Below are 1,122,309 nucleotides of genomic sequence, written 5' to 3' on the forward strand. Positions count from 1 at the left end.
CAGCTTATATATATGTGTGTGTGTGTGTATATATATATATATATATATATATTCAATAAATAAGAATATCTATATTGAATATACATATGTTCAATAGATTAGAAAATATATATTGAATATATATATGTTCAATAGATTAGAACCACTAGGTTGTGCTGCTCAAATTTTAACTATTGAATTTTAACCATTGAATTCTAGTGTGAAACCTCAGTATGCCAGGTTGTTCTGAAAACTAGTCCTAAATGGTATATGCAGTAATTAGAACATAGTGTTTTCTGGTTTCAATTAAATTTCATTTGTAATAAAAAAGCATACATTTTTGGAAATGCATGCAATGTTTCTTGCAAAATGCTCCATTTACCACTCACTTTTGGAAAGTCAGGATTTGGGCCAAATCCAAACCCATTGTTTACCTGGTGGAACCTCACCCTCACTGAAGTAATATTCCATGGAAAAGATAGCCAAGTTTATGCATACCGGCTTTGGTACCGGGTGCTGCATTTGCCTGACGTCAAACAGCAGGTGAGAGTTTGAACCCGGGGGTTTCTCATATCAAATCTAAGACTCTGTCCCCTAGGCCATGCTTTCAAAGTACAGTCAGATGAATCATCTATTGGTTTTTCTTGACTGGTGCTACTATTACTACTAGCTGCCCTTATTTTGGGAAGCTTTCCATATGCCAGGCATTGTGCCGAAAATCCTTACATCTGATCTTTCCAACAACCCAGCGAGTGTTCCATAATTATCCTCGTTTGACTACTGAAGAAACTGAACTGAGGTTAAATAACTTGTTCACCAAGGTCACACAGTGGTAAATGTCAGAGCTAGAACTTAACCCAGATCTGACTCCAAATCCCCTATTCAGAACCACCAAGCGAAACTATTATTTTAAAGATGACCGGGTACTGATGGGAATGCAAGCTGGTGCAGCCACTCTGGAAAACAGTATGGAGGTTCCTCAAAAAACTAAAAATAGAACTACCCTACACCCAGCAATTGTACTACTAGGCATTTATCCAAGGGACACAGGTGTGCTGTTTCAAAGGGACACATGCACCCCCATGTTTATAGCAGCACTATCAACAATAGCCAAAGTATGGAAAGAGCCCAAATGTCCATCGATGGATGAATGGATAAAGAAGATGTGGCATATCTATACAATGGAGTATTACTCGACAATCAAAAAGAATGAAATCTTGCCATTTGCAACTACGTGGATGGAACTGGAGGGTATTATGCTAAGTGAAATTAGTCAGAGAAAGACAAAAATCGTATGACTTCACTCATATGAGGACTTTAAGAGACAAACCAGATGAACATAAGGGAAGGGAACAAAAATAATATAAAAACAGGGAGGGGGACAAAACAGAAGAGACTCACAAATATGGAGAACAAACTGAGGGTTACAGGAAGGGTTGTGGAAGGGGGGATGGGCTAAATGGGTAAGGGGCAGTAAGGAATCTACTCCTGAAATCATTGTTGCACTATATGCTAACTAATTTGGATGTAAATTTAAAAAAATAAAAAATAAAACAAGTTAAAAAAAAAAAAAAAAAAAAAAAAAGACTACCGGGTACTGAAAATTGACCTCGGCCTGAGTCCTCCCAGGTGACCAGCAAGCGGTTTCCCCAGCGCAGGCGCAGACCCCGCCCACCGCCCCTGCCTTTCGTCCCCGCCTCCTCAAAGTGCGCAGGCGCTCTCCTCGGAGGTTGTATGGTGAAGTCAACGCCGAGGCGGTGCGGGCATCGCGGCGGGGCGGTGGGCAGGCTTCGGCCCGCTGATGCGCTTGCGCGGGGCTAGATTCTCTGCCTTTTGGGGAGCGTGGAGATGGCGGCGGTTGGGGGACCTTCGCCGGAGCCGGCGGCTTCAGAACAGCCGGCGGAGCTCCCTGCATCGGTGCGGGCGAGCATAGAGCGGAAGCGGCAGCGGGCGCTGATGCTGCGCCAGGCCCGGCTGGCGGCCCGGCCCTACCCGGCGACGGCGGCTGCGGCTACCGGAGGTTTGGGCCCTGGCGGCGCTGCCCCTTCCCTCTGGCGGGCCGGGTACCAAGTCCTGGGCGTGGCGTCGGCTGCCCCCTTGTCTGTGCTCCTGTCCTCCCGCAGTCCCGGGAGTCTGCTTGGCGGGCCGTGTCAAAGCGGGCTGTGCGAGACCGCCGGCGGGTCCGCGCTGGACCCCGGGCTTTCCTCACTGCACCTGGGCGGCCCAGCTGCCGTCTTTAGCTTGGGGATGCGGCCGCTCTCGCCGTCGGGAGGTACCAGCCAGTGTCGGTGGGCGCCTCAGCTTTCCCTTTCTGCTCTCTTCCTGCTGTGCCTCCAGCAGTCCCAGCGGTAGTCCTCGTATAAAGCTTTTAGACTTGTAACCCATTGCAGGAATAATTCTGCACCGTTCCCGAATTCATCAACTCAACAAAGGGCGATTGAGTGCATATTCTGGACCCGGCACCGTGCTTGCTACGTGCTGGGGCACCAAGAGAGGTGGTGAGCTCCTGCCTTCGTGGGGCTCTCAAGAGTAGCGCTTGTTGTGCTTCACACCTTTCAAGTTAGCTAATTTGATTCTGTTAACTTGGAAAATAATTAGGGCAGGGTTTGATACTGGTATTTTACTGAGGTGGTAACTGAGGGCCAGGAAAGGAAAGGGATCTGCTGGGGTTCATAGGATCAACTCCAACAGGTTAATCGGGACTAGAATTGAGGTTATATGATACCGGGTTCAGGGCCTTTCCTTGCCACCGACTGCCTCTTCTATGCAGCCATCTCTCAATTTTAAGAAGAAAGGCTGTTATTATGTCTAAATGTTATCTTCCCCCCTTTCTTAGGGCAGCCCTTAACTGCGTGTCTGTCATCTATGTATGTACGTTGCTGTGGTGTAATTTTCCACTGGAGCCAAGTAATAATCTTCCCTAGGGATTGAAAATATAGTTTGGTTGACATGCACTTCTTTAGGACCACCTCTGTAACACGAAATACACATGTTCCTAAAGCCACGTCCCATACTGTATGAGTAGTTGAGCACATGTAGAGCCCTTTTCACCAGCCAGAAGTAAGGAAGAACACCAAGAGTCTGGGGCTGGCAGCATGTCTTTATATTTATACTGACCCTGAATCTGTAAATTCCAGCCACTTTTAATGGTTCTGGTCTCATCCTTTCTGTTTTCTAGTACTTTTTTTTATTAGTTTCTCAACTTGAGACGTTCTGGAGTCGGGACAAAAAGTTGTTCATTTGCACTAATATTTGTGATTTTGTAAAGGTTTGTAGATCTGTACTAAATGGCTGTGGAACCCGGGTGTGTAATAGAACAATAAGCTGGCATAAAACCTTTGGTCATGGAAAGCAAGGTAGAATGAATATTCTGTAAGGTTTCCCAGGCACTGACCCAAGAACTGAACTGTGCTGTAATGTGGTATACAACCTGTTGTGCTTCAAGAGTTAGGTTTGGTGCTGAGATTTTTTATCTTTGCAGTACTTTTATTTCAGTGTGCCGTACAATTTTCATTTTCCGACTGAGCTGTGACATAGGCCATGAAAAAGACTACTCCAGCTGGAGTAGTCAGGACCATCACTTGAGCAGGTGCTCAGTCATGCCAAGACAAAGCCCAGTTTCTCCGCTGCCCCACCTTGCTGTTTCCCTAGACCTTTAGCACCACATTCTAAGCAAGTTCTTCTCCGTCTTTTTCATGGCATATGTCATAGATCAGTCTTTATCCACAGATGATGTGATTATGTATGTAGAATATACAGACTGTTTTACTCCTTTCCAACCTTTATGCCTGTTTTATTTTCTTATCATCTTCTGCTAGCTGGGCCCTTCAGTATAACATTGAGTAGGAGTGTTAATAGTGGACATCCTTGTCTCGTTTGATATCTATTAAATTTAAAGAAAGTTCCTGTTTATGCACAAGGGAACTTAAGGGCTTACCTAGTTAAGTCATTGACCACTTTTACTTACTTTTTATAGGCGTGGCTAATGTAAAAGCAGCCCCAAAGATTACCGACACAGGAGGAGGCTTCATTCTAGAAGAGGAAGAAGAGGAACAATGTACAATTGGAAAAGTTGTCCATCAACCAGGTAAAGTGTGTTTCCATAAAGTTGGTATCTAGATTGGTCATTTTGAGTTACATGCATAATTCTTTGCAAACTGATGTTAAATAATACCTTCTTATAATCAGTGAGCAGGTTAGCTTTATAAGAGTGACAAAGTTTGGCAGTTTTGCTGGTAGATTAAAAATTAAACAGATTTAGGGGCGCCTGGGTGGCTCAGTCGGTTAAGCGTCCGACTTCGGCTCAGGCCATGATCTCGTGGTTTGTGAGTTCAAGCCCCGCATCGGGCTCTGTGCTGACAGCTCAGAGCCTGGAGCCCGTTTCGGATTCTGTGTCTCCCTCTCTCTCTCTGACCCTCCCCCATTCATGCTCTGTCTCTTTCTGTCTCAAAAATAAATAAACGTTAAAAAAAAAAAAAAATTAAAAAAAAAAAAAAAAAAAAAAGAAAAAAAAATTAAACAGATTTAGCAATGATTAATTTCACTTGGAGTTTGTATACTTAGGTTTGTTTTATGATAGGCCAGGATAGCCAATATATTCAGTGGTTGAATACTCAGTTATCTAGATAGGCTGAAATAAGGGGCTAGAACCCAAGAGATACAATTTAGAACATTATTTCTTTTGTTTGTTTGAAGGAAAAAAAATGGGATATGTATCTGTATATATTTATCTTGGTGAGGCTTAAAAAACCCATTCTAGGGGCACCTGGGTGGCTCAGTTGGTTAAGTGTCCAACTTTGGCTCAGGTCATGATTTTATGATTCGTGAGTTTGAGCCTTGCATCAGGCTCTCTGCTGTCAGGGCAGAACCTGCTTTGGATCCTCCGTCTCCCTCTCTCTGCCCCTCCCCCACTGGTTCTCTCTTTCTCTCTACCAAAATAAATGAATAGACTTAAAAAAAATGCATTCTAGTTTTAGCTGTGGGAACAGAAATGTTATGTATTCACCAAGATGGGTAATAGTCTTGTCCTTCTCTGTGTGCCTAAACTCGTTTCAGAAGCTGAGACTTGAAGGATTAAAATATTTGTTCAGTTTGGGTGCCATATTTAAGAGGGATGTTGACACGTGTATAGTGTCCAAAACGGGGGGGTCAAAACGGAAGCCTTCAAATTGACATGTGAGGAACAGTTGTCAAACTGGTTAGGTTTAGCTTAGGAACACTTCTAACTGCCTGCAAATGCAAGAAGTGCCCCGTTGTGGAAGAGAGCTCACACTGTGATTTGCTTTGGAGGGCAGAACTTGGAACAGTGGGTGACGATTACAGTATGGTGAGAGAGTATAATGAAGGAGTGCCTTACATATACTTAGCACTTTGCACTTACAGAATGTTGGCACATAGAGCATGTGAGCCTTATGGTGACTCTGAAATGGAAAAACTTTCTAACTATGTAAATTGCTGCCTCTAAATAGCAAAGCGTTGGAGGGGTTCAGAGATTAAAAGACCACCTGACCAGGATGTTTTAGAAAAGCCCTGTATGAGGAGGGAAGGCATTGAATGAAAGATCTTGAAAGTCTCTATGCTTTTATGGATATGAAGACTCATTGTAACTTTTTTCTGTAGATTTTGGAATCAACTGTGGGCTGTAAAGCCTATGCTTTTATTTAACAGATCACACAACAAATATTTATTGATAACCTATTGTAGTGCCTTCCTGCTTAACTAAGGTATGCATGTGGCATTGCTTGGTATGCTGCTGCTTGTAATAAGAACTTTGGTAAGGAATCGTGGAAGTTAGGGAAAGTGTGTGTTGGTTTGCAAACTGGTCTGGTGCACAGACGGCAAGAGAGACCAAAGAAAGAGACCACTCCAGATTGGTAAGTGGCAGTGTTAATTAATTAGCAAGGGAACTTATAAGGCTTGTCTTGGGTGGCTGCAAGACAAGCAGATCTCTGCAGCCACCTGCCAAATCTTAACAGTTTATATAGAGGCCTTAACTGGGTTCAGTCACATATTCAGGTCAGGTGGCCTCAATGACACTTACTCTCCCAAGGCTTTGTCCTTGGAACAGCTCCCACTGTGGGATTGATGGGCAGAATGTGCATTCCAAGAACAGGGTAGGGAGTGAGGAGTCTCTAATTGCCCAGGTCTGGCTCATGGGTCAGCTGGCCATCATGTCTTCTCCGTTACTTCCTTCAATAGTGTCTCCTTTGGGAGGCCAATTAGAAAAGGCCCTCATTCTCTGGGCTTAGTTTGGGCTAAGGCTCATGGCTTAAAAAGTGGTCATGGGCTGCATTTTGGCTCCTGTTTGCCCCCTTGGCCAGATGCCTTTGCACGAGGGGGCTGGCACAACTTGATGTGGCTGACCTGTGTGGGTAGAAGAAAACAGGGAGAATGATTAATATTTTCTATCACGTTTTCTTTGTTAATTTTAAAGACCTTCAGCATAGCTGAGAAAATCAAAATTATTTGAGTCATTTGCCTATAAAGCAAAGCCTGTCAAATGCTTTTATAATCTAGAACAGAGGTTCGTCAGAATAACCAAGAAGATGATAGGGGAAAGTGGAGGGTGAAGAGGATCTAAAGGTACAGACTTTTAGTTACAGAATAAGTCATGAAGATGTAATGTACAGCATGGCAACTAGTTAATAGCACTGTACTGCACATTTAAAAGTTGCTAGGAGACTAGATCTTAAAAGTTCTCATAAGAAAAATTTTTGTGGGGCGCCTGGGTGGCTCAGTCGGTTGAGCGTCCGACTTCAGCTCAGGTCACGATCTCGCGGTCCGTGAGTTCGAGCCCCGCGTTGGGCTCTGTGTTGACAGCTCAGAGCCTGGAGCCTGCTTCCGATTCTGTGTCTCCCCCTCTCTCTGACCCTCCCCCGTTCATGCTCTGTCTCTGTCTCAAAAGTAAACATTAAAAAAAAAAAAAAATTAAAAAAAATTTTTGTAACTATAGCAACAGATGTTAACTAGACTTACTGTGATAATTTCACAATATATGTATAAATATTGAATCATGTTGGACATGTGAAACTCATACAATATAGCACTTATACCTCAAAAAGATATGCGTGTGTTGGGGGGGGGTGTATACACACATACGCATGTGTTAGCTCTGTCCACAGAAAGGGCCTTGAAGTGAAGATAGCCCAGTAGCAATGAGCATACCTGGTGTCCAGATCTTAGATTCTGATACTGTTCCCCCACTAAAAGGAACCAGGGCCCTTCAGAGAAATAGCTGATTCTAGGGTTGGGGCAGGATGGCTACCAGGTGAGTTTGGGGCATTTTGTAATGCCAGTAATATATAAGTATTCAAAAAGTAATAGAGGTATGTTACAGGGACATAAGAGCCAGCTTGAAGGGGCTCCTGCTGGCCACATCTGAGATAAATTGAGCACCAAAGTAATTAAGGACACTAATAAATTCGATACCATTGGAAAATACAGGAATCCATGAGTCTATGTCAATAATAAATACATGAATAAATGAATGGCCAGGAGGGAAGGATCTTGCATACAGTTGACTGCCAGTTTCCACATGGCAGATTTAAAGGGATTGATGGAATTGAAAAATCATTATGTAATTTAAAACTTTTCATTATAAAGAGTTCTTAAAATTAGGAAAATATCTGCACCTTTTATGGCTTTTGATTAGTAATGCTATGCAGTAGCCTCCTAATTGGTATTTCTGACTGCAGTTTATCTCCATTCTTAACACATTCTGTAATCAGTTTTTTGAAGATATCATTTTGACTATATTTTAGCTTTTCCTTTTGTCTATAGCTATGTCCCTCTAATGTTTTACAAGGAAGAGTGATATTTTTGTTGGAGTTTGGAGATTAGTGGAATTGAGGGATGGTAGAATATTAACTGACCTTGTGGTGTTGGGAGTAGGTAAGGGAAGGCAGTGGTAGGAATATATTGAACAAATTGTGAACAAATGACAACAAATGATAACTCTTCCTATTGGGAGTTGTGGCGGTTCTTAGAGCTGGGGCTTGGCAGTAGCAGTCATCCTGAAGAGAACCAATTGTATAGGATAAAGATCCCTAGCTAGGTGTTTGAAGTCCTTAAAAAAACTGAGCTTTACCTAGTGTAGTTTCTGTGCTGGGAATTGAGGGTGGATAGCCAAATATAATCTTTACCCTCAAGTTTACAGTCTTGTGATTGAGATCAATGTATTTGCCCTGTTCATGGTGGTGTTGGGGGCCAGGTGGAATGGAGGGAGAGAAAAAGTTTCCCATTTGGTAGTGAATCCTGTGTTGTCTCTTCTAGTGTTAACTTGCTCTTTGCTGCTTTCCCCATGTTATGTGTTAGTGCCCATCTTCCTGTCTAAGCAGCTCCCTCCCCTCCCTTCGACTCTGGGACTCACCTTTCTCTCAGAAGTATGGTGGTAGGCCAGATATGGTCCCCACAGATGTCCACCGTCTAATCACCCTGGAACCCATGATATATAACCTTCTGCATCAAAAAGGAATTTGCAGATGTTATTAAGGTTAAAGACCTTGAGATGTGGGAGATTATTCTCTATTATCCAGGTGGGCCCGGTATACTCACAGAGATACTTAAAAGTAAAAGACAGGAGAGAGTCACAGGGAGATGTGATTATGGAAGAAGCCAGAGTGGTGTGAGAAACTGCTACTTCCAGCTTTGAAGACGGAGGAAGGAAGTCATGGGTCAAGGAAGGCAGGCAGCTTCTAGAAGCTGGAAATGGCAGGTAATAGATTGTCCCCTAAAACTTCCGGAAAGGAATGCAGCCCTGCATACACCTTGGCTTTAGCCCACTGAGACCTGTGTCAGACCCACAAACTTCAGATCTGTAACATCATAAACTTGTGTTGTTTCAGTCAGTAAATTTGTGGTAATTTGTTACAAGCAGCAATATGAAACTAATACAAGTACCTCACACATAGGTTTTGTGTTCAAAAATACTTGATGAATTGATAGTTTTTTCCTTAAAATTTTAAGGTAAGTATAAGATTACCTAATCATGTTTTGTCTTTTAGGTAAATGTATTTGCATCAGTTATAAAGTACATACTGATAAATTTAAGATAGGGGAAAATCTATTGTTCTGTTATAAAAAAGGACACTTAAAGAATTAACCTTCCTTTCTTTAGGACCTGTTATGGAATTTGATTATGCGATATGTGAAGAATGTGGTAAAGAATTTATGGATTCTTACCTTATGAACCACTTTGATTTGGCAACTTGTGACAACTGCAGGTACTTACTTCAGACAGTGTTCTCAGTTGCTAACATTTAATGTTTGCATGCAGCTTTAGGGCAAATCAATAATTAGAGCCATTTGGATTTAATATTGTCTTAGTAATTATGATTTTTGTTTTGGGTGTTTCCTAAAATTTTTGTGACTTCCATATTGCTAAAGAAATACGGAAGCCCGTGCTTGTGAAAGGTACGATGTGTCGCAGAAACAGGAAGGATGGCCCTGATTCAGCCATAGATATGTCCTCTCCTTTCTGTGGGCCTGGTGGGTCTTTACCATCTCTCAGTAGCAGGTTCCTAACCTCTCTCTTCCCCCAGCTGCTAAGGGTCCTCTGTGCTTACCCCAGTGTGTGTAGACATACTGGTCAGAGGACTGGGGCCTTCAGTGAGAGGAAGGGAGTGAAGCGTCTCCAGCCACTCCCCTGGCACTCTCAGAGCACCCCCTTCCATGCACGCTTTACTCTCCTGAATGGGCAGGGGGAGAAGAGATGAGGAAAACTCACATTCTTCTCTCATCCTTTTTCTTCTTTTCCTAGCTGCTGTCCTCTTCTTCTGTCACCCCAGGATAATCCTTCTCATTCCACATGGTTTTGTCCTTGCTGTTTACCCTGGCCACATCCTGTGTTGGTGTCTTTCATGCCTTAAGACCCTACCTTGGAGTCTTACTTAGCCCTCTTATCTGTTCCCTGGTCCCACTTCTTGGACCTGCTGCCCTAGACCTTTTGCTCACCTGCCTGGAGGACTTGCCCTTTCTGAGTCCCTGCTGCAGCCATCGGGAGACATCCCCATTGACTTGTTGCTGTGTAGGATCTTGAGAAGATAGAATCCTGAGAAGATAGAGATGTTTCTGGTCTTGTGATTGGATCTGTGACTGGAAATGTTTGGAATTACAAATTCCAACATTCCAAAAACGTTGGAATTACAAACAATATAAAGTCTCTTCCCACTGACACACAGTGGTTAAGGTCCACAGTATTGTCACTCTTTAAAGTACGGATAGCTTTTCGGGGCGCCTGGGTGGCTCAGTCGGTTAAGCGTCCGACTTCAGCTCAGGTCACGATCTCACGGTCCGTGAGTTCAAGCCCCGCGTCGGGCTCTGGGCTGATGATGCCCAGAGCCTGGAGCCTGCTTCCGATTCTGTGTCTCCCTCTCTTTCTGACCCTCCCCCGTTCATGCTCTGCCTCTCTCTGTCTCAAAAATAAATAAACGTTAAAAAAAATATTAAAAAAAAAAAAAAAGTACGGATAGCTTTTGGGAACAAAATTACCACGTATAATCTTATTTCCATGAGAAATTGATGTATCACTTTAAAGAAAGTTGTGGAAAGTAGTCTGGAAAAAAGATATTTTTAAACTTCAAAGTAATTAGGAACACAGCCTTCCATTCTGTTTCCTTTCAAAATTTTTGAAGATTTTAATTTTAGTACAGTGTTGTTTACCTGTCACCTCCTTTAGCTTAAACTTCCAAATTATTTAGCTTTCATAAAGTTATTTCTAATGTTGAGTCTCCCCTACCTGATCTATACCTCATTTCAGTGAAGGCCAGTTTTATTTACTGTATCTCTGCTTATCCAGTGTTTATTCCAAATCCATTTGCCTCTGTTGTTCATTCCATATCCTCACTCAGTTTATCCCCTTACCCCCTCACCCACTTCTACCTCAGCTGAGGCCACCATCAGCCCTTGCCTGGAGCACCGCACTGGTGGTCTTCTAACTGGCCTGTGTCCCCCACTTTGCACCATTGGCCTCTTCTATGTAGATGTTTTAGTTAGAACTTGTCAACGGTTCTTAATCCATCTGGAATAGAATGGTCTCACCACTGCTTACAGGGCCCCTGCCTGTCTTTAACTTGATCTCCCATCGTTCCTCACCTTCGTCCCTCCCTTTAAGCCTTCTGGTCACACCGGCTCATTGCAAAGCACATTCCTGCCTTAGAGCTTCTGTTCTCTCTGGTTAGGATGTTCTTTCTCCAGCTCTTCAAATAGGATGTTCTCTTTTTATTTTTTTTAATGTTTATTTATTTTTTGGGAGAGAGACACACACACAGAATCTGAAGCAGGCTCCAAGCTTTGAGCTGTCAGCACAGAGCCCGACACGGGGCTTGAACTCAGGAGCCATGAGATTATGACCTGAGCCGAAGTCGGACACTTTAACTGAGCCACCCAGGCACCCCTTGATGTTCTCTAACTTTTTAAGGGCCCTCTTCAAATGCCCTCTCATCAGTGGCCTTCTTTGATTACCCAGTCTACTAGAAAATTTCTTTTCCCTTGCCATGCTTTATGTTCCTTTATAGCACTTTTATCTGTCATGATGTTTGCTTATTGATTGTCTTCTCCTAACCAGAATGGGAGCTTCATGAAAACAAGGCTTTGTTTTCTTCTTTGCTGTATTCCTAGTACCTGTACCTAGTACCTTCCATGTATCTGGCATGTATGTGGAGAAAAAATAAATGAGAAGAACTATGTAATTGACTATGTCCCCGTTTTTACCTTGGCTTTGAAAAAGCTCAAAGCCAACTAGAAAGTGAACTGTGTTGGGACAGTTGGACCTTGCATATTTATATTCCTTTTGGCTCACTCATCCTGACTTTGTGCTTTGATTTATATTTTCTCACTCATTGGGTCTTATTTCTCCTTTATATTTACTGTACTCATATTAAGAGATTTCAAATCCATTGTGGAAAAGAGGGACTTTAAGTAGAAAAGAAATTCTTAGAGTGTTAAATGACCTGGATCTTTGGCTAATATAATCTAGCTTTTCCAAATAAGTATTTTTCTGTTAGAATTTTTACGCTGCTAACTTGACTGTGAGAGTCCAAGGAAAAACTTTTATGTTTAGGCACGCATGCCCCTAGGTTGTTGGACTATTTGAAAACTTAGTTTATTTAAAATAGCTAACTTAGTACTGGACTTCATTTGTTTTCAGAGATGCTGATGATAAACACAAGCTCATAACTAAAACAGAAGCCAAACAAGACTACCTTCTGAAAGACTGTGATTTAGAAAAAAGAGAACCAGCTCTTAAATTCATTGTGAAGAAGAATCCTCATCATTCACAATGGGGTGATATGAAACTCTACTTAAAATTGCAGGTCTTTGATAAGTTATACTCATGTTAAACCCTCGATCAGGTGAAGTTTTAACAATAAACTAGTGATAATTAGTTTAGTTTTTGCTTACAGTTAAAAAGATCCTTTTCCTTTTGTTGTTTTGCTTACAAGTTGCGGTCATATGTGATGACATTTAATAACATTTTACTTTTTGGAGTGGTACTTTGGGCAAATATATTACTATGGAGTAATGTTACTAGTGCAATTAGGGAACTAAAAAACTTGGGAGTTAAGGGTTAGGCTCCATTTCCCTACCCACCCACCCTCCAATGAAATTCTTAAAAAGTTTCAGGAATTTCACAAATGCCTAAGATCTAACTCCACTTGGGAAATAATCATCTGGATCCCTGTCAAGTGTCCAAGTAACTCTACTGTGTCTCACAGTGGATCTTCTCAATTCCTCATGTGGTGGTGATGGTGCTATAGGTGTGCAGAGATAGTTACCCACACCCATAAGGAGTCACTAGCAGCCTCCTGTATCCATCCCACAATGGTACAAAGGTTATATTTTTGTGCCAGTATATAAAAAAATACTGGGAGGCATTGCTTTAGAGCAGTTTGATTGGAAAATACTAGAAAATCCTACTATCTCCAAATAAAATTAAGAAGCTGCATTGTAGGGGTGCCTGGCTGACTCAGTCAGTAGTACATGCAACTCTTGATCTCAGGGCGTGAGTTGCTTCATGTTGGTGTGGAGCCTACTTAAAGATTACAATATATATATATATACATGTATATATATATATATATATATGTATATACGTATATACATATATACGTATATATATGTATATACGTATATACATATATATACGTATATATATATATATATAGTAAAACCAACCATTTATTGAATTTTATTAAACCTAAGACACTGTTGATTAGAAGATTCACTATTATTTTATGTACCATTAACAATTAAAAAATGCCAACCCAATGCTTTCTCATTACTTGAGGCTTTTATTTTACACTTACTGAAATAGTGCCATCAGACTTAGTATAGTTTATTTTATTTTATTTTTTTTTGCTATACGTCATGCTTGTGCATACATAAATAGGAGAACGCAAGTATGGATAAGATATTCCTAAACTTTGCATTCAGAGTCCAGTTCTTCTGAATTGCCTTTTGACTCAGTTGTTAAAGTACCAGAAAGTAGATTGCTGCTGCAGCATCTTCAGGGGTATTAAATTGTGGAAAATGTGATGCTTTAGAATTTAGGAAATGCCAGTATATCCCTTTATTATGTTAAGAGGAAATTTGAGCTTGGCTACCTTGATTGATATTTTGGTCCCCTTAACATTATTGTGAGAGAGAGCCTAAGCATAATTCTTAGTATGTATGTGAGTCTCCTAAATGTAAATAAATATTATAAAGAGTAAAGATATTATAATGCAAAGTTTTTAAACAAGAATAAAGGCTTTTAGGTCATTCAGGTACCAAAGTTTAAAAAGAAGTTGATTCTCTAAAGAAGACATCCGGATGACCAACAGGCACATGAAAAGATGCTCAACGTCGCTCCTCATCAGGGAAATACAAATCAAAACCACACTCAGATATCACCTCACGCCAGTCAGAGTGGCCAAAATGAACAAATCAGGAGACTATAGATGCTGGAGAGGATGTGGAGAAACGGGAACCCTCTTGCACTGTTGGTGGGAATGCAAACTGGTGCAGCCACTCCGGAAAACAGTGTGGAGGTTCCTCAGAAAATTAAAAATAGACCTACCCTATGACCCAGCAATAGCACTGCTAGGAATTTACCCAAGGGATACAGGAGTACTGATGCATAGGGGCACTTGTACCCCAATGTTTATGGCAGCACTCTCAACAATAGCCAAATTGTGGAAAGAGCCTAAATGTCCATCAGCTGATGAATGGATAAAGAAATTGTGGTTTATATCCACATTGGAGTACTACAGGGCAATGAGAAAGAACGAAATATGGCCCTTTGTAGCAACATGGATGGAACTGGAGAGTGTGATGCTAAGTGAAATAAGCCATATAGAGAAAGACAGATACCATATGTTTTCACTCTCATGTGGATCCTGAGAAACTTAACAGAAACCCATGGGGGAGGGGAAGGAAAAAAAAAAAAAAAAGAGGTTAGAGTGGGAGAGAGCCAAAGCATAAGAGACTCTTAAAAACTGAGAACAAACTGAGTGTTGATGGGGGATGGGAGGGAGGGGGGGGTGGGTGATGGGTATTGAGGAGGGCACCTTTTGGGATGAGCACTGGGTGTTGTATGGAAACCAATTTGACAATAAACTTCATATATTGAAAAAAATAAATAGGGGCGCCTGGGTGGCGCAGTCGGTTAAGCGTCCGACTTCAGCCAGGTCACGATCTCGCGGTCCGTGAGTTTGAGCCCCGCGTCAGGCTCTGGGCTGATGGCTCGGAGCCTGGAGCCTGTTTCCGATTCTGTGTCTCCCTCTCTCTCTGCCACCTCCCCCGTTCATGCTCTGTCTCTCTCTGTCCCAAAAATAAATAAAAAACGTTGAAGAAAAAATTAAAAAAAAAAAAAAATAAATAAAAAATGAAGTTGATACTCTAAAGATCAGAAATTAGTCAAGTGGATGGAAACCGTAATGAACTGAAGAGGAGGAAAGGAGTAGTTATGGGTTCTCTGTGGTAGGAGGGTTTTTGGAGGTGACCTCATATTGAGATGTCTGTGGCTAAGTTTTTTGGTGAGTGTGACAAAACTTATCAGATGCACCAACTACTTGTACTTCTGTGAATTTATGTGAAAACAATGTATCCGAGAAATAATTATAGTCAGAGGACAGCTTTTCTATTTATAGTCTAATTAAGCATACATTTATTGAGGGTTTTATAGGCTTAAACAGAAGTATTATTGAGTTTCTAAGCACTAATTTTTAAAAAATTATTTATTTTTTAATTTACATCCAAGTTAGCATATGGTGCAACAATGATTGCAGGAGTAGATTCCTTAATGACCCTTACCCATTTAGCCCTTCCCCCCTCCCACAACCCCTCCAACAACCTTCTGTTTGTTCTCTATATTTAAGAGTCTCTTATGTTTTGTCTCCCTCCCTGTTTTTATATTATTTTTGCTTCTTTTCCCTTATGTTCATCTGTTTTGTCTCTTAAAGTCCTCATATGAGTGAAGTCATATAATATTTGTCTTTCTCTCTAATTTCGCTTAGCATAATACCCTCCAGTTCCATCCACGTAGTTGCAAATGGCAAGATTTCATTCTTTTTGATTGCCGAGTAATACTCCATTGTATATATATATATATATACATTGTATATATAAATATATATATATATATATATATATATATATACACCACGTGGTATATATATATATATATATATATATATATATATATATATACCACATCTTCTTTATCCATTCATCCATCGATGGATATTTGGGCTCTTTCCCTACTTTAGCTATCATTGATAGCGCTGCTATAAACATTGGGGTGCATGTGCCCCTTTGAAACATCATACCTATATCCCTTGGGTAAATACCTAGTAGTACAATTGCTGGGTTGTAGGGTAGTTCTATTTTTAATTTTTTGAGGAACCTCCATACTGTTTTCCAGGGTGACTGCACCAGTTTGCATTCCCACCAGCAATCTAAGTGCTATTTTTTTAAAGTTTATTTATTTTGAGAGAGTGCACTCAAGGAGGGGAAGGGCAGAGAGAGAGGGAGAGAGAATCCCAAGTAGGCTCCACACTGTCAGTGCAGAGCCCAACATGGGGCTCAATGTCATGAACAGTGACATCATGACCTAAGCTGAAATCAAGAATGGGACACTTAACCGACTGAGCCACTCAGGCACCCGTCTAAGCACTATTTAATCTCTTAAAAAAATTTCAAATACTTACAAAATTGCCTTTGAGTGAGATCATGTTTTGGTGCTCACGGATTTAATCATTAAAACTTTATAATACTTAACAACTCTGAATGACAGCTTATTTAAATATGGATTCTGTGTTGTAGATTGTGAAGCGGTCTCTTGAAGTTTGGGGCAGTCAGGAAGCATTAGAAGAAGCAAAGGAAGTTCGACAAGAAAACCGAGAAAAAATGAGACAGAAAAAGTTTGATAAGAAAGTAAAAGGTAAGTGGCTACATTTATCTCAGGAAGGACCGTGTTTTACTGACTTGCAAAAAGACTTTAGCTAAGTTCTTCTTGTTCAAAAATCTGTCACCAGTAGATTGGTATGTTTTTTCATAGATTAAAGAAAAAAAGACTTAAAGTTTGCCCCCAGTAGGTGTTTGAGGCTCTCGGTGCAAACCTCACAGTACTGCAGTTCTAAAAAGCATGTAAGTCCTCCTCTTAAAGTGAATTATGTTTTTATGTAGGAATAGTGGGAGGATCAGGGATATCTCCCTGGTCAAGGATATGGTATCAGTTCAGTCTTAATTAAATATGACTAACAGGGTTATAAACATCAAGGATATCCACCAGCAAACTTCTCTAATTGCTTAAAATGAAAAAATTCTGCCTCATTGTTAGTCATCTAATTTAGTAGCTAGAAAGAGCCTTCTCGCGTCAGTGGGTCTAATCCTTTTTTGTTTATATGTGAGTAAAAGACCTAGAAAGGTAGAGTGACTTGTTAACTAGATCATTATTAGCGAGGTGGGACTGGAACCAGGCTTTCCTAACTGAAAGTCTGCATTGGTACATTCATTCCTCTGTCCAGACATCTGTCTATCCATTCCTTTGTCCATCTATCTCCGTATTTGTTTGTCCATCCATCCAGTTACGCATATGTGTGTAAGTCTGTCGTATCCATCTGTCCATCAGTGCATCCAGTAATTAGTGTCAACTATGTTCCAGGTACTGTGCTGACATAAATGCTGGAGTCAGAGTTGGCCAGAAGAGAAAGGCCAGTAAACTTAATATCATATGGGAGCATGATAAGTACTGTGATAGTGGTGAGCACAGGGTGCTCCCGGAGCACTAGGAGCATTGTTTGCTGTACCGCAGAATCCCTAGAAAGAGTCTTACACAGTAGGCATAAATGTTCCTTATGCAGTAATTGTCGAGTCCCAGTGTGGTGTCAGGTGTATATAGATAGCGCATATCCTATGTATTTACAGGGCTCTGCATATACTGAATTGATCCATTTAAAATGAGGGTCTTAGCCATAATAAATACTTTTGTATGTATTTAGGATTTAGAAGAGGTTTTGGAAGATAGTTCAGATGTCTTAAAAAAGAACAAAAAATTTTTGAATATAAGCCTGCCTTGTTTCTTCGTGAGGATATGTTTTCCTCTCTTTTCATCATAAGATTAATTCATGTGCTGTGCAGAAAAGTTAGGAAACTGCAAAGAACTTGTATTCTAATTCCCAGAGACCATCAGTAGTGATGTTTTAATGTCTGGTTTTTTAGTTCTTTTCAATGCATAGACGCTTTAAAATTATTTCTTATAAAAATGGAATTTTATGAAGCTAATTAAAACAACCTCTTAACATCCCTATTTATATTTTTATATATAGTTACTTAAAATGCCAGCTCCTGAATCAGAGGGTAAGCACACTTTTATGACTTTGTTAGAAGTTTCCTCTTGCAAACTGCGCCATATAAAAGCATTTCATTGAAGAATCTTCCCCAAATTAGCCACTGCTGTACCAAGCCATTGAAAATACCTGCAAGAATCAACTGAGAGGTTTTGGAAAGACTTTTAAATTTGGTCCTTTTCATCTTTTATTAGGTTATGCTCTACCTCACGCTTTACTCTAGCCCTTCCTTCTTCCTGCGTCAAGGAGAGCCCTGAAGGGTACAGTAACAGAGGGCTTCTTACTGGGTTTGAAAGAGGACGGCAGAGTTACAGACTAGTTACACATCAGCCTGGGGTTTTTACTACAGCTACCCTGAATCAGTCACCTCAACTCTTCCTTCTCTACTGCCTCTTTAAGCAACTTTCCTGGTGGTGTTTTGGTACAGACAGTAACATATGGATAAAGGAGTTAGAAACTCAGACCTGCAGAGTGATCAAATACTTTAAAAAGGAGGGCTATCTGTAGTTTTTATTGAGATACTATTTCTGTAGTTTGGTCAAGATGTCTTCTTCTAAAGGTGGCTAAATTTCTCTAATTTGACCAACAATAAAAGATGATGGCATCTGTTTTATGCTTTTTGCTATAAAAATTAAGATAATCCTGTAGATCAACTATTAGTTTGAATAGAACAGTTCTTTTGAGATTTATACAATTTTCATAGGTATTAAGTATAATTGGCTGTTTCTCTCACTGTATCAAATTGCTGCCATTAATCACCAGATAAAACTGGATTTTCCTCTTCCTTGAAGAGTTCGAATTTTCCCTGAATTTTTTCTTGGACCTCTTAAGACTGGTTTCTTTAATTCAGTTCATTTCCTGTCTGGATGAAGCATGCCTTTTTGAGGAAATTTTTTCTGAGTGGTTACAGAAGTGGTAGAGTTTCCAAGTCCCTATAAATCTTAGAATGTTTTTCTGTTTCCTTTGCATTTGAAAACCTGAGTTCTCTCTCAACTATATAAGCATTACTCCATGTCTTCTGGTGTTTAATGTGCAGAGGTCAGCGTGATACCCTCTTTAATTATGGCTTCTTCTTGTTGGTTTACTTTAGAGGTTGGTGAATATGTTCCAGTCCTCCTGACTAGGCCACAAAGGGCTGAGAGTGGAGTAGACACTGTAGAGATTAGAAACAAGGACCTTACCATGCAGTTTGCTCAGAACAGAGAGGAATAAAAGCAAGTCTAAAAGTCTTTTAGTTGAAAAGAAATTGGAACCTGGTTCCTCTTGGTCTTCTGGTTTTGATCCACAAAGAAGCTGACACAAAGCTTACTTAATGTAAAGGTAAGAGATTACATTTACCTGCTTTTAGAATATGATCTACTTTAGCAGTTTGAGAAAGAATTGATCTTACTACAGAAGAAATTTAAGTATAAATAGCATAAAGTATTTACAAATACAGACAAAGTGAGAGACAAGAATTGTCAGCAAATTCACATTGTTATAGATCTCTCCAATCCAAGAAGGCATAAGTAGAAATGATGGCGTCACCGCTGCTCAGTTTAACTGGATTTCAGAAAATGCCCTGCGTGCTGGCTTTGCTATCAGATGAGAACTTTCAGTTGGTGCAGATACACAGAACGTTTTGGGCTTGCATGCCTCTCCACAAATAAAGTGGAGAGGAGTATAGCTTTAAAGAAAAGCCTTAAGTTTTCTCTTACCTAGTACTGGCAGAGGTTGGCCTTCTAAAAAATGGAAAGTGATTCTTCATTGTTTGTTACTATGCACTTTCCCCCCAAAAGAGGTGGGTAAGAAAAGCCCATTTGGGGGCTCTTTCTAAGTGAATGGAGATTTTACATCCCGGACCTGTGGTTATATGTATGACCATTTTCAGACTTCTGTCAGCAGTTTGAAGGACACAACTCTGTGTTACTCTGCTTCAGTTTATGGAGGACAAGATCAGATCAAAGCTTCATGTTATTTTGACATTTCCTTGCGATTTTTTTCCCTGTAGTTAACAAGGAGCACCCTGTGTCAGAAGTTCTGTGTCAGAACTTCCTGCCGTCCCATCAAGTGTTCAGAAACTTTGGTCTCCTTCATCTAGTTCTGTTGTGCGTTTACCTCAAAAGCAGCATTGGGCCTCTTCGAATACATGCTGCCTCTTGTACAAAATTAAGATATTAAGCCAAATAAAATTAGTTTTAGAGTGGCATAAACTAAATTTTTCAATGAAACAAGGATTTAAGGGAAAACTTCTTTGGGTAAAAAGTATAAGCAATCTCTGAAGATATCCATAGTAAGACACTTGTAAATGTCCAAGAGAGGTAGCCATAGCTTTCTGTGCTGTGAGCTTCTAGGCCGGTGGGACTAGGAGGTTGCAACACGGATACCCGCTGTGTTGTTCTGCAGCTCAGCTGGGCTTTCTGGGCTGTGTGGCACATTTCCTCCTCCCCACCCGCAAGGTTTCCTTAGATCTCCCCAGGGCTAGTGAATCTTTCCCACTCTTGGAGGCTCTGACCTTTCTGCCTCCCTCTTCTCACTCAGCAGTAGGTGGTGACCTCTGCTTTCCAAAGTTTTAAGTTGCTTAAATGAAGTAACATAAACTTATTAATCTTTAATTAAAAACATTTTAATTTCACCAGATGTTGACATTTTGCCACATAGGTTTACACACACATACACACACACACACTGCTGAACCATTTAAGAGTTTTCTTGCAGACATTGTGGTTTTTAATATTTCAGCATGTCATCTCCTGTAAACAATGACGTTCTATGTAACTGAAAACAGTGTCACAGTAAGTTTAATATTCATAAAATGCTATTGTCTAGTATGTAATCTTTTCCCAGTTGTTCTAATGTCTTTCACAGTGTTTTAGTTGTTGGAACAAAGGGGGCCGGTCAAGGGTGATGCCTGTGTGTACTCTTTTAGGTCCTCACCTGTTTTATCTTTCATGACATTGACATTTTTAAAGAGTCCGCCACCTTTTTTTTGCAGAATGTCCTTCTATTTAGATTTATTAGGAATAATTAGGAAGGAATGCTTCCTAGGTGATGTGTCCGAGTGTGTCACATCCGGAAGACACGCTAGACCAGTTCTCTAAGAGAGTGATACTCCGTTTGATTGCGCGGTTAAGGCGGCATCTGCTAGATTTCCCCACTGTCAAGGTACCCTTCCCCTTTGTAATTCGTAGGAAATCTTTGGGTTGGACTCTCCCATACTGCGGGAACACCCCATTCCTTAAGTCTCACTCAGGTTTTGGTACAACGGGGATGATTCTTGCCTGCGTTTGTTGTTACTAGGGTGGATATAAATGGTGATTTTCTATTTCTGTTATTCTTTCTGTAATTCTTATTTGGCTTCCTTTGGGAAGAAGACCTTTTTTAGTATCAGTTGGCTTCATGGATTCTTACTTTCAAATCAGTGTTACAGTCCATAACTGATGCATTTTGAAGCTCAAATGGTCTCAAATTTGGTCTCTTCCAGCTAGCTCCTGACTTTTTAAGTTTCATTTTGGAATGGAGTTCAGACTTCCATAAAATTGCAAAGATAAGTATAGTTAAGGACACCCACGTATCCTTTACCCAGATTGATAATATTGTTGGGGCGCCTGGGTGGCTCAGTCGATTAAGCGTCTGACTTTAGCTCAGGTCATGATCTCACGGTTCATGAGTTCGAGCCCTGCATCGGGCTCTGTGTTGACAACTCAGAGCCTGGAGCCTGCTTCAGATTCTGTGTCTCCCTCTCTCTCTGCCCCTCCCCTGTTCACACTTTTGTCTCTCTCAAAAATAAATAAACATTAACAGATCTATTGTTAATGTGCCATTTGTACTCTGCACACAACACACACTCTTTTTGGAACCATTTAAGAGTGGGTTGTACATCTTTACCCTTTACCCTAGTACTGCAGCGTGTGTTTCCTAAAAATAGCAGTGTTCTCTTACAAAACCAAAGTACAGTAGTGATATTTTGATCTAATCTGTCATCCATATTCTAGCTTTGTTTGTTTACCCAGTAATGTCCTGTGTAGTTTTTCATTATAGTACAGGATCCAGTCTAGAATCAGGCATTGACTTGAGGTACCAAGTCTTTCTAAATTTCTTTATTATGGAATATTTCCACAGCCTCTCAGACATTTTTGAAGAAGTCTGTTCCCTTCCCCACCTTGCCTTTTTAGAAATGTTTTTCATTTGGGGCTTTTCTGATGTTTCCCAATGGTTAGATTCAGGTTATGCGTTTCAGGCTGGAGATAGTACATAGGTAGCAGCACATCTAGGGACAGATGTCCATCTGCCCTTGATAAGCAAAAAAAAAAAAAAAAAAAAAAAAGTTAAGAGCAAACAGATACCCTTCTCCTTAATACCTCCTTGGAGATTTAGCAGCCATTCATGGATGGTTCTTGCCTGAAGCAGTCTTCAGTATACTCTTTGCAAAAATTTTCTAATTTCACTGCTCTCTTCACAGTTAACCAGTCAGAAGTCCACATTCCACAGCATCCCTTCTGCCATTTATTATTATATGGATTCATGAATTCCTGTCCTTATTTGTCTCCGGTTTGGGCCAGTAGGAGTCTCTTTAAGCTAGCTCCTGTGTCCTTTTGCCATGTCTAATCATTTGTTGAAGGTTTCTTTCTAGCACAAAACACGTGAATATATTTTTATGTCTGCCCATATATATTATAAATTAACACTGAGTTCACACTGCTATAGCCAGTTCTAATCCAGAATGCTAGGGTTCATTCTAGTTTTCTTCTTTGTAACTCCCTTCTCTGACAGTGAGAACCTGATTCCCATTATCCTTAATGTGGTTATCTGACCGACACCCGTTTGTGTGCTGCCTCCACTGTAGGGAGATCCTCCTTCCCTTTCTTGGGCTCCCTCTGCCCTACCACAGATGCCTGCCTGCCTGCCTGCCTTGCTTCACTGAATGGTTGTTCAGGAAGTGAAAGAAGGCAAAAAAATGATAAACGTATCAGTATTTTAGTACTTATTTTCTAGTCCATTTTTCCAGGAATGTCTAGTAAATACTAAAGATTTACCTTCGTTTCTTGTCATTGTTCTTGATCGACTAGCTGAAGGATGGGAAGAAAAAGCCGTAAAGTCAGTAAAAACCTGTGTTCAATTATGACCAATTATGGTCAGTAAACTAGATTTTGTTGTAAGTATTCTTTTAGCATTAAGCAAATATTTTTCTTATTTATCTTCTGGAGTTCATGTAATGCTCAAAGCAGGTAGAGGTTAGCTTAGTAGTGACTGAGACTGGGTCAGATTTAGAGTGTGTTTTCTCAGTGGAGTAGTAGAGGAAAAGTGGCTAGGTAGGATACCTTTTATCAGAACAAAGTTGAAAAGTAGTTATTAGAATTCAAACAGGAGACCTCTTCCTGTCATTATCTGAAGCCAGGAGGCATCTGTGCTGGTCAGCACATGATTTCACTTTGTATTTAGAAAATGTCCTAAGGTAAAATAATAAAAGGATAGGGCATTCCAGATACATCTAGAAAAATTTGCATTCTTCAGAGAGAGAGAGAATATAGGAAGAAAGATTGTTTGGATGAACACAATTTTCCCCATAGTTTGGAAAGTGTCTAGAGGTGTATACACGGAAGCTTGACAATAATGGTGTGAGATAAAGTGCTTCTCATACTGGAGGTGTGAAAGGCAGCACAGCTTTAGTGGTTAATAACACAAAGACACCTTTGCCATTGACTAGTGGTTTGACCTTAGGCACAACATATGTAACTTCTTTGGGCCTCAGTTTTCTCAGCTGTTGAAACTGGGATGATAGTTTACTTATCTCAGAGGGTTGTGAGGATTCACTGTGTTTATAGATTCAGTGCTTAGAACAGTGCCTGATATATAGTCCTATGTTTGCTTATCCTTCTGACGCAGTGAAGGGCAAATTACAAAGATGCAAGTATTTAGATACTGCTTATCATAAATCTGAAAGGGATTAAAGAAAATGTGTGATTACTTGGTGTCCAGTGATTTTCTATGGTTGAGATTGTGTAACCTACTCTTTCTTAGGTAGTGCCCCTGTCAACAACAGTGCTGGGCTTGATTGATCACTGGTCAGAACAGAATAATGTAAACCGTGTTGCTTATTATTCATTAATTTGGAAACTGAGAAGTTACTAGCTTAATTTTCAGTTAATAGTAAGCATTTGGTGTCTTCAGGTAATGCAGTGTGAACTTTTAAAATGTAATTTGGCTTAGTTGCTTTCAAAGCATCCAGCAGTTTTTTTTAAATGATGTTTTCACACGATGCAGTGGGAAACATTCTAAACACTGGAATAAAGGACTTGGATTCATATGCTATCTTTGTTCTCTTTCCCTACCTGCAAAAAAATAAAGTGAAATAAAATAAAAACTATGGTTCTTTCCAGCTCTTAATTGTCTCTGATTCTTACATTTAGGTAATACAAGAATGCAATAATTGGCAGTCCCTCTTCTAAAATATCGCTCTCATTTTATAGGATAAAGAACTGAATGACCTTCAGGTCAGGTGCAAAAGCAGTTTTTCTGAGATGAGACACCAGCATAGCAACAGAGTTCTTGGCTTTCTAGTTATCAGACATAACTTGACCTGCCTCTTACAGAAGTAGCTCCTAACATATGGAACTTTGAAGTTCTCCTTGTCCTGAGTCATCCCAGCTGACACCCCTTACCTGCTGTGGCATCATTTTCCTTAGCTGCTTGAATAAACCCCATTCTTTTATGATCTTGTTTCTATTCATCTTCTGAAGTTTTGTGTTTTGCTGTCCCTCTAACCCATTTACCCCATTTCTCTATCAACCACTTCACATGGCTCCCAACAGTGAGGAGTAATTTCACAGGCCAAGCTTGCCATGGTTCTAGAATCAATTTTGTTATAAAAGTAATGTAAACCGTTATTTGGTTTATACATACACCCCTGGTGGATTTGGGGATTCAGCTGAACAGCATCATTGAAAAACTGGCTTTTATTTTCTTAGAATTACGGCGAGCGGTGAGAAGCAGCGTGTGGAAAAGGGAAACAGTTGCTCATCAGCATGAGTATGGACCAGAAGAAAGCCTAGAGGAGGATACGTACCGGAAGACTTGTACCATGTGTGGCCACGAGCTGACCTATGAGAAAATGTGACTCGTAAACTGTAACGTTGCCACAGATGAACGGGACACTCCTATAAATCATGCTTCAGGAAGAAATTTGTATGTTGTGGCTTAAAAGCAAGTTTCAGTAAGGGTCCAGCAGGTCTGGTTGTAGGCAAAATACTGGGTCTGGGATTGCTTTTTTCTACAACAGGGATGGGAGCCAAGGGGCGGAGTAGGTTCAGAAGTTAGGTTAAAGCCAAAATCGAGAAATAAGAAACCAAGCCAAACCCTATATTGGAACAGGAGGAAGAGCTTTTAATAACAGCAGAAGCTGGCTGAACAGGATCCTTCTCCCAGAAATAACGGACGGTGGTAGATCCTGAACCCAAGGCTGGCCGGGTCTTCTAGACCCTGTCTCCGCATAAGGGAACTGGGGAGCTGTTGTTGGATAAGCCCTGATTCCCAGCAGGAAGTGAGTTGTGGGAGTCTGATCATGTTTCCTGTATCCTTGGGGTTTACCACCATAGGCCTTAATGTCCATGTCTAGGTAGCCCTTTTCAAATCCAGATTCAAATGGAAAAACAGCCATATTGTTTTACTGATCAAAGAAGGTACTGTTAGTAAGTTTATCATAACTTGCTAACATTTTACTGAGCATTTACCATGGGCCGGGCAGGGATGATGCCAAGTGGCTTACGGGTATTCTCCTATAATCCTGGGATGGAAGAGAACTTCTCTGTTTAATTAGCACTTCTAAAGGAAGTGATCACCTACAACCCACCATCACCCCAGACATATGGATCAAGTTTATCCATTTAGTTCTGCCTCTGTCTTATCAAAAGGCTTACAAGGTAGTTATACTAATAAGAGGATTTGATCCAAATGTGCCTGATTACAGGGTTTGTGCTTGTTTCTTACAAAAACATTCAGGTTAAGATAAACCGCATGTTTTCAAATTGTTCTTTGACCTGGCTTTTTTAGTCCTGTTGCTACAATCAGAGAAATAGGATGGTCATATGTTTTCATTTTCCTTTCTAGATCAGATCTTGCAGATTATACTTGAAGAAAGGCAAGTCTGAACAAGTCCAACCCAAATAGGCTTAAGACTGTAATTACTAATTGTTCTCTATACAAGTATCCAATATAGAAATGTTTTATATAAATATTAAAAAGTTTAATGTATTAGTCAAGTTTTTTTTTTTTTTTTAAATGTGCCAATTATTCATTCAGTAAAAACTGGACAGTGGGCAGCAAGACCTTCCTGGGACCGTGAGAAAGCTTCCAGCTTGAGGACAAGAGTACTGAGGGATCCAGGCAGCTGACAACAGCATTACTGCATGGGAGATATAGAGCCCTTGAGCCACATGGACCTAGGTTCCAATTCCATTTTTTAGCTGTGGGCCTTGGGTAAGTTACTCTGTGGGCCTGTTTCTATCTGTCGGATGGGCATGATCCTCTCAGGACTGTTTGAGGATTACATATGGCAGATCTGTAGCACGTGGCATCTAACAGCCACTTGTTAATGAGCACATTAATATATATATAGTATATAGTTCCCAATTTGTCTAGTTTCTTATATCTTTGAAATACAGTCTGCAGTTTTCCCTAAACTTAGCTGCCAGACTGTGAGCGGGGTCACATCAGTGCATTCTTGACATGAGAGGATCCAAGAAATTCCTCTAGAATTCGGATCAAGCAAGTATAATTAGTCAAACTCTGCAATACATTGTGAAAGATTTATAAGTCAGTTTAGGGTCAAAGTTCCCAAAGCCTTAAAGGGTCATCCTTTTGGCTTCTTGAGGACAAGAGCCATGTCTAACTGAATACTGTTTGTGGGAAGGAGGAACAGTATAACCCAAAGAATATTTAGCCGAGAGCCTGGGTTTTAGACTCCTTTTGGTAGTAACCTGCCATGCACCCTTAATTCTGTGAACAATTCTTGTTTTACATGGTATGGTTATTTAAAAATCCTAGGAGTTCCCATCTCTTGACTATATTCTGTAGTCACCAAATGAAGGATAATCCAAAGAGACCACGTAACAATATGAAAAATACTAATACAGCATAAATTTATGACATAAATAAGTGAAAGACACCTATGTTGTACAAACAGAGAAATACTACTTATCAGTTGTGGGGTTGTTGATAAATTTTTCCTCAGGTTTAATGAAGGCTTATTAAAATGCTAGAAATTTGCAATGTCAGATAATTCCCTATTTTGCATATTTTACATGTGTACTCATTTATTATCTTAGTTAAGCTTTAATACCATGTAAGAAACTGGCTCAAGAATTAGTAACTCCTTGGACTTAAATTCTATAGAAACAAAGTCCATACCTACAGTACAGTTTTAGCCAATCCAAACTAGCTACTTCTATTTCCACTTTAGCATGTACTTCATAATTGGACATTGGACAAATCTGTCTCAGAGAACAGAGGAAATGACCGGACAGCTCTAAGGTAATGGTTCCCAAACTTGTCCACACACTGGCAATCACCCGGGATCACCTGGGGAGCCTTAAGAACTACGGCTGTGTCCCCCGCCCCCCTGTGGTTTAATGTAGAAAATAACTTTAAAGACTCTCAGGTGACTTATATTCAAACAGATTTGGGTAGTGCTAAATAAATAACACTTAATATGTGTAACATTTTAAAACACTAAGATCTGAAGAGAGAATTGTGAATGAGGGAAGAATTGTGAATGAGGAAATCACCAATCTTAAAGTAGATTGAGATGATAAATCATGAAATACCAAAGTTTAAAAAACATTTTTAGTTTTATTTCAGCCATGTTAGGTTATCCATGAGCTGTGAAAAGCTATGCTACTTGATAGTAAACCCACCAGTTCTATATACTACTTTGTAAGCTGGACCTCTAGTGTTCACATACCTCAAATCGCTTATCTTTTGTGCCTTAAGGAGAAAAAAATACCAGAACAGTTGTATCTGTCACAGATATAATACATCCTATGGTCATCGTCACATTGTCAGTAGGGAGTATTTGCCTTGTAGGGCCAATTAAAGGTAATCAATTCTCTATTCTTCACTGTCCTCCTCCCCCCCCTTTAGTAAGTGAAAGGGTGCTACAAGAAAGCAAGCATTCAAACCATCAAAAATAAGACAAATTATTTTGAGATATTAAAAAAAAAAAATCTTGACAGGGGAGTAAAACGACCCTTAGGCCTGTAGGGCACAGAACTGCTGGAACACAGCCAGGATATGAGGGTCTAATTCAGCGGTGAAGAGCAGGTTCTCCAGGGTCACCATGTACTGCTGGATTATTTGGTGATGCTGTGGACGTAAAAAAGGGGGTGTTTAGATCAGGAGAAAGACTGCATAAGCAATCTCGCAGGATGTTTCCCTCAGCAGCCTGCCCACGTTGTGGAATGATGGGAAGGGTTTGGGGAAAAAAGTGGTTATGCTTGATAGGAAGAATGGGCTCCTGAAAAGCCCCAACATTAAGAACATGTAGAGGGAAATGGAGAAAAAGGGATGTTTGATAACTTAGAAACTGGTGAGAACTGAGTCCTTTACGTAAATGTAATTCATGCTTCAAGGCTTGGCAAGAGTGCCTGGTGCTACAGACTAGGTTCAGCTGGGTCTCTCCTAATTAGGACCAAAGACAGGGCTTTGTAAACGGAGCCCAGACAGGGACTGACCCGGCAAGATTAACAACCCAGGAAGGAGGATTAGAATGAAGATTGCTGAAACAAATATTTTGCAATAAAAGTTTTTTTGCTCTTATTGGTTAGAACATTTAAGATTGTAAAAGAATAGAGAATTAGCCAATGACCTGTTAATTTTTTTTAACTATTCCACAAAATAAACCCCAACCTCAGAATAGGTCTTAAATAGCTCATCTGTCTCACTGAAAATCAGTGGCTTGAGGCTATGTGGGAGGAAAGTGTCATGAAATAATCTCTTCTATGTGTGCCTGTCTGACTTACATACACGGAGATCCCTACCGGACTAAAGAATGGCAGGAGTCTGAACTGCATATAGAACCAATTTCACTCTGAATATTCTGATGAGCAACAGGAGCAAACAGACATTAAAAGGGTCTTACAGACTATTACGAAACTTCCCAACAAATCTGACCATTTTTTAACATGGAAAGCCCTTGTGGCTGAGAATAGTGATGTTCATTATCTAATCAGGGTTTCCCACAAACCTGTAAGAAGATCTGCTGGAGCCTCTCTATACAGTTCTTATACCATGGTGTTAATACGCTGGTCCCATCGGTTTCACATCGTACTAAGTGCTCGGTCAAGATCATGATAAAACGCTGGAGAGGGGGTATAAAGTTAAAGCAGTGTTAGAGGGAGAATTCTTATACCTCAAACAATCACATTTTTGACCAAAAGACCTCAAAAGGCATTGCTTGTTCCACTAGGTTTTTGTGGCATCGCTAACTTTTGTTAAGTCAATAAATTCTAGAAATAGGCAGATAAGTGATCATGTTAGTATATCCTTTTTTCAGTATGTGAACACTTTTAAATCTAGATTATTTATGCTAGTAACTTTTCTCCACACCCATTTCTAAGGACATAAATAATGTTCATCAGGAAGGAAAATAATCTAAATGATGAACAACTGGGAATAAATAGGAGTGAGGTACTCCACAAAAGGATCCTCAAAAAATGTTTTTAAAGCCTGGAGCAATGGTCATGTAAGAATGCTGTAAACGAAACAGACTGTGGAGGTACACATGGTTATTTCCTTTGCAAATTTTTGTGATTTAAATTTTTATAAATAAACGTGTACTATGATTAAAGATAACATTTTTCAAACCTAAAAAATAATACTGCATTTTTACCTATCAGTGTCCCAAGCCAAGATACCTGAAATATAACGAGGAAGAGATTCTTCTGTTCACTCTGAGCAGATTCCACTTTTTCCTGCAGTCTTTCTATTTGCTCCTCTAGAGCCCCATCTTTCCTGTCACTGCTTCTGTCGTCATCGTCACTTCGCTACAGGATGCACAGGAACAAAAGGAAAATGCCTCTTAGAATTCTAGTATGTTAGATCCCATTAAATAAGAGAAAGGATGTTACTGTGTCTGGTCCAGTGCCACTTGAAGACTTGTATTCTCTAATGAAAGTACTCCACCACCCAGATGCACATGCATACACCCAAAAGTCCTGTGGGCACTTACCTAGGCCAGGGACACTTGGTGGCACCTGTCTTGATAACAGCAGTAAGAGTATTTGCTATAAAGCAGAAGTGAGTTATACCTTTTACAAGACAGACCATTCAGGGAGGAAGTGTTGGTTACATTTTTCCTCCATTCAAAAAGAAAACAGCTTTGAGCTCCATGGAAAATGTACAGTAGATTCTTGTTATTTACCATAGTTATGTGGATACATTTGTTGTGAATCCTGAATTAGTACTGAACCACTGCTCAGGGAAATACAGGGTTAGGTTCTTAGGGAGTCTTTGGTTTATTTTCGTCAACTGATCAACATGTAACCTTATGTGTGTTTCTGTCTAAAGACAGCTTATTTAATATATGTGTTTTACAAATAATTATATACAGTAGTTCTTTATATTCAAACACTGCCTGAGAAAGATTTAACATCTTCCTGACCCTGAGTAACATGACTAAATTTCTTTGGCTTTCAGCCCCGCAAGAATGCTGTCTACTACATTTTTTAAATCTATCCTTGTCTTATGAATCCACAAATTGAGCTGCTTTTCCACAGCACTTACAGAGGTTACTTCGGTCCTTGATGGAGCAGCCTCACGTACATACTGGTGAATTTCCTGTTCCTTTATCTGGATTATGATATTGTTGATTTATGAACACTGAATTCACGGCCAAGAGCATGGTCGTTCATGCCCAAAAGAAGCTCAACTGACTTATGTGTTTTTACCGTCAGACATGTCACAGCCTTCTTGCACTTAGGAACACTAGACAGCATTTCAGCCTTATGCTTTAGGGCCACTTTAAACCGTAAAAGTCACCAACAAAAGCCCAAACGTGGCAGTAAATACATTATGAAAAGGATGCTTTTTTACAGTATAAGAAATGAAACAAGAAGGGAGAGTATTGCCTTGTTTGACTTTATCTGGGAACAAGCCCACTGGGCAACTCAAATTTTTCACTGCTCTGCCTGTCTGAATGATGGGGGGAAAGCACCAGGAGTATTGACTTTGAGCTTACAAATAAATCTTAAGTGAGCTTGCAAAAATAGAACCTGCAAATAATGAGGATAGATAATATATTCTTAGAACTCTGCTACTGCTCATTTAAGTAGCAAAGTAGATGACCAGGGAAAGACCCGACAGTACTTTCCAGTCACTAATACAAGGCTCTATGACACTTCAGCAGTGACAACGGAGAGGCAGCTTTCCTCTAACGGCCCTACAGAAAAGCTGGTCAGGCCTGCACGCAGCTCAAGAACCTGCTCACCCTGGCAATAATTCAAAAACAGCTCTGACTACATGTAATAATTCAAAGCAGACTGTTCAAGATTCTGCTGGCAATGATGGGCTCAACATACCTCTGTTAAGCTTTAACAACTCCCTCCCAGCTCAGCCAGAATCGAGCATTCACTGAGGTGTCCCTCTGCACCGCCCCCCCCACCCCAACTTCGTGGTTAGACGACTTTCCCAGTGTCACGTAGCTAGTAAGTGGTTAAGCCAGAAAGTGACTCCAGGTATATTACACACCAATGTCCTCGTGGTCCTTTTAGCAAGAAGGTAGGCATCACCAGATCTAGAAAGCCCATTTCCTTCTAGATACCCCCCTGTCGGTAAGGCCTCATCTGTGACAGCCTCTTCCACCCTTAAAGCGAAATTACCAGAACCCCGTTTTTATAGACTTCTGCTTTTCTCTGTAACAGCATCTATTAAGGGGTCTGCCTTATGTTCTAGGCAACTGGGCACAAGTTAGTTTTCTCCTAATACCACACTAAGGCTAGGTTCTAGAGTACTGTTTATTGCCTGGTAGACCTTTCTATGATGAGGGAGATGTTAAATCTCTGCTGCCCATCACAGTAGCCACTAGCCACAATGAGCACTTGAAATGGCGTTGGTGTGACTAAAGAACTGAATTTTAAACGTATTTAGTTTTAATTAACAGTTACATGTGGCTAGCAGTTACTTTATTGAACACCACACATCTAGGGATCAGTATGGCATAAGGGAAAGTCCTTGGAGTTTGACAGGCTCTGTCACTTACTAACCATGTCACCTTGAACAAGTTAAGTTCTCTGAGCCTCAATTTAGACATGTATGAAATGGGGATGACACCATTTACCTTGCAGTATTTTAAGTTTGTGAGTATATATACCAAACAGACACATATATATGCAGATCTACATGGAGACTAGCATTTGAACCTGCTACAGGTTCATAATGTCATTAAATTTATTCCCACCCACTCTGGTAAATACACAACAACATTGGAGAATACGGTCACAAAGAATACTAGTACTACTATGCAAAATCACGGAATGCAGCCACTTATTAATATGAGAAGTATCCTGTGAACCTGGGAAGGAATGCCCCATCCCTCCCCACAGGACTGGGGAAGTGAGACACAGACCGGCTTCTCCCTCTCCCCTCTTGCACCAGAAAGTCTTAGGGAAACACAAGCGCCCTCTTTCCTTCTCTGCCTTCCTTTCGGGAAGGGCAATCATGAAGCAGATCCAGATGGCTAACTACAGAAAAGCAAGGTTTGTGCTTCCTTCCAGGCTCACCAACAGGAGAAGAGCGGAGAGCAACACCTCCCCCAGATCCTTCCTCTCCCTCCACTTCCACATCAGTTCTGCATAATTTGGCCTCAGAAAAAATAAGTTCCCATCAAGGTAATGAACTGAAGATTTTCAAGAGATTCTGGTATACTTTCTTGGACCACTATGAATTGACATAAGACTTACCCGTTTGTGTTGCCTTGCGAGTTTTTCTTTTGCTTCTTCCAGCTCTTTCTGGATTTTCAGAACATGTTTGTTCATCTTACGAATTGTGGAGTGCAAGATTTCCCAAACAAACAATCTTAAAAGTAACAGAGTTTGGTTACTGTATGTTAAAGCATGCTTCTAGAAAGACCTCTCAGCTTTTATAACCTACTCATTTTGAAGGTGATTCCACTCTTTAGGCAGAATTAGTCCTATTTCTCCAGTAACACATACTTTTTTTTTTAAGAGATTGAGTGAGCCTGTGAGTGGGGGAGGGGGAGAGAGGGAGAATCCCAAGCAGGCTCCATGCCCAGCTCAGAGCCTGGCAGAGCCTGACACAGGGCTCAATCTCACAACCATGAGATCACAACCTGAACCAAAATCAGGAGTAGGATGCTAAGACTCCCAGGTACCCCAATTTTTTTGTATTATAAATTGTGCAAACACCTATCTCTACCCATTAGACTCAGGTGAGCTTCCTGAGGCAGTAGTGGGTCCTATCACTTTTATTTCCATCCTCTACTAGACTCGCTAGAAGGTATGTGTACATACACTGAAATGAAATGGCACACCAGGAAAAAATGTATACATTAGGAACAAAAATCTATTTTCTCTCTTCTAAATTTAAACATCAGGTACTGGAATTTTCTCAAAACAGAAGGCCAATCTAAGGCTCATTTCACATGCCTTATACTACTTAACTAGCAGACATTCGGCCAATTCTTTGGAATATTTAAGAAACTTACTAGTTCATACTAGCTATCAACTGCTGGGCCTTTTTAAGAATGAAATAAATATAGGTCAGCTGCTTTCTCAGTCAATTACTCAACTAGGATCACCTTGTAAGCGCTTTGAAATGTTTATTGCATAAAAGGTTTATTTTTTGAAGTAGCTTCTTAACTACATCTGTCTATAAATTAGTTCTTCCTAATGCCAAGATACAGCCTCTATAAATCTTGCCTTGGATGATGACAGTTTCAGTGGAAGATAATAAAACAGCTGATTCATAAAACTCCAAAGTCTTATGTTAGCAGACAAGGTACAAGAGCAAAGTACTTCAACTCTGGAAGGGGTGGTCCGGAAGGCTTTGCAGAGTTACAAATACTTGAGCTTGGAGTCCAAGAACAGAGGGTGCTTTTGAGCCCTTTATCGGTTCAAGAATGCCTGTGTCTGAATTCTGACTCTGCACTTAGCTGAGTGACTGTGGACAAGATACTTAAGCACTCTGCAACATTTTCCTACTTTGTACATAAGAATGATAACGTAACCCCCTCCGTAGTGGGGGGTGAGGATTAAATGAGTTGCAGTGTAAATCGCTCAGGATAATGGTTAACAAATATTTGGGTGGTCAATTTTCTGAAGAGTTTACAGATCTGAGGATGTCTCTTGCCTTAATTTGCGAGTGCCAGTCTGGCTGATATGGTAACTTTAGATCATACCCTTCCACTCTACGGATTCAGTTCATTTTAGACCTGTGTCCTCTGCAATAACAGATACGATGAACAGGGTAAGTGCTGTGATGGATTTTTAGATCCTTGTAAGATTCCTTTGTTTCCTGTGGTGTCAACTCCTGCTATTCCTGATCATTTAGGAAGCCTGTGGACTCAACTTCACGAGTAAGAACAAAACTTAATGAGAAGTCTCTTTCCTGTATAGGAAATGGGTCTAGAATAAATCTTGTGCATTAAATCTAGGTTTTTTTCTGACTGAAGTGAGATGCCGCCCTTCCCCACAGGCACTCAGGTGCCCACCAGACTCTCCTCAACCCCTCACTGCCATGTACTTCATCTACTGTGACTGGTTTCTTCCAGTTGCTGGTGTGCGTTCCAGGTCCCCAGCCGAGCTGGAACTCTTCCCCACATCCCACCGTCCGGCTCAGATCCTGGCACATGGCCTGATCTTCTCTCCCGATAGTCTGTATCCTTTATCAGCGTCCTTCAGAGACACTGCAAACTGCCTGGCTGTGTGGATTTACATTGTCCAGGAATCTCTGCCATGTCCCAGTTCTATCTAATCTGGTAGCATCAGTATACTAACAATGTTTCAATCGGAACTTGGAGCTCATGTAGGAGACTGAATATAAACTGATTCTTATAGAATACAAACTGTATAAAATAATCCACATTTACCTAGTAAAGTCTCGAGAGAGTTCTGAAGAGAAGATCCAATTTGCCACTGCGGCACAGTCAACAATTTGTGTACGGATCATCTTATCTACTAGCACAGCAATCATCTACAATGAGAAAAGAATCATCAGGGTAAATCACACTTGTATGTAAGCCACAACAATCCCGCTGCTACAAAAGTAAAATAGGAGGTCTGTGAAATTCATTTTCAGTGGTTGTGGAACTGATCCATTTGACCATCGGGAGGTCTTAATTAAGATTCATTCTGCACTCTGTTTGGCTCTGGTACTTACTGTAAGAAAACTAGAACACCAATAAAGATTGAGCAAAAAGACAAACTGAGTGGCAACACTTAAAACTTTGTCTCATTAAATAGTTTTTACCTGTGGATGGTTCCTCCAGACCTCAAACATAACTCGTAGGACATGTAGCTTTCCTTCATCACTCTCAGCTAGGGTTTTGAAGACTTCATGAAACCTTTTCGCGGTGGGGAAAAAATACCACAGATAAACTTACTCATTAAGCATTTTAAGTTTTTCAAAGCCTTTCAATGTTACTGAATTTACAGTGCAACACATAAATGCAAAACAACCCAATGTTGATCATTAAGGATACAAAAGGTATGATTAGGAATTCGTGGTTTGTATTAAATTTGTCACACAACCTTGAGAGATTTACAAATATGCCATTCACTGTCAGCTGAGGACTACAATTTTCGGGGCATCTAAGAATAGGTGAGGGCTAAGGAATGGTCTCCACAAACAGGTGAAGTACCCTGACTGCACTTCCTGTGGGGGTCCTGCAAATCCTAGATACTTGGAAGCCAAGGTGGGGAGAGGAGCCCAGTTTGCTCTGCTGGAGGAGTATCTACATATGCTCTTACTTCTTTTGGATGGTCTGATGAATTAGAAAGCTCTGTCTTTAGATGCTAACCTTTGGGTGGCTCCCCAAAATGTAGTCGGCCCTCATTTCTACTTCCCTTCCTTTAGGAAGATGCTTAGATACGGTGGGAGCTTCTTGACTGTATATATGACTGTCCTATGGACCCAGGTTTTTCACTAGGTTCTCCGAGGGGCCATATGATAAAATGTACACATAGACTGACAGGAGCCAAATAGGGTTGTAGCCACTACAGATCAGAGCTCTATTAAATTATATGCCAATGCTATTAAGATCTTCATGTCCAACAACTTTAGCTACAAATTTCTATACCCCTCGTATTCACCGAAGTTCCAAACCCTTAAAACAGAGCGTGTCTTCTTGTTGCACTTACTTTGCAAGAGCACTGAAGGAGTGGCTGAATGATTTGGCTGCCAAGTGTAGCAGAGTCTGTACAAAGACCTCTATTTTCAGTGGGTTAAAGCTGAATCCTTCATCTGAAAAATATTCCACGGTAAGACAGCTAGAAAAATGCCGAGCATAGCAATTCTTTGTTCCCTCACCTGGAATGCTAAATGGGCGGCATACTCACATCCAAACATTAAGCCAGACATTCGTGTCATGTCTCTGAGGACAAATAGACAGTAAAAGACCACTGCTGATTTCAAATACTCAAAATATAAAACTAAGCATGATCTTAATTCTTACTTTCTGGGGATTATTTCCCTAATTCTTCTATATGATCCATTTCTTTTACACATAACACGTGGACTTCCTTGTTCATATCGCTCTGTGTGGTGGCAAGATAACATATTAATAAAAAGATTCAGCAAACCCTTAACTAGTAAGTCTAAGTCTTAAGATATCTGACAGCGTCTAAATTTAGGACCATCATTTTGACATATGCTATCTAAACACAATTTCTATCATAATACAAATTTCTCAGAAAAATCCAAACAAAATCCTAGTAATAAATAACCCAAGGACCATTCATGTTTTTATTTTGATTACTATGCACATGTCCTTATGTACAGATCTAACAAAAAAATTTTCCCCCAAAACATTACCCTGTTGTCTGTCCCGGTAGACTTTTCATGTTTTCCTGATTCGTCTCTTTTGGTGCCAATATCATTGTTTCAGTTACTGTATGTTTCAGATATCTTTTAATATGTTCTAAGTCCCTCTCATCTTTTTTTTTTACCTTGTTCATTTACTGATTCAGGTGAACTTATAAATTACTTGCCTATTTTCCCACTGTTGCTCAGAAAAAACCCTAGGGCTTTTGGTTGGAGTTACATAGTACATACTCAGTGGGTGTTACACATCATTATTACAATAGCTTAAATAGGTGAAAAATCCAATTACAATTCACCAAATCTTCCACTCAGGAACCTCTCTAAAGTTAAAACAGGGAATGTTTAAAAATGAATGATAACAGCATATTTAACTTTGTGTTTAGTTTTTATACTGAATGTAAGCTATGTCACAGGCAGATGAGGATCTCTCTTATAGAAGGAAGAAAGTTGCCGGCACACTGAACTGACACACTGAACAGGCTACTGCTTAGAAGCATCCGTTGAGACTTAGGAGGAACTCAAACTGCCAGTAATGCTTTATATTTATGCTTTAACCTGGCCTATAGATAGTTCCATTGAAGAAGTGGTCCCTTACCGTCATCGTCATCCTGGTTAGGATTTGGTACATCTTTCAGAATGCTGAAGATTTCATCATTGGTTGCTTTACTTTTAAAGGCAACAGCTAAACAGAGGGCAACTGAATGTCCAGGAAGAGAATCTAAGCACAGAATGGGGAAAACGGTAGGATCAAGTTTTAAGACTGTTCTTATAAATAAATAGCTGAGAAATTTACCTGTCTTTTGTCCTCAAATCCCTCGGCTTTTGTAAGCTGAAAAGCCGAGATTCAATGTATTTATTTCATTTTGGTCAATGTCCCTTCCTCCTCATTTTCTCTGAGACAGTAACGACTAAGTTTGTGTTTGAACAGGTGAAGGTTGCCAACTTGTGATAGGTTTTTTTTGCTTTTCTCTTCTGCTGAGGCCATACACTTGAGTCTACAGAAGCCAGATGCTCATATGTTGTGACTCTATGTGTTTACTATTGGTTATTATCTGTCGAGTCCTTATTTGTGCTAATATATACTGTATGGCATCACTATAGCAACTGGAAATCTTTTAACGTAAGGTGGACAAAGAGGTAATAAATCAAAAGACAATCCTGACATAGGAGTTACTAAGCACTTGGAATGAATGAAGTCAATCACAACAGGTCACAGGTGCTGTTTGCTTTTCCCTAAAAGTGGGAGACAAAAAAAAAAAAAAATCTCGTGTCACTGAAGGGTCTACATTGTAGCATGGGAACCAAGATAGTCACACAGGAAGTCGCCAGAGCAACACAAAACTGGCTTGCTAAAGGGCAGTATTTATAGGAGAGGAGCCTTGCTGGACCCTAGAGAGAGTATAGGAATTAAAGACAGAAAGGGCTTTCCAGATAGAAAGGCAAAACCAAAAACCAAGAGCACAGGAAAGATAAAAAAGAAGTGGCCTGGTTGGAGCAGGGGTCCATCTGAGAAGTGACAGATAAAAAAGCAGGAACAACTGTTAGGAGCGCCTTAACTGTTAGGTTCAGTTGTTTCTATAGGAAAAAAGCAAAGTCCATATTCAACAAAAGTCTGAGCTCTTGAGATCAAAGACTGTGCCTTCTGCTTCTCTGAGCCAGACTGAGGCAGAGCTCAAAACTCAGCACCCAGAGGAGTGCCACACCGCCTCACACTTCGCTCTTTCAGGGAAGCACAGTGGTAAGAGCAAGGCTGCTCGGTAAGCCTGGATGTGAGTCTGGGCTCTGCCCCTCGGATGCAACCTCACTCTGGCCTCACTTCTCTGAAGAGATTTCCTCGCCGTAAAACTGGTCTACTAAACACACTTGATTCTCAGAGATGTCTCGAGGACAAAGGGACATAATAACGTAGGAAATGTACTTAGCATTGGGACCAACGGAGTTTACTTCAAGGAAAACAGGCGTAGCGTGAGGTGTAGTGGAGAACCAGGGCATGCACAGAAGGCGAGGGAGGGGAGGGAGTTCCAAGACGCAAAGAACTGCTTCCCAACGTGAGGTGGCAGGTGCGTGGAGGAGCCGCGTGCAGCGCCGTCTGGAAAGACTCCCGTGGAGCAACTACACACCTAACTCTCTGCAGGGACCACCAAGGTACGACGCCTTACCTTTGTTACATGTTAAGCACAACACAGCACAGCAAATTCTAGGCCCTCTGATTCATAGCATAATCTCAGACACGAGGTGACCAAAAAGTAAGAAAACCGTATTTAAGAATTTCCTTCTACAGGCCTCTTGCTGGTCGGAATGTATCCCGTGTGCACCTATGTTCCCACACCTGAACTGGTACCACAGGACAACCAAGTCAAATAATCTCCACCGCCAGGACATTTATTAAGTTTGGGCTTTAAATTCAACTTGCTGTACTTAGCAGCATATTTAAAATAAGGTCATGGATATAACATTATAAGCAATATTAAGAAAAAAGATCACAAGTAATAACTAAGTAGGTCATGAATCTTCCAAAGGATGACAGGGCAAACAAAATAGTGACTACTGTAGATCACCTTTCAAACAGACAAAAAAAAAAAAAAAAACCCAAGAAAAGAAAAAGTTTACTTTCTCCACCTTAAATAATGGATTTCAGAAATACTGGCATTAGTACTTTTCAAAGACAACGGGATTTACTTTATTACTTACTGCTACTTTCATCTCCATACTTGTAAATGCAGGTTGGGTTTGCAGGGCACAGAGCTGAGAAGGTAGGAGGAACAATATCTAATATACGCTGGTGGTAAGACAACCTACAATGCAAATGAGAGCCTCAGAAAATGCTGTTCGTTAGTTCCATTATTTATGGTAACATCCAACTTACCGGGAAAGTCCCATCTCCAACACCCTGGACTCAGCTGACAACCAAGAAGCCAAAGGGGAAAACAAGTCCTTAAAGCTTTTGTCACGACAGCATAACAAACCTCCGGCTTTCTTCAAAATTTACTGGTTTGCAATGAGGGGTGGGCCAGTGGGTCCACAAGCCTGGTGGCCAAGGATGTGGAGTGGTGCTGGGGTAAAGTGGGGCAGAGGACCTAGTCTCCATAATGAGGAGAGTGGTTACACTGTAGCAAATAAATATATATCAAGGCTAATGGGAGCCAAGTTTCCTACTGCCTGAAAAGGTATTTAGAATCACGGCAGGGGCGCCTGTGTGGCTCAGTCGGTTAAGTGTCTGACTCTTAATTTCGGCTCAGGTCATGATCTCACGGTTCATGGATTAGAGCCCCACAACAGGCTCGGTGCTGACAGGGCAGACCGTGCTTGGGATTCTCTCTCTCTGCCCCACTCCCACTCTCCCTAAAATAAATACACTTGAAAAAAAAAAATCCTGGCAAAAGGGAAGGCTAGAGAAAAGTGAGGAGCTGAGTTGGAATTGGAGAGATACACACACCTAAGTGGATATAAAAAGGTATGTATGTATGTGTGTGTGCATAAATGCATGTACTACCTTTGTCCATCCAGAATCAATGATATCCCAATAGCAACTAGCACATCAAGAGTCCAAATCTTGGTTCCTAAATACCATACTCCATTATTAAAAACTTGGGCTCTGTGAATAAATAGATGATTCCAGGGGAGGGGCAAGGAAACACAAGATGAGCTTGGAACATCTTATGAAAAAAATAAGGAAATGCTTAATGAATGGAGGGAGATACTATGAGAGGAAAAAAAAGGACACCGGGGCCACAAGGGGCTCCCCCAATAAACAAATCAGGGACAATTTGGGCATCAAAATAATGACAGTAATAGACTGGAACTCACTGAATGAAACAGAAATCTATTAGTCTCTACTAATATATAACACAGGAATAAATAAATGGGCAAAAAAGGACAAGCTCTTTCTTACAGGAGAATGCCAACTAACAAATGTGGGCAAAAATCTGGAAAAAGAATCATTACTGGGCAATCATCATAGTGGTGGCAGACAAAAGTAACAGTTGTCAGGAGAGGTTTGATGAAGAAGAGGATATGAGTATAATCTCAGATTATCACCCACAGATTATTAATTAGTTACAAAGAGAAAAACGGTGAATTTCAGGTGGAGAAGCCTGGGAGACACTGACATGACCAGGTGGTCAAGGTTAACATGTCAGCGGAGAGATTCATGTGCCTCCTGATGGGACGCGTGACGAAAAGCACCGACAGCACAGGTCCTGAGTGTGGGCAGGAGACACAGGAGGTGGGGGGGGGGGGGGGGGGGAGACAGGGCAGGGAACTCAAGAAAGAAAGGCCTAACTTCTTTACAACTGACAAGGGCATGGAAAACAAGAACGAACAACTGGTCAAGGGGAGAATGTGAAGAGAATGACAACTAAACGCTACCTGTGTGGTCCTGGATAGGACTGTGGACCAGAAAGAGAACAGACATATCAGGATGGCTGGCAAAATCTCAGCAGCATCTTGGGGCTGGATGTCAGATTAGATTCCTGCACTAGAGCCAGTTTCCTGACTTGGAGGGTTGTGTGCCGGCCACCTGGGGGCGCATCTTTGTTTTGGGGGAAGATACAACGGACTGTTAAAGAACGATGCGACATCACATCTGCCGCTTGTTTTCAGAGAGTCCAGTGTAGTGGGTGTGTGTATACAGCAGGGAAAAGGAAGTGAACATTAGAACAAATGTGGTAAAGTGTTAACAACCAGGGAGTCTAGGGTACAGAGTTCTTTGCACTACTTTGGCAACTTTCCTGAAATGTGAAATTATTTCAAAGTACATTTGACAAAAAAAACAAAAAACAAAAGATTTATTGGCCTAATTCACGTGGAATCCAGATGACAAGTCTCCTTAAATTTTTTTAGCCTAAATCTTGACTAAAACTGAAAGGGAAGAGAGGAAGTACTTGGATTTAAAAAATGATATTCTGGACATACATCACACATGCATAGAAGAGAAAAAACCCCCAAAGAACTTAGAACTAAGCTAAGCAGAAAACACAAAGAACTTACCTCATACATTTTTCTAGAACTTCTCTTACAAACTTTGGTTTGGGACTTTCAGGATCTTGAGTAAGACAATCTGACCTAAAGAGAAAAAAGCTAGTTTTATAACTTCTTACACATAATCTGCACTTATACCTAATGTGTACTTAGCTACAAGTTTCCTTGTACATAAGTTATTTATATATATGTAAATACCAAAAATGAACTAGATATTTCAGACTTTGAAGAAGACTGCTTTTGTGTTACAGCTTTAGATACTAAGTTTTATTATGGAAGACTGCAGAGAAAGGAAAGATAAAACATGCCACCACTTACCAATCTTCCCAGCTCCAACGGAACTGGAAGTTACTCAGATGATGGGAAAACCAATTAATAAACCTATAGAGAGGAGTGGGCAGCAGTGGGGAGACAGAAAGGATGAATGGTTGCAATCTGTAACAGAAACTTATGTAATGATTCAGACTAAAACCCTGTTTTATCGAGTTAGAAGCACATACTCAACCAAAGCTGTCAATTCTCCTGCCACTTACCTTTTTCTCTGTAAATCCTACCATTTGTCTTCTCCAAAAAATAAGTCCCGTATCTCAGTCTTTCTAAAAGTACTATCCTTTTTTAGTAACAGATACAATCTGAATGCCTGTTTTGTGTACACACACACACAGCTGAGTTCTAACTCTCAAGTAATGCATTATTTTCCCCATTTCATTAACAATGAAACAGAGCACCCCCCCAAAAAAAAGATCAAAGGAATTGCAGATAAAACATTTTATAAATGGCAGAACCAAAGTATAGTCTCTCATCACCACACTATGCCCTTTTCACCACAAAATATACCATCTCTTTCCCCCTAAAAATACAAGTGATCTAACCAAACAGAAATCACTTTAGTATAATGCTGTGAAATTTGTTAAGTGCCCAACATATATTTGCTGAATAAATGACAAAACACAATTCCTAGCTTTATTAGACTGGGAGAAAAATCAGAAGACACTTTCTTAAAGCATGTCCTTCATGGATCTGTAATCCATGAAATTACAGATGAAATCTGTAACTTCAATCACTGAAATACTCAAGATAATAGGTCTGACACAGAATAGTCCTTACTAATAATTTTCAGAAATGGAATCTGAACAATGACATGAGAGATCATGGAGGGGCTCTTGGATGGCACAGCTGGTTAAGCATCTGACTTCAGCTCAGGTCACGATCGCATGGTCCTTGAGTCTGAGCCGTGCATCAGGTGAGCTCAAGCCCTGCTTTGGGCTCCACACTCTCTCTCCCTCTCTCTCTGCCCCTTGCTCACTTGCGCTCTCAAAAAGTATTTAAAAAAAATCACTCCTTTGAAAAAGAAAAATAAAAAAGAAAGATTGTGGAAATTGGAGAAATGTTCAGTACCTGTCCCCATCTCATTTGGGGGACCAAAAGAGGTAAGAAAGAGTACCAGCTGATAAAGGTAGCACACAAGCCTCCCCAAAAAGGAGACAGTGGGCACGTAATTACCACACCTCTAAAAATCCAATATGATCTTTTGTATAAACTGAGTCTTCAAGCTGTAGTTATCTAGAAGCTAATTATTTTAAAAGCAGACAGTATTAACAAACAAAAAATACATATATAACATATATTGATGCATGATACACCGTATTAGATTCTGCTCCTGCATAGGAATTAGTTAGCATAAAGCTGATTTTAAAAGTTACATACCCAGTTACAGAAGAAAAAGTAGAGCTATACCAAAGCACCAAACAAATGAACAATGAATGAAATTAAAGAAAACCTCAGCATGGTCATTATTTCATATTGAAAGTTGGACTAGAAAATGTAATGTTACAACTATGAGTTTTATTATTATACAAAGGATTATCTTGAGGAGGCGAGAAAGAAAAATCAACTTAGAAACTCTTAAGAAGGCAAATGTTTTGCTGATCAAATTCTTGTATAAAGTACAGGGAGCAGAGCTGCTAACAATCAGTATAGAACTAAGGCAATTACTATACCTGTCTACACACGTAGTATTCATCGTGTCCAAACGCATGTATAACATTTCAGTAGCCTGTGCAAGCTGTGAATTCGAGGATAAGGAAAACTATTCCTCATCCTCCTTCAAAATAAGTTGTGATAAAAAAATAACATTTCTTAGAAGTCTGTATAATGACTGATAATATTGAGTATCTTTTTAATGTAATTGATTTTTTAAAAACTGCTCTAGAGTTATCAATGACGTACAATAAATCTGACCTATATACACCCAGGAAATAAAGACAGAGAATATTGACATCACCTCCAAAATTTCCCCACACTCCCCTATAGCCTCTTCTTCCCCTCTTCCCCCATGTTGCAAGCAAATATTGGTCAGCTATCACTGGATTACTTTTCTAGTAATTTTGTGTAAATGGAATCATATAATATAAATTTTTGTTTGGTATCTCTTATTCAGCATAAATATTTTCTAATTTATTCAAATTGTTGCCTGCACCAAAAATTTGTTCCTTTTTATTACTGAGTTGTATTCCATTGTATAGATATGACATATTTGTATATACATTCATGTGCTGATATTTGAATTGTCTCATTTTAGGTTATTGCAAATAAAGTTTCAATGAATATTAACGCCCAAGTCTTTGTAGAGAAACGTGCTTCCATTTCCCTTAGGTAAATACCTAAGAGTGGAATGGCTGGATTGAGTGATACATGTATGCTTAATTTTTGAAGAAATGCCAAATTTTTCATGAAGTGATTTAAACCCACAGTAAGAAATATTTAATCATCTTTTAAAGCCAGGCCAAAGAGAGTAAGTTTACAAACCACAGAAAGGATACAACTTGGGGTAGCGAACCAGGCTGAAGCTTGCACAGCTCGATGAGCAGTGTGGTATACATCACATCAATGTGAGGGGGTGCCGGGAGCTGAAACAGCTCTGCAAAGATCACCTATAAAAGAATCATGAGTCAGAATTCAATTCCACAGGTATCTACGCACTTCAATCAGAAAGACCTCAACATTCTAAATGTAAACTCTAACTCCATGGCCTTTCTAATGAAAGAATTACTTTTTAATATTTAAAATAATGTTCTTTAAAACATGAAGAACTGTAATTGAATACTGTAATAAAAACTGTATCTCAATTAAATAAGAATATCCATGCAATTGACTCCAACTCTGGAAGTATTGGAGTTGATTTGTGCAGCACTCACAGATCCACCAGGGTCTCATTCTTGTAAGTAGTAAAAACCCTTATTAGACTCTGAGGATAGGAACAGAAGACAGTCAAGTCATTCCAGGCTGCTACACTGTAAAACTGGTGCTCAGGGGCGCCTGGGTGGCTCAGCTGGTTAAGTGTCTGACTTCGGCTCAGGTCATGATCTTGCAGTTTTTAAGTTCGAGCCCTGCGTCGGGCTCTGTGCTGACAGCTCGGAGCCTGGAGCCTGCTTCAGATTCTGTGTCTCCCTCTCTCTCTGCCCCTCCCCCACTCACACTGTTTCTCTCTCTCTCAAAAATAAACATTAAAATGAATAAAATAAGATAAAATAAAATAAAATCGGTGCCCAGAAATCTCTCTGGTAGCCCAAGATTTCTTTGCCATGACTGTTGCTCAGAAACTTGTTTCTGCCCTCCCTGTATAATTTGTGGACCACCTACCTAGAATTCTACAGCCTGGTCTGTGTTCTTTCTTCTCACCCCCAACTCCCATACTTCTATACTTCATTCTGATTATTTTTCACACATTTTTGAGATTTGAAATTTCAATTGACAGGTCAATGAGTCAAGTTCATAGCCTAACTTATTTATGTTTTGCATTTCAATTGGCACATCAACGAGTCAAGTTCATAGCCTAAACATACTCTCAGGTTTTATAAAGATAGGACAGACGCAGTATTTTCAAGAAAGCACATAAGTACAGTATGAATAAAAAGTGTATCTTAAATAATACATCACATGAGTATTTTACATAAAGGAATAATGCAACGGACAGTCTGACTCATGTGTCAAGTGAAAACACTCTTTTTCAGAACATGAGTCTCTATGAGGTGTTCAACTTTACTACTATCGCCCTTCTGTATGACTTAATATGGGGTCAAAAGCATTATTTATTCTTCCTACTTCCAAAAACAATTGGCTCTTTTGTTTTCTAGGAATACACAAAATAACATACTTGTTAGAGGTCTGCTAGTAATAAGAGGCCAGATAGACATCAGTTAAGGATAGGTCATCTGCGTAAAGTAATACAATATTTTAAATTATTCAAGCCAATTATACATCTGGTAAGTGGACAATGTACTGACAGGACTGGAGGTAACAACATTATCTATGATAACTATCCATGAATAAAGACATACTATATAAATAATTTATGGGCAACTCAAAATTCCATTTGGCTACTGGTCTCAACCTCCTCTTTTCTCTTTACTAACATGGCTAACAGAACACCAAAACCAAAAGCATTTTCCTCACTCCTGTGTTAATTTTCAGGGTCTGACAAGTTGCAAGAAAAAAAAAAAAAGCCAAGACTCAATTACACTCTAAAATCAGCAGAAAGATTCAGAAACTTAGACACATGCTCCACGTGGAATGCATACCTCAACTATGTGGTAGTTCAAGGGGATCTTGTTCTTCCCTGGATAGCTCACCAGCTGTGCAGCACTATAAACAATGTAACTGAAGTTTAGTAAGTACACAAAGATACATAAAAAATCAAATAAGCAGTTGCAAAAGCAGTGTTCGGATACAAGGGAAAGAAATCTTTTTGAAATGCTCCAGATTTCAGGTACTTCACTTAAATATAGCACAAATTGTTTAACTCCTTCAAAGAAAAAAGAAGTATAACCAATAATACTAAGAAATCATATTAGGATCTACTACAAAATTTCTGAGCAGATCACTCCCAAAACACTATCTTCCTTTCCATCTTACAATCTAAACCAAAACTTTCCAAGGCTTAAGGAAATACTAAAACAAAACTTCCAAAGCCTGATATCTAAGTGCTAGAAAACTATTAATATTCATTTATTCCCATGACATTCACACCAAAACCAGTTGGTCATTCATGTTAATTTGTCCATAGCCTTTGGCAAACACCCACACAAAAAAGCCAACATCATGTGCACATCACTATAAAGCACTATAGAACCTTAAAGCATCTGGACAATGACTATTTGAGTGTGAAGGGCCTTGAGAAAGCAAAGAAGTCTTCTCAGAGATTGGTTTTATTTTTTTAAAAGGACAGAGCATCAGAAAGAGGAAGATTTTCTTACACTCTTTATATACATTTTGCTCTTACCAAATCAAACTTGCTACTTTTTCTCCACTCTAAAAGTTACCATGAAAACAATCTTACCAAGTCTTCCTTTCCTTCCAGTGGGACTTAATGATGCAGTGAAGATTCTCTTCTATTACAAATCTTTCAACTGAATGGCTCCCTGGCATTACAGGACCCTGAGAAGAAAAGCAAATGTATATATACTGCAAGCTAGAAAAAGATACTTACTTTCATTTATCCAACAAATATTCCAGAGGTTATTATGTTCCACACACTATACTGGGTGCTGAGGATTTTAAAAGTTCAGAAGTGTGAAAACTATTTCAGCAAATCTCACTGTCATGTTCACTACAAGACAATGAGTGTCAGCTGCAGTGTTTCTTCTAGCACCTGACACCAGGCTACCATCACCCATCTCAAGCCAAAGAATCTGTATTATTAGCTCCATACAGTTTGACTTTTTAAAAAAATGTTTCAATGTTTATTTTTGAGAGAGAGAGAGAGAGAGAGAAGTGGGAGAGGGGCAGAGAGAGAGGGAGACACAGAATCCAAAGCAGGCTCCAGGCTCAGAACTGTCAGCACAGAGCCCGATGTGGGGCTCGAACCCATGACCTAAACTGAAGTCAGACACTTAACCAACTGAGCCACCCAGGTGCCTCTATAGTTTGACTTTTTAAACCATGAGTGGATTAACTTCCATAATAAATATGGAGAGGAAATATTCTATTTCAAACTGTATAGACATAAAAGGTATACATGCATATAAAAACATACTACATTGTTCAAAAAAATGGTTAGAAAACTACCTGCATGATATTTGTTTAAAGTATATGCATAGCAAACAGGTTCAAAGAATTTATTTACTTACTATTTACTATTGTAGACTCTTAATGACCTTTACTTTAATCTCTATTAATTTTTAATTTTTCAAAATAAACATTTTTTTTTCAAAGGCCAGGACAAAACAAAATCCTCATCTTGAGGGGAAAAAATATTTTATAGGTATATGCTCTTCTGGCAAAGGAAAATGGGCATATAAGGGAGGCAATACCAATTAAGTATAAATGTTAAGGAAGTGTACTTATAAATTAAGTATAAATACAGAGGCACAATCAATTAAAAAAAAACAAATTTTGGGGCACCTGGGTGGCTCAGTCAGTTGAGCTCTTGACTCTTGATTTTGGCTCAGGTCATGATCCCAGGGTCATGGGATTGAGCCCTGCATCAGGCTCCATCCCCACTGAGCATGGAGCCTGCTGAAGATTCTCCCTCCCCTCCCCTCCCCTCCCCTCCCCTCCCCTCCCCTCCCTTCTTCTTCTTCTTCTTCTTCTTCTTCTTCTTCTTCTTCTTCTTCTTCTTCTTCTTCTTCTTCTTTCTCTCCCTCTCTCTCTCTCTCTCTCTCTCTCTCTCTCTCTCCCACTGCCCCTCTGCCCCCACTGGCACACACACTCTCTCTTAAACGAAAATTACAAAAACAAGGAAAAAAGAAAAACAAATTTTGAGGTCCTGTTGTAGTTCTCCTTGCATGAACAAATGCCTAATCGCAAACATTCCAGCCATCTTAAAGGTAAATTAGATTTCAATCACATAATGTTGACTAAAAGCATTTCGCTATATATGAAATATACCAAAGTGGGTAGCAAGCTGATAATTTTGTATATGAAACTGATTATCTGATGATCTTCTACTCGGAGATAGATTACACGTATACTAAATTTTCATTGGTCAGAAACAATTTATCAGACAGAAAAGAGAGGACGGGAGAAAGAAAGCTGAAGTTTGACCTCAGGTGGTAATACTGGTTTTTATGCCTGTGGCTCTCAAATGGGGGCAATTTTGCCTTCAGGGGTCACCTGGCAATCTCTGGAGATTGTTGTGGTTGTCACACCTGACATTTGCCCTCTAGATGCTGCTGGTGGAGGTCAGGGGTGCTGCTAATCATCCTCCAGATCATAGGACAGCCCCGCACCAGAAAAAATTCTCCAGTCCCAAATGTCAATTGTGCCAAGGCTGAGAAATCCTGCTCTCTGTTGACTAGAATGTACTAAGCAACGGTATGGTACTTTAGCCAAAACCAACCCAGTGATCACCGTGCTTGCTGTTTAGCTATTAAAGCAGTCACCCAAATATATAAAATAAAGGATAGTTAAAATGTAAATTTTGATACCAAAGGTCCATATCAAAATTATACATTTTCTTTAACTGTTAAAGTGTAATGGCTGCTAATTTGACTTCATAATAAAAAATATGTATATTTAAAAACTATAGTCAGCTTATACTAAACTTTAGGGTTTTCAAATTAAAAATATTTTATAATATTTTTGAAAAAACAATTACATAATATGAATAGTAAGACAAGCTGTGAGGGTTAGAGTGAGATGGATAATCTCAAAAACTGGGGATTTTTCTTGAAAAACAGCCTTATTAAGAATAATAGCTAATATTACTGAGCACTCATGTGTCACAATCTGTCCTATGCATTTTACTTGTTAGTAATTTACTCCTCATTAAAACTTTATTAGAGCATACCATTATTATTCCATTAGGAAACTAAGAGAGGAAACTGACTCACCCACAACCACACAGCTGGGATCTGACTACAACAGGACTAAAACTCAAGCGAGTCTGGTGGGTGAACCCACACTCACATGCGCACTGCACTCTCACACTATTTACACGTGCTAAGGAGAAGTGCTTGCACACGCAGAGAAACCATTCACTAAGTTAAGCCATTAACTTCACTCCTGTTGGTCCTCTCAGATAACGAACCACTTGAGATTAACATGTATCACAGGCATGATTCAAACAGGATTAAACCACAAGTACAATGCAACACGGGCCCTTTGACAGGAACTCTCGGGTGGTAACGCACCTCGGGGTCATCCGTGTAATCAAACATTCTGAAGATGACCCTTGGCATCGGGTACACCGAATCTTCCGTGTGAGGCGGTGGTGTAAAAGGAGGCAGGTTGTGCTGCAGGGCTTCACACAGGATGCTGTCAAAGGCAAGATAAGGTCTTAGGATGTGCCGCTCCTGCCAACGATCCTTTTTCAATTTCTGAATCTGGGCCCACAGGCAATCTAAATACTAAAGACAGATTAATTTTTAATAATTAATATATATATTTGGAGGTCATAGGAAAAAACATTTTGACTAGAATAAACCTAAAGTCAGTACCTTCTAAAATACAGGATACAAAAGTAAGCTAGCTTGCAGTTAAATATAGTACAAAGAACAGTACTTTTTGTCTTTAATTACTTTATAAAGCCTACCTGCCTGAGGTTGTTACCACTTACACTTTCAATAAAAACATCATTTAAATAAAAAGGATCTCAACTCTATGATATCTGGAATCCCACAGAAGAGGAAATGCTTCGATTATATTCTAACACTTTTTAAAAATCCACTATATGCCTAGGGCTATGAGGAGCTGGACCTGGATAGGAAGTGTGGAAAAGTAGCTAAGGTATGTAAGTGGAATGATCCGGAATATGTCACTCCAGAGCTGACAGTGCTTGCGTCATGAGAGAGCGCAAATCAATTTACCTCTTCTTGCGGATGCGGTTTCTCAGCAGTCCAGACTTGTAACATGGGCACATGAGTCTTCTGGCGTCTTCTAAAGACAAAAATGAAAATGTACACTTAGGTTTTTAGCAACACGAAAAGATTTCACCTGTTTTGTAATTAATAAAATGCAAATTAAAGCAGTAAAATAACACTTTTACCTATCAGATTAGCAGATATGAAAAATTCTGATAATGTAATTAAATTGTCAAAATGTGGGCAGATTGAACTTTCAGACCTTGCTGGCAGAGGGACTAACTGATACAATCTTTTTAGAGGAGATACAAAAGAGTATAATCTCTTTGGAAGGCAATTTGACTAAATCTACCAAAATTAAAATTGTTAAGGCACTGTAACCCAGCAAAGCCAGTTCTAAGAATTCACCCCCTCCCACAAATATTCGTACATGTACACACAGACATATATAAGGATATTCACTGAAACATTTATAATAGCAAAAGACTGGAAATAACCTAAATGTCTACCAATAAGGGACCAGAAAAATTATGGTACATTAAAAGAGTGGAATATTATACAGCTGTTAAAAAGAAGGACATAGAGCTATACACTTTTATGCAACAAATCCAAGTTATATCAGGTGGAATAAAAAAAAAAGCAAGTTGAAAGCAGTGTGTGTAGACTGGACTACTATTTGTATAAAAAAGGGGAAGGACATGCACTCAAACGCTAGGATATTCATATTCTTTCATTTTTATTCTTTTGCAAACACCTATATTTTATTTATTTTAAAAATTTTATTGTTTTGAAAAGTAATCTCTATACCCAATGTGGAGCTTGAACTTACAACCTCAAGATCAAGAGTTGCAGGCTCTACTGACTGAGCCAGCCAGGTGCCCCAGCAAACATCTACATTAAAAAGAAAGCCACTACAACTTTCAAAAATATAAAAATATTTAAAAAATTTATCACTTAAAAGTAGGTTAATATAGGGGCGCCTGGGTGGCTCAATCGGTTGAGCGACCGACTTCGGCTTAGGTCATGATCTCACGGTTTGTGAGTTCGAGTCCTGCATTGGGCTCTGTGCTGACAGCTCAGAGCCTGGAGCCTGCTTCTGATTCTGTGTCTCCCTCTCTCTCTGTCCCTCCCCTGCTCATGCTCTGTCTCTGTCTCAGAAATTAAAAAAAAAAAAAAAAAAAAAAAAAAAAAAAGGTTAATATAATGGCAAAGCATATTTTTATCTTTACGTTTATTTTAGTTTTTTTGTAACTGTCAATTACCTATTAATAGAAAATGAAACTTAAAATTATTCTGGGGCGCCTGGGTAGCTCAGTTGGTTGGGTGTCCGACTCGGCTCAGGTCATGATCTCATGGTGAGTTCGAGAACCGTGTGGCACTCTGTGCTGACAGCTCAGAGCCCGGAGCTTGCTTCGGATTCTGTGTCTCCCTCTCTCTGCCCCTCTCCTGCTCACGCCTCTGTCTCTTCCTCTCTCTCAAAAGTAAATGAATGTGACAAAAAATTAAAAAACCAAAAGCCAAAATTATTCTGAAAAAACTTAAGGGGACACAAAACCGTTATCACGCTGCTGGGTAATTAAGCCTAAATTTATGAACAACGCCTATTGTTAGTATTATACCTAATAAGACAAATCAAGTTTTTACATCCACTTGGAAGAAGTGGGTAATAGGAGGATATGAGGCCTTTTTTTTTTTTTTTTTAAGTTTATTTTGAGAAAGGGAGTAGGGGAGGGGCGGGGGGGGGGGCGCGGAGAGGGGGAGAGAGAAAGAGAATGAATCCCAAGTTGGCTCCATGCTGTCAAGAGTGCAGCCCAATGAAGGGCTTAAACTCATGAACTGTGAGTTGGATGCCTAACTGACTGAACCACCCAGGGGCCCAAGAATGAGACTTTTAACTGAAATGTATCCTATTTCTCAAGAAATGTGGGCTGGGTGAAAGTTAAGAGCCACTGTTTTAAGGATTTGGTATAGGATTAACTCACATGAAATAAATACATTGTATGTGCTAATAAACCTCTCAGATATTGTGATTCAGCAGGTCTGAACGTTAGGTTGGAGCACATTTAAGTATCATGGGTGATTCTAACACACACTAAGTTTTGAGAACCACTAATGTTAAGATATTTTATGCCTTTGCCAACATACACAAAAGCAGCTTAAAAGGAGCTATGTTACCAAACCCCTTGCACCAGCAAAGTAAGCAAACGTATTTGTTTATTCTGAGATCTCAGTAAATTACAACAGTAAGGGAATGAGATTACTTAGAGAAAGCCATAGGGAACTCTACAGGTTATCTTTTGAGAAATGGAACTGACATGGTTATTACTAACAGATAAAATACAACACATCACATCAGTAAGAACTATAAGAGGTGCTCTTACTTAAGATAGCTTTCAGTGTTGGCAAAGATGCGGTCCATCTCTGCGTCTTTCTTTTCATACAACTCCTTTCCAACCCAGGGCAAAGAGGACAGAAATGCATACACATACCAATCCCGCCGCACCTGAAGAATTTTTAAAAAGGCAAACTTAAAATATGTGCTGGTTAATATTCATTCTTATTGTACTCATTTTGAATGAAATCCTATAGAGGCTATTTAATAGGGCTTAGGTAACACACCTGGCTCAATCAGAGCATTTCTGTGTTAGTTTTACTAGACACAGTCATTTAAATTAACATACAGATGTCATGAGAAACAATCACTATGGCAGTTGACTTAACTTCTAGATATTAAGAATGTGTGATAACCTACCGGTATCTTTTAGTTTTTATTACTAAGGGGTTACCAGTGAAAAATTCCTAGTACTATACAGACAAGATTCAGGTTTTCTTACCTGAGGTACATCTTCTTCCTGAGTTACACTTACAAAATTTTCAAACATAGCAACCATGGATGGGGCAGCAATGACGTGACAATTCACAAGATCAGATAAAAAACGGACCTGTTAGGGAAAACAATTTCTATTAAATGTAAATGTAATATAATCACAAAATAAGCAATCTTGTGATGATTGAAACCACATGTCTGAAAAGCTAAACCTCAAGGTCAAATATAGCCTGCTGTCCTTTTTTCGTGTGCACAGCCTGGAACTAAGAATAGTTTTTCATTATTTAAATGCTTGAAAAAAAATCTAAAAGAATATTTTATGATTCATGCAACTTCTATGAAATTAAATTTCAGTGTCCACAAATAAACTTGAATGGAACACAGTACTCTCATATATGAGGTCTATGGCTGCTTTTGTGGCAAAAACATTATGGACAGGAATGTGCATTTATAGGTTTCCACTCCATGCTACACTAAGAACCTAGACTGTAATATAGCTACCTCAACTTATAATCTTTTCTGTTCTCTGTGAAAAAATTTTCACTGGACTATAGAAATGAAAATTTCTAAACAGATATTTGTTGGGTGTCCTTTGTGTGCCACTGCTAAGCGCTCTTAAAGTCCCTGTCGTGTGGGAGCTCACAGTCTAGTGGGACGAGCATAATGTCAATCCGAAGGCACAACTCCTATACTAAAAGGTAAATAAAAAGTGCTCTAGGAACAGTGATGGGGGGGGGGAGGGGAAAGCATCATAGAAGGGGTAACATTTAGGCTTGGCCGTAATGGATGATTGAAGTATACCTCAAGTGGAGAGCAACAAGAGTATTCTAGGCAGAAGGGTTCAAAAAGATGTATTCAGTGATCTGCAAGTAATTGTGATATAGCTGGAGGGTGTATGGGAGGCAAGGATAGAGAAACAGATTGGGGTAACCAGAAAAGGTCAGGCTATGGAGTCTGGACTTAATCTCACAGCCTGATTGGTGTCTACCTTTTTTGGTAGTGTACACTCAGTTAAAGAACTTGATCACATGCTTCCAACATAACTATATGTAATATAAATATTACACATGACATATATAATATATACTGGCCCACTGTCAATCTATGTATTACATATTATTAAAGCTTATTAATTCCATTTCCATTTAAGATAAATATTTACTTTTCCTAACCCAATGAACCATATTGTGCACAGGTGTTTAAGACCTTCCACTGTGGAGAATGGGAAGGAACTGAGGTTTGTAATCCATAACCAGCATAAGCAGGGAGAGTTACAGAAAGACCACTCTGGTGACCCTGAAGATACAGTGAAAAAGGTAGAGAATCTAACTTCAAAAGGATCAGTTAAGAGGCTGTTTTAAGACATGAAGAGGAAGAGGGTGCCTGGCTGGCTCAGTTGGTAAGGCATGAGACTTTGGATCTTAGAATCATGAGCTCAAGCCCTGCGCTGGGCATAGAGCTGACTTAAAAAAAAAAAAAGAAAAAAAAATGGTATGAGAAGGAAGGCGTGAACTATGCCAGATGCCCTACAGATAAAGGAAAAGGGACAGATGAGACAAAAATTTAGGAGGCAGAAATGATGGGACTTGGGGGCTGCTTACAGGATGAGGGGGCAAAGGGAAGACCAAGATTAATGCTCATCCCTAGATGCATTATATGCAGTAGACAGCAGACACTGTGCGTGGGCTGAAGACAGAATGATGCATTAATTTAGGCACTTCCAGGCAAGATACCTCAGGGCTATCCAGGTAGTATTTGGAACATGAAGCCAGAGCTCAAAAGAAAGGCTGAAGCAGGACATACAGATCACCAACTTGTCAGGAAGAGGGTGGTGTCACCAAAATAAACATGGTTTACAAAGCTATAAAAGAGAATGAGAATGCTTCAAGAGGTGTGTTTAAAGAAAAGTGAAGGGGTGCCTGGGTGGCTCAGTCGGTTAAGCATCCAACTTCGGCTCAGGTCATGATCTTACGGTCCGTGAGTTCGAGCCCCGCATCAGGCTCTGTGCTGACAGCTCAGAGCCTGGAGCCTGTTTCAGATTCTGTGTCTCCCTCTCTCTCTGACCCTCCCCTGTTCATACTCTGTCTCTGTCTCAAAAATAAATAAACGTTAAAGAAAAAAAAAAAAAGTGAAATGAGGACAGAATCCCGAGAAACACAAAATGTAAAACATAAAGGAAGATGACCCAGTAGAAGGAGACAGAGGTATAGACAGTAGGTAGCGGCAGGAGGTGGTGCAGAAACCCAGACAAGAAAGGAGCGTAAAGCAGCACAAGCTTACAGGAATGTTAACCAGGATTCAGAGTGAAAAGAAGTCACCCGACTTGGTAACGAGCTCTATGGTACCTTTAGTGAGAATGGTTTCACAAGAGCAGCTACTGTGGTGAGCAGGAACTGTATTTCAGGAGAAAGGATAAATTCCTTGCTTGTAGCTCACCTCCTCCCTCCATCCCAACACTAAGTCGTAATATACTAAAAAAGTAACTTACCAGATATACAGCTTCATTGTAATTGTTTGCTTTCAATGATTCTTTAAGTTGACGAATCATAGCTTCTACAAACTCTCCACCGAAGTTGTAATTCCTGGCATTCAGCAGTCCAACTAATGTTGTATAAATTGTCAGCTTCTCAGGTAACAGACGTGCACTGATTTGAGAACCCAGTAGAACAAGAAAACCCCAAAACGACAGCATTATGTTACGGTGCTCAATTCCACATTATGCAAATTTTTTATCATTTTATTAACTTTGAGCTGTGTTTTTAAAACTACTTCAGAAAAGGCATAAATATTGAGAGGAGTTGCAGACATGATGCCTGCAATTTTTCATTTCAACTCTGGTTTGTTAATCCAAGATGTAAGAAAGTAAAACATTTTAATTATAAACTTACCAAACTAATATAAATGTAACTAATGCTAGACCAGTTTATCTTCCAATGTATTTAGTGGACTCTAAAAGCAATCCTACAGAAAATGTTTCCATGGTAAAACATCTGGTGAATGCTGGGTGAAGCAAGTTTCTTTAACGCAGAAGCATTAAGGGGGAGATGAAACACTCACTATTTCTAAACTTAGCTAACCAAATGTCACAGGACCAAAATTCTACTTCCAGAAACACTATTCTAGTTGCTTAGAAAATATTCAGAACTAACACCACTTTCAGCTATGTTCCTGTCAGTTAAATTGCTGAATGTTAACATGGTACTTGGACACAGTAAAATTTCTTTACAACCCAGATTGCTTACTCCAAGTGTGCTAATTTTCATTACAGTTATTTGAAAAGCAAGGAAGAGGATTACAGTAAAAAACCTTTGGAGAAAGCAAATGTTGCTTCCTAATTTAGGTAGCCTTTAAAATTATCTCAAAAAAGAAAAACAGGAAGGAGCTCATGATCAAATTCTCATACACAGTTTGTGTTTTCCCAACGCACCTAGCAGAGTGTAAGGGACAATTTAGATTAAAACAAAAAACAAAAAACAAAAAACACTTGCACTGATAGTAACCTTCCTCGCCACCCCCAAAACCATGGTTTCCATCACAGTTTAAACATAAATCTACTCCATTCTAAAAAATGCTTCCAAAACAGAAGGCACTTTAATTTGTCTTAGTCATTTCTTAGTCTAAGGACAGGTCTTCCTGAATATAAACTGGATTTCTTTTAAAAACTATAACCCAAATTATTTGTACTTTGTGAGGTTAAAATGAAATCCACTGGTAACTTTGATTTGCGTGTACATTTTTAAATTTCAAAAATGAGCTGTAGCATTATTTAATTAGAATATTTGAAATAGTAACTTACAAGTCACCTTCATATGTGAAATTTAAAAATACCTCATGATTTATAACTTCATGTACAGTACAAAGACCCCTTTTATCCAAAAGTCATAACTACTTCTTTGCAGAGCATATAATTCATAGTGATCAAGGTCCATCTGAGAGATGAGAAAGTCTGGATTAATTCCATCACTGGGAGAGACTGTTTCATGATTCTATATAACACTTTTCCCATTTTAATTTACTCACAGATTAAATAATATTTGTTCTAGCAAACCTAAGTCGAAGAAAGAGTATGTCCATTAATAGCTTCAAAACTTCTCCAGTCTTCTGAAAAGGACTATCACTCAAGTGACCAGTTCCCAAATTTGTTTAGTACTACCACTTTAATATATAAATCAAACTCTATATATTGTATATATTTAAGTGTACATGCTTAAAAGAAAATCTCTGAATGTGAAAACAGTCAACTCAAATGATAATAAGGTTCCAAGAAACAAAATGTTAAGGAAAATGCTCAATTTTGTCCTTTTTATCGCTAAGGTTCACCAAAGGTCATTCCATTTGTATAAGTTTCCCATTAGAAGGAAAGCTAATGAAATACATGGAATATAAACACATCTTCTGAACACTCCCAAAGCATTTAAGAGTAGATAATACATTATCACCTGGACTCACAAATCTTTTGCATACATACACTGTACAAAGAAGCCTTAAGATCTTGCTCTTGTAGTTAGGAAGATCAGCTTCTAAAACACCTGCCAAGCCTTCTAGGTTGCTCTCCAGAGAGCAGGCACTCTGTAGAGGACAGCATATTAAATATCTGTTAAATACTCGGCAATTAGTTAAAATTTTCTGAGTGATCATAATAAAAGTTAAAGTCTTATCTGTAAAAGGCACTATGACAGGTTTACTATAAATCAATTGGGGTAGTTACTGTTCTTAGAAATCCATAAAAAGAGAATGAATGAAAATTTAAAAGCAAGCAGTCTAAGGTAGCAGAATTAGAAATGTGAGGACATTATCGGTTCTCTTTTATCTCTGTAACTGATTCACTTAACATATGCCTCTCAGCAAATTACCTCAAGTAACCAGGACTTGTTTGGTTCTTCATTTATAAATTGAAAGGATTTTTCCTTAAGGTCTCTTCCAAGATTCATATTCTATGAAAATTACATTGAACTATCAATTATCTGTACCCCAAGGGTTTTAATATATTTACTTTGGGATATAGATTGCCTAAAACTAAGATCACCAAGTTTCAGCTGCAGAAATCAGTCGAACAAAGTCAACTACAACCATAAGCCCCTCACAGTCTGTGCCTATGTTGCACATACCTTTTCTCCTACTTTGCATATTAAAGATTCCAAATGATCTTCAGTTTCATTTGCATCAGAGGTCTTTCTCCTTTTGTGAGGCTGTCCCCCTGTTTCAACAATGTAAAAAAATTAACATGACGTGATGAGTCCGGTATCACAAATTTAATTTAACTTTTTTAATGCTCTAATCTCTCTCCTGCCAGAAACCCTACTTTTTACACACAGGACAAGATCTTAACTGACCCACCACCAAAGACCTCCATACCCAGGGACACTATAATAACTGCAAGAGGCATTAGTTATGTTCACTTTTGTGTGAACAGTGCCCCATGGAGCTGTGCAATGCAGCAGCCCTGTGCACTTCTGTGATAGGCAGGAGCAGTGCCTACAACATCCTAACCACCAGTAGTTAGAATACTCTCTGGACCACTCAGGTACTGCTACTCCCATTCTTTAAACTGAACTGTTCACTGATTTTCAGTTGCTTGGTCCTAAAGCCTCTTAGTGCCAGTAGTACTCATTATTCTAATAATGAAAACCAGGTTAAAAAAGGAAAATGTCAAAACATAGGAAAGGGAGCATAAGACATTAGGATTCCTCACTAGTTTTACAAGTGTTTGAGCTTTCAACTCTGTAATTAATAATAGCTTTGGTTCTGTAGAACATGTAGCATTAGGGTATAGTCCCAAATAATGGGAATTACAATCAGCAGACACATACTCAAAGAAAAGTCCTGAGCACTGTATCAAATAACTGGTGGGGGAAAGTATATGTTTTATGATTTCCTACTTTTAACTACTGTTCTATTATGTTCAAAAACTGGTTATCATTCACAGAATCTTTAAAAAAAAAAAAAAAGAGGGGCGCCTGGGTGGCGCAGTCGGTTAAGCGTCCGACTTCAGCCAGGTCACGATCTCACGGTACGTGAGTTCGAGCCCCGCGTCAGGCTCTGGGCTGATGGCTCAGAGCCTGGAGCCTGTTTCAGATTCTGTGTCTCCCTCTCTCTCTGTCCCTCCCCCATTCATGCTCTGTCTCTCTCTGTCCCAAAAATAAATAAACGTTGAAAAAAAAAAAATTAAAAAAAAAAAAAAAAAAAAAAAAAGATCTACCACATTGAAATCGTTACCAATCATCTAGGTGTCCTTTTGGTTGCTGAAGAATTCAGGCTGAACAAACTACAAATCAATCTTAGGCATTGGACTATTTTTCAGACTGTTACTGTTAAACATCTCTTACCATTTTGCTTAAAACCTTAATATGCATACCTTGTATCCTTTTGTGGAATAATCTACGGCTTAAAAGTTTGAAGTGAATAGTGTTAAATACAGAACATGTTGTTGTTGGTAAGCACAACGTTGGCCAGTCTCCCAACGTAATTCAATTTTGACTTCCACCAATTAGATTATCAGGGCAGCATGTGGACAAGGAAGCAATGGTCTGTAACAGTGCTGGGGATCTGCATTAATAATGGAAATCTGGATATAGGGTTACCAGGAGTAAGTTAAATATAACTTCAATCTTCTCCAGACTTGTAGAGCCAAAACTGAGCCATTTTTACAGAACTCATAATCACTTACTTGCCATTGTAACATCTGGCTTGAAATATATAGTGATTGTCATAAAACACAGTACCTGACTACTCTAAGCTTGGTGTTAAAAGTCTCTCCAATGACTGAAATGATCTTCAGGCGCCACCTGAACTCAAGGTGCACAAAACCAATCTATTACTATCCAGATAGGACCTGATGGAAATATTATAAAAGGCCACAGGGTATAAAGCACTATGTGCTTTGACCCCCCGACTTCTTAGTTATCATTATGATCTGGCTTAAATAACAAATGAACATAGTTTTGAGAGGATAATGCCATAAAAAAAAAGTAACACGCATGCAATGTGACAGCTGAGATATCCAGAGATATCTGCTCATGTAAAGTGGACATGTGTGATACAGTGGAATCAGTGACCTCGATTCTCAAGTATGCATAGGATCTATAAAGCTTCCACCACCAACTTTCACAAAAAGGTCTTCTGTTTCCAGGATTTATTCACTGAAAAAACTGCATTTTCAATGCAATGTTTATATAAGCTGTCAGCCAGGATGCTAAAATAGCCTTCTTCTAGAGCAGTGGTTCTTAATTGGGTGAGATTTTGTCCCCGCTAGGGGCCACGTGGAAATCTCTGGAGACATTTTTAGTTGTCACAACTGGGGGAGTGCTACTGGCATCCAGTGGGTAGAAGCCAGGGATTCTGCTAAACATATTACATTGCACAGGACAACTCCCAACAACAAAGAATAATCCAGCCTGAAACGTCAATAGTGCTGATGTTGAGCAACTCTGTTCTAGAAAGTAGAATATACTAATGGCCGTTCTTCAGAACCAGATTTCTGGTAAGGTTGGGAAAATGCAGATGCTAAAAAACTAGCCAAATAAGAGCAGTTTTTTTGGTTTTTATGATTGTTTTTTAAAACTTTTAACTACCGTTCGCTTCCTTCTAGCCCATCTACTCTGCCAACCCTTTATCTCACATCCCACCTTCCACATCCTCCCTAAATTAACTACCCAGCTAGCTCGTTCCCAAATTAATTTGGAATCATACCCCCGTCTTTAAAGCAACATTCCCAGACCCTCTGGTAATGTAGAAAAGGAGAAAATAATGCTGTAGGGAGAGAAGGCAGGATTTCTGAAGACAAACTAGAAAATACAAGTACAGGGGCGCCTGGGTGGCTCAGTCGGTTAAGCGGCCGACTTCAGCTCAGGTCACGATCTCGCGGTCCGTGAGTTCGAGCCCCGCGTCGGGCTCTGGGCTGATGGCTCGGAGCCTGGAGCCTGCTTCCGATTCTGTGTCTCCCCCTCTCTCTGCCCCTCCCCCGTTCATGCTCTGTCTCTCTCTGTCTCAAAAATAAATAAACGTTAAAAAAAATTAAAAAAAAGAAAATACAAGTACACAGTCCTCCCTGAACTGCAACTCCTATTTTCTCTCTTCCCATTTGACTATATCAAAGGACAAGTTTTGTTTAGAGAATGGGAAGAGGCAGAACATATTAAGAAGATATGCCCCACTCTCACCTGAGATATGTGAGGATATGAAGGTGGGGGGTGGTAAAACTATAGACACATCTGAACTCATGGACAGTACCAGGATATTGAACTCAGAGGATAACTTGGGTACACAGAATAAAGCACCCTCATTAAGGATAAAATTTGAGGAATTAACTGAATGTTCTCATATACCCCCAAGAAAACATATCCATGGTAGCTCCCAAAGCAAGAATAGAGTTTATATTAAGTGTAACTATGTAGAAGTTTTACAATATAGATTCAAGTTACATATTGCCACTTCACTCTGACAGTCTTGGCTAGTATAGAAGAAAGACGCAGATCTTTATTAAAACCCATTTGAGGGGCGCCTGGGTGGTGGCTCAGTCAGTAAAGCATCCGACTTCAGCTCAGGTTATGATCTCAGGGATCCTGAGTTTGAGCCCTGCATTGGGCTCTGTGCTGACAGCTCAGAGCCTACAGCCCATTTCAGATTCTGCGTCTCCCTTTCTCTCTGCCCCTCCCAGGCTCACACTCTGTCTCTCTCCTTCAGAAAAAATAAACACACATTAAAAAAAATAAAATTAAAAAAAAAACAAAACCCATTTGACAGGATCTTCATACACCGGTAATTTTTTTCCCTGTAAGGTGATCCTAACTTTATAAGGATACACTGTACTATATCTTGTATCTTTACTTACTATAAAAACCACAAGCAGGAAAACAAAGACCTACCTGTAAAAGAGAAAGTAAAGTAGCAAAACCAACAAGGTAAAAGGGAAAAAAGTAGAGTACCTTGATCTTGCAGCTTTAAAGCAGAGGTGATCACCAGCCTGTATACAAACTACACTCTTCCTTGGAGTAACAAATCCCTTCACTTTTAATTATATTTTTTTTCTGTAGTGAAGTTAAAAAAGCAGTCACGGTCTAAAAGACAAGGACCTAATTCTAAGTAGCTGAAAAGGGAGTTAATATGGGTTTTTGGCAAAGATTATGGATAATATAAATACTTTCTTAGAATAACAAAATAAACAACGTACTCAACAGCTATTGTATGCATATCCTGTAATAACTGCAAAGCTCCAGAGACATTCTTGGAGATTCTAAGAAATGGGTTAGATTTAGCAGTGGACCAGTATCCACACACACTAATTTCCCATTTAGGACTTCCCTTTCCTTCTTTATAAACTGAACTCCAGCTGAACTTCACTGGTATAGTCTCCTAACTTGTTTCCCTGGATCCTGGACACTCCAGCCTCAACAAAGAGATACAATTTTAAAACTGCCCTTTATGAGCTGATCCTCTGCTACCTCTTATCTTAGCTCCTACAACTCCCCCTCAGCCCCTCCTCACTCCTCCAACTCTGCTCCAGCACCACTGGCCTCCTTGCTTTCTGTGAACATGACAGGAATGGTCCAGCCTTAAGTCCTCTGCACTCATGGTTCCCCATACAGCCATCTGGTTTGCTCCCTTACTTCCTGCAAGTCTTCAGATCAGATGCCATTCTCAGTGAGGCCTTACCTGATCAACCTACATAAACAGCAACTCCACCTCAACAACAGTCTCTACCCCCTTTTCCTGCTTTTACTTTTCTCTGTAGCACTTCACACCATTTGACACATTCTATTTTATTTGACTGTGTTCTGTCTGGAAAATGAGGCTTCATCTTCATGTTGTCCACTACTGCATGCCAGTAGTTAGGACAGTGCTTGGCACTGGTAATTTTTGTTGAATAAACGATCGTATCTCGTCAAGCACATGGAAAGTCATGGCAGCCAGTGACTGATAAGAGCTGACAACAATCCAGAAATGCTGATATATCTACTTAATCAGGACTATTATAATTCAGCCTATTTTATTATTTTTTTTTTTAAATTTTTTTTTTTTCAACTTTTTTTTTTTTTTAATTTATTTTTGGGACAGAGAGAGACAGAGCATGAACGGGGGAGGAGCAGAGAGAGAGGGAGACACAGAATCGGAAACAGGCTCCAGGCTCCGAGCCATCAGCCCAGAGCCCGACGCGGGGCTCGAACTCACGGACCGCGAGATCGTGACCTGGCTGAAGTCGGACGCTTAACCGACTGCGCCACCCAGGCGCCCCTAATTCAGCCTATTTTAAAATAGTCTCAAACATTTAGGCATCTACTATTTCAGATCTTTAAAAAAATCAGTAGAAGCTTAACTAAAAAATTCAGATCACTGTTTAGGGTAAACCCTAGTTGATCATTACCCAAGTTGTGGCAATTCATAAAAGTTTCAGATTCGGTATAGTATCCAAGAGGAACTATGAACTGCCCCTACTACTAAATTATTCACCAGAATAAAGTTTAATTAACTCATGTTACTTCTTTCTATTATTTATTCTAAGGTTCCTGCTTCAAGACCCGAACGGACCATGATTTACTGGCCATCTGGTATTAAAAGAAACTAACTCCCAAGAAAAGTTTGCTACCATCACAATAACAAAAGCAAAAGTTGTTTTTGTACATATTCACATTCAATTCTCCAGGTTGCCCTCTGGAAACATTTTCTCTCCCTTTAAGGTGCCCTAGAAGCGAGAAGAGTGGAGAAAAGAAAGTATGAGAAAAGCAAAGAAAGAGGGAAGAACTTTAAAAGACTTGAAAGTTCCCTGAATCCCAAGCGATCATTTCAAGCATTAGTTTTTGATTAATCGAATTCCAAGCATAGGGAAGCTGTATTTTCTGTGCCCAGTATGTATGTTATGCAAAAAGCCTCATGTATTAAACAACGACAAAAAAATCTAGGCACGCAGCGGAGTAATACCTGTGTCCTGATGACAGCCCCGGACTTGCTTTCACTGGCGTCAAGCCACTGCAGGCTGTGTCTCCGTGTTTATTATACTAAAGCTCTGGACCCTTAGGTGTCAGATAAGGCCGGATTAGAATATCCTCTCAAGCTATTCTCTAGCAGAAATCTGATGTTTCGTTGTTAAAACTCAAAACATGAGGCGCGTCTGGATGGCTCAAATAATCGTCTGACTTCGCTCAGGTCATGATCTCAAGGCTCCTAAGTTTGAGCCCCAAGTCAGGCTCTGTACTGATGGCTCGGAGCCTGGAGCCTGCTTCTGATTCTGTGTCTCATTCTCTCTCTGCCCCTCCCCCGCTCGTGCTCTGTCCCTCTCTTTCAAAAAAAAAAAAAAAAAAAAACCACATTAAAAAACTATTTTTCAAATGAAACTAAACACATGTGATTCTGCTCATATTCCTAAAAGTCCCAAGATTCAAGGTGAGGAAAATGTTAGTGAAGAAAATTAATTAAAATTTTTCTTCCATATTTTTTCTTACATCATTGACACCTGCGAAAGGTTATCACCTCTTAAGCATTAACCGATGATAAGTAAATATCATCATGAGATATGTCACATGTATTACCTCATTTAACCCTCACAAACTGAGAAGAGGTATGTAATATACTTCTATATTACAGACTAAGGTTTACAGAAGCGATAAAACCTGGGCAAGATCATGAAGTAATGGCAGGGTCTAGCTTTGAACTTAAATCCTCTGATTTGGCCTCTTAACCAATACACCACACACTTTTTAAATAGCGCTACACTGTAATATAACAGAATTACTTAGTTTCTTTCCTGGTGGATGTGTGTTCTCCGCTGATTTCTGTAAGGTAAGCACCTTTTTCCTGTTTTTAACTAGCAAAATTATCCTTGGCTTTTATGGTGGCAATATCATGATCCCTAGGAGCGCAACGATCCAAATGGAATAGAGAACCCCTGATCTACACCTCTAAGAGCTCTCCAGTGTGTTTTCCAGTACTCCTCTTTCACGAGGGAAATGCGCTGCGCTTGCAGTCAGTTCAAAATCTAACGTAACAACGTGCATCTGTTTATTAGTGACCTCGTGAGTATGGATAAGACACAGATTTCTTTTCCTGCAGTTTGAAAGAAGGCAGACCAACGCATGACCGGTACAGCAGAGCTCAGACTGCAATTCGTCAGATCTTCCACTCACCGCTTTGTTCTTTCCCTTCTGAGGGCCCTTTACAGGTGCAGTTTGAGGGTCAAAACGAGCCACTGAGACTAGTGGTCCCTGTCACTGTGCGTAAGAGACGGCCGCACAGACCCAGGTATACTTCTCTACTGGACGGTTCTAAGAACCAAATCCTGAAGAGTCCTTAGAGACTAGAGAGATCCACCAGGCCGACGACTAAAGGATTTGGGGTGGGGGGAAGCGAGGGCTTTCCAGAAGTCGCCTGGCCACACTCCCGGTGTGCCACCCTCCTTCACTCCGTGGCTCCCCGAACGCTCCCGGGATGGGGTGGGGGAGGGCTTCCCATCCCTTCCCTCGAGCCCCCGGGACCTCGGCTCCCGCCTGGGCGCGGCCTCGGCGGCAGGGCCGATGGCACTCACCGTCGTTCTCGTCGCTGTGCCGCCGCCGGGACATGCCGCACGCCGGAGCGCTGCCTAACCGAGAAGCCGGGAGGGAAGAGCGGCAGGAACTGTCCGACCGCCGGCCGGTGCGAGGACAGCAAGGAGGCGCGCGCAGTGTCCGGCGCGCAGGCGCACTCGCTCGAGACGGGTCCCGGAAGCGCAGGCAGGAGAGGTGCGGCGTGGGCCTGACGGGCTCAGGTGCGAGAGAGCCGGTGCCTGGGAGCTCACTAGGCCGAGGGCGTCCGGTCTACACGCAACCGCCCCCTCGGGCTTCCTCCGCCTCTCGGCGGCTTCCTTCTCCCGCCTTTCGCTTTAAGTCCTTCCGGGGCCACGCGGAAAGCACCGCCTCTTTAGCCAGCCTGAGGCCGCCGGCCGCAAGCCAAGCCGGTCCACAAAACACCCTGGAATCCCCGCCTTAACTTCAGACCCTCCCTGGGGCCTCGCAGAGTCTTCCCGGCGGCCCTTTCGCTAACAGCCTCGAAGACTTCCGGGGCGAGGGCAGGTCTCCAGTGTGCCTTCCTTCGTAAACTCCAGGAGGGGGCTGGTGGAGGTTCTTGGACGGTGCTCAGTGACGATTCCTAGGCGGAGCAGATTCGATGAAGAAAGATGTAAGAAAGAACCAGGACTGGCGGGTGAGTGCTCTTTTTACCCCCACTTCCGGGCCTTTGCCTCGACGGGGAAAGCTGGGCGGAGCGATCTCCCTGGCCCGGCGCGCGGGGTGGGGCCGGGCTGGGGGCGGAGGGCGGCGCCGCGCTTGCGGTCCGTGGGACTGGAAGACCCGCCAGAGCCGGAACCTACGGCCGCCGGGTTACCCTCGGGCGGTCATCTTACCCCTCGCCCTTCTCGGTTGTTGTTCAGGAAGGAACGGGTGATTGCTCTAGTAATTTTTTCATTGGTTATTGGGTACCCATATACGTGTATGTGAGCGTCCCCTGCCCTGACGTCTCCGATGAGCACCGCACCTACTCATCTGATTGCCTTGTTTGACTCTTCTGTCCTAACCCATTCCTCTGTCAGTCTTAACCATTTCAGTGAATGGCACCATCTACTTAATTCAAAAATGTAGGTAAGAGTCATTCTTGGGTCCTTCTTTTCCTTCATTTCCTGCATAACAATCTATCTGTAAACCTTGCCACCTCTACTTTGAAGACAAATCCTGAATCAGTCCACGTTACTCCTTTGTTTACAATTCTCCAGTTACTTTGCATTGCAAACTCTATACTCTGACCCAAAGGGTTGTGCTCTCTCATCACTATACTCCATCCATTCTTTCTTCCTGTTTCTCTAATAAGGTAAGCTTGTTTCCACTTTAGGAATTTATACTATTTCCTTTGCCTGAAGACTCTGCTCCTAAATCTGCATGGATGATCCTTGTGATTTATGTCTTAGCTCAAACGTCAAGTCCTGAGTGAAGCCTTCCCTGGCTACCCAATCACTGTTTTATTTCGTTCAACAAATAAATTGTGTTTGTTGACATTTAGCATCTCCTATATGCCAGGCAGTGTTCTACATGCCAATGATGCAGAGGTGAACAAAGGAAAACCCTTGTTTTCTTGGTGCTGGGGATCCATTTCGTAATGAACAAACATAGTGCAATCAGAGGAGTGATCAAAGGGATTGTAGTAGATGAGATGAGAGGCGGTGAGAGGGGCTTTGGATGGATTTTGGACTTTATTAGAGTATGTTGAGAAGCCTTTGGACTGCTGTTTAGTTACCTTACTGAGGAGGTGGGCAGTTAAGCTACTGCAATAATTCGGTCAAGAAATCACGGTGGCTTGGGGCGCCTGGGTGGCTCAGTAGATTAAGCGTTGGACTTCAGCTCAAGTCATGATCTCACAGTTCGTGAGTTCAAGCCCTGTGTGGGGCTCTATGCTGACAGCTCAGAGCCTGGAGCCTGCTTCAGATTCTGTGTCTCCCTCACTGCTTGTGCTCTCTCTCTCTCTCTCTCTCTCTCAAAAAGTAAACTTTAAAAAAATTTAAAAAGAAAGGAAGAAATTATGGTGGCTTGACTGGTAGTTGGTAGTATGTCCATTTTGACAAGATTTGGCCACAGGAGTGATTTTTATATTTTATATTTCTTCTGTTTATTAAAATGGGGCTTTCTTGGTTGTTATTTCTTCTAAGGAATAGAATTTGGACAGCTCTAAAATTAAAGGATATAAAAGGACAAAATGTTTGGAATTGAAGTCTAGTACACAGTTTGGTTGATTTTGGTTGTAGCTGGTGCTTTTCGGGTATAATGTACCTTAAATGTTTGCGGGGCTTGCCCCCTAATTTAGGTTTCTGCTCAAATGCCACTGCCTCAGAAAGACTTTACCTAGTCTTTGTTTTAAAGAGCCCCTCCATCACTCCTAACTCCTTACCCTGGCTTTTGTTTTCGTGACTGTTTTCCTATCTGTTTTTTTAAGGGGGTAGTGGGGAGAGGCAGAAGAAGAGGGAGAGAGAGACTCTCAGGCTCCATGCTCAGCACAGAGCCGGACGTGAGGCTCCATCTCATAACCCTGAGATCATGACTTGAGCCAGAATCAAGAGTCAGATGCTTAACTGACTGAGCCACCTAGAGGCCCCTCCTATCTGACTTTTTAAATTTAATCGTTTGTTTACTTTCTGTCTCTCCCTACTGGAATGTAAACTCCAAGAAAGCAGAGACTTTTTCCATTTCTTTCACTGCTCTATTCCTATTGTCTAGAACAGTGCCTGGCATAGAGTAGGTGCTAAATAAATATTTATTGAATAAGTGAGTGAATGGATGGATGGCTTGGGTTGCTGGGCCCATGCTCATTTGCCTGATTGATTGAGTAGCTTCAAGTTTACTTCAAGTAGTAACCAACGACCGAAATTGTCATTTTTCCCTTGCTTCCTAGGAGATAGTTAACTGAAAGGAATCTGTCCCACTACTGCAACCAAACCAGATGCCTTCTTTTACTTCACCCAACCAAGGAGAGGACCTGGAGGCCTGTGTTTTAAGATTTTCAGACTTAGATTTAAAAGACACAAGGCTTATCAATCCCAGTAGCAGTCTTAAAGCCGAGTTGGATGTCAGTACGAAAAAGAAATACTCATTTGCCAAGAAAAAGGTAAGACTGCAGCATTGCCGTGTATGCTTCAGGATCACATATGTATAGTTAGTTCAGATGCATCTATTAGTAGCTCATCAGGGCTGTCCTCCAGGGAACAGAGGGCTAGTGAGACACAAGGCTGCTGCCATGCTCAAGGCAAGGTATAGTTAGGGTCATTAATTAGTGATCTTAAGTCAGTGCCAGGAGAAGAAGAATCATAGGTAAGGTGTGGTTGTGGAACACTTATGGTTGAGTACTTGAGGGCAGATTCTAGAAAGATGGGCTGAATTCCTTTTTCCACCTAGAGTTAGGGGAAGGATCCCAGGATCCCAGGAGACCTTGTCATACGGAGAACAGACAGGCAGATGGCAGCTGCCATCTAAGACTCCTGATCTGATCTAGCTGGCTGAGTTCTTTTGGTTAGGAGAAGGGACACAACAGCCCAGGATGGATGCAAGCTTACTAAGGACAGTTGGGATTGGATTATAATGAGAGGTGATACTGATATGCTGCTCTTCTATGCCATTTATCCTTTTTTCAGAGATCGTTGACTCAAACTCCTGCTGAAGGTCAGAGGAAGGAAAACGACCAGAGGACATGCAACTGAGACTTAGTTTTCTTACCTCCAGTCTGCTGTCCTTCTTCCTTCCACAGTTAGCTTTCGTTGGCTTCATGTCAATGAAGGATAGATGTCCCTACTTATAACTTCTCATCCGTCACCCCTCCGTTCTCATCTCACACGGATGTCCTTGAAAATGAAACCCAAAGGGTACAGAAAGGTTTTTTCAAATACTATCTTACAAAAATTTCAGACTTAGAGGAAAGAATTGTACAGAGGACCCTCATATCCCCTTTGCACACAAGCTCCATTCATGTTTCATCAGTTGTCCCAAATGGCTTTATAGATCCATTCCAGGGTGTTGCATTGAGCTGTCACATCTTATATATTCTTCATTCTGGAACACTTTCTCATTTTTCCCCTGAAATCGTGACCATGACATTTTTAAAGATTACATGAGTTATTTTGTAGAATATCTCTTTATTTGATCTTCACTCATGTTTCCTTATGATTAGATTCAGGTTAGAGCTTTTATTAACAAAACTATCCCACAAGAAATGCTGTGTTTATCTGGTGACAGTCTATCAGGTGGTTCACAATGGCAATTTGTCCCATTACTGGTGGTGTTAACTTTGGTTACTTGATTAAGGGAGTGACTGTCAGATTTCTCTGTTATAAACTTATTCTTTTTTCCCTTTTAAGAAGTCAGTATTTGAGGGGGGAGGGGGAATACTTTGAGACTGTGTACCTATCCTATTCCTTATCCAACTGTCATGTACTAATTTTAGATTCATTGGTGTTTCTTTGCTTAATCAATTGTTACTGTGATGGGTGCTAAAGGGTGATTTTCTAATTGCTTCATTCCTTCTAGATTTACTACTTGGCATTTTGCTGTAAGGAAGAGCCTTCTTTTCTCCCAATTTGTTTGTATCCATGTGGACTGTAGGTTTACATTTTATTTGTTGGGTGATAGTCCACTGTGTCATGATTTATTGCGATGCTCAGATCATCTCAGATTTGGCTGGGGGCCCTTTTAAGCTAGTATCTATGTCCTTTTGACTTGCTCCCATCATTCTTTGAGCATTTCTTTACTTTCTGACTCAACAAGATGTTCCAGACTCATCTTGTATTTTCACTGCCCCATTCCTGGAACCAGACATTTCTTCAAGGAGCTCTGGTTGCTTCTAATGAAAAATCACAACCTGGAGGCTCAGCAAACTCATTGCTACTAAATGTTACTTCTCCCAGGACCTCTGGTGTGTGAAGCTAGGAAAATATGCAGATGAATGCATAAATGTCTACATGTACCATACCTATACTTCTATATTTACTGCCATCCCAATATTACACCATGAGCTCATACCAGCACTTCACTTTCATTCAAGCATCACAAGAGTTTTTCTTAACTCTCCCTTTCCCATATTTATAACTTCCCTATTTGAGGAGGTTTGGTGAGAAACTTGGCTCTTATTAGTCCCAGTGTATTTCCTTAGTTGCATATTCTTCTGTATGGAATCAGTATACCCACCCTGCCAAGCTGGGCCTCCCAGGGCCTGCCTTCCTGTAGGCTTCACCCACCTCTGAGCTGCCATCCTGGCTCTGGCCTGATTCTCCCTCTTGAACAGATCCCACAGGGGCTCTAACTGCAGATGGGTCCTCAATGCCTTGTTCACAAGGCCTTAAAAGACCAGATAGGATTTGAAAATCAAAGTTTAATACAAAGAAGCACATATGTTGACATACGTGCTATCTCTTTTGTTTTTTTTGTTTGCCTATCTGGAAGGATTCACTGCAAAAGAGGCTAAAAATGCCCTGCGGTGTAATTTCAGGCTACCCTTCCTGGTACTTTGGTCTGAGACAGTCCAGATACAGTTGTGTACAGCTAGAGGATGGCCCCACAGTGGCGCTTTGTGTCTGTTATCGATGTTCAGATTGCTTGTTTTTGGATGCTTTACAGTAGTCTCCAAATGCATTGCACACACACACACACACACACACACACACACACACACACGTATCTCCCTTCCCATTAGACTAGGAGGGAACAGTTGTTGAGAGGCTGATAATCATAGATCCCATTTAGCCTCTATTTGTACATCGAAAATACCACAGAACTAAAGAACAAATGACAAGCTAGGAAACAGATTTGTGATAACTATGATCAATAAAAGGTCACTAAAACTGCTTACAAAACAGAAAATCCATGCCACAGTAGAAAAATAGGCAATAGATGTAAATACGTGGGGTGCCTGGGTGGCTTAGTCGGTTAAGCATCCAACTTCGGCTCAGGTCATGATCTCACCGTCCATGGATTTGAGCCTTGTGTCGGGCTCTGTTTTATTTTAGATATTTATTTAAATTAGATGTTTAAAGAGGTGTAAAAATGTATGCATGGAATGCTTACTCAGCATTGCTTATTTGCATCACCCACTTGCCCTAATTGCAAAGTTTGGAAACAAATGTCCATTAGTTAGGAATTGGTTAAGAGAATTATGGCATACCCATAGCTTTCTGTTTAATAGTCTTAATAAATATAAATAATTTTTTATAAAAACAACAAAATTATTTTCCAAAAAATCAAAACATTTTGGAACATTTCTTTCCAATCTTTTTCAGTGTAATTTTTAAATGTTGAGGTTACATTGTATAAGCAAATTTTTTCCATTGTTTTTCATTTAACATTATATCATAAATATTTTCTCATATAACTTAAAACTACCTGCTCGATATTCTATAGTAAATACATTCCATAATTGCCTTGACCGTTTTCTTTTTAGATATGACTGATAATGTTGTTTGTAATGTTGTACTAATATTCATCTGAAATTCAGGTTCTTCCTTTAAGAACAGTCCCTAGCAAATTTTAGATAGAGACATAAATTTAAAGTAAAACTAACTCTCTTAAGAAGTTCTTCTAAAAAAAACTGGGACATACACCTAGAAACCCATGTGGACGGATGATGTCAGCGATTCACTGAGACTTCTGCCAGCCTTACACCTAAGGTTAATCGTGGAATATTTGCAATGTAATTGCAGGCATTTGCCCTTTTTGTCAAAACCAAAGAAGTTCCTGCACATCCTTTTGAATGTAAAGAAAAATGGTGGAAATGTTGTCAACAGCTGTTCAAAGACCGGATCGGCATCCATAGACATGTGGCAACACAACATGCTGATGAGATCTGCCGCCAGACTGCTTCCGTGTTAAAGCAGCTAGCTGTGACACTGAACACCTCAAAGAGCCTTAAGCCTGCAGATGATAGGAACCCTCTAAAAGGGTACTTGACCTGTAACAGGGAAGTGTCCGCTTGGCTCCCTGATGTAAGCTGCTTTAGCCCTGATGAGCTGATAAGGTAAGAATTCCATTCTGTACTTTTGGTTTAATTTCACCAGTTTTTCCAGCCACAATGAGATACCACTGCCTATCTACTAAAATGGCAAGATCCTTAAGGCACAGGATTTCTCTATGGGTCTAAGCCAGGCTGATAGCCACATACTCTGTATTATGGGAGCAGTGATATATACCCATGTAGCTGGCAGCGTTCACTAGGTTTCATGGAAGGATACATCTTACCTTTTCTGAGGAGAGGTGATGAACAGAAAATTGTGTTAGTATTTTCAGAGATAAGTTGGAAGGCTCAGAAATGTTAATGATTCCTCTACCTTGAGTGTCAGAGCTTACAAAGCATATTTTGTTACCAAATATGGTTTTCTCAGTTGATCATGTTTTAGAAAGGATGTTAACTTAAAAAAAAATTTTTTTTTAATGTTTATTTATTTTTGAGAGAGAGAAAGAGGCAGAGTGCGAGTGGGGTGGGGCAGAGAGAGAGGGAGACACAGAATGCGAAGCAGGCTCCAGGTTTGAGCTGTTAGCACAGAGCCCGACACGGGGCTTGAACTCACAGACTGTGAGATCATGACCTGAACCGAAGTCAGATGCTCAACCAACTGAGCTCCCCAGGCGCGCCCCAGAAAGAATGTTAACTTTTAGAACTGGGGCACAGGATTAGAAGTTTAGATCCTACCTTTGCAAAACTCACAAAATTATATTACAGAATTCCGGAGGACAAATTTCTGATTTTAAGCAATTCCTGAACTATTTGGTGAATAGAAAATGTCCAAATTTAATATACTTTTGTCATTACTATTCAGTGCCAAATACCTCTTGTTTATCAAGAGAAGGAGAAAGAGAATTGAACTTGGGCTCAGAGTTGAGCTAGTCACTAAAATTCTTTATATGTCGTCACCTCTAAAATAGTAATATCGGTGCCTGCCCTGTTTACCTCACAGTGTTGCTATATGAATTATACAAAATGATGGTAATAGCTGAACTATAAAGTGGCATACAAGCATACAAATACGGCCTCTTTGCTTCTGTATGGCCCTGTGCCTCAAGGAATTTGCTCTCTAGGGGGAGAAACAAAAAACAAGGATACATGAAACATTTAGCAGAGGATATGAGACAGGCTACTTAACTATCAGTTAAATTATGTGGTGCAGATAATTTGTTACAGTAGTTTAGAGGAAGGAAAACAGGCTCTAAAATAGACAAGGTTTCAGAAGAGAGTAGGCCCTGCAGTATGATGAGGGTATTGATGAGGGTGTCAGATTCCAGAGCTGGATGGGACCTCAATTGTCATCTACCATAGCATTCTCTGGAATCTGTTCTATGCAACACCAGCTCTGAAGGATGATAACAGGTGTTGAAAAGAGGTGCTAAAGACAGATAGGTTTGGGAAGCACTAGGTTAAAATGTTTTTTATTGCAGGACCTTTCAGAGCCTTCAGTAGGTAAGGGGCTTTCCTGAGATTCTCAGAGAGATGTTGTCTGCAAGGTTTCTCCAAAATGGGATTTCATAGAACAGCTTCAGAGCACACTTTGGGAAATGCAGTTTATTTCACTTCTCCAGTTTTAGAGATGAGGAAATCAGTCTCAGAGATGATAGGAGACCCACCCAGCTCCCATGCCTAGTTAGTAGGAGACAGCACAATGCAGTAGAAAGAGTATGGATTCTAGTGTCAGAAGACTGTTCAAGTCTTGACTGTCACTCTGTCACTTTCTCACCTGGAAGGAATCGGCCTTGGTTTACTCACCTGTAAAGTGGGGATAATAATAGTCCTTCTCATGGTTAAGAAGATTACATGAAAAAATGGAAGTGAAACCTTTTTGTACGATGAGAGATTCAAAAACAGATATGACCCTGTCTTAGAGGATAAGCCAGACATTTCTGTAAAATGGGTTATTGATTCCTGTCTCATGAGTATGATGACTAAATGAGGAAATCAAAGTAAACTTACTTTTTGTAAAGTAAGTTGGGTGCAGATAACGTTTTCTTCAGAGCAAATACTGACCGGAGTTGCTGCTTCTCTCAGGCCAACAACAGTAGGAGAAAGTTCGGCACAAGTTGGTCCATCGCGGCCTGCCCTCTGATACTGCCTGGGTCTACTTTGTGAATTGTGGCTGCCTTATGCCAGTGACTCAAATCTTCTCCCTGTGGTTTTCTTCTTCTAGGGGCCAGGGCAGTGATGAAGGAGAGGTTCTACTTTATTACTGCTACTGTGACCTGGGGGATCCCCCCTGGGTCTGTGCCTGGCAGACGGCTCTGTGCCAGCACCTGCGCCTCACAGGCAAGGTAACACCGCACCCTTCACGGGACTCTTCTTGTCTCCAGTTTGCACTACAGAGGTTATGCTCACGACAAAAAGGATTCCCTGTTAGGTTCTGCGAAATCCTGCTAGGCTTTTAAGTAGACCGCTAAACAGTTATTAACATGGCATTTTATGACTGTTTAATGGTATAGACTAAGAATCAGCAGACTTTTCCTTACAAAGCAAAATAGTAAGTATTTTAGGCTTTGCCCAAAACCTACTCACTCTTGCTTCTATTAAACCCTAAAACTGTGTGTGGAATTGTGATGAAATTATAACAGGATACAGTTGGATTAATTATGCAATATTTCTTTTCAGTTGTCTAGCCATTGTATATTGTTTAAGAACTAAAGTTTAAATCTTTATGATCTTTCCTGCTAGATAGGCCATTCCTTGCCAGAAAATTCCTATAGTCTGTACTCAAGAAGTGCCTAAAATTGAATTTGTTGATCTTTAAGCCTATATGTGTTTTCTAAACAAACAAACCAATGAACAAACAACACCTACTCAAGCGTGCTACTGTAACATGAAAACAACCTTAAACAATAGGTACAAGATGTGAAATGGCTGTGTTCCGATAAAACCGTATGCAGAAGCAGATACAATTTGCTGACCCCTGGCATTAGGAAATGTTCTTGATATGTTAGCTGGAAAAAAATTTCATAGAACTATAAATATAGGTATGATTCCAAGTTGCTTCTTGATTTTTCTAGAACATGCCAGGGTCTTTTACCATTTTGTGGTATTGACATTTGCTGCTCCCTTCCCTCTAGGATGCTTTCCCGCTAGATCGTCACTTGGCTCATTCCCCACTGCAGATCTCTGCACACATCTTAACCTCCTCAGAACTCTGATCCAAAGTAGTCCTCTCTCTAAACCTTGTCACTTTCTGTCACCTTCTGCTCAGAGAATTTCAAAGAATTTGTTATGTCTGAAAGTATAAGCCTTGTTTAATTTGTTACAATCTGTCTCCCTAATAAAAGCTTCATGAGGATAGGAACTTTGTCTTAATTGATGTATTCTTAGTGCTAGAACAGGGCTTGGTGCATAGCATTACAGTAAATATTTGGGGAGCGTTGAATAAAGAAATGAATATATGTTTGTAATAGAACCACAAGTGTTTGTATATAAAGATGGAAGGTAATAGATACCCAGATGTTAATCATGATTATGTCTGCGTGATAAGATTGTGGATGGTTTTTGTTATTTTCTGAAACGTTCTTTATGATTACATGTATACACACATATATAGACGTAGACTTATATATGCATATACATATACGTGCACACACATACACATGTATATAGATAAAACTAGAGACAGAGACAGATAATATATTATTTTACATATTTTTTGAAGATGTATTTATTTTTGAGAGGGAAAGTGCAAGCAGGGAAGGAGCAGAGAGAGAGGGGGACAGAAGATCTGAAGCAGGCTCTATGCCAACAGGAATGAGCCCAATGTGGGGCTTGAACTCACGAATCGTGAGGTCATGACCTGAGCTGAGTCAGAGGCTCAACTGACTGAGCCACCCAGGTTCCCCAACAGATAATGTGTTTTTAAAACTCAAAAGGAACTAAAATTCCCTCTGAGATCCCCTCAGGTTATGACATTGTACAATCATAAGCCTAATCTTTCCCACACATGTTTTAAGTCCCCAGGCAGTTGTTTGATCATTGATATTTTCCACACTGATGTTTTCTAACAGATGGTGCCAAAAGCTTCCTTTACCTCATTCAGTTCATTGTCACATCCTGCCATTTCTACCTCTAAAATATCCCTTGTGTCCATTCATTTCTGTCCTCCCTTCGACCACCTTAGACCATGCCCCACCCTCTCTTATCCATTTCAGGAGCTTTTTTTAATTTTAATTTAAAAAAAAATGTTTATTTAATTTATTTTGAGCGGGGGGGGTGGGGCGGGGAGAGAGAGAGAGAAAGAGAAAGAAAGCATCAGCAAGGGAGGGGCAGAGAGACAGGGAGAGAGAGAATCTCAAGCAGGCTCTGCATTGTCAACACAGAGCCCGCCTTGGGGCTTCATCTCACAAACCATGAGATTATGACCTGAGCCTAAATCAAGAGTCTGACCCTTAACCGGCTGAGCCACCCAAGCACCCCGAGGTAGCCTTTAATCTACTCTTGTTCTTCTGTCCTTGCCTGCCATTTAATCCATTCTCCACACTGCAGCCTGCATCGTCTTAAAAAGTAAATAAAACACAGCTGTGCTCTCCTCAAAATCTCTCAGTGGCCGTCTAGTGCTTTTCGAGTAAAACCCAAATCCTTGATATACCCTTAGGTTCCTGCATGATTTAGCCCCTTCCTAACTTTTCTGCCTATCTGATGTCATTCTTCACTCCTTATACTCCAGTGACATGGTCTTTCAGGTTTTTCTGGAGCCCACAAAGGTTTTTTGCTTCTTTGGGCCTTTTTCCAGGCAAACTGTCTTCAAGGGACTCTCCCACACCCAGTTTCTCTTGCAAAATTTTTACTCAATCTTCAGTTCTCAGTTTCAATGATAGTTCCTCAAAGAGACTTTTCTCGACCTTCAATCTAAATTCATTTTTCCCAGTACACCCTCACATAGCATCTTGTAGTTATTTTTCATAGCATTTGTCAGTTTGTAATTTTTATCTTAATATCTGTGATTGCCCTTAGTCTGTAAACTCAAAGAGGGCAGGAACTCTTTTTTAACTGCTAGATCCCTAATTCCTAGCACAGTTCCTGGCATGTAGTAAAATCTTTAGTAAATATTTGTGGAATGAATACATTTATTATCACCTCTGTTTGAGAACACCTTGGAAGATGGATGTTCTCACAGTGAACCTGAATGTACAAAATGTGAAGTCAATCTCTTTCCTTGTTTGGGGGGCAGATTTTTACTCTTGGCCCAGCCTGAAGTGAACTAGCAGTGAGGGTCCCTATCCACAAGGTGGCAGCACCTGCCTGGCTCTGAGTCTAAAATCTTTAGGCTTCAATGATACGTGCCCAGTTTACTGAGGTAGTTTTCTGCTTTTGGGGGATGTGGTAGAGTATTACCATTTAGGTAGGGAAAGAAGACAAGTTGAAAATTCGAGAAAGAAGCTTCTGATTCCTATTGCTATAAACTCCTTACTGCCTCAAGAAATTTGAAGGGACACAATGGAGGCTTTGGAAGGGAAAAATTACATGATTTGGAATATCTGGTTTGAATCTCAAATCTACCACCTGCTGACTCTGTGTCTTTGGGCAAGTTACTTGATTTCTCTGAGCCGCTGTCTCCTTTTCTGTCAGATGGGGATTATGGTATGTACCTTTCAGGCTTATAAAGCTCCTATATCATAGTAGGTGCCCAATAAATACTAACTGTTGCTCTCCATTCCTGAGATATAAGGCTCTCCTCACCAAGGAGCTACTTCACAGGTTTTTCTGGAGCCTTAGGGATTGGAAGTCTAGTGCGTGAGTTTGGATTGCTCAACAGATTGCTCTGCCCCAGCTTTACAGGGATTAGGTGTCCTTGTCTTTTATTTGGGTTTTGAGATTAAAAGAACATAGGAAAGAATCTACTAGTCTACCCTAAAGACAGTTACGTAGATGTATGTACTTTATCTGCCATGGTCAGAAATAGTTTTAGAGTAAATTTTGTGACACTTCCACTGGTTCAGCTCTATTTTCTATGTAGACCCTTGAAAAAGTATAAGTTGATTGTGGGGATAGTGGTCTATACAGCAGAGATGGCATATTCTTTCTGCTTTCCTCTCCCATGCCCAGAGCAGGTTTTAGCGGATTGTAATTCTCTTTGTCAAGGATCCAGAATGCTCATCATGGAACTCTGGCTAGCCACTACTAGTGAGTTGGCATTGGCTTATGAAATGAATCCCATTTATATACATGCCCTAAAGAACTGGATCGAGGGAGGTGACAGTATTTCCTCTGGGGCCTGAAAAAGGGCAGCCTTGTAAATTTTTCAAATTCTCATGCATTGGTAGGTATCATTGTTCTCTAAATGGTAGTAACAGTCTAGGACCTCGAATTAAATGACCTCTCTCTCCGTAGAGTGCCATGATACTAGAGTGGTCTATGTTCTCTCTAGCGCTTTTCTCCAGAGAGCTCAGCTCCTTCTAAAGATGATGCATCCTTAAACTCATCCGAAGGGTTCTGTAGTTCCAAGACAATTAACTTGGCAGCATCCGCAGAGCATTGCCTCTTAAGGCAGGGGCCTGAATCCAGGTTCGAATGTCCCCTAACCAGCGAAGCATTTTAAAGAGAATACAGTGTTTGAGAAGCCAAAAAGCCTCAGATATGGATACACATCCATTTGTTCAACAAATGTGAATTGAGTACCTACTTGGCAGGCACTGTTCTAAGCACCGGCGATGCAGCATGGACAAAACAGACACGCACCCCTTGTGGACCTTGTGTTCCAGTGGGTGGGTTTGCAGCAGTGTGCAGGGGTGTACTCACATGCCCTCCTAGCTCTCAGCCGTGCTCTGTGTTTTTGGACTTGGGAAATATCTCCTCAGCAGTTCTCTTCCATTGTTGCTTCTCTCTTACCTCCTTTTTATGAAGATGAAGAAATTGAGGTCCAGAGAAGTAAGTTAATTTTCTCAGGGCCACAAAGCAAGTAAGTGGCAAAGATGAGTCTTGATCTCAGATCTTCTGACCTGGATTTAGGTTAAGCTCAAAATTTATTTCTTTGGGCATTGGACAACTGGAGCTTTGTAGCAAATGGGGCTTTCCAGAAGTTTCACTCATTGCATTCTCTTCTTCAGCGCACATCTATTGAGTACCTCATCTAAACTGTGGGCAGTGCCATTTTAGAAAACTACAAGTATCTTTGTGTGGTAACACTTTTGTTGTGTCTCTGCTTTTCCCCTTAAACTCACTGACACACACAAGCCTATTCTGCCCCGGGAAGATTTAAACTAAGCTAAGAACAGGCTGCATTCCCTTTCTCTCACCGTCTTGTGTCCCAGGTTCGAATTGCTACAGAAGGAATCAATGGGACAGTTGGTGGAAGCAAACTGGCCACCAGACTCTATGTGGAAGCCATGCTTTCCTGCCCATTGTTTAAGGATTATATGTGTAAGGATGATTTTAAGGTAAGAGAAATTGAAAATAAAATGGATTTTGAGCCATTTGCTTCTGCCTCAGTGCCTCTTCCCTCTCTAGGCTCTGAAGCGGAGATCAGTGTGGAGAAGTAAGCAGCCTTTTTCCCCATTAGGTTGCGAGGCAGTGCAGTCAAAGGAGCATGCTCATCCCACTTCTTTGTGTAGTCGCCATGTGATCTGGGGCAAGTGAATGCCCTTAATCTCCTTTCTTATCGAATAAGGACATTACAGTTTGCACAGTCTAACTCTAAAACTTAGATGTGTTTGCTCGCTTGAGGGACCACCTGGCTGTTTCAGGGCATCACTACTTTTTAGTCAACCTGGAATTACAAGATCAGTACTTCATACCACATGGGGGACAAAGCTGTTGCTCTCATGGCTGAGCTCCTTTGTTTGAGCGACCTGAGCTCCTTTGAGTGACCTTATGCTTTGTCACAGTAGGTGATAAAGGTGGTGGGGACTACCTTACTAGTGTTAGTGCTGGTGATGGTAGGAGAGAGGTGTCGCTCCTCCAGAGCAAAAGCTAGGATGTAATCTTACATGCTGAAATTATTTTGGTTTTATAGTTAAATGCTTATAGCCATAGAAACACCTTTGCAATTTAACATTTCAGTTCATGGAAGGTATGCAATAAATATTTATTAGAGGTGAATTATCTGAAACATTTTAGGCCCTAAACTCCCTTCCCATTAAAACATTAATTCTTACTTTGAAGTTTCTTAAGACTTCAGCTATTATTACAAAACAGATATAATTCTTGTATTTGGCACTTGGCTTATTTCTGGAGATGGGAGAGTAAGACTGTATTCTGTTTTGTTTCTTATTGGCTAGACCAGCAAAGGAGGGGCTTGCTGTTTTCCAGAATTGCGTGTTGGTGTATTTGAAGAAATTGTGCCCATGGGGATCAGTCCCAATAAGATCTCCTACAAGAAGCCTGGTATGCTTGCTTTTAGAAGAAAATTTTTGTTCTTCTTCACAGGGACAAAACTTAATATAGAAACACATGTGGAAATTAGACACTCTGATCAGCAATCCACTCTTTAAAATGGCTTTGGGGGTATAGAATGTAAGAAACAAAACGAAGAAAAAAGAGACAAAAAACAGAGTCTTAGATAGCAAATTGGTGCTTGCCAGAGGGAAGGTGGGCAGGAGATGGATGAAATAGATAAAGGGGATTAAGAGTACACTTATCTTGATGAGCACTGAGAAATGTATCGAATTGTTGAATCACTATATTGTACACCTGAAGCTAATATGACACTGTATATTAATTATGCTTAAAAAAAAAAAAAAAAAAAAAAACAGCTGTAGGGTAGCTAGCGTGTGGGTCATCCAGCGCTTAAATTGGTCTTCTCTTTGGTACTATGGTAATTGAAGACTCAGCCATTAGAATGCCCCGTCTTATTCTTCTTGATGACGGTTTGGCAAGAACTTATTTTTTCTTTCCAAAGATAGCAATCTGGGAAGAGTGTAATTATTATTTGCAAATAGTTCATCAACTGAATAACAGGCTTTCTGCTTCAGGAAGCAAGTGGCTTTCAAATCCAAAGCAGTTGGTTTGCAGGTGCTCTAGAATGTTCTCTTCCCCTTCCTCCCTATTGTTACCATAGATGGTTGAAAGACATTTATTTGGTGGGTTTTTGTTTTTGTTTTGCTTTTTACTATGAAAATGATCGAACATTAAAAAAAGTAGAGAAAATAGTATAGTGAACTCCCATGTACCTGTCATACAGCTTCAGCAATTACTGACTCATTGCCACCTTTCTTCTATACCCTGCCCCCTTGCCCCATCCTGGATTATTTTGAAGGGAATCCCAATGTCATTTCATTTATAAATATTTCAGTAGAGACCTCTAAAAGATAAAATTTTTTTAAATAAATAACTGTAAAACCATTATTACATCTAAATAAAACCTTTTTTATAGTAATTCCTTAATATTATCAAATATCTGGCTAGTTCTTAAAATTGGCTAGACCAGCAAAGAAAAGGGGCTTGCTGTTTTCCAGAATTGCATGTTGGTGTATTTGAAGAAATTGTACCTGTGGTGATCGCATAATTTTTCAAGTTCGTTTCTGTTAAGATTCAAGTAAGGTCCACTCATTGTGGTGGATCCCTATGTCCCTTTAAGTCTCTTTTAGCTTGCACATTTGCCTCCATCTTTGTTTTTTTTCCCCATGCAGTTTGTTTTTTTGAAGGAACCGGGTCATTTTGTCTGTAGTTTCCCACCATCTGGCTAAAGCTGACTGTATCTCCTCTGTCCTCTATTTTCCTATAGATTGATAGAACAGTGCTGTCTAATAGAACTAATGTGAAGCACATAGGTAATTTTATGGTGTTTTTTTTAGTCACCACATTTTAAAAGTAAAAGGAAACAAGTGAAATTCATTTTAATAAATAGGCTTTAATGCAGTGTAGCCAAAATACTTCAATGTGTAATGAATGTAAAAAATTACTAATGAGATAGATCTTTTACCTTTTTTTGCTTACTAAGTACTTGAAATCCTAGATCTATGTCACTCTTATTATAGCACATCTCAGGCTACCTTTCAAAGCCCCGATATCCCCATGTGGCTAGTGGGGATCTAGCCACATGCCTCTGTTACATGCCTCAGATCTAGAGACTTGGTCAGATTCAGATTTGATTTCCTTTTTTCTTTCTTTCCTTTTTTTCCCCCAAGACTGCCTGATAGGTAGCATTGTCCTGTTTCATCAGGAAGCACAAAGGTCTGGTTGTCTGCATTCGCTTTCTAATATGGAGGTATTTAAAAGAATGCTAAGGGTTAAGTCAGAGGGAAATAGGAGTAGGATACAGCATGAGGGAAAGAGACTCATGCATGAAGAGAGAAGGGCCCAAAAGGGCCATGTGTGCACCATGTCCCTACCTTAGTGGGATGAGTAAGGAGCTCTTTCTTGGTGCTACAGGACGTTGTTGGGAGGTCAGGGGAGAGTGGGCTCCGGCTCCAGGCAGTGCTGTGCTTTCATTTGGGCCATGCTGTTTGAAGGCATCTCTTTTAAACATGTCCATCGGAGTCCCTGGCCAGTCAGGCCTTCGCACGGCCAGTAGAGCAGCAGCAGGGAGGAAGTCGAAGTCGTAGAAGTCGTAGCAGATTTCCGTGCTTCTCATCACAGTTGTGAAGCTCCCTTTCACCCCCGTTTTGGTGACCTGTAATCACTTGATAATAAAAAATCAATTCTGGCTTCATTACATTCTCATAGCCTTAGGTTCGGCAGGTAGGAATCCAGATTCCTTGGCCATGCCTGGGGGCCTCTAGCCCCACCTGAGTACTTAGCAGTTTCGGGTGGTTGTTGGGGTTCACCCTTAAACAGACTGAGGCTCCCATGGTGCCATCAGGATCCACCAGGTGTGGTGACTGCCATTCCCAGAGTCCCTGTCTGTAAGGTGTGGTTAGTCTGTGCTGCCAAATTCCCCCAAAGTCCTCACAATCAGGGGATGTCTGGACCCCCTAAGATACAGGAATATTTCTGTTCTGGAGAGTCAAGAAGGCAGAGGGCCCCACCAGACCGAGGTTCTCTCTTTTTAGTCTCCTTGGATTTTACTTATTTTCTTCATCTCCTTTCTCTCCTGCATGCTTTAGCTCTTCCCTCCTTTTCTGTCTCCTGCCCTGCTTTCTTATGTGTCACTGCTGCTGTCAGCCCTTCCCACCCTCTCTTTTCCTCATGCACACAGACTTACACACATTCTTCTTACCCTTTTGTATTTTTGAAGAGTAGCCCACTTTATTCCACAAATGTATACTCGTAGCTGCCTGTCAAGATTCTTAGCCTTGAACTTGGGCTCACCTTTGTTATAGTCAGAAGCCTATAGTCAAGCACATACATGCCCAGGCTCCTCCACATACAGTGAAAATAGAACATTGGCCGTATAATGGACCAGCAAACCCACTTAGCAATTTAGATCCCCACTGTCTGGCTTTTATCACTGGGTTAGACCAAGAGAATGGAAAATTCTTTGACTAATCATTTCTAAACCTCCAGGTCTCCATACCACTTATCTTTGGAGGAAGGAAAAGGAGGATATCTGGAGTTACTAAACTATTTCACTATGTTCATCAAGTAGTGTTATTTTGAGATATAATTGCAATTATGAATAAAGGTTTGGGTGGAAGGAAACGGAATAACATGTGAGTTATCAGGGTGGGCCAATTGTGTTGGGTTTTGAGTTTTGTTTTTGTCTTGTTTTAAGTAGATTTTTGGTTTGGTTTTAGGAGTCCATTTATCTCCAGGTGAATTTCATAAAGAAGTAGAAAAGTTTTTGTCTCAGACAAATGAAGAACAAAGTGATACTATCCTCCTGGACTGCAGAAACTTCTATGAAAGCAAAATAGTAAGTAGAACCAGAATTGAGTTCAGTGAAATGGTAGGCCTTCCCCTACCCACATCATGGCATGTTTCCCGAGGTGCTGCTGTTTATGCCTGCCTGTGCCCAAGTCACATAGATCTCCCCTGACTGCTAGCAGCTTCAGAGAAAACCCTAGCCTTTGAACTCAGGATCTGGTGAGAAAGTCTAAGAAAGTAGGAATTAAAAGACATCTTGGCACATAATGTACTTTTTGGCTCCCATGTGCCTCCCCTTGATATAGGTCAAGGATCCTACAGTTTGCTTTGGGCAGCCTTTCCAGTTTTCTGAGGACTCTGGTAAGGTGACCAATAGCCCACCAGGCTTATTTCTGAGTTCCAGATCTTGAAGTTGAAAGGTCAGAGTGTAGGTGAGAAACAGTAGCTAGTAAGTGGTGCCTTCCAAAGGGGGGCTCTGAGTGGGGCTGACACAGAAAGAACCTTTGTTCTTACCAGGTATGTTTTTCTGATAATTTTCCTTCTGCTTCTCCTATGTTGTAGGGGCGATTCCAGGGCTGTTTAGCCCCAGACATCAGGAAATTCAGTTACTTCCCTAGCTACATTGACAAAAATCTAGAACTTTTCAGAGAGAAGAAGGTGCTGATGTATTGCACTGGGGGTATCCGTTGTGAGCGGGGTTCAGCCTACCTCAAAGCCAAGGTGAGTTAACACCCTTGGAGTCACTGTAGGTGTGGAGATGAAGAAGGTTCTACCAACAGCATGTAGTGAGCCTTCCACTCCCCACCTTCATTCCCTCTGTCACCCTCAACCAGCCAGGGATTTATTTTTCCCTTGTATGGTTCCAGAATAGAGTTTGTAAGGACAAGATCTGAAGTTCTTAAATCTCAAGATGTGGAAAGCACTTAACAGTCTTAGACACTCATCAGGTACAAAAGGGAAAGATCAGTGAACATCTCCCTTTTCCTAATCCTTATGCTTGATCCTGAGAAGAGCAAATTCACATTACATGTCCCGACAGGTGTCCTTCTATATTTAGGGGACAGCAAAAATAGCCGGGCTTCCCAGGATCTAGTGGAAGGCCCTGACTGCTGTCATCACCTGCCAGTCTCCTGTGGAGCTTCTTACTCGTCTCTGTCTCCTCAAATTTCTTCTTGTTTTTCCTCACATAGGGAGTATGCAAGGAAGTGTTCCAGCTCAAGGGTGGCATCCACAAGTACCTGGAGGAGTTTCCTGATGGTTTCTACAAAGGGAAGTTGTTTGTTTTTGATGAGCGTTATGCCTTATCCTACAACAGTGATATAGTGTCAGGTAGGTTGGCACAGGCTGGAACCTAAATTGATGGTCAGGCATACTCTGTATGAAGCATTCTGGAAGGCAGGCCAGTACTGGTTACGTGAAGAAGAAAATAGGGAGAAGAAGTAATGTAGTATGACCATTTCCCATTAGAGTTGGAGATGCAGTAGTGGAGCAGACAGAACCCTGGACCAGGAATCAGGAGGCCTGTACTGCCATCTTGACTTCCTGTTTACTGGTTAGGCAAGTCCTTTACATTAGGGGTGGTGCCACTTGCTTTGCCTGCATGCTGGGGGTTGAACTAAATAGGCTGAATCAAGGGTCTTCACCAGGAGATGAGATATAAAATTCAGGGGTTCTGTGAATTTGGATGGGAAAATAATTATATCTTTATTTTTGCAACCCCACACTACACGTAGCACTTTCCTTGACTGTAATGTAAGCAACAAATCAGTAATATTAGATACACCAGTGACTCTGTCATCAACAGAAACCACAGTATTTTCATATATTATAGTGGCTGCAGACCTCCCCAAATAGCATTTATGTTCGTCATTGTCTCAAAATGGAAGTATTAGGCCCCCACTGTCTTATTTCATGTGTTAATATCTTACTATACAGATTTTTGAAGATGTTTTGGTATTTTATATTTCTGTATAATTCGTTTCCTTGTAATACTATGTATTTTATTTAAAGAACCTCCATTTTAGATGGTCTATAGACACATGTGGTAGGTGAGGTACTTTTGAGTGGTGGGTGGGGCATTCCGAGGTAGGAGCTGAACCCACAGCCAAGGCAGGGGTGGCCACAGGAAGGTGTGAGCTCAGGAAGCCTGTGGTTTGACTGTAGTTTTGAGTCCTCACCGATGTGTGGTACCCAATGAGGACAGTCAGTAAAAGGAGGATGGAAATAATCCTTAAGATTAACACCGGGGGGCTCGTGCCCCCGGATGCCATTATCTTGAACCGGAAAGGTCATGGGCAGACAACCCTAGTGACTGTCGTAATTTGCTAGAACTCCTGTGATCGGGGACTGAATTAGCACTCAGATAATGAATAAGATTTGAGTGTGGTTGTCCTCTCCCCTTTCTTCTTGATCTTTTTATTAATTTTAACAGTCTTTTATATTTGTGTGTCTTATTGAAAGCTACTTGAGATCTGTTTTGGAGCTAGATGGAGTATAAATTATAAGTAAGTAGAAATAGTGGATTTGAGGAATGTTACTGAGGAAACGTTGGCAGGATATGATGGGTACTTGCATGTGAGTGTGAAGGCAAGAGAGAAGGCCCGAAGGTGGCTTAGATAAACTAGTTAAGGACACTTGAAGAATGGTGATGTTGTTCATGGTAACAGGAAGTCAGCAGGGAAAAACAGGCTGAGAAAATAGATAATGGGGGTTTTAGGAATCAAGTGGTCAGGTGTCCACTGGCAACAGCAGCAGAACCTCAGGCCTGGGGAGCAGGGCCATGGATAGAGAGGTGGGAAGAAGCTGAATATAGATGTGGGATCATCTGTACTCATGTGTGTTGTTTCCCACGATAAAGGGAATGACCTAAAAAGGGAAAAAGACCATTGAACCAAGGGGTAGTTGGCCAGCTTTGGAATAAAGAGAGAAACAATATTACCTGTTTTCTAAGTGGGAAAAAGAAGAAAGTGAGTCACCGAATGTTGGAATCGGGAAGACAATTTCCAGGTGAACCTACCCCTTCCCCCCCCCCCAAAAAAAAGTGGGGGTGAAGAAGCATTTTTTGGTAGAAGACGGGAAATTTCTAAAACCTTCCCAGGCCCAACAGGATATATTAGCTGATGTGCTAAGAGTTATATTTAGGAATTGGAGAAGCGCCTGTCTACGTGTATACACGCGTATATGTGTGTGTTTATAACTAGGGCTTTTCTCTCTTCCCCAGAATGTTCATATTGTGGAGCCCCATGGGACCAATATAAACTCTGCTCGACTCCCCAGTGCCGCCAGCTCATCTTGACCTGCCCCGCTTGCCAGCGACAAGGATTCACAGCCTGTTGTGTCACGTGTCAGGACAAAGGGAGCAGGCTGGCTTCAAGTCCCACCCAGAGCAGCTTTAAAGAGGAATGTGAGTGTACAGCCCGACGGCCACGCGTACCCAGTGAGCTGCCACAGCAGGTGTGACTGACTCCCCACCAGCTCAGAGCCAAGGCCTGGCGCTGGTGAGGATGGGCCGTGCTTACGCGAGTGGCACCATCAGCATTTCCCTAGGCCTTCACAGAGCTGGGTTCACAGTGACCACACGCTGGAGAACATCAAAGCGGCGGCAACAGAGAAACAGGGAACGCCAGCATCATAAACTGGGTACCATGTTGGCCACCTAAACCTCAGTGTGGGGAGGAAAGAGGGAGTTGGGTTCTGCCCACTTACCTGAAACATTTGACTCAGGAGATGACAGAGGGGCGCCTGGGTGGCTCAGTTGAGCGTCCGACTTCGGCTTAGGCCGTGATCTTGCAGTTTTTGGGTTTGAGCCGTGTTGGGCTCTGTGCTGACAGCTCAGAGCCTGGAGCCTACTTTGGATTCTGTGTCTCCCTCTCTCTGCCCCTCCCCAGCTCATGCTCTGTCTCTCAAAAATAAATACATATTTAAAAAAAAAAAGAAGAAGATGCCAGAGCACAGAAAAAAGAGCTGTTGTGGGATCCCAAAGCTGCTGGGGGAGAGAGCCTTGAGCCTGGTGACCAGGTCATGCCCTCTCTGTGCCATGCAGCAGGCTGGTAGTAGTCATTGGGCTTGTCAGCAGACTTGTCCACCCTGGTGGCAGAAGCGTGAAAGCTATAGCCCTGGAGGTGGACTCCTTGGAAGCAGGCCACTCAGGTCACCTACCATCCACCACCTCTGACCTCATCGCCTCTCTGGCAGCCTGAGAGGCTAAGTCAGGATCTGCAGACTATGGCATTTGACTTGCTTCCTGCTTTTTTGTAAATAAAGTTTTATTGCAATAGCCACACCCATTCATTTACACATGATCTATGGCAGAATTAAGTTACAACAGAGACCTTGTGGTGTGCAAGACTGACAATATTTGCCATCTGGCCCTTTATAGAAAAAAAATTGCCATTCCCTAGTCTAAACTAATAGCTCATCTGATGGAGCAGATGGTCTTAAAGATGTGGCCCACCTTCATTTTTTTACTGATTTGGTTTTTGTGAGAGTGCTCCCCCCTAATATAGTCTCTGCTTCCCCCAATACCCACACGCTTAGCTTCAAGTATTCTTTTTGGAAGATTCAAATTAGCTCGAGGACGCTGACATTTGGGCAGTTTTTAGATGAACACCTTGGGACAGAAGACACATTTTGAGGGAGGTCGTTCTGCGTTGCCATGGTAGTTTCCCAGCCTTCTGGCCAACACGTCAGGCACGTGTCCCTGTCACCCTAGTCGCAAGAAATACATACGCAACCGTCCAGAGACCAACAGATTTAATCTTATATCGCAGTTTCCAGTGACGCAGAATACAGCTGCAGTTGTGTTTCAAGGAGAAGCCTAGTGGGAAGGGCCATCCCTGCAGCATGGTGCCACTCCTGGGCCCACCTGCAGCCTCAGCAGACACTCTCCCTTAGCGGTGAGGCCCTGGCTCCACCTCTCGTTACCCTGTACCGTCCACATCATCGCAGTTCAGTGTGCAAGACTTTGCCTTTTTCGTCAATAGCCTCCGCTCGGTGCTCTGCAGCTTAGTCTGTGCTCGTCAGCTATTTGGGCTGTCCTTTGTCATAAGATTTGCTGAATCACTCATGAAAATAACTCCTGAGCAACAGAAATGCTAGTTTAACTGGCACTGTGGTATATTAAAAGGCACAAGGGCATTGTGGCTTAACCTTTTTGCTGGGTCCCAAGAGATGCACATGATGTGAAAAAGGGATCTGGCAGAAACACCAATATTACATTTACAGAATAATCGTCTTGGGATGGTTTGGCCAGGGTTTCCTAATTCTTTAATATCTGGATTTTCTTCACCATTGGCCTTCAGAGGCTTAATTGACAGACGAGATCAGTGGTGATGTGACACATGGTTGAAGTCTTTAACTATGGCCGTAATGGACTAGAAATTTCCCTATTGTTTTACCTCCCAGAAGCCATTGGCCCACTGTGCAATACAGAAAGGTGTTTTCAAGTATTTGGCCATAGGTTTTCACATCGTTGAGGTTGACACTGAGTAAGGAAAACATTATTTCTGATTCCAATATTAAATGGGAAATAAATCCCAGATGTTCCTAAAGAACACTCAGGGAAATGTTTGCTGCCTGGGATTGGTGAAGAAAGGATGGCTTTTGCAACTTGCAATTTCACTGGCTTTTCAATCATTTCCTCATATCCAGCAAAAGGAACCTCACGTTCTTTGAATCATGGCAGAGCTCTGTGGCCTTCAATCGCTCTTTCATGGGGGGCAACATTGTGCTTCCTGACCCACTGATCAGTTGGGCAACTTTAATCTTGAGGTTCTTAAAATTTAAAGGAGGATTAATAACGATCTGTTCACTAAATGCCTAAGATCAAATTCATAATAAAGTATTTTATAATGCTTTTCAGCCATGCGGAAGAGCGTGCTGTTTGTGCGTTACACATTCTAAACACACCTGAAACACCACGCAGTGAGGCCCCTGAAATTGGGCTCCCAGGCTTAAGTCCCATGCTAGAACGTCTTCAGTAAGATCTGTTGGTTTGGGGTCTTCTTAGTTTTTAAATAATAACCAGACTGAACTTCTGTGACTAAAGGAAAACTTCACATTAACCGTAGTTTATAAAATTTTCAACTACAACCACTAGTTAACCTAAAAACCTTAGTGCATAAAGAACTGAACCACGAAAGGGTTTTGTGCCGGCACTTTGCCTTCTGGTTTCCACTGCAGAGCACAGATTATCAGTAGAACGTGTGCAGTTCAAAGGCATGGTCGTCCCCTTCACACATTAGACACCACTTCGGACCTTGGGGATGATGGGCCCAGTCAAGTCTGCGAGCCTCCTCTTCCTCACTGGAAAGGAATGGAGAGGAGATATAAGCCAGTTGACTGTGTGCTTCGGGAACCATTTCTGTGGCTCTGAGAAAGCCCTGTGAAGCTTCTTGCTAACTTTTTGGTTAGCAAAGTGTGAAGTCTTTCTAAAGGACTGTTACGTGTGAGTTGTGTAAGGGCTCTCCCACTGGTCAGCGTTCACCGATGAGGGTCTGTGTTAGCGCTGACTCATTCATAAATTACTTCTAAGCCGCTGACCACACAGGCATAAAACCCACTTTCTCCACCGCCACGGTTTTTGCTTTGTACACAAGAGGCCCTGCAGTTGAAGCTCTTTCCTCCAGCTCAGATAAGAGCTAAAGTTCAGTTGATCTTAATGAGAGTAGGGTCTTAACGTGCTGGAATCAATTCCCACAGCTCTTTCTCAGAGCTCCTGGCCTGCCTCCTGCCTTGTAAAAAAAGTTTCCACCCTGAAGATTACCTTGCAGCGTCTGTGTCCCCTCAGTGTTAACCTTGACATTTTCCCAGGAGCAAGACAATTGAAGCTCAAATACTGTTCACATACAAAGTAGTCAAATGCCATAAAGAGGAAAGCACTAGCCGGGAGGTTGCAGGCTCCAGTCATAACTTATAGGATGACTGGGGAGGGGGAAGGAGGCCCTTTGTTGTAACAAGGGGGAGTGTTTTGAAATGAATTACAGTGTAGGCAGATGAACATCAGGCAGCAGCAAGCTAGATCAGCCACAAGAGAAAGGTCAAAGAGGTCTGTAGAACTGGTGGGTGGCAGTCAAGGGGGCTGCTGGTGTGGCAGAGACAGGTAGCTATTGCAGAAGAGGAAAAAAGGCTGTCTATACTTAGATGTCTTCCAGTTCCCGAGCTGAGCCGGTAGACCTGCGGCCACCAGATCGACGCATACGAGCTGCAACAAGAACCGAATCAGCTTGTGCGTGACACAGAGCATATAAAGCAGAGTCGCCCAGGAAGGCGTGGTTACTCAGGTTGTGGCTGGGAGCAGGGGCACACAGGTCACCCAGTCCAGGGGCCTGGAGTTCACCCTGTGCCTGAGCTCCTCCTACCCACCCCTCCACCCCTGTGAGAAGAGTAATGAATGGATGTCGGTGGGCAGTCTCCCACAGAGAAGACACTGCATCCGGCTCAGGTCCTAGAGACTACCAGAATGTCTGACAGCTTGGAAATGTCAGGGAACAAAACCCAAAGAGTGGAAACATTTTGTCCAAAGTGACCAGAGGGTTTACATGAACTAGACTTTTAAGTATCACGTTAGCAAGCATGCTAACACTCACTACCTCACTGGAGCTCCACCACCAATTCTGGAATGTGGGCGTTGTTACCGTTCCCACTTACAGATAAGGAAAGTATGGCAGAAAGGCTATGTTTCTTGCTCGAAGTAATAAAGCTGGTACCAGACAGAAACAAGGTGTGTGGCTCATCTGGAGGCTCAGTCCAGCACCTCCCTCAGTACAACCTGGGTCTGTCTACATAGATTTTACACATCTGATCCTCACCAGGACATTAGCTCCTTTTCCCTGGAGAAGCAAGAAGAAAAGGTTTCAGGGTCCCTAAGAGCGAGTGGCAGAATCAGGACAGGAACTTGAGTCTCCAGCCCATGGCTCGGGGTACAGATAGGGATCCCAGATTTCTTTTTCCCCCCACGTGCCCTCGCCGTGTACCCTGGGCTGGGTCTGTGCAGTTTCCCTAGCTGGCACTCACTCTTACAAGGACTGGATGGGGAGAAGGGCAAAGCGGCCACTTACTCAAGTATTATTTTTCTCCATTTTGAGGATGAAGGAAATTGAGGCCAAGAGAGGGAAGTAACTTGGCCCAAGTCACGGTGAGTATGTGACGGAACTGGAAGCAGGAGCCAAGTCTCCCCGTATCTTCCCTCAATTCAGTCTGCTTTTTACTTCCATTAAAGCAAAACCCTTATCATTGCAACTGCCAGACTCATTTACTGTCCAAGCCAGAAGGAATCTCAAGTCTTCTGGGCCAGCCTCTATCTGCTGCTCGAACTCCTTGCACCACTTCCTGCCAAACTTGAACATCTCCATCATGTCTTTGAGAAGAATTTTAGATTCATTTATATATTCAATAGCATGTACTGGGTGCTATTATATGCCAAGCACAAGGATCAGAAATAAAGATCTAGCTTAACAGGGCACCAAGCTATACCAACAGTAAGTTTGATGAAATATTACAAGTACTCAGGTAGCTCTCTATCAACTATGAGGCAGAATGAATGGTGGGGTCAGAAGGATGGCAGGGAACGGGTCCACTGAACCTTGAAGGGTAAAAGGATAGACTGTGGGAAGGGAAAGGTTAGGAGGAATGGCCCTCTACAGGGATACTTTGGCCTGGGTCACTGGGAGGCTCACTCAAGCTACCTGGCCTGGTTGGTGCTAATACAGAGCAAGAGGATGGCCTGTCAGGGGTGTCGAGAGAGAAGTCCAGCAGGGCCTCTCACCAAGAGGGGAGGTGGGGGGCACAGGCTCCGAGATCAGGCTGCGGCCCAAACCCTTCTTGCATCCAATGACTGCAGGTATTCTTATCTCTTGCCTCACTGTAGACTGGGGATGATAGTAGGATCTAATTCACCTGGTTGTTGGGAGCCTCACATGCGTAAGATAGGAAGTGTTCACAGCAGTGCCTGGCACACAGGAAGCGCTGTGTAAGCATCAGCTATGATCGTTAAGGGTCATGTGGGCCGTGCCCAGGACTCTCCTGACAGCAGTGGGAGCCCAGCAAGTGTACTAAGCAGAGCGACAGAACAAACCTTGGGATGGGCACCCCGTGAGAGATCCTCGCCCTAGAGAAGCTGGAGAGCCCACAGAAGTCGCAGGATGTGAGGCGAATGCGCTGAGGGCTTGACATGAGGCAGGCAAGGGAGGTGGCCAGGAGGTGACTGACCGGCTGGGGAGGGGGCAGCATACAGGGAGAGGCCCAGATTTCTGGCTTGAATGGCTGTGAGGGAAGTTAACACCTTTTCCTGAGATGGTTTTGGGGGAAGATGATGGAATTGATCTGGGGTACTTGTTAGGAAAGTCTTCCTTGAGAATACAGAAGAGAGACTTTCCCATGAAGGAGTGTTTGCTGCCTTTAAACATGTTAATCCTCCTCCCCTCCCCACCTCCACACGTACAGCGGTCTTCACTTGGAGTTGGCAATTCAGATTTCATTAAGTGGAGAGAGCTTTGGGGGCAGATTTACAGGACCTGAGAGCCATGCTTAGCCTCTGAGCTATAAATAGTGTAGAGGGAGGAGTCATCTGAGGTATCGCTGTGGGAAAACATAGATGGGGATCCGCGGCTCCTCCCTGACACCGCCGTATGCCTGGTGCCCTACTCTCTCCACAGGACACTCTGTTAGCAGCTCGGTGCACAGGATGGGAAGGACCCAAGACACGCCAGCCAGAATGGGTCCCGGAAAGCTACAGAGGCACTGGCTGACCTCTGGCCTCGGGGATCAATATCCCCCAAGGAAGAGCCCACCCACCCTACAGGCAGGCAAAACCCACTGGAGACTACCAAGTAGGGGGCCAGGAGCCAGCAGAGGCAGGCTTGAGTCAGAAAACTGGAGAGGCTGGGCCCGGTCCGCTCTCCTTGACAGCAAACACTGCTGACCACCACAGTGGCTGGGCAGGGCCTGCAGGAGGCTCTCGGGGATAAAGAAACATTCAGCTGGAAAGCATGGAAGCTTGCTTCATCGGAGCACTGACAGCGGGATGAGAACATGCTGCAAAGAAAGGACTTCTCTTTTGCAGGAGGAGACTGGTATGCTATCAGAAGCAGATGCGTTTCTGTTATAAAAATTAGCAGATGGGCACAAACTGGCCTTCAAAGCTAGAAATACTACTTCATCAAACAACACTCAATGTTGCATGTAATCACTTAAATGACTCTGCTCTAATTCCTTTGGCGGGAAACCCCGAAGGAAGAGCTGCACAGTTCCTTGGGGTGACCCGGAGGCCCATTATTTTTATCACCTGTCAGTCCTGTCCAGGAAACTGCCACAGTCTCACTTCCCACTGGCTTTCATCACCAAACTCCTGGTCCTACCTCTGCCCATTCTGTTCCTTCTGCTTGGAATGCCCTTCCTTCCCTTCTCTGTGAGTTCCTGCTTTTCCTTCTAGGTCTAACTCCCTCTAACAGTCCCTCCAAACCTTTTGGATCTTTGTCTCTCCTATCTAAAATACTAGGTCCCCCCACCAAGAATGCCTCCTGACCTCCCCCACCATCTAGCACTTCCTTGCAAGGCTGGCTAAAGGCCCACTTCCAATGGGGATGTTTTGCTTAACTGGACTCTGTCTTCGCAAGTCACTTCCTCACGTTGTCTGGGTACAGGGTGTAGGCATTCTTGAATTTTTAGGCACTCCCTTGAGTCTTTTCTCTCCCGTAAGGTTGTTTTAAAGGCTCTGGAGTCAAGGAACTAGCCTTTCTGCTCCCTTTATGTCCCCTGGCACAGTCCTGGGACACAAAAGTTGCTCGAAAAGTGCCTGCTGTAATCTCTGGTGTGATTTGGCTGAGCCACTGCCTAGAAGGACAGTCCCTCCCAGGCTTCTGTTTTCCTGTAAGGGAACTGGGGGTGAAGGCCTTCCAGCTCCAGCACCCTAGGGTCCGGCCAGAACCTCAGAAGCTGCTGGAGATAGGAGTCAGGCCTGGGATTTGGAGTCACAGACTCTCAGGACTGGGCGTGTCCCCAAGGGCCAGGTTATCCAACCCACAGCTGATCCTGGTGCCCCTCCCCCACCGCAGCACCCCTGACCTCCAGTCATCTGGAACTTCCGTCCCTAGAAAAGGCCTCCAGACCATTTTGCCACTAGAAGACAAAAGCTGGGTTAGCCCTGGGATAGGCAGCCCTGGGCACAAAAGCAGCTTAATCTAAACTGGGAGGGGAAAATGTCAGGCTACGGCATGTTGGAACAGAACTCAAGGCCTTTAGTGCTGGTTTTGAAGCCAGATCACAGCTGGCCACAAGCATCTAGATTGCTGGCCTTCCTCAACAGTTCAGGGTAGCTATCACCTCTGTTATACAATAATGACTGATAATTATTTGTGTTTATTTTAAATAAGGGCACTTCAGATAAACCAGGATACTAGGTGCATTTTTGTCTCTTTGTTGTATGGACTTTTCTAGATCCGCAGCTCTAGAAAAAAGTGGCATCTATGTGGCGAGCAATGAATGAATAACTTCTTATAGGTACTGTGGTAGCGCTCTATCAACTGAGGCATAAGAACGATGTGGTCAGAAGGATGGCAGGGAACATGTCCCTCTAGAGCAGGAACCTATAACTTCAACACCCAGCGCCCTACAGGACTTTGACCAACGTTTGTTGAATTGAGTAACTCAATCTAAAGTGTACGTGGTTCTCTGTGCATCGGGTCTGTGCACACACACCTACACACCCCCCTCTATTTTTCCGGGTGTTAACCTAGCCTCAGATTTGAGATGTGCTTTAGTATTAGGCTATTTGCATTTTGCTGAGTGCTCGAAGCAAAAACCAAAACCCCCATGTGTAGAACAGGCTTGAATCTGATCAAAAACTCACTGAAGACCTTTTCCTTTAGAACATATAGTTATTTCATAATCCAATCCCAGAAAGAAGCTCTCATCCTTTTTCTTTCTTTCTGAACTTGTTACACTTCCTTCTCTTTGGTAATAAGAATAATGTAACTTGGTTTGTCTTCTTCCCTTGGTTCTAGAAAACTCACAGCTAAATGTAATGATCAATTATGTTAACATATTAGGCCTCCTCCTTTTCTTGCTGTTTTTCCTTCTTATTTTCCTACAGCCTTAGCAGACATAGTCCATTTTGGACACAGTATCAAGTCCTTTTAGCATCCAGCAGGAATACCCATCATAAATAACTATGCACAGAGGTTGAGAACAACAGACGCCTGTAAGTCAGTCAATGACTGATCTCACTTTTCATTAACTGACTTGTATACCTATTGGGCAGATGCTCATAAAAATGTGACATTTTCTTTTGTTTCCTTTTTGGAAAAAAAATAATAACTATGCCTTTAACTGAGAAGAAATGAATGTAACCTGCTTAACTTATATTTTCAACTTTTACCTTAAAAGTGCTATGAGGTTTCCCAGGCATGGGGTTTGGGTAGTGCTGCTAGTTGGTGGCTTTGGGGGCAGGGACTAGAGCCAGACCCGATGGTCCTGAGAGGACTCTGAGCTCAGAGGAGGGTATTCAAAGAGGAAAAGACTCACGGTGAGCCTGTGGCCCGCCACATGTCCTCTCACTCAGCCAAACAAAGCGCCCAGGGTGCGCTCGGGCTCCAGCCCTGCGCTGTGCTGAGTCCCCCCCCCCCCCCCCCCGGGGAGGGGAGGAGTGCTCAGTGCAGATGAAGCACCCACAGTCTAGGGGAGGCAGCAGGCCGGGCGCCAATACAGAAAACTAGGAAATGTAACCAACGTGGTGAGGCTCAAGAAGAGGGCTCCCTTGGAGAAGGTATCAGTGGAACATTCCCTGCCATATCCGCACACCACCCCCACAACCTCCAGGACAGGTGGGAAAGCCACGGGCAGGTTTTTGGGTAGCGCATTTCCACTTACCAAGGTCGTTGTTGTTCATCATTGCGTTGGACGCCCGCAGCCGGGGCCCCTGCTGGGTAAAGTGGTAGCCGAATTTGAGAAGCGTTGCGTTTTTTTCCAACATGTTTACTATTTCCATTTCCACTTTGTTGCCCAGAGGTTGGCTCTTTGGTCAAGAAAAGAACAGGAGTCACTACTCATCCCTTTTGTGCAGGAATCTTTTCTACTAGCAGAAACCCTGCGTGGTGGGCGGGGATTTTAACCACTCCCCGACTCCACCCCCAAGAACGGGGAATTGGAAGTTTGGAGAAGGTGAAGGGTCACACACCAGGAGCGAATGAGCTGGGATTCAAACCCAGGCCTGCTGGATGCCAAGAACAGATCTTTTCGTTGCCCCACAGCATCCTTTCTACAAAACTCGAGCAGGAAGGATCTTCAACGAATCTCAAGGAGATTAAAAATTCCACTGCCCTGGCTATACCCCCATATTAATTAAATCCAACTCTCCAGGAATGAGACTCAGGTGTCTGTGGCTTTTAAAACTCCCAGGTGATGTCAATATACAGCCAGGTTTGGTAACCAGTTACCTAGACGAATCCTTTCAATTTCCAAATGAAGGAAATGGAGAGACCCAGAGAGGGGAAAGGATTTGCCTAAGGTCCCACAGTAAGTTGGGAATGCCCAGAGTTCATTTTTCTGAAGCCTCCTTCTGATCATGTTAGTTCCCTACCCCAAGATCTCTAGTGACAAAGATTGAAAGAAAACAAAAGAAAAGGAAAAACCTTACAATATACAATCTTGAGAAGGATATAATGAGGATGTTCAGTCTTGCTTATAATAGTGGGGGGAAAGGGAAGCAACTTAGACATTCATGGAGAGTTGTTCAAATAATATCAAATGATAATTGAGTTTTACAAGAGAACATGACAGATATCAGATGATAATGCAAATCTTTGGTCACAGGCCTGGGAAGATGACCATGAAACAATATGGAGAAAAAAAGCCCAGTTGCAAAACAGGTCATATTTAAGTAAAGTTACATGGATTTTCCATACACATATATATGCCTAGAAAGAGCCAGCCAGTGTGCTGGTGGTGGTGGGATTTGGGAGAGATTTTATTTTCTTCTTTGTATCTTATTGTTTGAGTTTTCTGTTACTATGTATAATAACACATACAAAATAAACATAATCTTGGGGCACCTGAATGGCTCAGTCGGTTGAGCATCTGACTTCAGCTCAGGTCACGATCTCACAATTTGTGGGTTCAAGCCCTTGCACTGACAGTGAGGAGCCTGCTTCAAAGTCTCTGTGTCCCTCTCTCTCTTTGAGCCTTCCCTGCTCGTGCACACTCTGTGTCTCAAAAATAAACATTAAAAAACATTCAAAATAAACACAATCTTTTAAAAAGTTTTTATTTATTTCTGAGAGAAAGAGAGGTAGTGGGGAGAGAGGGGGAGAGAGAGAGAGAGAGAGAGAGAGCGCTGGTGTCCAAGTGGGGGAGGGGCGGAGAGAGCAAATCCCAAGCAGGCTCTGCACTGTCAGTGTAGAGCTCGATCCCACGATCTGACTGAGGTCACATCATGACCTGGGTCAACATCAAGAGTCAGACGCTTAACCGACTGAACCACCCAAGCACCCCTCAAAATAAACATAATCTTAAAGAGATCCGAAAAGACATGGAGAGCAAACTAAACATTACATCAAGGTTTAAAGACCTTCCCCCTCAGGGCAGGAACAAGACAAGAATGTTCACTTTCACTAATACTGTCCTGGGGGTCCTAGCCGGGACAATGAGGCCCCCTTCACCCATCTCACCCCCCACCTCACCCCTCACCTCTGGCAACACCAATTTGTTCTCTATCTATGACCTTGGTTGTCTTCTGGTTTTGTTTTTGCTTAGATTCCACATATAAGTGAGATCCTAGGTATCTGTCCTCCTCAGTCTGACTTACTTCACTCAGCATGATGCCCTCAAGCTTCATCCATGCCTTGCACATGGCAAGATTTCCTTCTTTTTTAGGGCCGAGTAATATTCCATTGCATATATATACACCACATCTTCCATTCACCCGCTGGTGGGCACTTAAGTTGTTTCCATATCTTGGCTACTGTAAATAATGCTGCAGTGGACATGAGGGTGCATATATCTTTCTGAATTAGTGTTTCTGTTTTATTCAGATAAACACCCAGGAGTGGGATTGCTGGATCTTATGGCAGATAGACAGATTGGTTTAATTAACATTTTGAGGAACCTCCATACTGTTTTCCACAGTGGCTGCACTGAGTCACATTCCCACCAGTAGAGCACAAGGGTTTCCTTTTCTCCATATCCTTACCAACACTTGTTATTTCTTGTCCTTTTTATTTTAGGTATTCTAACAGGTGTGAGGTGATAGCTTATTGTGGTTTTGATTTGCATTTCCCTGATGATCAGTGGTGTTGAGCATCTTTTCATGTACCTGTTGGCCATCTGTATGATTTCTTTGGAAAAATGTCTATTCAGATCTTCTATTTTTTGATCGAATTTTGAAATCTGAATAATTAAATAAAATTTAAAATTCAGTTCCTTAGTTGCACTGGCAATTAGGTCAGTGCAGATACAGAACATTTCCATCATCACAGAAGATTCTTTTCAATGATGCTCCCCTAGACTGTGAGCCCTTGGATAGCACATAATACCCAGCATCTCCAGGTCAAGGTCAAGGAATTGAACTGAGTGGAGGAAATAGGAACACGGTTGATGCACAACAACACAGGAGGGTTGAGAGGACACATTAGCCCACCATCCAAAGGGACAAACATGTACCACAGTTGAGACTCTTGCTGGAGGACTCCTCCCAGGTACTCTGACTTCACGAGAGCCTGTCTGAGTTCACACGGGGCCGGCAATGCCAAGCTGGGCAGGTAGAGTGACATTGGCGAAGTTCCATCACCCATCTGTCATGGCTCCTGAAAGGGCTGAGAAGAGCTCAGGCCTGTCCTCAGAGGACTCAGCACAGCCCTGGGCTCTGGTCCGCTTGGCCTGGCTGGTAGTACAGGGACCATATAAGGGCCCAAGAAGGAACTGGAAGGTCCTCTGCCCACCCCACTTAGCAGGAAGCCTGGCCTCTCCTTGAGGTCACTTTCCGGGAAAGCTCTATTAGGACTTAGGATGGTGTGGTCTCAGGAAGCACTGATCTCCCCTGAGTGGAGGGGCTTCCAGCATCTTCAAGGGCTGCTTCCGCAGAGCTGACACTCCATGCCGCTCAGTCCAAAGCACCAAGCACCCAGTGCAAACTGCCCCCTTTCAACTTCCCTAACCACTGGGGAGGCAGGGCAGGCAGGGACTGGCCCTTCTGTCTTAGAGATGAGTCAACTGAACCCATGTGTTCATGGCAGCTGGACTGTGCTCCCTCTGTTTAATGCCAGAGCCAGGGCTTGACCTTGACCTGACCCTGGAAGGACTTCAGAGGATCCTCTAGGCCCACATTCTCAAACTAGGGTCCAATATCCCTGGGATACATGCAGAGGTTTCTGGGTATATTCAAGAAAATACAAGATTCTACTAGATAATCATGGCCAGCCTTCCCAGAGTGTCAATCTTTGACCAAAACTATTATTTTTACATTAAAGAGTAAAATAGAAAATGTGCACACATCTTAAGAAGCGTCACACTTGCTTTATCTCAGGCTGTCCCTCTTCAGCGACTCTGAGACTAGAAGGCCTCAATCATTTCAGATGAGAGAAGAGCCCATGGGGACACTGCCAGGACTAAAACTCTGATCTCTTACTTATTTTTCAAATATTTGTTACTGAGTGATCGTTGTGTGTGAGGCAATGCCATAAGCACTTTTGATAAGTTAACTCATTTTCTCCTCCCCATACATCTATGGAGCATGTACAATTAATTTCATCCTGTAGGTGAGGTACATGAAGAACAGAGTATTAATAAATTTCCCCCAAATCACAGAGCCAGTTGGTTACAGAACCTGGATTTGAACACAGGAGTTTCATTCCAGGGTTTGCTGGCTCCTACCTCACTTGGGTATAGGGCTGATGACGGGGGCTACAGGCAGATGGGGTTTGGCTCAGAGTGCAGGATTGTGATCTAACCAGTAACAGTGTCTGCACATGGAAGGAACTGTCTGGTAAGGCCATAGACTGCCCGTCCCTGGAGGTGTATGGACAGAGGGCAGGGTGGTGCCTTGGGAGAGTCTCCTAGACATCATTAGGAGTGGGGAAGGCCTAGGTTCTATGACCTTTAAGGCCCCTGGGACCTGCATTCTGTGCATCCATGAATGGCTTGCTTGGAGGGCATTAAAAAATTAGGCCACCTGGACAGTGGGTGAGGGGCAGTTAGGAGCCCCTGGACAGCAGAACCCAAGGGCAGGTCATGCCAGGACTGGCCACAGCAGACTCTGGCAGCACAGCCAGGGAGAGAAGGGTGGGGAAGAACTCTTGCCACCCCCACCTTCAGATGTGCTTAAGAATTAATCACTTAGGAATAAATATAATCTCATTTTTAAACATTCAGATGATACTAAGACAGATTGAGTAAAGTCAGAGAGTTTCCCTCATCTCCCTTATCCGAATCCTACCCCCTTTCTACAGAGTAAGCACCATGGCCAATGGAGTGTGTTGCCTTGGATTGTGTCTATGAAGTATATAATAAAAGTACACGGAGTTTTAAATGTTTTTCTTAAATGGAGTCGTATCATCTGCATTGTTCTGCAATGTGCGTTCTTCATGTAACATTTTCTGGAGATATTTCCAAGTCAGTACATTCAGAGCTTCTTCATCCCTTTGAACGGCTTCAGGGGATGCCCGGATACCGACGGATATTTAGTTCGCTTTCGTTTTCCTCGTTACACGCCAGGCGGCAGTGGCTTTGCAGGGGCGGGAGCCAGTCTTTCGGCTGGACGTGGGGCTGTGGAATGGCTAATGGCTGGGTTCAAAGACAGGCGTATTTGGGGTTAAAACTGTGACTGCTCTGCCAAGAGGGTACAAATGCTGACGGGCCCTTCGGCAGTGACAACGGCTCCCATTTCCTCACACCTTTCCTGTGGCTGAGTATTATCGGTCTGATGAGAAGATGACCAGATTCGCTGGCTTAAGAACCACCAACCAATGCCTGAGGTGGAATTCAGCTGTGGCCTAGAGTGGCTGGCTCTGAGACCCCCATTGTGGCCAGAGGCACCACGGGCATCAAGAAGTTCACTCTGGGGGCGCCTGGGTGGCGCAGTCGGTTAAGCGTCCGACTTCAGCCAGGTCACGATCTCGCGGTCCGTGAGTTCGAGCCCCGCGTCAGGCTCTGGGCTGATGGCTCGGAGCCTGGAGCCTGTTTCGGATTCTGTGTCTCCCTCTCTCTCTGCCCCTCCCCCGTTCATGCTCTGTCTCTCTCTGTCCCAAAAATAAATAAAAAAACGTTGAAAAAAAAAATTTAATAAAAAAAAGAAGTTCACTCTGTACATCTGATGGGGCCAATCATGGCCTTTTCTTTGTGATACAGAAGATGTGGGCAACTGGGAATACCTGAGAAAACAATAGAAAGGAGCCCTGGGAATTATCTAGTCCGAGTTGAGTCACAAATGCCAGCTGATGTTAAAATTCCTTCAAAATCGCAGCTGCCAAGTTCGGTTCTCCCTACACGCTCCTGGGGATGGGAGCACATCACCTGTGAGGCACCCTGCTCCATCCCTGGGTACCTCTGCTGGTTAGAAAGGTCTTTCTGGCCAAACTGCAGCAAAGGAAAAGAGCCCAGCGGATTCTCACTTTGGTGATTTTAAAGTATATCTGCCAATTCTTTGATCCTCCTCCCTTCCAAAGGCGGAGCCTAATTCCCCACCCCTTGAGGGTGGTTGTGCTTAGTAACTCACTTCTCACAGATAGACCATGGCAGAAGTGACTGTGTAACTTCCAAGGTTGGCTCATAAAAGGCATTTGTGGCTTTCTTCTTTCTCCGCGTTGGATCGTTCGCTCTGGGAGAAGTTGGCTGCCATCTAGTGAGGACACTCAAGCAGACACTCAAGCCTGGTGAAGAGGTCCACAAGGCAAGGAACTAATCCTGCCAACACCCATGGAGGAAGCCATCTTGGAAGCAATTTCTCCAGCCCTGGTCAGGCCTTCAGACTGCACTCTACTGCAATCTTGTCAGAGATCTTGGGCTAGACCATGCGACGAAACTGCCCCTGGATTCCTGGCTCTCAGAAACTGTGAGCTCATACATGTTCATTGTTATTTTAAGCTGCTAAGTTTTGAAGGGTAATCTGTTACACAGCTATAGATAACTGATACACTCACAGGCAATGCTGAGCAATAAAAGCCAGACACAAAACAGCACATACATGGGATTCCATTTACGTGACATTTAAGAGCAGGCAAAACTTATCTATGGTGATAGAAATTATGACATGATTGCATTTGGAGAGTATTAATTGAGGGGGGAGCATATGAGGTGCTGGAAATGTTCTGTGCCTTGATCTTGGTGCTGATTACCCAGGTCTGTGTATTATACAATATATTATTATGTAATAATATAACAATTATACAGGTATATAAATCCATATATAAATATAAATATAAATATAAATATAAATATAAATATAAATATAAATATAAATCCATTGAGCTGTCCACTTAGGGTATATTTGTTACTATATGTAAGTTACACTTTCATAAAAAGTAAACATAAGTAGAAAAGAAAATAAGGGAGGAGAGGAAGGAGATAAAAAGTTGTTTCCTGCAGGAGCACCTGGGTGGCTCAGTCGGTTAAGCGTCCGACTTCAGCTCAGGTCATGATCTCATGGTTTGTGGGTTCAAGCCCTGCATCGGGCTCTGTGCTGACAGCTCATAAGCCTGGAGCCTGCTTCGGATTTTGTGTCTCTCTCTCTTCTGTGTCTCCCTTTTTCTCTGCCCCTCCCCAGCTTATGCTCGCTCTCTCTCTCACTCTCTCTCTCTCAAAAATCAACAAAATTTTTGTAAAAAGTTGTGTCCTGCACAGGATACAGCTAGAATCTCTCAGAGGTCAATGCCCCCCAGCCTACTCTTCCACCACCAACTGATCTAATTAACAATAGAAATATCACCTCTCCTTTATTGAGAGAAGACACATTCCAGGTCCATTTTAGAGGTGAGGAAACTGAGGCATTGGTACATTAAGTGACTCCTCCCCACGATTACACAGCAAGAATGTGACAGAGCTGAGGCTTAGCTTGGATTTGATCCTTGTTTGACTTCAAGTGTCAGAGACTTGAAGACAGATAACCCCTGGGTCAGTCTGTCTCCTGTCTGGAAAGCTCTTGGCTTTTCAGAACAGAGTGTAGCCTCCACTGGGGGCTGGACATCGTGCAATATGGTTATGGTCACAAATCTTTATTCTGACTCATGCTGATCTGCGTAGGAAAGTGATTTTTTCAACATCATATTGTTTTTCCCTCATTTCCACTGACTCTATCTCATTTCTCCCTGAGGAGCAAGGTCAGTAAAAGGCCATAATTGGCATTTCGAGGAAGTGATGGTGACACATGCCTGTTCTCCCACAGAGGCTGGGTATTTCCAGGCTGAATTACTTTAGTACACACAGACACAAAAATCGTGCACAAGCCAGGAGCTGCTGCCTAGAAGCTGAATGTATAAGGAACAAAAGAGAGAACATGACTGGTCAAGAGGTCTTGCTCACGTGGTTTCAGGAGTGTGTTTTCCTTTTTTTTTTTTGCAGACAAAAGTCATATTCATCCTATCCTCATTTATTTTTTTTTTAAATTTTAATGTGTATTTATTTTTTGAGAGAGAGAGAGAGAGAGATAGAGCACAAGCAGGGAAGGGGTAAGAGAGAGAGGGAGACACAGAATCCGAAGCAGGCTCCAGGCCCTGAGCTGTCAGCACAGAGCCCGACGTGGGGCTCGAACCCACAGACCGTGAGATCATGACCTGAGCCAAAGTCTGGCGCTTAACTGACTGAGCCACCCAGGCGCCCCCTATTCATCCTCATTTAAAAGAAAAATTTAGCCAGCTGCCATGAGTGTGTAATCTAAAGGGGGTGTCACCATATGTGAAAACCTTCAGGATCTTAGTCCAGTGTGGCTTTTGTTTTCTTCCTTCCTTCCTTCCTTCCTTCCTTCCTTCCTTCCTTCCTTCCTTCCTTCCTTCCTTCCCTTCCCTTTCCTTTCCTTTCCTTTCCTTTCCTTTCCTTTTTTTTTTTTTAATTTATTTTTGAGAGCGAGACAGAGCATGAGCAGGGGAGGGACACAGAGAGACAGAAACACAGAATCTGAAGCAGGCTCCAGGCTCTGAGCTGTCAGCACAGGGCCCAACGCAGGGCTCGAACTCGTGAACAGTGAGACCATGACCTGAGCATGACACTTAACCGACTGAGCCACCCAGGTGCCCCTTGTTTTCTTTTCTAAATTTATTTGAGCTAGGAAGCTAATCCAATCTGGGTAAACAAGAAAATGCAATCTATTCCTTTAGCCTCATTTCAAAATATGAAGCATATCCTCACTGTCAAATATTGGAATGAAATGTGAGAAATCCAGCCAATACCCCCCAGACATTGCACATACCTTTATTTGGTGAGGGGTCATGTTTCAAGGGGAGACCTTGTCTGTTCTGAGGGGCAGGGAGAACCCTGTGCCCTGGGGTCCTAGGGAAGGGCCTACTGGGGGTGGCTTTGATGGGAGTAAGGAGGGCAAAACAAGAGGGACAGAGAATCACCATTTGGATTTGGCCAACTTGGGATGGAGACGGCTGGCAGGCACCCCATATGTGGCCCCTGCTCCTGGGGGCTGAGGGTCTCTCCCGTCCACCCGTAAATGCAGCCTGTCTGGAAGGTGGGATACCTCAGTTCTGGCCCAGGTCTGACACTAACTTGATCCGTGACCTCAGCACATCCCATCCCTTCTTTGATCCTCAATTTCTCCACCTGCAAAAGGAGGGCTGGGCTAGATGTTTCCTCAATGCCCTCATCTCTGGGTCAGGACCTCTCTGCCCCCTCCCACCCTCACTGCCGGCTCAGGGCCACTTCAGATGGCAGCACAACATTGCTCGGAGATAAAGAGAGATGGCTAGGTAAACAAACAGCCCCAGGATCCCAGTTCCCAGATTTGGGTCCTGAGCCAGCCAGCAAGGCTTTTGTCACCAGGGTAGAACTCCACAAGTCCCTTTCTCCTTTCTTTGGCCGTATAAGGAAGAAGGAGGACAGAGGCTCACTAACACAGGTTACAGGCACAAGAACTGAAGGGAAAGCTGTGGCCTCTGAGGACCGCGGTGACTAACCAAGAATGAGGAATAAATCAAATGCCACTCATCACCTCCTCTTTGGCACATGCCTCAGGGCCCAGAGCTGGGGCACCGTGGAGAGTTGCACTGTGAGAGGCAGGGTGGCCTTCCCTAGACTGCAGGCCTGCGGGAAGACCACCCCACGGACTCCCCTCATCTGGGTAGTCATAGCACCCCTGCCCCCCCCCTCCCAGTCTCCCAGGTGCTGATGCCTGCCCTCAATTCTCTCCTACCCAGGTAGGAACCATCTTCCGGGAACATGGCACGGACTGGTGCAGATCACAGCCCACAGCCCACTTTCACTCAACCTCCCCAATCAGAGCCCTTTGGATGTCCAACTCCCTCTCTGGCTTCCTCCGGGGCACCATTAGTCTTGTTTGGATGGGCTCCATGGCTTTTCCCCTCTCGTTCTTTTTGTTCATGAGGTTCGCTGCACCTGAGATGTCATGGCCTCCGCCTCACACTCTGAGATGCTATCCCCCCTATGAGTTTGCCTCAAACTCCATCTCCCCCGGCAAGCCCTCCGTGATGCCCGCTCCTGACTGAGACTGCTTCCCCAAAGGCCTGCCGTCTGTGGCTGGCTGAAGCACCTGGTTTGATGATCATTTCTGTACTTGTCTGTCTTCCTGTCCAGCGTGGACTCACCGGAGGGCACAGCCGGAGCCTCGTTCACACACAGAGCCCACGGTGCAGCCCTGGGGTTCAGCCAGCAGTCATCAAACACTGAGATGAACCAGAAAAGAGGCTCCCATGATGGCGGGGGGAGGTGGTGACCAGCGCTCTAGCCTCACACCAAGGGAAAGGGACTGCTGAGGAAAGCCAAGTAAGGCCCACACAAACCAAGGAGGAGTCGGGAGCCCCAGAGGCACACTTCTCGGACTGTGGAGTCACATCAACCTGGGCTTAATCTTGCCTCTGTCACTTCCCGTGTGCCTGTGGGCAGGTTACAGAACCTGCCTGGGCCTTTAGTTTCCTCACCTACAAGACAGGGGTGGTCATAATACCCACTCACAAAAAGTCTTTGGGAGCATTAAATGAGATAATGGATGCATGGTACCTACTCAGTAAATCAACTCTTAGAATTGTGTGTGAATTCTCTAGGTCACCTTCAGAGTAATTATGAAAGTCAACAACTTCATAGATGATATCTGCCATCTCCTTAGAAGTAGAGATTCTTATTATCCCCATTTTACATGTGAGGAAACTGAGGCTCAGGGAAGTGAATGTTCTCACCCCGGAGTGTTCAGGGAAGGGGAGGGTGATAGTCCTGGCTCTGTCTCTGTGCTCAGCAGTGGTGGACAACAGTGAGAGGGAAGGTAGGCAGTTCACTCTCTGTCAGCTGTCAGCACAATGACCTGAGGCCAGTGCTCTGGGTCACTTTTGGCCAACATTCTGCCCTAGGAGTCAGGTTTCAGCTGACACTGGGTAGACCCTGACTCCCTGCCCAGCCAGGCCTGGAGTCACATGAGCAGCCAATCCCAAGCCTTGGCCCAGGGCTGCTGCTAAGCCTGCTGCATGCCTTCGTTCCAGTTGATCTGCCCCTCCTGCCTGCAATAAAGCAGGATCAGCAATGGCAGGAAGAGTGGGAGTGGGGAGGGGCTGGGAACGGGCGACGCAGCAGCAGGCCCCTGGCACGCGAGAGATGCAGGAGTCCGACGCAGCAAATTCACATGACAGGGCTGCTGAAGGCTTGTGTGGCTTCTTTATAGGAATTTTAAAAAAGGGCCTTCTCTGGGCGAACAAGTCCCATACCAAGGCTTCGAGAGCAGGGTATAGGTTAGATTTTTCCCCCTGCCCCCTGTGCAGTGAACAACATACACAACCACCCAGGGCAGGCCTGCTTACCAAGTGTCACTGAGGAGCCAAGTTCTGAGCTGAGTACTGGAATAAAGATGGCTCAGATACAGCACCAGCTTCTGGGAAGCTCATGGGAAGCCGAGGTGCTGGGAGAACACAGGGAGGGGACACCTAACTCTCTCTGAGGAGAGGGTTAGAGGCCCTATGGCAGGCTAATGGAAGAAAGTAGTGATATGCAGGCTCTCAAAAAAAAAAAAAAGTTGGATTTGTGGTGTTTGCCAATTTCCATAGTATAAATGCTTCCACCAGAGGTGACTTCAGGGTACCAGCGTGCCGTCACTGAAGTGGAATTGAGGACAGAAGCCTACAACCAGCTCTGGCATGCTGGCTCTAGAACACCACTGGGAAGAGAGGCTTCCACCGCATCCAGAAGGAAGAGGAGGGATTGTCCAGGCAGAGAAGGGGTAGGGGCAAGGGAGGATGTTCCAGAAGGAGAGACGACGACAGCAAAGACATGGAGGTGCACAAGTAAGTAGTGAGCAAAGGTGAATCAAGGGGCTATGGTTGGGAAGGGCTGTCAAGGCCTTCTGGAACCTCGTAACGCTTTAGTTCTTGACTCACAGAGTGGTCACATGCCTGCCATGATTCATTAAGCTGCACATTGAAGTTCTGTGCGCTTTACCACGTGTGTGTGATATTTCACTATAAGGATGAAAAGCACAGATAGTCTCATTCAGGAATAACTGCTGTTTACAATTCTATTTCCTTCCCATCTTTGTCCTGTGCACGTATTTATACGACCATTCAGCAAACGTTTTCAGGTAGGAAGACAAAATTTCCCTATTCATAGACCACAAAGAAGAAAGCATTTCAACAATGAAAGCCACATGGTGTCATGGAAAGAGTGTGGGCTTTGGAGTCAGAGAGACCTGAATTCGAATCCTGATTCCCAAAGGGCTAAGTGGGTGGTACTGAGAAAGTCGCTTGTCTTAGCCTGTCCGAGCTGCTTCTCTTCTGCAGGCTGAGTCAGGCAACACCCACGTCCTTCAGGGTTGTTGGGAAGGTCAGAGATGATTTGCGTTAGAGGCACCGCACAGAGCCCAGCCCACAACAGACCCTCAACACATGCAATATACAAGATATTGTAATTGGCATCATCTTAGAAAGTCAGAATTGAAAGGATTGCCAGATAATAAATGACTGACCCACAGAAGTTTCAGAGAAATGGTAACCCTATAAGGATAAAGTCAAATTAGCGTTTGCCCAGAGAATAAACTCAGTGGTAGGGAGACTCAAGAGCCCATTGAGTGGGGCAGGGGGGTGTTTGAAGAAAATAGGGATATTTAGCCTGATGAGGAAGACTCCAATGGTTTATCAGATCTGTGCCCCAGATGTGTCCCATGTGCAGCAGAGAACAGAATTAAAGTGCAATATACAGGACTTATAGGAAGCTGATTTCTATTGGGTATGAGGTGGGATATTCTCACCAAGAGCTGAAGGGGTGATGTTGGGGAGGAGTGAGCTCCCATAACTAGGGGGTATACAAGTAGAAGCCAACAGAGCACTTGATGGGCATGATGAAGAAGGAAGATGAGCACGGTGGAGGGTGTGGACCATGACCTTTGAAGTGCCGTAATGCTGGGCTCTGGATCTGCTCTGTCCAGCAGCATCTACCATCCAGCAAGTGAGGAACAATAAGCATCCTGTAGTGAAGGACACAAAGAGACGCTTGTCTGTCTTACCTGGTTATCGATTTTCAGTTCCACTAGAGAAGTGTTGTATGGGAGAGCTTCCACCAGGCGCAGGATCCCGGCTCCGGAAATGAAGTTGGATTCCACGTTCAGCGTCTTCAACACCTTGTTCACCTTGAGCATCTCAGCAAGGGCCTTGAAGTGCAGAAGAAAAGCGAGGGTACCTGTGAGTCACCCTGAGCAAGGCTGGAGCCCCTCTTGGATAGAACCTAAAATACTGAGAGTCCTTGCTGGGAGCGAGAGTTCCTTGCAAACTCATGCTGTTCGAGCCAGCGACCAGGCAAGATGATCTGTACAGCCTCCTTCACGAAGTACAAATCTGTGGCCCTCCTCCCCTCCAATGCACCATGGCTCCCGAACCCTAACTGGAGAATTCCACACTCTCTATTACCTACATCCAGCCTCTATTACCTGATTCTTCTCCCTTGCTCGGCTTCAAGGATCACTGATCCCTTACAGAGGGGCTGCTCTCAGCTCCCCATGCATGCCTGGTGCTCTCCCACGATTTGCTTTTGCCACCTGGGATGCCCCTTCCTTTCTGCTTCACTCGTCCAAACCCTGCCCGTCCTTCAAGGCCATTCTCAATTCCTCTTTCTCCAGGAGCCTTTATACTGATGGCCGCAGTTAGCTGTGGCCTGCGCTCTTGAACTTTGTAGCATTTACTCATAACCTCCCTCATGAAACTTGTATTCTTCTGTTCAGAGTTGTTTTTAGTTCTTGACTCACAGAGGGGTCACATGCCTGCCATGATTCATTAAACTGCTTGTTGAAGTTCTGTGCACTTTTCCATGTACGTGTGATATTTTACAATAAGGATGAAAAGTACAGATAGTCTCATTCAGGAATAACCACTGTTTACAATTCTGTTATATTTCCTTCCCATCTTTGTCCTGTGCACATATTTGTATGACCATTCAGCAAACATTTTCAGGTAGGAAGACAAAAGTTTCCTATTCATAGACCATAAAGAAGAAAGCATTTTGACAATGAAAGCCACATGGTGTCATGGAAAGAGTGTGGGCTTTGGAGTCAGAGAGACCTGAATTCGAATCCTGCTTCCCAAAGGGCTAAGTGGGTGGCCCTGAGAAAGTCGCTTGTCTTAGCCTGTCCGAGCTGCCATTAGACTATATACTCTTGGGGGGATGAAAATGTACTTTATTTATCCCATGGTGCCCACATTCTCAGCACACAGTAGCTTCTTAGTCACTGTTCACTGAGTGACTGACTGGTGGAGTCCCAACCTCCCTATATACCCTCTACTTGTTGCTTATATTTCCCTGTTGGGATTCCATGGAGTCATTGTCCTCTTCATCTGAGCAGCAGAGAGCAGAGAAGGAAGCCTGGGAAACCACCCCACTGGGCAAGTGACCAGAGCAAATGGGAGGGGAGAGCTCAGGTGGCCCCCAGCACGTTTCAGAGGAATTCAGCCAGAGGGTGTAGATGACAATCAGAGCCTCTGAAGGAAATGAGGTAATTAGCAGTTGGTGGAAACGATGTGTCATGGAGGAAAGGAGACACCAGCAGCTGATAGCCCAGGGTGTATGACCAGTGGGCCCCGGTTGTCTGAAATGACTCTCTGAGCCAGGAATGCCCTTCCCACCATCCATGCTTGCTGAAACCCTATACAAGCTCAGCTCCCAGAAAGCCTTCCTTGTTCATATCGTCCTTCCCTCCTCCCCCCGCTTCCATGTGCCTCCCGGATGACCTGTCAGCTTTCCTTATGACCCCGAGGAGGTTGGACCCTCCCAAGGAGAGGGTCTCAGGCTGTGTTCTCTCCACAGCATCCCTCCCACTCTCCAGAAAAGGCCTGTCCAGGCCTAATAATCAAAATATTTAACAACTGGTAGGCAAGTGCACCAGGCCAGTCCAAGTGGACATGCCAGTGGCTAAGCAGGTCCTGGAGGCCCTGTCATGCCAGGTGTCAACTCTTCTGTATCACGGCAGACGAATGAAGGTGCAGGGAAAAGAGCTGGGGCAGGGAGTGGGGGCACTTACAGAGCTTTTCACTCATGTGTGGAATTTAAGAAACAAAGAAAAAAAGAGACAAACAAAAAATAGACTCTTAAATATAGAGAACCTCCAGAGAGGAGGTGGGTGGGGGAGATGCATGAAATAGATGAAGAATTAAGAGTACATTTATCCCTTCTTTTTTTCTTTTTAAAGTTTGTTTATTTATTTTGAGAGAGAGAGAGGGAGAGAGAGAATCCCAAGCAGGCTCTGTGCTGTCAGTGCAGAGCCGGCTGTGGGACTTGATCTCACAAACTGTGAGATCATGACCTGAGCCAAAATCAAGATTTGGAGGTTTAACTGACTGAGCCACCAGGCACCCCAAGAGTACACTTATCTTAATGAGCACTGAGAAATGTACAGAATTGTTGAATCATTATATCAAACACCTGAAACGATTATAACATTAATTATATTTCAATTAAAAATTAATTGATTTAAAAAAATAATTGATTGCTACTAAATAGACATCAAAGCAAGGAAAGTTATTAGGGTTAAAGAAGGGCATTACAGAACGATAAAGGGGTCAATTCTCCAAGAAGACATAACAATCCTTACTGTATATGTGCTAACAACAGAGTGTCAAGCTACAGGAGGCAAAAGCTGATAGAACTGCAAGGAGAAAACAGATGAATCACTGGTAGAGTTGGAGATTTCAATAGCCTTCTGTCAGAAATGGAAAGATCCAGAAGGCCAAAAATCAGTCAGGGCATAATCGAACTCAACAACACCATCAATCGACTGGATAGAAGTGACATCTATAGACTACTTCATCCCACAAGAGCAGAATGCACTTTCTTCTCAAGTTTGCATGGAACATTCACCAAGACAGACACATTCTGGGCCATGAAACATACCTTAACAAATTTAAAGGAACAGAAATCATACAATGTCTACTCTCAGAGCTCAAGGGAATTGAACTAGAAATCAGCAACAGAAAGATAACTTTGAAAGTCCCCAAATACGTGGCAATTAAACAACACATTTTTAAATAACACATGGGGCAAAATTTAAGAAACACTAAAAAGTTTTTGAGCTAAATTAAAGTGAAAACATAACTTATCAAAATTTGTGGAATGTAGTGAAAGCATGTGCCTGTTAAAAAAAATCTAAATTCGGGGCGCCTGGGTGGCGTAGTCGGTTAAGCGTCCGACTTCAGCCAGGTCACGATCTCGCGGTCCGTGAGTTCGAGCCCCGCGTCAGGCTCTGGGCTGACGGCTCGGAGCCTGGAGCCTGTTTCCGATTCTGTGTCTCCCTCTCTCTCTGCCCCTCCCCCGTTCATGCTCTGTCTCTCTCTGTCCCAAAAATAAATAAAAAACGTTGAAAAAAAAAAAATTTAAAAAAAAAAAAAAAATCTAAATTCAATAATCTAAATTTCCATTTTAGAAAATTAAAAAAAAGAAGGGCAAATTAAATACTAAGTAAGCAGAAAAAAATAAGTAAGAATTAGAGCAGAAATCAATGATACTGAAAACAGAAAATTAATAGAGAAAAATCAATGAAGTAAAATGCTAATTCTGAAAAAGATCAATTAAACTGATAAACCTCGAGCCAGCCTAAGAAAAAAAGAGAGAGAGAGAAAGAACACAAATTACTAATATCAGAAATCAAAGAGGCCCATTCCTACAGATCTCGTGGAAATTAAAAGGATAATAAAGGGATACTATGAACACCTCTTATGTTCACAAATTTGATAACCTGGATAAAATGGACCAATTCCCTGAAAGAAACAATTTGCCAAAGCTCACATAAGAAGAAATAGACAATTTGAATAGGCCATTACCTATTAAAGAAATAGAATCAATAATGAATAAGTAACCTTTCAAAACAGAAAGCACCAGGCCCACATGGGTTCATTGGTGAATTTAAGGAAGAAATGATACCAATTTTCCACAATCTCTTTCAGAGAATGGAAGCGGGGGGAATACTTCTAACTCATACTCTGGGGCCAACATTATCCTAATACCAAACCCAGACAAAGACGTTACAAGAAAACGATATCTCTCACGAACATAGATCCAAACATCCTCAAAAATATAGCAAATTGAATCCAACAATGTATAAAAAGATTATACACCATGGCAAGTGGGATTTGTCTCAGGTATGCAACAGGCTGGTTCAACATTTGAAAATCAATTAATGTAGCTCATCACATCAACCAGCTAATAAAGAAAAATCACATGGTCATACCAACAGATGCAGATAAAGCATTTGACAAAACCCAGTACCCATTCATAATAAAAATTCTAAGTAAATTAGAAATAGATAGGAACTTCCTCAACTTGGTAAAAAAATATCTATACAAAATCTACAGTTAATATCATGCTTAATGGTGAGAAACTGGTAATGTTATTACTAAGATTAGGTACAAGGCAAGGATGAACCCTCTCACCACTCCTTTTCAAATCAGAATAGACATTCTAGCTAATGTAGTAAGGCAGGAAAAGGAAATAAATGTATATATATTGGGAAGGAAGAAATAAAATTGTCTTTGTTTGCCACAGATATGATTGTCTATGTAGAAAATCCGAAAGAACTGACAAAAAACCCCTCCTGGAACTAATAAGTGATTACAGCAAGGCTGCAGTATGCAAGGTTGCTATTCAAAAATCAACCACTTTCCTATATTCCAGGAAGGAACAAGTGGAATAGGAAATTAAAAACACAATTCCATTGATATTAGTACCCTCAAAAGCGAAACACTTAGGTATAAAGCTAACAAAATATGTAGGAGATCTATATGAGGAAAACTATGAAACTCTGATGTATGAAGTCAAAGAACTAAATAAATAGATATTCCATGTTCATGAATAAGAAGGCTCAATATTGTCAAGAAATCAGTTTTTTCTCACTTGATCTACAAATTCAATGCAACCTTAATCAAAATTCTCACAAGTTATTTTGTGGATATTAACAAACTGACTGCTACTAAATGATTAATTACCACCCAGGGTAAGCTAATTCTTGCACTTTTAACCTGCTATGAGTGTTGTAATAATCACACTGCCCTGTCATCCTTTCATTGTCTGCATGGCCAAATGGACCATTATGTTCCTGGAAGTGGGAGTATGACTGTCTCAGTCACAGTTGTATTTTCAGAACCTAATTCAGTGCTGGACACAGACAGACTCTCAATAAATAGGTTTGAATATTTAAACAAAAAGGAATCGATGGCTACTTTATAATAAGTACAACTTAATTTGATCATTAGGTAAAAAACAAATAGAATTGATCATCAGGACCCACAGATTAAGAAAATGATTTTGGGGGTGCCTGGGTGGTTCAGAAGGTTGAGCGTCTGACTTCGGCTCAGGTCATGATCTCGCTGTTCGTGGGTTCGAGCCCCGCGTCAGGGTCTGTGCTGACAGCTGGGAGCCTGAAGCCTGCTTCGGATTCGGTGTCTCCCTCTCTCTGCCCATCCCCACTCGCACTCTGTCTCTCTCTCTCTCTCAAAAATGAATAAACATTTAAAGTGATTTTAGATATAGAGAAACTGAAGCCCAGAGAAGGGCAGGCCCCTGTCCAAATGTGATGTGCTGAGTGGAGACAGACCTGCTGTAGAGTCAACATTACTGGCATTTAAATCTCAGCTCCACCTCTCACTTGCTGCTAACTTTGGACAAAGCAAAATGCCTGGACTCCCTGCACCGCAGGTTCTTCATCTGCAAAGTGGGGACACCTGCACCCCCGGGATCAGGGGTGGTTGTAGATATCAACTAGGATGATGTACAGATGTTGTCGGGTTAACGGCCGTTGTGTCCACATCCTCTCCCGTCTCTTAGCCCAGTGCCTTTCCTCACACTACGCTGGGTCCTTCCTCAGTGGGGTTGGGCCAGCCCTGAGGCCACAAGCATCAACCTTCTGTTTCTGTGGCCCACCCACTCTCAATGCAGCAGAACAGAAAGGTACATACATACGCCACAGGGTCATTGCTCCGTGTCCCCACAATGCTGAACTTCTTCACATAGGAGTTCTCTTTCAGGGCTTCTGCATAAGCCTTGAGAGTGGGTATAGGGATATTCTGCAGAGAGAAAGGCAGACAGTAACGAGCAGCCCCCACCGGGGTCAGGTCGGGCAGACAGATGGGGCAGTAACCCTCTCACACACGCAGCCTGATTGTTAGCAAGTCTCTGACCAAACAGCTGAATGGCCAAAGGGTTCTGGCTTTGCCCCAAATGGTTGAGATCTGGGGAGAACTTTCTGGTCAACAGATTGAGAAAATCCTCCCTGAAGTTTTCACAACCATCTGTGCAGGCAGAGACCAGAGAAGGGAAAATCAAGGCAGAGGATGCAGAGGAGCGTTGTGCCAAGAGTTCAGGTCTAGGGTGTGGGAGTGGACAGGGCCTCAGCCTCTGTCAGGGTGACTGGCAATGTTTCTGACTCACTCTGTGACTCTGAGGGAAGTCTCTTCCCCACTCTGGGCCTGTTTCTGGAAAACAAAGTGGCGGGGTGGTGGCGGGGGTTGGGCATTGCCCTAGATGATCTGTAAGAGACATCTGTCCCGGAGGGTCTCAGTCCCAACACACACCAGAGGCTCCCAAGGAACTTTAATAAGATGCTGTTGCTTGGGTCTGAAGCAGACCAATAAGATCAGAATCTCAGTGGGGGTGGGAGTTGGTACATATTTTTTAATCTCCTCAGGTGAAAACCACTCAGCTAGTCCAACTTTCTCACATGCAGAGGGGAAAATGAGGGTGGGGAGGGACGAGCCTGAGCCGCCAGGGTGAAGGCACAGAGCCACGGCCACTACACTGCTCCAAGCCAGTGTTCCCTGCCAGGGTATATGGTTCTGAATTGTACCAGTGTCTCCCACTGGGCACATGGCAGACAATGGCGGCCCCGGAGAGAAAACCTGGCTGTGCTTTCACGGATCTCTCGTTTCAGAGTGTCATGTTAGCTCCCCGTGGGAGCAGAGCCTAGGGAGGCCAGGTGGAGGAGAACACTGTGGGTGCAGGTTTCCAATCAGATTGTGCCTTTGGAGCTGGCAGCCACTTAAAAGAAAGTGGAGAAGAAAGGAAAGAGGAGCCGGGGAGTGGGGGGGGCCCACTCCTTGCCTTACCCCACACCGTCCCAGAACTAATTCCGCTGGCCCCCGGGCTGAGCAGGTGGGCAGGCAGCTGGGCCTGCTTCTGAAATGCCTCCTGCAGCCTGTCCAGGATAGGAGTGCTTGTCCATCTGACCCTCCTCTGCCCTTGGTGGTCACACAGGAAACATCGGACACATATGGGCCGACATCTCCCTGCCTGGGCTACAGAATGAGGCTGACTGTGTGTATGATATAGCAGTGACGGTTCAGGGGTAGGCCCCTCCCAGGGCTGTGTTACCCCACGAGCCTGCTGGGCACGGGCCTTTTCCAGCCTTGAGATCCCCTGCAGTCGGATGTGTCTGAATTAATATTTTAGCTCGGAGAAGCTCTCAGTGTTTTGCATAACATGGCAGGTTTCCAGAATCGAAGCTGTGTTGACCCGTGGTGAACACCTGGGCCTGATGTCGGTCCTCAGAAGAAACCAGGACTATATGACGCGCTTGTTTACACTGCCCGGGCCTTTTAAGGGTTTTGTCCCTTTCTTGATCCAGAAGCACCCAGAACCCAAACAGGACCCTGTTGTCCTCACACAGCCAAGCACGGGCCACATGCATTGCAGTGACACGGACATAGCTCCTCCCACCCACCCCAGGAGAAGTGAAATAAAAAGGACTCTACCCGGATGTTGTTGAGGTTGACCTCCTCAAGCTTGGGGTCGTTGTTCTTTATCCGCTCCAGAGTCTCCTCTACATCTGTTGAATTTGGCTCTTCATCGGGCACAGGCTTGTATTGTGTAGGTTTGATCACACCTAGAGTGACGGACACAAGAGACAGGTGGCTCACAGAAGCACGGGGACCCTTTCCCTCCACACTAGGGCACTTCAGAAGGAAGCAGCGGCCAAGTTCAGAGACAAGAGAAGGCTGTGCGTTCCCAGGGGTTGCCAGGAGGGGCGGTGCACTGGGGAGAAGCCATGCAGGGGCCGGGTGGTCTTGGCCCTACTTGGGCTCTGCCTCTGCCATCCTGCAAGAACTGGGTGAATTACTCAAATCCTCAGAGCCTCCGTGTCCTCCACCGTGAGTGTGGACAGTCACTACCTCAGTGGGCTCTTGTGAGGATAGAATGAAGCCTGAGTGTGAAAGAAATACGTGAGCTTTCCAGAGGGAGGGTCGTTATTCTCTTGACACCCTCATTTGTTTTGGGAGCCCAAATGCCAGCTTGGAACGGTGCAGTGGGGCAAGTAAGACAATGCAATATTGGCACAGGAAAGGCCAAGGGGACTCAGGGGACAAAAGAGGCACCCGGAGACAGACCGGTGTGGGTATGTAGACATTCACCATCATGACGGAGTCCCAAGCTGGTGATGAAGGGATGAGCTTGGCAAAGAACAGTGTGGGTACAGCCGGACAGCCGTTAAAAAGTGACAGTTTGAGCGCATCTTCACGCCACACACGTACACGAAGCGCAGGGGGCGTAAGAAGTTGGAAACGAGAAGCAAACCTCTAAAACTCCCAGGAGAAAATACAGGAGGATGTTTTTTATAATACTGGGATGGAGGAGTCCTACATAAATGAGACATAAATCCCAGCAAGGGAAAAGGTGGACAGATTGGGCTTACATCAAAACTTAAAACTTCTGCAATGAGCCAGAGAGCAGGAGGGGGCCGTGGAAGCAAGAAGCATGGGGGCACCTTCGTGTCCAAGGTGTCCTTGCTGGGAGCAGGGCAGGGGTGCCAAAGCCGGCGGTCAGGGCCGTGTACTCACTGTTGAGTCCCTCCTTGTTCACGATGGAGCTGCTGCCGAGGGCCTGGTAGTACTGCTGGTTGCTCATGAGCGTGTGCATGCCCAGGATGGCTGCGGGGACAGGGGGAGGCCCGTGACTCGCCTCTCTCGGACAGAAGGGCCTCCTGAGCACAGACACTCCACACCCCAGCAAGACGTGCTCACGGAAGTGGCAAGGAACACGCGCATGACTTTACGTTTTATTGGATTTTTGTTCTCATCTCTGTTTACGTGACTCTCACATCTCTACACTCGGCTGAGACTCCTCTAACCCAGGCCTCGGGTTCCTCGGTGTCCCCTGATGGCCCACTGGCACAGCCAGTCCAACCTGGCCGAGACAGAACTCATCTTTCCCGGAAGCAGACCCTTCCTTTGGATCACCTTCCATCTTGTCATCCCGCCTGTCCCCTCAGGGTAGAACCTCAGTGACATGGCACGCCACCCCCCCCCCCAAGTCCCTTCCCTCTTAAGAACTGTCTCTCATCTGTCCCACCTCTCACTCCATCACCTCTGTTCTGATTGAGGCCCCACCATTTTGTGGCTATATTATCACAACTGTGTAATCACTGCTGTCCTGGCCCCAGTCTCTTCCTACCCTCCCCCCACCAGCATTCAGCACAGAGCAGCCAGAAAGATCTTTCTGGAAATGCAGATCTGAAAACATCACTCCTGTGCTCAGTCAGGCTTTCATCCATTTGTTTGTTCAACATTTATCAAGTAGCTGCTTCCCGGGCCGGCTGTGGGTGGGGTGGTGGTAGAGGGAGTAGGGGAGTGGGGGAGATGGGGGAAGAGCGGGGCGGGGGGACACAGCAGGGAACACAGAGTCTGCCAGGGGAGAGAGATGCTGGGCAGGTACCCACACGATTGAAAACATAAGCACAGACTATACGTGTTGTAAAGGAAAAGTTCAGGGTGTTCTGGGGAGAAAAGAGCAGAGGGATTTGGAATAGGAGGGATGCGTAGTGTTGGCCAAGTTAAGAGAAGGGAGGCAGAATATTCTGGGCAGGCAGAGGGGATGGTGGGAAAGCCCTCAAGCTCACGGACTGGAAGGCTAGGGAGGGAAGGGGAAGCAGAAGATGGACAGAGCTGAGTCGGACACGTGTTGAACCACAGCACACCCCCACTCATTAAGCACTTGCTCTGGGTCAGAGAATACATCGTACCCCAGTGACTCTCACTTTCGTTGCACATTGGAATCACTGGGGAATCTTTGGAAACTCCTGATGCCCCGGCTTACCCCAGACCAATTAAACCACAGTCCCTAGGCGTGAGGCCAGGCATCTGCCTTTTTCAAGGCTCCCTAGGTGGTTTCAGTGGGCAGCCCAAGCTTGAAAACTGCCTGAAACCATCCCCCTGAATCCTCACAACAACCCTATGGAGGAGATTTAATTCAAACAGGCAAAGGTCGGATCCTGTGGCATCTTCTAGGATGAGGTAAGGAGTTTGGAGGTCTTTCCCTAGGTGTGGCCTGGAAGCCACTTGGGGGGAGGTCTTGGCAGGCACTGAGACAGCCCGACTCGGGTTCTGGAGTGTTACTCTGGCTGCGTGTGGAGGATGGACTACAGAGGGAGGGAAGGACACGGGGACCATGAGGCTTTGCAGCCACCGGGTGGGAGGATGGTGGCCTGTGACACCAGAGCCTGGCTTCACTGGCTCTCCCTGGGCTGGCAACTTCAATGGCCTTGTCCCTCGCCCACACTCTTTCTGCTTTGGTGACACAAATGGTCACAGCTCAGAAGATTCTCCTGCTTCTGCCAATGCCGTCCCCTCTACTGGCAATTCTCTCTCCATGTGCCATGTGCGCAGCTGAAATGTCCCCAGTAGAGTTGCTAGATTTAGCAAATAAAAATACAGGACACCCAGTTGAATTGGAATCTCAGATAAGCAATAAATAATATTTTAGTACAAGTATGTCCCATTCAGTATTTGGAATCTACTTCTATTTAAAACTGATTTCATTGTGTATCTGAAATTCAAATCCAGCAAAGCATCCTGTATTTGACCTCCCAACTCTACCTTCTCCTCCTTTAAGACTTGGAATAACACTTCTTCCCTCAGGAAGGCTTCCTGGATTCCTCGCTTGCCCTCTCTAGTTCTCCCGCAGCACCCAGTGTCCTTATCACAGTGTAGTCTACACAGCTTTAGAGATGGCCGGGTGTGTGCACGCTTCCTCTACTAGACTTTGGGTTTCTAGAAGTCAGGGAAGAATATTATCTCCCTTCTGCTCCTCCAGAATACAGTATTTGATAAATATTTGATGTTTTTTTTTTAAATTCCCCCAGCTACTTCATTAGACATACCTTCTTTCTAGTGAGAGAGACAGCATGAGAGCCCTTGGTGAAGGGTCAGGAGACCCAAGTTCCGGTCCTGACTACGCCCCTGATTCTGTGTGACTTTGGGCAAGGTCCCAAGCCCTCTCTGGGCTTCAGCCTCCTCTGTACAATGAGGGGTGAGGTAGGACCACTGGTTCTCTATCCTGGCTGCACTTACAAATCGCCTGGGAGCTTCAAGACAATATTGGTGCTCCTCCTGGACCAGCTGATCTGAATCTCTGTAGATATATTTTTAATCTCCTTGCATAATTTGATGCTCAGTGGGGGCTGAGAACCACAGGATGAGAGGATCTCAAAGCCCTTCTGTTTCTCACATTCTAAGAGTCTTCTCTGCTAAAATTAGATTCTCCTGCTCGTCACTGAGGAGAACGGGTAGGAAGAGAGGCATCTGCATTTTTTAGAGCTTTCTGGGCTTTAATTTAGGCTGCTTCTACGAGAGCAGTGGGGGCCAAGGCCTGAGTCAGCGGCAGGGGGTCGGATCACCTGAAGCCACCTTCTGGAGCTGCTTTTCCAACTCCCATGGGATGTGGGGGAAGCTCATGATGGTTCTGGGCTGCTGCTGGGACCCCGGTTTGGGAAAACAGTTTGGAAAGTTTGCTAAGAATCACAGGACAGATGTAACCTCACATGGCTGGCTGGTCTTGCTGAGAGGTATAGAGTGGTGGGAAACGGAAAATGAACTTTGCACTCCATGCCAGCTTCCTGTAATGGTCCAGAAAGGGGGCAGGAAGGTTACAAGGAAGTGCCAGGGGACAGAGGCAAGAGACCCGGGCTCCAGGCTGGGCCTTTGGCACTCATTTGCTGGGTAATCTTGTCCAGGACACTTCTACTTTTTGGGCCTCAGTTTTCTCACCTGTAAAGGGGACTATGTTTGAATGCTAATCTCTTACCTTCACATAGGACTTAACAGCCACACAACATCTCATCTTTCTATCCTATTTGATTTTTACAGCAAGCACCCAGGGTGGGTGGCCCCACGCTTTTCCAGCAGGCTCAAGAGGGAAACAGTTTGTCAAAGCCTATTTGGTAAGGACCCTCCCGGCTTCTGACTGAGTAGTCCCACCCACTCCTCCACCAACTAGGTCATCAGCAGTTCCAAAGTTCTAAAATTTCCCCTCCATGTCAGAATTCTAAGGACAGATAACATGTATTCTAGGAGGTGATATATATGTCAATAGCAGTCCTCAGAAGAAATAAAACCATTTTGCAGTTCAGAGGAAATTAGGTTTCCAAGAAGGAAGGAAGGGAAGGAGGGAAGGAAGGAAGGAAGAAGGGAGGGAGGAAAGAAGGAGGGAGGGAGGGAGGGAGGAAGGGATGGGGGAGGGACAGAGGAAGGAGCAGGGAGGGGTGAAGCAAAACCTCCATTGCTGAGCAGAAGGCTTGGTGGCTCTGATCCCTTCGGCCTGCCCTAGGCACCAAATGGTGATTTTCCCCCTGCTTGATTTTGCACACTCATGTCACAAGAAGTGAATGATGGAGGAAAATAGCACATCAACATTGCCTGCTGCTTCATTCTTTGTAGATATTGGCAAGGCTGAATTTAGCACTGGGGAACTTGATTTTTTTTTTTTTTAAAAGACCAGATCTTCCTCAAAACTCAAAAAGGACTATTTTTGAACTCTGAAAAAGAACATCGAGTTCTCTTTCCTCTTCTGCCTTGGCAGGGCTCACTCAGTTGTAATTCCATTTAGGATGAGAGAGATCGCAGCACACATCCTGGGCCTCTCCAGCTGCCAACCGCTTGTCTGGCTCTGGGCTGACAGCAGGAAGGTGTTTTCCTGCATCTTAGAAACAGATGGAAGAAGCCTGGCCCAGGACTTGGGTGTGGTTAAACTGCTCCTGGATAAGCCACACCCTGACCCTCACAGAATGTGAGGAAACCTGGTGCCTAAGGACACGAGAGTACCCCAGAAGGCGGGGTGGAGGGGGGTGGGGGAGGTGGGGGGCCGGCGAAGACTATCTCTGAGCTGGGGGTGCCAACTGCCCGTGGAGGGGGGGTGGCTTGGGACTGGCCCTTCTGAAGGGTGGGTCTCTTACCCCAATTCCTTTTTGGGTCCTGCCCCACCTGAAGGATCCCTAAAGGTGAGCCAGGATCACATCCCTGACTGGGGAGGGGAGGCACTGATAATGCCAAGTGCTTGCAGCTGACTCCCAGTGGCCTCTGAGCTACAACCCAACGCCACACGCCAAGAACTTAGCACTGTCAGCTGCTCAGCACCCTGTGGTAACACCTCTCTTGTTGAAATTTACGTTTCTGGTCTGTGCTCATCACATCCTGGGCCCCCCAAGGGCAGAGCCTCATTCTGATTCATCCTAGCAAACGGCAGCTTGATCATGCACGTCGACTCAGTGTGTGAATGAACGAATGCATGAATGGTTCACAGGCAAGAAAACAAACGGACACGTGCGAGTTCACAGGCTCTGCCTTACTCGCGCCACACCTGGGTCAGCATGGCACGTGTGCTGGGTGTCCTGTGACATCATCCAGACGCTGCCGAGCATCCAGCCTGCTGCATGTGCACCGGGCAAGCCGCTCAGACGGGCCTGCTGCTTCCCCAGCTCAGAGGGGTGGTAGCTTCTCTCTCTCCTGCTGTGTCCCAGCCTGGGACACACCTAACCAAGCCGCCTCCTTGCACTCTGTCCTTTTTCTGAACGACACTCACTCTCACCTGTCACTTCTTTGGGGCCTAAGTATTTGTTTAACATCAGCTCCGTGAGGGCAAGAACCAGCTGTTTGCTTACGCTTCTCACCAGGGTTCGTCCAGAGCCTGGCACACCGTGGGAAAACCCTGGATAAATGACTGCTGGGTACGTGAATGAGTGAGTAAAAACTAAGTTAATGGAAAGCTCTGCCTGGGGGTGGAATCTCCAAGACTAGAGATGCCCCGCAGACCCCATGCCCTCATCTCCTTACTTGTCTTTCTCTGCTGAGTCATCTGCACCCATGGCTCCAGCAACCCCATCTTTGAGAAAGGAGCTGAACCCCCAGCATCAGTCCGAAGTGGGTTTGCCGCACTGGACACTCAACAAGGTCCTGCCTCCACCTTCCGTGGCGTTTTTGACTAGACCCCTGGCAAAGCGGTCTCCCCGAAACCCCTCAGCTTTCTGGTGCCTCAGGCCTGAATGCCTGTTGTCCTCTGGACATCTTGATTTCTTGGCCTCTGATCCAGCACTTGAAACAGCAGTACCACAGACACAGCTCCCGGCTCCACCTTAGCCCTTGGACCTACCTGGAGCCTCCCTCCTATATCCCCTGTCCTCTGAACACCACCACCTCTCTGCCTAAACCCCTGCTTTCATCTGGCTTCTCCCAATACTTCCCTCAGCCCCATTGACCCTGAGGGGTCCATGCCTTCAAGTGTCATATAGAGGCTTTTCTAATGTGCCCCCCCCCACAAGCCGGCTTCATGGGACTTGGCCGTGTAGCCCCTCTTGCCCCTCCTCTGTGTCCACCTCCCCTACAGAGGAGGGTTTCATCCAGGTCGTGCTGGATGGTGCTGCTAACAGGATGAAGCTGCCTGATTTCAAGCCCCACGGGCAAGGCATTTCATGTCACTGTGTCTCCTTTCTCCATCCACCAAACAGGGACAACAGTAAAACTTACTTCTTAGGATTGTTGTGGTCAATAAACGCAGCGAGGTATTAGACGCAATCCCCACAGCACCTGGGGTATAGGGGTGGGGTGGGGGGGGGTCAACAAATATTCAGTCCTTCCTTCCCCAGAGACACTGCCGCCTTTCATAGGGCTGATGTACAGGGACAGGCGCCCAAGGTTAGCCAGTTGACACTGGTGTTGACTTACAGCTCCCCATCTCCTCTCCGGACAACGGAAGGGTATGGTATCATGAGCAGATAATAATAATTAGCCACGCCAACAAAAATAAAAGAGAAATCGTTTCAAGAAATCAACACAGAAACTTAGAGCAATATTGCAGTTCTATTTTGGCACAGGAACTGGCGGTTCTGACAGCGGAGTCATTTGATAATCCCTCTGAGCTGCCTAATGAGGCCAGTGACATCACGGAGGGTGATCGGAGGGGAAAGACTGGGATAAAAACAGCTCCAGGGTGAGTCAGTGGGGGAGATGCCGGACCTCCCTGCTGCACAGGTTAACTGGAAGTCAGGGGGACCCCCGATCGGGGAAATAGATGGAATAGATGGAAAAACTTGGAAATAGATGAGCATAATGAGGAATCGAATCCGATTTTGGGGGCTTTTGACAAAACAAATCTTGAACTGGAAAGCAAACCAGTTAAGTTCCCCAAGTTAAGTGTTCCGTTTCCATCTGGGTGAAATACTCACTGCCTCAGTACTCGATTGCGTACTTTCTCTCTCAGCCCTGACGCCCTTCAAGCCACTGTCCTGTGTCCTTTCCTCAATGTTCTGCCTCCTGAGGAAATGGTTGTTTGGACTCAGAATCTACACGTTGACTCTCCCCATCATTCATTCCTTGGGTCACTGCAACCCGGCTTTGGCCACCAGACCCACCGGGGTCACCCCTCATGCATACAGAGACTTCTCACTGCCCATCCCCTCATGGTTCTGCTACAGATGAGAGGCACGCCTTTGCTGTTCCCCAGCACAAATGCCACCAGGACTCCTGCACAACACCCATGAGGAGCCGGAGGGTGTGAGGAGGCAGAAGACAGCTGCAGCCTGCGGAGTCCCCTAACACTGCGGCCTCACTTGACCTCTGGCCTTACACAGCCCTGGGTCTCCCAGCCAGCCCGAACCCTCATTCTGTCTCCCTAGTTCTTGCATTAGGTTCTGCCTGTCTTGACTTGGCCTTTGATTCCCAGGTCATTTGTGGCTCGCCAACCCCCATTGTGACTAGCTTTGCCCCATTTCCACGCATCTGTCAAAGGCTTCTAAGGTAGCCAGGGCTACTTGCCTCCAGAGCCCCAGGCCCCCACTCAGTCATGCTTTCTGCCTGGAGCTGGGCAATGCTAATGAGGTCCACATCCGCATGCTAATGACACCACAAAGATTGCAACGGGACCTCCTCGTGGCATTACGGAAGGCTTTCAAGTCTACCTGTCCCCACCTAGGTGACCTCAAACTCCAAAGGTCCCAAATAGAGCATAGTATGAGCTGGGGTCACCTGCAAGCCAAGGTGAGAGGGCTCAGAAGAAACCAAATCTGCCAACACCTTGGACTGCTAACCTTCAGAACTGTGAGAAAATAAATTGTTGTTTAAGCCACCCAACCTGTGGTATTTTGCATCACAGCCCGAGCAGACTAATACACCCACCTTTATTAATGGCACCAGCATCCACTTTAGTCCCTGAAGCCAGAAATCTGGAACCTTCCTTGACTCCTCCCCCAACCTCACTGTCACAGCCAGATTGTCACAGTTGACTCTCCATCTTTCTTTCCCATTTCCACTTGCCTCGAGTCTCTTCTCACCCCATCTACCCTTCTGTCATTATCTGGGAGGCAGTTAGCAGCTCCCAAGTCTCCCCTGTTACCCCCCAGGCCAGGGAGCACAACTGCGGTGGGCCCGCAGGGTGTTTGCCGAGCCCGATCCCCTGTGGGGCTGGGACTCAGGGCACACAGGGCAGGGACTAGACTGTAATAAGGAGACAAGCGTGGTGAAGGGTTCTGAATATCAAATCACCTTCTGGAGCTTTAGGGGTTGTTTGTGAAGATCATATGGAAACACACGTGGAGATGGACGGTGCTGTACAAATATGTGATGCGGGGGCGGGCTTCCCAAAGTCTGGTCCTCTGAGCCATGCAAAGTTGTAAAGTTAAATGAGTTTGCTCCAGGCCTTTGTGAGCCTCCCAAACTTGAGAGGTCTGCACCCTCTGTCTGTCCCCCTCTGTTTTCTCTTCCTGGCGGGGGGGGGGGGGGAGGAGGTGGGGGGTGAGCAGGATTTGATGCAGGGGCTGGTAAAGGACCTATGCTGGCCTTCCCTGGGATGCTTCCATATCTCTCTGGGATGGGTTCTCATGGATCTGCGGAGTGATGGGTTTGGGTGGTTTTATTTCTATTTTCCTCATTTTGGTTTTGATAATGGGTTCCTGTCTTAATACTCGTGGTCTCCTCTAGTCCTTTTTAGAAACAGAGAGTGTGTTCATGTGAAATAAACTGTCCAAGGCTCTCTGCAGATGCAGGTCAAACCCTTCTAGAAGACATGGGGAAGGTTCCAGAAAGGCTGTTACCTGCAATGTCACAGAGTTCTGCATCTGAGGCATTTGCCAACGCTTCCTCCAGCTCTGGCTCCAGCGTCACACTTTCCAGCACGGGATCCATTGGCTTCTGCTTGGGGACCCAGACCTTTCCTGCAAACACAAGGGTGTCCATTACAGGGCGTGCGGCTGCGCTGGGGCATCCTCTGGTGATGGTGCCGGGTGGACTGTCCCACAACCCTGTGGACCCCTCTGTGCTGAGACTCGCTTGAGGTTTCCCCTTTGGGAACCCAGTGCCAAACTTCCCCAGAGAACAGGAATCAAAGATCTCCAACCAGAGCACCTCTCACATTTGAAATGAATAACTTTAAAATTTGGTTAGACTAGACTGCTTGCTATTGAAAACATTGGTCATTAGTGAAAACAACCTGTAAGTCGGAAAGAGATACAAAAGAAAAATTTTATAGACTGTCAGGGTCTAGGGTATCCTACCCAAGGGGTCTGATGTGAGAACAATTTAGAAGCATATCTAAACAAAATGCATTCAGATTATTAAAAGAATAGGGAGCAAAAAGGTATCCTTGCCTCATGCGACATTATATTTTTTAAGGTGTCAGATGCATGACTGGACGAGGAAGCAAAAAGGCACACACCAGGATGTGTGTCACTTTACTGACCACTAACAGGGATTGCTGAAGAAAGCTGGGGCGTCCATATGATGGAGTTCTTGCAGTTAGTATAAAGGATGGTGGAGATGTTCACTCACTAAGAAGGATATGCCTAAGACATAATGTGTGAAACAGCAAGTCTGTGACAGAGCATGAGCAATTTAATTCCATGTATGAAAATTGCGTTTATCTATTCATCCATCCATTCATTCATGCATGCACTAGATATTTATTGGATGCTTCCTGAGTGCCAGGAACCTTTCTAGGGGTCAGGGGCGGGGCAGCACTGAACAATTTATAATTTAGTGAAAGGAGACAGGTGAGAAATAAACATGCAAAGATATCACACGGTATTAGGCATTGTGGAAGAAAATAAAGCAGAGTAAAAGACTAGGCAACTCCAGGCTGGGGTGCAGGTGAGGAGGACGCTGCTCTTTTGGGTAGGTGGTCAGGCCTCACTGAGATGATGGCCTAGGAGCTGGACCTGATAGAGGGAGGAAAGGAGCCCTGAAAATCAGTTGCAAGACAAGGGTGCCTGCCTTTACTGCTGTTCAACATTGCACTGAAGGTTCTAGTCAGAGCAAATGGACAAGAAAAAACATGGCATCCAGACTGGAAAGGAAGAAGTAACGTTCTCTCTGTTTGTAGATGACATGATCTAATATGTAGAAAACCCTAAAGATTAAACAAAACACTGTTGAGGACTAATAAACACTGTTAGGGCTACCTTACAGGGTACAAGATCAATGCACACAAATGAGCGGTGTTTCTGCTCAGCGGTGATGAGCAATCTGAAAGGGCATTTAGCAAAACAATTTCACCTACAATAGCATCCAGATGAATAAAATGCTTAGAAATAAATTTGACCAAGGATCTAAAGGATTTGTGCATGGAATGCCAGAAAACATTGCTGAAATAAAGGAAAGAAAACCTAAATAAATAGAAAAATATCCCGAGTTCGTGGATTGGGAGACAATATTAAGATGGCAATATTGCCCAAAGCAATCTCCAGATTCAATGAAACCCTTATCAAAATTCCAAAAGCCTTTTTTTATTTTTACAAAAATAGAAAAGCCAATCCTCAAATTCATATGGAATCACAAAAGGTCCCAAACATACAAAACAATCTTGAAGGAAACACAGCTGGAGGGCTCAGACTCTCTTATCTCAAAACTTACTATGAATTTAAACCATGTGGCACTGACAAGGGTAGACATGCAAACAATGGGATAGGATTGAGAGTCCAAAAATGAACCCATATACCCATGGCAAATTGACTTCTGACACGGATGACAAGCCCGTTCAATGGGGGAAAGAGCAGTTTCTTCCAGAAGTGGTGATGGGGCCGGACATCAGCATGCAAAGGATGAAGCTGTATCCCTATCTCACACCATATACAAAAATGAACTGAAAATGGATCAATGACTCAAACATAATACTTAAAACTATAAAACTCTTAGAGGAAAACATAGGCATAAATCCTCATGACCTTAGACCTTGGTAACATATTCTTAGATGTGACAACAAAAGAAAAAAATAGATCAACTGGACTTGATCCAAATTTACCACTTTTGTCCATCAAAGGACATTATCAGGGAAGTGAAAAAAATCCTATATTTGATAGCGTCTAGTATCTAGAAGATATTTAAAAAATTTACAATTAACACCAAAAACAACCCAATTTAACCCAGAGGACTTAAAGACATTTCTACAAAGAGGACGTGCATATGGCCAAAAAGTACCTGTAAAGATACTTAACATAAATGGTCCTTAGGGAAATGCAGATCAAGTAACGATGAGATACCACTTCACACCCATAAGAACGGCTACAATAAAACCAGAATCAAAAACCAAAATGGAAAATGACAAGTGTTGGCAAGGATCTGTATGTTGCTGGTGGCCATGTAAAACGGTGCAAACACAGAATTACCATGTGATCCAGGAATCCACTCCTAGACATCAACCCAAAAGAACTGAAAACAGGTACTCAAACAATTTTCTGTACAGGAATGTTCATAGTAACACTAATCACAACAGCCCCAAAGTGGAAACAACCGAAATGTTCATCAGTGGATGAATGGATAAACAAATTGTGTAATATTATTCGGTCAGAAAAGGGAATGAGTGAGTCTCAAAAACAATATGGTGTGTGAAAGAAGCCAGACACACAAAATCACATATTAATATGATTTGATTCATAGGAAGTATCCAGGATAGGTAAATCCATGGAAATAGGTGGTTGCCAGGGGCTGGGGGGAGCAGAGAATGGGGAGTAACTGCTTATTGGGCACAGGGTTTTATTTTGGAGTGATGAAAATGTCTTGGGTCTACATAGAGATGGTTCCACAGCATTGTGGGTGTAATAAATGCCACTGAATTGTTCACTTTAAAATGGTTGATTTAGTGGGGGGCGCCTGCGTGGCTCAATTGGTTAAGTGTCCAACTTTGGCTCAGGTCATGCTTTCACAGTTCGTGGATTCGAGCCCCATGTTGGGCTTTGCACTGACAGTGTGGAGCCTGCTTGGGATTCTCTCTCTCTCTCTCTCTCTCTCTCTCTCTCTCTCTCTCTCTCTCTCTCTCTTCTTCCCTTCCCCTACTCTCTCTGTGTCTCCAAATAAATAAATAAACTTGAAATAAAACCTCAACAGCTTTAAAAAAAAAAAAGGTTAATTTTGGGGGCACCTGGGTAACTCGGTCAGTTCAGTATCTGACTCTTGATTCCAGCTCAGGTCATGATCTCGTGGTTCATGGGATCAAGCCTGTGTCAACACAGAACCTGCTTGGGATTTTTTCTCTTTTCTCTCTCTACCCCTCCCCTGCTTGTTCGTTCTCTCTCTCACTCTCTCAAAATAAATAAACAAACAAACTTAAAAATATATACAATGCTTAATTTTATGTTATGTGAATTTTACCTCAATTTAAAAAAAAAACCTGCTCAGTTTGGCTATTGATTGAGAGTCTCCAGTAGGGGGACAAGCAAGAATGGGAGCCAGGGGCTGGTGAGGAGGCTCCTGCAATAGGGCCAGAGATGATGGGGACTTGGACCAGGGTTGTAATGGTAGCAGTGGGGAGGAGTGGGCAGCACAGAGAGAAAAGTCCAGAAGAATATTCACTAAAATGGGATCAGTGCCTATTCGCTCAGTAGAGAGAATCACTTTGAGTTACTTTATTGTTTAAATTGTTTATAGCAAAAATCAATTACATATTTGAGCAGAACATATAACAAGGTCATCTGGGGGGGAAATGCATCATAACCTCCACCAGAGGTGGATCTGGAAAAGGGCAAAATATGCAAAGAAAACAAAATGGTTAAAAAGAAAATCTACTGTAAAAATGACAGATGGAATGAGTAGGATGGTCATCCAATAAATGTGTAAGACCTGTGGTTTCTCACACCCTGGCAGCAGGTGCCTCCAGAAAGGGCAGTGGCTCTAAGACACAAGAGGGACTTGGACTTCTTCCCTTCCTTCATCTTACTAGTTGGAATGCAGATGTGATGACTGGAACTTCAGCAGCCAGATGGACCATGAGCACAAGGACATATTGCAGGGAAGGCAGAATGAAAAACTGGAAAAGGGTCTTGATTGCTAATGCCAGGGAAGATGCTTTGCTAGCCCAGAATGCCTAACTCTGCAGCTAAGCGAAAGAAAAACTTTTATCTAAGTCTGTCTCATTTTATTTTACTTTTTTCCTCAGCAGTCAAATCTAATTCTGCATGGACAACTCAATATAATTCTGCATTAAAGATATCGTGTATGAAGCTCTATTCTGATCCTCACCACTTGAGTAAGAGTGAATGAGAGTCCAGGTTCCTCAGGACTTTGCACCATTTTATGGCTCCTACCACATTCTGTTGGGTCTTGTGGAGACTGGGGTGCTGTTTCCCCTCAACCTTGACTGGTTTTAGGCTCGGCGTTGGGTAAATAAATGCTCAGTGAGGGCTGGACACCATGGCCCTAAGTCTTCCTGTTACAGCCAGAAAGTCTCCTTCCCCACACTCTCTACTGAGACCTGTACTTACTCAGCCTACAAAGACTCCAACAATCATCATGTAAATACTTTATGATGATGATGCTGGTTGTGGTGGTGATGATGATAAATCTCTTAGGCATGTCATTCTACGGAAATAGAATAGATTCTAGGCACCTTCCTTGGGCCAGTGTACTTTTTCCTGAAGGCAATCAGGCTCTGGGAGTCTGGAGAGCTGTTCCTGGCTCCATGCCATTCCAGCATTCCATGGAGGGGCAGCAGGATTGGTTTGCCCAGATTCCCTTTCCCACCCTCCACCCCCACCTCCAATCTCCAGCTCCTTCCCTCAGAGGGAGGTGGGCACGGGGACAATGACTCACCAGCAGTCCACCCAGCTGTGCTGCAGACTCTCACAGCCTCAGTTTCCTTTCTTTTTAAGTTTATTTATTTATTTGTTGAGATAAAGAGAGAGGGAGAAAGAGAGAGAGAGAATGCATGCATGTGAGAACAAGTAAGGGAGGGGCAGAGACCGAGGGGGAGAGAGAGAAGCCCAAGCAGGCTCTGCGCTCTGTGGAGCCCCACATGGGGACCGAACTCATGAACCATGAGATCATGACCTGAGCTGAAATCAAGAGTCAGACGCTTAACTGACTGAGCCACCCAGGTGCCCAGGTTCTCCATTTTTCAAATGTACAGGTGGGAAAATGGGAGTTTTAAGCCTCCCGCAAATCCTGATATTCTATTATCTTTATTTGCTGCATAGAAATCACTCCTCACAGCACAAGCACCTTGCTTAAAAACCTCTCATGCCCTCACTCTCAGGAGGGTATATTCGGCCCTTAGGGTCAAGACCTCCTTCCTCTGCCACCCCCCCAGGGTGCCTCAGACCACACAATCCTCTCCACGTCCGTAATCCAGATGCCCCTTGGGCTTCCCTGACCTTCCAAGTTTTCCATAAAATCTGGACCGAGCTCCAAGTCCACGTTTGTGATGACAAAGTCCTCCCCATGATGCTACTTCTGTTGGCTTTTTCATTTGATTATTTATCACACAACAGGGATACAGAGATAAAAGCCACAGACGTGGACCCTTGGCTCATCATGTTTACAACCTTGGGGGTGGGGGGAATGGAAGAGACTGAAAATGAACCATTACACAATTAATTAATTAGAATTAATGCTTTTATTCAACAGATGCTTATTAGGTGCCTACCACACGCTAGCGTTTATTAGGTGTAGACGTAATGATGAACAAAACAGATGCGGCCCTCATACTTGTGCGGCTTATATTCAAAGGAAGTAGCCCACAAGATTCATTGTAATTTATTTGATTTTAACTCACTCATTCAGCAACTCTCTGCTGAGCCCTACTGGATACCAGGCCCTGTCCTGGGTGCTGGGGGTACTGGGTGAGCAAAACCAGTCTGAGCCTGAGTGCCTGCCCTCATGGGGCTTATAGCCAGTGGGAGAGACAAGTGACACATGAAGGGAAAATTATAAAATGGAAATTGCTATGAAGGACACACCCACAGGCTCCTGAGATCGAGAGTAACAGGATGGACAGGAAAGGCTTCCCTGAAAGAGGAGACAGTATAGTTGAGACCAAAAGGGTAATAATAGCTGGTACTTACACAGCATTTGCTATGGGCCAGGTGCTAAGTGCTTTATATATATCTTAACTCATAACAACTTTGTCAGCTTGGTAATACTATTTTCCGCATTCCCATTTCACAGAGGAGGAAACGGAGGCATGGCAGATTCAAAAATGTACTCGAGCTCACACAGCTAGTAAGTGGTAGTGTCAGAATTGCAACCAGACTACATGTAGCTCCGGGCTATTTCTAAGCATTAAGCCTCTTATAAGGGAGGAAGAGCCACCTATGAAGACAGCATGGAACCAGACAGCAGGAGCAGCAGTCCAGGCAAAAGGAATACATGCAAAGGTCCTGAGGTGGAAAAGATCTTGGAATGCATGAGGAATAGAAGGAGGCCTGTGGGGCAGCAGTGGGGCAAGCGAGGGCAGACACAATATGAGGACAGCAGAACGGTTTGGAGAGCAAAGGGAAGTCCTAAAAGGGTTGGACAGTCAGGGAGTGCCTCTCTGTTCCCCAGTCTTCTAAATGACTTGCCTTAGGATGGGGCAGAGACTCTTAAAGGGACAGATAAAGGAGGGGATGCAGGTGCCAGAGAAAGGAACACAGCAGAAAGAGCACGGATAGTTAGGGTACAGCTAGGTTATCTCATTCCCAATTTGCATAGGACGAGCCTTGTGTAGGCCTTATGCCCGGATATCATGATTAATAGTTTCTTCTTTCATTTTCAAAGGTGCCCAGGTTTGTATGAGAAATGTTCAGACACCCTGATTAAAGGGGGTTTAGGGGAAAGCTTTGCTGGGCTGGTAGAGATCACTCTTTCCTCAGTTTACCCAAAACTTCACTACATCCACACCATGCATTGCTGCTTTTGGTGTTGGTTTTGTGAATTTGGTCCAGGCAGGCATGTGGGCAAGAAGGCCCAGTCACATGTGGCTCAGCAGAGGGCCTGGCACGTAATTGGCACTCAATGATGCACGGGGAGCGATATATTCATAAGAACAACATTATTCAGTACCTCGCTTTTCCCCTGTGTAGGGGACCAGATCTTCTCGGTCTTTAAACTCCTTTGCTTGCTTTTCCAAGTGATCCAAGAGCTCCTCCCTTTTAAAGGGGCCCGTGGGCGCCTTGGTGGTCTGATCCTTCTGCCTCAGGCCTGCGGGCAGCAGTGCATTCTACAGTGGAGGTTGTGGGGCCGGGGGACATACACAGAGAGAGAGAACGAAAGAGAAAGAGAGTGGTCAGCTGCTGAAGACTTGCATTTCTCCCAAAATTCGTCATTGAACAGTGGGATCTTAGAGCCCAGCAAATCGATCCAGGTCGCTCATTTACATGTGAGGAATCTGACACCCAGGAGGGGCAGGGACTTGCTCAAGGTCACCCTGCAGACGAGGGGCATAGCTAGGCTGGGACTCAGGTCTCTTAATGGTCCAGAGTCTCTAAACCTGCAATGTTTCCGAAGGCAAGGGGATGAGGAGGCAGCCGACATGGGGCTGAGCAGAGAGGGGCTCTCCAAGAGCATCTGTGAGTCTGAGTCTGATTAAGTTGGCATTTGGATGCAGGAGGATCGTTCCAGCTATTGTGTATACAGTGGCTGGGGAAAGAAGCCCGAGGGGCTTGAGTTAGGGCCCTGGATGCAGTATGAGGCGAGAAGCGACAGACTCAATAACCAAGCGGCGGGGGGTGGGGGGGTGGGGGGGTGGGGGGGGAAGGCTCAGCAGGGGTGGGTGAGGCGTGCTTTGGGGCTGTATCCCTGGACGGCCCTCCCCGGCTGCTTTCCACCCTCCTGACAGGCTGTGTTCCTGCCTCTCTGTTAAATATTTTGAATGTCGCCCTTGGAGATGGGTCTCTCAGGAAAGATAGCATCAACCAATCAACGTGTTCCTTCTTCAAACATGGTTAGGCTTCTAGGTGTGGGCTAGAATTAGGGTAGATTTGAGTCACACAGGCTTCGCTCACCTCAGCCCCCAGGACCTTGGAGATTCAAAGAAGTTCAGGGTTGCAAGGATGCTTAGAGGTTGTCGAGGGTACACACCTTCCCTTCAAGGGGAAACTGAGGCCCGGAGCAAGGAAAGATTTGCCCAAGGAGTTCCAGGGGCAGATCTAGAACAAAAACCAGGGCCCTTCTCTAGATATGGGGGGAGGAGGGCAGTCTTCATTTCCAAATCATTGCTCTCTCCCTACCCGCTTTCATTTGGGAACGTGGTGGAGGATACCTGCAAGGCAGAGGTGAGGGGAGCCTCACCTCACTTCTTGCCGCACCCCCGCACTGGCTAATCTGGAGAGCCATCCCACCTCCAATCTCTGTACCATCAAAATGCATAGCTTCAGCCACCTCCACACACGCCAGATCCTTTTGCAAGCCCCCCTCTGAGAGGGGATGATACCAGGTTTACGAAGACGGCTGTGTGCCTGGCACACCGAGAGCTAAAGCTTGGGAGGGCAATACTGCCGCTTAACTGCAGTGTGGTTTTTCACAAGATGTTTTCCCACTGTTGACAGCGTGCTCCAGTCAGACACTGGCTGCAAATGGACTCGGGCTGTGAGTCAGCAACAACATCTGTGAGTCGGAGCATGTGATGAGAGGATGGCCAGTAGGTAGGAAATCAAGCCGTGACTGATTTGGGGGTGAACATCAGGAACACAAGAGATGCCACGGACACCCCAGTCTCCCTCAAGCGGTAGTCCTCGGGTACCGTCCACCATGACACGTGGGACGGATGAGGCCCACAGGGGAGGCAGGCTTCTGAGGACACATCCTGGGTGAGCTGTGTGTCCACTCCCTCTCCCCCGCGTTGGGCCACTCATGGCGACTCAAGTGAGAGAGAGAACAGCCCAACTGTCCTGCAAGCCTCCATCTGTGATTATCCACGGTGAGCAAGGCAAAGTCTCTGTGACGCGCCTGCACCTCACAGGTGACCCCCATCAGGCTTACGCCCAGGCCTGAGGCAGTGCTGGCTCCAGTTCTTTAGTCCTGGGCAGGTCACCTGATCTCACCGGGCCTCCATTTCTAGGGCTGTAAGATGTGAGTAATGAGAGCTGCTCTCTTGGAACTGTTGAGGAAGTTAAATGAGATAATGCATGAGGAGTGCTTAGCTCACTGCCAAGCACTCCCAAAGTACTACTTATAATCAGGTGAAATACATTTTCCCAGGAGACTGGTTGCCCAAATATGTATGTTGAAATGGAGATGTATTATCCAAACATACCTCAAAATTCAGAAAATGAAGATGTACAAATATAAAATGAAGTAAGCACTGAAAGCAAGTGTTTTCCCAATGATCCCCAATCAAGATGACCTGATAGATTTCTGTCACTGTAAAGGGTTTTGACGGCAGTAAGGTGCTGGGGCACATGCTGTCCCCTAAGGGCTCAGTGCTAGGAGAAACCCACCAGGCTGTAACTGAGGGGGAAAGAGTTTGCCAACTCACATCATTTTGGAATATATCTGATAGAGGCCACTGACTTACTTAAAGTAGGGTCTCTTAACCTTGGCGTAATTCACATTTCGGGCTGGGTGATTCCTTGTCGTGGGAGCTGTCCTATGCACTGCCAACTGTTCACCAGCATCTGTGTCCTCTACCTCATGGATGCCAGTAGCACCTCACTTCCATGATGTGACAGCCACAAATATCTCCAAACATTGCCAGATGTCCCCTGGGTAGCAAAATCACCCCTAATTGAGAACCACTGTTTTCCTTTTTTTTTTTTTTTTTTAAGTTTATTTATTTATTTTTGAGGGAAAGAAAGAGAGCACAAGCCGAGGAGGGACAGAGAAAGAGCGAGAGAGAGAATTCCAAGCAGGCTCCACACTGTTAGCACAGAGCCCGATGTGGGGCTCAATCCCACCAACTGTGAGACTATGACCTGAGCTGAAATAAGAGTTGGACACTTAACCGACTGAGCCACCCAGGTGCCCTGAGAACCACTGTTAAACTGAAGCCCATATCATTGCAATAGGGAAATAAAGATGTTTTCAATGTCCTTTAAAAATACTAATTATATAGCATGTTAAAGTATGGCTTCATTTATTTACATCTTTACTGAAAGCAGTTGGTTTTTTTAAGAAATAAAAACATCAGGGGTGACAGGGTGGTTCAGTTGGTTAAGCATCCAACTCTTGATTTCAGCTTAGGACATGATCTCACTGTTCATGAGGTAGAGCCTCTTATTGGGCTCTGTGCTGACAGCATGGAGCCTGCCTGGGATTCTCTCTCTTCCTCTCTCTCTGCCCCTACCCTGCTTGTGCATGTATGTATACACACACACACACACACTCCCTCTCTCTCTCTCAAAATAAAATAAATAAAAGAAAAGAAAAGAAACAAAAACAGCAAAGGCCTTTTCTCACAATTCTTAGCTTACTGGATTTTAAAAGTAAATATTGAGAATATCATCCTCTTTAGGAGTTAAAGTTCCCCCCCCCATTAAATTGTACATTTAATAAAACTTAACATGGTATTCAATTAAAAACAAACAGAAGTGAAATAAGTCATACAGAGAAAGACAGATACCATATGTTTTCACTCTTATGTGGATCCTGAGAAACTTAACAGAAGACCATGGGGGAGGGGAAGAGGAAAAAAAAGAGAGGGAAGGAGGCAAACCATGAGAGACTCTTAAAAACTGAGAATAAACTGAGGGTTGATAGGGGGTAGGAGGGAGGGGAAAGTGTGTGATGGGCATTGAGGAGGACACCTGTTGGGATGAGAGCTGGGTATTGTATGGAAACCAATTTGACAATAAATTTCATATTTAAAAAAATAAAGCTAAATGGAAAAAAAACAAAAAAACAAACATAGTTGCATATTTTAAAACTCCTGGTTATTTCTCATTTTAACTTGTTTTCAAAAATTGGCATGTGACCTCACATGATATACTAAACTTAAGTCCAAATGGATCAAAGATCTAAACGTAAGAGCTAAGACCATAAATTTTTTAGAAGAAAACAGGCATAAATCTCTGTGACTCTGGATTAGGCAATGGTTTCTTGGATATGTTACTAAAACAATAAACAACAAAAGAAAAAAGTCGATAAATTGGCTTCATCAAAATAAAAAATGTTCATGTTTCAAAGGAGACTATCAAGGATATGAAAAGACAACCCACTGGGAGAAAAGTTTTACAAGTCATCTATCTGATGAGGGTCTAGTATCCAGAATACGTAAAGATCTCTTACAACTCAAAATATAAGACAAATAAACCAATTTTAAAATGGGCAAATGATCTGAATAGACATTTCTCTAAGAGAGACACAAAAATGGCCAATACACATAAAAAAGATGCTCAACCCTTTTAGCCATCAGGGAAATGCAAATGAAGCCCAGAACGAGACACTACTTCAGACCCACGAGAATGATTATAATAAAAAAGACAGGGGCACCTGGGTGGCTCAGTCGGTTAAGCTAAGTTTCTGACTTTGGCTCAGGTCATGATCTCGCGGTTCACGAGTTTGAGTCCCGCGTCAGCCTCTGTGCTGACAGGTCAGAGCCTGGAGCCTGCTTCGGATTCTGTGTCTCCCCCTCTCTGCCCCTCCCCTATTCATGCTCTCTCTCTGTCTCTTGATAATAAATGTTAAAAAAATAAAATAAAAGACAGATAATCACAAGTGTTGGTGAGGATGTGGTGAGAGTGACACCCTCATGCACTGCTAGTGGGAATGCAAAATGGTGTGGCCACTTTGGAAAACAGTCTGGCAGTTTCTCAAAAGCTTACACATAGTTATCATATAGTGCAAAAATCCCACTCTAGGTAAATACCCAAGAGAAATGAAAGCAGATGTCCATACAAAAACTTATAAATGAACTTCATATATTATTCAGAATAGCCAAGAAGTTGAAACAACTCAAATGTCCATCAAGTGATGAATGGATAAGCAGAATGCAGTACATCCACACGACAATACTATTTGGTGATAAAACAAAACAAAACAAAACAAAACAAAACAAAACAAAAAGTAGTACTGACATATGCCACCACATAGACAAAACCTTGAAAACATGATGCTAAGTGGAAGAAGCCAGTCACAATGGACCACAGTACCTGAATCCATTTATATGAAGTGTCCAGAATAGTCAAATCTATAGACACAGGAAGTAGATTAGTGGTTGCCTCAAGCTGGGGAGGCTGGAGAGAAATAAATAGGGGGTGAGAGCTAATGGGCATGGGTTTGTTAGGTGATAAAATTGTTCTAAAATTGATTGTGGTGATGTTTGTATAACTCTGTGAATACACTAAAAAACACTGATTTGTACATTTCAAATGGGAGAATTTTATAGCATGTGAATTATATCTCAAATAAAGCTGTTATTTATAAATGGCATACGTTATCTAGGGAAAAATTAGAAAAGTGGCTAATGCAGTAGCTAACTAAATGGTCAGGGACCACCAAGGGCAGAAGGCTCTTTGTGTGCCAGTGGTCAGCAGTGATGCTGAGACTGGCCAGGCTGGAGCTGGCCAAATTTAAAATGGTGTCCTGTTTGATGATGTGATAAGCCTCACCAGGTAAATTAGTCATTGAGAAGTTAAATGGGTAAGAAAATACTGCCTTGGATGTCTCAGGACTCTTAAAACCTAAAACTGAGTCTCAGACCCAAGCTATCCAACAGGGAAGGTAAATACTACAACCATTTTCTTGGTGGCTCTGACTAGGAGAGTTATTTTGTGAACAGGTATATGTAGAGATGTATCTTTCATTCTTGTATTGCTTGTTCATTCAATAAATATCTGTGGGTATTATGTATCCAGGTTGCTAACAGGGAGGGACAGGACCCCGCAAAGAGATATCTAGTTTGGAGCAACTGGGGAGGGGGCAGGTAGATGGGGGAGGTGAATTGAGAGGAAAGTCTCAACTCCTGCATGTATGGAAAACTCTGCATTGCTTTGGTTTTCAAGTTAATCAAGATCCTAAAAGGAGGTCTATTTCACTGAATAGCAGAGAACGTCTATCACTCGCCTCCACATTGCCTGTTAAGGTTGTGTACTTCCACACTGCCCGCGGTAACTGGAACCTCTAACCTTGAAAGAATTTGTCTCGTTCTCTTCACCTTAAAGTGTGTACAGGGTTAATCTGCTGGGCAGGTCCTTCTTTGTAGTAACTTCAAAGGGAAGCATCAGTGTGGCTTCTCCAGGGCAGTGATCAATTAATTCTGAATTAGGGGAATAGGTATTTACATGCACACACCACACATGTATCTCCACTCCAAAGACAGGTTGGTTAGGGATGAGATTTTCTTTGGGAGACAACCTTGTTAGGTAGGACTCAAATCATGTCTTCATGTCCTTACAGTTGGAAATGTACTCCTATGAGGAGGGCGGCTCTCTGATCCTAGGCTAAAATTACATCTGGTAGTTTCTTGTGGGGCAATGGGGTCTGTGGCACACTACAGTGCCTCTACACTACTCAACTCCAGAGAATTATTGCCATGTAAGAATATGGGTGACACCATTATATCTGCTCATCTTTATGTGGAAGCTCTTGGTTTTTAAATATTGGCACAAAATCCAAATATTTTAAAAACAATGTTCAGGTCAAATAAAACACATCTGCAGTCCAGACCAAGTCCGTGGGCTACCGCATTTTGCCATGTCTGACCTAAGGTTCCCATCAGACTAGAATTCAGTGTAGAGAAGGTCAAGATATTCATTCATTTATTTGATAAATATTTACTTGAGTGTCTTGCCCATGTCAGGCTCTGGGCTAGAGGAAGAAAGAAGTGTGTGTGTGTGTGTGTGTGTGTGTGTGTGTGTGTGTGTGTGTGTGTGAGTTTTAAATTTAGTGGTTTAAAATTTTTTAAAAACACATGAAAAGTTTAATATGTTTCTGGAAAAATCACAAGGGAAAAAAATTAGGCAATCTCTTTCGGTGTTTCCCTACTCTTGGGTTTTTAAATGGTGACTTCCTTCTAAATGTTGGAAAATTAAAACTCGGATGTGCAGCTTGACAGGTTAACATCTTAATTTAACTTTCACACCCACACTCTGGGGTCCAGTTGTCCACAGGACAATGGAAACTTTGCTGTATCCTTAAATGTGCTGTTAGGAGCTCTAACACCCTGCCAACAGGTGCCCGTAAGGCCACATATCAAATATCTGCACAACTATCATTGCTATAGATAGTTAGAGCTATGTCAGAAGCCATTCCAGCCAGGACCGACCACTGTGGGCTTGTTGAGATGCGCACACATGCACAATGTGCAGGCAACACAGGCACACAACACACACACACACACACACCACACACACACAGACACACACACACACACACACACACACACACACAATGTATTGAAAGGATCGTGGATTTCTGGCAGCTCAGTGCTGCAAAGCTCTAAGAGAGACTCTGGGCCAATTCTTTCATTTCCACTGAGGACACTGAGGCACAGAAAAAGCCAGGAAGCCTGAGTTCATATACGGATGACACTGTATTAGCATACCCAAGAATCAGTATGACTATTTCCAGACTGGTGACTAATCATACATAAATTGTCCCCTAATCTGATTCTTCACGGCAACAAAAAAACAAGCAGTTTTATCACTTTTCTTAAATAAATCAGCTTGTATCTAAAGATAAGGGAATGTTAAAGGTGCCCCCACCTTTAACTCCAGCTCCAGGAGACCTGGATTCCTGTTCTGTGATTGAACCACAACACGACTCCTCAGAAGAGGACAGGTCATGTGGTACAATCTCTACTGCATACTGGGAGCAGCCGGCTGAGGGGCAGGGAGGGGAAGGGCCTAGTTTGAGGTCATATGCTGGACTGACAGCCTAAGACTCTTGACTTCCAAGCCACAGAAAATGTTCCATCCCACCTGACAGGCTTCCTCTAGGAACAAATCCCAGAAACCAGATGTGGTGCCATATGAGAACCAGTTTTCCTCTCCAAGTGTTAGAAAGCCAGAGCTCACCTCCTTATCAAACTAGTCTCGGTTTGCAGATGGAGAAACTGAGGCCCAGAAGCATGGAGTTACAGTCCTGGGGGAAGAGTGAAACCCGGGAGGCTGAACTTTGCAAAATGCCTACTGACTTCTCTCCTCCACACCATTTTAAATGACCTAACCCTGTCCTAGATGGCCCCCCTCCCTCCCCTTCCACCACATCTGCAAGACCAACATTTTATAGGCCAATCACCCAATTACAAGGTATCTGGCCACAGAATATCTTTTTAACTGGACTTGAGGACTTTTATTTTCCAGTTATCTCCTAGGTATGTTTCCCCTTGTATAAAATGAGGCCCTCTAGCTCCTCAGGGCCTGGATGATATAGAGCACTCTGCCTCTGCATTCCTGACCAGTGACTTCTAGATCCCACTAGAAATCATTCAGTGGGGCTTCAACAGAGCTCTCTTGTCTGGTGGGGGGGGGGCGGGGAGGAGGACTTAACCTGAGAGTGTAGAAGGGTGCCACAACACTCATATCCCAGGCACAGAGGGGACAAGCAGGATCCAAACCTTTAAGTGCCCCCTCCTCTTCGAACATATTCCCACCCCAACACACTCTGGGCATCTTCCCCTCTTCTCTTGCTCTCCAGAAAGATCCAGGCCTTTGGCTCCGCTGCCTTGACCTTGCTACGGGACCAGTGAAACCCAATAGTTGCTACTTCCCCCGGTTAACTTTTTAGGGCATTAGTGCTGACATTCAAAGGCACGTTTGTGGCCAAGTCCATTTGTGGTGGGGCTTATTGGTCCTAACAGCACATTTATCTCGCTCTGGTGTTCATGGCACAAGGTGGGCCAAACCTTCCCTTCCCCCATGTTCTGATCCTCCTTTTCTGCCTCACATTCAAGAAAAATCTTCCACGTTCCCTGCTGTGCTGGGCCCTGGGCATCCTGAGACAATGAATGCATGATTCTGCTCCACCGGGGCTCACAGCTAGAGGGGAGACACATGTCCATGTGTGAGCAATTGTACTCAGCTTCTTGGAGGAGGTGGTTCCTGAGCTCAGTGAGTCCCAGTGGACCAGGCAGGAAAAAGCCAGGTGAGGAGGACAGAGGAGAGGGTCTTACAGGGGACAGAAAGCACATTACAGATGAGGGTGTGGTGGGACGAGGGGGCGTGGCCTGCTAGGGGAAGGAGTCTGGGTGAGTCTGAAGCTGCAGCATTCTGAAGTGTCTGCATCCTGTGCAGACCATCCTCCATCAACTGTCATGCCTCCAAGTGGGACCATCAGAGCTGCCTCCTGGCTGGCTTCCCTGCCTCACGCCTCTCCCTCTCCTTTCCCCTCCCGCCAGCCAGCCAGACCCCCCAACATCAACGTCTGTGTCATTCCTCAGTACTCTCACAAATGCTCAGTGTCTCCACTAACCTCCAGAATCACCAACAAATTCATCAGCCAGGTACAGAGAACTTCTCATGATTTGACCCCAACACACTCCTGTCCTCAAGTGTTCCCTGTTCCAGCCTCTCTGGGCTGCTCCACATTCCACGGCCGCGCCCTGCTCTCACATCACCATGCCTGTGCTCAGGCTGTGCCCTCTGCCTGGCATTCCCCTCCACCTACGCCCCTGAATTTGTCTTTTAAAGCCCTTCCCTCGGGCACCCTGCTCGGCCTTTGCAGTCCTCCCCACATCGGTCCGGTAATTCTCTGCCCAAACTCTCCTAGGCTTCCTGCCAGTGCTTATGCAATGCTCATCGTATTCTGTCTTGGAGCCCATCTATGCTGGATCTCTCCCTGGGGAGACAGAGTGCCCCTCAGGGGCCAGCTGCGATGTATATCTGTCTTCTCTGCATCCCCAACACCAAGCACTGTGCGCTAAGAAAATGTACTCTGAATAGTCCAGAGTCATACAACACTCTGCTCCAGCTCGGGAACGATGGTATCGCCCACACACCCTTCGGGTCAACATCACACCTGCTGCCCCAAGCAGGGTTGGGGGTAGGGGGATACATGAGAGGTGCCAGGGTGGGGGTGTCCAGGATGGGGTTCACCCACTGATGGGGATTTTGGGAAATGCCAAACTGCCATTTTTGTGATGTTTTCTTTAAGGGCCTGGATTTGGTTAATTTCCTGCCAACTTTTTTTTTTAATGTTTATTTATTTTTGAGAGAGACAGAGACAGAATGTGAGTGGGTTGGGACAGAGAGAGAGGGAGACACAGAATCTGAAACAGGCTCCAGGCTCTGAGCTGTCACACAGAGCCCGACGCGGGGCTCAGACTCACAAGCTGCGAGATCATGACCTGAGCTGAAGTTGGATGCTCAACCGACTGAGCCACCCAGGCGCCCCAATTTCCTGCCAACTTTTCTCACTCTGCCTCAGAGTCTTAGGCAGAGCAGGACATTAGGCCATCAAACTGGCAAACTCACAGTGACAGACTCCAAACAGTACCCGATATCATGTCTCCCCTTCTTTGGTAATAAAAGCACTCTACTCTTAGAGCTGAGCAGAAAGCCACTCGGATTAAAGACTACTTTTCCCAGGCCCCCTTGCAGGTAGGTTGATCCACAGAACTCAGCCCTGGTCCATGAGAAGGGTCTAACGGTGATTTCCAGTAACCTTCCTTAAAAGGCACTTACATAATGGCTTTTCTCCTTTCCTTTTTCTCCCCCTTCCCTCTATTCCAATGCCTTGTGTGCAGCTATCACGGCCGCCACCCCGGACCGTGAGGATGAAGACTACACCCCAGGGATGGCCAGAGACAAGCTGGATGGAATCTGGGACACTGGGAAGTTTGGGGAGCTGAGCTCCATACCAGCCCTAAACTGCCCACTTCTGGACTTGTACTTGAGGGGTAAATAAACCACTGCTCAAGTAGTGTTATTTTGAGTCTCTTATACTCGTAGCCAAACTGCCTCCTACCTGACAACCTAGGTTCTCATCCCAGGGCTGTGAGGCCACAAGAAGTGTGCTGGTGCTCTCTGGCTTTGGATCCTCCTTCTCTAAAATGAAGTTCAAAAGCCCTATTAGCATCATACTGCAGAATAAAGGTGTGAACTCCATACAGATACAGCTTATTGCCAGGGGGTTTTATCATCATAGGGCATAATTGTTCATTTCCATTCAACCAAACAGATACCGCATTATGGGGACACTCAGGATATCTGCATTTGATTGTGCAAGTTGTGCACTGCACAACTCCAAGGACATTACCTGCTTTCTGGTTTATGTGAACAACGTCTCCTGCAATGCACAACTTACACATCTGTACCTGGCTGCCCTACATCTGGTGGTACAATGTGGCTTCAAATTTAGGAAACCTAGATTCTAGTGGGCAAATCATATATTCAGTTTGGACAAACATTTGTCAAGCAGGTACTATGTGCCAGGTACTGGGTTAGGTGCTTTTCATATATCTAACCATATTTATATATATTTGTACGTGTGTGTGTGTGTGTGTGTGTGTGTGTGTGTGTGTATAAAGAAACAAAAGCCTGTCATATGAAACAGAGCCTGAGTTGCAAACTAGGAAGCCTATAGTCCAAACAAATGCCAAAACTTGGGCTGGTTTGGTCTGTGCATTTAAATGTGGTATCAACATTTTAACTTGCACTTGAGGGAACTTGCACGTAAAAATTCAGATTTCCACCATTTCTTGAAAAATTAAATGATCTGGCCATATTGGGCTTTCCCTTCCACATTGGCAACAACTGGTGGAGCTCAATGGCAAGTGCCCTTTAGTCAAACACAAGATGTCCTGTTTGCTTCTGTCCCCACTACCCCCTACTGTCACTGACACAGGTCAAGAATCAGTTACCATTCATCACTGACTGTGCTGTTACTTACCTTCCTGGAAGGTTAAGTGGCAAGTGAAAACTTTCTTCTGTCCACATCTCTTTCAAGAGTGGAAAAGTGGGGGCGCCTAGGTGGCTCAGTCAGTTAAGTGTGCGACTCTTGATTTCGGCTTAGATCATGGTCGTGCAGCTCTTGAAATTGAGTCCCACATTGGGTTCTGTGCTGATAGCACAGAGCCGGCTTGGGATTCTCTCTCTCTCTCTCTCTCTCTCTCTCTCTCTCTCTCTCTCTCTGCCCTTAGCCTGCTTGCTCTTTCTCTCTCAAAAATAAATAAACATTAAAAATAAGAGTGGAAAAGTAAAAGATGAACCAGGATGAAAAAGGTAAAGATGAACCATGTGCCTCAAGAAATTGGTGTATCTCCCTCCCTTCATGTATATTACCTATCTGATGTCGTGGGTGCTTGGTTTGCTGCCTCTTAAGCAGACAGTGTTCACAGAGTGGGAGAGATGGGGAAGAGACTAGAAGGCAGGGTTTAAACTTTATCTACTGTGATTTTTTTCTTTTTAAGGGTGATCTGAATAAAATAAGGTAAAATTTTTACTTTTGTTAAATGCAGATGATGGGAGCATAGGTATTGTCTGTACCTTCCTATGGGTTTTGAATGTTTCCCATTAAAAATGTCAAAAGAAAACTGCTCAGTGTCCTTAGTGTGGGGCAGGTGCAGTGCTGGGGGCTTGGTGGGAGGGCAGGGGGGGTTGGGAGAAATGGGAGGGTTTTGAACTGAGGAGTGAAGGGCTTCAGGACCACCAGGTCTCCTAGCAAAGAAGCAGGAGAAGAGGGACCAAGGAGAGAGGAGGGCTCTTCGCAGAGGCTAGAGCGGGGTGTGGGGAGCTAGTCATGGGGCCAGAAGACAGAGCTTAGGGTGGGGACACACTGACACCTGGCCTCACTCATCCTCCCCCTGCCAGGCCCATCCTTGGTTCTGTGCATGGCCGGCAGTGTTTCTAAGGATGTGTGCCTATTTTTAGAGCAGAGATTTATTTCTTTCCATTTCAACTGTTTACTTCTGTCCTGGGTTTGCAATTCTGCTGGTTTGTGTTACAAGGGAGAACCATAGCCCTGTGGACCAAACTTGGCTGCTTCCTGCATGGCCAAGAGTGTCCTCTGGCTTACTGGGTGCCATTTGGGGCATGAGTAGGGAGGATTTTATGATTTTGTGGAGTCTGATGGGAAGTAGAGTGATGTGACAGGAAGTCCCAAGTTCTCATCCTAGGTCTGTGGCTGACTTGCTATGTGACCTTAAATAAGACCTTTGTCCTCTTTGGGCTTCGGGGGGGTTTCGTTGTTGTTTTTTCATCATTAAAATGTCAATATTACCACTTACCTCATAGGGTTGGTATGAGGAGTCAATGAAATGCATAAAGCACCAAGTGAATGAATGACATGTGTCCGGGAGGGACGCCATAAATGTGGGTTTCTTTCCCTGCATCATGTACCTTTATGCAAGGGGCGGGGGAGGGAGGGTTAGAGGGTTTCTAAGGGTCCTTCCAGCTCTGAGATTCCGCAGTTCGAAGTTTTCTCTTTCATCATTTCTTCCTGCAGTTCATGGCCCCTTGTTCTCAGAGCTCTTGATGCATATTGTGGACTAAGAGAAAGAGGTCTGCCTGAACTTGGCCTGTAGCCTACCAGTTGTGTGATTCTGGGCATCTATTTCTCTTCGTAGGATGGTTTCTTTTTTTTTCTTTTTTTTAAAAATTTTTTTTTAACGTTTATTTATTTTTTGAGACAGAGAGAGACAGAGCATGAACGGGGGAGGAGCAGAGAGAGAGGGGAGACACAGAATCTGAAGCAGGCTCCAGGCTCTGAGCTGTCAGTACAGAGCCCGACGCGGGGCTCGAACTCACGGACCGCGAGATCATGACCTGAGCCGAAGTCGGCCGTTTAACTGACTGAGCCACCCAGGCGCCCCATGTAGGATGGTTTCAACCCCAACCTTGAAGGGCCAATCTCACAGGATCCTTGTAGCAATTTTATGAGATGATGCCCATAAAACACTTAGCACAGTGCCTGGCATGTAAAGAAGATCTCGCCTCAACAGAGAAAATAGCTATCATTACCATTATCATTACTATTATTATTTCGGGCCCTGCAGGGGGACTGTAGTTTTCCACTGTTGTTTCTGTGGCTATAACGTGCCATGGAGTCCCGATGGCTGACTTCAAAACCAACTCATAGAACTCGATTTCTTTATAAGGTTGGGATTAGCTCTACCAACTTCCCTCTTGCTAATATTTTAATCCTTTTACTGAGACACTTAAGAAAAAGTCTTCCTTTTCCCCAAAGCTTCATTATCAAGCAATATTTACAAATAAACTCTTTACCTTGATGGTATTTTTCTTTCTTTTTTTAAAGATTAGTATTGATGGAGAAACTAACACAACTTCAAAGGAAATCGTATTGGAAAAAACAACCTGCTGGTAACTCCCCCCTCTACCCCCTGGGCGGCCCCATCCCACATGTGCTCCTAGGAGGCTGTGGTTAACAGCACAGGCTAATGGCTCAGGACTGTGGGCTGGAATCCCAGCATTATCTGTGTTGCATCCTGGGCAGATTATTTCATCTCCCTGGGCCTCAGTTTCCCCATCTTTAAAATGATGCCCATGACGGATCCTCTCAGAGGAATGAAGGAGATCAGCTCTGCAAAGCTCTGCCCATGGCACAACCAGGAAATGTTAGCCATCTATTGATCCCATAAGAGCTTGCACACTGGTCCTGGCACAAGTCACAGCGTGACCTGTCATTCTTGAATGTTTCTGTGTGTTGCCCATTTTCCCCATTGCCTGGTGCAAAGGCGATCTGAACCAAGGAGTTGGCTCGGCCTCAGAGCAGCATCCACTTAACTCCAGAGAGAGAGAGAAAGGGCAGATCCTCTTGGGGAATCAGTCAACAGTGGATACTTTTAGCACAAGGAGCATTCCTCTCCCGCGGGAGTCCGAGTGCAGCAATCTCATGATAAGCTCGAGTTTTTCCAGGCCGCAGAGTGAGAGATAGAAAGTTTCAGGGACTTTTTTTTTTCTTCTTTTTTTCATGCGCACAAGCTTGGAACCCTCTGCTGCAAACAAAGCTGCCTTCCAACTCCGAGTACTCTACCCTGTCACGTGACACCGGGGCTTAACAATTGCATCACTGAAAACCTAACCCTCTGAAGCGTCAGCTGAATTCAGGTAACAAGATTGCCAGCAATAGCTCATAAAATCATAGCTGGTTAGAGCCGGAAGGGATGTCTGAAGGCTGACTGCATCCCTTTCACAGATAGGGAAACTGAGCCCTGGAGAGGGAAAGCGCCTGCCTAGGTTGGGAGCAGAGCCAGGACTGAACCTGGACCGCACTGCAGGTTGCATCCAGGAAGAAAGGAGGAAGGTCTGCCATACAGCACTCTCCCCAGTTACAAAACCAGAGCACATCTGTGGCTCAAACTATCTTCCTGAGACACCCATGAAGCTTCACAGGGGCTCTCAGAACCACGTCATGGCTCATCCACTGCCTAGATGTGGGACCTTAGGCGATTTACTTCACCTCTCAGTTTTCTCATCTGGAAAATGCCTGCATCACAGGATTATGATGATGGTTGGATGAATTAATATTTTCAAAGTGCCCAGAATGCTGCCTGTGCACAGAAATTGCCAGACAAGCATGTGTTAAACAGAAATGAAAACGCAAGCCATAGAGCGTGCAACAGACAGGGCAGTGGACCCGGGGCCTGGTCTGGTTCTGTTGGACATGTGACCTAGAGCAACCTCCTTCCCCTTTCTTGGTCAGCTCCTGCTCTGAAAGCTGGGGACATGGACTCTCCTGGTCCCTGTGCCCCTCCCAGGTGCCTGGCTCTGAGGCCTCTCCTGGTCTGCATACCTTTGGCCTCTCCCACGCTGACCTCAGAACTCGGGCCAAGGGTGGGTGAAACCGAGCTGGAATGTTTGCACTCTCAGAAAGTAGGGAGGCCCACTAGATCTCTTCAAAAGTCACACACTGACTTGCAAATCAGGTAACAGAGACATCTCCATGAAGGGGCCAATTGTGTGGCTGGGACAAAAAAACCCACTGGCCTCTGTTACCTCCTATCCTCTTTCTGACTTCTCTTTCCTTGTCCTTGAACTTAGAGAGAAAGGGGTCTTTGAAAATGTCCATTTTGAAACCACAATGGTATGAGAATCACAGGTCTCTGATTGCTCAACCCTCCTCCAAATCCAAATGCGCATTTACTTTCCTCCTGCCAGAGTGGAAATTGTGTGAGCACCTGAAGCCTGCCTGGAATCTGAGTCTCCACGCCCTGGTCCCATGACCTAGGTAAGTTAGCTTTCTGGGTCCCGGGCTCTCCATCGTTCCAGGGGGCACCTACCTTCTTGTTGACCTTCTGGGCGGAGGGCTGGGGGAAGCTGGCTGTGTGAGAAGCACAGGGGCTCTGGGAATTTGCTGCTGAGGCCAAAGACTTTGAATTTGGGTGGGGTGACTGGCAGAACTCTTTGCCAGGTTAGAGATGAAACAGAGCTCCCAGCTGGGGCTCAAGCAGACCTTAGGGCCCACGCCCCCAGTTCTGAAAGGGCTCTTCTACCCACCCCCTCCCCTGCTCGGGTCTGATGCTTGGCTCTGACCCTTGGCATCACCTACCTGACTTGCAGACACAGCCTCATCTAACCCCATCTCCACCTGGGGGCTCAGAGCAACTCCAACAGCCAGAGAAGGCCGGAGGCAGCAGGCCTTGCAGGGCCTCTGGGAGCCTGCACTTCTCTGCCCCAGGAACAGAAACATTCTACAACACGGTGGGAAGTTGCAGAGAAGGGCAGAGCCCTTCCTTATCTTCAGAAAGGAACTCTCCCACCACCTGCTGGGCCTTCCACCTTTCCCCCATCTCACTGGCATCTGCTCTGGTCATTGGTTCTCAGAGCTCCTGGAACCAGCAAGCTCACCAAGTCACTGCCCCTCAAAGATTCCTCAGGCCTACGGAGAAAAGTCTAAACTCTTTGGCTGGCCCTGCAATCCCCCTCCCTCCACCATTATCCAGCCTAAACCTCCTTCCAAGTTCATCTAACCCCCTACACAAACTGCACTGAGATTCTAGTTACCATCCCCAATTACCTTCTGCACACGAGACTTTGCTCATGGCTTCCAATTGGCCTAAAATTCTTTGTTCTTATTCTTGACTCAGAAAAACCCCAGCGCCCAGTGCATCAATCATCTGCTCTGTGGAGCCTTCCGCCAGTAAGAACCAGTCCTTTCCCTGAGCTCCCTGTCTGGGTCCATTTAGGACAGTGTATCATGCCTGCACTCCCAGCCTGAGTGGGCTGAGCACTGAAGGGCAGAGTCCCTGCCAGGCTCCCGTGGTGGTGGCCAGCACAGGGCCTGGCAACTGACAGGTAACTAAGCCATGTTTACTGAGTTGACGAAAGTAGCTACACCCTCCTTTTGTTCTCACTTTTTAAAGCTGTTCATTCATATAATCCTATGTGACAGTGGTCTCGGATCAAATTACAACAGAATAATCTCACAGCAATAGAGCTGGAAGCTTGCTTATTCCTTGCCTAGAGCACTCGTTTCTCCCAAACCCCAGGCTTCTGGGGAGCGGGGGTGCAGGGGAGGGAAGAGGAGACCTAAGCCTCTCACACCAACACTTCCTCCCAGTCCCCTAGAGCAGTCTCATCAGAGGAACCACCCGTGGCTGCACAAGGGGAAGTCATGAATAGCAAGAGAGCTCTGTCATTCTATGGGGCCTGGGACCCAGGGACCCCAGAGTAGGAATCTGGGTTTTCTAGAAATACGACATTTAATTGAATCTGGAGATAAGACGAGGTTATAAGCTCAGGGCAGCTTAGCCCTGAAGGGAACAACCAACTCCATCATTTCATGGCTGGGGGACACTGAGGCCTAGGGAAGGACAGCAACTAGCCCAAGGTCACACGGAGAGAAAGAGCCAGGGCCAGGGCTGGAACTGTGACATCTAACCTCTTGTGTTTCTCCTGCTAACCTACACTCCCCCTACACTAGCTGTGATTACTTGAGGGCTAGTGAAATGGTACAGTAGTGTTCTTTTCTTTATGGATCACTGTTAAACCACAGTTGGACAATGACAGGTTTAAAAAAAAAAGGTGTGAAACATTCCACTATTTTTTTTTTTTTTTAATACAGAATGTTTTACAAATATGTGTGTCATCCTTACTCAGGGGCCATGCTAATCTTCTCTGGGTTCTTCCAGTGTTAGTATATATATGTGCTGCTGAAGCAATCACTGAAATGTTCCATTTTTTCTTGATGTTTATTTACTGAGAGAGAGAGAGAGAGAGAGAGAGAACACAAGCAAGGGACAGGCACAGAGAGAGGGAGAGAGAATCCCAAGCAGAGTCTGGGCTGTCAGTACAGAGTCCGATGTGGGGCTCAATCTCACAAACCATGAGATCATGACGTGAGCCGAGACCAAGAGTCAGAGGTTTAACCGGCTGAGCCACCCAGGCACCCCTGAAATTTTTAGTTAAAAATATATATAAATATATGAAATGGAAAATTCAGTTAATTCAATACTATTCATCATCTACTTTCTCTGGGCTGAGCATTGACCTGGGTACTTGGGTATAAATAGAGGACGAAGGCCCCTGTCTAGTAGGCCACCTGGGAATCCCTTTCTCTGCCCTGCTCGTGGCTTCGAGGTGGCTGGCCAAACCACAAGCTTGATCAGGGAGCCTCCTGCCGCTTGCTACTGTCATCCTGACTGCAGAGGCAAATTCTGAGCATTAAACACACTCCTTAAATGTGCCAAGCATGAAATGCAATGATAAAAACATATTCCACAAGTGAAAGGGGCTCTTCTAGTACTTGATTTCTCTGTTAACTCATTCCATGACACATGTTTCCTACTACCCTAACACAACCAGCTGGATAGAATGGTGGAATTGGCTTTTGCAGACTTCATTACAGGGCCATCCAGGTAGCAGTACCTTGTAGAGCTGGGGCAAGGTTCTCCAGAAGATTGTATCTGGTCTGAAACAGCGTCCAATTATATGGTGCTGTTTCTCCCCTAGCCAGGATTCATGGGTCCAGGAATCAAGGGTAGAAATGGCAGTGGCACCCCTTACTATTACCGCTGGTGACCCACTGGCAAAATTTTTTCTTCCTGTTCCTGTGACCCTGTGCTCTTCTGGCCTAGAGGCCTTAGTTCCAAAGGGAGGAATGCTTCCACCAGGAGACACAATAATGATGCCGTTGGACTGGAAGTTAAGTCTGCCCCCCGGCCACTCTGGGCTCCTCATGCCACTGAATCAATAAGTGGAGAAGGAGTTTCTGTACTGGCTGGGGTGACTGATGTTTATTAGCAGGGGGGAACTGGACTACTGCTCCACAGCGGAGGTAAGGAAGCGTTTGCCTGCAATACAGAGATTACTTAGGGCCTTCTTACTGTTACCACGTCCTGTGATTGAAGTCAATGGAAAACTACAACAACCCAATCCAAGCAAGGCCGCTAACGGTCCAGACCCTTCAGGAATGAAGGTTTGAGTCATCCAACCAGGCAGAGAATCATGCCCAACTAGGTGCTTGCTAAAGGCAGAGGGAATACAGAAGGGGGAGTGGAAGAAGGTAGTTATAAATACCAGCTACAACCATGTGACCAGTTAGAGAAACAAGAACTAAAATTGTCACGAGTGTTTCCTCCTTATTTTGCTTTGAACGTGCATGTGTTAAGCAAATACCTTTGGTTTTTTTCCCTCTCTTATTCTCTTACAGTGTAACATAAGAGGTATTGATTTTATACTGTCGTATTTTAAGTATTGTTATTTTTATACCATAGTACTTAACTTTGGGGATGTCAAGGATGGAATCACTCAAAGACTTTAGCTCCTCTTCTAGGAGGTTGTACATGGAATAATTAGTTGTATCATGTTAGGCAGAATTATGACCTTGCTACTATCTTTATAAGGAGAGAAGTACTATTTAAGGAGAGGTGTATGGAGTTGCAAAGAGTAGACTGTGATAGTTAATTTTATGTGTCAACTTGACAGGGCAACGGGGTGCCCACATATTTGGTTAAACATTTTCCTGGGTATGCATGTAAGGATGTTTCTATATGACAGTAACATTTGAATTAGTAAACTTGAGTAAAACAGATTGCCTTCCCTAATTTGGGTGGGCCCCATCCAATCAGTTGAAGTTCTAAATGGAACAAAAAAAACCCTGACCCTCCCAAGAACAGGAGGGAATTTCCTGTGTCGAGCTGGGTAATTGATTTTTCTCCTGCCTGCAGACTCAAACTCAAACGTGGGCTCTTCCTGATGGGTCTTGAGCCTGCCGGCCTTCAGACTGAAACTATACCATCAGCTCTGCTGGTTCTCCAGGCCTTTGGACCCAGGCTGGAACCACATTGCCAGCCCTCCTGGACTTCCAGCTTGGTGCCTGCAGATCTTGGGACTTGTCAGCCTCCGTAATTGTGTGAGCCGATTCCTCATAATAAATCTCTTCCTATATGAATATACATCCTATTGATGCTGTCGTTCTAGAAAACCCTAAGCAACACACACACACACACACACACACACACACACACCTGCAAGGGCAGTGTTATTCCAGTGTCATTGTCATCAAAGGAAACAGGAAGTGGTAGCTATAAGAAGTCTGCACCTGTCCCTCCCCACCAGGTGGTAAAGTTTGCTGCCCCTGTACCTGTGATGACTGTCCCCTTTAGTGCCTACTCACATCAGGGTCCAGCTCATCCAGCTCATTTTCCAGGGTCCTGAGTTCTTCCTCTGTTAGGGCTCTGAGGATTTCATCTTCATCCAGGTCACGGTATTTCTCTAGTTCTCTTCTGTATGACATTGTAAGAGAATGTGTGCTTGTCTTCTGAGTTTCTGAGATCTATGACCTGCCAGAAAGAGAAAAATCTTAGGAAGATCATTCTTGGATTTTCTCTCACAGACCAAACCAATGCTTGTCATTTATACGGTGGCTGGGCATGTTCTATGAATCATCAGGATGATAACTAGTAGAGTGGAATGCTGCACTAAGTTGGATTAATTCTCCAATAAAACTGTGCAAGGTAAAAACCCTGATGGCATGTGAATGAATATATTGTAACTGGTTGCATTGGCCCAGCCATTAATTCCGAATAAATAGGTGATTGGAAATGGCTTATGAGTGCCTGAAAACTCAACTCTTCTTCAAGCAGTTCAAATACTTTCTGTACAACCCTCCACCCTTCACCTCACGCCCTGATGGAAAACATGAATTCTGGAAGCTCTGCCAAAGCCGATTGTGTAAGGGAAGGGGTATCAACTCAACACCTGCTGCATGCGGGTCCTTCACCTGTAACATCTCAATTGATCCTCACAAAAAGCAGCCAGCAATAACAGTTAACTTTTACTGCCATATCCAAGCCCTACATTAAGCACTTTGCAAGGATTTTTTTTTCTTTTAAAAAATTTTTTATTTTAGAGAGAGAGCGAGTGGGGGAGAAGGGCAGTGGAGGGGAGAGAGAGGTGGAGAGAGGAGGGGAGAGAGAGAGAATCTGAAGCATTGAGCCTGACATGGGGCTCGATCCCCAGACCCTGAGATCATGATCTGAGCTGAAATCAGGAGTCGGAGGCTCAACCAACTGAGCCACCCAGGTGCCCCAAGAATTTTCTAATTTAACCTCTGAGGTAGATATCTGCTGTTCTCCCCATTTTACAGATGAGGACATACAGCTCAGAGAGGTTGAGTGACTCGCACAAATCACACTACCAGGAAGTGCCAGAACCACCATTTGTATCCTGATATGCCTCAAGCCCTCTGTCCTCCCTCTTGGCTAAAACTGATAACAGGACAAGCCTAGCTCCCATATCACCTCCTCTGTGAAGCCTCAGTGTCCCCTCACTGAGCAAAGCTCATCATGGCCCTAGCGCTGGGTCTGTACCTCTCCACTCAGCTCACATCCATCTTCCGTGGCTTCCCCAGGGGCAGGGTCTCAGTTTGCTGCATCCCCCGCTCTCCCCAAGGCCCAAGTCAGGGCCACACAAACAACAGAATGTTTTGTTTTGTTTTATTGAAATGAACCCGATTCCAGTTCTACCTGCCTTTATTTACCCCATCAGACAGCCCTAAGGAGACCCTAGGCTCTTCTCCTCTTGGAAAATGTCAGCTTGCTGCAGAAGGTGCTAGCATCTCTATGTTCAAGCTTGTTCTTACCTGTCCTACATAAGCTGAGCTGTTAACCCTCTTTTCTGAAGCTGATGGGCTAAAAAGTGAGGCAGGAGCTCGGGGCTTCCTTAGACTCTGCAGAATGGAATATACTACTGTGTCCAGGATTGGTGTTATGGGTTGAATCGTGTGCTCCCCAGTTCATATGTTGAAGTTCTAGCCCCCAGTACGTCCATACGCCAGCACCACACTGCAAGGAAGAATGTGATGTGACTTGGAAATAGAGTCCTTGCAGATATAATTAGTTAAGTTCACATGAGGTCATACTAGAGAAGCGTGAGCTCCCGATGCATCATGACTGGTGTCCTCATGAAAAGTGGAAATTTGGATGGACACACACGCAGGAAGAACACCATGTGAGAGTGAAGATAGAGATCAGGGTGATGCTTCCAATGAACCAAGGAACGCCAAAGGCTGCCAGAGAACCACCAGAAGAGGAGAGAGAGGTCTGCAATGGACCCTCACAGCCTTGGAAGGAACCAACCATGCTGACACCTGGATCTTGGATTTTTAGCCTCCAGAAATTTGAGACAACAAATTTGTGTTGTTTAGGCCACTCAGTTTGTGGGATTTTGTTACAGTAGCCCCAGCAAACAAATACAACCAGTATCTCCTTTGTCACAGCAGTTTTTGTTTTTAGACCCCTACGCAAACACACACACACACACACACACACACACACGCACGCACACACACGCACACACAGCATGGCTCATCCATGAAATGACTGATGGGATTTTCCAGGGTAGAGAGAAATGAAAGCCAGGAAAAGACAACCAATGAACCAATCAAAAGATGGAATAGTTGTTAACTAAGAACAATTCGTGTACTTAAATGAAAATCAAAGTTCGCTAAGCTGACAGATAAAGCCTCCATTTCAGAAAGGAGAGATATGTGTTATTAATGTAAGTTTGTACACATGTGAGCATATTTATAGGAGAAATATGACAGCTGGCCTGATAAGAAAAGACTTGATTTCCAAATACAGAAAACCCCAATGCCATCCTTTCCTCTAAGAATGGATTGGATTAGCCTGATGTCTTCCTTTGCCCAGACCCCAATGCAATGTTCAGACCATAAATGGGTCCCCCTTGATTCATTTCTATTTACTTCCAAAGAAAGCACAAGCAGCTGACAATGCTCTGGTATAGATGGAAAAAAAAAAAACCTTCGTGAATGTTCTCAGAGAATAACCTAATTTGGCTTTTCTTGAGTGGAGCCAGGAGAGGATCTATGGCTGAAAGGGACCCTAGTGAAGGGTTCAGAGGCTTCCAGAACTAACTCACAGAGACACCTTTGAACTAGCTGCAAAACACGTTTTTTTTGGCTCTCAAACAGATTTTGTGTCATACAAAGTTCCACAGGATTTGAGACCACAGGATTTCTCAGAAATTTTGGTATGCTTCCACACATTGGGTGTCTCCAGGAGAAACAGGTTATAAGCAGAATTTTCCTGGTCTTTGACCATGAAACCATGTGTCTGAGGAACTGCTCCTGGGATTGGGATCCCATGAAACAAAGTTTGGGTAACAGCCCTAGCCTCACCTCTGGGCCACTCAGACTCACACAAGAAGGGACTTGGGAACAGGATGAGCTGGGACAAGTTTGGGACCCTGGGAGCTTCCCAGTTTGCCAGCTGACCCATTTCCTAGATGATATGCACTATAATCCTTAGAAAAAAGTCATGGACGGAGCCTGGAGAAGGGATGAGTCAGGACAAGGGAGAGTAGGAAAAGGAGCCATGAAGGAGCAAGAAGAGAGAAGTAGGTGGCGACCATGGGGCCCACTGAAGAGGGATGGGTTGGGTGGCAGGCCACCTCCAGAGATGCCACCCTGCGGGGTGCAATCATTAACTTTCCTGAAGGAGCCTCCCTCTTAGTGCACACAGGGAAGGGAAGTTAATGTTCCACTTGCACACTCCAAGGTGCTGTTGAATTCAACATCCTTTTTCAGAGGACTTAAAGGCCCTTTCTCATGTCAAGTGTCCTGTGAATATTACGGGGTGATGAGGCATTGCATGAAATAAGCTGAGAGGAACAGAGGACTCCTAAGGTAAACCATGAAGCTGTCAGCTTCAAGCCACACTCACCCACTTGGCTCCCAGAAATGGCTTCTCCAAAGCAAGATTCTCCTCCTAATGTCAGTGATGTGGGGAGCTGGAGGTGGGGAAGGGGAGGTTAAGAGGGAGGGGAAAACCACGTTCACAGAGCCCACTGTAAGCTCCGCTTTAAAATACGGCTGGAAGAGATGGTATTTCTAGCTGTTAATAAAAGGCCTCCATTTCCTAATAAAAGAGATATTACTGATGGACAAAGGGCTGAGATTCATAAGACTCTGGTTGCAGTGCTAGTTGTGGCGCCAGCTCCCCAGGTGACCCTTGCTGAGTTCCTTCCTCCCTTCCTCTGGGTCTCTGTTTGCTCATCTGTAAAATGAGCATAAGCGGACTGCGGACTGGGAAATTCTGCTGGTAACCTATCCCTCTTGGAGACATCCAAACATTGGATCCGGTGGGCGGTCTTTAAACTGTGTTCAGGGAGAGCTCAGGCTCCTCCAGGGCCCCTGCCGGGGGTTAAGTAGGAAAGGCTAAGTGAGGGGGCTCACCCTGGTTTTGCCTGATTTATTTGGGGCTCCATATCAGACTTCCCTTAAACAAGGGATTCAGCTACTAAAATAAAAAGTTGACCATCACTCTGTACAGTGAGAGGGTTACCGTACTCGTTCACTCCACAGGGTGTGAGGATTAAGCGGACACAAGCAGAGAAGGTGCAAAGTCTGGGACTGCTGTGTGGTCAATGCAGGCTCAGCATACTAGTCATTATTATGAGGCTGCTGCTGTCCCTGCCGCTCCTGCTGGGGTCACCTTCCCATCCTCCTCCTGCTCCCCCATGCACTGTCATCAGACTGTAACTCCCCTAAGATAATGACATAGGTCTTATTTGTCTTAATGTCCCGATTGCCTAGCCCTGTGCCCGGTAAGTGTGCTAGTAGACAATGAGCCCATCTGGGTTTGGTCTAGTGCCCTTGGGCCTTTGGGCAAGTCCCTTCTCTTCTTGGATCCTTTGTTTTCCCATCTTTAAAACGGAAAGATGGGACCAGGTCTCAGAGGACTGGGAACCCAAGAGGGGAGGAGCCGGCAGGAAGGGGGGTGATGAAGTCCCCAGAATGGCCCACCTGAAGCACCTCTGTTACCTGCTTTATAAATTGAATCCTCAGTAAGAGTCAGTGAGAAAAATAAAAGGGCAGCTCAATAAACTTAAAACACATTGAAAAACTTAATTCTTCCAAATCTAGTGTATATATTACTCTGGCAGCACATCTGGCCACCCTGCTTCTCAACGGCAGAAGCCTTAAACCACTGCTCCACATGAAAAAAATAGACTTTACAAGCTGTGCCAGGAAATACAACTAAGCAGGTTGGATAGTAGAAAAATAGTGGGTCAAGGGTGGAGGCCATCCATCAGGAAGCATCAGAAATGAAAGCTCTGAGGCGGGGAAGTTCCTGGAGTACCAAATGCACTTTTAAATCTTTCATGGGAAGTGGGTCCAGTCACTTCTGCTAATGGCTTTTCCAGCATCCGTCCCCGTGGGAAAACTCTGGAAAGAGGCGCTGGAGCAGGATCTTGATTTATGGACAGCACTTCCCTGAGGTCAGGAGGGTGGGGCCTCAAGTTCAGAGGAATATTTTCCAGTTATACTGTCTTCTTGTTCCAGCCACAGTGAACATCTCGATGATAGGTGAAGAAAGGGTGATTTACAAAGTTGAGTCTTCACACCCCATCTTTTCATGTCCTTCTCTTTTGGAAGACACTTTGATCAAAGAGATTTTAAGCCACTATCCCTCATCACTGAAGCCTGCACCTCTCTCTCCCCTTGGCCTCAGGGACACAAGCACCTGAGAGGTCCCCTGTTCCTCTTGAGAGAGCTGATTCCACTGCTCTCCTTCATGAGGCACACTGGGGCAGCCATGCTTTATATCATGTGACACCTCCCCTCAGCTGATTGGACAAAGTGGGTGCCTGTCTCAAGGGCAACAAACTGATTGGCTAGTCAATGACCCATGAGGTGGGTTGGAACAAAAAAGAAGAAGATGAGCTGGGCGAATGAGCTTTTATTTCCTGGCATTTGTATTAATTCCTGGGATTGTCTTAACAAAGTACCACAAACTGACTGGCTTCAATAACAGAAATGTTTATCTCCCTGTTCTGAAGGCTAAAAATTCAAAATCTAGGTGTTGGCAGGGATGGCTCCTTCTGAAGGCTCTGTGGGAGTATCCATTCCATGTCTCTCCCCTAGCTCTGGGAGCCTCAGGCATTCCTAGCCTTGAGGATGGTCTCCCTGTTCTGTACATGTCTGTGTCCACACGTTCCCTTGATATAAGAACACCAATCATATTGGATTCGGACCTGCCCTCATGTCCTTATGTCAACTTGATCATCAGCAAAGACCCTATTTCCAAATAATGTCCTATTCACAGGTGTGAGTTTTGGGAGGATACAATCCAAGCCACAACAGCACTCAACTGGGACATAAGGAGAAAGTGAGGCAGGTGGCAGGGGAAGCTGCGGGTGAGGAGAGGACACCACCATGAGCACATGGAAGCTGAGGCCATGAGGGAAGAGACATTTGGGGGAGTAAGAGTCCTCAGAGGAGGGTGAATTCACAGGACTGAGGGAGAGGTAGAGAAAGCCGTGTCCCCGAAAGTGCCCGGCTCCCTCAGGCCTGGATTGCTGTAGTTCATGCTGGATTCCCATGAGACCCACCCCCCCACTCCGATCCTCCCACAGTCCTTTGGAGGACCACTCTCTCTCCCACACACTCCCCTCACTGCACTCAGGCGTCTTGAATGAACCCTTCTTCTTGTAGTTCCACAAGAGCAAGAGCTCAGACTCTACTCTCAGTTTCCCTCCTTCCTTTCTGCCCCTGCTTCTCAGTCTCCCTGATGAGGCCTTCTCCTTGGCCCACCCATCCCGGGGGTTCTGCCTTCTTCTCACGTCTCACGCTTCCCCTGGGGCTTCTCATCTTCTCCTGTGTGGGGTCGGTTACCAGCGATAAGCTGATGACTCTCAGCCAGTCTCTGCAGCCCAGGCTCCTGCCAGGCACTTCTGGAGTCCCCCTGCCTCACCACCACCACCTTCTTCTCCCCTGGGGGACCGCACCTGCACCTGTGCAGCCTGTCAGCAGGGGGCCAGCCTGCACACTCCCTTCCCACTCCCCTCACTCTGGGAAGTCCCCATGCCTGCCGGCCTCTCCCTTTTCCTCTCTTATTTTTTACACATTACATTTTTTTTTGAAATTGTGATAAAATGCACATAACATAAAACGTGTTAACCGTAAATAGGTTACCATTTTAACCTATTTTAAGTAAACAGTTAAGCACAGCCACACTGTGCACCATCACCACCGTCCAGCTCCAGAACACGCGCATCTTCCCAAACTGAAACTGTCCCCATTAAGCACAAACTCCTCATTCTGCCCTCCGGTCCACCCCAGGCCCTGGCAGCCGCCACCCTATTTCTGTCCTGAGGAATGTGACTACTCCAGGTACTTCACCCAATTGGAGTCATACTCTAGTTGTCCTTTGTGACTAGAAGCCTACCTCTCTCACATCCTGTCTGTCCCCTCTCTCCCTTCCTACAGGGCTTGCCTTTTTAAAATCTATGCTATCACCATGGCCCCCCAAGCCTGTCTCCCTGCCTCAGTTCCCCTACTTTCCTGTCCACACCCAACTCAGCCTCTAAATGATCTTTATGAAAAGCAGATGTGATGCTGCTCCCGAGCTGAAAGCCACCTTCAGTAGCCCCCATTATGATGACAGATAGCAAACTCTGGCCTGGAGTTCGAGGGCATGGGAGAGCTGGTGGCCTGTGGGCCTCCTCCGCTTTTGATCCAGCCCAGGCCTTCCCTTTCTGGCTCTGCCAGACCACTCACCCCAGGCACCCCTGACATTTCAGGCCTCCGGGATGTCCTCTCAGCCTTGAGTAGCCTCTCCCGGCCTCTACGCTCTTGGAAGCCCTGCTAAGTCCTGGAGGCACAGCCTCTCCAGAGAGCAAAGCATCCCCCCCTCATTACTAGAGTAGCTGGCCTCTCCCTGCATTGAGGAAGCAGTGCTGCCCTGCCTAGCGGGGAACTCTGTGCTCCCACACACCTCAACTCCCCCCCCCCCCGCCCCCTGCTGGCCGGGACGGGGGCGGGGGCGGGGGGTTCGGAGGAGCACCCTCTGACCAGCTCTGCATCTCAGCATGCAGCTGTGACCTGGCTCAGGGTGAGGGTGCCATCAGTGCAGGTCAGTCAGGGATACAGGCCTGGGGACAAGCGAATTCCATCCCAGGCCAGTGACCCACAAGGGGAGAAAGCCAACCAACCCTCAATCGGTGCGGGGTGGGGACTGCCAGGTAGGGTGTGGTGGGGTCAACCAGCAGGTAATGGAAGCTGTGGGGGGTTTAATTTCTTCAATGGTTAGGTTTAAAAGAGGGTCGTAGAATGGGATGCAATAATCACGCCAATAACCACGCAATATGCAGAGACCTTTGCAGCTCATAAAACCTCAGCCACTTCATGCCTGCAGTTCTGTGTCCCCTGCAGGGCAAGAAGTGAGTGCTTTGGGGCATGCTGTCACCTGTGATGAGATCCAGTCAGAGAGCAGCCTGAGGCTCACATCCCCTGCCATCTTGCTTCCCCAGGGAGCGCCTGCATGACGCTTAACCCCTCACCCTGCCCTGCCTCGAGATACTCCCAGGCAGGACTGGCTCCCAAATTTGCTGGGTCTGGGTCTGGTGTAAAATAAGACTGTAGGGTCCTCTGTTCAAAATCAGGGAAAAAGTGCCATTAAAGGTACCAAGATACAAAGCTTTGCTTTTTTCTCATAGCTTCGCTTTTGATCTGTCATAGTGTTTTCTTACTTATTATTTAATGTCTTGATCACACAGGTGCCGTGTGCTGTGACACAAAAAGCGGGCACACCAAGTCCACTAGCTGCCAATTCCCTCCCCTGCCCGAAGCAGGACACACACACCCTGCCCTGATGAGGGGCCAGACAGTTGAGCCAGGCATCTCCCTTTCCCACAGTTGGGCCACTGCCCCAACACACAGAAATGGGCTATCTGAGGGCATCCGACCTCTGTGTTAGGACACTAGGTGCCTGGACCCGGGGTGGACAAGAGCCTTGTCCTGCAGAATTGCCAGCTGAAGTCACTAGAGATCCTCAGTGGTAGCTGGGCAGGGGGAGTAGGGGGAGACTGGCGGGATCTGGGGGCACCAGGAGGTGAGGCAGCTGGAGTCTAAGAACCTGTCCCCAGGAAGCAGAGAGTCAGCAGGAGGTGGGACCTTGTGTGGGCCAAGGCTCCAAGCCCTGGTGTATGCTCTGTTGGCCATGGGACTTCACGTAAAAATCCAAATCCAAAGATAAATTTAAGAATTTCAAGAGAGTAACTGCATAGCCTACAACCTGTTCCCAGCCCGCTTCCCAGGACACACACCCTGAAGACCCCAGGGCCAGACTCGGCCTTGTCTTTCCTGGGCCGGGCCTTTCCTTCCTCCTTAGTAGCTTCCAACCCATGAGAATCTCCAGTCCCTGAGGTCCACAGGAAGCTGGGGCCACTGTACAATGGCAGAAGGAGCATCTGGATGGGAGTCAGGGGATCTGGTTACAAGTCCTATTGGTTGAGGACTTGCAGTGTGACCTTGGGCAAGCTGCTATACCTCTCTGGAGCTGAGTTTCTACAGCCCAATTCACTTATTTACTGAGAACCTAGTATGGGCAGGACATGGTGCCCCTTTGTGGCACAGACAGAAATTGTTATTTCCTGGCCCTCAAGAAAATTATCATTAAGTTGGGACGATAACACTCACACAAATTCCTAGGGTGGTGTCACACACATGGTCTCTTCCTCCACCACCAGGGGCTACAAGCTAGGCCATGAGCCCTGCTTTACAGATGAGGCCTCCTCTCTGGTCAGTCTGGTGAAAGGCAAAGCTTGGACTATGGGTCATGCAGACTAAAACCCCTGCCTTGCTCTGAGATTCACGGATTTGTTTTTAAAGTGAAGGCACAATATTCACCTCACAAGGGGTGCTATACAGAGGAAATGAGATAAAGGATGATGCAGTTCAGATTCCTGGTTTCCTTCCCCTCTTCCCAGCCCCACAATGCCTGGGGCCCAGCAACCAACCCCATAAGCACTAGGTCGGTGGACATAGCTGAGCAGCCACGAGAAAGACTTAGTGGTTCTCAAATGACTGCTGACCCAGGGTAAGTCAACAGTGTGGGGCCTCCCAAATCATGGTGGGATCTCAGTTGCATTAATCAAAGGACAGTGACCAAAGCAAGGCAATGGTGGTTTTGCTTGGCCTCCTGTGGGAACTCAGCTCTGGGCCCCCACTCTTTCACTTGGGGGGGGTACTTTTTTCTTTTTTTCTTAAGGCATTGGTTTTATATACAGTCAAGTGTATAAGTCTTGAGAGTATAGCTCCCTGAATTTTCCACGTCTACACCTGTGTAAACACCACTCAGATGAAGACACAGGAGATTTCCAGCGCACGAGAATGCTCTTATACTTCCTCCCATCCATCTCCCTCAAAGGTAACTACTACTGTGACTTTTACAACCACAGATTAGCTTTAACTGCTTTTGAACATCATGTAAATGAAAACACACAGTGAGTCTGTTCTTGTGTCTGTCTTCTTCTTCTTCCTTTTTTTTTTTTTTTTTTTTGGTCTATTTATTTTTTGAGAGACAGAGAGCAGGGGAGGGGCAGAGAGAGAGGGAGAGAGAGAATCCCTAGCAGGCTCCACACTGTCAGCACAGAGCCCAATGCAGGGCTCGATCTCACAAACCGTGAGATCAAGACCTGAGCCGAAACCAAGAGCCTGACGCTTAACGGACTGAGCCACCCCGGGCGCCAGTGTCTGGCTTCTTTCACTCAACATTTCATCTGTGAGATTCATCTGTGTTGTGTTTTAGCAGCAGTTCATTCTTTTTCACTGATGGAGATAGTATTCCATTAAATAAACTATATAATTTATTTATCTACTCTACTGCTAATGAACATTTAAATTATTTCAAGTATTTGGTAACTATAAATAGGGCTACACATGTCTTCGGTAGAAACAATCTCTTATTTCTCTTGGGTACATCCTTGGAGTAGAATTGCCAGCTCACGGAGTAAGAGTACATTTAGTTTCAGTAGACATTGTCAAACAGTTTCTCCCAAAGTGATTGCACAATTTTACATTTCCACAAGTGATGTATGAGAGTTCCAGTTTCTCTGCAAACTCGTCATCACTTGCTATGGTCAGTACTTTTCATTTTAGCCCCGGTGGTGGGTGGTAGTCATACCTCATTGTGCACTTCCCTGATCGCTAATGATGCTGAGTACATTTCATGCGTTTATTGACCATGTGAGTGACCTCTTTTGTGAACTGGACCTTCTCTCACGAGTGGCGCTAAGTCCAGAGAAGGGGAGCAGGGGGACCATGTGAAGAACAGTTGAAGGACCCTGGGAGACATGGTCATACTCTTCAAACCTGCAGGGTACTGACAGGGAAGGAGCAACAGATGTGGTCTGTGGGTCCCCAGCAGGCAGAAGACATAGATTACCGAGATGACCAGGACGTGGATTTACAGTCTGCGTAAGGAACTTTCTAACAGTAAAAAAATGCACAAAGATACTCTGGGCTGATTCTGGAGCTGGTGGGGAGGGTTACAACAGGCACGTGAGCAGGGATGACACAGTCCCAGATGAGGCCTTCCAGAGACGGCTGAGATCCCGATTGATGGTGGTGGTTGGGGGAGTTGAAAGATGAGATTTAAGGCTTGATTCTATTATGAAAGATGCTTGGGGCCATTGGGTGGGGAGGATGGGGACTCAGAGACCAGCTATCTTTAAAAGACTTGTTTTTTTGGCTCGTTTGCTTTTATTTTCCCCAGCTGATCTCATCCTCTTAGTCATACAGGAAAGCACCTGCTGAAAAAGCAGGGAAACTAAACACAGTGTTTGACTTTGCCTCTTTCTGCAGTTGCTACGAGCCCCGTCCCAGGACACAGTGGGCTTCAAAGGTCTACATGTGAGTCAAAATTGGCCAATGGTTTGAATTAGAAAGGCCACGTGCATGTGTGTGCATGCACCAGGGTGTATTTCATTTTGCGTCTCTTGAGGTCATCAGTGTCTGAGTCACCGCACAAATCACTGTAAGCAACAGGGTTCCAGGAAAGGGCTCTGACACCATCTCCTGACCATAGTTGGCCTACAGACCATATCATAGTCCGCTCGGTGGCTCCTTCTCCCCACCTCGCTGCAACGCCCCTGGTTTGAGCCACCGTGAGTTCTCACCGGGCCCAGCCTCTTCCAGGTCATCTTTCCCCCGGTTGGAAAGGGTCAGGCAAGACAAATACCTTCATACAAATGGGAGAGGCCATAGGGAACATCGTCTTACTGCACCCTCTGCCCCCAAGACTGGAAGCTACTTGAGGGCAAGCCTCTCTCTCCCCCACCGTCCAACAGGAAGCCTGCACCTCTCAGGTGCTGACGGCAGGTCTGTTAAGTAAATGAGTGAATGCCTAGCATTATTACTGGCTTTGACAAAGCAAAAGCACTGGTAGAATAAAAATTAGAAGCCTGTGGACTTCACTCCTCTCCTCATTCTCCATTTTACAAACACAGCTTGTCACCTTGCCTTACAGCAGGTGTTAACGTAAGCTTATGAAGCTCGTCTTTGTATTTACTGAAAAACCAATATGAAAATTAGAATCAACAATGCCAAAAGCCAAATGGGGGAATTATTTGCTGCACATTGAACAAAGGGATAATTTATTTAGCAGAGTCTTACCAAAACACTAAACCAAACCAGAAACAAACACAAAACCAGTCCAGTGAAAATGTAGAATGAGGAAAGGAACAGGCAATTCACATAAAAATACGAATGGCTAAAAAGCTCACTCATAATCATGTAAAGGTAAATTGAGAAGTGAGCCATCAGTTCTCATCTATCACACCGACAAAGATGCAAAGGCCTGAGAATTCCCAGTGTTCACAAGACGTGGGGGAGACGGGCACTGTCGCATACAACAGAAGCACACATTGGTTTACCCTCCTTCAAGGCAAGTTAAGCCCTATCTACCCAACTGCACACGCCCTTTGACTCAGCAAGTCCACTTCTAGGAACTCATCCCACTCGTTGACTCCCTGAATTGTACAAAGATACATGTACAAACCATCTGATTATTATCTGTATTAGCAAAACAGTGGGAACCACATGAAAGTTCATCCATGGGGCACCGGCTACACAAGTTCTAATGCAGACAAACAGTGGAATGCTGTTAACCCACCCTCGGGGCTATTACTGCCCGCTACGTCACTGTACCTTATAATAGCAAGTGCTATTCTGTACATACTGCATAACGGGCGCGGTGATAAGCTCTTTATATAGATCATGTCGTGCAATCTTAATAACTGTGAAGCAGGTACTTTTTAATCCCCGTTTTACAGATGAAGAAACGAAACTGCAGTAATCTGGCTGTATTAATTTCCCAGGGCTGCCATACAAATGACCACAAACTGGATGGCTTAAAACAGCATAAATTTACTCTGTTGCAACTCAGGATGTCAAAAATTGGGAATCAAGTGTCAGCAGGGCTGGTTCCTTTTGGAGGCTCGGAAGGAGAATCTGTTGTCCCATGCCTCTCTCCTAGCTTCTGGTGATGCCAATATCCCTTGGCATTCCTAGGCATGTACCTACATCACTGACTCTGCCGTCACAGACCCTCCTTCCCTGTGTATGTCCACTCCTCATCTTATGAAGACACCAGTCATTGGATTTAGCGCCCACCCTAACCCAGTAAGGCCTCATCTTAACTAAATACATCTGCAAGGACCCTATTTCCATATAAGGTCACATTCTGAGGTTCCAGGTGGATGTGATTTTGGGGGGACACTATGTAACTTAATACAGTGGCCAAGGACACAGAGCTAGTAAGTAGTAGAGCCTGGATTTGAATCCAGACAAGATTCAATCTGACTATATTCATCATCACTACTCCATGCTGCTTTCCAATAATAGCTCACACTTGTGTAATGCCAACAATATCCCAGGTACTGTCTTAAATGTTCACATATAATAATTAATTTAGTCCCCACAACAACTCCCTTTACAAAAAGAGAAACTGAGGTACAGAGCATTTAAAATTACCTGAATTTACATAGCCAGTAACAGGCAGAACTTTGATTTGAACCTAGGGAGGTGGTCTCCAGAGTCTATGTGTTTTTTTTTTTAAGTTTATGTATTTACTTTGAGAAGCAGAGAGAGAGCGAGGCAGAGAGAGGAAGGAAAAGCATCCTAAGCAGGCTCTGCATTGTCAACACAGAGCCTGATGTGGGGCTTGAACTCATGAACTGTGAGATCATGACCTGAGCTGAAATCAAGAGTTGGATGCTTAACAGACTCAGCTACCCAGGTGCCCCCAGACTCCATGTTCATAAGCACTATGCTAAACTGCCTTCCACTGAGTATTCCAATGTGACATACACTCTGAGAAGACATACACTCTCAGAAGACCCCATTCTCTCTCCTGAAAGGCTGGCGTTCTTTTCATTAGACACCAACCGTCCCCCAGTTCATCTCGTCTCCCTTCCCCCTTGGCTGTCGTGATTCATCCCAGAGCTGACTTGGGTGTTCAAAACAGTTGCCATCTCAGCCAAGATGCTGGCTGAATTTCCTCTCCTTATTCTGTGTTGGGCATTCTTAACCTGGGCTTCCAAGTGGCCTTCAAGGGAACCCAGTGGCTCGCTGAGGTGACAGGCAAACTACGGGGCACGAGTGCATTCGTTCTGCTGGAACAAGGCCCTCGGGTCCCATCAGATTCTCAGCGTTTCACGATCCTGATTTTCAAGCCTGCCCTGTCTTTTTAAAACTTCTGTTCTTACCAGTTATGTTGCCTGTGCAGGTTTATTTTAAGCCATCTCAACCCTTTTAATGGTGTAAATGGAATGCAGTAGAAAACCATAAACAAATGCATACGATGTTGTCATCCAATCTGACTTTTTAAATCTTCCTGGGTTTGCAAGGAAGGAGTCCCTCTTCAGGGCTCCCCTCACCCTTATCTTCTGAGTAGTTTTTTTTTTTTTTAATTTTTTAATGTTTATTTCTTTTTGAGAAAGAGAGACAGAGTGCGAATGAGGGAGGGGCAGAGAGAGAGGGAGACACAGAATCCGAAGCAGGCTCCAGGCTCTGAGCTCTCAGCACAGAGCCTGACTTGGGGCTCAAACTCACAAACTGAGACATCATGACCTGCACCAAAGTTGGACACTTAACCAACTGAGCCACCCAGGCACCCTTCTTCTGAGTGGTTTTCAGGGCGGCATCTGGGTCCTCATTGCAGCACCTGGAGCACTCACCCTGTGCTCACAGATACCACACCTGTAAGCAGTGCGCCCTGAAAAGGCAAGAGGACACAGGAGTCTGAGAAGAGGTTCCAGGCTGGCCGAGAGATGGGCAGTAGGGACTCAAAAGCCCTGCCTGGGCCTAAATTTCTCTAGAATGCAAAGGAGAAGGAGGGAAGGTAGCAGAAGATGGAAATAACCCACCGCTGCTCAGCTTGACCCTTCCAGCAGCAGGCCAAGGCTGGGAGCCTATCTCACCAGCAACACTGCGGCCACATGCCCCAGCACCAGAGTCCCTGCCACCTGCCTGTCCTGTTCCCCCCTCCCACCACGTGCTCCACCATATCCTGTGCCCCTACCAACTGTCCCATCAGGCTCCATCTGTGTGTCCTGCGCGGGCTCCATTAAAAAACAAACAAAAACAAAAACCCAGAAAGAGCCCTGTATTTTGAATCAGGGCCTAAATGAATTCATTTGTAGATCTTAATAAAAACAATGCCTTAATGCAATGGCCAAGGTAACTAGCCCTCACCTTGGTGCTCAAAGTGTGGTGGTCTGTGTGTACAGGACAAGCTTCACACTATTAGGTGTTCATTAGAGCTTATTAGGAATTAAGCCTATTGCTTAATAAAATGATTAGAGCTAATTAGAAACAAGGAGCTAATAAGAAATTCCGTATCTCAGAATCCCTCCCAGGCCTACTGAGCCAGAGTCTGCATTTTAATAAGATCCCAAATGATTCAAATGCTAGAGAGGCCTTAGGATAGAGTGCAAGGACTTGCACTTCTCAAGCTTCCCAAACCCTGGAAAGCACTTGGGTTTTTCTGGAATACACACCCCAATCGGATGACCTGGAACAATTGCTATTTGGGTTCACTGTCCTATCAACAAAAGGGGGTTAATAATACCTGCCCTTCCTCCCTTACAGGATTCCTGAGTTTCAAACAAGATCATGGATTCATTCTATTTATTGCGATGGGGCTGACAGGGGCTGCGGAGTGAGAGGGGGAGCAGAACAGGTGTGGTTTCTGCCACCACGGAGCTGATGGTTCTGTGGCAAAACATGTTGTAGATGCTGGTTGATGGTTTGTGATTGTCATGGCCATCACTGGGCTTTCATTGGCATACCTGTTTCCTCATTCATCCATTCAATGGTCAGTCATTTGTCATCACACGAAATACCTACACTATGCCAAGTTCTGAGCTCTGAGCTCTGGAACACTGGTAAAGGAGAAACAAAGGAGCCATAAACCATCTTCAAGAAGCTGTCAGTCCAGTCAGAGATGAGAATGTGAGCAGGTGATTACATTTAGGACACACTACGGCTGGTGCTCTGAGGTCCATTTAGGGGCTGAGGGAACACAGATAAGGCAATGAAGAGCTTTGCTTTAAAGGATGATTACAAGTTTGCCAACTTAGGAAGGGAGAGAACAGCGTTCCAGGCAGAATGAACAGCAGGGCCAAAGACAGGCAGTCACGAAGGCACGATGCTTGCACCATGACCAGAAGGTAAGGAGAATTTGCAAGAGAGCCAAGAGATGGTTTTGGAGAAGTAGCTTGGGGCTAGACCTTTGATGGTCCTGGGTTCATTGCTAAGGAATCTGGTAGGAAATGAGGAGTCCCTGAAGGGAGAGGGATAACACAGTCAGAGCTACATTTCCTAAAGATCTACTAACAGCAGTATAGAAGAAAAGGCTTGATGTGGAAAGGCTTTTACAAGGCTCTGACAATAGCTCAGGGGAGAGATGGCAAATACTCGATTGGGGTCATGATTGGAGTACTTGTTAACCCCATTCATGGAGACAGAAATGAATGGAAGGAATATTTAGGAAGACAGGATTGACAGGACTTGACAAAACAAATGGGGTGGTAAAGAGAAAGGAGATCTCTGGCTCGGTGTCTGGGTGGATGGTGTTACTGTTAACCAAGATTGGGGACACCGGAGGAGGACAGGGTGATGAGCCCGCATCAGGCCTGTTGGGTGTGACGTGCCTTTGGGACGCCCTATTGGCTTTGTCCGATTGGCAGGAGTGACAGATGCCTGGAACTGAGGACAGCAGTCCCAGCGTGACACATGAATGTGGGAATTGTGAGTCTGTAGGGGGTAGCTGGACCATGGGAATAAATGGGATTATAGGAGGGTGTGGGGTGGAAAGAGAGTAGGGTTGAGAGTGGCACCGCCATTTAAGGGATGGGAAAATATGAGTTCATTAAGGAGGCTGAGTGATGCCAAGAGGCATTTGCTGCTTCCCTCAGTTCCGGGGGCATGGAAGGCGAACACCCCTGTCGCTGCAACTCATCACCCACCAGAATCACCTCCAGGAATGGCCCTGGAGTCACCGCCCTAGAAGCCCCAGGGTGAGTGGTGGCTCAGGCTGGGGACCCTGAGAAGATGGCTTGAGGTGGGAACACATGGGTGCATGGGCTGGGCTGGCCTCACCCCTTTTCCTCCCCACGCACGGTAACTTCAGCCTTTCACAGATCAGTTTTCCTCTGAGAGAAAAACAAAAGGATGCAAGAAAAGAGACACAGAAGAAATGCTTGAGTTTGTTTAGTTTTTCAGATCAGGCAAGGACGCAGCACCTCCTAACATTGAAGAAAACCTCCCAGACGTGTCCTAGGTTGACTCCGATGAGCTCATTCTCTCGCTATCATTAAGAGCAAAGAGTCTGGTCCTTCCACAATTAACCAAAGGAGGATTTTATAAAACAAAACAAGAGAGAGGAAATGGCCCCAGAATTATGCTCTCTGATTCATGTTTCCCCACAGAAACAGGACTGTGGCTTTAAACTGATAATGGCTCGGAGTAGCCAAATAATTGATCTATTTGGTGTTCTGGCTTTATGTAAAAAGTGAACTGGCCTCTTTAGAAATGTTGGCAGTCTGGCTGGTCTATTAGTAAGACTAAAAAATCAAAACATTGACTGGAAAAGGCCATTATGACTCCTGGACTCAGCAGGAGTCATCGATAGATGATGTCATTTCAGAAATAAGCAAGCCAAGGTCACAAGGCTCCTGGGCAGAGTCAAACTACCCTTCGTGGCCCATCAACACCCTCCTTCGCAGATGAAGTCTGCCAAGGGGACACAGGGGTCTGAGCCAGGACTGGCTTCATTTTATTAACTTCACTTCTTTGCTCAGCCTGATTCTAGAGGAATGCGATTCTAGAGCCCTTGACACTCAGCAGGTGATTAAGGCAGGACCTGGTCCTCCCATAAGCACACCCCTCAGATTCTCTTTTCACCCTCTTCCCTTCTTTTGGGTCCTTCTCCACCTCTTCTTACCAACCTCATTCCAGAAGCACCCGCCTGCTGCCCATGCCTGTCTCCAGCTCCCACTACCTTCCCTCTCCCCTCCTTTCTCAGCCAAGTTCTCAGGAATGGCAGGCCCGGTCCCCACGTTTTGAGCTCCCATTAGCCTCTGCCTCTTCCACTTACTAACCTAGAAATATCATTGCAGGTACCAAGCACTGGTGAGGTCTTTCCCAGCATCCTCTCCACTTAATCCCCACAGCAACCCATATGAAATAGGTGCTATTATCATCCCCATTGGGCAGAGGAGGAAACTGAGGCTCAGACAGACAGGCTGGGTCACTGGCCCCGGTAAAGTAGTGGCAGATTCCCATTTTTGAACTGTCTGCAATGCCCTGGCCAAAGTCACCTGGGACCACCTGCCAATCCTGGTAGCCCCTTCCCAGTCCCCAGCCCCCTCTGTCTCTCTGCAGCAACTGACATCTCTCCTGGGAAACCACTTTCTCCTGCACCTTCCCTCCTCTTCATGGGGTGGGTTCTCCTCAGTTTCATCCCGGGCACTCCACTTTTCTCATGCTAGCAAGGCTTCCAAGGGAACCTCTGAGGTCTCTTGACTCCAGGTCTACTGGGGACCATCTCACCCACCCGCTCATAGCCCAAGGTCACTCTAAATGGGTCGCAGAGCTGGGGTTGGAGCCAGGGGTCCTAACCTCCAGGTCAGTCCACCTCCTGTTACTCAGAGCTGACACCACCTACTCCCCATTTTTGCATTTTTGCTGAGCGGCAGGAGCCGGAGGCAACTGTACCCTGGATGAGGGAGAAGGTGTGAGGCTCTGATAAGGTGGGGTGGAGGCTATTTTTAGAGGACACTGCCTTTCCACTTAGGCTGGGAGCAACTCAGGGGCCAAGATGGTCGAAAATGTGTTTGCAAGTTTGGCTCATTAAAGGGAGTAAATACACCAAACGACAACATTGCTCGCTTTCACTCTGCTTGTTTTATGGCTCAAGTTGATGAGACTCTATTTGTCTTCATTTCCCCTTACTTCTTTATCAGTGAGACTCTGAGGGGAGTTTAGAGAAAATATATCATAGAAAGTAGAAATAAAAATGAAATTTCAGAATGAGGGCGCTATCATCTGAGCAAGGGAAAGTCCTGGACAGCAGTAGATCAAAGAACAGGGGGGCATTGGCGGGGTGCTCAGAGATCCCCAAGACTGGCCTGAGCAGCAAGAAGGGGCAGGAAAGAGAGGAGAAAGGTTAGTGGAGACTGCAGGCCTCCTGGTGTGTCCAGCAGCATGTGACCTTGAGCAGGGGGTTCTGCGGCCCTTGTTAAAATAAATGCCATCACAGGGAGAAAGATGAAGATTTGGGGGATGCTCCCTCTGAGAGCCCAGAACCTGAGTTAGGGTCTGGTTCTGTGATCTGGATAGAGAAAAGCTTGGGCTAGGTCATCTCTAAGAGTCTGAGAGGGTTAAGGCGGAGACCAAGGGCAGGGTCCGTAAGGTACCCAGGAAGCGGCTGGGGGTCTGGGAGGGTGTGATGCTTGGCATGGTTCCAAGTTCGTCTCATAGGCACTGTATAGGTGGGGAAACTGAGACCAGGGAGCAGCTGGACTGGAGCCTCTGATCCTGCCCAGTTCTTTGGGTCTAAAGCTGTTTGAGTCACGTGATGCTTTGCGAGGGTGATGGCTGCTCCCCAGCAGAGGTGCCCGTAAGTACCATGGGACACTCTTCCTGGAGGTATAGGGCCCAGGCTATTCCAAGGACCCTAATAGGTCCCAGTATAGGCCTGAGTCAGAGGGACTGCCACAGTGTCCGGTTTCTTTCCACAATGCCTCCGGATGTGCAAGGCTCTGGCCCCAGCGTCCCAGGCCGGAGCCGATGAACAGGTGTGGGGGAGCGCCTGCGGTCAAGAGCGCGCCCTGCTGCTCTCACCGCCAAGACTCCTAGCTTCATCTCCCGAACCAAACCCCGCCCCTACAAATGGGGAAACTGAGGCCCAGGGAAGGGCAGGGGCTCGCCAAGGCCACCGTGTGACTTGGCGACAGCGAGGGGGCTTCTGCCTCCAGGCGCTTGCCCGCTCTACCTTGGCCCGAAATGCGTGTACGTATCATGGTGCTTTAAACCGCGTCCTCTCGCGCAGTTTGCGAAACTTTTCCTGCCTCAAACAGGCGCAGCCCGAACCCCGGTTCCCCGTCCACCAACCACATACGTCCCACTCCCACCCCCAAACTTTCGGCGGCCGGAGGAGGGCCACGCCTCGGTGCCGGGCTCAGGCGGGCACCTGTCCCCAGCAGAGTATCCGCGGGCGCAGAGCCCCGCCGCCGCGCGGGAGTCGAGCGGCTGGTGGGTGGCGGGGGCGGCCGCTCCTTCAGGACCCCGGCCCCCGCGCCTCTCTGCGAGCGCGCAAGGGTCCTTCTGTCGTTTACAGACACGGCGCCGAGGGCCTGAGAGGAGGGCGCTCTGGCTGGGGCCGGGGGAGCCTAGCGGCGCGGACGTGAGCGCGGGGCTCCGGACCCCGAGACCCCCGGCTCCCCAGCCCCGGAGGCAACCCGAGGCGGCGGCTATTTATAGAGGGAGCCACGCTCAGTCCCTCTTGGCGGCGGCGGCGACAGCTGAATATTTTGCCCAGATATGGCTGGGGCCCCGGCGCGGGGGCAGGGAGCCCCGCGGGCGCGAGGGGTACCCCGGGCCGGGTGGGGGGCTTACCGGGCCGTGGAGCCGCCGGGGCGGGCGCGGGCGCGGGCGACGACGGGGCGAGCGCAGGCGGCAGGCGGACGGGCGCGGGCGGCGGACGGCGGGCAGGCGAGCGGAGCGCGGGGCTGGACGAGCTCCCGGGCGGCCGCGGGCGGGCGGGCGCTGTGGGCTCCGGGGGTGGGAGTCAGGGGCGGGCCCGGCTCAGCGCTGTCACCGCGCCCCGCCCCGCCCGCCGCCCTCTCCCTCCGCTCGGGGGCGCCGGGCCTCCGCGCGCCTTCCCCGGCCAGGGAGCGACGCCCGCTGGGGGCAGCGCGGGGCAAAGGGGCCGGGCCGCCGGGAAGCTGGGATCCTTCGTTGGACAGGGGGTTGTGGATAATCGTGAGTCTGAGTCTCTATTTCCCCAGCTGTACCATAAGGAGTTTAAGCAGCAGTGGAGTTATCTGGAAATAAGTGGGTGGATTTTCATTCCTGTGGCGTCTGAGATGTAAGAACCGGCAGGTCTTTGGATGGAGCAAAGCCTGCCAGCCAGCTGTTGGACCTTACCTCTTTTGACTACAGCAACCACCTGTGCCATCTCACCGGCAGCCCAGCCAGGTCTGGCAGGAGCCTCCGCTTTAATAACGATCATTTTGTGAACAAATAGTTCTAAAAGAGTCGAATGCATTCTCTCTGTACTTGGAATGGAGTGTCCAAAATACCGATTTAAAATACAAAAAAAAAAGTCCCATTTTCTTAAAAGGCTAGTACGTTTTTCAGAACAAACCACTTAAACCCAAATAGAAACTTTGTTTTAATTTTTAAAATGGTTCATAAAAAAGAATTTGTGTGGACAGAAGGTACCGTGTGCAATTGTTATGGGAAAGTTTCTGGTGGGGTAGACCCTAATATAACTCTTTTTACTCCTGGTGTATAGATTACTAATGAGAAACATTCGTTTTTGTTTTTGTGAATCTTGTTTTCCGTGAAAATATATTTCTACATTACAAAACTCTCACAGCTGTAAGAGAATGCTCTTTTCAAGGAATATGTGCCATGCATTTTTAAATGAAGCAATGATTTAATATTTCAGATTATTTTTATTTTAAACCCTTTTGTTGCGGAATCAAACATTTAAGAAAAGTACATACATCCTAAGTGTGCAGGTTCAAAAATTTTTATCACATTGAACACTTGTTGCAAGAAACAACATTGCCAGCAGCAGCCCAGAAGCCAACCCTCTGGGTCCTGGGTTCCAGCTTCCTCCTAAAATGATCGCTTAAGGAAGTTTAAGATTACTCTTAGGGTAATCACTTCCTTGCCTGCTTTCCTCCACACTTTGTCTTCATTTGCTCAATTCCACCCTGTGAGATTAACCTGCGTGGTTTCATGTGGCTGTAGTTTGTTTACTTTTATTACCTTAGAGGTTTCCATTGCATGAATACAGCACAGTTTTTTTTTTTTTAAATCCATTTTACTATTAATGGACATCTGTCTCTAGGTTTTAACTATTGCCAATAGTGCTGCTGTGAACATTCTTTACTGGCATCCTCCAGCACAAGTGCAAACATCTTCAATAATTGAAATTAACAAAAGTTGAAACATTTTCCCAGTTTTGGTAGGAGTATTAGGATCTCACTGAAATATGATTTCCATGGGTTGAGGGCCTTTTCATGTTGATTGGCCAGTTGGATTTCCTCTTTGTAAAATGTTCAAATTTATTGCCATTTTGTTTCTGGATAGTCTTCTGTTTATTGAATATATTCCAAATACAAATATTCCTCCGTTGTGTGCTTTGCCTTTACACCATCATAATAATGCCTTTTGACAAACCGGTGTTCTTCATTTTAACATAGTCTAGTATATCAATATTTGCCTTTATTGTTAGCACTTTGTCCTGTTTAGGACATCTTTCCTGCTCCTGGATTATCAGGGTACTTTCCTGTGTTATCTTCCCTCATTAGGCTCTCACGTTTAGGCTTTGAATCCACCTGGAATTGACTTTGAATATGGTATGAGGCAGGGGCCAAGCTTCATTGTTTGTCAAATTGCCCTAGCACCAGATTAATTTTTCACTTACATCAACAACACAATTGCTCTATTTTAAAAAATGATGGAAGCCTTTCTAAAGTCATTGAAACAGAACCCACCTCTTCTTAATCTGTAGGCAATTTGAGGATTTTTGTTGTTTTTGTTGGTAAAAGAAACCATTATAAAATACATTCATACTACTTTGTTTCACTTAAATGTTTGTGTCAGGATATTCTGATTTTATCATAAATGTTTAAATCAGTGGTGTAAGCATTCCTCAATTTTGAATCACTTTTTTATTAAATACGAATTTTAAAAAGCTAGAAAGATAATTTCAACATGTTTTACATGAAAAACTTCAAATATCTGGTCTTTACCTTCTTTTTGCTCTCACTTTTCCTATATTTTCTCAAATAAAAATAAGCAAATGAGTTTAAGAATGTTTATCTCCAGCCTGGCCTTCTCCCCTGTGAAGACTCCACATTTCTAATAGGTTATGCATATCCTCACACAGTGATCTAGTCCCTTAACTCAGTATGTTTAATTTTTTTTTAATGTTTATTATTTATTTTTGAGAGAGACAGAGAGGGAGAGAGACACACGGAGGGCGAGCAGGGGAGGGGCAGAGAGAAGGAGACACAGGATCTGAAGCAGGCTCCAGGCTCTGAGCTGTCAGCACAGAGCCTGATGCAGGGATCGAACTCACGAACGGCGAGACCATGACCTGAACTGAAGTTGGGCGCTCAACCGACTGAGTCACCCAGTGGCCTCTAAACTCAGTATGTTTAAAACAAAAAATTTCAGTTTCCCAAATGGAATAAGCGTCATCATCCTAGCCTCTCAGACCTTAAGACTTGGCTTCACTTTTTGACACTTTCTTTTTCCTGTCTTTTGGATCTAAAATGTCAGTTCTAATAATTCTAATTAAAACCTTCAAAAGGCCTTTAATTTTTTTCTTGATTCTCATTGCTCCCCTCTTAGTCCAGGGCCTTCCCCCATCATCTTTGGACCACTGATAAGGCCTCCACCTATCCCTCTGTCAAGCCGTCCTGCCCATCAATTAGCAAGGACATAATGGGTGCCTGATGTGTTCAAGAGATCATTCTGTCTGTTGTGGAGTACGCAGACAGTGGTATGTTCTGAAGTCCATTGTACGGGCTCACAGGAGCTGCTGGGGTATCTTTTCCCAGCTCCACATTCAGTGATGTCACATTGTTAGCTGGAACTCAACAACAGTGGAAGTATTTACAACACGGGAATCATCAGATACTGTGAATCAAGGCTCATTCCCGGCCCACACCCATCAGAACCAATTGTCAAACATTTACCAGTATGTCATCAAAGAGATGAGTAAGACCCCTTCCTCCTTCAGGGAGCTCACAATCTAGCTGGGGAGACAGGTGCGCAGACAACTTGTTATATACTACAAAGCTCAGTGAGGTCTTGATACAAAGAGAGGCGTACTCCAAATGCAACAGGGTAGGAGGGGTACCAGGGAAGGCTTCATGGTCAGCCCGGGATGTCACGGAGGATACTGGCAAACAAAAATGGTGGGGGGTGAAGGATAGGCAGGCTCAGGGAACAGAATAAGCATGGTTAGGAGGGGAGCAAGGCTTGCTGAAGAATATCAATAGTCCTGGGTGTACAGGGAGCCAGACAGGTGCAGTGTGGCTGGTTGAGGAGCCATGGACAATGAGTCTGGGTAGGGAGACTGTGGAAGGTGTAGACACTCTGGGTAGTGATATGCCACTCAAGACTTGGGGTGAGGAATACGCTTTGAGGTTCATCTGGGTTGCTTCTCTACAGCACCACTAGCAATGCTAATGTGCTAAAGACTCAAGATCATCCTCACACAATTGGCTTTGGGATAGACCACTGCGCCAGGGTTAAGTCATAAATTCTCACAATCTAACTATAAAGGAACCCGTACCATAAAGAAGACATGAATAGAAAGGGAAATCCTTCATCTTACGATCATAAAGCCTAGAAATTATAAGGTAGTCAGTTTTTATATTGATAAACATTTTATTCTAATATAGTAATAATTCAAGTGCAATTTTCTTTGAAAAGTCAACTCTGTTAAAACAAAACTTGTTAAATATCTTTCATCAAACAGAAGCATATTCTTTTCAATCCCCACAGCAGTCAGAGCCCTGTAGCAGAGATAAGATTTCTTTTTTTAAAGCCTACTACATTTTGTTATTGCTAAAAAAAATCTGAATTAGTTGTCAAGGTCTCAGAAGCAGTGATTAATTAACTTTTGAAAGCTCTACCAGATACTCTGACATAAAATCATGAATCCAGATATCTGTGTCTGGCAATGATGTGTCCACTAAATAGACCACTACTTTCCGGTCCCAAGGGTTGGCGTTTTCTATAACTGTCTGAACCAGTGCCACCAGAGGTTTCTTCTCCACATGATTTCGAAATACCATCGAAGCCTCCTCAGACCACTGGTTGCACTTGACCCCTACGAGAAAGACAAGGAGTACAAGGATCAGTGAACGTCGGATGCACCTTTCTTTGATCCATAATAATGGAATACGGTTAGTTCCAAAGTAGCTGAAACGTACCAGGTTAGACTTGCCTAATTAAAAAACCAAACCAAAGAGTTACCCACCAATCTTAAAACAGTCCAGCTTATCATAGTTCTCCTATTGTGAATGGGGTTATTTCTGTAAACCTTCACCTACAGACACAAGTTTCATGGAGATTTACTGCTGTGTTATAAAATGAAGTTATAGGGGCACCTGGCTGGCTTAGTCAGAAGAGTGTGTGACTTCAGGGTCATGAGTTTGAGCCCCCCTTGGGGTGTAGACATTACTTAAATAAAATTTTTTTTAATCTAAAAAAGAAGTGAAGGGGGCGCCTGGGTGGCTCAGTCGGTTAAGCGGCCGACTTCATCTCAGGTCATGATCTCGCGGTGCGTGAGTTCGAGCCCCGCGTCGGGCTCTGTGCTGATAGCTCAGAGCCTGGAGCCTGTTTCAGATTCTGTGTCTCCCTCTCTCTCTGCCCCTCCCCTGTTCACGCTCTGTCTCTCTCTGTCTCAAAAATAAATAAACGTTAAAAAAAAAATTTTTAAAAAAGAAGTGAAGTTATAATAACTACTGCCCGTTTCCCTATATAAAGTATAGGCAGATTTAAATGGATAATGGGGATACCCAAGGGGACTAAAATATCAACAGTGTCTGTAACATTGTGTGTCAACTGCACTCAAATAAAATAAAATATCAATGATATCAGTGATACATCTCTTATTTACAGATTTTTTTTTCCTGATGAACCAGATGTAGTGAAGGATGAGGAGAAGGAGAAAGAGAATTAATATACTTAGACTATACTGATTTTTTAAAAATTATATATAATACCATGGCAAAAGCACTGGATTGAAAGTCTAGAGACCTAATTACCATTCCCAGCTCTTCCTCTGTCAAGTGGTATGGGATTTGGGCAAATCAACTGGTCTCTCAGGTCTCAGTCTATCAGAAAATAAACTGGTTGGACCAGATGAATTGTAAATCCCATGTATTTCTAAAGTCCCTATGACTTTTGAGGGCTCAAGTTAGAGAATTCGAAATTAGATTTTAAAATGAAATTGAGAGAGTATGTGTTTTTCAGAAAATACTAGTAAACTAACATGAATTAAGTGCACATATACTAGATTCGAGAAACTATACACAGTGCCCCGTAGTGATGGGAGATCTGGGAGTTTCACACATCATTTAACAGACCTGCTATCCATATAGTGAGGTGGGCTAAGTTCTCTGAGAACAAGAGAAGCCTAGAGTAGTCCCCAACCTGCTGTTTCCCGACCTTTAACAGTGATAGTTAACAGTACCTAACCCTCCTAGTGTGTGGGAGAAGTCAGTGAAATGGAGTGGCTGGTGGAGACCTTTGCCCATAGTAAGCCCCAGTGACTGTCAGCCAAGGTGCTGGCGATGGGGATGATGGTGCCATGCACTTGTTCCTCACAGAGACTCCCTCTCTGGACAGTTTGACTGTCATGCTGATGTTAGCAAGCATGTTAGCAAGATCTGAACATCCAAAAGTGAAAATTAAAAAAAAATGCAATCATTAAATCTGAAGAAACTATTTAGAGGTCTGAGTTCAAAGCAGATCAGTGGTAGACATGCTCGTCTGCAAAATGCTGTTTTTGGTTCATATCTAACTATCATGGGAGTTTCCTGTGAAATCTAGCAGGAGACACAAAGAAAGAAACTGAAAAATACTTCAAAATAACGGTATATATAGATATAGATATCTCCAACAAAAGCTGGTCAAAAATTAAAAGAAAAATATATATACACACTTCCTTTCGTTTCTGAGATCACTTCTGCTACTGTGCTGAATGGGTGGCACCATGTGGTCACGACCCCCCATATCCCAGCAGAGCAGGACACAGACAGTCCTAGATGGCTGGAGGTCTGCATCCCCCAGCCTTTTTCGCCCCCACGCCCTCTGCTAATGCTGCTGGACCTTTGCGCAAAGCTTCGCCTCAGTACGCATGCTACGTACTGGGGGGATGCACAGAGGAGCCACCAGCATTTGCACTGCTGTCACAAAACTCTAACTGGACAGTATTTTAAAGAAGTGTGCCTTTACACCTGCTAATTTACATCCTCAGATTTTAATAATAATAGTCAATAGGGTGTATGAATGTAGTAAAATCACATACTTGCATGCTGTTAATTACAATGCAACTGGAAACTCACCTGGCCATAAAAATTGTCATATTCTATGACCTAGGATGTTTTATAATTGTGGAAACCCATTATGCATTTGTATTATAATATATACAATAAGTTGTCAAATATTAGCTGAGCAATGTGCTCCTCCTATTGGTCGTTTATGTTGTTTCATTGTTTTTGTTTGTTTTGGCTAGTATACACAGCTGCAGGTTTTTTCCTAATACTACAATAAAAGTATAAATAACCTAAATGCTTAACAAAAGGGAAATAATGATTAAATCAAATCTTTTGCAGCTATTAAAAATCATTACAGGGGTGCCTGGGTAGCTCAGTTGGTTGAACATCCAACTTTGGTTCAGGTCATGGTCTTGAGGTTCGTGAGTCTGAGCCCTGCATTGGACTCTATGCTGACAGCTCAGAGCCTGGAGCCTGCTTTGGATTCTGTGTCTCCCTCTCTTCCTGCCTCTCCCCCACTCATGCTCTGTCCCTCTCTCTCAAAAATAAATAAACATTTAAAAAAATCATTATGAAGACCATCAAACAAACACCCAAAAAGTAATTAGGAAAAAAATGCTAAAAATGAAGAAAGCAGCATGCAAGACCATACCTGTCCTGACTACAGCTTTAGAAATATACCCATATGTGAGACCACAGACAGAAATACGGAAAAATAGAAACAGCAGATATAGTGGAAAGGCATGGCTGTGACAGATCATTACAAATTATTTCTATTATGGTCAGGAAGTTGTTTGGAAAAAAAAAGTTAACTTAATAGGCCAGTGACTCTGTACTCCCTAAGTGCCCATGACAAAAGGACAATATAAACCATGTTGTGACTTGAGTTCAAGTTCCACAGAAATTACCTGCAAGTTGAGCTGTGACTGCTTGGAATGGCAGCTTTCTGAACATGTCCACTAACGGCTGTACTTTTCTTATGTTGACTAGCTCGTGCTTGCCGTAGTCCAGCTCATACACAGACACCAATCCATTGGTCAGGATTCCTTTTAAAAGCACCCTGTGCCACCTAGATGTGCATTGGATTAAAAAGGAAGAAAAAAAACACACAAAGTTGACATATGCTTTAAGGGTAACAATTTATGATTAAAAAATTAATGCGAAAGATGTTTATCAAAATATAAAACTGTACTGTCATTGAGGTTTTAAAGAGATTGCTTCTTCTTACACCAAAGGTTACTATTCTCTGCTTTGCTACCAGCTTACTTGGTGGTATTTCTTCGCTCAACACCCATACACAGGCCTCATGGAGCTGCTACAGGAGACCGACACATAAACTAGCAGCCACCACTAAGCAGAATCAAACAGATGGAGGCTGATCAGGACAAGGCAAGGAGATCCCTCCACTCTGACAGGGAGACAAAGGTCATGTCTGGGACACGGTATGTATGTAGAAGATGGAAAGAGAGAGTAACTGGAACCAGGCCAGGCTGAAGACATGCATGAGAAGAAAAAGCACAGAAGATTCTACAGGGCATGACAGCTGGGAGCAGAGCAAACACCACAGTAGAGCTAGAAGGCAGAATGTGTGAAGGAATGGAAAAGAAAACCAGATAGGGAAGAGAGTGTGGGAAGAGATTACAAAACATTTTGAATGCAAAGGTGGCAATTTTAGCTATGCCGAGTGAGGACATTAAAAAACAAAATAAAACAAAACACAAAGTCCAACCCACTGCCTAGAATAAAGAGCCTGGAAAAGATAGGAGAGTAGGGGGGAAGAAGAACATGGTTTCCGATCTGGAGTTCAAGGTGCCAGTCAGAAATTCACATGAATATACTTTTCTCCTCTGGGCCTACATTCATCATCATTACAATTAGAAAAGCTTAGACTTCAAAGTTAAGATATGAAGGACCATATTAAAGTCCTACAGTCTTCGGGTGCCTGGGTGGCTCAGTCAGTTAAGCGTCCAACTCTTGATTTCAATTCAGGTCATGATCTCACGGGTTCATGGGATCCAGCCCTAAGTTGGGCTCTGGCTCTGAGCTGACAGCACAGAGCTTGCTTTGGATTCTCTCTCTCTAAATAAATGAGTAAATAAACTTTAAAAAAAAAAGTTCTTTAGTGTTAACTATGTGATTGAAGAGTATCATCACACTAAGGAAAGGAAGTTGTTTGTAACATCTAAAAGGTAAGTGTCTATGGAGAGCGCCTCTGCCCCTGCAAGGTATGAGTCAGGCTCTGCCATGGATGGTGGACTCAGCCATCCTCTGAAACAGATTTATTAGCTATAAGCCGCAAGCCCAGTGCAACAGCAAGCCTTTCACTGCAATACACTGCTGGGCTGGGAGCTGGCTAGGCTGGATGGATTCTCCAGCACACCAGTGGAGAATGGGTACAAGAAACCCACACTGCTGCTATGGGGTAAACTATAGTAAGAAAGCTATGAAGAGGCCAACTTTGGACACTAGTGATTGGGGGTTTGGGGAGGAAACTCCAGAAACCTGTTTCTGAAGGCAGAAACAAGCCCAAAGTGCAGCAAGCGATAATCCATGAGTCACAACAGGGAGGCGCAAAAAGATATCACAGTAAGTATGTGAGTTTTGGGAACCAGCAGACTTAGGCTGGCATCCCCCCACCCCAACCCCAGGACATGTTCCAGCTATGTCACCTTGGGCTCCTATTAAACCTCTCTGAGCCTCAATTATCTCATGTGTAGTATTTAATTTTAACTCACTTGCAGAAATAATATATATAAAGTGCCTAGTACATTACTTGGCACACAATAGGTGCTTGGCAAATGGTAGCCGCCATTGTTATTATATAATAATTTTGATAATTATTAAAATGAAGATAAGCTGTGTAAATATAAGCATGTCAGAGAAATTTTCATATGTGGAAATGCCAGTTTGGTGCAGGTTGTTAAATCTGTGTAGGTGCAAAAGGAGATAAAAATCATTTGGTTTCCACCTATAGCACTGTCTTTAAATTGTACAGGGCAAATGCTGGTGGTCTGTGTATAAATGCTGATGGTTTTAGTGTATAAATACAAGGTACAGAGCAGCGAGGGAAGAGCTACCAGAAGACTTACATGTCACATGTCATGCCCTTCGGTAGCTTTTAATTTTCAACACTAATAGCTTAACTAAAGGTTTCTGTTTGGACCAGTTAACCGGTTTCAGTGCAGGGCTGCTTGTGAATCATCTGGAGAGTTTGTGAAAAACACAGATTCTGAAGTTCCACTCCCAGAGACTCTGATTCAGGATGTCTGGGGTGAGGAAGGAGAATCTGCATTTTTAGTAAGTTTCCAGGTTATTCTTAGCCAACGTGGATTTGGAAACGGCTGCAATCAACAGTGTATCTGAAAATTCCTAAGTCTTAATTCACCAGAGTTGGGACCAGGGTTTTTAGTAAATAGTCCTGTGATACAGGCAAGATGGAAACTCTAAACACTTTACACTGATTCAGTTCATGAAGTTTAAGAAAATATTGGACAATCTGTTCTTATATATATGAGACATCCTTGATTATCTAGAAAAAAAATTAGCTGGTGAAAGTCCCAGCCCCAGAACAGGACTGTTGGACCCATGTTGGGGGAGGGCCGAGTCTGAAACACCACACTGAAGGTCTCCGGTTTGGGTTCTCCTGCCCCACAAAACTCTTACCCTCAAGTAGGATCTCCCCACAGTTAATCACCATCAATCTGCCCCTCAGTTTAATAGTTAACACTGGTTTTGTTTTAACTGTGATTAAATTATTCTGTGAAGAGTTCTCATGTAGGCAAATGATGTTCCTGTGTGGAATTAAACCCATGCATGCTTACAGTTGTAAATAACATGACATAGTAAAAATGGTTTTTTGAAAGGGAAAAGCTTGTGACATACAAGCTGAATCCTTTTTAAAATGAGAGCTATGATACTTTTCACTCTTAAGAATTAAAAATTGTTTTTTTTCTCTTACGGGAATAATAAAGTTTTCACAAATGTCTATGCTTGATATCTTGAGAACGAACCAAAGCATTTTATTTAAAAAATAATAAAATAAGCAGTTTGACCTTTTAAACTGAGTTCTGGGGTGTGTGTGTGTGTGTGTGTGCGTGGTGTGTGTGTTGTTGTGGGAGAACAGTTCTTTGTGTTTGTCATCATCAAATAAGCTTGGTCAGTTCCCCTAAGAAAGCTGGCAAAGGAGACGGGACGGGGCTAAGTTGTTCCTTTTTCCAGGGCTTTTGTGACCTTGTACTGTGTGGGGTGGAGTACTTGGGATTCACTGGGTTGGAACCAGAACATATTGGAGGGCTTCAGGGAAGGAGGATGTGATCCAAATGGGAAATGTGAAAAAACAGACCAAAGTGCTACACCAGTGAGTCCCGGCTGGAGAAGTGCACCGTGCATTGCTGCACCATACAGAAGGTGGCACGGCTCTCCAGGAGCAAGTGACAACCTACCTCAAGAACCTTCTAATCCTTAAACAAGTAATTTTTCTTCTGGGAATCTATCTCAGAAATAATCAGAGATGTGAACAGAGATTTATGTTCAATATTATCTAGAATAGTGAAAAATCTGGGAGAAAAAACTACATAACAAGAGAGAATGATAAGTAAATTATGATTTCTCTATATGATGGACTATTATTCAGCCTTAAAAATGTTTATGAAGAAGTTTTATCACATGGAAAAATGTTCACAGGATTATGTGAGGTGAAAAAAGTAGGTGTGGAATTGTATTTAATAATAATACTACACCAACTGTATGAGTATATGTAGAAACGAATGAGAAGAAATACATGAATAGTTTAACAAGGGTTCTGTCCGGTTGGAGGATTTTCTTATATATTTTTGTATTTTTCTAAATCTTCTACAATAAGTATTTGTTTTTAAAATTGAAAAGTTGGGGCGCCTGGGTGGCTCAGTTGGTTGAGCATCCGACTTCAGCTCAGGTCACGATCCCGCGGTCCGTGAGTTCGAGCCCCGTGTCAGGCTCTGGGCTGATGGCTCAGAGCCTGGAGCCTGCTTCCGATTCTGTGTCTCCCTCTCTCTCTGTCCCTCCCCCATTCATGCTCTGTCTCTCTCTGTCTCAAAAATAAATAAACGTTAAAAAAAAAATTAAAAATAAATAAATAAATTAATAAATTAAATAAATAAATAAAATTTAAAAGTTTTTCAACCAAAAAGCCATTATTTCCTAAAGAAACAACAACGTTTTGTCTAATAGAAAAACAAAAACATTTAAACCTTCGTTTTAGATATTTAACAGAAATTTAATATATGGTGACTAGATATTTAGATAAATGACATCATGTCAAATATTAAAAGACTGCACAATTCATTAGTCTCGCTTCACATTCAAAATTTCCCTAAGTGCAGTTCAAAGTCCCCCTGCAGAGATTAAGGACTCTTGGTATCACTCCACACATTTTTCGTAGTCAGACCACACTCTCTGTCCAAGGACCTACTTGTTTTCCACTTTGGCAGCATACACTTGGTCTTTTTCCACAGCTACGTGGCGCTCCTCAGACACACTGTAATACAGAATCATCTCTTCCATCAGAACTTCCAGCTTATGTATCTCTTGCCATGGCTGGATGACGAAGTAGCCCGGGTGACAGGCCACAGGCACGTACACATCCATGTGCTCCCCCGGCTTCGACAAGTGGACGGGAGGGGGGAGTTCCTCTGTGGAGAAAGAGCCGGTGTGGTCCACCACGGACTTCTTGATGACGTCTGTCAGGCTCTTTCTCAGATTCTCTCCAGCGGTGCCTGGAATGGGGGTGCCACCGCCTTTGCTGTGGGGAGAGCTAGCTCCACTGGATATGGCACTCAAAAACACATCCTTCTGATGCTTCCACAAGTCTGCATTTGTAATCTGGCGATTAATACTGTGGTGAGGATCAGGGAAGTTCTTAGGGGTGAATAAATAAATGTGTGAGATCCCTCTGGTTTCGTCCACTTTTGTAACCTATGGAAAACACACAAGGCATTTCAAGGAATCCCAGTTCACCATAATACTAACCTTAAATATTAAAACACAGTATTTTACAAGGAACCCAACTTGCTAAAATTCATTTTATTGAAGGTAAGATAAATGATCTATCACAGCCACAGCAGTGAATAGGCTCTTAAGTCCAAGATGCCAGCAGCTGGCTTATGGAAACGAAAACTTTATTAACCTCTAAAAACCGAGGATAACTTAAAACTCACTAGAGGTCATTATCACTGAGATGGAGTCCGCATACCATTGGTAAAAACTCTTTTTATTGATGACATTTAAGAACACTCAAAGTAAAAGGAACAGTATGATGCACCCTCAAGGGCTCATCTCCCAGCTTCAACAATAAAAAATAATCACAAAAATGGCAAAAGTGTTCCATATGCATTCTACCTATGCTGGTGCACCCACACACTGGGAAGTGAAGGAGAAATCTTTGACAATTCACCATACCCTTGGGGACCTTGGCCTAAATGCCTTGTTTGGTCATAGTATCTACCCTCACCCTTTACCCCTTCCCCAGTTACATGGGAGGAACCTGGGGAGAAAAAGGAAAAAAGCTCCACTGAACAGGTCAAAACCACAGCTTTGCCCCTTCTGTCCAGGAGACCTTTGGCTACCTTTCTACCTCTTTCTGCCAGAGGGATGAGTGTTATATGGGAATGCCAGACACTGACACCTGGGACTGGACAGCTGTGTGTCCCAAAGGACTGGCTGCCTGGTAATTCTTACCAGCTCCTCCGGTTTACCCTGGGAAGGACAAAAATGAGACACTTCCAGCCACACTGATCTCTTATCATAAAGGGCCGCAAAAGAAAGGCAGGAACAGAGGTCTCAGACAGGGAGACAAGGCAATCCGTCTACAGTAATTTGCTTAAAAATATTTTTCCTAGCAAGATGGATCTATTTAAATTAATTAACATTTCAAAGTGCTAATGAATGAATGACTGCTAATTTATTTTGCTATTTATGATACAGAAGTACCATTTCAAAGATCAACCATTAAAAAATATTTTTATTGAGTACCCAATACTCTGGCTTTAAGAGCTTAAAACATAGTTGATAAAACAATATTCATTTATCATACGGCAATTGAAGAATATAAAATGGTAATTAAGTGTGTAATTGTATAAACATAGGAAAATCCCTGTGAACCAGAATAATTTGGAGATTTTCATGAAGATATTTCTCAAGGACATTTCATTGTTTAATGCTTATAGAAAATAGCATTGTTCATTAGTTAAACAAAAATATCTTATGTTTTTATACTTGGAAATAAATATAATGTTTTTGATACAAAGATGCAAAAGTACAAAAAAATAGGAGCTAGTGAAATAAAACAGTTTAAACTTTTAACAGACAGAAAACAAGATTATGATCAAATTATTTGCTTGTAATCTATTATACTTTTGAAAAAAAAAGAAACAGAAGACTTATTTGAATGACCTTTACAAACATTTATCAAGAGGTATATGGTCCCTCTGTTGGGAATTTAATTCCTTATCATGGAGCAAAATAGGAGCAGAGAACTATCTCTGCTACCTTATTAATACTGGAAAAATTATATAAAGGGCTTAAAAATAATACTGGAGATACAGGATAAATTCTTAAATAAAAATCAAACCATGAAATATCTTATCACACATGTAACCAACCTCTTAACTACCAAAATGTGTCACACATGAAAGCATCAATTTATGGTAAGACAAAATCCTTTCACAAAAAAACAAATGAGCCCTTCTGGCTGACAGCTCCCTTTCCAAATGTATCAAGATAACTAACCTTAATGCTACAGTCCGAGCAATTCAAAACAGAATCTCTTAACCAAAGCACAGCATCTGGTGTCCACATGCCAATAGACTGTGGAAGATCTGCTAAGCAGCACTTTATAGCCTGGAAAGAAAACATGATGGAAAAGCAAACACACCATCTTAAGATAGGTACTTATAAGTAATGTCAATGTTATTTTCCTGTAAGTCGGACACGTTGCCAAGACAGAAAGCAAGCAACAGCAATAGCTAACAATGACAATCGGAGCTCTGGAGCTGGAGCGTGCGCTATGTTGCTGGCTCTATTTATATCGCCTCCATTGTCTTTACTCCTATTTGAGCAGGGCTTATACCAGGCAGTTCACATACTTATCCTACGATACCTCTGCAAGATGGGCCAGTGTTGTGACCTCATTGTACAGACAGTGAAATGGAATCAGAGAGACTTAACGTGCATCAAGTCACAACGTTGTGAAAAACAGTGAACAACCACATTTGGACCATTTCCAATTGTGTTACAAACTTGGACTTCTTTTGCTCATTATCAAGATCAAAACTGAGAGGGCATCTCACAACATGATTACAAATACATCCAAATCTCTTCCAGAAAATCTCTCAGGCTTGTAACATATAGTACCTGAGGTGGTATCACAATTATTTCTTGTAGAAACCGAGGGGGAATTTCCCTGAGTTCAGACACTTTTACGGATGTCACAGTACCAGAATCCAGGAATTGAACATCAAGAGCTCGACTGCTATGAACGTTTGTGATCTGCAATGAGACAAGTGTTGGCTAATTTATTAGCACATTCAAAAGGCCAAAACACTTCTGTGCGATTATATTTTGTATAACTCTAAAATGCATATGAAAATCAACAAAGACTATCAGTGTTAATGAAGTTTTCTTAAAAATGTACCTATTTACAATAGGTACTCTTTTAGAGCAGAACTGATGTCAACATCTAGTTGTTAAATCATTTAATCAATAGTAATCAACAAACTAATAATCATCAATAAAATCAAATAGGTAATGTTTACTATGCTTTCAACTCTAGGACACTACTGATTTATAAAACAATTTGAAACATCATTATATACTGTTGATTAAAGATGCCGTCTGTTCTCCAAGATATTAAAATGTGAGGGAAAAAACCCATTGTGTCTCAGCAATGAAGAAATAAAGAATACAAAGAATTCAGACACAGAAAATTTCTTGTAGTAGGTAAATACTATGTCTTTTTAAATCATAACCTATTGTGGCATTTTATAGTTTTGTCAGAAAGCCCAATGATAATTTTTATCATTTGTCCTAACTAAAACATTGAAACTCAAAAAGTCAGAAAGGTAAAATAAGCCAAATTAATAATTCAAAAATGGGAAAATTACATACAGGGTCAAAGTAATAATTACCTGTGATCAAATGGCAACATCACAATATTAAGATTCTGGGTGCACCTTTAAATGCCGTAAGTTCCCTTAATAAGCCATTGTGATATCTGCCGTCACTGAATATAGTTAACCTTAGCCAAAGATAGCCCCGTCACGATGGTTATCTGGGCAGGGACTTCGTGCCTACAACTGCTCTCACTGCCACCTTGTGAAGGGCGGTGCTTTCAGTATGGTGACTGTTAAGAACTGAACTTCTCTTGGCATGGAAGTCAGATATACCAAAAGTAAAGCCTTTTTCTGTGGCCCCAGTAAATGCTTTATTAATATAACAGCATAATTCTTTAATCTCTTAAGATTATGATAGACACAAACAGTATTACAACAATATCCTAAAATGTATTTTATTCAAAATATGTTGGCATGGTTGGTATATACTGAATGCTTATTATGGCCAGGCATAACTGGGTAGAGACATATACTCCCCCATCTCAAAGAGCTCCTAGTCTCACAAGAGATGATGACACAAATAAATAATTAGGATATAAGGTAGTAGGGCAATAATAGAGTTATGCATGAGGTACTATGAGAACATAGAGAATGGGTACCTGACCCAGCCAGGAAGCAGATGTTAGGGCAAGCTTTCAGGAGGAGGGAATACCTAAAATTGATACTTTCCTTTAAAATGTACTTTTTTCTTCTTATGCTAGTAAAATGCCTTTATCATAGAAAATTTAGATACTTCAAAGAATGATATAAAAATCACTTATAATCTATAATCAATTGTAATTATCCTTGTAGTCTTTAATCCATACATTTATAAAGAATTAGATTTACAAAAACTAGAACATTATTTGTATATACTATTTCCTAATTGGCTACTTTTCACTAAGTGTCTCAAAAATATTTCATGTCATTAGTCTTCTATAACATTTTAATATTACATAATTGTATCATGCAGATACGTTATGACTTATCTAATAACCCCTTTGGCTTTACAATTTAAATTGTATAAATTTTTGCTCTTTTAAGAAATAATCATACTTACTGGGCATTTGTATTTCCTTTTTCATAAATTAAAATTTCACAAATGTCACAATTTCAGCTGGGCCTTACATGATGAATGGGAATAAACCAGGTTGGTAGGAGTCTAGTTAGGGGCTAATCCAAACATTTCAAACAGAGGGGGAAAAGGATGGGCAAGACATTTATATTTCTTATGTGTGGAAGCTACAAGCATTTTGGTTATGCTGGGATGTAAAGAGAGAGGCAGGGCAAGGCAGGAGATGATGCTGAGAGAAAGGTGAAGGCAAGGTAAGGTCTTGGAGAGCCAGACATTATGTCTTAAAGAACCGGATTTACCCTGCAGATGAGAAGAAGCCAATGTCAAGTCTTGAGGAGAAGAATGAGATGGTTGGCTTTGTAAGAGGCCATGTATTTTTGGTGGTAAGACTGGGTGAGGGCTTTGAAATCAGACAGATTTGGTTTTAATCTCACCTCTCACTTTCTAGCTGAATGACTTTCCTCATCAATAAGAATGGGATCATAGGGTTTTGTGAAGATTAAGTCAGATCAGTCATGTTTATAAAAAAAAAAAACAAAAAACATTTTAGGACACCTGGGTGGCTCAGTTGGTTAAACGTCTGACTCTTGATTTTGGCTCGGGTCATGTTCTCACCATTCAAGGGATCAAGCCCCACATCACATTGGGGTCTGTGCTGACAGCACACAAAGCCTGCCTAGAACTCTCTCTCTCTCTCCTCTTTCTCTGCCCCTCCCCATGCTCATGTGTGTGCTTTCCCTCTCTCTCCCTCTCTCTCTCTCTCAAAATAAATAAACTTAAAAAATAAAAAAAAAAAACATTTCGTGTCTGGAAAATAGTAAGCCTCATTAAACATTGGAAGTATTATTGCTTGCTATTATTTACATTTTGGGTCACTCACTCTAGTGGCATGGAGCTTGACTGGAGGAAGACAAGAGTAAAGACAGAGGAACCATAGTATTGCAGTGATCTAGGCAAGAAATGACAAAGATGCAAAATGTCACCGGGGCTGAGGAAGATTCAGGAATCCAAGATAACTCTTAAGAAGCAGCCTCAGTGGCTGCATGAAGAGAGATACCACCAAAATACAGATATAGGAGGAAGATAAGGATGCGAAAAGATAATTTTGGTTTCAGACATGCAAAGTTTGAGGACTATGCGAGATGGACAATTAGGCTGGCTTTTGCATAAATCTGAAGCTCATCGAGGGCTGGAAAACAAACTGGGGAGTCATGAGGACAGAGTTGGTCACTGAATCGATGAGACGGCATTGCCTAGAAGGATGCAGAGGCCTAGAAGAACAGTGAGCTGGGACAGGACTTGGGGGGCACTGACAGTGACACTGTGGAGTGTGGTGGGTGGGGGAGGTTGGGGTAAAAAACAGAAGCAATCATTAGAACATCATGACGAAAATTAGGAGGATTTGATACCATGGTAGCCTCTCTACAGCGAGAGGGGTACTTCAGGTTTCGACACTGTTAGATGCAGCCAAGAGGCCTGGTAACATAAGACCTGGAAGACTCTAGCTGGATTGTGCAGCTGAGGTCCTGGTGCTCTGTTGGGAATACAGGCAGCAAACAGCCGTGGCTGAGAACTGGCTGGAAGGTGCCATAGAAAGCGAAGGCAGACCACTTGGGATGTGTTTGAAGGAAACAGGAAGAGTGAGGACCACTGAGTAGAGTTGGCTGGATGTATGGAGTAAGTTCAGAAGGTATAGGGACTAAATTAAGCTTAGACGAGTTACAATGTCAGGAACAAACACATCATTTAAACACAGGATCTGCTTCTCATTAATCATTCTTTCTTCCTTAACTTTCTATGTATCACTAAGAGAATGAATACTTTTGCTACCTCCAAAGCAGACAACTCACAGTTTGATAGTAAAACAAAAATAATACTAGACATTTATCTCAAGTATTTGAGCATATGATGAAAAGGTATTTTGCCAAAAATGCATAACCTGATTCTACACATGAAGAAACTCAAGCAGTGACATAGTCTGCAAAATGCTGCTACTATTCAAAAGGTGAATAACAAAGAAAGCCAGAGCAATTGCCAGATTGGAGGAAACTAAGAAGGCATGACAATTAATTACAACTTGGGATCCTGGACCAGAAAGAAGATATTTGCAGGACAATCTGGGATGTCAACAGAGTCTGCAGATTAGTTAATAATATTGTATGAGTGTTGATTTGCTGGTTCTGATAATGGCTATGCCAAGACGTTAACAACTGGAGGCAGTGGGTAAAAGGCATATGGGAACTCTTGGGACTATTTTTACAACTTTCTAAAAGTCTGAAATTATTTCAGATATGTGTGCATTTATACATAATACACTAAACAGCACAGAACTTTACAATTTTTAATTTTTAAAAATCTTTATTTATTTTTGAGAGAGAGACAGCGTGTGAGCAGGGGAGGAGCAGAGAGAGAGGGAGACACGGAATCTGAAGCAGGCTCCAGGCTCTGATCTGTCAGCACAGAGCCCGATGTGGGGCTCGAGCCCACAAACTGTGAGATCATGACCTGAGCTGAAGTCGGACACTCAACCGACTGAGCCACCCAGGTGCTCCTAAAATTTTTTTTAAATGTTTATTTATATTATTTTTGAGAGAAAGATAGACAAAACGTGAGTGGGGGAGGGACAGGCAGAGAGGGAGACACAGAATCTGAAGCAGGCTCCAGGCTCTGAGCTGTCAGCACACAGCCCAACGCAGGGCTCGAACCCACAAACCATGAGATCATGACCTGAGCTGAAGTCTGAAGCTTAACCAACTGAGCCACCCAGGTGTCCAATAAACAGCACAGAATTTTAAAATTCAAATGCCATGTTCTTTTGAATGAGTTATGTTTTTGAAGTTTATAACTAAACATACAACTCTTAGTCACATAACCCCCGCCCCACTGCTTAAAGTAGAGGTTCTTGCATCTAGATTAAGAACCTCTGAAACAAAGACAAAAAAGGAAAAAACAATCAAACCCAAGTTTGACACTTTAGCAATTGGGAAAACTAGATATCAAAAATAGAAGAAAGAAAGAAAGAAGGAAAGAAACAGCAACAACGAAAATCCAAAACCCACCTTTGAAAAACATATGAAAATATATGATAAAATATAACAAATCTCTTTTCGAATTTGTAACTGTGCTTGCAAGAAAATAAGATAATTATTAGAGACTGGAATTAGAGGAGCATGTAAACACTGAAGCCAAAGCTGTCCTCGGCAGGAAGGAAGATCTGAGACATCCCCCCAAACCCCTGCCAAGAAGTCAGAACTCTCAAAGGGCTACACCCTCAGCAGAATGGTGACTCTAGAGAACAATGAAGCAATATCCAGTGAAACTGAAGACAGGCATTCTCTCTATCCAGAAACTCCATTCCTTCCTACGTACCCTGGGAGATGTGCACAGGAAGGTTCATAAAAGGAGGTTCCATTTATAACAAAAAATTAGAAAAAATCTAAATACCGACGATCAGGGTGCTGGAGTGATAATGTTGGCACATTCGTACACCGTTAAATCAAACAGCAGTGAAAACATATGAATGAGAGAGCTGCACACATCAACATGGATGAATCTCCCGCAGAATGAATAAAAAAACATATTTCAGAAGCATCAATACATTTTACCATTTACATATATTTTTTAAGCATTTGTGTGTTAGATTTTATTAAGTTTTACTATAAATATTCTATATACATTTTCATTTCTGTATTCCCACTACCTCTATATTAAAATATATAGATAGCAAAAGCTCGTACGTATAAATGCAAATACAGTGAAAGTATAAAAAGGCATAGGAATTAGAAACAGTACACTCAGTGGGCAGTTCCCCTCCTCCAGAGTGGGAGTAGAAGAAATGGAGGCAGGCATAGAGCCTCAACCATGTTGGTCATGTTTTATTTCTCCCGTGGTGATGAATATGTGGGTACTTCTTCCATTTTTTAAAAAACTTGTTTGTGTATCTGAAATATTTCACAATAAGCTTTAAAAAAGAAGTGACTGATTTTTACCTCTACTCGTAACCATTTTCCTTTGCAGTGGAAGAGGCAGACTTTCCCACAGAAGGGTAATGAAACGAAGTACTCGGAGGTCATGTGCTACAAAACAGAAATGCGTGACACTTTTATTACTCTTAGCAAGGAGCGTATTGCTACACCACCAGAAAAACATCACTGTGGCTCAGGCTCACTGGGGCACCCGTACTTCGCCAGGCTTCCCATGAGGAGTCTGCTGTGGTGCGTGTACGAGGGTGATGGGATTTCTACCTTATTTCTCAGACATTACTGATGGCATCTTCTACTCTCCCTCCTCACACATGGCCCATAATTCAGACCTGTTAAAATGTCTACAAACATAAGTGTGCAGGTCAGTATGATGCATCCAGGCACGAGTGCCATCAGTTAAACATGAAGAGGGAGGATGAATCTGCCAAAAAGGAGAAGAGCCTGGATGAAAGTGAGGTTGGGCTAGCTGTCCAGAAGGCCTCTTCCTGCCAACTTTTAACATTTAGATTCAAAGACGAGATTTTTACTTCCAAAACAAATGTTATCAACACAAATATGGGTGTCAGTGCCAGTGAAATGGCAACAAATCACGACCATAGGCCTCTTCATCCTCCCCTTTGCTGTAGCTTGAAGCTGAGGACCTGTCACGGTCTCCTCCATTCAGGGTGAATGTTTGTACTCTCCCCAAAGGCAGTGTCTCCATTTGGGTTACCAGCGCACTGGGGACTATCGAGAGGACTTTTCACCACCATGAATAATAAGCACATGCATGCAAATGAGTCACTGGAGTCAGCTTCTCTAGATGTCTTAGATTTCTCCAAGATAGATTAGCAAACCAAACTTAAGCAATGACCCTGAGATACAGCTAAGACATCTGTAATACAGAAAGAGACAAAGCTACAGATCTGATGCCTCAGTTCTAGGCTGTAGTCTGAATACAAGTCTAACCCGATTCAGCACAAATATTTTAGAATACCTATTCTATGTAGGATACTTGATTAGATACTGTAGTACCTAAATGAATTAGGTCCTTACCAGTACCTGCCAAGGCTCTGTCTCTGCCCTCAAGAAGCCTACACTGCATAAGGCAAACGAATACCCAAACAGCAAAACTACAATGTTGCAAATGAAGCCAGGAGGCACTTTGGTGTGCTTGGGAGGTTGGAGGGAAGGGTTCACTTCTAAGGGCAAGAGGGTCAGGACCCACATGGCATTAGGATTTAATCACTCAAAACCAAGCATATTCTGGATTACAATTGTAACGCCCTACGAGAGGTAAGAACATCACCTTAGAACTTTAAAACAAAACCTCCTCAGATCCTGGTTTAGAAAATACTACTAGAATCAAAGGGTAAGGAGCTTATTAATAAATTTAAACACAGAACCACATTTACCAAGGCATTAGGTTCTCATGGACCATAAAGAGTTTGGGGAGTGATGCTTTAGAAGTTTTCTTCTCCTCCTAGATTCCATGGTTTTGTCTTTGCCTGAGGCAGGGGAGTCAGCTGGCTCTAGCACACAAAGTCACAGCGGCCGCACCGTAGCATCATCAACTGTGCCTTGTAAATAACAAACCTGCCAGTCGCTGGGCCCTTACTCTGTGCCAGGCGCTGTGCTAAGCAGTTTGGCCGCTACTCCTCACAACAATCCTATGGATATATACACTGTTATTATCTTCATTCTGTAATGCAGAAACCAGTAGTTTTTTGTTTTTTAAGTTCTGCAGTCCAGGACTCTTACCTACCATTCTACAGCTTCTACCTCAGATTGTTCAAAAACTACACTTATACCATTTGGTGACCATTCTTGTTTGGAACTGAGAATTTTCGAGGTGGATGTCGCTCTGCCGTACCTTACAATGGAAGTAGTCCTCTATCTTATGCAGAAGGTCGTTGAGCTTGTTCAGACCTTTACAAGGCACCTGGCAGTAGAGTGTGCCATCAGAGCAAATATTAGTCACTCTGACATTCGTGTACATAGCATCAATCTGGAACAAAGGACACACCAAGGAAGCTTGAGACTAGAGCACAGCTCTTACCTACTTTAGGGGTATCTACCTAAATAATCGCATTAAAAGTCTTTGCATTTTAACATCTTTTAAGCAAGCAGGAGAATAGATAGGATGATAGAATGAAATTTGGAACTTAAATGTGAAAACCTCATTTGGAGACCTCTCTTTCCAAAAGGAATATCTGATATCATTGTTTCAGGGACAAAGTACACATTTTGCAAACATTAATTACCACATTTCATTGCCTGAAAGGCTAAGTGTCTTTCATTTTGGTTTATTTTCTACTTATTAATTTAGAAAAATAATTATTACATAAAAAATACTTTTTGCAACATTAACATAAATGAAAATAAAAAATTCTCACAAAATCAGTCCCACTATCAGCCTACTTTCCTACCTGTGTTTATCAGCTGCATGAATGTTAGTAATTTTTAAAAATTATAATCATAGCAAAGGCTTAATTTTGGCCAACTTTTAGTCAAATCATAATATAAAGAGAATTCACTGTTGTTCTACTTATTAAACAAATGTTTTCCCAATGTTGCCATGGGAAACCATTTAAAATGGGTGATGGGCAGGGGTGCCTGGGTGGCTCAGTCAGTTAAGCGTTCGACTTTGGCTCAGGTCATGATCTCACAGTTCATGGGTTCAAGCCCCTCATGGGGCTCTGTGCTGACAGTTCAGCGCCTGGAGCCTGCTTTGGATTCTGTGTCTCCCTCTCTCTCTGCCCCTCCCCGACTCACGCTCTGTCTCTCAAAAATGGATAAAGTTAAAATAATTAAATAAAATAAAATGGGCGATGGGCATTGAGGGGGCACTCGTTGGGATGAGTACTGGGTATTGTATGTAAGCGATGAATCACGGAAATCTACTCCCAAAACCAAGAGCACACTGTATATATACACTGTATGTTAGCTAACTTGACAATAAATTATATATATATAATATATAATATATTATATATATAATATATATTTACAAATACTTAAATATATATTTAATAATAAATAAATGTAAATAAAATAAAAATAAATATAAAAATATATATATTTAAAAATAAATATATAATAAAAAAATAAAATGACCATTTTTAACATCTCATCTTATTCTTTAGAGTAGCTGTTCTATAATTTATTTAAAGATTTCCTTCTTTGTGGAAAATTTATGTTTTTTACCTTTTAAAACTGTAAAAGCTAACAATTTAATAAACATCTTCACTTATCTAACTTTCTGTTCTTTTGTATTATCCGCTTCTATTATCTTTGCAAAATAATTTCTTATAAAATACAATTTTACTCTAGAAACTGGGAAATAAAACAAAAACCCAATTCCTAATAATTCCTATTTATGTTTTGGCCTTCTTTTCCCCTCTTCCAGTGACCCCCCTCCCCCTCCTTTTCTCCCGTGACACACAGGCAACCTGTCCCTATCAGTTGTTAGCCTACAATTTATACCATTCTTTTCCACTACCTTTCTTCCCTACAGTGTGTGTGACAGACAACTAGAGTGGTCACAGTGCTACCTGAAGGTGAACCTCTAGAGACTTGTCGCAGATGGCCTTTAAGCAGGTGGCATTAATATTGACGTCATCTTCTCCCGAGGTGTCGTACAGAACAACAAGCGGAATATCTGCTTTGTCAAGTATTTCCACAGCAAAGATCTTTCCACAAGTTAAAGATTCAACCACCTTCACTAAATCAGGATCATCACTTAAAACCTCCAACCCTGAAAAATATTGACTATTTTAATTTCTACTTAATTAGCAGAATCATTTTAAGATAAATAGACTGCATGGGACTGTTTGGGCTGCTTACTGTAACAGTGAATCTACTACCAAATCCTTATAAATTTTCTAGGGAAGCTTTGTTTTACAGTCTTGTTCACGTTACCCGTTCTTAGGTTTTAAAATATATATATTGTAGTGAGAATACCTTTTTGAATGATTACACAAAGGCAGGCAATCTTACAACAAAAAGGAAAAGTTGATGGTCTATCAGAATTTCTACCTTAGCAGAAATGGACTTCACTTTATATACCAACATATATTTAAAACAAAAAGACTAATACACACAAGAAACTATCAGTCAGTCATATCTGCCAGTTATGTATTTGTAATGTTTTTCCTAAAAATTTACCCTTGACCTTTAAAATTTTCTAATTGAATATACAATTGTTTCATATAAAATGAACATGCATTTATTGGAAATTTATACAATTATTTTCTTTCTTTATTTCTTCTTAAGTACACCATGATGGTTCTGAGTATACCAAAGAACGTTGTGATTTATCAAAGAAAGATTAAATTGTATTTAACATAATATAGGTATCAGGTGAATTTCACTGTGGTCTACTTAACTCTTTAAATTCTTTGAAAATTGTAATTCTATGTAACATATACATGACAACTCTAAGTTATTCTTTTAAACTAATTAAAACTAGCTCATCATTTCCCCAATGGTGTCATGAGGTCCATTTCTGTATTTTCCCCTTGAAATCCATAAGCACGAGTTCAGAGTCCCTGTGAGCTACCTCTCTCTTCTTGTTCTCTCTTCCGGACACATAACGTCACAGCTTTCACTAAATCTCTCATCTCAGCATCCTGAATCTTGTCCTACGCTCCTGATACGTTCTTTTCAAAACTAACTCCCACAGGCTTGTAAGAGGCTTCTAAAACTACTTGGGATTTACCTCACAGACAGAGCCATACCCAGCCCCACTGGCATAGAAACCCTTTCTGGGTGAGAAGGAGGTATTTCTCACAGGGCTAATTTTCATTGAAGAATTGTGATCACTTTCTGAATTTAGCTCAGGCTCTCTTGGCATGATGCTTACACACTCCTGTGTCTTTCCTCATATTAACACGGCCACTGTGTCCTCCATGCTTGTAGGTTACTCCTACAGCATCCCTCTCACACACAAGAGGAGGAAAGAAAAGAACAATGGTATGTGGACTGTGCCAGAGAAGGATGAACTTGGGCTTGGGTCCATGAAGGTGCATTAGGTGGTAACAAGCAGTAGCCAGAGGCCACCTCAGTGGGGAAGAAGCGGAGAGTCACCTCCCACCAGGTCAAATAACAGGATTCAAACTGATCAAATCCCATGATACAGGGCCTCTGGCTGGCATTGCTAGGGCAGTTTGAACAACAACAACAAAACCTTTAAGATGGCTAATAGACATTCGCATAATAAAGTATAATAAAAACATTATAACATATTGATAATGGTCACATCTTGTAAAGACATTAAACATGAATTTATTTATACCTTTCAAGAAATAACTCATTATAAGACCTTGAGATACTTAGGTCATTTTAGGATTTAACTGCCCAAAGGTACAATGGTAATAATGTGTCAAAATGGAGAGAGCTTTAAAAAAGTTCCTCTTACCTGCTAGCTTACACTTTGTAGCTTGGAATGAGAGTGAACAGAACTTTGGGTTCAATTTGTATGCTTTGCTCTTTTCAATATTTTCACTAAAACCATAGTCAACATAGCATACCTAATGATAAGAAAAACATCATTTAGGCTCAAATAAAATTCTTCACCCTCACTTCTTAAAAAACATCTGACACATTTGATTGGCTCCATTTATTCCCTAAAAACATGTTCAGTGGCACTAGACTTCCTGGAAAATGGCAGGGGTGGTGCCCCTGACTTAGTCCAGAAAGGAAAGGCTAGGGCTGGGACCAGGGAAGCCAGGGCCCCAGACTCCAGGCCTCACTCCTCTTCGCCAACAGGAAGAACGAGGTAAGACTGAACTCAGTCAGATGCCTTGTAGCTGCCAGCTTCTCAGCAGCACAACTGTCCAGATCCACAGCCCTGACTGCCCCTGCCCCTTCCTGTCTTGATTTCCTTACTTCCACTAATGATGCGCATCCTTAGGGAGCAGGATTGGTTTCTAGAGAGGGTGTTACCTACAGAGGAGTATTTATCAGATTTGAAATCCCCAAAACAGCACTTGTGACTACTTACTCCCAGCTATGTGCTTTGAGAGATCCAGATGCTTTCTGTCGATGACAACAATGGCGTTATGGCTAGATAACAGGGAATTCTACACTGCAAAAATAGGTACTTCCCAGTGGAGCAAAGCTGGGTTAGGCCTTTGGCCAGCTCAACAAAAGTCCCCAAATCTGCTGGACAGTGCTCTGTGTTTGCAGAAACCTGCACGACTCTTCCTCACCATTAGCACAGATCACTGAGAGCTTGGATGTTATCTCTGGAATATTAATAACATCTTCTATTGGAAATAAATGTATTTAAAAAAAGCTTCTTCTTTTTTTTTTTTTTTAGAAAAATAAAATCTAGGAGTGCCTGGGTGGCTCAGTCAGTTAAGTGTCCGACCTCAGGTCATGATCTCAGCGTTTGTGGGTTCGAGCCCCATGTCAGGCTCTGTGCTGACAGCTTGGAGCCTAGAGCCTGCTTCGGATTCTGTGTCTCCCTCTTTATCTGCCCCTTCCCAACTCATGTGAGTGCTCTTTCCCTCTCTCTCTCTCTCTCAAAAATAAAAGCATTTTAAAAATTTAAAACCATAAAATAAAACTAGAAATAATGAGCTGTGGTTTAGAATGATAACTATAGAACGATAACTAATAATCTGAGGGAAAGCATTAAAAACCTAGTATGCTTCTCTAATTAAAACAGATGACAGCTATTCAAACAAAACAAAAACCAGAGCGAAGGCACCACTAAGAAATACCATGTAGCAGAGAGCCAGGTGCTTTCACTTTCTGTAGAAAAATTAAGTCCAAAGGCCAGCTTCTTAGTACCTAGATTCTGGTACCAAATACACAAAACAGAAATTCTCCCCAGCAGGGAATCAAATGAAAAAAAGAAGAGATGCAGAGACTGCAAATACCTTTCCAGACCACCTGATAAGTGGGTCTGTGGGGCCTGTATGTCATGATGGAGATAATCATCTCCCAGAGTCCCTATCTTGATTCAGGGCTCCTGTAGGCCGAGATCTGTGGCGCAGCCATTTAGGCGTCCGGGCCCTTTACTCCAGTCCCAAAGCAGCACCTGTTCTTCTTTCCCATAAGCCTCAGGAGTCAGGCAACACTTGTTTCCTTTAATAGCTATCACTACCTACAACTTGGACTCTGCTCTTCCCAGACCTAGAATGCAGAGAACACAGTCTACCAATAGGACATAATATCAGTAGGACATAATCATCATTCCAGGGAAATTCAGACTGTATTCCTAGCATCAAAAGACTAAAGAATAACTGCTCCAAAATCTTCAAAGGATTTCCGTAACGTTTGGAGCTTGTTCTCTTTCCTTTCTTTCTTTCTGAATCAAACACTGTGCATTTGTATGGCAGCAGCGGTGTATAAAACACTTGCTCGTGGGTTGTGAGTTTGACTCACACCGTACTCTGCCCTGCGCTGCTGAGTGGAGTTTCTCTCCCTAATGCCTTGGGATCAGCACAAGCAGCCCAGGCCTGGAGCGGAGCCCCAGTCAGTTCCTGGTTCTCTGGCACCATCAAGTGGCCGTAGATCTCACCGCGCCACCTGAGTGATAATCAGACATCCTTGGGATGCCGGTCTGGGTTGGGCCCAATCCAGCACCCACTTCAGGGCATGACTTCATACTCCTGTTTCCCACACTCACCAAAGATTGACAAGTGGAAAGCAAGGAGGGAATTGTATTCGTTTCCAGGCACAGCACAGCTCAAGAGAAACAGACTTGATAAGTAGCGGGGGTTTCTCCAGAGAAAAGGAGAACTGCATGTCTGTCTGCTTCACGGGGTTGAGGGGAACAAGCTCAGAACAGAATTGTTCCATGGATTGCAGTCTAAGAGCTTATGAGACCGTATAACATACTGAGATGTCCCCTTCACCCCCAACACCAGCCACGGCTCTTAGCAATCCGATGCCACAGCTGGTGATCTCTCCCCGATGGGATACTTTCTTCTTCTGGCTTTCATGACACTGCCCTTTTGGTTTTTACTTCTTCTTTAGCCAATCTTAAGATTGTGTGAAAGGTTTTCTTTCCCAGAGGAGGTTCCAGTTGAAGACAGCGTCACAAGATCAGAGTGTTTTTATGCAGGGAAGGGCATCTGAGATACAGATAAGGGGATGGAGGGACTTGACCAGGGGCACATGACTATTCCCAGGCAGAGGCAGGACTAAGACCCAAGCCGCTAATCACACTGTGCTTCCCACTGGCCCAGTTCTCTGCTTGGTCCTTAACGTGTTCCAGATTTTTTTTTCCCCCAAACTTTATCCACATATAATTTACATTGAATGAAAAATGCCCATTTAAAGTATACAGTTTGATGAGCTGTGATAAATGTATATATCCATACACTGACCATTATAATCAAGATAAAGACCACATCCACCACTTCAAAAATTCCCCCTTAGCCCCTTCCAATTAAGCCCCCTCCACCTCCTGTCACAGGCAACCATTGATCTGATTTCTATCACTATAGATGAATTTTTAGCTGTTCTTAGCCATCACTTATCTGGAATCAGGATAGCTCTTTTGTATCTGACTGCTCTTACAGTTCATGAGTTTTAAACATGTGACTCTTTTCAGTAGTTCATTCCTTTTTTTTGTTGTTGACTAGTATTCCATTCTATGAATATACTACAATTTGCTTATACATTTACCTATTGGTAAGCATTTGGGTTGTTTCCCATTTGGAACTAGTAATAATAAAGCTGCTCCAAACTTGTGTCCAAGCCTTTTGGTGGACCTATATTTTCACTTCTCTTGTGTAAAGACTTAGGGGTCAGATGGTAAGTGTAATAACTTTCTAAGGAACTGCCAAACCATTCCAATTTTCAGATTTTTATAGTCAGGCCAAATTGCTTAAAAACTGCATCTTTGTAGATTTAGTTAAAGAATTTCCTAAATTTCTCTGTGAGTGGCTAAGGGTGGCTCAGTGGTTAGGGTGAGCTTGCTTCCATAGAAGGCCAGGGCCTCTTGTATTGAACCATCTGGGTAAGAAAGAGCAAGTACCCTTTCTGACCCTCCTGACCCTGTGCCTGGGGCCAGGGGTTTCAGGGCAGAGTATCTGATGGACCTAAGCCCAGGTTCAGTGAGCAGTATCTGCACTCAGTGACACACAAAGGTTATTTGCCAGGGACTGACAACACCATAATTAAATAGGTTTCAAATTACGGAACAGAGGCTGCAGAAATAGAAGTATATTTCCCTGCTTGCAAAACCCAGACAAAACCGTGCCTTGAGAGTAAGAGAGTTCTCATTCTCCATCTCTGCACTGAAGGAAAGAAGAGGCCATGGGGCAGAGGTTGACAGCCAAGAACATGGCCAAGTCTGGAAGTCTTAGAGCCTGCTGACGCAAGAGACAGGCCAAAGAGTCCTCTGACTTCTCCAAGAGGACGGAGAGTGCAACACTCAGACAGCTCTCGGGGCACAACCTGAGTCCTGTTTGGGGTCCTCAGCTGGCTGCATAAGAGGGGAGAGCGGGGATGTCACGTCCTCTAGTCTGTATTGCTTCCCTTACTCCAAAGAGCTGATCTTCATAGGAATCCCACAGAGCTTTGATCAGTAATTATTATGTCTCTCCTGAGAATGGAAATAAAGACCCTTTCCTGATTATATCATGGGTTATGAATACTGCCATGGAGAAGACTTTTTTTTTTCTTTTTTTTTTAAACTCAAACTCTGAGATCATATGACTACCACGGACTTAAAAGCTGATAGGGATAATCTTTTACAGATATTATGTTGTCAACTTCTGGAAAAAACTAAATGGAGTTAGGAAGGACACAATATTAGAAGGAACACCTACGTTTGAAAAATAATGTGTGCCTCTTCATAAAGCTATGACAAAGTAAACAGTGCTTGCCTTTATTTTGTTTTCATCCATCGAGATGATCTGTGCCCGTAACCAAGCATCCTCCTCAGCATTTACAGCCAGTAACTGCCCAACATGCACAGTCTGGACTGGTGTGATCTTGGGGTTCTTACTGTAATACTCCTTCATCTCATCTTCCATTAATTCCTGAGCAGCAGAATAGTCTTTGCCCACATACCTGAATTAGTTAAAGGAAGAGACCACAAATGAAGCAACCCAGAAGGAGGAAAATGACAGGAATTCACTAGGAATTCACTAATGACACTCTCATTTTTTTTCTACTGCCATCTTTCCAGTCTCAGACATGGATTATGTCAATGGGTAGGAGAACACGTATTTAGTAAACATTTCTGTCTTGATAAAGGAAAGTATAATATTATGGGGCTCATGTAAAACAACACCAGGGCCGAACACACCAAATCAAATGCTTGACAACAATCCAGACAGCTGGAGGATGTAACAGTAAGCAGTCAGGGAAACTTCGGTGAGGGTGAGGCTAAGAAAAGATTCAAGGGAAGGGAAGAGAGGAAAATATGGTAGAAAATGGAGACACCAGTGCAGGCCAGATTAGCAAGAGTCTATTTAAGATTTTTTTACTAAGGCTGCTGGAAATCTTTGTGGATTACTGAGAAGAGAATCCAGTTGGTGGTTTTGCCTTAAGGCTGGGTTTGAACAAGACTCAAGCCCTGAAAACCAACGAAATTTTAAGAGAGAAAAACAAAGCCTTAAATGCACTAAACACAACCATGTGACAACCCATCTCCCCAGCTTACTGGACAAGTTTAAACAAATTACAACAAAACATTGAGCTCTGATACCCTTAAAGAGATGATATCTTCTAGCTAAATCTCTCTTAAATTGTATGCTTTCTGAGAAGGCTTTTTCAGGATATGGCCTATCTCCTTCTACAATTTTCTGCTGTTAAAACTGCAGTCACCTCGTCCCAGTTGATTATTAAAACACACTATTTCCAGAAAGAGCCTAAATGTCCATCAACTGATGAATGGATAAAGAAATTGTGGTTTATATACACAATGGAGTACTACAGGGCAATGAGAAAGAACGAAATATGGCCCTTTGTAGCAACGTGGATGGAACTGGAGAGTGTGATGCTAAGTGAAATAAGCCATACAGAGAAAGACAGATACCATATGTTTTCACTCTCATGTGGATCCTGAGAAACTTAACAGAAACCCATGGGGGAGGGGATGGAAAAAAAAAAAAGAGGTTAGAGTGGGAGAGAGCCAAAGCATAAGAGACTCTTAAAAATTGAGAACAAAGTGAGGGTTGATGGGGGGTGGGAGGGAGGGGAGGGTGGGTGATGGGTATTGAGGAGGGCACCTTTTGGGATGAGCACTGGGTGTTGTATGGAAACCAATTTGACAATAAATTTCATATATTGAAACAAAACAAAACAGGGGCGCTTGGGTGGCTCAGTGGGTTAAGCCTCCGACTTCAGCTCAGGTCATGATCCCGCGGTCCGTGAGTTCGAGCCCCGCGTAGGGCTCTGTGCTGACTGCTCAGAGCCTGGAGCCTGTTTCAGATTCTGTGTCTCCCTCTCTCTCTGACCCTCCCCCGTTCATGCTCTGTCTCTCTCTGTCTCAAAAATAAATAAACGTTAAAAAATTTTTTTTGAAAAAAAAAGAAACAAAACAAAATACTATTTCCCTTTGTGCCACAAATAAGCTCTTGTGTTCTTGCCTTTTAGTACTTAGGGACAATTCCATCAAAGGTCTCATTCTAGGATGTGAAACCCAGCAAATCAAGTTCAGCTCCTATAACAGGAGCTGTCTCAACCACAGGATGAAGCTTTTTAGCTGGAAGCTATGCCGTAACGGCACCAGAATCACTGACTAGGGAGATGGGGGGTATGCCAACAAGCACATTGCCCTTTGCACTGTTCCGCTTTTACCCAGGGCCCAAGTTCTCCTATACAGCTTTAAGAGACTACTCCTTTGAAAATGTTTTCATGCATTCTTGGTAACTATTGGCAGGACAGAAGACACCCTATTCAATCTATTTGTTACTAGAGTTAAAAAAGCTTTAAAAGGTCCTACACAAAATGAAAAGAATGCCTCTTTTGAGCAATGGCTATTTTAAAACCAAATATTGCATGCATCTTATTTACTCCAGAAACAGCTGAAGAAGCTTTGTCACACTCTGCTGATTAAGTTTACTGAGCTTTACAAATGGTAAGGTGCTGCCTGGGGTGCAGCTGCCTCTCAGCTCTGACGTCCCCCAGGAGGTCTGTAGCTCTGCCGAGTGCCCATTTCCCAGACCTGGAGTCTCACAGGTCCTCCTTTTAACGTTTTTTTTTTTTTTTTTTTTTTTTTGAGACAGAGAGAGACAGAGCATGAATGGGGAAGGGGCAGAGAGAGAGGGAGACACAGAATCGGAAGCAGGCCCCAGGCTCTGAGCCATCAGCCCAGAGCCCGACACGGGGCTCGAACTCACGGAGTGCGAGATGGTGACCTGAGCTTAAGTCGGATGCTCAACCGACTGAGCCACCCAGGCGCCCCACACAGGTCCTCCTTTTAGTGCTGCCACGGCCCTGGGAGCCTAACCGGCCCGGAGGCCTGGGCAGCAGCCTGTGACTTGGTTGTGTGCTCAGCACAGGCACCCGCTAGGGAGGAGGAAGGTGGAGAGAAGCAGCATGAAATCCGCTCTCAATGACAACTGGCAGAGAAGAATGGCTACTTGGCTTGGGTGGAGGTGATATTATGGTTGGTGTGATGGTGGGTAGTGGGAAGAATGAAGTCCTGCACTGTCTCCCAATTACCTGAACAAGTGGGCAAAGAATGATATGTAGGCTAATTCAGGTATTCCGTAAGTACAGTTTCACAAAGTTAATTTTTGACACTGAAGACAAGGGATTCCCACACTTGGTATGAGGTCTGCGCCACAACCCCTCCTCAGACCCTTCATGAGTCACAGGCCTAGTTTCCAGAGCCTACTGTCTACCTGGGTGAAGACATGAATATAGAATAGGGCTCAGCCTGGTTGGAATCTACTGAGTCTCTGGGTTGGTGGGTGGGGGATGCCAATGACCTTGGGTCGATCTAACAGCACACATTACCCATCATGCTTGCTGGCTGCCAGCAACTGTGCTGAACAGGTAGAATGCTAACTCCAGGATTCAAATTTATATTGGAAAAGGGGATCTAAACAATCTGAAGACCTGGACCTAATCATCCTGACATAGATTAGAACCCTTCTACTGAAGTCCTGGACCTGATCCAGATTCCTGCCAACCCTTGGTTAGAACATCAGAAATCATATGATCTGTCGATGTCGAGCCCAGTGCTGGGTGCTTGGTCTCTGACAACAGATCCGACAGCTAATAGTAACAGACACCAAAGGATCCTGCCAGGGAGGCAGACTTAGACTTCTTCTAAACGGTAGGAGTTAGCAACGTGCTTCTCAACATCCTTCCTTTACTTCAATTTATTAGTGAACCACAGTGGAATCCCCAACCCTCAACAATCCATTTACATCTTCAGGCAATACAGCATCTTAGAATAAAAGCTTTATTCATTTACTACCTCTGTACAGAATAAGACCTCTCTAAAGGTTCTGTACAATCTAGTTTGAGCATACCAAGACACTTGATTCCACTTCATTATCCAGTCAGACTTTTACCTAAGATTCTCTGGAGGAGTAACAGCCCAAATTTCAAAATTTTGGTTGAAGAAGACTGGACACTGCTCTGATTCAGCCTTTTCCTTTTCTGTCCACAGCCATATTCTAGGCTGGTGCCTCCAGAGATCCAGCTACACTGGTTCCATTCTTTATCCCAAGTTAGAAACTACAAATTATAGTCTTTTAATATCTTCTGTGTATTCTATATTTTCTTCAAAAGTCCATGTCAGGTGCCTGGGGCTGAACCATCTTTTGTAATTCCAGCTATCATCAGCCACTTTGGCAATGGTTCTTCTGCCCAGGCAACGATGATATCAAAAGGACCAAGTAACCAGAGAGTACCTTTGGCTCCAAGGGCTAATCTTATGTATTGTACTAGGTAGGCAGTGCTTGGCTATTTTGACTTGTGTAAAATGCTACACAGTCCCAGATTAAATAGTATTACCTACCTAGTGGGTGACTTACTTATTCTATGGATTAGACATTCATTGCTTTTGATATACACAGTTATCATTATGCTTTTGACATAGATTCTTCTTGCATTCAGACCATATTATCATTCCAATTTTAATACTGTTATCTTTTCTGAGAACAGTTGCACATTTAACAAATCTACCAAATATTCAGAATATATGCAGAGATTAATTTTTTAAAGTGCTTTGATTTCAACATGCTCACTGTCTACTGGGAGAGATGAATGTACATATATAACCATTAATGTAGAAGAAATGAGAATTAATCTCCTAAAAGATACAAACACAGTTCTGGCAGTTGAGAGAAATGTACAAGATGTAAAAACAAGAATTACGGTTATACTTCATTATAACTCTACAGAACTAAAAATATACTATTCTTCCTCAACTTCCAGCATCCACGGGAAGAATAGCCAAGTGACAACAGTACAGCAGTATCCTAAAGAATTAGAAAATAAAACTCGCCTGATAACCACTTCATTTGTGTTGCTCAGTTCAACCACCAATACAGATGGGGATGCCTCAGTCGGAATGATTAACGGAGGAACTGTTGTATTCTCCACAAAGGTATCAGCACTTTTGGCAATGTTTTCTTCTATCTGCAAATATTCTTGTTCGACCATAGACTTGATATCATAATCGCCATGTGATTGCCCTGCATCCTTTGGGATTTTGTCAGTGGGCAATGGAAGTTTAGCATAGAGAATGGCCTTCTGGGGATTTCCAGAAATGTAGTCTATGGTGCATACATCAGAAAGCGAGGCAAGATTTTTTAAGGCATCCTCAGGGAATTTCATTTTGTACATGTCCTCAAATGCTTTGGGGAGTGCGCTGGCCCAAAGACCACTTGAATATTTCACCAGAAGCTCCGCAACTTTCTCTTTAAAGTCTCCTGGCATAACTGCTGGACACCCTTTTAATGGTGGTATTTGTTTTGGAGCAGGTAGTGGGGATGGAGGCACTTTTTCACCATCCAGTTCACTTCTCAAAAGCTGCTTTCTCTTAGCTGGATAAAGAAGTAAATCTTGACCACCACTGCAAGGTTTTTCCACCTGAAATTTTTAAATAAAGCAAATGACAGATATTTCAATGGCTGTAAACAACCTGAAAACACATCAATGCATTTTAAATGAGAATGACACTGTTTTCAAGTTAATCGAGAGAAACAAAAGTGTACATTTTACTCTTCTCAACCACTAAGACTTAATCCCTTGCCTTCATCCACAAATGACATCATGAGCCACGTTTTAGAAATAAACAGGGAAATAAAATAGCACGAATTTCCCTTATGAGGCATCTGGCCTCCAACAACCCTATGAAATCATGAGAGTTTCTGCCTCATAAGCCAGGTATCTCATTTAGTTCTGTCAAATCCAAAGCAACAGCTTACAAACTGACTAAATACAAGGTGGGATGAAGCCGTGAAAAGGTATCAGAACTGTCAGGAATAAACCACTGGGAAGAAAGAAAGTTAGGACATCTTTAGATCTTTAGAAAAAAGAGCTAGCTTTTTTCTTCTTCTTGTAGTATCCTGAGAAAACCCTTAGCTTTACGTTATTTAGAAAAAGACTCTCCAGAGACAAGGCACAGTTTTTACAACCACTAAAGTAGAAAGTTAGCTAAAAGTTGCCCCTCCAAAGAACAAGAGATAAAATGCCTGGCATTTGTACATCATCCAATCTCTAATTTTATCTGTGTAACATTTCTGAGAGTTATGGCTCGATGGCATCTCTTTGTATAAGAGAAGAAAGAGAAGAGAAACTGATGCATGGTGCCACTTTTTCCAAGTTGTAAGCCTTTCTATTACTAGACCAGGGTACAAGCTGATCTTACCACCTGTTTTTGCCTTGCCTATGAGCTAATATGATTTGTGTATTTTTAAATGGTTGAAAAAAATCAAAAGAATTACTTTGTGATGTGAAAATTAGATAAAATTCAGTGTACATAAGGTTTTATTGGAACACAGCCATGCCCATTTGCTTATGCATCGTGGAGGCCTGCTTCTGCAGTTCAGTAGCAGAGTTGAGTGGTTGTGCCAGACTATGGGTAACAATGACACAGCTGTTGGCCCACAAAACCTAAAATATTTACTACCTCGTCCTTTATAAAAAAAGGTTTCTCAACCTTTGATTAGACTGAAGTTAGCATTGACAGCCCTCTAAGATGTTCCTATTTTGTCAGATCCTATTCAGTTATTCCTTAGTTGCAATTTGAGTCCTTGGAAAAACATTCCAGACCACTAAGGTAATAATACAAGCTTATAAGAAGTCCTCCCTCTCCCAAGAAGAATAGAATATTAAAGTACACTGAGTAGCTTGTTAGTAAAGAACATTGACCTCTCTAACTCATTTTCTACATAATGCTTAGGAAGAACATAAATATGTACACACAAAGAAGGTATTGTCTTGTTACCCAAGAAGAGCATTAAAAAGTCGAGAGGTGTAGTCAATTGAATATTAAGATAGATACCTTTTAGTCCTGACTATATACTCTAGGTGATACATGAGAAGGATGAATATTAGCACAAGTATAAAACATTAGGTTTTCCTCCTCACATTCTTCTGCCAATGTGTGTTGAAGTTTTGAGGACTGGGGGGGAAAGTCCATGCCCAAAACCCCAAGCATCAATAAAAGCAGAGGCAACTTAGTCTGCATTTAGCACCTGCTGGCATTCCCTATCATCGTTGGTGGACTCCTGCTGTTGACACCTTTTGACACTCTGGTTGGTGCATTATAGGACAGTTACAATTTATGTCCCTAATTTTAAGACTTAGGGATATAAATATTTGGACCATTTCTCATTTTGCTCTCAATGGTCTTGAGATTCATGTTTTTATTTTTTTAATTTTTTTATTTAGTTAAAAAATTTTTTTGGTAACGTTTATTTATTTTTGAGAGACAGAGAGAAACAGCATGAGCGGGGGAGGGTCAGAGAGAGGAGATACAGAATCCAAAGCAGGCTCCAGGCTCTGAGTTGTCAGCACAGAGCCCAATGTGGGGCTCGAATCCATGAACTGTGAGATCATGACCTGAGCTAAAGTCAACACTCAACGGGGTGCCTGGGTGGCTCAGTTGGTTAAGCGTCCGACTTCGGCTCAGGTGATGATCTCACGGTCCGTGTGTTTGAGCCCCGCGTCGGGCTCTGTGCTGACCGCTCAGAGCCTGGAGTCTGTTTTGGATTCTGTGTCTCCTTCTCTCTCTGACCCTCCCCCGCTCATGCTCTGTCTCCCTCTGTCTCAAAAATAAATAAATGTTAAAAAAAAATTTAAAGTCAGCACTCAACCAACTGAGCCACCCAGGTGCCCTGAGATTCATGTTTGTAAATCTGAAATCTTAAAATGGCAATCCTCACCGTGCTTTAAGACACTTAATAAGATACAAGAATACAGTATCCAGAGAAGGGTTTGAGAAAGATACTTTTGGAGCAAATGGAGATATAAAATAGAGTTCTATGTGAATTATCCACTTGTCATATAGAATCCCAATTAATGTAATCTTAGATTTAGACATGACAGTCCTCCATATCGAAAGCCAGCTGAGGCTTCGGGGCCCATCTTCGTTCTTTGCCTACAGACCTCTTTTCAACTTTTTGCAATACCTTCTCCAAGGTGGATGGTAGAAACTAATTTCAGTGGAATATCTTATTTATCTATAATAACTCTCACAAGCCCCATGCCCCAACTGTCCACATGGCTTCTTCTAACTCAAGAGAGGATAGGAAGGGTTCTTCAGCTTTATGACCCTTTTCTTTCCAGTGAGTGAACTGGAACATGAGATACTTCAGTGTTTGTTCAACAGTCCCCTAGGGGTGTCAGGGTGGCTCAGTTGGTTGAGCATCCGATTTTGACTCAGGTCATGATCTCACGGTTCCTGAGCTCGAATCCATAATCAGCCTCCATGCTGACAGTGCAGAGCCTGCTTAGGATTCTCTCTCTCTCTCCCTCTCTTTCTGCCCCTCTCCCTCTGTCTCTCAAAATAAATAAATAAACCTTAAACAAAACAAAACAAAACAAAACAGCCTCCTCCACTTCCAGTCCCTAAGCTTCCATTCCCACCTGTGCTTTAGATGTGATCAGGACCAATTACCTAACAATGCCCTTTATCAAATCCCTAGACATGATCTCTGAACATGGCCAGCACACTGAGTTCTTCTCACCAGGAATTACTACCTTAACAGAAGTTTATGAACATTACAGCCACTTAAGGGGCACAAAATCCCCTTTCTTTTCTGACCTTTGTATCACAATAATGCTAAAAGATCATCTGGAATTAGTAAGCTTCCAGGGCTGTGTCTACAACATTTAAGTCAAGCTTCTCCAGTCAGCCTTTAAAGTAGATTTTTAACCAACAAGCCTAAGTTTATCCAAATTTCTAACAACAGCCAAATAACTACCTGAACTAGAAGACAGATTTCTTTCCTAAGCAGTTTCATCTTACTGTTATTGTTTAAAGAAGATAACCACCCCCTATCTCCAAATGACTAGTTCCTTGAATTGTAGGCATTGAAATATGGGTTTTATTATATTCTTAGTTTGATATATCAGCAGCTCATCATTTCAGTTATCTCTTACAAGGGTGCTCTACACCTTTAGTTTACCTGATCCAGCTACGTATCTGAGGAGGGAGTCATAAGCCTTCTGTAGAAGAAGATTCAAGATCATAATCCTACTCTTTTCCTCCATGTTTTGTTTTGTGGCTCTACATTTTTTGGTGGGGGGGGAGGGGACTTTGGATATCCACTTAAAAAGCTACCATTTCAATGACTGGGAGGTGGCATGACCTAGAACTTCATATCTTTACTCACCCCCACTGCACCTCCAGACCCCACAGGAAAGACAGGTAGGTAACATAAAAGATTAACTCCCTACACCACAGAGTTCAAGCCATCTCCTTTGGTACTCATCAGAAGATTCTGGTACCTGATATGCCTTAGACTTTATCCCCACAAGTTCATTATATTTAGTTTGATTGCTGCCTCATTTGGAATTGCAGTGAGATACTTCTCTCACACACCTCTGGGATTTTGTAAATTGAGGACAGACATAGTAGGTTTGGTATAGGTAAGGCCCAAGACTTTCAAACATCAATTTCTTCAGGAGCCCCATTTGTTCACACACATAAAAGTCTTTACCCTATGAGTCTAGAAACTTTCTTCTTCTTAATTCTAAGAGGTCTTTACTTCTTCCTATCTGATTTTACCTGTGCTGTAAACTTAAATTCCTGAAGCCAAAATCCTTCAAGTCTATGGAAGTCTCATCTGCTAACTAAACAGCATAAGCTGCTGAGGTAACCTTACTGTGTTTCATAGAATTAGAATTTTCTTTATGATTCTATGACAGAATTGGTATTGTCCAATTAAATAAAAGTTTTCCAAAATAGTTGTATAGGCCTTATCCAGCCACAGTTGTATTTCCACCAGTACAATAAAATCATATTTACCTGGAGATCTGATTCCCAGTTCTCCAAGCATTGGCAAGGTTTTGAACTTCAAAAAGAAACCAGTTTAAAAACTCAACTTCAGCAGTGAATAAAGACCCCTGAGTACCTTGCAACAGTGAAAACATTGAAGAGTTACTGACCAAGAAGCTAGTGCCCTATGAATAGCCAGTTCACAGAAAGAAAGATTGAGTGGTTAATGACCTCCTTAAGAGCTCAGTCTTTTTTTTTTTGCTAAAGCTGAGAAGTACTGGAAAAGTCAGACAACGAGAAAGAGATGAGAAAATGGTCCCCAATGGCATCATTGGGCCACAATGAAGACAACCTAGGTTGGGAGGTGAAGCCTGTAAGGGCAGTGGGTGGGGCATAAATTACACAGAGAAGTACAGAGATGAGCTAACCCCCACATCTCAAGGTTCCACACCACCTACATCTGCCACCCTCTCTGTAGTGCTTTACCAATGCTAGTGATGCCAAACCCGAGATATTCAGAAACAGTTACAAGTTTTTAGTTGCTTCTGTTCAAGAAAGTACAAGTGTTTGTAGAATATTCCACAGATATTTAATCAAAGGTAAAAGTAAAAAGTTTCTTGTAGAGGGTAACCCCTGACTGTTTACAAACCATCTGCTCAGAGAAACTAAACTCTTTCCACCACCTTGGATGAGTAGTTTTACAGACTGTATACATTTCAAGGCTCACACTCTCTCTCACCTCTCACCCCTTTTCCTACTACAGACTTCTAACTGATGCTGACTGCAACTATATTAGAATAGACTTCAAGTCTTTTTCATTCAGCATGGCTCAAGGTCAGGCTCTTGCTCAGTTTCTCTCAGGAAGACAAGGGCATCTTCTCCTGGCTAAATGTGTGCACAGCTTTTTGGGATGATCTTGGCCGGCAGTGGTGGCTTTCACTGTGCCTTCTAGGCTAAGTAGGTATTCTAGGTATGTTCTCATTACCTTTGGGGATGGAGGTTGTGCCCCCAAGATAACAGAAACTCACCTCATCTCGGAGTTTCGATCCCTTTCACTTCAGTCATCTATTTCTCTTTATCTTCTCTCAATTTAAACTTTTGTTCTTCCTTCTTTAATTTTTCCTCTATCTTCACTGAGATAAGTTCCTTTGTAGAGCTTGCTGGGCATGTCTCTGGTTTACCAGTGGGTTATATATAACCTGCTTTAGTTTAAGCTGGGCTGCCCCTCAAAAAATAATAGCCTTGAATCCCCTGGGTGGCTCAGTTGTTTGAGCATCTGACTCTTGATTTTAGCTTAGGTCATGATCCCAGGGTAGTGGGATGGAGTCCCGCATTAGACTCTGTGCTGAGCACAGATCCTGCTTAAGATTCTCTCTCTCCCTCTTTCCCTGCCGGTCTTCCTGCTCTCTCTCTCTCTCTCTCTCTCTCTCTCTCTCTCTCTCTCTCCTGCTCTCTCTCTCTCTCTCTCTCTCTAAAACAAAACAAAACAAAAACAGCCTTTTCCTAAATACCTGCTATGTGTCTGATATCATACTGGCAGCTGCTTTTTATAGTTTCTCTCACTTTACTCCAACAACCCTATGCGATGGATACAAATAGTCACACTTTTTTTTTTTTTTTTTTTTTTAAGGTTTATTCATTTTTCAGAAACAGGGCGTGAGTGGGGGAGGGGCAGAGAGAGAGGGAGACACAGAATCCAAAGCAGGCTCTGGGCTCTGAGCTGTCAACACAGAGCAGACGTGGGGCTTAAACCCATGAACCATGAAGTCATGACCTGAGCCAAAGTCAGACATCCAACTGAGCCACACAGGTGCTATGAAACAGTCACATTTTAGAGAAGAGTCGGGACTTGAGAGGATGATTTGTGTGCTGAAAGTAATGCAGCCAAGAAATGGCAAGGCAAACATGGAATTCCAAAGCCCAAACTCTTTTTTTTTAATGTTTATTTATTTTGAGAGAGAGTGATGAAGGGGGAGAGAGAGGGAGAGAGAGAGATTCCCACGCAGGCTCTATGCTGTCAGTGCAGAGCCCAACGTGGGGCTTGATCTCACAAACTCTGAGATCGTGACCCAAGCCAAAACCAAGTGTCAGATGCTTAATGGACACAGCCATCCAGGTGCCCCAGCCCACACTCCTTCTATCATACTCTAGGGTCTGACGGGCAGTTGCTCTATTCAAGTCCAGCACAGCAACATCATACACACCAATGTCTCTTCTGATTTTGCCACAGAGCTATTCTTTCTCCTATTCAGATGCTCACTGAAATTAAATTTAAAAACTGTTCCAGTGTGTTCACTACATATTTTTTTACTGGTGAAAAGTGAGAAAAGAAATTGGATTCCAATGAGATATTATGGCTATACTTTCAAGGTCTCAGTTTACCTTCTCACTGTGGCTTTTGCTGGCGTTGCTATATAGATTGTATCGATACCATTAAGTCTGAGCATGCATCACTGCTGTTCGATTTACACGCACTTCCTTAGAAATCCAAGTTGTTCATTCTTAGCCCAGAAATATCCAGGCTTTAAAAAAAGGGCAGTTCACTTTGCATGGGCTGACAGGTGCCTTATTATCTTATGTAATTAATTACCACAGAAACATTCCTGAACATCCAAAACTATAAAAACGTATCTTTGTAAGTGGCGAGACAGCCATCACCACTGTGACACATTTAAAAAAATTTTTTTTCAACGTTTTTTATTTATTTTTGGGACAGAGAGAGACAGAGCATGAACGGGGGAGGGGCAGAGAGAGAGGGAGACACAGAATCGGAAACAGGCTCCAGGCTCCGAGACATCAGCCCAGAGCCTGACGCGGGGCTCGAACTCACGGACCGCGAGATCGTGACCTGGCTGAAGTCGGACACTTAACCGACTGCGCCACCCAGGCGCCCCAACTGTGACACATTTTTTAAAGTCTGAGGTATTACAGTACTAAACAACTTGAAGCGTAGTGCTTTCCAGTGGGTAGGAAGATGACACTTAACAAAAATGCAGATTAACAGTAAAAACTTTTTATCAAAGCATGAATAATTAGTACAATTGGGCATTTTTTTTTTAATCACTCACATTTTATGTTCTAGGATGTCATGCTCTCATTCACGAAATGCCACATTTGTAACGAAGGCCGCTGTGCCTCCAGGACAACTCAGAGTGTTGCCCAATGCTCATCCTCTAGGTCACTGAGGCGGGGTACAAATTCTCAGCTGAGTGCCTGTGGTCCTGTCTGCTCAAAGAATGAGCCCCCCAGCTCTCTCTGCAGCTTTAGGTAAGACATTAAATACAGACAGATGTTCTGGCTCATGTGGGAATGGAGAGGTTTCTCTCTCTACCCATATTGCAGTAGAGAATGTTGACAAAATCTCCGAGGCTCAACAGTCATTGTTATAAGATCTGGAATTTTACCAGAAAACCAAGTCTGCTGAGGCTCTGGATCCTGGGTGACCTCATGGTGGGGGGAATCTGCTAAGTTCCCACCAAATGATGACTCTTTCACGAGGTGACCTAGCCTCTGCTTGCCTCTTGAGTTTCTTCTTGAGCCACTCTCTCCTTACTTTCTTTCAGTTGAAAAAGCCCTGTTTTTCTTTCCATCTCAGGGCTTCGGTATGAGCTGCTTCCTTTGCCTAACTTACTTCAGTTCACCTGTCAGGTTTTAGTGTAGCAGCCACCTCCTCTGGGAAGTTCTTGACTCATCATGCTAAGTTGGGCCCTCCTGTTTACACATTTCCTCAGCACCCTGCCCTTCTCCTTCAATACAATCACAGGTTTATCATTATTTGTTCCATGTTTATTTTCTCTGTTAGACAGGAAGTTCCATAAGGACAAGGATCATGTTTGTCTTGTTTACTATTATTCCAACACCCAGGTCAGTGTCTGGTTCACAGCAGCATTCCATAAATACTAGCCAAACACAGCAGTTAAGAAGAACATTATTAATAAGACCAACAACACCCAAGAGGTGTTGTCCTCCTCCAAGGACTGAATGGAAATGCTTGGACTCCAATACCCTTGGTCTAAGGCCTGCCATCTTGGGCTCTTTGCCTTTCCAGGACAGCTCCTGCAGTTTCCATTTCCCTCACAAGTTGCCTAGAACACTATGCAACTGGTTCATCATGGTGAGTATGACTTTATATTCTCTTTAGCTTTCAAAACTCAATCCACACTTTGTTGTTGGAATGATTCCCAAGATGAAGAACAAAAGAGTCAAAGCATCCTTCTGCCTGCATCCAAATGTAATCCAACATCCCTGCGAAATGGAATACTGCATACAGCTGATCAAAACCTCCATGAAAGTAAAATTTCAGAGCTGCTATTTGGCCCCAGAAGCTCATGTTGCCCATTCTGATATTCAAATGGAAATACCTGCAAGTGGTTACCTCTGAGTCTTGCAAGTATATATGGTACCCACTGTACATATGTATAAATGGGTGATTTTACTTTCATAGTTTTACTTTTTGTATAAATGTTTATTTATGAGAGAGAGAGAGCATATGCGTGCAACTGAGGGAGGGACAGAGAGAGAAGGAGACAGATGATCTGAAGCAGGCTCTGTGCTGAGAGGGCTTGAACCCATGAACCATGAGATCATGACCTGAGTCGAAGTCAGATGCTTAACCGACTGAGCCACCCAAGTGCCCCTCATAGCTTTATTTTTAATTTTTTATATAGAATGTTTTATATGATCGGGGGAGAAAGTCCTTTTTTTAAAGCTTTTTTAATGTTTATTTATTTTTGAGAGACGGAGAGAGACAGAGCACAAGTGGGGGGAGGGGCAGAGAGAGAGGGAGACACAGAATCTGAAGCAGAATCCAGGCTTTGAACTGTCAGCACAGAGCCTGAAGTGGGGCTCGAACTTACAAACTGCAAGATCATGACCTGAGCCGAAGTCAGACACTTAACCGACTGAGCCACCCAGGTGCCCTGAGAAAGTCCTTTAAAAAACAATATGGAAATACACTGCACTTGGGTTTCTTCTTCGGTTACACGATAAGCCATATAGAGAGATACATACCGAATACAAGACCGAATCTTCCTTACCCTAACTTTTCTGTGCTGCATTTGAGGATGTCTGTCCTTGCCTGTAATAGTATCAGCTCTGGTCATGCTCTCAGTGTTTCTGCTTTTCACCAAAGTGGAAAGCAAGAAGTCAGAAGAAAAGAAAAACAAGCATGGTACTATAACTATTTAAAACGGTCTATAAATAACCATGGTGTAACTGTTTAAAACTGTTTACCAGTAGGCTATTAAAGAATATTTAGATGTTATAAAAAGAGTTTTGAAAAATATTAATAGACATCAATAAGACTGGCAGTTTTTGGTATCTTAGATGTAATGCTTTTACACTAAGCAATTTTCATCCCTAATAATTTATAGTGATTGCACCTAAGAAGTCCTACTCAAAGTTGAGAGACACAGCATATAGATAAGGAAGGTATATCCTATTTCTGCTTCGGGTTCTACCCTTACCTCCTGAACAGAAAATAATCACGCAAGAAAGATGAATTTGAGCAACGAAAAAATAAAAAAGTCAGTTGTTTCAGCTCCTGAAATTTAGTAGGAAACCCTTCATTTTAAGTAAGGTTTTAACATCAAAGAGATACTCTCTCACCTATAATCCTAGCAAGAGAGATTTTGGGGCTTTGCAGACACGTAGATAACACAGATGAAGATTTCCCCCAAAAGCTATAAATTAAGCTACACAAACAAAAGTAATTATCATGGAGTATAAAATAAAGTAACCAGAAACAACAATACATTAAGAAGATTCTGTGGAGTTAATTTTTAAAACTTTACTCCAAAGACAACTTTTTTTTTTTTAAATCAAAGCTTTATAGTGAGTTATAGGTGTATCCTGACAAAAAAAAAAAAAGGCTCTAAGTTCACTGAGATGTGCTATAAGTTCATGACTGTCTATGGATTTAAAAAATAAAAGAACCCTATCCACCCCTGAGAAGGGTCTCCATGCCCTGAACCTCTAAACTGAGTAGCGCGGTGAAATATCAAAAATGCCCTCAAGATGAGGGAAATCTGAGTGGGCACATCAATGCTGCTGAACCTGCAACCAGTGAGAAAACTCTCCTTAGAAAGGAGTAAAAATGGAATGAACTGAACAGCAACTAATAGGAATTCCCATTATAAGGATAAACCCTACATTCCACATAAACCAGGGTAACATTCTTACAGTCTGTAAACATTCTTGACTTCGTAAGGAAGAAAACAGCCTATTGCCAGAGTTTGCTATTTCTTCTTGTTTTCCCACTTCCTACTGAATATTCTGACACGTGACATGCCTCTAAGGTGTTCTTAGCATCTAAGTCAGTGACTGGTACCAGCAGGTGCACAGTAAATCGTGTATGAATAAATAGGTTGGATGCATGAAAGAATGACTTGCCTGGAAAGTTACTGGAACTCGAATGCATGTCAGTGACCTGGAGGAAAAAGTGGTTACAAAAATACATGTCTTCAGGCCAGGGGCTTAGAAAAAGAGAGTTGTCTGTGCATTACCCAACAAGGTCAGGGGCCAAAATACATATTCAATTAAATAAATGAAAGCCTTCTATAAAACAAAATTGTATGTATATTTAATTCCAGAAGCACCAAGTAGCGACTAATGCTACCATTTAGAATAGTTACATGATTGAATACATTCTATGTAAATGAAAACATTAAGAAACCTGAAAGTTAGTTACTTTGGTTTAGGAATTTAGTTGTCTCTATCGCTGGCTGAACTAAGATTTCTAATAAACTATTCTGATCCATCATTGTATTATAACAGACACTCAAGTAGAAACAGGTATAGAAATTGATGTCAGTTAACTTGTCAATTTTTTCCTCCAAAGAATTTTGCAAAAATTTTAAATTATAACCCTACGTTCATTTTTAAATTAAAATAAGATACTGTATAAATAAGTAGTCAAAATAACTAAAATCAGTTCAGCTGAATGTCTCTAAAAAATGCTCAGGAACCAGCATGTAAAATTTTGAGGCAAATGCAGTTTTATTACCAGTAAGTTCAAGTTATTAAAATGGCAAAGTTATCAGTATCCATTGGTAACAGTTCGATACAAAATGGTATACATATTACCACATATAAAATGCACTTAAAAATAATTTAAAACAAAATATGTAAAAACAGCAATCACAACACACACAGTCCTCGACCTTGACCTATCTCCGTAAGTAAGAACCAACATATGTTAATCTTAGAGATAAATATTAATGAAGCAATATTATGTCAAGTGCGTCATGCTCCCTGTATAAAAGGTGATGTGATTAATAACTCAAAATCTGAAAGAAGGGCAGGGAGCAGGCATCAGAAGGGAGGAGTAAGGAGAAACGTACCGTGCAAATATGAGGCCAGTGTTCAAATTGTTGTAAAATTCCTTGATTAAGTTCTTCTTTATATAACTCTTTGTAAAAATGTGGAAGCTTAGATATCCAAATGCCATTGTTATGCTTGTTTAGTATTTCCTTTATGCGGTTTTGAACCTCATCCATTTTATAAGTGTAAGAGGCAGGAGGCGTGACATTTGGTTTTTCAACAGTCTGATTTAAATTATCTTTAAATTAAAAAAATGATAGAATTAACCAAAAGGCTTAACATTTTAGATTATCCCCATTACCTAGTATCTGTGTTATTAGGCTTTGTTACCCTTCAGGCTTATGGGGGTCAAGGGACTTAGAAGTGGACAGGATAAGGCCAAGAAGGACACTGACAAGGGTGCTTCCTAATTTAAACATCAGGGTGACCTTGTTTCATAGAGAATAATAAAATTTAGTATTTAACCAATCATTCTCTAACTGCAACTAAGAAAGGTTAAACTTTAGACAATACTAGTTTATATGCAATGCTTTATTTAAACCTGTATTCCACAAAGCATTAGGATAGTGCTTTAATAGTAAGATCAAAGAACATTTTATAGAAAATTTTGAAAATGTCCAGGTTTTAAAATATGTTTTTCTGCTTTATTAATGAGAAAAACAATTTAGCAATACACAGAAGTTCTATTTTAAACTGGCAGGTAGAGAGATACACAGACTGGTCTGGGACCTCTAGCCTCTGAGGATGCCAGGAAGCCAAAGGGTGAGCAGCTCCTTGAGGAGGGCTGGATGCTAACTCTGCTCTCACCCAGAACAGGGCACTAGACTGAGTTTGGCTTGGCAAACAAAAGGGCACACAATGTCCATATAAGGACATCACTAATTTATTTAGGTTCTTCCCAAATAATGATATAAAAGGATCGGGAATAAGGAAAAGATGAGCTTCTGAGAACTGGTCAGACCCCCCTTAAAGAGAGAGTGCCAGTAACTAATGCACAGTTGGAGTCTGCAAATGCATCTGTTTTGTGGGGTCACTGGGAGTCCCCTAAGCTTGTGTGGTTTCTGTTAAATCAACGAAGGAGTCTGTTTTATAACAGGTAGGAGAGGCTGTGTGTAAGTGTGTACATATCAGCTGTCCCGTGAACTGCAATCCTCCTGAAACAAGTCCTCAGCGTTCTGCAGAAAAAAAGCTTACTCTATTTTAAAAGAATTTACAACCTCTAAGGGAGTAGCCATGTTTCAGAAAATACATGTGTAGGGGCGCCTGGGTGGCTCAGGTTAAGCGGCTGACTTCGGCTCAGGTCATGATCTCTCGGTCCGTGAGTTCGAGCCCCGCGTCGGGCTCTGTGCTGACAGCTCAGAGCCTGGAGCCTGTTTCAGATTCTGTGTCTCCCTCTCTCTGACCCTCCCCTGTTCATGCTCTGTCTCTCCCTGTCTCAAAAATAAATAAAACGTTAAAAGAAATTTAAAAAAAGAAAATACATGTGTAAAAGTTATTGACAGAAACAAAAATCATATGATTCAAGTAATTTCCATAAGAAATACTGGAGATGTGTTCATATGGAAAAAATGATCTTGACTCAGTCAGAATCACACTTGAAACAGCAGATCATTTAAAATCACACTTAAATTTCATGCAATGTAAATACTGATCCTGAAACACTGTTCCCTCAGATGCATCTATGAGCAGGGAATTTATACTTTGGTTGGAGGAGACCAGATGCCGAGTGTGTGCATTTTACTTTTTTTAATGTTTTATTTTTTTTTTCATTTTTGAGAGAGCGTGAATGGAGGAGGGGCAGTAAGAGAGAGGGAGACAGAGGATCTGAAATGGGCTCTGCGCTGACAGCAGTGAGCCCGATGCAGGGCTTGAACCCACGAACCAAACCATGAGATCATGACCTGAGCCCAAGTCAGATGTTCAACTGACTGAGTCACCCAGGCACCTCGACAAGTGTGTGCAATTTTAATCTTCAGATTCTTTGACTTTATTACATTTCTTACTGTTTTCTTAACAGCTCTTTTGGATCTTCTAACCCAAGGAATCATTTGTATCATACTAAGATGCTTAGTGGTCACTGTGTATAGTTTAGGGTCCCAGCTTTTAAAAATGGTGGAGTATCTGAAACTATTTTCTGAGTTGAAACCTCATATTTATGTGCTTTAAATCTTATCCTCTGAAGAGTAAGAGGGTGACAAGGCACATAAGTATCTCTCGGTGACACATGGAGCGAAACAGAACTCGTCTAATATGCAGAAGGCCTTATGTCAGAATAATGATATCCCTGGAGGTGCTATTTTCTCTTTAGATCACTTCAATTCATAATTTAAAGAAATGAGGAAAGAGGGGAAGAAAGATAATAAATAGGATAGGGTGAGAGCAAATGCGAACAGCCACCACCAGATATTTTTCTTAGGGTTCTAAGGCTCTAGAAGCTGAAATGTTTCATGAAGATAATGTTTAGAAAACATACCATTTATTTCCTTAGCACAGGTTCTTGAGAGATGCATCTGAAAAGGTGGTGGGAGGGACGCCTTTGGGCTAAACCTAAGGTGTTAAAAAAAAAAGTAAGTTAAAAATCAAACATCAAAGTCTATGCCAGGTTTTAAGCACTGTGCTTTTCATTTAAAGTTTCTGTGGCACTGAATAGCAAAAGAATTCATTAGAATATTTCAAAATGAGCAAAAATGAAATGATACTGGTATCAACTTTCATGTTTCATATTAGAGAAAATGTGTTAAAAGCTAAATTTAAACTAGGACTTTAAGAGAACATGGAAGTTAGATTTCCAATTAATCACCTTTAAGGGACCGGCAATACAAAATAAATAAAACCATGCAAAGAATAAGTAGTTGATCATAAAGAATATTTTGGAATACAACCAAAAAATGAAGGACTTATACCACCAGATACTGAAGTGAGTTATAAAGTTACAACATTTATAATATTTAAACAGATAAGTAAAATGATACAGAGCTTAGAAACACTCAATTGACGCTGTATCTTAGCACGTGAGAAAGGTGGCATTCCAAACCACAGAGGGACTGCTCAAGTAGCAAGTTAGAAAAGAAAAAGCATTGTCTCCCCACACTTCATACACTCACCAAAATAATTTTTATATGAATTATATTGGATATACATAGGAAGATTTTTCCAAATATGAGGACAATGAAACCAGACACACACACACACACACACACACACTCACTCACACTCATATATGTTCATGTCAGTCTCCCTCACTAGGCTCCAAGTGTCTTAATAACCTGTTCCCAGAGCCTAGGGCAGTGCTTGACACTTGCAAAGGGCAGTGAATGTTGTAGGAATGAATAGGATGATTGAATCAACCTATGAGTAAACCTTGCCCAGCAGTGGGTATGGGACTAGAACAGGTGACAATGACACAATATACATATTTTCCAACTTTTAAATTTTTTTTTCAACGTTTTTTATTTATTTTTGGGACAGAGACAGACAGACAGAGCATGAACGGGGGAGGGGCAGAGAGAGGGAGACACAGAATCGGAAACAGGCTCCAGGCTCTGGGCCATCAGCCCAGAGCCCGACGCGGGGCTCGAACTCACGGACCGCGAGATCGTGACCTGGCTGAAGTCGGACGCTTTAACCGACTGTGCCACCCAGGCGCCCCCCAACTTTTAGATAGTATGGAATACTCTAAAAATTAGATGAATTCTTTGGAATAAAGAACATCTCCTCATAATACTTTAATTCTACAAGAAATTATTAAATGGTAGGCTACCAATACAACTTATTTAATATATGATGCTATGCAACTATAAGAACATCATGTTTACATATTAATACATCTAGGTAATAATGGAAGATGCCAAAAACATATCCAACTTCTATTTTTAGAGAACTGTCAGGGAGACAGCCCTCTTTTCCCTTGCACCAGAGCCCTAAAGTTGTAAACTGGAACCCTCCTCTGCTTGGAGTCAGCTGTGAGGGCTCTATTAGCAGGCAGAGGCTTATGAGCAAAGAGGGAGCACAGAGAGATTATGGCAGGGACTGATATGGCTCAGGCATAGGTAGGTCTGATGGATGGGACAGAAAACAGTTGACACAGCAAAGGAAAGATTTCAAGGGAAACTGCAGGGACACGTGAAAAACAAACATAGTAAGATGAAAGTGGTCCAACCAGTCTTATAAAAGTAAGTATAAAAATTTTATTATTTTGTATTTTAAAAGACAAATTATTAAGTATTTTAAAAGACAAATACTTAGACTGGTCCAAAAACCACCCTATCAAATCTAAACATATGCCATTTATTAGAGACACATTCTTACCCTACAAACACTTATTTCAGGACCTACTATGAGCTGGGCATGGGCAGACAGGAATTATATACAATTAAATAAGAGAAACACACCCCTATCTCATGGACTATACATATAGTTGAGAAAACCGACTGTAGTAAGCTGCTGTGACATGGCCCCCAGTCATTCTTGCCTCCTGGTGGCCAAGCCACAGCCTTATAGAACCTCATTCCCTTGAGTAACTTGCTTCTAACCAACAGAATATTTCAAGGTTGAGGGGATTACAAATGATGAGATTACAAATCTCCCCTCCCCGCCCCCCCCCCCCCCAGCATAATCTCTCCCTTGCTGGCTTTGATGAAGCCAATGGCCATATTGGGAAGGCCTGTGTGGTAAGAAATTGAAGGTGGTCTTTGGCCAACAGCCAGGAAGTCAAGCACTGAGGAAAAAAATGAAGGTGATTTGGCCAACAAGCATGTGTGTCAGCCCAGAGGCAGATTCTTGCTCAGTTCACCCCATCCATGGCCAACACCCACAGCAGCCTCATAAGAGACTGAAGCAGAGGACCTAGCTAAGCAGTACCAGAAACATGACCCACAGGAATTAGGAAATAATAATTAGGTGTTGTGAGCTGCTAGATTTGTATAACCTCTTACACAAAAATAGGTAATAATGCACTGACAAAATCTATAAGAACAAAACCTACTAAGTGCTATGATAGTGGCAATAAGTGTAATAAAAGCACATGTTAGAAGCAAGAAACCAAATCAGCAGTAGAAAGAGAAGGAAGTAGAGAGTAAAGGTTATTAACACCTTATAAAGTTATAATAATCTGAATAGTTTGGCACAGCAAAAGAATTAGACAGGTAATTAATGATTCCAAATGAAAAGGCCAGAAACCAAGTCATATATTTATAACAATTTACAATTGGTAAAGACAGCATTTTAAACCAGCATGGAAAGAAAAAAATTATGTAATAACTGGTATTAGGACATCTGGCTAACAAGACTGCTAACTCTCATGACGTACAACCACATAAATTCTGGATTAAAGATTTAATGAAACCATAAAAATTCTAAAGGAAAACAGAAGACCTATTATACAGTACTGGGGTAAAAATGATTTTCTAAGCATAATACCTAAAGACAGAAGCCACCAAGGAACAGATTGGTAGATTTAGTTAGATTAAAAAAATATAAAATTTTAAAGTTTTTGTATAGTGGAAATACAAAAATTAAATAAACTGAGGAAATATTGCCAACATATTACAAAGGGTCAACATCCTTAATTTATAAATTATTTTTACAAATGAGAAAGAAAAAAGAAAAAACCAACAGAAAGTTTGTACAAAGGGCAAAGACACGTAATTCATAAAAGATCTATAAATGGTCAAGTAAACATATGACAAAATTATAACCCCCTTAAGAATGAAAGTCAAAGAAATAGAAATTAAAATATAGGTGTATTTTTTCACCTTTTGGCATCAACTGAAAAAGTGGTGCCCAGTACTGGCAGGGGTACAAGTAAATAATCACTTCCATATGCTTCTAGAATATAATTGGTATAATCTGTGTAGAGCACAAATTAGTAATAGCTTTAGAATGTATACCCTCTTACCCTTTTCCTACCAATTTATTGTAAGGAACTAGTCGTGAATATATGCAAGGACTGTTCTACAAATATGTTTCATTGTAGAATTGCTTACAATAGTGGAAATAATTTATATTCAGCAATAGGAGGCTGGACAATGGATCTCCCTGACATTAAAAATGATAGTGTACTAGTATACTTAATCATGTGGGTTAACAATATATTATTACTTTTTAAAAAAAACTTTTTTAATGTTTATTTACTTTTGAGAGAGGGAGAGAGAGTGTGAGTCGGGGAGGGACAGAAGGAGACACAGAATCAGAAGCAGGCTCTAGGCTCCGAGCTGTCAGCACAGAGCCCGATGTGGGCTCGAACTCACAGACTGTGAGATCATGACCCGAGACAAAGTCGGACGCTTAACCGACGGAGTCACCCAGGTACCCCAATATATTACCTTTTAAAACAGGTTATAAAATAGTAAGATATAGCAAGAGCCCATTTGTATTTTTAAAAATTTATATATCCACAACTTTTAAATATTTACATTTATGTTTAAACGTTTTATATATCCACAGCTTTTAAATGTTTACATTTATGTTTGGATTAGAGGCAATTTTTTTAAGTTTATTTATTTATTTTGAGACAGAGAGAGAACATGAGCAAGGGAGGGGCACAGAGAGAGGGAGAGAGAGAATTCCAAGCTCAATCCCACAAACTGTGAGATCATGACCCGAACCGAGATCAAGAGTCCAATGCTTAACCAACTGAGCCACCCAGGTGCTCCGGATTAGAGGCAATTTTAAAAATTCCTTTTACTTCTTTACACTTTGCAAATTTTCTATGCCATACACATAGTATTTTTACAATCAGAGCCAAGCAATAAATGCATTTTAGAAAATACTTCCTACAAATATTTAGCACATACTAAACATACAACAGTTTTAAACATATGCAAAGAAGCAGAAACCAACAACAAATTCACATTTATTTAGCTTAATACTTGAAAGATGCCTTTTTAATCATAGTGCCTGTTGGTTAGTGCCAAACAGCCATTTGTTCCTATCCAAAGTCCATGATCTTACTCATTACAATATACACACAGTAATTTCTTCTCTCTTTCTAGGCCTAATGGAAATCTTGAACTTCAGTACCATATTTATCTGTGTTTTATGGATAAATACATTAAATACCTCATTTAGTAATCTTATCACTTTAATAAAAATACCATGGTTATATATTATATTATTTTATATATACACATTTCCTTCCCTCATATAAACCAGAGAAATCACAAATCAATCATATATCCTTACTCCTGACCCCTCTTTGTATTTTACTGGACACATGATAAACTTAGATTGATGCCTACAATATCAGAAAATATCAGCTATGTTATTTTTCTAGAACCCTTTCAGTTTGTTAACTGGCAGGCATGAATTCTTAACCAAAGATCCTGAGAAGGGGCTTCTGAGGTCCATGAATCTCTTGAATATACAAAGATGTATGTATATGTGTACACATATATTTTTCTGGGAAAATCATTTATACCTTTTATCAGCTTCCCAAAAGATTTGGTGACCCTCCAAATGTTAAGTTAATAATAGTTTTTATTACTTACTATTACTGCTCATGTATTTTATAAGTAGATAAAACAGCTTTTGCTCTTGTTCTATTTTTGGTAAGAGTAATTTTTTTGATTTTATAATTAAAAGGGATGCACATAATAGCTGCCACCAGGTGGTATTTAGATTCCTCTTAAAAGGATTCTTTCAATTTGTATTATGCTCTTTAAAAAAAGGTTTGATTAAGATGTTTTATGACATCTTTAACAGTTTATAGTTAAAGTAGTCTGTAACATAACCTATGTAAAGCAAGACAGCTGAAGACAGCTAGGTGTATAATTTTAGAAATTATTGTACAAGATATTCTACCATACGAAATTTGAAATTTTTACAGTGAAAGGCAGAAGATAAAAGGATATATTAATTCTCAAAACTAAAACCATAAAAATAAGGCTTTTGCTTTCCCTTTTTTAACTTTTTACACTTTTTAAACATTTTTTAAAGTTTTTATTTATTTATTTTTGAGAGACAGAGAGAGCGAGCAGGGGAGGGGCAGAAAGAGAGGGACAGAGAGGGAATCCCAAGCAAGCTACACACTGCCAACGCAGAGCCCGATGCGGGGCTCAAATTCATGAACCGTGAGATCATGACCTGAGCCAAAACCAAGAGCTGGATGCTTACCCGACTGAGCCACCCAGGTGCCCCTACACTTGATTCTTAAACAACATGAGTTTGAACTACACAGGTCCACCAGATGCATATTTTTTTGACAAACACAGTACAGTACTGTAAATGTATTTTCTCTTATGATTTCCTTAAAAATATTTTTTTTGCTCATTTTATTGTAAAAATACAATGCATAATACATATAATACACAAAATATGTGTTAACCTACTGTTTATATTATCAGTAAAGCTTTTGGTCAACAGTAGGCTATTAGCAGTCAAACTTGGGGGGGGGGCCTCAAAAGTTGTATGTGTATTTCTGACTGTGTGTGGGGTTAGCTCACCTAACTCCATGTTGATGGTGTTCAGGGTCAACTGTATTCTGAAATACTTTTAAGTTCATGGGGAGTTGCAAAAAATATACATAGAGGTCACATGCACCCTTCACCCAGTTTCCCCCAGTGGTAACATCTTTGTATAGTACATCGGCAGAACCAGGCAACTGACATTGGTATAATCCAGAACTTATTCAAACTTCACCAGTTTTACATGTATGCGCATGTGCATGTGTGTGTGTCTGTGTGCATGTGGTTCTGTGAAATTTTACCACATATATAGATCCTTGTAACCACCACTGTAATCAATAACTTATTGGTTATAATCATCAGACTATAATCATTATAATCACAACTGTCCCATCACAAGGCCCCTTCTTGCTATACCTTTATAGCCACACCCTTCCGACTTCCTAAAACCCTAACATTTGGCAAACACTTATCTGTTCTCCATCTCTACAATTTTGTCATTTCAAGAATGTTATATAAATAGAATCACACAGCATGTAACATTTTTGATACTGGCTTCTTTCACAGAGCAGAATTCCCTTGAAATCCACCAAAGTTGCTGTGTTATTAATAGTTTGTTCCTTTTTATTGCTAAGTATTCTGTGGTCTGAATGTACTACAGTCTGTTGAACCATTCACCTACTAAAGGACACTGGGGTTGTTTTCAGTTTGGGACTATTATGAATAAAGTTTCTATGAACATTTGTGTACAGGTTTTTATATGAATATAAGTTTTCATTTCTCTGGGATAAATGCCCAGGAGTGCAACTGCCGGGTCATGTGATAGCTGCATGTTTAGTTGCTTTTGTTTTTTAATGAAATTTCCCAAACTGTTTTCTAGAGTAGCTATTAATTTTACATTTTCAACAGCAATGTACGATTGATCCAGTTTCTCTGCATCCTTGCCAGCATTCAGTATTATCACTATTTTTTACTTTAGTCATTCTGATAGGTGTGTCATGATGATATCTCATTTTAATATGCGTTTTAATATGCGTTCCCATGATGGGTAATGAAGTTGAACATCTTTTCATGCATTTTTACATTTAAAGTAATTAAACTTACATTGAAAGTAATTAGTCAAACCCAACACCCCAAAAATCAAATAATCCAGTTAAGAATTGGCAGAAGACATGAATAGACATTTTTCCAAAGAAGACATCCAGATGGCTAACAGACACATGAAAAGATGCTCATCATCACTCATCATCAGGGAAATGCACATCAAAATCACAATGAGATACTGTCTCATACCCATCAGAATGGCGAAAATTAACAACACAGGAAACAACAGATGTCGATGAGAATGCTGTTAGTGGGAATGCAAACTGGCAGTTACTCTGGAAAATAGTATGGAGGTTCCTCAAAAAGTTAAAAATAGAACTACCCTACAACCCGCAATCTCACTACTAGGTATTTATCCAAAGGACACAAAAATACAGATTCGAAGTGGTACATGCACCCTGATGTTTACAGCAGCATTATCAACAATAGCCAAACTATGGAAAGAGCCCAAATGTCCATCAACTGAGGAATAGTTAAAGAAAAAGTGGTATAGGGGCGCCTGGGTGGCTCAGTTGGTTAAGCGTCTGACTTTGGCTCAGGTCATAATCTCACAGTTCGTGGGTTCAAGCTCTGCATCAGGCTCTGTGCTGACAGCTCAGAGCCTGGAACCTGCTTCAGATTCTGTGTCTCCCTCTCTCTCTGCCCCTCCCCTGTTTGATCACTCTGTATATCACTTTGTATAGCTTTCCTACTAGTTGGTTTAAGCATTCCAATATATATATACAACATCACATTCCATTGGTATCAACGTTTTACCACTTTAAGTGTACAAACCTTACTTCCTTTTAGGTCTCCTCTCCTCCCCCCAGTTTTGCAAATTTAATGAAGTTCTTTCTCTATATATGTTGAGCACTTATCAGATAGTGTTATAATTTTTGTTTCAACCTAGCATGATTTAAGAAACTCATAAGAAGGATAATCTTACATTTATACCTGTTTTTACCAGTTCTGCTCTTTCCTTTCTGAAATTCCAAGCCCATCTTATAGTATTTATTTTCTCTTGAGAGAACTTCCTTTAGCCACTCTTTAAGAGTAGGTCAACTAGTGACAAATTCTCTTAGTTTTCTTTCATCTGAGAATGTCTTTATTTCCCTTTCATTCCTGTTGTATATTTTTCCTGGATATAGAATTTATGGCTGACAGTTTTTTCTTTCAGCACAAGAAAAATGTGCTGCTTCCTTCCTTCAGGGTTCCTCCATGGTCATAGATGAGAAATCCACTGTCATTAAAACTGGTAATCCCCTATAAGTGATGTGTCATTTCCTGCTGTTTTTAAGATTTTTTGTCTTTAGTTTTCAGAAGTTTAATATGATGTGTCTTCATGTGGGTTTCTTGGATCTATCTTTTTTAGGATTCTCTGAACTCTTGAATCTGTAGGTTTATATTCTTAGCCAAATTTGAGAAGTTTTCAGCCATTTTGTGTTCAAATACTCTTTCAGCCCCACTCTTTCTCTTCTCCCAAGACATTGATAATACAAACGTTAGATCTTTTCTTATTTCCCCCCACAGATTCCTAAGGCTCTGCTAGGTGTTTTATTTCCAAAGGCCCCTCAGGCTTTGGTAGGTGTTCTTTTGTTTGTTTTGTTTTTGAAGGAAGTCTATTTACTCTGTTGGTCAGATTGTGTAATTTCTATTGCTCTAATCTTTGAGTTCATGGATTCTTCCCTCTGTCGTATTCATTCTGTTGTTGAGCTTACCCAGTGAGTTTTTTAGTTTGGTGTTCCATTTTTTTAATACTACAGTTTCCATTTCATTCTTTTTTATATGTTCTACTTCTTTGGTGAATTTTATTTTTTTTCCATTTTGCCCCCCAAATTCTTTTCATTTGCTCATTGAAGCATTTTAGGAGAGCTGCTGTAAAATTCTTGCCAGATAATTCCAACATCTGACTGATCTCGCTCTTGGCATTTGTCAACTGTCTTTTCTCATTCAAGTTGTCATTATCCTGGTTCTTAGTATAACAAGTGACTTTTTATTGTATCCTGGACATTTGGACATACGTTAGGAAACTATTAATCCAATTTAAAAGTCCTATTTTAGCAGGCAATCACCTGCTTAGGTTTAGCACACAGCTCCTGGCCCACATTTGTAGCTGTAGTTCCAATGATAACTGATTTTTCAGAGCCCTTATGGGCTAACTTAAATTTACTTGTTGCTGTTGGGGCTCCTTCTTGATCAGGTGCTGCCCACAGGAACAGAATGCACTCCCCTGGACCTAATGCTGCAGGTGAAAGAGGGTGAGAACACACTAGGCTGTAGGTCAGAAAGCACGATCTTGGGCCTGCTCTTTGGGCATCTTGGTGCTTGCACAGCCCCCTCTCAATCACTGCTGGTCCTACCCGGAGGAATGGAAGGCACTTACCTGGGTTGCCCATTGCCAGTAAGAGATGGGTAGGAGACACCAGACAATGTGGTAGAGAATGTTCTCCTGGGCCCACAATGCAGTATGTCTTGGTTTTGTTGTCATTTTATAGATTCAATTCAAAATGGGAACTTGAAATGGAGGCATGGAAGCAGAGGACACAGTGGTACCTCAGTCACATGCTGGCCCTAACTAGTGCTTTGGGTCAAGATCCAAGTTCTAACTATGTATTTTCTAGACCTTATCAAAATTATAACAACTAACCATAAATAGCACTAAATATATACCATTATAAAAAATTTTAAGTTAAAAAAAATACTTCTAAATATTCTAGTATAGTAGGGGGAGTGCTGGGGTGGGGGAGGTGTAGCTTTTACACAAAATGGAATATTTGAACACCGATTTAAAGGGATATAACATGGGGCGCCTGGTTGGCTCAGTCAGTTAAGTGTCTGACTTTTGATTTTGGCTCAGATCATGATCTCACGGTTTTGTGAATCCAAGCCCCACGTCGGGTTCTGTGCTGACAGTGCAGAGCCTGCTTGGGATTCTCTCTACCCCCACCCCCACCCCTTCCCCTGCTCATGTTTTCTCTCTCTCTCTCAAATAAACTTAAAAAAAATAATACAACAAAATTTGTTTTATAAAGGCACAAAAAGAATGAAAGAATGGGATACTCATTCATCTATATCAGGAGTTGGTAAATGTTTCCTGTAAAAGTGTCCACTAGTGTATCTTTTAGGTTTGGCAGGCCATAATGTCTCTGCACAACTACTTAACTGCAGTTGCGCAAAGGAAATCACAGACAATGATATAAACAAAGGGATGTGGCTTTGTTTCAATAAAACTTTATTTACACAAAACAGGCAATGGGCCAGATTTAGCCCGTGGGTCATAGTTTGCTGACCTGAATTACCTTACAAAAAGTATAAGATTTAAAGCCGAAAAGGAACTTTGAGGTCACCTAGTTTAACATTTTCATTCAACAAACCACAACAACAAACCACAGCCCTAAAAGATGAAATCATTTCACTTGTTCACCTGGCTAATAAATGGCAGCACTCAAACTAGAACCTGAAGGTTGTGTTAATATTGCCAGTCGGATATGCTGATGCATGGATGTGTGATTATAGATATAATCATATAATATATATATGTAATCTATATAATTATAGATATGATTATTGGAGCACAGTGGAATGTGCAAATCAAGAATGTTACTTAGAAGTTATAAAACTAATTATAAGAAAGGTTTTCAGAAAAAGTTGTAAGTTATCCTGAAATAGCATCTTAGAATAGCCTTCAAGAGCCTTTTCTTTTCCTGTGAGAGCTTTCAAAATGAATTTTACAAGGAGATATTACCAACAATGCAGAGAAAATATAAAATGAAGATACTCAGACAATGACATTCAGGTAGCCAGGAAGAGTGGATTTACTAGTAATGATGCATTTCTCTGCTACATGTGAACTTACATTAGGTAAAACAGAAAGTATTTCCTTCTTTTCCGGAATGCTTTTAACATTTATTATCATAGATTCACCAAACTTCTCCTTTTAGCCAGACAAAGCCCAAATACCTGTTGCTGGTAGACATGGTCACATGTCTCTGCACTGGAACGTCTTTGAATACTTCACTTCCAGCAGTTGTGTGTAACGTGTAAGGCGGCGTTTCAGCATCTGACTTAACTCCAAGAGAGTTTCCTCTGTCTCTTAGCAGTGTTGGATTAGGTTTTTTGCTGATAGAAAAATCTGAAGAAAATCCTGGTTGTCTGAGGGTTGCTTTTGGTTTTCCTGTGAAGTTAGGCATACATAATGGAATCAATTAGCTTCCCAAAAGCTTCATGTCACTATGCCACTCCCCCGTCCAGATGTTTTCTGGGAGTCTCTATTCTCAGAATAGTTTGTAAGAGCACGAGGAAGTTGCCACTATAGGGTTTGTCAGTAGGGGAAGTAGACATTGGTATTTAGCAGATGAGATTTCTTCAAAACGTAGCTTCATCTGCTAAATTAGCCAGTTACCTTCCCTCTCTACTCACCAACTAACACTTCAGTGGCAGCCACCCCACGTTGCTACAAATGTAGCACACTCAGCCATATCTCAGGCCTCCCATTTCTTCTCCATCAATTGAAATTCTTCCCCTCATTCAAGATCTGGGTTCAATCCCCCTTTGCCATGAAGCCCTAAATGGCCATTCTCCCATGACTGTTCTCTTGTCTAAAATGCTCATGGTGGCATTTGGGGGTCTACTCCTTCATATTATCATTGAACTATATCTTGAGAATTTAGTTTTAGAACTGATTAAAAGCTCTCTGAGGGGCGCCTGGGTGGCGCAGTCGGTTAAGCATCCGACTTCAGCCAGGTCACGATCTCGCGGTCCGTGAGTTCGAGCCCCGCGTCAGGCTCTGGGCTGATGGCTCGGAGCCTGGAGCCTGTTTCCGATTCTGTGTCTCCCTCTCTCTCTGCCCCTCCCCCGTTCATGCTCTGTCTCTCTCTGTCCCAAAAATAAATAAAAAAAGTGGAAAAAAAAAAAAAAAAAAAAAAAATTAAAAAAAAAAAAAAAAAAAAAAAGCTCTCTGAGATAATTGTTCAGTAAACACTGGCTAAGTTGCCTCTAACACCTTTGTGTACAATTCATGTTTTTCCAAAAATAGAGGATCTTAACATAAAAGACATGACTTGCTAAATAAGACATTAAATCATAGGTTCTTAGTTCATCCAACATTCTGGATGAGGCTTCCCCCGCTCAAAAACCTAAAAGAATAAAACAACACTTTGCCATAATAAGCTTAATTAAAACTGAATTATCTCACATTGTGTAATAACTTAGTGAGTCATGCTCATCATCTTCACTTAATTTCAAATGGAAATACAGTACTAGCTTTAAGATTTCCCTCTTGACATATGAATGCTAACAAATATAGGTGTTTATCATGAATACAAGCAATATTTCCATAATTCCATATGACAGTGTATTCATAGATAGGTTTAAAAATTTTAGCATGTGAAAAGACCTTACCTTCTAGAAAAAATGGCATAGTTTTCTTCACTCTCATCTGACAATTAACTTGCCGCCCAGTTTTCCTTTTAGAACTCCTCTGACGAGCCACAAGCTGAGCAATTCTTGCAGTTTCTGTGCAGGCCATGGCATAGCAGGTAATCTATTCACGAGAGGCAAGGTGAGAGGAGAAACATTTCTCAGATTCACTGCTGCCTAGAGGCCGATTTTTAAAAGTGGATCTTAGTGAGTTTACATGTTCCAACTCAAGCTGTATACAAATATTCACATCCCTCTCTCTTTTTGATACTGTTAGAGCAAAATTACATTCTATGAGACATCAAGAATAGTCTAGCACATTGAATGATCTCTCCTCAAATTGAAAATTTCATTTATTCCTTAAACAAGTATTCACTAAACATCTATAATGTGCTAGGTACTATGGGATTAACCAATGAACCAAAAGAAACCTGTGATCTGCACATATTATCTCATATAATCTGTGAGATATATTTTATTTCGAGTTTATACATGGGAGAACAGAGGCTCAGGGAAGTTAAGCAACCTTCCCGAGTGACACAGCTAGGTTATCTCTCTGAATCCAAAGTAGGTACTTGTAATCACTATTTTTCTTACCTCTCAAAGACAACCCAATCTTAATCTTGCCACTGAAACAGATTAGCTGGATGACTTGGGACAAAGCAGCTTAGCTCCCACATTGTAGTACACTCTCTCAGCTATAAAACAGGGCTTAGATCTAGGGTTTTCAAACTGTTCATTGGTGCCACCAGATTCCACGAAGGTAACTCTGGAGCCTCACAGTGGCAGTGCAGTGAGGGCACGGCAGGGCAAGCAGAGGCCCTGGACCCTGCAGCACCTGCTTAAAACACAGCAGCTCAGCTTTTCATCTTTTAAAAAAACTGGTGTGATATATGGGAGATTTTTTTTCCAGTGTGTAGAATACTGGGACTAGATAGTCTCTAAAGCCACCTCTAGTGTTAAAGGCTCTGGTTCTAAGTAGAAATCAAGAACAGGAAAGCAATGAGGCTTTACAAAAGCCAAGACATACTCCTATTCTTTGGCCCGGTATTTCTATTCCTGAAAATATATTACAAGAATATAACTGAAAAAAAAACTTTACATACCCAAATATGTGCAAGAGGGGTTATTTTAATTTTCAAAACCTGGTAACAGTCAAAATGTCCATAATAGGAGAACAGGGTTGAGTAAATTACAGCACAGTAACCATATGAGGCATTATTAATTCATGAGACATTTGATCATTCATATAGTCAAACACATATTTATTAAGAATTATCTGGTGCGCCTGGGTGGCGCAGTCGGTTAAGCGTCCGACTTCAGCCAGGTCACGATCTCGCGGTCCGTGAGTTCGAGCCCTGCGTCGGGCTCTGGGCTGATGGCTTGGAGCCTGGAGCCTGTTTCCGATTCTGTGTCTCCCTCTCTCTCTGCCCCTCCCCCGTTCATGCTCTGTCTCTCTCTGTCCCAAAAATAAATAAAAAACGTTGAAAAAAAAAAAAGAATTATCTGGAGTTAAAAAACAATCATCCATCCTCAAGAAACTTACGAAGAAAAAGAGAGACACAAAGAGACTAAATAGAAAGCATTATGTTAAATGCTATATTGGATGTATTACAAAGTGTCAAGTAGACAGAAAGGGGGGCTTAAATCTGTCTAGAAGAATCAGGGATATTGAAGCAAGTTTTATTATTAATATAGTATTTAATTAATTTAGACATGATCCTTATAAAAATTATTACACACAGGTGAACCTTCCCTTTGATCACTCTCCTGATCCTGCTCCCCTTTTCCCTCCTCCACCCACTGCCTTCCCCATGCCCCCAAACAGAACAACTATTACAAGTTTGGGTAAGAAATACCCCAGATCTGTTATATCTATTTACCTATGTAGAAATGAACCCAGAAGAATATGCTGTTTGGTAAGGTGGGTGCTTTTTGTCTTTTGGACAATGGTTTGTCCATATCTTTTATACCATATATTGGGGAGATACCAGGGGGTGAAAGTGCTGGGTCACAGGGTATGTGCAATAAAACATTTCATTGCTACCACCAAATTGCCATGCTCTATATAAAATATTCTTCCAGAGAAACTAAAAGATTTAAATAGTCTTATCATATTGGTGTGAAGGGTAGAACAGCCTAGAGGAAGAAGGGATTAAGGAGGACAAGGAGAATGGTAGGGAAGGCCCTGTAATAATCAAAGTGTTGGGGCGCTCAGTGGCTCAGTCAGTTAAGCATCTGATTCTTGATATCAGCTCAGGTCATGCTCTCACAGTTCGTGAGTTCGAGCCCCACATCAGGCTCTGCACTGACAGTGTGGAGTCTGCTTGGGATTCCCTCTCTCCCTCTTTCTCTTCCCCTCCCCTGCTCATACTCTCTCTCTCATAATAAATAAATAGATAATAAACTTAAAAAATATTTAAAAAAAATCAAAGTGCTGAATGATCCACTAGAGACTCAACTAGGGTCCAGATAGTAGGAACAGATAGGAATGAGGTCAAACAATGAGAATTTAAGAGTATCTATTAGCTCTGATAATCAGGAGGTCATTAGTGACCTGAGCAAAAACAGTTGTAGCAGGTGTATAATGCATGGGTGCTGACACCTGGCATTTAGGTCTCCAGTACACTTATTTTGCTTGAATGCTAATGACTGGGTAAACTTTAAATTTTTTCATCTATAGTGACTAGAGTCTAAGTTTTACATCAAAAAGAGTCTGAGGGATATAACAAAAGACATCAGAATTTAGGCTGTGTCTTGGATGCTTTCTATCACTAACAATCTCAAACCACTTAGCTAGTACTTTTCACTTTGACTTCTGTCCTAGTTAGGAGATTAGAAGTGCCAGGCAGGCAATTAAGAATTGGCCTGACTCTTGGGGCGCCTGAGTGGCTCAGTTGGTTGAGCGTCCTACTTCGATCTCGCAGTTGACGAGTTCGAGCCCCATGTCGGGCTCTGTGCTGACAGCTCAGAACCTGGAGCCTACTTCGGATTCTATGTCTCCCTTTCCCTCTGCCCCACCCCCACTCATGGTCTGTCTCTGTCTCAAAAATAAACATTAGAAAAAAAAAAAAGAATTGGTTTGACTCTTGACATGCACAATTACCTTCTTACCTCTCCAGATCTACTAGTCTCTATCCTCACAACTGCTGGCACACTTCTCAAATAGGCTTCTAGTGTTGGGTAACCTAACTGCTTAAAGGGAATCCAGTCTCCAGTCAAGGATCTGTACTCTCCTTGGAGGCGGGGTAATACTATTCCGTTCTTATGAGACTGCAGAACAGCTCGTAGCATTTTTGAAACCAGATCTGCTTCCAGCATCTTCACCTGTAAGAACACAATAGAAGGTTTCTATAATATGATTTATTAGTCTATGAACTCATTCGAAGTTGTTAGGTTATCCCATCAATTGTTACTGAATACTTTCAATGCTGTTACAATATAGGGAGATTACTATGGTGGAGAAAAGCACAGAATACTATGAGAACACAGGGCAAGTCCAAGATGCACAAAGACTAATCTGGGGAGGGAAGATATCAGGGAAACATTCCCAGAGGGAATAAAGTTAAGGAGGTCTGAATGGAATCCTGAAGGACAGGAAGGAATCAGCCAGGCAAGGAGGAAAAGGGTGTGTGGTGGGGTGAGGATGGGGAGAGGTATCAGCCTCAAGTAAAGGGAAGAGAAAGTTCAAAGGGCACAGAGGTCAGAGGGAAATAGATGGTTGATTCTGAGGAGTTCCAGGCAGTTAAGTGGCTGGACATGATTGAATGAAGACTCTAAGATTGTAAGTTGAGGACTGAAAGACGAGGATAAAAGAGGTGGGAAGAGGTGGGAAGAGGCAGACTCAGAAGAGACCCCTATATTATGTTTACATGGGTGCATTTTTTGCCACACATAATGTGGGGACTTAGAAGAATTTTAAATAGGGGAATAAAGTGATCAGCTTTGCATTTTAGAAAGATAACTCTTCAGTAGTGGAGAAGACAAACGGGAAGGAGAAAGACTAATGAGTTTGTAAGAACCCTTGAAAATATGGAGGACTTAAAAACAGGAAGTTGGGAATAAACAAAAAATCAATTTGAGAAGTAATTAGGAGGTAGAATCAACAGAAATTGATTAACTGGTTTGGATTATGAGGGAGTTTCCAAGTTTCTGGCTCAGAAACACAGCAGACAGTAATGACCCACATTGAGATGGGGTAGAGCCAAGTTTGCAAGAGAAGAAAAGAGTGAATTCATCTGGGACATATGGAGGCTGGGATGCATACAGGGCAGCCACACAGATATATTCATGAGGAACTCAGGTTAGAGGTCTGAACTGGGGATTTGTTGACCTTTAGCATATATATGGTATTTGGTGCCCAGGGAGTCAAAAATAAAGTTAAGGATGGACCTCTGTGGAAGGCTGTCATTAAGGGATAGGCAAGACAAAGAAGAACCTATGAAAGAGTAACCAGAGATAGAAGTAGAAAAGGCAGAACTGGTGTCATATAAACAAAAAGAGGAAAGAACCAAGAAGAATAGTATATTCAAAAGCGTCATACCCAGCAGTCAAGTGAGAGAAAAATGAATTTTGGTGCCTTGGAAACCTGTGGGGGCCCTGGCTAAGGATCTTCAATAGTCAGTAATTGGCCTTTTTAAGGATTAACCACTCATATTTTCTCTGGACTGATAGTAAATAGAATGGTGATACATTCAGAGAATGGCATTCAAGAAACCAGGAAAAGCAGACTTAGAAAGGTAAGCCATGGACAACTAGTTAATTCCTCCTTCAACAGTGTTATCCAACAGAATTTTGTGCTGATGGAAATGTTTTACACCTGCACTGTTCAATACACGTGGTGACTGAGCACTTGAAATGTGGCCAGTATGACTGAGGACCTGAATTTTAAACTTAATTGGAATTAAATGTGGCTAGTGGACACTAAATTGGACAGCACAGAATTCTAGACAGTCTCATTCTTTCTCTGGTTTAGAAAACAAAAAGGAGAAGGGCACCTGGGTGGCTCAGTCAGTTAAGTGTCTGACTCTTGATTATGGCTCAGGTCACGATCTCATGGTCTGTCAGATCGAGCCCCACACTGGTCTCTGTGCCGACAGTGAGGAGCCTGCTTGGGACTCTCTTTCTCCCTCTTTCTCTGCCCCTCCCCTGTGCATATGCTCACTCGCTCTTGCTCTCTCTCTCTCTCTCAAAATAAATAGATAAATTAAAAAAAAACAAACCAAAAAGGAGGCATAGCATACAACTCTAGCAATTTCCTCATCTGTCCATTTTAAAAAGGAGGGAAGATATCAGCTCATTTGTGAGTGCTCTTAATAATAAATATGATACTCAAATGACAGTGAGGTTAAATGGCAAATATCCTAAGTACTCATTATGTACTTCCCTCCATTAAACATCAACTCTTTTAGAACTGTCACCACCAGCACCAAGATTGAATTAATACTATGTATATATACACAATGTGTAGTATAATATTATTTGAAAGGGGAATGTGATAAAGACATGTATCATAAACCTTATGGCAACCACCACAAATGCTTTAAAGAGATATAATTAATAAGCCATTAGTAAATATAAAACAGGATAAAAAATTCAATCAAAAAGCAATTAGATGTACAACTGAAACTAACACTGCATGTTAACTACACTGGAATTAAAAAAAAAAAAGCAATTAGGAGTAAAAAAAAAATTGGGCAAAAAAAGGGTGGGGGGGACAGAAAAGAGATAACATCTAGCAAAATGGTAGATTTAAAGTCAACCACAGCAATAATTACATTAAATGTAAATGATGAAAATATCTCAATAAAAATTTAGGATCAGTAGAGTGGATATAAAAGACTTACCTATATACTATGTACAAGAAATTTATTTTAAATACAAACACATAGATTCAAAGTAAAAAGAAAAAGATATGACATCCAAATACATGATTAATTAATACTAGAACAAGGAATATCACCTGGGATTAAGAGGGACATTACATAATTAAGGAGTTAATTCATCGGGGAGATATAACAATCCTAAATGTGACTGCACCAAATATCAGTGCTTCAAAACACATGAAGCAGAAACCAATAGAGCTGAAAGAATAAATATATCCATGATTATTTGGAAAATTCAAAACTCCTTTCTCACTAATTGGTAGAACCAGTAAGCAAAAAAAAAAATCAGTAAGGATATAGAAGAGGTTAATAACAATATCAACCACACTGACCTAAGTGATATCCATAAAATATTCTACCCCAACAGTAGTAGTGGAATATACATTCTTTTCAAGAGCACGTGGGACATTCACCAAAACAGAATATATTCTTGGACTTAATACAATCCTTGACCAATTTAGAATATTAGAATAATTGAAATTATACAAAGAGTATCCTGTGACTAGAAAAAATTAAATTAGGTATCAGTAACAGAAAGATACGTGGACAATCCCCATGTATTTGCAAATTTAATGACATACCTCTAAAACAAAGGTCAGAAAGGAAGCCTCCTTCAGAACAAAACATCAGAAAATATTTTTAAATAAATGAAAATACATTGTACAAAAGTTTACTAGGTGCAGTTAAAACAATATCTAGAGGGAAATTTGCAGCATTATATGCTTATGTTGGAAAAGAAGGTCCCAATTCAGTGATCTAACCTACTACCTTGAGAAAAGAGAGCACATTATACCAAAAGTAGAAGAAAGGAAGGAATAAAAAATGAGACCAAAATCAATATTGAAATGATGAAAGATTAGTAATGAAATAGAAAAGGTAAAGAAAAAAAATTATGAAACCAAAACTAGTGTTTTTTTTTAATTTTTTTAACATTTTTATTTATTTTTGAGACAGAGAGAGACAGAGCATGAACGGGGGAGGGTCAGAGAGAGAGGGAGACACAGAATCTGAAACAGGCTCCAGGCTCTGAGCGGTCAGCACAGAGCCTGATGCGGGGCTCGAACTCACAGACTGCGAGATCATGACCTGAGCCGAAGTCAGACACTTAACCGACTGAGCCACCCAGGCGCCCCTTGAAAACATCAATAAAATTGACAAACTTCCAGGTAGATTAATCAAGGAAAAAAAAAAGAGAACACAGGAATTATTAATAATGAGATTAAAGAAGGGGCCATCAATATAGATCCTATAGACATTAAAAAGAGAATATTATGAATTTATGCCAATAAATTTGGTCAATTGGAAGAAATGGAGTAAATTCACTGAAAGACACAAATTCCAAAGCTCACTCAAGAAAAAACAGATAACCTTAATATCTTTGTATCTACTAGAGAAGTTGAATTTGTAGTTAAAAACCTTCACACAAGGAAAACTCAACCCCATATGGCGTTATTGCCAATTCTACCAAAAACTTTAAGAAAAAATAATAACACTTCTACACAAACTCTTCCAAAAAACATAGGAAGGGAATACTTCTAAATCTATTTTTCAAGGCCAGCACTATGCTGACATCAAAACGAGACAGAGACATTACAAGAAAAGCACAGACCAATATCCCTCATTAACATAAATGCAAAAATTTCCAGCAAAATATTAACAAATCAAATCCAACAATATGTAAGAAGGATAACACACCATGATCAACTATAGTTTACTCTAGGAATACAAGACTGATTCAACATTCAAAGATCAACCAATGTAATGGACTACAATCAAGAGACTACAGGAGAAAATCCCCATGGTATCAATAGGTAAAGAAAAGACATTTGACAAAGTTCAAAATCATTTATGATAAAAACTCTCAGAAAATAAGAATAGAAGGAGACCTCCTTAACCTGATAAAGAATATCTGTGCAAAACCCACAGCTAACATCATATGTAATGGAAAAAATGAATGCTTTCTCCCTAAGATTGGAACAGGGCAAGAATGTTCACTCTCTTCATCCCTATTCATTTATCACACTGGAGAGCCTAGCCAGTGCAAAAAGACTGATTTTAAGACTATAAAAGTATATTAATCAAAGTAATGTGGGTATTGTCAAAAAAGCAGTCACATTAAAAGAACACAATACATAATCCGGAAAAAGACCCACACGCACATAGTCAATTGATTTTCGACAAAGTTAACAAAAGAATTCAATGAACAAAGTTCAACAAATAGTGCTGGACCACCACTCATCCATATGCAAAACATGAACCTCATACCATATTCAAAAACTAACTCAAAACCAATCATTTAGGTCCTACTTGAAAAAGCTAATACTGTAAAATGTCTAGAAAAGAACAAAGGAGTAAATCTTTGTGACCATGAGTTGGGCAAAGATTTTTTAGAACCACAGCAGAAAAAACTGACAGATTGGATCTCATCAAAATTTTAAATTTCTTCTCCTTTAAAGGCTGTTGAGAAAATGAAAAGACAAGCCACAGACTGAAAGAAGATATTTTCACAACACAGCTGGTAAAGGACTGATAACCAGTATATATAAGCAACACTCAAAACTCAATAAGAAAACAAAGAGGGGCACCTGGGTGACATAGTCAGTTAAACATCTGACTCTTTAAAAAAAAATTTTTTTTTAACGTTTATTTATTTTTGAGACAGAGAGAGACAGAGCATGAACGGGGGAGGGTCAGAGAGAGGGAGACACAGAATCTGAAACAGGCTCCAGGCTCCGAGCTGTCAGCACAGAGCCCGACACGGGGCTTGAACTCATGGACCGTGAGATCATGACCTGAGCCGAAGTCGGCCACTTAACCGACTGAGCCACCCAGGCACCCCTAAACATCTGACTCTTAATATGAGCTTATGTTGTGATCTCCTGGCCATGGGCTCGAGCCCCACATTGGGCTCAGCACTGAGCATGGGGCCTGTTTGGGATTCTCTCTCTCCCTCTGCTCCTCTGCCACTTATGCAGATGCGTGCACGTGTTCTCTCTCTCTCTCTCTCTCTCTCTCTCTCTCTCTTTCATTAGGATTATTGTAGTCAAAAACCTTCACACAAGGAAAACTCAAACCCATATGGCGTTATTGCCAATTCTACCAAAAACTTTAAGAAAAAATAACACTTCTACACAAACTCTTCCAAAAAACATAGGGAAGGGAATACTTCTAAATCTATTTTTCGAGGCCAGCACTATGCTGACATCAAAATGAGACAAAGACATTGAAAGTCTCATTAGGATTATCTCATTTAGTCATTAATAAATGACTAACTTAAAAAAAATAAGAAAACAAAGAGCCCGATTAAAAATGTGCAAAAGATTTGGATACATACTAAAGTAGAGATGTAGATGGCCAAAAAACACATGAAAAGATGCTCAATGGCATTATTCATCAGGGAAATGCAAAATTAAATCCACAATGAGGCATCATGACATATCTGTAAGAATAGCTTAAATTTTTAAAAAACCACTAATATGAAGTGCTAATGAGAATACAGAGCAACTGGAATTCTCATACATGGCTGGTGGCCTTGCAAAACAGTACTTTGAAAAACATCTTGGCAGTTTCTTATGAGGTCAAAAGCATATGCTTAATATTCAACCCAAAAAACTTACCCATAGGTAATTACCCAAGAGAAATCATGACTATGTCCACACAAAAACCTGTACTTTAAATGTTTATGGTAGCTTTATTCATAAGTACCTCCAAATTGGAAACAATCCAAATGTCTATCAACAGGTGAATGGATAAACAATGTGGCACATTCATGCAGTGAAGTAGTACTCAGCAATGAAAAGGAACAAACTATTGATACCTAAAACTGTATGGATGACTCTTTCGTCATGCCAAGTGGAAGAAGCCAGACACAAAAGGCTATATACTGTATGATTCTATTTATGTAACATTCTGGAAAAGGCAAAACTATAGGCACAGAAATTAAATCAGTGGTTGCCAAGGACTGGGAGTATAGGAAGGGGATTGACTATAAGAGGGCACAAGGCAATTTTGGGGTGATGGGAATATTCTATGTCTTGATTGACAAACTATGTTAGTCAAAATTTAGAGTACTGTAAACAAAAAAGGGTGACAGTTACTACATGTAAAGTGTATCTCAATAATTCTGAGAAAAAAAAAGCTCTTTCAAGTTGTGCCACTTTGCAGTCAACTCTCACCCTCTCATACACACTGTCCTGTCTCCTGGCAACCACTGATCTGCTTTCTGTCACTATAGATCACTTTTGCCTCGTATTCTTGGGCTTCACCCGTGTTACCCCATTTCTCAGCAAATACTACTTATGCTATGATAAGTACTAATTTCACTGTGCGGATGTGCCACAATCCATTTATCCATTCAAATGTTGACAGACACTTGGGTTGCTTCCAATTTGGGGATATAAATAAGGCTGCTTTGAACAGAAGTCTTTGGGTAGACATACATATTTTTTTTCTCTTATACAAATTCTGAGATTTGGATTTTCTAAAAATTTAATATACATACTAATTCTGGGAAGAAAGTAATCTCATCCTGTAGATGAGAAAACCAAAGCCTAGGGGAAATAACCAAGATACTGTAACATATATGGAAGCCACTCACAGGGATGCTACAGATTCTAAGTCAGTGAGACAGACAGGCACTCTAAAGAGTAAGCAGAGGGAGTGCAATATGACACTATATGACACTATATGACAGCTATAGGGTCTGAGCACCTCCATCGCCCCTGATGTCCAAACACACTTTGAGTATGCTGGGGAGCAGGTAAGAGAGGATGGCTTTGGGACCTCTATCTCAAGGCTGCCGGAAGTTGAATCTAAAGTATGAATTCAGGCTCTTAAATAGTAAACTCCTGATTACAAGAGAAATACTTTGATTTGTAATGGTTCCTGACTCAACAAAGATCAATGAACTTTAACTACACGGTTATTTCCTTATGTCGGAAAAACCAACTGGCCAAGTTTTCATTTGCAAGAGGAAAACCTGAAGGATCACCTACTCATGTCCCAGAGCCAAGCCTCCCCAACATTTTTACCTCCACCTTGCCCACCTTCTTTCCTTCAAAACTCTGTCCCTCCCACCTCTTCATTTAGAGCTCTTCTGAGTAAAGCTAGACTTTGCATCTATGTATACCAGCATTTCCAGGCGGGCCTTGACGATGAATTATACACATATAATGTGTAGATAAAATGCCAGGTGGTCGGCACACAAGTAGGAACACACCTGCTTGGGTGTTAGCAGTGTACCTGGATCGGCTTAGACTAGACTGTTTAGTACACCAGGCTCCTCCCCAGTCAGAACCACTATAAATTCCCCTGCCCAGGGTTTCAGTAGGAAGGACTTGCCCTTCACCTTGAGGAGTTTCTACTGCCTCCTCCTTTCCCTTCTTTCTGGAAAGAGCATCTATTCCATTACTACCTCCCCAGTGTGGTCTACTTTTCCCCAGCTACATTAGGGAGTGAGCAGCAATCACACCAATTTATGGGGTAAAAAAATTTCTGACATTCTACTCACTAATGGACATCCTATGACTAAAACATAAGAGAAGCCCAATAGGATGGTTTGAAAGGCCAAATCTAATCCCATCTTAGAAGCTAATCAGAGACTGGTTCTACAGGCTGCCCTATATGAAAGCCTTCTACTCCTTCCACCCTTGGGAGAACCACTTCAGACTACTTCCCCTCAGATGTCCCCTCTACCTTCCTAAGATCTACTCTGAAAGAGCTGCCTGCAAAGACCTCCTAGACATTAACAGTTTGGGGGCGCTGATAATTAGTAGTTGATATACTGATTTTGATTTGATTTGTGGGGACAGGCAAGGGATTGTGGAAGGCTGTGCCCATGCCTCCCCTTGCTGGCGTCTCCACGTTCACTATCACCACACAGAAAGCGTTTATTTTCCTGGGACAAATCCTTTCTCCCAGGCCCCAGTCTCCTTAGCTGTAAAACAAAAGAGTTCAGTATTAGTGGCTCTCAACTCTTATCACCATCACCACATGGTGTCACACAGGCTGACATCCATAATTCCCCCACTCCTCACCAACTCCATGGTGACCCTCCTTAGCCCATACCAACGACATCTCTTGCCTGGATTGGGGCAATTGCCTCCTAGCTGGTCTCTGCTTCCACTTAACCTCCTAGAATCGATTCTTCACATAGGGACCACCAGGGCCCTCCCTATACAATCTGCACTCACCCCACTTCTCTGACCTCAGTTCCTCCTTCGCTTATGTTTCACTCCCTCCACTCCACCCAGCCTGTCCTCCTTGCTGTCCCTCAAACATGCCTGGGACAGCCTCACATCAGGACTTTGGCACTTGCCATTCCCTCTGTCTGGGAAGTCCTGTCCCAGGGGGCTACACAGCTCACTGCCTCAGCTCCTTCAGGTATTTGCTCAAAGGTCACCTTCTCAGCAAGGTCTTCCCTGGACACCCTAGTCCAAATCAGAACTGTTATGCCAGCTGCCCAATATTCCCTACACCCCTTCCCTACTGTATTTCACTCCTTAGCACTTATCACCACCCAAGATTCTTTACTTAATCTTACCACCTGCTTCCCCAACATGACTATAAACTCCATGAAAGCCAGGATGTGTAAGGTTTTGTTCACTACTGAATCTCTAGTGCCTCGCCCACAAGAACTCAATAAATACTGAGTGAACGAATGCCACGTGCTCCATCCACCTAATACTCCTTTTCTCTCCTACTTACTAAAATATAGCATAATGCATGTGAAGCTATTAAAGGACTCATCTTTAATTTACTTTATTAAAAAATGACTTGCAAATTTTCATGATTGTTATGAACTGGCTGAGAGAGCCAACTGCATCACCAGGCTGTGGTTGAGAACCGTCAGGTAGATTACCCCGGGGCCTTTCCACTCTGAGCCAGCACTCTCAGTGAGCAAGCCCAGGTCAGGGACACAGTGTTATGGTAAGAAGTCCACACATCCCTATGAGCAGGAGGCACTGCTTGAATACTGGCAAGTGTCTCATGCTTACGTGTATTCCTGTTTCCCAAACAGTGTGCATATACTGTTGGGATTCACAAACACAAATCGATACTGAATTCACAGCAGCACTTAGTAGTTACATGCTTTATCAGCCAATGGTAGAAGCCTAACTACTAGTAGGCAAAGTTCCACAAAGTTTTTTAAACCATTAAAAAAAAAAAAAAAAAAGACCTTATACTTGGCAGGACTGGGAAGCAAGGCTTGACCACATGGCTGCAATCCAAATTAAGTATCTTTATCCTTCCCTTCCACTCCCCACCCCGCCTTTTTTTTCCTTTACATATGCTATTTTCATGGAACACTATGATTCTCTATTTGCAAAAAAAAACTTCTTTGAGGGAGAAGTAGTCCCTGGGCTGAGACTGAACATCTCAAAGCTGGTGAGAGGCATTTAAGCACAGTAAAGCCTGGGAGGGAAAATGTGACTATTCATCTTGTTCAGATGTAGGTCATATTCTCATGCTTGTCAATTTCTTCCAGTTGGATTTGCAACTCCTACATTAGCAATGCTACTTTAGGCAATGAACAAAAAGAAAGTTACAACTAAAGCTTTAAAGGGATGCCTGGGTGGCTCAGTCACTTGAGCTTCTGACTCCTGATTTTGGCTCAGGTCATGATCCCAAGGTCATGGGATGGAGCCCAGAGATGAGCCCCCTGTCCGGCTCCAGGCTGAGCGTGGAGCCTCCTTGAGAGTCTTTGTCTCTCCCTCTTCCCCTCTCCCCTGCTTGCATGCTCTCTCTAAAAAAATCTTTAAAGAAATCATTATTTTCTAATCTGTATTGCCTTAGCAAGACCGTGTGAGTGGGGGAGAGGCAGAGAGAGAGACAGAGGATTCCAAGCAGGCTCCATGCTGCCAGCACAGAGCCCAGTGTGGGCCTCGAACTCACAAAACCATGAGATCACGACCTGAGCTGAAAGTGAGAATTGGATGCTTAACTGACTGAACCACCGAGGTGCCCCTAAAATGCTCTAAAATTTAATTCCATGATTATCATGGAATTTTTCAAGATTTTCTATAGATGGCAAATTACACTTAAGAATTTTTTGTAAAAAGCACACAAGAATACTTTCCTCTATAAAAATTAAGTTTATTATCTTGGATGTCATCCATTAGAAGCACAAAAGGAAGTTGATGGGAATTTCAACTGTGCCTCAATGACAGGATTTTTTAGGTATCCTCCCCCCAAAAGATTAAGTTTGCAAGTTTCCTAAAGTGGCTCCCTAAATTTTTAAAGCTGCCATTTTGATCTTCCAACTCTCTTTCCCCTTTTATTTCTACTCTCTGAAAGCGTTGTGAGAAATATAATTTCTAGTTTAAAAAAACTCAAATTACTTTTATTTTGAGAATGTTATGCAAGCCCTGGTGACTAAGTTAGGCTAGGTTGTGAGAAATAAGGTTGGTTATCTCTGTTTTAGACCACAGCTTCTCAAGTTAAAATTCTTAAGGGTTTCCTTAGACAATACAGGGTCTGCTTGAGCTGAATAAGAATCATAAACACCAGAGTAAAGTGGAGTTATGTCTGGGGAATTATTTAATCAGAGTATGTTTAATTTCAAAAACTGACCAAGATCAGCTAGCAAAGACCTCAGGGGGAAGAAAATGGCCACAATGTGGGGTGTCTGGGTGGCTCAGTTGGTTAAGCGTCCGACTTTGGCTCAGGCCATGATCTCGTGGTTTGTGGGCCCGAGCCCTGTGTCAGGCTCTGTGCTGAGAGCTGAGAGCCCGGAGCCTGCTTCGGATTCTGTGTCTCCCTCTGCCCCTCCCCCACTCATGCTCTGTCTCTCTCTGTCTCAAAAATAAACATTAAAAAAAAAAATTTTTTTTAAGAAAATGGCCACAATGTGTCACAACAAATTGCACTTTCCTCGCTTCTCTTCCAAATGACAAGCATCAAAAGTGGTCACCTGTACTTACCATGGTACTTGGCATTCAAAAGTTACCTGCATTTCCTGGAAGCATGGTGCGGATGGAAGACTACCTATGAATATATGCATTAAATGGCCAAAAGTAAAATGAGCATTGGCATATTGGAGAAATTTTTAGAACCACATTAAATTTGAAACATCGGAATTTTCCAAAGATTTTCTTATTTGCCTCATTAACATACTTATGAACTGGAAAGCTTGCAAAGAAAGCCACTGGATCTCCTCCAAGATTCCTCACTTAACTAGTAGGCAAAAAGTTACTTACTACTTTGGCAAAGGCTCACAGAGCAGAGATTCCCTGCTAGACTACAATCCCACAATGTCCCCGCATCCCGCCTGGCTTAGGAAAGCAGCATAGGATGGAGGCCCGACTTCACAGTGGGGAGCCGAGAGAAGCATGGAATGCTGGTGAGCACCTTCAGACCATCTCCTCTAAACCCTTTAAACCGTTTAAAAATGAGGAAACTGAGGCCCAGGGTAATTATTCCAGGTTTCATATACCTTTATGGCCAGAACCACAACAAGAACCCAGGGCTTCTGGTTCCCACAACTAGGGCTTCCTTTTAGACAGCTACTCCAAATGTAGAGTTGGCTTCTGCAAGTAAATTGGACTTATGGAATACTGACTTCGTGATCAGCCCTTAACTGATCATCTGGCATGAAACAGGGATCTGCCACGTTCTGATTTAAGGGTGTGCACCCAAATCTGAAAGCATCTCTCACTGCTGCAAATATTCAGTGGCGGCGATTGACATCTCATTTTATCCTTTCATTCTGTCCTTTTTCTTTTCCCTACACAATAAATCACAGTATCCCAAAGTGTTAACAATGTATAAGAAATGGGGCAAGGAACAGGGGAAAGTAATGACCAACTTTAACAAAGAGATATTTAGAGGCACCTGGTCATGATCTCTCAGTTTATGGGATTGAGCCCCACATAGGGCTCTGTGCTGACAGCATGGAGCCTGCTTGGGATTCTCCCTCTCTCTGCCTCTCACCTAATCTCTCTCGCTCTCTCTCAAAATAAATAAACGTTTAAAAAAAATTATCTTCCTTTCAAAAGAAAAAAAGAGAGAGATTTAAGTAATTGAAATAGCCTGAAATAATTCTCACACTCAAAACTGTATTTTGGAAACTCACAGCTTTTCTCTTTAATACACCTGGTAATCATCCTGAGAAAGTCTTACTCAGAAGAAGGTGGCTTCTGTGTCCTCTAGATACAGCCTTTACCACCAACCCTCTGTGACTCAATCATTTGCATGTTATCGCTTTCCCATTGCCTGACTTTCCTCACTCCCTACACCCAAAGACCTTTAGCCCAGCTGCTCTGGCTCTCACCTGTGCTTTCTCGTCTTTAAGTTTCTCTTTTCTTAACTATTTTCAACTGTACTGTTTGGCTCATCTTCCTCAATGCATTTTTCATGTCATAAATTTGAGCTGCAAAGTGGCACTAAACCCCAAAATATATCTGAAGAATTATTAGGGTAAACTGAAATCACCAAGTAATCTCTCTTACCTTCTTGGGCAGCCACTCAATTTTTAGTATCTCCTCAGGGCATATACTTCTGGTAACTGGCTGTCCTTTTACTTTAAGACAATATTAAAAAAAAAAAAAAGTTCATTTGTTTGTTTTTGAGAGAGAGAGAGAGAGAGAGAGAGAGACAGAAAGGGAGAATCCCAAGCAGGCTCCATGCTGTCAGTGCAGAGTCCAACGCAGGGCTCAATGTTATGAACCGTGAGATCATGACCTGAGCCAAAATCAAGAGTCAGATGCTCAACCGACTCAACCACCCAGGTGGCCCTTGAAGACACTATTTTAACATGCCAAGGCCTAAAAGTTCAGAACGTCTGTGCTGAAAAAATTTTAGACATCATCTAGTTTATCCCAAACCCCTCATCTTATAATAAATTGAGGCTAAGAGAGGGAAGGTTTTGGTCTAAGACCCTTCCCGGATGATTTCTCATCTTGCAACATGTTAACATGTTCTCTTTTCTTTCCAATTACAGTATAGTCTACTTGTTACCACCTGAATTAGTTACTCCTTTACCAACTCTTTCAAAAGGAAAGATAGTAATTAATGCCTTCAGGTGGTGATCTACCCCCACAGGGTATCTTTAGGGAACAGGGTTTTTACTATTATTATTATTATTTCAAGCTCTAAAGTGTACATGCATTACTAACTACATATTATGAATAATAAGTAAGGGCCTTCCATAAATCTACATATTAGTGAAAAAAACTCTGGAGATAATAAAGTGACCTAGTTAGGATTTGGGGTCTTAAGCCCAGTCTGCTACTAATTAGCTATGATCCTTTGAGTGAGTCACTTCAGGTCTCTTTTTTTCATATGGATGGGTGATAAGGAAGATGGACAAGATCTGTGATTCTCAACTTTCCCTGGAGTCCTTCCAGTTCTGAGATGAGATCCAAAGATCTAAAGGAAATCACAGGTTTGCTTCCTCCTGACACAGCTGCACAGCTAAAATATTGAGTATGTTTGCAAGTCACTAGGTATTTCATGCCGACCAGAAGCTCTCATTGGCATGTATACACATCTCAGCTAAAAATGACAAAATCAATTACTTTTGGTTTAAGAAAAAAGGTAAAAACACACACACACACATTTGGCCCACTGAAGAAATAATAAAAAGAATGAAGCTTTCAAAAGCACAAATATGGGAGTAGAGGGCAGAGAAAAAAGTTTTGCACAAAGAAAAAGCGATTCACATAAATATGAAATTAGATTTCACTCAAGTACCAAGGAATTTCTGTCCTTCCTGTATTCATCCGCTGATCCTGAAAATGCCCAGATGCAAAGCACTCTGTCAAATCTCAGTTCTTGAAAAGAGCGCTTGATCAAACACAGAATAGGCACTTAAGAGTTGGATTATAAAGTATTTTCCTTTACATTCATACCAAGTCTCCAACAAGATTCTATTGCACAGAGAATTTAAAGAGAAGTCCTTCAAGGAGTTTAAATGTCTTGGTACAAAACACAGTAGTTCATTCAGCCGTGTTCAACCAATACACTTAAAAGGGCATTAGCAGGGATTATGTTCCATCTCCAATCTACAGGGACTGAAATCTGAAGGCACTGCCAACTGCTGCCTCACCGTCTCACTGTGCTTAACTAGCAAAGAGGAAATCTGTGTGCCACCAAAGGGCCCTGGGCCGAGGCACAGGAGATGTGAATTCTAATCCAGCTGGCCCCAAGAGCAATTCCCTGCACAGAGCACAGTGCTTTGCCTGTAACTGATGCTCCGAAATGTCAACTAAGTGGAAATGCAAAAATCCCCACCAAGTGCCCATGAATATTACACAGAGAATTTAAAGATGCCTCCAAGAAACTGAAATCCAGTTAGGTAAAATCTAGGAACTTTGGTGTAAGGAAAAGAACTAACGTGTCTCGACCATTATAATAAATCAAAGGATTTACAGTAGTTACCTCACAAAAGCTTTGTGGAGTAAGTTAAACATTTCCATTTGATAATACAGAAAACCAGGCTCAAAGAAAGTAGTTTATTCACCATCCACAATTAGTAAGAGGAGAAGCCCAGATTTCCAACCCAGGTCTGCGAAGCCCACAGTTTGCAGTATGCAACGCCTACACATCAAGGCAGCCCAGGATGAGTTAGAAATTTGGGTCTAAGTTTCACTTCTTGTCTCTAAATTGTTTTATACCACTAGACAGAACACTTGTTCTGCAATTTTCCCACCGCACCATGGGACGTAGGGGGGCGGGGCGGTGACCTAGATCAGTAGTTTGTTCTGTTTTGTTTTGTAAGGCGGTCATCAGAATCCTTTGGGGCCAGGACTTTTTTCTAATATAGGCATACGCCTTTCTTGCTCTTTGAAACTATGTGGGACTGGTACGCTTCAGTTGTAACTGGAAATGCATTACACCCCGCAAACGGAACGGAGCAGAAAAGTTGTGCGGGCCCCAATCCCCCTCCCGTTAACTTGAGGCTGAGCACCTGACCCTGCAGGATTCGTGTTTCCTTTTAGCTTAGAGCTGTGTGCCGGCCCCGGGGCTCCCGGTCTGAGAGCAATGTATAGTATGTGCGTCCTGCATTACCTGAGCGGCCTGCAGGGGCTGGTCTGTAGAGAGAGGCCCGTGCCTTTGAGGGGCTTAACGCTCACCGTGTAACACACCGAGCTCAAACAGCCGGCGGCTCTGATATGCCCTGCTCCGGAGGGGCGGCAGTGGAACCACTTCCTGGTCAGCGTCTCCCGCCCTTCGTCCACACCCCTACTGCTGCATTTCCCCCGCTGCACTGACTTGCCCGGCGGCAGGAGGGTCTGTCAGGCTCCCGGGCGGGCGCCCAGCCCGTCACCAAGCGGCCGGGGGGAGGGGTCCGATCAGAGATTTAAAACAACGCTCTGGAACTCCGACTCCCCGCCCCCCCTGCGGGGCATCTCCTGCGGCTGCCTGGAAGAGGCCCCGGGCCCGTTCCAGTCCCGTCCGGGCCACTGTCCCTCCAGTGACCCAGGTGCGCCGCGCCCGCCCGAAACCCCGTCTGACGCCGCCCGGCACCTGTCGCGCCCGCAGCGGCAAACCCTGCGCTCACCTCGTCCCGGGGGCCCACGGCCCGTCCCCGCGCCTCTGGGCCCAGCTCCCGCCGCCGTCTCCGCCAGGCCCACAGCCGCGGCCGCCGCCCACTTTCGGTTTCCCCGCACCGCCAGAGCCGCAGCCACGGCTCGGGATTCACCTCAAGCCCCCGCCCCGCCCCGCCCCGCTCTGCCCCGCCCCGCTCCGCCCCGCCCCGAAGGCAGCCCGGCCTCGGCTCTGCGCACGCGCGGGCTCTCCGGCCGCGCCGGCCCACGCCGGCGTCCGCGCGTGGGGAGGGAAACCGACGCCGCCTAGCGGTTTCTGCGCGTGCCCACGCACGGGCCGACGGCGGAAGACCACTGCGGGGCGGGTTCAGGCGCGCCTCCCCGTGGACAACGCAAGTACCCGCGGGCTAGCCCGGCCCGGACCCGGCACTTCACACCCAGCAGGACCTCACCAGCAGTTAACACGCTCTTCTTGTATGCTTGCTTCACGCCCAAGTCAGACGTTTCAGTCAACTCTTGCTCATTCTTTTGGTTAACAGGAACAGTTACTTTTAACCCTCCCAGACGTCCACCTGGTCCGCTCATTTCCTTTAGGTTTTTCCGAAGCGTCACCTTTTCGAAGAAGGTGCTACTTTAAAAAATGTCAATCTGCTTCCCGGAGTTTCTCACTTCTCAGCTTTCTCTCTCTTGAGTGCACTGTATGTATTTTACTTATCATGTCCTCGAATTAAGCTCTGTGAGCACAGGAATCTTTGTCATGCTCCCTAACCTATTCCTGGAGCCTAGGATTGTGCCTGGCACATAAGGGTTAAATAAATATTTGTCGAATTCATTCCTTCATTCATTATAAAATTATTGAACATCTAATATTCATTCACTTATTTCTTGTGCACATTAATTCTACCAACATATATTGGGCGTGTTGGTTTGTATTCCTTAAACCAACATTGAACACTTCTCTGAACTTATTCTATAAGCATTTACTGAGGTCTGCTGTTTTTTCGAGGAGTATATATTTTTACAGCTCTATTGAGGCATACTGTAAAACGGCACATTTAGAATGTACAATTTGATGTTTTCACATATGTATACAGCTGTGAAACCATCACTGCCATAAGCATAACAGCACACCATCACCTCCAAAAAGTTTTCCCTGGGTCACTTTTATAATCCTCATCTCTTGTGCCTCTCTGTCCCTTGCCCCTTCAACTGCTGATCTGCTCTCTGTCACTATGGATTAGTTTGCTTTTTCTAGAGTTTTATATAAATGGAATCATACAGTATGTGCTGTCTTTTTTGGTAGGGGTCAGGAGGGAGGTCCAGTTTTTTTTCACTCAATGTAAACACGTTGAGATTCATCCATGTTGTTTTGTGTACCAGTAGTTCGTATCTTTTTATTGCTGAGTAGTATCCCATTGTATGGGGGCACTAAACCTACCATACGACCCAGCAATTCCATTTACCCAAAGTTTGCCCAAGAGAAATGAGAGCATATGTCTACACAAAGACCTAGACAAGAATATTCATAGCAGCCTTGTTTACAATAGCCAAAAATAGAAAAAAACCAATGCCCACTGGTAGTTGAATGGACAATCAACTAGTACATATTGAACACCTGCTGTTACATAACAAACTTTCATGGAATGCCTACTCTGCTAAGGCACAAGCCTATGCTTGAGGGGCATTTTAAAAATTATTTCTTATTTATTTATTTCCTTACTTATTTTAATAAACTGTGCATCCAACATGGAGCTCAAACTTATGACCCTGAGATCAAGAGTCACGTGCTCTACCAACTGAGCCAGCCAGGCAAGCACCCTTGAGGGTCTTTTGATTCAGTGAAAAGAGATAGCAAGCAATGAAAAGGTTGGCTGGAAGTAGATCACAAGGCCCTAGAGCCCATGCACAGAAGTTTGGGCTTTTCCCCAAAGGCAATGGGGAACTGTTCAAAATCTCCTTTGAATGCTGTTCTCTTTTATACTCCCACATCTAGTCCCTAACTAAATCTGCCCAAATGTCTCTCCCCGGCACTTCTCTTCATCCCTGCTACTGTATTTCAGTCTATTTAGGATCTCTCTCCCTTGCAATCTGCTCCAAACACTGCAGTGGGTTTAATAGACCTAAAATATAGCCAGACCCAGTTTGGACTCTGCAGTGCTCATGACATCTTCTGACTCCACATTTATGATAGGAAAGATGTAAAAAGCAGCTCCCAGTGGAAAGAGTGCCAGTGGAGAAGAAAATTAGGAAAAACTCCAGAGTCCAACATGCAAAGTAAATCATAAAAGCAATGTATGTTGACCTCAAGTCTGAGATTCTTCATCCTTTCAAAGGGATTCTATGGACTGTACTGTATAGAAAGACAAATGACGTTCTGCAGCTAGTTTTTTAAAAAACTGATTTTGGGGGGCACCTGGGTGGCTCAGTCAGTTAAGCATCTGACTTAGGCTCAGGTCATGATCTCACGGTTCATGGATTCCAGCCCCCTGTCAGGCTCTGTGCTGACAGCTCAGAGCCTGGAGCCTGCTTCAGATTCTGTGTCTCCCTCTCTCTCTGCCCTTCCCCCATTCATGCTCTGTCTCTGTCTCTCTCTTTCTCTGTCTAAAAAATAAACATTAAAAAATTTTTTTAAATCAGATTTTTGATGAATAGTTTACATATAATAATAATACATATTTTAAATGTATGGTTTGGTAAATTTTGACAAATGTATTCAATCGTGTGTCCACCACCACAATCAAGATCTAGAACTAATTCATCATTTCAGAAATTTCCCCTGTGCCTCTTTAGAGTTAATTTCTTCCCCCTACCACCAGCCCCTGGCAGGCATTGATCTGTTTTCTGTTACTAGAGCTTTGCCTTCTCTAGAATGTCATATAAATGGAATCATACAGTATGGAGTCTTTGTGACTGCCTTCCTTCACTTAGCAGAATGCTTTTGAGAGTCACCCACGTTGCCACATCTATCAGTAGTTTGTTTCCTTTAATTGCAGAGTAGATACCATCACCGGTATGGATATGTCACAATTTGTTTATTCACATTTGATACATGTTTGTGTTATTTCCAGTTTGGGGCTATTGTGAATAAAACAGCTGTAAACAATCACATACAGGTCTTTGTGTGGTCATATAGTTGTCTTGCATAAAGACTTAGGAGTAGAGTTGTTGGTTGCAGAATATGTGTATGACTAACTATAAGACACTATCAAATTGTTTTCTAAAATGGCTGCATCATTTTGTTCTACCTCCTCCCACCTGCCAGCAGTGTATGACAGGTCCAGTTGCTCTAAATCTTCTCCAGTCCTTGCAATTGTCAGTCATTTTAAGTTTAGTCATTTTAGCAGATGTATACAGATATCACATTGAGGTTTTTTAATTTGCATTTCCCCATGACTAATGATATTGAGCATATTTTCATGTGTTCACTGGCCCTTCATATATGTTCTTGGGTAAAGTGCCCATTCTGCAGGTAGATTTTTGGCTAAGACATACCAGGAGGTTCTCAGAAGTCCATGGAAAGCTGACATAGCAAGGACAGGTTAGGAAGTTTGTTAACTTTCTTTGGAAATGGCCCCAAACCCAGGGAATTCAAGAATTAACTCCCATGCCCTGGATATATAATTGCATTTCAGGGAAATCGGAGATGATATCAAAGGATGACAAAAACTGGTTATTCTTCTGACACAATGGCTCTTGCCTCTTGTGGGATAGGAGGTTAGAATATGGGAGAGTAACACATGGATACGAAATTTGGCATATGATGTCAGAGAAGATTTTGGGGGCACCTTAAGTCCCACTAGGAACCTGTATTAAAAACTGCCTTAGATGAGGGCATATATCCTGACGCCAAAGAACGGAGTTTTCAGAATGAACAAGACTGAGGTGGAAGGTATTCTCTCTCAGCAAAAGCCCAAGCTCATCTTTGGATGACCGGAGTCAGGGCCAGGAGCATCTGTGTCTCTCTTTCAGGAGAGGCAGGAACACTTCCCATCCTCAAGGGCTGTTGAGAGGTTGTGATCTGCTTGGATGGCTTTTGAGTGTAGGCAAGACAGATAGTAGGGGGACCAAGACCAGCTGGCCAGTGGACAACAGCCTGGCAAGTAATCTGTGCCCATCCAAATACTTCCGAGAGGTTGTCATGGGAAAGGAGTGCTAATCAAGGCCCAGGCATAAGAAAGGAAGATGGCTTTATTGCCACCTTATCCTGGGCTGAGAAAGGTGGGAATATGTCCAGTGTGAAATGTCCATCTAAAGCCCTTCATGCATTTTTGTCTACACCTGGGGAGCCTGTTTGGAGAGAGCCACACTGGACACAAACACCAAAACACCCGTACAAGGCAGATAAGACCAAAGCCACTGGTTGAGGTGCATCTCTGTCCTTCCCTCCTTCCCTTCTCTCAGTCCAGCAAGCACCACTTAGGAAGAAGGGGAGACAGCAACCACATTCCAAGAGCACGACTGTAGCTCATTTTGTTTTTATCTCACCTGATGGGGTTTCTGGCATTTGCAATGCGGTCTAAGAAAGAGATACTCCCAACCCTCCCTCACAGGGTCTCTCTGACGTTTCTGCTGTGGTGGGCAGTTCTTCCACTCTTCAAACTTTGGAGTGGCAATTTTAGACACCCCAGTTGTCCGCATGTCACTTCCCATCTGACCGCATCTGCCTCTTCTCTAGATCGTCTCCTATGAGGAAACCCAATCCCAAACTCTCATTTCTATCTCTTTGCCTACCACCAGATGAGCTGCAGGGACTTGGCTGTGGCATTATTTGGGGTCTTCATTAATTCCTCTCCTGGGAAATCTTCCTTGAAGCCCCACCCGAAAGTGACCTGCTCCCTTAGTGGAGCTCCTGTAGCACCTTGTCTGTCCCTCAAAAATGTTTACAGTAGGGGAGGATGTAGGAGATGGTCCCAGGTCTCATCTTCCTTGTGAACAACTTGAAAGGACTTATATTGTATTCATTTTTTTTCCTCTGAGTTATTTAATTGCAAATAATTTTAGCAATGATAATTCTAAGTCCTTCTTAAAGCTGAACAACACGTTCAAAGTTACATACGTGGACTAAGTCCAGCCTCACCTCACCTTTTTGCTTACATAAGGCCAGGAAAAATAGATGCATAACAAATGGAATCTTTGGACAGATCTACTTTTAATCGTTAACATCATGATCACACCCTCTCCTGTCAGCTATTGCCTCACCAACAAATGCAGAGGAATTTCTAGACAATTGCATTTGTTTTAACTGAGTAAGGAGAAACAAAACAAAACAAAACAAAACACTGAAGGGAGAGATTGCTGGGGCGCTGCTAAAATCCAGGCCCTGGTAAAGCTGAGGATGTGCTGATCAAGCAAAACTCCCTAATCTGCCCACAAAGGCCTCCAAGGTGAGTCAGCTGAAAGGGGTTAATCCCCAGAAGGGACTGATCCCTAAAGCTGTAGAGGCCACCCAGCCACTGAACACTGGAAAACAGGGGATAACAAAAGCTTAAAGCCACATTGTGTAGAGCAAGGTCATAGGACCAACGGGGGAGGGTCTTGGCTCTCTAAGAGATGGCCTCTGCCCCTCTAGAGCTGTGGCTCATTTGCACAGCCCAGCCCTGGGCAAGGCCCAGAGAGAAGGACAACTCCCAGGATGCAGATATTAAGTTGGCAGCAGGTTAAGGACCCAGATGTGGGGTAGGGCATGGAGGTGGGGTAACTAATACTTTAAGCAAGGCAAGCAACTATAGCATTACTGATTCTGTAACAATCAATAAACAGACTGGTACAAAAATTATACTGCAGTAGATGCTAGGGGTGAGGAAGGAAGGAGGCAAAGAGAAGGAACCACGTAAGTCTACGGCTTAGTATAGCTTAGCTGATCCTGAAATCAAAAATGCAGACAGTATTCAAGAAAATGTGGTTTCAGAGCCCCCTGACTGGTACAGTTGTTAGAGCATGTGACTCTTGATCTTAGTGTCATGAGTTTGAGCCCCATATTGGGGGCAGAGATTACATAGAAAAATAATATCTCTTTTAAAAATGTGTGTTCAGATTCAAAGCGTAATACTCTGGGAGGATCATTGCCACTTAGTTGTTTGACCTTGAATAAATCAAAATCTTTTGTTAGATTCCCTTTAAGGGGCAAAATTAACCCAGTAAGTAGCAAAAGAGACTTCACTAGAGGCTTTTTGGACAATTCCCATTCTTTAGTGGGTCTCCATGAGAGCAACATCATCCCCCCACCTCCCCAGGGCACGTTGGACATTTGTGAGGTTAATTTAGGTTTTCACAGTGATGGGGGGCACCTCCTCAGATTTAGTGGGCTTGGCTGGTCGCTTTTTGTCCTGCTGCCAGCAGAACAGCTCCCCGATATCCAAGGAGTTCCCTTTGTCCCAACCAACATGTGACTGTCCTGCCAGCCATTCATGTAGCTGAAAAGCCTCTGATGTATAAACACAAATAACTTTTTCGTAGTTTTATACATAACACGTTTTCCAAGTTATTTGATCTGTGAATTTCAATTCAGGAAAGTAAAGGGAGGGGTTACAAAATATTCATTATAAAAGAGGGTGCTGGGGGCACCTGGGTGGCTCAGTCAGTTAAGCATCAAACTCTTGATTTTGGCTCAGGTCATGATCTCATGGTTTCATGAGTTTGAGCCCCACATTGGGCTCTGTGCTGAAAGCATGGAGCCTGCTTGGGAGTCTCCCTCTCTACCTCTCTCTCTGCCCCTGCCCCGCTTGTGCTCTCTCTGTCTCTCTCAAAACAAATAAATAAACCTAAAAGAAAAAAGAGGGTGCTAGGTCAGATAGGGGTTGAGTGCTGCTTCTAGAAATCCCCCAACAGCCATTCTTACCCAAAGAGAAGCTGAACAAGACATTCTTGTTTACTCCAACAGACAGGGATGAATGCATGTCTTTATTAGAATTCTGCATCATCCCACTCCCAAATTACCTGATTTTCCCTAGCACTTACAACATGCTGAGGAGATTAAACACTGTTTTGAGAGTTCTTCCTGAAGTTCACTTAGCCCATAAGTAGAAGAGATGGTCTTCTTTCCAATTCTCTCTTCATCCTCTTGCACTTAGCCTTTTCCATTTAAAACTGGAGCCCCTGCTCTCAGTAGCAACTTCCTTCAAACAGGGTGTTTTATATTTGCAATTAGAAAATTATAGCACCTTGGGGCACCTGGGTGGTTCAGTCTGTTGGGTGTCCGACTTCAGCTCAGGTCATGATCTCGCGGTTCATGAGTTCAAGTCCTGCGTTGGGCTCTGTGTTGACAGCTCAGAGCCTGGATCCTGCTTCCGATTCTGTGTCTCCCTCTCTCTCTGCCCCTCCCCTGCTCACATACTCTGTCTCTCAAAAATAAATAAACATTTAAAAAAAAGAAAAAAAAATTATAGTACCTGGAGGCTAGCTGTTGCCTAAGAAAGGAGCTAACAAGGTATTGGCCAGAGCAAGCCACCAGAGGAGATTTCCTCCAGATAAGTGGTTCTTAATATGAAAGTAACACAGTCTGCAAGCACTAACACAGCATTTCCCTCTCTTCGTGCAGTACATATTCCAAAAAAATGGATTTGAAGGTTGATATGTATATATATATCATATATGAATATATATATGATATATATATGTGGTTGTGTATATATCATATATGAATATATATATGATATATATATGTGGTCCCTAATCAGAACGACTGCAGTGTTCTAGCGCTGGGAAATGCATAGAAAGTATAAAGACAAAGTAAACATCCCCCCCCCCCGCCGCCCCCATGAAAATCTCTAAGGCAAGCCATAGACCTGCATAATAGAGGTTAACAAATGGCTTGCACCAAATCCAGGTACCAATTTACTGGCTGACAATTGTTCAGAAAGAGACTTGATCTTTACTTTGCCATTCTATATCCATGGAATTTTTCTTTTCACATCTCCAAATGTTTCCAGTCAATTCTTCCAATTTTCTTCTCTACACCTTTTCCATCCTGGGAAGGCACTGTGTTCACCTCCAAGGCTGGTGGACCCTGGGTGGTAAGGTGGAGAACAGGCTGGAGGAGTGTGACCTGATACTTCTCCAGATGCTTGCTGACAACAACAGGCCAGACAATTAGACAGACAGCCCTTACAGACTATTTGCAAAATATTGTTCCTCTGCACGGACCACCTCTGTATCAGTGGGGAACTTCCCCTTGTGTATGAGCCCTGCCCTTATTGGGAAGGCAGCTATGAATGTCAAACTGCCATTTTGATCTAAAAACTCTCTCTCTAGAGTGTCTACCTGTGAACTTTAGTGTTACCTGTTGGTTAAAGAGAAAGAATGGAAACTTCCCTAAAGCGGGGGTTGTTTGATATTTGGAGAATGCTGTCACAACCTTCTTAAAATCTTCTCTTGGTCAATTGCCACACTTACCTCCTCTAAGCAAGCTTTAATTAATTGAATTTCTTGAAAGTGGCACTCAGAAAAAAGTTCTAATTTCCAGCTGGCTATTTCTTTGCAAATAAACAAGACCCATTTAGAAGGTATTTGTAACTCAGATAATGGCCAGTTGTTCTAAATAGCAGAATTGGTAACTTGTCAGAATCTTTCCTTGGGTGTTTTGGAGCCTATACTGCTAAAGTTGAAAAAAGCATTGCTCTGGGTGATTCCAAGTCTCAATCCTGATCTTGTAATGTGTCTGGGAAGATCAAGTGGCCTCTATTTGAAACTACAAGATTTGTGGGTGGGTGTTATGACATGTTGCATAAACCCCATTGCTGGAAAGCTGATTTTATAACTTGTGTGCAATGTTTACAACATCACCAGCAACCTGTTTAGGGCTGTGGTGCTAACAAGATAGAAGTGAAATGGAAATCTAGGTCAATGTTGTGTAAACCGGTGTTCTTGGACTTATTCTTAAAGGTCTGAGGTTCTCAATAAGAATGTAAAATATTTACATTTTCATTTAGATGATTATTTAAATAAATACAGCCACATTTTGCATCTTCTGATGACTACTTTATAACAAAGAAGTGCCATGCTAACAGTTATATATAAGATCTTTATGAGGAAAACTACAACTCTTGCAAAAGGAACCAAAAAACCATTAAGTGGAGAGATATTCTATGTTCATGGATAGGAAGACCCAATATTGTCAAGATGTCAGTTCTTCCCAACTTGATCTATAGATACAGTGTGATCCCAATCAAAATCCCAGCATGTCATTTTATGGACATTGGCAAACTGATTCTACAGTTTATATGGAAAAGTTAAAAAAAAAAAAAAAACAGAATAACTAACACAGTATTGAAAGAGAAGAAAAAATTGGAGGACTGGCATTATCAGACTTCAAGACTTTTTATAAATAAAGCTACAATAATTGATATAGTGTGTTATGGATGAAAATAGATCAATGGAACAGAATAAAGAACCCAGAAATATACCCACAAAAATATAGTCAACTGGTCTTTAACAAAGGATCAAAGGTAATTCAATGGAGAAACAATAGACTTTTCAACCAATGGTTTTGAAACAACTGGACATCCACATGCAAAAAAAAAAAAAATTAACCTTGATACAGAACTTTCACAAAAATTAACCAAAAATGTTGTGATGTAGAATGTAAAACTATAAAACTCCTAGAAGATAACACAGGAGAAAATCTAGGTGAACTTGAGTTTATCAGTAACTTTATTTTTTTTAAGCTTTTACTTATTTTTGAGAGAGAGACACACACACAGAGAGAGAAAGCACATTTGCACACATGCACATAAGTGGGGGAGGGACAGAGAGAGGGGGGTAGAGAATCTTAAGCAGACTCCATGCTCAGTGTGGAGCCCAATGTGGGGCGCAATCCCACAAACCATGAGATCATGACCTGAGCTGAAATCAAGAGTCAGATGCTTAACTGACTGAGCCATCCAGGTACCCCTGTCAGTAACTTTTTAGATAAAACACCAAAGGATTGATCCATGAAAGAAAAAGTTGATAAGCTGAACATTGAAATTAAAAGCTTCTACTCTGCAAAAGACATTGTTGAGAGAATGAGAAGATAAGCCACAGACTGGGAGAAAGTATTTGTAAAACATATTATATGATAAAGGACTAATACCAGAAATACACAAAGAACTTTTCAAGCTCAACAGGAAGAAAACAAAAATTAATTATTGAGGGATGCCTGGGTGGCTCTGTCTGTTAAGCATCCAACTTCAGCTCAGGTCACAATCTCATACTTTGTGAATTCGAGCCCTATGTTGGGCTCTGTGCTGACAGCTTGAAGCCTGGAGCCTGCTTCTGATTCTGTGTCTCCCTCTCTGTCTGCCCCTTCTCTGCTTGTGCTCTCTCTCTCAAAAATAAATAAATAAACTTAAAAATTAATTACTGAATTTAAAAATGGACAAAAGATCTGAACAGACACCTTAGCAAAGAAAATATGAAGATGGCAAATAAGCATGCCCAAAATACACAAAGAATCCTAACACTCAACAATATCTCAACAAATAAAATTTCAAAAACAAAATAAACTCACTACCTCCAGAAAAAGTATCTCAAACAAACCATTTTAAAAATGGGCAATAAGGGGCGCCTGGGTGGCGCAGTCGGTTAAGCGTCCGACTTCAGCCAGGTCACGATCTCGCGGTCCGTGAGTTCGAGCCCCGCGTCAGGCTCTGGGCTGATGGCTCGGAGCCTGGAGCCTGTTTCCGATTCTGTGTCTCCCTCTCTCTCTGCCCCTCCCCCGTTCATGCTCTGTCTCTCTCTGTCCCAAAAATAAATTAAAAACGTTGAAAAAAAATTAAAAAAAAATAAAAATAAAAATGGGCAATAAAAAAAAGGGGCAACAGATCTGAACAAATATGTCATCAAAGAAGACAAGAAGATGGTAATAAACATATGAGAAGATGTTCAATATCATATGTCATTAGGAAACTGTAAATTAAAGCCACAATGAGATACCACCAAACACCTATTAGAAAGGCTGAATGCAAAAAAATCCCTGGGGGCACCTGGGTGGCTCAGTTGGTTAAGTGTCTGACGTTGGCTCAGGTCATGATCTCATGGTTAGTGGGCATGAGCCCCACATCAGGCTCTGTGCTGACAGCTCAGTCTGGAGCCTGCTTCCAATTCTGTGTATCTCTCTCTGCCCCACCCCCGCTCGTGCTTCCTCTCTTTCTCTCAAAAAATAAACATTAAAAAAAAAAAAAGAAAATTAAAAAAAAAAAAAAAAGTCCTGATCATGTCAAATGCTGACAATAGTGTTGAACAACATTCCTGGTTGGAATGCAAAATAGTACAACCACTTTGGAAGACAATTTGTCAGTTTCTTAAAAAGCTAAACATAGTCCTACCATATGATCCAGCAATCGTGCTCCTAGGTATTTACCGAACAAGTGTTGGAAACATGTCTACACAAAAACCGGCACACAAATATTTAACAGCAATTGTGAATAATAACCCCAAACTGGAAGCAACCAAGAGGTTCTTTAATAGGTGAATGGATAAACAAGCTACGGTACATCCAGATGATGGGTATGATTCATCAATATAAAGAAATGAGCTATCCAGCCACAAAAAGACATGGAGGAACTTTATTATTTTTTTTATTTTTTTTTCAGTATATGAAATTTATTGTCAAATTGGTTTCCATACAACACCCAGTGCTCATCCCAAAAGGTGCCCTCCTCAATACCCATCACCCACCCTCCCCTTCCTCCCACCCCACATCAACCCTCAGTTTGTTCTCAGTTTTTAAGAGTCTCTTATGCTTTGGCTCTCTCCCACTCTAACCTCTTTTTTTTTTTCCTTCCCCTCCCCCATGAGTTTCTGTTAAGTTTCTCAGGATCCACGTAAGAGTGAAACCATATGGTATCTGTCTTTCTCTGTATGGCTTATTTCACTTAGCATAACACTCTCCAGTTCCATCCACGTTGCTACAAAAGGGCCATGTTTCATTCTTTCTCATTGCCATGTAGTACTCCATTGTGTATATAAACCACAATTTCTTTATCCATTCATCAGCTGATGGACATTTAGGCTCTTTCCACAATTTGGCTATTGTTGAAAGTGCTGCTATAAACATTGGGGTACAAGTGCCCCTATGCATCAGTACTCCTGTATCCCTTGGGTAAATTCCTAGCAGTGCTATTGCTGGGTCATAGGGTACATGGAGGAACTTTAAATACATATTGCTAAATGAAAGAAGCCAGTCTGAAAGGCTACATACTGTATGATTCCAACCATTTGACATTCTGGAAAGGGCAAAACTATAGACAGGGTAAAAAGATCAATAGTTGTCAGTGATTGGGAGAGGAAGAGAGGAAAGAATGGGTGGAACATGGGGCCTGAGGGTTGGTTGTACAACTGTTCTGCATGATACTATAATGGTGGATACATGGCACTAAAGCATCTGTCAAAATTCATAAACCATGTAACACAAAGACTGAAACCTAATGTAAACTATGGACTTTAGTTGGTCCGTAAATTTTAACAAATGAATCACACTATTATAGGATGTTACAAATAAACTGTGGGGGCAGGGGATGGGATATATGGGAAATTGGTGTTCCTTGCTCAGCTTTTCTATAAACCTAAAACTGCTCTAAAATACGAAGTCTGCTAAGTATTAAAAAGTTTAAATGAGATAATATTTGAGAAATATACATAGCACAGAAAGTCAACTGTAGTTTATCTACTTTTATTATTAATTCATTGCAATTATTTATGTCAGGATCAATTACTTTTTATGTAAGTTGATTTGGGGTTCATATCATAATTTACTGATTATAGATTCTGCTATTGTAAATTTTAGGGATTATTATTTTAAAAAAAATTTTTTTTTTTTAAATTTTTTTTTTTCAACGTTTTTTTTTTTTTTTTTTTTTTTTTGGGACAGAGAGAGAGAGCATGAACGGGGGAGGGGCAGAGAGAGAGGGAGACACAGAATCGGAAACAGGCTCCAGGCTCCGAGCCATCAGCCCAGAGCCTGACGCGGGGCTCGAACTCACGGACCGCGAGATCGTGACCTGGCTGAAGTCGGACGCTTAACCGACTGCGCCACCCAGGCGCCCTTTAAAAAAATTTTTAATGTTTATTTATTTTTGAGAGAGAGAGACAGAGAGACAGAGTGTGAGCAGGGGAGGGGCAGAGAAAGAAGAAAACACAAAATCCAAAGCAGGCTTCAGGTTCCACACTGTCAGCACACAGCTCTACGTGGGGCTCAAACACAGGAACCTTGAGATCATGACCTGAGCCAAAGTCAGACGCTTAACTGACTGAGCCACCCAGTCATCTCTAGGGATTATTATTTTTAATAATAATTAAAGTTATGCATATCAAAATGTTTTCCAAATGTATTTTTTCTTCCATTAATCTTTAGTCCATGATAAACTTTGCCACGAGAAGTTTTAACTACTATTAGTTTTATTTTGTGCGTATTATTTTTCCTAGTATTTACCACGAGGGTCAAACATGGTGGGGTCAACAGATTCTATTCTTTGATTTACAGACATATGATTTTGACTCAGCTTTTTAGGAACATGTTGCTTGCCTACAAGACTTCACAACCCCACCTCTCTCCACCCCATTTATGAAATAGAAGAGGGTTTTCTGAGGTCTTCTTATAAGGGACAAGCAGATAAAAATCAACACAATCCCACTCACACACTGGTTTAGAACAGACTTTTTGTTCTCTCTGTGAATGAGTGAACACCAAGGAAAGAGAGGCTGTGGATGCCCCACGCACCTGGAAATAACCCCCTCTCCTCTTCATCTTGAAGTTCTGTGTAGGAAAGAGCACTGGTAGTTTCCACATTTTCATTCCCACTTTGCTTAAAAACCAGTTTTGATTTGGGAAGCAATTCAACAAATGAAAAGACTAAAGTTCTTAACCTCTCTGACAGCTAAGAGTGACCGACGTTTAGGTCAATGACATGTGAACAGAGTATGATGGGGGACTTTGGGGAGGCTGGTCAGATGGGACAGATACAGCTGGGAGGGCCTCTTTTCCCTCCTTCTTTTCTCCTGCCTGCAGTCTCAAGTGTAGACCTGGACCATGGGCAGCCTTGATGATAGAAACCACATGCTAAGATGCTGGGGAAGGACAGATGACCCGTGGTCTTCCATGATGAGCAGTCCAGGACCAATAAGGACGGCCTGCCTCTAGAGCTTTTTTGGGTTTGGGGGATTTGCTTTTGTCTTTGGTTTGTTTTATTAGCAAATGTCCTCCACCATAGGGGTTGTAGGAAAGTTTTGTGAATACAGAAAAGGGCAGGTTAAGAGGACGGCCCCTCTCCTGGAACATAAGTGATTTTCTCTGGTTATTGTCAGTAAGTCACAAATAAGTCAGTGCTATCGTCCAGTTGCCTGGGGTGGGGGTCACTGGAGTTGTCCCACAACAGAAAAAAGAGCTCTTTTATGTGAAAGAGATAGAAATCTCTTTGTGCCACATTATTTTTCTACTGGATTTTCTACTATACATAGGCAAATGTAGGAGCTTTGCCATTGAATCACTATGTGACCTTGTACAAGATAGGCCCTTTCCCTGGGACACAGCCCTTTGTGCATAGTGGCAGAGACAGGTATGCAGGCAGCTTGCATGATTCTGAGACTTGGTGTTTCTGCCTGGCTGACATTCATGCCCTCTTCTGTTGGGAACAGGACATTAGTGTTTCTTCAGGGAACTGCCCCTTCCCCACCCTTCATCCTAGTGGCTAAGTGAGGCTGACAGCCCTTGCTGGGTCCAGTGGTGAACATATGACCCAGGCCTCAGCAGCTGTGGGGTGCACAGAGCTGGCTGAAGGAGACCCACCTCATGTGTGGAACTACTAGTACAATGTACACGCGTACACGTCAACTTGCGGGCTCGTGTATGCACTCTTCTTGGGTCTTCCCCAGGACCCCTTGTGTGTGCCTGGCCATGGACACAAAGCCTGGCTACCATACACTGTGTTCCTTTCTGTACCCATATCACTCCATCTCAACACCCCAACCTGTTTCGATGGAGCTGGACCTCACTGAGCATCCCCTTATGTGGTTCTGTATCAGGCTTTTGTTGCACAATTGGGAAACTGAGACCAAGAGTGAGTCAAGGACCAGTCTGGGGCCCAGGAGGTGGGCAGAGTCCGGAGGATAAGGAAGGGCTTTGGCCTTGTAGGCCAGGGCTCAACACATCCTGAAAGAGTTTACTTGGTGATGAGAAACTCTAGGATCCCAGGGGGCCCCTGCCCACCTCCTCTCCATTGTGGAGGTCATTTTCCTCTCCACATCCTCACATGTGCTCAAGCACATTCACTCACACTGACTTCTTGGGTGGGGAACATGGAGGCATGGTCAAGAAAGAGCAGACATGGGAGAACTTACAAGAGGGAGAATGGAAAGAGGTTGGAGGCAGCTCTATCATGGGGCAGTGGCATCCATTTCCCTAACTACCTGCTCGATGGGGAAGTCCCTAAGGTTCCAAGGGTAGCTTTGAGAGAAGGACTGGGGTCTTGCAGTCCACCTCTGTGAGCACCTGGAACTACAATGAGCCCACAGTCCCTAGTGTGGACAGTGGCTACAGGAAAACAGGTCAGGAGGTAGGTCAGTGACAGGCCAGGGGACAGGCAATGCAGGGTGGGGGACAGGTGAGGAGGACAGATGTGTCTGGTGTGTGTGGAGGAGGGTTAGAAGGGGTCTGGAGCAAGGCCAAGGCTTCTTCCAGGCTCCCCTTCCCCATGACCTCATTCATGCTTCTTGGGATCATCTCCAAAACAATGGCTTGCCCCCAAGTCTTTGTCCACTTTTGGGGAACCAGAAAGTATGCTGAGGCACTATACTGGCTGTATACCTTTGAGGAGGTTGTCTTGACCTCCTGAACTTGAATTTCCACATCTGTAAATGGGAGCAAAAGCCTACCTCATCAAGTCATTAAAACAGGTAAAGCATAGGAAAATCCAAACTGATGCAAAGTCAAAATGCAAACCAGGTAAAAGGAACAGGAGTTGATGAAATCAAGGAAGGGATATAAGCAGTCCATCCAAGTGCCACAAAAAGCTATTAACAAATGAGATGTGGCGTGGTTAGGCCATTTAATCAAGGAAGAGAAAATCAACAAGGAAGATGCAAGATGGAGGCTTCCAGAGGGAAGGATCTGAGTCTCACAAGATTTAAGGGGCCCCTAGGAAAATTAAGGAGTCCTGGAAGATTTTCCTCAAAATACTATAATTTGGTCAGGCAAGTTGCCAGGCAGATACCCAATCAAGACTGGATGAATTCTTTGTGGGTTGCATGGTTGCAATTATCTTACACTTTGTTAAATGTAAATATACCCATGCCCAGATAGTTTTATTATTTCATTTTCCAAGATGAAGTGCCAAGCATGCCTATTGGAATTATGTCCTCTGAATTACTGGTCTCTATTTTAAGTGGCCCACTCCTGTGACCCACCAACCCTGATAACCACATGGAACCCATTTCACCTCTGTCCTCCTTACCCATCCACGTGGGCAGGGACCACACCATGTCCTGGTCACTGATGAAGCTACAGTGCTGGGTATAGAGCAGGGATGGATGAACGGATGGATGGATGGATGGATGGATGGATGGACGGACAGATGGATAGAGAAGGAGTCCATAAAAAATGAACCTTTATGTGGGGTGCGTTGAGGGTGTCACAAGTATAGGCCCTGGATGGTATCCACGGAGCGCTTCCAGCTGTCCTTCCAGCGCTGAGCCTCCTTCACCTGCAATGTGTTGTCGTCCTGGATCTTCTTCAACTCCTTTTCAAATAATGCTAAATATTTCTGGGAGCAAACCAGCAGGAGGAGGCCAGATGAGGAGGGACTTTTGGACTCTGGGACCTACAGGAATGCAATACCCCACTGGCGGGTGGTTTTAAACCTACTCCAGACACTGACAAGGGTTCCACAAATCATTTCTCATGTAATCTGTCCAGCAACCCATTCGGCAGGTCCAGTCGTTTTATAGATGGGGAAACTGAGGCTCAGAATCTTGCCTGGGGTCACCCAACTAGAAAGAGGCTGAGCAGGGACAAGGACCCATGCCCCTGATTCTGGACTCTGCACCATTCCTAACTGCCATACCGCACTGTGGCTTCCTTGGAGCTCAGGGGACTTGGTTTCCATGTAAGGCTGATCCCTCCACACCTTGAACCCTTACTGAACTCGACAGAGGTGTCCCCTCTGCCCAAGCTTGGCATAGTGGCCAGGGAAGGGCGTGGGCTCTCCCCCAGTGGGGTCAGCCTATCTTGTACCCTGGGCAGGACAAGATTTCTCTCTCGGGACCAGGACCAACACTGCCACAGGCAGCATCTGGGTGCAGCCTCCTCTTTAGACAGGCCCCAGGGGTGACTAATAGGCACTGGGCTCAAATCCTGCCTTTGTTACTTCATAGCAGCACGAGGGGGACACATTTCTTTAAGCTTCAATGTCCTCATCAGTACTAGGTGGACAATTCTTTTCCTCATGGGGCCATTATGAGGAGTCAGTGAGATGCCTCATGTTGAGAGAAGCGTGGCAGGTGCCCAGTAACTGCCAGCTGCTCTACCCACTGCCTCCCACTGCTCCCATGGCCTCTGTGCCTCTTACTACTCTGTCCCCTCACTCTGACTCAACTGTTCTTCCAGAGGTCTTCCTTCACCCCTCAGTCTGGGTGGTGTCCCTCAGCTGGGCTCCCCCTGGCACTGGGGCTCATGCCATCAGACCCACACTATCACTGGGATTGGACATGACCCACGAACATGGGTCTGCGAACATTAACTGTCTTGAGTGTTGACACTGTGCTCTGGGGCCCCCTGCATGGGTCACCTTCCCCATGGGCCAAACATGAGGGCACCTTGGGATGGGAAGCTCCCTTCTTCCCAAGGCAGCCAAACTGAGCTGCCCTGTGCTCCCTAGGACATGCCCATCTGCACCCTGTCTCTCGACTCACCAGGTAGACGGCATCTCGGGCTTCCACGGCCGCCAGGTGGCCCAGGGTCGTTTTGGTGGTGATGATGGATGATGTTTTCCGGAGGAGAATCTTGTTTTGGATGGTGACGTCAGTGGGTTTGATTCCTGGCCACTTCCTACAAACAAACATGCATGTAAAAGTCTGACATGCTTGTCATCGTCCTTCACAGCGCACCCTCCAATCCCGGTGGAAACGTTTGGCATACCTTTGCCTTTTTTTATTTTTTAAAAGATCATGTTGTAAATGTCTTCCTTAAAAGAAAAACCTCACTGAGCATTTAACATTAAGTTTCTTCAAGTTCTTTTTCCTACTTTCACACTGAATCCATGTGTGTAGCCGGTCTTGGCTTCTGCACAGGAGAGAGGAATGCTGCACTTCTAGTTGTCTCCCTTTTGCAGGCCTCAGTTTCCTCAGCAGTGGGCCAGCCAGGTGGCAGTCACTGATTCCTGGCCCATTTTTCCCACTGTGTTGGGCAAATCCCTGCCTTACTTCCTCTTCCAGAGTCACATTCTTGGGGCACAGAGAACAAGGACTTTGACAGCTCTTATCACACATTCAGCGCTCCACAGTGCGACCAGTGACTCAAGAATGTGCCCCATACTGGGATGGGCCTCCCTTTCTTTGGGCGCCCCTTTGTGGGTCCTTATCAAAGGAACTAATAGCTGCTGAGCTCTTAACTGTGTGCCAGGGGCACTCTAAGTACAATCTCATGAAACTTTCTCTTTGTAATACCACAGAAGGTGGGCTTCCATGCCCATTTCACAGGCAAGGAAACTGAGGCTTAGAACATAATGCCTTTCCAAGGCTTCCAGTTGCCCCTGACTATGCCGCTGCCTCGTGCTCCAGCAAACTCAGCCATTGGTGGTATTCTTCAATGCTCTTGGCTCTTACCTGCTCCCCCGCTCAATCAGGGGCTTCTCACTTTCTTCCTTCAGGGAAAGCCTAGCGAGTTTCCTCCGTATGAGGATTGATGTTTTCTGTTTGGTAGGCTCCATCCCTGGCAGGCAAAAGACAGGTTATGACCATAGCCTCACACACGGGCTGAGATCAAGGGGATTTCCCCCGACCCTACGTTTAGAGGGATGAGGGCTTGCTCCCTTCCTCCCGACTTGGAGTGTCCAGTGGGAGGCAGAGCCCAGTCCCACAGAGAAGCTGAAAGCACCAGATCTGAAGGCCCAGTGGGGGTGGGGGGGCTGGTGATGGGAGGTGTGATTTAGGCGGTCTTCCCAGCTCCAAAGCCCAGAGCCCGACGCTCTGACCTTCACACAGCTTCCACAAGCCTCCAAATAAGCTTTATAGACCCCTCTTTGGCTTATACCAGCTCAAATGGGTTCTGAACTATCCCTGGGGCAAACACATTCAATGTTGTCCCTCTGGCTCACTGACCTGTCCTTTCAAGTGCCTTCCTGACGGGGCTGCAGCAGCTGAGTGACAGCCAGCAGGCAGGAGCTGCCCCGATCTGCCAGGGAGGGCAGGGCCAGGCTGCTTGGCCCAGAAGCCGGAGTTACAGCAGGAGAGGCCTCCCTGGGGCTGGTACGGGGCTCTTCCAGCTCCACGGTTCCTTCCAAGTTACCAAGAGTGGCTTCCCGGCTGCCTGCTCTGCCCAGCCTCCTTCAGGCCTCATCTCTAGTGCCTCTGCAGGCCCTGCTTTCCCAAACAGGGCCTGCACTGGACACAGAGACTTCCAATATGGGAAAATAACCACTACCTCAAAATGCATATACATTGTGACCCAAAAAGTCCACTTCCAGGAACCTATTGCCCTGGAATAGAGATATAAGGATGAAGATGTTCCCTTCAGCACAATTATAGGAGTGAAAAATTGGAAATGGCCCCACGTTCAACAGCAGGGGACTAATGAATAAAGCACAATGCACAACAAGTGAAAATGCTCAAGAAGATGATTGACTGGCTTGGCCAATGTCCACCCGAGGGCGAATTAGGACATGGAAGAGCACACACCCTGTAACACACACACACACACACACACACACACACACACACACACACACACACTCAGGTCTGTGCCCAAAAGGAAAGGACTGGAAAGATGGGACAGCAAACATTAAGGGCACTTAGTTCTGAGTAGAAGGACTGTGTTTTTCCCTTTCTTTGTAATTAAGATTGAGTTTTTAATTAAAAATAATTTTTTAATGTTTTTATTTATTTTAAGAGAGAGAGTGATCAAGCAAGGGAGGGGCCGAGAGAGAGGGAGACACAGAATCAGAAGCAGTCTCCAGGCTCAGAGCTGCCAGCACAGAGCGTGATGCAGGGCTTGAACCCACGAATTGTGAGACCATGACTTGAGCCAAAGTCAGACGCTTAACCAACTGAGCCACCTAGGCACCCTAAGTTTTTAATTTTTACCATAACAATGTATTGTCTTTGTAATAAAAACTTTTGAGAGTGCACGTGTGAGTAAGTCGGGGAGGGGTAGAGGGAAAGGGAGAGACAGTTGAGCTGGCTCCATGCTCAGAATGGAGCCTGATATGGGACTTGATTGATCAAACCATGAGATTACGACCTGAGCCAAAATCGAGAGTCAGACACTCAATCAGCTGAGCCATCCAGGGATCCCAAAAGCTCTTAAAAATACAAGTAATCTATTTTAATTACTCAGTAGGTAAGTAAATGGATAACATTTACTATATGATTTAAACCTCGGGGTGCCTGGAAGGCTCAATCGGTTAAGCGTCAGACTTCAGCTCAGGTCATGATCTCGCAGTTCAAAAGTTCGAGTCTGGGGGCGCCTGAGTGGCTCAGTCGGTTAAGCGGCCGGCTTCGGCTCAGGTCATGATCTCGTGGTCCGTGAGTTCAAGCCCCGCGTCGGGCTCTGTGCTGACCGCTCAGAGCCTGGAGCTTGTTTCAGATTCTGTGTCTCCCTCTCTCTGACCCTCCCCTATTCATGCTCTGTTTCTCTCTGTCTCAAAAAAATAAATAAACGTTAAAAAAAAAAAACAACAAAAGTTCGAGTCTGGCATCGGGCTCTGTGCTGACAGCTCAGAGTCTCAGCCTGCTTCAGATTCTGTGTCGCTCTCCTTCTCTGACCCCTCCCCTGCTCATGCTCTGTCTCTGTCTCTCTTTCTCTTTCAAAAATAAACAAAATAAAAAAATATTAGTCTTTATATAGTTATAAAAGCAAAACACACGTTAGAAAAAGTTTAAACATCACCTAACGGGGGAAAAGAAAAAAATTTAGGAGTCTGTCACCATTCCACCCACCAGAGGTGATCATTGTCAACAGTGTGGGACCTGTCCCTCAGGCTCTGTCTTTCTCATTCTGTGTCTGTCCCTCACACAGATTCACATACATATATGTGAATATATGTTTATATCACATATGCACTTTTTAAAAAAAAATGGTATCATAGATAAGTACTAATTGTGAACTTGCTTTTTCCCATAACAGTATTCCTTCCTGACTCTGCACACTGGCATGCGTAGACACGCTGACCCCCTTTAATGGCTGCCCAGTATGCACTTGTACATCAGGACCATAATTTACTGATCCAATCACCTACACGTGGATGTTAGTGTTGTTTCCAGTTCTTTGCAACATCAAATGGTGCTGTGATGAATATGCTTGGAAAGATATCTTTGGAAAAATTGTGTATTTCTGTCAGATATATTCCTAGTGTTAGAACTGCCGGGTGAAAGGTATACAACGTCTGAATTTCGACAGGTGCTGACAGAGGGCTCTCCAAGACAGGGATATTGATGTACACCTCTCCAGGGGTCTCTGTGGTACCTGGGCTTTCTGACATTCTCACCAGGGCTGGGTGTCACTCAATTTGCAAACCTTGCCAGGCTGTTGGTGAAAGTGATATCTTAATAGTGTTTACATTCTCATTATTCATCCTCAGTGAGGTCAAGCATCTTTTACACTCACTGTACATATGAACTGCTTCTCTTTTGCATTGCATGTGTTTGTCCTTTGCCTCTTTTTAGAAATGTAACCTCTACCATGGGGGAGGTTACGTCTTTTTCTGGCCTATAGCCTGTTAGGAACATTTGTCCAGTTGTGGTTTTTCTTTCAAGTTTTTGACATTTTTCTTCGTTTTTATTTTGGCCATGGAGGAGTGCCAGCCATTGCCTTCACAGCTTCTGGCCCTCATCTCCTACTTAGGGAAGCTGTCCCTACTCCAAGATTATGAAAATATTTACTATTAGGGTTATTTTTTTACATATAATTTTTGACCCATTTGGGATTTACTTTTTTAATTAAAAAAACAACAACACCTTACTGTTAACGAAAACCAAAAACCATCAGTCCTCTCGGTAGAGAATCTGGTTTCATTCCAGTGAGCTGGGGAAAAGCAGATGCCCTGGGCCCGTCTGCCTCCATCTCACCCCCACCCCTGGGGCTCAGGCACAAGGTCCATGGCACCACTTACTTGCAACCCGGACATCGTCGATGGTGACCACTTCATCCAACTGCAGCAGGAACTTCTCGGTGAAGGTGGCCAGGCTGGCTATGAAAAACCGGCCGTACTTCCTGGTGAATTCCTGCAGGGAACATGGGGAGTCTGCTGCTGCAGGGAGAGGGGTCTGCCCCCAAGGCCAGCTGAGGGAGGACTTGGGGAGCTGGCAGGTGAGACGAGACCAAAGCCATGAGTCAACTATGTCCGAGTTAAGTGGCATCTGGTACTCAGCCAAGAGGCCTCTCCCAAGAGCTGACTGGGCTCCAAGATAGGAAATGGTTTAGAACTGGTCAAGCTGGGCGCCTGCGTGGCTCAGTAAGTTAAACATCTGACTTTGGCTCTGGTCATGATCTCACAGTTTGTGAGTTCAAGCCCCGCATCGGGCTCTGGGCTGACAGCACAGAGGCTAGAGCCTGCTTCGGATTCTGTGTCTCCCTCTTTCTCTGCCCCTCCCCCACTTGCTTTCTGTCTCTCCTCTCTCTCTCTCTCTCTCTCTCTCTCTCTCTCTCAAAAATAAATAAACATTAAAAAAAAAGAGGTGGCCAAGGAACACCCAGAGGTTATTCACTAAACACAAAATACATAGATGAGGGTCTTGAAAAAAGTTCTCATTAGTAATTTTGTAATTAATTCATTTAGAAATCAAAAGATGCAAGTTAAGCCAGTCAGTAATGACCAGCCAGCTCTATGAAACCTGCTGGCTTTCATGCCCCCTTTGGCCAGGGTACCATCTAGGGGCCATGCTCAGTGCTGTTGCTGGACTGTCAGTTGGGGGAGTCTATCTGGGGGCAGTACAGCCCTCAGCACCCAGGCCCAGCAGCCAATGGCACCACTGACCTCAAGCTTCTCCCTGGTTGCCATAATCACAGTGTCTAAATCATTCTGCCTTTTCTCTTCCACTTGACACAGAGACTCCATTTCTTGGATATGTGCGGGATGTCCGAGATTTTGATGGAGCTTCTGGGCATTTTCATCCTTTAATCAAACAATCCAGAAATCAGTGGGGATTTTGACCTGGTCTCTAGGTCAGGGCCAGAATGTCACGGGCCCATGCCCTCTGCTAAATGGCCATAGTCAGACTTGTGTGCTCTGACCCGGGTGTGGGAAAGGCCATGGATGGACAGAGGAAGGCAGAGAAGGCAAGATGGGGGCATGACTGGAGCTGACTCTGAAGGCTGGGGAGTGGGAGAGCTGAGCAGCAGCCCCGGTATAACCAGAGCCTTAAGTCCAATAAAATCAATGGCATCCATGTCTCTGCTCCAAGAACCAGGTAGACCTTTGCTGCTCATGTCAATGACCACACTCCCACAGAATCAGCAGACCCACTCATTAAATCCAAAAAAGGAGTTTATTGAACACCTTCTATGAAGAAGAAGGCATTTCTCCAATGCCCTGTGTCCCTTAGTCCCCATGCAACGATGCCAGCCTGGCCAGTTCTGCCTATGCCTTGCCCCCATTTCTGAGCTCCCAGGGGCCCTTGGTCCCAGAGAAGGAGGACTAGTCCTGGGGCTCCCACCTTCCTTATCTCCAGCTTCTCCTGATAATCCCAGAACTGTCCCCGGATCTCTTTGGCAGATGCACAGAATCTTTTCCAGTGGTGTTCTTTGAAGTTCTCCATCACCAGCCAGCAGACCTGGGGCAGCAGCTCCTCAAATCTCCTCATCTGGGCCCGTAATTCTACAGGAGTTGGGAGGTGGGGGACCAGGCGAGGGAACAGAGCAGAGCCAAGCTGCTGAAGTGATCTCTCCCACAAAGCCCCAAAGCAATTTCCCAAAGAGAAGGACTTGGTCTACAATGTGGTCATAGCTATCTCATTAGGAGGGATCCTGTGGTCAGAGCAGTACAGAAAATACTGGATTAAGCAAATTCAAAGGACTTCTCTTCAATACTCTACAGGACTTCCCAGCTTATGAAAAGTGCATGGAGCCTTGAGGAGTCTGTTTTATCCATTATCTCCTCAAAGACTGCCTCGACCCTGGTCCCCTTCTGTCCCTGGGGACCCCTAAGTAGCTCTACGTTACACCTACCTTCTCATCCATATCCCTTTACCTCTCCCAGACTATCATCTCTTTGTTTCTCTGCATTGTGTTTTGGAAATTTTCTCTGATAGTAGAAGCCATTCACAATTTCAAAATTTCAACTATTTATTTTTCCAATATAGAAGTTCTATGTGGTTCTCTTTCCTATCTATTTGGTCATTTTCATAGTCTCTCACTCCTTCTTCATGTTTCCAGTATCCTTTTTAATTTAACTGTAATAAATACATTATTTTATATTCTGTGTCTAATAGGTTCAGTATCTGAAGTCTTTACTGATCTCCTTCTGCTGCCTCATGCTTTAGGGGCCTTTTCCCTGTGTGTGTGTGTGTGTGTGTGTGTGTGTGTGTGTGTGTTGTTTGTTTGTTTACTGTGAGCTCTTATTCTGGGAATTTGACTTGTGAGAATCCTTAGAGGCATGAATTGAAGGTGGGTTTCTTTTCTAGAAAGGATTTATGGTGTCTACCAGATAAGCATCTGGGCACCACTAATTCAAGACCATTTTAAGTTAAATTGTCGGTTGGAGGTCTTTTGGATGATCTACAAAAACAAAGTTAACTTCAGGCACCAAGGCCATTTTATAGTTACAGATTCTTATTAGAGTTTCCCTTCTGCTTTACCCAGTACCAAGGTTTTTTAATAAGACAGTTTCCTTCTAGTTGCTGCTGCTGGTGGTGCTGAAGGACAGGGGAGGGAGACTTGGTTTCTGTCTCATTCACCCCACTTTGCAGCTAGAGCCCTGAGGGGGTGGTCCCAGTTTTCTGTGGCTTGTGTCCTTCCAGACTTTGCACCATGGGTGGTTTGGGGCTTTGTCTTCTGCTCCCAAAGCCCTGGAGGCCATGAAAACAAAGGCTCAAGCTCACCTGGGAGTCAGCAATATCCTTACGGCAATGTGTTACTGTTCGATTTCTTTCTTGGAGTTCCTATTTTCACCCAATGTGGGACCCTTGTGTATTTCTTACTTTACAGGTAGCTCATCAATTAAAAGAGCTCATCCCAAAAATGGTATATCCAATACTTGTAAATGTTTTCAGTGGGAAAGGTGGTCAGGATACTGGACTCCCAAATATCAGGAAATGGAAGTCTCCATTTAATGGGAACTGTGACTCTTCCAGAGAGGGACATAATCTTCGGCATTTCCCAAACCTATACGTTTGACCACAGAACCTTTCTTTTGAGGAAGGTCACATAGGATAGGATCCCAGACTTCACATGGGGACATTCTGAGCTAGAGAAACAAAATGCTCCAGTAGTTTCAATGCCAGTCATTCTATAGCCACAGTAGTGAGAGCCACCACTGGTTATTTCCTCTGTATATGGCAAGTCTGTGTAGTGGGCTTAATCCTCAAAACACTTGCACAGTGAGTGTTGTCTTTATCTGCAGTTTACAGACAAGGAAACTGAGGCTCACAGAGGTGAGGTGACTTGGTCAAGGTCATAAGGCAGAGAGAAGGCAGTGCTGGGCCTTGAAACTAGGTCTAGCTCTCCTCCAATCATCTCCCCCTTCTACCCAACACAGCAGGAATAATTAGGACTTACAACCGCATAAAACACGCGTGGCTATGGACAAAGATGCAGAGGAACGTGGAGAAATGGGCAAAGGTGGGCGCTGGGCGTGTTTTCACAGCCTCTTTAATGTCATTACAATAAATGTAAATGGCAAGATGTATTCTACCTGCCTGTTTTCACGTCCCTATTCTCCAGGAGGCTGTGTCTATCGGGGTCATCAGAGCCCAGCATGGGCCAGGCATACAGCTGATACTTAACAAATACCCGTTGGAAGTTTTCTTCAAATGTTCAAATTTGTGGTAACAGAGTTACCACATGACCCAGCAATTCCACTCCTAGCTATACATCCAAGAGAAAGGAAAACTTATGTCCACACAAAACGTGTATGTGAATGTTTATAACAGCAGTATTCACAGTAGCCAAAGGTGGAAACAGACAAATGTCTACTGATGCAGGGTAAACAAAACGTGGCATATGCACACAATGGAATAAGAGTGAGTCATGAAAAGGAATGAAATACTGACACATGCTACAACACGGATGAACCTTGAAAATGTTATGCAGAATGAAAGAAACCACTCACAAAGGAGCACACAGTGATTCCGTGCATATGCAAGCTCAGAATAGGAAATCTGCAGAGGCAGAAAGTAGTTGAGTGGCTGCTTAGGGCTGGGGCAGTGATGGAGGGACAGGGAAGTAGTGATCGTTGCCCAACTCTGAGAATATACTAAAATCCACTGAATTGGAGATTTTACACGGGCAAATTGTGTGGTATGTGACTATCTCAATAAAGCTGTCAAAATTACCTGTGCAATGAACAAAACATTTTTAGTGATACAAATCACCAGATTTCTCAAGAAAAGTGATTTTTTTTTCAGCGTTGTTGTGCCTCCCAGTTAAATCTGATCAATGTTTTTACCTAATTCCAAGATGGCAGCTTTTCACAGGGAGGCTCCTGTGCCTCCCTCAGTGACCTCCGGGTCAGGAGGGCACCCTCCGGGCTGTGAGGCCCAGGCTCTGCTCAATTGGTGGCATGTGCCACACCCTCGACCTGCCTGCCCGCCTGCCGCCCAGACCCACCTATGAGGCAGGAGTTATGGTACTCGTCTGTCTGGACATGGTATTCCAGGATCCTCTTGCAGATATTCTCTGCACACTGGTCAAAGTTTTCGTACATGCAGTCAGGCCTGGTGACTGAGTGCTTCTCTTTGCGGTAAAACTCCTGCAAAAGAGGTCGATGCTGTCTGGGCAAGGATGCTCACCATGGGGCTCTGGCCCATGCTCCTGCATCCTCCACCCCACTCTCCACACCTCCTAGCCCATTCTCCTGATGTCACTCTTCCTACCCAACTGCCCTTTTTTCCACTGCCAATATCCCAGTACTCAAGGCATAAGTGACTGAATGGCAAAACTCTTTTTTTGTCCTTCAAGACCCAAATGGAATCTCATTCCAACGACCAGGTTGAGAGCGTTCTATGAAGTGCCAAACTAGGTACTAGGCCAAAGGCCACAAATATGGATGACTCACAGACCCTATTCTGAAGGATTTGCAGCCTAGTGGGAGGCCGACAGGAACGCACACAGACACCCCTGTGTGGGGTGTGCTGGAACTGTGCACTCGGTAGCTCCAGCAGCCCCATCCATCTCCCTGTGGTGCCGCCATGTCTGTTGCCCTATGCGGGGTGCTGGCCTCCCAGGGACAGAGACTGGGCTTGTTCCTCTTAGCCCACCCAGTATCTGACATGTAGTAAGTGTCCGAGAAATGTTTGGTGGCTCAGTAAATGGATAAATGAATGAATGAGGTTTAATTTTTAGCATGAAGAAAACACCACATGAAGTGACAGAAGCTAGGTAGCTGTGATTGTGGGTCCCTTTCTCTCAATTTCACCCACAAAGCCATTATCAGCAAAATCTAAGAGGCAGAGGTGGCTGGGGACATATGGCCAGCAGCCAGTCCAGGGGCACGCAGAGGCCTCTGGGCAGCAGCCCTCACCTCCACAACATTCAGCAGATGCTCATTGCTCTCCCAGAGGAGGGTCAGGATGATCCCTTTAAAATCCCTGAAAGACACAAAAGACAGATCCCTGAGGGGTCTTGTCTAATCACACCAAATGGTGTGGACAAAACCAAATGGACAGAACATTCTGAGTGCTCAGCAGCCCAGCCAGGATTGGACAGTTCATGTGATTTCCAGGTGTGTTCTCACCTAATATTTCTATTTGTCTAGTTTAATGGTTCTTGTATGTGATAAGCTGGGTTTGGCCCCTTCCAAGAGTCTATTCTCTTTTGGCCTCATCACTCATTGTAGCTACTTGCTCCTGCCCTGGGACCTTTGCACACACTGATTCCTCCCCAGAGAACATGGTTAACTTTCTTCTTGGTCACATTTGCTCCTGCTCTTCCTCAGATCCTAACCTGGTGGCAATTCCTGACCATCCTGGTCCAATGCTCTCAGAGTGGTCCTCAGCCCTACAACACTCCCCACAGAGGGATTTGGGATTGATTTTTGTGACTGGCTTCTCTTCTAGAAGATGGTAAAGTCCATCTAGACAGACCGCATGTGTCTGTTTTGCTCACCATGGGACCCCCCAGTCCCGCTACAGGGTCTGAACTTATTTGTACCTCAGTATTGGTTGAAAGAAGAAAGAACAATTTCTTATTAATCAAATAAGCAGGACTTCCTGTAGGACCAAACATCCGCCTTCCGGTACCTCTGCCATTTAGGCTGACTCTGCACACACTGGGGCTTTATTAAACAAAGTTGCACAATACCAGTGGATATTCCTGGCCAGTTAAGTCAATTATCTCAATAGTAAAAGTGAAATAAGGGAAAGGATAGATGTATTAGAACTTAATTTAACTTAGAACCTTAAGATGTAGGACACTTAATTTTTCACAATTTTTGTTAAGTGATGCAGCCAATTTCTAAAACATATGTATATAGGCCACTCACTGTTTCATTTTAAAATTCACTCATCATAACTAAAGAAAATTAGAAATATACTGAAAAGCAAAGGAGAAAATGAATGCCAACATTTTATTGTATTTCCTTCTGGCTGCTTTTAAAGTCAGTTTGGAATTAGGTTCATGTGTATTTTACATTCTGTTCACTTGTTAAGTGTTCCCCCACATTAAGATATCTTTTTAAATGGCTGTGTAACACCATCTAGTATGTAAGCACCATGGTTTGCAATCCTCTATTTTTGGACTGTTAGGTTTTCTGATTTTTTTAAATCTTTCTTTTTTTAAAATGTATTTATTTAAATTCAAGTTAGTTAACATACAGTGTAGTATTGGTTTCAGGAGTAGAACCCAGTGATTCATCACTTACATGTAACACCCAGTGCTCACCCCAAGTGCCCTCCTTAATGCCCATCCCCCATTTAGCCCATCCCCTACCATCTGTATTGAAGAGTCTCTTACGGTTTGCTTCCCTGTTTTTATCTTATTTTTCCTTCCCTTCCCCTATGTCCATCTGTTTTTTAAATTCCACATATAAGTGAAATCATATATTTTGACTGACTTATTTAGCTTAACATAATACATTCTAGTTCCATCCAGGTCATTGCAAATGGCAAATTTTCATTCTTTTTGATTGCCGAGTAATATTCCTGTGGGGTGTGTGTGTGTGTGTGTGTGTGTGTGTGTGTGTGTACCACCTCTTTATGCATTCATCAGTCGATGCACATTTGGGCTTCTTCCATAATCTGGCTACTGTTGATAGTGCTGCTATAAATATTGGGGCGCATGTGCCCCTTGAAATCAGCATTTTTTAAAGTTTATTTATTTTGAAAGAGAGAAAGCACAAGTGGGGTAGGGGTGGAGATGAGAGAGAGTTCCAAGCAGGCTGTCAGTGTAGAGCCTGACGTAGGGCTCAAACTCACAAGCCATGAGATCATGACCTGAGCCAAGATCAAGAGACAGATGCCCAACCAGCTGAGCCACCCACACACACCCCAAAATCAGCATTTTGTATCCTTTGGATAAATACCTAACAGTGCAATTGCTGGTAAGATACTTCTGTTTGTTTGGGGCTTTTTTGGAGGAACCTCCATACTGTTCTCCAGAGTAGCTGCACCAGTTTGCATTCCCACCGACAGTGTAAAAGAGTTCCCCTTTCTCTGCACCCCTTCCAGTATCTGTTGTTTCATGAGTTGTTAATTTTAGCCATTCTGACAGGTGTGCGGTGGTATCTCATTGTGATTTTGATTTGTATTTCTCCAATGATGAGTGATGTTGAACATCTTTTCATGTGACTGTTAGCCAACTGGATGTCTTCTTTGGAGGTGTCTATTCATGTCTTCTGCCCTTTTCTTCACTGGATTATTTGTTTTATTGGGTGTTGAGTTTGATAAGTTCTTTATAGATTTTTGATACTAACCCTTTATCTGATATGTCATTTGCAAAAATCTTCTCCTATTCTGTCGGTTGCCATTTAGTTTTGTTGATTGCTTCTTTCGCTGTGCAGAAGCTTTTTATCTTATTTTTTAATGTTTACTTTTGAGAATGAGAGACAGACAGAGTATGAGCAGGGGAGGGGCAGAGAGAGAGGGAGACACAGAATCTGAGGCAGGCTCCGGGCTCTGAGCAGTCAGCACAGAACACGACACGGAGCTCGAACTCATGAACCATGAGATCATGACCTGAGCCAAAGTCAGTAGGTTAACCACCTGAGACACCCAGGTGCCCCCAGAAGCTCTTTATCTTGATGATGTCCCAATAGTTAATTTTTGCTTTTATTTCCCTTGTCTACTATTTGACTAGGCCTCATCCTTGGACACCGCCTTTGGCTTGCCATGTCCTATGTTAGTAAGAATACTACTAAGTCAGGGGCACCTGGGTGGCTCAGTTGGTTAAACATTGGACTATTGATTTCGGCTCAGGTCATGATCTCACTGTTCATGAGATCGAGCCCCATGTTGGGCTGTGCACTGACAGCATGGAGCCTGCCTGAGATTCTCAATCTCTCTCTCTCTCAAAATAAATAAATAAAGATTTTTAAAAATAAATAAATAATTAAAAATACTGTTAAGTCAGTTCAGATACTACCCACCCACCCCCACCCAATATCTGAGCACCTCTGATTTCCAATAGCCATGGCCTGCCTGCAGCAAGAATCCTGCTAAGTAGGCAAGAATCCACTACCGTTGAATTTTCAATCTACTGACCTCCTCGCTCTGCATTTTGGCTATAAATCTTCTCTTGTCCTTATTGTATTCTGAGTTGAGCCCCATCCCTCTTCCCTGTTGCAACAGTCTTGGCACCTATTGCAATGGTCCCACATAAAGTATTCCTTACTGTTTTAACAAGTATCAGAATAATTTTTTCCTTAACACCTCCCACTGGCAGTGCCTGGGAGGGACCATCTGCACCCTCCCTTGATAAACTGGGAACTTCCTCTAAAATCTATTTACATATTGGTTAATGTTGGGCAAAATATGGAATGGATTTGTTCCCTTTTCATTTGTTTGCATTCTAGTGAGAATTAGTGTTTTGTCCACATGTTTGTTCCTAATTTTATTTCTTCCTCGCGTGCGGTCTCTTCCTATTCTCCCTTTACCCTATTGTGTGCTGGAAATTTCTTTAGCAATTTTCTGGGGGAAGGGGATGGGGAGAGGAGCCAATTTTTCCTTTGTTGTCTTTATTTACCACTATTGTGTCTTGACTGGTTGTTATCTAACTTTTAATTGCATTTTATCTCAAAGGAGTTTAAAAATTTATTTGCCAAAATTTTCCATCTTTTTCCTTGTGATTTCATCTAGTGCTTCTTGGAGTGATGATCCTGCATTACTCAAGGGCGGCCTGTAGACAACTTGCTGGCTTGTCTTCACAATTCCAAGAAGAGGACTCTCTTCTACCCATGTGCACAGGGAAGGTGAAGGCTTGGGGAGAAGTCACTTAGCCAGAGTCCCAAGGTAGGGGTAAAAACATCATCAGTCTGATTCCATTTTCTGAGCAAGTCACCACTGTGTTATGCTAGGTAAGTCTCTCCCTTTCAGAGATTTCATAAGTGCTTGATTTTTTTTTTCTGTTTAGCCTGTGATTTTTTTTTCACCACTAAAATACTGTGGTGCATCTATACTGTGGCTAACTATTTAGCAATACAAAGGGATGAACTACTGATACATGCGACCACTTAGGTGGATCTCAAGGGCAACATATTGAGTACAAAAAGCCACTCTGCAAATGTCATACACTGTATGAGACTGTTTATATGAACTTCTTGAAATGACAAAATAATAGGGATGGAAAATGATCAGTGGTTGCTCAGGGTTAGGGATGGAGAGGGAGAGGGCATGGGTACGGCTATAAAGGGGTGACAGGAGTGACATACAGTTGGTGGTGATGGAACAGTTCTGTTTCTTGATTGTGGTGATAGTTACATGAATATACACATGTGATAAAATGACAGAACTATAAAAAGTTGAAAGTCAAGATTTTGATGACGAGGAATGCCTTTTTTGAATGGGACAAGGGAGCATCTAGCTGCTGACTTGGACCCAACTTCTAGGTCCTGAAGTCACTCTTCTTTTCTTTATTTTTTAATGTTTATTTATTTCTTAGAGAGAGAGCTGGGAGAATGACAGAGAGAGAGGGAGACAGAGGATCCAAAGCAGGCTCTCCGATGTCAGTTCAAAACTTGACATGGGGCTTGAACCCACGAGCCATGAGATCATGACCTGAGTCAAAGTCAGACACTTAACCAACTAAGCCGCCCAGGTGCCCTGAAAACCACCCTTCTTTGTAAACTTCACAAACCCCAGAGATAAGACCAGTGGGGCAAAAAGGCTGATGGTGAGTTCCCTGATTAAGGGGGAGAGGGTATCTCTGAGTCTCTTTGATTGCTTTCAATTTTCTGAAGTTGCTTATTTGCTTGAAATGCAGCCATTAAGTGGAACAGAGTTTGTTTTAATAAATGAAATTAAAATAAAGGGAAAGAGGAAAGAGGGAGGTGAGGCATTAAAAAATTGAAGAAAGAAACCCACAAACAAATCCCAGACTTGAAAGAGGTGTGCTTCCCACTACCCCAGAAAGCTTAACTTAGAAAATGTGAAATTTTGGTGAAAATGTCTCTCAACAAATTTAGGTGAAATGGGATGAGACAAACTGACCTTGACCCTCATCTTTCCCCTTGCAAATCTCTCCTGCTCTGCCCCCCACTTCTTATTTTCCCCTCAGCTGTGTCAGATTTAGCCACCCCCTTCACAGAGACAACAAGTTAAAATGGACTTAAAGGAAAAGGTGCCACTTACTCAGCTGGTGGCGGTGGCTTCTCCCCGAGCACCTGGTACTTTCTGTCCATTCGGTTGGGCTTGGAGTACCGTGTGATGCTGTGGGACAAAGGTGGATCAGTGTTCTGGAGGCTGGGGTAGACAGGCAGGTCTGTGGGAGCCCCACCTAACTTGCTGGAGGCCCTGCATCTGCCTGTGGGACACCGTGACCCCCATGTCTGGGCCTGAATCCTTCAAGATACTTCCCTACTCCTCAAAGCTTTGGAGATGCTTATCGTGGGGGTCAAGTCCTCATTGCTAAAACTGACCCAAGGCCCCTGGGAAGGGGCAAGGGGCCAGAAATTCATATCCTTGCTTTCCTGTGGGGAGGACCCAAAGAAAAACAGGTTGAGGTGCTTTTCAAACAAAAATACAATGTGCCCAGTTAAACTTGAATTCCATATAAGAAGCGAATAATTTTTAGTGTAAGCATGTCCCATGCAACATCAGACAGCCCCAGCAACATGGACTTCATTTTGTAACCACTGAGAGACTGAATATACAGATGGGCAATAGCTGGACTGTACAAAAATACAGAACTCTGACCCAGAACCTGCAGCAACGTGCCCAGGAAACCAATTCCTTGTCTATAATAAACAACTCGGGAAGCCAGCCTGATAGAAGTCAGATCTGGAGGAAGCCATATTGTCATCTCTAGTGGCAATCCAGAATGCCAAACAATAACTCCTGTAACAATCATCTCCAAATGGCCAGGACTTGATGACTAACTGACAGCTTCCCTGAATTTTGTCCCTGCTTCCAACTTAGAACCAATCAGGGAAAGTCAAGTACACAGCCCTAAATAATCACATAGAATGCCCTGCTGCTAGCTGGCCTGCCTCCAGCTTCCCCACATCAACAGCCTCCAATAAAGGCACATTTAAAGCCTTCCTTTTCTCCACTATACAGTTTTTCACTCTTGTCTGCCTTTGAGTCTCTGCTAAAACATAAGTAATGATGGCTGACTCCCTTGCTGTACCAAGCTCCGAGTAAATAGCCTTTGCTTTTCTCATTTGGTTTGTCTTAGGTTTATTTCCACGTTGCAGATGGCATTCATGTTCATGGACCTTTTGGAGGTATGCAAAGCAGGAACTGCCTCACTGCTACTTCCTCAAAACCAGGAATCAAACCATATAAATGAGGGCTCACAGAGGACCCAAAAGTCAGTTCAGCCACTGGCTCTGTTACTTGCCTTCTGTTGAATCAGTGTCACTGTGGGCCCACATTCACTGAGTAATGAGTCTAATGACCCCTACAGGGGCATAATGGGCAGAGTGCCTGGCCAGGATGCAGAGGCTCAGGATTTCTCCTGGAGAGAAAGCCATCTCCAATGTCCCTCTTTTTGACTGGGAAGAATGGGTATGGGAGGAGGGCTGGGATCTACCAGTTGTGACCATGGAAAACCACTGAATGCCCAGATGGGCTCTCAAGGTGGGAGGCTGTGTGAGCTGCATCACTCAGCAGGAATGAGCACAGAGCTGACTAACACCAGCTTCAGAGCAAACTTCTCACTGGGTCCAATGGGGTCTCAGAGCTGTGAGTACAGGTGGTACTTTCCGAGGACAGTCTGATAAATGGACAGGGTGGTCTCTGGCCTATGTCTAGGGGGATAGGGAAGGCATCTGGGAAGGGGAGATCCTCAGCAGCCCAGCAGACCTACCTCGTTGTTGAAGTGGCACTGGCACTGGACAGGGCCTTTCTCACGACATGTTCTCCCCGGTTCCGGTGTCGCTTCAAGCCTTTGGGTGATGAGCACCCAGGACAAGAACAGAGGACCCAAGGTGAGGATGGACCAGGTGGCAACACTGGCTTTCCCACCACCAGTGCCCCAAGACCCACAGGCCTGTTTGTCTCTACCTGTCTGGAACCGATCTTTGTCGCACTGCTGGGTTGAGCATTTTGAGTTGGGAAGTCTGAAACCAAAGGAAAGGATATGAGCTTTTCCCCAGTGACCATGAGGACAGCTCAGGGCAGGCATTGGGTACCAACCCAGTTAGCACATAATACCATGTGAATGTGTCCTATTATGAGGCCCATTTTAGAAGAGGAAACTGAGGCCATGTACACCCCATGGCCACTCACTGCAGGATCTTCTTGACCACTTCCACAGCTGGGTCTTCAATCATGGACTTCCCCATGCGGCTCGGCTGGGCAAAGGACTCAGGGGTGACCAAGTCTACCTTGGCTTCCTCTTCAAGGACTTCTGAAGACACCAGGATGTCACTCTCCACCTCCATATCGATCATGATGTCATCCTGCAGGCCCAAGAGAAGAGCCTGAGTGTGTGGGCCCAGTCTACATATTAGGGATGAAGGCAGCTGGGTTCATGTTCCAATACCACCTTGCCCAGGGGCTACAGTGGGAGGCTAGCTGCCTGATTCTCTGAGTCTGTATTTTCCTTCTAAAAAATGGTAATGGTCATATCTCCTTTAGAGAGTCATTCATTCATTCATTTATACGTGCATGTGGCTTTCAAAAATATTTCCCAAGTACCTGCTTTCTGCAAGGCTCTGGCTGGGTCCTGGGACACAGGGTGGAGAGGTAACATGTGATCTTTGTTTTTATAGGGCTTACAGTCTAGTCAGAGAGACAAACATTTAACATGCACTTCTACAAATAAACGTCTAGTCAAAATTGTGACCAATGCTATGAAGGAAAAGTTCCAAAGTCTTCCATGAGGCTGAGGGTCGTGGATTTACAAGGCCAGCCCATAGATGTGTCCAGGCAGTGTTCTTAAAATGGGTGAATGAATGAATGAATGAATGTGTGGACAAGTGAGTGGCCAACAGGCCCTACAAGTCGGACCTTAGAGAAAGGGTAGGAGTAGTGGCCCGCAATGAGGGCTTAGTTAGGCTATTCCCTATTTTATTTGAGTCTTGTCTCAGCAGTGGACTATAAGAGGGAAGGACCCTAGCTGGACTCCAGAGTTCTTTCTTGAAGGGCGCAGGTGGTATGATGCTGGTAGTATGATGGAGGGTTAGTATTGGTGGCATGGTGGGAAGCGCCTCCCCATAGAAGGAAGGACTGGTTCAAAACATGGCAGTGAGAGCAGAACTTGAGGGATGTCCACTTATTCCCACATTGGTCTATGTCACACACTCTTGGAAGTTGGTTGAGTGTCTCTGGTGTTCAAAACCTGATGTGAGGGGCTGAGTGCAGGGTGGGGGTGACAGAAGCTCTGCCCTCTTGGGGTACACAGTCTGGAGAGACAGCCCCTAAAAATGGAGACATCACTGTGGTCTGTGAGAGAAGGCCCAGTGGGAAGTGATGTCTTTTGGGTGGGAGTGGGGGTGAAAAATGAAGAGACCATGGACGGCAGACCAAAGAGGCTGCTGTGAAGGCTCAGTTGAAGGATGTGGATTTCACCCTGAGTGATCAGGAGAGTGGCACAGTCAGAATGACCTTCTCCAACATTATGTCTGGCTGTAGTTCAGGGAGTGGATCATGAGGGAACGTGAGAGGAAAAGGGCAGCCATGTGGGTAGGAAGAGGTTGGTGGAGGTGGGGTGGGGAGAAGCCAGTGGTTGCTTATGCGCGTGGGTGGGAAGGAAAAGGCTGAAAGGCGAGGGCAGCCTGAGAGCTGGCAGCTGGTAGGTCTTGGTGAAGGTGAGGAGATGGTGCCAGGAGTGAGGAATCTCCTAAGATGGCAGGGAAGTGGACTATTTGGGATTTGAATCCCAGATCTGACTGCACAGCCTATGGTCTTTCCAAGGCAACCTGGTAGGCCTGGTGTTCAGCAGGACCCTGGGAGCCATCTCTTCCCTTAGGCTCTACTGAGCTCTGCAGGTCTCCTGAGAGCCCAGCCGTGACAGCTCACCCACCCTTCCCCACTTCCCATTCCCTTCCTCTACTGTCTGTTCCTTACAGTAAAGACAACTTGAGTCGTGTATACGATGTCCAGCCTGCAATTCAGGTACTGAATCCTCTGGCCCAGTTTTTCTTTCCAAGTCCGGACCAAGCCAAGGAGGTCATCCGTTGCCACCACCTAGGAGAAGAGAGCTGCAGGAAGCAAGCTGCAGGAGGGCCGCCTGCCTCCATCTGAACCACAGGCCTCTGGATTCGATGAAGGCCCCTCACTTGCAGGGAGGGCCCTAGGAGAGTGGGCGGTGCTGGCTGGCTCTCTTGGGCAACTGCAGTGGGGCAGCAAATCCTTCACTGACGGGGCATCAGGAGTTCTAGTCCTGGTTTTATGGGTTCATTCTGGGCAAATGATTTGAGTTAGCTCAACTTGGTCTCCCCATCTGTGTGGTGGGACACAGAATGTTCCTTGGAATCTCTTCTAGCTTTGACGCTCTTAGAAGGAAATGTTTGGCCCCAAATGGCCACGTTGGGCGTGAGTGAAATGACCACAGCCTTTCTGGAAAGTGATCTAACCATTTCCACAACAAGGTCAGATACACACCCCCTCAAGCAGCAACCCCACACACCCTGCCCCCAGGTGTGCAGGAAAGAACGTGTAAGGACGTTCACCTTTACGTGTACCCACACATCACTTGTCAGTCCTCACACTTGGTCCCCTGCATTGTTCACTGACCTATGTACATGACCCAGGCCAGGAGGTGCCTTGGTCTCTTCTGCTTCCTTCATGTCTAGTGCATTCTGAGTCCTAACCATTCCCCCGCTACTCAACTCTGGAATTGGAAGGTGTCCCTGGTGGTACCTTGTCCAGGCCACAACTCTCTGTGCTTCAGTTATGACACGCTGCCTCACTCCTCCCTCCCTCCCTCCCTCCCTGCCTTTCTGCACACAGCAACCTGAAGCCCCTCCATGTATGTGGCACTGAGCATTTGACCCTGGCCACACCTGTCCATGGTCCCCACTGCCTTCACCATGCAACTGATGCATCGTTTCCCATCTCCTGATCACTGTTTTGCAGAAGTGTCCAACCAGTCTCCTCCATCAACACAGGATTGCCTGCCCACCCAAGTTCAAGTTCCCCTGACCTGGCCAGAAGGCTGTGAAAACCTTCCCCTGTCCAACACTCTGATACCACAAGAAGAGGGCAGTGAGGGGGTTGGAGAGGTGAGGAAATGCAGGAGAGCAAATGTTTCTGCTCTGGAGAGGCAGAGCTGTCCTTAAAGGGACTGATAAAGAAGTCATGGCAGATTAAGCTGGTTTCCCCCTGTTCCCCAGGGGTCATGCAGAAATAACTGCATGAAAACACAGAGGTCACAGGGGCTCTGCAAAAGAATGAGAATAATATGAGGGATGTGTATTCACTTAGTGCTTTGTGGATGTTTGAACTTTTCTCAAGAAGCATGTGTTACTATGCAAGAAAAAGCATAGAGACTAAATGTCCTCTCAGTGCTAACAAACATGAAACCTCAACTCAGTCACTGAAACGGAAGAGAAAAGACAAAGCTTGGTGAGGAAGGAACATCCCATTCAAGAAACCTCCAGTTGAGACATCTGGTTCTCGAGTGCCTGGTCGAGCTGTTGGGAAGAGATTGCCTGGGGAGGCCGGGACAGATGTGGAACAGGGGACAGAGATGTGTGCTGGTGGCAGAAAAACAAGCATGTAAACAACGTAAACATCCAGAGACCTGATGTGCTGATCCACACTGCTCTAATTTGGACATTTTAACCAGTAGTAACCGTAGAAAACAGTAGTAACCAGTTCATGTGCAATGATCAAAATGAGCAAATGAAAAATCAAACAAAAAGTGGTTGTTCAGAAGGCAGAGTCCTGCCTGCTTCTGTTTTTCCTCTAGGGCTGAGTTCCAATTACAGGGAGGGAAGCCTGGTGACATCAGCAGGGGAGTGAGGTCAGACTGAAGCCCCACGTTCACTGGACTCTACATGCTTGCCAGGGAGGGGCTGGGGGCGAGAGAAGGTGGCTGTTTTCTCTTCTCTTCCTTAATTCCAATGGGTCCAACAGGGGTTAAGTAGGAAGGCTCAGAGGCCCCTCTGGAGCTGGAGAAATCTTGATGACAGATGTAAATTTACTTTCAGTTTGATTCTTGTATAATGGCATCTTTACTATTCATAGCTTAGCAAATACTGAATACTTACTTTTTTATCTCCCTTTGAGTTTCGACACATTTCTATTTTCCTTTGAAGCTGTTCCAGAGATGAATTCAATCCATCTGTTTGCAGATTGGATTTTGCAACCTAGAAAAACCAGAACTTCCAAGGTTTGTTTCTAGAATACTTATTTTTTTATTTATTATTTTTTAAATATGAAATTTATTGTCAAATTGGTTTCCATACAACACCCAGTGCTCATCCCCCAGGTGCCCTCCTCAATACCCATCACCCACCTTCCCCTCCCTCCCACCCCCCATCAACTCTCAGTTTGTTCTCAGTTTTTAAGAGTCTCTTATGTTTTGGCTCCCTCCCTCTCTAACCTCTTTTTTTTTTTCTTCCCCTACCCCATGGTCTTCTGTTAAGTTTCTCAGGATCCACATAAGAGTGAAAACATATGGTATCTTTCTTTGTATGGTTTATTTCACTTAGCATCACACTCTCCAGTTCCATCCACGTTGCTACAAAAGGCCGTATTTCATTCTTTCTCATTGCCACGTAGTATGCCATTGTGTATATAAATCACAATTTCTTTATCCATTCATCAGTTGATGGACATTTAGGCTCTTTCCATAATTTGGCTATTGTAGGAAGTGCTTCTATAAACATTGGGGTACAAGTGCCCCTAGGCATCAGCACTTCTGTATCCCTTGGGTAAATTCCTAGCAGTGCTATTGCTAGGTCATAGGGTAGATCTATTTTTAATTTTTTGAGGAACCTCCACACTGTTTTCCAGAGCAGCTGCACCAGTTTGCATTCCCAACAACAGTGCAAGAGGGTTCCTGTTCTAGAATACTTGTTTTGATCAGCAACATATTCAGCAAAACATTATCTAAAAGATGAATTAAATATTGGAAAAACGAAATTGGTGGGGGGAGATGCACAATGTTATCAGACACTAGATCAATGCAAATGTAAAAGTTTTTGTTTTAGGGGTGCCTGGGTGGCTCAGTCGGTTAAGCGTCCGACTTCAGCTCAGGTCATGATCTCACAGCTTGTGAGTTCGAGCCCCGCGTCAGGCTCTGTGCTGACAGCTCAGAGCCTGGAGCCTGCTTCAGATTCTGTGCCTCCCTCTCTCTCTGCCCCAATCCACTGGCATTTTGTCTCTGTCTCTCTCAAAATTAAATAAACATTAAAAAAAAATTTTAAGTTTTTGTTTTGTTTTGTTTTTTTACTGTCAAACAGATAAGGTTTAAAAATAAAATCGACAACCCACAGTAGTGGTTGAGGGTATGAGGAAGAACACACTCATGACCAGCTGGTGATGAGTTGTCTGTAAAAGCCACCTGGAAACATGTGAAGCCTTAAAACATTCATGCTCTACCCCAGTAATTCTAGCTCTGGGAGATACCTTACAGACATAATCAGAGTTCCCTGTGCAAGGGTATTTATCATATCACTGGGATAATAAGTGAAATCCAACAACTATTTCTCCAAAAAGGATTGGCTAAGTAAAAATGGCAACACATTCAGGAGAGGGAAGCCAGAACAATAGTGTTTTCAAATAATCTTTAAAGATTATATAGCTTACAAAATTGTATAAAATAGAAAGAGGCTGGATTTTGTGTGTGTGTATGTATATGTGTGTGTATATCTTTTATATATTATATAATATAATGTATATATAAAATCTTTATATGCATAGAAAAAAGCCTAAAAATAATTCAAAGTCTTTCCTGGCTTTATTGAGATATAATTGACATGTAACATTATGTAAGTTTATGGTATACAACGTATACCTTATTATAAAGGTATAATTTGTATAATTTGACATGTGTATATATTGCAAAATAATAGGAGATTGGATTAGTAATCAAAACCCTCCTGACAAAGAAAAGCTCAGGACCTGATGGTTTCATGGGTGAATTCTACCAAACATTTAAAGAAAACTTCACACCAATTCTTCTCAAGCTCTTCCAAAAAATAGAATAGGAGGGAATGTTCCCAAACTCATATTACAAAGCCATCACTACCCTGCCGCCAAAGTCAGGTAAGAACACTACAAAGAGGGTGCCTGGGTGGCTCAGTTGGTTAAGCATCTGACTTGGGCTCAGATCATGATCTCATAGCTCATGAGCTCAAGCCCCACATCGGGTGAGCTCGTGCCCTGCTTCAGGTAGCACAAGCCCTACTTCCAGTGAGCATAAGCCCCGCTTTGGGTGAACACGAGTTCCATTTTTGGGTGAGCCCTGTTTCTCTCTCTCCCACCCTCCCTCTCTCTGTTTCTCTCTTTCTCTCCCTTCCCCTCCCCCCTCTCTCTGCCCCTCCAGGGATTTTCTCTCTCTCTCTCCCTCTCCATTGCTCACTTGCGCCCTCTCTCTCTCTCTTAAAAAAAAAAAAATAGAACACTACAAGGAAACTACAGACCAATATCCCTTATGAATATAGATGCAAAAATCCTCAACAAAATATTAGCACATGAAATTCAACAGCACATTAAAAGCATTGTATACCATGATCAAGTGGCATTTACTTCTGCGATGCAAGGAGGATGGTTCTACAAATGCAAATCAATCAATGTGACACCACATTAACAGAATAAAAAATAAAAATCATTTGATCAGTACAATAGACACAGAAAAAGTAATTGACCAATTGGTCTATTCAGATTTCCTATTTGTTCATGATTCAATCTTGGTAGATATATTTCTACAAACTTATCCATTTCTTCCAGGTTATCTAATGTGTTGGCAAATATAATTGGTAATAGTCTCATGATTCTGGTATTTCTGTGGTATTAGTTGCAATGTCTTTCATTTCTGACTTTATTTGAGTCTTATCTCTTTTTTTTCTTAGTCTGGCTAAAGGTTTGTCCATTTTGTTTATCTTTGAAAAACCAGCTCTAGCTTCATTGATCCTTTCTATAGTTTTTCTGGTCTCTATTCCATTGATTTCTGATCTGATCTTTGTTATTTCCTTCATTCTGCTAACTTTGTTTTTTTATTCCTAGTTCCTTGAGGTTTACAGTTAGGTTGTTTATTTGAGATCATTGACCTGGGTTCACATTTTGAAATTTAAAAACAATTTTTTTAATGTTTATTTTTGAGACGGAGAGACACAGAGCACAAGCAGGGGAGGGGCAGAGAGAGAGGGAGACACAGAATCTGAAATGGGCTCCAGGCTCTGAGCACAGAGCCTCACATGGGGCTTGAACCCACAAACCCCAAGATCATGACCTGGGCCAAAGTCAGATGCTTAACCAACTGAGCCACCCAGGCACCCCTGAGCTAGGTTCACATTTTGGCTCTACCATTTAAGAGCTCTGTGTTCTTATCTAAGTCACTTAATTATTCTCGGCCTCAGTTTCTTTATCTCTAAAGTAGGAATAAAACAGTACTTGCCTCCTACAGTTCTTGTGAGGACTAACATTGCTAATCAAAATAAGTCAGTTATCAGGATGCATGGTGCGTAATAACTCAATGAATCCTAGAGGCTACTGTGATTTAATCTCTGTCTTCCTGGCTGGAATTTAAGTTTCAGGGGGGAGAGCCCACAGTGGTATCCCCAGCACTTGGGACAGTGCCTGGCATGCAGGTGTGTGTGTGTGTGTGTGTGTGTGTGTGTGTGTGTGTGTGTGAGAGAGAGAGAGAGAGAGAGAGAGAGAGAGAGAGAGAGAGATAAACATCTACCAGGTAAAAAGTGAATCTGTCCTACCTCGCTCTTGATGTTCACTTGTAGATTTGTCAGCAACCGCTGGATTTTCTCTATGAAAATAAGGTCCACAGACAGGTTATGAAATTTGCTTTCAAACTTATTGATGACATCATTGGCCTGTAGAGAAATATAAAAAGTAAAGGAGGGGGCCGCCTGGGTGGCTCAGTCAGTTAAGCATCAAACTTCGGCTCAGGTCATGATCTCACAGTTTGTGAGTTCGAGCCTGCGTCTGTGCTGGCAGCTCAGAGCCTGGAGCCTGCTTTGGACTCTGTGTCTCCCTTGCTCTCTGCCCCTCCCCGACTCACACTCTGTCTCTGTCTCTCTCAAAAATAAATAAACATTAAAACAAAATTAGAAACTGATCCTTTTTTTAAAAAAAGTAAAGGAGGGAGGTTTACTTGGAACGTATGAACTTTGGAAGCAGAGGGGGACAGGCTCAATTTTTTGGAAAGGGGGCTTGGCAGGGCTCATCAGGCAAAGTACAAGGGCGCCCTGGATGCCTGGCTGGAGGTCAGGGGCAGGGCTCCCCAACCTGGTCCAGGTATTCATTCTCCATCTTCTCCATGTTGATCATGATTAAACTTTCAACAAACTCTATTCGAGAAGTTTCCTTCTCCAGTCGATGACACAGTGAGTCAATTTCTTCAGCAGAAAAGTTGCCTCCATCAGAAAACAATCTGAAAATAGTTTGGGAGAAAGAAAAGCCACTGATCAGACATGAAACTTCCCACCCATTCCAAATCCTGTGGTCGACAAGTCTTTAGATTAAAAGTTTAAGATCATAGAAAAATGAATGCAGGTGGTTCAAAGATAGAAGCAGTGAAATAACCCAAAAGTCCTTCAAGGGATGAACAGAGAAACAATATGTGGTATGTACACAAAATGGAACAGTATTCGGAAGGAATGAAATTCTGACACGTCACATGGGTGAGTGTTGAAGACATTATGTTAACTGAAATAGGCCAGACACACAAAAGGACAAATATTGTGTGATTTCACTTATACGAGGTACCTAGAGAAGTGAAATTCATGGAGACAGAAAATGGAATTGTGGCTGTTGGGGGCCAGGAGGAGGAGAATAGGAGTTAGTGTTTAATGCGTTCAGAGTTTCAGTGTATAAAGACGAAAAATTTTGGAGATGGATCGTGGTGATGGTTGCACAACAATGTGATTGTACTTAATGCCACTGAACTGTACACCCGAAAATGGTTAAAATGGACAGTTGTACATCCTATATATTTTGTCACAATAAAAAATGGAGGGGAAACAAGACCACTTCTCAATAGAGAAAGCCCAGTGTCCACAGAGGCCCCGACGCTGGCTCCCACCTGCAGTGCTTGATGAACTCAATGTTGGCGTAGTGAAGCTTGCCCAGGTTCTCCTCCAAGTACTGGCGGAAGCTGCGCAGGGACACCTGCACGACGTCGATGTAGCTGAGCAGCTCCTGGTGCAGTGTGCTGCTGAGAGTAACCAGCCTGGGAGACACAGGAGGGCAGGATGATGACGTGGGCATGGCAGGGCAGCCTGGGGGCACTGCTTGAGCTCCACTGCGGTGCCCATCTGTGGGGCTCCCAGAACCACTGCCATGTTCTTCTGGGTAGAAAAAGAGGCTTCGAAGGAAGCTCAGAATGCCAGTGTGTGCAGGGCACAGTGCGGAGCTCTCAGTGTGCTGGGTCAGAGGACATCCCTCTCCTCTCTCTGGCCCTTGCCATCAAATTACTAAAGGAATTCCTAGGTCCAACTGATCTGGCTCCTCCCTGCAGCACAAACTTTCTCTCTCACTCCTGCGCCTGGTGTTCTCCTGAGGGAACACCCTGCAAGTTCCCTCTTCACCTTTAAGTCCACCCTAACCAGCGATCTCTTGTGTATCTGACCGCTGTCCAGACACCTGTGAGGGCTCCTCACCTGTTACCTGAGGTCTCCCTAAGCACGCAAGGGCCTCCATCTAAAATCCCTGAATGGCTTCCTTGGAGCCCTTTGCTCTGCCGTGAGCATATCCCCACCTCGAGCTGGGCCAGTGCTCCTTGCTGAGGGGAAAAATTCTGTCTCCTCTTCACCTTCCTCCATCTCAGACCAGGAGGCCTCCTGCAGGAAGTTCGTCCCGATTTCCCTTGATGGAAGTGGTCTCTCCCAGCACAGACGTTTCAGGGCAGGTTAGTAGCATCCCTACATCCTGAACATGTGTGCCCTTTTCTCTCTAGCTGCTCACCCAGCCCCCAGCCCCCTGCCCCCGGACAGACAGTTCATACAGTTAGACTCACTTGTGTGAAGAGGAGAGCTGAAGAGCTGAAAAGAGAAGGTTGCTGTGGGGCCTGGCAAATGGACTCTTTTATCCACCAGGGAGGAACCACTCCTTTGAAAGCAGCCACCTACCTGGCTGAGATTCTAGGGCTATGGGGCCAGAGCGGAGACTCCCAGGGCCATACCTCTGGCTCTTTGTGGCATTCAAGAAGATATGCTCCATGTCGTAAATCTTGCGGCGGAAGTTTTTGCTCTTTATGTTTTGCTCTTCTTGGAACCGGTGGAACATCAGCCTCTCCTTCCTCAGCGTCTCGATCACCCCAGCACAGTGGCTGTCCAGCTGCTCTTGATGAAGCAAGAGCTCAGCTGGAAAAGAATGAAGGAGAGCTGAGGCCCTCTGGGATCCCAAGTCACCTCAGGACGTTCCCCTCCTAGACAGTGACAGCTGTCCTTGCCAGGGGTTAGCTTGGGAATGGGTGCAGATCTCAGAGAGGCCAATCTGACACTGCCCCTGGGTGTCTAACTAGAGAAGAGTCTGTCCAGGCTGTGTGAAGGGAGGTCTCTGCTGGTGGAGACACCTGGGAACAGGTGGGATGGGTGGACATGTTGGGAAGGGCAGGGATTGTGGTGAGAGGCTCTGGAGAAAACAACCAGCACAACACTGGGCAGTCAGAGTTTATTGCTTTAAATCAGTGACTACTCCTTCCAGGAGCTTGAATTCCAACAGACTTCTATGGTGGAGTAAACTGAACCAAGATTTGGCTTCAAAGGCTCCATCATAGGCCTTTAAAACTGACAGATAGCCCCAGGTCAGTCCACCCTACCTCCCTACTACCCACAGTGGTGAAAATTCTGTCCTCCCAGCCATGCCAAGAATGAGTGCAGTGACTCTGGGGCATTGTTTCTCTGACCTTGATCTCCCAATCACGTATTGGGTCAGGTAGCCAGGGAAGAGCAAGAAATAGAGCATCTCAGTTTATATTTAGTTTTAATGCACATATTTTCTAAATGAAGACAATGAGGTTCCAAAGCCAAGCAGGTCTCCCAAGGCCACAAGCTTTGGGACTCCAGGCCAGGCTGTCTGTTCCCACAACTCTGTCACTGTTCCAGGCAGGAAGAGTTTGGGTCGGACCATGTGTGGTCTCTCTGGGAGCTGGAAGGGTCTATGAAGAAGCTTGAATTGTGACATAAGTGAAAACCAAACAGGGTCATTGAGGATCCAACTAAAAGTATGCCACCCCCTAACGGGGACCTCTGCCTAAGAGAGAAATGGCACCTCTTTTTAAGTTATAAACTATAAGCTGAAATTAATGCCTACCACTTGCTCAAGATTCCTCACTGTACCATTCCAGGGAGAGTTGATTACCACCAACAATATCCCCTTCTGCAAGCAAGGGAGGGATCAGAGAGGTCAGGTAACCTGTTCAGAGTCACATAGCTAGAGAGGTTGAGCCTGATAGCTCTGATTCCTGAGCTACAGGAAGCATCTGCTATGCAGGTATATATCTGACAGATGTGTGAGCAGATCTGAGATTCACACTGCTAAAGCATGACAATACTCTTCATTTTAGCATCTAAAAGTCCTGTTTTTAAGAGAAAAATTTTTAAAAATCTCAAATTTTAAAAATTTGAGTACCTTCTCTGCCAGCCTTGGAGATGGAACCCTCACACAGGGGCACCTAATGAACGCAGAACTGTGGTGGCACAGACACCAGCTGTCTGGGGCAGGGTGGCCTTTCCCAGGCTGGGTCTGTACCTGCTCTGACATTGTGGATGTCCTTTTCAATGCACTCAGCTCTTGGCTTGTGTAGGTGCAGATGCAGCTCTAGTTCTGAGTCTAGTTCATCAATCTTGGTGGCCACAGTGACCTGGGTTTTGAGGACACGTTGGTCAAACCACTTCTCTAGGTGCTCGAAAAAACCAGCTCGAAGTCTGAGGGAGAAACCAGTGAGGGTCAGCTCTGCCAGTAGCAGTGGCCACAGAGAGAGCTTCCATATTGTTATATAAAGCATTTCCCTCTTTCACTTCTTATTTTATTTCCTAACTACATGATATTCTTTTGTCTGGATGGACCATCATTCATTTAACCAGATCCCCTTCTGGCAGACAATTTATGGTTTCCAACCATTTGTTTTTCAAAAAAGGCTGCAGTGAATAGCCTTGTATATAAGTCAAGCGTAGAAGCATTCCTGTAGGATAAATTCCCTGAACTGGAATTGTTGACTCAAAGGCTAAAATACATATGTGGTTCTTGAAGATATGGCTTGACTGCTTTCTTGGCAAGGCAGTCTGTTCCTATTTCTCCGTCGCCTTGCAGTGTATTGCCGAACTTTTGAATTTGACAATTTTGTCATGTTATGACCAAAACTGGGCATATTGTCATATGTTTAAGACTATATAATTCCTTTATACTATGCATTAATATATTTTGCCCATTTCTCTGTTGTGAAGATGCTCTTTTTCTTTTCAATCTCTTTATATGGGAGCTCCTTATATATTAGGAACGTGAGGTCATTTGACTGCAATGTGAGTTGCAAATACTTTCCCCAATTTATCACTTTTTCCTTTTCAAAATTTATGTATTGTTAAGAAGGCTATGTGTTGTTAAGGTGTTGGTTGTCCCCAGATTTATCTATAGATTCAATGCAATAACAATAAAAATCTCAGCAGACATCTTCTTATAGACCAGTGAGCTGATCTCAAGTTTATGTAGAAATGCAAATGGCCAAAGATAGTTGAGGAGAAGACCAAAATTGGAGAACATACTCTACCAGATATTAAGACTTGATATAAAACTGTAGTAATCAGGCAGGGTGAGGCAGTAATGCGAGAATAGATACACAGAGAAACAGAAAGGAGGTGTGGCAGAGCCATGGGGAGAGGGGAGTCTTCTGGGGTCAAGTGATTATCCATATGGTAGGAAATGAATCTGACTCCTATCTCACAAATTAATCCCAGGTGGATTTTACATATAAATGTGGAAATGTAAAACAATAACATTTGTAGTAAATACCATAGGAGGATATTTTCATGACCTTGGGGCAAGCAAAAATTTCTTAGATAAGAAAGAAAGTACACTAACCCTAATGAAAAAGGTGGATGAAAAGGACCTTATTACAAATAAGAATTTCTTTCTATCAAAAGATACCTTAAGAGAGTAAAAAAAGGCAAGGAAAGAGAGGGATAAACATTTGCCAGGTATTTACCTAACAAAAGCCTCATATCTAGGATAGGTAACTTTCTCACATAAATTGATAAGAGAAAAGATTGACAACCCACCAGGAAAAAAAAAATGGGCAGAAGATTTGACTAGACATTTCAAGAAAGACAACCAAATGTTCAACACTACTACACATACACCAGAATGGCTAAAACAAAAACTGCTGACAATATCAAGTGTCGATGAGGATGTGGAGCAACTGGAACCCTCACACACTGTTGTAAACTGTTAAAACAAAATCGCTTTTGAAAACTCTTTGGTGGTATCTTTTGGTTGTATCTCCTCAAGAGGGACACACATATTACCCTATCTCTCAACAATTCCACTCTCAGTTATATATCTAACAGAAATGTAGCCATATGTTCACCAAAAGACTTATACAAGAATGTTCAGAGTGGCATTGTTCCATTCCCCAGTGAAAAACAAGCCAAATGTGCATCAGTAGTAGAATGGATAAATAAAATGGGTTATGTATTTTTATAATGGAATACTATACAGGAATAAAAATGAGCTAACCCCACATTCAAAACTACATATGATGTCACTCATATGTGGAATTTAAGAAACAGAACAGATGAACATATGGGAAGGGAAGGAAAAATAAGATTAAAAACAGAAAGGGAGGCAAACCATAAGAGACTCTTAAATGCAGAGAACAAACTGAGGGTTACTGGAGAGGAGGTGGTTGGGGGGTGGGCTAAATGGGTGATGGACATTAAGGAGGACACTTTTTGGGATGAGCACCGGGTGTTATATATAAATAATGATTCACTGGGTTCTACTCCTGAAACCAATACTACACTGTATGTTAACTAACTTGAATTTAAATAAATAAATTTTAAAAAATACATATGAATTTTACAAACATAAGGAAAGAATCCTGACATAAAAAATGCATTTTGTATGATTCCATTTAAATAAAGTTCTAAAATAAGCAAAACTAATTCATAAGTTAGAATATTTGCTATCCTTGGGGAAGAGAGGGCAATGACTTGAGATGGGTACATAAGGTGGCTCCTGGAGAGTTGGTAATGTTCTATTTCTTGGGGGTACTGGTTACCAGGTGTGTTCCCTTTGGATAATTCATTGAGCTGTACATTCATGATTTCCATACTTGTCAGTATTGTATCCTTCAACATGCAAATACAATCAGTTTGATCCAATTTTTTTTTTTTCTGGTTAGTAGCAAGGCCAGATGGCATAGTGTTTCTTTCAAAACTCTGGAATCACATGGTCTAGATTCATATCCTAGATCTAACCACTTCCTATCCCAGAGATCTTATCCAAGCTACTAACTAAGCTTCAGTTTCTTCATCTGTAAAATAGGCTAATTATGGTACCCCTGTCATAGTTATTGAGAGTATTAAGTCCTCTCAATGCATATTAGCTCTGGTGGTGATCCTTGCTTTTCTTCTTTAAGGGGAGAACAGAAAATGGACTGTGGCAGAGGAATGAGAAAGGATGAGTTTCAAGTTAAGAGATGTTTTCAAGGTGAGATGATGCTGAGGTGAAAGAGAAGACTCCAAAAGCCTGACTTAACTCCTTCTACTCCATGCCCATGTATACACATAGGAGATAGACTAATCAGGTGATCTCTGTCTGGTAAGTCCTGCGATGATATCGTAGAGTCAGGAGTGCAGTGGAAATGCTATCCTAAAGCCAATTGTAAATTTCCACATTTGGTCCAAATTCACTCCCAAAAACTTGGGAGTTAGGGGAGGTAAATTCTCAGTGGTAGAATTATGGGTCATTTTTATATTTTTCCTTGTACTTTTTCAATTTTCTAGTTGTCTGCAATTAATGTGTCATATATTCAGAGCCAAATACCATACTGATATACCTAGCATCTATAGTTATATAATTACCCCCCCCCCAAAAAAAAAGAAAGGAAGGAAGGAAGGAAGGAAGAAAGGGAGGGAGGGAGGGAAACCCTAAGGTCACACATATGCCAGGTTAGAATCCCAGAAATATCTTGCAGAGAAAGCACTATTTCTTATGTACAAGGCCCAAGCCAGCAAGGCGTCATTGGACAGGTGAAGGGGGTCACTCTCACAGAAGATATCTGTAACTACAAATAATTACTGGAAATTTGTTATTTTTGTTTGTTTGTTTCTCATCTCTACCTTCAGTTACCTACACATTTTCTTTTTCCAGCTGAAACTAGTCCAATCTTTTGTTATAATACCTCACCTTGTTAATAAAACACAGGACAAGAGAATGAGAATAAAGGGTTTCTACTCACTGCTTCTTAATTCCTAAAACTAGTCTGGATGGAATTATCACTTGGTCTAGGAGGTTGGCACTGGAAGTGTCATTGATGAGAATGGTAGAAAGGTTGGAATTGGGCCTTTTGAAACTCTCTTCTTCTTGTTCCAGGGGTAGAAAGACAAAATAAGTGTGTCCGCTGGAGGTTGTGAAGGACTCCATGTCTTCACAGGAGATCTCCCCCAGACGCTCTTCCTGGGCTTCGGCCTATGCAGAAAACAAGACTTTAGACTTGACATCATCACACATACCTGGGGACCCAACCCAGGATATATCCTTGATATCCAACCCAGACTATATCCTTGATATCAGGGTTATGGATCTGTGGGTGAAATCCCGCCTATAATTATTTTTTGCCCATATAGTGCTTTCAAAATGGGAAATTCTACAAATAGTCTAGATTTCTGATTTCTCTTAAAAATCAGAAAATCTGGCAATTCTGAGTCTCTCCATTCCCACGTGGCATTTTTGTCTGGAGCTGAGTAATGACTGCCTAGTTTCCATAGACTGAATATTGGATGCTCTCCAAAATTCATATCCCCAATGTGTTGGTATTTGGAGGTGAGCTTTTAGGAGGTGATTAGGTCAGGAGGGCAGAGGCCTCATGAATGGGATTAGTGCCCTTATAAAAGAGACCCTGGAATGCTCCCTTGCTCCTTCCACAGAAACACAGTGAGAAGATGGCTGGCTCTCTATGAACCAGGAAGTGGGCCCTCACTGCACACCAAATCTGCCAGAACCCTAATCTTGACTTCCTAGCCTCTAGAATTGTGAGAAATAAATTTTTGTTGTATATAAGCTGCCCAGTCTATGGTATTCTGTTATAGAAGCTCCAAGGGACTAAGTACAATAATAGTTCTCATCACTTGTCACTACTTTACACTTGGGTCTCCAGACCTCTTCCTATTACATGCCTGTGGGCATTTGAATTTGGGATCCCTGTTGCAAAACAAGTATACCAATTCTCCACAGCAATATAGGAAAATGGTCTTTTTCAATTTTGCAATTATGGCATTCAAGTTACATTCAAGATTTATTAATATGAGGGTCACTTCCCTGCACTCCAAGGAGAGCTCTATCTGCCGACTTGGATGTGGATCTTTTGTGCTACACAACAAGAGAATGGGAAAAGAGGAGGAATGGAGAGACTAGGTTGGTCTGTACTGTAAAGAGGAGCTGGGAAAGAGATGACCAAAAATGGACAAGGGAAGTCATACAGTTCACGGGTGAGTTCAGAGTAAGTTGCAGGGTAAGATGTTAGGAGAAGAAGGTAAATTTTTCAAAGCATTGTTATCAGATAAGAATTGGATCCCTGTTGGTGGAAGTAAAAGATGTGCACACATGTGTAAATCCCCACGGAGACTGCACCACTGGGGACTCCAGCTTGTACTAGGGATATGGACAGAGAGCCTAGCACACTTTCTCCATACACAGGAATGAATCCATTGTTGGCCTACCTCACCCATAGATAAACTCTCATGTTCTTCCTTTTCCTCCTCCTCCTCCTCCTGCTTTTCTTCCACTTCATGTTCCTCCTCTTCCTCCTCCTCCTCTTCCTCTTCCTTCTTCTTTTTCTTCCTCCTCTTCTCCTTCTCCTTCTTTTTCTCCTCTTCCTCCTCTGTCTCCTCTTCTTGAACCATCACATTTTCCTGGTTCTGGGATGGTTTTAAGGAGCTGTCTCTTTTAACGTGCATTTCTTCTAAGCCCTGAATAGACTCCTCACTGGACTCATCCATCTCGTCGCTCAGTGCAGATTGTTCCTGCTGGCTCGCTGCCATCTCTTCATCTAAGGGAGACTCGATGTCTTGATCTTCTCCTTCCATCTCTTCCGCTAGCCTGGATGAACTTGGTCCTGCGCTTTCACTGTCCTCACTTCTGCTCGTTTCCACTTTAGCTCTCTGTTTACTCCTCCGTTTTCTCATACTCTCCTGGAAGAGCTTTTCCTGTGCTTCTGTTGACGACCAACCCCAAAGCACAAGGAAAAAAATGTTACCAAGGTCACCTGGATTGGGCCAGCTGGCCAACAAATGTACAGAGTGAAGTCAGAGAGGATCAGACTTGAATTATAATAGTGTTACCTGGTTCCCTGAGTTTGAAAATGACTTCCCCATCCAAGGTCTACAAAGAAAAAACACAGGACACTGAGTGAGCAGCACTGCCTTTCCCAGAACGCCACTTCTAAGGGCATCTCTTTTAAGTAAAAGGACCCATCCCTCCCCTTCATCTGATACAGGCCTTGATTACTTAGTTCACTGGGATAATCAGAGTATTCCCAAACCGGGGAATCAGTTTTCTTTAATCCCAAGCAGGCTAGCAAATCTTTTTATCACACAATAGGTGTTAATAAATAAACTCTCATTCTGACATTTTGGTAGTGATCTGGGGCAAAGAGCAAGAAAGTATAAATTGAGAGATGCAAACAGGCGGAAAGGAATCTGCTGCTCCCAGTGCTGGATGTGAACATACAGAATGAACATAATTTACATGACCTGGGAACCCCTTCATTAACCCTATAAATTCTGAATGAAGTCACAAATGCACTGTGTTGTGGATAATGTCGATAACATGACACAGTGTGGGCTGTAGAGTTTGCAGTCTGGATTTGAATCCCAGCTCTTTTCAAGCTGAGTTACCCTGGCCAAGTTCCTTAAGCCCCACGGGACTCAGTGTCCTCCCTTGTGACACGGAGATCCTAATGGCACCTAAACTTTAACCCAGGCAACCAGACTGATCTCAAAGCGCAGATGGTAAGCCCACCCTTGTATAACTTGAGCTCCACCTTAACCTAGGTACCATATGAAGCATTTACTAACAAGTGGAACAGAGCTCCATCCAGAGAGGAAGGATTCTCTGAGGATCTGGGGACCCTGTATATATGAGAAAGCCTCATCTAGTTTCAGTGTTAACCACAAGTATTTTCAGGTCTGGCCATACAAGACTCCAGCTGGGTGTGTGGGAAAAAGACAAACTCTAGGAGTGTTGGACCAGGACATTCCAGGTATTCATACATTTACCCAGGGAGCATTCATTGTGTCTGAGTCATGTGCAAGACACTGTGCTAAAGGCAACTGAAGCTGAATCAAAATTAGTGAGGTGTACCTGCCCTTCAGGAAATACCCACTCTGGATGCTCTGTAACTGCTGTATTTGACTGCGATAGATATACAAACACATCCAGACAGAGAATGCCTGAATTCAGAGCCCTTCAACCTCTTTTAATCTAAGCAAGAGATGGTCTCTTTTAGAAATGCCTCTAGCTTCTTCCTCCTTGATTTCCTGATAGATTCTCACTGGGCAGGAGTTAAGGAAGGTGTTCAAAGTTAAGGCAGATCAGAGCTAGAAGATATCCTCTCCCCTTTGCTCTTTGGTGAGGGGCTGGGTTTTTGCAGCCCTGTCCATACCTGTTCAAAGATCTCACGAACATAGAAATGTTGGCTAAGGGTGGAGCTGTAGGAGTTGAGTTCTCTCAGTGTGAGCACTGGGTACTCCATCACTTCCTTTGTCAGGGTCTTGTGGAAACACTCATACCTGGGAGGGAGGGAGGCAAGAACTAAGTACTGCAATTATTTGACAGCGCAATTTCATATCTGTGAATGGTCCTTACAGAATTAGATGTACAAAGGCATGAAGACTTAAGGTAATTCACAGAGAACTGTTTTTAATATTGAGAAATTGGAACCGATCTTAAAAAGCTAATCAATTGGGAGATGGTTAAACCATTATGAAGCATCCATATTAAAGAATTCTACATGGATATTAGAAAATAGAAAGATATCTGCAGTTATAGATCTATTTGCATTGGATGATCTAGACTTTATTTTAAAACACTCTGTATGTGTATATATCCACATAAAAAAATGTACATGTCCACAAAAAGAAGATGTGGGCAGAAATGAGGGGAAATTTTCTACATGTTTGTATTGGTTAACTTTTTTTTTCTTTTACAAAGAACACATGTTTTAAATTTTCAAAAGGTAGTAGGAGGGCCCATCCCCTGACTTTTAAAAAAAAATTTTTTTTAACATTTATTTTGAGACAGAGAGACAGAGCATGAACGGGGGAGGGTCAGAGAGAGAGGGAGACACAGAATCTGAAACAGGCTCCAGGCTCTGAGCTGTCAGCACAGAGCCTGACGCGGGGTTCAAACTCACAGACTGCGAGATCATGACCTGAGTTGAAGTCGGACGCTTAACCGACTGAGCCACCCAGTCGTCCCCCAGCCCCTGACTTTTAAACTACATGGCCCTGGGGTGCCTGGGTGGCTCAGTCGGTTAAGCGTCTGACTTTGGCTCAGGTCATGATCTCACAGTTTGTGAATTCCAGACTAGCATCAGGCTCTGTGCTGACAGCTCAGAGCCTGGAGCCTGCTTCGGATTCTATGTCTCCCTCTCTCTCTGTCCCTTCCCTGCTCACACTCTGTCTTTGTCTCTCTCTCAAAAATAAATAAACCTTAAAAATTTTTTGAAAAAATAATTAAACCACATGGCCTTGAAATAGCCCTCCATAAACATTTCGGATCAAAGTTCTCCCTGGAAGCTTCTGTGTTGGCTGAAAGCAGACCTGCTAAGGACCAGTAGGAGATTCTCCAAAGCTAGAGGCAACATTTTCATCTTGAGCTTGCTAAGCACACCCTGGACTCGAAAGCAGGTAGCCTCTGACCTTGATTATGAATTTCAGGCCATCCCCTTCTGTCTTTTGGGGTCTGGCCTTCCTACCTGTGTTTCATATTCTTCAGAAAATCTTTGGCCTTTTCCAGGTGAAGCTTCAGTGTTTCCTCAAGGCTTTGCTGCCTCAGTTGGTCCAAGAGCTTATCAAGGTGGGCTTCCTGGGCCTGGAAGTCATCCCCAAAATAGGAAGAAGTAGATGCGAGTTACCAAAGCTCAGACAGGGCATGTGAGTGGCATACAGAGACCCTGCCACTGCAGATGCAGGCACCCCAGGGCAAATGCAGGACTTTTTCCTATAAAAAGGGGCACCAAATGTGCCACCACATTTACCTTCAATATTTCAGGCTCTTCTCTCTGCCTAAATTCTTCTCTGTCTACATCCCTGGAAATCCAGCTCAGATGGGACTCCTCAGGGACCACCTGTCCCTTACACCCACCGGGCCCCGGCAGGCCCCCACTACACCTTCCCATGGTGCCTGCTCCTTGCTCTCCTTGTCACCAATTGTATTTGAAATCAGATGCTGGGTGTGCCCCTCCATTCCCTAGACCTTGTGAAGGCAGGTGGGGTGGGGGCCCAGATCATCTCCTGGGGGCACAGGGTGACTGCCGTAGGTAAATGCCCCACACCCCTGGTCTGTCTGTCTCTTATGCACACTCTCTTACAAACACATTTGGATCCAAGGACCCATCACTAGCCCAGACCTGACTCAGGTATAGATTTCTTCTATGACCATCCAGGCCCATGACCAAGGTGAGCCTTGGTTTCTCCATCTGTGCAGGTTTTTTAGCTTGAGGCTTTTACATTTGAGTCTAAGATAAGTTTGGGGTTAATTTTTATTTACGATGTGAAGTAAATATGGTGGGATTTTTTTTTTCATTTTTTTTTTCATTTTCTTTTTCTGGCTTTGCCTCTGAATGCTGGCTAAGGTTACAGGCCACCAAACAGAGTCATCTGGGCATTGACAACCTGGGTGTGGCCCTTTCCTCATTCCCTGCAGGGGCTCCCCTGGGTGCCAGGAGCCGCACCTGTTCCTCCAGGATGTGCTTCTGCCGCTGCTGTTCTATCCTCTTCTCCAGCTCCAGCTCCTGCTCGGACAGCGTGCTCTGATGTGCCTCCCACAGCCTCACGGCCTCTTGGAAGTAGTTGAGGAGATCCGAGCTCTGACATTCTGTCTGCTTGGCCAGGTCCTCGAAGGATTTCTGCAGGGGCAGAACCCAGAGAAGGGGCCCAGGGTGGGGAGAAGGCCCTCCCTCATGGGGCTCCCTCACCAGCCAGTGGAGGTCCCACGTCGCCAAGGGCTGGCTGTCACTGCCTGGCACCATCCTTCAGGGTCATCTTCCTGGATCCCACATTGGCTCACGGCCCTCCCTCCTCTGGGACAGCTTCTGGTCTGCCCAAAGCCAAGCCTTCAGTTTGGCTGACCCCGAAGTCCCATCTCTAGACCTGTCCCATGCCCACCGAAGTCCCTCATGGGAACAAGGAGAAATTTCAGACCTAGAAGAAAGAAGAAGCCATCCTAGACACCAGCTTGGGCCCTTGGGTGGGCCACACCCATCTCAGCCTGGGAATCTTTCCTTCTTCGGAGTTCCTTGACTCTCAGCATCTGAGCCAACCACCACACTTTGCTGTTAAATCCTCACCTCTCCCCATTTTATAAATGTATTTTATGCATTCATTGGGGCCAGGGGTCAGCAAACTTAGCCTGTGAACTGAATTTGGCCTTTGGTCTATTTTTGTTTGGCCCTGAGAGGTATGCATAGATTTTACATTTTTTTAGCTGCAAAAAAAAAAAAAAAAATCAAAAGAAGATATTTACTAATGTGAAAATTATATGAAATGCAAATTTCAATGTCCACAAATAAATAAAACTTTACTGAAACACAGCCACACCCATTCGTTTCCGCACGGCCCCTGGCTGCTTTTGGGTGACAGCAGCAGAGCGAGAATTTGTTACAGAGACCTGACTGGCTCACAGAGAACTGAAATATTTACGATGTGGTCCTTGCAGAAAACGTTTGCTCACCCAGCTCCAGACTCTAAGCCTCTTGGGGGCGGGGGCTTATTACTGCTCCTGGCCCTTCAGTGCCCAGACTCAGCAGGGGCTCCAAGGAGCACTCGCTACCTGAGTCCTGTGCCGCACGCGTGTCAGAGGGCAGCTGGGGTGTCGAGGATGAGCCTGGAGTGCCAAAGGGGCTGGCTGTGAAAAGGGGGATGGACTCACTAGTGACAGGTGAAGGACTCCTGGTCTTCTCACGGCCTGGCACTCTGGGTAACGCCCCCTCCCCGCTCCCCAGCCATGCGGGTCCCCAGCTACGCACGTCCAAGAGCTCTAGCTCCTCTTCCACCTTGCTCTGGAGCACTCCCACCATCTGGAAGAAGTATGGGCTCACCAGGCTCTCTGCCTCCTCCTCAGTGAAGGCTTTCCAGTCCAGCAGCTGCTTCTGGAGGGGAGCAAGGCCAAGCCTGGCTTAGGACCAGTGGGGGCTTGACCTCGGTGCCTGGCCCTGCTCCCCGAGGGCTGCCTCTCACCCACCCTCAGGGGAGACCCTCACAGCGGGGGAGATGGTCCATCTTTATGGTCCGCCCACCGGGGCCAGGTGCTGTGTGCTGTCCCTGTTGTCTCACAGAGTCCCCTGAAGGTGTTCCAATTAGCCCCGTTTCACAGATGAGGAAACCGAGGCTCAGAGAAGTGAAGGAACTTGCTGGAGGCCACACCTCTGGCAAGGGGTGGGGCCTGGATCTGAACTCAGAACCGACCTACCATAGACTCTACAGGTATAATCAGGCCTCAGTGTTGCTGCACGTCAGACCCGGCTCCTATTTCCTAAAACTGAATTATGTCAACTGGCAAGCAGGCTCTTCATATTAATAAAGCCTTGTTATTTGCACAAAATCTACTATAAACCAATCTCCCCCAAAATGAAAACTTGTCCATAGTTGTATACTTCCGATGCTGCTGAATGGGAGTAACCAAGTGCCCTTCCTCTGTCAAGTCTAATACGCTCCTGGGGTGTGTGCTGACTTCAGCTTATCCCCTGCTGTGCCCGACAAAGGAAGGGAGGATGGGCACAAGGGTCAGCACCCAGGACTAAGGGCCACTGGGCTCCTGGGAGGTCCCAGGCAGCAGGGGGATGGGAGGAGGCTGTCAGGGTCATGGTCCTGGGAAGGTTCTCCTAGGGCAATGGTTTCCCTCCCTTCTCTCCCTCCAGGCTTTACTTCTGAGGTTTGGCGCCCTGATAAAGCTGAGAGGCATGTGGCTGCCCCGAAGGCCACAGAGTAAATGGGCAGCCCTTGGGCCCTTTGCAAACTTGGTCTTCTCATCGCCAGATAGGGCCGGGGACACCCACCCTGCAGGAGCTTGTAGGATTCAACGCGAGTGTCAGCCCACAGGGATGCAGCACCGGCCCCACACGGCACTGTAAAGCACTCTGCCCCCTGTGAATTCTGCTCACCTCCGAGTCTTGGTGGCAGAACAAAAGCTCTACAGACTCATGAGGGGTGAAATAGCAGGAACTTGTTGGAGCCAGGATGCAGGGAGGGGGCATATCGACAAAACATCTCCCTGCACCCCAGAAAACCAGGCATTGTAATCGAAGCAGTTTGTGAGTGAACTCACCGTCTCACTCGGTAACAGAGGCAGGCGGGGTGGACCGAAGGGCTGGGTGTGACAGCAGTGGTGGCACTACTTATAAAAAGTGAAGCCCTGGAAATAACCTCCCCCCCATACGACCTCCACTGAATAAATAATGTCAAGTGCTGTAAGTGGTACAGATGGTCAAGGTTGAAGTCTGACATGATCAGAGAGTGTACAACTTCATCCGTGGGGTCAGGGAAGTCTTCCTGCAGGAGGTCATGCCGGGCTATACCTTGAGCGATGGGTGGGAATAACTGGGGGTGGGGGGTCCGGGAAGGGGAATGCCCAGAGGCCATTGAGGGCCTGGGGCACGCGAGGAGGAAAAGCAGGGGATCCAGGCTGGAGAGGGGCAGGGGCGGGCCAGGAAGGGCACCCACCTTGCACTCCTGCACGTGGGCCAGGCACTCCTGCCAGGTCTTCTCGTACTGCAGGCGGATCTGCATCACGCAGCCCATGTGGTAGGCATCTCCATGGGCAGAAACAAAACATGTCAGCTGCTCTTCCAGAGGGAAGAGGGGAGATTAGAGTTTCCCCTTTGCAAGGGAGGCAGTGTCTCCCTTTAGCGAAGATAACTGAGGTGAGATCATTGGCCCAGAGGCTGGAATCTCCTTCCTTACAAAGTCCCAGACAGCCCAAGATAAGGACCTCAAATGAGTTGTCTTTATCTGCTTTGAATCCATTCTAACCCTCATTCTTGACTCCATTTCAAGGCTAATAAAACCCTTTTCAGATGGCTGTACCAAATCATAAAACAAGGGTGCAAACTAATCAGAGTTTACAGATCGTGTCTGTGGTTAATTCCTTAAGTGAACAGACTAGCAGAACACTCAGATGCTGACTGATTGATTTTCTCTCCTATGCTTCTACTGCTTCCCACTTTACAATCAACTCAGCACAACTCTTGGTATAGAAGATAAGCAGCTGATGTTTAACGTTCCTGGCAGTTCTAGAAACTGAAAGACAGCACAAAGATGCTGCGGTGGTTGGTCTTTGACAAGGGCTGAGGAAGAGGATGGGGCAGAGGGAAGCTGGGGATAGATTTAGGACCCCAGGGAGGGCAGACAGGCGGTGGAACTGTGAGGAGAGGCTCTGAAGCTGGTTCCTCCATCCCCAGGGCAGCTTCCTAGGCCGGCACATCCTCACCCTGATCTGTGCTTCCACACTTCTGTACCGCGCTGACCTCTTCCCGCTCTGACCTCATCGTCTCCAGCTCAGAACTCTGCCCTGGGTTCCCACTCCCTCAGGACGAAGCCCAGCCTCCCCCACAAGGTCACGTGGCCAGCACAATCTGGCCTCTTGGCATGTTCCCGCCTCACCTGCCATGTTCTCCTTTCCCCCAAAGCCCCAGCTCTGGCTTGCCCCTGAGCCTTCTCATGTGTGCTATTCTTCCTTCCTGGAAAGCTCTCCCCAGCCCTGGGCTTCGCTGACTCTAACTTGCCTTGCAGTTCTTGACCGGATGATCACTTCCTTGGCAAGATCTCATATGACCCTTAACCAAGCTGTGACCCCAGAAATACGCTGGTCACCTGTCTGCTCTGCTGTAACAGCCTGCGTGGTCTGATTCTGCTCTGGACTGGAAACACCCAAGGGATGATCCACCCTGTTGGTTACCAGGGCCCAGCGCCATGTCCATCCGTAGGAGGTGCCTGATAAATGGCAGCCATTGCTATCATCTAGGGTCTTGGGACACTTACCCTCGGCATTGTAAGTATATCTTTGCAATTCTTTTTTTTTTTTTAATGTTTTTATTTATTTTTGAGACAGAGAGAGACAGAGCGTGAGCAGGGGAGGGGCAGAGAGAAAGGGAGACACAGAATCCAAAGCAGGCTCCAGGCTCTGAGCTGTCAGCACAGAGCCTGACGTGGGGCTCAAACCCACAGACTGTGAGATCATGACCTGAGCCGAAGTCGGACGCTCAACCGACTGAGCCACCCAGGCGCCCCTACCTTTGCAATTCTAAACCTGAGAGCCCTGGGAGCAATGGTGGGTACTATTAACCAAAGTACCCAGGTCAAGTGCAGGTGTGACACTTCATCAGCTGTGGGACTGTGGGCGGGATACTTCACCTCTCTGAGTCCTTGTCTATCACAGGGGGACAATGACACCACTGACCTTACCAGTTGCTGTCAGCCCCAAAGGAGATGGAAATATCATATATCTTCTAAAGCAAGGCTTGACAAACTTTTTCCATAAAGAGCTAGATAGTAGATATTGCCGGCTTTGCCAGCCATAACGTTTGTGTTGCAACTACTTGTTTCTGCTATTGTAGAGCAGAAGTGGCCAGACACAATATATAAGCAAAGGAGATCAGCTGTGCTCCAGTGAAACTTATTTGCAGACAAGCAGGGACCCATGGGTAGGAGTTTGAGGGCCTTTGATATAGAACATTTTAAAATATTACCATTTATTATTGAACACTCTCCATGTAAGCCAGGCATTGAACTACAACTGGACTGTAGGCTGTAATTCTCATATCAACTCCACAAGGTAGGTACCTTTATTATTCCTCTTGAGATCCCTATATTATACAGGAGCAGTTTAAAGCCAAGAGACACCATGACTCCCCCAGGGTCACAGAGCTGGGACAACACAGAGCTGGGGGTAAAACCCACATCTCTCTGACTGCAAGAACACATGTTTGGCATCTCACATGCTTAGGATCTGACCCCCAAGCTGTCCTCACAGGAGGTCACTGGAGCCATTGCTCTGACTCCGTGCTGGGGTCAAGGTTCAGGGGTCAGAGTGTGTGGCTGGTGTGGCTGCCAGCTGCGCAGTGACCAGGAAGCTGTGGGAGGGAGGAAGAGGGCTCCACCAAGCAAGGTTTCAGAGATCCTACATGAACTCCCAGAGTTCACTCTTCCATCCACATTCCCTCCTTCCTCCAGGGGGACTTGCCCTCACCCCTGAATTCATGATAGACTCTCACAGAAATGATTGGCTACTACTTGAACAGAGTTGTGAAGAGACCTGAGTGGAATCCCACAAACTTCACTCACCAAGGTGCTTATTTAGGGAGTTGAGAGAAGAATGCCATTCAGTCAGCTGAGCTTTGCTGTAATTGGGGGGCAGAAGGTCACTGGGGAAGGAAGATATGACAAGTAAGCCACGCTTGGGTAAAATGTTCACTTACCAGAATTGGTAGCATCTTCAAGGAATGTAGCCCCAGAGTAGTATCTATATAAATACTGAAGAAACAAATGATGTGCTGGGGATTCCTGATGCCAAAAAATATCATTCATAAAAGGTCTTTTTTAATATCAACAAGTCTGTTATTTAGAAAATCAAATTGAATTTTCCTAATGGGAAAAGAACCAAACAATTCACATCACTTGACAAAGAAAGGAAGTCTACGTCTAGGAATAGAATCCAAGATAACGATATGAAATGCATACAAAGTTTATGCATTAAGAGAGTTGCTTAACAGTACTGTTTATAAGCACTCAAAAAAATCATAAATAAATTTCATATCCAACAATAGGGATCTAAGTAAAGTACAGTGAATTCTCTTCTGAAGTCATTAAAAATAGTGTTGCAGGGGGGCTCCTGGGTGGCTCAGTCAGTTGAGTGGCCAACTTCAGCTCAGGTCATGATCTCAGGGTTTATGAGTCTGAGCCCCACATCAGGCTCTGTGCTGTCAACCTGTCTGCCAGAGCAGAGGCTGCTTGGGATCCTCTGTCCCCCTCTCTCTGCCCCTCCCCCACTTGTGCTCTCCCCAGAATAAGTAAATATATTTTAAAAAATACTGTGGTAGGGGCACCTGGGAGGCTCACTCAGTTAAGCTTCCAACTCTTGATTTCTGCTCAGGTCATGATCTCAGGAAGGGTGAGATCTAGCCCTGCACTGGAGCTCTGCACTGATGGTGCAGAGCCTGTTTGAGATTCTCTCTCTCTTCCTCTCTGCCCTACCCCCCAAAACCCCCTGTCTGCCCCTCCCCTCTGGCTTGCTTGCCTTCGCTCTCGCAAAGAAAAAAAAATAGTGTGGCAGATTGAAAGATGGACAATATCATTAGCTCCTCCCATCAGTCTATTTCTCCACCCCTGGGGCTGGGCTTGGCCCCGTGATTTGCTTTGGCCAATGAGACATTAGCAAACAAGTGGAGGCAGAGTTGGAAAGGCTTGGGTATTTGCCTTGCCCTCTCCTGTTACAGGCAGACTCTGCCACCACCACCAGGCCTACCAGCTGGGATTAGCCTCCTGGAGACGGAGAGAGCAAGTGGAAAGAACCTCAGCTGCCCCAGCCTAGGCTCCAGATGCAGGAGTGAGGCCACTCTAGACCATCCAGGCCCAGCCAAGCCAGCGCAGACCAGGGGGAACACCCTGTGGGAAACAGCCCGCAGAACAGCGAGAAACAAGAAATTCTGGTTGTTTTAAGCCACTAAATTTTGGGTGGTGTTTAACGGTGTGGAAAGATGATCAAGGCTTTGCAACTTTAAGTTGTACGTTCCAGCCTGTGTTTGTAGTATACACCTCCAGACACAAATTGTGTCGTGTCTTCACCCCTTTCTGTACTCCCTGTGAAGGAGCTGCTGGGTCGCGTATCTGCACACCCTTGCCTCTGATTTCATAGAGTAGCCTCCAACTTCCTCAGGTCAGGTTGAGTCACACACCAGCTCCATGCTCTGCCTGCAGATGCTGCCATTTTATAGTGTTTCCCAGTGGTGTCCAGAAGCACCAGGGAATACATTTTTCTCTGTGTCTTTGGCCCTGTCTCTCCCTTCCATTCAGGCAGGTAGCCAGCCAGTGCCATGTTCACAGTCTGTCAGAGATATGGTGGTGCAGAAAAGACAGCAGCCTAGAAATCTTTCTGGACTTTGTTCTCAAAGACTAAGTTCTAGGGAGAGCCTAGAGCACTGATGATGGAAGCCTGAGCTGGAGTGGGCCGAGAGCCCTGCAGGGGGAGATGGGCTGACAGCTGAGAGCCGAGGACCAGGGTTCTCTCCTCACCCAACAGAAGGGGGCTGGAGGCAGGGGTGGACAGAGAGGATGGCAGGTGCCTGGCAGTGGCAGCCTGGGTCCTGCTTCCTGGTGGAAGACTGTGGGGGCAGCTGCCAAGACCCAGGTCCCCGGAGGGAAACACTGCCTGGGCATGAGGACATTCGGGCTCAGGGTAGCCTCCTCAAGATTCTCACATCCAGCTGTCTGGAAAGGGCAGCAGTTGCCCTCAGGCATGTGGGTGGATCAAATATAGAGGAACAGACTCTATCACCAGGCTTGCATTGGATGGGGTTTCACAGTTCCCCTCCATGGACAGGACCCCAAGAAAAACTGAGTTTTGCCCAGTTCAGGGACTCAGAGTCAGAAATAAATATAGAGTGGGGCACCTGGTGGCTCAGTAGGTTAAGCGTCTGACTTGGTTTAGGCTCAGGTCATGATCTCACGGTTCGTGAGTTCGAGCCCTGCATCGGTCTTTGCAATGATGGTGCTCAGCCTGCTTGGGATTCTTTCTCTCTCCCTCTGCCCGCCCCCACCCCCTGCTCGTCCTCTCTGTCTCTCTCTCTCTAATAAACAAATAAACTTAAAAAAATTTAAAATATAGAGTTACAGGAAACAAGAAAAGCTATTTACTTTATGTTGATGTTTTTATTCACCTTGTTAATTTTACACCTGCACGAAAATGTGTCTGCCCTGGAGGAGACTGTGTGAGGTTCTAATTGTCACTGATACTTAGGAGAACTTAGGTTCTGTGGTGGGGAGACAAGAGGGTAACCCAGGGTTACCAGGGTTAGGCGTAGGAGGGCCCAAGGTTCATAGGAAAAGGAGGAGCATTTCCCAGCATGTGAAGTGTCTCCACTTGCAGAACCACACAGGCTCCATCCCTTTACTGAGGGTGGATGCTATAGGACCCCCACATAGTGGGCTTCCAAGGTCTAGAACATTCACTGTGCCCCTCACCAAACAGCTTATTAAGGATCAGAACTGAGTGGGCCTCTACACATCCACAGCCTCTAACAGGTTCCCTGTCTGATGGCAACAGCCTCCTCACTGACCTCCAGGTTTCAGCCTCAGACCCTCCAACTCACCCCCGAAACCGCAGGGCTGTTGGAGACACTCTGCTCCCCACCAGATCTTAGAAAAAAATCCAACCCCTTAACCTGGCCCCTCCTCCCCCACTAACACCCCACCCCCTTTGCCATTGCCTCCTTCCACGTTTCTTGGCACAGTCACACTAAACTTCTTTCCCCAGCAAATGTGTCATGTTCTTTGTCACCACTGGGGCTGGAATGCCCCAGAACAAAGGCCCAGCCAGCCAGCGCAGGACCAGAGAACAAGGAGATGGCCAGGCCTGGAGGATGCCCCAAGAGAAGGCTCAAGGCTGAGGACTGTGACTGCCTCCCCCATGAACCCCCAAAGGCACCCATCCCCAAGGACCCCTCTCAGTGTACCAGATGGTGCAGAGATGCTCCAGCCGCTTTTGCTGCAGGGCTTTCTGGTTCTTCAGCATGCTCTCTATCTCCTTCTTCACGTCTGGAGGAGCCCGGATCCTCTCACTGGCCATGAACTCACTGGGTGTCCAGACACGTTGGCACCATGGAGAGGAGGAGCAGGGTGGGGGGGTGGGAAAGAGGGGATGAGGCCCATGGTAAGAACATTCACAATCTAAGCACCCTTACACCACTTCAGCCCCTCCCTCCCCATTGTAGGCCTCTGGGGCAATGATGAGAGGGGGGATCGAAGAGCCAGGGGGCCACCAGCGAGACTCTGGAGTTAAGAGCATGTGACCACTGGGCACAGATCCAGGTGTGGGTCCCGACTGTGGCCTGCCAGCTCTGTGACCTTGGGCAAGTCAGTCCCTTCCTCTGAATCTGTTTCCTCTTCTGTAACAGAGCTAATGAGAATACCTTCCACAGCAGGACCCAGTGAGATATTGCAAGCAAAGCCCCTGGCACCATGCCTGACTCACGGGAACTGCCCAGTAAATGCCAGCTCCTGCCATCACTGTGGATGATTACTGACATTTGTAACTTCCAGGCCCAGACCCAGACCAGTCACTTTCCATAGAGCACCTTGCTGATCATCACTGAAACCCTGTCACTGGCGCATCATCACGCCTGTCTGCATAAGGAGAGAAAGGCTCCGAAATGTTCAAGTGCTTGATCAAGGTCACAGGGAAAGTACAGGTGGAGCCAGGTCTCAGTCAGACTCTGGTGTTTCTCCATCTGGAAATCCAGGTGTACAGATGGTCTCCCATCCCCAGACCCACAGCCCAGACAGACAGACATTCTTTGGCATCCTCAAATGTCTTGACCTGACAAGCAAAAGAAAGCCTTGTTTGTTGGCCAAAAGCTGCAGGATCCTTGTGTCGGTATTAACAGAAGTGCCACCCGGCAGAGGAAGCAGGGAGATGAGCCCTCTCTTCACCCCTGCTCCCATGGGGACCAAAGCCTGAGGGACCACCATTTGTCTTGGCCCAGTAACACAGGGTTCTGAGTAACAGTCGAATGGAAATTGGGCAGATAATCAGACGGGTGTTTTCAAACAATTTGTACTGTGATAATTCAGAAAATGCTTATGCGATAACATTTATGAAGAAAATAAGACAGAAAGTGACATATACAGTATGGGTCTAAAGAAGCCTGGGAAGAAATACACCAAAATATCAGCTGTGCTTCTCACTGTGGTGAGAAATTAGTAATGATTTTTAATTTCTTTTTTATACTTTTATCTACTTTAACTTTTAAAAAGGAAAAGAGCACATATTTTTACCCCCAGAAGAACAGGAGTGTTTTGGAGCGAGGACAGAAAGGAGGGTGAGGACCACTGGCTTGCTGGGCCGGCCTTCCAGGTGGGCTGGGGGGAGGCTGTGGGAAGTGTGGGTGGACACGGACCTGAAACTCTGCACCAGGGCCTGCTTCTTGAGAGCCTTCCAGGTGTCCACCAGGCCCTGCCAGCGGTGATGGGCCTCGAGCTCCTGCTGCAGCGTGGCCTCCATCAGGTTGACAAACAGCTGGGCGATGGCCCTCCGGTTGCCCAGGAGGGCCTGGTTTATGACCTGTGGTACAGGTGGGCAGGCTCTACATGAGGTGGGGGCTCTCCAAGGTCAGAACAAGGTTCAGTTGGAGATGGACAGGGGGAGGCTGCAGAGGGGCCAGGTGAGGTGCCGGCAGAGGGCCTGGGGCCCAGCGGGGCTGAGTAGGGCAGTGGCAGCATCTGAGGGGCACTGAGGGGTCACTGGGCACTCACGGAAGTTGCCTGGGGCTGAACAGCCGTGGACTGTGACAGGGGTCTTTCCTGAAGACTCACCTATGAACCTTGACTTAAGCATGTGCCTTCAACCCAGCCCCAAGACCGTATCAGATTGTTAAAGAGGCTGATTTTAGCTCACTGGAGATACGTACTCCAGTGGGTTCTTAGTGTTTAGCTGTTTTCTTTCCTTTTCTTTAAATGAATTTGTTCCAAAAGCAGAGTGCTCATGCCATCAGGGACCAGTCAGTCACCTATGGTTGTGATGAGAACGAAGACCCAATTACCAAATGAGACCGGGGCTGGAACATTCTTCTGCAGTCCTCCCAGTGATCCTCACCGGGCATCCTCGGCATGGCAGTGGGGACAATTCTTCATGGTGTGGTACTGTTCTGCTTTTAGTAGCCTGCCCCCCTCAATGAGAGCAGTCTCTCCCATGCCCCCAGGGAGTGGAACAGCCAAATGTCTCCAGAATTCCCCAAAGCTCTCGGGGCACCGCCCTGGAGCAAGGGTGGGAACCTGCCAAGCTCAGCGGGTAGACATTCCAGTAACAATTTTCACTGGAACCTGAGGTTTATTGCTGGCTCTACTTCCTAGCTGGTGGTGGGGGGAGAGGGGGACTGGCAGGTATTTCCTAAACCTCCAATTCTTCAGCCATAAGGCGAAGATAATGTTATTGGCAGCACAGGGATTCTGTGAAATTAAATGAGATAAATGCACATAGAGTAAGTAGCAAGTGCCTGTTGTTGTAATGAGTAAAATACGCATATGGACGTCAGACATTGAAACATCCCCGGGATACTGCTCTGACCCCACCTAAGGGATCAAATGGATAAAAGTTAGGAACTCTTGTTTCTTTCAAATGACAGTGGCTACTGCTGAGACCTCTTTTGTCACCCCCTCCCCCCAACAGGTACTGGTTTAAGTATCGTTACCCCTGTTTTATGGGCAGGGAGTTCCAAGTGCAGGAGCGGAGTTAGTTTGGGAGCTTGTGTGTCTGGGCAGTGGAGAGGGAGGTCTGTGCTCACTCCCTGTCTGTGCTTCATCCAGGACTCCAAGATGTGGACCCGAACAGGAGCCCATCTGTGATTCTGAGTGCTGGGTTCCTTTCACCCCGTGTATTGCCGGGAGGCCTCCGCAAACCCGGCTTTCTGCACAGGCCCTAGAAGCCCATGCAAGCAAAATGTGCTTCTGAGTAGCCAAAGGAAGCAACAACATGGATGGGCCTAGAGGGTATAACGCGAAGTGAAATAAGTCAGACAAAGAAAGACAAATATTGTATGATTTCACTCATCTGTTGAATTTAAGAGACAAACAAAGAAAAAAAAGAGACAAACAAAAAACCAGACTCTTAACTGCAGACAACTGATGGTTGCCAGAGGGGAGGGGGGGTGGGGGGGGATGGGTGAAACAGGTGAAAGGGATTAAGGGTACACTTGTCATGATGAGCACCGAGTAATGCACAGAATTGTTGAATCGCTGTTCTGTGCACCTGAAACTAATATAACACTGCATGTTAATTATATTTGAAGAAAATACATACACACACAAACATCCGTACATAGTGTCTTTTCACATGGCAGAGGAGTCAGGCTTAACTCTGACTTTGGAAATATTATGAACAACCTTGAATTTCTTGTTTTCTACACCCAAAGAAAGCAGCTGGGCGAGGGTGGGGTATGGACAGGGAAGCAGTGGGGACAGAGACCGGAGACAGGCCTGGTTCAGCACTAGACGCTGATGGCCAACAAGAAGGCAGACAAGCACCACTAGGAAAACAAACGGAGCAGGCTGGGGTCACCTGTGAGGGCACAAACCACTATGAGACCAGGACAGCTCCACCATCCAGCACCTATTGCATTGCACATGGTGGCTGAGACACGGCCCAGTAGGTGCTCGTAAAACCGTCAGTGATGAAACCAGTGCTGCTGTGTTAGGTAATCGGGATTAAGACAGCAGGGATGTAGGACACGCACTTTAGAGAGACTTCTACTGAAAATACTTAATAAAAACTCTGGTTCTGAACCCAAGCGACTAACCCGAGTTAGTTGGAAATGTGACACATGAGAAGCCCATCGGTCCTGAGACACCAGGTTCTGGGGCATCCTCAGGTCCCGCCCCTTCTGTGGGTTGATCCCCTGCACATGAAAACCACTCACCATGGCTTCCTTATTTATCAGCGTGTACACATCGGGCTGCATGAGATAGGAAGTTTTCTCTATGATTTCCACATATTTCTTCAACACGCTTCTGAGCTAGAAACAACAAGGTGTCATTGTTAATGACTTTCTTTTCCTGGAGACCTGCAAGCAAAGAGACGATGCCTCACAAACCCCACAGGTGAAAATCACCAAGAGCCCATTCGCAGGCCAACTCACTTTATCTGCCCGAGAGAACTCGGTCGAGGTCAGTGTCTCATCCAGCTCCTTAATCCCCTGCTTCTGGAACTGGAACTTCTCAGCCACCTGATCCCACAGCTCCATCAGGGTCTATACCAAGAAGCTGGGGTCAGGCCAGGAGGACAGATGGCAGGGAGGGAAGGAGTGGGACCCCGGTGGGGCAAGCCCAGCCACAGGGAAGCCCTACTTGGATGGTGTAGTCTTCGAGGTTGATGTCACTTTCCACCTTTTTGAAGAGTTGGTCGATTTCCTCATCAGACGCCGCCAGCTTTTTTAAAAGAAGTGCTCCTGGCTCTAAGATGAGAGGTTCCATTTCCTACAACAGGCCAGTAGGGCAATGCCTGTGGTCTCAACACCACCAGGGCAGGGGGGAGCCCGTCCCTTCCCCCAATTCTCTGCCCTGTGGTGGGAAAGTGCTAGCTGTGGTCCTGCCTCAAAACTAATAATCATTACCTAGACCTAAGGAGCTAGGATTTACTATTCACAGCCAGAGCACAAGGGCAGGCACCATTTATCTGGGCATGTGCCATGTGCTGGACACTCTGCTCTAGGCTAAGCCCTTGTCCTCAGACTCACTTGGTCCTCACCACAGCCTGTGAAGTAGGTACTGGCATCAGGCGTGGCCCATGGTTGGGGCTCAACAAACATCCATTAAAGAAGTGGCCAGTGAAAGGATTCCAAGTTTACTTCAGATAAGGAAATTGAGGCTCAGTTATGTTGTATGACCAAAGCCACAGAGTCATGGACAAAAGTAGGGCTCATATACATTTGGGACAGATGAGTAAAGCAATGACTGGCTGGGGGAGCTTCTTGGTGCTTTGGGTACAGAGCCAGCTGCATGAATCCAAGGGAATGAGAGAAGTCAGTGAAGACATGGGGAGAGAATGGTGACTGCAGTCCAGGGCTCAGAGAAGAAGGGCAAAGAAGGGCCTCATTTAGGGAATATTCTGGGGACCAGGGTGGTTAGAGACGGAATGTCTCTGGAGAGGAACAGAGAGCCAAGTGAGGGTGGTACCAAAAGGCCAGATAGCATGAGGGGTGGGAAGCCAGAGGGCCAGGCCCTTTGGGCCCTCATTAGTAGGACTGCGTAGGGAGATCATGGGCTGGGCTTTGGCATCAGCCCTGGAGTCCAGTTCCCAGCTGGCCCCTTATGTGCCAAATCAGGCAAGACTTTGTGAGCCTAAACTGTAAAGTGGGAGTAACAGTGGTACCCGACTTAGAGAGCTGTGCTCATAACGAGCACTCATCATGAGCCACTCAAGCTGGCTACTCTGATTTCATCTACACCACTGGTGAGCCACTCAGGGCCTCTGAGCTGGGCGGGAAGGGAGGGTGGGTGCAGTGACAAGCCTGCCTTGAGAATGGCCCCAGAACAGAAGGGGAGAGAGGGAGGAGTCTTACCATCCCAATCTGAGCAATCTCCTCCTTAAAACTCCCCAGAGCACTCTCGTAGCCCTGCCTCTTGGAGTCTCTGTCCAGGGTGGTTGTGCTGATCCTCTCTGGAACTGGGGGAGAACAACAGAGGTGAGGAGGCTGCCCTCAGAGCTCCAAAGCAAGGGGAGGGCTCCCAGGAAAAGGCAGCAAGGCAGAAAGTGCCTTGGTTCAGGAGATGGACCCCCAAACCAGGTCACAGTGTCAGAGGCTTAAGGAAAAAGAGAAAAAACAAAGGTGATCTGTAAGTGCTATAAGGAATGAAGTCTCACATACACAGTTAAATGCCAGAAAAAGTTTCCAAATGGTAGGTACAGAATGGGACCATTTATGTTTTTTTTTTAAAGTTAATAGAAGCAAATACATATACGAAGAAGAATAACCAACACTTATATAGCACTTATTATGCACCAGGCATCGTTCTAACTCAATTACCACTCCTGAAGAGGCCAAGAGGCAGGTTCTATTTTTTCAGCCCCATTTTACAAGTGAGGACACTCAGGCATGGGGGTTAAAGAACAAACACAGCAGTGGCTGAGCAGGGGTTTGGACATGAGCCATCTGCTCTAGAGTCTGCATTCCCGTCTTGTGCTCTGCGGTCCCCTGAATCTGGACACCATGTGATTTCATGGTGGGGAACATTCTTGGGAAGAGAAGCAGTGCTATCATGAAGGGAGAGTTTTTCCTTTCTGTTTATCTCCTTCCTTTGCTTTTCCACAGTGAGCCTGACTGGCTCAGTGGTAGATAGCACATGTGACTCCCAATCTCAGGGTTGTAAGTTCAAACCCCATGTTGGGTGCAGAGATTACTTATGGTGAGTATGTATCATTTTTTTTTTAATCGTAAAGGAAAAGAACCTTCCTCTATAGTATGAAGGAAGACAATGCAGATTGAAATGCTCTTGTGAAATTGCAATAAAGCAAGGAATATCCTTTACCAACTGACTTTCATCGGTAAATTCTGACTGCGCAGAGCCCCCTGCTCCCTCCCCAGCTCCCTGCACTGAGGAGAAGGTCCAGAGGAGCAGGCTCAAGGGAGGAGCCAAGGGGAGAAAGCCAGCCCTGCCCTCATAGCTGAACAGAGACTCACCTATGGTGTCCATGAGGCCCCGGACCTCTCTGGCTTCAATGATGCTCTCACTTTCTTCAGCTTTTTTCTTCTTGATTATTTCCTTTTCCCTGAGGCACAAGTAGAGGAAACAATAACTCCCAGCCCCCTCCCCTACCCCAGGGCAGCTCTGGCACAGAAGGGAGTCTTCAGAGAGACCTCACACATTGGTGATAAGGTCCACCCCATTCCAGAGAGCCCCGAGGCTATGCCAGACTCCCAACAGACGCTGCCTGGGTATCTGCCACCAGTAGGCACCATGGTCCCTAGACAAGAAATCAGGGTCTGCTTCTGTTCTGGCTGCAAACCAAGCGTGGGTAGTAGGCAAGAACCATTTCCACATGGGGAAACTGAGAACAGTAGGGCATGATCAGCCTGGGAAAGGCAGGCCAGTGCTGAGTATTCAGGATTTGCTCCTTCAGCAACTCATCATCCTATGAGGCAGTCACAATAACCCCCTTGACAGGGATGAGGGGAGGGCGCTTAGAGAAGTGATTATACAAAGCACAGCTGAGACTCCCTGACCCACATGTGTCATGCCAAGGTCCATGGTCCTTGGGGTTTAGGTGTGGGAGGAGAAAGCTGAGACCCCAGAACAAGCTATCTCAGCAGGGAGGACCAGGGTGAGTGAGAATGACCTTAGCTTTGGAATAAAAATCTCTGAACGCACTGTCCATAGGACAAGCACCACAGAAATGCAACAGGTCTCAATGACACCTGCCATTCCTCCAGGCCTCCACATGTGCAGCGCTTTCTAGTCATTTCTCATCCAATCCTCACTGCACACCTACCAGCAAGGAAGACTGCAGGGCCTAGACTGACCCTCCAGAGGTGGGTCTTTCAGTCTTGTCAATCAGGTGCCCGTGGACTAAGGTGGCTCTTTGGGAACCTGGGTGCTCTGACTACTGAGCTAATGGCTCTGGCTCCTCGGGCACTTGACCCGAGGACTTGGGTCTACACTAGTGCTGATCTATCCCTACCTTGGGCTCCTCTTCTGCTCACCCAGAGGCCCTGCCCTGGGTGAATGAACACACAGGTTCACTGGCTTTGGCTGGCTGAACTTTCAAGAAGAGAACAAGGGACTTCAGAGAGACGCCAATGCTGAGTTAGTGACCCCAGTCATTTTGAGGGTGGCAGAGCCTGGCAGGTTACAAACACATCTTTCTCCCTGTCACAGGCCACAGGAAGTTGTTGTCTAGATCTACGTCCAGGGCAGAGCTGACTTTGTCTCGGGAAGCTAGCACAGCACAATGCCAGCACCCTCTATGGAAAGTGTCTTTCCTAAAACGCTGTCCTGTGGATGCTAAGAGCTCCTGATGGATGCTATATCTGGTTATTGGGATAATGGGTGACCTTAGGCTAAACTCTGGGGAAGGGGGGACCCTTAGGAGTGATAGGTAACTCGCAAGTCAGCTGAGAGGGGACTTAGACCCTTGTAGGAGCCAAAGTCACAGCCAGGGGCAGCATCAACAGGCCCCGGATGTCTGTGCTTCAATCCCCACACTGGGCATCAGGCACATGGGCTAGAGAACACCGACCTCCAGTCTGGGCTTGGTGGCCAGTGGGTTTGCCCATCAGTAGGTAGTTAAGGGTGCTGAGGGTCAGAAGCCTCAGGGGAGATTTCTCTGGGAAGAGTCAAAGGTCAGGTCATCTCTGCCCCAAAGCAGGTGAAAGAGAAAACAAAGACAGGTAGAGAAAGACCGACTTCCCCTGCCAAGTCCCAGAGGGGACTGCGGCTTGCTCAGAGCTTGAAGAGCAAAGGGAAGATCAGCTCCAGGCGCCCCAAGCTCCCCGGTGAGGAAGATATTGCCCTCCTTTTCCTTTTCTTTCCTTTCTCCCTGCTGGAGGAGTCTGAGCTCAGGGAGTTGAAATGGCATACTCAGGAATCTCAAATTTCACTCCTGATCTCTCTGCTCCTAGACCATATGCGCCCATCTCAGGGAATGGCGCCTGCTCTGTCCACCCAAGCACTCGTGGTACAGACCTCGGGCTCTTGGGACCCCTCTCCTCCCTCCAATCCACCACCTAGTCTGAGGGGTTCTGCCTCTAAAATACACCTGAAATACCCTACTCTCCCTCTTGTAGCCCCACCAGGCTTAGAGGGACAGCAGCAGCCTCCTCCCTGGCCTCCCGGTCTCTTCTTGCCACTCCCTACATTCTGCACACAACAGCCAAAAGGCCTTAAAAGGGCAAATCAGCTGCTCACTTCAGTAGTCCAAAATCCCGACTGTGGTCTGCAAGCCTATCCCAGCCTCATCTACCACCCCTCCCCTCCAGGCCCACTAACTTCTTCAGCCTTCCAGAGTGGACCAAACCCTCCCTGCCTCCGCGCCTTGCCCCATGCATCTATTCCCTCATCCTCTGGTCTCCGCTGAGGCCCCTCCTCAGGGGCTTTCCTGACCCCTGTGCTACCACTGTCCTCTGGGTCAGAGCCTTCCCACCTTTAGGGGGACTTGCCTATTTATTTATTATCAAGGCCTCAAGTTCCAGGAGAGTGGGATCCCCAGACCCAGTACCTGGTCCTAGGCACTCAATCAATAATTAACTGAGAGGGGAGGAAGAGGAAGAGAGGGAGAAGCAAACAGTGGAGCAACGTAGGTGCTATTACCTCTCTCTCTCAGAGGAGATACTAGGACTTCATTCCTAAATGGCACTCATCTTGTGTGAGGGCTTTCTGAGTTTCTAAAGACTCTGGCACACACCCCCGGGTGGGGAGGTACAGTGTGGACCACAGGACCCACCTGTAGAGAACAGGATTTTCCGTGACCCAGTCATTGGGTAGGCTGTGCGCCCACTTCCGCTGCCGAGGACACATCATCTCCCCTTCAGGAATATCCATCTTCTTCATCAAGGGCTTCCTGCCATTCTTTGGGGTCATGGAACTCTCCACAGCGCGCTTCCTGGTGGCTGCCAGAGAGCGGACCAGCTGCACCTGAATGCACAAAAGATCCGGTGGGGGGGTCGGAACTGCAGACTCCTCAGCACCCAGGGCTCACTCTGCAGTCTTAGAAGGACACGTGAGAACTTGCCAGCAGGAAGGCACTTTGCAGGGAGGCCTTCAACCCTCGGGTACATTCCATGCAAGTACCCCCCAGAAGACATTCAGCCATCTAGAAGGGTATCTCTTAAGAAATTTAGTGAGGACCAAGATGCTTATCCTAGCATCTTTTATAATCACAAGGAATTAGAAAAATGGGGCTGTCCAATAGCAGGGGACTGGTCGAGTAAACTTCTTATGTCCCTCCAGTGTAATACTAGGCATTTATTAAGAATGAGACTTACAAAGGACTATTTATGACAAAGGGAAATGTTTATGATATGATATACCATAAAACATCTTAATTAAAAGCACAACTTAAAAAAATTATAACCCAAACTATACAGTGTGATCTCAAAATTTTAAACTCATAGAAAAATGACCAGGAGAAAGTGTGCCAAATGTTAAGAATGGTGTGCTGCCTCCAGGCGGCAGGATCATGTGAGTAATTTGTTTCTTTGGCCTCCTTATACTTTTATAATTTCCAAGCCTCCTACATAGAGCATTATTTAGGGCTCAGAGTAGGAATGAAAATTCCTTTTAAATAAGCAGTACAGAACATCAAAGGAAAGGTTCGAGTTTGTGTGTTTCTTTTAAGATACTGTTCTTGTCTGTGCAGTTTTTTATAGACAAGTTTTTTATAGGCAAGGCAATTCCAGCAACCTATTTGGCTGTCAAGAGAGTGTTACTTTAATACACTATGGGAAGTCCTGGATTAACAACTGGGTAGCCTCTAAACATCTTGAAGTTGCATTAATGCCCCTTGACATGCAAAAGGTCTGTGCAATACTGTTAACAGGGAAGAAGCAGGTTTCAAAACACTGTTATAGAATCAAACCCAGGTTTTAAAAAGAAAAATTAGAAACGCTTTGGTGCATAGGAAAAGGTCCCAAGACACCCACTGGTTAATTTTGGCGATTTCTGAATAATTTAACTTTTAATTTAACTAAAACTTTAATGAACATTTTTTAATTTTCAAGAACAGACATTCTAATATTGTATTCCTACACTTTAAGAACCAATAAGAATTATTTTTTAAATCAAAACAATTTCAAAGCCCTTATTTCATTGGGTTCCCGGACAAAGAAGCCTTCAGAGGGAGGGAGGTTTGGGGTGCAGAGGGAAGAGGGCACAGAGGGACACAAGGCACACACCTACCTCAGCCTCGAAGATCTGCTGGTAGACCTTCCCGCTGGGAACCTGGGTCACCTTCCCCACTGAGGACATCTTGGCCGCCGGCTGAACGGGGCGCCCCTGTTAGGAATTCATTGTCTGGGAATCATGTCAGAGGTTTGGAAACCGAAGCCCCAACCTCCAGGACAAGTCCTCCGCCTAGGACCTGCGCCCCTCCCCCCCCCCGGCCGCGGGCAACCAGGCTGGGGCAGGACCCACCCCACTGCTCTGAGAAAAAGCAAGCCCCGCCCCCCTCCCTCAAGCCTCAGGGGTTTCATTTTAAGCAAAAGTAAGGAGTGGCAAAGAAGCAAAAAGGAGACAAACCTCCAGCAAGAACCGAACTCCCGGAGAAGGCTGGCTTTTCCAGCCACGCAGTGTGCAAATCCAGAGGACTTTGGTGGGGAAGAATAATAAATCGTTATTGTTTTGTGCTTCACTCTCCCAAGCTCTCCTGGGAAAAGTGCTCAAGATGTCATCTTGGATTTCAACCTGGCCTTGACCCCCCAGACTGGAGCTGAACAAAGCTGAAGGATCCCTGACTCCCTCCTTCCCTCACTCCCCGCCAAGAGTGGACAAAGAGAGGCGGAAGTGGAGGGAAGGAGCAGCCTGACTCTGGCCGTGCTAATTAGGCACCTAATGTATGCTGAGAAGACCCAGCAGGCTCCTCTCACGCCACCACCCCGCCAGCCTACCGAGGAGCGCGGTGCAGTCCCCGGCCATCCCCTCTAAACCCGGCCAATGGAGGGAGGCCCTGCGCCCGGGGCTGGCGCCCCACCTGCAGAAGGCACCACTAGCCAGGGCCAGTCCAGCCTCAACTGCAGCTGGACGCACTCGGTCTCCAAGGCAACGCAGAGGGGCGGGAGCCCCGCTGGCCCCGCCCTCACTTCCTTTCCGAGGAGGGAGGGCATGATGGCCCGCAGCCGCCCGAGCGCCCCACTGGGAGTGGGGAAACTGTTAGCAAGTATTCCCTCCAAGCCCGTTTCTCCTCACAGCAAGGGGGCGCCCCGGCGCTGTCAGGAGCGTCCAGAGCAGTACACTGAATGTTCTGAAAACTGTAGGAGACCTGAGATGTAACTCGGAGCCACGGCAGTCAAGAAAATCCACCCTGTCTTCTTTACTTGATTAAAACCAACCTCTGCTGGCAAGCAGCACAGTGCTTGGCTGTAAGATGCAGAAAGCCTCTCTAAATAAGGCCAGCTCTTTCTCAGATTACGAGATTGAAGGGCTCAGAATTCAGGCATCAGGCTTGTATGGCATTACAATGAAAAGATTAATTTCTAGGACTCTTGAGTTCCATTCATCCTCGCACCACTGCCACATAACCCTGCTAAAATATGGCTCTGACCTACCCTCTCTCCTGCTCAAAAGTCCCTCATCAACTCTGCAGCCCCTGCAAAATCCAACTCAGTCTTAGATGACCACAGAGCACCCCCCCCCCAATCTGGTTCCCACCCTGACTCTCCCTGCTTTAGCAAACTCTCCACTCCTCCTGCATGTGCCCCTGCCTCCCTGCCCTTCCTCATCCTGCTCTTCTGCTGGGATCCTTCTCTTTCCGCAATCCCAGACCCAGCCAGCCTTCCACTATCAGTAACAATTATCCCAACCACTCATTTGCCTCAGCCCCTATAACCTCTCCTCTCTCTGGATGTTGATTGCAGTCAAATACAGGAGTTCAGGACCTCTAGAGTAGGCGTTTCCTGAAGGGCAGGTACACCTTATTAATTTTGACTTAGCGGCAGTTGCTCTTAGCACAGTGTCTTGCACATGATTCAGACACAATGAATGCTCCCTGGGTAAACGCATGAATACCTAGAATGTTCCTCATCTGACACTCCTAGAGTTTGTCTCTTTCCCACACACCAGCCATAGTCCTATGTGGCCAGACCTGAAAATACTTGTGGTTGACAGTGAACCTGGCTTGAGGGTTTCCTATGTTTTGTGAGGTACTCAACTCCCCCAGAAAAATCCCTCTCCTCGGCAGGGATCTCTGTTCCAATTGCTAGTAAATGCTCCCTATGACAACTTTCTAGAACAAGTGATCATTCCATCCAGACTAGCTTCAGAAATTAATTAACAGTGAATAGAGAACACTTTTATTCCCCTTCTTTGGTCATGGATTTTATTACCAAAGTGAAATACTGTAAAAAAGATTGGACTAATTTTAACTGGAAAAAGAGAAAGTGTAGGTAACCAAGGGAAGGGGTAAAAAAAAAAAAAAGAAATGTGCAGGAATTATTTGCAGTCATTCATACCTCTGTTTATGCCATGCTGGCTTGAACCTTATACACCAGAAACAGTGCTTTCCCCATCCAGATGTTTTCTGGGTTCTAGTGTCTAGCACATCTATAATCAGGGTTCTTTTTTTTCTAGATATTTGGATACAAATATGTAGGTATGGATATATCATGTGTCGTGTTTTGTTCTAAGTAAGCAACACACTTATTGTATAAAGTAGGAAAAAAACCCATGGAGAACATAAAAATAACCCATGGTCTTACCACTGAGAATTTGCCTCCCTTAGCTCCTGAGTCTGGGCCTTTGTGTTTGAGTTTGGATCAAACATGGGAATTTGTGTTTGGCTTTTGGATGGCATTTGCATTGCCCTCCCAACTCTGCAATGTGATAACCAGCTAGAGATCATCTGGTTAGTCCCTCTCACGTTAGAGGTGGGCTGGAGGTGAGAGACAGGGAATGGTCTTTAGTGGAGTCCTTAGTGGAGCCAAGACTTTAGACTCTTTTTCTGCACCTCACCATCATATCTTCCCCCTCAGTCTTCATCTAGAAAATGTCTCTTGACTAGAGTCTCATCCTTTTCCTTCCTCTTCCACTGGTCATTGTCTATCTTCTCCACAGTCCATAGAACGGAGACCAGTAAGGACCGACAAGAGCTAATATTTATTGAGAGGATTTAATCCCCTCATAACTATGCTCAGGGTAGCATAATAAGCCTATTTTCCACATGAAGGGACTGAAGCTCAGAGTTAGTAACTTGGCCAAGATCTCCAAGATAGGAAGGGGTTAGATCCAGGATATGAATCGAGTTCATGTAATTCTAAAATCTTGAACCAAACGCTATGCCATCTGGCCTTGCTACCAAATGGGAAAAAAATTCTGGATCAAACTGATTGGATCTGTGTGTTGAAGCATAGCATACATACCAAAGAGTATGGAAATCATAAGTGTATACAGCTTAATAAATTACCCAAAGGGAACACACTTGGTAACCAGTACCCCCGAGAAATAGAACATTACCAACTCTCCAGGAGCCTCCCTCATGTACTTACCCCAAGTCACTGCCCTCTTTTCCCCAGGGATAACACATATTTTAACTTTGAATTAGTTTTGCTTGTTTTTGAACTTTATCTAAATGGAATCATACAGAATATACTCCTTTATGTCAGACTTCTTTCATTATGTTTGTAAAGTTCCAAACATTTTTTAATGTGGCTGTGAGTTCATTTTGATTTCTGTATAGCATCCCATTATTTTAAAATGCCCCATTTTATTTATCCTTTCTATTATAGATGCAGTTGTTGGGTTGTTTCCAGTTAGAAAATTACCAAATAATGCTGCTCTGACCATTCTTTTGCATGGTGAACATATGTAGGTATTTCTACTGGGTATTTACCTAAGAGTGGAAATTTGGGGTCATATAGAGTATGCATAAGTCCATCTTTTTTTATTAAGTTGATTTATTTTGAGAGAGAAAGAGAGAGAAAGCACAAGTGGGGGAGAGGCAGAGAGAGACAAGACAGTGAGAATCCCAAGCAGGTTCTGCACCAGCCCAATGCAGAGCCCAATGCAGGGCTTGAGCCCACGAACTGTGAGATCATGACCTGAGCCGAAGGCAGGCACTTAACCAACTGAGCCACCCAGGCGTCCTTGTGTAAGTCCATCTTTAGCAGATACTACAAAAGAATTTTTGAAAGTGGTTGTATGCGTTTACACCATGGCAATGTATGAGAGTTCCAGTTGTTCACGTCCTCATCAACATTTGGCGTTGTTAGCCTACCTGGGGGGCTCAGTCAGTCAAGCGTCCGACTTCAGCTCAGGTCATGTTCTCATGGTTCGTGGGTTTGAGCCCCACATGGGGCTCTGTGCTGACAGCTCGGAGTCTGGAGCCTGCTTTGGATTCTGTGTCTCCCTCTTTCTCTACCCCTCCCCCCCCCCCCCCCAGAAATAAATACACATTAAAGAAAACATTGGCATTGTTAACATTTTTTATTGTAGCCATTTTGGTGTGTGTAGTGGTGTTTCATTTTGGTTTTAATTTGCATTTTCCTGATGAGTAATGAGGTTGTGTAATCTTTTATATACTTTTTGGCCATTCGGTTATCTTTCTGTGAAATATCTGGTCAAATCTTTTGCCCATTTTTTTCTGTGGATTGTCTCTCTTATTAATTGATGTGAGTTAGTTACATATCTTATCTGATGCTTTTTTCCATATAAACATATGACAAGTGTTTATTCCCATTCTGTTCTTGCCTTCTTACTCTCTTTTGACAAAGAGAAGTTCTTAATATTAATAAGGTCCAATTTATTAATTTTTGCCTTTATACTTAGTGTAATTTATGTCCTAAGAAACCTGTGCTTGCCCCAAGGTCATGAAAATATTCCCCTATATTATCTACTACAAATGTTGCTGTTTTAAACTTACACATTTAGCGGTGCCTGGTTGGCTCAGTCAGTTAAGCGTCAGACTTTGGCTCAGGTCATGATCTTGTGGTTCATGAGTTCGGGCCCCACATCTGGCTCTCTGCTGACAGCTCAGAGCCTGGAGCCTGTTTTGGATTCTGTGTCTCCCTCGCTCCCTGCCCCTCCCCCACTTGTGCTGTGTCTCTCTCAAAAATAAATAAAACATTTAAATTAAAAAAAAAATAAACTTACACATTTAGATTTAAAACCCACCTGGAATTGATTTTGTTTATGATGGAAGGTAGGAATCAAGATTCATTGTGTTCCCATATAGGTAACCGGTGACCCTGGGCCATTTACTGAGAAGACTATCTTCCGCCCATTGTTCTGCGTGCCTCTTTTGTTATATACAAAGTGTTCATATGTATGGGTCTCAGTTGGACTCTGTCTATTGCTCCTTCTGTCTGTCCTCGCAACTATTATAGCTCACTGCCCTGATTACTGTTGCTTTATCCTAAGGCTTACCATCTGGTAGCGTAAGCCCTCCAAGTTTATTCTTCTTTACGATTGTCTTGACTATTCTTGGCCATTTTTATTTCTATGGAAATTTTGAAATCATGTAGTTAATGTCCACCAGATATCTGCTGACATACTTTATTGTGATTGTATGAATCTATAGATCAGTTTGGGGAGTAGCGACATCTTAACAATGCATAGAAAAACAAGCAAACAAACACACCAGGCCAAAAACACCACCAAACTAACCAAAAAAAAAAAAAAAAAAAAATCCCAACAAAAGAAGAGAGAAATGATAAACTGGGAATAACTATCTGCAATTCGTATTACAAAGGGGCTCACACCCCTAATACCTAAAGAGTTCCTAGAAATTGATAAGAGAAATAACAGACACACAGTGGAAAATGTGGCAAAAGACATGAAGCCACAGTTTATAGAAAAAGAAACATAAATAGCCTTCACTATATGAAAATGTGCTCAGGCTCAGTCATAATGTGACAAAATTGTGAAAAATTTGACAAATACATTCTAAAGCTGAAGGGGAAAAATAGAAAAGGAATTCTTGCCTCTCCAGGCTCTTCAGGCCCACCAGGTCCGACACCCTGTGGACCGACCTGACTGTACTGGGAGCACCCACAGGGCTCCAGAGGACTCACGGTGCTCAGAGGTGGCAGGCAGGTGTACAAAGAACTCACCTGAGCAGAGCCGTGGGTCCAGTGAGCATGGTGTGCAGGGAGGTGGGAATGCCAGATCCTCAGGAGCTTCTGCTCACTGTATGCCATTTGCCCGCTGAAGAAGACGTGGGGAAAAGTTTCCAGGTGGGTAGTCCTCTCTCCATAGGAGCAGGGTGGGTGAGGAATCTCGCAGAGGACTGGCATTGCCCCCTCTTTCAGCTGGGACCTTTTGGGAGGCAGCAAACCTCAGGGACAGGGATTGAGCTGGGGGTGGGGCCTCTGAGCCTCCCTAGAAACTTAGGCCACCAGTTCTGCTTTGGGTCTCTTCAGTGTCAGAGATTGGGTTGAGCCAAATTGGAGATTTTTGAGTGCTTACTTTGTAGCAACAAATTGTATGTCCAGTTGGAACCCAAACTGGTCAAAATAATGCTGCTTAGAAGAACTGAGAATGGAGACCCCAGGTGACCACCATGAAGGCTCCCCTCCCCAGGCCCATGGAGCCCTTTGAGCTCAGAGGAGCCCAGTGGAAATGCTCATGCAGACAGTTTTGATCTTCTGGGTTCTCAAATAAAAAGTATTTATGCTCACACCCTTCCCATCAATCCCTCAAATTTTCCTTCCTTCTTTTCCTTCTCCTCCCCTCAGGAAGAGCTCCTGAAATTTTCAAAAACTTTGTAGCAAGACAACTCATGGAGCAGGAAGGCTACTTATCAAGGTAGAGTGGAGGCTGGAAGTCTGGAAAGAAGGAAGGGGTGAGTGGAGGGAGGGCTACTGGACAGGGTGTGGTTTTATTTCTCACTTAAAATCTTTGAAAAATTCCAGTCTTGTTTACATTAACAGAAAGAAGGATCTGTTTGGTCCACGAGCAGGTGAGGAACACTTTGCAGGGCAGATGGCCCTGGTCATAGGATACAGTGGTGGCAGTTGGGCTGTTCCACGAGGGGGTGCTGAGCTGGCAGAATTAGCAGGTGTCTGGCTTCCATGGGGTCCATCCTGCTGGCACTTAGCTTCCTCCAGGCTGTTGGGGATCAGTGGGGGTTTCTTTCTTCCCTAAATAAGCCTGGCCTGTCCTCAGGAAGCCAGGGCCCTACTGCTCCTCCAGTACTCACTCCATCTCCAAGAGGAGGGCACCCTGCCTGCACCAGGGTGGGCGCTGCAGGGGAATCCCATGGGCCAGGTGGACAAACAGACACCTAGCCTTGGGTGCAAACGGCTGGGCCAGGGAGAGATATGTGTGCCTTCTGTGACTTCCTACTTTGCCCCTCAGGCATCAGTATTAATCAGTCACAGTCAGGAGACTCATCTGGGTGTCTAGTTGGCCATGACATATGTCCCAAATACCTTATAAGAGTTTGGGGGAACTAATGGATTCTTAGAGGATCCTTCTTGAATGGAAGTCAGAAGCTTCAAAAAGAGGAAAAAAGGTGCTACCACCCCGTGCCCCGATTGCTCTCTACTCTGTCAGTCAGAGATGGCACCTCAGCAGTCCCCTTCTGAGTAGATGAAGAACACTGCTGTGGAGAGGAATGTCCTGAGGGGTACCTTGGGGAGGTGAAGCCTTTGGCCTGGCCTTGGGCCCAGCCTGGGTGGTAGAGACTCCAGTGGGCTGGAGCAGGCAGGGGCTACTCAGCCAAGTCCCCAAGACCCCTGTCCCTCTTCATCCATGGCTTGGCTGGGCTGGGGGCCTGGACACACATTGAGAGCCCAGAGGACAGGACTTGGTCAGCGGTGGGGCTGAGTTGGGGTAAAGGCAGCTCTAGGGCAGGACCTCTGGCTGGAAATGGCAGCTGCCTCTCTTTGGCCTCTGAGAAAATCACTGCCCCTCTTGGGGCCTCTGTCTCCTCATCTGGAAAATGGAGGGTGATGATCCCGTGGTGCAGGCCTCACAGGGTGGTGATAAGGTTAAAGGGAGGAAAGGAATGTGTTGGAGGTATGAGAGGAAAATAATGATGATAGTAACACGATATTGAGTCCTCTGGAGACCCTGTGAGGTAGGTGGAGTTCACGCATTCTTCAGATGAGGAAACAGACTCAGGGAGGCCAGGCCACAGGCCCGAGGCCACGTATCGGGCGAGTACTGGAGCTAGGATTGTTCTAGAATCAGAACACACTAGAGGACAGAGTAGCACTGGTAGCCACTGACTTAAGTCAGTTGTCCAGGGTGTGAGGTTAGGGGATCTTGGAAGAAATGGGGTGAGGAGACAATGGCCTCACTGACCTTGTCCTTGACCCTGGCAGGAGGCATCTCCAAGTTTGCCACCCTGGAGATGATCCCCCAGAGAGTCAAGAAGAGACAGCAGCAGAAGGCAAGTATGCCTGTGGAGAAGGGGCTCTAAGGTCAGAGGAGAGGGGGCTCTTCCCTCCCAAACAGAGCTCTCCACACCCAGAGGAGGGGCCTTCCCCCTCCAGCTTTGCCTCCTGTGGTCAATGCCAAAAATCCTCCATTAGAAGTGACCAGGACCCAGGACCACACACCCTGTGATTGCAAAAAGCAGGCCCTGAGAGGTGATTAATAGGAGTCTGGTGTTCTTGGAGGGCGGGGGGAGGAGAACTGAGGAACCCTGGGGTGGAAGCTTGAAGGTGAGGAGTTTTCAGAGTAGGGTTCCAGGGGACCCTGAGAGCCAGTGCTCATTCCCACTCCCACCCTGATGGCACAGGGTGTGTTCCCCTTCCTTGGCACGTTTCTCGCTGACCTGGGGATGCTGACACTGCATGCAGGATTATCTGGAGGTGAGAGAACCTGGGGCGGGGCAGCAGGGCCAGGAGGCCAGGATCCGGGTGGGGGTGGGACGTGGGTGGGTGTTGGGAGGAGAGAGCCCCCTGCTGAGTCCAGAGGTCACAGCACCTGGCAAACCTCTCTGGCACTGGAGCATCCTGCTCCTCTTAGGGATGACCAGGCCGAAGAAGTTGCCTGTCCCGGTCACCCAGGCTGGGGGAGCAGCAGAGCTTCCCCACTGCAAAGCTGCGGGAGGTTTCGTGGGAGTGGGACCTCTCCTTCAGGAGGTGCCCACAGAGGGGAGGGAGATGTAGGGTTCCTCCAAGTCACTTCCTGCCTGAGGCCTTAGTCTCCCTGTCTGTCGTCAGAGTGGGTTGGGTTAGAGGGTCCCTGAGCTTCAGCTCTCTCGCGCCGTTCTCCCAGTCCAGAGCCTGGCCTAGGTCCCACGCCTGTTTTCTGTGCATGCCCTGCCCTCTGGAGGACCTCGGCGGTAGTGCAGCGTGAGATGGGGCGGGGAAGGGAGGCTAGTTGTGGGCTTGAGGGTCCCCTTTTTTAAATTAAATTTATTTTTTTATTTATATTTATATTTATATTATTTATTTTTATTTGTCTTTATTATTTTGTTTATTTTTAAAATTAAATTTAAATTAAATTTATTGTCAAATTGGTTTCCATACAACGCCCAGTGCTCATCCCATTGAGGGCTCTTTCTGATGGCTCCTGGCTGTCTGCCTCTCAGAGGAATCTGATCAACTTCCATAAAAACAATGAGGTGAGCAGCTGTGGGAAGGGGGGAGGGAGGGGCATCAGAGCTCTCTCCCCCCACAGGAGGGAGAGTTTGATAACAGACCAGTGGGAGACCCATCAAATTGGTGGGTGGGGTAAGTCCAACTTTGTGAGGAGGGGCTACTTATGCCCATCTCAGAGGATAGATAGGACCTGGATGGAATTGGAGGGTTTCCCTGTGTACAAAGACCCGGGAACCAGCCTCCTGCCTCTCTCCTTGACCACACATTGTCCAGGAAGCACCACCCTGCCCTGGCTCTGTCTGCATCTGTCCTTCCCTCTGGCTCCAGGAATGCAAAGTAATGCAGCTGCTCCCTGTGGCTGCAAATCATTACAGCCTTAAGCCTGAGGGGCAGTTTGAGGTGAGACCAGGCAGGAGTGAGCAAGAGCAGGTACAGACTCTCCCTGGTCTCTCTCGTGGCTGGCTCCAGAGATCCTTTGGCCGTGACTCCCTTGCTGACCACAGGCCCTGTTGCCTGGGGACTAATGGGGCGCCTGGACTACACCTGCCGGGTGGGCACTGGAAGGGACATCTGACCGTGGCTCCTGGTAGGCTCATGGGTGAGCCTGTCCTGTAGCTACAACTTGTCCTGCTGGGGGAGCTCCTGTCCTATTTGGCCAGCAGAAAATTCAAGGCCAAAAAGAACTGGTCATCAATAAGCTCAAGGATGAGTGAGCACCCAGGCTTGGCAGTAGCTGAATCCTGGGGGCTTAAGGTCAAACTTCAGACTAAGTGTGGTCTTGGGGAGTGAAATTCCAGCTCCACTATAGACCAGCCCTGTGCCTGGGACAACTCACCTTAGGTTTCCGAGACTTAGTTTCCTCATCTGTGAAATGGGTGATGCTGATTGATCACTTGCGTGGCAGGGACAAATAGGGTACCGTTGACTAAGCATTTAGCGCAGTGCCCAGAGCACAGTGCAGTGAGGGCAGGGTGGGGAGGGTGGGCCATGACCATGGGGGACGTCCCTCTCTTCCAGCCAGCCACCAAGCCCCCAACAGAGCCCAGTACCAGCAGCAGATCACACCCCAGAGGCCAGCTCAAGTGAGACTTCTTCCTCAACACCTGGGACCCTCGGAGTGCATTAGGTCAGCTATCCCATCTGAGGTGCAGAACATTGTGAGCCCTTTCTGGGGCTCCCCGGAGGACCAGAATAAGAGGAGGTGACCCTGCTTCATCTCCCTCTTTGTTCTTCCCCAAGGCCTATTTCCCTGTTATGGAGGGGTGTATCTATTTGTAGCAAATTGTAAATGCTGGATTTGAATATTATCTTAAAATCCTCTTTTTTTTACAGCCTGAGAATTAAGGTTTGGGTCTTTCATTTCCCATGCTAATATAAATGAGATACTGACTTTCACATTCCTCCATGAACTAAGTAATCCTGCAGGGTCACCATCTTATTGTATGCGGGAGAAGGGAGATGGGCCAGGCCCCTTCCCTCACTACTGAAGGAGGCCCCAAATCCCACTTCTGCAGAGGACATGTCATTTCAGTATCCCTAACCTGGGCCAGGAGCAGAGACAGCCCCTCAGAACTCTTGGGAGTCCAGCGGTTGAAGGTACCTCCATAGGCATTAGCTACAACCACGGAAGCTGGGTGTCTAGAAATAACACTTACCAGGCCCCTTTCTGCCCCAGGACAGTGGCTGGCTTCCTACAGCTTTGAAGGAAGAGGAAACATTCTCTGCTTTTCCTGTTGACGTTTCTTTTGGCCACATATTAGGAACTGTCGTTTTCTAGTTCCGTCTCTGGAATTAGTACATCAGTACTATGTAGAGGAATCATGTAAAGAAATCAAACGTGTGTGGAAAGGACAAGACCAGAGAAAGAGAATTTGCCAGTGGATGAGGTCCCAGGACTTTCTATCCTCCGTCTCCCTCTAGGGGCTCCGTGTTTCCTCTTTACCTACATGAGTATCCTCCTGGGATCCTTGTCCGTGACCTCCACACTCTCCCTGCTTGCTTCGTGTCCAGGGGCAAGATTTGTGAGGCACCTTTCAAGGCTACAAATGGGCCTCATTCCATCAACATTTATGCTACCTATAAAGTAGGATTTCCAGCGTTCCTGTACCTCTTTATACAATTCTTTTAAAGACAGACATTCCCTAGAGGCCCCAGCCTGTCAGGTACATTGTGGCCATTCCTCCCTGGTGGGGACCTGATGGGTCATGGATGACTTCTGACTTTCCAGGCGTAGGGTCCATATATGTGGCCACGGGACGATCCCCACACTCTCCCTTGCTAGCCAAGATGCCTTCTGAGGCCAAGTCTACTAGTAGGTCTAGAAGCAAATAGGGCCGATGAGTGTAGATCCTGGGGAAAATCAGCACTAATTTGCAAGGCAACTACCTCAGGGGAGACCATCACAGGCTCCTTTCTTCATGCAGCTGAGAGCCTAGTGAGGTGAACAGACATTAATCACATCATCACGAAGTGAAACAATGAAAATGACAATAGCTGATATTTATTCAGGTTAGGATGTATCAGGCACTAACTTAGGAGTGTTTGCATGTATTAACTCATTTTTTTTTTTTTTGGTTGGTACTGGTGCTGAATGATTTTTATTTATTTATTTATTTTTTATTATTTATTTATTTTTTATTTTTTAATATATGAAATTTACTGTCAAATTGGTTTCCATACAACACACAGTGCTCATCCCTGTATTAACTTATTTTATCCTCAAAATAATTTTGGGTGTTGCAGGTATTGGGGTTTTTTTTTGTTTTTTTTTTTTTGTTTTTTTTTGAGAGAGAGAGAGAGAGAGAGCAGGGGAGAGGGGCAAAGGGAGAGGGAGAGAGAATCCCAAGCAGGCTCCATGCTCAGTGCAGAGTCTGATGCAGGGCTCCATCCCACGACCCTGGGACCATGACCTGAGCCAACGCTCAGGTTGGACGCACAACCAACTGACCCACCCAGGTGCCCAGGTATTGCCCTTTTTATTCATAAGGAAAAAGCAGCACAGAAAGGCAAAGGAGTTTAGCTGGTGTTACACAGCTGGAAGTGGTCATGTGGGGATCCCGACACGCCAGTCACAGTTTCTGAAAGCGGAGTGACAAAGTCTAGTCGCAAAGGTTAAATTAAAAGAGATGAGTCTGGCAGACACGTCTAGCGATAGGACTAGGTTTACAGTAGATGCTTAATGTGATTACCGAACTTCAATGGCTCTGGGGCTCATGAGGTGGATGGGGACTTCCCTCACCCTGTTGGTATGTCCTCCTGGCACTTGCACAAGCTGCATGACTTTGGTCACTTTGTACAAGCCCTGAACCATCAGAGACCTTACACGAGGGTATGAAGACTCAGGGTGAGGACTGGGCCCTCTGCACACAGAGAAATGTCCAGGCCTCCCAGCCTGGCGTCTGAGCCTCCCTAGGTGGTCTAACCCACCCCTGATTCCCTGCACTGCAAATACCAGAGGCCTCTCCTCCTCCAACATGCCTGGGGCTCTCCTGCTCCCACTCCTTTGCTCTGTTGTCCTCCAAGGAGAATGCCTGCACACCCCCATCTCTGCCTCCGCAGATAGGCAGCTTTCCTGGGGGATCCCCTCCTCGTCAGATGTGTATATCTTCTTTGTGCCCAAGACCCAGGTCAGTTCTGATCTGTTCCTCATCCCAGTGGCCATGGCAGGAAGAGCCCAATGTGTGCCTGCTCACACTACCAGATTAGAGGCTGGGGTCTCTCCCACCACCAGGAGGCCTGGAAAGTGGGGGAGCAATGAGGATCCTATTGGATTAAGGCCATATTGTCTCCCAGAGAACAACTGTGTCCAATAGTCAAACTCTCCTGGTATAGATAGCCATTTTACCACATTCTTCACTGACACAAAGTTCTGCCCTGTGGTCAAACTGTTTGTCCATATGGAACTCCCCAAGGCTGCCTCCTAACCATCGATAGTGGAAATCATTGAGAAAAGATTGTTCAACAGAAATTCTCTTTAGTTCTTGATCTTTTTACCAGAGGAGTGAATTATTAGGGCTGAGACTTCATGGTTCAGCCCAGGTGCCATCCACGAGTGTCTGGTGCTGTATGCAGTGGACAGGGACTGTGCATCCTGTCACAATGCAGGGGACAGCTGCTGGGTAGCCTGGGTCCTCTCTGGAGCAGTCATCCTGGAATGGCCTTATAGCAAGGTCGGAGGTCACTGTCAGCTCTCTGAGCCCATCAAAAGAATCTGGGTAAACTCCCGGGAGCTATGACCTGGTCTTGATTTTCTGAGCATGACTAGTTTGGGATTGTTGACCAGGGTCTGCAACAGAAGCCACCGCGTCCTGGACCTGGCTGAGACTCGGGGACCTGGGAGAGAATCAGAGCAGACAGACCTGGAGGACAGGGCTTGTCTCTGTCCTTCTCAGAGGCTATTGGAGAAGCTGACTGGTAGGTGTGAGATGTGGGAGAAGGAGCTGCACCAGGACCCCTGGGGACATGAGGGTGACAGAAGGGACATGAGTTTGTCCCAGAGCCGGATATATGTTGGATATAGCTGGATATAGTTGGGAACAGTGATGAACTTAATCCAGACTGGTGCCCACAAAACATGACTAATTGGTGGGCTTCCCAGCAGAAGGCAGAGCAGAGTAGTAGGGGTGGAGGGCTGGAGTAGACGGTTATAGAGCCTTGAGGAGGCAGGTGTTGGGGGCCAGAAGCACTGGTGGTAAGCAAAACTGAGCCCCATCTTGGAGAGCACCTGTTCTGAACCCTGGGATATGGGTGGGGTCTCAAACAAATGGAATAGTGAACTCAGACAGTGGAACTAGAGCTCATTTCTGGGAACAAGGGAGGGGCCCACTTAGAAGGACAAGGACACCAGACCTCAGGGGTCCCATGGCCAGGCTGGCTGAAGACTAAGCCTCCTGCTTTCTCAGGTCAAAGGTCTCCCAGGGCAGGGAGTATGGAGGAAGGGGGACAGGGAAAGGGGAAGCTGGAACATCTCAGGGATCCCAGAGAAGCCTTAGGGTACTCGTTCCCTATTGTCCACCCCCAGCATGGGTTCAGACAGAGCCTTACCTGCTGACTGATTTAGGCACCAGTATTTGATGGTCTGCTGCAGCCTCCGCTCCCTGTGCCCTGTGATCAGGATGTTACAAAAGCTGACGAGCACAGGGTTGGTATGATAATGATCCACATAGAGCATGCCAATCCAGGCGCTGAACCCTGAAACCCAGAAGGCAAGTCAGGCCATGCAGTATGCCCTGTGTCCCAGGATGCCCGAGCTTGTGCTCTTGATGATGTGGCTGCAATGCCACTTTGTTCCTATATGGTGCCCATGTTCTCACTGAGCCTAGAAAACTAGGTCGGAAGAGCAGGAAGGGTTCTTAAGATAGCATTCTAATCCAACCATGTTATGGAGAATGTGAAGCTCAAAGCAGAAGGAGAGCTGTGGCTGATACGGAGAGGCTGTCAGTCCTACAATGAATGGACGAGTGAATGACTGGACACAGGTCAGAAATAAGACAAAAGCTACTTTCGCTCTACAGAAATGGCTTGATTTCAGACTATTTCAACTGAACAGACCGTTTTCTTAACTAAGTTAGGTTTCCAACTAATGACACACCAGTCATTCCGAGATGTGTTCTTTCTCAAAATTTTCAGGGCTGTGCATTCATATTTACATTCTGACTGTTCAGATGGAATTTCTAGTACCTCTTACTGCTCTCCATGATATCTTGAAGGTCTGTCAAATATGCAGCAATTTACTTGCCTGAATTCTCTTCTGACCATCAGGCTGAATGTGTTTTTCTTTTTCTTTTTTTTTTAAGTTTATTTATTTATTTTGAGAGAGAGAGAGAGAGAGAGAGAGAGAGCAAGCTAGGGAGAGGGGTAGAAAGAGAATCCCAAGCAGGCCCCGCACTGTCAGCGTGGAGCCCGATGCAGGGCTCGATCTTATGAACCATGAGATCATGACCTGAGCCAAAATCAAGAGTTGGACGCTTAACCAACTGAGCCACCCCGGAACCCCCTGAATGTTTTTTGCTACTCAGCTTTATAGCCTCCATGAGAAGCTGAGCTCTGAGGCAAAGAGTGTGAAGTCCAGGCCTCTGGTACCCAGCCTGCAGGCACCACAAAGGTACAAGACTAGTCCCCTCCGCCTGACTCAATGCGTGGCCTCAGGGACCGGCCACTTACCCATGTCTGCACCCTCATAGCCATTCTGCATGATGGTCCTGTCGATGCGGGCAATCAGCCACGTGCCCAGGATGCAGCTGATGAGCAGCCTGGAGAGGCAGGCGCCCAGGCCCAGGAGCACATTGTAGAAGAACAGAAAGTAGTTGAAGTTGTGGAAGGCTTTCCTGCAAACAGAAGCAGGCAGACAGGCAGCACCCTTTCAGTATGAGGAAGTGGCTAGCAGGCTGGTTCAGCACCCCATGCCTGTGATCAAATCCTGCTGCTCCCATCTCCCAGCCCTGTGACCTTGTGCTGTAACTGGGAGCTGACTGTCCCCACCACACAGCACTGCTGTGGGGACTGGCTCAGACACCACACAGAAGGCGCTGAGCCCAGTGCAGGACAGGTGGAGACTGTGATGTTTCATGGGATCCTTGGGTTTTGAGGTTTCCTGTATGGGAAGGAATCTCATGTGGCTACAGCTGGCTTTGTGGTTACAGCAGAGTTTGTGGCTTTCCCACTGTCTGTTGTAACAGTGACCTGCCCCCAGCTGGAAATGTTCCAAGTCCTCCAAAGGAAACTTTTCCAGTGACCACTTGACCATGTAGTTTCCTGTTGCCTATGGGATAAAGCCCAAACTCTGCATGCTGGATTTCTGGGCCATCTCTGAGAAGGGCCTTTCTGGGATCATCACTTTGTGCCTCCTCCCTGCCCCTCACCACCTATGGTGACCACTGCATGGTCACCATATTGGATTCTCACGGTTCTCTCAACACATCTTGCCCTTTTATGGCTTCCTACCTTCATCCGTGCAGTGAGGGCTGCTGGCCATGCCCTCTCCTCAGCTCTCCCCATAGGAATCCCACCACCCTACTGACCTCAGCTCAAACTCCCCACCTTCAGCTGAATGAACCACCCCCGTCTCTCTTTCTCCATTCCCTGTGCTGCTCTTATGAGCCTTTCACACCGTCTGGAGTGTACTGGGGCCACGTGACTGTGCCTGCTGGCTCCTGTGGACCGTGAGCTTCTGCAGGCAGGTCACGTAGGAATATCTCTTTATCTCCAGTGGCCCTGTTGTTTCCTCCCCGAGTGAATGGCTTCAAATGAATGAGTTCCAAAGGATCACCATGGGCCAGGTACTGTTGTTCTAAGTTCATATTTTAACACATCTCATTCTCAGAATACCTCTGTGAGGAGTGTGCAATTATTTGTAAAATGAGGAAACTGAGGTTCGTAGGTGTTCAGTAAGGTCACATAAGGTCACACAGTTCATAAGGGGTGGAGCCAGGATTTGGACCCAGGCGGTTTGGTTCCAGAGCCCACTCCTGAGCCACGGCCCCTCACCCTCTCAGAGAGGGCACTGTCCCCCCAGGAACCTGCCATGGGTGAAGAGGAAGGAAGGAGAGACTGCTGAAGCCAAGGCCCCCGAGCCCCATTTCCTTCTTTGCCCTCACCTGTTGTTGAGAGCCAAGGGCTTCTGCTTGTCAGCCGTGCTCATCTTTGGCTGCAGGAAGAAGCTGGTGGCGATCCATACCTGCAGGGTCATGAGACCCAGGACGATGGATATGGTGAGGCTGAAACACAGGGCGAGACTGTTGCGGCACCTGCTCTGTGCTTGATGCACACCCACTGTCCGTTGAGAAAACGGAGGCTCACAAAGGGGAGGTGACTTTCTCAAAGTCACACAGTCAGGTCGTTTGGCTCCATACTAGAACTCCAGGATTTAATTATATCCCTTTGTCCACGAGTGGCAGCTGGGATACGTGTTTAACAGCATGGGAATCAAAGAAAAGCATGAAGTTTTTAAAGCGCTCATGAAGGACCTGAAAGTGGACGGGCAGGCTCTGCCCAGCCTCCCACATAGCTTTGGGGGAGTGCGGAACCAAGGAGCTCAGAGCAGGGAGGTCCCCGGAGAGTGCCACACCCTGTGTTTGCATCGCCTGAGCAGCAGTGTGGGTGGCAGTTAAATGGGGCCTCGGCTTCAGATCGCTAGCTCCCAACCCTGCCTCTTCCCCTCCTTGGACAAATCGCTTAGCCTTCTGTGCCTCTGTTTCCTTGTCTGACAAATGGATGTTAATATGAGGCCCGGCCTTTAAAGGGTTCTTAAGAGAAAAGATGCACAGTGAATTATCAGTTACGTCAGCCTTCACTCTTATCTTCCATATGGGATAAACTGAGGCTCAGAGAAGTAATTTACCCAAGGTCACACAGCTGATCTAAAACCTGAACTCAGATTCCCTCTATAGTGTCCGAACTCCCTTGTCACCTCCCTGCACTTTAACCTTCCCAGCTATACAATGGATATGTGTGTGTCCCCCCCAGACACAACTGTGAGCACCCCACTGAACAGTGAGAATGGAAATGTCTTATGAACTGTAAGGCTCCCATTGTGATGAGTTGCTATTTTGGCCCATCCTTGGGTCTGAGCTGAGAGTGTCGGTCCAGGAATGGGTGAGAGCCCAACAGCAGTTTCGAGGCTACACCAGTGCCTAGGCCCTGGGCAATGACAGAGAGCCCACCCTGCACTTACGTCCCGATGCCCAGTCCTTGGAGCATCTCCAGGCCCTGGTTGTGGACGACAGGCAACACCAGGCTGTACATGATCATCAGGCCACACAGGCTCTGTACCACGTGGATGATGAGGTAGCCTGTGGACCAAGGGAACCCACGGTCACTCAAGGCCCTTCGCGACCCAGTCATGACTTCCTGCAGAGCCCCTCTATCTTCCTCCCACCAAAGGTCCTGGCATTTTTGCTTATGCAGCTTCTTCTGCCTGGCACGACCTCCCTTTTCCTCCCGCTCACCTGCGGCTCGCCCTGCAGTTCAAATGTCAACTCCATTAGAAAGCATTTGTGTCCTGCCTGGGAGAGTCACTTGCTCCTCTAAGTCACCACCACCTGTATCATTTCTGCCCCATGGGCTTCGGGCAGGTAGTAATGATAGCTTTGTGAGTGTGGGATTCTCCCTCCTTCCTGAAGGAAGGTAGGTGATTCCCTTTACCCATACCTACCCCCCACCTCCTTCTTCCTCACCTCTCTTCTCTCTCCCCACAGCCAGGACCCCATAGGTGCCCAGGGAATGGGTCACATGATGACACTTACCCCACAGAATATAGGCTATTTGCCAGCCAGAGTACCTTGCAATGGCCACCTGAGATTTAAAAAGGAAAAGGGGTCTCATAGGGGTGAAAACACTGATTACTTCCAATATACGGGGCCAGAATCTCTGCCTCATTTGAGGTTCACCCACCAACATACCAGGGCAGATGCCATGACTGTCATTGTTTTACAGATGAAGAAACCAAGGGCCAGATGGGGATAGTGACTATCCTGGGTCACCCAGCAGAAGAGTATACTAGAGGACTCTGGATGCCCAGTGCAGGGCTGTCCCTCCCCCCGGATGCTGCCCCTGCCTAAGAGGCAGGAGAGCAGGACTTGGCCACTTAGTCTCAGAGCAGAGACAGGCCTCTGTAGACTTACCACACTCTTCGATGAGGAAGGATGATGGAACTTCAAAGGGAGAAAGTGTTTATTTCCTGCCCACAGCCTCTTCATGTGCTTTCTAGAGAAAAAGTGGGGAATCAGTGATGCTCATAACCACAGCTCCTTATGTACTTAGAGCTCAACAGATGCCAACAGAAAAGCCTGCAGAGGGAGATAGAAGCCAGCTCAGCTTCCTTGTATTGACCGCGGCTCGTGGGACAGTTCTCACTAGCCTTAAAAATATTTTTAAAATACGTTTTGGGCACCTGGGTGGCTCAGTTGGTTGAGAGTCCGACTCTTGAGTTTGGCTCAGGTCATGATCCCACGGTTCTGGGATCGAGCCCTATGTCAGGCTCTGCACTGAACGTGGAGCCTGTTCAAGATTCTTTCCCTCCCTCTGCTCCTCCCCAGTTTGTGTGCGTGTGTGCGCTCTCTCTCTTAAATTATACAAAAATAAAATAAAATAAAATAAAATAAAATAAAATAAAATACATCTTGGGGCGCCTGGGTGGCGCAGTCGGTTAAGCGTCCGACTTCAGCCAGGTCACGATCTCGCGGTCCGTGAGTTCGAGCCCCGCGTCAGGCTCTGGGCTGATGGCTCGGATCCTGGAGCCTGTTTCCGATTCTGTGTCTCCCTCTCTCTCTGCCCCTCCCCCGTTCATGCTCTGTCTCTCTCTGTCCCAAAAATAAATAAAAAACGTTGAAAAAAAAAAAAAAAGGTACTATCCATTCCAACAGGTGTGAAGTGATACCTCACCATGGTCTTGACATGATTTCCCTGACGATTTAAAAATCTTAATATTATATAGTTCCCAAATCTCAATGGTGACTGAATGTGATAGTTGAGTGTCTGTGTGGCTTTTATTTTCTTCAATTTGCTCTATTACTTTTTCTGTGATGTGTATGTATTACTCATATAATAATATTTCAAAATAGGTAAAAATGGAAAACTGTTTTTAATGATAGACCCACCTTATAGCAACATCAAGGAAATGGAGAAGCCCAGCCCCCCAGCAAACCTCTGCATGCTTTCCCCACGTGCTGGTCCCGGCCTGGCCCTCGGCACGAAGATTAGGTTGGCAGTGGTTATGTTCACAACCCCCATTTACATCTGTGTCCCACTTTTCCCCTAACATTCTATATCCAGCGTTTTCCAGGAGGTTTTGCAACATTATAATCACTAAATTGGCAAGACTTAGTATGAAATGAAGAATGTAAATATCTCATTAATAGTTTGTATATTTATTACACAATGAAATGATGGTTGGGGGCTATGTTGGGTTAAATAAAATATGTTATTAAATTATTTTCATCTCCTTTTTTACTTTTTACTCATGTCTATTAGAAAATTCGAAATTGCATCTGTGGTTTTTATTATGTTTCGGCTCAGCAACACTGGAGTAGAGTATGCCATCAGGAATACAAACACACAGATATATTTGCATGGGGCATAGGAAATTTCTGGGGGGATACAGAAAATGAATAACGTTTGGCTCTGGGGCAACAAACTTGAGTCTGAATGACTTCAGACTTCCTTTACACTAAATATTTTTTATAACATTTTTTAAAAGAGGCTGTATATAGGTTGTAATAATTCTAAGAAAAATAAAAATACTGGCACAGTGCTAGTGTTGTCCACTTGAAGGACTTTCTTATCCACTATTTCCTTTGCCCCATGGTCCTGTAAAGCAGACAGGGCAGGGATCATCATTCCTCTGTGACAGGTGTGGGAAGAAGGGGCCAGCCTGGACACCAGAGAAGCCTCCCCACCACAGAAGCCATTTCTTCCCTGGGCCCTCTACCATGTCAGTGCAGCCAGCTCTAAAAGGTGTCTGTGACTGGCTGTGGTCCAATGTCTCACTAATCATCTCCTAGGCACTCGCAGGTCAATGAAGGGAGGAGCAGACATATCCTTGCATCAGGCAGGGAAGGGGAGAGCAGCAGTGTCCAGCCCACCCATGGGGTCTGGGGAGAAGAAAGCAGAGAGAGGGAGCAAGCTAGGGCTGTGATGGAGAGCTGGGGCCTCTTTGTGCCAGGATGCGATCTGCCAGAGACCCACCTTTTGTGCAGCCAGATGGGGAGGAGGTAAAGGCAGGATGCTTTGGAGGGGTAGGAGTTGGCCCTGGGCCTCCTGTGACTGCATATGAGTTACAGCCTGAGGTAGAGGGAAGAAGGAACTGAGAGACAGAGAGGAGGGATGGCAGATACTGCTGTCTGCAGTGGAGTGCTCACTACATACTGAAGGCCATCCCCTCCTCCTGCTCTGCTCTTCTAGAGACTGATGCACCTAGTGCCCTTGACCCGATCTCCTTTGATGTATCCTTGAGCCAGATGCACCTGCTGGGAACCCAGTGTGTTTAGTCCTGGAGAGCGGGGCAGGCCTGACACCCAACAGGGATGCTGAGTGTAGCAGAAGTGACAAGACCTCTCAGGACATGGCCAGCTGCTAATGGCTTGGGTGAGTTATTTTGTTGAGTCTCGGCCTTCTCAGCTGTAAAAACAGAGCTGAAACTACCTCTCACGGTTGTAGTAAAAATCAAAAGATTCTAAGCACAATATCAAGCTTATGGTAGAAGCTCAAATCAATAGTGTTTTCGTTTTGGGTTTTGTTTTATTACCAGGCTGTTCCTGGACTATGTACACCTTTCTGGTTCCAATTTGGGTACTGCTGTCACTGCTCCGGAATTTTTAGAAAAGTACTGGCTGAAGACACACAAATGACTCCCAGAGCCCTCTTACCTGTAACAGGCCAGTATGTGGAACAGATAGCTCACACACGTGAGGGAGGCAGGCAAGATGGTCACCAGCCAGACTCCTGAAGTAGAAAAAGAGACAAGAGAGGCCTGAGAAGATGAACCAGAAACAGTATTTTCAAAATGCGGAAGCTCACACAGAAAGGGTTGTGTAAATAAAGTTTGTTTATATTTCTGGTTCATTTCAGACACACACACCCTTGATATCCTTTACTTCCCGCACAAGCCTCTCCCTGGGTATTAATATTTTCCATCTACAGTGAGTACGGGGAAGAGAAAATTAGGGAGTATACACATCGTAGTTCCCTTCCATTCTTGTAAAACCATTGATAGTTGATTTCGATTGGCCACCTCTAGTAAAGAGCAACCATGTACAAGGATAACTGGAATCAAGAGGTCTTGAATGTTCTTTCATCCCATCCATCCTGTGGAGAATCTCCACGGACATTACTCACAGTTTTTAATTGGTTGTATCTAATGTGCTTTCATTGTGATCCTGTGTGCTTATGAGAAAGGGATGGAGAAACAGGAAAGAGAGATGATTTGAAGGTATAAAAGCTTCTGGACAAGCTGTTTCTTAGTCAGTCCAATCAAAGCATTTTAAAAAATCCAACACCCCTTTTATCCTTAACCTGATAAAAAGCATCTGCAAAAAAAACCCACAGCTAACATCATACTTAACAGCGAAAGACTGACTGCTTTCCCCCTAAGTTCAGGAATAAGAAAATCAACGTCCACTTTTGCCAATTCTATCTACATTATACTAGAGGGTCTAGCCGAGGCAATTCGGCAAGAAAATGCAGCCAGACTGCAAAGGAAGAAATAAAACTATCTCTATTCACCAGTGACTTTTTCTTATATTTAAGGATCCTAAGCAGTAAACAAACAACCAAAAATATTCAAGCCCATTAATAAATGAGTTCAGTAAGGCTTCAGGACGCAAGACAAATATATAAAAATCAATTGTATTTCTGTATCCTAACAATGCACAATGTGAAAATGAAGAAAACAACTGCATTTGCACTAGTAGCAGAGGATAAAATACTTAAGAATAAGTTTAGCAGAAGTATATAACTCTTACACTGAAAACTACAAAAGACTGTTGAAAGAAATTAAAGAAGACTTAGATTAACGGAAAGACACACACCACTTTCATGTACTGGATCTTTGGTAACATGGCAATGCTCCCTAAACTGATCTAAAGATTCAACCCAACCCCTGTTAAAATTCCAATGAAATTTTTGCAAAAATTGATAAGCTAATCCTATAATTCATATAAAAAGGAAGGGACCCAGAATAGGCAATACCATCTTGAAAAAGAAGAAGGAAATTTCGAGACTCACACTTCTTGATTTCAAACTCACTACAAAGCTACAGTAATGAAGTGTGGTATTGCCATACAGATAGACAAACAGATCAATGTAATAAACTGATAATCCCGAAGTAAACCTTCATTGTCAATGCATTTTCAAGAAGGATGAAGAGGCAATTCAGTGGGGGAAAAGAATATGCTTTTCAACAAATGGCACAGGGGCAACTGATATTCACATGCAAAACAATGAAGCTAGAATCTTACCTCACAGCATAGACAAAAATTAACTCAAAATAGATCACAGGCTTAAACGTAAAAGCTAAAATTATACAAGTCTCAGAAGAAAATATGAGAATAAATCTTTGTAGACTTCAAGTTAGGTAATGTTGTCTTAGATACATAAAAGTGATAAAAGAAAAATGAATATGTTGGACTCCATCAAAGTTAAAAAACATTTGTGTTTCAAAAGACACCATCAAGAAAGTGAAAAAGCAACTCACAGAATGGGAAAAAATATTTTCAAATTGTATCTCTCTTATGGGATTTATGTATAATATAAAGAACCCTTACAGATCAATAATCAATAAATAATTCAATTTAAAAGTAGGCAATGGGGGTGCCTGGGTGGCTCAGTCGACTGAGTGTTCAACTTCGGCTCAGGTCATGATCTCATGGTTTGTGAGTTCGAGCCCCACGTCAGGTTCTGTGCTGACAGCTCAGAGCCTGCAGCCTACTTCCAATTCTGTGCCTTCTCTCTCTCTGCCCTTCCCATGCTCATGCTTTATCTCTCTCTGTCTTTCTCTGTTTCTGTCTCTCTCAAAAATAAACATTAAAAAAATTAAAAGTAGGCAACAAATCTCCATGGACATTACTCACAGAAGATGTACAAATGGCCAATAAATACATGAAAGGATTCTCAATATCATCAGCTATCAAGGAAATGAAAACCCAAACCACAAAAAGATGCCATTTCAGACTTATTAGATGGCTGTAATAAAAAAGACATATAGCTTAGCGCCTGGATGGCTCAATCGGTTAAGCACCCAACTCTTGATTTTGACTCAGGTCATGATTTCACTGTTTGTGAGATTGAGCCCTGCATAGGACTCTGTGCTGACAGTGAGGAGCCTGCTTGGGATTCTCTCTCTCTCTCTCTCTCTTGCTCTCTGCCCCGCCCCTGCTTGTGCTCTCTCTCTCTCTCTCTCTCTCTCTCTCTCAAAATAAATAAAAACTTAAAAAGAAAGACACATACCAACAAGCGTTGGTGAAGATATGGAGGGAATTGGACCCCTGATGGTGGTGGGAATACACAGTGATGCAGCTGCTTTTGAAAACAGTCTGGCAATTCCTTGATAGGTTAAACATAGTTACCATATAACCCAGAATTCCACTCTTAGGTACACACCCAAGATACATGAAAATACATGAAAAACTTGGAGATGAATGTTCATAGCAATATTACTCATGATAGCCAGAAAGTTGAAACAACCCAAATTTCCATCAACTAATGAATGAATAAGCACAATGTGGTATATTCATACAACAGAATAAAATTCAGCAATAAATAATAGGGGCACCTAGGTGGCTCAGTCAGTTGAGCATCCGACTCTTGATTTCGGCTCAGGTTATGATCTTGCCATTCTTGAGTTAGAGCCCTACATCAGGCTCTGGGCTGACAGCACAGAGCCTGCTTAGGATTCTCTTTCCCTCTCTCTCTCTGCCTCTCTCTCTCTCTCTCTCTCTCTTTCTCAAAATAAATAAATAAACTTAAATATTATTTTTAAAGTCCAGCAAGAAAGAATAATGAAATTGGGACACATGCTATGACATAGATAAACTTTATAAACATTGGCTATGTGAGAGAAATCAATGAAGAAAGACCACATATTATATGATTCCATTTATATAAGAAGTCCAGAATAGCCAAATCCACACAGCCAGAAAACAGTGGTAATCTAGGGCTGGGAGAGTTAAAGGGAAATGGGGAGTGATTACAAATGGTCATGATTTCTTTTTAGGGTGATGGAAATATTCTAAATTTGATGTAGTGATGGTTGTGCAATGGTGATGGTTGAGAAAATACTAAACCCACTGAATTGTACTTTCTTTTCTTTTTGTTTTTTTAATGCTTATTTTGTTTTTGAGAAACAGAGAGAAAGAGAGACAGAGCGTGAGTAGGGGAGGGTCAGAGAAAGAAGAGACACAGAATGAGAAGCAGGCTCCAGACCCTGAACTGTCAGCACAGAGTCCCGAATTCACAGACTGCAAGGTCATGACCTGAGCCAAAGTCAGATGCTTAACTGACTGAGCCATCCAGGTGCCTTAAAAAAATTTTTTTAATGTTTATTTTATTTTTGAGAGAGAGACAGACAGACAGACAGACAGAGCATGAGCAGAGGAGGGGCAGAGAGAGAGGGAGACACAGAATCTGAAGCAGGCTCCAGGCTCTGAGCTATCAGCACAGAGCCTGACACAGTGCTCGAACTCGAGAACTGTGAGACCATGACCTGAGCTGAAGTCGGACACTTAACCGACAGTCACCTAGATTTCCCTGAATTGTATTTTAAATGGATGAATTGTATGGTGTGTTAACTGAATCTTCAAAAAGTTCTCTTAAAAAGAAGGAAAAGAAACTGATTTTCATTCCTTTCAAGTTTTAAATATGCCTCCGTCCCAGAAATCACTAGGATTAGGCAACAGCTATATCCCAAACCTCAAGCAATACAAAGGAAGCTGGTAAACCACCAAGTGTCACCCCTGGGGGGTACAGGGATCCTTGAAGGAAAGGATTAGAGGAGTCTGGCCACAAGCAGAGCGAGTGCAGACTCCCTCCAGCCAGCAGCAAGAACACGACTGCACACCTTTAATTTAATGCCTTTATCTTCCCAAAGATGAAGCATGTTCAGCTTGAAGTCTCTCTTGGCCAGAGGGCAGCTGTTTTAAAGCTGGAAAAAATCAAGACAGAGTGATTTTTATATTTCGATTCTCAAAGTATCTAAACATGTGAGCAAATCCATGAAAGAGTGGGTAAACCATGAATGAATGAGATGATACAGTTACTACAGTTCACCCAGAGCAAGTAACTGAAGTTGGCATTAGAAACTTGCTCAGGGGTGCCTGGATGGCTCAGTCAATGGAGCGTGAGACTCCTCATCTTGGGGTCGTGAGTTCAAGCTTCCCACTGGGTGTAGAGATGACTTAAAAATAAAATCTTTTTTTTTTTAAAAAACTTGCCCAGAAGAGGGGTGGAAATGTAAACCTAAAAAAGTAAGACTTAAAATTAGTATTGCTGAATTTAAAGATTAGAGTATGCTTGCTGAGTGCTGTACTCAGGGACTCATAAGGCGGAGCATAAATCAACATTAAAGGTGAATACAGATGTTTAAGGGCAACAATAAAATGTGGTGATAGGGAAGAAGCAGTATCTGCCCCAGTGTTCACATAAAAGGTAACTTTCCAGCTACCCTATGACACAGCAATTACACTACTCGGTATATATCCAAAGGATACAAAAATGCAGATTTGAAGGGGCATATGCACCCCAATGTTTATAGTGGTACTACCAATAATAGCCAAATTATGGAAAGAGCCCAAGTGTCCATAGACTGATGAATGGATTAAGAAGATGTGGTGTGTGTGTGTATATATATATATACGTATATATATATACATATACATATATACATATATATGATTTATATATATATGATATATATACGTATATATATATATGTATATGTATATATATATGTGTGTGTGTGTATACACACATGCACACACACACACATATATACACACATATATACATATATATATACACACACACACATGCATATACATACAATGGAATACTACTCAGCAATAAAAAAGAATGAAATCTTGCCATTTGCAACAATGTGCATGGAACTAAAGGGTATTATGCTAAGCGAAATAAGTCAGAGAAAAACAGATACGATTTCACTCATATGTGGTATTTAAGAAACACAACAGATGAACATAGGGGAAGGGAAGGAAAAATAAGATAAAAACAGAGAGGAAGGCAAACCATGAGACTCTTAAATAGAACAAACTGAGAGTTGCTGGAGAGTTGGTAGGTGGGGGGATGGATTAAATAGGTAATGGGCATTAAGAAGGGTACTTTTTGGGATGAGCATTGAGTGTCATATGTAAGAGATGAATCACCGGGTTCTACTGCTGAAGCCAAGACTAGACTGTATGTTAACTAACTTGAATTTTAAAAAAAAGGTAACTTCCCATGTCACACGTATGAAAGAGAATTTTCTTCAAATAATCCACACTAGATCTATTTCTACTAGTTTACGAGTCTTAAGTAAACATATCATTGGCAACACCTATTTCATGGCTTAAGGAGCATTTTGTATTTTATGGCCACTAAAAATCAGTGCCACAAAGGCTTCTGGAAACCTTAGCACCCCTATCCAAGCCCCATTTAAATTTTTTTTTTAACATTTATTCATTTTTTTTGAAAGTGAGAGAGACAGAGCATAAGTGGGGGAGGGGCAGAGAGAGTGGGAGACACAGAATCTGAAGCAGGCTTCAGGATCCGAGCTGTCAGCACAGGGCCCGACACGGGGCTCGAACTCACAGACTGTGAGATCATGACCTGAGCCGAAGTTGGACGCTCAACCAACTGAGCCACCCAGGCGCCCCTCCAAGCCCCATTTTAAAGATGAGGAAACCAAGGTGCAAGAGAGAGGACCCAACTTGTCTGATGACACAGAGTTTACCTGACATCTTATCCAGGGCCTTTCTCAGCAGGCAAGAGGGAATAACTCTCCTCCCTCTGTGGGCAATGGGCGCAGAATTAGAATGTTTTCAAAGAAAGCTGCTTTTTTAAGGTAAAGTGGCTGCTATGGGCAGATTCACATGTTGAAGCCCTAACCCTCAGTATGATGGTGTTTAGAGATGTGGCCTTTGGGATTGGTGCCCTTATAAGAGACAGGAGAGGGTCTGCTTCCTCTCCCTGCTCTCCAGCATCTGAGGATGCAAAGAGACGGCCATCTGGAAATCAGGAAGCAAGCCTTCATGAGACACCAGATCTTCTGGCACCTTGAACTTCCCAGACCCCTGAATGGGGGAACAAGTGTGTGTTGTTTCTGCTACCCAGTCTACAGTAATTTGGTATAGCAGCCTGAACTAAGCAGAAATTAAATCTGAACAACATAAATACACTTTTCATATAATCCTAAAGAAAAGCCAAGGCTTGCTGTTTTTTTTCCAAAGTGAAAAATATATGATGATTTTAGTTGTTCCCACTGGCACCAGAACAAAATAGGCTATTTAAAATGAGAAAATTCTCAGGGATGTTCAACTTAGCCCCAAAGAGTTTTTAACAAAGTGGCCTGGGTCCTCACCCCACTGGCCTTCTAGTCATCCAAGGAGGCATGGATCCGTTGTAACCCACTTTTCCTCCCAAACCAGTCACCTCATGCAGGTAGTAGCAATACTACAGCGATCATTATTCCAGGTGTGCACCTGCCACCGGTTGTAAGTCTTTTTCTCTGTTTCCCACACTTTCCCAACAAAGGGAGCGGGATGGTTTTACCTTTGCTGACGTTCATCAGCTCTTTCACCTGCAGGATGACAGGGGTCAGGGTCCCCGTCTGGTTCATGGAGGCGATGTAGTTCTCCAGCTCCCCTTCAAACACATCCAGCTCGTCTCTCACATACATGAACATGCAGAACTCAATGACAATGAACTGGTGCAAAGAGCAAACATTTCAAAGTCTCACCTGAGTCCAGCCTACTATGTAAATAACATATGGACTTCTCTTTGGTTTTGAGGTCAAACTCTTTGAAGTTCAAAATGCATATGAAATAGATTCTGACCACTGGCTATACCAAGATGAGTGGGATTGTGACTTCTCTGAAGACACCTTTGGAGACACCCCAAACTCTTTTCTGCACCCCATAGCATATAAGACTAAGTCCTACAACGGCTCAAGTCACTCCTCAAACATTAATTACCTCAAAGTGAAATGAATGTCTAACTTTGAATAAGAAGTGACCTTGGGGACAATTCCAGCCATATCTCTCCCCACTCTTCTTCTTGCATCTTGGTGGTAACCACATTGGAGAAAGTACTGTTTGCTGTATACACGCCACACTTTCTCACTCCCATAATCCTGTCATCATGCCTTTATACCATCTACCACCATGCCAAAGCTTCTAAAGTTCCTACTGCCATTTTACTTCATCAACCAAATTTTGTTTGTCTTTGCGCAGCTCAAATGCCACCATCTTCAGGCAGCTTCTCAATCTCGAATAATGCACTAAACTTTCAGATCACTTTCACCTTATCTTTGTCTCTCTTTACATGGCACGTACTTCATGCCACATCACATCCCCTTCTCTTAGACCATGGGTCTCTCCCAGGCCAAGACTCTGCTGAATCAGCTCTCTTCTCTCTTCCAGGTCTTAGCATGGTGCTTGCCATACAGTAGATAACCACTAAAGACTAAAGGAACACAATGATTCCAAGTCAATTACTCACATTGCAGAGAACTCCACTTGTCAGTTAAAATCCATTCTCCCCTTCTTTGGGCACAAAGCTGGACTACATTTCCCAGCCTCCCTTGAGGGATGTGGCCATGTGACGAGGTTCTTGCCCATGGAAGATGAGTGGAAGGAATGTGTGCTATTCTACAAGGGCACTTTGAAAACCTCCCACATGCATTTCTCCATGCACCTTCCCCTTCTGTTGACTGGATGCAGAGGGTGAAGGTTCTCGGGATAATGAAGCACATGATGGAAGAATCTCAGTTACAGAATAACACATGGACGACTGTTGTCCCCCAAACCTGAACACCTACTCAACATTGTTACATAGGCAAACGTATTTATAGTGTTAAGTTACTAAAATTTAGGGGTTTATGTGGTACTCCAGCATTACCTAACTCATACATTCATTTAAAACTTAATCACAGGAGGGGCACCTGGGTGGCTCAGTCAGTTAAGTGTCTGACTTCGGCTCAGGTCATGATCTCAAGGTTTGTGGGTTCAAGCTCCACATCAGGCCCTGTGCTCACAGCTCAGAACCTGGAGCCTGCTTCGGATTCTGTGTCTCCTTCTCTCTCTGCCCCTCCCCTGTTCATGCTCTGTCTCTCTCTCTCTCAAAAATAAACAAACATTAAAAACTTTTTTTTAACTTAATCACAGGATTAATTTATATAGGTATCATCCAGAAGACAATATGGTCTTCCACTTCTATCTCTCCATTTTGACTCTCCTTTTGACTCAGACGTTTTACCTCAGATAACTTTGACCACGTGAAATGTTTGGCTCTGTGCTTAATAAAATATGAAAGTCAGAATGATGGCAACATTAAAAAATTTTTTGTTGAGAAAGCAAACTTAAATAACGCACCTATACAAAAAAACATGATGATCACCCAAAGTCCATAGTTTACGTTAGGGTTCGCTCTTGGTGTTGCACATTCTGTGGGTTTGGACAAATGTCTAATGACATGTATCTACCATATAGTATCATACAAAGTCTTTTCACTGTTCTAAAATCCTCTGTGTTCTGCCTATTCATCCCTCCCTCTCCCCAATCCTTGGCAACCACTGATCTTTTATTGTCTACATAATTTTGCCTTTCAAAATGTCACACAGTTGGAATCATATAACATGTGATCCTTTCAAATAGGAATCTTTCACTTATTAATATGTATCTAAGTTTCTTCCAGGTCTTTTCATGGCTTGGTAGTTCATTTCATTTTAGTGCTGAATTGTAGCCCATTGTCTGGATGTACTAAAGATTATTTATCCATTCACCTACTGAAGGGCTCTTGGTCACTTCTATATTTTGGCAATTATGTATAAAGCTGCTGTAAACATCCATGCGCACGTTTTTGTGTGCACATAAGTTTTCAGTGCATGTGGGTAAATACCAAGCAGGGTGACTGCTGGATCATATGGTAAGAGTACCATTTGTATTCCCACCAGCAATGAATGAGAGTTCCTGCCAGTTCACACCCTTGTCGGCATTTGGTATTGTCAGCATTCTGAATTTTGGCCATTCTAATATTTTAACGTACAGTAATTGTTTTGATCGTTATTTTAATGTGCATTTTCCTGATGACATATACTATAGAGCATGTTTTCATTTGCTTATTTGCCATTTGTATATCTTCTCTGTGAGATGCCTATTAAGGTCTTTGGTTCATTTTTAAATCGGATTATTTGTTTTCTCATTGTTGAATTTTAAGAGTTCTTTGTATACTTTGAATAACAGTCTGTTTCAGATGTGTCTTTTGCAAATATTTTCTCCTAGTATGTGGCTTGTCTTTTCACTCTCTTGACAGAGTCTTTTGCAGATTAAAACGTTTTAATTTTAATGAAGTCCAGGTTATCAATCTTTCCTTCATGGTTCGTGTCTTTGGTGTCATATCTAAAAAAAATCTTCACCACTGAACTATAGAAAACCAACTAGTGGTTATCAGAGGGGAAGTGGGTAGAGGGATGGGTGAAACAGATGAAGGAGATTAAGAGTACACTTTTCATGGTGAGCACTGAGTAATGTATAGAATTGTTCAATCACTATACTGTATGCTTGAAATAATATAACACTATGTTGCCCACACTGAAATTAAAATAAATATATATACATACCTACATACAAACATACATTCATGCATAAATTCACTACCACTCTCAAATAATTGGTAATGCCAAATAATAACAATAACTAATTTAATTAAAAAAATAAAAAGTCATCACCAAACCCAAGTTAATCTAAATTTTCTCTGATTTCATCTTCTAGGAATTTCATAGTTTTGCATTTGACATTTAGGTCTGTGATTCATTTTAAGTTAATATTTAGGAAGGTCTGTGTCTAGACTCATTTTTTTTTTTGCATGTGGATGTCCAGTTGTTCTAGCACCATTTGTTAAAAAGAAAATATTTGCTCCACTGTATTGCCTTTACCCCTCTGTCAAAGATAAGCTGACTCTATTTATGTTGGTCTATTTCTTAGCTCTCTATCCTGTCCATTGATTCACTTGTCTATATTGGCAACATCACACCATCATGATTAGGGTAGCTTTGTAGTAAGTTGAAATCGAGTAGTGTCAGTCCTCCAACTTTCTTCTTTTCCTTTAATATATTGTTGGCTATTATGAGTCTTTTGCTCTCCCTATAAACTGTAGAATCAGTTTGTCAGTATCCACAAAATAACCCCCTAGTTTTGATTGAGATTGCACTGAATTCCAATATAGATCAATCCCAATATATGTAGATCAAGTTGGGAAGTACTGATATCTTGACAATACTGAATCTTTCCATCCACACATATGGAATATCTCTCCACGTATTTAGTTCTTCTTTGATGTCTTTTAACACAGGTTTGTAGTTTTCCTCATATAGATCTTTGTGCATATTTTATTAGATTTACATTTAAGTATTCCTTTTGGGGGGTTGCTATTGTAAATGATAGTTTCTTTAATTTCAAATTCCTCTTGTTCAATGCTGATACACAGAAAAGCAATTGACTTTTGTAGGTTAACCTTGTACCTTGCAACCTTGCTATAACTGCTTATTAGTTCCAGGAGTTGGGTTATTTTCAAGATTTTATTTTTAAGTAATCTCTGCACCCAACATGGGGCTCGAACTTAAAACTTTGAGATTAAGAGTCACACGCACTATCAACTGAACCAGCCAGATGCCCCTTCAGGAGTTTTCTGCTGATTCTTTTGGATTTTCTACATACCCAATCATGTCATCTGTGAACAAAGACATTTTTACTTCTTCTTTCCATATCAGTATACCTTTTATTTGCTTTTCTTGTCTTATTACCTAGCTAGGATTTCCTAAGTAAATGCTGAGTGATGAGGGGAAACAGTCTTGCCTTTTTCCTGAGTTTAGTAGGAAAGTTTCTAATTTCTCACCATAAAGTATGATGCTAGCTGTAGATTTTTTTGTTCATATTTTTTATCAGATTGAGAAAGTTCCCCTGTATGCCTAGGTTACTGAAAAAAATTATCATGAACTGGTGTTGAATTTTGTTAAATGTTTTTCCTGCATCTCTTGATACGATCATGGGATTTTTCTTCTTTCGGTTGTTGATGTGACTGATTACGTTAATTGCTTTTTTAATATTGTACCAGGTTTGCATACCTGAGATAAATCCAACTCAGTTGTGGTGTATAATTCTTTTTATACATGCTGGATTTGATTTGCTCCATTCCATTGTAATTCTTTAGATCCACCTGTCTCCAATTTCAGGGACAATGGTTTGTGCCATGACTTCTCTTATGGATCTAAGAACTGTTGAGTTTCAGTTCAGATTTTTACTTGTTAGGATGGACTGGCATCTTGCAAGCTCTTTACATGGAGCTGACAACCGGAAGTCTCCATAAATAATTCAATTATATTTATTAGTCATTCACCATGTGGGTAAAAGTGTCCTTGGAGTAAAAATGGTGGTCAAAAAAATGTACTTCTTTTATTTACAGACTCAATTTTGACCCAGCTTTTAAAGAATAAGCCCTGCCCTAACCCCATCCCACTTATAAAATAGGAAAGGGTTTGCTTGGCTCTACTTACAAGGTACAGGCATATGAAAGCCAACACAGTGGTTCCAATCATTCTGCTTGGGAACTGAAAGCAGGGGTCCCACTCATACACCCTGGTTTGGAACCAGGACTTTTTAGTCTCCCTGTGAATGAATAAATAACAGAAAAGAGAGGCTGTGGTTGGTAAACAAATGCCCGATTCTTCTGAAAATAACCTCTGCTTCATCTTAGAATTTAGTGAAGAAAAAGAACATCCTGGTAGATTCCAGTTTTCATTCTCCCCTTATTCTTAAGAACAGAGACTCAGTTTTATTCAGTACAGCAATTCACCAAACTAAAGGGCTATGGTTCCTGATCTCTCTTACAGCTAGAGTGACTAAGATTAAGCACAGGCCAATCAGATGTCACCAGATGTGGCAGTTTGGGGGAGGGTGCTGAGGTATAATTCACACAGCTGGGAGGGACCCCATTGCCCGCTTTCTTTTCTCCTGCCTGCTGTCTGAAATGCAGACATGGTGGCTGATCCAAGCTGGAGCCCACCCCAGCATCCGTCTTGGACCACGGACAGCCTTCATAATGACAGTTACTAAGAGCTGGAGCAGAAAGACAGATGACCAGTAAGTTCCCGTGGTGGGCAGTTCAGGGTCAGTATGAACTACCTGCCTCCAGAATTCTTTTATATGAGAAAGAAATAAATCTCCCTCTTGTGTGTCCCACTGTTATTTTGCATTTTCTGCTACATGTAACTCAACGTACTTCTAACCAAAGTACTAGCTTTGCCACTGTATGACCCTGGATTAGACACATCCCTTTTGTGGGGCTTATCCCCTTGTACACAGTGGCAGTGGCAGGGATAGGGTTGGTCACTGCTTTTGCTTGGCCATGAGCTATGTCCCCTGGTATTGGTAACAGCCCCTGCACTGTTTCTCTGGGAACCTGCTCCCTCCCCTCAGTCCTACCGCTTAAGTGAGGCTGAACAACTTCCTAGTTCCAAAGATGAACATATGACAGGCTTAATGATCCATTTACTCTAATCACCTAGCCACAGTAATTGGTTCTGGGAATGCATGTGGTCTGATGCGACTCCATGAAACCCACTCATAGGAGTTTGGTTTGAATTACTAGAAAGGAAAGTTTCTCTTTCCTGTGATCTTAAACCAGGAGGGTACAAGCTTAGAGATTCTGAGGGCCACCATGGGGAGGAAGCCCACCTAACTACGACGCTAACACAGATCAAAGCAGAGCTAAGAGAAAATGAGGAAACCAGCCCTGGTTCTGATATCAGTGAAGCCACTGGATCCGTCTGCATCGGAACCGACCACTTCTAGAGTTTTTAATTATGAAAGGCCACACGTTTGCTTTTTCTCTTTAATCTAGTTTGAGCTGAGTTTCTGTCATCAGCAAACAAGAGTCCTGACTAATGTGCCCATCTGGTCATCTCAGGGTCTCCTGCACTGTCAGGGCTCATCAACACTGGCACAAATACCTGGGTGGGTGGGGGGGGGGAGGGAGGAAGGAGGGAGGGGGCCAGGGAGGGGGGAATGAACCACAGCGGGGCTTACTGCAGGGGGGCCTTCCTCAGGAGCCGCTTGACATGCTCCGCCTGGTGAACTTCCAGGAAAGGCTTTTCTTCCTGTGAGAAAACAGAGAGGTGTATGCTGGGGCTCACAGATCCTTGTTAGGGTTTCGGTCCCTTTGACGGGTTATCATCACAGAGGGCAGGAATCTGGGTAAAGCTTCTCTTTTAGATTGAGCACAGTGGTTAAGAGAGAGCCTCGACAACAAAACTCTCTGGCTCCAGGTCTGGCTCCGCTCCAGACTGGCGACATGACCTCAGGCGACACAACTCACCTTTCTCGGTCCACGTCTCTTCATGCAGAATGGGAGAAGTAAAAATAGCGCCTGCCTCACACGGCTGCTATGAAGACTAGACCTGCCAGTGCACATACGGTGCTCATACTCAGTACTCACCATCTGCAGCTCCCAGCCCAGGTGGACTCTCAGCGACTTGACAAACATGTGAAGGAAGCGGCCCAGCAGGAAGGCCAGGCACAGCAGTGACGGCCAGTAGAACATGACGGTCTCGTACTTCCCCAAAAACTGCAACAGAAGCAGAGCATGGAGCCCGGGCTCCAGGCGGGGCAGGGCCAGGCTGCCCGGGAAGCTGTGGACAGGAATCTGTCTGCCGGGCCCACTCTCACCAAGCCCACCTTCCCAGGGCTTGGCGGTCAATGATCGATGTTCTGCTCCCCCAGCCCCACACCCCCGCCTGAGCAGTGGGCCTAGAGTCCAGCAGCCCTGGATGTGAATCCCAGTGCCTCCATTTTTTAAAAATTTATTTATTGTTTAATTTACATCCAAGTTAGCATATGGTGCAAGAATGATTTCAGGAGTAGACTCCTTAATGCCCCTTACCCATTTAGACGATCACCCTGCCCACAACCCCTCTAGCAACCCATTTTGTTTTACAAGAAGGGCTTTCACAGCTTTTTCTGATTAGTTATTAAATGATGCTTTTGGAAAATATATACGACAGAGAGAAGGAGAGAAAGAGGGGTGAGGAGGGGAGACAGAGCAGAGGGTTGGAGATGAGAGAGAGGGAGAGACATGTGGAGAGAAGGAGAAACAGAGAGGAAGGAAAGAAGGAAGGAAGGAAGGAAGGAAGGAAGGAAGGAAGGAAGGAAGGAAAGAAGGGAGGAAGGGAGGGAGGAAAGAAGGGAGGAAGGAAGGAAGGGAGGGAGGAAAGATGGGAGGAAGAAAGGGAGGGAGGGAGGGAGGAAGGAAGGGAGGGAGGGAGGAAAGAAGGGAGGAAGGGAGGGAGGGAGGAAGGGAGGGAGGGAGGGAGGAAGGAAGGAAGGAAGGAAGGAAGGAAGGAAGGAAGGAAGGAAAGAGGGGAGGAAGGAAGGGAGGGAGGAAGGGAGGGAGGAAAGAAGGGAGGAAGGAAGGAAGGAAGGAAGGAAGGAAGGAAGGAAGGAAGGAAGGGAGGAAAGGAGGAAGGAAGGAAGGGAGGTAGGAAGGAAGGGAGGGAGGGAGAGAGGAAAGAAGGAAGGGAGGAAGGAAGGAAGGAAGGAAGGAAGGAAGGAAGGAAAGAAGGAAAGAAGGGAGGAAGGAAGGGAGGGAGGAAGGGAGGGAGGAAGGGAGGGAGGAAGGGAAGAAGGAAGGGAGGGAGGGAGGAAGGGAGGAAAGAAGGGAGGAAGGAAGGGAGGGAGGAAGGAAGGGAGGGAGGGAGGGAGGGAGGGAGGGAGGAAAGAAGAGAGAAAGGAAGGGAGGGAGGGAGGAAAGAAGGGAGGAAGGGAGGGAGGGAGGAAGGAAGGAAGGAGGAAGGAAGGAAGGAAGGAAGGAAGGAAGGAAGGAAGGGAGGAAAGAAGGGAGGAAGGAAGGAAGGGAGGGAGGGAGGAAAGAAGGGAGGAAGGAAGGGAGGGAGGGAGGGAGGAAGGGAGGGAGGAAAGAAGGGAGGGAGGAAAGAAGGGAGGAAGGAAGGAAGAGAGGGAGGGAGGGAGGAAAGAAGGGAGGAAGGAAGGGAGGAAGGAAGGGAGGGAGGAAGGGAGGGAGGAAGGGAGGGAGGAAGGGAGGGAGGAAGGGAGGAAAGAAGGGGGAAGGGGGTCCCATAACTGCCATCATGTTGGCAGCAACACAAGTTCCTGGGAATACGGGTCTCTCAAAATGGTGCTCATAGTTTTTCTATGATTTTAGTTCCATTTTAATGAAAAAAAAAGCGGGTTTTTTCACTGTTTTAAGACAATATTGTAACTTATTTTTCACAATTTACTAGTTGGTTTCATGTTTTTTATGTTTCCAGAGTACTTGCCCCCATGGGGAGTAGGGTTTTGATGTTGTGATGTTTGGGTGTGGGACACAGACATGCTGAGATGTGGGGGCTCATATCTCCCCTTCATCTTCCTCTCCAATATATGTTCACCACTTAAACATCAGATATCGCCACTGCCAATTATCCAGTGTCTTTCCTCTGTATCTACCCTTAATCTCTATCTGTTATAAATTGATATTATACCAAATACATAGGTCTGTCTAGATCATAATCATCTCCCCATGTGGTTATGAATTATTCACAAACATCACTTTTAATGCTGCATAACAGTACACTATTTAGATGAATCAACTTTAGAGTCTCTCCTAATATTAGGACATTTTAGCCTGTTCAACATCTCATTTTTATATCTAATGTTCCCATGAACATTCTTCATTTGAGAACATGAAGTGAAATCTTTATTATTACCTTAGTCTGGGTTCCAGTTCCATGATTTTTAACTAGTAAGTCCCGTTAGCCCCTGAGTCTCACTTTCTTACCAGTGAACTGTGGAGGTACTAACACCCTTCAAAGTGCCTTTAAGCACCTTGAACTATGCAGTAGTTAATTTGGGGGACTGAGCCTAGAACACCCAGCACACTGTGGTTCTTAACATTAGTGATTCTGAGCACAGAAGTGAGGCCCTGCCCTCTCTTTCAATTAACCATGAATGTTCTGAAGTTCAAAAGAACCCCAGGAAGACTGGAAGCTCTCCAAGACACCAAAGAAAATGCCTGTGATCTGGAATTTCAGGCACTGTGAGCAGAGTGAAGGAGGGCATCTTTTTGGGTAGAGGTATGCCAGAATGTTCTTAATCCCAGCCCAGAGATGCAGAGAGAAGTCCCAGCCCCCAAGTTCATTTTCCAGTCCAGCTCCCCCACTCTCCATCACGCCCTGTAATCCTCCAAGGTTACTCAAGTCTGGGAGAGGTTTTGGCAAGGCTCCTGGCCCAGGTGACCTCCTGATGCTCCCCCTACCTGCCCAGTAACCCTTATAGATGCAGTGTGACTCAGTCTTTCATCTTTTTCCTTTTTCTGGTGTACAAGGTTAAACGGATGAAATAGTTTCCCCCAATTCTGAGGACAATGCATGATAAAGCTGGAATGTTCATCCAGTCTGAGACTTCCATTTTATAGACAGAGAAACTTAAGCTACATGAAGGAGTGGAAAGAAATGAGCTTTGGAGGGTGTCTGGGTGCCTCAGTTGGTTAAGCGTCCAACTTCAGTTAGGTCACGATCTCATGGTTTGTGAGTTCGAGCCCTGTGTCGGGCTCTGTGCTGACAGCTGGCAGCCTGCAACCTGCTTCAGATTCTGTGTCTCCCTCTCTCTATGCCCCTCATTAAACATTAAAGAAAACATTAAAGAAAATTAGGGGTGCCTGCATGGCTCAGTCAGCTAGACATGTGACTCTTGATTTCGGCTCAGGTCATGATCTCGCAGTTTGTGAGTTCAAGCCCGACATAGCACTCTGCACTGACAGTGTGGAGCCTGCTTGGGATTCTCTCTCTGCCCCTCCCTCCCTCTCTCTCTCTCTCAAAATAAATGAACAAACTTAAAAAAATTAAAAAAAAAAAAAGAAATGAACTTTGTAGTCAACCAGACCTGGTGTCAACTCTCAAATCTGTTATTTCTTAAGAGTTACTTAATAAACTTGGGCCTCAGTTTCCTCACCTGTAGAATAGATCTGCTGAGAGGTTCCCTACCTCAAGGGGCTGCTGTGAACATCAACTGAGAGAACATCTGTCTGTGAATGAGCATCCTGATGAACATAAGATGCTATACAAATGGAAGCATCATGAATGGCTCCAGCTCTCCTTTCGGTCATATGAAGGAGCTGAGGCCCAGAGAGTGGCAGAGGCTTGTCCAATGTCACGCAGCAAACTGGTCGTGGTGATAGGACTGAATGCTCTAAACATAGTTCAGCAGGGACTCACCTGCCCATGGGGACACTGTATGATGTAAAGGATGGTGACAGCAAACCTGTAGGACAAAAACAAGGCTTGGAGCACTGTAGTCCCTCCCAGTCCCTGGGAAGAAGCCCAGATCCCATCAGCCTGCAGCTACTTCCTCTTTCCTTACTCCTTGGGAGGACTGGTTGCCAGGCCTCTGTGTACACCCCACCCAGACTGAGCACCCTATTTGTGCCAAAGTGCATGCACCAAATACACTTAACATGTCCTTGTATAGGACATAATGCTGGAATCCATGCAGCAGAGCACAAAGACCCTGAGTGATCTCCTCCTCCCTGCCCTCACCAGACCCCAGAGAGGGAAAGGAATTTGTCCAGAGTCACACCCAGAGCGAGGACCAAGGCTCAGGTCTCCTGACTGGTGTTGACGCTCCTTCTGGTGGGACTGGCCTTGTCTGGAAACAATGCCCTGAGGAATGAGCCTCAAGGCTTTAGTCCCGTGAGACACACACTCCTGGCCATAGTCAAGCTTGATTCATCTCCCAAGATGCACAAGCTGCTGAGTGATTCCCACCACCCATTCCTCCCCAGGTCAAAGGTTTGTCAGAGGCCGAAAGATGGTATTACCCCAGGTCTAACCCCGGATACCCTCTCTTTTAATTTTATAAAGCAAGTTGTTTACAAACTTAGGAATGGTAGCCATGGTGTGTCAGGTGCTGGTGAGCCCCCCTCCAGTGGCCCACACACTGGGCCTGAGGACCCCTGCCTCACACAAAGTACTGCAGCAGGAGAGCCAGCTCAGTAAGGGGGACAGGGGCTAGAAAGCAGAGTGCTCGTGGGAGGGCTCAGTCAGCAAGGATTCCTGGGACCGGTTCCATGCTGGATCTGGGGTCAGTGCTGAGAGCACAGAAATCAACAGGAGGGTCAAGAAGTTCTCCATCTTGGGGTTGGTGATCCATGAAGGATGAGCATGGATCTATCAATGGACCAAGTCAGGGAAGATAACCCCCAGGGGAGAATAACAACATATAGACAAAGAGGCCAGAATGCATGATCCACAAGAGTCCATCTTGTTCTCCAGTGTACTCCCTGGCCCATAGCAGGGATATAACAGCATGTTTGCTGAGCGAATAAGCAGGTGGATGAAGGAACGCAGGAGTCTGGTGTGACTGGAGGTGTGTGCTAGAGACTGTTAGGGATGGACAGACAGGGGAGGCCAGACTGCAGTGGCCCCAAATGCCAAGTTAAGGCACATGGATTTTCTCCTGGGCTCCCAGGGGAGACATGACAGCACAGAGAAGAAGCGTCCAAATGGGTCTCCTACATTCCCCAGTGGGACCATTGGCAGTTGACAGAAAAGAAGTTTTCTACATCCCCGACTCCTGGAATATTCTAACCGCGAGCGGCCTGTGAAGCAGAAAGAATGCCTGACCTCCTGCAGCCTTACATGCAGTCCCAGGGAGAGGCCACTGTGGGATCTGGGACCAGTCACTCCACCTGCCCATCCTGGGCCTCAGTTCTAGGCAAAGTTGCCCTCCAAGGGGAGCTCTCGGGTCACCTCCAGCCCTTTGTCCAGAGTGCAGCCACGGCAAAGGAGTCACAGGAGGGCAGACACGCAGCGTCCGTCTTACCAGATCAGAGAGTAGCTGAAGCCAAGGATGGAGCTGACCAGCCGGAACTCCGATGAGAGGCAGGCAAAGAAGGGGAAGTGAGACAGGCCGACTTCCATGCCTCCAATCAGAAGCACAAAGGCTGGGGGAGACAGGGCCAGAGATCCTGTGAGCTCTCTTCTCACAGGCTCAGGGGTGTTGCAACAAAGATACAGGGCTTTACGCCCACTTCCTGTCACAGGTCTCAGGTCCCAAGGAGGTGAGTGGACAAGCCCCAGCTCGGTAAAGAGGAATGGACGAATGTCTTTTATTCTTGCAACAGACCCTTCCTGGGACCTGTTCCACACCAGGCCCTGGCTAACTATTGAGATGAAGAAGATTTGGTCCCTGCCCTTGGCTAGCTCACACTGTGATGTGCAGAGACAGGCCCCATAAGTGGACAAACAGCAATCACTGAGACTAAGGCCACCATAGCAACATGAAGAGTGGTGATGTGTGTGTGGGTGTGTGTGTGTGTGTGTGTACAAAACTTATAACTATCACATACTCTGTAAACAAGGCAGTGATAAGGTTCATTCTGCCACTGACTAGCTCTCAGAGGATCTAATAAGATCCAGGAAAACCTACTCATGCAAGAGGATCTTTACAAAGTGCCTGCTTTGAGCTGGGTCTGGGGCCAGGCACTAAGGCTGCAGTTGGAATGAAGAAGTCTCTTGCTTTCTGAGGTGTTTACAGTCCAGTAGAGAAGACAGGGAGGAAGGTGAGCAATACGTTAACAGAGGCATATTCAATCTGCTGTGGGGATAAGGAGAGGAAGCCACTGACTTCACCTGGGGTCTGGGTCGGGGAAGGGAAGTGGTGACATACAACAAGGCCAGGAAGTATAAGCAGGAGTTTGTAAGATGGAGAAAAGAAGGGAAGGGAGGGCGTTCCTCACTCAGAGGATGGGAAATGGCTGGTTGGGGCTGGTGAGTATTTATGTGACCGTGAGGGGTGGGAGGCTGGCAGGGAAGGACGACATAGAAGGAATACTTTCTGTGAGGATGGAAGCCATGAGGCTTCCTGTGAGGTTGGAAGTATCATTTTGTAATCTGCCAGAAGCGCCTCTGCCCTAGAAGCAGACAGAGCAACTAGAATGGCACAACCCACACCTGCAGACAGCATCTACAACAAAGTCAGGTCTCGAGACCATTTGGTATCAACACCTGAAGTAGGAGGAAGCGGAGGAAGGCCCAAGAACAGAAGAACCCCAAACTGCCAGGAGATACAAGAGACCAAAGCTGCAATACCCGGATCGAGCCCCCCGTGGACGCAGACAGGAAGACTCCAAGATGACAAGGACAGGAACACTAGGAGCTGGGAAACAGGGGGTCCAGACAAAAAGCAGAGGCAAGGGGCAGACTCGGAAAGTATGAGGATGTTAGGAGGATACATCTATATAATCACTTCGTGGAAACAAAAGAGAGGAATCTAGAGCCACGAACCAAGAAGTGATATTCTGACCCAGCCAGATGCTCAATAGCATTAGTCTTTAGGGAAATGCAAATCAAGACAGTAATTAGATACTACTTCACCTGTACTAAGATGGCTATAACTGTTTTCAAAATAGAAAATAGTGTGTGAGGATGTGCAGAAATTAGAACCCTCACACACTGCAGATCAGGGTCCAGAACAGAGTCCAGAAACAGACCTGTACTTATGGAGCCAATCGACGCTGACAAGGGTCCAAAGGCAATTTTGTGGGCAAAGGACAAGTTTCTGAAATAAGCAGTGCTGGAAAAAATGGAAAACCAAAGGCAAAAACAAAAACAAAAACAAAAACAAAAAACTTCAATCTATACCTCACACTATATGCAAAAAATTAACTCAAAATGTATTACAGACCTAAAAGCAAAATATCGTAAGACTATAAAATTTCTAGAAAAAACATAGGAGAAAATCTAAGTGATCTTGTATTAGGCAAAGATTTCTTCTATGACACCATAAGCATGAGCCATAAAATAAAATGAATAAATTAGGTTTCATCAAAATTTTAAGGCAACTTTTCAAAAGAAATTGTTGGTAGAATGAAAAAACAAGCTACACACTAGGAGCAAATGCAATTCTCACGTCCGATAAAGGACTCGTGTACAGATTAAAGAACTATCAAAACTCAGAAGAAAATAAAAAACCTAATTTTTATAAATAAGGAAAGTGATTTGGACATGTCACCAAAGAGCTATAGGGATAGCAAAAAGCACATCAAAATATGATCAGCATTACCAGTCATGAAAATGCAAATTAAAACCACGATAAATCACTACATACCTCTTAAAATGGCTAAGATTAAAAAGACTTTGTCTACTCATTTGGTATTTAGATTCTACATATGGGTGAAATGATATGGTGTTTGTTTTCCTCTGACCTATTTCACTTAGAATAAATACCCTCTAGATCCATCCATGTTGTTGCAAATGGCAAGATTTCATTCTTTTTATGGCTGAGTAATATTCCATTGTGTGTGTGTGTGTGTGTGTGTGTGTGTGTGTGTGTATAACATCTTCTTTATCCATTCCTCTATCAATGGACACTTAGGTTGCTTATATTTTTGGCTACTGTAAATAATATTGCAATAAACATAGAGTGCTTACATTTTTTCAAATTAGTGTTTAGATTTTTTGTTTTATTTTAGAGAGAGAAAGTGTGAGCAGGGAAGAGGGTCTGAGGGGGGGTGAGAGAGAATCTCAAGCAGGCTCCATGCTCCGTGCAGAGCCTGATGGCAGGGCTTGATATCACAACTCTGGGATCACAACCTGAGCCAAAATCAAGAGTCAGATGCTCAACTCACCAATCCAGGTGCCCCAATATTTTCATTTTCTTTGGGTAAATACCTAGTAATGGGATTACTGGGTCATATGGTAGTTCTATTTTTAATTTTTTAGGAACCTCTATACCGTTTTCCACAGTAGCTATACCAGTTTGCATTCCTATCAACAGTGAATGAGAGTCCTTTTTTCTCTACATCCTCACCAACATGTATTATTTCTTCAACAAACAGCATCAGACCTATATTTACAGAGAACAAACTGATGGCTGCCAGAGGGGGGTGGGGTGGAGGGATGGACAAAATGGGTAAAAGGGACTTCCAGGCTGTCAGTATGGGAATGAATAAGTCATAGGAACAAAAAGGCACAGCATAGGGAATATAGTCAGTGATATTATAATAGTGTTGTACAGTGACAAATTACACCTCCACATTTGCGGTGAGCAGAGCATAACAGAGAGATGTTGAATCACTGTCTTGAACACCTCAAGCTAATTTAACATTGCATGTTAACTCTACTCAAATTAAAAAAAATGTTAGAGAGACTGACAACAACAAAAATGTAAGTAAAAAATAAAAAGACTGACCACGTGTTCCTAAGGAGAGAGAAAAACGGGAAGTCTCACATAAGTGATGGTGTTAATCTAAAATGGAACCATTACTTTGGAAAACAGTTTGACAATTTCTTTAAAAAGTATGATCTAGGGGGCGCCTGGGTGGCTTAGTCGGTTAAGCGTCCAACTTCCACTCAGGTCGTGATCTCACAGTTCTGAGTTTGAGCCCCGCATTGGGCTCTGTGCTGACAGCTCAGAGCCTGGAGCCTGCTTTGGGTTCTGTGTCTCCCTCTCCCTGCTCGTGGTCTGCCCTTCCCCTGCTCGTGGTCTGTCTCTGTCTCTCTCTCAAAATATAAATAAACATTAAAAAAATTTTTTTTAAGTATGATCTACTACTTGATGTGTACGATCCAGCCATTCCACTCATAGGCACTTACCCAGGAAAAATGGAAGCACAGCTACACACAAAGATTTGTACACAAATGTTCATAGCAGCTTTATTTGCAGTAGCCAAAATCTGCAAATAAATCAAATGTCCATCAAGAGATGAATGCTACACAAATTCTGATTTCTCCATATAGTGGAGTGCCACGCAGAAGCAAAAAAGAATGAATTTCTGGCACACGTTAAATATGTATGAATCTCAAAATAACTACGCTGTGTGAAAGAAGGTCATACCCGTACACACACACACACACACACACACACACACACGTACATTCTGTATGATCCCATTTATATAAAATTCTGGAAAAAGATCAGTGATGAGGGTAGTGGGAAGGAGAGATTACAAAAGGGGACAAGGAGACTTAAGGGGCTCCTTATCTTGATTGCGGTAATGATTTCATGGATATAAACATTTGTCAAAATTTATCAAATTGTATACATTAAAGAGGTATGTGGTGGTATATCATTTCAGTTTTAATTTGCATTTCCCTAAAGACTAATGAGGCATTGGTAGGTATTTGATCATATAGCTCTGGAGGCCCTGAGAGAGAGCCGGGCTGGACAGAGAGGTTTGGAGTCATTGTATTAGGATGGCTGAATCTGTAAATTAGAGTTGATCCTTCAGGGAGAACATGAGTCATGGGGAATGATGAGACCTCAGGCCAAGGGACAAAGAAGTAAGCATTGTTCTGCGAGGAGGAATCCTAGGGCTTGTTGATATCAAGAAGGCAGCAATGACTAAGACTTAGGAGAGATTTTTGGGGTAGGTGATGGTGAACCTACTTTCTGAGCCTTTGTTCTAAGTCTAAAGGAGCTCTGAATCTCACTGGGGGAAAGCCCCATAAATAAGCTTTGAGACCTGGTGGGTTAGGCATTTTCCTGGGGCAAGTAACAGGTGGGGAACACTGACTGCTCACAAAGTTTATTTCCTGATCCCAGGGAACCCCGGCCAGGCAGTCTCTGAGAGCAAGACTTGCCATGACAAAATTCCCAGCAGGTATGAGGCAGCCCTTACCTTGTGCCCACTGAGGGATATGTAAGGGCTGGTACCCTTCTGAGAACAAGAACATGACTTTATTGGCAGTGGCCCCAAAGGCGATTCCATAAGACCATCGGTTACTAAAGGTGCCCACAAAGTCCAGAGGTCTGTGAACAAGAGAAACAGCTTGTGAGGCCAGACAGTGGCTCATTCCCACCAATAGCCTCCAAAATAGCAACCCCACCCTGAGGCGGGATTATCGGGTAGCAAATTGTTCACTTCAGCTGACATTGTCTGAGGCCCTCGGTGCCAATTCTAGGGGTAGGCATGGATTCAGAGTACTGAGGTGAGGAAGACAAAAAATCTTTGCCCTTGAGGAGCCTTAGGGGAAAGGGTGTGGGGAGGGGGACACAAGCAAGGACACCAATAGCCATGACAACAAAAAAAATGGGATGGGTTTCATTTACGCGAGACACAAGCAGTATGTCTCCAGAGATCAAAATGAGGAGTATGTCCTAGACAGGCTTGGGGAGCCTGCCCCATACCCGGCCCCTGTGAGAGTTCCAATATCCCTGGGAAGGTCTGGGACTCATTGGCTGTGCTGGTTCCACCCAAGCGTCCCTTCCTGGCCACAGCTGATTGGACCAGGGGTGACCACCTGACTTTGGATGGGCCAATCAGACGCCCGGTCTCCTATAAGGGTTTCACACCCTGAGGACATGAGCCAGTTAGCTGTTAAAATTCTGTTCTGGAAAATCATGGCAAGTTGGAATCAGAGTCAGAGCTAGAGGCAAGTGGAGATTTTAGGGAAGCAGAAATCCTAAGTCATATTATAAAGTCAGACAGCAGAGAGGACAATAGTAAAGTGGTGCTGAGGGGCTCCTGTGACACAAGGAGGCACAAATAAAATCAGTCTCCCAGAGATGCCCAGCTCAAAGTTCCAGTTACCATGAGGCCGGCCTTGCCAGTTTCTGTGAAATCTCTGTAACTTTACAAAAATCCTTTCTTTTCCTTTTACATAAACAAACTTTACAGGATAGCTGTTTCTTCTTCTGACCAAAATACTTTGTCTACATCAAAGTAAGCAATCACATTTGGAAAGAAGAGAATACTTTCCCATTGAAATGCCATCTGATGTGGCTTTGATGAAAACTCAGGATGGCACTGGGGAACTACACGTGGAGGTAGGGATCTGGAGGCAGGATCTGGATCTCACCTCATACCCCCTTAGTCTTGCTCATCTTCACTGTCAAGGCTCAGCTCAAGGAGCACCTCTTCCAGGAAGTCCCCGCCCCTGCCATTACTCTGACCACTTCCAGCAGGCCCACCTAGCTTCTGCCTTGCTGTGTCCCCCAAGCACTAAGTGGGCATGTCCGTGTTTTAGCATGCCCCTCTGCATTGTTGCTTGTCTCAGAAACTACAAGCTTCAAGGGGTGGGGACCTAGCACAGAGCCTTGAAAAGAGTAGGTGCTCACTGCATGTTCGTGGACACCCATTTTGTTGAAGTGACCTGCATTCAATCAGTCCTCCCTGTAGTGCCTCAGAAATAAGTGAGACTGTTTACGTATCTTTAAACAGATGGCAAGCCCTGCTCTGCTCATGTCACAGAGACACCATGGGCGGCAAATGAAGGGCTGCTTGACAAACGGTGGTATGCCACACACATGTGAGGGATTTTAATGAGTGAGGGGGGTGGGCTGGAACTACTCAGAAAAGCAGGGTTTTGATGGGAAGGTGGCCAGGGAGCAAGCGAGTGGTGCCATTGTCAACTGAATTCAAAGCAGTTTGTCATGACCCATACAGAACTCCCACTTCTTAAGAAGCCCTGCACTAGGCCCTGCAAGTCAAATGCCCAGGGCAGAGTCTGCCTCTGTGTCCCAACCAGTGTGGCTCAGACCTGGCAGTTTGGGAGAGGCTGACCCCTCCAACAGGTGATATCCAGGATAAGTCTGCTACTCAGAACTGGTACAGGGGGTCCCTGGACATTGCAGGTGGATTTGTCACCCTGAAGCCCTAGGTCACCGCTAGCCTTGGTCCTGACACTGTGGTTTCCTCTCCCTCCTCCAGAGCCCAAGGCTGAGACTTGAACAGGTTTACACACATGAGCCTGCTTAGGCTATTGTGCAGGGGAAATGAGAGTAAATAGGAACCAGACCTCAGTTAAAGCTCTTGTCACCTATTAGCTGTGTGGACTTGGGCACGTCACTCAACCTCTCTGGGCCTGAGTTTGTTCATCCATTACATGAGGATAACAACCTCCAGCATGCTACGCTGGCAAGAGTGTTCATCCAAGTAATGCAGGCAAAGCAAATGGTCCAGTGCCTGGGTCACAGTCACCATGTGATAACTGCTATGTGCGTTATGATCATGATTATCATCAATCATTGAAAGTGAGGGGGCATAGATACGAGCAATTAGAGCTTAAGAAAAAATGTGAGAAGGGGTGCAGAGACTCAGAATGGCAGAGCCCGAAACCGGCCCTGAAGGCACCTGGTCCAGCGGGACCTCCTGGTGCCATGCCAGCACGAACGTTTGCTGCTGCCTGTGGCCAACCGAGAACTCTCTTCCTCCTGCTTCCTGAGGCAGCCATAGTGCTGACTTTGGGAAGGCCTTTTCCATAGTGAGCTGAACCTCCTTGAGACGTTTTAATCATATTTGGGCAGCCGTGGGTGCTGAGGCTGCAATGGCTTGGATGTCAATTCTGAACCCCCAGAGCTTGGTTGGGGTGAGGCAGGGAGGGGAAGGAGCGGTGGAGATGAGGCAAGGCTGGGGAGGTAATGGGGTGTTATCCTGGCCTTATAATGGGTGTTGGCCCCAAATACAGGGTGCCCCAAGCTGTAGAGATCAGCCTTAGCTCAACTCACATGATGATTCCAAAGCGGTTCCCCAGGAGGTGAGAAGTATCATCTCTCTGCTTACGGTGCTCTCGTCTTTGGAGAAAGGACAAGACCAAAATGATGAAAAGCTACAGGAAGAGAAGATGAGAACGTCAGTGGGCCCTCCCTGAAGGAGGATGTGTGGGTGAGCAGAGGGCTCAGAGTGTCTGTGGCTCCTCAGAGCCCAGAGTCAGGGAGCTATCTGCATATGCCCTTGAGCTTCCAGAATGCTTTGTACTGAGCTTTCCTCTGTGTTGCCCTGAACAGGTTCAAATTTAGTCTCTCTCACATATTGACTAGAAGAGAGACCCAGCTTCTCCAAGCCTCAGTTTCCTCACCTGTGAAAAGGAGATAACTGTCACACTGTGAATCCTTCTTTCCTTTTTGCTTTTTGAGAATTCAATCATATTCTCAGGCACTTGATGCCCTTTTTCTCTTCCTTTTACTAGAAACTTCCTGAGAACTGTCTACACTTGCTGCCTCTATTTCCTCACCTCTCATTGCTCTTCAACCCCCTAACCTGGCTTCTCCTTCCCATCCATGGAAAGAGCTATGGCCAAAGTCGAAAACTACCATGAATCCATTGGAAACTTCAAGCCCAAATCTGGCTTGATCTCTCAGCCGCATTCCAGTGTTGACCACTTCCTCCTCTGAGAAACACCCTGTTCCCTAGGCTTCCATCAACAGTGCTTTTCTGGGTTTTCTCCATTACCTCTCAGTCTCCTCTGCTGGATTATTCTTTATTCCACCACTAAAGTCGGGATTTCCTCATCATTCAGTCCAAGGATCACTCCTCTTATTAGCAGATCCTCTCACCCATGTCCATGCTTTCAATGGCCATCAATGCCCACAAGACTCAGCTTGACTCTTCAGCCCAGACCTTGTCCATGAGCTCCCCAACTATTCATCTAACTACAGAGTTGCCACTTCTTAAATTCAGTATGTCTTAAATGGAACTCACGATTTGCCTCCCTCCCCTGTCTTCATCCACCCCAAACCCAGATCTCTTCTGGTTCTCCTTAACTAGTGAATGACAGACACCGTCTTCCTTCTGGCCATGCAAGTTAGAAACCCACGTTGTCCTCAACCCCTCCTCTCCCTAACTACTCTATCCAATGCATTAGCTAGTCCTACTTACTCCCAAACATCTTGAGCTGACCACCACCCATCCAGGATGAGCTAAAATCTGAACCATCTCCTCTCTGGCCCACCTCCACCTTGATCCCCACAATGCAACAAGAGTGATCATTTCAAAACAGAATACTGATCACATAAGCTCCATGCTGGAAAACTCCAGTTACTTCCCACTGCACTTAGAATGCAGACACCACTCCTTCACACAGAGCCCCAGAGGGCTCCACCTGGCCCAGGCCCACTCACCTCCCAGAAAACTCTACCTCAGCTCTCCACTCCAGCCACGCCAGCCCTCTCGGCTCCTCACACTCTCCGTTCCCCTCCTCCACAGGGCCTTTGCACATGCTCTCCTCTCTGCTTGAAAGGCTCTTGACTACATCTTCCAACAGACCTCAGCCGTTATTGCTTCCTTAGAAGAGCCTTTTTTGAATCCCTAAAAAACCAGTGTCCTTGACTCTTCAGCCGTTAAAAGCCTTCCTCTGCCTGTTTTTTGGTGCATAATATAAGAAAGCAAGTCAAGAAATTCAATTGATGTCTCTCTGCTGACCTATTCAGGCCCTCTGGGGAGTCTGTGTATGGGAGGGACCCAATTCCCCTCCTCTCTGCTCCTTGCTCTCCTCTGCCTTTACTTACTGATGGGATGAGGGAGTAATGGAGGAAGAGCTCCATGTCCACTGAGCTTACACAGGTGCCATTTAGCTGCCTGGTTCTGAAAAACAGCCAAAAAAAACACATTCACATCATCAGTCACTGCTGCAGGCACTGACCCATCAGCACTGAGCATCACTGTCAGGAGTTCAGCTTATTCACCACTAAGATCATCTTATCTTGTTTTTTGAAAGAGAGAGAGAGACAGAGAGAGAGAGGTGGAGGGAGAAGGGGGAGGGCCAGACAGAGAGGAGAGAGAGAATCCCGACATAGGGCTCAATCTCACAACCCTGGGATCACAACCTGAGCTGAAATCAAGAGTCAGATGCTTGACTCACCCAGGCACCCCAATCATCTGATCTTTGTATTTGTTATTTTATTTTTAATTTTTATTTATTGTTGAGAGAGAGAGAGAGAGAGAGGAGACAACAAGTGGGAGAGGGGCAGAGAGAGAGAGAGACATAGAATCCGAAGCAGGCTTCAAAGTTGGACACTCAACTGACTGAGCCACCCAGGTGCCAGAAACAAAAAGACTTCTATTTTATTCAGAAGTACTTTGATCAATCACATGATCATGTACTATGCAACCAGTATCAATTTGAGAAGAACATTGACTCAGTGCCTAGTAAACTCTGTTCTTGCTGCTCGAACTCCAATACACCCTGTCTCCGTGCTCACCGGGACCCGCAGACCTGTGCTGACTCTGTCTCCCACCCCTGCAGCACGTCGGCCATCTCCCAGGCCCCATTCCCCTGGCAGCTCCTGCCTTTCCCTCAGAAGTCTCAGGGAAGACCACTCCTCTGGGGAACCCATGAGCAGGGCACACCCCCACGCCGGAGTTCTTTTAAAACCCCAGTATTCCCCAGTTATGTCTAACCATAGGTCTGAAAGACCCTAGAAGCGGTGGAGAAGGTGCAGGAACTCAGGCCATCAGAAATGTGATAAAGCTGTAAAGCTCACACTTCTGCTTTTAGGAAGGTACACTGAGAACATGCATCAGTCTTCCCATCCTATATGAAACCCTCAAAATGATAAAGATGTTATTTTTTATTTTTTTTAAGTTTATTTATTTTGAAAGAGAGAGAGAAAACACATGAGTGGGGAGAGGCAGAGAGAGAGGGAGAGAGAGAATCCCAAGCAGACTCCATACTGCCAGCACAGAGCCTGATGCGGGGCTCGAACCCATGAACCGTGAGATCATGATCTCAGCTGAAATCGATAGTCAGAAGCCCAAATGACTGGGCCACCCAGGTGCCCCAAGATGTTATTTTTTTTAAAAAAAAAAAGAAAGAAAACAGAGATTTTGAAAGCAAGAAGGGTATCTATTGGGGGCACAGAAACTATGGGAAGACCCCGAATGATGGAGAGCAACTGGGACTAAAACAAAGAGAAAGAGTGAGTCAATGAGGCCACAGACTGTGGGGCCACACAACGAAAGGTTCTACACTCACAGTGTAACAGGACAGGGTTGTCAGCAGCCCACGGAATGATGAACTGGGGTCTCACAGAGACCCAACTGTCTTCCCACCCCTGCTGACCAGTCAGAGGCAATGGGTGTTGTCCCCAAGAGTAGTGTATATGGGTCAGAGGTGGGGGGGCAGTGCTCTGGATCACAGATGGTCCTGCAAGGGACCAGAAGCTTCAGCTTCCAGACAGCCCCCGAGGCACCCCACCTAGCGGTACCACCTCCATCCCACTGCCCTGACAGCAGCCTTAGGACTAGCCACCCTCCACAAAGTGGGTACCCCAGTGGCCAGCTCAGTCACAAAGATGAGCACACAATCAAGAGCCATCAAACATTTGAGGAAAGATAACACCACAAAAGGGAGTCAAAAATTCAAGAAAGAGGAACTTATTCCTGAGGAGATGAAGTTAATATGGAACCTCTCTGAGGTCATTGCTACAGGAAATCCTGTAGAAGCATAAATCTAGGAGCGCCTGGGTGGCTCAGTTGGTTAAGATGGGACCCTTGATTTTGGCTCAGGTCATGATTCCAATATCATGGGATCGAGCCCTGTATTGGGCTCTGCATTGAGTGTGGAGCCTGCTTGAGATTCTCTCTCTCTCTCTCTCTCTCTCTCTCTCACTCTCTCTCCCCCCCTTTGCCCCTCTCTCCCACTTGTGCTCTCTCTCTCTCTCTCAAAATTAATTAAAATTAAAAAAAAATTTTAAAAAGAAGCATAAATCTAGGAGGAAATAGAGGGGTGCAAAAAGCAATAGCAGGCAAAAAAAAAAAAAAATCCCTGAGCACAGGATTCTAAGTAAATGTACATTTAAATAGATATATATCTTTACACATAGTTAACATTCTTAGACACACAAGGACTCAAAAGACCTTCTCTGGAAAAAAAACAATGGAGGAAATTCTCAAGAAATAAGAAAGAGGACTCTACAACCGAAGCTGGAGGCATCGCAATCCCAGACTTCAAGATGTATTACAAAGCTGTAATCATCAAAACAGTATGGTACTGGCACAAAAAGAGACGCTCAGATCAATGGAACAGAATAGAGATCCCAGAATGGACCCACAAACGTATGGCCAACTTGTCTTTAACAAAGCAGGAAAGAATATCCAATGGAACAAAGACAGTCTCTTCAGCAAATGGTGCTGGAAAAACTGGACAGCGACATGCATAAGAATGAATCTGAACCACTTTCTTACACCATACACAAAAATAAACTCAAAATGGATGAAAGACCTCAATGTAAGACAGGAAGCCATCAAAATCCTCAAAGAGAAAGCAGGCTAAAAACCTCTTTGACCTCAGCCAAAGCAACTTCTTACTCAACACGTCTCTGGAGGCAAGGGAAAAAAAGCAAAAATGAACTACTGGGACCTCATCAAAATAAAAAGCTTCTGCACAGCAAAGAAAACAATCAGCAAAACTAAAAGGCAACTGACAGAATGGGAGAAGATATTTGCAAATGACATATAAGATAAAGGGCTAGTATCCAAAATCTATAAAGAACTTACCAAACTCAACACCCAAAAAAAAATAATCCAGTGAAGAAATGGGCAAAAGACATGAGTAGACACTTTTGCAAAGAAGACATCCAGATGGCCAACCGACACATGAAAAAATGCTCAACATCACTCATCATCAGGGAAATACAGATCAAAACCACAATGAGATACCACCTCACACCTGTCAGAATGGCTAACATTAACAACTCAGGCAACAACAGATGTTGGTGAGGATGAGGAGAAAGAGGATCTCTTTTGCATTGCTGGTGGGAATGCAAACTGGCACAGCCACTCTGGAAAACAGTATGGCAGTTCCTCAAAAAACTAAAAATAGAACTACCCTATGACCCAGCAATTGCACTATGAGGTATTTATCCACCCCAATGTTTATAGCAGCACTATCAACAATAGCCAAATTATGGAAAGAGCCCAAATGTCCATCGACAGAAGAATGAATAAAAAAGATGTGGTACATATATACAATGGGGTATTACTCAGCAATCAAAAAGAATGAAATCTTACCGTTTGCAACTATGTGGATGGAACTGGAGGGTATTATGCTAAATAAAATTAGTCAGTCAGAAAAAGACAAATGTCATATGACCTGACTCATATGAGGAATTTAAGATACAAAACAGATGAACATAAGGGAAGGGAAGCAAATATAATATAAAAACGGGGGGGGGGGGAGGACAAAACATAAGAGACTCTTAAATATAGAGAACAAACAGAGGGTTGCTAGAGGGGCTGTGGGAGAGGGGGATGGACTAAATGGGTAAGGGGCTTAAGGAATCTACTCCTGAAATCATTGTTGCACCATATGCTAACTTGGATGTAAGTTTAAAAAATTAATAAATTAATTAATCTTTAAAAAAGAAAGAAAGAAAGAGGAGTCTAGGAAGAAGAAGGATTTAAAGGCAACAGCCAACACAGAAATGAATAAAATATCTTGTTAAATATCTAGGTAAGTAGTTATTGTGAAACAAAATGTGTGAAATGCCAATTTGGAGGTAAAATCCCATGGGGGAAGGGGCGAGCTGAGGCCAGGTGTAGATGCAGAGAGAACAGCAGGATCACATTCTCCTGTTTAGCAGGATGATGGAGAAACCTGTTTTCTCTTTCTGGGCTTTATAAGAAAAATGCAGTTCTAGGTAAGTATATTAAAAGTACACAGGGAATTGCCGGAAGAATACAAATACAGTGTAAAACGTGCATTAAAGAATATCTATGAAAAAAAGAAAATTCAATCCCTCCAACAAACTACAGGAAGAGAAAAAAATAAAATTGAGACTAGAAGAGAAACACCACAAGAACAAAAATGTCCAAAGAATAGTAAGCCACTAACAAAGAAGAGATACAAATGCATGATAAGTTCTTAAAATTGCAACTAGTAATAACAGTAGAAATTAAGATAAAGTGTTGTCTTATCTATTAAATTGAGAATTATTGAAAATACTACCTAGCATTACTGAAGATTAAAACAAGTTAGTATCCATTTCCTGGTAGTAAGAGTATAAACTGGTATAAACATTCTGAGGATTAATTTTGCAACATATACATGAAGAACTTTCAAAATACGGCAATTCCACATTAAGGAATCCTACTTCTGAAAAATATAAGCTAGGGAAATACTCAGAGAGGTGCCTAAAGATATGTACTAGAATGCCCAGATTCTTGCTCTCGTTCTCTCTCTCTATCCCTCACTCTGTCAATCTCTCTCTTGTGTGTGTATAATGTTTGAAATGTAATATATGCTCATTGTAAAACACTCAAAATGTCTACCAATGTATAAAGTAGTAAATAAAAGTCCCTTCTCCTTCCATAACTATGCGTGTTTATAACCTCCATAATTTTAAGCAAAAATGGGATCTGACTAAACTTGATTTCTTCATTTAATCAAGGAAAAAAAATGCGTTTACTAAAGAAAGGAAATTTCTGTGTGGGTATAACAGGTCCATCAGACTCCTCTGGATGGGTGATTGCCTGTGCAGACTAAACTTGATTTCTTCATTTAATCAAGGAAAAAAAATGCGTTTACTAAAGAAAGGAAATTTCTGTATGGGTATAACAGGTCCATCAGACTCCTCTGGATGGGTGATTGCCTGTGCAGACTAAACTTGATTTCTTCATTTAATCAAGGAAAAAAAATGCGTTTACTAAAGAAAGGAAATTTCTGTGTGGGTATAACAGGTCCATCAGACTCCTCTGGATGGGTGATTGCCTGTGCAGACTCACCACCTGGTCTGCGTCCTGCTGGCAGGGGTGGAGAGTGGGCAGCAGCTGGGAACAGGTGAGCTCCAGGAGGGTGGACAGTGCTGTCCTCTAAGGGGCCCCAGCTGCATAGTCTGGAAACCCTGGGCTGCACTTCCTCTCCAGCAGCCACTGCAGTGAGCATATGAAACATACTGCAGTCAACCCAAGTTCAAAAGCCACTGAGGCCCCTTCCCTGGTCTTTACTACTCATGCTGCTTCCTGGTGGGTCCAGGGCTGGTGGGGCAGGAATGCTGAAGGGTGGACAACACCTACAGGGCAGCCCCGAGACAAAACCCCCAAACGCAGAAGATCTGCTTTCCACGGATGATGCCTTGGAAATGTGTTTATGATATACCATAAAGTGAAAGAAAATTCTTTCTTGATCCCAAGTTGGGAAGAGTGGTCATCTCTGGGTAGTGGCATTTGAGGTCATTCGACTGACTTTTTATGATTTTTTCTGAATTGCAGTACACAGAGATATGCGGCTTGACAGCTGTGTCCGTCTATTGGAGAGCTTAGAACAGCGCCTGGCACAAAGTAGAGGCAATAAACACATGCTGAATGAATGAACAGGTCGCTCTGTAATCAGGGAAAGACTAAAGGTAGTTCCTAAGCCATAAAACACCATTCTGAGGTAAAGAAGGGTGTGAAATCAGCATAAAGTGAAAACGTGTATGGTTTGGGGTGGTACAAATTACACATCTTTCATTAGTTAAAACATTCCTTTTTGAAAAATGTTTATTTTTGAGAGAGAGAGAGAGAGAGAGAGAGTGTGCACGAGCTAGTGGGGGAGGGGCAGAGAGAGAAGAAGACAGAGAATCCGAAGCAGGCTCTGTCTGCGCTGATAGCAGACAGCCTGACGTGAGGCTCCAACTCACGAGCTGCGAGATTATGACCTGAGCCAAAGTCAGACACTTAACCAACTGAGACACCCAGGTGCCCTTCATTAATTAAAAAATTACTTAATAACATGCTATGATGGCCAATCTGAGGTGTGCTATACAGCTGGTGCATCTAGATGACGGGTCGTCTGAATTCCCAGCTCCTGTCTCCCACACCCCCCTACTGATCCCCTGCCTGTGGTGGGGGGGGGCGTCTCTGCCCCACAAACCTTTTGCTTCCTTTGGCCCCAACATTATCCTTCCATAGTAGTAAGTTAAACATATGATAACAGCTTTCTTTGATGGATGTTACTTTGATATGTGTCACTATGGCCTAGAAATTCTGCCATTTTAGATTATCTAATCCTTGCACGAATCTCGTGAGGCAGGTTGTGTTATCTCCTTTGTAAAACAAGGAACTGAAGCCAGGAGAGGTTTCACACCCCACAGACTCATCTCTGATTCCTAAGGTCAGCCCAGCGCCTGGCACGGAGAGGCTCAGGAATGTCTGCTGAGAGGCAGGCAAACCCTAAGAGACTCTTAAATACAGGGAACAAACTGAGGGTTGATGGAGGGAGGTGGGTGGGGGATGGGCTAACTGGGTGACGGGCATTAAGGAAGACACTTATTGGGATGAGCACTGGGTGTTATATGTAAGTGTTGAATCACTAAATTCTACTTCTGAAGCCAATACTACACTATAAGTTAACTAACTTGAACTTAAATTAAAAAAAAAAAAAACAACACATTCAGGGGCACCTGGGTGGCTCAGTCAGTTGAGTGCCCGACTTCAGCTCAGGTCATGATCTCACTATTCGTGAGTTTGAGCCCCACATTGGGCTCTGTGCTGACAGCTCAGAGCCTGGAGCCTGCTTCAGATTCTGTGTCTCCCTCTCTCTCGGCCCCTCCCCTGCTCATGCTCTGTCTCTCTCTGTCTCTCAATAATAAATAAACATTTAAAAATTAAAAAAAAAACATTCCAAGGGAACTTCCCTGAGGAAACTGAAGCCCAGAGAGGGCCAGTGAGCAGAAAAAGTCAGAGGATGCCCAGGACTATTTCAGGTGAAACTCAGTGAGTTCAGGCACCTTGTGGGCAGGCAGCTGCAGGACCTTGGTGCTCAGCACAGAGAAGGATTAGGGAAGGAGGAAGAGGTGTGTGTGCATGTATGTTGTATGTGTTGATGTGTGTGTGGGTGCCTGCCTGTCCTTGTGACACCTCCAGCAATGCAGTAGTCTGTGTGTTGGGCTGCCCGCTTCTGGGCCACCCTGACCCACCTCTGGGAATCCCATCAATCCCCTGGTGCACAGCCTCCTTGCCATCCTGCCTGAGAGTTCCAGGCAGATGTAATAGTGTGCTCAGGCTGGCTTGAATCACCTTATCAGGAATTTCGCAGGCCCATTGTGAAACACCAGCATTGTTAAAAACTAAATTATATAAACTTATAATTAAATAAGTTATGCTAAAAAGAAAGGTAGCAAAGATTCAAAACCCATCACTTTCTTTTTTTTTATTTTGGTGATGTCTTTTTTTTTTTTCAATATATGAAATTTATTGTCAAATTGGTTTCCATACAACACCCAGTGCTCATCCCAAAATGTTCCCTCCTCAATACCCATCACCCACCCTCCGCTCCCTCCCCCCCCCATCAACCCTGTTTGTTCTCAGTTTTTAAGAGTGTCTTATGCTTTGGCTCTCTCCCACTCTAACCTCTTTTTTTTTTTTCCCCCTTCCCCTCCCCCATGGGTTTCTGTTAAGTTTCTCAGGATCCACATAAGAGTGAAACCATATGGTATCTGTCTTTCTCTGTATGGCTTATTTCACTTAGCATCACACTCTCCAGTTCCATCCACGTTGCTACAAAGGGCCATATTTCGTTCTTTCTCATTGCCCTGTAGTACTCCAATGTGGATATAAACCACAATTTCTTTATCCATTCATCAGTTGATGGACATTTAGGCTCTTTCCATAATTTGGCTATTGTTGAGAGTGCTGCTATAAACATTGGGGTACAAGTGCCCCTATGCATCAGTACTCCTGTATCCCTTGAAAACCCATCATTTTCTAATGATTATACTATTATCTATGCTCCTGAAGTTATTTACATCTCTTGCACGTGTGTGATGGAAACTATGTTATGGCGTGCTACTGAGTTATCTCTTTCCACACGCATATTCAGCGACTTCATGTATGCACCTTGAAACTGGCCACAGCGGGAATATTTACACCATGCAAATAGGCCAGACACTACAAATCAGGGCTTGCTTTATTGTTTTGTAGATTGTCTATAAAGTGACAGAGAAGGGGCACCTGGGTGGCTCAGTCGGTTAAGCGTCTGACTCTTGGTTTCCACACAGGTCGTGATCTCACAGTTCGTGAATTCGAGCCCCGCATCAGGCTCCGCGCTGACGGTGCAGAGCTTGCTTGGGATTCTCTCTCTCCCTCTCTGTCTCTGCCCCCCACCCTGCGTGCACTCTCCCTCTCTCTCAAAAATAAATAAACATTTTAAAAAAGTGACAGAGAAAATGTTAATAATGCAGATTACATTTAAACCTATGTTTGTAGCTATTACACTGTGAATAACAGGAAAAAAAATTGAAGAAGTATTCTCCCAGAATTCAAAAACTCTTATCCTATCTAGGAAATAGTTTCTGTCGATTGATGAATGAGGGAAGTTTTGACCTAACTCTTGCCTTCATTGTTTCACATTTGTCTTACTCATTAGTGTAAATAAAAATATCTAATAACATTCATGTTGAAACTATGCTCATTCATCAACTACAGGTTGGCTGTAGATAAAAGAGTTCAGTAAAAATCAATAAAAGCATTCTGCAAGAATTAATTGATTCTATGGAACCTGTAATAAAGAGCATTGTATATTTCATTACCTGTGAGTTGTGTGATACATCCATTATATCAGTATAATTTATATTAAATATATGTACATATTTTTCTCAGACAGCCAGTTGTTACACATTCCCTGGCACACCGCTGGGCAGATGTGGCCCTAGCTCTGGGCACAGACAAAAATACGGAGGCTGTTCAAGTTTGTAAACTGGTCTGAATATAAACTAAGCTTTGGGAGAAAGGTAAGTTTAGAGGAAAAAACACAGGACAGAACCAGTGCTCCAACCAACCCTCTTCTCCCATGCTCTGCAAAATGAGGAGTTTGGCCCCGTTCAGTGTTTTTAAGTTTTCTGACTACAAGTCATAGCTGTGGTCAAGTACACGCTATAGCCATGACCCAGTTCATGTGTGTGCGTGTACACACAGCCGTGCACAAACATGCAGAACAAATTTTCGTAACACAATACCCTTCATATCCTCTACTATTTTTAATCTGATTCAATTCTATTCATTTTGTTCTGGTCCATTCCATTTTGTAAAGTGCTGGTCATAACTGTTAAATTAATTTTACAGCCCACTAATGGTTGTCCATCAGCCGTTTGAAACCCTGACCATGAGGTGATTGCCGGGGCCGGGGTGCACCATCCCCGAAGGCCTCTGACTCACTGCACCTTCTGCAAGTATTTGTCCTTGTACGGAGGGGTTCCCAAACACCAGGCCTTGCTCTGACGTGTAACAGCAGGTGAGGTCATCTGGAAACTCTTTAGCCCTTATCACCTGCCCTTCGGGGTGTTGCACCAGCCTCCTGCCCTGGCTCGTCTCCCTGGTGCCAGAGTCCGTCCCTCCAGCCTCTTAGGGAAGGACCCCCCACCCCCACTCCTTAGCCTCATCGCTCTCTGGCACTCATCACTTCCTGCTGCAGGGGCCTTCTTCAGGCCTCGGCTTTCACTTTTCGCCTGGGCTGTTCCAAAGCAAGGAGCATTTCACTCAGCTTTAAACTCCAACCATCTTCCACTCCAGCCCTACCCCCAGCTTCTGACTTGGGACAGGTACATACATAACAAATCCAAGTAGGTGCCGAATGAATGAATGAATGAATGAATGAATGAAAAGAAGGAAGGAAGGAAGGAAGGAAGGAAGGAAGGAAGGAAGGAAGGAAGGAAGGAAGGAAGGAAGGAAGGAAGGGGGAGGAGGGGACGGAGACTGAGAAACCGGCAGTGCTGGGTGCGGTGGACACGCGTTATGGCACAGCTGCCTCCTGTCCACCCCTGAGATAGAACATTCATCCACTCATTCAAGATCACAGACACCCACCTGGTCACCTAGAAGCTCTGGAATCCAGCCCCTTCAGATGCTTGAATGCCTTTTAGGACGTTCCCCAGCCCCACACCCACACTCGGGCAGCACTTCCAGGGGTAGGAATCCTCTCCAACCCTTCCATCTCACGGGGCCTAGAGGAAAAGCACAGGGAGCCAGGCAGACCTGAGAGCGAGCCCAGCCCCCTCCCCCGCCCCCCCCCAGCAGCCGTGTGATGGTGGGTGAGCCATGCCTTCTCTGGGCCTTACTCTCCTCCTCCTGAAAGTGGATCTAATGCCTCCTTTCCAGGCTGCCTGATGATCAGACACAGTGAGAGTCAAGTGCTCGCCTCATGCTCAATGAGAACTGATCTTCTTTTCCATCCCCTTCCCGCTTCTGCACAGCTCTGACCAAAGATAAGGGATTTGCCTTATGTTGGGCTGAAAAGGAACTCTCCCAGGCTCCATTTCTACCTCCTCAGACCCCAGACCCTGTCTGCTCCTCTGTCCCTGGAGAGTCTGCTGCCAGCCCTTCCCAATCCAGTGCATGGCACGGGCAGCCAGCCTGGCCCCCCGTGAGGCACCGGGGTGTCAGGGACTCTGCTGCCCTTGGCCCCTGACCCTGCAGTGAGCTGAATCGAAGTCCTTCACCTGGTTAACCAGTAGCCATGGCAGCTGCCCACGCCTGACTCCATGACCCGTCTCCCATTTCCATGCTGCTGGCAGGGTGACCCAAAGCACAGCACCTTTGCCCAGAATAGCCCTGCCGCCCTCCAGACCCACCCGCTTCTGAGACCCTCATGTAAGAGGACTGGCCAGGAACAACTGCCTCTGGGCCACCTGGCTCTGCTGCTGAGCGCCTTGGCTCCTTAGGCTCAGAGGACCTGCGGGTCTCAGTCTGGTCACTTGTGAATGGAGAAGGCTGAACTGCTTGGGACACAGCCCACTGTCATAGCAGCCAGGCCACTGCTTAGAAGTGTCTTTTCCTGGGTCTGTGTCCCCACTGGATGGGGAGCTCCCTGGGGACGGAGACCCTTCTCATGCATCTCCGCATGCCCAGCTCCTGGCCCAGCATGTGGCACCAGTAAGTGCTCACTAACGTTCCCTAAGTGGGTAGAGGGACAGATAACATTTCTCAAGGGCCCACTGTGCCCCAAGCTATGCTTTAGGGGCTACACATTTATTAACTAACTTCATCCTCCTGACAGTCCTGTGACAGAGGTACTATTATCAGCCCATTTCACAGATAAGAAAACTGAGGCACTGAATGATCAGGAAGCTCATCCAAGCCTACCCAGTTAATACGTGGAGGAGCCAGCAGGATTTGAACCCTAGCAATGTGGACCCTCACATAGGTACTTTCTGACTCACATTCTAGGACCTTTCAATGTAATTTTCCACTCCTGTGGCCAGGGTAATGTGGGTTCTGTCAGATGAAGACGAGAGGCCCATGGGGGCTTGTGAAGAGTTGACTTTGTGTGCGGGTCATTTGTGCACAGCTTCTAGAATTCCATGGGGGAAAGCAAGCTTCCTTTCAAAACTGAAATCCATGATGAGATGCTGGGCTGTCTGGAAGAGGGGGTGCCCCTGAAACAATGCTGGCCATGGAATTTGGCAATGGGAATACGTCCATGGGTTTATATACTAGTCCCTCTTCTTTTGTATAAATATACATACTTCCAATTTTAAAACTTTAAATTGTTTAAATAAAATAAAATTAAGCCCATGACTATCATAAAACCCACACAGGCAGCCACCTTGCTGACAGATCTCTCGTTTTCTTCCCAGCCCCACAACCCCACTTCAGGCCTGCCTCTGACAGCCTTTCCAGAAAGTCCTATGTGTCTTCTGTGTGATTCCCTCTTACTCCTTGATGCTTTGCCTCTGTCACTTTCTCTGGCTCTCTGGGAATCAGGAGAAATATATACACATCCTGTTTTTATTCCATTTTTTTTCCCCAGAGCTATCTCTTCTGTGTGTCCAAATCCATTTCCTTCTCTTCGGCCTTGACTGTGCCCGTTCATTTTGACCTTGTTGTACCACTAGAAATGGTCAGCCCTAGGTCAGTAACCTCCTTTTGAGGGCATGTATGGGGTGTTTTCATGCTCAAGTGAGACCTCAGATCTGTCTGGAGGGAAGAGCCTGGGATTTGGAATCAAAGAACTTGCAACCTGGGGTGAATCATTTGTCCTTCTGAAGCCTCAGTTGCTTGTCTGTGGAATGGGTGGAATTCCATCACTTCCCTGTATTATTTAAATAATGGGTATGGGGGTGCCTGGGTGGCTCAGTCAGTTAAGCGTCTGACTCTTGATTTCGGCTCAGGTCATGATCTCATGGTTCATGGGATCGAGCCCTGCCAAAGGGCTCTCACTGACAGTGCAGAGCCTGCTTGGGATTTTCTCTCCCTTTATCTCTTTCTGTCCCTCTCCCACTCATGTGCACACACAAGCACTCCTTCTCTCTCTCTCAAGATAAATAAACTTTAAAGAAAAATTTTTTAAAAGAATGGGTATGAAAGGTGCCTTGTTAACTGAGGCCTGCATCCCCCTTCCCTGCAGCTGCTTCTCCCAGATGCTGTTCTGCAAGCTAGAGGTAGATTTCAAGCAGCAGCCTGGCCCGCAGGGGAGCCCGGGGGCACTCTCCTAGGGTAGCACCAGCATTATTGAGAGACACAGAAGCCATTGTACAAAAAAGCTGGACACCCTGGCTGGGTGCCCCGGGTCCACCAGTGTCTCAGAGAGACAGAATCAGCTTGGCCAGGTTGGGAACAGAGCTCTCTACTGGGGCATGAGCCATGGGATGGTCCCCTGTGCCAAGCTACAGGCACCATGGGAAAGATTGGGGCTTTACGGTCCACACAGCGTTCTCATCCCCGAGGTCTTGCTGGATCTTAGAGAGCGAAGTTCAGAAACAGGCTGTCACTTGTCCATAGGGGGACTCAAACACAGATACTAACGTGAAGCTGTGAGGATAAGAGATGAGGTATTAATTGGTCTTTTGTGTCTTTATTCCATTTTCTCCCATGACCCCCTGTTTGTCCCTCTGTGTCCAGGTCTCTGCTTCCTCTCCTCTGCTTTCACCTCGCCCGTTCATTTTGAGCTTACTGCAAAGCTAGGGATGGTCAACCTGGCTGGGCACCCTGCTTCAGACGGTGAGTATGGGGGGTTGTTGCACCCACGTCTGAGAAGTTCAGAGAGAGTTGCCACAAAAAAATGTATGACTGAGGAAGATAAAAGCCCCTTTTTGTACTCCCTACTCTATTAAACGTCCAATAAAGCAACGTTCATTTTCATTTCTTCTCCCTTAATAAAATAATATTAGGTACCGTTTATTGAAGGTCAATCCCGTGCTAGGCATGGGGCTACGGCTTTATAGTTATTATCTCACTTAATCCTTTCACAGCCTGTGCAGCAAGGACTATTATTCCCACTTCATGGATGGGAAAACTGAGGCTTTGGAGAGGTGAAGTAAATACCCATAGTCACTCAGCTTGCAAGTGGCAGAGCTGGAATTTGAAAACTTCGTATATTTTCTAAACAGGAAACAGACTCACACATTAAAATTACATGAAGACATTGATAAAGGTTCTGTGTCTGGGGTCCTCAGAGAAGACAGTGACCCCCTACTCTTCACTGGGCAGACAAATCTGGACGATGTGCTCAGGCCTGAGCCCTGCCCTGTAAGAAGAGCCGGACAAGCCAGCCTGGGATCCGGGGAGATGACCATGATAAAGAGGCGGTCCTGGGAGGAGTGCACGGAGGCCGTGGAGGGCATGGGGCTGATTTTGAAAGAATGTCCGGGGCCCAGAGGGTACAATGACCCCATGGAGTGGGCCACATTCTCGGGGTCCAGCTCAGACTTTTATTCTGAGTCCAGACGATATAGCCAATTGCCTGCCTCCTGGTCATCTCGTTTGGGATGTCCTGTGGCACTCCAGTCTAACATGTCCCAACTGAACAGTCCTGCCAATCTGTTCCTCCTTGGGGAACCTCATGTCAGGAATGGCACCACTGTCCACCCATTAGGCCAAGCCAGAGACGTAGAGGCACGCTCTCCAACATACCCCCAGATCAAGCCCTGTCAGGTAGACCCTCCAGTCCCTGCTGAATCCAGACATGTCTCTGTCCCCAAAGCCACCACCACAGTCTAGGCTCCCCTCACCCTCACCTGGACTTCAGGGTCAAATCCCTGCCACGTCCCGTACCTCCTACACTGCCCCCTCATCCCTCCTCCACCCCGTGACCAGAGGGACCTTCCTGAAGTCCACATCCAGCCACACACCCCTGCTCCCTCTTAGCCCTTCCCTCCCAGCCCAAGGAGCCCAGCTGGAATGAGGGGAGAAAGAGACCAGTGCCCTCAGGCTTCCTAATTGTGTCCCCCAGCACCTAGCTGACTCTCCTTTCCGTCCACCTGTCCTTCAGGACACCCTCTGGTCTATTTCCTGTCCCATGTCCTTCTCCACCCACTGCCCTCACGCTTCGTCCCTCCTTCCCTGTGCCCAGAACTCCAGGTACAGGTATGTCCCACTTTTCAAAAGTTTACATTATGCCACTTTGCTTTTATAAACGACCTACACTACTACTTGTTTTCACTAACCGAAAGAAATCCAAAGAGGATTTTCCCCTTTATGAGAAAAGGCCAAAAGCAAAAATAGTGTTCGGCGTTTGTTTTGCAGCGAGCCATTATAGAAGCAGCAGGCACCCCAGTAGGGAGATGGGTCCCACCAAGCTCCTTCCCCAGGGAGCACACTCAGCATCTCCATCAAGCCGCCAAAGCTTTGAACTGTCTGTGAGCATTGGTACTTCATCTCCATCTATTTTTGTGCACCTGTTGGCAAGATGTGTCCGAAGGCAACAGAAAAGCCTAAGAGAGGTTATTTTTGGGGTCTGGGAATGCTCAAAAATGTTTCCACGTAATGGCTTGATAGCATTCTGGCTCATGAAAGGTTTCATAGGAAGGAAGCTCTACCCGCAGACAGTGGGGAAACCCTCATCTGCTTTCCCAAGGGACTCCCATTAGACAGTCTAGACTCCGTCTGTCTTTCCATGATGCCTCTTCTGTCTCTCACCCTCCATGGCATCCCTAGACGATCTAACCAGACACACGACGACACCAGAAAGTGACAGTTCTATTTTCTGTCATATTTTGGGCTAGTCTTTTCAGGTCTTTTAAGATTTAAGTAAGATTAAAAAAAATTTTTTTAATTAAATATTTAAGTTTCAATGTTTGGCTGGAGACAAGTTTCAATGTGAGAATTCTTAATTCCTGGCATCTGTACAGGACTTCACAGACCTCAAATCCTTTCACATTCTTTTTTCACATGATCTTCACAAAGCTGGGGTTATTACACTTGATTTATAGGTGAGGAAACTGAGGTTTTCAGATTTCCCAGAAACTACAGAGCCAGGATTCCAACTCAGGTCCTTCAACACCATATCTGGGCTCTTCCCATTCTACTCTGGCTCCAAACTGAAGATAAACAGAAACCTGTTCATTGACCCAGGAACCCATCCATGGTTTCTTCCCAAATATATAAACCTAACTAAACCTATAAACCAACTATAACCACATATATATAACCTACATACATAAACCTAACTAAACCTATAAACCAACTAAATCTATGCCTTTCTCCCAGCTTCCATGAATCGCCGACATCAAAGAAGACAGTTGCCATGAACATGTGGTTGTCCTGTGTGACTTGTGTGTCCTGTGTGTCCCGTGTGACCTGATAACTCACCTGGAGTTTGCAGAAATCATCTTGGTGGGAAAGCACTGCCTGTGGTCCCAGTGAGCGATCTCCTTCTCTGGATTGTTCTTTGAGCTTCTCTGGCCTCGTGGTTATTGACTGCTTCTGATATTCTGGTGTTCTGCCCAGTTCTCTTCACAGCATCCAAAAACCTCAGAGAAAAGGCAAACATCCAGTCAAATATTTACCAGAGAAATGGAAACAGGCAGGAGGCCTTCTTCCTTGTTTCAGAACATAACTGGTTATTTTTCTGCCCTTCCTCCTCTTCTCCTGCAAAGCAGGAACATCTCTCCTATTTCCTCTCTCCTGGACACTTGCTATCTCTTTTAGCCCCCTCGTGTGGGCAGTGGGCCCCCTGAGCTATCAGAACTTTGCCCAGCAGCAAAGGCCTCTTTGGCTGGCTATAAAAATTATGACAGGTAATAAAGTAGGACTCTGCCTCAAGGCAATAAAGTGGGAAACTAGGACCATGGGCTTCAAGATTCTCCTTGGAAACAAGGTCACCCATTGCTGGGAGAAGAGGCTGGAGACAAGTTCAAAACTGAACCCCACCCATGCAACAGAACCAGCTAGCTGTCCACCAGGATTCCTGTTCCCTTTTCATAAAGTGAGGCTGCTGCTTGGAAGCATCTGTCCAGCCAGGGCCACACTCCCCAGGCCCCGGCATCTAGGAACAGACATGGGACTAAGGCTCACCAATGGAATGTGAGCAGAGATGATAGGAGTTACTTCTGGGCCAAAGCAAGTGTGTCTTTACTACCTTCTTCTCCATCTGCTGGTTTTGGACTCAAACACCCTAAAGAAATGGGATGGAAGGAGCCTGGGTTCCTGAGTCACTATGTAGAGGAATCTGTCCTCTGCACCAACTGTCCTCTCACACACTGGTCCGTGAGCAAGAAATGAAGTTCTACTGCAATAAGCCAGCAAGCGTGGGCTTATTCATTATAGCAAATGTTGCCCTAGCTGATGCGGCACAGAATATGGAGGGCTTGTAAGCATCATGGGGTCCAAGTCCTTTATTTGAAGGGCAAGCAAACTAAGGCTTAGGAGGGGAAGTGTACTCACAGGATTGGCCAAGCCTCAGAAAGCCTGCCATGCCCACAGAGCTGTGCCAAGGGCATGAGCAGATGCCCTGGTGCCACAGGACTCTGCCCCAGGGCACTGCCCACCAGACCAGGTGCCGGGCCCAAGAGCAGCCTGTCATAAACTATGTCAACCTATTATCTGTGATGGACACTCTGCCCAGCAGACCATCTGTCTTGGGAGGCTGACCTTGAGACACAGAGCAAGAGTTAAGCACTTGTCAGCGGGACCAAGAACCAAATAACACACACAGAGATGCAGGAATATAAGGCGTGGCTGCATCCTGATCGGGGCAGAGCATGCCTCTTGCTGCTGAGGATGAATTAAGATTTCCCAGTTACCACAATGGCCATGGATTCTCAATGGCCACACTGTTCCCAAATGGTCTTCCAGGCCAAACAGGAACTAGACCCCAGATGTCCCCGTCTGTCAGTTCACCACATCCATCAGCTCCTAGGCCAGGTAATGGCCCCACCACGCTCTCATCCCCCATAAGTTTTCTGTGGCTCCTCCCCTGGTCTCGCTCCATTCATTCTGCCTGCCAGTGGTTCTCACCCATCCCTTCACCTCTGTGTGGGAGGGCTGGCTTCCTCCTTTCCCTTCCGCCTGCTCGGAGGAGGTGGTGTTCGGAATGGTGCAACCACAATGAAGAAGGAGCCTGGGGCCCTGCATCAACATTAGGAGACAAGGACCTTCCTCACCCTTGCCAAGCGCCCTCCCATGGCCTGCACTCCTGCCCCTGGCATTCCAAATCTTCCAAGGAGTTGCTTCAACCTGCTTTTCCAGCCTGATCTCCACTAGTTTCCTGCACACATTACACTTTTTGTGAGCTGCCAATCTGTCACTAAACACAGCCTTTCACACTTCTCTGGATCTTTCAGAAGGAACAGAGTCCACTCAAGTTGCCTTTAGCCAGCTGGGTTTCCTAATACTCCCCCACAGGGGTTTGGGACCCAACCTGGGAATGAGCTAGAAACTGAAGCCACTCTTGGGAATGGTCCCTCCACGCCCATGGCTGAGGGGTCTTTCTCGTCTCTCTCTCTCTCTCTCTCTCTCTCTCTCTCTTCCTTTTGGCATTTTTGCTTCAATCTCTTTTATGGTTCAGCACAGTTGCTTTTTTATGGTTTCTGCCCTCTTGTGGCTTCAACTCACCACTGCTGACTACCCCCCTCCTTTGCAGGGTCCCCCAGTTCTAACCGATAACAGAAAAGCTCTGCCCCAGTTTCTCTTTATCCCCAAGTAGGTCACAGGCCAGTCTATGTTCTTCTGTCTTTGGTTCAGTCTTACAGCCCTTTCTTACTTTGCTAAGGGCTGCCATAAAAAATACCACCACACAGTGGGGCTTACCCAACAGAAATTTATTCTTTCACAGTTCTGGAAGCTAGGTGTCCAAGATGAAGGTATCAGCAAGTTTGGTTTCTATTGAGGCCTCTCAGTTTGGCTCGCAGAGTGCTGCCTTCTCACTGTCCTCATGTGGCCTCTCCCCTGTACCTGTGTGTCCCTGGTGTCTTAATCTCCTCTTCTTAGGAGGACACAAATCAGATTGGATTTGGCCCATCCTAATGGCCTCATTTTAATTTTAACTACTTCTTTAGAAGTTCCAATCTTCAAACACACCCTAAAATACTGGGGTTAGGGCTTCAACATGTGAATTGGAGGGGGGGACATAATTCAGTCCATAACACCCCTGGTCTGATCACCTATGGTAGAGTGGGAGAGGATCATGCAGGGAGCAAACAGGCACCACAACTGACAAGTTCAGGCCATATGTGTTTGATCTCTTCACTCCTACGTGGACCACCTTCTCCCCCTCCTGCTTATCACCAGCGTTTTTGTTCAGTAAGTCCTAGTTCAAGCATAATATCTGTCACCAAGTGTCTCCTGGTCACTATGGTGTAATCTTCCTTTTCTTGATATGGTCTACATCTCTTTTATGGCACATATGGAGGCCTTCTTTATTTGCTATGTAACACATATTTATGGAGAAGCACTCAGCTGCAGGGATTTTGAGTGTGAACTTTGGGGCCAGCTCCATTGTGTCCTAGCTGGATAATTCTGACCAAGTTACTGTTAACCTCTCTGATTTTCAGTTTAATCTGAGTTAAGGTATTCATGCTGCATGGTCATATGAAGTTGAAATGGGTTAATTCACATAAAGCGTTTAGGAGGGTGCGTGACACATATTAAGCACTCAATGAACCTCAGCCACCTGAGGACACCTACTCTCTGCTGGGTACTGACTGGGACACAGAATATACAGTCACATCACAGGTCACTGTGTCTGAGTCTCAGCTCCCCTCATAGATCATAGTGACTTTAAAGCCATGACTAGATCTGGTTCAATGCATCTGGGATACAGGGGAGGCCTTGTAAATGCTTATTCTCAAAATTTGAAAAAAATGAAAGGAAAATGAAAAAGTCAGAGACATATGAGGATCGGGTCCAACATAACTCTGTTATTGGATGTCCAGAAACAAAGAAACACTGGAAATGTGTTTCCTCAAAAACAAGGCCCTCTCCTTCCCTGGAAGAAGCAGTTCTTGGTGCATTCATGCCACATGGTTCAGAGAAAAGAATTGCAAAGTGAGCTCCTTCCAGACACAAGGAGATGCTATCTCTTCCGGGAGAGCCCATCTTCCAGGTGCTTCCTGGCTCCAGTGACTGGGCTTCAAATGACTATTTTAAATTCTTGGATTATAATAGTGGTTTCCCTCAACTCTACAATCCTCTCTTTACACTATTAAGGAAGGGTCATTACTGAATTGCCACCAACTGCCCTGGGGAGGCTGGGAAGGCAGCCACTTTAAAGTGGGAGAAAGGCTAAAACAGTTGTTTTAAAATGCTCAAGTTCAGCAAAATTTCATCCATAGTAATAGGGACCTGTTTCTAAGGAATTACGATGCTCCAGACATGACCCCTTTGAACCTGGACACAACCCTGTATGATAGATTTAACTTACCCTCCCTCACGTTTTTTCATTTTAGTGTTGAATCTAAATAAAGAACTTGACGTCTATTTGTAGAACATTTCAACATCTGATTTCCCTCTACCGTTCTAACTTATGGAACCTTTCTGAATATTGCTTCTTCTATCCAATGCACATCAACACACATCTATCCCTTTTGAAGTTTGACGGCATTTTGATACTTCTGCTGAGTTCATCCAGGTTATCGATAAAAACCCTGAACAGAATAGAGCCCTATAGCACTCCATTAGAGACCTCTTCCCGGGAGCTACATAATGGTGCTGCAGTTGGCAGAGAGCGAGGAAAGAACCCAGGTTAGGCAGACTTACTATCTTGCAACCATGTATTTAGCAGGGGTCAGAGTTCTGGTGACATGACAGAAGGGAATCCAGCAGCACCTCACAAAGGCCATGCTTATTTCCTGAGCATTGGGAGCTTATCACAGAACAGCCTCTATTTATTCCAAAGACATATGGCCAGCTTAATTATTAAATTTAGAAACAGAGGAACCCAGATATCCAGATAATCTAGTGCAATTTCTTCATTAAGTAACAATGATGACTTTTGGGAGCAGGTATGACCCCCGACTAGGGACAATTTTTCTCACTTTGAAAAAGAATAAAATGAAATTTATAGTCTGATCCTGTCTCTTCTCTGTCACAAATAAGCCTGGCTCCCCCTGCTGGTAGAATAAAGACAAACTCCTTAACTGGGCATTCAGTGACCTTTGTGACTTTGGCCTGTTATCTTCCTGGACTAGACTCAACTCTCGATAAGTCCACAGGATATCTGGACTGACCTCACAGGTACCATCCGCCAACCCTGCCCTCACCCATTCATTCATGTCACAATATTTACGAAGTACCTGTGTGCCAAGAAGTATGCCAGTCTCTGAGGATAGGTGCTCTAGGGACATACCTTGGGCCCTCTTCCCATGTTGGCCAAGATCTTGGCTCAAGAACAGTGTCCTCCCTGAGGAAGGTTTTGGTGCTTTGCAACTGATCACAGATGGAATGCAGACAATGAAATTATTGCGCAAGAAGGCAGACTGGGTCAAGGTGTTGGGCTGGGGCTGCACAGGGACAGCCCAGAGCAGCAGACCGACCCTGCAAAGGCTATTTCCATAGCACCAGGAGAGGGACCCATTTAAACTGAAGGCAGACCACGTACTGGAAAAAGAGCTCTGGGCCAGGACACCCAGAGACCTGGGTCCTTGCCCCAGCTCTGCTCTTGTTCTGCAGGGTTCTGTAACTTTGAGTAAGTTTCTTCCCATCCTGTGCTTCAGTAACACCCCTCTGTAAAGTGAGGATGTCAGAGGTGGTCTCTAAAGACCCTTTCTCCCTACTTGACCCAGCTCAGATATCACCTCTGTGAAGCCTTCCCTGATCTCCCTCAAGAGCCCCATTGCTTCAGGGAGGGAGACTCGTACCTCTGAGCACACAGTGATTATCTGTATCCATTTCTGTTCTCTCCTCCTAACCGAGAGTGCTTTATCTCAGCACGTTGGTTCATTTGAATTATTAGGAAGTATAGAGGGGGAACTAATGATGAGGAATGTTATTGCTAGGTCTGTAATCCCTGCATTGTCCACCAGGTGGCAATGTGCACAGGTGGCCACAACACAAACCTTGCGTTTGGTAGAAGCTCTGGAAAAAGATGCTGAAGAGAACAGAGAACCAGGAAGGACTCTCCTCAAAGACTTATCCTCTGATTGTTCAGTGCGTATTTCCTATCCCTTTTCACCCCACACCTTTAAAGTGTCCGTCTGTCAGACAGCCACACAGGCCTGAGCTACTGGCCTGGATTCCATGTTTCCAAGCTTCTCAGCTGGCTGAGCCAGGACAGTGATCTGGCCCTCACTGACCTTCCTGGCCTCTGCACTCTCCACAGCACCGCAGCTGGGCTGAGACTTCTCCTCATTCCCGGCTGTGCCATGTTCTCTCTGGTCTTCATGCTTTCAGCCACACAGCTTTCCCTCTCTCTAGACAACGTTTACTGGCTCCTCAAGGATCAGTTTAGGGAACATGTTTTCCAGAAGGTGGACTCTTTTCCCCAAGCACTTTCCTGAACTAGCGTTTATTTATTGCCTCCAATCTGCCTTCCTGAGGCCACCTTCTTGAGCACACAGCACCTGGCTTACTCATCTACCCCGCCCCCCACCCCGGTACCCCGCACAGGCCTGGCAAGCAGTAGCAGGCCCTCTGAGAGATTGTTGAATGAAAATGAATCAGTGAATCTACAAATTAGGGATGTGATGCAGCAGGATGAACAGAGAACCATCTCCCCTGCAACTGGGAGACATCTGAGAAGAGAATAAGAAAAAAATAACTACAGTTGACCCTTGAACAGCATGGAGGGGTTAGGGGCACTGACCATCTGCAGAGTTGAAAACCTGCATAGTTTGGGAGTTTGACTCCCTGAAACTTAACTACTAATAGCCTACTGTTGATCAGAAGCCTTACCAATAACATGGTCAACTAACACATATTCTATATGCCATGAATTGACATATAAAATTATATGTCATTGAATACTGTATTCTTACAATAAAGTAAGCTAGAGAAAAGAAAATGTTATTAAGAAAACCACAAGGAAAACACATTTACAGCACTATACTATAAAAAATCTGCATACAAATGGATCTGCACGGTTCAAATCCATATTGCTCAAGGGTCAACTGTGCATTTCTATATTGACACTGGCTCCAGAAGAGACCAAATGCTCCTTAGCACAATAATGACATACTATTACTTTGAAAGGAGCAGAGCTAAGGGCATGTTAAAAGGAGACAAATGCTTTCCTCAAGTGAGACTAGACTGTGCTGTCTTCTAAGAAAATGAATCCTCCCCGTGGCAAGGTGACTCCTCCTTCAATTATTTATGAGGAAGCTGATGGCAGCTGCTAACTCTCCAGGTGAAAAGGTAAAGTTCAAGGGACTTTCACCCGGCCCTGCCTCTTATAATAGCCCTGACTCCATGTGTCACAGAACTCATGTGGAGATTCTGCCAGTTGCCAATGTGTCTCTTCTATGCAGGACCTGGGAAGTAACCACAGGGGGGTTCACTGTGATTTGAATGTGGGCCCTGAGTGAGGCAATGCCCCTTCCTTTCACTATGGGCTACAGGGAGCCACTCTAGTAAATGGACAGATATCCTTCTAGTTAGGCCTTAGGGAGGATTTATAGAATTTGAATAGCATCCTTCTGCAAGGGGACCTGACCTCTTCTACATTAGGTCTGAAACCTGGATAAGACACCCTGGTGATTCAAATCAGCTTTTGGACACCAGTTTTCCTATTGTGTGCAGCAAGTAATATTTTAGGAGCATGTTCACTCTTTCTTTCCTAGGGACACTGTGACAACCAGACACTGCCAAAGATCCCTGTGAGTCAAAACCAGGATGTCACCTCATCCTACTGGCCATCATGATAGCTGCACCCTGCTATGTCTTTGGCAGTTAAGTGCTGCCACTTGGCTTCTGCCCTCTGCAATCCCACCATCCCTAGAGGACATCTCAAGGGTGGCATCTCTCAGTCATATATGCCAACAGAGGAGAGCACACACCGAGCTTTTCAAGGATTCCAGAACTCCCCTTGTTAATGAATTTCCCAATGTCATAGGGGAGATGTCTTCTGGAGCCCCTTGGGGAATGTAGTGGGTGGTTGTGTGGGGTGTCCGTAATTCATTTATTTCAAGATCTTCCCTAAGCCTTTTTTATTTCTTCCTTTACAACACACTAGGGAAGTACTGGTATCTCAACTTAACTAAATACAGATCATCATTAAGCCTCAGTTTCATTTAAGTAGCTAAGTAAACTATACAGTCACCCCCAGCTACACCAACCAAAACACTGAACCCAGAACACCTGCATCAACTCAATCAAGAGTTATATTCTGTCCTCTTTGGTCTTTCACCCTTAGAATCTATTCCTGCACATACTCCCCAAGTTGCTGCAATGTAATTTAGCTAAATCCTGACATTTTTGTGGTATAAAAGCTCTCTTTTCAGATTAGACTTTGTATTTGCCCTGCTCAAGCATGTGGAACTCCGATGCCAGTTGAGAGTCTAGTGGCCACAAGAGGCAGGTGGGGTAAGTCTTTTTTTTTTTTTTTTTTTTTTTTTTTAGTGTTCATTTTTGAGACAGAGAGAGAGAGAGAAAGAGAGCGCATGAGTGGGGAAGGGACAGAGAGAGAAGACACAGAACTAGAAGCAGGTTCCAGGCTCCGCACTGTCAGCACAGAGCCCAATGCAGGGCTAGAACTCACAAACTGTGAGATCCTGACCTGAGCTAAAGTCGACGCTTAACCAACTGAGCCACCCGAGCACCCCAGGTGGGGTAGGCCTTGAAGAGAAAGGGTATGCCTTGCAAGGTAACAGCCCTGGGTAACTTCATCACAGGGTCCTTAACCAAGAGAAAGTGAATCTTCTCAGACACAATTGGCAAACTGCTTCCACTGGCAGAAAAAAAAAGGGGGGGGATGCTTAGAATAACTCAAAGGCTCAAGATTCTCAACTTCATCTGCTTCATTTGAATCCACCCAGCCATCCCTATTCAAGGCCAGTACCTGCAAACAGTTGTTGTATTAATTTTTCTAGGTGTTATAGTTATGTACAGCAGGAGGGCAAATCCTCTATCATAGCTTGGCTGATCAGCATGTAAATTTCCATCTTTAAAGAGCTCCACATCTGGCTATGCTCCCTCTTACACAGTATCAAATTGAAATCTGTCCCTCTATAACCCCCTCTCCCATGCATGAAAACCCACCCCTCTCTCTGCTCTGGAATGGCCCACCAGGGGCTTGGAGGCAGGGATTTTGTTTTCTCTCAGCCTGGAAGAGGGCCTTCTATGAATGGCTTGACTGTTACACTTGAGATTCAAGTCTATGGCCCATTTATGGAGAAATCTCTGCTGACCCTAACTCCTCTCCTTAGCTCCTCAGACTGGGACATTCACACCCACTTCAGCAGCTTCTGAGGATGCATGCATCCCCGCTAAGTGCAGTATGAGCTAGCCTCTCCTGTGTGCCAGCTGTGAGCAGAGAAGGTAGAAATTCACACCACAGGAACTCACTACCTGCCAGACAACAGAGGGGCCTCAACCCCCTTCCCTGCCAGGAGAACTCATCTCTTCTTTTTCCCATAATCTCATGGGGCCCACAGATGTTGCCCACAGTGTTAGTTGGCACTCTGGGACCCAGAGTTCACTGGGCTATGGGCTTGCAGACAGTTTTATAGGAAAATGGACAACAATCCAAAAGGCCCCTCCATCTCTAAGAGTTCAGAAAAAGGAAAAACTGCACAGGGCAAATGAGGATTAAGGTGTAAAGGCAGGAAGAGCCATCCATACAGCTTGGTCAGCAAGTCCCTCCCTCCATCCAATGTCTTCACTTGGCCACACATCAAACTCCAGCAATCAGGACTCCCTAGGGTGTCCTGTTTGGGTCCCCTGCCAGAACTGGGCCAGGGATAGAATACACAGAGCCTGGCTTCAAGCAGAGACCACATGAATAAATATCTGACTACAAAAACCTGGGTTACCATATCTTTCCAAAATGCACTGCCCACGAACCACAGATATGCTGACGCTTGTGAGCCAGGACATTCATCACAGCATCATTTGTAGTAACAAAAGGATTGAAAACTGGCTAAATAACTGCAGGTTTTGTGCAGTTAAACGCTGTGCAAAGTTTGAAAGTCCGAGGTCAACCCAAAATAGATGACCATATCTCATCACAACCAAAGTTGTTTTTAACTGTGAAGTATACCGTGACTTTAGTAGCATGCGGGGGGTGGGGGTGGGGGGGACAATTAAACAATGCTCCATTGTTTGTACAAGCCTGATCCTCTTAGGAGGATTAAGGGACTTGATAGTTGGAGCTAGCTTTGGATCTGGAGACCGTACATCCAATCCGGGCGCTACCACAGCGTGCTCGGGCAAGTTCCCGCCTGGAGTGGTCTGTTTCCCCCAAGAACCCACCAGGTCTGGGAGAGTAGGTCTCAGGACATCACTCCAGCTCGGAATTGGGGCGGCCGGGAGCCCACCCCTCCGCTCCGGTCCCAGGCTGGGCAGCCGGCTGAGGCGCCCCGCGGTGGAGCCCCGGCCAATCAGCGGCCGCGGGGCGGGCCGGGTGGCGGCGCGGCGCGCACGAAGCCCAGCGCAGCGCGAAGAAGAGGCGCCAGTGCCGTCCCGAAGCAGACCATGCCGCGCTCCACCTCGCTCTTCCCGCTGCTGCTTCTGCTGCTGCCGCCGCTGGCCTCGGGCCTCGGACTCCGCGCCGCCGGCGGCCGGCTCCCCGAGTGCGGTCCGTGCCGGCCCGAGCACTGTCCGGCGCCCGCGCGCTGCCCCGCGCCCGCGATTGCGGCGCGCGACGAGTGCGGCTGCTGCGCGCGCTGCCTGGGCGCGGAGGGCGCGAGCTGCGGGGGGCGGGCCGGCGCGCGCTGTGCCCCGGGCCTGGTGTGCGCCAGCCGCGCCGCGGGGGCGGCGCCCGAGGGCACCGGGGTCTGCGTGTGCGCGCAGCGCGGCGCCGTCTGCGGCTCCGACGGCCGCTCCTACCCCAGCGTATGCGCACTGCGCCTGCGCGCCCGGTACATGCCCCGCGCGCACCTGGGCCACCTGCACAAGGCGCGCGATGGCCCCTGCGAATTTGGTGAGTATGGCTTTTGCCCCGCGGTGCTGGGGTATGAAGAGAAAGAGGGACCCCTCCCCCCAACCCTCAGGAGTGTGGGGCTAAGGATTCCTCAAAGCACAGTGATTGACAGCCTAAGGTTTCCCTTCGGAAGCAGTTTTTATTACCTGGCCAGGTACTCAAGAAGACAGGGACAGGAATCCACATCCTGCACCCTTGCTTACCAAGCTCATGGAGATACAAGTCCCCGAGCTGGTCAGAATTTTGGTGAGCCTGTTGTCCCTTTTGGTATAGTACCAAAAAGGCCTGCAGTTATGGGCAGGCCTGACATGTTTACCTCCACCAGCCTGGGAGTTGGGGGAGGAGGTGTCTTACTGGGTGCAAGTCCCCCTGGGTCTGGCACCGAGCCAGGCCAGGGTGGGGTTTTTGAAGGGAGAGGCAGAGAAAGTGAAAATCCTGGATGAGGAGGAGCTGAAGACAGGGGACTCAGGAATCACTGGGCCAGAACACCAGGGTTGGGGCTCTGCTGGGAGGACCTGAGGGCTCTCCCACCCAGGACAGGTAAGACCTTTGGAGACCTAAGCTCTGAAAAGATGGTGCCATCAGGGAGAGAGCTGGGTTTTGTGGGTGTAAGGCTTATCTGATTCGGAGGGTGAAGAAATAGAAATTTATTCCATTGCTGAGTACCTAGAAACTTAAAGTTCATTAACTTCACAGTAAAGCCATCTAAAGTTGCCCACCTCTATATGTAATTTTTAAAACCCAAACAAAAATAAATGAAAAACATCAGTACAGGTATGCCCAGTGAAGCACCCTCCTGCCCCATTAGGTTTTGGAGAACTGCCCCTGTCTACACTGCCTGGAGGGGGCAGTGAAGAGTTGAGGTGAGTGAGCTTGTGGCCAGGATGTTCCAAGGAGCCTGGCTTGGAGCTCTGGCCTGGGCCTGGAGACCCAAGTCTAGACCTAAATGCCCAAGCTGCGGTGATGACTTTAGCTCCAACAGGGAAACCTTGGCAGTGGGGGATGACCTTTTCCAGACCTTGGGAAATTTCTAGTATTATTTCCCCCCAAGCATTCCTGATAGATGCACTCAAGTGCAGGAGACCCAGGGGGTTGTTCGGGATGAGACAGGAGGGCTCCTGTCCTGGAAAACAAAAACAATGTGCTGCCCTTTGAGGGGTCTGAGGCAGTCCTGGAGCACAATGAAGTCACGGGTAGCTGTTCCTGGCTGGGGCACCCAGTGGAGGAAAGAGCTGTCTGGTGCTTCTGTGATGCTGCTGGTTCCCTGAGTGACCTTGGGCTGTTACCTACCCCTCTCTGGGCCGAGTCAGCCCTGTGGAACCACTATTGAGGCCCCCTTCCACTTTGAACCTTTGTTTCTGCTGTGTGGCATTAAACAGTCCTGTCTCCTCCCTTCTAGTTCCTATTCCTCCTGTTTACAATCTGCTTTCCGTAGCAGTTAATTCACAGGCAGTTCTCTTTGTCTCCAGATAAGTAACTCCACATGCAGCAGACACAAGAAATGCTGACCAGGTCCCCAGAATCCAACCGGCGCTGATAGTCTCAGATAATTTCTCCTTGGAGTGATAGTCTGTTCCTAAGAGAGAGCCACCTTGAAGACACATAAACCAATTCTGCTATTATGCAGAGGAGACTGAGACCCAGGGGGTCAGGGGACACATCCAGAGTGACCAGTAAAGCTTGACCAGCATCCAGGACCCCGACACCTTGTGCAGTTGCTCTTTCAGGACAGGAGTTGATAGTGTTAAGTCAGGCAGGTGGTGGTTGCCATGGTTACCAGAGTGTGGCCAGATGGCAGATGGAAACCCCATACCCCTAATTCATTGAAAATTACCAAATGACAAGTAAATGTGACAGCCCCTCCAGTCTGATCTAGGGGGCTCTGAGGCCCACCCCAGGCACAAGCCCCAGGAGTAAAGATGTTCAAGGGGCCAAAAGGAAGGGAATTCAGAAGCTGCTTTTAATGATCCCATTAGTGACAGGCATCAGGCCTCCCCGGAATTTAGCTCTCCTTCCCCACCAGCAGTTGTATCATTTGCCACAGACCTGGGCACCGTTCCCTATCTCTTTTTGTCCTGAAGTGTTTGTGACACTGAAGTGTTTGTGACCCCTGTCCATGTGAAGCATGAAGGTGTAGACAGGGGGATCTTTCCTGGCCAGTGAAGGTGGCACCTCGTGCTGTGCTGCCCTAAAACCATCCTTTATTCAGAGGACATAGCAGGGGCACTTTTTAACAATGCCCCTAGGGACCCTGGTGGAAGGGAACCAGGCTGAGTCACAGCAGCAGCTGTTCTCCTTCAATACTGTTAATAAAATCACCCTCCTTGGCCCTCACCTATCCTTCAATAAACGAGCACCTGACTTTCACTGAATGAGACCAACGTAAATATTTATTAGGTTCCGCACAGTGTGGGAAGTGTTCTTACACATAACTCTGAGGGGCATTTGGAAACCATGTACAGGCTTAAACTCTGACCTTTCCTCCCATGCTCTGAAACTCCCCCAAAAGCCTAAGAGCGAGAGCAATCCTTTAACACATTTAATGAAGATTCCTCCTATTCCCACATATGAATAGTTCTTTACTGTTGGAAATTGTTCTTTCATTCCATCTTCTTACTCAATTCTCACAACTACCCTGGCCAGATCTCACTCCTATTTAATAGAAAGGAAAACTGAGGCTCACGGAAGGGAGCTCCCTGGCTAGCTCCTAGCTGATGTAGGGCTCCAGCCTGGGGTTTCCTGGCTTTTTTTCTTCTTTAATGTTTATTTACTTAAGCGGGGGGGCGGGGGGGGGCAGAGAGAGAGGGAGACATAGACTCGGAAGCAGGTTCCAGGCTCTGAGCTGTCAACACAGAACCCTACACGGGGCTCGAACTCACAAACTGTGAGATCATGACCTGAGCTAAAGTCGGATGCTCAACAGACCGAGCCACCCAGGCACCCCTCCTGGCTCTTTTCAGACGGAGCCATGCACCTCTAACCTGCTGGCCACCTGATTAGAAAGCGGCTACAAAGCATCTACACTTGAATCTTGAGGGTTTCTCAGTCTGGAGCCACCGTCCTGTTTTCCCCCCAAGGCTTGCTGCTGGTTCCTCTATTGAGCACTGGGTGATGGCTCCAGAGAGGAACAGGGGTAGCTTTATAGAAGTGAAAATACCTGAGAGGAACCCTGAAGGACTGGCAGAAAATTCTTGGGCAGAGAAAAGGGGATAGGAAGGCTCAGCATGAACTAGGCATGGAGGTAAGAGCAGGTAGGAGGAGGTAGGGGGCCCATGATGGGTGTGAACAGTGACCTGCTGACAGGTACCCAGGGGGATAATTGGGGAAGGGGGTGAGACCCAGAGAGGTTGGGAGGGAGGTCATTGCCAGCCTTGAGTGCCGGACTGAGGGATGAAGCTTTGTTCTGTACGAAGTTACTGTTTTCGCTTCTCTGTTGTAAGGTGGTGTGGCGTTGTTTTTGTTGTTAAAAGGCTGTGTTGTTCCATGTGTGCTTCCTGACCATTTGCTAACATTGGGAGGGGGTGGGGATCCTGCAGACAGCAGGTTGATAGCATGTTTTGAATGCTAAATTAGATAGGAACAGGGCCCCGTGCCAATACCCAACAGGGCACCGAGCCCCTGAGCTTCAGTGAGCTCTTGAGATCCTGAATCTTAGAAAATTCACCTCAGCTGAAATTCCAGTCCACTTAGAAATCTCAGTCTGTGCGAGGTGCGTGTTACCAGGTAACCAGGAGAGGCTGCGAATGCCACTTTGTGAGAGGGACAAAGAAGGGGGGCCTCGTGCTCAAAAGCCTTTCATGCCGAGGGAGGGGGTCTGAGGCACAGGCTGCAGGGAGCCGGATTAAGCTGTTTCTCCTTCCACATCCTAACATGACTATTAGCATAAATTATCAGGGCTGTTCAGTGCGTTGATGATTAAACTCTTTGGCTGTGCACTTCTTTGTACAAGCAGATGGGGTCCTGGGGGATGACTCTTGATATTCCTTCTTTCCTTGGCACTGTTAACTTTAAATAAACCTGGGAGGCATTTGAGAAGATTGTCCATTCTAGCCATCCAGGACATATTTAGTTGACCAGGTGGGGGGACAGATCAGCACACACTATAATAATAATATCGATCCTTTTCATTTGTACGCATCCACATGGTTAATAATTCAGTCACATCCATTCTGTCCCTTCACCCCAGAGGATGTGGGGTAGCAGTCATTGTCTTTGTTTGCAGACAAGGAGGAAATGGTTAGCAACTTGCCCAAGCTCCATTGGTTGGCACCTGGACCCCCAGGCATTTGAGTTTCCCTTGGTGCTATTTTGCTCACCCCCAGTGGGTGTACAGGTGGGTGACTATTCTGTTACCTGATGGACGGATCTGTGTGTGCCATCCCAGCATTTCTAGGGCTGTTGCTGGCACAGACAGAAAGAAACAAGTATTGAGCAAGAAAGATCTAGAGAAATGAAGCTGGCACATTCAGACTGGACCCACGAGGCACCATCCTCCCTCTTGAAATCCACATTACTCTTGTCAAATTCAGGTAGAAAGCCCTGGCTCTTCCAGGAGTGTGGCAACTCTGGCAACAGTGAGGTGAGAGGCTGTGCTCCAGGTTTGCCAGGATGAGGGCTATGGGCATGGCCTCTGGATCAAGGTAGATAGAGCCCACCCATAGGTTTGCTACCCCAGAGGCCAGCAGGGGCTTTGGAGCAGGCAAGGCACTTCGAGATTACCCTTGGGGTAGCACAGTCTGCCAAATCCTTGGGTCTCTCTGTGGAAGCCTTTTAGTTTGCAAGGGGTCTTGTAACTGTTCCTCCCAATAGCTGAGGGGGAGGGGTTGGGGTGGGGAACAGACTCCTGTGCCCATTTAAAAATTTTTTTTTCAACGTTTTTTATTTATTTTTGGGACAGAGAGAGACAGAGCATGAACGGGGGAGGGGCAGAGAGAGGGAGACACAGAATCGGAAACAGGCTCCAGGCTCTGAGCCATCAGCCCAGAGCCTGACGCGGGGCTCGAACTCACGGACCGCGAGATCGTGACCTGGCTGAAGTCGGACGCTTAACCGACTGCGCCACCCAGGCGCCCCTCCTGTGCCCATTTTAAAGAAGACACTGAGACCAAGTCACAGCATTGGGGTGTAGCAGAGACAGGATTTGAACCTGGGTTCATCCTGCCTGTGGTCATGATGTTGAGCACCCCAGCACGGCACTCGAATGAGCCCTTGGGGACAGTAGGATTGGGAATGACCTGCTAGTGTAAAGAACGTACCAGCCATTTAATAGTATCTCTACATCAATCCCAGGGGTGATGTTTGGAGGGTTTTATTCCCGTGCAGAAGAGAGTAAACGGAGCAGCCCAGAGACTGTATCCTTAGAAAGACCTGCTGGTGAGATTGACCCTTGGCTAGTGTCTGGGAACTTGGATTTCAGGAGGGTTCCTGCCATTTTCGGAACTGCTGAGGGTGGCTTACTGTGCCTAAACTATACCAACACTGTGGTTCATGGTGCACACCTGCTTTCCTTCTGGGACCCTTGAATTTTGGTACATAGTAAGCAGAGGGTGCCCAGGTGACCTACCACCAATAAAAATCCTAGGCAAGGGGTGAGCCTCCCTGGGAGATGGCATTTCACACATGTTCTCACCATTCATTGCTGGGGGATTAAGCGTGTCCTGTGTGATCCACTGGGAGAGGTTCTTGAAAACTTGTGCCTGGTTTCCTGTGTCTTCACCCCGTGAACCTCTTTTCCCTTTGCTGTTTTGCTTTGTCTCCTTTCACTGTAATAAATCATAGCTGTGTATAAAACTGTGCTGGGTCCTGGGGGCACCTCGGTGGCTCAGTCGGTTAAGCATCCTACTTGAGCTCAGGTCATGATCTCATGGTTGGTGGGTTTGAACCCTGCATCAGGCTCTCTCCTGTCAGTGTGGAGCCTGCTTTGGATCCTCTGTCCCGTCTCTGCCCATCCTCCACTTGCATGTGTGTGCACTTTCTCTCTCTCTCAAAAATAAATAAACATTTAAAAAACAACAACAAAAAAAAACACCTGTGCTGAGTTTTGTGTGTCCTCCCAGCAAACACTGAACCTGGGGATTGTCTTGAGGATCCTCAACACAATCCCTAAGGAACCCTTTCTTATTCTGGAATGGAAATAGGCAACAAATGTTTCACTTTAAAAATGAGTGTGGTGGGGCGGCTGGGTGGCTCAGTCAGGTAAGCATGCGACTTCAGCTCAGGTCATGATTTCATGGTTTGTGGGTTCCAGCCCTGCACCAGGCTCTGTGCTAATAACTCAATAACTCAGAGCTTTTAGCCTGCTTCCGATTCTGTGTCTCTCTCTCTCTCTCTCTCTGCCCCTCCTTACTCATGCTTTCTCTCTCCAAAATAAAATAAACATTACAAAATTTAAAAAGTAAAAATCAGCATGGAGTTGATGAAATCAGGTGAGTTTGAGTCTCCACTCCTCCAGGCACTTCATCTTTCTGAGGTTTAGTTTTCTGATCTGTAAAATGGGGATAAAAGCACGTGCTTAGCAGGGTAGGTATAAGGATGAAAGGAGTAGTGTATGTGGAAGTGTCATCCAAGTAGAAGGCAAGACAGTGTGGGACAGAGCTCAGAGCCCAAGCCCTGGGCTCAAAGCCTTGCCTATCATTTAAGCCTGGGTAACTCTGGCTAGCTCTATAGCTGGTGAAATTGCTGGAAAGATCGAACGGGTTAATCCTCTGTAAACAGAATAGAGTGCCTAGCACACTGCAAGCTATCAGAGTCAGATGGTGGCATTATTACCATTGTTACTATTATGACGTCGATAGCTGATTAGAAAGAGCTATTATGGATAAAAAGGTTTTAAATTTACAATCAGATATGTTAATATTAAAATGAGATTACTATGACAAAAGGCAGCATGAGGAAATTTTTTGAGATAACTGGACTCCTCTATATCTTGGTTATGGTGGTGGTTATGTGACCGTAGGCATTTGTCAAAACTTAGAGCTGCACTCTGCAAGGAATAACATGCTGTATGTAAATTTAAAAATAAATAAAAATTTGAATGTCACTTTATCAATGAAAGCTGGGACTCTTTTGTAAAAGAGGTGGTATTTTCTGCCACAAGATCAGTAGCAAAGACAGTATTTCCAAGACAGTCTTTCTTAATTGCAGTTACTCAAAAGAGGGAGAGGGAAATTCGAGGAGAGAGAACGTTGAAATGTGATTTACCAGTTTATTCATTTAGGACTGAAAGGGATTGATGAAACCTCATTTAAAATTGATGACTTTACATGAATGAAAGTAAAACATGTTGATTGAGTGTCCCTCTGGAATCCATTGAGGGCTCTGGAATAAGATGCGGTTGTGATTGTTCCCCCAGCGAGCCATTTGAGGACGGCTGGGCTCCGGGGAGGTGGTGTTGGCAGGAGGGGGTGGATAAATTAGACTCTCTTTGTCATGTTGCAGATGGGGCCCCTGCTGGAGAGGCGGGGGTGGGGGTGTCCTTTGTAGCAGTTTGCAGGTGGCTGGGATGCATAGGGCAATGTTAGAAGCCTAAGACCTTGGTTCACTGGGGGGCCTTTGGTTATACTCAGTGTTGTGGCTAGAGGTGTGGTGCTTGGGGGCAATCATACAGGCACAACTGAAGGAGTGGGCTGATCAGGCTGAGAGGGAAGAAAGCAGCCTGGGCCTAGGGAGGAGGACAGTGTGGCAGTTCAGCTAGGAACTTCTCAGATGCCTGCATGGGCTCCACCCCAGCCAGCCTACCCACACCCTTCCTCCCCTTTCCGGGGTGGAGAAGGTAGTGTCTGTATTCATTGGAGGCCATTGGGGCACTCTCTGATGGCTGTAGGACTCCAGGAGGCATCAATGTGTGGGAGTTATAGGGAGGTGGGTTTTAGCTCCAAGTGAAAACAAGCTTTCTTAGGAACAGAGCCCTCCAAAGATGGAGAGGCCTGGCTCCATAGGTAGTGAGCTCTCTATCACTGGAGGCATGTAAGTAGATGCTAGATGAGCATATCACAAGACGATCAGGCACAGGATCTTGGGGAGTTGGGCCCCTCTGGTCTGAGACTCTGGTTCTAAGACAACTTTCCAGAGACTTTTTTTTTCTTTGGTACCAGCTTGACAAAGTCTGTCTGGAGAGGCCAGAGCAGTCTCATTTCTGTGCCCTTTCACTCCTGAACTTCCCTGCTCTTCCTGTGGCCTTCCGTCTCCTTCCTTTGCTCTCCTTTTTATTGCAGCCTCACCCAGGCAGGCGAGGGCCCTTTCCTTCATGCTTCAGCAGAGCCCTAGGAGCATAGACCCTGCAGTTTGATGGCCACACAATGAATGTGTTTGCTCTTTATTTGCCATTTGCTTCTTCATCCAGTCATCTGCTTACCAAACCTGCTCCTGACCTCCACTTATGTGTCCTGTTAACTTAAACCATTACTCTAGCACTCATCACCTAGTAAGATGAGCTCAACAGCCCTGTGAGCAGGGGGTATTATCCCCATCTTAAAGATGAGCAGACCCAAGCGGAGAGCATTTTCCTCCCTATGCCTCCCCATTGCATCTTGCCCAAGAAACCGAGGGCCAGATGCAGGGATGGGCCCAGCTGCCGTCTAGTTCAAGTGAGGCGGGATGGAAGCACCTGGACGCCAGCAGGCTGTGCTCCAGCAGGTCAGAGAGGTACAGACACCTGGTCCTGCACTAGGACACATACCTTCTAGGCCCTGTGGAGTTGAGAGCTATATTCCATGCAGAGTGGGGGAGGCAGTGTGGGCAGGTCCATTGAGGGGCTGGGTGGAAGGCCAGAGCCGAGGTGGCTGCACTTGATTCTTTTAGCACCAGTGTGAGCAGAGGAGGCAGTGGGCCCAGGAAGGAGGACAGTGTGGCATGTCAGCTAGGAACTTCTCAGATGCCTGCATGGTCTCTATCCCAGCCAGCCTGCCCACACCCTCCCTCCCCTTTCGGTAATGTTCTGGCAGCCTTGAGCTGCACTGCCTGGGTACCGTGATCCCGGCAGCTCCCTCTCTCCGGGCGTCCTCTGTCCCAGTGCCGGCTTCTGTGCCTGCAGCTCTGCCCACCAGGAGGGGGCTGTCGGGGCAGGGAGGCCTCCTGTGGAGTCTGAGAGTCTGAGATATGCAAACGAGCGTCTGGACCGGCCCCGCAGGGGGTCTCAGCTTGGTGTGTGCAGCTGTTCCGCAAGGCCTGTTCTTTGAACCGCCCTCCACGTGGAAGGAGAAAAGCCCATCTGTTAGAAGACTTGGCATTGGTGAGGTGACACCAGCCCCTCCCCACGCACGCTCAGTGTCTCACGGAGTTGAGCTGTAAGCAGATGGCAGCCGGAGTCCTGGAAGGGGCCCTGGGTGGGAGTGTGATGAGACCAAGCCCTGCCACAGACGAGGCGGGCGATTTGGGAAGTCGCCTCTCCTCCCCAGATCCCTGTTTTCCTGTTGATAGAACAAAGGCAAGGATGAGGAAACATGTAGGCATGCCTCCAGGTCTGAGGGAAACACAAGTGCGTTCTTTATGTGTGTAGAGCTTTCTTCTGCTGCTGCCCCCTCACGTCGGACTATCCCAGCTGGCTCTCTGCAGGTAGGGAGTTCTAGTGGTGGGGTGCTGGGAACCTGGCAGGGTAAAGCTTGTGATCCCTTGTCTTCTTCCTCCAGCCCCCATGGTTGTCATTCCACCCCGGAGTGTCCACAACGTCACTGGTGCACAGGTGTACCTGTCCTGTGAGGTGAGGGCTGTGCCCACCCCTGTCATCACGTGGAGGAAGGTACTTATGTCCAAGAATTCGTGTGTGTGTGTGTGTGTGTGTGTGTGTGTGTGTGAGAGAGAGAGAGAGAGAGAGAGAGAGAGAGAGAGAGAGAATGAGAGAAAGAGAGGTGTTTCTCATGTGTATGTCTACTATTTAAAAAAGATATCTTACATGTTCACTCCTCTGCCTCCAGGTTTATGCCTCAAAACTTTCACCCCAAAGCTGCCCCCAGAGAAGGAGAGTGCCATCCTTCCTTGTGCCATTTGCTTCTTTGGCCACTTAGTGGTTGGAAAGTTCATCTACTTATCTAGCCTAGTTCCACTGGAATGAAGTTAGAGCCTGCTTCACTGGATCTGGGTTTTAGAAAGACTATCCAAGTCTTATTCAAAAACTATATCTTCCTGCAGATCAATTTTTGAGAGACTGGTGTGGATCACAGCATTTCTTGTCCCCCTATCTCGACGGACAGCCCAGAGAAGGGCCATGAAATTCTGAGCTGCTTCTGTGAGATAGTGATGGCGTCCGCATCGTTGCTGTCCAGCAGGGGGTGCTGTCTGCACATACATTTAGGTTTAAAAAGCCACTGACCTTTGAATAGGAGTAAGAGGTGCTAGGGTTTGGCCTTTGAGTCAGTAGAAAGATGTAGAAAGCAAGGATGTCTGTGGTGCAGTTCTTAGCCAGAAATGCTCTTTCTAAATCACTCCTGGCTTTCCTGTCCTCTGTAGGTCACACAGTCTCCTGAGGGCACTCAGGTGCTAGAGGACCTTCCTGGGGACCACGTCAATATAGCTGTCCAGGTGCGAGGGGGCCCTTCTGACCACGAGGCCACAGCCTGGATTTTGGTGGGTATCTCATTTGTTTAGGATTACTTGGCTATTGTTCACTGGCCCTCATAAAGCACGCTTTATATTTCTATAGCACATTACACATTTCAAAGCTGTTCTTATCCCTTTCTTGTTGGACCCTACCATAACTGTGAGGAAAGCTTAACCCCGGAGAGCGTAAGTGGTCTTCACTGGTGTCAGAATTGTGGCCCCAAAAAGATGTCCATGTCCTAATCCCTGGAATCCGTGGGTATGTTATATGCATGAGGGGATTAAGGTTGCAGGTGGAATAAAGTCAGCTAATCAGCTGACTTTGAAGATGGAGGAAGAGAGCCACAAGCCAAGGAACACAGGCAGCCTATCTAGAATGGGTTTTCCCCTAGGATTCCTAGGAAGAAGGCAGCTCTGCTAATACCTTCTTCTTAGCCCCCTTTCTCATTCAAGAACTAAATAAATACAGGCACGCCTGGCTGGCTCTGTCGGGAGAGCGTGCAACTCTTGATCTCAGAGTTGTGAGTTTGAGCCCCACGTTGGACACAGAGGTTGCTTAAAAATAAAATCTTTTTTTATATAATTTTAATTTTTTTATCTTTTAAATAAAGTCTAGAGAGAGAGAGAGAGAGAGAAACCCAAGCAGGCTCTGCACTGTCAGCACAGCCCAACATGGAGCTCAGACTCATGAACCATGAGATGAAGACCTGAGCCAGAGTCAGACACTTAACTGACTGAGCCACCCAAGCACCCCAAAAATAAAGTCTTTAATGAAAAATTTTAAAAACCTAAATATAATAAATTTGTGTTGTTTTAAGCCATTAAGTGTGTGGAAATTAGTTCCAGCAGCCACAGGAAACTAATACACTTGCCCAAGACCATGTGGCCAGTGGAGGGAAGACCGCACATTGGCGCCCCCTCCAGGGCTCCTCTAGGCCACTTGCAGTAGTTTAAGTTGCTAGAACAGTGTGGTCTGAAAGAGTGAGGGAGTGACGGAATGGGGGTCCGTGTTGGGCTAGTCAGTCTACCTCTTGAGCTTCAGTGTCCACAACTGTAAGAGGAGGGCCCTGTGACCCAACAGTCTGTGACTTACCTGCCAGCCTCCTATAATGTCAGGATAACAATGCTCCCCCTTTCCCTCACCATCAGCATGAGTTTAAAATGAGGTGGTATACGTAACTCCCCCGCCAGTCTGCCGAGTGACTCACGATTGACAGAGACAGCAAGAGAGGAGAGAGCCAGTGTGGGTCTGCTCTGCAGGGGCGTGAGAACGGGCTGCTCTCTGAGGGTGTCTGTTTCCTTTCACTCCCATCTCTGAAAGGTTTGGTGACTTCTCCATCCAGCTCAGGGACTCAGAATGCAGCTGGGTCCATGGCTTTTTCAAATCAAGCACATCCCCCTCTTTATTACAAGAAAGGGTAGGGGGAGATGTTCTCTCTTGTGTTACTTTGTAAAGGCTGCCTCCATTGGGAGCACTTGTGCATCATTCCCCAGTCAGTAAATTTTCGTTCTTTTAATTTGCAGTATTTTCTTGTGATGTATACTTATCACCTTCAATAAGAGGACCAGGTAAGCTCACAGTAAAAGGCAGGAATGCAGAGGAAGCCTTAAAATGAGAGCTGCAATAGAGAGGGTACAGAGTATAAAATTTAACTCTTTCTTGGCAGCTAAGGCAAGAAGAGAAATAATGTGCTCTATCTTATTTTGAAAAAGAATAAGTGCTCAGACATATCATTAGGGACTAAATAAGGAAGTGATTTTGCTGTGCCATATATGACCATATAAACTTGCCTGTTTTATTTCTAGATCAACCCTCTGAGAAAGGAAGATGAGGGAGTGTACCTGTGCCATTCAGCAAATGCGGTTGGGGAGGCCGAGTCCCACGGCACGGTGACAGTTATGGATATGAGTAAATACAAAGTCCCCCGCTTCCCAGCTCCAGACGACCACATGTGATGGAGTAATGTACATGTTCTAAGTCATTTTCAGTATTTATACACCTGTGTCACAAAAGACTGAGATGCCTTATAAGATGTGTGATAAGAAAGAAGAAAAATACATAAATCGAGGAAAGCAGAGGAATACCCAACAGTGGGAACATATTACAGCTAGCAGGTAGAATCTCTAGGATGGTCAACACCCATACCGCTCTGTGCTTCCCACCTAGCATGCAAAGTCGGGAACTGTGAACGTTGTGGGTGTCAGTAGGCGGGAAAGACCAGTTTCTTGTGTTCTGTTTCTGAAGTGGAACAGAATATTTCCTTCAAGTCCTGGAGAGGGCACAGAGAGAGCAGACATTGTCATTGTGACAGCACCCGTGGGAAAACGTGCCCGCAGAGGAGGCTGTCTGTCTGTCCCCGGGTTCTTCCTGGGGAAGAACAGCAGGTCGTGCTTAGCAGCGTGTCTCCAGGAGAATCTGCGTCTCCTCTGGCCCCGTGGCTTTGTCCTCATAGTCAGCCAGGTGAGAGCTGGGGTTGCTTTAGTCCCTAGGAAACAAGCCCCCTAATTAGCCAGCTTTTGATGCTAAACAGCCCCAGGGCCTGCTGGTGCACAGCCATCAACGTTTATGTCTTGCTCACATTCCTTGTCGTGGCTGCCGGTTGGTTGGCTGTGGCTCTGCTCTGAACGTCATATGGGGACCCAGCTGGAGGAGCAGCCCCAGCATGGACTGGGTCCATTCTTTGTGGCAGAGGGGATGAACGAGAGATTGAGCCAGGTACACAGTCCCTTTTAAAGCTTCTGTTCAGATGTGGCAGATGTCACATCTGCTGAAGTTCAGCCATGCCCGGCATCAGTGGGGTAGGGGACGTCTGCTGCCATCACAGGAGGCCAGGGGCCGGGATGCAGGATTTTGCTGTGGCTGTAATCCATAGTCTTTCCTATTGAGCCACTACTGTCGTGTAGCTTCTGTGTACAAGGCCTTACGTCAGGTCTGTACGGATGCACAGAAAACCAAAACAGAGAACGTCATTAAGCGAGAATGGGGTACAGTGTTAAGGAAGTGAGGGGCGTGCATGAGTTTGAGGAGAGGGAAGCTGCTTAGAACTGGGGAAAAACGAAGATGTTGCTGAGAAAGTGGCATTGGGGATGAAGGATGGTGGATGAAGTAGTTCGAGCTCTTGGAAACAGGGAGGAAGACAGAAGGTAGGAAATGGTCAGATAGGAATTCAGGTAGGAGATGGCTCTTAAAGTTGCCCTCCTGATACTCTGGTTTTTCTGTGTATGTATTGTTCTATGCTGTCATATACATATCACGTATCAGGACTTTTTCCCTGCACATGTGTACACATATACATGCATATACATATGTATGTGTGTGTGTATATATATATGTTTCATGTTTCAAATGCGTACACAATTTTTAAGTATATACGTATTTAAAAAATACAATGAACTCAGGCTATGAACACAGTCTATTATAGATGAGTTTTCAAAAGAGAGCCACAGAGAACCATGGAATTTTAAGAACATGCCACCACCCAGTTCTTCAGTCCCCCCTACAACAAGCAGTACTGTCCAGCTCTTGTTTGCATACCTTTAGTGGTGTGGAGCTCACTACCATCAGACATCTATCTTTGGATTTCCCAGTATTTGAAAGTTCTTCCTTGTATTAAGCTGCATTCTGCCTCCCTGAAATGTCCACCCAGTGGTCCCACTTGTACTTCTTGGACACCCACAAGGCCCCTTTGCTCTCCACCAGCACCACTCCTTGCTAGGAAGATTTAAGATTAAGGATCGTTTCCCCCATCTTCCATTTACCACATAGTTGATTGTGACAGAGTAGACTTCTTTTCTCTTATCCTTTTCTCTTTTTCCTTTTAGGGTCTTAGAAACCTGATGACAAGATGTTGGAAAAGTCAAGTCATGGATCATTTTTTTTTCGTGAAGAGTTGGAGAAACTGTTTGTAGATGACCCCTTTTGTATGTTTTTACAGATTAGATGCAAACTAGATTCGTATGCAGATGTAGTTTTTAGCAGGGCAAGCATTGGGAAACCAGACCGCATGTGGCTTTTTTATACTTTTGAAATGAACTGCTCCATAAGAATTCTTTTTTAACTACTCCCTCCCAGGGAAGGTCACCTGGTGGTATATTTGTAATTCTAAAGGGCTGGAACAAGGCCTGTTTCAGCCTTGTGTCTTTACCTCATCTGTCTGTGACTGATTAGGAAAGCTCTGTGACTTAGTGTGTGTTGTAGAAGGAGGGAGAGAGTCCCGCCTTCATCCTCTGCCTGCTCTCTGACACGCTGTGTGACCTGGATAGGCCCCTCCCCATTCTGGACCTTTGTCTCTAGCTGTTTGGACTAGCTGTTACCCAGGTCCCTTGGAGCCCTGCCATCCCAGAGTAAGATGGCCCTGTGGAAAAAATACAGGAAGTGTAGTCTTAGCATTCGTTTTCAAAACTGCTCAAAACAGCTGCCACCGCTTCATACCAGAGTGGGCGTGGAGCTGGCCACAGCTCTTCTGTTCCTGCCATTTTCCCACCTTAAAGAGATGGAGTTCTAGATGGGACACTTTACCAGACTCCGGAGCCCCTTGGCTGGGTGCTTGGGGACCAAGGTGTCCCTTTGTGAACAAGCCCAGCATCCTCTAACCAGGTAAGCAGTAGACACCTGGCTTCTGGACATCAAACTGAAGCAATGGGGTCAGATGCTTCTTCCTCTGAGCTGTGGGATTAGAGTATTAGTAGAATACATTTTACTTAGAGACGTTTTGACCTCACCCAGAAATTAGGCTTGCTTTCTTTCTGTTCTTTCTTTTCTTTCTTTCTTGTTTCTTTCCTTTTCTTCTTTTCTTTTCTCTCTTTTTTAAAAATATTTTTAATGTTTACTTACTTTGAGAGAGAGAGAGAGCAAGCGCATGTGCGCAAGTTGGGGAGGGGCAGAGAGAGAGGGGGAGACGCAGAATCCAAAGCTGTCAGCACACAGCCCGACACCAGGCTCGAATAAATTCATGAACCGTGAGATCATGACCTGAGCTGAAGTCAGAAGCTCAACCGACTGAGCCACCTAGGTGCCCCTCTTTTCTTTTCTTTCTTTCAGTGAGACGAGTATTTGTTATCTGACTGAAAAAATAGATTCCCCTGGGTGATTAAAAATTTTTTTAAGTCAGAATTGGGATCTCACTTGCGTCTTGTCCTTAAAGTTCATGAAGTGCTTTTCTGTCTGTGGCCTCTTCACAACTCCAGCACAGCAGGCAGGGTGAACACGGATGTCCCAACCTCCTTTGCAGATGAAGAAACCAGGCTCCGAGAGGGAGACGCTTGCCCAAGGTCTGAGGGCCTCCGAGAAGGACCAGAACTTGGGGCACCCTTTCCATGCCATGGTGCTGCTTCTCGGGATAATCTCATGGCTATGGAAAGGAAGGGGCTTCAGGGACTCTCCTCCTGGTCCCTCTCAGCTTTTACAGCATACTCCCATGCCCCTCCCCCCTAGGTATCACATTCTGGTATCCTTTTTGGAATTGCATTTTCTCCCTTTGAGCCTGGCCGTTCCGTATCTGAAATATTGGGGTGGCATCACCCTGATGTACTACATGGCAGGAGCAGAGCCTGAAAATCCAGAAACATGAGGTCCACTTGGGGATTCATCCCTGGCTTGCTGCCTGACTCCGAGCAAGTCCCCTCACCTTCTGGACCTCCGTTTCCTCATTTGAGTAAGAAGGCAACGAAACTAGATGGGCAGTTTGCAAACTTTAAAACATTGGAACCCCTTTCTTTGAATAAAATCAGAGTTGAAACTGATTAACTGGAAGCTGTGCCTGTGTGTTGGAAGTTAGGGCTGCGGAGGGTCTGCTCACATCCCTCCCTACTCAGCGCCCCTACCCCCCTCCCCGTACTGCAGGGTTTTTGTACCCAAGGTCTGCGGCTGAATCTCCGTGTGATTTGCATAGTTGGGAAAAGACTTGGTAAGGCACTTACAGTGCCTTCACTTACAGTGAAACTGTCAGAAGTAGGGATGCTGTGGCCCTGGAGAAGGTACTAGAACAACATCATGCATGTGCTGATAAGCACATCCAGCAAAATCCATTGACTCACCTTACATTTGCCCAAAACAGTTGGAGAGCTGGGTCTAGATGCAGAGAGCAGGGCAGATGGAGCGCTTGGGTGACAGAGCTGAACATCAAAACCACAGGGGGCTGGGTTAGCATCGTAATGATGTGCAAAATAATAATAATAATAATAATAATAATAATGCACTCTCTGAAATTTTCACCAAAACCAAAAAGGCAGATTAAGAGGATTGTTCCAACCTAACGACTTTTTTGCACTAGGAGAGCCCCCAGACCCCTCCCAGGGCTGAAAGAAAGGGTGCTGTTGCCGTTCAGAAACATGGTGCCCCCAGGAACTGGGTTTTCTGCCCTATTTTCATAGATGTGCTGATATCACATGACCCATGCACCTGAAAATAAATGTTTTTAAGGACAGTCTTTGTGGTCTGTTTGTCCTGGGAACACTGCTGTGGGTGGGCGCAGGTCCCACTGATAGGTCTCCACTACCTCTGACCATCTTGTCCTTTCCTCATCCACATCAGCTACTTTAGTACTAATCCTCCTTCCTCTCACACCTGAGTTCTCGTCACAGCCCCACCTGGACAGCTTGCGCACAATTTTTAACCAGTCCTAATCACCTACCAGCCTGATCCTTCTAACTCTCCTGGAACTCATGTCTCCTGCTGGATACGCATCCCAGTATTTCATTCATTCAGCTTAGCTGTGCCCTCTGTCATCTCCCGCATGCACACGGAGTGGCGTTTTCCAGAGGCCAGAAGGGTGCAGACACCGGCAGGATGAAGATGGGTAGGAACTGGGCCGTCAGGCGAGACTCCAGTGGGGAAGATGAGGTTGCTGTCCTGCCAGGCAGCACAACGTGTCTGCTTGGTGATCAAAGCAGGGGGAGATCAGAGAAGACTTCCCGGAAGAGGAGGCATCTATGCTGCGGACTGGAGTGGGTATGGGGGATTCTGGGCCAGGGAAACAGCATGCGAAAGGAGCAGGGACGCAGAAGTGCAGGGTAGCTTATGAAGGAGAGTAGTGGAGTAGTGCGCTGTGACTGGTTGCCTGGATCTGTGGTGGCAGGTGGGCGGAGCAGTCTTAGGCCACACCCCTAAATGCCACCTGGCATTTGGGAGGAGGAGGTTGGACCTGATGCCCCAAGCGGTGGGCAGCCTGACTCACAGTCTCCTGTTTATAACTGGGCTTAAGGGAGACCGTTCAAAAGCCAATGTTCAATCCCAAAACCTAACCACTTCCCACCATACACGAAAAAGTCCAATTTTTAGTCAAAATGGACTTTTTCTTCAGATTTTATGGTAAAAATTAATCCTATGTCTTTTAAAAAACATTGCCCTCCCCACTCCCCCAGGATGGATGACACAAGAAAAATTAATAAGAACAAGCAAATCAATCGACAGTGAACAGTCCCCTCTAATGAATTTCCTCATTCCCAGCCTTTGCCAGGGCCTCCTGAACGTTAAATCAGAGAATGATTATTATATGATATTTTAATTAATTAAAGGAAGCGAAAGTGGCCTGGCGTCTGTAGCTGAATAATGAATTCAGAACGTGGGAGCCTGTCACCCAGGACAGAGCAGATAGCAGTGATTGCCCATGCTTGGCTTGGTGGGACTGACTTTGTCTCCTGGAGTGTGGACTTTACAGTCAGGGCTCCCTCTGAGTCCAGGTGCAAGTACATCAGGGGCAGCCAGGAGGCAGAGCAATCTGTCTCCTTTCACTATGGCTGTCTTCCTCATGCCTAAATCTCCCTCAGGGCAGTGGCTGGTTGTCGAGGGAAGAGGAAAAATCATTGGGGGGGGGGGGGGATGGTGTGCAGAAGCTTCTCTTCCCTCCACTCATAAACCCACCCGCCACACACATTTGCAGACCACCAACCTTGCTTGGTGCTGAGGGGCTGCTGCCACTCACAGTACCCCCCGAGTCGCTGGTGGCACCAAGCCACCAGCTGCTGTAGGTGCCATAGTTGTCCCTCAGGTAGAATGGGCATTAGCTTTGGAGTTGAAGACTCAGAAGCAAGGTCAAGCTGCACCACAGTCTGTAGGTCTGGGTCACTTCCTCCGCTTTCAGAGCCTGTAATTCCTGGTCGGTCCTGCTGCCCCGAGCCTGCGTGAGCGAGTGGACATGCTCGGTCCACACTGGAGGGGATGCTGAGGGCTGGGTGCCAGGTGGCAGGGGCTCAGGGAGACAGGTCAGACATGCTGGGGGGGGCTTGTGGAAGACACCATCCAGTGGGACAAAAAGTGAGACCCATTTCATTATATGCTGACAAAAAAGAGCTGGCACAGAACAAAACTAAATGAAGGGTGGGCCTTATGAGCTCAAAGGGGCCAGAGATGGCTGATTAAGATGGTCAGAGAAAGCATCCTGGAGGAGATGGGCCCTCAGTAGGGGTCTGAGAAAATGGGCTGGGTTTGGATAGGAAAAAAGAAAGGAGGAAGGAATAACATAAGCAAAGCTGGAAGGTGGGGCGCAAATGGCCCATGAGAGGGTTAACTCTAAAAATATCTCTGTGAGGAACATCACACACACCTGCATGGAGGTGTCATGTGTGTTAGAGCTGGGATGAGCTATCTGCTGAAAACTGGGGACCTCTGCCCAGTGTCAAAATGTCCTTGTAACTACATTTCCCAGCCTCCTCCGGCACCTTGGTTGGGTCAGGTCATTTGGGCCAGTGGACTGAATGGAAGCGATGTGTTCCATGCCGAGTCCAGGGCTTTAAAGAAGTAGGTGGGGGGCGCCTGGGTGGCGCAGTCGGTTAAGCGTCCAACTTCAGCCAGGTCACGATCTCGCGGTCCGTGAGTTCGAGCCCCGCGTCAGGCTCTGGGCTGATGGCTCGGAGCCTGGAGCCTGTTTCCGATTCTGTGTCTCCCTCTCTCTCTGCCCCTCCCCCGCTCATGCTCTGTCTCTCTCTGTCCCAAAAATAAATTAAAAAACGTTGAAAAAAATTAAAAAAAAAAAAAAAGAAGTAGGTGGGCCCTCTCCACACTTTTGTCCCCATCTACCAGCTGACACGGAGGTCTCTGAGGCCCCATGCGGGGGTTTTCACTTGGGTCTGTGGACCCCTAGGGATTCTGTAGATGGATTCATGGGTCTGTGAGCCCCGTGAAAGTGTGCAGAAGTTTAAAAACAATTTTTTTAATGTTTATTTATTTTTGAGAGAGAGGGAGGGACAGAGAGAGAGAGAGAGAGAGTGAGTATGGGAGGGGCAGAGAGAGAGGGAGACAGAGAATCCAAAGCAAGCTTGGCGTGTCAGCACAAAGCTTGACGTGGGGCTCAAACTCATGAATCGGGAGATTGTGACCTGAGTCGAAGTTAGGCGCTCAACTGACTGAGCCACCCAGGCGCCCCAAAAGTGTTCAGAATTTTATGTGGATGGGCATGGGCTCAGTTTTTTCTAGTAGCTTTCATTGGCTTTTCAGAAGAATACATAACATAAATGGTTAAGAACCATTGCTGACAGTGGAGCCACAAGATGGAAGGAATCTGTGCCTCTGAATCTCCATGTGGGAGATAAGTGCCAATTAACTAGACACCTGCATTAGATTATTACAAAAAATTAACCATCGTTATTCATTAACCACTCGTTAACCACTGGTTAATTGCTTAACCAAGATTAAGTAAGAAATAAATGGTTGTTGCGTTGACCCCCTCAAACTTGGGCGTTTATTGTGGTACTAAAGTTAGGCTGGGACACGTGGGAAGAGTATGTGGCTGGGGGCCAGGAATCTGTACTTCAGGCTACGCTCTGGCACCACGGAGCCCCATGGCCTTGGATGGGTTACTTGGTCCACCCCTCTACCTAAGTGAGTGGGGAGTCCGGGGCCTCTCCAAGGCCCTCATAATGTGCCTCCTTGCTTTCCTCCCAAGGTCCTCCAATTCTAGGATTAATGTATAGATCCCAGGGGTTTGAGGGGATTAAGTGGTGCTCCCAATCTACAGTAGTCTGGCTTCGACCCCTACCCTTCTGCACAAACTGCTCTTACCAAGTCTCGAGGGAACCCTGAGGCTTCAGCCAGGGCACACTTCTCTGTCCTCTTACCTGACCTCTTGGAAGCACTTGACTCTGCCGAGGGCTCCCTCCCTTTGCAAACTCGCTCCTTCCTGGGCTTCTTGACTCCTGCCTCTCAGGTCTTTTCCTCATGGTTCTCAGCTGCTTCTCCTTAGTGCCCTTTATGGAATTCTCATTCTTCACTCACCGATGTTGGCATTATCAGGATCAAGCTATCCTTCTTCTCCCAGCAATCTGTTGTCAACATGGCAGCTCCCGTGATCCTTTTAAAACATGTCAGATCATGTCCCTGCTCTGTTCAAAAACCTCTGATGGCTCCTTCATCATGCAGAGTAAAGGCCCCAATTGGCACAGTGACCTTCAAGGCTCTAATTGCCCTTACCCCAAGACCCTCTACTTCTCTATCTCCATCTCTAGCCTTTGCTTGCTCCACTCTGGCTCCTTGCTTCCAGCCTTTGTGTTCTCTGAGCCCCCAAGATGTGCTCCATCCAGCCTCAGGGCCTTTGCACCTGCCATTTCCATAACTCTTGTAGTCCTTTGTCATCTCTTCAGTGAAACCATCTCTGAGCACCTTATTGAAAACTATAATTCCAACCCCACCGTACCCACGTTCCCTATTCTCCTTCCCAGCTAGACTTTTCTCTTATCCATCTGACAGACTGTTTCACTTATTTTACTTGTGGTCAGCCTCCCCCATCAGGGAGAAGGTCCAGGACTGGTATTTAGCTCCCTACTGTGTCTCCAGCACCTGGAATAATAGTTCCTAGCACATGGTCAGCACTGAATACAATGTGTTGAATAAACGAGCAAACAAATGAACTCAGCACCTTGTCCCCAAATCTGCCCCTCCAGCTAGGTTCCCTTTCATAATGCTACCACTACTGCCACTTGGTCCCCAGCCAGGAGAATGGGTCACCGTAACTTCACTCTCCTTTTGCAGCAATCTGTCACCACACCTGGAAGCCCACCTGTGGGCTGCCAGGATCTGCCACCCGTCCTCACACCTGGCTCAGGTCAGCATCACTTTGGCAGTGGCATCAGCTCAAGGCCGACCCTCCAACCCATCCTCCCACCGAAGCATAACCAGCTTTAGAAACTACAATATGATCCTATCACTTTCCTTGGGAAGCCCTCATGGCTTCCCACTGCTGGACAGCATGTGAACTTCCTTGTCGGGCCTACAGCCCTTCGTAATCCAGCCCCTGCCTCCTCTCAGGCCTTTCTTCCCAGGCTTGTCCTTTCCACACACCATTCCTCACACCCTCCATACTGTCTCACAAACCCCAGGCCCTTCTCCCAGAAACATGCTTCCTGTGTCTGCCTGGTTACCTCCTTTTCATCCAACAGATCCCCTGCCCCTCCCTTGGGCCTCTCCCTTGGGCCGAGTGGGGTGCAGTAGAGTCAGGACACCTGAGTTTGAATCCTGGCTCCACTTAATAGCTGAACACCTCTGGGCCTCCACATTTATTTAGCAAGTGGAATGCTAATAATAAGTACCTTGTGGGTGGTTAGAAGCATTCCATGAGTCCATATATGTTACTATAGGTGCCTTATAAATATTGTGTCGGCCTAATGTTCTTTCTTTCTTTCCGTGACCTCATGGCCTCTGTGCTTCTACTTACCACAGAACTTTCATCTCATTTGGGAATAGTCTCCCTGCCACACTGTGAGCTCCTGCAGGGTCAGGACTGCCTCATTCAACTCTCTTTCCCCACAACCTGCCTAGAACTGGCACCTGAGCCTGTTTTTCCCCCCCAATGAATGAATGATCCAAGCAAATGAACTAACAAGGTGACCACCAGAGGTCAGCCTCACACCCAGAATAGAGTCAACCCAAACTATACTTCTTTAAAAGGCCTGGGATCTGGGATCCGGGATCTGATCAAGGGTAGCCTTGGTGGATCCAGCAGAGAAGCAGGGTGTTTGATCTTGTTCAACAGCAGTGCTATGGGCTCTTGAGGTTTCAAGGTATGGTTAGACACTGGGCCCCTTTCTGGCCCCTAGTGTATGCCTGAGAAAATGAGTCCAAATGAGCTGCAGGCTAAACCTCTCAGTTCCCACTTCCTCATCTAAAAGGGGTCAGCCCACTGCCTACTTTACGAGATTGTGAGGCTTTACTGGCATGTGAAGACGACTGGCAGAGATCATGCTCCACAGAGGAGGTGCTTGGTGCAAATTTGTTGAATGAGTGGTGGCCCAGAATTGCAACATCTAGGACCAAGTGAAATCCTGCCCTTAACACTGTCCAGGTCAGGCTCCTGCTCACACCTCCCACAACCAGAGCAATGACAGAGGACAGAGGGGCCTTGGTGGCTCGGCTGACTAGGAATCTGACCTGACTCCTCAGTCTCAGAATTTCAGGGATCGGATGTGAGACCTATTAGATTGTCTTTTCGCAGTCCCACCCACACTGGGACACCTTCTGACAGTCCCTCTTGGTTTAGAAGTAGAGAACAAATGAGGAACCAGGCTGAAAACATTAGGATGCTACTTGTTAGTCATTAGAGACCCCCACCCACCCAGCCACCCGCTCCCTTCCACCTCCCCCCACCAATGGCCTCCACGAGAAATAGGTAAAAGGTGTGCATTGCAAGGGCAGTCAGGGTCACCCCAGCCTTAGACAAATGGTGCAGAAAGTAGGCCCTAGGAAGGGAAGAAGAGGGGTCTGTTTGGGCCTCAGGAAGCAGTTTCTGGCCCACTCCCGAAGACACGTGACAAAATCACCTCGATGCCTCGGTGAGATAACAGGACATTAGAGATGACAACCAACACTGTGCATTTCCAAGACTGAGTGGACCGGGAAGTATGGGGACTCGTGAGGTCTAGAAAGATGGAAGACGAGAGAGAGAGGATCAGCATTGTTTCTGTACCGTGGTCTGGCTGACTTGGAATTTCTCCCTTCAGATGAGGAATGAGGTCAGAAGACTAACAATAAATACATTGAACTCTGAGGTGTGAAAGTCTGGAAACCCCTAGTATGTCAGAATGGCCCTGATGCTGGGCTTTGCTGGAGGGGCAGTGTGTTTGGGTAGAGGCTGGGTGACAATGTGGAAGCCCTGAAATGGGAACCTAAATGAACTTGTTCTAGGCAGGAGGCAGGGCTTTTCTCTATGGGCCTTCAAGTTGCACTTTGTCACTCAGCCAAGAGAAAACAAAAATGCAACTAGAAATATTGGGGAGGGGACTTTTGTACCTGGCTGGGGGTTGACTGGATGCCCACCTGGGTCCCTTCCATCCCCACGACTCTAAAATTTTCAGTTGTAACAGAATATTGACCCAAAGTTCATTTGCAAATGGAATTATGAGTATTTTTAATTTAATTTTTAATTGAAATTAATTCACATATCATAAAATTCACCCTTTTATGTGAATCGCTGTGCAACTCAGCACTTTTTAGTATGTTCACAAAGCTGTACAACTCTACTATCCAACTTCAGAACCCTTCAAAACTTCCCCAAAAGAAATCCTATACCCACTGGCAGTTACTCCCCCTTCTCTCCTCCCCCAATACCCGGCAACCACGGATGTACTTTGGGTCTCTGGATTTGCCTATTCTGGACATCTCCTATAAATGGAATCATACAATATGTGGCTTTGTATGTCTGGCTTCTTCCACTCAGCCTAATGTTTTCAAGGTCCATCCATGTAGAATGTGTCAGTACTTCATTCCTTTTATGGCTGAGTAGTGCAAGGAATATTCCATGGAAACATTTCACTTCTCCACTCACTCACTAACTGATGGACACTTGGGTTGTTTACTTTAAAGGAATGGTTATATAAATGCATTCTTTGCCCACTCCTTCCCTCAAATGAAGGAAAATCAGTAACAAAATGTAGGGTAAGCAAGCGAAACAGCCTGATAACTGGTAATTTAAAAAGGGAAAGCATCCTTAATTTTTAGGTTAAGTCACTGAAAAATGGGGCCAAGATTTGGCATCCACCTACTTCGAAACTCCTAACGCCTTCCCATCCTATGTCTAAGCCATCAGGTTAATCCACTGGGAAGTTCTTGGATCAGAAGGAAGAACTGAAAGCCACTGTCCAGGTGGTTTTCAATGTATTTTCTAGACTCCCAAGATTTCATGGAAGTAACTCAGGGCCACCAAGGGGGCTGGGACCAAAGGGCAGGTGGGTAGAACTTTGAGCCCAGTCCCCAACCCTGCTTGAACTAGAGCAGCTCTCATTTCAATTGCTTTATTTGGTAAGCTTCCCTCAAAGAGTTCATTTGGGACAAATACAGCGGGGGCTGGGGCTAAAAAATGATTTGGCAACCGCTGGTCTAGGTGATCATGGAATTCCTGGACTGGAGGAGGGTCTCTGTGGTGGCCATTCTTATGAGTTCTTCTGAGGAATCTTGATGGTAACTGTCTTCACCTCGGTGTAGGCCTTTAGCCCATCCTCCCCCAGCTCCCTCCCATTGCCAGATTCCTTAAACCCTCCAAATGGCGTGTGGCAGGTGACAATGTTGTAGGTGTTTACCCACACTGTGCCAGCCTGGAGTGCCTGTGTGAAGTACATGGCTTTGTCCAGGTCCCGAGTGAACACGGCGGCAGCCAAGCCATATCTGGTATTGTTGGCCCTCTCGATCACCTCCTCCATCTTCTTGAATTTAAACAGGGGCTGCACAGGCCCAAAGATCTCCTCTCTGGCGATCCTCATGTCATCCTGCACACCACCAAAGACCGTGGGCTTGATGAAGAAACCACGCTCCCCCAAACGCTCCCCACCGCAGAGAAGTTTTGCCCCCTCCTTCTGGCCAAGCCGGATATAGCTCAGGATTCGTTCGAATTGCTCCTTGTCCACCTGGGGCCCCTGCTGAGTGTCCAGCTCAAAGGGGTTCCCGACTCTTCTCTGCTTAGCCTTCTCCACGGTTCTCTCGAGAAACTCATCGTAGATGGATTCTTCGACGAAGGTCCGGGAGCCTGCACAGCAGCACTGGCCCATGTTGAAGAATAGGGCTTCGTGGCACTGCTCCACAGCATGGCCCAGGTCAGCATCGGCCAACACGATGCTGGGGCTCTTCCCGCCCAGCTCCAGGGTGACTCTCTTCAGGTTGGAATCGCCAGCCGCCTTCTGGATCAGGTGGCCCACCTCAGTGGAGCCGGTGAAGGCAACTTTGTCAATATCCATGTGCTGGGCGATGGCCGCTCCTGCCGTCGGGCCATAGCCAGTGATGATGTTCACCACCCCAGGGGGAAAGCCCGCCTCTTTAATGAGGGAGGCCAAGTACAGGGCAGAAAGGGGGGTCTGCTCTGCCACCTTCATGACCACAGTGTTGCCTGTGGCAAGCGCTGGGGCGAGCTTCCAGCCCTGCATGACCAAGGGGAAGTTCCATGGGATTATCTGGCCACAGACACCAACAGGCTCATGCCGGGTGAAGCAGAAATGCTCGCCATCCATAGGGATGGTCTTGCCGTGCCACTTGTCGGCCCAGCCGGCAAAGTACCGGTATACTTTGATGACCTCATCCAGGTCCAAGACATAAGACTCCTGGAAAGGCTTCCCGTTGTCCAAGGTCTCCAGTGAGGCCAGGTAGACACGATCCCGCTCCACAAGGTCAGCCAGGCGGTTCAGCAGCCGGCCCCGCTCTGAAGCATCCATCCGGCGCCACGGAGACCCCAGGCGGAAGGCCTCACGGGCTGCTTTCACAGCCCGATCCACATCAGCCCGGTCCCCTTCAGCCACGTGGCCAATGACCTCTCCTGTGGTGGGGTTCACTGTTGGGAAGGTCTTCTTGCTGGCTGCATCTTGCCACTCATTGTTGATGAACAGCTGGTTGTAGCGGATGTCTGGATTCAGGATGGGGCTGGGGAGGGCAGCTGCCGAAGAGTACGGGGCAGTCCTGCCATAGAGGCAGAGCAGTCGGGGCACAGGCACCAGGAAGCGCAGCATGCTCACGACTCTGGAGGGGGACAGGAGGAACCAGAGTGAACGGGTGACAGGGGACAAAGTGGTCCCCCAAAGGCCCACCAGCTAAGATGCTCCAAGATGCTAGCATAAAGGGGTGTCACTTCTAAAAACATGTATTGTAAGGGGTACAAAGGCCCTAAAGAACTCTGGCCCATCTCCTTCATGTCCCATCTTTCCCCCAGCTCACTCCCTCACCTCTTCTGGGTCTTGGGTCAAATGTCACATGCTCAGCAAGGCCTCCCCTGACTGCCCTTTGTAAAATTCACAAAAGTGCAACTTTTCTCACCTCCAGCACTCTGTCCCCTACCCCGTGCCTTATTTCTCCCCATCTGACACACCAAATAGTATATTTACACACTCACATGTTTATTGTCTGCCTCTCCCGAATAAAACATCAGCTCCGAGAGGGCCGACATTTTTTTCCCCTGCTTTGCTGTGTCCCTGATACCTCGAAGAATGCCTGCTACAGAGCAGCTGCCCAACAGCTAGTTATTCAGTGATATATATCAAAATTTCCACAAAGACTGTTCACGATTTGACCTAATAATGGGTAGAAACCAAGGGACTGACAGAGTTACCTCTGAAACAGGGGCTTGTTTCACTTTACCTCTGTGCCTCAGTTTCCTCTTATGTGAAAAGCCTCACGGGGCTACATTGAACAGAGCTGTGCACATAAAAAGCATGGTAAGCCTCCGCCCCAGCATATCAGAGCTGGCCTCAGACACTGGCCCAGCCGGACCCAGGGCAAAGGTCTCAATTTCCCAGGAGTGCAGCAAGTCTGATAGCAGCTGGGAAGAAGGGCCTGTTTATTCTTGCCTACAACTCTGAAAACAGGGCAGACTTTATTAAAACAACTAAAGGGGCACTTGGGTGGCTCGGTCGGTTAAGCATTGACTCTTGATTTCGGTTCAGGCCATGATCTCACAGTTCGTGAGTTCGAGCCCCTCATGGGGCTCTGCACTGACAGCACTGAGCCTGCTTGGGATTCCCTCTCTGCCCCTCCCCTCTTCCTGCTTGCTCTCACTCTCTCTCTCTCTTTCTCAAAATAAATAAATAAATGTAAAAAAAAACACTTTTTAAACCAACTATAAAATTAAGACAGTATATAAAATTTATTCAATGAAATTTAAATGGGGTATAAAACCTACAGATTCATTGAAACAGTTACTCTTTAGCCAGGACATCAATCCCTTCACCTTCTCTGTTTCACTTGAGTCTTGACCCACCCAGCAGCCAAAAGGAATTGCACCTGCCTTCTCCACCCACTCCCCATCCCTGTATGGCTCACCCTCTGCCACTGGGAATCCTGGAAAGCAAAGCCCCAGCCAGGTCCCCCAGCTTCATATAAATCAGGGCCCTCCCTTGGAGGGTGGTTGAGCCAGCAGACCTATAAGGGATACACTCAGGTTCCAACCTGTTCAGAGCTCTGTGCTGTGTTGAGACACAAGAAACTTTGGGTCCAACAGACCTGGGTCTGAGGAGGGAGGGATCCCAGGGGAGGGGTAACAACCCAGGGGTGGGGGAGTGGAGGGGCTAACCAGGTGAGAGAGATAGTCATAGGCCAAGGCTGGCAAGTCTTTCATGCTAAGCCAAGGCTGTTCCTCCTCTAGGGGCTTAAATAAATAGGGTCTGTGCTTAGAGCTTCCACTTGCATATAGTAAGATCACTGCTCACAGCACAGCACACTTTACAGTTTGCAGGTCATTTTCTTAGCAGTAAGTCACTGAGACTCCCAGCAATCCCCGGGGTGATCTGGGCAGATGATGACCCCCGTTCTGGAAGACGGCTGGGGATCAGAGAGGCTAAGGGACTCACCAAGGGCACACAGCAAGTAAGAGCAGGAGTCTCAGCCAGGATTCCCATAGTCTCAGCTTTGTGTTTCCTCCGACTGTGGGCAATTTCTTACAGTTCCTGGTATTAGTGCCCACTGTACCAAGGGCCGGCCGCCCTTCTGGATCACCCAGCACGTGGCACCAACTTCACCTTCTGCGGGCAGGGGGGCGCGTGTCACAGCCTCTTGGCTCCGGTCAGGGGCTCTAGGCTGGAGTGCGCTGGATGGGCGTGAGCTATGATTTCTAGCTAAGGCGGGCAAGGTTTGCTGGAATCTAAGTCCTCCGGGCCCCAACAGGAATCACTCCGTGCCCCGGGTGCAGGCACAAGCTTGGAAGCTGCAGCCCGCCCTCGGGATCGAGGGAGAAGGGCGCTAATTACCTGCGGCAGGCCCGGGTCCAGGTGCAGCTTCAAGCTCTTCCAGGTCTAGCCCAGCCTCCCGCCGCTAGCCCAACGCCGGTCCCGATTCTGCGCAGCGGCTCAGCCTCTACCCCAAGCCGCGAGTCTCCGCCTGCGTCCCAGGGAGCGCCTATCTGCGGCCCGGGGCCAAGGCCGCTCCTCCCTCTAGGCGGGGGCGGGTCGGGGCTGGAAAGGCCGGGGATAGGGGAGGGCAGCGCTCCCCACTTCCCGGGTAACCTAGTCACCGCCTTCCCCACCCCGGAGTCTCGCGGCAAGCAAGAACGCCCTCGTCGCTTAGCGGCTCAGTACTGCGGTCCTAAAGGCTCCTTTAGAAGCGGAAACAAAGACCCAGAATGGGGCAGGCCTTTCCCAAATCACAGTGATCACTCCGGTTACATTTTGCATATTCTCCCGCAAGGTGCACCTAGTTAGGTCCTCATCCTGGAGCCTCTGCTTAACCTCTTCTGTGCCTCCCTTGTCTTCCACCTTCGCCGCTCTTCTTCCCTGTACCTTTAAGATTTTATTTGGGTGCATTTTAAAAATGCATCTTTTTTTGTTTGTTTGTTTTTTGCCCTAGGACAAAAAGAATATAGGCACAATGTAGAAAAGCTTGGAAAACACAGAAAAGGATGAAAGAATTTTTAAAAATAGCTTCAATGCAGTTTTTCTATCAATTTCTGAGAAAAATGTTAAAATCTGTGACGATTGTGGATCTATTTCTTCTTTTAATTCCATCAGTCTCTACTTCATATATTAGGTACATATATATTTATGATTATTTTGACTTATGTATTGAGCTTACATCATTATGAAGTTCTAGTTTTGATCTCTAGGAAAAAAAATAACTTCAATCCTTTCAACCAAAAGTTGCCATTTATCTTGTCCATATTTTTTCCTCTGTATTTTTCAAAAATCCACTTAATAAAAAGGAAATCTTATGGTGACCTCTATTTTGCTGCCTGCTTTTTTCTTTTTCTTTCTTTCTTTTCTTTTCTTTTTTTTTTTTCACTTAGTGATTTATTATGAACCTTTTCCATGTCACATTAATTAAAAAGCAACATCACCCTGTCCAAAGTGGGCACCTAATTCCATGGTAGGGTAGACTGCTGATGGACACTTAGATTGTGTCCATTTTGTTGTTGTCTTAAAGCGTGCTAAGCACACATCTCTGAGTCGCTCCACCTCCACTGTGCCTTCCTTCTGGTTGGAGAGAGTGGGAAGCTACAAGCTCTTGTAGCCTTGTTTGCAGCTAGAGTTCTGGAGTGAACTGGCTGCTTCCAAATAGCAGTACCCCTGCCAGCTGTGGAAGGTGGAGGTTATTTTCCTGCCCCTTTGGAGGCAGGAGACTGTGAAGGCAAGTTGTGAAGATTCTGCATTGGTGTTCCTCCTGGGTATGGGGTGGGGGCTGTGGCTGTGGCTTCTAGACTCCTACTACCTGCTCTTTGAATCACGGCTGTAGGGGTGTGTCTGGACCTAATAGCACCCGAGGTGGCCTCAGACAGTAAAGAGACTGGTGAGCCATGTCTTTCTTTGTTCTGGGAATCTGTCCTGAAGGACTAGTTCTCCCTGCTTCTCCCTCCAGCCCTTCCAACAATTCTATCAGCACCTGATTCTCCATATTAAATCCCTACCTCTGCACATATTTAGCGCTCACATTTTCCTGTTCGACCCTGACTGATTCATATAATTTTTTCTTAAGCTACATCTCTATGGAATCTTCTGTTACCATGTCATCCTTAGGATGTTTATAGCCCTTGCTGCAAAATGTAGTTCTTCACTAAAGCAGTGAATCTTGTGTCTTGCCACAGCTCTGTTCATGTCCTGCTTTGGTTCTCCCCGGAAGTGTGGAGCCCCTGCCTAAGCCCCTTCTGCTCTCCCACAGCACATGGCCAACCTAGCACGTCTTGGGTGCTTGGCACTCCATGATGGGCTGATTCAATGATTATTTGGTCAGTTAACAGCCTCATTGGTAGAGGTAGTGAGTCCATAACAAAGGGAGTATCAGTTTTCATGACAGTTTGGAAAGCTGTGGCCAGAGGCCAGCTGGCAGATAGGAAGTGGCCCCACAGAGACAGGTTGAAGTCTGTGTCCTGTGAGGAACAGCTAAAAAACTGGGGTATCCACCCCTTGGAACTCACAGGACAAGTTTTTGCCCTCCAAATTTCCAAAGGACACAAGCAGACATCTGCAGGGTCCTAGAAGGCAGAGCCAGATCAGTGAGGGGAAGTTATAGGGGGCACAGGAAGTACTTCCTCACAAATCAGTGCTGGCTAAGGAGGGATAGGAGGGTCTGCTTTGAAAGCCAGTGAGCACCCCCCGCCCCATCACTGGAGAAGTACAAGGAGGGATAGACAACCATTTGGCAAAATCCTGTGGAGAAGAGTACCAAATAAGGACTAAATAAGACAAGTGGCTTCCAAACTTAGCCGTGCATCAGAATTGCCTGAAAAGTGTCAAAAACAAAACAAAACACCACAATCTCCTGGATCTTACCTTCAGAGATTCTAAATTATTAGATGTTGACTGAGACCTAGGAATTTTTTTTTTTTTTTAAGTTCTCCATATGCTCCTGATATGCAACTCTATCTGGGAAGCACTGATCTAAGTGGTCTTTGGGGATTCTACGACTCCACCATGGATGGTTTTCAGAAAGGGACTAATCCAGTGAATGCTTTGTTTGTATCTAGATTCCATTCAGCTCACCCCTCCCTTGACATTTCATAAGCTGTGGCTTTCACCAGAACTCACAAAAGTAGTCCTGTTGCAAGTTATTTGTAAATGCAGCCAAAAAATTAAAAAATAAAAACCTTCCACAATGTCTGACATTTACAGTTTGGAGAAAAGAATAAATGTGTCATGGCCCAGGGTAAAGTGCATAAATTATTTTTGCAGAGAGTTGACTATTGTTCAAGAATGTTTTGGATTCAGCTTTTTAATTGGCAAAAAAGATCTAGGCCTCTATAACGGATGTTGGGCCTGGAGCCACTGTGAGTGTTTGTACTAAAAGGATTGAAGGAGAAATAGTGAGATAACACAAGCCACAGCCAGGTCATTGTCAGCAAGGAATGTCACTCAGGGATGTGTTTACACTGGCCTGGTGGGGGAAGAGAAGCTATTTCTATCCTTTGGTGTTTTGGAGCCTTATATGTCTAGGAAGTTACTAGAGAAGATTCCTGGCTCTGAGACAGTGAACAGATCAGATAGATTCCAAACAAAAGGACATGCGAGCTGCACTGGGCATTTATTCTGCACCGAGCATAACAGGTGCCTCCATTCTCTTCATTTGAACCGGAGATGGAAGACTGGGTCAAGACAGTGAGGGAGTTGCAGGGAATGAAACTTAAAAATAAAAATGCATGTAAAAGCAAACCAAAATAGGGGCGCCTGGGTGGCTCAGTCGGTTAAGCGGCTGACTTCGGCTCAGGTCGTGATCTCGCGGTCCGTGAGTTCGAGTCCCGCGTCGGGCTCTGTGCTGACAGCTCAGAGCCTGGAGCCTGTTTCGGATTCTGTGTCTCCCTCTCTCTGACCCTCCCCCATTCATGCTCTGTCTCTCTCTGTCTCAAAAATAAACAAAAACGTTAAAAAATTAAAAAAAAAAGGCAAACCAAAATATACCCTTCCCCCCCACCTTTTCCCCTGAGTAAATCTCTACACTGAAGTGAAGTTTACTCTGTGTGAACATGACCGAAGTCTCAATGTTGTCAAACCAAACATGCCCTGAGTATTGACCATAAACTCTGTTTCCCTTCCACCTGCCTGACTTCTTCTTTTCCTCCCTCTGCACCTCAGTTTATAGTTGAGCAAACTGAGACCCAGAAAGGGAAAGGGACTTGCCCAAGGACACACAGGAGATGCGTGGCCTGAGTTCGCGCTAAATCCCGGCTCTCACACAAGCACACAAATAACACTGATAGGGAAGCGAAGCATGGGGCAGCTCATGGCACCTGCAGTTAAGGGTCTTGAGGGAGAGAGATTATCCTGGATGAGATGGGTGGGTGCAATGTCATCACAAGGGTCCTTATCAGTGGGGTATGGGAATGTCAGCAACACCACAGGAGATGTGATGACAGAGGCAGAGGAAGGAGTCAGGCAGCCATAAGCCAAAGAACGCAAGTAGCTGGAAAAGGCAAGGGAACAATTTTCCCCCAGTGTCTCCAGAAGGAACACAGCTCTGCCGACACCTCAATTTTAGCCCAGTGACACCCATTTCTGACTTCTGAGCTCCCAGAACTGTAAGATAGTAAGTTTCTGTTGTTTTAAGACACGAGGTTTGTGAGGGAAACGAGTATGTTGACTCACTCATTTATAGCCCTTGTAGGCATTTGAGTTCATGGCCTCTGACCCGAGCACGAGCAGGCCTGGTGGTCAACATCTTCCACTATGCAGATGCCATAATTACGAGCAAGGGACATTGTTTCTTTCGTTCACCCAGCATTCCTTTGTTCCAAAAAGGGACCCTCTCCTGCCTCCACCCCAATCATGTTTTGGAGTCAGAACCGCCCATCAATGCATTCTCCATATTCTGGGGACCTTGCTAATCCTGTTAACTATAAATGCCTTATATTTTGCATTTCTAACAAGTTGCCTGGTGATACCAATGCTGCTAGTGCCAAGACCGGGCTTCAAATAGAGGGTGGAAGGTGAGATCTGAAGGACAAGCAGGGGCAGACTAAATGAAGAGGCAGGTGAAAGGGACAGGCTTATGCACAGGCCTTGAGATGGGAGGGGTCAAGTGCACTTAAGGAACTGGGAGAAGACAAGCGGGAGGAGGGAAGGAGTAAATAGCTCTGGAAGAGGCTGGAGGTGTGGGCAGGGGCCAGACCCCACAGGGTTCTGGAGGCCCAGGTAAGAACTCTAACCCCTGGGCCAGGCACTGTGGATAAATCTAACGTGGTCCCACCCTGGAGGAGCTCAGAGGACAGTGGGAGGAGCCTGACCCAACAACACTAATGCAATACACTACCACCTGCCTCCAGCAGAGAGTAGCACCTAGCTCTGTGAAAGCAGAAGAGGGAGCCCTGAGATCCCCCTGCCTGGGACTTCTCAGGAGATGACTTCTGAGCTGAGCCCCATGTCAGTTAGAACTAGTTCAGACACGTATCATTAAACAAGTAGTTCTCAACCTGTGGCTGCGTGGTAGCATCACGGACAGCTTTTTACAACACCGATGCCTGAGCAACACTTCTGATTCCCAGTCAGAATCCCTTGGTGTGGTACCGGGTTGTCTGATTTACATTGTTGCTTTGGTCTGTTTTGTTTTTAAGCTCCTCTACTGATTCCAATATGAAGTTACATTTGTGAACTCCTGATGTAAGAGAAAACCCAAAATAAAAGTGGCTTTGGGGCACCTGCGTGGCTCAGTCGGTTAAGTGTCTGACTCTTGATTTCAACTCAGATCATGATTTCATGGTTCATAGGTTTGAGACCTGCATCAGGCTCTGAGCTGACAGCGTGGAGCCTGCTTGGGATTCTCTCTCTCTCTCTCTCTCTCTCTCTCTCTCTCTCTCTCTCTCTGCCCCTCCCCTGCTCTCCCTTTCTCTCTCTCAAAATAAATAAATAAACTTAAAATAAAGTGCAGAGATAGGGTGTCCATGGTGGAGTGGAGCTTGGCTTTGTCTTCATTTCTAGGGCAGAGAATTCTATTAGAGTTTGGAGGAAGAAGGAGGCGAGTAGACACGATCCAGTTTGCAGTTTGAGAAGATGATTCTGGTTGTAGTGTGTGCCTCCTCCAGTTTCCTAGGGGGAGAGATAATTCCAAGTTATGTTACCCCAAACAGCAGGTGTTGATAACTCCTTAAGCTAGCTGCTAGTGGACATAGGGGGGTCATTATAGTCTATTTCTGTGTAGACTTAAACTGGTTCATAATAAAAAGTAAAAAAAAGTACCAAAAGATTATGTTACCAAGTCAACAGAAGGTGTTCTCTTGGTTCAAAGGCTCTGTAATATATCTGTCCCTTTGTGACCCTCATAATTGGGCTCAGTGGGTCCATATCTTTATCTCAATGCACAATTATGGGACAGCAATCACAGGATGGGGCATGAGTGGCACAAAGGGCATGGGTCTGGGTGTCAGAGCTTGGGCCCCAGTCTCTGCTCCAGCCTCTGTGTGACCTTGAGCAACTTCTTTCTCTTGGCCTCAGTTTTCCCTGTTGTTGAAGGAGGAACCATGAGATACATGAAATGGCCAGGCCCCCAGAAAGTTATGATAAGGCTGTTAAATAACGTTCATTGTTAGCAGAGTCCTTGGACCACAAACTTTGGCCCCGCACACGTTATTTGTGCAACTGTTAGTTGCCTTTCCTGTTCTGTTATCGTTACTGGTTATGGGCAGTGATGAGGCAATGACTGAAGTACAAAGTCTTGGCAGAAGCCGAGTGTATCTTTACACATGTGCTGACTGAGAAAGCCTGAGATACTGCCCCACCGTTTGACACTTGGTGCGGATTTGCCGATGAATGCACAAGGGCCGCTTAGATCCAGGAATATCTGACTACAGCAGGGGAGCAGGGATGAGCCTCTGCTCAGGATGACCTTGCCTTTCACTTCTGTCTCCAGTCATCAGTTCTTCCTGCTTCTAAGACTATTTCCACACTAATAAGCATCTGCCTTCCATCTTTCCTCCCTTCACCCAGCTCCTATTATGGATGACCCTGTTGCAGAGGCCCTGGCGTGCACAGATGAACCAGGCACTATCCCTGTCTTGAGGCCTCAGAGTGGGGAGGCAGACAGACATGGACACCGGTGTGTTTCTCTCACACAGTATGAGGAAGTTCCATGGTGCCAACACAGCAAAAAGAAATGAAATGGAACACTATAAATCCTGTGAAGGACCTGGGAGTCTTCCTGGAGGAAATAATACCTGATCTGAATACTGAAAGCTGAAAAGGGCCAGGGGAGAGATGGCATTTCTGGAGAACAGAGTTGCATGTGCAAAAGACCAGAAATGAGAGGTGCCTGGGTGGCATGGGGAGCTACGAGTAGCTTCTGCTGGCTGGTGCCTGGGCTGTGATGGGTAAAGTGGGGTACAGTGAGAGAGCCAAGGCTGGAGTGGTAAGGGGGACATATCATGAAGTGCCTTAAGTGCCATGCTAAGGAGTTTCAATGTCATCCTGAGCAGCCACAGAAGGGCCTTAAAGCAGGAGGGTGACTTGGTTAGATGAGAACCATTCAATTTCATCAGATCCCATGGCAGTGAGTAAGGATTAGGTTTAACTCTGAGAAACAGAGACTCTAATACCAGTGGCTTACACAAAATGGGAGTTGATTTCTCTAAATAAGTAAAATAAGCCTGGAGGTGAGCAGTGCAGGGAGGTGACAAATGATCCTCAAGGACACACATCCCTTCCAATTCACCATTTGGTCATCCTTAGCAGCAAGCATTCTTTGTGGTTCAAAATAGCAGCTTCCACATCCATATTTCAGGCGGCATGATGGAGGGAGGGATGTGGACAAAAAGGCAAATCATGTGTGTCCGCTGCTTTTGAAGCAGGGTCCCCAAAGCTACCCCAAACCGTTCCTCTTGCGTCCCATTGGCCAGAACGTAGTCACATGGTACAACCAGGTAGGCTGGGAAATGTAGTCTTTATATTGGGTGGTCATTTGGGGGAGATTCCATTTCTGTGATTCTGTGGGAAGACAGACACTGGAGAATAACTGAGGCTCTGCCACAGACCCTCCTAACTCTGTGAAGACAAGCGTTATCAGCTTCGGTTGACAGATAAGGACCCTGAATCGGTGCACCTGAATTGCAAAGCTTGACTTTGAATGCTGCCCTCTTAAGCACTAGGCAAGCTACCGGAGGTGACTGACCTGGGTTGAACCTCCCCTCTCTGGTTCCAAAGATCCTGCCATGACTGCCTCGGTGGGTCATCTGGGAGGAGAATCTCCCCACCTGAGAGGATTCCCATGATGGCTGATCCGGCCCCTGGCTTTACAGAATCAGGGACAGAGCAGGGAGCAAGGGGTGCTCTTAGAGCTTCTGCCCTAATGTTGCCATTGCACAGATGGGGAGACTGAAGCCCAGAGAGGCAAAAGGACTTCTCCAGATCCTTCAGGGAGTCCATGGAGGTTGGAGAGGAGAGGGGCTTGGACTACCATCCGTAACAAGAACCCACACATGTCACAGTCTTATTTATTATTCACCTGGTATCTAGCGTGGTTTTTAAACAACCTTTTCAGATAGGCTGCATCCTGGTTAAGGTGGCAGCTTCAGGTTGATGAAATTGTCCCAGGGTTTGAAAAAGAAGGGTGTTTCCCATAGCACATCCATTCATAAGGACTATGGACCATGGGACATTCCTTCCCCAGGACAGAATAATGTGTCTGCAGTGATGGGCAGGATGGAATCACAGAGGAGAGAGGACATGAGATTTAGTGGCTGGGGGCCAGAGGCCTGGATCCCAGGCTGCCTGCCTCATTGTGTGCTCTCTGGGCCTCGTTGTCCATATAGTGAGGGGACTGGGCTAGATCACACACCCAAATGAAATCTCACACAGAAGGCCAATGTCAATCCATGTGAAAAGGAGCTGTTTGCTGGACACCCCCACCCTCCAGGACCCCCAAGGCAGCTCTAGGGGTCTCTGTGGCTCAGTCGTCTTTCCCAGCTTTGCCTCTGGGCTGAGGTGTCTAGGAATGCGCACGAGAAGGGGCATGAAGTGACTCAGGGACAGGAACCAGGGAGTGTAGCCCCCACCTGGTCTGGTGAGAGTCCTTCACAGGGTCTGGAGGACAGCTGGCCAGGTCTGTCCTCCCAGGGCCAACTTTTTGGACCAAATGACCTCCTAGAAAGGAGGGTGGATGGACAGATCAGGGGTCCCTCGCTGGGCAATGGCTTCCCAAGCAGTCTGAGTTTGTCCACAAGCTGGACCCCACTCTGGTGTGTAAAGGCGGGTAGAGGCTCCTCAGAGAGACAGTATCAAGACTGAAGAGTGCTGAGCCAATGGAGGAGCCTAGGCGTGCTATTCAAGGCCCTGAATGCCAGAAAGTCGCACTGACGAGTGAACATAGAGCCTGCTGTAATTCTTCTATGCCTGGTCCTTGTGTCCCCCTCGCTGGGCCAGGCATGTCTCCTTTGGATGCTGAGTCACGAGAAGGTTTTGGGGGTCCTTGGGCAACAGCTAGGAGGCCAGAGTAGACACAGGTGGGCACCTGAGGGCTCAGACATTGGCTGCTTACAAACTGGTAGGTGATCATTTCATATTCAAGCACCTATATGGCAGTACTAACGCTTTTCAACTGAAAATGAGTCCTGCACTGTCATTTAGGACTTGAGCCAAAGGGGTTTATCACCGTGATGAGACGAATATGAACTAAGAGCATCGTTACCCTGATTGTACAGGACAGGAGACTGAATTCTGAGCAGGGACAGCAACTCGCCCTAGGCCAGGCAGAGAGACCCTGGCAGGGCGGGGCATGGTGAAATAGACCTGAAGTCTCTGCCTCACACCCTGAAGCCACTACATTGGTGGCCTTGGAGGTACAATTACTGCCTGCTGCGGACAGATCCATGCCTTTAGTAGGCGTGTTTATTTAAAGGGCTTCCCAACTCTCAACACCCAGAAGGAAAGAAGAGAAGATTCAATCTTGTTTTCAAACAAAAAGAAAACCAAAGAGGAAGGGTAATGAGGGGGCAGAATCATCCTCCAGTTCATGAGGCCTGAATCTCAGATTGTATTCCACCAAAGCCATCTCTTTTGCTGGGGACAAAGGAGCGGCTGTACTGAGTGGGGTTGTTTGTTCACCGAGCCACGTTTGCAAATTTGTTTAATCATTCTCTTCTAGTGTGTGTCACCATTTCTCTGCTTCACAGAGCAGCAAGGTGTGGCTAAGAGCGCCCTCCTGCCCTAGATGTATGGACTTCAGGTCCCACCCAACCTGGGTGTGCCCCTGCTCGTGGCCTTGATTCCAGCTCCCAGGGCTTGTTGCCTTGAGTTCCATTCCAAAGCTCTCTTGGGCTAGGAAACTGTTTCTGCCTCCATCTGAAGAGCACTGAGGAGCACAGAAGAGGAAAAACAATTATTTTTGAAAACTCAAGGTCACCCCTTCAGGGAGCCCTCGAGTCCATAGTGAACCAAACTCCTGGTCTTAAAACTTGAAGGATTTAAAAATCCTGGTCTGTTGGTCAGGCTCTTCCCTTCCTGAATATGTGTAAATGGGTAATTTCTTGCAACCTTAAGGTATGCTGGAGCAAGACACTCATCTAGGTGACACTGAACCAGGTGCTTACCCTCTGCTTTGAGAGGCACAGGAATCCCATGAAGCTGGAGAGATGTCTGATTAGACCCTGTCTTGTGTCTCCCTGGAGTTTTAAATGCTTGATTTAAGTGTACCTGAAAATGTCACCATGTTAGTGATCTACTGAAGCTTCCTATTTACCCTGAACATTTTAAAAGTGGATAGAGTAGGGGGCACTGAAAGATGACTTGTCTGCCTGGATTGCAGTATAATACTAATTAATAGTCCTTGAGGGCTTACTCTGTGCTGAGCACTTTACATGGATTACCTCGCTCAAGCTTTATCCCACCCATGTGATAGATAGGTGACCAAACTCTGATTTCTATCTCCAAGGAGGAACAGATTTAGAGACGTGCTGATCAGCCTGGCTGCACATCAGAATCACCAGGGAGCTTAATGAAAACACTGATGCCCAAGCCCCCTCCCCCAGACCACCTGAATCACCAGAGTCTTCAGGGATGGGACCTGGCCATGGATATGATTTGAAGCATTCCGGGTGATTCTAATGTGTAGTCAGGGCCGAGAAGTTGGAGTTGTATAACCTGCTCAAGGTCATCCAGCTAATGAATGGTGGATTCAACCCAGCATGTCTAATTCACCAGGCCTCACTTGAACATGCTGGAAATCAGTGTCTTTTGTTACCCTCCCAAAGGAACTAGGTAGGGCTTAGGTGTGAAGTTCCTTCTCCCCTTAACAAAGGCATGTGTGAGCCGGAAACCTCTAGCACTTGCAGCTCTGGAACCAGAGGTGTTTATTTCCTGCTCTGCATTTTCCTGATTGTACCACATGGACGTGACACAGTGTATTTGTTTGCTATTGCCCCAGTACAAATGACTACAAACATATGGTTTGAACTCATGCATGCTTATTCTCTTACCGATCTGGAAGTCAGAAGTCCAAAGTCAGTTTCAGTGTGTCAGGGCCGGCACAACTCCCTCTGTTCTCCCTCTAAGGGAGAATCTACTTCCTTGCCATTTTCAGTTTCTGAAACTGTGTTTCTTGCATTCCTTATCTCATGGCCCCTTCCTCAATCTCCAAAGCCAAAGCCAGTAGCATGGTATCTGCGTCTCTTCAATAAGGACCCTTGTGATTGCATTTGGGGTGTAACTGGATAATCCAAAAAGTCTCCCCATTTTAGGATCTTTAACTTCATCACATCTGCAAAGACCCTTGTCAATCTTTCAGTCAGCCCCAGGGGCATGGTGTGGGACTTTAGTATCTGTCCTCCCCCCATGGTTAATCAGCCCATTGCTTGAGAAAGAATGAAATCTGGCCATCTGCAGCAACATGGATGGAACCGGAGGGTATTATGCTAAGTGAAATAAGTCAGTCAAAGAAAGGCAGAAGCCATATGTTTTCACTCATATGTGGATCTTGAGAAACTTAACAGAAGACCATGGGGAGGGAAAGGGGGAAAAAGTTACAAACAGAGAGGGAGAGAGGCAAACCGTAAGAGACTCTTAAATACAGAGAACAAACTGAGGGTTTATGGGGGGTGAGGGAAAGGGGAAAGTGGGTGATGGGCATTGAGGAGGGCACTTGTTGGGATGAGCACTGGGTGTTGTATGGAAGCCAATTTGACAATAAATTATATTTTAAAAAATCAGCCCATTGCTACAGTAGCCACTCTAGTGGCTTTACTTAAGTGAAATGGAAAGAATCTATTATAAGGGAAAGAGGTGGGTTGAAAAGCAGGAAAAAACAAAGCATCCTGCTGACAATAAAAAGGCAGAAAGGGGCCCCATCAAAGTCTCTCATAAACAACTGTGGCAAGATCTCATATTATCTGGGACCTTGAGAGAAAACATACACAAGCTCCAGAGTTGGGTCTTGCTAAGCCTAATGAAGGTGCTGCCTCAGGGAAAGCAGTTTACTCCTGTGAAGGAAGGCTCAGAAAAGCCCGGTGTGTTGGCAAGTGCCCTTCTGCTAACAGAAGAACTTCAGGGGTGGATTGCCCCCCATCCCTAGAGACCAGGGGTTAGGCTAACGTTGCCCTCTAGAGTGTATAATAGGGGTGACCAGAGGCCCTATGTTGAACGAATCATTTTTGGTCTCTCACTAACAGACTATATGAGCTCTAACAGACACTGGAGATGAATGCACACTTATCTATAGAAACCTCTTGAGATTTTGGAGAGAAATAAAGGCTATTAATGGCAAATTTCAGGCAAAGACCCTTTTCCATCTAAGGTAATCCTTATCGGTTTCAGGGGTTAGAACCTGAATCTCTCTGGGAACCGTTACTCAGTTTACTACAAACAGGAAACAGGGAGATACCCTCATTCGTACTTCCATTCAGGTTCAAGGGAGCCATCGGTGATCTGGCTGAAGGCAACTGGAGTGGAATCATGTTGGTGGATATTAGTGTGGTCCAAGTGAAAATTCGGTTAAGAAAAAAAAAATGCTAAAGCTAGCATCCAAGATAGCCTCCAAGGACCCCTGACTTCTGGCACTCACACCCTGCCTGCATTGTGCAGACTCCTCCCACACTGCCCTTGGAGGGTTGGTCTACGTGACCAATAGTGTATGATAGAAGTTGACGGTGGTATGTTACATCCAAGATTAGATCATGAAAGACTGAGGCCTCCATCTTGGGCTTTTTCTTTCTGATCTCTCACTCTGAGGAAGCAAGCTGCCATGTGAGTTTGGAGACACCCACCTCAGAGGAACTGTGGCCTCCTTTCAGGCGGCCAACAACCCATAAGTGCACTTGGAAGTGGACCCACCAGGTAGGTCATCAGGGAGCTGCCCATGGCTTACTCACAGCCCCATGAAAGACCTGGAGTCAGAACCAGCCAGCTAAACCATTCTTGCATTCCTGCCCCTCAGAAAGCTGCCCCTCAGTGCTAAGGTTGGGGACAATCTGTTTTGCAGCAATAGATAACAACTACAGCGACTGTTCTGTCTCTGTTCCAGTACTGGTAACTTTTAGTTTCTCCAATGGGGCATTTTGCAAACTTTAAGGTAACCTGAAGCACTTTTGTCCATTTTCCAGGAGTGTGCAGTAATTGAATTTTCTATTTTGGAAATGTTCAGCCATTGATCTCTGTGTTCTCATGTTTTAATATGAAAAAAGGCAAAGAGAAGATGATTTAGAATGATCTAATATCCAAAAATGGAGATTGGCTGGGACAAGGCACACAGTTCATCACTGGAGCTTCCCTGACATAGGCTGTGGGAAGTGGCTGGGACCTCCTTTATCAGGACAGACCATTATATCCCAGAGGGCCCATGGCCCCTTTCAAAACCACCTTCTCTTTCTTAAAACCTCCATCTTCCCCTCTACCCGCTCCCTCCTCCCTAACCTCCCCTTCCCCTTTCCCTTCACCAGGGAACTTTGGTGAGAAAAACTTCCTGCAGTGTTGGGAATCACCTTTTCCATTCCTGAACTGGGTCTCGCTTTATCTGCTTTCCTAATCTGGCTTCTGGGAATTTCTCTTCCCTACTCTTGACCTTGTTTTTCTCAACCTGCACACTTACTATAGTGAAATGACGCTGACTCTCTTTCCTTAACAACATTTCCACCTGCTCCATGCAAGGGAGCCTCAGCTGAAGGTCAGAATCAGAAGGAAAGCATGGGGTGCCTGGGTGGCCTCTGACTTCGGCTCAGGTCATGATCTCACGGTTCGTGAGTTTGAGCCCCACGTTGGGCTCTCTGCTGACAGCTCAGAGCCTGGAGGCTGCTTCAGACTCTGTGTCTCCCTCTCTGTCTCTCTCCCCTTCTCTCTCTCAAAAATAAATAAACACTAAAAAAAAAACTGAGAAAAAAAAAGAATCAGAAGGAAAGCAAAGGGATTGGAATAATTTACACCAGGGGATGAATGGCTGATAGCTCCAAAACTATATCCACGCCTATTACTTATATCAGCCTTAAAAACAAAAACAAACAAACAAATGAGTAAGAGTGAATTATCCTGGTGGTGTTTCAGGGGGACTGAAGAAGAACAGGGAACCACTCTGGTAGGTGAGAAAGATACAGAGAATGGAAACTTCCACAGCCTGAGGCCAGGCTTCAGGCTCTGGGATCACAGAGCTGAGGCTGAATCAGCTCTGCCACTGAGGGCTTTGTGGCCTTGGCAAGTTAGCAACCTCTCTGAGCCTCAGTTTCCACATCTGTAAAAGGCTGTCATGACCTCTGCCTCTGACTTGTGAATAAGCTACAAGCAAGTTAAGCACAGGTGAGGTGCCCAGCACCTAGCAGAGAGCCAAGAGGGTGCCCCGGTGCGGGATTTCCTTTCTCCTTTCTCTCTTTCCACAGCTGAATGTGAACCTCCTGCCCGTAGCCCCAGGATCTGGTTGTGTTGGCCTTGAGCAGGGTAGACTGGGGGAAGGGAGACAGGTCTGCCCTGGCCATCAAGGATGGGAGGATGGTGGGTGACCTCCCTTCCAGAAGCCCCTAGTCCCACATTCACTGACTGGGTGCAGATGGTGGAAGCTGAGGGTTGGCTGTAGGACAGGCCTGGAAGCAGGCTCCCAGGTGCCAGGTGGGGTGGAGCCGGAAACAGCTTTCCTTCAAGGCAAGTTGGCTCAGCCCATTGCTTTGTTTAGCTTCAAACATTCAGCTTCTCGCTTCTGTTTGAAAACCTGCATCTGATGTGATGGCCTGGCAGCTGGTGAGAAATGTGCGGAGCTGCATCTGTGTGTATCTGACAGCCCAGGCTTCTCTGTGTCTGGGATCTTGTTCATTCATTCATTCATTCATTTATTCATTCATTCATCAAATATCCAGTAGGTGCTTACAATCTGTGCTAAATACTGGGATCCAACTGTGAGCAAGACAGACATGGTCCTTGCCGTCAGAGTGTAGGTTCATGTAGGGGACGGGCTGTCAAACAAGGCACACAGGTTGGTGTAAAGTTAAGGCCCATAAGTGTTCTCAAGGGCCGGAATATGCTACCATCAAGGTGGGTAATGGGCCTTAACCAAGTAGAAGGGGCTGGTGAATTTAAGTGTTTCTGCTAATCCATTCATCCAACAATTATTTACATCTACTCTGCCCTGGGCATGTATTAATCGTCCCTCAATGGAACTGTCAGAACTGTCAACTGTCGCCTTGCCTACCAGGAGCTTCTTGAGGGACATGCAGATATGTGATCATTCTCCTCTGGGCCCTCCATGCTAGACCCAGGCTTGATTATGCAATAGAGACTCAGATTCTGACACTGGAATGGAAAACCATGCAGAAAAGCAGAGAATCTTTCCTGGCTGAACAGGGATTTGAGGAAGCAGGGTGTGTGTGTGTGGGGGGGGGGGTGTGGGTGTGGGTGTGGGTGTGGGTGTGGGTGGGTGTCCCAGATTATCACTAGCATTACTGTGAACACTGGGGACCAGACAGACTCAGGTTCTGGCCCCGGTTCTCTTACTCAAGAACTGTGTGACTTCAGGCAAGCCCTCTCCCTCTCTGGTCTTCAGTTTCTCCTACTGTAGAAGAAAGGGATTGGAACAGAGCAATGCCAGGGTCCAAGCCCCAGAACAACATCTGGAACAGAGCAGGAACAACTGTGTCATTTGTCAGAGGAACCAGATGCAGTCAGGGTTGGAGACATGAGTTGTGGTGATGACAAGCAGTACTAAGTAGTGCCATAATACTCTCCTTCTCTCTGTTCATAAGCAGGGTTGTTTTGTAAGCTGAGGAACGCAGCATAGTATGTTTATAGTAATTCTCAGATCATTGGGTCTGACAGGTAAATTTCCTTTTAAAGCTGGATGTTAAATGTATTTTCAAATGATCATAGTTCATCAACTTTTTTTAAAGAACAATTATAATACGGTGATAGATTCTGGGATCCATAAAATAGGATTCTAGATCCTAGCTTTGCTTCCAAAGAAGAGAACATGGAAAGGAAAAAATAGTAACTTTCCAGCAGAGACACCTGGCAGACAGCACCTCAACTGAGTGATGAAGGACAACCTCACGAGTGATGTCAGGTGTCACCGAGTATGACGTGACGAGAAGAACATTTCACCTCTGTGGTATCCTTTCCATAAATCTATAACCTCAGTCTAAACATGAGAGTAACACGAGCCAAGCCCAGAGTAGAGGACATTATCTAGGATATTGAACCAGAACTTCCTGAGACTGTCAGACTCATGAAAAACAAAGAAAGGCAGAGGAACTGTCATAGCCCAGTGGGGACCATAGGAGGCATGACAGCTAAGTGTAACATGGTGCCCCGTGTTGGGTCATGTTGCAGAAAGAGGACATTCATGGGAAAACTGGTGAAATCCAAATAAAGTCTGGAGTTTACTTCCTAGTACTGTACCAATGCCAAATTTCCTTGTTTTGACACATGTACCTTGGTAACCTGAGATGTTCGCAATGGGGAAAACTAGACGAGGGATATTTATGAACTCTCTGTACCGTTTACACAATTTATTTTTTCTGTGGAACTAAATTTATTCCTAAATAAAAAGTTTATTTTAAAAAAAGGAAGTAGAAACATTTTAAGACTAAAATAAAAGCATTTGGCAAAAAAAAAAAAAAAGGGAGGAAAGGATGATTAAGAGACAAAATAGTTTCCTTCTTAGAAAATGGCATAGAATAATTTGTTTTGTCCTGGTTGATGGGGTTAAGATTTTTGATAGTTAACGAAATTCCTAAGGAAACTAAACCAAACTATGAGGATTTAGGTAAGGTGCTGCCTTATAACCTCATGCTTCAGCTTGGTGCTAACCTCGAGGGTCTGCACAAGATATACTAAAAGCACAGGAGGAATCACTAACTCTGGAAGGGTTGCAGAAGACTTCCTGGAGGAGGGGGCATTTTGAAGAGGAGCTGAAAGGGTGTATAGGAGTTACGGAGCTAATGAGAAAGAGTAAGGATAGGAATCTCTATAACTATATTTAATAAACATTTATTGTTTACTTATTAAGTGGCAGCCACTAGGCTAGGCTCTGGGGATGTAGCTGTAAAGAAACCAAGAAATGTTCTCTGTTCTCATGGTGTTTTGTTTCCTGTTACCTTCCAGAACCTATGTAACTACATAGCTATAGTTATGGAGTGGCTGTGGATATTCAGGTGTGTGTATTCTAGAAATATCAACTACAGGTCTGCCCTGTCAGCACCCCGACTGCTCAGGGACACCCTCCATGCTAGGCTTCTGCTGTCCAGGCCACCATGTGTTTACCAGACTGGTTTGACAGATAGGTGGTCTGCACAATTATACAGGACTCTTGGTTTTTTGCGTTTTTTTTTTTTTTAATGTTTATTTTTGAGAGACAGAGACAGAGACAGAGTGTAAGCAGGGGAGGGGCACAGAGAGAGGGAGACAGAATCTGAAGCAGGCTCCAGGCTCTGAACTGTCAGCACAGAAACCAACGTGGGGCTCGAATTCACAAATCGTGATGTCATGACCTGAGCTGAAGTCAGATGGTCAACCAACCGCCTGAGCCACCCAGGCGCCCCAGGACTCTTAGGTTTTATTTTCTGCTTTCATCATCTTGAAATGCTGAATAACTTTACCTTTGAACTTGAGTTTGGTAAGTGAAGTCTGATGAGACAGTGGAGCACGAAGTGAGCAGAGGAGATATGCTGGTGGCAGGGCTCGGCCCCACGGGGACTGTGGGTGGTGCACAGCAGACAGCCTGGACACTGGGTGTGCATACACAATACACCTGGGGGCAGTTTTGGGTGCTGTGGGACCCCAAAGGGGCAGCCAGGGCTGGGACGTGAGCTCAGATCGATGGCAGTGATGGCAGCAACAGCCAAAGCAGCAGCGCTGGCGACAGCCAAGGCCTCAGGAGAGAGGTGCCTTCAAATCTGAGATATTGGTCCTTTACTTGATTGGTCCTTGCAGTTATGAAGGGGTTACTAAGTGTCAGGTCCTGTGTTTGATAGGAACTCTAGTTATGCCCCACGAGAGGTGGGAGGAAATGCCAGGTTTTTTCCTTAAGTTTTTTGTCCCCCTAAAAAAATATTACATAGCAAATTTGGAAGAAATAAAAAAGAATGGAAAAAAACTCCGGAGACTCAAAACCTTGACAAATAACTATTACCATTTTGGTCCGATGTTTTCTAGACTTTGCTATGAACATTTTTACAGTGTTTAAATGATATATATAATATATATTTTATCAAGTGAATACACCACATTAATTTTCTTTGACACTTACGTGGTTTCCAATTTTTTGATAAGACTTTGCTTTACATCTTTGTACGTAATTGTACTTTTCAGTAAACTCACTCGGTTAAAAAAAGCATGAAGTTCTTCATGAATTTCAGATTATTTCCTAGCCCAGAATTTCTGTTCTTTGTTGGCTATGGGCTTTTTAGGTGAGTCATTCACTTGTGTGTTTGGTTATTTCAGCACTGACTTATCCCTAGCTTTATAACAATACATTTCATAACTCAAAATGAAATGGACAAATCCCTTGGAAGACACAACTACCAAAGCTTCACTCAGGAAGAAATAGGGAACAAGAATGGCACTGTATCTGTTAAACAAATTGAATTCATAATTGAAAACCTTCCAACAAAGGAAACTCCAGACTCAGATGGCTTCGCTGGTGAACTCAAATACCAACTTATTTAAGGAAGGAAGAATACCAATTCTACACAAATTCTTACAGAAACTAGAAGAGGAGGAAACACTTCCCAATAATTTTATAAGGCCAACATCTCCCTGTTACCAAAAGCAGACAAAAGATATCCCCCTCCCCTGCTGCAAAAAAAAAAAAAAAGAAAGAAGAAAAAGAAAAAAACCATAGTCCGATACCTTATGAATATAAATGCAAACAGCTTCAACAAAATGTTATCAAAGCAAATTCAGCAGAACATACAAAGAATAATTCATAATCACCACATTGGGAAATAACCTAAATGTCTTTCAACTGGTGAATGGGTAAACACACTGTGTTTATCGTACATTCATATGATAGAATTCTGCTTGGCAATTAAAGAAATGAACTATGGATACACACAACATGGATAAATCTCAAATGCATTACAGTTAGTGAGAGAAGATGCACTCAGAAGCCATATACAGTAAGATTCTATTTATATGACTTTCTGGAAAAGACAAAATTATAGGAACAGAAAACAGATCATTAATTGCCAGGATGGGGAGAAAGGGTGACCACAGAAGGATAGCACAGGGGAATTTTGGGGGTGAGAGAATAACTCTGTGTCTTGATTGTGGTGGTGGTTACAGAACCATGTGGGTTTTGTCAAAACTCATGGAATTCTATGCCAAAAAGCATACGTTTTACTCCATGGAAATAATACCTCATTTATAGAAGAAGAAAAAAAAAGCCCCTCTATGCTTCCATTTATCACATTCTGGAAAAGGTAAACTACAGGGACATGAAATAGATCAGTGGTTGCAAGGCTGGGATGGAAGGAGGGATTTGAGTACACAGGGGCATATGTGTACGTTAAAATATCTCTATGCCCTGGTGCCCGTGATTGCTTGGTTCATATGGTAGCAGTCCTTAAAAGGACATGTGTATATATTTTCCTTTTAAAAAATGTCTCTAAAAATGTTTGTTTATTTTTGAGAGAGAGACAGACAGACAGACAGACAGACAGACCGCGAGTGGGGGAGGGACAGAGAGAGAGGGAGAGACAGAATCCAAAGCAGGCTCCAGGCTGTGAGCTGTCAGCCCAGAGCCCGATGCGGGGCTTGAACCCATGAACTGTGAGATCATGACCTTAGCCAAAGTTGGATGCTTAACCAACTGAGCCACCCAGGCACCCCTATATATTTTTCTTAAGGCATTGATTTAAGTCAAATTATCAAATACCCTGCTTCCAGATTTCAGCTGTCTCATCTGTAACATGGCATTTCGACCCTTGTCATGTCTTAGAATGGTAAAGAATGTGGTTTTGAAGTTGAATAATTCTGGGAACAAAATCTGTCTCCACTTCCCAGCTGTGTGACTTTGGGCAAGTTGTTTTAGCCTTGCTAGGCCTCAGTTATAGTTACAATAACAGCACTTGCCTCATAGGAATGTTGGAAGGATCAAATGAGATGGTCCATCAAGAGCATATATAGTACAATGTCAGACACAGGGCAAACATTCCACAAATGGTACCTGTACGCTCCAGTCCTACCTGTCCTGACCTGTGCAGAAATGTAGAGGGAGATGAAGGGTTTTGGGGTGGGTATCTGCAGCAGGCCGAATAATGGGCCCCCAAAGATGTCCACATCCTAATACCCAGAACCTGTGTTTGTTACCTTCTATGGCCAAATGGACCTTGCATATGTGATGGGATCTTGACATGGAAAGATTATCCTGGAATATCTGGGTGGGCCCAAAGTATTCACTAGAGTCCAGAAAAGAGGGAGGCAGGAAAGTCAGAGTGAGAGACAGAGATGTGACAACAGATGTAGACGTTGGAGAGACGTGGGGCTGCGAGCCAAGGAATGCAGGCAGCCTCAAGAAGCTAGAAAATGTTGGGGCGCCTGGGTGGCGCAGTCGGTTAAGCGTCCGACTTCAGCCAGGTCACGATCTCGCGGTCCGTGAGTTCGAGCCCCGCGTCAGGCTCTGGGCTGATGGCTCGGAGCCTGGAGCCTGTTTCCGATTCTGTGTCTCCCTCTCTCTCTGCCCCTCCCCCGTTCATGCTCTGTCTCTCTCTGTCCCAAAAATAAATAAAAAACGTTGAAAAAAAAAAAAATTTAAAAAAAAAAAAAAAAAAAAAAAAAAAAAGAAGCTAGAAAATGCAAGGACACAGATTCTCCCCTAGAGCCTCCAGAAGGAAGGTAGTCCTGCCCTCCCATTTAGATGTCTGACTTCCTGAGCTCTAAGAATAAATTTTTGTTTTTTTAAGCCACCAAGTTTGAAGTAATTTGGTACAACAGCAAGAGGAAACTCGTATAGCGTCTCAGGGAAAGGGGCCCTCTTTCCCAGACTATTGGGATTTAGCATAGTACATGAAGGGCATGTTGCTGAACATGTTCTTATAATTGGGCCTGGCAGGGCAACAGAGAATGCAGAACCCCAGCAAATGTGGAAGCTTGGAGAAAGGTCTCTCCCCACCATAATCTGATTATGCACAGCCTGCCTCCGTCCTGGCCCATGAAGCCACCAAGTAGAAGCTCAGTGACCTTGCCTCCATAGCAGAGGATGAGTCCTTTCACCCGACACTATGAAGTTGCTGCCTGTGGGCTGGACCCTGCACAGAGTGCCCTGCTAAGTGGGTGCCTGACCTCTCCCGCCCCCTCAAAGACCAGCCTGGAAACTTTGCTGTGTGTGTCACCATGGGACCAGTCTGGAATTGGAGGTGATCCAGATCCTGCTTTCTCTGAGGGAGTCTTAGGGTGCTTTCTTTTGATGTCCACCAGAGGGCACTGTGTACATGTGTATAGGAGGCTCTGAACACAAATTTGGGCGTTCTTCCCTGCAAACATTCAAGTAGAGAAACTCGGACAAAGACATCCCCACACATGTGCCTACAATCAGACACATGGACACATACAAATCCACAAATCATCACACCCACAGCACCCACTCACTCACACTGATAGATATGTATATACACACCAGCATATGTGCATGAAAATCTATCCTCACGAACAGAGCCACGTGGCCATTCAACACAGAGACACACAACGTACACATCCACATACATTCAGATTCATACAGATTCATCGATATACACACACACACCATCAACCTAGACATCCACGTAGCCAAGTATACACTTGGAGACAACGCACAGTCAACACACAGTACATGGTGTCATAAACACATATTCAGACACACAGACATAAGCACAAAAACACAGGCATGCACACACATCTCAACACCGACACATGTGTACCTATGTGCACACCTGGTCTGGGGCTTTGTTATCCTACTTTTGTGGAAAATTAAGTCCCTTGAGGGATGATTAATGTTGTGGTGTTTTCTAAGGAAAACAGTGAAAATGTCAACTTCGTAGTCCCCCCGGAACTGTTTTATTCGTTAAATGTTAATGAAAGGCAGTTCAGACAATACACTCAGTTTTTAAACTGAGACATCCTAAAACAGATACTGGTTTTTAAAAATGCCAAAGAAATTCCAGTAGACAAATCAAGATAAACCAAAATATCATGTTAAGATAAATAATAATAAGTCGAAGCAAGTCCTTCCTTCCCAGAAAGGGTACTAAAGAGGCATGGAGCCTTTGCAAATGATTATCAGATGGCCAGGCCTGGAAATTTGCCTTCAATAAAACAAAGGCATTAAAATAAAGGAAAACATAAAAGAAGGAGAAAGGGAAAAAAGCCTATAAAAATAGCTGATTCGATAACAACATTGTTTAGTTGAAAGAAGTCAGCTGTCAGAAATGCAGGCGGCTTTGGCCGCCAAGCCTTGGCATGAAACAGGTGAATGTTCTCCGGGCAATGGGCAGAGGATCAAGCAGAGGCATGAACGGCTTTGCACAGACATACACTGTCCATTGCTGTGTCTTTTTTCACAGAAGCCTTGGAGGCAGGGGAGAGAGGCTCAGCTTCTAGGCCGGGACACCTAGGGCCAAGTCCTGTTCTGCCCCCTCCCTCCCTGTTGTATGACACTGGCAGGTCCGGCCTATGCCTCGGCCTTGGTCTCCCCAGGTATACAGGGAAGTTCCTGGTCTCCCCAGGTATACAGGGAAGTTCCTAATCTCTGAAGTTCCTTCCTTCTCCGATGCCTTATCATTACAAGTCCCCAACGCTATCTTTCTGAGACCCCACTGCAGCCCATGGCAAGAACCTTTGCGAGTAGCTCGATTTGTGCATTTAACAAAGTGCCCGTTCCAGCCCATCAATGCGATCCCAGTGAACAATAGCTCAGGAATAGATAAAAGGCATTCATCAGGCAGCCAGGCCCAATTATCATGTCACATTGAATGAATGTATTTTAAAATCTTTTCTGACAAGAAAATGTTCCAAGTAGATACCTTCAAATTAGCTGGAAAATCCAGAAAATTTGCTATTAGGCCTTCTTTGAAGAATCTTTATTCCCCCCTACTGTTCCAGAGGAATTCCTTGGATATTATTAATTCCCTCTAAGAGTATGACCTTGTGCCCCCTGCTGGGACTGAAACACTTTGTCTGTCTGCCCGACTCCCCCGGAGCCATGGCAGAGATGATACACGCCATAGTCCTAACAGGGGATCACCTGTCCATCAATCTCAAGTGTCAGGTGGTCTCTAGTACAAATTCAGTTCCATTCAATTCAATTCCACCAACATTTACCGAGCATCTTTTCTGTGTCTGCGAACACCGTGATAAGAGCTGAGTCCACCCAGCTCTTGTCCTTGAAGGGACACTCCACTAACAGAGACATGCTTATAAACAGACCGGTGTCAGGAGGAGGGAGGTCCTGTAGCACAGGGGAAAGCCAGACAGACTACATTTTGAAGCTTGATTTGGCTACTGGCTGTGACCTTGGGCACAAGGTGTGACCTCACCTCTCTGAGCCTTGCTTTCCTCACCTCTAAAAATGGTGGAAATGGTATCTCCGGTGAGGAGGGTCAGTTTCATGGGACATAGACTGTCCCTCCCTCTGACCTAACTGTGGTCAAGACCCGGTGTTCCAATGTCATCTCTGCCTCCCAGGGTTGAGGGGTCCCCTGACCTCTCCTCCACCCACAACAACACAGCAATCTTCCTGCTGCTTTATTTTCCACTTCATATTGTAGATGGCTCCGCTTGGCTGAGGGCTGGGAGAAGAGAGTTCTCTAGTCTAATGAGAAATTGCATCAAATGCAGCAATGCCTGGAACTTATGGCTCTGATGTGGAGCTCTGGAAACGCAACAGCAGCATTTAGAGGAGAAGAGACTGATTCGGGGAATTCATTTCCAAACAAATATAGAACAATATGCTTTAGCTTCTTCATATCACGGGTTTGTGCAGGAGCAGATTGTTAACGAGGAGAGATTTCTTATTGACCTTCACAATTTTAGGACTAGAGGGAGACTAAAGACCACCTAGTTCTTATTTTACAAGTGAAGAAACTGAGGCCGAGAGAGGGGAAGGGACTTGCCCAAAAGCACACAGTAAGCCTAGATCCCAGATGCCCTATGTCTTGGCTGCTGTCCTTCCTTCATCTCACTGTGTCAGATTGCTACCCAGAGAACTGGGAATGGGCCCCTCTCTCCAGCTTCCCTTCCTTGCTTCCTTGCTTCTGTCCCCCCAGGGATGCCCCCCAGGCCCTGTCCCCCACCCCCTGCCTTGCCTCGAGCCTACAGACCTGGGGGGCGTCCCAGTATCCTGAGTGCATTAGATCCTGCCTCCAGCAGACCTGTGGACCTCAAGGCTGAGGGAGGAGTTCAACTGCCCTCTCTTCGGTAGGATTATGCCTAATGACTACAAGTAAGGCCTAGTGGGGTGAGAAGTCTCACTGTGGAAGCCTATTCAGGTGATAATTTTTGTCTAGGGGAATAGAACTCAGATGCCACCAGATACCCGGGAACTTCTACTCGGCTTAATTAACTTCACAGTCTACAAAGCACTTCCACATCCATGAACAGGGTGGGTTCATCCATCCCATTTTATAGATGAGGCTTCTAGAGTGCAAGGGTGTCCCCCTAAGGCCACACAATGACAGAACAATGGAGTTAAGATTTGACTCCAAGTAAGCCCTCTAGGGAAGAGAGCAGCTTAGCGTCAACAAGAGAGAGGTTGTTTGTATTGACTTCTATATTCTCCCTAGTCTGAGGCTTGATGTAGCTGTTGTGCCTCAGGAAAACAAGACACCTACCTACATTCTTGCTAGTTACTTACTGGACAGCATGTTGCCTGATACTTTCCCCGAATACCTCTGGTTCATTTTACTTTGACCAGGGATGTGCAGAAGAAACTTTCAAACATGCTGCCTACAGGACTGCCTCAACTTGACCCAGAAAAGTGGAGAATGCTCTAAGAGGTGATGTCCATCCATTCCTCTGGCAGGGAGGAGGAGGAATCTTCAAAGACAGGCAGCAAAAGTGTGGGAAAGGGAATGCCAGCCAGAGAGGACACACAGGCAAAGGCCTGGAGGAAAGAAGGCACATGTTTGGGAACAAGAACTTTGATCTGGGTTCAGTGTGGAATGTGTGAGGGTCTGGGGAGGAGAGACGAGGTCAGCACAGGGGACTGTAGTGAGGGGTCTTGATCATGAGCATAAGGAACTTAAGATCTAGGAGACGGGGAGCAGCAGGATTAAGAAATGTTCTGATCTCTACGTGAGTGGACGGATGGATGGACAAGGGCAGAGATGAGATGAAATCCACCCATCAAATGACCACTCAGTGGGCAGCAAGTCCAGACCTGGTCCCGTGCTAGGGTCTGCCAAAGCACGCAAGGCCTTATGGAAGAAACCCACACCATAGCTCCAGGCCAGGCTCAGGTTGCCCACCCCTGGATGCATCCACCTCAGACTATATCTTTTGAGGCAACACCTTCATAAGGCAGCCTCAGAGGCCCACAGCTGCCAGATTCCTCCTTATCTCTCTTGTAAACACAGATGTTTTACTACCTTGTCAAAGGACTGCTCTTACAGCCTGCCTTGGGGAAAACAGAAATTTCAACCCCTTCAGCCTCCTGGAAAAAAAAAAAAAGCCATTGTGAGGTCTCTGGCTCACATGCAAAATTGTGCAAATCTCTTCTTTCAAAGCAGTGGAGGGCCTCCCCCTCTCCAGGTCTCAGCTCCTTCATGTGGTAAAGGAGTTGGCAGAGAAAGTCTCCTCCTTATATTTACTGGTCTATCTCCCCCCAGCTTGAAGCCCCTGAGGGGGAGGGCATGGCTCACCCAAGTGGGAATGCCTGGCACCTGCCTGCTGTGGCGTAGCTGCTCAAGGAATGTTTGTGGAGTGAATGAATGAATGAACAAGCAGATAACAGAGGGTGCCTTCTTGATGTGTTGTCCTTGGATATCCAGGAGGTCTGTGGAACACAACTTGCCCCGCAGCACCCCGCAGCCAGTCTGCTTTGGGCAAGCTCTCAACTCCACTAGAGCTAGAATCTGCTGGCTGCTCCAGGGTTTAAGGCTCATCTCTTTGCCACCAGGCTCAGAGTTGGACACGGATTTCCCATTAGTCACCTCAGATCATGGGACTGAAAGGCTGGGAGTCACTCCCAGAGGACTCTCATTTCTCAAGGACAATTGAGTCACTCAATTCACATGACAGCCATTGCCTGGTTAAATGCCCACTTCCCATCACATTCCAGATAATGATCCAAAAGACCCTGTTCCCGGGACCCCACGATGAATGACTGTCAAGGTCAGAGGGTAACTTCCACTTTGCCTCTTTACAGCCGCTTCGGAAAGGCAGTGGGGGTGTGGGAGACAGAGAACTGGACATCGTGCCAGATGCGTTTGGGTCTCTCAAGCCCCACCACTCTGTAGCTTTGTGATACAGGCAAGTTCCTTGATCCCCTGTGCCTCAGCTTCCTCTTTTGTACAAAAGGAGAAATAATATCTGGGATCTTGGGAACTGTGGGCCCAGATGGCAAGACATGCTCAGGTAAGTTGGTTCCTGTCCTGGGTTCCAGCTTTGCCTCCAGCTTCTGAGTTCCTTCAGTTGAGCCTCCCACACTCGTCACCTGTAGAACAGGCATTATAGCCACCTCAGGAGGCCGGCGAGGGTTAAATGAGATAATTTACAGGAAAAGATTTCTAAACAGAGAAGGGGTGGGCACTGCAACGGAGCTAGGATTCTATTGTTTCAAACTGCTTAAACCAGATGCTCTGCCAAACGTGAAGCATGTGGGCCTCAGTGCTGGGGTTTGAGCCCAGCCATGGCTTGGGTCACCTTCTCTGAACAGGTCAATGGCCACACATTGAGGGTGTGTGACAGTGGTAGAAATCTCGCGTGGTGACCATTATGGGTGTGGTGATAGGAGCTGATGCTAGAAAAACGATGCATGAAAATGACTGATTTGAGGCTTTACCCAGTAGGCAATGGGAAGCACAGAAGGTCTTTAAGCAGGAATAAGGCAGGATCATATCTGTAAATGAGAAAGAACATTCTGACAGCCTGTGTGGCTTGGGGAGGCTGAACTTGGAGCAGGGAAACTAGCTAGGCCTCAGCTAGCAATGCACAGTTGTCCTGAGACCCAGGTGAGGGATGGCAAGGCCAGACAAGGGCTATGTGACTCCAAGGTCGAGGTCCACCGCCATAGCACTTTGGTGCCTTGCTCATTAATTAGAAATATGAGGGAGGACCTTTTGCTAAGAGCACGGCTGAAGATAAGAGCATTAACCTTTCATAGGAGGGGTTAAACATCACAAGCAGGAGGCAAGAACTGGTTCAGCACAGCCTCACCCCCAGCCTCCCAAATGGCCCATCTTTGGCTTGGTAACGATTTCTTTGAAGTCCTTGAACAGACGGGGGAAAAAAAAGTCCCATGAACAAATGTGTACTTTGCTATACTTTTGTGAGTGGAGGCTTATGGAGGCTTTTATTTTTAAGGCTACTTTCTTCCATTTAAGGGAAACAACTATCCAGGTAACCGAGTGGCACTTGCCCACACGAAAATCCTGCAGCCCCCTGGTGTATGGCCGGGTCTCCCCCTGGGATGGTTTGGGTAAAGCAGCAGCAAGATGACGCCCATGGAGGCCAAGATTGACCCCAGTCTCACTTCCGTCAATATATTCCCCCTGGCGTCCTCAGGCTTGGTGCTACGACTGGAGTCGATATCTGCTATAATGTGTTTTGGTCTCATTAACATGGACTGGATTAAGCAGCCGCAAGGGCTTTTCAATTAGGAAGACAAGTTTCTGACAGTGTTTACAAAGGGATTAGATCCCTGCTTAGCAGGTGGCAATCCTTGCCTCTCCTTCCCCCTTTCCTTCCTTCCTTCCTTCCTTCCTTCCTTCCTTCCTTCCTTCCTTCCTTCCTTCCTTCCTTCCTTCCTTCCTTCCCTTCCTTCCTTTCTTCCTTCTCTCCTTCCTCCCTTCCCCTCCTCTTTCCTTCCTTCCTTCCTTCCTTCCCTCCCTTCCTTCCTTTCCTTCCTTTCCTTCCTTCCTTCCTTCCTTCCTTCCTTCCTTCCTTCCTTCCTTCCTTCCTTCCTTCCTTCCTTCCTTCCTTCCTTCCTTCCTTCTCTCCCTTGCTCCTTCCCTCCCAACCTCCTCTTCTTGCTTTCTCTCCCTGTTTCCTTCCCTGTGTTCCTTGAACAAATGGGTTTGCCCTGTTTCTGTTTTGGGGATATTTAGCCAGATGTGCATGTAAGAGTGGGCATATGATTAGTATCATTTAACCATCCTAGATGACATCTAATCCAGCTGCCCACCCACACTTGGCTCTATTCCCACCTTGGCTTACATACCTCCCACCCCTGGGAGCTCACTACCTCAGGAGCCAGCCCAAGTCACTGTTAGAAGGCTCTGACCATAGGAGTCTTCCCAGAGCTGAGCTGTCACCAGCCCCCAGAAACAGTTTCCCCTCACACTCCAGGCCTGCTTTTCAGGTCCACGAAATCCCTGCAGTTCCTGCTGCTAATCCAGAGTGACCTTTTGTGACTGAGATTCAGAAATCTCATGTAGCAGGGTAGTGTCCCTCTGTGCAAACACCCCACTTCTCTCAATGGCTCCTCCTTTGCATGAAGGCAGTCCCTGCTTCACACAGGCACACGTGCATATAGTTTCAATCATACTGTAAATAGCCTTTTGTTCTCTTTTTTAAAATTAAAAATATACCATAAACATCATTCCACATGGTAGGCTCACTCTTCAAAACGTAACTACCCTTTTAGGCATTTCAGAGTATTTCATGTGGAAGCGTTATGGCTTGATTCACCATCTACCATTAATGGATGTGTGCTCTCTGTTTTAACATTTTTTCACAGCATCTTTGTTCATTTAGCTTTTTCCTTCTGCTGAATGATTTCCTCAGGAGAAATATTAGTGAGATTCTGGATCATTTGTCTTGATTTGATTTTTGGTACATGTGGTTAGATTGCCTTATAAAACATCCATGCCAGTGCAGGTTGCCACCCCAGCAGCTGGTGAGGTTTTGTTTTGCTTTTGCTAGAAACTTCACCTGGATCAGGTATCCTCTTTTTAATATTTTTCCTATTTTATGGAAATAAAGCCATCTTGGGGTTGTTTTAACTTGTCTTTTACTACCGATTAAAGAAGAAAAGAGAGGAAAAGACCTTTTTTCCTTGGGTTTGATTGCTATTTGTCTGTCTCTGGAGACACCGGTCTATTTGTACCCTTTGCTCATTTACATATTGGGGTATTGATATTTTTCTTAGAAATTCTAATGAGCGCTTAGATTGTAAGGATATTAACCCTTAGTCTGTCCTCCTTAGACTTCCCCACAGCATGTTCACGTTCATTTTAATAACGCTAGTCTTGTTTTCTGCCTGGAGGAGCTCACTGCTGGGGACTGGGCACTGACTGCCCAATCCCCACAAACAGCACCTTTGAGACCAAAAAGATAATATTAACCAAAGCACCATACTAGGTGTTCTGAATGTGTCTTCTCTGATCCTCAAAGTGATGCTGGCAGACATTATGCCTCTTTTACAGGTGAGGCAACTGAGGCTCAGAGAGGTAAAGTGCCCCACTCCAGGTCACACAGCATGGACACACGTCAGAGCTAGTGAAGGTAAGCATTGTCTCCGGGTCTGCCTGCCCTTTTCTATAAGACCAGCAGCCTGCAAGAGAAGTAAGAAAACATCTGCTGCCAACATCTCCAGGTTTGTGACTTCAAACTCCCCTGGCAGAGGAGAGAATTACCATATTTGGGGGCAATTTACATCAAATTACCATGCACCAGCCAACAGCTGCCGCCTGGAGCAGGAGGCTGGCTGCACGGATACGATCACATTTGTACACACGATAATGAAAACCCACGCTTGGGCCTCCACATTCTCCCATAAATATGGTCATTATGATCTTGTTGGCATTGCTTGTTGAATTCCATCTTGCAAATTGTTTCCTGGTTGCCTGGGGGAGCTGACTCGGGCTCTTCTCATTCTCCTTTTCTCTAAGATGTGACAGTGCTTGGGCTCACCCGCTCTCCTCAAACTGTCCTCTGCCACAAGCCTGACAATTCTCAGGATGGCTTCTACCCAGTCCTATGAACGTTCATCAAGTGCCTGCTGTGTGCATGGTATGTGTGTGCGCGGGTGACAGTGCTTTGGGGGCTGGCCGTCTCTTTCACTGCACTTGCAGATAAGGGCTGCCCAGAGAGGGTGAGAGGCAGGAGTGGGGTTAAATCCAAGATAAAAAGGATGCTTTGTGTTCTCTGCACTGGATCTCCCCATAGCACCTGAATAGGGACAGGTGGGCTATGGGGCTGCATGCTGGTGCGCCCTATTTTCAATAGTTAGGGCTTCCTAACTGCAAATAATAGAAATCTTCTGAGCTGAAGGATAAGAAGGATAAGAGGAATCCTCTAGCTGAAGGATAGGGGGTAGGAGGGAGAAGATTCTGTACAAGGACACAGGAATCTCATAAAATCCAAGGGCTAAATCAGGTCATGCCCCAGGGGGACTAGAAACAGGAAATGGAGAGCTAATAGGAACCCAGGCTGCCCTTTTTCCTCAGCTCTTGTCTGCTTTTCTCTGCAGAGGATCTGATCTTCTCAGCCTGCAAATGCTCACCCTCTGCTCCTCCATCCATGGGGTGGAACGTGACACCCAAAGTGCACTGTTGAAATGTTACAAGTCCAGCCATCCGACGGGTAACTCTCTCTGGTGTCTCAGTTCTAAACTGCCCCAAAGAACTGAGGAGTGCCTGTGATTTTCTCAGTGTGGATCAGATGCCCACTCCTGGCTCAGTTACATGCAGCCAGGAGGGTGAGCTCACTTCATAATACATGACTCCTGAGAGCCCACTGTGTGGGCAGAGCTGGGAGTTTCTGGGGAAGAGGCACTGAGAAGAAAACCACACTGGCTCTGCCCTACCCTCAGTCTAGCACTTTGTAGTTAACTAAAATTTGTATTTGGGGTGCCTGTGTGGCTTAGTCGGTTAAGCATCCAACTTCAGCTCGGGTCATGATCTCGCGGTTCGTGGGTTCGAGCTCCATGTTGGGCTCTGTGCTGACAGCTTGGATCCTGCAGCCTGCTTCAGATTCTGTGTCTCCCTCTCTCTCTGCCCCTCCCCCACTCGCACTCTGTCTCTTAAAAATAAATGTTAAAAAAATTTTTTTAAAAAAGAAAGAATTGTAGATTCACATGCAGTTGTAAGAAATAATGCAGAAGGAGCTCTTGTGCACTTTACCCTGTTTGAAAACTATAGTATATTAGCACTACCAGAATATTGACATTGATTCAACCTACCAATCTTACTCAGACTTCACCAGTTTATGCTTCTACTCAATTGTGTTTGCATGTGTTAGGTTCTATACAACTTTATCCCACGTAGGTCCACATATCCAACAGCACCAGGATCCCTTGTGTTGCCCTTTGAGGTAGGCTAACTAATGTCATCACCACCTCTCTCCTGCAAAGACACCTACACCTAATTCCTGGAAACTGTGAATGTCACCTTCTATGGCAAAAGGGACTTTGCAGGCATGATTAAGATCTCAAGATGGGGCATTATCTTGGATTATCCAGGTGGGCCCTAAATGTGATCACAAGAGTTCTTGTAAGACACAGGCAAGAAGGTCAAAGGAAGAAGCAGAAAACATGATGATGGATATGAGAATTTGGAGTGATGCTTGGGAGGGGTCACATGTCAAAGCATGACCTCCTGAAGCCTAAGGGAAGGGAAGGAATGCAGTGTTCTCTCAAGCCTCCAGAAGGAATAATAGCCCTGTCACCACCATGACTTTAGCTCAGTGAGGCTGATTTTGGACTTCTGGTCTCTAGAACTGTGGGACAATAAACTTGTGTTGTTTTAAGCCACTACATTTCGGGCAATGTATTACAGCAGCAATAGGAAACTAATATACTCTTTCACAACTACACCCACCTCTGTGCCAGCCCCTGGTGTCCACCAGCAGCCACTCATCTGTCCTCCACTTCTAAACTTCTGTCATTTCAATAACATTATATAAATTGAATCATACAGTATTTTGGAATCTGTTCCCCTATCCCCATCCCCTCTGCTCAGCGGAATTCCTTGGAGATGCATCCAAGTTGTTGAACGTGTCAATAAAAAAGTTCACTCTTTTTTATTGCTGAGTAGTATTCCACGGTATGGATGTTAAGTCTAGCCCTCTTTAATGCCTGTATATCTTATCTTTATCAGAAGGTCTAATTAGGGATATGTAACAATTCTTTTTCAATGTTTATTTATTTTTGAGACACAGAGACAAGCCTGAGCACGAGTGGGGGAGGGGTAGAGAGAGAGAGGGAGACACAGAATCTGAAGCAGGCTGCAGGCTCCGAGTTGTCAGCACAGAGCCCAACGTGGGGCTTGAACCCACGAACCATGAGATCATGACCTGAGCTGAAGTTGGATGCTTAACTGACTAAGCCACCCAGGGGCCCCAGTCTAACTAGGGATATTTTTAGAATAGTCTCTTGAAGCAGGATGTAGGAAGGAAAGTTAAAAATCATTCCATCTTTGGGCACCTGGGTGGCTCAGTTGGTCAAACATCTGAATTTGGCTTAGGTCATGATCTGGCGGTTTGTGAGTTCGAGCCCGTATCAGGCTCTGTGTTGTCGGCTCAGAGCCTGCTTCAGATCCTCCGTACCCCCTTCTCTCTGCCCCTCTCCAGCTCACACTCATGTGCACTCTCTGAAAAATAAATGTTAAAAAAAAAAAATCATTCCACCCTCCCTATTATCATATCAGGCACCCAAGTCCCCTCTAGAGCCTGCCTAGTGCCACCAGCTTCTGCTTGCATACCTTCTCTGACCTGGATGAAGTGACCTTCTCACTACTTGGATGACAATACCTATTACACAGTTGTACAGCTGTACCAGAAGTTCTGGTCTTGAGTTCAGCCAAGTACCTCTCTTAAGAGGGGGATGGGGTCAGACCCAGAGAACCTCTTCGAAGGAGAGCAACTTCAGCTGGAAAGGGAGCTGAAAGGGAGTCATCTGGGCACTGACGTGGGCCCTATTCACAAATCCTGGACACCTCCACATCCCGTTCCAGCTCTTCCCTAGGAGCCTCGTGCCTAGTGGCCCACAGCCAGGATCCCTACTCCATGAATCCTCCTCCTCCCCATTTGGCTGCATATTCCTCCGTCTTCTTTCCCCTCCTCCATGAGGAAAGAAACACCATCCTGCCAGCTACTTGAAGAAAAGGAGCCAGCCCACGTGGGAAAGTCCAAAGACTCAGGACAGAAAGACCGGGCAGATCTGGAGGAGCAGGAATCAGAACCTGCCCTGCGCCCCAGGCGGTGCACTTCAACAAAAGGGCTCTTTCTAGGCTCCTCCCTTCTCTCCCCTGGAAGAAGGGAAGCTGGCTCCTCCCAGGCCCATGCTTCCACCCTGAACTCTCCCCACCCCCACCCCCTTGCCTGGAGAGAAGCACCCTGGGGATTCTGAACAAAGACATCAGGGAACTAGAACTAGAGCAGGTCGTAAACCACCCTTTGCGCTGCCAAGCCCCCCCTCCCATCCACACACCCCTGGGCTCCCGCAAACACTCTCTGGCTCAGGCCCAGCTCTGGGCCTTCTGGCGAGAACCCCTCCCTGGGAGTGCCGCCTTCTGGGCAGCTTTTCTCCGGGACTGAGCTGTCAGGAGCCTCCGAGAGATTTCAAGACAGCTCCCCTCCCCCAAGGGATGCCTTTGTCTTTGTCTCCACAGAGGAGGCAGCAGCAGGGGTTTGGAAGAAAGGGGAATATGAGGCTGGTCTTTCTTTGACCCTAAGGTGCTCAGGATTGGGTGTGAGGGGTGGCAAGGCAAGGATGCCTTTTATCCTTTAAATTTTGGGGAGCTCAGAGGACTGAGAGTTCACTGCCTTCTGAAAGGTGGTCAGGGAAGGCTTCATGGAGGAGGCAGACTTTGAGCTGTCCTGGAAGGACAGTGGGGTTCGATGGGCAGAGATGAAGAGGAAGAGTGTTCCAAGAAGAGCTGTGAAAGCACCAGGAATACTGGGGAACAGGAAGTGGTCCGGGGTGCAGGCCCTCAAGGGGGAGTGTGCTGGCACATGAGGCTGGAGAAGCCCCTTGGGCAGCCAGATTGTGGAGTGCCTGGATGCTGGAGAGGTGAGGGCTATTGCTCAGGCAATAGGGAGCCACTGAAGTTTTTTGAGTAAGGGAGCGACTTGACAGGAATGATGGCTTTGGTCACCTGAGTGAAAGATAGGTGAGGTGGAGGCAGGGAGAGCTTCCTTGGTGGCCTGGGCAGGGCAGAGGCAGTTGAGGTGAAGAGAAAGGTGCACATGTGATGAACATTTTGATTTTTTTTTTTTCAACGTTTTTTATTTATTTTTTTTTTGGGACAGAGAGAGACAGAGCATGAACGGGGGAGGGTCAGAGAGAGAGGGAGACACAGAATCGGAAACAGGCTCCAGGCTCTGAGCCATCAGCCCGGAGCCTGACGCGGGGCTCGAACTCACGGACCGTGAGATCGTGACCTGGCCGAAGTCGGATGCTTAACCGACTGCGCCACCCAGGCGCCCCGTGATGAACATTTTGAACAGAAGGTAGAACTTATGGAACATGGGACTGATTGAACGAAGGCTGAGGAAGAAGAAGCAGTCAGGGCTGACTCCCTTGTAGAAGCAACAGGTTGAGTCAAGAATGGGAGGGGGTGGGGTGGCATCCTCTGAGCACAAATGTCTGTGCCCCTCAGGATGTCTGTGGCCCCACTTTTGTGTGTTTGCCCTGGGCAAGACTTTGTTGCCTTGGGCTCCCAGCTGTGGAAGCTAGAATAGGTCCTTGGAGCATATGGCAAGAGGCAGGGCTGGTGTGCTGTACTCAGGCAGGCCTGAGTACCCAGCAGAGGCTTGGGGAAAAGGGAAGGAGCAGGTGGCTGGCCAGCCATTAGATCACACATGGAATGTGTGAGCGAGAACACTACTTTTCTCTCCACTTAAAGTTGATGCCGACTTCAACTTTTCCATCATTCTAACATTGACTGAGCACCTCTGTGTGCTAGATAGTGGTAGGGCCATGGTGGGTTCCAGTCAAGGAAGTCTCAGTCAAAGCAGGGAGGCTGGTGTGGACATAACAGACTCCATTACTAAGGCCTACAGTGCTCAGTGCCATTAGCAAGAGACAGAGAGTGACAGGTCAGGGAAGGATTCCTTAAGGGGGCTTTATCGCAGGGGCGTGGGGCAAAGGGCAATTCCAGGAGAGGACATAGCTTGAACAAAGACATGGAGATAGGAGTCTGCCAGCATGTACTGGAACCCAGAAGGATTTGAGTGGGAGACCAGAGACAGGAGGACAGTGGAAGCCATTCTGGAAAGGCATGTTGAGGCAGATGCAGAGGACCTGGGTGCCGGCTGGGGGTGGGAGGCTGCAGTGCAGGCAGTGGAAAGGGGCAGTGGGAGTAGGCAACGGGAAGGATGATGGAAGAGTTTCATAAAGGCGGAGGCCGTGATGGTTGCCGGGCCTGAGAGGCCACTGAGCCCTGGCCACCCCCGCCTGCCTCTCCAGGACCTCTCAGTTTACATTACTGTCTGGGTCCTGACTCCTTTATGTTACATTTTTGGATCACCCACTCATAAATCCTCATCTTGCCTGGGGCTGGGAGCCCTTGAACAGAGAGCAGCTTTGATTTAGAGACAGAAATAGCAGTAAAGGGGGAGCAAAACTATCTAGAGAAGAGCACAGGCTTCCCCTGGGGGCAACAATGTAATTAAAATGGGGCCAGCTCTCTTTTTGGGGTGGGGAAGTCTGGCCCAAGCTCTGTGTGGCCCTGAGAACCTCCCTAGAGCGCTGATAAGGGAAGATCTCCATGTGCCACCCCTGTCCATTGTGCCAGTAGACTTCCAGATCCAGGAAGAAGGGCCAAACTCAGAGCAGCCCAGCTCCCTGCTGTGGTAAGCAGACTTACAGCCCTCTATACTCGCCCCCTGCTAGTAGTCATGTTTTTGTGTATTTCCCTCCCCTAGGGCGGGAGTCTGGAGTGACCTAATGACTTTTTCTGATGGATGGAATGCAGCAAAGGTGTGGGTTGTCACTTCTATGATCAGGGTACAAGACCATGACTGTATTGCCTTCTTGCACACTTCAGTAAAGCGAGCTGCCACATTGAAGAGGCTCTCATGACAAAGAACTGAAGGTTGTCCTCTATCCATAGCTAGTGAGAAAATTAAGCCCTCCGTCCAAAAGCACACAAAGAATTGAAGCCTGCCAACAACTATGTAAATGAGATTGAAAGAAGATCCTTCTTCCCCAGTTTAGGGGCTCCTGGGTGGCTCAGTCGGTTAAGCCTCCGACTCTTGATTTCAGCTCAGGTCATGATCTCATGGTTTGTGAGATCAAGTCCCGCATTGGGCTCTGTACTAACAGTGCTGAGCTTGCTTGGGATTCTCTCTTTTCCTCTCTCTCTGCTCCTCTCTCTCTCTCAAAAATAAATAAATAAATAAACTTTAAAAAAGAAAAAGATCCTTCTTCCCCAGTTGAGCCTCAGATGAGACCACAGATTCTGGGATGACATCTTGATTATAGCCTCTTGAGGGACCATGAATCAAAAGATACAGCTAAGTTGTGCCTGGATACCTGACCCACAGAAACTATGAGATAATACTGTGTACTCTTTCAAGCTGACAAATTCATTCATAGCAGTAGGTAAATTATATACCCACTGATTTAAGCCAGTCAATTCCTTACTCTAAATCTCAATGTTCTATCTGAATAAATGGATTGATGATACTCAAGCCAATGTGTTGTTGTAGAGATCAGAGACAATGGCAGATGGGAAACAGGTCTGTAGACTGTGGAATGCTGTGTACATGGAATGCATTTTTGTGAACTTGATTATCTCAGTGAAGGGTTAGGGAGAGCATGTTCTTGTCTCAGCTTCTCAACTTACATGCCAGGTGACCTTGTATAAGCCAGCTAACCTCTCTGTCCTCAGTGTCCTCATCTGTAAAATGGACTTGCTGGGAGGACGTTGCTGTCCCAAGGATGCAGGATGCTAATGGGAGATAAAGGGCGGGGGGGGGGAGTCCTCGGGACAACATGCATCTTGGTTAATCTTTTCTTATCTCTATTGGGTATTGGATTCTCACTGGCTGGTCCTTGCCCTTCTCATGACCCACAGGTAAGGGGTTCTCTATACCCTCCTGGGTCATAGTCAGCTGGGCAAAGCCATTGGCCCAGAGAGACAGTGACTTACTTGCTCAGGACCACGAAGCCAGTTGATGGAGGAGTAGGGAGCAGGAAATGTGTCTTCTTGACCTCAAAGCCCATGAAAAAAATTAGCTTGCCGAAGTTGAGGTTCTAAGTTTAGACTCATTACTGTTCCTTGCAAAGAGAGGATAAAATTTCAGAGTCTAGATTAAAATCTAGATTTTAGTCCAAAGGATGACCTTCCTGCAATGTCAGAGCCTGAGTATATTCTGTCCTATATGATCACAGAGATGATGACATAGTTGCTAAAGAAAAGAGTTAGCTTCTGAGAGAGACAATGATATGGGAGGCCTCATTGGGATAGGTGAGAGGTATAAAGAGAAGACTTTTCTGAAAGCAGCTGAGATCTAAAGGAGAGTAGGAATCACCCAGGGAAGAGTGAAAAAAGAGAGTCACAGGAGGAGGAAATAGCATGTGCAAAGGCCCTGAGGCAGGAAGGCACATAGTGTGTTCAGGTGATGGAAAGGACACCAGTCTTCTTGGAGCTTAGTGAACAATGGGATCGTAACTTGAGGCCAAAGTGTATAGTATCTTAGAAGCCTTGATAAGAAGTTTGGACTTTATTCTGAGTGATCCAATTGTCATTATAAACAGACAAGACCTCTGGGCATGAGGTGGTGGGGTGGTGAGGCGTGGTAGGTGGCAGGAGTTTGGTTGGAGGTGGTGCTGTGTCCTGAGATTAGATGAGCAGTAGGTCTGGAAGGCAGATGAAGAAATGAGTAAGATGAGGAAGCACCAAATCCCTTTGAACAAATAGCCTTGGATTTCCTGGGCAGCCTGACGCAGGGAGCTTGCTCCGGGTTGTCAGGCTGAACTATCAGAAGCCATGGCCCCATCCATGAGCTCTCCAAGGTCCTGTGGGACTGTGTCCCAAGACAGAGACTGCTGAAGCCTTGGCACATCTGGTCCAGGCCTGACACACCTACTGCCAAGTGACTGGCTGATGGTTTCTGGGGGCAGGAATCTTCTTTTTGTCCCTGTGACAGGCAAAATAACGTCCCCCTAAGAGGTCTGTGTCCTAATCTCTGGAGCCTATGAATATGTTAGCTTACATGGCAAAGGGGAATTAAGATTGCCGATGGAATTCAGGTTGATAATCAGCTGCTCTTAAAAGATGGTGAGGATTCTGGACTACTAAACTGGGCCAACGAAGTCACAAGGGTCCTTAAGAATGGAAGGGGAGTGGGCAGGAGACAGGTCAGAGAGAAGAGATGTGAGAAGAACTTGACTGGCCTTCTTTGCTGGTGTTAAAGATGCAGGAAGAACTCACGAGCCAAGGAACTCAGGTGGCCTTTAGAAGCTGGAAAAGGCAAAGAATGGATTGTGCCCTAGAGCCTCTAGACAGGAGCATAGCCCTGCTGATAGCTTGCTTTAGCCTGGTGAGACCCGTGTCACAACTTTATCCTACAGGACTGTGTGGTAATTTTACATTTGTGTTGTTTGAACCACTAAGTGTGTAGTAATTTGTTATGCCAGCAATAGGAAACTAATACAGTCTCCTTTCTCCCCAAGGGCAACACTGAGGCATGCGGGCACCACCTCTGTGCCGATGGCCAGCTTATTCTCAAACAAATAAACACTATCCCCAAAATGGGGCACAATGGGAAAAGCACTAGGTCTGGAGTCTGGGAGCTTGGGCTGTCACTGTGGCTTTGCCAAATAGGTGTGAGAACATAGGCCGGTCCCTTTCCTTCTCTGGCCTCAGTCTGGACTGGGGCTAAACCCTGGCTGGCCCCTTCTGTCACCTTACAGAGGGGACAGCACTCTGTGAACTATAAGGTGGTGCACTTGTGTAAAGGATGCAGGAGGTGAGAGCTGAGGAGAGGGAATTCATAGTCCTAGAAGAGCAGACATTTCAGCGAGGAGAGAAAAGACATGGGCACAAGTCAAGATAAAGTAGGAAAGCCGCAGGGACCTGTGACTGGAAGGCACCAAAGCCAGCACTGGAGGCCAGGCAGCCCTGAGTGTGTTCAGGGAATGGTGAGTTGCCTGACTGCACTTGCACTCAAGTCTGGGGCATGTAGGGGAGGGATGGACACAAGGCTAGAGCCTGGCCTTACAGAGCCTTGAATGCCAAGAAGAGCAGCCCAGACTTCAACTTAAAGACTGACCGTGGAGACCCCTTGGGGGGACCCAGTAACTTATTGGAAGGCCACACAGGGGCTGGAGCACAAGACCACCTAGGAGACTGATACCAGAATCCTGGCTTTGGGTGCCCCTAGATGTGTAGATGCCCTAGTTTGCTTTTTCTCACTCATGACTCTGCTCTCACCAGCTGGGAGACCTTGACAAATCTTTGCCCTCTATAATCTCAGTCTTCCCTCTTGTAAAATGGGGCTGACAATGCTAACCCCGTTAAAGCATTGTGAGGATCACACAAGAAAACATGTAAAATACTGGCTGTGAACTCCCTAAATGCTACCCAAACCACCAGGATCCCTTCTCACAATACAGCGACTTCCACCTTGCTCAGGTGGACATTTTACACCTTTTCCTTCCCCCAACAAAAGCAACTTTTCTTTTCTGTTATCTGTATACTCTTTCCCAGCAAGAATTGTGGATATCTGCACGGAGCATCCCCACATTCTTCAAAAGACGTGTTTGGAAACAAGAAATTGCTAGAGAGATGATTCAGTCTTTGGCCTCAGATTGTGTGTGGACATAAGCAGGCCCATCTGCAGAGCCTACACTGCCAAATTCTGTCACTCTTGCTCCATATGGTCTGTGCCCCCCCACCCCCCCGTCTTGCCTCCCAGAAGCTGCAGCCTGTGCCTGTCTCTCACTCCACTTTGGTTGCTACACAGAAAATTCAGTGAAGGGTGTCTTGACTCCAGTGGGTGGGGCATTTCTGCTCCTCTGCCGTTATGCCTACGGCTGTTAAGGGACCAAAAGCCAGTCGACAGTGGGGGTGGGTATTGCTGGACTTCTTTGGGCCCCCTCACTTTTTGTCCATGTAGGGCCACAGTGTGGAGTCCGAGAGCTGAGAGGGACCAAAGGAGGCTGTCGGTTCCTGCTTCAGAGGCAGAGATCTCTCCTGTAATGAAGTAAGCTCCTAAAATGTTGTTCACCAGTCCAATCGCCTTGTCCCAAAGCAGAGTGATGTTCCACGGCCTCTTTCAACCACATCCTTGCCTCACAGGCAGCTTGACATGGCATTGGAAGACCCCAGTTCAAGTCAAGCTGTGTGATCTTTGTCATTGGCTAGCCTTTTTGAGTCCTCCTTTCCTCATTTGAGACCTGTGAGTAGTGATTCCTGCCCTGTTCATATGGTAGGTTGGTTGTGGGGGTCTAATAAGATAACAGTTGGGAAAGAGCTTTGTAAATCGTAGAGCAGCGGACTCAAAGTGTAGCCCCAGGGCCATCAGCCGCAACATACAAATTCTTGGCCCCTCGGCCAAGCTACTGACCCAGAAGCTCTGGAGGTGAGCCCAGCAGTGTGGGCTTCCACAGGCTCTCCCAGTGACAAGCTTGGGGATCACCACTGTGGGAAGATGGGCACAGGGATGAGATTGTCTCCACCCCATTGTCAATTTAGCTCAGGGAGTCGCCTCAAGTGTACCAGAGCCTGTCCCACGTTGGGCTGTATAGATCTTTCATCACAAATGGTTTAAGGTTTCAAGATCTGCATGAGAAATCATGCAGGCAAATCCATTTCAAAATAAATTCATGATGTTCACGGTCAGATTGAAAAGCAACTTCCCAGGGAGATTTAAACCTTGGATGGAAAACTCAAAGCCTTCAGGAGCTAAGCAGGGGATGTGAATGAGGCAGAAGCTGGGTGGGATAGGAAGGGGGAGAACCGAGCTGTGATGCAGAGTTGAGACCCTACCTAAAGCCATTAAAAAAGTAAACCCATATACTGGGCCAAACAAAACACATATGTTAGACAGATCTGGTTCAATGCCTGCCAGTTTGTATGTAACTGGTGAAAATGTTGAAAAAAAGAAAAAAAAAAAAAAGATTTGTTCTTCACCAAGCTATGCATTGGCCACAGGCTTGATTGCCCCGGAAAAGAGTGTTTGGCACACAGTTATAATTTCCAGGTTCAGCCTGGACTAAACATGGTATGATTTCATTAATTCACTCATGTATTCATTATCAAAACACTATCTTCTAGGTCCTGTGCTGAGGTTTGTCAACCCAAAGCTGAATCAGACACTGTCTCTATCCTCCAGGGAAGCAGGGCATGGCTGTGAATGGCACCATGGCATTGTTTTCCAGCATTCTGTGGTATGCTGCTCAGTGAGATAATGAGTGTTCCATGAGAAAAGTGGTGCAGGGTTAAACATGGAAAGCACCAAGTTAAACAAAATTGAACCTATTACTTCATTACAGGACTTCTCAGAGCCTTTACTATGCCCATGTGCTTCACCTATTACATGACCACCAGGTATCTGGGCCTGTTTGGGGGGGTCCATGATGGGCCTAGATGTCCTGACCTCTATTGGGGGCTGGAGAGTGAGCAGATGTGGGGCTCCCTTCCCCAAGAGGTGGCTGAGTCAGGGACCTGGTTGCACTTAAGCCTGGGCCTCCTGATGAGTGGGCTGAGGCCCTCCCTTCAGGGTTCTGCAGTGCAATGCTGAGGGGCAGTCCTCAGGGGTAGATTTCACTTTCTGTGGCAGCAGGAAAACCTCAAAGGGTTGAATCCCAGGGCCCCTGGTCCCGCTGCATTTGAGAAATATGACTGCCCTATGCTGGGGAGGAGGCATCCACACCAGGGAATGGAGAGCAGTCAGTGTCCCATGCAACAGGAATGTTGAAGCCTGCTCCCATAGCAGTTTCTGGGTTTTATTACCAAGAAAGGGGGAGAAAGCAATTCCGTGTGCACAAACAGGGTTTGATCTCCCTTCCATAGCATAGGCTGCTGCTCTGCCCAGGAGAATAAGGAATCCTCTGACAGAGGCTACAGTTACATTAACTGCTGCTTTTCCACCAAGGGTGGCTCTGACTGCTATGAATAAAATTGCGAGGTTCAGGACGGATCTGAAAACCAATCTGCCCCTTTCTCTTCTTAACCCTCCCCACTCATTGTCTGTGGCGCTCACTCTCGCTCTCTCTCACTCTCTCTCTCTCTCTCCCTCTCTCTGCAATATATGAAGTCATTCCAGTTTGGGACTCAATACCACTTTTGTTCTGAAAATCCCCACAGCGAAGGCAGAATGAATTGCGACTTGGTCAGGAATAATCTTTCACAGAATTGGGATGGAAACACATTCATGGAAAAACACAAAACACAACAACAAAAAACCCAGACTCCCTTGAAAACATAATTCATGGAGATCTCCAAGACGTAACTTCTCAAACCAAGAGAGACTGATTCTAAAAGTGTCTGTTGTGACTCCCTTTATGTTCAGTTTCAGGTACCCAAAGTACTTGTGCCTAAAGTAGAAAGGGTGGGAAAATCCCACTTTCTTGGTAAGTCCTATTTAAGGATCAGGGTAGGAAAGTTTACTCTGGCAGAATCAGAAAAAGCTGGAAGCCAGGAAGAGGAGACATTTAAATCAATCAATTAATTAATTTAGTTACTTAATTATCTGTTTATTTATTTAGTTATATCGCCCAGGGTGTGCTCAACGCTCTTCTGAGACATTTCTATGTATTTCTCCCATTCACACTATCTTCCAAATGCCCCATGTTCTTTGTGCTCAAGAGAGTTGAAGGGACTTCCCGAGGCCAGATGAGCAACAAAGGGCAGCTTTCAGAGTTCAGTCTATTGGTTTTAAGGCCTGTCTGTTCTGTGTCTGGGATGGACCTCAAAAGATCTAGATATTTGGTGGGGGGGTGGGGGGGGGTGGCAAGAGAGAGGTTTCCACTTGAAGGAACAGCAGGAAGTGCCTGAAGCTGCTTGTCTTTGTGACAGAAGGGAGAGGGATTCTCCCCACAGACGAGCCTGGGGATTTCTTTCCCTCACTTTGTCCTCAGTCCCTCTTGTTGGCAGCCTCTGGTCTGTCAGTTTGTGGGGCATACACCAGCCAGCAATCCAGAGTTCTGCTCCCAGACCAAGAAAAATTGAACTAGAACCTTCCTCCCAAACAGTGTGCAGGACACACAGCCCAGACTTCATGGGAATCTGCTTATGTGCAGCTCCTCATCAGCAGGGAAAGACTGCTCAGCGGCATGATTTAAGAGCAGGGCTCACATTTCTCACACAGTTGGAGGAGGTTATAACCCACGGAGGGCTCTGGCTTCGATCTGGCCAAGACTACAGAGAACATCTCTTTCCCAGCTAACGTGGACGTTTCTTGCTTTAATTCTTGTCCTGTCATTGGTCTGTGTGCTGAAAGCAGGTCTGAACTTGTGGGAGCATCCAACAGGCAGACAAAGGAAATGAATTATTTCTGTAGACACCAGAACATTGGGTCTAGAAGGAGGGAGGTCACAGTCCCACCTTGGCCGCAGCTAGGACAAGTACAAACAGCACCAAGCAAGTCCTCATGGCTGGTGGGTGACTGTTTGTATAAATAGGAGTGATGCTGCCAAGATACCTGTCCACCTGAGCAGTTTCCAAGGTCACAGCTTCTATTTTTGCCATTGTTAAGCTAATCAAACACTTCCCAAAGCATCTTTCCTTATGGCATGTTAACAGGTGCTATATGGGGGTGGTCAAATAAGTTTGGAGGGAAAGCCGAAGTCAAGAAGATTAATTCAATTTATTTAACTGAAAGACTTCTCAGAGGCGTTAGCACGCTAACGTGCTTTATGAATCTCTGAGAGGGAAGTAGTTGGTAGCATTCCCCAAATTTATTGATCATAGATTCATTTTTCCCTCCAGAGCACCTCAGGGGATGAATGTTCCATGGAGCATATTGCTGGAAAGGTGGATTTCATGTTACACTTTTCTTACTTTTGTAAGGATTGACATTAACCAAGGCATGGAAAAGGAGGATGTCACAGAAGGAGATGAAAGAGAGCATGGAGTGTGGCTACCCCCAGCTGTTGAGAGGTTCCTAATGGCCAAGGCAAAAAGAGAGACACTCGGCTACTCTAACAACTATTGTTTCATGTTCCCTGGGATGTTTTCTTCCCAGCCCCTTCTGTCCATTAATGTTTTCCCTCCAACCTGAGTTATGCGTCATTTAAGATTAGATTTGGTTACAAATAATAAAGACTCCACAATAGTGGCTTAAGCAAGACAGAAGTACACCTTTCTCTCACATAAAAACAAAGAGAGGAGGCAATTCAAGGCTGGTAGGGCAGAAGACATGGCATCAGGGATCCAAGCTCCCTTCTGTCTTGCTCCTCTGTCACATGTAGCTTCCATTCCATTCCTCATGATGCACAATGGCTGCTGGAGCTCTAGCCATTGCACCCACATTCCAGGCAATAGAAAGGAGAAAAGGGAGAAGAAAAGGACAGCCTTTCCCTTTTAAGAACTTCCAGAAATACCTCAGAGCACTTCTGCTTATATCTCACTGATCAGAAGTTGGACACATGGCCATACCTAATAGCAAGGGAGACTGGGAAATGCCTTAACTGGACAGCAATATGCCCAGCTCAGAAACGGAGGTTCCAGCACAAGGGGAGAATGGATATTGGGAGAAAGCACTCTACCACACATCAAATATCATTCCCCTGACTAGAAAATTTTGGTCAAGCTGACCAGTGTTGAGTTTTGCCCCTTTAGTTTGAAGCTAAAGGGGAAGAGTCTTTTTCTTCTATGGCTACTGAGCTGAAGAGAGTCTGAAGGTTTGAAGCGCTTCTCCCCAGTGGAGAAAGCAGGTTTAGATGGAGAGGACAAAGCCAACATGCAGAGAGACTGGGGAGGAGACTGGAAGAGGTGTGAGCTGACTGATGGATCCCCAGGTCCAGCCATCCCAGAGGCCAGCCGCTCCCCCGGCCCCCTCCTAGTTACATGATCCAATAAATCCCCCTTTTGACTTAAAGTGTTTCAATTTGGGTTTCCATCATTTGCAATAAAAGAGCGCTGGCTGCTCCTTTCATTGCTGAGAGCGGGTACCACATGGATCACTCTTTTGACAGGGAAAGCTTTTTCCTGGAACTAAATCACAGAAGGACTTTATTGCCTGATTTCGTATTGAAGGACACTGGGTAATATAATCACACTCTCACCCATCTGTGCAGCTCTTCACAGTTTACGAATTTCTTTTACATCCGTCGGCTCACCCGGGTTTCACAGTCTCTCTGAGATGCAGGTTTTATTTCCCCCTATACGCAAGATGAGGACCCTGAAGCTCAGTGAGATAACCTAGTTCATCTACATGGCTGGTCAGCAGTGGCACCGCTTGCCGTTCAAGTAGTGCTTTGTGGGCGGCCTCTGTAAACATCAGGATGGTATGACTCTGTCACAACATGGGGAGGAACACAGTATGCAGGGTGGACGAGCTGAGGAAACCCGGCCCGTATATCTTAGTTCAGGGCCAGACCTCAGAGCGAACGACTGGAGAGAGGGCATGGCCACGGGACTGTCTCAAGTACTGGTTGAGATAAAATCGTTCCCAGATGAATACTGAGGTTTGCCACCCACAGACCCTTTCTGAGAGAATTATGCTAGGATATACTTTAGGAACAAGAAATTCAAACTCAGACAGGACAAGTAGAATGTAAGAAGGTATGTGGAGGAAAGATATAGTTAACATGGGGTTAAATCTAAATGTGCACTGAATGTATAAAATACTAATAATCTGGAAGATATGAAGATAAAGTGTGAGTAAAATACTGTACAACAATAAGACATAAGGGGTATGGTGAAATTCAGGGTGTGCTAAGGTCCTTGTATTGTCTGGGAAGAAGGATAGACAGTGATTAACATGCATGTACTATGCATATTAAAAAATCAAGGGCAGGGGCGCCTGGGTGGCTCATTCGGTTAGGCGTCCGACTTCGGCTCAGGTCACGATCTTGCGGTCCGTGAGTTCGAGCCCCGCGTCGGGCTCTGTGCTGACAGCTCAGAGCCTGGAGCCTGTTTCAGATTCTGTGTCTCTCTCTCTCTCTCTGACCCTCCCCCGTTCATGCTCTGTCTCTCTCTGTCTCAAAAATAAATAAACATTAAAAAAAAATTTTTTTTAAAAAATCAAGGGCAACCAATAAAAGAAGAAATCATATATATCATCTCTTAAAGATTGAAGGGGAAGCATGTGATAAAAGATTCAATCATACTGACAGAAGGCAAATAAAAAAAGCATGGTAAATCTAAAACATTAAATAAGATGGTAGAAATAAATTTAAGAAAATTGATAGTAACCACGTATGTAAATAGACCAAAGTCTCTGATGAAAGAATAGAAATTCTCAGATCAAAATTCTTTTAAAAAAATTTTGTTAGGGGCGCCTGGGTGGCGTAGTCGGTTAAGCGTCCGACTTCAGCCAAGTCACGATCTCGCGGTCCGTGAGTTCGAGCCCCGCGTCGGGCTCTGGGCTGATGGCTCGGAGCCTGGAGCCTGTTTCCGATTCTGTGTCTCCCTCTCTCTCTGCCCCTCCCCCGTTCATGCTCTGTCTCTCTCTGTCCCAAAAATAAATAAAAAACGTTGAAAAAAAAATTTGTTAATGTTTATTTATTTTTGAGAGAGAGAGAGAAAGAGAGACAGAGTGCGATTGGGGAAGGGGCAGAGAGAGAGGGAGACACAGAATCGGAAGCAGGCTCCAGGCTCTGAGCTGTCAGCACCGAGCCCGACGTGGGGCTCGAACTGTGAGATCATGACCTGAGCCAAAGTCGGTTGCTTAACTGACTGAGCTACCCAGGTGCCCCCCAATCAAAATTCTTATAAAAAGCCATATGCTATGTATTCTAGGCAAATATTGACCAAAGTAAAGGTGGCATAGATATTTGGATAAAATAGACATTAGCGTCAAGAGTATTATTAGGGATAAAGATGGTTATTACAAAATATTAAAAGGAACAATTGATAAGAAACATATAAATTTTCAAATCACATAAAAATTCTAAGGTAGGGACAAGTTTGGTGAATTGAAGGGACAGAAAGATGACCAAGGTGGCTCTAAACTGTCCCCATCTTCTCTCACTCTATATCCTTTCTCAGTGTCATCTATCCAGTTTGACCTCTGTAATCACCTATAAAGAAGTAGTTCCCAGAGCTCTTCCCCAGAATTTCTGACTGTCTGCTGACCATTTCCATCAGTGTCCCCAGGCAGCTCACACCCAACATGCCCAAAGCCACACTCCTCACCCACACGTCTTCCACAAATATACTTTTCTTCCCCTAGTCCCCCATCTTTGTGAGGCTTTCATAACCAACTCATCACCCAAGCTAGAAAACCAGGAGTCTTCAAGTGGCCCGTAGTCCAATGTCCACAGGCCTTTGCGTGGTAAATCAACATGGCAAGACAAGTGGAATTTGGGAAAAGGTTTGGAGGACAGGAACCAGCAGAAGACTTAGATCATATTCCTTTCCATTTTTGTTAACTGTTTCTAGTAACAAGTAATCCAAACAAAAAGAAGTAGATATTAAAAGTCATTCAACATTACAGTTCCTCAGTCATTCTAATATGTACATCCTGTCAGATCTTTTAAATCCATATATATTTATAGGTGTATGTATATTTTAGATTGTTGCACAATTGTGAATATATTAACAGTCCAGTTTCTTGCTTCTTTCATTTAATATACTTTGATGTCTTTTTATATCAATTCTTTTTATTTATTTATTTATTTATTTATTTATTTATTTATTTTGAGAGAGAGAGAGAGAGAGAGAGAGAGAGAGCATGAGCAGGGGAGGAGGAGCAGAGAGAGAGGGGGAGAGGGGATCCCAAGCAGGCTTCCTGCTGTCAGTGCAGAGCCAGGTGCCCCTCAAATCTTTTAAAAATTTTTTTAATGTTTATTTTATTTATTTTGAGAGAAAGAGAGGTGGGGGAAGGGCAGAGAGAGAATCCCAAGCAGGTTCTGTGCTGTCAGCACAGAGCCTGACACGGGCGATCTCACGAACCATGAGGTCATGACCTGAGCCAAATTCAAGAGTTGGATACTTAATGGACTGAGCCCCCCAGGCACCTCTCATATCACTTCTTTTTTTTTAACATGTGCATAATAATGCATTATATGACTATGTCCTAATTCACTTAACAAATCTCCTAATGGACATAAAAATGTTTCAAACTTGCCACTTGTACAAGCAGATGCAGCGAACCACCTTGGGTGTGTATATGTGCATTTGAGTGAGGAAATGTGCAGAATAAATTTGTAGAAATGGAATGTCTGGGTCAATAGATATCCACATTTTAATCTTTGATGGATTCTGCCAAATTGCCTTTAAGACGTTCTTTCAATTTACCCCCTTCCCAACTGGGAACATATTTCCCTACCATCTCACTAATGTCAAGCATTATCCATCTTTAAAAGTGTTTTGCCAATCTGATAGGTGAAAATATATTTTTGTTGTTTTAGTCCATATTTCTTTGTTAGTTTAAGCACTGTGTATTTCTATTTCTTTTCAAGAGACTTTCTAATTCAAATCTTCTGCATATTTATTACTCAGGTGTTTTTCTTTTTTTTTTTTTTTACTGAGTTGTAGAAAGTTCTTTATATATTAACACTATTAACCTTTAGTGTGTAATAAATGTTGAACATGTTTTTCCTCAATTTGCAATCTGTACTTTTGTTTCCTTTATGGCATCAGTTGCCTTACAGAAATTTTAAATATTTATGTAGTTAAATGTTTTCTGTCATGATTTCTGGCCTTATTTTCATTTTACCTCCTTGTTTTCAATGATCTGTTAATGATTTTACTCTCTAGTTAATCATGAGTTCTTCGAAGGCAGAGGCTACCTCTTACTCATGTTGGTAGATCCTACTATAGAAATCATTCACCCCTCAGCCTTGGCTCTGATATATGCTCAATAAATAAACACATTTTAAATTTTTATTGAATTGACAGAGTTCTGTGTGCTATAAAATAAGCAAGCATGGAAAATTTAATTCCAAGATTGAAGTTGAGGAAAAAGCCAAAATGCACGGTGAGGTAGAAAGTGTAATTTCTATCAATATGTGGAATAAGATCTGGGTTAAATTCAGCTGGTAACAGAAAATTATTAAAAGGATCACAAGAAGTGTGTTCTATGTTTCATTCTAAAAGCTTGTTTTTGTCACTGAATTATCTGCTTTTAGAATCAGAATTTAATAGGAGCCATAGTTTAATATAAAAATAGTCACAGCTTAATACAAAAAGCCAAAATTTAACATAAAAATCATAAAGCGGGGAGTTCAAATGCTAATCTGGATCTCAAGCAAATCTTGTGCTTGATGCACCACTTTAACCATGCAAACGACCCTGTGTCTACCCCCAGCTGGTGGCAGCGTGCACTAACCCCAGGGTATGTAGGGAAGAGAGCAAGAGGCAGAGTTTTAAGTGCAAGGACTGCAAATCTCAAGCTATAAAATGCTGTGACTTACATTCTTAATGCTGCTTCATCAAAACTTGGGAAAGCCATACAACTTTGGGGAAATCCCTTGGCCTCAGTTTGGCTATTTTAAAAACAAAGAGGTCACTGGGTGATCTTGGCAGCTCTTTCCAAAGCTGAGGTCCCAGGAGCCTATGAACATCTTTCTGTAAAATGGTTTCCAGGGCCCTGCCTTCGTGGGATTCCCTTGCGATTTAATCAGAGGTGTGAAGGCAAACCCATCGCAGCTGTTACCAGCTGTTCTGTGAGGCTGCTCCCGGAGCCCCCGAGAGTGTCAACACTGATGTCTGTACGAGTTAAATTAAATTCCAGGGTCTGGTGTGAAGCTGGAACAGGCCTTGATGTTTTTATCTATCTGCTGCTGGGTCCCTGCAGGGCCCATTGCTTCAGCTGAGATAGCATGAGGGAAGGGGAATGGAGTGGAATGGGCAGTCTTCTCTCTTTTTCATTTATGTATGGTTCATAAGCATTTTATTATATAAATTGTACCCCGGTCACTTCCTAAAAAGACTCAAGATGATTCATTAATTCACTTGAATAGCAGGTAGTCTATGCCTGCTCTATGCCAGGTGCAATGCTAGGGGCTGGAGGAGACAGAAACATATGAAAAAAACTAATACTGTCTCCTCCATGGTATTACAGAGGCACTGGATAGACAAAGGCTGTGAGGACACAGGAAGTAGTAAACAATTTTGATAGTCCAGGAGTGAACATGGTGAGGAACAGAGAGGGGAAAGGGGATGACAATTTCTTGAGTACCTTCTAGGAGGCAATATGGCATAATAATCAAGAGCCTGAGCTCTGGAGTCAGGGTTCAACCTCTCTAACCTCAGTTTCCTTATCTGCAAAAGAAAATAGAACTTCCTTTACGGAGTTGTTGGGAGATTAAATGAAAAATGCACGTAAAGCACTTAGCGCTGCATCCCACACATGGCAAGCATGAGATACATAATTGCTATTCTATTATTATTCTGTGATTAGTCACCAAGATAGGCTTTATCATTAAATATTGCATCGTAGGGGTGCCTGGGTGGCTCAGTCGGTTAAGTGGCCGACTTTGGCTCAGGTCATGATCTCGCGGTCCGTGAGTTCGAGCCCCGCACCGGGCTCTGTGCTGACAGCTCAGAGCCTGGAGCCTGTTTTGGATTCTGTGTCTCCCTCTCTCTGTCCCTCCCCTGTTCATGCTCTGTCTCTCCCTGTCTCAAAAATAAATAAAACGTTAAAAAAAATAAACATTGCATTGTAGTCATTTTACAGGCGAGACAGGGGTTCAGAGAGCTTATGTAATTTTCCCAAGCCCACGCAGCTTGGAAGCAAAATTCTAACTAATTTCCAGGCCCATTTTCTTTGCACTGCTGTGATGCCTCGAGGTTTCCCAGAAGACTTGATATTTGAGTTGAATGTTAAAGAACAAAAAGAAGTCCTTTTGTGGAGGTTAGGAAGGAGGAAGCACAGGCAAAGTAAACAGTGTGTGCCACTAGAGCCCAGAGGCAAAGATGGAATGGGCTGTCTGGGAGTGGGGTGGCGGGGAGGAGCTGGTGGAGCTCTGGGTTTCTGAAGTTTCCTCCAGTAGAGGAGGATGGGGTGCAGGACACGGAGACAGACCAGATGGAACACTCAGTGATTCTGTCTCGTTCTCTGCCTGCCTTGAAGTTGAACCTTCCCAGCAAGTGGGAATCAGAACCACTCCTGTCCCATCTTCTGACCCTCAGGGTACATGTCTGATGGCCCTTGTGAGTCCCTGGTTCCCATTTAACCAACACTATGGTCATTGCTGGAGTCTCTAGGCATCCCGTTCTCCACTGTACTCTACCCCAGGCCCAAGAAGTGTTTGTATGTTAGTGGGTATTCTGTTTTTAAACCAGCAAACGGGAGAATCAAGATAGGGAGGAAAACCTCTTATACTCTGACACCAAATCACTCACTAGGACTTACTTTATGGGCAGCAGATTAGGTAAGACCTAAGTAGGACTAGGTTCTGGTTTTGGAGGAGTTCCTGGTCTGGTTGGGGAGACAGATAGCCAAATTCAACATTAGTGACGCGCTGGCCTCAAAGTGGGTCAGGGCTTAGGTCAGTGGCAATACCAAACAATGGTCTGTAGAGGAGAGTTTTGGCATCCTCATAATCTCTAAGCAGCCCCTTCCCATTCTTTGATGGTCTCTCAGTTTTCGTAAGTTGTGTTAAAGCATTTTTTTTGTTAGGTAAAATCATCTGTGACAGCCAGAATTCCAAGATGACCCTCGGTCACCCTCACTCTTGTATAATCCCCTCCCCTTTGAGTGTGGGTGGAAACTTTACATATGATATCACTCCTGTGATCACGTAATGTTATGTGGCAAAAGGGAGCTCATTCTGGGTGGTCCTGACTTCCATCAGGAGATCTCTTTAAAAGCAGAGCATTTTCTCTGGGTGGTCATAGAGAAACAACCCAGAGAGACATGCTCCTGCCGGCCTGGAAGAAAGCACACTGCTATGTTGTGAATTGCCAGTAAGAGACGTGGTCTCCAGTTGCTGACAGCAGTCCCCAGGTGATGGCTAGAGAGAAAACAGGGGTCTCAGTCTTACCACCTCAAAGAGCTGAAGTTGGCCCAACCTGAATGAGCTCGGAAGTGATTCGTTTCCCAGAGCCTCCAGAAAGGAATGCAGCCTGTCTGATACCTTGATTCCAGGAGACCCAGAGCAGAGAGTCTAGCCTTTCTCTGTACAGAAGTCCGACCTACAGAACTGTGAGCCCAATAGCTGTGGGAATTTGTTACACAGCAACAGGAAACTAATACAATGATTCTCATACAGATATAAAAGGAACATGTGTCAAATACTGTATTTCACTCACTCATATGTATTTCATGAGGTACTCTGTACGCTGTTACAACCCGTTCAAAGGAGGAGTCACGGAATTGCACATGTGGAATGTTAAAATAGCTACAAAAGTAGTCAATATCCACAGAGCAATAATCATTGTAACTTCAATGGACAAAATTCATTTGCATTTCTATGGGCAGGAATCACCACATTGCTATCCATTTCCTACAATTTATAAAGTCGCAAAACAGCTTGAAAACAATGACAGGAACAGATTAACCGAAAGAAAAGGTCATCTAGAAGGACTAGATAAGAATTATCTAGAAGTTTCTACAAGGACATCCAGTATTCTTTATTGCCCAGTTTAAAAGACTTTCGGGCGCCTGGGTGGCTCAGTCGGTTAAGCGTCCGACTTCAGCTCAGGTCACGATCTCGCGGTCCGCGAGTTCGAGCCCCGCGTCGGGCTCTGGGCTGATGGCTCAGAGCCTGGAGCCTGCTTCCGATTCTGTCTCCCTCTCTCTCTGCCCCTCCCCCTTTCATGCTGTGTCTCTCTCTGTCTCAAAAATAAATAAACGTTAAAAAAAAATTAAAAAAAAAAAAGACTTTCACGATGCTTCCTTATAAGTGGTATGCAAATGCAGCTTCGAGATAGGCTACCACTGCCACACACACCCCTCCCCAAGTATTGCCACCATGAAATCCTGTCACAGAGATTGTGGCCTGGCCTTGGACTGGATTCAGTGAGGCCAAGGGCTGGATGAGTCTTTTCAAATCCATTATCTGGCTCATGATTCTGTCTTCTCATAAGATTTCAGTGGGTAAGGTAGAACTGGTAACAGTTACCCCATCACATTTCTTTGGAGAGTGGGGCCTAGAGAGGAGGGGTCACTCAGGGAGTCAGTGGCAGGTGTGACCCTTGATCCTCTCCCTTCCCATTCAGGGCTTGTCTTCTCCATGCACCACCCTCCTTGTCCTCAGGTGGGTGAGCTTTCCGTCTCCCATCCCCTCCCCTCCTTTGTGCTGGGCCAGCCTCCCCTCCACACTACAGGGCTTGGCACCTGACTTGGGGATTGGCTAAGGCCTCGGACGCTCTGTGTCCAGTCTGCAGGCAGCAATCCCAGGCCTCTGCAGAGCCTGTCTGATCCAACACCCCCAGACCCCCAACTACCCTTTGCACACTGAGCACATCCATGCCTGTGTTCCCCTCTTTTGCTCTAGCAGCCTGACAGTCCCCAGTCAGGCATGACTTGCCCAAACCTGCTGTGCCAGGGCCACCTGCTCTGCCTTTTGGGCTGCCCACCCCAGCCACCCGCCTCTGTTGGCTTCCCACTGGGACTCGGGCTGGGAAGTCATCTGGGAGGCCAGGCATGCCAGTCTGCCGGAGCCTCTTCCCAAACCCTCCTGACCGGTGCCAAGCACTAGTGCGGGACAAGCCACTCACTGATGCCAGGTCGGGCAGCTGGCTGGCAAACCGGCCACCTGCTCAGCCCACAGAGCATAAAGTTTTTGTTTTGCTTGCCTTTTGAATCCTGGAGCCGAGACTTAGAGCTGAGAGGGTTTGGAGAGAGGCTAGTCCAGCCCTACACCATTCAGACATGATCACGGCAGCCCAGAGAGGAGATGGGCTCTGTGAAGGCTGTTCTCACCAGCTGGGAGCTGGGGGGGGGGGGGGGGGGCGGTGGTTAGTACTGCTGCCCTAACTTTCTGCTCCTTGGGGACCCCTGTGGGTGCAGATCACAGGGGAGTGGGATGTAGCTTGATCAGGACTTTTGGATTTTTAAAGAGGCAGAAAAGCTGGAGAGTCTGAGTTCTGGACTCCAGTATCGGCTCAGTTGTGCGACAATAGTGTCTCAGTTTCCTTGCTCCTCGTTCCTCGTCCCCTTCCCTGCCTCTCTCTCTCTCTGCCTCATGCTCCAGTCCCGTGAAGGAACCACATGCTGTTTCCCAGACATAAGGCATTCTTCAACACCACTAGGCCTTCCATCGTGCTCCTGCTGCCCAAGCTGCCCTTTCCTGACTCCTGTCTGTTTCAAGATTCAGGCCAAGCTCCATGTGGATCTCTGCCCCTTTCTTCCTGCTGCACTCCTGCTCCCTGCCAGAGGAATTCACCTGCCTCTGTTTGCTCCCCTGTGCCCTCTTTGCAGCACCTGCCATACCTGGTTCCTCCTTTTTTTTTTCACCTGTCTGTACCCCCTTTAGCTAGTGAGCCTCTCAGAGGTGTCATCCAAGCTTTATTTGCCTCCATAAATGTACACACAGTCTTTGCCAGATGTTTGCTGGATATACGCTACACTTAGAAAACAAAAAGGGGCAAATATCTTCAGAGATATTTACTAAGGCTTTTGAAAGCATCAAGTGTATTTAATTATGGAGAATCATATGGAAATGATTACAACTAAACTTAGAAATTTACCTTGGCTAAAAATATCATAATATAGAAATGATCTTAAAGACGACTTAATGAATTACTGATCTTAAAATGGAATCTCATTTTAAATATTTTAAATACATCCCATTTATTGAAATGGTAATAACTTTTTAAAAGGCCCAGATGTCTTGGGCAATTCTTAAGAATGAATATTTTTGAAATGTGTTTTTAAACTTTTTTTTTTAAATGAGAGAGAAAGAAGGAAAGAAACAGAACAAAGAAGGAGGGGAAGAAGAAAGAAAAAGTTGTCAGAAAGAGCCCTTTGGTTTCCTTTATGAGGGTCATCATATTCATGACACTGTCGGGACAAATGATGCTACCTTCCTGGGTTTTACCTCCTTTATCAAAAGCCAGAGCTGGGTACTGTAATGAGAGAGGTGCTGGCTGTTGGTAGAGGGTCACTGCATTGTCTTTCAGTGACCCTGGACCTGGCAGTGTGAGAGAGAGTTTTCTCTTTTAGGGAGGAGCACAAAGTTACTACCAAGGAGAGAAATGTAGGACAAGGAGCATGTTCTAGGAGGGCTTTGGTGTCAAGCTGGTCTGAAGTTGGGAAGCCTTTGGATACTGACACTCGAAGCCAAGTTTCTCTCTTCTCTGCACCTCAGTTTCTAAAATGAGTAAGTTGGACCCAATGACTCTAAGCTCATTTCCCATTCCCACAGTCTGTGAACCTGCCTCTGGCAGGCTGATTATGAAAAAGCAAAATGATCCTGTCAGGGCTGGAGAAAGTTCCAATGCCCAGGCTTTATAGGAGACACCTCCCTTTGTCTTACAATGTCCCCCAAACTACAGAGCCAGATGATATGGCCAGCTTCTGGGGGCCTCTGATCACCCCCTCCACATTTTGCATCCTTTTCATCCTCTGTGCCTGAAAACCATTCAGCTTAGCTTTGACCTGCTGGAATGTTCCTCATACGTAAAAGCAGCTGTTGGAAAGTAAAATGGTTGCATCAAAGCAACGGGGAAAGAGTTGTTTGTTTTAAGGCTGGAGACCCACGAAATGCACATGGCTCCTTTTGTGGGTTACATTACAGTGCATCTATAGGTCTTTGTTATTTCTAATTATAAAGTAATTTCATAGCTTAATAGTGTCTCTTGAGCTAATAAGGTAGGTAGAGATGGCCAGAAGTCCTGAATTCACATTGTAGCATGGCTGGAAAAGGCAGAATGGTTCTGCATGAGCATGTAAATGTCCACACTGATGGCCAGGGGAGCCAGGATTTAGAGACCCGAGCTTTGAGGATGTCATGAGTGGCACCACTCTCACTGAACCCACACCCATAGTCAAGTCACATACCTCAGTCTTTTCACATGGGTTTCTGCTCAACTACACCTCCTTGTCCTGGGAATTAGGTTTTCATGAGGCAGTTTGGACCAAGCATGCTAAGTGGGACTGTGACAAATGGAGGGATAGTGAAGCAAAGGCCATGCTAACAGGAGCTGTCACAAGACCGATATTTTGGTAACTTTGGTGTGTAAATATAAGCAGGACTCCTGAGGACCCAGGTGAGTTTTCTCTATTTGTGTCCAGGAGGCAAGGGGGCCAAATACCCCATAGGCTGGTATTTGAGACCTATAACCTTTCCAGTGGCAGACGGGAAACTGAGGCATGAGCTGTGACTTGCCTCAGGTCCCACATCTGGTCAGAGGCAAAGTGAGAGTAGCAGCTTTGGGTCTGGCCTGACCTGCTCCTCTCCTTGCCCCACCATGTGGCCTCTTGGGGCTTCCTCTTCAAGCCTCAAGGCAGAGCAGGACTGTCAGGAGCACAGAGCTCAGGAAGCAGAGGGAATGTACTATTACCACAGAGGCCTCGAATCCGGGCCATTTAGGAGGAGCTAAGGAATAAGGAGACTCCATGGGCCAAGAAACAGACCAAGAAGATGCTTGTCCATGGGTGGGTGGGGAATATCTTGGATCAGCACACATTTGATGTGATGTCTGCTGTCTACCATTTGGTAAATGATGCTGACATTGGCAAGGCACCCACGGCCAGGCAGAGCAATGAGCTCTGGCCTGGGCATGGGGGACCTGGGTGCCTGGTGTGGTTCTCTCTGCCTCACAGCCTTTTCCCACTTAGTGTTGAAATGCCTACTACATGCCAAGTAGTTGCTATATGCGTTGTCTCATTACATCTGGTGCTGTGTGCTTCTGTGGGTCCAGGGTGTGGACATGTACAATGGAGTCCTCCTTTTTTTTTTTAATGTTTATTTATTTTTGAGAGAGAGAAAGAGAGCACGAGTGGGGTAGGGACAGAGAGAGAGGGGGACAGAGGATCCAAAGCAGGCCCCATGCTGACAGCAGAGAGCCAGACGAGGGGCTCGATCTCACAAACTGAAATCATGACCTGAGCCGAAGTGGGACGCTTAACTGACCAAGCCACCTGGGCGCCCCACAATGGAGTCCTCCTTAAAGCCCCTCCCATTATATCCACAAAACTGCCCTGTCATGTGGGAGTTGGCTACCTACTTTGAGATCAGGCAGCTGAGGCCCAGGCAGAAGAGTGTAACCACACGATTCCAAGTGCTGCAGCCAGGATTCAAACCCAGGTCTGCTGGACTCTCGACCTGTGCCCTTTCACCCCAGCACTCTGCCTCTCAAGGAGAAAGTACCAGAAGGCCAGGCATCTTCTTACCATCCATTCTGTCTCTGAGAGCACTCAACATTTATGGCTTTGATGGTCAGAGGCTGAGTGAAGTCAGACATCAGATAGGAGTTGGTCCCTGTGGACTATAAGACAGATGGTGGGGGCGGGGGGTGGTGTCAGTAGCAGGAGGACACCTAGAGAAACCCCCCGAGGTGCTGGGGTTAACAGTGGGGTCCTTCCTACTTTGAGGGTGCCTGTGTCGAGGACACTGCACGAAGTGCAGCAGGTGTGGGCAAGGTCAGACTCCACTGCGCACATCCACCGGCAGTGTCGGCTACTGAACCCCAACTGTAAGTCAACATACTACCATGACACCTGTCAGGACTGGAATGCTGAGATGCAAGAAGAGAGTGCATGCAGGACGTCAGAGAGTGGAGTGGAGTGCACAGAGCAGCGCTCTGCCTGCTCGCCACTCTGCTGGCACCACCTGCTGGCACTCTGGCCCTCCGCCCCGCAGGACCTCCCCTGGAGTTGCTTCCTACAGACAAGTCAACTACCTGATTACTCCCTCGCTCCCATCCGGGGCGTGAGCCACCCACACTCCTGCCCAGCCCTGCAAAGAAGGAAGAAACTTGGGCAGATGGGAGCCAGAGGGGGCCTGCCAGGGGGCTATCCTGAGGGTGGTGGAGCAGAGGCTGCTGGTCAGGCTGCCCAGAGTGGGGGCTGCTGGAGCCCCCCAAAAAGCTCAGGCTGTATGTAGGAGCAAGGGGCTCTCACAGGACACTGGCGGGGGGAGGGAGGCAGGGAGGTGTTAGAGGACTTTAAACGACTCCAGAATGAGCAGTGGGAGCCCAGGTGGCATGTGTTGGAAGGCTTCGGGGGATAGGATTCCCCATCTTGAAGTCAGTCTCTGGCATTCAAGGTTCCGGAGCCTGGAGAGCAACAAGGTCCTGGGTCAAGTTCCCCTGAAAGGCCCCAGGGTCCACTGAATACACCCAGTATTCTGCTGCAGGAGCAGGGATGGCAGAAGCACAGAGGACAGCTGTGACTCATTAGGAGCCCTCAGCTCAAAGAAACCCCATGCAACCAGGACTCGTGTCTCTGGACAGCATGAGCCACGGTGTGGATGCTGCCAGCCAGGGAAAGCAGGGCCCAAAGTGGGCAACAGTGCTCATGGGGAAGCTGGTGGAGTAGGGGGAGAGGAAAAGGAAAAGAAAGAGAGCAGGAAGGGAGAGTAGCAGACTCGAGGGTTTGTGGTTGTGGGTAGGAAGGTTTCTCGGCAGACCTTGGTGGTGGAGAAGCTGTGATAAGACGGGAGACAGAGGTAGAAATGAGCAGTTCTGGGGCAGGAAAACTCAGCCAGCTCTGGCATTCCCTCCTCCCCAAGCTCAGAGACGTAGAGGGAGAGAGGAGAGAGGCCAGGAAGGCTCCAGAGGGTGGGTCAGTGCTGCCCATGCTTTGTACCCACCCAGTGTGCTCTGGACAGGCTTTAGGAGGACTTCTCTGTGCATATCCATGCCCTGGACCCCAGACAGGACTGGGGGTGGGGCAGGCGGAAGGGTGGGCCAATAGCAGCAGCAGAGGTCACCCTCTCTCACTGGGCTAGACCCAGGAAGGACTTAGATCACAGATGAACCAGAGGCAGCGAGGAGCACAGGCAAGGACCCCATTCTTCTTGTTGGGTCACAAAAGCCCCAGCACAGGGCTACTCTTCAGCCACAGAGGACCTGATGGAGATGCCCAGATTATCTGGGCTGAGCTCAGCCTGACACAGGATCCCTCTCCCGATGAGCCAGACAAGGTGGAGGGGACCCAAACATGTGCCCCCATGTCGCTGATACCTTATAAGTCCCCTGGTGTGTCAAGGAGTCTGTGCTAGGTAGCTAGGTATCACTTGGTGTGTATATTTATAACCAGATGGAGCAGGATCCAATATCAGAACTATATATTGTGCTTTTGCTTCCTCCTAACCACACTTTAAGAAAGAGATTGTGAACAAAAACTTTCTAGAGATTTTGGAAAGAAAACAGAAAAAAAAAAAAGGACAAATATGAGAATAAATCCCAGTGTTGGCTTTGGCCAAAATGAGCAGAGACAGTCTAAAACATTGCTTTCTGCTTCTTGAGGCTGTAGGTAGTGGAGGGAAGCATAGGTATTCTGAGCTTGGGCATGCCTGAGATGGTGGAATTATGAAAGAAACTGGTAATTACAGAGATTATGTCCATTTTTGTATTCCTAAATTGTTACTAGGTGTCCTACTAAGTAGATTCCTCTTGCCTAGGGGACATGGTACTAAGTTTTTGGCTTATGAAAAGTAAAGCCCAGAGCATTATCCAAAATGAAAAAGTTGAGACTAAGGGAACAAAATTTCTCTATATTAGAAAGCAATAGGAATTTCTAATTTATTGAGGGTGTGGAGAGGAGGGAAGGACTAAGTTGGGAGAAGTGGGTCTCATCAATAAGACAGTGGGTACAAGTCAAGGAGAGAGATGGCTTGGAAGGGCCTCTCTGTGGCAAGGATGGTCAACGAACTTGAGCATCAGTAACATCTGGCAGGTAATTTTAAGTTGTTTCTTGTTCTGTGATAGCATTTCAATTTTTATGTTAGTGGTACTTTGGGGAATGAAAGAGATGGGGTACAGGAGACTGGAGTTGTCCAAAGAGTGCTGGAAAATTATGGAGACATGGTGTGATGGTTGACTTTATGTGTCAACTTGGGTGAGCCACAGTATTTAGATCAAACATGTTGCCGTGAAGTATTTTGTAGATGAGGCTAACATTTAAATCACTAGACTTTGAGTGGAACAGATTACCCTCCATCATAGAGTGGGCCTCATCCAATCAGTTGAAGATCTTAAGAAGAAAACTGACTTCCCCTGAGAGAAGAGGGAATTCTTCCAGCAGACTACCTCCAGATTCAAATCAAAACTCATCCCTGGATCTTCAGCCTGCCAGTTTATGTTACAGATTTTGAAATCTCTCTCTCTCTCTCTTCCTCTCTCTCTCTCTCCACACACACACACACACACACACACACACACTCCTCCTGATGGTTCTAACATAGTGAAGAAGTAACCAGAGGTGGGCAAGTGAAAGCTATTATCTAAGTTTGGAACCAGAGATGGCAGGCAAAAGCACGGACACGTGAATTCCCCATCCCTCACATAAAAATCTTGAGAAATATTCAGGAGGCAACCAAGTTTCCTATCAAAACCAGGCTATAGGTATGTGAAGCAGGTTCAGTGCAGGAGACACGACCACTCCAGGCACTCCTGAAGGGAAGGGATTTGCCCCAGAGCACAGGGTGCTTACCCCGTCATTGGCATGACTGCAGGAGTAGGCTCCAAGCTGGTCTCCAGGAAGAACCCTCAGGACAACACAGAAGACAACACAGAACTGAATCCCAGGGGTTATAAATGCCTCTGAGAACACCAGTGGGGCTCTGCTTGCATAAAAAAGCTAAAACTACCACTGTTGCTGCAAAGGCTCTAGAGACCAGACAACAGGAGAATAATAGACAGGGAACATGGCTGCAGGGAGACTGTGTGTTTCCAGCAAGCAGCAGGTAGCAAAATGGATCTTCCTCCCTCTGGCTTCCAAAACTCACATGAGTGCACCGAAAGGATGGCACCTACTTCACATCCACAAGTCTCACCATGACAGGTGTAGGAAATGCGGCCTTGAGCTGTCCAAGCTCTCCAGGTCGGAGGGTGGAATAGAGGTTGAGCGATCCCCTCCACAGAATGTTCCCGGTAAATGTTCTGGGGCACGTGGGAGGCTCTGGAAGCACACGCATGGAGGAGTAAGGCCCACACTGACAAGTGTCTTATCGACGAGCACATGGCAATCAGAGACAGGGTGATAAGCCGTGACTCAACTATGCCTGCCTTCCTAGGTACAGGGCATGAAAAAGCACAGCTGTTGGCAGCTAGAAAATATTTTTTGCTCTCGTGCGGAAGATGGAGAGCATTAGTGGGAGATGGGGCATTGCACTCCAAATGCAGTTGAGATCATATCTTGGCTTTGTTCCCTGAATCCGCACAGTTATTTGTATTTCAGCATAAAATTCCAACTCCCAGGACCTGGTTAACAAAGGCAACGCGCGACGCACGCCCCCAGAGGCCAGCCAGATGGAAAGCCCAACGGAATTTCACTTTGAAGTGTTCTGTGTTATCGGACTCATTTGCAAAAGAAATGAGCTTTATGGGGTGTTCAAATGTTTCCAGACATAACCAGTTGCCCCCAAGCGAGAATAAAGTTATAATCTCTCCTTCACCTTGTGCACATGCAGGCGGACGTGGGCACGAATGTACACAGGCTGTTAGAATCGAATTTTGTCTCCTCCCCAGGCTCTGCAGGGGGTGAGCAGGAGGGGGAATCAAAATAAAAACACCTCACATCAAGAAATGATGGATTTGTTTTCCCCCCACTTTGACAGTAGAATCAGAATGACTGTATGGCTGGTCTAATGAATTACATACTCATTTGTCATCAGGATAATGCAAAATAGGTGACTAAACATGCTCAGTCATACGGCCTCAAAGGCTCTGTGGTTTTGGGTTTAAATCTCAGCCCTGCTGATTTCCAGCTGTCTGACCCTAGAGAAGTAGCTTCTGCCCTTTCAGCCTCAGTTTCCTTTCCTGTAAAATAAGCATAAAATGTTGATCTCACAGTATGGTTAAGAGGAGGGTGTGAAAAGGCTTCAGAAACCTCAAAGTACTGCTCACACATTAAGATCTCTCCCTCTACATACCTAGTGATCCTATTACCCCAAACCATCTTTCCTTGCCTGAATATAAGGAGTAATTTCCCCCACTATGTCTTTGTTCCTGCTCTTCCCTCTGCTTAAAAAGCCTTCTCCTGCCTATTTCTCCACATCCTTGCCAACATCCACTGTTATCTGTTGTTTTTTTTTTGGGGGGGGGTGCTGCCCATTGCTGATCTGGTAGGTGGGAAATGGTGTGAGGCATGGTTCTCCTCACTTCTCAGTGACTTGGCATCCCAGAGCCCCCAGAATGTTAGAATCAAAGAGCCTCACGGATCATCCAGTCCAACTCCTCATTGATGACATAGGGAAATAGAGGCCCTGAGAGGCCAAGATGGATACTCCTCCTGTGCCAGGCACCTCAAGGAGCCCTGTAGCATCTAGGTCACTTGGCAGTGCCTGCATTGGCAAGGTCTTGGGTCTCTTCTATTCTCCTCTTTGTAGTAGTTAGGGTTCCCCCAGAGAAACAGAACCAGTAGGATGGATATGATGGAGACTGCCAAGTCTAAAATCTGCAGAGCTGATGTCCCGGTTTGAATTCCAAGGCCAGCTCACTGCTCTAGAACCAGGATGAGCTGATGTTCCAGTTCAAAGGCCCTATGGCAGGAGAATTCTCTCTTGTGCAGGGGAAGGTCAACTTTTTATTCTATCCAGGCCTTCAACTGATTGGATGAGGCCCACCACCAATAGGGAGAGCAATTTGCTTTACTCAGTCCAGTGATTTATTTATTTTTCTGCATCTTTATTTATTTACTTTTCAGCAAGTTTAAATCCTTGAGAAGTACAGCATCATATGGATTCTGTGGCCAATGGATTTAGCAGGAAAGTTGCTTTGGAATTTGGCATGAAGCATGATACTGTTTCCATGAGCAGGAGTTATTTTTCCCCAGCTTACTCTGGTTTTGTTCAGTCTGCCACCAGGAGTCACTGTGTTGTTTTTTGCTTTGTACCCATAAGCACATCTCTTGCCTAGACAGAGTTCAGTGTCATCTCGAGTATAAACACCTTCAATTTTAGGAAAAGTTATGTGCTCCTTCTGGTTCCAGAGACCCTGCTTATAGCCAGAAAAAATGGTCTCGGACTACAGCCTTCCAGACATATTTGTTGTTTCAAGAGTCCTGTTCCCAGGAGGCCTCCACAGGCTCCAAGATGGCAGAAGGAAAAAGGCCAGTATAGTGATTTAAATGTTAATTTCATCCAAAAACACCATCTCAGAAACACCCAGAATAACATTTGACCAAATACCTGGGCACCTCATGGCCCAGTCATGTTGATACATAAAATTAATGATCATACTCGTGAAAGTCAAAAACCTCTCAGGAGTTAAGCAAGCAGGGGTGGGTCTATGAGGTGGATACTTGAAACACAAAGGAATTTGGAGAGAGGTGATTTGAACTTTTTAAAAAATTTAAATATTTCTGGGGTGCCTGGGTGGTACAGTCGGTTGAGCTTCTGACTCTTGATTTTAGTGTAGGTCATGATCCCAGGGTCATGGGATCAAGCCCCTCATTGGCTCTGCACTGAGCAGGGAGCTTGCTTGGATTCTCTTTCTCCCTCTCTCTGCCCCTCCCCTACTGCATGCATGCGTGCTCTCTCTCTTTTTCAAAATAAATAAATAAACTTAAGAAAATAATAAAAATAAATATTTCTAAGTGAGATTTTCCATTTAAAATGGAACCTGGTTAGTACTTCCCTTTCCCACCCACCTCCATATTGTTGATAATACAATGATGAAAACAAACACACAAAGACTAAGGTAGACAGAAACTTATTCTCCAAATCTGAGAGGGCACTCAATGAATGATAAGACAAGTAAAGTAAAAAAAACCTTCTCAGGTTCATCTCAGGAAACACAGAGTTACTGAAAACAGACAAGAAGTTCCTTCAAACTTCCCCCATCATCCGATCCTTGAAAAACCTATAGTCACATGAGAATAGTGAGGGTTGCTTTTGGGGGTGGCCACAATTTCAGCATCAACCCTACAGGATACCATCTTCCTACTTAATTCATGCCTGGAGTCTCAAAGAAAACAGCCTTGTAAATCTCAAGGGAGAGTAAAGCAAAGTGAGATATGATTTACACCCACCAGATTATGGGAAAAAGCTCGACAGTACTAGTTACTGGGGGAGGATATGACCTCACCAATAACTTTCACACCTTGAAGGTTAATAGTGAATTCTCTGTCATCTTCCAGACTTACCAATAGCTCTTGAATGTTTCCTCCTCTTGGAAAGACTTTCTTCATCTGACTTCTAGGAAACCACACATCCAGGTTTCCCCTGATGGAGGCTGCTTCTCAGTCTTCTTTTCTGACTCATCTCCCCTGACTTATTACCACTGACATGCCCCAGGGTCCACTCCTTGGACCTTTTTCCCTCACTCTCCACACTGAGTTGATCTCTTTGGTCTCAATTTAGAGTTAACACCGTCTAGCTGCTAATAGCTCCCAAGTTTATATCCACACCCAAACTTATCCCTAGACCCTCCAGCTTGGATTTCCAATGGCCAACTCAGCATCTCTACCTGGATATCTAAGAGTAGTCTCCAACTTCTAAAGTCCAAAACGGACATGCTAATCATTGCCCAGACTGTGCTACCCTCCCTTTCTCAGTAAATGGCAACTCCATCTTCTGGTGACTTGGGCCAGAGACCTCAGACTCAATTTGGACTTCTTATAACAGATCATGTTGGCTCTCCTTCCCACAATATTCCAGATCTGATTTCTTCTCTCCACCTTCATTGAGACCACCCAAGTCCAAGCTGCCATCTTCTCTTGCTTGGAACATAGCCACAACCTGTGATTTAGCCTCCTTCCTTCTACCCTGGTCTCCCTACAACTTGTCAGCCACACACTCCTTGAGTGGTCCTCCTAAAATGGAAGTCAGATCATGGCACTGTTTTGCTCAAAGCCCACCATGCGTGTCATTTTTCACTCAAAGCAAAAGTCAAGGTCTTTATAATCACTTACAAGGTCACTGCAACTGGCTCTCTTACCTCTTTAACCTTACCTCCTACTTCTCCCCCTTACTCACTCACTTATCACATGGGTGCCTCTGCTGTACTTTGAAGCCTCCAGGTACTCCTATCCTAGGATCTTTACTCTTGCAGGCCCCCAGATACCCATGTGGCACACTATCTCACCTCCTTCAAGTCTTTGCTCAGTATCACCTTCTCAATGGGGCCCTGACCACCCTACCTCACCTCCTCACTCCCCCTACTCTGCCTTGTTTCTCTTTACAGCATTTCTCACTTTCAAATGTAATATGTAATGTCTTTATTTATCATGTTGATTATCTCTCTCCCCCACTCACATTGTCAGGAAGAATTTCAGTCAGGACTGGAACACAGGCACGGAAAAGGAAGACAAAGCAGAAGCCAGGATTTCAGCTGTAAGACCAGCCCTGTGAAGTCCCCACAGCTACCACCACTGAGTCCCAAATGTGCCATTTGTGCAGTTGGCAATAGGCCTTGGCCACTGCTGCTGGCCCTACTCAGCCTGGAAACTCAGTATGGTCACCATCAATGGCCAGAAGTAGATTTTTTAAGGTTCTTCCTTCTTTTTTTTTTTAAATTTTTTTTTTAATGTTTATTTATTTTTGAGACAGAGAGAGACAGAGCATGAATGGGGGAGGGGCAGAGAGAGAGGGAGACACAGAATCGGAAGCAGGCTCCAGGCTCTGAGCCATCAGCCCAGAGCCTGACGCGGGGCTCGAACTCACGAACCGTGAGATCGTGACCTGAGCTGAAGTCGGATGCTCAACCGACTGAGCCACCCAGGCGCCCCAGGTTCTTCCTTCTTTACCTCAATAGACCCTATCCAAGGCAGCTCTGTTGACTTGGCTGAATCTAGGCCCTAGCAGCAAGGGAGGTCAGGAAAGCAAGCATTAGCACACTCAATGCCAAACATGGAAAGGGGGTTCAGACACTGAGCAGCCAAGAAAAATGTCTACCACATGGGGGTATACCAGGCCATGAAGGAAGCCCAAAGGTTTCCAGAAAGTTGGAATTGTACAATCTTCTCTTATCATAATCTAATAAACCATAGCTGTCTGGTTGAACAGACCAAATTCAAGAGTATGGAATTGTTTTCTGAAAAGAAGTTGATTCTTTCTCCCTGCTGTCCCTTCAAATTGGTTCTGTATAGATTATTTCTTCTCCAATCCTTGGATGAAATCTCTGGTGTTCCCACAACGTTTCCAGTCATCCTTGGATAAAACAAACAAGCCAAGAAAAGCCTCACCTTTAGTCACAAAGACTGTCTTATCTTTTTCAGTAAGGAAAATGTGCCCTATCTTCAGTTAAAGCTTCTCCCCTTCCTTGCTCTGGCCAGTCAGGGCTGCGACACCTCTGGTAGGGGAGGTGGCATAGAGCACCTCTGTCATATTTCCCCTCCTCCAGCCTCCCCCACCCCCAGCCTCTCGGCCCAGGGCTACTGACCCCTTCAGGTGGGTCCCGGAGGCAGCCAGTGTCAGGGGCAATTGCACAATCTGATGTGGCTGGTGCTGGGTCAGTGTTGGTGTTCCCTGGCACTTTTGTGGGTTTCACAGAAATCTCCCCACCTGGGACCCTGCAGTTATAATCTCCAGGACAGATAAAACTTGTCTCTGTCTGGTAACTTAGATCTCCAACTAATTCCAACTGACCCCAACCCCGATCCCTGGGCTGTCTAGAGGTCCCTTTCCCTCACATTATCTTTGTTGGGTTCATCAACCCTCCAAGTGGACTTCTGGGGCAAAGTCCTTATCAAGATGGCCCAGGTCCAGCCTCCCCGTGTGACCCACTGTAGGTCCATGAGAAAATGTATTCATCTTTGATCCCTTGGCAGAAGTGTGACTCATTCTCTTTGCAGTCTTCTGTCTTTCTGCCCCCTCAAGTGGATGGCCTTGGCCTCAGGCCTTTGAATTTTCCAGTAGTCAGTCATTCCTAGACCAATGTTCCCAGACTCTACGAGACACATATGGAGATGAGAGGGAAGCATTACCAGCCTCTCCCAGGTGAGGGAAGGGTAAAGGCCTCCAACAACTTTCTCAGAGAAATGTTCTCCGACAGACTCTTCACTGTCAACCCTTTTATAAACTTGAGGTGGATATGGGGTTAAGATGGTAAAACTCGGTTTCCAGATTCTTCCTTAGCAAGACCTATAGAGATGGTCTGGCTTTTCACTTCAGAATGTGGGGTTTAATTCCCAGGTTTGGGGGCTTCAGCCAAATTGATAGGGAGTCCCTATTACTATTTATTTATTTATTTATTTATTTATTTATTTATTTATTTATGAAAGAAGAAGAGAGAAAGAGAATCTTAAGCAGGCTCCATGCCCAGTGTGGAGCCCAGTGCAGGGCTCGATCCCAAGACCATGAGATCATGACCTGAGCCGAAATCAAGAGTCTGACATTCAACTAACTGAGCCACCCAGGCACCCCACAAAGGATTTAATAATTTCAAATTAAAAATTTTGAATAGAAAAAAAATTAGAAATAAGGTATATTCCTTATAAGGAAAGAAGAAAAATGAAAATATATATTAAAAATTACAGTTAATTATGTTGTCCTCAGAGAAAATTTAATTATATATTTTAAAAAGAAACAATAAAAATTAGCTATCTAAGCATTTAACTCAAGAAGTCAGGGGAAAAAAGCAGCAAAATAAACGTGAAAAATAAGAAGAAGAAAGCAATAAAGATTAAAATAAAACTGAACACATTCAGGAACAAGAACCCAATAGAGGGATTAATAAAACCAAGAGCGGTTTCTTCCAAAAGTCCAGTAAATTATACATACTTCAGGAAAAAGTAATCAAGATAAAAAAGGGAAAACAGAAAATGTGGCATTAAAGTTTGGAAGGGTGACAGAACCAGATACTTACGAGATTTTGCAGTTGTAAGAGGACATTATGCTATGCTATGTATGTGTGATATGTATTTATCTATGCTAAATATCTTTAAAACTGGGAGAAATTGATAATTTTTGTAAGAAAATATAAGTTCACAAAGTTAACAGAAGAAAGAAAATAAAAAACTATGGAAAGAGACAAGACAATTATTAAGGAACCATTACCAAATAAGGTCAAGAGCTCACACTGTTTTATGAGCAAATTTCTTTAAACCTTTGAGAAACAAATAATTCCCATGCTATTTAAACAGTTCCAGACCAAAGATAAATATGGAAATCTTCCCAACCCTTTGTACAAACCCAGCATATCCCTGAGTCCCAAGCCTAATGGAAGTGTCACAATACAGCATGCTTGCCCACAGATTTTTAAAAATCCTAAATAAGGCAATGGCAAATAAAATTCAGAAGTATATTAAAATGATAATGGGGCACCTGGGTGGCTCAGTCGGTTAGGCGTCCTACTTCGGCTCAGGTCATGATCTCGTGGTTTGTGAGTTTGAGCCCCTCGTTGGGCTCTGTGCTGACAGCTCAGAGCCTGGAGCCTCCTTCAGATTCTGTGTCTCCCTCTCTCTCTGCCCCTCCCCTGCTCACACTCTGTCTCTCTCTCCTTCAAAAATAAATGAACATTAAAAAAAATGATAATACACCTTATCAAATAAGGTTTATTTCAAGAAGTTAAGAATGGTTCGATATAAATCTACTTATATAATTCCTCACATTAATAGGCCAAATGAGACATATCGTATGATTATCTTAAAATGAAACAACAACAACAACAACAACAACAACAACAACAACAACAACAAAAACACAATCCAACCTTAATTCCAAATTCTGAATAAACTTGGAATAAAAAGACATTGCCTTAACTGAGTATCTCCTAACAAAAGCCAGTAACACACCCAAAGTGAAAGACACATCCCCGTTGTGGGCAGGAACAAGACATGAATGCCTGTGATTACCACTCTCATTTGACAGAGAGTAGCTGAGTGATTCTTAAACCAAGGGTATGAATAGCACAAAAAAAGAATCAAAGATAATATTTGCACGTGATATAATTTTCTAGCTTGAAAATCCAAAGGCATCAACTAGAATATTCAGTAAGGTGATCAGTTACAAAATAAAAAAACAAGAATCAGTCACTCAATACATTAGCAATAAAATGGGAGAAAACCCAGAGGATAAAAAGAGTCTATTCACAATAGTAGCGAAAATATAAATGACCCAGAAATTAATGTAACAAGAAATTTATGTGACAAAGACGACAATGCTTTACTGAGACATGTGAAGACAACCTGAATAAATGGAAGGGTAAATCTACAGCCCTTTGGGGCGCCTGGGTGTCTCAGTCGGTAAAAGCGGCCGACTTCAGCTCAGGTCATGATCTCGCAGTCCGTGAGTTCGAGCCCCGCGTCGGGCTCTGTGCTGACAGCTCAGAGCCTGGAGCCTGTTTCAGATTCTGTGTCTCCCTCTCTCTGACCCTCCCCCGTTCATGCTCTGTCTCTCTCTGTGTCAAAAATAAATAAACGTTAAAAAAAAAATTAAAAAAAAAATCTACAGCCCTTTGTCTATGGCCACACAGGCTGAACATTCACAACTCCAATGTTAATGGTGCCCTGTGGGGTTATGTAGTTTGGTGGCCTTGGACATCTCATGTTCCTGAGTGGAAAGATTCAGTAATGTGAAGTTATCAGTTTTCCCCAAATGGATTTGTTAATTTAATAAGTTAAAATCCAGCAGGACATTTGAAAACTTGGCAAAATGATTTTGAAGTTCATAAAAGTGCAAGGATAGTTACGAATGTTTTGAAAAGAAATAGTAAATGAGGAGACTTTTACTACCAGGCATTAAAACATATTCCAAAGTCACAATAAAGAAAACAGGGAGGCACTGGTAAAGAAATTTGATACATTCACCTCAATGGAACGCAGTAGAGAGTGTACAAACATGCCAATCTTAGGTGACAATTTAGTATATGATAAAGGTAACCATTTAAACACATATGTTGGGAGTTGGAGAAAATGGATCACACTAAAGTGGTGTGAGGACTACCAGCTAACCATTTAGAAAAATAGAAACTTTTTTTGTAATAACAGAGACCAAAATAAATTTCATCGGTAGACTAAATCTAAATGGAAAACATGAAATGACAAGAAAATATAGGTGGGCATTTACATTTTCCTAGCAGTAGTTTAGGACTCTTATTTAAGACAATATCTTTATTAGTTTAGCAATGAATAAATCATCAATTATTTTTGTGGTGTGTTAGGAAAAAACATACAGAACTCCTAAATATTCCTAATTTATAGTTTTCTATACAAATAGAGCAAAAGTGCTGTTGAAGCTCTCATGAAAGAGCAGGTTATAAAGAGAAATGTAATTTTATTTTATTTATTTATAAATGTTTATTTATTTATTTTCAGGAAGAAAGTGAGGGAGAGAGGGTCAGAGAGAGAGGGAGAGAGAATCTTAAGCAGGCTCCACGCTGTAAGCACAGAGCCCAACATGGGGCTCAGTCCCATGAACCATGAGATCATGACCTGAGCCAAAATCAAGAGTCAGACACTTAACAGATTGAGCCACCCAGGTCCCCAGTGTAACTTTATTTTAGAGAACCATACAGAACTTTTAAAATATCAGCTTCACTGAGGAATAATTTACACATGATCAAATTTAGCAATTTTATTTGTATGAGTTTTTAATTGAAATTTTTATTGAGATAATTGTACATTCACATGTAGTTGTAACAAACATTACAGAGAGATCCCATGTAAACTTTACCCAGCTCCCCCCAATGATAACACTGCATACAGTATCACAACCTAGATATATACATTGATAACATCCACTGATCTTACTCATATCTCCTGTTTTAGTTGTACTCATTTGTAGGTGTGTATTTAGTTCTATATAATGTTATCCCATGAGTAGGGTGGTGTATCCACCACCACAGTCAAGACACCGAACAGTTGCATCACCACAAAGACCCCCCCCCATGGTGCTGTTATATAACTACACCCTATCTCCCCCCACACATACAATTTAATAAGTTTTGACAAACACATGCAGTTGTGCGGTCATCTCCACAATTAGAACAGAAAACATTTCCATCACCCCAAAATGTTCTCCCTTGACTTTTTTCAGTCAATTCCTTCCCCTCATACCTCACCCTAGTCAAACATTGATCTGTTTTCTATTCCTGTAGTTTTACCTTTTCTAGAATTTCATAGAAATTCAATCAGCATAAGGTTTTTGAGAGCTATCCATGTTGTTGAAAATATCAGTAGTTCATTCCTTTTATTGCTGCATAGTATCCCATCGTATGGATAGTCACATTTTGTTTATCCCTTCATCCGTCTATAGACATTTGGATTGTTTCCAGTTCTTTATTATTATGAACAAAGCTGTGAATATTCAAGTCTTCATCTGAGTGTTTTCATTTCTCCTGGGTGAATACCTAAGAGTGGGATTGCCAGATCATATGGCAAGCATATGTTTTATTTTGGATAGTTGCTAAAGTTTTAGTTTCTCTTCTTCAAAGTTCAATCTGCTATTAATACCATCACATGTGTTTTTTTCATTTCAGATACTATATTTCACATTTCCAGAAATTCCACTTGCGTCTAAAATTTTTTAAACTTCCATTTCTTTCCTCATCATGGTCACATTTTCCTCTACCTTCTGAACCTTGTGGATTGTGATAGCTATTTAATGTTCTTTGCTAAATATACCATTCTCTATCATTTCTCGGTTTGTTTCTAGTGATTAGTTTTCCATCTGGTGATGAGTCACATTTTCCTACTTCTTTGCCTATTTGGTAATTTTTTATTGGATGTTGGACATTATAAATTTTACATTGTTGATTGCTGGATTTTGTTGTATTCCTTTAAATACCATTGGATTTTGTTCTGGAGCACACATCGGTTAGATCCTTTTGAGATTTACAGAGCACCCCCTGATCTAGGGTTAATTTTGCTTCACTGTTAAATCATTACCTTTCTGAAGACCCTATTCAATGCCTCATGTTTTAAGGATGTCTATCCACTCTGGCTGGTGGGAACATGAAGAACGCCCAGCCCCATGTGAGCTCCAGGAAGTATTCTGGAACCATTCCCTTGCCTGGAAACAGCCATCTTTGCTTAGGACTTTAAAGCATAACATGAAAGGCAAAAACTGTTAAGGAAAAGAGTTATAGATCTGATAACATAAAAATTTGAAGCCTCTCTCTTTGGTTTCCTCTTGAATTCACTTCAATTCAGCTGTGTTTCTCATTAATTTGAATGCCAGTTGGTAGAGGGAGAATATCGATGGGCTCTGGGTCTGGAGCCAGCCCTGCCACTCACCATGCAACCAGAGGGGAAATTCTCCTTCCTGGGCTTCAGTCTTCTGATCTGGAGAAAGGAGGGGTGCTCCCTGAGGCACTTTCAGCCTCAATACAATGCCCTCTAGGCAGGCAGTACCAGTTTTCTTGCTCACCTCTCTGCCTCCAGCTCAGGGACTCCAGCTCCACCTCAAAGCAGCCTTCTTATTCCTATTTCCCTTTTTAAATATAATTTAGTTTTTATTTGATTTATGGACTTGGTCCCAGTCACTGAACTTCATTTGGCTTAGACGGCTTATTGATTTTCAATAACGGTGGAGCAGAAGAATAAAGAGATGACAGCAGCACTTGGCTGCAGACCCAGGGCTGGCCGAGAGAGGCAGGAATTAATCATCTCCAGGGTGATCACTCAGGCTGTCCCTGGCAGGACAGCGACCTAGGAAGCTTGGCCAGCCTAGGACAGCCCAGCAAGCCACACAGTGATTGTCTGCCTCTGATAACATGAGCTCACCAGACTTCTCTGCCTGAGTTCTAATTCTAGCACCACCTGATGTAAATCAGTTACACATCCAGCGTCCTCATCTCCACTGAGCGGACGCTGAAAGAGTTCCTGAGGCTAGCTGGAGAAAGGCTGTACCATTTGGATCAACAGGGAGGAGAAGATGATTATGTACAAACGTGCCAACATGAAACAAATGGATGGAAAGATAAATAGATGATGAAAGGTGAGGGGATGCAGATGTGCTGGGTATGCTTGTTGATTTTGGCGTGGCTTCTCTTGGCTGCCTGCAGCAGCTGAAAACAGCAAGTCTGATCTATTTCTACCTCCCTAAAGAAATGAAAAAAAAAAAAAGCTTTCTTTTGTCTCTGTCTCTGGTCCTTTGCATAGGCTGTTTTCTGCACCATGTTCCAGCCCTCTCTTTGTGTGGCCAACTCCTGCTTCTTCTCCCTAACGTCTCAGCTTAGTTGCTACCTCCTCCAGGAAGTCTTTCCTGATTCCCCCCACCCCTAGTTACCCCCACCCCTATGCTACCCAGCTTCTGTGTTGACCCTGCTAGGACATTCACCACACTGTACTACAACATTTATTTGGACAATGTCAGAGTTCATTGTTATAGCAATAGCAATGGCCTGTTTTCTTGATCTCCTACTTAATTCCCAGCTCCATGAGGGCAGTTACTGTGCCTATTTATTCATCCAATGTCCTGGTATATAAGGGATAATAAATATTCGCTGAATGGATGAAAGCTAAAAAGAATGATTTTCAAAGTTACACAGTGATTCACAGAATACTTATTAACAATTAATTACGTATTAACATTGTGGGTAGGTGTTGAAGTCTATTAATTCTTTTATTTAATCCTCTCTACAACTCTTTATTTTTGTAATGTTTATTTATGTGTTTTGAGAGAGAGAGAAGGGGACAGTGGCAGAGAAAGAAGGAGAGAGAGAATCCCAAGCAGGCTCCATGCTGTCAGCACAGAACCTGATGAGGGGCTCAATCTAACGAATTGTGAGATCATGACCTGAGTGGAAATCAAGAGATGCCCAACCAACTGAGCCATCCAGGTGCCCCTCTACAACTCTTTAACTGTATGCATAATAAAACACTCAGATGGCTAAAATTAACAACTCAGGATACTACAGAGGCTGGCAAGGATGTGGAGAAACGGGAACCCTCTTGCACTGTTGGTGGGAATGCAAACTGGTGCAGCCGCTCTGGAAAACAGTATGGAGGTTCCTCAAAAAATTAAAAATAGCTCTACCCCCTGGGGCGCCTGGGTGGCGCAGTCGCAGTCGGTTAAGCGTCCGACTTCAGCCAGGTCACGATCTCGCGGTCCGTGAGTTCGAGCCCCGCGTCAGGCTCTGGGCCGATGGCTCGGAGCCTGGAGCCTGTTTCCGATTCTGTGTCTCCCTCTCTCTCTGCCCCTCCCCCGTTCATGCTCTGTCTCTCTCTGTCCCAAAAATAAATAAAAAATGTTGAAAAAAAAATTAAAAAAAAAAAAAAGATCTACCCTATTACCCAGCAACAGCACTGCTAGGAATTTACCCAAGGGATACAGGAGTGCTGATGCATAGGGGCACTTGTACGCCAATGTTTATAGCAGCACTTTCAACAATCGCCAATTATGGAAAGAGCCTAAATGTCCATCAACTGATGAATGGATAAAGATGTGGTTTATATATACAATGGAATACTACTTGGCAAAGAGAAAGAATGAAATCATGCCATTTGCAGCAACGTGGATGGAACTGGAAGGTATTATGCTGAGTGAAATAAGTCAGTCAGAGAAAGACAGGTATCATATGTTTTCAATCACATATGGATTTTGAGAAACTTAACAGAAGACCATGGGGGAAGATAAGGGGAAAAAAATAGTTACAAACAGAGAGGGAGGGAGGCAAAGCATAAGACTCCTAAATACAGAGAACAAACTGAGGGTTGATGGGGGAGAGGGGAAAATGGGTGATGGGCATTGAGGAGGGCACTTGTTGGGATGAGCACTGGCTGTTGTATGTAAGCGATGAACCGTGGGAATCTACCCTCAAAACCAAGAGCACACTTTATACACTGTATGTTAGCCAATTTGACAATAAATTATATGAAAAAAATAAAAATAAAAAAAATAATAAAACACTCAGAGAGGTAAGGTGACCAGCCCAAGGTCACACAGCCAGAATCTGGCTAGGCCAGTTTAGAACCTGGGTCTCTTGATTCCTAATTCCAGTTCTGCCCCTTTCCTACTAAGGGAACTCAACTGGTCCCTTCTCTTCCAAGGACCCCATAGTATGCTCCTCTGTGTGATGAGTGGATTGAACCGGACCAGTAGTTCTTAACCTTTGAGAACTGATGAAAGCTATGAATTGTAACCCCAGGGAAGGCACATATGCCCTGAAAAAATTACACGCAATTTCATGGGTTCATAGACCCCCATAAAACCTAGCTTCATCTTCAGATTAAGAACCCGGAGCTCACCGATCACGAAGACCTTGCCAGCCCTCTCAGCCTGCACAGCCTATGGTTCACCCACTGACATTGGTTTTATGAAGTGGCAAATTCTTTCATTCGTTTTTCAATGAAAAACCCCACCTCTCCTCCCAAGTCGGCTGGCAGCAGTTCCTCCCTGCCGTGAGACCCCATTAGCCCCCAAACCCCAGGGCCCTGCCAGACTGCAGCTGTCACACTGAGTTCTGGTCCTGATTTATTCTCCATGGTGTCTCTCTGGATGAGAAGTTGTGCATAACAGTAGGACTCAGCCCCCGGTAGAAGAAATGGCCAAGTTCAACCCTTAACAAATAAAACCACTGCCGTTCAGTAATTCCCATGGTTCATGAAAAATGTGATTTCCTTGCTGCAGCAAATGTAGAGGGCGGGAGATGTAAAGACGCTCCCACTTCGGTCTAAGGAAGGAACCAGAACCGTAACAGTATAAATCAGTGAGATAGATAACCTTCTCCTCTATTCATTATCTGGGCAGGCCAGAGCTAATGTGTTTGTTTTTTAAATCCCCTGTTATCAGCCCTTCCCCCTCAAGGATGGCTGTACTATCTTTGTCTGAAATCCACCAGGAACACTACAGCAGAGAAACAACTTTCAGTTTCTGAAGATTATACCAATTCTCCAGGATCTCACATGCCAAGCCAAGAATTTTGCCTACAGGCCAGTGAGTCTGTAGGGGCATCCAGGGTGGGGCAGACCCCTGCTGAAGGCGCTGGTGAGGGTAATGGCACCAGTCTTTCGTGTTAGAAATGTCATTTTGGGTGTGCATGGGGATCCTTTGGAGGGGCTGGTACAGATGAGGGGTTGTGGGGAGAAGCCTGGTGCAGTCAGGAGAGAGGTCTCCTGTTATTCCTTTTCCTCCTCTTCTTCCCACAATGGGGATGACACAATGTCCATTAAAACTATATGCAGATAGGATGGTCTGCCACCCTGAAGAGGGAGTGTCCAGGAGATGTAAGTGGAAGCTGTTGGGTGGGGCTTATTGGAAGACTCTTCTTGGGGCCCTTTGGCCCTTCTTCACATCTTTCTTTCTATCTAGAATGCAGATGGGATGGCTGGCACTACAGCTGCCTTCATGCAAGCATGAGGGAAAGGCCAAGAGAAGCACAGAGACATCAGCTCTGACATGCTGGAGCTGCTGAGTCAATGTCAGATGCTGCCTGCTTCTGGACTCATCCCTGCAGGGCATCAAATGGAGAAGTTAAATAGGTAGATGGATAAGTCTGGAGCTGAAGTGTGCATTAAATGGGAGTGGGTGAGATAGTTCAGGGAATAGATAGATAAATGCTTGCTTGCTTGATTGATTGACTGATAAGAAAGATGGTCCCGGAGAACACCAACCTTCAAGGAAGAGGCTGGAAAAAAGGAACAGCCAGAGAGAGAAGGCACTTGGAACATGTAGAGTCTTGGGAACCAAGGGAGGTCAGAGACGTTGGAAGTGATGAGTGGTCAACAGTACATGTGACAGAGAGGGCCAGTGGCCGACAGCAGAGAAGGGGACTTGGTGGCCATCGTGACAAGAGCTGAAGAGACAACATTGATTACTCCATCCTGAAAATTCCATCTGGCATCCAGAATGCCCATCTGCCCAAGGGGTCCTACAGACCCTCGCTGTAGGACTGTTGGCACCTCGCAGGCTTGCAGCTCCCAGGAGTCCACACAGACAACAAGACAATGGACAGAGAATACTTCCTTCCCTGACACGGTGACCAGGAGATACTTTGGACATGATTACTGTACATGCGCTTTCTCCCTGTTCCCAGCCTGTGCTCAGATGCGCTTGATCTTGTTAGATTTGATTCTTCTTTGCTCAAAGGACATGTAGATAGGTGTTCAATACCAGCTCTGCCTTGTGCACTGTAGGCCCCAGGCAATTCACTCGACAAGTTGAAGGCAGAACAGAGCCTAGAGCTCAGGTCTTCCGATTACAAATCCATCAGGCCTCTAAACCCACGCGTGGAACATTTCCTAGGTGTGGCTTTTAACAAATGTATTGGAGGGATGGCATGCTGCCAATGTTTTGCTGGCTAGGGGTAGGTACTGGGATATTTTTTGCAAATTGGGTACTCCGTCATGTAGAAAAACATCTTTTTAGGGGGTAAAACATCTGGAGTTATATTGCATGAAAAGAAACTGAAGGCCAGGTTACACACTTAGTACACAGCTCTCTGGGTTTTAATGATGCTCAAAGATTCAGAATGTTCAGCAAATCTGTTTGTTGTTGCTCTGACTTTCAATGTTTCCCTGGGGAGGTGCTGCTAGTTTTTTCTGTCTTGTTTAACCCAGTAGGATTCTTAGGGAAGGATGTGTCTCCCCGAGCTTGAACAATATCCCCATGAAAGTTCCAGATCTCAGAAATTCTAAGTCACAAAAATAAGCTTCTAAAAATAGAGATTGCCTGGCAAGAACACAGGTCTTGTCATACTTAACCCAGCCCCACAGGCAGATACCAGGCTTGAAGGTGTTAGTATATGGGGCTTCTGCTCAAGGGCATAACTGTAATCAGAAAATCTAGCATGAGTAGAAGACTGGACACAGAATAAGGATGTGATAAAAGGTGGAGCTTTGTAAGGCTATGAAAGATTGGGCAGAGTGCCCAGAGACTTACAAAGTGCTGGTCTTGGAGTTGGAAACCCAAATTCTAGTTCTGACTTGCCACTGATTGTCTGTATGCGTTTAGTGAGCCCTTTCCCCTCTCTGGGCTTTACTTTTTGCATCTATAAAATAAGGATGGTAAATTCCAAAGCCTAACTACTTCAGAGTTGCTGTTGAAAACCGTATAGATGTGAAGCATCAGCCCATATAAAAGGACTGTCCTCTGGTGATGGGGCTCTGCTTAAGCACGTCCAGACACCTGGCGTGCTCTATGAGCAGCTGTGGAAGATTCTTCCAAGCAGAAGCATGTGTTTTCCTCTGAAAAGGGCTCTTATTGAGGCCATTTATGTGAGTGCTTACAAGGATTGTATGGGTCACTCACTAGCACCTGAAGTTAAGCTGGGAACCAGCCCCTTCCCTTGTCTCATCGACATAAGACTGAATTCTCAGAAACCCAAGTGTGCAAGACAGATACTTTAGCTGCAAGTGCTATAACTGATGGCCTCTGTTTGGTGGGATTAAATCTACCAAAGCAAGACAACAGATCTGGTGGTGGGCTTATGTCCAGAGAAATTGACCTCATCTTCACTATCACCCAGTCAGGTGATTGCAGATGCTTCTGTGAGCAGGGGGACAAGCCAGTCTCCTGTGTTTAGAAAACATCTTGCCCCTTGGGAACTTCTGAATCTTGTGTGTGCATGTATGTGTATGTGCATGTGCATGAGTGTGCATCTGTGGGGTGTGCATTTTGTGTCTATGTGCATGTTCATGAAGGCATGTGTGTGTGCTTATATGGGTGTGTATGTGTAAATGTTTGCATCCATGTGTATTTATGTCCATGCACATACATGAACTTGTGTTTGCGTGTATATGCATGTGAGTGTGTGTTTGGCCAAGTGTATGTACTTACTGTCAAAAGGAGGGAGGTTTGTTCAATTGCACCAGGACCAGGGGGATGATTTAATAAGCCCTGGGTCTCCTTGTCCAACATGCTGAGCTATGGAAATGGCAAAGCCTTTCCAAACCTGAAAGACAGATTAGTTCATTTTCAGGTTTTGCCGTGAATTGGTGGTTCCTGGGATGGCTAATGGCTCAGAGCAGCAGCATTTGCATCCAGCAATGTCAGAGTGGCTGTGGGATTAGTGGCTAGGGGGTGATTTAGGATAGCTATTTGGAAACATCTACCATTTTCCAATAATGCTTGAGAAATTGCCTCTCCTGAGAAATTTCACGAGGGCCTCGAACAGTGATGAAGGAGGCCAGGGAAAATGCAGATTCCTCTTGTCTGAGCAGCACAGCTGCAGGCATCGAAAAAGCCTGATATCCCAGATACCTCTAGGCAGATCGGCTGCATCGATTGCACTGTTGCCCGTCTGGGCCTGCACACGTGCTTGTCTCCCTGCACCTCCCCGGGGTCACCCCCCGACATCTATCTGATGAAATTAGTATTTGAAATACAATAAAGTGATTAGTTCACTTGACTGTGACAAACATATTTAATCTTCACCGATCGATAGTGTCAGAAAACCGGCACCATTAGTTAAATTATCCCCTGGACTCAGAGAAGCAAACACCCAAGGCCTCCTTTTAGCCCAGGCACTTCCCACCTTGCGAGTATGGAGGGCTCTGATTTGAACCATAGCCATAACCTGATTTCTCTTCAGTATCACTGTCTGGACCCATCTGGGCCTCAGTTTCCCCATCTGTCAGCATAGTGCAGAGATGGGGAAAGGAGAGACTCTGGAGCAATGATCTGTTCAGATCAGCACCACTAACTAGCTGACCATGGACAAGTGCCTTAACTTCTCTGTGCCTCAGTTTCTTCACTGTAAAATGGGGATGTTGATACTAGCATCTGGGTTTTGGGGAGGGGCAGGTGAAAGAGGCCTGGCCTGTGTTCTACCCTTGGTGCTACACTGCCACAGTTTGACCACGTTGGCTCCTTCCCTCTCTCAGCCTCAGTCTCTCCATCTGTAAATGATAGGAAGTGAGATTGCAGAGGTTCCTGTAGTCCTAATATTCCATAAACCTTGGAGCCTAACTTTCTTGTCGATGTACATTGGAGTTACTACAAGTTAGCCAGGGCTGGAAGGCTAAGTGATCTCATAGCCAAGGGAGGATGCCTTTGAGGCAACATAATTGTTTTTGGATGTGGCAGGATAGAGGTTAGGGTTAGTAACACAAGGAACTATGCTTTCTGGGTGTGAAATGCAATCAATTCCATTTCATTTCAGCCCAAGAAGTCTCAAAGGCCTGGTGTCCACAGTGGGTCTGCTGGTGCCAGGGGTAGGAAATGTTTTACTTACTCACTCACTCATCCAGTATTTGTGAAGCATCATCTTTATGGAAGACCTTGTATTGGGAGCTAGAGACATAGGGGAGGACCAGTCCCAGCCTTTGTCCTTTGTCTCCAGGGACTCAGACACATGAATAACCACCTCCAATATGATGTTGTATTAATTTCCAATGGCTGCTATAACAAATGACCACAAACTTAGTGACTTAGAGCAATACAAATGTATTATGTTGCGGTTCTGGAGGTCAAAAGTCTAACACCAGTCTCATTGGGCTAAAATCATGGTCTTAGGAGGACTATGTTCCTTTCTGGAGGTTGTAGGGGAAAATTCAATTATTTGCCTTTTCCAGATTCTAGAGGCTGCCTGCATTCCTAGCCCCATCATCACTTGACCTCTGCATCCACTGTCACATACCTTTCCTGTACCTCACACTCCTGTCCCCTTCTTATATGGATTAATTGGACCCACCTGGATAATCGAGGCTATTCTCCCCATCTCAATATCCTTAATCACATCTGCAAAGTCCCTTTTGCCATGTAAGGTAATATATTCAAAGGTTTCAGGTTTATTCTACCTACCACAGACATAAAAGTTCCAAAGCTGGAATAAGAAGACTAGGGGTCATTCTTCCCCAGAAGGCTTAAAGGTACCATCAAAAGTGGTCCTTGAAACATAAGTAGGATCTGGGTTTCTGGAGCAGGAGGAAGAATGTTCTAGGCAATAGGAACAATAGCAGCAAATGCTTGGAGGTGGGAAATGGTGTAGTATGTTTACAGAAAACCGTGGCTGGAAATGAGCAGTGAGGCAGGAGAGAGAGGCAGAGGCCAGCATTTGGAAGGCCTTGCATGCCATGCTTTGATGATGCAGAACCACAGAAAGGTTTTAGACAAGGGAGCAGTCAGATCAGACTTGAATTTCATGAAGATTATTCTGGCTAGAAAGGGAGTATTGATAGGAGGGGGGAAACTGAGGTCAGAAACACCAGCAAGAAGGCTGCTATGGAGATCTGAAATGATTAAGATATTGATGGGGACAAGAATTCTCAGAGGCCGCAGGTGGGGTGCTGGTACCTGGCACTGATTGGGAAGAGGATGTGAAGGAAAGAAGGCTTAGATGACCCCAGGACTCTGGCTTTGGTGATGGTGGAGAGCAGAGCCAGAGCCCCTAAGAGAAGCCTCTTGTGTCTAAGTCCTTCCTTCAGGATGGCCACAGCCTCAGGCCACTGTGAGCTGCGCATACACAGGCATGTTTGTATACCCACCTATTGCAGGCCCTGGGGTGACTGAAGCAGGGCCCGCTGCCCCACTCTAGACCTGGCTGGTGCTCCCCCTGAAGAACGGAACACCAACGCTCAGCTGCTGCTGGAACACTGCCTGGGCATTTTCACATGCTGCAGACCCAGGCCGCCGCGCCCTCTGACGGGTATATAATCTATTTTCTCTAGCACTGATTGTTGGAGAGAAATCCTCCTGTTTCCAATTACTCTGTGGGTCAGGCTGATAAAATGTTGGACTGAAGGTAATTTTCAATGAATAAAATGTGTTGGGTGTGGAGTATCATTAAGAGAGAACAATGCCCTGAACAAACACTTCCTGCAAGAAAGCCCACTGTGAAAGAGACTCAGCCCCCAGTCCTGCTCCAGTTCCCCAGGCTGGCAGATTTGTAGACCTCAACTGGAAAGGACTGTGAGAGTCACCTGAGCTACATCCCTCCCTTCGATCCACTCAGCAAGAAACAGGACAGCAGGGTGGTCAAGCCACAAGCTGTGGAGTCTCACAGCCCTGGCTTCTCTCTTCCTCTCACCAGCTCTCCCTCTCACCAGCTAGAGACCTCAGCAAGTTCTTCAGGAATGCCTGTCAGACTTATTCGCTTTATGGTGTCCTGGGGAGCACTAAACCTTTGCCCTTGGCATCCCTGGGGCCTCTCCTGGACATCACTTTGACTTAAGGCTCCCTCCTTAGTAGGGATGCACCTGAGGAAGGGGAAGAGCAATTAACACCTTTCCAATCCCTGGGGGATGGGCCCTGCCCCCTGCCAATTACTGCATCTGGACCCACCTGCTCTTGAAAGGGGTGACCAATTATCAGAAATAAGTGTGAAGGCGAGGCTGCTTCCCAGAGTCTCATTACCTGCCTCTTCAACAGCCTGTAGAAGAGGGAGAGCCCTATCTCTGCTCCCCCTAGAACAGGAGGATCAAGGAAAGATGAGGATTTTCTGAGTATTAACCCACCTGCAAGAAGGAAGAAAGCTCTCTCTGCACTGTCAATGGAATTGAGTCAGAGGCTTCTGGGTGTTTATATATATATATATATATATATATATATATATATATATATATATATATATATAAATTATATGTGCATGTTTCTGGAAGATAATGCATTTAGATATTTGCCTGTGTTTCTTCTGTCTTTTCCCTCCTGGTTCCAAGAAGGAATCTGGCCTTTGCTCTCCATTGACTCTGGAGGAGCTGCTTACAGGCATCAGTTCCCACTTGGCCTTTGTTTTCTAAAACCCTGAGCTACTGGAGGGATTCACCAAGGGAGGCAGGGAGAGAGGAGCTGGCTGTGAGAGGGGAGATGCTCCAGCAGGGTTGTGAGGGGCTGAGCCCCAGACCCACTTTCCTGAAGTGCCATAGGAGGTGGCAGTCCTCAGAGGGAAATGGCTGAGTGCCCTCAAGGAGGCTGGACTCTGCCTGCACAGTGCCCAGGCTCAGAGACCACAGGGCAGCTGGCAGTGACCACATGCAGGCCAGGAAGGGAGCCATTATCCCCTTCTCCCTGCAGGGAGGGTGAGGTGATCACTCAATTTCCTAAGTGCCTGAGTCCGAATGTCCCCTGCATCCTGGCAGGGGTAGGGAAGAGGTGGAGGCTGGGAGTGTGAGCTAGAAAAAGTGAAGCAACATGATTTTTCATACTGATTCAGGAGTTTGAAAGAAGATACAGGTTATGAGGGATAGTAAAAGGATAAGCCATACCAGGCTCCAGCTTGTGGGATTGGGTGCCTGTATGTAAATAACTAGAAGGAAATTCACTAAATGGTCACAGTTTTCCCTGGGTGAAAGAGATAAGAGGGATTGGTATTCTGTTCTTTTGGTAGCGGATCTCTCAAAAATGCTCTCTAGTAGGATGTTTTACTTCAATAGTAAGAAAAATAACTAGAATTGATGTACCACGCCTTTAGTGGCCTCTCATTACCTGCAAGCTAAAAGTGAAAAACTGTGTGGCATAGTTTTCAAGTGTTTCCTGCTTCCCAAATCTCCCCTCCTTCTACACCATTGTGTTTTCCTGTGCTCTGCCTCCCCTGGCCATTCATCCTTCAAGATTCAAACTCAGAAATGCCCACTGAGGGAGAGCCAGCTCCTCCTCACCTACTTCTGCTATGGCCCTCATGATCCTGCACTGCAGTGCTCATGTCCATGTTCTCTCTCCCCAGCCAGCCTAAGATTGCCACAATCCAGGGACCAGGTCTAATTAATTCCTACCCCCAGCCTCTGGCTCAGGCCTGGGCACATAGTCGGTGCTGATTAAATGCTTGCTGAATGAGCTGTGGAGAACTGGGGTCATTTCCTCTTTGTACACAGGGCTCCTTCTCCCTCTGAGGGGGATGAGGTAGGCAGTGCTCCTCCCCCAACACATGCCTACAGATGGTAAGACCGGAGTGGGGACACATGACAGGCCTGCTTATCTCTGGGGTATTATCATCCCTGTTGCTCCCTGTGCTGATGGGCAGATCACAATGGGGACTTTCATGAATCAGGCTGCAATGGCCTTCAAGCAGATTCTTCAGGTTCCTCCGAGATGGCCGCTGCCATGCACCAACCCCTTAGCAGGCAATTTGGTTCCAAAGCACTCTGCTTCTGGATGTGAGGGCGATCTGGCTGCGACATCTGTCACCCCATTGATCGCCAGGGTTGATTCGGCTGATCTGGCTGGCTAGGCGGGTGTCCCCTTCCTCCCTCACCGCTCCATGTGCGTCCCTCCCGAAGCTGCGCGCTCGGTCGAAGAGGACGACCTTCCCCGATAGAGGAGGACCGTTCTTCGGTCAAGGGTATACGAGTAGCTGCGCTCCCCTGCTAGAACCTCCAAACAAGCTCTCAAGGTCCAAAGCACTCTGCTTCTCATCCCAGCTTTCCTTCCTTCTCATCGCACCTAGCAATCCAGAAGGTGTGTTTACCCAAGGAGGGTGAGGTGGGAAGTGAGGAGGCCTGCAATGAATGCCATACAGGCTCACTCAAAACAACATGGAAAGAACTAGAAATGCAAGAGCCACTGCTACCCGGTGTACACCTCTTCTCCACAACTGCCCACTCCCGTAGATCTCTTCTGTACATGGCCTTACTGGAGACAATTTTCCACAGATCTCATGTTTCTGCATGTCTTACAAACAGAAACACTGTCAGCTTTCACTCCAATCTCTCTTTTCATGGATATTTGTATAGGGAACAGCCTTGGAAAATAGAGATCATTTCTCCCTCTTGGGCAGAGGACAGGTATATTTGCTGTCCTCTTTATTGTAAATAAAGGTCATGTCTCTCTCTGGGGTGAAGATAGATTTGTGTATGAGCTATTGTAAAATATTTGGGCTATCTACACTTGGGCATCCTCGGATTTGGCACACATCCGTTATGCATGTAATAACTACTGAGGCTGCTCTGATCCCCCTGTAGGACTTGGGGAGGAAGGGAACTGGTGTGAGCAAGAAATGCATGCTGGTTGCTATCCAAGAGGTAATAAAGTCGTTCGTCTCTGACCCAGGAGTCTCATGTCTTCTGCCACCTTCCATGTAACTGTGGCAGGCTTGTTTGCTAGCTTTCAGGGAGGATAAAATTTCAGACCTTCACAGTCCTTGAGAGGTGGACTCTCAATTTCAAAGGAAATATTGAATTTTATAAAATCAGCTTCCAGTTTTCCTGTAGTTTTATAAAACCAGGAGTGGGTCTGGAATTTGTTGAACTGGGTGCTAGTCCTTTATATACATCATCTCACTGAAGTGTGTATGATAAACCCCATCTTACAGATGAAGAAACTGAGGCTCAGGCAGGTGAGGGGACTCACCTAGAATGGACTGAATTAGAGGACCAATCTATTCTCAGTCAGCCCTGGTGCATCTATCTCAGATCCCAGCAGTGCAGAGAGCTCAGAGCAGACTTAAAGCCCACTTTGTGGCAAGAATCTAGGAAACAATAGGTGTTTCTATAGCAACCAGCTTCCCAAGGTCCACATCAATGCAGCAAGCCTCAACACTGAACCTGACCTGAGGGTCCCTAGGCTGCATTCTTAGGGGTTATTCCCAGGGAAATATTCTTTTGACCTCTCCTTGGTAGAATCAATTCAGAGAGAGGGGAGACCTCAACCCTTAACCACTGGAGTTGAGAAGTGCTGGAATGTGTATATGCTCCTGAAGTGGCTAGACATTGCCATGATGGGAGTCAAGCAGTAAATACAAACTGAAGACCTAGCATGTGCCAGACATTGTTCTAGGTAGTAGGCATAGAGCAGTAAAGGGGACAGAAAACCTCTCTGCTTTCATTTTAAAAGATAAATATATGATTAAGTAGGGGGTAGTCATAAAAGTGTTACCAGCAATAACAAACAAAAACAAAAATAACAATAAAAACAAAACAGGATGAGGGCATAGATGGCAAATGAAGAAGGGCTGATGGTGGAGGTCAAGAAAAGTTTCTCTGACCAGAAGAGGTTTGAATTGACATCTGATGGAAAGAAGAAGTGAGCCAGATAAATACACAGGGGGAGAGCACCTCAGATAGTGAGGACAGCAAGTGCAAAGGCCCTGGGGAGCAGTGAGCTGGCTAAGTGGCTGAAAAGGAGTGATCAAAGGTGAGCCCAGTAAGAGATGGGGTCGGACCTGAGGAAATAAGGATGGCCACCCACTGAGGCCAGGCAGAGTGGTGTTTATATCCTGAGGGCTTTCATTTTCCATTTTTGAGCTTGAATTTCCTTACCTGCTCCATGAAGCCAGTGACATCTTCCCTGATGAGATAATGTATCTAAAGCATGATGTCCTGGCTACTGTAATTATCATGGGTTTATTATTGCTTAACTTCAGTGTCTTCTCCTCACTGTGCTCCTATTCTTGCACCACTAGAATTGGATGCTGTCACTGCAGTGACTTTGGGCCTGTGAGCTGGGGCACCAGTGGGGTGGAGGGTTGAGCCTTTACCAGTAATTACTGCTCCTGGGAAGCCCTCTTGGCTCAGCTCCACACTCAGCATGGCGAGGAAGACAGCCACTTGTCAGAAGCCTCCCAGAGAGACCACCTGGAAATGAGAGCAGCCCTGACCGGGGGAGCCTAGCTGAGGTGGGGGGAAGGGCGTGCGGGCCCCTTTGTCATTAGGCAGCCAGAGCTGGAGGGATCGCTCCGGTTTAAATTAAGGATTTAATGAGATGAGGCCAAATTAGATGCAATTAAAAAGACACTTTAGAGCTGGCAGACGACCAAGAGAGGCAGTAATGACTTTCCTAGAAGGGAATCCCACAGGCTGGGGGTGGGGAGGACCAGGAGGGCTTGGTTTTCTACTCCTGGAAACATTGGAGGTTGGGGGATGGGGGGATAAAATAGTGCTTAGTGAGGCCCTGCGCCTCAGAGTGTTCACAGTGCTGGACGGCGCTCAGATGTTGGCCCAGGAAGGGCCTTTGAGAGACTGCCAAGGCTTATGGTTTCCAAACTGGGATTTTTAATGCCTGCAAAGATCCAAAGAAGACCTTTACTAACTTTACCAAGCACTGTCTAAATATATATCTTAAACTATTTTAAATCTTGAAACAAAAATGCCGTGCATGCTTTCAAATTTTAGTCCATGGGGGCTAGCCAACATGCACAGTGGGATTCTCTGTTACCCTCAGGATAAAGCTTCCATGGTAAGCCTGGGCTTCCGGTGGATTCTAAGCAGATGGCACCATGGCTTGGGAAGGTTGCTCACCTCCCTCACTGTACTGCACCCCTTGGGTAATTCAGGCCTGGACCTAAGTTCACATGGCACATTGTCATGTGAGTCCACTCCCAGGTGATTAATGTCCAACACAGTTAGAGGTCTGCTCTGGGCACCACAGATGGGCTGAGGAGTCCCAGGGGAGTGGGTAAAAGTGCCAGAAGTCTTGATACTATCATACTGGACTATTGCTGGGTGTCAGTTTGGGCACTTCTTGTTTAATCTGTTAACTCCAATGAGCTCAGTATGGTCCCATGGTTCCTCTGCTTACTATTCTAGATAATGTGTTTTAGATAAAACTGAATCCTAAAGCATGGATTTAACATGCAAAACAAAATCAATTTGACTGTCAGGAAAGTTTGGGTGAAGAGCTGTCAGAGATGGGCACTGAGGCATGAGATTTTCTTAAATGACAACCCTGAACATCCTTCAAACTGCATTTGAAAAGTATTTTTCTACCAAACAATGAATATTTAAACTAAGAAACCTATTCATCATCTCTCTCCAAATTTAACACTTACTGTTTAAGGAATGAGAGCAGGGCTTAGGTATTATTAATAATTCAACCCTGAAACAAAATAATTGCCTATTATTCCTCTTGAAGTTCCTGGATCAATTTAATTGGAGAATATTCTGGGATTGGAAGGTAGAGTGTTTTGAAAATCTGTTGCCATTTGCAACTACTTTTCTGGGTGGAACAGGATTTTAATAATACAGTGAAACCAAATCTAAATACTGAAATAAATTGGATATCGATACGGATACTGGATTGCAACTATTATTTATAATGCCTGATTTCAAATTATTTGGGTTATTATTGAAATAGCCTTATTATTCTCATTGGCTGACTTTATAATAAGTAGTGCTTATACATTTGAAATGAAACATAAATTTATAATAATGTCACTCTTGTCAGTTTATGTAATGGACTTCCACTGACAAATGTGTTTGACTATCACTGCTGAAATGGTTGGAAACTGTTGACTTAGTCCAACCCCGTGGTGGCACAATCAAGAAACAGACCCCAGAGAGAAGCAGAGGCTTGTTCTTTCAGGACCACAGAGTCGGCAGCAGGGCTAGGCTTAGAAGGGAGATCCCCTGACTTCCAGCTATAAAGAGACCCAGCTCTGCCTCCTGCCTCGACCCTCTCCCTTCTTCTCCCATCCATCCCTTTCCACGAAGTGCTAAGCTGTGACTAAGTTCCCTCTTTCCAACTCTGGGGTGGATTAGAACAGCAGTTTCAAACCCTTCTCCCTGGAGCCGCCATGTCATATGGGGGAATCTGGTGGCCCACTATCCGAGAAAGGGGAGACTGAGCAAACAAAGTGCTAGCCTCCAACCCCACTGCAAACAAAGACGGTGAGTGGGACATAGCACAGTGCTTGAGCACAGAGATGCCTGGTTCAAAGCCCACCTGCCCCCTTTTACCAAAGTAAACCAGGTACGGGTAAATACTGTCTGCCGAGTAGGGATGTTATGAGAACTTAGGGAATCAATCCACGTAAGTCACATATAAACTAGTTGATAACTCTTAGCCATTATTACGATTTTTTTAATGTTTATTTATTTCAAGAGAGAGAATGAGCAGGAGAAGAGCAGAGAGAGAGGAAGAGAGAGAAAATTCCAAGCGTGGGAACTCGGGGCTCCATCTCACGAGCATAAAATCATGATGAACCGAAATCAAGAGTCAGACACTTAACCGACTGAACCACCCAGGTGCCCTCATTATCTGTTTTATAATAAGGGATTGAAATAAGATGTTCTGTTTTCTAAAGGATTTGGCTGCTAAGGAATTTAGGGCAAAAAACTGGCTTAGAATATAAATCTAAAATATTTCACCCTGGCATCTGAAGTCTTCAGCCTTTTCCATCCCTCTACACCTGCCTTCCTATGTCTTCTCACTGCCCACAAGCTGTACCCCGCCCACCGAGGCCTCCATGCCTTTGCACATGCCACTCCTTTTGCTCATGCCTCATCTTACAAGGCCTCCCTTTTACACCACCTCTTCCCAGAAGCCATCTGTGGTAGTGCACCTCGATAGTGGCAACTCCAGAATTTCTATAGGAAAGGTCAACGGCAGCACTGTATTCAGGCATGGGGACTGATTTCTATGCCACAGAGAGGAGCTTGGACCTGATCCTACAGGGTGCTCTGGAATGTAAGTCACGCCACTGGGTTGTCCTGTCCCAAGACCAAGGAGCTGGGCAACTGCCAGTCATTAGCTAAGGGAAAGCTAAATTCCCAGACACTTCAGTCTGTCTGAACTTTTGGGAAGGGTTTCCAGTAGCCTGGGGCAGGCTACTGAAGGGGAGTCACAGGTGTAGACACTGGAAGCAAAAGCACATGGAGGGCAGGGGAGGATAGCAGTGCACAGACGGGTAAAAGGCCTCTGAGGGGCACTGGGTGGAGTCCCTCCAGCCTCCACCTCAGAGACTACAACATTCCTGTGTTCAAGGAGCTCACAGAGGGAAATATATATATGCCAACAGGTGATCTGCGGTGATTAATTGTCTCCACTTTTCCACAGATCACCTGCAAAGTGGGGAGTTACAAGCTGGGAACTGAAGTGTGCTTTGTACTGGGAGGGAGTGAGCTTGCCTTATCAAGCCTGATTTGCATCTCTCACTCCCCACCCCCGAGTTGGGGCTGCTGTCTGTGCTATTGCTCCAGGATGGTTAAGACAAGGCAGGAATCACAGGGCTCTGGCTCCCCACAGACTAATTGCAAGCCCAGGATATCAAAATGGACTGATTTCCCCATGGACAAGGACATGTTTTCATGATTCTAAAATCCTCCTTTCATCCTACATCTCTGACAGAGCCAGGATGTTAGTCAAGTCATTTCCTGTGCAAATCCACACCCCCACCTTTGGTTTTCAGGGCAATGGAGATGGGCAAAGGGGAGGAACGGGGCTAGGAATGTGAGAGGGCTGTCTCTAAGTGATAAAACTGAGGATCTCTGAAGACGGGGCTCTGTCTTCCCACTTAATCCTCGAACCCAATGCTAATCCTATTAAAAACTCATGGACTTCCAGAGCTGAAGGGCCCCTGGTCTCCAAGCCATGGCTTCCAAACAGTGCTCCTCCAACCCAACATTGCAAGAAGGGACCACCAAGGTCCCCAGGAGGGAAAGGGCAAGCAACTCTGCCCCAGTCATGAGTATGGGGTTGGCCACATTACAGGCCACCTGCAAAGGCATCTGCAACTGGAAAGGAGTCCCAGATGCCCTGGCCCAGCAAAGCCACTCCTCTTAGGCTGCAAAGCCCAGTGGGGAAGGGGGACAGAGGGCAGGGGAGGGTCCAGCAAGCTGGGGAAGAGCCTGGCCTGGACCCAGAGCTCCTGGTTCCTGGTTTAACTTCCTCTCCTTCACTGCCCCCACTCTCCCCACCTCCAACTACTTCTGACCAAATCTGAAATTCAGAGCATGAGGCCTTAGAAGGGACCCCGTAGGTGATTCACTGCATAGCTTCTCCTGCCATCAGATGCCTCAGTGCTCTCAGAGCAAATGCTCAGCCAACCTTAGCTTGGACCTTCGCAGCCACAGAGGAGCCATTGCCTTTTGTGCTGGTCCTTCCTGTCTTTGCATAGCTCTGTTACCAAAGTCTTCCTCCTGTTGTTCTCCAAACTGCCTGCCACTCAACTTCCTCAGTCTACCTCTGGGGCCCCATGAGGCACAACTGTTCCCCTCTCCTGGAAAAGAGCCCTTTAGATGGCAATAATAGCAACACAACCTTACTCCTCAAGAAAGATTTCTACTAGCCCTCCCCACTCAACTGCCACCTTATGGGCCCTTCGTAGTAAGAGCCAAAATTCTTCACTGCTTTCCTATTCACATGATATTTTCACCTTCATTATGGCTCTTGTTTCTCATGAGAACACAGTCCAGTATGCACGGTAAGGAGCCTATAAGTCCATTGAATGGCAGCAGCCAACACAAGGGCCGGGATTTGCTTGAGATCCCATTGCACAGCTGGACTCCAAAGTTTCCCATTTTCCTTAGAACACTTGGGTGCTGGGTCTCTGTGACTGTGGGGCTTTCATTCTCTCATCTAGCAGGCGTCCCTAGTGCTTCCCTTAAGGGCCCATCCAACCTTGCAAGCCCCCTAATTGGGGTGACATTGAAAAGTGTGTCTGGTTCCTGTGGCTGTGATATTTAAATCATCAGAGCCCTATGTGGGAGGGTAGGGAGATGGCTACATGGCTCTGATCGCCTGGGAACAAGAGTCTGTGAGTATCCATTCCCTTCCTTAATCATGTGGGCCCCAGTGGTTAAATTCCACGTGGAAAGCTGGGCCTCTGATGTCTGACCTTCAAATATAGGGCAGTTCTGGCTGGCGGGAGGCAGCTGGAGCCGCTTACTCATAATGCCAGCTGACTCACTTTTTTTGGTGGGTGAATTAATTAAGTGATGCAGCCAGAATGAACAGCTACAGGCTTCACTCTGCTACCCTTAGCATCCTCTTGTTTCAAACTTCTTTAGATGGATGCGAGGAATGGGGGAGTACTGGGTTGGGACTTAGGAAGAACTGAGTTTGAATCCCAGTCCTGCTATGACAGCTTGGTTGTATTGCTCTGGATAAGTTCCTTCCCTGACACAAGCTTCAATTTGCTGGTCTTTAAGTGAAAGGACTGGATTCAGGAAGTATAAGGGGGCACTTTTCAGGATGTTGCTTTTCACAGCCTTGTGCATGAATGAGCTAGATAAATGATAAACACAGATGCATCGGTTGCAAGCTGATGGCCTGAGAGGTGCATCTGCCTCATGGATGGCTTTTATTTAACAAGCATACTACTATGTAGGGATATATTTATGCTTTGAATGTGCTGAAACGGAAGTACATGTTTCAGTTTGGCCCAGTCCCCATCATTCCCTATTTTCTTATACCTAGTCTCTTTTAGGACCAGTCTGGCCTCTGAAGACAACTGAGTGTGCAGCTCATTTTCTACAGACAGGATAGTGACAGTGAAGACAGTAATAGCCACACTTGTGGGGCATCTGGGTGGCTCAGTCAGTTAAGCATCTGACCCTTGATTTTGGCTCAGGTCATGGTCTCACAGTTTGTGGGATCAAGCCCTGCTTTGGGGTCTGTGCTGACAGTGTGGACCCTGCTTGGGATTCTATCCCTCCCTGTCTTTCTACCCCTCCCCGTCTCATGTGCATGCACTCTCTCTCTCTCAAAAATAAACATTTAAAAAAATAATAGTCACACTTGTTTTATGCTCCTGTTTTTTTCCATTCATTGAAGTGTTTAGCGTGATGCTAGAGTTCCTAAGCAATTTTACAAAGTCTCAAGTTCCTTATTCTCCATCCACATAGAACTGTGATGAGGTTCAAGTTGGCCGTGTGTGGTAGGGATTAAATATATTATTCTAAAAGCTGCTTGCCAAAATGATTGCATTTTAGGGATGAAAGCTAAATTCACCTTAGTGGATGATTGCTTTGTTTGGGGAAACACACTATTGGATCTTTGTTATCAAAAGCAAGGCCCAGGGCTTAGTTTTGGGGAGTGGGGGATGGTGGTAAATGTTGTGATGGATGAATGGAAACAAAGCTGCTCCATGTAATAAAGTAAAATTAGGTCATACTTTGGTAGAGAGTTTATAAAGTTAACTGGTTCCAGGTTTCTTGAAAGCTCAAAAACAAGATTGGAGGGGGGGGGGACGAATTTCAGACATGGGAGAGAAGACATAAGAAAAGATTTTTGTCTCCAAAGAAGAACAAACCTGAGCAGCATGGGCCAAGGGAGATATAGTCAGCTGGAGACTCTTAAAGATGTCAAGTGGACAAATGTTAACACACTAGATCAGGAGTCATCAAATTATGGGCTGTGGGTCACTGCTCATTTTTGTACTGGCTGCAAGGTTTTTATGTTTTTAAGTGCTTGGAAAAAAATCAGAATAATAATTTGTGGCATGTGAAAATGATATACAATTTGATTTTCAGTGTCCATAAAGTTTTCTTGGAACCCAGTCACACTTATTTGTTTGCGTATTGTTTATGGCTGATTTTGCACTACAATCACAGACTCAAGTAACATCGACAGAGACTGTGCGGTACTGCCCCAGGGTACAGTCACCTCGGTAAATGTGCTTAGACCCCTTGGAAGAGGAATGGGGACTCATCACCCTATAAACTTGCTGTGGTGGTTTGGGATCATTCCTCCTAAGGATTAGCCTCCTCTTCCATCAATGGGTTCAAGGTATGAGAACTGGCTCAGGTCTATGAACTGAGAAATATGAATGCCTTTTTATTGGGGCAGCCATCCACCCTCAGCCTTGTCTTCCCTTTAGACTTGTCTTCCGATTGTAGATGTCAAGAGTGCCCTGGTTGGCTGACTCTATTTTGCCCCTAGGAATGCCAACTTAGCTTGGGCTGCTATAACAAGATGCTGTAGACTGGGAAGCTTAAACAATAGACATTTATTTCTCACAGTTCTGGGGTGTAAAGTCCAAAATCAAGGTGCCAGCTGCTTGGTTCCTGATGAGAACCCCCTTCCTGTCTCACAGATAGCTGTATTCTTATTATATTGTCACACAGTTGGGGGCCAGGGGTGGGGGAGGAAGTCTGTTCTACTCTCTTCCTCTTCTCATGAGGATACAGATCCCACCATGGGGGCTTCACCCTCTTGACCTTATCTAAACCTCATTACCTCCCAAAGGTCCCACCTCCTAGTACCGTCCCATTGGGAGTTCAGATTTCAACATTTGAATTTGGGGAGCAAACATACAGCCCATAAGAGATGCACTGCTCTATTTACATCTCCAGAGGGTCAATCCCACTTAGCTGCTGCTTCAACTTGACCAATTGTTACCATATTGGATCCCTTTCTCCTGCAGGGGAATAGTGCTGCTACCTGGCCTCTATTACTTCAGGGCCCATGCTCCCCATGGCTGTTTACAAACCCAGCCCTGTGACCATCTTTTGTACTGCCAGCTCTGGCTGGCAGAGGAGAGCCACCACCTAGGGATGCAGGGGCCCTGCTTACCAGCACAAACCTCATGGTTGGTGAATGGCAAGTCTTCAGGGCCTCCCATGGAATGCAATCCTCTAGTGGGTCTTCCGGTCTCACATGAGATATCCATTCCAGCATCCCCACCTCCCTGACCCCTTCTATCCCTCTTCTACTATCTCCCAGGGAGGTATAGGCATGTCCACCCTGCTCAGAGTGGCCATCACTATTGCCAGGCTTTTAAGAGCTGTCCCAAACTCTGGAGTCCTTGCCAGAGTGTGAAATGTTAATGTCCTGAAAAAGTGCCCCCAAGTCAATAAATTCCCTCTTATTCAGTCTCCTTTTCCAGCCTCCTTGTCAAGCATGCTCAAAATCCAATCCCAGGGCTACTCCCATGGCTTCCCCTGGAATGTGCTGGCTAATTTTTCACCTCATCCTTGGGACTCACCATGGTTATGCTGGGATTTAACTCCAGTTATCAACCTGGTGGCCCGCTGAGGAAGAGGGGGCAGCTCCTGAGGACAGGGTTCCTGTTTCTTTAGGGGTCGGGGGTAGAGAGTGAAAGGTTTCCTGAAAGGAAGAAGTGCTAGCTTCTACTACCAGAGGAGTCAGCCACCTCTGTAAGCTCTGGCAGTTCAGGTATGTCAACAGTCAGAATTCTCAGGGACAGCACCCAGAAGTCTCCACCCATGTTTCAAAGTCTGAGGTTTTCCTAGCCAGGATCTTTAGCACAACAGATCAAGCTTAAATAAGCATGTAAACATCTATGGCCCTCCACAACTCTAGTAAGTCCTGACTCTGCTTTCATTGCAATGATACCAATTTCTTTGTAATTTACCAAGGAGAACTCTGGCTTTCACACTTAACCTTTTTTTTTCTTTTTAAATATTTATTTATTTTTGAGAGAGAGAGAGAGACAGAGCGTGAGTGGGGCAGGGGCAGAGAGAGACACACACACACAGAATCCAAAGTAGGCTCCAGGCTCCGAGCTGTCAGCACAGAGCCCGATGCAGGGCTCGAACTCACAGACAGTGAGATCATGACCTGAGCCAAAATCGGACGCCTAACTGACTAAGCCACTCAGGCACCCTAATCTCACACTTAACCTTTAACTGTTTGATAACTGCCCTCTGTTTCTTATTATCCCTATGCAGGCCCCCACATCACCTCTTGTGAAATCTTTAGAGGTTGGGTTACCACCATGTGGGACTATCGGTGTCCCACATGCCATTTGGGATGGGTCTTCCTTGACATAGCCAGCCAGTGAGTGAGCCAGGCCCCCATATCCCACCGTCGTACTACCTGTTTTCTCATATCATACCTCTGTTAGTTTGAGTCCTCTGAGAAATAGACACCAATAAAGGGTTCAATGTGCAAGGGAATTATTAGGAGAAATACCTGAGAAGGGCAAAAGGGGATGGAGTAGAGAATAGGCAATGGTGTAGGTCTGCCATCTGTGGAAGGAGAGAGAGAGAGGGAGGATTGTCAGGAAGGAAATTGTCAGCCTCCAATGCAGTACTAAAATGGTTTTGGCCAGCACCATGGGGAGTTCCCAAGCAAAGGTTTGAGGTGTTGCATGATTGGGAAAAAAGGGGCCAATACCAGTATCCCAGCTGTGTTTGATCTGTGGCTAGAAGGAGCCCTGGGGCAGTGTGGCTTCAGAATGATTGCCATGATGGATTCAAAGGTGGGCAATGGAGACTGACAGCCAACTGTGCCCTCCTGAAAAGTTCTCTTAAAGGAACCTCCATTGCCACCATTACATCTCCATTGGTTTGTCCCACCTTCAATATAATGCTCCCCAAATTAATTTAGTTTACTAACCATAGAGTCAGGCAAAGGCATGAAGTCACACAGAATCCAGTTGGACGTTATTTTAAATTTTAATATAAATGGTATCACTGTCAGAAAGGAAAAATAGGAGAAAAAATAGGGAATTCAATTAGGTATTGAACAAAGTAATTCACTGGATGCAAGTAGATGCAATAGGGTTGGGGTGGGGTAGGGTGGGTGTTGCAGACTCAAATCAGATAAATCATTTAGGTAATGGTATAACTTGCACCTAGGGGAGCTGGGTTGTAAGTATAACTCAATTTGGACACTATGGACTTGGAATCCTTTGGTGTCACATTAAAAAGTACATGAGAGGTATCACCCAGGATGATTATGGTTCTAAGTCTCCAGGGACAGCCACAACCTCTGGACAACAAGCAATGGCTTCCCTTTTAGGTAATAACCAGAGCATGGCCATGAATGAGTGGCCCGAGACCTCAGCTCAACTGAAATAATTGTTCCTGGAGAGGAGACTTCCAATTCTCTTGGGACAAGAAAGCAGTCCCCTTTGCGAAGAGGAATCTTTTTAACTTTTGGAAGGTATAAATTAAATACAGAAATAATGAAGTCCATTAAACAAAAGTGTGAATACTTTTGTATTTAAATTTAGGAATGATCTGCACATGTTTGGTGTTTGCAGAGTTTGTGATTTCTTAAGAGAATTTGGCATATCTGAGATTACTCTGTAATATGTAACTGAGTAATTGATTTTAGACTTGTGATTTTAAATTAAAAGTTGTAAGAGAATTTGATTAGTTTTGTAAACAGTATTGAATGTTTATGAGAAGTTGAGATTTGCCATATTTATGATTTTGATTTATTAAATTCATAAGAGTAATTTAGGTGCTTGGAAATGTTTTGCTTGTTAGATCAAGCACACAAAGTGCTCTGAGCCAAAATAGGATGCATCAAATTTATAAACACACTTTAAATTTTTTTTAATGTTTATTTACTTTTGAGACAGAGACAGAGTGTGAGCAGGGGAGGGGCAGAGAGAAAGGGAGACACAGAATCTGAAACAGGCTCCAGGCTCTGAGCTGTCAGCACAGAACCCCATGCGGGGCTTGAACCCACAAACTGTGAGATCATGACCTGAGCCGAAGTCAGACGCTTAATCAACTGAGCCACCCAAGTGCCCCTAAACACACTTTAAAAAGCTTAAGGGAATCAAATAAAATAAATTATAAATAAGACTGTTTAAGGGAATTTGGATTTACAATGAGGATAACAAAATTTGAAATTAAAGATTTAGGTTTTAAAATTTGTTATTTTTCTGCATCAAAAAAAATTATCCTAATCATCAGGAACTCCCTCTAACACTGTCTAAAAAGGACTCCTTTGTTGTTCTCCACCCCAAACTGGTTCTTGAGTGGTGAACAGCACTCAGATGCCCAGATGAGGGTCCTGGGGGCACTTTGTCCTCCCTTCCTTCCTCTGCACATCTAAATAGCTCCCTGTTACTTAGATCCCCTTCATGGCATGAGATCTGCCCTCCTCCTGTCTACCCCTACCCCCCCAGGACTCACTCCCCCAGGTTACTCATCCACCTCATGGGGGCCTCCTTGCCTCAGGTCTCTGCTCCTCTTTCTTTTCAGTTATTATAAGAATTACAAAGACATTGCTAAGAGCGGTGGGGAGCCCCAGCCTGCCTGGCCCTGGCTGCCTTTACAACTGCTGCCCCCCCTGGCAGCCCCAGAAGTCTGTGGAGAGTCTCTGAGCACCTTGCCTCTGGATAGCAGATGGCCCTTCCAGGTCTGAGTCATAGCTTCCTATCTAAAATGGCAATATATTTCCATGAGCCCAGTTATTGAAGACTTACTGTTGGTGGTTACTGGCAAGAATGTGTATGTTAGGAGACGTGCAGCCTCCTCTCTGCTCTTCTGCTTCTGCTGCACCTCTGAGTTGGGGTAGAAGCCCTGGAGAGGTTGAGGGTGACAGCAGCTACCTTCTCTGTGGGTCTTCCCCCTGCTGATCACTTTCCTCTAAGGACCCTATCACTGACCTAACTCTGAACTCTTGGAAGACAGACCCCTATTCCTATCTCCCTTAAGGCAGAGATGGGCATCGACTGGAGGCCAAAGAAGCAAGGAGAGGACTCTACCTTTTGTAGCAAAAACATGGGAGCAGGAGCCCAGATCCAGCTCCACTGTGGGCTTCCTGTGTGAACCTGAATAAACCATCTCCCTCTCCAGACCCAGTTTCCCCTGCCCCCCTCTATAAACTGTAGGAGAGCCTTTTACCCAGCAAAGCCACTTTTTGGTGCTTGTCTGAGAAAACACTCTCACATGTGCACAAAGAGATCCAAATAATGGCAACCTTGCTAGCAACAGTGAACAATGTCCATCTCAATGTCAATCAACAGAAGCATCCTTGAATAAATCATAGTACCTGAGTAGACTGTGCCTGTCAGGGTACAGTCAAAAAAGAGAATTTGCACCAGTTATTTCCCCCCCACAACATTCTGCTGTGAACATTTTCAAACATACAGGAAAATTGAAAAAAAAAATGTAAAATGAATACCCATAAACCGACTAAAGTGAACATTTGGCCTTCTTTGCTTTCTCATGCATCTATCCCTCTATCCATCTGTCTATCTATCTTATTTTTTGATGTATTTCAAAATAAGGTGCAGACAGCAATATGCTTCACCCAGACACGTTTCAACATGTATATCATTAACTAGAGTTCCATATTTGTTTACAGACTTTTTTTGAAAGGTAAATTTTCATGTAATCAAATACACAAACCTTAAGTCTACTATTCAACGACTTTTGCCAAATTCGTCCACCTGTGTAATCCAAACCACCATCAAGATATAGAACGTTAACATAATGGATAAACTTTGCTCCACAAACTTCCTTTTCCAGTCAGTCTACACTGCCTTCACCTCCCCCTGGAAAACATTGTACTGATTTTTTTCCAGTAGAACATAGTTTTTCTGTTCTAAAACATTATATAAATTGAGTCCTGCTGTGCAGGTCTCTTTCAGTCTGATGTTTTCAAGACCCACCCATATTATGCATTGTGGTTTGTTTCTTCTTTTTGCTGAGTAGCATTCTATTCATGATATGGATATTCCACCGTTTGCTTGTCCATTCTCCTGTTGATGGATATTTGGGATATTTCTAGTTTTTGTCCATTTGTGAATAAAGCTGCTATGAATTTTTTTAAACAAGTCTTTTTGAAGTCATGTTTTCATTTGTCTTGGGTAAATACCTAAGACTGGACTTGCTAGTTTATAGGGTAGGTTAATGGTCAGATTTATAAGAAAGACCCAGCAGTGCTCATTCCCAGACCCTACCATGATCAGGCCTGTGTCCCCTCCCATCCTTTGTCCCAGTGCAGATGCCAGCCTGCTGATGTCATCACCCTCCCTTCATGGTGAATTTTCTCTTGGGAGACCTCCTCCCCATTCATCCTTACCATGTGGCCTTGGTCTGGACCCCTCCAAGTATGCTTCAGTGATTGTAAGTAACACTCAAGGGGAAGGGCTAGTCTCTATCCCTTTTGTTCCAGGAGCCCCTGCCTCCTTATAAATGTCCCTATCACTCTTCCAGGGACCTCCAGGCTCCTCATGCAAACCGACAGGACCAAAATCAAGCACTAACATTGGTCTCTAAGCTGTAGGCCCTGAATGAACCCAAATGTTCTACCAGCAGGGCTGACCACCCATGGCCACCAGACTGCATTCTTCTCAGACCCACTCAGCTTAGCAGGGGCAGGGGTAAAAAACTGAACTCCCTGGGGCCTGGCCCAGAACCAACCCCCTGGCCCATCCAGGCTTTACACCCCCGTCTCCCCATGATGACTGTGAGGCATCACCAAGAGATCACCAGCGCTCTCCGGCTTGATGAGGGTCAGCCTTCACCTGAGCATATTATCGCATAGGAGTTTAGAATGTAGACATCAAACATGGACACCCAGACTCCAGTCCTGACTCTGTCCTCTAGGCATTTCTTATTGCATCTATAATTATTCTACTATTGAGAAATTTCAAGCATATTGTAAAACAGAGAGAGGAGTCTCTGCTGAGCTCTTTCTCTTCCAGACAACCTGAGCTTGGTGCCCTGGATGAGATACTTAACATCTGAGCATTAGGTTTCTTATCTGCAAAGAGCTGCAGGCAAGCTACTGGGAGTGGGGGAGCCCAGGTGAAAAGAAGCCCCTCCTGTCACCTAGGGCCACCCCCTCACCCTTGAATTTGTACTAAATTCAGTCATCATCTATAATCCTCCCTTTGGCTTTGGGAGGAGGGTGGCTACTTAGGAATTATTAACCTTTACAGAGGAGGAAATTGAGACTGAAAGCAGGGGATCTATCTGTCACATCCCTAGGCAGGGACTCTTTATGTGCTTGTCCAGCTGTTGAACATAGTAATTCATGTTGAACTCTCACCTGTGGAGGGGGGTGAGGCCTGATGGCTAAAAGATTGGGTTCAGGAGCCAGACTGCCCGGGTTCCCATCCTGATTCCATACCTAATATTAGGCAAGTTACCTAACCTCTTTGTGCTTTGGTTTCTTCATCTATAAATGAATATTCTGAGAGGTCTTATATTGTTAATAATGAAGCATTAGTACTATAAGGCACTGTGAGAATTAAAGGTACACGGGTAAACACAGGTAAAACACAATACCTGCTGACATATGTTCCATAAACATTGGCTATCATGAGGTCTCCCTCTTAGTCTAGGGCACAGGGCCTGTGTCCCTGTGTCCAGCTTCTGTCTGTACTTCCCCCTTTCCCCTCCCCACCCCTCACACACAGCTGGTCCAAGGATGCAAGGTGCCCAGGGACTGTTTGCTGAATGACTGAATGCATTCAGATCACTGGAAGCCTTGCCTTCTATGGATGCAAAACTTGAGAAGAGGGGAGGCTGGCTGGTCTAGGTGAAGCATTCTGGAGTTACCCTGCCTGCGGCCACATAAACATGTATTTCCCAAACCCCTTCCCGGTTGCCCTGACCCTGGCAGGGTGAGCTGCAGGCATCTGTGGAGCTGTTCCTCCATAGCTCACGGCACCTCTCTTGCTGCCAGCCACAGGAATCCCTCTCTTTGTTAAGACTCTGTTTCCCAAGTCAGACCTTCTCGGCCAGGACACTTTTCAGGTAATGATGTCCATGGAGACAGTGGAGGCTGTAATGCACAGCCTCGCCCCAGGAGTTGTTCCGGGGAGAGCAGTTTGCCAGGGGCACTGCATCATGGAGTGGAGCAAGGTTGGCAAGCACATCCCAAATCCTGAGTCAGGGCTGGAGGAGCCTTTGCAAATGTCTCCCTCATCAACCTCCTTATCTGGAGAGGGGGACACTGGCCCAGAGGCCCCGGTCATGGGTCATGGGGAGTAAGGACTCAGCCAGTCCCAGAATCTGTTGACACCCGCTCCCCCAACACACACACAGTGGGTCTCACACTTGAGGGGGCATTACAGTTACCTGGAGGGCTCATTTAATCAGCAATTGACAGACCCCACTCCAAGTCTGGAGTAAGGCCTGAGCATTTACATTTGAACAAGTTCCCAGACATACTAATGATGCTCCTTAGGGACCACACTTTGAAAACCATTGTTTTAGGAAACAGCCTTGTGCTTAGGAAGGGGGAGTGGAGCCTAAGAATATGGTGTTGAGGAGACAGAGAGCAACTGCCTTCTGGAAGGAAACAGAACAGAATGTAAATAACTTGAAGGTTCTATGATGGCAAGCCTCAGGGGAGGGCAGCATGGGGGAGGGGAAGGAAGACAGGGTCCTGGGCAGGTTCAGAGTGGAGCAAGGCAAGACTAGGGAGCAAAACTTAAAGAGACACTCTCTCTCAGGTTCGTGCAGGTGCAGGATCGGCAGTTTGAGAGGGAGTCTCTTTAAAGGCACCCTAGGGGGGCGCCTGGGTGGCTCAGTCGGTTGAGTGGCCGACTTCAGCTCAGGTCATGATCTCGCGGTCCGTGAGTTCGAGCCCTGCGTCGGGCTCTGTGCTGACCGCTCAGAGCCTAGAGCCTGTTTTGGATTCTGTGTCTCCCTCATTCTCTGACCCTCCCCCATTCATGCTCTGTCTCTCTCTGTCTCAAAAATAAATAAACATTAAAAAAAATTTTTTTTTAATTAAAAAAAATAAATAAATGCACCCTAGGGCCTGGCTCACTTCTCCCCAGTCCCAGCCATGCTCCTGTGGTCCTAACAACAGCCCAACAGTGCCATTGCTAGCTAGCCTTCTCAGAAGCAGGGCATTTAAAACCCTAGGCCAGGAAGCTGTGTGTGTGTGTGTGTGTGTGTGTGTGTGTGTGTGTGTTTTAGAGAGACAAATAAGACAGAAAGGTGGCAGAGAAAGGGCTCTGCAGGAATATACAGTGCTGCACAGACCCCTTGCTAATTAAAGGATGCCTTCTGGACCAGCAGCATTACCTTTAAAATTTTCTGAAGTTCAGTCCACAGTCTAGAAACTGCATTTTAACAAGATCCCCAAATGACACAGCATAGGAACACTGGGCTCAGTTGGGTTTTTTTTTTTTTTTTTAAATACTGATGGTGGGTCCTGCTACCAGAGACTTGGATATAATTCTCCTGGGTTCTGTATGGGCAATGGATTCTTGAAACCGACCCAGGTGGTTCTAATAGGCTGCAAAGTCTGAGGGCTGCTGGTGGAGACAGCTTCAGAGGTCTTTAGGACGTGTGTTGAAGGCAACGTACGTAGTAGAACTCACATGGCATTTTAGTATCTGGGGCATGAATTCTAATCCTGCCTCCACCACTAACTAGCTATAGGGCCTTGGTCCAGTCACTTGTTCTTTCAATTCCCTCAAAGTAAATGGGAATATGAACAACCTCTTGAGACCAAAATACTTGTGATTATTAGAGTTCAAAGGATCTTGGTTAATATTTAGGTCACGTAACATCAATTTTACCATTGAGAATGCTTAAGACCTCTTCGGGCCTCAGTTTCTCTGCTTATTACATTGGAGATTGGTAGGGGCGCCTGGATGGCTCAGTTGGGTAAGCATCCCACTTCAGCTTAGGTCATGATCTCACAGTTCATGAGAGCGAGCCCTGCATCAGGTTCTGTGTTGACAGCTCAGAACCTGGAGCCTGCTTCTGATTCTGTGTCTCCCTCTATCTCTGCCTCTCCCCCGCTCATGCTTTCTCTCTTTCTCAATCTCTCTCTCTCTCTGTCCCTCCCTCTCAAAAATAAATAAATATTTAAAAAATTTAATGGGAGATTGGTCACATTCTCCAATTCACATTGGAGATTGTATTGTCTAATACACATACATGTTTTTACCCGTGCACAATAGTTCCTTTGGGCAGCAATACCTGCTCTTCCTTTCTCAGTTCAGGACTTCCAGCTCCTCCTCCAAGCTTGGCTCATGGTGGTCTCTCCCCCTGCACCCTCCACTCTCACCTACTCAAAGTTTAAGCTTCAACTCAGAGTTTACTTCCTATAGGGAGCCTTCCCCGACCACCCCCTCCCAAGCCCAGGTTAAGAGCCTGACAGTACCTGACTGTCCCCACTGTCTCCTGCCCTTCATCATGGGATATTCTAATTGTCTAAATAATTGTCTGATTCCCAACTAGACTGTGATGGTCCTATAGGCACCCTCCATATCCACCTTGTATCCCCAGTAGGTGTCCACCAAATATGTGCAGAATATTGAATGAGTGACAGCAGGAGATTGTGCTCAACAGACCTATAGCTAATTCTTGTTCCAAACTTGTGGCCTTTACCAATTTAATTCAACTCAAAGTTTAGAAGGGAACTGAAGCATGAGGAAGAACCTCATTAATTTAGGTCTCTTCCCTCCTGACATTATCCTCAATTATCTAACTGCTGGAGGAACATAGTTTTCTGGATGGCTAGAGACCAACTGAGTTACGGGCCCAGGCAGAGCTCAACCACAGCCTCTCACAGGTGCCCCACAGTTTACAAAGCTTTCCCATCTGCCGTCTCCTCACTGAGAGGATGGTGGGGCAGGAATTATGGCCATCACATTTGAACCTGAACTGACTAAGGGCAGGCATCCCATGTATTTTATTTACTGAGGTTTCCTCAGCACATGGTAGTTGCTCAATAAGTATTTGTTCCATGAAGGAATCTCTTGTCTCACAGAGAAAGGAAAGGGAGACTCAGGAAGGCCACAGAGTTTCTCTCATGTTTACAAAGCTGGGGCTTCAGAACTGAGGGATCCCCTCAGCATGCAATGTCTGACCTTGTGCAGAATTTATGCCCCAAAATATGCCAACCACTTTTATGCTCCTCTGCTTACTTACTACATCTTGTCAAGGGCTGGGGTGATGGTGTCCAACATTCAAGGCTTGCATAAGTCCTGGGGGCACATTTCCGGCCACCCAGCATCTTCTCTGTCTTTGGCTCCTGTGGGTTTGCTGGTTTACAGGCCTGAGTGTGTCTGGTGCCAGTTTACTCTCCTTTACCTCTGAACAGAGTCCTCACTGCCCATCCCACTATAGTCACAAGGCAAAAGGATCTCCCCTCACTCTATCCCTCAGCTCAGGACCTGACAGGGTTACTTAGGACTCAAAGAAAAGAGCAAAAAGAGGCTAAACCAGACATTTCACACCTGCTTCTAAGTTGGGCAGGGAAGATGATGGCTGCAATGTGGCAATGGCTGGGGGGGAAGCTCAGTCAGAGTGAGAACCATGCCTCTCTTATCCCCCAGCAGCAAATGAACCACAACATCTGCACAGAGAAGTCAATGATGATCTCCTGACTGCAATTTCTAGTTTCTTTCAACACATTGTAACAGGGCAGTGAAAGGCCTATAAATACAGAAGGATTAGATTTCAGTCTTAGCTCCACCACTGACTCAGAATGTGACCTTAACTGAATCAGTCCACACCACCCAGAACATTTAGAAAGAACTGCCTTAAAGGAATGGACATGAGTGACAGCAGAATTATCATTCATTTAGTACTTCACAGTTTCCAAAGACCTTCCACACACATCATCTTGCTTAGTCTTCAGAGCAGGTCTGTGTGCCTATTTTATAGATGGATAAGTAGACAAATGGGTTTAAGACTTGTCCACGGTTGGTCACACTGGCATTATGAGGCAGGGCAGAGACATGAATCCTTATTTTCCGACTAAAGCCCTCATTTTTTCTCTTCCTTTCCTGTCAGTTGATTCCAACAAGCATTTTTCTGACCCTATAATACACACAGGGCTCAATGGACAGGCCAACAAATGAATATGCCATGCTGTCCACCCTCTAGAAGCCCAGAATCCAGTGGCAGAGTCAGACACATACTTTATAAACAACCCCTTTAGAAGAAGAGGTGGGAGGACTTTGTGAAGGAGTTAGCATTGTCTCACCCTAGAAGGATGAGTAGGAGCTTAGTGGGAAAGGGAAATGGGAGAAGAGGCAGACATATGTCACCACCAAACACCCAGAAAGTGCAGAGGGGACAGAGGTTCCCAAGTGCCCTGACAGAGATGAAGAGAAAATGAGGCTGGAGAGTTGTGACCCAGGGCAGAAAGGGCCAGGCCAGCAGACTGAGAGCCAATGCCTCTTCCCATATGTGGCTGGGAAACTTTGTCTTTAAATACCATCGACTAGCTCAGACCTACTTTAAAAATAAATTCAGAAAATAATTATCTTCATATATATTTTTTTTTCTTTGTAAAAAATGGAGACAAGCAAAGGAAAGAAAATTAACCATTTAAATTTAATCACCTTTAATCACATTACCCAGAAGTAACTAAGGTTTCTATGAATATATATGTTTTTCTAAAATGTCTTTATATAATTATTCCTTTGTACCTTTTTCCCTACTCATTCTTTTGTTTATAATTTCCATGTCATTCAATATTCTTCCTCAACTGTGGCTCTAATTTTTGGAGGGACCATGGACCCCCTCAGAGATCCAATGGAAACACAGACCCTGTCCCCAGAAAATGCACATTCCCGAATACACACCAGTCATACTACCAGGCAGGACAGGCCTAAGGTTGCCAGTTCTTTGGATGTTTCTAGCAAGTTGGAAACCCATTCTCATGTGAAAGTTGCTGGTTTACAAAGTTGGTCACATATACGAAATATTAAAAATAAAAACAGAACAAAAATACAAACAAGCTCATCAGAGGCCTCGGTCTGTTCTGAGGCAGCTTGTTTATAACCTCTGGGCAAGGCCAAGGTCACAGATACTTGGGGCTTATGGTCAGACCCAATTCGTGTTTCCAGCCTTGGCTTGCCTTCTTACACAGCCAAATCCCTCTCTTCAATTCCCACTTCCACACCTCACCTTGTGCTACTTTGTACATGAAAACACCTGCCCTAAGCGCCACCCCTGCCACGGGCATTGTCCACATGCCACTGGAGTCTACATAGGGCTTTAAGGGTCTGTACCTCAACACCTGCCATACCCCCTCTGCTCCTAGCTACTCGTGGTGCCATCTCCAGTCCTCTGCTGTGCTGGGAACTACTAGGGATGGCATTGTTTGAGTCCTCTCTGTGCCCCACAATGCAGGGCCCCCAAAAAGACAGGCCAGAGCACATGCTCAAGAAACACTAGCATGGGTGAGGGCTCAGGCAGCATTCATCCCTGTGCAAGTAAATTCCTCCTTTGGAGCAGAAGGATGGATAATTACAGCCTGGCTTTAGCAATCTGCTATGCATTCATCCCTCAGGGTGTGTGAATTGCTGTGAAATTCTTATCAAGGGGAAAGTGGAAAGTGACTCTTAAAGGGAAAGTTAAAGGAAGGACCAGAAAGGAAGAAAAGCCCTCATAACTCTGGAGCCAGACCTTTGTTGACCTTTCAGTCATAGAAAAAAGGAGACAGAGCCAGGCTGGTCCAGGATTGCCCTGATGTGACGTGGGGTAGGTGCCTTTTCCCTCTCTGAACAGTAAGGGGCAGAACCAGATCACTTCCTAGGGCCCTTCCTTCTGCATTAGCTCAGATAATAAGATCTGTGTGGCAGTCAAGGGGATTTATAGTGTTAATGAAATCTGCAGGTTTCAGGGACTGACTTTTCTGGTGGTCTCTCTCTGATGGGGCTCCAGCAGGGAAAGGATAAGGCCAGGAGCTGTTGCCCAGAGCCCACTAACACAGCTGCCCCCACTTTCCCTGGAGGTGATCTCTTGGTGAAGTTCTCTAAGCCTCAAATTTTGTCTGGGACAATAGAAATCAGGCAATGTGCAGACCCTGAGACTCTTCTTGGGGCCATGAGAAGCAGGGCTGAAATAGTACCTGCAGGGCCTTTAACTTTCCACCAAAACTCCTTGAGCCTCAGTTTCTTCATGAGCAAGATGTGAATAATAAATCTAATTCTGGGTAGCTGAAATGATGACATTTAAAAATCCAGCACAAACCCTGACACATGGCAGGTCCCTAATAACTGAGGTCTTTGTCTCATGAGCCTCACTTTGATATAAATAGGTCAACCTTTGTACACAGGCCCAGGCAGTTCTGCAGACTCCAGGAACCTGGTTTGATCTTCAACAGAAAGACCTCAGCCCCACTCTGATACAGCCTTAGGGGAAATCATCCTAGCAGGACAAGTGGGCATAGGATGGTGAATGCAGGAGGGAGAATTTAAGAGAAGTTGGGTCAGGTGCTGGAGAACCTGAAATCCCTCACTGAATGTGAGATTGTGAGTCCCAGTGGGCTCTCTTCCAAGGAACTGTCTCAATTATCTGGAACCGTCCCTAAGTGGGCAGGTCCTAGGTTACAGGGGTCAAAGATGAATGGGCAGAGCCCCAGACTGAGCAGGGTCAAGCTGGCACTTCCCAATGGCAAGGACTAGTGACCCCATGAGGAGGGGCACTGGGTAGAGTGAAACTACAAATGGAGAAACTGAGGGCCACAGCCAGTGGGAGGAAAGCACTCAGGGGCAGGGCCAGAACCAGAGCTTCCTGAGTCCTACCACCACCTTCCAAGGGAGGAAACCAAGAGGAAGGATGGAATAACAGCTCCAGGCACACAGACCCAAGAGCTGAGAAGGAATAAACGATTGCAAGTATGGGGTCAAACATCACCTCACCAGGCACTCTGCTCACCTGTGGCAGGTGCTCCTTGCCTTCCAAACAAGCCCTTAGTGTAGCAGCACTGGCTTCAGTCTTAAAAATTAATTACTTAATTCCCGCCTACTTTCTGGGTTTGTATGTTCAACATGCTTGTTTCCTTTTAGCCTCTCCTCATTCTCCCTCTGCACTGCTTGCTCAGCAGCTGCACCCTCAGGTTGTAACGTGGTGCCTGGATCGTAGTAAAGTTTCAATAAATGCTTGTTAACAAGAGGATAGGTCCCTTTGTTTATGAGTATGTTTTGTGGCCAGGCCCTGTGTCGGGGGTACAGAGACACATCTGAGGGGCTCCCTCACCCTGGATCACTACCTCCATTGCCCAGCACCCTCAGCCTCCATGCCTGGCTCCCTTGAGGGCAGACCCCCTGTATTACTCCACTCCCCATGGCACAGGGTCCAGCTCAGAGTAGGATCTCAGAGACCATGGGATTAGGTGAGCAGAGAAGATGTTTTGACCCCGATGAAAAGTCAAAAGCAGACAGCCAATAGCTAGAAGTGCTGTAACCTTTTGGTGTCTGTCTCCATTTCTCTGTGTCTCCCTCTCTGGGTCTATCACTCTCCTTTCTCCACTTCTTCTCTTCTCCCCTCTCCCCCAATGTCTGCCTGTAGGTCACAAACATGCTCACGTTTTCCCCCCTATTGGTTAGCTTAAAATAAAGATAAGCCCTCAGTCATTCATCTAATGTATGACTAAGATGATTTGTAACAATAATCAGCATGAAATACATTTGACAAGGGCTAAAACCCCACATAGTGGAAATTCTCATTGACTAAAAATTGACTGAAAAATCAAATCTTCTTGACATTGATTTGCTAAATATGGCCCAGGAAACTCATGCTTGGTCTAAATAGTGGCCAATATAAGAAAAACCACAATGGCAGATGTTATCATGAGTCAAGTTTAAAAAAAAAACAACAACACAAAACCTGATTGATACACAAGTCTTGGTGAACAACAGCCTTGATTGAAATAATGTCAGTAAGAGTGAGAAGAGATCAACTATATTGAAGAGAAAAATCACCAAAGGAATCAATGAACTTTATGGTATTTGTCTTGAAAAATATTCTTTTCTATAAAAATGAATCAGTGTTGATATAATTCTTATGAAAATATTGGTAACAGCAGAGTCACACGTACAGGCCTGGGGTGCAGTGGGGATATGGGTGAGTGGGCTTGGTTCACCTGTCTGCTTTCTCTTACCACTCACTCTGTACCCCCCCGCTGCCTGCCCTGAGCTGACCCTCTTCTTCCTGATTTGTAATCAACATGGTCTTACCAGTGGTTTTTGTACTTCCAAAGGAGTTGAGTTTTTACACTAATCGCTGCCTCCTTAATCAATTAATGAGACTTAAAAGGCCATTTATCATTGGAAATTGCAACTGGAATCACCGGAACACTACATTGGTCCACAGATGCTAAGGAATTGCACCGTACATTGATAATTGTACTCTGGTTTTAATGAGATTCTTATTAACATATACATTATTAATTAGACCATTAACGTAGATGTCATTTTGAGTCACACCAGGATTCCCGATGGCTCACATGGTTATTAAACCTCACTAATTTGCAGGAGGAATTAATATTATATTAAAGGTTCTCTCCACTGTGTATTTTAAATTAAACGCTTGCTTTTGAATCTTACCCACAGCATCCACCTCCTACTTGTTAAAGAGAGGAATAAGAGGGAAGCATTTAATTCTAAGACCTGAGAGCTTCCTATTTTGCAAATAACTTTGGTGTCTCTAAGTATATAGGGAAGGAAAGGCAGAGAGAATGAGAAGGAGAGAGGAAGGCCCTCCCTCACCTTGGGAGGAGCGTACTGTTCTCTAATTTCCATTATTTAATTTGTAAATAATTCAGGAAATACACAAAACAAAAAGGAGAATATTCTCAGCATCCATTCTCTCTGCACTCGGTAATTACCACTCTGAACATTCTCATATGCTATTTTAGTCTATTTTCTCTATGCTTAGACATCTTCTACACAGAGAATAATGCTCTGTATATTGTTTTAAAACCTTCCTTTTCAACTTAATATTTTGTGAACACTCTTCCGTATCAATAAATGTTCTTCTACAGCATCATTGTCACATTATACATATCAATCTATTTCGTTCTTTTGTTTTAAGTTTATTTAGTTAGAGAGAGAGAGAGAGAGAGAGAGAGAGAGAGAATCCCAAGCAGGCTCCACACTGTCAGAGTGGAGCCTGATGTGGGGCTTGAACTCAGAAGTGTGAGATCATGACTTGGGCCAAAATCTAACATCAGGCACTTAACCAACTGAGCCACCCAGGCTCCCCAGCTACTTCATTCTTTTAAACACCATGGGATGGTCAGCTTGATGCATCAGCGTGATTAGGCTATGACCCCCAGTTATTCAGGCAAACTTCCATCTAAATATTGCCGTGAAGGTATTCTGTAGATACAATTAAAGTCCATAATCAGTTGACTGTAAGGGAGATCATCCTAGATAATCTACATGGGCCTGATTCAGCCAATTGGAAACCTGAAGGGCAGAGTTGAAGCTTCCCTGGAGAAGAAACTCCCTGTGGACATGCCCGAGTTCCAGCCTGCCTTTCCGGACAGCCTGACCTATGAATTTCACTTACCTAACCAGCCCCCATGGTTATGTAAACCAATTCCTTGCAATTAATCTCCTAATACGTGTATCTCTTACTGGTGCTATTTCTCTGGCAGAACCCTGATACAGGCTACATAGGATTTTTTTATATGGCTACACCATAATTTATGTAACCAATTGTCTACTCTTGGACACTGTGCTGGATTGTCTTGCTGTCAACTTGGCACTATCCCTCCTGTTTCAAGCTGGAGCTATACTTCCCAGTATACAGTTTCTGGAATGGTTCCAGAATAGTGGAGACTGCTGATGAGTGGGACCCATGCAAATTTTGAAAAGAAGAAGCTAAAGGGAAGCCATTGTTCCTGGGAATGCATGGCTGTCAGCCATGGTGATGGCGTCACCAGGCAGTTTGGACACATGTAGTGGCTTTGCAGATCTTCCCATGGGCTCCTACTCCACGGCCTCACTTTGCTAGCCAGATGCATGCAGCTTCTCGGACTTTCCCACAAGCTCATCTTTCCCACCTGTGCCACCTGCACCACCTGTACCACCTGTGTTTCAGGTGGAATGGTTAGCAACTGCTTCTTGAACCCTTCAACTTCTCCCTCTAGAACCTGGCTCCCACTGCTACCCCCAGATATGCATAAGCCCTAACTCCTATATTAAACCCTTCATTCCTGTAATACTTGTAAACACTCTGTGTTCCTGACTAAAGCCACTAGTAGTTCATGGGAACATATCCTTAAATGGGAATGTGAAATTCTTTCACTAATATTAGAATTAAGAATGTTAAGGACTGGGGCACCTGGGTGGCTCAGTCGGTTGAGCGTCCGACTTCGGCTCAGGTCATGATCTCGCGGTTTGTGAGTTCGGGCCCCGCGACGGGCTCTGTGCTGACAGCTCGGAGCCTGCAGCCTGCTTCGAATTCTGTGTCTCCCTCTCTCTCTGCCCCTCCCTTGCTCATACTCTGCCTCTCTCTCTCAAAAATAAATAAATGTTAAAAAAAAAATTTTTAAAGAATGTTAATTATACCACTGCTGAATCATGATAGTCCATGGCAAAACATCTAAATTATGTTAAATTATCATTACTTGTAGTAATCTGAAGTTAGGTATCTGTAAAAAGAAAGGTCATCAAATAGCTGCAATAGAACATTATATTGGAAGTAAAGATCATAAGGACAGTGGGAGTTAGGAAGTAAAGATCATAAGGACTACTTCTAATTGTGCTAAAGAATCTGAAAAAAGAAAGAAAGAAAATGGTGAGGCCAGGTTTTAAGCTCCCAATTCATGGTCTGAGTAAGAAAAGGTAAAGCTTTGGTGACTGCCCTGGAAATTCTCCAAGCTCACAGAATTTGCTGATCTGACCATGTTCCCATCAGTCTGAAATAGTGGACCTGACAGAACAGTGGAGTGGCCTTTTGAATACTAATTTTTGGCACCAGCTGGATAACAAACCTTTGCAGGACTGGGGTAATGTCCTACAGAATGGGGTATTGGGATATATTCTCTAACTCAGTAACCAATGTGTGGTACTGTTTCTCCCACGGCTAGGATTCCAGGGTCCAAGAATCAAAGGGAGGAAATAGAAGTGGCTCATATCACTATTACCCTTAATGCTGTACTAGCAACATTTTTGTTTCCGTCCCTGTGGCTTCAGGCTCTCTGACATAGAAGTCTTTGTTCCTGAGGGAAAACTACTTCCATCAATGGACACACAGTGCTCCATTCAGTACTCACCGGAGTGATTACTATACAGTGGGGGCTGCTATAGATTAAGTGTTTGTGTCCCCCCCTTCTCTGAAGTCATATGTTGAAAGTAATCATCCAAAGTGATGGTATTAGGAGATGGGACTGTTGGGAGGTGATTAGGTCCTAAGGGCAGAGCCCTCATGAATGGGATTAGTGCCCTTATAAAAGAGACTCCACAGAGTTCCCTGGGCTTTTCCACTATCAATGTGTAAGCAAGCTCTCACCAGACACCAATCTGCTGGTGGTGTGATCTTGAACTTCCCAGCCTTTAGAATTGTGAGATGTACATGTTGTTTATAAGCCACCCACCCAGTTTCTGAAATTTTGTTACAATAGCCTCAACAGACTAAGACAGGGGCAAAAAGGAGTCTTTCTAGGACCCAGGAGACTTTCCGGATGTTTCCTAATGCTCCCATGTCCCATGGTAAAAGTTCATGAAAAATATCAGCACAATCTAATGACATAGACTCTTTAAGAATGAAGTTGTGAGTTATTCCACCAGACAGGGAAACATAACTAGCCAAGTGCATGCTAAAAGCAAAGAAGATTAAGGAATGGGTAGTAGAAGAAAGAAGTCAAAATTCCAGCTACAACCACACCACCAGTTGCCAAAATGAGAGCCATCTGTTTTCTTGTTCCTTGCTTTTTCAACATGTGTTAACTTTTCTGTTCCCCCCACTCCCATTCTTTTGCTGGTTAATATGAAGTACGTATATTAATAGTGGTTAATCCTACATATCTGTATTTAAGATACAGGGTGCAAAAAGGGAAAGTGACCCAGCCAGATGAGTTAATATCCAGAGACAGATAAAGTGACCTATGAGATGTCATGTTTCCTCTTTTGGGGGGGCAGGGGGGAGTGGGGAATTAACACATTTTTAGATGTACTAAGAAGAGTTGAGTCATTTTAGGTGAGAGTGTGTCATTATTATTATTTTCATTCAGAATTCAGTCTTCGTGGAAGGGGTTTGCATGAATGCCAAGTTAACAAAGGGGTGGACTCTTCTGGGATCTTGGCACCACTGCTCCTGTATAAGGCTGAGAACTGCATTTCCCAGAATCCCCTTCCCTATTTGGTTTGTAGGATTAGAGTTTGTCAGAGGAGAAGTCACATAAGATCTGGAAGGCAGAAGTGAAGCAGAAGCCATTTTTCTCAGGACATCATGGAAGTGGCTATGGTGGCAGTTAGATGTAGTAGCTTCACAGAGGGTCCCCACGAATGCTGACATCATGGCTGCCCTTTGATGTCGACACACTGGGCACCACAGACCTCCCCTTTACCATCTTCAGGGTGAAGTTGTCAGTCACTAAATCTCCTGACTCCCCTCCCAGACCTCCACTCACCAGCTCTCAGACACTGGCATGGCTGCCTTGTCACGCAGGCTCCTGAGTTGTGCTTTTCACTGAATCCTCCCTACCGGGGAAGTATTATACCATCTGATTTTTTTTTTTTTTAAAGAAAAGTATTGGAAACGTGCAAAGATTATGGAAAGAAATATTGGAGAGAAGTAGTTAGTTGTGCAAATGGATCCTTCACCCTCTAAAGTAGTGGTTTTCAAATGGGGGCTATTTTGCCCCCTAGGAACATCTGGCAATGTTTGGAGACATTTTTGGTCGTTATATAGGGTGGGGGTTGGGGTGAGCCAGTTGCTACTGGCATTTAGTGGGCAGAGGCAAGTAAAGCTGCTAAACTTTTTGCAGTGCACAGGACAGCTCTCCTAACCACCCCCCAACAAAGGATTATTTGGCCTCAAATTTCAATCATATCTAGGTTGAGAAGCCCTGTTTTTCCATGCTTTGGTGTTAGTCTAGATTATGCAATTCCAAATGTTCTCTAGTGGGAACACCTTCAAGGTGGTCAAGGAGGAAGGAAGGAATTTGTTCCCAAAACTAAGCATGCAGCCTTTCCTGCTCTAAAGGGGTCTCCTTCATTGTTGCTTTTTAAATTTTTTAATGTTTATTTATTTATTTTTGAGAGAGAGGGAGAGCACACACAGGGGAAGGGCAGAGAGAGAAAGGGACACACAGAATCCGAAGCAGGCTCCAGGCTCTGAGCTGTCAGTCCAGAGCCTGACACGGGGCTCGAACCCCCAATCCATGAGATCATGACCGGAGAAAAGTCGGAAGCCTCACTGAGCCACCCAGGCGCCCCTAAAGAGGTCCCCTTCTTATTGTAAGGACCTTTAAAATGGCACATTCTCCTAGGTAAGGTTTGAAAACAATATTCAGGTTACATAAAGTCAGTTTAGCTACAACTTTTCCAAGCCTCACCCAACTAGGTAAAGTAGTGCCCGACTCTGTCCTGCAAGGACACACCGCACTATTGTTCCGAGGCCCAAGTGCTAGTCCACAGGGCATCTTAATACAAATTAGAACAAACCTCCCCCTACCAAATAAAGGTTTAAAGTTCTTAATAATAATAATTACAATGAAGTCATTTTGTATAAAATAAATCAATTGTAGAATATAAAAGAACACTTGAAATGAGCTGTACAAGTAAGATGTGTGTACCATACGTTCATTAAACCAAAATAAAATGTTTGAAATAAAATAGAAATTTTGAGCTTTTACTCAACTAGAATTAGCACTGGAATATAATTATTTGTTTTTAAATCATTGTATGTTGTATCAGATACCTCTTGTGTCCCCCTCATATTCTCTTGGCCACCGTTTTACTCCAGCTGTTTCTAAAGCAACCAGCTGTGGCGCAAGGGTAACCTGAGAACATCTCACCTCAGCTGCCTCCCGTATCTCCTGCTCTCTGCCCTGGGGCTTTTCTACTGTGGTCCCATAGCACATTCTGACAAATGTGCAAACTTGGAAGCAAGGGGGTTAATTCCTCAGAGAACAGCAACCCCTGAACCATGGGGGATGGGCTCCAGTGGAGAAATGCTCCATTCTTCTGCCCCATAGGGTGCATTCCACATGGCTCCTCAGTGTCCCAGCCAGATGGAGCCCAGGTGCTCACAGCACAGCCAGCTGCACAACAGGGACATGGATTGACTTTCCTCTCTGTTGCATTTTTCCCAGTTCCTTGGCGCAAGTTTCCCAAAATGAACCACCTTCACAAAAACCCTTGTCTCAGCCTTTACCTTTTAGGGGAACCTAGACTAAGACATGCCTCTTGCTTTCATGGAAACAAAATGTTGATGATCATTTTAACGCTTACTTGCTCCGATATCTTGTTTTCTCTAGAAAAGATCGCTAGATTTGACAGGTTATAAATCTTAAGCAATTTTAAATACATTTTAATTTCAAGAAGCTATGTTCTCCATTGGCAACCAATGTTGTCAAAGTTAAATATATTCTGAGAGCTACAGAAATATTCAGAAAGGCGTCCAGTAAATTATTGAGGCAAGTGTATTGCTAAATGTCAAGAGGAGAGTTTAGAAAACAGTTTAAGGTTTTATTTGCTCACAGATCAATGCCTTGTCAATAGCACAGAGGTCAATTTCAGTTGTAAATTTTCACATAGTTACAGTTGTTCAAGTTCATCCCAATTCTTCAAATTATGTATGTCAGTTAGAAGAGTGAAAGACCAGGACAGTTTTCAGCACTACAAACCTTTCTTATAAAAATGTTGGGGCGCCTGGGTGGTGCAGTCGGTTAAGCGTCCGACTTCAGCCAGGTCACGATCTCGTGGTCCGTGAGTTCGAGCCCCGCGTCAGGCTCTGGGCTGATGGCTCGGAGCCTGGAGCCTGTTTCCGATTCTGTGTCTCCCTCTCTCTCTGCCCCTCCCCCGTTCATGCTCTGTCTCTCTCTGTCCCAAAAATAAATTTAAAAAAAACGTTGAAAAAAAAATTTTTTAAATGTATTGTTGTATCCAATATTTTTAAGTAGAAATTGATTTTGAAATTTTATGTACGTCACAAATGGGCTAATCACAGAGTCACAGAAGTAAAATGACTTTTCTTCTGAATTTTTGTCTTACATTTCCTTCTTAAGAGAAGCTGGCATCAGGGCGGTTGGGTGGCTCAGTTGGTTAAGTGTCTGATTTTGGCTCGGGCCATAATCTCATGGTTTGCCAGTTTGAGCCCTAAATCGGGCTCTGCACTGACAGCCTGAAGCCTGTTTGGGATTCTCTCTGTCCCTGCCCCTCCCCCAGAACATGTGTTTGCAAGCACTCTTTCTGTCTCTCTCAAAAATAAAGAAATAAATAAAACTTAAAAAGAGAGAAAGAGAAGCTAGTATCAATGATTTCCAATTTGTTTAGCATTAAGAATAATTATTCGTAAACACTAGCATTTAATTTCTCTTTAGAGAACGTTTTAATTCCTTTGATGCTTTCAAAGCATTTTGTATACTGGTTTTGTTTCCTGCTTATACTTACATTACTAATTCTGCATAAAACATCATATCAAATTGGTACTAAGGAAATTAATTTAAAAGTGAATTATTCTTGAGAGTATGTCTCAGCTTGCATTCTAGAGTCTACTTTTTCACTAGGTCTTTCAGTTATAAAACATATTCCTTCTTCAAAAGTAGAAATAGGATAATAGTTACCACTCTGATGATATATATTACTTCCATCCACCAGAAAATTGTCATGATAAATGTGTATGTTACCCATCTTTAGAGTGAAAACATTTACAATAAAAATATTTTCTGATTTTCTTTTTTAAAAAACCACATTGACTTACTTTTTAAAATTTGTTTGTTTGTTTATTTTGAGAGAGAGCACAAGTGAGGGAGAGGGGCAGAGGGAGAGAGAATCCAAGCTGGTTCCATGCTCAATGCAGAGCCCAACATGGGGCTTGATACCACAACCCCGGGATCTTGACCTGAGCCAAAATCAAGATTTGGACATTCAACCGACTGAGCCACCCAGGCAGCCCCCCCCCTTTTTTTTTTTAAATTCATTTATTTATTTTGAGAGACAGGGAGAGAGGGAGAGGCAGAGAGAGAGAGGAAGAGAGAGAATTCCAAGCAGGCTCCACGTTGTCGGTGCAGACACCAACACGGGCAGGGCTCAATCTCACAAACTGTGAGATCATGACCTCAACCAAAATAAAGAGTCAGACGCTTAACCAACTGAGCTACCCAGGCACCCAATATTTTCTAATTTTCAAAACAATGAGGTTGCTTGCAAAACAAATGATATTCTGAGACATGAAAACTTTGGGCAGTGCACAACATGAACAGCCACACATGGGAGGCCTGTGAGCAACGTTATCTTCTTAGCATTTTAGATCCCTCCTCCTGTAACCTGGCCGCAACCTACCTTAGTAGCCTCCCACTTCACATGCCTCTGCTTTAGCCAATAACCACTCCCTATACCATGTCTTTGCTTTTGTTCTCTCTGCTTTGGATGCCATCCTTGCCCTGCCCCTGCCTAGTGACATCCTACCCAGTGGGGCACTCCCTCCCACAAACCTCCAGAGCACTGTTTGGAAGTCATTTGGGCCTGACTCCTGACCACACCATATACTCTCCAGGATACAGAATAGATCTGTTCCATCTCAGCTTCCCAGGAGTTAAGCCCAGCCCACAATGGGCTCAGAAAAGCAGAACGAATTGAGATAGGCCTAAGATCCAGGAAACTCTCTGAGGACCATGGCATTTCTTGGTGGTGGCACTGACTGCTCTTTAACTTAGCAGTGTTGGAATGATAAGGGGCTCATTCTCTGAGGACCTTCATGGACAGAGAGGGCCCCCGTGCTGGGAAGCAGGGAGGCAAATAACCATGAGGCATAAACTTTCTACATAAGCCTTCCCCTCCACTTGGGCTCTCCTGTGGACATTGTGGCTCTTGTGAACTGCCTCAGCAATTTAGCCTTTATTGAGCACCAACTGTGTGCTAGGCCCTGAGATACACCAGACACAGACTCTGCCCCTAAGAAAACCACAGTCTGGTAAGGAGGACACATGTGGATGAGTGAAAATAGCTAGTGTATTTATAGGAAGCGCTTACTAGAGGGAAGGGCCAGATCTGATGCAGGCACAAATCAGGCAGCAACTAGAGGAAGTAATACTGAGGCTGAGATGAAGGCTGAGGAGGAGCTTCTGAGGTGGGAAGTCTAGGGACGGAATTCCAGGCAGAGGAAACTGTATATAGGAAAGTATGGAGGTGTGAAACAGTGTGGCCTTTCTAGGGAAATACGGGTCAGCTGGTGTGACTGGGCATTCAGTTATGAATAGTGCAGTAGACTCTAGAGACTGGTACAAGCCAGATTATGAGGCCTGAGAAGTTAGACTTTGTCCTGAAGGCAACAGGGGTCCTTTGAAAGGAGTAAGCAGCACAGTGACATGGCCAGATTGGAGTTTTAGGAAGGTCATCCCGGCATGATCCAAGGGTCTTGGAGGCTGAGCCAAGCAACTTGAGTAAGGGTTCATAAAAGGCAAATAAAGGACACATGGGTCCAAAGCTCTTTTTAAAACACAGCTTCAGATTCAGTAGGTCTGGAATGGGGTCTGTGACTGTGCACATCCCCAAAAGCTCCCACTTAATGCTGACACTGCAGGTCCATGGACCATACCTTGAGTAGCAAGGGAATGAAGCTGATTTTCTAGCCCAGTCACTAATGGGTGCTATGAATTCATAGAACACCTTCTTTATTCTCAGGTTTTCACTTACAAAGGATTAAAACCATTTGCCCTGGGCCCCACTGATCATACCACAGCCTCACGTACACAGATGAATCAAAAGGTGCCTATGTCTTTAAGTGGAAGCAAGGGGTCACTGGTAGATGGACAGTGGGTCACAAGGTCATGTGTCTCAGGTTGATATACATGCAGCTCCTGGTCCTGCAATAAGCATTCAAAGGACACATTCATCACAGGATATGTCCAGCCCACACTTCTGGAGTGCTGCGCTCAGCTCTGTGAGAGGGCAATGGTCAGCCACAGTATGTCAGGAGTAAGAGGAACAGATGCAGAGAGGACCCAGTGGCTGAGGGATCTGGGGGCACTCAACCTGGAGAAGACAGGCTCAATGGGACATGGTCACCTCCAAGTCTCTAAGGGGCTGTCACAGGACAAAGGGAGCAGACATGATCTGTGGTACCCAGGAACTGAGCTACAACTAATCAATGGATTGGAACCATAGCAGGAGAGATCTCCTTTCACTATAAACAGACACATTTCCAACGATCAGAGCTGTCTGAATAAGGGAAGAGCTATCTTGGATGGCAGTGAACTCCTCATCACTGGAGATGTGCAAGACTGTTTTAAATAGTACAAGATCCAGTGGGATGACCCCTAAATCCTGAGATTCTCTTCACCCACTTAGCCAGCTCAAGAGACAGTAATCACTGCAGTGAGCCCAGAAACTGTGCTGCTGCCTTCAACAGGATTCAACTTAGTTGTCCATACACTGTGCAAATAATAAAATACTGGGGCGCCTGCGGGGCTCAGTTGGTTAAGCATCTGACTCTTGATCTTGCCTCAGGTCATGATCTCACAGTTCAGGGAATTGAGCCCCACATCAGACTCTGTGCTGACAACACGGAGTCTGTTTAGGACTCTCTCTCTCCCTCTCTCTCTGCTCCTCCCCAACTCATGCACTCCCTCTATCCCCCTCTAAATAAATAAATTTTTAAAAATAAATTAAATGCTAATCACATTTTCACACTGTCCTTTCATACCCTACCACCTTTTCCTGACTATACCATGCCTCAAAGAAATCCCTTGTTCTGCTGGAAGTCAGGAATTGTGGTTTGGGCCCCTCTGACCATCTTGCTCTATGGCCTTGGGAATGTCTTCCCCTCTCTGTGGAATTCAGTCCTGACCTTAAACATCACACCCTGACTCACTGCCAAATATGACAACTGGGAAGTCCACTCCAAATGAGGACCATCTGAGGGTTTACTGGTGGGACCCAGGCCCTAAACATAGTAGGTCTTCAAAAAATAGTTGATTAATTGAATTGTGCTCAGTACAGTGACTGGGACAGTTGAATGGAACTGAATTGAGTTGAGATTAATTGAATTGAATTCACAAATGTTTATCGCAGAGCAACAGAATGTTGTGCTAGACTTATAAACAGTTTAGCTCCAGCCCCTCTCATCACTCACTCTTCCTTCCATACCCTACCCCCATTTTCTACTGAAGGACAAAGGGGTTGATGTGGTCTGTTACTCCTCACAGAAAACACTATCCCTGAACTACCTTATTTGTGCTAAAATGTTCTAATTTTTTTGCTTGCAAACTAGACCTTTCCTCTAAGCTCCAGATCTGTTTGGCCTTTGCTCACCAATATTCCTATGATGATTCCACATGCACCACAAATCAATATGTCCTACTTCTCCCAAACCTGCCCCTCTGCTGAGTTCCCATCTCATCCCCACAGTCCCTTAGTCAAGAAACCCAGGGTCATCCTGGACTTCTCTGATTTTTTTTTTTTAAACTCAGCTGACTCCTGAGGGAGGAAAATAATGAATGATTCCTGAGTTTATTATTTTTACATCAGTAATAAACTCAATTTTGCAAGCTTAGAATAATAATTTGAAAAAGACGCAGTGCAGAATTGATCTGAAAGTGCACCTTTCAGCAAAGCACGCAAATATTTGCTGAAATAGCCGGATTATAAATTCCATACTCATCACGGTTTTTTTCCAGAAGCAACATCCCCTCCCCATCAGGTTGGCCTTGTTGGCAGTCAACCTGGATCATGCTTTCTTTCCTAGAAGGAGAGCATCTACCTGAAGTGCTACCAAGGGGCTATTAAGTGCCTGAGGGTCAGGAAACCTAGGGTCTTCTTTCCCCATCTGTGTAATGGGGCCAGGGAGTCAGGCAGAGCATCAAAATGCAGCCCCTTGGACCTCACTGATTTAGTAGGTGGGTCCCTGGAGCATGCACTTTCAACAAACTTCCAATCCTGAGGCAGTTGGTTTGCCAGCACCATTTTGAAAAGTACCCAACAAGAACATCTCAAGACGTCCTTCTGGGAGAGACACCTATGAAATGACAGACACCCGCTCCTCTCCAATGCTCAGATTGGAGCTGGTTCTTCTCTGTGACTGGGACCACAACTATGCGGTGCCCTGAAATGCCTTCCTCCTGAGGATGGGGTCAGCTGTGCTTGGAACCAGCTTAAGGGACAGACCAGCAGGACTGCTCTCTGGAGTGGTGATTTATAAGGAGAACTAAAATATTCCAGGAGATAAAACAAAACGCATTTCCCAGAACACTCCTCAGAGATGGAACCACGCATACCCGGAAAACATCCCTTAACATCCTGCTTTGTCCAGGACCAAGATGCTAACTTGCCTTCTCAGGAGGGAGGGTGTGGTATTAGCTTCAGGGCTCCTGCTGGGAAGCAACAGAAAAAGGCTCTAGCTGATAATAAGCAGAAAGTCAATTTAGCGAAAGCACAGGGAGCAACTCCCAGAACGGCTGAGACAGATACAGAACTAGTAGTAGAAAATGGGCCAGGGCCAGGACCGCAGCCACTGCACAAGCAGAGTATCAAGGAACCCATGCCCGGCCCCAGATCCCACGGGCAACGACTCACATGGCAGTACTGCTGGTACTGGGCACTAGGTGCCACCACCTGCCCCACTGCTGCTGTGGCCCCTACAGGCTGGGTATACCGCTGCATCCGGATGGAGTCCCCACTGTCTCTCTGTGTCACTGGAGCAGGTGGGTCTGAGTAACTGCAGCCTACTATTGCAAGCCTACTAGAAAGGGAGATTCCAGCTTTTTCTGCTTCTCCGAGAGTCCGGACCCAACGTAGGAAGGATGTTCAGATGCTAAGATACTTCCCAACAGACAAATGGCCACTCCAGGAAGACCTGGCTGCCTCCCTGGCTCTGGTCTTTAGAATGGAATAGAATGGAAAAGAACAGAATAACCATGTTTGGGGCCAGAAGTAAATATCTCAGGAGAATAGAAACAGGATTTGGGTTGCCGTTGCTACTTCCTCTCTCTAAATAAACGTCAAGGATTTCATTTTGAAGCTGAATTAAAGTACCCACCTGCCTGGGGCTTCTCCATGACTCAGTTAGAGCCTGGTCATTCCCTGATCATGAGTTCTGTTGTGGTAGGCCAGGAAGGAGCAACTTAGACTCTCATGTGTGGGGAGGTCTAAGTTCAAATCCTCCGAATGAGTCGTAGAGGTCTCTCTCAAATTGTGTGGCCCCAGCATGGGAGGAGGCGGGCCTGCACCCACCCCACCCCAGTCACGGCTGTGTGATCTGGAAGAAGATAGGAAAGCCATGTGGCTGACAGCGGGAACAGGGTGTGACAACTGTGCCACACACCTGCCTACCTTCTCATGGTGCCCCACCTGGGTCCTAGGGCTGAGGATGCCATGGTTGTATGGTCCCCACCCTCCTCCTCCTTACTGACTTTCATGTGTCCACAACCCAATCATTCTTCAGACAAAATTACTAAGGCCCAGAGGGGGTCATAGAAGGCACCTTGTCTGGCAAAACCCAGAAATTGCAGGGGTCCAGGAAGGAAGGAGAAGTTGCATCCCTTTTCCGAGATTCAGGTGGGAACCAGCTTGGAGTCGAAGGGGCCTGAATCAGCCAGCGTTTGCTAACAGCCCTAAAACGTCAATGACTCAAAATGAACACTTATTCCTGGCTCACACCCATATCCACCGTGGGTCAGCTTTGGCTCTGTTCCACTTCATCTTCATTTCAAGACCCAGACTAGATGAGAACACTGTATTTCAGTCCCTTGGAAGAAGGGAAAGAGCAATCATGGAAGTGTGGGCTGGCTCTTAATGCCTCTGTTCAGAATAGGCTCATGGCACTTTCTTGCACTTTCATGGGCTGAAACAGGTTATGTGGCTAAATCTGACATCAGTAAGGTGGGGCAATTATAATCTTCTCACAAGGAGGGCAGAAAACAAGGGAAACTAACACAATGCAGCATGGAGCCATCCCACAGGGAAGCCACAGAGGCAGCTCCCTTCTGGGTCTCCTGCTCTTGTGACCTATACACCTCCAGGCTCACCCGCCATCTGGTTCATCCCATTCCTTCTGCTCCTTCCACAATGTCCCTAGGGTTTCCACAGTTCTAGTCCCATTTTAGAGATGCAGAGACTGAGGCTCACCGAGGAGACCCAGGTCGCAAACTCCTTCCTGACGGCCTTCCCTGGACAAGGGGCTCCCTGCCCACCCCATCTTCTTCCTTCTCTACTCTGACTGCCTCAGAAATAACTGTTGTCTACATTGCCCCTGCTGCACATCTGTTATCAGTCTATATGTTCCTCACATAGTCGCTCAACCACTCTGTGAGGTCAGTAACACTGCTTATGCATATCCTTTCACAGATGAGGAAACCAAAGCTTACAGGGTCAATGACTTGTCCAAGGTCACACACAGAGAAGGCAGCAAACCAGCTCTGCCCAACTCCCAAGCTGCCACTGCTGCTCATGCTGGCTCAAATCCCTTCCTCCTCAGCCCCGGCCCACATTCACTACCACCTGTGCTAATGTCCAGTGTCAGGATGCCACAGCTATGGGACTGTTCACCCTCTCACCAGCACTAACTAATCTTTAATTCAGACCCACGAAGCCAACCCTTCAGCTCCTGTTGCCAGCCACAGAAATGAGGATAAATGCGGCTGTCAGCGGCTTCCTGCCTCTTTGTTTTTTAATTTACTTAGAGTGGGGCAGCAGAGATGGCAGGAGAGGAAGCAGATGGCTCAGCGTGACAGATGGGCTCCTATCCAGTGACACAAGGACAAGGTGAGAGAAAGCGTGATCAGGAGAAAATGCAGGCTCTGTGTGAGAGCGTGTGCACATAGGCTCCTGTGTTAGGGTCTCTGGGCTCCAGCCAGCTAGCCAGGCCCCTGGGCGCTGGGCTGGAAACTCTCAGGGCCAGGGCTCTAGTTTGCCCAGCCCCACACTTTCACCTGACAGTGAGGACACCAAGGCTCAGACTGGGGCTGCAGCCTGCCCAGGGTCACCCGGTCAGCCACTCAAAGGATGCCTGACTCCACAAGGTCCCAGCTACACTCTGTTGTCAGTGTGGGGTGTGATGTCTGTGGATGGGCTCCCTGGGGAATGTCCCACCCTCACGATCCCCACCATACGTTTTTACAGAATTCTACCTTTAGCCTCAACATACCTGTGCTAAAAACTCAAGGCAGGCTTTCAGGCCTGTTCCAGGCCTAGAACATCCCAAGGTCTCTAGCACATAAGTGGCAGCATCAGGGCTCTGACCCAACTCTGGAGGCTTGGAGAGGGCAGCTCCCATTCCACCTCTGAGTCCATGAGAAGGAACATGGGCGGAGGAAAGAAATAGGACACTGGAGGCAGAGCTCTGGGACTTCCTATGGCGCCCACCCTGGCTGTGTCATGGAGAGAAAATAGTTCTGTTTACATGGGCGTGGGCGGCTGCCTTCAAAGGGGCGAGGAGTGGGCGAGGAAAGGCCCTTTCATCTCCAGGCACACTTGAGGGATTCAGGCCGGCACAGGTGTCCTGCAGCAGAACTGGGGAGCAGGGTGGGACCAGGCTGCAGCGCTCAGCACAGCAGAGCAAGAGAATCTGGAGTTGGGAGGGCAATCGGCAGAAGGGAGTGAGAGAGGGGATGGAATGGGGAGAGGAAGCCTAGAGCCTGCAGTGGCAAAGTGTTCAGTTTTGTTCTAATCTGGGGAGGTTTGTTTTGTTTTCATAAAAATTGTAAAATGGGCTGCATTTATATGCCTTTTTAATTTAGGAAAGAAACAACATTAGTGAGATAAAAAGATGATTCAGAACTAGAATGAACTGGGAGGCAAAGGTGACCATGGGAAAAGACCTCCCCTCGGAAGTTACAGAAATCTTGGGGAGCACTGCATTTTTCTCAGACGGGGATTGGGGGTTTAAGTCTATTGTAACATAAGAGACTGCATTTGGGATACCGTATTATGAAGGTGATTTCATAGGAGAGAGAGAGAAAGGTGAGGATGGGGGACCTGCCATCTCCACAAGCACTCCACTCCCCTCAGGAGTGGGGAGCATCAGAGGATGAGCACAGGGGCGGCCATATCCAGCTCTTCCCCCCCAAACCACAGGCACTCCTCAGAGACCATCATCATTCCTGTGTTAGATGTAGGAACAGGGACTCAGAGATTAAGTGACTTGCCCATGGCCCCTTGCCTGGAGCACTTGGGTGGCTCAGTCAGTTAAGTGTTCCACTTCAGCTCAGGTCATGATCTCACAGTTTGTGAGTTCGAGCCCCACATCAGGCTCTGTGCTGACAGCTCAGAGCCTGGAGCCTACTTCAGATTCTGTTTCTCCCTCTCTCTCTCTCTCTGCCCCTCCTCCACTCATTCATTCTCTCTCTCTCTCAAAAATGAATAAACATTAAAAAAAATAAAAGTGCCACTTGCACATGCTGTTTTTTTTTTAATTTTAAATATGAAATTTATTGTCAAATTGGTTTCCATACAACACCCAGTGCTCATCCCAACAGGTTGCACATGCTAAGTTTGAAGGGAAGGGAAGGGAAGGTCTTTCTCCTCCCTGACCATAGCTTTCTTCACCTGCCCCCACGTGAGCCACGCAGTATACTTGTCATTTCTAGAAACTCTAGGGCTGGGCTCCTGGCAGGGAAATACAGAGGCACAGCATCCTCAGACCAGCAACCAAGACCATGGATGTGTGAGCATTTCATATCCTGAGGGGCCCAGGCTCCCTGTGACAGAGAAGCCCAGGAAGAGAGCCATCCTAACAGGCTGAGAGATGAGTGAGAAGGGGGAATGGGGAGGATTCCCTCAAACTGTGTGGATTCCTGGAGGATGAGACTTCTGTACCTGTTTACTGAGGGTCCTAAAGCCAGGCTTTGCAATCAGATCAGGGGTGTCCAGAGGTGAACAAGGCAGGAACCTGATTCCAGCCTCAAATCTCTCTGTCAGCATCTTGGCAGGAAATGCAAACCCACTCAATGAAGGGACCACTTGCAGAGATGTGAGCAGGATGACGAGGCACCCAGAAACTAGTCACAGTGGGACTCATTCCACTTGCAGGCCTGAGAGGGCAAGGGGAAGACATCACGTTCTAAGAGCTTCATGAGGGCTGAAGCTGTGGCGTGAGCTGCCTCGCTCACTGTGGTCACGGACGATGCAGGCCCTGCCAGAAACACGATGCCAGAGTGGAAGGGGAGCCTGGAAGAAGTACCGTGGCCTCTCCCTCCTACCGCCTTCCAGTCTCCAGTGGTGCCTCCCCGGGGCTGAACTTAACCAGATGTCCAAGGGCAAAGGAGGCAGTGCAATCCCTGAGGTGCAGGGCAGCGCAGCGAAAGTCAAAGACTGGAATGGAAGTGAATCACGATGGAGAAGAACCAGCCAGCTCTGGAATGTGACCATCCAATTTCTCCAATAAACTCCTCCTGACCAGGGCTTAACACATCCAGTTATTTTTAGGTCACATGTTGGAAATGAGAATTCTACTGTTAGGGACAGGTAGATTTTCTTCATTGTTTCCACCCTTTTATGAAATTACTGACTTTCACCTTGACCCTGATCAGACCCAGGCCACTGTCTGAGACCATCAATATTTGAAGATTGCAGTTCAAGCTGGAGGTGAGGTCATGTTCCAGCTCAGGGAGGGTAGCTGAGAGGACTCTTCCCACAGAGAGCCAGACAGTCTGCTGTGACACTAGACCTTCCCTTCAGACTGGAACCTTCCTAAAAGTGTTTCTGGGGACTCAAAGCAGAGTCAGCATGAAGAGCCATCTTCATAGATTTTCACTGCACACTGAAAATTACACGAGTCTCCAGTTAAACACAGACCTTGACCTTCCCCACTGAATTTTCTCCTCTCCCCTGAGTCCTGCTCCAATCTGGGACTGGCCACTAGGGCCACTAGTCTCTCTTGGGAGAGAAACTAACTCAGAACCTCTAAGTTGCTGGAAGAAGCACATACGGTCCTCAAAGCAATGCTCTTAGTGACTTTGAGAGAAAAGAGATGTGCATGAAGGAGAGACCTGTTACCCTCCATGAGATAATGCTGCAAAGATTTGTTGGACTTTAACAGATTAGCAAAACCACATTGTTAACATCAGCCAGAGCTGCCATTTTGATATCTTACAATTTGCATGTTCTATTCTCCTGGTCAATATATTCCTGACACACTTGCTTTCCCCCAAATTCCCAAAACACTTTACATCCTTCAAGGTCTATCTCATCATTCATTTATTTATTCAACAGATATTTTTGAAACATGCTTTTTGCAGAGTATATTGCTGGGCACTGGAGCTACAACAGTGATGAAGACAGACTTGACCCCTGTCCCTGGAGGCTTTCTTCATTATGCAGTCTCTTCCGTCTTTGACCTCGCCCTGAGCACCCTCTCTGATGATCTGATCACATTTGACCTTCAGTAACAATCTTTCCTGTGTCTAGTCCTGCACACCAGAACACGAGCTCTTAAAAGCCTATGCCTTCCTCTACATTAGCCAGGGTACCGCCAAACACATGAAATCAGAATCCAACAACAATCTTTCAAACAGATGAGGCTGATCACTTAACCTCAGCATCTTTATCTGTGTAATGGGAGACATTATCTCAGGGTTTCCTGAGTCCAGTTTTCTGACTTGATGCTTGTGAACACACTTTGCAAACTGCACACCTCTAAGCATCAGTGGGGAATGTGCCTTTATTTACCACGATGACCACCCAAAGCAGTTTACCAAAAAGGAACTCCATCCAGCTCTTCTGCAGATCAGGGGTTACTGTGTGCTCCTGGGTGAACCTCAGCCAAATGGGAGAGACAATGCAAGTACTGATCAATCTGCCACCAACCACTCCCCGCCCCCCACCTCCCCTTGCATCTGTCCCTACAGTTAAAAGGCGGATCAATTACCATAGGCTCATTTATAATCATTACAGTTGTTGTCTCGAGTTTTCTCTGCTTATTGCCTGGGTTAAGAAGCCCCTAACCCATGGAAGGGGTACAGGGGCTTGAGAACACCTTTTGTCTCTGAGCCCCAGCCAGTCCTGCTCAAAGCTGGAGGGAAGGGTATCAGGAATGAGGTGTCAGTGTCTTCTGCCTTCCATATCCAAAGGCTTTATGGAGCCTCAGAGGCTTTTCTGGGCTGACCTCTGATGGAGGCGCTCAGGAGGTAATCCCATTATGGAAAGGCACCCCTGGAAAGTTTCATTACACTGATGCATACTGTCCATATTTCATCGTCATCAAGGCAGGTTTTCTCACTCTTCTGACACGAAAACAGACAGGTGGAGGCATTTTGATTTGGGCTGCCTAGTTTCTTCCTCAGGGAAGCTGCTTCCTCTGGCTTGCATGATAATTGAATTTCACGGATGGAATCTTCCACATACTTCTCAATTAGGGCTGTGTACAGGCAGCGAGATTTTTCAGGTGTTGATGTATGATTGTCACTCTTTTTTTAGCTTTAAATTAATCTTCTTAATTTCTGCCAGCTCCAAATCCGGCTTTGCTAAATAGCATTATTCTGACTTAAATGGTCTAATCTGTTTGTCGTAAACTGGGTACAGCTGAAAATCGTGTATGCAGGAGCCTTCCTCATTAATCACAGCTGACAAGAAGTCAGAAATCAAGAAGCAAAATTGTCTCTGAAGGCAAAGTGGGGAAGGATTGAAAAAAGCAGCCAACTAGGTGTGATGGTAGAGCTGGGAGTAAGTCCCTGCCCTCTCTGGGCTTGTTCCTGTGTGCATGTGCGTGTGTGTTTGTGTGTGTGTCTGGGTGCTCGGTCGGTTAAGCATCCGACTTCTGCTCAGGTCATGATCTCATGGTTCGTGAGTTCAAGCCCTGCATCAGGCTCTCAGGGCAGAGCCTGCTTGGGATTCTCTCTCTCTCCCTCTCTCTCTCTGGCCCTACCCCACTTGCTTGCACACACACTCTCTCTCTGTCTCTCAAAATAAATTAATAAACTTAAAAAAAGTGAAGGAAGCAGGAAGGATGGGGGATTAGATCAGAAGTCCTCAGGGACCTTTTCAGCTGTAAGGTTCCCTGAGCCTATATATGACATCTCAGAAAAACGCCACAAAAATGACATATTGGTATTTAAATGCACGCTGTTATTGACTCTTGAGAACACTGAGAGCCTACAGTCTTAATACTTTACTGCAGCATTTCCAAAATGAGGAAGGCAAAGTGATTTTAGGTAGTAAAGGAACACAGAATTAGTGACACAGGAAAGCTGTGTCCGCTTTCCAGTCTCCATCCCCCTGAGCAGCTGCACAAGGACTGTTTGGCGGCACACATTTGAAGTGCCTCTCTAACTCTGGCCCCTCTCCCAGGTTAACAAAGAAGGAGCAGCCTCAGTCTCGGCTCCTTTGTCAGGCAGCATACCCAGTTAAAATCCAGTATCTGGTGCGGGTGTGTGTGGTTTCTTTGTTTTTCTCCATATAGGGTAGAGACTGTTTCCTTTTAAGCCATATTTATTAAGGAGCTGATTTGAAAGAACATTAAGTTAATGCAGAAGCTGTATGGCTATGGCAAAAATTAAAAGTGGCATGTAAATGTCCAGTTACTCGGGCTCCGGAGAAATATTTAGTGCCTCAGTAGACGGCCATGCATTATTCAGGCACTGGGGAGATAGGTGTGTAACACCTTGAGGTCCTTACCCACCCCTCAACTCCTTTACTCCCATATCCTGAGTGTCCAGGCCACCCTCATGCCCTTTGCATGCTGCCCCCATCTTGTCACCGCTCATGGGAACCAGCATTCTCATAGCCCTTGGATCCCCATGTTGTTACTACTGTTGGGTGGGTAACTGACAGTCCTGAGGGAATAGGTGGACATGGGACTTTCGGCCTTAAAATCAGGACAGTCCAAGGCAAACAGAGACAAATTAGTTCTAATGGCGAGCTAGCCCAATCCTGAAGCAATGCTACCCTTCACTTACTTGCACGACCTCTGTGGCTGCAGGTACAGGTGAATCAACCCCCACCCCGGCAGACTGGCACACTTCCAAATTCTAATCTCTTTTAGCACAGTCTGCAGTCTTTTATAGCTTCCCCCCACTCCCTGGCAAGAGCTATTTCACACTTCTCCACCCTCCCTAACACTCCTCTTCCACACATCACCCTCTCTTCCCAAAGAAGGGCTTGCCCCACTGAGAGCCTAGAGGGCAGTGATGATGAAGCTGCTCCCTCCCTGGTGGACCACTCCCCACTGTACCTGCCTGCATGCATCCCTCTCCCTCCCTCTGGACTTCCATCCTCCTGGCTCTCTCCCTTATCTGCAGTCACTCCCACCCTACAGGCACCTTCCTGTAACACAGGTCTCTCAGAACCCCTGAACACCTCCACTTGGAGCAGTCACCCTGTTCTCACCCAAATAGCTCTGAGGCGCTGTCTCCACTTCCCTTTCTCAACTTTCCTGGACACTCACTCCTCTATCCCTGCACTCTGGCATCTGCCTCCTCTAAAGCAGTTCTCGCTACATCTCTGATAGCCCGCTAATTGCCAAATCCAGTGGATCGTCAGTGTCCTTTGTTTTGACTGTTTCACAGATATCAGCTCATTTGAACAAAACTATTTATGTGTTGTTAAAGTAAAATATCAGCCTACTAAGATAGGTATTCTATTATCCCCATTTTAAGCTTGAGGAAACCGAGGAACAGAGAGGTTAAGTAAATTGCCCAAGGTCACACAGCTGTATATGATAGAGCAGATGGCTCAGAAGTCTGTGCTCTTCACACTCCCCTCTGGTACCTCTCTGATGCTCTCATCTCTGATATCCATTCCCTTCCTCTTAATCTTTCTGTCCCCAGCCCCTGGGATAGGAGCTGATACCCAAAGGATACTCAACAACTGTTTGTGGCTGAACTAACTGAATTTTTGTGGCATGCTCAGGAAAACCAATCTAGGGGAAGATCAAACAGTAGCCACCAGTGTGTTAGATGGTATGCCAGAGCTCACAGGGCTCTGAAGACAGTGATGAGAAATAATAACAACAGCCACAACAATGGCCACCATTTGTTGAATTCTAATATGCACCAAGAACTGTACTACATTATCTTGTTATCTCACTGAGTCTTCAAAACATTCTTCTGAGGTATCATTCTTAACTTCATTTTACAGGTCAGGAAACCAAAGTCCAGGGAGCTTTTGTTCCAGGGAACAAAAGCATATGCAGGGGAGCCTCAGAGAGCAGGGAACCTGGAAGGCTTCCCAGAGGAGGTGCCACCTAAGCAGGGTTTTGAAGAACCAGTATATTTAGTCAACTGAAGGAGAGCACAAAGGTGTTCCAGGGAAAAGGCACAATGCCTACAAAGGCTCAGGGTCAAAAGAGCATGTACCATTAGGGACCTTCAGATGGCCTGGGCTGGCTAGAGGTCAGAGGATGAAATGGGGAGTGGGTAAGGAGAATTTCTTTTTTTTTTTTTTTTTAATTTTTTTTTCCAACGTTTTTTTAACTTATTTTTGGGACAGAGAGAGACAGAGCATGAACGGGGGAGGGGCAGAGAGAGAGGGAGACACAGAATCGGAAACAGGCTCCAGGCTCCGAGCCATCAGCCCAGAGCCTGACGCGGGGCTCGAACTCACGGACCGCGAGATCGTGACCTGGCTGAAGTCGGACGCTTAACCGACTGCGCCACCCAGGCGCCCCAGGAGAACTTCAAGAGAAGTGAGAACAGGAGTCTCACAGGCCATAGGAAGGAATTTCAACATCACTGGGGCCATGGGACCATGGCTCTCAAGCTGAGTGCATAAGAATTACAAAACTGATCCTAGACTTCCTTACATAATCTGAATCAGTAGATTTATGATAGGGCTCAGGAATGGTGTGTGTGTGTGTGTGTGTACCTTATTAAAGCTCAAATACACTCAAACAGATTTATGAAATATAATTGATATACAATAAATTATACATATTTAAAGTATACAACTTTATAAGATTTGGTTATATATATATAGTCACAAAACCATCACCACAATCAGGAGAGTGAGCGTATCCATCACCCCACAAAAGGTTTCCTCTGTTCTTCGTAATCTCTCCCTCCCACCCCCATCCCCACTGATCTGCTACTATTATAAATCAGCTTACGTTTTCTAGAATTTTATAAATAGAATCATACTATATATACTCTTTTTTTGTTTGGCTTCTTTCACTTATTTTAAGATTCATTTTGAGATAGACATGTAGTTTGTATTAGCAATCTGTTGCTTTTTATTATAGAATAGTATTCCATTGTCTGGATATACAGTATTTTGTTTATTCACCTGTTGATGGACAAATAATGCTGCTGTGAACATTTGTGTGCCAGTCTTATAATGGGCATATGCCTTCATTTGTCTTGGGTAAGTACCTAGGAGTAGGGTGGCTGGATCATATGATACACCTTTTAAAGAAATGCCAAATTATTTTCCAAAATACCATTTTATATTCAAACCAGCAGGTATTATATTCAATAGCAACTAGTGGTATATCTTACTGTGGTTTTTAATTTGCATTCCTCTGATAACTAATGATGATGAACATCTTTTTATGTTCATATTTTTCATTCTTATTCCTTCTTGGATGAAGTATCTGTTCAACTCATCAATTTTTCAATTGGATTCTTTATTTTCCTATTGTTGAATTTTGAGAGTTCTCTATATATTCTGGACACAAGTCCTCTACCAAATGTATGAATTGCAAATATTTTTCCCTAGTCTGTTACTTATCTTTCTGTTCTCTTAATAATGTCTTTTGAAGAAAAGTTTTTAACTTGATTAAGTCCAATTTATCAAATTTGCTTTTGTGAATTGTGCTTTTGGTGACATATCTAAGAAACCTTTGCATAATCCAAGGTCACAAAGATTTTCTCTTATGCTTCCTTGTAAAAAAGTTACAGTTTTAGGTTTTACATTTATGTCTATGACCCAATTGAGTTAATTTTTATACATAGTGCAAGGCATGGGTCCAAGTTTTTGGTGCTTTCAGTTTTTTGGCTTTTCTTTTTCTTCTTTTTCATTTCTTTCTCTTCTTCCTTTCTTTCTTTTTTCTTTCTTTCTTTCTTTCTTTCTTTCTTTCTTTCTTTCTTTCTTTCTTTCTTTCTTTCTTTCTTTTTTTTTTTTTGCATTTCTATTGTTCCATCCCTTCCTAAAAAGTTATCTTTTCTCCAGTGCATTGCCTTTGCACTTTTGTAAAACATCAGTTGTTCGTATATGTGTGGGTATATTTCTGGACTCTATTCTGTTTATTTGTCTTTATGCCAATATTACATTTTTTATTACTACATCTCTTATTACTATATTTTGTTACTTTATGTCTTGCAATCAGGCAGTGTAAGTCCTTTAATTTTGTTCTGCCTTTTCAAAATTGTTTTGGCTTGTCTAGACTCTGTACATTTTAGTATGAATATCAGAATCAACATATCAATTTCTACCAAAAAGCCCTATTGGGAATTTGATTGGGATTGGGTTGCACCTACAGATCAATCTGGCAAGAAGTGACCTCTTACAATGTTGATTCTTGCAACTTCATTTTTTTAGGGTTTTCTCTAATTTCCCTCAGCAGTACTTTACAGTTATAGGGTACTGGTCTCTCACAACTTTCCTCAGATTTATCCCCAAGTATCTTATATCTTTTGATACTATAATAAGTGGTAATTTTTAAATTTCTGTTTCTGTTTGTTGCCAGTATGCGAAATATATTGAGTTTTTATAAATGGATCTTGTATCCTGCAACTTGGTAAAACTTATTTATTCTGGTAGCTTTTTTGTAGATTCTATTAGATTCTCTATGCAGATGATCATGTTGAATGTGAACAAAAACAGTTTGACTTTTTACTTACCAATATGCGTGTCTCATTTATTCTTCTTCCCTGATTGCACTGGCTAAGACCTCCAGTACAGTATTGAATAGAAATGGCAAGAATGGATATCTCTGTCTCATTCTTGATCTTAGTAGGAAAGCATTTAGTCTTTCATAATTAAATATGATGCTAGCTATCAAGATTTTGTAGATGTCCTTAATCAGGATGAGTAATTTCCTTTCATTACTGGTTTGCTGACAGTTTTTATCAGGAATGATTGTTGAATTTTGTCAAATGTTTTCTATTTAATTGAGATGATCATGTTTGTTTCTTTTTTAGTTTGCTAATATGGTGAATCACATTAATTGATTTTTGAATGTTAAACCAACCCTGCATTTCTGGAGAAAGTCTACCAGTCATGATGTATTATCATTGTAGTCCATTGTTGAACTCAATCTGTTCTCTTAAAGACTTATTGAACTGTAGTTCTCTTTTTTTGTAATGACTTTGTCTGCTTTGAGTATCAAGTTAATGCTGACCTCCTAGAATGAAAGGAAATATTCCCTCCCCTGTCCCCTACTCCTTAAAACTTTTTGGAGGAATTTGTGTTGAACTGGTATTATGTCTTACCTAAATGTTTTGTAGAATTCATCAGTATGGGAAGGTTTACATATTATATACATATATATCTTACAAATTCAATTTATTTAACAGATAAAGGGCTATTCAGGTTATTCAGCTTAACTCTTTCTCCTTGAGTAAGCTTTGGTAATTCGTGTCCTTCAAAAGACTTGTCTAATTCATCTAAGTTGTTGGATTTATGGGCATAAAGTTGTTCATAATGTTCTCTTATTATCCACTTATTATCTGGAGAATCTATAATGATACTACTTCTGTTATTCCTGATATCAAAACTGTGTCTTCAGAGGTGCCTGGGTGGCTCAGTCGGTTAAGCATCCGACTTTGGCTCAGGTCATGATCTCACACTCCATGAGTTCGAGCCCCGCGTTGGGCTCTGTGCTGACAGCTTGGAGCCTGGAGCCTGCTTCAGATTCTGTGTCTCCCTCTCTCTGACCCTCCCCCATTCACACTGTCTTTCTCTGTCTCGAAAACAAATAAACATTAAAAATTTTTTTTTAAAAACTGTGTCTTCTCTTTTCTATCCCTGGTCAGTCTAACTAAAGTCTTATCATTCTTATTGATCTTCTTTAAAAAAAAAACAGCTTTTGATTTCATTGATTATCTCTACTGTTTTCTATATTCTATTTCATTGATCTTCATCTTGATCTTTACTATCTCCTTTCTTCAATTTACTTGGGCTTCTAAGTAAGCAAGTAAGTAAGCTTTGCTAAGTAAGCAAAGCTACTTACTTTGCTCTCCCCTTTCTACATTCTTAAGGTAAGAGTTGAGGTCATTGATTTGAGACTTTTCTTTTTCTCTAATATAGCCATTTAGTACTATAAATTTCCCCATAAGTACTGCTTTAGTAGCACCCCACAAAATCTGATGTTGCATTTTCATTTCATTCTATTCTAAATATTTTCTAATTTCATTTTTCAATTTTTCTTTAATCCATGGGTTCCTTAGAAGTGCTATTTAGTTCCCAATCATTTGAGGATTTTACAGAGAACTTTCTGTCATTGATTCAGAATTTAAGTCCAATGTGAGATAAGAAAAAACTTTCTATGAAGTGAATTGTTTGAAATTTTGGAGACTCATTTGTAGCCCCAAATATAATCTATCTTGGTAAATGTGCCATATCCACTTGTTAAGAATGCATATTTTGCTTAGGCGTCTGACTCTTGATTTTGGCTCAGGTCATGATCTCACGGTTCGTGAGTTCAAGCCCCACGTTGGACTCTGTGCTGACAGCATGAAGCCTGCTTGGAATTCTCTGTCTCCCTCTCTCTCTGCCCCTCCCCTGCTCACACACAGACACACATACACACTCTCTCTCAAAAATAAATAAACATTAATTTAAAAAGAATGCGTATCTCGCCAGTGTTAGGAAGAGTATTCAATAAATGCCAATTGGGACAAGTCGCTTGATAGTATTGTTCAAGTCTCCTATATTTTTCACCAGTTTTCTGTCTACTTATTCTATCATTTTTTGAGAGATGGTTACTAAAGTCCCTAATGATAATTGTGTATTTTTCTATTTCTCCTTTTAGTTCTATGATTTCTGCTTCATGTATTTTCAACCTTTATTATTAGGCACATAACATTTAGGATTATGTTATCTTGACTACTCAACCCTGCCCCCTTATCACATCATGAAATGACCTTCTTTATCCCTGGTATTCTTTTCTTTAATGTTTATTTATTTGTGAGAGACAGAGACAGAACACAAGATGGGGAGGAGCAGAGAGAGATGGAGACAGAATCCTAAGCAGGCTCCAGGCTCTGAGCTGTCAGCACAGAGCTCAACACAGGGCTCAAACTCATGAACTGCAAGATCATAACCTCTGCCAAAGTTGGACACCTAACCAACTGAGCCATCCAGGTGCCCCTCTGGTAATATTCTTCACTATGAAATATACTTTGATATTAATATAGCATTCCACCTTTTGACTAGTGTTTGAATGGTATATTTCTTCCCATCCATCCACTATAACCTATCTGTGTCTTTATATTTAAAATGTGTTTTTTTTATAGGCAGCATATAGTTGGGACTTGCTTTTTTATGCAGTCTGGCAATCTCTGCCTTGTAATTTGGGCATTTAGACTCTGTACACTTATTGTGCTTGTAGATGTGATTAGGTTTAAATCTATCATCTAGATACCTGTTTTCTATACTTTGTTCCCCTTTTCCTTTGTCCTTTGCTTCTTTATTATTATTATTATTTTAAATAAACCCTGTGTCCAACATGGGGCTCAAACTTATGATCCTGAGATCAAGAGTCGCATACTCTACTGACTGAACCAGCCAGGCACCCCTCCCTTACTTCTTTTGATTATGATTCTATTTCTTACCTTTGTTGATTTATTAGTTATCACTGCTTTCCCTCTGTTTTGTTATTTCAGTAGTTAGAGCTTATAGAATACATATTAATTTATCATAGTCTACCTTCAAGTGATATTGTGCCATTACATGGGGCGCCTGGGTGGCTCAGTCAATTAGGTGTTCGACTGCAGCTCAGGTCATGGTCTCACACTTCATAAGTTTGAGCCCCGCATTGGGCTCTGTGCTGACCAGCTCAGAGCCTGGAGCCTGCTTTGGATTCTTCATCTTCTTCTCTGCCCCCTACCCTGCTCATGCTTTCTTTCTCTCTCAAAAATAAATAAACATTAAAAAAAAAAGAACTTTACAATAGTACATACCCATTTTTCCACTATCAACATTTGTGATTGTTGTTACACATTTTTATTGAGCCCTGTGTTGGGCTCCATCTTGTATGTGGAGCCCGCTTGGGATTCTCTCTCTCCCTCTCTCTGTGTCTCTTCCCAGGTCATGCGTTCTCTCTCAAAATAAACAAACATTAAAAATATATGTATATATATTTACCATTTCTAATACTTTTCATTATTTCCTGTGGAATTAAAATTTCATTTGGTGACATTTTCCTTTTGTCTGATCAACTTCCTTTAGCATTTCTTTTTGTATGGATGTGTTAACAATGAATTCCTTCTGTCTTTATATCTAAAAAAGTCTCTTTTGTCTTTGGTCTTAAACAATATTTTTGCTGAATATACAATTCTAGGTTGACAGATTTTTTTTTATTTTGCAGTACATCAAAGGTATGGCTTCACAATCTTCTTGCTTGCATTTTTCTTTTTTTGTTTATTTATTTTGGGAGAGAGAGAGAGAGAGAGCGAGTGCGCACATGCACAAATGCAAACAGGGCAGGGGCAGAGAGAGAATGAGAGAATCCCAAGCAGGCTCCACACTCAGTGCAGAGCCTGATGCAGGGCTCAATCTCCTGACTGTGAGATCATGACCTGACCTGAAATCAAGAGTCAGACGTTAAACCAACTGAGCCACCCAGGTGCCCCTTGCTTGCACTGTTTCTGATGAGAAATCTGCTGTTATCTTCATCCTTCTTCTTCTATATGTGTGTGAGTGTGTGTGTGTGTGTGTGTGTGTGTGTGCTTGCTTCTTGCAGCTTTTTGAAGTTTCTCTTTATCAATGCTTTCGGGCAATTACATTACCATATGTAATTGGTATCCTTGATATCCTTTCCTTCATGTTTCTTGTTCTTGGGACTCATTGAACTTAAATCTATAGCTTTATATTCATCATTAATTGTCATCAAAGGACACACTCTGCATGTTTTCAACTTTTAAACTTCATTAACATTTGTTTTGTTTTCTACCCAGCATATAGTCTATCCTGGTGAACATTCCATGGGCACTTGAAAAACCTAAGTATTCTGTAGTTACTCAGTGTCAAAGTGCACGATAATGTTGTTGAGCTCTTTAATGTCCTTACTATTTTTGTGAGAATAATTTTACCAACTACCAAGAGAGTAAAGATATGGTTATAGATTTATCTATGTCCTCATTTAGTGCTGTCAGTTTTCACTTCATGTATTTTGAAACTCTGCTTTTGTACACATTCCCATTTATAACTGTTTTGTCCTCTTGAAGAATGGACCCAGTTTTCATTATGGAGCTTACTTCTTTGCCTCTGATAATACTTCTTGTCTTAAAGTATGATATCTGATATTAATATAGCCAGCCACTTTAGCTTTCTTATAATTAGTGCTTCTGCATATTGTATACAGCAGTGTCTACAGAAAATAGACAGTTGTAGACAGAAGGTAATTAGCTCTTGCTGTTTTAACCAGCCCAAAAGTTTCTGTCTTTAACTGAAATGTTTAGTTCATTTACATTTGATATTATTCTTGATATGGCTGCCTTTAGGATGGCCATTTGGTTATTTGTTTTCTATTCATCCTGTTTTCCTTTTCTCTTTCTTCTTTTGTCTTCTTTGGAGTTAACAAAAATTTTTTAGTATTCCATTTTAATTACTCTATTGGGTTTTTTCCTCTTTTCAACATTTTTATTATGAAACATTTCAAACATACCAAATTTTTCAAAATGTTTTTCAGTGAACACCCATATACCCACTATCAACAGTTTCTGTAGAAAAGGAAAGACTTCATTTGTTCTAACCACCTTCCACATTGGATATGTGCCAAGTCTCTTAATTTAGAGTAGCGGTAAGTGCATTGAAAGAATTGTATTAATACAAACGTAACTCCCAAAACGTGGGGAACGAGAGTCCCATCTTCACATATATAGCAGGCCTTTACTGTGAGAGGGAACTAGACAATCTGGACTATTCCACAGAGGGTGACCAGGATCAGGCAGTGACTGGATGCTAGGTCATTATGAGGAAGGATCTGGATGTGCTGTACCCAGGAAAATATAGAGGCAGTTAAGAAGAGACATTTATAGGTCATAACCTTCCAGCCTCTGGGGAGGAGGGGAAGTTGTCTTTGGGAGAGACCAGTAGTCAGGACTAGATGAACACTCCATGGAAACAAATGTAGCATCAACAGAAGGAACAGCTAACAGGAAAAGGTGCTAAAAATGAGCAAGACTTCCTCAGGAGATAGTGAGCTTCCCATCACTGAAGGTATGCAAGCATTCACTCATTCAACAAATATTTATCAAGCCTTTATATACCAGACACTGAGCTAGGCACTGTGGATAGTACAGTGATTAAAACAGATTTCTTATCCTCATATGGTGGTCAATATTAAATAATCCCACAAATAAATCTATAACTATCAGTAATGATTCATACAGGACATCTGCTCTGGCAGGAATTGGAGAAGAGGATTACATGTTTTCTAACTTTAAGACCAAACAGCATAGAATCACAGGAAGCCCTATATAAGTGATGACTTCTGTAATTATATTATTAACATTATTATTATTACTACTTGTTCTATTACTCCTTTGTTTCACATTTCCTGGGTGCTCACTTTGAGCTCTGCAAGAAGGCCAAGCTGCATGAGATGGGTCCTTGTCCTCCAAGTAGAAGGGCGGCCCAGTTAACAGACCATCCAATGCAGTGTGGGAAGTGCTGTAATTAGAAACCAGGATCCCAGGGAGGCACTAGCTTTCCAGGAAGCAGTTAGAGAGATCCTGGGATGGGAGTGGGGCTGAGGGAAGCTTTAGAATAAGAGGAGATGAGCTGGATCTTGAAGGGCACATGGGAGGACACTTGAAGGGGTAAAGTAGGCAAAACTGCTATGTTGATCTCTTGCCCTCTGCAGACCTACAGGAAACTGACCACGGGAAGTGCCCCCTCCTCTCTAAACACCTTCCCCATCTCCCAGCCCCATCCCCACCCCCTACCCACTTGGAGATGGCGGGTAAGCTCAGCTGGGCCCCTTAGCCAATTAACACTCTTTGCATCTGAAAAGCTCAAATCAGCTCCTCAGAGGTGTTAGAGATCAGAGTAATTAAGGTCTCTTTCTCATGCAAATCTAAACCAAAAATTGAGTGTTTGTCTCCTTGGAAAATTAGGGCCCTAAGTTCTAGGAGGTGGTATTGAAATTCAGCATGGGGAGTTGATGGCTTCAAGAACTAGAAGGCAGTTTGTTGGGACGCTCTCCAGAAATATTTGATTCAATTAAATAAAAATGGCGGCGGAAGTGATATTCTTTAAGCGCCGATCAGATCCCATCTCTCCCCTGGTCTCCAATGCACTCACAATAAGATCCAAAGCACTTACAACAGCCTCAAGGCCCCTGCCTTCCTCCCAATTTCATCTCAGGTCCCTTCATAACGTGCTTGTCACATTTTGTAATTATTTATTTACTGGTTGGCCTCCCCCATATCATTAATTAAATACATTTCTGTTACTGCTCACCCTGGAGCACGATATATAAAGTTGTCCAACTGAAAAATAGCTCAATTGCAAATCAGTGCTTGCGATTTGGGATGTGCCCTAGAGCTACTGGGAATAGGGCTCATTTAAAATGCCCCTGCCTACCCACAGTGTACCCCTGGCTGGTGTCAGGTGTAGGGTCTGCTGTCACTAACTTCTAGTTGTGTCTCAGCATTCACTCTTCTGGAGAACAACTAACTGCTCTCTTTGAGATCCCCTACCTTCCTGAACACCCTTCACAAATGGCTAATTTTTAATCTGGACACTCATAAACATAACTTCCAGTGCAAAGAGAATTCCTCCAGCCGTGGGAAGAAACAGGAATGACATTTTCCTTAACGGAGTTGTTTACTGTCTTTCCTGTCTCCCCAGCTGGAGTGCATGCTTTGGGAGGGCAGGGACCCATGTCTATCTGGTCACCACCTATTCGCAGCACCTAGAACAGTGCCTGGCACTTGATGGATGTTCCAGAAATATAAATATTTTGAATTTTATGGATTTTCTGAGACTGCTCATGTACAGGCTTGGTGCCAGCCCCAGGGGCATAGAGGTGAAGAAACCCAGATTCAGCCTTGGAGGGGCTCATAGCCCAGCGGGGGCACGCATAGGACCCAGGACTCATTTTTTCACAAAGCTCTGAGTGTCCCCTACAGTGGAATCAGACCGTAAGTGCAAGGATACAAAGTAAGCAAATCTACTACATGAGCTTGGGAGGAAGAAAGGGAGCAAGAAATGACCATCTTCCCATTGTGGACAATTTCCCCAGCAAGAAAGGATCCCAACATTCCACTTAGTCATCAAACATTGTTGGAACCAGGCACTAAGAATACATTGATGAATTAAAGCTGTCCTTGTCCTCAAGCAAAGATGGTAAAAAAACAAAATAAAAAGAACGCACGCCATAATACCATGTCACATGGTAACAATAGATATATACATGAATCCAGAGATTTCACAGAAGTGAGAATGATTTACCACAAGGGAGAGGAGAATACAGTGAATTTTCTTGAAAGAGACAATGCCTGAGCTGGGTTTAGACAGATGAATAAGAGTTTTCTGGACAAAGGAGAAGAGAATGGCATTCTAGGCAGAGGGCACAACCAGTGCAGAGGCATAGAAATGTGAGCCAGGACGATGCATTTGAGGAACTGCAAGTCATTTGGGGTCATTGCCGAAGTGTAAAGTGAAAAGGGAAATCTGGAGGCACCAAGACAGGAAAAGTAGCTGGGCCCAAATGCTGGAAGGTTTTGTCTGGATGTTATACCTCCAGGCACAGGAGACCAGCACTGGGATTACACACAAGCATGATGAATCAGCTTTTGCCACATAATAAACCACTCCAAATCTCAATGGTTTAAAACAACAGTGTTGGGGTGCTTGGCTGGCTCAGTCAGTGGAGCAAGTAGCTCTTGATTATTAAGTCCGAGTCCCACATTGGGTGTAGAGATTACCTAAAAATAAAATCTTTATTTTTTATTTTTTTAATGTTTATTTATTTTTGAGAGAGAGAGAGAGAGAGCAAGCACACAAGTTGGGGGGAGGGGCGCAGAGAGAGAAACACACACACACGCACAGAATCCGAAGCAGGCTACAGGCTCTGAGCTGTCTACACAGAGCCTGACATGGGGACTGAACTCATCAACCATGAGATCATGACCTGAGCTGAAGCAGACACTTAACTGACTGAGCGACCCAGGCACCCCTAAAAATAAAATCTTTAAAAAGTAATAAAAAATAAAATAATAGTGTTCATAACTTACCCATCTGAGTTCAGCTGGGGGATGGTTTTGGTGGACCTTTGCTGAGGCAATCTGGCTCTTCATGAGTCTCTTTTCTTCCTCTTGGGACCACCGGGCCAACATGGGTGGTGTCTTGATCATGGCAATGGCAGAAGCACGGAGTACAAAAGGAGACATGCAAGGTGTCAGGAAGCCTGAGCTTGGAAATGGCACATGGTTGCTTCCACCTCATTCTGTTGGTAAAGGGAAGTCACATGGCCTGGTCCAGATTCAAAGGCATGCACCTGCAAAGTCATACGACACAGATCATGGGTAAAAAGAGGACTGGAGAACTGGGTCCATCAATGCACTCTAACCCAAGTAATGTGATCAGATCTTTGCATTAGGTCCCTTGGCCTCAATGCAGAGGGTGGATTCAAGGGGTAAGGCAGTTTCCGAGATTCAGGCATGAACTAAACGAATGCCCCTAGGACCCCACAATTTGTTCTTTCTTCTATTCCACGTGCTGGGCTTTAGCCAGATGGGGCAAAGGGGGGCTTATCTTTAGTCTTTTGTTCGATTCTAAGAGCTCAGCCTGAGCACTTTGGTGCTTTCAGCAGTGAATAAGGAGACTTTGAAATAAGCAGATAAAGGCTAATATTCAATAAACTAGTGAACAAGGGTTTTCTTTAACTCTCTTGGAAAAGACATCTCTGAGACAAAAACAGAACTGAGCTGCAATATTGGATAAGCCCCACTGATCACAAGAAAACCTAACATAGGTAATTGACTATTGGCAAACGCAACAGAACCAAATAAAGCAAGTAATTAACAATTATTGTGCTCGGAGGTAATGGAACTACAAATCTAGGCCGCCTAGGTGTTTGTCCCAGGCATTGATAAGAACAGAATGTTTGTTAGTGGGTGAGTAACCCAGGTGTGAAATTCATTTTATTAGACTACATCTAAAAATAGACTTGAACCAGACAGTGGAAAAGAACAGAATTCATCCCCACTTGCTCACTGGGGCACATAGGTAATAAACTCAAGGCTCTGCTTTTTGTTTAAAACAAGGTAATTGTGGTAGATTGTTTGCAAAAATAGCCCCAATTATTTCCCTTCCTGTATCTATGCTGTTTTGCATATGTGATTTTGCAGCTCTTCCTAAGATGGGGGTCTATTTTCCCACCTCTGGAGACTGTGACTAATTCTGACCAATAGACTATAGTAAAGGTGATATTATGTTACTTCTGAGCGTAAGCCTCAAGAGGCCTTGTACCCTGCCACATGCTCTCTTGGGACCCTTGTCCCCACCATGTGGACAAGCGCAGGCAAGGCTATTGGAGGGTGAAGTAATGAGTCAGCCCAGTTGTCCCAGCAAAGGCCCCAAGCATGTGACAGCTTAGCCAAAATCAGCAAAGAGGAATGATTGAGGAGACCTAGAATGGCTGGCGTGACCTTCAGTCTTGGCATCTAGAGCCATCAGGGCCCCTCAAGACCACCTAGAGCAGGATGACAAATATACAATACGTAAGCCCCCTCCTCCCGTCTGGTGCCCAGGGCAGGCATTGCTAATCTATTACCATACACTCTTCAACTTAGCCCAGAAGCAACTTCTGAATCCTTCTGGACATAGCACTGTAGGAAGCTCTACCCATCAGCTGTTCATTCCTGATGACTTCCATTACTCCCATTTCACAGAAGATAACACAGAGGCACAGGAAGAATAAGGGACTTGTCCATGGAGAGCTTTCCCTATGCCACATGGCCTCCACATGGTTATAGAGAACAAACACTTTTATGCCTCAACTATAATTCAGGGAATGATTCCAGCAGGTGGGAGCGGGTTTTATAAGCAACATCTTTTTTTTTTTTTTCTGCTTCTAGCTCAAGTTGTTATTTGGCCATGTTTTAAAAAGTAGATTTGGGATGCCTGCGTGGCTCAGTTGGTTAGGCATACAACTCTTGATTTCAGCTTAGGTCATGATCTCACAGTTTGTGGGATTGAGCCCTGTATCAGGTTCTGCACTGACAGTATGGAGCCTGCTTGGGATTCTCTCTCTCACCCTGTCTCTCTGCCCCTCCCCTGCTCATGCTTCTCTCTCTCTCTCTTTCTCAAAAATAAATAAATAAACTTCTTTTAAAAGTAGGTTTTTTAGGGGCGCCTGGGTGGCGCAGTCGGTTAAGCGGCCGACTTCAGCCAGGTCACGATCTCGCGGTCCGTGAGTTCGAGCCCCGCGTCGGGCTCTGTGCTGACAGCTCGGAGCCTGGAGCCTGTTTCCGATTCTGTGTCTCCCTCTCTCTCTGCCCCTCCCCCGTTCATGCTCTGTCTCTCTCTGTCCCAAAAATAAATAAAAAACGTTGAAAAAAAAAATTAAAAAAAAAAATAAATAAAAAATAAAAGTAGGTTTTTTTATCATAATAAAAGAATACAAACAATAGATTGTGCCCACTGCACTTAATAAAACCCTAAGGAATTCATTCATTCATACATGGGCCAGGCAAGATGCTAGGTATTGAGTTTATGGGGACACAATGGACATCCCAGGTGCCCAGGAAGCTAAAATGCCCAACTCTGACATTCCATTTAGTTGGGGGATGGTGAGACGGGCTCACAAGCAGGTTCAGTTCAACTCCTCCATCCCAGGGCCAGGAGGGACCCAGAGATTCCACACTATCACCCCTCACTCCATCTTTTGTGCAGTTCTCTCTAGGGCCCTCTGACAGGCCCCCTTCACACACCTCCAGCGATAGAGAGATCATTACATCCCAAGGTGGCCACAATTGCATCTTCAGATGGTTCTGCCTGCTACAAATTCTTCCTTTTGCCAAAAGTAAATGAGATTCTCCAGAACTCCTTGCCCTTGTACTGTGGGGAACTAATTTGGGGGAACCTAGGAAAAAACATTGAGGGGGAGATGTGTTCAGGGAAAGAGAGACAAGAAAAGGAGAGGAAAGACACTAAAACTGTCCTTCCATATTTACAGTGTGGTGAGACCATTACATATCCTTGCTCATAATTCTTACTCCTATTAGTTGAACATCATCTTGCCCATTGTGCCCTGGTATACTCTGAGATCCTTACAAACCCAGCGCCTTCAGAAGACCCCCAAATGCATTTTCTGTGGTATTCTGTGCAAGAGAGCTGGTTGCTATGGTAACAATTGGATATAAATTTCCCAGAACCCCCAACTAAACTATTAATCAGAAAGATAAGGAAAGGGCCAGGGAAGTAAATAAATCAGTTAAGAAATTGGCTCCTACCAGGAAGGGCAAGACCACCCCAACCCTGCTGAGGCAATAACTCATCCCTCCCTTTGATATTTTGATGGGGAAGGAGGGGCAGTTGTAGCCTGAGGGGGGCACTACTCACTCCGGTTTCCAGCTGTTTTATCCCTCATTCTTGCAGAGTCATAGAGGCTTGATAGTAGAAGCCAGGCATCTCATCTATGGAGAGTAAGGAGAAGGGCCCTGTCAGCAGGAATATCAAGGGTAAAATGCTGGACCCTGAAAACAGTGTTTTGGCCAGCTTGAAAGAAGCGTTCTACTGAAGTGTGGTGATAAGAGCAGGAGTAGAGTCAGCACAGATGGATACTAGATGGATTAGAGTGATGGGAGCAACATTTTAACTAGAAGTTTATAGGATTTGTTTGGTTCGGTTTTTTCCAAAGATTTTATCATACTTTGTTTAATGTTTGCATTTGGGTTTTAATTTAATAAGGAGTGGCATGGGAAGGCTTGCTAGGCCTCCTTGAAGTAAAGTAGAACCACCTGGAAACTGGTGGGTCCCACCACAATGCCTCCTGATGCTGGGGGGTGGGAGTGGGTGTTTGCTTTGATTATAGGAAACAAGGGAGGAAAGTTTCTTTCCTGGAAGGGAAGAAACAGAGGATGCTTTCCTGGTACATACAGAAGCCCGCAAAAAGAACATCCACGTGACCAAAAAGGGATCTGAGGCCTCAGCCTGGGAATGTGGGCACCACTTCAGACCAGAATGTGTCCCCTGCTGACCAGGCCTGGTGGCGGCCCCACCCCTGGCTTAGGCTGGCAGGGCTAAGGCAAGTGAGCCAAGGGGAGGAGTGACTGAAGAAGACCAGCCCTGGCTTTGCTGCAAACTCATATTGGGATCTTTGGCAAAGCTCTTGCCATGTCTGGACCTCAGTTTTACAAACTGTACAAGGAAGAGCCTGGGCCAACTAAGGCCAAAGTCACCATGTAACTAGCAGTAACGGGACTTGATGCAAAGTCTAACACAGGACCCTTCCCTTTAACCCTTGTTTCTCCTTAAGGGGAAAAGTGGAATACATCAAGGATGTAGAAATAGGGGCAAGGGAGAGGAATCCCACCTCAAAAGCCACCCTGTAAGAGATCTTACCAGAGAATACAGAGGGATGCCTCCAAGACTCCAACAGAGGGGTCCCCAATGCCTCTTTGGTGCTCTCTGACTCTAAATTTAAGACTCCAAAATGAGAAAAAAGGTTGAGAGAATGGAAGGGGGCTTTCTAACCTGAAGGCAGAGGTTGCATTAAAACCTCAAAGAGAAAATTGAATGGCACCCCACCTCTCTCCCCCACGGAGCAAGTCCTTCCTCCAGGGAAAGCACTGGCTACACAAGCCTCTTTGCCCACTGCCTCCTGTAAGCATCCTCAAAAAGCTAATTTAGGCTTGTCAGGGTGGAAAGGCCTTGAAGGGAGCACTGAGACCCAGAGTGGGGAATGACAGACCTGAGGCCTCACAGTGAGAGGTGGGAGAAGCAGGGATTGTAGACAGGTCCCCTGCCCTCAGACCTATGCAGTTTCCACTGCCCTGGCTGAGTATCCTTACATTGTCTTCCTTGGACTCTTGCTATAATGCATGCACATTCTGCAGTGAAAATGGCAGGGAGAGATCCTGCAGGGATTGGTAATTTTTCACCATGGGTGGCACTGAGGCTTCCCTGTTCCCTGGAGGAGGGAAATGAAGGGTTGATTAAGTACTCGAAACATCCCTGCTTGTGGACTGTTTAATAAGTGCCTCGTCCATCTCTCAGGCATTAAAACCGACATTTGGTTTGCTAATCCAATTTGGCAATCCTCTCCAAGGCTGCGATCGCTGGGCGCCATTTTGTTTGATGTGTTAGGAATCAATGCAAGCTCCCTGTACTTGCTCTCACTACTGCTTGATTAATTACAAATGAGACCTTTCCCTTTGCATTAATGTTCCAATAGAGAGAGAGCAACCCCCAATGGTCCAAGCAGCTTGGAGAATCCGATGGTGACCCAGCCATTCACCTGATTCTCTCAGCCTAAATTCCTGGATCTAAATAAATCAGCAGAAAGCAGGTATAGGGTCTGTAAAACCCCCCTGATCTTTGGCTTATGCTACGCTGTCCACTTAGCAAGAGGAAATGTATAAGGGGAGCCACAGAAGAACATTCAGCATCTTACATAAAAATCAACAAGGTATGGGTGCGCCTGGGTGGTTCAGTCATTTAAACACCCGACTTCAGCTCAGGTCATGATCTCATGGTTTGTGAGTTTGAGCCCTGCATTGGGCTCTCTGCTGTCAGCACAAAGCCTGCTTCGGATACTCTGTCTCCCTCTCTCTCTCTGCCCCTCCCCTGCTTGCTCTCTCTCAAAAATAAATAAACATTAAATAAATTAACAAGGTATGCTGTGATTTCGTTATGTAACGTCCCTTATTTGGGTGCAGCATTAGTGCTCAGTGCATCTATTTCTCTCAGCCAACAAGATCTCTGTGAGTTATTGGGGTTTCTTTTGCTTTGCCACCAGGAAGCTCAAAGCTAAATACAGTTCTGTGGTTCTAGATGCAGGTGTTTTCCTGCACACTCAGAGTGGTTTCTCGCCTCCTTTTATATAAATATTTTTAACTATTATATCACGTCTGTTCCTTATTTAAAAAAATAACTATGAAACTATCATTTTGCCCTGCAAACTTGCTTATGCTGCTGGAAATTTTCCTTCTTTCTTTCTTATAGGAGCACTCTCTTGGGAAAGGAAGATGGAGTGGACATTTATTTTTGCTTCCACAATATTCTTTCTTCATAAGGTACAACCCATGAGCCCCCACTCTTAGTCCAGGTTGTCTGGGTAGACCTCTACCCTCTGGCCAGTGATGGGCATCACATTCCTTGGGCCACAGTGATTGGGTTGGAGTGCTGTTAACCTAACGCGGTCCAATTAGAATGAACATCATAACTTCTGCTAGGGATGCTGAGCAAAGATTCTTGTCCCTTTCTGCTTTGCTTGTGAGAGGTTATAGGCCCAAGCATTGCAAAAAGTCATCTTGAGAACCAAAGGGCAAAGCCTGTTTGAAAACGAGTCAATCTTGGGGCGCCTGGGTGGCTCAGTCGGTTAAGCGTCCAACTTCAGCTCAGGTCACAATCTCGCGGTCCATGAGTTCGAGCCCCGCGTCAGGCTCTGGGCTGATGGCTCAGAGCCTGGAGCCTCCTTCCGATTCTGTGTCTCCCTCTCTCTCTGCCCCTCCCCCATTCATGTTCTGTCTCTCTCTGTCCCAAAAATAAATAAACGTTAAAAAAATTAAAAAAAAAAAAAAGAAAACGAGTCAATCTTGAAGAGGAAGAAATGAGAGAGAGAGAGAAGAAAGAAAGAAAGAAAGAAAGAAAGAAAGAAAGAAAGAAAGGGAAGGAGGGAAGATACGCATCCTGATAACATTATTTGAGCCCTATATCCAGCTACAGGAGCCAATACATTCACTTTGGGTGGGTTTCCAGTGGCTTGTAGCCAAAAGAGCCCTGATGGTTTCTGGGGCAGGGGGAGGCTATTAACTGCACCTGTGCCTCCAAGTCACCCTCTCTCAAGCCCCCTCAAGAGATCACAAGTGCCCCTCTGTGACCAGTCTGGTATCCTCCCCAGGGAGGTGAGGGTTGTCTTTGTGGCACTAGAGGCCTCTTTAGTGCCCTAATACAAGAGAGGTCAGGTTTTGCTGGTGACCTCCCAGGCCCTCATTTCTGAGTACCTGTCTGTGCAGACTAAAGGACAGTCTTCTCCCTTGCTCTCTCAGGGTCTTCCTCACCCTCTCTCCTTTCATGTTATCATCCCTCCTTTGGTCATCTACCTGCTGATGGCTTCCAAATCTATCCCCCAACTGGGCCACTCTGGGGCTCCTCACCTGGGTGCCTCCCCACCTCTATTCTGGGCACCTCAGCCTCAACATCTCCTACCTTTGTGAGGGCACCTTCCTTGGTCACGGCGGCTTAAAGGTTTAGGGCATCTCTTGCTCACTCACACTGTGCCTCCATCCAATTGCTCACCAAGTCCTGGCAGACATCTGCCTGATATCCCTGGAATCCACTTCTACATCCAGTTCCACTGTTTCTGCTTCAAATCAGGTCAAACACAGGTCTCCACGCTGATATTCTCCCCTCCTCCAACTTACTCCCCATACTTCCATCTGAAGTTCCTCCTAAAATACTGCTCTTACTTGCAGCTTCCCTTCTCATTACCTTCGAGGACTTCCTGTCACCAAAGTCTCACCTGAATGATCTGGCACTACACTGAAGATACTCCAGCATAAAGTACAACTTTCCCCACAAATGCCTCATACTTATCTTCCTCTACATCTTTGCTCATATGTCCTATCCCCCTCAGTCTCTACCTGCTGAACTCCTACTCATCCATCAAAGCCCAGCTCCAATTCTACTTTCCTCTAAGAAACCTTTTACCTATGCCCACCTTAAGAGTGGAATCATACTTTTGGCTTTTGGCTTGGAGGAGGCAAAGGTGCAACTGTCTTCAGTCATACCAAATCTGGGTTCATCTCACACCAGTTGCCTCCACCATTCTGCCTAAGTTTAACACCAAGGAGATCAAAGTCATGTATCTGAGGTGCACTGGTGGGGAAGTCGGTGCCATGTCTGCCTTGCCCCTGAAGATTGGCCCCCTGGGTCTGTCTCCAAAAACAGTTGGTGATGACACTGACGAGGCAACCAGTGATTATAAGGGTCTGAGGAGTACAGTGAAACTGACAATTCAGAACAGACAGGCCCAATTGAAGTGGTATTTTCTGCATCTGCCCTGATTATCAAAGCCCTCAAGGAACTGCCAGGAGACAGAAAGAAGCAGAAAAACATTAATAACAGTGGAAATATCACTTTTTTAAAAAATGTTTATTTATTTATTTATTTATTTATTTTGAAAGAGAGAGAGAGTGTGTGTGTGCATGAGTTGGGGAGGGGCAGAGAGAGAGGAAGACAAAACTCCAAGCAGGCACCACGTTGTCAGCACAGAGCCCCACACAGGGCTTAATTCCAAACTGTGAGATCATGACCTGAGTCCAAATCAAAAGTCAGATGCTTAGCTGACTGAGCCACCCAGGAGCTCCAGAAATATCACTTTTGATGAGATTGTCAACATTGCCCGACGGATGCAGCACCTATCTTTAGCCAGAGAACTCTCTGGAACCATTAAGGAAATCCTTGGGTCTGCCCAATCTACAGTGTTGATGGCCACCACCCTTATGACATCATAGATGATGACATCAACAGTGGTGCAATGGAATTCCCAACTAGTTAAAAATTACAGAGAAAGGATGCCTGAATGGCTCAGTTGGTTGAGTGTCCAAACTCTTGGTTTGGCTCAGGTCATGATCTCATGGTGATGGGATCAAGCCCCGTGTTGGGCTCTGTGTTGGGCATGGAGCCTCCTTGGGATTCTCTCTCACCCTCTCTCTCTGCCCTTCCCCCATTCATAATAACTAACTAAATAAATAAATAGATGTTTTTTTAAAATCTACAAAGGAAAATATTTCAATAAAGGATCATTTAATAACAACAAAAAAAGGAGGGGGGATGGAATCATAGACTGCCATAGATATCTACCTAACCTATAATTAGAAACATTATTTCATAAAAATCACACAAGCCTATCTCTGACAACTGAAGGACCCAGAACAAGTAAAAGGGGAGTTTTGTAGCTCACAGCACCTGCTCCCTTTCCTTCCACCTCTCCTGCCCTGACTCCATCCTGCACCGTGAGGGTCTTGTGCACTCAAGTATAGACCTTCAAGCCCCCATGCCCAAGGTCTACTTCACCCCAGTAGCTCCTTGGCAACTCTTACAGTCACTCTTTGAGCACCCCTTTTGGCCAGAGGTGCAACAGCCTTGCAGAAGAGGCCAATACAGGTTCTGGAAGTAGGCTTGGTCCATTTAGGCAGGAAATCTCCAAATGGCAAATGCCAGAGGGAAATCCAGAAGTAGTCAGACTCTAGGTGGGTCCTCAGCCCTGTGGGGAGGAACTATGGGCTCTGCAGTAGAACTTCTCACACTTGAGTGTGCACATGAATCAGCAGACTCTACACTTATAATGAGCTCCCAGGGGATGCCGAGGCTACCAGGCCACAGACCACAGTAGGGGTAGCAAGGGACTAAAGCACAAGGCTCAGGTCTGGGTACATGGAAGCTACAGTAGCCATTGGGAGTCTTCTTTGCCACTTGAGTAAAATACAATGGACGTTCGATTTTCCCAGCAGCCCAGAGAGGCAGTGACTAGGCAGGTTGGTAGATTTGGAACTCCTGACATTAAGTTCAGGCCTTTTGTCTGCCTACTGCTGTGAGGAACCCACCAGCCCACTGGGAGTAGGTATTAGAAGGAAATCAGGTTGTTTCCTGGGTACATATGACTGCCAGTGAAAACCAACCTTGCCATCAAAATTTCACAGCTAGAACAATCCCAGGTGGCATCTCAGGGATGTTGGAAGTGGGAAGACACTTCCCCCCGGGGGTCTTCCCTTCCCCTGCACTCTCTCATGCTCTAATTTCACATCCTAGCTAACTACTTGACTCTCTTCTCCCCTCAGCATTGCTGACAAAGTTGGGCCTCCCTCCAGCCTGTTTGGCCCCAGGCAAAATGTAGACATAAAGGCAGGAAGTAGGGGCAAGGGGTGGGGGGAGAGTGGTGCCTCCTGCCTTCTTGGTTGTTCCTGAAGTCTTAGTAAACCACTGAGGTTAAACTCTGGTTTGCCAGCATAATTTGTTCCCGAAACATGCTTGTAATCCAAAGCACTCGTATATCAAAGCAAATTTCAAGAACCATTGGCTCAGTTGTGATCATGTGACATTCAGTGTCACCTATTACTTGTATTGCAAGACATCGCTCGTTTATCAAGTTAAAATTTATTAGAAATGTTTGCTCATCTTGCGGAACACTCACAGAACAAGTTACTCACAGTCCAGGGTTTTACTTTGTGTGTGTGTGTGTATACATATATATGTACATATATGTATATATATGTATACACACACACACACACACACACACACACTTGCCTGGAGTTATGGAACATGGGGACTGAAAATACTATCCTACAATTCTTTCATGTAACTATGTGGAAACTGAGGCCCAGAGAGGTGTGGTGACTTGCCTGAAGTCTTACAACAAGTTTGTATGGAGCCATGGCTAAACACAGGTCTCCCCATACCCAGTGCAATTCTGTCCCCTGCTCCACACCAGCTCTTTGCTAAATCCCTCTCTCACCCATCTTGAACATATAAAGGGCCTCTCCCACTTAACATCTGAATGAGTTCCAGCAAACCATTTCATCCATCTGAGCCCCGGTTTCCTTACTGCTTAGAGCAGAGGAGCATGTCCTACCTCCGGAGTCATGGTAAGGACTAGGGGAGCACAGGCCTGGAAGCCTGAGGTAACATGAGTGAGTCCTTGCATCAGGAATCAGGAAGGACTGAATGGCAGAAGAGCTCAGGTGATATAAAAAGCAAGTTACCTTGTTAATTCCTTCCCAGCACATAGAATGAATGTTAGATTCTTACACAACAAAATATCATTTCCCTGTTGAGCCAAGCATCCATTTTCTTGCTTCTCTCCCAGCTCCAGTCCCCTTCCTGGAAGTACTCACTATTAGCAGGGCATTCACAATGGTTGTACATGGTAGCTGAAGAACATGTTGCCATCCTCAACACTTCACATTACTCTCAAATCTGCATATATGCAAGTCTAGACAGAATGTGCACAAAGCATGATATAAAGCATGTGCCTTGGCAATCATGTGGATGTTGAATGATAGCATGCCAAGTTTTACTTTCAGAGAAACATTTAATAAGATTTAATTAAATTTTCCAAAATAAATGTATTTAAATGGTGTTACTTTTCATGAGTTATAATTTGTACTTTATCTTTCAATTTGTTAGATAATTATGGCTTCTTTAGAAGACAAATAACTTTTCTAGAAAATGTATATGAAAAATGGCTTTAATTCTTTGGTTTTCACGTTCACTTTAACTTATGCTAATTTTTAACTTACACTTAGAGATGGAAATATGCTCAAATCCTGTATACTTTCACTATAATTACATTTCATGTTTTAATCCCTTAGATCAGTGTTGGCAAACTTTTACTTAAAGAGACAGAGAGTAAATATTTTAGGCTTGTGGGCCATTCAGTTTCTGTCACAACTACTCAGCCCTGGTGCTCTAACATGAAAACAGCCATGGACAATATGTAAAAGAATGTGCATAGCTGTGTGCCAATAAAACTTTATTTACAAGAACAGGCAGTGGGCCTGCAGTTTGCCAAACTCTGCTTCAGACCTTTATTGTCAATAGAATCCAAATTTGTGAAAATCTTGATAATATAATTATTGAATTTTGTTGAGATGAAAGAAAAATAAATTTTATGAAATAAATATATAATAACTTATGAATTATGTGTACCTTGATTTTATTATTCATTCAGACTTGTTCAGCTCATCAGCAGTATACCCAGATATGTTCAGTCATAATTAAATGCAATTGTCTTTGGTGATTTGTTGAGTTTCAGCCATATAAAAATTATAGCTTGACATATATTCTTGATTTTTGTCATTTTGAATGTGTATTTGTCAAGGCAGGAAGACGAATATATGTTATTTAATAGTACGTTGGGTTGAATTACAGCTTTTAAATAGATAAACACATGGCAGCTGAGTCTCCTTTTGTACTCTTGTCCTGGGGCCCTGCAATTATTGGGAGCAGCCTGAGCCCTTTAGGAGGGCACAAGCTTGGCTGGCTTTCCCTTTCGCCATTTTGACCTTCCTGCTTCCCTGAAGCATGGATATGATAGTTCGAGTTTGGCTACCATCTTGTGACCAAGAGAAAGAGGCTAAGTAATGGTAGAAACTTAGGTCTGACACCACTGAACCCCCAAACCCAGTTCAGAAACCACCTACCCCCAGACCTTCACCACATGAAGAAAACCAATCACTATGTGGTTACTTAGGTTTTCTGTGTACACAACAAATTCCTAAGACATAAATCCGAACTGGGAGGCAGCTCTCCCTCCATAGCTCTTCTGATCCATGTATCACAGCTCCCACCACAAGCTGGTTTACATCACAGCACATTCATTCATTCATTCACTCATACAATAAATATTCACAAGCACCAATTCTGTGTCAGGGTCCAGGGTAGTGCTGGGGTTACCGTGAGGAACTGGAGGGAAACACAGGGAGAGATCATCAGAAGGAACTCACAGCCTGGTGATGGAGCTGAGCATGGAAAGAGTTACAATGAATCCTTGACTTACCTACAGTATTAGTTAAGACACAGATCTACATACATGTGTTAGAAGTTCAGACTAACAATGGCTTCAACAAAAGAAAAGTTTATTTCTCTTGTGTATAAAAGTCCAGGCTGGGGATGCCTGAGTGGCTCAGTTGGTTAAGTGTCCGACTCATGATCTAAGTTCAGGTCACGATCTCATGAGGTAGTGATCTCACAGTTTGTGAGTTCAAGCCCCATATCAGGCGCTGTGCTGATGGTGTGGTGCCTACTTGGGATTCTGTCTCTCCATCTCTCTGCACCTCCATCCCCCCACCCTGGCTCACATTCTCTCTCTCTCTCTCTCTCTCTCTCTCTCTCTCTCTCTCTCAAAATAAATGAACTTAAGAAACAAAAAGTCTGGGCTGGTATGGCAGCTCTGGCTGTCACATTATCAGAGGCACAGTCTTCTTTCTTATTGCTCTGCCATCGTGGGGCTCCCTTGTACGCCTGGCCCAAGATGCCTAACCATATGCACATATCCTAGCCCAGGTGGAAGGGGCAGGGGAGAACATGCCCCTTCCCTTTTAGGGTACAACCTCCAAGTTGCACACATCGCTTATACCCCATTGGGAAGAACTTTATTACACAGCCATAACTAGTTGCAAGGAACTCTGGGAAATAAAGTCTTTCTTCTGGGCAGCCATGTGCTCAGAAAAAACTCAGGGAAGAAGAAAGGGAAATCAGCTATTTTTGCCATACTTTCCCAAACATTGCTGAACCACCAAAATAATGAACTCAAACAGGTAGGCTTGTGACTTCTGGAATCACATTCCCAACAGGACACTAGTATTTCCTCTGCTCACTCCCACCACTACTATTTAACTGTCTTTTGAAGATTTCCTTAAAGTTTTGTTAATCTCTATTTATTGCACCAAGAGTGCACACACATACACCCACAACAAACAAAACATAAAAACAGTTTTAATCACTTAGGCAGAGTCATTCCCTAAGTGATGAATTGAGAACCCCCAACCTCAGTGAGAGCTGGATGCCAGGCAGACTGCTAGGTTCACTCACTAGCTCAGGATCTTGGTTCAGCATGTTGGCCTCACAACTCAGGATTCTAATCCATGGCTTTTAGGGTCTTCAGAAGAAGCCAACACAGGCAGAATTATGCCTGTGAGTGCTACAAATCCTGTGAACTGAAGTGAATGTTGTGATAAATGTATGGGTAAAGCAGTCCGTTTTGGTGCTGCTATTTTCATTCAAAGGACCTTTTTTTTTTTTAATTTTTTTTTAACGTTTTTTATTTTATTTTTGAGACAGAGAGAGACAGAGCATGAACGGGGGAGGGGCAGAGACAGAGGGAGACACAGAATTGGAAGCAGGCTCCAGGCTCTGAGTCATCAGCCCAGAGCCCGACGTAGGGCTCGAACTCACAGACCGTGAGATCGTGACCTGAGCTGGTCGGATGCTTAACCGACTGAGCCACCCAGGTGCCCCTCAAAGGACCTTTTAATGTGGTATTTTCACAGCTCATTCTGAGCTGTATCAAAATATAAGAGCTATTTGTTTTCTGTGCAAGCCCACCTTTAATCTCACCCTGTTTCTCAGGCTCCAGCCACTTCTTGCTTCACTCCTTCCTCACTCATCATTCAACCACAAAATTTATGACCATAGCAAATGGCCCGTAATAAATGGGCCGTAGTAAAATATCTGTAAATCCACCATTCCTCTCCCAAGAGAGATTTAATAAAAAGGAACTCAGATAAAAATACTCATTAAGAATTGAAACAGACTGATAGACAGTGCTTAATTTATAATTAATACATGAGAAAATTATGGTCTTTCTCAGGGGTATTTGAAAATATTTTAGTCTCATAATTTTTGGCCAGTATCAAAATTGTTTCATTAGTTCTCATATTTTAATAATGCCTGTGGTAGGTTTTTTCTTTATACACAGAGATCATATTCTAGGTTTCTTTGGGGTTGGGCCTTGCACTGACAAATTTTCAGATGGCTTTGACTGGGTTGACATTTTTAGTCATTACTTTTCATTTTCCTTTCATGACCTGAACTAAGATGGGTAGAAATAATGAGGTTTAGCGGAGTGTATTTTTGACAACTTTGGTGGCTTTAAATAAGTGTCTTTGACCCATTTTAAAATGGTTGCAGATTTTAAGGTGCATTATCTACTAAAGCATCAGATGGAACCTCTGGGTCATTAGTTGCCACAAACAGAATTAAAAAAAAAAAATCCAAACCACTTTTGTTGACTGCCTTTAACTCTTCCTTGGCTAATGTCTTTTACAGGTTTTTATTTTTTATTTTTTATATTTTGCAGTAACTGTAAAAGATTTTAAGTATTCAAGAAGGTGGATCTGAATAGGTCGGTCTAATGTGTCCTGCTCCAAAACTATTACCACAAATACTGTTTCCTCATCTGTAAAAGGGAATAATTAATGGTACCTAATGCATAGCATTTGAAAATTATGTTAAGTGGGAGGGAGGGCAGGGTGGGTGATGGGTATTGAGGAGGGCACCTTTTGGGATGAGCACTGGGTGTTGTATGGAAACCAATTTGACAGTAAATTTCATATATTAAAAAATAAAATTAAAAAAAAAAGAAAGAAAATTATGTTAAGATATGTAAAATGCTTAGCATGCGCCTGGCATGTAAATGCTCATTAGCTATTATTATATTGTTGTTATTCTTTAAGGCAAAGGGCCTGAATCTGGACACAAGTAGAATCAGACCATCCCAGACTAAGGAACCCACCCCAGAATGAAAGGCCTGTCCCCTCTAAAACTGTCAGAGAATCACATGAATAGGAAAGACGGGGGTGTTGGGGGGGGGGTGGGAACTGCTCTAGATTGAAGGAGACTAAAGAACCATGTTGGCCTGGATTGGTCCTGGACCAGAGACAGAACAGAGACTTTGCTGGGGCAGTTGACAATAATGGGAGCTCTTTGTACAACTGGTCTTGTAACTTTTCACTGAATCTGAAATTATTTCAAAGTGAATTACTATCATTAAAAGGTGTTCATATATTTCTTCATGCCTTGAGAAAGCAATGGGTTACTGTACATCTCCCTCAAGGGAGTGGCCACCAGCCTCCATGTACCTGAAGCATTTTCTTCTGGGGACTCCAGGTAACATGAGATCATCAGGCAAATAGCAAACATGAGTGAGAACACTTCCATTTCTGTTCATAAGGATTAACTGCCATAGAGGTTCCTGGGTGGCTCAGTTGGCTGAGTATCTGACTCTTGATTTCAGCTTGGGTCATGATCCGAGGGTCATGGGAGCAAGCCCTGAGTTGGGCTCCACGCTGAACATGGAGCCTGCCTAAGATTCTCTCTCTCCCTCTCCCTCTGCCCCTCCACCTCTCTCTCTCTCTCTCTCTCTCTCTCTCTCTCTCTCTCTCTCTCTCTCTCTCTTCTTTCTCTCTCAAAAAAAGGATTAACTGCTACAGAAACTGCCCTCCTAGCCTAAGCAACTAAAAACCACCAAAATGAGTAAAGCATCATTTACAGATATTGAACTCAGGAAAATCAGAACTGTGATTACAGGAAAAACCAGAGGTGATCTATGGCTGTCCTATCTGACTGCCTAGAGTCAGGCCACATCACAGGGAGAAGGGCCCACACTGAGCGCAGCAGACCTATTGAGTTGAGGGACAGATTAGAGTTCAAGGAGGCAAAGCCAACTAGAATCTGTAGTATTAGAAAGCCAATGATGAGGGAGCCACACAGAGGGAGCTCCAGAGACCCACAGTAAACACATCTAGAAGACAAATCAGCAGCTGCCTATGACAGAGTGCGTGTAAAGGGAACTGGCTGCAAAGAAACACAAGGAAACTTCTAGGCAACGGAAAAGTTCTATTATCTTGATTGTGGTGGTGGTGGTTGCACAGCTGAAGACATTTGTCAAAACCCATTAAATTGTATGCTTCAAATTGGTGATATTATATATAAATTCTATCTCAATAGGACTGTTTAAAAAAAATACATGACTGAGAGCCATCTTGAAGAATCAAACAGCAAAATCACTTGTGGTCCTGAGATGTTTAGAAGCTGAGCCCAATGTTTGCCCTGATGCCCTAAGAATGTCTGGTCTTATTTTCATTGAACTACATTTTTTTGCTGCTACAATTTTTAGCGATTTCCCTTTCCAGGTGTTAGCAGCACCTTGATAGACCCCATTGAGAATTACAGATGGAGCCTGAAGAGTTTCTTAAATGGAAGTCTTGTCACCTTGAACTTCAGTACCCTCTGACACACTCAAGAAATTTTTCCCTCAGGGCTGAACTTCCTCTGCTGTTACAGAATGAAGCAATGTGGCTTTTTAGTTCCGTGAAGCACACTTGTCACCATCCCAAAACCAAATGTCTTCTTTGAGCATAGTTCTCTCAAAGTAGCATCAATAGCCATCCCAAACAGACATTGCCCTTGTCCTATTGACTTCTGTTTGGCACCTGGGTTAGGGGAGTAAAAATGCCTTGTGTGAACGGGTACCTGAACTCCTGCCAAAATCTTTATTTTGATCTGTTGCTGTGATATATTATATTAATGAATTTACTAATCTGAGCCATTTTTACATTCCTGAAATAAAACCAACTTGGTCATAATGTATTGCTCTTTTAACATACTACTGGATTGAACACTATTTTATGTGGGAATTTGCCTCTATGTTCTTCCCTTTTTTTTTTTTTTTGATGTTCATTTATTTTTGAGAGATAGAGAACGTGTACACACATGAACACAAGTGGGGGAGGGGCAGGGAGAGAGGGGAACAAAGGATCCAAAGCAGGCTCCACACTGACAGCAGACAGTCCGATGCAGGACTCAGACTCACAGCCTGTGAGATCATGACCTGAGCCAAAGTCAAGTGCTTAACCAACTGAGCCACCCAGGTGCCCTGCCTCTACGTTCTTAAGTGTGTAACCAGTTTACTGAACAGTCTAATGTCAGCAGGGTATAAACATAAAATGGTTTTATGTTTTGGTCCAGTTGCTTACCTTCAAATAAATTCTATTAAATTTTTCCTTCCCACCCCATAATGACATTGGAACACACTACAAAGCTTCCTGGTCACTTTCAGTTACTAAAAAGTCCAGGCCAATCTATCACTGGTTTAAAACTCCAGTTACAGCATGGACACATGTGCAGGTTTAAGCATGTCTTAGGTAAGGAACATTTCCTTACCTAAGATTGCTAAAGAAAAATGTAGAACTCAGATAGAACCTCACAGAAAAGCTTCAGAAATGTGCAGACACTACAAATAGCTTTAGATCCTCTCCACAGGCAGCATGAATGACAGCAGGCTAAGGGCATCCAGAAAGCCTGGAAACAGCCAATGTCCCATGTCAAGAACAAAGTGGTAACTGTGGCCTTGAGCAGGTGCTTATCTACATAATACAAAGACAATCCACAACAGGCCAGCAAGAATTTACCAGAAGTTACAGGTCTCTAGTCCACCCACCACTTAAAGAGGAAACAAGTGAAATGCTCTGGAATAAGCCATGCCCTAGCTGGAAACAAAGCAACAACATTCACCAGGAGCCTGAACTTGGAGGTCTCCACTCCATGGAGCCACATGTGGTCTGCTCACCGAGCTCCAGAGAAGTAACAAAGAAAGGAAGTACTGCTACATGCTTGCAACAAGGACAGTCCTTGAAAACATTTATACTAAGTGAAAGAAACCAGTCACAAAAGACCACATACTATATAATTCCATTCATATGAAAGTCCAGAATAGGGAAATCTATAGCACCAATTGTAGGTTAGTGGTAGCTTAGGGGTAGAGGACAGACCGATGGGGGAAAAAGGAATGATAGCTAAAGGATACAGAGTTTCTTCTTTTGAGGTGATAAAAATATTCTAATATTGCCTATCGTGATGGTTACACATAAAACCATTGGATTGTATACACTTTAAGTGGATAACTTGGATGATATGTGGATTATATGTCAATAAACCTATTGAGAGAAAGAGGGAAAGAGAGAGAGAGAGAGAGAGAGAGAGAGAGAGAGAGAGAGAGAGACTGCCAACTACAGAATATGCAAGAAAGGCAATGCATTAAGGTGCAATAGGTCCCTATCTGCAGTTCCTTAGGTGAGATGTCTGAATTCAAAACGGCCATCGGATCCATGCAGGAGGCACAGATGGGAAAGTTTGAATCAATGGTGTATCAGGTCCTCAGAAGTATGGGAGAAGGAGGTAACTACCAGGGTACTCAGGCATGAAGACAGACCTCTCCCCCAGGTCACAGCCTTCCTCTTCCTGTCCTCCTCTCTCTGGGAAGAACTTACTTTGTTCTGGTCTGGGGACAAGGAAGGGAGACAAAGGACAGACTGTTTCTTAAAAAAAACAATAACAGGGGCGCCTGGGTGGCGCAGTCGGTTAAGCGGCCGACTTCAGCCAGGTCACGATCTTGCGGTCCGTGAGTTCGAGCCCCGCGTCGGGCTCTGTGCTGACAGCTCGGAGCCTGGAGCCTGTTTCCAATTCTGTGTCTCCCTCTCTCTCTGCCCCTCCCCTGTTCATGCTCTGTCTCTCTCTGTCCCAAAAATGAATAAAAAAACGTTGAAAAAAAAATTTTTTAAAAAACAATAACATTGTCTGCAGGTAAATCCCTATGGTAGCAAAAGGGCCCTTTCTTAGAAAAGTTATGCTTCTTTTGGAATTTTCAATACAGAGCTTCTTCCAGGTCCTGGTTGTGCTGTAGGCCCCCAGATCCCAACAGCTTCCCTGAAATGGGAATGAGCACCAGAAACCTCAGAGCTGGAATTTCTTTCTTTTCTTTGTTCCTGGTTGGAATGGAGACTTGCTGAGGAACATGAGCTCCCTGATGGGAGCACCCTTGCCTTTGCCCCACTTCCCTATGCCCACTGGGAGGAGGCCTGCCATCCTTTAGTCCTATGAATGGCAACTACAAGAGAAAAGAGTTTATCTAACACAAGATATTCGGCCACTGCTGGATGAGTAAATAAGGTGAGTAGAATAGTCAAATGGCATTTTTAATAGCCAGTGGTGACCTAGGAGGTTTTTGTCTTCTCCTTAGTGGTAACTCAAATGGAGGTTTCTGCCTAAATTGTTCCATTCATAGGGTAAAGAGGGATTGAGAAAAAAGCTCCTTCAGTGCATGTTCTTCCATTTCTATCACATTCAGCCCCATTGCAGACCCTACTGTTGAGAGGCCAGGCTAATTCCCTAATTCCTGAAAAGGCCTGGGAACAGCAATACCCCAATAGCAATGAGGACACCTAATGCCCAGATCTTGGCTTCTAAATACCATTCTCCACTGAAAGAAATAAGAGTCCTTAAAGAAATAGCTGACTACAGTTTTAGAAAGGGAAAGTACGGGACCGCCTGGGTGGCTCAGTTGGTTGAGCATCCAACTCTTGATTTTGCCTCAGGTCTTGATCCCAGGGTTGTAGGATTGAGCCCTGCATTGGGCTTTATGCCGAGTATGGAGCCTGCTTAAGGTTCTCTCTCTCTCTCTCTCTCTCTCTCTCTCTCTCTCTCTCTCTCCTCCTCTCCCCTGCTCATGATCTCTCTCTCTAAAATAAAATTAAAAAGAGAATGTGCAAGATGAGCCTGGAACACGTTGTCATGCTAGAAAGCAAGGAAGTACCCAAAGAATTATGGAGACATGTCAAAAAGGACACAGGAACCAGCGTAAAAGGGCTACTGAACACCAAATCTGAGACAATTTAGGCACCAAAATAAACAGTAGTAAACTATAACTTATTGAATAAAACAGGAAAGCATGAGTCTGACATAAATTAAGAAATGAATAAATTGAAAGTTTAATGAGGAATGAGATATTTACACACTCTCAAAATATTTCCCCACAAAATACTTATTAATCACAAATTACAATGAAAAACCTTGGCAAACACCACCTTAATCACGTGATCAACATGAACCTCATGAACAATGGGTCAAATCAGAATCCCAAGCCACCTGAAAGATAGCAATGAGAAGATCATCACAGCATTGTTCCTGTGAATCGCTACCTAAAAGGCATAACCTGAATCTAAATATGAGGAAATATCAGACGGCCCCCAAGATATTCTACAAAATAACTGACCCATAATCATCAAAAATGTCAGTTATGAAAGTCAAGGAAAGACTAAGAAACTGTTCCAAAATGAAGGAGACTAAAAGACAAGAAACTCATCACTAAAAGTAACACATGATGCTGAACTGATTCTTTTTGCTAAAAGGGACATTCTGTGAAATGTGAGTAGGATCTGATGATTAGATGGTAATAATGTACTGATGCTAATATCCTGATTTTGGTAAATGTGGAGGGATGGCAGTAAGGGTTTGCTCCTCACATACCCCATTCTTCTATTCTGTTTTCTCTCTTGGGTTGGGGCAAAGACAGGGGAGATGGGAAAAGGCAGCTGTTTCTTAATTAGGAAAGCCTATTATCTTTTCCCTGGTTAATAATAACTAATGTGTGTGTGTGTGTGTGTGTGTGTGTGTGTGTGTGTGCGCACATTTGCTTTATATATTTTGATGCTGTGTTTTTTATTACACAAAGATTTATGATAGCTATATATTCAAGGAAACTGTACCCTTTATCAAAGTTAAACCTCTTCGTCACATTTAACCTGTTTGGCCTGGAATCCTGTTTAGCCTGAAATTAGTATTTGGGATCCTACTTTCTTTATATTTGTGTGTGCTTGATATGATCTTGCCCATCCATTTGCTTTCTTGTATTTTTTTATTGTAAAATATGCCACTTTCACCATTAAAAAAAACTTTTAATGCTTATTTTTGAAAGAAAGAGAGAGACAGAGCATGAGTGGGGGAGGGGCAGAGAGAGAGAGGAAGACATAGAATCTGAAGCAGGCTCCAAGGTCTGAGCTGTCAGCACAGAGCCCAACATGGGGCTCAAACTCATGAACTGTGAGATCATGACCTGAGCCGAAGTCGTATGCTTAAACGACTGAGCCAACCAGGTGCCCCAATTTTCACCATTTTTAAGCATATAATTCAATGGCATTAATTACATTCATAGGGTTGTGCAACCATTATCATTATTTCCAAAATGTTTAAAAAAATTTTTTTTAACGTTTATTCATTCTTGAGAGACAGAGCACAAGTCGGGGAGGGGCAGAGAGGGAGGGAGACACAGAATCTGAAGCAGGCTCCAGGCTCTGAACTGTCAACACAGAGCCTGATGTGAGGCTCGAACCCATGAATTGTGAGATGATGACCTGAGCTGAAGTCAAACGCTTAACCAACTGAGTCACCCAGTTTCCAAAGCGTTTTAATTATCCCAAACAGAAACTGTTTACCTCCAGCCCCTGATAACCTCTAACTGACTTTGTATTTCTATGAATTTTCTTATTCTAGGTACCTCATATAAGTGGAATCATAGAATATTTATTCTTTTGTGTCTGGCTTCTTTCACTTAGCATAAGGTCTTCAAGGTTCATCCATGTTGTAGCATGTGCTAGAACTTCATTTCTTTTTATGACTAAATAATATTCCATCATATGTATATCCTACATTTTGTTTATTCATTCATGTGTTGATGGACACTGGTATTTTTTTCCACCTTCTGACTTTTATGAATAATACAGCTATGAACATTGGTGTATAAATATCTGCGTTAGTCCCTGCTTTCAATTCCTTTAGGTAAAAACTAGAAATGGAATTGCTGGATCTTATTTTACATTCCCTTTTTACTTTGTTTTGAAAGTTTCTCTTGTAGACAGCACACAATCTAAGAATTTTTGTCTTAAAGAAATGTAATCCATTTGCAGGGCACCTGGGTGGCTCAGTCGGTTAAGCATCCTACTTTGGCCCCAGTCATGATCTCACAGTTTGTGAGTCTGAGCCCCATGTTGGGCTCTGTGCTGACAGCTCAGACCTTGGAGCCTACTTTAGATTCTGTGTCTCCCTCTCTCTCTGACCCTCCCTAGCTCACACTCGCACTCTCTCTCTAAAATAAATAAACTTAAAAAAAAAAAAAGAAATGTAACCCATTTACGATAATTGTTACAATATATATTTAGCATTCTATCACCTACAGATAATTTTAATTCCTTCTTGCTCTTTTTAGGGTTTGCTGTATGATGTGTTGACCATGTTTTCTTTGCTTTTTATCTTATCTAGAGAGAGAATATATGTTTGTGTATATATACATACATATTACGTTACATACAATGTAACTATGTATTATATATTATAATGTACTTGTATTACATATATTAGTATATATGTTCTGCCTATAATTCAACAAATAGCTATATTTCATTTTTTTAAAGTATGTTTTAACTCACATTTTTTCCTATTAGTCAAGAGTAGATCAGTACTTCCTGAGTTCTCTTTGCCTCTTCTTTGAGAATATTTTTAAACTTTTCATTGTTTTGGACCAGTTCTACAACTTCTAAGATTCTTCTCCGTTTAGCAGGCACGTGCCCCCTGTCCTTTAGTACCAGGGCTTCCTCACTCAGTTCCTAAATTTGCTTCATCTTGTGATGATCTTGAATACTTCTCCAAGTTCCTTATTTAGAAAGGTACATGGTGGTATGTTTTTAAACTCTTGCATATTTGAAGGGATCTTTCTTGAGACTTCAAACATTAAATGTACCTTTGTGGGGCATCGAGTTATTGGCTCACAATCTTTTTCTTTATTCTTCTGAAAACTCTGTAGACATTCTCCGTTGAAATCAAGGGCAACAGGAGTTTGAAGCCGGTCTGATTTCTCTTCCTTTGTAGATTTCCTGTGTAGTCTGCATGCATACTTGCAAAATTTTAAGACTCCCAATTCTTCAAACATTTTTGTGAGGTGTCAGGTATAGGTCTGATTTTTGCCTGGCACATAATGATCTCTTCCAAGTGGCACTCCCTAGACTGTGTGGTGTTCTCTCATCTATTGGACGATGGCTGTATCTGGTATCACCCTCAGACTCAAGGAGTGTCTGCACAACGTTGCTTTACTCTCTGGTACTTACATACTTTCCTCTTGTCATTTTAATTTCCCCTTCTCCCTGAATTTTTGATGAGATGTTTTGACCTCGACCTCTACAGCACTGATTTAATATTTTACAGCACTGATTCTATTCTTTAATCTCACCAAGGGATTAATGGTGAGTTTTAATTCTGTGATTACATTTTTAGTTTCTCTTACCGTGTTTCCTGTTCTCATTAATTCTTTTTTCATTTAATCTTTTTTTTTTTTTTTAAGTCTCATTCTGTGGCTTTTTAAACAATGTCTGTCCCTCTACTCCTTATGGCTTTCTGCCTTTATTTCATAGGGGCCGTATATTCTGACATATGTAACACAATGTTGAGTAGGATTTCCCCTGTTGATCCAGAGTTCATGTGAAGACCCATATTAGGACAAAGGGCTCGGTGTCCACCTTCTAGCTCAAGGGATGCAGCCCACATAGACCCAACGACTTGATCCTGTGAATTCAACAATTTGGGGGCTGCAGGCCACCCTTAGGATTCCTGAGCAGACATGAGAATGCTTCCACAGAGGAATGACAAAGCCCCAACTCCCAGCTTCCCCCCTCTTCTCTTGAAGCTGGCAAAGGCAGATCTTCCAGAGCCCAGAAGGCTCTGTTTTACAGGAAAAAGCTCCAGGGCTTCACCTAGTCAACATTGTCCCTGGAGGAGAACTCAGCCTGTTCCCCAGCTTTAAACTCCTCCCGTTTCCTCTTCCTCCCTAGCAGGTCCTCCTAGCCTCAGCCTAGGAACAAAGACATTTGAACAAATCCACAGGAACATGCTAATTGACAGATAGGCCGGGATCCTGTTGCCCTGAGGGGGTCATAAGCTTGTTGAGCACTGCCAGGGGAAGAGGAGAAATGAACAACTTAGCAATAGCACCCGCTCCTGTATTTTAATGTATTCAAATATGTTCCCTCAAGGAGTTTGCAGGCCCTCCGGGGTACAGGGAGTCTGAGCTGAAACAGTTTCTCCTAATTGCTGAAGCAGACACCCAAACAGAATCCTGGATTTGAGACTCCCATATGGAGATTGGCTCACTCTGGTTACAGGGTTGACGAAGACCCCATTGTAAATCAGGGGCTGCCAAAGTGGGTTTCTCAGAACACTATTTCTGCAGAATGTTAATAGGTATTTCTGAAAATAGGGTTCCAGTGAAAATAAATTTGAGATATGAATAGTAAACAGTAGCAGTTTCCTTTCTGCAGGACTTCTTGGCATCTTGCATACTAAATGATTATTATTCAGTCACTCAGCCTGCATACACTGAGCATCTATTGTGTACAAAGTGTTTTGGAAACAGGTGAGATTTCCACATGGTCCATGCCTACAAGAAGCTCACAGCTGAGCATTTTAACACCTTAGTACTCAAATCACCGTTTAGGCCAGTCGCTACAATACCAACTGAAAACTGTTAGACAATGCAGACTCTCCAGCCCCATTGCCAGACCAACAGAATCAGACTCTGCATTTTTACAAGCTCCCCAGTGATGTGTATGTAAATTAAAGTATGAGAAGCCCTGGAATAATTCATTGTTAGAAGAGAAAAAAAAAAAAAAAAAAACAAGGAGAAAGAAAGCTGGAGACCTTTTGCTGTGGATCCCAAGCAAAATAGTGGCAGCAGAATTAGAGAGGAGTACATTGTCCTCACTTCAGAATAGACACAGCAAGGCTCTGGACAGGAAAACTGAGTAGGACACAATTCAATTTTGGCATCACTATTGGTTGAGGTAGGGTTCACTTTGAGGAAAAGAAAAATCCTAAGTAATAGGGATTTAAATAAGATAAAAATTTATTCTCTTACTTTAGAGAAATCCAACAATAGGAAATACTGGGCTGGTATGGCATACCACAAAATCACAGACCCATGTTCCCTCTATCTTACTACTCTACCATCCATTCCAACAGTCAACTTATGGCCCAACATGGCTGCAAGGCCTCCAGCCATTACAGCTGCTTTCCAGCAAGCAGGATGTGAGGAAAAGGAGCATTTTTTCCTACTTACAAAGTCACTTCCTTAAGGTTTATACACCATCTCTATTTACATCCCATTGTGTGAACACATGTGGGACACTCTCGAGGAACAACCTGGAGAGAATATGAAAGGGGGCTGAAGACCTAGCAGAATTTAAGTTATTATTGTTAATATATCCTCCTTTGCACCAGCAATGAGTGAGAACCAGGAAATTTGGGTTACACTTGTTTCTAGAATCAGAGAGAATGAGACAGTTGGAGAATTCTCCAACCCTAGTGCTTGCAACTGCTTTTCTACTTTTTCAAAATAAGTGAATAAATGGCAAATGGTGAAATGAATATTAATAAGAAAGAGAATAAAATTGCAAGTTCAACAACTTTTCCACAAGCATATGGTTTTTACTATATTTTGCACACAGAAAAGAGCCCTGTTTCCCTCAGGTAAATTATTTCTGGTTCTCATTTGCATGATGAACTTGAATGTATTGAGATTTCCCAGAGAACTACAAAAGGTACAATGACGTCCATACACTCCATCCCTGAATGAAGCTAAAGTCCAGTGCTCCAGGAGAAGGCAAAGATAATCTGTGAAACCTGAAAGGCCAAATCAAATGACCCCACTGTCATCTGTGGCTCAAATCAGACCCTTGAATTCATATCAGAGTTGCCTTTGGTTCCTACTCCAGACATGCTGAATCAGAATCTGCATTTTAGCAAGGTTCCCACATGGTTCTTATGGACACTAAAATTTGAGAAGCACCATCCAAGGAAAGGGGTTTAAGAAAGGGAATGTTTCTTAAAGCTGACTCCTTGAAGCTCTTGTGTGTGTGTGTGTGTGTGTGTTAGTGCACTTATGTGTGCCTGCACACAGGCATGTGAATATAGACAAAGAAACAAGGTCTTGGTTTGCCTGAAATAGCCAAGCTAAACAAAATGCTTTGTCTTCAATACACATGTGTATACTTTCTCATTCATTCATCCACCCATTCACATATCCCATACACTCTCACATGCACGCAGTGACATGCATTCATATGCAGTCACACATTCACAGGCACACCTGCCCACTCACCTGCATGTACATCTTCACATGTATTCATGCACACATGCAGGCCTGGGGTGACAATGACGGTGCCCTCTTAGCACACAAAGGTCCATTTCCCTGGGGTGGTGATGTGCCATGTGTTGCTATCCTGGCCAGTATGTGGCAACCTCCAGATCCTTCTGTCCAGATTGCTGGAATTATGCTGAACTCTGCCCCTATCTGTGACAACCCATTTCCAGAACAGCTGCAGAATGAGTGAATCACCACAGTGTTTGTAATTTTGCCATGGGATGGTTTCTGTCTCTACCCCATCTCCCTACATGTGAGTCACAGGACCTCCTTTTTCAGTTGAAAAGTGTTTTAAAGATCATCCCTTCTGACTTCCTCAATGTACAGGAGACTGAGGCCCAGAGAGGAACAGGGATTTGCTCAAGACCATCCAACAAATCAGAGGCAGAGATGAACTTGAACCAGAATCTAGGGCCAGGGCCCCTTCTACCCTATGTCCCTCCAAAAGAAGCCTCCCTCTCCCCAAGCCCTGATCCTACTGCTAGGCCTTCCTGGCAAAGCAAGGGTGGGAACGGCACAAGATAGTGGCAACAAGTGGCCAGGAGTACCCAGTGACACATTGGCCACATAGTTAAGCAGGGCAAGATGTGCTGCTGTCCAGCCTGTGATATATGACCCCACCCCACCGCCCCCACTCCTTCATGAAGGCCCTTCGAATGACTCAACATTCCTAGACCTCCTGGAGCTCAGGGAAACAGAACCAAGAGAAGCAAGGGAACAGGGAGAGGGGCAGGCAGGGGAGGCAGTCAGAGTCCCAGCACCTCCTTTTTCCAGAAAACAAAATATGGCTCCATCATTCCATAAAAGTCTTCTTCTCTACCCATGCTTGCTCTGCTTCCTGCCAGTCCTGCTCATTTTCTTTGCCCGGTGTTCAGATCCATGACAGGTACAGGGGTACCAAGAGGAATCAGAGCTAAGGTGACCATGTCCCTCCTCAAATCCACCATTGCAACCCAGCGTGGGAAAAGCAGAGGGAACTCATTGGAGGGGCACTTTCTGGAGTAGTGGATACTCAAGCAAGGGTGGCAGACTTAGCCGCATGAAGTGGGGAGGAGGGGCATCTTAGAAAGAGGGAGAGTAGGCATGAAGGCTTGGAGGGGAGAGTGCTTTGATTGATCATTTAGCGTAAATGGGGAAGAAATGCAGAGAGGAGTCAGAAGAAAAGACCAGAGGGACCTTCCAGGCAGGACGAGGGCAGCACAGGTCCCAGGAACACTCTGAAGGTATTCAGGCTGCCAGAAACAAAACACACTAAGGAACATGTATGACCAGTCCTCTCTTAGTGCCAAAGGGAAAACTGAGGCCCAAAGAGAGGTGGAACACCCAAGATCACATCGTAGGCAGAAGCAGTATGAACGCCAGAAACTCAGCCCCATAACTATCTGATTATCAAGTCAAATCATTCCTTGTTCCTTGCAAGTCCTACCCATGCCAAGCTTGAGTATCAAAACATTCCTGGAGAGAGTAGTAAAAACACAAGGTTAGAGGGGAGCTTTTCTTGCTGGAAACAGCCTGACAAAAGCAGAGATGGGGGACCCAGAGGTCCCCACAGCTGAGCAGATGTTGCGTAATCAAGTGGGGGCTGGATGCCTTGAATGCCCAGGCATCTACAAGGAGCCCTGTGGCCGTGGGGTAACATGTCACCAGGGGCAGCTTCAGTAGGACAATCTCTGGCCTGCCTCCCTTTGCACAGTAAGAGGAGGACAGGGGATACCCCCACAGCCCCTTCAGCTCTGAGGCTGGGTGAAACCCTGAGCTACAGGAAGCCTCTGGAGACAGAACAAGCAGCTTCAGGTCCTGCTGAGTGTGTACTTGTCAGGAGAGTTATCTCGAGAGAGAGAAGAAGCAATTATATTTAGTATTTTCTGCCCCATACATGACTCAGTTGAATAAAGAATGTCACCTTTGCTGTAAAAATGAATTCTAATAAGGAAAACACTTCTACACTCAACAAAATCCTGGGGATGCACAAGCATTAATTAATAATGTCACTGCTCCATCTTTTCTATCACCACTAATCCCTATTCAACAGGACATAGGTTTAAAGAATTCCCAAGGTAGGAGAAACAGGAAATACCCCTTAGAGAGGGAGCCTTGTGATCTGGTTTCAGACCCAGCAGTAGCACAAGCAGGAGGAAGACAGCAGATTATCCTAGAACACAGGCAGAAGGGACCATGTGTCAAGGTCCAGGCAAAGCCCTCAGCTGCCCAGCTCAGCACAGGTGTCAGGAAGGGGATCCAACACACAGCTCTGCCCTTTGGGACTCAGTTCCTCCATCTGTATAATAATGAGGGAGATGGTCCTTCCAGCTAACATGTTCTGTGACTCCAGGGTTGACAAACTACAGTCTATACACCGAATCAGGCCCACAGCTGTTTCTGCATAGCCCGTGAGCTGAGAATTGGTTTTACATTATTAAAAGGCTGCAGGAAGAATAGAAAATTGCAAGGAAGCTCTGTGACAAACTGCATATGGCCCACAAGGCCTAAAATACTTATTATCTAGCCTATTCTAGAAAGTATGCCAATTCCTGATCTAGATAATTTTGGATCTATGCTTCTGCCCCATTAGAGTTCATAGAGATGTCTGGAACTCTTTGGGATAAACGGGATTTCTCACTGGCTATGCAATCATTGTTTGTTTCTCTTTCCTCCACTGTCCTGTTGCTTCAGGAAAGCTTGTTCTGGGGTACTCCTAGACCCTAGCATGTAACAGATCTTCAGTCGGAATGAAGTTTGTGCTTCTCACATCCCTGATGCCTGTACCCAGCACTATTTGGGCTGCACAATTACTTCTGCATAATGTAGACTGTAACCATATGCTTATTTTATCCAATTAACCATCACTGAGGGCTTTATTAGGACAAGGTTCCATGCTAGGCTGGTAACCAGGCCTGGCTCCTTCCACCTGGGAGCTTACAATATAATAAGAAAAATCAGAGGTGGACTCAAATAACTTTAATACAGCTAGACCATGATTCATGCCCCAAAAGAAACTCAAAGAAAGTGAAATGCACACACAAAAGGGAAAGGCAATTATAGCTGAACAGGAATTAGCACTCCACTAGATAAATTGGCAAAACCAGGAAAAGACAATTCACAAAAGGGAATAAATTCTAATAAAACAAATATATGGGAAAATCTTAGCTTTACTAGTAACCAGAAAAATACTAATAAAAAGTACAATGAGATATCTTTTTATGATTATTAAAATAGTAAAATATCTATTTCAAGTCATAATACCCAGTGCTCTCAATGGTACAATGAAATGACTCTCATACACTGATATTAGGTGAGAGGGTAAAATTGAATAACTCTTTGAAATCAATTTGGTAATAATATCAAATATAAAAATGTATAAACTTTATGATCCAGACATCCCACTTCTAACAATTGGACCAAAGAAAATAATCCAAATAAGGAAAAGTTTATATGCTAATATACAAGACTACTACCTTAGCAGTTATTTGGAAGCAATATAAAATCTCACTGTGGAATTTTCTTCTCTGGATCCCTTTTCTACACCAGCTACCTGACTATTTAAGGATGACTCACATTAGTAGAATAGAACCCTGTCCCTAGAAACACAAGAGGAGTTTCCTCCTGAGAAAGAGTCTCTGTTGGGTGGCTGGATTGTCACATGTAAAGTTTGGGCATGGTCAGTGGGTGTTTTCTGCCACATGGACAGGAAAAGCAGAGGAAGTTGCTCACCTGAGGGAGGAAGGAAAGAATGAAGTTTACACAGACATAAGATACACCTCATGGCATTTGCATCCCTGTTCCAGGGGTCCCCAAAGCCCTGCCACATGCCTATACTTGGCTACTATGAGATGCCCTGATATCCTCTGTACAAAGATCCTTTTTCTGCTTCAGCTAATTTAAGTTTCTGTGTGTAACTATTAAAAATTGCGATGAAGGGGCGCCTGGGTGGCGCAGTCGGTTGGGCGTCCGACTTCAGCCAGGTCACGATCTCGCGGTCCGTGAGTTCGAGCCCCGCGTCAGGCTCTGGGCTGATGGCTCGGAGCCTGGAGCCTGTTTCCGATTCTGTGTCTCCCTCTCTCTCTGCCCCTGCCCCGTTCATGCTCTGTCTCTCTCTGTCCCAAAAATAAATAAATGTTAAAAAAAAAAAAAAAAAAAAAAAAAAAAAAAGAAAGGTTTAAATAAAAAAAAAAAAAAAAAAAAAAAAAAAAAAAAATTGCGATGAAGACTATAGATGCAACATGGGGAAAAGGCCTTTTGACCCAATAAGGGTTGAAAAATAAACCATTTACAACATTACAAATGTACTACAAATTCAAAATTTGTGGACAGAAAAGGTAGAAAAGAATACATTAACATGTTAAAAGTTTGCCAGCAGTGGGATAGAAGTAATTATTTTCTCTATTCTCATACTGCTATGTTGCTTTTCCTGAACTTAAAAAAAATTCTGAGTGAGGAGATGAATCATAGACCAACACAACTGTGATGTGGAGTGAACAGTGACTGTTGCCTGAACAGAGGGCAGATATGGGGCCATGGAACCCAAGGGAAGGATATTTTTATTACCTCCACCTGAGAGATCAGAGTAAACACCACGAGGGAAGCAGAATCTGAAATGGGCTTTTAGATAAGGAGGGATATTGAGATGGAGAGAAAGGAGAAATGAAAACTTGGAGGTGGAAGATAATCTAGTTTGGGCCATTCACCGTGGTAAGAGCAAATCAAAGGAAGATCAGTAGGAAATCAAGCTACACTGTAGACGTTTTAAACGGTTGACGGGTGGCTCAGTCGGTTGAGCCTCCAACTTGGATTCAGGTCAAGGTCTAACAGTTCTCGAGTTCAAGACCCCATTGTTCTCACTGTTGTCAGCACAGAGCCCACTTCGGATCCTCTGCCCCCTCTCTTTCTGCCCCTCCCCCACTCTCTCTCTCTCAAAAATGAATAAACATTTAAAAATAAATAAACAGATGACCTTCAGCCCACACTAGCCCAGTTGCTTTTTATTTGGTCAACACAGTGATCACATATTTCTAAATTAGTTGATAGGCCTCTCATCTCTAACCCTACTCCTCTAAATTCTGCTTTGTGATTCGGGACCTGGGACTCTAATTCTGTTTGGCCACTTGATGCCTTCTTAGCCTGTGCCGATAGGGGGCGCTAGAGGGAGACCACAAGATCCAGGAGTAAGGGAAGCACCACAGGTGGAGCAGTCACTGACTTGGCTTTAACTTACAAGGTTGACTGTTCACACACCATGTGATCCACCACTCCCACTCCGAGGTATGTCTGAGAAACCCTGTGCACTGGGAGACATGCCTGAGAATGTTGGTAGCAGCATTATTCATGATAGCAAAATGTCCTTCCCACAGTAGAGGACAGGGAAGGGGGAACAGGACAGACAATGTGACCTGGGGTTGAACACTCCCTTCTTCAACCCCCAGAGCACAAAGCCTCATGCCCTCCCCTCTGGCCACCCAGGATAACCATCTCCGCTTAAAGTGGGCCTCAGTTTACCAGCCAGATGATGCCGGAAAATCTGCTTACTTTCCTTAATGAAAAATTAAACAAAACAAAAGACCCAAACCTTTAGAAACACAGGCAGGTTCCTCCCTGGGTAGGGAGCTATGGTGAAGCCTGGGGAGAAAGTATTTTTGTTCCTTCTGGAAAGCCCACAGGAGCCAACAAAACAAGATACCAGTTAATGTTTCAATAATATAGTCTGTTAGCTAATCAGTGTTGGCCAAAATCCAATCTAGCCTGCTTTAAAAGAATAAGTCTTATCTCCCCATTGCTTAAATGCAAACTAAAAGGATAGAAATCTGTACGCAGTGGGTAAGTAATGATCTTCAGGGTGGTAGGAAGAAGTCTGTCTCATCAGGAAGAGGAGAGCTGTTGAAATGCATCGTGGGGTTTTGTTTAGTTTTGAGCCCTATGGTTGGCTCAGGAATGGCCCCAATGATATCCAGGTCCTAAGCCCTGGAACCTGAGACATAACTGATACCTGTGACATACCTGGGACATACCTGTGACATACCTGATAGGGCAAAAGGGGCTTTACAGATATGATGAAGTTAAGGGCATGGAGATGAGGAGGCTATCCTGGATTATCTGCATGGGCCCTCAAAGTGATCACAAGTGTCCTTATAAGAGGGAGGCAGAGGGAGCCATTATGCAGAAGAGGGGAAGGCAGTGTGACTGGGGAGGAAGAGGTTGCAGAGATGGAGCCGCAAGCCAAGAGATGCCCACAGCCACCACAAGTTAAAAGAGGCAGGGACCTGGGGCCTCCCCCAGACCATTCCGGGGAATGTGACTTAGCCCTCTAAGACTCAGCTTGAATTTCTGACCTCCAGAGCTGTCAGAGAGTAAATTTGTTGTCTTAAGCTGCTAAGTTTGAGGCGATTTGTTAGAGCAGCCATAGGAAACTAATACAAGCCCTGACCACCAGGACCCTGTGACTTCAATGGCACCGACCTTCTTTTCCTAAGAGACTTGAATAATTGGGTTGCCCCTGATTTTTCTGTAGGGTACAATTTGCACCTTGGAAGAAGGAAGGAAGTGAAACTGCATAGGTAAACTGAGGTCAGATCATGAAAGACCTTTTTTTTTTTTTTAAGATTTTTATTTTTAAGTAATCTCTATACCCAACTTAGGGTTCAGACTCACAACCCTGAGATCAAGAGTCACATGCTCTACTTACTGAGCCATCCAGGTGCCCCTGAAAGATCTTAAATGACAAGCTAAGGACCTTGACTCTTACCCCTAAATTCTGGGAAGTCAGAGACGGTCTGGAGTAGGGAAAAGGAGTGAGCAGATTTTTTTTTTTTAATACACCTTAGCTCTGTAAAGAAAGAAATGGGAAGAAGCAAAATTATAAGCTGAGACACAGAGAAGAGGTTGTTTCTATCATGCAGGAAAGAGATGAGGACAGGTCAGGTGAAGGGACACTCATGAAGGCCTTGGATCCTGGCAGAGAAGGGAAGAGTGGCTTTTTAAGAAGGGAAGTGGAGGAGATGAGGTAATTTTCAAAAAGGACAACCCAGGTTCTGTCTTGTTTGGATACATATACAAGAAAAGGAAGGCATTTGTTCAAACCTCCCTGCATATATTTCTAAATGGGAAAAAAACAGACAAATTATTCATTTAAAAAGAAATAGCCTTTTAAATTCTAAAAAGACCAGTGCAACTCTCATTGGTGCCATGATCAGTGAAAGCCGGCTTGCACACTCCCTTTGAGCCAAATTTTGTAAAGCATTTCACATGGGGCCTTTGAGTGATCAATGCAAGAGGGATGCAGAAGTGGGGCTTTTACAAGGCAGTTGGCCTGGTAAGGACAAAGATGCTTCAGGCTGGGAGGCAGGAGCTCTTGGGTTCAGTCCTGGCTTTTCCACTTGCTGTGTGGCCTCAGATAAGTTCTTGCCCCTCCCTCTCTCTGAGTGTGTCTCCCCCCTAGATCAGCAGTGTTCAAACTGGGTGGCAGAGCTCTGGAATTCTGAAGAGGTGCCCAGGGGCCACAAAGACCTGAGAGTGAGTAGGGGGTTCCTCTCCTGCCTCCTGGAGGGGCTGGTAAAGCATGAAAATTGTTCATTTTCTTCCTTCAGCTGACATTTTCGGACTCCTCACTATCTGCCAGACACTGTTCTAAGTTCCTACCTGCATTACTTATTTTACAGACGAGGGAACTGAGTCACAAAGAGATAAAATGGCTTGTTTGAGGTTGCAGAGCTCATAGAGGACAGAGCTGGGATTTGAACATGACACAATGTGGCTCCAGGGCCTGTGGTTTCAGAAGCTTGCTTCATGTCCCTGGGTGTTCTCTCCCTCTTCTGTGCTCCCACAGCCCCCCCAGTTTCTCCTCCATCGCCTCTGTAGTCCACTGTCCACTCTAGCTCTAGGCTGACCTGTCAGACTCTTCCAGGTTGCACTGGGAGCAAGCCGAGGTTGAGGACTGAGTCAGGTTTATCTCTGTCCCCGGATAGCACACCCTGGCCCCATAGACGTGGCTCTAGGTGACCATTACTGAGGGGCTGTCCAAATGAAGGTTTAAATGGGGGAGGAGGGAGCCCAGCAATGAGGTGACTCTTCTCTCCATTCACTGGGCACAGACACTGTGCCAGACCCTACACTGGCACTGTGAACACAGAGAGGAATCTAACTAGGCCCCTGACTTCCGGAAGCCTAGCCTGGCCAAGCAGACAGATCCAGAAGCTGATAACAGAAGCCCTGTATACTATTGTCTACATCATCCAGACAAACCCTGCATTACACTGGCGAAAATAATAACGAGATCACAGGAAACCTGCCTGTGCCCCTGACAGCCAGCCTTCTCCCCAGACTTGGAGACTGGCTAGTTGTGGGGGAGGAGGGCAGGCAGATGGAGATACTGGCTAGCCAACCCCCACCCAGAAGGCCCTTCATTCCTTCATTCAGCTGAGCAGTGCCAGGGCTGGCCCTGGAGGGTGCAGATGAGATAGATCAGACACGGTCCCTGACCTTGAGGGTTTCATGGGCCAGTGGGCATGGTGAGCTGCAGACACAAAACCATCCCACTAACACACAGGACTCAGACATGAGCAAAGCATCTCCAGGTGCCAGGTGGGGGGGCACGGATTCACAGATCACAACTGTTAAGCATGCACTGAACCAAACTTTGATTTTACAGATAGAAACTGAAGGCCAAAACTGGGCTAGGGGCTTGCCCACAGTCACACAGTGGTCAGTAACAGAAGCAGGACAGGAGCCCATGCATTCTCTCTCTTCACACCCCACCCTTTCCCCAAGTTTGGAAGGTAGAATTCTCCATGACTTAATACCAGCTTTCCCCAGCAGTTGCTGACATTTGGGGAACAATAGACAAAAGAATTCAATGCTCCCGTTCCCCATGCCCAACCCCTCGGCCTACAGGGACAGTGGACACACTTCTGGTGTATTGCTGCTCTCATACCCAGCTTAGACCAGGGTCTGCCTAGAGATCAGGTCTGCCTGATCTTCACACCTGCTTCCAAAGCCCCAAGGCCTTGCCATCTGCTTGGGTGCTGGCTGGCCTCAACAAGCACTGCTCACCCAAGCCTCTGAGCTGCAGTTCAAATCTCTGAGGTGGACCCAGAGAGGCTGGAATTGTGAGGCACTTTTGTCCAGAGCAGGAGGGGAGAGGGGAGGAGGATGGAGAGGGGAGAAGAGGGGAGGAAGAAGAGAAGGGGACTCCTACTTGCTGAGTACCTACAGGGTACCAGAGGTAGCACTAACACCTTCCCATTCATCCTCACAACCCCTGTCTGGGAGGGTAGGATGACTTATCTTTCTGACAAGGAAATTTAGGTCAAAAAGGGCTGCAAGAGTCACTGCTGGACAATCACCAAGCTCTGGAAGCCAGAAGGGCATTTGGTGTCACCAGTAGGGCCTGAAGGACTCACAGTCCATTTGTGAATACCATTTCCTGTAGCTTTGTTCCATAAATCACAGCCAGGCTTCCTTCTCCAAGTAAATGACAGCTGCTGGTAGTAGTAATAGCAGCATGAGCATGTAAACCGTGGAATGGACAGAGGCTTCAGGTTTCAGACTGAATCTGAAAGCCCTGGGGCTCTGAGGAGCTACCTCAGGGCTCAGGAACTACTAAACATGATAAATCAGGCAGGGAGGAAGCAAAGCCTAAAGCAATTCAACTAATGCAGGGACCACCCTATCAAGTGTATACTTAGAGGTGTCATAAAAAGGTGGGCCCTTGATTGTGTCAATATCAATTCAGTCAGCAGTCCCCCATGGTATCCCATGCAAGGGGCCCAAAGGGTCTGCATGTAGGGAAGTGCCAAATATGTCTGCTTATACTCTATACCCAGTACCTAGCACAGAGCCAGACACATAATAGGCCATCAATAATTTTGTTGGATGGAAAAAGTTCAATCAGGCAGGGCTCAAACCCCCAAGGGAGCTCCTCTCTTTTTCTGTTCTACATAACTGACTTTTCCTTTGAACAAAAGTTTTTTTAAAGACAGAATTGAAATCCAGTGACCTAGTTCATGCTCCTTCCTTTACAGAAGGGGAAATTGAGGCACAGAAAGGGAGAGGGCCTTGCCCAAAGGCAGAGAGCTCAGCAGCACAGTCAGTGAGTTTCCACAGACTTGGGCTTTTTACTCCACCCTGTTAGATCATCTTCCAGGACGCCGAGACCGTAGAGCCAAGAGGGGGGCTGGGCTGGGCACTGCTGGAGCTGCAGCTTCCAGGCGCCTGGTGCCAGAAATGCAGGGAGGGTGAGGCTTCTCCTATCGCTCCCACTGCTGGGAACAGACCTCAGACACAGTCAGAGGGGTCGCCCAAGATTTATGCACCAAGATGTTTATCATTGTGTTATTTATAATATTGAAAAATTGGAAATGACCTAGAAACGGGTTAATAAATTATGCCACAGCCTTTTAATGAAATATAATGCAGCTAAATTCATCTCTTGAAGTCTGTTAAGTGGCAAGTTAGAATCCAGGCAAGTACAATCCTCTAAATAGAACCGACACCAATTTTTAAAAATATTTAAATTTAGGGGGGAAAAAAGGGCTTGTCAGTATATATCCTGATATTAAGAATGGTTATTTCTAGGGAGGTTGAAGGGGTACTTGAAGGGTGATTTTTTTTTCCTTCTACATATTTTCTGTACTTTCCAAATTTTCTACAATAAACACATATTACCCTTAAAATCTGAAAGGGAAAAAAAAATAATTAAGATTCCCTGACCAGGGACACGTCCCTCTGATAGGGCCAGACTCATTCATCCTTTGTTCAGCAAACATTCATTCAACATTTTGTTCCAGACCCTTGTGTTTCCAGACACTGGAAATGTCTCAGCTTAAAAGCACACAGATACTATTTTTAATCCATTTCATGAGGCAGTCACCATGTATTAATAGGATCCCTCTTAATTGATGAACGAATCATTAGAGATTCTGAAAATGTTGTAATACATATCATGTATTTAGAAAAGCAATTTAACATTCAAGCTTTAAAACCCCAAAAGATACCGTGGCACCTGGGTAGCTTAGCCGACTAAGCGTCTGACTCTTGATCTTGATGAAGGTCATGATCTCATGGTTCATGAGTTTGAGCCCCACGTTGGGCTCTGTGCTGACAACATGGGGCCTGTTTGGGATGCTCTGTCTCCTCTCTCTGTTTCTCCCCTGCTCTCTCTTTCTCTCTCAAAAGTGAATAAAAACAAAACAAAACATTTTTTTAAAGCCCAAAAGATACTATTCATGTCTGTTGCACCCTGTAAATTGCCCATTGCCTTCTAAGAAGAAATCATGCCAGTTCTGATGCTTGCATAGACTTAATGGTTCTTTTTTTCTCCCAGCTGACCTTATCATTGGTGCTAGTGGTCCCTGGTATACTGTGTGACTTTGAACAAGTCACTTGACCTCTCTGGGCTTCAGCTTCTCCCTCTGTGAGAGCTTTTCCAGCTTGAGAGTCTTAGCTTCTTTCAGTTCCTTGGCAGTAGTTAGGGGACTGTCTCAAGATAAAGAGTTCTTCAGCCTCCAGACGGACTCCTTGGCCAGGTCCTTACATGGTATCTCTCAAATGAAGAGTCATTGATTTCTGTATCCAGACTTCCAAGCATTTCAGAGAAGCGGCATCCTTCAGGGGCGGTGCTAAGATAGATTAGGCATCCTAAATGGGCAAATCATTCTGATCTAAATCTTTATGGGCTCCCAGTGCCTCATTAAACGTCCAAGCCCTGGAGGCTCTGAACCACAGCTCCTCCTTCCTCAAAGCCCTTCAGGAGGAGTTCTGATTACCCCATAAATTACATGGTGTTGGAGGGTATCTGCAGGCCCTTCATCTTGCAATCTAGCCGCTGTTTTTATGGGATATGGATCCTGCCAGGCTTGGGCTCTCCATCCCCATGGTTACGAGGGAGGGCCCAATGGAACGTCTTCCTTCGAGCACTAGCTCAATCTCCACTGATGTTTCTTCCCTCCCAGGAACACATTAAATTCTCCTGAATGGAGAGTTCTTTCTACCAGAAGCCTTTGTTGTCAGTTCTGCTGCCAAAACGAAGTCTAGGTGGCTTGCGGATTCTGTTGCCTCAATGAAACTGAACAAGCCACTTTCCAGATACATGAAGAACCGCACTTTTGATCCTCTCAGGATCTCAAAGGGGCTTGCCCAATGGTCAGAATCACTATTAGGACCCCAGTTTCAGAGCCAGACCCCAACCAGCCAAGCACCATACTAGTGGAGCCATAAACATATAAAGTAGAAAGAAGGCCAAAATCTTCTCAGCCCATGGCCCGATCAGGCTCAGAAATCTTTGCCTTTCAGCTCAGCAGGGCCTGCTGTTGATCTCCATGCCTGGAATGCCTCCATCTCACACTTCTGGACATTTAGGTCCATTCCCTGCTGTCTTATTTGGGTTTTTCCAGATGTTGACAATGAGGCAAGGATTCAAGCATAAATATACATTTGGGAGGTAACCCCAGGAAACACCTGTTGATGAGCAGGAGGTGAGGCAGGGAAGGAAGGCAGCCAATAAGCATATGTGGTCAGGGGTGCCTGGGTAGCTCAGTCAGTTAAGAGTCTGACTTCGGCTCCGGTCATGATCTCGTGGTTTGTGAGTTCGAGTCCCATGCCTGGAGCCTGCTTCGAATTCTCTGTCTCCCGCTCTCTCTCCCTGCCTCTCCCTTGCTAGAACTCTGTTTCTCTCTCTCTCTCTCTCTCTCTCTCTCTCTCTCTCTCTCTCTCAAAAATAAACATTTAATAAATAAATATTTTAAAAGTTTTTTTTTAAAAAGGGTGTGTGGTCAAGCTTCAACCCACTGGGGAATTTTAGCGATAACAGTTGTCCATCCTCCTCCCAGGGCAAGGTTGCTGAGGTATGCACACACTACTGGTCATGGGTTGGAGGCTGCTGGGGAAGACACTTTTAGTTCTGTGGCAGCTCTGACCTGCATGGGCACTGGCCAGCAGGATAAACCTTTGGGCAAAGAGATGCAGGTGCTGACACTTGGAAACCAGGTGTTCATCACAATGGGAAGGGTGAAGAGACCATCTGCTATAGCTACCCGGACACTTGGCAGGCAGCTCACCTCCTCTAGGAAGCTGTTCTGAACACCACATCCTATGCAGAGTTAGGCCAGCTGTGTCCCCTTTTGTAATATTGCCTTCCTGTGAAGAGGCAGGGAGAGTGTGGACATTGGGCCCCAGGGAGGGAAGGCTGTAGACACAGGACATGCCTGCTGATGACACCAGGTCTGGTGGCCTTTCTCCACCCGGATGCCCCTTCATTCCCAATGCTGATGTGATACATTTGCTCCCTCAACAAGATTTGGGGGAACCCAGGAGTGCATGCTTGTTGATGCCTTCCCTTCCCTGTCTCACTTTCTCACTCTGCTATATATGTTTCCTGGGGTCACCTTCCAAATAAACTACTTGCAATCAAACCCTTGCCTCAGGTCTATCTCTGGAGACCCCAAACTAAGCAGGCAATGGGCAGAAATAGTCGGAGAGGTGAAGGGGGCATTTTTCTGGAAAAGTCTAGATCGCAAGACTGAATAGTATAAAAATGCCAGTTCTTCCCAAATTAAATGCTCTGCTTAATACAATCCAATAAAAAACACAGTGGGACAACATTTAGAACTCAGTTTTAAAAAGGAATTTTTAAGTCAGTATATCAGTTTCCTATTGATGCTATAACAAATTACCACAAACTTAGTGGCTTAAAACAGCACAAATGAATTCTCCTCCAGTTCTAGAAGGTCAGAAACTGGAGATGAGTCTTAAGGAGCTAAAATCAAGGTATTGACAGGGCCTGTCCCTTCTGAAAGCTCTAGGAGATAATTTTCTCTTTGCCTCTTCCAGCTTCTAGACATTGCCTATATTCCTTGACTTGTGGCCCCATGAGACCAACCTCTGCCCCCCAACATCTTCTCTGTTACTCCTGCATCCCTCTAATAGGGATCTTTGTAATTACATTGGGCCCATCTGGATAATCCAGGATAATCTGCCCATCTCAAAATCCTTCACCTAATCACATCTGCAAAATTGTTTTGCCAGGCAAGGTAACATTCCAGGGACTACGACATGGACTTCGCGGGAGGTGGGGCTGGGGGGCATTATTCAGCCTACTACTGTTATATTAGACAAACAGATGAATCAGAATTGCTAAGAAACTTTTGAAGAAATAACAAGTAATGAAGGTTATTTGCTTACTTGATAAACTCTAAAACTCTAATAATCAAAACGATATACTATTAGTAGAAAAATCAATAGTAACACAGTCATATAGAAATAGATCCAAATATGTTTATGATTGGTTTCAGATAAATGTGGTAAATCAAATAAATGTAAAAAGAAAGAAGTGATCATTAACTATATAGTTCAACTGGTTAATTTCATGAGGACAAATGGTTTCCTTACAACTTTAAACAAAATAAACTGTGGGTAGATTAAAGATATAATGTTTAAGAGTTCAACCAATAAAGTAGTAGAAGGAAATATAAATAAAAGATATTTACTAGCTTTTGGTATTAAGAAGGATTTCTCGGGGCACCTGGGTGGCTCAGTCGGTTAAGCATCTGACTCTTGATTTCGGCTCAGGTCATGATCTCATTGTAAGATTGAGCCTTGTGCTGTGTGTGGAGTCTGCTTAAGAGTTTCTCTCTCCCTCTCCCTTTGCCCTTCCCTGCAAGAGCTCTCGCTCTCTCTCTCTCAAAAATAAAAAATAAAAAAGCAATAAAATTCCTAAAAGAAAAAATTTATGAATTTGACTACATAAAATTTATTTTATTTATTTATTTTGAGACAGAGAGAAAGCATCAGTGAGGAAGGGGCAGAGAGAGAGAGAGAGTGCGGGAGAGAGAGAATCTCAAGCAGGCTCTACACTGTCAGAGCAGAGCCTGATGCAGGGCTTGAACCCATGAACCTTGGGATCATGACCTGAGCTGAAGTCAAATGCTTAACCGACTGAGCCACCCAGGCGCCCCTGACTACATAAAATTTAAAGTCTCTAAGTCAAATATACTATTCTATGAATAGCCAATAAACACATGAAAAAGTGTTGGATATCCTAAGTCATCAAGGAAATGAAAATCATTATTATAATGATATACCACTGCAAGCCCCTAGAATGACTAACATTTGTAAAATTTACAACAGCACATGTTGGCAAGGATATGGGGAAACTGGAACCTCATATACTGCTGGTGGGAATGTAAAATTATATAATCCCTTTCAAAAATTGTTTGACAGTTTCTAAAATAATTAAACATATACTTATTATATAATGTAGCAATTCCATTCTTAGATATTTATCCAAGAAAAATAAAAACATATCTACAAAAAGACTCATACAAGAATATTCATCAGAGCATTATTCACAATAGCTAAATACTAGATAGATACAACCCCAATCTCAATGGACAGGAGAATAAATCAACAAACTGTGCTATATTCATACAAAAGAATACTACTAGATAATAAAAAGGAACAAAGTGTATCGAAAGTAACAACATGGCTAAATCTCAAACACAATAGGTTGAGTGAAAGAAGCCAGACACAGAAAAGTGTGTAGATCGTAATTCCATTTGCATAACACGCTAGAACAAGCAAGACTGATCTGTGATGAGAGAAATCAGAGCGGTGGTTGCCTGTGGCAGAGCAGGTGGGGGCTGAGGATTGACTAAGGACACAAGAAAACCTTATCAGGTAATAGAAATATTCTATATTTTGATAGAAATGTGGGTCACACAGGAATATGCATTTGTCAAAATTCATCAAACTTAACACACTTGGTGCATCTCAGTAACAAAAAGTGAAAAGATAAGCAACAAATTAGAAATAATATTTGCGGGGGGGGGGGCACCTGGCTGGCTCAATCAGTTGATCTTGCAACTCTTGAACTCAGGGTTGTGAGCTTAAGCCCCACATTGGTTGTAGAGACTACTTAAAAAATAAAATCTTAAAAGCAAAAAAATAATACTTGTGAAAAATATGTATGACAAAGTCTTATAACTTTAACATATAAAGATTATTTGTTAATAAATGAAAATTAACATCCCAAAGGAAAAAAAGTGAACACAACAGTCAATTCCTTCCAAAAGAGGAAACACACACACACAGATATGATAAGTAGTCATAAAATGGTATAGGTATATACCATACACGTATACATATGTATATAAATACATCCCTATACATAAAATATAATAGTAGAACTCTCTCTATATGAAAAATAGTAATAAAGGAAGTACTAATTAAAACAATAATTCTAGATAACCACTTGATTAATAAAAATTGTTCATTACAATGTTGAAACTAAGTGACTATTTGGATAAAGAAGGGGGAGAGTGCTCAATAACTGATAACAATGAAAATAATCCTCCCTCATCCCAACCTTTTTTCTACTCTGCAGCACTGGCCTTGGAAGAGGGCCTCCGCAAGGAGCAGTGTCTACACCCGGGTTGGAATTCTGAAATGCAGCCATGATTGCACAGGTCACCCAGAGTTCCTTTGGAAGCTCAGAGACGGAGAACTCTGAGCCCAGCATGTCTTCTGTGCTACCATGAATTTTTATCCTGACACAATTTCCTTTTCACCTCTCTCATCTCTGCCACCAATCATCATTACCCAGAGTCCTATTCATTCAGTTCTCCCATCTCCACTACTCTCTCACTGCCACCCCCACGTTCTCATGTAAGAGACTCACTTGATAATCTGGTACCAGTCAGTAACCTCCCTGATGTTCCCAGTGCCTTAGAAAATAGGGTTTTTTCTGATAAAGCACATCTTATTTTCTTTGTATAAGAATGTGCTGTCAAATGAGCAGAGGAGAGGAACAGGCAGTTCAGAAAGGCAGAAATGCAGTTAATTAACAAACACATATTAAAACACTCAACCTCACTGCTACTAACATATATGAATAAGTTAAGGCCCTATTTTTTTAACCTATAAAATTAGCAAAAATTAATTTTTATTAACAATACCCAGTGTAGATCAGAGTAGAATGAAATTGAGGATACTATATATTGTACTGTCATTTGAGAAAGCAATTTGACAGTATGTATTGAGTCATAAAAATGTCCACACTATTGACCTAGCAATTCATCTTCTGAAATGGTACATTAAAAAAAAAAGTCTAAAAGAAGAAGAGAAAAAGCCTTACATACAAAGATGTTCACAGTCACTTAGAAACAGCATGAATAATCCACAAGAATAAAGTTAAGTAAATTAAGGCACATACATAAAATGAAATATCCTGTAGGCTTTAAAGAAATGTGACTCAGGGGCGCCTGGGTGGCTTGGTCGGTTAAGCGTCCGACTTCGGCTCAGGTCATGATCTCACGGTCCGTGAGTTCGAGCCCCGCGTCGGGCTCTGTGCTGACAGCTCAGAGCCTGGAGCCTGTTTCAGATTCTGTGTCTCCCTCTCTCTCTGCCCCTCCCCTGTTCATGCTCTGTCTCTCTCTGTCTCAAAAATAAATAAACGTTAAAAAAAATTTAAAACAAAATGTGACTCAATCAAAATGAAAAAGCAATTTACCAAAAAAAAAAAAAAATCAGCTACCCTCATGATTAAATAAATGCAATTAAAGCAATAGAGATACACAGTTTTTACCATCCGGACTGACAAAGATTTAAAATTGGGTTAATGTCCTGTTGGCATGGGGCATGCTATTTACTGTTCATGGGAGTATAAACATTGTCACTTCTTGTGCATGTGTGTTAAATATCCAAGCATACAGAAAAATATGGGCAAAAAATGGTCCTATCCAAGTTTTGAAATATTAACATTTATGGGACTTCTTTGAAGAGCAACTTGTCTTTATCACATTTTAAAATGCATATACTCTTATATTCTGCAACAATTTGATTTAATACTATGTATCCTCTTTAAATGTATATGCTATGATATACTCCAAGAATTCCACTGCTAGGAATTGAATGTACAAAAATAGTTCCACCTATGCACAAAGATGAATGTGCTAAAAGGCACAATGAAGTATTGTTTCTATTGACAATAAATTGGAAGTAAGTAGTAAGTCCATGCCACAGGAAACTGGTTGAACAAGTCCCACTCCAGCTCCCCTACAGAACACCATCCCACTGTTGAAACAGAATGAGCAATCTCTATATATTAATAAAAAAGTATCTCCACGATACAGCATCAAGTGAAAAAAGCAAGGTACAAAACAATATGCATTGTACCATCCCACTTGCCTATCTAAAAATATATGCATATACACAATTATATATGCATTAAAAGTTTTTGGAAGAATTCCCAAGAAAACTGTAAAAAGCAGTTACCTTGAAGAAGGCAGCCTGGGGGAAAATGGAGACTCACTTTTCATCTTTTATTCCTTTTGAATTGTTTGCATTTTGTTTTAACATATATATGTGTCACTTTTATAATTTAAAATCTAATTTTTTTAATTTATTTTTTGAGAGACGGAGAAAGATGGATTGTGAGTGGGGGAGAAGCAGAGAAAGGAGACACAGAATCTGAAGCAAGCTCCAGGCTCTGAGCTGTCAGCACAGAGCTCAACATGGGGCTCAAACTCATGAACCGCGAGATTATGACATGAATTGAAGTCTGATGCTTAACCAACTGAGCCACCCAGGTACCCCTAAAAACTACTTTTAAAAGACAAATATAAATATTATAGCAAATGAGAAATGTATATAATATGAAGTGACCAAAACAAAAAACCAGGATACAATGTGCCCTCTGAGACTCCAGAACCTTGTTCTTATGGCTTGCCACCTGCTACTTGCCTCATGTACTAGATGTTCACACACAGTTCCCTCTAAGCTTTTGTGCATTCTGTTCTCTCTAGCTGATCATTAAACAAGTCACATCCCAGAGCACCATCTGTCTCTTTTAGGCCTAGAACTCTTCTGCCTTGTGCTTTGTTCTCCTGTTCAACCGTGATTGCCCCAAGTCCCAGGCTGCTCACAGCTCAGCCCCGACAGGACAGGGCATGCAGGAGACATCAATGAGCATTCTAAAAAATTCCCTGGCTCACTGTTTTCTGGAGATAGTTCCTGACCCTGTAATCTGGGCTATGGGTGGGCACCTGACCCAACTCAGGTTGGGTGGAATCCTTTTAGGGATTTCTCCAACTGAACCTGGAGAAAAGGGAACCATCCATCTCTTGGGGCAAAGCTCTGAACTGTGGGACACTGGGCAGTGGTCAGCACTGTGTCCCCTAAGATGAAAGAAGCCGTTAGAAAGTGGGGCTGACACACAGATGAGCAGAGAATGAAAGATGGGAGAAGGGTCTTGGCTGCATGCAAATTCCCATGTCCCTGAAGTCAGTAGGTACATGATTTGTTAATGTGAGAAAAGCTTCTCCACAATTCAGTGACAGGGAAGGCCCAGTGTCTTTCCAATAACCTCCTTTCTCTCTTGGCCTTGTGGGAAGTAAGGGAGATATTCATTTTCAGAAATACCAAATAAAAGCTGTGTTGTCTAACATTAGGTTTACAACCTGTTAGAAATATGTACAACACCCCCCCCACACACACACACAAACACACACAATAGCATCTCAAACCCTTAGACACTTCACTTCCTGGTTCTTCTTCTCCTCTCCATTTCGAGGGCTTATTTTCTTGGGCTTTGCAATGAGCATGAGCCAAAGAACAAACTGAGGATGGACTGAAAGTCTCTGCATCACCTCAGGGAATGTATATTTGTTCCAATCTGACTACTTTTGCCTTACATGGGCATAAGCAACTTCCAGGTAAGGCTATAACCTCTGGATTCAGCCAATGAGGAACCAGGGGGGAGGGACTTGCATGCTAGGAGATAAATTGTCTGCTGTAACTGCTTCAAGTGTGCTTGTCCGTCAGATATCCACTCTTCCAAGAACATTGATTAAAGCCTCGCCTCACTGTGCTCCTAGTGTCTGCGTCCCTCCTTTGATGGGGTCAATGGGCGTATTACTAACTGCCTAAGCTTGTTTGAGTTCAGTTTCTATGACAAACAAAAGCATTCTTATTGAATGAACCAAATGCAATCTGAGAATTGCCTCTGCTGTAAGGAATCCAAGCTTGGAAGACTCCCTGGAGGATGAGGCCCCATTATACTCCCTCATCCACCTGGGGCAACAAGAGGCCTCAGCCATTGCCCTTGTTCCAATCTCCCTCCACCTTCCCTTCTAGAGAATTCCATGAAATCCCAAAGGACCCATCCTGTCCATCTTCTTTGGTTCCAGGAACACAAGCTCAGAGGAGCACAGCTCAGCTGTGCCCACTATTACTCACTCCTTCCCTGCCCAGACTTTGTCTGAGGACCCCACACAGGCAGCCTGACCAGCAGAGGGGCACCTGGGAGGGAGGCAGGCCTGGGGTGGTTTCCACACCTGGGCTTGGGAGAGGGTCATGGAAATAGGGAAGGGTCTATTTCAGAAGATATACTGTACAAGTCAAGAACTTCTCTAAAGTTGATTTGAAGATCCCATCTCAGGACTGCCTCTTCAGTCCCTTATTCTTAATGAGATGAGACAAGATAAGACAAGATAAGATAATGGCCAGGAGATAACCTGAAGCCCTGGAAAACCCCTGGCTATTTCAGAAGCCTCAGCCTCTAGTCCCAGTTCTGCACTGACTGGCTGACTGGCTGTGTGGCCAGGCTCCTTCCCTTCCCTGGGCCTCTCTCTCCAGGCTGTAAAATGAGGGGGTTGGGCAATTTCTAAGGACACTTCCAACTCTGATGTTGGTGGACCCCCCTGTTAGATGGAAAGGGAGAGTGTACAGAGAATCCCCAGGGATGGGAGAAGAGAGTGCAATACGTACATCAGGCGTGTGTAGACTAATGGCACACAGAGACCCCCATCCTAGGCACAGCCTGAGACCAACATCTGCCACCCTGCCCAAGCCCCTTAGCTCAGACCGCAGAGTGACATGGGATGAGATCACACCAGAGATGAGGACCTCATGGACAAGTTGTCTAGCTCCAGCCCCAAAATGCAGGTCCCTGCAGCCTAAAAAGGCATCTCTTCACATCCCACCATCTGACCTCCTTCCACTTCACCCTGGCACTTTTGATGGTAGAGAAAAGGGCAGGAGGACCGGGAACAAGTCCAAAGAACCAGCACTTTCAAGGGAGGTTTGGGAATGGGGGGTTCCAGGGGCTCAAGGGGGTTCAAGGCCAAGTTCTGCTACTGTTTTCTGTGCCCCAGGCAGTCCCTTCATCTCCAAGCCCAGGTCTGTCCTCTGCACAACGAGTGGTGAGACCATGTGACTGCTGAAAATCCTTAGTAACTGACATGTTGTCTTTCTGGGAGATACTACCCTAGTAATGACCCTGGGTCCTCATCCTCCCAAGGATGGTGTGCCTCAAAAACCTAATAATCTCATTTACTGAGAGCATTCGATGACCAGCCTGAGGAGAGACAGAAACAGTCCTTTTTGCTCAACTTACAATCTTCAGCCATCCATGGGCAGCCAAGAAGCCTTACAGATGAAACCCTGGCCTCTTCCCAATGCCAGCCCTGCCACCATTTCCATCCTTAGGAGACAGGCCACATCTTTTATGTGGCCTAGAAAAGTGGGGTCAGAGGCCTTTGGGCAGAAATACCTACCTCCCTGCCCCAGGGAAGTTGTGGGCCAAAAGAATAGGCACCTGTGCTGTGGAAAGATGCTGGGAACTAGAGTCAGCCAGGTGGCCCCCAAGGATAAAGGAATGCATGGGGTCAGGAACGGGGAGGCAGTAGGAAGGGGAGTCTGGCCTTGTGGTCTCATAGTTTCTTTGTACCCAGAGCATCAGAGCTTCTGGTAGACCCCATGTAAATTATGAGTAAACACCCCCCACATTGAAACATAGGCCCCAAAGCAGACCAAATACAGAAGAAAATGGTTTGTGGGTTGCCTCCATTGCACCTCCACTCTATATAAATAGATGAAGAAGTGGTTTTACCTCCACTAGGCCCTGTCCTCTAAGGCTGGGGCCCTGCCTGGGAACCTACCATATTCAACCACCAAGATCACAGGACTATTTTCACTACAAGTTGTCTACCCTAGTACACTAGCACAAGTAGATCCACCTTTCTTTAACTTTGGGGTGCCTGAGGTCCTCCCTGGTATTTGGAGGTCCTATTCCTCTAGGGAGTCCTCTGTCTACTCTGGCCATTCATGTCTGCACCCAGCACAATCCTCCCTCACTGCCAGCATTTCATCACCATCCTCCAGGCCCAGCATTCTCCCTTGCCCCCACCTTGCCCCCTTGACTCTTCACCTTGCCCCCACCACAGAACCATTAACCAGAGCCACATATGTTCACTGAAAATCTGAGGGTCACAGCAAGGAATTACCTTACAGAATAAGAAAACTACTTATTTATTTATTTATTTATTTATTTATTTATTTATTTATTTATGACAGCAAGTGCAAGCGGGGGAGGGACAGAGAGAAAAGGGTGAAGGGGAAGAGAGAGAGACTCTTAAGCAGGCTCTATGCCCAATGCAGAAGATCCTGATGATCTCACAACACTGGGATCATGACCTGAGCCGAAATCAAGAGTCGGACACTCAAACGACTGAGTGATCCAGGTGCCCTAAGAAAACCATTTAAAATGAGATATCAGGTTTCACTCCAGTTAAAGTTCATCAGCCAAAATTAATCATGGGGAGAGCCTTATTGCTTTGGTGTTTGGTAAGACTCCAGCCTCCCTATGTTTATTTATTCATTCAACAGTTACTGATTGTGCACCTGCCATGCCCCAGGCACCCCTTCTAAGTGCTGGGGAGATGCAGAAAACAACACTAAGTCCCTGCCATTACAAAGCTGCCTTTCTAGTAGGGACAAAAGACAACAAGCAACACAAGTAAACATATAATATGACTTTAGAATTAAGGAAAATTATTCCAAACATGAAAGTAAGTCCTGAACTACAGTATTTTTTTTTTTTTTTGAGAGAGAGAGAGTTGGAGAGGAAGCAGGAAAGAGGGAGCGAGAGGGGGAGACAGAATCCCAAGCAGGCTCTGCATTGTCAGCACAAAGCCTGATGTGGGACTCGAGCTCACAAACCGTGAGATCATGACCTGAGCTGAAATCAAGAGTGGATGCTCAGCCAAATGAACCACTCAGGTACCCCAGCTACAGCATTTTCTAATGAGCTACCTAATATCATCTGACTTCCTAGGGCTTTGTTGTCCAAAAGGGTAGCTGCTAAAATTTATATTAAAATTCATATTAACTTTATATGAATTAATAAAATATATTTAATACAAGAAATTATGTTTACAAATAATTTATATTTATATTATATTACTTAATTTATATTCTATGCCTATATTACATTCCATATTATATTAACATATACATAAATATAATATGTTGTAATATTTCAATTACATTTATTGAACTTTAAATAAATATTAACATTTTGTTTCCCCGTTACACCAATCACAAGAGATGACTAGTCACATGAGGCTAGGGGTATCATCCTGGATAGCCCAGCTATAGAACATTTCTTTCATTGTAGAAAGTTCTTTCGGACAGTGCTGTTCTAGAAGAGTAACTTTTGTTTGGCTATTTGCTATTAGGGTCCAGACTCTAAGAAGTGAAATGTTGATTTAAAGAAGATGGATAAGCTGCAAATGATTTTTGTCCAGCAGAGATGCAAATGATTTCTGTCTGGAAGAAAAGATAACCCCAAAGACTGTAGTTTTATTTTGCTATGGGACATTAACCAATTTGGCATCTAACTCTGCAATCTTATTCCAGCACTCTTTTTCAATCGATTATATGTATCAGGTTCTCATACCCCCTTTGAACCAGCTTTGGCATCCTGCTGATGCCCTCACTAATGAGTTAAATAAATCACCGACACGTCCCACTGGATGCTTGCTTGTGTGAGAGCCAGATTTTTTTGACTCTTTGTAAATTATGCTTTGTTTGATACCAGGTAATGATCGGGGCTTGAAGAAAATTCAAGCAGAGTGAGGAGATAGAGAGTGACAGGGTGCAATTTTAGCCAGGCAGGTCAGGGGAAGCCTTCTGGAGAGATGACATTTGACCAAAGACTGAATGAAATGAAGGAGCAGACTGCTTGGAGATCTAGAGGTGTGTGTTACAGCAGGGAGAATATAGGTGCAAAGGCAGGTATTGAGGCCGGACTGTACCTGGTGTTTGAGGTGAACTGGGAAGCTAGTATGTGTGTAGAAGTGTGATCCTCATGGGTGAAGAGCTATAGGAAAGTCCAAGTTAAGGACTCTGGATTGCATTTTACAGGTGGGTGAGGATTTTAAGATAGGAGTATAACTACTCCCTCTCATACTCCATGGGGAATATTGAACAAAGTCCTTCATGATTCGCCCTACTGTGGCCCTTCCTGGGTGGGAGGGAATGGAAACCCTTCACAACATGGTAAGTAAACCACAGAAGGCTCACTAGAACCAATGTGGGGAGTAACTCCCTTGACCACTCCTGCTCTTCTGCTTTAGCCCCGCCCACCTCTGTGTCTCACCTAAAGGCTCTAGAAGGAGCTTCTCTAAACAAAGGAGCAACTTTCTCTAGAAGACTTTGACAGACTTCCAGAAGGTTCCAAAGCAGCCAGCTTTCAAAAGAGCCATTTTTCTTTTCATTCCAGATAGGTGAAGCTGGGTTTTCACCAGACATGGTTGCAGGTCTAGGGTTTCAGAGAGCTGGTGAGTTTGTTAGTACTAGCTCAAGGATTTGGGATGATAAGGAAGTAAAGACAGGAGGGTCTAAGGGACTGAGTGCAAATAGGAAGTTACAAAAAAGGCCTAGAAGTCTCTGTAAGATGGAAGAGCAGGGGTAGAGAGAAGCTGTGGCTGGGGAGTGAGATGTCACAGCCGAGATGTCATGGGTGAGGAAAGCACTGGTGAGTGCAGGTCCTGACACATAGGTGCCTGCATCAAATCCTAGCTCTGCAATTAGGACCTGCCTCACCTTGGGCAAATAATCTACCCTCTCTATGCTAGTTTCCCCAAATGTAAATGGTAGAATAATAGTGTTCCCTCTGAAGGGCTGTTGGAGCATAAAATGAGATAACATGTGTGGAGACCTTAGAACAGTGCCTGGCATGAAGCAAGGTGCCATAAACACTAGTCACTCCTACTGTTATAAAAGATGATCCCAGGGGAGTCTGGCTGGCTCAATCAGAAGAGCATGCGACCCTTGATCTCAGGGTTGTGAGTTAGAGCCCCATGATGGGTATAGAGATTACTTAAATTAATTAATTAATTAAAGAAAATAAATAAAGAAAATAAAATTAATTAAAGAAATAAAAGGGATTGTCAGGCTGAGGAGGAGTGTAAATCCAGGGACACTGAGGTCACCTAGGATGGTGGTGGGACTTGGGTAGAGAGGAAGAGTATGTTGAATTGAGTGCTGCCTGGCAGAGGCAGGAGTTGGCTAGGATTGTCACCAGCCAAACTCCAAGACCTGACCTTTGCTGCTCACCTGCTTGTACCCATTGACATTGGTCCCACAGTTTTCCTTAAAGCTCTTTCCTCTTAAAAGAAGGGCATAACATGCTGTGATGAAAACAGAAACCATCCCTCAAGCAATAACTGCCTGAAGGAAGAGCTCTGATGGCCCAGACCACCCAGTCCAGTTTGAGCTAAACCCCCAACTCATACCTGCATAGATGGACCATGGAGTGACCTCTGGAATGACCAGCAATTACCTTTATCTCACTATAATACTAAAATTTCTGCCCAAGAAGGAACACAAACCTCATTTACATAACATACAATGTATATATAGCCATGCTTCCTTAAGGTGAGTGAGCGACCTTATGCCCACCTCTACATAGAATGACAAGGCTTCCATATCTAAATATTCATCCTAATCCTAAATAAAAGGAACCAATCACTCTTGCTCAGGGGTCATAGGCTTGGAAGTTATTCCCCATGACCTCCTTATTTGCTGCAAATAAAGTTTACTTTGTGCAACAACTCTACCTGGTGTAGTTTCTCTCTGTGACTCACCAAGGAGTGAACTCATGTTCGGTTACAGGACAAAGTGTCAGAATGACAACCTGCCTGCCTGGATACCCTCCAGGGTCATCTTCCAAGCGCCATCTCCAGCTCTCCTCATCCCCAGCAGAGCCCAGAGAGAACCCCAAGCCTGTTGGAAGTCCTCAGCGCCTCCCAGCATTATGAAATCCTGAGAGCTTTACATGCATCACCACATTTGGTCCTAACAGTCCTGAAAGGCAAGTATGATAATCCCCATTTAACTTCAATCCCAGGCATAAGGGTAAGTTGACCAAGGGCTCAACTGGCAGAATCTTCTTTCTTTGCTTCAATTAGGGCAGCCTCTTTTTTGTTGGTGTCCATATTGGGCTTTCAGTGAAGATGCTGCTTGACAAAAGGATGCCCAGCTTAAAAAGTAAACAAAGAAGGATGCACTGAAAACACTTGGGCTTGATTATCTTAAAGGGACTCTTAACATTCAAACATTGTTGGCCCCTAAATTCTGCTGAAATATTCTAAGTAACCCTTAGTTTCAGTTGGACCCAAAGAGGTCTTTTCCCCCAATGTCACTGCTAACTATGCTCCTTCTGCCTCACATAAATCTACAAATAGGCAGAAATGTTGGGTTTTTGGGAGAAGGGGAGGGGTAAGGCCAGAGGGGGAAGAGAAAAGGAACCTGATCTTCCTCTCCAGATCTCTCTTGCTCATTAAGATTCCACAGCAGGCTGCCTGATACGCTTCAATACGCTCTGTGCTCAGGAGTGACACACAGAACACAAAGATCCAGCAAAGCTTATCTGCTCACCCAGGCGGGTCACAGGACAAAGGGCAGGCAGAGGCAGAGGCCATTCTGCTCCACCCCACTCCACCCCACCCCTGTCCCATTCTGCAAGCAGTATGTCCGTTTTCACTGCCCCAGGTGACACTTCCCTTCCTCCCAGGGAGGGCAGGGCCCTCATCTCTGCTGATGGAACATCTCCAACCTAAAGGCACCTTCACTCCATCCTCACACAGCTTCCTTCATCTGGAAGGGAATGTCCTGAGTTGGGATCCTCTCAACTTCCATTTCTTTCTTTCTTTTTTTTTTTTAATGTTTATTTTTTGAGAGAGAGACACACACACAGGGTGTGAGCAGGTGAGAGGCAAACAGAGAAGGAGACACAGAATTTGAAGCAGGCTCCAGGCTCCAAGGGGTCAGCACAGAGCCCATCACGGGGCTCCAACTCATGAACCGTGAGAGCATGACCTGAACCGAAGTTGGATGCTTAACCGACTGAGCCACCCAATCTCTATTTCTGATATAAAGATAAACTTCCTCTCCAATGTTTATGTCTAGGAAGTAAGATTTGGTGTACTTTAAATTTTTTTCTTTTTTGTACTTTTCTATACTTCTTGGTTCTGTTTAATTAGCAGTTATTACAAATATAAAAGCACTAAAACTATTAATTTTATGTAGATTTCATTTCTTATCACTATCTACCCTTCAGGGTCCAGAAAGGACTTGCTAATCCCCAACCAAGGAGAAGTTCTATCTCTTCCTCAGATCTCTTTACTTTCCTTCTTCCACATCCCTGAGCATGCCCATCTGTAGTTTTAGTGTTGATTCCAGGTCATACCTCCTTCCCAACCAGACAATCACTAGGTGACTTGTCTCCAATGCCCAGCTCTCCACCTCCAACATCTCCATCAACACCACACCATTCCCCCTCTGAACAATACAACTGTCACCACCCACCAACATTATCACCACTACCTCCACCACCATCACTACACTCACAATCACTAACAAAGCCACCACCACCAATCACCAATCATCACCACCACAACCATCAACATTGCCATCACCACCACCATCAATACTACCACCACCACAACTACACCATCACCATCACCACCATTACTCTATCAACATCACAATCACCACTGCCTAACAATACCACCCAACAAAAACAAAAACCCCATCTACCACCACCACCACCCATCATCACCAAATTTCCAACCTATCACCACCACCACCCATGACCACCATTACAGCATCAACACTACCATAATCACCAGCACTCATCATTACCTCCCACCATGAACAAAAGTATCCCCAACCACTACCACCACCACCACCAATGCCACCCACCTCCACTAACATGACCACTCTTGAGCACGTGCACCATGAATGATTGGTTGGTTGGTTACATGAGTGAATCAACAAGTGTGTGTATAAATGATTAAGTAAAGGGATAAAGAAAAAGACAACCTCAGAATGTTCACGAAAGGAAATCAGCTCCACCACTGGTGATTTGTGGTATGTAATGTAGGTAGATCTATATGTCTAAGCTTTATCTAGTTAATGGCCCTTTCATCTCCCTGATTTGCCCCTATCTGCTGCCTTCTTCAGCCACTGTCCTGTACCTTCTAAAGCCTAGTCATGGAGCAACCTCTTCTAAGATCATTCTCAGGTGTCTGTCAAGGCTTTGAGACAAAGGAGCTTAATGTCTGAGTTCCTGGTGAATGAAGGTGAAGTGTGCAATGAGGTGGGGCTGTCCACAGAGCTCTGGATAACAGCCTAATTCAAAGTGGGGGAGAAGAAGAGAGAAGCAGTACCACTCAACCACTCAACCTCAATTTTGGGGGATGTTTCTGGGGCATTAGTTATTCTCACTGGCTAAGAAACCCCTGTCCTTTTTTTTTTTTTTTTTTTGCATTTTAAAATAATTTTTTAATGTTATTTTTGAGAGACAGAGTGTGAGTGGGGAAGGGGCAGAGGGAGAGGAAGACACAGAATCCAAAGCAGGCTCCAGGCTCTGAGCTGTCAGCACAGAGCCCAACACAGGGCTCAAACCCACAAACCATGAGATCATGACCTGAGCCAAAGTTGGATGCTTAACCAACTGAGCCACCCAGGAACCCCAGAAAGCCCTAGTCCTGTCTTCCCAACTTCCCTTCATGCCACTTGGCATGTAGTCTGATGCCCTGGGACATTGCCAGGAGCCAGCAGATTCAAGTTCTAGCCTCTAGCTCCTGTTCTAATAATGACTTTCTGAGTCTCCGTCTTCCCATCTGAGCAATGAGAAACTTAAGAAAATGTGTCTGGTGTCCCTCCTGCTCTGATAGTCTGTGATTTAACATTTCCTCCAAGAAGATTTCTTTGCTGGACAAATCAATAGGTGAAGTTAGTCTCCTTGAATGGATTTCAGTTCACATCCTTGACAGTAGACATGATCCCAAAGTAACAACTGGGGGTGAGAATCCAAGAAGAAGGGATGAAACCCTTTGTCTTTAGGTCCAATGGCTCCGTCAGTCATGAAATTCAAAGCTAGAAGGGCCTCAGGGATCAGTTGATCCAAACCCTAGTGTGAAAACCGTCTCAAGCCCCCCAGCCAGGCAGTGCCAGACCAAACCCCCAAACCAGGGCCAGAGTTCCCAATGAGCCTTCCCTCCTGAGCTCTTTCTGCAGCCACAGAAAACCTGGAAGAAGCTACCAGATAAACCTCAGCACTTTCTCAAAATCCCTCCTCATAAACACAAAGCTGCTGTAGCCCATGCACCACCTGAAAAGCTGAAGCCCCAGCTGCCAGAAAGAAGTCTTGGGACAAAGGCCTCTAGGGCCACGTCATCCTAAAAGCCCCAGAGAACTCAAAGGGAGCAACAGCTGTCCATCCTTACCTTTGAAGTATTTCCCAGGGTAGGGTAGACGAAGGAGATGGGCAGTATAGAGACAGGGCTCTGTTATTGTAGTCTTTCTCTACCTCTGCCTCCTGTCTCTCTCACACTGTTTATCTCTCTGACTCTTTCTTGGTTTGTCTATTGGACTTGGTCATTTTGCTTCTCTTTTTCTGTCCCTCTGTCTCCTTCTCTGTTCCTATCTCATTCTTTTTTTCTCCATCTCCATCTTTTCTCATCTCTCTCTCTCTTTCTCACTTTTGCTCTATCCTATCAGTGAATTTTCTCTTAGATTTAAAAGGTAGATGCCAATTTCAAGGTCTTATTAATCCAGCCCTACGAAAATCCCTGTTTATGAACTAAGATATCCAAGAATTACAAAAATTCTTATAAAACTCCACAGCCTGGTAGAGAGGGAAGGGCTCAGGGCCCTCTTGGGGCTTCAGCTTCTGTATCTGTAGAATGAAGGGGTTGGGACACATTGATCTTGAGCATCAGCTCCATCCCTGACAACCCAGACTTGGAAGGATCCAGAAGCTCAGATTCCCTAGTTCCACCAGTATGAATCCTAGCTGTGGGTATCACTGACCACTTGCTTTTGTGGACATTGGCTGGGGATTCCACCAGAGCTCCTTGTGCCAGTAGTTGGGTTTGGCAGCAGATGAACCCAGCCACCCTTCAGAAAGATCTCTGATATATGAATTGGAGGGATCTCTCAAGTAGCCTGGTAGAGGAGAGAGTCTAAAGCCAGAGACCAAGAGAAAAATGATTCCCCATTTCAATAAATGTGTTTTTTTAATGTTTATCTTTAAGAGAGAGAGAGAGAGAGAGAGAGAGAGAGAGAACACAAGCAGGGGAAGGGCAGAGAGAGAGGAAGACACAGAATCTGAAGCAGGCTCCAGACTCTGAGCTGTCAGCACAGAGCCCCATGTGGGGCTCAAACCCATGAGCTATGAGATCATGACCTCAGCTGAAATTGGATGCTTAACTGACTGAGCCCCTCAATACATGTTTCTGAGGGCTGCCTATGTGCTAAGCATCTGACCTAAATCAGACACTGTCTTTGCTTTTATTAGAATATGAAAAAGAAAGAAAATGATTCTTCTCTGTTGAATGAATAACATTCTGTGGGAATTTGGAAGCAACAGGGTTTTACTTTGAATAAGGAGATCAAGAAAGGCTTCCCAAGAAGGTGACAGTTGATCTGAGGCTTCATGGGTGAGTAGGATTTTAACGAACAGAGAAGTATGGGGGGAAAGTGCATCCCAAACAGAGAGAATAAGCAAGAGAATAGAGGGACCATCCCTTCAGAAACAGCTGAGTAGGGAAAATGAGTTGAGATTCAACGATTGAGGGTATGGGAGGCTAAGGAAGTAACCTTTAACCTGGGGATCTAGAGAGCCACTGAAGGTTTTTCAGCAGGGGAGTGACAAGCTCTGATTTGTGCTTTAGAAAGATCCCACTGGTCTTCAGTGTAGGGGCTGGAATGGAACAGAAGAGACAGAAGGCAGAGTCTCTCTGAATAGATCAAAAGAACACAGAAGTAGAAGTTGTGCCAATAATCAGAATAAATGTGTACATCAGCACAAACATCCTAGGTTGCAGAGCAGGGGACAAAGCCAAGTGGAGTGAGTCAGGGACACGAAATGAAGTCTGCGGAGGACCTGGAAAAGGAGAACTTTCCTTAAAAGACAAGTCTGTCAAGGTAGGGTGAGAGGGAAGGAAGAACAACAACATTTCAGAAGCCCCATGAATGAGCCTTGTATTTGAAAAAACCACAGTGATAAATCATCATATGTCAGAGCTGGCAGGGGCCTTCAAGATTATTAAATTCTTCATCCCCACTGCATGGATGGGGAAACCAAAGTCCAAAAAACACAAAGGGCTTGCTTGGGTTCTCTGGCAAGCCATGGCAGAGCCTAGTCTAGAATCAAGAACTTCTGCCTTCATATCCCACAGTTTACCCCTCTCCCACATTTGCCTGACTGGTGTGGGGCTCCACCTTGCTAGAAAAAATAACAAAGAGAACAGAGACAGCACAGGAAGGTGCCTGGAATCCTAGCTCCAGTGAGGTAGGCAGGCAGCTCTTACATCAGAGGCTGTTACTGCACTCAGAATTCACTGAGGGCAGAGCTAGAATAGAGTCAGTGAGGGTCAAAAGAAAAAGTGGGGAAAAGGATATTTTGAAAGAAAAGTTAGCAGGATCAAGCAAAGGATGCTCCACAATGGAAGAAAACAGGAACCTGGGCATGAAAAAGCTCTGGTGATGTTGGATCCATGTTGGATGTTATCATCATTAGTGAACACCACCAGGTCAGAGGTGACCCCCAAAGTGAGGAGGCTGGAGGGCTGGAGAAGGCAGAAGATAGAAAGGCCTTGTTTGGAGTGTAATTATGAGCTTGATTTGGATAGGTTGGATTTAAAGTGATGGTGGAACCCCAATAGCTAATATTTTTGAGCATTTACTCTACCACGAGAACAGAACATTGGTGCTATCTCATTTAAGCCTCATGAGAACTCCTTGAAATGGCACTATCATTATCCTTCTTGGACAGATGAGAAACTGAAGAATGGAGTTGTGAATCAATTTGCCCCAGGCTCCTCAGCTTGTAAATGAATAAGTCAGATGGCAAACCCAGGCCACCAAACTCTGAAGCCCACTCCTATTATTACAGTGCTCCAGTTCCATCACCAAGGAGCTACAGAGGAGACATCTCTACAGTTGGAGAAGTAAGAGTAGATAAACACTTGAAAGTAGAGAGAAGAGAGAGAGGGAGAAGGGAGAGTACGGCAAACCCTGAGCCCAGTAAGGAGTCAGAGAGGAGAAGACAGAGCCCAAGGGAGAACAGAGTCTTTGTCACAGAAGTCAAAGTTGGAAAAAGTTTCAAGTCCAATGTCAAGATGAGCCTTGAAGTCAATCCAGAATGTCTTGTGTGGTGAAGATGTGCTGATCTCAGTAAACATGGGAAAAGCCTTGGGTAACAGTAACCCCAGTGTTTGCAGTGCCTGAGCTGCCTGGAGGACTTAGAAGGGAGAATCAGAGTGCAGATGAGAGCTTTAGGTGGGGCAGGGCTAGGACAGCCAAACCTGTGAGGGCATATCAGGTAACATGCGCTGACATGGAACGACAACAACAAATTCTGGGGTTGGGGAGAAACTCTGATTTCCAAGCTGCATATTATATTACTAAATATATCCAATTTTCAAAAACAACAGAAACAAAATAGAAGACATGCAAAGAAAAAAGAAAGTATGTATCATACGCAGGAAAGAAAGCAATCAATAGAAACGGTACCTAAGGAAACCTAGGCACTTAATATCAGCTATAAAAAGCTATCTTAAATATGTCCAAAGAATTCAAGGAAACTGTTGAAAAAAATAACAAGGAGTATGAAAGGGGTGCCTGGCTGGCTCAGTCAGTACAACATGCAACTCCCGATCTTGGGGTTGTGAGTTCGAGCAGCACAGTGGATGTAGAGATTGTTTAAAAATAAAATCTTTAAAAACGAAGTGTGAGAATGATATCTCAGCAAATAGAGAAAAACAACAAAGAGATAGAAATTATAAAGACAAACCAAGTAGAAATTATGGATTTGAAAACTACTATAACTGAAATGGGAAATTCACTAGAGAGGTTCAACATCAGAGCTGAGCAATCAGAAGAAAGAATCAGCAAACTTGTGGGTAGGTCAACTGAGATTATCCAACTGAGGAACAGAAATTTTAAAAGAATGAAGAAAGGGGCGCCTGGGTGGATCAGTCAATTAAGCATCCAACTCTTGATTTCAGCTCAGGTCACAATCTCATGGATGTGATATTGAGACCCACATGGGACTCCATGCTGAGTGTGGAGCCTGCTTGGGATTCTCTCTCTCTCTCTCTCTCTCTCTCTCTCTCTCTCTCTCTGCCCCTCCCCTGCTAGCACATACATGCATGCTCTCTCTCTGTCTCAAAAAAAACAAAAAAACAAAAAACAGAGAGAGAGAGAAAGAATGAAGAGAAACAAAAAGAGCCTCAGTCATTAGGGAAATGCTCTTTACATGTACTGGGACAGCTATAACAAAAAAGACAGTAACAAGTGTTATTGAGGATGTAGAGAAAGTAGAACCCTCATAAACTGCTGGTGGGAATGTAAAATGGTGCAGCTGCCTTGGAAAATAGTTTGGCAGTTCCTCAAAAGTTAAGCACAGAGTTACCATATGACCCATATATTCTATTCCTGGGTATATAACCCAAGAGAAGGGAAGACATATGTTCAAATGAAAACTTTTACATGAATATTCATGGCAGCATTATTCATAATAGCTAAAAAGTAAAAACAACCCAAATGTTCATCAGTTGATGAATGGATAGAGTGGTATATCCATACAATGTGATATTATTCAGCCATAAAAAGGAATGAAGTACTGACATACGCTACAACATGACAAACCTTGAAAACATTGTGCTAAGTAAAAGACGACAGACACAAAAGGCACATGTTAGGGGTCCCTGGGTGGCACAGTTGGTTAAGCATCCAATTCTTGATTTCGACTCAGGTCATAATCTCATGGTTCATGAGATTGAGCCCCACGTTGGGCTCTGTGCTGACAGCGTGAAGTCTGCTTGGGATTCTCTTCCTCTCCCTCTTTCTCTCTCTGCCCTTCTCCTGCTCACTCTATCTCAAAATGAATAAACTTTTTTTTTTTAAGGCACATGTTATATGATTCCATGTATGTGAAATGTCCAAAACAGGCAACTTCATAGAGACAGAAAGTGGATTAGTAGGAGAGGAAAAGAAGGGGAAAGAAGAATGGAGAGTATCTGCCTAATGGCTATGGAATTTCTTTGGGGGTAATGAAAATGCCCTGGAATTAGACATTGGTGGTAGTTGCACAATCTGTGAATATACTAAAAACTACAGAACTGTACACCTTAAAAGTATTTTAGAAGGGTAAATTTTAGGGGCGCCTGGGTGGCGCAGTCGGTTAAGCGTCCGACTTCAGCCAGGTCACGATCTCGCGGTCCGTGAGTTCGAGCCCCGCGTCAGGCTCTGGGCTGATGGCTCGGAGCCTGGAGCCTGTTTCCGATTCTGTGTCTCCCTCTCTCTCTGCCCCTCCCCCGTTCATGCTCTGTCTCTCTCTGTCCCAAAAATAAATAAAAAATGTTGGAAAAAAAAAAAGAAAAAAAAAGAAGGGTAAATTTTATGGTATGTAAATTATATCTCAATAAGAGAAAGAGAGAGCAGATATAACTTTCTAAAGTAAATACTGAATGATTGTTTAATCCTTAAGAGAACATCCAGAATTCATTCAGATTATATAGAAAAAAAGCAGATTTTATTCAGCTGTTTAATTCTTTTGGACTTATTATTTTGAAGGCTAGCTTACGCTGCATTTAATACTACCTTCTGATAAAGTTATATGTTAATTATAGCTGGGTTTATAGTGAAATGTCTCCAAGGTTGTTACCTGAAATGGTAACAGCGGTTGCCTCTTGGGGATGGTGTCTTGTGTTGTTTTAAATTTATTCTTATGCTTTTATGTATCATTTACATTTTCTATATGCATATTTATCAACTTTATAATCAGTAAAATTCACAAAGCTCTTTTTGTTTTGGCAAAAAATAAAATAAAACAAAAAAAAACTGGCCATGCTGAGAAAATGTTGATAAATAATTTCTCAAATTCCTTCTGCTTACATGAAACCAATATCATTTTGCCAGTTGCTCCCAAGAGGCGAAGAATGTCCAATTAGCCCAAGTGTTCACGATTCAACAATTATTTTTTGAACATTGAACATGGCCCTGTGCTAAGCCATGCTGTGTGAGAGAGAAGGACGTTTAGGGCACAGCTCCTGCATTCAAGGGTCTTTTGATGTAGTAAGGGACCTCAGATGTGTAAATAAATAACTGAAAGCAAGGTAGAACAGAAGCCTAGCATAGAGTGCCTGCAAGACGCTGCACAATCCCTGAGGAAGCTATGATTTGCCACTGAGGGATTCAAAAAGACAGGGCAGCTTTGGAGTTTGGTCTTGAAGCTGAGTTGGATTTCACTGTGTGGAAGACAGGAGGGAGGGACAAGTGAGAAGGCAAAGAATGAGGCACTTCTGAGCGCTGGCCGCCTTTTCTGCCCCTCTCCACCTCACATTCGATGCCCTAGCCTTCCTGGGCTGCTACTTCTAGGCACAGGCCTGCAGTTTCACACCTTCATGCTGTTGTTCACCTGCAATGCCCCCTCCCCCTCACTCCTGCTATTCTGAGACTCCCAGTCCTGTCACTCTTCCAAGAATTCTCCTAGACTGAGCAGGTTGAGTTCAAGGCCTCCTGCCTGTGCTTGGACAGCATTCTGAGTCTGTCTCTATTGTCACACTCTGTACCCTGCATTGTAATGATCTGTTGGTTATTTGTTTCCTCCACCAGACTGTCAGTTCAGGTGAAGGAGGGGCCAGGAGCCTGGCACACAGCACTGGTGCTCAGTAAGCGCTTAACTGAATGGAACACACGCTGGGGCTAGTCTGGGGAGCAGGGATGATAGCCATGGCTCTGTGTACTCCCCTACGCCCTTCTTCTAGGAGCCTACCCTGCCCTCTTGGCTGGGGCAGCAATGCCAGCTGGGCTGTTTAGCGTTCACCAGGCACTAGATTCCAAGGATGCAGGTGGCCCAAGCCAGGTCAATCAGAGCCCCTCCCCCAATGTAGGTGGGAGGAGGTATGCTTTCCCGATTAAGGAGTTAAGCTGACAGTGCCCATATTCCTTGCCATGGAGGGAAAACCCGTCTGCAGGAGAGAATGAAGCCTCACACCACACAAGCAGGAATGGGTGGAAAACAGAAATGGTGTGATGAAAATTACTGATGGTTTTGGAGACCCTGGTTCCAGTCCTTGAGATCCTCATAGCCGGGCTGGTCCAGGCAGATCTTTCTTCATTATGTGTCCTATCCTGGGACCTTTCAATAAATACCTTTGTGGGTATAAGCAAAATTAGGTTGGGTTTCTGTCACAAGAGTATCTCTGTTCAGTGCTGAGGTCCTCAGTAATACGTACAGCTAGAAAGATCAGCTGAGGCCAGATTAAGGAAGATTCAAGTATTACACGAGGGGGTTTAGAGTTTATACTGTAGGTGCAGTAATGGGTAGTAAAAGACTCATGAGAAAACACCAGCAACATGTAAGTTTTGAATTAGAGGGAGAGGCAAGACAGGAAGCCAGTTGGAAATGCAAAACAAAACCACCCCCATATATCACAGAGGTCAAAGAGAGAGGAGACTGAATAGAACCCTGGTTTTGTTATGTAGGGAAGAGCAGCAAGGCTTGTGATAAATGGGGAAGTAAAGGAGAAAGGTGGTCATGTCGAATAAATAGTCATTTCTAAAACACTGCAAATAGCCTCATGTGCAAACATTAGTCACTGATACAAATGGGATCTCAGGGGTTTTATAAACAAGTAAGCCATTGCCAACACTCACATCTGGCAGATGATACATCCATCATGTGTAAATACTTCACGTAGCATCGATTACCCTGATCAATTTTAGGCATCTATCATTTTCCAGGCCTGCAACCCAGCACAGAGAAATTACAAAGAAATAGAATGTTCTGATCATTCTACGGCTACAGCTGGCTCCTAGGAAAATAGTGAATAAATCCGTAGCAATACTCAGGTGGTTTTAAGGCATAAAGAAAAAAACTGCTATTTTGTTTTTCCAGAGAATTATTTCTTAAACTAGATCAAGAAACCATCATTTTCAAGATTCACTAGGAAAATCATCCTCATCTTGGGAGGGAGAAAGATCAATAATAATATACAAGAAATATAGACAACAAATGCTTAAAACTGGGAGCCGTAGTCATCAAATCTGATACTCCAGCCTTCTTAAAGAAAGTGAGCGGTGCCTGGGTGGCTTGGTCGGCTGAGCGTCTGACTTCAGCTCAGGTCATGATCTCATGGTCTGTGAGTTCGAGCCTCACCTCTGGCTCTGTGCACTGACAGTGAGGAGCCTGTTTGGGATTCTCTCTCTTTATCCCTCTCTGCCCCTCCCGCATTTGTGCGTGTATCCACGCATGTGCTCTTCTCTCTCTCTCTCTCTCTCAAAATAAATAAATAAAAACTTAAAAAAAGAGAGAGAGAAAGTAAGACGGGAAAGGCGGAAGGTGATAAGGAGTTTAGGTTTGATCTTGTAGGCAAAGAGTAGTCATAAAAGGTTTTTGAGGCAGGAAAATGACATGGTCAATATGGTTCCAAAAAAGCCTTTTGTAGGTGGGCATGGAAGGCAGTAAGGTCCCCGCAAGCAGAAGAAGTCTGCGAACTCATGATAGTCAAGAGAGATGATGGGGGTTGCAGTGGGATGTGAGTGAGGATCCATCAAGACAGAGGTGGAGGCTGAGGTCCTACAAGGGGGCAGGAAAGAGTGACTGGCATGTACTAAGGAGTTAGGAAGGAGCCCGTGATCACTGAGTCCTTACTGGGTGCCAGGTAATACTCTGGGCACTTTCTGCACATTCTTTCATTTAGTTCTTCAAACAATCCTGCAGCGTAGCTGTTGTTATTTCCAAATTTCCAAATGACAGAAAGAGACTCAGAGAGGCCATACAGGTCTTTCCGACACAAAAGCCTGTGTTATTTTCAACTGGAGATACCACCTCCTGGTGGACAGAATTTATTTCTTTCAAACTCATCAGGTAGGAGCCGACTTTGAGATTTGAAAATCTAGTAACACTCCCAGCTGGTGAGTGCCCAGTTTTGGAAATGAACCCAAGCCTGACCTGTTCCCATTCTCCCTCACCTCCTTGCCCAGCTGATCTGTTAAATGAGTCTTTGTTCTGTCACTTTGTGTAGCTCTTATCCTGTTCAGTGTTAAACCACAAAGTCTTATTGGTTGTGTTTTATTTTTATTTTTAATTAAAAATTTTATTTATTTATTTATTCTGAGAGAGACAAAGAAAGCTCAAGCGGGGGAGGGGCAGAGAGAGAGGAAGAGAAGGAGAATCCCAAGCATGCTCCTCAGTCAGTGCGCAGAACCAGATGTGAGGCTCAGACTTATGAAACTGTGAGATCGTGACCTGAGCTGAAATCAAGAGTCGAATGCTTAACCAACTGAGTCACCCAGGCATCCCATTTGTTGTGCTTTAAAAAGAATCCCATGGGGTACCTGGGTGGCTCAAGCCTCTGACTTTGGCTCAGGTCATGATCTTGTAATTTGTGAGTTCCAGCCCCACACTGGGCTCTGTGCTGACAGCTCAGAGCCTGGAGCCTGCTTCAGATTCTGTGTCTCCCTCTCTCACTGCTCCTACCCCGCTCTCTCTCTGACTCTCTCTCTCTCAAAAATAAATTAACATTTTTTTATTATAAATAAATAAATAGGAACCTAGGAAGGGCTGGGGGTGGAAATGGTGGGGAAGGGATGGCTCTTCCTCCTGCCAGGAGGAGCCTCAGCGCCTTTGAAAACAATTCCCCCAAAGTCTCCTAAAACCCCAAGTCTCTACCTATCGGCCCCAGCCTGCCAAGGTAATTTCCAAAGCCCCAGCCTCACAAATCCTCTGTTCATGCTCAGACATATAAATTGCATTAGTGGAGAGGCAAACTATGCGTCTGGTGGTGTGATCTCCAACGAAGAGAAGGCTCTGGAGTTCAAGTGCGCACACGTGAGCACACTTGGGGCCTGGCCCATCTCCAACTGAGCCCAACAGGAAGGCTGGGCCTCTCCAACCCTCTCCACGCTGAGATAAAAAAGGAGCCCATTTCCCTCTAGAGCGTCCTAGGTGTGGGGGAGAAGGATTTCCCATACTAGCAGGCACACGCACACACACTCCAGGTCATTGTCACTGGAATTAACAAGTTTGCTCAAGAGGCCTGGCTCAGAGGGTCTGCTGGAGCATATGGGGCAAATATCTTTTCCTGCAGACAGCCCAAAAACTCCTGCTTTTTTTCCTCAGCACTTCTAGCTAGTAGCTTATTAGAATTCCAAAGAACAAAACATTTTTCAATCCATTCACATTTATCTTGAACTCCTGATCTGTTTTAGGTTCTGTGTTGGGTTCTAAAGATCCAGAGATGGATTGAAAATGGTCCCTATCTCAGGTTCTCAGTCTAGAGGGGAAAGCAGACACTGAAAGAAGTCAAGCACTTAACAAAAGGGCTCTGGGAAGGTTTGGAGGCAGACAGAGCTGGGTTCACATCTCAGTCTTCAAGCTTGCCAGTTGCGTGGGCTTTGGCAAGTCATTTGATGAATGAGCCTCTGTTTTTTCATCTGTGAGTTAAAATCTATCTATCAGAGGGGAACCTGGGTGGCTCGGTCAGCTAACCATCCAACTTCAGCTCAGGTCATGATCTTGCAGTTCATGAGTTCAAGCCCCACATCAGGCTCTGTGCTGACAGCTCAGAGCCTAGAATCTGCTTTCACATCTGTGTCTCCCTCTCTCTCTGTTCCTCCCCCACTTGCTCTCTGTCTCTCTCTCTCTCAAAAATAAATAAACAATTTCCGATTCTGTGTCTCCCTCTCTCTCTGCCCCTCCCCCGTTCATGCTCTGTCTCTCTCTGTCCCAAAAATAAATAAAAAACGTTGAAAAAAATTTAAAAAAAAAAAATAAATAAACATTTAAAAAATTAAAAGAAAATCTATCCAGCCGAATTGGTGTATGGAAGAGGAGATTGACATAGTACCCAGGGCAGAATAGATGTGCCATATATGCTACTGATTATTTAGAGAAGAGAGCAAATATTTTCAACTACAGGAATCAGTGAGAGTTTCATGGAGGAGGTAGCATCTACATAAGGCCCTAAAGGATGGGTAGATTTTGACATAAAATGCCAGAAAAAGTGGTTGTGAGGGGTTAAAGGGAGGGATAAACAGGTGGAATGCAGGCTTTTTAGGGCACTGAAATTCTTCTGTACGATACACTAATAGTGGATACATGTCATTACGCATTTGTCAAAATCCACAGAATGTACAACACAAAAGAATAAACCCTCAGGTAAACTATGCACCTAATAATAATATATCAATATTGGTTCATCACTTGTTTTTTGATAAAGTTTATTCATTTGTTATTTCTGAGAGAGAGGCAGAGACAGAGAGACAGAGAGACAGAGTGTGAGTCAGGGAAGGGCAGAGAGAGAGGGAGACACAGAATCTGAAGCAGGCTCCAGGCTCTGAGCTGTCAGCAGAGTCTGACGCAGGGCTCGAACTCATGAACCATGAGATCATCACCTGAGCCAAAGTCAGATGCTTAACCAACGGAGCCACCCAGGCACCCCATCAGTTGTTGCTGTTTTTTTTTTAATTTTTATTTATTTATTTGGAGAGAGAAGGAGAGAGAGAGAATGAATCTCAAGCAGGCTCCATGCTCAGCATAGAGCCCAATGTGAGACTCAATCCCACAACCCAGGGATCATGACCTGAGCCAAAATCAAGAGCCAAACACCTAACCGACTAAGCCACCCAGGCACCCCTGGTTCATCGGTTGTAACAAACATAACACACTAATACAAGATACAAGCACTGGGGGAGACAGGGGAGAGAGGGAATATATGTAGGAACTCTGTACTTTCTGATTCATTTTTCTGTAAACCTGAAAACCTGTAAACTTAGAAAAAAACCCAAAAAACAAAAAGACAAGCCAGGAAAGACAGCATTAAACAAAGGACCAAGATAAACAAAGGCCAGGGGGCAGTGACGTGTGGCTGGAACATGGAGAACCTGGTAGAAAAGGTGGTTGAATATCATGTTAAGGTGTCTATGCTTTATCCTGAGACTATGGAGAGATGGCAACTATTCCAAACAAGGTGCTAACATGATCAGTCTGCATTTAAGGACGGTCAGTTAAGATTGCCACTGGACAGACATGAAGCTGTAACAAAGGCCAGGACAAGAAATGATGAAGATTGGAATTAAGCCAGCAGCAGTGGGTGGACTAATTGATTGATTGATTGACTTGACAGGAGAAGGGGAGGAGACTAGCAGAATGCCTGGGTTCTGATTTATGCTAGATTGGGGCAGGGCTTTCCCTGCAGAAGTTAGAATGAAGGAGGGGTACATTTGAACACATGATGACCTGGCCAACATATTGTTGAGGAACATCATTTTGGATGTTGTGCAAAACACTTTGGAATTCTCTCTACCTAACCCCTTACGACTGACCAGGGAATCACTACCTACAGACATGGGCTCAGGCTTGCTGATGTGGACACTCAGTCTATTATAAAGGTCTTGCCAATGCTGAGCTGAAGCCTACCTCCCTGTAGCTTCCCCCACTGGGCCCAGCTCTGCCCTTGAAGGACTCACAGACCTGATCTCTCTGCCTCCAGATAGCCCAGTACAGATCTTCAGACAAGGCACATGTCCCTTGAATCTGGCCTTCTTCAGCTGAACAGCCCCCAAATCTTTCACTTGTTCAAACCAAGTTTCCAGGCTGCCCTTCCACCCCAGACATACTCCAGGACACAAAACCCCAAGAGTGTCCAGTGGGGTCCAGGATGCACGGAACACTCACCTCCCTCCATCTAGACATTGCTCCACCATTAGTGCAGGCTGAGATCCCCTTAGTCCCTGAAGATGGCCACCTCATGCTTCTCACCCATAACCATCAATTCAATCCCCTGAGCCCTCCTCTCATTTAGCTCTGTTGAGCCAGGGTTCTGTACTTGGGTTTTTAGCTCTAAGAACAGGATTTGAAATTGAACCTGGATAAACCCTACACTGCTGTGGGGCCATCTATAGGACAAACCAGTTGGAAACTGGAATGCAAAGAGCTCCAGTCAAATCCTTTTGAGAACTCAGAGGCAGGTAAAGGGGAGGTAAGATGGTTCTGGCCCTGCTCTGGCCTCAGCTCCTCAATCTTCCATACGGGCATGAGTAATGCCTGCTGCTCACCAACCCAGAAGAAGGTATCATACCTCATTTCCCAAAAGCAACAGACTCAGAGGTCAACTCATACATCCCTCTCTTGTTGGACAACAGTGTCTCCAATCTATCTGAACAGAAAATTCTGCAGAAGCCATGATGTGGAAGCAAGTGTCTCTAACGGCTCCATGGCCTTCTCATGGCAGAGCACCATGGTGGCTGCTGGGGAACCCTGGCCATGATAAATTATAAACCTGGGTATTCAAGGCCAGGAAGAAGAGCCAGTCAGGTACACAAGCTGGCCACCTCCCAGCAGCCAAGGGCTCTTAATACCTCAAAGTCATCCCTCATCTCAGCAGCTTGCTCTGTGGGAACCCTGCCATCTTTCCAAGAAATACAACTGTGCTGTTCTCAGCCCTGAAGCCCTATCCAGAGGCTGATTCAAGGTCTAACTTGCAAAGCTGGACCTTTATTTTATTCAACAAATAATTTAAAAAACAAAGGCAGGTGATGTCGCTGACCATAGCAGTGATCTAGAAGACAAACCTCAGGGTTACTTACTTTTAAAATTCAATTCATTTTGGTTCATCAAATACTAATACAGGGTTTAAAATAAAGTGTTCCAGGGTGGCTGGGTGGTTCAGTTGGTTAACCATCAGACTTCAGCTCAGGTCATGATCTCATGATCTCATGGTTTGTGGGTTCAAGCCCCACATCAGGCTCTGCACTGACAGCTCAGAACCTGGAGCCTGCTTTAGATTCTGTGTCTCCCTCTCTCTCTGCCCCTGACCCACTTGTGTGCTCTCTCTCTCTCAAAAATAAATAAACATTTAACTAATTAATTAATTAATTAAAATAAAAGTGATCCAGAGTGACATCAGCAAAATGGTACAGTAAGGATCTCCAAAAACCCTCTCCATACAAGCAATGAAAATACTGGCAAAAGTTGTCAGAATCAATTTTTTTCTGTACTCTGAAAATTAGCCAAAGGCTTGCTGCAATTCAGGGAGCATTTATTCACGAAAGCATATATCCATTCAAAGACCTGTACCTGAGTGCCCATAGTATTCTTCATAATACCACAAATGTGGAAACAAACCAAATGTCTATCAGCTGAGGAAAGGATGAATAAAATGTTCTAAATTCATACAACAGAATATTATTTTGCCTTAAAGAGAAATGATACATGCCACAAATGGATGAAGTTGAAAACATGTTAAGTGGAAGAAGCCAGTCACAAAGGCCACATGGAATATGATTCCATTTCTATGAAATATCCAGAATAGGCAAGTTCATAGGCACAAAAAGTGGATTTGTGGTTGCTACGGGCTGAGGAGTGTGGGAAATGGGGGGTGATACAAATGGGTATGGAGTTTCTTTTCAGGGTGATAAAGATGTGCTAAAAATAGATCACAGTGATAGTTTCACAACCTTTTGAATTTAATAAAAACCACTGACTTGTATAAAGGGTGAATTTTATGGTATATCAATAATATCTCCATCTTTAAAAATACCCTATAAACTAGAAATACAAACAAGAAAAAAAAATCAACAATAGTAGAAAACATAAACTATATACGTTACTCTCCTGTTTAAAATTCTTCAGTAGGGACACCTGGCTGGCTAAGTTGGTAGAGTGTGCAACTCCTGAACTTGAGATCATGAGTTTGAGCCCCAAGTTGGGCCTACAGATGACTCAAAACTTCAATAATTCCCAACTGCTCTCACATTGAACCAGACCTTGATGACCCTCAGCCTACATCAGTCTCCCTGTTATGCTCTGAAGCCACCTCTGTTCTGTTCTAGTACTTGTGCCCTCTACCAGAGCACCCTTCCTTAGGGATGCTCATTTCTTAGTCATCAGGACTCAGCTCACAATCCCCTCGGCCTAGAGACCTTCCCTCCCTCATCACTGTCTCTCCAGCCTGTTTACTTACTCCAGAGCATTCGGCTCAATCCATACCCACTGCTTATACCTTGCTTCCTTGTTTGTGATCTTTCTACCCACCCTAGAAGAATTCCTCCATGAGGACAGGAACTTTGCCTGCCTCATTCACTGTACCACAGGGTGGACATTCACTACATGCTTTTTATAATACATAAGTGACATAGCCTCTCAAAGCTCATTGTCATTTGGAAATAAATATTTTCTAATATTTTCTTTTATTCTTTGCCATAGGTTTCTTCATGAAAGAGAAACTTAGTCTGACTGGTCCCCTGATTAGGATTTTTTTTTCTTTGAAGTATAATTAACATACAGTGTTAATTTCAGGTATACAATATAATGATTCAACAATTCTGTACATTACTCACGGTGTTCATCAAGATAAGTGTACCCTTGATCCCCTTTATCTATTTTTTTGAAGCACATGAAAGATATATGATGATGTTGGGGGTTGGGGTTTGGTACCCATCTAATAATGGGATATTCCAATTCTCTATTGGAATGGCTCAGGCCCAGACGAAATACTGCTGTCCTACTGGCCATAATATTAGTAGCTTGAGAGCCACCAGAAGGGACTGCTGCCTGACAGGGCCCTTACCTTTCTGGAGGAATGACTTATTTTTCATAAGTGTGGCACAAATTGAAGTACGTGGGCCTAGTACCCTTCCCACATTGTCGGACCACCCGAGTTAGGCACAAGCCGTGCTTTGCCTTGCAAGCTGTTGATGCCGAACATGGACTGGGAAGAAGAGCTCCTCCTGGGTGTTGGTCAGGGGAATTCTCTCAGATATTCTCCAGTTTTTTCTAGCTGGTATCGGCCCCTTCCTCAACCTAGAATGCCATGAAATTTCTCACGCAAATGTCTCTATTTCTCAAGCAGGTAGAAGATACCCACTTAGATTGTTTTCATATTTTTTCCACTAATACCAAAAATACTTCTTTCTATATACATCCTGAGGCACACATTTTTGCATTCTTGTTTGTTTACTCAGATACAGTTTTTAAAATATTGAGAGAGTATTCATACTTTACAATTTAATATTATGCGGTTGCCCTCCCAGAAGGTTGAACCAATTCATGCTCCTTCTAGTAGTATATAAAGTCTTGTTTTTGAAGGCATTTCTCAAGAATTATTTCCAATTCCTACCTCCCCATATCTCACTTTTCACAGAGATTGAAAGTAAACTCCCTCTCTCATTAGGGAAATTTAATGGAGAAGGATCTGTCCTGGAGAGTAGCACAGTGGGTGAGGCTAAGGGTTCTTCCCTCCCAGGCACATCCTGGGGTATACAGAACTGTATCTCAGAGGTCCTCCCCAGGGGTAGGAGTATCCTGAGTCACGGCTACTCCAAGTGCCCACGAGAGCTGGGAGGAGTTATCAATATCATGAGGTAACCTTTGTGCGATCCCCTTAAACATTCCAGACATCTCCATAGAGCCACCTGGGGAGGAATCATGCCAGGTCTTTCCTCCAACCGTTCTCTCTGTGTCCTTCCCCACCTCCCCCTGCCCCCAGCTCTGCTGGTTAAAATTGGGCTCTTCCTTAATCAAAGAAAGGTGGACTCAAGCAACAAGAGAGCATGGCTCTACCCCATCAAAATGGCCAAGATTTAAAAAAGAAAACCGTGTTGGCAAAAGTATGGTGAGATAGGAGAGCGGCTCTGGTGCTGGCGGGAGTGTGAGGGGTCAATAGGTGTCCAAAGTCACAGCAATGTTCACACTCTTTCCCCAGAAATTATACTCAGAATCTGCCCTCAGGGAAGACGCAGATGCCATTTTAGGTAAACAGGCTCACCCTAGCAGGATTCATAGTAGCAAGAAATTTGCAAACTACCAAGACAACCAATGATAGTGAAGTGGTTACACAAATCTGAAGAACAGAATACTGAACAGCCATTCAATATTATGCTTTTGAAGAATATTTAATGATATGGGAAAGAACTCTTAACATATGAAATGAAAAAAAGAGAGTGCTGCCAAATGTATCTACACAACGATTTCAATGTTGTTAAACTTAGGTAAGAAGCCGGGAAGGTTACTCACTAAAATGTCCACAGTGGTTTCTCTGGGTTAAGTGTGACTGTAATTATCTTCCTTACCTTTTTATGTATTTATGAAATTTTCTTTTAGGAGCATATATTATTTTTAAATTGGAAAAAAATATTAAAAATAAAAAGTCGTATCGTGGTCTAAGGCTCAGCTTAAATTATACTTCTTTTCTGGAAACACTCCCAATGGATGTGACAAGTGTTTCAAAGATGTGGCCATTAACATGACAAGTTCCTGTAACTGTCAGATATGGTCACTGAACCTTGGCCCTTGAGTTTCTTTTGCAGACTCATCTCAGTCTGTCTTGCTTTAGTTACTTAATAAAGTGCTCACCTGCTGCCCTCTCCCCAGTTGTCTTCCAGATGGGGAACAGAGGGACAGGGACAGTCTCTTTTTCGGTCCTGTTTTTCTAGGGCCGGGTACAGCGAATGTTTATTGTATTTGCTGAATGTGATCAATCAGATTACCCATAAAGTAAGAAATTCTAATTGAATTCAGAAGATCAAAGCCAATGAAGTTCATATTTAAGACAAACAGATGCCAAGATTAGGATAAAGACCTCTGCTTCTCACCATGGCCTACAACAGAGGGCTCGGTCAGCCTCTGGGCATCTGCACCAGCAGCGAGCCAGCCCTTGCTCACCACTCCTTGCACACTCTTGCTGTCTTCCTCAGTCTCCAGGCTGTGCCCTCCCCCTTCCAACTTCAGGGCCTTCAGACCTATTCCCTTTACATGAAAGTTTTGTCCCCTTCTAGCTGGCCACCTCCTTGTTATCTGACAAGTTTCTAGTCTATAATAGGCTGGTTTGGCCCCTCCCAATAGCACTTTCTTCTTTTCCTCCTTGTCCTTTTCCACAATTGTCATTCCTTATTTGTGTGAGCATTTGCTTCATGTTTATCTTCCTGCTACCCTGGCATTTCCAGAAAGCCAGGACTGTCTTGATTATGACTGGTTCCAGTATCTGGCACAGAGCTTGGCACAATCATGGCCTGAAATAGATGACATGGGATGGGCCTGGCACTTAGTAGGCATATTTCCTATTTCCCTCCTTTTTCAGATTCCAGAACTTATCCAGTTCCGTGCATTTAAGCTCCTGATGTAGCATCAGCATCAGAGCCAGCAACAGTGCAGAGAGGCAAGAGGCACAAAGGGCACACAGTTTGTTGGTGGGACGGTGGGCTCCAGAGCCCAGGCTCCTGATTCCTGGCACAGAGCTCCAAAGAGCTAACACATGGGGTTGCAAGCAACTCCAGGCTGGGATCTATTTTCCCATCACCCAAATCCCTTCCAAGAACGTGTCTTGATATGGTAGAAGGAAGCGAATAAAGTCATTCACACCACCATGTATCATCAAAGCAGGGAAACCAGAGCTGCTGTCTGTTTGGATCTAGCTCAGTGCAACAACAGTAATCCCTTGTATCTTTACCCTACATTATCATTTCCAAAGCACATTCACGTTCACTTTTGTTCTCTTTTTTTAGCCTCACAGAAATCCTGTGAAGATAGGAAAGCAGCTGATCAATCCATTTAATACATGAGAAACAAGAGGCCCAGAGAGGTGTGTCAGTTTGCCTAAGGCCACACAGCTGGTCAGTGGAAGAGCCAAACCTGGAAGCCAGGCCTCCAGATTCCTAGTCCAGAGCTCTTTCAGCATTTCTAATATTCAACCACGACACTTAAATCTTTGTTTGCTTCGTATAGCACTTTTTAAATCAATGGCATTTCAGCATTGTTGGGGATTTGTTAAATGACTGAGGAAGGAGCTGATGGGGTGATGGGTGTGGCCCCCACAACTGGCTGTTACCAGACCCCAGTTGCCATCACCCCAATCATGTGGTCTGGATCTCTGGTTCAACATTCCTTTCCTAGTCCCTCTGCTCTGATTAAGAGCAAAACAAATCCTGTATTCTGCCTCCATGCACAGCCCCAGCAAAGAAGACAGGGATGGGAAAGTCCAAGGAGGTTTTTTTTTTTTTTTTTTTTAAGTTTATTTATTTATTTTTGAGAGAGGCGGGGAGAAAGAGAGTGCACGTGTGTGCACGAGTCAGGAAGGGCAAAGAGAGCATCCCAAGCAGTCTCTGGCGGGGTCAGCGCAGAGCCCTACAACACAGGGCTTGGTCTCAGGAACCATGAGATTGTGACCAGAGCTGAAATCAAGAGTTGGATGCTTAACCCACTGAGCCACCCAGGCGCCCCACAGGGAGTATTTTTTATGGAATCAGCACCAAGGATTATGCATATCAGAGAGGAAAGCACAAACCCTTTGTAGTTGAGAAGAATTTGGGCTGTGAAACAGAGAGAGAAAGGGGGTGGGGGTGGGGATTCAGAACTCTAAGAGCCCGATACAGACAGAGTTCATTAAGAACAAAGAATGATATATTGAGAAAAGCCCAGTGTGGACATTAAGTTCTGACTCTAGTTAGGTTTTCATGCTGTAACCTTTGAGAAGTCATTAGACTTCTCTGGGCTTTAATTTTTCTCATTTGTAATATTGCATGGGGAGTGGGGACGGTCAAGATGTCGAGCTTCCAGTCTTTCCAATTTGTCCTGACTGTCCCCCAAACTCTCACCATGACAGTTCTCACAAATACCTTACATGAATGAATGATCACTTAGCAAAACACCCACAGAAAGTAAGTTCTCATCATCTGGAACGCCTTAGAACACAGTGCTTAAGAGCACAGGCTCAGAAGCCAGACAGACTCCCTGGGTTCAAACCTAAGTTTCCCCTTATTAGCTGTGTGACCTTGGATAAGTTACTATACTCCTCTGTGTTTCAGTTTTCCCATATTTAAAGCAAAAATATTTGTACCATTGTATAAGGTTGTTATGTGGAACAAAGGAGTTACTACAAGTAAAGCACTTAGACTAGGGCCTAAAACACAGAAAACATTCATTAAGTGTGATTCTTACCATTAGCCAGCAAAACCTGGTAATTCCACTTAAGTAAGATGTACTGATAACTGAAGCTTTCTCTGGGCCAAAATGTTAAAAACTATAATTATTTTGGATATAAATTAAGAACTACAATAATTTTGAATGTAAATCTTTCTAACATATACTATAAAATATCTTGCTTTCTTGAACAGTATCTGTTAACTATGTTTCATCTCTTCTCTTGACTCAGGCTCAACAAGAATAGATCATCTGTGGACTAGATCGCTTCTAGAAACCTTTCCAGTCTAAGTTTGAAGATCTCCCATGTAAGATACCTGAAGACAGCTCACCTCCATCCTGGGATAACTTGTGACATGCCCTGTCCCAGCCCAGGCCCCTAAGATTAGATGGTGCTCTGCAGTCCCCCTGGAGGACCACATGCCCAGGAACCCAGTGCTCATGCCTGTCCCCTTCTAGTTGTGGCGCTGCCAGACTCTCTAGGGTCTTCTTTGGCCCAGCCCCAGGGCTGATAGCAAAGTTATGATCCCAGACTCCTGTGCTTTCTCAACGTGTTGAAACCCAAGCCCGTTTTGCAAGAAATTTGGCCCCAGTGGTGCCAAGGATGGCAGCCTGCCCACTGCCCCACTGTGTGCCAGGCTTGGCTTGCAGGTTGGAGCTTGCTTCCTTTCTACCTAGTGCTTGTGTCAGACCAGGCAGGGACCAGGAGGCCTCCCGGCTTCCATTGTGGCCTTGGAGAAAGTTTCTGGCAAGCCCATGCCAGCACCCTGCCAGTGATAGTGTGGTTCCTATCACTGGCAAAAAACCCTTTAACACCCCAAAAAGGAGAGTCTCTGATTTTTCTCAAATTGGGGAAACTTTGCCTCTTGAAACCTTACCAGAAGCAAGGTTAGTCTTGAACTCTTGAATTGATGAAGGAAATCTCTCTACAGGTCCACAGAAAATGAAAGGGATGTCCCTGTTCAGGCTTTTGGGTCAGTCAGACAAACATGGTCAAGTTATCTAACCTCTCTTGCATGATTCATTTTGTTTTGCTTTTTAAATGCTCAGCATGGTATCTGGTATATAGCAGGGGCTTAATAAATATTAGTTGATTTTTCCTGCTTCCTGAGCTTTTCCCACCCTATATGCCCAACACACACACACACACACACACACACACACACACACACACACATACACACAAACACACGCACGTACTCATGCAAGCATGCATGCTCGTGTCTTTCCCGACCAAGGTTCTGAAGCCTAGATTAGGGAGGATTTAGAAGTAGATAAAGGGATCAATCCGCTCCCCATCATTGCCTCCATTCCAAGTGGGACTCCCAACCTCTACCTCACTACCAAGATGATCTAGCAGCCAGCTCCCTCCTCCACCCCATATAATAGCAATTACTCCAAACAATTATTAAGCACTTCCTCTGTACCAGGTGCTGTGCTAAACACCTTTCATGCATTGTTCTACCAGCACAGAAGCCAGGTCACACCATCCTCAGGGGTCCAGGTCAGGCAGACCAAACTGTGTCTCCACAGCCCCCAAACCCAATTCCTTTAGACAAGACCAGCCCCAAAGATCCCCAGGCCTCTCTTCCTGAGGCTGGAAATTCCTGAGAGGATGCCTTTACATTCACGACTCTCCCACACTCTACCTTTCTTTAATCTTCAGATTATCATTTAGATTTTTTTCCTGAGCTGATATAACAGTGATTTTTTTTAAATTACATGACATTTACCAAAGTCATTCTTTTGTTGCCTTTTTGCTGGTTTATCAACTTTGCTTTGCAGTTGAGTTTTACTGATTTTGACAAATTGGAACTACAATAATAGCTTTCTAGTCCCTTCATAAATAAGAGACCCTCAACTAGGAAACTTGAAAGGAAAGGAAATTATCCATTTAAATAGACCAGTTGTTTCGCCCATCAGCTCCCTTTCCCCTTCCTTTTTGTCTCTCTATACATATTAACATAATTTCATAAGACGTCTCCAAGCAGCGTTTCCATTGTAATTAACAGCTTTTCACTCAAAGTGACACATCTGAGAAGTGAACTAACACAAAGAAGGATATATTTAAGAAATTGAGAGCTCAGTTAACTTTGCTACTGATTGCTGTGGAAATGAATAGCTCTTCTTCAGAAAAAGAGGGACTCTCAAAGATTAAAGTCTACCTCACTTATGGGGAAAACTACAAGAAACAGAACAAAATGTTACCAGTGGTTGCCTCTGGGTGATGGAATGAGGGATAAATACATCCTTGTTTCTTCTTTTTCTTTTTTTAAAATGTTTACATATTTATTTGAGAGAGAGAGAGAGAGAGAGAGAGAGAGAGAACAACACACAGCAGGGGAGGGGTAGAGAGTAGAGAGGCAGGGAGAGAAAGAATCCCAAGCAGACGCTGCACCTTCAGGGCAGAGTCCAATGTGGAGCTGCACCTTCAGGACAAAGTCCAATGTGGAGCTCGATCTCATGGTTCACGAGATCATGACCTGAGTTGAAATCAAGAATTGAACGCTTAAGCAACTGAGCCACCCAGGTGCCCCCATACTTCCTTGCTTCTAATGTTTTTCTGAGCTTTCTAATTTTTTTTAAAGCATGATTCATTTCAGTAACAAAAAGAAAAAACACACTCAGGGCGAGGGCTGTTGAGGTGCAGGCATATCTAACAAGTCATTCCCTGGCTCTCCTTTGCTATCTTTTCCTTGAGGAAATGTCAGGGTGGAGCAGGGAGAGAAGAGAAGAAGGCCTTGTCCCTAGTGAGCAGATGGAAATTCAGAGGTTGTACAACTTGGCCACAGTCACAAAGTCATTGACAAAATTAGAAGAGCTCTCTGTCTCTAGGCTATCAGGGCAGAAGGAAAGAGGAGTTGTTCAGTATGCATAGAGTTTCAATTTTACTGTGTTTGTTTGTTTGTTTGTTTTGAGAGAGAGAGAGCTCACAAGCAGGGGAGGGACAGAGAGAGAGAGGGAGACACAGAATCTGAAGCTGACTCCAGGCTCTGTCAGCACAGAGCCCAACGTGGAGCTCGAGCTCATGAATCATGAGATCATAACCTGAGCCAAAGCTGAAGGCTTAAGCGACTGAGCCACCCAGGTACCCCCAGAGTTCCAGTTTTACAAGATGAAAAAGTTCTGGAGATCTGTTTTGCAACAATGTGAATATACTCAACACTATTGAACTGTACACTTAAAAGTGATTTTGATGGTAAATTTTATGTTCTGTGTTTTCTACCACAATTAAAAAAGAAAAGACTAGGTTGATGGTATGAGTAGGCTACTGTCTGCTATTTCCACAGACTTGAAGAGGAAGTATTATGTTACTATAATAACCTTGGCAGTGCTCCGACTTGGGTCCATAATCACCCTCCCATGGATCACATTGGTTCCTTTGTGTAACACACGTGTCACACCCATGGCAAGGGCCAGGCAGAAGTGCACCAGACACAGAGGGACGGGAGCCCAGGAGCAAAGAGGGTGTTGGCACCAAGCCCGTTGACTCTTAGCTGAGAGCTCTGGGGAAAGACTGGATGGGCCTTAGAATCCCACTGGTCTGAGTCTCTTAAGAGAGCAGAGGTAGGTTCTGCCCCTGGAGGAAGAAGGTTGGGGCAGGAAGCTGGGAAGAGAGTTACAGTGAGGCCCCTGCAGAGTTGCAGAGGGTTTGCAAACCCTCTACAAGGATTGGTTTCCAAAGCAGAAACCTGGAAAGATCAGCCCCTTCCACTGCTGAGCTGCCTTTTAACTCACTGATGTGCCTAGGTACATCCCTCAGCTTGCCTTCTTAATAGTCTCCCTGACTCCTCCAGCTTCTGCTCTAACACCTACCTTGGGTTCCCCTTCTTGTGTCCTCCTATCATAATACCTGCTTCCTGTCTCTGCTTGTGCATTCTTCCATTTGTTCTTCCATGTATTCTTCTGTTCACCTATTGTTTCAATGTATTACAGAGGTGAAGAGCCATACTGCCTGGGTTCAAATCCCAGCTTTGCCCCTTATTTGCTGTGTGATTATGGGTATTTACTTAGCTTCTCTGTGCCTCCATTTCTGCATTGTTAAGATGGACATAAAAATGGTGCCTCCCTCAGAGGGTTATTCAAACATTAAATCCATGACAAGTGCTGAGAACCATGCCTGGCATATAGTCAGTCAGCACTCAATGTATGTTAGCCATGATCATTCATTCACTCATTCATTCAGCATTCAGAGTATGGACTACACATGAGGTGCAAACGAAGCTATATTGTGGGCCATGGGAAAAAGAATCTATATATTGCCCATGCCTCTGAGTTGCTCCCAGTCTGGAGGGGGAAATAGGCTTATAAGCAACTAAATATAAACCAAAATCGTAAATAAAATGCTATGGGGCCAGAGGACAGAAAGGAAGGAGGAAATGATTTAGGGGGAAAATCTTCCAAAAATGTGGCATTTGAATTGGACCTGTAAGACAGTGTAGGATTCAAAAGCTGGGACTGGAGGGAGTCTCTTTCTGGTGGAGCTTGAACCTAGAAAAGTGTTTAGTACTTAGAAAATGATGAGAAGTACTGGTGTCTCTGGGGTAGGGCTGTCAGAGAAAATACAGGAAGCCTAGTTAAATTTGAATTTCAAATAAACAATATATCTGAATTTTTAGTACATGTCCCAAATATACTAAAAATTTATTTGTTACCTGAAATTCAAATATAACTGGGGATCCTACGTTTTTATTTGCTCAACCTGGCAACCCTACCCTGAGGTAGGAATAAACCTTTTATGGAGCCTATGCCCTGGGCCTGAGCTCTGTGTCACCATCCTGTCCCCCACCCTGTCACTCCTGTGCGGTCTGCCACCTTCATGACTCATTTGGCATTGTTGATTCCGGGCTTTAGAGGGACCCTGATGAACTGTCAGCAAGTCATTCGGTGCCACTTTGTTATTAACAATCACCCTCCCCATCCCCCAGACAGAGATGAACGGAAAAATCCCACATTTGTTCATTTTGTTGAAGGTCACTGTGTCTGCTGTTTTTATGTTATCTTCTTTATTTTTCTGAGATCCCATCTCCTTTGTTTTTTTTTCCTTTGAGATTCATTAACACCATGATGGAAAGGAATTCATTCCCTTCATAGTTGTATAAAGGGAGAGAAGGAGAGAGAGAAATTAAAAAAAAAAAAAATGCCAGCATAATAAAGTATCTGAAGACTGTAGTACTGGCTGTGAAATGCACCTGGGGGGCCTACGTCTTCATAGCAGACCCAGAGTGTTACAGACTGGTGGTATTTTGTGCCAACTCTTTGATAGTCTCTGTAGCTTCTGCCCAAGGTGGGGCTTTAAAGATTCAGGTGAGGGGCACCTGGGTGGCTCAGTCAATTAAGCGTCCAACTCTTGATTTCAGCTCAGGTCATGATCCCATGGTTGTGGGATCACGACCATGATTGGGCTCTGTGCTGAGCACGGACCTTGCTTGAGATTCTCTCTCTCTCCCTCTGCCCCTCCCCACTGTTTGCACTCTCTTTCTCTCTATAGTTAAAAATTAAAAAAAAAAAAAAAAAAAAAACTTCAGTTGAGCAGTAGCGAGTGAAGTGGATGGTCACTTGCAGAACAGGAACCTGATCAGCAGCCAGGTCAGAGGCTGGGGAAATCAAAGGCGGCCCTCGGGCCCCTCCTCTCATCCATAAAACATGCCTCACAAAGTCATTTCACGCCCCAGCATCTGCCTGCTGTTCCAGAAAGGTACACCTATTCATCTGTCTCAAAAATGTTTATGGAGAGAAATTATCAGCAAGAGAAAACAAATTCTCTGGTGAGATATCGCCCTTTGTGAGATAATGATTTCTGAGGAAACACTGACAATGGGGATGGTGTCCAGCTTGAATGTGGTATGCCTGAGAGGGCTGGGAGGAACCCAGCCTTACAAAACCTCTGGAGCAGGGAAATTCTGCCACCTTCGTGCCTGCCTGTGTGACTTGGCTGTAAGATATGGCTACGATGAAGTTTCAGAGATTAAAGGGAAGTAGGAGGAGGCATCCTTTTCTTGTTGATGCACTCACAGCTCACTCAGGCTTCCAGACCAGGGGACATGAAATAAAATGTAACAACTGAAAGAAATGATCCTCCCCCACCACCAACTCTGTCTCAGCTGCCTCAGGTAGGGGGGTTTTATTCATCAGGTGTCATATACACAGGACTGAAGATATACAAGCTTTTCAAGAGCCTAGAAAAATATTTGCACACCACATACATTCTTGTTGACTCCAAGATGCAAAATGAAAATCCAAAATCAAAAATTAACTAAATGTCTGGGCACCTGGGTGGCTCAGTTGGTTAAGTGTCAACTCTTGATTTTGGCTCAGGTCATGATCTCAGATTTGTGAGGTTGAGCCCCACATAGGGCTCTGTGCTGACAACACAGAGCCTACTTGGGATTCTCTCTCTCTCTCTCTCTCTCTCTCTGCCCCTCCCTCAATCATGCTCACGCATGTGCACACACGCTCTCTCTCTCTCTCTCTCAAAAGAAACTTAAAAAATAAACCCTAAATGTCCACAAAATACATGTCAACTCCCTAACTTGCTCAATTTGGTAGGCATAAAAAGCTTATTATATCTAAAAACAATTAGTGGGTTCTTTCACTTCAAGGAATTCCTAACTATGCACCATGATTTCAAGAAATCATAGCCATTGGAAATTAAATTAGCAAAATAATCTTGAAAGCAAAATTATAAAAGCACCTTCAAGATTATTTTAAAGCAGAAATAACTGAATTTACTATGGGATGTGGGGACACTTTGATGTGTGCTGTGACATGGGATGGTGCATCTAAAAGTTAGACTGCTTAACTTCTCTAAAGGTCTTTGAATAGCCCTGATTCCATGGGTCAGGGCCCATCAACAGTTTTAAAGAGAGCAGGTGTACACACACAGGGGTAACGAAGATATGTCTTTATGTCCAACTGAACTGCTTTATTCACATAACCCCAGAGACCAGTCAAGCAAGAAGGATTCCTGGCCACCATGGGGGCCCAGGGCAAAGATAGGACTGGTCTCTGAGTCTCCAGACACCAATCCTCTTTGTATAAGATCAGACACCTGAGGCTCAGGGAGGAGAAAGTCATTGCTTAAGTCATACGGCAAAAACATTCATGAGGGCTGAGGACCTATAAGCTTAGAGATGAAACTCTAAGTCTCCTGCTTTCCAGTCTTTGCCCTTACCACTATACCACGTTTGGACTTCCTGCTTCCTTTGCCAAGGCATTGAGGCACCCCTTTGTCCTTAAGAAAATATCTAGATCTCTTAAAGTTCACTCACTTTGATTTTGGAGGGTTCTGATCATCCTTAGATGCCTATTGATGTCCACCATCCATCTGTTCATCCTTTGGCTTTCCTAACCTTGGTCCAGGTACCCTGCTTTCCAGGCTTTCTGCTAGGAGGCCCACCTCATCCTGTGGAAGTTTCTTAGACCAAGATCTTTCCAATGCGGCTCAGCTAGCTGACTGGTTGGCTCATCCAGCTGCCGTATCTATACCTTACACCTGGGCCATACCCTCTGCCGCCCCCCTGTGGCCACTAGGATAGGGATTGCTTGGGACTCCATGTCCACCTCTTTTTGCCAAGCATATTTGGAAAGGCTTCCTTATTCCTGGAGGGCTAGTACCTGGACAGCATTCCTCTCCTCCACTCCTACCCCTCCAGTTAATTGCCCATGGCAACTTCAGCCTCTCCACTGAGTTTATCAATCCGCCAACTCCCAAGTATCAACTAGGCACCATCAATGGTGATAAACCTGGGGATGGGTGATGCAGAGAGGAAGTAAGATGTAGTCCATAGCCTTGAGGAGTTAGTTTACATTTAATAAGAGAAGTCAAAACACACAAAAATTAAAAATAATTTTATGTTCAACTGTTCTGTGCCAAGAACTTCAAGAATTTAGAATTGGGGTGAACTGGGTAGGGAGGCCCCCGGAGAGAGCAGATTTGAACTGGTATTTGGAAGACAGGAAGTATCTTAAAAATAGAAGAGTATAGAAAAACATTTCTATATGTTTCCTTTACTCTCACAATGCTACCACACTACTTCTGATACCAGGTGTGTGGGTTTTTCACATATCAAGCAATTGTACAACATCAGCTGAGTATCCCCCAATTTAACTCAATTCTCACACTATCTACCTGGAGATAGCGTCAGATCTCATAGGTTAAGTGTTCCATCCCACAAGACTGCCCACCCCTGCCCCATTTTGGATGCCAATTGCAATTGCAAGTCCAAGTTACCTGTGTTTCCGACCAGCCAGTTGTAACTGGGAGGTTCCCACAACCCCCTCCTAGGGTTTGATTAATTTGCTAAAGCATCTCACAGAACTCAGGAAAAGTTAACTCACTAGATCACAGGTTCATTACAAAAGGCTACAACTCAGGAACAGCTAAATAAAAGATGGTGGTTAGGGCAAGTTATGTGAGAAGGGGTGAGAAGCTTTCATGCCTCTCTCCCCACATCTCTGTGTTGTCCAACCTGGAAGCTCTCTGAACTCCATCTTTTTGGGCTTTTACCGAGGCTTCATTACTTAGGCATGATTGATCAAATCATTGGTTATTGGTGATTAATTCAGCTCCTTCCTGGAGAGGAGGGTGGATCCTGACAGTTTCAAGGCTCTAATCACTAGGTTGGTTCCCCTGGCAACCAGCCCCCATTTTTAGGGGCTTTCCAAAAGTCACTTCATTAACATAAACAGGTGTGGTTGAAAAGGGCTTGCTATGAATAACAAAAGACAACACTTCACTTTTATGCTGTTAACACATAATAAATTCCAAGGGTCTTGGGAACTCTGTGCTAGGAACAGGATACAGACCAAATATATATTTATTATAAATCACAATACCACAAGAAGAAAAGGAAGAGGAGTATTCTGAAAGGAAGCAAAGGCCATGAGAAGTAACAACTAATATAAAAGCTACAGCTAAAATAACATTTCCCAGATAAAATGGAGATGAGCTCCCTTCTTACATGGTCTCTGGGTGCTCATACCACTTTGTTACTCCTCTTTGTATAGCACATACCACACTCTGTGTAATGTTTACATGTATCCCTCCCACTATTCATTAGGACCCTTTTGGTCATAACAGAAATCCAACTTAAATTAGCTTAGGCAAAAAAAGAAATTTATGGATTGCAATAACTGAGAATGACATGGATAGTACTGGCAAAGGTCATATGACCAAATCCAGGGCTGACACAATCTTATCAGCTTGCTCTCTCTCTCTCTCTCTGTCTCCTTCTTGATCTCCAGCTCTGTTTTTCACTCTGTCATCTTTTGAGGGCCCCATTCTCTCCTGCCACATCTGAGCTCCCTCCAAAAGACAGGAAAGATGGCTTCCACAGAAAGCAGTTTCATATGCTTTCAGCTATAATCACAGAAAACAGAGAAAGTTTTTCTCACTAGCTCCATCAGCAGAGTCTCAGGGAAAGACATTTATTGACCCAGCATTCCTTCTATGCTCTTCCCTATACCACGGTGTCTAGATGCTTGGGAAGGACATGTCCCAGAGTCCCTATCTACATACCCTAGAGTAGAACATATGAGTGAGAAACACTTGCCAAGATGTGGAAGGCAGAATAAGGCAGAAGCCAGATTTTTGTTCTTCTGGCAACGTCAAACTTGAGGCTTAAGGAGACATGACATTTTGCAGTGGCCTTTAAGTATATTCCTGAAAAACTTGGGCCTCAAGATTGAAGGCAGCTGTGATCATCTCTCTTGGTTTCCCAAGTTTCTTCCAATTCCTATCTAGGAGAGCTAGTGACAAAACTGGTGGCCTTCCTTGACCTTTGTGCAGACTTTTCAATGATTTTGTAAGTACTTAATTCCCTTTATTAAATATCTTCCTACTTTATTTTTTTAATGTTTATTTTTGAGAGAGAGCAAAAGACAGAGTGTAAGAGATGGAAGGGCAGAGAGGGAGAGAGGGAGACACAGAATCTGAAGCAGGCTCCAGGCTCTGAGCTGTCAGCACAGACAAAGTCTGATGTGGGACTCGAACTCATGAGCTGTGAGATCATGACCTGAGCCAAAGTCAGGTGCTCAATCGACTGAGCCACCCAGGAGCCCCAATACTGTCCTACTTTAAATTCCAGCAGCTCCTGTTTGTGACCATACTCTAACCAATACATGTATATATACCCAACAGTGGAAGGGAAGGGTCATCACTCTAATGAGGGAAGAGAAAAGATGTGCTAGCAGCCAAATCAAGAGCAATCACATTTCCCCATGGGAAACACAGGGAGGTAAGGTCAGGTAGGGTGGGATGAGGTCCAACAATGGAAGGTGTTGACTACCAGACATTCAGACTTGATGTACTGAGGAAGAAGGAAGTCAGGTGAATATGATAGCAAAGGACACATTTTAGGGCAACTAATGGTAGTACATGTGGGACAGATTGGGGCATGGGCGACAGAAAGGAGGCCATAAGGACAGAAGTGCCCTAGAATGGGAAAAAATGTGGAAGCATAGAAAAAGGTGCAGCTGGGAGATGTGTTAGAAGAAACAGGATATTTTGAGTTGTACTTAAGGTATTTTGGTAGGTTGTGTCTAAGGTCAATCAGCTAGAGATCAGAGCCAGGACTTGAACTTGCTTCTGTTGCTCTTCAAAACCTGCCTTGATTCCTCAAACCTATGCTGCTTTTCTTCCTACCACTAGTCTTTTTAACTGTATCCTCACCTGGCAAGAGACTGTGGAGGACAAACCAAAAGGGCATATCTTTTGTCCCTCTGACATGAAGCCTGAGAAGAATACGTCATGAGGAAACAATCCAACAAATCCAAATTGAGGGATATTCTGTAAAACAACAGGCCTGGTCTCTTAAAAAATGTCAGGGTTACAAAAGATAAAAAACAAAAACTGGAATACCATTCTAGATGAAAAGGCACTAAGGAGATGTGACAAGTAAATGCAGTGAGTGATCCTAGATTGAATGCTGAATCAAAAAAAAAAAAAAAAGCTATAATGGACATTTACAAACAATTGGTAAAGTAATTACCAGTTATTAAATAGTAATATATGTCTCTCTCAATGGGATGGAGACCCCTAAAATGTGGGGTGACGATCAGGTAGAAGCTGGAGGAAGGTTGGGGTCAGTGCCAGGGCAGAGGTGCCTGGCTGGCTCGGTTGGTAGAGCATGAGACTCTTAAACTCAGGGTCAAGAATTCAAGCCCCACATTGGGTGCAAAGCATGCTTTTAAAAAAATGGGGAAGGAAGGAAGTATGGGGACATACAGAATTTTCCTTTTTTTGATAACTGTACCTGGTTGTAAATAGCCCATTGGTTAGTTAGGTTCTATGGATATTTTGAGGTGGGTGGCCTGATGAACCTGTCTGTATTCAGCCAGGGCATTGCTGTGGGACCTTTTGCCTTGATCAAGTTTTCATTGCTCAAACCTGTTGTCTAAAAGCAGCCTCTACAATGTACTAATGTTAAACTTCCCAAGTATGATCATTTCATTGTGGTTTTGTGGAGGAATGCCCTTTTTCTTCTGAGATGGGCTGAACTATTTAGGAGTAATTCAACACAATGCTTCAAAATTCTCAAATGGATTAGCACAATTAGATAAGAGTGCAGATGTGGCAAAATGCTAACAATTAAAGAGTCTGGGGTTGATTGTATTATTCTTGCAATTTTTCGGTAGTGTGAAATTTTTCAAAATAAAAAGGGAAAAATTATAAATGCATCCATTCCTCCCCAACCCCCAAGAAAAAGACCAGAAAAGAGGAAGTCCTTTAAGTTGAACATATCTGAGTCTACCACAACTAGCTGTGTGATCTCAGAGCCCTCGTCTCCTCAGCTGGAAAATGGCAGTGTTAAGGCCCAACGTGAGTGTTTCTACAGGACGTTGGCAGATACCATTGGTGTGAAGCCTGGAGCACAGTGGCCAGTACACTGTTCTCTGTGTTCTCAGTGTTCACATCTGTTCTCTCCTCTTCCTCCAGCCTAATCTACACTTCTCAGAATCCAATTAACTGGCCACTGAGGGAGATTTGCTCAGGATAAATAGGAATGCACAACTGGAGGCTACATGGTGCCCTGCAGAGACACTTACCAGAGGCAGGCTGCCTGCCTGCCTGAGTGAGATGCAGGCAGGCTGACCCTCTGAAGATCAGACCACAAGAACAAAAAGTCAAAAATGCCTTCACACACAACTTGTTGGCTCATGTCATGGATTGGAGCTCAGAGATGAGCTGGAGCTTCTCAAAGTGGGGTCCCTGTCCCATCTGAGGAGAACCAGCTGTGGTTCATGTAAAAATGCAAATTCCTGGGCCCCACCCACTAGGATCTGAGTCAGCTTCTCTGCAGTGGTTTTGCGAGTATACATTCTGACTGTTTTCTAGGTGATTCTCAAGCCTGAGCTCCCGGACCCACACCGTGGCCATGGTGGATATGCCACTTTATAGCTAAAGTGGTAATTGGAGAAGTGAATTCCTATGGTGAAAGCCTAACAATAACATAAAAAGGTTATCCACCACAAAGATGTCCACAAATCGGAGCAAATGGAAATATGAATAGAGCTATAAAAATAAAAGCTGGAAATTCATGAAGAAAGCAATACTTTTCTCTGGGTTTGCTAGCTCCAGATCCAAAGTATATGAATGAAATGTTGCTCCAGTCTTGGGGGTGAAGTGAGCCCACAGTCTAGAGCCCCCAAGTTCATCACTCTCTGAACATTAGGACCAAATGAATCAGAGTGGGCACTGAGAACTGGGCAGAAGGATCCTTTTCACTCACCATGACTCTGGGAAGCTGAAAACCAACAGCTCCCTCCTCTGAACATGTGCAATAAGCAGTGATTCTACAGCACCTTGTAAACTCCAAGAGCTCCAGAAATTCCAATGACCTAGAGGCTCACTGAGATTCTGCCCCCATCTGTCAGTGCCTCTCCAAGCCGTACCCATTGGCCTTAAGGGACTCCATCTGAGTATGATCGTTCTCTTGGATGCCAGCTTGGTGAAAGAAGCCGATACCTGGTTTCCCGGTGACTTGGTAAGGACTGGTTAGTGGTTGTTCGGTGTAAAGTGGCTGAGCTCTTCTCTCTTTAAGCCCAGATCAGATCTTTTGGCCTTGAAAGTTCCCTCTGATCTAGAGAATCCCCTATTCCCAGCAGGCATTTACCCCTAGGGTCTGAGTTATTTTGGGAGACTCAATATCCTGCACTCAGCCCTAGGGAAGGAAAGAGAAGGACACACAATTGGGCAGTCTCCACCACCCCACCCCCAAACTGAGATAGAAGACAGACTGCCATTTGCAACTTTAACTCTTTCCTGGCTTTGGCTAAGACCAATGTATCCCACTTAGGAAAGCCTCAGATGGCAGCATGGTAACCATTTTAATTCAAGGAAAAACATAAAGTGTAGTGGGAGAAAACTAGGCATGGAAAGTGACTTTTAAAAACTGTCTTTAGGGGCACCTGGGTGGCTCAGTTGGTTGAGCATCCTACTTTGGCTCAGGTCATGATCTCGTGTCTTGAGTTCAAGCCCCACAGCGGGCTTGCCGCTGTCACCCTGTCAGAGTACAGCCCACTTGGGATCCTCTTTCCTCCCCCGCTCTGCCCCTTTTCCGCTCACCTTCTCTCAAAAAATAAATAAAACATAAAAAACTTGTCTTTAAATGTTACAGCCAAAGTGAGAGGATGGAAACTGCATCAAAAGAACATTTTTTGTGCAGGATATAAATCACTTTCCCAACTGTAGGGCTTGAAGTAATAAATTTCACCTTTTCAGGAACTCCGAAGTTTACTTTGGAGATGAGGAGAAGCAGATTAAACTCCTCAGATTTACAGTTGTACACACTAGCACAAAGCGATTCACATCAGAACCCATGTAAGTGTGATCATGGAGGTTTCAATGTTTGCTGCCTCTTGCCTTCTTTTTTCAGTTGTTCCCTACAAAGCGAAAAGCCCTCATGGCAAAGCTGGTCAGTAACATCTGGCCTTGCACAGGAGTGGTGCTCAGTGGAAGGAAGGGAGAAAGGAAGGCAGCAAGGAGGAAAGTCTGCAATGACTCTCCAAGGGTGACAAGTGCCCTTTTGCATGTGGAATGTCTGGGCTCTCTCAGTGGTGTGGTTTATTAGGGCCTGAGGTGATAACTCATACATAAGAACGATGATTTGTTGGATCTCTATTGGATTCGATTCCACACACAGTCACTCAGGGCCTAGCTTTTGGCAGGCACTGAGCAAAGCCTGGGGGTGGACAGAAATGAATAATGCACAGTCCCTGCTACCTGCCCTCCAGATGTCTCTCAAGGACAAGAGAGTCACATATTCTGGGCACCTGGCATCCCAGAAGCAAAGAAACCTAAATGTGAGACCCCCAGAGAAAACCTGGTATGCTAGTGGGCTTGCATTTAAGCCCTCCTCCACTGCAGCAAAAATGCTGCTCTGTTCTTGAACACCACTTGCCTCTTAACACAGAACAAAGCAAAGCAAAGCAAGGATAGCCTCCCTTCTCCACCTCTGCTACCCACCTGCTCTAGTCTGCATCAACTTTGGCCTGCCCTGGTGCTGGTTCCTCACAGAAGCAGTGTGACTTGGCCTAACCAGCCCTGGAGACACCCCTGATATTCACTGCCCCAGTCTCCTTGGGACCTGGGCTGACCTAATGTACCCCCCACCTGTGGTTTCTTTCTGCCACACTTTCCACTTCTTCCTTGCCCACGGGCTCCACAGCCCCTTTCTGCTGGGCCTTCAGGTTGCCTGACCCAGAACTTTATGCCCTCAGACACTTGTAGTCCATTTCTGGCTCTTCCCAGACTACCTTGTCCTATTGGCAATAAGCTTCAGGTGCCAATGGTAGCCTTCAAGACTGCTATCAGACTGATGGTTGGGACTGAAAAAGCTATTGTACCCAGTGGGTTTGCAACCTCTATAATTTATGCTGTAATTGCCAGATGTTTGACCATTAGGATGCATCACTGAAAAGCAATTCAACTAATTTGCTTTCCTAGCACCCACATATATATCAGGCCCCAAAAGACAGGTCATTGTTGTTATCTAAGGAACTTTAAAACTGGTTCTCAGACTTTAGCTACAGCAGAATTACCTGGAAGGCTTGCTGGGCTATAACCCCTAGCTTCTAATTCTGAAAGTCTGGAAGTCAGAATGACAATTTATATTTCCTTTTATTTTTTCCTTCCTTCCTTTCTTCTTCCCTCCCTCCCTTCCTCTTCCTTCTTCTCTTTTTTTCCTTCTTTCTTTCTTCTCCCCTTCCCTGCCAATATTTGTATTACTAACAAGTTCTCAGATGAAGCTGATGCTCTGGCCCAGGGACCTCACTTTGAGAGCCCCTGCTCTAGTCCAGTGGTTTTCAAACTTGGCTGCACATTGGACTCACTGAAGGGGTTTTTTAATTAAAAAAAAAAAAAAATACAATGCCTGAATCCACCACCAGAAATTCTGACTTAACTGGTCTGGAATACAGACTGGTCACTGGTACTATATAAGCTGTGTAGGTGATTATAATGTTCAGCCAGGGTTAAGAACATCTGCTCTTGTCCATTTCATTAGCAGAGGCTAGGCTAGGGGTTGGGAGCCTTTTTTATCTCCCACATGGACAGACAAATATAGGACACCCAGTTAAATTTGAATTTCAGATAAACAATGAATAGTGTTTCACTGTAAATATGTCCCAAATATTGCATGGATGTCTTTTTTTGCTATTATTGTTTTGTTTTTTCTAAATTTGGCAACCCTACTCTTAGACACTTCCATAACACAGAATGAGAAACAATGATCTGCCAGCTCCTATTTTATAAATAGTAAGAGCAAGGCCTCACAGGTCACATAGGAAGTCAGAAGACAGCCAGGATAAGAACTCAGGAGTCTTGACCTCAGTCCAGAGCTCTTTTCCTTCCATCACACTTAACTGTGCTAAAGACACTTGTACCTTTTCTAGTTAGGAGGTCATTGTCAGTTGCCTGGAGGTGACTTCAAAGGAATCAGTATGATTTATGTTCTCTCTGCTCCCATGCCAATCCTCACCTCCACCCCCTTTCTGCTGCTGCAGGTATCACAGAGGCTGTCCTAGGATGTGGCCATTCCCAGAGCCATATCTTTAATGGCCACCTCAGGGAGGAAGTGGACTGGAAGTGGTACCAGCAGAGACAGTTGTGAGCAAGAGTGCATAATTGGGTAACACAAGGACAAGTGGGATTTGGCACAGGCAAACTTCAGGCAAAGCATGTTGGGAGAGGCCCACTTAATTCGCAGAGACACTCAGAATTAGTTGTAAATTCTCTGGGAAGAGATCAAGGCAGCGGCATAAACAGTTCAATTAAACTGTCGGCTCAATGCTCAATGTGTGGTAATGGTCAAAACACAGCCTTTAATCTAGATATAGAGGATTATCTTTCGACCCATAATGAGATTCCTAAGATTAGTTGTACTCGAGGTGGAGAGAATAGAGCTGGCTCAGTGACACAAGGACAGGCTTGCATTCCAGCATGACTGGGACTCTTGTGGAAGGGGGCTACCTGGATGCCACAACCTTCTTGGAACCCCCTTCGGATGCTGGGAAGTCAGGCATAAATTTCATTCTGCTTCCTCTGCTTTAGAGACATAGCATGGGAACAGAACACCAGAACACGCTTGCTTCAAAAACTTTCAAAAAAAAGTCTGATATGCTCCCACCTCCAGATCAAAGTTAATAGCCACTAGCACCGGGTCCACGGCAGAGATGTCAAGCTTTAGCTCTCTGCCTTTCTACCCTTCGTGATCGCCCACTCACATTTACTTGTTCACCTGAACAAATATTCATCATGTGCCTACTAGGTGTCAGGCAGTGTCCTAGACACTGGAGATATGCAGTGAACAAAAGCAAAGATCCCTTTCCCATTGTGGGGCAAGACAAGGAATAACAGACAAACAAAAAATAAGTAAAATATGCTCTGCATGAGATGGAGTTGAGTGATACTCAGGAAAACAAACCAGGGAAGGATAGGAAGTGTTGAGTGGGGAAACAATTCTAGAAATGGTACCCAGGGGAGGCCTCACTGAGTGTGTGATGTTTAAATACAGACCTGAAGGGAAGGAAGGATGACCCATGGGGACAGCTGGGAGAAAGCATTCTAGGCAGAGGAGATGTAGTAGGAAGGTTCCAAGGTGAGAATGTTCAACAAACACCAGGAAGAGGCAGCCTGATTGGAGCAGGAGAGAGGACAGTACAAAAAGAAGTCAGGAATTTGAGGGGACTAGGTCATGTAAGGCCTTATGGGCTACTATAAGAATTTTGGCATTTACTTTTAGGGACATGGGGATTTAATGAGAGATTTGAGCAGAGGAGGGACATAATCAGATTCAGTTTTAATAGGATCACTGGCTGCTGTGTTGAGACAGAAGCAGGGAAATGGGTAACAGATGCCTCTGATGATCCAGGCAAGAGATGGAGTGTTGGACTGGGGTGGAAGCAGTGGAGTTGGTGAGAAGTGGTAGGATTCTGAATACTCCTTCCTGAAGGGTTGGATGGAGCAGGAATGAAAGAAGGAATGAAAGAAGGTGTCTAGGAGGACTGAAGGTTTTGCCTCAGGTCTTCTCAGAGCACTATTGGCTCCCAAATTCATGCTTCCAGGCCAGACTCCTGCCCTGGGGCCTGGCTCACAGCAGGAGACTGACATTAACATTTGTTGGCCCAAACTGAAAGAAGTAGATGAGTCTGTTGGGTTGGTGGCATCATTTTTTCCAGGCCTCTATCAATAACATAGCTACCTCCAAATACTGAAAGAAGGATGAAAAGAGCTGCCATGTCCCCAGCTTGGCCTGAAGTGAGAAATAGAGACAGGGCAGAAACAGACACAGGATCATACTCAACCATTCCGTTAAGAAAATCAGAGATGAGTGTTGGTGGGGAGGGGAGAGCTAAGAGTAAAAAATGCCAGAATGGGCATAGTGTTGGGTTTGTGATATCAAGAGACTGGGTACAAACCCCAGGTGTGTCTCTGTATTCTATCTCCTCCCTTCAGTCATTTGTTTTCCCTCTGTGAAATGGGGTGGCTGTTTCTCTGAAAGGAAAGTCTGTTTAGCTCTAACCCCCTATAGTGCTCTGAGTCCTTTCCCTGTGAGTTCCTGTCTCCTTAACCATTTGACATACTACTTCTCCAACATAGTCTTTAGGAAACTTTTCTGTTTCCTTTCAGAATGATTATTTCTGACTCTGCCCTTTAAGTTGTGTCTACACTAGTTCCCAAAGGAAAACACCCATGTGTTTTTGACTACTTGAGGTAAATACTACCTTCGTCCAGTTACCCCATCTGTAAACTGGGAATAACACCAACTCGCAGGGCTGATGAGTAGGGTTAATTATATACAGAATGTGTTGGGGTTGAGCAGATACACAAGTGCTCTGGAAGTTTTTGGCATAATACTATAGCATTACAATAATTTTCGGCTTGCAAATTATACCCCAGCAGAGGCATCACATGGAAAAGTGGGTCTAACCCCATGGTCCGCTGAAAGTGAAATGGAAAAAATAAGTTGTGAAATATAACTTTTCTTCCTAAACCTAAACCTAAAGGCAGAGATAATTTTTCCATGTGCAACCCACATGCAGGCAACAAGTTTCCAGATCCTGAAGAAGACTTTCTTGTCCTGAGTGGCCTGGCCTGTTGCCAGGATATGGCCGCTCCTCTTTTCTGAGCCTACAAACCATTTAAATGAGAGGGGAGGGAGCCAGAGAGGATTTGTGGTTGGTTGAAAGGAGGGGCTTACAATGAAGATGTCCTTGCCTTTTGGGTTTTCTATTTGGGCCTCTCTTGCTTACAGAATAATTAAGTGTTTACACAGCAGATACAGCAGAGGAGTGATTTAAAGGATAATTTGAGATACTTCAGTTTAGGGTTACCCGAAATAAACACTTTGGCCCAAGTCAATTTCTGGGTCTTCCAATATCCCCTAGACACATTTCTCTCCCTCTCTCCCTCTCTCCCCACCCCCCCCCCCCTCACACACACACACACACACACACACACACGCACACACACAGATTATTTCCTGAGAAATGTTAAGTAGGTACATCTCAGGCAAAGAAGGGGCTGCGTAGATGGGCTTTGTGACTGTGGGAGTTATAATGGTGGGTTTAAAAAAATTAACTGGCTCATAGAGGATGACAGTCCTGTCTGACCAAAGAGGGAAAGAGCAAATGGCTTGATCCTGAAGGGACAATCTGCAGTCAATTCCATTACATCACTGTGTGCAGCTGAGTGGCCAGAGCACAGCCTTCAGAGTAAGATCCAAGTTGGAGTCCTGGTTCTGCCACTTCCCCACTGTGGCCTCAGGCAGCAAAGAGGCGACAGCTCTCAGACTGTGAATGGGACCTCCACATCTAGCATGGCCAGGGAGCCAGGGCTGTGTCCTGACCAAAAGAGCCTCTGGCCTTCCACCTGCCCTAACAGGTCCCACTTTTCCTACAGGATACGAAAAAAGAATAGACTCCCCCCAAAGCCCATCTAGTCGAACATAGGTAGCAAGTGGAGTCGATTAATGATTAGGGCCACTGTCCTAATAAGTCAGCCTTCTGAGGGAATTCCTCTGACTTGGGGGTCTCAGTCCTCACACCTCAGGGTTAATAATACCCTGGGGTTTGGCGGTCAAACTCAAAGGAGCACCGGCTCTCGTGGCAGTTACCTCGTTTCCAGGCAGCTCCTCTGGCGCCTCTCAGGAGAAACTTCACTGGGCAAGCGGGCCCCCTCCCTCGGCCTCAGTTTCCTCAGTTTTGGTCAATAATCAAAGGACGATCTTAAGTTGCTAAGTAGAGACTAGTGGAGATGACATCATTTCGGCGCCACCAGACCGGGAAGTGGCAGCCAGGCCCACCTGGGTGGCCCTCCTTTGGTCCTCGGGTTGGCAGTGCACGGGGTTAAAGCCCCGACTTCCTCGGGGTGAAAAGGGAAGCCAACGTCCGGCCTCCCCTCGGCCTGGCGCCGCGAAGGGTGCCGGGCCCCGGCTGCATCAGTCATCCCGACTGCTAACACGCTCGTTAGCATAGAGACTCCTCCGAAGATCTGGCACGCGGAGGCTGACCGGAGTCTCTGTCCCTTCAAGAAGGGGATTAGGCACCCTGTCCCCGAGGGGTCCCAGGCCGCACTTCCCTCGAGCGGATCATGCTGTACACTAGAAATGTCCGGGGATAATTAACCCCCCGTGTCCCCCCTCCAACAGTGGGGGTCCCTGAGGTGCACGGCGCGCGGGCACCCGGAGATGCGCACAAGTCTGGCCTCTGAGCGCGGTGGGCTCCTACTGGCAACCTCACGCCGCAGGCGGCGGCGGGCCCCGAGCGAGGCGGAGCCGGCAGCGCCGCGGGACCCCAGTGCCCTCAGGCGCCACCCCAGGGCTGGCGCCGAGGCGGCCGCGGGTGGCGGCGCGTGCTGAGGTGGAGAGTTGCGCCTGCTGAAGACCAGGGCACGAGGAGGGCGGGGCTTGGGCCAGCGGTCTGGCGGCCAGGCTCGTGGGGGTGGGCGGGGCGGAGCCTGCGGGGGCGGGCTGGGGGGCGGGGCGCGCGCAGGCCCGGGGAGGGCGGGGCCGCGGCGCGGGGCGGGCTCTGGCGGCCGGGGTGTCACACACGCGGCGGGTCGGGAGGCGGCGGCGGCAGCAGCGGCAGGCGCCGCCGGGACGGGCACGGGCGCACGGCTCGGGCGGGCGCTGGCTGCCTTCCTCCGTCGCTCGTTCGCTCTCCCTCCTGCTTGCTCTCCGGCTGGGGGCCGGGCTGCCCCCAGCGCTCTTGGGAAGGAAGAAGGGGGGGCTGAGGACGCCGACAAGTTCCCGTAGCAGCCGCAGATTCCGGCCCAGGCGAAGGCTGCGGTTCCGACGGGACAGGAGCGCGCTCCGCCGCGGAGCGCACGGCCAGAGTGTACCAGACGGGGGGCGCCTGGGCCTTTCGCTCTCCTTGGGGCCGCGGGCCGGGATCCCATGAGACGCGCCCGTGAGGGGCGACAGATCCGAAGCCGGGGAGGCGCGCGGCAGAGGCGGAGGGCGGTGCTGCAGCTGCTGGAGGCCAGGATCCGCCGGCAGGAGGCGGCGGAGAGAACTTGAACTTGGCGTCGGGAGCGGGCGCCCCGGACGCCCCCCGCCGGGGCCGGGGCGCCGAGGGACCTGGGCCGCAGCGCTGCTCTCCGAATGGCCGCGGCGGCGGACCGGGCTCCCGCGCCGCGGCCCTAGGCGGCCTCTCGCCATGGCCAAGTGGCTGAACAAGTACTTCAGCTTGGGCAACAGCAAGACCAAGAGCCCCCCGCAGCCGCCGAGGCCGGACTACCGCGAGCAGCGGCGCCGGGGCGAGCGGCCCTCGCAGCCCCCCCAGGCCGTGCCGCCAGCCCCCGCGGGCGCCTCGGCGTCCTGCGGTCCGGCCGCCGCCTCCTGCTTCTCGACCTCGTCGGGATCGCTGCCCGACGACAGCGGCAGCACGAGCGACCTCATCCGCGCCTACCGCGCACAGAAGGAGCGCGACTTTGAGGACCCCTACAACGGGCCTGGCTCTTCGCTGCGCAAACTGCGCGCCATGTGCCGCCTGGACTACTGCGGCGGCGGCGGGGAGCCGGGCGGGGGCCAGCGCGCCTTCTCAGCCTCGTCCGCGTCGGGCGCCGCAGGCTGCTGCTGTGCCTCCTCCGGCGCAGGCGCCGCCGCGTCCTCGTCTTCGTCCTCCGGCTCCCCGCACCTCTACCGCAGCAGCAGCGAGCGGCGGCCCGCCACCCCGGCCGAGGTGCGCTACATCTCCCCGAAGCACCGCCTCATCAAGGTGGAGAGCGCCGCGGGCGGTGCCGGAGACCTCCCGGGGGGTGCCTGCTCTGGCGGCCGCACCTGGAGTCCGACGGCCTGCGGTGGCAAGAAACTGCTCAACAAGTGTGCCGCCTCGGCCGCGGAGGAGAGCGGGGCCGGTAAAAAGGACAAGGTAAGGCGTCCCTTGGTCTCACCCCTGGTTCCTGAGACACGGTGCGCGTGGGTAAACTGAGGCAACGCTCTGGTTCCTACATCAGCTTGGGGCTAGGACCCTGAGGTCAGGGATCCCACGCTGCTTCCTAGTTCTGCCCCCTCGCATGCGCTTAATCCTGGATCCTCGGCCTCCTGACACAGTCTCTTTAGCTGCTGTTCCTAGAACGTCCCCTCTCTGGGCCCACAGCCAGGTGCCCCCTTCGGAAGTAGTCTGACGGGAGCATCCTACCAACCTAGACCGATAAAGACAGCCAGCCCTTCCATCCCCCGAGGACTGAAGTCTGAAAGTCAGAGCTGGCACGGATTTAGAAGAGCATTTATTCTTCTTTACCCCGTCCCCCCATTCTGTGGATGGGAAACTGAGGTCCAGAGCTGGGAAGGGACTCGCCCGATATTACGCAGCACTCTTGGTGGCAGATCCGGACCGGCTGTCTTTAAACGTGCATCTGTAAATTCCTCTAAAAGCCCTGCCCTGCCCCACCCCTCGCGCCAGGTTGCCAAATCCGAGCGGCCTTTTGTACTGGAGCTGCACCGGGAACCCCCACGCGTGCTTTTCCGGTTGAAATGTGCTGCCTGCAGGATCTCTCCACTTCGACCAGTCAGTTGCTCCCGCCGTGCACAGAAGGGGGTCCGGTCAGTCAATCCGTCCGACTGGAAGGAGACTCACCCCTCCACTCCTCACCTCTTCCTTATCCCACCCCACCCCCTACTGTACCGGGAATGTAGGGGATGAGTTTATGACAACCCCCCCCCCCCCACACACACATATTAGGCCATTTTGATCCCTCTCTTTGAAGCAAACCAGTTACAGCCAAACTGGGCCCCCACTCCTCCTCCTTCACACTCCTGTGACACCCTCCCTTCCCCATAAAATAATACTTGTTCTGCCTACTTATGGTGGAAGGCAGTGTTTTGATTATATCTGAGGCCCAGTGCCCTGCGATGTCTGTCAGGCTGACGTCCCTCTTGTTCTCCTCATCACCCCCACATTTTCCCAAAGGTAAACTTTTGCCCAGGCGTGGGCTGGGGAAGACTGATAGAGAGTCTGAGTTCCTTTTAGGACTGGATGTCCAGACAGAAGGGAGACAGGCTCCTACCTGCCAGCTGGTGCTAGGAAAGGGATCTTTTTGTTTTTCAAGCGGGAGGACTAAAGGGATCCCCCTCTTTTAATTTCTCTGCTTGGCTTCTCTCTGAGGCCCCAGGTCCTGAGAGTCTCCCCTCTCATCTGGGTCTGCTAAAGGGTGGGCAGTCAGTGGAGGATCCCACCTACCTCTGGGACCAGTTAGGGGGCACACTTCTGAAGCATAAACTCTGGGCTTCCTACAAGAAGCTGGGAGCCAGGTGGTTCCCCCAGGTGCTGCCTTGGAGGAGGGGGAGGTTTCTCTGGGAGCCTCCAGGATCAAAGGCTTACGGCTGATCTGTGAGGGAAACACCAAAGAGGCTCTCTGCTGCCTTATGCATGGCTCAGGCTTGGCTAGGTGCTGGCTTGGGAGACTCTGAAGTTCCCGGGTATTATGGTTGGTTTGAGCAAGGCCCCACCAGTGAAGGTAGAGAGATTCCCAGTTAATGGTGCTGACCTTCTGTGTCCCCTGTGTTATTCCATGACCACCTCCCAGGCGGGCAAATCCTTCTCTCTCACTGCTTGTGGTTCTGCTGCTTGCTAAAGTTTTCTTTAATGGCTTTCAAAACTTTAGTAGGCATTTTTTTTTCCTAATTACAATTAAGACTATTTCAAATACTGAGGGAGGGATAATGTGTTTTATAGCTAGAATGTCAAATGTGTTTAAGAGTTGGCTTCGTTCACCATCATGTTATTTTATGGGTCTTTTCTGTGCCCTCCTCTATTGGGTTTTGGAGCAGCCCCCCCTTGAATTTTATGGCCCAGGCTGCAGTGCTAATGATGAGTTCTGTGATGGGAGTGCTGTTACAGCAGGGAATGAAGTGGAGGTGGTCAGGGAGGGCCATTGTGGGGGAGGGGCGGTGACGATGGCTGGCTGCTGAGAGCTTGGCACTTTAGGGGATGCCTTTGTGGCTGGTATCGAGAGGTTAGAGTTGTGCAGGACCCCAGAGGGGCATCAGGGCCCAGGTTAGGAAGGACCTTGTAAGCTAAGCACAGTGAGGACCAGTGAAGGGATTTAGCTGCTAAGGGAGGTTAGCAGATTATTTTTTTTTATCTCTCTTCGCTGCATTTCACCTACTAGGTTGTGACTTTGAGACCTTTGATCTTTTAAGAAATTGTTCTGATCCAGAGACAGGAATCACAGCTACCAGATGTTCTTTTTAACCAGGAAGAGGGGAGGAAACCACAGAGGGCCACACTACACAGTGGTTCTCAAACCAGAACTTGCAGTGCTCTCTAAAACACTGATTCATCAAGCCTGCTGTGGGTCCTGAGAATGCATTTCTAACAGGTTCCCAGGTGATCTTTGCTGCTGATCCTGGTATCACACTTTTGAGGACCATTGATGTAAAGTGGCTTCTCCTTAACGCTCCCCCTGGGTCTTCTGATTGGAACTGCTTTGGGATGCAGAGACTCTAGATCCCCTCATCTCTGCCCTCTGTGTGGGGCTGTCTCCTCATCTGGGGCCACCACCCATTCCTGGTCAGGCAGTCAGATCGCAGCCTGGTTTTGGCATTATTTTCAGCCAGACAGCTTTTGGAAGCCCGGGCGTACTATAGATCACCCCTGAACACCTCGGAGCCTTCCTTCTGCCTCTCACACATGGATCCAGGAAAACCCACTTCTGGTACTCCATTTAATCTCAGGCCCAGCTTCCTTCTATCAGTTGTTGGGGATAGGACAAGAACCCATAAGGCTGTTGAATGCCTCCCCACCCCCCACCCTGTCTGCCAGGCCCTATGTTTGTTTTTAACATCAGGCCTCAGTTGGGAGTTACTGTGGTGTGAAGTAGAAGCTGTTGGTCCACAGATCCTCCTTTTCGGTGCCTCCTGTGCCACCTCCCACCACAGGGGTTCCACCTCTTGCCTCCCTCAGTACCAGAGCCTCTCTGTATCACACACTTAGGCGTCGTTTTATTCTCCCAGTGAGTTCTATAGTGCGCGCGCGCGCACACACACACACACACACACACACACACACACACACACACACACCCCAAGCATCCAGTCTTGGGTGTTTTCCCTTTTAGAATCATGTGGAAGAGGGGAAGGAGTGACAGCTACAGAAGACTTGTCAGTAATTTCTAGCATAAGTCTCTGGAGGAGATTGTCATACACTGTCTTCATCATTTGTTTCCCCTGGGTTTGTCTTGGGGAATTTCTTGAGGTCTTTACCTAGGAGGCAGCTTTGAGCTGGATCTAGAGATGGAACTGGGATTTTCTGTGCAGGGGAAGAGGTGACTGCATCCTGCATCACTTCTGTGTCAGTGCTGTGTATACGTGTGTGTGTAAGTTTGCATATGTAAATGTGTGTGAGTATATATGTGTGTACCTGTTCATACAGAATCTCAGCATGGAGTATGTTCCTGAAAACCAAAGCTTTCTTGCAGCGGGCCTCCCTTAGTGAATGGGAGATGATGTCAAGTAGGTGGGAAGCTGAGTTTGGACCCCCGCAGGGAGTCCTTGAAACTGGTGAGCCAGGAAAGGGACAGACTCAGAGCTATGATTGAGCTGTCACAGTGGGGGGTGGGGGTGGGATGGGAGAGAATGGGATCAGAGTTAAGGGACAGTTATAGTCCAGGTAAGAGGCTGAGAGAACCTGAGCTTCCCGGAAAAGAAAATGAAACTTTAATAGATAGAAATATTATTCCTTCAGGTTGTCTTTATTAAAAACTAACAATGACAAAAGAAGCCAGTAACTTGGTAGATCTCCCTTTGTGCAGCCAAACAGGTCTCATCCCGTTATGTTTTCTGCTGAAGTCTTGTTTCTTTTATCATAATTAAGTAAATGTTTCCACCACAACTGAGAAAGTCAAGATGCATGATGACATCAGTTTCCTAAGTTTTAAATACATGCTAATGTGTACCAACACTTTATATTTTGTCAGCATCCACAGGGTTGAGTTAAATAACATGTTTTCTAAAGAATAATATCATGTCTAACCGTTTGTTTGTTTGTTTGTTTGTTTTTTGTTTTTAAGATTCAGCAAACAGTTTCTGAATGGCCTGCTAGACAAGGGATATTCAGAGAATAAATGGTGGTCAGCTTTCCAAGAAGGAAGCTTCTCAGTTTGCAGTTGAATACCAGCTTTGCAAAGGTCTAGTCTGGGAGACAAATACAGCTAGAGAGACCTGAGGAATGCCAAGACAGAAGTGTGTGCAAGGGACTGGTAGGGCCTCGAGTTATGGGAAGTCAAAGAGAGCTTTCAGGAGGAGGAGGAGGTGATATTTGAGCTGACTCTGGAAGAATGAGTGGGAATTTCCTAGGCCAGGAACTGCGGAGGAGGGCTGTCCATGAAGAAGGGACAGGACAGCTTGTGCCAGGGTCTGAAGGCTTGGGAAAGAATGGTTAGAGGCTCAGCAGGGCAGGTATTATGGGGGATTGCAGAGGGGGTTAGAGCCACAAAGGGAAGAGGGTCTTTCACGTGCCTTGCTGGGGAGTTGCAACTTGTTTTTTGGGGTTTTTTCACACGAAATCATTGATGTGTGGCTTGACTGAAGCCAGAGTCAAACATAAGTTGTCAGTTTCCATTTTGGTTAACAAAAGGTAAGAGCCAAAGTTAGTGTCTGTGGTTTGGCTTGGGATATTCTTTTCTTTTTCTTTTTAATTTTTTTTAATGTTTATTTTTTATTTTATTTTTGAGAGAGAGAGATTGAGCATGAGCAGGGGAGTGCAGAGAGAGGGAGACACAGAACCTGAAGCAGGCTCCAGGCTTTGAATTGTCAGCCCAGAGCCTGACGTGGGGCTCAAACTCAAGAACCTGCAAGATCATGACCTGAGCCCAAGTTGGTCGCTTAACCGAGTGAGCCACCCACGTGTCCTGAGATACTCTTTTCTTTGAAGTCCTGTCCCTTGAAAGTAGTGTGAGAGAGATGTTGCATATCACACCCATTTTTCTGCATTGAGTCCCCAGAAGAGAAATCTGTTCTCTAGGCTTTGTGCTGACCACTTAATTGGTCATTTAATCCTCACAATCACACTAGGAGAGGTTTAGATACTGTATCAGTTAGCTATTGCTGCATAACATATAACCCCAAACTCTGTGATTTTAAAAACTAGGGGTTAGAAACTTTTCTTAAAGGGCCAGAGGGTGGGTAATTTTAGGCTTGAAAGCCAGTCTCCATCACAACTGTTCAACTCTGCCCTTAGAGCTGGAAAGCAGCCATAGATGATATATAAATTAAAGGGCATAACTGTGTTTCAATAAAATTTTGTTTACAAAAACAGGCAGCTGACCTATGGTCTGTAGTTTCCAACCCCTCCTTTAAGTGATAAGCCTTTATTATTGTCCACAAGCCCACATGTCAACTGAATAGTTTTTCTGGTCTCAGCTGGACTCATGTAGGCATCTGTGGTCCATTTGGGGTGGATGTGCAACCCTACTGATCCTTGCTGGTCTCTCTTACATGCTTGGGGTAGCTGGTTTAGGATGGTCTTGACTGAGACAGTCAGGCTCTGTTCCATGTGGTCTCTCATCCTCCAGCAGGCCAGCCTTGTTCCTATGATTGTGGCAGGGTTCTAAAAGAACAGAAGCCCATGAGGTTTCTTGAGGTTGGAAACTGGCACATTGTTCCTTCTACTACATTCAGTTGACCAAAGCAAATTACAATGCCAGCCAGGATTCAAGGAGAGAGGAGGAGGGTCACCTGGGTGGTTCAGTCAGTTAAACGTCCCACTTGGGCTCAAGTTGTGATCTCATGGTTCCTGGTTTTGAGCCCTGTGTCGGGCTCTGTGCTGACAGCTCAGAGCTTGTAGTTGCTCTGGATTCTGTGTCTCCTTTCTGTGCTCCTCTCCTGCTCATGCTCTGTCTTTCTCTGTCTCTCAAAAATAAATAAATGTTAAAAAAAATTTTTTTTAAACAAGGAGAGAGGAGGATCTGCATAATCTCATGGCAAAGGGCAGGGATACAGGCAGTCCATTAACCGAGGCCTTCAATACTATCCATCTACCACAGGTAGTATTACCCTTATTTTATAGATAAAGAAACCGACGCCTCAAGGTTAATGACTTGCTTAATGTTACACAGCTACCAAGTGACAGAATCAGGATCACATCTGTGCAATCTGAATTCCAAGTTTATATGCTATTTATCAATTTGTTGTACTATTTTCTGTGATTTAAATGGAGATAGTAGGGCTCTGATATTGACTGAAATGTGCGTTGTGTGTCTCCTCCTCCCTTCACTTAATGTTCCTCTTTCTCCCCTCTGCCCTAATTTCCACCCCATTCAGTCTGGGCTTTGGGGGTCCCCAGAAGAGACCCCAGAGCTGGCTTTTCTCTCTCCCTCCTGCATCTGCCTCTGAGGTCCATAAATGAGATGTTAATGAAGCCCTTGAATTATTTTATAGAGAAATTCTGTGCGCAGAGTTGGTGCTTCTCAAGGGACAGCTGCGCAAAACATGTGTCTTGTAACTGTCATGTCTTCTCAAATGAGAAACACCAAGCATTTCCTGCCTCCAAGGATTGGTGACGCTGTATGTGCTGCTTGGGGGTGGGGGTGGGGGGAATAAATAAATACATAAAAATAACCAAAAATCTAATGGTACCTTGAACTTATCAAAAAGGAACCTAAGTTTCCTTAAAGGAGATCAGGTGACCATCCTCTAATCTGACAATCTCGGAACAGGACTGATTTCCCCCGACTTAACCCCCTAAGACTTGACCTCATCCTCTCCCCGCCCCCAAAACATTCTGACCCATAAAATAGACGTTAAAGGGCAAATTTGAAACAGGTGTGGCTTCCTCTGGTCATTTAGCAAAGCTCAACTCGCCTGTGTCAAGCGCTCCCCTGGGCAGTTTATCTTGGGCTGACTTTTATTTTATTTTATTTTATTTTTTCAACGTTTTTAATTTATTTTTGGGACAGAGAGAGACAGAGCATGAACGGGGGAGGGGCAGAGAGAGAGGGAGACGCAGAATCGGAAACAGGCTCCAGGCTCCGAGCCATCACATCAGCCCAGAGCCTGATGCGGGGCTCGAACTCACGGACCGCGAGATCGTGACCTGGCTGAAGTCGGACGCTTAACCGACTGCGCCACCCAGGCGCCCCTTGGGCTGACTTTTAGATCTTGTGCTGAGACAGCCAAGAGGTAGTGGCCTGTGGGAGAAGGGGGAGGTCAGGCTTGGCCCTAAAAAATAAATTGGGATGTGTAACTTTGAAGCAGAGAGCTGGGATGCTGGCTGGCCGATGGCAGCACCTGTTGGCATTCTGAGCGGTGGTGGTGGGTTTCCTGCTGGATGGAGACAGGATGCAGTGGTCTCTGCCATCCTGACTTCATGACTTCTGTTTGGCCTGTGTTGCCATATGCAGGCCACTGTCAGGAGCTGTGTGGATACAGGGATGAACCAGGGGGTATGTGGTGCCTACCCATAAGGAGTTTATTGGTGAGGACACAGGAACCAGGTGAGAATACAGATTTATGTGGTGGAATTTATCAATAAAGTGGTATGGGTGAGCTGAGAGCCATTCTGTCACAGAGGCTATTCTGGGCAGAACCTTGATTCCTTGGAGGTGAAGGTAGCACCTTCTGAGAAGAAGAAGCACCTTCTGAGGTAAGTGCTACTGTCCTTCCCATTTTACATATGAGAAAACTGAGGGACAGAGCTGTTAAATAACTTGTCTGAGGTCCTACCACCAGTAAGTGGCAGAGATGAGATTTGAAACTGGATCCAGAGTCTTTGTCTTTGGCCACTGTGCCATACCCCCTCAGGCTGCGCAGTCTCATGCCTGAATTTCCTCTGTCTTATTTGTGGCTAGACTTTATAAAAAGCCCCTCTGTTAGCCTTGTAGGAGCAATTGATTCCTACATCTATGTAAGTATTCCATAACTTAAGAGCACTTGCATACCTGTAGTTAATTTGCTTTGTAGAGTCAGTCTGTAAGGAAAATGCTATAACCCCCATTTTACAGATGGAGAAACTGAGGCTCTGGGGAGGTGTGGAGGTACTTCACAGCAGGTACTGGCTTGAGTCAGTGGCCAGGCTATGGACCTTCTGTTCTGAGCCCAGTGCCCTTTGTGCTGTGGGTGTGGAAGTGGTTTGGCCAAAGCTCCAGTCCACAGGAAGGGTGACAGCCTGATTGATTTCCGGTTCTTTCCATGTTTTGATTCTGAAATACTTTACTGAGACCATTAAGGAGCATCGACAGAGGACCTTGCTTCCACAATGGAATTTTCCTTCTCTTCCTGTTTGGTATTTTCCAGTAATATTTCTCTTAATGTTTCACTTTCAGAGGCACTAGCTTCCTGAGAGTTTTTCGCTTTCTCAACTGCTGAGCCAGGAAGAATTGAATTTTCCTCTAAGTCATTCAGTTCCTTTCCATTTTCTCCAAGGGGAGCGCTCTCTGGATTTCCCATTATGCTGTAGAGGAAGGATCTTGGAGGTGGGTCCAAGGGATGGAGAGAGAATTAGTCAAGGCCTTGGGGAATGACTCACACCCTGTGTTTTCCAAGCAGGACTTAAGAGTAATGGTCAAAAAGGGGCTCCCCAAGGTCCACAAGGGGAGAAGTAACTTGACAGGTGGGTGGGGGGAAGTGGATATCACTGGCCCACTGCTGGGCTTCACTTACAGGCTGGACCTCCAGTCCTCAGCTGGACCATGAGAGCTTATATCAAGACTTTTCTCCCCATTCATTCATTCAACAGATATTGTTGACCACTGCTTATGTGCTGGGGATTGTTCTATTGAGGTACTGGGGATAAAGCGGTGAACAATACAGATAAAAATGTGTGCTCCCTGGGGTACCTGTCTGGCTCAGTCAGTAGAGCACGTCTCTTGATCCAGGATTGTAAGTTTGAGCTCTACATTGTGCAAAGCGTTTGCTGGAAAATGAATGAATGAATGAATGAATGAATGAATAATAAAATCTAAAAAAAAAAGTTTGTGCTCCCCTGAGTTTGCTCCCTCATGAGAGGAGTCAAGCAAATACAGTGTGTTGGGTGGAGAGTGTGAAAGGTAAAGCAGGTTAAAGAGGCTAGGGTGGGCCAGAGTTTGAGATATGGTGCAGTTTTAGATGAGTTCTCAGCTGTGCTGAGGATGTGAAGGCAGGATTCCCATGGTTTCAAGGGCAGGGCATTCCGCACAGAAAGAGCAGTCAGGGCAGGAGCCCAAGGCAGGAGCAGGACCGGGGGGCATTCAGGGAAATGAGCATGACTGGGTGGGAGAGGTGGGCTGGGGAGGTGGGGAAAAGTGGGCCAGGGAGACTGAGTGTGGTGCGCCTTGGGGGCACTGGAAAGGTCTCTCAGTTTAAGTCTGAATGAGACCGTGAGACAGGGAGTGGAGGGTTCTGAGCAGAGGAATGATGGGCTCTGACTTGGGTTTTGAGAGGATCACTCTGGCTGCCTAGTGGGGAACAGCCTGGAGCGGGGTGAGCAGGAGGCCAGCTGGGGCACCTGCGAATGTTGGATCAGGGGTGCTAGTGGTGGGTGAGGAGAAGACACCGCGCTCAGGACACATCCATAAGGTAGAGCTGCAGGATTTCCTGACAGATGAATGCCACGTGAGGTATGAGGGGCAGGAGAGTCAAGGGTGACCCCGAAGTTCTGGCCTGAGCAATAGGGAGGATACCAGAGGACAGTCATAGTTAAGCCTTGATGGGCTTGACCCAGCGGCTCAGTCCTGAGGCTTAAAGCAGGACACATTCTGCCTCCCAGGGTTCCTGAGAACCTGGAGGAGGCACGGGTGACCTCCGGTCCATCCCGGCTGGGGAAAAACACCCTATATGGGAGGTGGGTTTGGAGGAAGGTGCAGATGGGACATCCCAGACAGAAGGCATCCTGTCCACAGTGGTTGAGATCAGAAGGGGAGTGTTGCTGGGTGCATACAGGTGTGGCCAGAGCCTGGGACTCGCCTTGGTGTGACTGCCGGTGATGGAGGAAGGTGGCAGGAGTTGTGTGTAAAGGGCCTCACCTGCCACTGGTCTGAAATGGCCCCAATTCTCCAAATTCAAAAGAAGCAACTTGCTGTGTTGCATGCCTGAGCCGGACACTACAGAAGGGCAAAAATGAGTGCCATGGTTATGTCTCCAGGGACAGGGCTGGAGCCTGCCTGCTTTGCTGAGCAGAGCATTTCATTGCTGAGCATTTGTGATTGTTGGGAAAATTCCCCCTTCTATGGGGCCCAGCAGTACGTGGGCCACAGGGAGGAGGCAAACAGAAGTAGGAGGAATGGGGCTTTCCTGGTTTCTCCAGGCCATGACTAAATTCTGAAAATGAAAGTGACTAGAAAGTTCTTTACAGTGAAGCTGCACTTTTTTTTGGATGTGCACTCCCAGAAAGCCAGACAGCCCCATAATCCGTCTGGTGCATTCCAAAGCCACGCATGTGATTTGGAGCCTGCGTGGCATTTGTGGAATGGTGCAGCCTCTACCTGCTCCTCTGTGGGGGCTGTTGTGAGTTGGCAGTGTGCTGAGGCAGTTCCTTAGAACCACAAGCTTGGATTTTTAAATATGTTTCAAGGTTTATTATATCTGTGAACTTTTTCTCCCCCTTTTAACAAAACTAAGACAAGTTTGGTGTAGAAAATGCAGATAAGCAAAACTAGCAAAACTAACAAATTCTATAATTCAAAGAAATCATCATTAGCATTTCACTATTTTTCAATTAGCCATTTTTTCAATGCATCTATCTATACATTTTTCCCAGCACAAAAATTAAGTAATATTGTACGTATTTATTTTCTTTTTGTTTAGAGACATGGAAAGATGTCTCCATTATCTTAAACATTAAACAACAGTAATTGAATATCTGTATCATATTCAGTTAGGCTTTCCATAGTCTTCCCTAATTTAACAGTGCTCTAACGACCATCTTTGTAACAGAATTCTTAGCTTAAGTCTCTGATGGTTTCCCTGGGACTGAGTCCCAGAAGGAGGATTGTTGGGTAAGAAGGGGAAAATTTTGATATGTGCTTTCAAATTGTATCCTAGAAAGATTTCACACATTTACGCCTGTTTTACTCTAATCCAATTTAGTTTCATTTGTAATTTCTTGGGTTACTGGTGTCCATGTGCTTTGACCATTTATGTTTCTTTTCTAAAAGTGTATACTTATATCTTCTGTCTGTCCTTTCTACGGTAGGGTTTATAGGTTTGTTTTGTTTTGTTTTGTTTTTTGTTTTTTTTTGAGAGAGAGAGAGGGAGGGCAGAGAGAGAAGGAGATAGAATCCCAAGCAGGCTCTGGTGGTGTCAGCATAGAGCCCAACTCAGGGCTTGGACCCACAAACTGTGAGATCATGACCTGAGTCGAAATCAAGAGTAAGTCGCTTAACCAACTGAGCCACCCAGATGTCCCTGTGGGGTTTAGGTTTATCTTTTTATTGATTTGTAAGAGCTCTTTGTGGATTAAGGATGGCAGCCCCTTACCTGCCATTTGAGTTGCGGAATAGTTTTTATTTACAGATTTATAATTTGTGTTTCAGTTCTGTTTGGTGATTGCTGTTGCTTACACCGAATCGTTTTCTGTTATTAAATAACTCCCAGTGGTCTTCATGATTTCTGGAGTATGCTGCTTAGAAAAGTCTTCCTTACTCCAATGTTAATCTGTATTTTCTTCTAATAGTTTGATTTTTTTTTTAACATTGAAATCTTAATCCATCTGGAGTTTGATTTCAGGGTATGAGGTAGGGTTTTACTTTTGTTTTTCTGAATGACCAGTCTGTGTCGGGGCATCTTCTCGTTTCTTGCTCTGTGATCTGTATTTCTTCAGGTGCCTTTTTAGGCTTAAATATTTTGACTGTCTCGGCGTGACTGAGTTTAGGTCTTATCAGCCTATTATGATAATGATGATTTTGCCTTGTCTTCATAAAAATGACACCTTGTGTCTGCAGGTACCCATGTGCTTATTACACATTCAATTTCTGACACCTGAGGGAAGTAACTGGGTATTAGCGCTTCCTCTTTGGATGCCAGGTGTGACACTGTGGGCGGGATGAAGCCAAGAAAGCCTCAACCCACCTCTGGTGGAGTCGGCATCCCCATCCAGGATCAGGGGACTGGATGTTTGTATATATTTGGGGTGACCACATTCTGTGTTCTGCCCTACCTGTGGGGCCTTATCTGGGTGTGTCTGCTTCAGCTTTCATATGATGACTTGTGGAGAAAGGGATGCAACATTCAGTCATCAGTGCAGCGACCATTTTTTAGATACCTACCATGTTCCAGCACTAAGCTGAGCCCTGTGGACATTCAGAGATGAGTAAGCCCCGTGCTCATCCTCAAAGCCCAGGAGGGGTATTGGAAAGGCCCAGGGCTCTCTCCAATGCAAGACAGAGTTCAGTGCCAGGATAGAGAGACAGGTGTAATGACTGAGTGGGGAGGAGAAGCATTGGAGCCCAAGGTGGGCACAGGCAGTAGTGGAGCTCTCTGTGGGTAAAAGAGCTCAGACTTGGGGCATGGCTAAGACTTGAAGGTGTGGCATATGAAGACTACAGTATTTTGGTCACTTGGCTGTTTTTCACACCCACCAAAGTCCAGCTCAAGTGATACAACTTCACAGAGTTCTCCCCTCATCCCCAACCTTTCCTGGCCTCCTTAGCCCAGGTGTCCTGTGTCTTAATCAGCAAGAGACCCTTTCTGAACCCCTGCTGCATGTTCCTCTTTCTCTGGCTCAGGCTGTGTCAGGATAATCCATCTTGTAGTGTCCGCTGTGAGGTTTGTGACATTAATGAATTGGTGTTGATGGCGCAAATTAAGTCCGGGAGTATTCACCGGGAATAAACCAAGAAAAAAATGCAGATTTTTGAACACTGAAGAACATTTTTATGGTCCTAAGAGGCTGAGGGTATCTACCTAGTTCATTATATTGTGTGTTACATCGCATCACTGAACACTAGACCAGCCCTCATAACACATTAGAATCACCTGGGGAGCATTTTTGAAAATTTTCAGTTCCTCACACTAACTACCATCATGGCTCCCTGGGCATCAGTATTTTGGGAAGCTCCCCAGATATTCTGATGCATGGCCAAGGTTGAAAGCTGCAGTCCTGGACCTTAGTTTAGAATTCCAGGGGAGCCTGGGGATCGCTCAGCCCATCCCTTCGGCATCCATGCCTAAAAACCTCCAGTGATGAAGGGATTCATCACTTCCCAGGCCACATAACTTACCCACTCCTTTGCACAGCTGGGCTTGAAAGGTTTTCGTTTTTTGGGTTTTTTTTTTTTGTTTTTTTTTTTCTGTTCCCTCCAGCTTAGCACAGATTTGTTGAGTACTTGGTGTTACAGGAGCTCTGCTGGCTGACTTATTTCTCTCTGTAGACTCTACTGTTGTAGTTGGACTCCTTGAGGTCAAGTAGAACCAGTCTAACCTTACTTCTTCTACATGATGACCCTCAGATGTGTGAGACCCTCAGATGTGTGATCATATCTTCAAAGGCAGAGGGAAGCTGCAAGTTGTAACATTTCCCCATAGAGCCAGGTTCCCAGCCAGGACACCCACTGCTAAGGGCAAGTACCTTCCAGTATTACAAGTGTGGAGGGCACTGATGGACCCCAAGTCCAGGACATTCCTGGACAGGAAGTGGCAGGCTAAACCAGGTTCTGAGTGGGTGGCCTGAGGTTAGCGCTGAAGAGTGAACAGTGCCAGTGCATGACCCAATGGGGAGCAAGGTTGGATTATCAGGTGGATTTGGGGGGTCCAAAGCAACGAGTAGAGGAGCAGTTAGGGGTAGCTTCCAGGGGAGCAGGTGGGATCTTGCCACCCAGGACCTCAGTCCCAAACAGGTAGAAGTAGAGCAGAAATTGCCCAGATGAGAGCGGCATTGTGTAGGAGGCTAGGCATTCTCTGTCCTGGTTCTTCGTCCTTTGTGGGGGGTAGCCAGCAAGGCCACGAACCACAGGTGCCCAGAGCTATTGATTTAAACACTGTGAAACCCTAATGGTGTCCAACCGTGGTGGTGTGAAATGAGTACCAGCTTTGGGGTCAGAAGTCTGGATTCAAGTCCTGGCCCTGATGCTTGAAAGCTTAGTAACTTGGGACAAGTGATTAACTTCCAGGCCTGGAATGCTGCATCTGTCCTAATGTGGGTTTAACAGTAATAGATGGTGTTTCCTGACTGCTCACTCCATGCCTTGCAGCTATGTAACACTTTCCATGTATGATCCTCATGGCAGGTCTTTGATGTGGTCCTATTAGAATCCCCTTTTTTAATGTGAAACATTTTGGAGATGAGGTCCAGGGGCAGTACACAGGTCATTGTGAGGCTTTAATAAAATCATTTGTTTAAATGGCTGTGCACAATGTCTGGCATGTAGGAAGAGCTTTATGAATGTTTTCATATTCTTTTGGCCACAGTCTATCCTAGGCCTCAGCCTGGAACTCTGGGCTTCCTATAGTCACAGTCAAGCCAGTGGAGCTGCCCTGTCTAGCTTGGTAAAGGCATCCTCAAAAAGTGGGCCTGTCCTTGTTTTGATGGTCAGTTTGTATTGATCCATGATACCTTGCAGTGGGAGAGTAAAAGTAAAAACTATTCCTGGGTCATCATCCTGTTCCAAGTTCTTTATATAGATTAATTCACTGAAGTCCACAACACTCCCTAGGAGGTAAATTCTATTAAAATTCCCATTTTACAAATGGGGAAACTGAGGCAAACAGGGCTTTGTTGTTTGTTTTGTTTTTAGTACCTTGTCATAGATGATGCAGCTACTAAGAGCTGCAGATGGGGGGCCCCACGCAGTTAGTCTAGCTTCTGTCTACCCTTAATCTCTGTGCTAATAGCTATAGGGCACATTGACAGAGGTCATAGTTCTGTATCACCTGGTGGTCTCAAAACCATGATGCCAAAGTCATTTACAAACCAGAGAGTTGATAAAGCTTCTGGTTTGGACCAGGTACTCTCTATGTGTTCTCAGGATAATGCTGCTGAAGGAGAATTCAGAAGGCTTCATGGAGGAGGTGGCACAGAACTGGGGCTTCTTGGAAAGGGAGCATTTGGGTATTTGGACACTGGTGGGTGTGAGGAGGGCATCAGGGGTGGGGGGCACTGTGAGCAGTCTCAAGTGATGGAGGGAGAGGCAGTGAGAAGGTGCAAGGGGAAAGACGCCAGAATGGGAGCCGAGGCCAGGTGTCGGAAGTCCTGAGGGCCAGACCACAGTGTGCTCTTTATTCTATAATGGGAAGTGGTAGAGCCAGGGGGTAACAAGGTCAGATCTGTGCTTTAGGAGAACCGGTCTGTGTGCCGCTTAAGAGGACTGGTTAGAGAGGGTGGGAAGGGGGAGACCTAAGTGGAGCTAAGAGGTGGGGACCCCAGTTAGGAGACCTCAGATGCCTCAGGCAGAGGGAGAAGGGCCTAACCCCAGTCTGGATCCTCAGGCTGCAAAATACCGTGACTGACTACTCAGGCAGCTTGTGATGACACCGGTCAATGGAGGAAAATTGAGCACTTGTCAAGCACAGGTTTGCCTGGATCACCTCATCAGTAGCCGAGATGCCTTGTGTGTGAGAGTTTGTGAGTTACCCAGTCCACCGGGGCCTTTGTCCGCGTTCTGTCCGTCAGACACATCTTGTGCCAGGGATTCCTCCTGGGCCTGGGCTGGGAATGGAGGTACATCTCCACGTGTGGTCCTGCCGGTGGGAGAGTCGGACCAGAAGTCTTGTGTGAGTCTGACGGCACCTCAGCTGGTTGTTGCTGCAGAAACGCAGAGCAGGCAAGGGCAGAGCCACCACACGGGCAGCCTATCCCTGAGGGAAGCTGTGCAGGTGGTGGAGATGGGGGAGGGGGCAGTGTTTGTTCTTGGGGGCCGCAGAGCTAGTCCCCCCGTCTTGGACCGAGGCTCACTCTGCCATCGGATGGCGGCACCTCACAGAGTTGGACATTGGGGCTATCCATAGAAGGTAGAAGGAAGTCATGGTAAAGCTGTGAGTGGTGTAGCTGGAGCCTTCAGAAGAAGGGAATGCACAAGGGAGAGGAGAACGCTGGGGCTCTGTCCAGTGCCAGGATGCTGACCTTTAGAGGACGTCCTCTGCAGGGAGAAGCTCTTTGAGAAGCAGTGAGCGCTCAGGAGCCATCAGGTCCCCAGAGGGGAAGAAACATTAGCCTTGATGAAGATGTTTGCTGGGCTCCATCCAAGGATCCCCTGAGGATCACCAACCAATTCCTTCCGCATTCAATACTGAATCAGAGAGGCCCCTCTGGCCAGCAGAACATTCTTTCTGAGGCCAGAAGAGATACTTTGTAAATAAATATCCAGGAATAATGTGCCATCAGTCCAGCTCAGGGGGCTCCTGCTGCATGCATGGGGCACACATTCGGGGAATTCAACTGTCAGTCAACTCCTGCTTGCTGAGCTTCTGTGGGGCTCGGGATCCATCTGAAAGCCATCTGTGGTGTGACTGCCAAGTGACAAGATGGTGGGAATTGGTGTCATCACTTCCTAGTCCCCCACAGGATGGCTGAGAACATTGTTGAGGCTCAGATCACACACACACACACACACACACACACACACACACAGGCCTTGGGCCTGAATGTTGTCAAAGTGCAGACACCAAACCCAAACTTGCTACTGGGGTCTTGCCTTCCTTCCCCTTGTCCCACCCCATCCTGATTTTTGTCTGCACTCTTGTTCTGATTCTTTATCACCCACACACTAGGACAGAAGTGGGCCTCATCTTGAAAAAGCTGAGGAACTTATCTCTATCCTTTATTTTGAGAAGGCCTTAAAGATTATTAGACATGAAGCCTCCAGAGGAAGCAGAAATTGCTGAATGACAGCTCGCAGAGGGATGCTGATTAAGCAGCTTGGAAGTAAGAAGCTGTAGTCAATGGATAGGGATGAGGGCTCATTCTTGATTTTTTTTTTTTTTTTTTTTTTTTTTTTTTTTGTACGATTCAGTTCCTCTCTTCTTAAATTAGAAATGCCCTTTTTACACCTGTCTGATCCTTTGGGGAATGGTAATCCCAGAAAATCTCGTAACCCTTTGCTCTTGATGGTTTCTTCTGGTTTTACCTATTTCTCCACAACCTCATAAGCATTTCACGGTATTGGATTCTGTCAAGTTCAATGGCTCAAGGTTTTGTTTGCACTCAAACATTCCTTACTCTGAGAGTAAATTTCAGTTTTACACTTACAATTCAGAGTCATTTTATTTTGGACATTTCTCATGGCCACCTTATAGTTATGGATGGGAAAGGGACTTTAGATCTGTAAAGGGTACTGAAACAAAACAAGAAGTTTATATGTTCTTATCTTCCCCCAAACTTTTTGTTTAAAAAATTCAAAAAGGGAAATCAGGGCTTCCCTTGAAGGAAGAAGCCAGGCTTCCTTAGATCTGTGTATTTGAATTTCAAAGTCTTGTTTGAATGTGAAAACTAAGGACATCTTGCCTTCACAGTCTAAAAATCAGAGACTACTGAGTTAGATTATCATTATAAAGTTTATTCCTATAGTCATTAGGGGCATGACCTGTTCTACTCTTTAGTTCTTTAGTGGTAAACGAGAATTGTCCCCATTGCTGCATTGGTCCATGACTGGATGGTCAAAACATTGACAAACATTCACAAGTGGATCCAAAATCATAGGGTATGTCTTGGGGATTTGTACCAAGCCGTGTGTGTTGCAGATTCATGCATTGATTTTAGAATAGCCACATAGTACCTGTTCAAACGCTGGCCTAGGGGCCTGTGAGAGAAGCAGTATAGGACAGTGAAGGAGCACTGCTCAGGCTTAGTCTGGATTCGGAATTGAGGGTCTGTGACTTTGGGCAAGTTGCTTGACCTCTCTGAGCCTGTCTTCCCATCTTTAAAATGAGAGTGCTCATCCCTATCATGAGGTCAGCCGTTGAGGCTGCTGTGAAAAGACTTAATAAAGTTACCCTAGAAGTGTTGTACACTTGGTTCCAGGTCAGAAAGAGTAACAGCAGACAGTGAGGGAACAAGACAGAGAAGCTGAAAAGTTGCTGCTCCATGACCCAGTGTGTGCCCTGATAGGAATTTATCCTGAGGATAGAGTGAAGAGAGTCACAGTGACTTAGTTACCAGTAACTGACAGCAATTGGGAAAATGAAAAACTGGAAATCCCCTAAATACCCAAGCATGAGAAATGTCTAGCATGTGCCACATGCTAGGGGAGAGGGCCACAGCCAGCCAAAGTGGAGTTGAGTGACTCAACTGCAGAATAGTCAAGAGGGGAAGGGGTTAGATATAAAAAGCTAAATATTTGTATTCTCCCCCCTACCCCATTCCTACATACCTATGTAGGAAAAAAGCTGTAAGTAAATAGATCCAAATGTGAACAATGGTTGTCACTGGAAGATTGGGTATTTTTTCAGATTTTAAAAACAAACATTATTTAATGGCAGAGATACTTTTTTTTTGTTTGTTTTTTGTTTTTTTTTACAAGCTAATGATATCTCAAGTGCAGAGGAGAATGAGAAGGTAAGCCAATGCAGGCTCTCTGCCTCTCAGCCCTGCCATCTGAATGAGTTGTTGAACTTCAAAGCCAGGGCTGAGAGTGTCTCATTGTGTTGGAATGTGGGCAATGAGGATCACAGGAAGTGGTGACAAGCCCTTTGTTATATAAGCTCACCAGGCTTGCTCGGTGCCAGCGCTGGCCCTTGGTGCTCCATCAGGGGCATCATCTGTCTGTGTCCGTGGTCACAGCCTGAGCCTGGGCAGGGACCTATATTATCGGAACTGTGCTGCCAGGCACAGGAAGCCACAACTGCACACCCTCTCTTCTTTAACTGCTGCTGGTGCATTGGGCTGTTATTCCACGAAAGGAGAAGGGCCATTGTGGAGGGATTTACTGGCTTTATTCCCGACCTGGAAAGGTATGGGGATTTTCCCTTACCCCTTTGGAAGGAATATATCCTGGCTGCCTCTAAAAGCCCAAACAACCTGCTTTTCATCTGCTTCTGTTTCTCTGTTCCTATTTGTGTGTGCTGTGTTTACAACTGTGGTCGGCTGAAGGAGTTAGCTGGGAGAGGGGACTGTTCCCTTGGGCTGGGAATGTTGCTGCTCCAAAGGCAGATTGCAGTTTTTCCCCTCTGTTAACTTCCCTGTAGGAGGCAGGCAGAAGCGGGCCTTGCACATGACAGGTGCCCAGTGAAGCCTTGCAGTATTGAGGAGTTTCCTGTATGGAAGGGTGTCTGTGTGTATGTGCTTGTGGGTAAGAATCGTAGAATATTGCAACGAGAAAATATCTTGCTCTCATGCCTGAGATTATGAGCTGCTTTTTTTTTTAAGATTTTATTTTTTATTTTTTAAGTAATCTCTACACCCTACGTGAGGCTCGAATTTACAACCCCGAGATCAAGAGTCGCATGTTCTACAAACTGGAGCCTGCCAGTCGCCCCAAGCTGCTTTTTATTGAACACCCATTGTATGCTGTACTCTGTTGGGTGCTTTAGGTACATCAAATCACTAATCCTCCCAGGAGCTCTATAAAGGAGGATATTATCCACTTTTCACATAAAGAAACAGATTTAGGTCAGGGGGACATGGCCAAGGCCTATCTTCCTTGTTTTTGTTGACATTCCCATCTTATTGGATACCAGGGACTCCGTTCCTGGAGAACATGTACTCATTTTTTTTTTTTTTTTAATGTTTATTTATTTTTGAGAGACAGCATGCAAGCAGGGGAGAGGCAGCGGCAGGTGAGGGACCGAGGATCCAAAGCAGGCTCTGTGCTGACAGCAGACAACCTGATGAGAGACTCAAACTCAGAAACCATGAGATCACGACCTGAGCTGAAGTTGGACGCTTAACCAACTGAGCCCCTGTATTCATTTTTGATGTACCCCTGAAGCTCCTGGCTTAGAACCTGGAACACTATAGCCACTCTGGATAAAAGCCACCATGGCTGGGTGACTTTTGACAAGTCCTAGCCCCTCTCTGGGCCACAGTGTCTCCATGTATAAAATAACCAGCTGTTCTTCTCTATCACAAGGCCCTGTCGTTTTCAAAAAAAACTTTCCGGGACAGCCATCCCCCCTGTAGGTTCCTGTGGAATGTGGTTGGTCTTGTAAGAAGTAGTCACAAGCAACTGAGGCTTTTTTACTGTCAGGCTCGGGCCCAAACATCAGATGACTGTTGTCCCCAATTAATAAGACACAAGGAATAAAGTTGCGTAACTTTATAATGAAACCTCATTTCTCACTGCGGTTTTAATTCATCCAGCGTCTAAGGCACGCGTCCTGCCCCTGGCAAGCTCGCATGTTTCATTCCTTGGCGCAAACACCCACCTTTTCACCTGAATTAGTTTGGAAAAGCCTTGGGCAGTTTCCAGAAATTAAATCTAGAGGATGGAAGGTTTACCACCCCAAGATGTTCAAAGAAATGTGTGGCTTCCTGTGGGGACCCGACTCAGAGGGGAGCCCAGAAGGGCTTTGGGAAAAGTATGTTGCCTCCCAGGGTGGTCACTTGTTCTGGTTGGGTAAGTTCCCATGTGTGTCACATAGGAGCCACTGAACTTTCTGTAGAGGGCCAGCCATTAAGTGTTTTAGGCTTTGGGGCAACTACTCATTTCTGTTTCTGTTGCAGCTATTCATTTCTGGCCTTGCAGGGCACAAGTGGCCAGAGACAATAGATAAATGATCAGGTGGGACTGAGTTCCAATAAAACTTGACTACAAAAATAAAACTTTGCAGACCTCTGGTCCAGAACCTTAGGCATGGAGCTCCTGGCTGGCTCTTCAGCAGAGCATGCATGTGATTCTTGATCTTGGGGTTGTGAGTTCAAGCTCCATGTTGGGCATAGAGATTACTTAAAAATAAAATCTTTAGGGGCACCTGAGTGGCTCAGTTGGTTAAGTGTCCAACTCTTGATTTCGGCTCAGGTCATGATTTCCCGAGTTTGTGAGATTGAGCCCCGTGTTGGGCTCTGTGCTGACAGCACAGAGGCTACTTGGGATTCTCTCTCTCCCCCTCTCTCCGCACCTCTCCCACTCATGTGCGTGTGCGCTCTCTCTCTCTCTCTCTCTCTCTCTCTCAAAATAAATAAATAAACTTAAAAAAAAATCTTTTAAAAATTAAAAAAAAAAAACTTAGGCACATATCTTCATAATCATAGCCTATGTTCACTTGTTCCTTCTGTGTTTTATACAAACCTGTTTTGACCTCCTGATTGTGTGGAAGTCCCCTCCCACCGCCTTGCTCTTACAAGCTTTCTCTGACCTAGACATGCCATGAGATCTTTGATCATTACTTAGTTGCACAAAAGTTGGCCATGTTCTCATGTCAAAAAGTTTGTCCTCTTTTTTTTTAATTTTTTTTTCACGTTTAGGTATTTTTCAGAGAGAGATAGACAGAGTCGAATGGGGGAGACACAATCCAAAGCAGACTGCAGGCTCTGAGCTGTCAGCACAGAGCCTGATGTGGGGCTCGAATCCACGAACTGTGAGATCATGACCTGAGACGAAGTCAGACGCTCAACTGACTGAGCCACCCAGGCACCCCCCAAAAGTTTGTCTTTAAAGATGCATCATATTTTCATACAACTGTGTGATCCTGTGTAGGATCTCTTTTTGTATAGTCTGGTTCATTATAAATGTTTAGGAAATCGATATATTATCAGATGGCTCACTATTATAGCCTTTTCAAATGCTGTCAGAAGAAAAACATCACACCTGACGTCCTGTAGTGCTTAAGTCTTGACTCTCGTGGTTGGTCCTTCATCTTCTGTCTTTCAAAAGTGACTCTGGATGTGTCATTTCTTAAACACTCTTCATTGGCTTCTATCATGTCTAGACTCATAGCATGAAGTTCAAGCTGACCCTTATCTCTCTGAAAGGCTTCCCACTGTTTCATGTTTCCTGCCCCACCAGCTGGAAACCTCTTGCCTTCTGCCAGGATTTTACCTACATGTCCCTCTATCTTTACATGTATTGTACCTTTTTCCTCTTCATCCTCCCCAGTCCAGCTCAGCTGTCAAGCATTCAGGAAGCTTCCCAGTCTCCCACCCTTCCTTTCTCTATGTACCCACGTCCATGCCACTGGCAGGAGCTGTCACACATCTTGTGGTTCCAGGACAGCAGCAGTGAGAACACCCCACGCAGCCTGGAGTGGGCCCAGGAATGCTCATCAGATGAGCGGCCTCATAGAGGTTGATTGAGAGTCCAATGTTCTGTGACACCCCAGGTCCCCAAATCTCCAGTAACTCCAGCATAGGGCAGCTCCCCAAACCCCAGGGCCCTCCAGAGCAGCCAGCACACTCTAATGATAGGCACCTGGTAGGCCTCCAGCAGGCAGAATGGCTTTGGTGCCCACCTTTCTAGTGTGGTAGTGTGCTTTATAGGTGAGTGGGTAGGTGGGCATTTGAGAAGAGCATCTTCCTCCTTCCGCAGGGGTGGGTGGGAGCAATAATAGCTACCAAGTATTGAACACCTCCTGTATGCAGAGCTCTAAGCTAGGGGTTTGTGTGTAATCTGCACAGGCTTTGGGATGATGGAACCCAGGGATCCTTCAGCTCCTTTAGCATCATTCCCAGCACATACTAGGTGCTCAACAAAGATTTTTTTGTTTTTATATTTTATTTATTTAAAAAAATTTTTTTTTAATTTTTGAGAGCGAGAACACAAGCAGGGGAGGGGCAGAGAGTAAGGGAGACAGAAGATCTGAAGCGGGCTCTGGGCTGACAGCAGAGAGCCCGATCGGGGCTTGAACTCACGAACCTTGAGAGCATGACCCAAGCTGAAGTCAGACACTCAACCAACTGAGCCACCCAGGCGCCCCACAACAAAGATTTTTTGCATGAATACATGCATTAGACCAGAAGGAGGTTTTTCTGGAAAGATTTGTGGCCAGATTGAAGGGCCACAAATGCCCTACTAAGGACTTCAGCCCACAAGGAGTGGGGACCCAAGGACAGGTTTGTGTAGGGAGGGACATCTGCATAACATGTGTCACGCTTACCCCATTATTTGCCCTTTCCGGTGTGGCTGAGATGCCAGATAATGAGGTGTTGAGCTGCACAAAGCTTCCTTGTGCCAGAGAGAGGCAGGGCTGGCCTTGAAGCCAGTTGGCCACTGGCCTCCTCCCTATAATTTATGTGCAGTGGCAGGTTGGAGTGGGCTGCCCGGCAGAGCCAGGGCTTGCCTGCCTCTCCAGGTCGCCACCTCAGCTTGCTGGCTGCAGCACTGGGGCCATGGCCCTGACATGAGGCCTGCCCCTCTGAGCCTTCCCTGTTGCCAGCGTGTTCTGAGAGGATTAAAGGTGCCTGCCCAGCTCACCCCAGGACTTGCTGACTCAGCTGATGGTTCCTGTGGCAGGGGACGGTAGGGGGGAGTACTATTGACCTTTAGTTTCTATCCCCACCACATTCTTTTTTTTTTAATTTTTTTTTTCAACTTTTTTTTTTTTTTTTTTTTTTTTTTTTGGGACAGAGAGAGACAGAGCATGAACGGGGGAGGGGCAGAGAGAGAGGGAGACACAGAATCCGAAACAGGCTCCAGGCTCTGAGCCATCAGCCCAGAGCCTGACGCGGGGCTCGAACTCACGGACCGCGAGATCGTGACCTGGCTGAAGTCGGACGCTTAACCAACTGCGCCACCCAGGCGCCCCCCCACCACATTCTTACTACACATTCCCAGGCTCGGTCACCTTGGGCTTCCTTTGCCTAAAGGCAGCTGGCCCCACAGCTAAGTGGTTTTGCCCATCTGCCCTCAGAGACCACTTTTCCAGGGAGGATGCAGCTCACTGTTTTCAGACTGGGAAATACAGTTAAGATGTCAGTCCCTGGAGTCTAAGTATGTGGGACTGTTAAGTCGTTCACGGGGGTCGGGGGGGGGTGCAGTTAGCAGTTCAGTTCCCTGCACAGGTACTGGGGGAGCCCACTGGCCTGGGCAGTGGAGAATGTAGAACAGGGCATTATGGAGTAGGTAGGGAGAAGGAAGCCAGGGCGCAGGGCAGCAGACACCAGGCTTTCCACTGCATGGCAAAATGGTCACCATTACAACGGAATCTGATTGATTGATTCTGGGAAGGGGATCGGGGCAGGGTCCTTGGAAGAGGTGGGAGTAGGTTTCAGTCTGGCCCTGAAAAGTGGCTGCAGATAGAATGAGTACTCCAGGCAGAGGGCACAGTTTGGCCCAAATCATGGAAGTGCAGGTGGGTCTGGTGGGAAAGGTGTGGGGTTGGAACTCATAAGGAAAACAGGTGGGACTCTGGGTGATTTCGCAGAGAGAGGCATTTGAGTGGCTCCAAGGACCTGGCCAAAGAGTGATGTGGTTCTGTGACATTAGTAATGGGTCTGAGGGGCCCCTGTTTGGACCTCCATTACCATAGGGATGTAGAGAAAACCTAGGGCCGGGCTCATAAAGGGAATTAAGAGGAATTTGATTTCTAGACTGGGCTGTGTGTCACCCCAGGAAAGCCCATGCTTGGCCAGGCTGGACATGAGCCCCTGCTGTTCTGGCTGTGGCATCTGTTTCCTTGGGCTGGCCTTCGAAGAGCCTGTCATAGTGATTTCTGAGGGAAGCCAACAGATGGGCAAGTTGGAAATGCCTCTCCCGCTGAGGCAGATCCTTTCTTAGGCTCCCAGCTGAAGTCGGAGGCAGGGGAGCACTGGCCCCTCACATGGGTACTTGATAGTTTGCCCTGGGCCCTCACATTTGTGTTGTCTCGGTCACTCCAGGAGGCAGAGCGAGCGGGCCTCCTGGGGTAGAGAAGTGAATGGCTGGAAATCACCCAAAATCAGGGAGCCCCTTGAGCAGGGCTGGGCCTCCCCACTCCCAGCCCAGTACATTAGTCATCACACAGCACAGTCCCTTAGTAATTAAAGGGCATATGCACAGTTTGGAGTTGAGGTTTGCAGTTAAATGACAACTGGAGATAATGGGTGATTTCACTAATACATACTAAGCTCCTACTTTGTGCCAGGTGCTGTGCTAAGCTCTTCTTTGCTTCCTTCTTGCAACAACCCTTGTCATAGGTATTTTTATTATCCCCAATGAGGAGACCCAGGCACAGGAGTTTATTGAGTAACACGTGCAGCACCCCAGCACAAGACAGACATGGCATTTGATCCCATGTGGTCCCACCATGGGCCTGTTTAACCCAATGCCCCAGTGCGTTTGTGAGGCCAGACATGGGCATGGTCCCCTTGTCTGCCTTGGCACTCCGAGCATGCTTTATAATTAGAACAGACTGCAGCTCCTGTTAATGACTTCCTCAGGGGATCCATACTCACAAACTCGGGAGAAAATTGAAGAATGAGAAAGGAAATAGGTAGAGAATGAGGTTGTTTCCACCGAGGCCCAAAGCACTATTCATAAAAAGTGTATTTGAAAGCCGACTGCGGCTGGCTACGTTTTGGTGATCCACAGGCATCTGCCGTGACTCCTTCTCCGCTGTGCTTTGTGGGTTCAGTACCGGCCCACCTACGACCCTGTCCTGGAGGACAGCTGACATTACATGCCTCCAGTGAAAGCACAACTCTTCTCTCGTTACTTGGCTTCTCAGAATCTCTGAGGGCTTCCCACTGCCTTCTGAAATAATGTTGAGTTGCTATAACCTGGCATTCAAGGCCCCCCACAAGGTGGTCCCTGTCTCCTTTTTCTGCTATGCCAGAGAACATCCTTCCCTAAACTCACTGGATTGCTTTCTTTTTTGTTGTTGTTTAAGATTTTATTTTTAAGTAATCTGTACCCCCAACGTGGGGCCCAAACTCACAGCCCCAAGGTCAGCTAGGCATGGGACAGGTGTCTTCTAGATCAACCTGGTCACCTTTCTCCAGTATGGCTACTTTCCATCCCACCCCTCCACTCCCTCCACCCCCCATACTTCATCCCCCCTCATCCTGCCGAGCACACCGTTCCCCTCCACTTCCAGACATTGACATGCTCTCCATTTCCAATAAAGCCCCAAAGCACAGCCCTCAGAATCCACCCCAAACTCCGTTTCTGTGTGTCTTTGCTGTGCATCCACCACCCAATCTCTCCAGCATTATTGCCTGGTCTCTTTACTGCTCTGTCCCTCACTTCCACACCTGCCTCCAGATGCCTTATGCTGTTGCTCCCACCTGAGCCCAGGGGAGAGCTGCCCACCTGCCCACTCTCACTGGTGTGGAGCACAGTGGCCAGGACAGCTTTTCAGGAGATTGTGTCTCATCCCCTCCAGCAGAGTGGTCAGAACCTGTGGACTTGTCCCCTCTTTGCATCTCCTCCTCTGTCTCACACGGTATAGGTACTAATGCATGTCCAAGGAGGCACCCTTCTGCAGCCGGCTTCAGTGATAATGGCCTCCTTGACCTTTGTGTGGCTTCACACACATGGTCTCATTACCTCCTGACAGCCCTCAGGTGACTGTCTGTCTTCCCCATGAGGCTGCTGAGATTTGCCCAGGGTCAGACGGGTTGCCAGCCAGTGGCCTAGGCAGGACCACAACCTAGCCTTTCCTGGCTTTCTGCCTCTCTGAAGCTGGGAGTTTGCCCATTGTTTGCATTTCTCTGAAGGAACTGAGGCTCTGGGGAGGAACTGTAGGGGAGGTTTGTGAATTTCTGAGGACAAATAACAAGTCTTGCCCTCTGGGAACAATTGCGCTGCAAGAGCCAGGCTGCTACCATCACTGCTTTCTGTGGTGCAGCTCTAGAGCGTGGCCCCGGAACCCGGACCAACGATTCTGGCTTAAAACTGTGGCCCAGGGATTTGTGGAGGGCAGGGCACAGGCTGACAAACTCCTGTTAGGAGCCCCCTGGCAGAATTCCTCCTGCTCTTCCCTGGCCTATCATGTCACCGTGCATGGCCCCTGCCAGGGCTGGCCATCAATCGATGGCAGGCCCCAGGCTAGGGGTGTCTTGGACTTACAAGGTAGTTGAACTTCCCCGAACTGTTTCTTACATCAGAGTTGTTTCCGGACAACTGCGGGTTGTGTGGTCAGATTAAAGAGGTTGTTCAGAAAGCCAGACTGGCATCTACAGGAAGTAGGATTACAAGGGGACCTTGTGGCTTTGTGACCTCTGCTCTGTAGATGGGGGAGGGCGCAGGTAGGGAAGGGCAGAGGGTTGTAAAATCAGAGTGCCTGAGCCAAGAAGCATGGAATCCATTCATTCACACACTCCTTTGCCACAAAATAGGATGCAGTCCTTGGCCCCAGGCCATGGCCCCCTTTCTTTGGATCTTGCAACCTTGAAATCTGCTGTAGCACAAACAGGCTAATGACAGTCATTCCCATACGGTAATAAAGTCTTACACTCAGCTTTCTCTTGGGATTATCATTCAAAGTACACTTTTTGGTAAAAGAGTCTGTTTGTCACTTTTCTCCTGATTTAGTTGCAATGACAAATCAGAATTGAGTTTTGAAATTTGTTTTTTAAGATGCCAGTCCCTGGGTTTGGGACTAAGTATTGGAGGCATAAAGGCCCAATAGCAGCATATGACAGAACACTTTATCTTAAGAATGGTTTTCATCATTCTAACAACAAATTATCTACGTTTTTCAGGGAAAGAAAACTGGCAAACCCTTTCCTGCATTCTATTGTCCCGGGCTATCACGCCCTCCTGTCAGCCCTGCCTGATAAGCTTCAGGAGTTTAGAAACCTGTTCTTCACAGCTGCCAATCTGTCTCAAAACCTTCTATCTTCTCACTCCCTCTGGCCTTCACCAGCCAGCTGAACCCCCGACCCCTCCCCCCCTCCCCACCTGTCTTTGTTCTCTCTTGGTCAGATGAAACCTCCCTGGGGTTTCATCTGCCTTTCCCCCCCACTTCTTTTCACCTTCCAGTCACCACTGCCAATGGCCCCTGCCCACTGTCACTCTCTACACCCAGCTTCTCCTTGTCCCCAAGCAGACCTGCTGTTTCTCCTCACTGTGTGACCTTGGGCAAGTTTCTTAATCTCTCTGAGCCAGTTTTCTCACCTGCAAAATTTATTTTTTTCACTTACTGAACACCTTATTGTGTGCCAGGCCCTGCATTAGACACAGGTACCAGAAATATGCATGGATGTAGGCTCTGCCCTGGAGCCCCAGTTTAGGAAGACTCACTAATCATGGCATGATGACTTCAGGGGTTGTTGAGAAGAATAAGAGACACTCTGACCTGGAAAGAGTGTTGGTTACTGGGGCTCTTGGGTCCATTGCTTTTATGATAGAATAAGGCCTGCCTTGTGGCACTTTTAAGTCTGGAGGTCCCTTCCAGCCTGGTGCCTGTGTACCCACCCTATTCTGTGGCTGCTGAGCTCTGGTGTGCTTGGAATACATGGGATGGGGCACACATCTTATGGGGGCACAGGATGGGAGAGAGTGGGAGCGGGACAGCCAAACCCAGACTGCAAAGTAAGGGAGGGAGAAAATTCTGGGGGCCTTTTGGAGCTTTCCAAATGTGGTTTGACCTGATTTTTAAAAACTCTTATACAACTTGTCAGGAGTTACTGAAACTGACTTTAGTCAGTGGGAAAAGAGCCAGATTTTTAAAAAATCTTGTGAGTGTGACAGGATGTGAAATGTCACTTCTTAGCCCCTCACAGCTATTTGTGAACTTGTGTCTGTCCCCCTGACTAGCCTGGAACTCCTGCAGGACCCCAGTAGTATCTGGTTCTGCTTCATGTCCTGGAGCCCAGCATGGAGTCTGCCCCAAGGGCGGCCCAGAGAGGCTGAGTGGAGGTACAGACAGAACTAAGATAATACAGCTGAGCCCCTACTGTTGCCAGGCACTGAGTCGGGCTCTGTCACTATCCTCACTTTATAGATGAAGACACTGAAGCCCAGAGGGGTTGAGCAAGCTTCCCAAGGTGGCACAGCCAGAATTTGAACTCAGATCTAACTCCAGAGCTCATGTTCTCGAGCACTGTCCCTTGCAGACTGGGTGGAACTTGAATGTGTGGTGATTAGAGAAGGGAGTACCCTAGGAGGGCGCGGCTGGGCAAAGACCCATGGTGGGAAAGCTGAGGGCAGGCAGCTCTGTATGTGAGCTGCATGACTCTGGAAACAAGCATACAGCCCTCCCCACCCTGGAGGTGGGATGAGAAGTTCCTGAATGACAGGGGGTCTCCTGGACAGGCTGGTGGACAGAGCCAACCCACTGTCCAGTTGAGCAGGCCCTCAGCATCTTGTGTGAACCCATTGCTCTGTGTCATTGGAGATGGCAGGCCCCTTCTCGGTGAAGAGAGAGGGCTCTCTGAGGGGGTGGTACCTAGAACTGGTTTTTCCCAGCCCCTTACTTTCCCTGAGCCTGTTTCACCATCCCTGCAGGGAGGCTGTGCATTGGTAGATTCACTTTGAAGTCCTTTGAGCCTGAATCTGGGACAGAGCAGCTGAGCTTGAATCCTGACTAACTCACTGACTCCCCTGCCAACCTGTGCGTCGGTTTGTTCATCTGTAAAACGGGGACAATATGAGAACCTACTCCATAGGGTTGTTGTGAGTATTAAAAGAACTGAACACAGCCCCTGGTAGCTGCTTATTGTATTATTACAGTAATAATTAGACCAAATGCTTGCTGTCTTGAGCTCCTGACTGTCCCCGTGGCTCCAAGGACAGGAGGGAGGGTCTGGGGCTCAGAGGCTCCCTGGCCACCCGCAGAGCTCCTGCAAGGCCAGGGATGCCTGGGTTTGCCCTGTCTGCCTGAGTGCGTTTGCTCTGTAGACGTTGAGATCATCACTGCCAGTGGCTGCCCAGCCTCAGCCAAGCTCTTGCAACATTCCCCAGGGTTCTGGGGGTTCCTTGTGCCCAAGTCCTGTGTGGGCAGAGCTCTGGGCAGGCGGCACGTTTTGGCAGGTCCTTAGTGGTGTCATTGGTAAAGAGTTTCCTGTGGCTGCACTTCTTAGGACTGAGGAAATACAGTTTTTACAGTACTCTTTTGTTCCTCCCAGATGCCAATAAACTGTTTAAACTTTGGTTAAAATGGTGTTTCTCAAAGGAAAGGGAGATGTTTTGGGAATTTTGTTCCTGTGTTAGTATGAGGTCACTGAGGTTCAGCCTAGGGAGAGGTTAGGTCCCATGCATCAGAGTGGGTTGGGTGAATGTGGTTGGTATTTCTCCCGGGTCTTCATGCTCCTGGAACAAGGGGCACTTGCATCCCAAGCTCTGGGAGGGAGTATGAGCCCATCTGTGTGTCTGCTGTGGTGCAGGGGAATGCTCATGGGCTGGGAATCCTTGCCTCTTGACTCACTGTATGACCTTGAGCGAGTCACTTCCCCCGGGCTGGGTTTGTGAAATCCTGTGGATTATTGTGAGATAATAGTTGGATTACAAGTGCCTGTCTTCTGCTAGAGATCAGTGATTCTCAGTCTTGGTTCCATGGTACAATCACTTGGGGGAGCTTTTAGAAAATGCAAATCTCAGGCCCCTATCTCTGACCACTTAAATTGGAACTTGGGGTGGAGTTCAGGCATTGCTGTTTGTGAAAAGCCCCAGCCTGTTGAGAGCCATTAGACTAGACCAAAGGTGGGGAAACTGTGGCCCTTGGGCCAAATCCAGCTGCTGCCTGTTTTTGTAAATAAAGTTTTATTGCCACAGAGCCACACCCATTTCTTTCTTCCTCGTGTGTATGGCTGCATTTACATTACAGTAGCAGTTGAGTTTGAGTGGTTGCCATAGACACTGCAAACCAAACTGTTTACTATTTGGCTCTTTGTAGAAGAAATTTGCTGACCTCTCTTACTAGACTCTCCCCTTCTCGAGGGCAGACACTGAGCTATATTTATTCTTCTGTCCCCAGTACCTTACCCACCATGAGCATTGCTGAATTCCAGTACAGAAGTGTTGTGAGTATGATTCTGTGCCTCCCCCCCCCCATAGTACCCAGCCTATGTGATGTGGTTAGAGTAAGAAGCCCTGTCTTGGCTTAGGCTGAGACCCTCCTTCCACTGAGTGGCCCAGGGCCCCCCACCTTGGAGATACCTAGAGATGCTGAGCTCATGCTCACCTCCTGTGTCTCATCTTCACCTAGACAATGACGGTGCCTCTCCGAAGGCAGGCTTATCTAGCCTCCCACCCTCACATGTTTTGGGGGAAATGAACCAGTACAACTGGTACTGCAGAGCTGGAATGCTTGGGGACTTTTTGTGGAAGTGAGAGAGATGCACTTTTATAAGGTTGGGCCGACGCCTTCAACACTGTCTCCCATGCCCTCAGTCTCATGCTTTGGGGTACTGTGAAAATCCCAGGCGACACACAGTTTCCAATGGCGAAGAATCTTAATCTAGGTCCTTCTCCTGGCTCACCCAGGTTCTGCCTAGAGATTCCTGTGGCTGGAAGCTCACTATGTCTCAAAATATCCTGTTCCATTTTGATCAGCTCTGTCTGATCAAACATTCTTCCTAAAACTGAGTTGAAATCTTTTCCATAACCTCTGCTGTTTGCGCCTCATTCTGTCCTCTTTAACCCAACAGAACACACCTACATCCTGTTCTAGGGATTAACCACCCATCCTGCACCGTGCACACATATCCCTGAATATTCTCTAAAACACGCATGCTCCTTGGTCTTGTCCACCATGCTCGTGACACATGAAGCCAGGCTCTTTGTCCTCCCAGTGGCAGCTCTAGATCTGAAGTGAAGGACCCAGAGCTGCATGTGGTGATGGGTGACCCTTGGTTTGTTCAGATTGAGGAAGACCATCTTCCTCCCCAGTAGCACAAGTCATACTCTCACACTACTGTCAACACAGCCTGTGGGCAGGTTTGCCTTTGGGAAGCTACGTTAGACCATGTGAGCAAAACATCACTTTAATAAAGGTCCCAGGCAGCCAAGACCCCTGGGTTCTTGCACACCTGTGGAAAGTTAAGGCCTTATTTCTCCCTCCTGCCCACCTGCGGTTGGCTCTGTGGTGTGTCAGTGGCCTTTCCAAAGGACTCTGTCCCTTTCCTGGCCTACCCCCAGGGTGTACCCACCCCCCTCACCTGGCAGATGGTAAGTGGTCATGAGAGAGCTTTGTGGGCCCTGGGTTTATGGGTTTATCACTGGGCCAGGAACAAGGTTAATATTTTTAATGACGAAGCGTGAGCCCCATTATTACCCCAGCTCATTAATCAATGGTGGAACCCGTTTTACCTGTTAGGTGCTTTTGGTATGGGGAGTTCATGAATGGGAATCCAATTTCTCTTTAAACCCAAGCCACCTCTCTCCTTCTTAAATCTGGGAGGCGGTTCTGAGGAGGGTGTTGGCATTTTATAGCAAATTTTTCTTGGGTGGAAAAGGTTGGGGGCAGCCTTTGAGGACCCTTCCTGCCTTACTTACCACACCAACTCTCCCAGCCAAGGGTGTGGGGAAGGTGGTAGGAGCTGTACAGCCTGCTCAAGCCAGTCCATAAGCCCATGACACTCCAGTTATGGGGTCCAGGATGGATGGGGAACTCAGGACCATCTGTTTTGACCTGTTGTCCACAAATCAGAGGATGGGCCTGACATTAATGTGAGGAGACAGGGAGTGTATCCAGACCACTTAGGTGGGCCCAGTCCTGGCCCTTTCAAAACAGCTGGTCAGCGGGGGCATTGGTTTAAATGTCTCCAGGAAGTGCATTCTTCTTGTGGGAGGGAAGAGGGTGTTGAAAGGACACCTCCTCCGAGTCAGGTTGCCCACATCACCTGTGTTATCCCCAAGAAATGGGCATGATGGAACCCCCATAAAGATGATGGGGTGCTCACTTTTATCCCAGGAGACTGCCACTTTGAGTTATTCCTAGACCCCATCTCAGGAACCATCACAGCCAACACCACCTCTGGGCTGCGAGGGCCCGTAGGGATTTCAGGCCGGCCACCTTGACCCCAGGCCTCCTCTTCTACAGATGGAACACCTCCAGTTCCTCTGGTCCTCACAGTATGTGTGGACACTTGTTTTTTTTTTTTTTTTTTCAAATCCAGCTGGGCTTACCCTAACAAGATGAAAAATGAACCAACTCTACCATAAAATTCCCTCCCACTTTACCAGGAGAACAATGAGGCTTACTTTACAGGCCTCTTTGAAAATAACAATAACTTAGTGCATGCTGGGCACTGTCCAAGTAGTAACTCTTACTAATGAAACAAGAGGTGAGGTCACGTTCACCTTCTAGCTCTCCTTCCCCTCCTATGCTGCATGGGGCTTCCATGTTTGGGGTTTGGGGACGTGAGGAGGGAGGCCCCGGGGCCTCATTCCCTCTAATGTAAGGATTCCTCCTGTGCTATACTGTGCTATTTTTGGTGGTGGTTGTGGGGAGGTGGAGGAGGTGGGATCTTTCTGGCAGGAAGGACGAGGCAGTAGGGGATGGAGGGAGGAAATTGCTGGAAGCGGAACGCAGAGTTCCAGGCTGCAGGCGGAAGCGGCTGCTTCCCCAGGTGTGGCCCAGGCAGGTTGCAGGTGTGCTCCAGTCATAGGGCGGCTGAGGAAGAGGAAGGGAGACTCCCAGCACCCAGCTGACTGAGGGAGTGTCAGGGGTGGCCCTTGCCCGAGGTTGGCACATCAGAGCCAAATTGGCAGAGCTTCCTCCTCTTCCTTTCAAACCTCCCTTCAGAGATTTCCTCCTGCTGTCGAGAAGGAATCCAGGGTATTAGAAACTCATGCAACAGGCCGTGGGTGGCATAGGAGAGCCAAAGATTTGGAGTGAAGCCTGCACCACCTTATGTGCTCTATGGCCTTGGGGAAACTACTAAACCTCTCTGAGCTTTGATTTTGTCATCTGGAAATGGTGTAATTAGCAAGAAGAAATAAGACCCTGTGTGTAAAAGCACATAGGCAAGTGCCTGGCACATAGGAGGTACTTACTTCATCGTCAGCATCACCTCAGTAAGCCTCTTGCTGGTTCTAATGCTCTAAGAATGCTCTGGCTCTTGGAGGGTCTAGTCTGAGGTTCTTAGGTCCTGGCACCAAAGGACCCTCATTCCCAGGAGTCAGTCCTGTGAGTTATGCATGACTTCAGCATGACTCTACAGAGAGATGTGTAAAGAGAGAAAGTAGAGGGTTGGGGAGGTCTTGAGATAGGTGTGTTATCAGCAAGGGGCCGGGCCTCCCCAATCACTTGATTAGCACAGCAGCAGTGGATTAAAGTTTGCTCTTTTGAAATTGATAAGTCTGGGATTCAGTTCAAGATACCTTTGCCCCCCTTTAAGGATAGAACGTTTCCGGCAGTGGGTGATTTATGACATTCCATTTGGAAGGTAATTTTACCATGTGCACCAATAAATTAGGGCCAGTTTGTGCCTGATACATGAGGCTACTGTCAAGCACCGTGTTGGTGTTTCATAGAGGCCAGTCCTCAGTGGTGGTCTCGAATATGCTGTTGGAGTGAGCGGGAGGGGAGGGGAACTGAGCAGGAAAAGCCAGTGCCCTTAGGCCATAGATATACACCAGAACTTTGTGTCCTAAAGGAGGGCTTGACTTTCAAAATAATGTTGGAAGGACTGAAATGCCCATGTGGTCCAGTGCTTTCCCTGAAAGTAATTAGAAAAGTGAAAAGTTAGGGAGTCTTTTTATGAAGTTAAATTCATTCTTTAAAGAATTGTACTTTATTCTCAATTTCCTTTTTACTGTTTATTGTTCTTTCCTTTAGAAAATGTCAATAGGGACATATGGTAGTTGGGTTTTAGTGTTGTGATCCTGTGTCTTTTCTCCTCCCTCTTTTGGTAATTATAGTGGTCTGTGAAATCCAGAATTCTGGCCCTGAAGTTTGCTCTCTCCTTCCCATTTTACAGATGGGGACACTAAGGTCCCAACAGGGAGTGTGACTTAGCCAGTGGTGCCCAGTTGGAGAGAGGAAGGGATTAGAGTTTGGGTCCCAAGTTCCGCATGGGAACTTCTGGATGTGGAAGACCATCAGGATGAGCAACGTAATTTGTAGGGCTCATTCCACTGAAAAATAAGAATCCATGTGGGCCCTCACTCAAAAATTATTGACGGTTTCAAGATGGCAACAGAGCGTGAAACCACGTACAGAGCCCCATGTGACTGCAGAGGCCACAGGCTTATGTAGCTGGCCCTGCGCACTTGTATGTCAAACTCCTGAAGTACTGGCATGTAAAAATAAGAACCTGTCATACTAAGCCCAACAAATAGAATGCTTTGGACTGGGCCTTTGAAACTCCCTGAAATCCCCACTTAGACATCTCCTCTGCTCTCCCCAGCCCTCTGCACAGAAGCTTGAGGTCAGATAAAGAAGCCTGTGAAGAGGATTATAGAGGTGAGGCCTCTTACAAACCTACAGGAAGGGGGCAAGACAGGCAGAGTTTATCTGGGCTCTCTGTGTGCTCTTGGCCACCGTTGTTTGCTTTGGTAGCTCCATATCTCCAGGCAGAGGTGTCGTGCATCGCTGAGGTCCAGTGGGTCTGGAGTCACCTGTCACAGGGTTGGGTGGGGCAGGGTGCTCTCTGACTGGAGCAGCATACTGGTGTAGAAAAGCCTGATGGATAACTGGATTGGTACAAATGACCAGGGTTCTCAGTCGTGGCTATTGGTCAGTACACTGGCTAGACTTTACTCAGTGGGTTATTATTGTTTAGGGCAGACTGTAGCCCTTCTCTCTTTGCCCATTGGCTGTGGTAGAGTACACATATTTGACCTCAAAATCCGTCTGGAAAAAGCAAATCAAGGTCATGCTCTGCTGGAGCCCATGGGAATGTGAGCATGTGTGTTTCTGTGGACATTCATGTGCACGCATGTCTAGGTGCAGGTGCATGTGCTAGACATGTATGTATATATTTACTTATTTTATTTACTAAATACTTCAGTGATGCTTACCTTTGCTGTGTGCATGGTTCTAAACATTTGACAAATATTTTTTTAATGTTTTTATTTTTGAGAGACAGAGACAGAGCATGAGCTGGGGAGGGGCAGAGAGAGAGGAAGACACAGAATTGGAAGCAGACTCCAGGTTGTAAGCTGTCAGCACAGAGCCCGACATGGGGCTCAAACTTAAGAAGCGCAAGATCATGAGCCAAAGTTGGACGCTTAAGCGAATGAGCCACCCAGGCGCGCTAGCATTTGACAGATATGAAAACAATTCTCACAGTGAACTCGTAAGGGAAACCTTAGTATTATTTATCCTTTATCAGTGAGGGAAACTAAGGACAGACAGTTCAAGTAAGTCATATGGCTTGCCTAACGTCATGCAAGCTAGTAAGCAGCCAAGCCAGGAAGTTTACAAATGCTTGAGTAAAAGTGTGCTTGTTTATAATGCCCTACTGTGAGAGGCCCCTTATGCCCTTATGGGCATGGACATTGGGCTTCCCTGCAGAGAGAAATGGCCCAGTAGACCCTCCCTGGATTCATTAACTCACTGACTCATCTAGCATTTGCTCGTACCCCTTTATGCTGTGACTAGACAAGGGTGGGGTGGGGATGGACAGAGCCAATCAGACTGCCCTGGTGTTGAAAACTTCTGGCACGGTGGCAGCACTCGAGGATTTTCAGGGCAAAGGCCAGAGTGGTCTGAAATCATCACATGTTTACAAAGTAGACATCTCTGGGTAGGATACAGCAAGGGGTCCAGGTCCGTGAGGGGAGGCTCTGAGACCATGGAGTGGGTGTGGAACAATGTGTTCCCTGAGCGTGGAAAGCTCAGTGGTCCTATGTCTTCTAGTCCATTGCCCAGGTGCTGGAGGTCTTGATCAGAGAGAAGGCTTGTGGACCAGCAGGTGACAAGTGCTGTGTTTTACTGTATTTCCTTCTAGTCCTTTTTCTATGCACATAAGCACATTTCTCTTTCTCCATCTTTTTGTGTGTGTGTGTGTGTGTGTGTGTGTGTGTGTGTGTGTGTGTTATACTTTAGAAAAATGGAATCCTCCTGAAAGTACTCTTGAAGTCTGATTTTTGTCACTTGCTGAGATGCCAAAAAGCATTTTCTTTTAATCCATAAAGTTTCCGTAACTTCTTTGCTTGCTGCATTGTGGGTGTCCCCAGGTAACTCACCCCATCCTAGGATGGGCATTACCAGGTCAGAGTTTTTGCCCTTCTGTACTTCTGGTTGTGCCCTGACCTATATATGTGTGGAAAAGGACAAGATTCATTCTTCCATTATCTCACTGGAGGCCACTACTTCTCTGTCTAGGGGGTGGGAAGCCAGCACCCTGGCTGCAGGGTAAGAGACGTGGGGTCGCCGTAGTGCTTTGATGTACCACTAGCCAGTTGTAAAGAGCTGTGGCCTGTCCACACACAGGCTCACTGTGGTGCCATCTGCCCGGCGTGGCCTTCCCAGGTACTCACATGGTACACCAGCCCCACCCGTTGGACAACAGCTCTTCACGGGCAACAGCTGCCATGCTGGCATTTGGTCCCCCAAAATTGGTTTTGTCCAGGTGTTTCCTTGGGGAGCTGCCTACTTGATCTTTGGCCCAGGAGAAAATGACCCATGGGACTTCATGTAGGGAAGCTTACCTGTACTGAGAAGGGTGGCTTGTGGGGATAGCCTGATTCCTAGATTCAGTAACAGTCCCCATTGCATTTGCAAAATGATTATCTGCGCTAAATCCCCAGAGGGAGATGGGACAGGGATCTTTCTTCCCATTTCACAGATGAGGAAACTGGAACTCAGAGGAAAGCAGTGAGCTAGGCAGGTGAGGGGTCAAGTGGCATAGGAGCCCAGGTCGATCTGACTGGCCCTCCTATGGCTTCAACTGGGTGAACTTACCCAGTGGACCTCTCCTCTCACCTCATTCCTTCTCCATGAGGCTTCCTCTGTCCTAGGCAGCTATCTGATGCTGTCAGGCCGCACCAAGTCCCTCCCACCCCTGCGGTCTGACCTTCTTCAGTGGGCTTGAACCCATATCTGCCTCAGGGCCTCATGCAGAAGCTGGGATGCGGATAGCCACCCTTCCCACAAACACCAGCCAGAGTGGCCAAGGACAGGGACCCAAGAGCAGCCTCCAGTGGTGACTCCGGGAGTTAGTTGGTGTTTGCCCCCCCTCCCCACCGCCCCAGTTTTCCTGTGGGATGAAGTTCTAGTTACCCACCTTGGTAGTTGGCTTGATTAGCCAGCTTTTCTGCTGCCTTCCCTGGCCCATTTCCACATCCCTCGTAAGTTTTCAGGTCACAAATAAAGGGCTTTCACCTGAGTCCTGGCTTCAAGGTCTGTGTCTGGGGGAACCCAAACTAAGATATGTGGCCTGTGGCATCTCAAAGGTGAGAACAGCATCCTTTCCGTGGAAAGGATGGTTTCCTCTCCAGTGCCTCCTACCTTGCCGACACAATGTGCCAGCCATTGTGTTACCCGTAGGTCCATTGATTCAATCACCTCCTGCTCCAGGAGGAAGATGTTCTCCCAGTGAAGGTGGTTCAGTGAACTCAGTCTCGGAAAAGGTAGACACCCTCCCAGAGCCCTACAGATGGTGAGAAGCCAGGAAGCACTGAAGCTCGAACCTATGAATCCAGTACCGCCCTCAGCATCCCTGCCTGCCCTGGCTCCCGCCTGGCACACCTTGTAGGGGCCCTACTGCACGCCAGGACTGTCCGTGGTAAAGAGGGAACCGGCTCCAGAACCTGCTTCCCAGGTTTGGCAAAGCAGACAGGTGTCCACATAGCTGCAATTCAGGAAAGGGTACGAAGGGGCCTCACCCGTGCACACACTCGTCTGCCTCAAACAAGCCTGCTGAGTATCTCCTGCCCTCCGCGGGGAGGTAAACTGATTAATGCTGCTCTCCCTGGAGACTGGATGCTCCATGAGGCAGGGGTACAGGCCTGCCTCTGCTCCTTGCCGCATTCCAGCTCAGAGCTCATTGCCTGGCAGGTTGTGAGGATGGGGTAAATGTGATTGAACGAGGCTTTGACACCGTTACAGACAGGTTTGTTGTCACAAAGCTCTGTCAGCAATAACTTTCTTGTACTTACATTGGAAAGTGCTGAGTACATATGAGAAGTGCTTTGGGGTTCAGGGGCAGTTTCTTAGCCTAGAGGTCTGCATGTGAGAAAGAGTTAATTGAGGCTTGATGGCATCATTTTAAAAAGTGAATCACCATTTATTACTGAGCACCCACTATTAAGCGGAATATAATTGGGAACCCTTAAATCTGGTGGTGGTAATTATGGCCGATGCTGCATGTCTTCAATAAAAAGGTGGTGACTTTGGGGGGAGGGCAGCTGTTTAGTGCTGCTTGTGTTTTAAGATGCTCTGGCCTGCCTTGTGGCTCTTGTGTTAGAAATGTGCATGCATCATCCTAATGGGATCCATTCAGAGAGAAGTGCCCCTTCATTTAGTACGGATCCCGGGGCCGGGGTTGCCAGTCACTTGGGCTGCACCTGGCCTGAGCCCTTTCTCCCCTTAATCTCAGTTCTGGGCACGGAGCTCACATGGGCTGGAAAGACCCCGCCTCACCCAGCCACTGCAGCTCATCTCCACAGCCTGCACTGAGGCCTGGCTTTTAAAGGTACTGTAGCTCTCAGGAAGGCCTTTGGCTTCTAGGCTCTGTTTTGCTTTACATACTTTTCCTGTGAGAACACTGGAGAAGTTGTTCTTACTGTACAGAGTCTTCTGTTACCGTGAGAAAGCCTCACGGGCATTCCTGATCCTTTCTCAGGAAGAAAGCAGCAGAAGGGCCGGGCCTACCAGGCACAGAAAGATCACTTAAATTCAGTTGTCCAAAACTCATTTTGGAAGCAGGCAGGCTATACATACATACAAATAACAGGTTCTCCTGTGGTTATGATTTGGTGGGAGTTTGGTTTTGTCACTCCAGTGATGAGCATTCTCTTCCTGGATATCCAGGTGACCTCCATAAGCCCCTTTCCCTCTCCGGGCCTCAGTTTCTTCCCCCATAAGACGAGGGGATCCATCAGGCTAGATGACGGTTGAGATGATGATAATCACACCTGACATTTCTTGAGCACTTGCTGTGTGCTGGACCCATTCTAAGTCTATCACTTAATCCTGGTCCATTTAGTCCGTATCCTCTTGTCACCTTATAAACAAGGCAGCTGAGGCATGGAGCAGTAAAGGACTTTGAGAGCCATCCCACATCCCTGCTCCAGATGATATGTTCTCCAACCCTAAGTGTTCTGCAAAGGAAAGAAGAAAATCCCACTCTTACCCTTCTTGATCCAGGGCTGGTCTGAGAGCATTTTCTAGGCAGTGAGCCCAAACCCCAGGAGGAGCACTTGTCCCGCTTGAGCAAGAAACTTGCAAGAAAGGACTGTCTGGGAAGCTAGGTGGAAGTTGATGGGGTTTGTCGGAGGGCTGGGCAGTGCTGAGCCAGAGCCTAGGGGAGGACAAAGGGAGGCTCAGTGGATGCTGCTGCCTGGGGCCCACCTCCCACAGGGAGCTGTCTTGGGGGGAGAGGGGGAGATGATAGATGGATGTTAAGAGTGGTGGTTCTTGCAAGAGGCGCTAAGCTTTTCCTAGGGGTGGGGAGAGTTCTTGTGCAAATTGACAATGTTAGGAAGGATTTCTTTAAACTTTATTTATTTATTTATTTATTTATCTATTTATTTATTTATTCAGTCAGTCGTCTCTACATCCAACGTGGGGCACAAACTCAGGACCCTGAGATCAAGATTCGTATGCCTTCCTGACTGAGCCAGCCAGCTTCCCCATGTTAGGAATGATTTTAGAAGAAACATTAGATAGCCGTATAGGTACTACAGAAACAACATGGACCTGTGTATTAGGAAACGTTGGGTTACCTGTTTTGGGTATTGACCTTTACCACCCCTCCTCCTCGGGGCCTCCTGCTCCCCAGTAAATTCAATGTTTTCAGATTGGGTACTGGTACATATTGGCGTTCCATGTGAGGTTTCCTTTACACAATTCCACACATAAAAATTTGAAACCCATTGGACTTAGATTATCTCCCAGGACTCTTCCACTCTGACCTCACATGTAATGCCACTGCAGACCCCTGTGTGCTTCTGTCCTCAGGAGGGATGCAGTGAATTCTGTCTCTGGTCCTAGCTGAAGGCAATTAAATTCTAGGATTGAGCTATTTCTGAGTTCAAAATAGAACCTTCCACTGCTGAGAGATGGTGAGAAGCCAGTCCCTAAGACCTATTCAGCAAGCTTCTGAGGTAAACAGAGTCCTGAGCTGGGCTCCACTCCAGCAGCCTCCCACCCAGGACGCAGAGCCTTCTCCACGGGGTTAAACTGAGGAGGGTGAGGAGTGTGTGTGTGTGACTGTATGTGAGAGAGAGAGAGAGAGAGGGGCTGAGCAAGCAGGGCCTGAGAGGAGCTGACAGAGGCTGTAATTTGAAATGTGTTTTTCCTAACAAGTTGGAGCCTGCAGGTGTCTAGGCAAGCAGCTGTGGCCGTGGGAGGGGCAGGACTGGAAAGACCAGTGGAGACCACTTGAAACACCCCTGGCCTCCTGACATGCGGGGCAAGGTAACTGGCTGGTCTGTAAAGAAGCGTGTGCAATAGAGCCCCCAAGGTCTGCACAAAGCAATGGGTGGCGCCTGCCAGAGGAAGATTGCCCACATGACTGAATTATGAAGTCATGAACTCCCGGCCACTGGAAGCACTTGACCTCCAAGCATGAAAAGAGGGGCTTAGAACTTTGGGCAGAATTCTGAATTCTGCATGGCTGAATCAGACCTCAGAGGAAAGAAAGGGAACCAGTCCTAGGTCAGTGTGAAAAAGTGCTCCCCTCCATCTGATTTCCAGGAGTTGCCGCTGAATGCGAGAATGTAGCTAATTAATCTTCCCCAGATTAATTTCCTTGCCATGTCAGAAATGATTTATTGGTTCACCTGTAAGGAGAGTTGTCTATGATGGTTAAAGCCAGGGCCCGGGAGAAATGAGCAAGGGGGTGCTTGCTTGCATCTCCACTTGGGGCATCTCCGCAGCCCCCTGTGTGTCCCAGTCTGGTTCTCTGGACCGCTCAGAGCCCTGGACGCAGTCTAGAGACCAGGAGCACGCTGCTGCCTCCCAGCACACAGGTGGGGTGGCCCCGGGGGTCCCACGAGGTTCTCTTCTTAGCCAAGTGCCCCCGAGTAGGAGGTTCATCTTACCCAAAGCATAAAAGGAAAAAAAGGATTGTTCACAAACATTTTTCTTTTTGTGGTTGAGAACTCTGACAGCTATTGTCATGCCTAATTGCAGCTAGTTTTCTCTGTCACCACTGGAGCCTTGATGGGTTCTTCTTAGGTCTCTGTTTTGTCTTCTTCACTAAATCTCCACCGCTTGTGAGCAGAGCAGAGACTCTGCTCAGCACTTAGCTCCATCCTGGGCCCCCAGAAGTTGCCACCATCGCCTTTTCTTTGTAAACTGCTGACGCGTCCCCAAATCATCTGTGTTTTCTCCTCATAACATTCATGTGAAGCTGAGAAGCCAAGCCATCTTCTTGTTCAGTTCCACAGGTAAATTGATGAAACTCAGAGATAAAGCAGGCTCTCCAGAGGTACTCTGCAGGGCCGTCCCTGCTTGGTGATGTCCTTCCTTTCTGCGGTGCCATTTTCTGTGTATTTTCACGGCCCCAGGCAGCTGCTGCTGGTCAGCTTTGAGCTTTGGAAATATCGCCTACCTTGGTCACAGTGGGGGTTCTGCAAACAGCCACCCATCTAGGCGGTTCTGGAAGCTGAACTTCTGCTGCAGGGTGGCTGAATCTGTGCTAAGAAAACAGAGCACAGACAGGTGATAGCCGGTGAGCTGAGCTCTACCCAAAGCAGACACCCACCTTGGCACCTCTGTTTGGACACTGAAATGGTAGGAACTCTGGTTTCCAGGCAGCATGCCCCTTTATGGCCGTTAGATGTCCTTTCTGACTCCCCGAGCTTGCTTCTATATAGTTTCTGGGTATGTGCAGAACATTTGTCCACTGTCTTTTTCTTAGACAGCCTGCTGGTCATTTGAAGCTGTCTCCAGACCCCAACATTTCAGTTTCTTTAATGTCATCTCTTAGCTGGCATGGCTACAGAGCCTCCATCATGGGGACATCATGCCTGCCAGGGTTTGTGTCATGGTGGATCTCAAAGGAGGACCAGGACTCCGGTCTGCCCAGTCCCCTACTGGGGGACAGAGGCAGGGAGCCTTCTGGCTGCTGCTGCTGCCACTTCATGCCCTGCATGCTGTTCGGTCACCTTCAAGGATCCCTCCTGACCTCCACAGTGAGAGAAGGAGCCAGGTTGCCTTGGGTGCTGTGTGGCTGTAAGCCAAGATAAGTGGACTCATGCTGTCCTTTCCTGTGCCCCCCACTCCCCACCTCCAAATGAATGGGAGGCCAGTCACACATCACACTGTATTTTCAGCAGGTGAATGATGTGTGTTGAATTATGATAGAGTCTGCACCCACTGCCTATATAAGGCACAGAGAGTATGTCCCATCTTAGCTGTTCTTTAAAGTGGCTCAATGCACAGGGACTTGGTCTTAACACAGTACTCTTGACCTTTCTGACGTGAGTCCTGCAGCTTTGCAGTCATATATAAACTGGAGGGAGCCACATCTTCAGCTATCACATTTCCAAAGGGGTCTGTGACCCACGAACTGTTAAGAAAACTTGTATAGTTTTAATGGCAAACTGATGAGGAAACGGTCCGACTGGGACCATGTAGAACATTCCTAGGTGTGTTCAGATGCAGTTTGCTCTGGGGTAGAAGTCATGGGCCTGGAAAGAACCCAGGACCTCATGGGGTGCTGCCCCCTCACTTCCCAGGGAAAGAAAAGCAGCACAGAATGAGGGAGAATTCGCTTGCCTCATCCAACAAGTGGTTGAGCTGGGGTAGCCCAATGCCACCAGTTCCCATAGGCAGCAGAGCTCGTGGAAGTGACCACATGGCTCAGAGGAGGTGCCTGTGGAGCAGAAGGGACAGCGTGGGTCACCCATTCCCAGAAGGTGGTGCTTTTCTGCCTCTCTTATCACGCCTTTTTTTTTTTTTTTTTTTTTTTTAAAGCAGGGCTGCCTCACGCTTTTCAGCAGTGGCTACTGTCCACAGTCCTGTCAGCTTTCCTGGGGCTGTGTGATCTCCCTGCAGAGTTTGCTGAGAGCCATGTTGACATGGCCTAAAAGGGTCTATGCTCCAGGACAGAGAACCTTACACATCCTCATGGCCCAGTCTCCCCTCATGGGGCGGGGCAGGGCAAGGTCTTGCCTGGTAACCCTCTCCCCCCTGCCCAGGCTGTGTTGCTTCATCTGGGGCCAGCCCTCAGAATTACACAGGGAATGCCATTACCTCTACGTCTTAGATTCTGGAGATGGACCAAGGCATGTTGGGTCATCTCTTACTCTACTTAATCCCCAGGGAAGAAAGCAAGAGAGAGCTGAGTCTAACATTGACTTCTTACTTCAGTTTAATGAACAGGGCTGAGAAATACCTGGGGAAAGTGAAATTCCAGAGTAGTATCTGGAGGTTTAGCTTTAGATTGGTGGGGGAGGGGGCTGGCTGTAGCTTAAAGCTTCTCAAACTTTCCTGGAAGAATCACCTGGGTTACTTATTAAATATACAGATTATTGGGGCTAGGGATCTGTTTTTTTAACAAGCATTCCAGGCCATTCCTATCTCCAGGCAAGTTTGGGAAACAGTTTATCTACTGTACCAAAAATAGCCTATGAAAAGAGTGCTTTTTTTAAGAAGTTTAATTTTGCATGTAACACATTAATAAGTTTTCCTTATTTGAAAAATACATTAACATTACAGGCAAATCTCCTTTGATTTCCTCTAACCACTCAATCTCAGGCCTTCGCTGCCCCAGAGGAGATATCTGTTTAAAGTTTATATCTCCCTAGAGATGCCCAACTGGCTCAGTCCATAGAGCATGTGACTCTTGATCTCAGGATTGTGAGTTCACGCTCCATGTTGGGTGTAGAGATTACTTAAAAAATATATAAAATCTCTTTTTAAAAAAAGTTTATTTCTCCCTAGATCTTTTCTTTACATTAATAGAGCTTTCTGTTTCATTTTTCATAAGTAGGTATCATGTTGTATTTTATCATTCTACAACCTGCTTTCTTTCCATTCAAAGCTATGCTGTAGAGAACTATGTTAGTGCATATAGAGCAACTGCTTTTTTTTTTTTTTTTAAACCTGCTGCATAATATTTCATAGCATGGAACTAGCACGGTTTATTTAGCAATTCCCCTATTGATGGGTATAGCAGGTGCTTACAGTTTCTTATTATTATGTGCTCCCATGAGCATCCTTACCTGGCTCCTTGTGCACATTTGGGAATAAATATCAAGAAATGAAATTGCTGGGTCAATCCATGTGCATTTTTGGATTTTCATGGGCTTTGCCAATAGCTGTCCCTTCAAAGAGGCTTTGCCAATTTACCTTTCCATTGAGAGCATGGGAAGAGGACCTGGCTCTCCCCACAGGTGTGGCTGTCTCAGAAAAGCATGTGGCCAAGTGTGGTCAAGTGGCAACACCCATCTTCCTCTAGTGCTTCCCTTTGGGCGTGAACAGGAAGACTACTTCCTATCACAAAGCAAAATTCCCAAGATAAAAACACCCAGGCCTCAGACTACTGGAAGGGAGGGACCAGTTTCACATAGCAGTGTGTGCAAACCAGAAAAGAGGGATATGGAGCCGACTGCAGTCTGCAGCGAGCTCACAGAGCCTATTCAGAAAGGCAGCAAGCATGGTGGAATTCTGAAACCCTCTGGGTTGCAGTGGGCTATTACAAAATGAGAATTTAAAGCAGGTCTCTCAAGGACCCCCATGAACCCACTGCTTTATAAGCCTGTGAAAGTCCTCTGGAGCACTGGGCTGACCTGAGGTCTCTAGTTTTGTTTGAAAGCAAGAAAAGCCTTGCCTAGGGTTTAGCCATAACCCTCTTCCTTTTTCGGAGATGGACCAGTGCACCCATCCCAGGAGGCCAAGAAGGCGATTGTGACCCACTGGTTGGACAGGCTCCAACAGCCCACCTTTCTGCTGCTGCTCAGCTGCATAGTGGAGTTGTGAGACCAGTAGGCTGGCCCCCTCTAAGCTCTGTGCCTGTGGGACCATGAGCAGGCCCAGGTCCAATGCCCAATGCCAGTCAGGTCTTCACCAATCCAAGATGGAAATCAAGGAAAACTTCTCACAAGCGCAGGTAGCCTGACCTGCAGAGAAGTCCCGACTGGCTCCCTTTGGGTTGAATTGTTCTATTAGATTCAAGGACATTTTAAAGCAAAGCAGTGTCAGCCCCAGTAGGAATCCAAACCCACATCTGGGGAAACTGCTTCCCTTTCTTTTAACTCAGAAAATCAGCAACCTTCACTCAAGCCCCCTGCCAGCCCTCCTGATTTGCAGTGCTAGCTGGGCAATTGGGACAGCAGTTACACTGCTCAGTGCTTGTGGCCCAGAGCCTGTGGCAAGTTGCTCGGGCACTCTGGTTAACTGCCTGCTCAACTCTCCCAGCACCTGGTTAAACTTTTACTCCAAAAACCAGGACATGATTTTGCAAAAGGTCAGACAGCTCAGTTAAGTGTTTGCCAAGTTTCAGGTTGCTCAAACCTCAGATTCCCTCCCCTCCACCAACCTCACTTTGAAGTTGGAAAGCAAATTGATTAAATATACATTTTAGGAACCTTCCGATTTGCTTCTTAAACTAACAATTCTAAACTTTTTTTTTTTTCTAATGGAAGGATTTTCAACTGTCAGCAGGTATAACTGGAACCATATGTCAGCAGAGACCAGGGGCTTTTCCTGGTTTTAGGATTTGTAAATTCTTATTGAAACGGAAGTAAGCAGGGCAGGCAGCTGGGGGCCCCTTGACAACCTGAGCTCAGATCTCGTTTTAATTAGAAAATACAGATAGTGTCTGCTGAACTGAAGGCCTCCCAGAGCTCCTGTCCCAGGGCGAACAAAGATTTGGTTTATATCCTGCAAGCCTTCCCTGTTTGCAAATTACAGAGCACTTCCGAAAGGAGCTGGAATGTTGATTTCCAGATTACGGAGACTGCAGCCCACTCCCTCCCCTGTCTTCCCCTTCCTCAGCTAATCCCCCCAAAATAATTTGGTTTTCTTGGGGAAATATTTGCTCCCTTCCTGAAATAGATGGAGGATGTTCATGTTGAAAAGAGATGGTAAGGCTGTGTGGAATAGATGTCATCCACATCAGGCTCATGGTTTTCTCCATTTGGACTTCTAGTTGCTTGAACTCTGAGACACAAAACCCTACACCAGATCAGCCTCTGAGCTGTTCTGTTTGACAGTGGTTCACGTGTATAATTTTCTCCCTAATGTATTCTGCAAATGGTAGAGTAGAAATATCAAGTGAAAGACATTGCCAGACCCAGCGCTCCCCCCATCCCCATTTCCCCCCTGCCTGGTGTCATTTGAGCTCAGTGAGTCTCAAGAAAGGCCACGATTACAATGTCAGCATCTGGAAGTGTCCCCGCTGGGACTCTAAGCCTGTCCCACAGCCACAATGAAGCAGTGGCAGAGCAGTGGCAGTGGGGTCACACATACTCAGATTTCGGGCGCTCCCGCCCTGGGTCATTCCCTGATAAGCTTGCTCTTGTTCAGGGAGCAGTGACTGCTATGTGCCATGCCTCCCATCAGCTCCCCCCCGCCCCCACCGGCCGCATGCCAGTGACAGGGCTGCTGCACGCTGTCCCTCCGCGGGCATCACATTCCTGGCAGCTGAAGGTCACTTGCTCCCTCTGCCAGGGCTGCTGCCACAAGCTGCCATTTACCAGGCAGACAAAGGGGGATTTTCCCTTCCCCTGGGTTTATAGGCCCCTCAAATGCTTTACATTCCAGGAGCTGGGAGAGAGAAGAGGCTCCTGTGGTTTCTAATTAAACCCACAATTTAAATAACAATTCATGTAACCCCAAGGGTTGAGAGAAATGCTAACCTATCCCCTCTCCAGAGAGGCAGCTGGGTGGCCTTGGCTGGGAGGCTGAGTACTTGCCCTTTGCCAGATGTGACCAAAGGGGCAAAGAACTCCATGGAGGTCACAGCAACTTTGCGGTGGGGCTAGGGTGCTGTGACAGGGAGTGGGTTTCCCCACTAGTAAGTGTGCCCCTTTATGAAGCTTAGAAAGTCAGAAATGGGAGGAAAAACTGCCATGTTTACTCTTAGCCCAAGAATTTTTACTCTCCTCCAGGGAAAATGTGGAACTTTGTCTCCAAAGTGTTCACATCCCAGATTCTCACGTGCTCCTAGGACTCCCCTCCCTGCCCCCGCTGCCTACCCCGAGGTGACTCTGTATTTGGTGGAACTTTGCTGTTTTCTGAAATGCTGACAAGTGAGGAGGCCGAGAGAACAGCCCTTAGAGGCAGAGGATATGGCTGAGGGTCTTAGTCAAGCCCCTTCCCTCTCTGGACCTCAGTTTCCCCATCTGTTACCGAAGAGTCTTCCAGTTTATTGCTTCCGAGCCCCTTTCTGACCATGGCAGTCTATGGGTCCCTGAGCTGCTTTTGTATTTTCTTTGGGTCTGCCTGGGGCCACGGTCATGTTTGCAGTGTGTTGATCTCACCAAATTGTTGTCTGATTACCCAAGGCATGCTTGTGTTCCAGATTGGGGGAAGATGGAACGCTGAACATAATTATCTCTAGGCAGGCTCTTCTAGGCCTCAGCCAGCACCAGGAGCATGTCAGCATCTCTAGGCTTTGCTATCTCATTTCCAACTTTCCTCCATTTCCATTCCATTAAATTGAGCAACTCACATTCCCCAAAGACGCCCTCCAGGTCCTTGCCTTTGTGCTTCCCTACCCAGATGCCCTTCTGTTCTCATGGCTGTGCCCGGAACAGCCAGGCTGCCTGCTCAGAGGCCCCTCCCTTGTAAGGAGGACTGCCAGTGTGGGTCTCTTTGTTAGGGGTAGGAGAATTGGAGCTCCCTAAGGGCAGGCACCAGCTCTTTCCTGTCTCCACCTCCCCCTCCTTGCTGGTATGAGGCAGGCTCCATTTATGTTTGTTGGAGCAAAGCCTGGTTGTGAACAGAAGTGAAGCAGAAAGCCAGAGGTGGATTCACACACTCCTGCCATCTTGCTCCCTGCAGGTGACCATTGCTGATGACTATTCTGATCCCTTCGATGCCAAGAATGATCTCAAGAACAAAGCAGGAAAGGGAGAGAGTGCTGGCTACATGGAGCCCTACGAGGCCCAGAGGATCATGACAGGTAAGCAGAGCTGCTGGCACAGGGACTCAGCAGGGAGGCAGAGGGGCCGCTCCTGGCAGGTGCCCAGCCAGCCTCAGCAGGGGAAGGTTTGCATTTGCACCACGGGGGTTGGAGGATAGTGCTGTGTTGAATCTTCACTACAGTTCACCAGTTCATGTCTCACCTACATCAGGAAGAACCTGGCAGGGCACACGGAAAGTCCAGAAAAAGTACCGGGCACCAAGTAACAGTTACCCAAGGTAAGAACTAAAAAAATACAAAAGGAATTTCTGCTGAAGAAAAATACAGCTTTTGAGATCGAAAACTTAGCCTGGAGCTTCCTAGCAGCCAGGGCAATCAAAGAATCATGCTGGGTCATCTTACTTTCAGTACCTAGTAGAAGAAGGGGTGGGGGTGTTCGATCGTTGGGGACAAAATTATCCCTGGCCCCACACCAGGAAATCTTTGGCATGTAGCTGGAAGCAGCATTAAGTCCTCTGGTCTACATGGCAGGTTTATAGAAAATACAGAGACTTTCCCCACTGTGGCTGTTTTCCTGTTGGCCCCAGATGACAAAACCTTGTCCAGATAGTCATGTGGGACCCAGAAGAAAGTGGCTGTGTGTGCAGTACCCTGCTTAGGGCATCTTTAAGGAGTGAATGGTTATGAGGTGTCTGCCATCTCAGACCCTTGGCATGAGCAGGCAGTAGGGAGAAACCACACACGTGGGTCCTCCTGGCTCAGGAGGATGGTCCAGAGACAAAAGAATAGTCCTATGGATTGGCCCCCTGTGACCCCACACCGGGCAGGAACATGAACAGGGGTACCACATGAGACTAGAGTGCAGGAGGGTGGCCAGTAGCAGGTTGGGAGCTGCTTTGACTTTTGAGGCCTAGTGAATTGGTGCCCTGTGTGTCTTGGGATTTGGGTTACAGATGCCACTTTCTAAAGTGGCCCTCTTATGGTTTGCTCGGTGTTCATGTCTTTGGGTACATTCTCTTGATTCCTCTCAAATTAGAAGAAGAAAGGGAAAGGAAGCAACATTGAGCACTTAGTGTATGCTGCGCCCATGCCGAGTGTAGCTCATAGGGTTGAGGAGACCGCATGCAACAATTGCTGAAAAATACGGGTACAAATCCAGACCCTGCCTCTAAGACTCTGCCTCATGCTCTCCCATTCCTGGGTACTGATTCTCTGGCCACCAGTGTGGCCTCCAGAACGCTTAGCCACTGTGCAAAAGGCTGAGGCAGGGAGTGATTAGGCCAGACTTCTGTAGGGCCTCCTGCTCTCTCCTGATCTCTCCTGGGAGAGTGGCCTCTGTGGGCAGCAAGAGGCAGAGAGCTGGGGCTGGCGCCTGGTGGAGGGGTAGCCTGCTCTCCTCCAGCGACTTAGGGAAACAGGTCTGCTGGTGGAATCTTGTTCACCTCAGGACTGTAGTGATACCCACTCCCGCTGCTACATGCCATCATCTCCACCAGGTCTGGTGAACTGTCAGCTCTGTGGGAGCACCGGGGGCATGTCAGCCCAGGGTTAAAGGAGTGGTGGTTACAGGAGTGACTTTGGGACCCTCTGCCACATTCAGATGTCAGGCAGCAAGGGATATTCAAGGCCACTTGAACCCAACAGCCTCATTTTATAGATGGGAAAACTGAGACTACAGAGGGAGAGATACTTGCCTGAAGATACATAGTAAGTTGGTGGCAGAATGGCAAGTGTGGCCTGTGCTTGGCAGGGCAGTCTGTGGGGTGGAGTCCTGGAGGAAGTGTATGTTTGTGCTTGATGCTGGGGTATCCGGGACACAAGGAAATGGTGGGAGCCATCTGAGGCTGGAACCCCCGCCAGGCTCCAGGCTCTGTACTGGGCCCTTTGACATATATACTTTTAAGCCTCACCATGTCCCTGCAAAAGGAAGTAGTGTCTCACTTTACACATGAGGGAAACAGGACAAATCGCTTCCCTGGGGTCACACAGGTACAAGTGAGGGGCTCAGACCTACATCTGCAGAACATGGGACTGGGGTGGAAGGGCACATCTGGGAATCCAGACATTGTGGACACGGCTGTCTTTGGAATGGAGCTGGTTCCTCCTTGGTGCATCCGTGGACCTCAGTGTCAAGTAGCTGCTTAGCTGGACAGAACTGTTCTGTGGGACTTTGGCTTTTTAATAAGACACACCCATGGCAGCTAGGTCCAAGGCAGGGCGGTTTGATTTAATTAGAGATCTGTTAAGATCTTATGCATCCTGTCTCCAAAGAGTCATCCTTGTGTTTGCTGCTCTGCACTCTCTTCCTAGCTTACAGGCTATGCCCAAATTTACCCACATTTTCGGTTTCTAAGGAAATAGGTGATTAAACAGGACGTTTTCTAGCTGTAACGACCTTACTGCAGCTCCCTTTGACTCAGAATTCTTTGTGTGTAACGTCATCGCTCTGACTGATGGCAGGGAGAGGGGGCTGGGGTGAGCCAGTGCTGTGTAAATGTTCTAGGAAGCAGCTCGTCAGGGGAGAGGGGGGCAATGGATCACGGGGTGCATGCTATAACATTTACGTGTGCATGCAACTTCTAGAAACAGGGCAAGCGTCTTTGGTAGATAGGAATAACCCTGTTGGGAAGAGCATCCCCTCTCTACCTGAGATGGCATACCTCTCTGTACTACTGCAGAAGGAACCCAGGTGGAATCAAGCAGATCTGAGATGGCCACTTGCCACCTGAATGACCTTGGGCCTCAGTTTCCCCGTGCAAAGCAGTAGTCTTAGAGCAGGCAGTTGGTCATACTTCTAGCTGTTTGGTTTGCAAACTGGCTGTCTGAGCTTTGGCAACACATTTTGTGCCTCTGTTTTTACCTATTTGTGGAGGTAGCTGCTAGGCTCTTGTACTTGTTTACAGCATTTGATGTGAATTCTTGTTGGATACTCACCATCACTCACTCTTTCTTTCTTTCTTTCTTTCTTTCTTTCTTTCTTTCTTTCTTTCTTTCTTTCTTTCTTTCTTTCTTTCTTTCTCTTTCTTTCTTTCTTTCTTTCTTCTTTCTTTCTTTCTTTCTTTCTTTCTTTCTTTCTTTCTTTCTTTCTTTCTTTCATGTTTACTTATTTTTGAGAGAGAGAGAGAGAGAGCAAGCGTGCACAAGTTGGGGAGGGAGAGAGACAGACAGAAAGACAGAATCTAAAGCAGGCTCCAGGCTCCAAGCTGTCAGCTCAGAGCCCAACACGGGGCTTAAACCCACGAACAGTGAGATCATGACCTGAGCCAAAGTCGGACGCTTAATCTACTGAGCCATCCAGGCTCCCCTCACCATCACCCTTTAAAGTGTAGCTGCCCGTTTTACTGATGCAGAAACTGAGGCACAGAGAGGTTAAGTAAGTAGCCAGATAGTGAGTTGTGAGGCTGAATGTTGAGGCCCTATTTCAGCCACTGTGTAGGACGTTTTGTCCAGGGCCTGTGCAGCCCTGGGGTGCTGCAGCTTGATTTTCAGAACCCCCCCTCCTACCCCGGATGGCTCACACAGCCTGTGATTAGCTGATGGGGTTTTGTTCTTGCCTCCTTGACTCCATGCAGCGGGTGGATGGGGGAGGCTTTGGGGAGGTGTGCTTTTGTGAACAGAGAACTCAGCCCAGCCCCACAGGCTGTGATTGCAAAAGAGGGTGAGGAGAAGTGCACCTGTTTCCTCAGGGGCTCCTCTCACCTCTTCCCCCTGTCTGCCTCAGTTTCCCTCTCCATAGATTCCCCTTTGTATCACCCACAGGAATTAGGTTCTGGTTCAAGATGGAGGTGAAGCTCTCCACAGAACCTCACAACCCAAATGCCCATGAATTGCCTGGGCTTCGCTCTCTGCCCCCATTGCCTCTCTCATCCCAAAAGCAGCTTCAGAGGTAGCTCCTGAAAACCCGAGGGCTCTGTGGAACCCAGTGGGGAAGCTCGTGACCCAGTTCAAGCTTTCCTTTTTATAGGTAGAGAAACGGGCTCAAAAAAAGTCATAATCCTTTTGAAATGTTTTTGAACTTACCAATTAAATATGAAGCTGTCCTGTGAGGCAATGTGTTGCCCATCCCTAGAGATGTCCAGGCAGAGGCAAAACAGCCCACATTGAGAGATGACATAAAGATAGTCAAGTAACAGATGGGTGGTTGGCTCAAGCCACCCCTGAAGTCTGTGTCAACCGTGAGTTCCGAGATGTCATGATTCACTGTGCATTGCATCATCATTAGACACCTAAGACCAGGCCCGTGAAGGGAGTACCGGAGACCAGCTCTGAATAGGAAAGGATCTGGCAGCTTCCTTTGTCAGTGCCAGCCTGGCTTGTGCTAACTATACAGCCCTAATTCCCCTTTTCATCTTACACGACCCTTCTCTCAAGGTCAGATTCTGGCCTTGGCCTTTTCATGCCATCTGGGCCTCAGTTTCCTTTCTGCACCAATGTCTTTGGTGTCCCCAGGCCAACCCTCTGTCCAAAGCCCTACCTCATAGCCCATTCTTACCCTCTTCCCTGTGTCTTAACCCCAGGCTTGAGGGCCCCAGGCACATGGAGCCCTGCTGGTTTGGTGAGAAGGGCACTGGGCTCCCAGTCAGGCTGACTCAGGTGCCTGGTGGGCCAAGATGCTTAGCCTCTTGATGGCCACAGTGTCCTCATTGTAAAATAGGGCACACAACACTGATGTGAGTCTCGGGTGGAAGAACATGCTCTGCACATGTGTATGAGAGTATTGTTATTGGGGAGCAAAGGGCCTATCTGGGCCTTCACTTGGTATTACATACTATTGAGTTCTCTGGCCATTCCCTGTCGGGGTCCCTGCCCACCTGGAGGTAGGTGGCCAAATCAGCAGGATAGTGGAGCAGGTGGTCCTCAGGCCCTCTGCAGTGCATTTGGTCAGCCGAACCTGGAGCCCTTGCCCTGCCCTTTTGTGTTGGAGACTTGACCATGTAAACTAGGCACATACTGTCACTACCTTTAGGAATATCTATGAAGAAGGGAGACAGGCATGGACCCAGGTGGTCAGTGGTGGGTGCGTGGAGATGAGTGGGTCAATCTCCAGGAGCTCAGAGGAGGGGTGAAGGCTTCTGGTTTGGGCAATCCAAGTGAGATGGGAGGGGAGGGGTGGTAGGAGGTAGTGATAAGAACTGGGTCTGGCAGCCCAGGAAGAGGGAAGGGCTTGAGCAAAGGCATGGAGGCAGGCGTGGGATCTTTCTGCTGGAGAGGAGTGGCAGGAAATGAGGCTTTTGATAGGATAATGATAGGAAAAGCACGTGGGGCAGGAGCTTAGTATAAAGACTGATTGGGTCATGAAACTCTAGTTGACCTAAAGGTGCAGAATATTTCTCAACTGGGACCCTTTCTCCCCAGGCTTTCAGCCCAGAAGTTCTCAGAGGTACCCAAGGTAGTGGTGGTGATTAGGATGGATGGTGGCCATTCACTTTTACAGAAAGGCTTCTGTGTGTGCCAGGCACTTCCCCAAGGACTTAACCATGATTAGCTCATTTATTTATTTTTTTTAATGTTTACTTATTTTTGAGAGAGAGAGAGAGAGGGAGGGCAGAGAGAGGGAGATACAGAGGATCCAAAGTGGCCTCTGTGTTGACAGCAGAGGACCCGATATAGGGCTCGAACTCACAAACCATGAGATCATGATCTGAGCTGAAGTCGGATGCTTAACTGACGGAGCCACCCAGGTGCCCCATAACCATGATTAGCTCGTTTAATCCTCACAAGGAGCCTGTAAGGTAGAGGTACTTCCAGCATCCCCATTTTACAGACAAAGCTACTGAGTCTCAGAAAGGTTAAATAAGCAGCAAAAGTAGTGCCCTTAGCTGCAGCTAAAGCACTTACATCTGTCCTGTACTCCCAAAGGGTCTACAGAAATAACTGGGAATTGTACCATTACTTAGGCCCCTTTTTTAGGTCTGATTCCCCCCACCCTAACATCCTTTAAAAAATTGTTCAAAGTATCATTTTGCAGGATGAATCACATAAACATTACGTGAAAGCATTTTCCCATAATTTTTATTATTATAAGCAATTACACAGTAAAAAGTCTTTAGCATCAACTTTATAGCATAATAAGAAGAATTTAAAAGTAAACCATTTCACACAGAACCCTGCTGCCTAGATGTGGCTGTTTTCCTTGCTCACAACTTGCTTTCTGCCCATTTTTCTCCTATATGCTAGTAGGTACCATCAGATAAAGCCAGTCACAAATTTTTTTATTTTTTTTTAATGTTTTTATTTATTTTTGAGACAGAGAGAGACAGAGCATGAGCAGGGGAGGGACAGAGAGAGGGAGACACAGAATCTGAAACAGGCTCCAGGCTCTGAGCCATCAGCACAGAGCCCAACACAGGGCTCAAACTTATGGACTGTGAGATCATGACCCGAGCTGAAGTTGGACGCTTAACCGACTGAGCCACCCAGGCACCCCAAGCCAGTCACAAATTTTAAAGGCAAGGGGGTGGGGGGAGGGACATCCTTTTGTATCTTCTCATCCTCTGGTACAGCGTCTTCTAGTGGCAGTGCGCTTTCTGAGTGATGGTATGTACCGAGTTCAAGTGTCTGTGTTCCGGCTGTGGCATGTTTCAGGAGGAAGGAGGCAGACAATGTGAGTCTGGCTCTGCCCTGGTCTACTGTGTGACCTGAGGCAGGTTGCTTTTCCTCTCTGGGCCTTCATTCCTTCATCTGGGAAATCAGATTTTGCCTTCTTCCCTGGGCACCATGGGGGCCTTTATAAATTCTTAGTTTCCCTGCTCCTGTGGTCACACTGGGCTTCTCCATCCTGGTCAGGACTGTACGTCCTTTCACCCCACCCCCATTACTTCCACGTGGCACCAGCCCAAATCTTGCCTGACACCCTCCCAGGAGCGTGCATACTGCACTCTCTGCTCTCAGGACAGACAGAGCTGAGAGCTACAGGTCTGCACCTTGAAAGACCAGCAAACACTTCTCAGAGTCTTGACTAGGTGTCCAGGAGGTCATTTCTGGCACCCCACCTGAGATTTCCACCTTCCTCGTGTGTTTGACACCATCTCTGCCCCCTAATTCCAGGCAGTGCTCTTCTCCTTCCCTGTTATTCCAGTGGCTAAGAAAGTAAAGGGCCTTTCTGTCTGGGCCCCTGAGTCCAGGCCCTTCCCAGCTCTGCAGTTCCTGTGGACTCTGCTCCCAGAATGTCCACGTATTGTGTCTTCCTCACCTCACCTGCTCTGCGCAGCTCTGCTCCCCAAACCATCCCCACGACCCCTCACTTTCACTCCCTTCCCACCCACCTGCCTCGCCCCCTGCAGGCCCTGTGCTTCACACCCCGCTCCCTCCCTGCTGCCCTCTCTCCATGCTGCTCCAGGCTTCAGCCTGCCCTGGTGGTCACAGCCCTCCCTGAGCTTGGGAGCTGTCAGGATAGAACTTTCCTTGAAGAGCAGTCCTTTTCACCCAGCATCCTCTTTCTGCTTGAGGCGCAGAGAGGAGCACGAGCTGGCCAAGGTCACACAGCAGCGGGCTGCGGAGTGGGTCTCCTGACTTCTAACCTAGGGCTCCTGGGCCTTGTTTTGAAACCTGCCCTTCCACCCTCTTGCCTGGCTTGTCATGGACTGTGCAGAGTTCCCTGGCTGGTCTGTCATTTACCAGAATGACCTACCTACCGGACGGGAAGGAGATAATCAAGTGTAAATAGATTTTGTATTAGTCACCCAGTGGCTTTCCTGTTGTTGAGAAACAGCCGGGCTCACACACCCAGCCCAGTGGTGCTCACCTGAGGAGCTCTAGGCCCGGGAAGCAGTGAGCTGGGGGAGTAGAATGCTGAGCAGGACTGAGAGCAGAGAGCAGGGTAGCCTGGGTTTCCATGGTGACCACTGGGCCCACTCCAGCAGCCACTTTCCTATTCTCTCACTCCACCTGGCACCTATCCCTTTGGCACTACCCACCCCCTCCAACCCCGACATCCTAATCCCCTCACCCCCCTGCCCCCCTGCCTAAAGCTTGCCCACCTTTTCAGGAAAGTTGCAACAGGACCGCGACAGGCCTCAGAAAGCTGACATTTATTGGCAGCACACCTGCTGTGTGCCAGACATTTGTCCCTGGTGCCCCCCATCACAGGGGGAGGTTGACAAGGATTGACATCTGTTGTATAAAACAGGCAGAGAAGAACGTCACTGGCAAGAGACAGAGGAAGGGGTAGTACTGTCCCCTGTATGTGGTATAGACCACATAGAAAGGGTGGCATTGAGCAAGGCCACACTTAAGGTCTTGACTCAAAATGGCCTTTCCTGTAAGGCCTTCCCTGGCCACTTATCTTAAATTTCAACCCACTCTCAACACTTCCCACCCTGTTTCTCTGTTTTATTGTGTTCCTTAATACTGGTTACCATTTAGCATACTACATATTTCACTTATCCTTCATCTTGTGTTTATAATCTATCTACCACTAAGACGTGGGCTTAACTAGGGGAGAACTTTGTTCCCTGCTGGAACCTCAGGACTAAAGCAGTACCTGGCACAATGTTGGTGCTCAGTAAATAGTTGTTGAATGGATGAGCATGTTAATTAATTCTAGGGACCCAGGGCTGATGCACAGACATGCTGGGTCCCCCTCAGGATCCCAGAGACCTCCCATCCTCCTCTGAAGATTGCCATATCTGGAAAGTCTGAGTGTAACCAGACTACTAAATTTAAGGGTGCCTTTTGTAGATTATGCCAGGAATCTCCCTAAGGCTCTAGGAGGAGGCTGTGGGGGAGTTGGGGAAGAAGCTGGTTTGGCCTTTGGGTGGGAGTCAGGCCGGTGACCCTTGTGCCTTGCTCTGTCTCAGAGACCAGTTCTGTGTCCATGCTGGAGGACTGCATGGGGGTGTCTGGTCATGCCTGTTTTCCCTGCCTCCCTCTCTGGGCTGAGAGCTCCTTGAAAGAAAGGACTGGGTCTCACCCATCTTCATTTCTCTTCTCGGCCCAGTAAATATTCACCAATGCAATGACTGAGTGTAAGAATAAAAGTCTATATGGAGAATAAATGAAAGAAAAGGAAGCAAACAGTAAACAGTTACCTGCTGTAAACAGCCTTTCCCACTTTGCCAAGAACTGCTTGCCTAAAGTCACGGGGCCTTAGGGAACAAAGTGTGATGCATTCAGTCACTGCATGGCTGTTTGTGAGTATCTGCTATGTGCTGCTGTGTACACGTTCTGTGTTCTGGGACCTGTGCAGTGGACAGAACAAAGTCCCTGTTCTCATGAAGCTTATATACTTCAGCATCAAGGGGAAAGTGTTATTGAACTGTGATTCCTATTAACTCATATCTGGGAGTGCTGGGACAGGAAGGTCTGTATCCAAGACACTGCCGCCTCCTCTGATCACAGCAGCTCTAGGTTATCGAGGCCTAGAAGTTAGAATCTTGCTCAAAGTCAAGAGCAGAGTGGAGACTTGTCCCCAAGGCCCTGGCCACCCTCAGGAGGCAGGATGGTCTCCATGATGTCTTTGGGGGATGAGGGGCACAGCTTTGACCCAATGGCTGGCAGTGGTATTCCTCTCTTTTCCTAACATTGGTGCAGGCCAAGACTCTGGGGGTCGCCATGGAATTTTCTAGAGCAGTGAGTATCATCCTGTGCTGTGGCACCCAGCCTCATAGGTGTGAGGGCCCACAATGCTAATTGCAGTATCCTGCTGGACACTTGGCAGTGAGGGCCCAGACCCCCAGGAAATCAGCCCCTAAAGCCTTTTCTTTCCTGGCAGCTATGAAAGAAGTCAGCATTCTCCTAAAGGTAGAAATAAAGGAACAGGAACTGGAAATAGAGGAGCTCACCTCCCCACCTTTGCCCTTTGCCTTTCAGAATCCCAGAGACACATTAAAAGATCTGAAGGCACAGAAACTGTTGATAATGCCCATCCAGAAATAGACTAGGGAGACTTGTGTGGATCAGCAGCCTAGCTCCTGGCATCCTTCAGCCACCCTACAGCACCCTGTGCAGGGGGCAGACCTAGGAGGCTGTGGGGAAGCACTGCCTGTTCCTGAGCAGAGGTGTGAGAGTGTTAGGAAGTTGTTCAGGAAGTTATGCCTGCCTGGGTGCATAGGATGGATTAGAGTTGAGAGAAGCCAGAGGCAGGGGAACTGGTTCTGTGGCTGTGTGGCTACAACAGTCATCTAGGCCAAGGGGTGGGGTGAAAGAGCCTGTCAGCCATTGAGGTGCAGTGGATGAGAGAGAGGGAGGAGCTGGGATTCTGGTGAGTGATGAGAGTGTCAGTTACCCCAGAAAGGGAAGGACAGTTCTTGGGCAGAAGTCAGTGGGTTCAGATGTGGGCACTTTTGCATTCAGATGTTCAAGAGGGTCCTGGAGTCAGGTCAGAGGGGGGCCCTGAAGTGCTCCCAGTGCCCTGGGGAGAGGAGCTGGTTTGCAAGGGCTGTCCAAGGAGACCACAGGCCACAGTTCCTGCCCCTCCAGAAGTCTGAAGAAGGAGATTCAGTGATTTGCCCCACACCCTATTATTTGACTAATTAATTAGTACTCTCCTCTAACTCGGGCTCAGGCTGGCTTTCTGGAAGCTTATAGGGATGACAGAGGGCTGTATTTAAGGGTGCCTTTTGTAGATTATGCCAGGAATCTCCCTAAGGCTCTAGGAGGGAGCAGTATGATTATTTCCATTTTGCAGGTCAGAAAGCTGAGTCATGGAGGCTGACTGGAACCGTGCCCCATTCTGGACCCCCCCTCTCCCTCCAGGGCCTCTGCCTGGATGTATGAGGGAGGGGTGCTGAGCAACAACAGGTTTGCTGGGGGGTTTTTATGCAGCCCTTCCACCTCCGGGGTAACTTGGCAGGTGTCTGAGGTTCAGTTCCCGCTGTCACCTCCTCCCCCTCCTCCCCCTCCTCCCCCTCCTCCCCCTCCTCTCCCTCCTCTCCCTCCTCTCCCTCCTCTCCCTCCTCTCCCTCCTCTCCCTCCTCTCCCTCCTCTCCCTCCTCCTCTTTCTGCCTTTAAGCTCTCTCTCACCTGGCTTGGTCCAGGTGTTTTAATGTGGTACACTGCCTCAGGTCCTTTCCCCTAACAGGCAGCATGAGCATAAATAAGGAAAAGGCCGCTTCTGTCCCTTCCAGAGCACAGGCTTGTAATTATACCTGGCAACCTAAAAAATGATGCACTGGGAGAAGGTCATCTCCCAGGGCCTGAGCTTCATTGTGGGTCCTCCCTGTTGTAGCTACCACGATCACTCTCTGCATAATCACGCTGATACAGCACTCAGTGCACTACATCGTAATTCATCTGCCAGCCTGGGGGCCCCCTGGAGGGTAACGACCACAGGGCTTAGAACTCTTCCCCCAGACTGTTGGCGCCCAGTGTTTGAGATATTGGCCCGGACCTTTCCAGCAAAGAATGTCCCCAGGTCAGAACTTGCTGGTTCTGGTAGAGTGTTGTGCAAATGATCGTAAACTCTTCCCTGAAGATTAAAGGCTATCTGGGACTTGAACTGGGTGTCATTGCCTCCCTAGCCAGCTTACCTCTCAGTCCTTGCCAGCAGGTCCACATGCTCCTCCCTTGGGTCCTGGGCTCACCTGTGCCTCTGTAGGCTCACACCTGTCACCAGGCCTTGAGTCCCTATGAAGGGACTGGCACATAAACACATGTCCCTGAGCCCCAACCACTGAGCCCTCCGTGAAGCCACCTTATCTAGCATCCCATTACCAGATTGGGGGTCCTTTCAAGTCGGCGCGATCCTTGTTGCCCTCCTGTGGCCCCCGTGTCACCACCTTCCCCTCCTTGTTCCCCCCCACCCCAGCCGAGTGTCTGATCCCTACTCGTCTTCAGCTGTCACACTTTTCTTCAGACTAGCATCTTGCCTGCGAAAGCTGGGACAACCTCTGACCTGACCCCACATGACATTTCCAGCCAACAGTCCTGTCACATAGTGGGAGTGGGAGAGAGTTTCTCCTGTTGATTTCTTCCTTGCTTGGCTCCATCTTGGTATCTTTGCTCACGTTCTGCCCTTCCCTTCTAAAACCCGCCCGGCCTGCCAGCTTTGGATAACCTTCCCTTGAAGCCCTTCTGCATGCTTCTGCCCTCACAGCCCTGCTTCTTGGCCCCACAGATACAACCAGAACTGGACTGGTTAGCATTCAGTCATGAACCTGGCCTCGAGAGCACCCATCCTCAGCCTCCCCAAGGCCCAGGCAAGGCCGTTGCTGGGATTGTTTCCATTTCACTGATGAGAAAGCAGGATTAGAGGCCTGAGCAACTGTTCTGGTCACAAGGGAGGATTTCTGGCGTCCTGGGAGCTGTGTTCTAAAAGCCAGGTCAGGTGGGGTAGGGGTAGGATCCCTGGCTGAGGGAACTCCATGGGTCTGAGCATGGTGGAGACAGGGACAGGCAGCTGTGGGGTCAGACGGGCTGGCTCCATGGGGGCCAGATCCTGCCCTCCTGAGTAACAGAGCAGAAGCCTAAAGTGGGACAGGGGCCATAGCGGCAATAACTTTACAACCTAGCTGAACTGAAAAATAGTCAAGGTAGCTTTGCCCAGCATCTGTTGAGCCCCTGCTGTGCCAGGAGGCAGATCCCACCTGGGCCTTGCCCCTAGGAGGGTCATTCTCATAGAAGAAGGTGGCCATGTGATGTGCAGTGGTAGTCAGTTTTTGAGGTAAGTCAGGTGTGGGCATAGGAGCCTATATCTGGGAGCTGCGGGGGCGGGCATTGTCTGCCCTGCTTGGGTCCGGGGATGTGGGTCAGAAGAGAACTTCACCTGGACACTGGGCTGGCGAGGATGGTAGGAACAGAGGCAGCGAGGGGTGTGGCCCAGCCCCATGTTCTAAAGGTAGACCTGGAAGGAAGAGCTGCTGGACCGGCCTCAACAGGACCCCAGGGGGCCCCTGTGTTGTACCAAGGAGACCTTATCATTGAGAAAATCTCCCACCCGGGACAGGTGCTTATGAGGCTGTTGGCTCGCCCACCTCTGCCCCATCCCCAGCTCTACCCAGGCTGCCATGGAAAGGAGCCTTGTCGAATTGAGCCTCAAAGGAAACTAGGCAATGTTTCCATTATTTTCATAATTTACACCCAGAGATTAGGAGGAAAGGTTTGTTATTAATGTACTCAGCCTGGTTACCCCCTAGACTTGAAACCAATTTTTTTATGTGGACCAAGATTTGCTGTAAATTCCCGAGGCTCCCGGTGCTAATGAAAAGCTCTGGGCTGCCCTTTGGGCCCCAGCCCCATGCTCCACGCTCAGTCCCAAACATCGGCAGAGGTGGGGAGTCTCTGGGGCTGAGGCTGAGGCTGAGCTGGGATTGCCTGTGGTTCCGTCAAACTTTCGGGCCTCACAGCCTCCGCGGGGACTTGATGCCATGTTCTAGAGTCCCCGGAGCTAGTGCTGCTGACTCTGGCCTGAGCTGTGTGTGGTGCTGTTGGGAAAGCTTACACTCAGGTGGTAAAACCTTTCCACTCTCTGGAAATCTTCCTTCATAGATCGAGGAGTTTGGAGCCAGGACTGTGTGGCTGCCCCCTTGTTTTATCGCTGAAGAAACAGAAGGCATGGGGGCGTGGTGGGGGCTGTCTGGGCAGGGCTGGAGAGGGCAAGTCCTTGCCCAGGCCTGCCTTTGGTCCCCACCATGTGGTTCCGTAACTGTTCAAAGCTTCCCGCAGCCAGTGTCCCCTTGCTTTTGGGGAGTTCATTACCTAGAAACGACCTGTCTTCTCTCCTTTGTGAACTCCTGGGGCTTTGCAGTGGCTCACACCCTTGGGAGTTGTCACCCCTGTCCAGTCATGGGGAAGTGTGAAGCAGACCCTCCGCCCGCCTCCCCTCCGTGGATGCCCCATCTTGGTGGGTCCATCTCTCTGCCGCCAGGGCCTCATCTGCGGGGAGTGATGTATTTTCCCTTCCGAGGCTTAAGAGTCCAAGGGAGGCATTTTAGTTTCAGGAAATCTGTTGGTCTGCATATATTTCTTTTTTTTTTTTTTTTAACATGAAATTTAGCGTCAAATTGGTTTCCATACAACACCCAGTGCTCATCCCAACAGGTGCCCTGCTCAGTATTTCTAATTAATATTGTCAAATTAGTTGGCCTTCCTTTAATTTTTCTAGGACCTCGGCTATCAGTTATATGTGTGGGGTTATTGTCATATCAGTTAATGTTTACTTTTCCTTTTACTGAGCACTTTCTCAGACATTATCTCATTTCATCCTCAGAACAACCCTGGAGGCAGCCCTGTTCTCCTTGTTTGTAAGACAGCTGAGAAACTAAAACCAGAACATCAGGGCAGCCCACACAGGGTCACCCAGCAGCGGGCCCAAGGTGTGAGCTCCGGTCTCAGGACTCTCAAGTCCAGTGCTCCTTTTGCTGTATCCCCTCAGTCTCTGAGCCAGATCTTGCGGGGGAGGGGTCGAGAGATTAAAGACAGTCACAGAAGCTCCTGCCCTCCAGAGCTCACAGAATGGAAGGGAAGGGAACCTCTTATCTACAGAGGTTTTGGTGGCTACATGTGGGAAACTGCCAAAGTCCTTAAGTCCTTGGTGGACACTGGGAGAGAGAGCCCTGTGTGCCAGCCAGTCCTGCTCTCAGGTCAGGGACTGCCTGTTGCCTCTGTGTCCCCAGCAAGGGAGGACTGCAGAGGACCCAGCTCAGAGAGTATCCAGCCCAACTCTCCTGGACCAAGCTTCCAGGTAAAGCATCCAAAGAGCTAGGCCCACACAAGCCACCCTCAGCAACAGGATAGAGCTGCGCAGGCTCTTCCCGTCCACAAAGAGCCTTGTGTGTTTTCACACACAGGGCAAGAAAGCCGCAGTCGTGTCTGGAAAGAGCCCCGGGTTTGACACTAGACACGGAGCTATAATTATCATCTTTAATTACACGACAGAGCCTCTGCCAGGGAAACGTGCTTGACTATTATCTCCTCTCCTGACAAGGGTGGTTCCGTCTGCCTTTATAAGTACTGACATAAACATACACGCTCACTTGAGATTTCAAAATTATAAAGGGCCATTTCAGAGTTGCCTGCCGAGGACCTCAGGTTTCTTTTCCAGGAGAATTGGGTGAGCCAGGAATAAGCCATGCAAATGCTTTCTTGCCTACTGCTGAAAAAATAGTGCCTGTTTACCTCTGAGTTGACTTGATCTCTAAAACTTCAAGAAAATAACAAGCCTTTTCCTGAAGACTTAAAAAAAAAAAACAAGGAGAACAAAAATCTATGTAATAGCAATGCTGTGTTCACGTTGACACACTGAGTCAATCTGTGCTCCTTTGATTTTCACACACACCCCCACCCCGGGAGGTAGACCAGGCCTGTGATGCCATCCCTGTTCTGTAGGGGGGATAGGAAGGCTCAGAGAGGGTAAGGGACACCCCTTTAGCCCCCGCAAACCAGGCTTCCATGCTCACAGGGCAGTTTTTGTGGTTCATTTTGTAAGCTCCCCCTACCCTCAACTTACTCTGGGGCCCAAGTCTAGTGAGTAAAGTTTGGAAGGCAAATGGCACTTGAGTCCCCAGGTGGACTATACAGGTTAGCTGTGAGCTGTGGGCAGAATTGGTCTGCTGGGCTTCAAAGCAGGCCCACCAGGGCAGGGGACACAGTGTAGGAGGCTCAGTGGGACACCTGCTATGCCATCTCTCCCCAACTGCTCTCCCAGAGGCTCCTCACCACAGCCACTCTCTTAAGACTTAAGGAGTGTCACCTTCCCACCACCCTGGGCCAAGGTGAAAGACAAGCTGCCCTCAACACCCATGAGTACAGGGCCTCCTGACATCCATTTGTACCATAGTCACATGGGAAGTGAGGGTGAAGTGGGTGGGCAGTGTTGAGAATGCAGGTCCCTAGGCCCTGCCCCTTACAGGCTCTCAGTGGAGTCTAGGGACCTGCGTTTTAATACAGGGCTCCATGATTATGGAACAGACGGTCCCATGGTTTGAGAGGTCCTGCTTTAGCCTGGGGTCTCCTCAAATTCTTGAAGCCCTGGTCCCTTCTGCCGGCTGCATCATTCTCCCTGACTTCTTGGCTCATTCTCTTTCTTCCTCCATTGCGAGGGCATGGACATCCATTCTTTTGTCTCCTTGACATTCCACATACACATCCTGAGCACCTGGGGCTGCAGAGAGGCGCAGAAATCCTCACCCTGTGAGTATGGGCCGAGAGTGTGGGAGTGAGGGCCCAGCTCTGCAAGACCATCTTGTTAGCTTCGCAGAACGGCGATCTTACAGCTAGAACCGTGTAAATCTTTGAATGACCAAATAGAGCAGGGCTGGGTGCAGGCTGTGGTGTGGTTAGGGGTAAGAATCTCACCATCTCAGCAGCTCATCCCAACTCATCCACTGATTCCTGGTTTGAGTGTGGGTAAGGCGCTGCCTATGCCTTTCTTGGGCCTTAGTATCCCCGTCTTTAAAGTCAGAGTTCCAACCTGATCCTGAGGTGACTTTAGTGCTGACCTATTCCAGTGGTGTCAGTAGTAGCAGTAAGACACCTGGAGCCCTCAGTTCCTACTAAGCTCAGGGACAGGAACTCCCGCAAACAAAAAGCCTTTCGTGTGCTGACCGTTGCATTTGGCTAAGTCTATGGGTGTCTTTCTGATCAGGTGACAGTATTGGCAGATTCCACCCAGCACCCTGGAAACTTGTTTCTGAGCGAAAGTCACGCTTGACTCCCTAGGGGATCTTTTCACAGAAGCCTGCTTCCAAATGGAGCATAATTTCACTGTGCCCACTTAAAAAAATTTTTTTTCTTATATATTTTAAAGAGCTGTCATTTTGTACATGCATCATCCTAGTAAACAGGAGCAGCCCTTCAGCTTCTGGAAACCCCATTAAGTGCAGCAGTGTCTTTCTTCCTCACAGGGCAGCTCTCAAAGAGGGAAGCCAGATAGGGAAGGTTCAAGGACCAAGTAAGGGGCTCCCCTTCACTGTCACCAGATGATTTTCCCAGGCATGGTCTTTATTATTTTCCTGCTCAGAGACCTTCAGTGGGTCCCACAGATCCAAGTGCAGACTTTCTAGGCCTTGCTCAAGCCTCACCTTCCTCTGCATCCAGGCTTCCAGGCAGCAACCCCAACGGCTTCCTGCTCCCCTGGGTCAATTCTCAATATCAGCTCCTCCCAGGAGCCTTTCCCAGATTCCTCACTCACACCGCTTGCTGAATACTTCTCTTCCCTCTCTCTCATTCTTTCTCTTGCTTCTGAGTCCCAGGCCAGCCTCTTGTCTCCACCAGCAGCATGGGCAAGGCCTGAGTGACTCAGTCGGCTCCTCAGAGCCCAGCACGAGGCTTGGCACTTGGGCAGAGCTCGTTGAAATGGGATGAAAATGAGCTTCTCCTCTGCATCTGTCTTAGCCTTGTCTTTGAAGTTGATTTAATGGCTGCAAACATAGTAATCATTTGGACTGTTGGATCTCCTATTTGTCCCTGAAAAATGAGTCCCCCCCCACCCCCCCACTTCCAACACACACAAAAATGAATGATTTTGAGGCTATCAGAGCACGTGCTGTCCTGAATTTAAAAACAGGCAATGCAGAGGTGGCTGGCTTGTCTTGTTCTGGGGGGAAATGTTGTGAGTCTCTAGGGCGCCTGTGGTTCTGGGAAGTTTACAGTTTATGGAGCTATTCGTGGTCGGGAAGCTCAGGCCAGCAGGGTAATGGTCTGGTCTGGCCCTGTCCCTAGTGCCTCCCTTCCCTCCTTCCCCCTCCCTCCTTTTCTCCTCCCTCCTGCCCTCCTTCCTTCTTTCCCTCCTCCCTCCTCCCCTTCTTCCCTCCTCCCTCTTTTCTCCTCCCTCTTTCCCTCTTCTCTCCTTCCCTCCTCCCTCCAAGCTGGTCACTGGCCTTGGAATTATTCTGAGATCTTAGAACGATAGAAATGCTGTAAATCCCCATCACCTTTCCCTTTACAAGAATGCAGGTGAGCAGGGTACTGCTTTACAAGGGAGAGAAGCTCTACCACAGCAAAATGCAAAGTGCCTGTCACACAACTTTCCTGCCTTCTGTTTCCCTTTGCTTTGTTGTATTCAATGGGTACCATAAGCCAGGAAGAAACATAGCTCATATTTGTCTCCACCCTTGTTTCAGGGCCCTCTGTTCCTCAGCAGGGTCTCCAAGGCCCTGTTGTGCAATCTCCCTCTTGCCCTTGTCCCAGTGAGAAACTTCTGTCCACCGTGGACAAATTGACCAGCAGCCTTGGGGTAAAGGAGCAGATATGCATCTGTCTGTCTGTGTGAGGTGAAAGGCATAGGACTCCAGGTATTAGACAAGAGGAGGATGGAGCTGGACATCACCTCTGGGCATCTCAGGGCAGCCACAAAGATAGACAATTTGGGGGTATCATGGCGGTACTCCAGGAGAGCTTTGTCCATTCGGTGGTCATTTTGCAGCCTCCCATGTGCCAGGCACCAAGGACACTAAGATAAATGTGACCCCGGGAGGTAGCCGTGGACTGGGTCAGGCATTAAAGTGTCTTAGACTTCGCTTCGTGGAGTGAAGGTCTCCACAGAGACGGCACAATCACACAGATTCCAAGGGAAGAGGCAGGAAAGGCTTCCTAGGAGTTGAAGCTTGACCTAAGTCTTAAAAGACCAGCGGTCCAGGAGGTGGGTATCAGCATGATGGTCCTGGGGACCCACCAGCAGGTCTCATGGGTCCCCATGAGCTGGGTCCTGAGGAAGCTCAGAGGTGGGTGCTGTGTGGCAAGGAGGGAAGGGATGACCTTGCAGGGGAGAGAGAGACAGCCTGTGCCATGCCCAGAAGTGAAGAGAGCAACCCAGTAGCCAGTGTGGCTTCAGCATCAAGGTATGTGGGGAGATGTGCAGCTGCCAGGTTATTTGATGGCCAGTTCCTGGAGGGCTTTCTGAGTCCCTGGAAGGAGTTTGGGCCCGAGGTCAAGTTGGAAAGTTAGTCCAGGATATGAAGTTGAAGAAACAGAGTCACATAGCAGTTAAAGCCAGCACTGAAAGAAATGTCTTAAGGCTTTGCGTGATTAATTGACATGTGAATTGGGCAAATAATCAGTGCAAGAGTGTGCAGCAATGGGGGCAAAACGCCTCCCCCAGGGAGGTTGGGGTCATTACTTGAAGGAGGTAAGATCTAAGCCTGGCCCTGAAGGCCTTTGGTGTCAAAAGGAGGAGCTGAAAAGAAAGGTCATTGCTGGTCAGGGGGGTAGGGAACGGGCTCTGACCTTGGCCGAGGGCCCGGCACAGAGTGGCGTGCTGATGTTTGTGATTCTGAACCTATATAGTGTTCAAGGTTTGGGGAGTTAGCCAGTGTTAGAGAGATGAGGGTTTTAGACTCTCACCTAAGTGTTAGTTGAGTTATTTAAGAACTATTTAAGTACTTAAAATAAGTCTGTGCAGTCAGGACACCATGTGCGTTAATTCTGCACAGAGATTCTGCACACAACCCAGGCCTTGGGATCTGGTTTAGGGACCCTCCGTCCAGGATCTGCATCCAATGGCTTCAAGGCCATTGTCCTAGTATGCTGCTCCTGCTTCCTGAGCAGGCTTCCCCCTAGGCGCCCCAGCTGGGCTCAAAGGTTGTGGTGAGAGCCTGGGACAGAGGTGGGCTTCAGATCTTCCTGCAAATTGAGATGTTCACCCAAGCCTATGGATGGGAGGCCACCCAACATCTGCTCCAGCGCATCTGTAGACCATGGTTGGCTGTGGGCTTACCTAATGGCTACAGCCATGGTAGCTTGGACGCTTTTCAAAACAGCCATTTTGTGTTGTCCACCACAAAAAAAAAAAACAAAAAAAAACTTCATAAAGCACCCCAGTATGTATTTAAAACAGCAGGAGCTTTCTGGTGAACCCTGTAAGAAGAATTAGTTGCAAATTAAACCCCCAGGAAACAGAATGATTTGACCTATCATATAGAACTGTTGGATGTGAGCCAATTAGATGTTGAAAGACATCTGCCTAAGATGATGATTTGGCTCTTGGAGTAATTGGTCTTAAGCCATTCCTTCTGGTAGATGTAAGGGAGTGCAATTGAAGGTCCTAACAACAGCGACCTTCTCCACAGAGTAGATAGGAATGACCGGAAATTAGCCAAGTTGGTGCATAACTAGGGCCCCTGCAGGTGCTGGTGGGTTTTTTTAGTACATTTGTTCTCCTCCTAGTTTTGAACACCCCTCTTCTCTCTACTACTCCTGCCCTGTCCCCCACAAGATTACTCCTGCTATTAATTGTACTCGATGTTGTCCCTGAGGAAGGCAAGAGAGGCAGAGGGAGCCTTCTTTCAAGTGGAGATGGATGAGATTTTAATGGACTTCGGTGACAGGAGGCTCCTCAGCAGGACCCCTGAGGTCCTGTCCTGCCTCAGGCTTGGAGCACACTGTGACCATTGCCTTTGGAGGGGCATTTTTACAGACCGCAGCCAAAGGCCAGCCCTGCTGAGTTGGTCGTGAGGCTCAGCACAGCAGAGCCTTCTCCCAGGCGGCAGTGGGGCAGATGGCTGACACATCAGGTCCAGAGTCCAGCAGGTTTAAACACCAGAGGAGACCTTGCATTAAAGGGGAATTGAGAGATTCCGTGGGTGGGTGGGATATCTCTGGGGAGGCACAGCCTCTTTGTCTCACCAGGAGGACGAGTGTGGAGTCCCCAGTCATGTGGCCTGTGCCTGGTGCCTCGTCAGGGGGACGTGAGTGAAATCTGAAGTGTGTGTGTGTGTGGTGCGGCTGTAACGTGACAGCTGCCACCCTCCCCCCACTCCTCCTTCTTCCCAGCTCTTGCCGCCCCCGCCCCGTTTCCGAGCGAGGAAGCCTGTCTGGCAGCACCGACTCAGCTGTCATACCACATCAGTTTTTGTAGGTTCTCAGCTAGTGGAAAAGTGCCAAACGCAAGCAGATGATCTACTTAATGAAACGCTCAGGAAGAAAGCTTCAGTTCCAGTTATTAGGGGGTTCACATATGACATAAAGGCAGGCCTTTTCCCAGAGCCTTACCGAATTGTTCGTGCTAGATGCCATACAAAAACTGTGATGTTTCTGAACCCTGGAATCCGACCGTGGCTTCCCAGAACCTTGTCGCACATTGCAGGGTCCTTCGCTTTGGGGGCAAACATCGAAAATATTGAACAGTGAGAAGTTGATTCTATTTGTTCAGCATCAGTGAAAGGCACTGTACCCAACTGATACCACAAAAGAAAAATGAAATGAGACATCTCCTTGTGGACATAAACCAATTGAACAGCGAGTCATTTATACCAGATGTCAGCTCGAAATCAGGTTGTATATCTATCTGTGCACATGTATGCGTATGCCGCCCTAATCTGTAACATCTGCATAGGGCTTTATGGTTTACAAGGCTTTTTTATATCCTTTGTCTGGTTTTATTTCATAACAGCTCCATGGAGTTGATATTAGTATTCTCCCCACTGCACAGCAGAGGCTGCCGAGGCTCTGCTGGGGCAAGTAACTCCCCACAGGGTGTGAGCCAGTAAATGGCAGGGCCTGAGCTTGAAGTGAAATCTCCCAAGTCCAGTTCCAAAATGTGCACACCAGTATACAGAGTTGCCAGTGTGTTCGGTGCTTGGGATCAAAGTGCTGTGTTATCGGGGAAGGTAGGAAGTTAATTACATGCATTAAATTTGCATTTATTCCAAGGTAGTCAAGATCTGAAAACTACTGGAGTTAAGGGGTGGGGCAGAGGACAGTATTCATGTGCACAAGTGCTTTTCATTGTTACTCATTGAGGTCTAGTGACGTCATTTGGCTGTTGAGGACCTGGAGGCCCAGAGAGGTTGGAGGACTCACTGAGGTCACCCAGGTGGGAAGTAGCCATCTGGGGCGCCTGGGTGGCTGAGTTGGTTGAGCGTCCGACTTCGGCTCAGGTCATGATCTTGCATTCTTGGGTTCGAGCCCTGCGTCGAACCCTTGCATTCGAGCCCTGCGTCGGGCTCTGTGCTGACAGCTCAGAACCTAGTGCCTGCTTTGGATTCTGTGTCTCCCTCTCTCTCTGCTCCTCGCCTGCTCGTGGTCTGTCTGTCTCTCACTCTCAAAAATAAATAAAAAACAAACATAAAATAATAATAATAAATGCTCTCTTTCCTAACTTTCCTGTTAAAAAAAAAAAAAAAAAAGTAGTCATCTGATCCTGTGGACACCTTTTCTCCCCTCCGGTGCTACTGGGTTATGACAACCACATAGAAGTATAGAATGTAAATACATTTTATATGAAGAAATAAATGAAAAAAGGGATTCAGTAAATAAATGAACAGCTAAGATCAGTTGGCCACCTAACCTGGAGCCACTTTGCAGATGAGGAAGCAGCAAGGAGAGGCCTACTCGGGGTCTGCTAGCAGCAAGCTCGACCCGGGCTCCTGACCCCCAACCCGAGTTGCGCCCTTTGACCCACCCCCCGCAACCTGGGTCTCAGCTTCAGACAAGCCGTTGGGTGCTGAGTTTCCCGTAGGTCTTTGAGCCGGCAAGTAGGAATGTTCCTGGGGTTCATCCAGTTCTGTATCGCCAGCTCCACAGCTGGAAGAGAACCCTACATTCCACGCTGCAGCAACTCCCCCTAATAAGTGAGACGGTAATCTCAGCCTCCCATCAAAAATTCCGTATTTCTCAATGGTGAGTCCACACTAGGACTCACGGTTATTTTTAGATGGGAACTTGATATTTTCTGTTCCATCCCACTTTGTTTTCCCGCCTAGCTGGGGTGATATTTTCTGTCTAGCAACAATTTGGAACTGCCTTATTTTTAGCTTCGTTTTTCTTCCTGTGATTTCCTTTCTCTTCCAGTTTAATCCACACTCAAATAAGCTCCCTTTCCCACCCCACCTTCCCCCAGTTCTTGTTCACTGTGTCACAGAACTGGATACAAATGGCAGGTGCTCAGCCTCATCTTGTCCTAGGCACAAGCAAGAGGGAGAGTCTTCTGCAAGCCCTGAGTAGCTGCTTGTAACCTGGGCTGCTGCTTGTCACTTTATGAAAGCTTCTTCACCTGTCACTCACCCTGGGTGCTCCTGACTCCCTGCACAAGTACACACCTGAGGAAAAAATGCTTCCAACCCATGCACCCCACCCACCTCCAACCCACCTCCACAGAAAAACCGACAGACCAGGGGGCCTGAGGGGCTCAGGCATTGGGCTACTAGAGTGCCTAACACATGAGCATATAACTGTGTATGTGTGTGCGTATATAAATGCACATACTCCCATGGACTCTGGTGCTCCACATGGAGCAACAACCCATGGTTGTTAGAGCGCATTGCCTGTGTTTATTTCATTTACACTGCCCCATGTGCAGTGGCAAAGCAGCAGTGAAAATCTAGTTTAAAACTTGAGGAAACAGGTCCCAGGGGACCTGACCAGACCAGCCCAGCCCAGCCTCAGGCACAAGCTAAGGACCGGGGGGCCCCTGAACACCAGTTGGCGTCCTCAGAAGCCTTTGATGGCTCCCTATTGCCTCACCACTAAAATGTGAGCCTCTTAGGCTAGCAGTACTTGAGCAGATGACACACTTAGGTAAATAGCCCTAGAAAAGATTATGTTTTAGGCTGTGAGCTCCTCCTTTAGGGAAGGGACCAGGTTTGATTAATCAACATGTTCCCATCAACCAGCGGCACAAGTGCTCACTAGGGTGACTGAGTAAAAGAACAAACTAGTTAAACTAGTTGCCATATATGGTCCTCCTTCCTCATTCCCCCTCGCCGCAGGGATTTCCAGAGTCTGGGCTCTCAGTCCATTTCCCAAAGTACATTTCTTATGTTGGAACCTAGAATCCTGTGGATAAGAACTTTTGTACTGCTTGTAATCCCTCTGATCCCCCTCGCCAAGGAGCCACCTTTCAGGAGGCATCCACTTCTATAACTGGGCATCAAGGTGTAAATCCACTCATCCCTGAGCACCCCTCCTCTCCAAAGGGCCACCTGTTTGCTTATCGCCCATCTTAGGTTGATTTTGGTTCACAGCTTGCTGATCAACATTGGTTGATGGGAATTAGCTTGACTTGTGACTTAGAAGAACAGATCTCAAGCTCCTGGGAGAGTGGGAACACTTTGTGGTGAAACCGTGGACCCCCAAAAGTGATCAGACTCACCCCCGCAGCCGTGTGTCTCGGGAAAGCTTTCATCATTTGTGGTGCCCAGACTGTAACTGCAGATCTTTCACATGTCTTGAAAACTCGAGTGACTCCCTGGATGACCAGGGCCATGTTTGGGGGTCACATTATAATTAACATGCACATCTTAGAGCTAAAAATCAAGACAGAATTTCTTCTGAACTCTATTTCCTAAACTTCAAGTGTGTAAACATGACATGAAATGGAAATTGTTTAGAAACAGCCACAAAAGCAGAAGCTGTCGATCTAAAGCCTGTTCCACCGGAATGTTAAGTAAAGGATGAGGGAGTTCCACGGGCCGGTGCCTCCGGAGAGCAGCAGGGAGTGAGTGAATGATAAGTACAGAGCGCATCGGCTCTGATGAAAGCAGTTGAAAGCAGGTGTGGCAAATCCCAGCTCCCTAAGCAGCCTTAGTTCCCTCCCCGTCCTGACGCAGCCTCCGTTTCCTCATCTGTCCAGGGTTCTAAAATTCCTGGCACAGTGCCTGGTGCAAAGCAGACCCTCAATAAGTGCAGTCACCACCACCAGTAATAATAATAATAATAATAATAATAATAATAATAATAAGTGCCATCACCACCACCACCAATAATAATGACAACAATAATAGTGAGAACGGTTTCATGTGCCACATCTGCACATGAAACTTTTTAAATTTTTTTTTTTTAACATTTACTCATTTTTGAAAGAGAGAGACACAGAGTGTGAACAGGAGAGGGGCAGAGAGAGAGGGAGACACAGAATCCGAAGCAGACTTCAGGCTCTGAGCTGTCAGCACAGAGCCCGATGTGGGGCTTGAACTCATGGACTGTAAGATCATGACCTGAGCTGAAGTTGGACGGACGCTTAATCGACTAAGCCACCCAGGCGCCCTGAAACTTCTTTTTGAAGTTTTTTTCTATTTTTTTTAATGTTCATTTTTGTAAGAGAGGGAGAGAGAGCACACATGCAGGTAGGGGAGGTGCAGAAAGAGAAAGAGGGGGACAGAGGATCCTAAGTGGGCTCTGTGCAGACAGCAGCAAGCCCAATGGGGGGCTTGAACTCACACACTATGAAACCATGACCTGAGCCAAAGTTGGACGCTCAACCAACTGAGCCACCCTGGCACCCCCAATCTTTAAAAAATTTTTAATTTAAAATGTTTTATTACATTAAAAAAATACATGCTCTGTGCAAGAAGATTCAACATGCAGCAGCTTAGAGGAAGTGAAAGGTGAAATCTCTCTCCAGAGATAAGGATTGTTAATAATTTGTTGTGTAGTCATTTGGCCTTTGCCCATTTGCTTTACAGAACTACACATCTCCACATATTACAAGCATGTTTTCTACATAAACACTCTCCTACTAAACATCCTTCTGCATCACAGACCTTGTCCAAGGTTGTCCGTTCTTTTGAATGCTTCTATACTATGACTCTGGCACACTGTATTCGTCATTTCCCCTATTTGTAGACTTGTAACTTGTTTTCAGTTTTTCTTTCTTACATTCGGAAGCAACCATCCATGTGCATATACTTCTTTGCATGAGGGTCTGGGCATTTCTGTAGGATCGATATCCAGAAGTAGAACTTGAAGCCGTAATATTTAATATTTGTTAGGTCCACCAATTGTATCTCCATTCCAGGGCCATTTCCAGTTCTGCTCCTTCCACCAGTCTATGAATAACGTTCCCTTCCTCGGGTAGACAAATATTTTTTAAATATTTTTTTCTGTGCTAATTTCTGCATTCACAAAAGGCTCTTTGTTTCTGTTCCTTCGACCAGTATTTACAGAGCATCTGCAGAGCCAGGTTCTGTGCTAGGAATTGCAGGGGATATGTCTGGATGGATTGGAGTTGAATTTGGCCCTCAGAAGCTGTGGTGATGGGGCAGCTGGGTGGCTCAGTCATTTGAGCATCTGACTTCGGCTCAGGTCATGATCTCAAAATTTGTGAGTTCAAGCCCCACATGAGTCTTGCTGCTCTCAGCTCAGAACCTGGAGCCTGCTTCGGATTCTATGTCTCCCCCTTTCTCTGCCTCCTCCCCCCACCCCCCCACTTGTGCTCTCTCTCAAAAATAAATTAATAAACATTAAAAAGAAGAAGAAGAAGAAGAAGCAGAAGCAGCAGCAGCAGCAACGACAGCAGCAGCAGCAGCAACAACAGCAGCAGCAGCAGCGAGCCTGGGAGCTGAGCATGCAAATGGCTAGAGGCATGGTAGAGAGGCCCAGGTCCCTGGGCTGACGGCGAACATTGAAGAGGCGGGCAGCAGGGGGTGGTAAGAGATGTCAGGACACCTTCCCAGCTTCTTGAAGGGAAGTTCTAGTGAGGGTGTTGGCTTCATGCTTTAGCTGTTGCACCACCACTGGCATGCACTGGCACTCACTGGCAGGGTTCAGTACACGGTGTCCCAAACTGAACAGAAACCTGGGACTTGGGGCTCTGGGGGAGCAGTTCAGGCCTGCGTACCATGGAGGGAGCCAGGTGGAAGAGGGAGCAGTGGTGAGGTGGCTGTCTCCACCGAGAACCTCGAGGTGCCTTTGCTTTCGTGTTCTAGACGTTGATGACACCTTTCACATGGTATGGAGTCTCTCTAGGGCACCTTTTTAGGGTCCTGAGGAGCAGCCGTTCTTGTGTTTCCCAGCACAAAAACATCCATTGTCCAGATGTTTCTTTCCAAATACTTCTTGAGATGGTTGTACGGATGGCGTTATCTGTAATAGCTGCTGATGGGAAATTGCTGCTTGAAGGTAATTCTGAACAGTGGCAGTTTTCAGGTTCCTAATTCTTTTTTTTTTTTAATTTTTTTTTTTTCAACGTTTTTTATTTATTTTTGGGACAGAGAGAGACAGAGCATGAACGGGGGAGGTGCAGAGAGAGAGGGAGACACAGAATCGGAAACAGGCTCCAGGCTCCGAGCCATCAGCCCAGAGCCCGACGCGGGGCTCGAACTCATGGACCGCGAGATCGTGACCTGGCTGAAGTCGGACGCTTAACCGACTGCGCCACCCAGGCGCCCCAAGGTTCCTAATTCTTGTGCATAGCACCACCCACACATCTTCCCCTTCCCCACTCTTCCTTCAAATTAAACAAAAACAACTTCATTGGGTTTTTGTGCTGTGACGCCAAGAAATACAAGATGTGACAGTAAAGTTGGAAAAACCAGTCAGGTGGGAATTGTGCCGATTTCTCACTCTGACTTTAGCAAAAACCTTTCCATTCTGGGTTTACCATTTGCTCTGTTACACGGGGGCCCTGTTACATGCTGGCTCCGCCTATAGGATCTGTCTGCAGTCCAATGATTATAAGAATCAGATAACACAGAGGTCTCTGATGACCAGAAAGTACTGTATGGAAGGAGGGAGTCTTGCTGTTGTTGGTCTTTGTATTAAGTTTGGGTTGGTCCTTGGCAGATGGTCACTCCTGAATCAGGTAGGGACACCTGCCAAAACTCCCAGTCTTGTGGTCCAGGGTTCTCATTGTATATTGTAGTTGAATTGTTGAGGAATTTGTTGGAAGTTAGTTAGGATGCCAAGTCAGGGACCCCACACACTGGTAGGATGGGTGCTCTTGTATATGTCCCCTTCTCCTTCACATGCAGAAGCCACAGCACTGGAACAGGACGCATGTGTGAGCATCCACTCTTATAGAAGCAGATTGAGAGACTATGGAGCCAAAAAGTCATCCAAAGCCTCTGCTTCACCCCCTCCTGCCTTACCTGGAGGAATCTTAGCTCCCATGGATCAGGCAGCCAGCCAGGGTCACACAGCTGGTGAGCGGAGGGCCAGGCTGGTCCCAGGCCGGCCGCCTCATCATCACCATCCAGAAGGCTTTGGTTGTCTACAAGTCCGCAGGGGGATTAGTCCCTTTTGAAGCAGTTCCAGATTGAGGAGGGCCGGGGCAGAGAGCTTGCCAGATCTCAGCAAGTTGCTTCCGGCCAAGCAGCTGCACTAGGCACAAGGCACAATGCCAGCAACACCCCTCAGCATGAGGCAGTGACCCCACAATTGGCTTCAGGGCTGCCATCACCACCAGATGGGTCTGGGTGAGATTTGCCCAATTTAGCTGCAAACCTGGCATGGGGCAAGGGTGCTATCAGGTAGAGCTGGAGGGAAGAGCCCTTCCAGAGCCTGGAAGAAGTCCCCGGCTCTGCCCTGGGAGGCTGGCACCCTGTACCTGATGCCAGTTTGTAATCCCTTGTTTGGGGCCAGCCAGACCGGAACCAGCAGCATGTGTTGATCAACCCACTAAAGATTAGAATGCACTGGAACAACTCTTTAATGGGCATTTCTCTTCCTCATGACACCTCCCTATGCTTTCTTCCCAAAATGCCTGACCACAATGATTACTTTGGGGACCTATGTGTGGTCCTAGTCAGATAAACCCTGAGATAACCTGAGTCACCCTTCCTAATGAGCAAACCGGCGACCAGGAGGCAGTGACCCACTGGCATCACTTGACACAGTGGAGCCAGGACTCTGCTCTTCTGCTCCTTGCTTCCTTTGCTGACCTGAACTCATTCATGCAATTGTGGTACAGGGAGCACTGACCTGGGTTGGAAAAGCAGTGTAGACATCTGCACGGTTAAGAACATGGGCTTTGGAGCCAGGCTGCCTCCATCACTGGCTTGCTATGTGAGTGCATTTAAGGTGGTGATGCCATCAGCAACCCCTAGTAGAGCTGTTGTGGGAATTAAGTGGGGAGCCAGATGCAGAGCACTTAGCGTAGCCCCCGCACACAGCGTGCACCCATCACTCAACCATTCTTAGAGTGCATTATTAAGAGTGGAGCCTTTGCGACTATGGCTGAACCATTCAGTTTGTCTGACCTGCAGATTTTTTTATCAGTCAGGTGAGGAGGGGGCTTGGGTTTGGTCATGACCCTTCCAAGGCTTGCTCTGTGAGGTTCCGTGAGAATGGGCCGGTGATGCTGCTCAGTGAGGGCTATAACCATGACTGGTCTGTCATGAAAGTCTGTCCCCTGTGGCTTTATCACATTAGTGTGTGGCCGGAGGCCTCTGTGGAAGCCGGGACCACACCGCGCCCAGCAGACCGGAAGATTGCACCAGGGGGGCAACTGGCCCTTTGTACAGTCCATCAGTGCTGGGAGGACACAAGATAGGACTTGCATCTGCCTCTATTTGCTAAGGCCCCAGGTGTTCCCTGCAGCACAGGGGTCAGGGGATGCCTGCCCCTCTCAGGATTGACTTGAGGATGCTGGTGCTACCCTGCCCCTTATCCTGATGGAAACATTCACGTTTGGGTTGCTTGCTGGAGTATGTCTGTATTTCTGGAACATTGGGCACCTTCTGTCCACTTCTTGAAAGGGTGAAGCCCTAATTGTTTGGAGGGTCAGACCCTCAGATCATCAGCAGCTGATTGCCACACCCTGGTGGTTCCTGTCAGCTTCTGAAAAAGGCATTTTGAGTGAAAGCATAAACCTGATCAGAGCTCCTGATCCACTTTTCCCAGTTTCCTCCCCTTTCAAGTCTGCATCCCTCCTCCCAACCTTCAGGGCCAGCTCCAGTCTCCTTATCCAGCTACTCCGTGTCCCCTCTTCTTCATGAGCACCGAGCCCAAGGCGGCTCACGGTATTTGGTTTTACCTCAGAACCCCTCAGGCTTTCCTCTGTCCATGACTTTGCTGCTGCTTGACTTGTCTGGGTTGCCCTTCTGGTGCCCCTCATCTTTACCTGTCTGTCCTTTCCTTGAGCGTATTCTACCGAGGGCCCTCCATTCACTGTGTGTGACACAAGGCAGGTCCCTCACCCTGGAGGGGCCTCCTTGCACTAAGACTTGAGATTCTGTGAAGTGCCACCTCCCCAAAGTTTTTCGAAATCCCTGGGACAGCATTTGCTTTCTGCCTCCACTGAGCTGCCACTGTGTGTACCAGTTTAGGGTACTCGGGGCCAGTCAGAACTGGGTTAGTCCCAGTTAGGCCTCTGAATCTGTCTGAGCCTCAGTTGCTGCACCATAAAATACAGTAGCACTTGCCTGTATGTGCCATGGGGATGAGAAATGATATACAGCCAATACCCAGGTCAGTGCCTGGCATAGGCAGGTGCCCACTAACTTGCAGCTGTTATTAACTCAGTGCTTATGGATGTTGGCCTCCCGATTCTCCTGCTAAACCATGAGGTCTCTTGAGGGTGGGAGCATTGTCTAACACCATGTGAGTGCTCAGTGTTTGGCCTGGGGCCCACCTTAGCACACAGTAAGGACTCAGTGGATGCTTGAGAAAGAAAAGCAGGCAGGCTCCTTGATTGCCTGTGAATTGGGGTCTTGCAGTTGACGTGGAATCAGAAAGCTGTCTCTTGAGAAAGTTGCTGCTCTAAATGGAGACTTGTTTATGCACTGCACTGAGTCCAAGGGCAGCCAAGATCCTGGAGCAGCAAGTTCGCCTCAGTGAGTCTCCACAGGGGATGGCGACAGAACTCTGGCCTGCAGCCTCTCAGAGTCCTCAGGACACCAGAGCAGTCCCTGGAAGAGTGCAGAGTGACAGGCAGGGCTGACGGACTCGGCCGTAATTGCAGAGAGGGCCTAAAAGCTCTGTGAAGAGACCCACATGGCTTTTTAAATCCTGAGGAGAGCATAATTGGTGTCATCGGGTGTGCGTTCTCGTCTCCCCTCTGGTGCCACAGAACAGGGGGGCTCAAGGGAAGACCCCATCACCGCAGATGACGGAGGGAAGGGAGAGCACACTGGGCTCCCTGACTCAGATGTGGGCCTTTCCCTCGCCCTTGGGCTGAGCACAAAAGAGCAAGTGGTACAGGTTCTGCCGGGCAGTGACAGGCCCTCTCTGCTCCCTCCAACGTGACCATTGTTCTTGTTCCACACCCCCTGCTTCCGCAGAGCTCACCACCCGCTTCTTGGGTGTTTCTGTGCACGCCTGGAAAAGATGGTAAGAGAACTCCAATTAGTCAGTCTCCTGGCTTCTAGACAGCTCCGGAAACCAGACTAGATAGAGGAGGAGGAGGTGGGGCCTCATGCTTGTGTTGCATTGGGTTTATCTCCAGGCTTTATCTCCGAACCTCCCTGCCCTGCCCTGCCCTTGCTGGCCTGCAGCGTCCACCCAAGAAGACCCCTGCGGCCTTGGCCTCTGCCTCAACCTCTAAGGGATACCTGAATTCAGATGTCCGTTGAAGCACCTCAGTCAGGAGTCGGGCCTTTTTCCAGCAAATGTTTTAACAGTTCAGATGGGGATGAATGTCCCCTGTCTTTCCTTTGATGTGGTGCCCTGGAAGTTGGCTGATTTTCAGCTGCATGCCTAATTAGGAACAGCCACCCGCCACTCCTGTGCAGTTCCTCACTCACTCTGTGGTGCTGGGTGTGATTTTAACACCTCAGACCTGACTGAAATAGATGCCCCAGCCTCCAGAAGATTAAGAACTAGACAGTCTGATAAAAGAGATGTCAGGAAGCATCGGGGAAAGGCAGGAGGAGGAGCCCTGGCCCAGGAGTGAGAGGACCTCCAGCCTCATCCCTGCTACTTTCTCCCCATCCCTAGCTCTCAGTTTCCCGGATCTGTAAAATGTAGTGACTAGCCTGCTGATCGCTGAGACCTTCGCGTTGCACACAGGAGTTGATCCAGAGCAGGGCTCCCACATGGAGGCATGAGACTGCCAAAGCAGCAGCGAGAATTGGAAGTTTGGGATCCAGAAATGAAAGTAGGTTTAGAGGTTGGTGTTGAAACCCTCCATCGCGAATGCAGAGTTGGCCCGTCAGATTTCCGTGAGCAGACCTTCTGTGGCTCTGGGAGATGACGGGTCATCTCAGGGCAGGAGGGGGTCTTAGGATGGGGTTCCCAGGAAGCCCAGCAGTGGCAACCAAAACAACAACAACGTCCACAGAGTACTTTCTGTGCATCTGGCACTGTTCTAAACATGGAAGGTATATGAATTCATTTAACTCTCCTAAACGTCCTTCCAAGGTATGTACTGTTGATCCCCCATCCAGAGATTTAGAAACAGTGGCAACTTGCCCTTTTCCTCCGCTGGAGCCAGGCCTTGGGCCCAAGCAGTCTGGCGGAATCCGTGTTTGCAGCCACCACACCGTGCTGCTGAACCTGTCACTCACCTGGACCCACGGCTTTGCCTCCCTCCAGGTGGATGGTGCAGGGCAGCCCCAGTCAGTGGAAGGTGCATCAATCTCGTAAGGCAGCCCTAAGCTTCCAAGTCTAGTCTACCCCCATCCCTGGCATCTCAGGCATCGGTCCTGGTGACCTCCGACCCATGTGAGAGAGGTCTGGCAGCACAGCCAGGCACGTCCACACTGGCTGAGTAGAGGTTTCTTGGCCTGGGAATGGAGGCTTCTGTGGGCCACATCCCTACTGAGCTCTGCCACCCTGTGATTTGGCATCTGGTGTGGATTCCCAGACAAGCCCAGCTGGGAAAATTAGAGGTGAGGGGCCTGCAGGCCAGCGTCTATCATTTCCAGCTAGGCTTCTGCACGTCTGTGCCAGCCTTTCTCTGCCCAGCTCCACCCTGCCTGGAGGTTCTAAGACACCTCTCCTTAGACACTCTTGGGGGTGCCATCCTGTGCCATTCAAGATCATCCAGAGCCCACTTTTGCCTGCCTCCAGCTTCCTCTCCCACCAGGCCCTCTGGACAGCCCACCTTCCCCATGTATTACTTTGTGCGTCCAGCCCCTGTGCCTTTGCTTCACTCCTTCCTCCATCAAATGTCCATTTTCCTCGCCACACCATTGTGCAATGACCTCATGTCTAAATTCCTTAAGCTTTCCCACGTTTCCCCCAACTGCACTGTAGTATTATGTCTGCTCCCTGGTGAGGATCCTGAACCATCTCTGTGCTGGAGGCTCTGGCCCTCCCTCACCCAGGGCATCTTGAAGACCAGGATCATGTCTCCATCTGGCTCTTGTGCCAGGCATTCAGTAGATGCCTGGCTGGGTGCACAGAGTGGTGGATGCCAGTGCTGCCAGAGGAGGCTGGGTGCTCCAGGGATGCACATGGATTTCCTCCCCTTCCATCTCCCAGAGACCTCCTTTTCCTGTTCCCGAAGGGAAGGTAAAGAGGTATAGTATAGGTTTCTTTTCTTCTAGTCTTTTGGCTGGTAAAAGATATTGACCGTAAGGTATGTTGCACATTTGTTTTTCATTTATATGTGTTTTTATTTATATGTGTATCCACCTGCTTTCAAAATATAGATTTGGGGACGCCTAGGTGGCTCAGTCGGTTGAGCGTCCAACTCTTGATTTCAGCTCAGGTCATGATCTCACAGTTTCATGAGCTTGAGCCCTGCATTGGGCTCTGTGCTGACAGCATGGAGACTGCTTGAGAGTCTCTCCCTCTCTCTCTGCTGCTCCCCTGTTTGTGCTCCCTCAGTCTCTCTCAAAATAAATAAATAAACTTGAAAATACAGATTTGAAGTTGTCCATAACTTTCTTAAATGTATATAATGAGGCCATTATAATGGAAATCAAAATCCACATTGAAGGAAGGGTGAATGAATGGATACAATATCTAAGATAATGTACTTATTGAAATCAAGCATCAGAATTAACCCTGAGCTTCCTGGCAGCCAAAACAAAGAAAAGTGGGGATGGGGGGCTGGGAGGGGGTGGGTGGTGAGAGGGAAGCAGCACAGAACTGGTGAACCCTGGAGCAAAGTGTAGCTTGTTGCTCATGGACTTGGGGAACTCTAAACCCTCATCAGACCCACTCAGGAGATTCTTGGTTTGCACCAAGCTCTGTCCTGGGCCCCTTACTCAAGATAATCCCCTCACCCTTGCTTCTCCGTAGCCACAATCCTTGTGCAGCACGCCCGCCTCCCTCTCCTGGCTCTGTGCCTTTGGTGAGTGTTCCCAGGGTCCCTTCCAGGTCTTAAGTCTCTTAATTCCAGAGAAAGTACTGTTTTATTTGTTTGTTTGTTCTCGTTCTCTTTCTCTTTATGTAGTTCCACTTGAAAACCTTTCTATTCCAGAGATTAACAGAAATCCCCACCTGTCAATTTAATGTTTCTGCTCCCTGCCTAAGAGGCATGAAATCACAGCCTGCCACCAATATTAAAGGTCATTTTCCATGAACTTATAGATGGTGAGGTCCAGATAACTTGTGACTTAAAACATATGGTCCCCTATTAGATCAGTCTCTGGACCATCAGAGGTCGGTCTGGGTAATAAGGAGGATGGGCCTGGTCATTAGGCGGGAGACAGTGACGTCTGGTAAGCTAACCTGATGCAGTGGCCCTTGACTTCTGGAGCCCCTGGCAAGCCTTTCCTGGGAGAGAAGATGCTCTCTAAATGAGCATCTTCTCAGGAAAAGGCGGCTGCTTCCGAAATGCACATAGCTCCTGTAAGCCCATCTTGCTTAAAACTGTATTTACTTTCATGTCCTCCTGTCTTAATTACCTTTTTTCTTTACTGGCATCCTTATTCATTATTTAAAACAACTTTCAAAAATAATTATGCAATAATTCCTTCCTCCATGCACCATAGCTCTTTACTTTCCTGTATCAGGTTTTCGGCCCTTTATTCATTTGTATCTGTAGTGACAACATTGCTGTCATCAGAGTCTAGATATTGTGGGCAAAGTGTGTGATGACAGTATTCAGCAGTTCCTAAGCAAGGGCTAGAATTCCCTTTGGTGCATCGTTCACAGTGGCCAGGACTTGTTTAGAAAGCCCACATTATACGGTTTGCTCAACACATAAACAATCTTGTATTTTACTTTTTAACTTAGCATAATTTCATGCATGCTTTTCCATGTAGCTACATAATCTTCAGATTTATCATTTTAATGGCTGCTTAATATTCCATCCAGTTAGCGTGCCATAATTTACTTAACTGTTCCCAATTGTTGCAGCCTTAATGAAAATTTGAATTCACCATGTACTACAGGGGGAAGCTGGTTTTAATGATTACCATTATAACATCCCCTGCCCTAACTGCATGCCATTAGTAACCCAGCTTTAGGAAGGCGCAGATGCTTTTGGAACAATAAATTCTGTAGGAGAGGTGTATGCACAAGTCCCTCTGATTTAATAGCTAATCTGTTCACTGCACATGTTTTCCTTTTATGCTGGTGTTTATGTGGAATATCTACCTCTTCTGCATATTGTGTAATACTAAACTACATGCATTTGGCATATTGCTCCCGATACTTTATCACTGCTGTCAGGAACTTCCATAAATTAACAAGAATTTGGGGGTAAGGAGTGGTTTCTGGCTGTCGATTGTCGTTCATTTATCCCACCCACACTCTTTGAAGATCTGTTTGCAGCCAGGCTCTGTCAGGGAGAGAGCAAAGGCACTTCCGATTATTGGAAGCCCACAAATGTGCCTCTGTGAATTGCTTTGTGGTGCCCAAGAGTAAATGGTGATTCTCATGCGAAGTGCTTTGTAAACCGTACAGTGCATTAAATGGTTGCTGGTCTTGCTGATAAAGTAGGGTGAAGAGGAAGGTGGTTTTCCTGGGTCAGTGTCCATCAGCTGTATCCCCAGTATCCTCAGACCTTGGAAATTTCCAAGGACAGGAGGCTAGACTGCACTTCTCAGAACCAGCGAGAGTGATGATGATGACCCCACAGAACAGATTAGATAGTTTGGTAGGTTCAGTGAGTTTCAGAGTTGTCTATAGTGCCTTACAGTTGGTGTTCACTTTAAAGTGACCAAGTCCTACCTTTCTTTCTTTTCTTTTTTTTTTTAAAGTTTATTTATTTTGAGAGAGAACATGAGCAAGGGAGGGGCAGAGAGAATGGGAGAGAGAGAATCCCAAGCAGGCTCCATGCTGTCAGCACAGAGCCCAACCCAGGGCTCAAGCTCATGAACTGTGAGATCATGACCTGAGCTGAAATAAAGAGTTGGATGCTTAACAAGCTAAGCCACCCAGGTGCCCCTGAGTCCTACCTTTTATAGCTCTTCTCTTTTCCTCTTCCTCCCCCATAAAAAGAAAAACATCGGGGCGCCTGGGTGGCGCAGTCGGTTAAGCGTCCGACTTCAGCCAGGTCACGATCTCGCGGTCCGTGAGTTCGAGCCCCGCGTCAGGCTCTGGGCTGATGGCTCGGAGCCTGGAGCCTGCTTCCGATTCTGTGTCTCCCTCTCTCTCTGACCCTCCCCCGTTCATGCTCTGTCTCTCTCTGTCCCAAAAATAAATAAAAAACGTTGAAAAAAAAATTTTTAAAAAGAAAAGAAAAGAAAAACATCATCCCTAAAACTAATAAACGATTCCAGTTTACTCATGGAACCCAGTAAAGCCATATTTTGCCAAAGTACAGGACATCTTTTCAGAGAGGACAGGATTTTCAGGGCCCTGAGAAGGTGAGAAGGTTTTTCCATTTTCTTCCTCTCTCCTTGTAAAAAGAGAAAGTGTTTTCCAAAGAAAGTATCTCTGCGCACTGCCTACACCCCCACCGGCTCTCCAGCTCAGGTCCCTTTCCAGCAGAGAGAAAGCAAGCCTTGGGCCAGTACCTACCTACTTGGTTTTGTTCTCATTCATTCTTTTTATGTGTATCAACTGTTCTAGTAAAGGATAATGACTTAAGGATAGTGATGTAAAATTTTTGTAATGAATTTACTAACTCTAAAAAGTGAGGCAGCATAAATAAAAATGGAAAGTAAGAACCCAGGCGGTACCTGCAAACAACAGAATCAACAGCAGTTGGTGTGTGTGTGACTTAATGAAGTCTGGGAAACACTACCGTAATGTTATTTAACATCAACGCTAACGGCACTGGCGCAGCATCAGCTGGCTTCTGTGGTATCAGGGCATGGGCACACGGAGTTTTGCCATCCCCACGAGCTGGCCCTGGACCATGAAGCCCAGCCTAAAAACAAGCTTTTGCTTAGAAAGGCTGACATCACCATGCGTTTTGTCCACTGCTCTTCAAGGCACATAAGTCCCGTGGGTTTCTACTGTGTCTTTATGCCATCGGAACTCCGATTTGGAGAATGCCTCCAGAGTCCTTTTCAACAGCTCACTCTCAGCGATCCTCACCCCTTTTATATCAAGCCTTACCTCTCCCCTCTCATCTCCTTAGACCCAGTGCTCCAGCAAAAGTGGACAGTGAATAGACCAATTCAGCCTTAAATGGAAAGGAAATTCTAACACACACACTACCATGTGGAAGAACCTTATAAACATTATGCTAATTGAAATAAGCCCGTCACAGATGGGGACAAGTACCATATGATTCCTCTTGTAGTGAAGTATGTAGGGTAGGAGAGTGGTGTCTCCCAGGGGACAGGGAAGGGGAAGTGGGGAGTTCGTGTTTAACTGGGACAGAGTTTCAGTTTGGGAAGATGAAAAAGTTCTGGAGATGGATGGCGGTGATGGTCGCACAATGGTGTGGATGTACTTAATGCCACTGAACTGTACCATAAAAATGGTTAAAATGGCAAAGTTATGTTATGTGTGTCTTTTACCACATGAAACAGAAAGGCAGTGAACGGTCTTCTCCAGCCACACTGCCTTGCCTCAACATGGTCCGACCGCAGGGAACTCTGACCCTCCTGTTTTCACTTCCCTTGTCATTCTCCACCCCCCCCCACCCCCGCCTTGCCCCTCACAGGCCCTGCACTGAGCCCTTTGCTACAGAGAATTATGGTGATTTAGATGCGTATGTCTACCTCTTCTGGAAGCAATGGGCTTCCTGAGAACAGCCTCTCGAGCAAACCCTCCCTTCCCTGTGTCCCATGCAGGCCCTTCACACAGGGGGGTCTAGGATCAAAGCAGGTGAAGTGTCACTGTTTGGAAGCACCTGATTCTGACATCCTAGCATCCATCTTCGAGCCACCACCGGCCTCTCAGAAATGAGCAGCTGACATGGATGCCCCTGTCTGGGGCCTGATCTAAACAGGCAGTCACCCCTCAGCCCACAGAGGGCCAGGCCTTGGCCTCCCTTCCAGAAGATTTGGAGCCGCCCCCCCACCCCCCCACACACACTTATTCAGAAGTGAAGCTGGGGGCGCCTGGGTGGCTCAGTCAGTTAAGCGTCCAGCTCTTGATTTCAGCTCGGATCATGATCTTGTGGTCCCTGAGTTCGAACCCCACGTCAGGGCTTGTGATTCTCTCTCTCCCTCTCCCTCTCTCTCTGCCTTTGCCCCACTCGCACATACTCGCCTGCTCTCTCTCTCTCTCTCTCTCTCTCTCTCTCTCTCTCTCAAAAATAAAGGAGTGAAGCTAGATGTCTGCTCTCAAGTCCCTCGGATGTGCTAGTGTGTTAGACTAGTCCTAGTGGGGAGGCCTTCTACTCATCTTTAAAGTGAGGGGGTGAGGGCTCTTTGTGATATCAGAACACACCTGGAACATCATGTGCACATCTGGGCCTGTCCTCACAGACTACAGTGCACAACCAGATGGCTGCAGTGAGCCTTCTGGTTCTGTCATTAGGTCCAAGAGCCTGAGATCTTTGTAAGGAAACTTTGCCCTGTCAGAGCAGAGACACTGCGTTCAAGGGGTGGGGAGGAACAGGTAAGCGCAGTAACGGGCCTGTTGCTGTGCAGTCCTCACCTCCTTGGCTGGGACTGAATTCCCGTGGGTGTTACCTGACAGATCCCAGATGAGGAAGTAAGTTCCACACATCCATTACACCCCTGCCTCCTTTCTTGTTGCTTGCAGAATTTCAGAGGCAAGAAAGTGTCCGGTCCCAGCACAAAGGCATCCAGTTATATGACACCCCTTATGAACCTGAGGGCCAAAGTGTCGACTCGGACTCAGAGAGCACGGTCAGCCCCCGACTACGGGAGAGCAAGCTGCCCCAGGACGACGACAGGCCCGCCGACGAGTACGACCAGCCATGGGAGTGGAACCGGGTCACCATCCCAGCTCTGGCAGGTAAGGAGCCGGTGGCCCCGCTCAGAGGGCGCTGCTGACCCATGCTCAGTAGTCGCCTTTGGTAAAGAGGGTACATGCACTGGTCCCTTTTGCTCAGGTAAACCCACAGGGCTTCATTTGATGGTCCGGCTGGGCCCCTCAAAGATGATGAGGGTCCTAGAGAGAAGGGAGGCCAGGTCAGGCCAAAGGGAAATCCTAAGTCTGGCCTCCAGGCCCTCCGTTCCGGTCTTTCCTAGTCTTCACAGATGGCTCCGATGATTTCATTGTCTGACTGTGTTGGTAGTTCACTGAAGCCAAGATTTCAGAAGGAATTTTCTTATAAACTAAAAGAAAACCAACTGCAAAGCAGTTCCCACTGAGCCTGAGGGAGCCAGTGCTTCTGTCTATTTGTGTGGATGTGATAGGCCTGGTATACCTAGGGCCACCACGTTTCCTGTTCCAGCTTTGGCATGAAGCCATTCATAGAGCATAGGCATGGGCACATCCTGACCTCAAGCTGGCTCTCGCCCTGGCCGAGAATGTCAGGTGCCCCCCATCTGCCTCACTCTGAGACTGGTTCTCTAGAATCTGGGTATCTGTCACAGCACTTAAAACTCCTCTCCCACAGCCTTTTGGAAAGCTGCCTGCTACATGTGTCACAGGTCTTAAGTTTATGTGCTCACCCTCTGATTCTAATCCCAGCCTATTGGATCCATGCCAAGGTTATGATCTAAAATTCAGGAAAGGCATTGTTTATGATCATGAAAGGTGGGAAACAACCTGGATGTCTAGCAAACAGGGATTGATTCAGTGGAATACTGTACAGCCACTAACAAGTGATATTGACAAAGAGTTTATAACAACACAGGAAAAATGCTTATGTTTAATGTTAAGAGGTGGAAAGCCAGATGCAAAAAATTTCTTATGCATCTAAGAGTTTAGGCATGTGAAAAAAGGGACATTGAATGACTCATTTAATTCTTGCCACACTGAAGGTCAAAAGGGGGGGGGGAGGGTGGTTTTAATTTTTAATTTAAGATTCATTTTTGCCTGAAATGTCTCTTTTTCATACCCAGCTGGACACTTCCTTTCTAGTCCCCAGCAGCAAGGCCTCGGCCCTACCCCCACCCTGAACAACAATTGATGTTCTAGCTGCTCAAGCACATACTACTCACAGTTCCCTGGACGTAGTGTGCGTCGTGCAAATTCCATTCCTTCTGCCTAAGTGCCCTTCACTGCCATGGAAAAAATCCTGTGCCTCCTTCCAGGCCCAGCTCACACTTTGCCATCTCTGTGAGCCCTTCCTGGTACACAGCTGTGCATCCCAAGGGCTTTCTTACTGTGTCTCTGGGCCTGTTGAGCTTCTTGCACTCAACCCTGGCATGACGTTTCTCTCATTGTACGGTTAGCCCTGTCAGTACCAGTCTCCACCTGTCAGACTTTGAGCACCTGGCCGAGAGCCAGACATAGGAGTAGTCGTGAGGTTGAAGGTCAGGTCGCCCCATGCATTTCACAGCCTCCTGTCTTCCTTTGGCACAAGGGAATCCAAGGACTGTCTCTGTCCCCTGGCATCGCCAATAAGGGGCTGTGCTCTTCTCCTGGCCGTGAGGGGAGCTGGAATGGGGCCATTGCTACCCAAGAGCTTACTTTCTGCAAACACCAGTTTGATCAAAGGGCTCGTGTGGCAGCTCTCCCAGACACCCAGGGCCTGTGGCATGAGATAGCACTGAGACAGGTGGAGGGTCTCACACTCTCCTAGACTGACCACCTGTGGGTCCCTCGAGGGTAGGGTTACCTTTGATGCTCTAGTCTGGTCTGGCACCATGCTCCTCACAGCATGGTCCCTGGACCAGCAGCATTGCATCCCCTAGGAGCTGGTGAGAAATACAGGGTCTTGGGCCCTACCCCAGACCTACGGAGTCAGAATCTGTTTTAACAAGACCCCCGGGTGATTTGCATGCATATTAAAGTATAAAAGCACTTAACCTATAGGACCTCAAATGTTCTAAAGGCTCTCAGACCAGAACTTGCCCACTTCTGCTCAAAGGTGGTTTTAGAACTCCTGTACATTCTATACAAAGGATCACAAGGTCTCAGCTAGAACGGTCTCCTTCTTCTAAGTTTCTGGGCCGCAGGTGTCCATTCTGGACGTGGCTTTATGTCACTGAGTTCCTATCACAAGTGTCATTATAGGTCTACTTCTTAGGCTGCTGAGAGAAGACAGACTCAGAATCAGGTCCCTGTCTGTGTCTCATCAAGTCACTTATCTGTGCATGGCCTGCTCCAGAGTATAAACCAGCTGTTCTCTTTCCAAGAAGCTTTTGGCTTCATTCTGATTTCTGGGGCCTAGAAGGAAGCCGTTTCACTCAGGCTGAAGGGATGCTGTGAGCACCCGTCATTAGTCATGACCGGATGCCTCCCCATGTCTGAATAGCCCATCGGTGCAGTGTTCGTAGGTAAGGAGCACCTGGTATCCTAGCCCAGAGTGAAGGTGGAGTGAGAGGTGGATGGGCCACTTTCCAGGTAATGAGGATGAGTTGAAGTGGCTTGAGTGGATAACTCAAGTGCTGCCATGGTTCCATTTGTAAACCCAGAAGTGTGGCTGCCCAGGATTGAAGGACGGTGTCCTGTGTGAGTCAGTAACGCACGTACATGGGTATGTCCGGACGCACACACTTTAGCAAGTCATTGGTGTCACTGGGGAGCAAGGCAGTGCTTGGCTAGGCCCTGTCCTCCTTACAACACCCATTTGAAATGGTTTCTCTAGACTCTCAGGAAGCTCTCTGATGCTCACTGAGACAATGGAGTACAGGAGCTGGGAAGTGTCTGTGTATGGGATAAAGTTGGCTGGGCAAAATCGTTACCATCTCTTTCCTCCCTTTGTGTTCTCTGGTTCTGCATGTTTAGCCTGAGGGAATCTGGGCAGTGTTTTCAAATTTCCAAAGGGTATGGATTGTGAGGGAGCCCCAAAGGGCAGAGCTGGACCCACCAAGAAGGAGTCACCAGCATTTAGGGTCCAAGTGAGTGGTGAGAATCTCGTTTACACCTGGAAGTATAATGAGCTTCCCCTCACTGGGAATTTGCAACCAGCAGCTCATTTGAGGCAGGAATGATGATAGAGACTTTGCCCAGCAGTGGGGGGTTGGGCTGTCACTTTGAGGGTTGTGTCCATCCTTCAGCACCCCACCATGCTGATCAGAGACAGGGAGAAGGGAAGGCCTCCGAATTATCTCCATGATTCAATCTATGAAGCAAAAGCGCTTCCTGCCTTTCAAAGTGCTGTCCTATAAACCATTCATCAGTTGATGGGTATTGAGGAGGGCACCTTTTGGGATGAGCACTGGGTGTTGTATGGAAACCAATGTGACAGTAAATTTCATATATTAAAAAAATAAAAAAAAATAAAAAAAACAAAAAAACAAAAAAACAAAGTGCTGTCCTATACTGCATTCATGGAAAGAGGCACTCTCAAAAGAGTTCTTTGGCATTCTCCATAGAAGTAACCCTTCCCAGCCAGCAGCTCCAGACCAGCCTTTATGGAAGTCAGGCCCTTCCCAGCTCAGCCACACTCTGGCAATCTGGGGTCTGCTGCCTCTAGAAGGCTCAATTACCACTCCCCGGTTGTGGTGAAGACAGCTGTTGCAGGGTATGAAGTGGTCTTAGCTTCTTGGGTATGAAAGTCTTCCCTCCTAGAATTCTCTGGCCAGGTGAGTGAGAAATACCACAAGCTCTCCAAAAAACCTTGGGCCTTCACTGCCTGCTTTTCTTCCAGGAAGCTGACTGTGGCCTCAGCCAGAACCTCCACCTGCCCTGCACTGGAGTTCCTTCCCACACGCGTGGCCTTTGTTGATCCCAGCCCACAGAACAGATGCCTGGTCAGGTTTCTTGCACCGCCAACTGCAGGAAACAGACAGGCTGCAGCTCCACTGTGCACAGAGAGGTGGTCTGGCTTCCATCAAGCTGTCAGTCCCCTTCCCCATGGCAGAGACACCTACCCTTAGAGCTGGCTACGTTCAGTTCCCAGCCTGCTTTGACTCACCCCTTGGGAGTCTTTACAGCAACAAATTGCAAGGTAGCAGGTGGGTCTAGAAATGGCCTGTGGCACTCCCTGCCCAGTGTGGGGCAGGAAAAGCAGCCTAAGGTGATTCCACACTGTCTTGGGGCAGCGTGGATTGGTACAGAGGGTCTAACCAGCCCTGGGCCTTGTGGCAGGGATTGTGACATGGACAAATGGAACCTGCACCGGAAGTATCCACACAGGGAAAGGCAGAAGAGCTGAGAGGATAACCTAGAGAAGCAGACATGGGCTCAGGGTGGCACGGATTAGGTGTCTTCACATCTCTGAGTGGCCACTGGGAGGATGAGGATTGAACCTGTCTTAGGAGCCTCCCATTTTCTCACCCAGGAAATGTGTCTGCTGCAAAGGGTCCTAGTGAGGCTTAAAGGACACGGCATCAGGAAAGTGCTGGCATCTACTGAAGCACTTTCTGCCTGCATTATCTCCTCTAATCCTCTCAGCCACGCTCTGGGGGATTAGTTTCCTCATTTTACTGAGAAAAAAGACTGAGGCCCAAAGAGAAGGGGCCCATAGCTAGTCAGCCACAGAGCTGGGATGTGAAGTCCAATTCCAGAGCCCAAGCCCTAACCCAGCGGCTGTCTGGGCTCCCTGCTGCCGTCAAAGATTCTGCATAAGATATGGTTGGAGCCCATGGGAAATGTCACCTGCGTTTTGTTGCCCTTGTACAGATTCCTCCCTATGTCTACATCTGGGAGGATACTCTACTGGGGTGTGCAATCCCACCTGGAGTGGTTCCAGCTGAGGATTCTGCAGGAGCCCAAGTTCTGGAAGTTCATGCCTGTGGGGGGCGGGGGGGGGGTGGCTAAGCAGAGCCATCCCATGGGCTAGTCATGCTCTGCCACCACTCAGCTCCCACACCATGGCATCCCACTCCTTCTTGTCCAGCTGGAGAAACTGAGGCCTGGAGAGGAGAAGAGAACCCCCAGAGACTTCATAGCAGAGCCAGTCAGGCCATACACAGCAGATAGATCAATATTTTCCTTTTAATCCAATGAGTACGGTTAACAGCTATATCCTTAATGGTTTGTAATTGCTTCTGAGAAGCAAATGATCAGAGTGCTTGGTCAAAGAGCCAGGTGGCAGGGAGTGTGTGAAGGGTGCCCTTGAGATCTTTTAAAGGAACAAAGTCATTTCTTTTTTTCATTTTCGACTCACTGTCTGAAGATTCGTTTCTGTTGAAGCTACTTTTTGGGCGATGCCCTGGGTTCAGCCGGCAACAGGTCTGCTTCCCAGCAAAGATAGAAGACAGACAAATGAATCAGTGCTGAACATAGTTATTTGGGTATTTATCTGTCTTCGCCACTAGCTTCTCAGCGAGTTTCTCTGCCCTCAAAAGCTCAGGACAGGGGTGCCTGGGTGGCTTGGTCGGTTAAGCGTCCGACTTCGGCTCAGGTCATGATCTCACGGCCCGTGAGTTCGAGCCCCGCGTCGGGCTCTGTGCTGACTGCTCAGAGCCTGCAGCCTGTTTCAGATTCTGTGTCTCCCTCTCTCTCTGCCCCTCCCCTGTTCATGCTCTGTCTCTCTCTGTCTCAAAAATAAATAAACGTTAAAAAAAAAATTAAAAAAAAAAAAAAAAGCTCAGGACAGTGTTTTGCATGGAGTCAGTGGGGCAGTTGAAGGAGTCAGACAATCCCAAGTTCATATGCCAGCTCCACCACTCACCAGCTGTGGGACCTCAGGCTGTTCAGTCTCTGAGTCTTAGCTTTCCCATCTACAAAACGGGGATGCTCACAACCCTTTTCACACTGGATCCCTGTAATGATTAAGGGCAAAGATCTGGATGAAGACTTTGTTAGCCCTAAAGGGTCTCACTTGAAAACATGGTTGTCAGTGTTCAAGGAAGGCCTACTGTACTAAATAAAATTCAATTTAACGTTAAACTAGTACCCCATGGGGAGGTACTTCGAAGGCTCAGAGGCCCCACTTACAAAGTCCATTCCTCGTTACGCCTGGCAATGAGAAACATGGATGGTGTGGAAAGCAGTACTTCTATAGGAAACCGTAATCTATTCCTATAGTAGTTCCAATGGTGAGCCACCCAGTTTTTCTATTCTTCAGTCCTTCCCAAGATTGCACCACTGGTCCCTGGGTGTGAGAGGGTCCCCATTGCCTTTCTCCCTTCTGTCCCCCTCCCCATTCTAGCCATGACACACTTGTGAATTGGTTGGCTTGCCCCAGAGCAAGCAGGGGACTCACCCAGAGGAAGCATTAAATAGATTGCTGGGTCACACTCCTCAGAGTTCCTGATGCAATAGGTTTCAGGGACGAGGCATGAGAATTTACATTTTTAATAGCATCCCAAGTATTACTGATGCCGCTGACCTGAGGGCTTCACTTTGAGAACCTACAGTGTACCCTGTATATGTTACATGTTAGGTACCGGGATCAGGGGGAGTTAGAAAGGGGATATCACAGCTCAGCTCAGTGGTAGCAATGCCACCTCCTCCAAGAAGCCCTTCCTGGATATCTCCAGTCCCTTGCCCACCCTCATCCCAGGTTGGGCTGGGACCTCTGTGCTCCTACCACAGCCTGTACGGGGTGCATTGGTTTATTCTGGTAGAGCCAGATACACACTTGCAGGGGAAGTGCTAATGATGTGTTGGTCACCCCACCCCAACACTCAAGAGACACCCTGTTGAGTTTTGACACCTGCCCAACCTCATCAAATAAGGCTGAAAGGGCAGAGAGAGGGCAAGTAAAGTCCTGGATATGTCTATTTCCTCCACAATTCTGAGTCATCTCTGAACCAGCTCAATTGACCAATTTAAAATAAACCTACTAAGGTAAAGGGACAAATGTGGGAAGGACAGGAAATTCACATTTAGAGAACACCACTTACGAAGCCCTGCAAGGTGGGTGTGGTTTCATTGTCCTCACACAGGTGACAGGGCTCAAGCTCAGAGAGGATGAGCAGCTTGCCCACAGTCGAACAGCAAATGAACCCAGGTCAGTCTGACTGCAAAACCTTTGCTCTTTCTACCGCTGCATTGACATCTCAAGTGTGGAGAAGGCAGGTCTGAACATTCCCTTTACCTTGTGCTGGTGCGATGTGCCTTTGGTTGCTGTGGAGCAGTTGTACCCACTCCATGCTGACCTCGTGACTTGTCACTGTCAAGTGCAAGTGCTCTGAGTCTGGTAACTCTGATAATATGTGCATCAGACACTTCCTCTGGGCTTGCTGCTCCCACCAAGCCCCGTGACTCATCGTCATGCACTCAGAATAAACAGGCTCAGCCCCTGGAGAAGGTTCCTCCGGGAGTCTTAGACCTGCCACTGTCACCTGGCGCACCGAGACACATGCCACCTCCTGCTCACCATGGGCCCCAGAGGGGCTTTGTGATGCTTCCTGTCCCTTGCACAGCTCCCAGAATACCTTGGGCCTGCAGGGAAATTAACAATTTTGTTTGTATGGGGAGCTTTTTGCAATGTAATGAGTAACAGTTGTAATTAATGTTTAACACGTATGAACAGCAGGTCTGCAGAGAAAAGGGGGGTTTAAATGACTACGAAGAGAACTGGGATCACTCACTTCCTTTGGCTAATATCTTATTGAGGGACAGGTTTTTCCAGTTGGCTTTTCTACTTGACATATGAAAGAATTAATTCATTCACTAGCCCCCCCCCCCCCGAAAGAAAGAAAGAAAGAAAGAAAGAAAGAAAGAAAGAAAGAAAGAAAAGAAAAGAAAAGAAAAGAAAAGAAAAGAAAAGAAAAGAAAAGAAAAAGGAAAACACTATTGTTTAATAGCTTTGGTTTGTCTGCTAATTACATTGATAGATAGAAATGTTCCTTCGAGTGCCTTTGTCTCCTGTGTAACAAAAAGCACAAAGATTTGATAGAATCTTTGCTCTTCTGTTTGGCAGGGCAGACATCTTCATGTCAATAGAGATTTTTGTAAGCTCTGTGAGGTCAGAGACTCTGCCTGGCTTGTTCACCCCTCCAGAGTCCCCACCTAGATCCATGCCTGGCACATAGTGAACATACAGATATTTGTTAAGTTACTGAATAAATCATGGCTCAGGAAAACCAACCCCATGACTGCTTCAGCTCGCTGGAATACCTAGGTAATTGTGCAGCCTGCTCACACAGAGATGGTTTATTTTCATATCATTCTTTCATGCTATATGCCTGTCTTCTCTCCAAATGTGGCTGAGGGATCTGCACCAGGACAGGCATTTTTGCCTGGCTGTTAACTGCCGCAGTTGCTACCTCTGTTCTGAATTCCTAGGAAGAAGCCAAGAGTGTGTCCCTGGCTGTCTGAGGACTGACCCAGGAGTCCAGATACCACATTGAGGGTGGAGAGAGTGGTGTGCTAGTGGGTGGCATGCAGCCCCCTAAGAGCCATGCACCTGGCTTGTCCCCTCCTGTCACTCTTCCTGTTCCTCACTGCCATCTCCAGAGCGATGGCAGCAGAGACATATAAACAGCTTGGTGGGGGCTTTTGGGCTCCTGGATGGGGGGGACTTGTTTCCATAGATGCCCACCATGCAGGTCCTCTGAGGCTTGTGGATGGGGGGAGAGTCTCTTTGCCTGGCCCTAGGATTCTAAGTGAGCGTCTGTGAGTGTCTGTAGGTGTAAACATCAGGAAACCTGCATCAGACACAAGCAGGCGTTCTCCATCTAACAGGTGAGCCCGACTCAGAACTAGGAGTACATATGAACTCAGGTGCCAGAGCCACGGGGTCTGGATTTAAAGCCCCGTGCTGCCACTTGCTAAGAGGGTGACCTGGGGCAAATTGCCTCTGTTTCCTCATCTTAAAATGGGTGGTAATTGGTGCCGAGAGTTAGGACACAGTCAGTGCTCGGTGGATGCAGGCTTTGGTATCACTGTCATTGTTAACTATGTTTTTGAGAATGTATTACACTGTAGACAGGATTTGTGCTGACCTTGTTAGAGGCCTCTGGGATTGAGAAGACTTGGGTTGGAGTCAAGTTCAAATCTAGCTGTTGACTTGGGGCAAATCAGTCTCATTTCCAGCCCTCCAATTCTCATGTATAACATGAGTTATGACAAAAAAGATGGCTTGCTTCGGCAGCCATCAAGGCCTCTGCATTTGGATCATCCCATCATTTTCATCAGGATTTATCTTATTTCCCATAGCCTAGCAGCAGCCCTTGGGGTGGGGTCTTTGCATCAGACAGTGGTGCCTGTTTCCTATGGGGGGTACAGAGTAAGAGGACGAGGACACACCCACCCCTTGTTCCAGGCCCTCCTTCCCCAGCCCAGACTTGAGTGTACATGCATGGACAGCGTTCCTGGAACCCAAGCAGCATCCCGGTGCCTGCTTCAAAACCCGTCCAATGCCCCGCTTCTTGGGGAGTCACCACTGCCTCCCTTCACAATGGAGACCTCTGTTCTCAGACACTGCCCAAGAGATGTGGCAGCGTGGTGCCCTGGGGCTTGCATGTGTCTGCCGAGGTGAACACAGAGGCCTCTTGTCGGCAGTCCTGGAACACAAACCAAACATTTGCTGAGCTGCCTGTTGTCTCCCAGTACCTGGAGGTGCTGCTCTCACGCACAGGGCAGGTGGGGTGGGGGGAGGCGGGGAGTAAAGCCTGCTCTTGAACTGGAAGGAAAGCGGGGGGCCTCACCTCTCTGGGCTTCGATTTCTCCATCAGTAAAATGGGAATTCTAATACTGATCTTGCCGTGAGAAGCACATGAGGTAACCTAGAACATATGTTTAGAAAGTTGAAGCAGCAAAGACCATTGTCGTGGGAACAGAGTTTCAGTCAATTGCAAGTGTTTACACATTGTCGTGAAAGTCTGTGGTGTTTCCAGAGGCTCCAGGGGTCATGTGGTCCACCCCAGCCCCCCAGACCACTGCACTGTCTCCCTCCTTGCCCCATCTTGGGGGCTCACTACTGCCTGGGCAGCAGCCCCTTGTATGCTTCTCCACCCCTCCCCTCATGCTCCCTTCCCCCCTCACACACACAGATAGACTAGACTAGAGTTGAGGCCTAGCTGTTGGCAGAATGGAAGTGTCAGCGCCAAGGACTGTGTGAAAAAGGGGTGCTTTGGACACCTTCAGTCTAGTCCCTGTGGCCTTGTGTTTTCAGAGTATAGGGCAGGCCCCTCCTGTGAGCCCCATGTGATTTACAAGGTTTTCATTTCTGCTTCATCCACAGAAGGCCTAAAAAAGCCTCTTCAGTGGGCTGAGAACTCCTTGCAAGGCCTTGTTTTCGGTTGTCTAATCCTTGTTGCCTTTTCTTAACAGACTCTGTCCTGCATAGGTTACTGGGAGGGTCAGAGTCTATTACTAACTACCTCCATATGGTATATGGTATAGGTATATGGTATATACCTTTATGGTATAGGTATTGTCAACCCTGTTATACAGAAGCAATAGCTAATGTTCAGAGAGGCCTAGAAACTTGCCCAAAGTCACACAGTAATGGCAGAGGCAAGAATCAAACATGGGTCTTTCTAACTCCGTAGTCCACACCCTTTCCATGATGCCAAGCCACTATGGTTCCTCCATTCCCTGGCCATGGTGTAGCCCATAGGCAGTTCTTTAAAGTCGGCTGCATGCTGGCTGTGCAGAAGTTCAGAGGAGGCTGAGGTATGAATGAGGCGTAATCTTCATTTGGTTCTGAAAAGACACCTACCTATACTAGAGACTGGGGTGGGATTAGACAATGGCATAGACTGGGGATGTAGGGCACAGAAGAGGAGAAGGGAATTACTACCTGGAGGGTCTAGGTCAAAACCTCCCCTAGGAGGAGGTAGCACTGGAGCTGAACTTTAAAGAATAGCTAGGATTGTGCACCAAGAGATAGTGAAGAAAGGGATTCCAGAGGGCAGGCAAGGCAAGGCAAAGGCCTAGAGGTAGTTGGTGGATTTGGGAAATGGCTGGGGTTTTTTTTGTTGTTTTGTTTTTTAAGTTTATTTATTTATTTTGAGGGAGGGAGGGAGGGAGGGGGAGAGAGAGAGAGAGAGAGATAGAGAGAGAGAGAGAGAGAGAGAGAGAGAGAGAATCCCAAGCAGGCTCTGCACTATCAGCACAGAGCCCAACATGGGGCTCAGTCTCACAAACTGTGAGATCATGACCTGAGCCAAAACCAAGAGCCAGTCACTTAACTGACTGAGCCACCCAGGCACCCCTAGGGGACTGGCCATTCTTTGTGACTGGAGCCAAGGGCTGGATGTGGATCCCAGAGGGGTTTTGTAGGAAAAGGTGGGTCCAGAAGGTTGGACTAAAGTCCAAGTCACTGAGGATCTTGAGCACTAGAGTGAAAAGTTTGCCCTCCATCCAGGGGTACTGGGAGCCAGCAAGGGTTCGTGAGCCCAGCAGAGCTGTGCTTTAGAAACCTATTGGCTTTTTGGAACTTGTTTTCTCTGACCAGCCCTGAACGATAAACAAGAAAGGAGCTAGACCCTGAAGGAACACATTTATTTCATCTAAGCAAACGTTTACTAAATACCATCTCCATAACAAGCACTACTTTAGGTTTAGGAGCAAACGAGATTGGAGAGGAAGAAGAGAAAGAAAATAAATCCCAGGCACTGTCCCCACAGAACACCCAGGCTGACTGGGGAAGAGTGGGAGGGGTGTCCGTGGAGCTGTGCCAAGTGTTTCTGGGGAGGAAGGGGCTCCCAGCAGGCAGTATCCAGGGAAGCATTGTGGAGGGGTGGCCTTTTGCCAGGTCTTGGAAGCTTCTAGATGTCATAGCGATGGAGTAGGAGGGTGGTCATCCCACGCCTAGAGGTGGGAAGCACACCACAGACTGAATGAGGGAGGCACAGCCCCTGCCTGACCACAGGGAAGGAGGACCTGAGGGGACAGAGGGGGAGCTGGCAGTGGTGACCCAGAGGCCTGGGCTCCAGCCTTGCCTTCCCTACCCCCATCCCACCCTTTAGCTTTGAGACCCTTTGAGGTGAGTTCTTCCTCACCTCTGAGTCCCGATCCCTCACCCATCACACACAGGGTGGTGGGGCTATTGTGAGAGTCAGAACCAATGGGGGTGCCTGAGACACCGTCTCCGTTATTGGCAGTGACTAAACACAAGACCAGTTGGTATAAAGTCTGTAATACAAGTAGGAGGGGACCACCAGAGTTGGAGGCTAATGTAGATGGAGGAAAGGCCTCCTGGAAGGGCAGTGCTGGGGGGCACCTGAGCTGGGTCTTTAAAGGCTGAGACCTGTTGTTAGACCGGAATTTTTGGAAGGACATTTTGAGGCCTCTCACGTCTCCCACTGCCTCCCAGGGCCTGGTCCTGCCCACCTGAGCCTCCTCTCCCTCCTGCACAACTCTGACTTCCATTTGTAATTGCCTATAGGTGCAATTAATTAGGTTCTGTCGTTCTAATGACTCACAGGAGTGGCATATTTTTTCTCTAAATGCAGATATTCTTTTGAGGGTTTGTGTCTTTATCTTTTGCAGAAAATCACTAAATTAAAAGAATTGCCATTTTAAATTGCAGATTAAAGAGAAACTTAATTAGAAGGAATGAAAGCAGTTGTGTTTGGAGCTTTTGTTCTTAACATTTTTTTTTCTTTTGCTGCTGAATCACTGTACTTGCAGTTGGTGTATTTTATTTTAGGTGAAATGATTTGCCTAATTAAGCCTGTCATTCATCACCACCTGTTCCCTCTAAATATATGGCTATATTATTAAGCTTGCAGGCGAATGTATAAATTAATTCAGTGGGGAATTACAGTGTTGACTGGGATATTATTAGGTTTTATCCAGTTTATCTGGTATGAAAACCGATATTTTCTTCCAATAAAGTGAAACAACAGCTCATTAAGCTTCTTCATTCATTCATTGGGCACCGGTTATGTTGCAGGCATGTGCGAGGCATAGGGCACAAGGGTAAATGTGGTAAAGCCCCTGCCCCTGAGGGTCTCATGGGGCACCAGACCACGAAACTGGCCATTAGGATGCCATTAGGAGCAAGGTGAGTCTGGAGAGAGGGTGAGGTCAGGGAAGGCTTCCTGGAAGAGGTGGCCCCTGAAGGGCAAGTGGAGTCAGTTAGGTGGAGAGGCTGGTAGAAGGTTGTGGGGTTGTGGCCATTCAGGCAGAAGAATGGCCTTGAAGTGCTCATGGTGCAGACTAGGCTGGACAGACAGCCAGGTCAGTGGCTGTGCTGCAGAGCTGGGGTTCCTTCTGCGATCAGTGCTCCATGCTCCATGCCTGTCCTCACCTTCCGTGCCATGGGGTATGTGGTAGGATTTTATATTGACAGAAATCTCCAAATTCCAATTTTAGTCCCGAGGTGAACATGTCTTAAAGTTCCTCTGGTCTCTCCTCCTCTTTAGCCTGTGGCAAAACTATACCTAGAGCCTCATCTTCCCCCCCCCACCACCCCAACCTCTTCCCACATCATGCCACTTCCCTGCCCACCTCAGCACTCTTAGCCCCCCGGGCCAGAGGTCTGCTGAGCAGCCCCCTCTCCATTCCTAACAGTCTCAAAGTTAGCAGAGGGAGGGACTGTGGAAAAGTGCACACTGGTCCATGATCCCTGGCCCCCCTCTCCTTCTGTTCCCCAGATCTCCTGTCAGTGGAGCATCACAAAGAGTCTTGGCTGGCTCAGCCCATGAGTAGTCAAGTCCTGTTGGAGTCATCTCTTAACATCCCTCCCCTCACTGAGGTATTCACCTCCATTACTTTCCCTAACTGGTCTCCCTGCCTCCCTGTTTGCCCCCCACATACCCTCTCCATCAACAGAGTCAATCTGAGGATGGCATTCCCTGATTGACCCGTCCATAAGATCAAGACCCAGCTCTTTAGAAAAGGGCTGTGTGACCAGGTGCTCACCCCTGCCCAAGGTCACCCATCCAGAGCTCTGCAAGGCAGGCGATTCGCCTCTTCCCAAGAGGTGACCCCCCCCACCCCCACCCAAGAACATACACCATTTGACTAGTTGCCATGAGGGCTGGTGTGTTCAGCAGGAGCCCTGGTGGGAGAGCCAGGTTGCTGGGAAGCCAGGCAGGGGCCCATGGTGACATGTGCCAGGGCCCCAGCTCTGGGCTTCACCCCTTCACTACCATGGTGAAAGCCCAGGTTATCAGCCAGATGGAAGAGGGCTCTCTCAGACACCCAGCCCCAGGATGTGTACCTTAGAAGGGCCTTGTCATTGCTGTCTGTCCCTGTGGTTGGGACAGAACTGTAGCCTGAGAGGAGGGCAGAGCCCCCAGCAAGCCCTCACTCTCTCCCCTCCCCACACTTCCAGTCCTGGTCTCCCAGCCTGTCAGTGTCTCTAGATTAGAGTTTGGCCTCTGTCCTCCTTCCTCACGAATTTTAATTATGATTTTCTGAGTCCTCACCTCCTGGAGAATGCCAGCCCTGTCCCTCCGGTGCTCAGGCCAAAAGGCTGTAGCCCATCGATCCTCTTTCCCGCACGCTCCACTGGGAATGCACAGACAAGCCCTGTCGGCCGGTCCAGCAGTGGCATCCTCACTGCTCTCCTTGTGCACCTCTCTCTCTCTTTCAATTATAAACTTTTTAAAGAGCAGTTTTAGGTTCACAGCTGAATTAAGCAGAAAGTGCGGGGAGTTCTGATAAACCCCCGTCCTCCACCCTTTTTGGCACAACTGTCCTGTTCAAAAGTGCCAGGTGAGACCCTCAGAATGACTCTCCCTTTCTCTCAGAATAAAACCAAAGTCCTTCACAAGACACAATGCCTGATGATCTGGCATGGTTTCCTCCCACCAACCCTCCATTCCCGCTGGACTGTATTGTTTCTGTCGCCCGAGGCATGTTCCCACCTCTGGGCCCTTGAACTTGCTCTTCCCTCTGCCTGGAATGTCCTTCCTCTGGGTTTTCTTCATGGCAGTTAGAGCAGCTGGTAGGTATGCTGTAGCTCAGACGTATCCCCCTTACTGTGTCTATCCCTGCCCGGACTCTGAACTCCTCCGGCAGGATTTCTGTCTGATTTGCTCACTGCTCTTTCTCCAGCCCTGACCTTGCCTGGCACATGGGAGTGAGGGTTGAGGAGCGGAGCAGGTTGATGGACGGGCTGCCAGCCTCCCCTGCAGTCATGAGAGTGACCATGCACACGTGGGTCCAGCATGTCTAGAGCCTTCCATTAGCAGGAATCTCCCTTCCCATTGTTTCCCATCGTGGTTAATGCAGGGTGTGTTTTGGAGGGATGGAAATGCTTTGCAGTCCTGATGGATGATCTTGCTCAGCGGCAGAGACCTAGAACAAGTTCACCCACATTCCACTCCCCCCACAGTCAGAGCTGGGTTTTCCCAGCACCTCTCCTGAATGTGAGGTTGACGGCTCGCCACTTCTGTGCTTGCTCTTTGGAGATCGTGTGTCCGTGGGCCTGCAGCTGGACCTGGCTTTGGAAGCTTGTTCCGCAGGCCCTGGCCCATCTCACTCTGTGTGCTAGGCCCTGAAGAGGTTATTCTGTCATCTGATCTTCACAGTAATGTGGTGATGGGAAATGGGGCCTCAGAGAAGTTGAGTAACTTGGCCAAGTCACACAGCTAGCCACTGACAGTCTTGGGAGAGGAACTCGGTTCAATTTGGAAGCTTGTGTGAAGTACCTGGCATGGTGTCCACACTGAGCAGACATGATAATAATAAAAGTAAATATTTATTATAATGTTAATTGAATAGAACTACATGCCAGGCACTGTGCTAAACTCTCGGTGATGTCACCTGCCTGAATCCTCCCAACAACCCCATGAGGTAGCGACAGTTATCATCCCTTACAGAGAAGGAAACCAAAGTCCAGAGAGATAACTTGCAAGGTGGACTAACTGGTCTTCAGGAATGCTTCTGGCAACTCTGGGTTCAACTCTGTGTTTTCTTCCCTTTGTGGGATATCTCCAGGGTCCTGCCCTTGAGAAACATCCTCCCCAAGTCTGTGGGGGTGAACGATGCTCCCACAGGCCCAGAGCTGGGAGGAAACATATGGTGGGGCCTGCCCCCATGCTGTGAACTGCTTCAGCCTCACCTGGGTGCTGGGTGTGGGACAGGGCTCTCTGCATGTGGGGCGTCCATGCAGAGGGCACTGAATGAAGAGGAGCAGACATGGGGGGTGCAGCATGACCCTTGATTGGAACTCTGTGGGCTTATCCCAGAAGAAAGGGAGCAGATGTGGCTGGTGTGCCCTGCAGGGGATGGGAGTATGGGAGGAGAGGAGCCACTTGGAGGCAGAAATGGGAAACACCTGCCCCCCTCAGAACTGTCCAGGGAACTGAGCCCTCATGGGAGTGCCATGCCCCCCTTGCTGGAGATTGCAGGGGGTGTCCTTCGGGGGTAAAGCTGAGCTCAGTGGCCTCTGGAGCCCCTTGAATGCACCATCTGGTCCTTACAGCACCTGTTGTGGGAAACTTAAGTCTCTTGAGCCATGTTCGTTCATTGCCTGGAGTTCTTCCCCCTGTGAATCGTAAAGCCCCAGTAAAAGCAGTCGACTATTACCCCACTGTGCACCACCCAGTAACCTCTTGGGTAACACTCTGGTGACCACGCACTTTCTTTCTCCCCCACAGCTCAGTTTAACGGCAATGAGAAACGGCAATCATCCCCCTCACCTTCCCGGGACCGGCGGCGCCAGCTTCGAGCTCCTGGAGGGGGCTTCAAGCCCATCAAGCATGGGAGCCCTGAGTTTTGTGGGATCTTGGGAGAAAGAGTGGATCCTGCTGTCCCCCTGGAAAAGCAAATGTAAGTTCTAAGGGAGCAAGGCACAGCCTCAGCTGCAGTTCATACAGTCACTGCTAAGGCTGAGAGAAGATCAAAGCCACCATCAAGTCAGTGGCTGATGAGATTAGGGTACATGTCTCCTGATTCTTAGCCCCATACCTTTTCTCTTCATACTGTATCACCACCTTTACTTTGGATTATTATAAATTGGATTCATTTTCTAGCTACATTGATAGTTTTGCCTTACATCTGCTTGGCATTTGTTGGGCAAGGATTTACGGCTCTAGATTTGGGTTTTCTCAGCCCCTTTCCCCTGAGATTTCCCACCTCGTGACCCAGTCCCATCCCTGCTGCCGCCTTCCCTCCCTATTCTTCCCTAACACTGTCACCCCTCCCCTTGACCATGGTGGTCACCTCCCTTCTCACTGTGTGCATGCCCCTGCTCTGCTCTGAAACCTTCAGTGGCTCCCCATCACCTCCAGGATAGTCTCATCTCCCTAGCCTGCCGCTCAGTCTGTGAATTGCCCCCAGACTGCTTTTTCAGTGTCTCGCCATTCCATATACCTGGACTAAAGTGAGCTTCTCCAGGTACTTGATAAATCGGGTCCTGCATCTTGTGCTAATACCTTTAGCTGTATCATCCTCTTAACAAGCAAATGTGTGATAAATGGGGTTATCATCCCCGTCACGTAGCTGGGAAATCAGGACTCCAAGAGGTGCACAGCCTTGGGATGTCACAGCCCACAGTGCAGAGGCAGGATTGGAACTCCAGCCCTGTGCCTTGACCTCACTCTCCCCTCACTCACCTCTCCTCGTACACACTCTTATCCCTCACCCTTCGCACAAGACTGGCACAGAGGAAGCACCATAAGGACAGGAGATGTGCTGACAGCTCGCCGGTCCCTCATCAGACTGTCCCACATGTGTGTCACGTACTATATTAATCTCCAGCGGGGGATTCTGGCCTCAGCACAGCCAGCAGTGCATCCCTCACAGGAAATGCTCACTTGGCGAACAGATGCAGGGTTTTCCAAATGACATCATGTGCAATGGGCCCCTTTTTCAGCTATCATCTGATAGATATGCTATCATCTGGGGGGGGGGGGGTTGCGCAGCCTCCTCTGTGACCCCCCATGCCTGCTGTACCGAGCACATGGGGGAGCACTCCCAGTGGGCGTCTTTGCTAACTGTCTGTCACAGCCACCCAGATTGGGTGGTAGGTTTTGCTTATTTCTGATCACTGTGTACTTTTTAATTAACAAACAAAACATGATCCAGAGATAGCTGGGTGCTGTTCAGCCTGCATCCTAACCATTTCCACCCAATATCCCTCTCTAGCTCCTGCCCCTGTTGGAACATAAGCTCTGTGAGGGCAGGAACTGATCTGGGTCGCCACTGCATCCTCAGTGCCTTGGAACGATGCCTGGCACATAATAGGTGCTCAAAAAACAGTTGTCCAGGAAATGGATGAAGTCCTCAAAGAGCTGTCAGTGCTGTTTCTTTCCCTTCCATCACCTCCCATTCTCTCTCACTCAGCACAGTAGACGACTCCCTCCTTTGAAGATACACTCTGCTCCCGGTTTTTCTCCTGCCTCCCTGGCCACCTCTTCTGTCTCCCCAACTGGCTCCTCACCTCACTCAGCTTGACCTGAGGGCGGGATGGTCTTGGGCTGGGTTTCCAGCTACGTGTTCTCCCTGGGTAGTCTCAGCATCCCACACACCACCTGGAACTCCCAGCTCCTACATCCAGCTGCCATCTTGGCATCCCTACTTGGCTGATGAATGGGCTATCTCAAATTTAGTATGTTTAAAACTGGGCTCCTGATCTTCTCCGGACACTTGCTCCTCCCCCAGCTTCCCCACCTCCATAAATGGCATCACATCTACCTACTTATTCAAGCCACCAATCTGGAGTCTTCTTGGATTCCTTTTTTTTTTTGCCTTACACTAGCATCTAATACATTACTAAGTTCTGCTAGTTCTCCACGCAGAATAACAGGCTGAATCCATCTGTTCCTCTTTGTCTCAGAGCCACCTCCCGTGTGGACCACCGCAGAAGCCCCCTACCTCATCTGCCACTCTACTGCCCCTCTGGCCCCTCTTCAGGGTAACCTGGTTGGTCTTTTGTAAGACCATCCAGAGCAAGTATCATCCTCTTTTTAATACTCATTGCCCTCTGCTGTGCTTAGATGAAATCAGACTTCTTCCATTGCTCACAAGGCCTCGGGAAATTGGGCTCTGCCTCCATTTCCACTCTCATCCTGTACCACTCCCCATGCTCACAGTGCTGGGCAGGGCCATTCTTGCTGTCTTTCTGTTTTATGAACACCCCAAGCACATTCCTACTCTAGGACCTTTGCTGGTTCCTCTGCAGAGAACATGTTTTCTTTGGCTCCTTACATGATTGGCTCCTTCTCACGATACAGATTCTCAGGTCAGATTTCATCTCCTTGGGAGCCTCCCCATTCTGTTCATTCTAACTTAGGCCCTTCCCGTGCCCCAGTCAATGCCTGTCTCAAACTCAGGATTCCTACATAGCAGTTGTCACTTTCTGATATTGTGTCCTTAATCTATTTGTTGACTCTCTGTCTTCCCTGCATCAGCCCCATGAGATCAAGGATGTAGTCAGTGGTGAGTAAATATTGGATGAGCTAATGGGTAATGCATAGGCTGAATGGCAGTGGTTGAGTCTTCTTAATCCCCAGGATTCGGGCATGACAGGCCAGCCCCACAAAGTCCAACACATCCCCAGACAGCCTCCTGCCCTAGATCCTGTTTGCAGTCCAAGCAGAGCCTGCTTGGGCCCAGCAGTTGGCCCTCAGCCCCTCATGGGACCACCCAGGCCCACCCTGTTTCCTGGTGGACAACCTCATGCTGACAGGCTGGCCAGTGGCTGGCCCTGGTCCCCTGAGTGTGTCCTTTGGCCCATCTCTCCCAAACTGCCTGGGTCTCCTTTGAATCTCGACCCGAGTCCCTGCCTTTCTCTCAGTGTGCAGTAGCTGGGGCAGCAGGGAAGGAGCCAGCAGCTCATCCTGTTTACCCACCAGGGATTACCTTTAACCAAGATCCCGAGCCCCCGGAGGCCCATCTGCTACCAGCTCAGCCCCTGTGCTCAGGGAGGGGCGGAGGGTGGGCGGCACTTCCCTAGAGACTTCTTCTAGGCCTTTCCCTGAGGATGGCTCTGCTTCAGATGGCTGGAACTTGTTTTCCTACTAAAACATGTTTGTCAGCTCACTGGGGGTATGTTACACAGGTGAAATTTCCCAGAAAACGACCTTGCCAAATCTGTTAACTCTTAGTTCTAAAGTCCATTCCATCCTTGTCTGGCTGTTTCCCCAAACTACAGTCATGAATCCCTTCCAAAGTGTGGCTTCAGCCCTCATATCTCTGGAAGTGTTTTAATTACAGGAGCCTATATTCCTCTTCATTTCTCTGTACATCTAGAAAAGAAGGCAGTCTACACTTTCCCTGCCCCTTCCCCTGCAGAGATCCAGCCCCAGAGCTGACCTGCTATGGGTAGTCACCTCCTGGGCGGTCAGTGACTCACATGCCCACTGGGCAGGGACACTTGTATCTGCTCTTCCCGCCCTTGCTTTCCTGAAGCAGTTGGGTTTTGAGGTTATAATTATGTCATCACCACCACTGCAGCTAACTGTTCAGAATGCTGCTTTGTAAATGGCAGAAAGTGTGCACTGAAAGGCAGTGCCGTGCTTTTCCCTAAGCAGAATGCCTGTAGCAGAATGCTCAGAGGCACTGTTTGCAGGGCACCCCTGGGCCGGGACCAGGAGGCAGCAGCATCCCTGCTTACACCTGGGAATTTGAAATGCGGCCTACGGTGGGCAGCAGCCTGAATAATGATAGTTGGGGGAGTTACCCATGGCCATCTGCAAGTTCAGTCTCTTTCTATGGATGCTGGGAGCTGCCATTTGTTGAAACTCACCCCACCCCAGGCTCTGCATATGCCCTTCTGTGCATCATCTCATTTAATCCTCACATCCCAAGGCGGGAGTGGAGTGACCCTAACCCAATAGAGAGCCGAAGTGCAGCCAGGTTCCGCCGCTTGTCCCTGACTGCCCAGCTGGCGAGTGGCAGAGCGGTCTGTGCCTCTGTGGCCATCCAGCACCTATGGTTCTCTTCCTGGCCCAACTCGCCGCCCTCCCACCACCCCTGCCCCTTAGAGACTGTGATGTAAGCAGAAATGCATTCTGGATAGACCCACTGACTACCCCCATCTTGTGATCTTCACTCTTCCTCTGAAATTTCACCTTCAACTCTCCCAATCTTGAAAATCAGTTGTTCGTCTTTTGTCCTACAGCAGGGGGGCCTTAGTCATGTCATCTGCCATTACACCCCTACCTTCTGATTCTGCTGCTCACCACCTAGTGTCCAGAAGCAGTGATGCCGGGCTTCCCACATGCCCGACCGATGCCAGATTTGCTTGACAGGAGCACTGGTGTGGCTTTCCCACCCAACCGTCTGCTGTCCTGAGTGACAAGCACCACCCACTTGTCCCACAGATGCCACGGAGAGTCAGCACACGTCCCTCCTGTTAGCACCCTCTGATGGCCTCCGTGTCACTCAGATGGAGAAAGCCAGGGTCCTCTCATTGCACACCGGCCCCCTGAATGGCCCTGCCTGGTGGCCTCGTGGGTTGCACTGCCCACCCCTCCCCTTTGGCTCCCTGCAGCCATGCTGGCCTCCTTGCTGTTTACCAAGCACATCGGGCACTCCTGCCTCAGGCCTTTGCCACCCCTCCCTCTGCCAGAAGCACTCTTTGCCAGTTACCCTCCTTTGTGGCTTCCTCCCTCAACTCCTTCAGGTCCACATTGAAAATGTCACTCTTTCCAGAAGGTTTCCCTGGCTCCTGCTTAAAATAGCAATCCCTACCACACGCTCCAAACCACACTACCCTGCTTCATTTCCTGCATAGCACCAAATTGTAGTGCAAGCCCTGTGAGGGAGGAGGCTGCAGGCTTGTTCACTGCTCTCTCCCCAGGATCGGGCATGCGGCACACGCTCGGCAGTTCCATACTGAATGACTGAATGCACACACACACACACACACACACACACACACACCTGCCTTATAACGAGGAGGCTGGGACATGCCAGCTGCCCCCAGACGGGGCTGAGCCTCCCCAAGGAGGAGTTTGCAAGGGTGTCAGCTCTGAGGGTCCTGTCCTCTTCGGGTTCTGACCCTCTCTCTCCTCTCCAGCTGGTATCACGGAGCCATCAGCAGAGGAGATGCCGAGAACCTTCTGCGGCTCTGCAAAGAGTGTAGCTACCTTGTCCGGAACAGCCAGACCAGCAAGCACGACTATTCCCTCTCCCTGAAGTGAGTATAGCCTCGATCACCCCTCTCAGCCCTCCTCGGCAGCCTCAAGTAAAGCGCTGCCTGGCCCTTGTGTCTGTGGCAGAAAGACCCGCCAGTGTTCCCCAGGAAATGTGCCAGTGTGAGATATTTCAAGCCTTGGTTTTTCAATTTGACCCTATTCTCCTGGAAGGCAGAGGAGTTCTTAATTTCCTCCGCCCTAGAAGAGGAGGGGCATTTTCCTAGGATTCAATATTAAATACCCAAGGAAAGCTTTCATATCTGCTGTGAACCAGGAACTGAATGAAGCTCTGAGTATACCTCATCCCTCCCTCAAACCTCACAGGAGTCCTTTGATGAGAAACATATGGTCCCCATCTTGCAGATGAGGAAACTGAGGCTCAGAGAGGGACTTGAAAGGCCCAAAGGGCAGAGCCAGGACTCCAGACCAGCTGTTTGACTCTCCACAGCACTGCACTGTCGCTGTGAGAACAGCCCTTTCCCTATGTTCCAGGTTGCTGTTTGGGTGGGTCTGATTTTTATGTGTGTCACAAAGGTTGTGAGGAGTGCTGGGAAGAGCCAGGGAGAATCCTGCTGGTGTTCTCTGTGGCTGCTTTGTAAACTTTTGGGCCTTTCTGACCCATGAAGCATCACTGTTGAGATAGGCAGCCTCAAAACGAGAAAAGGGTTTTTTGTTTGAGTGCTTCATCATTCAGTGCTATTGCTAAAGGGGACCCAACAGATTATCTAAACCCCATTTTACAGATAGGAAAACTGAGGCCTAGAGAGAGGAGGGATTTCCCAAGGAAATATAGAGAGCTAGTGGCAGAATTGGGGTTTAAGAAACCCAGGCCCTTTAGCCAGCACAGACCCCCGGGAACATTGAAGCCTTCTGCCTGGCTTCCTCTCTGCACTGCTCTCCGTTCTTAGAGCCTGTGACAGAGAGAGGGCCTGCTGTGATGTGACTATCAGCTGTGTAGACATTGGCAACAGTGCAGCCAAGGAATGAGAGATTGGCCTGCACTCTGTGCTCAGACTGAGCCCACCCTGTCTGCTGGGCTCTACCCTGAGAGGGACCATGACAAGTTGCAGAGCATGGTCAGCAAGCAGAGGCATGGATATCTGCCTGGGGAAGAAAGGACGTGTGGGCACATGGTGGGAACCACAAATCTCTCAAGGATTATCAGGACAGAAGGAGCAGATGTGGTCAGGGGTCCCCAGATGGGACTTATGGGCAGGCAGATTCCAGCTCAGTGAGAGGAAAAGTTTTCTAACAGTCAGAACTGATCAAGAATTAGATCCATCCAAAACTGCCTCGATAGGTAGTGAGTGTCTCATCACTGGGGGTGTGCAAGTGGGGCTGGATGACCCTTGTCAGGGAGAACATGGAGAGGATTTCTAACAGCAAAGAAGGCACTCAGGACATACAGCACCTTCATACTTCACTGTCCGCCATCAGACCTGTTGGCATAAAGGATCTGTATCTGTTTGGTTATCTCAGCCGAGAAGATCTCAGTACTAAACTGCAGCAGGGCTGGGAGGCTGGACTAGCAATGAGCACAGTCGGAGGTCCCTCAAGGGATTGAGGAGCAGGCGGCAGGGGAGCAGATGCACATCACCAGCCATGCTGACAGGGACCAGGGGGTCCTCATCTGCCCGCTGCTGCGTGCAGCCCCGCTTCCTCCCTCACTGTCCAAGGTAACTGAGCAACCCAGGTGCTCTGAAGTGATTCTTCCAGGTCTCCAACCCCACCCCCACCCCTGCCTCAAGGTGAACTGTGCTGTTCTGGGTTTCGAGAGGTGAAGGAGGCAGGTGACAGCAGAGATGGGATTCCCACGTCACTGTCCTTCCACGATGACTGAGGCAGCCCACCCACCCCCTGGGCTTCCTCAGTGCAGCACTCAGTACACTGCCGATCTGCGTTCCTCTGTGAATCTCTTCTCTCCTGGAATCTAGGACCTGGCCAGAAGACTGTTCCCAAAACCACTGATTGAGTGCAGCAAGGAAGGGGGGGTGGAGCACCCCATACCAGTCCCGGCTGACCTTCCATGACCCTCCATGAGCTGGGCAAGGGCTGAGCCTCTGCACTAGGCGGACCGGGCCCCATGGGCACCCCGGCACAGCTCTGCCTGCATGGGAACAGTAGCCTCCCCAGTACCCAGCAGTGTCCAGTTGAGGCACCAACATGGAGCCATATAAGGAATCTCAAGCCAGTTGCAGAAGTAATCATACCAACAATACCTTCAGGGTCCATTTCTCAGTCTCCTGTGAAATGTGCCCTGTTATGCAAACAGGCCTAAAATCCACCTCCTGGATGGGTCTCTAGAAGAATATTTCTATCACAGCCCCAAGAGTGCAATTCCTTTTCATCCTGGGTGTGCACCATTCCCTAAACAGTAGTACCACTCCAGAGGGATGGACAGCACGTTGGTTCTGTTTTCACAGTACAGGCTTATAGTCCTGTGTGCAGGGCTGCATGCAGTGGAGAAAGCAGGGGATAGGCTTCCCCACTCCACGGCCTTATGGCCTGGGCAGCCGTGTCACTTTTTTGAGCTTTCTCTGTGCACAGGGGATGGCAATGCTCTTCGTACAGAGGGAAAACATCTCTAACCCAACCAGTACAGTGTAAACATTATCTTGTATTATTCCCACCCTGCCCCTGCTTTCCCAAGTTGGCCTCATGGTTTCATTGAAAGCTGTTTTGGTTTTTTTTTTAAATGTTTTTATTTATTTTTGAGAGAGACAGAGACAGAATGTGAGTGGGTTAGGGGCAGAGAGAGAGGGAGACACAGAAGCAGAAGCAGGCTCCAGGCTCTGGGCTGTCAGCACAGAGCCCGACGCGGGGCTCGAACTCACGAGCTGTGAGATCATGACCTGAGCCGAAGTCGGACGCTCAACCGACTGAGCCACCCAGGCGCCCCTCATTGAAAGCTGTTTTTAAGGGCAGCAGAGAGAACCTATTGTCCAGAGTTCTGGACAGGAGTCCTGACCTACCACTCACTGCTCACTGTGTGACCTTGGGCAAATTCCTTCCTTCTGGGGCTCAGCATCCACATCTTTACATTGGGACTTTGATGGTTGCTAAGGACACCTCTGACATCAAAGGGTCTCTGACTTCCTGGATTTCCCGTGTCCATGGGCTCAGCCTTCCTTTGTCTTTGGAGCACTCTGGTCAGATCCCCTGCACCTCTCAAGCCAGGGAGGAAGTGGAAGAGACTGAGAGCTGGGCCCAACAGCCTGTGGCAGAACCCCCGATAAGAACACTCTGCCATCAGGCCTGAGTTTGGGTGACTAGTCTCTGCCCACGGGTGCTAGAAGTTTAGTTTTGCATGCTTGTCTAGAGCCATAAGATCCCAAAGGCCAGATGAGCAGTCTCACACGGCCAGATTTCCCTTGAAGAAGCCCAAAATTGAGGAGGCGAGCTGGGCCATCCTGTGGCTGGGCAGGGCAGCCTGCTAAGGGGAGGTGAGCTTGCTTTCCAGCGTGGCCCTAGTTCACGATAACCAGCTCGGGAGCCAGCCAGGGGGTGATACCTGGCATTAATCACCTTAACCACAAATGGAACGACGCTGGTACTGAATGTCACGGCTGCTTGGGACAAGTGCCAGCTTTGCCAGCCACCACATGACATGTGAAGTCTCTCAGATCCCCAAGGCCTGCCTGATAGGGGCAGGGTACGATCAGCCTTCCCCGTGCATGGTGTTGTCAGGAGCATGGTGTAAATTGACATTGGGATTCCAGCTGTGTTTTTATGTGTGGATCCTTTGTGAGGATGTTCTAGGGTGGAGGAAAGATTTGGGGGAATCCAGCCTCAGATGACAGCCCTCCACCTCTTCCATCCTTCTCTCAGCAGATATTTACCAGAACCCACTGTACCAGGCACTGAGCAGGGCAGCATAGAGAGCTGAAATGAGAACAGCTCAGCTTAGGCCACAGGAGCTCACAGCCTGGCCCATCCATCCTGGGCCTTGCTACAGCCAGGTTTGCATGAAGGTCCTTGGGGACCTGGAGTTGGCACAGGAGTGGGCAGTCCCTGACATGGAGGGTTAGGAGAAGTTGCAGGTGCACTTGAGCCTTAAAGAGAGGGTAAGTGGTCCGCAAGCAGGGACAGCTGGGGGGGATCTCAGGTGGCAGGGACAGCCCAGGCAAAGCCCTAGAGATGCAGAAGAGCTGTTGGCAGGCCTTGTGCCTGCCTCACAAAGGAGTTGAGACTTAATATTTAGTGATGGAGCCACTAAAGTGTAGGGCCACTCTCAAGGACCTGCCTTTATGCTTTAACCCCACTTCTTGACCCTGTCTCCCTGCGTATCTGCACGACCTTACATCTTAGAAGGCCTGAGCTTTTGCCCTAGGACAGCCCCACCAGGTGGCGAGGGCAGAGAGCACCATCTTTTTCATTTTAGGGTAAAGGCAGCTGAATGAACTTCCAAAACTGGAATGGAGGCCACGGACTCCCAGCCCAGTCTCTTCCCACCCCTCTCAAGCACTTCTTATACCAGGTCAGAGATCACCTGGAATGACCTTAGAGGCCTATCTGGTCCTGCCTTTCCTTCATGGGTGGGGAGACCCAGACCCAGAGGGGAATCGTGATTGGCCTCAAGGCTACCTAGGTGGCAGCTGACCACACTGACAATAGAGACGGCGACTGCTCTCCACTGTGGGGACTGGCCCAAGCTGCCACCCATCTGCCCCACTAAATGCTCCCTGCACTCATGGTGATCCAAAATGACGCCTGCGCTCCTCACCTCACTGCCGGTAGATCCCCTCCCTGGCAGATACCCCCCACCTGTGGAGCAGCCTTACCGAGACCTTGCCCAGCTGCTTTGGAACACTGCCCTTATCCCCTTCTCCCAGTGGAACTCTTCCTCTTCTCAGTCTCCAACCTGACTTGGGGGCGGCGGGCCCTTAGGCCTCTTCTCAGCTACTAGCAGACACATTGGCCTTTCAGAACACTCACTCCATCCTCAGGGAAGCAAGGGGTTGAACCTTTAGATATTGGCAAGAAAACACCACACTCTAACAACTTCCTGTCTGGAAAGGCAAGCAGTGGGGGAAAGGGATGAAAAGTTGAAAAATCTCATTAAAAAGGTTCTTCAGGCACTTTGGACTATGAATGACTTTTTGCAAGTTCCAGTTTCATGAGTTTTTGCAAAGGAATCTGGACAAGATGAGGGAAATAGGACTTCAAAGACTGGAGGGCTTGCAGCTGGTTGGGGCAGGGAGGTAGGGTGAGTACCGGGGCTCCCCTCCGCATGTGCTGGGCAGGCTCTGCCTGCACTGGGCCCATCCCTGGGAGCAGGCAGAGTGGCATTTCAAGGCCTCGCAGGGATATCGCTACTCCTTTGACAAGGTCCCCGCCCTGGCTTTCTTTAGGCAGTGAGAGTCCCAACCCCAGTGAGGGACATGGCCCCAAGGAACCCGCATAAGTGGATCATCAGCTTTCGAATCCCTAGAAGCAAACTGCACGGCATCCTAGTAAAAGTGGCCCAGATTCTGACCTCAGGAGACACTTCTGGGGTCTGGCCTATTTGCATCAGGATGCAACTCAGTCTTGATCATTCAGGAGCCTTCCTCAGCCCCCATAAGCTCTGCCTCACTGAGCATCAGTTATGTACTGGACTCCAGCCCTCCAGGAGTTCGTAGCCAGAGGAGAGAGGATATTTACACCTGTTGACTCATACACTCACAGGACTGCTTGAGGGCCACTCAAGGCAGAAAGTGCTCAGCACTGTGAAAGAGGGAAGGCACCCAAAGAACAGGGTATTTGTAGGATGATCGGGTCATCCTATAGACAGGGCAGAGAGGGCAGCCCATGCAAAGGCAGGTAAGTGCAGACTTGTGTCAGAATGACAAATAACACTTCAGTGGGAGCTGGGGAGAGGTACAGCCCTAGTCGCCAAGCTGAGGAATTTGGGCTCTATTCTCTAAGGTAAGGGGCATCCCTGAAGGTTTTGAGCAAGGTGCAGTCATGTCCTCAGCTTTATTCTAGAACCATTAGTGAACCGGGATGCACCATGAGTATTGTCCAGGAAGGACCCCCGCTTCTGCCTCCCTTGGTCCTCCCAAGCCCTCCTTTCCCCCCACATACCCACAAACATGCCACTCGAGCTAGCACAGTCCAAGGGGCTAAGAGGCAGGCATCCCGAGGAGAGATCCAGGGCAGCCCTTTCCAAGATGTAGAGGGACAACATGGGCTCTGCAGTCAAAGATATTGAAGACTTTGGAGATTCAAAGAGTTTGAATCCTGTCTCCATCTTTTACTTGCTGTGTGATGCTAGGCAAGTGACTTTTACTTGCCTGATCATTGCTCAGAAAACCGCGTGGGCCACTCTTATAAAGCTGTTGCAGGAAGTAACGTGGCTCTGCAGGTTCACCCTATGCATTTGCTTCCAGGTTAAGGGCTCCACAGTTAGGGTGAAATACCTTTCCCCTAGGTTCCAAGGATGGTGGGAAGACTCAGCCCCATCTCCTTCTCCAAGGAGGAGGTGGGACAATTTATCAAGAACATGCCTCTTGCTCTGATTGCTTAAGGACACCCGCCTGGTTCCTGCTTGGAGCTGCACGTTTGTGCTGATGGCTGGGCAGCCCAGTCTTCACCAACAAACGCTTCCTGGGGCTCCAGTGTGGGGTGGTGGGTGTAGCAGGGCCAGGAGGAGCAGATGGGTTGCATTCCAGGGGAGCTGGGGGCACATTGCTGTTAGAGTTGTTTTTCTTTCTTCTCTCCCTTCATTGATTTATATAGTAAAGGAGAGAGTTTTCAAACAGTAGGCACGTCTGGGTCTGGGCAGGCAGGCCAGTGATTAATCTTCGTTTGTTGCTGCTGACAGCTAGGAGCAAGAAATAATAAAGGTTTGCAGGGTGAGGAGGGGTGGGGAGTGCAGAAAGGCTGCTCACTCTTTGGCCTTCGGTAGGGAGCACAGACTTCACTTCCCTCTACCATCAAAGCACCCCTTGTTGGTCAACATTTGAGGCTCCAGATACTTCAGGGTGGCTGCCTGCTCCCGAGGGTGAGCCCCAGGATGGTCAGGGCCTCCCCAGTTGCTGTTAAGCTCTCCGCACTGTGTCACCTCCAGCCCCAGAATGCCTGGACTTCCTTCATCAGTGGCCCTTTTCCCAGCCCTGCTCCTGAGGGCAAGGCCTAAAGAAAGGCAGGATTGTGCACCCAGAGGACTGTCTCTGATGTGAGGGACCCTCTGACTCCACGCCTCTCTGAGCTGCCAAGTGGGTGTGAGGGCTGCAGGAAGGGCACACGGAAGGGAGTTGAGGGGGGGGGCAGAATGTGACAGCAGGGGCTACTGGGGACCTTGAGGCTTAGAAGGAGGAGGGGCTCTGATATGGTCCGAGGAGGACTGAGGCAGCTGTGAGTGGGCAGGGTAAGGAGCTGCCCATGCTGGGGAAAGAGCAGCACAGGAGTAGAAGCTTCCTACTTTCCAGCCCACAGTTACCAATATATCGCATCGTGAACATCTTCTCCGCCCCCAAAGGAGGCAGCTCTGTGCAGCTAAGCCACGGACCTTTAAACCCAGCTCTGCCTCTTAATAGCAGGGTGGTCTTGGGCAGAAGATGGTCTTAACATCTGTGAGCCTCAGTTTCCTCATCTATAAAATGGGTTTTACAGCTCTATTAATGAAGAGACGTTGTATGAGGTGTTTAGCACGTGCCCAGCATACAGTAAGTGCCCGTTCAGTAAATGAGTGGTAGTTCACAGTCTTTGTTATAGACTTTGGAGAGCTGCAGGTGGTTGGAAAGAGCTCAGCGTGGTCCAAAGCCTTGTGGATTATCTGGGTCTGGCTTAGAAGTCTCTGTCTAGGGGCGCCTGGGTGGCGCAGTCGGTTAAGCCTCCGACTTCAGCCGGGTCACGATCTCGCGGTCCGTGAGTTGGAGCCCCGCGTCAGGCTCTGGGCTGATGGCTCGGAGCCTGGAGCCTGTTTCCGATTCTGTGTCTCCCTCTCTCTCTGCCCCTCCCCCGTTCATGCTCTGTCTCTCTCTGTCCCAAAAATAAAAAAAATTAAAAAAAAATAAAAAAAAAAAAAAGAAGTCTCTGTCTATACCCACAGCTGCTCCCCTCTATTAGGGTGGGATTTTAGAGTTTATGCAACTCAAGTGCAACTCAAAACCCTGCATTGACTTCGAATTGCACAGAGCTGGAGTCAAATCCAGGCTGCCCTCTTCCTGGTTGTGTGACCTTGGGTAAGTCACTTAGCCTCTGTGATCTCCCAGCTGAAGATGATGAGCACCTCAACAGGCTTTTCCTCATGTTCTCATGGTGAAGCATTTTTGTGGCAAGCCAGAGCAGCTGCTCTGGGACATAGAATACGCTAAGCAGAAATCTTGGGATTTAGGGAACAGAAGGAGATCTTTTAGATCACCTGGCCCAATGCCCTGTACAGGTGCAGAAACTGGGGCCCAGAGACAGCAAGAAGCTTGCCCACCTCCTGGCTTCCCGGACAGACCCTGTTTTCTGGCAGCATTTGAGTCGGGCTGAGACAGAGGGCAGGAGGGACAGGGCTGGAGTGGGGGCAGGTCCGTGTCTTTGTTCCCACTATGTGGAGGATTTCACATCCTTTCAGGGCTGGTGGAGGAAAAATGAACTTTTAGCTCAATTAGTGTGCACTGTGCTTCCTCCTTCTAAAAGGTTTAAAGGAAATGCCACAATTAGCTGCTACTGTAGGCAAAAGAGGCTCCTCAAAAGCTCTTCACAGGAGGCCAAATAGCAGTGAACTTTAGAATGTGCAGATGCCTCACAGGATGAAGGGACAAGCCATCAAGAGCTAGCATGAGGAATAATAGATGTTTCCCTGTACTCAGAATTACTGAGAAAATATGCCCTGCCAGTGGTAAAACATTTCCATGGATGCTATCCTCACCACTAAAACAGGCACCTCTCCTACATTCCATATATGGTGCTTTGGTGATTCTGGCTTGGACCCAGGAGACCCGGGTTCAAATCCTGGCCCCACCTCTGTCTAGCAGTGAGGTTGTAGACCAGTAAGAAGCTCGTTCTTTTCTTGAGGGGCACCATGATTTGGGGGGATTCCCTGTTGCAGTTGACATTTTCAGAGCTGTGGGGCCTTGGTTTGGGTTGCAGAAATGGCTATAGTGAGGTGGTATGTGACAGGGCACCTGGCGTGGTTGCTGATACTTACAAATACTGGGTTTTCCTGCCCTGGTAGTTAGTGTATGGGGAGAAGGGCAGGAAAGATTACCTTTATCTTAACACATGCAGAAGCTGGGGCTCATTCTGTCCTGCAAATGAGTGAAGAGCTGGGCTTAAATGCAGCCCAGTGCCCTCTTTCTTCCCTCTGGAGCCTCTCTGAGCAAAAACACCCCCAACACTTCCCCGCCAGCCAGGCCCAAGAAGCCCAGGGAGGGCCCAGGCAGGTGTCTGGATAGTGTAGCCCCAGGACCACTGGATAGTGTAGCCAGATTTTCTGAGCAGGACCTGGGCCACAAGCCCTTTGCCAGGCATTGCCTGGCATCTTCCCTGAGGTGACATGTAGAAGGCCAGAGACCCTAAAGCTCTTTCCCTCAGCTTGTGGGAGCCTGAAAACATTGGGATTTTTCTGGCTCTGAGGTGACAGTGTCAGGATACAGACCCAACTATAGAGTCCACTTTTCTTCTCTGGGTCCGGCTCTCAAGCAGCAGAAGCTGGGAGCATCTAGGGATCTGGTGGCAGAGAGGGAGGTTGAGGCCAGCTCAAAAGGGACAGTGGTGGCCTCCATAGCTGGTGAGACAGGTTTTCAGAAGCCGCCCAACCGTGGATGTGTCTGGAAGGTGGATCAGGAGTGCAGGCTGGCTGCTGGGGAGGCAGGAGTAAAAGGGAGTACATGGAACTGATGAGGGCAAGAAGGGTGGAGGAGCCAGGACCTCATCCAGATTCCTGAATGACTGGTGAGCTATGGCATCACCAGCTGGAATGGACCTAGAATGGTCAGATGGACCTGGGATGGTCAGTTTTGTAAAGACTCAGGAAAACACACTCTCCCTAACTCAACTGCCCTCTTTCCACTGGTGCCCCAAACCCGGAGGTGACAGGCACCTGCACTCACACTGCCAACCCATTCTCCAGAGCACCCACTGGCCTGGCAGGGCCAACCGTGCCCATTGACAGGCTGGGGTTTCCCTCTCCGACCTGCTGCGTCTCCCCTCCCAGCCAAGCATTCAGATTTTGCTCCCCTGAGAGCTCCCCAGTCCCCTCCAGCATCTGAGCCACCCCGATTACATTTCCAGCTGGTTTTTAATTATCTCCTATCTGCCTGCATAAATCTGCCTGTGTGGCACGCCCGCCAGGGGAGGCGTTCCAACTGCCCATGCGTCGCCAGGAAACCTCTCATGCCCCGGGACAGCTTCTCTTCAGAGGCCCTGGGTGGCCTCTCCAAATGAGAAAAACATTTCCAATCACATTTCTAACATCTTGTTAATAGGACTTATTTAATAATATTTTTGCAAAAGCCATCTGGGAATGGCTTGGTTGGGGACTTGGGGAGGGCATATGGGTGCTGCAGGGACGGTCATGGTGACAGATACAGACTTTGGATCTGCCATCAGGGAAGGGGCAGGAACACGGAGAAGGATGCAGCCCTCGGCCAGAGGACCAGGCCTGACTCCCACTGCTTCCACCTGTGTGAGGATCACCCAGCAGGTAGCTTTGTCAGGTCTCTGAGCCTCTTAGCCCGGAGGCTCAGGAACACAGTGAAAGGAAGGAAAGCCCTTTGTAAACTTTGAGAGGCTGTGCTAGTGCGGGTGGCATTATTTGCTTGCCCCAGGAAAGTATCATGGTCTTCCTCTGCTTCTAGCTAGGCAAATAACGCAAAGGTCCCCAGAGGAAATATGTTGAGCCCCCCAGAAGCATTTGGCAGGGCTTGAAGCAAACAGCTTCATACACTAAAACCCTAAGATGCAGGATTGCTGTTCCCCAGACCTTCAGGCCCTTAAAATCAGAAATAGGGTCTTGAATCGTCCCAGTCAAGACCCTGGCTTTGGGATGGGAGAAGCAGGCACAGGAAGGGGAAAAGACCTTCCCAAGGTCCTGGGCAAGTTGGTTACAGAGCCCCAATGTTATTACCCTTCTGAGCCCCACAGCACTGTATTTTCTTCTCCCATTTTCCGCATAAACCCTCTTGGTATTTGAGGCAGATTTATAAAATCAGATGTCAGATTTTATAGCTCTCATCTTTGCTCCCACAGTTCAAATGCTATAACTATAAAAATAATGTTTTGCCACGTATGAGTGTGTGTGTGCATGTGTGGTGTCACACTCGCACACATGCACACCCTTCCACTTTGCTGGGTGAGGCGCCCCTGCTCCTGGTTCTTGGTACCTCACACCTGCTTTTTCCTGGGCAGGTCCCCTAGTGAGCAACCACTGTCTTCTTTCCAGCCAGGGGTGATTTCTGCCATTTTTAATGCCTTTTTTTTTTTTCTTTTTTTTTTTTTTAAGATTACTTCACCCGAGAGGAATATCAGAAACAATTGCCTTGGCAAAGCTGGCTTATTAGAAATGCTTTAATTAGAACTTTTTTTTTTTTTTTTTTTTTTTTTTTGCTATTTTCCCTTTGAACATCCACATGCTGCTCATGGTCCCAGCCAGCATGGGAACCAGCCTGCCACATTCTCAGCAGACCTTCAAGGCAGGGCCAAGAAACAAGTCAACAGTGTGGCTATCACTGCTGTGTTCCTACTGTGCACCAGGCCTCTAACTGGGCAGGGAGACAAAGACATATCAGACTCTAAGCTAGTAGTCCTGGCAAGGGGACAAGCAGGTAGGTGAGTGCTGTGATATAGGGAGGTATGGCAGAAAATAAGCGAGGGAGGGAGAAAGTTAAGTGAAGGCTTCCTGGAGGAGCTGGCATTTGAGCAGGGCTGAGGAAGATGACAGTTTATCGAGAATAGCAAGGTAGAAGGAGAGTTAGGTTTGGGATTGGAGGAGAGGTCTCTGCAGGACCCATTCTTCCTCTAGTCCCAACTAGTTTTTTCAGTTGTCCCTACCACAGAACCTCCCCCCTTGGCCCAGGTGACCAATAATATTATGGACACAGACATGCCTTAAAAACTCTGAAGTCCTAGTCAGCCCTCTCCAGCTCTTCATAACATCCCCATTTCTCCCGCAAGGAAAGGGGTTCAGCAAGACTTGGGCCTTACCTGTGGCCATGACAGCTCTCCGCATTCCCAGCTCTTCATTCTTCTGACCTCCTGCTTTGCCAAAGAGCAGACCACGTGCCCATCATTTCTACTTGACACTCAAAGTGTATACCCCGCCCAGACTGGACAGAGCCTCCCAGGGAGAAATGCATTTACACAGTGCCCAGCAGGGCTCTTTGTGGTCTCAGGTACCTGGGAGACGTTGATTGGAACAGGCCTCTGCAGAGTGTCCTGTGAGGTGGGTAGAATTATACCAATAACAATGATTAAAAATATGGGGCGTTGTACAAGTGAGGATAAAACCACCGGGGAGGCAAATGTATAAGATCGAGTGATCTGGGCAAGCCCAGGTTTCAAATCCACAATCTCCAAACGTTAGCATAATCCCACTTGGAGTTCATATTTTCAGGCCATAAAAATACCTTTTCTGTCTTGAGTTATTCTCATCTTAACCAAAAATGTATTCTATGAAGAATCTAGGGCTGTTTTACTTTTTTGCAGGAGTTGTGCTTTTAAAAAGCAATCAGTTCCGATAGTAAGTTAACTTTTTGAAACTCAATTACTTGCAGCCATGCTGAAAAAAACTATAATTAATGTGGTCAAATCCTAGCCAAATAATAAAATGAAAGCTTTGTTGTGTATCAAGGCAGAAATCAATTTCATTAGGGAGCAAAGAGCCAGAGATTTAATTTTGAGGAAATTCTCCACCCTGTGGACAGAGGTTGTCAAGAAGCTGCCAGAATGAATGCCCAACACAAGAGGACTCACCCTCCAGAGCCCAAATTACTGAGGACTGATTGACCTTTCAAAATTGCATTTGCATACCTTCCAAGTGTGGCCTAAGCCAGTGGGCTTTTGCTCTTTAATGTTCTTGGACCTGGTACCCCTTTTGGTTTGGGTCAAGAGGTGAATGTTATCTGCACCCAATGACACTGGCATGTCAAAAAGATCCTGTCCTTTGGAACTCGGGATGAGGTGGCCTCAGAAGGTCAGTAGACATGAGAAAGGAGTTTAGCAAGGACTTGGGGTGTGCACATTGATGGTGGGGCCATTTCCAGACAGCAGGGCTGAGGGCAAAGCCGGACAGACCCACTAGGGACAATGCCCAGTTGCACGACCCCAAATGCAAGGGGAATAGTGAACAGCAAGTGTGACCAGAATGGGAAAGGACAGGAAATTCTGCCCTGTGAGGACATCTGGAGAGAGAGCAGCCTAAGGTCTGCTCCTGCTTCTGTCTTCTGGTATCTAAGAGGCCTTCCCAGGGCAGAAGGAATGGGCTGTGACCCGCAGGAACCAGAGCTCTGAGCTGAGGCTACTATCAGTGAGATGCACTAAATTCAAGATGGACTTTCCTGTGGTCAGAGCCATCAGAGCTTGGAAGGGATTTCCTGGCTGGGGAGTAAACTCCCCAATGCTGGGGGTAGGCAACAAAAGCTGGACACCAAGTGTTATGAATATTGCAAAGGCATTTCCATCATGAGACTGCACTAGAATGGGGGTGCTTAGACCTGCATGTGCATCAGAATCTCTTGGAGAGCATCTTAAAAGCAGATCTGGTTCCAAAGAGGCCCAGGGAGCCCCAGGTTTGACAAGTCTTGAGGGACTCTGATGTGGGCATTCTGAGGCACATTGGAAGAAACTATTTTTGAGAAACATCCACTCTTCTCCCAGCCCTGGGATGCTGGAACTTCTGTAATGCAGATTGAGTCCTTTTGTTTAATAGCCGAGTTGTCATTCCTTCCTTGTCATGTGATGTGAGCATCTCCTGTGTGCCAAGTTTCAAAGGTTTACAGGTTTGGGGAGCCTGGGTGGCTCAGTCAGTTGAGCATCCAACTTCAGCTCAGGTCATGATCTTGTGGTTCATGGGTTTGAATCCCACATCAGGTTCTATGCTGACAGCTCAGAGCCTGCAGCCTGTTTCAGATTCTGTGTCTCCCTCTCTCTCTGCCCCTCCCTCTCTCACGCTCTGTCTCTGTCTCAAAAATAAATAAACATTAAAAAAAAATTTTTTTTTTTTAAAAACGTGTACAGGTTTGCAGGACCTCAGGGGTCATCTAGTCCTGTCCCTTCGTTGTATTGATAGGGAAATTGAGGGCTGAGAGGGCAGGAGCCAGGGCTGGGATCAGGTTTCTGATGTCCAGTTCAGAGATCTTTTCACTTGCTTTCAGTGGACTTCCGGGAGCACTGAAAACTACTCCCATTTCACACATGAAGAAATTGAAGCCCAAATTCCAAGGACTGTTGGGAGTTCTTCCACTGAGAACCACTGTCATTCACATGATTTGCAAAGGTCCTTAGCCAGGGTGTTTGGGTGGCTTACAGTCAGGAGTGTTTGAAATTCCAGAGAGGAGAAAACTACCCTCGGGTTAGATACAAGGTCACTGAGCAGATAGATCTGGTTGTTTTTTTTTTAATTTTTTAGGTTTTTATTTTATTTTTGATAGAGAGTGCAAGTGGGGGAGGGGCAGAGAGAGAGGGAGACACAATCTGAAGCAGGCTGTAGGCTCTGAGCTGTCAGCATAGTGCCTGATGTGGGGCTCGAACTCACGGACCTTGAGATCGTGACCTGAGTTGAAGTCAGATACTTAACTGACTGAGCCACCCAGGTGCCCCAGATCTGTTTTAATTTGAAGTCTTTAAAGACCCCTGTGCATTTTCTTTTCTCTCTTTACTTTTTTTTTTCTTTTTTGAAGCAAAACTGTAAGCTGGATCAGGTGCTTTGTGAGCAAGTCCCTTCCTTGCCATGCTAATGGACTCCCTCTTTCAGTTAGCAGAGGAAGCCCCCACCAGGACAGGAGTTGGGTGGGAGGATACTGGGGGGCAAGCCCTGTGATTTAAGGATGAGATTCGGGGTGTGGGAGATTGCTGCTTCCCCCCTGTCTGCACCCCCACCCCACTCTCCCTCTCCACTTTGTCATACCCCATCTCTGCTGACAAGACGTTATAAAGACTATTGGTAGTGGCCAAGACTCCCCTACAACTGATAGCATGGGGGCGTGGCATTCTGGCCCCTGATTCGCTGGGAAATTAGAGCAAACCTCCACCACTCTCTGGGTCTCAATGTCATCTGTAAAATAAGCAGGGAACCAAATAGTCTCAAAAGCCTCTGCTTGGTACTTTACCTGCCTCAGAATACATGGGTGCCTGGGTTAAGTGTCTGACTCTCGGTTTCGGCTCAGGTCATGATCTCACGGTTTTGTGGGTTTGAACCCTGCATCGGGCTCTGCACACTGCTTGGAGCCTGCTTGGGATTCTCCCTCTCTCTCTGCCCTTCCTCCACTCGTGCTCTTTCTGTCTCTCTCAAAATAAATAAATAAACTTAAAAAAATAATAATAAAGAGGGGCGCCTGGATGGCTCAGTCGTTTAAGTATCTGACTTCGGCTCAAGTCATGATCTCGTGGTTTGTGGGTTCGAACCTAGCATTGGGCTCTGTGCTGACAGCTGGGAGCCTGGAGCCTGCTTCAGATTCTGTGTCTCCTTCTCTCTCTGCCCCTCCCCTGTTCATACTCTGCCTCTCTCTCAAAAATAAACAAACATTAAAATACAATTTTTTTTAAGAGCACCTGGGCACCTCAGTTGGTCAGGCGTCCAATTTCAGCTCAGGTCATGATCTCACAGTTGGTGAGTTCAAGCCCCACATTGGGCTCTGTGCTGACAGCTCAGAGCCTGGAGCCTGCTTCGGATTCTGTCTCTCTCTATCTGCCCTTCCTCTCCTCATGCTCTGTCTCTCTCTCTCAAAAATAAACATTAAAAAAAATTTTTTTTAATTTTTTAAAAAAGAAATGGTGAATACAGAGCAATATGCACAGTAGTACTTACTTAATACAGTGCAATCATGTATGACCAGTAGTTTTTAAGCAGAGAAACTTCTTTCCTCATCTTTCCTATTCTGTTTTCAAGTGGAGCCCTGTGTGTGACAATGTACTTTTGAGAGGGTCATGAAATACCACTTGATGTTTGGGGAAATTGATGCCAGGGAAGTAAACACGCTTCCCATTGTCACCCAGTGGCAGAGCTAGGGCCAGAACCTAGGCCTCACCACCAGCCACGGGGGCTGCCCAGCTGGAGGAGATGGTCCTACAGCCAGGAGTCTGCCTGGCCATCCATGGCTTCTAGGCTGCCAGCATGGCCATGAATGACAGACCGGAAGACAGGAAGACACATTCACTGCTCAGCCCAGACCACATGGAGCCAGCAAGACAGACCAGATGGGCAGCAACTTGTATGTGGGCTCCTGCAGAGCAGATGGAAACAAAGCCATGTCAGAACCCCAAACCTCGGCACCCGCCAGACTTGCTCACGCACTGCCCAGCTCAGACCTCAGACAGCCCCTGTTGTGGGGGGAGAGGTGTGTGTGAAAGCTCCATTCCACAGATGAGGAAACTGAGGCTGAGGAAGCCACAGCTCAATGTAGCAGGGCAAGGACTCAGACCCAGGTGGCGGTTCCACAGGCGGTGGTTCCTTTGAGAATGGTTCTGCTTTCCTTGCCAGGCGCGTCCCCCCTTGTCTCAGCCTTTCCTGGGTCAATCCCAGGTTTCCAGCTCCCCTGTGCCTTTAAAAGCCATTGTGCGCCTCCAAGTCCTCTCAGCCACGGGTGCTTACCGCCACAGCTGCTTTTGCCCACCCTCTGCTGGGTCCCTGTTCTGGAGCTTCCTTCAGGTCTGGCCTACCCCCCACCCCCATCTGCTGTTTGTGGGGAGGGTAGGAGGTTGGTCCTTGAAAACAGCCTGGAGCCCTTTGCAGCCAAGCAGTTTGGCAAACTCTTTGTGTGTCAAGCCCTTAAATGTGGAGCGGGATGACCTGACCTTTATCAAGCGTTCACACTGCATTCATTCACAGCTAAGTTCTCACTTACCCTGATAACTACTGTGAGGGTGGACTCTTGTAATTCCCATTTCACAGATGCAGACTTTTAGGCACTGGAGAATGTGGGTGTGTGGCTTTAACCTCAGTGCCACCGGAAGTTGAGACTGGATTGTTCTTTGTTGTGGAGGCTGTCCTATGCATTGTAGGTTTGTCAGCACCCTTGGCTTCTACCCAGATGCCAGCAGCACCTGAGTTCCCAGGCACTGCTGAATACCCCCCAGAAGGGATGAACTCACTCCCACGGAGAACCCCTGCTCCAAGGAGCGTATGGGCTGGGAAAGGCTTGTCCCAGTACATGGAGACCACTCTGAGCTGAATGCATTCTGTCCATCTGTTGGCACAAGTGTTAGGACTGCTCTTATCGTGCTGTCCCTAAGCCTGGGCATCTGCTGTGCCCACTGCTCTACTTGTCTTTCTTCCTGCACTGAGGCCAGCCATCCTGCCCTGCCTTAGTGCTCCTGGCTGGTGCTGGGGTGACCTCTACCCTCCTCGGACGTCCCTCATTGGCTTGAGAACTTTAGTGCTGGAGGGACCCCCTCCACCTTTTCCAAATGAGAGAAACTGAGGCCCAGGGAGAAGGTACTTGCCTGGCGCATGACATCATCAGTGGGATCAGAGTTTGAACTCAGGCATCTGACTTCAGTCTGGCCACCACCACCAGCCCCCACCTGTCCTAAACACAAAAACTCATTCCCGTTCCCAGAAGAGTACTGATTAGAAGTAAAGGGGAAAACAAAACAAAACACGCTAGACCCTCTTGCCTCTTCCCAAAGCTCTGACAGCATTACACATGTCACCCCCACCCCACCTCCTCCCCTCCCCTTGCAGTTTTCATGTGCACTTGGCTGAGCCTGAGGACTGATGGGAATCCTAAACAAGGGGACTGCAAAAGTTATCCAGCCTACCCCGAAGCATCATTACCCTTTTCACGCCTCCAATAATGGGAGGCTTACTCTGCTGTCAGCCTTGATCATTAAAATCCTCCTGTCTAAAAGTTTGTTAGTCTTCTCCTGAGAAAATTGCCTAAAATGGATTCATTTTGACCTACCCGCTGCTCTGTGTGGCACAAAACAAACCTATGCCTTTCCATGTTTGCTGGGAGAGGCTTCTGCCAGCTCCCCTTCTGCCTGGAGATGGCTTTTTGTCATGATTTACTGAAGGCTTTCACCCCGAGCCGCCAACTTAGAGCTTGAGAAATGCCCGCGCGTCTCAGGAAGGCTAATCGCTGCTGATGCGTTTATTGAAAGTCCAATTATTTGGTTGTAAATCAAGTCATTTGGCTCAGCAGCATTTACATGTAGACATTTGTTCGCAATAACTTGACATATGCGTCTTTGGTTTATCGTTGTGAAGGCTGTTTCAGAAGGCCCTGGGCAGCACGCAGGTATTTGCCATGTGGACTTCTAAGCCCCTTCCCCCAGCTCCCTGGACTCCTAGACTGTCTCAGCCAGAGGGGCCTCCGTACCTCCAGCTCCTTGCATTGCAGTTGAGAACCCCAGCACACAGCTAGAACAAGTTGCTGCTCCCTCCAGTCCCTGGTCCTCTCCCCTGTGCCATGGGCATCTTGCAGATAATGATGCCAGCCCTCCCAGCATCTTTGTGAAGCCACAGGCTGTTCTGGTCATGGGCCAAGGGTGGCGGCTATCACTGCTGTACATCTTTGTGTCCCAGACTCCTGGACCCTTTTCGGGAAGTTCACAGCATGTACAGATGCTAGCCTGCATGCAAGTAGGGCCTTGGGAGCTGTCAACCAGGTTGACAGGGACCTGTCCCTGAAGGCTCCCGGCACTTGAGTTCTGGATATTTCTCTCCCAGTGCAGGCCCAGGGCTCTCACATCATGCTTCTCTGCAGGCACTTGTGAATGTTTCTGGGGTTTCTACGCATTGCTCACAGGTATGTTGAGGAGAATTTCTCTGTAGACACACACACCCAGCCAAATATCCCATCTCACTGGAGGTCAAAGAGAAGGGAGGAGGAAAGCAGACATTCTGAATCACAGAGCCATCTGCTTACACGGGCAGTGTTGCCAACTGCGGGGCGGAGTTAGCCGGGAACAACCTTTTTTGTGAGAACCTAGGTGGCCATGAATATAGGAGGTGCCTTGCCATGAGCACCCTCCAGGCTGGCTCCCTGGGGATGCCAGGTCCCAGGGTCATGACAGATCAGGGTAAGGGCCAGGCCTAGGACCACACCTACCCCCGCATGGACAGCACAAACGTCTGTGTCCATCTCTACTGCCACAGAGGGCTGGGCTTTGAGCGGGAGCACTGGCTGGCATTCTCATGCTCATGGAGGACGTGGGAACTGCGACATTTCATCCCTGAGAATCATCCTGCAACCAGTTGCTGAGGGCACTTCAAATGCCCAGGAAGTCCATGGCTCTAAGAGGGAACTTGTCTCACATTTGTGCTTCGTTTCTCTAGGCCTGGGCAGGGGGCATTGGCTGCCTCAGTCACTCCAGCAAGGATTTCTTCTAGAAATCTGAGGAAAGAGGGGCTTGACCCATTCTTCCTTGTGACCTCCCTCAGGCAAGACTTGTCTTTTGACTTGAGAGGTGCAAGACTTTGTACCCCCTAAAGGGGTGACCCTCTGGGTGCTCCTCATGACTCTGCCCCTCACTAAGCTTGCTCAGCTGGTCCTCACTGGCTGTCCTAGGACCAGGGCTATCCAGACAGAGCAGCTACTGTATCTGACCTTGGAGGAAGTGGCTTCTACCCTGTCTGGGCCACACTAAGGGACAGGGTACAACAGCCACCAACCTGCCCTTGGGAGCTTATAGACCAGAGAGGAGGTTGTGTGGGGCCTCATTGCTGGCTCAGGGCAGACCCTCACCAGATAGCTGATAGTTGGATGGATGGATGGATGGATGATGGACAGATGGACCAAGTGCCCAGCTGTGGGCCAGGCTTATGCTGAGAGCCCAGAGAAAGTAAGGCTTGGCCTACTGAGAAACGTCACAGTGAACAGACAGGATTCTTTTTTTTTTTTTTTTTTTAAGTTTATTTATTCTGACAGAGAGAGAGCATGAGCAGGGGAGGGACAGAGAGAGAGAATCCTGAGCAGGCTCCACACTGACATCGTGTAGCCTGATGCAGGGCTCGAACTCAAGAACCCATGAGATCATGACCAGAGCTAAGACCAAGAGTCGGACGCTTAACTGACTGAGCCACTCAGGCTCCCCTGAACAGACAGGATCCTTGACCGCAGGAACTCACAGAGCTACAAGGAAGCCATGTCTCAGGACAGAAAGAGTTCAAAGGCCCACCTAGACACCTGGACCCATCTGGTTAGGTGGCTGAGCAGGAGAAAATGAGGCTGCAGAATCAGACAGCTATAGTGAAATCCTAGCCCCGCCGTGTGCGATGGGACTTGGCACTCAAGCTCGCTAGCATCAGTTTCCCATCCGTAAACAGCGGTAGATCTACCAGCTTAGGAGCATTGCTGTGGGCTTCCATGCGATAATATGTAGCAACAGCTCAGCTCCCTGCCTGGTGCACAGTGTGGTTTGAACAGTGCAGGTGGCATCCATTGTGCAATGGCCATGGAGAGCCATGGATGGTTTTGAGCCGAGAGACAGTGTTCTGGGGCATCTCCGTCGAGAGAGCAGTTCCCCAACCACCTTTTAGTAGAGGTGGACCAGAGATCCTTGCTGTGTGTGGATTCCTGTAACCAGGTTCTACGCGATAGTCCCCAAAGGCAATTTCCTTGCCTTCTCCTGCATAAATATTATATGCAAGTATTTTTAAGTCATTTCATCATGAAAAGAAGCGATTTAACATAACTATTACTCAGGATTCTTCATGAAATATGCATCAAGCAATTAGGTCTAAAAGCGAGAGGTGAGGCCTTGTACCCTGCTTGGGCCGGCAGCTGCGGGCTGAGTGATGTTTTATTAAAGCCCATGATTATGAGACGAGGTAGGGCCTGTTATTAGGCCCGGCACGCCAGGCACGTTTGATAATCCTGGTGATGAGGAGGTGCTTTTTGTGATGATAATGAGGGATCTAAACGCAGTGACAGCCCCAGCACCCCCAGCCTCCGCCAGCCTTACATGACTCATTAGACAGGTCACCCACCGGAGACACCCTTAATTGTGACTTTGCTCTCGCAAGATGTCCTATCAAAGGAGACAGGCCTGACACAGGAGCCTCGCGGGCGGCCGCAGCCTGTCCAAACTCCCTGGGGACCAAGGCCCTCCCAGAAGTGATGATGGCGAGGTGGCGTGGCCGGGGACCTGGCCCACCTGGCCCTGGAGGCAAAGAGCTCTGCGTTCTGGCTTCAGCCAAAGCCCGCCTTGCCGTGTGCCTTGGCCCAGGGTGTTGCTCTCTCCCACCTCAGTCCTCCAAGGCACCCCAAGAGAAGCTCTGTCCAGAGCATCCACAGCACCCCTGGGCATGCTGGTTATCTGATGCACCCTCTTTTCTTGCTAGAAATTCTAATTTTTTTCTCTTCTTATGCTAGTTGTCTTCTGAATTGAGTTGGGAGTAATTAAAGCCATCCCTTCACAGTTGTTTTTATTTTTTTTATATTTTTTATTTAAAAAATTTTTTTTAATGTTTATTTATTTTTGAGAGAGAGGGAGAGCCAGAGCATGAGCAGGGGAGGGGCAGAGGGAGAGGGAGACACAGACTCGGAAACAGGCTCCAGGCCCTGAGCTGTCAGCACAGAGCCTGACATGGGGCTTGAACCCACAAACCGTGAGATCATGACCTGAGCCGAAGTCAGATGCTTAACCAACCAAGCCACCCAGGCGCCCCTTCACCGTTGTTTTTAAATCTTCAGCTGTTGTAAAGTAGCATCTCATTCATGGGGACCTTGTGACCCATCAGGATATATTATCAGGATATATTACACATCTCTTGGGTGTGTGTTGACAAGGTTTTACCTGACCTATTCATGAGTCAGAGTTTGACAGATTGTTTCAAATAGCAAGCTCACCTCTCAGGGCCTGCCAACCCCATGTGACGGGTCTCCATAGCTGGGGCCTTTAGCAGTCAGGACAAGCCATCCCCAGTGCCTGAGATGACCTTTCCATGCCAGCCCTGTGCTGTCTCTGGCCCACCATCAGCCCTGTAGGGTAAGTACCTAGGGACTGAGGCCAGAGTCAAAGAGTCCCTTGCACAGGGTCTAACGTCTCTCCCCTGCCACCTTACCTGGCCTCATACGGAGTGTTGAGGGATTCTCTCCTGGAGCTGAATGGTACTAAGTCAGGAGCATGGACCCTGGGAAAGACCCACCAGGGAGGGAAGCAGCACCACCGCTGATTGCTGTGTGACCTTGGGTCAGCCACCTGACTGAGCCTCAGGACTTGGCATACAGCCTGAATCACAGGAAGTGCCTGGGAAACATTGGCCGTGAAGACCATTATGACCAGTGCCCCGTGAGAATAAAGACTGGGGGGGGCGCCTGGGTGGCGCAGTCGGTTAAGCGTCCGACTTCAGCCAGGTCACGATCTCGCGGTCCGTGAGTTCGAGCCCCGCGTCGGGCTCTGGGCTGATGGCTCGGAGCCTGGAGCCTGTTTCCGATTCTGTGTCTCCCTCTCTCTGCCCCTCCCCCGTTCATGTTCTGTCTGTCTCTCTCTGTCCCAAAAATAAATAAAAAACGTTGGGAAAAAAAAAAAAATTTAAATAAAAAAAAAAAAGACTGGGGGCTGTGAGCAGCAGTGGAATGGGGCATGAGGCTGCCTCCAGGCCCCTTCCTGCGAGAAGTCCTCACAAGGGGGCAAGAGCTTATGCTTACACACATGGAATCCAGGACCTTAGGCCCAGAAGCACCCTCAAAGGTCATCCGGTTAGCCTCCCCACAGATCCAGTGGTGCCAAGGACAGAACCCACCACCGCCAAAGGACCGCCTCAGGTCCAGAGAACCACGGGGTGCAGTGCTTGAGCCCAAGGGGAAGGGCCACTCCTGCTGGGGGCTCCTGATGTGGGAGCCAGCTCGTGGGCCTTTATCCCTCTACCAGGGGATGGTCATGCCTTGGACTGGGCGGTCATAGGGCCTGAGTCCTCTGCCATGGTCTGAGTTTTGTGACTGGCCTGCCCCACTCGGCACAGCCTAGCTCAGTTACAAACCTGTGTCTACTGAAATACATGTGCCAGAGGCACTTCAGGGAGGTGCTAACAGCTGCCCTGCCTCACCTATGTCTGTTGAGGAGGAGGCATCATTGTGGAGTTTCTGATAACCTGGTGGCCATTCCGAACCTGTGGCCTGGGAACAGAGGGGCCTTCTCTCCCTCTGGTCCCATCAGCTGTTTTCACCATCCCTGCCACTTCTCTTGCTGGGTGTTTTAAGAACAACCACTATAAAAACGTCCCATTAAACCATATGAGTTACTTCTCTTCACCTCCTTAAAAAGTAAATCATCTCCTCCTGCCACTTCCTTTCTGTGTTGCCAGCACAGCTTTGGCATTCTGGCCTGGCTCACAGCTATAGCTGCTGTGATCCAGTCTTCCACATCGTGTGCTCTGCACCCCAGCCGCAGATCTGTGGTCTGGCACCCAAAACATCACCCCACTCCACTCACAAAGAGGAGCATGACTGTCCGAGGCTACACGCCCTCTGCTCCCTCAATCACCTGCAGCTCCAGCCGGTGCTCCGCCCCCCCCCCCCAACCCTTTGTCCAGGCAGAGCTGAGCTCATGGCCTCAGTGCACAGAGCTTTTTAACTAGTCCTAGTTTCCTTGGCCGCACAATCTCAGCACTTCATTCAAGCAGTTACCACCCTATCCAGGCCGGCACAGATTCGTGATCTCTCCCGTGTGGTGGGTAGCTAGTCTTCGCTTAAATGGGGTTGTACGTTTTCTCACTGCACACGCCGTTCCCTTTCTAACAGCTTAAGCAAGTGCGCCTCCTGCTTCTCAGATGTGTCGAGGCAATTCTCCAATGAAATGACCCTTCACTGAGGAGTTCTGCCACAGGCTCTGTAATTAGAACATTGTCAGCCTTAAAAAATCTTGATTTAAATTTTAGTTCTTTACAGGAATTATTCTCTCTAGAAACATAATTGCTCTCCGAACGATTTCCTTTAAGCTGAGGGTGACATCTCTAAATACATTATTATGAGCAGATGTATTGCTCAGTGCCCGCACTTCATTAAGCATTTGCTCTGCCATTTGAAAATGGTGCTGGAGTCCAAATTGATGCATTAACAGAGCGGGCGTCCGTGAGCGCGGGGAGCCCAGTCCTGACTGGAAGAGACGTGGTAAGCCCTCCAGTGCCTCTTGGGAGCAGTTGGAGCAACAAGAACTGAAGCTCAGAAGGTTGCACATTTGTGTTCACTTGGAGCTCTGCCTCGCCAGGGGCTGGGCCTTGGTCTCCCAGAAGCAAGGCCCCTGGGGCTGGTCACAAGTTATCAGTGCCAAGGGACAGACTCTAGAGAAGGCAGCAAGAGGTCAGAGTGCCAGCTTTCTCACTAAGTGACAAATGTGAGATAAATTGGACTGTGCTTTGGAAACCAAGCATCTACAGGTTTGGCAGCAAAATCATAAAAGGCCAGGCTTAGAGCTGAGTGGGCAGGGAAAAGGCAGCTTGGACAAAGGCAGATTGACAGAGGAGTGAGTGATCTGATATGGCCAGAGACCTGGGTGGAAGGTGGGAGGACCAGGGCCAGGTACTAGGGCCAGGTGGAAGCAGCATGGCCATTGCCATCTGAGATCTGTGCCCCAGCCAGTGTATGCTGGTGTAGGGGCATGGGGCTGCAAGGGGCACGGGGTCCAGGGTTCTACTCTGATCTCCAAGGGACCCACCCACTGCCCTTTTCAGCAGATGCCATGCATGGTGTGTCCAGGGACCGGGCCCTGATCTGTGGAGTTCTCAGGGGAGTTGGGAAAATGGAGAAGTAATTGCAATTAAAGGAAGCAGGTGATGGAGGCACGAGTTTGCTCGGTGCTGTCAGAGGAAGGAAGGAGCTCTGCTTGTGGTAGCCTGGAAGACTTCCCAGCCGAAGAAACACTCAGGTTGGGCCTTGGAGGAGGAGGCAGAGTTCACTGAACAGAGGGAAGATGCACAGAAAAGGGAGTGCCTGAAAGGGGGCAGAGCTGGGGAAGAACACACATACCCCCGACATTCCCTTGGCTAAAACTAGTAACATGTTTACAGAGGCTGCAAGGGAGGCTGGGAAATGTAGTCCCTGGCAGGGCAGGCAGCCCCTTCCTAGTGGCAATAAAGTAGTATGGAAGGGAGAGCATCAATTTTTGGAAAACAGCTTACCTGTCATCCCTGCTATACTGTTTTCTCACCTATAAACTGGGGGTGATGAGACCTGCCCGCACACTTGCCAGGGCACTGGGGACTTAATCATACTTTACTTTTCGCCTGGCACACACAGCCTAAAAACTTGTCTGTGTCAGCAATAAGAGGAGCCAAGTCTGGGGGCTTGTTTTCCTGAGGAAGCCTTTCAAAAGCTCTCAAGATCCTAAAGACTCTCCAGCAGTGTTTGCTGCTGGTTCCTGGTCTATGCTGGGCTTGGGGAGCTCTGGGGTGCAGCTGCATTTCAGTTGGGCCTGAGCAGCATGGCTGTTTCAGCCTTTGTCACTGCAGATCCTAATAATAACCTCTGTGTTTTGTTCACAGGAGCAACCAGGGCTTTATGCACATGAAACTGGCCAAAACCAAAGAGAAGTACGTTCTGGGTCAGAACAGTCCCCCATTCGACAGTGTCCCAGAAGTCATCCACTACTATACCACCAGAAAGCTGCCCATCAAAGGGGCTGAGCACTTGTCCCTCCTCTACCCTGTGGCTGTGCGGACCCTCTGAGCGGACAAGCCCCACCCTGCTCTGTGACGGGGCCCAGACTTGGAGGAGCTGGAGGCCCCCGCCCACCAGCCCCGCCGCTGTTGCAGGCGGGGTCCAATTTGTGTCGTGTGTATGGTACTAGCACACCACTGCATGTCTCTAGAATGCTGTTGCCACTTATGGGGGCTGGAGAAAGCCTGGACAAAGACAGGACAGCCAACACGCCACCCCAGCCCCCACCCCCGCCCCCTCCTTGAGTTTCTGTGAATTAAAATATTTGCAAATCCAAAGAGATGCCTTCCAAGATGAACAAAGGAGAGCAGCTCCGGAGGGGCGAGGGGCGGGGCGGGAGCTCCCCGGGTTGCAGCTCTTTGTTCTCCAGCTGTCACGAATTCACACCTGTGGGGGTGGGGGGGGGGCACTATGGTTTTCCCACCAGGGCCTCTGCTGGTGCTGGGAGACAAATGCGGGTGCTCTGAGAGCCCAGAAAGCCCCAGGAGTCTGGCTTCCCCTGTGGTGTGTGTGTATGTGTGAGTGTGAACACATACACGAGAGAGCATGGTCACACACAGATGTGAGTAAGCCCACTAAATCCACTGTTAGTCACTCAGTGTAATCACTAGGAGATCTTCAAGGAATCATTGTGCAGTCACAAAGAGGATTCAATTATTTATGAATAGGGTGTGTAAATAAAATAGTCATTTAATACATATTCTTATCCCTTTTTTTATATGTACGTATATATACCACAGGGGGTCTCTGAGGAGGGCAGTGTTTACCTGCTGGTTTCGTTCGCAGAGCAAGGTGTGTCTCTGGGCGTGTGTGGTACGACAGGCCCCAGGGAGGGAAGGAAGCAGAGAAGGGTTTTCTTTGCCCGCCTGAGAGCCAACCTCAGGACCGTGCAGCAAGGCCCCTGCGTTCAGGCTCCAGCAATGGTAGCCTCAAGTGTTGACCCACCACCCAAGCTCTCCCTTCCGCCTATAGCAGCCCAGTGATGGCAAGTCTGTGCAGAGCACCCAGCAGTCTACAAAGGGCTCTCCCATTATCTGGTCAGCGCCACCCCGTGAGGCATTTAATGTGGGGAAAGGGCGGCACAGAGAGGGAAAGTAATCTGCGCTATGTCACATAGCTTGTAAGCGAAAGAGGCTTCTTGAGTCCAGATTGGCAGCCTCCATGGCCAGTGCTTTGGCTATCCATGGCCTCACTGTTAACCCTGCTCCTGAGGGAAAACAAATCCTAACCTCTCAGGGGGACATGGAGTTCTCTTGGTCATCCATCCACACTGCTTCCCCGCAGATAACACACACATTCCCACGGTTCACCTCCATCTTGCCTCTGCCCTTGACTGGAGCAGGGATGCTCACCACACCTTCAGGTCAGGCTCCTAAGGCTGTGAGGTTGCTTTTACTTGGTTCCTCCTCCTTTCCCTCCCACTCACCCACCAGCACGCTATGGTTAAATGCTGGTGGAAGACATAGAAGAATCCCACCCAGCAGCATGACAGATAACGGCTTCCATCTGCTGAAGGACGTGCAAGGATCCAAATATAGCCCGAGTTTGAGTTTCAGTGCCTTCACCAAACACACGTCTTCCTGCCTGCCCAGCTTGTCTGAATGGAGTGGAAGCTTGGTGACCGTCATCCCCAGCACAAGGGGCTGAGTTCGAACATCACCAGCAGTTCTAGACATTCAGCACTGCCCAGGCTTCAGAGATGCTTCAGGCTCACTGTTCAGATGTGGTCTCAGAGGCCCAGCAAAGAAAAAGGCCTTGCGGCTGCTGCCTGTCAAACCAGGCAGAGCAGGACTAAAAGCTGTGCCTCTTTAGGGTGCTGCTGTGGATTTCCCAGGTTTGTGGCCAAAGCTGTTTCCTTAGCAACCAGTCTTTCTGCTCAGTCCACCTCGGGTCATTCTCCCAGCCACCACAACCCCCCCCCCCCCCCCAGAAAAAAAAACCTCTCCCACCTGCAGATCCCACAGCCTGAGCTGCCTCATGATTACCACTTAGGCCATGGCCTGACTCTGTCCTGACCTTTTGCCTGTTGTGCATTTTCCCAAATGTCCTTTGAGGCAAAAGAGTACCTGGAGTGATTCACATTCCCCCCACCCCCCTTTCTCTCTCTTTCTCTTTTTTTTTTTTTTTTTTTTTTTTTTTTTTTTGTGAATGAGAAAATGAGTGAGGAATTGGCACTTGTCCAAACAGAAGTGCCAAAGGAGACCGGACCCCAAGGATCCACTTAGAGGTTGGGGCTGTGGGAGCAGCCCCTCAAGCTGGGTGGGGTGAGACTGCATTAGCTTTCTCCCCACCCGAGCAAGCCCAGATGCCCACGGGGCACTTCCACTTCCGATGCTGCAGGCTGGGACCGTCCAGCAGCTGTGTGAGCCTTCCCAGTAGACAATCTTCCACAACAAATTCCTCCTCAGGAAAGGCTCTGTGCCTGTCTGAGGAGGAACTAGGTTGTTTTGCTGTTGCCTTTGCTCTTTTAAGGGATTCCTGGGCCCTCCCTCCTTCCTGAAGTTTCCCCAGGAGGCCCAACCCCCAGCTGCCCTTAGGGACAGAGGCCGGCAGAGGAGCCAGCTTACAGGATGGGAGCTGCTAAAAGGAATTTTTGCCTTAATTTTACGAACCTCTCCCTCTTCTTCCTCTAATTGTGACCATTTCCTCTGTCGGTGTGTATTCATGTTTTCTTGGATATCTAACAATTGAAACGGCTTTTCCCTTTCAGAAACACTCACATTCAGGTTACTGGCATTGGTTTGGTTTTTGTTTTGGCTTTTTTTTTTTTTTCATCTGCTGCCAATTAATGGAAAAAATGAGCTGGGTTTCTTTGAGGGGGGAAAAAAAAAAGCTCCCTGCTACACAATATCTTGCCCTCAGCATTTTGTCTCAGAACACTACCTCCAGCCACTAACAGGCTCCATTGCTCAGAGCCACTGGACTGTTTTGTTGTGTGTTGTTTTTTTTTTTCTTCCTTTCTTTCCCTTCTTTGCTGGCCTCATTATTGACCATAATGCCCCAACCACTTCAGCAGCTCTGTCCTTGAGCACTGAGGAGTCAAGAACCTTTTTGGCAAACCCCCCTCCCCAACAAGATGGTGGCCACAGAAAGAAAGAAGCTTTGTGGGGAGAGAGAGCCCACCTGCCTGTCAGGAGAAAGGCTCAGGGAGCAGCCTTTCTAAGGACAATGCTGAAAGAGTCTGGGTCTCCAGGAAGGCTGGGCCAATTCAAGCAGAGCTGTGCAACCCCTCGCAGAGCACCTCAGGGCTGGTGCCCCTCTGTGGCTAGTGATTGAGCAGAGGGGATCCTGACCTAGCTTTTGGCAAGGGCCTCATGCCAATGAGTAGAGCTCTTGGCAGGCATTCTGCTTCTACTACAGTCACAGGACCTGGAGATTCCCCTTTTAAGATTTTAAAAATAATTTTTTTAATGTTTGTTCTTGAGATAGAGCAGGGGAGGGGCAAAGAGAGAGGGAGAGAGAGAATACCAAGCAGGCTCCATTCTGTCAGCACAGAGCCCAACGTGGGGCTCCAACTCAGGAACTGCAGGATCGTGACCTGAGCAGAAATCAAGAGTTGGCCACTTAACCGACTAAGCCTCCTAGGTCGTCCCCTGCCCTTTAAGATTTTAACCCCAAGATCTGGCCAGCTCTCCAGGACACTCAAAGGTGGTTAATGTCACTTGACCAAGGGCCGCACAGGGACAACGGTCAGGCTTACCATTCGCTCTCACAGACTCTAGGGACGGTGCGTGCAGAAAGCCAGCAGACGGGGCAGGCTGGCATTTGGAGTTGGCCCGTGGGTGCCCATGAAGCATCCTGGATGGATCAGGCAGCCATCCAGCAAGCTGCCACGTCTGTCTCTTCACCCTTCCAGAATCAGTTACCAGCAAAGACCAAATGGACCAAGTTGTCCGGAGGGAGCCAGCACAGTCCAGAACCTTAGCTGCAGGAGCACCTTCCAGAACCCCACAGAGACCCACTCAGGTGCCTCCTGAGCACGGGCGGCAGCCCTCAGCCTATCCTTCCCCTCGCTTCAGAGCTGTGTGTTACTGCCAAGAGCCCATGCCAGCCGCCTGCTGCTAACAAAGTGTCCTGTAAAGCTCTAATTCTGTGTGATAAGCTGTATGATAATGTATATTTAATGTGAAGCTTTTAACATACGGTTGTCTTGTGGAAATGTACCTTATTGAGCACACCTGTGTTATTTCTTTAAAATGCAACAGTGAAATCTAGTTTGATTGCCTTTTGTTTACAGAGGCTGAGGTTCTGCCATCATCTCCCAAAGGTGGATTGTTACAGGAACCTCCTGCTTCCCAATTAAGAGGAAGATAGACCCCTAATGAGTTCGTTAAATGAAAACAAATTAATTTGTTCAGCAGACATTTGTTGAGAGCCTCCTGGTCCTCGGACCTGTTGGATACACAGGAGAATGAGACCCAGCCCCTGCCCTCAGGAAGTTTCCAGTGTGGGAAGAAACAAACAGGTAGCTACACTTGGTGTAATGGGGGGGGGGGGGGGGGGGGGACCGGGCGGGGAGGGGGCCAGCAGCTGAGGGGGCCCAGATGGGGGAATTGAATCTGCCTGCTGTGTTCAGGAAAATGGCCTTGAAGGATGAGGGCTGGGTGTTCCAGGCAGAGTAACAGGTGCTGGGTTCATCAGGGAGCGTGGAACAGGTGTGGTATGGTGGAAAGGGCAAGGCTGCTGGGTCTCTAAGGGCTTCATCCTGTGGAGGCAAAAGAACAGAGCAGGGCAAGAGGAGAGGTGTTCACCTTCTCCAGCCAGAAAGCAATTCCCTGAAGACTTGGGGAGGTGCTGGCCCCCTGTTTCCTGGAGGGGTGATTACTAAAGGAGAGGCTCAGGGTCTCTATCATTTGCCCTCACGCTATCATCATGAATGACGTCATCGCACGGCCTGAGGTAGGAAGGGTGCAGGAAGATCTGCAGCCCAAGTCCACCCTCACACACAGATCAGCACCTGAGTTTGCATTAAGTCCCCTGCAGCGCTCCAGGAAGCCTGCTATGAAGTGACCCCTGACCCCCACCTCACCATGGAGGAACTCACTGCATCTCCTCCTCCTCTCTCCCAAGAGCCTGGCCTTTTGCCCCCAGCAGGCTCCTTCCTCCCCCATAGCCCCAAGGATTCAAGCTTTGGTTCTCCTCTCCCCTTCCATACTGCAATGACCCCAAATCCACTCCTCCATCTCCCAATCCCAAGCCCCTCAGAGCACACTCCATGACCACACCACACACACACACACACACACACGCGCGCGTGCGGGCGGGCACCCAGGACCGGGACAAGGGCAATGCCAGTGCTCTGCAACCAGGAATTTCCTGAAGGGCAAGGAGGAAATGTCTCTGGTGGTCGTCTCTAATCTATGTTATGTTCTAGGGAGGGTTTCATTTCTGTTTCAGTTCAATTTAACAAACATTGAGTGTATAAAAGCGTCCATGACAAGCTGGTGACCTGAAGCAGGAAGCTGGGCACAGGAAACATCTTCAACCATAGTCGACAGGAAGCAGTGAGCGGCCAGACGCCTGCCCCCACGGCATCCCTGCACAGAAACCCAACAGTGCAGGGTGGAAACTGAGACCCAGAGAGGGACAGGGACTTGCTCAAAGTTACACAGAAATTCCATCTTAATATGCCTCAGGTGCTTGAGGGGGACCGGTTCAGAGGGTCACCTTGGCCAGTGTAGCTCTGGGAAGACTGGGGTGGAGGAGGGGATTCTTCTTGGACAGAGTTTATAATCCAACTCTATATCGCTGGCTCCCTCCTGAGTGGGAGCATCCCAGACATGCAGTGATTGGTGTCCTCTCTAACTAGGAGACAATTTTGGAAGGGGCCTTGGTCTGACTGGGCGGCAGGATGTCACCAGTGTGGTTCTGGCGCCCTCATGTGGTTATCTTCAGCATTGCAGCCAGGGCCAGGGGGAGAGTAAGACAGCTCCAAGTCCCGCGCTTGTTATAGAAAGAGAACACAGGCCCAGAAAAGGAATAGGCAGGCATGTAAATAAATAGCGTGCCAGCACAGTGGTGGGTGATGGGTGTTGTAGCAGAGGTATGGCTAGCAAAGGAAGTGACAATTGAGCTGGGCATTATATGCAAGGAGTAAGCGCATCCCAAGAAGAGGAACCAGGAGTAATCAAGAGCAGGGAAGGAGGCTTCCTCTGATTCCCAATGCAGTGCTCTCTCAACTACCTCCCACTCTAAAGCCCCACTAATTCATGACAACTGAGAAAGAAGGTCAGGCAGAGTTAGAACAGCTCAGTACAGAACAATTTTATGCAGTATTTTTTTTTTTTTTACATTACTGACTTTCTGATAACGTTTACTCACTGAACTAGATTTGTATTTCAGGAAAATGTAAAGAAGAAAATTAAAATCACCCTAAAGGCAAAGAAAAGCACTGTGAACATTCTGAAGTATCATCTTAGTGTTTTTTTCTGTGCATACATATAATTCTTTTTCAGCTTTATTGATGTCCAGTTGACATATAACACTGTAATTTTAAAGTGTGATGATTTGACACATGTATATATTGGGAAGTGATTACCACAATTAGATTAGTTAACACACCCATCACTTCATATAATGACAAATTTTATCATTTGTGATCAGAAATATCACATACGTGTATAATAAGAACATTTAAGATCTACTCTCTTAGCTATTTTCAAGTATATTATACAGTATTATTAATGATAGTCACAATGCTGACTATTATATCCCCAGAAGTTACTCATTTTACAGCTGGAAATTTGTACCCTTTGACCAACACCTCCACATTTGGCTTCATCCCTCAGCCCCTGGCAACCACTATCTTCTCTCTGTTTCTAGGAGTTGGCTTATTTTAGTTTCCAAATATAAGTGAGGTCATGCAGTATTTGTCTTTCTCTGCCTGACATTTCACTTAGCATAATGCCTTTACGGTTCATCCATGTTGTCAAAATGGCAGAATATATTTTCTTTTTATGGCTGAATAATGTTCCATTGCATTTATATACCACATTTTCTTTAATCATCCATCAAAGTATAAATCTAAACTTAGATTGCATACATTGTATTATTTTTTTCTTTTTGGTTTTTTGATTCATTAAGTATTCTCTACACCCAACGTAGGGCTCAAACTTATGACGTAGAGATCAAGAGTTGCCTGCTTTTCCAACTGAGCCAGCCAAGCGCCTCATAAATAAAATTGGGTTCATGCTGTGTTTATATAGTTTTATGCTTCATTTTCTATTTAAAATAATGTCTTCATGGGGTGCCTGGGTGGCTCAGTCGGTTAAGCATCTGACTTCAGCTCAGGTCATGATCTTGCGAGGTCTGTGGGTTCGAGCCCCACATCCAGCTCTGTGCCGACAGCTCGGAGCCTGGAGCCTGCTTCAGATTCTGTGTCTTCCTCTCTCTCTGCCCCTCCTCCACTGGCACTCTGTCTCTCTCTCTCAAAAATAAATAAACATTAATAAATTTTTATAAAAAAAGAATAGTGTCTTCATGTTATTAAATCTGTGATATGATTTTGTTTTCTTAGCTGCATGAGATTCTATTTTAACTCATTCATGTTTTTGTATAACCAGCTCTGCTGGGAATATCTTTGTTCCAAAATCACTGTCAAAAGAAAAATCACTGTCCATATTTCTTTTTCTTAGGAAAAACTCGTAGAAGTGGCATTCCTGGTCAGAGTCTAGGTACATCTTTAAGGCTTCTCGTCTTCTAGAGAGACAAGTGTATCTTCCACTATTGTGTCTGGGAGTGTCCCTAAACCCTTCCAGTTATATTAGAGAACTTTAAGCGACTTAGACTTGCCTAAAATGTGAGGCATGAGCTAAGCCATTTCCTTTCATGAAACACAGCCTGAGTTCTGGCATGGGGCCACCGGGGGGCAGGACAGGAGGCTGCCTGGGGTCTGCTTATAGGTGACCAATGGTCCGCATCTGCCCAGGACTGTAGAGCTCTCCAGGATGCCCAAACTGGGGTGATCCCAGCCAGACTGAAACCGTTGGTCACGCTAACTACCGGCTCCTGACATAACTCCCAGCAAGCTCCTCACCCTCTGCCCCTGTGAAGGTGACTTCCTGGGCTGGGGGCCAGAGATGGGAGACCCTGAGAGGCTGAGAAGGGGTCCTGCCCTCCTGGAGTTTGGGAGGCAGACAACAAGAGGAATAGCTGTCACCCCTACAGAAGCACTGAGGGGCCCAGGCTCACATCCTAATTCCATCCTCTCTGGCTATGTGACCTGGGCAATGGGTAAAAAGCTTCTACTTCTTCTGTAAAATGGCATGAGGGGGCACCTGGGGGGCTCAGTAGGTCGAGTGTCTGACTTCAGGTCAGGTCATGAGCTCTTGGTTTGTGAGTTGGAGCCTGCCACCGTCAGCACAGAGCCCATTTCAGATTCTCTCTCTCTCTCTCTCTCTCTCTCTCTCTCTCTCTCTGCTCCTCCCCCGCTTGCGCTTTCTGTCCAAAATAAACAAACATTTGGAAAAAAAGATGGTGTGAGAAGTGACCTCCCCGGGGTTACTGTAGAGATGACAGTGTGAAATGAATACCCTAAGCATGCCTTACCTTCATCAACCTTCAGATCATGTCAGCCAGATCAGGTGAGTTTTCAGGGGAAAGGCAGGGGCTGTTACAGCCACAGAATTTCAAAGGAAAGAGGGTCTGGGGTTCTGGGAAGGCCTCCTTTATGAGGTGAGAACGGAGTACATTTTACAAAGTAAAAATGCCCTAGCTCCACATCTGCGAAGTAAGGGGCAGAACTCAAGATCATTTTCCTCTTCAGACTGAAGTCCAGGGTGGTTCTTGCCATTCCCCTATCCAGGCACCTTTTTTTTTTTTTTTTTTTTTTTTTAATTTGAGAGAGAGAGGGAGAGGGGTGGAAGGGAGGGAGGGAGAGAGAGAGAGAGAGAATCCCAAGCAGGGGCTCAATTCCATGACCCTGGGATCATGACCTGAGTGGAAATCAAGAGTGGGATGTTCAATCAACTGAGCCACTACCACATTTGTTGTTTACTTCAATATTGAAATCTGTTTATTGTCTTTGTTATTTGTTTGTTTGTTTTTAATTAAGCAGGCTCCATGCCCAACATGGGGCTCGAACTCATGACTCTGAGGTCAAGAGTTCTCTACCAACTGAGCCAGTCAGGCACCCCCTGTCTTTGTTATTCAAATATCAAATCTATGCAGTGTTTTTACTGTTTAAATATTAAACGTGTATCATGTTCATTATCTGTCTGTCTCCACCCACTAGATTGTAACTAGAATGTAGACTCCACACAAGCAGGGATCTAGGAGAGTCTCTGGCACATAGTAGGTGCTCAATAAGTGTTAAATGATATAATAATTATAAAGTCCCCATGGATGGTGGGCTTACTCTGTGTGCCCATGTTGTGCACACGCTGGTTTCCCCTGATGAGATCCCCACTGCACAGATGAGAAACAGGATCAGAAGGTGAAGGGAATATTAGGAAACACAGAAATTAGATTTAGTGGTGGCTGCCCAGAGCTCATGCTCTGTACCTCTCACCCCACAGGAGGGTCATGACCCACAGTCAGTAGGGTACAAAGGGAACTATGTAGTCCCTTCTCAGGAGCAAGAAAAAAGGGTGGCATTTCGAGCTTTGGGTGACCCAGTCCCTAAACTCCATTGTTCCTTTCCCCCCACTCCACTCCATGAAGGAGAATGAGCCATCCTGGGGAACCTCTCTCAGGGACTCAGAAGGTGGGCACCAGCCAGGACTGTCCTTTTGAAGAGGGATCGTGAGGCTCAGAGATGGGGAGAACTTTGCCCTGGGTACACAACCAGGAAGTGATGGGTCTAGGATTGAAACCCAAGTATGCTGACCTTGCAACATGTTGTGTCTCTGGTAAAGTACAATTCCTAAGTCCTTCCTCTTGGAAATCTTGATTCAGTAGGTCTTGAGTGGGTGCTGGAAACCTGTATTTGTAACAAGTTCCTCAGGGAAATCATATGATCAAAGAGTCCTGGGTAAAGGGCCAGTCTGCCATTCACCAACCACAGATCTTTTTCCCAAAAGCTAAGCACCAACTACTCAACTGTGCTTCTGTTCTCAAAAATGGTGGATGGTAGGGTCCCAGCCGTACCTTTCACTAGGTACTAAACTCAACCAGGTCACGGGGCTTCTCTGAGCACAAAAATTATGTGAAAATCTGAAGAAATAACTATCATGTAACTGCTTGGAAAACCCACAGAGTATTGTGCAAATGTTTGATGTTATTTTATTGACTCAGTCCTTGCTAGATAAAAATGTGTTTGTATTGCACAAGTATGTGTCACTTAAATACCAAGTAAGGTGTCCCATGATGCCACGCAGAGGTCAGCAACCGTTCTGAGCCCTGAGAGCTACCAGGGGGCATAAGCTCTGCCTGTAGGTATGCTTAGGACAAAGGCAAAGTTGGGGGATAGGAGCAAGGTCAGGGAGAGTCAGAAACCTAGTGTCTCCTTCCTTACACATTCCTTCCCATCCTGTGCTTATTCTGGAGCCTACCTTGTTTAAATCCTAATCATGATTTGTGGGTCACCTTTTCCAGGTAGCTTTCCCTGATTGCAGCTAGTGCATTTTTGCTCTCCTACGGACACTCTTAGCACTTGGTATGTGCCGGTCTCAAGCACTGATGGTTTCTTCTTAGGGCTGGATCCTAGTTTTCCCCCTGGGCTGCATGCTCTTTCACTCATACATTCTTTTTTTTTTTTTTTTTTTAATTTTTTTTTTTTCAACGTTTATTTATTTTTGGGACAGAGAGAGACAGAGCATGAACGGGGGAGGGACAGAGAGAGAGGGAGACACAGAATCGGAAACAGGCTCCAGGCTCTGAGCCATTAGCCCAGAGCCTGACGCGGGGCTCCAACTCACGGACCGTGAGATCGTGACCTGGCTGAAGCCGGACGCTTAACCGACTGCGCCACCCAGGCGCCCCTCACTCATACATTCTTGAGCCCTGCAAGCCCCGCTGTTTCAAACTTTAGGTCACTATCATGGGTCAGGATATCCATTTAGAGCCGTTGTTTCCCAAAATTGCCTGAGAAGAATCACCTGGGTCTTGTGTTAAATGTACACAGGCCAACTGGCCTCTCCCCTGGAGATTCTGATTTTGCAGTAGGTCTGACTTGGGACTGGGGATCTATTTACCAACCTTCCAGGATGTAGACTCTAGCTTTTTGATCTGTAAAGTGCATAAAGTCACTTGATCTCAATAATACAGATCCTAGTTTACTAGGTCTGGGGCAGGCCAGGCAGAATAACTTCTGGGGCACCTGGGTGTCTCAGTGGGTTAAGCATCTGACTTCAGCTCAGGTCATGATCTCATGGTTCATGAGTTCAAGCCCTGCTTTGGGCTCTGTGCTGACAGCTCAGAGGCTGGAGCCTGCTTCAGATTTTGTGTCTCTCTCTCTGCACCTCCCCTGCTCATGCTCTCTCTCCCTCAAAAAAATAAACATTAATTTTTTTTAAAAAAAGGAAGGATAATTTGTAACAACCCCCAGATGATGCCAATGCTGCAGGTCTAGGGTCATAGGCTGTTTGGCCCAAGTTCAGGTGATTCTTACTTTTAGGCCCCACTGGAGAAGTCAGGATTTGGTGCTGGTCTCAACATCAGCACACCTGGGGAGATTTTAAAACATACTAAGGTCCAAAAGCCAAACAAACAAACATACTAAGGTCCAGATCCCGCTACAGGCCATTTTAAAGCAGAATCACTCAGGTTTTTTGGTTTGGTTTTTAAAGCTACTGAGATAATTCTGATATAATTACATAAGAATTATCAGAGGTTGAGACTCACTGACTTAGTGGGTCCCCACCAGGATGAAAATAAATTAATGAATAAATGGAATAGAATAGACCATCTCACAGACTTGTGGGATAAAGCCTTTGACTCCATTATGTGCATGGTATATGCAGATCATGTGAGTTGCTAGATCGACGTAGGTTTGAAAATGAGTGAAGGAGAAATGAGCATGTCCAGGAGTTCACAGACAAGCTGTGGGGACAGACTGAATGAACTCAAGGGCACCCAGGCTTCCCACCACTACCACCCGGGGGCTAACAGCACAGATGGAGAACTCCACAGCCTCAGGCAGTGAAGTCATAGAGAAAGCCTCAAGAAGCCTCTGTGTAAGCTAAGTGGTTCAGGGTGAACAGGGCTTTGTCTTGAAGCAGGCAGGACCTTCAAAGCACAGAGGACAAAATGTACGCAGTTTGGAGGTATGTAAAAGAACACAGCAGGTTCAGGGAAGGGAACTAGCAGTGGCTGGCCATGTGTCTGGAGCCTGGGGGGTGTGAAGGGGAGTGGCCGAGATAGGCCCAGAGGATTGCAGGGGCCTGGGGAATGTGAGCTGAACAGAAAGGAAGGTCACTGGCCCTTTGCTAGGGAATGACCACAGGTGACTTTTCTTGGCTCGTAGTAGCCAAGACTCCACTGGCAGATTGTGTAAAGCTGTTTTTGTGGATATAAGGGTCCATGGAGACTCAGGGCCCTAGACAACTTTCTAGAAAGCATTTGGCAGGGGTGGGGGAGTCAGAGGGTGCTTAAGCAATCGTCTATCAGCAACATTCCCATGTCCCTTTTCGCAAGACCCCAGACCCTCTTGGGCAAACACCCTTTTTGCCAAGCACTGAATTGGAGGGCCAGAAACAAGGAAGACAGCCCTGCCCCGTTGAGCTGGCAGTGGGAAAGTGATTCACACTCATGAATTATTATAACATACAGCAGGGTTTTGGAACTTCCCCAAACTTTGTGCTATGGGAAAGCAATGGCAAGAGCCATCAGTTTTGCCTGGGTTGGTCAGAGAAGGCTCTTCTGAGGAGGCAAAGAGCCTTGAAGGGTTAACATGTTTAAATGGAGAAGAATCAATGGTGAAAGGGGGGAAGAAGCTTAAGGAACCAAGGATTTGCAAGACACTGAGAGACTGCACAGGGCTGGAGTACAGAATGTCATCGGGCGTGAGGTGGACAGTAAGGCAGAGCAGCCAGAACACAGTCCTCACGCCAAGTTAAGAAGTTTGTACGGATTGGGGAGGCAAGAGAGAACCATTGGAGGTTTTTAACCTGATTATCGAAGGTGGGTTCTAATACCTTCTAGGATATTATCTGGCAGCTGATATGGAGGCTGGAGGTGTGGATAACAGTTTAAGAGGCTAAAGAATGAATGAAAAAACGGGTAGATGAGGACCGAGAAATGAAACGCTAACTCTATTTATTTACTTTTTTAATGTTTATTTTTGAGAGAGAGTGAGCAAGCGAGCATGAATCGGGGAGGGGCGGGGGGGGGGGGGGGAGACACAGAATCTGGAGCAGGCTCCTGGCTCCGAGCTGTCAGCACAGAGCTGTACGTGGGGCTCGAACTCACGGACCGTGAGATCATGACCTGAGCTGAAGTTGGATGTCTGATCAACTGAGCCACCCAGGCACCCCCAAAACATTAACTTTGTGATGACTCCTGAGAAAACAAAGGATTTTCAGTTCCAACCTTAATATGCCCCAAAAGAGCCAGTCAAGGGCCTAGGGGTTTCAGACCAGGAACTAAGACCTGGAGGGGTAGAGGCTTGCCCTGTGACCTGCAGCATGACAGAAACACACTGGCACAGTTCGAGACACGGGTGTTCCTGTTGGCCTGGGATTTCCTCTCTTTGGAGTCTGTTGTGTGTGCCCCAACAGTCTATTTAATTTCAATCTTTTCCTCCTCTTTAGGTTTTACCACAGGAGACTAACTCCATCCTAATCTGAAATGAATTATTCATGCTTCTGAAAACGCTAGATGCCTGCCTGATTTATTTTTCAAATAATACATCTGAACAGAAATTCACACAAGACGGGGCAAACAGAATTTTGAGTTGAATGCCCTGCCCCAACTGTTGCCCGATTTATCATTTCAAACCAGTGTGTGGCCTTGTCATCATCCCGTGGAGCCCCAAATCTAACCCCACGCACTAATTAGATGCCAAATGCCTGTGTCTGACAGTCAAGATTTGCCTATCAGACCCTGCCACCTGACCTTTACGGTCTTCTGCTACTGTGACTTTCTCCACTAGTCCAAATTCCAGTCATTCAACCCAGGCCCAGCTCAAACACCTCCTACCGTCTGAAGCCATCCCTCGTTCTCTCTCAAGGGGAAAAGGCCCTCATGCTTCTGAATTTCCAGAGTCCTTTGTCTTTACACCCTTCATTAGATTCTAAGTTCCCCCAGGGGGCTTGGGCATGAACAATGGCACACAGCAGGTATCTCAGAAGAGTTTGCTGAAATTAGGTGGCACGGTCTCCTACATCCCAAGCAGCAGTTAAACAGCCAGCTCAAGCAGACCAGACAAAATTTTGGAGTTGATAGTTACAAAGCGCACTCTGGACAAGTGGGCAGGGAAATCCACCCACCGAGAGCTAATCCCTGACTGATGCTTCCACCCAGTGGAAGTGGCCTCTTGGACTAACCCACATCCTTCCCGCGTATTTCAGCAGCCTCCAGAAGTGCTTCTCCTCTCCTGGCTGACTTTTCACGTTTCCTTCAACCCCTCACACCTGTTGTGTTGCCTTCCAGTTTACAAGTCAGAGTCAGGTCATAATTCGTAGTGATTCTTACAACAGCCAAAAGATGCACACAAGGCAGGCATTACTTTTCGGACAGGGATTTGGCGCTTAGGAACCAGTGACTTGTCCAGGGTCGCTCCCAAAAGTGACAAGGCTATTACTCTACTTAAGCCTCCTATCTCCAGGTGCAGTAGAATCCGAGACCTGCAGTTGTCTGAGGGAACAGTTTAAGCGTGATCTGTATGTCCTAAAGCACACACAGGTGTTCCTCTGTGGCCTGAGGCATCGGTAGCTGACGAAAGGCCCCTGGGAGGGTGTCATGAAATCTAACCGAGGCTACAGAGGGGAGCCAGGCGGGGCACTTTCAGCGCTTGCCACCCACAACTGTCAATGCCCACCGGCCCTCCCCCAGACTGGACGCGGGAGAACGCGCTGGCTTCTCGTGGCACGGCAAGGCCACCGAGTGGCGCCAAGGCAACGGTGTTCTCGCTAGTAGAGACCCAGTGCCTTACGACAGGTGTGGTGGATGACCCTACACCTGCCCTGCGGGTGCCAAGAGTACTTGTGCGGTGTCACCTGACTCTCCGCGGCTTTAGGGAGGGGCCGCGCGGCTGCGACTGCCTCACGTGATCGGGCTCCGGCGGCGTCGAGCGCGTCAGGCCACGCCCCGCGCGCCGGGTCGGTCACGGCCTGCGCCTGCGCGGCCGCTGGCTCGCCGGCTAGCCGTCCTGCGGGCTGGCGGCTACCGCGCGGAGCCGGACGCCCGCTGCAATGGGTGAGTGCAGGAGGCCGGCGAGTGGGCAGCACGGGCCTTCCCCCGGCCTGTGGGTTGAAACAGCGGAAGCACGAAGGACGGTCTGAGGAGGTCGCCCTGCGCGGGCCCTCTGGCGCAGCCCCTGGGGCCCACCCCTCTCTGCGCGCTGAGTCGCTCCCGCGCGCCCTCCCGGGTGGGGCCCGAAGCCGCAGGAGCCGGAGGAGGCGCCGCGCGCGCGAAGGGTCGGTTCCGCGCCCACGCGGCTCCCGGCTCTCCCGCTGGCCCTCCGACTTCGCAGGGCTTCGCGGGGCGGGGGGGTGCCATCTGGCTGCCGGAGCGAGCCTTTCCGGCGAGGGAGACTGCGTTCTTTCGGACGCGCCTCTGCCGGGGAGGTGCCTCACGCCGCGCACAAACCGTAGGGCGGGGAGGGGCCCGCTGCGCCCGGGGAGAGCAGCGCTGGCGGCGCTGGGACGTCGGAAGGGCCCCAGCTCCTCGGGGTTTGGGATTCCGGGCCTCCGGAGCCTGTTGACTGTCAGAGACGGAAGGGCCTTCGGTGATCCTGCCCAATTTCCACCCCTCCCCCTTACGCCAGATTGGGGATATGGACGTTCAGAGGGCGGTAAATTCAGCTACAGTTAGGCAGTGCTTCTTCTGCGACACCATGTTGCATTGCGTTGTGGGAAACTCATTTGTACAAGGCTTTCGGGGTGGGGGGGGGAGAAGCTGGCAGGCGGGCGATGTTCATTCTGAATCTCTGTAGCGATTATTTAGCACTGAGCTTAGGTAGGGGGAACATGTCGGTGCCTCAGCTGTATTTACCCTTTACACTTAACCTTTATTTTGCCCCGTCAGCTATACACAGCTGGTCTTAATTCCCACCCTTGGTTTCTCTTGTCAGCAGTGAAACAAGCCCTGAAGGTATATGCGTAGTGACCTTGCGGGTTCGAGGCTCCTCCGCCTTTGCTTGGAAAGGGATTCAGTAAAATCAAAAGGTGCCAGAACTGGTCAGGTCCCCTAGTGGTTCCAAAGCACAGGTTAGGCACTTTGGATCTGGAGTCACGCTTATGATTTTTTCTTTAAATGCACTAAGCTGTTACTGCTGACCGGAGGTATTTGGTTTCTCCTTTGATAAAGTAAGCTTAGAGAATTGGATTTTTAAATTAGGGACGTTGCTATGTGTATTCTAGCAAGATACTGTCATAACTAGGACTGGAACCCACCCAGACCGATCTGGTTCTGAATGCTGACTCAGACCTGCTGACTTGTGGGAGTTCACATCCTTTGAGAATTACACTTGCCTTCCCCCCACTTTTTGCACAAAGACCTTTGTGCTGGGATCATATCTGGATCTTGTTTATCCGTGTGGGCTGTAAATTACAGTGAGTAGACTTTACACTGTTGGGTTGTGCAGCAAAAGTTTCACACTTGTTGCTTGAAAGTCAGCTTGTTAACTGTGCTTCCTATTATTGATCAGATAGGTTGAGTGTTTTAGGTAGCAAATAGGATAAAATTTTGTTAAGTTTTGCAGTAAATTGCACAGAATTATCCATGTTAAGGAATTGAAGTATAGAGGTTAGTTTAGTAAAGAAATTGAGCCATGTTTGCAATATAGATAAACATTGTAAAATTCTAAACTCCATTTTCACAGAATACTGTGCACCCCATCCTTCTGTTGCTAAATTAGGAACCTATTCATACCATTCTGGTGTGTAGGATGAAACTAGAGGGAAAGCTTTAGTTTTATTTCTTTTCCCATGTGCATCTGGTTTCTTTGAAGACATCAGTCTCAGGAAGTTAAAATTTAGAGGGAAAGTTTTAAATCTATGAAGTCTAGGAGGGTTTCATTACCTTCCTTTTTCTATATCCAGCCCTGTTAATTTGATACTCTAAATGTAGAGTGATGTTCTTAAAATATCTTAAAATAGTTAAATACAGTGGTCAGTAAGCGACTCACTTCTATGAGCCACAGTTTACTGTTTGTTTAATAACAGTCTCCATTATTACAAAGAGCTGTGACAAACTAGATGAAGTAACTTTAATTTGCAAATTTAGAACGTAAATCATTCCAGGGGTCCCTGGCTGGCCTAGGAGGTTAAGCATTTGACTTGGGCTCAGGTCATGATCTCACCGGCTTAGGGTTGGAGCCCCGTGTGGGCTCTGTTCCAACAGCTCAGAGCCTATTTCAGATTCTGTGTCTCCCTCCCTCTCTCTGCCCCTCCCCCGTGCAAACTGTTGCACACTCACACGCGCGCTCTCTGTCTCTCTCTCAAAATATTAAAAAAAAGAAAAAATCATTCCAGTCAAAACTAAAAGTGAATATGGACAAAATTTGGTTAGTCAGGTGTACAAATAACTTGGTTTGTATTATCAAGGAACAATAGATTGTTAAACAGCTTGTAGGTGGTGACTGTAGAATTTCAAGTCTGTTATGTATTTATTTAAATGAAATTTTCTACATTCATAAGTTGTCACAGTATATTATGTAATCTATACATTAATCTGAGTATTCTTAGTCCTGAGACGGAAGAAGAGCAAAGTTTTACATAGATATAAAGCATTTGTATGCTAAGTTTTTAAAATGTTGGTTGATCCTAGATTGGCGAGTGTAGTACTTACAAATTTTTAAATTCACATCTGTCAGCTAAAACAGTAAGAAGTAATGATGGAGAAGACTAAGTGATTAATAATTATTAAACTCTGTACCCTGACAAACTTCTCAACCATCTTTAGACTTTTTCTTTTTTTAACTAAAATGCCATTGGTTTCTTTAACTGGTTAAAAGCACAAAATGTATGAGGCAGAAGGTGTGTTTTAAACAAATTAAAAAGCTGTGGGTTTTCTTTTTTCAGTTCTCCCCAAGTCATATAAAATACCCACAAAAATAATGCATGATGGAAAGCTGTCCTATACAAGCACTTGTATCCTGAATTCAGGGAAACAGCTATTGAAATAGGAATTAGCATAATAAAGTCAGCAACAGGTTAATGGTTTTAAAAATGGAGTCTTTGAGGCACCAGTCAGGCTCAGTGAGTGGAGCGTGAGACCCTTGATCTCAAAATTATGGGTTCGAGCCCCACATGGGATGTAGAGATTACTTAAAAAATAAAATAAAATCTTAAAAAAAAATACTGAGTTTTCAAATGCTGCATGGCATGATGCTATACTATACAAAGACTGAAGTACTGCTACGGAGGAAGGAGGAAGTCTGTATGGCTTTTAGCAAAAATGCTTTAACAGAAAAGCAAATCATAACAATGTAGTCATCAAATCAGGGAGGCTGTAGCTAGATACCAGAGCTATGGCTTCTCATATCTGTGCTAGAAGATCCTGTTTCCCCAGGATGGACCAAAATTTCAGGACAAAACAGGGACTTTTAAAAAACATTTCTTTACCCATTTTAAGTTCTCTGTTTCTTTCCCTTTCCCCCTGCATTTCAGCATGATCTAGCAGAAAGATGGCTGCCAATGGCTATTTTATTATTCTTTCTGTGGCGAGATTGTCATGGAGCCTGGATATTTCAGGTTTGTATACATCTCTTCCCTTTGTCCTGCTGTGGTCAAAAAACTTAGTAATGGACTTCATATACTCAGCTTGTTTTGCCGCTGCCGCAGCAGCAACTGCTGCTGCTTTGTTCTCCCACTAATCAAGGTCAGCTTCAGGGTGTATTTATCGTCAAATCTTTTGTGACTGGAGGACGACTGCCAGATACTGAGATCTGTCCTTGTCTTTACTGTAGGCCACAAGAAAGATGCATAAATAGAGGATGTGAGACAGGCAAAGCTAAAACAGGCTTGGATTCTGTAGCTGGGTGTGAATAATCCCATCTAACTTGAGAAATTAGAATACAATAAGCCTAGATAAAACAAGAGAAAAGAGATAAAGAGGAAAAACATTTAACAACTGAAAAATAGTAAAACTGGTAAATCTGAGAGCTTGTTTTTTTTTTTGCTGAGATGGGGGAATGTAAATTTGATAAACTGCATGCCCTGCTCAAGACTAGAAGTATTTTTTTAAAAACAGCAAGTACTATATAAGACTATATAAATAAACCAGATTTTTTTTTTTAAAGGGAATCCAGTTACCAAAATGACTCCAGAAGAAAGAACCTAACAGACCAGTAACAATGGAAGAAATTGAGAAAGTTACCAAAAAGCTACCATCCCCCAAAACACCAGGCTCAGATGATGTTACAGGTGAATTGTTTTAACTTTCAAGGAACAGATAATTTTGATAAGATTTAAATTGTTCACCAGCATAAGGAAGGAAAAGTGACAGATTCTTTTTACAAAGCCAGTGGAACATTGATGCCTGAACTTGGCCTGAAGAAGGTACTAAAATTGAAAACTTGGTATGTTCTCATGATGTGAAATTTTAAAATATTAGCAAATGGTATCTAGCGATACATTTAGTGATACGTTAGCAAATGTATCTAGTGATACATTTAAAAAAAACATTTCATCATTTCCAAAGAGGATTCATTCCCATATTACAAGGGCAAGTAATTAACAAGAAATATGCTAACATTAACCCATCAGAGAGGAACAGTAATAATAGTTCATCCATGTTGAGCACCTCTGGTGCTCTGGACTACTCTCCTGGATACTTTACATGCAGTAACACAATTAATTGAGCCAACCTGTAAAGTAGGTAACATCCCTATTTTATAAATGTGGAAATTAAGCCATAGAGACCTTGAGGAACTTGCTGAAGGTCACACAGTGGGTATGTGGTAGAGCCAGTATCTGACCCCGGGCTGTAAGCTGCAGCTCTTAAATGTTATACTGGCTCTGTCTCTTGTATTCATATGATCATCTCAGTAGCTCCCTGAAAGCGTTTGACCAAAGTTCCTGATTTAGTGGTGGTGGGAAGGGTTGAGGGTGGTTGAATTTCAGTAAAACAGGAATAAATATATTCCTTTCCCATGTTTGAAAATCCTCTAAGCCCTTACCAGTTGATCATTAGTACTAGAAAAGTGGAATCCAGTTTTAATGGGAAACATAATTTCCTAGTAAATAGTGAGGTAAAAGGGCTTAAGTTATAATTAAAGATACAGTTCTTAGGATGAATGCAGGATGAAGTGTTGGGGTTTTTAATGTAATTTGATGAAATGTGGTAGTGTTGGAAAGGCATGCTTCACTCCATGTTTGCAGCACAATCCTAAAGCTGGGTAGGGAGAGATGACAGAGAAGTTTACTTGAGTGGGTGCAGATGTTATAGGGGCCAGTTAATCAAACATTTTTGTGTCATGATGATCTGTTCCCTGTAAACTGCTAGGACTTAGATTATGAATACTCTGATGACAACTTCTTATCTCTCACACCAAAAAACCAGTGTCATATTTAACATTAATTCCTAGCAAAGTTCCCAGAAATGTCAAGAAAAATATAAAGAGGAGTGCCTGGGTAGCTCAGCTGGTTTAGCATCCGACTCTTGATTTCGGTTCAGGTCATGATCTCACGGTTCGTGAGATAGACCTCCTTGTTGGGCTCTGCACTGGCAGCACAACTGCTTGGGATTCCCTCCCTCCCCCTCAAATAAACATTAAAAAAAATACATGGGGCGCCTGGGTGGCTCAGTAAGTTAAGTGTCCAACTTCGGCTCAGGTCATGATCTTGCGGTTCGCGAGTGTGAGCCCCATGTCAGATTCTGTGCTGACAGGTTGGAGCCTGGAGCCTGCTTCAGATTCTGTGTCTCCCTCTCTCTCTGCCCCTCCCCTGTTCATGCTGTATCTGTCAGTCTGTCTCTCAAAACTAAACATTAAATAATAAGGACATTCACTATTACCATAATTTTGTTCAGGAAGTATTTGTGAGTCTAATAAGATAGAAAAAAGACATATAGAGGAGAAATAAAAATAATTTGTGGTATTTTATATGGTGGAAGCTGAATCAAATCCAGTCCAGAAAACTGAGAAGTTGCGAGAGGATTCAGTAAATTGGCTGGTTCTGACCTTAATACACAAAAATTGGTAGCTTTTTTTGTATGCAGACAAAAAGCAGTCTGAAAATTAATTGGAGGGAATCAGCACATTCATAATAGCAACCAAAAAGATAAACTAGACACAAATTTCAGTATCTATATGGAAAAAAAAAGTTTACCAGGAAAAGCGTGAGAGCCAGAAAGCCGAGAATTCTTAGAGTATGGGGAAGCCCTACCAGATGGTGACACGTGTCCTGCCGCCATAGTGGGTCAGAGCAGGTTGGCGCGAGAGAAGTGCTTGTGCTGCTCCCGGGGCAGAGCGAGTGCGGAGGGACCGTGCACATGCCTATGAGCATTTAGTTTATGCTCACCAGTCACTTCCAGAGGCATCTCTTCTCTGCCTCAGGCCTTACTGTGTCGTTTGACAGATCACAGTATGGATGGATGATAAAGCTATAGAGGAGAGCAGCTGTGGGTTACTTGTTCATAATTTTAGAGTAATGATGGCCTTCTGAGGACATTACAAAACCTAGAAGCCAAGATGAATAGATTTAATATCCAAATTGAGAACTTCAGCACCACAAAAAAGATAAAACAGAGAAAGTATTTGCTGCAATTTGATAAATTTAACTAGGATGGACTTCTTTATATATAAAAGGATTTTACAAATCAGAAAATTTTTTTCTGTGTACAAGAAAATGGGTATCGTGAAAATTTATAGTAAATCCAAATGGTCAAAAATAAAAAGTGCTATATTTTAATCAGAAATTTTAAATGACAGGCACCTGGGTGGCTCAGTCGGATAAGCGTCTCACTTCGGCTCAGGTTACGATCTTGCGGTTTGTGAGTTCAAGCCTCGCATCAAGCTTCCGGCTGTCAGCACAGGGCCTGCTTTGTATCCTCTGTTTCCCTCTCTGCCCCTCCCCTCCTCACACGCTCTCTTCTCTCTCTCTCCCAAAAATAAATAAAACGTTAAAAAAATTTTAATGACAAAATGAAGGGTTTTTCTTTACCCATCAGATAGGCAGAAATTACAATTAATACCTGCTGCTGGAAATGGTATCAGAACTGGTACTGGCATACATGTAATTTAAGGTGTAAATCATAATTTTTCTGAGGCAATTGGGAGTAGCTATCAAGTAGTATTTGAGCCAGCAATCCCATTCTAAACATTTACCCTACAGACAACCTTGTGAGAGTTCACCCAAGCAAGGTGTATGTACAAGGCGGCCCAATGAATCAATCTTTAAAAAAAAAAAAAGCAAACCTAAACAAAAAAACAGGGACTAAAATAGGAGATAGAATAAATGATATTTAATACATCCAGTTGTTAGAATGCTATGCAATTATCCAAAATACTGGGGTATCTCTGCTGTTGTTAGAAAATTCCAGAATGCATTGTATCACTAGTGGCAGGCTGACTAGTAAAGAGGCTCTGGTGTGAGTTAGGCAAGCCTGAAGAGCCCTGAGCCAGGGCAGCGAGCCTGGAGCAGAAAGACGTCTGTCTGTTTAGTTTATTTACAACTTTATTTTCTCTTTAAAAAAAAAAAAAAAAAGTTTTTTTTAAATGTTGAATTTCTAATGTGTACTTTTTTCCCTAAAAATTAATACGTGTTTCTTTTGTGAATTTCCATTTAAATGATTCATTTGTTGTTTTATTGGATCTACAAGCAGCCCAACTCCAAGGAATGTAGCCTCTCTCTGTCGAACATACAGGTGACTTCATAGTTTAACTGTTTTCATACTTGCCAAAATTAGAAATAATTCCTCTCTCTGAACCAGGCCTTACTGTATTTACATTGCAGTGGAACAGATTTTACTGCCCCTTGAAATGGATAGACCATGTAGCTAAGCAGCATTCAGATGCATTTCCGCTCCTTGCAGTGCCCCTGCCTGAGGGGGATGGTGTGGCTCCCCTGTGGGTGACAGTGAAAGATTGTCCCCCTGGCACTGTCATTTTCTGTCAGTGTAACCAGGGGATTTCGTGGCAAGAAAAGTTTCCTGACCCCTTTTAGGACCTTCCTTAATGGCAGAGTTTGGGCCTGCAGTGGTGTCACGGTTTTTCTCAGCTGAGGGCAAGTTTATCTTTTCTAATAGAAGCATGGAGCAAGCCAACTGGAACTCCAAAACAAAGAGACTTTGGGCCAAAGGTTCAGTGTTACATTTTCTTTTTAGTGTAGTCTATCTCATGGGAAGAGGACACAGATGCTAGTAAAGGAAAATAGCTTGTTTTCCATTTGCTTCACATGAGAAAGGGAAAAATCGTACTCCGTAGTGTCAGAGGGTCTTGGAATCTTCCTGAGGGTCTCTGATAATACCGGTCCAAGCCTGTTTCTCTTTCCACTGCCACCCACCCATCTTCTACCCACACGGTGCTCTAGCAGAACATACTGGAATAATTCCTCCAGAATGTGATACTGCTGCTCCTTTGACACAGGACCTACACCTTAGCCTGTGCTGCCTTCTTTGGCTGAAGGTGCTTCACCCTATTTGCCCACATGTCCTGTCCTGCCCTGTCAGACTGCTAGTTAATGATGACCCCTTCCTCTGTGGGGCCTTTATGTACCTTGTGTCTATTTCTGCACTTGGCATTCATCACACTGCAGTCTAATTGTCTGCATGTCTTATCTGCCCTGAGGCCAGGGTTCTTGCTTATTTCTAGTCTCTGACACGTAGGGCAGTGCCTGAATGTGGAAGGAATTGCATAAGTTGGTTGAATTTAATTTTCATAGTATGCTAAGAGTTTATTTTAAATGCTAAGAATTTAATTTTCATAGTATGCTAAAATCAGTAAAGAAGAACTTCCCAACAAAAGTAAAGTCATCTTGACAGTGTTCTCCTAGAAGTCTGAATGAAACAAACACAAAAAACATTGTTATTAAAAATTTAGGGAGGAAACCAGTGGGAAGGCTGACATTTGTTGACTAGACCCTCAGTGCATTGTTCACTGTGTCCCCAGCATTGGGGTTAAGACTCTTTAGTTGACTTTCACTTGGATTGTGCATGGCAGATGACATTGGCTTCAGTTGTAAGTGTGGAAACTGATCCTCAGAGAGATATAGTAATTTGCTTACTTTGAAACTTTGTCTCATTGGTCTGTCACTGTTGGCTTTTTGTTACTCTAATTAGAGCTTCATTATTGTCATCTTATCTTTTGAAAACAGTTGAATAGATTGACACAAATTTAACTTGAAAAAATATAGAAAAGAGGGTCACCTGGGTGGCTCAGTTGGTTAGCTGTCTGACTTCGGCTCAGGTCATGATCTCACAGTTGATGGGTTCGAGCCCCGCACAGGGCTCTGTGCTGACAACTCAGAGCCTGGAGCCTGCCTCGGATTCTGTGTCTCCCTCTCTCTGCCCCTCCCCTGCTCGCACTCTTTTTCTCTCCAGAATGAATAAACAGTTAAACCATCTAGGTCTTTTTTTTTTTTTTTTATCTAGCCAGTTTGTTTTTTTATTTATTTACCATTAAAATCCTTACATGTAGTGTTTTTATGTGTGTGGTAAAAAACACATTATGAAATCTATTGTAAGCAATTTTAAGTGTACAGTTCAATAATGTTAAGTATATTTATACTGTTACAGAACAAATCTCCAGAACTTTATCGTCTAACAGAACGGAATCTATGCCCATTAAGTAGTAACTCCGTGTTCCCCCTTCCCCAAGCCCCTGCTGACCAACATTCTACTTTGTCTCTCTGAATTTGACTACTTTATATAAGTGGAATCACTTATATAAATATATATATTTGTCTTTTTCTGACTTTTTTTTTTAATATGTAGTAGCATGTGACAAGATTGACAAGATTTCCTTCCTTTTTAATGCCACGTAGTAGTCCATCATATGTATGCACCACATCTTGTTTACCATTCATCAGTGGACATTGTGCTGCTGCTTTGTCTGTCTGTTGTGAATAGCCCTGCTGTGGGTGTGGATATGTGCATACCTCTTGGAACTGGCTTTCAGTTCTTAAGGATACATACCTAGAAGTGGGACTGCTGACTCCTATGTTCTGTTTTTAATTTTTTGGAGAAATGCCATACTGGTTTAGTGGCTACAGCATATTGCATTCCCACCAGCAGTGCACAGGGGTTCGCAGCTCTACCCACACTTACTTTCTGAGGTTTTTTGAAGAGTAGCCATCCTAATGGGTGAGATGATCTCATTGTGGTTTTGATTTGCATTTCTCTGATGATTTAGATGTCAAGCATCTTTTCATATGCCTGCTGGCATCTGAGTATGTTCCACAGTTTTGTAGGTATCTCTCACACCTGGCTTGAAAGATGGGTGGAGTCTCCTCTATCTTTTTTTATATCTCCTTTGGAGAAATCGCTGGTTCAAGTCCTTTGCTTATTTTTTAATTGGGTTATTTAATGGTTTGTTGACTAGCCTCATAAATGTGGTCTCATACTGTTGAGGAATTAAAACCAATTGAAAAGTATTTTGCCTGTGGAGGGGCCTGGCTGACTCAGTCGGTGGAACATGCAACTTTTTGTTCTTGGGGTTATGAGTTTCAGCCCCATGTTGGGTACAGAGATCGCTTAAAAAAATAAAGTATTTAAAAAAAATTTTTTTTAGCCTGTTAATATAAAACATAAAATTGCCATCTAGTTCCCCAGTGAAGATTATTTCTGGGCTGTGGGTTTGTTCTGGATGATCCAACTATCTGGATCCTTTTGGGAAAATCAGACTTAAATGACTGGGGTGGTCTTGCCACTTTAAGGAAGCAATTGCGTTCTTGAGGGAGGGCCTTACCTTAGTTTTACTCAGTGGGCTAAGCCTTTATATTTAGGCTTCACATCTTCTTCAGCAGTCATATATAGCCACTTTTTGTCCAGGGCAGCCTCCCAAAGTCCTTGCTATCCTGTGGTATGATAGCGGGAGCATGAACTCTGGAATCAGACTTAGGATGCCAGCTTCACCAGTTACTTTCCGTACCTCAGACAAAGAAGAATATTGGTTATTTCATTGGTAAAACTTGGAAAATAATGTTTACTTGATGGAATTGTTTTGAGAATTAAATACGTGAAAATGCAGTGTATAGTACATATCTGCAGGCCTTCCATGACCCTGTTCTTCCAGCCTCTACCTCCCAAAGTGCATGCTCAGTGTCCCTTATCTGTAGCAAGGTATTTATGCTCTGGTGTATTTGTTTTCCTTGGCAGTCTCCTGTTAAATTGTGAGCTCCTTGCTTTGTTTGTTTGGTTATGGTTTTGTTTGTTTTTTTAAGTTAGGCTCCATGCCCACTGTGGGGCTTGAACTTCCCACCCTGAGATCAGGAGTCAGATGCTCTACTGACTGAGCCAGCCAGGCAACCCATGAGTTCTTGCTTTTGAATCACTAGCAATTTGTAGAGGGCCTAGTTCAGATTAGACACCAATAAGTAAGTGTTAGTGAACAGAATGAATGCGTGATTTGATATTTTATTTCTCAATGGAGGACTTTGAATTTTTTTCAGAACGATAATGGTATGTACCATTATGTAGTTTACGGCACATGTGAACTAGTCCAGGAGTTCTCAAACTTTTTGGTGTCTCAGGACCCCTTTATGCTTAAAAATTATTGTGGGCCCTATTTATGTGGATTATTTATGTGAGTGCTTATGTATGTGGGTTAGTTATTTATGGTCTTAGAAACAAAAACAAAATTTTTAAATATTCACTTTAAAATATCAATGGTGGGGCGCCTGGGTGGCGCAGTCAACCGGTTAAGCGTCCGACTTCAGCCAGGTCACGATCTCGCAGTCCGTGAGTTCGAGCCCCGCGTCAGGCTCTGGGCTGATGGCTCGGAGCCTGGAGCCTGTTTCCGATTCTGTGTCTCCCTCTCTCTCTCTGCGCCTCCCCCGTTCATGCTCTGTCTCTCTCTGTCCCAAAAATAAATAAAAAACGTTGAAAAAAAAATTTAAAAAAAAATAAAATATCAATGGTAAACCCATTGCACGTTAATATGGTAACATGTTTTCATGAAAAATAACTGTTTTCCAAAAAAACTTAATGAGAGAGTGTTTGACGGTATTGCAGGTCTGTGTAAAAGAGAGGGCATAAAAGGTGGGTGGAGTCTCATCTCTGCGTCTACTTTGTGTCTTTTGTGAGAAGTTGTTCTAGTTGAAGTATAAGCAGAAAATCCCACTTCCCACAGATAAGCGGCTGGAAAAGGAAAGACCTTGTGGACCCCTGCAAGGGTGTCCGGGACCTCCAGGGGCCCTCGGCAAGTACTGTACCAACTACTCATCCAGTCTAAAAGGGAAACGTAATAGTGTTACAGAAGTTAAAGGGTCAAGGAATAGTTGCACATGTTTAGCCCTATATATAATGGTTACCTATTGTCATTTTCTTATTTGTAGGTTAAAAATATCCTTCATGAAGAAGAAAGATCTTAAGCAACATGGTGGATTCAGAAGCTCATGAAAAGAGGCCGCCCATCCTGACATCTTCCAAACAAGACCTGTCACCTCACATTGCACATGTAGGTGAAATGAAGCATTATCTGTGCGGCTGCTGTGCAGCTTTCAACAATGTAGCAATCACATTTCCCATTCAGAAGGTGCTCTTTCGGCAGCAGCTGTACGGAATCAAAACCCGGGACGCAGTGCTTCAGCTGAGGAGGGATGGCTTTCGAAACTTATACCGCGGAATCCTTCCCCCACTGTTGCAGAAGACCACCACGCTGGCGCTTATGTTCGGTCTGTATGAGGACTTATCCTGTCTTCTCCGGAAGCACATCAGTCCCCCTGAGTTTGCAACCCGTAGTGTGGCAGCGGTACTTGCAGGGACAACAGAAGCAATTTTTACTCCGTTGGAAAGAGTTCAGACATTGCTTCAAGACCACAGGCATCATGACAAATTTACAAACACTTACCAGGCTTTCAAGGCACTCAGATGCCATGGAATAAGAGAATATTATCGAGGCTTGGTACCTGTTCTTTTCCGTAATGGATTCAGCAATGTCCTTTTCTTTGGCCTTCGTGGCCCCATTAAGGAGCATCTCCCTACCGCAACCACCCACAGCGCTCATTTGGTCAATGATTTTATCTGTGGAGGTCTGTTGGGTGCCATGTTGGGAATCTTGTTTTTTCCAGTTAATGTTGTAAAAACTCGCATGCAGTCTCAGATTGGTGGAGAGTTTCAGTCTTCTCCCAAGGTGTTCCAAAAAATCTGGCTAGAACGAGACAGAAAGCTGACAAATCTTTTCAGAGGTGCTCACCTGAATTACCATCGGTCCCTCATCTCTTGGGGTATAATCAATGCGACTTACGAGTTCTTGTTAAAGATGATTTGAAAGAAACCATCAGTTAAGTGCCATTTATTAACTGCATAGACCTAAGAAGAATGTAGTTTGGCTTTGTTCCTAATTGACCAAATACAGGTTGTCGTAAGTTCAGGGCACAATGAATTATGGGGCAGAGCTGTTTTCCTTCAGCACCAACAAATTCAGAATAAAAGGTTCTAATAGGAAAATTTAAGGGGTTTTTGGTTTTGTTTTGTAATCATTATCTAAGAACTTTAGGCTAATTGCCTGGTTAATAGCGATCTATCTGATGGCTTTTGACAAGGAAAGCTAATAGCCAAGATATGGTTCTTTTCTCCAAAAGTCTTTAAACCTTCTGTATTGAAACATCAGTGGCCATGACCAGCCAGAGAAAAGGCTCTTAGAGCCCTGTGAATTCTCAGGCTTTCTTCTCTTACTCCATTTCTTCTCTGCTTTTAGGAGTTGCAAAGGGTAGTGTTCGTTAAACATAAGCATATAATGTGGTAGGACAGAGAAGAGAAAAACAGCTTATTAGGTGTAGGCTTTTCATGATAAATTGTTTGTGTTAGTTTTGAAACTAAGTACATGTTGGGATGGTCATCATCCAGACTATTCAGGCACAGTAGGGCAGACCCAAGCAGCAGGTGAAAGCTCCCATTTTGCTTTCTGAGTTGGAAAGTGTTGTTTAGTTCTGAATGTGACCTTAAACCCTTCGAATGCCCTTATGTTAATTTCACTTATTTCATTGCCAAAAGATGGGGAGACTTACATTTCGTCACAGGTGTTTGATCCTGTGAAGAAATTTCACATGAATTGCGTATGGATCAAACTCTGGTTAGTTTAGTTCTTTGTTGCCAACTTAGTGAAGAGCTTTAGGAGTTTGGGGAATATTTTCACTTTGAGTCCTAGTTTCTCATATTCAAGTATCCTGTTCTCTTGAACTCTCCTTAAAAAAAAAAAAAAGATAAATACTTGCATAATATTGAATTTTGGAAGTCTGTTAATGGGACTCTAGATTTTTCCCTCCTGGTTTCTAAGTGTTACAGAAGAGAAAAAAAAAAAACCTCAGGATAGCTTTCACTCCAGAGTGTTAGTTGTCTTTTTTATTTTACTCTTGGAAATGGAGACTTCTATTAGGATTTTTACATTTTGGGAACCCAGGTTTTACCATTTTATCATTAAAGCCATTTGAGGTGATAAAATCTAAATCAAGATATTTAGAAGGTTAATTTTAAATGCTAGAAGTTGGTAATAGCTGGATAGCATACTCATCCCCTACATAACAGAGAAAAACTTGTTGAAGGAATCAGATTTTAAAATCTTTTGCCCTGATCAGTAAGGCAAAATGCCTCCTATTTACCAATTGAATAACTAATAAAACCTGAAACATCCTAGAAAAGTGGTTTATCAATCTTTTAAAAATCCCCATCTGTAAATATGTAGTTAAGATTGCTTGCCAGCGTCTGACATGGCAGAGTAGTTAAGTTTCTTATTACCAGTTTTTCCTCATTCTGGGTAACTGCATATGAATATGTGCATACACTGACCAAAACAAAATCAGGGTCTCAGCTGGTAGTTTACTCAGTTTCTGGGCAGATAGTCCAAAAGAGATGTTTACTTCTAAATGCAATATGGCTGGTCACATAAGCATCCTTCCAACCTTAAAGGATTGGGAAGCATTATCAAGCATTTGCCAGGCAGTAATGAGGCCCAGTAGCTTTACAACAGCCCTGTTTGAAAATGTTGTGTTGGAAATGGCAGTTTACTTTGAAAACCAAGATGCAGATGTGAGGATTTCAGAAAACAAGGATTTGACACCGAATAAACGTGAGTAGCATCTTTGGCTTATTGAATGGAGTCTGGCTTTGAAGCGGGTTGAATTTGGGGGCATGAATGACAAAGGCACTGGTGCTGGAGCACTGACAGTGTGTGTAGGTGCTCAGCGTGTGGCAGGTGAGTCAGCCTGGGGCCATGCTCTGGGAATGGGCTTCCTTTTGTCTATACACTCCAGTAAGGTGATGGATAACCAAGTTCTGAAGCACTTTTGTGAAATAGAAGTCAAGTGAGAATTTGAAAGGGGGATGCTTTGGTTTCTGCAGTCTCAAACTTGTGGCATTTAAAAACAATAAATATTTTTAATGGTTTTAACTCCTAATATATTTGGATTTCTTTGTCACTTTTTACAGCTTCTGAAGACCAAACTGCAAATACATTACCAGGGATGGTTTCGTGTTGTCCTATAGACCTTTTAAATTTGACAAAATTCAGCAGAACTTGCTTGTGGTAGCCAACAGCTTTGTCTGAACTTTCAAAGAAGTCAAAGTGTTATTAATAAGAGATTCTAACTATTGCTTTTTTATCTTCAGTATGAACTAGTAATAATTTTGAAAAGGCAAACATGATTGAGTAACTATCTGAAGAGCTTTAAAAGTGGCCTTTTTGTTACATAGGTGGCACAGATGCCTTATGAGCACAGGGCCCTTCTGGTTCTGCCTCCCATACTTCAGCTCTGATGCCACCAGGAATATGTTACGGATTCTGTATTTAACACACTTAGGAGTGGTATGAGCCCTTAGGACTGCATCACAGAGTGAACGCCACCTTTATATGGTGGCAGGTTTGTGTGTCTTTGTTTCGTTTGTGGTTGGAGACAGTTGATGTTTTTGTCTCAATAATCAATATTCTTCTTACCTTATGGTTGGTTATGTAATTACCTGCTGTATATTGTAAACTGTGCAATAAAACAGAATTGTGTATATAGAATCATCTTTGGAGACCTGAACTTTCCTAGCTCGATGACAGGGGTAATACTCCGCTCTAGTGCTGTGCAAACATGTAAGGGAATCGTGGGTGGCACACAGGATGTGTGGAACGGGTCAGCCGATCACACTGCTGGAAATGGCAGGTCAGCGCAGATGAAATTGTGTAGTGAGGGGTATGCAGTCAAAATGAAGGCGAGACAGGCCATCACATGTGAAGAAAGGGTGAGCCCTCAGACTTGATTTCCTTTAAATTAAGATACTGTTTTCTCATGTGCATATAAATGCATATTAAAGACTTGAACAGGCATTCTCTTTAAACTTGAGGACTTTTCATTTTTAATACTGTCATTTTTGCTTAATAGTAAATATTTGCTTGCCTAAGTGACTCCCAAATTGTGGGGGACTCTCCACGTGTCCCTTTTTTTAAAGTATCATGATGAAAAGTGGTTAAGCACACAAAACTGTTTTTGTTTGATATTTTGAGTTTTGTGACTGAGTTTAAATGAAATCTGTTAAATGTGTTCGAGTTAACATTCTTCTTTTGGTAATTCTGTTTGGAATAAAGTTGTTTGTTTTTTTTTTTTTAAGTCCATTCTATTTGGTCTTCTACTGTGGTTGGGTTAGGGTTATTGGCACAGCTTTTCTGTGGTTCAGGCTTGTCACTGTTGCTAACCATTGAGCACTCTGCTTTGACTGTAGCACCTTCACCTGTTAACTTTGTAGGTAGAACAGTCCTTCGTTTATCCGTCTTTGGTCAAGAGGAGTTCCAGATAAGTTAATTTTCCAGATAGCTTAATTGCAAAATATTTTTTAAAATGGTTTTTCTCAAATAAACTTTTCCCTACTAAGTATAAGCTTAGTAAATGCATCTTATCAGTAATTTCTGTGGTATAATGTGCCTTCAGGTCACACCTACCCCCACGCTAAGTAGTCTGGACCTTTGTGCTGTTTTGAGTTTTTTATATCTACGTTTGACTTCCCAGCTACGCCATTCTGTTAGGAGATTGTGAAATTATTTTAGCTACATTGTTTACGCATTAAATTTTCAGGTGCTCCCCGTCTCTAGGGACAGTCGCGGCTGCCTGGTGAGGACCACTAGGAAGGGGAACAATTGCCATAATGTTTCTAAAACTACAGTTTAGGGCTGGAATTCATTATATATACTCTGAACTTCCGAACTGATAAAAGGGGTGTTGTGCATGGCATGTGATGCGATGCCGTTTCAGCCCAGCTGCTGGGGTGCTATTCTAGACTACTGAGCGCATTTCTCTGTGTGACCAGGTGTGGGCAGGGTGCTTCGGATCTCTAAGAGGTGGGCACCCAACTTCATTTAGCATCTGAAATTTCCAATGGGGACATTTTTTCCAGTGAGCATATCTGATTTTGAAGTAGAAACTGAAGATAAAATAAGATTTTTTCTAAATTCTGTTCCTTCAATCCATTCTGCATATTGCTTTAAGACTAATTCTTTAGATGAACAGATCCAGGCCCCCTCCCCTCCCCACCTCCCTTCCTGTCATCACTGGCTAACATGGTCCTGCTCAGTCCCAGCCTTCTTCCACAGGAACTTGGGTGCTCTCGCAGCCTCCGGCCTCTGCCCAGGCCACGTTCCCCTGCCCTGAGCACAGCACCCTTCCCTGATGGCTCAGTAACTCCTGCTGAGGCCTTCAGATCTCTGCTCCAGCGTCACTTCCCCAGGGAAGCCGGCTCCCACTTTCAGGACTAAGTCAGGTTTCCCTTCTCTGTTCTTGTGCCACCATGTTCCTGTTTTTCATAGCACTTAATTGTTTTAATTGGACTGTGATGATTTGATGTTTCCTGCCCCTTTTGAATGGCAGCCACATGAGGCGGGGGCTCTGCCATAGCTTCCTGTTTCAAGTGTCCTGCCCAGTGCCTGACACCTGGTGGAGCTCTGATTAACAGTAAAGAATCAGTCAAGAGAGTAAAAGGACATGTGGATATTCAGGATCATGGCATTCTGGAATAGCCTTTTTTTTTTTTTTTTTTTTTTTTTGTAATTTTGAGACAGAGACAGAGCCAAGTGGGAGAGGGGCAGAGAGAGAGAGGGAGACACAGAATCTGAAGCAGGCTCCAGGCTCTGAGCAGTCAGCACAGAGCCCAACATGGGGTTCGAACTCACAAACCGTGAGATCATGACCTGAGCCGAAGTCGGATGCTCAACTGACTGAGCTACCCAGGTGCCCTAGCATTGTGGAATATCCTGTCTGACTTTCCTTCCTTGATGGGTCATGGAGGTTGTGTAAGGACGAAACTTTTACACTGCTTGGGCTGCCATAGTGAAATACCACAGACTAAGTGGCTTAAACAACAAACATTTATCTATCTTCAGTTCTCGAAACTAGGAAGTCCAAGCTCAAGGTTCCGGCAGATATGGTTCCTGGTGAGAGGCCTCTTCTTGATGTGCAGACTTCTCACTGTGTCCTCATGTGGCAGAAGGAACCTCAATGAGCTCATCTAAACCTAGTCACCTCCTGAGAGCCCCACCTCCAGGTACTGTTACATTGGGGGTTAGGCCTTCAACATACAATTTTGGGAGGATGGGGGGCACAAACATTCAGTCTGTAACGTGTAAGCCTGAATGATGAGCCTAATGATTATTTCCTTAAAATAGTGTTGTTGACTGCTTGCTGCTTTGTTGCTGTTGAAGTGCCACGAAGGCAGTGACTTGTTTTAATTGAGAGCAAATCACAAAGCATTTCTATAGTTTCATGGCCAACAGAAATAAAAGTTTCAGGGCACCCAGGTGGCTCAGTCAGTTAAGCGTCCGACTTTGGCTCAGGTCATGATCTGGTGGTTCCTGGGTTTGAGCCCCGCATCAGGGTCTGTGCTGACAGCTCAGAGCCTGGAGCCTGCTTCTGATTCTGTGTCTCCCTCTCACTGCCCCTCCCCCACTCGCGATCTGTCTCTGTCTCTTAAAAATAAACATTAAAAAAAAAAAATGTTTCAGTTCAGGTACTCTTTGGGAAACCAGTCATTATTAGCAGTTCCTTGTGGTTGTGTAAGGCGGAGGACTTGCTCCTGATCTGAAGCACACACTAAAAAATGGGGAATACATTTAGTTACATGGAGATGCTACCTTTTTGTTTCATATGACACTAGGGGAGAACTTCTTTCTCTTTCAAGGGTCATCATAGCTACAGTTGATAGGTGGCTCCTGGTATGTAGCTTCCTTCTTTCCCTTGGGCTAAAAGCAGCTTTGGAACTTTTCCTACTCTTCTAGAACAATTGAACAAGAAATTTCCAGGTTTTCTTGGGCTCCTCACTCCCCACTAAAAAATAGCCGTAGAATTTTGGGGACAGATGGTAGGGAGTAGTGCGTATGTATGGGAACCAAATGCTTTTCATTTGTAACGTCTGCATAAACTATGGAGGTAAAGGGTAAACAGACGTTAGGAGGCGAGGGCCTGAGTTTGGAGGTGTCCTAGGTTTCGTAGGCCTTGAGAAAGCATGGGTGAAGTCCAAGACCAGAGATTTGCTGGATGTGTGGAGCTCTTCAAAGCTTCTGCTACTTGTGGTCCAGGAACAGAAAAGCATGTTGTTTTTGTGATTGAGGGCAATACTACACATATTCGAGTTCATGTCAACTCAAACTAGAGAAAAACAGAATCCTTATTAATGGCAGTTTGTGCCTTTTATAGTTTTTCCCTTGTTTATTTTGTTTAGCAAATTTGCCATGCATCCATCTGCTCAGTACTGGAGAGCTGCCCTTTGAAGGACAATCATTTTGAGTTAGAAGATTCTAGACTTGTGGGAAATACAGAGCATTGGCTGCCCGAGACCAATTCCTAAGTAAAAATGTAAACCTCCCTTGATTCCTTACTGACTCCCACGCTGGATTAGGTCTTCTGTGGCATATGATGACTGTTTCACCCCTGGCTCGCTCTCCATGGTGTTTGTGCTGTATCCTTCATGCATCCTTCAAGACCATGTGAAAACTCACTGAGGGCAGGGACTCTGATCTTTTTATCCACGGACTAGAGGTTCTCATAATAAATATCTACTCAGTGAATGAATCCTCTGATCCCAGATGTTGTCTTTATCACTGTTATTCTCCCTGTTTCGGAGACACTTTCAATTCCTTAGGAATGTCTTTTAAAATCATCAAGGAAGAATGCATATTGTATGATTCCATTTATGTGAATTTCTAGAAGAGGCAAAAAAATTTGTGCCGGAAAAAAGAAAACAGTGGTTGCATCTGGGAGGGAGGGAGGGGAAGTAGACTGGAAGGGGCATGAGGGAACTTTCTGGGGTGACGGTAGTAATCTATATCTTGATAGGGGTTTGGATTACACAGGTGTGTACATTTGCCTAAACTTCAGAAATATACCATTAATACTTGGGCACTTCATCATGTGGAAAATTTAAAACAAAAGAAAAAGATACTAAACGTTAATGACATGTATTGCTGAGGATTTTTAGGGTACAGATATCTGCAATTTATTCAAAATACCCCCAAAATTAAGATCGATTGATGGATGGGAGTATTAGACAAGCGATAGAACAATTAGGAAAATATTAAGGATAGAATTGTGGTAAACATGTTCACTGTAAAATTCGGCTTTGCTGTATGTTGAACATTTTCATAACAAAATGCTGAGACACATTAGGGGCTTTATCACAGAATGTGCCATCCACATTTACGGACTGTGTAGTTTCAGTGTGTGTGTTCTCAGACTTGCACAAAGCCGCAGGATGCAAAGCCCTCCTTGCTAGAGGGGAACTGTGGCAGTTCCCACTGATCAGAGAGTATGGTGGCCACCTCGTCCACTGTGCACAGATTGTGACAGGGCTAATCAACTTACTTTTTTCTTAGACTGCCCCAGAGGTGAGCGGTCTGCCCATCCCTTGAAGGGACAAGCGGAGGGATCATGATTTACCTGCCAATACACTGTAACTTTCCATAAATGCCAGGAAATCCTTTTAATTACACACATTTTTTTAAATGTTTTTTTTCATTTTTTTAAGAATCTTAATTTTTGAGAGAGAGAGAGAGAGAGAGAGCGCACACATAAGCAGGGGAGAGGCAGAGAGAGGAGGGGACGGAGGATCCAAGCAGGCTCTGTGCTGACAGCAGAGAGCCTGATGCAGGGCTTGAACTCACAAACTGTGAGATCATGATCTGAGCCAAAGTTGGATGCCTAATCAACTGAGCCATCCACGCGCCCCATACATACACTTATTAAGTGTGCACACACACAAGATGAGGTAATAACTGCTTAAACATAAATACAACATTTTCAGAACAGATCTGATACTTTGTATTTAACTTTTTAAAAAAAATTTTTAATGTTTCTTCTTAGATACAGAGTGTGGGTGAGAGGGAGGGTGGGAGAGAGAGAGGGAGGGAGACACAGAATCGGAAGCAGGCTTCAGGCTCCGAGCTGTCAGCACAAAGCCCGACACCGGGCTTGAACTCAACGAACCGAGAGATCATGGCCTGAGCCGAAGTCGGACACTTAACCGACTGAGCCACCCAGGCGCCCCATGTGTTTTAACTTTTAAGAAGTAATCCTTTAACAATGAAATTTGGATCCTTCATTTTACCCCAAAATGAATCTTTATTATAGTGAAGGGCTTTTTGCAAATTAATGTCAGTGTGGCAGTCTAGTGTACCCGTAATTTAAATGGCTTTCTTAGAGAAAGACAAATATCCTATGACTTCATTCATATGTGGAATTTAACATACAAAACAGATGAACATAAGGGAAGGGAAGCAAAAATAATATAAAAACAAGGAGGGGGACAAAACATGAGAGACTCTTAGAGAACAAACGATTGCTGCAAGGATTGTGGGTGGGGGGATGGGCTAAATGGTAAGGGGCATTAAGGATTACACACCTGTTGGAATGAGCACTGGGTGTTATACACACAGGATGAATTACTGGAATCTCCTGAAATCATTGCACTATATGCTAACTTGGGTGTAAATTAAAAGATAAGTAAAATTTTTAAAAATGGCTTTCAACAGAGGTGATTTCCAAAAAAAAAAAAGGCTTAAAAAAATGTTTTGAGTTGTCTGTGCCCTGGTTAGAGTTTCAGTTGTTCCTTTTCTGGATTGACTGTTAGCAACAGTTGCAGCCATCTATAGCTCACACCAGAGAGTGTATTCCTGTGGCAGGGCTCCTCTTCTTGAGTTAGAAGATAAGCCACACAGCACCATGTCTGTTCCTGAGAAGGTAAGACGATTATTGAACTTAGTGCCCAGTAACAAATATCGTGTTAAATTAGGGAAGTGGAAGCTCTCAGTGGTGGAGTACCAACCTGACAGTGTCCTGAGAATGGCCTAGCTGATGGGACGAACTGGTGTTCATAATATATAACCAGCCTCCAAAGTTACGATATTCTCTTTAAAAAAGGCCGGGAGGGGGGTGGCGGGGAGCACGGGGGGCTGGGGGACTCAGTCGGTTAAGCTTCTGACTGCAGTTCCGGTCATGATCTGGCCAGTCTGTGGGTTTGAACCCTGCGTCAGGCTCTGTGCTGACAGCTGGGAGCCTGTAGCTGCTTTGGATTCTGCGTCTCCCTCTCTGCCTCTCCCCCACTCACGCACTGTCTCTCAAAAATGAATAAATGTTAAAAAATATATATATATTATTAAAAAAGTTCTTTTAAATTGGCTTCCTTTATCTATATAGAGCTTCCCGAGATCTGTCATCCATGAAAAATTAAACCCTAACTACATTTTCTATATTTGTAGTTCTCAAGTTGTGGTGTCCAGATATACAGCATCAGCTGGGAATTGGTTAGAAATGCAAATGGCGACTCCAACCCTAGACCTATGAAATCAGAAACTCTGGGTGTGGACCCGGCAGTCTGTTTTCACAAGCCCTGCAGGTGACTCCATGCTTGCTGGAGATAGAGCACCACTTTTCATGTTCTCTGCCAGAAGGGAGGGCTTTGGAGGAAAAATCAGTGGATGCCAATTTGTGTTTTATTTGATTTTTTAAGTAAGCTCTATGCCCAACGTGGGGCTTTAACTCATGACCTGGAGATCAAGAGTTGCATGCTCTACCCACCGATGAGCCACTCAGGTGCCCCAAATTTGTGTTGTTTTAAATTTGTGTTAATTTGTGGTAATTTGTTACATCAGTAATAGGAAACTAATATGAATCATTAATTCATTAACATTAAAACATGCCAAATGTTTCCTTAAAAAAAAAAAACAAAAAACTTTTAAAATAGCCCAAACCATGTCTGTCAGAGGAATCACTGAAATAGTGGTAATTAATGCTGTGTTTAGTTGCAAATCAGTTTATCTAAACAATTTCACAAAATCTGAATTGAAAGGGATTCACTTTTTCTCCTCAATGACTTATTTTAAAATGAGTGTTCCAAATGACTCATTTTTCTAGTAAATTAAAATAGTGTGGTAAAATGACCCATCACACTATTAAACGGTAAAACAAAAGGTCATTCAAGGGAAAAACAACATGTTCTAAGTGTATCTATATGAAAACAAAAAAATCTATCAACTATGCTTCTTATTGATAACACTTTTCACGGAATAAAGAATGAATTTACAAGGCTCTATAAAACTTGATTCATGTTGAATAAACTTGTAAACATCCAGCACATTAGTCAACAAATGTGAATCAGCTCCTAGTAAACGTGTTTTCAGTGTAAAATGCGAATTCTTTGTTTTAGAATGGTGGCCTTCACAAAATGAAAGGTGCATATGCCAGTGGAAGCATAAGATGATCCCAGGAAGTGCAGGAGGTAATGTAGAACTTTGACTTTTAAAAGTCCTATCCTTTTAAAATACCCTTTTTCTCTTTGCATGTTTTATAATGGACATAATAGATCAGTACAATATTTTATATATAATATACACATGTATAATGTATACACATATATAAACTTATAATCATAATTTGGAGTGTGTTTAACTTTTCAGGTAAGGGTTATATGATTAAAAAAGTGTAGAATACCCACTACAAGAATCATTAAGCTGCTGCCCCGTCACAGCCTTATGCTTGATTCTGGTCTAAAAATAAACACCTAAGCAATTTAAACAAAATTTTCACACGGCTGAATGCAAGTTTGCCATCAACTTTTTGAGGTTAACCACACACAAAGTGTGTCACATGTTTCAAAGCATCATTTATTTTGGAGAAGCACATTTTGAGGTAGACTCACACCAGAACACTCAGTGCATATATTAATAAACGGTTTATTGAAACCTTAAAATTGCATGTAGGTAAGTATGTATGTAGATAAAATCACCCACAACTCTACGGTCATCAGTGAAAACCTCAAAACAGTTCAACCGAAATGGTAAAAAGCCAATAGACTTTTAGAAAGCCTTCCTAATTCTGAAATGAAGATTTGTTAAGATGTTTGTGGGAGGGAGGTAGTTTTAATTTTAGATTTTAGAAATCATTGAACTCAATCATTCACTTTCTGGCTAGCTTTCAGTGGATGGGAGTATCTTTAGTAGACAGTATGTAGAAGATACTATAAATCTTATAGTTCCCACCGTGTCATAAGGATGGTATTGAAACTGGACCACCTATAGAATTTGGAAGCCCAGTGCAAAAATGGGCTGCTTGTTCAAAAAGAGTTTTAAGATGTCTCCGGCAGCATTTAAGATGACGCCGGCATGGGGCTTTTCTCAGTGCAGGGCTCTGTAGGACTGCACTGGTTACACACCATGGCATGAAGCCAGCGCTGCAGCTGTGGGAGACCACCACCTTAGTTATCTTTGTCCCTTGAGACCCTAGTGCTGGACAAGGCGTGTAGTGTGGATTTGAGTGTTTGTTGAATGAAAAATTTGAGTTTCACGGTTTTCCAAATCAGTGAGAAACGCTTAGTTTTCCTGACCCCGGGTCAGGAAAAGTCTTACTCTGATGAATAAGGTCTGTTCATCATCATAATAAGCGATAGATTTCTCTATTTGCACATCACATTCTGGCTTGATGAGAATTTGAGGCCACATATGGCTAAGGTTCATTTGATTCATACAACAATTAAATTATTGAACAACTACTCTGTCAGATCCTGTATTGGGTACTGGGGATACAAGAAAAGTAAGACAGTCCCTGCCCTCAAGGAGCTTACAGTCTAGTGTAAGAACTTAACAGTACCTCAGAGCCTAGTGAGAAACTTTCTGGTGTCTAGGTTATTATCTGGAGTATTTCCAACTTTCCTAAAAATATGAATCTAAAGTTAACAGCACATTTTGGAAATGAAAGACGAAGTGAAATTCGGAAGAAAATTCAAATATTCAACCATTAATGTAAAATCCATGAAATTAAAATGAGGAAGAAACTTAGGAAAGGTGAAAATTCTATTTTAAATACTATGAACAAGATTTAAATTTTAAAATTATTTTATTGTCTCTGGGTGACATTTTCATTTATAGTGACATTCATATACATATACGAGGTGTGCATATGTGAGATGTGTTCGTTGGAGCCTTAGATAAATCCCATATTTCCATTATTAATTCATTTACAACTAAAGCAGCATACAGGTAAATTTGAAACGTTCCTTTTGATAATTTCTGTTATTTGAATGGGAGAAATCCTTGGGAATGATCCTAAAGATGTACAAATTTCGGTATGATCTTACTCTGTAATGAGACTAAAACTATCACAATGTGTGATAATTTAAACATATATTTTTAATGGTTATTGACAAAGTTTAATGGCATCAAAAATACTCAAGTCTATGTGGATTTTATTTTCATTGTTCCCCCACCCCGGATTCTTTTTTTCCTTAAAAGCACGAAGGATCCCTGTGCAAATACAGAGCCTTTGTTGTTAATCGGCTATACTTTGGTACGTTGCTTAATCTATTATTCCTTAATCTAGCAGCATCCTTAGTTTATAGTATTTTACTTAGCGGCAACTGAGAAAATAACTAGGCTAGGCTTTAACTGGGAACTTCTGTAATCCAGAAGGTTATTGTGAATCTGTCAGAAAGCTGGTAAGCAACCAAAAGAGCTGTCTCAAAGACTGCACAACCAGGGCTTATGCAGCTCTTTAGACACCAAGCAAGCTTGGTCATCTCGTGTCCCAGCTCATAACAGATGAACACAGCACATTAGATAGAGCCTGTTAGAGGCGGGCATATGGATACTGTGGTAGGAGACAGAACAAACTACTTAGCAGATAGAAAAAATTTTTAATGAAAAAAACACCAGCAACCGGAGGCAAATGATTATATATACCTCGGGGCTGAGGGAATCACCTTATAATAATTGATACTAACTCATAATTTTATAGCCCTTTACATTTTATGAAGTATTTTATATACATCAGAGCTAATTGGATATCTGTAATAACACATGAATATAACTTTTACTTTTCATCATGAAAAAGTGAATTATGCTGAGCATGCTGTTTAAGAAGGCAGGAAGGTATACTAACATTATTTGAAAGACTTACATCAAAAATAATTATAGGTTTAAAATTTTGGCACTTAAGAGATATGCATTAGTTATCCAAAAATTCATATACTGTATATGCTTTCTTTTATGACCAACACAGGCTATTACTGAGTGAATTTTCATAACTCTCCATGGCTGCTGGTCATTAAATGGGGATGATTGTCATCAGTGTTATCAGACTATTTCTCCTGCTAAACACAAGCTTTAACAGATACTTACGGATGCCAATACCATATAGTCTGACTAATGGCAGAAACATAGGCTTCTAAAAGGTTCTCAGAGTGTTTTTCCTATATTGCACTTTCTAGAAAACAAAACTTTAACCATGATATAATGTGATCTTGGTTCTAGACACAGGAGTGGGGAACCTTTTCCTTGCTTGTCTTCCTAAAATTTTTGGTATAGCCTCATCTCGGATGTAACAAGGAAAAAGAAAATACACATGTTCTTTGGGCTTCTGTGAAAAAAGATCACATGTTTTCAAAAGATAGGGGTCTCGTCTGCTTTAGCCACTTAATTTTCATAATTAAAGATAAGAAACTACTAAATATTTGATGTTCCCAAACTTATTCAACAACACTGCCATTAACATACTGTTGTGTAGAAAACTTTTTCAAGATTTTTTTTTTTAAGTGCAATCAACCCCCACCAAGGTGGGGCTCAAACTCATGACCCTAAGATCACAAGTCGCATGCTCCACCGACTGAGCCAGTCAGGTGCCCCTGTAGAAAGCTTTTTAAAACAAGTATAATTTATACTATGTTTACCAACAATTATACCACATTACCAATTATAATACACTCACCAATTATCATGAATAAAAATGACTAAATTTAGAGTGAAAAACACCAGATTGGATTTTATACTCTGAAGTGAAATGAGATCTTGAAATTGTAAGCCGCAGTTTCCTCCAAGAGTCTAGCATTCCTGATGCCCTGTAATTCCCGGATTAATATCCCCCTCGTGACTTTTTGATCACGACTGTTCCTCAAAGAGAACAAAGATTGTTGAGTTTGCTGGCTAATTTTTAGTTCTCATCCGTGGCTCTATTTTTATACATGGCTGTTTACATTTTCCTTTACTTCACAGCTACTTATCATGCTTGCAGTTTTCCAGTTAGGAATGGACTGTATGTATGTACGCCCTGCGTTTTATGGTATTAATTCTAATGGAAATTTCCAGTCTTGCAAATGTTCTCTTACATGGTGCAGAAGGTAAGCCAGCTCTGTAGTTTACCAGCCAGTTCAGGCTAGTTGCCCATCCTTTACAAACAAAAGGGCAAAATGGCAGAATAGTAAGCAGGCTTTGGATTAAAACAGACCCAGGTTTGAATCCTAGCATTGCCACCCGATGCCAGCTCTGTGACTTAAGGGAAATCACTTAACCTTTCTGACCCTCCATTTCCTCCCAAGTCAATTGGTGATCATGTCACCTACCTTGCAAGGTATTTTGGGGGGGGGTTGGTAGTAGAGTGTGGGCATTATTTGACACAACAGAAACTCTATAATGGTTGAAGAATCCTGGACTGAAATTCAGAGCTGGGTGATATGTGAGTCCATGACCTGCAACTCTCTCCAAAAGAGATGCAATTTATGGAACCTTTTTAAAAAATTAATGTAGCTGTACTTAGTAGCTGATTCTTTTTTTTTTTAATTGTTTTTTTTCAACGTTTTTTATTTATTTTTGGGACAGAGAGAGACAGACAGAGCATGAACGGGGGAGGGGCAGAGAGAGGGAGACACAGAATCGGAAACAGGCTCCAGGCTCCGAGCCATCAGCCCAGAGCCCGACGCGGGGCTCGAACTCACGGACCGCGAGATCGTGACCTGGCTGAAGTCGGACGCTTAACCGACTGCGCCACCCAGGCGCCCCAGTAGCTGATTCTTAATGTTAACATTGGGTGCTTTTGCCTCCAAAACTTTATTTTCCTTTAAATATGTAGGTGTGGTTTTTTTTGTTTTTTGTTTTTTTTTTAAAGTTTATGGCAAACCTATGTTTTCATTGTACTTTGCGGTACTTTTCTTGCTGGCTAAAAAATTCCAATTAGTTTAACATCCATGGTGAAATGATGTAATTTTACAATCTGTCCTAGAGACAACATTGTTCCAAGTGAGATGTAAGCTCCGTCCACTTGTGTACATGGCTGTCTGGTGGGTCCTACAAAGAAATGTCAGTTTTACTCATGTATTTGGGTTGGTTTGGCATTTCTATAAGATTTAAGATACTTTTCTTCTTACGGCTGGAATTCTCAGCATCTACTTCCACACCTTTTTCAATCTATTGACCAGTTTAAGGGTAGTCACAGAAATACAACTTAAAGACAAAGTGTTCATAAATCATTGATTTAACAGCCAGCAGAATACAGTAGAAATTGCCCTGAGCAAGGAGTTAGGAGACTTGAGTTCAAGTTCTGGCTCTGCCATTGATTTTATCAGATGACTTTAGGCAAGTCACTTAACTTTTCTCATTCATCCAATGAGATCAAATAATGAGACTGACTGCATTTTCTACCTCTAAAATTGGTTTCATCTACCTACAATTTTAATCAAAACACCTTTTGGGAGTCAAGCACCTGAGAGGTACAGAAATACTAATGTTTAAGGTAGTGCTTTGCAAACTCTGGCCCAGGGACCACCTAAAGATTACTTGAGGTGCCTGTTAAAAATATAGACTCCTGTCCTCTCCCTGGCTGAATCAGAACCTCCTACAATAAGGGCCAGGTTTCTATGTTCTGCACAAGCTCCTCAGTGATTGTAATGCACCCTGATGTTTGAGAACCACTGGCCTAAGAGAATGTGATCTGAGAGGGAAAGAGCTAGCATGTGGCTTCAATTGATCCGGCCTCTGGCAGATCCCTTCTAAACAGAATACCACCCAAAGTGGAGACTAGAAGAAAGCTGCTTACTTCAGCAGAGCAGTCAGCCCTGTGACTGTCTCCTGCTTGATGCTTTTTACTTGCTGTGTTCCATAACCAAACACAGGAGGTCTTCGTGTCGGCTCTTTGCTTTGACATCCAAGTTACTGACTACTGTAGTTAGGACAAGGCTTGAGAGGACTGCAGCTCCCTGCTCCCCGATGCTAAGGGGGCTGAGCTTGTGCCACCGGGTTCAAGGAATAAAGAGGAGTAAAACACAACCTCTTTACTCTCAATCCCCCCACCCCGATACTATAACTTGTCACCCTGTGTGAGTCCAATTGTCTGGCAGAGAAAACAGAAACTCTGAGCCACACTGTTCTCATCGCTCTGTGACCAGGTAGTGTACTAACCTAATGAATCCTCTTTTATGTAACAGAAATGACCAAAGCCCATTCCTTCTCTTTTCCTTTCTAAATGTTTTTGACAGGAACAAAGTACCAAGTAAGGACACATGCTAGAGATTTTTAAATTCGTACAAGTAAATTACAAAGAGAGGTGGTAATTATTTTTTCCAGAATTTCACAACAAAATTCCCCTACGGTGAAAAAATATGTATAATTTTAACAGGAAACTTAAGACAGTTTGTTGTAAGACTAACAGTTATGAGAATAATGCCATTATCTGTGCTCATTATAGAGAAACATAACAGCAACTTTAAAAGGCCAAAGTATACTCAGTGAAGAGGAATTTCTTTTTCAATGACCAGTATGCTGACATCAAACTTCTGGGTTTTATTCAACACTAGTGCCACGGGTTTCTCCTAACCCAGCCCAAACTCCTGCCAGACGTCCACGAAACTCACCAAAATCCAAAAAAAACAAGGAAAGAAAGAGAAACCTGACAAGAGCTACCATGCAAAAGAAGCAGAACGGAAGTTCAGGCGGCACAGGTGAGCAGGAGCAGAGGAATGCGGCAAAAGATGCTGCTGCGGGAGTCTACCTTGGCGAGGACCCTGCGATGCTGGATGACCAAGTACTCAGGTCACAGGTGTGTTCATGGACCCATAAGAACTGGGATCTTGACCCAAACTTTCAAGATCTTCTAAAAAGAAAATACTTCACCTGAATCGAAGTAATTCATAAGTCAACCACCAGAAGAGTTCCTTATTTGATGTAAGTTGTGCCTAAAACTTTGGCTGATACAAAGAAACCCGTCCACTAAGGCACCCTGAGGCAATCTGACAATGTGTTGGAGAGAACTTTGTTGTCAGTACCACATCATTATGAGAGTACAGAGAACGGATCACCCGCAGGGGACTGGCTTCTTTGGGCAAACAGTCAATAAGTTCACTGCACTGTTTGTCAAATCCCAACAAGCGAATCCCGTAGCCGTGTGGGGAAGAAATCATCCGCCCATCAGGGCTGAAGCAAAGTTCTTTGATATAACCCCTGCCTACGTTGGCTTCTTCAATGTAATGAGTTAGTCGTAGAGAACAGCGAGGGGAGACGGGTCGCACGGGAGCTCCTTCTTGGAATTCATAGACACAAGTCCACTGGGGGAGAGAAGAGAAACAAACCAAAGTTACAGAGCCCCAAATAATGCTAGATATTTCTTTTTGTAAAAAGCTTAAAAGACTGCCGAATTCACAAAATCTTTGCAAGAAATCATTCAGATGAGTGTAATGCTCTCCCAGTTAAAAAATGTGCAGGCCCCATTCCTTCTTATCGTCATAAGCGAAGTCATATGGCATGTTAAAGCCTGTTATTCCCTCAGGCTGCTGGGACTTCTGTGGTAATAATTCCCTTTTGTGAGAGTAACAACAATCTCTTGATATTTAAAAAATTACACAGTTTAGACACCTAAGCCCTAAAATATAAAATACATCTCGTCCTACACACTTCAAAGGCTCTTCTCCTTTCATTCAGTTGTGACTTCCTCAAAAGACTCCTGCTTTCCAGAGAGTCATGAGGTCCTAGAAGGTCTTTTCCCTTAGTCATCGGTTTAGTCCTTTCCCAGTTTCCCCTGGTTTTTAAAAAGAGCAAATTATAATAATTGACTTGGCAAAACCTTATATTTAGCTAGCTTGGCTACCTTAGTAGTCTCCTTCTAAGGTTTCCTATGTAAGAGGATCTGTGACGAGATGAAGGGGGGCAAGGATTCAGAAGCTGGGCACAATCTGAGCTGATACTGCTTTAAAGTATTTCCCAGTCTGCCACAGACACTGGAGAGGAGTGAGGGGTTCAAGGTACAAAGACACCATGAGCACACACGGCCGTGACTGTTCGCTCAGGCAGCCCCACTGGAAGGTGGCGTGCTGCTGCTCCTACCTCCTGGTCATCAGTGTTGCTTGAGCACCGAAGGAGTGTGGCCCAGCCTTTCGGGTGCAGCTGTAAGGATGTGATGCAGTTTCCACGGTCTCTCTCACCAGGAACTTCTGGGGTTAAGACTTCAAGACTATTTCGTGGTGAAACTCCTGATAAGAAAATTAGGATGTGAGATCTGTATTATCAAAGGACTGAGGCAGCCCATCAAAGCTTTGATTTCTGGCTGCCACCCCTGCCCCGGCCTTCACTCCTTTGTCAGTCCCTTGTGCTACCACATGTAAAAGAAAACAAAACAAAACTATGGTGCCTCTCAGTGTATGGGGAAAAGGTACGAGTAGAACTAAAGAATCCAAGTTCCCGCAGCAGGAATCAGTGACCTAAGACTAAGGCCTTAAAGCTGACTAGAGGTCCTTTTGATTAGAATCTACATCTCAGAAAACTCTTTAAGAATCAAAGTTATGTCGGGGCGCCTGGGTGGCTCAGTCGGTTGAGCATCCGACTTCGGCTCAGGCCATGATCTCACGGTTTCTGAGTTCAAGCCCTGCGTCGGGCCCTGTGCTGACAGCTCAGAGCCTGGAGCCTGCTTCGGATTCTGTGTCTCCCTCTCTCTGCCCTTCCCCCACTCACACTCTGTCTCTCTCAAAGGTGAATAAACGTTAAAAGAGATAAAAAAAAGAAATGTCATATGAAAGGAATCTGGAAAAGTAAAAGGTAATTCTCATCCTCAGAGGAAGTGCTCTCTAGTCCAGAGAAGGAAATAATTGGAAGCTATGAAGGCTGCCTTTAATATAAATAAAAGGCTATTATGTGTGCAAGGAGCAGGACTTCCGGTCCCCAAGGACAATACTCTAAACGACAAACAGACCTATAATTTTGGAGATGAGGAAGGATATTTCACATACAAGGGGCAGGGAGACCTCGCAGTCATACATATGCCCCGCACTCTGTTATGGCCCCTCACGTCCTTCTGCCCAGCGCCCAATAAAAGTGGTGCAGTCAGTCATTACTAACGGGAGTTCTGTCCTCTCCCTCAGGTATGTGGAGAACCACTTTCATACACATTATAAAGAAAGGAGTTTAGAAATTTAATATCAAGAGAAATATTTCCACACTTCTCTACCTGTGGAAGGAGTTGCTTCGAGGATTATGAGCTCCCTCTGTCAGACCCTTTGTAAATTGTTTTTCAAATGCGTTAATCTTCTTTAAAAGATTCCCTTTAGATTACTACAGCATTGATGGAAACCTGTGAAGCTCTAAATTACATTGTTACAACCAAACTATACCCAAATAATGATTTCACATGTGACTGAACTTTAGTAACCATTCTAGAGAAAAATAGCTATTCAAGAATCAATTTTGAAAATCTAACAAATGCAGAAAAGAAACCCATCTAAATAGGTAAGTAGTGGTTTTTGAGCTGTGCTCTTTGGAGGTTCCTCCAGAGCTGGCAAAAGGAGGGAACCACGTGGGGAAGGGGTAGGGAAGACTGGTCAAGGACCTCCTTAATTTCACCAGAGTGTCTGCACTTTGTGCTACAATCTACAGCAGATTTCACGTCAAAAATAGAGTTCTAGAGGTGCCTGGCTGGCTCAGTTGGTTACCATCTGACTCTTGATCTCGGGCTCCTGAGTTCAAGCCCCACGCTGGGTACAGAGATCACTTTAAAAAAAGAAAAGTTCTAATCCTGAAATGAGTTCGAGGGCCTCCGTTCCATATAGCTACTGTGTCTTGCCAAAGTATGGTGCTAACATATCCTGACGCCCTGAAGACGCAGGATTGCCAACATTCAGAGCACCCTTATGTATGAGCCCCATCTTCTTCTCTGTACTGTGTCTAGGCTCTCTGTACACCGTCTCTCCTCCAGTTGCCAACTTTATATCGTGAAACTGCTGTGTGGTTTGGTTTTTGGGGTTACCACTTCAACAAACAACCATGCTAACTATTCTCAAGTTTCTTTTTCTCATGGATGGTTTAATCAATAAAGATTTTTCTCAACGATTATTAAGAGCCTTAGCTTGTTTTCCATAGCCACAGTAGAAGAACAGGTAGAACTGATACAGTAAGTTTCAAATCAAAGGAAAAATATTTCACATCTGGGCATAAATCTCTAAATTTAACAGGAATTTTTAACCTTAAACATCACAGTCTTGAATATCTGGAGAAAAGTAGATAGGCTCTAGGTTTAGGAAGGGCTCTCAAACCATTCTACAAACAAGTAGTCATGCAAAATAATCAAGTATGCAATTATCAAGCATTACCGGGGAGGCTGCCCAGGGAAAACACAAAATAGAGGTCTAATGGATAGTCCCTCCCCTAAAGGTCTAGAAAGAAGCCATGCTCTTCTCCAAAAGGTGACCCAAAATTACAAAAACAAAACCCCCACCTCACATTTGGCCGTCGGTCCACAAGGAGGAGGACAAACAAAATGCGCTGTAACAGCTTAGATGTGAACTGGGATGGAGAGGCAGGTGAAGTCTGCATAGGTAGTAGAAAGCACTTCCCATAGGGGGTGGAAAGAATAGGCTATATAGCTAGTTCTGCCAGAGCGGTGGGAGAAAACTGGCAAAAGCAGAGTGGGGACAGATTGTATCCCACAATCCCTCTAAGGCTATCAGGTGCTGCTCAGATAAAGAAATGGCAGAGCAAAAAGCCTACTGGGCTGGAACCAAGCAATTTTCACAAGCACCTGACAAGTCACTACTTCATATTTCTACAGGACCATAACATGCATAATCTCATTTAATTGCCATAAAAACTTTGATTGCAATCTACATGTCCTACCTACTTTTTCTCCCATTTAGACCAAACTAAGTCCAGTAAATAAAACCAAAGCTCAAATTCCAACAAAGATTTAAGCCCAAGATACTCAACCCTAGAGACTCTGGTTAGACTTTTGAAAATGACTGAGGGACAGAGAATAACCTCTTCTTTATTGGCTTTTGTTTGTATGGATTAAAACTAAACTAAAGAAAGCTATTTGGTAGAATCTGTTGTAAGATTATAAAATCCAACTGTTAACCTACCTTCTCTTTGTGAGGCTCGTGACATGTGTTTCTCAGAAGATGAATTAGAATCACTATGATGACAAGGTGAACCAGAAACTCTAGGACCAGATGAACCTGAAGTGGTCAGATCTTGAAAATACAAAAAGCTGACAATAAACTTAGCAAAACTTAATGTCTCTTAACTTTTTAATCATTTAGTTGAAGCATACTGTTAAAGTCCATCTGAAACCTGGCAAGTACATGCCCACTTACAGCTGGCCTATAAGACTGAGGTAGGAAGGGCAGCTCTTTGAAGTGTTCTAAGGCCTGGCCCCTTTCTAAAATCTCTTCTACCGGGGCAGCTGGGGGGCTCAAGTCAGTCGAGCATCCAACTCTTGATTTCAGCTCAGGTCATATTTCACAAACTGTGAGCATGGAACCTGCTTGGGATTCTCTCCCTTGTTCTGACCCTCCCCTGCTCATGCACGCTTTCTCTCTCAAAATAAATAAACATTAAAAAATAAAATCTCAGGGGCACCTGGGTGGCTCAGTTGGTTAAGTGTCCGACTTTGGCTCAGGTCATGATCTCACGGCTTGAGTTCGATCCCTGCATCAGGTTCTGTGCTGACAGCTTGGAGCCTGGAGCTGCTTCGGATCCTCTGTCCCTCTCTCTCTGCCCCTACTCTGCTCGCTTGCTCTCAAAAATAAAAACATTAGAAAATAATAAAAAATAAAATCTCTTCTACCAATGACTTAAGTGGAATAAAAACGACACACCAAACAAACATAGGAGCATCTTTGGGTTGCCCATCATTTCTGTAGTAAAATAGAACAAGAAAATTCAATAAACACGAGAACGGAGGAGTTCAACCTGTTTATTTAATCTTAGAATAGAGTCCAAACGCCAAGTCCATTACTGAGGACATTAAATGATCCTTCTTAAGCATGCCAAAAAATTCGAAAATCATTCTGGAAATTATGTGAATACTATCTCTGAAATGCAATACAAACTCTATACTGGAATCTGTAGAAAAATCATCAGATGGTTGGGTTTGATGTATTCCTCCAAATAGCAATCTATTTAATCACACTCTTCTAGTGGCCCCACACTTTCATGAAGACTTCTTAATCTAATTCCCTTTGAGGTTATTATCAGAATTAACCTTAGAAGACAAAACATTCTTGGTTTTTGAATTAAAAAAAATACCAACTAGACCTTCTAAAATCACTACTTCTCACTAAGCTGATTACTAATGTTTAACCTAAAAATAAATTTCTGAATGTAAAAGGACTCACATATTTAGGAAATGCCTTGCTTTGCAAATACGTTGGTAAAACTTAAATTTCTACTTTTAGCAGTAAATTGGGCAAATGCAGTATAATGAGGCCTGCATTATCCCAAAGGAGTCTTCAAAAGTGGCCCTATATAGACAAGAGAAAGAGTCCAACCATCTGAAGCCAATTTTAAATAGCAATTTATAAATAAACATTATGTGTTCCAAATGCTTACGTCTGGGTAAACACAAAATTATGTTCCTGGAACAGCCCTCTTCTTCCCAAAGGTGATGAAATATAGTGTCTATCATATAAAATGTAGATGAATTATGGTGCATAAGTTTTTCTGAGCCCCAATTTCACTGAAGTCTAATGGAATCAGCAACAGGAAAAACAGGGCTTTAGCAAGAGGGTACTTAGGGGCTGTGAAATAGGATGGCACCAGCTACCTGGGTATGGACATCTTATAGTCTAGGATATAATAGAGACTTAAAGTTCTATATTGAATATGTCTTTTTCTTAAGGTTTATTTATTTTTGAGAAAGACAGAGTGCAAGCATGGGAGAAGTAGAGAGAGAAGGAGACTCAGGATCCGAAGCAAGCTCCAGGCTCTAAGCTGTCAGCACAGAGCCTGATACAGGGCTGGAACCCATGAACCACGAGACCATGACCTGAGCCAAAGTCAGATGCTTACCCAACTGAGCCACCCAGGTGCTCCATATATTGAATATATCTTAAAAGCTCTGCTGGGTTCCAGAAGGACTTAAAAAGATTGATACTACCGTGGGCTACCACTAATTTTTGAGGTAGTGATGATTTAGAAATTGATGAAAGATTTCTGGATAGCATAGCTAAAAGAAAGCATTTTTAGAGTTAGCAGTTCTTTGCCCTAGATCATTTGTGATACAGAAGCACTGATTTATGCTATGTCAGAGATTTATATAGGTTATACTTCCTTGGGAAAAAAGCTCTCACTGGGCTTTCCAAAAAATATCTTCTAATTTTCTTCCCTTTCTCCTGCTATCATTCTCAGAATGGAAACATATGCCATCCCTTTGTGTGAGATTCTTTGGAAAACTTTCTTTGATCAAAAAAGAAAAGCTTACCTGAACTTGATGTAGTTCTTCTTGCTCTCAAAATAGGATAGCTGCCTACTTCTAAAGACTTGGTTAAGTCAAGATCATGCAAAATCAAGAGATATCCAGAGGACGTTGAGATCAACATTTTCGAACAATCTGGTGTTAATCTCATTCTCATGAGAAAACGTGTGTGAAAGAATTTCTTATGTGGACACCCATCTTCTGTACACCTACAGAAGAAATCAAACCAACAAAACCTAGAATTATCATAAATATAAGGATTTGGTTGATAGTCATAATTCTGAACGTCAAACTAGAATTTACAATTTGTACTTAGCTTTACGGACATTAACGATTAACAAATTTGGTTGTTTTGCTCATCATTCCTTCTTTCATCTCCAACTTTCCATTTTATTCTTTCTTTCTGAAGTGTGTGTGTGTGTGTGTGTGTGTGTATGTATATATATATTTTTTTTAATTTTAATTTTTTCTGAGAGAGTGAGTGAGCAGAGAAGGGGAGAGGGGGAGGGGGAGAGAGAATCTTAAGCAGGTTCCACACCTAGCATGGAGCCTGATGTGGGAGTCAAGCTCACGACTGTGAGATCATGACCTGAGCTGAAATCAAGAGTTGGACACTTAACTGAGCCACCCAGGCAACCCCTGAAGTATATATTTTTAGGTAAGACTTTGTTGAGGTAAACTCTCTCTTTATGTTGTTCTGAAAATCTGTATTTCCCTCTTTTTTGGAGGGTGGGAAGGAGTGGAAGAGACAGGCAGAGGGAGAGAGAGAATCTCAAGCAGGTTCCATGCTCAGTACAGAGTCTGACACAGGGCTTGATCCCACAACCCTGGGATTGTGACCTGAGCCAAAATCAAGAGCTGGACACTCAACCGAACTGAACCACCCAGGCACCCCTACTCTTCTTTTATGATTAAAGATTTAGCTGAGTACACAACTTCAATTATGTACTCAGTTATGTACTTCAATTCTTTCTGACTACTGGGGATAATATTCCACTGAATTCCAGCTTCCTAACCCTAACCCTGTTGTTATTTGTAGGTGCTATTAGTCAATTGTTTATTTGGATCATTTTTCCCCCTTTGGGCTAACCTTCTCTTTGTCTTTGGAGTACTGCAGCTTCACTCTGATATGTCTAAATTTGGATTTCTACTTTATTGCGATTCATTTGACCTTCTAAATTGTAAGATTAATATCCATATATTCTGGGAAATTATCCATTATTATTCCAGTATTGCCTCTTACCTATTTTCTCTATTCTTTTGGGGCTCCAAATAGATGTTTGAAACATTCACATTGGACTCTCCTGGTCTCATAACTGCTCTTTCATGTATTCTATCTCATTTCTGTTGCATTCTGGATAATTTTTCAGTATCTATCTTCCAATCTGTTTTTTAAAATTGTGTCTAATCTGTGACCTGACCCATCCTGGTTTTTAAAAGGTTTTTCAATTACCGGGGCGCCTGGGTGGGTTAGTCAGTTAAGTGTCTGACTTCAGCTCAGGTCATGATCTCACGGTTCTTAAGTTGAAGCCCCCCTTGGGCTCTCTGCTGTCGGCACAGGGCCCGCTTTGGATCCTGTCTCCCTCTCTCTCTCTCTGCCCCTCCCCTGCTTGAGCACTTGGCTCTTTCTCTCAAAAATAAACAAACATTAAAAATTTTTTTCTTAATTACTAAAAACTACATGCTTAAAATTTTTTTAAATGTTTGTTGTAATGATTAGGAACACTACTGATTTTTACATTTTGATCTTAAGTCTTGCAATCTTGGTTGGTTAACTCTTACTAATTCTGATAATTTGTCAGAATTTCTAAGGTTTTCTATATAGACCAGGGGTCAGAAAACTGGTCTATGGGCCAAGTCTGGATTATTGCTTGTTTTTGTATAGAAAGTTTGTTGGAACACAGCAATATTCATTTATGTATTGTCTATGGCTGCTCAGAAACCACATAGCACACAAAGCCTAAAATATTTATTGCACAATCCTTTACAGAAAGCTTACCAACCCTTCATAAGACAAATATCATCTGTGAATGCTGTTTTTTCATTTGTTCCTTTCCAATCCTTATATATTTATTATACTGCACCAAGTAGGACTCTGCCTACAACCACCCCAAAACAATGGTAAACAATAGCAGTTAACAGCAGGCATGTTCTTCTTTAAAGCAAGCTCTACATTCAATGTCAGGCTTGAACTCTTGACCCCAAGATCAAGAGTTGCATGCTATACCGACTAAGCCAGCCAGGTTCCCCTACAGAGAAAACCTCTACAAGTTTCACCATTTAAAAATGTCAGGTAGGTTTTAGTGTATACTTTTGAAGAGTTTCTTACTATTTCTAGTTAACAGCTTTATTAAGATATAATTTACATGTCATAAAATTCACTCATTTTAAGCTTACAATTAAGTGATTTTTTAGTGGAGTTGTGCAATCATCAAAACGATCCAATTTTAGAACATTTTCTTCATTCTAAAAACCCTACCCTGGCCATTAGCAGTCACTTCCTATTCCTACTCCAAGTTGCAGGGAACCACTAGCCTACTTCTGTCTCTGTAGATCTGCTAATTGTGGACATTTAATAGTAATAGAATGATATAATAAGTTGTCTTTTGGTTTGGCTTTTTTTACTTAGCATAATTTTTTTGAGGTTCATCCATGATGTAGCACATCAGTACTCTGTTCCTTTTCATTACTAAATAGTATTCTACTATATAGATATACTACATTTTGTTTACTCACTTACCAGTTGATAGATATTTGTATTTGTTCCATATGGGGGATATTATGAATAATACTGTTATAAGCATTCATGGACAAATCTTTGTGCAGTGATATGTGTTCATTTCCCTTGGGTACATACTTAGGAGTGCAATGGCTGGTCAGATGATAACTCTATGTTTAACATTTTAAGAAACTACCAAACTGCTTTATAAAGTGGTTGAACCATTTTACATCCCTACCAGCAATCTACGAGGATCCAGTTTCTCCACATTCTTACCAATACTTGTTATTGTCTTTTTCAATTAAAGCCATCTTAGTAAGGATGTGAAATGATTTCTCATTTTGGTTGACTTGCATTTTCCTTACGACTAATGATGCTGAACATCTTTTCACATACTTATTAATCATCTGTATATCTTCCTTGGTGAAATGTCTATGTAGATATTTTGCCCATTTTTAAATTGGGTTATTGTGTACACAGAAGTCACAAGAGTTTTTTATATATTCTGGGCACACATCCTTTATCAGATATATATTCTCTCCCATACTATAGTCTTTCTTTTCACTTTCTTAATGGTGTCATTTGATACACAAAAGTTTTTAATTTTAATGAAGTCCATTTTATCAATTTGTTAAATCACTCATACTTTGGTTTGCAAGAAGATTTGCTCCCAAGTTTTCTCCTCTGAGATATATGATTGTAGCTCTTACATTCAGGTTGAAATCCATTTTGAATTGCTTTTTTTTAATGTAAGATAAGGGTCTAAATTCATCTCTTTGCATCTGGATATCCAGTTGCACAGACATCATTTTTTGAAAAGTCTATCCTTTCCTGAACCACTGAATTACCTTGATACCTTTGTTGAAAATCAGCTCATCATAAATGCAATGGTTTATTTCTGGATTCTCAATTCTGTTCCTCATTTACATGCCTGTCCCGTGCCAGTAAACACCTTGTCTTGATTACTATGGCTTTGTAGTAAGTTCTGAAATTGAGAAATGTGAGAGTCTTCCAATTTTGTTCTTTTCAAGGTTGTTTTGGCTATTCTGGGTCATTTGTATTTCCATATAAATTTTAGAATCAGTTTGACAATCTGTCCAAAAAAGGCAGCTGGAATCTTGATAGGGATTGCATTGAATATGATGTATTACATTAATTGATTTTTGGATATTAAACCAACCCTGTTTTCCTGGGATAAATTCTACTCAGTTGTGACATATAATCCTTTATACATGATACTATGTTTGATTTGCTAATATTTTGTTGAGGATTTTTCTATTTTCTTCTTTTTGTTTTTGAGGAATATTGGTCTGTAGTTTATCATTCTCGTGATGTTTGTGTGGTTTGGTATCAGAGTAATACCAGCCTCATAAAATGAGTTGGGAAGTATTCTCTCCTCCTCTATTTTCTGCAAGTTTGTGAAAGACTGGTATTATTTATTCTATAAATGTTTGGTAAAATTCACCAGTGGAGACTTTTGGGACTGGGCTTTCCATTGTGGAAAGATTTTTAAATTACCACTTCAATTTTTAGCTTGCTTTAGGTCTGTAGGTCTATAGATTTTTCTATTTGTTCTTGAGTGAATTTAAATAATTTGGGACTCTCTAGGTGTTTAAGTTGTCTAATTTGTTGCCATAAAGTTGTTCATTGTATCACTTTATAATCCTTTCAATCTCTGTAAAACTGGTAATAATGGGGGCTCTTGGGTGGCTCAGCTGATTAAGCGTCAGACTTTGGCTTAGGTCACAGTCTCACGGCTTGTGAGTTCAAGCCCCACTTTAGGCTCTGTGCTGACAGCTCAGAGCCTGGAGCCTGCTTCAGATTCTGTGTCTCCTTCTCTCTCTGCCCCTCCCCTGCTCGCTCACTCTTGCTCTCACTCTCTCTCTCTCTCTCTCTCAAAAATAAACGTTAAAAAAAATTATTTTTTAAAGACTGGTAATAATGTCCCCTCTTTGTTTTTAATTATGAACGAATGTTGAATTTGATTCCTTGATGAAAACAATCATATGGACTTTTGGTTTAACCTGTTAATGTGATAAATTAATAGAATTTTAATATAACTTCTATTGATAGATTTAAGATTGTAAGTAATCTACACCCAATGTGGGGCTCGAACTCATGACCCCAAGATCAAGAGTCACATGCTCTATTAAGTCAGCCAGGCGCCCTGGATATATCTTTTGATGCCTTGAATAAACCAAACTTGGCCATGATATTTTGATTAATAACTGACAGGATTCAGTTTCCTTTTGTTTAGAATATTTGCATCTACATTCACATTGCAGACTGACCTTTCAATTTTTTTCTTCTAATATTATCTTTGTTGGGTTTAGGTATTAAGGTCACTCTAACTTCATACATGAGGTAAGAAGGAGAATTCCCCCTTTTTCTGGAATTTGAACAACTTAATAAAATTGAAGTGTTCTGTTTCCTATATAATCTGGTAGAAGTCACCTGTAAAACTGACAGGCCTGCTGTTTTATTAGATAAATTTTAATTGATACTTTCTATTTCTTTAATGGCTATAGCAGAGGCAATATTCAGAATATTTAAATAACCAGCAATGCAAAAAACTAGCCAGTCAGAATTGATGTGATTGGCAGTGTTGGAACTGGGTCTGGGAATTACTTTACTGTAATATCCTAAAACTCCCATCAGCAAAGGGTACCTCTCAGCAGTCTGTAAACCAGGGTTTGACTCTTGGCTCATATTTTACTGTCTTAATGACAGTCATGTGGGCAAGTTACCCAACGTCTCTGACTTTGTGGTTTCCTTAGCTTTAAAATGGGATAGTAATAGTTATCTAACTCATGAGGCTGTTCTCTCATGAGAATTAAATGAGATGCTGAACCCCCACCCCAAAGGGGGAGAGGTGTTTTAAGGGGGACTTTAGCTACTAGATCATAGAGAGATCTTGAGGGAAGTGTCCCCAAAAGGGCCTGGGTAACCAGAAGGTGACAGGATTTGACCTGGGGATGATTCAGGATAGTGGCTATTTATCATTTAATACAGAAGAAGTTTAATATTTTAACAACTACTTCAGATAAGTCAGTACATATTGGTTAAATAATCAGTCCAGGTGATAGGTCTATTTCAGGTTTTCTATTTCTCTTGATCAGTTTTGCTAAGGATTTTGAGTAAACTGTCTACTTCATTGAAGTTTTCAAGTATACTGGCATAAAGGTGAACTTATTATCTTATTGTATACTTTTTATTGTCTCCTTTTTTTATGGTTAAGATTATCTTTTGTCTGATTTCTCTTAACGAATCTTACCAGATAATTGCAATTTCAATTGGCTTTTTCAAAACACAGGCTTTAATTTCTTTTATCATTTCCATAATCTACTTTAATTGGGTTTACTCTTTTTAATCTTTTCCCAGTTGTTTTTTTAATTTTTTTTAATGTTTATTTATTTTTGAGACAGAGCATGAACGGGGTAGGGTCAGAGACAGAGGGAGACACAGAATCCAAAGCAGGCTCCAGGCTCTGAGCTGTCAGCACAGAGCCCGACGCGGGTCTCGAACTCACAAACCGTGAGATCATGACCTGAGCCGAAGTCAGAGGCTCAACCAACTGAGCCACCCAGGTGCCCTTCAGTTTTTTTGATAAAATGCTTAGTTCACTAATTTTTAGTTTACTGATTTCACTAATAATTTCTTCTTCAATCCATGAATTATTTAGGAAATGAGTTTATAAACCCAAATATGGGAATTTATAGTTACCTCTGTTAATTAAACTATACTGAGGTCAGGGAAAATCATTTGTGTGATAACAAATCTCTGATACTGGTTGAAACTTACTTTGTAGTCCGGTACATGCTCTCCTTTTGTACATATTCTGAGTTTGCTTCAGAGGATGTATTCACTATGTGTTGGGAGAATTCTAAATATGTCTAATAAATCAAGTTTATTAACAGTAAAATCTCCTATGGTCTTTTTAACTTTTTGGCCTATTTTATCTATTAGTAAATGAGAGAATGGCTTAATATTTTCCACTGATACAGAAAATTTTTTTTTTATAATCTGTCCATTTTTGCTTTTTATGGTTTGAAGCTATGTTTATTAGATACATATAAGAATTTTATACTCCAGTGAAATAAACCTTTTAATTAATATAGTACCTTTTTTATCACTAATTATGCTTTATGCCCTAAACTCTCTTTTGTCTGCTATCAATGGAGATGTAACTGTTTTTCTTTGATTTGAATTTGCCTGTTATTTTTTCCCTATCCTTTTACTTTCAGATTTTTTCATTGGTATGTTTTAGGTGTGTCCCTTACAAAGAACATATAGTTTGGTTTTCTTTTTTTAATCCAATCTAACCCCATCTGTCTTTTATTTTTCCAACGTTTTTTTTTTTTTTTTTTTTTTTTTTTATTTTTGGGACAGAGAGAGACAGAGCATGAACGGGGGAGGGACAGAGAGAGAGGGAGACACAGAATCGGAAACAGGCTCCAGGCTCCGAGCCATCAGCCCAGAGCCTGACGCGGGGCTCGAACTCACGGACCGCGAGATCGTGACCTGGCTGAAGTCGGACGCTTAACCGACTGCGCCACCCAGGCGCCCCCCCATCTGTCTTTTAAATGGCTACTTTAGTCCATATATATTTATTGCAATCATTGATATTTGGATTATCTGCCTACCATATTTTTGTGCTTCCTGATTTACCTGTATTTTTTTAATGATTTCCCCTCCCTTCTCTGCCTCTATTGGATTGATCATGTTTTAATAGCTTTTGTCCACTAATTTAGAAGTTACCATTCATATTCCTATCCAAGTTTTATTTCTAAATTTAAAAAATAAATTTTAACAGTTATGTGTGTCTGAAAGATAATCTATATATCCTTTGCTGAAACAGTATGCATAGTTACAAATCTTTAAAAATATCCCATCTTGGGGCCCCTGGGTGGCTCAGTCAGTTATGCGTCCGACTTCAACTTAGGTCATGACCTTGCTGTTTCTGAGTTGGAGTCCCATGTCGGGCTCTGTGTTGACAGCTCAGAGCCGGGAGCCTGTTTCAGATTCTGTGTCTCCCTCTCTCTCTGCCCCTCCCCTTCTTGTGCACTCTCGCTCGCTCTCTCTCAAAAATAAACGTTAAAAAAAATATATCCCCTGTCTTTTTACATATGACCTCCGAAAAGAATATTTCAGAAATAGTCCTGTATATCACTGTATTGTCATTTCACCACAGCTAGCAACAGGTATATTTAAAAAAAACTTTTTTAACGTTTATTTTTTGAGAGAGAGAGACAGAGCATGAGCAGGGGAGGAGCAGAAAGAGAGGGAGACACAGAATCAGAAGCAGGCTCCAGGCTCCGAGCTGTCAGCACAGAGCTGGATGTGGGGCCTGAATTCATGAACTGTGAGATCATGACTCAAGCCGAAGTCGGGCGCTTAACCAAATGAGCCACCCAGGTGCGCCAGCAATAGGTATATTCTAATCATTTCTCAAATTTCAACTCTTTAAATGGTCAATTTCTCTAGAAGGAGACATTGAAGTATTTCACAACAGAGGCATTACTGACACTATAGATTATTAGTTGACTGTGTAAACTGTCCCATGCAGGATGTTTAGAAACTCAGATCCCTGCTGATTAAACGCCAGTAGAAATCCTCTCTTCTCCCATATTAACAACTAAAACTGCATGATACATTTACTTCCAAACATCCCCCTATGGATTGGTACCACTCCAAATGAGAAAGTACTCTTTAATGCATGAAAAACAAGTATAAAAGTTACAAAATAAATAGATTTAGAATCAAAGGACCAAAGAATGAAAAACATTTCTGTTCCATAGAGAAAATAATATTTTTCCTTAAAGTCCTTAAATTTAGGAAACTCAACTTGTAAACCAGTTTTCATCATTAACTATACTACTTGGTCTCCTTTCCATATAATTTTCTCCAAATTTTTTACTTGCAATATATGACTAAGTGCAAGTAACAAAAGATGGAATCATTTTTTGATTGTTTTTCCGAAAGGCAGGTTCTTCCTCCTTAAAGATACAGAAAAGCTAAGACAAATCTCTGAATTTAGTTACCATCTTAAACAAATTTTTTGTTCACAATCCTAACATGGTCTCCCATTCACAAACCTGTTGGTGTCCCAAATAATGACATTTCCATCAAATCCTGATGTTACTAAGAGTCTTGTATTAGTATCATATTCGATGTTCTTCACCCAGCTAGTGTGACCATGTAAAGTGCATACTTTGGTGTTCAATTTTCTCAGATCCCACAGTGCTATTGTAGTGTCATCAGAGCAGGTAGCAAACAGCCGGTTATCAAGAAATCTACAAAGCAGAAAAGAAAAACTGGTTTATTTAATCTCTTGTTAAAGAAAATTTGAGAAACAGTCTCTATATTACCTAATCAAGAAAACAAACAAAAAAGGACTACAAACTTACTGTATAAACCCAGTGATTCTGATATACAATAAACAGTAAGTACAATTCATATAATCACAAGGAAAGATACTATGACTTAATGAGGACCACAATGCAACTTTATCCATTTGCTTTGTATTATTGATTTTTATTTGGAAATGGAAATAGGGGTGGGTGTTTGGAGAACAGTGCTAAAGAGCAAGAACTTTAGAATCTGTATAATAGGAAACACAAATGGTGAGAGACAATAGGAGACAGAGATTTTAAAGACTTGATTGCAGAGTGAGATACGTTAAGCTGTAAAGGTTCGTAACTGTAACAAATATTTACTCTGCTACAAGTAATGTCTTCCTGTTTAGAAGACATTTACATACAAAAATTTCTGTTAAAATGCCATGTTTTTAATCTATTAATTCAAAGAAAGGCATTCCCCAAATAATCATACTTAGCAACATTAGAACCAGTTAAGATTACAGGGTAGATAATTAAAATACAAAGTGCCAGGTACATAACAAGCACTTACAAATATTTATTATTAGTGATTGAGATAGGAGTTCACTTTCAAGTTCATAATTCAAACTTTTTATTATTTTACACTGATTTCTCAATCCTTAGAATATATTTTATACAAATACTTAAAAAATAACAAATCTACCAATCACCCTTGAATTTCTGCCTAATTCAACATTAGGATGCTCTAGCTATGCTGTTACATAAAATTTCCTAATGTCTTACAGAAATATGAAATGAATTCTGGAGCTTCTTTCAAGATAAAATTATACATAATTATTTTTTATCAGAAATCAACCCCAGTAACCACAAATATCATAACGACCTTCCTAAAATTTAACATGGTTTTAAAATTCCAGAATTTTGTACAAACTGTGTCTACTACTTGAAACCACCTTCCTCCTACCCCTTGACCTGGCTAACGCTTGCTTTCTTTTTATTATTCGGCTAATTCCTCCAGGAAGACTTATCTCACTATCCAGCCTGGGGTAGATTCACCAATCTTCTAATCTCCCAAAGTACTCTATGAGTCTATCATAACATTTAATATTACAGTGTAAGGAATAATTTCATAAGGCTATAAATTCCTTGAAGGCAGGGGAACTGTCTGCACAGTTCATTGTTAGATCTGCAGTACCTAACACACAAAGTGCCAGGTACATAACAAGCACTTACAAATATTTATTATTAGTGATTGAGATAGGAGTTCACTGCCTAGTGGAGAAGAAATTATAAATAATTATACAAAATAATTGTGTGGAATAAGCCAAGAAAAGGGTAGTTAGGAAAGACCTCCTGGTAGTGTCATTTGAACCAACTTTAAAAGATGAGCAGGCAGGGGCACCTGGGTGGCTCAGTCTGTTAAGTGGCTGACTCTTGATTTTGGCTCAGATCAGATCTTATGGTTCCTACAATCAAGCCCCACACTGGATTCCCCCCCCCCCTTTCTGCCTCTCCCTCATTCATGTTCTCTCTCTCAAAGATAAAATAAATAAATAAATAACATGAGCAGACACTCCCTAAGTGGCCAAAGGGGTAAGCAAAAGTAAAGAGGCATGTGGAGGGATGGTATACTCTGAGAGGCAATGGCAGTTAGAGTGTTGTGTGCGGCAAAGTAGATATAAATAAAGAATATATCATGGATTTATTCTATAGCGATTCCCAATATTTTTATATTATAAATATATGCCTGTTGGAAATCTTTTTAAATGGAAAAAATCCACCATAAAAATAACTACAGTTATTGATATGTAGCCTAATTCTTATATTGCAAGCCTAATATCATAATTATTTTGCCATGTTATTAAAGATTGACAAAATCTTTTTTTTTTAATGTTTATGTATTTTGAGAGAGAGAGAGAGAGAGAGAGAGAGCAAGCAGGGGAGGGGCAGAGAGAGGGAGAGAGAGAATTTTAAGCAGGCTCCACGCTGTCAGCACAGAGCCCAACATGGGGCCCAATCCCACAAACCACGAAATCATGACTTGAGCCGAAATCAAGAGTCTGACACTCAACCAACTGAGCCACCCAGGCAGCCCAACAAAATCATTCTTAATGGCTGAATAGATTCACTGTATGAATGAACCATAATATTTTTTTATAAATGATACATCATCCTTGGTTTTATTTATTTTTAAATATTTATTTATTTTGAGAGAGTGAAAGGGTGAGCAGCAGAGGGGGAGACAGAGAGAGAGAATCCCAAAGCAGGCTCTGCACTGTTATTGCAGAGACCACTGTGGGGCTCAATCTCATGAACCGTGAGATCATGACCTAAGCTGAACCGATAGACCCACCAGCCCCCCCTCCCCCCACCGTTTTCTTTCTTAAAAACTAATAGGGGCACCTGGGTGGCTCATCGGTTAAGCGTCCCACTTTGGCTCAGGTGATGATCTTGCAGTTCGTAGTTCAAGCCCCACATCAGGCTCTGTGCTGACAGCTCAGAGCCTGGAGCCTGCTTCTGAATCTTACTCTCTCTGCCCCTCCCCGACTTGTGCTCTTTCTCCCTCTCTCAAAAAAATAAACCTTAAAAAATTTTTTTTAAAACAAGCAACTGTTGAATGTTTACATTGCTTCCAGTTTTTTCCATCTGTTCAGTGATGAACATCCCAACAGCTGAATATTAATCACATCCTTAGTTATTTTTCTAAGTACATTCCCAGAAGTTTTATTGTTAAATAAAAAAGGATTTTAAAAAATATAAGGCTTTTTTGATACACACAGCCAAACTGTCCTCTGTAGTTCCACCAGCAGTCAGGGGTATCCATTTCTCTAATATTTTAATTCTCTTAAATGCCAGTAAAAAAAAAAATCTAAATTGAAACTTTTATTTTTAGTAAAGTAGAACATTTTTCATACTAATTGGAAGATTATATTTCTCTTGTGAATTGCTATTCATGTTCCTTGCTGATTTTCCTATTGCTGTATTATTTTTATTACCAAGTTATAAATTCTCTATAGTAACGATAATATAGCTCAGTTTTTCAAAGATAGTATGTTGAATATTTTTTGCACATATACTTCTTTGAATTTTATAGCATTTTATTTTATTTTTTTAAGTAGGCTCTATGCCCAACATGACCCTGAGATCAAGAGTTGCACAGTCTACCAACTGAGTCAGCCAGGTGCCCCGCCACATATGCATCTGTCCTTCTATGTGGTTTATATATTTTCTTATTATATCAAAATTTTAGTGATTATATAATCAAGTTCATTTTTCTCCTATGGTTTTATCTTCACTGATTAGGCTTTTTAAGATAAAAATATTTTAATGACTTCCTGACAGGAATTATATGATTGAAAAACATACACAATGACAAAAGGCTAATGGAGAATCAAACTTTTAAAATAAATTGATCATCAACATAGAGCATCTTCATACATTTAAAAAATTTACAGGATGGGGCACCTGGCTGGCTAAGTTGGTTGAAGCATCTGACTCTTGCTTTCAGCTGGGGTCATGATCTCACAATTCATGGGTTTGAGCCCCACATCGATCTCTGCACTAACAGTGAGGGGCCTGCTTTGAGATTCTCTCTCTCCTCCTCTCTGTGCCTCTCCCCCACTTGCACTCTATTTCTCTCTCAAAATAAATAAATAAAAACTTAAAAAAATAAATAAGAAATTTAGGGGAAAGATTTTATTTTATTTAGTCTACAGAAAACACTTAAAGTACATATGGATTCAAAACTCCAGTGGGATTATACTGCCCAGTGGTCCACCCTGAAGGGTTTTGGCAAGAGAATGACACAATTAGAGAAGAGTTTCAGAAAGATCTCTGAGGTGGCTAAGTTTTCAAAACTTTTGTATTTTCATAAAAAATAAAGTGGGGGATCAGCTTTAAAATTTTTATCATAAGGCCACTGAAAAATTAGGCCATTGAAAAATTACCAATGTTGCATGAAAGATATTTTAATACCAATGATGTAAAAAGAATATTATCTTGGAACAAAAGCTAACAATTTGAATTGAACAAATTTACCTTGATGAAAAATTCAACACTTTGAATTTAGTTTTCTCATTTTGCCTCAAAGTTTTACCTGTTAAAAAATCTTGGTATTGAAGAATCATTGGTGAAGAGAATAAATTACAGAAAATTAAGAATGTAGATTAGGAGACCAGTTAAAGTATCCATAATTCTTATCCTAAAGCAAGCAGATGCAGAGAATGTAAAGTAGTAGACAAACCCTTGGAAATCTGGCTCAAACTTCTCAAATTAAAACTGTCTAGCCTAATAAGTTAATAAATATATTTTTTAACTTCATAGTCCCTAATAAGCAGGCGACACTCCACACACTGAAACTTATGAACTTATGAATTATAAAACTGCCCCATATGTCCCCATCAGACACCAACATATGACTGTAACAGTTCTGGATAAACTGACATTTGGATAAACTGAGGTTTTCATTATCAGAGGTTAATTGGTAAAGGATAAGAGCAACTGAAATAGAATTTTCTTAAAACAAGTACCAACATTTCATTGTAACACAGGAAAGAAAGTATTGTCTAAAAACCAAAAATCATAAAAATGTTTAATATTTATTTTACATTTATTTAACTACGTGTAAATTCTTAGAATAAGTTAAATGTTTGGGGTTTTTCTTGCATAATCTTTCCAATGAAATTATGACAGCAAAATATGATACCCTTCCTTAATATTTGAGTTTTATATTATAAAAAGAGAATCATTTCTATATAAAAATCAATGGCTTTATCCATTTTCTCAAGGGCCTTTCCTTAGTCCCATGAGATATTCACATAATTCTCTGAAGTATCTACCAAGTCATCATTTCTGTGATCTCCTTTTCTTTAATTGATAACTAGTCTACCTCTATCAGATCCTCATTTGCTAATGATTTTATATGTAATTGATCAGTTTTCTAATATCAGTCTTAGGGTTTTGTGAAATTCCACATCCTTGGCAAGATAAGAAATTTCATGTTCCCAGTGATGAACACTGCATTTACATTATAGTATTTGAAATATACCAATCAGGAAAAGACCAACAAAGACGGTGGGAGGGAAAAAATAGATCCTGGAATATTAAATAGGTATTAATTTTTTAACTGTCATACCACTAAGTAAATATTCTTATGATAACCTCAACTGCCCTTGTAACCTCATAACTGGGGGACCTTAATTATTAAATGGACTCTTAAATTGACACACAGAGTCCTCATGAATAAGTAAATCTGTATAATGGGCTTAAGAATGTAAATAACATACTTTCCCCCTTACTATCCCTAAATATGAATAAAGAGAAAATACTCTTTACAACTATCAATATTTTTAGTTTACAAGATAAGCAAACCTTAAAAAACTAAGGAATGAACTAGAAGACATTACTAAGTATATACGAAATCACTATCTAGAGCCAAACCAGGAAATGCATGCCCGCATCTCTAAACAGTACTGAGGTGGTCTAACTGAACTGAGCATGAATTCCAGCTCTACCACTTGCTACATATTAAAGATATTGGACAAATCTCTTTAACTGAGTTGCAATTTCTTCATCTCTTAAAATGGATACAGTATCTGTTTCACATCATGATAATGTAAGAATTTATATTGTATGAAAGTGCTTCACAAAGGTTTGGCACATGGTAGACACTCAGTAAAAATGGAAGTTAGTATTATTAATAATATACACATAAGCTCATGCCAGAGGACCCCTCAGATTCTCACACAAAACTCTTAAGTGATATGTACTTCTAAAAAAGCTTCAAAATCTGTTTTTCTAACCAACAGATAAGCAAATTCAAATTTGTAAGTGTGGAGTACTAAAGCAGAAACACTGATAGCAGCAAATGAGAGGTGACATTGATAAAGAACAAATTCTAACAGCAGATTAGCCAGAGATCATTTTGAATAGGGGCAAACAATTCAACACATCTTCTCTTTTTGAGATAAGAAAATTTTAAATTGTAAAATATTTAAAACATAGAGAAAATTATGAAGAATATAACAAAGACTGTGATACACACCACCCAGCCTTATCAAATTTTAACAACTTGTTATCTTTCAGATTTCTTGAACATTACAAACACAACTGAAGCACCCTGAATATCCCTCCCCAATCCCATTCCCCTCCCTCCCTCTCCAGAGGGAACCACTATCCAAAATTTGTCACTCCCCATGCAAGTTTTTAATACCATGAGTTCCTAAGTATGTATCCATAAACAATGTATAGTTTTGTTTTGCGTTCAATTTACTCTGTAAATATTTAATTAGCACCATGTGCTAGGCACAGTTCTAGGTGCTGGGGATAGAGCAGAGAACCAACAAATATGCTTATGTTTGTATATTTCCAAACTTTACATAAATGGTATCACACTGTACAGCTCATTCTATAATTTGCTTTTCTGGCTCAACCTTGAATTTCTGAGATGTATCTCAGATGCTGATGTTTCTAGTTCATTTATTTTAACTGATGTATAGTATTCCATTATATGAGTATACTAGAACTTATCTTCTTAATGGAGATTTGTTTCCAACTCGTATTACTAAAGATGCTATAATGAACCTTCTTTACAAATTTCCTTGTTTACGTATGCTTTAATTTCTTAAAAAAAATTTTTGCTCTTCAATTTTACCAGATATTGCTAAATTGCTCTTCAAACTAATTTTATCAATTATACTCCATCAATGATGCCTAAGAGTTTCTACTTCTCAACATCTTTGCCAATACTTAGTATTTCTTCATTGTTTATTTTTATTTATATTCTTGTAACTAGGAAGCTTGAAAATTTTTTCCATATTTACTGCTCATTTTAGCTTCTCTTATATGATTTTCTGCCTATTTTGCTCCAGGGTAATTGTTTTATATATTCTGGATGCTAATCCTTTCTTGGCTATGTGCATTGAAAATATGTTCTCCCACCAGCCTATAGGTTATCTTCTCACATTGTTGTCTTTGGTTAGAATGAAGTTTTAAATTTTAATGCAGTCAAACTTCACAATCCTTTAATGAGTTATGCTTTTTGTATCTTAAAAAAAATCCTTCCTCATCCTTAAAACATAAATATATTCTATATTTCTTCTAAAGCTTTAAAGGTTTGCTTTCATAATTAGGTCTTCAACTGGCAGTTATATTTAGCTATGGTATGAGATAGAAATCTAATCTTACTTTGTTTTTTCATATATATATATATATATTCATATATATATATGAATATATATATATATATGAATATATAGATAGATAGATAGATAACCAGTTCTCTCTTTTCCATTTCCCTGCCATTAATCTGTAATGCCCCTGCTGTCATATATCAAATTTCCATATATGCATGGGTCTGTTTCTGGAAGTTCTACTCCGTTCCATTAGGCACTTAATCCCTGTCCTAAGACTGTGTTTGATATCAGGAAGACTACCATCTTAGCATCCTTCAAAACTATCTCAGATATTCTTGGCACTTTGCTGTTCCATATGAATTTTTAAGTTTAAAAAAAAAAAAAAAAACCCTGCTTGTATTTTGATTAAAACTGAACTAAATTTATAGACTAATTTGGAAAGAATTGACTTCTTTATGATACTGAGTTTTCTCCCTGAGAGAAGATACGCGTTTGTTTTTGCAAGTACCTGGCAGTACTATCAACTTGGATTCAATTTTAAACTGCTGGCTAGATGGTTTTGGACCATATAGTAGTGTGAATTTGGGCCCCATACATGCATGAAGGCGGACTTGTGGTTAGAAACTTGCTGAGGAGATTTTCTGACATCCCTCTACCAAGGTCATAATCTACATGAACAGCGTGGTATATTTCTAGATCACCTTAATGCTGTAAGTATAGCCCTGGGGAGTCCCAGCTTTATGCAGAGTTTTCCACTAGATTCCTCATCTTGAACTGGCCATAAAACTAACTCTCCTGTTCACTGTAACTCCTTATACATATCAAAACAGAAGATCAAGGTCACTCACTAGCATTTGGCAAATGCCTCCAGGGTAAAAGCCAGCTGAATACCAATTTACTTATTTGCATTCCTGCTTCTATTTCATTTTTGGCCCTAGGATTCCTTTCTTTCTTATCAGCTCAATTATACATTAAAAAAATACATTTTAAATACATCTTATTCTGCATTTCTATTTTTAGTAGAAAGGTTGTAAAAGATATTTTAAAATCTTCTATAGCCTAATTTTTATCTACTTGATTTACTAGTTTGGGATGGAAGTGTATTAAAAGTCTCTCACTATGATTATAGACTTGTAATTCCTTATCTGTTTTGTTTTGGGACTTTTGGTTTTGTTTTTTGAAATACACAAATTTCAAATTGTATACAAGTTCCTAATTACATGCTCTGAGTTGATTTTTCCTTTTATCAGTATGTACTGTTGTATTTTTACCCTTATTTAGGCTTTTGATCTTCCATCTGTCCAATAATGATAATCTATATTAGTTTTCCCATTTCTGGGCAACTTTTTATCTCTATAAAAAGTATACAGATGATTTCGGTTTTTATTCAAATTGCTATCTCTGTGTCTTTTAATAAAGAAGATCAATCCATTTATACTTACTGAGAACTACTCATATATTTGGAACTGTTTCTACTCCTTGTTTTCTACTTATCATCCCTTTGCTTGCTTTATTTGTTTATTTACTTTATAAAGCTTTCCTGTTTTCTACTAAACCTATCAAGTATTCAGTATTCCCTTTCCCCCCACTTCTGATTTGGAATCTATACACTGTATGTCTACTATATTAGTTACCTTTAAGTTTCTTTTTCATTGCATGTATTTAATTACACATTGTTCTGAAAGAGTCTGAAGCTACTTAATATTTCTGCCTTCTTTCTGAACCTTACATGAACCTTACCATATTACACACAATCTATTTGTTGTTACTATCCAAAGCTACACTGTCCAGTTTGGTAGCCATTAGCCACATGTGGCTTTTGAGACCTTGATATGTGGCCAGTCTGAATTGGGATGTGCTCTAAGTGTTAAACACCGGATTTTGAAAATTCAACATTCAAAAATGAAAGTAAAATATCTCAATAAATGTTATAATAGTTACATGTTGAAATGATAATGTTTTAGTCCTATGGGGTAAATAAAACATTAAAAATTAATTTCACTTTTTTTCTTTTTAATATGACTAGGAGAAAATAAATCTAGACTTTTAGTTTGTTTTAAATACACCCCCCAAAAAACCCTAAATTATTATCTTCCTGCTATTAATAACATTTATCATTTCACCTAATTAAATTCTTCATTATGGAATGACAGTTTACCTGGATATATGGCACGGAGCATTATTTTTCCTTAGTATTTAAGATACTACTTCATAATCTCCTAACATCAACTGTTGCTGTTGAGAAACCTTGTTATAACCTTGAATTATACCTCTGTAGGTATTCTGGCCTCTAACATTGGTGGTTTTTAAGATTTTGTCTTTATCTTTGATACTCTATAGGGTTTTACTACAACCTGTTTCAATGTACATTTATCTTTATTTAACCTATGTGACATTTAGAGTTTACTTTTGATTCAAGGATTCAGGACCTTCTTTAATGCTAAAAATTCTCTCCCTTTGTGCCTTCAAAAATTAGTTCTTCACCAATCTCTGCATGTTCTTTTTCTATAATTCTTATCATACATACATTGGAGTCGTTCAATCCTCTATGACTTTTAAGTACTCAGTATTTTCCAATCCATTAATTCTCTCATCAATGATGTAAAGGATAATATTTACCCCCTCTTTTGAGTTTTTTATATACTAACTACATTTTTAATTTCTAAGAGTTATAGTTGGTTTTTTCCAGATTAACCTATTCTCATTTCACCTCTTTAAATGGAAAGTATTCCTTATTTCTTTGAGCATCCTAAAAATGCTTTAAAGTTTCTCCCAACCAATGGAATACTATGCAGCCGTTAAAAAGAATAAGATTATCCCATGGGTACTAACATGGAATAATCTCTAAATATGTTTTTCAAGGGAAAAGCCAAGGTATATAATAGTGTGTGTAGTACGCTACCATTTATATAAAAGTGTATGTATGTACGTGTGTGTGTATGCTTGTACATGCATAGACTATCTCAAAAAGGATAGCAAGAAATTGGTAATAGTGGTTGCCTCTGGGGAGGGGAACTGGGTGGCTAGGGGACAGAGGTGGGAGATAGACTTACTTTTCACTGTTTACCCTTTTGTACCTTTGAATTTTGTACCACGTGCATGTATTACCTAGTCAAAAAAAAATAAATAATTTATTTTTAAAAATAAAGTCTTTGTTGGACTACTCCATAAAATTAACTTCATCCAGAAAAAAATGCTTGTTTTAGTTGCTGATTTTATGATATTAGTATGTCTTCATGAGTTTTGGCATTTTGGTTATAGGCTCATTTTGAGTAAGAAAGGTTTTAAGAAAGGTTTTTAATTACTTTTTTTCTTCTCCTATTTAATGGTTTTGTAGTTGCCCCCATTTGGATTTTTGAACCACTAATCCACAATTAGGCCACATAATGACATTAAGTCCTTCAGTTTCCTGATGATATTGAAGCTATCACACATATACATTCAATCACTGACTCAGTAATGGCTTCATCACTGAGTCAAGCCAGGAGGATGTGTCTTAATCAGCCAAAACCCACAGCCTCAGGTAGTGAATAGCTTTTTCCTTTTTTCAGCCTTTTACAAATGGGGCAGGCATTCAGCCTTCCACAAATGGGATAGGCACTCTAGTCAAATGCCTGGCTTTGTGTAGTAATTCTGGCTCTGGTTCCTGCCTCACATAAAGTACTTGGGTACTTCTGATTCTTGACAGGAACTAAAACTACCACATATCAATACCAGATGGAAAACTCAGTGGGCTTGCAGTTTCAGACCTATAACAGCTTCCCTGTGTTCCATTTCGGGCCCACGAAAATGTTTATGTTGTTTCAGAACCTCACTATATCTTTTGTGCTATTTATTGTTCAGTGTGTTTAGAGCATAGAGGTTACATCAAAACTCAGTAAGTCACTGTGACTAGAAGTAATTTCCACGTTTCTTTTTTGAACAGTAACAGTAATCGTTATAAAGGGAATATAATCTTATTACATAATGTTTAGAAAACAGAAAATTACTCATTATCCATTCATTCTAACCCATCCTATGTTAGCATTGAAAAATATTTCCTTATCTTCTGCATTTCATATTTTTAACAATTTTTATCATGATTTTTACCTATATTGTCCCAAGCATTTGTCCATGTTGATATGTAGTCCCTATGACCATCATTTTAATGACTGCATATTAATCCACCAAGCTGTTCAACTGTTATTTACTTCCCACATTATTAAGAATTTAAGGAGCTTCCAACATGCTTTTATAAAGAAGTTCTCTGTGCAAATGTGTTTTTCCCCCTCAATAGTTTGGAATGGGGAGGGGATAGGTGAGAGAGGCTAAGTAAGGGATTGCCATAATTCTACACAGATCATTAGCCCAAAGACATTGGAGGACTATTGTAATGCATGGCTGAGGTTCATAATGATGACCCTAATATATGAAGAGAAAAGATAAAATCATATGGAAGTGAAAAATGCATTTCAGAAAAATTCTTATCCAAAATGGTTAATAGTAAGTTTTATAATTAAAGGGATAAGTTTCACAAGGGATAAAATTCACAGTTCACAAATGCATGTCATCTAGCACTGCTGGGCAAGACATTACCAATTTTCATTAACTTCCAAAACAGAATATTTTGGGTCACATTAATAAACTTCACTATTTCACTAAAATACTGACCTGATATTATTTACACAGTCTTCATGAGCTTCAGAAAGTGTTTTTATGTGCTTTGAAGATATAGGGTCAAAAAGCAGAACTTCAGTCTGTTCACAAGCAACCGTCAGCACTGACCTAAAAGCAAATGACACATTTCTCTTTAGTTTTCTAGCATTCTTTCATTATTGATATTTATTTATAATCATACAAACTATAATGAATAACTTTTTTTTACCCATGTTAGTAGCAAATATTTTTTATTTTTAAAGTTTTATTAATTTTTTTGAGGGGGGAGGGGCAGAGAGGGAGAGTATGGAAGAGAATCCCAAGCAGGCTCCATGCTCAGCACAGAACCTGACATGGGGCTCCATCTCATCATTGTGAGGTCTTGACCTGAGCTGAAATCAAGAGTCAGACACTTAGCTGACTGAGCCACCCAGACACCCCAGTAGCAAGCATTTAAAAGACTGAAATTATCTGCTGTTGGCAATAGTAGGAAATGGTACTCTCAAATATGATAGTGAAGCATAAACCGGTACAGTTGAGGTTCGGAGAGTACCTGTGTCTATCAAACTTTTAGCACCACACTCTAACCAGCTGAGCTAAACGGCCAACCTTGTATCTATCAAACTTTGAAATGTGCATAACTTTTGACTCAAATTTTTTCTGGGAATTTAATCTAAAGAAATAATCATTTATAAATACAAAGAAACATAAAGATATGCTTCATTGTAATGAGAAATTGAAAGTAACCTAAAAGTACATGAAAGAGGAATGACTGATTCTATAAGCCACGGTACATAATAGTTTGCAATATGGTGCAACATTTAAAAAGAAAGGGATAAGTTTTATGTGGATATGCAAGAACTCTAAAACACATTTCTAAATGAGAAAAGCTGGTTGCAGAAAAGCATGCATCGATGAGGCAACTTAGGAAAAAAAATTATATATAACAAAATTATGTATTTCTTCATCAATATCTATTAAAATGTACTGAAAAAGGTTTGGCATATATCCTACCAAACCAGTTAGATAAAATCAAACTTAATCTTTTCCTTTATAGTTTTTAGTATTATCTCTTGTTTCAGCCCTTTCCTATTAGAAAGTTATATAATTAGGGGCGCCTGGGTGGCGCAGTCGGTTAAGCGTCCGACTCCAGCCAGGTCACGATCTCGCGGTCCGTGAGTTCGAGCCCCGCGTCAGGCTCTGGGCTGATGGCTCGGAGCCTGGAGCCTGTTTCCGATTCTGTGTCTCCCTCTCTCTCTGCCCCTCTCCCGTTCATGCTCTGTCTCTCTCTGTCCCAAAAATAAATAAAAAACGTTGAAAAAAAAAATTTAAAAAAAAGAAAGTTATATAATTATAAACCTTTCATAAGTTGCATTTTGATTTCTGAAAACCAACTGTGTTTTATTTAAGTCTTAGTTTTCTGTGGGCACTGCTTTCAGATTCAGATCTAGCAAATGAAATCTTAAGTCTTTGAAACTGCAGGCCTGGTCTCAATTTATAGTTCCAGTAATAAATGGAATTTGTACACACTTAACATGAAAATACATAAAATAAAAATGTTTTTAATTTTTTAAAGTAATCTCTGCACCCAACATGGGGCTTGAACTTACAATCCTGAGATCAAGAGCCACATGTTCTACCGACTAAGCCACCAGAATGCCCCAAGACAGAATTTTAATTAAAAAAAAAAAAAAATTTTATTTGAGAGAGAGAGAACACACATGCTTGAGCAGGAGAGAGGGGCAGAAAGAAAGACAGAACCTCAAGCAGGCTCCATGCTCAGCATGGAGCCAGATGTGGGGCCTGATCCCATAATCCTGGGATCATGACCTGAGGCAAAATCAAGAGTCAGACACTCAACTGACTGAGCCACCCAGGTGTACCCCCAAGACAATTTTATTTATTTTTTTTTTTTAATTTTTTTTTTTTCAACATTTTTTATTTATTTTTGGGACAGAGAGAGACAGAGCATGAACGGGGGAGGGGCAGAGAGAGAGGGAGACACAGAATCGGAAACAGGCTCCAGGCTCCGAGCCATCAGCCCAGAGCCTGACGCGGGGCTCAAACTCACGGACCGCGAGATCGTGACCTGGCTGAAGTCGGACGCTTAACCGACTGCGCCACCCAGGCGCCCCAAGACAATTTTAAATAGCCAAAATTTTCTTTCTTTCTTTCTTTCTATTTATTTATTTATTTATTTATTTATTTATTTATTTATTTATTTAATGTTTATTTATTTTTGAGACAGAGAGACAGAGCATGAACGGGGGAGGGTCAGAGAGAGAGAGGGAGACAGAATCCGAAACAGGCTCCAGGCTCCGAGCTGTCAGCACAGAGCCCGACGCGGGGCTTGAACTCATGAACCGCGAGATCATGACCTGAGCCGAAGTCGGACGCTTAACTGACTGAGCCACCAAGGTGCCCCCAAAATTTTCTATTTAGAACAAACTTTTTAGATAAAGTAGGAGAGGGAAAAAATCTACATTGAAATCTTTTCCATATTTAGTAATCATGAAATTGTCCTTTAAAGGGTGTCCGTAGGAACGCTTTTTAAAAAAATTTTAATGTCTGTTCATTTTGAGAGAGCCAGACAGAGCACAAGCAGGGGAGGGGCAGAGAGAGAGAGGGAGACATAGAATCCAAAGCAGCCCCCAGGCTCTGAGCTGTCAGCACAGAGCCTGACACAGGGCTCAAACCCACAAGCCGTGAGATCATGACCTGAGTGGAAGTTGGATGCTTAACCAACTGAGCCAACTAGGCTCCCTGGCAAAACCTTTTTTGAAATATCTGGACTTCAGGATTTTTGTGCTGGTTGATCAACATGAGTAAAAATATTCAAATTAATATCCATAATTTTAAAGCTAGCCATTTTTTGTTGTTATTCAGAAGAGTCACAGAATGAACTTTACTCCTTTTTGTGCATAAAAGTAAACGAATCGCTGATTCTTGGAGAGTCTTTACCTTAAACACTGTAAGATATCTATAAAACTGATACTCATTGTTTTGTTTTATTACAAATAATTTTTGTACATGGCATGACTTGTAACTTTTTAAAATGCACATCAATTGTCCCAATATCAAAGCCTACACTTTTCTCATTGGTTTGAAACGTGATCTTTATCATATATACGTTTTGTTTCTGGATTCTACACCCCATTCTATGCAATACCACCACATTATTACGATTTCTAAATGGTTTCTATGTGGTAAAGCAAGATCTCCTCATTGCTTTTTTTAAAATTAATTTATTTATTTTGAGAGAGCAAGACAGCCTGTGCACAAGTGAAGGAGAGGCAGAGAGAGAATCAAAAGCAGGCTCCATGATGACAGCTCATGAAATGTGAGATCATGACCCAAACTGAAATCAACAGTAGGACGCTTAACCAACTGAGGATTTTTAAATATAGCATGTCAGGTCCTACTAAAAAACCTTGTTAGTATTTTTACTAGGATGCACTGACTTTCCAAATTAATTCAGTGGAATTTGTATCATTCAGTATTGAATCATCCATCAGTAACATATACACCTTCCCACATATTCAAGATTTTCTTAGCAAGAGTATCTTAGCAATTCTTGGGCCTTTAAACATCCTTATACATTTCAAATCAACTTATCAAGTTATGTACACACACACACAAGTCCAGCTATGGATTTTCAGATTATAATAAATCTATATAAAAGTTTACATAGAATTGAAATCTTTATAATATGGAGTCTTTCAATCCATGAACATGGTGTATTTCCATTTACCATGGAGATTTTTCTCCATATGGGTCATACCTATCTTTTCTTAGATTTATTCGTGGGTACTTGACCATTTTTTTCATACTTTTGTAAATATTCTTTTTTAAATTTTGCTTTGTTGTTGGTGTACAGAAATGCAATTGATTTTAAAATAATTTATCCATTAATCTTGCTATTTTAATACTTTACCCGTAGGTTACTTTAGGTTTTCCTTGTCGATAATCATATCATCTACAAGCAAATGCTTTGTTCTTTTTTAATATTTTTCCTTGCTGCACTGGCTAGAACTTTCGGTATAATGTTAAATAGAAACGTTACTATAGCAGGCATGCCTCTCAATCCTGATCTTCAAGAATACATTCACTGTTTCATCATTAAGTACAATGTTTGCTGTAGAGTTTTTTTGTTTGTTTTTCTTTTGTGGGGGATAGATTTGTTATTGGATTAAGAAATTTTCTTCTACTCCAAATTAGCTGTTTTTTTCATTGATATATGTTCAACTGCATAAAAGTTTTCCAACACTTACTGAAATTATCCTAGGTTTTTCCTTCAATATGTTAATGTAGTGATTTACATTATTTTATTTTCTAAACCTTTGATTTCTACCGTAGAGCTTATTTAACTCATTTGGCTAAAGCTGTGGGCTCACATTTCTGGCTTCTCTTCCTTTCACAGATCTTGGCCCTGCAATTTACTTATTACCTTATTTCTCTAATTCCTTCAAACACAAATTTTTATATCTTACACTAAATATTTATATTTTTTCTAGCTTTTCTAATTATTCTCTGTTGAAGGGTTGGGCCAAACCACCTACTCTACTTCTTCTGGAAAGCTATAATCTCTACCTCTTGCATCTGAAGTTATGTCACCCCTTTTCATTCTGAATATTGTTTGCTTGGGCATTCTCTTAATCGATATGAGTGTTTTTCATTTTTATTTGTCTTTTCAAAGGTAAGATTTTCTCTGGTGAGTATTTCTACTGAATTTTAAAAAGTTCACCAGTTCCACTCTGTTACTCTATTTCCTTCCTTCTCCTTTCTTTGCTTACTTTGCTATTATTTGCACATAATTTCACTATTCTTTCTTGAGATAGATACTTAGCTCATTTTTACTTGTCTTCCTTTCCAGTTTATTAATGACTATTATTTTCCTAGTAAGTACTGTTTTACTTGTATCTTACAAGTTTTGAGATGTGGTACTTTCTTTATCATTCAGTGCTAAATATTTCTAATGTCCACTATCATTTCTTTTTTGGCCCATATGCTATTTATAAATGTTTCTTCACTTGAAAACACTTGAGGTTTTCCTAGTTATCTTTTTGTTATAGATTTCTAGTGATCACACTGTACTGATATACTGTAACTTCTTTGATAATCTTTTAAAATGTGGCCTTGTAAGTGAAAATTTTATAAATCTTCCTTGTGTGTTTGGGAAAAAAAAAATGCAGGAGGCAGCTGTTACATATAGCCAAGTGTGATATTTAAAAATGTTAAACATTCAATAGTAATATAAACATGAATAAAAATTTTTCAACATTTTAAACATAAACTAACCTATAAATTATAAAAACTCTTCCCAAGTGATAGTTCTAATTAAGTTGTTTGTCATATTATTCTAGTAATTTCCATCATTTGTTAATTTTTGGAAATATTAGCCATAATCTTTTCTTTGACCCAGATGCCGTTGTCTGCACCATGAATTGGCATAAAGAATTACATAAAGCCCCTCCAAAAATGTCCACATTAAATAGGTAGTCATTAAGTAACTTGTAATCTTCATAAGTAATAAAAAAATTACTTAACATCAACAGAATTATCGGGCTACATCCTCTTTTTAGCTTTTGCTGAAGTAAGTATATTAAAAATTTTTAGCACTTATGCTTGTTGTTAATTTTGTGTATTAAATATGTATACAATTATGTTAATAACTAAGCCACAAAAAGAATCTGTTGATATATCATGTTTAATTATGATCCTTTAGTCCAGATGACAATATAATATAGCAGTTAAAAGCATAATAAGCCAGGGTACAAATCCTTTGTTTAATGACCTTTCTGCTTCTCAGTTTCCTCAGTTAAATGTTCCTGAGATTTATGTTGGTGGTCAGTTTCATTAATAAAATGAGTGTTTACTGATGCCCATGGTAGGCAGGTATTCAGTGGATTTTAGCAAACTTAGCCCACTAAATAATGGTGAAATTCAGTAGGAATAAAATTAGGGATCTGCATCCCTGGAGTAATGACATCCATAAACCATCCCTAGAGGCCTCATTCATCTGCTGTGGATTCTGTTCTGTCATGGAGTGCACACTATGCCAAGAGAGTTAATATGTCTGGATGGTGCCTGCAGTAGTGCTAGTACTCGTCTGACTGACTTGTTCATCTCTCTGGATCTCCCCGGAGGCTGCAGTTCTCACAAATGACTATGTGAGAATGGCTGGGAAAGTGCCTGAGAAAGGCAGGCAGCCCCACACTAAGGGAAGCTAAACGGTCACTGGGCATTTGCCTATGGATTTTTTTTGTGTGGGGAAGGGTATCTGGCATGGATAAGGAGCACTTTGAACTGATGCTGCAGCTCTCCAGTGAGATGCTTGTTGGTAGCTTGCTGTGCCAGCTCTTAACTCTGTAGTTGTTATATAATGGGTTATTCTAGGAGGTCCCATGGAAGGTACTCAATGGGTTTGGGCAGTAACTATTCAACCACTGTGGACATATATGAATATTTTTACAACTGGTACAGCTGAACCAATGTGTACTGATTATCAGGCCTGGACACGGCATACTGCCCTTTAAAGCAAGATTTTAAGTGGTGTTTTGATCTTATGTTTGTGTCTGCATAGCTGAAGTATATACTATAGTGTACATTAAAATCTTTCTTCATGATAAACTTGATACATATATTTTAAACCTAAAAGACTCATCCAAGTTTAGAGCTGTTTTATTTTCCACGTGAATTGAGCTTTTATCAGCATGACCTCCATCTCTAGTAATTTTGCCTTAAAGCATAGTTTGTATATTAATATAGCTCACTAGCTTTTGTTTAGAATGTGTTTGATTTACTTTTGTCTATCCTTTTGAACATATTAAGTACTATTATACTTATTATAATTAGTAATATTTGGATTTATTTTCAGCCATTCTTTGTGCTTTCTTTTTTTTTTTTTTTCCAGCCGTTCTTTGTGCTTTCTTTTTTTAACGTTTATTTTTAAGACAGAGAGTGCTAGCAGAAGGGCAGAGCGAGGGAGACACAGAATCCAGAGCAGCCTCCAGGCTATGAGCTATCAGCCCGATGCAGTGCTCGAACTCATGAACCGCAAGATTATAACCTGAGCCAAAGTTGGATGCTTAACCGACTGAGCCACCCAGGCACCCCTTCTTTTTAAAAAAAATTTTAACGTTTATTTATTTTTGAGAGAGAGAGAGACAGAGCATGAGTGGGGGAAGAGAAGAAAGAGAAGGAGACACAGAATCCAAAGCAGGCTTCAGGCTCTGAGTTGTCCCACACAGCCCAATGTGGGGTTCGAACTCAGACTGTGAGATCATGACCTGAGACGAAGTCGGACGCTTAACCGACTATGCCACCCAGGCATCCCTGTGCTTTCTATTTATTATACCTTTTCTACTTTTTTTTTCCCTTTCTTGTCTTTTTTTGAAGTATTTCTTTCTCATTCCATATTTTTTCCTCTACTAGTCTGGAAATAATATATTCTTTCTTGTATTTTACTGTTTAACTTGCAGATTTTAATATGCAAATATTAAAACCTAAAGTTATGATGTTAAATTCTCCCTCAAGGAAACATTGAGAACATTCCTTCCTAATTTGTTACTGGTTTTTTTTCAATTTTAGTTCCATCTTTGTTAATTCCAAAAGACAAAATTGAAGTTATATTTAGTTTCTTTTTTTTTTTTAATTTATTTTTGGGACAGAGAGAGACACAGCATGAACGGGGGAGGGGCAGAGAGAGAGAGGGAGACACAGAATCGGAAACAGGCTCCAGGCTCCGAGCCATCAGCCCAGAGCCCGACGCGGGGCTCGAACTCACGGACCGCGAGATCGTGACCTGGCTGAAGTCGGACGCTTAACCGACTGCGCCACCCAGGCGCCCCAAAGTTATATTTAGTTTCACATGCATATTTCCTTTCTTTATTCTTCATTCTTTCTACCATCTCAGATCTTCCTGTTGAAAACTCTTCTCTTTGAACTTCAAACTTCATTATTGAAGGTCTGGTGGCAAACTCACTGAGCTTTGCTTGTGTATGTATTTACTTCATCTTTGTTCTTGACAAAAATGAAGATCCCCATCTTTATTGGGTATAGACATCTAGATTGGAAATTTTTTTTCCCCCAGCATACTGAAAATAATCACCACTGTCCTCTGATTTACACTATTATTTTAAATATTTTTTTTGTTTATTTATTTTTGACAGAGAGAGAGAGACAGAGCATGAACAGGGGAGGGGCAGAGAGAGAGGGAGACACAGAATCTGAAACAGGCTCCAGGCTCTCAGCTGTCAGCAGAGCCCGACGCGGGCCTCGAACTCATGGACCATGAGATCGTGACCTGAGCTAAGTCGGATGTTCAACCGACTGAGCTATCCAGGCGCCCCTGATTTACACTATTATTGATGACTAATTGACTATCACTCTCATAATTAATCCTTTGAAGGTATTTTTTCTCTAGCTTTTAAGATTTTCCATTTGTTGTCCTGGAGTCCCTGTATGTCTAGAAAGGATTCCTATTTGGGGTCTGCAGGGCATCTTAAATCATGGTCTGGTGACTTTCTTCAGTTCTGGAAAGTTCTCAGCTATTATCTCTTCAAATGGGTGTTGTTGTTTTTTTGCCCCATTATCTGTCTCATTTTCTTCAGGAGCTTACCAAATATATACTATGCCTTTTCTCTCTATGCAACATGTCACTAACCTCCTTAATATTTTCAATCTCCGCATCTTTCCTGTCTCCATTTTAGATAATTTCTTCACTTCTGTTTTCCAATACACTAATTCTCCCTACAGCAGTCACACATATTGTTATCTATCAACATTATCAAATTTCATTTTTCAAAATGTCATCCTAGGAGGTGTTATTGTACAACATTTTTGGAATTCTTTAGAAATTACCTCTACTCCATGTATCCTTTACATTTCTTTTTTAGTGCCAAATTCTCTCTTGTCTGGTCTCTATTAAATTCATAATTTTAATTCTTACTTCCTGTGTCACCTCTCCTTGTCTGTACTAAGAAGTCCTTATAAGTGACAGTGGCAATGTACCTAGTAAGCTGATTTAACCCATCCAACTGAGGGTTATGAGAAATTATCTCCTTTAACACAGATGTCATTTTTCTGTAAAATTATTTTAAGTCCTATGAAAATCTGGAGCATATTAGTAGGTATAGTAAGAATACTAAAAAATTAAAACACTTAACTATTTTCACCTATTACCTTGACACAGAAAAGAACAGCAATGTGCAATGTTGGCAACAGTACGCAGAGACAGGTACTTTCAATGGAGTATTTCAGGCAACAGGAATGAGAATTAGTAAAATCTTCACAGAGGGCAATTTGATAATAGGTATCCAAAATCTTCATAACCTTTGGCTCATTCTAGGGAATTATCATGAGGACATAAATCTAAAAATTTTATTTATACAGGTTTTATTTAAATAAATGAAAAATTTTAAAGAATGCTGTAGAAATATATTAACATAAGTAATTCACAATATACTATGAAAAAAAGCAGGCAACAAAATGACTCCATGTTTATATTAAAATAAACATATACAGGGGCACCTGGATGGCTCAGTTGGAAGAGCATGTGACTCTTGATCTCGAGGTCCTGAGTTTGAGCCCCACGTTGAGATTACTTAAACAAATAAATAAAACCTTTTAAAATAGGTAGATAACCATATACAAAGAAAAAAATTCCTTGGCTAGCCATTCAATCTCTGCAATTATAACTGCTGTTTAGCTTCTTTTTGCTCATTTATTGCCTAGGTCTTCTAGAATGAGTATATGTCAACTGCAAATTAAACAGTGCTGAATTATTTTAAGTATCAGAATACCTAACTACTTTTTAAAAAAATGTCTGTATGGGACACTATTGTCCATATTCAAACATAACTATCAGTAATATATTCCTCATTCTAATAGCACTGGCAATGGGAACTCCTTCATAATTCGTTCTACCCGTCACCTGAACCTAAAATCCCACTTCCAGAGAGTAGAAACAGCTATTTCTGAAAGCCTGACAGAATAGGTAGGGGGGTGGGAAGAAAGAAGTTGGGGTATGGAGAAGAAAGGAACCAAATGTTTATGAGGAACAGATTATTGGTATTTTAGGAGGAGCTTTAGGAATAGGGCTTGGATGGAAAGAGGAGTGGGGAAAGGCAGTTCCGTGAATAAACTTCAGCAATAGTTTCTCCTCTCTTCCCTGTATTCAGGTGCACATTCATTGCTATAGGTTCCACCCAACTGCTGTTAGTAAAAACCCCCAGAGATCCTAGCATCAAGCATAATTAGGAAGAAGCACCCACATCAGTGAAATGGAATATGGTGTGCCTCCTCACCATGAGATTTCAGAGTCTGCTACTTTTCTCCTTTGTTAGCGTATTTCAGGTTTTTCTTTAGCAAAAGATTTTGCTTTGTTAAGCTATCATCTTTCGGCTTCACTAGCATGACAAACTGATCCTCCAACCATAGGTCCTTTAACATACCATTTCCTCTATCCGAAATGTGTCTCTGCCCTCCCCCATCTTACCTTGGCTAGTTCATCTTCTACTCATTTTTCTGTTCTTGGTCAAATGTTATTTCTTCCAGAAACCTCAAACACCCTAGTATACAACAGGTTCCCTCAGGCTTTTATCCAATTTATAAATATATATTATGAATTATTTAGTATGGTCATTAATATGTGGTTGAACTAGTATGTCCCAAGCGTAATAAAAGTGGTCCCATTAGCTGCTTTTGCTCACCACCGCAACTTCTGCATCTGGAACATAGCAAGTGCTCAACAAATATTTGCTGAATGAGAGAATGAATAAAGAAGCAGCTAAGCAAATGACTAGGAATCCAGAGGCCTTGATCGGGTAAGAGTTAAATTAACTATGTCCTCTCAGGGTAGAACTGTGGGTCAAGTTTTTCCTTTGTTGCTTGTTGAACTCGTTTGTGTACTCACCAAAGTTTTAAAAATACCCGTTATTTTGAAAATTCCCCAAAACCCAAAGCAAACTGAGGCCAAACATGAAATATTTACTCTGCCAGGAAAAAGGCTGGATACCCTTAACAGAAGCATCCAGTCTAGCCTGGGAACTTCACAAATGCCCCACATCGTAAGACACCACTCGGCCGCCTCGTCGTCTTAGTATCCTCCCGGAGCCAAGGAACGTACCCTTGTCCCCTCAGGGCAAGTCAGGCGCAGAGTTCGTGGAACCTGCAGGCTCCCTACCCTCGTCAGAAGCTTCGAGGAGAAAAATGCAAGGCCGGATGACAGGGAAACAAGGAGCCTTTACCGCACACGTTATCTGCCAGGCACGTACTGCGTACCAGAGAAGCGGGCTCTGGCCGGGCTCTAGCCCCACCGCGCCGAGTCCCGAGGAGCACACAGGAGTCCTGGGCCTGCCCACCTCCAAGGGCTGGGGGGAGACCTCCAACAGCCACAGGGCACTTCACAAAGTGCCGGGGGAAGGGGCCTGCGGGCCGGTGACCCCGAACCCCCGGCGCCCGCAAACGGGAGGCAGAAGCAGGCGGAGGCCGGCACCCGCCCTCCGAGGGGCCTCGCTTACCCGTCGGGGGAGTACTCGAGGTTGAAGACCGCGCCGTGGGTACGGGTGCTGAGGTACACCGAGTCCGCGGGATGGATGGAACCATAGAGATTAGTCATGGTGCGGAAATTGTCCCGCGCCGGGTCCACGAACAGCCCGCGGCCCAGACTGCGTTCTCTCAGCCACCCGAACAGCCGGGCACCGAGGCCGTGGCGGCCCCGGCCCCCCGCCCTGCAGTCGGGCCCGGGTCGCCGGCGCGCCGGGGAGGGCGGTGACGGCTCTCCCTGGGTGGAAGCTGCAGAGGAGTCCGGAGCTGCGTGAGGCTCGAGCTCCCCGGCGTGTGCGGCCGGGGGCAGCGAGGGGACGCCGGGACGGCGAGGGCTCCGGGAGGGCGACGGGGGAGGGGCTGCGTCAGCCCCGGGCTGCGGCGGCGCGGGCGGGGAAGGGAGCGGCCTCGCTGCCGTTGCCTGCCCCGCATGGGATGCCGGCTCCTCAGTCCCGGTTCCGGCCGTCCCATCCCCTCCCGGACTACCGGGCCCGAAGGTAAACATGACCGACGCGCCCACCCCCCCACTCCCGGGCCGCTGCCCCACCGGCCGACACCTCACCGATCCCACCGCCACTTCCGGCGTGCGACGGCCTAACCCCGCCGGCTGGGAAACACGTGCTGCTCCTGGCCATCATCCGTTGGGGACCGCGAAAGTGGGGACACAGCCGACGGCGGGTGTTTTAGCCCCGAAGGGACGGTGGTTGGGAACGACTAGCTGTGTTTGAGCGCAAATGAGGATGCCCAGGATCCTAGCTATATGGGGCAGTGTTAGCATCAGGGTACCGCGTGCGACAGAGTCAATCTGTAGTTGTCAATCATCGTGACCAGGGATGACTGGGCCTAAATGGCCAAAGGGGTGGACTATGATGATGTATTGTTATCCTCACTTTATGATAAGGTCACAAGGGGAAGAAATTACCATATTGTGTGCAGGTCCCACATACTGAGTCGCATGGCGTACTGCCTACTCGGACTCAGAGTAAGTACTCAGGTTCACTATTGGCGCTAAAAGCCCAGGTCCTGGAAAACGGGGGCCTGGAAAAGGGGGCCTACTGGTGCCCTGAATATCTGCCTAACTCCCAGCTACTGCCCAGTAGGTCAGGAGTTTATCAAGACCAATGTCTTCCTCTCCTCAGGAAGGAGCGTATATCCAGCAAGAGTCACTGATTGGAGCTGGAGACCTGAATCAAATCAACCTTACAAGCAACAGAACCTGTGGTCAATCCTGCTTACACGTGCCAGGGCACAGACAGCATTACAGATGCAAGACCCTTCACCATTGCTGTTAAAGATCAATATATACTACTCCTTTGTAAAAAAGAGTTAACAGGAACTGCAGTATTTCTTCAGGAGGGAAGGAGAGTTCAATAAAAGAAAGCTTGAGGTACAAGGAAAGGTAGATAAAAGAACTGACAACTCTTCTAGGTACTGACAACTCTTGATTGAGAGCTGTGTTGTAGAAAGCACACAATTGATGACTGAGGATAAACCTGGAGGATCTTTGTAGGAAGAGCTATCCTGTGAGGACAGATCTGAAGGATCTCCAGTATAAGGGAATGAGATTTGGAGAGCTGAACATTCAGCAAGTCCTCCAACCAGGAAAGTTAGTAGTTATTCAGCTCTCCTGTCCATGAGGTGATTGAAAACAGGGCAAGAAGCAAGCGTCTTGAGTTCAGAGATCATAGCAGCCATTCCTCTGGAGATACTCTCCATGTTGCCCACACAGAGCAGAAGGGGTAGGTAAAGGTCTATTTTGTGATTAATAAATTATGTCCCTTAATGACCCCCAACATTTGGCTGCAACAAATAACAGAGGCCCTCTGCTTGACCCCTAAGTTATGGTCAATGGCTAAAATTTTACGGTCTACAAAACACTGACCATTTACCAATATTATTAATGTTTTTTTATAGGTAAAATAGAACAGTTTTAAAAGGTTACATATTCCAAGGTATTTAAAATACAGTTCCAACAGAAAAATATAAGTTCTGCAATGAAATTTTGTGCTGCCTCAAGATAATCAGATTTCACAGTTCAGGCAAATCAGAATTAACACACTATAGTCCCAAAACTGATTAAGAAATGTTCACTAACAATTTAGAGAATCTAGAGAAGCCAAATGAGAAGAAAATATTTTGTAGGTTTGTATGTTATCTCTGTTAGATAATGAGAATGATTCTTGAGAAGATAGCCAAAAAAGGCAACGGTGGCTATAACACACAGAACAAGTCATTCAGTAATGCCAGGGTTTGCTTTTTTCCTTTTCTTTCTTATGCTTCTTCTTAAAATGAGAGTCCTCACTTATCCCAAATAATTTTTACTAAAACCTAAAATAAGAATAAATTACATAAGGACTACAATTCTGTTGAGATGACCATGATTTTACAACTCATAAGTAGAAAAAAAAATTACTGGAAGTTACCTGAGAAGGTACTAAAGAAGTTAACTGAGAAGCTACTAAAGATAGATTAACTGTGCCTGTCCTGTTTACCCACTGCCTTTGAGAGCCTTTAAATACAACCATGTCATGTTAACAAGGAAAATGGCTGCAAATCAGTCTATACAGACCAATTTCTATTGGTCTAGACACTATTTTCAAGTGCTAAAAAATTTTCAACTCCAACTGCTCAACATCACAGATACCAGTTCATCAGAAATGCCTAAAGTATCCTATGAACTTCTTTCCCCTGATGTTCCTTTTAGATCACAACACAAGGAAACAACTGGCAAAGGTTTCCAAAGGTTTCCGAAATTAACAAACGTTTCCTCTACGCCCAGGTATCACACACCCCTGGACACCCCCAACACTTAGGCTCTATCTCATTAAGCAGGCCGGGAGCAAATTCATTTACTTTCTTCCCTATCCACTGACTAGATGTTTTTAAAAAATTACTTCCTAAGGGATGTGTTATAATGCAATGTGCCCGAAATACGGATCTTTCTGTTTAGGCTGTTATACTTTTGGAGCAGCAAGTTCACTCCTGATGTCTTTGACATCATTGGTTCTGCCCATCAGATAGAATTATTTGTTGGGGGCAAGACTGACAAAATGAGCAAGGCAACTGGACATGGCAAAAAAAAAAAGCTGAAATGGAAGCTATATCCCAGGCATCTTCTCGATTGAAGCCTTGTACCTCAAGCATTTTGAAATGGTCATCTGTTATATCATCAGCTCGGGAAATAGCAAGTGCAAACTCCAGCATTGCCTTTTCCCGAGCAGGGAGATCAGACTTTCTCCAGTTCACACAGACGTGCAAGAAAATACACAGAAGCAGAATCTCTGTTCATCCCAGTATAGCCAATAAAACAAAGGGCCTAACAAAATGAAAAAAATCCTAGGTTAGAGTAAAGGGACAAAGTCAGACCAAAATAAACTTTCCAGCTAAACTTGATCAAGTCCAGTGGAATGCAGACCTGAAACTCTGGCTCAGCACCACCTTTGCCAAGAAGTCTTCTTTGCTCACTCCAACTACGAGCACCTCCTCTTTCTCCTCTAAACACTATGGCATCAAAAATCTGAGAACCAAGACTCAGAGACTCTGAGTACATAAGGACCCCAAATCCCAACTTTTTCATATGAGTAAAGTGAAGCTCAGATTATTATCCCTTTGTCTCCAATTAATCCCAAACAAGATGCAATATTTGCAAAATTAATAGCTGACACTTAGCAATTACTATGTGCTAAGAATGTGCTCAGTGCTTCATATTATCTTATTTCTTCTTCTTTTTTAATGTTTATTTTTGAGAGAGAAACAAAGTGTGAGCAGGGGAGGGGCAGAGAGAGAGGGAGACACAGAATCCAAAGCAGGCTCCAAGCTCTGAGCTGTCAGCAGAGCCCAACGTGGGGCCAGCAGAGCCCAACTGTGAGATCATGACCTGAGCCAAAGTTGGATGCTTAACTGACTGACTCACCCAGGCACCCCAATATTATCTTACTTCTTATAAAAATCCTAGGAAGTAGTATTTTTATTATCGTCCCATTTTATTGGCAAAGAAACTAAAGTTCAGAGAGGTAAATTGACTTCCCCAAGGTCACACAGTTGGAAAGTGGCAGAACTAGGATCTGACTCCAAGTGTATTTGATTCCAAAAATTATACTTATAATCATTGCCCTTTCTCAGGCATAACACTGAAAACTACTAAACACCTAAAAATAGAAGAATAATGCAGCAAACCATGGTGTGACAGCATACTTTATGGACACTAGGGAAGCAATGCCTAGAGAATGATCTTGAAAGAACAAGAGTCTGGCAACTAGGCAGGAGGCTCTCAGCAGGGCAAAAGGAAGAGGATGTACCTGTCCTGAAGTTATCTTCAGGATGGCAACAAAGGCCCTTCAAGAACAGTTTGCAAGGTGGGATCAGGAGGGTATGTTGGGGGGTAGGAAGACTGATGACCTTCAACCTGAAGAATAAATACAGAGAACAGATGTTTCTGTTTCCCGGCACAGAGGATCAGGAGTTTCACTATAGGGATCAGTAGGACTTTGTAAGCTTGGTTTACAAAAAACCCATGTTTGCCGTGCCTTTACCCTTGGTCCATTTCTCTGGGAAGAATTAGCATGATCTCTGATACCCAAAGGTCCTGAGTTTGGATGAAAGAGATAGTAAGCTGTTGGCTGGGGGATTGAGACCAATTTCACAACCAGTCTTGGTGGGAAAGAGAAGATGGAGGCAGTTCTAGAAATGAAAGGCAGACAGGCGTAGGCTTGGGCCAGAAGCAAGAAATAAATGAAAATGTAAGAAGCTGTTTTGGACCCGTTAGGAATAATTAGTGGCTAGACTAAATTCACACTGGCAAATGCAAACAGTATCATGTCGCAGAAAGAGCTCAAGCTTTGAAAATGGACTCTGCCATCTTCTAGTTGCATGCCCCATATTAAGTTACAGCTCTGAACCTCAAGGATAAAATGGTTATAATAAGGCTCAACTTTGAGGGGGAGCTGTGTGCATTTGAGAGAATGTATGCCATGTATCCAGGACCAGGTCTGGCACAAAATTGGGGCACAGCTAACCCCTAGTCCCAAATGTCATGCATACACAGGAGCAGATGGGCACAGTGATGGGACTGGAAGGGAACTCAAGCAACGAGAAGAGCTGGGAGGCGGGGGGCATTCCCTGCACCATATAGTGGCATGGATCTTTCCCTTTCCTTAGGTATGAAGAAGCCCTGAAACTGGCATAGGGGAGGTGGGCACCAACCTGGTCAGAGAGCACTGGGTTCTTTGAGGAGATCCTGTACCAGGCACTGTGGACAACCACGATGTATGGGCACCTGTTGGCCAGGCTGGTCACCACAATGATAAATTCCTTGTCAACTCTGCTGAGCTGCCCTACAGAGGGAGAGGAGAGGAGAAGAGACCAGTTCAGAAGCCCTGGATTGCAGCTTAGGATAACCGAGACAGGTTCAGCCATACTTTAGCAATAGACTTCTCCCCTACCCCTTCACTTGTGCATCCATTCCCAGTCTCTTGCTACCAGCTACCCTATTTTATTTTCTTCGTAATACTTAACACTTATGAAGTTAACCTGTTCTTTTATTTTGTGCAGTTGTTCATTCTTTTTTCCTCTCTAGAATATGTCTGAAAGTCTAGAAATTTTTCTGACTTACTCACCACCGTATCCCCAGAGGAGTGCCTGTCATATAGAGGTTACTCAGAAAATATGTGTTGAATATATTACTAAAATTCCAGAAACATTTTCTGAGGCCCATCAGGTACTGGACTAACACTTTAAAAGGAGAAGGAGAAGAAGAGACTTCCTAACCTCAGAGGACCTACTCCATGGGGACAGGGAGAGGCAAAGAAAGTGGGAATTCATTTTGGCACCAGGTACCATTCTGGTACATATGTAACCTTATTTCACCCTCATCCCAGCACTGTAGAGTAGGTATTAATGCCATTTTACTAGTAAGGAAACCAAAGCTTTGAGACATTTAAGTACTTTGTTGAAGTTCACGTGCAACCTCTATGGCACCTCTATGGCAGAACTCAGATGTGAACACAGGGTCTGTCTCTTCCCACTAAGACAGAGAAGCTGTGGAAAGATAAGGCAGATAGCTCTCTGTATGCCATTGGAAAAGGACATATGAAGGACACTGTGGGAGTTGAACAGGAGGAAGAGTCTCTTGTAAGCAAAGGCAGATGAGATGGACTTTGAAGGAAAGATCAGCTTCACAAAGCATGGACAGGAGAAAAGGTATCTCACAGGCATAGCAGAGGGTGAACAAAGGTAAAGACTGGAGAAATCATGAGATTTGAATGCTCCAGAGTAAAATGTAGCCCACTTGGATTCCGACAGATAGAACATAGAGGGGCTGAGGAAAAGGAGGCTGGGAAGGCAGGCTGCTGTCAGGCTACTGAGAGTCATTGTGACACACTGTCTCCCAGCACCTACTGTCTCCTCTTCAATAAGAGTCTCTTCATTTTAGACAGGCACATGGCCTACACAGCTTCCCTTGCAGCTGAGTGTGATGATGTGATGAAGTTCCAGCCAGTGGGATGTAAAGAGAAGTGATGTGACTTTCATGTCATGACTCTAAAGGAAAGGAATGTGTACCCACAAATGCCCCTTCTCTTTCTGATGGTAGCAGTGGTAAATCAGCATGAGCATGTCGGCAGGGGCAATCCCAAACAGTAAACAACACTACACTGGCCCTTAGCAGCTCACATGGGGACTATTAGGTGAGAAAGAGAAAATACCTTGTTTAAACCAACGTATCTTTGGGTCTAGATAACAGCAACCTAACTTGAATCCTAAGTAAGAAATCCACGATTGCCAGGCTCAAGTACCTGAACTTTATTCAGGGGGCTATATGGAGCCAGAGGATATTTAAGCCCAAAGTAAGAAAGATGAGCTGTGGTCATCACCTAACTTATTTCAATTCTGTATCTATAATTATATAGTTACATTCAGAACCCAGATTCAGAATCTAGAGGATATCTCAACCAACTACAGTCTTTCTGAACCTCTTCCTAGCTCCACAGTGATCTGGAACTCTATGGGAAGAACTCTAGCAAGCAGGCATCTGGATCTCATCCAAGAATGATTTAGCACTGTTTTTCTATTTACCTGTTGCCTTGTTGCAGATGGCATTGTAATAAGCAAAGAAGGCTCTGAATTCCAATGGCCAGTGAGACATTACTTTAAATACATTCTATAAAAATCCCGTCTGCAGGAAAGAAAAAAACCAAACAAACAGGGAAACATAAAGTGAAAACTAAGAGCAAAATAGGCAATCAGTAACTGGTAGTCACCATACAGTCTGCTGAATGCCAGATGCAATCACAGGAAGGCCACAGCCTTGGTGTCAAAGTACAACCCACACATACCTTCTTAGGATATTTATAACTTGCAGTGTTACCTCTAAAGGTATACGTGATTTTTTTGATAAGTGATTTTATGAAATTTAGACTGTGAATGTTATAACTAAACCAAGACACTTCTTGGAATTTACATTTTACTGATTTCCTACCTTTTCACAAGGGGCTGGTGATGCTCATTCATTTATAAGAATAAATTAATAACAAGCCTTAATATCAATAAAGTACTTTGCAAAGTTCTTTCACACATCCTTCTCCACAACTCTGTCAGGTAGGTAAGGCAGGTATCACTATTCCCAGTTTACAGATAAGGAAACTAAGGCCCAGAGAGGTTGAGTGACTTGGCCAAGGCCATACCAAAAGAGGCAGCCTTGGAATTTTGACATTGGGTTTTCAGTATATTTCCTAATGGGATGTTACAGCAGACAACTATTGGCTGCTACCCAGCAGCCATTTCTTCCCTCCTCCCTTGACAACGGAACCTGCATATTGTTCAGATACCAGATTGCCATGGTTTTCCGGTAAGGTTAAGCCCTTCCCCAACTCTAGTGGGTAAATCCTGATTTGTCTAAACCAATTGTGATTATTCTATTCTACTTCTCAGTGACTGGTCTAGGAATGGGCATGTGACACCATCCTGCCCAGTAAGAAATGAGGGGAAATTAGCTGGGAACCTTCTTCTCCCTCCAAAAGGAATATGAGGAAGGGGGGGCACCCTCCTAACCCCTTCCAGAAGTTGTGCAAGGATGTAATGTTTGCTGCTGCTATAGGCATCTTTTGACTGGGAGGGGACAAGTGTGAGCCCAGAGTCATCACACTGAGGAAGACAGAACCAAAAAATGCTAAAAGCCTCATCATGCTGTATCACTTAGCCACTGGATTAAACAACCCAGGAATCACCCTGTCTGTGGATCTGCTGTTATATGAGACACTGAACTGTCCTTATAGTTACATGAACTGAACTGGATTTTCTGTTACCTGTAGGGCAAAGAACCCTGATAACAGATGCTAACAACTCATTAATGGGCTAGAAGACATAATATAAAGAAACATATATATCAGCCAGGGGCAGGGGCTGAGGAAGAGGTGGGGAAGTGGAGAGGTTATGGACAGGTGAAGGTGGTACCAAGGGAGAAGCTAGGCCTCCAGACCTTTCCCTGCAGAGCAGGTGGGTTTTTATCTTTCTTATATAATGGATTTCCATACAAGATTTTGTTTGGAAAAAAATCCTTTAAGTTCTACCACCAAGTTTGAAAAACAAAAGCTTATAGCAAATGTCTATGCTCAAAGAAGGGTCTTATAATTTGGCAACATAGGTACCAACTTTCAAAAGTACCCTGAGAAAATAATTTGGGAATGTTAAAAAAAGATAAATTACAAGTTCTAAATGTCCAAGATTGGGAGATTGCTGAAATAAATTAAAATATGTCTAATATATAATGCTATATTATGCAGCCACTAATTATAATGATGTTTTGACCTGTAAAATGTCCATGGTAATACGATTTCATTTTCAAAAGTTATATGCGGGGCACCTAGGTGGCTCAGTATTTTTAAAAGTTACATGTGGGACATCTGGTGGCTCAGTATTTTAAAAAGTTACATGTGGGGCACCTGGGTGGCTCAGGCAGTTAAGCATCCGATTCAGCTCAGGTTATGATCTCGTGGTTTGTGAGTTTGAGCCCCATGTCGGGCTCTGTGCTGACGGCTTGGAGCCTGGAGCCTTCTTCGCATTCTGTGTCTCCCTCTCTCTCTGCCCCTTTCCCACTCACGCTCTGTCTCTCTCAACAATGCATGAATGTTAAAATGTTAAAAAGTTACATGTATATTTATACAAAGAAAATAAGGGGAAACAACACATCAAAATGCTAAAAGTAGCTTACCTGGGTGGAATCAGATAATTTTTATTATTTTTGAGTTTTCTGCTTAATTTTTCTTATTTTTCAACATGTAATTATAGAAGAAGCAAGGTACCGCTCACACTTTAAGCAGCTAGCTTGGATGTCAGTGGTTCTATCTCCACACTATATTACAGTGCTAAAGTAAACTATTATAAAACAAACCTCAGAAGTTTGTTTGGACAGAGGACTGAATGACAAAGAAGAGTCCCAGAACATGAGAGCCTGAAAGGAAAAAAGTATGTCCTTCTGATTGGGACACAACTGGTCCCCAAAAGAAGGGTTTGCCCACAATGGACACTAGGGCAGACTGGGGCAACCTGTTCCAGGGCTTCCTTTCTGGCTGACACAGTCTGTACTGGCTGACTCCCTGCATGAGGGAGGGCCTTACCTCCTTTTCTGCCTCCTACATGAGCTCTATAATGTCAAAAGGCAGGTCCTTCTTGTAAGGAACAGGGTAACGGCTAATGGGTTTGGACTTCTCCTCCTTCTGAGTCCCATAAAGGCGCAAGTTCAGGATCACCACAGGCAACTTTTCCCAAAACCTATTTGTCACAAAGGAAACAGAGACAGGTTTAGGTGGACTACTGAAGAAATGGCTTGGATAGCTAGTCTGTATATCTGGGCCTAAAGAATAGAGATTTACAAACAGGGTCTATCTCCTGGAACAACTCCTACTGACTATAAATCCCCTGTCTTGAGCAATCATGAAAAGGATTCTCAGCTCAGTAAGAAACAATATTGTAATCAGTTAGTAATGTCTCACATGGGTAGGCAATATGAGGGCATGGTGGCCCAGGTAACATTATTTGCAATAGGTTAGACAGATGTTTGAGCCTGCATTCAAATCCAGAATTGTATGATTCCAAAGTCTATGCTTTTTCCACTTTTCAGTCCTATCTGTTAAAAAAAAAAAAAAGTCTAAATAAAAAAATGTAAAAAACTAACAATATTCTAAATGAAGAGTAGGAAACAAACAAACACATAAATTTGAATGGGCCACCCCTTTGTGCCTTTTACCACACAAAGTTCTAAGAGGGGTGCTTTTCTGGAAAGTTCAGTGTGGTCAGGCTATCTATGAAAGATAGTGTACTGCAGGGCTGTCTGAAGCCAGGAGTGCCTGGATCCAAACCCTGACTTAGCAAATATGTGAGCAGGTCCCTCAGGTTCATCTATAAAGAATGGATAATAATATCAAATTCACAGAGCCATTATGAGGATTTAATGAGTTAATACACATAAAGCTCTTAAAACAGAGCCTTGCTCTTTGTATATACTACATATTAAATGAGGAGCATCTGGTTGGCTCAGTCAGTTGAACATCCAACTTCAGCTCAGGTCATGATCTCATGGCTCATGATTTCGAGCCCCACATTGGTCTCTGTGCTGACAGCTTGGAGCCTGGAGCCTGCTTCAGTTTCTGTCTGTGTCTCCTTCTGTCCCTCCCCGACTCGTGCACTGTCTCTCTCAAATATGAATAAACATTTAAAAAAAGTGAAATGTTACAGGTTTAAAATAAGGGTGTTATAAAAGTATATTGGGGTACACCGTGAATCTATCAATTGATATTTGCTTACATATTCAATGCTGGGCCCCCAGAAAAGATTTGGAAACTCCCCTCACACCCTCTAGGAACTGTGGATGGGCCCTATCTACTGTGGCAGCCCACACACCTGGCATTCACACCTGACACCTCACCTCGGTATCTCCTACTGAAGGGGAAGGTCTAGGCTGTCAACCTTTGTAGCTTTTTAACTTCAGCTTCCCCTACCTACCAACTAGTATGGGGCAAGTAACTGAGCAACCAGGCCACAGACTAGCCACTGATCCATGAGGCTGTCAAGCCAAAAAGCTCTGTCCACACAGATTCATACTCTATGGGAGCTGAACTGGGAAATCAGAAGTGAGTTAGTTGGCAATGAGAATTTGGGCCGAAAAGTAATGAGGTAAAACAGGCCACTGGAGTCATGATGGTCATGAGCACACCAAAGGAATGAGAGAGAAATCATGAGTAAGCAGCAGTTACAAGGGAGAGAAAAAATTCAGGGTAGAGGGTAAGGAATAAAGTTGGTGGTAGGAGGAGGTGCAGATAGAGCAGCTGAGACTTGTTCATGGCAAAGTTCCTAGGATCTTGCTGCAGGGCTCCCTTAAAGTACCAGAATGAACTCTCAGTTTGTTTCCTTCTGGCATGACTGCTGGTGTTGCCATACTTGTGATAGGTTTTACAGAGCATTGACAAGAAGAATCAATAACAACCAAGAAAGCAATTGTGTCATTTCCATCTGGGAACCTTCGGTAACTCAAAGGAAACAATGTAGTCAGGAATGAAACGGTCCTACCATATAAGCTTAAAAAAACATAAAATATAAAAAGCAAACACTTATATAATAATACATGCCTAATACTATTCTGGCTGTTTTATATTAACTCAAAACTCAAGTTGTGTTGGTATGTTATTATCCCCATTTTAGAGATGAGAAAACAACAGCCACAGAAAAGAGAAGTCACAGAGCCTGCAAGTGGTAGAGACAGGATTCAAATCTAGGCAGTCCAGCTCCAGAGTCCACAATCGTAACCATGTGCTGTGCTGTGTATAGAGCTCACTGCCAAGGATGGCAATTACTTTTTTAAAACCCCTCAACTCCGAGCCACTCTACAAATCTCAGGTCTGGTCCTTCTTTTCCCCTAACCACTTGTTAACATTTTCATTGTGAACCTCTGAATAACCAGAATACTATTAAAAAGAACAACTTCCATTTGAGTAAAGTACTACACCAGGATTATCAATTCGAGTTTTGTAGACATTATCTCTGAACCTTAAGTTGTTATCACCACTGTATCTCTCTCTACTGAAGCAGCCAGATTCAGCTACCACAAGGCTTAGTAATGCCATTTGCTTTATCAAAGGAAAATGAAGGTGGAAGTTCAAAATGAAGCCTGCTGTTAGCCTACTGAAGCAGCAAGAAATAAGACTATGTGCCTGGCACAGCAAGGAGGTGCTTGTGTGACTCTGGGCGCCGGCTGAGTAAAGACTTAGCCACTCTGCCACCTTCCGGTTATAGAGGGCACTAAGTCCCGGCAGTCACGCTTGAACTTCAGACACCCCTGAGACAGTAGGAAAGTAGCTGTATCCCTGACTCTGTGCACTCTGCCAGCTTATTTGCTGGTTTGGTAGTAAACTGAAGTAAAAGGAACCCAAAGGTGATACTATTCTTGCCAATCTTTGAACCCATACTGGGTTCTGGATTAACTCATTAAAAACGGAAAATTTCAAGTGAAATCTGATCATTAAATGTTAACTCAATTGTTTTTCCCACAGGTGTGCATGTAGCAGCATTGGTGGCCACAGAGGCTGTTTTTTGGCTGCATAGAAGTTTACTATACTAGTCTGTCAACTTTTATGTGTTTGAGCCGTCTATAATAAAACATTAAAAGGGGTGCCTGGGTGGCTCTGTCAACTAAACGTCCAACTCTTGATTTCACCTCAGGTCAGGATCTCATGGTTCGTGGGTTCAAGCCCCATGTCAGGTTCTGCACTGACTGCAGAGAGCCTGCTTGGGATTCTCTCTTCCTCTCTATCTGCCCCTCTCCTGCTTGCATGCTCTCTCTCTCTCAAAATAAATAAATAAACGTTTAAAACAAAATTAAAAGCCACACTTAAAAATTTTTTTTAATCTGTGGAACAAATACACACAAAAGTCTGCAAGCTGTTAGCTTACAAATGTTAGCTTAAAAAGCCAGCTATGAAAGCATCTGAGTTATGAACATGGGCACAGTACTTGACATTCTTAGGTGAGTGGATAAATGAGTTATTATTGGAGAGCTATAGTTTAAACATTTGTTTTGTAAAAAATCAGACACTTCACTATTCTAAAATACAGAGACTGGGCTCCACTACCAGCCTTCATAGTACAGCACAATCTAAAAATAAAAAATTGGTAAACTGGATGTCATCAAAATGCGAAATATGCTTCAAAAGATACTGTTACAAAAATGAAAAACAGGCCACAGACTGTGAGAAAAAAATTGTAAATCATATATCTAATAAAGGGTTTATATCCAGAATATATTTAAGAGTATCTTATAACTCAATAAAACAGGCTACACAATTTAAAAATGGGCAGAGATGCCTGGGTGGCTCAGTTGGTTAAGCGTCTGATTCTTGGACATGATCTCATGGTTCATGGGTTCAAGCCCGGCATCCAGCTCTGTGCTGACAGCTGGAGATTTTCTGTCTGTCTGTCTCTCTCTCTCCTCTCCCCTGCTCATGCTCTCTCTCTCTCTCTCAAAAATAAATAAACATTTCAAAAAATAAATAAATACAGGCAAAAGATCTGAATAGACATTTCATCAAGATCTACAAATGTCTATTAAGCATATTAGTCATTAGGGAAATGCAAATTAAAACCACAGTGAGATAATATTCACACCTACCGAGATGAATTTAATCAAAAGGACAATAATCAGTGTTAGTGAGGATGTGGAGAAACTAGAACCTTTATACATTAGTGGTGGAAATGTAAAATGGGGCAACTTAGAAAAATTTGGCAGTTTCTTGAGAGGTTAAAAACAAATTTATCAGAGGCACCTGGGTGGCTCAGTTAGTTGGTTGAGCATCTGACTTCTGCTCAGGTCATGATCTAGCAGTTCGTTAATGCGAGCCCTGCATTGGGTTTACTGCTGTCAGCACACAGAGGCCGCTTCGGATCCTCTGTCTCCTTTCTCTGCCCCTCCCCTGCTCACACTCTTTCTCAAAAATAAAAATAAAACATTAAAATTAAAAAAAAATTTTTTTAACATTTATTCATTTTTGAGAGACAGAGTGAGTGAGGGAGGGGCAGAGAGAGAGGAAGACACAGAATTTGAAGCAGGCTCCAGGCTCTGAGCTGTCAGCACAGAGCCCAATGCGGGGCTCGAACTCACCGACTGCGAGATCATGACCTGACCTGAAGTCAGACGCTTAACTGAGCCACCTAGGCGCCCCAAACATTAAAAAATTTTAAATAAATAAATATATCATACAACCCAGCAATTCCACTCCTAGGTACCCTATCCAAGAGAAATGAAAACATACATCCACAGAAAGACTTGTATGCAAATGTTAAAAGCATTATTCATAATAGCCAAAAAGTGAAAACAACCCAAATGGTCATCAACTTGTAAATGGATAAACAAAATGTGGTGTATCCATACAACAGAATACTATTCAGAAATAAAAAGGAATGATTTACTGCTAATATATGCTACAAACACAGATGAACCACAAAACATGTTAAATGAAAGAAATCAGACACAAAAAATCTATACATTGTATGATTCCATCCATATGAAATGTCCAGAAATGGCATACTAGAGAGACAGAATATAGATTAGTGATTCCATGGGGCTGGGGTAGAATGTGAATTGATTGCAAGTGGGCACGAAGGACCTTTTTAGGGTGACCAAAATGTTCTAAAGGATATTCGTGATGGTTGCACAACTCATAAACCTACTGAAAAAAATCACTGAATTGTATATTTAAAGTGGGTGAAATTTACAGAATGTAAATTACACCTCATTAAAGCAGTTTTTAAAATGCTGCATGTAATTGGCAGGGTCGGGGAGCAGAAATACCATATTTTGTTTTAGAGTGAGATTTGGGGAAAGTTTCACAAGCATGGAAGAAGAGCTAACCTCCGTGCCTTTCCATAGCTGTTTAAAGGCTCTGACAACTAAGTAATCCCTAGAGTCTCACCCAGGTGTACAGATTTTGAGTTTCTCAGCTTAATCATCACTAAATCCAGTACTAGCAGACTTCTGTTGATACAGAGACAAATGGCCCATACAATGGTGAACTGGCCATACACTTAGACCATAAAGGAGGTTTTAAAAAGGTATAAACCCACTGGACAACAAGAAGAATAGATAATAGCAGATAAAAGTTTTCAACAAATGTAAGATAAAACAGAAGAAGTGGTAACTAGCAGAGGATAGTTGCCACCTGAAATAGCTGCAGGTGGCCTTCTGAACACAGGTGAGACTATTTGCTGTCTATTTGCTGCACAGAACCCTGGGGAGACCCAGCCCTTGAAGGTACAGACACTATGTATGGTAACAGGCTGATAGGAGGTGGAGCAGCTCAAAGTCTGTATACCACTTGGTCCCCTAACCCAGTGGCCAGGCTGCTTTCCCCACCTCCACCCCCAAAACAATGGCTAGTTCTTTTCTAAAGAAACGAACTGCAGATGATGGTGGCTGCCTCTGGATAGGAACTAGAGGAACTTTTTTCACTTTTCCATCTGAAACTGTACCCATTAAAGAGTTATTCCTACTTTCCCCCTCCCACAGCCTCTGGCAACCACAGCTATTTTTCAAAAAGCCTTATAGACTTTTATCTCTACAAGACTTTTTGAAAACCAGCTACAGTACCTGAAACTAATGTAACATTGTGTGTCAACTACAGTCAAATAATTTTTTTTTTTTTTTTAAAAGTCTTGTAGACTTTCAAAATAAATCACTTCTCTATACATTATTTAGATGAAAGTTAGAAGTGAATTTTTCCGGGGGTGGTGGCGATGGTGGTGGTGGTTCATATTACTGTTTTTCCTCAAATATATTGTTTTTAGCCTAGAGAAAAAGTATGTTAAGTAATCCCTCCAGGGATCTGTGACATAAAATATTCATAAAGCTGGAGAAATATTTAGCAAGCTTATGTTAAGAGATCTTCCTGGTAGAGAAACTCCTTCATAGACTTTGATGCAATGCATTTGACATACCAGTTTCTACATTCCAGGCATGTGCATGTGTATAAATTTGGTAGTTTCAGTCTCATGTTTCCTGCTATGATAAATTATGGACAGTGAGCTATGGAAACAGATGAGGAGCAGTCAGCTCCAAGCCAGTATCAGAAAATATTCCCTGGGCAATCCAGCCCAATTTTGAAGGAAAGGTTAAGAAGGGAGAGGGAGATTGGTTTGCTACATTAAGAAGAATTTTAAGCAGAGGGCATACATGGCTTGAATGGCACAGATCAGGGTACGTATGTGATAAATACGTGATGTGGTATTACTCAGAAGAATGAAAGTCAGAGAGAAACAGGATAAAGGTGGCAGACAGAGTGACCTGAGGCCAGTTGTCAGTCTTGGATGCCCCCTGGAGTTTAGGCAGGTGAAAGGCATGGTCAAAGCTGTTTATTTTTTGTTTGTTTTGCAATAACTTTTTCCATTATTTGCTCCATCATGCTGAACAGTCATCAAGACGATATCTAGATTTCCTATCTCCACACTATTTTTTCAATTATGAAAAGTTTCAAACAAAACTAGAATTGAATTAAAAAACCAGGGGGGTTGCCTGGGCGGCTTAAGTCGGTTGAGTGTCCGACTTTGGCTGAGGTCATGATCTCATGGTTCAAGTTCTGCGCCTGGCTCTGTGCTGACAGCTTGGCGCCTGGTGCCTGGAGCCTGGAGCCTGGAGCCTGCTTCGGATTCTGTGTCTGTCTGTCTGTCTCTCTGCCCCTTCCCTGCTCGCGCTGTTTCTCTCAAAAATAAACAAACATTAAAAAATTAAAAAATAAAACAAACCAGGGGCACCTAGGTGGCTCAGCCGGTTAAGTGTCCAACTCTGGCTCAGGTCGTGATCTCATGGTTTGTGAGTTCAAGCCCCGCATCGGGTCTGCTGTCCGTGCAGAGCCTACTTTGGATCCTCTGTCCCCCTTTCTCTCTGCCCCTCCCCCACTTGTTCTTTCTCTTTCCCTCCCTCTCTCTCTCTCCCCCAAAAATAAACATTTAAAAAAATAACAAAAAAATCACAACCATATGCCCATCATCCAGGTTCAACAATTACTAGATTTTTTTGTTACATTTGCGTCACATCTCTCTCCTTTTTCTGCGGAAATATTCCTTTTACTGTGGTAAACATAAACTTCACCATTTTAACCATTTCTAGGTGGACAGTTCAGTGGCATTAAGTACATTGATATTGCTGTGCCACTGCCATCTCCAGGTTTTTCATCTTCCCAAACTGACACTGAACTCATGAAACAACAACTTTCATTCTCTTTTCTCCCTGCCCCTGGTAACTTTTTGTCTCTGCAGATTTATCTATTCTGGATATTTCGTATAAACAGAATTGTAGCCTTTTGTATCTGGTTTCTTTCACTTGGCATACTGTTCTCTAGATTCAACCACATTGTAGCATTTATCAATACCTTTTGTTCTCTTTCAGGATTAAATAATATCCCATTATATGCCACATTTTGTTTTCCCATTACCAGCTGATGTTCATTTATATTGTTTGTGCTTTTTGGCTAGTTTGAATAATTCTGCTACGAACATTCACGTGCAGTTTTTGTATAGACACAGGCTTTCAATCTTTGGGTTATATCCTAGGAGTGGAATCGTTATGTTATATGGTACCCGTGTGTTTCACTTTTTGAGGAACTGTCAAACTTTTCCAAAGTTTTACATTTTACACCAGCAACATGGGGGTCCTGATTTCTCCACATCATCACCAACACTTAAATTATTATCTTTTTAATTATAGCCATCCTAGTGGGGGGGTAAAAATGGTGTATCATTAAGGTTTTACTTTGCATTTCCTGGACTAATTACTTTAAGCATCTTTTCATGTGTTTCTTAGCCATTCGCATATTTTCTTTGAAAAAATGTCAATTTGGGGGCGCCTGGGTAGCTCAGTCGGTTAAAGCGTCCGACTTCGGCTCAGGTCATGATCTCACGGTTCGTGGGTTTGAGCCCCACATCGGGCTGTGTACGGACAGCTTGGAGCCTGGAGCCTGCTTCAGATTCCATGTCTCCCTCTTGCTCTGGTCCTCCCCTGCTCACACTGTTTCTCTCTGTCTCTCAAAAATAAATAAATGTAAAAAAAAAAAAAATTAAAAAAAAGAAAAGAAAAAAATGTCAATTTGGTTCCTTTGTCCATTTTTAAATTGGGTCACTTGTGTACTACTGAGTTGTAGATGTTGTTTATATGTTCTAGATACGTGTCCCTTATCAAATACATGATTTTCAAATATTTTCTCCCATTCAGTGGGTTGTCTGTTCACTTTCTTAATGCTGTCTTTGAAGCACAAAAGTTTTGATAAAGTCCAACTTTTTTTCTTTGGGTGTTTGTGCTTTTGTTGGTGTCCTAAGAAACCACTGGCAATCCAAGGTCAAAAAACTCAGCTCTATGTTTTCTTCTAAGAGTTGACTTCATGGTTTTGCATGTGGATATCCAGTTGTCCCAACACCATTTGTTGAACTATTTTTTTCCCTTGCTTGTCTTCATACCCCTATCAAAAACCAGTTGCTCACAAATGTGAGTTTTTCTATGTTCTGAATTTTTTTCCCATTGATTTATGTCATGATACCAGTACTGTCTTGATTACTGTAAGCCTTGTAGTAAGATTTAAAATCAGAAGTGTAAATTCCCCAACTTTGTTCTTTTTCAAGTTTTTTGTCTGTTTTTGCTATTCAGGGTCTCTTGAATTTCCATATTAATTTTAGGGTTGATTTGTCAATTTTTGCAATTAAGACAGTAGGGATTTTGATAAGGATTGCTTTGAATCTGTGTATTAATTTGGGGAGTACTATTATCTTAACAATATTAAATCTTCTGATCAATGAACAGGAGGTACTTCTCCAACTATTAAGATACTTAATTTCTGGGATGCCTGGATGGCTTAGTTGGTTAAATGTCCGACTTTTGGTTTTGGCTCAGGTCATGATCTCATGGTTCATGGGTTCAAGCCTTCACAGTGTCTGCATGGAGCCTGCTTAGGCTTCCCTCTCTGCCCCTCCTCCCCCCCACCAAAATAAATACTTGTTTAAAAAAAATAATTTTTGATAGACAGCACGTGGGAGCAAGGGGCAGCATGACAGGGAGAGAGAGAGAGGGAAGAGAGAGTAAGGAGCCCGAAGCAGGGCTCAAACTCCCGAACCGTGAGATCATAATCTGAGCCAAAGTTGGATGCTTAACCAACTGCACCACCCAGGCGCCCCAATAAAAACTTTTTGAGAAGATATTTTGGGGCACTTGGGTGGTTAAGTCAGTTAAGTGACCAACTCTTGGTTTTGGCTCAGGTCATGGTATCACAGTTCATGAGTCTAAGCCCCGCATCTGGCTCTGCACTGACAGTGAGGAGCCTGCTTGGGATTCTCTCTCTCCCTCTCTCTCTGCCCCTCCCCTGATTGCATGCTCTCTCTCTCTCTCAAAATAAATAAATAAACTTTTTTATAAAAAGATATTTAATTTCTTTCAATAATGTTCTATAATTTCCAGAGTTTAAGCTTAGCATTTCTTGGGTTAAATTTATTCCCAAATGTTTTATTCTCCTTGATACTACTATAAATAGAATTGTCTTAATTTCAGTTTTCCAAATGTATAGAAATGCAATTGATTTTTGTATATTGTTCTTGAATCTAGCAACCCTGCTGAACTCATTTGTTTAACAGTTTTTCTTGAGTGGATTCCTTAGCGTTTTCTATGTACCTGATTATATCACAGGCAAATAGAGATAGTTTTACTTCTTCCTTTCCAGTCTGGATACCTTTTATTCCTTTTTCTTCCTGAACTGTGTGGGATAGAACCTCCAGTACAATACTGAATAGAAGTGGAGAGAGCAGACTTCCTTGTCTTATTCCTGATCTTCGGGAGAAAGTTTTCAGTCTTTCACCGTTAAGTACGATGTTAGCTGTAGGTTTTCGTAGATGCCCTTTATTAGGTTGAGGAGGTTCTCTTCCAATCCTAGTTTATTGAGTGTCTTCATCACGACAGGGTGTTGGACTTTTTAAAACGCTTTTTTTTTTTTTAATCTACTCAGGTAATAACGTGGCTTTTGCCTTTTGGTATGGTAAATTAATTGATATCAGATGTTAAAAGACTACAATTGTAGGATAAATCCCATTTGGTCATGGTTTATAACCCTTTTTGTAGAATGCTGGATTCAGTTTGCTAGTATTTTGTTGAGAATTTTGTGTCTATCTTAATAAGGAATAATCATTTGTAGTTTTCTTTTCCGGCAGTATCTTTGGTTCAGATACCAGGGTAATACTGGCCTCATAGAACGCATTGGTATATGTTCCCCCCCTCTTCTATTTTTTTAAGAGTTGGCAAAGGATAGATATTCTTTAAATGTTTGGTAGAATTCATCAGTGTGGACCTGGGCCGACTCTACTGCTGTTACCAACAAGTCTATTGATATCACAACTTGATGAGACCTTGAGCCAGTTACCAAAGTACAGCCACGATGGTCTAAACTCACCGTTACTGCTTGCTCTGAGAAAATGGATCTGGACCTTTAAAACACTTTTCCTTTCCTATCTAACACAAAGACAGGCTTTGTAGGTAGAAAGCCCTGCAGAAGCATTTCAGGAAGAATAGGTTTTGCTTACTGGTACACTCCTGCAGCAGGGCAGCTTCTCTAGTATCGGCTCCTTCTTCTCTTGGTGGCCAGAAGCACCCACAAGTTTTCCCTGGCGCCCTCCCAGGCAGTCTTGTAGCGGGGGCTTCCAGGTGACACTTCCCCAGGAATAGCTTTCCCCGGAACCATAGAAGTGCCAGCAAGTTCTGGAGAGTGGATTTCAAAGCAACTTCCACTGCCACAGGTTCCCGGTGACTGCTTACATTTAATGAGCCATGACCATGTTCTCTCCAGCAAGGACTCAATCAGTCCTGGACAGCAGGGAGAGATTTCCTCAGATATGCTATCTCAACTGTAGGCATAATGGCTGTTCCTTACATCTGCTATTCGTATACTCTTCAAAACTCTCTCTAGTTTTTTGTGATTATTTATGATTTGCTTATTTGTGATTAAAAACATCTGTAGCAAAAAAAAAAAAATCCATAGCAAGGAGATTCATTTAAAGTGATAATTGTGAGCATCTAAATTCTTTACTTGAATAACGACACTAACAATACTTACATGGGCTCTTAATTTCTGTACATAAATCAGCATGTAGTTCATTTGTAATTTTTAGAAACCAGTAAACTAAAAAAATCTGAAAGGTTCATTCAAATACCACTTCCTTTGGGACACCTATCCTGACTCCCACCTTTCTCCCACGTTCAGGTAACCATTTCATCCTGTCTACCCTTGCAACTGATGCCCTCATCAAGTTGTTACAGCCACCTTAGCCCTTGGTATTTTCATGTGAAGACAGCTAACTCCTCCAGGGCAGGGGTCATGATTCAGCTGATTCCCCGGCTCACTTCCTGACTCAGAGCAAATGCTCAACTAGTGTTGTTGACTGAAAGGAAAAAACACAAACAAAAATCCGCCCAATTTCACCAGTCAACCAAGAAAGGCAACCATGACATGTTACTTTTCCAGTTTCTCAAGTCGCAAAGATTTAAAAAAATGTTTGTTTTTTTTTTTAACGTTTTATTTATTTTTGAGACAGGGAGAGACAGAGCATGAACAGGGGAGGGTCAGAGAGAGGGAGACACAGAATCTGAAACAGGCTCCAGGCTCTGAGTTGTCAGCACACAGCCCGACGCGGGGCTTGAACTCGCAGACCGAGAGATCATGACCTGAACCGAAGTCGGCCGCTTAACTGACTGAGCCACCCAGGTGCCCCTCAAGTCGCAAAGATTTTTAAAAAAGGAAGTTTGGGGAAACCGTCCGGAAGGATGTGGTCAGGTCCAACCTTTCCAAAAATCAATCTGGTAACTTTGCGGAAGAAAATCCTGAGAAGTGGGGAGGTGGAAGCCAGAGCCAATTGAGGGTGGCGCCGCCCTTACAGCACGGGCTCCCAGTGGGCAGCCCCCCAACAGGCAATGGGCCTAATCCTCCTGGGCCAATCTGCTAGGCAGCCCCCACCTGGGGGCCGAGAGCTAAGCGTGTCTCGACCCGACAAGGCCTGCGTTAACTGCATGGGCTCGGCCTCCTATGCATTCCCCAGTCCCACCGCCATTTTTACATCCAGAAACGACCGCACGCGCTATTTGGAAACGCCAACTTCGTACCCGCGACCCAACTGGACCCCAAAGCCAGACCTGAACGTCACAGAAGTCCTGGCCGCTGCGAGGAACCAGGCTCCACATACTTGCTGGCGGTCTGGACTCCCCACTCACCCGCACGCGGAAGGACCTCAGCATCTCCGGGGCCCTGCCCACCACGCGCCCACCACGCCAGCCACGGCCGGGCGCTCTCACTCACCAGAGGCGGCAGAGCGCCGAGGTAGCGAAGCACACCCATGGCAGCACGCGGCTCAAAGCCCGGCGTCCTTCCCGCGCGCCACACCCCCTGGGCCTGCCCCTTGGGGGTGTGTCGGGAGGGCCCCGCCCGGGAGGAGCTGCGGCCTGCCCCTCCCGGCCCAGCTTCCGGTCTTCGGGCGACGGCACACTGCGGAATGCCTTACGTCTTCTGTGGACCTAGGAATGAGCCAGGAGGGTACCCACGTGCCTCCTCACAGGGTGGTGGACTCGGAAGACCTTCTTAGCCAGGTTTGGCCCCACTTCGGGCATGGCCTTGCTTGGGCCAGCCGCGATTCAGGTGGTCTTGGTCATCGAATACCCACTGATTCCAGAGCCTCTAGAAATGGGTTAGATTGGGGAGGAGAGAAAAAACAATCTACACCATCCCTGCTGCCAGTGTAACCGAACAAGAACACTTTAAACAATGTGACTGTAAAACAAAAGCTACATTTCAGTTGGCCTCTTAATACTCTTACTCAGTTGGCTCGTCAGCACTTTGCCAAATTTGGAGGGTATGTTAGAGATGATCGTCTTAAACATCCCCCAAATCTAATAACTCATGTTGGAAGCCAATCCCTCCCAGTCCCCAGGAGCTCTAAGCCTTATTGGGGAATCTGACCAAGCGCTAACTGGAGGTGCTAGTTTATAGAGGAAACAGTGATTTCAAGAAAGAGCCTAAAAGTAAGAGCAGTCCTGATATGCTATGGATTTGGAATTCAGCTGCTTCTCACCCGGGTACCTAGTGTACTCCATGGAATGTAGCCTCAAGGATTTAATTGCAGTTACTAATTCCTCGGACCATGTAGGGGTAGCTCTATGTGGAAATGCACATGGGCATCTGTATATTTACAGGGAAAAAAGTCTGGGGACAAATACACACCAAAATGTTAACATGCATTCATTCACCCATCAGGTTTAAGACCCTGGGCTACAAAGAATGAGAACTAGCTGACAGCTAGCCGGAGACAAATGAGAGCAAGACTAATACCTTTTGTTTATTTTCTCTTTATTCTTCTCTTTGTTTTCCATGATGTGAATAGATATCTAGCAACCATTAAAAAAAGGTTTTTTGGTTTTTTTCGGTTTTTTTGGAAAAGGAAAATACTTTTCCTTCTGAGGGCGGAGTCGGAAGGAAAGGACTGACTCCCCAAGCCCCTCTGCTCGGTCCCCAAGGTTGCTACGAAACCACACCACACGTAGGAGCGTCTTGAATCCTGCGGTGCGACCTGAAACATCGGAAGTGAAGGATGTGCCATCGACTCAAGTTGCGTGTTTCGAGTGCCGATTTGCAGAAAGACTGCAAGATAGGTGGCGGGGTAGAGACACTATCGCAGCCACCTTGGCGGAACCCTCCAGCCCACAGCTCGCAGGTTCCGTGGACGTAGGTTCTCCAATAGACCGCTACTACCGGAAACGGAAAGCCTTGGGCCGTCTGGAGATTGGACGCGGGGCCGGAAGCGGAAGTGGGAAATTGCTTTGGGTGGCTCCGGGTATGGCAGGGGTGGTGGCTGTCGCGGCCGAATCCCTTGCGGGAGGCAGGGCACGGGCGGCTCGCACTGTGCTAGATCAGGTGGTGCTCCCGGGTGAGGAACTGCTGCTGCCAGAGCAGGAGGACGCAGAAGGCCCAGGAGGTACCGGGGAGCGACCGCTGCGCCTGAATGCGGGGGTGCGCGCCCGGGTGCGTGTAGTGTGCGGCCCGGGCTTGCGGCGCTGTGGTGACCGCCTTCTGGTCACCAAGTGCGGCCGCCTCCGTTACAAGGAGCCCGGCGGCGGCGGCGGTGGCGTTTACTGGGTGGACTCGCAACAGAAACGGGTGAGTTGGGACTCTGGAGAGGTGGTACGGCCGTGAAAGTGATATCCCCGCTCTGGGAAGAGGCAGGGATGGGGCCCTGGATCCCTCTGTTAATGCTAGTCTAGAGCCACCGTAGTCTTGTGCCCACCTCTACATCTCCTTTAGAGGGACTATGAACAAATGGAACGTGACTCGAGAAGGGCGGCCAGGAGAGAGGGGAGACTGGAAATCTTGGTGTATAAGAGGATAAGAACTGTTAAGACATGGTCGTCGCCTTCAAAATCCCAAAGGAGCACCAGGCGTATCTTTTGGCGTCCCAAAGGACGGAACCAGGCTCAATGAGCGGATGTCACAGGGAGTTAAATTTCTCTTAGAATAAGGAAGGACTTTAATATGGGAAAAATTGTCAATGAAATAGCCTTACTTGGTTGTGAGGACCCCGTGTAGCACTAGACTTAATATGCAAGCAGAAGCTAGGGACTTTCTGATAAGGATACAAGATGTATGGGATACTGGCTGAAATGAACAGAGTATTTGAAACTGTAAACCTAAGAGTTTATGATTGATTTTCTTTTACTGAAAGTAACATATGATCAAATTTGTTGTAGATTTGTATTAATTTGTAGACTTGAATCTCACAATATTTTCTAAATATCTCTAATGACAAACAGTGAAGTAATCACTAAAGACTTGCTGAAGATAAAATGGAAATGATTGCCATTTATGGCTGTCACTTCATTCTGGTTTTTTGTTTTTTTGTAGTATGTCCCAGTGAAAGGAGACCATGTGATTGGCATAGTGACAGCTAAATCTGGAGATATATTCAAAGTTGATGTTGGAGGGAGTGAGCCAGCTTCTTTGTCTTACTTGGCATTTGAAGGTGCAACTAAAAGAAACAGACCAAATGTGCAGGTAACGATGGGGACCTTTGCTTTCAAAAATAAGAAAAAGCATCGAAATATCCATCAACACTCAAATATCCAGAATGCTACCTGAATTCTCTCTTTAGCATGACTTACTTTCCCACTTCTCTGGGTTGATCTCTGAGCATCTGTGTAATCACTTCAGGCTGTAAGAGTTTTTTCCAGTGTCCAGCTCTGGGTCTAGAGTTGCATGCTTATTTACATTTGCTATATTGGGGGCTGTTTCATTTGTACTGAGTTGAAAGGCTCTGTCCTCTCTATTGTTATTTCTTATGTCTATATCCACTGGACAAGGAAGTGGGCCATAGGCTTCAGGAGGAAGGAGGATTAAGTAGTGCAAATTGCCATATCAGCCACCCATCCACCCTGATTGTTAAGTCCTGGGACTGCCATCTCACAACTTCAGTCGCATCACTGTTTTCCCACAAGCTCTGCTTGGAGCTGGCAGAGGAGCAATCCTGTTACCTCAGGTTTTCAATTTGGGCTCTTCTGGTAGTATAGCCACACTCTCTCTGTCTGCCCAAGTCAGAAATTTGGTGATGTCTTTGCCCCTTTTCACTAACCTCTCATGTGTCTTTAGTTGCTTAATCTTACTGATGCTGTTTGATTCTATCTCTGATCTTCTGCACATTAATTCCTGTATCCTTCCATTTTGCAAGATCAGACTTTAGCTACTTTTTGACCAGTATTGGTTAATGACCTCCTTTTTTAAAAAAATATTTATTGAGAGAGAGAGAGAGAGAGAGCACGTGTGTGAGTGGGGAAGAGACAGAGAGGGAGAGAGAGAATCCCAAGCAGGCTTTGCACCATCAGCACAGAGCCCAGTGCCTAACCAGCCAAGCTAACCAGGTGCTTCAGTGATCTTTTCATTAACATCCCTGCCTGTACACTTTTGCCCTCCTATCCAGGCTTTTGAGAGCTGACAGCCTCATACACTCCCCTTACTCAAAAAAAAAAAAAAAAAAAAAAAAAAAAAAAAAAAATCTTTAATGCCTACAGATTTCCTTGGCATTATACTCCAGAAGTCTTCACTTATCTATAATTATAACCTCCGTGCAGCCATACTTGAACCACTCCAAACTATTTAATAACACTACTGAGGGGTGCCTGGGTGGCTCAGTCGGTCAAGCATCCTACTGTTGATTTCATCTCAGGTCATGATCTTACAGTTCGTGGGTTTGAGCCCTATGCCAGGTTCTGCACTGTGCAGAGCCTGCTTGGGATTCTCTCTGCCCCTCCTCTGCTCGCGCTCTCTCTCCCTCTCTCAAAATAAATCTACCTTATAAAAAAAAAAATAGCACTACTGAACTCATAAGTCCCTGCCCTTGTACCTTTGCTTATGCTGTTCCCTCTGTCTGGATTGCTCTTTCTGATTGCTCTATTACCTTAGCCTGTGGAACACATGCTCATCTTTTGAGACTCAGGCTAAACACCACCATCTCTGTAAAACCATCCCTCATTTACAATCATCTTTCTTATAACTTTACTCTAGCACCTACTGGATTCAGTCTTAAATGAACTTGGTTATTTATATGTACATCCCCACTGCCCTCCAAGACCAAATGCTTCTGAAATGCAAAGAATGTTTTGTTCCTCTTTAGTTGCTAGTCACCAACAAATAGTAGATATAGTAGTAACAGAACAAATTCACTCTTCTCCATTCCTTTAGTTTCATCATTTTGAAGTTCAGTTTTATGAAATTAAGTAAATCTTGCCTTAAATACCAATGAATTACCATTGTTCCATGTTTCTTTGAATAATTGACATGCCTGGAGTTTTCTTCCATCAATCTTTTGTAAGTCCTTAGAGTAGTGCTATCTAGTAGAACTTTCTGTGATGATGCTAGTGGTTTACATTTGCACTGACTAGTATGGTAGTCACTGGCCAGGTCATGGCTGTTGAGCATTGAAATGCGGCTAATGCTGGGCCCTTGAGGGGCTCGGTGGGTTAAGTACGGACTCTTGATTTTGGCTCAGGTCATAATCTCATGGTCACGAGATTGAGCCCTGCATTGGGCTCCATGCTGGGCATGGAGCCTGCTTAAGATTCTCTTTCTCTTTCTGCCCCTTGTCCACACATGTACGTGCATTCTCTCTCAAAAAAATAAATAACTTTTAAAAATGTGACTAATGAAATTGAGGAACTGAATTTTGAGGATCTAATTTTAATTAAATGTAAGTTTAAATAACTACATGTGGGTAATGGCTACCATATTGGATGGCGTAACCCTAAAGAATGTTCTCGTCTTTGAGATAGCTCCCATTCTGGGGAGGACACACTTGGGTAATGTTGCCTTTTTAAAGAGTCAACTCGAGTGACCCTGGGTATTCTGGAAGATAGTTGGTCCCTTAGCCACAGAAGTATACATGGCAGGCATTGCTGCCAACGGGAAAGAACCCATAGCAGCACCTATAGAATGATTTGTTGAGTGGAAGTGAACTTTTTAAATTATCATTTTAGGTTGGAGATCTCATCTATGGCCAATTTGTGGTTGCTAATAAAGATATGGAACCAGAGATGGTCTGTATTGACAGCTGTGGACGAGCCAATGGAATGGGTGTGATTGGACAGGATGGTCTGCTTTTTAAAGTGACTTTGGGCTTAATTAGAAAGTAAGTCCTAATGCCTTCTGGCTTGACTGTCTTCTTTTATAATTATCCTTCTTGGAAAGCTGACTGATTTTGGGGATTGGATTCTTTGTAACAATGTCTGAATCTCCTCAAAGTTAAAAATCAGTGTCCATTTTAACACGGTTGTAAACTCACGCATTTAGTCCCATCCTCTCTTCATGTAAATACACTAAATTCAGATGTATCTGGTGGTGTAGTTTTTGTGTTGATATGAAGTCTTGGGCTTCTTTCCCAGAAAATCAGATGTGAAAACTGGCCTTCTTCTGTCATTTGAATATAGACGCAATTTACAATTGTACAAAATCACCAGATTTCTCTAGTAATGGGGGCCAAATATAGGTAGGCTGATGCACTCTTGAAGCTTATGCAGATATTCCCGTAAGATTCCTGCTATTCTGTCCTGATAGATTTAATTGTTCCCAGAGGTAGATTCTGTTAGGTGTTTAGACCTTTACCTACCCAAAGTTATGTCCTGTTAAGAGCTTTACTCTTAGAGCCACTGAGCTCAGAGCTCAGTGTTACATGCCTCTCTTTGCTACTTATTCTGCAGATTTGGACAAAGTTCAAGACAGAGAAGCAAACCCTTGTGGTTTGAAAGTCAATGTTTCTCTCCAAGTACTGAATACCAGGAAATAGTTTACATGGTCAGGAAAATAAGCTGGTTCGTTTAGCACCATAGATAATACAAAAATTACAATTCTAAAGCCTAGAATTAAGGTGCTCTGACGATACAGGAGAACTTTATATGTATTTTCTGTAAAGTTGGTGACAGAGGGACTTTGATTTCTTTGTAGAGGATATAACCCACTGTTGTGACCTGTAGTGTACTGGTAAGTGTGCTTGGATGAAAGGGGGCAGCAAATGTCATGTACCTTTTTCTCGGATGATGTTGGTGGGGATTTGAATAACTACGGAGAACTGCCCAGAAACTAAGTCTTCTGCTAAAGGATAGTCAGGTCACACCCTACCACTTGGTTAAATTTCATTTTCTTTCCTTTTCCTCACCAGGCTGCTGGCTCCAGACTGTGAAATCCTTCAGGAAGTGGGAAAACTCTACCCACTGGAGATAGTATTTGGAATGAATGGAAGAATATGGGTTAAGGCAAAAACCATTCAGCAGACCTTAATTTTGGCAAACATTTTGGAAGCTTGTGAACATATGACAGCAGATCAAAGAAAACAAATCTTCTCCAGACTGGCAGAAAGTTAGATGTAATTTTTTTGGGTCAGTTGACCCAAGAGACTGGGTTTCCTAGGGAAAATTTTTTTCAGGTGAACCTCTCTCTCCCCATTAAACCGTCAGAAGACATAATGTGAATGTACACATTGTCTTATTACAGTTCTAAGTAAAATATTTTTATAAACATGTTACTAGTTGCCACCCATGTTCTTGTGGGTGAGAAAAGTCATTATAAAATAATGATGTGCTTTTTTCTTTACAATAAAGTTTACCAGAAGTATTATGGTTTATTTGGTGTTAACTCCTTTAATTTGGCTGAAGTGCAGCTTCTATAATAAACTGGAATTAAGCATTAAAATAACAATTATTTTCTGGTAAAAGTAAAACATGTTCACCAGAGAAAATGAGAATACATAAAGTATAAAGAAGCAAATGCACTATAGACATAATGTATGTGAATATTCTTTAAATTGAAATTATAGGATTATACTTTACTACTTTGTAATCTACTTTGTCCACTTCAATGTTTGATGTATTTCTTATATGATTGCTATTAAAAATGAGATAGTTATAGAATATTTCATGTTCATGTTAAGATATTTTACATATATCCAGCTTTTTGTTGGTTCTGTAAATAACACAGATGAGGATCTCTGAAGCCAAGTCCAAAACTTCCTGCCTAGGCTTTAAAAAGAAATGGTAGAAGTGATAGCGTTGGAGAGGAAATTCTTCCATGCCGTTTGATTATTGTAAGCAAAGCCTTTAGAGGTAAAAATGAAGCCTGGCAGATGATCCAGGTCAGTGATGGAGGTCAGAGACCTCCCTGAGAGTATGGTAAGAGTCACCCCTGAAGCCTAGTCATAGGAGGTCCCTTTTGGATGACAGAGATTATAGAACTCATTTAATACGGTGATAAAGACCAAGGAGCGTTATATATTCCTAAAGATGTTTCCTGAAGACTGGGCTGTTTTTAATACAAAGATATTGATAGAATTTATCAAGTGATGATAGCTCCTTTAGGATTAAATCATGAAAAGGGAGGGGAGAGAGCAGAGAAATAACGTTTTGGTTCTTTGGAGCTACAGAATATATTCTCTGAATTTGCAACTGCTTAGCTTTCAAGTTTACTAACTCAAGCTGGCCAGAGTAACTGAAGCAACTATATGTAACTAAGACCTGAGAAAAGGGATCACTGAGATTGTGTAATGAAAGGTTATCCAACATACTTGCGTCAGAGGCAATGTATTTTCTGGTTACTTTTTTTCTTTTCTGGTTATTTTTAAGTTAGACTTACCAATACTGTGTTTTCGCTCTTCAATTCTGCCTGTTGATTATAAATATATATGAAGAAACTAGTTTGCACAAGGCTCAGAAAGATACAAAGATACTCCCACAAAGTGTCCTGTTAGGAGGCTACCTTTAGGAAGAGAGAAACCCTCCACTCCATACTCAGAGCAGGACAGACAGGGTGGGAGCTACAAGTGGGAACAAAGTGCTATGGGGGCTTAAAGCAGGGCTAGGTTAGGATCCTGCAAAACACATAGAGTGTATCACTGAGTTGGGGAAAATCACCATGAACAGAGGAGGCTGGAGAAAGTGCTACAACTTGATGATACCAGTTGAGTGAAAATTAAACTCGATATAATAATAATTATTTAATTATTTAAGCTATCTCTAAAGAATAGGTATTTCACAAATAGGTATATAAAAGATGAATTAATACATCCAAAGCCATGTAGTTTTGGGCTAATTCCTGGTTATGTAAACTTTTTACTTAGTCATATATCTGGGCTCTTCCTGTGAGCCAGGCACTCGGAGATAGAAAAGAGTGTAAAATGTGGTCCCTGTTATTAGTAACTTATATTCTAGTGAAGATCCAAAATGTCAAGTAAAGGCAAGTGTGTGCCATTGCCACCCTCTGCTCCATTTTTCGGTCAAGGCACCTTCAGCAACTTCCCCACCCCTGCAACTTCTTAGGCTGTCTGTCCATCACTCCACTGAGTTCTGAAGAACATAGCCTTTTCTGGAAGAAACTCCTTTCTTCAATGCTTCAGGCCAGTTTTGAGTCTCAAAGTATGCAGATAGGATATCAAAGACTGTTAGAGGGTAAAAAGAAAATAGTGACCACACTGAGAAAAAAGTAGTAAATGACTGATGAGGAAAAGGGTGTTCTGGAATATTTCATTTAACAAACCTCTGCACCACACACGGACCCTCTTGCCACAAGGACCTCAGCCTACATGGAGAGATACGAGCCTGTGAATGGACAGTGCCGCAGCACTGAGAGGAAAACAGTACAATGGAACACAAAGGAGGGTCTCTGAATGGCTGAGGGGGGAAGGGAGCAGCCAAGATGCTCCTGGACTGAATTCTGGACAAATAGGACTTCACAGTTCACTGATGGGTTGAACACCGCATTCTAGGCCAAGTGGACAATTTCAACCATCTTTAACATGGTTGGGATCCAGGAAGAAAATGCCAAGTGCATCTGAGAGGCTAGAATACTTGTCACAAACTGCATGCAATAAAATCTGAGCGCATTAGTCATGGGGTACTGCTTTGAGGTCCGCTTATATGTAAACATAATGCAAAGGAGCAGCACCAGAATTAACACATGTTAAATGTGGGCCAAGTGAGGGGTGCCTGGGTGGCTCAGTTGGTTAAGCGTCCAGCTCTTGGTTTCGGCTCAGGTCATGATCTCACAGTTTCATGGGTTTGAGCCCCACATCAGGCTCTGCGCTGACCACATGGAGCCTGCTTGAGATTCTCTCTCTCTCTCTCTCTCTCTCTCTCTCTCTCTCTCTCTTTCTCTCTGCCCTTCCTCTACTCACGCGGTCTCTCTCAAATTAAATAAATAAACTTAAAAAAAAAAAAAAAAAAAAAAAAGCGTGGGCCATGTAAGCAGTACCTTGATTGATGGCCAAGATCTCTGAATGATAGTTTTTCCGATTCTGGCATCTGACCATGTATTCCTGGATTGGCAAGCGGGCTGTCTTGACAGAGTGCTCTTGGGCTTTTTGAAATGTCACCTTCTGTAAATCACAGTTAAATATTTTTCTTGTGAAAATGATAAAGATATTCTCATTGTAATATGCATAGCAAATTATGAGAAACCCCATTTACCACCACTCCAATTTCCATCTGTATAATTATGATCATCTGTAATCATAATTAAATGGTAAGTATTAAAAATCAGTAGCCTAAGGGAGAATGAAGGAACTGCAGACAATGAAGAGTATTTACCTGTTCTAAGTAAGAAATGGCTTGTGCAGCAGACATCTCACTCACTTGGGAGTCATCTATCTACTAGCTTCCATTTATTACTATTTACAACCAAGAAGGAAATAAGTAAAAAGAGGCATATTTATTTGCAGCCACAATCTGCATCCAAAAGTTCAAGCAATCTAATCAACCAGAGGAGAACACTCCTGACCCTCAGTCGGTAAGATGTAATTCTGGATCTGGAGTTTTCAGCCCATAGCCATTTGACAGCAGCAAATTAGAGAAAAGGGAGAAAGGATTCAAGTCAGATACAAAACAGCAGTAAGGTGTGAGAGCACTGAGCCCAAGTAAAAGGAAGGGATATGAAAACTGCAGAAAGCAGTCATAAAAACTAAAAAAAACCCCAAATCTGAGGCCATTTAGGGTCAGAGTACAATAACTAATATCCCTTTAAAGATGTCCCTGAGTCATGAACTCAAATTTAAATTATATTTGCCACTTCGTAAGAAGCTCTGGAGAGATCATCTACCTACTTACAATTTCAGGACTAAAAAGAAAGGTTTAGATTACTGGTTAGATTACTGGTATAGATTACTTCCAATAGTTAACTATTGGAAGGGGCCTCAATAGTTAATTATTCTATTCTGATCATCTATCCAATGTTGGTCTATCCTTATGGCCTCTCTTCCAAGTGGCCTCTGTCCTGAAAGGGACAATCCTTATGACAGGCATCCTGGGGAAACCTATTCTACTTTTGACAGTATGGATTAATAGGAAATTCTTGACAGGGAGCCAAATTTTCTGTTTTCCCTGAGGCTTCCACTAATTTTTCTAGTCCCATCCCCCCAGGACCATACCAAGCAAGTAAAATGTCTCTTCCACAAGATGGCCATTCAGGTACTCCACAGCAGGGATCATGCCCTGTGCATCCTTCTGGCAGTCTCAGTTCTGTTGCCTCCCCCTTGAGTCTCTTCATCATTCAGGCCAAACTCATCTGAATTTGTTGCAGCTTGTCACTGTCCTTTCCCACTGTGGCATGATCGACTGGCCACCAACAGTGTGTTCTGACCAGCTGGAGCAGCATGAAGCAGACCTAGCACCTCTGTCCTGACACTGGACCACCTGCTTCTCAGACTCACATAAAACAATTCCAAGAGAGAACTTCCAAAATGTGTTATGTGGTGCGATTCAGATAACATAAAAGTACAGCTGCTCAAAAGACTTCTTTGAAGAATAAGATCCCTTTGCATATATGGTCTAGGTGGTTTTTTTTTAAGTCTATTCTTTTACAATCATTTTGAACTGGAGTACAAGAATTCAAAGTTAGTAAGACACTTGGATGCTGCCCTGGAGGAGCTCACAGTCTAGCTTCTGCTCCTCTGAACATTTAAAGATAAAACAATTCCTCTTGAAGAAATGTTCTCAGCATATTTTCTGTGTGAAAGCCAAACTCTGCAGTAACAACCAAAAAGTTCTATACGTGTGGCAAATCATTGTGCCAATTACTTTTCAGTTTAAACACGACTGGAGCGATAAGAGAAGACAATGTATTAAAACTGCGCATCACGGATCGTACCCTGCTCACTGACCTTCTAGACTTTTCTGACTCAAAAGAAAAAGCTGTCACTCTGCTGTGGGAGACTGCATTTGGCTGTTATGTCTCTTTAATCTCTTTTAATCTATAACAGCCCCTAACTATTTCCGTTTTCATTACACTGTTTTTTTCTAAAAATGTGGTCCAACTGTTTTGCAGAATGCCTCACATCCTGTTTCTTCATGATTAAATGTAGTTTAAACAGTTTTCAGTAAGAACACTTTGCAAGTGAGATTCCATCACATTAGGAGGCACATAGTGTCAACACTGGCGATTCTAAGTTTGAACATCTGGTAAGATGGTGACCTCCAGTTCACTTCATTGTAATGGCACATTTGTGCCTTTGTGATGTGTGGGGCAACACTTGGGAGACTGTGTGAATAGCCAGTTCTCCCACGGTTTTTGTTCAATCAGTTCCGTCAATCAGTGATTATACTGGGAGTAACAAAATAATGATTTTTCAATTCTATTATGTATTTCTCATTTAACAGCTAGCATTCTTTTTTTTTTTTTTTTTTAATGTTTATTTATTTTGAGAGAGAAAGGGTACGCACGAGCAGGGGACAGACATAGAGAGGGAGAGAGCATCCCAAGCAAGCTCTGCACTGTCAGTGCAGAGCCTGATGCGGGGCTGCGTCTCACAAACCATGAGATCATGACCTGAGCCGAGATCAAGAGTCAGATGTTTAACTGACTGAGCCACCCAGGCGCTCCTAATACCCAGCATTCTAGCATTCTTCTATCTCCACCCCCCACCTGTTTTTTAGATTATCACTATGAATCATGGAATGCTGACCTTTTTTTTTTCATTTTATTTATTTGAGAGAGAGAGAGAGTGGGGGAGAGTGGCAGAGGGAGAGACAAGGAGGGAGAGAGAATCCTAAGCAGGCTCCACACTCAGCACAGAGCCCAATGAGGAGCTCGATCCCACGACCCTGGGATTATGACCTGAGCCAAAACCAAGAGTCAGACATTCCACCAACTGAGCTACACAGGCACCCCAGAACACTAACCTTTTTAGAATAAATGCAATTCAGTTAAGTATTACCTGTATTGGGGTGCCTGGGTGGCTCAGTCGGTTGAGTGTCCGACTTCGGCTCAGGTCATGATCTTGTGGTCTGTGAGTTCGAGCCCCGCATCAGGCTCTGTGCTGACAGCTCAGAGCCTGGAGCCTGCTTCGGATTCTGTGTCTCCCTCTCTCTCTGCCCCTCCCCCGCTCATGCTCTGTCTCTCTCTCTCTCTCTCAGTCAAAACTAAATAAAACATTAAGAAAATTTAAAAAAAAGTATCACCTGTATTAAATATGAAAAAGTATCCAAAATACACTCACATATATTAAAAAATACATATATGTAATATACCCACAAATACTTGTGTGATCATAGATTATATCAAGAAGTTTACACAAGAAAATAGTGGTTGGCTCAGGTGGGGGGCACTGTAGGACAAGGATAGGAGGGAGACTTATTTCTCACTGTAGTTCTTTTTATACACCTTATTATATCATTACTTATTGCGTATGCAATATGTTAATTAGTGATATAAACTAATAACAATTATCTCAACAAATGTCTGTATAATAGAAACATATTTCAAAACTCCAATTATTTCAATAAAATTCCAACTCAACAAAAGAAATCTGCAGTCTTACTGACATCAAAATTATAGGATAAAACTTATGTCAGCAGAAAAGACGGCCTAAGAAGGAACAAACTCCACTCTCATAAAGAACAATTAGGTGGTAAGAATGCTGAATCAATGCTTCCTTGGTCAAGATCAGAGTTATCCTTGCAGAACTGAAGAGAGGAGAAAAGAAATTCAACAACGGCTCTTTATGTAATTACCAAACACTCCCCATGCCAGTTCCTGACTGGACTGCCAGGTCAGGATCACTAACATTGATGAGAAAGGGAATTTCACAAGCAGGAGGGCCAACCGAGGCAGGAGAGGTTCCTTCTTCCTATTCTGAGTTCTTAGGCCTTTTGGGTAAGATTATGATAGGGCAGCTACCTCTGAAAGGAAGCCCCACTTTTCAAAATATAGCTGTTAGTCTAAAATGCATGTTTACCTTCTGGATGCTTTCGTCCACAAGTCCACCAAGGATGTAAACTTTGTTTAGATCAACATCTTCAAGAGCTAATGAAAAAATGAAGGCCATTGAGATCAAATCGGTTTTATAATTTCTAAAGCCAAAGAAAGTAAAAGGAAAGAATTATTAATGATAAAAGTAGAAATTTAATAAAGTAGGAAACAAAAAGGTAATAGATTTGCTAATTTTCTCAAAAGACAAAGCTTTGGCATATCTAACCAAGAAAAAAAAGGCAGTCGACTCAAATCAACATTAGAATTCATAAAGGAGACAAAATAAAAATTACAGAGGAATGTGAAATAATTAGGAAAGAATACTAAGATCAACTTAATACCAATAAACTTGAAAAGTATGTGAAATAGTTGATTTTCTGGAAAAAACACATATCTAACATTGATCCAAGAAGGGCCAAGGAGGGGAGCTGACCAGGGAAACTGGGAAAGACTGCCAGGTAGGTCACAAGGTCCAATGAGGCTGGAGACCCTAGATCTGTGCAGCTGTGCACACATAGTAGGACATGTGCAAAGTGTAGTGAGGTATACACCCATAAGAGGTGTGCAATTAATGTTCATTCCTTTTGTTTTTTTGATACACCTTGGGTGGCTTTAATAAATTCTGACACAGGCAATAATCAAACACAGGGTTTAGAACAAAGTGCTACATGAATCCATGCAGGAAAGTACATACCATGTTCTGAATCAGGAGTCAGGTACACAAGGGTTTCCAGAGGAAATAAACTAAAGCAGTCTTCCTCTGTTATGTCTAGCTGAAAAATGTAAATAATCCAATGTAGTGTGAACTAGGTTAAGACACAGCCCACACTGCAGCATCTAGTTACCAGGCATCAATTCTCTGTTAGGCATGGCTCTAAGTGCATCAAGGGCACACATGTCTGACAATCTGTTCTCACAAAGTACTTCAATGGGGAGAGGAAGTAGAAAGGACATTCTACAAAACAAGATAGAAAGTAATACAACACCCTAACAGATGTACAGGAAGCACGCCCCAGGACAACAGATGAGGGAGTGACAACACCAGGGACAACCTTCTAATGAAGGGAATGCTGGAACATAGTTTCTGAAAAGAGATGAGATAGACACATACAAAAGGAAGTAGCAAAGAAAATGGGGAGAATCACCTAAGAAAGGCATGAAGATGGGAAAGCAAGGGAACCATGTGACCCTAAGAATGGGTCTGTGGGGCTCACGTACAAGAATCATAAAACCCGCACAGAGAAGAGAAGCAGGATCTGGCTGTACTGTAGGAGGGACACTGAGACAGTAACAGCGACCACAACTAACTGCAGGACCACACAGGGCACGTTTCATACTCTCTTCCTCTGTGAACCTCCCTAGGAAAGTCCACACCACCTGGTCCCAGCTACGTAACACAAACACACAAGACATTTTTAGTGGCACTTCTTAGGAAGTGTTCTGGACTGTTGCCTGTATTATGATCACTGCATTCATGGGACCCTAGGGAAAGAAATAAAAAGTAACTGAATGCTCCCTAAAACTCACCTTGAGTCCACATTACTCTCATAAGGATTTTCTCTTCCCCCATAACTCATGCTCCCTAATTATGCACTACTGTAAACAAGAAAGGAGTCACAGCATTTCCCCCAAAACATTCGTGGAGTATACAGTCTAGCATACAACACACAGAATACAAAATATTAGTCTGCCAATGCAGTGGAAGGATGAAAGTTTAGAAATAGAAGAACTGATGAGAGATTCTAAAGTTTTTTAGATTGCAATAGTGAAAACATACAATTAGTATATTTTTATATAAAAATACGAAAAAGTTAAAAAAAATTTACTATTATCATACAATCTACTTTTCAAATGACACTTCAAGTAATATGCAAAATGAGGCTTACCAGGTAACTAGAAAATCCATCATTCATCCTCAAACACTCTTCATACAGGTGACTGTCTGTTGTGAATCCAGTGAGGTAGATCCAAAATGGCCTGTCAGCTTTTTTATTTGAACCATACAACCTTCGGATCTGTCCAGCCAGTCTACTTAACTCCTTCAAAGAAATAACGACAACTTAGACTAGAAGCATGCCCACTCTTTCTAAATTCACTACCAACAAATGGTTAGGGATGCCTGGATGGCTCAGTTGGTTAAGCATCTAACTCTTGATTTTGGCTCAGGTCATGATCTCACAGTTCATGAGTCTGAGCCCTGTGCTGGGCTCTGCACTGACAGTGTGGAGCCTGCAGATTCATTCTCTCTCTCTCTCTCTCTCTCTCTCTCACTCTCTCTCTCCCTCTCTCCCTCTCTCTCTACCCCTCCCGGGCTCATGCATTCCCTCTCAAAAAAACAAACAAATAAACAAACAAAAAAACAAAAAAACCATACCATACCATAAACCAAAACAAAACAAAACAAAACAAAACACAACAAAACAAATGGTTACTCAGTAAGTTCACTGAATGCTACTCTGAGAAATCTGATGAACTAGAATGGCCCCTTTTACTCCAAGAATGAGTACGGAGGGTATATGTGAGCATGCATGTTACACTCCATGGCACACACACCTTATAGATCAAAGTTAAGGTAATGATACTAGCCCAAAAATAGTGAGTTAACGGAAAGACTCTGAACTCTCTCTCCTTCTGGACCTGCTGTTATATATCTAATATGATATATGGAATTGTTCTTTTAGCTCATATCTAAAATTTTACCATGTGATATTTACTGTTTATTTTTAAAAGGTTAGATTACTAAACAGACATGTTTTATACTCCATCAAATAAAATTGGCACCTTACCCTAACTCTAGGAGATGTAACAGGGTCAGAGGTTTTAACTTTCCATCCTGATTCAGAGACATCACCTTAAGAAAAGTAGTTTCACAATCTGGCCTGATCTGGGTCAGGAGAGAAAAAAACACTCTGGATTTGATTTAATCTGATCTCAATTAAAATAAACAGTAGAAAATTCTTGGTTGACCTTTTCAGAGGGCTATACTTAGAGGTTCCATGTACGAACCCCAAATCTTCAGTCTTCCTAGTTTCTCTGAAAAACATGCAAACACCAGCATATACGACAGAGATGCTGGCAAACAGAAAAACCTGGTTTTTGGTGTAAGGCCAAAAATTAAGGCCCAATACTGTGTGTTTCCTAGACATCTGGTGAAACCAGGTAGGCCCTGAAAGTCCAAATAAATGCAAGCTCTTCCCCCAGTTCTGCTCCCATAGACAAGGCCCCCCAGCTAAACAATCCGTTCTGTCAAAGGGACCAGGCTAATTCCTGCTTATCCCCAAGTAGTGAGTTTCAATTCCCTGCCAGCCCATGGAGTTATTCCCAGAAAATTAATCACATCTTCCTGCAGGAACCAGGGAGTACCCCACCCTCGTGACACTACAAAGCCTGCCTCCCACAGCCCCTGGTTGTTCATTCTGTCCCCAAGTATAATCCCATGTGGTCCTGCATGGCATGCAGTGTCCTCCTCCCCCTGGGCTGAGTACACGTGACTAATAAACTGCTATCATTCTTATCTGTCCAATGTCAAGTGTGTTTTCTTCAGCCATCCCCAAAACCCTAGCGTGGAATCCCTCCTTTACCAATGGGGTGAATGGAAAACGATTAAAACACATATGTTATAGGAAGACCTCCTACAAGGTCATCTCATCAACATGCAACTAGGCAAATATTCCTCTCCCCAGTAGAAAGCCAGATTTCATTTCTGGAGGACTGAACATGAAAGGCTCCATCTAGACCGGGGACACCATGAACACTGAGACAACAAGGTGGGGCTCAAAACAGAAGATCAGATAAAATTTGCAGACTAAACCAGAGGGTATCTATTCTCTTCCTGATTCTTTATAAGAGCCAATTTGAGCTGAGAAGCCATGTGTAGAAAACTAAACACTTTTGCTGGTTTACTACGGAATTACAGAGGCTGGAAGTGGTCCTGCTCTTTGTCAAAGCTGTTCCCTTCTGGACGTCCCTCATGTGAGCAGGAATTCAGAGCTTAATGGATGTCCTACCTTCTCAGACATGTGGTGGGTCATACTCAAATCAATACAGAGTCTTGGTCCTGAGCGTTTGGCTTCCAAAAGTCTCTCCTTGGTTAAGGATCTCAGAAAACGTTTGCTGTGCCGGGGGCAGATGCCTGAAGTAGAAATATCAAAAAGGAGTAAAAGTGGGAAAACAGAGGAATACATTCAGTTGGAAAAGAATCTCCCTAGCCAAGTGATCTTTTTTGTACATAAAGAGAAACTTGAAACTCATACAAGATATTTATTCATTTGGGTGCAGCTGAATGGTGAGGGATGTGGGCTCTGGAGTACATTGCTGAGTCTAACTCAGAGTTCAGTCCATTTACTTATTACTAGATAGTCTTAGGCACATTATTTAATTTCTGAGCCTCAGTCTCTTCACCTACTAAATGGGGATAATAAAAGCACCTACCCCTCAGGGTAAGCCATGTAAAATTCTTAGCAATGAACCTAGCACATAGCACTCAATAAATGTTAGCTCCTGTGGTTATCATTCCTTCTACTTTTGAGCTTATAAACACATATGTTCACTATGTGTTTCAGGGCAGCCTTAAACTTTGCTGTCTTTGAAACTTTGATTCCCCCAAAAACAGAACAACAGGTCCTACCTCCAAGAGGTTTGTTTTTCCTTCAAAACAATATTCCTACTCTCCTAAGAACATGCAGATACTAGCCCGTAAAGAGATAAATGACTACACCAGCAATCAGATTTATTTTTACCTGAATTTTCTACACGATTGGCCTTTCTTCTTTCTTTTTCTTGCTTTCTTTTGCTCTTCTTTGCTGCAACTATCTTTTCCCAGTGTCTCTGTTTTCTTTGGACATTTTTCTTACGTCATCAAGAAAACAAAATTGTTTGAGAATTTCGTAAGCAACAAAAAGGAAAATGAATATTCAAAACAATTACTTATTTTTTAAGTTAGATTTAAAGTTAGGAGAGAACAAAGATATTAGTCTTAAAAAAAAAAAAAAAAAAAAAGACTGGATTGTGTTAAGAGAAAGCAGAGCCCCAGAAAAGAGAAGTGATATGCCCAAAGTAAACGTATTAGGGACAGGGCCTAAAGCAGAGCTTAGATTTCCTGACCCTTCTGAGGTGTATCAAAAACTCCTCTTCCCAGCTGGCTCAGTCGGTTAAGTGTCCGACTCTTGATTTCAGCTCAGGTCATGATCTCAGTTTGTGGGTTCGAGCCCTGCGTAGGGCTCTGTTTTGACTGCGCAGACCTGCTTGGGAATTCTCTCTCTCTCCTTCTCTGTCACTCCCCGTCTCGTGCTCTCTCTCTCCCTCTCAAAATAAACAAATACACTTAAAACAAATTCCTCTTGCACTTTATATACTTTTCTTATGACTCAAGTGGAACTGAAACCTTAAACCAGTAGGAGGAAACTCATCCAATTTTAGAGCACACCAAACTCATTCCTAGTCTGTTACTAGTACCTACCCTCAGAACAGGGGTCTCTGGGACATAGCACCATCGCAAAGCCCACGGCCAGGCAACTCGCTGCACTTACTGAGCACCACATTGCACTGCCTGTGGGCAGTGTCTCTCCCTCCAGATGCTCACATTCCACATCAATCTGTAGAAGCTGGAAGCTTTCAGAGATGCTGTCTTCACCTGTGTCCTCTAGGATGACTTCTTGCTCCTGCAGCACGCGTGAGTCTGTTTTCCGAGCACTCCCTTCCAATTTCCAGTCCATGTGCTTAGTCTTCTGTCCTTTTCACCCAGGTCAGAAAAAGGCACAATTACGTGAGACGTCACCTTATTTCACCTACAGAGGTATTTCCCTGCATCCCAATGTCAAATAGCATTACTGTGTTCCTGAAGGAGTAGACATGTGGGAAATATTAACACAGACTTATTGAATGGAGAAAAGTGTCTGTGTCTTCCAGAGAAATGAGTCAGCCCAGAAATGTTTCAGTACCAAGGAGGCTAAATCCACTTTTTAGAAGACAAGCACAGCTCCTGACAGCTCCTAGCAATCACCAATGATTCACTGCTGCAGTGACACAGGTGGTCAAGTCATTTACTGTGTTCTTCAAAATGCATGTAGCAGTTGAGGGTGGGACAGAAATGGCAAAAGCCACCTCCTCCTTTATGTTTCAGTTTATATTTAGAACTATTCCTTTAGCAAACATTTATTGAACACCTACTCTGTGTGAAGTCCACTACTAGAAATATCCTAGGAAGGTAAGAGCTAGCCAAAAAACATATGAAGAGTTACCCGAAACCAACCAAGAATTCTAGGTTGCTGGTGATGTATCACAATTTGTTTTTCCAAACTATGTATTCCTTCTCCCAACTCAGTTAAGTATCACTGCAGCTGAAAGCCACAGTCACCAGTGAGAAAACTTAATATCCATCAGAAGTGCTGAGGTAGGAAAATATGGAGAACCCATTGCTATGGCACACTAAACAAGTGCCATAATTTCAAACTGCTGTTCAAAATCCCTGCAAAGGTTGTAAGTAAAAAATGTTCTAGGCGCACCTGGGTGGCTCAGTTAAGCGTCTGACCCTGGATTTCAGTTCAAGTCATGATCTCACAGTTGTTGAGACTGAGCCATATGTCTGGCTCCAGGCTGAGTGTGGAGCCTGCTTAAGATTCTCACGTTCTCCCTGTGCCCCCTCCCCCACTCACACTCTCTCTCTCTAAAAATTAAAAAACCACTCTAGTCTACAGTTAAGTGTCACATATGTCCATCGTTTATGGCTGCACCTCTGAGTCCAGTGCATTTCCACCATCTTCGGAAAAGTATATCTTTGCAAAAGCTAATGTATGTGATATGATCCATGCATATGGTAAAAAAAAAAAAAAAAAGATTTATAATGAAAAGTAATGATCCTCATTCCAATCCCTTCCACCTCTAGTGCCAACCTGTTAATCAGGTCTTTTTAGTTCATCTGGTAATTAACTCCTTATCCTGAAATCATACGCTTTCCATTACTTCTTGAATCAACTTTAACTTTTATCAACTCCCTATGAAACACTAGGGAGTGTTTCATAATACTCATAATATCCCCTCTTATTTTTCTGTTACACTGACTTTTAAATTTTTTTGAGGTATATTTTACATACAGTAAAACCCAAAGGTTAGGGTACAGCTCAATATTGTGTGTGTGGAGAGAACATACCAGCTCAATGAGTTTTTAACAAAAGCATAGGTGTGTTACTTACCCCCTCATCAAGATATGGAGCATTTCTTTTTTTTTTTTTTAACTTTTTAGTCATTCTTCTTTTTTTTTTAATGTTTATTTATTTTTGAGAGAGAGAGAGAGAGAGAGAGCTTGAGAGGGGAAGGGCCAGAGAGAGAGGGGGAGACAGAGAATCCAAAGCAGGCTCCAGGCTCTGAGCTGTCAACACAGAGACCAATGTGGGGCTTGAACCTGTGAGCCACAAGATCATGACCTGAGCCAAAGTTGGATGCTTAACCGACTGAGCCACCCAGGTGCCCCAAGATATGGAACATTTCTATCACTCCAGAATGTTCCTTTCCTTCTGCACTTTGCAAGTCAAAATCCATCCCATTCCCACAACCCGACAAAAGCAACCATTGTTTTTTTCTATAACCATAGATTAACTGTGCCTATTATAAAACATCATATAAATGGATTCAAACACTGACATTGACATTTTCCCCCTCAATGTGTTTGAGAATCATACATGTTACTTCATGTATTAGTAGTTTATTCCTTTTAATTGCTGAGCAGAATTCCATTGTATGAATATACCATAATTTATTTCCCTATTGATGAACATTTGAGATTTTTCCAATTTGGGACTACTATGAATAAAGTTGCTAAGAACATTCTCACACAAGTGTTTTTGTGGACATATGTCTTCATATCTGTTGGCTAAGTACCTAACAGTAGAGTTGATGGGGCATAGGATAGTTGCCTATTTAACTCACAAAACACTGGCCACCAGTTTCTCAAAGCAACCGCACCACTTTACAGTGCTGTCAGCAACAAATCAGACTTCCAGATGATCTGCAGCATCACCAACATTTGCTGTTGCCAGAGTTCTTAATCTTGGCCATTCTTGTGTAGTGGAACCTAGCTGTGTTTTAATTTGAATTTCTTTGATTGTTAATGATATTAAGCACTTTTTCATGTAATTTATTGGCCATTCATAATATATCTTCGTAAGATTTCTGATCAAGTCTTCTGCTCATTTTTGAATTATCTTTTTATTAATGAACTGTTGAAGTTTATCATATTTCTGGATACAAGTCTTTTTTCAGACATGGGTATTGAGAAGAGGTTTTCCCAGTGTGTGGCCTGCCCGTGCATTTTCTTAACAAGGCTTTTGTTAAGCAGAAATTTTAAATTTTGACCAAGTCTAATTTTTAATTAACTTTATTTCTTTAACTTTTTAACTTTATTTTTTTATTAACTATAAGTTAATGCTTTCTGTGTCTTCTAAGAAATCTTTGCCTACCCAAAAAGCACACAGATATTCTATGTTGCTTTCTAGAAATATCTTTATAATTTTAGTTTTTACATTTAAGCCTATAGTCCATCTCAAATCCACTTCTCTCAAAGATAACAGTCTTGTCCTGCTTATTGTCCAATGCTGAAAACAGTTTCTTCATATAATCTGTCCAGTTTTACAGCTTTTTTATCAGAAGGTAAGTCCAATACCCATACCTCTGTCATGACAATTACCAGAAGACATCTTTACTATGTTTAAGAATATCCTTTAAATTTCTACTTCTTGTTCAACAATCTTATGTATTACCCTCTGACTCCTTAAGGTTAGGCTCTGAAAATAAATACCCTAATCTTTCCCTCTCTCTCTCTTCCACCCTTAATGTTCCAATTTGGTAAGCTGAGGCTTTAATTTTACATATTTAAGACAGGCTCTACATTGTGATGTGTCATCAAAATTAACCCTCTTGGGCTCTGTCTATTCCCTTGGTGGTTTCTAAAATTCATAAACCAATAAACTGCATTTATATTAACTATATAAATATTACCCACTACAGAGACAAGTACAGTCCGAGGATTATATTTAGTTCTCTAATGTTCTGACTCCTGTTACTAGAACATTTCTAGTGTTAAGCTCATACTGTTTTCTTACACTCCATCAAATGCTCAAAATGAGGCCATATTTTAGTTGTTTTTCATTAAAAAAAATTTTTTTTTTAATGTTTACTTTTGAGAGAGACAGATAGAATGTGAGCAGGGGAGGGGCAGAGAGAGAGGGAGACACAGAATCCTTAGCAGGCTCCAGGCTGCTGTCAGCAGAGCCCAATGGCGGGGCTCGAACTCACGAACTGTGAGATCATGACCCAAGCTGAAGGTGGACACAACTGACTGAGCCACTCAGGTGCCCCTGGTTGTTTTTCATTTAGACATAATAGGCTGTTGTACTGGAAACATAGCAGTCCTAGGATTTAGCCATGCTTCCCAGCTTGCTACCTGTGAGTAGTAGGATAACAGCCAAAGCACTTAACTTTCTGTCACTTGTTCTTTGAGATGGGATAATACTACATCCCAGGACTGTTGCAAGAACTAGACCTATTTCATTTGCCTGACATGGAGCAACTACTCATGAAATACAGGCTATTCAATCTCTTCCAGTGCTGTTCTTTCAGGCTTTCTAAAAAGGTAAGTCTTCTGAGCAGTTTTGGGGTATTCATCACACATCATGTAAACATTTAACCACCAGATATATTCCTGAATATGGCCAAGTAAATGACATTCTAGATTTTCAAAATTACAGATTAGAAATCTGTGTTCATTTTCCTGCACAGGCTAAAGTTTACTTATGCTCAGAAGTCCTTTCTTTAATACTCAGTACAAATTTTAATGTATTTATTTATACCATTGACTGTGTCACTATGAATTTAAGGCACACACAAAATTTAGTAGTGTACATATTATTTCTAGAAAAACAAGGAAAAGGCCAAGTTATTCTTAAGCATTTCAGAAGCACCGCACTGTTCACATATGAATGGCAATGTTGATTAGAAATATCTTTAAGAAAAGATAGCCAGTCTCATTATACCCGTTCCTTTAGATGACTGAAAAAGTTTTGTTGTGCCCATCATCAGAGTCATCTGCATTTTTCTGCATTTAGGCATTCAAAACAGAAAAATGAAAACTTTAAGATAAACTGGTCCAACACCTAACAACCTCATTTTATTAGGGTGAGAAAACACCAATTTGTTAAATGAATGCCAGTTTAACAGCCATGTGCTTTCCCTCCTCTGAACTCCAAAGCATTTTGTATTCTCATCTGTTTGTCCATTCGTTCAGTCAATAAATATCCACTGAGCTCCTCCTCTTTGTCAGACCCTTTTGGGGAACGACTGAGAGGCAATGAATGTAGATGTCTCATTGGAGAAGTCTGGCTGAGAAGGAGAAAAGAGAGCTAGGGTTGAAGTAGCTGGAGGGGCTGCTGAGTTTTCCGCTGCTGTTTAGAAAACTGGAAGGTCTGTGCTCATGTTTTCTCTCTCATCAAACTGCATTCCTTTGCAGGAGGGACTGTGTACTTATATTTACGTAAATACTGTAAGAGCTCACAATGTAGAACCTTGCAAACAGCAGTGTTTGAATAAATGTTTGTTGAACTGAACTGAATTTTACCACTACCGCCCCCATTCCCTTCTTCCTAGTCCCCTCCTTGTATCTCAGACCTCCCCAAGTTCCTATAGTCCCTGAGGATCTTGGGATACAGCAATATTGAAAATCAAATGAAGGCAATTCCAACCACTACCAAAGGGTCTGAATATAGCAGATTGGGCAGGGACCATATCTTTTTCATCTTTGTATCTTCAGTGGCCAGCACAAGGCCTGGCACAAAATGGAAGCTCAGTAAATACTGAATAGAGCCTTGCTATCTAGTGATTCTCAGAAAGCGAACATGAAATTGGGCATCACAGAAAAACAAACCTTCTTAATCTGTGTGAGACATTATCTATGTCCAGATTTAGCATTTCATTTCATTAAAAAATGTTTTCTGAGCCTCCATTACAGGTCCAGGACCAAGTACTGAAATTATTCAATTACTCAATCATTTAACAAATAGTTACATGCTGAGGATTTGGGAATGATGTCCATTCTGCCTCCATGGGGCTCCAATTATCTACCTCAGCCTTGACTGACAGTTCGTCTGTTTCTCCACTATGTTACAAGCTCTTCCAGGGAAGAGAGGATAAAGAATTCAGGTGCGCACCCCCAGTACTCAGCACTGAGCCTTGCAGAACACAAGCAACCTAAATGTTTTATGATTGTTACCCTTCTGCTCAGAACTATGCAGTATTCTCCATTTCACTTACAGTACATAACTGAAATCCTTACAATGGCCTATACTGCTCATTAAGATCTACCTCCCGCATCGAGTGTCCTCTGCACTCTCTGGTCTGCTTGCTGCTCCTAACATACTTAAGGATATTCCCACCTCAGAGCCTTTGCACTTGCTGTCGTGTCTACCTCCAATGCTCTTCCCCTAGATAATTATATGGCTACCTGCCTCAATTTATTCTGATATCACTGTTCAACATGGCACATGTTTTACTTATTGTCTGAACTTCCCCATTCCTATAACGTAAGCAGGTGTTCTGTTTGTTTCGTCCACTATTCTATCCTATATGCCTAGAAAAGGGCTTGGTACATAACAGACGCTCAATAAATACTTACTGACTTAATAAATTCTCCACCCATCCCCATCTCTGAGTTGAGAGAAGCCTCAGACCTTTTCTAACCCAAATCCCACCTGAGGAGCATATCGCTGGGCCCTAAGTGACGGGCCAGCCTCTGTCTGCACAACTGTTTGCGTCTCTCATTTTCTAAGTTTTAGTCCACCGAAGCTGGCTCCAGTCCTCTGGCACCTTCAGCACGAGAACACCAAGACCCCAGGCCCGAGAGTACCCCGCCTGTGGGCCCCGTCTGGCCCACAGCCTGCTAGTGCGAGGGGTGGCAGAAAGGGAAAGCACCAAGAAGGTGGAGGACACCAGGCCACACGACTGTCGAAGGTCGCTTCCCGACATCTGTCCCACCTACGAACCAGGCGGCAGCCCCAAGTCAGACCCCTTTGGCCCCACGTCCGTCCACCCAACGAGCCCCAGGCGTACCTGAATCCCTCACCTCGCGCAGTCTCGGCGGCGCACGTCAGGCCCCGCCTCCGGGCCAACTTCCGGTTCCTGCCCCCCTCCGAGTGGCATTCTGGGAGTTGTGGTTTTCAGCCTGGTAGCTTGGTGTGCCGGAGCCCTTGGGAGGCTTTGCCTTCCACCTACACTGGCACTAAGGAGCTGCGTACCGCCCAGGTATTGCTGCGCCTGCCTGTACCTGTTTCCTCGGTTGTGAGACGGGGATTACGATACCCGCCGCTCGCCACTTTCCCAGGCTGCGGCAGGTAACCCGAGGCTTTGATGGTTCTCAAGGGCTGGGCATTGGGAAACTGGGCTGAAACCGGGCTGGAACCACCCCTCTTCTCACAACCTGGGGGCCTTGCCCTCCCTTGGACCCCCTACAACCAGCAGAGCCCACGAACTGACACAGGCTTCCCTGAGCACACAGCTGCTGTCACCACCACCTGGCTGTTTAGGCAGACAATAGAGATATTTGGGCTTGGGCCCTTAACAAATGAGTCTAGCCTCTGGCCACTCTCCCTTCTCCTTCTCCCCTCACAGACCCAGGGAGAAAGCGAGGCTCAGAGACCCTGAAGAGACTGGCCCAAGCCTTGACCTGATAAAAACCAACAGTCACTCTTTACTCTTCCCTTTATTCCTGCTATCCCAGCGGTCTCACCCTTTGGAAGAGACCTTAGCATGTATGAGCCTGAACTATCTCCCACCCAAGAAACCACACAGCCCTGTTGGATCCCTCCTTGGCCCCATACTGTTTCCCTCTCTGGCCTTTTCTTTTCATAGATCCTCCAGCACCCCTACCCCGTCCCTAATCCTTCAGTCCATCCTTTATCTGCTACTGGAGCAATTTAAATGTTAAAAGTAAACATTCTTTATCCCCCAGAGGGCTTTTCCCTAAAACCCAGCTCTAACATCTCTTCTCTGCTCAGAAGCTGGTGCTGGCTTCCCAATCAGTAGGGCTTGCAGAGTGGCTCAAAGGATCTTCAGTGGCTCCCACCACACCTACCAGTCCCTGCACTTTGCCCTCAGCCCAACTGGATACTTTTCCTCTCTCCCTGCCACTGCTCTTGTGTCTCTTCACCTTTGAATGAGCCCACGGCCACCCCCCAGAAAAGTCCTCTTAGCTGGTCTCACTGACCACCGCCCCCCCAACCCCCTACTCCCACCACGCAGCAGATATCTGTTTGTCAGATGATTATGTGTCTCCCTTTTCCAAACCCTAGTGGCTTCCCATTGTACTTGGATGTGAAGTCTAACCTTCCCAAGGCCTTCCCCGCCTGGTTCCTGGCTGCTCCTCTAAACTCATCCTATCATTCTTCCTCTGGCTTGCTGTGTTCCAGTCACACCTGTCTTCTTGAAATGCCTCAAATATACCAAGGCCCTCTGCAGATTCTGTTCCCTTTCCTCTCACTTTTTCCATGGCTGGCTCCTTCCTATCCTTTAGGCTTCAGCTTAAACCTTCCCTCTTTAGAGAGACCTTTACTGATCACCCAGGTAAGATTGGCTCATCCCATCCCTATCTTGGCACTCTTCGTTTCTTTACATGACCTATCAGTCAGTAATCTTTTTATTTTCTTCTGTGTCTTTCCTACTAGTTATAAGTTCCTGAGGGAACATGTATCATGTTGAAGACTTAATTCCCAGTGCCACTGCACACTAAATATGTGTTGACAGAATCACCAAATGAGTGATTTTTCTCCTTTCTTAACACATTCCAACCCACCTTCCTATCTACCAAATCTAGGACCTGATGCTCAGTAGCTACTTCTAATTAATGCTGCTTCCTACAGGAAGCCTTCCACGATCACCACTCTGTCCCCAACCACAAAATGACTTCTGTCTTTTGAGCTCTCCTAGCACCTTATCTGTCCTCTTTGGTCACCCTGAGCAGATCATACCTTAGATTTGTAGGTTTCTATCTCTACATGTCATCTTATCTCTTAGACCAGGAGCTCTTGAAGACAGGATCCTTACCCAATTATTTACATCCATAATCCCACATCAGGCATCACCTGCAACGGTTGTAACAAATGTTTGTCTAAGAAGCGAATCAGCCAATATTATGGTGAGTGGGAAAAGGAAGGAGTGAAAATGTCTGGTAGTTTCCTAGTCACTAAACAATTGGCTCTTGCATTGCATCCCATTCTGCCTATTCGTGTTGAGGGTGGTGTATCTCAAAAAAGGTGCTAAACAGGACCAGCCCCCACTCCCCTCATTTTAGCTTCTCAACAAGCAGTGAGGGATTTCCTGGAACTTCTGGGACTTAGTGCAGAGCAAAATACTAACTCCATACAGTAGCAAGCCAAGAAAGTTCATGGAGTTGAGGGGAGAGGAAGCAAAGACAGACAGACATAAACATTTGAGTGCCTGTGCCAGAGGCTTCACAGTCTTCTTCCTGCCTTCCACTATTATTTCTCACAATATGCCAAATGTGTATTACATAACAATCTCTAGTTTGGGGTGTTGTCCCCATTAATAAGAAAATGTACTTGAGGTATGTAAGTAAGGCATCTGGCACACTGTAGGCCCTCACTAAATGAGACGAGTACTATTTCCTTTTGTCAGTTGGGGAAACTGAGGCCCAGCGTGGTGCCTATAACAACATTGCCAGGATTCCAGCTCTGGTTAAGTTGAAGTCCTGAGCTCCTTGCTTTAACTTGCAAACATACAGATTACGTTCATGTAAATAAGCTACATAGCTCTTCAGAGGTTTCTGCTGGTAAAAGTGTTCAAGTCCTGTTTAACATTATACAATGTTTATTTTTTCAGCGTCCTATTGTTCCTGTTATTCATGGCCACAAAATCACTACAAATCTATGTTCGAGAGCCTTATTCAAATTTTATTCAAAACATTATGTGAAAAGAAACAGGCCTCTAAGAAAATAAATCTTTTCCTGGCACAAGTACTGGTTCACTGGTTAGTTAACAAATAACTGGTAACAAGGGGTGAGAAAGATATCTTCTCGTCTCCCAAAATATTGCTTTCCTCTGATTGCCAATGGTTTGGGTACATAAACACACTCATTCTGCCCTCCTTGTTCTGGGCGAAGGAGAGGAATTGGGAGGCCAGTGCAGACACACAACTGATCAGGAGTACCAGAGGGACAAAGGGACCCCTTGAACAAGCTCTAATAGCCCAAGGTGACTGTCTAAGCCAGCTTTGGCCTGGACAGAGAAGCCAGGGGGAAAAAAGACATCCCAGGGGTATCTTGAGATCAGTTTTCCTGGAGTCTGAAAACAAAATGTAGGAAATGATTTCATACTAGGAGAGGCATCCATAAAGTTTGGGGATTACTACTGAATTTTACTGAGTATTTACTAGATTATTTATTAGATTTCTACCCAACAAAGCAGGAACTATTAACATTTATAGAAGAGAAAACCAAAGCACTGAGTGGTGAAGTAGCTTGTCCAACATCCCACTAAGATTAACTGGGATTAACTGGTTTAATCGGGATTAGTGAGAAAGGTACTAAATATATTTCTTTCCCTCTAATATTATTCTTAAAAAGGCAAATTGAATTCAGGGCTTTATGTTTGCCTTTACAGGTATTTACCAGAGAAAAAGGGTGCAGCATTCAGTCAATTTGAGATAAAGCACAGAGCACCCACTCCTGGATGTGGGTCACCATGCAACTAAGGAATTTAACTGCCACCTAGTGGCAACCTATGCTTGTCAATGCCAGGCCTGCAGGTGCAGGTGCCGCAAACCAAACCTTGTGAAGGTAAAATCTATCAAATATCACATGTATTCACTCCTATTTGTGAAGGACATTGCCAAATCAGTGTGATACGCGAAGTCAAGACCATTTTTCAGTGATCCCCACCTTCCCCCCTCATCCCTGTCATCCTGGGACAGTCTGTGAACATCCCCAGGGTAAACTATTAGGGCACAGTTTACTGATGGCAAGCTACTTATCTGTATCCCCCCGAGGGTCTGTGAGAATCCTGACCAGGGGCAGGGATTTGTCTAATTCACCTTTCTATCCTAAGGACCTAGCACATGGCCTGACCCAGAGGAGGTATTCAGTGAAATGTTTGTTGAATGAACATGAGTGAATGCTTTTGAACCAAACTTATCACTCTGTATGATTCAGGTCAGGATTAAGCAGCAGTTTATTTGAATACTCTAGTAAACATTTTGGAGGGGTGGTGGAGGAATGGAGGAGCTTCTCAGGGAAGTGCCCAGGGCAAGGCAGGGGCCTGGGCAACCGGCCTGCTCACAGGGCAGTGGATGCTCGGAACTTCTGGGTCAAACAAAACACAGCAGCCGTGAGAGCCGTGCACTGACGGGCCAAGAGTTTCACACTCAGGTCGTGGTAGCCTCTCTCACAGGTCAGCCTAGCAGCCTCTACGAACTGATGGTAGGCACACACCACGTCCCTCAGGTTCCCTGCTGCTTCCCTGTGCCGAGTGGAACAGCGGCTGCAGTCTGTGAACTGGAAGCACAGGCCGGCCAGCTGGACCAGGTGCTGGAAGGTGTCCCGCACAGCACCCTGCATCTCTTCGGGGGACTGGTCCATTCTGATCACATGTTGACAGCTCGCCAGGAGCTTCTGGGAACCCATGCAGAGGCGGCTCCGGCTTTCTGAAAAGTGCCAGGTGCACTTCTCTGGGGGATGTTTGTTCCCATTCCCCCAGGAAGCTTCTAAAAGATCTTGTAATTCCAGTAAGCTCTCTGTGAGTTGGCTAAAGCCCTCCGGGGTGCTGGCAGGGGCAGCTCTCAGCTGTCTCAGGGCCCTGGAGCAGTATTCTGGCCAGATGTGGCTATTCCTCGACAGGGGCTCCGCACTGCAGCTGCGGGCCCGGGCAGGCCTCCAGGGGAGGGCCAGCCGGCTTCCTGCAGAGGGCGGCGACGTGAGGGGGGCAGTGGGGTGTGCTTCCAAGGCCCTGTCTTCTTCCTCTGCTTCTGGCTGCAGGCCACGGAAGCACGTGGCATAGGAGAACTGGCAGCTGCACTGCTCCATCCCAATCCTGGGGGCCATTGTCTCATTCACACCCACAAACCCCAAAGATGTGGCCATCCTGAGACTGGCAGAAACTTTAGGATGGCTTTCTGGGGCAAAGCACAGGAAAGACTTCTCGGCAGGAAGGCAGACGCTAGGACTTTTGTCTTTGTTTTCTGACAGTGAACAATGGTTTGAACCTTCTAAGTGGGGCTCCTTTGGGGGACCCGGTAGTGGCTTTGGCAGAGAAGGAGCTGGATTACAACAGATCTGCTGAGGAGTGTCCCGAGAGGCTGTCTCTTCCCCTATCATGTGGTTAAGTGGCTCTGCCTTGACCCCCTCCAGAGGGAAGGCTGATGGAATGGTCTGGTCCCCAAGCAAGAAATCGGGGTCTAAATCCAGCTCTTCCAATAGCTTTTGCTCTTGGGCCTGGCAGGCTTGGCCTGGGGTTTCTCTGCTTTGTCCTTGGGGACCCGTGGGGGAATGTGGCAGGATCTGCTCAGTTCCTGTTACAGGAGTCTTCAAGGAGAGGGAGGTTCTCATTCCACCAGCTGGAGCATTGACCCCAATAGTCTGTGGCACAGCATTCGACAGGTCACTCTTGGAGTCACTTGAATCTTTCCCAGATTCATCATGAAATAAATTGGTGCCATTTTTGTTTGTAACTTCCCCATCATGTCCCAGAGATAGCTGTCCTTGTTGTTCCTCTTCTGTAGGGAAAGAAGCCATCTTCTCTCCTGAATTTATCCCACGTTCACCACTTCCAGGCCTGACTAGAGGAGGAGACAACAAAGGCTCTGTGTATTTGGGGGCAGTTTCTTGCATAGGATTTGTAAACAAAGATCCCAGTCCTGTTTCCAATTGGACCCCTCCCAACTCTAGTGTGTCTGCTTGAGAGACCTTATGTGGCCCTGGGCTGACGGTCAGGCAGACTCTATTTGGGTCTGGGTCAGCACTAGAGAGGGAGGAGTTGCTGTCCCCAAGCTCTAGGGTGAGTTCTTTGGGGACACTGGCATCTGAGTGTTGAAGTGGAGACGAGGCATGGGAAGTCTCTGCCTGAGCAGTATCTAGGCCAGATGAGCCTGGGCTGGAACAGTGAGGGGTGCTGGCTGGGGAACTGGCAACAGTGGCAGTCAGGGAGGCAACCCCAGAACTATCTTTATGGTTGGGGTCAATCCGGAGGCGAATGGCAGAAATAGAAGACACTCGAGAGTCGATAACTGACTTGGTTTCCATGGTCTCGGGCTCCATCTCCATGACTCGGGAGGCTGGGTTTTTGCTCTTGGTCTGCCTCAAGGGACCCAGCAGCCCCAGGGCCTTGGTCTCCAGGAGGCCAGGCTCACCTTGCATGTCCTGCAGAGAGGACACAGTTGGGGAGGGTGCTCCGAGGGCCAGATAGGGCTCCCTGTCGTAGTAGCACACATCATCCACACTCTCCAGGGAGGCTGATGGCACCAGGGGAAAGGAGACCTGACAAGTGTAGTCAGTCTGTAGGAAAGACCTTCTTTTTCTCAGAGTCTTGGCATACTTCTTCACCCCTCCCCTTCTGCTTGGTTCTCTTCCATCTGGCCCAGGATTCAGGCTGTCCTCACAGATGCAAGTGCTAGCCTTATGCTGTAAGCTTGTGGCACTGGGTTCTGCAGCAGACACAGCTCTGGCCCCTAAGAATCAAGAAAGGGAAGAGTATGTGAAAAGCAGAAAAATAAAGAGACTTATAGAGGTTGGACCCAGGACTCAGGGTTGCCTGGGTTCAGATCCTGGCTGGATTGGTCAACCTTGGGCAGATTAAAGCTTGATCTCCTCAATTTGCTCATCTAACAGATGGGGATAATAATTGTGGGAGACATTTTTTGGTTCTTCATTGCCCACGATGCATGTCATTGTCTTTGGGTCACAGCACCCCAACTTCCTTTCAGGGAACAAAATCTCCCCAATGCTTACTGTCTGCTAGAACTCTTCATGAAGGTGCCCTACCCGCAGTCAGCCAAGTAGCCAGATTTATGACCTAGAAAGTCAGATACAAATTTCCTAGAATTTGCGTATTAATTTAAAAAATAATAATAATAAAAGTAGAGCCCATCCTTTGCAGCTACAGTATCCTGACAGTGAAGAAATGATGAGAAATCCTGTCACCCAGTCTCCAGGCCTGGTTACTACCTGTGTCTAAACCAGCTCTTCACCTTTGCTGGAAATTCTATAAGCTATCTGACATCCTTCTAACACTCTTGATTGGTGCTTATGTCAACCCAAGTCAGTCAGTACCAGCGGTATCAGTCAGCACTGGCCTACTGTGCTGGTTCAATGGACCGGTGCTTATCAAGCGCCCAGAACAAGGCCTGTGCTAACAGTGGTTCAGTGACAGGAGCTGCTACCACTACTGTAGTTATTGTCACTACGTGTGTGAGGATTCCGAGGGAGCTTTCTCTTGACAAAAAGTGTCATGATTCAGTCTCAAGTGTGGGGGTTTTGTGCATACCAGGATGGACCTTTCTTTTTTTTATTTTTTAATGTTTATAAAATTTATTTTTTGAGAGAGAGTGCAAGCTGGGGAGGGGCAGAGAGAGGGGGACCAAGGATCCGAAGCAGGCTCTGACAGCAGCGAGCCCAACGTGGAGCTCAACCCATGAACCATGATATCGACCTGAGCCAAAGTCAGACGCTCAACCGATTGAGCCACCAGTCACCCCCAGGATGGACCCTTCTGAGCAGAGAAGCACTTTGTGATGAAGTCTAGGGAATAAGCCAGAAGGAATCAGGTACATAGCATAGCACTTGAGAATCAGAGGGCTCTTATCCTCAGATCAGCAGTTTCCAGTCTGGCTGCATCTTATTAAAAACGTTATCAACTCTAGGCTGCTCTTCAGGCCTCTTTAATCAGAATCTCAGAGGCTACAACCTAAGAAGCTGTGGTATTTAAACCAGGTCCCTTGGGTAATTATGATGCCCACCCATGTTTTAGAGCTGCTGCCCTAGGCCACCTATAGCCATTCACCAAGGGCATTTCTGAGGCCTAAAAAGGGAGAGACTCCCACAGTGAATCAGGGCTCAGACCAGAACCCAGCACCTTATTGGCTCCTTGTGAAAAAAGGGCATGTCCAGTATGGACTTTATTTCCCTGGCTAGATTCCTATATGGGAAGGCCTTGACTGATGGTCTCTGTTGTGCCCCCATTTTGAACCCTGCACAATGGCTGGCCCAGCTGGGCAAAGCTGGGGGCATGGATGGCAGTTGGCTGGGTTCTTTGGAGAACAGTGCAAATCTGCTCATAAGTTTCTCCTTCTTTATGGGCACAGCCAATTAATAAACTCAGGGTAGATGGTAGAGAATTTGTTTACTCATTTAGCAAAACTGCCAGGTACTATGTGCTGGGGACCCAGGGGTGAGTGTATAACACACAGTCCCTATACTCTGAGGAGTTCTTGGTTTAGTAAGGAAGAGAAATATCAACACAAAAGTCACACGAATAAATATACAATTACAGGCAGTGCTAAGTGCAGGCAGGAAGTACCCAGGGTGCTATGAAAACACGTGAAAGGGATGGGGAGAACTGCCCCAGTCTTGGCGCAGTCTGGTTGATGTTTCCCAGAGAAAGTGAATTTCTATGTGGGGCCTGATAGATGGGTAGGCACTTGTAGCCAAAGATCAGGGTGAGGAGTGTTTCAGGCGGAAGGAGCAGCACGTGTAAAGGCCAGAGGTAGGAAAGAACTTGGCACTTTTAAAGAACGGTGAGGAGGTCTGTGTGGCAGGTATGCAGAAAGAGGGCTCAGGAGGAAGGAGACAGAAAGGGACCATGTCACAGAGGACCTGGAGGGGCCTCACAGGGGCTGCTAAGGAGCTGGCCTTTCTCCCACAAGCAACGGGAAAGCACTAGAGGGCAGGAAGCAACAGGAAAGGGCTGACCCAGAAATAAATGAGCTGCAGCTTCCCCAGCTCCTAGTGAGTGACTCACCATCAGTGTCTGCGTGCTATTCTCTAATTTTTTCCCTTCAGTATATGGTGTGTGCAACTGTGTGTGTGTGTGCGCGCGCGCGCGCGCGCGCGCGCGTGTGTCCTGTAAGGATCTCACATCAACTCAGGAAGTCATTCTATGTGGAACTGGAAAGAAACATGACCAACAGATCCCTGGCCTTTTCTTACGTCTGAGTCCCTTAAGGGGCCACCAGCAGCCTATCAGGTTCTTCTTACTTCAAAGCCCCATTTAATATAGAGTCAGGGTCAATAATGACACAGCCACTTTGCCTCCGCTGAGGACCCCTGTCAAACCCTTTTCAATACAAATTCTGTCCATCTCACAAGGCCCAGCACATCTGCCACCTCTTCTGGGAAGCCTTTCCTGATTCCCATTGTTGAATTGGTGCCTCCCATCTCTGCTGGCCCACAGTTCCCCGAACCTCCCTTGTACCCCTGACTTGAAGTTATGACACATATAATTTGGTCCGCTGAGCCCGGGTGGGCCTTCTCAAACAAGGACAAGGAGCGTGCTTCAAGTTTGGTCCCTGCCCCTGCTGGGTATTCAGAAGCTGCCTGGAGTCTGTGCAGACATGCTGGGGAGGGCTCACCTGAGAGGGCGTCTGGGGGTGTGAGCTTGTCGGCTGCGTCATAGTACTCCTCATCTGAGCTGCCATCCTCAAAGGCCAGAGGCAGGTGTGGGCCCAGGGCTTCCAGAGTGGAGCTGGGCTGGGCCTCCATCCAGCCCTGCTGACCCCAGGCTGCCAGGCCCCCACCCTGCCGGGAAGCTGTGCTCTCTGAGCTGTCGCTCTGGTGGCTGGCCAGGGAGACACTGGAGCACAGGCTATAGTAGTCTGTCCGACTGTCCTCATATAGCCTGGGGTCCAGCCGGACCGCACTCAGTTCTGGCCCCCAACTGAAAGTCTCAGGAGCGGGACTCTCAGAAAACTCAGTCTTCTGGCATGGAGGGTTGGCTCTCTGGGCCAGGTCCAGGAGACAGAGGAAGCCACTGGTTTCAATACTGCTTCTCTCCTCTTGGCTGTTGGAATCAAGACTCTCTGGGAAGCCCGGCGAGCTAGAGTGGAAGAAGCCAGACCTGCTGGAGGAGCAAGTGTCCAAGTCATCCTCTTCTAGGGCATCCATGGATTCACTGGAGCCACTGGTCCTGCAGCCTCGGCTCTCAGTGTTGGCTGAGTCGGATGCCTCGGACTCAGCACTATCTGTCATGCTGCTGGCCCCGGAGGTGCTCGGGCCCCTCCTGGCCACCTCAGGTGTGGGGCTGTCCCCAGGAGGCTGCTCCTCTTTTATGAGTGGTCTGCAGGGGCCCAGCTTCAGCAGGTGTCTGTCGGAGAGAGGCTCCAGCACGCAGTCCACTTCAGAGGACTCCTCAGAGTCGCTGCACGCCCTGGATTCATAGCCTGTAACACAAGGGACACCGGGGGTTATATTCAGGGACTAGCAGAGGCTTGTGTCCTCCCACCCTTACCCTGCCTGCCCTCCAATTCTCCAGGGTGGCTTGCCCAGATCACGCTGTGCTGGCTGACACAGGACCTGTGGGCCTCCAGATTCCATGTTCTCCCCACACATCAGGGCTCCTTTCCCACATCTACCTGAACTGCCTAATGGGGACATTGTTACTTCTGAGGAGAGCTATGTGTTCATGGAAGCACAGAGGTATGTGGCTGGATTTCACTTTGCTACAGGCAGCATCACCTAGGTTTGCTAAGCCCCTCCTCAAATCCCAGCTCTGTCCTGTCTGGGCATCAAAATCATATGGGGAATCATATTTAAAAAATAAAACAGATCCTTGGCCCTATCCCTGATATAATAAATCAAATATCTAGGGAGTGGGGGCTGAGAATCTGTATTCTTAGCAACTTTTTGTGGGATTCTGAGGTGGGTAGGCTGGCACCATTTTGAAGCCCAGCCTTGGGGACCCCCTGGTGCTATGGAGCTTTTAGGGAGGTGAAAACCCAGCTAGCTGCTGGTACTCAGGAAGGATTCATGGTTGGAAGGATGGGGGCATTGAGCCAGGCCTCCAATCTCTCTTCTACCATTAGCCTCCAGAATGATCTTTCTCAAAACTTCTCTCTGTTCACATTACACGCTACTTAAACCCCCTCCATGGCATCCTCTGCCTACAGGGAAGAGTCTAAGCTCTCCCACGGGTTAAGGCCTCTCACAGAGCTGCCCCAATTCCTCCTCAGCCTGGTCACCCCCTCACAGTGTGGCCCCAACCCCTCCTCAACAGCCTGGTCATCCCCTGAAGGCTTCACATGCTCCAGCCACTATAGAGAGCTTCAACAGATCATGACCTTGTCCTTGGTGTCATGCACCTGCCCCAGCAGTACTCCCTCCCGCCAGCAGACCTTCACAATTGCTGCCACTCTGCATTGTCTACCTGATTAGACTCTACGGTATCATCCCATGTTCATAAACTGTGTTAAAACCAAAACAACAAGTACCAAAAACTCATCACTAATTATTTTTTACTTTATCTTACTATCATCTGATCTCTCGAGATTATTTATGTCTATTTGATCCAAATGGAGGAATGCTATATAATGTTATGCTACTGAGTATCTCTTCCCATCTCCACATTCAGTGACATCATATTGGTAGCCTGGAATTAGCTGTAGTGGGAGTGTTTCAACATTTATCAGCAAACCAGTGGGAAAATGCTGCATCAATAGTGCTGAAGCAAAAGCCTGATAGAAACTGGGAGCTGGCCTGGGAGACTGATCATCTTATCTGGCCTCCACTACCTCATTTCTTATATATGATTTTGACTCCCTTCTATATCCAGGTATCCCTTTTTTCTAAACATGTAAGGTTGAGAATTTCTATTATAATTCAAGAAAATGCAGAAGAGCACATACATATGGAATAAAAAACGGTCATCTATACTTTCTGAATGAATGAATGACATCTTTTTTGCCAGTAAATAAAGACAAAATACAGTGGATTTTGGAGACGATTTTAGGAAATACTACAGGGAATCGGAGACCTTCAATAGCCTATCTTGGCTTTCAGGGACTCTCAGATACATAGAGAAAACTCCATTTAGGACTTTAGAAAAATCAACTGTTCACCATTAAATAAATGGAAAAATAGCTCTCATCCACTTGGGTGGAAGTCTCAGTTCAACTCAATTCATCCCCTTCCCTTAAGGCTATGAAAAGGGCCTGCCCTTACTGGAGCAAGCCTCACCTTCTTCAGCAGATACCCGGTGCACCTGTTGTTTGTTTCCTGGCCAGAGGAAAATGGAGGTAACTGGGTCAACAAACAGCCTGTAGTACCCAGCAATCAGGCAGGCTAGGTCTTTTGCACTGTTGGATTCCAGCAGCAATGTCAGAACCTTTGAAGTTAAAGAGAGTTCTTAGATAAAGGGCCAAGGGATAGTGGCCTCAGTTTGAAGACTGACAACAAGGCCATGTGGGGCCAGTGAGAGATTCCGAGTAAATCCAGCCATGGCCCACAGGCAGGCCTCCTGGTATCTCATATTCTCACCTGCAAGACTTGAAATAAGCATACATGCACACATACACACAACCACACGTACATGTACACACACACTCACTTACACACAGTGGGTTCCTCCCATTGAATCTCTATGAGGTCTCCTGCCTCTTCATCCCCTAGTCCAGCCTCCCCATCCCAACAACCCCACCCCACCCTGACCATTCATACAGTGAGGCCCCTTCAAGACCTGACCTGGAAAATGAAAAGGAGAGCAAATGGAGAAGGAAGAAGAGGGTGATGAGAAAAATGAAGCACCACCCTTGAGCCCGTCAGAATTAAAGCAAAGGAAGGCAGGGTAAATGTAGGACCTTCCAGAGAGGCCCAGGAAGTACCCCGCATCATATATCTATTTTAATGGCTGCCACTCAAAACTCTTGGGCAGCCATTTGGGTCCCATACATGAGATAAAATCGTGTGGTGCTCCCATCTAAGTTTCTGAACCCGTCAGGAAAGTATATAGTCCAAGCTCAGTTTACACACAAAAATTATCTTAGGACCCTCCCAAGAAAACACACCATGTTCATTATTTTCCTTTTGATGGTACAGGATGGACAACTCATCCTCTTAAGCAAATGCTGGATATTAGACTTTGTTAATATCTATACTCTCATAAACTACCCTAGAATGATTTAGCCCCAAATTACAGAAGTTGGATTCAAAATTTCTTCCCCATGCATTACCTTGACATCCTGAAGATACACTTTGACCATGCTCACTTTCTCAGATTCTTCTGTCAGCTCTACACGGCTGATGTTTGCAAACTCTGCCAGTGTGGACATGATGTTGAGTTTGCTACTGATAATTTGGCTAATCCCATACTTGGCTCCAACTAGCAGGGCAATGTAGGATTCTCTATCCTGTAACTGCATTAGGGTGGAAGAGGAATTAGTTTTCATTCACAAGCTAGTGAAAACACATTGCACATGTAAGACATGATATCCCTCTTGGCCAACTCCTTGATTTTGATTTCAGGTCCTCCCTCACCACCTCTTTCCTAGACCACTAAATTAGGCAATAGCCTAATCTGGGCCCCATTGACAGCTAAATTAAGTATAAATATATCTCCCACAAGACCCTTCCCAATAGAGAGCCAGACCATGGGGCTGTTACCTGTTCCACAAACACAACCTGTGCTTTCACACCCATGTGCCAATATTCATGCTGTGTCCCAGTGAAATCCTGACCCCTCTTTAAAAGAATCCATCAAAAAATAAAATAAAATAAAATAAAAAATAAATAAAAGACTCCATCAAAACCTACTGCCTATGGAAAACATCCGCTTGATCTGTCTCCTCAAGCCAGAGTAGTCTGTTTCCTCCATGTCGTTCCCACCCCACAGCCTCTGCACAGCTCTGATAGCACTGAGCTGTGACTTCTTACCATAATTATTTGTATTCAAGTGTTGTACTCGTGTTAGGTTCCCTGGGAGTCCCTAGTGTCCAGCAAGCATCCTAAGCCAGTTCAATGTGGCTGGCTTCTCCCATTACCAGTTCTTACCTTAGGTAGGACAAGTAAAGGGAGACTGGGGACAGGAACTTGACAGCTGGGAGAGGATAGGATTGGCCCAGGGCCCATTGGCCCTTTAAGCCTTCCTTTCTGTGGATCTAGTCTCCTTTCCAACCTTTTGTCACCTACTCATACAAAGACTCAACTATTTTTCCCCTCCCCTATCGGATACTCTTCCTTTCTGTCAAAACATTGATTCCCTTTTTCTACCTACATTGTTAGGTCAGCAATCTGATTAATCTGACCCATCATTGTAAATGACTGAGAAGCACACCAAATATACTGAAAGGAGCTTTGTTTATATATATATATATATATATATATATATATATATATATACACACACTTGTATATATATGTATGTATACGTGTATATATATGTATATGTATGTATATGTATATATAAGTACATATACATTTATATATGTACATAAATCTCTAATTGGCAAATTGTGTGGTTTTGTGCTGGAGGGTTCTGGGGCTGCCTAAACAGTGCAGTGGGGGAGAGTTCCTGTGAGAGGCAGCCCACCAGTCACAGACTGCTGAAAAGCACAGAGCACCAGGCCCAGGCTCCAAAAAGAAAGCTGGGGGAGGAATGAGTAACAAAGGAGAGGGCTCTTTTGCTTCTCTTTTCCCTTCTCAGATCCACCTGTAGTTCTTCCCTTATGAACAATCAGGGCCATAGCCTAGCAGTCGATCATACATTTTCATATTTCTTTCATGATTTCCAATTCTTCCACTTCGCCTTTATATACCCAAAGTGCCAGAGTAAACTCGTCCATTTCCCTCCCCTCAGAATGCCTTTCCTCCTTACTGAAATCTGGTCAATCCAACCTTCTCGCTTTTTCCTAATCCGTCCTCCTTCCCATACTCAACCAGAAGCCAGCAGCGGTACCCTCTGTCTTCAAACTCCACAGCAGTAGTCCTGTGCCTTTCTCATGGCCTCTTTTGTCTGTTGGGTACTTTGTTTCATCGTTTGAGGGTGGAAATCAAGGTTTATTGAGTTCTGCCTCCCCCAGCATCTGCCAGAGGGCTGGCACCAAGCATGATACACACTCCCCAATGGTGTCATATTTCACTTCCCAAACAAATACCTGACAGGTCCTCAGGAATTTTAGGCCAAAAGATACACTGATCTTCAGAGGACCTCTAAATTCCCTTCTAAGAGTAGAGATCTGCATTTCTGTCATACGTACCATTAGAGTAGCATTAAAGATTTTTCCACCATACGTCTTGAGTTCCCCAAGGATCTGTAGATAATTTAAACGAAGCTGGGCAGCAGAAATAAGTTGCTTAAATAGGAGGAAACAAAGACTTAAATTAGAGTTATTCACTTGCCTAAAATCCACACAATGTTGAAAATGCTTTCCCTGAGGTTTCACAACAGACAGCTGGGGGAGGGGAAGGGTTGGTGTCATCAGAGGCCACAACATTACCTTCTGTCGGGGTTCCAGCAAATTCTGGTTCCTCTTCATGTGGAAGCTAATGGCTTTCTTGATGTCTTTGCCTTTCATGTTTCGGAGTAAAGTTGGAGATATAAAGTTCTCTATTCCCCAGTCCTTCCTGCCATGAGATATCGGAGACACCATTTTTACAGTGCACCCGGCTCTAATGAAGAGCATAATTACACTTCATTCAGGAACTTAGTGCTCCCAGAACACTGCAATTATGAGCCTCTTTCTCAACAGAAGAATCTACATGTATACATAAGTGTGTGTAAATATACATAAAATGCATTTATAACTTTATGTATTAAATATCATATATTTATATATATTTAATACGCATGCACTCTCTCCACAAAAATCCCAGCCATTCAGGAACTAAGCCCCACTTATCTTCCTGGGAGCTTGTTGCTTTTGGTGTGGTATGATACTCTGTTAATCAGAAGAGATCTCAATCTTTTTTTTTTTTTTTTACTATAATACATATCAGAAATACTGATCACATATGTATAATACATTCTCACACAGCACCTGTGAATCCTTGAGGTTATGCTTCAGAATGGTGCCAGCCTAACAGCCTCAAAATTCTCCAACAAACTGGATAAGAATACAGATCCTCAGGTCTCATTCCCTAGAGATTTAACCCAGTATTTCAGGAATAGGGTCAAGGATCTGTTTTATGTTTTAATTATGATTCCCCATTTGATTTTGATGCCCAGACAGGACACAGTTGAGATTTGGTGAATGGCTTAGCAAACCTGGGTGATGCTTCCCAGAGAAAAATGAAAACTTAGCCTACGAACCAGGACGTGTTGGAATCCCAGGACTTGAAACTGCTCTAATAGGAATATAACACCACACAACTGGTTCACACAAGATTAATTTCCAAGGCATTTCTGCCCTCAGAAGAGCTTTACACTGATGTTGTCAACGGATATCCCAAGACATTCTCTCAGGAACTGGGAATCTACAAAGGGATCCTGTGTCATTCTATCTGCAGTTGGCTTCTGCCCCCGAGTGCGCAGCCAGATTCTGACATCTGGGGGAGCTGGGCTGGGTCCGAGACAGTGGGGAGGGAAATGGATGGAAAGACAACAGACAGATGGGCAGGTTGGTGAGTATCATCTTTCTGTGGAATCTGGCCATCCTGGCCAGGAGCCAGCCAAGTTATAAATGCAGCCCAGCTGCTGTTGACGGCACGTAGAAGTCGCCTGCCACTCACTCTATGTACTTCAAAGAGATCTTCTGCGGCTGGGCGCATGCGTAGATCCGCTCCTGGATGTGCAGGGCTGCGAGCCGGAGCGCGGAGCTACATTTCATTTCTACCGCAAAGCGCTCCTGGAGCACATCACTGCAGCTCTAGAAGAGATTACATCAGAGGAATTGGGAAACGAGAATACATGGATTGTGTTCCTAGTTCTTTCAGGTGAAAGGCTCTGAGACCCGGATCTGCCAATTCTTGGCTATGTGACCTTGGTTGACTTACTAAGACTCTGAACATTGGTGTCTTCTCATTGCTAAATGCAGTCAAGTCTACCTTACGCTGTTTCTGTGAGGTTTAAATTAGATAACGTATGAAAGGAGGCATAAGGACACAGCATTACACAAATATAAACTAGTTTTGGTATTATTTGCTGCCATCATTTCTGTAAGATTTGGGCAAGTTAATTCATCTAGTTTGAGTTACCTCATTGGTACAATGGCAATACCTTGGAAATGATTCTTTTTTCATCGGCAGAAAAATGACATGATACATCTCACCCAAGCAGGCAAAGTAGGGGGAACACCAGGCTAAGGGTCAAGGAACCAATTTTTGGCTCTGCCATCAAATGCATGGCCTGGGAAAATCATGTGAGCTTCCCAAGACTCCTTTTCATTGTTTCTAAAATAAGGCTTTGAAGGGGAGCCTGGGTGGCTCAGTCAGTTGAGCATCCAACTCTTGATTTCGGCTCAGGTCATGATCTCACGGTTAATGGGATCAAGCCCTGTGTCAGGCTCTGTACTGACAGCACAGAGCCTGCTTAGGATGCTCTCTCTCCCCCATCTCTCTGCCTCTCCCCCATTCACAGTCACTTTCCCTCTCAAAAATAAATAAACATTTTAAAAAACTAAATAAGGCTTTGAAGCACTAATGCCACTCGAAGCAATAAAAAACTGTAGCTCTAAATGTTAGTAGAAAATGTATCATCCACATTGAGGGCTAAGCCTAAATTTCATTAATACGTAGCAAATATCCTAAGACAGCAACTATTCTGAAGGATAATCAAGCCTATTCTTCAGATAGATAATCCCTACCAGGGAGATGCTTAACTGCCTTAAGCTCATGTTCAAAATCACCCAATGTGCCATCTTTGAGAAAAACCACTGTTATTTTAGGAAGGGCAGATCCAGTCACCTGCAGGTAGAGGTATTCAAAGGCCACAGGATCTTCTTTCAGGAGGTCCAGGGGGTCCTTGGGAACAAAACACACCCTGAAGAGGCAGCGGTAGTCATGTGACTCCTCCCTTTCTACCACCTGCAATGGGTAAGGGACATAGTTAATCCTCTAACTGCCTTTGTTCTCACAGCTATTCCACAAAGTAACTTAAAAAAAAAAAAAAAAAAAAAGGAGATAATGAAAGTCCTCAGAGATTTCAATTTTAGTGTTTCCCAAAACAGCTGCAGACCTTCGCTCTTGACTTTCCCATGGGTATAAAATGTAAAAGGCTCAAAAGAACAAAGTTTCCCACTGACCCCATCAAATTGTTCTTTCCAAAAGAAATCTACTTCCAGTCTCCTATATGCCCCTTCAGAGACTGTGTGTGTGTGTGTGTATGTTTCTATATATGTGTATTATTTTATTTTCCACAAATAATAGTATAGTATACATTGTTTTATTATGACCTCACTTTTTTTCCTACTTCAACTATCTTGGGGATTTCATTTGATTTTCTTTTTCAATGCTAATGGAACAGACATGTTAAAAAGTTGGCATGACAAATCACTGAAAGGCTGAAAGACTGATTGGTACAGACAGACTATGCCCTGCCAATCCATCAGGGACCAGCTTAGGGGTAAGTCTCAGAAAAAGGGCTTAGACCCAGTAAGAAATGCTTCTCTGACTTTTCAAAGATCATCAGAGCTGGAAGCAAAAGATGGGGCTCTATTGGTTTCATTACCTTGAGTAAGTCACCTTATCTTCTTTTTTAAGTTTATTTATTCATTTCAAGAAAGACAGAGAGAGCAAATGGGGGATGGGCCAAGAGAGAGGGAGAGAGAGAATCCCAAGCAGGCTCCACACTGTCAGAGCAGAGCCCAGTGCTGTGCTCGAACTCACAAACCAGGAGATCATGACTGGAGCCGAAACTGAGTCAGATGCTGAACTGAGTGAGCCACCCAGGTACCCCAGTCATCTTATCTTTCTAAGTCACTATCTCCACATCTGCAAAATGGGACCCCACATACTTCATATGAAAATCAGTCCTGATTTTTGCCCTGTTATCCCCAGGCTGAGTGAGGGCATGAGAAAGTGCTGATGTGCTGGGCCCTATCCCAAAGATTCTGGCTGAGTTGTGTAGCTTGCCCAGCCCGGCTCTCCTCACAAGGAGCAGGTATACCTGCTGGATAAGTTCCTCCTCATGCAGTAGGTGCAGCCGTGAGATGTTGTACTGCTCTTCCAGGGCCAGTGCAAAGTACTCCATGCTTCGGATGGACAGCTTCTCCTTCACAGTGAGGATGATGTCCTGCCAGGCACAGAGAGACATAAGAGTCACCCAAAGAGCAGGCTGGCCCTCGTGCTCAGGCACAGAGCAGGGAGGACCTCCTTGACCTTTTCTCTGCCCCTCGGTGCAGCTGGGGAGAAAAAAGCCTGTGCTGGCTGGGTCCACTGCCAACTCAGGCAGCTGAATCTTCCCAGGCTACATAAGGGACTTCTCATCACCCCTCATGGCCCTACACCCACTGCTCCCCTCTCTTTGGGGCTCCAGCACATCCATACAGTCATCCTCTCTTGTCTCTTGGAAGGCTGAAGCCATGTGCTGGAGGCTCATGCCTCTCTTCAAGGTCTCTGGATTCATACTCTCGCTGGAGTCTGCATTTTCAACTGCTAACCAGACAGAATCCCACCACCTACCCAGCTCTGCAACTGGGAAATCAATCTAACATTTCTGAACCTCAGTTTCTTCCTGAAAAATGGATAATGATGCCTCTGTCTCAGAGTGGCTGGTAGGGTGGAATGATAATTACTGCTGAACCATTAGAGTTGCCATGCCACATTCCTCTCCTTCATTCACTACAGTGGCCCTATGTTATCACAAGGTCTTTGCTACCACAAGGCATTCACACATGCTGTTCCCTCTGCCTGGCACACTTTTCCCATCACTCCTCACAAAGCTGTTTCCCTCTCTTTGGAGATGCCTTCTCTGGTCACTGTATCTAAATATGATTGACCCTTCCCTTCTCTGTCCCAAGATCCTGTTTATTTCCCTCATCAATATTTAATATTTGCTTCAATAACAGCTATGTTCTTTAGTAAGAGACAGTATAATAAAGTTAAGTGAATGGGTTCTAGACCCATACCACCACTACCAGTTGTGTGTCCCTGGTTAAATTCTTTATTCTGCCTGAATGGTACCTAGCAGATGGCAAGTGTTCAGTACCTGCTAGCCGCTAATATGTGTTTTCTTGTTTACTGTCTTTCACCCACTAGATGGTAAACTCCTTAGAATATGAACCCTGCCTCTCTTGTGCTCCACTAGATCTCCAAAGCCTGGGATTCAGTAACGTTCAATAAACCTTTACTCAATGAATCAATAATCATCACAGACTCATTAGAGATGTCCTGCCAAAAGCTCAGGTTTAGTAAGTGCCAAAACTTCAGGTGCTACCTGCTAGTCTGAATCCTCTTTCTACTTGCTCCATCACCCTCCATAACTCACCAGTGAGACCAAGTCCTGAACAATCCATCTAACTCAACATTAATCTAATGCCTGCTTTGCACTGGCCTTGATGGAGAGGCCGTCTCTTGACTGTCTCCCTCTCCATCCTCCAATGTCTACTGTGCCTTGAGCTCACACATTTCTCCACCTTGCAGAGTGGTATGCTAGTGATCACCTTACTATCCATCTGACCTCCACCTTGCATCTAGAGCAGAGGTCGGCAAATCACAGCCCATAGGTCAAATCCAGCCCCCTGCTTGGTTTTGTAATTAAAGTTATATGGGAACACAGCCATGTCTGTTTGCTACAATGGCAGAGTTGAGGAACTGTGACAGAGACCCTACAGCCTGTAAAACCTAAAATATTTACATTTTGGCCTTTTACAGAAAAAGTTTGCTGACCCCTGATCTACAGGAAGTTGTCTAAACCTTGTGCTGTGTACTGATTATGCTCTCTTGCTCAAGAATATTCAGGGATACCCTCCCCCACCCCATGGCCCACTAGGCCAAATCCAAACTCCTCAGCTTAATATTCAAAGCTCTCCAGTACCGGGTGCCAATCCACTTCTCCCACTTGATCTTCTGCTGCCTCTTCCAATGCACTCTGCTCACAAGCCCTGTCCTCTTGTCCAAAGTTCCCAACTTTGGGTCTTTGTAGATGCCATTCCCCATTCCCCGTGGATGCTGTCTTCACACACCGCTCATGGCCTATTCCTGTCAAAAGTCTGTCTATCTTTCCAAGTCAGCCTCCCTGGAGGTTTTTCCTTGCCCTCCAGCTGGCAGGTCTCTGGGCCCTGCAGCCTTACCACACCATTAAAAAATTTTTTTTAATGTTTTTATTTATTTTTGAAGGAGAGAGAGAGAGACAGAGCATGAACAGGGGAGGAACAGAGAGAGAGGAAAACATAGAATTCAAAGCAAGCTCCAGGCTCTAAGCTGTCAGCACAGAGCCCGATGTGGGGATCGAACCCACGAACTGTGAGATCATGACCTAAACAAAGTCGGACGCTTAGCCGACTGAGCCACCCAGGTGCCCCTACCACACCATTTTTATGTCCCACTGTCATGACCCTGAGCACACTGCACCTGCCTCGGTTCACACTGAGTTAGCCCCAGGTCTCCTCTCCTCCCCCCCGCAGGCCCCACGCCATGTCTCTGGGCTCCTTTTGGGTGTGACACTGAGGAATTTGTTTCTTTATCCCTGACAGCTCTTCTGGCACACAAATGTTCACTGGGTTGAATGATATATTATTTTTCTAGACTTAGAGAAAGTGAGTTTTCTAAGGTAAAAGCTTTGCTCCCCTTTGTAAGGGAGCCAGGAAGAAAAGTTCATGTCAATCATGAACTGACAGTAAATTTTTTTTTTTTTGACCCACAGGATTTGTTTGTATCTTCCCTCATGCCTCTCTGTCATAAAGAACTAAAAGACTTGCTTTTAAAATTTTGGTTACTACAGAGAAAGTAAAATTAACCAGTATTCTACCAGCTAAATCCTTGCTCATTTCCCCAACTCTGTCTATCTATCATCTTGGATCTAATTCCTTTGTGGTGTGTGCTTTTATTATAAATCATCTCAAAGTCTTTTTGGCCACCAAAGCGGGGCTCACTCTAAATAAATCATTCTCTTCCATTCCAGTGCACTTATTTTAATGTTTATTTATTTATTTTGAGAGAGAAAGAAAGAGAGAGAGAATCCCGAGCAGGCTCCATGCTGTCAGCACAGAGCCCAATGCGAGGTTCGATCCCATGAACCATGAGATCATGACCCGAGCTGAAATCAAGAGTTGGACGCTTAACCAAGGGAGCCACCCAGGCACCCGATTCCAATGCTTTTTTTTTTTTTTTTAATGTTTTTATTTATTTTTGAAGGAGAGAGAGACAGAGCATGAGTGGGGAGGAGCAGAGAGAGAGGGAGACACAGAATTCTAAGCAGGCTCCAGGCTCTAAGCTGTCAGCACAGAGCCCGATGCGGGGCTCAAACTCACGAACTGTGAGATCATGACCTGAGCCAAAGTCGGACACTAAACCGACTGAGCCACCAAGGCCCCCCCCCCCAATTCCAATGCTTTTAGATCAAAGATGACAGGAGTAGAAACCTTATCTAATTGATGCAGGGTTCAGAAATAGACCAAGTTTGAAGCCAGTTATGAGCTAGTTGACCCTGACAATTTGGGCATCTCTTGGGCCTGTGTTATCATGTGCAAAATGGGGATAATACTCATCACTTTACAACGTTACTGGAGGCATTAAAGGAGACAGGAAGGGCACAAGGGAGTGCCCAGGAAAGCAGACATGTGGTAAACACTTAACAAATCCATTCCTCCCTCCTCTTCCTCCTCTGAGTCTGGTCTTCCCCAGTGCAGAGAGGCTTTCTCCAGCTTCTCCTCAGTCATGCTGAGGCAAGAATTGGATAGGGCATTTGGAGCAGCTCTAGGAATTGCCAAAGGAAGGTGACAGAGAGGAACACTGGCTGTATGCACATATGTGTGCATGGGGGGGTGGGTACCTGTGTGTGAGTGTGTGTGTACGTGTGTATGTCTTGGCTACTGTATGTATAGCTGCCCACCTGAACCCCTTTGTTTGCTTCTTCACTGGAGCCTCACTCTAACACCATTTACTCTCTTGTTCAGAAACTGTTGTGCCATCCCTTACTCTCTATGAATGTCACTCAACGCCGTCCCCAGCCAGCCCGTGCCCTCTCTCACTCCTCCTAAAAGAATATGGCCTGTGGTCCAGTGTCATTGGATGGATTACTACTTCCTGGGCAATGCCTGTCTTATTGGCTCTCTGCATTAGTACATGTGAATTAGTACCCCCAACCCCTGCCAACAGTCGTGTCCCCACCTTCCCTTACTGAATTCTTGACTGCCCTTCAAAGCTTAGCTCAGGTCCAGCTGTTTTTTTGCAAAGCCTTCTCTGACAGGAAGGAGCAGATGGTGCTCTTTCCCTTGCAAGCAGAGTGCTTCCTTGTCCCTCTCTTTGCAGACCTTATTTCATCCTGCCCGGGACCTGGGAGCTCCTTGAATGTCCAACCTCCCTCAACTAGACTACAAGCTTCTGGAAGACAAAACCACACTTTACCTAGTCTGTACACCCCTCCCCTGCCCCCCCCCCCCAGAGCACCTCCTCCCACCCATCCTCATACGGAGGAGCCTGTCAAAAAGAAGTTGAACTGACTTCACCCCAGAACAGAATATGCAGACTCTTGGGCCCACTCTGACATACTGCTTGAGTCTCTGGCTGCACTAGTCTTTTGGGTAGCAAATGGGGTCACATTCAAGAGGCAGGGAGCCCAGTGGTTAAGGGTGAAGGTTTACAAGTTGTAATAGGACCTTGGGTTCATCCCTCTGATCCCGGATTTCCTCCCCTGGAAGATAGTGATAAAAATACATCTTGCTGGGTAGTTGTACAACTAATGAGATAACACGGTGCTTGGCTTATTATAGGTGCCCAGACCGTGACGGTTGTAAGAGCACCAAGACAGCTTCAGGGCAAGATGCCCGGGGGTCCTGGGAGCCAGCAAATTCTCCTTGGGAAAAAGACTCAGATTTACTCTAAATACCTTGACAGTTGTGTTTGCCTCAAACTTGAAAGCTTTGGTCTGTCCATTCTCCAAGTACAGCTTGAGCACGTTGGGCATACACAGCAGAGAATTACCCTAGAAAACACAAAAGTAGTGTTGAAACTGGCCCTTCCTCTCCCCTGGGTGTGACTAGTCCTCAGCTCCCCTGGCCCTGCTTGGTGCAGAGAGCAGGATCCTCCCTAGCCTCCTCACCAGGACGTGGGCTGCTTCTTGGCATTTGGGGACTTCTCCAATGGACCAGGTCTATGTCACACAGAGACAGGCACGCTTCGTTCACTAGAAGTGTCAGACGTGAGAGGGTGGAGAGGAGTGAGCCCTGCCGTGAGCACACTGATGGCACTGCATGAGCCTGAATAAGGCCCCACCGTCATCAGCTGCCACTTCAGTATCTTTGGTTGCTAGCCTTATGGGATACAGCTTAATAAGTCAGATGACAAGCATGCACACTCTCCAAGACAGCCTTCCCTTGGGGGAGCTGGGGGGCTGAATGGGGTGGGAAACTACCTCAGAGTGCCCCCCCCCATTTTCCTGCTGCATTCCCAAAGGGCAGAGGGCTGCTCCCCACCTTCACTCATCCCAACCATCGCCCAGGACTTGCAGAATCTCCCAAGGGATTCTGCCACACCTGGAGGGTTGTTTTTGGGAAGGAGGCACAGGAATAATCTGTGTTTGGTAACCCCAAGCCAGCCAGAATCCCTGCAGTGGGACAAGGCAAGGGAATGATCCCTTTGGGCTCAAGAATCCCCCCAGGACTAGCTAGTCTCATAAAAAAGGGACATCTGAGTGTTTAGCTGTAAATAAAGAGGGCCCTTGGGGTTGGTGTCCTTCCAGAATCAGTGAGCAAGCAGTTCTAGAGTCCCTAAGATCTGAGCTAAAATTGCTCCCAGGTATAATCTCTGCAAAGAGTTTGGGTATAAAGCCCACCCGGGTAGAGAAGCTTATCATCTCTTTGCCAAACAAAACAAAACAAAACAAAACAAAACAAAACATCCCAAAAAACTGACAGTCTACTTCAGAGGAGAATTATGTACCTTCTGAATATAAGGGCACTTGTATCTTTTAGGTAAGACGCACACTCATCAGTCTCTATAACTTTAAAAAAGACACAGTATTTTTATGGAGGAAAAAGAGATGAGTTCAGATCCCCATGCTGTGTCACAATCAGGGAGGAGGGATTTCAAACTGCTTGCTCTGTGATCACCTCACTTCTCTGGTTTCGGGTGTTTAGGATGACCTTCACTTCGGATTTCCCAAGGGCAAAATTTCTTCCTTGAGATTTTATTATTTGGCACTTACAAAAAATACCTCCATAACAGCATCACATAACTACCACCATTTACTTTTCTCTAAGGTTTCTTTCCATTTTTATCTATACCTGTAAATCAGTTTTAGAGAGCTGCAGTAATGGAACATGCACAGTTTCTATTTTCACTTTTTATTCAACACGTATTTCATATACACTTTTTTTTTTAAAATATTTTTATTTATTTTTGAGCAAGGGAGGGGCAGAGAGAGAGGGAGATACAGAATCTGAGCAAGGCTCCAGGCTCTGAGCTGTCAGCACAGAGCCTGATGTGGGGCTTGAACTCACAGACCGTGAGATCATGACCTGAGCTGAAGTCAGACGCTCAACCGACTGAGCCACCCAGGCACCCCTCATATACACTTTTTAATGTGGGTTTAATGTTTATCATTTTAATGGACTTAAAATCTTCTATTGATTTGAAATACCAGAATTGATTGAACCATTCCTCGGCCCTAGACATTTAACATTCTTTTCAATTTTTTTCTATTTTCTATTGTATTTATTTGTTAAAAAAAATTTTTTTTAATGTTTATTCATTTTTGAGAGAGAGAGAGAGAGCATGAGAGGGGAAGGGGCAGACAGAGAGAGGGAGACACAGAATCTGAAGCAGGCTCCAGGCTCTGAGCTGTTAGCACAGAGCCCGACGCGGGGCTTGAACCCACAGACTGGACTGCAAGATCATGACCTGAGCTGAAGTCAGACACTTAACCAAATGAGCCACCGAGGCGTCCCTAATTTTTTTTTTTTCTATTTTGAATATCAGTACTATAGATATCTTTAAACACATGGATTTGAATTTGAATTATTTTATAGACTAAATTAATAGCAATGCGAACCTTTGGCCACTTTTTATGGCATTCATTATGCTTTGTTTTTTCCCCCACACAAAAAAGATGAAACCAATGTACAAAGCTACCAGTTAGTGCATGACTGTGGCTACTTTCTCAGCATCAGGACTTCCATTTTTTTTTCTTTATTTGTCAAACCTGTCCACACCTGGTCTTAACCGTTAGCAAAGTTAAGCATTTTGCAAATGTTAGCTGACTATTTAAAATTTTTCTGGTGTCTTATGCTGCTTTCAGGAGGAAAGGTTAACAACCAATTTTATCATCTTTTAAACATTTGAAAGGATGAGTAGGTAGGTCACAGTGATGAACTCTCACTGGTTTTGCTATCTCTGCCTTACGTGGCTGATACAGAAACTTGGTGCTCTGACCCGCAAGTCTCCCCGGAGACACCTTTTTAGAACCTCTTTCTCTAAACTCCCACCCTTACCAAAATTCTGAACCAGTTTTTGTAGCCAGTTCGGGTCAAACCTGTCTGTACCTGGTCTTCTCACAATACCAGCAAGCAGGGAATGGGAGCCATTTTAACACAGGATCCAGGTGATCAGGTTCACATCCACAGAACCTTTATTCTCTACTTGTCCTGTGAACTGGTTCTAGCCTCTACTTCTCATCACTGTGTATTACTCCTAAAAAATACACACTGAATCTAAATTTAATTTGCTAGAGAGGTTCAATCCATTTCCACCAACATGGACACACAGAGGGGCGCCTGGATGGCTCAGTCGGTTAAGTGCCTGACTTCAGTTCAGGTCATGATCTCACTGCTTATGAGTTTGAGCCCCGCATCAGGCTCTGGGGCCACAGCTCAGAGCCTGGAGCCTGCTTCGGATTCTGTGTCTCCTTCTCTCTGCCCCTCCCCCACTCATGCTCTGTCTCTCTTTCTCTCAAAAACAAACATTAAAATTTTTTTTTAAAAACCACACACACAGAGATAAAAAATGGCTGCGTGACAGGATCTCAGGCCTTTTCTAATGCATGAGGCCTCCCACTGGCCCCTTCATGAACAAATCCACCTTCCACTCTCAGGTCTAATGAAGGTGTGGTCTGTTAAGTAGCAGGCAAGGTAGAAAATAAGTGTTCTGCAGAGGTGAACCAGTTCACCCGGAACCCTTTGTTAAAATGGCCACCCCTCTCCATGTGCAGATCTCTATGGCGAGAAGACCAGAAAAGGACAAGCTCTGACTTGAAAGTTTCAAAATCTAATATTGATTGCTGAATGCAGAATGGCAATAGTTTCAGGCCATTGGGAAGAAAATGTGTAAACTATGAATAAGTCTTTTATCCAACAGCCCACATTAAAAACATAAACTCCACCAATATTTTTCCTTTACAAATTTGTCCTCCCCTAATCCTGGATCTCTCCGTATCAAAAAGGACTAGATGGTATGTTAGAATGGAAAATAAAAGGACTGAAGTCACACAGACCTGGGCTCTTATATCTTCTTGCTATGTGATCTGAGAGGTTAATTGTCTTAAACTCTCTCAGCTTCTGCTTCCTCTTGTGTTAAAATACCTCCCTTGCAGGGTATTGTGATGACCAAGGATTATGTATCCAAAAAGTTTAGATTCACATAATAGAAGTTAAACACATAATGGGCTCTTGGGGGAAAAGAAAGCCAATCAATCCCCACCACTACCATCACTACTATCAATATCAACCTTTAGGGGGAACACTAAGTTTGAAGGTTCAAAATAAGAAATTAGTATTTGCAATCTGTTGACATTTCATGGGCAAGAGAATGGAGTCACAGAACAAAAGAAAGCCACACCCAGTGCTTCTCTCCCTGGCTCTCCCTGTCCGTGGTCTGCAGGCATCTTACTGAGGGTGCTCAGAACCTCTAGCAAACCCACTGCACTCCCCTGGTATCCTCTCTGGGCTGCAAGATTCCAGAGTCTCAAGGAGGTAGGTGCCAGGAGGTAGCTCACCAGCTTCATGCAGAGTAATTTCAACCCCTTAACTAGTGACGCACCTGGCTGTGTCCACTGACAAGCACTTCCTCAGCAAAGTGCACCTTCACAGGGTTGGTCTTTAGCCGAGCTCTCTTCTCCTCAGTCAGGAAGGATGACTTGGGGACTCCCTGCAAAAAATTAACATGACACATTTTAGAACAGGACTTTTGTAAAAGTCATTACACGTCTTCTCATTTCTTAAAAACAAAAGCAAAACCTCTGACAGCTGTTGAGGACTCAATGAAAACCCACAGAGAAGGACAGCATCTCACCAAAGAACTCTTTTCATAAAGTCTATGGATCCCAACCCAGACAATGTTCGTATATGTCTGAGAACAGTTGAAGATTCAGTATGGTGGTGAAATGGTTGTGTATGACAAAGACAAGAAATGGCCTGTGAACAAGAAGACTCAAGTTCTGCTACTCAACAGTTGTAAGACCTAACTCAAACACAAATTATTATGGAAGAAAACCAGTTCTCTGTGTGTAAAATAAGACAAAATAAGTCTGTGTGACTTTGGCCAAGTTATCGCTCCTCTTTGGTCTTTAGTCTTCCTATGTACAATGTTAGAGTTGGGTCCAAAAACCTCCAGGGCTCCCTGAAGCTCTGACCCTTGTGATTTACCCTTGGCCCTCTTTGCTCTTCTCATCTTTTGGGTGGTGCCCTCTTTCCCCAGAAGTAGAAAGAATCATCACAGTTTGGTATGAGTATGTAATTAAGCCCCGGGCTAGATTGTATCAGGTTAAACTGTGACACAATGAACAGCAACTTGTATGACCTAGACCAACAGGATGTGATGTGCCTGGATGGAATCCTGCTGTGTTATTCCCAGCCTCGCATGCTGTGTTTCCTTGGTCTGGATAGTCCTTTCGGCCAGGCTCTAGAATGTTTCCATGTGTTACGAGTTTCAAGATGGAGCTCTGGACCACATATTGTGTAGCTGAGGGAAAAGAGATATAACAGCAACCAGAGAAACTACTGGAGACAACGCTCATAGCCTCAGATATCAACAGACCAATGCCATTAAGTACATGAAGTGAAGAAGTGACCCTGAAGTTTGATATTATAGGTAACTAGAGCCTTGGAATAATAGGGTTCATGACTATGATTCAGTATCTCAAATATATAGTTTTAAAAAAAATTTAGTAAAAGGAGAAGGGGAAATAGCAATGTTCCCAGGGAAGAGGTAAACCTGTGTGGTGATCCCTCAACTCCAGAAATTACTTAACCTTGATTTGCTTTCTTCTTCAAGCAGAATGATTTTCCAATCAGAAGAGACAGAAGAAGGGAAAAAAGAAAGTTACAACCCAAAATTGGTGATAAAACTATCAGACTTCTTTGAATGAGTTCAAGACACCTGTACCAGTGAAGCTAGGGGATGAGAGACTTAGTATCATCCACAAAAAAGAAAACAGAAAACATATTAGGAGACTAAAGCTGGTTAATTATCAAATTTCCCAGAAAATGAACATGGAAGATTAAGGAAAACACAGATTGGTAAAGTTTGTTATTATTTCTTGGCAAAATCCAAGATAAGAGGTGGTCAGAGAGCTTTTTAGTCATTGATCACTAGTAACCAATATGGTGTTACCAAGAATAAGTCAGAGCCAATCAAGTTCATTTTTCTTTTGAAGATGGGATTCCAGATTGATAAGGCAGGGTCCTGTGGATATAGTAGTATTCCTTCATTCTTGCAAAATGTTTGATAAGGTCTCCTATAATCCCCCTGTAAAGAAGGCCAGATGCAGAGCCATTAGGAGGATTCAAAACTAGTTGACGTGTTCTCAAAATTGTCCTGATATTTTAACTAAGCAACTCAGGCTCCCTTTGGCTCAGTCTCCATTAATGATGTTTATCAATGCCTTGGATGAAATCAGAGAAAGTGTACTTACCAAACCTGTGAATGAAACAGAGCTACAAGGTGTCATCAGATCTCAGGCAGCAGAAATTTGGGAGGAAAGATGAAGAAACAGGAAATCTAAAAGAGATGTGTGGGAAACTTGAGGAGCAGGTGCCACTACGGGCCAGAGGCCAAAAAATCACAAAGAACAAACACAAGAGGGTACAAGAAGGGCTTGACAGCCCTGATATCCAGAGCTGAAGGGAACAGAGTAAAGTGATGGGTTAAAGTGACAGGTAAAATCATCACTACCCTAAGATTCAAAGGAATGAGAAATCAGGGGCAAAACAAGGGTCGGGGGGGTGAGGGGAAGATTCTTTTTGAATCCATGGTGGGGCGGGACAACTGTTATCATCTTCCACCTTGGAGACAGCAATCCTGCAAGAGTAAAGTCCAGAGCTGGATCAGAAAAGAAAATCAACTGGCTGGGTAATGGAGGAAGTCAGAGAAGCATGGGAAGAGGTGGATCCCTGGCAGGAAGTGAGAATGAGTACAGCTGATGACGGCATTGCAGTTCTGTAATTTCTGGATGGTACAACCTCAGCGTGCCAGAACGCTGGGCCAAAACAACATGATTTGACAGGAATTGATGTGAAATGTGGCACTGAGGATCAAAAAAATCAATTGCACAGCATGGGATGGGGGCTTGGAAGCTATTCATTTGAAAACCAGCCTTAGTTTTTGGTCAACCATAAGGTTGACCCAAGCCAAGAGTGTGACTGGGCCTACTAAAATCTTAACCCAATCTTGGGCTTCACAAGTGTATTTGGTGCATGTTGGAAATACACTCTCTGTTCCCTGGGTACTCTCACCAGTTGGCCGTAGGTGGAGCTGTATTCCTTTCTGGGTGCCATGGTTTGGGAAGACCACCATAAAAATTGGAATCTGTGCAGAAAGCTATCAGAAAAGTGAGAATTCAGAGAAGCATCTTACGATGAAGAGTTGATGGAACAGTGTTTAGCCTGGATAAGAGAAGGCCACAATTCCAAATCTTCACCAATTTATTTCTTACAAAGTAGATGTGCCCTGACTACCACTAGTTGGGGGCAGTCACAGGGAAGAAGGGACTCTCTCACATTCAGAACCACTCAACCATGAAACTAGCTGCCTTGAGAAAGGATACACACTCTGTCACAAAAAAGGGAGAGAGAGAATTCCAACCAGGCTCCATACCATCAGGACTGAGCCTGACTCAGGGCTCAAACTCAAAAACTGTAAGATCATGACCAGAACCAAAATCAAGAGTCGGACAGTCGACTGACTAAATCACCCAGGCACCCCTCCCCCAAAATTCTGTTTTAGAGAAGCAGTAATTAATATTCCAACTTTGAATTTTATTTATTCTTTTAAAGATTTTTTTTTTAATCTTTTTTCAACGTTTTTTATTTATTTTTGGGACAGAGAGAGACAGAGCATGAACGGGGGAGGGGCAGAGAGAGAGGGAGACACAGAATCGGAAACAGGCTCCAGGCTCCGAGCCATCGGCCCAGAGCCTGATGCGGGGCTCGAACTCACGGACCGCGAGATCGTGACCTGGCTAAAGTCGGACGCTTAACCGACTGCGCCACCCAGGCGCCCCTCTTTTAAAGATTTTTTAAGTAATCTCTACACACAATGTGGGGCTCAAACTCACAATCCAAGATCAAGGGTCGCATGTTCCACCAACTAAGCCAGCCAGGCATGCCCCAATTTTGGATTTTATCATTCCTAATCAATTTCAAGTCATTTGAGAACTCTAAGAATCCACTATGGCAAAGATGAGCATCCTTGCTGAAGTAAGACATATATGATCATTTGTCTTATGATCATATAACTCCTGCAAGAGGCCTGAATGGGCTAGATAATACTCGGGGCATTTCTCAGGGTATGGGCCAATGTCAGCTTTTCCTGCAGGACCTGTGAAGCACAACATTCACCTCCTCCTCTTCTTGGGAACCTCGTGGGAATCTCAGGAGTGGTACTGTAACACATTAATTTTCCTCTCCCTATACTCCATTTTTAAGAGGATGCAACTATAATCTATTTCCTTCTATTTCTTTTTTAATTTTTTAACGTTTTATTTATTTTCAAGAAGGGGGGGACAAGGAGGGGCAGAGAAAGAGGGAGACACAATCTGAAGCAGGCTCCACACTCTGAGCTGTCAGCATAGAGCCCAATGTGGGGCTTGAACTCATAAACGTGAAATCAGGACCTGAGCCAAAGTCAGATGCTTAAGGGACTGAGCCACCCAGGCACCCCTCTATTTCCTTCTTATTGACTTAACAAGTGTTATCTTTTGCTTTCATTTCTTGAAAACAGCAGGAAAAAAAAAACATCTAATTAAGTTTAAGATGTTCTCCATTGAGATGCTAATCAGCTAAATAAAAAGAATCTCTAAACACCTGTACAACCATTTATACTGATTAGCTTTCAGTGTACTTTTTTTAATACATTGGTTTCACATTATTTCACAGACAAGTTCTTAGAAGAATCTCCATTTATTTGTTCACAAAAGCACTTGGTCTGTCATATTTATGGCAAACATCTTAATCCTATATAGGTTGCTTTTTCCCTATTCTATTTCCAAGAAATAAAAACAAAAGACAATACTTGTCAAAAATGAGAAAAGACCACAATTTCTTTGGTTTGTGTTGTGAAGTTTTGGGGTCATAGAAATTTAATTTTTTTCACATAATCAAATAGCTGCTTGTTCCATTGTGCTTCCTCCCACTCCCCATAGACTTAGGAATTCTTTCCACAACCTACGACCAGATAGACACCCAACCATATTGTCTACATTTCTGTGTTTTTTTATATTTATTATTACATCAAATGATGTGACATGAGACTTTATTTTTTTCAAATGCTTAAGGAAACGTCTTAGCTTGATTTCATGAATGATCATCTTTTCTCCCATGGATTTGGGATGCCATATTTACCACATACTAAATTCTTATATCAATACCTATTCTAGGACTTTCTATTGGATTACACTGACATGTTCAACATTTTATCAATATCTTGTTTAATTATTTTAGCTTTATTAGTTTTAAAATCTGGTACATCAAGGCCATCCTCATTACTTTTTTTTTAAAGATATTTATTTATTTAGATTCAGGTTAGTTAACATACAGTGTAGTATTAGTTGCAAGAGTAGAACCCAGTGATTCATCACTTACATATAACACCCCGGGCTCATCCCAATAAGTGCCCTCCTTAATACCCATCACTCATTTAGCTCACCCCCCCCCCACTCATTCCCCTCCAGCAGCCTTCAGTTTGTTCTCTGTAATTTAAGAGTCTTTTATGGTTGCCTCCCTCTCTGTTTTTATCTTATTTTTCCTTCTCTTCCCCTATGTTCATCTTAAATTCCACATGAGTGAAATCATATGATATTTGTCTTTCTCTGATGGACTTATTTTGCTTAGCATAAATACACTCTAGTTCTATCCATGTTGTTGCAAATGGAAATATTTCATTCTTTTTGATTGCTGAGTGGTATTCCATTGTGTGTATGTATGAGTGTGTGTGTGTATACACACACACAGTCACACACACATCTTTTTAATTTTATTTATTTATTTATTTATTTATTTATTTATTTAATGTTTATTCATTTTTGAGAGAGAGAGAGACGGAGTGTGAGCAGGGGAGGGGCAGAGAGAGAGGGAAACACAGAATCTGAAACAGGCTCCAAGCTGTCAGCATAGAGCCTGATGCAGGCTCAAACTCATGAACTAGTAAGATCATGACCTGAGCCAAAGTCAGATGCTCAACCAACTGAGCCACCCAGGTGCCCCTTAAGTTAATTTATTTATTTTGAGAGAGAGAGAGAGGGAGAAGGAGAGGGAGGATCCAAAGCAGGGTCCATGCTGACAGCGTGGAGCCTGATGCAGGGCTCAAACTCATGAACTGTGAGGTCATGACCTGAGCTGAAATCAAGAGTCGGATGCTTAACCAACTGAGTCATCCAGGTGCCCCCTATACCACATCTTCTTTATCCATTCATTAGTCAATGGATATTTGGGTTCTTTCCATAATTTGGCTATTGTTGATACTGCTGCTATGAACACTGGGGTGCATGTGTCCCTTCGAATCAGCATTTTTGTATCCTTTGGAAAAATAGCTAGTAGTGCAAGTGCTGGGTCATAGGGTAGTTTTATTTTTAACTTTTTGAGGAACCTCCACACTGTCTCCAGAGTGGCTACACGAGTTCACATTCCCACCAACAGTACAAAAGGGTTCCCCTTTCTCTGCATCCTCGCCACATCTATTGTTTCCTGAGTTGTTAATTTTCACCATTCTGACAGGTGTGAGGTAGTATCTCGTTGTGGTTTTGATCTGTATTTCTCTGACGATGGGTGATGTTGAGCATCTTTTCATGTGTCTGTTAGCCATCTGGATGTCTTCTTTGGAAAAGTGTCTTTTCATGTCTTCTGTCCATTTCTTCACTGGATTGTTTTCTGGATGTTGAGTTTAATAAGTTCTTTATAGATTTTGGATACTCTTTATCTGATATGTCATTTGCAAATATATTTTCCCATTCTGTCAGTTGCCTTTTAGTTTTACTGATTGTTTTCTTCGTTGTGCAGAAGGTTTTTATCTTGATGAGATACCAACAGTTCATTTTTGGTTTTGTTTCCCTTGCCTCTGGAGACGTGTCTAGTAAGAAATTGTTACTACTGAGGTCAAAGACGTTGCTGGCTGTGTTCTCCCCTAGGATTTTGATGGTTTCCTATCTCACATCTAGGTCTTTCATTCATTTTGAATTTATTTTTCTGTATGGTGTAAGAAAGTGGTCAAGTTTCATTCTTCTGCATGTTGCTGTACAGTTTTCCCAGCACCATTTGTTAAAGAGATTGTCTTTTTTCCCATTGGGTACTCTTTCCTGCTTTGTCAAAAATGTGCCATACATTTATATGTCCATTTCTGGGTTCTTTATTCTGTTCCATTAATCTATGTGTTTGTTTTTGTCCCTGTACCATACTGTCTTGATGATTACAGCTTTGTAATACAGCTTAAAGTCCAGAATTGTGATGCCTCCTGCTTTGGTTTTCTTTTCCAAGATTGCATTGGCTATTTGGGGTCTTTTCTGGTTCCATACAAATTTTAGGATTGTTTGTTCTAGCTCTGTGAAGAATGCTGGTGTTATTTTGATAGGAATTGCATTGAATGTGTAAATTACTTTGGGTAGTAATGACATTTTAACAATATTTGTTCTTCCAATCCATGAGCATGGAAATGTTTTTCTTTGTGTCTTCTTCAGTTTATTTCATAAACTTTCTATAGTTTTCAGTGTATAGATATTTTACCTCTTTGGATAGGTTTATTCCTAGGTATTTTATGATTTTTAGTGCAATTGTAAATGGAATTGATTCCTTGATTTCTCTTTCTGCTACTTTAGTATGGAAATGCAACCGATTCTGCAACTTTGCTGAATTCATGTATCAGTTCTAGCGGTTTCTGGTAGAATCTTTTGGGTTTTGCATGTAGAGTATCATGTCATCTGTGAAGACTGAAAGTTTGACTTCTTCTTTGCCAATTTGGATGCCTTTTATTTATTTTTGTTGTCTGATTGCTGAGGTTAGGACTTCCAGTACTATGTTGAAGAACAGTGATAAGAGTTGACATCCTTGTCATGTTCCTGGCCTTAGGGGAAAAGTTCTGTTTTTCCCCATTGAGGATGATATTAGCTGTGGGCCTTTCATATATGACTTCTATAATGTTGAGGTATGTTACTTCTATACCTACTTTCTTGAGGGTTTTTATCAAGAAAGGATGCTATATTTTGTCAAATGCTTTTCTTGCATCTATAAAAAGATCTTCTTGATGTGTCTCACTTTGATAAACTGTCAAAATCCAAGTACAAGTCCCATGGGGAGTTTGAATTCACATTAAGAATATACATTAATATGAGATGGGAATGCAAGCTGGTGCAGCCACTCTGGAAAACAGTATGGAGGCTTCCTCAAAAAACTAAAAATAGAACTACCCTACGACCCAGCAATTGCACTACTAGGCATTTATCCAAGGGATACAGGTGTGCTGTTTTGAAGGGACACATGCACCCCCATGTTTATAGCAGCACTATCAACAATAGCCAAAGTATGGAAAGAGCTCAAATGTCCATTGATGGATGAATGGATAAAGAAGATGTGGTATATATATACAATGGAGTATTCCTTGGCAACCAAAAAGAATGAAATCTTGCCATTTGCAACTACGTGGATGGAACTGGAGGGTATTATGCTAAGTGAAATTAGTCAGAGAAAGACAAAAATCATATGACTTCACTTATATGAGGACTTTAAGAGACAAAACAGAGGAACATAAGGGAAGGGAAACAAAAATAATATAAAAACAGGGAGGGGGACAAAACAGAAGAGACTCACAAATATAGAGAACAAACTGAGGGTTACTGGAAGGGTTGTGGGAGGGGGGATGGGCTAAATGGGTAAGGGGCATTAAGGAATCTACTCCTGAAATCATTGTTGCACTATACGTTAATTTGGATGTAAATTATTTAAAACAAATTAAAATTAAAGAAAAAAAAAAAAGACGACACTTGCTGGGATGAGCACTAGGTGTTATACATAGGGGATGAATCACTGGATTCTACTCCTGAAATCATTATTGCACTGTATGCTAACTTGGAAAGAAATTTATAAATAAATACATACATACATACTATTTATTATATATAAAAGAATATACATTAATATGAGAATAACCAAGGTATTCATAATAGTCTTCCCATCAAAGAACATGGTATGTATCTCTTTTTATGTTATAAAATTTTTTTTTACATTCTTCAAAATATTCTACTTTTCTTCACATTGGGCCCATCTATTTCTTTTCCTTAAAGTTTTCCTATTTTCTTATTTTTTTCACTTAACAAACTAGCTCTTGGATTTACTTATCAAATTTACAATTTTTGTTTTCCAAAGCATCATTTAGATTTTTGTTGTTTTCTTTATTCTGCTTTATGTTTGTTTTATTAGTTGTTTCTTCCAACTTCTTTCACTGAATTTTCACTTGACCAATTTCCTTATTAAATCATAAAATCACCTAAGGCCATAAATTTTACCCTGAGTATAGTTTCAACTGCACATAAATTGTTAAAAGCAGACTTCTAGTTTTAAATTTTCTCCTAACTGGGGTGCCTGGGTGGCTCAGACAGTTGAGCATCCAACTTCGGCTCAGGTCATGATCTCACAATTCATGGGTGTGAGCCCCATGTCGGGCTCTGTGCTGACAGCTTGGAGCCTGGAGGCTGCACTGGATTCTGTGTCTCCCTCTCTCTCTCCATCCCTCCCCAGTTCATGCTCGCTCTCTCTCTCTCTCTCAAAAATAAATAAACAAAAAATTTTTTTTTCTCCTAACTAGTCTAGAATGGTATAGTTTTGCTTTTCTGCTTGACTTGGGAGACTGCATTCATATTTCTGAATGGCTGGATAGTTTTAATTAAGTTGTTGATAGTTATTAATTCCTATTTTATTATATTTGGAAGAGATATATAGTTTGTTATTTGGGTAATTTATTGAGTTTCTTTGATAGCATAGTATGTGGTCAATTAGGTTAGATTATTAAATGCTTATTGAAATTCCCCATACCCCTATTTATTTTTTTGTCTTTATGTGGCCAAGGCTAAGAGGTATATATTGAAGTCACTCCGGATGAGAGTTTTCTGTCAACTTTTCCTCCTTGGTAGTTCTTCCTCTTATGACTTGATTATATACTTTTTCCTGTCACAGATAAAGGGCTCCTTGGCCTCTGGTGTTTAGGATTGCCACTTCCTTCCAGTCCACTGTCTATGCCACCCCTTGTCTTGTGATGAGCTTCAGAGCTGATGACACACTTTCATATCCAACACCTCACTTGTCCTCATAACAATGCATTAGAGAAACAAGACAATTATTGTCATCACCACTGTTTTACAAAAATGCCAACTGAAACTTAATGACTTGCCCAAAGTTGCAACACACTACACTTATCTTGAAACTTGTCGTTTGGTACACTTATCATCATCCCACTTTGTGTAATCATGGATCTGTCTCCTTAGCTGGACCACAAGTTCTGAAAACCTGGACCCATATCTGTTTCCTCCACAACACTGATGCACTGGCTGTCTTCGGGCAACGTTGAGTGCCTGCCTGCCCACTGCCTGGCCACTGTCCCTTCTGCCATTGCCTTCCCTATTCATTCTCTGAAGGATATCCCACTGTGGGTTGGGATCTTGGGGATGAAAAGAATAAAACTAACGTGATGTAGCAAGAGATTTACCGATGTGCAGCGAACAACTGTGATTGAAAGAGAGTCTTCAGCTTCCCTGAAAAAAAAAAAAATAAAGAAAGATAAAACATTTCCTCATTCTGGGTGCTGTGTGTGTGTGTGTGTGTGTGTGCATGTGTGTGTGTACACGCGCTCACACCAAGGTCAAAAAGATTGGCAGAATTATAAACCAGCCTCTTTTGCCTCAGCATCTTTGGCTCAGCAACCCTGAGAAAGACGTTGAGAAAAGCAATGTTCTGCAAACGAACTGAAGCTGTCCCAGAATACCCCTCCCACCTTGAGGGAATCTTCAAATTTCCACCTCTGCCATCTAGTCTATACCTACAGCCACTTAATTAAGTCACTTAGGTTTAATTTAGTCTATATGATGGGGAACTCATATAGTTGGTATGACCATTAGCTAGGTTTATGTCAAAAAAAAAACTTTTAAGAGAAAACATAGCAATAACACACATAACTCAGGTTGTTTTTTCAAACAACTTAGGCTAAACATTTCACTAAGATTGAATGCATGAATGAATGTGTATTTCACATAAATCAGATAAAAGCCAATCAGTTTGTGGTGCTTGGGCACACAAGGTCAGTGTAATGAGCCGAATCACATATCAAGATACTATACATTTCTGTCTTGTTATTATGTCTTAGATTCCAAAAATGATAAAAGTCAACCAGACAATGGCCTAACTTCCATCTTGTGTTAGAGGAGAGAACTGGAAATCAATCCATATTTTCCTTTTTCTTTGCCATTGCTACATAGAGAGGCCATTTGCAAAATAATTTCATTTGACTTCTTGCAATATGAGCATTTAGGCCAATTGCTGCTGGTGTGTTCCTTCCTCAAATGGGTAAAATCAACCTGCAGCTGTGTCTGGGGATTGCCTCATTTCCATTTTCCATAAGAGCAGGCCTTTCCCGAGATAATCTACAATGAACCAAGGTCCAAGTGCTCTCAAAAGGACATTCAGGCCTCACAGATATTTGGAGGGATTAGAGAGGTTTTGTTGTGCCAGTGTTTTGCTTGGATTTTTCCCTTTATAAGTGGCAATGGCACTGGGAACTAAGCTAAAAAATAAAGCAGTCCTGGGATCTCCACATGCACTGTATGGCAGAGAGCACAGATGGCTCAAGTAACCTCCCTGGTGAGAGGTCTTCGAGGGCTCACCCTTCCAGGAAACGAGGAACACCTGAACTTGCTGTGTCAGCGTTGGAGACCCTCCACCATGTGGGCCTTGCTTCCCAAAAGCTTCCTTTAGGCATCTGGTGTCTTAGGCAAACTGACCTGTTCAGCATCCCCGCCCCCACTCCTCACCCAGCGGTTCCTGCTTATCACTCCTTTGCCTGGATTGACCTCCACCTCCATCCACCTTTCAAGGCCAAATTCTACCCAGCATTAAAGGTACAGCTGAATTACTTCTGGACTCCTCTGTTTTCTCAGACCGCCACTTCCCCCCAAGTTGGAGGAATCTGTAGCTTTTACAACCCCTTTCCTGTGCTCCTCTTGACCCACTGTCTGCCCTCAACCTCACAGGGGTGAGCGTGAGGCACTTCCGCACTACCAGCCTGCAGGTGTCTGGGGAGCAGACCCTTTGCCCCACCAGGCTCTTTGCCCAGAGAAAGTGCTCAGTAAACAGACTGCGTTCAATGTTACCTAACCACCCAAATGCCAGTCTACCACTTTAGTTTGACAATAATTTGGCTTGTTAGTCACAGTCTGATCTAGCCTGGCCGAAATATTAGTATCGCTGAAAATCTAAACTTAATTTGCTGGCATTGATCATCTTTGAGAAAATCACCCAATAACTGGGAAAGCACACTTCATGATTTCCATAACTATATGTCATATTCTGGAATGAAATCATCAAATCCTTTCCTGAGGCTGCCCCACCCACTCAATTTATTCTCTGGTCATCCTGAAGCAATATTGGCGTTGGTTGAAAGGCTTCTATTTTCTACAACTTTGATGGATTCTCTATAAATCTTAAGCTGTGTATGCCTGTCTCTCCACAGTGAGACTGCGTGCTTCCTGTATTTTCATTTTCTCTTACTCTGATTTTCTGACTATTACCTATTATTCAGTGTGTGCTGTACATGATATTCCTTGGGAAATGAAAACCACCCCACTCACAAAAGAGGCATTATCTAACTATCTTCAAGTTGGCTTTCATGGAACTCTATTTCTCATTTCTAATATTTATATTAAAGTCATCAAAACAGTGTCGAAAAATTTGAAAGACAAAGCCCGTAGGTGCCTATGAAATGTCCGTGAGCCCTCTCCTCTTCTGTCACTTACGTTCCTCTGTCTTAAAACCGGGGTCAGCAATTGGTGCTAACTATCTTCGCTCGTTCAACTGAGCAGTCACCGTGCACCTGCTCTGAGAGAGATCACGGTCCAGGCAGGAAGTGACGCAGGTCACAACGCCACCAGGGAGAAGGCGGCAGCTGCCAGGTCAGTGAGACTACATATATGCCAACCAGGCTGTGTGTCCAAGGGCATTTAAGAATATTTATCAAAAGGATTAAAGAAGAACTGACAGGTTTAGCGTCAATTTAGTTCGATCTTTGGCATATGTCACAACAACCCTAGAAATCCTTACTGGGTAGCGTCCACGTGTTATTCATAACTACCTTCCCTGCAGTGGCTGGCACAGTGTCTAGCATAGCAGGGGGGTCATAAATACAGCACCCTGTGTCCCTCTGTCACTTCTCTAGGCAGATGAAGGGGAGTACGGTGTAACCGAATTCTAAAATGAGGCAGCTACTGCCACTTTAAAGGAGCCTGGTCCCTATTAAAACCATGAGGAGATCAATTATGTCATTCCTGTCCTGTCACCCATCTTTGCTCTGTGATCATCTGTGTAACTCTGGGGATAATGGAGGCAATTTAGTACCTCAGTATATCGGCTGCTCGTTCACAGGAAAGACTTTCGGCAGGCTCGTTGTTCATTTGGAGGATCTGATCACCAGGGAAAAGCTTGCCGTGAGCAGAACCTCCTGTTGGACAGAGAAGAAGTAATTGGTGTTCATGCCAGGAGGGCCCAGACCCCAGGTGTCACAGCAGCACAACTGAATGGCAGGCTGATCCAGTCCCCAGGGCACCAGCTCATTCCCCGAGCCTCCAAACCCCTCAGCCAGCTTTGGGCTCGCATGAGTCTGTTTCCCTATTTACAAAATGTAGATAATATACCTAACACCCATCACCTTCAAGGGATATTAGGAGACTGTCCTGGGAAAAAAACTAGCAGAAACCCCCTGAATCAACAGGGCTGGCAAGTGAATCTATTACATTCACCTCTAAAAAACTCTGTGATGTGTGTGTGTGTGTGTGTGTGTGTGTGTGCGCTCGCGCACATATGCGTGTATACGTAAACCAAAATTAGATTTTAACTAGACCCAGATCTCACATCAATACATAGCTGATGTATGAAAACAAACACTAGACATTTTCAGCCTGTTCTTCTTCACCCTGATACAGCCTATATTTTACAAAGACTCAGGTGAAAACAAATCAATAATTTCTATTACTCTCTGGCCAGAAACTCTCCCCCGCTTGGAGCATGCAGGGTTTCAGAGAGAAGAGCCAGCGGATCCAAATACTGTCACTGCCCTGAGACTGGCCAGGGAGCCACGGGTGGGCAAAACCCTGGCTGAGGCCAGCAGGAGCCTGCGGTTCAGATCAGCAAGTGCACTTGCGGCTTCCTCCCTCCCCACACCAAAGGAAGGTACAAGGCTCTAGACAGAATTAGGTCAGAATTAGATGTGCCCTTTCTAACTTCCTGGGGTAGCATTTTCAAAATTACATTCTAGGACAGAGAGATGGGACGAGATCCAGGACTACTTCTCCGCCCCCCACCCCCACCCCCAGAAGTCAAACTCCTTTCTTGTTTCCCAGTCAGCCCCTACCTGCTGTGACAGCCACAACTGTGAGGGGTAGGCTCTCGGAAATGTGGAATCCATAGTCCTGGAGGAGGGCGTCTTTGTCTATTTTTACTGTGTGTTTCATAGGGGTGAGGGTCTGGATTGAGATCCCGGGAGGCCCATCGGCTACAGCAACTTTAGCCCTGGAAGAGAAAGTGTTTTACAATTTAAAAAAAAAAAAAAAAAAGAGGGGGTGGATTCTAGGTGGTGGTCACAAACTGGGACAGCCCCAGGCATCCTGGAAGAAGAAGATGCAAAGCTGAGCACACCCCAACTCTCCTCGTGACAGAGATCAGGCACAAACACCAGGGGATAAAAACACCCAGTGGAACAGCAGCAGCCTCTAAAAGAGAAGTCATGACATGCTATGGGCACTCAGAGAAGGGGAGAGCAGTTTTAACTTTGCGGAGGAGGGGATCAGGAAAGCATTCGCTACCCACAAGAGGGGGCATTGGAGCTGCACCTTGAGAGATGCTGAGGGTCTATGTACGCAGCCCAGATCCCAGCACACAGAAGATGTTCAATGGCCGCTGCTGCGTGGGTGGATGCCTGGATGCATGGACAGGCATTCCAGGAAGGAGGCAGTGCTTCAGCAGAGGTACAGAAGAGGAAAAACAGCGACCGTGAACAAGATCGAGGAGCCGTTCAGTCTGGATGTCTGATGCTGACTAACTGCATAGATGGATTGTTTCTTTGGTGATTTTGTTTCCTTTTTCACTTTAAGATGAATTTCACTTCCCTTTCAAATTTGTAAACTGTGAGGATTCCAGTAGGAAATGCCAGCTGGTCTTCAGACTCCCTCTACAGTAATCTTTAAAAACATGTATGTTTTCTATATGTCTAAAAGCAGGTGAGTTGAAAGCTGTGCTTTGTCTCTCTCAAAACCACAAACCAAGTCACAAGCTATTTCTCCTATGTCTGGGGCAAATGATTTTTTCCCCTTTGAGAGTCAGTGGTCCGTTCTGAGGAAGGTCAAATGGTGACAGGATGAGGTGCTTATTATTATTAATAAACAACAGAAATGTGGAGGAGTAACAGTCCCCCCAGGGCTCTGCAGCTAAGCCCTATCATTTATTCTCCTCCATTTACCAAACACTGTCAGAAACTCTGTCTAATGCAACAGGACGTCGCTTATCTGAAAATCACCTGTCATTTATAATGATCTCAAACTTCAACAAGGATCAGGAAATATAACAAAATGGCTTCAGGGTACCAAAATGCATGTGACAACCCCAAGTACAAAGCCTCATGCACATTATCCACCAAGGAGCTCCTCAGACCCCAGCTTTGAGCTGATTCAGGCTGTCTGAACAGATGATGACCTGACCCCCCACAGCTTAGAAGCAAAGAGGGGATTTCTTCTAGGCAAGCACATGGGTAACACTGAGAAGTGCCAGCAGACAGACCTAACGACAGGGAAGAAACAGAAAACTGGAAATGTATAGTGAATAAATGTATAGTGAATAAAGCCCATAGTTATTCCCGATTAAAAAAAAAAAACAAAAAACCTTTAAAGCTATGAAAGGGCCTTTCCAAATAATAATATACTATACTGAGAGTCAAAAATCAACATTTACGTGCTTTTAAAAAAGCAACAGGAAGGATACCCTAGACACTACTCCCATTAAATGCTACGGGGGGGAAAAATGCGTGTGATCATTATCAGAGAAGGAAAAACAGTTAGAAGCATAATAAGCACAGGAAATGGAAGGCACCACTTGTTTTTAAACAGATGATGATACCTACAAAATGATCAACAAAGAGAACTGATGGTGCTAAAAAAGTAAGGTGAGTGGAGTTGCAGGATAAAAAACACAGCCTCAAAAAGCACTCAATAACTCATTAAAACAGATTAGCTGGATGTATATTAGGTGTTAGGCATTCTTTTTTTTTTTTAAAAGATTTTATTTCTAAGTAATTTCTATGACCCAACGTGGGGCTCAAGCCCACAACCCCAAGATCAAGAGTTGCACGCTCCACCAGTTGAGCCAGCCAGGTGCCCCTAGGTGCTAGGTATTCTTAATTAGCTGACGTATTGAAGGAAGACACAAGGATTGGTTTAAAGTTATTCTGGATTCCTGGTTGGGAAGACTAAATATTAAAAAATAAAAATACTGGGGCTCCTGTAAGGCTCTATCAGTTAAGCGTCTGACTTCAGCTCAGGTCATGATCTCATAGTTTGTGGGTTTGAGCTCCGTGTAGGGCAGGCTCTGCGCTGACAGCTCAGAGCCTGGAGCCTGCTTCGGGTTCTGTGTCTCCCTCTCTCTCTGCCCCTCCCCCACTCATGCTCTGTCTCTCTCTCAAAAATAAACATTAAAAAAATTTTAACAAAAAATAAAAATATTAAGTTCTAAACAAAAATATAGATTTAATATATCAGTCAAAAATTCTTCCAGAATTAAAAAAAAAAACTTGATAAATTGGTGATGGTACAAGTAGCAGTAACAGCAATGGTGATAATCATTAATAATATTTATTAAGCAAGTACCCGGGAGTGACCCAACATTTTAATAGCTCACTCACCTAACCTTCCCAACAAACCTGTGTGGTGGGTGTAATTATCATCCCTATTTTATGGATAAGGAGACTGAATCTTCCTTTGAGAGACTTTTACTTAAAATCACACAACTGGGAAGGGGGTTCCAAATCGGGGCCCCCTTCTTCAAAGGCTCTGTAGTATAGCTCCCAGTACAGTGCTGGCCAAGTGGGATATAATGCAAGTCACATATGTAAAACGTAAGGTTTCTAACAGCCTCATGAGAAATGGTGGAAAAAAACAGGTAAAACGAAGTTTGACATATTTTTTATTTAACCCAATATATCCGAAATACTATCACTTCCAACATGTAACCAACAACAATAAAATCGATGAGATATTTTACATTCTTTTTCAGATTAAGCCTTCAAAATCCAGTGTGTATTTCATATTTAGAGAGCATATCAGTCCAAACATACTTAAAATTTTCCAATAACTGAATTGTCAGTCTTTATATTTAAATCAAATGCAATATTCAGGCCCTCAGTCACACATAAGTACAAATAAATTTTATTTTTTTATTTTTTTTTTATTATTTTTTTTTAACGTTTATTTATTTTTGAGACAGAGAGAGACAGAGCATGAACAGGGGAGGGGCAGAGAGAGAGGGAGACACAGAATCGGAAACAGGCTCCAGGCTCTGAGCCATCTGCCCAGAGCCTGACGCGGGGCTCGAACTCACGGACCGCGAGATCGTGACCTGAGCCGAAGTCGGATGCTTAACCGACTGAGCCACCCAGGCGCCCCACAAATAAATTTTAAAAATTGGATAACAAAATAGGAAAACACAAGGAAAACTTTAAGCCATAAAAGCTTGTAATTTCTCCCTCATATAAACAAAAATTGACTCACACTGGATCATAAGACCTAAATATAAGAGCTAAAACTGTGTCACTCTTAGGAGAAAATATAGGAGTAAATCTTTGTGACCTGGATAGGATACCAAAAGCATAAGGGACAATGAATATGCAGATAAACTGAACTTCATCAAAATTAAAAACTTTTGTGTTTCAAAGGGCCCAATTAAGAAAGTGAAAAAACCCACACTGTGGGAGAAAAGATTTGCAAATCATATATTTGATAAGAACCTTGCAGCTAGAATAAAGAATTCTTATAAACGCAAACAAAAAAGAAAAATAATGAAAAGTGGATGAACAATTTACATGGACATTCTCCAAAGATATACCAACAATGGGTAAGTATGTGAAAAGATGTTTAACATCATTAGCCATTATGGAAATGCAAATCAAAACCTCAAGGAGATACCACTTTTTATACCCACTAGGATGGCCATAACCAAAAAGACAGGTCAAGTGTTGACAAAGATGTGGAGAAAATGGAGCCTTGATATCATCTGGAAGTTCCTCAAAAGACTAAACATTGAACATCATAAGACCCACCAAGGCCACTCCTACATATAACCCCAAGAGAAATGAAAACATATGTCTGTACGAACTTGCATACAAATACTCATAGCAACAATATTCCTAATAGCCCCAAAGTGGAAACAGTCCAAATGTACATCACCTGATGAAATAACAAAGAAAATATTCCACAGCACAATATTATTTAGCAACAAAATATGAATACATGCTGAAATATGGATGTACTTTGAACACATTATGCTAAGTCAAAGGAGCCAGCCACAAAAACAAACACATACCACGTGACTCCACTCACATGATATATTCAGAATAGACAAATCTTTAGAGACAAAGTAGTAGTTGTCTAGGGCTGAAAGCAGGAGAATTCTGGAAGGAAATGGGAAGCAAAAACTAATATGTATGGAGTTTCTTTTTCGGGTGATAAAAATCTTCCCAAATGGATTGCGGTGACGGTTGTACATTTCTGTGGATGTATTAAAAACCAATGAGTTGTATGCTTTAAGTGGGTGGATTGTAGAGTACACAAATTATATCTCGATAAAGCTGTTGAAAATAAGGCGAATCAGCTTAAAAAAAAATAAAATTCTGGGCGGGGGTGGGGGAAGGCTGCAATACAAACATATGAAGAATGGGCATAAACACATGCAGTAAATACCCAGACTTCACATGCTAAAACTAAGTACATCGACAACTTGTACATGAAGAAATAAAATAGAGAATGTAATTTATTAATTAAAGAAGTACAGTCAAAAGGGCTACAGAGTACTATTACATGTCAAGTAAAGAACCAAATGTAAATAAAAATAATAAACCCCCGGGATTTAAGGCTGACCATATAAATTGGATATTCAATTTCTCTAGAAAGTAATCAGGGACACTGTAATATGAATTTAAAATCTGATCATTTTCTTTGACCTTCTGTTACCATTCTGACTGCCATTCCTCAAAGTAATCACCCCAAACAAAAAATAAAATATTATTTGTACTAGACTATGAGTTCCTAAAAGACAAGGGTATTTATCTCTGTGTTCCCCAGGCCTGGTAAAGTCCCAGAATAGAGTATGAGCTCAAAACACCCAGCCTCTTAAATATTCAAAAATATTTATCACAGCTTCATTTAGAAGAGTGGAAAAACTCAAACTAAATCAACAGAAGATAGATAAACTGAGCACAGTGAAGAATTACTCCAAGACAAGCCTAAGTATCACAAGCCTAAGAACTTTAGACATACATGGAAACACAGCTTAGAAAATACCCTTTCAGAGCATCCTCTAAACTGTAGTTCAGACCCCCTTCCTAAGGGAGAACTCAGATTATTCTAGACATAAATTCTCTCATCTCAAAACTCAGGCCCTCTCTTATGGCACCTCAAGTTGCATTGATAGCTATCTGATTCCTTATATTATTACCCCAAATAATCTGTAAATTCTCTGAACGTAGGAACCACTTTTTACCCACCTCTGTATTTCTCACAGTGCTGAGTGCAGATCATTTTTCTGCAGCAAAATTTACTTATTGGGTAAATACATGAGCAAAATATTGTACACAGAAAGCAGGATACAAAACAGTAACTCAAATGACTGGCAAAAGGTGAAAATGTACGTATAACCATTAATAAACAGCAGACCACTTGAATGTAAGTAACAGAGTTCAATATTTGTCATTTTCCTTTGTTTGCTTAATTGAATATACAGCTCTGCCCTATGATTAATTAGGACTCATCTTCTCCATGTCCCAGAGCTCAATAAATGGTATCATGAGGACTCCTGGGAAACATCCTTGACTTTACCCTGCTCTCATTCCTATTATCTGATTGGTCACAACACCTAAAGATCTCAAAAGACATCCATTTCTAACTCCACAACCAGCATTCCATTTTAGGCCCCCATTACCTCTCCTGCAGACAGATTTCTCCAAAAGTCTCCAAACTGGTCTCTCTACTTTTCACTTTTGTCTCTCCTGAATGACTCTCCATCCAGTACCCAGACTGATTTTATAAATACAACCCTGCTCGGATGTCTCCCCTGACTGAATGGATCAATCCGAAATCCTTGAAGTGGTTTAATACAGCTCCTGCCCACCCCTCTAGTGTCTACAACCAAGACTTTCATTCTCTTGATGTTTTTGTTCTAGCCAAACTACTCTCCTTGGAGTTCTTCAAATTAACTGGCTTTTACACAAGTTCTTCCCTTTACCTAGAATCCTCCCTCACTCACCCCCGATAACCCCTGAGAGCATACGCTCTCCAGAAATTTACCAAAGAAGTTCAACCCCTACTCTATCTTCTGATTTTGGCATAAATATCTCCTTCTGTTGAACACACCCACAGAACATGTACTCCTTTTTTTTTTTTTTTTGAAATATACATATTTGCAATGACGTGAAGGCTCTTGTCCTCTCTAGACTATGATTTTTGTGGCAAAAAACATGTCTTTTTCGACCCATGTACGAAACTCAATGCTAGGCATATAGTAAGGCTAATTGACATATGGAGAATAAAAGATAAAATAAACCTTACCACATGGTTAAAATAGAATCCAACTTATGCTTTTCAAATACGTAGTCTTCACTTATCTGATTTTTCCATTTGGAAGGGTACGTTCTTCTACAATGGTAGACAAACAAGGCCCCACTGTGCTGACTTATCCCTGCACAGTGTCAGTGGCTTTGGCCCAAAGTCTGGATTTGACATTTTCCCCCACAGGCCACATTTCAGCTTTTGTTTGGAAAGGGATTGCTTGAGAACATGACCAAACCATGGCCTCTCCTCACAAAGAATGTTTAATATTTGACAGGGAGATGAAGGAAATGATCTCTGCAGCAAAATTTCCTCCTCTGAAGCATCTTATAAATATCAAACTGAGCACTGATAATTCAAAAACTTATGTCTGGTTCCTCTGTAATGGCTTCGAACCATAAATCTGAGATCATTTCTACGATTTTACACTAGAACAGCATAAGACCTGTGGCTCCACAATGGAATTCCTGCCAGATAGCTGGATTTGGCCTACGGTAGGACTAGGAAAAAAAAAAACATGTTACATTTATCATGAAAGTAGTCTAGAGTAGACAAATTCTACATTTTATGGGTCATTAGTTCATACTGAATTGATCAATGCTGAAAAGGAAAAAATACCACATGGAAATAGATTATGCTTCTGATATTCTCTGGCTTTTTATCTGCTCTCTGTTACATCAGAAAATATATTTTACTTCTATGCTGTAACAACCAAGAATTCACCTTTGAGTCCAGCAGGATGTGGAGAAACTATTTTTTTTTTTTTAATTTTTTTTTTCAACGTTTTTTTTTTATTTATTTTTGGGACAGAGAGAGACAGAGCATGAACGGGGGAGGGGCAGAGAGAGAGGGAGACACAGAATCGTAAACAGGCCCCAGGCTCCGAGCCATCAGCCCAGAGCCTGACGCGGGGCTCAAACTCACAGACCGCGAGATCGTGACCTGGCTGAAGTCGGACGCTTAACCGACTGCGCCACCCAGGCGCCCCTGGAGAAACTATTTTGAATCTATGTTTAAACACTGCATTATGTGTTCAGCTTGAATGATTTTAAAAGCTGAAGTCTGTTATAAGGTGGATTTTTAATCTAAAGTCTATTCAAAGAAAGCTGAAATAGAGGGAGCAGTCTGTACCAGAGAGAAATGTAGAGTGTAGTGTAATCATAGGACTATACTTACAGCAGTTTCCAGGGACCATGCAATGTAGACACTGGGAGTATAGTGCTATAGGGTGAAGGCCTACAGTTGAGAGAAGTAGTTATTCCATTATTACGTTAAAAAGGAGATTCAGAAGATAATGACGACTCTGAAGATGCAGTGCAGGAACCTTCCAGCCTGTTCTCAGACCTCCCCACTTTTGCCGAGGGTCAAGAAGCTATAAAAAACTGGTTGTCAAAAAAAAAAACCCAAAAACTGGTTGTCTGGAATGGTCTTTCTACATCACTAGGAATATGAGAAAGGCCAAGTAAGGCCATCCCTATAATTAGGAATTAGTTGTATGGTTGCAATGAACAGGGAAATTTGGAAAACATGTAAAACCAACAGGAAGGGCTTCTGACACAAAGATGTCACGATACGTGTATACGTGCACACAAGTATGTGAGTACATGTGTGCCTGTGTGTGCGTGTGTGTATGTGTGCATGTGTCTACAAGATGTATGTGTGTGTTCATTAGCATTAAGATTCAAGTTGAGTTGAGGGGCACATGGGTGGCTCAGTTGGTTAAGCGTCTGACTTCCTCTCAGGTCATGATGTCATGGTTTGTGGGTCTGAACCCCGCGTCCGCCTCTCCACTGTCAGCGCTGTCAGCACAGAGCCTGCTTTAGATCTTCTGTCCCTGTCTCTGCCCCTCTCCCGCTCTCTTTCGCCCTCAAAAATAAATAAACATTAAAAAAAAAAAAAAAAAAGATTCAAGGTAAGTTGAAAGGATCTTTTTAAGCCCTGAGGATAAAACCCAGCACCAAGAAGGCTCCAAGTTACATTAAGCTCTTCACGTTTCTTTAAATCTTGCTCAGGGGCGCCTGGGTGGTTGAGCATCTGACTTTGGCTCAGTTCATGATCTCACAGTTCATGAGTTCAAGCCCCATCTCAGGCTCTGTGTAGACAGCTCAGAGCCTGGAGCCTGCTTCGGATTCTGTGTCTCCCTCTCCCTCTCTGCCCCTCCCCCACTCACGTTCTCCCTCTCTCTATAAAAAATAAATAAACATTAAAAAAAATGTTTTTAAACTACAATGAGATACCACTTCACCCATTCTAGGATGGCCACAATAGAAAAGGAAAAGATATTAACAAGTGTTGGCGAGGACGTGGAGACACTGGCACCCTCATACACTGCTGGTGGAAATGTAAAATGGTATAGCCACTTTGGAAACAGTCTGCCAGTTCCTCCAAAGGTTAAATACTAAGTTACCACGTGACTCACCTATACCACTCCCAAGTATATACCCAAGAGAAATGAAAATGTATGTTCAAACTAAAACTTTTACACACACGTTCATAGCAGCATTATTCATACTAGCCCCAAAGTGGAGACAGCCCAAGTGTATATTAACTGATGAATGGACAAAGAAAATATTCCATACTGGAATATTACTTGGCAATAAAAATGAAATACTGATACATGCCATAACATGGATGAAACTTGTCCACATAATGCTAAGTTAAAGAAGCCAGGCACAAAAGACCACGTATTATATAATTCCATTTACGTGACATATCCTGGATAAGCAGATCCATGGAGACAGCAAGTATAGGAGTGGTGGCCTGGGTCTGGGGGAAGGGCAAATGGGGAGTGACTGCTCACAGGTATGAGGTTTCTTCCTGTGGTATTAAAAACGTTCTAAAATTGGATTGTGGTGATTGCACCACAGAATGCACAATTCTGTACATATACTAAATGTATACTAAAAATCACTGGGCTATATACTTCTAGTGGGTAAGTTTTGTGATATGTAAAAGGTATCTCAGAAAAGACATTGGATAAAAAAAACTTCCCACAGGTCAGTGTCGCCTTTTATTTACATTCTGTGAGAAAAGCAGGATATTAGAGAGTACCAAAGATCAGATATTTAGGCAACATCAAATTAAAGTTACACAGGTCTCTTCTCTGCAGGAATCTCAGAGCCTTTAATGTGCAAAAATGCACTGTGCAAAATGCAAGAAGTGGGTGGGAGTGGAGTATGGGCTGTGTCACTTCCAAACCTTCAGTGGAGCGGCATAACATAGGACTAGGGTTTGCAGAACTCACTTTAGGAAGCGATGTACCTGGCAGTTTCCCCATTCATCACAAGTACTACTTGACCACTTGCAATCACTCGCTTGGAACTCAATCACTGCTGGGTTGAACAGGCGAGGCCACTACTTTCCCTGCGCTCATAGGGCCTACTGTCCAGAAGGAAAAAAAGAGATGTGCTCAAATAAGTTGAACATATCAGGAGGAGCACCCTGCCGATGCTACCAATCAAATACTATGGGGTCCTGTGGGAGTGGTTAAATCTAAGGAACATTTCATGGAAGACCCAATGGTTCAGCCAGACCTTGAACTGTGGGTGGGTTCTGTATGCATGAAGTTGGGAGGAAGGGATCTGGCATGGGAGCCCCGGTCTAAGGGGTGAAAGGAGAAGACGGGTTGCTTATAGTAGGGGAACAATGAATAATAGTTCATTTTAGCTGGAGTATGATGTGAATGAAACGGAGTAGTAAGACAAATAGCTGTAAAGTACTAGGGGTCAATCACGGAGAGCCTTGAATGCCTAACCAAAAATGTTAAAACATATCCTGTAAGAAATAGGGACCCATCAAAGATTTCTGAACACGGGGTGGGGATGATCGTAAACAAGTCTGTCTCTGGGCCTCAGGTGTTTCACCTGTGACACGGGGCTAATTCTACCAGCCTTATCTCACCGCAGTGTGTGAGGATCGGAGCCCTTGGCCACAGGGCAGTGTGGTTCTGAGCAAGGGTTATTGCTCAGCAGCACAACAGCTGTTTCCAGTTCCTTTGGAAGAATGTGTGCCTCAGAAACACCTGACACATGATATTTCATCTCTGTGGCAGGGCCAGATGGGAAATCTGAGATGGAAAATGAACGCTTCGAAACAGAACATATTTTAAGTTCTCTTGTAGCAGTCAAATCAGATCTGTATTTGATTTCATTTTATTTTGCTTAGAATGAAATAGGGACTGCAAGGAAGGAACAGCTGCTGGAAACAAAGACGGGGAAAGAGTATAAACAGCAGATCTCCTGACCCTCGCATCGAGGACTAAGACAAGGGGTGTGTGTGAGACAGAGAGAGACAGAAACGTGTGAGTGTCTGTTCAAGAGTATGTGGGTGAGTATATTCCAGAGAGTATGTGCACATGAGTGTGAGTATGTACGAAGTGTGTTTGTGTGTGTAAGTCCATTTGTGTGCGAGTGTTTGTAAATGTGTGTATGAGTTTGGTGTGAGTGTACATTGTGGGTGCATGGTGAGAGACACCAAGGGAAGAGGTGGAAGGGGACAGACAGAAAGGCACTCCGGCAAAACTGGCGATCTGTTTATGCTTCCCCCCACCATATGGGGTAAGAACAAAGCAAACTGGAGACTGATCCCCGGGTGCTGCCAAGACTGGCAAAAGCTCTGCCCGCGGGGATGCCAGATCCTCACAGACAGAAATCTCTGCTGGCCCAGGAGCCTTACCGGGCCGAGCTGTCCCGGGAACGCCGTAGCCATCTTGCCACCATTTGTTCTATTCTGTGTGCTTTCCGTGTCTGCAATAAGCTGGTCTCCAGCTCTTCCATTTACCTACAAGGAAGAAGAGTTTTCTTAAGAAGCTAACCAAAATATTTGGAAGAGCATCTGACAAATCACTATGACATTTCCTGTATTTGCCCATTTAAGGACATGCTGATCAAATAACTAGGGCTCTCTTTTCTTTGAAATTAACACAAACAGGTCCTCAGTGTCTGTAGAGTGGACAACTTTATAGCAGCCCTCTGCCTAAGGAGTACACAGTCGTGGGAAACAGATTAGCTTTTTACATCTTAACCAACTAAAGAGAAGGATTAGGGAATAAAATAGATAAGGTTTCTCAAACTGTGACTGTGACCCATTGTGAGAGACACACCTTACTACATGACACTGCTTGCTGCCTCCAAGTATGCATGCGTCCCTGAACAGAACAGCTTAGTTTTGCCTGCACTGGGAGCTGCACATATGTGGGAGCATTCTAATCACATTGTGGCTATTCTTCTGATTGCTACTTCTTTTGCTCAATATTTTGTATTTTCTTTTTTTTTAAAGTTTACTGATTTATTATAGAGAGTGAGCATGAATAGGGGAGGAGAAAAGAGAGAGGGAGAGAGAGAATCCCAAGCAGGCTCTGTGCCATCAGCACAGAGCCCGATGCAGGGCTTGAACTCACAAACTGTGAGATCATGACCTGAGCCAAAACCAAGAGCTGGACGCCTAACCAACTGAGCCATCCAGGTGCCCCGAAAAATCTCCCTTCTATCCTTCCCTCATCCACCCAGTTCCCACACTCATTCATAATCACTGCTCTACTCCTTTTTCTTTCCAGAGTTTCTTTATGCCTATATGAGCAAATACAAATAAAGATTTTATATGTCCTCCTCTTAACACAAAGGATAGTACATCATAAACCTTGTTCTGTACTGTGCTTTCTTCTCCTTAGAATATATATCCTTGGTATCTTTCTACATCAGTACATAGAATGCTTCTTCATTCTTTTTGACAACCCCTGAGTATTATACTGTATGAATGTGCCGTAATTTAAAAAGTAGTCCTCTCTTGACAGACATTTGGATTACTGCCAATCTTTTACTATTTTATAAATGATACTGCAATGAATTATGTTGCACATATATCATTTCTGCATGTATGCAATTATGTATCTGGATAATTTCCCAAATATTGAATTACTAGGTCAAGAGTTATATGTATTCTTTGATAGATATTGTCAGGTCACCAAGAAAACACACATATGCTGGAGATTAAAATTTCATGAAACAGTATATATATATTTCTATTTTTCTATCCTAGTTATTTTCACTTTTTAAAATATTGGCCTCAATTCACCAAATTAATTTCACAACCCAATAAATAACCACACAAAAGGAAACATGACATTGGGAAATAAGTATGGATAGAGAGAAAATAAATATGAATTATAAGAGATTATGTTAACACTACACAAATACATTTTAAAACCTTGATGACACAGATGGTTTTCAAGGAAAATATAAATGATATAATATGACCCTGTAAGAAACAGAAAATCTAAAAAGACAATTACCATAGAACATAAAGTTGATAAAGAGATACCCCTACAAAAAAGTCCCTGGCATAGACAGATTCAAAGGTGAGTTCTTACAAATCTTTAAGATGTACCTCACCCTGACAAATTGTTTTATTTTAAATATAAACTTTTTATTTTGGAATATCTTTAGATATATAAAAAGGTTGCAGAGGTAATATAGGGAGTTCCTATATACCCTTCACTCAGCTTCCTCTAATGTTAACATCTGACAGAGTCATTGTATCTTTGTCAAAATTAACACTGGTCCAATAATATTAACTAAACTCTAGACTTTATTCAGATTTCACCAGTTTTTCCACAAATGTTCCTTTTCTGTTTCAGGATCCAATCCTGGATACCATGTTACTTTTAACCATTCTTAGTTTATTTCCCCCCAAATTTCCCCAAATGCTGTTTTAGCTGTTCTAGACTATAAAAAAGGAAAGCTCCAAAAATCTTTTTGAGCAGTCAGTATAACATCGACATCAATTCTGATAAAACAGGACAAATAAAGTAAAAATACAATCTCTCTTGTGAATACCAAAGTGAATCTCATAAATAAAATGTCAGCAAGAAGAATCTATCGGCAATCAACAGAGTAACAGCAGTATCTATCCCAGAAGTGCACTGGCAAGGCACACAAAAATGTAAGCAGGACACCCAACTTGACCACTCTGAAAGCGAGAAATATATGTACTTTTCAGTTAAATGGCAGGCAAATACAAATTAGTGGACAACAAACAGCTGCAAACAAAAATAAATTCCACTTAGATCAAGGGATATGTTGGTCTAGTTTTATTCTACAATAGGAACATCAGACCTGAATGCTGTCTTTAGTTCTAGGCAGCTTGCTTTTTTTAAATTATAAAAGATAGGGTAGATTTCTGGTTAAATATGGTGAATTGAAACTATGTCTTAATCTCTTCTCTTCTCTTATAAATTACAGCAAAGGACTATAAAGGCAATAAAACCTATAGAATAAGAGAGAAGATGGTACATGAGAGATATAGACAATGTTGGGAAGATAGAAACTGTTTGGAGGAGAGGTAACTGAGCAGAGAAAAGGAAACAGAAACCTATGTGCTTTCACAGATTCTGATGAAAAATGAGCTGAGTTTTCCTAAGATGGCTCAAGAATTAGAGGTAGCAGGCATGGGAGAAGGCAGGGATAAAGCATAGGGCTGGAAATATGGAAATGGATTTTTATAAGGAGCAATTTTACTCACAGGTCCCAGCCCATTCCCTTTGCCCACTAAGACAAGCACTCCTTCTTCACTTTACTGGAGACAAGAGGCTTATTCTCTGGAGAAATCAAACCAGAGAGCCTCCAGACTTAGGGAGACCAGGCCCAATAGAGACTGCAGGATTGAAAAAATAGAAGGATTAAAACTCTTCTTACTGAATGACAAGACATTCTGCCTCTTCCTTTGCCCCGCTCCCCAAATACTGGCAGCTAGGACTCTACATCCCAAGCAAGAGACTAGAGAATCCTTTTTTTGGAGAATTGAAAAGAACCATAGAAAAGAACTTTAGATGATGATACTTCTGGCAACTTGATGCCTGATCATCATGCATTGAAACCTGTTAATTCAGTGAGCCCCACAAATCATACAAAGTTTCTTACACATGAATGGATATTTGAGAAAAGCCTACATTATGAAAAAATATCAAACAGAAAACCCCAGAAGAAACAGAGACAATGCAGGAAACAGAAGGAAAAAAATCATAGAGCCTTAAAATATTACATCCATGAAACAAGAAGAGGATTTTCTTGGAAAAAGAGAGCAGAGAATGAGAACACTTGAAAATTAAAAATACGATAGGCAGAATTTAAAAGTTCAATTAAAAAGTTGAGAATATCAGTGAAGTCAATGAAATACTATAGAAAAGAGTAAGCAAAAGCCAAAGACAGGGAAAACAGAGAAACTTAAAAATGTATAGTATCAATCCAGGAGTCCTATATTTATCTAAGAGGAAATCCAGAAGGAGAGAACAAAGGAAATGGAGATAAGAAAATTATAAAATAATTCAATAAAATTTCCCTGAAAAACCTAAGTTTCCAGATTATCTACTAAGTGCCCAGCATAATAAGTGAAAAAAAGAGACCCATATCAAGAAATAACACTGTAAAATTTCAGAAATGAAAAGAAGAGAATATCTTCAAAACTTCCAGAGAAAAAGATAGATGGCACACAAACAATTGAGAATAAAAATGGCATTAGACTTCTCATTAACAACAATGGAAGCTTGAAGACATTGAAGCCATGTTTTCAAATTTCTGAAGAAAAATTGCTTCAATTTAGAATTCTATACCCAGCCAAACTACCAATCAAATAGTAGACACATTTTCATACATTCACATCTCAGACAATTTACCTCTCTTATACCCTTTCTCAGGATGCGCATAGAGGATGTGCTCCAGCAAAAGAAGGAAGTAAATAAAGAAATGGGATCCAGGAAATTGGGGATGAAATACAGACAGGAGGCAAAGGGAACATCCAGGATGACTATGAAGGGATGTACTATGGTAGTGCCTATACATGAGACCTATAAAGAGCAACCTTACAGATTGGTGCATGAAGACGAAGGTCTTAGGAAAAAAGATGAATATAGATTATCTTATGTGTTTCTTCAGAAAAATTCACTGAGAAGCTGTTGGAGAGTATGAAAAAAATTAGCAATAGGTACATGGAAAACTAAGCAAATAAAAAACAGGAAATTCTGAAATACAAGAAAAACAAAAGGTTGTATGGTTAAGGTAACCAAATTTTAGCTCATTACTTGGCTCAGAAATGAACAATATTTACATTGTCATAATAATGTAAACACTGAAAAATGATTCCTCAAAAACAGCTTATATGATTTGGGGAGGCTATGGTGAAGGGGAGCTGATGTAGTGGTATAAGAGCTAAAACCTCATTAACCACAATAATTAAATAATCTCTAAAATTAATAAATTATGCAATAGTAATGCAAGCATATTTCTCAGAAACGTGGAGGGAAAAAAAAGCAGAGGATACAGCTAGAAGAGTTGAAAGAGGTTGCCTCTAAGAAAAGTAACTAGATGCTAAGGAAGAGTGGGGCAGGGACTGTTGCTTTCTATTATAAACCCTTAGTACTATTTTCTTTTTTTTTTTTTTAACTATTTAGCTATTGTTAATTATGTTAGCTAAATTTTAAAAACTGAATATATGCATATAGTAAAATACACAGAAAAATATAATGAAAATAAAATCACCTGTAATCATACATCCCAGAGTTATCAACTGTTAATTTTTCTTTTTTTATGCTTATACATGCTATGTTTTTATTAAAATGAGATATTATAATTTTCCCACTTAATATTTCATGAATATCATTCCATATTAATATTTAAGCATTTAGATCATCATCATTTTAAATTGCTTTATAGTGTTATTTTCTCTGGCCATATCACAATTTATTCAGTAAATCTATCATTGGACATTTGTGTTATCTTCAATTATTCAGTATTACAAAAGCTTTACAACGAACATCCCTATTTATGGTAAATGGCTTCTTCCCAGATAGTTTCTTGGGATAAATTCCTCAAAGTGAAATTAATGAATTTAAGCGTATGTCATTTTTAAGAATTTGGATGTGTATTGTCAAATTGCTTCCAAGAAGGTACCAGTTTTCACTCCCTGATAGATTTCATGAATACTGAATATTCCCATTTAAAAAAATGTTTTTTTAATGTTGATTTATTTTTGAGAGAGTGGGGGGGAGGAGGGGCAGAGAGAGAGGTAAATATAGATTCCAAAGCAGGTTCCAGGTTCTGAGCTGTCAGCACAGAGCCTGATGTGGGGCTTGAACCCACGAACTGTGAGATTATGACCTGAGCCAAAGTCAGACGCTTAACCCACAGAGCCACCCAGTCACCCCTGAATATTCTAATATTTCCTAATAGGATGGAAAGTAGCATCTAAAAATTGGTGGAAATATATATTTCTTGAAAATATAGGAAAAAAGTAAATGTACACATAATTCCATCACATATAAAAATTATATGAAGTATTTGGTGGGTATTTGCACCAACTTTGCCCTAAATTTATACCAATCTCTATTACATATATTAAAATGTATAGTCCACAAAAATAGAATCACTCTACAGTCAGCCTGCATTTTTGTAACCAGTGACTATACCATGGACATCTTTCCATATCAGAGCTCATAATAGTTTTTATTTAAAGTTATATGATTACTAGTATATCTGAACATTTTTCATAACTATGGCCACTTATATTTCCTTTTTGTTACTTTCTTATTTTTCCTTTCTTTCCCCTACTGGAATGCTTGCTTCCTTGCTGTTGTAAAAGCTCTTTTATAATAAGGATTGTTGAATGTCCCTTTCCCAAGAATACAAAATCACATCATATTTCTGTGAGACTTACCATGGAGGGTCAAGAATGCAGGTTCCAATGTCTGACACACAGAGAGACTAATCAGAAAGAACAGAAGAATAAACATCCAGCAAGGCCCACGGGATATTGTTTTCAAATATCAATTGCCTCAGTCAGGCCCTTAACAGGAGTGAGTCAGCTGACAACTTTAGGATATGGGTATTAACTCCGTTTGTCTTTTTTCCTGATCATCACACTTTCAGCGTCTTCCTATAAAGGTCTAGGATGGTAAGAAGACTTAAAACCAAGTCATGTGAAGACTCATTGAAAAAAAAAAAACAGAGAATATTTATTTGACAAAGATTTGGAGGAGGCCTGTCTGATCATGGTTCACAAACCACCAAAAGGCCACCATACAGAAATAACTGCATGGATGCAGGAGGGACCTTGCAGTGGAATACAGGGACAAGATGACCTCTGCCTCCTCCCACTCATGCACCTTGAGGTCTGAACCGATCCAGAAACCAGGCAAGATGATATGTGTTATGCTCTGTCTTGAAATTCAAAGACCCAATCACCTAGAGCAGCTGGAGATCCTAAAGAAACCACAGCACTAGAAGATAAAAAAAAATCTCTGATCTCTCTGTTGTTTCAGTCTCCAAATGACTGCAGAAATGTCAGGATCTCAGACATATCCAAAAGGACACATCCAAAATCTTTTCTATTCCTTTTGAAGGTCATCAAATTGCAATGGCTACTTATAGAATTGTTGTGAAACTGCTGCCAAATAGAATTTAGCTAATTGATTCAAATAAACATATATGGCTATAATGATAAGAATTCACTTGCATTATATATCTGGATTGTGGATAAGGCACATGCTTTCATCCAGGGATTGCTGAAGACCAAAGAAATGGCAATGTCAACCAAGCCATTAAAAGTGCTCCCTGATTCAGCAAGGTCTAAGCAGGAGAGTTTAAAGTCAAGAAAATGACCTACTAATGGTTTTAATATTAGCCTCTGGATTGCTGGGCTAATGGAAGAAAGTAAGAGCCCAGATAATCTCCAAACATTTGAATCTTTTCTGCAATCCCACTGCCAAGAAGTCATCCGGCCTCTAATTGTTCTGTCATTCACTGTTGGACCCATCTTATTGCTAGAAAGTTTCTTTACTTAAAGCTGAATTCCACCTCACAAGAGCTTCAGTCCTCAATAGCAGTATGGCCACCACCCCCAACCCTCCCCATCATCTAGCATAAATAAGCCCCTTTTTCTATACATAAACCTTTCCTGATTTGAACATAGCAATTTTGTTGCAATATTCAAGTCTCCTCTGCCCCAGAATAAACGTCCCCAGTTCCTTCCACAGTTCTTTATATGACAGGATCCTTTTAGATCACCCTCCTCTGGGCACACAACCAATTTGACAAAATCCTATAAAGGGGCATGAATCCCCAGACTGAGTACACTTCTGGTTGTCTGGAACAAAGTAATATGAAAAGGTAAACTCTCTCAAAATATTTTGCAAATGGAAAAGAAGACTAAATACACCAGGTAGACAAGCTATCTTAAAAGCACCGGACAATTAAGGATATAAATCCTTCAAAAGGGATAGGAGAGGTTATAGTAAAGACCTTCAAGCAACTAGTACCAGCTATTGAGAAATGAAAATTACCAAAAATCAGCAAAGGATAGAAGAGAAACTGAAGAGCCCAAAATCACTTACACTAAATTGAAATTTTAAAATAAAACTGGATAGCAATTCAAGTGAAGCTATCAGACATTGAATCAGATTGAGGATATTCAACTCACAATAGAGACTGGCAGAGAAAAGAGAATAGGAATGCACAAAATTGAAATCAAAGAGTCAAAGGTAAATTTCTTGAGCTGAAAAAAAACGTCTCAAATATCAAAAGCACAAAAAGCAACATGCCTTGAGGAAGGCTCCTTACACAGCAAGTGAAGTTCTTAAACTTCAAAGATTAAAGAGGCATCTTTCAAACCTGTTTTAAAAGAGGAAAAGAAGATCATCACTTGCAAAAGAAAGGATTAGGCTCATATGTTTTGCAGCATATTATTTAGGTATAGACTCAAGTTTGTTCTTTTTCTCTCTGAGGAATACAGAAGCTTTACAAGTGATATTTGAAACTCTGTTCTTGAAAGACATCCCGAGGAGTCCTTCTGTGATTTTTTTTTTAACCTGCTAGTGAAGGTCTTTTGTCAGCTTCGTGTTTTGTTTTTGCTTTCACTATTTCCTCTTTCCTCTTATTACACTGTCAGCAACTTGAGCATGGAGACCATGTCTTATCTCTATTTATTTCTCTCAGGATCTGTCACATAGGCTCAACAAATGTTTGTTGAATGAGAGAATGAACAAAACTAAAATAAAAGCAGAAATAAACTGGAAAATTAGAATAAAATTTCACTTAATAGAGACAACGTTAATGTGGGTTAAAAAGTGACAAAGACTGACAAAACCAGCAAAACAAGGGTACAAATTATAACAAAATGAGAAATGATCAAAGACAGATAAACATTACAGAAAAAATACTAGACAGTGCTATACATGTTATGCACAAGGAATTTAGATAAGTAAATATGGGTGGCTTTGGAGGATATATTAGGAATGTATCTTTCTAGAGTCTTCCTGGTAAGTCCTTCAATTTTCCTGAGGGGTAGATTCCTGGATAACAAGGTCAGTCTCACAGAATGATACCTTCCAAGATTTCCGCATCAAACCTTTAGTATATAAGTGCATTCTTATCTATCAAGGGATTTTCCTAAACCAGTTCCTTGGGCATAGTGTAAGACATGCTTTCCATATAGGGTCTTAACAGGAAAAGACTCTAAGACCCACGTGGGAAAATAAAAATCTGATGTTCAGCAGTGAAACACCCTGGGAACTCAAGAGACCAAGGGGTTGATGTTGGCTTTTCCTGGATGGATGAAGATACTGTTTTTTTTTAAATCCAATTCAGGGGCGCCTGGGTGTCTCAGTCAGTTAAGCAACCAACTCTTGGTTTTCGGCTCAGGTCATGATCTCACGGTTTGTGAGTTTGAGCCCCGCGTTGGGCTCTGCACTGGTAACACAGAGCCTGCTTGGGATCCTCTCTCTCTCTCTCTCTCTCTCTCTCTCTCTCTCTCTCTCTCTCTCTGCCCCTCCCCAACTTATGCTGTCTCTGTCTCTCTCAAAATAAATAAGTAAATTCTTTTTTAAAAATCCAGTTCAGGAAACACCCATTTACTGAAAAAACACCCAGTGCAGGTGACCGTATATGAGAGATGAATGAAACGTAGCCTCCACTTCAGGGAAGGGTCAGCCCCTTTCTTCTCTCTGACTGGTGGTGGGAGGTACCTGGCAGAGTGGTCAGCGTATTTGGCTCATTTATTCTATGGTTTCCACAAGGCTGATCAACTCCAGGAAACAGACAATTTAATATCTTCACCCCTAAAAGCAAAGAACCTGAACTAAAAATATGAAATAAAAATTCCAAGTAAATCTATACCGGCAGAAGAAATTTAGAAGGTATTTAAAAAAAAAAATCTGAAAAAAGTACCCTACATAGAATTTGATGTGTTTTCATGTTTATAAAGAATTATTTCAAACTCTCCCCAAAATTAATAGAAAATATTCATCAACAGAGGAAATGATAGCAGTCTATCAAGTTCTTCTAATAATGCAAAGATAGCCCTGAATTTAAAATCTGACAAAGCTTCACTAAAAAGGGACGTAGGTCAATCTTACTCATGAAATACTCAAAAAACTCCTAAATACGATAATAGGCAGAAAACGTTGATAATTTTGAAGCTGGGAGATGGGCATGTAAAGTTCATTTTACTGTTCTCTCTACTTTGGGATAAAGAATTCTTAACATGCTTGCTTTTTTAATTAAAACAAAATTACCTCCAGCAAAATCCACATTATAAGGATAAAATATCATAATCAAGCTGGTTATCCTAAGAAAGAACATCTCAATATAAGGAAAATTATTAATATATGTTATTTCAGAAAAAAATAATAAAGTCAATGATCATAAGATGCTGGAAACTAATTTTGTTTGATTTTTACAACCAGGCAATTCAATATTATTTTAGAAAGGAAAATAGAAGCATTCCACTTAAAAGAGAAAATAAAATTATGACGTCCATTACAACTTTGGAGTTGCTAGTCAGTGCAATGCAACATGAAAGAGAAGTGACAGATAAATACAGCAAAGGCACTTAAACCATCAGTGCCTATAGTTGGCATGATTGCACATGGGACTCAATTTGAAAATACCGGAGATAAATAACCTGAGCAAAACTGTTCAGTTGTGAAGATGTAGGAGAATTTATGAACAATCATAAATGTTGGAATGGACTGTATGTGTAAAAGGAAGCTGGACTTGTTCTGAATGGCTCTAACCAACAATTCATCAAAGTTCAAGAAGACAGATTTCAGCTCAATGTAAAGAACTTGTCTATTTTTTAAAGGAAATTTTAAAAACATACACAAAAGTAGACACAACAGTGTCATGAATCTCCACGAACCCATGGAATTAGCTTTAACTTTTATCTATTTTGCCCACCTTGAAAAGAATTTTTCATAATCAGAGCTATCAAAATGGTACTGGGCTGCCTTAAAGGAGAAAAAGCTTTTCATCACCAAGGTGTGCAAGAACTACAAAAGATATTAGCAGATCAGGGATCCTACAGGGAACAGTCAAAACTGGATAGGAACTAACTCCACATGTGCCTTCCAAGAGCCTACGATTTAGGAGGTGAGATGAATCCAGGTTGTGAGTTTGTCTGGGCCAGGTTATAAACAATTTAACCCCTGAAACCAATATTACACTATATGTTAACTAACTAGAATTTAAATATAAACTTGAAATATAAAAAAAAGATAATTATATATTCTCAAAAAATCTAAAGCAGGGTTTTTTTTCTCTTAGTCATCTTAACACATCCAACTCGCAACATAAATATTTAATAAGTCCAATAAATGTTTGTTAAATAAATGACAGATGAATGGAACACAAAATGGGATGGTGGCACTTCCACACGACAGTAACAAACAGAAAAATAAATAAAATATAAACCTTCTTACAACAACTAATCTCCAGTATACCAAAGGCCCAAGGATATAAGCCAACTGTTGAGGCAATAAAATTAAAAAGCATAAGAAACCAAAATGCCTGGCAAATACCCAGCCACTGGAATAATGAGAGAAATAAATGACCAAACTAGCATTTACTCTTAAACCTACATAAAGTGCTAAAACTTCTCGATCTTCCTCCTTTGACTCCTGTGACATGGGCTCCATTTCCTTCAGCCTCTCAGAATACATACACCTACTCAGTCTTCTCAGCAAACTCCTCTTCCGTCCATCATCTAATCCTTGGTTTGTGTTTTCAGCTCCCTTGTCATCCAAATAACTGATACCTATTATTTCTTGGCCATTGGTTCCCAAACTTCACCACATAGTAAAATCACACAGGGAGCTTTTAACAACCCCAGGTCACACCCTAGAAAATTAAATCAAAATGTTTGAGGGTGCAAGCCAGACAGTGGTAGGTTTTTTTTTTATTTTTATTTTTTAATGTTTATTTGTTGTTTTTTTTTTAAAATTTTTTTTTTCAACATTTTTTATTTATTTTTGGGACAGAGAGAGACAGAGCATGAACGGGGGAGGGGCAGAGAGAGAGGGAGACACAGAATCGGAAACAGGCTCCAGGCTCCGAGCCATCGGCCCAGAGCCTGACGCGGGGCTCGAACTCACGGACCGCGAGATCGTGACCTGGCTGAAGTCGGACGCTTAACCGACTGCGCCACCCAGGCGCCCCAATGTTTATTTGTTTTTGAGAGAGACAGAATGCGAGTGGGTTGGGACAGAGAGAGAGGAAGACACAGAATCTGAAACAGGCTCCAGGCTCTGAGCTGTCAGCACAGAGCCCGACGCGGGGCTTGAACTCACAAGCTGTGAGATCATGACCTGAGCTGAAGTCGGACGCTCAAGTGACTGAGCCACCCAGGCGCCCCAAGACAGTGGTAGTTTTTAAAGACAACCCCTATCCCAGTGATTCCAGTATACAGTAAAGTTTGAGACTTATTGCTCTAAACACTCCCCATAAGCGATATCATTTACTCCCATGGTTTCGAGTTGCTCTGAGAGCCATCTGCCTCTCTAGGATCTCTACCAAGATGTCCCATAATCAGTTGAGCCAGTTATACCTAAAACAGAATTCACCATCTTTCTTTGCTCCACTCTTCAAATCCCCTCCTCCAAATGGAATATCTTGTTGAGGAAACTACCATTAAATTTTCTAATTGCAGGGTGCCTGGGTGGCTGAGTCGGTTAAGCGGCCGACTTCAGCTCAGGTCACGATCTCGCGGTCCGTGAGTTCGAGCCCTGCGTCGGGCTCTGGGCTGATGGCTCAGAGCCTGGAGCCTGCTTCTGATTCTGTGTCTCCCTCTCTCTCTGCCCCTCCACGTTCATGCTCTGTCTCTCTCTGTCTCAAAAATAAATAAAAAACGTTAAAAAAAATTTAAAAAAAATTTTTTTCTAATTGCCCACACCAAAAATTTGGGAATCATTCTTGACTTACCCTGTTTCATGCCCCACATTGATCCAGTCCCCAAGTTTTATTGACTTTGCTTCCAGTTATCTTTCCTTTCTTCCTTCCTTCCTTCCTTCCTTTCTTTCTTTCTTTCTTTCTTTTTTTTTTTAGAGAGATATTGAGACTGAGCACACAAGCAAGGGAGAAGGATAAAGAGAGAACCTTAAGCAGACTCCATGCTCAGCGTGGAGCCCAAAGCGGGGCCCCATCCCACGACCCTGGGATCATAACCTAGGCTGAAATCAAGAGACAGATGCTTAACTGACTGCGTCACCCAGGTGCCCCTGCTTCTGGTTGTCTTAATCTCTCACTTCCTCTCCTTTCTTGGATTGGGACTTATTATAATAACCTCCTGGCCAGTCCCTACTTCTGGTTTTACCCTCCATCAATCTGCCCTCTATATGGCTACCAAAGTGATACAACATGTCATTCTAATCATATGACTCATTTTCAAACTATATTAATATATTAATTATAATTAATATATTAACTATAATTAATATATTTCTAATATATTAACTATATTAACAATACAAACTGCTCTGAACCAGGCACTGGGCCAAGCAATTTGTATGCATTATCTTATTTAATGCTTATTACAGTCTTCATTACAGAAAGGAAACCGAGGCATGAAGAAATTAATCTGGCCACGAGCACATGGTAAGGAAGTGACATAACTGGAATTCCAAATCAGATTATCTTGCCTGTTTCTGGAACTGGACTCAATGATTCCAGCCTCCTTCGTCCCTCCTGGCCTCAGGATGCATCAAGTCTTCTGTGATCTGGCCCCTGCCCACCTGTCTGTCTCATCTCCCTCACACCATAACCTCCAGCAGAACTGAATTACCCCTGTGCTACAGACAGACTCTAATTTCTCGCACCCTCATGATGCCCGCAGATGCTGTCTCTTCTGCTTTGTCCACACCCCCTGCCCATCACTCACCAAAGTCCTACTCACACATCAATGAATGGCCGTGGTGGTACCCTGGACTAGCACGGAATGCTTCCCTCTCAGCTTGTTTTCTCATCTGTAAAACCAGTTACAACGATCCTTGCCCAGCTGTGTTCCAGGGTTGGTTTAAGGCCTACATCCTATTACTTATGACAATTCTTTGAGAACTATGAAGTCCTATGCAAATGTTACCAAATGTTACCTCTTTTTCTGAGGCAGTGTGAGCTCAGCTCTATCACCAAATTTGTCAGAGGCAAAAGCTGGAAGTATAAGAAGTTTATCTCTGCCATAAGAAGGAGTGAAGGACTGACACATGTTACAACATGGATGAACCCTGAAAACCCTGAAAAGTGAAATAAGCCAGACACAAAAGGCCACATATTGTATGATTTCATTGACATGAAATGTCCAGAATACAGAAATGTCCACATATTGTATGATTTCATTTACATGAAATGTCCAGAATAGGTAAATCCATACATGAAGAAAACTTATTAGTGATTGCCAGAGGCTGTGGGGAAGGGAAAAGGAGAATGGACTACTAATGGGTAAAGGGTGTTTTGGGGGACGATGAGAATGTTCTAGAATTAGACCTTGGAATGGTCTAATGGCCTCTGCCATCTCACCTTGCACCAGGTGTAAAGGAGACATAGGAGGTGGCCCATGAGAAAGTACCCTAGGTCATCCTCACCCCAGAGTAGCAGTCCCCAAATGACAGTTGACCTCAAACTGCCCTCATGGCCCTTGCTATGTCAGCAAATATCCAGATTACCACACCTGCCACATACACCATCTGTGTAAAAAGGATTCTGGGGTATGGTACCCCCTCTGTAGCTTCATCCTAAGTGACAATATTCATTAAATCATAGGTCTGATCGTGCCAGATATGGCTTTTTTCATGGCATACATTAAAATAAATACACCACTACTTAAACAAAAATGTTCACTCACATGTCACCAAAACCCATCCTGGGTGCCATGTGGCACAAAGACAAGTCTTTGGGAAACACAGGGTCAGGGCACTGTCATGCTACTCTGATTTCACATGTGCCGAACAAGATTGGACATCTCTTAGGGAGGACACAGCTTCTTCTCTGGCTCAATACAGATGGCCTCTGCATGGCCCTCTGGGAGCTGCAGAGTGGCAAGAGGAACAGCCTGCACCAATAGGGACCAGGCTGTCCCTTCCTCTTGCTAGTGATATGAGGGCACAGACACCCAGGCCACTCCACGCAGAAGACTGCAAACTGGTCACATAAGTTATCTACTTTATCAGATGGACAGTGAGCCCTGGAAAGGATGTGGGAAGTCAGACACTCACAATAACACTATCTTCAAGGCCTCACCCCATCACAGCTATGTTTAGAGGAGCCCTGTAAGCAGTCTCAGAGGCAGATGGCAAATGTCACTGTTGAGTCAGTTGCGGCTTCTGAGCCCCTTGTTTCCACCTTGGACAGGAACACAGCACTGGATAGGGGCACAGAAGCCCTGCGATCAGATTCCTGCTCTGCTACCAGCAGGACATATGACCCAAGTCATGTCCCTTCCCTCTCTGAGTCCCACTTTCCTACCTGTAAAGTTATGGGGTTAAGCATGGATGAATCTTGAAAACACTGTGCTAAAGTGAAAGTGGCCAGTCACCAAAGACTATACATTATATGATTCTGGTCATCAGGAAGTCAAGAATAGGCAAATCTACAGTGGGAGACAGTCATTAATGTTTGCTTAGGCTGGGAGGATTGGAGGATAGAGTTGCATAACAAAATAGACAACACTGACTACCCTCATGAAGTTTTTACTTCCAGGTGAGGCTTTCCACGGGCAAGAAATGATATAAACATAACAAAGGAAATTGACAAAGAATGTTATAAAGGGTAAGTGCCAGGGAGAAAAAAAAGAATCAGATGACCAGTGCATGGGGTTGCAAGTCTGGAGTCAGGCTGACGTTCATTCACTTGGAGATTCCATCATGGGCTCTCCCACTCCTATTTCCAGAGGGCCAAAGAGTTCCCCTCTTTCTCTCCAATTCTCTAAGTCAAACCTCTAGTCAAGCACCCTGCTATGACACACCTGGACAAACATCACCATGGCTCCTGCTTCCCTTTCTACCTCTGAGACCACGCTCACATTTACACATTCATTCAAGGAATGCTTACTAATCAACAACATCATGCCAGGTACAAGGGCTGAGGGGGACATGGAGACCAGCAAGCACGATGCTCACTGGCATGGAGTCTGCAATTCACCAAGGGAATCAGCGATATGAACCCCTACTTGTAATTCAGAGCAGAATGGTAGAAGCCATCCGCTGGAGACAAGGGTTTTGCACCATCCTCTACAGTTTCCAAAGCACTTCATGGGCATGGGTGATCTCATTTGGTGGTCACATCTTGATCCTCCTTCTTGCATGCTTTGACAATGCTGCTGGGCTCAAGGCTCACGGCTCTTCCCCACTGACCTCTCACGTCAAGAGCACAGGCCCTGACGTGTCCTGGAATCCAATTCCAACTCTTACCACCATGTGCTAACCACACATCTGTGGACAAGTACTATAGCCTCCCTGAGCCTGTACTGTCATCTGTGAAGTGGGCTGACTTCCCCTACCTTCCAGTATATTAGATAATATACATGAAGTACTACCAGAACCCATGGCACACAGAAAGTCCTCAATAATAACAGCTACGCTGATGTTGTTAATTTCAGGTTATCCTCTCTCTTTTTTTTCAGTTTATTTATTTTGAGAGGGGAGAGGGCATAGAGAGAATCCCAAGCAGGCTCCGCAGTCTCAGATGTGGGGCTTGAACTCACAAACCGTGAGATCATGACCTGAGCCAAAATCAAGAGTTGGATGCATAACCGACTGAGCCACCTGGACGACCCACAAGTTATTCTCTTGTCTATAATGTTACTTAACTGTTTCATCTGTGTCTTTTATATCTTCCTAACATAAATCCTAGACTGCATTTCTCCCCAGTTGCCCGTACTCCTAACTACTGGGTAATGAATTATTAAATAAATGAATCAATCAAGTGGAACTTGGAATATCAGAGAGAGAAAAGGCACAAATAACTCTCCAGCTTCTGGTTTGGAGATGGTAGTCCTCTTCACCAAAGGGGGAAGCACGGGGAAAAGGGCAGGTTTGGGAGGAAAGATGGGTTTGGTTGGCAGATGCTGAATGTGAGGTATTGAGAAACATTCACAGATATGTCTAGTAGATGGTTGCAGCTGAAAATAAAAATTGGACAGTCCTCAGGTTGAGACCATGAGAATAAATAAGTATCCTGAAAGGAGCTGCCTATCAAAATCACAGAGGTCCTTTATTTATTTTTTTTTTTAATTTTTTTTTCAACGTTTTTTATTTATTTTTGGGACAGAGAGAGACAGAGCATGAACGGGGGAGGGGCAGAGAGAGAGGGAGACACAGAATCGGAAACAGGCTCCAGGCTCCGAGCCATCAGCCCAGAGCCTGACGCGGGGCTCGAACTCACGGACCGCGAGATCGTGACCTGGCTGAAGTCGGACGCTTAACCGACTGCGCCACCCAGGCGCCCCCACAGAGGTCCTTTAAATAACACCAATGCCCAAGCTCCACCTGCCCAAAGATGCCGATTTAACTGCCCCAAGATGAGGCCTGGGCAGGGTTTATTAAGAAAGCCCTTGGAATTGTAATGTGCAGCTACAGTTGAGCACCACTAGGATAGAATGAGCAGAAGGAAGGAAAGAATGAGCCCTGGGTGGGACTATCATTTCAGGGACTGGAGACACAAAGGAATCATGGGGAAAACTGAGAAGAAACAGTCAAAGAGGCCTGAGAGCAGCCTGAGGAGCCTGGAGAGGAGAAACATTCAAAAGGGGGAATGAGAATAGTTTGGCAGCTCTTCAGTAAGTTAAAGATAGAGTTGCCATTGACAAGCAATTCCACTCTTAGGTATATACACAAAATAGTTGAAAGCAGATGCTCAAACAGTAACTTCTACAGAGACGTTCACAGAAACACTATGTACAACAACCAAAAGAGGTGAACAACCCAAAGGTTCATCAATGGATGAGTGGGCAAAAAAACTGTGGTATATCCATACAACACAGTATTATTCGGTCATAAAAAAGAATGAAATACTGACACATTACAATACCGATGAATTTATTCAAAAATTTATACTAAGTGAAAGAAGCCAGACACAGCAGGCAACAAGATGTGCAATTCCATTTACATGAAATACCTAGATAAGTCCATGGAGACAGAAAGAGATTAGTGGTTGCCAGGGACTCAGGGAGGGTATTGGAATAGAGTGTTTCAGCTTAATGGGTATAGGGCTTCCTCTTGGGGTGATGAAAAAGTTCAAGAACCAAATAGTGGTCGGGGTTGCACAACATTGTGAATATACTTGATGCCACTGAATTGTGCATTTTTAAGTGGTTTTTAAAAGGTACATTTTATGTGTATATGTTTTACCAAAACAATATGTGACCAACCCATGACAAAACAGCCAAAAGATCCACCCTGAAAGTGACCACAGATTTGTCGACTGGCACTTTCATGATAATACATACCCCCTGCTCCTGCACAGCTACAGAAGGATCCAGGGCTGGCCTCGAAGCCACTAAGGGCCTTTCAGTTCAGATGCCATCAGTTCCCAGGGTCTTTAGCCCCCTGACATTCAGTGTGAAGTGCTTTTCTTCCCCATAGACTTTTGGTTTTTGCAAATGCCCTCATCTGTTAAGAAAAATTTTCTTGACAACCATCTGGACATAATTCAACAAAACTGTAGAACATAAACTCAAAGCCGAGACTTAGTTTTTACTTTACTATCAACTGATGCATCAAATGTCGTTAACACGCCAACTAATTTTCAGTAGCTTCTGGGCATGTCTGAGACCACAGGCACCAACAACAAAATCCACAGCAAGAGCAGTGCTTGGGAAATTCAGTCCAAGGACTCCCGCAGCTGCTCACAGGAAGCAGCTGGATTGGACTCCATGGTCTGTGCTGGGGAAGGAAGGCGGGACCCCCAATCCATCATGCTGGAAAACAGCGGCCACCGCCACTGCAGCACAGAAACAGACCGGTTTCCAGAGCTGGGCACAACACACTTCACAGGGCTCCAGCCTCAGTGACCTGGGACGTCAGGCTCTTTCCTGGCCACAGAGGTCTTGAGTCTTCCCTGAAAGTCCTCGTCCTCCCACAGACTCAGCACTGGCCATGGACTGCTGGCCCCGGTCTCTGCATTTTTCAAGTCTTGTCCCCGGATCTTCAGACTCCTGTCTGAAGGGTCTGCAACCGTCTCAAGTCAGGAGATTTGGTCCCAAATCAGTGCCCTTCATTCAAATCAAGCACCTCTGTCAGCTGGGCCTTGTGCTGGCCGCGGTAGAGGAGACAGAGGTTAATCAGACACGGTCCCCGCGCTGGGACAGTTCACACAGTGTGAGAGAGACGGCAAGGTGCGTGGATAAATGACTGCCGGCCAATCCAAGGCAGAGTGTGGGGCCCACAGGAAAGGGACATCTGAAATGCTCCAGAGAGTCTACGAAATGGCTCCTGCCAGCCAGTCGGGCCCCCGTGTGAGGGTTCAAACTGACGGACCTCCTGGCTGGCTTAATGAAGCCCCAGTTAAGCATTGTGCCCGGAAACCTCTCCTCCCTCCTGTAGAATAGCCCAGCTCACAGCACGACATGCAGGGAACCGGGTCAGCTGTTGGGGGATGGCAGCTGCGGGCAGTGGTGTCGACAACGGTCAACGTCTGCCACCTCGGCTCAGACGTAGGTCACTGAAAACCGCAGGGCCCAGAAACCAGACATTCCGCCCTCAGGAAGCATTCTGCCTCCTGTCCCTGACCTCACAGAGAAGGGCCGGCTGGGGTCACCCTGCTCTGAAAGGACCACCCTGGCCGGAGCTTTGCCTGAGGAGAGGAGGAGAAGCAGAGGCCGCAGACACTCGGTGGGGCACCATCTCTGAGGTCGGGGAACAAACAACAGACCCAGAGAATGGGTAAGTTACAGCTCATCCTCTTTCTGGAACCCTCGGAATATGCTAAGAAACCATCGAACATTCCAGGAAAAGCAGTTGGTTTAATGTAAGGCGTAAACCATAGGCGATAAAGCCATCTCTGCGCTCTGGGCACAAGTGTAAAGGGCCGCTGGGCCCAGACAGGCAGGAGACTCAAAACAACAGGTCTGATCCGCCGGATACCGGGTTTAGGGAGTTAATTGAATTCATTTCTTTTTAAGTCCCCATTATTTCTGTCTGTGCACAACGACACCTGTGTTAGGATCAGAGAGACAGGCTCTGAGAAGAGAATCAAGCTCTGAGGGATGGAGCACGGGCTCCCAGGGGGATGGCACGGTGGTGAGCCCCTGGCCACCAGCAGCCCTGCCCCTTGTCCCCCCACCACCCCCACTCCCCCCTGCACACCTGGAAGGGCTCAAAGGTCTGAGCTCGGACTCCGTGTCTTCAGCTGGCAGAGGGCTCAGAGGTCTTGTCGGCTCTCCTGGGACAGACACGAAGCAGCTCACCTTGGGGCGTCCGTGGCATGGACATCAGGAGCACCATGAACGCCCCACTGCCCCCATCCCCCATCTTCCCAAGCCCGGAACCCGGGCATTGGAGAGTCTCTGTACCCTCCCTCCGAACCCAACCACTCTCAGCCCCTGCTACTGTGACCCCCAAACATCTCCCGTGTTTCCTCTTCCATCTCCGCTGCCATCACACATGCCCAGGCTCTTATGTGGTCTCTTACATGGTCACGCAGCACCTGCTCTCCCTGCTTCATTCAGCCTTCTCTCCTGCCAATCCATTTCCACACCACATGGCCATTTTTCTAAGATGCAGATCTGACCTGGTCACTGCCCTGCATCAAACCCTATGATGTCACCCCACAACTTCTAGGATAATTGGTTAGGGTCTGCAGTGTCAACTCTGGAGCAGTCCTCCTGGACTCATATCACTGCTCTGTCACTTACTAGATCTGTGGCTATCAGGTTCCTTAATCACTTGGTGCCTCAGTTTCCCCACTGGTAAAATGTGGACAATAATAGTACCTGCCTCACAAGGTTGTTGTTAGGACTGAGTTAATGCATGTAAACTGCTTCGAACAGTGCCTGTAAATGGTAGCTACTATTTTCACAGATTTGTGCTTTTTACAGACCTTGGAGGCCCTACCTGTTCAGGCCCCATGCAGCTGTGCAACCTCTTTGCTCTGCTATACCTCCCTCCCTCGGCCTCCCAGGGACTTCCAAAGACACTAACCCCCTTCCCTTTTGCTTTCGCCACTGAGCCTTTGCACATGCCACTGTCATTGCTGGGTTGCACCATTCCTCTCCTGGCTTGTCCGACTGTCCATAGTTTCCCTCTCTCAAAACTATATTTGATTATTTATTCATGGATATCTCCTGCTGTAATACAAGATCCATGTGAGCAGGGCCATGGGTGTCTGAGTCACCATGATTCTTCAGTGTTTAAAATAGTGCTAGCTAATGGTGCTAGCTAGCCAAAGCCCAGGCCCTAGGAAGACAGCCCTACTGAAATGAATCAGAAGGAACAGGGTCTTCTCTATACATCAAATACTAGATGTCACAGCACATCTATAAGTTCATGACATCCCAATTTGCTACAACTATTCCCACGAGAGCCACCACTGGAAGAAGGCAGATCCTTGACTTAGATTCAGGTGTTCTAACAAAGTAAGTCGGTGACTGAGAGGGAAAACAGCTTGGAGGAGAAAAAAGCAGCATGGAAGATCCACATTTCAGGTGCTTGATATTCAGATTTTATGTGACCTGACATTACCAGGTCATTCCTGAGTAAAATGAATACAGATCCATTTTGTTTAAAAGACAATGTTAGGAAAGAAAAACAAAGAAGGGAGGAGTTCTGGAAGTTTCCTATAAAGCCCTTCTGTTAAGCAATTTCCATTTTCTTGCAGATTCCTCGTTATAAAATTAGAACTGTGTTCCCCTGGACAATAATCTATGCCCTGGAAGCTTATTTCAAAACCCAATGACCACCATAAGAAAAGCAATTCCTTCCTAATTAAACATTAAGATGATTGGTCAATGTATCAACATACCACGGCAAAATAGTTACAAAATAAAAACAAAGCCTCCCCACCTCCCCTTCAATCTGCTTCCTACTCTGATGGCAGATTAATTTTACTAAAAGCACAGCTCTGCTCAAGCCTTGCCCTCATTCAAAACCCTTCAGTGGCTCCCCATTGCCTTCAGGCTCTGCTCAAGCCTTGCCCTCATTCAAAACCCTTCAGTGGCTCCCCATTGCCTTCAGGATAAAGAACAAACTCCTAGCGGGTGTTTGAAGATCTTTCTCCTTTTGGCCCTGACCTACTTGTGTAGCCTCATTTCCTTCTAATCACCTTCAAATAACCCCTGGCCCAAACAAAATGCACTGAGAGTCCCTGCCACGCCTTTATCTTTTCCCCACTTCTGCCTAGAATGTTCTTTACTCCCCTCTACCCCCCACGTCAAAACCCTGCCTCCTCGTAAGACTCACTCAAATGCTACCTCCTCCATGAAGTCTTCTGTGATGTCCTCCTCCCTAATACATGCTGCCCACCATCTTCAGGCTTCCATAACCTTTTACTAGAGATGATTCTCATGTATTTATCACTGGCTGGCTTGTATTGTTATTTCTGCACATATTCTCTACTTCCTGACAAACTATAAACCCCAATACATTTTCCCCTCACATTTAACATATGTCATGCAAATAGAAGGTACTAAAATTTTGAATGAATCAAGTAACAAGCGGCAGAAAACAGTACAATATGGCTAGCAGCAACTGAATTTATCACTGCACTTAGAGAGGTAGCAAGTCTGGAAACATGAGAACTCTATCCCAGTGGTTGAAACATTTTGTCTACAAACCTGTTTCTATCAAAATCCCCTATTTAGTCTCATTATTTATCCATTGACCTTTCACTTCTGCTGGATGTGTGTGTGTGTGTGTGTGTGTGTGTGTGTGTGTTGCGCAGAGGGGAGGAAGCAGAGTAGAGGAGGAGTATTATCATCAAAAACAGGCAGCAGCAACAGAGAAGCTCCTTCAGTGAAGACAGCTCAAAATCCACAGAAGCATCAAGTGTGTCCTCTACTGGCTGTCAAACACAGGGAGGGGGAGATTGAAGTCCTGCCGGGCAGTGGTTCCCACTTTACTGAGGACCGCAGAGCTTGTGAAAACCCAGGTGGGCCCCGCGCCCAGAGTTTCTGTGCCTGTAGGTTGGGGTGGGGCTCAGATTTTGCATTTCTGACAGGCTCCAGGATACGCGGATAGGGACCGTGCTTTAAGGATCCTCCATGTAGATGAACAAATGAATCAAGGGGTTCAAGGTGCAAGGATAAGCCCCTTGTATATGATACAAGTGTTTTTAAGGCTAGAAAATTCATCTTTAATCAGATTAAGGCACACGGAGAAACAACATCATATCATGGTTTTTCCTTCTCACTTGTAATTCAGAACCTAAAATAAATTCTACAGGGTGGACCAGAAAGTTACAGAGAAAGGAGTTAAGAGACCTAGGTTTGAGTCCTGATTGTGTCACCAGTTAGCTGGGTAACCAAAGACTCCTCACTACTCTTTCTGGACATCACTGCACAATTAGAACCACAGAGATACTCAACCTGAAAAATCTCCAGGGTCAGGTCTTACATCCCATGATCTCACAATTTTAAAAACCTGTTGGCAACTTAGTTCCAAAACTAAATATTAGCCTATCTCTATATAAAATGCTTAAAAATACTGCAAATTGAAAACTGAAAACACAAGAAATAATTAACAGTTAAATTGGAGAAGAGCCCATAATAACTGCAATTATGAAGACTGAAAGAAACTTCACTTATATTTCTCAAATAATAAGTGCTCAAGAATATACCATGGAAGTAGATTTTAAAATACACAGCAAATATACTACAGTTAGGAAATTACTCAGCCATAAAAAAGAATGAAATCTTGCCATTTGCAATGATACAGATGAAGCTAGAGAGTATAATGTAGTGAAATAAGTCAGAGAAAGACACATGCCATATGATTTCACTCGTATGTGTAATTTCAGAAACAAAACAAATGAGCAAAAGGAAAAAAAAGAAATCAAGAAACAGACTCTTACATTATAGAGAAGAAAATGATAGTTACCAGAGGGTGGGGGGGTATGGGTTAAATAGGTGATGGGGATTAAGGAGTACACTTGTGGTGATGAGCACCGGGTGATGTATGGAAGTGTTGAATCACTATATTGGACACCTGAAACTAATATAATGCTGTAAACTAACCGGAATTAAAAACTTAACTTAAAAAAAATGCTACAATTAAAAAAAAACAACAGCTCCCTTTCTGCATACCTTCTAGAGAAAGCAGGACATGTTACAGAATGAGACAATAACTCACCAGTGGAGCAGAGCTGACAGGATTCATCCAAGGAGAGAAATCAGCCCCTCTTCCCCACGTTGGCACCTCCCCTCCATCCCAGGGGCACACTGCTCCTGGGCCGCCCAGCACACAGCTCTTTTTAAAGAGAAAAGGCCACCTTCCCAAGATCGTGGCCACAAGAATGTGAGGATCAAATGACCTTCCCCAGCTCATCAATGAGCCCAAGGAAAGCCGATCGCCGGGCCATGTGGGCCCAGTTGCAGGGTCCCCCCGGGGCCCGCACCCACTCTCCTGCCGCTCCGGGCCAGTTGCAACCATGCCCTCCGCGGGAGTCTGGCCTCTCCCCTTTCAGCACCACAGGCCCAGAAGTCATCCAGATGCCATCTCATCCTCCCCACCTCAGCCACTTGAACCAGCCGAGAGAGGAGACCCCACAGGCCCTCGATGGCAGCCCGCCTGCCACTGGGCCCGGAGCGACCGAGAACTCGAGGCCCCAGGTCTCACGGGGCACCCATTCTGTGGCTGCGGGGCTGACTAGGCGCCTGCTCACCCGCCCCCTTGTGCCCAGCTGACCCGGGTTAAAGTGAACCGCACGGCATTAAGTCGCTAAGCCTCCCGGGGAGGTAGGTCATCCTCAAACACATTATCCCCCCTCAACAGATGGGGAAATGACGCCACAGGAAGATTAAATAACCCCACCCGGCCTCACACAACCTGCCGCAGGTGGAGCACGAGGTGATCCCAGCCCTCGAGCCGGCTCAGGGGTCCAGAATGCTCCGGATAAAGCCCTCCCGGCGACGGAGAGGACTTGCACAGCAGAGCCAAGAAAGAAAGAAGCAGAGCGCCCCTGCTGAAAGCCACTCCCAAGTGTCCCTCTTTTCCCGTGTGTCCCCAGAACACCGTGTAAGAGGATGCTTTTCAACCACAAGCATGAGAGGGGCCGGAGTGTGAGTGCGGGTGCAGAGGACAGGCTCGTAGACAGCAAGGGCCCTTGGTGATTGGCCCCAGAAGGGCTCAGGCCAAGCCAGGTTCTGTCCGTGCCCTCTGCACCCCGCAGGGCTCTGCACGAACTGGTGGCCCTGGCCTGAAACCATGCCTGTTTCACTCCTTCCTTCGATGAGCACTTACGTATCTAACGAGGGCAAGTCACTGAGAGACACACAGGATGAACTGGACCATCCTCCAGTCAAGAGATGTCATCAAGTGTACGTAAATCACATAAATACAAGTGGAGATTAGTACAGGCACAGCAGGGGGGCTGGTAGTGGTTGATGATGGGAGCTCCAGCTGTGGCTACCATTGGGGGGTACAGGAGCAGGTGACCAGGCTATGTAGGGTGGGACAGTGACACCTGCAGGGGTGAGGAGAAGGGTATAGAAAGTGCAGGGAGATGACTCTGGCCTGCCCTGAAGACCTGGCTGAGGGGTGTGAGGGACCAAGGGCATGTCAAGTAGGGTTCAGGACTCAGGGTAGGAATGGCAGGTGGAAACCCTATCACCAAAGGCCTTAAGTGTGGGATTAAGGAGATTAAACTTCCCTCCTGGCCACAGTGCTCAGCACGGCGCCTTGCTCACAGTAGGCACTCATTATCGTTAAGGAGCAAATGCAGGAAGGCAATTTCATTTATGACAAATATACGACAACTGTAAAAGAATATGCCACAAAAATTGCCTCGATTCTTTTCATCAGGTAATATCTGGTCAAAACAACTCCTCAATTTAGTTTAACTATAAAATATTTGCTACATTCTGCCCCAAATGGAGACCATAAGACTTGCCATCAGCTTCTCACCCAAGAGCACTGTGAAAATTAATGATGAGGTAATGTCTGAAGTGCTCAGAGCTCTTTGGAGATGTGTGGCAAAAGACATCACTATTATTAATATTTAAAGAGATTCTACCCAGCTCTGATCTCTTTTTCTGCAGACTAATGTTACGTCCACAGGATAAGGTGATGCCAGATTGGCCTCTAAATAAACCTTCCAACCGACAGTGCCCAATGCAGGTGTATTATCCTGAGTCCCTTACATGGGGCTGATGGGGCCCATCACAAGAATGTGGGGCTGGTCTCCGACCTGTTACTGAGGGTTGCCAGAGGATGCAGGGGCCAAATGGACTACACAGAAGAGCAAGATAGAGTTCAGAAGGTGATATTCCTTGGGATCCCAATTTTTAGGCACTCAAGAGAGTCCAGTGAAGACTTCAAGGGGAATCATTTTTGAAAAACCCACATCCTAAGCCAGTTAACATTTTTAAGTCTAATGCAGTGCCCAAGAAAGGACGATATAAGAATAGCTCCCTGGGCTCAATTACAAATGGAGTGGAAAGAATAATTTCAAAAGTTCAAGGGGAAAAAAAATCAATCTATTTCCTTCCCCCAAAGCTTTCACTTCTATAAATACACTCATACAAATAGACCGAAGACCACTCTTCCTTATGAAAACACTACCTGTCTGGAATTTGCAAGATAAACGATGTGCCCATCTTGCTTTCAATGCACTGAAGCTCAAACAATGCTCTCCAGTAGCTTCTCTCTTCTTCTTAAGACTCACACTTAAGACTTCTTAACACTCACACCCCTTCCCCCATTATAAAAGTAATACATGTGCCTGGTTTTTGAAAGTATTCTTCCTTGGAAAGAAGAAAGCAAAAATTATCTGCTACAGTCTACAAATTGCTAATTACCCTTCTAGCCTCTTTGTGTGAAAATACACATTTTCAACATAACTGTGAATGTTCTGTATATGCTGGGTTTTAGCCTGATTTTTTTTCCTAGAACAATACCCCTTAAACATTTACCTATGTCTTTATTATTGTACAGCATTATTTTCTATGTCCTATTGATCAGAGTGCCATTTTTAAAGCTAACCCCCATTGCTGGACATTTGCTCTATTTTAGCAATGTCTGTGTTACAAGCAATGTTGAGATAAACATCTTTGCATAATACATCGTTAGTTATTCTCTTAGGATAAATTCCTGGGAGAGGTGCTGCTGTGTGAAAAACTGCACAAGTTTGTACAGCTTTAGATCTGGCCAAATTGCACTCCAGAAGGGCTATTGCAAGCTTACTCCTCCATCAGTGGAAGAGCCACCTCCCCTAAATGCTCACTGACACCTACCTTAGTAAGTTTACAAAGCAGGTGTTGCCTTATTTGCAGTCCTTTGATTACTCTGGAGGCAGATTTTTCCCCAAATGCTTCATGCCTACAGTGTTTTTTCCCCAGAGTATTTTTTTTAATGTTTGTTTATTTTTGAGAGAGAGAGAGAGAGAGAGCACAAGCAGGAGAGGGGCAGAAAGAGAGGGAGACACAGAATCTGAAGCAGGCTCCAGGCTCTGAGCTCTCAGCACAGAGCCCAATGTGGGGCCCAAACCCACAAACTACGAGATCTGAGCCAAAATCAGATGCTTAACTAACTGAGCCACCCAGGCGCACCCCCCCCCCCACTTTTTTTTTTCAACTGTATGCTTCCACTCATCAGAAAACCAACATTCTATTCCCTCTCCAAAGGGTATTTCCCCCACCCCACCTCAGTGGTCTTCCTGCTTAGCACCCACCACCCACGTCTTCACCTTGGTGCCCTCCACTCATTTCTCAGCAAACATTTCACAGTTCCATCAAGTAAGTCAGACACAGAACCCAAAAATCAGTTATTCAGTCATCAATTTATTCACCTGATAATCACCATCAAGAGATTGTGGGTCAGGAATGCTCCAGGAACCATACTAAAAGAAGCCAGGGGAGGGAGGGTCAACGAGGTCTGAACAGAAGTACACTTAAGAGAACTCAGAGTTTTCCTGGTAGATGAAGGGAAAGAGTAGGCTAGGCAAAGGGAACAGCATGAGCAAAGTTCCTGAGGCATTTTGAAGCTTCACATATGAAAGGAATATTTGTATTCTTTTCTTTTTGAACTCCAGTATAGTTAATATACTAGTATTACAGATTAATTTCAGGTGCACAATATAATGGTTCAACACTTCCATACATACCCAGTGCCTATCACAAGTGCACTCCTTAATCCCTGTCACCTATGTAACCCATCCCCCCATCCAACTCTCCTCTGGTAACCACCAGTTTGCTCTCTAGAAGAGTCTGTTTCTTGTTTTGCCTCTCTTCTTTTTCCTTTGCACATTTGTTTTGTTTCTTAAATTCCACAAGTGAATGAAATTACATTGTATTTGTCTTTCTCTGATTGACTTATTTTGCTTAGCATTATACTCTCTAGCTCTTTCCATGTTGTTGCAAATAGCAAGATTTCATTCTTTTTTCGTGGCTAAATAATATTCCCTTGTGTGTGTGTGTACACACACACACACACACACACACACACACACACCACACCCTCATATTTATCCATTCATATATCGATGGACATTTGGGCTGCTTTCATAATTTGCCTACTGTACATAATGCTGCTATAAACATAGGGATGCATGTATCCCTTTGAATTAGTGTTTTTGTATTTTGGGGGTAAATACTAATGCAATTGCTGGATCATAGAATAGTTCTATTTTCAATTTTTTGAGGAACCTCCATATTGTTTTCCCACAGTGGCTGCACCAGTTTGCATTCCCACCAACAGTGCCAGAGGGTTCCTTTTTCTCCACATCCTAACCAACACTTGTTGTTTCTCGTATTTTTGATCCTAGCCATTATGACAGGTGTGAGATGGCATCTCATTGTAGTTTTGCTTTTTGTTTCCCTGATGATGAGTGATATTGAGCATCTTTTCATAGGTCTATTGGCCACCTGGATGTTATTTTCATTCTCAGGACATGAGAATGAGGGGCTGGCGTTGAGAATGAAAAGTTGGCTCTTGCTAAATTCACCTGCCAACCTGTTCTTTTCCTTGCACCTTGCCTCTGCTTCCAGTCTCTGGCCCATCTCCAATGCAGACTCCTACAAAAGCCTTGAGAAGCAACCTCACCATCCTTCTCTCCAGATCTCTCTGCTGGGAGCAGAAATCCTGGCACTCACACCAATGTACTCAGCAATTCCCCAGTGAATAGATGGCTCTGTTTGCTGATTCCTGGGTCTTATCTGTCCAGCTAGGAAAGAAACTTCTGGATAGTGATATAGTCTGTCATACCCATAGCCTCTCAACACTGGGCTTAACTTTTAATAGGCAATCAATAAACGCTTATAGAATCTAACCAAATTAAATTGGGCAGAATAAATACAAGAGAAGGGATGGGAGTGCACAGGTTGTATGCTTCTAACTATCATCCAGACAGCTGGGAAAATTGGAACTGTCTTTGAAAATTAGTTTCTGAACACAATCATGACAAAAAATAGATTAATTCTCTTTAGGCATGTAATTCTGCATCTACCTCCTAGACATTTCTCAGTTAGACACACAACTGATACTTGTTAAACTATGCTGCATATCCCAAGAGCTTCTGTACATAAAGGTCAATATATTCTGGAGATTTGGATTTTTTTTTTTTTTAGCAGGAAAGCAGGAGGAAGAGAGGAAATAAGGTCCCTAATACATGCCATCTCTGCTGGGATTTTCCATATCGATAATTCCAACTCAAAGCGAAAATCCTAATGCCACTTGGGAGGAACCTGTCTCCATCATTAATGCTCTCATGCCCACAGCAAACATTTCTAGATAATTCTTCCCTGAGGGTGCAGAGCCCATACATTCCTCTGGTCTCTCCCTGTTCTGGTTCTGATTACCTTAGCTCTGGATTCATCCCCGACCAGGGCTTTCCCCACACACTCTGCTTGTTTGTCCCCACACTAGGCTGTGGCCTCAATCCCTATGTGCCCTGGGGTCTAGAACATTCACCCTCCACAGAGTGGATGCTCAATCTGTGTTGTGGAATTAAATGTAGTGCCAAGGCTATTAAGGACCTTAGAAATAACCCAGTCCACAGATTAAAAACTGAGGCCCAGATTGGGGAAGCAACCTCTTCAAATATACAGAGTTGATGATAATTATTAGGTGAAAGAAAGGAAGAAATCAAATATGTTAGCAATGCTGGAGGAATTAGGAGGCTGAAAGGCTTGATGGAATTTGGAAAGGATGGGGGGAAACAAAGTTTGGTTTTAGACAGCCTCTAACCCTAGAAGTTATCTCAATTCCCCTTGATAGCCCTTCAGATAATATAAAAAAGAAATTAACAATTATTGACTATTTACCATGTATAGGTAGAAAACAGGGGCTGTGTCTTCCTCGGGCCCTCTGTAAGTTTAACACTCGCAGATGGTCCATTAAAGAAGCAAGTAAATAATGTGCCTCAGGTCATGCAGCTAGCAAACCCAGGTATGACGGAGTCAAAAGCCCAGGCACTTTGCCCACGCCCCACTGCCTCTCTGACCCTAGCCCTGAGGCTATGGGTTACCAAGGAAGAGCCAGGAAGACCCAGTGAGCAAGTTTACTGGTGGCCTTGGCCATGTTCCAGGATAACAGACAGCAAGCACCTTCAGAGCCTGAATGTTAGGTCTAGAGCCTCGTTGCCTCCTGAAAGTGAAGAGGGCAGGCACCACCCATCGCTAGTGCTTGGCTGACAGGCCAGACCCACTGCAGAAGCAGGTATAAGACAGAAACACACAGGCCTTGCCATAGCCAGGATACCACTGGTGACTGTGAAGGGCATTGAGGGCAGCTGGAGCCAGATGCAAGGCAGGCAATCATCATAATCACGTCTTTCATTTCATCAGTCAGCACCATATGCCAAGCCTGGCCCTCCCAGGACCAGGCCTTCTCCTGGGCTCTGGACTGAACCAGGCTCAGCCCCTGCCTGGGGGAAGCTCACAGTCAAGTGGGGCAGGTGGAAATACCCCATAGTCACACCATCTGGGGAGGTGCTCCTCCAGCCTGGAAAAGACTTCCTAGACAAGGCAGGGCATTCTGATATGGGGCTATTGCTAGGTGGCTACATCAAACAAGCCTTGTCAAGTTGGGAAATCACTGTTCTTTAAACCCAGCAAGCAAAATAAGAGGCAGAGTTCTCTGAACTGTTCCCCTACACCTGCCCTTAGGGCTCCAAGCAGTGCAGTTGGAGTATCTTACTAGCTGATCCTTCTGATCCTTTTCAAACCTGAGGTTCTTCTCGGTCAAATCTAGTCAGGTGACCAGGAAGGGGGCAATCTGGGGTCCCAGTGGGGATACAACTAAGGATACTTTCAGTCTACTGCTCTAGGCCAGTCCCTCCTGGAAGCCTTCCTGGATCTCACCCAAGGCATGGCCAGCCCTCTGCAGGGCTCCCATGGGTCTCTGTGACATGCAGCACCCCGCCCTATACTGACTTGCTGTCAGCTGCAGGTGGGGCAGAACTGTCTGAGTCATCTGTCTCCTCCCTCCTCCCCACCCCCTGCAGAGACCTTTCTTAGCAAAGCATACTGACCTGAGAGGAGCAGCAGTCAAAGAGGACACTCTGGGTAGGTGTGAGTCAGTAATCCCAGAGCAGCAGTGACAGTCACGAGTAGAGTATGGAGTGGTTCAGTGCTAGACCCACTCGGCCACTGCCCTCCTGCTGCACCCCCTCAGCTCCACCACGGGGCTTCACCAGACCCAACACTCTTGCTTGCTCGAGGCCTTTTTGGCACTCTGGCATGTCAACTGCAAACAAAGTGATGCATACGCTCTTTGGAGAAAAGCATATTTTATTTGTGTTGCATTTGGAGAACGCATCAGCGAGTAGCAACTAAAAACTCCACCTAAAGGGCCGTGGAACTTCTGAAACAGGCTACCCAAAAGGCAAAAAGATCACACTACAATACACTCTGAAAGCTGCGAAGAAGCACTTCCCTACTTTTCAGAAAGAGATATGTACCTGGGCGCTGAGAATATAAACAATTTCCCTCAAGTTCAATGAGCCAATCTCGGACTGAATTAGAGGGGAAATGCAAGGACATTAAGTCTTCCTTTCTGTGTCCCTTCTCTCTCCAGGGCACATTCACTACGGGATCTCCCCTATGCCTAAGAACTAGTAATGAATATTTTAATAGCCACAACTTCTTCCCATTGATAAAAACTCCACTGACTAGCGAGGACATGCTGGTGAAGACTGAAGGACCAGAAAAACCCACCCACATCTGCAGAACCAGGCCCCTCAGAGCAGCAGCCTGGATGCTAAAGAAAGAAAGTCACATGACATGTGCCCAATGGAGACCTGAGGCTGGGGACCCTGGAGAGCTGGGCTCAAATACAATCGAGAGCAGTCACATAAGGAGAGAAAGTAAGAGGCCAAAGGCTGAATAGTGCCCCCCCTAAGAAATATGTCCATACCCCAATCCCAAGAATCTGTAAATGTTACCTTAATTTGAAAAAGGATCTTTGCAGATGCAATTAAGTGAAGGGTCTTCAGGCAAGGAGCTGATCCTGGATTATCCAGGTGGGCCCTAAATGCAATGACAAGTGTCCTAATCAGAGTGAGGCAGAGGGAGATTCAACCCAGACAGGAGGAAGAGCCAGTAGTGATGAAGCCACAAGTCAAGGAACGCCAGCAGCCACCAGAAGCTGGAAGACGCAAAGAAAAAATTCTTCCTTAGAGCCTTCCAAGGGAGCACAGCCCTGTCGACACCTTGATTTCAGACATCTGGGTTCCAGGACCATGAGAGAATACATTTCTGCTGTTTTAAGCCAAGGTTGCAGTGATTTGTTACAGCAGCCACAGGACACTGATACAGTGCCGTAGACGTTATCAGACTGACGAGGGCTCTGAGTCCCAGAGAGGGCACTGCCTCAACCGGAGCCGCTCTGCATCAGCCACTGGTCCCAGACACTCTCCTCTACCTACAGCTCACCAGGCCTCTCTGACACCAGCATGAGTGCGGTTCCACAGGAACCTAACTGGGCCTCAGGTTGTGCTAAATGCAAAGACAGACCCTGGAGTGAGGCTACCCTGCTCTTGCTCCCCTCCGGGCTGGTCAGACCTCACCTGCATGGCTATTGTGTCCAATTCAATTGTGTCTTTTTCAGGGGATTGGATAAACTGGGACATTCTAACTGAAGTAGTGAAGATTCACGGACCTGATCCCTGTCTTTGATTGTCCAAATGGCAGAAATGGCCATCATGGGGAAGAAGAAACAGATTTCTGCGTGGGGCTTCAAAGGGCAGAATCAAGGCCAATGGGGCAGCCACAGCCTGCAGGGAGAGTTAGTGCAGCATAATGAAGAACTTTCTAATAATCAGAGCCAACTGACAATGGAATAGAAATGCCTCGAGGATTGGCAGGTCCAAGCAGAGAGAGGGTGCGTGCACTAGGGGAATTCCTGCACCAGAAAAAGCTCTACTCGATCATCCCCGGAGTTGGCAACCCTGTTTGAAGTCTATGACTATTAGTTAGAGTATCCTGTAAAATATTTTGCATGAGTCTGGATTTTCAGCATACAGGCAGGGAGTGCTCTCACTGAGGAACTTATTTACACAGCTTTTGTTTAAAACAAACAAACAAACAAAAAACTAAGTACTGCAACTAACCAGAAATGAGCTCAGAAAAAAAATCGTTCCTCCTGCTCCTCTATGCTAATATCTCCAACTCCCAGGAAGGAAGAAAGAGGGAGAGCATATTTCTCCATACGGACATCACCCTTTAACCTCACCAGGAACCAACAGCATATGCTCCAGTACCAGGGGAACTTTGGGCTTGATGTCCTTCTCCAGGGAAAACCAGAGAGAACAGAGACTGTTTATTTTAATCATTGCTTTTCCTTTTGCATTCTTCCGAATTCTACATTTGGAACAAAGAAAACAACAAAGCAGTAACTCAGAAGTATACCTATGTTGATGCTCAAAACTTAACCTTGGAGAGGTTTTTTATGGGGGGGTGGTATTGTTATCACTGGTTGTAACAAGTGCTAGCCTACACCCCACATTCTGGATACGCATAGAACAGGAAGCACAGCATTTCTCATCTGCCTGCACATCTGTCTTCTCTTAAGTCAAAATCTCAGAGAACTAAGCACTGTTGCATCCGGGTGAATTCCTCTGAAGCTCTTTCCGTTCAGCATTTTGAAAATTTGCCATGTTACCCTTCTACTGAAATGGCTGAGCTTTTCAGATCATTCCTCAAGAGAGGTCAAAAGAATAGACTCATATTTTTAGATTTGCCACCATCTCTTTTCTAGCCTGTAATTAGTGGGGTTTTTTTTTCTCTTTTTCTAAAAGAACCAGTGTTAAGCACACACATCATTCATCAGCCAGCTTGTGAAATGACTGGAAGCCCAAACCATTTCTAACCACTGGCAAAAAAGGGTCTCCAAACGTCAGGTGGATCCCTGAAAATACTGTCACTTCAGTGAAATTAATGACTACCTCCCTCATGTCGACTGGCCAAGCACCAAATAGGGCTTCCCATTGTCCTTCAGGCAGATAGTTCATTACTTTTAAAACCCTCATATTTGCAGAGCTGCATAATGTAATCTGTACTTACCAAAACAAATTTAAGACAGCATTATTCTGCTTCTGTGAATGCATATTAAGTTTGGTGCATGTCTTAAGACTACAGTGGAAATATAGCTACAACAGCTATGCATAAATCAAAATTTTATATACTAAATGGTGTTAAATACACAGGCATGTTTGGTATTTGAAAGCTTTCCGTACCAGATCTTTCAGTATGGTGGAGAATCCTGTCATAATATAAATAGTGCTCAATTTATCTAGCTTGAAGGTTCATTTTTTTACATCATATATTTATTAAAAATAGGCCATATTGGAAAGCTACATTCAAAATTCAGACTCCTGTTTGAGGTTACATCAACTCTTCATCAAATGAAGGATCCACATTTTAAGGCAGCAGAATGCCTCAAGAGGGTTCATCTGGGGACCACAAGCCCTGAGCATCAGCATCGCATTTCTGGCATGACTCAAACCATTTCAGATCTCAGGAAAATCACAGGCTTTTGTCAGTCCAGTACAGCAAACACATATGAAGCTTGCACAAGGGCTAAGCTCTGTGAGAAGGGCTGTGGAGTGGAGGTAAGAGGGACATTGTGCCTGTCCTTTCAGGGACTTCTCATGGCCATGGCCACCTGCACAAATGACTGCACATAAAATCCTCCACGGTTGATGGTAACAGCTTCCCCATGAGAGATACTAAATGTAGTGAGAGATCAGGGGCAGATAAGAGCTCTGGGAGGAGGGGATCCGGAAGACAGCTGAGCTGGGCCCTCAGGCGTGGGCACGACCACCTGGGCTGAGGTACCTGCTAGGGAGGGGCCAGGTGGAGAGGCAAGGGCCTGGAGACCTGGGGGTGAGATTAAGTGTGGAGGACCTGGTGAGGGAGGAGGGGCACTAAGAGATAGATGGAGACAGAGATCAAGCACCATGTCAGGGCAGGAGGGAGGCACCCCCAGTGCTGACCATGGAGCCTGCTTGAGATTCTGTCTTTCTCTCTCTCCCTCTGTCCCTCTCCCCCATTCACACACACTCTTTCTCTCTCAAATTAGAGAATTAAAAAAAAAAAAAAAAAAAAAAAGATGGAGGGACGCCTGGGTGGCTCAGGCAGTTAAGCGTCCAACTTCGGCTCAGGACATGATCTCCTGGTTCGTTAGCTCAAGCCCCTCATCGGGCTGTGTGTTGACAGTGTGGAGGCTGCTTGGGACGCTCTCTCTCTTCCTTTCTCTACCCTCCCCCACTTGTACTCTATTTCTCTCTTCTCTCAAAATAATAAATAAACTTAAAAAAAAAAAAAAAAAAAGGATGGAGACAACCCATCGTGTCCGCCAGGCTGAGGACTGTGGACTTCATTGTCCGTATACGAGGGACCCCCAGGAGGTCCCTGGGCCATACTTTAGACAAAACAGAAGTCCAACATTCAGAGAGAGAATAGAAAGGTGGAGACACGTTTGAGAGAGATTTTGCAAGTAAAAACGACAGGGCTTGGTGAGTGACTGGATTTCAGTCAAGAGGGATCAAGGGAGAGAGTGAGGTCACAGGTGACTACGTGCCCCTGCTACGCAATTTCCAGCGTGGGAGTGGGCGGGGAGGACACTGGCCAGGGGGCATCTCACAGCAGGGACGGTGGGGGGCAAGGCTGGCTTTGGCGACACCACTCATGCTTCTCCTTAGCACATCAGTGAGCACTCCAGGGGCACTACTCTTCAGGGCTCGCAGTAAGAGGAGATGGGGGAAAGGGAGAAGAGGTGAGGGAGGAGGGACACAGAGGAAAGGAGGAAGGGACAGGAGAGGGAGGGTAAGAAAAGGAAAGAGAGATGAAAAGAGGGAGGCAGAGAGATCCTGAAGAAGTGGCTCTACAGCAGGATGTTCCCAAAGCAGTGGCCACGCTGCCACTCTGGGCCTGGTTTTGCAGGAAAGTGCTGTGGCTAGGTATTCCTCTTTTCAGAACTCCTAAAACATAGTTTTGTTTTGTTTTTTTAATTTTTTAAAAGTTTTAGAGAGAGGGAGAGAGAGAAGCCCAAGTAGGCTCTGCATTGTCAACACAGAGCCTGATAGCAGGGCTCGAATTCACAAACTGTGAGATCATGACCTCAGCCAAGATCAAGAGTCAGGTGCTCAACCAACCGAACCACCCAGGTGCCCCAAGGACTGTTAATACATAGTTTGTATTGAAGGCAACCTCTCTGGAGTCTCCCAAGAACCGAGGGAGTAATATCCACACACACGGCCTACCTAGTCTGAGAACCCACCAAGCTTTTCAGGCCTCTGGGGCTTTGCATTTCCCATTCCCCTCACCGCCACCCCACCCTCTTAACTTTCATCCAGTGTTTGCTACATACCTGGCACTATTTCAAGTACATTACATATATCAACTCATTGAATCCCCAAACAACTCTTTCAAGTAGGATTACTATGCCCAGTTTACAGATGAAGAAACTGAAGTCCATAAGATTAAATAACATGACTATGGAATATATTTAGTTGGCAGGGGGGCCAGTATTCAAATCCAGGCGTTGTGGCCGGGCGTCTACAATCTCATACCAAAGCCAGGTTGCCTCGTCCTGAGCCAGATGGCACCCCCACCCCCCTCAGCTCTAGTCCCAACTGACTCCTTCTCTCCTTTAGTTCCTAGTGACTCAGACAGGCCTTCCTCCGTCACCCCCATCACCTTTTCTCACATTACCCTGTTCATTTCCTTCCCAGCCTTAGCCAACCTGTAATTATTTATGTATTTACTTGATTATTATGTGTCTCCTACTAGGAAATAAACTCCAGGAACACAAGGGTCTTCCCTTTTGTTCCAGTGTATTCCTGGGGCACCTAGAATAGTTCTCTGGCACAGAGAAGGTATTCCACAAATAACTGTTGCATGAACAAATGAAGGGCAGTATAATGGCTGCTAAGTGGTATACATAGGTTCACAAAGTATCGCAATGTCGTTCTTCACCCTCCTGTCCTAGTCTCCTTCCTTGGCTCCTACAGACCCCTAGCAACCCACACTAAGGCAGATGGGAGCCGGTGCCTGGTTCCCAGCATATATGGACAATGCTGATGTATTTATAACCGTGCCTGACTGTCAACCTCCCCCCCCACCCCGGCCAGGTCCTTGAGCACATAGTGATAAGCTTGTGGGAGGCAGGGATTGCATGTTCTGATTAACCTATCTGTGGCCTCCCACCACCTAACAGTATTTATAGGGCATTGTCTGCTGTTGATGTCGGTGTCTGATCTGAGCACCCCCCCAAATAACAAAAAGCCCCTGCCCTTGAATCAGGAGGTCCCCTGAATACAAATCATATTGTTACAGGAACTCCAGTCTGATGGTGAGGTTCCAAGTCAATACACACGCTAAAACAAAAGGCACTATTTATACACTTCAGTGGTGTCTACCAACACTTATGGAGCTCGCCCATGAACACTTTAGTAAAAGAAACCATTATCAAATACCTATTGTTATGCAAACACTGTTAGGCACTTTATACATGATCTCATTTAACCCTGTGCATTGGAATTACTCTTATTCCCCTTTTACAGATGAGAAAAGTGAGGTTCAGAGGCCCAATATCCCCCCAACAAGTGTGGATTCAAGCCCAGGTTCCGACTCTCCTGAACCTCTTCCCACTATCCTCTGAAGTTTTCTGCCTTCTCCCTGCTTCCACCAGACCTGCTGTCCTCCATCTGGGCCCCGGGCTCTCCTGACTCATACCAGTTCCTTGACCTAAAATGGCCTTTCCACTTGTCACCACCTGTTGAAATCCTCTTCCCTCTCCCACCTCCCGTGGTACTGTCTACCTCATTGTCTCCAGTGAGAATCCCCTCCTCAGTGTTCGTGAGGTCCCCAGTAAGAACTCCCAAAATGTGGAGCGTCTGGGTGGCTCAGCAGGTTGAGCATCTGACTCTTGATTCCGGCTCAGGTCCTGGTCTCATGGTTCATGGGATCACATCCAGCTCTACCCTGATGGTGTGGATCCTGCTTGGGATTCTCCCTCTCTGCCCCTATGTGTGCATGTGCTCTCTCTCTCTCAAAATAAGTAAACATTTAACAAAAATAAGAAAGAACTCCCAGAATGGCCTGTGGTATGTTCCTCTTTCTTCCTCACTAGACCCTGAGCTCCTTGAGGGGAGGGCCTACTGGTATTTTCCTGTTTCTTCCTGAACGAGTGGTGAGAAAGTGCTTGCCAACCCACTGAAGAAGGAAGAGGGAAAAGACTAGTGCGATTCTAATGTATCTGAGTGATCAAAGGCTCTGGACAAATCAGCTTCAGCTACACAGCATGGCTGGGAAAAGGCAAACCTATGTACCACAACTCTGCTGTTTCCCTGCCCCAGTCACAAAGCACACTCTTACCAGTCCTCTGATTTCATAAAGCTTGAAACTTAAAACCGGGAAGTCTAGGAAGGAAATAAAATAATAAAATCACTTCCACAAGAATCCTTTGGTAGTAATGGATTTCACCCACACCCTGGGGAGATGCTAACTGCGGCACAAGGGGGACAGAAGATGGGGCAAAAGAACAAAGCTCACCTCTAGGACATCAGTTAACTACCTCACAGTTGTTCTGCTGTGGCTGCACCAGAATGCACTTGTCCTGGAAAATATGTACTTGCCAAACCGTAGGCCTCTCCAAGTATGCCTGTGTTGAACACCCAGCAAGGAATGCCTGATTTAGAGTGACTTTCTATATCATCTTGATTGGAAAACATCTCACCCATCACTTTAGAAACAAGTAGATGCTGGCCTCTATGTCAGGACCCCTAGAACAGTGCATTTTTACCCTGGAACAACTATTTTGAGGTTTTAACAAAAATAACCGACTCACAAACAGAAACGCTTCCTGAAGCCACTCTGAAAACAAATCATTATGCTGTTGAATATTTTATGATGGTCCAAAGCACTGACGGAGGGAAGGCCAGCATTCACCAATCCTTGCCATGTCTATTTCGGGACTCCCAAAGCACCGTGCAAATCTCTTTATTTTCTAAACTCCCATTTGCAAGTGCTGGGTGTATGTTTCCTCTCTACCCAATATTTCCTCTACCCAAACTAACCCTAAATAGACCTGGAAGATTCCACCTCTCCAAAGTTTACAGCAGGACAGCAAGGATCATCTAGTGCATATTCCTCCCTCCCCACTTGTAGGTGGCAAAACTACTAGGGGGACTTGCCCAAGGTCACACAGTCAGTGGATGGCAGAGGGGCCACCAAAAGCCAGGGCCCGGACTCTAAGCTCCAGCAGCGTCCTCTTCCCAGACACTGACTTAACACCCCTCACAAAGCTCAGCCCAAACTTCTGCCGGCTAGCGATGTGACGCCCCCTCACCCAGACTGACTTCTGTGGGTTCCACCCCACAAGGAGCCCTGGAGCTGAGACACTTAGGGGTACCCCTGACTCACAAAACGGCAAGACAGACGTGCGCTTCAGATGATCATCCTGGCGAACCCCTCCTGGTCCAGGTGTGGCCGTAGAAACGGGGCAGGACTGGCTGGTCTGAGGTCACTCAGAAAGTTGGCGCTAGCGGTGGCCGCACCTGAATCCAGGTCTCCCGCCACCCGGTTTGCCGCTCTTTGCACTACCCCATGCACGTCTCAAAAACTTAAGCAACACATTGATGCTGGGGCAGATTTAACCGTTGCACGCCCTGAGCGAACCCGCGGACGCGCCCCGCACCGGGATGGGACACGAGGACTGGAGCCGGGCGCAGGTCAGCCGGGGGCGATGGTGCAAGCAGAGCGCACGGCGGAGGGCGGCGCGGAGGAAGCCGAGGGGCAGGCAGCCTGCAGCTACCGGAGGCGCAGGCCCGGGGCGTAGGGACCGTCAGTCCCCCCCTCCCAAAACTTTGCGGCGCCGGGACCTCGCCCTTACCTGCAGAGGAGGCGCCGCCCGCGCGGACGCGGACCCGAAGAGCTGACGCTTTCGGCGAGGGGCGGCCCCGCCCGGCGGCGGGCACGGACGCGGGCAAGGCTCGGGCAGCGGCTCGGCTCGGGCTCGGCTCGGGCTCCGCCTCCCGCGCCGCGGCTGCAGCCGGAGGGGGGGCGCAGGGCCCGGCCGCGCCCGCGCCGTCTGGCCGCGGCAGGTGCTGAGGCTGCAGCTGCGGGGCCGCCAGCTGCCGGCGCCGCGACCCCCGCCCCGGGGGAGGAGCCCCGCGCGCCGCCTCCGCGGGCCCGGGAGGTCCCGGCCCGCCGCAGTGGGCGGTCCCGCTCCCACCCGGGCCTGCCTCCGCCGGCCTTCCCCGGCTTCCCACCGAGGCACGCAACGTCCGCCGAGTACCCACGGGGAGACTGAGGCCGGGAGAGGAAAGGGGCTCCCCCAAGGTCACCCGGTCCGCCAGCGGCGGGGCCAGACTGGAACCTAGAAGAGTACCAAGGAACGACCGCCTGCTCACTCCACCCTCCCCCTGACTGTCACACTCCAAGGCTTTTCGAAGAACTCCAGCTACGTGGGACTCTGGGGAATGCAGATGGCCCCAACTTCGCCCTCCTCTCAACAGGCTCCCGGGCTGCGGGGAGTTGGAAGAAGTGGACCCACTTTGGCACTACGGCCTTCCTTCTCTGCCTCTAAATTCCTTCAGCGACGGAGCATTGGGGTCCCTTAGCTTTCCCGAGGCTCACTAACTACTCCTGCTTGGTCTCCTTTGAGGGCTCCTCACACCCCAAAGCCCTGAAATGCCGCGATGCCTAGGACTCTGCACTCAGCCCTCTTCCGACTCCCTGGGCCATCTTACCCACTGCTCTGGTTCTGGCCCTACACCTGTCTGTCCATCCCACCCAAATGCATGCCTCTGTCCAAGAACTCTTTTCCCTGCTGACGAATCTACCTAGCACCTACTAGGTCCCTACCCCGTGTTAGAACATGGAGATACAGGTTCAAATAAAGCACTATCCCTGCCCTCAGGAATGCACTAATGGGCTGTTAATACAGTGCAGCTCTTAGAGTAATAGTGTGATCCCAGGGTGCCAAGCGGGGCACCTGCATTGGCTGAGCAAGGGAAGAAGGCCTCCTGGAGAGGATGCCCTCTATACAGAAACCCGGAAAGGCCGAAGAGGTGGCCGGTGACAGGGAGGAGTGTGGAGAGAGCTTTCTAGGCAGAGGCCACAGGAACAAAGACCCAAAGATGAGAGGGAGCCCCTTGAGGGAAGGGAAGGGGCAGAGAGCTGAAGCATGAGAGGTAGTTTTGAGTGGGGAAGGGGCACCATCAGATTGGTATATAGATCAATCTGGTGATGGAATGGAGCACAAATGTAAGTGAATTAAGTGTGTCCTTCATCAAATTAAAACTAAAAATGGGGATGGTGGAGTGGCTCAGTCAGTTGAGCATCTGACTTCAGCTCAGGTCATGATCTCGCAGCTTGTGAGTTTGAGCCCCAACGGCTCTCAGCTGTCAGCTGTCAGCACGGAGCCCACTTCAGATCCTCTGTCCCCCTCTCTCTCTGCCCCTCCCCTGCTCACTCTCTCTTTCTCAAAATACACTTCAAGTTTTTTTCAAAACTAAAAAACAAAAAACAAAAAAAAGACAAAAACAAAAATAGCACTACAGCCTACCTGGCCTAAATGAAGAAAGGCAGTCCAGCACCTGCCTTCTGTATATCTTTTACTTCCAAATCCAGGCTTCTATTCAAAACCTCTCTCCTCAGAGGCTCCCTCTTGGAAAGGCCTCCTAGCTACCTACACCCAAAGATCTCTTTTCTCTCAGTGCTCCAGCCCCTCTGTCACCCAGATCCATGGGCTGAGTTAGCCCTTCACTCCTTGGGGTCTGCTTCCCCGATCTGTCTCCACTCTAGGGACAGTGTACCGAATTCTGCCTCGGGATAAGCATCATTAGGGGAAGTGGACAGAAAATGGAAAATTCTAAAGCCATGGTGGAAATAAAGTAAGCTTCTAAACACCTAAGTGTTGTACCTGTCCACATTATTTCTTAACAACTCCATGCAAATCTACCTCTAAAGACAGTTTAATTTTTTTAATGATGTGTTGTAGATAAAGATTAATAACCAAATTACTCTCCCTAATGCAGATTAAAGACTGAAGAGGGCACTTGTCAAGAAAGGAAAATAAAAACTCAACCCCCTTGTCCAGCAAGTACAGATTTTGCCCATGGAATTTTGTCCTGTCCCTCTCTATTTCCTAGCTGCCCATGCCAGAAGTATCTTCCTCTTCAGGAGCTTTATGTACCTAATGTGTAAACACCTTTCACCCATGGCACCTGGGTCCCCGTTCTGCCTTGGTTCCCATTCTGATGCTTTTCTCCCTCAGCTTTCCTTGTCCGCTGGCTGTTTAAATGCCAAGGTTCCTCATGTCCCCTCTTGGTCTCTTTTGTCTCTTCTCTCTAACTGAGCAATTCTGTCCGATGCATGGTTCAGTCCAGACCTTATTCTGTGCTCCAAACCCAGAGGCATAACTGCCAGCGGAACATCTCCTGAATCCTCCTCAGGTGCCCCAGTCTCAAAGGAGCCAAAACCAAACTCTCGCCTTTCCCCTAAATTACCCCTTTTATATTGCTTCCGTTCCTCAACTGGCAGTGGCACTTACACCAAAACCCAGGGGATATTCTAGACTCTTCCCTCTTCATGGCCCTCATACCCTGCTGGTCGCTAAGTCCAGTCAACTCCGTCTCCATAGCATCCCTTCCACATGTCTCCTCCTCTTCATCTTGCCCGCTCCCTGTGCCTTACTCAGTTGGAGCCTCACCATTTCTTGGCGAAGCTGTAGTAAATGCCTCTAATCTTGCCTGTTTGCAATTCATCTTCCACATGCTGCCAGGGCCCCCTTTTTTTAAAGTTTATTTATTGATCTTGAGAGAGAGAGCATGCGCACAAGTGGACAGAGAGAGAGAGGGAGACAGAGAGAATCCCAAGCAGGCTCTTCATGGGGCTTGAATTCAAGAACTGCGAGATCATGACCTGAGTCATAGTTGGACAATTAACTAACTGAGCCACCCAGGTCCCCCTGCCAGGGATCTTTTTTAAACCAGGAATCAGACAAGTCCCTCTCCTGCTCAAGATACCTCGACTGTTTCTTCTTGACCTATGACAAGCCCCTAACTGCTTAGCATGGCATGCTGCCCTCAGTAATCTGACCTGTTCCAGCTACAGCCCCATTTAGACATCACCCTATACTTCACACCAAATACCTCTTGTTCCTAGGCACATCATATTTTACAATAGTAAAAACAGCTACAATTTATTAACTTACTACGGTGTGTCAGGCACCGTGTTAAGTGCTTTACAGACAACATTTCATGTAAGGAAAGACGTGAAGCATAGCGCTAAGCAATACCATCTCAAGCCAAACCGTCTCTCTTCAAATCCCAGCCCAGCCACTTGTTAACCGGTGTAAGCAAGGGAAAGCTCCACACCCTCTCAGTTCCAAGTTTCTCCCTCTGCAAACGTAGCGGAAGAAGAACCGAGAGTGACTAGGGGTAAAACAGTGCTCACTCCCTGCTGGCCGGCACTTAGTCACGCTTATAAACAGTGTATGCAGTGAGGGCTGCCATGCTCCTTTTTCACAGAAGGAAACTGAGGCCCTAGGAAGTGCAGTCATTCACCTAAGACCCAAAGCCCTACAGTAGCAGTGCTGGGCCTCACCTGGGATTCTAAATCCCCTACAGCTAAGTGCTTTGCATAAGCTATTGGCTCACTCTGGGACCTTTCCTGGTTTCCCGTTTGTTTCCTACGTTTACTGCAACTTGCCAGACAGACTCTTCCTCCTTTAAACCCCAGTCAAAAGTATCTTCTCTGTGAGGTCTTCCCAGTACCTCCTGTGTGCCTGTGCTGCACTTGGGCGATTCTTCAAATAAAACACCAAGTGCCCCACATTACAATGATTTAGTCACACGTGCGTCTTCTTGAAGCCTCCTTGAGAAAGACAATTACCTTATTTATTTTTGTCTTCCTAGAACTCTATAGATATTTGTTGAATGAATAAATAAATCAATGAATAAAACATACATAAGATTCTCAAAGGAACTTTACCCTAACAGCTGTCATTTCAATCTAGATCACTTTTAATCTCTGTTTCTGTCACTGTCAAGTCATTTTTGGTGAGAGAATACCATCAAATGATCTGATATTAATATAGAGCAAGATCCAGCACGACTGAAATCTCTCATATGGCTATTTGATCACGCCTTGTCCTTCTCAGATGTCTCTCCTTTTTTAGTGACACTATGAAATAACCCATAATGAGAAGCTGTGTTGCATCCTAATGAGACTTCCTGACTAAAACATCTGAGGTTTGAATTTATTTCCCATAAGTACCATTTCAGCTAAAAGTTTTGCTTTCTCCACAGCATGAGCGTGTCATTTGTTACTGGCTAAGTGCCCGTACCTTCCCTTTATCCGTATTAATCTCCTTTGCATCCAAATACTTCTGAGAGCTGACTTAATAGTTAGCTTTTCTATATAATTTCCTTCTTCGAATGCCTAACTCTTCCTGACTTCATATCTATTGTTCTCAAAATAGAATAGTTTACTGCTTCAAATTTTAGCTTTACTGTCTGTGGTGATTGAAGACAGTTTTTGCTCCTCCTCAGAATGATTGAATTCCATAAGGCTAAAAAAATTGTTTTAAACCTGCTGCTGTCACTTTGTATGGAGTAGTGTTTTTAAAGTAGACATTAGAAACTTTTATTTGGTATACCAGTACATTGGTACAATACATTGGCAATTTTAATGCCGTCATATCAAATTACTGAGAAGCAGTGCAGGTGAAGAAATGAATAATGGTCTGGGAGGAAGGAAAAAACAAAAACAAAAAGGATTCTAGTACTGTTCTGCCCGTTGCCCAAATCCCCTCAATCTTCAGGCTACAGAAGAAAGGAGAAGTGAGACAGAATGACCTTCAAGGTTTCTTTCAGATCTAAAATGGCATGGTTCCTGCAATACCTATCAAAATAACACCAGCATTCTTCACAGAGCTAGAACAAACAATCCTAAAATTTGTATGGAACCAGAAAAGACCCCAAACAGCCAAAGTGACCTTGAAAAAGAAAACTGAAGCTGGAGTCACCACAATCCCAGTCTTCAAGATGTATTACAAAGCTGTAATCATCAAGACAGTATGGTACTGGCACAAAAACAGACACTCAGATCAATGGAACCCAGAATCAAGAGAACCCAGAAACGGACCCACAAACATATGGTCAACTAATCTTTGACAAAGCAGGAAAGAATATCCAATGGAAGAAAGACAGTCTCTTCAGCAAGTGGGGCTGGGAAAACTGGACAGCGACATGCAGAAGAATGAACCCGAACCACTTTCTTACACCATACACAAAAATAAACTCAAATGGATGAAAGGCTTAAATGTAAGACAGGAAGCCATCAAAATCCTCGAGGAGAAAGCAGGCAAAAACCTCTTTGATCTTGGCCACAGCAACTTCTTACTCAACATGTCTCCGGAGGCAAGGGAATCAAAAGCAAAAGTGAATTATTGGGACCTCATCAAAATAAAAGGCTTCTGCACAGCAAAGAAAACAATCAGCAAAACTAAAAGGTAACTGACAGAATGGGAGAAGATATTTGCAAACGACATATCAGAGAAAGGGTCAGTATCCAACATCTATAAAGAACTTCTCAAATTCAACACCCCAAAACCAAATAATCCAGTGAAGAAATGGGCAAAAGACATGAATAGACACTTCTCCAAAGAAGACATCCAGATGGCCAACTGACACATGAAAAAATGCTCAACATCACTCACCACCAGGGAAATACAAATCAAAGCCACAATGAGATACCACCTCACACCTTTCAGAATGGCTAACATCAACAACTCAGGCAACAACAGATGTCGGCGAAGATGCAGAGAAAGAGGATCTCTTTTGCACTGCTGGTGGGAATGCAAATTGGTGCAGCCACTCTGGAAAACAGTCTGGCGGTTCCTCAAAAGATTAAAGATAGAACTACCCTATGACCCAGCAATTACACTACTAGGTATCTATCCAAGGGACACAGACATGCTGTTTTGAAGGGGCACATGCACCCCAATGTTTATAGCAGCACCATTGACAATAGCCAAAATATGGAAAGAGCCCAAATGTCTATCGATGGATGAATGGATAAAGAGGATATACAATGGAGTATTACTCAGCAATCAAAAAGAATGAAATCTTGCCATTTGCAACGACATAGATGCAACTATGGAGGGTATTATGCTAAGTGAAATTAGTCAGTCAGAGGAAGACAAATATCATATGATTTCACTCATATGAGGTCTTTAAGACACAGAACAGATGAACACAGGGAAGGGAAGCAAAAATAATATAAAAACAGGGAGGGAGACAAAATATAAGCGACTCTTAAATATAGAGAACAAACAGAGGGTTACTGGAGGGGTTGTGGAAGAGAGGATGGGCTAAATAGGTAAGGGATATTAAGGAATCTACTCCTGAAATCATTGTTGCACCATATGCTACCTAACCTGGATGTAAATTAATTAATTAATTAATTAATTAATTAAAAGAAATGTAAAAAAAATTTAAATGACATGATTCCTTAATGGGCCTTCAAGTGGTCATTCAACCAACATTGTTGAGTACCTACTACGGACTTATGCCTGTTGAAGTGTAGTGATTTAAACTTAAACCCAGACCAGATGGGGAATGGAATGGTTTGGTTAAGAGAGTTATGGCACAAAAACTAAATATGTGTCTTTAGTATTCAAGAGCGACTTCATAATGAACTATAACGAAGACAGTTTCTTTGAGACTAGGGTGAGCTGAGACTCATGGACTGTTGAAGTACTGCAGGAAGACTTAGGAATAGCCCTTTATGAGATCCATGCCAGCACTTATGGCAAGCTGCTTGTAGAAAAGCAGTGCCCTGGGGCGCCTGGGTGGCTCGGTCGGTTAAGCGTCAGACTTCGGCTCAGGTCATGATCTCACGGTCCGTGAGTTCGAGCCCCGCGTCGGGCTCTGTGCTGACCGCTCAGAGCCTGGAGCCTGTTTCAGATTCTGTGTCTCCCTCTCTCTCTGATCCTCCCCTGTTCATGCTCTGTCTCTCTCTGTCTCAAAAATAAACAAACGTTAAAAAAAAATTTTTTTTTTAAAGGAAAGTAGTGCCCTAGTGTTCTAGAACCCAGTTCTGTCCCTACCCTGCTGTGTGGCTAGGAGAAAGTCACAACACCTCTCTGCGCTACCATTTCCTCCTCTGTAAAAGGAGAGAATGACACATTATAGACCAAGGTCTCCTGAGCTCCAAATCAAATGATTCTTTGAGATTAAGGAGGCTAAAGTGTTACCTAGTCAGAAAGAGAGGTCTGGCTGTTGTCTGCAAAAGAAACTGGGTGCTTATCATGAGGATTATATTACCTCTTGAGGACAAGTAAATTGTTGCTCCACGGAGTGAAACAATGACATAAAAACAGCGTGTTCTTACTCTCAAGATTCTAGGACACAGAAGCAGTCATTCACTGCTCACTTCTTAAAAATGAGTTTCCAGTTCACTGTAAAATACAATGTACAGGGAGTTAGAAGAGAGGGTCCGTTTTCTGTGCCTTAGTGAAGAGAGCCCCATCTCGCCGTGCTCTCCATGACTGATCACAGTCATGCTCCTAAAGATGGTCCATTTGTACTTTTTTTAGGAGGGGTGGGGGATGGGGGTGTGGAAAGCACGGCTCCTTTCTGGATTGCTTCCTTAGCTCTCATATTTGCTTTGTCTGCTTACACTTCTTTTCCTATCCCCAATCACATTCTCTGCTTCTTGATGAAACTGATATTCTAATCTATGGCTAATGCAATAGACTTATGACCGGGTTGGAAAAGAGAGGGGAAGGATGGGATAGAGCTGAGAATGATTATCACAATTTCTTGAAAACATTTGAATTCTTTATGTCTCCTGTCAGACAAGTTTTTAATCTCATTCCTGAGATGATAAATCTTTCAGCGTTCTGAGGGATGGCTTTGAAAATATAGGAGTGTCTTCAACATCTTTTTTCTTTTTAACTTCTTAAAAAATTCTCTATTTCTCTGCTGGTTCAGCTTTTGGGAGATAGGTTCCAACGGCATGCCCTTGAGGTTGTGGCCAGGGTCTGACATGGCCCTACTCTGGTCTTGCCACTACATCTGTACCAGTCACCCCAGGCTCGATTCTGCTCTGAATGTGCCGGGTGACTGCCACTCCACACCACTGCTCTGGTCCCCACAGCCCAGGGGGGCTTCCCTCTATCATTCTTCCCTCTATCATTACTTTCTTCATCCCCTTTACTTTCCATAGCACTTTGCCATTTGTAAAGACACCGGGCAGAGCAATCATCTTTTATTCTCTCAATAGCTCCTTGAGGAATGCAACCCAAACGTGATTATCTCCATTGTACAGAAGAAAAACCTGAGGCAAGCTCAGAGAAGTCCAATGATTTGTATGAGGTCACATCTGGCAACTGGGATTCAAATTCAAGCTTATCTAGACAACAGAGCTCTCTTCTTGTGGGGAGAAAGATGATTGCAACAGAATCATAATATGGAGAAATTTCATAAATCACCCTGGGATGACCTGCCAGGGGGATTCTCTAAAGGTGAGGACCTGCATCCTATAACTGACTTCCCTCTCAGCTGGCTCCCTATGGAGGTAAGTCATGCTGTGAGGCACACAGTGAATGGAGACGGTAGGCTGAGAGGGCCTAGAGCTGGAACATGAAGGAGATGTCACACCTACCCAGGGAGACTGAACCAGTGCAGGACTGGTGAAGGATGCCATCTCTGCCACACTGTTTAAAACTGCGGGAAGCGGGGCGCCTGGGTGGCTCGGTCGGTTAAGCGTCCGACTTCGGCTCAGGTCATGATCTCACGATCCGTGGGTTCGAGCCCCACGTCAGGCTCTGTGCTGACAGCTCAGACCCTGGAGCCTGCTTCAGATCCTGTGTCTCCCTCTCTCTGTGACCCTCCCCCATTCATGCTCTGTCTCTCTCTGTCTCAAAAATAAATAAACGTTGAAAAAAAATTTTTTTTTTTAAAATAAAACTGCGGGAAGGACCAAAGCCCAGGAGCCTGGGAAGTTCCTGCCTTGCTAGTGAGCCTAAAATGAAGGCTTTTGATTCTGGGGCTACCTGAGGGGCCCAGCTGGCCTCAACAGGGTGGGATTCTTTTGCAGGTAAGGAGGAACCGCCCCTGCCCACTTCCTGCATGTGGCCCCGAGGGAAGCCCCTTGATTCTGCCAAGGTTTGTCTCCCTGGAGGGGAATGTCACAGTTGGGCCAAACTATCCCTCCCAGGGCCACTACTAGCCCATACAGCACCTTTATGGATTAGGGAAAAAAAGCATCACCTCCTCAGATGTCTTCGTGAAAACAAGAAAATACTGTTCCCCTCCTTCAGGCAGATGTAACTCCACACCATGGTACACAGCTCAGCAAGTGGGTTTTAGCTCTTATCTTTTCAACTAGGTACCCTTGTACAGTAGACAACCTACACAATGGCACACAACAGCCCAATCCTTCCCTCTTCCTAGTGGGGGTGTCTGAAGATCCTAGAAGCCTCTCCCACTTCACCTCAGCATGCTGGGCCCCGCTAATCAGGCTTGTTCACCACTAGGCCACTGGAGAATCATCATCTTCCTTTGTTATCATGATTGCTTAACTGCTGCTACCCAAGAAGCCACATAGATGGAGTTGCCCAGGTGCCAATATGAGCAGCCAAAGCAGATCAGAGATTATTTAAGGAGACCCCATAACTTGAAGGAAGAAGACCAAGTTAAATAACTAGAAGAGAGGACTCATATTGAGATAGATTTAGAAGAAGAAAAAGTGAGTCTTTAAAATAAGAATTTTAAGGAGATTCACATAGAAATTAGAAAGAATCAGGGGCTCCTGGGTAGCTCAGTCAGTTAAGCATGCGACTTCAGCTCAGGTCACGATCTCACAGCTCATGAGTTCGAGCCCTGCGTCGGACTCTGGGCTGATGGCTCAGAGCCTGGAGCCTGCTTCCAATTCTGTGTCTCCCTCTCTCTCTCTGCCCCTCTCCCACTCCCACTCTGTCTTTTTCTCTCAAAAATAAATAAACGTTAAAAAAAATTTTATTAAAAAAATAGAAAAAAGAATCAGAATGGGGGCGCCTGGGTGGCTCAGTCGGTTAAGCGTCCGACTTCGGCTCAGGTCATGATCTCGCGGTCCGTGAGTTCGAGCCCCGTGTCGGGCTCTGTGCTGACAGCTCAGAGCCTGGAGCCTGTTTCAGATTCTGTGTCTCCCTCTCTCTGACCCTCCCCTGTTCATGCTCTGTCTCTCTCTGTCTCAAAAATAAATAAACGTTAAAATTAAAAAAAAAAAGAATCAGAATGAAGACACATGGTTTTGGGAAGTTAAAAAGACAATTTCTAAAGCTAAACTTTTTTTTAATGTTTATTTATTTTTGAGAGACCACAAGCAGGGAAGGGGTAGAGAGAGGGAGACAGAGGATCTAAAGTGGCTCTTTGCTGACAGTAGCAAACCTGATGCAGGGCTTGAACTCATGAACCGCGTGATCATGACCTGAGCCAAAGTCAAACACTCAACCGACTGAGCCATCCAGGTGCTCCTAAATTTAAACAATTTAATTGTGGAAGTGAAAAATAGAATGAGGACCATTGAAAATTGATTTAGTGACCCGAAATGTGCAAAAGGAGAACAATCCCACAGTACCAAACCAAAACCACAAAGAAATGGAAATTAGAGTGAAAAAGTTTAAAAACATGGATGAAGCATCTAGGAGATACACACTTAGTAGGATAACCAAATGGAGCAAAAATAATAAGGGGGTGAAGCGATAACCAAAGGAGCAATAGACGAAAATTTTATGAGCTTCGAGAAACTTGAATTTTCAGATCAAAAAGCTTCACGGAATGCTACACAGCAGTCACCGAAAAACACATACCTAGGACTTTCTGTTCTGGACAAGACAGGGGACACATTTCTCTCTATTCCTCCTGCTAAATACAGCTGAAATCTCTAGACATAATATGTAAAACAAACATAAGAAAATTCTGATTGATGGAGAGAGAAGGCAGACCAGCTCAGGCACCTCAGGACACAAAGAACAATGTGGCAACAAATTCCTTGGGTTTTCTTTTTGCGCCCTATGTATCCCGACCGGGCACCAGAGGAGCCCAGGAGTAGGAAACGCCAACAGGCACAAACAAAAGAAAAAAAATAGCCGCGAGAAAACTCTGATTTCTGCAGCCAAAGGAATGGGAAAGGGCAGCCTAACAAGACAGAAGCCTTTGTGACAACATGTACCTCATTCCAGCCAAACTCCAGAGAAAAAAATGACACACAACATTCCTACTCCCACTCTCCCACCCCTGGTCAGTGGAAGCTAGCAGAGAACCGGGATGTCTACCCCTGCCCTGAGGTCACAAGACACATCTCCCACTCTGCACCGGGGGGTGTCAGCAGAGTCTCAGTGGGCGACTTGGGCTTCCATCCTCACTCCAGGGGTCATGAGGCACGGTTACCTTTCCCTACTAGTACAGTGTCTGTTGAGGCCTGCTAAAACAGAATTCAAATGAGATCCAGAATCTCAAAACATAATACCCCAAATGTCCAGGATACAATTTTATTTATTTATTATTTATTTATTTTTAAATATTTATTTATTTTTGGGAGAGAGCAGGAGGGGCAGGGGCAGAGAGAGGGGCAGGGAGGATCTAAAGCAGGTTCTATGTGGACAGCAGTGTGTCTGATGGGGGGCTTGAACTCGAGGACTACGAGATCATGACCTGAAGTTGGATGCTCAACCAACTGAGCCACCCAAGCACCCCTGAGATACAATTTTAAAAATCAGTTATAAGTGTCTGACTCTTGACTTCAGCTCAGGTCATGATCTTATAGTTCAGGGTGGCAGCAGGGAAGTATTTGAGCCCCACATTGGGCTCTGACTGACAGTGCAGAGCCTGCTTGGGATTCTCCCTCTCCCTCCCTCCCTCTCTGCTCCTTCTCTCCCATGCACTCTTTTTCTCACTCTTTCTATCAAAATAAATAAATGTAAAAAAAAAAAAGCTTTATTAAAAAATCAGTTATCCTACCAAGAACAAGAAAAATCTCATCTTGGGGTGAGAGAAAAACAATCAACAGATGCCAAAATGGAGAAACTATAGATGTTAAAATGATCTGACAATGTTTTTAAAGTGGCTTTCCTAAAAATCCTTCAATAACCAATCATGAGTTCTCAAATGAAAACATAGGATGGCACAAAAACAGACACTCAGATCAATGGAACCCAGAATCAAGAGAACCCAGAAACGGACCCACAAACATATGGTCAACTAATCTTTGACAAAGCAGGAAAGAATATCCAATGGAAGAAAGACAGTCTCTTCAGCAAGTGGGGCTGGGAAAACTGGACAGCGACATGCAGAAGAATGAACCCGAACCACTTTCTTACACCATACACAAAAATAAACTCAAATGGATGAAAGGCTTAAATGTAAGACAGGAAGCCATCAAAATCCTCGAGGAGAAAGCAGGCAAAAACCTCTTTGATCTTGGCCACAGCAACTTCTTACTCAACATGTCTCCGGAGGCAAGGGAATCAAAAGCAAAAGTGAATTATTGGGACCTCATCAAAATAAAAGGCTTCTGCACAGCAAAGAAAACAATCAGCAAAACTAAAAGGTAACTGACAGAATGGGAGAAGATATTTGCAAACGACATATCAGAGAAAGGGTCAGTATCCAACATCTATAAAGAACTTCTCAAATTCAACACCCCAAAACCAAATAATCCAGTGAAGAAATGGGCAAAAGACATGAATAGACACTTCTCCAAAGAAGACATCCAGATGGCCAACTGACACATGAAAAAATGCTCAACATCACTCACCACCAGGGAAATACAAATCAAAGCCACAATGAGATACCACCTCACACCTTTCAGAATGGCTAACATTAACAACTCAGGCAACAACAGATGTCGGCGAAGATGCAGAGAAAGAGGATCTCTTTTGCACTGCTGGTGGGAATGCAAATTGGTGCAGCCACTCTGGAAAACAGTATGGCGGTTCCTCAAAAGATTAAAGATAGAACTACCCTATGACCCAGCAATTACACTACTAGGTATCTATCCAAGGGACACAGACATGCTGTTTTGAAGGGGCACATGCACCCCAATGTTTATAGCAGCACCATTGACAATAGCCAAAATATGGAAAGAGCCCAAATATCCATTGATGGATGAATGGATAAAGAAGAGGTGATATATATATATATTGGAGTATTACTCGGCAATCAAAAAGAATGAAATCTTGCCATTTGCAATGACATGGATGGAACTGGAGGGTATTATGCTAAGTGAAATTAGTCAGTCAGAGGAAGACAAATATCATATGATTTCACTCATATGAGGACTTTAAGACACAGAACAGATGAACACAGGGAAGGGAAGCAAAAATAATATAAAAACAGGGAGGGAGACAAAACATAAGAGACTCTTAAATATGGAGAACAGAGAGTTGCTGGTGGGGTTGTGGGAGGGGGGATGGGCTAAATGGGTAAGGGATATTAAGGAATCTACCCCTGAAATCATTGTTGCACTATATAATAATTTGGATGTAATTTAAAAAAATAAAATTAAAATAAAAACAAAACAGAAATTTAAAAAAATGCTGATTAGAAACTGATTAGATATCTTCAATAATAATTGATGTCTATTGAACATATAATGTAATAGGAACTTTTGTTACATCATTTAATCTCAAGAAAATTCTATGAGTTAGGTCTCATTTTTGTCATTCCTTTTTTTCAGGAGAGGAAAATTAATTGCTACATGACTTCAAAATTAAAACGTATATGGTATTTTAATATTATGAATATTAAGCTATGATTACAATAGAAAAAAGAAAACATAGGAAATATCAACAAAGAAATAGAAGTTATAAAAAATAACCATATGGATATTATATAACTGGAAAATACAACAAAAGAACTTAAAAAAAGAACTCCCTGGATAAACTCAGTAGTAGAGTGGAGGTAACAAAGGATAAAATCAGTGAATTTAAGGCCAAATTAATAGTGTGTACCCATTCTGAACAACAGAGAGAAAAACGATTGGGGGCGGGGGGAGGAGGAAGTTATCCCTCATCTTATCGGAGTTCCAGAAAGAGGGGAGAGAGAGAAAGTGGGACTGAAAAAGCAGTTGAAGAATAATTGCTGAAAATTCCCCAAATTTGGCAAAAGACAAAAGTCTAGATTGAAGAAGCTGTACAGATTCCAGAAGGGATAAACTCAAATAAACAAACACCAAGGCATCATATTTGTATTTCTGAAAACAACCAACAACAACAAAAAAATCTTGACATCAGAGAGAAATGACAAACGACTTACAGAGGAGCACTGATTCCAATGACAGCCCAATTCCGATTTGAAATGGAGGCTGGAAAGAAGTGGTGCAACATTTCTCAAGTGCTGAAAGAAAATCACCATCAACTTAGAATTCTATATCCAGCAAAAATATCCTTTAGACAGGAAGGTGGAAGACTAAGAGGAAGAAAAACTAAGGGAAATTGTGGTGACCAATAAACCTCCCCTAAAAGGATGAGTAGAGGTAACTCTTCAGATGCAAAGGAATGATAAAAGAAGGAAACTTGGAACATCAGCAATAAAGAAAGGATAACACAAAGAGTAAAAATATTGGTTAATATAAAATGCCATTTTCCTCTTGAGTTTTAAAATTTGTGTTTCGGGGGTGATTGGGTGGTTCATGGGTTCAGGCCCCACATCAGGCTCTGTGCTGACAGCTCAGAGCCTGGAGCTTGCTTCAGATCCTGTGTCTCCCTTTCTCTCTGCCCCTCCTCTGCTCATGCTCACTCACTCTCTCTCTCTCAAAAATAAATAAACATTAAAATTTTTTTTTAATTTTTTAAATTTGTGTTTGGTATTGGAAATAAAAATTATAAATATTGTTGGATGATCTCAATGTATATAATATTTAAGACAATTATATTAAAAAGGAGGAAGGGTAAAGGGACAAAAATGCACATTTCACTTGAAGTGGTAAAATGTCAGCATCAGTAAACTGTGATAAGTTATGTATGCACAATTTAATATTTGCCCAACAAATAAAAAACTAGACAAAAAGATACACCCAAAAACATTACAGGCAACTCAAATTGGAATTCTAAAAAATTGCTCAAGTAATCACAGGGAGGCAAGAAAGACAGGAATGAAAAATGAGGGACAAGCAGAAAATAAATAATAAAATGTCAGACTTATAGTACTAATATTTAAGTTCTAATATTTCAATAATTAAGGTAGATATAAGTAGTATAAATAGACCAATTAAAAGACAGAGATTGGCAGATGGATTTTTAAAAACATGCCCTGGTGAAAATCCTAAACTCCAAGAATAAAGCATAACAATCCTAAGCTTTTAGGCAATGTGAACAGCTTGCTTATGAAGGAAAGAGGGTCTTCCAGAATTATTTTGTGGACTCCACAGACTGCCCTTGTTAAAATGTATTGAGACCTAATATTTGTTAGTCACAGTTCTAAGCAGTTTATGTGATCTCATTTTTATAATTCTATGGAACCCCATTTTATAGAGGAGGAAATTAAGGCTAACTTTCCCAAGGTCACTTGATTAGTAAGAATCTAAGAAGATTCAAACCCAGGGAAAGAAATGAAAGAAACTAAAGAATGAGTACAAGTTAGCTACCTAAATAAGAGAGAGAGAAGAGAGTTTCCAGACAGAGAACAGCACATTGGGAGGTTCTGAGGATGGAAAGGAACACCTATTACATGCTGTGTGTTTTAAATACGCTATTAACTACCACAAAACCCCAACAAGCAGGTATTAGGGTGTCCCTTTTGCAGATGAAGAGACTAAGCAAAGTTAAGTAACTTGCTCAAAATAATCCAGTAGTAGGTGATAGAGCCAGAATTTAAAACTGGGTCAGCCGCAATCTGCTATTGGGTCAATAGGCCAGAAAGGCTCTTGGAACATATTTCCACGATGGTTGTCATTATCATTCCATAGTTTCCCTGTAGTGACCCAGCAATTAAAACTTTAAAGAGAAAAGGATCTACCTACCTTCCTGGGTTATTTTACTCAAGTCCACTGGGTCTGAGTGTCATCTATAAAAGAAAGAATTGAGCATCATCAGTGTTTTTCTTTTTTTTAAATTAATTTTATTTTTAAGTAAACTCTATGCCCAACAAGTGGCTTGAACTCATGACCCTGAGATCAAGAGTCACATGACTGAGCCAGCCAAGTGCCTATGGCATCTTGCCTTAGTAAATATCTTAAGCTGAAGGAATTTTAAAAAATTATTTTTAATGTTTATTTATTTTTGTGAGAGAGACATAGTGTAAGAGGGGGAGGGGCAGAAAGAGGAAAACACAGAATCCAGAGCAGGCTCCAGGCTCTGAACTGTCAGCACAGAACCTGACCACATGGGGTTCGAGCCCACGAACCATGAGATCATGACCTGAGCCGAAGTTGGATGCCCAACTGACTGAGCCACCCAGGTGCTCTGAAGGAATTTTTTAAAGATTTTATTTTTAGGTAATCTCTACATCCAACATGGGACTCAGAACTACAACCCTAAGATCAACAGTCACACTCTGTACCAGCTGAGCCAGCCAGGCACCCCTAGTGTATTTCTAACTTTGGTGAATGAAGGGCAGACCAGTGGAATCCTTTATTCAGTTCAGATCCTATTAAATGGAAGCCCAATGTAGAAGACAGGTACAAGCAGAGCAAACGTGACTGAAGGGAGCTGGAAGATGGAGGGCTAGTGCTAGACCCTCTTCAGTTAAAGCACTCTGGTACAACCCTGAGTTCTGGAACCAGTACATGGAGAGGCCCTGCGCACAGGGGAGCATGTTGGAGGCACTCTCTCCCATCTTAGTGTAGGATAGGGAGAGAGGTGGATGACCTTGATTTTGTTAAAAACAAGGATTTATTCATATTTTGTTATGATGGACTACGTACCGAGACATTGTGTCTTAGTCTTTTCTTTGAATCAGGGATGTTCTGGGAAGGATCTGGGCCGTAGAGTCAGACGTGACTTGAATAGCAGCTCTTGCCCTTGCTAGCTTTTGTGACCTTGGACAACTATGTAACCTTTCAGTTTTCACATCATGATAAACAGATAATACTGACTTTGGGGAGTGTTGTGAGGATTAAATTAAATAATAAGGATAAAGCACCCAGCAGAGAATCGGTGTACTGTAGACATTTAATAAAAAGCAGCTATTATTATTTGAAACTCTGAGATCTTGACACTTAAAGTCTGCTTCTTCTTTCACAATTTGTGGAGCTTGGTTCTTTCTTTCTTCTCTTTTTTTCTTTTTTCCTTTTTTTTAAAACTGTAAATTAATTGATGTAAAAAGAGATGATACTTTTTGCAAATTTTGGAATGTCGGCCATACTTTAAATCTGTAAATGTAGGGTGTGGATTATGAAAAACCACAGTGACGTTGAAGAAATGATACACTTTTATAATCTAGACCCTGACTAATGACTGTTGCACATGCTGATTAGCTTGAAACCAAACAACCAGAGTGTTTACAGAATAATCCATTATTAAAACATACATATTTTCAAAAATAAAAGATGCTTTTCTGATTCTAGTATGGACAAGATAAGGATAACCTAATTTTACAGAACTTCTGTCTTAAAATATAAGTGATGCTTTGTGCACCATCATATAGTTGGGGGCATAGCCTAATCTTCCAGAGCCTGTGGTTTACCAGAGGCTAAAGTCATGGCAGATTTCCTATAATGGTCCATGAATCCCTGCCGCTTCCCATGAAGCTTAATGGGAGAACATTTGAGAGCATACGGTACTTTGTCAACTGATCCTAATGTGTCCATTAGTGTGGCTCCGCAGGGAATTTCAATCTATGCCTAAAGAATGGTCACTTGGGGAACAGAAATAGCTATTTACAGCCCCCACCTCCCAATAACTCTGTCCTCTGTCCAGCCTCCCCCTCTTTTTTCAGTCCTACCAGAAAGACATATAACTAGGTGTGTGCCATTAAGGGTATCTGCATTATCCACACTTGAGCCATAATCTCTTAAGGCACACCACCTTGATATCCTTCAAGACCTTATGCAGACAATACCTCATTTGACCCTCACAATACTCCTCTGAGCTAGGTTTTGTTATTCCATTTCACAGATGGGGAAAACAGAAGCACACAATGGTTAAAGTATTTGCTTGGAGGTCAGAGGTAAGTGGTAGATCTACGCTTAGTCCAGTGCAATCGCCCAACTCCATGCTGGATGTGTAGAGGCATCTACTTGGACTGATTGGGTTCTGTGAGTTTCTGTTCTTTGTTAGCCTGAATCAAGATGTGGCCCAAATTAAATATACCCACATTTATTCATTCATTAAAATAACATTCATAGGGGAGAGGAAGAGGGAAAAAAAGTTACAGAGAGGGAGGGAGGCAAACCATAAGAGACTCTTAAATTCTGAGAACAAACTGAGAGTTGATGGGAGGTGGGGGAGAGGGGAAAGTGGGTGATGGGCATTGAAGAGGGCACCTGTTGGGATGAGCACTGGGTGTTGTATGGAAACCAATTTGACAATATTATATTTTAAAAAATAAAATAAAATAAAAACAATTAAAGTATAAGAATAAAAAAATAAAATAAAATAAAATAAAATAAAATAAAATAAAATAAAATAAAATAAAATAAAATAACATTGACTGGGAGCCATAGGGTAAAGTACTACGCTATGAAGGGAGTAGTGTCCTAGAAAATTCAAGAGCTTTGGAATAATTCAGCACACAGATATATGGACATCCTGGACCTACTAAGTTCTCATTAAGTGCTAGTTATTGTTAGTAAGAGGTGCTATGGAGATGAATCACACATGGTCCTGACCCTGAAATGGCTCTAAAGTTTAAATAAATTATATGATGATCTTAAAAAATAAAAGAGCTGACTCCCTTTCTTACATCTTATATTTTACTTTTCATTTTAAAATAAAATCCAGGGGTGCCTGGGTGGCTCAGTTGGTTAAGTGCCCAGTTTCGGCTCAGGTCTTGATTTCAGGGTTGTGAGTTCAAGCCCCACACATGGTTCCATGCCAGGTGTGGAGCCAGCTTAAAAAACAAAAGGTTTTTTTAATTTAAAAAATAAAAATAAGAGAAATAAAATCCAAATGGATGAAAGATTTCTGTGGTGAAACCATGAAAGTACTAGAAGAAAATACAGTTTAATTTAATCTTGGAGAAAGAAAGGTCATAAACATTCAATAGAACATAAAAATCAGTAATTAATGGGGAGCCCTGGTGACTCAATTGGTTGGATGTCCAGCTTCAGCTCAGGTCATGATCTTACAGCCCATGGGTTCGAGCTCCAGGTCGGGCTCTGTGCTGACAGCATGAAGCCTACTTGGGATTCTCTCTCTCTCTATCTCTCTTTCTCTGAAAATAAATAATTGATTTAAAAAATGTTTTTAAATAAAAATAAAAATCAGTAATTAAAAGATCAACAACCCAGTAGAAAAATTGGCGAAAGATAGGAATAGCTAATTGATGGTAAAGCAATTATAAATGGTTCATGTATAGAAATGCCCAACCTAGGGGTGCCTGGGTGGCTCAGTCTGTTAAGCGTCCGACTTCAGCTCAGGATCTCACGGTCCGTGAGTTCGAGCCCCGCGTCGGGCTCTGGGCTGATGGCTCAGAGCCTGGAGCCTGCTTTGGATTCTGTGTCTCCCTCTCTCTCTGCCCCTCCCCCATTCATGCTCTGTCTCTCTCTGTCTCAAAAATAAATAAATGTTAAAAAATTTAAAAAAAAAAAAAAAGAAAAAAGAAATGCCCAACCTCACTCATTAAAGATACTGAAATAAAGGCAGCATTGAGATATCATGTAATGACAAAGACAAAAAGTTTCGTAATACATGTGTTGTTGGAGATGTTGGAAAACAAACCCATGTTTTGTTGGTGGGGGTGTCTATTTGTACATTTTCTATGAAGGGCAATTTGGCAGTATCTATGAAAAAGTTTTAAATGTGTACCAGTAGCAAAACATTTCAAATAACCAAAATGCCCAACATTAAAGTAGAAATAAATTATGGCACATGCATTTAATGAAATGCCATATAACTCTCTTTTTTTTTTTTTTTTTTTTTTTTTTGAAGTTAGGCTCTGGTTTTTTTTCTCCCTATAACTCTTTAAAAAAAGAAAAAGAAAGCTCTTTGGCTACTGCCGATTGAGAACAATTTTCACAATATATTGTTAATTTTTTTAAAGCAAGGCACAAAATCATGAGTACCATTAGCTACCATTTGTATTTTTAAAAAGAGAAACAAATTGTTATTTAAGAATATACATAAGACTCATAACACTAGCTGACTGGGGGAAAGAACTAGAAGGCTGAAGGACAGGCTCTCACCTACACACTTTGTAGCTTCTGAATTTTGAACTTCACATTGGTATTAAATGGTTTTAAATTTTAATATTGATAAGATCTTTTAACCTAGAAATTTCAATTCTAGGTATTAACTCTACAAATGTATTTACACATGTATTCCATATATACAAAGGCACTCACTGCAGTGTTTTATATAATGACTAGAGGCTGCAAACATCCTAAATGCTCATCAAGAGGAGAGCTTAATAAATTATAATTCAGTTATTCAAAGAGTTGAATGCTTTCATTAAAAAAAAAGAAAGGGGCACCTGAGTGGCTTGGTCTGTTAATTACCCAACTTCACCTTAGGTCACGATCTCCCGGTTCCTGAGTTCAGGCCCTGCATTGGGCCCCACGCTAACAGTGTGGAGCCTGCTTGGGATTCTCTCTCTCTCCCTCATTCTCTGCCTCTCCCCCACTTGCTCTCTCTCTCTCTCTCTCTCTCTCTCTCTCTCTCTCAAAATAAATAAACTTTAAAATGAAGAAGAAAGACTGAGGGAGAATAACTATAAATAGTTTTCAGGGCAGGGTCCCTGGGTGGCTCAGTGGGTTAAGCGTCGGACTTGGGCTCAGGTCATGATCTCACGGTTTGTGAGTTCAAGCCCTGAGCCCCACATCGGGCTCTGTGCTGACAGCTCAGAGCCTGGAGCTTGCTTCAGATCCTGTGTCTCCCTTTCTCTCTGCCCCTCCTATGTTCATGCTCTGTCTCTCTCTCTCAAAAATAAACATTAAAAAAATGTTTTAATAAAATTTTTTAAATAGTTTTGAATTAAAAAAAGATATATATAGAATGGAATGTATTACATGATAATAGTATGCTTGTATATAGACTATACAAGACCATAGACTATTTCTGGAAGAATATACTGTTAATACTGGTTGCCCAGTGGTGGCGGGGGACCAGGGGTAGTTTGGCAGGGGGAGGGCAGCTTGGGACTGACATGTGACCGACAGACAGACATGGGAAAACAACTTGCTTTTCACTGTCTATCTCTTTGTGGCTTTTGAATGTTTTACCATGTGCAAATATTACGCACTCGACAAAAAAATTTTAAGCACATTATGTTCAAATATAGGGGCCCATATGTATTAAGTTGAAAGTTGTCTCCCTGTGGGTTCTGCCTGTTGATTCAGCTTCTATCATTAGAGTCACATGTAAAGTAGGTTTAACCCCTCTCAGTCTAGAGGCTCTTGAGATATTTGAATACTCAAAGTGATCACTTCTCTGGCCAAGCTCGCTCAGAGTCCCAAATTGCTTGTTCTAGGAAAGGCCCTTCCCCATCCTGGTTCCTCTCTTTGAACCCTCCTGATCCCCAGGATTTCTTGGAAAGAGCACTATCCAAGGCTGAGCACAGCTCTTCATGAATGTATTGGGCTGCTGTCACCTCTCCATTGCTGTTATGACTTTCTCCCTACTGGGGTTTCTGCCTTGGATGGGGAGAGTCAAGCCAGTGGGAAATGGCAGGAACACATCATCCCCTGAGGTGGCCTGCCTCCAGCCTACTGAGGCAAGGCTAGCCCAGTGCTTCTCCTTTCTCCTGGGAGGGGGCAGTGCTCATCCTATACCTTGTAACCTCTTACTTGCCGCAGAGTCTGGATTCGGGGTGGCTGAAGGAAGGGACAGTTTAAAACACGGTGTTCATGAGACACTCATGAAACATTTAAGAATCAAAAATGCAAAGGTGGTTCAGTGGTGAGGGGTTGTGTTCAGGAAAGCATCCCCAAGTCGTGTTGGGGGAGAGCAAGATGAATCCACAACTGGCTAAAGATGTGCTGACACATACTGTGCTCTCCTTGTCCACTCTGGCTCTGCATCAAAATAAGGAAGTCTCTGGGCTGCTCTGGGAAGGGCAAGGTGGACCTCAATGGCCTCTGAAAGCACTTCTACCCTAGAAACCATCATGAATTTACCTCAGCCCTTGGCCTTTCTTTTCCTTTCAAATACAATGCTCGTTTTTTCTGATTATAAAAAAAATAATACACATCTATCGTATACAATTTAGAAAATACAAAAAATTTAAAAAAGAACAACCATAATCTTACCACATACACCATCTATTTCTATTTCTATTTATTTTGTTTCTTACAAAATTGACCACCTGGCATCCAATTTTGCATTCTACTCTTTGGACTGAACATTACAGCCTAACATTTTTCATGTTAACTGTTTTCAAAACCGTAATCAGCAATGCTTGAAAGCAGTCTTAAGTGTAGAGATATACTGCAATCATTTATATAATCATCTGCCTATTTTGAGACAGTTTGTTTCCAATTTTCCCCTAAAGAATGCTATGGTTAATACCTTTATACATAAATCGACGTCTGCCTCCTTGATTAGGTTTTAGAGTAAATTTCTGAAAGTAGAAGTCTTGAGTCAAAGGGCTCTTCATACATACTGTTCAATTGCATTTCAGGAGGGATGCACCAATTCACTGTGCATATACAGGTGCCCCTCTTGCCTCTCATTTGCCAAACTGAGAGTCATTAAAAAACCTTTTTTTTTTTTTTTACTAATTTTATAGGTAACAAAATGCTATCTCATTACTTTAAAAATGTATTTGCATTTATTTGATTACAAGTGAAGCTAAAATGTGTTTTCATATGTTTATAATACTTCAGGGGAGATACATATAAAGTGCCTGTCCAATAGTATTGCCGTATTTAGCCAGTCAGGCAACATTTTCATTATTAATATTGAGTTTTTATCTAAGCACCTTTACACTTGCTTCTCCCATAGAGCAGCACCGAGAAACAAACAAAAGGTATCTAAACAACTGCATGTATATTAAAAAATAACAGATTGCAACTGCCCTCCATTATCTTCCATGAGGCTAATTGAGCCTAAATGGATCCTGATATAAATTTCAGCATTACAGAAAATGAATCCTCATGTTTAGTGGTAAGTGCCCTCTGTAGTAATCAGAATAATTGTATTACGCAGTTCTGAAAAGACAAGAAAGGATTCTTTCTATTTCATTGTGGAGGGCTGGGGGAGACAAGGTAAGAAGGCTAAGAGGCAAGGGGTATATGCTTGGCCCCTGGCTAGGACCTAGAATGCCTGGATCCTCTCCCTAGCTCAATCTGTGACTCTAGTCTCACTTGTCATGGAACTTGAAACAGGTCTTGGTTATTTTGAGGAGATCCTCCTTAACTTACAGATAAGGAAACAGAGATTCTGGGGGGCAGAAGTCTCTAATCAAGGTTATGGGTTTCTTTTCCATGGAAACGACTGTTTTGAAAAGGGAGAAGAATGGGCTATTGGTCTATATAACAGGTTAGAGCAGATGGTGGATGTGACTATGCATCATTTGTTCATCCATAGAGGGGTCCAGGTATTCCCTCAGGTTTCTCCCAAGCTCTGCTACTATGTGAGTCACTGTTGGGAGGGTTCTCTTTGTACCCTGGACGTGGACTGAGTCCCGGTCTGGACAAGATACTTCACAGGCTATAGAGTCTGGAGGAACTAGTCTATGGATGGCTGGGCATAGTTACTCACCATTAGCAGAAAGACAGATGAAAGTCTCTGCTTCTCTCATGGCGTGCCATCTTCACAGCATACAGTAAGCATTTTCAGTTTGCTCACAAACTGCCCTGCAACTTTAAAATCTGGATCCAGATCAGCAAAGGCAGTCTGTCCAGCAAACCCACAAAAGTAGGGGGCCTCTGCTTCCATGGGCCTTCAGCTTCTGCAGGGGCCGCTGCCACACTGGCACCCTCAGTTCACGAGGATGTGCTCTCAGGAGGTATGCAAGGTGGCCATTCAGGAGGACATGCTCCTAGGTGGTGTGTAACATGACAGCTTTACATCAACACCTCAGATACCATCTCACTCTGCAGCACACAACTGCAGATGCCCTCTGTTCCAGAAAGGTGCTATGGATATTTACAAGTACCCCATGGCGATGTGGAGCTCTTAGAGGGGGAGAAATCAGAAGTACGAGGGAAGATGATGGCTGTTTTCAATTCTCTGGAGGCTCATGTGGTCCCGGACACATTAGGCTTGTTCTGTGGGCCTCACAGGGCAGAGCCACAACCAATGGGACTGGAGGTGGCTGGGAAGGAGAGCTGGCGTCAATAGAAGGAAGACTTTAGGAGTTAAGTCAGACTTCCGTGTCAGTCTAGGGTTCCTCCCCTCCTACACTAGCAAGAGAGGTAGTGCCTGACCTTACAACTAATCAGAGCAAAACTAGGCCCTATCAAATGTAGTGTTGGTGGACGACTCAAGTATTATCCATAGAGGGGAGCAACTTGATCGGGATCCAGCTCTACTCGAACCTCACTTGCCAAGAATCCTTAACTCCTCTATTTCCTTGCACCATAAGGAAAACTGATAATATGTGAGGTCCCTCTGGGCCCTAGAGTTCTCAGCCTATAATTTTGTGTACTTATATCTACACCAATCCATCCCTGTCAACAGATCACTATATTGCTTTAATTCAGCTGCATTTCTGAAACACTTGAGTGACACTATTCTAACAATCTCTGTCCAGATTATTCAAAGAGTCTCTTGCCTTAAAAACTTTTGATGACAAAATACAGATCATTGGAGGACATGGGGAGAGAGGGTAGAGGACATTATATTTTCCTAAAACATAGTCTTTGGAGAGCTTTGTTCAATTATTCACTTTTCTATTAGATTACGACATTGAATTTTCTTCACAACATAAAAATGTGCTTTAGGAAGGTCAGGAACGTAACACAGAATTTTCATTAAGGAGAAAAGTTTGCTGATTTGTCTTTAAATTACTAAGAAAGTAGAGGTATAAAAGTATTTCTGACCATGCTTAGAATTCTTAAGCTGCCATATCTGTTTTCCAGTCAAATTGCCCACTTTTTCCGATGAGGTCCAAAGAAAGTAAGGCAGCAACTGCACACTGCCTACCCAGTATCCGTCCTGCACTTCCTCCTTAGTAACAGTAACTCCCTCCTTAGTAACACCTGGGTATGGTGCCCAAACAAAACTTTACATTTCCTAGCCTGCACTTCAGCTGAAGATGCCCATTAGGATTTAATGAGTCATGGAAAGGGATTCCCAGGAAAGCTGTTTAATGGAGTGCCCCCTTTTGTCCTTTCCTAATTCTTCCTTCCAGTTGCCTGGGATGTGGAGATGATAGCTGTAGCTATAGCTGAGGAAGCCATTGGGACCATGAGGTGACCTTGAAGATAGAAACCTATGCTAGAGACTGGGGAACAAAAGGATAAAAGGAGCCTAGATATATGTTGTAATCTCTAGGGTAGCCACTAAGACAATAATAAAAAACGTATAATGAAGAAGCTGAGAAAGGAGGAAAAAAAGAATAATAAAAAATAGTTGATTAATCCAAAATAAGGCAAGGAAAACTAGAGAAAAGAATATAAAACAGGTGAGGCAAATGGAAAACAAATACTAAGATGGTGGCTATCAACTCAAACAAATCACAAACCTAAATAAATAGCTGCTGGCACCCCAGTTGTCATAACCGCACCCTGGCCAAAGTGGGGACAATCTGGGCCTCACTAGGATATAAGAGCACTGGATTAAAATTCACCTGATATGTGCAAATCCATGAATTCATAATGATATAAAAATCCTACTGGGGCGCCTGGGTGGCTCAGTCGGTTAAGCGTCCGACTTCGGCTCAGGTCATGATCTCGCGGTCCGTGAGTTCAAGCCCCGCGTCGGGCTCTGTGCTGACAGCTCAGAGCCTGGAGCCTGTTTCAGATTCTGTCTCCCTCTCTCTCTGACCCTCCCCCGTTCGTGCTCTGTCTCTCTCTGTCTCAAAAATAAATAAACGTTAAAAAAAAATTTTTTATAAAAATAAATAAATAAATAAATAAAATAAAATAAAAATCCTACTTGATCATCTTAGGACAATGCCAGGGAACCAACTCATTATCTTGAAAACTGTTAAATATAGGGATAGAACGGAGAATTTATCCTGCCTTTCCTATATAAACTGTACCTGGCCGTGTGCTGGTAAATGTTAACAACTGGCTCTCTGGGGGGGGGGGGGGGGGGGGAAGCCCTGATTTACATCATTTGCAAATTTCCATGGTGTAAATTCTCTTATTGTGGCCAATTTCAAGCTACCAATGGGAAGAGGTGTGCACAATTAGCTCTCACAAGCTGGTAAATGTGACTCCGGCACACCGCTGACGATACCTCTGAGTAATAACACAGTCGGTGAAGGGAAACACCTCTTAGTCAAAAGCATTCCAACTTATAAGTAAAAGGGAAATGATAGAACTAGAACATCACCATTTTGCAACTTGCAGTGAATTAATGGATCTTGGCATTGAGCACCTCAGCTGCTAACATCACACTAGGAGACGCAACCGAACATCGTGTGCCTCCTGATGAAAGAATGCCACACCACTTACGGTCCTGCCAATGGGATCCGGCCCAACTCTGTAGAGTCTCTGGATCCAGCTGCCAATTTTGCAGGAAATACAAAGAACAGGGGACTATGTCAAACTGCACCAGAAGTGTGCAATAAGAAATCCAAACCGTGGGAAACTTCACAGGTCAAATGGTCCAGGTTCTTCAACAGATAAATTGTAAGAAAAAGAAAGGAATGGAAGAGAGGCTGGTAGATTAAAAGAGATTTAAATAACATAATCAACTTTAATAGGCAAGATCTTTTATGGGCAGGATTAAAATACAGTGTCTCGGGATGCAGAGATAGGTGATAAAAGTATAAACATTCCAGGAAATGATCATTCTAAAGTCAGGAAAGTAGTCACTTTTACTGGAATGGAGGTGAGGCCACAGCAGGCATATGAAGGGCCCTGTGTTGGCTGCAGAGTTCTACTTCCCGATCTAGGCTACAAGAACTTGTTATATATAACCCTCATGAGAACTCATGAAACTACATATTTCTTTGCAGTGTTCTGTATCTATGTATGATTTTACAATAAAAGAGGTTAAAACAGAAGCCAGATGAAAGTAACGCATACTAATGATTTCATTTAACAAAGTTCAAAACCAGACAAAACTAATCTGTGTGCGTTAGAGGCCAAGAGAGTAGCTACCCTTGGGTAGGGCTAAGGTCTGGAAGGAGGCACAAGAAGGCTTCCAGGTAATGTTCTGTTTTTATCTGGCTGCTGGTCACATGGGTGAGCTAACTTTGTGAAAATACATGAGAGAAAATTAATCCATGTTGTGCTAATGCCACTGTTATTTTAGATTTCCTGTTACTTAATCCAAAGTCCCATGATGAGTTAATTGCAGGGTGTCCCCTCTCCACCACTATCGCTGCAATGCCGCCTGCCCTGCGGGTCCTTAATGACTTAGCACAGCACCAGTTGCTGGGGTTTGGGTCAGTCTCCTCTCCAGGAAGCAGGGAGTCTTGAGCACTGAGCCTCCCACTTCCTCTGAGAGTCAGTCAGTCATTCCACCAGACTTAATGAGCCCTGACTTGTAGAATTATAGAGACGCATCACCCAGTCACTATCGCCATAGGGTCAGGAGTTAGTATAAAGAAATGTGAAATTATTATTTTGTTAATTTTTTAATGTTTATTTATTTGTTTTAAGAGAGAGAGAGAGCATGAGCAGGGGAGGGGCAGAGAGACAGAGAGAGTCCCAAGCAGGCTCTGAGCTGTCAACGCAAAGCCTGATACAGGGCACGAACTCACAAACCATGAGATCATGACCTGAGCGGGAACCAAGAGTCCGACGCTTAACCGACTGAGCCACCCAGGTGCCCCATGAAATTATTATTTTAAAATGTGCTGTTCAAAGACCCGATATTAAAGCGCACATTAGAAATTCCTTAGAGTTTAGCACTAGGAAAATAATTTGTCTCTTTTGACAAATTGACTTGCTTCCCTTTATCACTTAATGAAAGCTATCTCACTCACCACACATTTCTTCTTGCCTGGGCTGCCAAGGAAATCAGAGTTACATTTATTGCTAAATGACGGCAACTTTTTCTGGCTGATAGTGACAAATCCCACAGCCTCACAGTCTATCCTGCCGATTTCCAAATCTCTATTTTCTACTCAATACCATCTCCTAAATTTCTTCAGCTCCTTAGTATGACAGACCAAACTTCCCAATCTGACTACAACCAAATCCTCCTCCCTCGCCCCTCACCACTCACAGCACCCTCTTCGCGTGTCACAACGTTTTTCTCATCATTTCCCAAATGGACCGTGCACTTTAGGCTCGAAGCATTTTCCTTTAAAAAGGTATTAAAAACAACTTCGTTGAGGTATAATCTAAATGCCATAAAATGCACTCACTGTAAGTGTATCCCAAGTACATTCGGGCATGCTCTTATTGCCTTCCTTTTCCACTTAGTGATCTCCTATTCTTCTTCAAGACCCAGGTGCTGTCACCTCCTCTGTGAAGTCACACCCAGCAAACTCACACTGACTAAATTTCTCCCTCCTATAGAAGTTTCCATTTGCCTCTGTTACAGCATTTAGCATATTACATTATTATTCCTTATTGACTTCCACGTAGTGTCCACTACAAATGTGAGCTCCTTAATGACAGGTGTGCATCTAAGACATTTCCCACTGCTATGCTGTCTTCCAGAACATTAGCCATTGTCCAAAAGTAGTCAAGTTGCCTAGAGGAAGCTGCTTATCTCCAGTACTGAATAACCTAGGGGACATCACAACTGTGGGAGCTCTGCAAAGAACCAAATAAATCCCTTCTACTTGAGTTTGTCAGAATGCCTGAACCATAGTGCACACTGGCCATGAGCTCTCATTCCAGATTCAAGAGTTATACAAGAGTTTTAGACTTCAGGGAAGACTATGAGTGAAAGCCTGACACAGAATGACTTCTAAGGAACATCAGCAATATCAACAATATACCACATTTCCTTGGACCTAAGCGCCACCAATTGTAAGATACATCCCAGTCTCAGAGGTAAAAAGGTGAGCTTCTTAGAGTCTGTGAAGTATGGTGAATTACTTCCTGCATACCTTAAGGAAGAGCAAGGGGAAAGGCAGGACAGGACAGAGAACTTGAAATACCCTAACACTGAAAATGTTATATAGTGCACATCATGTCCCATCCCTGCCCTGAGAATTTCAAACTACTTTTTAAATTTTTTTAAATGTTTGTTTATTTTTTTTGAGAGAGAGAGAGAGAGAGAGAGAGAGCGCCTGAGCAGGGGAGGGGCAGAGAGAGAGACAGGGAGACACAGAATCCAAAGCAGTCTCCAGGCTCTGAGCTGTCTGTCAGCACAGAGCCCCATGTGGGGCTTGACCTCATGAACCACGAGATCATGACCTGAGGTGAAGCTGGCTGTTTAGCCGACTGAGCCACTGAGGCACCCCTCAAACTACTTTTTAAAAGCACTAAGCTATAAACGAAAAATGAAGAGGCCTAACAACATTCTGATTTTTCCTATGAGGAATACTTTAATGTTTTTTGGAAAACATCAGGTATCATGTTTTTTCCAAACAAAAATACCATTGGTAGGTATCCCTGCTTTGCTAGTGCCCGAGACGTGCACTTAGTGTGCCTGCGATGGGCCATCTGGCACTGAAGGGAGGGAAGGATGGGAGCTGCGGCTGAGCCGACCCCATGCAGAGCAGGCCCACCGCACCCCACAACCAAACAGCTGTGAATTGGGGGACTAGAGCACTCACTTGCCTCCATGTGCTCTACGTGCTTCAGATAGTTCATTTATAGAAACACAGAAGGACTAGTCTGAGGAGTGTCCAACTCGAATCACCTGGAGGGAGTTTCTGATGCAGTAGGAATTTGCATTTCTGGCAAGTTCCCACATGATGCTGATGTTGCTGCTTTGGGGACCACACATTTGGAACCACTGACCTAGTCTAAACTACTCATTTTACGAAGAAACTGGAGCACCGAGAAGGGAAGGAGCTTGCCAAAGATTACACCGTGAGATTATGGGGAAGCTGAACCAGGAGACCGAAGTCCCTCCTCCTCGTGATGCTACACCATGTGGCCTCCTCTCAGGTAGCTACAACAGTCACCAACCCAGAGAGGAGTGCTAAATGGTCTGATAAGCACTTTGTACTGAAACATTTAAGTTTTATATTTAAATTTCAAAGATAGCTGCTAATAATCAAATGAGACTCCTTGGGTCATTAGGTTTATTGGTGCAACAAACCCACCCAATCTAAGCCATTATTTCTGTTTGTTCTTAAAACTGGATTTCTCCTTCTTCACCCTTCCTTTTGCTCCGTCCTTTTTCTCTCTGTCTACATTCTTCAGAGCAATTTGCAGTACAATTTCCCCAAAGAATAATATGTTTACAAATTCTTTTTTGTCTTGAGTCCAAGTGTCTCCTTCACATTTTCCAGTAAGACTCTCCATCCTGCTGCTGCCCCATCCATTACCGCAGAAGCAGAAGGAAGACAAGCATGACCGGAAGCATTGGTGCATAGAGTCCTACAATATAAAACACTACCCAAAGAACTTTCTGTGGAAACCCAAATTCACAGCAATCAGGTGAAATGACGTGCAGAATCAAAGGCATGTTAGTCTAGCAATTATTTTCATTTAACAAAAATCTTCTCTTAAAAATTTTTTTTAAATATTTGTTTTTGAGAGAGAGGCAGAGAGAGAGAGAGAGAGAGAGCGCAAGCAGGGGAGGGGTGGAAAGAGAGGGGAAAAAACAGAATCCAAAGGAGGTTCCAGACTCTGAGCTGACAACGCAGAGCCCGAGGCAGGGCTTGAATTCACAAACCCCAAGATCATGAGCTGAGCTGAAATCGGACACTTAACCGACTGAACCATCCAGGTGCCCCTAACAAAGACGTTCTTAAGTGTCTACTATGTGCAAAGGAATATGTCTCATTAGTAACTGGGGTCTTCCGGTATTGGGTTTTCTTTTTTGTCTGAGCATCATCCTATTTTTAACAGTGCCATTATCCATCATGGTTCTATTCGTGAGCACCTAATACACATCCTACTCAGTGTGTAAGTGCTCAGTAAGGGTTAGTTGAATAAGCTGATAACTCGTAGGAGCCTTTCATTCTCCCTGTTGCTTTGTAGCCAGTATGGGCTGTTTTCCCAGACAAAATCTGGCAACTCCATCATCGTGCCTGAGGACATACCCTACTCTCCCCAGCATCCCAAAACTAGAGAACTTACGTATGAGTAACCCACTTTGGAGGAAGTCATGATGAAATAAAATTGAGTTGCCTAAAATGGAAACCTGACAACAGCCGGAGATGAAAGGGGAGGACCCAGCGGGGACAGTGACGTAGGATGATGATATAAAGAGGAAGAAATAAAATTTTGTCAGGAGAGTTCCGACTTCAGAAATTAAAGAAGGTAGGGAACAAAACAGGAAAATTTAAAAGAGGGGGAAAGCAAAGAGGTGTCTTGGGATTCAAGGAAGGAGAAAGACCAGGGAAGTCATACAACGCGGGGTACTGAAGTACAGGGATCGGGCTGGGATTCGGAGGAGCGTGGAGACCACTGTTTCCAGCTGGAGATGAGAGATTAGAGAGTGAAGGGGCTGTGTTTCTTTGGGACCACGAAGCCAACAGAAACAACTCTGGGCAAATCTAAGAAACACTGGATTAGCCAAGGTGGCATGAAGATGGAGGAACTGGAAGTCGTTCTAGAAGCCCATTCCGTGTGAAGCTCTGTTCCACTTGTTCCACTAAGAGGAATGAAGGCAAACAGTCGCCTCTCTGCATATGATTTCACTCTCAAGATCTGCATGCTCTACAGCCCAGCAATATCTGCACTCTACACCAGTGCTTCTCAAAGAGCACGCGAATCCTCTAGGGGCCTTGCCCAAGCCCAAATATCAGGGCCTGGCCCCCAGAGGTTCCTATTCAGTAGGTCTGCAGCTTGATGCCTCTAATTTGCATTTTCAAGAAGCTCCCAGGTGATGCTGATGCTGTGGCTGGACAGGCCACACTTTGAGTAGCACTGCTCACATGGCCAGCCTAGTAAGGGGGAGTGCTGGGCACGGAGGGACAAAGCCGTGGATGCAAGGAGGTGTCCTTCCAGGCAAGGAAGACACTGCCCCTGCCTCCCTGTGATGGCTGCAGGGTGAAAACCACACCGTGCTCCCCACCTTAGTTATCTCTTCTCCATGCCCTATACCTGCAGCTCCTGCAGCTACTTACCTGTTTTCTCCAGGTCCTTCGGCTCTGGAAGCAACTGTATCGACATGTCCCTGGCACAGGTCTGTGGCCCACAGATGCCCGGAAACATTGAAGAACCACCCAAGGTTCAGGCGACGTGGGCCCTCTCCTGAGGGTGGCTTCATCTGTCTGTGCTGTCTGGGACCCCCTGGTGAGGAGTGCTCCTGACAGTCCAGGAGCCTCCCTATGCTTGCGCCGGACTTCCTCAGATGCCTTCCCAACAGAGAGCTCTCTGCCTGCATTTCATCTAACATATTTCCGCGGAATCGGACATGTGAATGCAAAACCATAAGTACTGGAGATGGAACCAGCCTAGTATCTCATTTAGGGCCTATCCCTGAGGGCCAGACTAAGAAAAGCAATTACGGTACAAGAATGGAGTCTTTTCACGCGTGGGATTTAGAGATTTCATAGCTTTGAAGGGTTTTTCATCTTTCAAATTGCCACCTCCTCCAAATCAGTGTGTGCAGGAGTTTTAGGCTGTGAAAGGAAGCTAGTAAATTGAGGTAACAAAGCCTGTGTCCAGACCTGGGATATGTGGTCAAAACTACTAATGATGCCTCACTCTAAGAACATATGATGAACTTTTCCCTTGCTGAAGTGAAGTTTAATATTTTCCAGTGATTTTAATCCTAAGAGGGGTCTTAATTTTTTTCCCGACAGGTATTAGGGCAGTGGAATACATTGACGAGGTAAAAAGTCGCACAGTAATAAAGCTGAATTGAAAGGCATCATGGGTGAATCATGGGAGAAAGTGTATGTGCTGAGAAATAAAGTTGATTCAATGCCACCGAGGCTGATTGAGCAGTCCTCTGGGCCAGACACTGTGCTGATGGGGTGGAAAACACCATAAATGAGAAGGAATGATCCCAGACAACAATAACAATCCTATACATCTTAATAGCGATTTATGCCAAAAATTAATCCAAAAATATGTTTATAACTTTTATCTCACTTTATTTTCATAATTACCTTATAGAGTGAGTACAGCAGGAATAAATAGCATCATTTTACACACAGATTCAGCAGTGAAATTATGTGATATTAAGTGTGTGAAAACTATCATATTAGAATCAGATTTCATAATGAAACCCCTTTGTTTGAAATCCCTAGGATTTAAGAAGCTCCAAGACATTAAATATTGCCTAACATACGGCAGGCACACCTTAGCACTGGATTTTGGTTATTTTCCATTGTCCCCCCTTACCCTCTAAAGTATTTCTGCCCCCCTAACCTCCGCCCATGATTCCCCCTGCTCTGCGCCCTGAAAGACCCACCCCTGTAACTAGTCACCTTTTCAGTAGAGGTTGGCCAGTGAAAGGAAGTAGCAAACCAAAGGGCAGCAACAGACAGAGGTAAGGGTATTTCTTTCCTTTTATCTTGACTGCTTTCTAGATCACAGCACCTCCATGACTCCCACTCTCATTGGAAACTGGTAATACCATTTTCTCCCCTTGCCCCCCACCCCGGGGTGCTAACAGCTTCCCCCTGTTGTTAATGTCTGGGTACCTTACCTCCCCTTGTTGGTTTCCTTAATGCCACCCATACCCCTGCAAATGTTGTCTTCATTAAAATGTCTGGAACCACCTCAGTTAGATTCTGTTTCCCTGCTAGGACCCTGAACCACACACAGGTCTCTCCCACGTAGCTCTAACCTGTAAAAATAAATCTAATGCCCAAAGGAACACAGTGAGCCTAAAACATCCACAGTCACGAACTCATTGATTTTTCCCTTTTAATAATTAATGTCTGTTTCTCCAGTGCTTATTTGCCACAATCTTACCCTGGGCCCTTGTTTATCCCTGGCCTGAACTTTTGTGATGGTCTCCTGAGTAGACTCCCATCTCTAACACCTCCTACCTCCAATCAATTCTATCCACAGCCTGCTACTGGACTAAATTTCCTGGTGCACAGACTTGATTATGTCATTCTGCTATGGCTCCCAAATGATTATAGAATAAAGTTCACACTCCTTAGCCAGCATGCAGAGCTCTCACCTGTGTGTCCAGCCTTATCTACAACTCCCCTGTGTGTGCATGTGCTCTCTGTTCCCCAACCCCTCTCCAAAATATATGATCTTAATTTTATTTACACCATCCCCTTCGTCTAGAAAGGCCTTAACTTTGAAACTGTTCACAGACTTCCAGGTCCAGCCCAAACGTTGCCTCCTGCCTGAAAATTTTTCTGTTTCCTTACAGAGATAAACAACCACTTTCTCCTAAACTCTCATGGGTGTTTTTGCATCCCTTTCTTACGGCACTTGGCAGTTTGAACGTCTCAGTACATTTATCTGTGTCCATACTATCCCATAGCCCATTCGAAGCCTCTTTCTCAACCAGAGGCAGTCGGTTCAAGGTGGTACCTCAAATGATGAGCACAGGGCATAGCCCAGAACAGTAACAGCAAATATCTGTTGGATAAATGAATGCATGAATGGATTCAACTTCATATCCCCTCAGCACCTAACACAGCATCTACTGTGGTTAGACTTTAGAATAATTTGAATAAGCTGAACAAGCTGGATAATGCCCGCTAAGCGTCTTATATGAGATGCCGTATATGAACACACCTGCATATTTGCCTGTTTTGTGTGACCGTCTCTTAATATGAATATATACTATTTCATTTATAAAAAGATCTCTCTTGGGGCACCTGGGTGGCTCAGTTGGTTGAGCGTATGACTCTTGTTTTTGGCTCAGGTCATGATCCCAGGGTGGTGGGATTGAGCCCTGCATTAGGCTCTGTGCTTAAGATTCTCTCTCTCTCTCTCTCTCTCTCTCTCTCTCTCTCTCTCTCTCTCTCTCTCTCCTCTACTCCTCTCCCCCACTCATGCATGCACTGTCTCTAAAAATAAAAATACAGAATAAAATTTAAAAAACAGAATAAGATAAAAAATAAAAAAGATCTCTCAAAAAAATATCTCTTTGGGGAAAATGGTACCACATACATAAGCATCTTTAAAAACAAACAAGCAAACAAAAACCTAGATGTGCCAAAGCTGACAAGGTCCTGGAAGAGGTTTCTGAAGGGCACTTGGATGCGTGCAGCTTTGAAATATTCTACTTCTTTCTCATTTCCTATCAGTCAGCCCCATCCTTTCCTTGCATCCAATTTTGTTTAATGAGGCTACTGCAATGTATTTATTTTGGGGTGATTGAATTTAGAAAGACATTCATCTAACACACAATTGCTGCCACAAGCTGAATGGCTGAATCATAACAGGGATGATGGCATTAATCCGAGGACAGCTGTTTCTTATCATTTTGAACACACAGAAAAAGCTCAGGCCGGGCGAGAGAGTTTTTGCTTCAGTTGCAAGATGGGACTGATAGGATCTGAAACAGAAATGCTTCTGGGCAGGTGGAAGTAGAAAAGGAAAAAGAAGAAATGCCCTGGGGCGGGGAGGGGGGTGGTGCTAAACCTATGATTTTTAGCACTTTGTCTGATGCGTGAGAGTTGCTTCTAGCCCTTTGGGATACTAGAAAATTCCAATTATAAGGAAATAATTTGATAAGGACAGCAGAGGCATCTGTGTGGGTAACTAACCTTTTGAGAAACACTTATGGGTGTGTTGTCAGGAGTTCCTGCTATTAAAGAACAATGATAATGACACTGGCTCACATGGCTCACATTCACATGGTACGTTATACAACATGCTTTTGCATTCACTATATAGGGCGAGTGAGGCTAGAGGATGGCATACACCGGGGTAGCTGCCCGTGTGCCCAGAGGTCAGGGGCATATGAAGGATGGTCCCCAAGGAGCTGGGATGCCCCTGCCCAGAGAAATCTCTGTTGACCCTTGCCTGCTGCCTGCCCCACCAAGAAGGCATAGGCTGCCCTTCTTTGAACTCAGGCACTTTGACTGTTCAAGCAAAAATGTCTCCGGAGGGGCGCCTGGGTGGCGCAGTCGGTTAGGCGTCCGACTTCAGCCAGGTCACGATCTCGCGGTCCGTGAGTTCGAGCCCCGCGTCAGGCTCTGGGCTGATGGCTCGGAGCCTGGAGCCTGTTTCCGATTCTGTGTCTCCCTCTCTCTCTGCCCCTCCCCCGTTCATGCTCTGTCTCTCTCTGTTCCAAAAATAAAAAAAAATAAAAAAAATAAATGTCTCCGGAAATAAGCATATAGCCACTTCTGTAACTCATTTACACCTGAGTACGAACGCATTCTCAGCACCTTCTCAGCAGAGCAGCTGGCTGAGGTTTTAAGCAGGTCATGAAAGTACTAAGAGTAAAAGGAGGTTGGGGCTTAACAAACACGCGGCTGACACCACTTGCTACAGCCTTTGAGTTAACAGGAAACAGGCAGAGTGGTATTAATTCAGCATCAGATCTTAATATAGCTAGGAGCTACAGAATAGTCTGCCACGTACAACTACAAAGGTAATAAAATGTTACAAGAATTTAATTTTTTAAAGGCCTAAATTTGAAATCACAGTGCATCCTAATAAAAACAATACTCATTCATTCATTTATCCATCTGTTCACATATTCATTCTGTAGCCAGTGAGCTGAACGACTAAAACTCATGGAATATAATGAAAACACTCTTTTTAATCTCCTACTGCCTTTTAAATTTATCAGGGGTGAAATGGAGGGGAGATCTTCCTCTGCCTCTGGACAAAAACTCAAGCATGCCCCTGGGCTTTGGTGGTCCCTCCTAGGTAGTCAAAAGTCCTTCCTTCACTTTAAGTCACAGTTATAAACACAGTTTCAATTCCATAAATTAAAATAGCCACATCCACGTAGTAACAGAAATTTCTAATCTCATTCAGGGGGCTTTTGGCAGGTGGGAAACCACATTATGAATCTTCTCTTTCCTTCTTTATATTCCCATCTTGCTAAATGGAGTTTCGACCCCTTCTGGAGAAAGAGAGAAGGAAGGTGGCAGAAAGTGTTTCTTTGATTAGGACCCTGGTAGCATGGCACCATACCCTCTAGGGCTAGCAGTCATCTAGAACTTTCTTTGTTTTTTTTTTTTTAATATATATTTTTTAACGTTTATTCACTTTCTGACAGACAGAGACGGAGTGAGAGCAGGGCAGGGGCAGAGAAAGAGGGAGACACAGAATCTGAAGCAGGCTCCAGGCTCTGAGCTGTCAGCACAGAGCCCGGTGCAGGACTCAAACCCACAAACTGTGAGATCATGACCTGAGCCAAAGTAGGACACTTAATAGACTGAGCCACTCAGGCGCCCCTAGAACTTTCTCTCATAAGGTATTATTCCTGTGAGTTCCTCTAAGACCTGCCCCCCACTCCCAGTGGTGTCTCAGTTGAGGATCCTTTAATTAAGCAAAAACAATCCATTCAGACAGAAGCTTTTGCCTCAGGCTCTAGAAATCACCTAGCCCCAACCAGCTTCTCAGCTGGGCTTATTTATTGACTCCCTATTAAGCAGATCTAAGGTGCTTCACACTCTAGCTCTCCCCCACAGGGGCCTATGTCTGCCCCTTGGAGCACTCTTTAACCTAACAAATTCTGGGAGTGTTGGCCAATCAGGAAGCAGCAGCAACTTCCTTTGCTCCACTGCCAAAGCGATAGCTAGCCATCCCTGTTCTTTTTTGTGTAAATTTCCAGGGTGGGATTCAGACCCACCTGGGCCTCTAAATGGGGGATGCAGCCCAAGCTCTGAGTGGTTCTGTTGAGAAAAGGATGAGATAGGTGGGCACCTACACTCCTTACTCCCTGTGGTGGGAGTGGCACAGCACATTCACTGCTCCCTCCAAAGAAATCCTCTTCAAAAGCCTCAACAATGGTATCTTTTGACCCTTGATGTGAGTGACAGCCCCAGGAGTCATGTAACCTCTTTTCTGCTAAATCCTTTATCCAGATTCTTCTAGGTGGGCTGCCCCACAATTGATCTATCTGATAGCTACCACGTCTGGATTCTCTGCAGCAACTTGTAGTCTAACCCTCCATTACAATTGATTCAGGTATTTGGCCAACAGTCACTGAAGGTCTTCATTAGTGTGGAATGTTCCTGTTTCCCACCTCTTTTCTCTTCCTCGCCTATTCTATTCTTTACCTTCCTGCTATCAAATGTTATGATGGAGAATCAATTCATTCTCTCGCTCCACAAATTTCCAGCTATCACTGTAGACACATGTGAAAAAATGTTTTCACTTTCTGTACCAAAATGGAGAACAAGCAAACTGAGAAAACATAACATGAAAAGCTACAGTAAATAATGAAAATATTGGACAGTAACTTTTTTTATAGCAACTTTTTTTAACCCAAAGCATAGAATGTTGTCTCTTTGGATTTGTAGTCTTCAAAGTTCAAGTCACAAAGTTCTTGCAAACCTATTGCAAACACAAGTCTTTACAATGTTTTAGTAAAGGAGATGCTTTATCATGTGTTCCCAGTCCATAGGGCCAGGAGTGGTAGGAAACAAGCTGGGGATAAACAGGGTCCAGAAAGGAATTTAATTATTGCTAAACAAACATACTTTATATAGCATATAAACACAGCCATATGGACAGGATAAAATGAAAACAGGAGTTGAAAGGAATACCAAGTGCTCTAAAACTGCCCTACCAGACAACTGGAACTTCTAATAGGATTTCTCAAATATCATATAACAGCTGTCTACTTTGCTAAGCCCTTGAATCCTTACCCTAAATAGTTTTTTTAAATAATCATCATGATCAATAGCTACCATTCACTTAGGGATTTTTCTACACGGGGCGCTGGACTAAATTATTTGTGGCATGTGATATTCTCACAACAGTCCTTTGAGAAAGATACTATTTTTTCCTATTTTATAGATGAGGAAAATGAGTCTCAGTGATTAAGGCACTTGTCTTAAGTTGTGTGCTTTTAGTGGTGAAAATGTTAGTTATGCTTGGCTCTCAGTCATGCCAGATCCCCTGCTCCTTCCACTGATCTAGAGACAGAGAAAAATGAGTGTTCCACTCCCAATTTTGCCTATTTGTCTAGAAGCAAGGGAAAAGGAATGTCATCTTCATCTAGAAGACTTTGATTTTTTTTTTAAGCTACCCTAAGTGACCCACTGGCCTTTGTGCTAGTGAAATTTCAGCAATCACAATGACCCTCTGTTATAGAACAGGGATGGAGGGCAGCTGCCAACGGCCTCCTAATTGTCTTCTATTGAGGAATGTATCTGCACCAATTCCCGGATGTGGGGGGAAGTGGGAGGGAAGGAGCTGGGAATATAAGGTGTTTTCTTATTACTTAGTGTCAGCCCCTACAGAAAACAGTATGTAGTGAGTGAGCACTTTGACTATATCAAGCTAATCTACGAAGACAATATGGCAGGATCCCCACATAGGACTGTGCCTCTTGGGTTTTAGTTCTCTGTGGCCTTCACCCTGTCCCATCTCTACATGAATAAACCTTCCCATCCCTCCCTTCCACCCTCTTTTTCCTCCTCTGACAAATACTTTTTGAGTACCTACTAAGTGCCAAGCACTGGATTTCATACCGATGTAACAAGGATTTAAAGCTTGGTCCCTGCCGTCAAGAATCTTATAGTCTAGTAAATAAATCAGACACATTAGCATCCAATTTACAGTACTGGGTTGTGAATACAATTGGGGGCCAAAGAGGAGGAGAAAAGAGGGAAGGTTTACATGAAAAAACAAAACCTTTCCCAGTTTTTCCTGTTGCGACCATATTTCATTGCCGTTCCAACCTGAATTCTGTTCCACCTTGGAGCTCTGTCAGAGAACCCTGTGGCATTTTGGCTTCTATCAGTCACTTTGGGCTGGGTTTATTTCCTCCATTCCATTCAGTATAATTCACTGCACATGAGTAATGTACTAGCTATACTGTGGGGGAAGAAAATGACAAAACCAATCCCAGACTCACTCCCTCAGGGAACACACAGGAGAAGAATTCTGTGACACAAGAGAAGGTTAAACCAAGTGCAACAGAGGATACTGTGGGGATCGATGACATCCCATTAGAGAAGGCCAACATCATGGAATGTTTTAGGATAGAAGCAGTATTGAGGTACGTTTTGAAAAGTGAGCCAGATCTCTCCTGTCAGAGACAAAAAGGAAGGCATGGTGTGCTTTATGACAGATTCAGGGAAAGCAGGAAGATGGGGGAAAGAAGGGAGACAGGGTGTTTGAAGGAATTGTAGTAGACCAATAAGGCTGGCATGTAGGATACATGGTGGAGAAGAGCAGTATAAGTAGAGAAAAACCTGGGAAGACTAAATTGGACCAATCCGTGAGGACTTTAAATACTGTAAGGTATTTGCATTTAACATGTAGGCAGTGGGAAGCCATTTTGAGTGACAAGTATGTGGCCAAAGTTGTTTTATGAGATTGTGGTTGAGGAAAGGTTAAGAGTTAGGGAGACCAGTTAGGGGGTGACTACAACAGTCCAAGTGAGAGAGACCATAGGTGCTGGTGAGAAGTGGCCGTAGGGATGGAGAACTGATACCCTTGAGTCAGGGATGGAGTGTCACCCATTTGTATCTCTGTAATGTCCAGCACTATTCTCTGCCCTAATTAGGTTTTGTAAATCTTTCTGAAATTGAACTGCATCAAAGAATCAATTTGGATATATAAATGTATGTCTTGCAGGTGTTTTGTCCTTTTTGTTTTAATCTTGTCACCTAAGTCATCCAATTCCAAGTCATAGAAGGTTCCTGCCCAAGAATGTCCTTCTCTGGCATTTTTGGGGATCCTCAGAGCAGTGATGCCTTGTTCACTGTCCTTAATTAGCTCATGCACCATTTTAATTGGTCTGCAGCTGTCTGTATGGACACACCTGGTTTCCTTTCTGGAGTCAGCTGGGGCTGCCTCACCCTTTCATGCCAGCTCTGGCATCTGGAACATCACTGACTGAGAAGACTCAGGGAGTCTGCTGGGCTCCAAAGCATGCAAAGAATGGGCTCTCGTGGGGAAGGCTAAAGACCAGAGGGCTGCCTGGACCCACACTAAGGCAACTCTCCAGGAAACCCACAGTCACTTTAGGCAGGCACTTCTAGGATAGGGAGGAGGAGGGTACAGCAGTGGCCAACTGTAGGGACCACCCATGGTGTGACCCTTGAATTCTAGATGAGATCTGATATTTACATCAGTAGGGATCTATTAAAATGGTTGAGAGGACCCATCCAGGAAGTAACCCACCTCAAGAGATGGCTTAGAATTATGGAATTAATGAGGCTGCAGTGTCTCTCAAATCCAATGAAGGGGTCAGATTGAGATCAAGACTTCAATTTAACCCAAAGATAATGGCTAATTTTACTGAGCATTTACTATGTGCCGAACACTTTTCTAAGCGCCGTTGTTATAATAACATACTTAATGTTCACAATGACTCTATAAAGCGAGTACTATTATTATCCTCATTTTACAGGTGAGGACACAGACACAGAGAGGTTAAGACTTGCCACCAGTCACAGAGCCAGCAGGTGGTAGAGTCTGAATTCGAACCCAGGCAGTCCAGCTCTAGTGCGTACTAAACACATCACTTTCTGCTTTTCTCTTACCTCTTGTTTTCATCACTCTGACCAGCAAGAATGGAAGACGTAAGAGGCCTGAACTGTGACAGTTCCTTCTGAGACATGAATGTACTGAGGGTCAGCATGATGCAATAAGAAAAACTTGAGTTTTGGGGCGCTGGGTGGCTCAGTCAGTTGGGCGTCCAACTTCGGCTCAGGTTATGATCACACAGTCGGTGAGCGTAAGCCCCACGTTGGGCTCTGTGCTGACAGCTCAGAGCCTGGAGCCTGCTTCAGTTCTGTCTCCGTCTCTCTCTGCCCCTCCCTTGCTCTCACTGTGTCTCTCTCTCTCTCAAAAATAAAATAAAAACATAAAAAAAATTTTTTAAAGAAAAACTTGAGTTTTTCATCCAAACAGACATGCTTAGAACCCCATTTCCATCATATTTTAGTGAATGACCTGGCGCAAGTTACTTACCCTCTAAGGGTTACAGTTTCTTGGGTGTAGGACACAGGCAATACGGTTTTCAGGCTTGTTATGAGCAAAATAATGTACCCAATCCCAAGTCTGGCACAATGCGGGTGCTCATTAACAGTCATTATCATAAAGAGAGGTGGTCTCTGTGAAATCTGAGACAGGGAAGCAAAGAGTTAAGAACATAACTTGTATATCCCACAGTGCTTAGAGGAAAGAATGTTTTGATTCTAGAAAGGCTGAGAGGGGCCATTCACCTTATCTTCCCTGCAGCTCGGTCACAATATCCCTCGGGGATACCGGCCTTCTCTTTTCCAGCTCTGGACTCACTGATGGGCATTCCAGTCTGTGATTTGGTCTATGTTCCTATGGCCCCTGCCAGCTCTGCCCTTAGGGGTCCATCTAACCCCACTGTTCTGCTTCGTTGAGGTAGGGATGGATTGGGCATGTGTACTGCTAATCAAGTCCTAGTTCTGATACTAAAATCCTCAATCATAGTTTTCATGCTAAGCCTCAACACCTGACTTCTGTGCTTGACCTTCAAGTGGATAAATGAAACAATAGTGTTATTTGGTTTTTCTTAGCAGTGTAACGGGAATTTAAAAGAAAACTCTCTTCTCTTTCTTGGTGAAGCAGCAGGATGTACTCAAAAGTAATCTGAGGTCCGAGCTCTGTCGCTGCCTCTTGTGAACTATGTGACCATGAGCAACTCCAATCCCTGCCCTTGTTACCTCAAGAGTTCTTAGAAAGACTGAATAGAATAACAGGTGTGAAATGTATCTTGATTGCAAAGAAGCACATGAATGGAATGGCAGGGGTTATTATCACTGAGGTTTTATCTAGTTGGTGAAATTCTGACGACGTTAGATAAGATTTTTCTGAGCCATCTGGGACTTGGGGTGCCCTAGAATCTCAACACTGGCAAGTGTTGTCAGTACTAGGGGCAACACTGAGTGATCCTGAAAGAATTAGAAATGAGATTGTCCTCTAAGAGTTTAATGAGGACATTAACGCATAATTGATTACAGCAGAGATTTGCTAAGTCACCTTAAAGAAACAGAATGGTTCTCAGACCAGGAAAACTTGATGAAATCTGATTGAAAGTAATAATATAGCTGAAGAAGTAAAGCATCAGTCAAAAGGGATATTAACTAGCCATGAAAACACAAGAAGAGGCAAACCATAAGAGACTCTTCAACACAGAGAACAAACTGAGGGTCGATGGGGGTGGGGTGCTGGGGAGGTGGGTGATGGGCATTGAGGAAGGCACTTGTTGGAATGAGCACTGGGTGTTGAACGTAAGTGATCTATTCTTGAAGCCAAGACTACACTGTATGCTAGCTAACTTGACAACAACAACAAAGAATTTTTAATTAAAAAAAAAAACAAGGAAAGGAGGTCAGACAGGCAAACCCTAGCATGACCCATCTAATACCATACAGGGCAGAGAAGCAACTCTGGTTAAGAAGGTGACCCAGGTAATTCTGGTGACAAGTACCTTCCTATTAAAGAAGTCTAAGTCAGATGTCTCTAAACATCCTTTTAATGATTTCCTTTTGTCCTAACTGTAAGCTTACCAAGCATTCTGATTTCACTTTGGTTTCCCATGTAGATCCACTTGCAGGAAATGAATACACTAGTCATTGGACTTGGGCATCCTTTGACAACTATATTTTTATTGTGAATCAATTAATTGACACCTAATTGTTTTTTTTAAATATTTTTAAGTTTATTTATTTTGAGAAAGAGAGGGGGAGAATCCCAAGCAGGCTCCTTGCTGTTAGTGCAGAGCCTGACCCGGGGCTCTGCACTGACAGCTCGATCTCACAAACAGTGAGATCATTACTTGAGCCGAAATCAAGAGTCAGACACTTAACCGACAAAGCCACCCAGGTGCCCCTGACACCTAATTATAACATGACTTCTTATGCAGCCTGCTTACAAGGCTAGAATGCTCTTGTCATAGGACTTGAGCATTTGATATCTTCACCAATTATAGTTTTCCCTATAAATTACTAAACTGACATCTCTATATGCCCTCTGAATTCCAAACTTGATATCTTTGGTCATGCTGTCCATCTCTGGCTAGAATAACCTCTTTCCCTCCATCCCTCAGTTCCATAGGCCAAATCCCATCTTCTATTCAAGACTCCAGTCAGGTGGCCTGTCTTCCATAATCACTTCCATAATTGCAATTCCATCTCTGAAGTCCCATAGTTCATTTCCTGCTCACTCACATTCTCCATATTATGTTAGAATTCTACAGTAAGATAGTTCTACGATTCAGCAATTGCACTACTAGGTATTTATCCAAGGACTACTGGTGTGCTGTTTCGAAGGGGCACATGCACCCCAATGTTTATAGCAGCGCTATCAACAATAGCCAAAGTATGGAAAGAGCCCAAATGTCCATCGATGGATGAATGGATAAAGAAGATGTGGTATATAGATACAATGGAGTATTACTCGGCAATCAAAAAGAATGAAATCTTGCCATTTGTAACTACGTGAATGGAACTAGAAGGTATTACGCTAAACAAAATTAGTCAGAGAAAGACAAAAATCATATGATTTCACTCATATGAGGACTTTAAGAGACAAAACAGATGAACATAAGGGAAGGGAAGCAAAAATAATATAAAAACAGGGAGAGGGACAAAACAGAAGAGACTCATAAATATGGAGAACAAACTGAGGGTTACGGGAGGGGTTGTGGGAGGGGGGATGGGCTAAATGGGTAAGGGGCACTAAGGAATCTACTCCTGAAATCATTTTTGCACTAAATGCTAACTAACTTGGATGTAAATTTAAAAAAAGAAAGAAAAGAAGAGAAAAGAAAAGAAAACAAAACAAAACAAAAGAAAACAAACAAAAAACAACAAAAAAGAATTCTACAGTAAGAGTAAGGCCTCCAAGATTTCCAGAAATAAAAGTCATTTCTTCACTCAGAGCATTCTTCCCTTATAGGAAAATCTTCCTGGGAAATAAAATTCATTCAACTTTTCATTTATTTATTCAGTCATTTAACAAATATTTACTCAGTGTCTCTATGTGTTAGGCAGCGGGATATGGTGGTAAATAAGACTGACAGGGCCTCTATCCTCATGCAGCTTCCAGTCTAGTGGGGAAGATGAACACTGAGAAACAATAAATCAAAGCTCTGATAAGTGCCATTAAGGAGAAGTACAGAGTGACGTCAGAGTGCAAACAAGATTCTTCTAGGAAAGTTACATCTCAGTCAAAACCTGAGCTGGCACTTAGCCAGAAGAAGAAGAGGAGGGTGCTTGAAAGAGTATAAATTGAATGATCTCAGTGACCAATGTCACTGAGCTGCAACAGTCCTTGGTCAACTATCCTGCCTTCAGATAATGCTAGGAACAAATTCACTGATGTTTTTCCTCAGTCCCCCCTTGTCTTCCAGGTCCAGGAAGACCACCTTCCTTTACACCACAGTCTTCCCAGTCATCAAAGTATGATACCATATGTTGTATTTAACCTTTCTTAGGTATAATTATATCCCCATTCACTGACTGATTTTGCTTCATGTTCACTTTTTCTAATTTCATACTCAAAGGCTGACATTAACTTCATGCTTTAGGGGTTCTTGTTGTCAGTATCATTGACCACATGAAGAAACAAAAATCTTTGTTTTGTTCACTGCTATATCCCCAGTGCTAAGACGCCTGCCACATAGTAGATGCTCAACGTATATTCATTGACTGGGTAGGTGAGTTGGTGGATGGATGGATGGATGATGGGTGGATGGATGGATGGATGGGGGATAGATGGACGGATAGAAGGATGGATTTATCTTCCCTCTTACACCAGAAGTTCTCTAAGAGCATGGTACTTGCCAAGTTCATTTTTGGGTTCCTCCAGCACTTAGACTAATGCCATGCACATGGCAAGTAAACAATTTTCTTGAACTTTGCTTGAGTTTTTCCATGACTGGAAAGAACTTCCTGCTTTTTCAGGCAGCTGTTTCCACAGTTGAACTGCTCTAGCTATTAAAGTTCTTCCTACTCCTTGACTCAGTCGGTTAAGCATCCAACTTTGGCTCAGGTCATGATCTTGTGGCTCACAGGTTCAAGCCCCACATTGGGCTCTGTGCTGACAGCTTAGAGCCTGGAGCCTGCTTCAGATTCTGTGTCTCCCTCTCTCTCTGCCCCTCCCCTGCTCACTCTCTCTCTCTCTCTCTCAAAAATAAATAAACATTAAAAAAATAAAGTTCTTCCCACTCTTGGGCTAACATTTGCCTCCCCACTGGTCCTAGTTCTGCCCTCTGGGCCAATGAAGGGCAAATCCACATGGTATCCACCACAGCAGCCCTTCTGATGTTAGGGACAGTGAGTTGGTTCCCTGCAGTCACTTACAAACAGAACATGTCTCCAGCATCAACTCAAGTACTTTAAAATATTTTGGAGTACTCCTAATACACTTCAAAGAAGGTCTCATCCCTCATAAGTCTGTGAGGTGTTCTGCACTCCCACAGAGAGCCACTGAGCAAGTTCTCTCTCTGGGTCATGAACCCAGACCGGAAATGAAGGTGATAACAACAATTAATGTTTACTTTGCAATTAATTATGGTTTACTGGTTAATCCACATAACACCCTTGGGATATAGGTCAGAGTTTCTACGCCTATAAATGGTCAAGGGAATCACACAAAAGACAAGGGCCTCAACATATTTGGCACAAATGCTGGGGTCCAGTGGAGGAGAGAATTGCATTGCTGGGGTCTCAGTGGCTCAAGAACCCATATCCAGGCCGATCCACCTGAATCACTGGTCTCTCTCCTTCGGTGACAGAATCACCTTGGGTTCAGTTTCATAAAAACCAGATCAGTAAAATGCTGCAAATTCTCAGATGAGGGGTAAAGGGAAAACAGCATACAGAAGATGGAAAACAAAGGCTCACTGTGTGCCAAAGCTCTGTATTAGCCTCTGGGTACTGAAATATGTCAAATATGTTTCCAACTACAGCACCTTACACACAACAGGCCCAAAGCTATGCCTGCAGGTTTGATACTATTTAAAATAAGAGACTGTTAGCTGGAGGCTCAACCATTTTTTTGGTTACACATAGATTTTATGGTAGTGGGATTTACTCTGAATCCTCTTAGAACTGATACACTGGGGGGGGGCCTGGGTGGCTCAGTCAGTTAAGCATCTGACTTCGGGGGCGCCTGGGTGGCTTGGTCGGCTAAGGATCCGACTTCAACTCAGGTCATGATCTCACAGTTCATGGGTTCGAGCCCCACATCAGGCTGTGCTGCCGGCTCAGAGCCTGGAGCCTGCTTCAGGTTCTGTGTCTCTTTCTCTCTCAGCTCCTCCCTCACTCATGTTCTGTCTCTGCCTCTCAAAAAAATGAATAAACGTTAAAAAAAATTTTTTTTTAAAAAGCATCTGACTTTGGCTCAGGTCATGAGCTCACAATTTGTGGGTTCGAGCCCCACATCAGTCTCTGTGCTGACAGCTTAGAGACCAGAGCCTGCTTTGGATTCTGTGTCTCCTTCTCTCTCTCTGCCCCTCCTCCACTCGTGTTCTGTCTCTCTCTCTCTCTCTCTCTCTCAAAAATAAATATTTTTAAAATTTTTAAAAAGAAAAAAAAATAACTGATACACTTGGGTCACAAAGAGTCTACTAAAATAAGTGCATATATTTAATTTTGTCAATTTCACTGTCTTGCAAACACACAAGACATTTTCAGTGACTCCTTTCATCAAAGAAACTTTTCCAAATCACTTTATAATTCAAATAAATCCCTTCTTTAAATTTTCAAGTGTAAATTTCAAGTGATTTTCAAGTGTAAAGCTTTCTCCAAGCAGAGATTGTTAAGCTATTGGGAGACTTTGAATCCTTCAAGAATCTGGTGACAAGCCACATGGGCCACCCGCCCTCCAGAAGAACACACAGATTCACATATGAACAAAAGATTTCATAAAATTCAGAGTCTGTAAACTCAAGGTAAAGATCAGAGAAGAAGCTGGCCCCTGATGAGGCTTTGTGGCCATTGCAAGGTCTCTGATTTCCACTGAGTCAGATGGGAAGCTTCTGGAGGGTTTTGGACTTTTATTTTAACAGGAACACTCCAGCAACCGTGATGAGAATGCACTTGAAATGGGCAGGGGCAGAAGAAGGTCACTGCAATCATCCAGGCTAGAGGACCATAGTTTGAACCAGGAAGTTATAGTAGAGGAGTGAGAAGTGGTCAAATTCTGGAATAGCCTGAAGGTGCAGCGACAAGATTTACTGACCAGATTGGACGTGAGGTATGAGCAGAAGAGAGGAGTCGAAGCTGACTCCGAGGGTCTTGGCCTGTACAACCAAAAGGCTGCAGTTACCATTACCTGGGATGAGGAAGACTGAAGGGGTGCGAGGTTGTTGGAAGAAGGGGAATAAAAGGGCGAATGCTAGGAGCCAAGTTTTGGATATTTTAAACTTGAAACGCCTATTAAATATCCAAACAGAGATGCTGAGTAGACAGTTGGATATCTGGTCTGGAATTCTGGAGGTTGGGCTGTAATAATATTCACATGTAAAACTGGAATACTAATACAGTAATGCCTACTAAATAATACTTATTATAGGAAGGAGGAAACAAGACAATGCATATAAAGCTTTCAGTGCAGTATCTGGCACACAATATGCCTTTGATATATTTTAGCTATTTTTTAATTAAAAATTTTTAAGGTTTTATTTATTTTTTTGAGAGAGGGAGAGACAGAGCATGAGTGGGGGACAGGCAGAGACAGAGGGAGACACAGAATCTGAAACAGGCTCCAGGCTCTGAGATGTCAGCAGAGAGCCCAAGGTGGGGCTCGATCTCATGAACCATGAGATCATGACCTGAGCCGAAGTCGGACACTCAACCGAGCCACTCAGGTGCCCCATATTTTAGCTATTATTTTAATGAAAACTTAAACACTTTCAGTCAGCATTTCTATCATTACTATAAAGTTATGAGTGTGATTGCTTTTCCAACAGACACATGAAAAGATGCTCAACATCACTCATCATCAGGGAAATATAAATCAAAGAAAGCCACACTGAGATACCACCTCACACCAGTCAGAGTGGATAAAATGAACAAATCAGGAAACTACAGATGCCGGCAAAGATGTGGAGAAATGGGAACCCTCTTGCACTGTTGGTGGGAATGCAAACTGATGCAGCTGCTCTGGAAAACAGTGTGCAGGGTCCTCAAAAAATTAAAAATAGACCTACCCTATGACCCAGCAATAGCAATATTAGGAATTTACCCAAGGGATACAGGAGTGCTGATGTATAGGGGCACGTGTACCCCAATGTTTATAGCAGCACTTTCAACAATACCCAAATCATGGAAAGAGCCTAAATGTCCATCAACTGCCAAATGGATAAAGAAGATGTGGTTTTTATATTCAATGGAATACTACTTGGCAATGAGAAAGAATGAAATCATGCCATTTGCAGCAATGTGGATGGAACTGGAAGGGATTATACTGAGTGAAATAAATCAGTCAGAGAAGGCCAGACACCATATGTTTTCAGTCATATGTGGATCTTGAGAAACTGAACAGTAGACCATGGGGGAAGGGACGGGGAAAATATAGATACAAACAGAGACGGAGGGAGGCAAAGCATAAGATCTTAAATACAGAGAACAAACTAAGGGTTGATGGGGGGTGGGAGAGAGGGAACATGGGTGATGGGCATTGAGGAGGACACTTGTTGGGATGAGTACTGGGTGTTGTATGTAAGCCAATTTGACAATAAATTATATTCATAAGAAATTTAAATAACAAAATAAAAGATTGATTATTGTCTCTGATGTCAGTTCTCAGGCATGATTTGCCGAAGAAGAGTCTTGAGCAAGGGCAGTGACTTTGGAATTGGTCTCTAGCCCCCAGAGTTTAAAATTTAGAAGGCTTTTGCATGCATTCAACAGCCTTTGTAGATGGATTAATGTCACATTTCTTAAATAATCAGTGTGTTCCTCCATCGACCCAGGATTTATTTCGAGTTTTGGAGAGGGTCTGATGTGAAGAATGAAGCAGTTTATCAGGAGAAATTGAATACCAGCAAGGACCCTGCAGGGAAGACATTTCCAGCCTGTTCATGTGGTCCCTTGGGACACAGGAGGGCTAAATGGAAGGACACATAACAAATGACTGACTACCCTGTCTTGATTTCAGTAGCTGCAGATGTAATCACTGGCCACAAGTTCATCTTGTTCATTTTCAAATTGATTCACAAAGGCTACAACTCATGTCTTCCTGAAATAGCAAGCTTCTTAGAGGAATTTTCTTGGAGAGGCACACTCTTGTTATCTTGTGTTAATTTATTCAGTGATCTTTAGCTATTTTACATTGAGAGTAGAAACAGAGCTGGTGTGGTTTTATCACACGCTTCTTGACCTTTGAATCACTGAACTTCTGGCCTCAAAACCTAGACAAGGTCCTGAGGTTTCTCATTCTTTTTTACATCTTTTTTGAATTTTAACTATAAAATCCTTGACCCTGTAATTCTCTTCAACATCTACGACAGAGCGAATGCTCAATAGTTATCTATTAATAAACCACGTAATCTCCATCTGTATTCAAAGGAAAGAGGTGATGAAGCGGTTCAAACAGTCCAAAAATGCATCTGTAACAAATAGATGACTAAGGTCACGTACAATCACAGATTTAGCAATAGCACCACAACACCACAGACGGGGTAGATGATACACTTTTGAGGGAGGACAGAGGAAAAGACACAAAAGAAAGGCTCTTTCCCTGAATCTTTGTTTTCTTCCATCTGTAAATGAGGCCACATAAACTGAACTGATTGCTGCTAATGAGCAGAGTAATGCTCAATTAAACTCCATGAAACACCAATTCATTCCTTCTCCCTGATCCTTTTGCAAGTTTCTAATAATTGCTACATTCACAGTAACCAGGCTTCAAGTGGATTTCCAGTGGCGGCTCCACATGAGAAAATAACTCTTCTCTCTCCTTTCCCCCAGGAGTCAGGAAAGGATCCCACAGAGACTAATACCTTGGGGTCCCATAGCCCAGCAGGACATGCGGGTTTCCTACAGGTCCCCCACCCCAGCCTCTCTCTGGCTGTGTGTCCCAGAACTCTAGGTGCAGGAGAGCTGAGAGGTCTAACCTGAACCAGTCAAGTTGATCTGTGGCAAGAATTTAGTGAATTTGTAGCCTGTGTCTGTTCTTTCCCTTTTATTTTATTTTTAATTTTTTTTAATGTTTATTTATTTTTGAGAGACAGAGAGAGAGACAGATTGCGAGTCGGGGAGGGGCAGAGAGAAAGGGAGACACTCTGTCATCACAGAGTCTGATGTGGGGCTGGAACTCAAAACCGCGAGATCATGACCCGAGCTGCAGTCGGACACTTACCCTACTGAGCTACCCAGGTGCCCCTGTTCTTTCTATTTTAAAGGGAATATTTTCTGTTTTCCATTAATTTTTAAGTAACTTTTGGTTTTACATTTTTCCTCAAAACTAAGGAGGAAAAGGAAAGAGTTTTGTCCACATTTAGGCATGGTGGTGACAGAGGAAAAAGCTATCCAGGAAGAGGTGTTTATACTCCCAACATCTCTTTGGGGCTTAAAATTCAGAACTCTGGCTCACCAGAATAATACAAGTGTTTTTTGTCTATGGGCAGCATTACCACAAAATGTATCACCCAAACCAGGATACTTTTCTAAGTGAAACATGGCAATATAAATAATGCCACCACTGTAACAAGCATAAACTGGGACTATCCAGGCAACTGGATGTCACTTTGATCACCAAATGAGTCCCTAGCCTACCAAAATCTCTCCTTTGTTCAAGAGACCTAACTCAAAAGAAGTTTCCACAACTAACGCTGAGGATAAATGCCCTCATCTCCTACTGGGATAAGTAGGTCCTAGAGCTTTATGAATATATGAGTAGGTTTCTTTCCTCTTTCCTTCTTCTTTCTCTTATTCAACAATCTCACTAACCATTTTATTAAATTTTTTTTTTTTCAACATTTATTTATTTTTGGGACAGAGAGAGACAGAGCATGAACGGGGGAGGGGCAGAGAGAGAGGGAGACACAGAATCGGAAACAGGCTCCAGGCTCTGAGCCATCAGCCCAGAGCCCGACGCGGGGCTCGAACTCACGGACTGTGAGATCGTGACCTGGCCGAAGCCGGACGCCCAACCGACTGCGCCACCCAGGCGCCCCTCACTAACCATTTTAATTGCAGAGTCCTTTTGCAAGTTCTGTCTACTCAGCCTTGCCATCACCTTAGCCCTTATATCCTTGATCCAGAAAGTCCGTCCAGGAGTCTGAAAATTATACAACCTGTCTCCTGAATTCAGTTAGTAGACACTGGGGTGAATATATAAAATCCCAGCAAGAGAGATAATAGAATTTAGAATTAGTCTTGTCTGGCTGTACAAAACAGGACAGGGATCCTAAAGCAATTTGTGGGGTCCTGTCAGATAGAGGCAGTCCTTCTCAGTGTTGACATGGGGCTCCTGGAGGGCACGGAATGTGCACAACCCAACTCTATATCCACAGTGGCCATTGCCCAGCACAGGGGTTATGTAGAGTGAGATCTCAGACATGATTGGGGTGGCCAGGCTGCCTCCTAATACCCCTTAGCCCTGGGTTCCTGAGTGTCCATGGATTTCTTCTCCCTTCCTGTGCAGGAAGGGGGAATCCTGCCCATGATCTCACATCAGCTGGCTGGACTGGGCTTCTGCCACCAGACCTCAGGTACTGGCTCACACTCAGCACACCCCACACTGTGCTGAGCCAAACAGGGCCTCCCACAGACTCCAGGTACCAGATTTCGGCACAGGCTGAGTGTACTTTGTTCCATTCAGTTCAAGAATACTCAACAAAGTCCATTACTTTCTCAGCCCAGGGATGGATGCCGGAGACACAGAATGAGAACCAATTGAAAGGTTATATATGCACCAGGGCACAAGTGGTTAACAGCAATGACTGCAGCTGAACTGCCTGGGTTTGTATTCTGGCTCTACCACTCGCCACCTGATTATCCTTGGGTGAATATTTCTCTTACCTGAGCTTTTCATTTAGAAAATGGAAATAAGAGAGCCTGCCTCAAAGGGCTAGTGTGAGAATTATTACTATAATTCTCATTATGAGAATTATGATTTAGAACCATGCTTGGCACAGAGTAAATACTCAATAAATTTAACTATTACTATTTGTGACTTTTGGCTCCTCTTCCTGGGGGGCCTAAAGCTTGCCCCATCTCCCTTAACTCTCTCTGCATCTGACTGGTTCCCTTATCTCTCAGGAGGGGTATTTCTTTGCTCCCGGCCCATTCCACTGCTGAGGGTCAAGAATAATGCATCTCCATTCTAACATTTGACTGGTACCTTATCCACCAGGATTCAAATCCATAGCCTTTAAGAGGTTAAGTGATCATCTACCTCCTCTGAACCCAACTGAATCATCGTGTATTTTTCTAAGAAGAAAAGTAAACTTTTGGTCAACAAATTTGAAAGGAGTCATCCTGAGCCAGGAGGCTGAGCATTACCTGTACCCACACATTTCCAGCTCTTTCAGAGACAAAGGCAGGTGTTTCCACACACCTCTCAGAAATTCTGATTCCCATGAACAGTGAGGAAAAAGAATACTCCCAGGAATTTTTTTGAATCATAATGTTATTTTCTTCTCTACTCACCCTAAGTTCTCTACCTAAGTTCTCTAGATCTTCTTAACTAGTAATGGTTTGTTATGATGTATTCATTCAGTTAGTGAAATACATACTTTTCCTTGCACTTCCCAAGGAATTTTTAATTATCAAACCCACTACCACCCATGTAAGACAGGTAAACTTCAAAATAAACTGGATTTTTTTTTTAACTTGGCCAAGGCAATACTGAATTTCCATGATTTGGTAGCCTCAACCTCCAAATAATCTCAATTCACTCACTTAACAGTTCCACTCAAAAACACCTCATTGCTGTCGTGCCTGCCCCAGCCACATTCCAGGTGGTACATCTTGCATCACCTCTAACGTTAACATTTTGGATCATTTCAGTGCAAAGAAAATAATCAAAACTAGTGGCCAATAAACATAAAAACTTTCCCCAAATGTTGTCCTTTATCACTAAGTGAAAATTACCACCCCTCTGCCACCCACCTTCACCTGCTCCAATCCTTAGAATTGCTTCCTTCTGACAGATTTAAGTTAGATCCTCAAGACACAATAGTGAGCTATTGTGCCCCAGAGGCCTCTACTTCCAGGATGAATTGAATCTCTATTCTAGCTTGGGTTTCCTTTTGCTGAAGACTGCTGCTGACCTGGAACCAAAGGTTCAACTGCCTTATGCTCCGAGGACACACTTACCTGCTTCCTTTCACTCGTGTCCACATCACACGCTGGTCACAGAATCCCAGAGCATCCATCCTGGAAGAGACGTTGGAGACAGGCTAATGCACGCCCTCATTTTACAAATACAGACATTGGAGCCTACAAAGAGGAAGACACTTGGTCAAGGTCACACAGCTCATTAATGAAAGAGCTGGGGCTAGAATTGCCAAACTGGAGATTCATCTCCCTGTGATGTCATTCTTCTTCCAACTGGTTCCTTTGCTCTATGCCCTAGTTGGCTTTCATGCACTCAACACACAGTCCACACCCTACTGGGATGTGCCAGCAGCCTGTAAGTCTCACCCAGAGTGAACTAACCCAACTCAGCTTGCCTGAGGCTCTTTACCTGCAGAGGAATGAACGCCACATGACTCTCTTGGAAACATACATAGTGTGTAGGGACACATGTGATGTTCAGGTGTATCCAGCATGGCATGTCTGCCAAGTTTGTCCTGCCGAGACACAAGCAGTCTGATGAGTCATTTATACTGTCTGATACTTTTAAGTTCTTTTTTTTTCTAGGCCTGTAATTTCAGATTACCCTACAGCAAAAGCTTGGTATTGCACGCCCCCCCCCCACCAAAGCAATTTATTTAACAACAAAAATTTACTCAGGAGATACTTAGTGAACATTTCCCATTTGCTAGACACTATGCTAGCATCAGGAATAAACAATGAGGAAAACATGATTCCCATTCTTTTTCAGTGGAGGAGACAGGCACATGGACAAGGGCCAGATATTGTGCTAAGTGCTTTGACATGAGGACAGCAGACACACATCTTATAGAACACAGAAGCAGCAGCTAAGCCAGCACAGGTGGGTTAGTGAAGACTTTTTTAAATGATCTTTTTTATTTTAGAATAATTTTTTTTGTATATCAAGTTTTTATTTAAATTCTAGTTAGTTAACCTATAGTATTATATTGGTTTCAGGAGCAGAATTTAGTGATTCATCACTTTCCATATAACACCCAGTGCTCATCATAACAATCCCCCCATTTAGCCCATCCCCCATCCACATCCCTCCATCAACCCTCAGTTTGTTCTCTGTAGTTAATAGACTGTTATGGTTTGCCTCCCTCTCTTTTTTGTTGCTTCCTTCCTCTATGTTCATCTTTCTTTCCCCTATGTTCATCTGTTTTGTTTCTTAAATTCCACATATGAGTACAATCATATGGCATTTATCTTTCTTTGACTTATTTCACACTCTAACTCCCTCTGTGTCATTGCAAATGGCAAGATTTCATTCTTTTTTATGGCTGAGTAATATTCCATTTAGAATAGTTTTAAGACTTACAGAAAAGTTGCAAAGATAATACAGAGTTCTCATATATCCTTCACCTCAGTTTCTCATAGTACAAACATCTTATATAACTGTTGTACATTTCTTACAACTGAGGAGCCAGCATTGGAACATTAATTTAAACTAGTAGAGACTTTTTGAAGGAGGTGACATCTAAAGTGATTTCTGAATGACACTAGGAGTTAGCCAGATGAAGAAGTAAGAAAAATCATTTTAATCATGAAGGAAACCACATACAAAGGAAACCACACACAGAACTAAGAGTTTGGTGAGTTCAGGGAATAGCCAGTAGAAGTATGTGGAGGTGGAGGTGGGAAATTTGTGAGGGAAAGAGGCAGATAGAGGGAGAGTGGAGAAGAGGCACCAGGTATGGGAAGAGGAGTAGAAAGGGTTGAGGTTAGTGAAGAAGATGAGAACCAGATCAATAAAAGGCCTTCTACACAGGACTAAAGCATCTGTACCTTTTACCTGAGGGCAATGAGGAATAATTAAAGTATTTTATCCAAAAGACTAACATTATAAAAACTGTATTGGAAAGATTACTTAGAAGGCAGGGTGGAAAGCACACTTGCAGGGATAAGACAGAAGAAAGACCAGTTGGTGGATGGCCTGATCAAAAATAGTGGTGGAAAGGATAGAGAAACTATAATGAATTTTAGAGATATTAAGGAGACAGAATTGATAAATGTGATGGTTAATTAGATATAGAGGCAAAGGGAGAAGGAAGGCTCAGGCTTGACTCCCGATTTCTGGCTTTGGCAGCTGGAGGGACTGGATGGTGGTATCAATCATTAGGCAACAGAGCACAGGAGTTAAGGTTGATTAGAAGGGGAAGATGATTGGTTCCACTTTGAACAGTGATGTATGAAGCACCCATGGGACATCCAAGGAAACAGCGAAGTCAATAGGTTGGTTGGATATACGGGTCTGCGTTTCTGGAGAGAATTATGGGTTAGAGACATATGTGGTGAATCATTAGCTTAAGGATGGCAATTGAAGCCAGACTAGATTGTCCATGAGTATAGAAGAGAAGAGGGCCCAGGAAAGAACCTTAAAGAAACTGACCATTTAGGAGTTGGCCTCAGGAAGAGCTGTGAAAGAAGGATGAGGAGCATCTAAAGGAAAACTGGAAGAATGTGGTATCCATGAAGCTAGGAGGAGAGAGCTTTCCTGAACGTGTCATGTGACCAATAGCATCAAATTATTCCGGGGGGCAGGGGCCCACAAGTGTCCCTTGAATTTGCCAATAAGGACTTACCTTGAAGCAGTTTTAGAGAAGAGGTGGGGCCAAAAATCCAATCCATCCTTGGGCTACAGAATAAATAGTAGGTAGGGAAAGAGCACTTGGAGTATGGGTCATAGTTTTAAAAATATTTACTACGAATTGGAGGCCAGAGAGAATGGAAATGAAACTGACAAATAATTGTAGGTACTGTTTCAGTAAAAAAAATTACTTGTTCCACTTAGAGCGCGCTGAGGCTGTAATTTTTCTAGTGAAAAATTGTATCTTATGATTAGTAGTAGCTACCATTAATAGGATGCCTATTCATAGGCCAGGCACTTTAAGTACATCATTTTATTCAGCTTGTAAAACAACACTTTGAAGTAGATATTAGATCTCTCTGTCACAGATGAAGAAACAAAAGCCCAGAAAGTTTCTGTCATCAGGTCTCGAAACAACTTCATGTGCCCCTGTGAATCAGCACTCCTGTATCCTTTGGATAAATTCCTAGTAGTGCTATTTCTGGGTTGTAGGGTAATTCTATTTTTAATTTTTTGAGGAACCTCCACACTGTTTTCCAGAGTGGTGGCACCAGTTTGCATTCCTACCAACAGTGCAAGAGGGTTCTGCTTTCTGCATATCCTTGCCAACGTCTCTTGTTTCCTGAGGTATAGCAGCGCTATCATCAATAGCGAAATTATGGAAACAGCCCATATGTCCATCAACGGATGAATAATGAAGACGTGGTACACACACACACACACACACACACACACACACACACACACACACAAAATGGAATACTATTCAGTGGTGAAAAAGAATGAAATCTTGCCATCTGCAACAACCTGGATGGAACTAGGGGGTATTATGCTAAGTTAAGTAAGTCAGTCAGAGAAAGACAGATATCATATGTTTTCACTCATATGTGGAATTTGAGAAACTTAACAGAAGACCATAGGGGAAGAGAAGGAAAAATAAGCGAGGCAAACCAAAAGAGACTCCTAAATACAGAGAACAAACTGAGGGTTGATGCGGGAGCCGGGAGAGGGGAAAATGAGTGATAGGCATTGAGGAGGGCACTTGTTGGGATGAGAGCACTGTGTTGTATGTAAGGGATAAATCATGGGAATCTACTCCCGAAGCCAAGACTACACTGTATACACTGTATGTTAGCTAACTTGACAATAAATTATTAAAATAAAAAATAAAATAAATAGAAGCAATTTTAAAAACTTTTTTAAAAATTAAAACAAAAACTTCATGGGGTAACTGGAAGTTAAACCTAACTTGTGCTCCAAAGTCCATATTTTTCCTTCTGCAACCATACTACCTCTCCTGAACTCTTCCTACAGCTGGCTTTCATTTTACAACACAAACGTCCGGGAGCTAAAATGGTCAAGGAATTCCATCCACCACTGTGAGCATTCTGAGGGAAGAGACAGATAACCCAAGCACACGCTTCTTCTTCAAGGATAATTCTGAGTAAGGAATAAAGAGTTTCTGGTTTTGAATCTCAGAGGTCCTTGCCAAGGACCCAATACGTCCCCTTTGTTGTGAGAGATAAGGGGGTGGGGTTGGGAAAGCAATTAGTGGGGAGGGGGTGAGGCCAGATAGCTCAGAGTAAATCACTCCATCATTGCTAACTGGAAAAGTTAACATGGTAGATAAGGGAAAACTGGAAAATTCTAAGAGAATTTTGCAAAAATTATTTTTAGCCTGGAGACAATGAGCATCAAGGAAGACCCAGCTGCCTTTATACATCTATGAGGAAGAATGATCGGACTTGCTTTTGACACTGTGGAAGGCATAACTAGGACCAGTGGGAACATGGTAGAGAGAGGCAGATTTGGCTCTAAGGAGAAGAGCTGCCTATCTGCAGATGGATGGAACCGCCCAGTGTGTGGTGAGCTCACTGCCACTGTCATGTTGAAGTAGAAGCAGGGATGTTGGAGGTAGGGGCCAAGCGCCAGACAAGGACTTTGAGAGATCCTCTGGAACATAGTTAGGACACGTTTTCCCTTAATAAGGCCTGGCCTTTATTCTCCCCAACTGAATTCTAAACATTACATGATGGGGAGATTGGCATGTTCCTTCATTTACGATGTGTACAATGCATAGCAATTCAACTGTCATATGCAATAACAAAAGGTATTGCTACCTTTAGGAAGCTCTCGGGGTTGTTTTTTTTTTTTCTAAGATAAGAAAATATGCTTGTGTGTATCTATGCATTGGCTTTTATCAGGCAGGTCTGTCATCCTGAAAATGTTAGGGACAGGGTGTGGAGAATAGATACTGATAGCCTTACCTTTGTTTCCTGTGGAGGTTGGAAATAAAGAGCTCACTTTTTGCTTTGTCAAAGGGCTCTTGACATGGATGAGAGCTCGTCTATCAGTGTAGAAGGTGCACTTATAATCATTGAATCAATAAATCCCCTTCTTTCACTGTATAAATATTAATCGAGCGCCTATAACACTACAGTCAAGAAAAAGGCACTTTTTATTGAAAAATAAGAAACTATCCAAGCGGTATAAACATAGTTCCACAGCATATACATGTTTTTTTGTGTAATGGGCATGGAATGGGAGTGGTGACAAAATCAACTCTCTAATCTCTGCAGGGAGATGGCTGGCAATTATCATGTGCTCTAAATACTGTCAATGCTGGGGCGCCTGGGTGACTCAGTCGGTTAAGACTCCAACTTCGGTTCAGGTCATGATCTCAGGGTTCATGAGTTGGAGCCCCGCGTTGGGCTCTGTGCTGACAGCTCAGAGCTTGGAGCCTGCTTTGGATTCTGTGTCCCCTTCTCTCTCTGCCCTTCCCCTGCTCGTACCCTGTCTCCCTCCCTCCCTCTCTCTCTCTCTCTGTCTCTCTCGCAAAAAAAATAAACATTAAAAATTTTTAAAAATACTGTCAATCCAAACTAAGCCTTGTGTATGTTTTACTTTTCCTGCTACAAAATAATTAGAATTTATAGCACAAGGAAGCAAACCTCTTCTAAAAACAAACAAAATTTCCCATCCCCTGTTTGTAGTTCTCAAAGGTCTAGAGATGTTTGGAAGAATGTGTAAAGAATATTTAAAGATATAGGAAGATAGTCAATGTAACTTAAAATGAAAAATGCAAGTTAAAATATCATATACTGTATGTTCCATACATACATACATGGTGTATACACACACACACACACACACACAGAGACACACACAGAGAAAGAGAAAGAACTACATATGTGTACAATAGAAATAGAAAGGCTGAAAGAATGATCATCAATGTGTCAGTAGTGGTTGTGGGATTATAGGGGACTGTTCTTTTCTTCTTTTTCCCTTAATTATGTATTTTCTAAATTTCATAAAAGTAAACAAGTAATTTTGTGGAAAAAGAAGTTATTAAAAGCATAAAATGGGTTTCATATAATTGTATGGCTATAAATAAAGCAAGTAAATGTTAAGGTTCATTCTTTAATTTTGCCTATGATAAGATTATTTACATGATTTTATTAAAAAAATTTTTTTTAATGTTTATTTATTTCTGAGACAGAAAGAGACAGAGCATGAGTGAGGGAGGGGCAGAGAGAGAGGGAGACACAGAATCAGAAGTAGGCTCCAGGCTCTGAGCTGTCAGCACAGAGCCCGACGCGGGGCTCGAACTCACAAACCATGAGATCACGACCTGAGCCAAAGTCAGTCTCTCAACCAACTGAGCCACCCAGGCACCCCAATTATTTACCTGATTTTTATTTAGGCAAACAAAAACACACTGTACAAAAACAGTGAAAAACAAATCACTAAATAAAAATATTATGTAGAATTTTGGGTAAGTTTCTTTGTGGGATAATTTCCTCTCAATGTAATATGCAACTGATTTTTTAATTTGAAAAGTTAGCAGATACGAAGCTCATTCGTTCATTCATTCATCCACTCAGGGGGTACTTTCTGAGTTTTTACTATGTATAAATACCTGTCCTCAGGTGTTTGGAGGATTAAAGTGCATGTTCCTTGTACTTGAGGTGCTTACAGTCTACTTTGAAAGATCAAATACTCATGAATCATCCAGACAACAAAGCCCCCCAAATTAGAACAGAGAATAGGGTATTATGGAAAGCCAATACTAGGGAAGTGAAGGTTATCAAAATTCTACTCATCTGTTAAAGTCCAAAAGTCCCTCTTCCTGAAGATGACTCTTGCTGGGCAGTACTTTCTAGAAGTAAGTTATCCCATCTGCTGGGTGAGGACTCCAGTTAACATCTATCACAGAGTAATCCTTTGCTTGTCCCAATCTTTGTTTCATTCATGTCGGGTCCTAAGTGGACTTCAAAACAAAGTTTATTTTGGGAACACCAGCCTATGTTCATCTCCTGAAGGAATGAGGAAGGAGAGGTGTGCAGCTGGATAACAGAACAGTCCAGATTAGCTACTGGTGATAGGGGTGGAAACATGGAAAGAAGGACTGCCATCAGCCTCTTGATGAAGAGCAGCAAGGCTTTATCCTGTCCCTCCCAAGCTGAGGTTGAACAACACCCCATTCTTCCAGTCCCTACCTCTGAGGGGAAGATCATCAATGAGAATATCCACAAAGTATTAAAGCTGCAAGGTAATGGTGAAAAGTGCTGAACTGGGAGCCCAGAGACCTACCTCAGTTCCAACTAGCTCTACCTCTAACTAGGTTCCTTCTGGACCTCAGAATCCTTATCTGTCAGATGAAGGGGTTCAACTATTCAATTCCCAAGGCCTATAGCTCCCTATACATTAGAAACCACAAGGTTCCTGTGATTACATGTTGGAATTATTCCCCAATCATGAATCATCTGTCAATCTCTGATCTTATAAATACAAATTCCTCCCCAATGATGGAAATTAAAGCATTTAATTTTCTCATGGATAAATTGTGCCCACTGTATGTTTGTGTGCTGTAGTGTCTGGGAAGTTGAGGCAAAGGAAATAGCTCCTAAAGTCCTCCTGGGATCAAAATGGAAAACAAGACAGGCTATGACATCAGCTACCATTTCCTCTATGATCAGACTAACACAAATATCAATATTAAATTATGTGTGTATAGTTTTTATTTTTGCTTTTCATGGCAAAATCATAGGGAATCCTTTGCTTTTAGCCTTTAATGCAAGGTTATGAAGGAAGAACAGGAAAAGATGAACATATAATTTCAGCATTTTTGAGCTGCAAGTGATTTTAAAGATCAGTCCCAAACCCCTGATCATTGCAATGAGGAAGAAAATGAATAGTCCAAGCTGTGCCACAGCTCACTCCAGTGTTAACTTTCTGAAGTACATTCTCTCCGTTTGCCTCACTTAAACGAACCACCACCTACATGCCACCCCCAAAAAAGGAGGGGCACTAAAGAAAGACAAAGAAAGGAGCCTAACCTCTTTTAATGAGTTTCCTCCATTACAAGTTAGAAGAGCCAGGCAAGGGGAAGACAGACTTCATCAGGATGAACATTTCTTTTTGTTTTTTCTTAATATTTACCTATTTATTTTGAGAGACACAGAGAGAGTGAGAGTGGGGGAGTGGCAGAGAGAGAGAGAGAGAGAGAGAGAGAGAGAGAGAGAATCCCAAGCAGGCTCCATACCCAGTGTGGAGTCCAACGCAGGGGCTCACTCTCACAATGCTGGAACCTGAGCTGAAATCGAGAGTCAGACACTCGACCGACCGAATCACCTGGCTGCCCCCAGGATGAACATTTCTGAAATAGTTCAGGAGCAGTTCGCCCTCCTAGATTGTATCCAGAACCAGTTCCTCACCTCAATACCAACTGTTCCTTATTTCTATCCACTACCTTCCTGTCTCTCTACTGGTAGGCTGGCAAGCACAAAGCCTCTCTAAGAGAATTGTTAGGAGAGTAATGTTGCCTTTTATCAGGTCAGCTAGTTGCCTCCACATCACCTGTCAGGTCAAGTGCTGCTTTATACAGCATTGGATGAATAAAATTCAAATGCTAAAAATTGGGTCTTTTTACCAAGATACACGATTTTCTGCTAATTTCTTCCTTCTTTGGTTCCCTGTGAATCCAGGCAAGTTACTCAAAAGCATCTCAGTAAAGAAAAACTGGTAGTTCCATAGGAGGGCTGTTTTTCTAAACTCAGCATTAGGGATCTAAGTTACTGGCACACGTAAGAACTCATTCCTTGCCAACTCATTTTGCCTCACTATTCAGACGGATGAGAAGTACCTTATTGTTACAGTCTCCCTACCCCAGAAAATACACACTGGCTGTTTTGACGTCTGACCACATTTGATAATATTTTGATATCCATATGCTTCAGACCAGAATGCCCTAAACGACACAATTAGAATTCAAAATGCTTAGACTGTTAGAACTGAAATGGACTCTCAAGAGCACTTAATCATATCTTCTCCCTTCTCTCTTCTTCTAAAGAAATGGAGTTGCAGTGAAAGAGAGACTTGTCCTTCGTCACATGGCTTGATAGTGTCAGTGCCAAATCTAGAGGCCATGGCTCCAGTCTTCCTGTTCAGGTTCTTTCCACAGCCCCTGCCGCTTTCCAGCATCAGTGCAGGCTTTCAACACTCTCAAAGTGTTGGATGGAGGCTATTCCTTGGGAATCAGCCCCTCCCATTCCAGAGTTGCCTCTGCTATTCCACTGCATGAATTATAGATAGAAGGGGTTACTAAAGCCTGAATGCACAGATGAGTTCTCTTTCTTGCCCCAATGTTTTATATTCTGTCAACCAGGAAGGTGGGCAGCAATGCTTTAGCAATCAGTTATCACAGTAAATTGCGGTTCTAATTTATCCAAAATCCATTGTTGCTATGCAGTGGGCAATCTAGAAGGTACATTCTGGTTTTGAAATATGTGAGCAATTCAGTTATCTAATTTGTGTCTAAAAATGATATACGGCTAGTTGGCATGCAAATTTGGGGCAGTGCTGTTTTGATGAATCTGTGGCAGGAAATCTGATTGCACTAAACCTCTACCTCCTGAGTCCAGTGATTCCCATCCAGGAAGGCACTAACCGTTAAAGATTAACAGAGGTGCAAGGGAAAGAGAATTCAACTTGGCATTATGATTACCTGCATTAGAACCCTGCCCCTGCCTATCACTATCGGAATGACTTTAAGCAGTGCACTTGGTTTCTCAGCCTCCCTCTCCTCATTTGTAAAATGTTGAAGGGAGCTGAATTTGTTTTATGTATACTATATTACTGGACCGATATTATAATTTGTAAGGATCACTTAAAACCAGAAATGAGAATACGGCGATAATATGGAGTTGAAAGCTTTTATGCTTGGGTCCCACAAGTCTAAATATAAAACCCTACTGCAGGGGCACCTGGCTGGCTCTGTCAGTACAGCATGTGACTCTTGATCTTAGGGTCCAGAGTTTAAGCCCCAGGTTGGACCTAGAGCTCATTTTTAAAAATAAATGTGTGAATAATAAAATGGGGATGACAATAACATTTATTTTAAAAACCTACTGCATTGGGGTGCTTGGGTGGCTCAGTTGGTCAGGCGACCGACTTCGGCCCAGGTCATGATCCCGTGCTTGGTGGGTTCCAGCCCCGCGTAGGGCTATGTGCTGACAGCTTGGAGCTCCGAGCCTGCTTCAGATTCTGTGTCTCTCTCCCTCTATCCCTTGCCTGCTTGCACTCTATCTCTCTGTCTCCCCAAAATAAATAAATATTAAAACCAAAAAAACCTACTGCATTCACTAGTTGTGTAATCTCAAGCAAGTGTCATCATCTTCATCTTTTTGTTTTAACTTATGAAAAATTTCAAACATACTCAAAATGGACTAAATTAAAACAATATGTTAATCACAAGCTTAAGCAATTTACAACGTTTTGCTAATACCGTTTCATTTTCCCTCCTCAACACTTTTTTCGCCCCTAAGGTATTTTAAAGTATTTGGGGGCAAGTTGTTTTTAAAGCTTTCTGTGCTTTAGTTTTCTCATCTAGGAAATGAAGGTTTTAATATCCAGTTCACGGCGTAGAACGGTAATTATTATTATTTATAGTGGTATCTACGTGCTTGGCCCCTCTGAGGCGTAAAGGCACTTTGCGGTGTGGCGCGCCCAGCTCAAGACGAAGGTGTAAACAGCCAGGGGGACCTCTCCCTAAGACTGCGACCGCCCCCTTCAGGCAGCCCCCTGCAGAACCTCGCTGTCCGAACGAGGATTGTCCCTCGCAGCCTCCCGTCGCCGCGCGCGAAAACGAAGGGGCGGGAACAGGAAATGGGATAGGACAGAGTTCCGGGTGCCGGGCAGCCGCTGAGAGAAGCAGAACGTGGTAGCTGGTAGTGCAAAAAGGAAAGCCGGCATGTTCCGAATCGAGGGCCTTGCGCCGAAGCTGGACCCCGAGGAGATGAAACGGAAGATGCGCGAGGATGTGATCTCCTCCATACGGAACTTCCTCATCTACGTGGCCCTGCTGCGAGTCAGTGAGTGTCCTTCCAGGCTGCGGCCGGGAGACTAGCGGGAAGGTCGCGGACACCACCCACCTACCTGTGGTCCTATAGTCCTTGGGGGCCCTTGAGCGGAGTGAGCTGGGCGGTCGCAGGGAGCGTGGGACTTGCGCGTCGAGAGTGGCGGGCGCATGCGTGGCTTAGGGTCTGCGGGTCGGGGTCTGGATACAGAAGTGCACGCGGTGTTCCGGACTGCGAGGGTTATCGTCCAGCTTCGCCCTGCCTTAGGAGAGCTTGAATTGAAAGAGCCTGAAGGGATTATACCCCCCCCCCCTCCCATTCCTTAGCTGCTCCCACGTTTTGTCGACAGAAACGGAGATCTAGAGCAGAGAAATGGCTGGCTCAAGGTCACTCAGCGATTCAGTGAATGATCTTGGTCTAGAATCCAGAGCTCCTACTACCAGGTTTCCTCCCTTCAGTGCTGATCTCTGAAATACAAGAAGTTTTGCTTGTTAATACACAGGGTGAAATAAATAATTGCGGTGTTTTGTTTTGTTTTTTAAGGAATGAGAATAAAAGGATAGGAGTTTATAGCATTAATAATAATACCTGAAGGCTTATTTGAATTTATGTTTGGCAGAAACTTGTTTGACAGCGCTGTGAAGGAGGCCGGGCCAGAGATTCTGTATATCCCTTTTGCAAGTGAGAACTCACCCTTCAAAGGGGGTCTTAACGCAAAACATCAGCGTTAAAGGCACGCTGAATATTAGATCTGGGCTTTGTAGGTCACTTCTGTAGTTTTATTGATACGCATCTCAAAAGTTATTTGCTCACACACACATACCCCGTTCTCAGTTCAGTACTCTTCATTGCACCTTGCTGTGTGTTGCTGGCAGGGATGAAGGCATTCCAAGGTCACCCTGTAGAAGGCTCGCTTTGGGCCTAGGCCAGAGCTCCTGAAGCCTGGTAACCCTTTACTGACTATGCTACTACTCTGCTTCCCCAGGAGAGGGAGCCCTGCTGAATAGAAACTCCCAAGTCGTCCTCCTTCAACAGCTTTTTGCAACTCCCAACTTAACTTTCTCCTCTTACCTTTTTTTTGTTGACTTAGCTGCCAGTAAAATACTTCCTTCTTTTCAGTTACCTTTGTATCTGATATGAATTGGTTTTCTTTTAAAAAAACTTACAGAATACTGTTCCACATTGCCACTTTTAAAATCGAGATGTACTTCATAATATATGGTTCACCCATTTAAAGTGTACAGTGCAACCTAAGTGTCTACCAATAATGGATAAAGAAGATGTGTATATACAGTGGAATATTACTTAGCCATAAAAATGAAACCTTGCCATTTGCAACAACCATGGATGGACCTATAGGTTATTATGCTAAGTGAAATCAGAGAAGGATGAATGCCATGATTCCACTTCTATGTGGAATCTTTGAAAACAAATGAACAGGGCACCTGGGCGGCTCAGTCAGTTAAGCATCTGACTTTGGCTCAGGTCATGGTCTCGCAGTTTGTGAGTTCAAACCCACATCAGGCTCTCTGCTGTCCACAGAGCCTGCTTTGAATCCTCTGTCCCCCTCTCTCTCTGCCCTTCCCCTGCTTGTGCTCACTCTCTCAAAAACAAATAAGCATTTAAAAAAACAAATGAACAAACAAAACAGAAACAGACTCATAAATAGACAAACTGGTGGTTGCCAGTGGGGAATAGGATGGGGAATAGACAAAATAGGGGAGGGGATTAAAAGGTACAAACTTTCAGTTATAAAAGAAGTCACAGGGGTGCAATGTACAGCATAGAGAATAATACTATAATAATTTCTTGTGGTAACTAGAGTTATTGTGAATCACTTTGATGTACACCTGAAACTAATAGGGATACTGTATGTCAATTATACTTTAAAATAAAAGCAATTTAAAAAATAAAGTGTATAATGAATGGTTCTTAGCATGGTCAGAGTTTGCAATCATCACTACGATCCATTTTAGAACATTTTAACTCTAAAGTGAACTCCATGCCCATTAACTGTTCACTATTTTCTCCTTTCCCTTTCCCTTGGCAGCCACTAATCTACTTTCCATGTTTATGGATTTGCCTATTCTGGACATTTCATACCAATGGAATTGTAGAATACGTGACTTTTTGTGTCTAGCTTATTTCATTTTCCATGATGTTTTCAAAGTTCATCCATATTGTAGCGTGTATTAGTATTTCCTTACTTTTTATTGCCAAATAACATTGCATTGTGTGGATATGCCACATTTTTATCCATTCACCTGATGGATGTTTCAGTTTTGTCTGATAAGAATTAGTAGAGATACCTGGGAATATTGCCAACTTTGTCAGCCTTCAACAGATCTCAATATCTTCAGTTTAATATTAACAATGTGTTTTATTACTTTCGTTACGGGGATTGAGAAGATACTTCTGGCAGCTCTTTTGGCCACACAGCCTCCTCCCTTTTTTTTAAAAATTTAATTTATTGTGGTAAAATTTATCATCTTAAATATTTTTAAGTGTGTAGTTTAGTGGTATTGAATACATGCATAATGTTGTACAACCATCACCATCCATCTCTAGAACTCTTTATCTTGTAAAACTGAAGCTTTGTCTCTATGATTTTGACATCTCTTTAAGGATCTCATAAGTGGAATCATACAGTATTTGTCTTTTTGTAAATGGCTTATTTCATTTCACCTAAGGTCCCTAAGGTTCCTCCATGTCATAGCGTATGTCAGAATCTCTTTTTAAGACTGAGTAATATTCCGTCGTATACCATTTTTGCTTCTCCAGTCATCTGTTTTTGGATTCGGGTTGCTTCTACATTTCAGCTACTGTGAATAATGCTGCTCTAACATGGATCTACAGATAGCCCTATTTTTAATTTCCTAGGACCCACCATACTCTGATCCAAAGCAGTTGTACCATTTTCCATTCCCACAAACAGTGCACAAGGGTTCCAAGTTTTCCACATCCTTGCCGACAGTTTGATTGTAGCCATCCTAATAGGTGTGAGGTGGTAAGTCACTGTAGTTTTAATTTGCATTTTCCTAGTGACTAGTAATGTTAAACTTCTTTTCGTGTGCTTATTTTGGCCACAGCGCTTTTACACAGGACAATAATATCACTTCTTTAGCTCCCTATGACAGCATTTTTTTTTCTAGACATTTCTGTGTGTACCATCCTACCAGACCCCCATAAGCACTGAAGTAGGACTGGGGCACCTGGTTGGCTCAGTCGGTTAAGCATCTGGCTCTTGATTTCAGCTCAGGTTTCTGGCTCCGTTCTGGGCGTGGAGCCTCCTTCAGAGTCTCTCTCTGCTCCTACTCCATGGGTGCACACACATTCTCTCTCTCTGAACTGAAGTAGTTCACCTATATCATAGGTGATCTGGATTGCATAAGTGATATATAGCTAATCATTGGGAGAACCTAAATGTGTGTCTGGCTCTCCTCATTACCTAGTTAAGTGTTTTCTCCCACTTTCTGCCTTTTTTCAAATAGGTTTTAAAAGGTGGAAAATGCCAATTTGTTTCTTCAAGTGTTTTGTTCCTTTGATAGTTAAATTACCCAGAATAAAAAAATGTCCTTTGAAAGAGGATTGAATTTACTCTTTATGGCCCTATGAGGGAGAACTTCAGAGAAAAGATTTTATACAGTGTAAGAAAAACTTAGAATAGACAGAGCTTCATGACACTGGAAAGACAGGGGGTCTCTTACTGAGTTGTGCAGGCCATCATCTGGAGTCACTTAAAAAATGTATTGAACTAAATCTAAATCTGTAAGATTTTCCCCCCAGTCTTACAAATTCCATAATATAACTTATGGGCTAATAGATCTGAAATTCTGGATGTTTATTTTTCTTTCAGCACCTTTTATCCTAAAGAAACTGGATAGCATATGAAGATGAACATCACATGTGAATGCATGATAAGAGGAACCCGGTTACAACTTCTACTCCTATCTGCAAATGAATAGGCCCCGAAAGATGTAAGAGACTCTGAATGGACATAAAAATTCTACTCATTAAGAACAAGTTTGGCCTCTGGTAACTGACCTTCATAGCTAAAATTTAAAACTGCTTGAGAAGTAAAGACATTTTGTGGTGATGGTACACCCATATGCTTGTGATGTTCAGCCTCTGTGAATGTTGATATAATTAATTGTAAGTAATGTTAAACTCCATTTTTTAGCAAGTATAAATTATAAGGGAATTATGTCTGCAATAGCACTGTCTTGTTAGTCATTTCTGTTTACCTTTTTACTTCTGTCTGGAGTATATTTGTTGAAGAGTTCCTTTTGATTAGTTATATTTTACAGAAGCCAGCACACAGCCACAACAACATTTAAGCCAAGGACCATTAGTCTATATTTTTAATTAAAATACCAACTAAGAAAAAAATTGGATTTTATTTCTCTTAACCTGCTTTTTGCTGCAGACCAACAATCACTGGTGAGACCTCTCTAATATTGTTTATTATAAACTACGTTAATTTGAGTTACTCTTGTTTTGGACTGGAAGATTTGCTAATGCTGATAGAGTGAAATTATTTTATTAAGCAGTCTTTGTGAAAGGCAACATTACTGCTTGATGCTGGGAATATATAGTTCCACCAAAGGAAAAAATTGCTATAATTAAGTCAAATAGTTCTCTAAGTTTGTTAGGGGAAGAGGACAGTCCTTAACTTTCTTTGTAGGTAACTAAATTAGGTAGCCATATTGGTATATTTAGGTAACTATATTTACTTTTGTCTCTGAATAGCATGTTAGCATTGGTACTTTGTGATTTTTCTGTTGTAGACATTGCCTACTGACTTCTCTTTCCTATCCTTACCTCCAGCGCTCTTATCTCTTCTCATTTCTTCTTCTTTCCAATGTACTTATTTGTGTGCTTTCGTTTGAATTAATTTCATGAGGACTCTAAATGCCAGTTTTCTTTTTTTAATGTTTATTTTTGAGAGAGAGAGCGTGCACATGCAGGAGAAGGGCAGATAGAGAAGAAGACAGAATTCCAAGCAGGCTTTGTGTCATGAGCACGGAGCCTGACTCAGGGCTCAAACCCACTGACCCTGAGATGACCTTAGCCAAAACCAGGAAGGAGTTAGATGCTTAACTGACTGAGCCGGGCGCCCATGTTTGTTTTCCTTCCTGTACATCTTTCGGGTTTTCTGAGGCTTCATTTTCTATGAACTTAAAAACTGAATCAGCTAGACTCTTTGCCATATATCTACATTGTTCACAGTGTTCAGTTTCATCAAGTGTGCTGTTTGGTCTTCCCGATTAAGTCTTTCCTGGAGCTTTCTGACCTGTCTCAGTCTGGACTATAGTCGCCTGTGCCTGGTGGATGGCTCTATTCTGGGATCTCCCTTTACCACAATCCTGGGAATTCCTTTTCCTTGTTTTCCATGTTGGATCTTTTGTTTCTGTATCTTGTATCTTGTTTATCTCCTGTCCAGTATGCATTTGCTCACTGAGTCTCTGTATTGAGTACAGTACCTGTGCCCATAACTGCCTGGCATCCCACAATCCAAAGAACCCTCTATTTTACCCTTTTCAGAAAGTAAACTTCTGATTTGGGGAGGGAGCTAGGGAAAAGAGGCTGCTTAACTGTAAGTTGCAGAGAGCATTCTGAATACTTAAACCTTCAACCAGTTCTTACTTTAGTGCCTACCCCTTCATTCCTACTTCCAAAGGTCTATGAAGACACCAGTTTCTGAACCTTTTAAGGATTCTGTGATGTAAATTGAGTTGTTTGTTTTGCTTGTCTACTGCTGACTCAGGATTCAGTTTTCTTGGGTCTGCCATGTTAATTACTACTTGTCCATCCGCTTTCCAACTTCTTTTTGCTGTTATCTCCTCTTCTCTTTTTCCATTCATTTAGGTTCATGGCTTAAAACAAAGATCTTTGCTGTCATTTAATGGAATTTTGGGAGGGAATGGAAGTAGGTGCATGTGCTCAATCTACTATCTTTACCTGAACAGCATGTATTTTTACCCTGTGATGCTGTGTTTCATGTTAGTAATTTATGTCCATTCCTGACCTAAAGAGGTGCAGTATTTAGCACCATGGTCACAATCACTGACTCTAAAGACATGCAGACCTGATTTTGAGTCCTGATTCCAACAGTCAGGAGATGAATGCCTTTTAGCAAGTAAACCGCTATACCTCATTTTCTTTACCTGTAAGATTAGCATAGTAGGAACATTTGTCCACTTCAAAGTGTATAAGTATAAGGTAAGAGAATGCAAAAGGAGCAGTTAGCACCATGCCTGCCATTGGGAAGTGCTATTTATTGTTAATGGTTAGTGTTTGGTACAAGGTGGTTAGAAGTGATTTGTGCTGGCATTCACTGCATTAGCAGGCTTCATTCATATTTTCAGATGCTGTGAGATAGCATGCTTATATTCTAATTGTATATAAACTTCAACAGTCAGTGTTAATGCCATTTTACAGATGGAGTTTGAGACTCTGGAAGATTTGATGGCTAATAAGTAGGTTTAGGGGCTTTTAATGGGTGTTGATCATACTCTATCCTTAAGTGCTTTTCTTGGAATATGTTGATTGTTACCCTGAATTCCAGCATATGTTCAGACTAGAATAAAGGAAAAGTGATGGTGCAGTTTTTTATGACTGACTTTTTAAAATTCAGCCCATAAACTCCCTGGTTTGGGGAGGGCAGACTAATACTTACAACAAACAGTTCAGAAACAGTAGAGCAGACAACAGTTGGCCATGTGTATATATTTGGCTTGAACATGTGATAAGAAATAGTAAAGAACCATAGCAGATTTGAGTTTTGTAAACTCTTAAAATGGAGCATAGAAAGAAATGCAGATAATTGAGAGAAAATGTTAATCCACAAACAAGTTTCATAAGGGATATGAACTGAGAATTTTGCTCCTAAATTAGGTTAGTGTTCTTCCTGATACCAATAAGTTTTCTTTTTAAACTGTTTTATCACTGCTCTTTGAAATTCTTCTGTGAAGTTAGCATTTCAGTTACGGTGTGTTCGTAGTTTACAGGTGGGCAAAATTGGGCCTAGATTTGGAAGGAAGAACAAGTGTAGGAATCTGAACTTTTTTCTTTTTCCCCTCCTTTGCTTGAGCTAAGCATCTCTCTTTAGCTATGACATCAGGTACCAGAGAATGTTGTGGATAGTATAGAAAGGAAGTGAGCTAGACATTTTACTTTATTTTGCTATCACTTGATGACTTGATAAATTCTACATGTAGCTTCGGTCATCAAAGAAGCCACTAAAGCAGGAGTTGGCAGACTTTTTCTGTTAAAGGTCAAATGGTAAATACTTCAGACTTTGTGAGCTCTGTGCTGTCGGCTCTTCTGTAGTAGTGTAAAACAGCCAGAGGCAATGTGTGCACCACTGCAGCTGTGAGCCATCAGCAGCCAGCACTCAAAGGTGCTGGGGGAATGAGTACCTTGGTCCTAATGTTGAGATCTAAGTCGTTCACCACAACATCCACCATAGTCCTTTTGAATCCTTACTCTCCCCATGTGCTGTGCCATGTCTCTGTTCCCTTTCACAGTTAAACACCTCAGTAAAGTGCTCTATATTTTCATATCCTTTCTCTGGTGATCTCCTGAACCCATTCCGGTTAGGCATGCATCCCCAGTGATCCTCTGAAACTGCTCTTGTCAAGGTTAACACTGACCTGTCTCACCCGATCTGCAGCACTCAACACTATTTCATTATTATAACCACCTTGTGGGCCTTCCATAATACGAATTTCCTGATTTTCCTTCTTGCCACCCTTTCTAGTTCACTCATCCACTCTTTAAATGCTTTAGTAGGTTTCCCTTCATTTCTGACCTGAAAGTTGCAATACCTCAGGCTTCAGTCCTCAGACCTCCTCTATTTACAGCACAGATACTGCTGACTCTCCTGCTTAAAATTCTCCAGTGGTTTTCTATGTCACTCAGTAAAAACCACAGTCCTTCTGGTTGCCCACACGGTTCTATACAGTCTGGTCCTCATTACATCTCTGATCTCGTCTTTTATGACTCTTCCATCCTTCACTGCATTGCAGCTACACTGGTCTCCTTGCTTCCCCAAACTCACAAGCTGCCACCTCAGGGCCTTTGCACTGGCCATTTCCCCTGTCTGGAATGCTCTTCCCTTAGATTTTCAACTGCCTCACTCCCTTTCTCTCAGGTCTCTGCTTAAATGGCATTTTTTTCAGTGGGGCCTTTCCCAGCTCTTTTATAAGTTATAGGATGTTTCAACTTGTGAAAATCCAGCAAGTTGTACACTTATTGACTTTTTTTCCGTAAATTGTATTTCAAAAACATTTTTTTAACTACAACCTCTCCAGCACTCTATAACCCCCTTCTTTATTTTCCTTAGTGGCATTTAAGATATTTTTCCTTACTTATGTTGTTAATTGTCTGTGTCCATTAAGTGTGTGCTTGATGAGAGTAGGGATTTCATCTATTACGTTCACTGTAGTATCTTAGTATCTAGAAGACTGCCTGGTACCTCACAGGCACTCATTCATTGAATAATAGAGTGGAGAAGTTTTGTTTTTGTTTTTTGTTTTTTTTTTAATGTTTTCTTTTTTTTTTCCCAATATATGAAATTTATTGTCAAATTGGTTTCCATACAACACCCAGTGCTCATCCCAAAAGGTGCCCTCCTCAATACCCATCCCCCACCCTCCCCTCCCTCCCACCCCCCATCAACCCTCAGTTTGTTCTCAGTTTTTAACAGTCTCTTATGCTTTGGCTCTCTCCCACTCTAACCTCTTTTTTTTTCCTTCCCCTCCCCCATGGGTTTCTGTTAAGTTTCTCAGGATCCACATAAGAGTGAAACCATATGGTATCTGTCTTTCTCTGTATGGCTTATTTCACTTAGCATCACACTCTAGAGTGGAGAAGTTTTTAACTAGTTACGGGAAGTGTGAGAGTAAGCTAACTAGAAAAGGCCAAAAGGCTAAGCTTGTCAGATGAAATTGGTACCCCAGTTAAGATCCTGGATTATGAATTTGCAGTGCCTGGCTGTGGGCTTTTTCTGTAGCACTGCTCTGCTGTCCAGAGGCAGGCTCGGAGAAGGTGGAGAGTTGGATTCACCTAGGGCTGGGGCTTGTCACATGGCTGAGGTGAAATGACAGGGTCGGGAGTGATTGAAATAATGCACAAGGCATCTAAGCTGGGTAAGAAGGGAAAGGCAGGAAGTAGCTGGTGGACAGGAAGAACATAGAGGGGTCAGTCCTGCCGAGGGCAACTGTAGGAGTGAACACAGTGGAGCAGTAGCCCTGAACACCTCTTTGTGTGCCCAAAATATCCTTCCTTCCGTTTCCATGGAGATAAAAGTTCCTGTTCTGCAAAATAGGCTTCATTCGTTTTGTCTCTGAAGAGAGAAATACCATCAATGTGCTGTTAGCACAAGAGATGGTATGTTAAGAGTTTGTTGGTTTCACAGCTAAGTATGTATGGTGTGGTCTGATAAGGACCACATTTGACCTACTCCCACGACTTATTCTCCCCCAATTTGTATGTTCATTTAGGAGGAAAGAAAATCGCTAATTGAAAATATGTTCATGATACCAAGAGACTGAAGATTAATTTTTATGGGACAGTGCGGAAACATCATGGAGACTACTGCTGGATGTCATACAGCAATGGGAGTTTATAAGATGCTTTTCTTCCCAAAATTCAGATTGCATTGCCTTTGATTATTTGAACTGATGACAGAGAAGCAATATATAGATAATTTAAAATAAAAAATATTACAAAAAAGTTTTTAGAAATGTGATAGAAAAGAATTAAAACAAGGAAATGTAGGAAATGGTCAAATGAATTGCTCATCTTAATATCATTAGTAAAAACTCAGCTTTTATTTGATTTTAGTGTACTTTTGAGTAAAATTTAATAGGCTTACTATTGAATCTTTATGTCAACTAAAGTTTTATAAATGCTCAATTTTCATAACTGTTGTTTTCATTGGTCTCAAGCAAATGAAACAAAAGATAAAAAAAATATCCTTAATAAAATATTACTAGCTTAGTGAAACAATGATTGCTGGTAAAGGGTTGAAGGGAAAGGCATTTAGTTTAACATCTACTTTTCCCATTTTAAGCTAACCTTCACTTTTGCTAGCAAGCACTGTAGTAAACTTTGCCCTAGATAATACAGACTCAAAATATCATTTATTTCCTTTTTCCTGATCCATGTCTAAAAATGGTAAAATAGTATATTTCATATATGTGTATATATATATATATATATATATACATATAAAATGTTTATTTTTGAGAGCTAGAGACAGTGTGCAAGCAGGGAAGGGGCAGAGAGAGAGGGAGACACAGAATCTGAAGAAGGCTCCAGGCTCTGAGCTGTCAGCACAGCCTGACGTGGGGCTCAAACCCACAACTGTGAGATCATGACCTGAGCCGAAGTCAGTTGCCCAACCAACTGAGCCACCCAGGAGCCCCAATACTTGTTTCTTGGTAGAAAAGGATAAATGTGTCTTCATGTTTATGGGGAACTGATGTTCTGTTCACGTAACAATTTTAGGAGTAAATGGGCCCTGCGTGTCAGATACCTAGGAATCAAAGAATGCATACTAAGAATGGTTGGAAGGATTTTCATACACAGGTACCTCTTGGTGGTGGGCCCCTGCCACAGGAGAGGTTCAAGTACAGTGGAAAAGAACACTGGTAATGAGTATGTTATATAAGGCAGTGTCAGGCATCGTGTGCACAGGTGCTTTCCAAAACAGGCTACACACCAAATCACATGGGAAGCTTTTAAACAAAAAAATCTACTGAATCAGAATTACTATGGATGGAGTCAGAAATCACTTTTTTTTAAAAGCATCCAGGTGATTTAATTGGTCCAGGATCTGCTTTGGGTAGCAGTGAGTGAGTTTACCTTAAGGCCTCTTACAATTCTGAGATTCTGGACTGGTTTAGGAATAAGAGTCAAAACTAAAACTGAAAGCAATTTTAGGTTGCATTTGTAAAATTACAACATTAAGGTCTCCAGATCTGACAAATACTTCAAGAGCAGCCAACTTGCCAGAGTAGAGAGCACTGGAGGTATCCGGAAATCATGGTACAAGAGAAATGATTGAAAGAATTAGAAGTATTTAGCCTTGAGAAAACCTACAATGGGAGTCTAAGCGCTGTTCATAAAAGCTAAAAGCATATTGTCAAGGAACTATCCCAGCAGATTAGGATAAAGGTTTGGAAGCTAAGAAAGATTTCCTTCTTGAACTCAACTGCTGTGACCAAGGTGGGGTGGGTTGCAGACAGGGCTCTTTAATGGAAATGAGTAAGAATCTGAACATGGATACTGTATAGTAGGGATTGCCACTATGGGACAAAGTTTTCTCTCGTCTTTTTCGGTTACTGAAAGACTCTTTGTTTTTTTTTAATTTTTTTTTTAACGTTTATTTTTGAGACAGAGAGAGACAGAACATGAACGGGGGAGGGTCAGAGAGAGAGGGAGATACAGAATCTGAAACAGGCTCCAGGCTCTGAGCGGTCAGCACAGAGCCCGACGCGGGGCTCGAACTCACGGACCGCGAGATCATGACCTGAGCCGAAGTCGGATGCTCAACCGACTGAGCCACCCAGGCGCCCCAAAAGACTCTGAATACAAGTGCTATCTCACATATTTTTCTGTCCCACATAATATCTTTACAAAGAATGGACTGAATAAATGACTACTGAATTGAAGGTGGAAAGATTAGTGACTTTTCAGACAATCCCCACTGGCCAGGCCTCAGAGAAATATTCCCATTTTGGTTGGTGGAGGTTCACATTCACAGGTATTTATTCAGTAACTACAGAGTAGCAGGCACTGGTAGCTGAGGGATACAGAAAGGAATTCAGTCATGGTACCTATCCTTAAGAGGCTTATATTCTAGCAGAGGAGGCAAACATTACCTAATTCATCAATAGTTACACATCCTATTATATAAGCTGCTGTGGTGGGGGGGGGGGGGAAGTGCAGGCAGCTGTGAGAACTTGAAATAGGGGAATCCTGACCCATTGGGTTGGGGAGGGCTCCCTGAGGAAGCCTTACTCATATGAAGACTGCATCAATAGCAATTGGCCAGATAAAAGAATGAGGAGCCTTGGAAAAAGTGTTAAAGCATGTGTGTTTAAAGAAAAAGGCCAGTGTGACTGAAGAGTGGGGAGCACAGAAGAACAAGAAAACCTTCAGTTCTTTTGGAAACTCCTGTTTATTGTTTTCTCGAAAGAGATCCCATCCTGACATCTGCTGGCTACTGTATATACTGCAGTTCCAAATTACACAAGAACAACGCTCAGTAACCTGTTTTCTTGGCTTCAGTAGGAAATTACAAATAAAGCACCAGGTCTTTTCCCTGCCCTGTCTTATGGACTTCACGCATGGCCAAACGCGTGCTGTATTACAGGTATGCTTATGTGGTGCCACTTGCCTACGTTTATACAAGTTCACAAAAACGTAGAAATCACATTTTGAAAAGTTGAATAGATTTGTTACTGAGATGTAAAAACATTACAAAACCACTTTGCCTTTTAAACACAGTATCGGAAGCGTTGCATGAAACGCTCTTAAACGGTTTCCTTCACAAATAAAACACAGCGGACTTTAATCCAGTAAGCATTCTACTGAGGCTAAAGATGTGCTTTAAGCACACCCGATAATTTTCATCTTTTTCTCAGCCATATTAGTCATAGTACCTTCATTTTCCACTTCTGTCTATAAAGGACAAAATTGCAAAACAAACAAACATTACCTAAGCAGCTGTACTGACTGATACGGCTACATTTCACACTGTTGTACTGGCAATTGCCTCACCATGCAGTCGTTTGAAATATTCGTTAACCAACTGGCACTAAAAGGATAAATGGTGAACAGAGTGATTTCGAGGCACCAATATGTAGTGTAAAAAATGCGTTGTTGGAGGTAGAGGTCTATTGGTTTGGAAGGAACACTAGAATTAGTTAAAAGTCCTCAGTTATAGCTTCAGTTCTGCTCTTAATTATGTGACTATATGAGTCATATTTTTTTTTACTTGAAACACCCAAATCCAGTTTGGGTAGATTTAAAGAGAAAAGTAATTCATTGAAAGGATTATAGGTAATTTAGCAACACCAGGAGGCCTGGAGAACCAGGCTTGGAGACTAGGCAACTGGAACATCACTCCTTGTTACTTGGTCACCGCGTACAACCCAGTGCAGTGAAGATACCTCTGCTGAGGATTAGATGCCACCACTTGCCAAAGCCACAGACCCAGAGCCCTGCACTATCCTGACAGCCAGTGTTTTAAGAACTTCATCTTGCTGTTTGCCATGGCCACCAAAGAATTATGCCAAGTCTCCACTTTGTTGTCTCTGGCTTCCAACCGATGGTTCAGGAATATCTAATTTGTAGTGTCCGGGTCATGTGGAGAAGCAGAGGAAATAACTGGATTTTTGGCTTTTACAGTGAAAGATCTCAAAGATGGGGAATTCCCAAATGTAGGGAGTTCAGATAACTGGGCAGCCAATGGGATGACACGTCTATTATGTGGACCCTGAACAAATCACAGTCAGCCCCACTTTCTATAAAGCAGGGTAAATAAAGCTCACATGGCTGAAGAGATCGTGCATGTTTACTTACTCATTTTGCAATGAATACCAACTGTGCTAGTTGAGCAAAGACAAGCAAGTCCTCTCTAGTCTAATAGAGGAGAGAAGTCAGTAGACAGCAAGTGCTAGAATAGAGGCATACGTGAAGGAGATGTGATCAGAAAGGAGAACTCAGTTGCAGTTTGCAAATGTTCTTATATTTAAGTACCTAAAGTCACATTTTCCGCGGAGCAACTGAGGCTTGCATCATTATTGGGAAAGGCAGACGGCACGCTCTTGTAGGGAGTTGCTGTTGCACTCTTGAAGGGCTTAGCTGTTCTATAGAAACACCAAAACAATGTTGGCTGGCACAAATCCAGAAAGTCAGGCTTTTGATTGCTTATTGACGCATATCTAGACTGCCAGTTTCATACAATGGGACACTTTTCAAAGGATTAAACATGTCACACCTTTGCCAGTCATCAATTAGATAAATCATCAAGCTCATTGTATTGTGAACCACCCCTATTCTGATCTGACCTAAATCAGAGTGGTCTTTCTACTATATCTGGCTACTGTGTGTACAGCTTTGTGCCTTTGCTCAAAAGAAATTGTTGGCTTTGGGCTAAGGGTGTTTTTTGTTTTGTTTTGTTTCAATTTGTAAAAGAAAGCAGCTGCATGGTAACTTGGGCCTCATCCAGAATCTGTAATACCAAATTCATCATGTGGTGGTAACAGATGGAATACATTTTTTATAGACTACATTCTATAGAACCAGGGACTAAAAGAGGTCAATGGGACCACAGGGGTCAGCTATTACCTCAATACGGTGCAATAATTTCTTTTTCACAGTATTCTCAAGTTAGATTTCTGTAGCTGACATTCTTTTTTAAAATTCAGAGGTCTAGGGGCGCCTGGGTGGCTCATTGGTTGAGCATCCGACTTCGGCTCAGGTCATGATCTCACAGTTCATGAGTTCGAGCCCCGCGTCGGGCTCTGTGCTGACCGCTCAGAGCCTGGAGCCTGCTTCAGATTCTGTGTCTTCCTCTCTCTCTGCCCCTTCCCCGCTCATACTCTGTCTCTCTCTGTCTCTCAAAAATGAATAAACGTTTAAAAAAAAATTTTTTAATAAAATAAAATTCAGAGGTCTATATCCAACTGCCTTTTTGATCACTTCATTTGGTGACACAGCATCTTAAATTTAACAAGTCCAAAATTGATTTCTTAATCTCCCCCCACCTCTAAATATGTTCCCCTTACAGTAGTTAACCATTTCAATAAATAGCACCTCCATGGGCCCCAGTCAGTGGATTAAGCTAGACTAGGAATCCCCTTAATGACCCCACATCAAACCGGTTTGATTACCTAAAAAAAAAAAACAAAAAAAAACCAAAAACCATCAAATCTATTCCTCTTTGTCTTCACTATCATTACTGCAGTCCAAGTCCTAACCAAGCTCCCTGCTTTCACTCTTACTTTTGTCTATTATCCACATAGTAGCCAGCATCCTATTTTAAAAAGATACCAAACCACCCACACCCTCCACCACTTCAGTGGCTTCCTTTTACATAAAATTTTAAAATCCTTTATCATGGCCTACTAAGTGATGCATGATCTGGCACCAACCTACCTAAGTTCACTTACACTGTTATCTTTTAACACAATAAGCTTCAGATGAACTGGACATCTTACATTTACCCAAAGAGCAGTCCTCTCCTCTGCCTCCCCCAGCCCACCCAAAAGCCTTCCTTGAGGTTTTCCTTGCCTCTCATCGATCTGGCTATCTCCTTACCTTCCTCTGAGAAGTCTTCCCTGACCACCCTCCCTTGCCCCATAATTTAAAATCAGGGTTCCTTCGGTGAACTATAATTTTAAATACACGTTTATTTAAATGGTATGTGATTGTCTACCTTACCGCTCAAGAATTTAGCTTCAGGAGGCGAGGAGCCATATCAGCTTCGTTCATTTCTGTGCCCATGAT

The 1,122,309-nt window shown here is 44.7% G+C and overlaps 16 protein-coding genes, 6 long non-coding RNA genes, 1 other non-coding gene and 1 pseudogene across 61 annotated transcripts; 13 read left to right on the forward strand and 11 right to left on the reverse strand.

Moving 5' to 3' along the window:
* Positions 1-1,705: 1,705 nt before the first annotated feature.
* On the forward strand, positions 1,706-28,711 carry XPA (XPA, DNA damage recognition and repair factor). Of its 5 annotated transcripts, none has more exons than XM_058694839.1 (7): positions 1,708-1,999; positions 3,956-4,066; positions 9,095-9,200; positions 12,125-12,290; positions 16,282-16,399; positions 18,898-19,127; positions 24,755-24,892. In XM_058694839.1, exons 1-6 carry the CDS (start codon positions 1,828-1,830, stop codon positions 19,017-19,019), a joined length of 795 nt encoding a protein of 264 aa, XP_058550822.1. In that variant the 5' UTR covers positions 1,708-1,827; the 3' UTR covers positions 19,020-19,127; positions 24,755-24,892. The 5 variants fall into 5 exon arrangements, with proteins under 5 accessions (XP_058550820.1, XP_058550822.1, XP_058550823.1 ...); XM_058694840.1 differs by lacking the exon at positions 24,755-24,892 and adding an exon at positions 19,798-19,827; XM_058694838.1 differs by lacking the exon at positions 18,898-19,127 and adding an exon at positions 26,129-28,711 and having other exon boundaries at positions 1,715-1,999; positions 24,755-25,865.
* On the reverse strand, positions 27,613-66,091 carry NCBP1 (nuclear cap binding protein subunit 1). 2 transcript variants are annotated; one of them, XM_058694830.1, is made up of 23 exons: positions 65,959-66,091; positions 58,553-58,641; positions 57,913-58,013; positions 55,933-56,089; positions 53,452-53,559; positions 52,999-53,120; positions 50,624-50,693; positions 49,949-50,164; positions 47,155-47,252; positions 46,397-46,460; positions 44,639-44,749; positions 43,817-43,881; positions 42,135-42,197; positions 41,826-41,900; positions 39,528-39,631; positions 37,432-37,554; positions 36,155-36,257; positions 35,265-35,358; positions 34,885-34,988; positions 32,738-32,852; positions 29,696-29,824; positions 29,026-29,139; positions 27,613-28,145 (listed from the first exon to the last, which is right to left on the reverse strand). In XM_058694830.1, the coding sequence occupies exons 1-23, from the start codon at positions 65,990-65,992 to the stop codon at positions 28,032-28,034; spliced, it is 2,373 nt and encodes a 790-aa protein (XP_058550813.1). In that variant the 5' UTR covers positions 65,993-66,091; the 3' UTR covers positions 27,613-28,031. The 2 variants fall into 2 exon arrangements, with proteins under 2 accessions (XP_058550813.1, XP_058550814.1); XM_058694831.1 differs by lacking the exons at positions 57,913-58,013; positions 58,553-58,641; positions 65,959-66,091 and having other exon boundaries at positions 49,949-50,072; positions 55,933-55,956.
* Positions 29,824-32,863, forward strand: LOC131491648 (uncharacterized). Its single transcript, XR_009251582.1, has 2 exons — positions 29,824-30,608; positions 32,552-32,863. It is a non-coding gene; the product is annotated as an uncharacterized LOC131491648 (long non-coding RNA).
* A 383-nt stretch (positions 66,092-66,474) lies between the features above and the next one.
* Positions 66,475-90,485, forward strand: TSTD2 (thiosulfate sulfurtransferase like domain containing 2). Of its 4 annotated transcripts, none has more exons than XM_058694833.1 (11): positions 66,500-66,611; positions 66,997-67,045; positions 68,844-69,056; positions 72,634-72,947; positions 75,106-75,226; positions 80,195-80,320; positions 81,161-81,266; positions 84,557-84,675; positions 85,188-85,346; positions 85,817-85,955; positions 87,847-90,485. In XM_058694833.1, exons 3-11 carry the CDS (start codon positions 68,892-68,894, stop codon positions 88,083-88,085), a joined length of 1,488 nt encoding a protein of 495 aa, XP_058550816.1. In that variant the 5' UTR covers positions 66,500-66,611; positions 66,997-67,045; positions 68,844-68,891; the 3' UTR covers positions 88,086-90,485. The 4 variants fall into 4 exon arrangements, with proteins under 4 accessions (XP_058550815.1, XP_058550818.1, XP_058550816.1 ...); XM_058694834.1 differs by having other exon boundaries at positions 66,997-67,041; XM_058694832.1 differs by lacking the exon at positions 66,997-67,045 and having other exon boundaries at positions 66,475-66,611.
* Positions 89,362-176,137, reverse strand: TMOD1 (tropomodulin 1). The gene is made up of 10 exons (XM_058694836.1): positions 175,997-176,137; positions 155,186-155,351; positions 134,798-134,954; positions 127,585-127,704; positions 119,069-119,158; positions 117,986-118,116; positions 116,195-116,302; positions 110,266-110,409; positions 97,491-97,635; positions 89,362-90,929 (listed from the first exon to the last, which is right to left on the reverse strand). Exons 2-10 carry the CDS (start codon positions 155,303-155,305, stop codon positions 90,865-90,867), a joined length of 1,080 nt encoding a protein of 359 aa, XP_058550819.1. The 5' UTR covers positions 155,306-155,351; positions 175,997-176,137; the 3' UTR covers positions 89,362-90,864.
* Positions 150,571-154,964, forward strand: LOC131491649 (uncharacterized). The gene is made up of 2 exons (XR_009251583.1): positions 150,571-150,796; positions 154,737-154,964. It is a non-coding gene; the product is annotated as an uncharacterized LOC131491649 (long non-coding RNA).
* On the reverse strand, positions 152,623-152,730 carry LOC131492250 (U6 spliceosomal RNA). Its single transcript, XR_009251959.1, has one exon. It is a non-coding gene; the product is annotated as a U6 spliceosomal RNA (small nuclear RNA).
* Positions 176,138-177,040: 903 nt separating the features above from the next.
* TDRD7 (tudor domain containing 7) lies at positions 177,041-257,912 on the reverse strand. Of its 5 annotated transcripts, XM_058694825.1 has the most exons (18): positions 257,784-257,889; positions 254,731-254,801; positions 241,512-241,724; positions 238,380-238,521; positions 236,940-237,153; positions 225,968-226,041; positions 223,515-223,732; positions 211,231-211,817; positions 206,645-206,831; positions 202,216-202,327; positions 200,351-200,553; positions 198,670-198,804; positions 196,824-196,910; positions 191,023-191,157; positions 190,399-190,509; positions 188,084-188,586; positions 183,543-183,703; positions 177,041-180,461 (listed from the first exon to the last, which is right to left on the reverse strand). In XM_058694825.1, the coding sequence occupies exons 3-18, from the start codon at positions 241,716-241,718 to the stop codon at positions 180,241-180,243; spliced, it is 3,297 nt and encodes a 1,098-aa protein (XP_058550808.1). In that variant the 5' UTR covers positions 241,719-241,724; positions 254,731-254,801; positions 257,784-257,889; the 3' UTR covers positions 177,041-180,240. The 5 variants fall into 5 exon arrangements, with proteins under 5 accessions (XP_058550808.1, XP_058550807.1, XP_058550809.1 ...); XM_058694824.1 differs by lacking the exon at positions 254,731-254,801 and having other exon boundaries at positions 257,784-257,912; XM_058694826.1 differs by lacking the exons at positions 198,670-198,804; positions 254,731-254,801 and having other exon boundaries at positions 257,784-257,912.
* Positions 186,739-188,077, reverse strand: LOC131491647 (uncharacterized). Its single transcript, XR_009251581.1, has 2 exons — positions 187,796-188,077; positions 186,739-187,527 (listed from the first exon to the last, which is right to left on the reverse strand). It is a non-coding gene; the product is annotated as an uncharacterized LOC131491647 (long non-coding RNA).
* LOC131491646 (uncharacterized) lies at positions 219,595-220,609 on the forward strand. The gene is made up of 2 exons (XR_009251580.1): positions 219,595-219,672; positions 220,316-220,609. It is a non-coding gene; the product is annotated as an uncharacterized LOC131491646 (long non-coding RNA).
* Positions 257,913-274,329: 16,417 nt separating the features above from the next.
* On the reverse strand, positions 274,330-334,795 carry CCDC180 (coiled-coil domain containing 180). Its single transcript, XM_058694842.1, has 39 exons — positions 334,714-334,795; positions 334,263-334,330; positions 333,924-334,019; positions 332,470-332,660; positions 329,711-329,799; positions 328,592-328,695; positions 327,378-327,506; positions 327,170-327,280; positions 326,951-327,046; positions 324,437-324,600; positions 322,994-323,113; positions 319,608-319,687; positions 316,989-317,077; positions 315,296-315,418; positions 314,003-314,176; positions 313,025-313,140; positions 311,711-311,837; positions 310,389-310,428; positions 309,768-310,261; positions 308,288-308,517; positions 304,582-304,757; positions 303,011-303,191; positions 301,913-302,059; positions 301,117-301,261; positions 300,585-300,701; positions 296,919-297,017; positions 294,772-294,891; positions 292,990-293,162; positions 292,765-292,820; positions 292,568-292,646; positions 290,890-290,967; positions 285,630-285,696; positions 284,717-284,858; positions 281,608-281,768; positions 280,929-281,066; positions 280,065-280,176; positions 276,562-276,667; positions 275,650-275,785; positions 274,330-274,502 (listed from the first exon to the last, which is right to left on the reverse strand). The coding sequence occupies exons 3-39, from the start codon at positions 333,990-333,992 to the stop codon at positions 274,371-274,373; spliced, it is 4,911 nt and encodes a 1,636-aa protein (XP_058550825.1). The 5' UTR covers positions 333,993-334,019; positions 334,263-334,330; positions 334,714-334,795; the 3' UTR covers positions 274,330-274,370.
* An 11,389-nt stretch (positions 334,796-346,184) lies between these two features.
* LOC131491652 (stimulated by retinoic acid gene 6 protein-like) lies at positions 346,185-410,313 on the reverse strand. Of its 2 annotated transcripts, none has more exons than XM_058694843.1 (19): positions 410,231-410,313; positions 400,199-400,359; positions 384,205-384,280; positions 382,426-382,526; positions 379,598-379,728; positions 374,800-374,920; positions 373,194-373,239; positions 369,422-369,550; positions 369,013-369,083; positions 367,482-367,593; positions 362,483-362,636; positions 355,591-355,666; positions 352,849-352,930; positions 352,471-352,519; positions 351,900-352,017; positions 350,824-350,943; positions 349,391-349,554; positions 348,272-348,418; positions 346,185-347,560 (listed from the first exon to the last, which is right to left on the reverse strand). In XM_058694843.1, the coding sequence occupies exons 2-19, from the start codon at positions 400,216-400,218 to the stop codon at positions 347,412-347,414; spliced, it is 1,866 nt and encodes a 621-aa protein (XP_058550826.1). In that variant the 5' UTR covers positions 400,219-400,359; positions 410,231-410,313; the 3' UTR covers positions 346,185-347,411. The 2 variants fall into 2 exon arrangements, with proteins under 2 accessions (XP_058550826.1, XP_058550827.1); XM_058694844.1 differs by lacking the exon at positions 410,231-410,313 and adding an exon at positions 394,478-394,614 and having other exon boundaries at positions 400,199-400,529.
* A 79-nt stretch (positions 410,314-410,392) lies between these two features.
* On the forward strand, positions 410,393-427,175 carry IGFBPL1 (insulin like growth factor binding protein like 1). Of its 3 annotated transcripts, none has more exons than XM_058694848.1 (5): positions 410,393-410,900; positions 420,527-420,636; positions 421,344-421,460; positions 423,240-423,342; positions 425,256-427,175. In XM_058694848.1, the coding sequence occupies exons 1-5, from the start codon at positions 410,453-410,455 to the stop codon at positions 425,261-425,263; spliced, it is 786 nt and encodes a 261-aa protein (XP_058550831.1). In that variant the 5' UTR covers positions 410,393-410,452; the 3' UTR covers positions 425,264-427,175. The 3 variants fall into 3 exon arrangements, with proteins under 3 accessions (XP_058550831.1, XP_058550830.1, XP_058550829.1); XM_058694847.1 differs by having other exon boundaries at positions 410,394-410,900; positions 423,240-423,421; XM_058694846.1 differs by having other exon boundaries at positions 410,397-410,900; positions 423,240-423,398.
* Positions 427,176-434,738: 7,563 nt separating this feature from the next.
* ALDH1B1 (aldehyde dehydrogenase 1 family member B1) lies at positions 434,739-677,927 on the reverse strand. Of its 4 annotated transcripts, XM_058694851.1 has the most exons (3): positions 677,682-677,927; positions 582,289-582,551; positions 434,739-437,358 (listed from the first exon to the last, which is right to left on the reverse strand). In XM_058694851.1, exon 3 carries the CDS (start codon positions 437,346-437,348, stop codon positions 435,789-435,791), a length of 1,560 nt encoding a protein of 519 aa, XP_058550834.1. In that variant the 5' UTR covers positions 437,349-437,358; positions 582,289-582,551; positions 677,682-677,927; the 3' UTR covers positions 434,739-435,788. The 4 variants fall into 4 exon arrangements, with proteins under 4 accessions (XP_058550834.1, XP_058550832.1, XP_058550833.1 ...); XM_058694849.1 differs by lacking the exons at positions 582,289-582,551; positions 677,682-677,927 and adding an exon at positions 439,578-439,726; XM_058694850.1 differs by lacking the exons at positions 582,289-582,551; positions 677,682-677,927 and adding an exon at positions 439,182-439,551.
* Positions 589,984-590,780, forward strand: LOC131491655 (large ribosomal subunit protein uL11-like; annotated as a pseudogene).
* A 671-nt stretch (positions 677,928-678,598) lies between the features above and the next one.
* On the forward strand, positions 678,599-816,030 carry SHB (SH2 domain containing adaptor protein B). Of its 2 annotated transcripts, XM_058694853.1 has the most exons (6): positions 678,601-679,938; positions 728,781-728,901; positions 767,398-767,613; positions 784,116-784,287; positions 789,482-789,601; positions 815,158-816,030. In XM_058694853.1, the coding sequence occupies exons 1-6, from the start codon at positions 679,225-679,227 to the stop codon at positions 815,339-815,341; spliced, it is 1,527 nt and encodes a 508-aa protein (XP_058550836.1). In that variant the 5' UTR covers positions 678,601-679,224; the 3' UTR covers positions 815,342-816,030. The 2 variants fall into 2 exon arrangements, with proteins under 2 accessions (XP_058550838.1, XP_058550836.1); XM_058694855.1 differs by lacking the exon at positions 789,482-789,601 and having other exon boundaries at positions 678,599-679,938.
* A 14,487-nt stretch (positions 816,031-830,517) lies between these two features.
* SLC25A51 (solute carrier family 25 member 51) lies at positions 830,518-847,114 on the forward strand. 7 transcript variants are annotated; one of them, XM_058694856.1, is made up of 5 exons: positions 830,518-830,626; positions 834,043-834,126; positions 834,675-834,798; positions 838,199-838,240; positions 842,869-847,114. In XM_058694856.1, the coding sequence occupies exon 5, from the start codon at positions 842,910-842,912 to the stop codon at positions 843,801-843,803; it is 894 nt and encodes a 297-aa protein (XP_058550839.1). In that variant the 5' UTR covers positions 830,518-830,626; positions 834,043-834,126; positions 834,675-834,798; positions 838,199-838,240; positions 842,869-842,909; the 3' UTR covers positions 843,804-847,114. The 7 variants fall into 7 exon arrangements, with proteins under 7 accessions (XP_058550839.1, XP_058550840.1, XP_058550843.1 ...); XM_058694859.1 differs by lacking the exon at positions 830,518-830,626 and adding an exon at positions 831,202-831,224; XM_058694857.1 differs by lacking the exon at positions 838,199-838,240.
* Positions 847,115-858,884: 11,770 nt separating this feature from the next.
* Positions 858,885-900,404, reverse strand: DCAF10 (DDB1 and CUL4 associated factor 10). Of its 2 annotated transcripts, XM_058694871.1 has the most exons (7): positions 899,831-900,404; positions 888,324-888,437; positions 876,298-876,495; positions 867,490-867,692; positions 865,148-865,258; positions 862,128-862,273; positions 858,885-861,352 (listed from the first exon to the last, which is right to left on the reverse strand). In XM_058694871.1, the coding sequence occupies exons 1-7, from the start codon at positions 900,358-900,360 to the stop codon at positions 860,984-860,986; spliced, it is 1,671 nt and encodes a 556-aa protein (XP_058550854.1). In that variant the 5' UTR covers positions 900,361-900,404; the 3' UTR covers positions 858,885-860,983. The 2 variants fall into 2 exon arrangements, with proteins under 2 accessions (XP_058550854.1, XP_058550855.1); XM_058694872.1 differs by lacking the exon at positions 865,148-865,258.
* On the forward strand, positions 900,401-903,459 carry LOC131491663 (uncharacterized). Its single transcript, XR_009251584.1, has 2 exons — positions 900,401-900,837; positions 900,995-903,459. It is a non-coding gene; the product is annotated as an uncharacterized LOC131491663 (long non-coding RNA).
* Positions 903,460-923,721: 20,262 nt separating this feature from the next.
* EXOSC3 (exosome component 3) lies at positions 923,722-929,053 on the forward strand. The gene is made up of 4 exons (XM_058694880.1): positions 923,722-924,061; positions 924,803-924,952; positions 927,424-927,575; positions 928,602-929,053. Exons 1-4 carry the CDS (start codon positions 923,741-923,743, stop codon positions 928,801-928,803), a joined length of 825 nt encoding a protein of 274 aa, XP_058550863.1. The 5' UTR covers positions 923,722-923,740; the 3' UTR covers positions 928,804-929,053.
* Positions 929,054-930,415: 1,362 nt separating this feature from the next.
* Positions 930,416-947,870, reverse strand: TRMT10B (tRNA methyltransferase 10B). Of its 6 annotated transcripts, none has more exons than XM_058694873.1 (9): positions 947,765-947,870; positions 941,200-941,402; positions 940,411-940,519; positions 939,679-939,803; positions 937,558-937,710; positions 936,366-936,444; positions 935,658-935,725; positions 931,682-931,805; positions 930,416-930,869 (listed from the first exon to the last, which is right to left on the reverse strand). In XM_058694873.1, the coding sequence occupies exons 2-9, from the start codon at positions 941,383-941,385 to the stop codon at positions 930,763-930,765; spliced, it is 951 nt and encodes a 316-aa protein (XP_058550856.1). In that variant the 5' UTR covers positions 941,386-941,402; positions 947,765-947,870; the 3' UTR covers positions 930,416-930,762. The 6 variants fall into 6 exon arrangements, with proteins under 6 accessions (XP_058550856.1, XP_058550859.1, XP_058550857.1 ...); XM_058694876.1 differs by having other exon boundaries at positions 941,200-941,397; positions 947,765-947,814; XM_058694874.1 differs by having other exon boundaries at positions 947,778-947,799.
* Positions 947,871-947,934: 64 nt separating this feature from the next.
* Positions 947,935-950,682, forward strand: LOC131491664 (uncharacterized). The gene is made up of 2 exons (XR_009251585.1): positions 947,935-948,045; positions 950,549-950,682. It is a non-coding gene; the product is annotated as an uncharacterized LOC131491664 (long non-coding RNA).
* Positions 950,683-951,877: 1,195 nt separating this feature from the next.
* Positions 951,878-1,095,982, reverse strand: FRMPD1 (FERM and PDZ domain containing 1). 7 transcript variants are annotated; one of them, XM_058694867.1, is made up of 17 exons: positions 1,095,838-1,095,982; positions 1,000,949-1,001,053; positions 989,821-989,978; positions 988,809-988,911; positions 985,912-985,957; positions 977,341-977,475; positions 975,769-975,876; positions 971,624-971,719; positions 966,743-966,868; positions 965,542-965,661; positions 964,369-964,505; positions 963,138-963,264; positions 962,898-962,993; positions 960,876-961,058; positions 959,884-960,031; positions 957,285-958,091; positions 951,878-954,386 (listed from the first exon to the last, which is right to left on the reverse strand). In XM_058694867.1, the coding sequence occupies exons 2-17, from the start codon at positions 1,001,047-1,001,049 to the stop codon at positions 952,000-952,002; spliced, it is 4,878 nt and encodes a 1,625-aa protein (XP_058550850.1). In that variant the 5' UTR covers positions 1,001,050-1,001,053; positions 1,095,838-1,095,982; the 3' UTR covers positions 951,878-951,999. The 7 variants fall into 7 exon arrangements, with proteins under 7 accessions (XP_058550850.1, XP_058550847.1, XP_058550849.1 ...); XM_058694864.1 differs by lacking the exon at positions 1,095,838-1,095,982 and adding an exon at positions 1,041,066-1,041,170; XM_058694866.1 differs by lacking the exon at positions 1,095,838-1,095,982 and adding an exon at positions 1,040,597-1,041,041.
* A 10,608-nt stretch (positions 1,095,983-1,106,590) lies between these two features.
* TOMM5 (translocase of outer mitochondrial membrane 5) lies at positions 1,106,591-1,116,705 on the forward strand. Of its 2 annotated transcripts, XR_009251586.1 has the most exons (3): positions 1,106,591-1,106,799; positions 1,110,641-1,110,761; positions 1,116,291-1,116,705. XR_009251586.1 is itself a non-coding variant. In XM_058694881.1 (2 exons), the coding sequence occupies exons 1-2, from the start codon at positions 1,106,679-1,106,681 to the stop codon at positions 1,110,673-1,110,675; spliced, it is 156 nt and encodes a 51-aa protein (XP_058550864.1). In that variant the 5' UTR covers positions 1,106,591-1,106,678; the 3' UTR covers positions 1,110,676-1,110,999. The 2 variants fall into 2 exon arrangements, 1 of the variants encoding a protein (XP_058550864.1); XM_058694881.1 differs by lacking the exon at positions 1,116,291-1,116,705 and having other exon boundaries at positions 1,110,641-1,110,999.
* Positions 1,116,706-1,122,309: the final 5,604 nt, after the last annotated feature.

This window comes from Neofelis nebulosa, chromosome 12 (genome assembly GCF_028018385.1).
Source record: "Neofelis nebulosa isolate mNeoNeb1 chromosome 12, mNeoNeb1.pri, whole genome shotgun sequence".
In the NCBI taxonomy this organism is placed as follows: Eukaryota; Metazoa; Chordata; class Mammalia; order Carnivora; family Felidae; genus Neofelis; species Neofelis nebulosa.

Excerpts from the sequence above, each read along its gene's own strand:
- XPA (XM_058694837.1), top strand. The coding sequence starts at position 1,828 with ATGGCGGCGGTTGGGGGACCTTCGCCGGAGCCGGCGGCTTCAGAACAG. Across the intron at positions 2,000-3,955 it reads GGCGGCTGCGGCTACCGGAG|GCGTGGCTAATGTAAAAGCA; the intron begins GTTTGGGCCCTG and ends TACTTTTTATAG. Across the intron at positions 4,067-9,094 it reads AAAAGTTGTCCATCAACCAG|GACCTGTTATGGAATTTGAT; the intron begins GTAAAGTGTGTT and ends TCCTTTCTTTAG.
- NCBP1 (XM_058694830.1), bottom strand. The coding sequence starts at position 65,992 with ATGTCCCGGCGGCGGCACAGCGACGAGAACGACG. Across the intron at positions 53,121-53,451 it reads AGGAAGAAGATGTACCTCAG|GTGCGGCGGGATTGGTATGT; the intron begins GTAAGAAAACCT and ends AAAATTCTTCAG. Across the intron at positions 37,555-39,527 it reads GTATGGAGATGAAAGTAGCA|ATTCTCTTCCTGGACATTCA; the intron begins GTAAGTAATAAA and ends TTCTGTGCTTAG.
- TSTD2 (XM_058694832.1), top strand. The coding sequence starts at position 68,892 with ATGCCTTCTTTTACTTCACCCAACCAAGGAGAGGACCTGGAGGCCTGT. Across the intron at positions 80,321-81,160 it reads TGTGTAAGGATGATTTTAAG|ACCAGCAAAGGAGGGGCTTG; the intron begins GTAAGAGAAATT and ends CTTATTGGCTAG. Across the intron at positions 84,676-85,187 it reads ACTTCTATGAAAGCAAAATA|GGGCGATTCCAGGGCTGTTT; the intron begins GTAAGTAGAACC and ends CCTATGTTGTAG.
- TMOD1 (XM_058694836.1), bottom strand. The coding sequence starts at position 155,305 with ATGTCATACAGAAGAGAACTAGAGAAATACCGTGACCTGGATGAAGAT. Across the intron at positions 116,303-117,985 it reads TCAACCTCAACAACATCCGG|AATATCCCTATACCCACTCT; the intron begins GTAGAGTCCTTT and ends TTCTCTCTGCAG. Across the intron at positions 110,410-116,194 it reads GCAATGACCCTGTGGCGTAT|GCCCTTGCTGAGATGCTCAA; the intron begins GTATGTACCTTT and ends CTGCACTTCAAG.
- TDRD7 (XM_058694824.1), bottom strand. The coding sequence starts at position 241,718 with ATGCTGGAAGCAGATCTGGTTTCAAAAATGCTACGAGCTGTTCTGCAG. Across the intron at positions 211,818-223,514 it reads ACTGGCCTCATATTTGCACG|GTGGAAAAACCTTGCAGTGG; the intron begins GTACGTTTCTCC and ends TAAAAATTTCAG. Across the intron at positions 202,328-206,644 it reads TGGATGAAAACAAAATAAAG|GTATGCTATGTTGACTATGG; the intron begins GCAAGCACTGTT and ends TCTTATCATTAG.
- CCDC180 (XM_058694842.1), bottom strand. The coding sequence starts at position 333,992 with ATGTCCTCAGTGGGGAAGGTGACCCAGGTTCCCAGCGGGAAGGTCTAC. Across the intron at positions 323,114-324,436 it reads GCCCTGGTGCAGAGTTTCAG|TGAGTTCATGGCCAGTGAGA; the intron begins GTCCGTGTCCAC and ends CTGGACACCCAG. Across the intron at positions 285,697-290,889 it reads AAGCCACCGCCACCAGCTGA|GGATTTTAAAGGGATCATCC; the intron begins GTAAGTGGCACC and ends TGTGTCTTTCAG.
- LOC131491652 (XM_058694843.1), bottom strand. The coding sequence starts at position 400,218 with ATGATTTCTGCAAACTCCAG. Across the intron at positions 382,527-384,204 it reads ATTACTCCCTCATCCCATCA|CTTTTCATCATTTTGGTCTT; the intron begins GTAAGTAAAGGC and ends CTCTTCCTGTAG. Across the intron at positions 369,551-373,193 it reads TACAGTGTCCCCATGGGCAG|TTTTTGGGGAAGTACGAGAC; the intron begins GTGAGTCCCTGC and ends CTTCTGTTGCAG.
- IGFBPL1 (XM_058694847.1), top strand. The coding sequence starts at position 410,453 with ATGCCGCGCTCCACCTCGCTCTTCCCGCTGCTGCTTCTGCTGCTGCCG. Across the intron at positions 410,901-420,526 it reads CGATGGCCCCTGCGAATTTG|CCCCCATGGTTGTCATTCCA; the intron begins GTGAGTATGGCT and ends TTCTTCCTCCAG. Across the intron at positions 420,637-421,343 it reads CTGTCATCACGTGGAGGAAG|GTCACACAGTCTCCTGAGGG; the intron begins GTACTTATGTCC and ends TGTCCTCTGTAG.
- ALDH1B1 (XM_058694851.1), bottom strand. The coding sequence starts at position 437,348 with ATGCTGCGCTTCCTGGTGCCTGTGCCCCGACTGCTCTGCCTCTATGGC.
- SHB (XM_058694853.1), top strand. The coding sequence starts at position 679,225 with ATGGCCAAGTGGCTGAACAAGTACTTCAGCTTGGGCAACAGCAAGACC. Across the intron at positions 679,939-728,780 it reads GGGCCGGTAAAAAGGACAAG|GTGACCATTGCTGATGACTA; the intron begins GTAAGGCGTCCC and ends TGCTCCCTGCAG. Across the intron at positions 784,288-789,481 it reads GTCCCCCTGGAAAAGCAAAT|CTGGTATCACGGAGCCATCA; the intron begins GTAAGTTCTAAG and ends TCTCCTCTCCAG.
- SLC25A51 (XM_058694856.1), top strand. The coding sequence starts at position 842,910 with ATGGTGGATTCAGAAGCTCATGAAAAGAGGCCGCCCATCCTGACATCT.
- DCAF10 (XM_058694871.1), bottom strand. The coding sequence starts at position 900,360 with ATGTTTACCTTCGGGCCCGGTAGTCCGGGAGGGGATGGGACGGCCGGA. Across the intron at positions 888,438-899,830 it reads CTCGAGTACTCCCCCGACGG|GTCAGTGCTGACGGTTGCTT; the intron begins GTAAGCGAGGCC and ends ATTTGCTTTTAG. Across the intron at positions 861,353-862,127 it reads GCAACACTGATGACCAGGAG|TGGACTTGTGTCTATGAATT; the intron begins GTAGGAGCAGCA and ends TCTCTCCCCCAG.
- EXOSC3 (XM_058694880.1), top strand. The coding sequence starts at position 923,741 with ATGGCAGGGGTGGTGGCTGTCGCGGCCGAATCCCTTGCGGGAGGCAGG. Across the intron at positions 924,062-924,802 it reads TGGACTCGCAACAGAAACGG|TATGTCCCAGTGAAAGGAGA; the intron begins GTGAGTTGGGAC and ends GTTTTTTTGTAG. Across the intron at positions 924,953-927,423 it reads GAAACAGACCAAATGTGCAG|GTTGGAGATCTCATCTATGG; the intron begins GTAACGATGGGG and ends TTATCATTTTAG.
- TRMT10B (XM_058694873.1), bottom strand. The coding sequence starts at position 941,385 with ATGGACTGGAAATTGGAAGGGAGTGCTCGGAAAACAGACTCACGCGTG. Across the intron at positions 940,520-941,199 it reads GCAGTGCAATGTGGTGCTCA|AAAAATGTCCAAAGAAAACA; the intron begins GTAAGTGCAGCG and ends TGATGACGTAAG. Across the intron at positions 931,806-935,657 it reads TGGACGAAAGCATCCAGAAG|AAGGTGACATTTCAAAAAGC; the intron begins GTAAACATGCAT and ends TGTGATTTACAG.
- FRMPD1 (XM_058694867.1), bottom strand. The coding sequence starts at position 1,001,049 with ATGGAAGAGCTGGAGACCAGCTTATTGCAGACACGGAAAGCACACAGA. Across the intron at positions 977,476-985,911 it reads CAGTTGTTCGCTGCACATCG|GGGGATTATAGGAGACCTTA; the intron begins GTAAATCTCTTG and ends CCTTCTTTACAG. Across the intron at positions 963,265-964,368 it reads ATCTCTTTGAAGTACATAGA|GAAGGACTGGGGAATAGAGA; the intron begins GTGAGTGGCAGG and ends ATCTCATGGCAG.
- TOMM5 (XM_058694881.1), top strand. The coding sequence starts at position 1,106,679 with ATGTTCCGAATCGAGGGCCTTGCGCCGAAGCTGGACCCCGAGGAGATG. Across the intron at positions 1,106,800-1,110,640 it reads CGTGGCCCTGCTGCGAGTCA|CACCTTTTATCCTAAAGAAA; the intron begins GTGAGTGTCCTT and ends TTTTTCTTTCAG.